We start from the raw sequence: 1,054,962 nt of genomic DNA on the forward strand, positions 1-1,054,962 counted from the left end.
ACACTTCTTCGGTTTACAAACCCTGACCTCTCAGAATAAAGTTCCTTGAAAAGCCTGAACGACTGCAGTGCTCCTTTCACATAAACAAGGAGGGGAATGGCGCCAGGAGACAAGGTGACCTGCACCACTGAACACATCAGAGGACCTTACACCTAGGGTTAACTCGGGGATGCTTGGACTCAGAACCGAGTCTCCTTCTGAATGTGTTGAAATCCTTCCACACTCCAAACTCTCACAGTGTCCCTGTGTCCAGCACTCCCCAAACCACAGCCTCAGGAACTTTGGGAAACAGAGGTTCTTCTTCCCCACACTGGTGCCCCTGGGGACGTGGGCCTCATGGCTGTGCCTCCCACCAGCACCGCTGGGGGCGCCCGTGTGTTGACAAGGCTCCACTCTGCACCCCTCAGGAGGGTCACTTAACAAAAAGGCAACAGGCTTCAGCCATCCAAAAGAACGAAATCTTGCCATTTGCCAAGACATGGATGTAACTAGAATGTATTATCCTAAGTGAAACAAGTCAGAGAAAGACAAATACCAAATTATTTCATTCATATATGGAACTGGGGAAACAAAACAGATGAAAATAGGGAAAGGGAAGGAAAAATAAGGTAAAAACAGAGAGGAAGAGAAATCATAAGAGACTTAACTATAGGAAACAAACTGAGGGCTGCTGGAGGGAGGTCTGCAGGGTGCTGGGGTAGATGGGTGACGGGCATTAAGGAAGGCACTTGTGATGAGCAATGGGCATAGTATGGAAGTGATGAATCACTAAGTTCTACTCCTGAAACCAATAGGGCATTATATGTTAACTAACTTGAATTTAAATATTAAAAAAAAAAAAAAAAAAAAAACAGAAAGGCAGCAGGAACACAAAGTGGGAAAATGCTAAGAGAACAAGTGACTGAGGACCAGGACGACTGAAAGCAATATGCGAGCAGGAGTCTTCTCTGTTCTCTGAAGTGCACCTTCTTGGGCTGCCTGTGGTCTCTTCTCACTGGGTGGAAAGGGCCCTCACTTACCCGGCAGCAGTGACCAGGGAAAGGGGCAGTGAGCCCAGGAATAAAGGCGAAAAATCAAGAGACTGGCTATGAGAATGTTAAAATGGACCACATTTGCCTGGGTATTTTCTCACAAAAACAGTGCAGAGTCCTGCATCCAGGCCTTGGCATGGCCAAGATACCAGCACGAGGCGCTGCCTTGCTCCCTAGGAACAGGAAACGCTTAGAAGTCCCCATTAAGATACAGCCAATCCAGTCAAAGAGCTCAGGACTGAGGTTCAGGACACCTAGATTCAAATCCCAGCTCCACAACGGCTGAGAAAAGGATTTGTGTCTGAATCTTGGTTGAGCCATCATTTCAGTGGAACTGACTGTACTTTTCCTGCTCCCTTGAGCTTGGCTAGAGCAGAAGGAAGAGCATTTGAAGGATTTTGAATGAAGTCAGGTGCAGCTCTGTGGGGCTTACCTTGCTCTTCTGTACCCTTGAGTTTCTCCGTAGTCTCCCCAGGGCTGTGGCACTCCTCTGCAGATGCTGTACTCCTGGCTTCTGTCAGCCAAGAAAAGAAATATCTCATCAGGCCCCCGGTGATAACCAGAGGAGGACATCCTGGATGCCTCTGCCTGGCCTTTGACTTTGGTTTTTCCTGCACTCCCATGCCTGCTCTCCCCTGGCTGGCCTTCCTCCCTCCCTCTGCCCCTTAACCACTGCTGTTCCCAAGTGTTCTGTTATAGGCTCTGTTGGGTCAGTGGGGAGTGCAGGAGGAACATTAGAAATGACCACAGGGTCCCGTCTTCCAGCCTCCTCCCCCACCTTTCCTTAACCCTGACTCTCCCACCAAAAGGATGTATGCCCAGGTCACATCTCCATAGGTAACCCCATACCTATGCATGAAACAGATAAAAGACACCCCCCCCCACCAACTCCCTCCCAGTGCGACTTCCCCACTCCCCTTTCCAGAGTCAGAGTGGAGAAACCTCACCTGAGGGTGCCCACCTCCTCCCGGTGCAACTTTCCTGGCTCCCCTTCTCCTGAGCCCTGAAACTTCGGGGGAGAGTGCCTTTAATAAATCTTGCCTTGCACCCATTTCACCTGGTGTCGTGTTTATCTCGCCTATAAAACCTTACAGGCTCCTTTTTCTTTTCTCTCTCCAGGTGATGGCATCTGTGTCCCCCCACCCCACCACCACCTCCCATCCACCAACCGCCCCCCCCCGCCCCCGTGCTATTGACTTCTGTCTCTTCAACCAGCACAGGAAGGGACCAAGCCATATGGACAATGGGCAAACCATCAAGAGGAAAGGGGCCATCTGGGAAAGTGAACAGCTTCCTTCAGACACCTGGAGAACCCCATGTGGGAAATATTCCTGCATCCTGAGAGCACGGGTCCAGAGAAGTCAGGAATAGAAAACCAGACCAAACTCTGCTGTAGAATGTCATTTGCCATGACCCTGTTGAGTAGTTATAATGACTCCCATTTTTCAAATACCCCCCCAAAAAATAAATAACTAAAAGAAATAAAAAACCTTAGAAAGGTTAAGATGAGAGAGCTCATAAGTGGCAAAGTCAGGATTTGAACACAAGCCTTCAACATGTCTGCTGCACACTCTTCCTCCCCACTGCCAGCCCTGTGGGTTCAAAGTCTGAAAAGTTAAGAAGTCCATTCTAAAGTGAAAATATCCCCGCAGAAATGTTTCTTGATATGGTGTTTAATTGCACATATTTTATGATGACTAAAAGTATTTCCCTCAAAAAAAAAAGTATTTCCCTCAGTTTCATATAGTTTTTATGCTTTCTGAGCATAAATACATAAAACACAATTATACATTTTATTATTCCCAAAACCAAAATGAAGAGGCTAGATAAAAGACCCCCTAGAATGCCATAGCCTGGAACACAGAGCAAGTTTCTCTACACGCAGCCCAGCCAACTGGAGGTTGGAAGAGAGAAGACAAGGTGATTTGAGTCAACTCAATGAATGCCAGTTTCCCAAACAGAATCTTCAACCTACTAATTGATGGGTTATTGACTAACCACACCTTATGTATAGTAATATTTTGTACAGTTCACAGAGGTTTGGGTTTCCCTGAGACCACCCAATGTATAGCATATTTTCAGAATGACAACTGCTTGTGTATTTTGAATTTCAAGTATCATGTGTGTCACAAATATCAAAGACTTTATAAGAATAAAATGGGTTTTTCTTGTCCAATGCACTTTCAGACCAGTCTGCTACTTTTTTCTGTTGTTCTTGGTTAATGGATTTGCTTGCTTAGGAAAAGAGAAGAAAAAGGTGGTCTTGAAGGTACTATGCAAGATATTATCCTAGGAATATTGTCACACTTGTACCTGCATGCCCCCCAGAAGCTCACACGTGCGAACACGTCCATCCACACTCTTGCACACATTCGTGAAATAAGAGTCTCATCTGCATGTTAATTTTTACATTGTCTGTCAATTTAAATGTGTTCGTGTAACACACTTTCTGGGAGAAAGAGATGACATAAAAAGTAATAAATAAATGAAAAGAAAGAGAGAAGAAAAGAGGAAGAAAGGAAGGAAGGACAGAAAGAAAGAGGAAGGAACAGAAAGGAAGGAAGGGAGGAAGGAGAAAGGAGGGAGGAAGAAAGGGAGGAAAGAAAATGAGAGCAAGGAAAAAAGCATTTCTTAAGCACCTATTACACTCCTCCGGGGCTCTGCCTCATACTGTCAATCTCATTGAAACGCACTCCACCTACAAGGTCATAATCCCTATTTAAAGGAGAGGAAAGTAAGGCTCGAAATCAAAGGTGCACCACTACCAAGTGACAGAGAGTCCTAGTTCAAAGTGAATTCCATCTTGCCCCAGAGGCTATGAATTTTGGAGTGGGGGAGGACTAAGATAAATTTCACAACAGTCCTGATCCCTCTTATACAGCAGTCCTCATCAACTCTTAGCTGAAGAAACGGTTGCCCAACGACAAAAGAATAAAAACCTCAAAGAGTTTTATGTCAACCACAATCAGTGTGCACATCCCCCAAAAGACAAATTAATATCTCTCTCTTCTTCTGTGAAGCAGCCTTTCTTTTAACACAATCACAGAGCAGAGCTATGCATTGTTAGCTTGGCTTTGATTTGCCAGAAGACAGCACAGGTGAGTTCCAAAAGGAAAAATAATTCACAAAAAGCAAAGTGACAATGGATGTGGGAGAGGGAAGCAATCTCTAAGTCACCATAAAATTACTTTTGGGTGGCTGTGGAAACATAAGCATATTATGTAAATTTCTCCAGGATGCATAAAGTAGATGCCCCAGAGTTACAGAATGTTCCTGACTTCTTTCTGCTTTCTCAAGTGCATCATTCAATAATTAAAATCTATTATATTCCTAGAGCAAAGCACTTAGTAACACCTCAGCAGACACCAGGGAAGAGAGAAATGGAATTTTGATACCAGGTCTGCTACTAACTTAAGATGAAATCAGCTTAATGCTAATTATTTTTCACATTCAGTTTCTATATTTACCAAATGGCCTAACTTTGTGAGAACAGGTTATGAATGCCTGCTGAATTAACCATTAACCTTCCCTATCTGTCCACATTACCAACATTTCAAGACCCATTTCAAACTGCGTCAGTTGTTCAAATCCCCTTACCCCGGCTCACAAGAATCACTCTCTTCTCTACCTCCATTTACGCTTCTGCTCATATAATTAGCATTTTATATACCTAGTAAATGTATCAGCTATGTACCAGTACCAGACAACCATGTGCCAGACTGACATCTGATGGGTTTTAAAGACAACATGATTACAATAATAGTTGATTTCAGTGAATCCTTACTAAGGGCAAATATTATTTGGGGTACTTGCATGTATATTGCATTATTGAGTCCTTGCTGTCTACAAAGAATGTCCTACTGTTACCCAATTCTGCAGATAAAATAAACTGAGTTAGTTAGTAACTTGATTGGTGTTACTCAGATCATCAGTGATGGAACCGGAATTTGGATCCAACAGCCTAGCTCTAGAGCCCTGGCAATTAATCATTACTCTAAAGCTGCCTCTACAGGTCCATATTCAAGGGACTCACAGTTGAAGTAAAGACAGATGTGGAATCAGAAGATGACACAAAACTGTGATCTGCCTAAGCCCACCTAGGAAGGGTGACCAACAGACTGGGAAAGTGTCGTAGGAATTTGTGAAGAACCACCATTCCAAAATCTGGACTTCTTTCAACATAGATTAGTTTCATCTATTTCTCTCTCTCTCTCTCTCTCTCTCTCTCTCTCTCTCTTTCCCTCTCTCTCTTTTCAGAGAGGGAGAGAGAGGAGGGAGGAGGGACAGAGGGAGAGGGAGAATGAGAATCTTCTTTAGGGTCCACACCCAGCGTTGAGCCCAAAGTGGCGCTCAATTTCATAACTCTGTGACTATGACCTGAGCCAAAATCAGGAGTCTGACGCTTAACTGACAGAGCCACCCAGGCACCCCTCAACTATTTTTAAATGTACATAAATGGAATCATACAGCTTCTTCGGCATCTGGTTTCTTCTGCTCAAAATTTTGTTTATCTAGAGGAGAAAACAGGCAGCAACCTCTTTGACCTCAGCCACTGCAACTTCTTGCTAGACACGTCTCCAGAGGCAAGAGAAACAAAAGTAAAAATGAACTATTGGGACCTCATCAAGATAAAAAGCTTCTGCACAGTGAAGGAAACAATCAACAAAACTAAAAGGCAACCAACAAAAAGGGAGAAGATTTTGCAAATGACATAGTGGATAAAGGTCTAGTATCCTTAAAGAACTCATCAAAATCAACACCGAAAAAATAAATAATCCAGTTAAGAAATGGGCAGAAGACATGAACAGACACTTCTCCAAAGAAGACATACAAATGGCCAACAGACACATGAAAAAATGCTCAACATCATTCATCATCAGAGAAATACAAATCAAAACCACAGTGAGATACCATCTCACACCTGTCAGAATGGCTAAAGTTAAAAGTTCAGAAAACAAGAGTGGTTGGCAAGGATGTAGAGAAAGGGGAACCCTCTTACGCTGTCGGTGGGAATGCAAACTGGTACAGCCACTCTGGAAAACAGTATGGAGGCTCCACAAAAAGTTAATAATCGAACTACCCTAGTACCCAGCAATTGCACCACTAGGTATTTACCCAAAGTATATAAAAATACCGATTCGAAGGGGTACATGCACCCCTGTGTTCACAGCAGCACTATCAACAATAACCAAATTATGGAAAGAGCCCAAATGTCCATCAAGTGATGAATGGATAAAGAAGATACAGGGTGTGTGGGTGTGTGGGTGTGTGTGTACATTATATAATGGAATATTACTCACCCATTAAAAAGAATGAGATCTTGTCATTTGTGACAATGTGGACAAAACTACAGTAAGCTATGCTAAGCAAAATAATCCAATCAGAGAAAGAAAAATAGCATATGCTTTCACTCATATGTGGAATTTAAAAAATAAAACAGATGAAAAAGAGAAAGGGAAGGAAAAATAAGATAAAAAACAGAGAAGGAGGCAAACCATAAGAGGCTCTTAACTATAGGGAACAAACAGGGTTTCTGGAGTGGAGGTGGGTAGGGAGATGGGCTAAATGGGTGATGGGCATTAAGGAGGGTGCTTGTTCGGACGAGTGCTGGGAGCTACATGTAAGTGATGAATCACTAGATTCTACTGCTGAAAACTAGCACCATACTCTGTTACTTGATTTTTTTTTTTTAATTCTATTTGTGAGACTCATCCATGTTGTTCACATGTAGAAACAGTTCATTCTCTCTGCTGAATTATATACCTTTGGATGAATGTGCCACAAATTATTTTTCCATTCTACTGTAATGAATATTTGGATTGTTTCCAGTTTGAGACTATTAGAAATAGTCTGCCATGAATGTTTCCTTCACATCTCTTGGTGCACGTATGTAGACATTTGTAGGCATTTCTATTCTATTTCTATATCTTCAAGAGTGTAATTGCTGGTTCATAAGTGATATATACATTCAGCTTTAGTAGATACTTCCAGACAGCTTTCCAAAATGGTTAAATCATTTTACACTCTCATCATAGTATAAAGAGTTCCATTGCTCACATCCTAGCCAACACTTGATACTATATTTTCTTTTTTCCATTTTAGCCATTCAAGTGCTATGTAATGCCATGTCACTGAGGTTCTTGGGGAGGGTTTTGGCATGTGTGTGGTTTGTTGTTTTTTTTTTTTAAAGATTTTATGTATTTATTTGACAGAGAGACAGAGAGCACAAGCAGGGGTAGTGGCAGGCGGCAAAAGAGGGAGAAGCAGACTTCCTGCTGAGCAAGGAGCCCATCGCAGGTCTCCATCCCAGGACCCTGGGACCAGGACCTGAGCCAAAGACAGAGGTTTAGCCTACTGAGCCACCCAGGCATCCAAAGGTTCTTGTTAAATAACCTTTGAATTAATCTCCCTGCTTCCTCTTTTGCTTCCCTCCAATCCACTCTCCAAATAAAAGCCAGAAAAATTCCTTTCAAACACAAATCAGAATGCATTATTCCCCTTCTTAAAACATTCCAATGGCTCCCATTACACACAGAACAAACCCAGACTCAGGGCACCTAGGTGGCTCAGTCACTTAAGCCTCTACCTTTGGCTCAGGTCATGATCCTTGGGTTCTGGGATTGAGCCCTGCCTCTGGCTCCTTACTCAGCACATAAGAGAAACTCAATCAATTTTTATCAACTGATGGATTTAATAAATGTATTCCTGTTTGGGGAGGATCTAAACCCTTCCTCACTGAGGAAAATAGATAAAGCAAAATATTCTGAGATGTTCAGAAGAGAAGCATCATTCATCAACATAGTCCCTATTTACTGAGCACCTACTATGAATGAAATAAGCCCTGTCTATTTTGCAACCAAAAACACATCAATGCTCCCTCTCAATTGTTGATTAGCTTTTATTCCAGTATAGATAACGTGAGATGCCTTGAGCCTCCTGCTTTCTACTTTTGACCACTATATATAGATTCACCCTTCCTTCAGAGGTGCAGTAACATTTAAATTTAGCATTTAAATTACTTTGCCCAGTGTTTTAATTCAGCACGTTTGTGTGAGGAGGGAGAAGTTCTACTAGTAATGTGAATAAGTTATCACTTGCCACATGTGGATATCTGATAAGAGAAAAATAATAGCCATTCGTTCTTCTACTACCTAGGAAAGATCGGTAAATTGTCTCCAAATCTTTGCTTTCTCTTTTTTCGTTTATTGTCAGTATTGTACAAAAGGCTCAGATAAGAACATGTCTGAAATTACTACATAAAGTAGGGCATTTGGGGGATTCTAATTATTCAGGCCAATGCTATGGGTAGGAGGGAATTAAAGCCCTCTGTGCCCACACCGGTGGAAATGAATTGAGAACGAAGTGGAGATAGATTATTAAGAGCCTCAGGGTCTGGACCTGTTTCTAGCTCATTTGCTGAAATCACCTTCCACACCTTGCTTTTGTCTCCCCGATCAGAGACATCAAGGAGCCTGGCACTGCCCACAGCAATTCAACAAAAACTGTTCTGAAATCAAGAGTAAATATAATATTTCCTAGAACAACCAAATAGATTCAGAAACCATTGATTCATTGCCATTGTTACCAGAAGATGGGAGACTGGAAAAGAGCTGTCTCAAATAGGACACCCGCTCTCTGCTAGCCACAGTGCTGGACACCTTCTATAACTTAATTAATCTTCACAATGGCCCTGGAGATACATATTCTCTCCATTTTGCAGATGAGGACGTTGAGGCTCAGCAAAGTAAGTGACCTGACCAGGGTCCCACTTAGTAAGTGGCTTGATCAAGCTTCAGTCCAGATCTCTCTGGCCTCACGGCCTTGTTTAGTAACACTGATAGATTCCACCTTGACCTTGAACTGTGAGAGTATAAGGAGAAAGAACAGAGGAGGACTTTTCCTGTGCTGGATTTCAAACTGCCCGTGAACCCACAGCACTGAACACAGACTATCTAAAGGGGACTGGGGAAAACATCAAATTAATTGAGATCATCACAGGGTTAGAATACTACTTAATAGACTAGCTAAACACTGGGGACACGGCCTCAATACAGCAGAATTTCAAACTGCAGTCTTGTCTCTTTCCAGCGATGCATTTGGATCTCTAGCTCCCTGCCAGCACCTTTGATGAGAGGATGTTAAGTACACACTTGGGTAAGGAGATGAGCCACTGGGAGATGGGTGAAGCCCATTCCAGAGCCCCAGGCCATAATGTGTTCCACTCTAGACCTCTGTCCCAGAAACGAGGTCAGAAGCAGGGCATGGGAAGAGGATCAACCCCCAAGCTTGCTTTGTCCCCAGAACAGAAGTGCACCAAGTTCCCTAGAAACATTATGGGTGGGAGGGAGATTAAGGCCTAAGAGCCGAGAACTGCATCTGCTAACCGAGAGGAGTTTTCCAACTAAAATAATTAAGTGAGGACATTGGTGCCTTGGGACGGTTTTCCTGCTTTCAGTCTTGCTGAGACCTAGGCTTCCTTCAACTTACATACTTTGCCTCCTTCCTGAACACTGAAGGTAGGTATAATTGCATTCCTTTCAAATATAGGGTAGGTGGCCATGGGGCAGTGAGAGCTCCAACCCTTGAGGTATGGATGACTTCTTGAAGGGAGCACGGGGGGCTTGATTCAGATTTGACATGAGGCATTAATTCAATCACTCATGTTCAAATTCAACAACAATTTACTGAGATGCCTGATATACAAAGTAGGCCCGACCCCTTCATGGAACTGACAGGTCGGTGGAGCAGACACAAAAACAGAGGCAGAAAGAAACATGTAATTACCAATCATGATAAGTGCTATGAAGGAAAGAGAAGGCATTATGAGGAATAATAACAGGGAGAATAAAGAACAGTAAAGAAAGGTATAAATTTTATGTTTCAAAACAGTTCACTGTAGCAGTTGGAAGTCCATTTAGAAGCCATCTCATTGGCCTAGGGGAGAGATGATGTGCCCTGAGCCAGGTCCTGCTGGGAGAAGAGGAGTGAAGTGATCTCATTGGATGCCTACTTTGGACATAGAATCAACAGGACGCAGTGGGACTAGAGAGGTGAGAGCTTGGAGGAGAGGTGCGAAAAAAGGAGAGGACTCCCAAGTTTGGGAATAGACAAAATCACCTGAAATGGTGAGTTTATAATACTGGATAGATTCCCAGAATATGAGGCTTTGAAACCCAGATTAACAGGACAAGAGGGAGGGCCAGCCTACCCCTTGGTGAAGCACAGAGCCACCAGAGGCACTAAAGGCATTGCTACCTAAACTATCAGGGCTGTCAGGGCAGAAAGGAGAAGAAAGTGAGGTTTTATTCTGGGGCCAAAATCTCCCTTTCTGTTCTCTCCACCCCGCACCACCCCACACCTTTCAGAATCTCAGGACTTTCATGCTAGCTCCAGCCACTACATTATCTGGGATATATATTAATAAAGAATCCCTATAATCAGTAAGAAAAATATAGTACTGTACAGCACAGGTAATATAGTCAATAATATTATAATAATTTTGTATAGTGACAGATGATAACTTGACCTATCATGGTAATCATTTTGTAATGTTATAGAAATATCAAATCACTATGTTGTGCAGCTGAAATTAATATAATACTATATGCCAATTAAGGTTTATTAAATAAATAAGAGAAACATAGACAACCCAATAGAAAAATAAACAAAAGATCTGAACAGGCATTTCACAAAAAGGATTCTCAAATTGCCAGTAAACATATGAAAAAATGTGCTGGACTCCAGCAACCAGTATTGCATTGTATGTTAACTACATTTTTTTTTCTGAAGAAGGTGCTCAACTTCATTAGTCATTAGATAAACACAAGAGAAAACCATAATGAGCTACAACTGCATACCCACCAAATGGCTAAAATAAAAAAGATTAACAATGCCAAGTGTTGACAAAGATTCAAAGCAACTAAATTAGTCACATATTATTTATAGGATTTAAACAGACACAGTGACTTTGGGGAAAAAAAGCATCTGCCAGCATCTACTAAAGCTGAACGTACACATGCCCTCTGGCTTAACAAGCCATTCCTAGGGGCCAAAATCTCCCTTTATCCAGAGGAAATATGGACATATTTGTGACAGAAGATATGTACGAGGGTGTTTTTAGGGGCACCATACAACACAATCAAAAACTGGGGAAAACTCAAATGTCTCTCCACAAGAGAACGGGTAAAACAAATTGTGAGGTAGTGACACAACTGAATGCTACCTAGAAAGGACTATAGGCTACATAAGAGGATGCGGATGAATCTCACAAACATCATGTGGAAAAATGAAACAAGGGCCACCTGGGCGGCTCAGTCAGTTAAGCATCTGCCTTTGACTCAGGTCATGATCTCCAGGTCCTGGGATGGAGCCCCACCTCGAGCCTCACATCGGGAGCCTGCTTCTCCCTCTCCCTCTTTCTTTCCTCCTGCTCATGCTCTCTCTGTCTCTCTCACTCTCAAATGAATAAATAAAATCTTTAAAAAAAAAAAAAAAACAGAAAGCCAGAGAGAAAAATGAAACAAAATGCAAAAGAGTATTTTCTATAATTCAGTTTATGTGACTTTTACAAACATGCAAAACTAATCTCGGGTGACAAAAGTCAGGGCAGTGGAATCCACTGGAGGCAGGGCATTTGAAACTAAGACTGGGTACAAGGTTTCTCTGATGTTGGTGACATCCCTTTTCTTAATCTGGATGCCAGCTACACTGTCAAGTCCATTTCATGAAAATCTGTCAGCCTGTGCCTTGTGATTTGTCTACATTTAAACATATTTGGGTGCCCTTGGATGGCCCAGTTGGTTCAGCAACCAACTCTTGGTTTCCCATCAGGTCCTGATCTCAGAGTCCTCATGAGATCGAGCCCCAAATTGGCTCTGGGCTCAATAAGGAGTGCATTTCAGACTTCCTCTCTCCCTCTCTCTGCCCCTCCCTCACTGCATTTGCCCACACTCTCTCTCCCTCTCTCTCTCTCTAAAATAAACAAATAAATCTTTTTAAAAAATAAATATATTTATCCTATACATCAATAAAAATAGACTTTAAAAACAGCTGGCAGTCAAAGGAGATACCGCTGCAACAAATAACCAAAATCATAGTCAAGGTAAACCAAGGTCACAGCCCATCAGTGCCCAGCATCAAGTCCAAAGAGTGAAGATTAAAAAACAATAATAAATAGTAAAATCATTATAATTATGAATATTAATTTTCTGTGCATTTTTTAAGTGTTTGGCCTTGACATATTATTGTTACAGCATTTGGCTGCAAATTTTTGTTTTGGCGATAGGATTTGGCTGTATTTTGAGGGTTTGTGAAGGCATAGCTGTGTCTCTTTCAGGGCAGTCTTTCGTACATGTATATATACTATGTTCGCACACATGCATTTACTCATCATGATATGTACTGTACATAATACAGTTTCATGACTACAAAACAATGAGAATGATTCCCATAGCCACCCACAAAATGAGCCTGGGTATTTTATCATCACTACTGGCCTGTATGTACATGCTCCTTACCACCAAATGCCCATTAAAGACACCCCGAAACTATTTGAAGAGCTGCTCTGGTCATCGAAAAAACGGCGCTGTATAATGGAAAAAGCACATGCATTGGCGCCCACCACTCATCATCTGTGTGCCCCTGCACAAATGAGTCAACATCTTCCACTCCATTTCTGCCCAGAGAAAATGGAGGAAATGCAACCTAAATTGTCGGACTACAGTGAGCATTGAACAAAATCGATTAGAGGGACATGTGGGGCAGAGACTCAGTCAGCCCTGAACAGATACTAAACAATCACAGCAATGCAGCAGGCTTTTTGTCTTGTGATTCTCCTCATTTTAAAGTAAACACATTAACTTTCTCTATTTCCTCCATAATTTAATGAAAACAAAAGGTCAGGCCTTTTGAACTTGCTTCATAGACTGGACATTTTCAACAACAACAAAAAAAGTTTAAAAATACCACAGGCCCTGTATTTCAGAAGGGGAAGAAGACAAAGATGAGGAGGAAGGGCATTGAAACCTCAAATGTGAATTCATGGAACAGACACCTTTTCAGGTACACATACTAAAAGTCCAAATAAAATGAACAAAATAAATAAATAAATAAATAAAAAATGAACCATCCATAAATGAATCAATGAAAAAAGAAGTAAAAAAATTTTAGAAGTCATCAAATACATTTTATTTAATTTCATATTTTAATCGGATTTCTTTCTGTAGGGGCGCCTGGTGGCTCAGTCTGCCTTTGGCTCAGGTCATCATCTCAGGGTCCTGGGATCGAGCCCCTCATCCGGCTCTCTGCTCAGCAGGGAGCCTGCTTCCCCCTCTCTCTCTGCCTGCCTCTCTGCCTACCTGTGATCTCATTCTCTGTCAAATAAATGAATAAAATATTAAAAACTTTATATTTCTGTAAAACTAAACTACCTCCAGTGACAACATATAATTACTGAGAAAGAATAACTTCAGTAGTGATTGCCTAAATCAAGATCCTTAGTTTCAAGGTAACTGAAGACAATACACCCTTTAAAAAGTGTTTTCTCAGGGGCACCTGGGTGGCTCAGTCAATTGAACATCCAGCTCTTGACCTCTGGTCTTGATTTCAGGGTCACAGTTTTGGGCCCTACCCAGTATGGAGCCTGAAAAAACAAAGGCTATAATATAGTATATACTAGGCGTAATGTCACTTTTGTGAGATATACAAAGCTGGAGATAGATATTTGCACAGCCTTAGAATAAGATTTTGAACAGACAGCTACTCCAATGTTCAGAAGAGATATCTTTGAACGGCAGAATTGAGGGAGACACGTTTCTTTCTTTAAACTTTTGCCTTTTAGATTTTACACCATAAATATCTACGACTTTTTAAATGAGACAAGAAAATAGTCTTTTCTTTTAAAATGATTCATAATTGACTTTTACTTCTTTTTATTTTATTTTATTTTTTTTACATCTCAGCAGAAATCTAAGGGTAGATTCATAAACTCTTCTCTCCTCTATCATTTTCTCCCTTACACCTTCTTGTATTTGGACCATTCTTGGGAAACGCTGATGAACATTATCATATAACCTAAAAAAAATAAACACCGGTTCATATAAGTGGTTGCATGGACATACTCAAGACTTTAGGTCTTTTAGTAGCCTCTCTTCAAACATACTAAAATTTGACCCATCCAAATCTTCTATGGAGTGACCTTAAGTCTACAGTCTGGCCTCTTTGTTGTGTGTGACCCTGGACAAGTCCTACTGCTCACAACCTCTGTTCCTTACATGGGCCCTGCACGGGCTGCCTTTCCACTTCCCCTACCACTCTTTGCAGAGACCCTGTGAGACTCAGAAGTTGGCCAAGAAGTCTCAGCAAGGCTGGTGACATTCAGTCAAAGAGCTCTGTGTTAGTTTCCTAGGGTTGCCATAACAAAGTACCACCAACTGGATGGCTTAAGCAACAGAAATTTATTTTCAAATAGTGAAATCCTAGGTTAAGGTGTTGACAGGGATGGTTTCTTTTAGGGCCCCCCCACTTTGGCTTGCAGATGGCCATCTCCTCCCTGTGTCCTCACGTAGAAGAAGACTTCTCTTTGCCTCTTCTAAGCCATAATGGATTAGGGTCCGTCCGTATGACCTCATTTTCCTTACTTCCTTCCTTAAAGGCCATGTCTCCAAATACAGTCCCATTCTGAGATACTAGGGGTTAGGATTTCAACACATGAATTCTGGAGGGACATAATTTACCCCCAACAAGTTCTTATAAAAGAAATGAACACAGTGAGTGGACGGAATGGGTCTGATCATAGCAAGAGCCCATTAATGATATGATATGGAACCATCTGCAAATTTCCTAAAATATAGGTAGAGTTCCATCTCCCTCACTCCCTCACTCCCTTCTAGCAGGGCACTGCTTAGCAAAGGTGCCCTCAGTGCGGGGGATCTCTTGTATATCATCCAACAAGCAAACCGTTCAAGTTGTCATGCCAGCTTTCAACTGATAGTTCAATTTTAGCAGCACCCCCACTTGTATCCATTAAAGAGAGATTGTTTATGCACTTATTTGAATATTTTACTGCATTTTGCCCTTATTATGTCAAGTAAATGTGTAGAAAATGGGAAAGTGACAGGATGGAACTAGTGATTAGAAACGTACGTCTCATCACCTTACTACAATCAACACAGAAATGGGAACGATCATGTGGGTTGGAATCAGGGACTCTCTCAACTGAGAGTTCGCTGAGCTTAAGCTGATGTGTATACATCTGTGAAGGAAAAAGAAAAAAAGCTAAAAAACGTAGACTAAATTCCAAAACCAAATGCTCAAAGACTGGACATAAGAGATAAGGTATAACTTGGGATCGGAAAGTGCATGTTAGCTCTCAGAGAACAGAGTTGCCCAAGCAACACTTAAATATCTTGTGCAATCTTCACACGTTGGACACCGGTACACTTTCCCAGGAACTGCCTATAGGGAACTTTCCATAGAAAATAAGAGAATTCTGTACTAAAGCATGGGAACAAATGACTTTGGTGAGCATGATTTAGAAGTCCCTGGCCCCATCCTGGAAGCCTACTTTCAGCACCAGTGTCCTGCGTCTTCGTCCCTCCGGCTCCATCCCCAGACATTTGTATTCCATAGATTCTGCTTTCATGTTTCATGATATATTTCTTCCTTTCCAAGGAATATATTCCTACTTCCCTGGCCCAGGTATTTATTACCTCTGACCGAGAGAGACTCCTGAATGGGCTCTCTGACTCTGGTCTCCTAACCTGTATACCTCCCATACCCCACCGCCAAATAATTCACTTGTTCAATTGATGCGTACCTTTGGAGCCTCTATTATGGACTAAACATTATGCTGGGCACTAGAGATTCAACCTCAAATAAAGTGGGCACATATCCTAGTGCTAATAGTTTAGTTGGAGAGAGAGCCAATCACTGGAAACAAACCATTACAATCAGCTAACATTCCAAGTGCTTTCATAGTAAAGAGCAGGTGCTACAAAGGCAGGCAGCTGGGAGACCCAAACTACAGCAGTAAAATGGGGGGGGGGGGTAGTATTTAAAAATGTTCACTGCTATACATATTCTTTCTTGGGAGAGAATCAGCAAAGAAGGGAGTGAAAAAAGAATGGGCAGAATTCTATGAGGTAATCAATAGATGTGAGGTATGATGTCTATTAGACATCAGAATAAAAACATGAAAATGGCAAGTGGATGTGTGGACCTAAAGTCCAGGATCTGGGATGGACAGAGAGAATGGAGCAGGGAGGGTGGCACTGTTTAAAGCCATAGGGTTGGATGAGATCACCCAGAGAAGGGAGGAGGCAAGAGACACGTACTGAGCCTACATAGATCAGAGGTCAGAAAGAAGAGGGACCAGCAATATGGATGGAGAAGGAAGAGTCTTTGAGGTAAGAGGCAAAGCAGGAGCAGAGGAGTCACAAAGCAGTAGAAGGGAAAGGATTCAGAAAAGAGGGAGTGAAGCCTTTTCAACAAATGGCGCGCTGGGAAAACTGACAAAACACACAAAAAACGTGAAGTTGGACCCTTGTCTTACACCACATAGCAAAATTAACTCAAAATGGATCAAAGAGGGACGCCTGGGTGGCTCAGTTGGTTGGACGACTGCCTTTAGCTCAGGTCATGATCCTGGAGTTCCAGGATCGAGTCCCGCATCGGGCTCCCAGCTCCATGGGGAGTCTGCTTCTCCCTCTGACCTTCTCCTTGCTCATGCTCTCTCTCACTGTCTCTCTCTCAAATAAATAAATAAAATCTTTAAAAAAATGGATCAAAGAGCTAGACTATAACGACAAAGCTCTCAGAAGAGACTACAGGAAAAAAGCTTCATGATGTTGGTTTTGGCAATGGTGTCTTGGATATGACACCAAAAGCCTGGGCAACGACAACAACAAAATAGATCAATTGTACTACACCAACATTATAAACTTCTGTGTGTGAAAGAAGACAATGAACCGAGTGAAAAGACAACCTAAAGAATGTGAGAAATATTTGCAAATCATGTATCTGAAAAGAGGTTAATGTCCAGGATGTACAGGAGGAGAAGCAAAAAAAAAAAGTCCAGCATATATAAGGCAGTCATACAAGTCAACAACAATGGGTACAGAGTTTCAGTTTTACAAGACAAAAAGAGCTCTGGAGATTGGTTGCACAATGTGAATGTACTTAACATGACTAAACTGTACATTTTAGAATGATTAAGGTGACAATTTGTATATTGTGTGTATTTCACCAACATTTAAAAAATTTTTTGAAAAGTAAAAAAGAAAAGAAGGAAAAACATTTAAAATTTTTTGTAGATTTTGCTGGTAAGTTAAGTAACTGTGTGTAGTAAGACATGGCGCTAGAGACTTGTTAAAGCCATTTCAGTAGAATGAGCTACAGAAGCCAGTGGAAATGTAGATAGGAGAGAGACTGCAGGGTAAGGAAATGGCACTGGTGAAGCTACCTAACTACTTCAAATTTTAGCTTTAAATAGGACCATAGAGACGAGGCCACAGCTGGAGGAGGTTGTGGGGTCAAGGCTGGTAGAGAAGATAAGCAAGATTGAAGAATGTTTGTAGCGAACTGTGGGACTTTCTAGGGGTATAGGGGGGCTGTTTGGGGTCTGCAATCTTCTAGGTAAAATGGGTCCCACTGGCATGGTTGTGACCCTTTCTCCACCAGCAACACAGTGGCTCAGAGGGGGCAGGTGTGCAGTTATTGACTTTAACATAGGTTTACCCACGTTGTGTTGGTTTTCTAGGCAATTTTGCTGTGAATGTAAAACAGCTTGATTTAAAAAAAAAAAAAAAGTCCTTTGTTTGTTTGTTTTTTTTTAAATCACTCTGAAATGCTGTGTGGAACCTGAATGGGACAGGGACAACCCTGGAGAAAGGAGGCCCAGACAAGTGCCTGTTATTGCCACTTGCTGAGACAGAGACACAGAATAGGGGTCTGTTGGGGATGGGGAGAAGTGCACAGTGAGTTTGGTTGGGGGGGGAGGAGATGGGAAGTCTGAGTTTCCCAGAGCTGAAGGGAGTCCTTGCCCAGGACTTTTCCCACAGAAGCACAAAGCACAGAGAAAGCCCCTGGGCATGTAGCCTTGCAGCTCTATAAGCACACTCATCACAGCCAAGGCCAGCGCGAGTCTGTCTACACGAGTCATGTGGCACGGTGGCTGACCTCATGCCCTCCAGGACTGAACTGCCCGGTTTGAATCTTAGCTCTGCCACTTACCAGCTTGAACACGTTATCTAACCTTCATGCCTCAGTTTCCTTATCTATAAAATGAAGAGCATAATAGTAACTACCTAATGAGGTTGCTGCAGATAAGGTGAGTATATAAAGTAGTCAGGAGAGTTGTGAATCATCAGCACTACAGGACCTTTTGCTATCAGTATTGTGAATACTCATTACCGTGTAAAAAGTTTGGCAGATATATTGATTCGTCCATTCCATTGTTCATTCATTCAACAAATGCAAACAGTCTCTACTACTAGCACTCAGAGATGAATCATACCCTAAATCTGCTCTCAAGAAGCTTAGACTAATAGAAATTAAGACATGCAGAATTCTCAATTCTCAATCTCAATGTAAAGAGCATTAAAATAATTGATAACAAAAAATTGATAACAAATGTTATTATTGGGAATATGTGCATCACTAGAAAAAAAAATCTACAAATATTTTTCTTTTAAAGTCAAAGTCATGGGGCACCTGGGTGATGCAGTTGGTTAAGCACCTGACTCTTGGTTTCAGCTCAGGTTGTGACCTTGGGGCCATGAGGTCAAGCCCTGTGTTGGGCCCCATGCTCAGTGTGGAGTCAGCTTAGGATCCCCTCTCCCTCTGCCCTTCCCACTCATACTTACATCTTTCTCTAGCATAAATAAATAATTGTTTTTTAAACTTATAATTAAAGTCAAAGTCATGTTTTTATCTAGGTTTGTATATATAGTTCTCCCTTTTATGTATCTGTCTTTAGGTAATATATTTTGTTTCAAATATGCTTTATATATATATGAGTGTGCATACATACATATAATCATATATATATATATATACACAAAAATATATGTACAAATACATCATCTTGTTTTGCTTTTGAAAAGTTATTTAAAGGATGTTAGTCAATGCTAGAGATCAAGTCATCACATAAAACCACTTGTATGCTCAGCCACATAAGCAATGATGTGGGGTTGTGGTTAGGAGCACAGGGTCTGGAACAAGACTTCCTGAGTTAAATCTCAGTTGTCCCACTCACTAGGCTGTGTGACTTTGTGAAAATGAGGCCTCAGTTTTCTCTTATGTAAAATGGGAATATAATAGACCTCATAGAGTTGTTGTGTGGCTTAAATGGGTTAATAAATATGAAGCACTTAGAATAGTAAAAGCCTCGGGGTACCTGGGTGGCTCAGACAGTTACCTGTCTGCCTTGAGCTCAGGTCATGACCCCAAGGTCCTGGGATTGAGCCCTGTACTGGGCTCCTTCCTCAGTGGAGAGCCTGCTTCTTCCTCTCCCTCTGCTCCTCCTCCCTGCTCATTCTGGCTCTCTCTCTCTCTCTCCCCCAAATAAAATCTTAAAAAGAAAAAGAATAGTAAGAACCTAAAGTATTAGCTATTATTATCACGGAGAAATGTTCCACCAAAATTTTTGTACTTAACCCATTTTGTGCTTATTTATTCTTAAACCCAATATATCATTTGAGTGATTTTACTAAACTCTGTAATACGCATCTTTAGCGAAGAGAAATGCTAGATTTTACATGAGATAAGTTGATCCAGGCATCCCTCATCATATAAGGGCTGTCAGGGAATGTTAACCCCAGAGTGTTGCCGGTCACTAGTCTGCGGCTTGGTCCTGCCACCAGAGGGCGCCAACAACAGTTTGTGACGAAGCTGGGCGAAGGTGAATGTCGGGGAAGGCAAAAACAGGGCAATTTGCACCTGAATTACTTCTCGGTCTACTTTAGTCAGATTAAAATCGGATTTTTCTTTACATTGAAAGATCCAGTTTTGGCAATTTAGGACCCCCCCTAGCTTGGAGACCTTTCTGATTTAAATAACTGATAGTATCAGTTTGAGTTTCAAGCCACATACTCCACACCTTTTCTGTCGAGTCAAGTTGCCTCTGACTTAGAGCTTGTTGCCAAGTCTCTTCCTCTCTCATAGACCATGAGCTGGGTTCACAAGCCACCAAGGGTGGGCCCTGCCAGCGTCGTAAGGAGAGTTAGCACGTTCATGCTGCATCTCTTTCCCCGCACCAGAAGACACTGTGTTTGAATTACCATCCACATTTCTCCATATTACTCGGGTATGTGTAAAAATATCTTTAAGCGTGCATCTTATTTGTATCTAATAATTGCATTGCACACCCTCTTGAGTTGCTCTTCAAATCTGTCCTCGTGGTAAGAGAGCGGTTCCCCGTTTATAGCCTCCTTTGTAATAAATTATCTTTAGTAATTTCCCACAGTCTCTGTTTTTAATTAATCCATTTAAAACCCATTTCAAAGAAAATAGATGCATTTTTTGTATTTTGGTTTTATTCATTTGTACATAGGCTGGTATTTTCTTCTTTTTGGCAGCTCTGTAATAACATTTTAGATCCATTTGTTCTGTGTTATTATCCACACCGTTATCATTTTGCATTTTACGAAGTTAACTATTATTCAATGACACACTGAATTCGTTATATTGTTCGGGGAAATCATTTGAGGAAAATGTAACTATTATACCCCTGAAGGGAACAGAAATGTAGATATTATAGTTGCACAAAATTTTTTCTAGTTCACTCTCTATAAGAGTTTAATTCTTGCCAGTTTCTGAGGACTCCATAACTGGTTCTGTTTCCCTCTGGCTTGCCTCCTGCTTTGTTGTTTCCTCTCCTCCTTGCTCATTCTACCTGACCTCTGCATCAGGCCTTGAACATGAAGGGCATACCACCTCTTGGGGTCTCCTTTCTTGCTCTTTCCCCAGATAGTACTCCCCACCTCAAATAGCAGCCCCTTCGCTAAGTTTTCCCCTCACCACCCGGTATACTATGAAATGTCTCCAGCATCCGGGATCCCCCAACCCCTACTATCTTTTCCCACAACATTAATCACTTCTGTCACATCCCATTTTCCCTCATTTTTATGTTTTTTCTGTCTCCTTCCTCCCGGAATATGAACACCCCAAGAGCAAGGACTGTTGTCTGTTTTGTCCTGTTTAGGCATCTCTGGGGCCCAGAACAGTGCCTGGTATATGTGGTGTTCAGTAAGTATTTTTTAAGTTAACAGAAAGATAATAAGAATCTAACAATGTCCCAAGTCATCTCTCAGTCATTTACATTACAAGGATTGCATCTACTGTCCACGTGTGTTTAGCTAAATGAGGTTGCATCTGGTCAATAGCCTTGAATGGTGCTTAGATTTTGAAACAAAGAGTAACTAGAGCTTCCGCCTCTAACCATTCCCCTCCTAACACAATCATGCAGAAAAAAATCCTTCATCCAGAACCTGAGGATCCCCCGATCCCTGAAATTCCCACATGTTTTCCCTTTTTGTGTGCATAGAGTATATCTGTCAGGTTGTGGCTCTTCTCCATCGCCCCTAAGCCTACCCTACCCTTGAACCCCTCCCAAAGTACATGCAGCAGGCCCACAATGGGGAGGAGGACAGAGGATGGCCGCAAAGCCTCTGTTAATCTAAAAATTACATTCATTTTCTCTGTGCGTTTCTATAATATAATCAAGAGAAATCTCTCTTTCAGTGCCCCAAATCAAGTAAAAGAATGGTGACTGTCTGGCCCCCATTTTCTTCCCTGGAGAATAATAAAAAAGAATCAGATTACATCAAAAGTAAGAACCATAAAGGAAAAAAAATGATAACTTAGACTTCACTAAAATTAATAATTTTTGCTCTTCAAAAGACACCATTAAGAAAATAAAGACAGGGTGCCTGGGTGGCTCAGTTGGTTGAGCAACTGCCTTCGGCTCAGGTCATGATCCAGGACTTCCAGAATCGAGTCCCACATCAGGCTCCAAGCTCCTTGGGGAGTCTGCTTCTCCCTCTGACCTTCTCCTCTCTCATGCTCTCTCTCACTCATTCTCCCTCAAATAAATAAATAAAATATTTTAAAAAAAAAGAAAAGAAAAGAAAGACATGTCACAGACCAGGAGAAAATTGTGAATTGTAGAGCTTAGATGACTTATATCCAGAGCATATTTTTTTGAAGTCTGACAACTCAATAAGATGACAAACAACCCAACTTTAAAACAAATAGGAGGGTTGTCCGGGGAGCTCAGGTGGTTAAGTGTCTGACTCTTGGCTTCAGCTCAGGTGATAATCTCAGGCTCATAATATCAAGCCCCACACAGAGCCCCGTACTCAGTGCACAGTCTGCTTGAGATTCTCTCTCTCTGCCCTTCCCCCACAAAAGAAATAAACAAATCTTTTTTAAAAATTTTAAAAACAAATGGGAAAAGATGTAAATAGATATTCCACCAGAGAAAATATACAGATAGCAAACAAACACATGAAAAGATGTTCAGTATTACCAGTCATTAAGAAAATGCAAATTAAAATCATAATGAGATACCACCACACACACCCCCAGCAGAAAGGTTATGAAAAAAAAAAAAAAGCAGATGGTATGTGTTGGTGAGGATGTGAAGAAACCCTCAGATAGTGTTAAAGGAAGTGTAAAATGGCACAGCCACGTAGGAAAACAATTTGACAGTTTCTTAAAAAGTTAAAAACATACTTAGCATATGACCCAGCAATTATACTCCCAGGTATCCACCAGAAGGAGGGAAAGCATATGTCCACACGAAGACTTTCATAGGCAAATGCCCATATTGATCACAAACTAGAACCTTAAATGTCCATCATCTGGTGAACGGATAAGCAAAATGATAGAATACACAGTGGAATGAGGGCTTCATGGGAACGCAGCCCCGCACTTAGAAGGGCCCCACACTTATGGTTCAATGTTCTATGGTCGCTGTCTTGAAATTCCTAGTAAATCTATCCTTGAATTTTGTTCAGTCAGTGAAGTCCAATGGAACAGGCTTCAGATCTAGTTACTTAGCACATCCTAGCAGAGAGGTAATGCAACCCTTGGGGGTTACCTGTCACCATAGGCTGGGGCAGTGGGCCCATGCAAAAGAGAGATGCCTGCATCAACTCACTCCCCCAGCCAAGCCACAGCATGTTAATCCTGGACTAGCAGCTGGCAAACCAGCTGGCAAACCAGCTGCTAGTGGGCCACGTGCACAGGGACACAGTATCCCGATGCTGGAGGGAACACAGTACCAACACTCAATAGCAAATAAAAAACACCACAACAGGCTGACAAAGAGACTGCAGAAGAGAGGAGAAAGTCGTACAGTTTAAAAAACTGTAATGGCTCTTTTTCCTGCTTTTGGAATAAGGGACCTGCCATTTGCACTTTGCACTGGGCCACATATTATGTAGCCAGTCCTGGAAGGAATACTATGCAGTAATAAAGAGGAACAGAGGAACGGGTATGCAGCAACGTGAACCACACAGACATTCTGCTTGATAAAAGACACTAGGCACCAAAGACCACATAGTGCATGACTCCATCTCTGTATTTTGGGGTGCGGGGGAGCAGAACTGTAGGGCTGAAGGCAGTTCCGGGGTGATCTGGAGCTGGGGAGTAGGAGCAAAGACTGAAGGCAATTGGCCCAAGGGAACATTTATAGTAATGGAACTATTCTGAAACTGGCTTGTGGGGGTGGTTTGAATGTATAAATGTACTAAAACCCGTTGAACTGTGTGCTTAAAATGGATAAATTTTAATGGCATGCAAGTTATATTTCAATAAAGTTTTTTAAAAGAGAATCTAAAGTCCTCACCCCTATTTCCCATAACCCACACTCACATTTTGTAACGGAGCCTGGTTAGGCCAGCAGAGACTCAGCCGCATAGCACAAGGCCTATGACCAAGGAAACACTACTAGCCCTGAAGCTGAGGACACCTGGGCAACTGAACATCTTGGCAGCTTCTGCCAAGAGGTGGAACAATGCACGTGCTAGCGGGTAGCGCAAGATATTGAATTTTTTTTTGAACAACTGAGGAAGAGTGGAACTCTATGGGCTAGTCTCTCTTTATGGACTGACAGTTTTCGTGATACTGTAATAAGAAAGGATAAAGACAATCTTATTACAGTAGGCAGAATTCTAAGATGGCCCCCATGGATCCCTACTCCCTCATGGTCATGCCTTGTATAATCTCCTTCATTTGACTATAAGCAGAATCTGTGACTTTCTTCTAGCCAATAGAATATGCCAAAGATGAAGGTATTTTGCAGATGTAATTAGGGTTCCGTATCTGCTAATTTTGAGTTAATCAAAGGGAAGGTTATTGAGGGTAGGCCTGGCTTAATCAGGTCAAAGCCCTACCTAAGGTTAAGGATCTGCCTTGCAAGCTTGATAAAGTAAGCCACCATGTTGAAGAAATTCACATATCAAAGAACAGTGGGTAGCTTCTAGGATCTGAAGGCAGCCTTCAGCTGAAAGCCAGCAAAATGCCAGTCTTCAGAAAGCTGTACAGAAATAAATTTTGCCAGCAACCTGGATGAGCTAGAAGCAGACACTTCTCCAACCCACACCTAGACTGTGGTCTCATGAGATCCTCAGCAGTGGGACCTCCCAACCCACCGAAACTTGGGAAATAATAAATGTATGTTGTTTTAAACTTCTGTTTATGGTAATTGGTTATAAAAGAGGAAACTATACACTTGACTATACACTTGAAAACTATATACTTTGTGTGATGCCACACAATGGAGGCATCCTTAATTTTGTCCAGCCCTAAATATAATAAAAACATCTGAGCTGCTCTGTTCATGGGAGTAGACTACACACATGGCAACTGGGTTTAATGAACTGAAATCAGCGTCCATAGTCTAAAGACTGCAAATGACCTTACAGGGAAGTGGGCCTGGGTCTGAAATCATTTTTATCCCAGGAACATCAGCATAGGGAAGATATGGGAAGGAGCCTATAACAGTATCTGGCAGACAACAGGTGCTCAATAAATGTGATTTTATTCTTTACCCATATGGTGACTATCCCTCTCTGTCTAACCCAAAACGTGAGTGTGCTTTTTAACAGTGGTCTTCTAAAGACAATGGATCCAGCTTCAGGTCCATATCTGGGGGACAAGGACTTTGTAGAAGGCCAGAAAGGATGTATCCTAAACCAGTGACACCCTGAAGTCCCCGACTCAACCAAGTGCACCATCAAATGGGCCCTGTCATATGCAGGTGAGCTCACTTGTACTGTCCTCTCCCACATTAAACAGCACTAAGTGAGCAAGAACTGCTATTTGCGCCAACTTGTGACAAAGATGAATTCTAAATCCTTTTCTCCCGCACCTCCACGAAGATGCTATTCTAACAGAGAACCACCAGGGGGAGTCACGCGATCAAAGAAACAACAAGTGAACCCTCTGCTCCAAGGGGATTGCTGGCAAATTCACTTTCAAATGTCAAGGAACTTTCCAAGTCCCTCCAGGGAGGTAGCCCTCAAGGTGACCTGTGGCCTCCTGGGAGAACTCTAGATATGGCAGAAAGGTCATGGGCTGATCCAAAAAAAATTGCACTTGCGGTTACTAAGGGGAGCTCTGAACTTTCGACTAACTAAGATGTAGAGGAGGTACGACTCTAGGTGCATCTCGGTCCTTCGGCAAGCTAAGCCTCCCCTACCCCGAGCCGCAGATCCACCGTAAGTGGAAAACATGCACGACTTCCCAGGAGACGCGGGAAGGGGCAGGAGGGGTAGTCGTGCTCCAGGCACTCACTGCAGCACCTTGAGCCCGAAAGCATCTCTACTGTAAAGGAAGAGAAGGCATCTCCATGCGCATTATCACAGTGCATTCTCACTCTGGCCCCGTCCTCTTCCCCTGCTCCTGCTTCTTCGCCAAATCCGGACAGCTCCCGCTGACGCGTCAGGACACAGCAAGTTCCAACATCAATAAGGCTACCTCTTAGCTTTCCCTGACCATCCGTACCTGGATGAACGAATGCGCCCTCATCTGAATTTCCTTCCCCCTTTGTTCCTCTTTTGAGGAATCTCCCAGTATGCTGTATTATGGTCGTCTGTTTATTCATCTGCCTTCCAGGTAGACCCGGGACAGGGACCATGACTTATTTCTCTTTGCAGTCTCCTGATTGATCCCAGGGCCTGGCAAAAACAAATGTCACCTGAATTAAAAGTGAAACTTAATTACACCTTAAAGCTCATCACTGTGAATTTATGAGATAGATATTTCCTAAAGGAGTTTCAAGGTTTTATAAGTACCAGAGATGGCTTTTCTTAAAGGTCCCATCTAAGCTAAGACACAAATTTATTTCTGAAGTTCCCCCACGATACTCTTGATTTTATAGTATCCACGACCATCATTTTTTATTTCACTGGGATATGTTCCTCATTGAAACGAATTCCACCAATAAGATCTTGAAACATGACTGTATGATAAGATCTGGGACCCAGGACACACAGAAGGGATAACTGGGGGGCCAAGATCAGATGAAGGAAAATGATCTGTTCCGTCACAGAGTGGGTGGATGGTCTTGTCAGGGACATCGTGGAGGACAGGGATGGCATGTTAGAGCAAATGATCACCAGGGCTTCAGCCAGCCCTCCGACTTTGGAACTCCGGGAAATCAGTGATGTATTCTCATCCAAGATACTGGTCAACTGCCAATGACCCCGAAGTGTCTCCCTGGGAAACCTCGTCTTCCCCCACACACTGAGAGAGCAAAATAAAAACGTTCTGCCCCTTGTTAATTACAGTGCTCTTGCCTTGATGACTTCAAGAGATAAGTGCCTGCTTAGTGAAATAAAACCTTGCTGGGGCGCCTGGGTGGCTCTGTGGATTAAGCCGCTGCCTTCAGCTCAGGTCGTGATCTCAGGGTCCTGGGATCGAGCCCCGCATCTGCTTCATCATCCCTGCTGAGCAGGGAGCCTGCTTCCCCCTCTCTCTCTGCCTGACTCTCTGCCTACTTGGGATCTCTCTTTCTGTCAAATAAATAAATAAAATCTTAAAAAAAAAAAAAAAACACCTTGCTAACTAGGAAGCTGTTAAAAGTGGACATGAGGGGCGCCTGGGTGGCTCAGTGGATTACAGTCTCTGCCTTCAGCTCAGGACATGATCTTAGGGTCCTGGGATCGAGTTCCTCATCAGGCTCTCCACTCAGCAGGGAGCCTGCTTCCCTTCCTCTCTCTCTCTGCCTGCCTGCCTCTCTGCCTACTTGTGATCTCTGTCAAATAAATAAAATCTTAAAAAAAAAAAGTGGACACAAAGTGTCCACTGGCACAAAAGCCAGAAGACACAGGCCCTGGGGGAACTGAAGTCCTTTGTACTTAACTTAGGTGTTTTAAATTATCCAGAATCTTGTTTGGATGGACACGATCTAGGAGCATACTCATAAATTATCATGGAAATTCTATAAATGTGAAAGAAATCCATAACAGGAGTGCCATGCACAGTTTGTTGAGAATCCTCCCTTTGTGAACTAGCTGATGGCTTGTTAATTATTATACTTAATGTGTCATGGTTACCTAATCATCTTCTTCTGTTATTCCAACCTTGCTTTCTCAGATTTATACTGAATTAATTACACCTGCTATTTCAGAATAGAAAACTCATTTACTTTACAAATGAATGATGAATAAGTGTATTCTAGGCTCATTTCCATACCTAAGAGAGGGAATAATTCCTGCCTGGATTAGAAGTGGGAGAGGACAGGACGCTCACAGAACAGAGAGTCCTAGAGGGGACATCCTCCCTCCCCGGATGATATATCTTCTTTGTCAAGATCTACACAAACATCCTAATCTGCAAAAGCCTGTTTTCACTTTTTTAAAAAATTTATTTATTTGGGAAAGGGAGAGAGCATAAGAAGGGGGTAATGGTAGAGGGGGAAGCAGACTCCCCACTGAGCACGGAGCCTGCTGCAGGGCTCCATCCCAGGACCCTGAGATCATGACCTGAGCCAAAGGCAGATGCCTAACCAACTGAGCCACCCAGGGGGCCCCAGGCCAGTCTTCACTTTGGAGCATATCATTTGTGTATAAACAACTTAGGAGATGGTGATGTGGTTTAATAGTGTGAAATCCAGAGAAAATGTAAAATAAAATAAAAATGCTTGAATTTAAATTTGACCCATCTTTTAAAATACACATTATTTTCTTTCTGTCGTTGACTCTGGGCACTGGCTTCAGAATAGAAACATTGCAAGAGGAAACTCAACTTCGTGGACTTTGAGGAATTTAGGTGTTGGGAAAGGCTGGGATAGAAATGAGGTGTTCTAACAGAATTAGGTGGACCATTTTGGGTGGCCAGCTTAGGGGAAGTTCCAAGATCAGCAGAAACTTACTTCAAATTCACTTGAGCCAGGTCCCACTTCCCTTTGCTTCCCTGGAAAGAACTTCAGTGCTCTGACTCCTGCACCTCTTTATCGACCCGCCTTCGCAGTCAGAGTATAGATCTTTGGAGCTTGGACCTTCAGGGCTGCACTCCATAGGATTTAGGACTGATGCAATGTTGGCATCTGTCTACACAGGCTTTTCATTCTGCTCACTGGGGAAGATACACATCTTCATGCCCAAGATGTCAGAAATGTCCAGCTCCGTCTGGGACCTCCAGTGATTATGAGTTTCTGTTTTGTCTCTAATTAGCAATTCTTGGGCTTTCAAATTTGCCCAAAGGCACTTACAGGGAACAGGCAGTGGCCCCACCAGGAGTCCACGGGCTTTGTGCCGTTGACCAGAGCCATCCTACGTCCCTAGGAGAACCTGCCTGACACAACTCCTGTCTTATTTTATCTTGTATTGTTGTTTTGTTCTCTATCTTCCTCCTTCACGTCCCACTCAGTGTCTGCCCACCACCAAAGTATGTCTCTTTCAGAGGTCCCCAAACCAAATCAAGGGACTGCAAGCACGCTCCAGAACAAGCTAACCAAATAGAGCAGTATCTTTTCTTCCGCAATCCCAACAGGCATTTCTAGTTTTTGAAGTTTAATGTTAACTTCCCAGGCCAGAGAAAGTGGGGATCAAAAAGGAACTTTTTTTTTTTTTTTAAAGTAGGCTCTATGCTCAGCACAGAGCCCAGCACGGTGCTTGACCTCAGGACCCTGAGATCAAGACCCGAGCTGAGATCAAGAGTCTGAAACTCAGCCGACTGAGCCTCCCAGGTGCCCCAGAAAGGAGCAATTCTTATATGCTGAGTAGCAGCACGATATAACTGGAATCAAATCAGAGCCCCTATCCCTTTCCAGCTTGCTCTCTAGAACATTTACCTGCTTACTCCTCAAGCTGCAGTGTTTTCAGTAGCAAGAGGAGCTGATAATACAGTTGGACCACTCCCCCTTCACAGGATCAAATCAGGACGTGCTAGGCTCTGTAAAAAGACTAGACTTGGGAGTGCCGGGGGGTTGCATGGGGAACAGAGACTGACTTGGATCTGCGTGGATGACCCCTGCACCCCCAGAGCCTAGAGGAGAGCTGGGCACACAGCACAGCCAACATTCGTAGAGCATCACCTGGTACAGCGCTCAGTGCTAACACATTAACTCACGGAAGCTTCACTTCTCTATGAGCAAGGACTATTATTATTCCCATTTTACAGATGATGAAACTGAGATGCTGGAAAGTTAAGTAATTTGCACAAGATCATACAGTTCATAAGTAGCAAAGTAGGGACTTAGATCCAGCACACCAGATCCCTCTTTCTTGCTTTATTACTCTCCATAGCATATTTCATTATCTAATATGAGATATATGTGTGTGCACATGTGTATAACATACATGTTATCTATATGAATATTGTTTATATCATATACCTATTTACTTTTTTCATCTGTCTCTCTCACTGGATTTAAATTCCATAACAGAAACTTATGGGCACCTAGGTAGTTCAATCAGCTAAGCATCTGCCTTCAGCTTGGGTCATGATTCCAGGGTCCTGGGATCAAGCCCCGAAGTGGGGCTCCCTCCTGAGCAGGGAGCCTGCTTCTCCCTCTCCCACTCCCCCTGCTTGTGCGCTCACTCTCTCTCTCAAATAATTAAATACATCTGTAAAAATAAAAATAAAATAATAAATTCCGTAACAGGAACTTTTTCCTGTTTTGTTACATTTATATGTCCAATATATATGATATATGATATATGTCCAATAGACAGTGCCTAGCGCATAGTAAGGGCTCAGTTAACAGTTAAAGAAGAATCTAGCTCCAAAGCTTACGCTCTTAACCACTGTGCCATACTACCTCTCTATGAATGGCCATTCTTTTTACATTATTTAAATGTAAACTGTACAAATGTAAAGGATTGTTACTGAATGTTTTATTTTTGACCGAAACCATTGCATTCTGTTCTGCTCCATTCAGCTCCACTTCCTCACTGTCGCCGGCATAACTATGTCCTCCCCATTGCAGAGCCCTTGCTCATGCAGTCCCTTCTACCTGGAAGCCTTCCTTCCTTCCCAGCACCCATCCAAATCCTACCCACCCATCCCCCAATGTCAACTCAAACCCCCATGCAAGCCAGTCTTCTTCAATCCTCTGGCCCACACATGTCCATCTCACCTCTGAATTGTGCTGTAATTACAGAAGAACTTACTTTGGTATTTAATTTTTTTAATGAAATAGAGTTTCCTTACTTGATGGCAAATTCCTGGGGAGTGGGTAGATGGGAACGAAGATGATGTCTTTCCTGACTCTAAACCCCACACAGAGTGCAGCATGGACCTAAGTGTGCACCCAAGGCACACATTAGGTGTTCTGTGACCACCACTTACAGGGAAAAGACCAACTTCTCAGCTCACCTTCCTGGCCTGGCAACGCTAGAACACAGGCGCTGACCTACCTGCAATGAAGAGAAACAACTAGTGAGCCATTCCTGTTGTCCACTAAATGTTAATTTTAGTTGTGATCTATAAGGTGTCTGGGCACAGAATATGATTACTAAGAGGAATGACCCGAAACAAACCTATTTGTTGCTATGGTGAGCATTCCCAAAGGCAGTAACAGCACAGATCCAGTGGGTTTGGAGAGGACAAAACACGACAACAAAGGCAGTATCAATTTGCCCATCTCTTCCTCAAATGTTCAGGTTTTGTTTTGAAAACCAGTGTAATCTGACTTGGCTTCAAAGGGAAGCTGTGGGAGAAAATTCAGCACTGCTCTGATTCTTGTGCATTCGAATGCTGTGAGGTCAAAACTTTGTAGGCCAAGGAGAAACCCAGGGCCAGCTTCTAGTGTGCAGCAGGTGCAGTCACACCAGACTCCGCCTTCAGAAAGGGGCCGCACTTCATCTAATGCTGGGGACCTTACTTCACGTCACCTTGCTCTGCTCCTTTCAGTCTCTGGTTCTTTGTTTACAAAGCTTCCTCTGTCTTGAATACTATCCTCTACCCTAGCTCTCCTTCCCCCCCAAAAATATCACTTGCTTTCACTTACCACACTCCTATGCATCCCTTCAACCTCCACTCAAATATCACTTCCTCTGGGAAGTCTTCCCAGATTCTCCAAGCCAGCTTAAACCTCCCTGTTACACAACCTCAATCATAGCCCTTCTCAGTTTGTGAATAACCACCATTTGAGTCATTATTTGACAAATGTCTGTTCTCCCTTGGACTTATATATTCAGAAAGTTAGGTATCACGCCTGCTTTTGTTGCCCATTATATTCCCAGCATTTGGTGGGATGCCTGACTACAGTACGTACACAGCCAACACTCACTGAATGAACAGCATGCATGGATGCTGCTACGCCTGAAAGTCTGTGTCCCCCAAAACTTGACATGATGTCAATAGGAGATGGGACCTTTGGGAGGTGCTCAGGTCATGAAGGCAGAACCCTCATGAATGCAATTAATGGCCTTAGAAAACAGAATCCAGAGCATTCCCTTGCTCCTTTATCATCTGAGGATACAGCAAGAAGTTGGCCATCTATGAACCAGAAAGAAGACCCTCACCAGGCACTGAGTGGGTAAAGAACTGTGGTGTACACACAATGGAATATTATTCAGCCATGAGAAGGAATGAAGAGCTGACATGTGCTACAACATGGAGGAACCCTACAAATATGATGTTATGAGAGAAATCAGTCGCAGAAGACTGCATATTATACAATTCCATGTCTATGAGATGTCCAAAATAGACAAATCAATAAAGACAGAAAAGGGATTGATGGTTACCTAGGGCAGAGTGAACAGGAATCCTGGAGGAAATGGGTAGTGACTGCTAATGGATAAGGGAATTCTTTCTGAGGTAAAGAAAATAGTCTAATATTGATTATGATGGCGATTGCACAACTCTTGAATATACTAAAACCCCCTGAATTGTACACTTGAAGTGGGTGAATAACTTAGTATGTGAATTATACCTCAGTAATGGCCACAAAACTCTTTGCCACTCCTTCCATGGAAAAGTGAAATGTTCTCTCCCTTTGAATCTGAGTGGACTGGTGACTCCTTCAGCTAATAGAGTGTCATAGAAGCAAGGCTATATGACTTCCAGGGCTAGATCGAAGGCAACTGATTGTGGGCTGGAGCCTTCGCATGTGGTATTGGAGCCACTGTGTAAGAAGTTCAGCCACATGGAGGCTGTCTGCTGGCACCCACACCACGCGGAGAGGCAGTCTGTCTTCTAGTCGTTCCAGGCATCAGACGTGTGAGTGAATGAGCCTCCAGATGATTCCAGCCCCCAGTCAAGAATCACCCAGCCTTCATGTGCTCCCAGCTGAGACCCTCCCGGGGCACGATGGAACAGAGACAGACCACGCCTTCTGTGTCTGTCTCAATTCCTGATCCACTGAATCATAAAATGGTTGTTTTAAACTACTAAGTTTTGGAGTGTTTTGTTATATACCAATAGTCACCAGAACAGATGCCAAAAGGTAAATTCCATTGATTGAAGGTTTTGAGCAAGATAGAAAACATTCTGAACCCCTGACATCACATGAACTCAAATTTTTGGTAAATAAAGTCCCTTAATTTTCTTTTATTTTTATTCCAGTATCATTAACACACAGCATTATATTAGTTTCAGGTGTATAATATAGTGATTCAATAATTCCATACATTACTCAGTCCTCATCGCAATAAGCACAGTCTTGATCCCCATCACCTGTTTGACCCACCTCCCCACTGGTAACCCTCAGTTTGTTCGTTATGGTTAAGAGTCTGGTTTTTTGGTTTGTTTCTTTTTTCCTTTGTTCTTTTGTTTTGTTTCTTAAATTCCACATATGAGTGAAATCATGTGGTTTTTGCTTTTCTCAGATTTATTTCACTTAGCATTGTACTCTCTAGCTCTATCCATGTTGTTGCAAATGGCATGATTTTATTCTTTTTTTATGGATAATACTCCATTGCATGTATATACCACCATCTTCACGTGAACTCAGGTTTACCCTGGCTCTCAGCCAATCCCACATCCATGGTGCCCAGTTCCACTCAGGCCAAGGCAAAACCGTGAGTCAAACATCATCCCTGATAGTAGACAAGCACTGCTGAGTTCCCAGGAACCAGTCAGGTTACAAAAGTCCTTGTAACTCCTGAGTCCCTTGGGGAAATAGATGATATAAAGGATAATTTTGGGGGCGCCTGGGTGCTCAGTGGGTTAAAGCCTCTGCCTTTAGCTTGGGTCGTGATCCCAGGGTTCTGAGATAGAGCCCTGCATGGGGCTCTCTGCTTGGCGGGGAGCCTGGTTCCTCCTCTCTCTATCTCTGCCTGCCTCTCTGTCTACTTGTGATCTCTGCCTGTCAAATAAATAAATAAAATCATAAAAAAGGATAATTTGGGGAGGGCTTATAGGGATTGGAGAGGGTGAAGGAGAGAGGGGAAAGGGTATCCATTCTACCAGCATCTAGTGGAAGTCAGAGATGTTGCCAAACATCCTGCAATTCCCAGGACAGATCCCACAACAAAGAATCCATCAAATAGTACAGGCTGAGGAACCTGGCTATAGGCTGTCCTTGGAAAAGCCCTGGTATTGGGGTCACGCAACTTGGCTTCCAGTCCTTGCTCTGCTGCCAAAAGCTTTATGTACTGTACCCGAGACACAACTTCCCTGAGCCTCTTTCACATCTGTCAAATTAGAATCTTGATAATATAGGATAATATAGGATCTGGGATCCCTGATAGATTTTTAACACTTGAGAGAATCACATTCATTTCATGAATAAAGTAAGATTTTCTTAATATTCTATATCATGCTTTCTCAAATTCTCATAAAACGCAATGCCCCCTCCCTTTGCCCTCCCCTGCTCCCTGGGGCTGTTGGGAGGGAGGGTCAGGTGAGGTCTTTAACCACGGAGCCCTCTACCCCCGGTAGGGATGCTTGCTGCTCTTGGTAGACCCACCATGCCAGAGAATTCTCTGCCCTTTCTCTCTCCCTAACCTTCAAGCCATCTCTTTTCCATGGGGCACCCTCTCTGGCAGCTAATCTAATGGGCTAAATCAGCATTTGAGCTTCCTGAGCCAATGCCTCTTTGTAGAAACATAAAAATACGATGACTTCTTTTCAGTGATCCTATAGGGGCATCTGAGTGGCTCAGTCGGTTATGCATCAACTCTTCATCTCAGCTCAGGTCTCAATCTCATGGTTATGAGTTTGAGCCCTGCATGGAGCTTACTTATTTAAAAAAAAATTTTTTTTAATAAAGAAAAAAGATCCCATAAGCATTTATGTAGTTTGGGCACCCCTTCATAGACCCAGCTACAGGTTACTGTGTTCTTTGATACTGCCATCTCTCCCCCTACCTTCCCATTATCCAGTCAATCTAGAAAGTGAAATGGAAAGGTTTAGACAATGACCCCAGGACATTCAATAGCTGAGCAAAGTGGGAGCTGGCCAGAGGTGGTCCATCCAGTCACAGGTGGGTGAGGCAGGTCTCTGGGAAGGAGTGTGGGAGTCTGATTAACCTCCTTGCCTGGGAGGGAGGGTCAGGTGAGGTCTTTAACCACGGAGCCCTCTACCCCCGGTAGGGATGCTTGCTGCTCTTGGTAGACCCACCATGCCAGAGAATTCTCTGCCCTTTCTCTCTCCCTAACCTTCAAGCCATCTCTTTTCCATGGGGCACCCTCTCTGGCAGCCCTCCCACCAGGAACAGCCCTGATGTCTTCCTATTTTCCCAAAGCACTTTGTTCCTACCACTGTTATAACCACAGTGTACTGCAATATCCTGGTTAGCCTGTGATACTCGCCCCAGACTAATGTGCACTTTCTATTAGCTATTTTTAAATAGTCTATGGGCCGTGCCCTGCCTCTTTGGTACCCCAGTGGGGAAGGACTATTTTGGTGGGTTTCTTTGTAGTTACTTTGCCATTGAGTAGCATTTCATGCTTGCCTCCTGTCCTGAAATGTTTCAAGTCACCAATAATAATAGCTACAATGTATTAAATCCTAGCTTGCCAAGCCCTGTTCTATTTTACAGGTATTATTTCATTTAATCTTCATGGTAATATCATAAAATAGGCTACAATTATTATCCTTGTTTTAGAGATGGAGAAATTGAGGCATAGGGAGGGTAGGTTACTCACCCAGAATCATTAATAAGTGGAGGGGCTGGGGTTCAAATCCAGGTAGTCTAGGTACAAAATTCGTGCTCTCCAATGTCATATGCTACTGCCTCTCACCAAGCAAACAGCATGTGAGCTTCCTCTTCTGTTCTATCTCAACCTCCCATAGACTGGAGTCATGATTTCTGGTGCACAAGAGTCCACAAAGGAAGATAATCCTATCCCCCAATCTCTACAAAGAGAGAATATTTCTAGGAGGGAGAGGCAATATTTATTTTTATTTTTTTTTAAGATTTTATTTATTTATTTGACAGGGAGAGAGAAAGAGATATCACAAGTAGGCAGAGAGTCAGGCAGAGAGAGAAGAAGAAGCAGGCTCCCCGCTGAGCAGATGGGATTCGGGGCTCGATCCCAGGACCCTGCGATCATGACCAAGCTGAAGGCAGAGGCTTAACTCACTGAGCCACCCAGGCGCCCCGAGAGGCAATATTTAAAGTCACACGGCTGCTCAGCCCATGTGATTGGGAGAGTAAGGGATTTGTATGGGACTAGAAGTAATTGGATTTGTGCAAGTTATCTCAGTGGCATCATGTCCTAAAGCCAAGTTGCAAGTCCTGCCAATGGAGTGCATTTACATTCTTTGATGTCAGCCGTCATATACCCTCTGCTACCTCCCTGGCTCAGGCAGAGGCAAAGATGAACAAAGCCTGCTCACCAGTCTTCTGGCCCCCTCTAATCTACACTCCTGGAGGCAGCAGAAGCCAGAGAGATTCTTGCATGCAAATCTCAAATGCAAGTCTGACATGTCACTTGCCTTCTTAAAATTTCAGTGGCTCCCCACTGCCCTCAGCCAGAGGTCCAGACTCTGGCCTGCTTCCTCCCCAGTTCCATCTCCAGTGCTCTTCAGCCCCAGCCCCAGCCCCATCCCAGGAGTCGCAGATCTCTGAATTCTCCCTGTGGCTGGTCTCCCTACTGTCACAGATCCCTGAAAAAGCTCTCTCTCTGAATTCTCCCTGTGGCTGGTCTCCCTACTGTCCTGTGATCCCCCTCAGGGACTGTCACAGACATCTCTCGGTCCCTCTGTCAAGCAGAAGGCCTGGCCCAGTATAGAATTTCAATATAGGTAGGAGGTTGATCCAGACAGTCAGGTGGATCTCATCAGGGCTTAGGTGGGGCCTGGGACTATAATCAGACTATAGGACTGGCAGCCAGAAACTCAGCAGCCGTATTGAGAGAGGTGTGTAGGTAGGACACACAGAGGCCCGAGTCCAGTTGATAGGACAGAGCTAAGAATACCACAGCTAGAGACCCCTTGAGTCAAAGACCCAAGGATCAGAGACACCAACCAAGACCATCACTAGGGCTGTAAAATAAAAGGACATAGAAGGGAGGTCTGGCTTGCAGTGAGAAAGAACAATGTCAGAAACACAGAGAGAGGCATTCTCACCCACAGCAAAATCGCCAAATGTTCTGTTTGAGGACAATGACACTAGCTAACCCAGCTGGCCTGCAAGGTTATTATAAGCCATAATTAGGGCTGGTGAACAGAAACTTCCTACAACTCAGGATTCCTGAAAAAGAGAAACTGCCTTCCTTCTAATTAAAAAAAAAAAAAAAAAAAAAAAAAAAAAAAAGCAAGACTTGTGTCCCTGAAGCTTCAGGAAGTTGTCCATTATTTGAAGGGCCTCTCAGATTGTCAATTCTCAGCAACACTGAAATAAAGCGGCCCAAGATGCCACCCAGAGTGGGCCCAAGAGTTGCCCAGAACAACTGAAAATAAACCCAACAGTGGACTTCCATCTCATTCATTTTCCTGAGGGTTTCTCCCTGACCCTATTTAATGCAAACACAGCTGATGAACCCACGGCTGCCTGAGAGCATTAATTGAGCTGTTGATGGACAACTGCATAATTTGGAAGCCAAGAATTTCCTGCAGCTGCTCTTAGAGGCTGCCCTGTCTGGTTTCCGGTAATAAGTTCATCAAATTCGCTGTATGTCTAAGACCAGAAATCTGAGGCTATAAAAAGAATTTAGCGTTGGAACAAGTCTTCCAACATTCTCTGCAGAACTCACTGTGTCACGGCAGTCTCTCCCCACCCAGGAAACACCCAGCCAACTCCAGGGCCTCCTTTGAGGGGTGTGAGCTATTGTCTAAGGCCAGCCCCTCCCTGGGACACACAGGTCCATCTCTATTGTCTACTCAAGGACTTGGCTCCTGTCAATTGCCTCTCTCCCCTGCATTACCATCATCCCCTCTTTACGGGATCATTCTAAGCAGCACACAAATCGGTTATTTGCCCTATCATTTAATATAAAAAAAAAAAAGTTCTCTTGCTCAACTGCACACCATTCCAGATGCTGGAATTCCAATTATCGGCTTCCTCTCCTCCCATCCTCCCTTGAGCCTGCCCTGACTGGGCTTTCATCCCCACGGCTCCACTGATGCCCTCTTACTGAGGTCAACAATGACCCCAACCCCACATCAACAGTCAACCTCAGTTCTCACTCCACTGGGCCTCCAGCAGCCTGTGACCCGTTTGATCTCTACTCCGCTCTGGAAACATGCGTTCCACTGCCTTCCAGACCCCTCATGCCTGGTTCCCCCCGCCACACCTCACTGTCCATTCCTTCCCAACCTCCTGGGAGGACTTCGTTATCTTTCTGACCTCCCACTTTGGGGTACCCCGGGGATGAGTCCCCAGAAATCTCTCTCTCCATTCTCACTTCCCAGGTGAACTTGCCCACACACCACTGACAACGTCCCCATCCCACGCCTCCAGTTCCGGTCTCTCCCCCGAATAAGTTTCCTGGCAAACCTCAATTAGACATCTCAGAGGCAGCTCAAATGTAACACATCCAAAGCAGAAGGGATGCTTTCCCCTCAGCACCTTCTCCTGCCCCCTGCTCCACCTTCTTCAGATCCAGAGGGATATGGTAACTCCATCTTTCCAGCTGCTCAGATCACAGGTGCTGGGGTCATCCTCTGCTCTACCTTCAAATTACCTGCAGAAAATGAGTACTGTTCACCCACGACTGCTTTTCTCTCATCCAAGTCACCACTCTCTCTGCCTGTTCTATGGCAGTAGCATTGAACTTTGCTCCACTGCTCCCCCATCACCAGTCTCCTGGCCACTCGTTCCCCAGAAAGGTCATTTATCAGTATACCCCAAACGAACCTGCACAGCTCTGCTTCACTGCCTGCCACCCACAGAAGCATGCCATCTCCCTTATAATAAGTCCAATGTCCTCACTGTGGTTCACCCCGACTCTCTGTGTGACATGCTCCAACCCCTTCTCCAGGCTCATCCCCCACTATCCTGCTGGATCCTTCCACTCCTGCCCCGCACTGGTCTTCCTACTGTTCCTTCAATGCCCAAGCATGCTCCCACTTCAGGGTGTCCCAGTTACTCTTTCTTTAGTCTACAAAACTAATGTGCACACGACTCTCTCAATTACCCATGCTTCTTTCAAGTCTTCTAGCCAGAGGAGCTTTCCCTGACCACTTTACCTAAAATATCTCCCCTCTTCAACCCTCTTGCCCTACCTACCTGCCCTACAGATTATCCTTTAACAGTATAAATTTATTTGTATATTTGTTTATTGTCTGTCGGACCCCTCCTACCACCACCACCACTGCCACCGGGAGAACATCAGCTCCACAAGAGAAGGAACTTTATTTGGTCTTCTGCCACGTTCCTGGAGCCTAGAACAGTGCCTGGTGCACAGAAGACCTTCTAAACCTTTCCTGAACACCGCCATATGCCAAGCACAGATTTGAGTGCTTTACATAAATGAACTCATTCAATCCTCCAAAGAGACTGCAAGATAAGTGATATGATTATCACTCCCATTTCACAGAAGAAATTGAAGCACAGAGAGGAGGGGTATCTTGCCTAAAATCTCAAAGCAGGTAGATGGCAGAACCAGGATTTGAACGAAGGTAGTTTGGCCCAGCACCTGCTTTCTAACACACAATATGCCTCCCTTAAAGAGCTCAGGGTCTAATCGGAAGGAGTTTTTGAGGACCCATCCTGCCTGGATTCACCATCCAGCACTTGCCTCTGATCTTGGCCCCAGTTCTGCTTGCATGGCTCTGCTCTGCTGAGACCTGGGCCCAAATTCTGGTAGTTTTATCTCCGTTTTACTCTTCAGTAAGGGTCCTAAGTATCTGTCTTGGCCCACCTGCCCAGAATCCTTGTCCCCAGAAGTGGGTCCTGCCAGACCCCTTCCCAGAGACAAGAAGGCTTCTGAGTATGCCACAGACCCAGAGGCCTTTGGGTGCTATGTGGACTGTCCGGACAAAGCCATCCCAGGGGCATCAGGACCAGCTGCAGGCAGCTGAGCCCTGGAAACATGGCTGGCAGCCCATGACTGCCTCCAAAGCTGGCCTTTGGGAAGAAGTCCCTCCACAAGCCCCTACCGACTGGGTAACATTACCAGTTCCTCCTCAACAGTTCATTAACCATTCCTGCGTCACTTAGAAACTGCTAGACACTGTGTACAGAACTTCCCACACATCACCTTACGTAATCTTGTGAGACAGGCATTCTAAGACCCACTTTACAAATTCACAAAGTTGAGAAATTTGCCAAAGGTCAGGGTGGGAATATGAACCCAGTCTGTCTGATGCGAGCAACTGTGTTCTCTCTACTCCTCCTCACTGCCACCAGGCAGACCTCTTCTAGCCTGAGGATAGGTCTGCTTGATCCTCATGCCCCTCAAAGACAACAAGGGATAGAAAATTCCAAAATACATTGCTCTGGCTGTCTAAGTGTTACATTCAAATACATGCGTGCACACACACACGCGTGCGCACACACGCATGCGCACACACAGTCATGAGGCAAGACCTCAGCCAGCTGATGTCTCCACTCAAAATTAATAGACAGCTACACTGGGGCATCTCAGGACTATCCACATTTATATTTAATAATAACTATCAAGTTATTATCTCTGACATTAATTGCAGGAATTTGAATGGATAATTACAGCTCAAGACATGAACGTCTCTTTTGCTTACTAAAACTCATAGGGGACTTGCCTGTGACTGAGGCTTGAGTCATTATATCCACTGCAGGAGCTGCCAGCACTGAGCAGCAGCCACAAGCACTGTGACATGAGCATTTGTGCCATACCTACTGCAAACTAAGTAGCAAAGTCCAGGGGGTAGAGTTCTGAATTAACTACTCAAAGGTCCAGGTTTGAAAACCAGCTCTGTCACTCACTTGCTGTGTGACTTTAGGTAAATTTCTCTGTGTCTCTGAGCCTTGGTTAAAAGAGAGAATGGAATCAACTGGACTTTAGAGAGGTCTCCTTTAGATCTGGCGTTCTATGGAGAGAAAAAGAGGCTTCAGATCCCACATGGCAGGGGCCAAAGGAAAGTCTGCTGTTAATGGAAAAGACCAGATGTTAGAGATGGTTGACCTTTGAATGTAAAGTATCTGATCTAGTAAAATAACTATCAGAATGATGGATTCACTGACTCATTCATTCAGGACAGAAACAGCCAACCTGACCTTTATTCAAGCCCTGGCTCTGGGAATAGTCCTCAGCTTTGGAGCCAGCCCCTCCTAGGAGGGAATCCCAGGTCTAACTCTTACAGCCAGTAAAACCTTTAGCAAGTTTTTTAACCTCCCTGAACCTCAGTTTCTGCATCTTTATTTTTATTTTTATTCTTTTTTTTTTTTTAAGGAGAGAGATCACAAACAAGTAGACAGAGAGGCAGGCAGAGAGAAAGGGGGAAGCAAGCTCCCTGCCGAGCAGAGAACCGGATGCAGGGCTCAATCCCAGGACCCCGAGATCATGACCTGAGCCAAAAGCAGAGACTTAACCTACTGAGCCACCCAGGTGTCCCTCTGCATCTTTAAAATAAGATAATATTTCCCATTGTCTCCATTTACGAGTTTCCCAAAGACTGAGAAGACACACTCAAATCAAAGGAAATAAAAGTCTGTCACGCACAAATCTGAAAAGCTCAGACCCACACAGGACTGCTCAAAAGCCAAAATTAGCTTCTTAGCTCACAGAATAGGTCTTTTATATCCCATACTCGTCATCAGTATAGTTGGAGCTCCCCATTCATTTAATAAGCTCTTATGGAGTATCCTTTTATGCCAGTTGCTGTGCTAGGTCTAAGTATTCACAAGTGGATAAACATGGTTTCCATCTATACCAAGCCTTGGGTGTAGAGGGAAAGACATGTATAAAACAAGCATCTACAATCCAAGATATTCTCAATGGTTTGCATCTCAGCACAATGCAGACAGGTGTTGTATAAATGTTATTTGAAAAAGAAATTAATTAGCAAGATAAGGGAAATCCAGAGTACCATGGGACCACATAAAAGGGAAACCAAATTAGATATGGAAGGTCACAAGGGCTTCCTTGAGAAAGAAATGTTTCAAAGAAAGAATATTCCAGACAGAGAGAAATCACTTGCAAATACAAAGGAAAAGCACGGATTTCAGTCTACCAGAGAACTGAGAGCAGTTCAACGACGGTTGCTCAGAGGTCACACGCAGCGAGAGGGAGACAAATCTGTGTAAGTACACAGGGACCAGCTCTTAAAGGGCATTATGGGGTCATTTAAGGAGTGGGAATTTTCCTGAGGGCAGTAGGGAGCCTTTAAGGCCTTTTAAAAGGCAGACACATCATTAGATAGTCCTTTTAGAGCTATGCTTCTCAAATCTTAATGTACTTAGGTATTACCTCAGGGTTTTGTTAAATGCAGATTCTGATTCAGTAGATCTGAGGCGAGGCCTGGGATTTTAGGAATCTAAGATCACACATTTCTAACGAACTCCCAGGCAGTGCCATTGGTGCTGGTCCTCAGACCACACTTTGCGTACCAAGATTTTATTTTATTTATTTTTTTTAAAGATTTTATTTTATTTATTTGTCAACGTACCAAGATTTTAAAGTGGTGACTCTAGCTAGTTTTGGAAAAGACATGAGAAGAGAGCAGGAGAAAGGAGGCAGGGGCACCAGCTGGATGAACGATAGTGGGGAAATGGGCTGGGGAAGTGGCTAATGGAACAGAAATAAATGAGCAGAGATGGACTATTGCAGGATTTGTAGCGAGAAGAAGGCAAGGATGTTGCTCTGATCCCTGGCTTAGGCATCTGACTGAATCAAGGTAGCATTCACCAACACTGAAACCCAGAAGGAGAATCCAAATTTAGGTAGAAGATGAATTCATCTTTATACACATAGTGGTTTTGAGCTTCCTCAGAAAATTCAAAGTACAGATACCAAGTAAGCAGTTCAATATACTGATCAGTGGTTCAGAAGATGATTCTAGACTAAAGACATATATCTGGGAGCCAGCAGGAGGTAGATTTTATTTTTGCTTCTCTATAATACCAAAGAAACTAGAGCTACAGCTTCCTTTCTTCTGACAGCCTTCAAAAGACCTTCAATGTGAGGAGCAGGGGGCAGGTGGCTCCACGGCACTTCCCTTCTTGAGCATGACCATTGCTCTCCCACCGTCCCCCAAAAGCGAACATGAAGGGGTGTGCTAGGAACATGAGTGCTCCTTGACAGAGTTCTGGTGGGAAGCTCATCTTGGCACTTTGTTTCTGTCCACTGAAATCCAAACATGATCTCCTTCATAGAGTGTTTGAGAAAATGGAATGAGAGAAGATTACAAAGGCTATCTGACACTGCCTGGCAGAGAGTGAAAAGAAGGAGCTAGGCTATAGTCACATGAAGTACTATACCCAGGGGGAACCAGCAAGAACTTGGCAGGATTTAAATCCCGGAAGGTCAGATAAGCTCCAGACAGGAGCAGGTACGGGAAACAAGAAATACAGGAGAAACCCCTGCATGTATGGCCAACTAACATTTTACAAAAGAGCCAAAAAACACTCAACAGGGAAAGAACAGTCTCTTCAACAAATGTTGTTGAAAAAACTGGAAAAGAAAATGCAGAAAAATGAAATTGGACCCCTATCTTACATGACTCACAAAAATTATTCTGAAATTTCTTAAAGACTTAAATATAAGATCTGACCACAAAATTCTGGGGAGAAAACATAGGGAAGAAGCTCCTTGACATTGATCTGGTAATGATTTTTTTTTTTAAATATAACACCTACAGCACAGTAGTGAAAGCAAAAATCAAAAATAGGACTATACTAAAGTAAGAAGCCTCTGTAAAAGAAACAATCAACAAAATGAAAAGACAACATACAGAATGGGTGGAAGTTTTTGTAAATCATATACCAGATAAGGAGTTGATATCCAAAATATATTAAAAAAACTAATACAACTCAGAACAACAGCAACCAGAAAAACTCAATGCGATTAAAAAATGGGAAGAGGGGGCGCCTGGGTGGCTCAGTGGGTTAAGCCACTGCCTTCAGCTCAGGTCATGATCTCAGGGTCCTGGGATCGAGTCCCGCATCAGGCTCCCTGCTCGGCAGGGAGCCTGCTTCCTCCTCTCTCTCTCTCTGCCTGCCTCTCTGCCTACTTGTGATCTCTCTCTGTCAAATAAATAAATTAAATCTTTAAAAAAAATGGGAAGAGGAACTACAGAGACATTTTTCCAAAGAAGACATCCAAATGGCCAACAGGTACATGAAAAGATGCTCATCATTACTAATCACTAACAACATGCAAATCAAAAGCACAATGACACATCACCTTACACCAGTTAGGATGATTATCATCAAGAAGACAAGACATAACAAGTGTTGGTAAGAATGTGGATAAAAGGGAACCCTTGTGCACTATTGGTAGAAATGTAAAATAGTTCAATCACTACAGAAAACACTAGGGAGTTTCCTCAAAAAATTAAAAATAGAACTACCATATGATTCATCCTTCTCACCTCTGGCTATATATCCAAATGAAATGAAAACATTTCAAAGTGATGTCAAAAATATTATCAGCACTCCCATTTTTATTGCACCAGTATTCACAATAGGCAGGATATAAAAACAGTCCAAGTGTCCATCAGTGAATGAATGGATAAGGAAGATGTGGTGTATATGCATATACAATGGAATATCACTCAGCCATGAGAAAGGAAATCCTGCCATTTGCAATAACATGGATGGACTTTAAGGGTATTAGGCTCAGTAAGGTACATGAGACAGAGAAAGACAAGTACTGCCTGATATCACTTATATGTGGGATCTAAAAAAGCTGAACTTGTAAAGATAGAGAGTAAAATGGTAGGGTCTGGGGGGTAGAGAAACTGGGGAAAGGTTGCTAAGGACACAGCCTGAGAACTACCAGATAAATAAGTCAAGAATTATCTAATGCACGGCATAGGGATTATAGTCAACAATAATGTATAATAAATTTCAAAGTTGCTAAGAGACCAGATCGCAATTTTTCTCACCACATACACGTACACAAAAATTCACATGACATATTAGAGGTGTTAGCTAATGCTACAGTAATAATCATGTTGCAATATAATCAGATCAACACCTTATACACCTTAAATTTACATGGTGTTATATGTCAATTATATCTAAATTTTTTAAATAAAATAATAATTCAAAACAAATACAGGAGGAAACTGGCCTTGTGCATCAGACTCATTATGGAAATCAAGGCACAAAGTCAAATGGACCAAGCATGAGGTTAGTGCTTGCTGACACATTCTGGCCTAGAACTCCTTAACACCCAAAACCAGGCCTGAGACCTGTTCCAGAGACTGGAATGGCCAAGGAGCTCTGAATTTAGGATTGGAAAGATGCTGTTTCACACCTCTATGCCTTTACTGACCCAGCTCCCTTCATTCTTTCCTTTGTCTCTCTACCCTTTCCTTTCAAAACCCAGCTCAAGTCAGCTTTTGTCAGATTTTCCTGGACCCTCCACTTCTGCCCTGGGGTCCCCCCCTTACTCCTTATAGAGAACCATCATACCCTCTACATCAATTTATTATGTGTATATATTATTCCCCTTCAATAGATGGTGAGCCTCACACGGCTACTGCACTGGAGTGATATCAAGATAACATCCACATGTAATAGCCAGACTATTCTGCTGAATGAATAGACTGACTTTCATTTTCTGCAATATGACTGATACCGTTGTCAAGAATAAAGACTCCTGGCACAGGACACCTAAAATGCTAGTAAAACATTTTTAAATCTCCTTCACTTACATGGCCGAGCTGGCAGAAAAGTAAAAGAAATTCTCAGAAGTTAGAAACAATGAGAAACCATAAATCCAGAGAGATATGCAAGTACTAAAAGCTGGCATTCCTGGGCGCCTGGGTGGCTCAGTGGGTTGAGCCGCTGCCTTCGGCTCAGGTCTTGATCTCAGGGTCCTGGGATCGAGTCCCGCATGGGGCTCTCTGTTCGGCCGGGAGCCTGCTTCCCTCTCTCTCTCTCTGCCTGACTCTCTGTCTACTTGTGATCTCTCTCTGTCAAATAAATAAATAAAATCTTTGAAAAAAAACTGACATTCTCTCTGGAGGTATCTGTCCATCCCTGGTGGTTACGGACTGATTTTAATGGGCCTCTTGAGCACAGGAGTACAGGAAATAAAGCATGGAACTTGAATGAGGTGGAAGGCTGAACGAGAAGTCTCACTGAAAACCAGGACCTCCAAAAAAACACCATCCTCAATGGTATAAAGTAGATCTTTTAAAAAAAGAAAGGGGGAAAAAAAAACCTTCCCCATAGCATGGGCAAACAGTGGAGATCGTCAATGTTTTGATCCTGACTCTGAGTAGAACATGAAAAAGTAGAACATGAAAATAAATCACCCTAGAGAATTCTTAATCACAAGACTTTACTCATATGGATTCAGAACTGGAATCTACACTACCTGTGAGGATAGAAAAACCCTAAGTCAAACATTAAGTTTAAAGTGGTTCCAGGTTGACCAGTAAATTTTAAGCAGAATGAACAGAAGGGAAATCATACCAAATGCATTGTAGTCAAGCTATAAAACACTAAACTTATAGAGAAAAATCTTAAAAAGTAAATTTAGTTCTCAGTCCAGCTAGAAAAATCTTAGAGGAAAATTTCTTCCTTCCTTTCAACACAAATAAGTTGAAGGTAAGGAAAAAATAAAAATAAAGAGGAAAAAGGATATACCTTGCAAACAGTAATCACAGAAAAAGCTGGAGTGGTCATACTAACACCAGACAAAAATAGACAAGAAAAAACATTATCATAACCAAAAAAGGACATTTTATAATGATAAAGAGATCAATTCATCAAGAAGATATATTCACTAAAAACAAAGATATATTCACTTAAAAACAAAGCACTAAAATACATGAAGGAAAAATTGACAGTATTGAAGAAACCAACAGCTCAACAATAGTAAAAGGAGAATTCAATATCACTCTCAATAATGGTTAGAACATCTAGACATAAAATTTAAAAATGTAACCCTAATGCAACTTGATTTGGGAGGACTCTTCATTCAGATTTCCTGCCAAGAATTTTGCCTGAATTTGTGCCAACACTCAAATCATATATTTTGCTTTATTGTTGCCAGGAGATCGTTAACACTCACCCCATTTTATGTCTTCCCTTAACCAATGTTTTATGAGCTACTTTCCCAATGCTACAAACAATTCAATACTTATGGGAAATGTATACCTGTTAGGCTTTCCTTAATAATGATACAAGAAAAGATGCAGGTTACTAATTACTCAGAAATGACATCGTGTAGAGCTGACCTTGTACAAGGCTATTTGTGGAAAATTTAATTGTTGAGAAATAAGTAACAAAAAGCTTCTGGGTTATCTGGCCCTCCACTGGGACCCCTGGGTTTTGGTAATTAAGATGTATTGTCTGCTAGTGATGCAAAGGTTGTGGAAAACTATGAAATGTCTCTCTAGTTAAATTTTTTTTTCAAACAATAGGAGATTATCCAGAATGTATAACATAAGGGAAATTGTTAAAAGAGCTGAGAAAAGGGGTGCCTGGGTGCTGTAGTCATTAAGTGTCTGCCTTCGGCTCAGGTCATGAACTCAGAGTCCTGGAACTGAGCCCCTCATTGGGCTCTCTGCTCAGTGGGAAGCCTGCTTCTCCCTCTCCCACTCCCCCTGCTTGTGTTCCCCCCTCTCTCTGTTAAATAAATAAATAAATAAAATCTTTAAAAAAAAAAAAAAGAGCGGGGCGGACCTGAGGAGAGGGAGCTGAAGGAGAGGCATGATAGGGATTTCCAACTATTTGAAGAAAATGAAAAAGGCAATAAATTTGAGTATATACTATGTACCAGGAACTGTACTAGATGCTAGTAATAAAAGAATGGAGAGAAACTAGCATTAAGGAGGGAAAGACATGTAGTACACATTACCTCACAATGTAATAAGTTCCAGTCAAAACAGGTCAAGGAAAGACTATACTATGAAAGTAGATATATGATGGGAAATCAGGTGAGGCTTCTTAGAGGAGGTGTCTGTTCAACTGAGAGAACTCAAAGTTTATCAAAAAGATGAAGAGGCAAGGACTACAGGAAAGGCATAAGGAGAAGCACAGAGGCATGAAAAGGGAGGGGGTGTATGGAGAATTATGTGATTCCACACTGCCAGGGTGCATAGTAACGGTAGGAGATAGAGGTAGAAAAGCTGAACGGGTACACAGAGGCTAATTAGAATAGGTCTGGAGCATCTGAGTTCCTAGCAAGGCTCTGCACTCAGCAGGGAGTCTGCTTGTTCCTCTGCCCCTCTCCCTGTTCATGCTCTTGCTCTCTCTCTCTCTCTTTCACTTTCAAATAAATAAATAAAATCTTTTTTTTTAAGATTCTATTTATTTATTTAACAGACAGAGATCACAAGTAGGCAGAGAGGCAGGCAGAGAGAGAGAGAGAAGAGGAAGCAGGCTCCCTGAGCTGAAGGCAGAGGCTTTATTAACCCATTGAGCCAAATTTATTTATTTGGCCCCAAATAAATAAAATCTTTTTAAAAAATGAGGGGCACCTGGGTGGCTCAGTGGGTTAAAGCCTCTGCCTTCGACTCAGGTCATGATCCCAGAGTACTGGTATCGAGCCCCACACTGTGCTCTCTGCTCAGCAGGGAGCCTGATTTCCCCTGTCTCTCTCTGCCTGCCTCTGCCTACTTTTGATCTCTGTCTGTCAAATAAATAAAGTCTTTTTTTAAAAAATGAAAAAGATGGGCTTAAACTCCTATTGGCAAGCTGAGAAGGGGGATTATAGTTCTCATATGTTATTCTAATTGAGCTAAACTAAAAACTGTGGTGAAGTCATAAATTATAGGAAAAAAATATTGGGCCAATATAAAGAAAAGCATTTTAATTAGCTAGAACTGTTTCTACAAAACAGCGAGGAAGTTGTTTTGCAGAATATGATCAATACCAAGGAGAGGCAGAGATATCTGAGAGACAATAAAACTGGTAACAATAAAAATGGTTAGGTAATTGGGGCACCTGGATGGTTCAGTGGGTTAAAGCCTCTGCCTTTGGCTTGGGTTCATGATCCTGGTGTCCTGGAATCAAGCCCCACATCGGGTTCTCTGCTCAACGAGGAGCCTGCTTCCCCGCCTCTCTGCTTACTTGTGATCTCTATCTGATAAATAAATAAAATATTTTATTAAAAAAAAATTGTTAGTGGGGGGCACCTGGGTGGCTCAGTAGGTTAAAGTCTCTGTCTTCAGCTCAGGTCATGATTCCAGGGTCCTGGGATGGAGCCCCGCATCAGGCTCTCTGCTCAGTGGGGAGCCGGCTTTCCCTCCCTCTCTGCCTGCCTCTCTTCCTATTTGTGATCTCTGTCTGTCAAATAAATAAATAAAATATTTTTTTAAAAATTGCTAGGGTATAATAAGAAGGACTCCCAGGGAAAGAAACCTCTATGAGGAAAACTTCAAAACACTCCTGACTTGAATGACTGGAAAAGCATCCTCAGGTAAAACAAAAGAACATCATTTAATATGTGCTCTTGCTAGATACTTAGTTTATACCCAGTTCGTAACTATTATAAATAGTGAACATCTTTGTTCAGTGGCATGGGGGAAAATGTTTAACAACTGAGGGGGGGGGGCTTATTTCTAGTGTTTTCCATGGTGTAAATACCCTGGCATGGCTGACTTTTAAGAAAGCCACAGAAGGAGGGACTGGGAACACAGGTGCACAGTTAGTTTGGACAAACCTGCTAGCCATCTCCAATACACCACTGCTTCTCCTTAAAGCCTTTTCCCCATTATATCCTTAAATTTGTGGATGTAGAATGATTGGAATAACAGATACAAGTACTTTGTGGAATCTTTATGCAAACTGAACAAGATACTCTTTTTTTAAAGTCCTGGAATCATCTGATATCCTAGACAGAGCTCTAAACCTGGAGAGCTCACTGTTGCCTCCTCCAAGAAGCACAGCACACTGTGTGTGTCTCTAAAATCACACCATATTACAACTGTGTCCCCAACAAGAGTGGGAGCCCTCAACAGAAAGGACTCTGCCTTACTCGGGTTTATACCACAGTACCTGGCACAGGAGCACCTGCCTTACTCAAGTCATGACCTTTGACAAATCAGTTTCTTTCTCTAAACCTGAATGTCCTCATTCATTTTTCCTCAGTGTTTCCTACAGAAATGCTCTATACAAAAAAAAAAAAAAAAAAAAAAAGAGTGGGGGGAGCGTAGGTGGGTGCTCTATGATTAAGAGAGTTGGAAAATAATGGGAAAATCAGGCTAGATTCTGCTCTTGGAGTCACAGAGCACGTTTCTAGAACAATGCATCTGAGAAGCCCAGCAATAGGTAAACCAGTCTACCTTTTGTCTTGCCAGCAATTCCAAAAATCATTTGGCCATGGAAACCTTCTTTTTTTCATGGAATTAGGGAGGTCAGAAACCACTGAACTAGAAAGGTGTTCAAAGCTCTTTCCTGCCGATATTTTATGGTTTTGTCACAGAAGAGCTTCAACTGGTTGTTTAACTCCAAGCAAGATAGTGAAAATCAAATCACAAATGTTAGTTGAGTGAGATCATGAATGTGCTATTTAGTTAGCATATGTCCTGGGAGGGCCGTACTGCAGAAGGTCCCCTTCCAGGGTCACTCCTGAGCAGCTCCCACCCTCGCATGCACCTTCCAAGCCAGAGTCACCTTCATGTCCTGGCTCCTCACTGTGATTCAGAACCCACCTTCACTTTGCCTAAGTAGTTCTTGGATAAAATGTCATCAATTTTCCATCTGAGGTCCCAGTATACACAGACTTCCCAGTTGCTCACCCTTTGAAAATTGCCATAGACTTGACCTAATTTATGATCATAACCTTGCTTGCACCATTATCTCAACAAGGAGCCTCCCCAGAGTTTTAATTGTACATCCCAACCTGTGAAAATATTTTGGAATGCACTCCCAAGATACCTTATTCATTTATTTGTAAATTATGGGCACGCTCTGTTGTCCTAACATAATATGACCTTCATGAAACTCATAAGAATGGAATTGCAAATCAGATGAACAAAACAAAATAAACATAAGTAGAAGTTCTAATGTTTTCATACAAACCCCAGCAGGTTGGTTGGGCCTCCCCTGCTGTACATGGCCCTCTCTTTGGAGACCAGCCTTCAGGGTTTGAGCAAAAGCAAAAAAAAAAAAAAAAAGCAAAATGCAAAAAAAAGCTCCTAAGCTGCGCAGACAGCTCTGCTCAAGGGGCCACTCCTGCTTCTGAGAGGGTGACTAGACTTTGTCAGAGAATCTGCAGCAGTTCAGCATTTCAGCACAGTGGGCTTCAGCTTGAAGGTGACCTGGGTTCCAGTTCTGATTTTATCATCTCGCTGGCATGTAACTTTAGCACATACTATTCAGTACTAATAGTGTCTCTCATTTATTAGGGATTTCCTAGGGGTCAGGTAGTCTGCTCAGCACTTTGATACACATGATCTATTTATCTTTATGTCTGTCATGCAATTGAGATATTATTATCCCCATTTAATAACTCAGGGAACCAAGACAATAAAAGGCTGCATAATTTGCCTAAAGTGAACCCCTTATCTGACTCTAAATTCCAGACTCCTGAGCACCGCACTCTACTGCCTCCCACTCACCCTCTCTGAGCCTCTGTTGTTTTATCTATGAAAAGGAGATAAATAGCACTTGCAAAATGTAAGCACAGCACCTGGGAGCAGCAAATATTAGCAGTTATTGTCAAACTTCCAGTAAATCCCCCAAAAGGTGTCAAAAGTGAGTCATCAGTTATGGACATTGGGGAAGTTATGTGCTATGGTGAGTGCTGTGAAGTGTGTAAACCTGGCGATTCACAGACCTGTACCCCTGGGGCTAATAATACATAATATGCTAATAAAAAATTTTTTTAAAAAGTGAGTCATCAGAATAAGGCTATAGAGCGAGTTAACCATGTTGGGCCCTGTCTAAGAAAAGCAGGTACTCAGAAAAGCTGGGAGCCTGTAGAAGACAAGAATGTGTGGGTTGTGCCCTGCCCTGCCCCATAGCCTTTGGGGCAGGGGTTTCAGAGCTGCCTGGAGGACCCACCCGAAGCAGAGGTAGGAGCCTAGAACTTCACGCAAATTTGGTCATCACGCAAATTTCTGAAAACATTTCAGCTCTCTGTGTAGGAGGGAATTCACTGACCGTTAACCGTTAACGTTCTCTAACATGGCAACTAAATTAATAAACTGATACTTTGGAAACTCCAAGATGCAGAAGATTGCAAACCTGCAGACCTGGGTCCCACGCTGCCTGGACGGTGGTGTCACTTGAAGGCCTCATTTCCACCTTTCTCCACCATAGACTGCTACTTCCCTAAATCCATATGGTCCCTTTGCCCTCTTCTGAGCTCTACATCTGAGTTCTAAACCGCTCACTCTCCTGCTTGGACACTTTCCCTCTTACGAAATAATCAACCTTGCTCCCTAGCAGTGAGACCCAGCAAGACGTACTTTAAGGCTTGAAGACCTCAGAAGGAAGAAGCCATATCATAAATGTAAACTAGCACTAAAATCCCTCATCACTTTAATCATTCAAAGCAGCCTGAGGTGTGGAGACATGAAAGTTGCAACAATCAAACTCTTGTCCTCCCTAAATTTGTAGGATTATTGGCTTGGTTTGCCCTTCACGGCTGTTGATTTGATTCGCAATCAATGGGAAACCACTCCAAGATTCAATCCAATTCCATTCAATAAATACTTCTGCTACCCCTACACTTTGGCAGGGAGCCCCCTAAATCACCTTTTATATGGACAGATTCAATGATGCATGTGGTAACTACTCTCACATAGTACCTCCAAGTCACTGTGTTAGGTACTGGGAGTGGGGGAAAGGGCTGTGAAAGATGACAGATGCCCTTTTTTCCATTTCTTCTTTATTTTTAAAGGTAGAAAGTTTAAGAAAAATTAAATTACAACAACAATAATTCAAAATGTACCCATGTTACCACCCTCGGCACAAAAATCTTCACTGTCGGGGCACCTGGGTGGCTCAGTCATTGAGTGTCTGTCTTTGGCTGGGGTCATGATCTCAGGGTCCTAGGATCGAGCCCCACATTGGGCTCCCTATTCTGCGGGGAGCCTGCTTCACCTTCCCCCTCTTCCCCTGCTTGTGTTCCCTCTCTCATTGTGTCTCTCTCTGTCAAATAAATAAATAAAAACTTGGAAAAAAAAATCTTCACTATTGCACACAGCCGTCCATGCTCATACACGTATTAGCCCAATGACCAAGCCCCTGCACAGAGCGGTGAGCTGTAGGGCCTGAATCCTGACGCTTCCAGTCAGGGAGGTGGCCCTGTGACCTTAGACACATTCTCTGGACTCTCTGCCCTTCCCTTTTCTCATGGTTGAAATAGGACCAGGATGATCCCTATGTTACGAAGGCTGAAGGAGTTACACATGCAAAGGATTTACAAAGTGCCAGCCACAGAGCAAGCAGTCCCTAAATGGGTACTGTTAATTACAGCATTCACACTAGTGTTTAACTTCATGTCCAATAGCTGTTACTTATTTGTTCACGGGCATTGCTGACTCTACATATTCTTCATGCCCATTTGCTCCATAGACAAGGGGCTGAGGGTGCTCCTTGGATTTGTTTCATTTTTCTGGAAGCAGTCTCCATGCTCTCCCGTCAAAACCCTGCAGAGGGTTTTATGGCATGGGTGGGAGGAAGAAGGTAAGAACCAGGATTGCGTAGACCTCTCTTCCATCTTGGCTTGCCCCTTGCCCCCCTTCCTATCATATACACACTCTAGATCACCCTTGCTGACAACCAATATATTGCCTGTACTTTGTTTATGCTCAGTGAATCATATCCACACCATAGGGAGGGGCTGTATGTGAGTGCATACAGGATGAGAGATGAGAAAGGGTGGTCTTTTGAGAGTGGGATCATACAATAATATATTTCTATCCATCCTGGTTTACTCACTTGAAATATCTCCGCTGAAGATGGTTTGTGTACCTACAACTTTAAATAGAGCATTTATGCCAGCAGGACTTTATCTGTGGGAGCCCCATAGGCCTGTGTTAAGCAAGGTCTTACATTGCCTTTGCCTGGAGCCCAGGGCACTAGCAATCAAGTCTACTTTATTTTGCACATTAGCACATTTTGCACATTTGCACATTACACATTTTTATATTATACACATTGAGTATTACAAACACTATAGTGTCCCAACATACACAGGTAATATGAACCAGGAACTCAAACGCAAACAACACCAGACCTTCAGAAACAAAGGCTTAAAAAAGATTTCTCTTGGGCGCCTGGGTGGCTCAGTGGGTTAAGCCGCTGCCTTCAGCTCAGGTCATGATCTCAGGGTCCTGGGATCGAGTCCTGCATCGGGCTCTCTGCTCAGCAGGGAGCCTGCTTCCCTCTCTCTCTCTCTGCCTGCCTCTCAGTCTACTTGTGATTTCTCTCTGCCAAATAAATAAATAAAATCTTAAAAAAAAAAAAAAAAAGATTTCTCTTTTCCTCCGCCCAAGCCCAGGACAAAATAGATAACGTGTTGTTATTTTTTTTTTCTTATTGCTGGTGGACAAAATTTCTTCTGGCACATTCAGTCACGAGGGTCCTTGCTTTATACAGGGTTTCAGTCCCAATTCCCAAGTTAACCCAAGCCAGAGGTCTTGTTTCCTGTCACGCCCTCCCCCTAGAGGGGTTAAAGCCTGGTTACTGCGATCAGCAGCCCCATTGTACTTCTTTGGTTCCCCTAAGAGATTCTCTTAACTTCCCACAAGCTCAGCTCTGCATTTTAAGAGATGTTGGCTGTGCTTTATCAATTATTCTAGGAATTCATAAGATGAGTTTTTCAGAATCCCTGTTCTGCGTAAAGCTCGGACCGAAGTCAGAAGCCTATTAGCATAGTTGTATACCCATTAGAGGCATGCCCATCTTCCATGCATCAAAGGATTGAGTCATCACACTTCTGCAGCTCAGTATACTTTCCAAAGTGCCTTTCCTGTCCATTACATTCTTTGCTTATCTCAACAACCCCATGAGATAGATACTCCAGGTATTTTTATTTTCATTTTATAAAAAAGGAATAAAGGCTCAGAGAAGCTGTGTCTTACCCCCTCAAGGGCCAAACCGGGAGTAGCATCCGGGCTCCACCCACTCATTGCCTTTCCAGATCTCCACCACCAAGCTCCTCTCACAGCCAAAAACTGATTCATCTCCCAGCCTCTTATGCATTCTTCCACCACACCTCTTGAGCTCTTACTGTGAGCTAGCCCCAGGACCAGGCACTGGGATTGAAAAACTGAAGAAAAGAAAGCATTTCCTAGGGGCTCCCAGGTTAGCAGAAGGAAAATAAAGTAAAATCCTCAAATAGAATACATTCAGGTACAAACTGTAGAGAGAATATTAAGGAGGAGAACATCAAACCTGCCCAGATGCCAGTGATGACCTCTATTTCTAGTGTATGAAGGAGGGGGGAGAAATGCTATTCAAAGCTGGCTGCAGACTTCCTCTTGTTCAGCAAAATGTATTGATGTTTACAATAAACCCCACCATAATGAAAAAAAAAATGGAAATCAGAAAATCCAATTGCATGAAATGCTAAAGTTGCATTATTGAAAAGTTAATGAAAAGCAATATTTTTCAGAAGGGTTTCCAGTTACCGTATAATGCATATGCGTATGGGACGTAGAGGTACTCCTTAGAACTGTTTGGTTTTTCTTGACTGAGACAGGCAGGGAGAAACACCGTCTAGTCAAAACCTTGTGTAGTGTGGGGGTAACCTGGCTGGGAAGAGGGCAGGAAGACCCAGACTCTGTACCTGACCAGCTAGTGCACACTGAACGGAGGACATCCAACATGGTCACAGAGGAGTCACTTCCCCCTTCCCGCTCCCAACCCCCCATCACACTCTCCCACCCCAGGTAACTGGAATTTAAAATCCAGCTCCATAGAGGGAGGAACATTGTTAGTTGTGTTATATCTGAAATTCTTCATCCCAGGGCACCATTATTGCTGGGTTCTATTGTATTTAACTGCAAAAAGATAAGCTCTACCATAAAAACTAGAGGAGAGAGACTAAAAGAACTGGAAAACCCACTCTAATAAGTAGGAAAATTTTGATGGGCAGGGAAGATGATACTAAGCTGGAAAGAGAAAAGAGCAAAACAACAAGAGGTAGGCCAAGAGATGATGTGAAGGAAAGAACAGAGGAGTTTAATGTACAATTTTAAGTTGTTTGCTGTCGCTCATCTCCTCTCTACGGTGCCTGGGTATTTCAGTCGGTTAAGTATCTGCCTTCCGTTCAGGTCACCATCCCAGGGTCCTGGGATGGTTCAGCAGGGAATCTGCTTCTCCCTCTCCCTCCACCCCTCCCCTCTGCTCATGTTCTCTCATGCACGCTCTCTTTCTCTCTCTCTCTCTCAAAATGAATTTTTAAAAAATCTTAAAAAAAAAAAACTTTCTATAAATTGCTACATCCACCATTTTGGGTTAGTGGTACTTCAAGGAACCATGGAATCAGAGCTGTGTTTGTTGGGACTGCAGTGGGGTGACGTGCAGGCAAGAGCATGCAGAGGGAAGAAACGCACAGGTCCACAGACTCTGGACACTAGAAATTTGGGGTGGCTGGGAGCAATGTGTGTGGCCCACTAATTAAACTGGAGGGAAGCTCAAGCCCATCCTGCTTAAGCATTCAGTAAAATTCAGAGAGACATAATGCACCACTCAAGCCTAAATAAATACATTGAAAACCTGAATGTAATAGAGAATTCTTTAGGAAAATAAAATTTGCCTAAAGATTTCTCAGAAGAAACCAAAAATCTTGAGTGATTTTTAGCTTCTAGAGAAGAAAGAGGAAATTGTCAAAAAACAGCCCCCACACCAAGAAGCACCAGGACCAAGGTTTTTCTGGCAGAATTATACGAACTTTCAAAGACCGGCAATTTCAATGGTATTTAAATTTGTCTAGAGTATAGAGAGAAAAATTTCTAAATTATTTCCGTAAAGAGAGTATTACATTGATATCAAAACCTGCTCAATACTCCACACACAGTAAAAACTAAAGGCAAATTTCACTTAGTAGCAAAGCAAAAATCATAAATAAAATATTAACCAACAGAAGGCAAAGGCATATCAAGACAATAATATGTATTATCAAAGGAAAGCTGATTCTAGGAAGCAGAGATGGTTTAATATCAGGAGATGTACAGATTATTCAAATTTATTGATCTAAGGAGAAAAGCCATACTGATTTCTCAGGAGCTAAAAGGGCATTTGACAAACATCTACTCCTAGTCTTGATTTTTTTAAAAGCCAAATATCCTATAATCCAATAATTGTACTACTAAGTATTTACTCAAAAGATATTTTTAAAAAAACTGATTTGAAGAGATATAGGCACCTTGTTTATAGCACCAACAATAGCCAAATTATGGAAAGAGCCCAATGTCTGTCAACTGATGATGAATGGATAAAGAAGATGTGGCGCACACACACACATACACACACACAATGGAATATTACTCAGCCATAAAAAGAATGATATTTTGCTATTTGCAATGATGTGGATGGAGCTAGAGTGTATTATGCTAAGCAAACTAAGTCAGTCAGACAAAGACAACTACCGTATGATTTCACTCATGTGAAATTTAAGAAACAAAGAAAATGAACATAGAGGGAGGGAAAAGAGAGACAGACCAAAAAACAGACTCTTAAGTATAGAGAACACACTGATGGTTACTAGAAGGGAGGCGGGCAGGGGGATGGGTGAAATGGGTGATGGGTATTAAGGAGGGTACTTGTTGTGATGGGCAGTGGGGGTTGTATGTAAATGATAAATCACTAAATTCTGCACCAGAAACCAGTATTACACTGCATGTTAACTAACTGGAATTCAAATATAAATGTGGAGAAAAATATATAAATAAATAGCCTAATAAAATAGGAATCTTTGATAATTCTGTTGGGGGGTATTTATACATATATACATAGAGAGAGATGCATAAATATATATGCACACACATATATATCCTTAATATGATATTATATTCCTTAATATAACAAATATTCTTTTCCATATGTGTGTGTATATATATATATATATATATATACAAATATACATTATATGTACACATACATACACTTATTCTAAAGACAGCAATATAATAAAGTCAGAAATAAGAAGGCTCATCTTCACTACTATAATTTAACCTGGTCCCAAGGGTAATAAAAGTGTAATTATAAATATAACTACTGGGGATACCTGTGGGTTCAGTCGGTTGAGCACCTGACTCTTGATCTCAGCTCAGGTCTTGACCTCAGGGTTGAGTTCAAGCCCCATGCTGGACTCCAAATAAGTCATTACAAACATAACTACACAAGAGAAGGAAATGAGAAGCATTAAAACTGTAAATAGCAATATCAAACTATTACTATGATATGGTTACATATCTGGAAACCCCAAGATAACTGACAAAAAAAATTGCTATAAGCAATAGGAAAATTCAGCAAGATACAGGATTGTTGATGATGAAGAAAACCGGAAATAGTCTTCAAATCCATCAGATGGAGGTTAAGAGGTAAATTATACTATGTATACAGAAGGGCACCCATTTAAAATAATGATGTAGGACTACAGCAATATAAAAAATGATTACAAAATACTATTTTTTAAAGATTTTATTTATTTATTTGACAGGCAGAGATCCCAAGTAGGCAGAGAGGCAGGCAGAGAGAGAGGGGGAAGCAGACTCCCCGCTGAGCAGAGAGCCCAATACAGGGCTTAATCCCAGGACCCTAGGTTCAAGACCTGAGCCGAAGGCAGAGGCTTTAACCCACTGAGCCACCCAGACGCCCCACAAAATACTATTGAGTGGAAAGCATTACATTATAAAATAGCATGTATAAAATGGTCTCATTTAAATAATATGATATGTATATATGTAAGCATGTCTATGTGTTTTCTGTGTGTATGCGTAGAGAGATACTTAGAAGCATGTTTATCAAAATGTTAGCAGTAGGTATTTTGGCTTGTAGTTTACTTGTGCTTTAATTCTTTGTACTGTTCTCTGTTGTTTGACCTTTTTGCCAAAAGCTTGCATTATTTTTATGAAAATAATAAAGCTATTTTAAACTCATATTGAGATAGTAAAAGAAATCATTATCCAGGGGCGCCTGGGTGGCTCGGTGGGTTAAGCCGCTGCCTTCGGCTCAGGTCATGATCTCAGGGTCCTGGGATCGAGTCCTGCATCAGGCTCTCTGCTCAGCAGGAAGCCTGCTCCCCCCCCCCTCCCGGCTGCCTCTCTGTCTACTTGTGATTTCTCTCTGTCAAATTAATAAGTGAAATCTAAAAAAAAAAAAAGAAAGAAAGAAAGAAATTATTATCCACTATCAGATGATGTTTTTGGTCCCAGCAGCTATAAATATTAATTAATGCTGTGAATGCCCTAATATTGAACAAGGATTTTGTTCATGCATGCACAAAGTTAGCCCTCAGTAAAGAAGGATTGACAGTTGAGTTCTCCAGCCTCTCCTTCCCAGTGGAATAGAACTCAGACTTCACAAAAAGGGGAAAGACATAAATCCGAGTGACTGAAACCTAAACTTCAGTCAGTGCCTGCCTTGTCAAATTTCCAGTGACAGCACTATTTACAGGTTCAAAGAGTTCTGTTTTACAAACTTGGACATGAGGGAAGATGATGTGCTGTGAAAAATGTCAAATGACCCCAAAAATGGCTTTAGAGAACACAATGATACTAATGATAAAAATGCATGTAAAAAATTAAGTAAAATTGTTTTATGAAGTATAACAGTAGAAAAAGTAATATTCTAAATTTTCTGCAACTTGAGTTTTGTTTTGTTTTTTTTTAGATTTTTTATTTGTCAAACAGAGAGAGCACAACAGGGGAAGCAGTAGACAGAAGGAAAAGCAGGCAGAGGGAGAAGCAGGTTCCCATGCTGAGCAAGAAGCCCAATGTGGGATTCGATCCCAGGACCCTGGGATCATGACCTGAGCCAAAGGCAGAGGCTTACCCGACTGAGATTTTTTTGATAGATGTAACAAAAAAAATATTAATAGTACACATGTTACTTTTTTCCTAGGCCCTTCAAAGTCTGTATGTCCAAGGAAGCCACTTTTAAAAAAATATTTTTTTGAGAAATTTTCTTAAAGGGGATAAAGAGGACTCTCCTGGGGCACCTGGGTAGCTCAGTCAGTTAAGCCTCTGACTCTTGATTTCTACTCATGTCATGATCTCAGGGTCCAAGGACCGAGCCCCACCTGGGGCTCTGAGCTTGGCAGGGAGCCTGCTTAGGATTCTCCCTCTCCCTTTCCTTCTACAGCCTCCACCCCAAAAATAAAAAATAAAAAAAAAAAGGACTCGCCTTATCATTTCTTTCCATTCCAAGACAGCTTGAGAAGCAGTGTGGGTCTGGAAGCAGAGATCCAGGGCCCCTACTTAACTGGCCCTCTTTCCCTCTCCTTTTTCTGTACCCAGGGGAGCCTGAAACCCAGGACTAATGATAACAAAGCGAAAGGCAGGAGGCTGGGGAGAGGCAGGAGCACCAAGGACATGCCTCCTTTCCTTCTCCCTGGGGAGCCCACAATTAGTGCGGCTGTGGAAAAAGTGACAGAGCGGAAAGAGCAAAAAGTCTTGATGACTGATTTACAGGTTAGTCATCTCCAAGGTCATGTGGTAGGTGAAAATCCCAGCAGAACAGCTTTTCCCTGATTTAGGCAGGGACTGCTCTTAGGGAAAGGATCTGAGACTTCTAAAAGACGGTGGTAGGGGCGAGCGGGTAAGGCCAGTGAGTGGTGTTGGCCACACCCCTCCCTGCCACATCCCCTGCAGTGCTGGGTCCAAAGGCTCCACTCCCACAGCCTTTGGTTGTGATGTGACCTGATATACCAGGGATCGGAGCCAGGAGTTCTTCAGGGCATGCACAGACAGATACACTGACAGGCGCTGATAATGGACACGGGGGCCTGGGCGTTGCTGGCAGGACACACTGAGTATCTTTGATCTAAGTTCAAGAGATCCCCCCCAGAACCCCCCTCCTTTCTTCCTTTTCTTTCTCCCTCCTGTCGGGATGCAGAGGCTCAGAGTGTGCTTGGGAATGGCCTGGACATTTATATTCAGGGGTAGGGGTGAGAAGAACCCTTGGGCATTCCCTGGAAATAAGGAGAGAGAGCCTGGAAGGGAGGGAGAGATGTAGAGACATCCCTGCCCTGCTCCTCCAGGAAACTCAAAATAGAACCCTAGAGGGATATGGCCAAGTGGTTACTCACTCCTGAGAAACCAGGTGACATTTTGATGTGGCTGTATTGAAGTGACCAGGTGTTTTTTAACTAAGCGTGACTAAGTAGCATGAACAATTTAATCATCTAGCCTCATCTCTCGGCTCCCACCCATTCCTGACCCTCACCCAGCTTATATTTTCTTCAAAGTGTAAAGGGAAAGTGGGCTTGGGATGACAGACAGTCTCAGGGACACTCATCAGGAACAAGGCAGGAGACGGGGTAAGGTTCAGGCTTAGGGTGGGGGGCTATACATATTCTTTGGAAAAAAAATATTTGGGGGGGTCAAGTCACACTATGATAGACTCAGAACACACGTCTGTAAATCAGGACAGGCGGAGTGAGGGAATGAGTGAGAAGGACCCGCTGATGATGAAGAGCTGCGGAAGGAGTGACCCCAGGGTTGGGGGGTGGGAACAGAGGGGCTACTACTGACTTGTGAGAGTCTAGAGACTGAGAGCAGAACCACAGATGGGAGCTAGCCTTAAACCCCCACCCATGCCTTATTCTCCTGGCCAACACACTTCGCCCAAGGGTCAGAAGGACAAGAATTTTGAAAATGTTACCGCCCCCTCTCAGGGCAGAATGACCTGGGTAGAAGCTCCAAAAGACCAATGCTCTGGGCCTCTAATGAGCTCAAGCACCTTAGGAGCAAAGCCTGACACCAGCCCCTCAGGCCCTGTATTGTTTCACTCAGTCTAGAAGCTCTCACCATGAGCCCTGTGGCTCCCAGCTGGAATCACCATTTCTGTGGCATAGGCACCCATCTAGGAGAAAAGCTGAGAGGCACCCAGCAAGGCTGATACAAAGCAGGAGTTAATCCTAGTTCTGACTGATTTCCTTTCAAAAGCACTGCTTTTTTCTTTTCTTAAGCACTGACTGCTGCTTAGTATTGATCTAAGGAAGTTGTACTAAAAATGCATCACTCCTACTAATAAAATCATACATTGTCAAAGACCTACTTTTTGACCAAACTTTAGTTAGGTTTTCTGAGTCTCTATCTCAATAAGGTCTCACCCTTGACTTTGCCTGTTCCTCCTGTCCTTGTCAGGCCTGCAGAGTGCATTTTTAGCAAGAACCCCCCGACATTTAATAGCTGATCACTCTTGATATCTGATCAAGTTCTTTATGCCTTTCTTTTTTTTTTTTTTAAGATTTTTGTTTATTTGACAGAGATCACAAGTAGGCAGAGAGGCAGGCAGAGAGAGAGAGGAGGAGGCAGGCTCCCCGCCGAGCAGAGAGCCCGATGCAGGGCTCGATCCCAGGACCCTGGGATCATGACCTGAGCCGAAGGCAGAAGCTTCAACCACTGAGCCACCCAAGCGCCCCTTATGCCTCTCTTTGATGTCCAGATCTCTCTCCTGCCTTTAGCAAGAATCCTGTTAGGTCAGTGTAACAAAAATCCTCTTACCCCTGATGTCTCCTTGTAGTAATTTGGTAAAAGTTAGTAATTTCTAGTCACTGACCCACTGACTCTGCTAGTTAGCTCTAAATCTCCATTTATCTTTGCTGTACCCAGAGTTGGGAGTGAATGCTTTCTCTATTGTAATATTCCTATTGCAATTGTAATATTGTATTATTGTATTGTAATATTCTTATTGCAAGAGTCCTGAATAAAATCCTTCTATTTTATTTTAACAAGTAGCAGAATAATTTTTCATCAACATCTAATAATAAAAATAATAGCTAATGTCCATTGAGTAGTGACTCTGTGCCTTACACCATGCTAAGAGCTTTGCTTTATACCCTTAAACCCACAGAACAACCCAGTAAAGCCAATTGTTTGCCTCCCCATTTTACAGATAAGGAATCTGAGCTTCAAAGAGTTTAAGTAACTTGCCAAGGACCACACAGTTCATAAGGGGAGAACCAGGATTCTCACTCCCCATTTGTCTCACTCTAGAGCCTGGTCTTTTTTTTTTTTTCTTTTTAAGATTTTATTTATTTATTTGACAGACAGAGATGACAAGCAGGCAGAGAGGCAAGCAGAGAGACGGTGGGGGGGGGGGCGGAGAAGCAGGCTCCCTGCTGATCAGAGAGCCCAATGCGGGGCTCCATCCCAGGACCCTAGGATCATGATCGGCGCTGAAGGCAGAGGCTTTAACCCACTGAGCCACCCAGGCGCCCCTAGAGCCTGGTCTTTTAACAATTAAATAATATTAGCTTCCAAAGAAAATTTTTATTAAAAAAAAATACTATAATCCCAGCTAGGTAAAAGTCATATTATGCCCATAATAGGAATAGGAAGGTATACACAAATGCCAAAATAGCTGTTTCATTAAAGAGATGATATTTTAGGAGCTTTATCTTTTAACTCAAATTTTTCTTGATATCATAAATTTATAATCTTATAATCAAAAATATATATCTATAAGACAGATTTATATTCTTATTTTAATTTTAGCCAGAGATAATCTGAGCCAACATAGTAATTTGAATGTTATCTATAGTCAGCCTATCAACATATTCACCATTGTATTTAGCCCACAACATTATAATAATGAAAGATAATGATAAATGTACTTCTGAAAACTTTTACAGCATTATTGTCTTCCTCACATACTATTTGCTACTATGGCAATAACAACTTGGTCAAATTTTTTCATCAGCCTCAAGCTGCTAATGCCTTGGTCTAAAAGTTGAGCACAGTGCTTAAGACCTGAGTTCAAGTCCCATCCCCAGCACTCACTGGATGCATGATCTCATCAGATGTGTGAACTCACCAAATATGTGACCTTGGTTAATTCTCCTAGCCTTAGTGTCTCATCTATAAAAAGGAGATAACACAGTACTCACCTTGTAGTGTAATGCTGGTACATAAAGAATGCATAGGACAGTTTCTTAGCACATAGTAATCAATAAATGTTAGTTTCTATTGTTTCAATATAATATAATATAATCTATATATTATATATTATAGTATGTATTATATTATAATATTATATTACAATATATAATTATAATTATAAATATATAATATTATATTACAAATATAACACAATATATAATATAATATTATTATATTATATATATAATACAATATATAATTATAAATGTGTAATATTATAATCTTATATTACAATTATAATACAATATATAATATTAGAATATTATAATACATACTATAATATATAATATATAATCCAATATAATAAAATATAATTATTTAATTTTTTTCTCCACACATTGACAATCATTTACAAACAAAACAAAACAAAACAAAACAAAACTTCATTGCTTGCTGTCCAAAGAGCACCATTACATAACAAGATTCAGACACAGGAAGATAAAGCAACACGTATATTTTAAGACTAAGCTTCAGTTTTTCCTTCACAATAGAGGCTTTATTCTGGAGGGGGTGCTCTCTGATTAGTAACACTTCTTGCCTCCGTGACTGGAAGAAAATGTTCATTGTTAGGGTGTCAAAGTCCAGGAACAAATTCAACAAAAACAGCCAGATAGGTCTTAAGAAGTCAAGAAGACCCTTTTCCAAACAGCCCTCTCATTGAGTCTTCTTAACAGCATGGAAATGAGGTCCACTCAATTTTTGGAGTATTTGGCCTAGAGGCAAAATTTGCCATGATACCAAGAAGATTAAGTGAATAGGTTGTACATGTACTGATCTTTATGGTTCCTTTCTTCCGCACAGTTTTATTGAGGTTTATTAAGGTTTCCTTTCATTTTTAGTGAGGTCTATTAGGAAGATGTGACATCAGTAACAAGCCCAGCACTCTAAGTGGCAGGGAAAAAATGGCAATATAATGGAATCCTCCTGAAATCTGTAACCTAGGGATGGAAAGAGTTGGGAGTTAAGAGTCTGTTATTGAATTTGACTTCTAATTCATATATTGTTCAAATTAGTAATTTTCTAGTATCCTCTAGAAAGTTGAATAAGATATATCTTTCTAAAATGATATTCAAAAAATAGCAGATGTGAGGGGCACTGGGATGGCTCAGTCAGTTAAGCCCCCAACTCTTGATTTCCACTCAGGTCATGATCTCATGGTCGTGGGATCAAGCCCCACATCAGGCACCACACTGATGAGGAGCCTGCTTGAGATCCTCTCTCTCTCCTCTCCCTCTGCCCCTCCTTCCCACTAAAATAAATAAACAAATCTTTAAAAAAAAAATAGTAGATGTGGAGCGAGATCATGACAGAGAGCAACTGAGCAAAGAGCAGCCTCTCTAAGAGCTCTCTTCCTACTCAGGAAGGTTCCTCTGGAGTTAGCTTCCATTCCCTCAGCAAGCAATTTTCATTAAAAACAAAACAAAAAAAACCTTTGTAAACTAAAATCAGTAACTTGCTAAAGATTATGTTATTTCTTCTACTTGGACTCAGGGATCTTTGAAGCACAAGTGACATCAGAAAAGGGCAAGTTTGAACAAAGCCCACAACAGTTTTCTTGGATATTTGCTCATTAGGTCCAGCTGCTGCCAGTTCTGGCCCAATGTGCACATTTATTTTCCTGGTCTGGGCCCTTCCATGAAAATCAAATCAAAGTCTGATGTATGCACACTCTTTCAAAGCCCTCGAACACCAATGATCTCACTTGGTCCCAGTTAGGCCCAAATCTGTCTATGAGCAAGGTGCCCAGACTCTCCAAAGGGTGCTGTGAACACCAAAGGGGAACAGCTTTCAAAGTTAGTATAAATAAGATTCCCCTGGTATGTGTGTAAAAACGCAGACTTCTAGGCTCCACTGTCAGATTCTGACTCAGTAGGCCCAGAAGAATGTGTTTTAACAAAAACCCCAAGTAATTCTGAGGTGGGTTTCTGAATGTACTTTGAGAAAGTTTGCTATGTTCCATACCATGCAACTTAATTAACTGAAGTCCATCTGACACTGTTTACCTTTATTTCACCTAGATTTATCATCTCTCCAATCAAATTTCAAGTTTAAATCTTAGCTTTGCTATTTAGTAGCTCTGTGATCTTGGGCAAGTGACCTGGCCTTCATGAACCTGTTTCCTCAGCTAAAACAAGGAAAAATAACTCCGAATGGGCTCATGTCCTCAGTGCTCACAACATTTACGGTTCTGCTCCTCATCTTGGACACCCAGAAAACTACGTTTCTGACCCACTGCATGTGGATGAGCCATATTTCAGGAGGACCAGATGGCAGTCCAAGCAAGATCAAACCCTAAATCTTCTGCCAAAGAGGAAAATACAGAACCAAATCAGAAACCTAGGAGTAGGGTGCCACTTGAGCTGGTACAGATCTGTGAACTCTCCATGTTCCTATCCCTCACTCATGAAAGCACAGAAGTACCTGACAATATATCTTACCAATTGACATACTTTAAGCACTACCCATTTTAACCAATGAAAAATCACTTCTAATAACCTTTATACTGATTTTAAAATCCTTTAATGCAATTAGATATAACATAGTTGGAGCAATTCAAGGAATAATTGAAGAATTTAGGAATATACTTATTATTTCTGCTCACAGTATTAATGTTAACTGCTCACTCCTAGAAGGCAGATTAAAACTCACACATACACACACACACACACACACACGCACACACACACACACACACCACTGTCTGGGTTGAACAGTAAATTACACACAACATAACACCAAGGATAACAGAAGTATGTGGGATCTATGTCCTTAATCCAAAAATGGGAGAGCTAGGACCCCAATCCTCTAACATCAAATGAACTGCTTTGTGCTTTTTGGCTTGCTTTCCCTCTGCCCTCAATCTTTCTCTGGTTCTATACCCTTCTCTTCCCTACCTTCCTCACCACACTTAATTGTTCTATTTCCACAGAAGAATCAATATGGCATCGTGGAAAGAGAACTGGACTAGAATCAAAAGGTCTCTATCTTTGCTCTGCCTGTGCTATGGGAGTCTGTTTATCTGTAAAGATAGTCAATATTTACTAAATGATTATCATGTCCCAAGGCATGGGTTAAATGCCTTACATCAATTACCTTGTAGAAATGAGGTCTATACCATTTCTATTTCCATTTCCACATAAGGAAATGGGCTCTGAGAAAGTTCAATTCAGGTAGCCAGGAAGTGTCAGGGTCAGGGATTAAGATTCCAGAACCTCTTTCCCTGGCACCATGCTTCCTGGAAGAAACAATGGGCCACCTGAAAATCTAACTAACTGCAAGTGATCCAGGATAAAGCATGTCATCAATAATGAATAAAAAGTTTATTTCAATTCCCTTTCTTTATTAAAGGGGAACAATAAGGCCATCTGTCCCATGGACCTCAGGACCTTTGTCCTGAAGATCAAATAATAAAGAGACTCTAGGGGTTTTCTAAGCTGTGAAGCATTCTTCCCCAAGTCTTCCACCCAACAGGAGCAAATACACTGCTAGGGCCTCAGGGATAAAAAGGTTACTCAAGTCTGACCTTAGGCAAGAACTGCCTTTGAAAGCAATGCTTCCAGTAACTATTAGGAAAGAGAATGAAAGGAAAGTGGTTCGGAGAATTCTTAAGACTTGATAGGACACTGGGACCCAGGTTGCCTCCCGAAGTGGAAGGCAGTATGGCAGAGGAGCGCAGTTCCGGAAAGTAATGCCAGATCCATGGGGGCCAGCACTCGCCCAGCACACCAGTATTCCTTGTCATTAACCTAAGTTTTTAGAAGGCTGCTTGCATATGTTTAAATGAACTTGGACTTAGATTAACTTTAAATTAATGGTGTTAATGTTAACTGTTCACTCCTAGAAGGCAGATTAAAACACACACACACACACACACCCCACTGGGTTGAACAGTGAGTTGAACTTAGAACAGGGACATATCCAAGGAGATGCTGTTGAAGTGTTGAAGATTAAGACACTAGTGGCATCACCACCCACCCACTGATCTTTAAAATGATAAGAGTTTTATTTTCACATTACTCAATCTGCAGGGGAGAAAATTTGACACCCCAAAATATGTCTCTTTAGAATGAGGATTAATTTAGGCTGATTATTCTTGAGAAATAGAAGACTCAAGAAGTTCTTATTTCTTACCTCCCCTCCTAACTTTCCAAAATAATTTAGACAGATGACCTGCTGCAGAAATGGAGCCATCACCATAGATAACTACAGTATAATATAATCTAGGTATGGTAGACAGGGAGGATCCTGGAAAAGTCTGTTTGTTGGAATTCCTCTCTATGTCCCATTGTTTCTAGATGGCCCAGTAAACATTTGTTTATCAGACATTTACTGTGTTCATTTTCAATTGTCTTCCTTCCCTTTGTACCCTACCCCTTTCTCCTTAGTCCAGAATGACATATACAACTCATTTTGCCTGTTTTTGGAATCTTTTATGTTTATGTGGATTCCCTGTAGTGTACATAATTAAATGTGATTTTCTCCTGTTAATCTGTCTCATGTCAATCTAATTTTTAGACTAGCCAGAAAAACCTTAAAACGTAAAGAATTTTCCTCCTCAACAAGTCCGTTTCATTCAGCTAAAAAATTCCAAAAACAAAAATCCAAATTAAAGTGATATTTTAGAAATTTTCCTGATATTTTAGAAATTAACAAGACAGTGGCACTAAGGAGCTAGGCAGGTAGAGCAGAAAGATTAGGTAAATGAAAGCTACCTTGCATCCATGTTCTCTCTCCTCCACAGTATGCATCAAGGTGCAAAATCAAGAACTCAATTACGGCTAATACAATACACCTAAGAATAGTGACCCTTCTAGGTGGTTTCTATGAATTGACCAGTGATTTTCAAAAATGATCCTGACCAGCAGCATTAGCAGCATCTGGGAACTTGTTAGAAGTGGAAATTCTTATGTTGCCTGCCAGACTTACTAATCAAAAACTCTGGAGATGGGGCCCAGGATTCTGTGTTTTACCAGCCTCCCAGTTAGTGTAATACACACTTTGGTGGTAACAGAATCACCTGGGAAATTTGGTTAAAGTACTAAGAACCACCGCCCCCTTCCCAGCTCTATCCCATACCTATAAACCTGGGCCTCTAGAATTAGGTGTCCAGGTGATTATGATAAACACCAAAATTTGAGAACCTCTGGTTCTAACACATGAGGGTACTCAGTTCCAGGCAAATGCTGATGAAGAAATTAATAGCCCACCAAAATGATATGAAATTTACTTTAAACTAAAAGCATCTGCTCAGTGGCAATAGTAAGAAACATTGCCTAAACTTAAGCAGAGCCTCCCAAAAATATAGTTGCAATTGGCCCTCCTTTTCTGAGGGCATTTCCAGAGTAGGAAAAGACTGACACTTAACACTGGGAAGTGTGAAAATTCTTGTGCTGCCCACTAGCACCCAAAAATCACAGTAGAAACTTCCATACTTGCCCACTAAGCCCTAAACTACCCCTCTTTTTTGTTGCTGTTGTTAAGCTGGTATATAAACCTTTACCTCTGGCTACTTGAAAAGTTACTCATTACTAAATATACCCTTAAGCAAATGTAAATAAAACTTGTCTCTTTCCCTTCATTTTTAGAGATGATAAAACTGAGCCTGATCTGCAATTCCAGCTATCTAAACCCACCACACTTCAAAGATTTAAGCTCAAATATCATCTTTTTAAATAGCAAAATATAGAAATTGAATAACTTTGCATACATATCGTAGGCAATATAAAACTCAGAATGTCATTTTTAATTGGTGATATTCTTTATGAAATAAAATAGAAGGAATGGAAAAAAATTAATTCTTATACAATCAAAGTTAAAGTTAGTAGTATTTATAGGTTTATTCATCAAACCAGAGCAGAAATTAATTGAATGCAAATTCCTAGAAATTGGTCTCAAGGCATCATAAATGTGTGAATTAATTGTGATAACCAAATATTCTGTCCACATCATCAAAAGCGTGGTAATATTCTTCCGTGGAGATATATATTTGTAATTCAACTAATATCACACAAATTAATATTGAAGAGTTTCACAGCAGACTTCCATATTCCATCCAATGTAACTATGATAGACCATATTAGATTATAAAAAATTATATTTGCATCCTATATATTAGAAAATACTAAACTTCCATATACTTTGATAATACCTTACATTTGTATAGCACTTACAGTTTACAAATTATTTTTCTCCATAATTTCTTTTGAGTTTCATGTCATTTGAATTGGTACAACTCTACTTGTACTCATTTTATTTTATTTTTTAATAATTTATTTATTTACTTGACAGAGAAAGATAATGTGAACAGGGAACCCAATGCGGGGCTTGATCCCAGGACCCTGGGATCATGACCTGAACTGAAGGCAGGCACTTGACCAATGAAGCCACCCAAGAGCCCCTAATTGTACTCATTTTAAAAGAGCAGGTAATACAGGCTTAGACTACAGGTATCCTGCCCTAGGATGCAGGGATTAGCAGAACCCAGGTACCCTGACTCCAGATCTGGTTCTCTTTCCATTAATACCGCAAAACAGGTCCAATGGATGGAAAAGACTAATATATTTAATTTTATTTTTTAATATTTTATTTATTTATTTGACAGAGAGAGAGATCACAAGTAGGCAGAGAGGCAGGCAGAGGTGGGGGAGCAGGATCCCTGCTGGGCAGAGAGCCAGATGCGGGTCTCGATCCCAGGACCCTGAGATCATGACCTGAGCCAAAGGCAGAGGCTTAACCCACTGAGCCACCCAGGTGCCCCAAGACTAGTATATTTTAAAATGATAAATCCATCCTTGCAAGGACAGTATGTATGTATCTTCTCATAATTTTTGTTTAGGAACGTTGTTTGAATGACCTAAGAACAAATAAAAGCTAATGAATAAACTCACAATATTTTTTAGAAGAAAATTCACAAAGGAATAGGAATACACGTATCCTTACCTCTCATGAGTCAATGTGTAAGCCAATCTACCTCTCCACCAACCTCATCTTTTTCTCTTTAGGGGAAGCAACATTGTCCACTGATTACACTGAATCCTTTTTGAAAACTCAACAGACAACAGCAGTGAGAATAATCACAACCTTGCCTGGGATAAAGTGGGAATTCATATGAAACAAAAGGCCAGTTGATGTATTTAGTAATTACTAGTGTGAGAGGTTTTTTTGTTTAAATACAGGTACCAACTAAAGACTTTTATGCCCATTTACACAGAATAGCACCTGTCCTATAAAATGGAGCCTTTAAACATCTTAAACTAAAAATTGAAAACTTTCACTAGTCCCTTCAGTTTTAGCTGAAGAGTCCAGAGATCAGGTTCCAGCATAATACTGAATATTTGCATAGCATTTTTGCAGTTTCATAGTTCTTCTACATGCACTGTGTCTTGGTTAGATTTTCCAGCTATCTAGTGAGATTCAAGTTATTATCATCCTTATGTCACATATGACAAAATTGAGGCTAAAGGAAAGCATCCTTCCCAAGATCACAATGAAAGCAGTAGATGGAGACTCTGGTCCACCTGACCCCAAATCTTAAGTGCTTTCTTCACCTCTCCCTTGATGCCTATCTTAACAACGTCTTCCTCCAACCATGCACCACAAGCCATTTCAGAAGAGACTAGTTCAAATACTGGTTTCCTTCTTCACACATGGAACCAAGGTCTTAAACAAACAGGGATCTTCTGTACTTTTCCCAATTCTCCTGGAAGGAGATGGGAAGATGAGCCTCATTTATCCCTATCTTTCCAAGACAACAAGGAAGACGTCTGTGCGTGATTCTGGTGACAGTACAAAGCTGGGTAAAGGGATCCTTACAGTGTAAACTGCCTTGCATGTATTGTTTAAATCCCTGTGAAAAATGGTCTTTCCAAAATAACTCTGTTGAACCAGAAATGAATCTTAACTTGTTAAAAAAAAAAAAAAAAGTTATGGCCAAGAGAACAAGGAAAGTGAAGTACTGTTGAGAAACAGAGCCTTTATTTCTTCCCCTGGTGGTTAGAAGAACCCCACAGGTCTCCAGGCAGCAGATCTCTGCGTTCCCTACATCCCTATACAAAATAGGACTTACCCGTGGCGCTACCGCTTCGGGGCGAGCCGGGCTGGGACATACTCTCTGCACGCTTCAGAACCGGGGACAGCTCCGGACTCGCTAACTTCGCGCACTCCTCCTCGCTGGGCGCCGCGGCCTGAGCCTCCCAGGCTGCCGGCGGATAGGGCGTCTCTGCCCGCCCGGGTCCTAGCCTCCGGGTCTTGGGAAAGGCGAATGTGTCTCTTCGAGCCGCGGGAGCAGCCGGTGGCTCCTCGCGCTGCGGTGGCGACGAGCCCAAGTGCACCACAGAGCTGCGGGACCGAGCCAGCGCGGAGGAGAAGGAGCCCATCTCAGCGGGCCACTCTGGGCCCAGGTGAGCGGCCACGTCTCCCCAAGGGACCCACACCCCTTCCCTGCCAGAGACTTACACCTTCCTCTCGCCGGAGCGCCCCCAGTCTCTGCTCCGCCGCCGACCCCGCGGGTTGCAGCCCCTTCTGACGGAGGAGGAGAAGGCTGAAGGGAGGGCGTGCTCCAGGGTGGACCCAGGACAACCTGGGCGTTTCTGTGCCCGACAGTCTGGTAAATGAAGACACTTGGAGGGGTCGGCGTGCAGCTGCTCTCTAGAGCCCTTACTGAAGGGTGGGGGAAGGAAGAGGCGTGGCATTAAAGTGAGAGATACTTTTTTCTCTACTTTCTGTACTTGGTTGGTTCACCTGGGGCCAAGGGCCTGGCATGTCCTTGTTGCTCCTTTCTGGGCCTCCTTTGTCCCCCAGAAGATTGGAGGGTTTAGTGAGGTTAGAGAAGGAGCCTACATTTGTTTTCTTCTCAATTACTCTTCTTAGAGCCAATGTCACTACACTTCCAGACTGTGTTTTCTAGAGGAGCCCTGCTGCCAGCTGTCCCTGAAGATTTGGCAATCCCCCTCCCCAGCGTGCCTCCTCCCTTGGCCCTCACCCTGGGCGCCTTCCTCTGTGGAAACCAAGACTTTGGGAGCTGGGGGGTTTGAAGTCTCAGAGGATGGCGGAGGCGCAAGGGGGGACCACTCAGATAATTCCTTGCAGGGAGGCAGATGCCGGCAGGCCCTGGAGGCTCTCAAGACGGGAAGCCAGAGCATCCAGGGTCCATATTAACAGGCCTACACAGCTGGCCCCAGCTTTTCTCTGATTGCAGTGGAAAGGTGGTGAGACCTAATGTGGGACCAGAAGCAGAAAGGGAAGCCTGGTATTATGTTTCAGCTAAAATCCTGTTGCCCAGATTGGTTTTAGGTCTTACCCAAGGTTATGCAGTCAGTTGAGTTGGGTTGGGTTTTATGTCTGGAACCCCTTTATCATTTTTTATTTATTTATTTATTTATTTATTTATTTGTTTATATTTGACAGAGAGAGACAGAGGGAGACAGGGAACACAAGCAGGGGGGGTGGGAGAGGGAGAAGCAGGCTCCCCACAGAACAGGGAGCCTGATGAGGGGCTTGACCCCAGGACCCAGGGACCATGACCTGAGCCGAAGCAGATACTTAAAGACTGAGTCACCCAGGTGCCCCTTGGACTCCTTTTTCTAGATCCAGTCTCCTACCACATTGCTTCCTATTTCAAAGGTTTTAAAGCATTGAACTGTGAAGTCAAACAACTGTGTGATACACAGCATATCTAAGGTTGAAGCGTGTGAAAAGACTATCAGTGATTCCACGATTGGCCTGGGATCCATCCCTCCCTTCCTCCTCATTCAGTGTCCTTTCTGTGACAGCATGACACTTGACATTGTCATCTCTAAAATGGCATACAAATAAGTATATGTAAAGTAGTATTAGCGTAGAGGTAGCTTCCAGATCAATGAATCCCAAGATGAAAAGAGAAAAAAATGTTTTTAAAATCTTCAACTGTGGGGCACCTGGGTGGTTCAATCAGTTAAGCATCTGCCTTCAGCTCAGGTCATGATCCCAGGGGTCCTGGGATTGAAACCCACACTGCACTCCTTGCCCAGTGGAGAGCCTGCTTCTCCCTCTGCCTACCATTCCCCCTGCTTGTGCTCTCTCCCTCCCTCTCTGACAAATAAATAAATAAAATCTTTTTTAAAAAATAAAATAAAATAAAGTAAAGTAAAATCCTCAACTGCTATTTAGAGAAGATAAGTCAAGGAGTTAACTTGAATAGGACACCTTCAGGTCCAACACAATCCTCTGTTCTTAGCATTGTTTGCTGTGAGGAGGGCAAAAGCTGAAATCTATGGACCCTCTACCATTTAAGGAAACACACACTATGATCCCCATACCATATAAGGACCATGCAGTGTCCTCTCACCTCTCCTAACACTACAAATTCATCTTTTCAGGGCAGTCAAAAGAAATGCAACAGGGTCTACTTACCCAGATGTCTGTATGGCTATATTGATTTTTTTTTTTAATTTTAATCACTTTTCATTCTTCCCTTGCTCACTTGATGGCTTAATAGTCCCTGGTATAAATTCTCACTGTGGGCAAAGGACTTTTTAGAAAAGGAGCTCCCTGGGTAGACATTCCCTATTCTTGCACCTGGATTTGATTTTCTTGCAAACCTGACATAGGCATCATTGGCAATAGTATAAAGATAGGTGTGGAAAGAGGTAAGATGTTCTGGACTTTGACTAAGTGACATATTCCATTTGGCTGTGCCTGTTGTGAAAGTACCTAACATAGTATTTCTGAATGGGATGGTAAAGAACTGCTACCCTAAGCCTCCAGAGTTCTCTCTGCCATACCAGCTAACCCAGGCCTTTCCCAGGACACACATAAGCATGCACACACACACCTTTCTCCTGAAGGGAGGTTCAGATCAACAGAGTTTGGTTGACGTTGCTGCTGCTGATAACCAGAATCTCCCAGTTCTCTTGTCAGTGAGAAGAGATGAGCCTGGAAAACTAAAACAGTCCTCTTTTTGCACGTGCATTTCAAAAAAGGGGGCTTTGTATGGTTAAAGGAAACTGTTACGAGAACGCGCTAGCTATAGGTGATATTCTCATGGCCCTTGCCTTTCCTCTTCCAGGCCTCTGACCTGATCCATGAAAGACAGGAGGTCTCCCTCCAGATTTTCACTGGTGAATGCTCTGCAGAGTACGCATTGAGGAGCATTGGAAAGACCTTCTGACTTATCCATCAAAATCCTGCAGAGATGACACCAACTAGGTGCCTTTGGATCCTGAAGGTTTTAGCATGGCAGTGTTGAATTTTACCTGAGCCCTGTGCTCCTGGAAAATAATGAAGGCCGAGAAGTCCCCTGCCCTACCATGATCTGTAAAATGGCTTACTACAAAATCACCCTTCTTCAAATGACTTAGAGAAGACCCCAGGTTGCCCCTTCATTTACCTATGACAAAGCTAGGACACTGACCCCCACAAATTTCCATTGTTTGCCTCATAAATGATTAGCTGAACTATTTCATCCCCACTGATCAACTGGACAAAATGCTTCTTAACCAAACATTAATTAAGCTTCTCTCCTTTCTCCAGACCTCTGAACTTTAGCCTGCTCTCATCCTGAGCCAGCACACAACCCTCCTGAGAAAAGGCTAGGCTCAGGGTAAAATATTCCCTGATCTACTATCTGATACAGTCATCCCTTCATCTCACTACACTACATCCAGTTCTTTCTGGCTTTGTTTACTCCTCTGTATTAAAAAACAAAAACGAGGGGCACCTGGGTGGCTTCAGCTGAGGTCATGATCTCAGGGTCCTGGAATCAAGCCCCACATCTCTGCTCAGCAGGGAGCTGATTCCCTCTCTCTCTCTGCCAGCCTCTGTGCCTACTTGTAATCTGTCAAATAAATAAATAAAATCTTAAAAAAAAAAAAAAAGCCGTTTTGCCTAACTCTTTAGCCATTTGCAGACCTCATGGTCAGGGCATGCTCCGAATTGCAACAATCCCTCCCTCCCTTGCAACAACCCTTCAAATAAAGCCTCTCCTTAATAAGTTCAGATTTGTTTTCTTTGACATCATCTTTAAGAATCTCTTGTGGAGGACTGTCTGGGTGGCACAGTCATTTAAGTGCCCAACTTTTGGTTTTGACTAAGGTCGTGATCTCAGGGTTGTGATCTCAGGGTCGAGGGATCTAGCCCCATGTGAGCCCTGTGTGAAACTCAGGGTGAAGCCTGGTGCCAAGTCTCTCATCAACCCCTGTGATGGGCTCAGAATCTGCTTAAGATTCTCTCTCCCCTCTCCCATGCCCCTCCCCATCAACCACGAGAGTTCTCTCTCTCTCTCTCTCTCTCTCTCTCTAATGAATAAGTAAATAAAATCTTTAAAAAATAATAAAAATGAAAAAAGAACCCCTTGTAGACTGTAAGTATCCCTATGAGAGAGTACTTTAAGCCTTAGTTAGTTAATGCTTTTTATGGAGATTAATTTACCCCTGTCTGAGTAAAGTAGGAAAGAAAACTTTAAGAACCCACCAGGTACTAGACACAACCCTGGATAATATATATAGTTTGTCTCATTTATTCCTTACAACAACCTTATGATATAAATAATATTATCCTCATTTTGCAGATGAGAACACTGAGGCTCAGAAATGTGAAAATGATTTCCCCAAGACCCTACAAAGGCCAGATGGAACCCAGGTCATAAATGAAATCATAGGCTCTAGACAGACAACAGCCCCCAGCCTCCTCCTTGGTCAAGTTGGGGTAACTAGAGCTGGCAGCATGTTAGGGGTCGCAGAGCCCAAATCTTCCACCCCAGCCACTGTTTCATCCCAACACAACAGTTAACATTTTCACCAGCCTCATTCACAGAATTTGTATTGTCAGCCTTATTTTAACTGCTCTCTGCTGAGGAGGCCTAAACAATTCCCAAGAAAGTTCAGAGCACTCTAGAGAAGGTCCCAAACTCATGAAACCGAATGATTCAAGTCAAGTCAGAACACACAGGAGCAAAGAAGAGATTCAGCCAGTCTCCTTTCACATTGATGGGGTACCAACAGCATTTTTATGGTCAGCCAAACGCAGGATTAGACATGGCTCCTGCCCAGGGTGGGAGGGGGGCCTATAGGAATATAATACAATGCTGGAAGTAGGGACTATAGAAATATAATACAATGCTGGAAGCCTGAGCGGTAACCACACGCATTGGCAAATAAAAAGAAAAAAAAATTCACGTAACTCAACCTTGAAACGTCAGAGGATGATCTGCTCCAGGGAAATCTGAGAGGCGGAAAAGGGCTGGGACACAGAGCGCTGGCACTATGACGGCATTGCTAAGCCTCTGGGTACAATACAGGAATAAACATCACAAGTATTGTTCTTCAAAACAATGACACACAGGATGTTTTCCCACTAGATATTCCATTGTTTCATTTGTCACGGTAGGATCCTAGTAAATTAGAAAGGCTAAAGATACTATCTACCATATTCTAGATCCAAACAATATAAAAATTGAAAAGCTGAAACGGATAGCCCAAACCTAAGTGGTGGTAAGAAAAGACACAAGTCTAGCTCTGGCTCTCAGGTCTCTGACTCTGACAATTGTTCTGTCTACTGTAAAAATCAGAAAGAAAATTTAAGTTGGATCTTCCTATCTATTCCATTGTCTGTTCTCATTTACCATCCAGTGAAGCACTTCCTTCTATAGGCTCCAAGAAAAAAAAAATTAAGTTAAAACTTACAGTCCCTGAGGCGCCTGGGTGACTCAGTAGTTAAGTGTCTGCCTTCGGCTCAGATCATGGTTCCAGGGTCCTGGGATCGAGTCCTCCAACCCTGCATCGCTCAGCTTCTCCCTCTCCCACTCCCCCTGCTTGTATTTTTTTTCTCACTTGCTCTCTCTCTCTGTCAAATAAATAAATAAAAATCTTAAAAAAGAAAAAAAAACACAATTTATGGCCCCTAATTAATGTCTCAGTAATGGAGGGTTCATTTTTTTTTTCATTACTTTTTATAATATATTCTTTCACCGATCATTAAAGTGATCAGTGGGATAAAATTTAGAAACTACAGAAAAGCATAAAATAAAAAAAAATAAAGAATAAAATTTAACCCCACCACATTTTATCTAACTCTCACCATTAAAACATAAACAAAGTATATGTTCATTATTTTAGTGTTATTACATAGGATAATATCTAAGATATGACTCATATTATTTTTGGGATAGTGTCTCCCAATCATATATACCCATCCAATCATAGATATCCAGTCCAATATATCCATATTTTATGAAGTGAGGATCAGATTATTACATACTACTTTGAGACCAGATTTTCTCCCTTAATATATCATCTTCATACTTAATTTATATTTTTCATAAAACACAACTTAAAATGTCTATAATATGTTTGTTCATTTCTTGACACACAATAACATACTTAACCTCTACCTTAATGCTAGTCCTTTAAGTTATTGCCATTTTTCACTTTTATAAAAATAACATAGGACAAATATTAATCTACTAGCCTGCTCCTGTGAACAGTTTATTTACTGCAATTTAATAATAAGTTTTAATAACTTTCTAAAATCTCCTTCGATTTTCTTATACAATATTTTTTCTAGATTTACCTTTTTATCACATTCCCCTGAAAAGATAAGATGTTATTTGAAATGCAGTCAATGTTACAGATTAGCCTAAGGAGAATTGATTAACTGACTATTATTGTTTTCTGAGACAGTCTGCTTACCAATTAGCACAAATGTTTTAAAAAGCTGTTAATGTTCTAGGCAATAATCTGCTGTGGCCCCTAAGAGTACGAGAGAAACAAGACCAACAAACAGTATATGCCTCCTGATGTCAGTTCACAGCACCACCTAGGAAGCTGTCTTGCCAAATATATCAAACCTAAATCTAATGAGAGCTCTAGATCTACTACCAATTTATTGGAAATACAAGGGATAGAGGATCGTGATAAATGGCAACATAGAGTTACAATCAGCAGAAGTCCAGACTGTGAAATTTTATAGGACAAGCAACTGATTTCTTCAACAAATAAATTACAAGTGGAGGTAGGGCAGAATCTTATACATAAAAGCTATTTTTAAAACATATTAAACAATTGTAATTTATTTGGATCTTGATTCAAATAAACTATTATTAAAACACTTCTGTGACAATTGGGAAAATATGAAAACTGTCTGGATATTTGATGGTATTAAGGAATTATTGTAAGTTTTTTAGATTACATAAATTTTATGCTTAAGTTTCCATGAACAATCCTTATCTTTGAAGGATACCTTCTGAAATACTCATGGATGAAATGATAGGTCTGGGATTTGCTTCAGAATAACACAGGTGAAGGCATGAAGGGAATAGACATGAAACAAGATTGGCTGTGAATGGGTAATTATTGAAGCAGGGTAATAGGCTCATGAGAGTTACTAATTCCATTCTCCCTATTTTTGTATATTTTTAAATTTTCCATAACAAAAAGGTTTTTTAAGCTGGTCTTGATACTGTGCTGGAATCAGTCTCATTTCATTTTGTGCTTTGGTTCTATTATCTACAGCAGAATTGCTCAAGCAGCTGTAATCCGCCATTGGGTCATGAAATGAATTTAGTGGGTCTCCACTGGGCTTTGCTTCAGATGGGATGTGATGGGATGTATGGGATGGAATAGAATAGAATTAGAAGGTGTCACAATAAATAAAGTCAGGAACTGTTTCATGAATCTTTTGATTCATTCTGTGTGTAAGGGTGGTGTGTGTCCATGTCCCAGATCACAACATAAAATATATTTATATTACTCCAGATTAGAGCACAAATTCTTTAGGAAACATTCTTCTAGGGCAGAGGTTGGCAAACTTTTCTATAAGAAGCCAAATAACAAATATTTTTGGCTTCATAAGCCATAGAATTGCTGTCACACTATTCACCTCTGCAATTGGATCATAAAAGTGGTCATACACAATACATCAATTCATATGTATAACTATGTTCTAACAAAACTTTATTTATGGATACTAAAATTTGAATTTCATACAATTTTCACTTGTCACAAAATCTTCTTCTGATTCTTTTTTCCTAACCATTTAAAAATGTAAAAATCAGGGGTGCCTGGGTGGCCCCCTTGGTTGAGTCTCTTGGTTTCAGTTCAAGTTGCAATCTTGGGGTCATGGGATTGAGCCATGCTTCCGATTCCATGCTCAGCAGGAATCTGCGCAAAGATTCTCTCCCTCTCCCTCTAGCCCTCCTCTTGCTCATTCTCTTTCTCTCTCTCAAATAAAAATAAATAATAATAATGTAAAAAGTTATTTTTAGCTCTAGAACTGTACTAAAGCAGAAGACAAGCTAGATTTGGTCTGTGAGCTATAGTTTGCCAAAGCCTGCTCTAGCTTTTCTACTGGAATGGTTTATTGTGGGAAGGAGGAAGGTCACCCTGGTGGGGTTTAAAAGTCTGTGTGATTGGGAAAAGCACATTAAATTGACCATTGCTTGGATTTGTTTTGGGACTAGATATTCCATTAATTTTGAAATTCCAAGTAACATTTTAAAGGGCTTGAGATTTTTATTTTCCTTCAAAAGAAGCATGAGTTCCATGGGTTAAGAAACACTCCCTATCACAACTGGAATATCACCTCATTCCTATTAGGAGGGATGCTATTTAAAAAAAAAAAACAGAAAACAAAAAAACAAAACTGACAGAAAATGACAAGTACGAATGAGAATGTGGAGAAATTGGAACCCTGTGCACTGTTGGTAAGAATATAAAATGAGATAGCTGCTATAAAAAATAGGATTGTGGCTCCTCAAAAAAGTTAACCACTTTTTTCACTTCAGCAAAACCACTTCTGGAGGTATACCCACGAGAATTGAAAGGTGGAGGGCCTGGGTGGCTCAGTGGGTTACGCCTCTGCCTTCAGCTCAGGTCATGATCCCAGAGTCCTAGCATCGATCCCCGCATCGGTCTCTCTGCTCAGCAGGGAGCCTGTTCCCCTCAACCCCCCGTCTGCCTCTCTGCCTACTTGGGATTTCTGTCTGTGAAATAAATAAAGAAAATCTTAAAAAAAAAAAAAAAAAGAATTGAAAGGAGGGGCTCCAAGTGATATTTGTACACCCGCGTTCATAGCAGCATTAATCACAATTTAGCCAAAACCTGGAAGCAACCAAAATGTCCATCAAGAGATGAATAGATTTAAAAATATGTACTATATACTCACAATGGACTATTTTTTTTAAAGAAACGTTTTTTGTTTGGTTGGGTTTTTTAAAGGGTTTTATTTATTTATTTATTTGACACACAGAGGCAGAGAGTGAAGGGGAAGCAGGCTCCCCGCTGGGCAGAGAGCTGGACGCGGAGCTCTATTCCAGGACCCAGGAATGATGACCTGAGCTGAAGGCAGAGGCTTTAACCCACTGAGTCACTCAGGTGCCCCCTGACAATGGACTATTATTCAGCCTTAAAAAGGAAGGCAATTCTTACATATGCAACAACAGGGATGAACCTTGAGGACACTATGCTAAATGAAACAGGTCAGTTACAAAAAGATAAATACTGTATAATATCACTTATATGAGGAACCTAGAATAGTCAAACTCACAGAGCAGAAAGTAGAATGGCAGTTGCCGAGGCCTGGGAGGAACATGGTCTGGGGAGTTGTTTGATGAGAACAGTTTCAGTTTTACTAGATGAAAAAGCTCTGGAGATTGTACAATGATGTGAATATATTTAATACCACTAAATTGCACACTTATGAATGATTTAAGATGGTAAGTTTTATGTGTATTTTACTACAATTTTTACTAAATGCGATTATTTAGAAAAAAGAAGTAAAGGACGACTTCCCAGAGCAATATGAAGTCGATCTGTGCCTTCTTCTAGATGGTAAAATTATAAATAGATGAAGACAGCAGCTGTGCTCCATAAGCCTTCTCTCACTCAAGTGAACTGTTTTCTACTTCTTCAGCTCTTTCCCATACTATAGGCTGTTCAGAGCCTTTGTTTTCCTCCATTGTGCTCCTTTTAATACTTTCTAGTTGTTGTTATTGTTTCCTTGTTTAATGTTTTTCTTAAAATTGAATTCCCAGACTGAAGACCATGACCTGGAGGTGGTCTCATCGAGGTAGAAAACTTTGGAACTGCTCCTTCCTATATCCTAGCAGACCCTGGACTTTCAACAATGTCTTCTGAGATCGTTATGTATTAATACCCCAAGCCCGTTTTCTGGAAGCTGCTTCCTTCATTTGGTACATGGACCTTCGAACCTAAATGCACAATTTTTAATCTATTCTTACTCTATTTAAGTTCATATGTTTTGCCTCAGTTGTGTTAAATTACATTAAATCGAATCACTTCCAAGAATAATAAATTTTTTTTAAACTACCCAAAAAAAACTCAAACTAAACACACTAGATTTCATGATCTGAAATAAAAAAGACCAACTCTGTAAGTCACAGGAGCCTTCCTTCCCAGCGTCTTCAACCATTCACAGGATAAACTTTTAACAACAGAGCTTTTGTTAGATAAAGATTGAGACAAAAGTAAAGGAGACATGGCCAATCAGTTTCATTCATTATGCCTGCTTTTGGTTGGCAGTGGCTGCCTGCAGCATGGTGTTTAGCAGGAATCTGGAGCCACATCCATGCAGAGCAGGAAAGAGCACAGTCATAGATTAAAGGTGTCTGTCAAAGACAGAGGGAAGGAGAGAGAGAGGCCAGCAAGGACCCATGGGTTTTACTGTGGTTGAATTTTTGCCCGAGGTCCTATGCTTGAAATCTAAAGGCTATTAGCAGGAGTGTTTCAATTTCTCTTAGTTGTCGCTACCCTGTAGTAGGAAATAAGCTAGAAAAGGAAATCTAATGTCTGTAATTCCCTCAGACTTTAAAGGACATCTGCATGTGCGGGGCTGATAGTTCTGTTTCATCCCCACCCACCCAATTGTGAGCCAGAGTCTAAATCAGAAAGAGGAAACATAATTCTAAAGAACACCAACAGATAGAGGGAAACATTACGATAATGTTTTTTAATTACACATATTATATGAAGTATATGTATGTGAAAATATTTTTTAATTTTATATGAAATGTGCATGTGTGTATAAATCAATCCCTCCTAAGATAGATGGATTCTTTTACCGTATATCATATAGAAAGATATATAAAATCAGGCACCTGGGTGGCTCAGCGGGTTAAAGCCTCTGCCTTCAGCCCAGGTCATGATCCCAGGGTCCTGGGATCAAGGCCCGCATCGGGCTCTCTGCTCAGTGCAGAGCCTGCTTCTCTCTCTCTCTTTCTCTGCCTGCCTCTCTCCCTACTTGTGTTCTCTGTCAAATAAATAAATAAATAATCTTTAAAAAAAAAAAAAAGAAAGAAAGAAAGATATATGAAATCAGAAATTCATAGGAAAAGTAGAAATACAAAGGAAAAGCAGAAATATGTAGGAAAAGCAATGATTAATCTCAATATCATCTGTATCCTATTAAGTTAAAAGAAATTCAGTGTATTTCTATGTTACATGGCAAATAATGACCCAGAGCCAAATCTGGCCTGTCATCTGTTTTTATGTGGCTTATGAGCTAAGAATTTTTTTTAATATTTTTTAAATGTTTGGGAAAAAATAAAAAGAGGAAGAATATTTCATACATATGAAAAGTATATGAAATTCAAATTTCGTCCACAAATAAAGTTTTATTGGAATAAAACAACATTCATTTCCATATTATCTATAGTTGCAACAGTAGAGTTGAGCCATTTAGACAAGAGACTGTATGGCCCACAAAGCCAAAAAATATTCACTATCTAGCCATTTACAGAAACAATTTACTAAGGGATGGTGGCCATGATCATATCCAAGATATAGTCTCTTTCACAGATTTAGCATTGCAACTTATATTTTGGATCCAAAAGCCAATAAAATTTCAAGTGACTTGGGGTTTGTTCCTACCCATGCATGTCTATTATAATAGATCTTAATATAAAATAATTTAATAAATGATAAATCAGTCTACATTTTTTATGAAGTCACAAAACACAGTGATTATTATACTAAAATTGTTAAATATTTAAGTTTTAATTATTATTTTTTAAATTTTAAATTTTAGAAATTAAAATTATCGTAGTAACCATTTTCTTTTTAAAGAGGAAACGCCTAGCACCCGACATAATACTGGGCATGCAATAAATGTTTGTTACTTTTAATTAAAATAGTTTAAATCTTCCTATTTCAATTCATGAAATGAAGCAGCTACTCCAAATATGTGAAAATAAATGAAGGGCACCTATATGAGAATAAGCAGAGGCTATTAATGCAGGGTTCACTATAGCAAGGGCATCAGCTACCATCACCTTACCCTTGGAGATACGAAAAACAGGCAGAGGAGTGGAGAAGCCTTTTAGTGGAAAAAGGGAAAGGCTGTGGCTGTGCCCAACTGGAGGCTATTGCATGCTCCGACTTTAGGCAGGCTAATGAGAAATGGGGTGTCCTATGTGACTGCTTAGGGGAACATATCTGGCCATCTCCAGATGGTCCTGAATTAGAAGCAGGGGCAAAAAGTAGAGAAGCTGGCAGTTATTAATCTTGGTCGTTTGGGGCCAGTTGCTACAAGAGTTGTCATTTGGTTTCCTGGACTGGTTGCTATACACAACTGGTCCAAGTTGTATTTTTTAAAATGGTCTCACCATTGTCTGTTTGTATATTAATCTCTCAAATGCAAAAGACTACAATTCACTTTAATGCCACAGACATCAGACAACCACTACATGCCAGGAACTACATCAGATGCTGAGAATAAAAGATAAAGATGACATGGCCACTGTGGGGGAGATGGGTACATACGAAGCTTACAAGGAGGGCAGTCTATCCCTTATCTCTTGTAGAGATATCCCTTATCTCTTGTAGAGATGGAATTAGAGCTTCTTACAAAGAGCTGTTGACACATAACCCTCCAGAAGAGATTTCACTGCCTTCATAGGCAGTGCAAGGCTCGTGGATTGAGGAAATGTTTTTTCATCTGTTCTGCTGACAGTTAAGACAAAGTTCTCAAAGTCTACCCAGCAAAATGATAAATCCAAGAAATTTCTTAATTTTTTTTAAATTTAAGGATTTCTTTGATTCACTGTTGCTTGCACTCTTATAAACCAGAAAAGTGAAAACTATTAAAAAAAAAAAAAGACTAAACTAAGATGCAACATCTTCCCACAACCAGTTAGTTGACTTTTTAGAAAAATGTTCATGAATATTGAATGACACCAGCAAAATAGCAATTATCATACCCCAGGCAATGGGAAGACCTCTGTGCCAATCTGATTAGCCAGAACCTCCAATTTTCCACCTGGAGCCTGGTTCTCCCTACTCTAATTCAGGTTGCTCCACTCATATGTCCTTCTTGAATCTTACAAGCTCTGGGGGTTCATTGAGTTTTATCATTGGTGTCCATCACTTCTGACTCATTCTATGGGCCAAAGCAAGTCATATGGTCAAACCCAAGTCAAGAAGGCAGGAAAGTAGGGCCCCCAGCACAGGGAGGAGAAAAGTATCAGGGCCAAGGGTATAGTCACCTCACAATATCTATCTCTGATTTTGCAAACTAGTATAAAAGCATAAACAATAAAGCTCATGTAACCTGTCCCATAGCTCCAGCCTTAAGTCACATCAAGCTCATTAATAAAGCACAGCATAGTAGCAAACTGAGCTTTGGAAAAGACAAATTTAGATTTGTCACCTAGTTTTCACCATTTATAGCACTGAAACCCTGGGCAAGTTACTTAACCTTTCTCTGACCCTCATTGCTTTCATCTGCAAAATAGAGTTAATAACAGTATCTTCTTTAGATGTAAAACATTATATCAGTTGGGGTACAGCAGGAAGCAGATGGCACTCTCAAACTGAACAATTTAACAAGAGTTGAATAAAGGCTTTCATCTACAAAGGTGTGAGCTGTATAGGGAAACTAACAAGGGAGAGTGTAATATTCCAGGGTGAGAAAGACCAGGGGATCCTACGTCTAAAAGGGAACCTCAGAGCTGTGGCTTCACTGGAGGGAGACAGTCAATCTACAGTAAGCCAGAGGAGAATAATACCCCATCTCCTCCCTTCTCCTCTCATCCCCCACTCTTGCCAGTGCTTCCCATTGATCAAACCCAATGGGAAGCCAGAGAACAGAAGTCTGTCAATGAGCAAAGACAGAACAGCCTCCCAAGTATGCTTGCCAGATTTAGCAAATACAATTACGTGTGCCCAGACAAATTTAAATTTCATATAAATAGGGGTGCCTGGGTGGTTCAGTCAGCTGGATATCAACTATTGGTTTCAGCTCAGGCCATGATCTCATGGGTCATGAGTTGGAGCCCTGCATCAGGCTCCACGCTCAGCAGGAAGTCTGCTTGAAGATTCTCTCTCTCTTCCCCTTCCTCTACTCTCTCTCTCTCTCCATCTCTCTGTCTTAAGTAAATAATCTTTAAAAAACTTTTCAGATAAATAACAAGTAATTTTTTTAGTATAAGTATGTCCCAAATAATACATGAGACATAATTTCTTTCAAAGGGATTTGTTCACTGAAATTCAAATTTAATGGAACCTCCTATATTTCATCGGGCAACCTGATATCCCAGGGCATAGAGCAGGGTGAAAAAGAGGGAAGAGTGGATCTGGAAGGGCAAAATGAGACTATTTTTGTCTCAGCACAGTGCCCAAATTCCCTTTGCCAATAATCCTATTCTACCGTTTTCCTGAGCTCATTATAGGCTCTAAGCTTCTCAGGCCAGCCTTTATTTCTCTCAGTACTGACTAATGAAAAATACCAGGCATGGCTGTGGAAAAGAAATGCCCTCAACAGCTGGTGAAAGAAATCTCCACAAGATTGGCCTCCCTTCCAGCTGCAGAAAAGCAATGAAGAGTCTACATCACAAAATTGCTTTTGCAAATGGTTTTTCTAACAAAGGAGTCTTCTAAGACAGCTAGATTGTGAAAGTAAGCTTTCAGTTTGAAAAGTCTGTAATTTTACTTGGTCTTCTTTCTTAATAATGTATTGCCTTGGTAATGATATTTAAATTGATATCTTTGTTTTCTGGGAGGTACAAATATTTGTAAATTTTCTTTAAGCCAGGAAAAAAAAAATAATGGCACTTTCCTTTCCTTCCACATGCACAAGCTATTTTAAAACCTATGATTCTAGCTAGTTTTTTTTTTAATTTTAAACAAAGAGTTTGAAGGTCTATATTAAGATTAGAATTAATAAGAGTATCTATCTCATTGTGCAAATTAAATGGGCTACTGCCTAGGAAGTAGTTAGCAATTACACCTAATAAACTCACTTATTTGAGACTGGCTATTAAAATCATAAACTAAGATTTATGCAAGTGTGCATTAGAACAGAAACTTAAAAGTGGAACCAATAAAACCAGGTAGGGTCTTACATGCGACTGGTAGGGGGCAAGCCCATCCAGTGACCAGCCCAGGGAGAGATCTGCCCCAGGGGAAACGGTCTATCACCCAGGACCTATATACCAGGCTCCCTCATGAGCATGAGTGGGGCCCAGCAGGAAGGCAGAAACAGTGACACGGTGATTGAGAGCCTAGGAGGAAGTGATATACACAAGAACAAACAGGCAGGCCACATCTGACCATAGGACTTTGGGACTCTCCTCAGTATGTCTGCAATGATTTGCAAATGATTACAAACTAAGTTTTAAGCTAAAACTAATTTTTAACATTTTTTTTTCAGTGTCCTCCCATCTACTAGCTTGTATTATTCTTATTGTACCATCTTTGGAGTATTTTAAGGAATTCTGAACAAATTCATCTAATGACACTTCAGACTTAATGTGCATTTATAGATAATAATAATAAGAGGTAGTCTTTATTTCTTAAAGATTTTATTTATTTGACAGCAAGAGAGAGCACAAGCAGGCAGAGCAGCAGACAGAGGGAGAGGGAGGAGCAGGCTCTCTGCTGAGCCACGAGCCCAACGTGGGGCTTGATCCTAGGACCCTGGGATCATGACCTGAGTCAGAGGCAGATGCTTAACTGCCTAAGTCACCGAGGTGCCCCAGACATAGTCTTTCCTGGGCACTTCCTATGTGCTGGGGGATATTAATACAGCACTTGACTTACAGTTTACAGCAGAACTTCTGGTGACAGATACCCTAGATTCAAAGCCCAATGCCATGACTTACCAGCTACATGATGTGGGGGATTATCTGTATGTACAGCGCTGGCCCATAGAAAACATTAACATGTCAACATATATCATCTCGGGTCATCACTACAATATGGCAAGGTCAATTTGGTACTAATCCCATTTTATGGTCAAGGAAACAGGCTCAGGGAGGTTCAGCTACCTGTCCAAGTTTATGCAAGTTCAAATCTAGGTCTTTCTGACTCAGACCCACGCATGTTCTTAACCACTGTGCTGTGCCATACTCCCACCATTTATCAAATCTGCAGCATTTTCAAAATGACAGAATTGTTTTGGATCTCTGTGCATTTATTCTATTTTTTAACTTCTAAAGAACTTTTTTTGCCAGTTTATCTAAAGAGCTGTTCATTCAGAATAGAACCAGGGTCACGACAGACTATCAAGCCCTGGCCTGAAAAACAAAGGATGAGTCACCAGGTCAAGGGTGTGAGGAGAGGGCTGGGTCGCAGCCATCAGCAGGGAGTCCGGGGGCCACCACACCTGTACAGGAGGCCAAAATAGGAGGAAGGGCAATGCCCCACTGAGACGGGGAATTTCCACTCCCCTCCGTCTCCACAATAACAATTAAATAGAGGCCTCATTAGCCAGCTGTGTGGAAACTGTGACGAAAGAGGTTAAATGACTTGCCCTTTAAGTGATGCTATAGCCAGAGCTCGCACTAGAGCTTCAGGTCCCTGGCAAGGAGTGGAAGAAGGAGCCAGACCACAACACCATGGGGCATTCCTCAGAGAGGATCTGAGGAGGTTGCGAGTGATACACTGCCCCTACACCCATGAGCCAAGGTGGCGTCACGGAGCCTTGTCTAGGTTGAAAAGATCCTAGGCAAAGTGGGACACACTCCAGTGAACTGGAGCATGAGCTGCTTCAGGGTTCTCTCTGGAGGCTACTGCCCCCACAGGCATATGTGGTTCCTGGAGGAAGAACGGAGAGAGTGTGGATGAAGGTAAAAGAAGCAGAGAGAGAGAAAGAACAAGCGGTGGCGAGTGCTGGCTTGAGCTCTGTAGGGACTAGACGGCGGCTTGCTGCCTAGCAAGGACAGCAAACCCTCACAGCCCCAGACACTACCTCCCTTCTGCAGCTGCCTCTGGCTGCAACTTGGAAATTCCCAACTCTGCATGCAAGGGGAGGACACCAAAGCACCCAACTTCATCTCTCCCGTAACAAAAGGTAGGGGTGGGGGTTACCTGGGTTCTGTATCTGCTGCACGTAACAGAAAACCCGATCAACAGTAGCTTAACCACAAGCATATTTGTTCACCTCACCTAACAAAATGTCTGGTGGGGGGTAGTTCCAAGGTTGTTCAGCCTCTCTGTGATTGTGTTGACCTTCTTCTTGGGGTTACAAGACGGCTGTCAAAGCTCCAAGGATTGCAACCTCACACAGTAACAATCCAAGCAGAAAGGAAGAAGACTAGTGGGAAGGGTCCCTCTCTTAGTACAGACCTTACTCTCTTTTATATTAGGGAGGAAATTTGCACCCTAGAATTCACCCAGCAAATGTCCCCCCTTGCATCTCACTGGCTAGAACCATGTCCTGTGTCCAGTTCCCTAAACAGCATCACTAGCAAAAAAAAAAAAAAAAAAGTGGGAGGGGGAAATACCATGAATCCCATGATTAGCTATGATCAGCTTAAGCCAGCCTTGGGGCTGTGGTTGCTTTCCAAACAAAATCAGGTTTCTTTTTTTTTTTTTTTTAAAGATTTTATTTATTTATTTGACAGACAGAGATCACGAGTAGGCAGAGAGGCAGGCAGAGAGAGAGAGAGGAGGAAGCAGGCTCCCTGCTGAGCAGAGAGCCCGAGGCGGGACTCCATCCCAAGACCCTGAGATCATGACCTGAGCAGAAGGCCGCGGCTTAACCTACTGAGCCACCCAGGCGCCCCAAAATCAGGTTTCTTTTAACAAGATTACACAAGCAATCGTGGTTCCATCTTCTGTTCCCAACCTACCCATTATTCCTCCCTCTCCATAGGACCTTGGTCCTTGATGAATCAAATCTTCTTGGCCTGCTCACAGAAGAGGAGTGCCCTTCTCAAAGAGTGGGTAGGCACCCTGTGTGAGCACCAGTTTCTACTATTTACACCACTGGAGTTCTTGCCACAAACATTACCCTTGGCACCCAGATGCTATGGATTTCCATGGACAGTCTCTGCTATACCCCACACCCAAGGACTCAGCACTTCAATAAATCTCAAAACAGACTGATTCCACAACAAATTTACTAGCCAAGGGTATTTTACTGAAGAGTCCATAGAAATGGAAACAGATTTGTGGAGAGGTTCAGCACACAGACTTCACCCCCAACAACTCTCCCTTGGTTAACACTTCCAGACCTACTCTGGGAGCGCACCATTTCCCCTCTTTGCCCTTCCTTCACAGATCCTCTACAAAAACTGCCCTGAGTAGTCTGCTTTTGCTTCAGCTGGCGTTATCCACCCGGCCAAAGGTTCAACAGCCATTCATGGACCTATAACCAAATATTGCTCTTCAAACAAAGCAACTAAAATGATCATTCAATATTATAGATGTTGATAAGTAGAGTGAGTAGGAGAACAAGGAATAAAAGGTAGAAGTTAAAGTGAGTAATTCCTAATAGGCAATGTTGGAAAGAGAGAGTTGATTTTTATATCTTTGGACATGTATTCACATTTTAGGTCACCCAGGAGTAGCTAACTTTTGCAATAAAATCCCTGTCTAGGCGCCTGTGTGGCTCAGTCAGTTAAGTGTCTGACTCTTGATTTTGGCTCAGGTCATGATCTCGGGGTCATGAGATCGAGTCCCATGTTGGGCTCTGCACTCAGTGTGGAGTTTGCTTGAGACTTTCTCTCCTTCTGCCCCTCTCCCTGCTCTTTCTCTCTCTAATCCAAACAATAAAATCATTTTTAAAAATTCCCACCTCTGTGAGATGAATATATACCCAAAGTAAGAACAAGACAAATCATTTCAGGCTGTCATACTTTATTTTCATTAGTTCTAATTTTGTGTTCCAAATTTCTGTGTGTGTGTGTGTGTGTGTGTGTGTGTGTGTGTGTGTGTGTTAGAGAGTTAGAGACAGAACGAGAGAGAAATATCAAGAATAATTTAATTAGACAAATGGACCCAATTCCCCCAAACCCCTCGAGAGCTTGCTATGGTGAAGCCAGTTTTACCGGCGTCTGTCTGACATAGACAGCCAATTATTGGGATCCCTCTAGAATCTGCTGTATCTCAGGGCTCGCCATGCTACTTTTCCCTCCAGAGAGACCCAGGCCGAACAAGGCAGGGGACAAAGTAAATGAGGTGCTCAAAGACACTCTGACCTCAACCACCTGAGTGCTGAAGCTGAAAGAGCTCACAAACAGGGTGCCCTGGTTACCTTCCTGGAAATCGGAACTGTGGTTGAACAGAATCACTGAGGCCTCTGATTGAGAATATTTCAAACAGCGAACTTCAGTCAGATGTACTCTTCCTGGTTGCCCTCTAGGCAAACTGCTGTCACCCGGTTTCAGTTTTCTATCACTATATGAAACACACACACATACTCCAAAACATACTGATTTAAAGCTATAACAATTTATCATTTCTCTTAAGTTTGTGGGAGACTGTAGCTGGGGTCATTCATGCAGCTTGCATTTAGTGGGAACTCAGCTAGGGACCCTGGTTCTCCTTCCTATGGTCTTTCTTTCCATGTGACATCTCCAAATCTAGCTCCTCCCCATGAGGCTTCTCTCTAACAGAGCAGCCTAACGTTCATTGCAGCATGGTATATGGTTGCCAGAGTGGTCCAGAGGACAGGCCCCAAGGTACTGCTGTGTATCTAGCCTCTGCCTTTCTTATGCCTACTAATACCCTATTGGCCAAAAAAAGCTACAGGGAGGGGCCCCTGGCTGGCTCAGTCTGTAGAGCATGTGACTCTATCTCAAGGTTGTGAGTTTGAGCCCCACATTAGAGTAGAGATTACTTAAAAAGAAAATCTTTTTTTAAATTAAAAAGAAAAAAAAAGCCACAAGGCCAATGTGGGAGAAGAGTCCACAAGTGGTTCACTGGGTTCACTGTCTACCACGACATCAAAGTGCCAATTTCTTCATTTACCTGTCTGAAGAGTGTAATACTCTTCATGGAGGACAACTGTGATACCCTATGGCCTAAAGACTCTCCGAGTCACCAGAAACCACCTGGCAACAGTGAACATAGAACTGAAGTAAAGAGGGTCAGAATATGTCTTAAGAAGATTTATTACTTGGTGCTACCTAAATAAATATATATGTCAGTGAAAATATAAACCCAAAGAATTTATTTGTTTAACTTTTTTTTTTAAAGATTTTTATTTATTTGACAGACAGATCAAAAGGAGGCAGAGAGGCAGGCAGAGAGAGAGAGAGAGAGGAGGAGGCAGGCTCCCTGCTGAACAGAGAGCCCGATGCGAGGCTCAATCCCAGGACCCTGGGATCATGCCCTGAGCTGAAGGCAGAGGCTTTAACCACTGAGCCACCCAGGTGCCCCTAAACCCAAAGAATTTAATCAGAAGGTTTAAATTATTGAGTCTGGAAGGTAATGGGTATGTCTAATTAAACTTATTTTCAGAAATGCTTCTCTGATCTGTCTCTTTTCTTTTTTTTTTTTTTTTAAAGATTTTATTTATTTACTTGACAGACAGAGATTACAAGTAGGCAGAGAGGCAGGCAGAGATAGAGAGGAGGAAGCAGGCTCCCTGCTGAGCAGAGAGCCCGATGCGGGACTCGATCCCAGGACCCTGAGATCATGACCTGAGCTGAAGGCAGCGGCTTAACCCACTGAGCCACCCAGGCGCCCCTGATCTGTCTCTTTTCTAAAGTTAGTACTTAATTTATCCATTTCTTTATTCCTTCATTAAGTGCTTACAAAACAGCAGGCATGATTCTACACACTAAGGTTTTGTGCTCAGTCCTATTCCATCTCTCACCATCTCCTACCTGGACTCTGGCAATCACCCAAGAGCTGGCCTCTCCATCTCAACCACATGTGCTCCAAAGCCCAAAAACACAAAATGAAACCCATTTTGTTTTAGCTTTAAGAGGCTCGGACACTGGGGGCTCAGTCTGTTGGACATCTGACTCTTGATTTTGGCTTGGGTCATGATCTCAGGGTCGTGAGATAGAGCCCTGCATCAGGCTCTGCACTCAGTGGGGAGTCTACTTGAGATTCTCTCTACCTCTGTCCCTCACCCTGTTCTCTCTCTTTCAAGTAAATGAATCTTTTTTTAAAAAGCCTCTAACACTATATAAAATCTAAACCTTCTAGAATGCCTTTCAAGACCCTTCAGAATTTAACTCCCATCTACTTTTACTAAAATTACTTTTTTATGAAGGGTAAAATCATGACTCTCATACAAATACAAAATGAACACCTGTCAAAGATTTTATTTAGCCCACTAATTAATAAGGAACTGGTAAGGTGTTAAAATCCAGTCCAGGGACGCCTAGGTGGCTCAGTTGTTAAGCATCTGCCTTGGCTCAGGTCATGATTCCAAGGTCCTGGGATCAAGTCCCACATCAGACTCCCTGCTCAGCAGGAAGCCTGCTCCTCCCTCTCTCACTTCCCCTGCTTGTGTTCCCTCTCTTGCTGTGTCTCTGTAAAATAAATAAATAAAATCTTTTAAAAAATAAAATAAAATCCAGTCCAAAGGCGTATCCACAGAGCAGAAACATACATTGGCACTCAGAAATGCTGAAATGAATTTGTTAACAGAAGCAAACCTGGATGCTTCCTTCCACCTGTATCCTTTGGGGTTGAAGGAGATGGGCATTCAACTGCATCTCCACCTGACAAAATTCATTTTCATTTCTATAGACAAGAATCATTAGCCTTACTCTTTAAGTTGCATAATTTACAGGGTTGGAAATAACTCAAAGAGAGTGAGAGGCACAGACCACTATAGAACCACATAATATGGAAGAGTGTACTAGACAATGCCCAGCATTCTATAAGATACTCAATAATCTTTTCTTCTCTTTCCCCTTTCAAAGTCTGACCATTTTTTTTATACTTCCAGCCTCATCATCAACAGTTTCTTCAGCCCTTCCGCCTATGTTATTGCCACACTGTGCTCCTCATAGTTGCCTAGGAAAGCCCCCACGTACTTCTGGCCACATTCACAGGCACCTTCTGCACCCTCTATATGGAATGGACCCACTCTCTGCTTGGTGATATACCCATTGCTAGGTCCATAATCAAAGGAGCGAGACTGATACAAAGCAAAGGTCAAGCAAAGCTTTATTTTGCACCAAGCATCAAGAATCAAACCAACCATGGGACGCCTGGGTGGCTCAGTTGGTTAAGCAGCTGCCTTTGGCTCAGGTCATGATCCCAGTGTCCTGGGATCGAGTCCCACATCGGGCTCCTTGCTCAGCAGGGAGCCTGCTTCTCCCTCTGCCTCTGCCTGCCATTCTGTCTGCCTGTGCTCGCTCTCTCTCCCTCTCTCTCTGATAAATAAATAAAATCTTAAAAAAAAAAAAAAAAGAATCAAACCAACCGGCCGGGGCCATCTCTTCCAAAGAGGCAACCCCTCTCTGCCTTACAGACTAGCTTTTAAGGGCAAAGGCCATGTGTTTGGGCCTGGCCACACACAGGTGGCCAATGAGATTGTAACACACAGAGAAAGCTGCACAGTCATGCTAGGTGACACATAAGTGACCAATTGAGTTACAATTTACCCTACAGTAGATTTTTGAACTAGCCTATCACTTTGATCAGAATTGGTGCCCAAAAGGTGGGGCCCATATTCCTTGGTAGCTAGGGAGACACTATATGTGTGCCCCACTGATTGGATGTCTCCACCTGGCCTGACCCACCCTTGTATTTGGGTTTTGTTACCTGGGACTGTTTTCCTGGACTTGCTTTTAAGTAAGTTCCCTGATCGGGGCAGGGGGCAGGGTGGGTTTAAATTTTACTGCATAAACAACAAAATCACTGTTTAACCAGATGGAATCTCTCTGGCTAAATAAGCCCTTACACGCATCATTCTATTTATTCAGTATATATTCCTTTCTATACCAATAATGGGCCAAGCAGTGATGATTCAGAAGCGAAGAAGACAAGGTCTCAGCCTAACCTGGGAATTGTCCTGTATGTGTGCTATCTACCTTGAACCATCTAGACTTTGTGAAATGCACTGATATCCAACCATTGTGTAACTGTGAGTGGCAATGGGGCTTCCCTCAGAGTGCTAGGATATTTCCACTGTTGATCATTCTTTTAATGAAAGAGGAGCCCTCAAAGGAGGCTGAGGAAGAACATTCAGAGAGCAAAGAAGGCAGAAGAGACCAAGACCAGTCAACCAGGGGAGAAGGAAGAAGTGGCCAACAATGCAATCACCATGGAGAGGTCCAGCAAGAATAGGAATTAAATCTGCCCATGTGTTTTGGAAACGCTTTTTTTTTTTTTTTTTAGATTTTATTTATTTATTTGTCAGAGAGAGAGAGAGCGAGCACAGGCAGACAGAGTGGCAGAGGGAGAAGCAGGCTCCCTACAGAACAAGGAGCCCAATGTGGGACTCGATCCCAGGACGCTGGGATCATGACCTGAGCCGAAGGCAGCCGCTTAACGAACTGAGCCACCCAGGCGTCCCTGGAAACGCTCTTTTACAGTGTTACACTGGAAAGAAGGAGGCAGAAGTCATGTTACTATGGACTATAAAATGAAATAGGGGGTATAGAACTGTAGAGACTGGATGTGTGGGTTTTTTTTTCTTTTAAAGGAATCGGAATTCTATTTTAGAACTAGAAAGGGGAGAAGGATGGAAAGAAAAAGTGTAAATACAGAAGCTCAGTCATTTCCCAAAGCAAAGCCAGCTATATTGTGATGTAGAAAGAGCACTAGACTTGGAGTAAAAAAAAAAAAAATTACATTCAAATACTGATTATGAGATTTTAGGTTTGTTATGCAATTTCTTTGGACCTTAGTTCTGTAAAGTAGGTATGGTAATACCTCAAAATATCATTCAATGACATAATCTTTATAAAACATAGCACAAAGCCTAGGACACACTATGTGTTCAATATGTACTATTTTAAGCCTCAGAGAAAGACTCCTTGAGGTTTGGTTTGGTTTTTTACATCCTGTCAGGCTGGGACTTCAGAAATGAAGAGTAAAAGTTCCCATTGTCCAAGTGCTTTGAATTCCTTGTTAGTAAGAATTTGCATTTCGGGATCTGGTTCCTTTTTTTTTTTTTTTTTCTAAATGGCTTTTTTTTTTTTTTTTTTTTTAAATTCATTCCTGGCATTCCAGGATGTCCTCTGCTATCAACTTCCAGCTACATGAGGACATCCCCTTAGCATTTCTTTTACTTTATTTATTTTTTAAGTTTTATTTATTTATTTGACAGAGATCACAAGTAGGCAGAGAAGCAGGCTCCCTGCTGAGCAGAGTGCCCAGGACCCTGGGATCATGACCTGAGCCAAAGGCAGAGGCTTTAACCCACTGAGCCACCCAGGCACCCTGTTGGGATCTGGTTCTAAATAAGAACGTGGAAGATTATCTTGTTTTGCTTTGTTTTGTTTTGCTTTACTGAAGGGCAAGGCCTGAAAAAGGGATCCCAGAACAAACCCTACAATCCAGGTCTTTTGAGAATGGTTCCCTGCCCTTTCCTCCTTACCAATTAGACTCTAAGAAAGACTCTGGAAGTCTGTCTTCCAGAAAGTGGGAAGCAAGTGGGAAATGGGAACAGCTCCTCTTCATTGCCACAGAGACAAAGCAACAAAGAACTGAAGCAGCTTGCGGTAGAATTGACACAAACCCGAAGCCTCCTACAACTAAACCACCACCAATCTCCCTCAGGCCCCCAAACCTCCCACTCCCACCCCCTGAAGAATTAACTGCTTAAATAGATGACTTTGAGTTTCCTTTCTTTCCTCAAGAGGGGAAAACACTTTCTTTCTTCTAGACAGCATCCTAATTTGTCTCCACTTAGCCACATAGCTCAGGACAAGAGCTTTTAAAATTAATGATGCTTTCCTAAGAGTAATTGCTTCTGCTCTAATCACATGCTGTTCCTTGCTACCCACAGAGCTCAGCGTTAAGAGTGCCTAAAGGAATCAACAAATTGCCCGAAATGCCCTGCTCTCTAGCCTCCAGGTTGCTTAATAAATGATAATGAGTCACCCTAAGCCAGGTAGTCACCTCACATCGCTTACAACATGAGCTTGCACGTCAATATGCTCCCTAGAAGCCAAATCACAATGTGGGGCTGGGAAAGGTCAAGGCTTAGATTTTGTGAACACCTTCCCAGCTGTTCTGTGTGTGTGTGTGTGTGTGTGTGTGTGTGTGTGTGTGTGTTTCTTAAATGAGGTAAATTCACATAACATACAATTAGCTATTTTAAAGTGTACAATCAGTTTGGGGGCATCTGGGTATCTCAGTCAATTATGCATCTGACTTCAGCTCAGGTCAGAATGTCAGGGTCGTGCGATCAAGCCCTGCCTCGGGTTCCCTGCTCAGTGGGGAGTCTGCTTCTCCTTCTTTCTTTGCCCCTTCTCCAGCTTGTGCTCTCTCTCTCCCTCTTTCAAATAAATAATTAAAATCTTAAAAAAAAAAAAAGCACTATTGGTTTAAAGTATATAATCAGTTATAGTCAGTGTATTCACAATGTTGTGCAACCACCAGCTCTCTCTGGTTTCTAAACTTTTCCATCCCGCATTAAAACACCCTGGACCCATTTAAGAAGTCATTCTTCAGTCACCCCTACTCGAATCCCCTGGTAACCTCTAATTTGCTTTCTGTCTCTGGATTTGTCTATTCTGGATATACTATATAAAAGGAATCACATGTGACTTTTTGTGTTTGGCTTTTTTCTCTTAGTGCAATGTTTTCAAGGTTCATCCATGTGGTAGCATGTATCAGCACCTCATTCCTTTCCATGGCTCAGTAGCATCCCATTGTGTGGATATACCACTATTTGCTATCCATTGGTGGGCATCTGGGCTGTTCCACTTTTTGATTACTAGGAATAATGCCACTATGAACATTCTTGTACAGATTTCTGTGTAGATCCCAGATAGTTCTACATGCCTCTTCACTCCTTCAACTCACGAAGAACATTTGACTGGAACAACATCCAAGACACCTCAGTAAGAAGGAATAAGATAGCCTTAAGGAGAAGGGGATGTTCTTTTTTGTCATTTTTTTTGGTTCGTTACATGATTTTATTAAAAAACCTTTAGCATGGTACTGGAGAAGCATCATATTCCATACAGACACCACGGAGTCACTATTCCTGGATATTGCCATCATATAATATGGCTTAATAAGAATGTCTATAAATTTTTTATATAATTTGAGTTTGGGGTTCAATGAGTTTTGCGTGTTCATATTTCCCATCCCTAGAGGGAGGCTGAGCCTCTCCTAATTCAACAGAGTTAGACATGAACAGAAAATGTGGCTGGTCTTCTGGACCAGTGAAGAACAAGAGTTGGGGAAGTCCTGGGATCAGCTGCTTACAGAGGATCTTTATCAACCTGGTTGTATTACAATCCCTACGTCTTAAAATTTGGCCTGAGTATGGCCAAATCCATACTAATTAATTCACAAATCTATATAAAATACTCAGAATACAAAAGTAATGGAAAGTAATGGTAGAACAATAAATTCTCAAACCAGGGAAAGACAATGCAGATTTTTTTTAATGTATTTTATTTATTTGAGAAAGAGAGAGAGAGTGAGAGAGGACATGGGGAGGGTAGGTCAGAGGGAGAAGCAGACTCCCACTGAGCAGGGATCCTGATGTGGGACTCGATTCTGAGACTCCAGGATCATGACCTGAGCCAAAGGCAATCACTTAACTGACTGAGCCACCCAGGCACCTGACAATGCAGATGTTTAAGTCAGAATTTCTGTCTGAGAATCATTATTGTAAAACTAGTTCAGTATATTCTTAGACTCAAAGCCAAATGTTTATCTTTAAATCAACTGGTGATAGCCATGTCAACATGTCTGTATTTGCATGTCAAGATGTCTTCATAAACAGATCAAAAACTACATTTCCATTTCTCCAAAAAAAGATATTCAAATGCAGAGTTCATAGATTTCTCAATTGCACTCCTGGGTATTTACCCCAAAGATACAGATGTCGTGAAAAGAAGTGCCATCTGTACCCCAATGTTTATAGCAGCGATGGCCACGGTCGCCAAACTGTGGAAAGAACCAAGATGCCCTTCAACAGACGAATGGATAAGGAAGATGTGGTCCATATACACTATGGAGTATTATGCCTCCATCAGAAAGGACGAATACCCAACTTTTGTAGCAACATGGACAGGACTGGAAGAGATTATGCTGAGTGAAATAAGTCAAGCAGAGAGAGTCAATTATCATATGGTTTCACTTATTTGTGGAGCATAACAAATAGCATGGAAGACATGGGGAGTTAGAGAGGAGAAGGGAGTTGGGGGAAATTGGAAGGGGAGGTGAATCATGAGAGACTATGGACTCTGAAAAACAATCTGAGGGGTTTGAAGTGGCGGAGGGGTGGGAGGTTGGGGTACCAGGTGGTGGGTATTATAGAGGGCACAGATTACATGGAGCACTGGGTGTGGTGAAAAATAATGAATACTGTTATGCTGAAAATAAATTAAAAAAAAATACCAGAAACTACACGCTTCAAACCATCGTCTTTCATCATGCTAAACCAGTTCTTTCCAGAGATGCACTATTATTACACCGTAATGCTTGTCAGATTTAAAAGAAATTCTCACTTGAAAGCTTTACAATGGTTCTTCAGTAATAACGAAATGCTACTTGCTAGCTTTAATATTGACCTACTCTGTCAGAGATTAAAACTGGAAATGTTATTCAAATTTGTTAGATAAATAGTTTTGATTTTCAATTCAGAATTTAGATCAGAGGATATATTCTCTCCCTTTATTAAAATATAGTAGAATGGAGGTTCCCAAGCTCTGTCTAGCCAGGCAAATCCCCACCTTTATTTTTCATCTGAGTTATTCAGATTGGATATTCCACCCAATGTTTATCTAAAGTTCAACTCTTCTCTTTAGCTGTCTAGGTGGCAGGACATCTCACTTAGGGAACTGTAGTAAACTATCAGCCTGTGGGTAACATAATCCTCAGTGAGGTTTTCCCCACCATCACTTTTGACAATTTTTGAACATTATCCTACTGAAACAATTAAGATTTACTTATCAATACCTTTTTCTTGACATTCTCTTATCTATATTTTTCAGATAAAAACTGCAGTTAAAATAATCATTTGTCTGACAGACTTGCTGCTTCAGAATACAAAACCAAAAGTATATTTGATATGAATGAAATAAATACAGAAAGAAGATAGTGTTTAAATATGCATTTAGAGGCACTCATAGCAGATTCACCCATTTCTTCTATCAAAAAGCAAAAAAAAAGAGGATCAGACTGAATAAGTGCTAATGGATTTAAGGTAATCTTTATTTTGAGGGAAATCCACAACATAAGATTATTGAGGGGGAAATGAAGGATAGGGGGTCAAATACAATGCAAAACGAAAACAAAACAAAACAGAAGGATATATTAGAGTGCACCTCAAAGAACTGGGAGTTCTGTATGTCTTCCAACTTGAATTTGCAACCCACTAAGGCCATCAGATATTGTTCATTGATATGACGTTAAGTTTGAAGAGAATAGTTCTGTTGCTGGACTTAACTTTGAAATTTTTTTTAAAGATTTTATTTATTTATTTGACAGACAGAGATCACAAATAGGCAGAGAGGCAGGCAGAGCGGAGGAAGCAGGCTCCCCACAGAGCAGAGAGCCCGATGTAGGGCTCAATCCCAGGACCCTGAGATCATGACCTGAGCCGAAGGCAGCGGCTTAACCCACTGAGCCACCCAGGCGCCCCTTAACTTTGGAATTTTAAGACTCAGAAGTTCAAGTAAGTATGGGCAGTTACCACATGTCTTTAGAAGTGGTAGTTTAAAAGCTGTGGTGATAGTCCCAATTGCATTAGAGGCAATTCATAAAACTGCATTTAGTTATGATTAAATTGCCCCTAATTTGTCTATTAGAAAATAAATGATTCATTGGCATTTTTAGCTAAATAAAATTCTCTATAAATAAAGCAAAATTGCTAACTAGTTTACTTGAACTCAAAAAGTCAATATTCAGGGTATCTCGTGATTTTCTAATGCACACTCAAAAAGAAAGAGCTAATATCATTTTTACCCAAATAATATAATAATTACACATAAACTAATACACAAAGTGCTTTAATAGGAAGTTATCTTTGACAACCTCAGAAACTATGAATTTCCACAAAGGGATTATATAAGAAAATTACATAATTCTATGACTGTGGCTTCAGAGTATCATAAGAACAAAGGTAAAAGTTCCCCTTCACCACAAGGCAAAATGACATCAAAACTTCTCATTCAAGACAAGTTCAATTAAAAAGAAAACAAACTTTCCTCTAGCCCTAACCACTGTTTCCTAAAACCACAGAGATGTGCTCCAAAGTTTAAAACAGAAATCTGATGTTTTAATAGTCATTGTTCTGTATTTTACTGAATTCTAAAGTAAAAAAAAAAACTTTAACTCAGAGTATCATGGATGAAATCATAATATTCTAGAGATATGAAGAGCCATGGCTAAGAGACATGTACTGCTGTCCGCTCTTCGGAATGCCTCAGCCAGAATCATTGAAATACCCATAACTTGAATCTTAGAGCAGTGCTTCATTCTGTCCTGTTGTAGAATGGTGTGTGTGATGATGACAGCTTCAGAGACAGCATTACTAATTCTACAAATAGCTGCCCCCCAGAAGATTCCATGAGTAAAAATGACATAAGCTTTAGTGGCTTTCTTGCCTGCAGTAGAGCATTTTGTGCTGATCATGTCATCCATGGGGATGGCCACCTGATCTATAATTAATCACCAACCAGAATCATCTCATCCATCTCCATGGTTCTCCTCCTTTCTCTGTGTTGCAAGGCAAATGCCACGTTCAGTCTATCCATGAATGATACAGCCTCCTGCTTTGGGGGCAATGATGACAGTTCCTCTGGTCTGCAATATTCTCTTGGTTCTATATGTGAGTCACTCACAGGGATAACACAGAAGCCCTGGATCTGAGGAGCATGTAGGCCCACGGTAATGACGTGATCTGCCCCAGCTAGTAGAAACACAGAATGATTTGCATACAAGTACTTCTGGAGGTCATTCCAGGAAGCAAGTGGGGGAGCAGAGAAGTGTGTTACCTGGTGTGACAAGATGTGTTAATGCTTTTATGACAACTGGGGCTCCATCCCACTGGGGACCCTCCAAAAGACTGCACAGAACACACCTGAGAATTGTCCCTACCTAGAAGCAAGAGAGCTTGGATTTTTATCCATCACCTCCCATCCCCATTAGTTGAGAGCCACTCCTGGGGACAGTAATTCCCCAGCACTTCCAGGCATAGCATGCTCATGAGGCTGGAGAAAACCTTCAAACAGAATCATGTGCTTGACTGGGTCATTGGTGTGAGATGGGAACCATCCACCCAAGTTACAAATGACCTCCGCGGTGGGCCTCAGCGCCATCACAGGGGGCATTGACAGCATCCTTTACAGTTCCCAGAATCCAATCCACAGGCAGACTCCTCAACCTCCACGTCTCAAACACAATGTCCTCTCCCAGATGTTCCCGGTGTCCATTTTAACTAGATTTTATCTGGATTCAAACAGTAACCGGGTGGGGAATGGTTTCCCACAGTGTGTATTAGGCCAGCCCCTAGCAATAGTTCAGGAAAGGACAAGACCTAACATGTACTAAGTATCCATAATAGGCCAGGTTCCGTACATACATGGACTCATGATAATACTCAAAACAGCCCAATGTCATACATAATATCCTCCCAATTCTACATACATATACATATACACATACACATGCCTATGAGAACTGAGATCTAGAGAGAGAAGAAACTCACTCCATCTCAAATGGCTAGGAAGTGACACAGAGAAGAGCAAAACCAACTGTGGTTAACTCCAAAACCTCCTGGAGAAACCAGAGCCTCTTCACCTTTCAGGAAAAATATTTCCCTTAGATCAAGGGACCCATGTTTAAAAATATTCCTGGAGGGACGCCTGAGTGGCTCAGTGGGTTAAAGCCTCTGCCTTCGGCTCAGGTCATGATCCCAGGACCCTGGGATCGAGCCCCACATTGGGATCTCTGTTCGGCGGGGAGCCTGCTTCCCCTGCCCCTCTCTGCCTGCCTCTCTGCCTGCTTGTGATCTCTGTCTGTCAAATAAATAAATAAATAAATAAATCTATCTTTGAAAAAAAAAAAAATTCCTGGAAACTTCAGAAAGTTCCAGTCCTCCTAGAGCTTTGGGTGAAATAAATCTGACTGTCAGGGAAGACATCTTATCCTGAAATCATACCTGAACCTGAACCACGTAAACCACTCCTTAATACACATCCACTCAACACAAACCTTTTACATATCCAGCTATTTTTGCTGCATTGAGTTTATGAGGAGGGACTGATGTGGAACAAGCCACAGAGCAGAAACTTAACATGTTACCTCCCTCTGGGGTGGGGGGACATTTTTCAGAGATAGGGATTACCGAAATTCAGCATCTATTAAGTGGAGAGATTCTGCCCACACGTGGAATAAGTTTTAAAGTCTGGGTGACATAAGTGGCCATCCATCATATGAGTTTTAAAACACTGATGCATCAGATCTTTGTGGCATTTTAGAAAGCTTCAGTGCTGGCTTGCCTAGGTGGCTCAGCTGGTTAAGCATCTGCCATTGGCTAAGTGTCTGCCTTCGGCTCAGGTCATGATCTCTGGGGCTCAATCCCAGGGTCCTGGCTCCTTGCTCAGTGGGGAGCCTGCTTCTTCCTCTCCCTATTCCTGCTGCTCTCCTTTCTCTCCATCAAATAAATAAATAAAATCTTAAAAGAAAGAGAGAGAGAAATAGAAAAAGGAAGGAAGGAAGAAAAGAAGAAAAGAAAGCTTCAGTGCCTTGGCATAGTCTATTCCCACTACCTAGAATGTTTTTTCCCTTTAGCAGGCAAACAACCATTGAAACTCAGCTCAATGACTACCTTTTCTGGAGAGCCTTTCCTGACTACTTGTAGTGGAGGTGACCACTCTCCCCTTCCCTTTGTGCACCCACAGCCCCTCTTCCCGCTCCATTTCTAAGGGTCCATTTCTAGCTCATTTGTGGTTCCTATCACTATGGAAAACTCCTTAAGCTTCTGCAATCTCCACCTGTGGCAATATGAACACCCAGTCCGGACCTACATGAAAACCAGGGCCAAACTGTCCCTCTGAGCATATCACTTCTTCCCCATTCTTTTCTCACCCCCTTGCTGGCACAGGCTGCCTCTTGCCTGACTCAATTTACTCCGCTAATTAAATGTCACACTTCCAGCTGCAATCACCAAGAGATGCTCTCCAGGCAATTCAGTAAAGGGAAAAATAAGGTCCTTCCCATTTCGTACTACCCTCATGAGATGTTGACCCATGAAGCTGGCTGAAATTAATGACAAATAACAGGGTTACTATGAGGACATGTTAATGTGACCCATGTCTCAAGGAGCAGCAATTATGAGACAAAAGGCCTTTCTTGCTTCCCACTCCTACACAAGCAAAATCCACCCCTGCCCTCTTGACATGCTCCAACTCCAAAAGCTAATGCATCCCTCACACTGTACCACACTAGGGAGATCTCTCCTAGCTTTCTGGCCAAGATGTGAGTTTCTGAAAGGCAGGCCCAAAGTAAGTGCTTGATAAATGATTGCTTTATTAATGAATTAATGATAGCCATGGACAAAATTTGAAATCTCCCTGCCTCTTTTATTCCCTCTAAAACTTAAAGCTAATTGCTTTGGAAGCTCAGCCATTTTCTGATTAATAAAGGCCACTTTCTCAATCTCATTCTTAAAAAAAAAAAAAAAAAAAAAAAAAAAAAAACTTGCTATTCTAATGTCTCTTCTTAATTCAACAAGTAGCACTTGATCCCCTTTGCCCAAGCACTGTGCTTTGTGATAAAAGATTCAAAGATAACTAAAGGCTCAATTCTCAGAAAGAATGTTATAGACTAAGAGGCAAATGGACTGAATTGTTGACATGGAAATGCTGTGATGGAAAACAATAAAAATAAGTTGATCCAGAAGCTCTTTAAACAATAGTGATACTGCTATTTATTGAGCACTTACTATATGGTTGAATCTATACTGGATACTTTACATATATTTTTATGTATATAAAATACATATACTTTACATATATTATCTTAATTTTTACAACTCAAAGAGGTCATAATCCCAATTTACGAATGAGTTAATTGAGGCCAAAGACATTAAGTAGCCACCTAAACTCACACAACTAATAAAGGATTAATTGGGATTAGAGTCCAGGTAAGTCTGATTCTGGAGCCCATGTTTTTATCCACAACATTATACTTAAAGACAATTTTTTTATAGGGGTACCTGGATGGTTCAGTTGGTTAAGCATCCAACTCTTGATTTTGGCTCAGGTCATGATTCAGGATCATGAGATCAAGCTCTCACGTGAGGCTCCAGGGAGTCTGTTTGTCCCTCTCCCTCCTTCCCACCCTTAATCGTGCATACACTCTCTCAAATAAGTATTTTTTTAAAAGATAATTTTTATAGTAAAAAAGGAACTCATATAGAAAATATGAATGAAAAGATTCTTCTTTGTCAAAAATAAGTGCAAAATATTAAGGATTCAACCCTTTACCTGCCCTTGAGATATGATTTAACAGTAAGTACAACAGAGTGGAAGACGAGAAATCTGAATCCAAAAGCAGGATCTGGGGAAAGGGCAAAAGCCTGGAAGCATGGACTTCAGCAACTCGCTGCCTGGTCCACAGTGCCCTCTACTGGTCAGTTTATGTCATTCATGATCATTCTTAAATTTAATAATAAAATGGGCACCAACCAAAGAGTCAGGGTCAGTCTTAGATAAAGTAGATTAAGTCTGTCAAAATGTTTCAATATTTATGGGGTGCCTGGGTGGCTCAGTGGGTTAAAGCCTCTGCCTTCGGCTCAGGTCATGATCCCAGGGTTCTGCGATCAAGCCCCGCATCGGGCTCTCTCTCTGCAGAGCCTGCTTCCTCCTCTCTCTCTCTCTCTGCCTGCCTCTCTGCCTACTTGTGATCTCTGACTGTCAAATAAATAAATAAATAAATCTTTAAAAAAAAAAAAAAGTTTCAATATTTAGTCCTTAGTATGTTTTTGATACTTGGAAACAACCGCCTTCAAGTAGTTTCCTGTCTTCTCCCTGTGAGTCTGACTGCTAACCTTGCCTTCTAATACATGATCTACTTATTAAGTAATAATAACTAATTAATTTCAGTAAGAAACATTGATGAATACAAAAACTGGTGGGTTAAAGTGGGATGACTAACAGGATATTTGCAAGGTCTTGGATAATCACCACACAAAACATTTAGTAAAAATGGAGGAAATTGTAACTTTACCATGGAGAAACCTGGCAATCATCAAAACTCAAGGTTATGAGATGTATGGGGAAGAACAGCATTACTCCTGCCTATGGACAAATTCCTCCTTGGTCCAGACCAAAGTCTGGCATTGGAGGCTGCAGGTGAATCATTGCCTACCAAGGCCTGGCACTAACAATGTAAACTAGAACTCCACTAGTACTCCATAATACACAAGGAACTTAGCTGCCTTGCAGTTTAAATGCAGCAAAAACTGTTGCATTCACTAACATATACAGATTTTCATCTCTATCATCAAACCATGTTTCAATCAGACCCACTTTAAAAACTATCCCTGCAGCAGTCTATATTCTAAGACAGTGGGGTTCAAGCTTTGGTGAGGATTTGAATGATTAGGGGAACTTGGGAACACTATGAAAATACAAAGGCCCAAGGCCCTTCAACAAGCCTGGATCACAGTGTTCTTTGCTAGTCTCTGAGTGATTCTGATAGTTTTTCAAACCAAAATTTGAGGAAACACTCACACAAGTCATCAGTGCCAGCAAACCTTCTGCCTTTGCTGCTCTCATTTTTGCTGAGGCCTCACCACCACTTTAGGGCCCAGCACATGCAGCCCTGCCTCCAGAGAGGAAACAATACCTGTGGGGAAATAGCCACTCGCCAGCAATGTGCCAAAGTGAAAATCCTTGTGGTCAGCACCTAATACAAGATCATTTCAGCTTCAAACCATCCATTTTATCCCACTGGAATACTCAATCACAGCATTTTTTTCTCAATTTTTATTTATTGTCTAGATACAGTACTCCTCACCTATGCACCAAACATTTGGGAATTTTGAAGGGTCCAATAACTACTATCCCTATTGTTTAGGACAGTGATTTTCAACCATGCGTGATTATTTTGCCCTCAGATGACATTTGGTAACATCTGGAGCCATTTTGGTCACAACTGGGGAAGAAGAGAAAGGATGCTATTGGCATCTAGTGGGTAAAGGCCAGGGATGCTGCTAAATATCCTTCAATGCACAGGATGGTCCATACAACTAAGCATTATCCAGACAAAAATGTCAATGGTGTCAAGGTCAAGAGACCCTTATTTACAGTAGTACCCATTCTAAACAAACTGCAGCATAAGACAAAAGCAGAAGCAGATGGGAGTCATACTATCTTCTTTATTACTGTTAAAGACTAGATTAAGAGATACCACTTATCTGTAAGTAAGAACCCCAGGAGACTCATCCACCTTGCAACAGGTAATTCTAATTGTATGCCTCCCTAAGTGAAGTCAGGCTTCTCTAAAACTCCTAGCATGTTGAAGTTAAGAAAATGAGCTCCTTGTAGCTAACTCCTAGGGAAAAAATTAAGAGCTGAATATGACCACCCATTTCCCATTGGGTGATAAGTAAAAAAGTGAAAAGAGGGCACTATTATATTTGATCCCCTTCCAAAGAGAAAGAAATAACAGGAGGAAAATATTCTCTAGCAAGAGTCAGAAGTTGGGGGAGCAAGGAACAAAATAGGCTCCTAGAAGCTCCCAAGAACCAACCCTTGTATCTTTGGGGAAGCTTGCAAGCTAGCTGTTAAACCATTGGCAGCTTGAAATCAGCCACAGTAGGAGTATTTACCACGAAACAAAACAAAACAAAACCACAAAGCAGTGCTTTGTTTTTTGGAAAATAAAGTTGGATTAAAAAATAAAGAAAAAAGAAAGCTGTATCCTTTTTGTTATGGAAACCCTAAAATTGAAGATGAATCCAAGATTTAAAAGATACCAAATATATATATATAAATCACCAAAAAATATAATCATACCAAAGAAGGTCTTTCTAATTCATGTGTACCAATAACAAAAATCCTAAGGGATGAGATCAACATATGACTACATAAAAATACATTATTTATGTCAAAAAAAGGTACCAATAAAAGGCAAACTATAAATTGGGAAAATTATCTGCAAAATACACGACTAAGAGTAACCTCTTAACAATTCTTACAAATTTGTAAGAAAAAGACAAGCATCTCAATGGCAAAGCCTCATATAAGTAATTCATAAAATACAAATGAGTACAAAAGAAAACTTTAAACATACCAGGTTTTGCCTATCACAGTAGCAAGGCGAGGAGAAGGCAGGACATAGCCAATGCTGGAAAGTATGTAAAGAGCACTATGGGAAAAAAAAAAAAAAAAGAAGAAGAAGAAGAAGAAGAAGAATACCATGAAAAACTGCTGATAAAGTACAGGATGATAGAAACTATTTGTTGGCAACATTACTGTACCCTTTAACCGCACATTATCAATTTCTTCTAAGAAAAATAAAAACATAAAAAGAGTTAGATTACTGTGGCCAGTAGTAAAAATAGGCTAAATTATGGTATACCATTTAATGAAATATGATGCAAACACAAATATTATTGAAATATTTGACATGGAAAGATGTGCATCAATTACATTTTTTAAGGTCATAAATGGGGCTAGAAAACAGTATATTCTGGATGAGCATGTTTTTGTAAAAATAATATGTATTGAGTATACTGAGAAAGTCTAAGAGGCTACACAGCAAAGTGTAATAAATATTTCCTTTTTTACTTATCTCCATTTCTACAATCTATGTATATTTCCCATATACTTTGCCTTTTTTTATTATTGAAGTACAGTCAATATATGTTATTAGTTTCAGGTGTATACCTTAGTGGTTCAAAAATGTTATATATTATACTATGCTCACCACGATATGTGTAGTTACCGTCTGTCACCATATGTCATGACAATATTATATGCTATATTCCCTATGCTGTACTTTTCATCTCCAAGACTTATTTATAACTGGAAGTTTGCTTGACTTTAACTGGAGTTAATGGAACTTGAATTCATTACAAAAATCTTCATTTCAAGGCACCAGAGTTTAAACTGAATTTTTTAAGTAACAGTTTTGGATTTTTTTAATGCAACTGTTTAAAGTCAAAGTTGGTCATTTTGTTTAGAACAATTTTTGTGAATCCAATGGTCAGGAAAATGAGGAAGCAAATGGGCATAAAATTATTGGAAAGCAAGTGACAAAATAACTACAATCTCGAGAAGCAAGATGGCGGAGGAGTAGGAGACCTAATATCATCAGGTCCCAGGAGTTCAGCTAGATAGTTATCAAACCATTCCAAACACCTACAAACTCAACTGGAGATAGAATAGAAGAGCAACAATTCTAGGAACAGAAAAGTGACCACACTCTGGAAGGTAGGACGTGAGGAGAAATGAAACCGAGGTGACATATGGGAAGTTAGATGCGGGGGAGGGGCCGGCTCCCAGCACGTGGTGGAGCAGCGGAGCTCAAAATCAGAACTTTTAGAAGTCTGCTCCACTGAGGGGCGTGGGTCCAGGAGCTAAATGGGGGGTGGAGCCTTTGCAGGGACAGTGTGATCTCAGGACCCATGGGGTCACAGAAAGAGCAGGGGTGTCTGAGTGTGGCAGAGCCCCCAGGTGTCAGAGTGGGGAAGCTGGGTGCAGAGACGGAGCCGAGGAGGGGCTCTCAGCCAGAAGTTACCTTAAACCAGGATCTGAGGCACAGTCAGGCCACTGCTCTTTGAGTAGGGACTCCACAAATGGCAAGGAGATCCCTTCCTTCCTCCTCCGGGAGTCTGCAAGGTGTGGAGACTCCAAACGGGCCACGCCACCAGAGACAGAAATGCTCAGTCACAGGCTGGGTGAGCACAGTGTGCGGCCAGAGACCAGGGACAAAGGAGTGATTGACTGCTTTTCTCTGAGGGTGCATTGAGGAGTTGGGCCCCGAGCTCTAGGCTCCTACCAGCTGGAGATTGGGGGGCCGCCATCTTCATTCCTCCAGAGCTCTACAGCTCTATGGAAAGCGTTCACAGGAAAAAAAGCTTCTAAGAGCAAAACCGAATAGATTACTTAGCCTGGCCCCTGACAAGGTCGGTGCAATTCCACCTTGGGCAAAGACATTTGAGAATCACTACAACAGGCCTCTCTCCCTAATTAGATAGGCAAGAACATCCAGCCAAGACCAAGTTCACTGATCAATGAGAACTGTAAAACCTCAGAAATATGGGAATACAGTATATGGAATTCATGGCTTTTTTCCAATGATTCTTTTGTCTTTCAAAGTTAAATTTTTTTAATTTTATTTTTTCTTATTCTATTTTTTATAATTTTTCCACTTTCCTATTTTAACGCTTTTTAACTATTTTATCTTATCAGTACCTTTTAAAAAATCTTTAATGTTCATTGTTAAAGTTATATTCTACCCCTTCATTGTATTTAACCTAATTTCTTGTATACATATAGGTTTTTCTTTCTTCAAAATTTTGGGATAGTTTCTCCTAGCAGATCAAAGTATATCCTAAAACTGGCTTTGTTCTAGTCACCAGTCTGATCACACTCTTTACCATATATATTTATCTGTATCTATGTATCTATATAGATATAGAGATATATATCTTTTCCCTCCTCCTTTCTTCTCCTGGTTTTGGGTCTCTTCAGATTTGGTTAGGGTATATTTTTCTGGGGCCATTGCTACCATTTTAGTATTTTGCTCTCTCATTCCTCTATTTTTATCTGGATAAAATGACAAGGGGGAAAAACTCACCTCAACAAAAAAAAAAAAAGAAAGAAAGAACAAGAGGGAGTTCTTTTTTTGATAGCCCCCCTGACGGCTAGGGACCTAACCAATATGGACATTAGTAAGATATCAGATCTAGAGTTCAGAATGACTCTTATCAAGGTGCTAGCTGGGCTTGAAAAAAGTATGGAAGATACTAGAGAATCTCTTTTTGGAGAAATAAAATCAGTTGCATTTCTATATACCAACAGCAAGACAGAAGAGAAATTAAGGATTCAATCCCATTTACAATTACACCCAAAACAATAAGATACCTAGGAATAAATCTAATCAGAGGCAAAGAATCTGTACTCAGAATACTAAAAAGTACTCATGAAAGAAAGTGAGGAAAACACAAAGAAATGGAAAAATATTTCATGCTCATGGATTAGAACAAATATTGTGAAAATGTCTATGCTACCTAAAGCAATCTACACACTTAATGCAATCCCTATCAAAATACCATCAGGGTTTTGTTTTTTGTTATTTTTTTTTCCAAAGAAATGGAACAAATAATCCTAAAGTTTATATTGAACCAGAAAAAAAAACCAAAAAGCCAGAGGAATGTTGAAAAAGAAAACCAAAGTTGACAGCATCACAATTCCAGACTTCAAGCTCTATTACAAAGCTGTAATCATCAAGACAGTATGGCACTGGCACAAAAATAGACACATAGATCAAGGGAACAAAAGAGAGAGCCCAGAAATAGACCCTCAACTCTATGGTCAACTAATCTTTGACAAAGCAGGAAAGAATGTCCAATGGAAAAAAAAGACAGCCTCTTTAACAAATGGTGCTGGGAAAATTAGACACATGCAGAAGAATAAAACTGGACCATTTCCTTACACCACACACAAAAATAGACTCAAAATGTATCAAAGAGCTCAATGTGAGACAGGAATCCATCAAAATCCTTGAGGAGAAAACAGGCAGCAAGCTCTTTGATCTCAGCCACAGCAACTTCTTCCTAAAAACATCACCAGAAGCAAGGGCAAAAATGAAGTATTGGGACTTCATCAAGATCCAAAGCTTTTGCACAGCAAAGGAAAGTCAACGAAACCAAGAGACAACCAATAGAATGGGAGAAGATATTTGCAAAGGGCTAGTAGCCAAAATCTATAAAAAAACTTATCATACTCAACACCCAAAGAACAAATAATCCGATCAAGAAATGGGCAGGGGGCACTGGGTGGCTCAGTTGTTAAGCGTCTGCCTTCAGCTCAAGTCATGATCCCAGGTCCTGGGATCAAGCCCCACATCAGCTCCCTGCTCTGTGGGAAGCCTGTTCTCCCTCTCCCACTCCCCCTGTTTGTGTTCCCTCCCTCACTGTGTCTTTCTGTCAAATAATTAATTAAAATCTAAAAAAAAAAAAAATGGGCAGAAGACATGAACAGACATTTCAGCAAAAAATACATCGAAATGGCCAACAGACACATGAAAAAGTGCTCTACATCACTCGCCATCAGGGAATTACAAATCAAAATCACTGTGGTATACCACCTCACACCAGTCAGAAAGGCTAAAATTAGCCAGTCAGGAAACAACAGGTGTTGGTGAGGATGCACAGAAGAGGAATCCTCCTATATTATTGGTGGGAATGGAAACTGGTGCAGCCGCTCTGGAAAACAGTATGGAGGTTCCTCAAAGTGTTGAAAATAGATCTACCCTACGATCCAGTCAACTGCAATACTGGGTAATTACCCTAAAGATACAAATGTAGTGATCTGAAGAGGCACGTGCACCCGAATGTTTATAGCAATGTCCACAATAGCCAAACTGTGGAAAGAGCCTAGATGTCCATCAAAAGATGAATGGATAAAGAAGATGTGATACACACATACACACACAAACACACACAAATGGAATACTATGCAGCCATAAAAACCCCAAAATCTCACCATTTGCAATGATGTGGAGGGAACGAGAGGTTATTTTGCTAAGTGAAATAAGTCAATCACAGAAAGACAATTATCATATGATCTCTCTGACATGAGGAATTTGAGAGGCAGGGCGGGTTGCAGGGGAAAGGAAAAAAAATGAAACAAGATGGGACAGGGAGGGAGACAAACCATAAGAGACTCTTAATTTCAGGAAAACAGCCTGAGGGTTGCTGGAGGGGAGGGGAATGGGAAGGACAGGGTGTCTGGGTGATGGGCATTGGGGAGGATATGTGCTATGGTGAGTGCTGTGAATTGTTTAAGACTGATAATTCACAGACCTGCACTCCTGAAACAAATAATATATTGTATGTTAAAATAAAAAAATAATAACTACAATCTTTGTTACACTGGTTATTGCAGTACAAAAAATAAAATGACAGTTAACCAAAAACACTTTTATTTTAGTCTTCAAAGAACAAACTGTTCTTCTTTTTCCAAGATAATAATGATTAACTTACAAAAATGGGCATTTACAATGCATCTTCAAAACTTTTCCCTTTAACGGGAAACTTAGCTTTACAGAATCCAAACATTAAAAGGTTAAAAAAAAATTTCTATCTTGTTGTCATTATAACACAAAACAGTTAAGTCAAGGAAATCCATTCATACTTCAGGACCTTCTCCACCAGGAACCAGCTGCATAGAAGGAAAAAGAGCTTATTAGTAACACCACCAGCCACACCATCTAAAAACCCCTCCTCATCCATCAAAGCCACTGTGCCTCTCTGCTCCTCCTTCACGTTCCCATTTTCTCTAGGTCATTGCTTCTGTTTACAATTCCCAACATCATCAATTAATACTTAGAATCTAAACAATAATTCTTGGCAAACTAAAAGATTTAAAAGCCCAAGCAAACTAATCTCCAAGCCTACTGTCATTTTCGGCTCAGCTTTAGAGCCTTGATCACAAGAGCATCTTCTTCCCAACTTAAACGCCACTGGGCCATGAACACTTATTTAGTAGAGGCAAGTAATCTGTAATACCTGCCTTACAAAAAATGGGCTAACGTCTAAAACAACAATAACAACGAAAACAGCTTCACTGTCTTACCATTGTTATATTATTTCCATTTAGCAAAATTTGATCTAATTTAGTGATCCTTCTTCCTTCTGGTGTGATTTCACTAAAAGAAATAAAATAGAATCAAGATAGACAATGAAAGTCAAAGTCAACATTCTAATCCCTAAAAAGTTATTCTTGAATATAAATAAATGTGAGGTCAAGCAATTCTATCTGTGGTTTTAGGGGACAAAGGTCATCCACTGGATGACCAAAAGCAACATAGTGAACTGACTGGCCTAAGATCCATACCCATTAGGGCCGATCTTCACAAAAGAAGCTGAAACTCGCCAAGGAGATCAAACATGAAATGGAATGTTTACTATTAAACCAATCTGTAATCAACCCAATTTTGAAAGCCGACACTGGTTGTGATCTTTATAACTAATATAATGGAGCCATCATTTATATTTTATGTTATAGTTAAATGCTCTCACTATTAGTACCTTGATTTGCCTGAGCCCAAACATTCTTGGCTGTTTTTAGTTTCTTTTGTGTTAAAGCTCTGTTTCCATTAACTTCCTAACAATTCATTAATAATTACATGGTAATAACTGCAGGATCCAATTTTACCAGAGTTAGTAGATAAAATTTCTATCTCTAAGGTATTTCCAACAGGCAATGTTTTCTCATAAATCATTTTAAATTCACTAATACTAAAATTGACTTAAAGAGAGATACCCCCCCTCGCCATTTCTTTAATTTTTAATACTACTCACAATTCAGTGACATCCTCCAGTACCATATCTGAAATTTGCTGTCAAGGTTAAATTTACTCTGGCTTCTACCTTTATTCAATTACAATATTTAATACAATGGCTCAAATACAAAATACTTGTAATTGGCAGGAACTTTATCTTCTTTTAGTACACACACCTCTTAGAACACTATCATGCTGAGAATAAATTTTTATTATAATAATCAGCAAGTACGAACTGTCGATATTCTTACTTCTGTTCTTAAATACTCAAGGAAATCCCACACCACCACTTTTCAAAAGGATACTGACAAAGTCATCAAATCCCAAAAGTGTGCCAACAATTTCTTTATCACTCTTCATCACAATGTGAATTCTTGATCCTATACATTTGTCCACAAGCTCTATATATTTTTTTTAAAAAAAGGAAAAGGGGGGGAGGAAAAAGATTATTTTATCTATTCACTATTTCAACAAATACTTGAGTGCTACTGGCACTTGTTACTTGCATACAGTGAAAGATAAACCAGGAATTCATTCAAAAACTTTAGATCTTATAGCACATATCCCTGTTGCATAATTAATGAAAATTTTCTTTATACCACTTACCTCTCCTTTATTGAAGTTTACCACGGTTTATGATTTTATGTTATTTTAGGTTATCTAATTAACATAGGAATCCCCACCATCAGAGTCTAGTCCTATGAGAGCAGAGACTATGATTGTTTTCCTCAATGGTCAATGCCTGGCATATACCAAGCATTCAAAATGAGTTTGTGGAATGAAGGAATGAAAACTTCTAAGTCACAGCCACCTCTAATAAATCAATCAACTCTTCATCGATAAAACTTTGCGAGGCACAGCCGTCTTCACCAGAGATTTCTTCCTGTCACTATTTCTGTGCTCTGACAGCAGTTTGAACATCTCTTTAGCTGGCTTAGCATTACTTGGCATGACGTTTACTTGTCCGGTGCTCTAGCTCCTCCAATGGTTTGTGTGCTATGTGAAGACAATGGGTGTGATTTAAATTTGTCGAATAGTGCCCAGCCATTGTGTCTAGAGCATAGAGGCTCATTAAAAGCTGAGTAACAAAACCAGGTTCCAGATATCTCTTTTAGGCTCATCCCAGGCGCCAGTGCTTCTCTCAATAACCAGCCATACAACAGGGTCTTATCTGGGGTGTTTAAATGTCAGGTGGAGGAGTGCGTGCGCTACCCATGACGGTACAGGCAAGCCCACAACAGAGAAGGCTGACGACGCATTACTAAGTGTGGACCTTTCCGGTGACGTTTGGTTGGGGAGTCACAAGCACCCGCCTCAAGGATCCCTACCACGCTGAAAACGCTTGGGCGGCACGGGACCACAGAGACTTGGGAGCCCAGGGACGAGCAGCGGAGGGTAAAGCACTTCCTCGACACATTTCCCCCAACACTCGGCTAAGGGCTACTTCAGCCTCAGCCCCTTAGCCCCCAAAACTTAACTTGAACACCCCGGTCCCCAACCCCACGATTACCTAGAGGCAGCAGCTGCGACGGGTTAGTGGTAGCGTTAGCCGCCATGGCTACGCCGGAAGTGGCCTGCCCGCACCGACGTTTGCACGGCGAGTTTGAAAGAGCGCGCTTCCGCTCCACGCCCCCGCCCCACCTTTCCCGCAGCCTGGGCAGACTCGACCAATCTGAGACCGAACGTGCGATCCAACCAGTCCGCGGAGTCGCGCCCAGCCGCTTCTTTCCCGGGAAGAGTTTCTGTCCACTGAACAATGTGTAGTCTCGGCAGTTACCCGCTTTCCCCAGGCTCCGACAGACGTTAAAGATATCCTGCCTTGTGAATAAAGTCTTCCTGTAACCCAGGTTTTGCAAACCACAGCGACCTTTGAGTCGTCTTATTGCCCCCTATGAAGATGCATCTCACCTCAAGCCAGGATCTTTCTGCAGACCAAACAGATTCATTTTTTCCGCGACCAATTCATTGTGTTGCAGTTTTTGTAAAAACCATTTTTGAAAGAATCTACTCCTGGGGAGCCTGGGTGGCTCAGTAGCTTAAGCCTTCGATTCTTGATATCAGCTTAGGTCTTGATATCAGGTTGTGGGTTCAAGTCCTTGGTTGGGCTCCACGCTCTACTTAAAGGAGAGACAAAGAATCTATGGCTTCTTCTAAAAGTCCAGTGAATTAAAAACCTACAACCAGCATTTTTTTAACTCTTCTAAGGTAGAAATTTAAAATACATTTTCTTTTTATTTCTACTACCTTATTTATCATTCTTACCTTGTCATATCTAGGAGTCTAATTTATTAGACTACGTATTCACTTTCAACACTCACTGTCTTGCCTACAAGCAACCAGCAGATGTCACTCTCTGTTAATGTCTTCGCACTTAGGAACCCATGCTTTTGCACTTGTTTTAAAGATTTTCTTTTTCTTTCTTTCCTTTTTTTTTTTTTTTTTGACAGAGACACAGTGAGAGAGGGAACACAAGCAGGTGGAGTGGGAGAAGGAAAAGCAGGCGTCCCGCTAGGCGGGGAGCCGGATTTGGGGCATCCAAGGACTCTGGGATCGTGACTTGAGCCACACAAGTGCCCTTGCACTTCTGTTTTAAAAAGAATAGAAAGCAAATTCTTTGCATTAAGTATGTTTTATATTTGTATCCCAGGAACATAAAGCTGAGGAGTCTAAACAGGAGACCAGAAAGAGCATCATTCGTTCATACAACAGATAATTGTAATGCCTCCATCATTCTTTGATTGAACAAATGTGCATTTAGTTGCACACTATTTGGCATTTTTGCTGAGTATAAAACAGTGTACAAAACAACTACAACGTCTTCTGCCCTTGTAGGAGCTTAAGGATGAATGGGGGGAGAAAGATTACTACCAAACATTATGTACAAGGTATATGAAATTTAGCATATAAAGCAAAAAGACCTCTTAGTTTCAGGGACCCCAGAGAACTAGAGATTTATGGTATGATTTAAGGAAATGTCAGTAAGAAGATTCAAAAGTCCTACCAGATGGCTCCTTCAGTTCTAAACTTCCTAGGGTTCAGACTTCTAAACACCAAACCAATTCTCTTTTTTGAGGTGTTTTTGTTTGTTTGTTTGTTTGTTTGCATTTCATACTTACTGAGCACCTACTGTGTGCCTGAAAACTTACAGACATGCTTAATTAAAATTTTTATGACTATTGTGAGAGAGAGGTGTTCAAATGGAATTCCTCATGCTCAGAGAGGTTAGATAACTTGCCCACATAGGCAGTTTGGGAAATTTCACAAAGGAATTGATATATGTCTAGTCTTGGAGGGTTATAAGAACTGGATAGGCAGAAAGGGGCCGAGCTGCCTTTCAAGCAGAGGGAACACCATGTGCAGTTGGCATGTGCCCATCACCAAACCTATTTTGCTGCATTTTTATTTTAATTTTACATACTTCTTCTAACTTTGGCATAAAACTCTTCCCTCCCCAAATGTTTTCCTTTAACTCCAGTCCAGTCTTACTTTACTGCATTTCAGATGGTCAAGCCCCAAGTTCTGGTAAAATCCTGCTCATCCTTCAAGACCTCTTCAAATGTTACCACGTCTGTGAAGTTTCTCTGACCTGCAGACTTGGTAAGCTCTCTCATTGTTTCACAACAATATTAACAGTTCTTAAAATTTTCTCAATGTATTCTCCTATAATTATCCTTATAGGGGGTTACCTCCCTCCCCATAGACCGTGATTTCCTCAATGTCAAGAACTTTGGTAAGCAGTAGAGTACAGCAATTACATTCATTTGTTCTGAAGTTAAGTGACTTTGGTTCAAATCCTATCCCTACTTCAATTCCTTCTAGTTATTTGACCTTCCGCAAGTTATTTAACCTTTCTAAGTGTCCATTTATGCACTGGGAAAAAATGAGGATAATAGTATCTACTTTAGGATTGTTATGAAGATTAAATGAAATAATCCATGAAAAATGGCTCGCAGACTGACACACCATGCCTATCTGTTAAATGTAAGCTATTATTGCTTATCTTTATTTCCTAATACTTATTAACATGATGGTTGGCTTAGAGTAGGTGCTACAAAAGCTAACATTGCTAACTGGTTTCACATTTATCTTGTTTCATAACCAGACATAGATGAGGTAACAATTTTTTTTTAAAGATTTTATTTGTGTGAGGAAAGAGAGCACACAAGCAGGGCAAGCAGGGGAACAGCAGGCAGAGGGAGAAACAGGCTCCCCACTGAGCAAGGACCCTGGGATCATGACCTGAATCAAAGGCGGATGCTTAATCAATTGAGCAACGCATCCCTTTAATTTCTTTTGATGCACTGTGCCTACCACAGTTCCAGGTGTATTGTAGGGTCTAATGTTCTTTAAATCGATTCTCACTCTTTATTCATCCTCATCAATATTCTCCTTAATCTTCATAAGACTCTAAAGACTAAGTAATGCCACATTTGTTTGTAAAGCCCTTTTCTTTTCCTGGTTTTCTTTTCTATTTCTATTCTTGTTTTATTTTCACCACACCATAATGAGAGTAGGGACCAAATTCAAAGCACTCTCGCTACTTAATAGAATTTAAAATTCAGGAAAAATATAATTTCAGAAAGTCAATACTTTGTTTTCCATTAGCAATTTTCAATACTATTGATAAAGAAGTAAGTCTCTCTAAACTCTGAAAAAGGAGATGTAGTTCATTTACATAGTAGAGTTAATGGGGATTGCACAGACTGGTTTTATTTTATCACGTTCTCTCCTGAGGCAAGATACAAAAAGAAACAACAGTCCAATTCCAGATGGAGAATTTTTAATGAACTTGAAAACATGTCATTGCTCTGTCTCTCCAGGGTTTTTCTCCCCTTAGCTTTTACTTACAGAGCTGACATAAAATAGAATCTATAATTCATCATAAAATATAGGAAACTTGAAGAGGCTCTTCAATTTACTATGTGTTCAGAGAAGCACTTCTAATTTTTTCCCTGGTGGTAAATGTCATCATAAAAATACATGCAAAAGCTTCCTTTCAATTTAGTGTTCAGAAAATATTCTGTTATCTCAAATTATTTACAATCTTGGTAATCTTCCAACATGTAAAATAAGGAGAAATTTCTATTTTTTTTCCTCAACAGCTATTTGTCCTTAAAGACAATATCTTGTTCATGAATTTATTCTATATTAATACAGTTCATTTAAAAAAACAATGTAAGGGGCACCTGGGTGGCTCAGTCAACTAAGAGTCTTTTTTCAGCTCAGGCCATGATCCCATGGATCAAGCCCCATGTCAAGCTCCCTGCTCAGTGGGGAATCGGCTTCTCCCTCTCCCCACCTCTTGCTTGTGCTCTCTCTTGCTATCTCTTTCTCAAATAAATAAATAAAATGTTGTTTTTTTTGTTTTTTTAAAAGATTTTATTTATTTATTTGACAGAGATCACAAGTAGGCAGAGAGGGAGGCAGAGAGAGAGGACGAAGCAGGCTCCCCGCCGAGCAGAGAGCCCGACGCGGGGCTCGATCCCAGAACCCTGAGATCATGACCCGAGCTGAAGGCAGAGGCTTAACCCACTGAGCCACCCAGGCGCCCCAAATAAAATGTTTTTAAAACAAAAACAATGTAAAGATTGTCATTCTAGACTGTTAAGTGACCAGCCTATATATTTAGAGATGGAAAATTTTCTGGAAATTCCCTTGTTTACTTTCTCTCCCAGTTTTCCTGATAACATACTTTTCAAGCATTTGAGCAACATAATAGTTATGAATAAGATTTAAACTTAGATGGAAGGTCTAGGATGCAAGGCATTACAGATTTTTATAGAGCTATAACAGAGGGGCACCTGGGTGTCTCAGTGGGTAAAAGCCTCAGCCTTCATCTCAGGTCATGATCTCAGGGTCCTGGGATCAAGCCTGCATCAGGCTCTCTGCTCAGTGGGGAGCCTGCTTCCCTTCCTCTCTCTCTGTCTGCTTGTGATCTCTTTCTGTCAAATGAATAAATAAAATCTTTAAAAAAAAAAAAGAAAGAAAAGCTGTAACTGAGTTTCCTGCACAATGAATTAAGTAATTCAATGTAGATATAAAGTTCTTTTATAATTTTTTTAAAGATTTTATTTATTTATCAGAGAGAGAGAAGGAGAAAGAGAGCACAGGCAGACAGAATGGCAGGCAGAGGCAGAGGGAGAAGCAGGCTCCCTGCCGAGCAAGGAGCCCAATGTGGGACTCGATCCCAGGACGGTGGGATCATGACCTGAGAGGAAGGCAGCTGCCCAACCAACTGAGCCACCCAGGCGTCCCGAAATAAAGTTCTTTTTTTTTTTTTTTTTAAGATTTTTATTTATTTATTTGACAGAGAGAAATCACAAGTAGATGGAGAGGCAGGCAGAGAGAGAGAGAGGGAAGCAGGCTCTCCTGCTGAGCAGAGAGCCCGATGCGGGACTCGATCCCAGGACCCTGAGATCATGACCTGAGCCGAAGGCAGCGGCTCAACCCACTGAGCCACCCAGGCGCCCCCGAAATAAAGTTCTTTTAAAGAGATTTTTACTTGACAGTGAAAGAGAGAGCACAAGTAGGGGGAACAGCAGAGGGAGAGGGAGAAGCAAGTTCCCTGCTGAGCAGGGAGTGGGTGCTGGGCTAGATCCCAGGATTTGGGGATCAAGACCTGAGCAGAAGGCAGATACTTAACTGACTGAGCCACCCCAAAGCCCTACCCTTAAATCTTTTTTTAAAAAGACTGTTCTATTAGACTTTAATTTGGGGTATGACAGTTGTGGAAAATATTGAAGCAGGTGGAAAAGAACTGTAAGATATTCTGCATGCAGTGGTGGTGCCTGGGTGGCTCAGTGGGTTAAAGCCTCTGCTTTCGGCTCAGGTCATGGTCTCAGGGTCCTGGGATGGAGCCCCCCAACCAGCTCTTCTCAGCGGGGAGCCTGCTTCCTCCTCTCTCTCTGCCAGCCTCTCTGCCTAGTTGTGATCTCTATCAAATAAATAAATAAAATCTTAAAAAAAAAGATATTCTGCATGCAGGGAATACTATAATTTCACACGCAGTTCTGAACCAACACCAAGAATTCTCTAATATAGTAAGGAAATGGTAGAAACACCTTGAAAGATTTCTACAGTATTTTTATTAGCATTAACACACTCCTGCTGAATCATAGAAGCTAAATTCATTTATAGGAAGCCTACTGGTTTTCTCAGCTATACTTCAATTAGAATGCAAGTCCTTAAATTACAAGGCCAGGAGTGTAAAATAACACCTGCTAAGGTTGTCTAAACTAAGAGGCAACTGGTAATGGTAAACTTCACAGCCAATTATTACAGTAATCTCAAATTCTATTTGAAGCAAGCACCTATCCTTTAGTCTTTAAAAATAAAATTGTAGGGGCACCTGGGTGGCTCAGTGGGTTAAAGCCTCTGCCTTCGGCTTAGGTCATGGTCCCGGGGTTCTGGGATCGAGCCCCACGTTGGGCTCTCTGCTTAGCAGGGAGCCGGCTTCCTCCTCTCTCTCTCTTCCTGCCTCTCTGCCTATTTGTGATCTGTCTGTCAAATAAATAAATAAATATTTTTTAAAAAAATGTAGTACAATCAGTTAGGACATTAGATATACTGGTGACAACAGACCACGTATATTTTTTACTGACCAGAGTACTAAAGCCAGAAAAAAGATAAAATGAAAATAATATATATATATATTTAAACTTCGGAATCAGAACAGTCATTTATAGGTCTCCTTGTAAACTTCCTTTATTGTCGAGGATATTTTACTGCAGGCCTTGAGACTCTTCCAGTCTCCTATATATAATACTTAAATAAGAAAAAAAAAAAAATCCAGAACGAAGCAAAAGAAAAAAACCTGGAGAAGCAAGTAATTTAAAGGTTGAATACGCAGTTACAGAGCCCCATCAATATGACTCCGTTACCGAAGCCGGAGAGGCGAAGGAAATGAATGAAGAAATTGGATAAGAGAGTGAACAAGAAGAAAAGACGTTAAAATAGGAGGAAAGCTAAAGAAAGTGGACGGAAGGGGCGGAGATTTTAAGGAGGAAAAAGAGAGGGCAAAGGGTTGAGAAAAGCGTGTTAAGGTCGCACCGAAAAGGGAGGAGACAGAGATGCCCTGTGGCCCCGCAGGCCCCGCCCCCGCCCTTGCGCTCCCCTCTCGGGCCCCGCCCCACACCCAGGCCCCGCCCCGTCAGGTTCCCTCCGGGGCCTGCCCCGCCCCTCGTCGCCGGCGGCGGCCGCCGCATCAGGTGACAGCCCGGAAGCAGCGGAAGCGGATGAGGGTAGCGCGGCAGCGGCCCTGGGGGGCGGCACGGAGCTGCGGGAGCCTCGGCCTCCTCCGGGCCGCCTGCGCGGCCCTCATGCGGCGCCCTCGCTGACACCTGAAACCCGCTGCTCGCCGTCCTCCTGGGGACCGCGGGGTTCGCCGGGCCCGCCGCCCTTGGCGGTTGAAGTCGGCGGCTTGCGGGCCCGCGGCGGCCGCCCATGGAGAAGGCCGGGCGGGGAGGCGATGGCGCCCCCCGGGGGCCCGTACTGCACATCGTGGTGGTCGGCTTTCATCACAAGAAGGGCTGCCAGGTGAGGAGGGGGGTGCGAATCCGCCCCCGGCCGTTCGTGCGGTCGCGCGCAGCTGGTGCTCGCTCCCCTCAGCTCGGTTTGGTGCTGCCTTAAGCGCCCTCGGCCCTTCTGAACTTCACACCTGCTCCTCGCAGTCGGCGCACCTGAGGCGCATTCCCCACACTCCCTTCTTTCTCCTGCCCCCGACATTGTTTTGAGCAGCGGAGGAGTTCTGTGTTGGTATTGTTGGGTTGGTAGGTGTTCAGGCTCCTTGGTGGAGTGGGAGGATGAATCGAAGGTCAGCCCCACTCAGTTCCTCATTCATCTGAGCCTCCATTGACTTTCCGGGTGTCCACCTATAATGGGAGCCTTTACAAGAATTCAGCACTTGGGCTTCGTTTTCAAGGTAATGAGCTCAGTGGGCTTCCACACAAATGTTTAGGGTTGGTTGAAGCACAGGCGGCGTCGTGGGAAAATCCACTTCCTTTGTTTATCTGTGGAAGCCCTTTGTTTATCTGTTTGGGTGGTGTATTGACTCCTCCCCCCCTTCCCACTGGGCCTTGGTTTTGCTATTTGATCTCGTCCAAATCTTGCCTTTTGGTGAGAAATTGACCTTTCCAGTTCAGTTGCGATAAGAGATGGTATATTTACCGGGCAGAGGAGTGTGCAAATACAAAGTCATTTTTATCACGCTTCTTCACTGAAATAGTGAACGGGAACAATGGGACGTTTGCAGTATATACATTGGAGGTAGGAGAACAAAACAGAAACGGAATTATTTCATGAGCCCAAACGCTGGAAGGCAATGATGTCATAATGTGCTAGCGAACAGGAAATTGAAATGTGTTAAAAATACTGACTGCCACTACTAGGTAATGTAGCATTTCATTTCTTGCGTTTCACAGAAAACAAAACATTTTAGAAGACTTTTGCTGGCAAAATTTAAATTCGTTAGAGGATGGTAACTGGAAAGTGGAGTGAATAGATGTTTGTGATTGTATGTATTCTAACCGTTGCTTAACTTTGTAGTATGGTATTTTGTTCCTTGTCTCTCGGGGGAAAATGGCATAGAAAGACACCGAGGAGAAAGTGGCATTATTTAGTGCGGTGTTAAAAAAAATTCCAAGTAGCAGCAGTAGAGTATATGTTTTTAAAACATGGCCTTATATTTAGAAGAGAGTGGGTATTTGAGATTGGATCTTAGCATGCAAACACCGTGTTCATTAGATTTTTAATACTTTTAAAATTTTTAATTTGATTAATGTAGTGTTATATTAGTTTTAGGTGTCCAATACAGTGATTTCCACAATTCTCTACATTACTCAGTGCTCACCAACATCGGTGTGTTCTTAATCCCCTTCACCTGTTTCACCCATCCCCCCACCCACGTTCCCTCTGATAGCCACCAGTTTGTTTTCTGTAGGTAAGAGCCTGGGCTTTTGTTTTTTGTTTTTTCTTCTTTGGGGTTTGATTATTTTTTTCCTTGTTTATTTCTTTTTGTTTCTTAAAGATTTTTCGTACTTTAAAACTTCACGTCTTTGATCTTAATTATCATTTTATAACTCACTTTGGATATGGGTGAAGTAACTGAAACTTGGAGGAAGTAAATTGATCTTGCTGATGTCACACTGCAGAACAGTCCTGGAGTCAGATGTAGAATTGCTTCTGCCATCAGTGTGTTCATTCTGCTGAGCTGTATGGCATTTAGGAGTCTTTTAGGATAAAGAAGTAGGGGCCCACTTCCAAACCAAACTGGGACTTTTAAAAAAAAGAAGAAAGGGGCACTTGGGTGGATGAGTTGGTTAAGCGACTGCCTTCAGCTCAGGTTATGATCCTGGAGTCCCAGGATCCAGTCCCAGTCCCAGAATCAAGTCCCAAATTGGGTTCACTGAAGGTCCCTGCTCAGCAGGGAGCTGGCTTCTTCCTCTGACCCTCCTGCCCCATGCTCTCTCTCTCTTTCTCATATAAATAAAATCTAAAAAACAGGAAGGAAATAGGAGTTCCGAGGAGCCCAAGGAAATTTGGGTTAAGGAGAGACTCAGCCATAACACTGAAACCCAGATGTCCCTAGTCTTTGTAATCAGTTTTATCTCTTCTAATAGCACTTTTAGGTTGTAAGCGCTTAGTAGAAAGGAAAAAGGAAAAATATATGCTTGTATTTTTTGTAATGTACATGATACTTCACAAAGACCAGGGCAATGATTTTTTAATAAATATACTTGTTGAGTAGAGTAGTGTCTGTTCATCTGGGTTGCTGATAGAGTGGAAGAAAATATAAAGGAGTCTGCCACAGTGTACTGAAAGATGAGAAATCTAGCATAGGTTCTTCTCTTTACTTTTCTTTAAAGTTTTACATTTTAGGGCGCCTGGGTGGCTCAGTGGGTTAAGCCGCTGCCTTTGGCTCAGGTCGTGATCTCAGGATCCTGGGATCGAGTCCCATATCGGGCTCTCTGCTCAGCAGGGAGCCTGCTTCCTCCTCTCTCTCTCTCTGCCTGCCTCTCTGCCTACTTGTGATCTCTCTCTGTCAAATAAATAAATAAAATCTTTAAAAAAATAAATAAAGTTTAAAATTTTAACCCCAGTATAATTAATACACAGTGTTATATTAGTTTCGGATTTACAATATAGTGAAATCCCCGTCACCTATTTTATCCACCTACCCACCCACTCACCTCCACTTTGGTAACCATCAGTTTGTTCTCTACAATAGAGTCTCTTTCTTGTTTTGTCTTTTTTTCCCCTTTGTTTTGTTTCTTAAATTCCACATATGAGGGACGCCTGGGTGGCTTAGTGGGTTAAAGCCTCTCCTTTCGGCTCAGGTCATGGTCTCAGGGTCCTGGGATCGAGCCCCGCATCGTGCTCTCTGCTCAGCGGGGAGCCTGCTTCCTCCTCTCTCTCTTTCTGCCTGCCTCTCTGCCTACTTGTGATCTCTGTCAAATAAATAAGTAAAATCTTTAAAAAAAAATTCCACAATGAGTGAAATCTTATAGTATTTGTTTTTCTCAGTCTGATTTCACTTATTATCATTATATACTTAGCTCCATCCATTTTTGCAAATGGCACAATTTCATTCTTTTTTATTGCTAAATAGTATTCCATTATGTATGTACCACATACATATGTACCACATTATGTTTGTATATACGTATGTATGTATGTACCACATTTTCTTCCCGTTCATCTATCAATATTGCTTCCATAATTTGGTTGTTGTAATGCTGCAATTAACATAGGTGTACAAATACTTTTCAAATTAGTGTTTTTGTGTTCTTTGGGTAAATACCCAGTAATGTGATTACTAAATCATATGGTAGTTCCATTTTTAATTTTTTGAGGAAGCGCTATACTGTTTTCAGTGACCGTGCCAGTTTGCATTCCCAATAGGTTATTTTCTTACTGCTGACTGAAAGAATGCAGCTCTTAAGAATTACACTTACATCTCTTATAGCAGAAAATGAAAACCTAAGAACTTTATTTTGCAAATCAAATAAGAATTTGCTATATGTAGTCAAAGTCAAAATGCACTGTGAGTAAAAAGGTGATTTTTAGATTTATATTGAGTATTCTCTAGCTTTTACAAGAGTCGCACATTTTAGTAGAACTTTGTCTATTTCTCAGGAAAATTTTGGCTTACTAGTAATCTTCTGTTAATTTTCTTTTATTCCTCTAATGAAGATTTGTTGGATAGGTGACAAGATGATTTCTGGACTCTAAAGAGAGTTAAGGTTGGGTGAGTGTATAATCTAAAAAACCTTCATTGGAAACCCTCTGTGGTATAGCCAGGTTGGGTGTAGGGAATGGTAACACAGTCCACTCAGACAACAGAACTGACAGGTCAGTTCAGTCAAAAACAATGAAACTTTTGCCAGAGACCTAATTTGTCCAATAGATGTATAATAGTATTGGAAAAGATAGGAATCTAGTTCAGCTATATTTTTTTCATTTTTTGATTGCCCTTCCTTTTGTCTTATTTTTATAAAATATTGAGAACATTATTGATTTTTCCAGATAGAAAAGTATTATTTAAAAAAGTATACTAAAATTTCCAAGTATATGTTATATTTGTTCTTGAGGATTTTCCTCACTTCTGCACATCAGTGTCTTTTTTTTATTTTTTAAGGTTTTTTGTTTTTGTTTGGAATCTCTACACTCAACATGGGACTTGAACTCTGAACCCTGAGATCAAGAGTCAAATGCTGGGGCGCCTGGGTGGCTCAGTGGGTTAATAAGCCTCTGCCTTCGGCTCAGGTCATCATCATAGGGTCCTGGGATGGGTCCCTGCTCGACAGGGAGCCTGCTTCCCCCTCTCTCTCTCCCTGTCTCTCTGCCTACTTGTGATGTCTCTCTCTCTGTCAAATAAATAAAATCTAAAAAACAAACAAACAAAAAAAGTCAAATGCTCTTCTGACTGAGCCAGCCAGGCACCCCTCAGTGTCATTTTAGATGTCCTACAACTCTGCTTTCTTAATCCTTCAAAATCCAATTGTTTTGGAAAATGAGGGCATTACATGCATTCTTAGAATGTTCTAGAGACTGCTGTTTCTTTAATCAACATATCAAGTTTTTCAGAGGCTCTATTAACGTAAGATTTCTCCCAGGATGGGTTAATCAACCACTTTATTCTCCAGTTTAAGATTTTACTACAGGTGTAAAGGATTTAAAGTGCATGGCTCATTGAATTGTGATTCTGACTTCAGATTATTTTAGGCTGTGTAAGTGTGCTTTGTGAAACTACTCTTCCAAGTATTCAGAATGCTGTTTGTCTTGTTGATCACTTCTTTCATGGTGATTATTGCATGGAGATTATTCATGGTGAAAATTCCCATACTCAGTTGTGGATAGTAATTTTTACATTGAAGTGCACTGAAGTAAAACTTTGTTTAAAAATAATGCCTTTCAGCAGTCTGCTGGGTTAATAAGCATGATAACTTAACATGGGAGGATGTACTAAATCTTTGTAGAAGCTTCTGTTATAAAGGTGCTCAGTAGTGATATGATAAGGAAGTCGGGTACTTTCACAAGGTTAAAGGCATCTTCTAATACAGTTGTGTTGAAGATCCCCAAACTAGACATAGAAGATGATCATTCATCTTGTTTCCTGCATTTTTCTGCCTTTCAGGTCTTCAGATTTTTTTTTTTTTTTTTTAAGATTTCATTTGTTTATTTGACAGAACGAGGGAGAGAGAGAGCACAAGCTGGGGGAGCAGCAGGAAGAGGGAGAACCAGGCTCTCTGTTGAGTGGATAGCCCGATATGGACTTGAACCCAGGACCCTGGGATCATGACCTGAGCCTCAGGCAGGTGCTTAACCAACTGAGCCACCCAGGCTCCCCTCTTCAGATGTATCTGAATGAAAAATTCTTTAAGTTAAAATGAACATCTAAGTTTATCACTTGATCATTTTTTCACCTAGATTTGTGGGAGTGATTTCTTCTGTAGGTTAACAGGTTAGTTTCTAGTGATGATTATTCTGGTTTATTGATATACTTAGCATTTAGATCATTTTAAGTGAAAGTACTAACCTGACATTTAAAATAGTTTTGAACGATTTATCCATTCCAACTCTTTTGCTGAACTTTTTTTTTACTTTTTTATTTTATTTTTTTAAAGATTTTATTTATTCATTTGACACAGAGAGATCACAAGTAGACAGAGAGGCAGAGAGAGAGAGAGGAGGAAGCAGGCTCCCCGTGGAGCAGAGAGCCCAATGCGGGACTTGATCCCAGGACCCCGAGATCATGACCTGAGCCGAAGGCAGCGGCCCAACCCACTGAGCCACCCAGGCGCCCTTTTTTTTTTATTTTTAATTTCTCATTTGGCAAAGGACTCTTCTTACCCCCTCCTTTTTTTTTTTTTAAAGGACTTGTCTTCCTTAAAAGCTCACCTGCAATACCTGGGGGTGGGGGGATAATAAGAGAACAAAAACTTGTGGTGTAATTTATGGACACCTTATCTGTAGTAGTTTGTTACAGATTATGTGTTCCAGACTTTTGTTCTTATTTGTGGTGGTAAATATGAAAAATGTATTTGTCAGATTAGCATGACTTTTGGCAAAATAATCAAATAAATATCAAACTTTTAGGTTCTTTCAAAAATAAATTAGAACCTTTTTTTTTTTTTTTTAAGAGAGGGAAGGCCTGAGGGAGAAGGAGAAAGAGAATCTCAAGCATACTCCATGCCAAGCACAGAGTCTGACCCAGGGCTTGATCGCACAACCCTGAAATCATGTTCTGAGCCGAAATCAAGGGTTGAATACTTAATGGACTGAGCCAGCCAGGCACCCTGGATTGGAACTTTTTAAAATACCGACATGAATAGGGAATCATTATTTTTCAAAGTGGTACCATAAAAAGTTGGAATTATTACTTGATTTTTTTACCACTGTTCTGATAGAGTTCATACTTTTGTATACATACATAGCTAGCTGTTTTTTTTTTTATAGATTTTTATTTATTTATTTGACAGAGATCACAAGTAGGCAGAGGCAGGCAGAGAGAGAGAGAGAGGAAGAAGCAGGCTTCCTGCTGAGCAGAAAGCCTGATGGCTGATGGCTCCATCCCAGGACCCTGAGGTCATGACCTGAGCTGAAAGCAGAGGCTTTAACCCACTGAGCCACCCAGGCACCCCATGGCTAGCTGTTTTAAATTATTGAATAACCTGGTTTACCTGGTTATACTTCTTTAAAAAATAGAATTATGAAAGAACTAGAACTCATGTTTATACTAGTTCCAAGGTGAATAAAGCAACTAAAGAAGGGAAGAGAAAAGGACACTTTCCTCTTGGTCTGGGTGGGCTGACCATGGGAAAATCTCCATGAGTAACAGAATGTTACATTGCAGATTCAGGGCTGGATTGAGGAAACTGGGGGAGGGGGGTTGGTTTATGTTAGGGTAATAGTGCCAAGCCATTGAGGTTTTGGTGACAAATGGATGCCCAACAAGCATGCAATTTTTGCACCTGCTGTTGATGGAATCCTGTGGTGACCATGCTGAAGCACTGGAGTATTGTTTGTGATTCTTGTTGGAATAGAAGCCCTTTGGAACAGAAAGAACAGACTTTTGGGGAGTTAGAAGTTAGAGAAGGAATAATTAATCTAAAGATCTTTTTAGTTACTCAGAGAAACTGTCCTGAAACCAGATTTCATTTTCTAGCCTCTACTGGCATTTTCATTTCTTGGACTTGATTATTTTGGTAGAGGTTTTTGTCTGATTTTAGTCATGCTTTTACATACCAAAATTATGAAAATCTATGATTTTGCAGGGCTGGAACTTCAGCAGTGGAATAGTTTCTTTTAGGCCTTGACATCATAGCTAACCAGGATGGGTGTCAACCTGTGTTATGGAAGTTTAGAAATAAGTGGAAGATTCTTCTGTTTTCTTATAATTTCTCCCAGGTAGCTAGAAAGTGCCTGATAGGGCCCAAATTTCTTTGGCTTAAGGCTTTGATTCCCTAGTAAAATGCTTATGTTTTGTGAATAACCTTCCTTATGGTATAATGTGATTCACATCCTTTGAGGAGCATGGATTTTTGCTAGATGAAGGAAGTCTACAGAAGGGCTCTGGTCTACTGGGGATGGGCACTACAAGAGGAAGATGAAGACATAGAGAAAGAGGAGTCTTCATAATTTTGAGAAAGACGGGCCCTATTATGTTCTTTGGTTAAGATACCATCAGGTTAAAAGCGTGATTTGTTCTTGGGATATTTTTAGAGGATATTAAATTTTTTATTCAAATTGATATTTTGGGCAATTTTTAAAGCACTCCAGTTGTTTAAAAAAAACATTTCTTATGATTAGAAATAATATGTACTCACCAATAAAGAAGTGAGAAAACATGAGGAAAAAAGAAAACTAACACTTAAAGTCCTGTATTCTAAAGAAATCTGCTCTTAAGACCTTGGTGCTGTCCCTCCTTTTTTTTCCCTTACAAATATATATAACCTTTTCTAAAAATATTATGTTGTAATCAAGTTCTATGACCTGCCTTGTTATGTAACTGTGCCATTAGTATCTTTCATATTAGTAAATATTGAATTATAGCATTTTAAAGTAGCTAAATGTATTTTGTGGAAATTTTAAATTTTTCTCCTTTTTAGAAACACAGGTGGTACTCCACGTTTTTTGCTATTTTGAATAATGCTACAGAGAACATCCTTGTGGTGGAATCATTGCTCCTTTTTGCCTGAATATGGAGATTTCATTTTAAACCATCTTTTTTTCATGGAGATCTTGGTAAAACAGATTTTGAAGCAGAACATGCTGAACACAATTTTAAGTTATAAGTTAGTCTGGATGATTCTGCCTTCATAACAAATGTTTCTTATACTGTGGCATTCCCAGTTTATTTTAACATGTTTAGCATATGCCTTCTGACTCCTGCTGGGCTTTTGATGGAGAGCGTGATGACTGAGAAGTTAGCAGGCACTCTTGGTGTTGACCCAAACATGGAGTTGCAGTTTTCAGCTTAACCCCCCTGCTTTCTTACTTGTTGCTTTTTTTCTTCCATAGACTGGGAAACCACACCTTCTAAATATATTAGAACTGTGTTTGAAATAAAAAGACTTAATCATAGGTTTTAAAGAAGACCTAAAGCCTTCTTCTTGTTTTATGATAGTTGGTTAGTTGCTTTTCTTGCTTAGTTCTGGTTCTTGACAGTGGTCTAGGTAATTGTCAGAAGTCTGACTTCTGAATAAACTATGTTTGGGTTAGATTTCAGATATAGTTTTCTGCATTTACAGTTTCTTCATCCAATTGATGCTCATTGTCCCAGTGCATATTAAGTATTTATATATGAGGAAATGACTGCGGGGTTGTTAATGAAATCTGTTCCTGCCTCCATGCTTTCACTGGTGATAATTTGTTAGACTCTGATGGGGTTAGTGCACTACCACAAGTGGAAATCTTTTTTACCATGTGAAAGTTCAGTGTAAAAATGTTAGGGGCGCCTGGGTGGCTCAGGGTGTTAAGCCTCTGCCTTCGGCTCAGGTCATGATCTCAGGGTCCTGGGATTGAGCCCTGAAGTGGGCTCCCACAGGGAGCCTGCTTCCCCTTCTCTCTCTCTGCCTGCCTCTCTGCCTACTTGTGATCTCTGTCTACCAAATAAATAAATAGAAAATCTTTTAAAAAATAGGGGCGCCTGGGTGGCTCAGTGGGTTAAAGCCTCTGCCTTCTGCTCAGGTCGTGATCTCAGGGTCCTGGGATTGAGCCCCACATCGGGCTCTCTGCTCAGCAGGGAGCCTGCTTCCTCCTCTCTCTCTGCCTGCCTCTCTGCCTTGTCATCTCTCTCTCTGTGTCAAATGAATAAAATCTTAAAAAAAAAAAATGTTAAAAAATAAAATTACATATGAAAGATTGTTAAGGTGGAGTTCATTAAAATAAATTTATTTAAATCTTTTGTTAGGAAGTTTCTAATTATTTTTTTTCCTGCAAGAAAATAGTTTTTGAAACTGTGATATCATCTTTGTATATATTTTCAATAACCTACAGATAAACGGTGCTCTATTTTTTTCCTTTCATCCAATAAAGTGGTATCAGGGCACATGGGTGGCTCAGTTGGTTAAGCAGCTAACAGGGTTTCTGCTCAGGTCATGAACCAAAGTCCTGAGATTGAGCCCCCCACCATGGGCTCCACGCTCAGCCCCGAGTCTGCTTATGACTGTTTCCCTCTCCCTCTGCTCTCCCACACCTCGATATAAATAAAGAGATCTTTAAAAAAAAAAAAAAAAGAAGAAGACCAGTTTGTCATTCTACCATGCTTTATACAAATCCTTGTCCTATCTCTTCCATTGTAGAGGAGCTTTGTATATAATATTTCTAATATTCCTTTGTACTTTCAGCTCTGGTAGATTCTCTTTTAACACTCTGTTTGAATAATAGAAAAGTGTATCTGGTAATTAAGATTCCCGAGTTTTAGCTTGGCCCTAATGGTTATTAGATGTGTAACCTAGGGCAAGTTGCCTGATGTTTATGGACTTCAGTTTCTTTGTCTATAAAATGAGCCTTCTAAATAGGTGATTGCTAAGATTCCCCTTCACTTACATTACTATAAAATGAAATAAAACATTTGCTAAATACCCATTATAAGAGCCTACATTCAGAAACATATGCTTCAATTGAATAGGCAGAACTCGTGTTTCTTGATAGCCATCTGAGCACAGGAACTTTCTGAGATAATAATTCTATGTCTTGTTGGAGTAGTTGCCCGTAGCTGTATAAATCATCAAAATCAATGAAATCTGTACACTTAAGATCTTAGCCTTTTATACTTTTTAGTAAAAACTTAAATCTAAATACTTAAACATTATTTTTTAGGGCTGGCTCAGTCTACAGAGCATGCAGCTCTTGATCTTGGGGTTGTGAGTTCGAGCCCCATGCTGGCGTAGAGATTACTTAAAAATAAATCTATAGGGGCGCCTGGGTGGCTCAGTGGGTTAAAGCCTCTGCCTTCGGCTCAGGTCATGATCCCAGGGTCCTGCTGAGCCCAGGACCAGGCTCAGCAGGGAGCCTGCTTCCTCCCCCCTCTCTCTGCCTGCCTGCCTCTCTGCCTACTTGTGATCTCTTTCTTTCTTAAAAACGAAAGAAAGAAAGAAAGCCCATCTTATATTAAAATAAATAAATAAATAAATCTCTAAAAATAAAAAGGTTTTTTTTTAACTTTTCTTGTAAAAAAACACAAAATTCTGCATCTTTTTTTTTTTTTCTTAAGATTTTATTTATTTGACAGAGATCACAAGGAGGCAGTGAGGCAGGCAGAGAGAAGCAGAGAAAGCAAGCTCCCTGCCGAGCAGAGAGCCTGATGCAGGGCTCAGTCCCAGGTCTCTAGGATCATGACCTGAGCTGAAGGCAGACACTTTAAACCCACTGAGCCACCCAGGTGCCCCATTCTGCATCCTTCAATACTTTTGAAAGGGCTATTACACAGGTGCCTGGATGGCTGAGTGGGTTAAACGTCTGCCTTCGGCTCAGGTTATGATCTCAGGGTTCTGGGATCAAGTCCCTCATCAGGCTCCCTGATCAGCAGGGTGTCTCTTTCTTCCTCCTCATGCTTGTGCTCCTTTTTCTCTCAAATGAATAAAAGCTTTAAAAAAGCTATTTCAAAAACTATTATTCATATGATTTTCTTCATTTAAACTCCTACTTGTGCAGAGCTAGGACTTAGCAAAAATTCTCCATTTGCAGTCTTTGAATTTTGAGCATTAAAAGCGTATAATTGAGAAAAAGAATAGCTCAAAGAAATGATGGCTCATTTTTTTATGTCTGCTCTTTATGTATTAAGTTAAATAAGCATGGTATCTTCAGAAATATAAAAACTATAGCTTAATACAAAAACCCAGACATCTCTTGGATGCTAGTATAACTGGAAGCATAAATTTCCATTAACTGCAGTGATTTTCTCCACTCTTTGTAATCAAGTTGTAGCAACAATTCTAAATTCCATAAAGTGTGCCCTAGATATAATTCCTACCTTCGTGAATGACTTCAAAAAAAACTAGTAAGAATTTATAGCAATATAAGGTTTAGTGACCATGCAATTTATCGTTGCTCTTCTATAAAAATATTGTTAGCAATAGTATTAGCTGCCACTTATGGAATGTTTGCTATATACTGAGTACTATTAGATATTTGTTCATTATCCCATTTATTCCTCTCAATGCACCAAGGTTTCATTAGCCTTCTTTTATAGATAAGTAAATTGAGGTTTAGCAGTATTTGATTTTCTTAAGGTATAATTTATCAACAGTAAAGTACACACAACTTCTGGGTGCAGTTTGATTGATTTTTACGTACACACATGTGTGTAATCACCCTCCACATCAAGAGACAATTCCAGCACTTCAGAAATATGCAGGCACCTCCTCCTGGTCATGACTTGCCTGAAGGTTACCACTCTTCTGACCTATGTCACCATAGATTTGTGTCTCTTGTGTCTGATTTGCTTCATTCAGTGTTATGTCTAAGATTGATCCATGTTGATTTTGTCAGTAATTTCTGTATAATATTTTATTTGTATGGCATCCTTGACCCTTTCTCCTATTAAAGCACGTGTGAGTTGTTGTTCCCAGTTTGGGGATATTACAAATAAAATATTTTACTTCAAAATTTAAGTGCTTTGGGACGCCTGGGTGGCTCAGTTGGTTAAGCAGCTGCCTTCGGCTCAGGTCATGATCCCAGCGTCCTGGGATCGAGTCCCACATTGGGCTCCTTGCTGAGCAGGGAGCCTGCTTCTCCCTCTGCCTCCGCCTGCCATTCTGTCTGCCTGTGCTTGCTCTCTACCCCTCTCTCTCTTTAATAAATAAATAAAATCTTAAAAAAAATTTTTTAAGTGCTTTTTGTTTTTTGTTTTTCTTATCAGGTTTAAGTTTATGAAAGTTGGGTTTTTTTCCATATAGTTATACACATTTGTGCTATATGACCAAAGTGTTTATTTTATTTGGAACTTAGAATAATATAGGAGTTCTAGATTTCTGTAATGTGAAAGGATCCTAGAGAGTAAAATATGTTTCAGGTCCTTCTAAACTATTTTTTACTTTTGAGTAAGACCTCATAATTAGTAAATACATTTGAAGCTATCTTTACCAAGTTTTACATAAAGTAGCACTACAAAAGTAATCTGGTATTACTGGAAATAAATGACACTTTATTTTTCTGAAACACAAATTCATTGTTTCCATATCTGATGACATTTCTGATTTGTGAGTTGTAGATCTGCAAATAATGATATTTCAAAGAATGTCAAATCCTTATAATAAGGCTATATATTCTCAGATATATTTGAGGTGAATGGAGATGAATATTTACTAGTAGAGTTTCTCAATTTCACTCTTCATATATAGTTAAAGATTTTTCCTTTCTGGAAGAAATAATTTTAAAAAGAGCATGGCTTTGCAAAGTCTTCTATAGACTTAACTGGCTGTGTATATAGTTTCATGTTAATGAACATGTATGTTTATGTAAAGTTTCAGTAGTTTTAAAGTATAAAAACAGGATAATGAAGTCTTTTAAGTGTTTTTAGTATGAAAATCAGCTTCCCACATATTATGTAGTTAATACTGATACCAGCAAAATATCTTGTTCTTCCATATAATAGTCTTTTGTTTTTAAAAATTTGAGATACAGAGAGAAACTCAAGAACCTGAGATTGAGTCATATGCTTTGCTAACTAAGCCAGCAAGGCACCCCTAAAAAAATTCTCTATTTAAGTTAAAATACACTCCATCTGTTTGTTTTTTTAGTAATCCAAGTACCTCAACTGTCTTTTTCTTTTTTGTTTTTTGTTTTGTTTACAGTCTTGAGGTCTTTTAATTTTTTACACTTACACTGCCATGAATTTGTAGGGAATGGGTTCCAGCAGCTCAGGCTTCTTTCCATTGGTTCTTACAGTGTGTGCTTCTCTGGGTGGAGCAGACCAACGCTTCAGCTGAACCAAAGTACCTTCCTCTTTGGCTTCCTTTTTCTGATAATTTTCCTTCACCTGCTTTAGGAAGCTAGCTCAGCTCTTTGAGTGCTTAATATGTTTGGTACATAGGAGCACCTGGTGGCTCCCTCAGTTAAGCATCTGACTCTTGATTTTGGCTCCTGTCTAGATCTCAGGGTCTTGAGTTCAAGCCCTGTATTGGGCTCTATGCTGAGCATGGAGCCTACCTAGAAAGAAAAAAATATGTATCCAATACATACATTAATTCTCTTGGCAAGAATCTTGGCCTTTTTTGTCTACAATGCCAACAGCATGCTGGGTAACACTGTAGACTCTTCCAGTGTTGCCGTGGTAACATTTGTAGCATTTTGTTTTGAACAGTGCCAATTCCATTCATGTCCACAATATCACCTTTCTTGTAGATTTGCATATATGTGGCCAAAGGAACAACTCCGTGTTTTTGAAAGGCCTAGAGAATAGAGCTGGTGCCTCTCTTCTTTCCCTTTGTGTTGGTCATTTTGGGGAATTACTGGAAGATGACCGTTCCGGTTGAAAGGCCCAAGTATCTCATCTTAAATAAAGGAATGTGGAATAGTATAATGGTTCTTTAATTCTAGGAAAAATAGAACTGGCAGCCTTTATTCACTTAAAGATAAAAAAGCACATGTTTTAAACTGAGATAGTTGTTTCATTTAATTTTTGTTTTGTTTCCATTTAATTTTAAAAATGGTAAGACTTGGGGCGCCTGGGTGGCTCAGTGGGTTAAAGCCTCTGCTTTCGGCTTAGGTCATGGTCTCAGGGTCCTGGGATTGAGCCCCACATCGGGCTCTCTGCTCAGCGAGGATCCTGCTTCCTCCTCTCTCTCTCTCTCTGCCTGCCTCTCTGCCTACTTGTGATCTCTGTCTGTCAAATAAATAAATAAAATCTTAAAAAAAAATGGTAAAACTTAGTTTTAATTACAGGGCTCAATAGTACCATTGCATTTTTACAGTATATACTTTATTTTTCTAGGCATCCAGAGCACTCATGAAAGTATAAAATAATGTATCATGCTGAGGTAGAAGAGTGCTAAGCACAGTCTGTTTCAGAAATAAACAGATGACAAGTATAGTCATTTGCCAACTTTTTAAGAGACTAAAAGAGGTAAAGTGCCAGTTCTCTTGTAATGTTGACTCTTCTAGAGATTTGGCAAAGCAAATAACTTAGAGAAGACATGTTTTTCTTTAAAGAGAAAAACAGGATAAGGCCTTGACTTTGGTGCCTAAGTGTTTTAACTCTTAAGAAAACAACCACCCATGCTTCTGAGTGAAGGGTGGGTGGAATCCTTGAGGTGCCTAGAAAGGGAGCAGAGGCAGAGCACTGACTCAGCATCTCTAGGAAGCATACATCTGTGCCGTCAGTATCCGTGAGCACTACAGATGCGTTTGATTTGTGTGCTGTATGGCATGGTGGCTTCTATTAGTTGTAGGGTTCCCTGATAGTGGAATGGATGTTTCATTGTTAGAAAGCAAACAGAGGATACTTTTGAAGTACTCAGAGTTCACACCAGCGTACTATGTTACTGTTTTGTTGTTTTCTCAGTCTTTTGTATACTGAGAACCACATAAAAGCAATCTGAGTAATGGACACCACCTTTTTTTTTTTTTTTTTTTTTTTTTCTTTAAAGTAGGCTCCGTGCCTATTGTGGGGTTAGAACTTATGACCCAGAGATAAAGAGTCACATGTTCTACTGACTTAGCCAGCCAGGTGTCCTGAGGAGACACCTTTACAGGTTGCTTTATAAACTCTGAAAATGGGTGGTAATTTTTTTTTTAACGATTTTATTTATTTATTTTACAGAGATCACAAGTAGGCAGAGAGAGGAAGAAGCAGGCTCCCCGCCGAGCAGAGAGCCCAATGCGGGGCTCGATTCCAGGACCCTGAGATCATGACCCAGGCTGAAGGCAGAGGCTTAACCCTTTGAGCCACCCAGGCACCCCTGGGTGGTAATTTTTTACCATTCATGGTGTGAACAAACATTACCATTTCTTACACAGTTCATTTAGCCTTTAGAAAAATTGCCTTTTTATTCCTTGAGATTAGAGCATCTTTTTTTTTTTTTTTTTTTTAAGGATTTTATTTATTTGTTTGACAGAGAGTGAGTTAGAGAGGGAACACAAGCATGGGGAATGGGAGGGAGAGAAGCAGGCTCTCCGCTGAACAGGGAGCCTGATGTGGTACTCAATCCCAGGACCCTTGGATCATGACCTGAGCCTACGATAGCCACTTAACAACTGAGCCACCCAGGCACCCTGTGATTAGAACATCTTTATTCCGCTTTCACGTTTTAGAAATCAGCTGTTGTCTCTTTCCCCCTCTTCTGTTATAACCATGGAAGTATGTAAACTACTACTATTACTAATTGGGATAAAAATAAATTCAGTCATGTGAACATGAGTTGACAGAAAAACAGATACTTGAAATATGCAGGATTTAATAACATTACCTTTTGGGGAGCCATTGGTATATCTGTCACACATTGTATGTTCTGATGTCCTACTAGATTTTTTTTTTTTTTTTTAAGGTGGGAAAGGGGCAGAGAGAGAAGGAGAGAGAGAATCTTAAGCAGGCTTTATGCCCAGTTCCACTAGAGGCAGGGCTAGATCTCACAACCCTGAGATCATCACCTGAGCTGAAATCAAAGAGTCAGACGTTTAGTCAGCTGAGTCACCTAGGCGCCCCCAGATACTTTTTTTTTAAAAGATTTTATTTATTTATTTGACAGACAGAGATCACAAGTAAGCAGAGAGGCAGGCAGAGAAAGCAAGAGGAGGAAGCAGATTCCCTGCAGAGCACAGAGCCCAATGTGGGGCTCGATCCCAGGACCCTGGGATCATGACCTGAGCCGAAGGCAGAGGCTTTAACCCACTGAGCCACCCAGGCGTCCCCAGATACTTTTTTTTTGATCCTTAAATTTAATTTAAGAGTTTGGGCTGTAAATTGTCATTATTTAATAGTAAAACCCTACTGGATGATAATCATTCTGGTTTGTTTGTTTTTTTGTCTTTGGAGATTTTCTTTGGTTTTGTCAATGATTTTTCACATAGACTTAGGGCTGTCATGTACATCTGTACAGACTTTGCACAACGTAGCTGCAGGGAAAGCCCTTCATGTAAACTGTATTGTTGGTCGTTCCCACCAGAGTTGCGCAGTGTGACAGCATACTATAGCTACCTTTACTTTTTATGGTATTGCTTAGTTTAATTAGCATTATTATCTAAATTGCATTTTGATTCAACTACTTGAGAATCCCAGGTAACTTCCAGGAGAATTTCTCTTAAGCCTCTGTGCCATGAACTGGTCTGTCTGGATTATTTTGCACATATCCAAAGGGGAACATATAGAGTGGTCAGTATTCAAAATATGAAGATTATACGACTTAAGATTTTACAGTGCTGTTGATTGGGAAATAAGTCTTTTTTTTGTTTTGTTTTTCCCCAGAAATCAACTGGGTATCCTACAATTCAATCCTATTGTGCACTAACTACCCAGAGTTAGTGTCAAACTCCACAAGTTTAAGGACTCAGTCCCCCAAAATACCCTCACTTGCGATGCCAGTCTTGGGTCCCCAGGCTGCCTGTGCCTCTCTCCAGTTTAGTTACAAATTCAAGGGTTACAAATCCATACCCCCATCTCAGGTTCTGTATTTGCTGGAACAACTAGAACTAAGGAAACCCACTTACCTTTACTGGTTTATTATAAAAGACACAACTCTGGAGTAACCAAATGAAAGAGATACATAGGACCAGGTGTGGTGTTTGGGGTACAGAGCTTCCATGACCTCACTCGAAATGCTACCGTCCTGGCACCTCATTGTCTTCACTAGGCCAGAATCTCCCCGAAACCCATTGTTTAGAGGATTTTATTGAAGTTTCATTACATAGGCATGATTGATTTAGTCATTAGTTACTGGACTATATTTAATCTCTAGCCCCTCTGTCCTTCCTGGAAGTCTGCCTTTCTGGTGACGAGGCCCCATCCTAAGGCTTTTTAGTAGATCCACCACCACCAAGTCCCCTTGTTAGATAAACGCAGATACAGTTGAAATTGTCTTGTAAATAACAAAAGATGCTGGGGCACCTGGGTGGCTCAGTGGGTTAAGCCTCTGCCTTCAGCTCAGGTCATGATCTCAGGATCCTGGGATCGAGCCCCACATCGGGCTCTCTGCTCAGAGGGGAGCCTGCTTCCCCCTCTCTCTCTGCTTACTTGTGTTCTCTCTCAGTGTCAAATCAATAAATAACATATTTTTAAAAACCAACAACAACAACAAAAGGTGCTCCCTTCACCTATGAAATTCCAGGGTTTTAGGAGTTGTAGGCCCAGAACCAAGGACAGGACCAAGTATATATTTTTTTATTATGCCTTACTTGAATAGTACTAAACAGTTTATAAAGATGTAAGAAAAAAAAAATCCTGAAAAAAGTGTTCTGCAGTAGAGGATTGATTAAATCATGAAACGATACTAAATTGCCATGAAAGTTTTGTGTATGTGTAGACAGAGAACAGAGTTTGTGTGAATTGTTTTGAACTTGATGAGCATCTTCAGCAGTTTGTGAATGCAAGAATTTGTTGGTAGCAAATAACACAGCTGAAGAAAAGAATTCGAGAGAGCTGACAACGCAGTACAGGCAGTATACAATTTATGAAAAAGTTGTGTCCCAAAAGTTAGCTGTTTGAAATTTTGAATATAGTGCTAGCTTTGGCAGCACATATACTAAAATTGAAATTTTGAATACATTCTCCCTGTCAAGGAACAAAAATTCAACAGAGTAAATGTGAAGATCTAATTAGCTTTATTAAGCGATTTGTTGAATGGGGTAGCATCCTATATAGTAAGCAGTGGAGAACTCCAGAGTTGTACAAAATGGAAGGACTTTATAGAAGGCGGGTAGGGCAAGGAAGTTATTCGCAAAAGAAGGAAGAATTATTCCAGGGCAGGTCACTATCCCTTGGGAGAAAGGCAGGGTGTTCTGTTAGGTGAATTCCTCATCTTCCTTTACAGGATAGAGAGGGCCTATATGACAGATTGCCTGAAAGAGTGATGATCAGAAAGTTCCAGACTCACTAGTTAAGACTGCATTTTTCAGGGAGGTTGAAATTTATGATTAGGTTAGGTGCTAAGCCCAGTTTGGGGACTTGGCCTAAGTGGCTTGGGCTTGGGGGTTTCCTTTTAACACCTCAAAGAAACAATTTTATAAGTACTCTGGGCCCAAGTCAGCCTAAAGTCAACCTAATTTTAGCCATGGAATCATTGGAGAATTCTTGGAGTATCAACACTTAACAATTTTATGAGTTGATTTCATTTTAAGTTCCAGCTAGAGCCATACCAAACATCTTCATTCAGTAGAATGAGGAGTTGGAAGAATATATTGGACATAGCAAAGCATCAGATATTAAACTCCGGCTTAAACAAGTTGGTAACTTAACTAAATCTTCAGAAAAGAAGACAGATTTCTGTATCTCTGTATATGTATCTTTGTGTCCCAAGAGTCTAGGATGGAAATAAAATTTCTTCAAAAGCTAGAAGCCGTTTGTGGTTTTCTTTTCTTTCTTTCTTTTTTTTTTTTTTAACTCTAAAAGCAATGCATATCCATTTAAAAATAAATGCTAGTTTACTTAAAAGTAAATTATAAACTCAGTTTATTGCCAAGTGATGCAGAAAAATTATGTGTATGCACATGTAACACAGGTAAAGCACATGTGGCCAAAAATTTAGCAGTTTGTGAATATAGATGAAGTTTATAAGGTTGTTTATATTCTTTCAACTTCTCTGTAAGTTTGAAATTTTTCTAAAAAAGAAGATGGACACTAAAAAAAATCAGGAATATTGCTTTATCTCCAATCCCCAGCCCTATTCACCCTCCAGAGGTAAACTTTTAGCAGTTAAGCTTGTATCTTTTGAAGCAAGTTTTTAAAAAACTGATTTAGAAAGATACAGTAGTACAGTTTTTTAAATAAATGGAATCATCCTATATGTAGGATTATACTATATTTACTGATACTATGCTTGCTTTTTATTTTTTTTATTTTTTTTTTTAAGATTTTTTCTTTATTTATCTGACAGAGACCACAAGTAAGCAGAGAGGCAGGCAGAGAGAGAAGAAGCAGGCTCCCTGCAGAGCAGAGAGCCCGATGTGGGGCTCAATCCCAGGATCCTGGGATCACGACCCGAGCCGAAGGCAGAGGGTTAACCCACTGAGCCACCCAGGTGCCCCTATGCTTGCTTTTTAAACAACAGTATGTATTAGTTTTCTATTGCTCTGTAATAAATTACCACAAACTTAGCAACTTAAAATAACACAAATATAGAATTCAGGAGGTTAGAAATCAGAAATGGGTTTCTCTGGGCTAAAATCAAGCAGGGCTGTGTTTCTTCAGGCCACTTAGGGAAAATCGATTTTCTTGATTTTTCCCTACCTTTTAGAGTCGAAGTTCAATCCTTGGCTCATGGATCCCTCCTCAGTCTTCAAAACATCTTGAAGCTTAGCATCTTCAGATATCTTTGGCACCTCTCTCTTAAAAAGACCCTTGGGAAATCAGTGGCCCACCTCAATAACCCAAATCTTAAGATCTTTAATTGTGTCTGCAAAGTCCCTTTTGCTTTGTAAGGTAACATACAGAAAATACAGTACAGAAAATACAGGGATAAGACATGGACGTTTCTGGAGGGCTTTTATTTTACCTACCACACTACATACCATACCTAGCTTGCTTTATCAAGTATGTATGAATCTAACATTCTTTTTAATAGCTATAGAAGAAATATAAAATTTGTGTAATCACTTACGAATATTTAGGTTTCCAATTTTAATGTGATGGTAGGTCCTGCTAGGAACATTTTTGTACATATCTGTATGAATATATCCATGTATCTGTGAGATAAATTCCTAAAACTGAAATTGCTGAATCAAAGGGTGTATGTGTTACTGATTTGATAGTATTGCCAAATTGCCTTCTAAACTGTTCCACCAATTCACATTCCCATAGCCAAGCCTATTTATTTGCCCATACTCTTGTAAACACGAAATAATAATCTTTTTCATGTTTTTCAAAATATGAGTAAAAATTTTATTACTCCAAATTGCATTTCCATCATTAAAAATGAGGTTTGAGGGCACCTGGGTGGCTCAGTGGGTTAAGCCGCTGCCTTCGGCTCAGGTCATGATCTCAGGGTCCTGGGATCGAGTCCCGCATCGGGCTCTCTGCTCAGCAGGGAGCCTGCTTCCTCCTCTCTCTCTCTCTGCCTGCCTCTATGCCTACTTGTGATCTCTCTCTGTCAAATAAATAAATAAAATCTTAAAAAAAAAAATGAGGTTTGAGCATTGTTCTACTTTCTTTTGGAATTTCATATTAAACATTCGGACATAAAGAGCAATGTACTTCATGATGGAATTGTGAGAAATTGGGTCCAGAATGTTTGTATTTACTTAAAAGCATATTTACACTATACTAAACATTTTTTAAATAAATAGCTATACACGGGACGCCTGGGTGGCTCAGCTGGTTAAGCGGCTGCCTTCGGCTCAGGTCATGATCCCAGCGCCCTGGGATCGAGTCCCACATCGGGCTCCTTGCTCAGCCGGGAGCCTGCTTCTCCCTCTGCCTCTGCCTGCAACTCTGTCTGCTTGTGCTCACTCTCGCTTCTCTCTCTCTCTGACAAATAAATAAATAAAATCTTTTAAAAAAAAAATTAAAAATAAATAAATAAATAAATAAATAAATAAATAAATAGCTATACATTAAGGTTAGTGGCTTCCCAAAAGGAAACATGTTGTAATAATTACCCGGACTTCTTAATAATTAGTGTAAATTGGGATTTGTTGTTGATTACATAAAATATAATGATTTATATCCTTATTTCTAGGTTTTGTTTTGGCTTTTTGGTATTGAAGTAATTCTGAATTGGGATTTTTTTTTTTTTAACTCTGTAACTACCCGCTTCATAGTATCAACTTCAAATATGTCTCTGTTACTTCTTTGTCACATTGCACCTTCTTCCACACAGTATGTGAAACCTCTGTGTTACATAGAAAAGATGCAGAGAAACATGAAATGTAATTTGAGATTATACTCAGCTTTCAACCAGTTAATCTTAAATGACGGATCCCTGAGAGAAAAGTTAGTCTGTCCATAACCCAGACCTTTAAAAAGTCCTTTCAAACTGAAAACGGTGATTTCTTCTGAAAGTGGGGGCAAGAAGATGACTAGATGGCTAGAGTGGTAGTGTCAGGGGTGGGAGGGAATCTTCTTAGTGACAGAAGTATCTTTTTAAGGATTTTGGATTAAGGATTTTGAGTATCTTTAAGGATTGTAAATATGGAACTAGGGTACCTATTTAAAAGTCATTTTGAAAGCCCTTTTATAATTCTCATGTGACTCAAGTGATAGCTTGATTCATTCCACTAAAGTGTGGGAAGATAAACCATCATATCTTTCCACATTAAAGGTAGGATCTAAAAGTGATTCTTAATATCACGTTCAACGTTAGTGTATACAATTGACCCTTGAACGATGTGGAAGTTAGAGATGCCATGTATAACTTTTGACTCCTCCAAAATTTTACTAATAGCCTGTTGACTGGAAGCCTCACTGACAACATGGACAGTTGATTAATACATATTTTGGATATTATTTGTGTTCTATACTGTATTATTATAATAAAGTAGGCTAAAGAAAATGTTAAAATCATACAGAAGTGAAAATACAGTACTGTACTATATTGAAATTTGCCTATATGTGGACCTGTGTGGTTGAAAACTATTCAAGGAGCAACTGTATATTATTATTATTGCATTATAAATTCCTATATAAATATATATATATTTTTAAAGATTTTCTTTATTTGACAGACAGAGATCACAAGTAGGCAGAGAGGCAGGCAGAGGGAGAGGAGGAAGCAGGCTCCCCACAGAGCAGAGAGCCCCAGGACCCTGGGATCTTGACCTGAACTGAAGGCAGAGGCTTAACCCACTGAGCCACCCAGGTGCCCCTGTATAAATACATTTTGAAAGAAAACTAAATGTAAATCACCTAGAACTTCTAAGTCAATATAATAATCCAAATCCCGTGCATTAAATTCTTCTTTCCTCTCCAAAAGTCTCGTTGAAATAACAAAAATAGAAACACAGGGAAAATGCTGATAAACTCAGGTAATTGGAAACTGAGAGTGTACTAAAACTGTTATTTCTAAATGACATAGTGTTGGAAGGATTTCATTGAACTTTTCATTGATAAATTCTCAAAAAATTATCTGAAACGTTGATTAATGCCCACCCATTCTCCTGCAATTCTCCTGCCAACTCATCATCAAAAATATAGCTCAGAGAGGCGCCTGGGTGGCTCAGTGGGTTAAAGCCTCTGCCTTCGGCTCAGGTCATGATCCCAGGGTCCTGGGATGGAGCCCCGCATTGGGCTCTCTGCTCAGCAGGGAGTCTGCTTCCCTTCCTCTCTCTCTTTCTGCCTGCCTCTCTGCCTACTTGTGTTCTCTGCCAAATAAATAAAATCTTTAAATATATATATATTTAGCTCAGAGCTACAAGTATTATGAGCAAGGGAGCCAATTGATGAGAAGCAATCCTAGATCTTGGCTCAAACTTCTCATTCGTCCTTGTTGGACCTCTTCTATTCAATTCAGTAGGATGTTGGTTTTTCTCAGGGCTTCATCGCTATTTGATGTAATTCACAAATATAAATCTCCAATCTTGTCACTACAACTTTATCTGCTATCCCCCTATGCATATTAAAATCTGAACACCTTTAAATCAGGGGAAAAGACTTAAAAATCTTTCCTCCTTTTACTCCTTTTTTCTTCTTCTTATGTATAATAGGTTTGGTGAAAATGCCAAATGGCATCAGTAAGTGTAGCTTATCCTTACATCTGTCATTCACAGTCTGAAAGTATTTTTGCCAGGGGACGTCTGGATAGCTCAGTTAGTTGAGCATTGGACTCTTGATTTTGGTTCATATCGTAATCTTAGGGTCATGAGATCCAGCCCTGTGTTGGCTCTGAGCTAAATGTGGAGTCCACTTGGGATTTTCTCTCTCTCCCTCTGCCCTCCTCCCCATGCGCACTCTCTTGCTTTCTCTAAAGTAATTTTTTTTTAATGATTTTATTTATTTATTTGCTAGAGAGACCAGAGAGAGTGACTACAGGCAGGGTAGGCAAAAGGAGAAGCAGGCTCCCTGTTGAGCGAGGAGCCTGTTCTGTGGGCCTCAATCCCAGGACCCTAGGATCTTGAGCTTAGCCAAAGGCGGACGCTTAACCAACTGAATCACCCAGGCATCCCTAAAGTAAATAAATCTTAAAAAATTGTTGTTGCCAGGGCACCTGAGTGGCCCAGTGGGTGTGGGCTTGAAGTACTGACTCAGGTCATGATCACATGTGTTGCACTCCACACAGCGGGAAGTCTGCTTGAGAGTTTTCTCCCTCTCTCTCAAATTAAACAGTCTTAAAGTATTTTTGCCTATCAGGATAAAATGCTCCCTTGATTATGATAAAAGCTTTTGGCTAATATTCCTTACTATTTTAGGTTGAATTCTCTTACCCGCCCCTGATTCCAGGAGATGGTCATGACAGCCCCACTTTACCTGAAGAATGGAAGTATTTGCCCTTCCTTGCCTTACCAGATGGCGCACACAACTACCAGGAAGGTATGTAAACAATGGAGCAATTAGTAGGTGCCTTTTTTTTCCTAATTTACCAAGACATCTTAGAGTCTAAGTATTTTGGTAAATGAAAGGCCTTTGGCTTCTTATAACTACTCATAAAATATTTAAATGCTTGTTTGGAGATGACTAGTCATGCACTAGAAGATTTCCAGAGGAGTCCTGGATTTATGTTGGTAATGTTAATGAGCGTTAGCTATTCTTTTGCCAGGAGAGCAAAGTAAGTGGCCAGATTAGGACATGTGCTACTGGTAGCACTTCCTGCATTTATCCTCAGACTCCTTTCAGAGGGAAACTAAAGGGCTTAGCTGTACTAGCTACCAATTGACTAGGGCTCTAGCTGCAGACATACTGATTAGTACTCCAGTGCCCACCTGGGATTACCTCTCCACCCCTAGAACCACTGCTGTTATAGTGCTCTGCTTAAAAGTTTACATGCAGGGGGTGGCTGGCTGGCTTAATTGGTAGAGCATGCAACTCTGGATTTTGGGTAAGTTCAAGCCCCATTTCGGTGTAGGGATTACTTAAAAATAAAATCTTTTTTTATTTTTTTAAAAAGATTTATTTATTTGACAAACAGAGATCACAAGTAGGCAGAGAGGCAGGCAGAGAGAGAGGGGAAGCAGGCTCCCCGCTGAGCTGAGACCCCCCGATTCGGGGCTCGATCCCAGGACCCTGAGGTCATGATCTGAACCAAGGCAGAGGCTGAACCCACTGAGCCACCCAGGTGCCCCAACCTACAGAAAAATTGAAGGAATAGTATAGTGGATACCTCACAGATTGTGTGTGTGTACAGTTTTGCCTGTCCTATTTGAAAGTCTAACACCATGTTGCAGACATTATGACAGTTTACCTCTAAATACTTCAGCATGCACTCTTAAGAATAATAAGCTCATTCCTCAGGATAATTTCCAGTACCATTATGACAGCTAAGAGATTTAACAGTAATTCAGTAATTATCTTAATTATCTAATCTGTGTTCAAATTTCTCCAGTTATTCTAAGAATTTCTTGGATCAATCCAAGATTCATGTGTTACCTTTTGTTTGTATGATTCTCTACCTCTTTCAATCTGAAATAAAGTATATTCTTTGGTTAAAATTTTTAAATTTAAATTCAGTTAACATAATGTATTATTAGTTTCAGAGGTAGAGGTCAGTGATTCATCAGTCTTATACCCAGTGTTCCTTAGATCCCATGTGCTCCTTAATGTCCATCACCCAGTTACTTCAGTCCCCACCACCCCCTTCCCTCCAGCAACCCTCAGTTTGTTTCCTATGATTAAGAATCTCTTACAGTTTGATAAAGTATTTTCTGAGATAAATAATTGTAGTTTCAGTTTTAACCTGTTATATAATTCAGCCCTGTGGGCTTTTTGAGAATGTGCATGATTGATTGTACATAGTAAAAGCAATAAGATGGATTCTAAGAAACCAGTGATGCTAGAAGTAGGTATGACATGGGTTCCTTGTTACATCATCATTTTGGTTATAATTAACTGTATAATATTTCAGTTTACATTATTTATTAATAAGGATAATTCACTTTGGTATTCACATTTTTCTGTGTATCTCTTAGATACTGTCTTTTTTCACTTGCCACCCAGAAATGGAAATGGAGCCACAGTATATGGTATCTCCTGCTATCGACAAATTGAAGCCAAGGTATGATCGTTACAATGAACAACAACAACAAAACACTGATATTATTTTAGATTTTTATAAACAGTTTGAAGTTGTTTTCCCAGTTTATTCACATTACTGTTTCTGTAAGTTGACATGGCTAACTATAATTACCATAAAATATTTTGCCCATTGTTTTTATATAGCAATATCTAAATTATCCATTTGTCTTCAAAATACTGTATTTAAACTTTTATAGTGTTCTTGAATTTTCTTTTTCTAGTGTTTGGTATATAATTTTAGAAAAGTGAAGTGATAATATATGTTCTTTAAGCAGCTGTTTAGAATTAGTGGAAGGTGCTTTAGGAGCTTTGAAATATGTGCATTTTGTCTTAATTATCTACAACTAAGGTTTTGTTGATTCTTAAATTACCTGCCAGCCAATTCCTGAAAACTGTAATAACTCTAATTAATAAATTAAGCCAAGATGGGTAGCTTCCCCTTTCATGCTGATTTGCTCCTGAGCAGCACTAGTTCTTTGTGGTGAAGGTACTCTGAGTAAAAATCTCTTGCCTATCATGACATCATTAATACTCTAAAGTAGTGAGTGTTTCTCAACGTCACTGTACATTGGAGTCACCTGGAGAGCTTCAACTACTAGAGCTGAGTGGGTCCCAGCTCCAGAAACTTTGATTTAATGTTCTGGTTATCAGGAGTTTTAAAAAAGCTCCTCGGGTAATTGCATTATGTGGCCAAGATTGCAAACCGCTGCTCTAAAACAGTGATTTTTTTTTTAACTGGAATTACCTGGAGACTTTTAAAATACACACCTGACCTTTCCTTCTGCTGTGACTAAATTAGAGTATCTGGGAGTAGAGCTTAGGCAATTATGAATTTTAAAAGCTTCCTCAGGTGAATAATTAACTTCATCTTTTAAAATTTATGTTAGCTTTTTATAATGACCACTTCAATCATGCAAATAAAAAAAAGAATTGTATGATGAACACCTGTATGCCTACCATCTAGATTCAACAAATGTCAGCATTCTAGCACACACACTTGGAGAATGTGTCTGTATTTTTCCCTAAGTCATTTCAAAATAAATGGCAGGTGTAAATTCCACCTTAAAGTAGTTAACAACTGTAAAATCGCCCTTCATGCACAGGGCCTGGAACATCAGACACACCTAGTAAAATATTTATGGAATGAGTAACTGGATTTAAAGATAAAGATAAACCTGAGAGTAAGAGTTAGTCTGATAGCTTTGTATGTTTGATTGCTTCATATACTGTTACCCTTACTGTTTCTCTGAGATGAACTGAATCCCTCCCCCCCCACCTCCTGTTCTTGGATATCTGTTCCTTTCACCGTCATCTCCTATAGGTTGTGTAAGCACTAGTAAAATTCTCCAAAGCTATCAACATTAACAACAGTTATCATGTTCTGCATAGCCTTTAAATGGCATTTCATACTGCCTGTCTTCCTCACCCCCTGGGTCTGACCCACTCGCAGTATGTGGAGGTTGCCATTTTCTCCAAATTTTTCTATCCTCATCCGATAACCAGAGGGATAAGACAGGTACCAGAAGGACCTAGAGTGTAGGAGAAAGACTGATGCCCTTTGAGTGAAAGTGAGACCTGATAGATGACTCCAATCAAGGCAGAGAGGTAGAAAACAGATTGAGGGAAAGCTCTCTGTCCTTGACTTAGTTTAATAGAGTCGTCAGTCATCAGCCAGTTGAAGACACTGAGGTTCCTTTGTCCTTAGGACAGGTCCAGGGAGGTGACAGGCAGTAGTACACTACAGAGGGGAAGAATAGTTCTTACTTCCCTCACAGAATTATCTGAGGTTGATCAAATGAAGGCTTGTTCCTTACTAGCAGAGAACTATAGACATCTCATGTGGTCATCCTCAGAATCCTCAAGGCTCAGGGCTGGGCTGCAGTACCTGTTTGCCAGGATGAAGTCCAGGCAGCATAGAATAACCACCTTATCTTCTCCACACTCTGTATGGTCTGGTTGTGCAGGTGGGGAGAAGTCAGTCTAATTAAAGATTGTGCAGTTCCTAGTGACAGGTGCCAAGAGGTTATGATACAGGTTTCTTGGGTCTGATGTACAGTGTGAATAAATGCTTGCAGCTCTTAGCTATTTTTGATCAATGAAGCACTTTTTTATTAATATTTTTCTTTGTGTGTTAAGGAGGAACCGTAATTCTCCGTAGCTGTACGTATAACCCTTTTCTCCTAAAGAGGAGTCTGTCAGTGCTGCTGTGTTTTTCAATTTTGGTCAAAGCAGGAAGTAAATACTTTAGAAATGTTAAATATATAAATAAAGTGAATAAAGTTTAGTGTTCTGCATGGTAGCATTTGCTAACACACACGAAAAAAAGAACAACCACCTTAACAAAACTGTTGCCAGTTCTTCCATCTTGGGAGTTTTTGTCATATCTTAAACTGACCTCTTCTCACAGGAACAGTAGTCTCTGAAAGGGTGCCCATTTTCAAACCAGAATCAAGGACATTTGATTTGCATTATGGGTGTGGCAACTTACATAGAAAGTATTCTCCATCATACAGTAAGTTCCTTGAGAGTAGGGATTATCTCTCGTGGTTACATTCCTAGTGCCTGCCAGATTCTAGCACAGTTTCCTGGCTGACTCAGTCAATAAATATTTTCTGAGATTCTCAATATATTTGGATTTTAACTAAAGGTAAGAAATTTTTTCTATCTTCCTGCTATTTTTACATTGAAAGATGATGATTTTAGAATATCTCTATGGAATATTTCTAATAATGACTGTTCACATAGGCATTGAAAGTACGGCAAGCAGATATCACCAGAGAGACCGTTCAGAAAAGTGTCTGTGTTCTAAGCAAGTTGGTAAGAGACCAAGTAACTTGTTAATGTGTTTGTTAAAAATTCATGGCAGATTTTTACTTGAGAATAAGGCACTATTAGAATAAGGAGAGATTTATGGAAACAGTAATAGATTAAAATTCATTAGGGGCTCTTATTTATTGTCGTGCATCTCCTCTTTCTCTTTGCCTTTCAGCAGTGTTATTCTCATTTGCCCCTCTATCCACAACTAGATAAGACAAAGGAAATCTCCTACCTAGGTATTCGGAAAAGAGGTTGACATTTGACCAAAGTGAGGTAGCTGATAATATTTCATTTATCCGTTTTTATTTTGTTCTTAAGACTTCAGGTAAATAATGTATTACTAAAACTCAAAATATCATAAGTGCTCAGATTTTATTGATGATTTAAAAGTACATGACTCTTGCTATGAAAAATTGTAACCTTAACCTGCTCTTTAAAAACTTAAAATTTGGGGGGCACCTAGGGTGGCTCAATGGGTTAAGCGTCTGACTCTTATTTCAGCTCAGGTCATGATTTCAGATTTACTTGAAGTTGAGCTCAGGGTAGGGCTCTGCACTCAGCAGGAAGTCAGCCTGGGATTCTCTCTCCCTCTGTCCCTCCCCGTGCTCCTGTGGGCATGCCCTGGACTCTCTAAAAAGTAAATAAAATCTTTAAAAAACTTAAAATTTTTGAGGAACAGAAATGACATAATGAATTGTACAATCATGTACTTTAAAATTATTTCATCTGTGTACAGGTTGATCAGATGCAAGTGTATATTTTAACTTTTATTTTTTGAAGAAAATATGTAACATCTGTTATTTTTCATAGCTCTTCGTTAAATCATTCATAGTGTTCCTTTTTTTTTTTTTAAACTAATGGGATAATAACACCTTCACAAATAACATCAAATGGCTAATTCTACATGTAAATATAATCTCCCAAATCTCCTTTGTGGGGAGAAAATCTAGATCTCAATCATATTAATTATCTTATAACTATATGATTACTGAATACAGACGTTTCTGCATTTAACCGAAATAAAAATGGAGACTATTTCATTTGCTTAGTCACCAAATGTATGTAGGTTTTGTTTAATTATTTCTTCTGTATTTCCCAGTTTCTTTCTTTTCTTTCTTTTAAAGATTTATCCATTTGAGAGTCAGCTTGGGGAGGGGGTGCAGAAGGAAAAGGGGAGGGAGAAACAGACAACCCACTGAGCAGGGAACCCAAGACAGGGCTCAATGCCAGGACCCTGAGATCGTGACCCGAGCTGAAGGCAGTTGCTTAACAGACTGAGCCACCTAGGTGCCCCCGTCTTGTCCAATTTCTTTTATCCACAGACAGTTTAAATGTAGTTTGCTTAATATATGTTGAATTTTCTTTTCTTTTTTTTTTTTTTTTAAAGATTTTATTTATTTATTTGACAGAGAGAGATCACAAGTAGGCAGAGAGGCAGGCAGAGAGAGAGAGGAGGAAGCAGGCTCACTGCTGAGCAGAGAGCCCGATGTGGGACTCGATCCCAGGACCCTGAGATCATGACCTGAGCCGAAGGCAGCGGCTTAACCCACTGAGCCACCCAGGCGCCCCTATATGTTGAATTTTGCAAAATAGGATTTGTTTGGGCTTTTACTACTAAGCTTAAAAAAAACCTAAATAATGATAGTTTATACTGTGGGACTTAATAAGATTTTGAGGATCAGATATTGCTTCCAAGATCATAATTTTAAATAGAGGACAAGAATAGACTACTTAAAAAAAAAAAAAGGTTGTTAAAGATCCCACTATCAGAACATTGGTAGATTGCACCTAGATAGTTTCCAGAAGGATAGCCTAAAAAGTAGACATCAGTGAATACTTTTTTTATACTGGGCCAGATGATCAAGGTATAGGAGTACCAGATAGTAAAGCAAGTGTGACATGCTGAAAGACATCTTGAGTAATCTTTCTTCAAGGAAGAATTATAATAACAATAAATACCATTCATCAGGTCCCTGTAGGTCAGGTATTAATCCTATACCAGATACTTTTTAGATGTAATTGTCATTTGAATCCTCATATAAAAGTAGTGAGATCTAAGTATTTATTCCTCTTATTTTACAAATAGATGAGAGAAAATATATCTCTTATAAACTTATTATGTGATAAAATTGGGGTGAAAATCTGATTTTAGTTGTCTTTAAACAGCATAAGGGATGGGGGAGCTAGCTCACGCAAAAGCTTTTGGTGGTTCATAGTGATTATAGTCTTTATATATAAAAACATGAAAATATATATAAGATATATATTTAAAATATATAAAATGTGACTATACTTAGATACTTTATTTTTTTTAAAGATTTTATTTATTTATTTGACAGATATAACAAGTAGACAGGCAGAAAGGCAGGCAGAGAGAGGGGGGGAAGCAGGCTCCCTGCCAAGCAGAGAGCCCGATGGGGGCTTGGCTTGATCCCAGGACTCTGAGATCATGCCCTGAGCCGAAGGCAGAGGCTTAACACACTGAGCCACCCACGTGCCCATATATTAAGTAATTTAGATGGTAATAATATATTAACAGGGATATTGGTCAGGGGAGCTCTTCCGGTATTGTTTTGATTAATTAGAGTATATAAACAACATTGTCTATGCATTCTTAGAAGAACAGAGAAATCAGGAAGCATCTAGGAAAGAACATTGAAAATAAAAAGGATGGAAATAGTAGAAGAGGGTCTTAAATAAAAATAAGAATTAAGGAATAATTTTGTTGAAGGATGAAAAAGAATATTTTCATAAAGGACACGGACTAGTTGTTCCAAGCCTCTGTAGAATGCAAAAAAGGGAAGTGAACTTAGTTTAATTATGAATGTTCAACTAGATAATAAGAACTGGCCACTATAAGGATGATTAAGTGTCACCACACACCAGCAGAACAGTGCAGAATTAGAATGTTTTAAATTTTGTAATAGCCAGCGTTTAAATGCTTTCCAAGTGCCAGACACTCTGAGTGCTTTCACCTGTGTTACTTAATTCTGGAAACAACCGCATGAGATGTACTGTCTTTTCATATGCCAGTGTTCACATCAGTAAGCAAATGTGGAGAGGTTCTGTGCCCAGGTTATGTCACTGAGTGGTAAGAGCAGAAGTGTGTCAGGCACTTTCTGGCAGCAGCCATAGAGCTGGAACAGGTGATTTAACAGCTTTTAGCTGTGAATAATAAAGATACTAAAGTTAAAGTGAGTTTTTCCTCCCTGTTCTTTTAATTACAAAGTTGTAAGATGTTTATCTGTTATTATTATCAAACTAATAGTGTTTTTTTTTCTCTAAGCCTCTCTATGGCTTACTTCAAGCAAAACTTCAGCTCATTACACATGCATATTTTGAAGAGAAGGATTTTTCCCAAATTTCCATCCTAAAGGTAACTATATCCCTCTTTAGATCTATTTGTCTGAAGGCAGATTCATGAATCAGTTACTCTCGTCAGTAATACTGTGAAGATAATCTTGTTAGCTTAAGAAAGACATTCTTCTTTGAAAGTAACATTGACTCTACTATGATCCAGCAATTGCACTACTAGTTATTTATCCAAAGGATATATAAATACAGATTTGAAGGGGTATGTATACCCCAAATGTACTTAAAGCAGCATTATCAACAATAGCCAAACTATGGAAAGAGCCCAGGTGTCCATTGATTGATGAATGGATAAAGAAGATGTGGTATGGAATCTTGTCATTTGCAATGACATGCATGGAGCTAGAGTGTATTATGCCAAGCAAAAGAAGTCAGAGAAAAATACCATATGATTTCACTCATGGTGGAATTTAAGAAGCAAAACAAATGAACATATGGAAAGGGAAGGGAAAAAAAGGGAGAGAGGGAAACAGACCATAAGAGTCTCTTAAGGATGGAGAACAAACTGCTGAGGGTTGATGGAGGGAGGTGCATGGAGGATGGGCTAGATGGGTACCCAATATTTAGGAGGGCATTTGTTGTGATGAGCACTGGCTTTTGTATGTAAATGCTAAATCACTGAAATCTTCTAAAACCAATATTGTACTGTATATTAACTAGATTTTAAATAAAAATTTAAAAAGAAAAAACTCACAGAGATTTGCAAATTGAGAAGAGGAAATAACATTGAAAGGCAAGGATCTGCCCAAAATGTACAGTTGAAATTTATTGTTTAACCAAACTGCCTTTAATTAGGAAATAATGACCACAAATGGCTATAATTAACATAAGTGTTTCTGTTAGTGGATAGTACCTCTTTTGCTATGGCATTGCTTCTCTAAATTTGCTTGTTTTATTAAAATACCGCACAATATGTTTATCAGTTTTCTGGTTCCAATCTCCCAAAGCAAAAAACAAACAAAAAAAACCAGACTACATGACTGTTTTAGCATGTTTTTCTTTGGGCTGCTATGAATGTACAGAACATGGATCTCACCTGGATTTTAGTGAGTATAGGACATTTAGGTATTTAGCAAGAAAAGTAGAGGGAACTTAGCCCAGAATCCATACCACCATGTGAGTGAACTAATAAGCCCTAAAATGAAGAGGAAGAGAAGGAGGGAGTGCTGGAAACTGGGAAGGTTTCAGAGAGAGACTTCTATTGTTAGTGTCAAAACAAACAGCCTCAGTTAAAGAACCAATTTTTTTCCTGGTCATCATACTGCTAATTTAGTGTCTGAAATGATTGTAAAATGTTCTAAGTTGAATCTGTATTTTATAGGAGCTTTATGAGCATATGAATAGTTCCTTGGGAGGAACTTCATTAGAAGGATCCCAAGTATATCTTGGTAAGTCGCTTTTTTACAAATCAGAAGAAACGCCTTCATTTCTATACATTTGGTAAACCGAGTTGCATGTTAAACTTCTTAATCAAAGTTAAATATCTATATGGGATCTAAGTTTAAATTATTCAGTGTTTGATGTTGCTGATACCTTAAATATCTTCTTAACCAGTATTTATTTCTACTGAGAAAGGTTATAATGTAATTGTAGCATTATTTAGAACTATTATCCTATAAAGCAAATTTCTGCTTCTCAGAATAATAATGGAAGTTTTTTCTTTTTCTTATGGTAATGCTGGTCAAGTCAGTTCCCTCTTATAACTGCTTAGCTCTTTTTATGCTAAGATTGTTCAAGTTGGTAGTTTTTTTTGATTTATACTGTTTTGATAATCCAGAATATCATTGGTATCCAAGGTGCTCAATAGGCACTTGGTAAATATCCTTTCTGTGATGAAAAGCTAATAAAGTAGCCATTAGCCTTATGTGGCTATTTACATTTAGATTAGAATCAATAAAAGTTAAAGTTAAAAAGTCCTTTTGTCAGTATACATGCTGCATTTCAGATGTTCATTGGCCATATGTAGCTGCTGTATTGAGCAATGCAGATTAGAACATTTCTGTCATTGTAGGAAGTTCTGTTGGATCCTGCTGTGTTTGACACAGCATATAATTCTAAGCATATAGGTTACATAATCAGATATTATGTAAATATTTTAATATTCCCATATTCTTACTATTTCCTATTTTTACCTACCTTTCCTTTGGTGGGAAGAAACTTTCTTTGACAAAACCTATATGTTGTCATCACAGATTAGCTTTTTTGTTTAACATTGCAGGTCTGTCTCCTCGAGATCTTGTGCTTCATTTTCGACACAAGGTATGATACCTTTTATTTAATTTATAATGTCCTAAACCTGTGTTCATTTAACTGAGCATATTCTCTTGCTGCAAGGTTGAATACAGATTGTAACATACCATATTTTATTTCTTCTAAGACAGTTCTTAGATAAAAGTTGAAAATGTTGGTAGAGCTGATAGACATTTTTTAAAATACAGGAATACTATTTCTGTGCAGAAGAGGATTATTTTTTCTCTTGTCTTTGTAATTTCAGATGTCATGAAATTAGAGTGGAAAGGAACGTGTTTTAATTTCACAGAGTAGTTTATATGTTGCTCTGAGAGTGAAACATTTTCTAATAAAATATCTATACTTAGGTCTTGTGATCTTTATTATTAAAGATATGTTGACTGGGACTTACACACATTGATCATTCATTTATATACATTTATTGAGTATCTGCTGTGTAAGTGCCCTGGACATCCAATGAATAGTCCCTTCCCTTGAAGGAGCTTGCAGATATTTCAAATAACATAACTCCTTCCAAAAAGCATAATTTGTTAGAGATTTAAGTAGTTCTTAGTAAATACATAATTTTAAAATTTTCAGTATGTTCATAATTTTCAATGTAGTTTTAAGCACTGTAGTTAATATTGATTAAATGATATATGGTTGTGTTTGAGGAAGGGAAAAGGCAAATGAGTAATAAGCTTGAGTTTCTTATTTTAATACAGTATTTTTTTCTTTAGGTCTTAATCCTGTTTAAACTAATTCTTCTTGAAAAAAAGGTGAGATTTGAAGGAACACAATATTTAACATGGGTTGACATTCCTTAAATACTATATAGAATTATGGGGTTCCTGGGTGGTTCAGTGGATTAAGCCTCTGCCTTCGGCTCAGGTCATGATCCCAGGGTCCTGGGATCGAGCCCTGCATCGGGCTTTCTGCTCAGCAGGGAGCCTGCTTCCTCCTCTCTCTGCCTGCCTCTCTGCCTACTTGTGATCTCTGTCAAATAAATAAAATCTTTTTAAAAAAAATGTTTATTCCTTTGGTCTAGTAGTTCTTCTTTTAGAGATTTATTTTCCAGAATTAATGTGAGTTGGACACAAAGCTCCATCTAAGACATTCTGTCACAGAATAATTTATAATAATGAGTAATTGGTGAGTAAGTACTGGTTCATCTTATATATTGTGTATGATTCCAAATGACTAAAGAGATTCTGAGAGTTTTTTTATTATAAAGATGTTTCATTGAATGTTATGTGAAAGTTTGTCCAAGTACGTATCAAGCCCATGATCCCAATTTTATAAATTAATATATATTTATTAAAAAGAGACTGGCGGGTGCCCGGGTGGCTCAGCTGGTTAAGCGACTGCCTTCAGCTCAGGTCATGATCCTTGAGTCCCGGAATTGAGTCCCACATCGGGCTCCCTGCTCGGCAGGGAGTCTGCTTCTCTTCCTGACCTTTCTGCTCTCATGCTCTCTCTCATTCTCTCTCTGTCTCTCTCTCTCAAATAAACTTTTAAAATCTTAAAAAAAAAAATAAAAAGAGACTGGAAGGAAAGACATGAGCAATTTGGTGAGAATGTAGGTTATATTTTTATTTATTCAAGATTTATTTATTTATTATTTATTTAAAGTATGAGCAGGGGAGAAGGGCAGAAGGAGAGGGGGAGAGGAGAGAAAAAATCTCAAGCAGATTCTGCACTGAGCTCAGAGCCCGACAAAGGGCTCGTTCTCAGGACCCTGAGATTTCTGAGCAGAAATCAAGAGTTACACTTAACTGATTGAGTCACCCAAGTGAGCCTAGAATATATTTTTAAGAAGGAAATGCTTTGCTGGTTTTCTCTAATGAGTATGTGTTTCTTCTTCAAAGAGAAAAAAGGTAATTCTTAAAATGGTGAATCTAACATACTATATGTGCAATGTTTTAACTTTTTAAAAATGTTTTTAATTGTTGTAAAATACATGAAACACATAATTTATCATCTTAGCCAGTTTTTAGTATATAGTTGAGTGGCATTAAGTACATTCACCGTGTTGTTCTATCATCACCATCCATTCACAAACTCTTCATTATGCAAAATTAGAACTGTACTCATTAAACAGTAACTTCCCATTTTTCCCTCTCCATTGACAGTGACCCTTCTACTTACTGTTTCTATGAATTTGGCTAGTCTGAGTTCCTTATAAAAGTGAAATCATGCTGTTTTTGTCTTTTTGTGACTGGCTTCTTCACTAAGCATAGTGCCCTCAAGGCTCATCCCTGGATAACATGTGTCAGAATTCCTTTCCTTTTAAAAAATGGCTGAGCAAGGGCAGCTGGGTGGCTCAGTGGGTTAAAGCCTCTGCCTTTGGTTCAGGTCATGATATCAGGGTCCTGGGATTGAGCCCACATTGGGCTTTCTGCTCAGCGGGAAGCCGGCTTCCCTTCCTCTCTCTCTGCCTGCCTCTCTGCCTACTTGTGATCTCTGTCTGTCAAATAAATAAGTAAAATCCTCTTTAAAAAGGCGGGGGGCTGAGTAATATCCATTGTATGTACGTACCATATTTTGTTTATCTGTTTCCCCTCTGATGGACACTTGGGTTGCTTCCACCTTTTGGCTCTCATGAAAAATGTTACTATGAATGTTGATATGCATAGATTTCTTCAAAACCCTACTTCCAGTTCTTTTGGGTATAGACCTAGAAGTGGTATTGCTGGGCCAGATGGTAATTCTATTTTCATTTTTTTTTTTTTGAGTAACCACCATCCTGTTTTCCATAATGGCTGCACCATTTTATCTTCCTGTCAGCAGTGTACAAGGATTCCAGTGTCTATACATTCTTACCAACACTTGTTATTTTTTAGTTTTTTGATTGTAACCATCCTAATAGGTGTGAGGTGGTATCTCCTGTTTTGATTTGCATTTCCCTAATGGTTAGTAATGTTGAGCACCTTTTCATATGCTTATTGGTCATTTGTGTACTTTCCTTGAAGAAATGTCTGCTCAAGTCCTTTGCCCATTTTAGTCAGGTTTTTTGGTGTTGTTATTTTGTTTTTTGTTTGTTTCTTTACTTGTTGAGTTGTAGGTTTCAAACTTTGTTATTGCAGTTCATAATAAAAAGTATTTTGCATTACAACCCAGGGCACACATGGGTATATGTATCTAAAACAAAAATCTTCCAAAATAGTACTTAGCCTAGCTATATGTAGTGGCATTTATGATCATATAACTTTATCTAATGTGGCAAATCACAGATACACTCTTTTTATATTGAATTGATGAAGTAAGGATGTCCTTTAATGCAACAATTTGTTTCTCTGTACTTGGAAAGCACTCCTTAAATAAGATCATCTGTAAGGAAAGCATAGACAGTTGTGGGTGCTCTCCTCTCTCAAATAGCACTTCTGTGTCACTGAATGATTTAATTGTTTAAAAACAAACAAAAACCTTCCTTGCTTAAGCAAATCTTTGCTTGTTTTTTTTCCAACTAATTTAATGATTACCAAATGTTGCTTTTAAACATCTAATCCTGTTTCTGATTTTTTTTCTCAAGTTTTACTCTGAAAAGTGTCAAACCTACAGAAAAGTTGAAAAAACACCGTAATGAACTTTTACACACTTGATCGATATTGACGATTAACATTTTGCCACTTTTGCATTATATTGCTTTGTTCATTCCCACCTTGCTGCCCATCCTAATAATTTTAAAGTCATGGTACTTTACCCCTAAAAACTTTAAGCTATGTTTCTTTTTTTTTTCCTTTTTCTTTTAAAGATTTGATTGATTCATTTGAGAGTGAAAGACCAGAACAACTGAGGAGAAGTAGGCTCCCTGCTGAGCAGGGTGTCTGACAAGGGATTCCATCCCAGAACCCCAGAATCAAGACCTGAGCTAAAGACAGATGCTTCCAACTGAGCCACCCAGGCACCCCAAGATGTATTCCTTAAGAATAGAATATATTCGGGCGTCTGGGTGGCTCAGTGGCTAAAGCCTCTGCCTTTGGCTCGGGTTGTGGTCCAAGGGTCCTGGGATCAAGCCCCGCAAGGGGCTCTCTGCTCAGCGGGGAGCCTATTTCCCTTTCTCTCTGCCTGCCTCTCTGCCTGCTTGTGATCTCTGTCTAATGGATAAATAAAATCCTTAAAAAAAAAAAAAAAAGAATAGAGTATATTTCCGTATAACCAAAATACCGTTTTCACATTCAAGAAATGCAGTCCATTTTCAAATTTCTTCGGATGTTATAATAATGTCCTATAAACTGGTTGTTTCTAGGGGGCCAAGCATCATGTATTGCCTTATAATTCTCCTTAATCCTTTCATCTCAAACAGCTCTACCACCTTGCTCTTTTTTGGTTTCTTTCTGTTTTTCATGGCATTGGCTTTTTTTGGTTTGTTTGTTTGTTTTTGTTTTTGTTTTTTAAAGAATCCTATTAGATTTGTCTGATTATTTTCTTTTGACTAGTTTCAGATTAAACTTGTGTGGCAAGCATACTATACAGGTGTGTCCTCAGAGTTATCACACCAGGATGTCCATAACTATTTGTAGTATTATTGGTAATGGAAAACTTGATCATTTGATTAAAGTGGTAATCCCCAGATTTCTTCATAATGAGGTACTTGTGTTTCCCTTTGCCACTAATAGCTAATCTGTGGGATGGTAAATTTGAAGCTATGTGAATATCCTGTTGCCCAGCAACCTTTCACATTAGTTTTAGCTTCCATTGGTAATTTTCATCTGAATCATGGTAGATGCTCCTAGATTTCTTTGATTCTTTCATTAATGCTGTATTAGCTGTTATCCTTCTATAAAGAAGAATTTTTTCTTCTCTATCTCTCCCTCCCCCCTTTTTTTATGATGTAGCTTCATGGATTTTCTGATTTAATCTTGACTTAATCCATTTCAGGTTCTCTTTTATATTTCTCCAGTGAATAAATTGGTGGGTGCCCTGATGACTGTGTTATCCCTTTTTCCAGGTAAGAGGGTAACGATATCTACTCTTTCTTTAGTTTAACTTTTATTGGAACTTTCAGTGCTAAAATTTTTAAGAATAAACTTACTAGGGATAACATTTTTATTTTGACATGATTTTCTTTTGACATTGGGTTTCTTTTATATGAGATTTTTCTTTCTTTTTTTTTTTTTAAATTAAAATGTGTGCAAGCATAACTTACTAAAATTTTTATAGGAGAGTTCTACTATTTAGAATGGAATATGCAACTCTTATCTTTTCCCACTTGATTGTAAGCCAAGCTGTTCAATATTGTATGTTGTAGGCATGATTGAACATGGTCTCAGTGACTGTTCTCAGTACAGACCCCGAAAGAGTATGTCTGAAGATGCTGGGCTTCATGAAAGTAATCACCCTGCAGATGATTTTGTGTCTATGTCTGCTCCTGACATTTCAAATACCAACTCAGGAACTGTTAAGAAAATCATGACAGGAAACCACGGAGGAGATGCTGTCATCAAGACCGAAGAACTGTTGCTCCAAGTAGAAGATGACAGCAGCAAAGGACAGGAACCCAATGAAACCAGTCAATATTTGAAACCTCCTTCTCGCCCATCTCCAGAGTCTTCAGAAAGTGACTGGGAGACCTTGGATCCTAGCATCTTAGAGGACCCTACCTTGAAAGAAAGGGAACAGGGTTCAGAACAGACAAACTCATTTCCAAAGGAGTCTGTGCCCTCAGACAGTCCTCCAATTACTGTACAACCTCAAGCTAATACAGGCCAGGTGGTACTGATACCAGGGCTAATTTCTGGTTTGGAAGAAGACCAATATGGCATGCCCCTGGCCATCTTCACAAAGGTAAAGTTTAGTGTGTGTTTGTTTAAGATTTATTTGTTAGAGAGTGCACACAGGAATGGAGAGATGGCTAGAGAGAGAGAGAGAGGAAGAGAGAATCTCAAGCAGGCTTTCCACTGAGCCAGGAGCCCCGTATAGGGCACAATCTCACAACCCTGAGATCATGACCAGAACTGAAATCAAGAATTGGACGCCTAACCTACTGAGCCACCCAGATGCCCCTAGTGTTCCTTACTAAGGCCCTTAAAGAACCTGACCACCCTTTTTTTAAAAAAAATTTTTTTTAATTTATTTGTTCTTCTGAGAGAGAGAGAGTAGGGGGAGGGGCAGAGGGAGATAATGTTCAAATAGATGCCCTGCTGAGTGTTGAGCCTGAGGTCATAGCGTGAGTCAACCAAGACTTGGACGCTTAACTGACCGAGCCACCCAGGTGTCCCCAACAGCCCTTTTAGAATTTAACTTATGGTGTTGAACACATTTTCACGTCTGAAAACTTTCCTTTAAACTGTAAAATACATAATGTATAGTGCTGTGATTATCTGTGACCTTAGCGTCTCATATTCCAGGTGCCATGCTAAGTTCTAAATTCTATTTCTGTGATCTATTTTTGTGATCTTGCAGTCTACCATGAAAGACAGATACATCTTTCTGGTAACTTGGGCACAGTTCTGTGGTTTTCTCTAAATACTGTCCTTTATGCATGAAGTAAGACTATGTGAAAAAGAAAGATGGGTAGTGTTGACTGGAATATGTATTCCTTCCTCTATAATAAATTCTTCCTGTGTTTATCTAGCTTTATAAATAAGTATTTGCCCCAAGTCAGTATTGCTGAATGGTTAGTAGAGAATGCTGTGTTCATTTTATGGCCTGCTGGGGGATTCTGAAATTATCTTAATTTGCTTTATGATTGAAATAATGAAGTTTCTTTTCTTTCTTTCGTTCTTTCTTTCAAGATTTTATTTATTTGAGAGAGAGACACACACACACACACAGCAAGAGAGGAAACAAAAGCAGGGGGAGTGGTAGAGGAAGAAGCAGACTTTTTGCTGAGCAGGGAGCCTGACGTGGGGCTCGATCCCATGACCCTGAGATCATGCCTTGAACCAAAACCCAGAGTCAGATGCTCAACCAACTGAACTACTGAGGCGCCCCAGTTTTGTTTTTTTTTGTTTGTTTATTTGTTTTTAATTACATGTATCTAATACCTTCAGTGCTTTAAATATATAATTGCCTCCATAAGAAGATCACTTAATTTAGAAATCTTAATATCAGTTTGTAACTTTTTTTTTTTTTTTAAAGATTTATTTATTTATTTGACAGAGAGAGATTACAAGTAGGCAGAGAGGCAGACAGAGAGAGGAGGAAGCAGGCTCCCTGCCGAGCAGAGAGCCCGATGCGGGACTCGATCCCAGGACCCTGAGATCATGACCTGAGCCGAAGGCAGCGGCTTAACCCACTGAGCCACCCAGGCGCCCCCAGTTTGTAACTTTTTAAGTATAACAATAAATTTATGAGCTTTGCGCAGTGGCAGTATCGTAGCCAATGAGGTTTATCCGAGGCGCGATTATTGCTAATTGAAACAATAAATTTATGAAAAAATTAAAAATATATGTGGTTAGAAACCAGATTTTTTTTATCTGCCACATGTATTAATCTCCTTTAAGTATTGCTTCTGAGTTTATATTTGGTTTGCTTGCTTGCAGCTTTTCATTTTCAAATTTAGGTTATCAAAGATACCTTTACTGGCCAGCCAAAAATTATGAATCTTATTTAAGTGGAACTACAGGAGCGCCTTGGTGGCTCAGTCATTAAATGTCTGTCTTTGGCTCAGGTCACGTTCCCAGGGTCCTGGAATCAAGCCCCACATCAGGCTCCCTGCTCAGTGGGAAGCATGTTTCTCCCTCTCCCATTCCCCCTGCTTGGGTTCCCTCTCTCACTGTGTCTCTGTCAAATAAATAAAATTTTATTTGTACACACAAACACACACACACACACACACACACATATGGAAGCACAAATTTTTTTTTCTCTTGACATTGTTTTTAGTTTCATTCATGTTTTTGCATGATACTGTGTTTTATTTTTCCTATGTAGTTTTCCATTTTCAGCTGTTATGAAGCTTATCAATTGTGTGGACAGACATCTGCATTGTTGCCAGTTTCTGGCTATACAAGTAATGCTGCTATGAAATTCTGGGGTTTTTTTTCTTTTTTAATTTTTTCAGTGTTCCAAGATTTCACTGATTATGCACCATACCCAGTGCTCCATGCAATACGTGCCCACCTTAATACCCACCACCAGTGTCACCCATCCTCCCACCCGTCTCCTCTCCAAAACCCTGTTTGTTTCTGAGTCCACAGCCTTCCCTGATTCGTCTCCCACTCCGATTTACCCCCAATTCACTTTCCCCTTCCTTCTCCTAATGTCCTCCATGTTATTCCTTATACTTCCAAAGTAAGTGAAACCATATGGTAATTGACTTTCTCTGCTTGGCTTATTTCAGTCAGCATAATCTCCTCCAGTCCCATCCATGTACAAAAGTTGGGCATTCATCCTTTCTGATGGTGGCATATTATTCCATTGTATATATGGACCATATCTTCTTTATCCATTCATCTAAAGAAGGCTCTGAAATTCTTTTTCAGAAATCTTGCTAGACACATGCCAGAGTTTGTAGAGCATTCAGTACCTAAAAGCAGGAATACTGGATCATGTTGAATGGGTGCTTTCAGCTTAACTAGAATTCCCAGTTGTTTACTGAAGTTGTTCTGAGAATTTCCACCATTCCCACAACAGGGTATGAGTTCCCAACTGCTCTGCATTCTTACCAACACTTGATATTGTCAGACTTTTTAATATTAATGTGACAGTATTTTGTAGTTCTTGGTTTGCATTTTTTTCAATAATTGTTGTTGAGGGGCACCTGGGTGGCTCAGTTGGTTGGGCGTCTGCCTTTGGCTTAGGTCATGATATCAGGGTCCTGGGATCGAGCCCCGCTCTGCTCAGCTGAGAGTCCGCTTCTCCCTGTCCCCCTGCCTACCAGTTTGCCTACTTGTGCTGTCAAATAAATAAAAATCTTTAAAAAAAATTATTATTGTTAAGATTGAACATCTTTCCTATTCTTGTTAACCATTTGGATTCCCCCTTGTGTGGTATTTTTTCAAAACTACTGGATTGTCCTCGTCACTGATTTGAGGGACTTCATATATTCTAAATACCCTTTTGTTTATCATTTTTTACTTTATGGTTAGTGCCTCGGAGGTCTTATTAAGCAATCCCCTCTACCTCGGTGTACTAGGTTATCTTTTAAAGCTAGATAGCTTTGACTTTCACAGTTTGGTTTTTATTAACTGGAACTAATCTCTGTATGTTTGAGGAAGGAGTCTTTATGGACTTTTTCTTGTTGTTTCATTGGTACTGTAGATTTATTTGTCTATCCCTGGGGCAGTACCCCCCGTAGGTATACCCTGTCAGGCAGAAAAAGGGCTTTGCCTCTTACTATTGAACATTACTATTAAGCATTTCTTAGCCCTTTTCATTTCCACATCAATTTTAGGATCAATTTAAGTTCTCAAACAGGTTGAGATTTTGGTAGGGATTACCTTTAAACTCCAGATAACTTGTGGAGAGAAGGGACATCCCTCTAACAGGGGGGCTTCCAGTTCATGAGCATGTTTGTCATCCCTGACCAGAGGAGAGCTGAGAGAATGGCATCCAGTCCTAATCACACAGTACCCTCTTCCAGGTCACAAGAGAGAAGACCTACTGTGTGCTTGTGCAACTCTTTAGTAAATTAGCTCATGACAATTTTGCTAGGCTTACCAAGCTGAGGTGTGGAGTTTTTGTTTTTTAGTTGCAGTTAAAAAAATCCATGTGTGTGTATGTGTGTGTGTAAAATTTACTCTGTTTATCTCTTTTTTAAAGGGGGGAGGGGCAGAAGGAGAGGGAGAGAGAGAATTTCAAGCAGGCTCCACATGTAGTCTGTAGCCAGACGCAGAGCTATGTCTCCTGACCCTGAGATCATGACCCGAACCTAAAGCAAGAGTCAGCCGTTTAACTGACTGAGTCAGCCAGGCACCCTGCCCTGTGTACCATATGTAAGTGTATAGTTTAGTACTGTTAAGTTAGATTCACATCGGTGTACTGTAGATCTCCAGAAGTTTCTCATCTTGAACTGAAACTCTATACCCATTAAACAATAACTCCCCATTCCCCCAACCCCTGGCCACCACCCTTTTCCTTTCTATGATTTAACTACTCTAACACCTTTTTAAGTGGAGTCCTACATTATTAATCTTTTTGTGACTGGCCTGTTTAACTTAACATAATGTTCTCAGGCTTCATCCATGCTATAACACATGTCATCATTTCCATGCTTTTCAAGGCTGAATAATAATCTGGTGTACGTATATATCACACTTTGTTTATCCATTCATCTGTCAGTGGACATTTGGGTTGCTTCCACGCTTTGGCTATTGCGAATGCTGCTGCTTTGAACATGGGTGTGCAGATACTGTTTTAGGCCTTTTTTGGTGGGTTTTTTTGTTGTGTTGTTTTCTTTGTTTATTTTGGATTTTGGTGGTTTTTTTTACTCTTACATACTACAGCTCCAAATATGGAAATTAAAGTACCCTAGAAAAGTGAAAAGTCAGAAGTGAGCTTGGCTATGGAGCCTGTTTTATGTGAAAGGACGTGGCTCTTGCTGCTACAACACAATAGGGAACTGTGAAAGATTTAGGAAAAATAGATCATCATTAAAAGTATGACACAGGGCGCCTGGGTGGCTGTCGGTTGGGTGTCTGCCTTTGACTCATGAGGGTCATGATCCTGGGATCCTGGGATCAAGCCCCGCATTGGGCTCTGTGCTCAGTGGGAATTCTGCTTCTCCCTCTCCCCCTATCCCTACCCCTGGCTCGTGCTTTCTCTCTCTCTCTCTCAAATGAATAAATAGAAATCTTTTATATACACACACACACACACACACACACACCACAGTACAATTTTTTTAGAAGTAATTGACATAATTTTAAGGCCATTTTGAACTCTTAATTTTATAAATATGTAATACTTTCATATGGCTCAATATTCAAAATATTCTAAAGCATCTATAAAAAAAAGTCTCCCTCTCATTCTATCCCCTACTATTGAGGTGCCCTGTCCTCCAGTGGTCACCAGCGTTATCAGTATCTTTCTTTGGGGGTTTTGTATACATACATAAATGTGTAGATATTTCCCCCTCCTTTTATGTACAAAATAACAGACTATTCCTTACTTTTTTTTCTTTTTTAAGATTTTATTTATTTATCTGCCAGAAAGAGCACAAGCAGAGTGGGAGCCCCAGGCAGTGGGAGAAGAAGTCTTTCCACTGAGCAAGGAGCCAGATTCGGGACTCAGTCCCAGCACTTTGGGATCATGACCTGAGCTGAAGGCAGACGCTTAACCAGCTGAGCCACCCAGACATTCCTCCTCACTTTTATACCTTTAATCTTTTCTTACCAAATATTCCTTGGAAGTTAATTTCTCCCTCTTTATAGCTGCCAGATGTTCCATTGTGCAGATGAGTGATTTATTCAGTTTCCCGCTTATGAGTAGTTAGGTTCCAGTCTTTCGCTATAATAAACAATGCTGCAATAAATAACTTTACAGATCTCACACGTGAGCAGGTGTACCTGGATAAATTATAAGTAGAATGCTGGTCAAAGAGCATATGTATGGTTTTTTTAGGGAATGTACTTTTGTATATTTTTTTTAAAAAGTGTTTATTGATGTTTAAAAAAAAAAACTTCTGGGATGCCTGGGTGGCTCAGTTGGTTGGGCTCAGGTCATGATCCCGGAGTCCTGGGATTGAGTCCTGCATCAGGCTCCCTGCTCAGCAGGAAGTCTGCTTCTCCCACTGACCCTTCTCCCCTCATGCTCTCTCTATCTCTCTCTCTCTCTCTCTCTCACACACACACACACACACACACACACAAATAAATAAGTAAAATCTTAAAAAAAGACAAGAAACTTCTTTGTTTTCATGCTATTATATAAAGAGCCTTCAACATTATAATATTTATGTTTGGAAATAGGTAACTGGGGGCAAGGGGAGTCTGTTGTTTTTCAATACATAGCTCACAAAGTAAAACATGAACCCTGAGCCTTAAAGCCGCTGAGTGATGTTAAATGAGGAGCCCAGGTCCTTTCAGCCTTTAATCCCAAGAGGGCCGTCGATTGAGAAGCACTGTACTGAGTAACTCTGATGCATAGACATGGGTTTATTTTTGCTGCCTCTATTAGTTAGCATTTTATTGAACAGAGGAATATATTGTCAAGAAAAAATAAAATCAGGTTACTAGACCTGTCTTTCAACTTTTGGAAGTCTCCTCTCCCATAGTAAGTATTTATTTAACAACCACCTGTTAGGTACAATGCATGTTCTAGGATACAGTGAAGAACATGAAGTAGCAAAAGAGATGTCTCCTCCTACAGTCAGAGATTTGTCTCATAATATTAGTAACACATCATCAAGAGAAAGCTCTCTACTCTAGCTCAGTGCCTTTGGGTTTGTTTTTTTTGTTTGTTTGTTTTTTATTTTACAGTGAGAAGAAGTAATATTGTCACAGGACCTGAGATTGAAAACAAGTTCAGGGGTTTAACAAGTGTGCCCTCCTGGCTGCATATACAAGTTGTGCCACTTACTGGAAATCTGTCTTAATTTAGAGTCTTCCAGCAGAAGTGCCATATCCTCCTTCATTGCATCTTTGAAGTGTTAACACCTTTATTCTCAGGAAATATGCTGCTTTTTGTCCACTTAATTGCCAGCTGTGGTTTGGCAGTTCACCTATAATTTTCAGGGCAGTATTTTTAAATATAGTTCAAATAGAAGTTAATTAAATATACAACTGTTGATAGTGTCTTTTTTTTTTTTTTTGCCTTAAACATGTAATAGCAAATATCTTGAAATATTTGTGCATGATTTTTAACAATAGGGCAGTAAAACACATGCCATTTGGTATTCTTGTAACAGTATGTTGGTGATTATGTGTTTTCAAGTTTTTCTGGAAGAACTAACAGCTTTCTGCTAGATAGCATACTATTTCATGGGCTTAAAATGTCATTTCACAAATGAAAAAGTCCAGTTCCTTAGTTACTGTGGAAGCTTTTAAGCTGACCTGAGAATAAAATAATAAAGTAAGACAATTTTAATGTTAGACCACCACTCATGGAAAAGGGAAGCAATTAACCGGTGTAGTCAAGGCATGAGGTTTCCCTGGAGTAGTACTAAAGTGAGTCAGAGGTGGACTGTATTAGAGATGGTACGGCAGTGGGCAGGGTTCAGAAGTTTCCTTTCCTACTTAGCTCTCTAGGCTTGGAGAGAGAGCCATGTGGCTGTCCGTTACTTTCCTGATGTTGTCTCTCACTCTTGTGATTCTTAGGGATATCTGTGTTTGCCTTACATGGCATTGCAGCAGCATCATCTTCTCTCTGATGTCACCGTCCGTGGATTCGTTGCTGGGGCTACTAACATCCTTTTCCGCCAGCAGAAGCACCTCAGTGATGCCATTGTGGAGGTGGGCTTATGTATGAGCGTGTGTCCTTGACACTGCTGGTCCCTGTTTGTTTGTTTTTTTAACTGGAATTCTGACAGCACAGGAGTAACACTAATAAAGGTAAAAATGCCTGTGCCAGGCATTCTGTGCCCTTTTGGTAAAGTAACTGATGTAATTCTAACAGCCTTTGAGATAGGCATTGTTGCTTTTCCAATTTTACACATGTGGAAGCTAAGGAGCAGAGAGTTCAAACGGCTAGTAATTGGGTGAGCCAGGTTGCAAGCCAGACAGTCTGGTCCTACTAAGATCTCATAATTAAAATGTTTATTGTTTAAATACTTTTGGCCCCTTTAATATGTTCCTGATATCAAGAGGAAGACGCTACAGATAAATATTTGACATCAACCTATAAAAATTTAGATTGTGTTTAGTTTTACAATAGATGTAATTTTAAAAAGGAAATTTTACCCATCCTAGGTTTTTATAGTTTCTAATCAAAAGTACCAAAACATGCTTTGTCAGAAAATGTTTCTAGTATCATAAATGAAAAATCTGGGGTCCCAATTTTGAGGAATTAAAATAGGTCGATACCTTCCAAGGCAGAGGATACAGATGGAGGGACCACACAGCTGTCTCAACATTATTGGTTATGTTCTAGTTCTAAAGTTGTTTGGATATGTGTATATTACTTCAAAACTAACCTGTACGTTACATACTTCTCTTTGTATATCAAATATTACATAATAATATTCCAAAGTATCTGTGTACTCAAGAATTTTTAGGAATTGCACTTATTAGTTGTATTCATTTCTGGTTGTGTGACAATGGTGATTTTTACTCTACATTTCTGTTTTCCAAGCTATTTACAGTCAACAAGAGTTACTTTTATAATTCAAAATAAAATGTGCATATATTTTCTAAAAAGAAAATGAGGATTTCTTAAATAGAGAAAGAAAAAAACTTCAGTGTAAAAACCTGTCTCTTTCTTAGCTTCACTTTTTGAGTATGCTGTTATTCATATTTTTTATTTCCAGCTTCAACTTCCCAGTAGTTACTCTTTAAAGTATGGCATGGATGTCCACGTGAATGCCCAGACTCTGACTTGTACCTGGGTACCCTCTAGGTAGAAGAAGCTCTGATCCAGATCCATGATCCAGAACTCAGGAAGCTGCTTAACCCAACCACTGCAGACCTCAGGTTCGCAGATTACCTAGTGAGACACGTGACGGAGAACCGGGATGATGTCTTCCTGGATGGCACAGGCTGGGAGGGAGGTGACGAGTGGATCCGAGCCCAGTTTGCAGTCTACATCCACGCACTCCTGGCTGCCACACTGCAGTTAGGTAAGGAGCACAGCTGCTTTTTCCTTTCTTAATTTTTATGAGGTTTTGAATTGCCTAAGGAAGACAATTTCATTATAAAATTATCTGTTACTCCTTCATACAGAGATAACTGTTGTTAGCATTTTGAGTACTTTATAACCTTCCAGACCTTTTTCTATGCATATGTGTTGGATTTTAGTTTTGTGGTATTTGTGGTGATCCTTCTACAAAAATGGATCCCATTCCAAATATTTTTTGAAACTTAGGTTTATGTTTCTGTTATTAAAAAAAAACTATCAAGACAGTAAATGCAAGTCACTTTTACATGGCTGCTTAGTGTTCCTAAGGACCATGTGGAAGGATATGTCAGTATCTGTGGGCTATTTATAAACATTGCTTACATGTTTTTAAGATATGTGAAGGGAGAAAAGAAATATGAAAGAAATCACTGGAAATCACATTCTGAGTGGTTAAACTTTCAGATTTTCCATTCTGAGAAATTCTGTTTCTATTAAATAGTTAAAATAGAGCAGGTGAAGATAGACCTACTCCTATATTAAAACCATTTCATTTCCATAGGGGAAGATATCTATACTAAAAAGAGAAAATGAAGCTCTACAGTGAGCTTTTGCACATGGTTGCCTACCACTGTGGACATGTAGCAAATACATAGTAGGTGGTGGTTGTTGTTAAATTATTGAGCTTTTGGTTTTCCTTTTTTTTAATTAACCACTATTTGGGGGAAGTTATTAAAAATGTGGTGAAATACGCATAACCTAAAATTTACCATTGTAGCCGTCTCTAAGTACGTAACTCCACAGTAGCAGTGTGTTCACACTGTCCCATCAGTGTGGTGCCCTCCCAGGTTAGTTCTTCATGAAGTGCGTGTGGCATTTGAAATCAAGGCTTTGGGTGTGTGTGCTTCATCCATAAAGGAAAGCTCTGGAGCAACTCCTTATTTGTTAATAGGATATTTTTAAATATCTGCCTCTTCTACAGATGTAACAGCTGAGACACCAAGATTAAATGCTCTAGTTCAGAATCATTCAGTAATCTAAGAAGGAAACCCCAGTCTCCACCAGTCATGTTAGCTTCATGAGTAATTTACTTTTTAAACATAATGGCCTAGGTAGCTATAAATACTGAGTAATAACAGTAACTAGGCTTTTTTTTTTTTTTTTTTTTTTTTTTTTTGCATATGTGCAGGGACCTGTTTTGTTTTGAGCACTTTATTTCTAGTAAGTCATTTCATCTTCAGCAACAATTCTGGAGGTAGAGAGGTAGAGACCATGTCCTCTTCATTTTACAGGAGAGGCATTGAGGCACAGTAAGGTTAAGTAGCTTGCTCATCCCTCTGGTGGAGGCTGAGCTGTGAATCAAACTCCTATAATCTGGCTCAGGCCCGTGCTGCTGATCTAAAGGAGATTCAGCCCAGGGAGCTTTTCAGGAATACATTCTTAAAAGTAGTTCCTTAATGTTGCATTTGGAATCCTGTGTATCCTCTTCCTTTCCCAGCAACAAAAGTCCTGCTTCACCTTCAAAGCAAGCAACTTAAAATTAGTATATGAAGCAAAAGCCATTTGAATCTGTTCTCCAACAAACCTTTTCTACTCTTCCAAGCAGAAGAAGTGCTCTGCATTAAAATGTCCCCATGATAATGAAAAAGCCGAAAAGTTTTCAATATTAAATATGAAAATTCTTTTGTTACTTAAGTATTTTGACAGTGAAATGCATGGAGATTAAAGAGTGAGTTTCACCAAATAGAAAAAATTCAAGGAAGAAAAAACAGTGACTGAAAGAACCAATTAATAAATGCATTCTGATTTTTTTTTCAAAGAAATATAACATTTGTGGCAAGATAGAAAGGTACCTTTATTGCCTACTCCATATGTATATACATCAATACATTTACTCACTGCACAGTCTGCAGTTTTCATTTAATAAATAATACTATGCCTCCTAACCTTGGTAAGGAGAACATGGAAATATTTTGGAATTGTAAGGAACCTTAGAATATATCTGGCTCAACCCTCTTATTTTCTGGTTAGGAAAATGAAGTTCTGAGTGATTAAGTGACTTGCCAAAGGCCACATAGCTTCTTAACAGGATTTCTGGAACTAGACCCAAGTTTCCTGATATCTGGTAGGCTATCTCCCCCAAAAAGCATGGGGGTGGGGGGTATAAAGCCATTCCTTTACCCGTTTTGGTTATGAGTCTTCATATCCCTGAGTGGCTACAGACCAGCTCAACTTTCAAAATATTTACTTGACAGATAATGAAAAGATTTTATCGGACTATGGGACAACCTTTGTTACAGCATGGAAGAATACTCACAACTACAGGGTGTGGAACAGCAACAAGCATCCGGCACTTGCAGAAATAAATCCGAAGTAAGCACATCCTCTGAGGATTGATAGTACATAACATGGTTGATTTACGAAGTATGCCCCAGTATAAAGAAGATCGTATCTTAACTTAGATGACAATGTGAATATCTCCAAAAATTTCCTTAAGTAGATTATAAAAGCCCAAATACAGAGAAGCAGCTGAAAACTGCTTCCCTATTCTTACTTCTTACACAAAAAGCTCAAGACATTTTTGGAAGGATTAACATTTCTCCCAGCTCTTGGCATAATTCAGAAGAGGAAGTCTGGCACATGGTGATGCTCAATGAATGATCGTTCTCTCCCTTTCCCTGGATCTGTGCTTTAGCAGAATGGTCAAACAAGATAGAACCTTTGAAGGAAATAGCACTGGTTGAGACTGAGAGGTTATTTTAAAACATGAAGTGTGAAAAGAGTTGGCACTTGAATTCCTAGATGCATGGGCAAACTTAGTTTCCAACTCAAATTCTAAAATCCAGCAAAATTTAATACCTGTTAGAATACTGAATGTTGACAGACTTTATCCATGTAGGCATAAAAGACATTTAAACATGCTGTGAAGTGGGGTCATTATGAAGCAATGTTACCTTGTTTGAATGGAACAGAGTAGAGTCTAAGGAGATCTCTCCATTGATAGAATGTGTACGTAGTATCCCTCCCCTTCTTCGCGGTTTCAGTTGCTCGGGCTCAACCGCAATCCTGAAGCAAATGATCCTTTTCGTGACACGTCATCAGAAGGTCGCTAGTAACCTAACGCTACATCACAGTAAATGCCCTTCACCTCCCTTCATCTCATCACTAGGCATTTTACCATCCCACATCATCACAAGAAGAGGAAGGGTGAGTACAGTGCAGTAAGAACTATTTCCCGAGAGAGAGAGAGAAAGACTACATTCACATAACTTATTATAGAGTATAGCTGTTACTGTTGTATGTTATCATTCGTTACTGTTGTTCATTTCTTGCTTTGCCTAATTTATAAATTAAAGTTTACTGTAGGTATGTATATACAGGAAAAAACATATAGGGTTCAGTACTGTCTGTGGTTTCAGACATTCATTGGGGTCTCAGAATGTGTCCTCCACAGTTAAGGGGGAACTACTGTACATCCTAGGGACTTATTTTCTAAATTACATGATTAAAATGATTTTTTTAGTGATACAAGTATACACTGAATGTTTTCATTTGTATTTTAAATTTATACCTCTTGGTGAGAGTTGGACAAAAATCAGCTTTGTCCTGACTGTTATTTAGGAGCTAGGGTTAACTTAGCTAGACTGGGGATATGATTTAAGTGGTTCTATAAAGACTATTCCCTCTCCCCACACAGAATCCAGATATTTATGTCATAAGTAACTTAGGAAAGCATCTGCAGGGATGAAATATAGCCGGGTTTTAAAGAACATGTCTGTTAAACTTTATATCATCTATCAAGGAAAAATGACTGGGTTCAGGAATGATTTTGGTGAATTTAATTGTCACACTGGGCTATAGCAGAAATCTCTATTGGCATTTGAATGTGGTAAAAACAGAGAATTAAAAGGCAAAAAAGTCTTAATAGTATTAAATGAAAGAGCTTAGAGTTCAAAGTATTCTCCCTCACTAACCACAAGGTCTGTGTTTTAAAGAATGATGAAGAAAAACAGATGTGAGTTTGTTTGCCTGTAGGGTCACTGTCTTTGTTAGACATTGAGAGAGGCTTCTCAGGGTGAAATAAGAATATGGGTATTTATTGACTCCTTTTACAGTACAACTTTGGTCTAGTTGCCTGATTTTATATATGCACACATACACTTCTTCCCTTTTGTACTTTTTTTTTTTTTTAAATTTATTTGACAGAACAGAGAACATAAGCAGGGGGAACAGTAAAGGGTGAGGAGAAGTGGGCTCCATTCATGGCAGGGAGCCCAGTGCAGGGCTTGATCCCAGGACATTGGGATCATGATCTGAGCTGAAGGCAAACACTAAAATATCTGAGCTACCTTAGGCACACTCCCATTTTGTACATTTTTAAGACCTAAATTTTTTTTTTTTTAAGATTTTATTTATTTATTTGACAGATCACAAGCAGGCAGAGGCAGGCGGGGAGGGGGGCGCGGGGAGTGGAGCAGGCTCCCTGCTAAGCAGAGAGTCTGATGCGGGGCTTGGTCCCAGAAACCTGAGATAATGACCCGAGCTGAAGGCAGAGGCTTAACCCACTGAGCCACCCATGTGCCCCTGAAAGTAGGGATTTTACTGATGTACACAAATCTCCAGATTACCAATAGCATGCATTTTATTTATAAGACGGCCAGAATCAAGGTACAGTCCAATCCATGGTCATGGCCTAAGGTGGTGACTAATCCTAACTATCCTGGGGAGCTTTTTAAAAACACTGATGCTTAAGCCCCAGCCCCAGACCAAATCAATCGGAACATTAGTGTAGCATTAACACAAACCTGTTTCTTACACACACACACACACACACACACACACCCGCCTAAGAAAAAACACCTATTTTACAAGGGAGGAAATAAGCTCAAAGAGGCTCCCAAGACTGTGAGTAATGATCTGTGCTGAAAGCCCCATTTCCTGCCGTCATGTGCAGAACACCCCCATCCAGCTGAGTCACCCCTGCAAGGTTTACTGATGCTTCCTTGTGACAGCATTGTTTTGCAACTTTATTGGTAAAATTCATAGTCTAATAGTCTCAAACTTTGTTTTACAGCCATCCTTTTCAAGGCCAGTACTCCGTGTCAGACATGAAGTTAAGATTCTCACAGTGAGTATTTAGAAAAGAAAACTAGGAAAATTTTTATGACTGAGTTTATGCCATGTGTTTCATTGCTAATTAGGAATTGTTTTTCTCCACTTGATAGACTTGTGCTTCAAATAGTAACCAAATATGTGCATAACATTCTCTAGCTCAGCAGTGTGTATGTTTCAGAGTGAAAACACTGCTGTTTCATAGAGAATGGTGTGAACTAATAACAGAATTTGCCATTTTTATTCTGGTGGAGTAACTTTAGCAAGTCATAACTGTAGGAAGAATTAACCATGCATCCTTATGGCCTCTTTTTGGTTCGTCTGCACATTATTTTAGTATTTTCTGAAAGTTTACATCCCTAAGGTTACTAAATTAATTGATGCATGATAAGTAATTTAGCTTCTTTTCTCAATAATCCAATTTTGGGGGTGGTTATAGGGTGTGGTATATGTGAATTTTTGTAATATACCTAAAACTTCTTTGCTTTACTTAGTTCTGTTCAAAACAGTGAACGTGGCAAAAAAATTGGAAACGTCATGGTCACAACCAGCCGAAATGTTGTACAAACAGGAAAAGCTGTTGGTAAGACATGCCTTTAGACAGAAACAGATTAGAATCGTAACACATCTCTTCTCTGTACTCAGCGTGTCATTGGTAAAATCATAAAGTTGTAGAGATCTTTATATCATATAATAATACAAGATGGTTGAATAGAAAGGTTTCGTTTTCACCTTATTCCTGAAAATTCTTATGACATCAGATAATATCAGAGTTCAGCAAGTTTTGCCACACCTGATGGAGATACCAATTTTCTGATGTGTTCCCTGTTTTGTTTACAAGGATTCAGCATTTCCTGCAATTTTTTATAAGTAGTAGAGCACCATAATCAAGTAGGCATTAGGAATGCTGTCTTCTAAGGTATTATCATAAAATAAAGGAAATCAGTGAAACTAACAGGTCATTTTTTAAAAGATTAACAGTATTAGTAAAACCTTAATAGACTAATAAGAACAGATACAAATTACCAGTGTTGGGAGTGGAAAAGAGGACATCACCCTACATCTTACAGAAATTAAAAGGATTATAGGGAATACTGTGAACAATTTTTTATGCCAGTTTTTTGACAATTTAGATGAAATATGCAAGTTCTTTGAAAGACTCAAATTGCCAAAACTGATTCACTAAGTAATCAACAATTTAAATAGCCCTATATCTCTTAAATAAATTGAATTAAAAATCATGCCACAGGTTTTTTAATTTAATCCAGGCCAAGATGTCATCACTTAACGAATTTTATCAAGTATTAAAGGAATAATACCAATTTTATACAAACTCTTTCAGAAAGTAGTGGATGAGGAGTAGCCCTCCCCAGTTCATTTATTTATTCATTTATTTATTTTAATCAGAGAGTGTGCACGTGCATACAAGCAGGGGGAGTGGCAGGCAGATGGAAAAGCAGGCTCCCCAGTGAGCAAGGAGTCCATGTAAGACTCGATCCCAGGACCTTAGGATCATGACCTGAGCCAAAGGCAGCCACTTAAAATGGCTTAGCCACCCAGGCATCCCTCCCGGTTCTTTTAATGTGGCCAGTATTACCCTGAGAACCGAAGCCAGACAAACGATATTGTGCTATTGTATGCATTCTTCTGCATTTAGCTTTCTTCAGTTAAAATACTTCGCAGTTTGTTCCATATCCATTCTAAAAAAAAGTCTTAATTCCTTTTCTACATTTTTAACTTTTTTATTTTTTTACATAATTTCAAACTGAAATGGTGCAACAGTGTATAAGGAGCTCCCAATTCTCTCAGATTCGCCAGTTATTTACATTTTGCCACATTTGCTTTGTCATATCAATATGTAAAAATAGGAGCCATCTCCTTCCTTAGCTTCTGGGAGAGGACTAACCCTTACTGATCACAGTTCAAAAGCCCTGGACCTCGGAGATCTCTGCAGGCCTCCTAGCTCTAACATTCTGTGTACCTAGAGATACACAGGGTGAATTTCTCTACAGTACATATGTGATACAGACCCATCCCTTTAAATGACATACAGCACATAGCTCCATCAGTGGGTTCATTTCATTAAAGGGAATGGAATCTAATATGTAAGCATTTGTTTCCATACAATACTATGCATTTAATTTCTTTTTATTTTATTTATTTTTTTAAAAGAAAAATTCTCCTTCATTATAAGTGTATGATGTCAATTCTTCATTTTTAGTGATGCTCCTGCTGTTTATGTTCTAAGGCCAGTTCTCTTCCACACTCCTTCTCTCTAAGAATAGTGGGAATATGTGATGCAACTTAAATAATTAAAGCATCAGTTTTGAAGATAAGGTGGTTTTTAAAAAAATATTTATTTATTTGACAGAGAGATAACATAAGTAGGCAGAGCAGCAGGCAGAGGGAGAAGAAGAAGCAGGCTTACCACTGAGCAGGGAGCCCGATGTGGGGCTCCATCCCAGGACTCTGGGATCATTACCTGAGCCAAAGGCAGAGGCTTAACGCACTGAGCCACCCAGGCGCCCCTGGGGATAAGGTTTTTTAAAACAAAACCAACCTGAGGCAGATAGAGCAGTTGACATCTTCATTTATTGCAGTATCGTTTCAGATGACAAAAGCATAGTTCCTGAAAGTAGCCTAACCACTGTTCCCTGTGTAGGTGGCTATCAGTTAGCAACTTGGATTTAAGCTACAGAGAGCACTTGGCTCTCCCAAGTGGTTCTGATGCACAGCCAGGGCTGAGAAACCACTGGCTAGTATGGTGGGTATTAAGGGAAGGGTCCGCTGACGACCTTCAGAATGGTTAGGAGAGGAGGCTCTTTTCCCGAAGTTACCCAGTTTCCTTCTAGACCATCATAGACAGGGATTGTTTTGAAACTAATAATGTAAATGGTATTTTAACTATTAACATATTGATTTTACAGTAAGTTAACATTCATTGATTAGCATTGGTCTTTCACTGTCTATTAACAAAAGTAAAGACTTTTTTCCTTTTGTTTTTCCCCTCTTCTCCATCCAGGCCAGTCAGTTGGAGGAGCCTTTTCCAGTGCGAAGACAGCTATGTCTTCGTGGCTTTCTACTTTCACCAGTCCCGCCCCCCAAAGTCTCACTGAGCCCCCGGATGGGAAGCCCTGAGCAAGGCGTCCAGAGGCTACTGTCGCTTCCTTAGGTTTAAATGTCTCCCGTCTGTCTGCTGCTCCCAGACTGTTCTCTTCATCGGCCACAGGTCCACAGCAGGGGACCAGGACATCGAACTGTTTACAGGGACGGTTGTCCTCTGTCTAATTGAATGTCGCAGGATGCTGGAAAGATGAAATCGCAGCCATAGCAGGGATGGCTTTCCAGGTTGGGGTTTAAATTGACTACTTTTATTTCAGTCTGAGCCTGATTAAAACACAGTGAAACTTCTAATGAATTTTCAGTTCTGATAGTGTACATTTGTTTACTTTAGACAAGTTTTTACTTATGTAAATTTTGTTCTCTTTTCCTGTTTGAATATCCAGATGGCCACTGTCATTTATATGTGCTAAAATTAAGTTATATTACTATTCTGATTTCTCTCAAGTTGGCCCTAAAATGTGCTTATAAAGTTAAGGGGCCATACAATCCAGCCCTTTGTTATTACTTTGCTGAGTTATATGATGATTTTTTTTTTTTGTTGGTTTTCTGCCCACAAAATATATTTATCAGTTCACTTCCTCCCAGAAACATGAAAACCAGAGGTGGTAGTTCTGAGGATGGAGTGTTTTGTTTCATGTTTTTAATTTATTCTTTCCCAGTCCTAAACACTTGCTCTGAGATGTCAAGGAGTGTCACTGTACTTTCTTCCTCTTCCCAACTGTGCAGGTGGGTGTGCAGAGAAATAGCATGGTGCAATGGTGTTCAAGCAGGTTAATATGAGTGTATTTACAGCGGAGACTCTGGAAGACCTCGGTGTTAGTTCTGTCAACCCTAATTATGTTGCAGTCTTCTACAAGCATTTTTTAACCCACAGTTTGTGCCTTCTGTTTCTTCTTTTGAACCGTTTTCCCTGGGAGTTTACAGATGTACAGGTTTTTCTCTTAGTCTTATTTTTCATACAGCTTTTCAAGGCATTCGGCCTTCCCACTCCCCGATGGAAAATCCTTCTGTAATCAATCCCTACCCCCTTATGAAAGAAAAACAAGATGATCCATAAATATTAAGTAGAAATCTCATCTTTGCTCACATTTAGAAAACCAAGAAAGAGAAGAAAAACACAGCCACAGTTTTCACAAAGGACCTCTGGTTTCACTTTAGATACATGCGTGTGTGTGCTATCTGCTGAAGATATTTACACAACGGGACCTCCTGTATCTCCTGTGCTCAGCTCTCATTTGCTTTTCAAGGGGACTTTGGATGGGTGTTCTCAGGGAGTACTTAATAGGGGACAAACTGCTTGTTCAGTAACCAAGGACACTTGGAAAATACATTGTGAGTATGATCTACATATGATAAGAGTATTGGGAAAACATTTAATTAAGGAGAACACTTGATTATATTTGATTTATCCCTTAAGAATGGGACACCTGGCTGGCTCAGTTGGTAGATCATGTGACTCTTGATCTCAGGGTCATGAGTTCAAGCCCACATTGGATGTGTAGCCTACTTAAAAAAATAAAATCTTTTTTAAAAATTAAGTGTTTATTTAAGTAAATTTTTCTAGAGCATGTGGAATGGACATAGGGATGTAATGCTAAATATCTCTAAATTTTCCAATTTGTGTTTTAACGCAAGTCCAGCAAATCTGAAAGTGTATTTCCATTTGAGACAATAACTCAGAAATTCAGTGATCATCAGTGAAAGGGCTTATGGTGAGAACTCTCTTAATTCCACTTCTGCTGGGAAACAGCCTTCTCAGGAAATACTATTTGAAGAGAAGAAAATAATACCAAACAAAACCTTAAAAGGTACTTTAATCAGTGTTGCACTTAAAGAATTCATTCTAACATCTTGTTTCATGAGGCCACATCATTAGTTGGAGTGTCATAGTGTGGTTGTGCAGTTGGTGTTGGTGTGCAGTTGTTCCCTCTCACCTGCCCAAAGTTCACAGAGCTGAGAGCACCGCGACCGGTGAGCCAGCACACTGCCGGCCCATCCTCCACTTTGGATGGTGTGAGGGCTTAGGGTAAACTCCCATCTCTCACAAAAGCAGGCCAGTCCACATTTTGATACCTCACTGAAATAAAAGTAGTTTAACTTTACTTTAGGATCACTTGTTCCCCATTTTTATATATACTTTTAATGAACTTTCTGTTAATGTTTCTGGTTAAGAGTTCAACTCTTAAGGTGGTTATTTAACTGGCTTTCAACATAAATTGAATATCTCAAAAGATAGAACTTTTGTTGGAGAAGTAGTCAAAAAACCGAACCATATTTCCTTCAGGTTCTGGGAGGCATTGGAGTTTCAGGGAGCATAAGCTAATGTGTTGTTGGCAGGGGTCCGGGGGCAGCCAGCACACTTGATGTCAGGAAGCCTGGCCCTTGTCTCATGAGCCTGCGTGCTTGTCCGTTGGATTCCAGGTGTCAGCTAAGTGGCCAACCCCAGAGGCTGTAGCCTCCTTGGCTCTTTGAGCGATGGGAGCCAACCTTAGGCCATCTTTGGACATCTCAGTAGTAAAGGTGGATGTTTCGTTGGGCCATACTTGCTCCAGTGCTTTTCTGTCTAAGAATTGAGTATTTGTAAGTAGGCCTGAGGGAGTTAGGGTCAGCCAAGCTTTTCCAGGCTGTGCCAGGCACATGGACTGCAACTATAACTTGCTGGTGGTCTCACTACCATCTAGGTAAGTCAGGGGAGTGCCGACAGTAAGTCCCTGGCATTATTTAGTTCCTACTAAGGCATTGTAATGACAGTTTACATAGGGAAGGAAAAGAGTTAAGTCTACCAACCGCCTGTCATGGGCTAAGTGAATAGGAAAAGTTGCATGTCAGAGTGAGTCATAGTTACCTTGAGTATGCATTTGACTCTTGTAACCAGGGTGAGTAGCCTTTCCCCAAATCCACTAGTGATGTGCTAGCGCCCAGGCTCTAAAACAATCTTTGTCTACTTTTTGCTCTAAGAAACAGTGAAATATACACGGGCAGCGAACCAGAGCAAATGACGTGATTTCCTCAACGTTATCTTGCTTTATGAGTTCTATATTAAGCATTGCTTTTTTTTTTTTTTAAAGAATAATTTACTTTAGAAAGGCAAGGAGAAAGCATATTAGAAGGGAGACAAGTAGACAAGTTAGAAGTTGCAAGGCTGAGAAACAAGTTACTTAAAATCTGAATGAAGGTATTTTTGAGAGCAGTATTTAATGTGCTAAAGGTTATAAGAATTATTTTACAAAGAAGTTAGAATTTTAATCTACTAACTACAGGTTTTTAAATGAAGCTATAACATTATCTCCCTGACCGGCAGGTTTTGTTCTTTCTTTGTTTTGTGGAAGTTACAGCCAGCCAGTGGTTTCCCCCCCCCCCCCCCCGGGCCTCATGATGAGTTGGGGAGCAGTCAGCTCTGTGAGGGGCAGTGAGCTGATCTTGAACTGCATGAACTTTTATCTGTGTCAGCAGTTTGGGGAAGTAGCCTTTTAGAATGGTAGCTGCTAAATATCACCCACGTTTCATTGGGCAGTTGGTTGGGACTCTTGAAATGACATCACCATTTGCATGCTCTGCTTCTTTGACCAGAGGTGGCACAGCATTTATGGCCTTTCCACCCAAATCAGTGGTAGCCTCTGAGGCTGACAGGGAGCGCAGTCCCAGCTTCTAGAAGATGATTGTCCTTCCACACGACACGGCATGCCACTAGGAGTTTTTCATTCCAGGTCTTTGGACTTCATGACATTGGAATTGTTTTGTCATAATTTCTAACATTCCATAAATACTTGTCAAGGACAAAGAAAAGGAATGTGGACCTTTATTCTTTTCGTATAAATAACTTTGTACACATAACTTCCTGCTTTCCTATGAAGGGGAAGAAATTAGCTCCTCCCTTGTGTGGTAACTCCAGAATTAAACGATTGTGCACGTAGAGGGATTGAGTATATTTTGTAAAACTCTAATGATTTGTATTTCTGTGCTGTTCTGAACTTTACCTTTTTACTTATATTAATTAAAGATATAGAAACTATATATTTAAATCATGTAAATGGGATACAATTTAGGGGTTTTTTTCCAGTCTTATTTTTCATCAGCTTCTCACATACACATAGTATGCTGCTCAAATTTTTTCGTGTGCAATATAAACATTTGAACATTTCAGTCAGGTACTGAGCCAGAAAAGGTAATTGAAGTTTTTTAAGAAAGCTTCTGAGCTTAGAAAATATTTGTTTTCTTGAAATATTAATTTATAGCTGGAAAAAACGGGATCAAGACTTATATGTTTCAGGCCACTTGGTCATTGTTTCCTAAGTTTAAGAAGCATTTGATTAAGAAGTTGGTGAAGGCATTTAGTGGTCACAAAAACAGTTAAACATTTGAGATTAAAGGCTTCCCACAAACCCTCTCTAAGAAAGTTTAGCTAAGAAATCTTAGAAACTTTTCTGAGAAGGTTAAGCTATGGCACATGTTTTGATCAGAAAAATAGTTCCTCTTTGCTCCAGTAGTTTTTGTAATTTGTACTAGTTCTTTGTTTCTGTTGTCATTTGTTTAAAAAAAATGTTAAAATTATAAATCACGTCTAATCATAGTGAATTGTAAAACTTCTACTGTATCTTTATTTTAAGGAAAAATAAGAATAAAATTATCCTGTTTGTCCTGCATATAGTCAGACTTGGCCTGTCTTTCTAGAAGTGCACTTCATGTTGTCAGTGTGGTCTCTGGCCTGCTTCTCGGTTGGACAGCAGTGCCAGCTTTATGTAAGAAACCAGCACACAGACTGAACCAGAGGACTCGTTGCTCATTTAATGGCTCATTTTAATACTGCTTATGGTGGTTCCTCTGTTTTTAAGGTGATGGCCCCTGTGGGAAGAACCCCTTAGTTTCTCTGGAATGCTATGCACAAAGTACACTTTTTATTATCGCACGATTGGTCACGTGATAATACCTCATCCCACGCTCACTGATAGAAACCCCCAGGGGAATAGAAAATTGTCAAGAGCAGCCTGTTTTCCCACCTGGACTGGTAAGCTTCAAAATAGCCCTTGGCATCTCCACTGAGGGCTCCTGGCATATTTTTGTATGTATTTCCATGTACTGTGATTTTCTTACAGCTGTCCTACAAAAGAGGAGCTTTGTGACACGCTTCACAGAAGCAGAAAAGTTTCTTTGCCCCTGGGGGAAGGTACACTTCCTTGAGTGTGGGGTTAAGTTTAAGGTCCCAGTATTCTATGACAGTGCACCATTAGCACCCCGGAGATGATGAGGTATTTGGGGACAGTGGAGCTGGGCACTGCCGGCATCTCCCCTTTTCCAAGGACCTCTGTCACCTGGCGTCAGGCTCTGCGGTGCTGAGGCGGACAGTTCCCCCTCACCTCCGAGGTCACAACTGCCTTTTTTTTACTCTGATAGGATGGGAGTGGCAGTTATTTAAACTGGTAACATCTAGAACAACTGTGGTTGTGGAGCCAGTTTTTTTTCTGAGGAACAACCCTTCATGGAGGTCTTCTCTGCCTGGGCTTCATCTCCACGAGGTTAGGGAACCGCACATAAACACACTTTGTGTGATTCTGGAGTCTGAAGCTAGGGAATAGGCTGGCGCCAGAGATCAGCATGGTCGTGCTCTTTGCTCTTCTGGTGAACACCTGCGTTTGAACTACTGACGTCCCAACACAACACAAGAACCAAGATTGAGATCATCTCAGTGTATGTGTTTTATCTTTCACTGGACCCAGCCACACTCCTGGAGCACACAGATGTGGACTGAAACTGCTGGAGAATGACGAAAGCCACATGATGAAATACTGATCATTGTTAAAGCCAGGTGATGATTATGTTGGGGTTCATTAGACTGCTCGTTCTGGTTTGGGTTATGACCGCCATCCTGTCCTTTTCCTGCTGCTTCCTGCCCAGGCATTTCTCTTCAGTAGTTGTATGGAATTTAAAGACTTAGGTCAGGCCCACGGCATCAAGGATGTCTGCTAGTCCTCCTCTTACCTTCCATGATTCAGCTACTTGTCCTTGTGCAGCATCTATCTTGAGTTCCTCTTTGTACCCCTAGAGTTAGCTTAGAATAGAAAAGGACAAAAAAGCAGTTTTTGGAGAAGTCAGTTACTCTATCACTAAGTTCTCACTGTTCTTCCAGAGTCTTATGTCTCAGTCCCATCTCCTCCTGCCTCTGCTTCCACATTCCCAGTGGGTTGTGTCTGACCCTTAATTGGTTTCCCTGTTGCCAGTCCTCCCTCCACACCCAGAGACCTAAAACGTGATGGAATTTTTAATTGTTCCATGGTAACCTTCAATGTCTACTTACTGTCTATGGAATGAAGGCCAGATTCCTAAGTGAGGCCCGTAGAGCCTAGAACACGGTAACTGTGCCCTGTTAGCTTCTCCACTGCTCCCCTAGCCTCCGCAAGCCCCCTGGCCAACTGAAACCTTCACTGTGTCTCACTTTCCCACCCCCTAATTGTCAGAGAAGCATTATTGAGAGAACCCACAGTTGAAGGCCCAGCTCCAGCCTCTCTCCCTTAAAGTCTCCCCGGGGCTACTCTGAGTCTCAAACACTCTGGGGCAGCATTTATCGAGCACTACCTGAATAGGTGCTCCCAGGCTTGGAGATTTGCAACTAGTAAAACACTTTTTAAAACAAGAGAAAGGCAACTCAAGTGAAATACATATACAGAAAAGATTAAGAGACATACAGTAAAATAAAACTAAAGCGACCATTCATGTAACCACAACCCACATAAGAAACCGAGTATTAGCACCTAAAAAAAAAAACCCAGCCCGTGTCTCTCCAGTAATAATTCTTCCTCCTCCAGAAGTATTTTGTACTCTCTAGATAATCATTTCTTTATAATTTTACCCCCTCCTTCCTATGTATGTATCCCAAAGAGCATAGTTTGGTTTTGGTTTATTTTTGAACTTGCATAAATAGAATCAACCCTTTTATTAGGTCTTTCTTTGTTAATTTTGTTTTTTAGGGGGACTTTTCTCTTTCAGTGTTTTGTAATACCATGCCATCATGCAGCTGTCCCACAGTTCATCCTGTCTGCCGTAGGTGGACTTGGCTGTTTCCTGTTCAGGCCTGATGGAAACAGCAGTGCTGCGTTTGTTCTGGTTTGCACGTCCCAGAGCACTTGCACCTGTTTCTCTGAGGTATAAATGTGAGAGTGAAACTGCTGGATATTTTTTCAGTGTCTCCCATGCTTTGGTATCACAAGAAATTTACATTTTTGCCCGATCTGGTGGGTGTGAAATGCTATCTCATTGTAGTTTTTAATTTGCATTTTCCTGAGTACTAATAAGGTTGAGTACTTTTTCATCTATTTATTAACCATATAGATTTATACTTTTGTGAAATGCCTGTTCCCATCTCTTACCCATTTATCTATGAGGTTGCCTGTTTCTTATTTGCTCAAGTGTTTTATGAGCTTTTGTATGTATATATATTCTGGATATTACTTCTGTCAATTATGTATGTTACAGATATCTCATTATGTCTTGTCTTCATTCTTTATGATATGTTTTGATGACTAGAATTTTTTTTTAAAGATTTTATTTATTTATTTGACAGAGATCACAAGTAGGCAGAGAGGCAGACAGAAAGAGAGACGGGCGAAGCAGGCTCACTGCTGAGCAGAGAGCCGGATACGGGGCTCAATTCTAGAACCCTGGGATCACGACCTGAGCTGAAGGCGGAGGCTTTAACCCACTGAGCCACCCAGGTGCCCCGATGACTAGAATTCTTAATGTAGTTAAATCTATCTTTCCTTTTATGATTAGAGGAAATTATATGTTCTTGTGTCTTATTTAAGAAACCCTACTCTACCTCAAGGTCATGATATTCTATATAATCTTCTAGCAGCCTTTAAAATTTGCCTTTCAGGGGCGCCTGGGTGGCTCAGTGGGTTAAGCCGCTGCCTTCGGCTCGGGTCATGGTCCCGGGGTCCTGGGATCGAGTCCCGTATCGGGCTCTCTGCTCAGCGGGGAGCCTGCTTCCCCCTCTCTCTCTCTGCCTGCCTCTCTGTCTACTTGTGATCTCTGTCTGTCAAATAAACAAAAAAAAAATCTTTAAAATTTGCCTTTCAGGTCTATTCACCTGAACACCTGGAATTTCTTTTTCAGAGTGATCTCGAGTAGAAGTCCAATACCTCCCACCACCCCAACTTCCCAGTGTGGCTAGAAAGTTTTGGCATTTCTTCTTTTGCCAAGTAAGGACTACTAGTTTATCTTACCATTATCGCATTATACAAAGACATTTTAATACCAAAACATGGGAAGAGCATAGGGTCAGAGGAAAGGAGAACCCTTTAAATCAAATCATTAACTGTTTGAGTTGTACTAATTTAATTGGTCTTAATTTTTCTCATTTCGTTACAGGTTCTGTGCACCGGTTTATGGTAATGGATGAAGGAACTTCATTTTTTTCCTCCGAAGGTCTGACATTCCCCAAGTCTAACAATCACATAGAGGTCCAGTGTTTTCCTGAGCTGTCCTGGGCAGCCACAGACCCTAAGAACCTTTAACACTGCATCAGAGGCACACTGGCCTCCAGAGACTCAAGATTTGTACATCTTTGGCTACTTGCCCTGGGAAGCCACTTTTAAGATGAACCAAAGTCCCTCATACTCATACTGCATTTTATTTTATTTTATTTTATTTTATTTTATTTTATTTTATTTTATAAGATTTTATTTATTTATTTGACAGATCACAAGTAGGCAGAGAGGCAGGCAGAAAGAGGGGGGAAGCAGGCTCCCTGCTGAGGAGAGAGCCTGATGCAGGGCTCGATCCCAGGACCCTGAGATCATGACTTCAGCCAAAGGCAGAGGCCCAACCCACTGAGCCACCCAGGCGCCCCCATACTGCATTTTAAACCCTGTCTTCTCCCTACCCAGTATTTGAGTGCCCACTATGCACGCACATAGCACATGCCACACACATGGTTCCTGGCCCTCTTGGAGCTTGGTGTTCAGCAGGGCAGATGAGCAGTTACCACAGGGGGCAAAGAGGGCCAGGTCAGGCATCAGCAAGGGTATGTTCAAGCACATCACAATGGCCAGCTGCATCTGACAGGTCCAAGTAGAAGTCTCCTCCCCTGGGAGCCAAAGTTGAGACGTGTAGCCTGGGTGATAGTTGTGGGGGCGAGGTGGGCCTGGGGGAAGAGGCGGTAAGCGACAGAGGGCTCACCCAACCTGCCTCTGGCCAGCTAGGAAGCGGCTCCAGGTTTCCCCCCTGCCTTCTCGAATCAGTCTGTGCCCCTTCTCCTGGCTCACAGGGTTCTTCCCATCCTGACCTGGCCATTAAGGTCCCAGGCACACCAAAGAACATTCACTTCTTCCAAGTATGCCTATGCTGCCCTGTGATGCTGCCCTCCATCAAAAAGCAATCACTATGAGAACATATGTTTTTCTTTGATTTAGCCAAATTTTAGTAGGGCTTGTCAGGAAAAAGCAAGTCTGAGTGATTTCAAGGTGTGGAGGGGACACTCCAGCATCTAACTTACTCTTCTTGGCTACCAGGAGACCCAGCGACCTGCCTCACCAGCTCTGTGTGGCTAGGTTTAGACTTGGGTAAAACTCACTTTTCCTCCACACAGTACAAGCAGGGAGGGAGAGCTTTGTATATTTGAAAAGTCCATCTGCGTCATGAATTCTCATTCATATTCACTTCAATCCATGAATTTTTTTTTCTGATTGACTTCCCAGATCTTCCCAGCTCTGTGGGATAATTAGGTCAAAGTAGGAGAGCAGAGAATTTGAAAAGTAGCCTTTCCACCTGCTCCTCCTGGCTGTGCCCTAGAAGATGGTCCCTCTGCCATACTTTCTAGAATCCACTGAGACCAAAGTTAAACCACGCCATCCTCAGCTGCAGGGACCCTGTGCAAGATCATTCATGAGACACCAGCACCGCCTCCGTGGCCTCCGTGGATCATTCATGCCCACTACATGCCTTTGGAGTGGAAATTCCCAGGTAAAGTTGTAACAGATAAAGATGAAAGCATTTCTTTGTATCACCCACTTTATTATTTAAAATCACAGGGACAGGAGGACTATAATTCCTAAATCTTAAATTCTTAAAGGTGTTTTCCCACCTTTGAAGCATGTTTTTCTATTAGTGACAGCTCCCTCGTTTTGAGATTCAGAGTTTAAAACATTTTTATCCTGAGTGCTATTAATTCCTCTGCTGTATCTGGGCTTAATGAATCTGTAGACTTTTCCTTTTGGGTCTTTGTTGTAAATGAAGGATAGTAGTCACTACTGCTCTGGCTGGGAAACTTGTTTTTTGTTCCCTTTTAAGTTACCAGATTAAATCCTGTGACTCTTCTCCCTTAAAGAGCAGGCTGTGCTTCCAAAGTTTCTAACACAATTCCTAGGGTATGCGGATGTATTTCCTGTATTGAAAATGTCATTCATGGGGGCTTTGTCTCAGTTCATAGAAACCTACGTCAGAGAGCCAGTGTACATATGAAAACATAGTATAAAGGTGCTAGAGAACTGAAATGCTCTGTATAGGAGTCCAAAAAAATGTTAACTTACAACCTGACAGCTAAAAACTTAACTCCCCTCTGCTACAGCCCTAGCAGCAGCAAGTAAAGATTCAAAGTCACTTAGTATAATCCTGTCTAGAGTTCAGAAGACAAGAGGAGACATGCTCAAAAATTTGGTATAAAGTGTTGAGTGTCTTAAGAGGTCCAGTAAAGTGCCATGGCATTCCTTTCTGCTGGGACAACCAGAGAGGGCTTCCTGGAGGAAGTGGCATTCTCTCTATTCTTAAGTGAGTGAAGAAGGTGAGATTCTCCATAGAGGCAGTAAAGGTTAGAGCAGATTTTTAGCCCACCCTCGGTGGGCCCATGGCCTGTGATGCAGAAAAGGAGCAGGTAAGAGTGAATAAAGCTTTAGAAAGGGGTAAGAGGTGATAATGGAGGAGAGCTAAGAAAGAAATCAGTCTCTGGAGATGCTAAAGCCAGAAGGAGCCTGAGATGCATAAAAACCACCCGGGTTACTCTTGGTGAGATACAGGAGTTTTCTTTTTCTTTTTCTTTTTCTTTTTTTAAGATTTTCTTTATTTATTTGACATAGAGAGATGAAGCAAGAGAGGGAACACAAGCAGGGGGAGTGGGAGAGGGAGAAGCAGGCTTCCTGCCAAGCAGAGAGCCGGATGGACCCTGGGATCATGACCTGAGCTTAAAGGCAGATGCTTAACAATAAGCCACCAAGGCACCCGGAGAATACAGGATTAAGGAACAGAGAGTGAAGAGGGGGAAATCCCGTAAGTGGCAAATACAGGAAGTAAGAGAAGAGATCAGGGATTGGGGCACCGACCCCTCTACCATGCAGTCAAAAATTTGTGTTAACTTTCAGCTCCCCCAAAACTTTACTTACTGCCTACTGTTGACCTCTAGCCTTACTGATAACATAAAGAGTTGATCAATCTATATTTTGTTGGTTACATGTATTGTATGCTGTATGCTTAGAGTAAAGTAAGCTAAGGAAAAGAAAACATTAAGAAAATCATAAGGAAGAGATAATACATTACAGTTCTGTGCTGTATCAAAATACTCCATGTATGAGTGGACCCACACAATTCAAACTCATGTTGTTCAAGGGCCGACTAACTTTCCCCGATGGGAAATTGCTTGAAGTCTTGGAGGAATGATGAGTAAAGCCACTCTGACTGCAGTGGGCACCTCCCCACAGCACTTGAACATTCCTTCCTTCCTTAGGTGTCCATGCTTCCTGTGAATATCAGGCTCCCACACTCCAAAAGAGTGCTTCTTTGAGTGTGTTTGAATGTTAAACTAATACTTGTTTCATTGCTTTGAAAGAGATGCCCTTGCACCTGGGTGGCGCAGTCGGTTAATGTCCGACTCTTGATCTCAGGGTTATGAGTTCAAACCCCACACTGGGTTCCACACTGGGCATGGAGGCTACTTAAGGAAAAGAAAAATGCTCTTCTAAGAAGCAGGATCAGGCATTAAAGCTGGAGTGAACATTTTTATGGCCCTGTACCCTAATTAAGTGAGCATCTAACTCATTTTAAATGGACTTAATCTTATCCTAAGATTGGTCAACATTCCGTTCCTAAGTTTATATCAAAGAAGTAATCCAAAAGGAGGAAGAAGGTATGTGTATGGAGTTCTGTGTCATTATAACGAATAATGAAAACTTGGAAACAACCAAAAGGGCGGTCATGATACTTAGTGTGATACTAATAAGTGTGGTGCTCCCTGTCATGTTAGACGGCTGTTAATCACTGAAAGTGGGGTAGTGCAGAGATGAAAATACAGAGAGGGGGAAAAAAAACTTATCCGAAGACAGGCGGTTCGTAGGGGGCAGGAATCTGACTTGCTTCCCTCTGCATTTTTTCTTCCTTCTTCCTGTATCTTTTCTCCGTTTTCCCCACACTGGTGTGAGAGGCTGGCTACTGCATTGGAGGGAGGGGACGATCCAAGCACATATGGAGGTAGAGAAGACATGCCTGGGAGTAGAAGCCTCTCAGGCCTTAGATGTGTCTCCATCACCATGCCTACTGTTCTGGGGGCTAACTAGCTAGTGCTCTACTGGCCAGTGGGGGGAAGGAGCGGCGGGTCCTGGCACACAGGAAGCAGTGGATGACTATTGTGACCTGAGCAAAACCTTCCTTTCCAGTACCGGGCTCTGTGGTTACCAAGCACAGTGTAACTGAGTACTGAAAGAGCAAAAGGAGCTCAGGAAGCAAAATAAAGCAGTGCTTTCAACTGTTTCTATTTTACAAAGTGCTGGGTGAAACTGTAAAAGGATATTTAGTACCACAGAAAGTAGGCCAAGGGTAAGAAAAACTCTCCATACCCAAGAGAATTCAGCTGACCAAATTAAGTCCGATCCAGAATAAACAGTTCTCATCTGGAAATCTAGCAGTTCCAGAAAATACCGTCCAAGTGGAAAAGGGCCCACGATGCTGGTCTTTGCAATTATGTAGCCCTTGAGGCGAGTGGGAAGAAGTGCCACGGTCCTGGGGTACACGGGGAGAAGCGTTCTCGGGCCTCAAAGGAGAGGACTGTGCTGCTAAAGAGAAACCAGGCCCACATGCCCTTTCTCATGAACTTGACCAGCCTTGGTCATTTTACTCTGTCCTTACCCAGTGTCCAAAACCTACAACAAGGTTTCTATTATCAAATCCAACAGAAACAACTTTCAAACAGTCGTGTGAATAGCACTGAACCTGAAGGAACTCACTGGAAATGAAACCAAAGCTCAGCTTCAGTGGTCAAGACCGTGTTGCTGTTTTATCAGGAAAAGCATTATCACTGCCCCTTTAAAGATCACTTAAGAACATCAGATAAATCACAGATGGCAGGAGGAATTTAAAATATAACTTTCTTTCTCTAACAATTTGTAAAAATCCAGGCTTAAAATTGAAAGTGGGGATTCCAGGAGGTACACATGCACCATGCTCAGGGCAGCATTTTCCACGATAGTCCCAAGGGGTGAAAGCGAGCACGTCCACTCACTGATGAATGGATAAGCAAGATGTGTGGTATACACACAATGGGATATTATTCTGCCTTTAAAAGGCAGGAAATTCTGCATGTGCTGCTACCTGGATGAACCTTGGAGACATGGTGCTAAGTGAAATAAGCCAGTCACAAAAGGACAAATACTGTATCATTCCGCTTGCGTAACGTACCTAGAGTAGTCCCAGTCCCAGAGACAGAAAGCAGAAGGGTGCTTGCCAGAAGCAGTGGGGCAGGGGGGAGTGTGGAGTTACTGCTGACTGGGTACAGAGATTCAGTTCTGCAAGATAAAAAGTTCTGGAGATGGATGGTGCTGATGGTTACACCTTGTGAATGTGCTTTTAAAAAAAAATTTTTTTTTTTTTTTTAATGCCCTTAGACCATGGAACCACTGGAAGAGACACTTGGGATCTTCCCAGTTCAATTCTCTTACCATTCACCTTTTCCTATGGCAGATTTCAAACACAGAAGTAGTCAGAAGAGTTTAATAAACCTCCTTTTACAGTATACAATTCAGCTTCAATAGTTGTCAGTTTATAGCCAATCTAAATTAGTCTTTACCCTCACTTTTTCCCTCCCTCGCACAGAATTATTTTTAAAACGTTTTATTTGGAATTTCAAGGATATAGGTAGGTAAGAAAAATGAAAACAGTAAAGCAAAACCAAACACCTACTATCCTATCCTTTACTCAGGTTCATCTGTTACTAATGTTTTATTTCATTTGCTTTCTTTATATGTTCTTTCTCAGCCTCTCTCACATATGCACCTCTCCCCCAAACACTTTTTTCCCCACCTATTGGGGGTTAAGTTACATATATCCTGGCCCTTTACCTTGAACTACTTCATTGTGTATTTCCTTAAAATAAGGATAGTCCCTTACATACCATTGAGTACAGTTACCACTTTCAGTAAATTTAACACTGAGTCAATTTTATCTCCACACCATTTGTATCCCAGGTTTGGTTGTTTTGTTTTGTTTTTTTTTAAGGTTTTTCATTTATTCATGAGGGACGGGATTGGGGGGCAGAAGACAGGGAGAAGCAGGCTCCGCCATAGAGCAAGGAGCCCAGTGTGGGGCTCTCGTGAGATTAGATTTCATTGTTGGCCAGAAGTTGCCATCATCTGAAGGCTTGCTTGGGGCTGGAGTATCCATTTCCAAGATGCTTCATTCCCACATCTGGCAAGTTAGTGCTGTAACTGTCACTCCTTGCCTCAAGGACCTCTCCCTAGCATTACTTCTGTGCCCTCGTGGCATAGACTGGCTTCCTCTAGAGCAGGTGATCCTGAGAGAGCAGTGCCTTTTGTGATGGACCCCGGGGTTGGGAGGGTCATACACTCACTTCCACTACAGTCTACTCATTAGAAGTGTCTAAGTCCAAGCCACCTAACAAGAAAGAATTAAGCTCCAAGGTTTTTGTTTTTGAAGTACCAACTCTTGAAGGGGGACTATCAAAGAATTTGCGGTCATATTTTAGGATCATCACTACATCCATTGATGATTCTTGCCTGATTCAGTTCTTGCTCTGACAGCCGCAAAATCCTGATTTTCCAACTACCCTGTATTATTTTTGAAGCAAACCCTGGCATCCTATTTAATCCATAAATATTTAAGATGTATCTCTAAAAGATAAATGTTTTAAAGCTTGAGCTGATAACGGTGTTACCAGATAGCAAATCGGTATTTAAATTTCCATTTGTCTCATGAATGCCATATTTTTTATTGGGCTACAATTCAGATGCCATAAAATTCACCCATTTAACGTGTACAATTCAGGGGCATCTGGGTTGCTCAGTGGGTTAAGCCTCTGCCTTTGGCTTGGGTCATGATCTCAGGGTCCTGGGATTGAGCCCCACATCCGCTCTCTGCTCTGCAAGGAGCCTGCTTCCCCCTCTCTCTGCCTGCCTCTCTGCCTATTTGTGATCTGTCTCTCTCTGTCAAATAAATAAATAAATAAAATCCTTTAAAAAGAAATAAAGTGTAAAATGCAGTGGCTTAACATTGTACGGTCATCATCACTAACTATCTTAATTCCATCACCCTATATAGAAACTCTGTATCCATTAGCAGTCACTTCCCATTTCCGACTCAATCCCCTGGCAACCACTAAGATACATTCTATGGATTCACCTATTATGGACATATCATATAAATGGAATAATACTATATGGCCTTTTCTGTCTGACATCGGGCTCCTTGCTCAGCAGGGAGCCTGCTTCTCCCTCTGCCTCTGCCTGCCATTCTGTCTGCCTGTGCTCGCTCTCTCTCCCTCTCTCTCTTAGCTGGTGAGCCACCCAGGCATCCCAGAAGAAATATTTTCAACACAGAAGATACATGACACAGTAGTGGTTGGTGTGGGGAAAATGTCTGCTTTCAAATACATTTATTGATGTTTGAATTTTATTGCCCCCCCAATAATGCTACTAGTACAATGATAAAAGGCCGAGAAAATTAACCACAGTATGTGAAGGGCTATGTGTTATGTATATGTATTATGACTCAGAAGCTTTAATTTTTCAAAAATTTCTTAACGTGTTTATCTTCCTCTTGTTGGAGTTATTCTTACTGTTGCTCACTTTGTCTTCTCTTTGGCCAGTGGTTGTATTTTTGTTGGTTTGATTTTTTTAAGAAATTCTATGGCACCCATCTCTCCCTACGAGCCAGACCAGAGACTGATCCCAGGAGCTGTCTCACGCAGGCAGTTTGCTCCCCACACCTTCCCTCAAGCATCCGCCCTTCCAGCCTGTGGGATGAGGCCTGCCCTCAGCCATCCAGCCACATTCCTATGGTTGGCATTGAGGAGGTTTTGCATGGTGACTGCTGGCAGACCCCAAATGCCCCTGCTGTCCTGGTGGGCCCTCAGGCCTTTCCAGCTGTCTTGAATCCTAGGTGTTTCCCATCCTATGGTGCCCTGGTCAGGCCTGGCTAGTGGTTCCTGTTGGCTGCTTGGTTCCCAAGTCTTTTGGCATGACTGCAACATTCTTTGATCGCTAACTTGATAGCTGGTATAAGGGATTTCTAGCCTCCTTTGTACATTTCTTACCCCATATCTAGAATCTGCCTTTTCTCCAAGAATCTGTAGTTCCATTTAGTAGGAAATATTACCTCAAAACTTCAGTCCAGGGGCGAATCAGTTGCTCACTGACTGGTAGTTATTTGCAGGCCTATTCAGCAGAAAGAAGAAAATTTGTTTTGTTTCAGATGTATTGTGAGCGCATGCAGGTACTTGCATGGCAAACTCGGGCCACAAGGATTTGACTTTCCCCCTATTGTGCCTAGGTATTTCCTTCTCCCATGCAGAGGATCCCAGTTGTAGAGATTCTAGTAATAACAAATTAGATTATTACTCATTTACTTTAATACATGGCACATACCCAACAGTCTCAGGATACTAACACGACCACTGATAATGTGGCTAAGGACGGGTAAAGATTTTTGTTTATCCACACCCAGCATGGAGCCTCACCTGGACCTTGAACTCCCGTCAAGACCTGAGTGGAGATCAAGGGTCAAGGTGCTTAACCAACTGAGCCACCCAGGTACCCCGGAGATTTTTTTCCTTAGGGTTTATACCACTAGGGATGCATAAGTTACTGCTTTAAGAGTTACTTTTTGTGTGGTTATGCCACCCACTGGATACTAATTTAGATTCATTAGCTTCATCCTCAAGATTTTAAATTTAATTTTGTTTTATAATTATGTAACATATTTACCTAGTTCCAAAGTCAAATTTGCCAAAATAGATATAGTCAAAATGACTTAATTTTTGTCCCTTGTTGTGTTCCTTTCTTTTCTCTCTAGTTAACCGTTTAAAAATGTTTGTAATTTATCATTCTGCTTTAAACACATAAGCAAATACACATAAAATAGGATATATTTTACCACACACACACTCTCTCTCTCCATTTTGCTTTTTAATCTGGAGCTCTCTATGGATTTGATATTATTTAACCAGTCTTCTTCTGATAGAAATTTGAGTTGTTCCTGGTCTTTTTGCAATTATAAATAATATTGTAAGGGATAACAGCCTTGTGCATATTTACATTTAAAAAACATTTTTTGCCAGTTTGTTTTTGGGAGCGAGCACTAGATGTGGGATTGCTAGTCAAAAGGATTAGTAATTTTACCAGTATTGTCAAATTCCCAACCGCTGCAGTGGTAATTTGCAGGACCATCAGCAATGTATGAGTGTGAGTGTTTTTACACCAACAGTATGTGAAACTTTTGGATTTTTGCCAGTTTAATATATGAGAAATAGCTATCTCATTGTTGGTTTTATCTTTGTATTTCACTTAATATTAGGTGAGCATGTTTTCATATCGTTAGTCATTTCTTTCTCTGTTCATTGTTTATCTCACAGGATCTACTTCCTATAGAGCCCTTGGTCCTTTAAATTTTTTTTTAGTTATTTTTTAAAAGAGTTTATTTATTTATTTTAAAGATTTTGTTTATTTATTTATTTGTTTAAAGATTTTATTTATTTGGGTGGCTGTCGGTTCAGAGAGACCACAAGTAGGCAGAGAGAGATGAGGAAGCAGGTTCCCAGCTGAGCAGAGAGCCTGATGCAGGGCTCCATCCCAGGATGCTGGGATCATGACTTGGGCCGACAACAGAGGCTTTTAACTCACTGAGCCACCCAGGCACCCTAGTTCTTATTGTTTTTAAGATTTTATTTATTTGTCAGAGACCACAAGCAGGAGGAACAGGAGAGGCAGAGGGAGAAGCAGACTTTCCTCTGAGCAAGGAGCCCGATGTGGGACTCAATCCCAGGACCCTGGGGTCATGACCTGAGCCAAAGGCAAATGCTTAACCGGACTGTGCTACCCAGGTGTCCCAAATTTTTTAACTTTTTAAAAAATATATTTTAGACCATGAATGAGTGGGGGAGGGGCAGAGGGAGAGAATCTTCAAGCAGACTCCCTGCTGAGTGGGAGCCCCATGAGATCACAAACTGAGCCTAGACCAAGAGTTGGACACCCAACCAACTGACATCCCAGTCTTTATTTCTAAAAGCTCTTTAAAGAGGGGCACCTGGGTGACTCCGTTGGTTGAACATCTGCCTTTGGCACAGGTATTGATCCCAGGATCCTAGGATTGAGGCCCACATTGGGCTCCCTGCTCTTCAGGGAGCTTGCTTCTCCCTCTTCCTCTGCCTGCCTGTTAACCCCACTCATGCATGCATTCACTCTCTCTCTCTCAAAATCTTTAAAATACATAAATAAAAGCTCTCTAAAGGTATTAGAAATACTAACAACTTGAAATATTCTTTTATACCAGCAGGTGTCACAATATGACCTAGAGGAACTCATCCATGTTCTGGTAAGTCTGCGAATGTTCCTATATATAAAAATGTAAAGGGAAAAAAATTGTTTAGGCACCATTTTTTTAAAAGACTGTCTTTCCCTGTTGAATTATCCTGGCACTTTGGTCAAAAAATTGACCATAGGGGCACCTGGATGGCTGTCAGTTAAGCATCAGCACTTTGGCTCAGGTCATGATTTCAGGGTCCTAGGATTGAGCCTCCCCTATTCGTGTTCTCTCTTTCACTCTCAAATAAAGACTATCCTAAAAAAAAAAAAAAAAATGGACCATAAACACATGAAAATATATATCTGGGTTCTGTTATATTCTGTGTCCTCATGCCAGAACCATGCTGTCTTCATTATAGTAAAATTTTGAATTTTTTTAAAGATTTTATTTTTAACTAACCTCTACACTCAATGTGGGGCTTGAACCTACAATTTTGAGATCAATATTCACATTCCCTATCAACTGAGACAGCCAGGCACACCTGAAATTTTCTGTGTAGGTGTTCAAACTTTGTTCTTTTTGTAAAAATGGTTTTGGCTATTGCAGTTCCCTTGCTTTTCTGGGAAAATTTTAAAATCAGCTCTTCAATTTCTGTGAGAGAAAAAAGTGTACTGGCATTTTGATAGGGATTACATTGAATCTGTAGATCAGTTCAAAGAGAATTGCCATCTTAACAATATTGATTCTTTCAGTCTGTGAACATGCTCTATTTCTTTAGCTCTTCTTCAAACTCAGCAATGTTGTGTAGTTATCAATGTCTTACGCATCTTCTGTTAAATTTGTTCTTAATTTTATGTCATCGTTAATGAATTTTTATGGTTGATAATAAATACAGCTGATTTTTGTTTTTATGTATTGATCTTGTATCCTTGCTTAAGGATACTTGCTATTATTCTAGTTGTTATTGTTCTCAGTTCTAAAATGTTTGCATTTTCTATTTCTTACCTTGTTGCCTTGGCTAGTACAATTCCACATAGAAGTAATAAAAGCAGGTATTCTTGTCTAGTTCCTGATCTTAGGGGGGAAAGTTTTCAGTATTTCACCATTAAGTGTATTAGCTCTGGGTTTTTCATAGATGTTCTTTATCAGATTGAGCGAACTTCCTTCTCTAATTTGCTGAGTTCTTAATCATACATGGATATTGGATTTTGTCAAATTTTTGTCTCCTGAGATGATCATATGATTCTTCTCCTTTATTCTGCTAATATGGTTATGTTATGTGATTTTCAGATATTAAATCAATCTTTCATTCCTGGGATAAAATCTACTTGGTCAAATCCTTTATGTTGGTAAGTTTTTTCTTCTTCTTTTTTTTTTTTCTTTTTTAATGCCAGCTCATTTGATGTTAATTTATTTGTTAAATCCTTTCTCCATAGTGTCAGAAATACTCTACTACCAATTATTACAATTCCAAAATAGTGGCCTGAATTCAAATTCCCTTTGTGCCTATGCACTCTTTTGTATAGATTTTATTTTGTGTCTGCCATGTGCCAATCACCTAAAGATTACTTGACATGTAAATTGAATTTAGGCAGGGGTTACCATAGTATTTTATCATCCAAAATTTTTATTTTTTTTAAGATGTTATTTATTAGAGAGAGATCACAACTAGGCAGAGAGAGAGGAGGCAGAAGGCTCCCTGCTAAGCAGAGAGCCTGATGTGGGGCTCAATCCCGGAACCCTGGGATCATGACCTGAGCCGGTTAAGCAGAGGCTTAACCCACTGAGCCACCCAGCACCCCCAAACAGGAAAATTCTTAAAAGTCAAGGGGAAAACAAGTATAAATTAGAATATATGGTTACCTTAGATCTAACCAAAGGGGAAAAGTGAGGCAAATAAAAACATTTGTGAAAGAGGACTCGGTCTATTAAAATAACTAAAAATCCCCATTTAGTGAGTTTGTAAACTGTAAGGAAGAAATGGAGGCCAGAAAGTATGGAGAAATCATATTCTAAAGGCCCTGTAAATCAGAAAGGAACTTGGACTTCATTCCAAGGACAATAAAAGTTCCAAGCAAAAATATGACATAATTGTTGAAAAAAGATTATGTTGATTGCAGTGTGGTAAAAGTGTGAGCAAAAAAAGAGTACCAGCAGAGATCATTTGGGGGGAAATGGAGAGTTCAGTATGGGTTTTTGCAATTATGAGATGTTCTCCAATTGTGTGACTGCATGACTATGACTGTGAATATAAAGACCACTGAATTAGGGGACCTGGGTGGCTCAGTGGGTTGAAGCCTCTGCCTTCGGCTCAGGTCATGATCTCAGGGTCCTGGCATTGAGCCCCGAATCGGGCTCTCTGCTCAGCGGGAAGCCTGCTTCCCCTCTGTCTCTGCCTGCTGCTCTGCCTACTTGTGATCTCTCTCTCTGTCAAATAAATAAATAAAATCTTAAAAAAAAAAAAAAAGAAGACGACGACCACTGAATTGTTGTTTGGCATGTGAATTACAGCTCAGTGAAGCAGTTTTGTTTTGTTTTGTTTTGTTTTAAGATTTAGGAAATTGGGACGCCTGGGTGGCTCAGTTGGTTGGACGACTGCCTTCGGCTCAGGTCATGATCCCGGAGTCCCGGGATTGAGTCCCACATCAGGCTCCCAGCTCATGGGGAGTCTGCTTCTCTCTCTGACCTTCTCCTCGCTCATACTCTCTCTCACTGTCTCTCTTTCAAGTAAATAAATAAAATCTTAAAAAAAAAAAAAAAGATTTAGGAAATTAAGGGCTCTCTGCTCAGCAGGGAGCCTGCTTCCTCCTCTCTCTCTGCCTGCCTCTCTGCCTACTTGTAATCTCTCTCTGTCGAATAAATAAATAAAATCTTTAAAAAAAAAAATTTAGGAAATTAAGTTCTCCAGGTGAGATGATAGGGCTTCTGTATTTATGTGTTAGAAATGAGGAGAGGTTCAAGAGATGTTTTAAGGGAAACTGTAAGGTCCTGTGACTCACAGGATACAGAGGTGAGAGGGAGGGAAAAGTCAAATTAACTTCCAAGATTCTGCTTAAGCTGCAGGATGGATGACAGTGCTGTTTACTAAGGGAACTTCAACCATACACATGTGAGATGGGAGTGGGGGAAGATGTTAAGACATGCTGAATTTGAGCTAACATTGAGACATTTAAGTTGGATTATCTATTCTGGACTGTGTCCTCTCCCCCCACTCCCCAAATTCATTTGCTGAAACTCTAAATCTCAACCTGATGGTATTGGAAAGTAATTAGGTCATGGTAAGTAATTAGGTCAGGAGGATGGAGCCCTCATGATCTCATTAGTATCTTTGTAAGACGCCAGAGAGCGGGCTCAATCTTTTTCTGCCACGTGAGGATACGAGCAGTTGGCAGCCCGTATGGCCCAGAAGAGGGTCTCACCAGACCCGGGCCGTGCCGGCACCCTGATCTCAGACTTCCCATTTCTGGGATTGTGAGAAACAAATTCCTGTTCTTTATAAGTCACCTAATCAATGGCACTTTCTTTTAGAGACCAAGCTATTCCAAATGTGGCTCTCAGGGGAAGATCTAGGCCAGAGGAAATCAACTTAAGTCATTGAAGTAAACAGCATTGTTTAGGATATGTGAATATAAGATCAAGATTTAAGAGCTGCTTAGAGATGAAATCCGCATCTGAGCAAAGGCCCCAGAGGTAAGGGAAAAAACGAGGGGTGTAATGTCACAAGTCTAGTCTTTCAAATGAAGTATTCAGCAGTTTAAAGTAGTAGTATTTATCAAGACAAAGTGGAATCTGAACTTAAAAAGTTTCAGTGGAGTGATAATGGCAGAAACCAATCTCACATGGGTTCACTGGTAATTGGTGAGATGCAATGTCAAAAGACAGTAACGGTAAGGAATTAGGTTGTGTTTTTTTTTTAAAGATTTTATTTATTTATTTATTTGACAGAGAGAGATCACAAGTAGGCAGAGAGGCAGGCGGGGGGTGGAGGGGGAAGCAGGCTCCCTGCTGAGCAGAGAGCCCGAATTCGGGGCTCGATTCCAGGACCCTGGGATCATGACCCGAGCAGAAAGCAGAGGCTTTAACCCACTGAGCCACCCAGGTGCCCCAAGGAATTAGTTTTTGAAGGGGAAAAAAGTAGGGGGTTGAGGATGAAAAGATGTTTTAAAAAAAAAACCCGAAACAGTTTGGTCCTATCTAAAGAAAGGAAAGGACCCATTTAGAGTTGAAGATAGTGAAGGAATGCAATGAAGGAACACAATGGCTGTTTAAGACTCAGGGTGGATTACTTTAAGTTCAAGGTTTGGGTAGAGTCTGGGAGTATTTCAGTTCTTGACAGGATGCTGGTGCACAAGCCAGTTTGGGAGCCAGGGTAATCACAGAGCAGACTTTGTAAGGAGTTTGGAAAGGATGTTGTCTCTAGTACAGATCCTGGATTCTTTTCTTTTGGAGTCTGAGGAAGAACTTGTAGTGGGGGCAGGTACAGACAGATTAGGTGATGCAGTTCAGGAAGTTTTCCATTTTTTTCCTCTGAACTAATTTGCTTGTAGAGTTGGAGGAAGGTGAAGATTTCCTAAGACTGGAGGTTTCACCTTGCCTTAAATGATGGGTGTCTTGCTCCTGTTGAGGACCTTTGAGGATGGGAACCACCAATCCTGTAGTGGCGCCAGCCTGTGCCCCCATGTGGTTTTCTGTGGCCATGCTCAGCAGCCCAACACAGTCAGAGGCAGATTGAGCGGAACTCCGCTGAGATTTGGGTTTGGCCGCACAGTTATAAAATAATGACAGTAAAACAAAGGAGTCTAGGATCTTGCCAAGAAAGTGGCAGAAGTAGTAAGAGGACAGATCTAAGCTGGATGGAGAGCTAAGTGAAGAAAGATGACTTTTAGTGGAACTCCTAATGAGAATAAAAAAATTGGTATATTTTGGGTTTGACTATTTCAAACATAAGACCTTTATAGGACCAGCTTTTGTTCATTTTTATCACCAACAATGCTACACTGTAGGGGGATGGAGCTGTATGTAAGAAAATCCCTACTCTCAGAAACATGGTTTCTCAGAAACATTTTATAGCAGAGTGTGTCAGTAAGAACACTCAGTAGAATGATTGGCACAATCAACAGATCAAGGTGAAAGGTACTAAAGATGTGTGGGAAGGGACTCTATTCAGCGCAGGGTAAGAGGTGGATTATCAGGGAAGCATTCATATAAAAACTCCCCCAAGTAGGTCTTAAATACAGAAAGACAGCTACAAGCAGAATAGGGACAAAAAATTATTGTGAGTAGACCAGTAGCACAGGCAAAGGCAGCAGAGTATAGGAAAAGCCTGATTAGGAGTTAAAGTTTATGGAAAAATAATGTAAGATAAGGCTATGAAAGTAATTAAAAAAAAATTTTTTTTAAAGATTTTATTTATTTATTTGACAGAGAGAGATCACAAATAGATGGAGAGGCAGGCAGAGAGAGAGAGAGAGGGAAGCAGGCTCCCTGCTGAGCAGAGAGCCCGATGCGGAACTCGATCCCAGGACCCTGAGATCATGACCTGAGCCGAAGGCAGCGGCTTAACCCACTGAGCCACCCAGGCGCCCCTGTGAAAGTAATTTAAACTCAAATTACCGAGAGCCTTAAATGTGCTCATGAATTGGGGACTTTATTCAGTAGGCAGTGAGAGGAGTTTGTGAACATGACTGAGATGTGCTGTAGGAAGACTGGCCATCCAGAAGGAAATCCTTATCGCCATCCTTATTTAAGGCCTCACTCAACGGCTCTCAATGGGACTGCACAAAAGAGTCATCTTGAGTGAGTGAGTGCTTTGAAAGATACCTGATGGGTCTACCCACCAGAAATACCCACCTGGTCCCTTTCAGCTCGGGGGAGGCTCAGGCATTTAAAAGTACTCCAGAGGATCCTAATCCAGGACCAGGGTTGAAAGGCATGGTCTCTTCTGTGTAGTTTATGTTGATACAGTAAGGCTCAAATCAGACAGTAATAAAGGAAAGCAGGATGGATGGATGGATGGATATGTTAAATTCTGGGGGTAAAACAAAAACAAAAACCTACCTGTAACAAGCTAAACTGACCCAGCAAAATTAAAACTAAAAGCACACCATTACACCATTCCCATCACAAAAGAAAAACAGATATCGAATATATACAATTTATTTAATAAATTAATGTCATTCAAAATACAGTGCCAGAACATGATGCAGTTGAACATGCTAGTAAGGTTTGTCATGAAGCACCTGTGCTCATGTTAGATTGGCGGCGCCCCGCTACTGCTAGTGGTTCCTGGGATTAATGCCAGAGCAGCACTAGTTACCTGCTCATCTGCACGGCTAGTGCAGAGAATTCCTGAACAGTTCACCTTTCTACTCCTACCCCCCCCACACACACACAACAGGTTAAAAAAAAACCACACACACACCCTGACAGCTAATGGATAACTATACACAGTCACTCTACAGTAATGCTTGTTATTAAATTAGGATGTAATGACCTGGTTAACCCACTCTAAATCTTTAAGATGGAGAAATACAACAGCAGCAGGTAGTTATATGCATGAGCCAATGTTAATGTAATACAGAAAGTGGAGGCATTTACTGATTAAAGCTCCACACAGACCCGCACAACGAGGGACTAGCAATTCTTATTGCAAGCCCAGCAACTTAAGTCCACACCTGGTAAATGACCAGCTAATTGGAAGACCTGTATTCTAGATAGACAAGTATAAGTTAGTGAAGAGAGAATACATGCACCTCATAGTATAGTTAGACTGATCCTGCAGTCATAGCTTTCCCTGTGCAATACCATAAAATGGAAGATCTTCCTCAACTATAGTAAAGGATTTTGACAACATTTCTATACCAACATGGACACTAGTGTCAAGTGCAGCTGAATTAATTACACTGGGAAAAAAAAAAGTATTCTAAGACTTCAGAAAAGAAGCACGGGAATGAAATACATATACTAAAATAACCTCGGCACAATTTGTGATATACCACACTAGGAACAGGAAACTACTTTAATAAGTGAACTTTTTGAACTGTACATAACACAGGGCTAACAATGTTATTAGATAATCCAGATTCTTATGCTCTCATGATACATGTAGAAGTTTCTCAATTATTGGATAATCTATTTCATATTATGGAAGCATATCTTTCTGTAAGACTCACGGATATATATTATACTGATGCAAATATTAAGTAGGGCATAAAAATAAAATTTATCAAAGATAGACTTTTATGTACTCATATTTAGTCCTTTCATAGCCTCTCCTGTTTAGCAAAGAAAATGACAAAGCACAGACATCAGGCGTGCACTCCCTCAACTCGCTGGCTATACAGGTGGTAGTGCAACCATTTCTCCATCCAATTCAAACTCCTCAGTCCCATCCGGTGAAAAAAGGTAAGTTGGTGGTTTCCACGGAGATTCTTCAAGGCAGGATGGATACAGTTTCCCCACAGTGCACCGAAAATCTCTCCCTAAGTCCCACAGTACACGTTCAGATATATGCTGCCGCAGAGACCACCGGTCAAGTTCTAGATCATACTGGTAGGTGACATACTTAGCTCTCTCGTTTAAGTGGGTTTCTCGCATAAACACACAGAGGGAATTTGAGATCACAACAGCTCTAACACAGGGGTCTGAGTACCTCTTAGCAGGGATGTTGGCTGCCATTTTCCACTCGTTTTTGTTCACATCATAAATCTCCACAGTTACTGAAGACCCATCTACAGTGCCAGAGGGGAGCCTTATGCCAGAATTGGTAGCAATGTGCAACCCTCCAATATAGAAAATTTTATCACCAAAAGCCGCAGCCGAAGCAAAAGACCTGCTAGTCTGTCTCATGGCCATTTCTACCCATGAATCAGACCTGGGAAAGTAACAGTACATGAGGTTCAGTGTCATCACATAAATGCAGTCGTGAACCACAACTGCCGCACTCCACTGCCACGCACAAGGCAGAGGGCTTACCATTGTCCACTCATCCTTCTCAGTATCGTATCTTTCCACAGTCCTCCGATTGAGTTCTCCACCTACACTGTCTCCTCCAATTGCATAGATATAGCCTTCACAGCAAACCAGAGATGGCTTTATACGGACAAAAAGCATCGGGGTCTTTGGAAACCAGGTATTTTGCTGTGCATCAAACCAATAAAAGCAATTCACAGTTCTGAAGGCAGTTTGAAGTTTGCTTGTTTTACTGTGATTTGTTTTTGTGTTTTTCAGAGGAACTTGACCCCCTGCTATATAGATGTCATTATCAGGAGTTACAACAGTCCCAACCTTATGCAAATCGGCTGGTGGGCTACACAGCTTGTAAACTTTTTCTGCTTGGGGGCTGTAACAGACAGAAGAGTAAAGACTACAAGGATTTTCTGAAGATGCTTCAATGAAAATCATCATCTCCTCTTTAGTCATTCCAAGTCTTGGTTTGAAAAACTTGGGCATAGACTTATACAGACCTTGAACCACTACAGACTTGTCATTGGGCGGCAGGCCTTGAAACCAAGCTCTCTGTGTTACTTCGGAAAGTGCATCAATTCTGATTTGGCTAAGAACTGAAGACAAATACTGGGATCGTGATTCTGTGTTGTACTCTAGCCACAGCATAGCAGCTTCGCGAACTGTCTCCTCCTTTTCAACATTTAAATTGTCACTACTGAGGATGTCTATCAGTAGGTCATGTGACAGCTGCATGAAAGCTTCCTGGTGATATACAGCAGTGAACTTGTGCTCTACCATTCTTTTAGCACTTTGTTTTAGTTCCTCACAACTGAACAGATCAGCAAAACTCAACAATCGCACGCAATTCTCTGCATTTATTTTTTTAATTAAGTATTCTCGACAACGTTGTAATACATCTTCTACCTAAAATGGGGAGGTGATAAAGACAAATTTTACTTTTATGTAAAATGCAAGTTTTTTTTAAAATCCAAGTATTATTAAGCAAATTCCTATACTATAGTTTCTATATTTAGATATGTATGCTTGGGCAAAGAGATAATGCCTTTCAGTAATAAAATAGTTTTGCATTTCTACTACTTGTCCAGTGGCCTACTTAAGTGTCCTATTTAGGAGCTAACAGTGTAACATTAAAAATAGGCTCTTAACAATAAATGGTCTTAAAGGAAAAGTATGGAAATGTATGTATAAGTTCTGTACTTTTCTAGGCTTAAAAATATGTAATTTTAAAAAATGGAAACAATGTAAATCACAGTACATAAATTTATAATGATAAATGATAATCATTTATTATAAATGATTACTGTTGAGTAGAATCTGGTTTCCTCAACATGAACAAGATAGTACCACAGAACAAGAAAACTAGGCATGATGACTAAGTACTTATCTGCCTTTCTTACCCAGAAAGATTGTCACCAAAGGAATAAATACACTAATATCCAGTTATAAATTATATTTAAATAACCCACCTTAGCCATTCTGTTTCCGAGATTTGTTTTTTCTTAAGAAGGAAAAGTAGATCTCAGATGAATCAGGACTACTACCTACTCTACTTAAATACCACAGCAAGGTAACTAGAAATGGTTTACAGTGAGAAGTCAGGGTGCTTAGACTGGATGGTCAGTACTTAGGCAATATTAGGCAGGTTTACTCCTCTAAGCCTCAGCTTTCTCCTGTATACAATTGGGGGAGATCCTTACCAATGATTATAATAAGGATTAGATGATATCTATGTATCTATAGATAAAGCACAACCTCTAACCTAGATAAAACATTAGAATAGTAGTAGGCATATAAAAACATTATCATTCTCTGTGGTTAATATGGAAAGTCATGTTGGTAGTCACAAAAAGCCTCTTGTCAGAGGACAGCCCAGTCCAAGAGAGAGTCCTGTGTTACATTTGGTAACTATGTGCATATAGAGTTCATTAACATGGTAGGAAAAAAGTTGTAAGGAACAGTGTCACTATTTACATTAATAAAGTACCCTGGAACCCAAATTTCCTAAAATTCCTCAAACTTTTTTTTTTTTTTTTTTTAGCAATTCTAAAAAATACCTGATTTGAGCTTCTGGTTCTAAAAAAGGTTACTGAAAACTTAAACTATGGAAAGACCATGTAGACTGTACGCATTTGCTCCTTTAAGGTTTGGAATTAGGTTATGAATGCCTTTAATCCTAAAGCACCAAGAAGCTACTATGGACCTTAATTTCCCCGGAGTGTTAAGTACAATAGGACACTGTATAAAACACAGACTGAGTTCTGGTTCCCAGAATTTCACTCAGTGTCATTCATACTCAACGCAGATCACACTATGCAGTACCTATCAGGTATCACGACCTGTTCTCCCCAAATACAACCTTTAGGGTCAAGGTTCTCCCCTCAGAGAAACTGTTTCTGAAGTACAAACTGTTCTTTCAAAACAAGAGAAAGGAATGAGGAATATATTTTTTAATATTCCTCTTAAATGTTTTTTAAATGTTGAGAGGAAAATAGGGTAAAATAGTTTATCTGTAAATGGATCAATGATCACTTTTTTAAATAGTTCTCCTAAATAGCTCAAATACAGTCACATGGCTATTATAAATACTTAAAGTCTGACAATTTCCATAAGAATCTTCAGATTTGGGGCACCTGAGTGGCTCAGTGGGTTGAGCCTCTGCCTTCGGCTCGGGTCATGATCTCAGGGTCCTGGATCAAGCCCCACATCAGGCTCTCTGCTCAGTAGGGAGCCTGCTTCCCCCTGTCTGTCTGCCTGCCTCTCTGCCTCCTTGTAATCTCTCTCTCTCTGTCAAATAAATAAACAAAACCTCTTAAAAAAAATTCAGATTTTCTGTGAAAAGTAATACCATCAAAAACTAATATGTCTCCGGCTTTAGGAACAAAAAATTGAAGCCCTTACAGTTTTGTTTTGGGTTTTTTTAAAAAAGATTTTATTTATTTATTTGACAGACAAAGATCACAAGTAGGCAGAGAGGCAGGCAGAGAGAGAGAGGGAAGCAGACTCCCTGCTGAGCGGAGAGGTCATGATCCCAGGGTCCTGGGATTGAGCCACTCATCGCATCAGGGCTCTCTGCTCAGCAGGGAGCCTGCTTCCCTTCCCCTCTGCCTGCCTCTCTGCCTACTTGTGACCTCTGTCAAATAAAATCCTTAAGAAAAAAAAAAAATTTTATTTTTACTTGAAATCCACACTCTCAGGTAGAATAGAAACCATTTACAATGTGAAACCAGTATGAAATCTTCACCCATCTTTTAATTAAGTTCCCATCATAAAACTAAAGAAGTTTATTGGCTGACCAAATCCTATTGTTTTCCCCCTATACATTATTTTAAAATTTATTTATTTAAGGAATCTTTACACAAATATGGGGCCCAAACCCAGGACCCTGACATCAAGAGCTGCCTGTGTTTCCAACAGCCAGCCAGGCACCCTCCCTTGTACATTTTTTTTTTTTTTTAAGATTTTATTTATTTGTCAGAGAGAAAGAGAGATCGAGCACAGGCAGACAGAGTGGCAGGCAGAGGCAGAGGGAGAAGCAGGCTCCCCGCTGAGCAAGGAGCCCGATGTGGGACTCGATCCCAGGACGCTGGAGATCATGACCTGAGCTGAAGGCAGCTGCTTAACCAACCGAGCCACCCAGGTGTCCCAAAGCTTGTACATTTTAAAAAGAGAAAACCTACCTTCTAAAATCTGCAGTAAGAAAATCATATCGATGTAACACAACACTTATGAAACAATGTCTCTTGAATACATAAACTACAGATTATGTATGTAACAGGAAGATCTACTTACCTGCAGGAAGCAAGCAGTTTCATAAAGCTGTTCTACAGTGCTATCATTTATTGCCAAGTTACCCGTGTATGCGTAAGCGATTATTATCTGTAAGGTGGCTGCATCCACATTCCTCAGGTGCACATGTGTCTGTTTGCTTTCACTGAGTCCACTCATGAACATGGCCCTACCGGAGACAGACAGAAAAAAAAGCTTAAGGGTTTAGGATAAAACCAACATAGACATAAAAAGGAAACGAGACAACACGGATGTTTATTTAGAGCATTTGCTGAAGAACGTGTTCTAGGGAAAGCGTTGAGAGAGACAGCAAAAAAAGCATAATTCAGTGCCAAAGAAGTATCAGACTATTCTGTTATGCCATTCTCAGTGAAAACATCAATGGAATACCATTAATATATTAATACAATGGAATACCATTCAGCAATAAAAAGGAACTAAGTATTAATGCGTACTACAACATAGATGAACCTCTAACACATGCTCAAAGAAAGAAGCCAGATACAAAAGACCACATATTGTAGGATTCCATTTATATGAAATAGCCCCACCAAAAACAAATATAGAGACAGGAGAGAGATCAGAAGCTACCCAAGGACTATGGGTAAGAATGGTGACTGACTGTAAAAGGGTAGAAATGTTTCAAATTAGATGGTAGAGATGCTTCTGCATGTCTGTAAATATTCTAAAATTCATTTAAAATGGGTGGGTTTTGTGATACGTAAATTTTAACTCAATGAAGCTGTTAAAAATGTCATTCGCTCAAATGATTCCCTAAAAATATACATGGTAGTTTCCTAAAAGTATTATATACAGGAAACCACATCAAAAAGGCAACTGGTGGTGTAGAGAAAAAGAAGAATACCCACTGGGATGCCTGGGTGGCTCAGTGAGTTAAAGCCTCTGCCTTCGGCTCAGGTCATGATCCCAGGGTCCTGGGATCAAGCCCTGCATCGGGCTCTCTGCTCAGCAGGGAGCCTGCTCTCTCTCTCCTCTCTCTCTCTCTCTGCCTGCCTCTCCACCTCTCCACTTGTGATCTCTGCCTGTCAAATAAATAAATAAAATCTTAAAAAAAAAAAAAAAGAACACCCACTACAGGTGAGAGATGAAAAGAACAATGTGAAGAATATTACTGCATGCATAGGATGTGATCAAAAGTAGGTATCACAATACCCTAGCTTAGGCTCCTCAACGACAAGATGAGGAAAGCCATCAACATGGATAAACTAGTGAATCACAACAGAACATGACCGTTTTCTTCCAGGGACAGAAGAACTCATGCAGGAGACTGGAAAGCAAGCTGGGAAGATGAGTGGCAGTCAGGTCACAGGGCTTTTAAAGAGAGACAGAGGCTTCTGAGCCTTCTCTTACAGTGGAGAACACTGAAGGGTTTCATGCCTGGAATAATCAGCAGGATAAAATGTATTCTAAGGACAACTACTCTATTGACCTCAAGGACCAAAGGCTGAAGACAGGAAAACAGACGGAGTCTACTGCAATAATCTGCAACAGGAATAAGAAGAATCTGCCCCAGAGTGGCAGAAATGGATACAAAAGCTATCACAGTGAATCAAGATCCAGTGATTTTCTGAACAGAGGAAATGAATAGAGAGGGAAATAAAGCTATGTGTTTATTTTCCAATTAAGTGCCTGAAAGAATACTGCTAGTCATTGAGAGAAAAATTTTAAGATCAAGGAAATGCAAGGTCACGTTAATCCTGGGAAAAGGGGGAGTTAAATTTTAGATACCTTTAAGGTAAGGAAATAACGGAAAATCAGTTAAGTATTTAATATTACTGAAACTCTGGAGAAGGTCAAGCAATAATGCAACAGGCTATGAATTATTTATTTACAAAGTGACGTGTTAAAGGTGAGTAAGTTATCTGAGGGGGACTAAAACACTCAAAAATACACCCTGAATCCCAATGACCAACCTAAGGTAAAGTTCAATGAGGATAAAAAAGGAGAAAGAATGAGAAAAGGTTGTCCTTATTCCTCATTCTAAGCTACACCAGTGACTCCCTAACTGCTTTTGTGGTGTGTGTTGCCCTTAATTCCAGTTTTCTGACACCCCGCCTCTCTTGTCCTAAGCAGTATGGTACTGGACTGTTGCTTCTTACTTCTCTGATGAATCTTTCTTAATTTTGGCTCAGATCATGGTCCTGGGATCAAGCCCTGCATTGGGCTCTGCACTCAGCAAGGAGTCTGCTGGAGATTATCTCTAGTGCCCCCACACTCCACCCCGTGCTTGTTCTCATTCTCTCTCAAAAATCTTTAAAAGGGGGGCGCCTGGGTGGCTCAGTGGGTTAAGCCGCTGCCTTCGGCTCAGGTCATGATCTCAGGGTCCTGGGATTGAGTCCCGCATCGGCTCTCTGCTCAGCGGGGAGCCTGCTTCCCTCTCTCTCTCTGCCTGCCTCTCCGTCTACTTGTGATTTCTCTCTGTCAAATAAATAAAATCTTAAAAAAAAAAAAAAATCTTTAAAAGGGGAGAGCTAATAAGCCTAGGTATTGACTCAATCTATAACCTCCAATTTCTAATACCATCTAACTAAGCCAACAGATCCGAAGAAGAAACTATCACAATCATTTAGGAAGCTCTTAAACATAAAAAATTTTGAAATTTTAACCCAGACCCACTAAATCAGAATTTCTAAATTTGAAATCCAAGAATCTCTGTAGAAGCACTTGAGGAGTCTGATGATCAACCAAGTTTTAGAACCACTGTTTGCAAATATGCTAAGCTTTCTAAGAAAATCAGTGTCTGAAATTGCATGAAAACTCCACAGTTTAACCTGAAACAACTGCAGGCACAGCAAAGGTAATTAGCATTTTGGCCTCAGCTTCTGCAATCATGAGATATGTTACATTAAGAAATGCAACATTTCTACACCTTCATGTATGGTAACCTCAAAAAATCAAATCCTGTCTACAGCTGTCACTAAAGAACAGCAGAAATTAACTTTCACTGCTGATCTTGACTTTATGGCCACTAATATCTGTGAAAAGATTATACTGGTCCACATTTAACTCACCTTTATTCACTCTGTCCCTTTCAGATATTAAAAAAAATTCAACCTAAGGGCAGACCACAAAAGAATTTCTATGCCTTTGCTTCTATTCCTTTCATAAAACACATCATAAAGAGAAACCTACCTAAAAAAGATTAAAATATTCAGAAGATCATAAAAATGTAAAGTTACGCTTTACTTACTTATTTGCTATTACAAATAATCAGTTTCTCAATTCTAAGGCACAGAGAACAATGTTATTAATTACTAAATATTTAAATCTGGCAAGGAGTCTGGTAAGGCCAATATCATAAATAACAATAACCAAGAATGAGAAAAACATTTTTCCTAAGGAAATAAAGTCCTTAACATATCTGAATAGCAACACTGATCCTCTAAAAGTTATTCTCAAGCCTACTTATATCAACAATGACTACTCTTTTCTAAATGTAGTATTTTAAAATCTCAATGGTAAATAAAAATTATTCTTTCTCTTTCAATCTTTTTGCCTCCCCATAATTAAAACTTCACCTGAGTTAATTTCAACAAATTTCTTATATTTAAACCTCTGTAAAAACTTCTTTCACCTGTCTTTTCCATGCAAGGAAGTGATCTGGCAAGCACTACACCACTGGGATAGAAAAATTAAGCAAAACATTAAGACATCTTTTCTTTTTAACTTAAACGTTTAAAAGAATTCCTACTAAAACATTAAAATAAGCTGACATTCTGCATTTGAAATTAAAAACCAAGTAAGATTAAAGTACTTACCTAAAATAAGAGCTACATGTTGCAAGAACCATCTTATGACAAGGGAATTCAGTGCCCTCAACAATTAACACTATGTCAGTAAACAACTGCTGTTCATAAAACAGTTTTAACTGTTCCAACAAGGACACAGCATATTCAGTATTGATCTGCCTCTCGTCTTGAGTGGACATGACTGTATTCCATTAATATCTCCTGGAACAGATTGGAAAAGTCAGTCACTGATGGAAGGTCAAGTGAATGCTTCAGAAATTAAAAAAGGAGAAACTCTGCTTGCTGTTATCTCCAGCATTCAGAATCAAGACTGACACATTCACTAATGAGTATCTTGTTATATGCTTAGAATCACTCCTAGGTCATCCTGTGTTAATTAGGTTCTTCAGTTCTTCAACACGGTCTGCAACCGTCTTGCTCAAATTTGCAATTGTTGTGCAGCTCATGAGTTAAAGAGAGTAACACACGAGGTAGATTTTGCAGTGACATCCTATGTTCTGCGAATCCTCTGGAGTAACTAAAAAAAAAAAAAAAAAAAAAAAAAAAGTCAGAGTATCCAGGCCAGTACATTTTTAGGATACAGTGCTTAAAAGGCAGATTTATATATAAATTGTATTTATTTGAAGTTCAACTACAGACACTACCATAAAAATGAACCATGAGAAAAGGGCCATTTTAAAGTCTATTAGATTTAAAATAAAAAAGACTGAAGAAAATTAACATTTACAGTTTTAAATGAACTTTTTTTCTTTTCTTCAAAATATAAACATTCTAGAAAATAAAAAGCACATCAATAAGCACATATTTTTAAAGTTATTTTAAAATAAAGAATTTAAATTACTAGCAAAGCCAAATCTCGTAGTTGTTTAGTGGCAATACAGGACCATAATTTATGAGGAAAAAAACACATCAAAAAAACAACAACCCTTTCTCTTGCATGGAGAACCTTATTTTCAGGACATAGTCTAAATGTACTTACAAAGGTTTTATACTTAATTTAAATTACTTAAATTATATGGTAAATAGATTCCATTAGTTTCTTTCCAAAGTATACACTATGTTTTTTATATGTATAGTTCAGTAAGGGAAATATATGCAATAGATCTTTGCACAGTGGTTCCATCCTGGAAATCTTTCTGAGTATACAATTTTACTGGGGAAAAAAACTTTTTTAAACTAAACATGATAAAGAGACATGTGTTACTACATGGAAGACTCCATATTATACAAATATGAACACTCTCCAAAATGTGTAACTTTAAGACAAATCCAATCTAAATCCTATCTGCAGAAGATTCATCTAAAAGAATGCACAGAAGTTGCCAAGATATTTGAGGGAAAGTGAGGGCAAGTTTTTCCTCATGATTCTTATCAAATAATAAAATATATTACAAAATATATATATATTACAAATCTACAATAAGCCGAAGTAAATATAAGAAATTAGACTAAACTCTAGCATTTTAAAATGAAAGATTGCCTTATTTCAACAAATAATGTTGGAACAACTCACTAACCACCTGAGAGGAAAAAATGTTATACTGCAAAGCACTCATTAGAAGAAATTCCAGCTGAAATAAAATTTAAATTATTTGGAAATCAGTAATTACAACATATGGCAAAGGAATTTCAAATCAGGAAAAGAGGTAAAACCCACACAAAATTAATAGATAGCTAAAAACTATCACTTCTTGAATTAGATAACTCTTAGTTCCCATAATCAAAAAACCAAGTACTACGCACAGGAAACCTATAAATAATACCATGATTGGAACCACTAACACCTTTTCTCACAAAGTATCTCCCATATGTCAAAGAGAAGATCACACTGTACTTCCTGCCAAACTATACTATTACACAAATTGCTAACTTGATATACACTTGTCAAATTTCCAACAAACTTAACTCTAAACGTAACTAAAACAGGTGCAAAGGCAGAGTGAGACTTTGGGTCATTTAAGGTAACGACTTTGCTCTTCCAGATCTCGAAGTTACACTATAAATCTCATCTACTACTACAACCTCTAAGGCTAATAATACCTAAAATCACTGGCTATTTTCACTTATCAATGATGCAAGATCCAGTGTTAGTAACGGTGTGGGACAATGAGTATTCTTACACAGTGTAAGCCAATTCATACCTACATGCCCTTATTCAAAACCCTTAGAGCTAGATATGTTCTGGAATTTAGAATTTTTCAGGTTTTACAGAGGTAATATGGTATATATATCACGTATTACAGGACGCTCTCAAGAAATCTGGTGCAGCACTCCATAACAACATATTACGATCCTTTCTGTGAGAAATACGAACAATGTGAAAATATAGAAATAGCCTCATGTTACTTCAGGTTGAGTTTTGTTCGTTTTCTCTTCAAACCTGATTTTAAGAGCTTTCTGAATTTCAGAACTGCAAGTGAATGACTATAGAAAGCAGAATATCTGGCAATGTAAATATTCAATATCTCAATCTATCAATTCTACCTCTAGAAATTTATCTTACAGAAATGCATGCATTGATAAACTGGGAAGTCCTAACCCTAGCTGCAAGACCCAAAATTGTCCTCATCCCTATTTACCTCAGGTGAGAGGAACTGGTAGCCAGGGCCCGGGTGGATTTGCATCACACTGCTAGACCCCAGAATTCCTTGCAGATTAGCTGAACAGCCTCTCCCTCTGGCCATTTCTTTAACTTCATAACATGACCTGATTTTTTGTAGGGACTTGCTTTCTTGCTGTGACTCTTTTAGGCCTCATTTGTTATGTCTGGGTTTTACTAGATCTGAGTTTTTTTTAAATCATACTCATGAAACCATACTGAAACAAGTGAAGTCTGCTTTTATAAAATTACACTGTGAGCCAACTTTATGTAATCCTCATTATGACTGCTTTATGCACCCTTATTTCCCAGGCCTTACTTTGTAATCTAAGGTTCACTTTCTTCCTGATAAGGTAATTTTTATTTACAATATCTTAATACTAAAATTGGCAGAGGGGCGCCTGAGTGGCTTAGTCATTAAGCGGCTGCCTTCGGCTCAGGTCATGATCCCAGGGTCCTGGGATAGAGCCCCACTCAGGCTCTCTGCTGAGCGGGAAGCCTGCTTCTCCTTCTCCAGTCCCCCTGCTTGTGTTCCCTCTCTTGTGGTCTCTCTGTCAAATAAATAAAATCTTTAAAAAAATAAAATAAAATAAAGGAGGCAGAAAAGGTAAGTAATTTAGAAATCAAGTAATTAAGTTTAATAATTTAAACAGATCTGTATCTAGTACAATTCAAAATAAAGCTGTCACTTTTGAGACTACAGACTTCAAAATATATTAACTAAAAACGTGAAAAGGTACAAAGTTGTTTTTTTTTTTTACTTTTATTTATTTGACAGACAGAGATCACAAGTAGACGGAGAGGCAGGCAGAGAGAGAGAGAGGAAAGCAGGTTCCTTGCTGAGCAGAGAGCCCGATATGGGGCTCGATCCCAGGACCCTGGGATCATGACCCGAGCCGAAGGCAGAGGCTTTAACCCACTGAGCCACCCAGGCGCCCCAGGGGCAAAGTTTAAAATGATCAACTAACATCCCTCAAATGCCCATTAACATAACCATTTACTATAACAAGATTCCTCTTCTCCCAAAAACAAAACTTGAAATCAATATCCTAAAATTTTTATTTTATAGTCTGTACTGTATTACCAGTGATTTGATGTATTTTATGAATTTTCCCTTTTTAATAAATGTATTATGTCACATACCATTCTCTTATACCTAAAATTAGCTTCAAAATAAGTCACACATCCAGTTATCTGCAGAAGTTAGCACCCACAGACTAATTCCCAGGAATCAAGAAATTATTTAATTTTCTATCACAAATCAATGGCTGCTTAAGTTTAACTCAACAAATGTTTACTGAGTATTCATTAAGTGCTGGTCATTGTACTGTTAAGTACTCAGACTGAGAGTTGCCAACCACTAGAGCCCCAAAACACCTTATGCATTTATTCTTACTACAGACTATAGCCCAAACCATGATTATCATTTAGAAAGTTTTAAAACTAATTATTCTAAACAAAAGCTAAAAAAGTGGCAGCAAATAGGTGAAACAGGTCATGTATAAGAAAATTTTTTAATAAAGTAAGGAATTTTAAGACCTAAAAAGTGCAAAATATAGAGGAAAAGAAAAAACTAAGTAACGTTTTTCTTAAAATCTATCGATCTTGGGACACCTGGGTCGTTCAGTCCGTTAAGCATCTGCCTTCGGCTCAGGTCATGATCCCAGAATCCTGGGATGGAGTTCTGCATGAGGCTCCCTGTTCAGCCGGGAGTCTACTTCTCCCTCTGCCTGCTGCTCCCCCTGCTTGTGCTCTCTCTCTGACAAAAAAAAAAAAAAAAAAAACCTTAAAAAATAAACAAACCTAGCTGTCTAGAAATTTCATTTCCAAACTTCTGATAACACAAGAACAAGAAATTTTATTCTCTATCATAAGAAAAACTGCAATACAAGTAAAATGAGCAAAGGAGGTAGCTAGCACTTGGCTCCACTACGAACAGTGGTTCACACTACAGAAAGCAAAAAAACTTAAAAAGACCTTTTTTAAGCCTTCTCAATTTACATATGCAATGATTATCTAATTTAGAAAAATAAACTTTAAGGGGTATACTACTTTCTCCTCTTACATGAAGACAAAATACTCTAGAGAATATGCAAGCTGTAAAGTCTCTGTCCCAAATGCTTAATTCTGTTGGTATAGCCCCAAAGCAGCAAAAGACAGTACGTAAACAAACGGGCATACTGTGTTTCAGTAAAACTTATTTCCAAAAACAGGCTACAGACCACATGTACCAATCTCTGCTTCAGACTGCCTCTTGATCAAATATTAAGAGACTGTGATTAAAATGCGTAACTCAAGTTGTTTTTCCTAGAAGAATATTTTCCCTTTAGATCACAAAAACGGGAAAAGCACAAGCCTTAAAATGCTTAAAAGTTGAATTAAATGTAATTTTTTTTTAAGATTTATTTATTTGACAGAAATCACAAGTAGGCAGAGAGGCAGGGAGAGAGAGAGGGAGAAGCAGGCTCCCCGCCGAGCAGAGTCCAACGTGGGGCTCGATCCCAGGACCCCGAGATCAGACCAGAGCCGAAGGCAGAGGCCCAACCCACTGAGCCACCCAGGTGCCCCAAATTAAATGTAATTCTTAATGTAACCTGTATATATTCCACTTTCACCTAAAATATTTTAAGAACTATTACCTAATCACACAACTAACTGCTTTCTCCACCTACTGCAGGTTCAGTGGATTCTGAAACACTTTCTCTTTTACGTACTGTGAGTACCCTTTATTGAGGTTAAAAACATAAAGGACATTCCTCTACAAGATAATCTGTTGAAAAAAATAAAGAAAAAACAATGAGAAAAAATACTATAGAGCCAGAAACACAACCTATTTTCTATTTTATTAACTATAATAATAACTGCGTACATTTGAGAACCACAAGATGTGTCAGAGACAATTTTTGTGTCAAGAGATATGCTTTAAAATCCTGTCTTTTAAAGCTGGTCATTAGAGTATCAGAACATATTCCACAATGAAAAATGCTGACCAGAGTAAGAATTAAATGGGAGTTGTACAAACATAATATAATGAAATTCAGAATCTAATAAAGTGCAATAAACTTTGATATAAAAATTATGGGTATTATAACTTCTTTTTCTATGTTATGGGCTCAATTCCATGGTTTTTACTGATCTGGTTGAAGGCAGAGAGTAACAGCACTGAATAAAGTCAGATAGCCACAAGCAGGACGAGATCCCTTCTTCTATTCTCTATCCACTGACTTCCTGCAAAACACTAGAGGACAAAGTCCACCTTATTTTTAAATCTAAGGGCTACCTATAGAAGTAGGAAATTTTATAAACTATGACTGAAAGAAAAACGAAAAAGAAAAAAATTGGGGTTCTAATAATGTTTTTTTCTCTATTGAGTGAATTCTACCACACATAACAGCTTTGAAACAAACACAGCTATCAGGTGATCAGGATTAAATCAGTCAACAATCCAAATTAACATACACAATTTTATTTAAAAATCTGAAACACCTCTTATGGGTACTTATTCCAACAGGTTTTCCTCAAATAATCAATGTGACTGTAAAATAACAGTATTAGAAAAAAGATGCTTAAGTCCACAGGCTTCAAAAGTCAAAATATGCCCCAAACTTTATCTACAAAGAAAATCTATACAAAGTAAATACAGCTAATCACAAAGGATAGTAACAATAAGGGCGCCTGGATGGCTCAGTGGGTTAAGCCTCTGCCTTCAGCTCGGGTCATGATCTCGGGGTGCTGGGATCGAGTCCCGCATTGGGCTCTGCTCATCGGAGAGCCTGCTTCCCCCTCCCTCTCTGCCTGCCTCTCTGCTTACTTGTGATTTCTCTGTGTGTCAAATAAATAAATAAAATCTTAAAAAAAAAAGTAACAATAAGCTATATATTTTATAGATTCTGAACATTGTTATTAAAGGAGTAGAAATCAAGATTAACTGGAGAAAGGCATGAAAAGGTTGAAATTTTTAAAAATAACTCCAAACACAAAGATTTCAGAGGTTGATGGCAGTGGATTTTATTGGGGGTGGGGGGTGTCTAATTTCACTTTGATACCTAGTTTTTCATCCCATAGGTATGTCATTTGTAGTAACCTTCCTCTGAGCAGCCACAGAAACACAAACAGAAGGAAAGCAAGTTTTTCCAATGTTAACCAGGCAAAACCTGGAAGATCAAGGAAAGAATAAAGTATTAAATAACTGCTGAATGTAAAAATGAGATTAATTTGCCATTAACTGAGCTGTGTATGTTAAATGAAATAAAAAGATGAGAAGGAGGTTGCCAAGAAGGACTGCAAAGAAATTCTACAAAGGATGAAGTAACAACAGCGAGGAAGGGCAGCGGACTGTAGGTCATCATCTGGACAAAGCGCTTCCCAACTACACATTATTAACTTAGATGGTGCTGCATCTTTCAATGCCACAATCGCCAACACAGAAGATAGAAAACTTTTCTTGGAAAGGATCCAAGGCATTCTGAATGTCAAGTTATTGCCAAAAAATTAAGAGCATGAGCTGTGGAGTCGTGAAAGCCCAATTCTTTAACATACTAGTTGTATAACCTTTTGTAAATTAGTTACTTTCTGTGCCACAATATGGTAATCAGTGAAATGGAAGATAAAAATGGAACTATTCTCAATGAGTTGATTAAATGATTTTCATAAAGATCTTAGGACCAGTGCCTGACACATTACACTACTACATAAACATCTACAGTTGTACTTATTAATGCGCTCACTGGCTAGGCTTTTTGTGGCACTTTCCCAACTCCTCAATCTCCACACCTGTACCAGGTCCAGGCGTCCCAGTTACAAGGTCTCAGCACTCAAACACAGTTCTCTTTTTACCATGGGTGAAAGGGATCCTAGACATTCAAAGATTTAGGGAGTATTTTGATGGTACAAATCATGAAACTGGCTCAACAAAGACTAATCTTCAAAGGGCTGATGCCAGTGCAAAACAAAACAAAACAAACAAACAAACAAAAAAACTAAAGGAGAACCAGAAAGCACCAGTGACAAAATAAAACACTGTTCGCATTAATGAAGTGATAGGTTTCTCCATAAGCTGGACAAAATACTGGTGCCAGCAAATTTGCTTTCAAATTATCAAAACCACCCTGACAGTTGAGAATGTCTGGAAAAGTACTCTGTCTTTAGAATGACGGTCAACCACTACACAGAATTTTTTTGAGCTGTGACAAACATCTATTAAAAAACAAACACCTTGCCTTTTGAAGAATTTATCAAGTTTGGTAAATGTCAGTATAGCTTTCCCTATTCTAACCAAATATCAGACCTCAGGTCTATTCCTATGTTCTTCATTTCCAACCACAATGAAAACTCTATAGGGCTCCATCAAGTAAATTCAGATAAGAAGTATAAGCTTCTGTACTACATTATGATTAGTAAGTTATTTCACTTCAAAAATATTAAACAAGACCATAAAGGAGATGCCACCTGTGACAGAATAATCCTATGATTATAGTATGTCCTTTTATTTTGGATATTGCTTTTCATTCTTTCTTCAGCTCTGCAATGACTTAAGAAAACTAGAGAAATGTAGACCAAAGCAAAACTGACCTTAACGTTCTCACTGGGATTTCATTTTCCACCAAGTCAATTATTTTTTTCAATCACAACAGCAGAAGAAAATATTTCCCAGATATTCAAACATACTGGTGTAGTCATTAAGGATACAGTCAGTTAACAATGATGACTACTGAAGTTTCTCAGTTTCTTCTGGGGGGGAGGGGGAAGTAAACTGAGGAATATTTAGAATCCTTTGCCTACCATGGAAACTACTACATGTCACCACTTGTCAGAGGTATGGAAGCGGAGCAAAGAAAGCCAAGAATTTTAAAAGCTTCTCTCATTATATTTTTTTCTCCAAATCCACAACAATCCCTTCTTCTCACACTGAGGAAATCTCGGTACTGCAAATTCCTGGCAAGGGAACCAGGTGTAATCTTCAAATATTTAAAAAATAACTTGTAATCAACCTGTCATTTCATATTTTTTTCAAGATTTTATTTATTTAAGAGAAAGAATGAGAGACAGAGTATGGTGAGGGAGGATCAGAGAGAGAAGCAGACTCCCCACTGAGCAGGGAGCCCCACATGGAACTGGATTCCAGGACTCCAGGATCATGACCTGAGGGAAGGCAGTCGCTTAACCAAATGAGCCACCCAGGTGACCTCAACCTGTCATTTCTAATACTCAAATACTACCTGTTCTATTCAAACTCCACAAAACTGAAAATGATAAGACTGAGATATAATGAAGTTTGACATTTTCATTCATGTGTTTTATGACTGTAGGACAAATCCTTTTTCCCCAATCTCAGGAAGCTAGGCAATAAGAAAAACAACTTGTCTAAATAAATGTGTAAAATCTTTTGGCTTTTCAGATTACATTCAAACTTCCAGGAATTCACTGTTCAATGTTTGATTCTTATGGAACAGCTCATTATTTCCATTATCTAGGAGAAAGAAAATCTACAGAATTGTGTGGGCTTAGGAACTATTACATGGCTATTTCCACCCTCCTCCTCATAGGCCCCATGAATAAAGTTAACAGACTTTATACTTCCTATGACAGCAAACAAAAAGGGGAGAAGAGTTACAATACTTTGAACTCTTCCTACAAAACTCCGTGTAGAGGAAACGGTACTACGTGGAAAAGTGAGGACTATGAGGGATGCTCAACAGAAATGTCATACATAGTACTATAGTCTACCCACAGACTTAGGATTTCAGTACCCAAACTAAAGGAGTTTCAATTAGCACTTAGATCAACGAAAGGTGAAAGTGAAGAAGTAAGCTTAACCTTAGTTAGCTGCCAGATGAAAAGAACAGCAAAATTTCACATTTCAAGACTAGAAAACAAAAGACTGGTTTGACTTCTCAATTTACTTTAGGTCAGGGGAAAAGAAAATCCTTCTGAAAAAACAAAAACAAACAAAAAAACGTTACCAAAGGCTAACTAAAATAAGTCACAATCGCAAGAGTTTTGAAGTCCATTATTACCTAAATTCAGGCAAAAACTCCCAATTCAGAGGGAAGGAGAAAAAAAAAATCCACCCTATTAGCTGCCTCAATAGAAGAAAATATAATTTTGGTCAAACCACATTGCTGATAAGATTTTGTTTCTGAATGCCTGAATGCTCAGTGAACCAGACGTACAGATTCATGTATAAACAACACGTGACCAGCCTTGCACCCTACATTTTTATAAGGCTGAGTGATATAGAAGATAAACACTATATACAAACATGCCCTTTTAAAGTTCATTTTACATTTTGGGTTTTCCATTTTCACGTGAAGGGACCAGAGGTCACGGACAATCCTAAGGGTCTGCAGCCCATGAAGTGTGTATTCATTCCTCTCCCTTTGAGGTCGCTGTAAAACAAGACCTGCGATAGCTAAACTGCGGGGGGATGGGGGGGGGCGAGGGAGGGGAAGACGTTAACTCAGAATAACTGCTTCAAGTCAAACCAAGAGATATTCTTATACTTCATGGTTTGTCAATTCATGGGGAGAGGGAGGTGGTCGAGTTCAAGTAAGTTAACGATTTCAGTCTGAAGTAAACACGTACACAATTTTGTTTCAAAGGGCTGCTTCTGCTTTTTAAAAATCGTCAGATCCGAATGGGCTCTCTGTTAATCTACACATCTCCTGCTTACTTCAGATGCACCGGTAAAGAAAAAGAAAAATGTAAGGAAGGGCTTGCCCTTCCCCGGCCCACCATCTCGCAAACCCGTCGCGAGGCGTCAAGGGAAACAGCTTTATTTTGGCAAGGGCGGGCGCCAACCGGGGCCAGGGCGCCGCCCGGGGGCCCGGGGCCGGAAACGCCCCCGCGAGCGGCGCACCCCGCCGCCCCAGCCCCACACACCGGCCCGGCGCCGGGCTGCAGAGGGGCCGCCGCAGGGTGCGGAGGGCGGCGCCGGCTGCCCGCGCCCCTCCCCCGCCCGCGGCGGAAACGTCTCGGGTTTGAAAGATGCCGCCGCCGCCCCCTGCCCCCCCTCCGCCCACGGAGCCACAAAGGGCCGAGCCCCCTCCCACCGCTGCCCTCCTTCCCCAATTCCTCCACAGGTCTTCGCGGGCTCTCCCCGCCCGCCCCTCCCTCTCGCCCGGCGCTGGCGACGCCTGCTCACCCGTGTCCCCAGGTCCGGAAGATTGGGATCCGGTGCGGCCAGAGACCCCGAAAACACTGGGCCCCTCGGGCGCGGGGGCGTGGCCCTCCCGCCCAGGCCAGGGCCGGGGTCTCGCCTCCGCCTCCCCCGAGGAAGCTTGGAGCCGCCGCCTCGTCTTCCTTCCGGCTTTCCCTCGCGCCCTCCCTCGGTCGGCCGGTCCTGCGCGGAAAGCAGCGTCCTTTGCGGGCGCCGCCGCACGCTCCTCAGGGCCCGACCACCGCCAGACTCCTCCCCCGGGAGCCGCCGGGCCGCGAGACGCCCGGCTCGCCGCTCCTGCCCCGCCCCTGCGGCGCGCGCTCGCCCCCTTCGCGGGCCCCTTCCGCGGCCCGGGAACGCGCGGCCAGCGGACCGTGAGCCAGCCTTCGCCAGGTTTCAATTCCCGCCGCTCGCGCCCGCCCAGCGGCACATGCGGCAGTTTTGCAGTTTCCCGGGTTCTGGAGGATCCCCCTCCCCGTTCTCCCGCCCTTACCCTAGCTTCCCCCGCCCTTTTCCTTTGCTGGATCCCACCGGAAAGCCAAAACAATTGGGTCCGCGCAAGCGCGAAAAAGGAAGCGGAAAAGGGAGGAAGGGAGGGGGCGGTGCGAGGTGACGCGGAGGCGCTTTTGGAGGGGTTTCCCGGAGAAGGTCAACCGATAGCCCGCTGAGGGCGCGTGCGCGGCGTGGTGGTCGCCCCCGAGACCGGCGGCCCTGGGACGCCGGAGGTTTTAGGCTTAGCCTGCCACAGGGAGAGGCCCGAGAAATTCGGTGCTAGGAAACCCAGACACCAAAGCACGAAATTTTATGCCATAGGCTGTTTTCCCTCCTTTGAAATACAGAAATGTTCAGGTTGGGTCAGGAATAGGGAAAGAGGAAGACTAGACGTCAGATCACGGGAAGAAGGGAGACGTTGGGAGGCTGACTGAATGGGCTTTGTCTCCTCAGTCCCTGCTCTCCAAAATGCGCCTTCCACTTTCAGAGCAGGGTCGGCTTTCCAATCTCATCTAGAAAGGCTTCTGTCCAGGTCTTTCAAGGCCAAGGAAAACCTCACAGCAGCACCTGAAAGGGCCCACAGTTCAGTGGAGGAAACCGTTGTCAGGGTGAGGAGGGGAGCAGCTGTATATGAATCCCTCGGATAGGTTTGTGCTGCAATGCGGTGGCTACCTGCTCCCCCCACCCCACTCCACCCCACCCCAGCAAGTTCCAAAGGAGCGCCTTCAGCTTCACAAGCTTAAGCCTTTGTAGCAGCAGATGGCTGTGGCCCACGCTGGTTTGGTTAACTTGGTACAGCTTGCTAGCAAGCAGAAAGTTGTAGATTTGCTCTCTCATTTGATAGAAGTTATTCATGGATGCAAAATTATCAGGAATGCCCACACAGACCTCACCTACCTTTGTAATTTACACTCTCGGCACAAACCCAATCTGGAATATGTACATGACTAATTATAAACTAAAAGCCTTTAGTTACCAAAGAGCCTCTTCCTGTAGGCTAGGTTAGATCAACTGAATGTACGCCAAGATGTGTGTATTTGGGAATACTGGTAAAGGATTTTACAGAAGAGTTTAGAAAATAGGTTCATTCAACAAATCTTTATTGAGTGCCAGGTATGGTATCATTCTGCTTAGTCTGGTTAAATGCTTAAGTGGTTTGATATTAAAGAGCAGAGAAGCTATATAAAAGATTCAGTCTTTTAACACATTTGAGCACCTACTCTGTGCCAGATTGGACCCTGGAGATGCAAAGTCTGAACAAGAAGGCACAAACCACAAATGATAGCTTTGGTAAGAGTTTGTGTTGTGGCGCCTGCATGGTGCAGTGGGTTAACTGACCTGCTCAGGCCATGATCTCAGGGTCATGAGATGTAGTCCACATTGGGCTCCATGCTGACCCTGGAGTTAGCTTGAGATTCTCTCTCCCTCTCCCTTTATCCCTCCTGCTTGTGCTCTCTCTGACATAAATAAATAAAATATTTTTAAAAAATTTTTTTAAGATTTTATTTATTTATTTGACAGACAGAGATCACAAGTAGGCAGAGAGGCAAGCAGAGAGAGAGGAGGAAGCAGGCTCCCCGCTGAGCAGAGAGCCCGTTAAGGGGCTCGATCCCAGGACTCTGGGATCGTGACCTGAGCCAAAGGCAGAGACTTTAACCCACTGAGCCACCCAGGCGCCCCCAGATACTTTTTTTTTTGATCCTTAAATTTAACTTAAGAGTTTGGGCTCCTAAAATATTTTAGCGCCCCTAAAATATTTTTTAAAAATAAATAAATAGGGGCACCTGAGTGGCTCAATCGCTAAGCATCTGCCTTCAGCTCAGGTCATGATCCCAGGTGGGTTTGAGCCCTTCATCAGGTTCCCTGTTCAGCAGGGAGTCTACTTCTCCCTCTGTCACTCCCCCTGTTTGTATTCCCTCTCTCGCTCTTTCTCTGCCAAATAAATAAAAAAATAAATGTTGGGAAATAAAATAAATAAAGTCTTTAAAAAAGAAGAAAAGAATGTGCTATGGTGAGTGCTGTGAAGTGTATAAGCCTGACGATTCACAGACCTGTACCCCTAGGGCTAATAATACATTATATGTTTTGTTTTGTTTTTTTTAAGATTGTATTTCTCTTATTTAACAGACAGAGATCCCAAGTAGGCAGAGGCAGGCAGAGAGAGAGGAAAGGAAGCAGGCTCCCTGCTGAGCAGAGAGCCCAATAAGGCGGGGCTCGATTCCAGGACCCTGGGATCATGACCTGAGCCAGAGGCAGAGGCTTTAACCCATTAAGCCACCCAGGCACCCCCAATACATTATATGTTAATTTAAAAATAAATAAATAATAAAAAAGAAAAGAGTTTGTGTTTCATCCTGTAGACAAAAGAGCAATTATGATTTTTAATATCTTGATAAAATTTTAGAAAAATAATTCTGAAGCGTGATGGGTAATCAGACTGGAAGTAGGGAAACTAGTTAGGAAGCTGTTAATAGCCCAGATAGAAGATGGAGAGAGTGTCAAACTCAGTGGCAGTGAGAATAGTAAAGCAGAGATGGATTTGAAACTAGCTAGATGGGGCCCCTGGGTGGCCAGGGTTAAGCATCAGTCAGTTAAGCATCTGCCTTTAGCTCAGGTCACCATACCAGGGTCCTGGGATTGAGCCCCAAGTCCATCCCCCTGCTCAGCAGGGACTCTGCTTCTCTCTCTCCCTCTGCCCCTCCACCCCGCTGTGCACGTTCTCTCTCTCTCTCTCTCTCTCTCTCTCAGGTAAATAAAATCTTTAAAAGAAGAAGAAGGAGAAGGAGAAGAAACAACTAGCTAAATAAAATAAGCAAGACTTGGTTAATAAGAGGATAAGGGAAAATAAGAAGTGAGGTATGGCTGAGTTTTCTGGTTGGGGTGATTAGACAGTTATATCAGTCACTACAGAAGTGTAGCTAATTGTGAGGATGAAAGAGAGGACTAAAAAGGTACCAATTTAAAAGCTGTACAGTTAGGAATGCATTTGACTCCAAATAAAAAATTTCATCGCATTGACTTAAGTAAGAAACTATTTGGTCACATAAGTCTATACGTAGTCAGCTACCCTGGTTTCAACAGCTCAAAAACAGCAGAGCCACAATTTCTGTGATTCTTTTGACATTTCTCATGGTTGCAGAATGGCCACAGCAGTTTTAGCCTTCATACTTTACTGAAGACAGCAAGATAAGGAAAGGAGTGGCCTAAGACATCTATGCTTATTTTTATTTTTTCAAAAAGTAGAAGCCTTCTCAAGACAGCCCCTCATATCCCCAACTCGGCAGACTTCCATATGCATCTCAATGTCTAGAACCGTAATTTGGCCAAATGCAGATATGAAGACCTAAGTTTTTCCAAGCTCTAATTCAAAGTTGTAAGACAGAAAAGCATTGGGAATGGATGCTGGATCAGACAAATAGCAGTCTGATAGTTCATTAATACTTGAAGCATCAGTTTTAACCTTTTTTTAAAAGATTTTATTTATTTATTTGACAGACAGAGATCATAAGTACGCAGAGAGGCGGGCAGAGAGAGAGGAGGAAGCAGGTTCCCCACTGAGCAGAGAGCCCAATGCAGGACTCGATCCCAGGATCCTGGGATCAGGACCTGCGCCGAAGGCAGAGGCTTTAACCCACAGAGCCACCCAGGTGCCCCCAGTTTTAACATTTAAAACACTGAGAGCTGGGCCCCCTGGCTGACTCAATTGGTAGAGCATGTGACTCTTGATCTCAGGGTCATGAATTTAAGCCCCATGTTGGGCATGGAGCCTACTTAATAAATAAAATTATTTAAAACAAACAAGCAAACAAACAAACACTGAGAGCTAGCAGACTGGATTAAGGCTAGAAGTCCAGTCTTTTGCTTGTCTTAACTAGAAAAAGAACAGTTTGGACATTTTATCCTTAAATGTCTCTATTTGTTTGTTATTTTTCCCTCAAGGTTGCTACCCCCTTTAAAAGCCTCAGAGGAGATTTGAGCAAGAAGAAGAGACAGGGGCACCTGGGTAGCTCAGTCAGTTAGGTCTCCAACTCCTGATTTCTGCTCAAGTCATGATCTCAGGGTCATAAGAAGAGCCCCACAGTGGGCTCCACATTCAGCCTGGAGTCTGCTTAAGATTCTCTCTCCCTCTCTCTCTCATCCCCAACTCCCTCGCACACTCTAAAATATATAAATAAATATTTTAAAAGGGCTGGGCGGGGGAACTTGCTGCAGTTAGAGGACGCTGACTCCTTGTTTAGCTTTCTGTCTATAGCTGTTATTATAGAACAATTATAATGTGCTTGGCATTATTAGCATCAACCCCACCTTCTCTTGCCCCTCAGCTTGGAAGCTGAACAATCACAACTAGTTACCAGTGTCTACTTTAGGGAGATCATAAATAGTATTTTCTAGTGATTACATTAACTTTTCTGCAATGTACAGCAGCTCCCCTGTGATCTATATCCAAAACTAGGCATATGACATTGTTTCAAGCTCTCCTTTTTAGTTAACAAGGCATTTTCTTTTAATTAAATGCCAAAAACCATGAAACAGTATCTTCCTAAGACTGGATTTGAAACATTGTCATGATTCTAGAAAAGAAAACAAATACTTCTTGAAAAAAAAGATGCAACTATAAATTTTCTAAATGTGAGGCTTTTCTGTGCTTAACCGTTTCTGAATGTTATAAATCATAATAATTTAAGATGATAAAATAATCTAAAACATTATTGTTTATTTTAACATTCTAACCTATTTAAAAATCTTAGATTTGGGGGAGGAAGTTCTCAGGGCCATCTCTGAAGGGGACAGTGCATTCCAGAGCTATTATGCAATATATCCTCTCCCTCTTTCTTCCCTGTAATAATACAGAAAAAATAGTTAAAATGGACATCATTATTATGGGGTAGAACAAGGGAGTTCTCTATGGTAACAGAACAGTTCTATATCTTGACTGTGCTATAATCACAAATCAATAAATATAATAACATTTAATAGAACTATATACAATACCTACTTAAAACTAATGTATACAAAAGTGATAAAATCTGAGTAAGGTCTATAGTCTAGTTAATTTCATTGTGCCAGTGTCAATCTCCTACTTTTGAAAATGTACATAGTTATGTAAAATGTTACCTCTAGGGGAACTTAGGTGATCAGTACTCAAGGAACTTTGTATTATTTCTACAACTTCTTCTGAGTCTATAATTACTTCAAAATAAAAAGGTTTTAAAAGTGGATACCATTCATTCAACAAAGATTTATTTTAGTGCCCTGGGGTACAGAGATAAAAGACACATAGAGAAATGATGGACGAAAAGACCCAACCAAACCAACAGTGGGGATAAATTCTGTGAAGCAATATGCTTTCAATATATGAAAGCAATGTGTGTTATGAGAGTCCATCAGAAGAACAAACAAGTCAAGAAAGTCTTCTCAGAAAAAGTGGAGCAGGGCAGATGGAAAAAGAAGGGATCAAGCAGAGGAACAACATGGGTCAAGTCATAGAGGCTTAAATGAGCTCTGATAGGTTTCACTATTATATGTTTTTATTGCACACAGCACTTTTTATCTCATAACCCTTGTGATGATTGTAACTAAATGTTTGGGTTTTTAAACCTATGTCATTCATTTGACAGAATGTGTGAGCACAAGCAGGGGGAACTTCATGCAGAGGGAGAGGGTGAAGCAGGCTCCCTGCTGAGCAAGTAGACAGACTCCCCAGGACCCTGGGACCATGATCTGAGCCAAAGGCAGCGGCTTAACTGACTAAGCCACCTAGGCAACCCGTAACTAAATGTTTTTATAATGTAAGCTCTATGAAGGCAGAAAGTACTTTTATATCTTGATTCTCCAGTGCCTTACACAGTTTTTGTCTAGGCATGCATAACTATTTGTTAAATGAATAAGGTCTTTGGCCATGACTGAAACACGGAGTAAATGTGGGGAATGACAGGCTATCTAGAGAGGAAAACAAGAGATAGAAACAGATCATGAAGGGTCTTATATGTTATGTTTGGATTCTATCCTAGAGGAAATGGAAAATTATCAGCAGACAGTAATTTCTTTTGTGTTACAGAAAGATAATATGAAAGGTTGTATAGACAATGCAAAAGTAGCCATGTTCCAAAAAGTCAAAATGGTACCTGAATAGCTTGCGTATTACCAGAGGAAAGCAAGGTAGACTGTTAATAATTGCAAATCCCACTTCAGGGATTATACGTCTACCAGCCTCTGAGTGTCCAAGGACTTTGTTTTGCAACAACAATAATAATAACAACAACAGGTAACTCTTGTTACCTCACTTGCTGGGTGAGTACTTCATACATATTAACTCATTTAGTCCTTACAACAACTCAATGAGTTTGCTATTGTCTCCACTTTACAGTAGAAGTGACTGAAGCACAGAGAGATGAATTAACTCACTCTAAATCACACTACTAATAAGCCAGCAGAGTTAGGATTAAAATCTAGGCTGTCTGAGGGCACCTGGATGGCTTAGTCGGTTAAGCATCTGCGTTCAGCTCAGGTCATGATCTCAAGGTCCTGGGATCAAGCCCGTTGTGGAGCCCCAGGTAGGGCTCCCTGCTCAGCTGGGAGTCTGCTTCTCCCTCTCCCCATCCAGCTGGGTTTTTTTTTTTTTTCTCTCTCTCTCTTTCACTCTCTGTCTCAAATAAATAAATAAAATCTTTTTAAAAAATAAAAATAAAAAATCTAGATTGTCTGGAACCAGTCTCTCTGTGATCTTTACTCCATTTTTCGGCTTTCTTTCCTCCTAGCCAGTTGCATCCTTGTATCACTTCAATTATTAGGAACTACCACATTTTCCCAGCGGTATGAACAAGAAGGAAGAAGAGGTGATATTTCTTTTCTCTTCTCTTGGGTTATAAAAACATTTCCCAAAATGCTCAGCAAAGTTCCTCTCACATCTTCTTGGCAGGAAAATGAGATTGCTGTAATTGGTTTCCAGTCATTCGTTGGGTTAGAAGGGGAAAAGTCCCACACTCTCTGACCATATTGCTTTTCTTTATCTGGACAAAATCAGGGTTCATTTAGCAAGGAAAAAGTGTTGCAGCCCATTGGTAAGACCACCAATAATGTCTGCCACAAACACAATCAACCCGTGAGACCAATGCAGGCAATGAGAGCGCGGGGCTGGATTGTATCTTTAAGCAGCCATTCAGTAGCTGTGTCATCCTGGCAAGTTATTTAACCTCCCTGAACCTATTTCTTCACAAAAAAACTTGGGGATACTCTACCTTAGGATTGTGCAAGGATTCAAGACAACATAATAAAATGCCTAGCACACTATCATTTAATAAGTAACATTTTTTGAAATGTTTAACATTTCTACATGTTAAACATAAAATTGCTATATGATCCACCAATTCCACTCCCAAGTATATACCCCAAAGAACTGAAAGCAGGGACTTGAGCAAATATTTTACACCCATGTGCATAAAGACATTATTCATAATAGTCAAAAGGTAAAAACAAATGTCCATCAATGGATGAATAAACAAAATGTCATAATATATATTAGAATATTCTTCATACATATAACATTGGAATATTATTGCAATGGAATGGAATATTATTCAGTCTTTAAAAAGAAGGAAACTGAATGGCTAAAATAACAAGTCAGGAAATCACAGATGTTGGTGAGGATGTAGAGAAAGGGGAACCCTCCTATACTGTTGGTGGGAATGCAAGCTGTTGTAGACACTCTTGAAAATGGTATGGAGGTTCCTCAAAAAGTTGAAAATGGAGCTACCCTATTATCCAGCAATTGTACTATTGGGTATTTATCCCATAGATACAAATGTAGTGATCAGAAGGGGCACCTGCACACCAAAGTTTATAGCAATTCCCACAATAACCAAACTATGTTAAGAGCCTAGATGTCCATTGGCAGATGAATGGATAAAGAAGACACACACACACACACACACACACACACACACACACACACACTGGAATATTACACAGCCATTAAAAATGAAATCTTGCCAGTTGCAATGATGTGGATGGAACTGGAGGGTATTATGCTAAGCGAAATAAGTCAGTTAGAAAAAGACAATTATCATATGATCTTACTGATATGTGGAATTTGAGAAACAAGGCAGAGGATCATAGGGGAAGAGAGAAAAAACTGAAATGGGATGAAACCAGAGAAGGAGACCCCATAAGAGACTCTTAATCCCAAGAAACAAACCAAGGGTTGCTGGAGGTTAGGGGGGGTGGGAGGGATGGGGTGGCTAGGTGATAGACATTGGGGAAGGTATGTGCTATTGTTAGTGCTGTGAATTGTGTAAGCCTGATGATTCACAGACCTGTACCCCTGAAACAAATAACACATTATATGTATATATATATGTATATATGTATATATGTATGTATATATGTATATATAAACATAAATATATATGAAACTCTGACACATGCTATAGTATGGAAGAACCTCAAAGATATCAGGCTCTGAAATAAGCTAGACATAAAAGGGCAAACATTGTATAATCCCACTGACATGAGGTATTTAGAGCAGTCAAATTCTTAGAAACAGAAAACTAGGGAAGCCTGGGTGGCTCAGTCAGTTAAGCATCTGCCTTCAGCTCAGGTCATGAATCCCACATCAGGCTTCTTGCTCAGCAGGGAGCCTGCCTTTCCCACTGTCTGCTGTTCCCTCTGCTTGTGCTCGCTCTCTCTCTATGACAAATAAATAAATAAAATTTTTAAATTTAAAAAAAGAAACAGAAAAATACAATGATGGCTATCAGGGGCTAGTAGGAGGAAAGAGTGAGGTTCTTATTTAATGGATAGAGAGTTTCTGTTTGGGATGATAAAGAAGTTCTGGATATGGATAGAGGTGATGGTTGCACCACACTGTGAATGTACTTAATGCCACAGGCTTGTGGGTTAAAATGGCAAATTTCATGTTGCACATTTTTACTCCAAAAAAGTTAAAAAGAGTGAAAAGAGGCCTGTTTTTGTCACTTACCAGATCTGTGATCTGAGACAAATTACCTAACCTACTTAGCCTCAGTTTCTTTATCTGTAGAATGGGAAAAATAGTAATTGTGCTTGCTTCCTGGGTCTCTTGTGCAATTAAAACAAGATAACTTGATACAGTACTACTGCATCTTGTTTGATTCTTCCTAGCTTAAAAGGGAAATATTCTAATCCTAAAGCTCATGGGAGTCCTTAGTACTTTATTTAGCAAAATTGTTACTATCACTGTGGCAGAGACAAAATGTGCATTTTTAATTTGGCTGGATCATATGGTAGGAGTATGTTTAGTTTTATAAGATACTGCCACCCTGTCCTCCAAAGCAGCTGTACCGTTTTACATTCCCAACAGGGATGAATGGGAGTTCCTGTTATTCCACATTCTCTCCAGCCTTTGGTGTTGTCAGTGTTCAGGCTTTTGACCATTCTAATAGGTGTAGAGTAGTATTTCAATGTTGTTGTAATTAGCGATTCCCTAATGACATAATGACATAAAGCATATTTTCACATTTATTTGCCATCTGCATATCTTCTTTGGTGAGGTACTTGTTAAAGTCTGTAGCCTATTTTTTAACTGGGAGGTTTGTTTTCTTAGTGTTAAGAGTTCTTTGTATATTTTGGTAACAGTCCCTTATCAGATATATCTTTTGCAAATATTTTCTCCCAGTGTGGTTGTCTTTTCATTCACTTGGTGGTGTCTTTCACAGAGTTTTTAATTTTAATGAAGTCCAGCTTATTATTTCCTTCTTACATAGGTTACATCACTGGTGTCGTATCTAAAAAGTAATCACCATACAGTTTTGCACTATCTTTTAGGAATTTTATAGCTTTTGCATTTTACATTTAAGTCTATGATCTATTTAAGTTAATGTTTGTGAAGAGTGTAAGGTCTGTGTCTATATATATATATATATATATATATATATATATATATGCATGTAGATGTTAAGTTGTTCCAGGATCATACTGTCTTTGCTCCAGAAAATACTGTCTTTGCTCCATTTTATTGTCTTTGCACCTTTGTCAAAGATTAGTTAACTATATTTATGTGGGTATATTTGTGGGCTCTCTGTTCTGTTCCATTGACTAGTTTGCCAATACCAATACCACAGTGTCTTGATTATTGTAGCTTTATAAATAAATCTTGGAGTAAGGTAATGTCAGTTCTCTAACTTTGTTGTCCTTCTTTAATATTGGGCTGACTATTCTGGGTCTTTCCTTTTCCAGATGAACTTAAGGATCAGTTTGTAGGTATCCATGAAATAACTTGCTGGGATTTTGACTGGACCTATAGATCAAGTTTGAGAGAACTGACATCTTGACAATATTGAGTCTTTTTATCTCTTAGAACTCCTCTCCATTAATTTAGTTCTTTGATATCTTTCATTACAGTTTTGTAGTTTTGTACATATTTTGTCAGATTTATATGTAAGTATTTCATTTTGGGAAATTGCCCATATAAGTGGTAATGTGTTTTTAATATCAAAGTGAACTTTGTCATTGTTGGTAAATGTGAAAGTGATTGGCTCTTGTATAATAACCTTGTATCCTGCAAGCTTGCTATAATCACTTATTCGTTCTAGGAGTTTCCATGTCCACTCTTTCATATTTCCTACATGGAATATCATGTCATCTACAAAGACAGTTGTGTTTCTTCCTTCCAATTTAGTATATTTTAAATTTCCTTTTCTTATTTTATTGCTTAGCTAGGACTTCCAGCATGGCATTGAAAAGTGACAGTAGGGGACACCTGGGTGGCTGAGTCAGTTACGTGGCTGACTCTTGATTTTGGCTTAGGTCATTATCTCAGGGTCTTGAGATGGGGGTGAGAGGTGAAATCCTTGCTTTATAGCAGATATTAGTGGGAAAGCTTCAAGTTTCTCACCATTATGTTCCATGTGAATTTGAACAGACTGTGGATTCTGCTATTGTTGAACAAAGTAGTCTATAGTTATTTTTTTTTTATTCAGATGATTGATGGTGTTGTTGAGTTTATCTGTGTCCTTACTGATTTTCTGTCTGCTGGATTTGTCCATTTCTGATAGAGGGGTATTAAAGTCTCCAATTATAAGAGTGGATTCATCTATTTCTCCTTACAGTTCTATTGGTTTTTGCCTCAACAGTTTGTATTTTGCTGTTACACACATACATGTTAAGGATGGTTTGCCTTTCATCATTATGTAATGCCCCTCTGTATCCCTGACCATTTTTCTTTCTCTGAAGTCTGCTGTATCTGAAATAAATATGGCTATTCCCACTTGCTTTTGATTGGTGTTAGTATGGTACATCTTTTCTCCATCCACTTACTCTTAATCTCTATGTGTCTTTATACTTAAAGTCAGTTTCTTATAGACAACACATAGCTGAGTCTTATTTTCTTGATCCACTATAACTTGCATCTTTTAATTGTATTGAGATCACGGACAAAATGATTACTGATATCGTTGAATTAATATCTACCATATACATTACAATTTCCTACTTTTTCTTAAATATTTTATTTATTTATTTGTCAAAGAGAGAGAGGGAGAGACAGAAAAAGAGCACAAGTAGGGCAAGTGGCAGGCAGAGGGAGAGGCAGCTCCTGGTTGAGCAAGGAACCTGATAAGGCACTTGATCCCAGGACACTGGAATCATGGCCTGAGCCAAAAGCAGGTGATTAACCAACTGAGCCAAGCAGGCATCCCACTGTTTTCTACTTCTTGCCCTTATTCTTTGTTCCTATGTTAGTCTTTCACTCATTTCTGCTGGTTTTCATCAACCATTTTATATTATTCCATTTTCTCTTTTTCCTTAGCATATCAGTTGAAATTCTGTTTTCAGAATTTGGTCGTTGCCTTACAAGTTGTTATATACTTTTACAACTACTCCAAGACCATTTTCAAATAATACTGCTTCTTTGGTAGTTAGTGTGAGTACTTTATAATAACAAACTATTCCTAATTCCTACTTCCTGTCCCTTTTATCATTGCTATCATTCCATTTATACATATGCACATAAATGTGTGTACATACATACACACATAAACACACATACTTGAATACACTGCTGGTATGATTTTTTAAGATTTATTTATTTTAGGAATGCCTGGGTGGCTCAGTTGGTTAAGCAGCTGCCTTCGGCTCAGGTCATGATCCCAGCGTCCTGGGATCGAGCCCCACATCCGGCTCCTTGTTCGGCAGGGAGCCTGCTTCTCCCTCTGCCTCTGCCTGCCATTCTGTCTACCTGTGCTTGCTTTCCGCCCCCCCCCCCACCTCTGATAAATAAATAAAATATTTTAAAAAAAAAGATTTATTTATTTTAGAGACAGGGAGAGAGAATCTCAAGCAGACTCTGGGCCCAGTGTGGAGCCCTACAGGGGCTTGATCTCACAACAGTGAGATCACAACCTGAGTGGAAACCAAGAGTCCTATGCTTTACCAACTGTGCCACCCAGACGCCCCTTGTTATTATTATTTTGAATAAACCATTATCTGTTGATCAATAAGATCAATATTCTTAATTGATTTTCTTATTAACAATAAGAAAATGAGCATTTTTATTTTACTTTCACATATTCCTTCCCTCCTGATGATCTTCCTTCCTTCTTTTTTTTTTTAGATTTATTTACCTGAGGGGTGCCTGGGAGGTTCAGTGGGTTAAAAGCTTCTGTCTTCAGCTCAGGTCATGATCCCAGGTTCCTGGGATAGACCCCTGCATCGGGCTCTCTGCTCAGCGGGGAGCCTGCTTCCTTTCCTCTCTCTCAGCCTGCCTCTCTGCCTACTTGTGATCTCTGTCTGTCAAATAAATAAATAAAATCTTTTAAAAAAAGATTTATTTACTTGAGAGAGCGAAAGAGAGCAAGCACCCAGGGGAGGCAGAAGGAGAGGGGGTGAGAGAATCTTTTTTAAAAAAAGTTTATTTATTTGAGAGACAGAGAGAACAAGCATGGGGAGAGGTAGAAGGAAAGGGAGAAGCTTGCTCCTGCTGAGCAGAGCCCAGTGCATGGATAGATCCCAGGATCCCAGGATCATGACCAGACCCAAAGGCAGATTCTTAACTGACTCAGCCACCCTGGTGCCCTGGAAAGAGAGGGTCTTAAGCAGAGTCCCCACTGAGTTCAGAGCCCAAGTGGGGCTCAGTCTCACAACCCTGATACCATGAGGTGAGCCAAAATCAAGTTGGATGCCTAATCAACTGAGCTACCCAGGAGGCCCAAGCTTCCTTTCTTTATATGGACCCAAATTTCTCACCTACATCACTTTCTGTCTCTCTAAAAACTTTTAACATTTCTTTCAAGAAATCTTTCAAATTCCTTCTATTTTTGTCTGTGAATGTCATTATTTTCCTTCACTTTTGAAGGATAATTTTGTGGGGTACAGATTTCCAGGTTGGTGGAATTTTTTCTCTCAACACTTTAATATTTCATTCCACTCTCTTCTTGTTTGCATGGATTCTGAGAAGTTGAATATAATCCTTAGCTTTGCTTGTCTATCATTAAGATGTTTTTCTCCTCTGTCTTTCAAGATTTTTTTTTTTTAAAGGGAGAGATAGACAGCATGAGCAGGGAGAGAGGAAGAGGGAGAGGGAGAAGCAGACACCCCACTGAGCAGGGAGCCCGATGTGGGGCTTTGATCCCAGGACCATCCCAGGACCCCAGGATCATGACCCAAGCTGAAGGCAGATGCTTAACCGACTGAGCCGCCCAGGCTCCCTGGCATATTATTTTCTAAGTACAGAAAATGAAAGTTAAAGTCCTGAAAGTAGGGGCACCTGGGTGGCTCTATCAGTTAAGCGTCTGCTTTCAGCTCAGGTCATGATTCCCAGGGTCTTGGGATTGAGCCCCGAATTGGGCTCCTTGCTCAGTGGGGAGCCTGCTTCTCTCTCCCTCTGCCTCTCCCCCAGCTTGTGCATGTACGGGCTCTCTCTCTCTCTCTCTCTCAAATAAAATAAAATCTTAAGAAAAAAAAAAAAAAAGAGGGCGCCTGGGTGGCTCAGTGGGTTAAGCCGCTGCCTTCGGCTCAGGTCATGATCTCAGGGTCCTGGGATCGAGTCCCGCATCGGGCTCTCTGCTCAGCAGAGAGCCTGCTTCCTCCTCTCTCTCTCTCTGCCTACTTGTGATTTCTCTCTGTCAAATAAATAAATAAAATCTTTAAAAAAAAAAAAAAAAAGAAAAAAAAAAAGAAAATGAAATGCCTAGGGTCGCTCAGTTGGTTGAGCATCAGTTGGTTGAGCATCTGACTCTTGGTTTTGGCTCAGGTCATGATCTTGAGGGGTCATGAGATTGAGCCCCATGGGCTCCTTGCTCAGGTCATGATCTTTGGCTCAGGTCATGATCTTGAGGGGTCATGAGATTGAGCCCCAGGGGCTTCTTGCTCAGCAGGGAGTCTGCTTGAGATTCTCTCTAAAATAAATAAGTAAATCTTTTTAAAAACCTGTCAGAAAATGATATGCCTAGGTGTAGTATTTTGGTTGGTTGTTTGGTTGGTTGGTTGGCTGTTTTTGGTATTTATCATGCTTGATGTTCTCTCAGGTTCCTGTATCTGTGATTTGCTGTCTGACATTAATTTGGGGAAAATTCTCAGTCATTATTGCTTCAGTTATTGGTTTGTTCTGTTTGGTTTCTTCTTCTGCTATTCCCATTACGTGTAAATTACACCTTTTATAGTGTTCCTGCAGTTTTCGAATATTTTGTTCTTTTTCATTCTTTCTTCTCTTTGCTTCTCACTTTTTGAAATCTCTTGTGTTATATCCACTACTCATTCCTCAGCCACGTCCAGTCTATTGAGTTCATCGAAGGCATTCTTCATTTTTTTAATGTTTTTTTTTTCTCAAGCATTTCTAAAATCTGAAATCCAGTATGTCAGCTGAGGGGAAAGTATAAATCACTGCTTTAATGAGAGACAGAGACTGTCAGACTGTCAAAAAGAGGAGGTCAGGGACCACTCAAGCAACAGAAAAGGCACTGGAACTGGGAATCCAAAGGCTTTAGCCCAATCTCCTTTCAATTTAGGATAGCAACTTCCTATATATGGGCAGATTACTTAACCTCCCTGAATCTCAGGTGTCATCATCTTAAAATAGAGATGATGATAATAATACCCATTTGGAATCCTAAGCAGAGAACACAGAGTTCACTAATTGGACCTTAACACAAAAATAGCAACCACCATCTAACCTCAGACATCCCACCCCACACAAAATGCCACAGATGGCACAAAAACATTCTTACATCAGAGGTCAAGTTGGTATCTATGGACCAGATAGTACCACTATGGGCCGAGTAATATAAAATCAGGTAGTTTCATCCCTGACATCTTCCTGCAGTGCCCCAAATCCAAAGTTTACAGTTAGCTGGCATTTATGGACACTCTCGTTCCAGTTCTTCTCCCTAATGACCTACCTACCAACCCTCTCAATTATGTGACTTAGAAGTCCTGTTTGGCTAATCACAACCCAATATATCCTTCAACCTATTTACTGAATAGTTGCTAAACTTTGCTTTCTCCCAAGAACCTCCTGTTCTGAGCTGCCCATGCCCATGCCCATTTCACCCATGGGAAGCCAAAAGAAGAAGGGGGTTCTTCTTTCTCCCAGTCTTCATGCACTCCAGGGCCGAGAGTGGACACTAGCTTGTGGAAAATAAAGTTTGCTGGGTACTGAATACTACAAAATTGGGGGGCTATCTTTAGAAAAATACAAAATTATAAATACAAACATCTTCTGATACTTCTCTCTTTCACTTTGTGGATCACTCTACTACATTCTCTGAGGACATAGGAACCTTGAAATGACTACTATATACCATATGAAGGAAGGGGTGAATCATCCAAAACTCCAGATTCCTTGATCTTTTCCTTCTTCAGTGTCAATGATTTTTACTCCACAGCATTACAGCAAACCACTGCTTGGCCACCCTATGGACCTTGTTATACAATTTGCAACTGCTCCAACTCTGCAATCCTACATTTAAATTTTTCATTCTCTGACCACAAGTCCCCTCCCTCTATCTCTTTCACTCTCAGGTCAAAGATCCCCATTAATTTTGTTTTCTATTTGTTCAGCTACTTTCCGACATTACTTCCTTTTTCTTCCTGAGTAAATACTAGCCACTAAGTAGGGTGCACTCTAGGGTGAAAATTTAAGAAAGCACTCATGTTCAGGGTCATGCAAGGGCATGGTATATATAATGAGTATGATGCATTACTTTAATTTCTCGCTATTACACTGAACTTTCTTGAATCCTTGCCCTTCCTTCCACAAGCCTTCCAAAACCAGTCATTGATCCAAACAGTCATTCAATGTCTCTCCCATGCAACTGAGTATGACTGAGCAAGTGACATACCACTGCAGATGAGGGACAATACAAATTACTGATCCTCACTCTAGGTCAGCCTTCAACTCTACTAGCAACCCTTTTGCACATCTGTAGATGACTGCTTTCTCTCTTCCCTGCAGCAGTATGGCAGACATTGTTAGTTGTCAATTTCATTAATACACATTTTCTGCTTTAGTCACAGCATCTCAATTTATTTCAAGTAGAAATATGCCCAGCTAAAAGACAACTACATTTCACCCATGGGAAGCCAAAATGGTATAATCTGAAGTTGGGTAGGTGTTCTAGTAAAGTTCCTTAAAAGCAAAACTGATGACAGAGAGAAGCTGTAGGCAACCTCTGTGCTCTTTTTTACCCTTTTCCCTCTCAACTCCCTGCTTTCTGCCTGGAACAGGCATCTTGAAACGGTTGCCAGTTCGAAGATGGAAACCATTGCTAAGCATGGCAGAGCAGAAAGAAAGGAGATTGGGTTCTTTGTGACAGCAATGAGCTTCCAGACCAGCGCTGGATGGATGGCATATATTCAGATTTCTCCATGTGAAAGAAAAACTTTTATCCAGTGTCAGGCACTACTATTTCTGCTCATACACAATTTCTATCTAGTAATACAGTCATCCCAAATTTTTCAGGGCTCCCTGTAAGTCTCATTCCCGCCTTCCACTGAAAAAAATCAAGGTCATCAGATGCTAAAGCACTGAATCCCTGCCTTCGGGACTTCATTTCCCTCTTATCTCAGTAACTTGGGTCCAAGGCAGAGCATTGTAACTAGGCTTAGCAAAACTTGCCTTGTGCTTCCTAACATCCCTTCTCTCTCCACTATAGGGAACATCTCCCCCTCTGTCCATTCTGGCCATAAAGATACCGAAATCTCTACCTTTAACAAACAAAACAACAACGTCACAATCGTCCTTCCAACCCCACGACTCCCGGTAACTACTCTCCTGGAAGACTTTCCTTTCTCCCACGTGCAAAGAAAGCGGAGTCCGTGTGTGCCAGCTTCTCCCTCAACCTGCCAACCTACCAGCTCACAGACGACTTCTCCAGGCCCCCTGTCCCTCACTCTCCCAACCAATGGCGCCTTAACTGCCAGGTTCTGCTCCCCTGGTTTTTACTCGCCTCAGCGGGAAGCAGGCTGGAGCGCCCCTCCTTTGTGAAACTCCTGCACTGACCAGGCTGGCTTCCTCCTTCCCCTCTCCTTCTCCTCCGTCAGCTCCTCTTCCTGTGTCTGGGGCGTTAGGCCCGAGGGACACCAGGAGCTCAGAGGAGGTGTCCGAAGCTGTCCTAACGGAACACACTCAAATGGAAGGGACAGTCTGGGAGAGAAAAAGGGACAGGGACTGATCCATCCTCTGGAGGCACCGACACTTGGGTGTGCACGCACTGGAGCTCACATGGTGCAGAAAGCTCCCCGCGAGTTTCCTCAGGTGCCTTCAGTCAAGGCAGCCTGGGGGGGGTGGGGGCGGACCTCGTCCAGAGCGCATGCGCGGGCCATCTGCGCTAGAGCTGCACCTGGGCAACAGGCAGCACGTGCCAACCAGGGTATGTAAGGGCCCGAGCCAGGACACCCGGTGCCAGAGACTCTGCAGGTCACGGAGGTAGGTTTGGAGCAGATGGGTGTGCTGGGGCTGCGGGTCCCGGGGGAGCGGAGTAGACTGGATTGTGGGACCGGGGCTGGGCGGGGTGGGGGGTGGGGGTGAGCCGTGGGTAAGGAGACACTGGGCTCAGGGGATGGGCTCCTCCAGACTGGGGAGGAGGTGGTGTGGGGTAGGCATGCTGGCGGTGAGGCCAAAGACCAGTACTCGCAGGCCGGGTCCAAGCCACTGCCCCGGGTGGAGCTCCTGGGGTGCCCCTTGCGCTCCAGGCACGGCACAGTTTCCCTCTTTGCCTCCCAGGCCTCAGTCTAATTTTGGTGTTGCTGCTGCTCTGGGAACTGAGGTGTTCTGGTAAGATGCGGCCCTGCCCGTGGGCAGCACTGCTCAGGTCCTCAGTGCAGTGCAGCCCTGTGTCCCCCATCCCAGGCGAGTGGGAAGAGATGGTGAGGACCCTGCCACCCAGGCTTGGGGGTTCGGAAAGGGAAGTAGGATGATTTCTCCCTTCACGGCAGTATACAGCACTGAGCGCCACTGCCTTTTCCTAAATACAAACACCTGTTTTTCAGCCTAGAAAATGAACTCCTCTTCAGAAAACAATGCACATTTTGAGGGCAGTAACGCCAGACCGTTTTTTTATGTGCATGCCGTGGGCCAGCAGACTTACCCGAGTCCTTGGTACCAGAATCCCAGCTATAATCCGTTCTGTGTTCCTGGGGCAGGTAAGAAATTCAAGAAGCTCAGTGGGGTTAGGGACCCTCCCCCTCAAGCAATGCCCGAGAGTTTCTAATACCTTAAAATCCATGACTTCCCTTCCCTCACTCTGTCCTGACACAGATATTATGGCAGCATACAGGGGCAGTGTTTGAAGTTCACATTAATAGATAAAATTTGAATTCTATATGCCAGTTATTCTGCCAAATACTGGAAGTAGGTTCTCTCATTTGACCTCAACAGCCCCATGAGCTAGGTATTATTGCTGTTTATGCTTTACAAACCGGGGAACAGAGGCTCAGAGCCCCCGACTTGCTCAGAGTTACACAGGAGTCAAACCAAAATTCTATTATGAGACCAGTCTTACAGAGGCACCTTAGAGCTCCTAGTCCCTATAAGTTTTTCAACAAGGCCTAAAGATTCTTAAAGCTCTCCTGGTGAGGTCAAAAAAGTACTTTAGGAGAAGAATGATGAGGTTTAAGTGTTTGGGAGGTAGAAATCTAGGATTTCATACATTATGGGATGGGAGGGGGTTTAAGCAGGGCAGAAGGATCCATGGAGTGATTCTCCCTTCTCATGCCTCCAGCGGCAAAGATAATGTTAAATCTATTCTTCAGGGCGCCTGGGTGGCTCAGTGGGTTAAGCCGCTGCCTTCGGCTCAGGTCATGATCCCATGCTCGGCCATGATCCCTGCTCGGCAGGGAGCCTGCTTCCCTCTCTCTCTCTCTCTGCCTGCCTCTCAGTCTACTTGTGATTTCTCTCTGTTAAATAAATAAATAAATAATCTTAAAAAAAAAAAAATCTATTCTTCAGTGTACCTGTTGTAGATAAAGCATGTTGTGTATTGTATGCAACTGTTTTCCAAGGAGAAAACTAGGTATGATAAGGACAGATTTTTAGTCCATCAATCACTGATCCCACCTAAGTAGTAGAATCTTTAGTCCAAGGAGCTCCTAGTGGAAACCATTTTAAAATTGCAGTCTGAGGAATAAGGAATTTTGCCAGCATATGACCTATGGACTTCAGCTCCTCATTGTGTCTCCCAACAAGACTGCCTACCTGACCTATTTTGAACTTGTACCACCACGTGGTCTAGTTCTTAAAGAAATTTTTATATATAAACATTCCATTAGCTTTTTCTGGTGATCCCTAATTAATACAGATGTTGAAATGTGATTTTGGAATAGTCCAGATGAAGGAATTGTCTGAGGAAGATTCTTGAGGTCAGAGGATGGAAAATTCCTGAGAGAAAGAAATGCATATTGTATCTTGAACTTTAATTAAAAGGCTGAGATTCTGTACTTGTGCACTTTTTTTCATGCAATTCCCCTTAAGGTTTACCATATTTGTCCTGAGAGTTGTGGTTTAGGAGAATTAGAGTGATAAGTACTGGGAGTAGGAATCCCATCTGTGTTGTTTGTTTGCTTGTTTGTTTTAATTGCAACCTAACTCAGATATTTTAGTGGGGAAAAAAAAAAGTTCATATGACTTACTGTTTTGTGCAACCAAGAATTCCAAGAAAAGCCATTTCAGGCTAGCTAAATAGGGACTCCAAGGATGTAATCCGTATTCGAATCTATATTCCTTTATTTCTAATTTTGTTTTTTTTCCTAGGTTTTGACTTTCTCTGTATTCTCATTCTCAACCATTTCAAAGTGACAAAGATAGTTACAGAATTTGTGGGCCTGTAATGATTTTCTGGCTAAGGATCCCAGAGAAGAGCCTTCCCTTCCAGTAGTTTCAAAAAGAGTTCCAAAACTGACTCCTGGTGGTTTGGCTTTGCCACATGTTATCCTTGTTGTACTTACCACCCAGAAGATGAACTAGTCTCCTTGATTAGTCTAGATTATATGCCCCAGGTTGAAGGTGGTATGAGCCTGTTAGATTCCATTTGGGCAGAGGTCCTTTTTGAAGGACCTATTGCCAAGAGAAGAATGGATGCCAGTACAGAAAGATGTTGATTGAAGATAATTTACACCATTTTTGGATAGAGTTAAGTAGGAAATGAGAGGAATATATTAGAATTTGTTAAATAGCTTGATGAAATGGTATATTAAACAGCATGTCCATCATAGCCAAGGTTGTAAAGATGTTCCTTGAGGGAATATAACATGAGTTCAGTTGAACAAGTGGACTCAAAAGCATTCTGGATGTACTAACCTAAAGGGCAGGGATTATTGTGGTTTATTTTGTACCTAGTCATTCTGACTAGGAATTATTCAGAATGAGAGGTGTAACTATTTTATGAGTAACAGAACATCTCTTCAATTGAAACTGGCTTAAATCATTTTTTTAATTGAAAAACTAACCAAATGCATGGGCTAACAATTAAAATAGTATATAAACAAGGAATGAAGTCTTTAGCCCCTAATCCCTTTTCCCAGTCTCCCAGTATCCTCCCTGAGTCAGAAAATGTTGCCAGTGATTTGGGTATCTTTCTGATATATTCTATGCATATTCAAGGATCTCTACCTGTATTTAGTAGGCTTTTTAAAAAAAAAATTATTGACTTATTGACATATAATGTATTATGTTTCAGGGGTACGGGTCTGTGAATCATCAGGCTTACACAATTCACAGCACTCACCATAGCACATACCCTCCCCAATGCCCTTCACCCAGCCACCCTATCCCTACCCACCCCACACCCCAACAACTCTCAGTTTGTTTCCTGAGATTAAGAGTCTCTTATGGTCTGTATCCCTCCCTGTCCCATCTTGTTTCATTTTTTCCCCTGCCTTTCTCCTATGACCCGCTCTGCCTCTCAAATTCCTCCTATCAGAAAGATCATATGACAATTGTCTTTCTGTGATTGACTTATTTTGGTTAGCATAATACCCTCTAGTTCCATCCATATTGTTGCAAATGGCGAAATTTCAGGTCTTTGATGGCTGCAAAGTATTCCAGAGAGAGAGAGAGAGAGAGCGTGTACACACACACACACACACACCACACCTTCTTTATCCATTCATCTGTTGATGGACATCTAGGCTCTTTCCATAGTTTGACTATTGTGGACATTGCTGCTATAAACATTGAGGTGAATGTGCCTCTTCGGATCATTACATTTGTATCTTTAGGGTAAATACCCAGTAGTGCAATTGCTGGGTCGTAGGGTACTACTATTTTCAACTTTTTGAGGAACCTCCATACTCTTTTTTTTTTTTTTTTAAGATTTTACTTATTTATTTGACAAAGATCACAAGTAGGCAGAGAGGCAGGCAGAGGCAGAGAGAGGGGGAAGCAGGCTACCCGCTGAGCAGAGAGCCTGATGCAGGGCTCTATCCCAGAACCCTGGGATCATGACCGGAGCCGAAGACAGGCTTTAACCCATTGAGCCACCCAGGTGCCCCGACTATTTCCTTTGCTGAGCAAAAGCTTTCAATCTTGATGAAGTCCTAATAGTTCATTTTTGCCCTTGCTTCCCTTGCCTCTGGTGAGATTTTTAGGAAGAAGTCGCTGTAACTGGGGACAAAGAGCTTGCTGTCTGTGGTCTCAAGGATTTTGATGGATTCCTGTCTCACATTGAGCTCTTTCATCCATTTTAAGTCTATTTTGTGTGTGGTGCGAGGAAATGGTCCAGTTTCATTCTTCTGCACGTGTCCAATTTTCCCAACACCATTTGTTGAAGAGGCTGTATGTTTTTCCATCGGACATTCTTTCCTGCTTTGTCGAAGATTAGTTAATCATAGAGTTGAGGGTCCATTTCTGGGCTCTCTATTCTGTTCCATTGATCTATGTGTCTGTTGTTGTGTCAGTACCATACTGTCTTGATGATGACAGCTTTGTAATAGAGCTTGAAGTCTGGAATTGTGGTGCCGCCAACTTTGGTTTTCTCTTTCAATAGCTTCTTTTTTTTTTTTTTAAAGCTTTCATTTATTTAATTGACAGAGAGAGAGAGAGAGTGCACAAACGGGGGGAGAGGGAGGAGAAGCAGGCTCCTCACCGAACAGGGAGCCCAGTGCGGGGGTCAGTTCTAGGACCCTAGGATCACGACCTGAGCTGAAGGCAGATACTTAACCAACTGAGTCACCCAGGCCCCCTAGGAGGCTTCATTTTTTAGAGCAATTTTGGTGCACAGCAAAGTGGAGCAGAAGGCAGAAAGATTTCCCATATGCCCTCCATTGTGCATAACCTTTCCCATTATCAACATCCCTCACCAGTGTGATATTTGTTATAATCAGTGAACCTAAAATGGTACATTTCACCCTCAGGTTATGTTAGGGTGTGTTCTTAGAGCTGCATGTTCTGTGGTTTTGGATAAATACATCATAAAAGATAGCCACCATTATGATACTGAATTGAATAGTTTCACTGCTCTAAAAATTCTTTGCCTATTCATGCCTCCATTCTTCCTAACCCCTGGCAACCACTTATCTTTTTACTGGCTCCATAGCATTGCCTATTCCAGAAAGTTGTATCATTGGAATCATATAGTATGTAGTTTTTTCATATTGGCTTTTTCTACATAGTACTACCCATTTTAAGTTTCCTTATATCTTTTTGTTACTTGATAACTCATTTGTTTTTACTGCTGAATCATATTGCATTATCTGAATTATGACATTTATACATCCATTTATCTACTGAAGGATATCTTGGTTTTTCCCAAGTTTTGGAATATGTTTAGTTTTGCAAGAAATTGCCAAACTTTCTTCCTTTCACACTATTTTAAAGCATTTACATCTGTACCATCTTGCATTTCCACTAGCAATCAGAGTTCCTGTTGCTGCACATACTCGTCAATACTGGGTATTATTACCAGTGTTTAAGACTTCAGCCATTCTAGTACTTGTACAGTATCTCATTGCTCTAATTTGCATTTCCCTGATGAAATATTATGTGGAGCATGTTTTCATGTTTATTTGGCAAGGTTTCTTTTCTTTTTTTTTTATTTTAAGATTTTTATTTATTTATTTGACTGACAGAGATCACAAGTAGGTGGAGAGGCAGGCAGAGAGAGAGAGAGGAGGAAGGAGGCTCCCCGCTGAGCAGAAAGGCCGATGTGGGGCTCGATCCCAGGACCCTGGGATTAAAGGCAGAGGCTTTAACCCACTGAACCACCCAGGCACCCCTGTCTGTGTATTTTCTTTGATGAGATTATCTGTTAAGGTCTATAGCCTCTTTTAAAATCAGGTTATTTTCTTAATATTTTAAGGGTTCTTTATATATTTTGGGTAATAGTCCTTTATGAGGCATGTATTTATAAATATTTTCTCCTGGTCTGTGACTTTTCAGTTGACAGTATCAGTATATTTTGAAGAGTTCTTAATTTTACTGATAGCTTATCAAGTTCTTTCTTGCATGGATCATGTATGCCACTGGTATTTTGTCTAAGAAGTCATCACCATACCCAAGAACATCTAGGTTTTCTCTGGTGTTAACTTCTTGTTCTTACAGTTTCTGTGTTTTACATGGAGGTCTGTGGTCCTTTCTGAGTTAATTTTTGTGAAGGATGTTTGTTGTGAGGTATGTGTCTAGGGTTGCATTTGCACGTATATGTCCAGTTCCAGGATGATTTGTTGAAAAAACTGTCATTGGTCCATTGTATTGTCTTTGCTCCTTTGTCAAATATTGGTTGATTATATTTATATGGGTCTGTGTGTAGGGTCTCTATTCTATCCTACATTGATCTATTTGTAATTTAAGTGTTTGGTAGACTTCACCAGTGAGCCCTTCTGGGCCTGGTGCTTTCTGTTCTGGATGGTTATCAGTTAGGTGATTCATTTCTTTAATATATAGAAATCTGTGCAGATGTCCATTTCTACTGGTCTGAGCCTGTCCAACTTTATCTTTCAAGGAATTGGCCCATTTTTTATAGGTTTGGAAAGTTGTGACAATAGAGTTCATAGTATTCTTTCCATCTTTTTTAAAATAGGATTTTTATTTTAAGATTATTTATTTATTTATTTGGCAGACAGAGATCACAAGTAGGCAGAGAGGCAGGTAGAGCTGGGGAGGGGGGGTGGGAAGCAGGCTACCTGCTGAGCAGAGAGCCCAATGCGGGGCTTGATCCCAGGACACTGGGATCATGACCTGAGTCAGAGGCAGAGGCTGTAACCTAGAGAAACCCAGGTGCCCCATCTTTTTTACTGTCTGTGGAATCTGTAGTGATGTACCCTCTTTCATTTCTGATATTAGTCATTTGTGTCTTCATTGATTCAGTGTTATTTAGTAAGGCATTTAATCTCAAAATATTTGGGGGATTTTACAGCTATCTTTGTTTTCTATACTCAGTTGTAGGCTAAGAGCAGACACTATATGATTAATGTACTTTTTAATCTGTGTAAGTGTTTTGGTGCATGTTCCATATGGGTATGAGCTGTGTATTCTGCTTGATGAAGTAGTCTGTGGATGTCAGTTATTTCTAGTTGGTTAAAGGTGCTGTTTAGATCAATTGTCCTTAGTGATTTTTTTTTTTTTTTTTTTTTACCCACTGCATCTGCCATTTTTTGTTTACTATTAGCACAGAACATCTTTCTCCATGCATTTACTTTTCATCCTTGTCTTTATGTTGAAAGTGAATTTTTTCACAGACTACACAGGTTTTGGCTTTTAGTATACCTTGTAATGTTTTCTTGATTGCCAGGCATTTTGTGCTGGATAAAAAGTACTGCTTTAAATAGGCCTTTAGTAACATGTTAAGTTGGGGAGGTGGGACAGGAATCATAGTCCTATGGTTACTGAAGAACTGTAGTTTTAGGTCTCGGTCTTTTAGTGAGATGGTGCCTTTGAACTCTGAACCATACATGTTCTTCACCTTCCTCTTCCCATTGGATAGGGAAGGGTTGTTAGGGTGGGTTTGAGATAAGTATTTGCCTACTCCCTTATCAGTTAGGCTCTGGTTAACTAGCTTGTCCTGAGGTCCAGTGTTGGTAGGAATAGAGTTTTCCTTTATATGTCACCATTGTTTCTCTTCCCCACTTTTCCTGTGGGATTTCTTTCCTAGATTTACTGTAAGAAACTGGTTGAGCTACTGCAGATAAAACTCAAAACAAGGAAGGGAGTGAGGGTTCATTACGAAAGGGTCCCCTTGAAGTTTTTTTAACTTGTTCATTCTGAGCCTTTAATTTGTCGATAACAGTTCAGGTTTCCCTATCCTACTACTAGTTCCCATGGACTTTTTACCTCTTGGGTTTGTGCCCCTGTAAGTTGTGCTTGTCTGCATTCACATATCTCTCCAACATTGGGGATAGCACTTTGTTCTGTAACCTACTGCTGTGTAGAATATGGGAAGAATTCTTGATTTTTCAGTTGAGCTTTTAACTTTGTTCAGAGTAAGTGACTTCCAAACTTCTTACATATTCTTCTTACGTACAACCAGAAATTATACCAGCTTTTTTTTTTTTTAAAGACTTTATTTATTTATTTGACAGAGACACAGCAAGAGAGGGAACACAAGCAGGAGGAGTGGGAGAGGGAGAAGCAGGCTTCCCACTGAGCAGGGAGCCTGATGTGGGGTTCGATCCCAGGACCCTGGGATCATGACTTGAGCCAAAGGCAGAGCCACCCAGATGCCCCATCTACCAGCTTTTAACATTAATTAGGCATGCAGTACACATACTTGTACAATTGAAATAGAGGGCCAAATACATGCTTTTATAAATAGGCTGATTTTGTTTTTTTTTTTTTTTTTTTTAAAGATTTTATTTATTTGTCAGAGAGAGCGAGCGAGAGCGAGCACAGGCAGACAGAGTGGAAGGCAGAGTCAGACGGAGAAGCAGGCTCCCTGCGGAGCAAGGAGCCCGATATGGGACTCGATCCCAGGACGCTGGGATCATGACCTGAGCCGAAGGCAGCTGCTTAACCAACTGAGCCACCCAGGCGTCCCAATAGGCTGATTTTGAATCAATATTAAATTCTTTTTGCTGCCTCAGTACTCTCCTTTGTATTAACAAGATGAATTAGTTTTCTTTTGCCATTGGCCAGCATTTCCCCATTAACCCAACCACCCAGCCCCTGGTAACCACTAACTTTCTGAGTTCATCTTCTCTGGATTGTACATAGAAGTGAGATGATATGGCATTTGTCTTTCTCTATCCAATTTTTCTTAGGAAAATGCCCTCAAGGTCCATCTATTGTCACTAATGGTGAGATTTCCATTTAAAAAACAAAAGGTTTTAGCAGTGGAAGAAGTAGGAAAGGAGGAGTTCTTTGAAAAGTGAAGAGAAGTTAGCCTGTGGGGGAACCCACATGTGGCTAGAGCACATAGGCTTAGTGGAAGAATTAGATGATAGATTGACAAATCAGATAATGAGGGCTTTTAAGACATCCTAAGGAATGTGGTCATTGTTCCTCATTTCCCGACTAGCAGTGACAATACTTCAAATTACTTCAAATATTGTCTCTCAAGTGAGGGGTCATACCTCTGGGAGTACCTGGCTGGCTCAGTTGGGAGAGGACCTGACTTTTGATCTTGGGGTTATGAGTTTTAGCCCCACACTGGATATAGAGATTACTTTAAAAAAAAAATAGAGGAAGGAAAGAAAAGATATAAATATAGATAATTTTGGAACTAGTTTGGATTACAGACCTGTGAATGTCAGGGAGATGGGTAAAGGAAGTTCCTGGTAGTAGTTACTGAAGTAAAAACATGGAGATGACTTCAAGTCCTGGTCATGGTAGCAGAAGAGGGAAGGTATTACAAAGAGTAGCCATAGATTTTGCTGATTAGTGAGGGACAAAGTAACAACTCTAACACCTATGTTTATGCAATGAGTAGCTGAATAGGGTCCTGGGAGAGATGCTAGTGGCAGGGACCTGCATTAAGGTATTTTGGTCCATTGTATGATATAGTACAACATGTATGGTAGGAAGTTCTCTGGCTCATGAACTTCATTCTGTTGGCTTCTAACCTCTGTAGGCCATGGCGAAGTCAAGCTGAGACTCATCTACTTCCTTTCGATAAAGAAAGAAATCCATATACTTTTATGTATAAGTAGATTAGGCCAGGACCAAGAGGCATTTTGATGCAGTCTTAAACTATAAAATTGAGTTGATTAGATCAACCTTCATATTGAGTAAATTACCTGATGAACACTGATCTGAATATAATTAATGCTTTTATATACTAAGTAGAAGTTTTATCTTAAATTAATTTGTCACTTATATATATCTGTCTCGCAAAATCAAATGCCATTCCTAACATGAATTTGTATGACAGAAATGTGTCTAGCATTATTGGCACCATTGCCCTGTTTACTTCTGAAGACTGGAAAACAGGGGAAGATGGGTCTGTGAATGAGTAGTGCTGAATAAAAAGGTTTAGAAAGGCCTGTACATACAAAGAACTTTTGTTCTTCCTTGCTGTATATGGGCTGACATAATTATTCTTTCCCCAGCCACAATAATCCTAAGTTACCCTTACTGGGTGCTAGGTCTCTCTGAAAAAGAGTCACTACTAAGTAGGGGTGATTCATAATACACTGATTATTTGATGGCCTGGCGACCAACCCATCGGAACAGATGCCTGCTCTCGTGGTGAAGGAAGGTTCTGGAGGCCCCACGGTTCTGGTCACTGTCCTTTCCCTTGTCAAATCCTGAGGATATTCAGGGAGAAGTGGGGGCCAGTAGCTACCAACTGGCGTTGAAAACACTGCATATTTGACCAACTGGTGTGGTCAGCTGGCTGCGTCCTGGCTTAATGTTGTGACTGGCTACAGGAGACCGAGTGGCTAACTACTGTGTTCTCACCCTAGGTTTCAGAAATGGAAGTCTGTATTTCCCATATTCAGTGATACTCAGTGAGTCTCCTGGCTTCCTCATCCCTCAGTCTCCATTGCCCACTGCCTTTAACCGAAGACCTATGTTTTGTAACACAGCACAGTTCCAGCAGTGTAGTGCCTATGGAAAGAAAACGAAGACGAAAGAGACTCAGACTGAACCTCATCAGGCTGAAAACAAGACTCAGAAACAAGACACCCACTCAGAAGGTGATATGGTGACCAGTATCCCAACTTCTAATAGTGACACAGAAACTGAAAACATTCCTCAAGCAACAGATGGGGTTTTGTCATCTGTTGCCCAGAAGCAGCAGCTACCTGGTGAGAGCCCTTCTCCTAACACTGTATATAGAGCATCACCTCAAGTAAACTATGCGTCTGAGAAAGGGAAAATGGGGCTAGAACAACGCAAAGGATCCCCTGTAACACAGTTCTGGAAGACTTTGAAGGAAACTATCCATTTGTATGACCTGGCTTATGGTAAAGCCATGCCAGACATCATGGTGCAGCATGGTGGGATTTCACAGAGTTCTTGGGAGAATAGAAGTGTGCTTCATAACCATCATGAGGGTGCAGATGGCATTATGTGTAAAGACAAAGAAAGCACTCTGTGGTCGGAACAGTGTCATTGTGTAAGACGTGATGAGGTGGTGAAGTCAGGCTCCATTGTGGACATGAACTTGGGTAAAGAAAAAGGCTATGCAGCTGTTCTCCAATTCCTGTCCTCTCTAGATGAAGCAAAAGACAGAGGTGAAATCCAGGATACTCTGAATTCCAATCTGTGCCAGTCTTCTGGAGATGGCGATAAGCTCCAGCAGGAAAGGCCAGTCTGCTCCAGCAATAAAGCCATTGAGGACCTGAGCCTAGAGTCCAAAATCTGGAGTCCCATTCACTTTGGGGAAAGCATGCTAGACAACAGTAGTGGGGGCCGTGGCTTCCCTGTGAAAGTGGGCAAAGGTGAAGTTGTAGAGAGCAACAGCTACCCTGAGAATTATGTCCTCCCCCCTACCTCCCTCGCCCAGTTCAGCCATGTCGATGAAGGCATTCAGTGTGATGTGAGCCAGTGGCAGGATGCAGAGCATGAGAAATCTCCTGAGCCCTCATCAGAGAGCAGAAAGGCAACAGAAGAATTCAGATGTGGAGAACTGGAAGAGGTGGTAGAGTGGAACAGCTGCTCAAAGCATGTGTCTAGCTCTGCCTGTTTGGCCCAGATGAATAGCAGGTGGGTAGATGAAGGGATTCAGTGTGATAGGAGCTGGTGGCAGGATGCACATCTGGAGATATCCCTTGAGCAAATGCCTTCCAACGATGAAGAGTCATTTCCAGATTGCAAGACTAAGGGATCACGGAGAAGGACCATCAGGAATGGGAGACTGAACACAGATGAAGAAGAAATGACCATGAATGATGAGATTGAGGAGGAGGATCATGAGAACTTCAAGAAGTGTACAAAGATTAAAAAAACTGTGAAAGGCAGGAAGCAGAAGTCCCTGAGAAACTTCTCAAGTGGGAACACAGTCTATTTATTGAAGAAAAATGGTGCCTTGAACACTGTACTTCCCAATGATTCAGAAGACTGTGATTTGGAAGAGGAAGCTGAAGATGAAATGTATGAGATAGAATGCCTCTTGGAAGAAGTTAGTCCACTGGGCTGTGTGATGTCTTCCAAAGGGAAGATTTATGGTGAGGTTGGCAGGATCATCAGGATGCCAGCTGAGTGCTCTCTCCCTCCCCAGCTTATTGTGTGGTGCACCAGAAAAAAGTACATGTTAAAGCTTGGGGAATACGAGAGCATCCCTGTGGTGTGCAAAGTAACAGGACAGGATGGCAGGTTCCAAGGAGAACGTACCATGGCTGTACAGGAGGGATTACAGTCCAAGAGAGTCTCTCCCAAGCCCTGGGAATGTAAGTGACTAATGGACTCATTCCATGGTTGTCTGTGGTGGTTCCCCACTGGGTCCTGGATGCAAAGGCAGCCATAGATCAACAGTATTTCTTAATTTTGGAAGTATGTTCTTAAACAGCTATAGGTGCCCATGTTTATAGGATTGGGAGAAATTCCAGGTTTGAGGTCTTGCATTCTAGGAAACTAATGTAATTTGAACAAAGAACTGTAGGAGTTGATGGAAAGCTGGGTGGTGGTAAAGGACAGGAGGGTTGAAAGAGAAAAGTCAGGGACATAGAGCTAGGTGGAGTTGCTGAGAAAGGGCATTTCATGTGAAGGCAGTGAATTTTGATACAAATTTGGGGGCTGTGGTTTGGAGTAAGAATGGAGACAGTAGCATGAGCTTGATTGGGCAGCCAGGAGAGGTCAAGTGTGTTCCAGGGATTGAGCCTGAGAAGAGCCAGCCAGAAGGGAGGCCTGTGATGAGTTGGGCAAGTGGGTCTAAACAGACTGGGCTAAATAGTAGAAATTTTCCTTTTGAGATTTTTGTCCTGTAGGCAGTAAGAAGGTGCCCAAAGCAAATTGAATAGAGAAGGGACAGGAAGAAATGTGCTCTAGGCCTCTTCAGCTGGCAGTAATAGTGGAAGAGGAATTTGAAGCATGTCCATTTGGCTGAAACCCCTTTATAAAGTCAGTTTAACTGAATATTGGAAGGCAGCTGTGCTTACCACTCTACCACCAACACTTAACTGAACATTGGATATAAAGGGTCCTAACTCACATGGGAGTAAAAGATAACATTTCAGAGAATCCATTAACAAAACTGATTCTTTAAGAAAAAAATAAAAAGGCTGGAAGGGTACCTGGGTGGCTCAGTCAGTTAAGCCTCTGCCTTTGGTTCAGGACATGATCTCAGGGTCCTGGGATCAAGCCCCTCAGCAGGAAGCCTGCTTCTCCCTCTCCTTCTGCCTGTTGCACTGCCTGCTTGTGTTCTCTCTCTATCTCTTGTCAATAGGGGAAAAAAAAAAAAAAAGGCTGGGGTTTGAACTTGTATCTAGAAAAAAATGATAACATCCATAGACAAGGAAGCTTGGAAAAGGAAGTTGTCTTGCTTTACTGTGAGGCTGTCAGTGGGAGGACTGGACTAGCAGATCATACATACCTGGTTGAAGCTTGAGTTTGGATCACCCTATGTTTAGGGAGAGGGCTCCAAGCAGTGGGAAGGGCCCAAAGTAGAGTCTGGGGGATGATTATACCTGGGGAGGAAAAATGAAATGAGGCAGGTAAGTGACAAATGGGATGCATAAGAGCCCCCGGGGAAATTTAATTAAGTTCCAGTCTTAATTTCTAAACCAAAACACTGTCCATCTTACCTTTAGTCTTCTCAAAGTCTCGTTTGCCTCTGCTTTCATTTCCCATCAGTGTGTAGGAATCCGTTTTTTCCATCTTATCACAGCCCTGTGAAGAAGATAACTTTAATTTACTCTTGGTTATACAGTTAAGATGGTAATTTTCAGGCCGAGTTGTCTAGATTGTGTCCATTATTTTGATTTTTTTTTTTTTTTCTGTCAAGGACTACAGAATGATACAGAATAGTATCTTGAACAAAAGATTTTTTTCAAGAAGGGTGTGGTTCCCCCCCGGCTTTGGTTTTTTAAGTAACTTAGATTATTTAATGTATGAATCATTTCTTACTTCAGGTAACTGTGAGAGATGGAAAACCGAGGTACCTTACAAAGTTTCAAACAGATTTGAGACAGATGCTGTAACGTTTAGGAAACAGCAGGTACAGACAGGAAATAGACAGTTGGTATCTGTTCTGTACCTAATTTGGGTGTCTCATGATTGGCTTTTAGGGCTTTGTTTGGGGTTTCCTACTCAGTGCGTGTTCTGCCCTGCAAAACTAACACTGCTGGTGGGCAGTGAAAAATGGCAGCATTCTGACTGGGTAACAGACCTGTAGACCTATATATAGATCCTTCCTTATAAGTAGATTGGAGTCAAAGCCTTTCAGTTCCATGGAATGTCATTGTTATGCTGATTTTCCACGTTTAATTCCCAGGGGTGTTAATGGTAGTCTATTGTGGGTTATATGGGATTTTGTAAGTTATCCCAGTGGTTTATCAAAGTGTCCCAGTTTAGAGCTTGGAGAGCTGGGTACTTGAAGTTCAGGGTCTCTCTTAAGGGGTTACTGGCAAGACCGGCTTCTCTTCACACTGAGTCTTGATATCCCTGCCACACTTTCAACCCCTAGGCCTAGGTGTCAGGGAGCACATGGTTACTGGCCCTTTCAAGGCCATTCCTACGCTACAGGGGTCATAAGAAAAGACTAATACTCATGCTCAGGCAAAATGTTAACACCTTTAACCTTATCGTAAAGATGAACACTAAAGATATTAGTAATGACTCTCTGTATATCTCGAGTTTGTTATACAGCTAATTTAAAGAAATCTTTTATTCTGTTATTTCATAGGAAACAAATTGCTGTGTTCCAGCTACATAGAAGAGCTAAATAGTACATCATCATGATGGCCTAGAACACAGGATTATCCCTTGATTTGAACTAAGAAAGCAATTATACCAACATAAAGAAAATGTGACATTGTAAAGCCTTTGGAATTAAAAGAACTAAAACAACAAATAAATTGAATTGCATGTGTGTTTGATTCTCAAGCATTTTCTTCCCCTCTCCAAATGGCCACATCATTGGTAACACCACCGGTAGAGTTGGGTTATTCATGAATACTTCTGCCAGGTCTATTACTGTCTTGTTACCTCCAGGGACCTTTAAAATGGGGAAGAGGATGGTGAGTTGAGGGCAGAATAAAGAGATGAAGGATGCCCCAAAACAGGAACTATCCTGATGATAGAGACAGCAGCTTATTTATTTTTTACAAATGGAAACCAGGCTTATAGTAGTGCCACTGATCAGTATGTCCGTTGGTGAGTTGTAGTATATGTTACTTACTCCCAGTGTACACTCACAGAAACAAGGCAAACAAGAGAGCTCCTTACACTCAGAAACTACAACCTATTTGGTCAATTTGTGGAACCAGGCTTTTCCCAATAAATGGTACAGGTTAAGGCTGTGACTAAGTGCCAAAATGTTTATATGTGGATGAATACTGTCCTTAAGGGTATTTGTAAGAACAAGGCACATGTAGAAAGGCTAGAGTTGCTTCCTGGAAGGGCTTTCTGGGTGATGGTAGGAATAATATTTTGATACCTATGGATGAGTTCACTCAGTGTTGCCTCTGAGTTGCCCAGTGATGAGTTAACTATATTTGTTTACTCTATTTTTATATTTTTAACTGCATTTTAACTACCTGTGGTAACAAAGTTAACTCTCAAGATGCATTAAGTAGATGGTACAAAGTGATAGCATTGCATGTTTTCACTGAGATGCAAAAAGGCAAGCAAAATATAGTATGGTTTCTAAAGCTGGTCTTATGATAAGCTTTTGTGACTTATCTCCCTCCTAACCCCTACCTAAAAGATTGGGGAGATATTCTAGGAAAATATCTGTGATGCCTATCCCCACCCATGGCTGGAGTATGGGACTCTCCTGTGTGTGTTTTAGTAACACCTGCATTTTCACTTTCATAGCCCATGATATGACATGACAGGAGAGTTACAACATTTTCACCCTTGAGACCATGTATTCTTTAGGGCTGGTAGCTCCATGGAATAGTTTGTATAGAGCTTAGCACATCATATGCACTCAAATATTTGTGAATGAATGGCTTAGTGTCCATTTGGATGAACAGTTTTGGCCTTGTCACTGTTCCATCATTCCAAGCCCAGAACAATCAAAATGGGAAAGCTGAGTTAGGAATGCATTAGCTGGAGTAACTGAACAATAAGGAAGACTTGAGTCCATATAATCCAACTTTCTTGCTTATCTGGGAACCAGGAAGGCATCCATTAACTCCCCACCAACAATCCTGATTCATTCAAATTCCAACAATCTAATTAATTTGCTTATAAATGCTCATAAGAAGATTAAAGAGTGTGGTTTTCATTAACGTGTTAATACGAGTTGAACCTGATTGCTTTTTTGACATCTGCAAAATGAGTTACAAGTGCTTTGGGTGAACTAACTGAAGGCACTTAAACGGACCATAACTGGGACTCTCTGGCTACTGGGAAGATGGTAATGCTGGTATATGGAAGAGCAAGCACAAAAAGAGGACGGGTCCAATGAACACTGTGCCTGCTTTATAATCCTTCCCAAAGTCTTCCCTTTATTCTAGAGGCTAAAAGAGAAGGGAAGCATAAGTCCAAACGAAGGGTACATCCTGACAACACCTTCCCTTTCATTTTCCCAAGCAGTTACTGTACCTCCTGGCACAATGAATTCCTTGGGGTCAGACTCTCACCTGAAGATTTGTGTGCAGAAAATTTAGTGGGGAGTGTTATGGGGAATAAAATCTCTGAAGGGGCAAAGAAAGCCTGATTAAACATAGGGAAGAAGTATGGATGTGATGCAGTAACAACAGTCTTTAGCCAAAGTTCCACTGGGAGCTCCTGAGCTGCAATGATCCTGCAGGGTTGTCTCAACTGGGGTAAGAGGCCACACCATACAGCCCTGCACCCTTTGAAAAGGTCAACTGTGTATTATAATCTAATCATGGGGGTAAACTCCATTATAGTAACATTTCTACAGATTTGGGCAAAAAATTTTGGAGGCTATTTTATAATTCTGCCTACCACAACCGCAATGACAGGTTGATAGATACCTTGGTAGAAGGAGGTCTGGTGACTTCTCTTTCTTTCCTAAATAGGACTGGAGAGTACTGAGTCTGAAAGGAGAGGATTTTAGGATGAAGAACTTTGATCAGCTTGATAGGCTCAGCAGTCTGGGAGTTGGAGCAGAGGAAAAAGAGATTAGGTTGAGGTTCTTCTGGGTAAACTGGGCAAAAAGACTACAGGTCGAGGGATATGACAGACTGAAGTAAAGGACCATGGAACCTAGGCCAGAAACAGTAGACAGAGAAACCTGGAGTGAGAGAGAAGAGACAGGAATTAACTTGCAAGGGTTGCACTAGATGGCAAGATATCTTTCCTTCTTTCTTTCTCTTTCTCTCTTTCTTTCAAGGATTTTATTTATTTATTTGAGACAGTGAAAGAAAGCATGAGTGGAGAGGGAGAAGCAGGCTGCCTGCTAAGCAGGGGACTAATAAGGGAATCAATCGCAGGACCCTGAGATCATGACCTGAGCCGGAGGCAGACACTTAATGGACTGAGCCACCCAGGGGCGCCACAAGATTTCAATTAAAGCAGGAAGTGGAGGAAGGCTTCAGGAAGAAGTTTACACTGAAAAAAATTAAATTAAAAACAATGAAAACAATAACAATAACAACAACAAACCAGGAAGAGATTTAACATTTAGAGCAGTGGTTCTCTAAGTCTGGCCCCCAGACCAACAGTGTCAGCATCATTTGGGCATTTGTCACAACTGCAAATTGTCCAGTCCACTCCAGACCTAGTAATCAGAAATTCTAAAATTCTAGGAGTTAAGACACAGGAATCTGTTTTAACAACCCCCTGGTGATTTTGCTACACCATAAGTTTGAGAATCAGCTATATTATTCTCCCGTATTGCCATTGAGTATGTTTATGATGAATGGGTTTTCTGCAGGAGGAAGAAAATTCCTGCAAGGAGAATTTCCTGCTGCATGTTGAACTAGGATGCCAAGGGTAGGTGTAAGACATGGCTGAATTTACTAGCCTTATAATTTTCAGTATTGACAGATCCTGGCCATTCCAATCTGGGCCAATTGTGTTACTGAGATAAATTTTCTAAGGCCAAGACTAGAAGCACTAACTGAAGAAAGCTGGAGAAAGAGTCAACCTGGCCTGCATTATGTATACTTTAAAGAGAGGGGTGGGACGCCTAGGTGGCTCAGTCCATTAAGCGTCAGCCTGTCATGATCCCAGGGTCCTAAGATGGGCCCCAACGTGGGGCTCCCTACTTAGCCTGCTCTTCCTTGCCCTCTGCCCCTCCCCCACTCATGTGCACACACGCCCACTATCGAATAAATAAAATCTTTAAAAAATTAAAAAAATTAAAATTAAAAAAAGAGGGGGAATCCCCAGGGAAAGTGGCATAAAGTAGGAATAAGGTGTTCCTGGGACCAAGAATGATGAAAGCAGCAACAGACAATGGTGAGGGAAGGACAGTTGCTCAGGAGCAAGATCTGGCTCTGCTTTGGCTTGGCAAAGAACAGACACCCTCCCCGGGCTGCAGGCCTACCCAACCTACTGAGCTGTCTCAGCTGCAGCGCAGTCAAAGGGACAAGTTCCCAGGTGGGCTGTGCTTAGCCAACGGAATGAAGATGTATATGGGGATGTGTGTAGCTGACCCAGTATTATCATCTCCATACCATTATAATTTTTCTGAATCTATTATTATGGAAATAATAATAGTCATGGGAAAATAGCAATAAGATGTAAGCAAGTTAAATACATGATTTTTCAATGTTATTACAGTGTATCTCACTATTAAAAAATAAGCAATCATGCCAGGGGTTTATGAACAGGGTTCTTTTGAGTGCAGGAAGGCCCAATATGCTTTATATTGTTCAGTTAAAAAATGAAAAAGAAATGGTGCAGACAAATGTTTATAGTATGTTAAAAAGAGAGAAAACATTTTTTCCATGATATAAAAATATTTCTGGATGACTTCACAAGAAATTGGTAACATTAGCCATGGAGGAAGGGAACTGAGTGGCTGGGAGAGAGAAGAGGATTTTTCCTCATTAAACAAACCTTATGAACCTTTTAAATTTGGACTGTGTAAGTATATTATGATTCAAAAGTAATGAATATTTTCTAAATAAATAAAATAATGAGCTTTTATTATCCTCACATACAGAGAAAAATCAAACCTGAAGTCTCTGGGAACTAAGTAGCGCCCTGGGTAGGGAAGGCTGCAGCAGCACCTGGAGCGTCCTCAGAGACTCATTCCCTTGGTCCCACCTCCCTGGCAGAGACAGCTTGAAGGAATCACAAACTGCAGGGATCAGCGGGAGGACCACACTGACAAAGCTCTCCTGCCTGACATCAGCCACTGTCCAGAGCAAGCGCCCAGAAAAGTACAACTCACCCTCCTGGGGTCACATCTCTGCTGGAAGGCAGGTGAGAATTCACATGCGGGACACCAAATACCCTGCTCTATCCTAGTCCTCCCGGATTGTACGTCTCTGGTCTTTGGCCGCAGTGTCTGATGTGGGAGAAGAGAATGTTGAAAAAGTCAAGTTGTTCAGTCCGAGTCTGAACTCTCATTTGACTTGGAAGACTTATGCCTTCGTTTTTTCTTCTTCTTCTTTTCCTTCTTCCTTTTCTTATGCTTTTCTTTCTTCTTCTTTTTCTTGTGTTTCTCTTTACTTGCTGAGGAACTGGAGCTGCTCCCATCCTCATCGGAGGTAGAATCCTCTAGTAACTGTTTCAACTGCTGTATCCTACACATAGAAGATTAACCAAAGAACATATTTAACTCAAAAAAAAAAAGGTAGATAAAAATTATATAAGGGCAGCAGTGAGGGTAAAAGACATCATGAATAACCACCTTACTGAAGACATTCATGTTTTCCCCATTCTTGTCCACACTGGTGCCTCTTTGACAGGACTGTACTCAGTGTATAAGACATTCTGTATTTTTTTCACTGTCCTAAATATTTCTGTCTGTTTTTCCAGTCCTTGCTACATAACTTTTAACAGATGCTTCCCGAGGCGCCTGGGTGGCTCAGTGGTTTAAAGCCTCTGCCTTTGGCTCAGGTCATGATCTCGGGGTCCTGGGATCAAGCCCTGCATCGGGCTCTCTGCTCGGCAGGGAGCCTGCTTCCTCCTCTCTCTCTGCCTGCCTCTCTGCCTACTTGTGATCTCTGTGTGTGAAATAAATAAATAGAATCTTTTAAAAAAAGAAATATTAAAACAAACAAACAAACAGGTGCTTCCCTTCCTTCATTAGCGCCCCCCAACCACTTCCAACCACTCAAGTTGGCCACTTGATAGTCTAGATAATCTATCTCTTTAACAATCAGAACTCCATTTAACTAGTTGGGGAAAATCAAACCCTCCACTTTCTTCATCCTATTCAGGTCTAAGGATAATTTTTTTTTTAAGATTTATTTATTTATTAGACAGAGATCACAAGTAGGCAGAGAGGCAGGCAAGCAGAGAGAGAGGGGAGGAAGCAGGCTCCCTGCTGAGCAGAGAGCCTGATGCGGGGCTCGATTCCAGGACCCTGGGATCATGACCTGAGCCGAAGGCAGAGTCTTTAACCCACTTAGCCACCCAGGCGCCCCTCTAAGGATAATTTTTAAGAAGAGCTCAGCTTGGGACGCCTGGGTGGCTCGGTTGGACGACTGCCTTCGGCTCAGGTCATGATTCCGGAGTTCTGGGATCAAGTCCCGCATCAGGCTCCCAGCTCCACGGGGAGTCTGCTTCTCCCTCTGACCTTCTCCTTGCTCATGCTCTCTCTCACTGTCTCTCTCTCAAATAAATAAATAAAATATTTAGGGGAAAAAAAATAGCTCAGCTCTGTAAAGACACTGGAGAAGATAAACTAAGTTACAACTGTCAACATCAACTATCAGGTGTGAGCAGGCAGGACCAAGCCCACTGCTTTAAGCTAACCCAAGTGAAATGAAGCTGGCCTACAGGTTCCCTACCCACTGGCCTTTCCTGTGATGACTCCTGCCTTCCAAATAGTTCACAGTTGAAGTACCATAGTCACCAAACCACTCATCTAATACTAGAACGGTTGTTTCCAACTTTATATATATAATTTCAGACTTTAAGGGGGTATTGTTAGCACCAGGGCCATCTCACTTTACATCCTTTTCATGTCTTTTATTCTCTCATATGATGTCATACATGGGATCTTCCTGTGCCTTGAGGATGAGAAAAGGTTAAGGTTGCGTTAGGTTCCATGCATTACTAGTTAAATAAAAATTAAATCCATATTTGACTGAAACCAGTTTTTTTTTCCTATTTGGTATAATTTTATATTTAACATGTTCTAATCCTTCCTAAGGGTTATTATCACTGCAAACCTGCTGAGGGCTGTGACAAAGGACTTTCTAATTAGAAAAATATAGATTATAATTGAAATATCCTTTATAAGAACATAAGAACATACTTCTCCCACTCCCCCTGCTTGTATTCTCTCTCTTGCTGTCTCTCTGTCAAATAAATAAATGAAATCTTTTAAAAAAACAAACAAACAAGTGGGGCACCTGGGTGGCTCAGTTGGTTAAATGTCCAACTCTAAATCTAAAAAAAAAAAAAGAAAAAAAAATCTCAGCTTAGGTATTGATCTCGAGGTTGTGAGTTCAAGCCCTGCAAGACAAACTAAAACCTACTGGGGCATTTGGGTGGCTCAGTCAGTTGGTTTCTGCTCAGGTCATGAACTCATGGGTTATGAGATTGAACCCCACATTGGGTTCCGCACTCAGTAGGGAGTATGCGTGAAAATTCTCCCCTCTGTCCCTCCCCCAACTTGTGTGCACATGTACACACACTCTCTTTCTCTCTCTCAAAGTAAATAATCTTTTAAAAAGACCCTATTACCTCCTTTCCTGGGGAGGTACTATTAACATTTGATCTCTTTCTTTCAATCATTATTAGTAATTTATGAAAAACTATAATCCTCTTATATACACAACTCTATTGTTTTTCATTGTCTTTGTATTTTCCCATAACATTACGTTTTTTTTTTTTTTTAAGATTTCATTTATTTATTTGAGAGCGAAAGAAAGCACAAGCAGGGTGTAGGAAGAAGCAGACTCCCTAGTGAGCAGGCAGCTATATGTGGGGCTAGATTTCAGGACCCTGGGATCATACCTGAGCTGAAGGCAGATGCTTAACCAACTGAGCCACCCAGGTGCCTGACATTATGTCCTCTAAAACATAATTCCTGGGGCACCTGGCTGGCTCAGTCAATAAAGTATGCAACTCTTGATTTCAGGGTTGTGAGTTCCAGCCCCTGGCTGGGTGTAGAGATTACTTAAAAATAAAATCTCAAAATATGTAAATAATAATTTCTAATGACTAAGTAATCTGCATTTACAGAAATTTATGTTGATATGTTGGACTATTAAGTTTACCATTTTTCTTTTGTTTCCATTGTTTTAATCATAAATTATAAGAATTATCCTTATATATATATCCTTATTCATAAACAGTTATGTACATATTGATTTTTCTCTTATATCCTTAAATTTCTTAAATGGGAATTTTGAGCCAAAAAAATACAATTATCTTCAAAGTTTTTGAGATTTACCACCAAACTGTATTTTACATAGTATCTATAAAAACTGACATTCCACCTAGGTTATTAAATAATTTCGGATTATTAAATAATTATTAAATAATTAATATTAAATAATTCCAGATAATTAAAGCCATAATGTTTTAAATGACTTTTTTTAAAAAGAGTTTATTTATTTGAGAAAGAGAGAGAGAGCATGAGCCGGGGGAGGGGCAGAAGGAAAGGGAGAAACAGACTCTCCACTGAGCAGGGAGACTGATGTGAGGCTCAATTCCAGGACCCTGGGATCACGATCTGAGCTGAAGGCAGATGCTTAACAAACTGAGCCACCCAGTTGCCCCACAATATTTTTTTTTAAAGATTTTATTTATGTATTTGACAGACAGAGATCATAAGGAGGCAGAGAGGGGGAGGACACCGAGCAGAGAGCGCGATGCGGGGCTCGATCCCAGAACCCCAGGACCATGACCCAAGCTGAAGGCAGAGGCTTTAAACTACTGAGTCACCCAAGCACCCCTGCCCCACAATGTTTTAAATGTCTTAAAAACTTTAGTGAATGTTGGCCCCAGTTTGATATATGCTGATAATCTCAGTATACTTAGACATTATTAAAATAAAGTAAGGGAATGATATACTATTTTACTGTCAACTAAAGAGCATATACAATTTATATAACACTTATAGCTTATAATTTCTTTATTTATTTAAATTAAATTTAATTTATTTATTTGACAGAGATCACAAGCAGGCAGAGAGAGAGAGAGGGAAGCAGGCTCCCTGTCGAGCAGAGAGCCCGATGCAGGGCTTGATCCCAGGACCCTGAGATCATGACCAGAGCTGAAGGCAGAGGCTCAACCCACTGAGCCACCCAGGTGCCCTTCTAGCTTATAACTTAAAGACATCTAGTCTTTAAAGACTGGGAAACGAAAACCCTCATGAAAACTCATGAAACATGAGTTTTTATATAAGTTAAAACAAGTGATTGAATAATTCACAAAGTCTGCTTTAGAAAAAGAATCATTCCCAAAGTATAAACAAATAACACTTTAATAAAAAGTTAGTTTTTTGTTAACTGTCACACAAATGTAATTTAATAAGAGATGTAGTCAACACCAGATACTCTGGCGAAAAAGCTTCTGCGAATGTATTTTACGTGAACTTCCAGTTCACTGATTACTGCCTGTTTCATTAATATCTACTATTTCTGAGAAATGTAAATTGACAAGGTGGGGTTCTACTTCCTACTCTGAACTGTTCTAACTTCTGGTTGCCTTTGATAAAAAAAGGGCATTCTTTGTCGCCTGTTCGGTGACCCTACTGTTTACACCGCCAACCTAAAAACAAAGGAAAAAGGGAAATATGTCTGTAAGATAACAATTTCATTTAATGAAGATGAAGTATCAGTAGATCATTTTAAAGTTTTTCTTCACTAAACTCCAATTCTAAAAGCAAATGCAATGAGTGGATAAACCATGTAAGATCCTAGGAAATAAAGGGGAACTAATTGCTTCCCCAAATAATATTTATTCATGTAGCTTTAGGAATAAATATCACCTCACCAGATAGGTATTAAGTAATCCAATGTAAAAGTACTATAGAGTGAAATTGTTTTTAGGCTGTAGCTTATAGTATTTTTCAAAGGGGAGGTCTCTTCTATTCATCAAGAGACTCTTGATTCTCATTTACAATTTTAGACACTAGAGCAAATAACTTCTTTCTCTGATTGAGTAAATAACTACAAAAAAATCCCTCACCTTTAATTAAAACAAATCAGAAATTATCTTACAATGTTAATTCCATTAGCACTCTAATATAGCCTCACCTGCTGAATAGGTGAACCTGTCCTTTGTAAAAAGGTTTATTATTAGAAGAAGCCGGCCCTGATGAGGAACTGGGAGGAGGCATAATAAGAAAATGCACACACACATTCCTGGGCAAAAGAGGGAAACACACACCTTCATGGAATTTCAGGGACTACAGACTTGGCATCAGGCATTGATGTGGGAAAAATGAAGTGGTGAAAAAAGCAGGAATGGGTGAGATCCTTGTTACTTCCCTCACCTGTTTTCATCCTCTCAAAACCATCTGGATTTGAGGCAATCAGGAAGTCATATGAGTGGTGAGCTAAGTGAGACCCTCTGTTTTTGGACATTAAGGAACTCCAACCAAGGAAGTCAGGAAGCAAGAAACAGGAGTAAGATCAGCCAGGTTTGCTCTGTGTTGACAGGTACTCAAAGTATGAAGTGAAAGAGAAGGGATGTTCCCTTTTAATTCTGAGGGTTGGATACAGGAAACCATTAAAAAAGAATGAAATCTGGAGATTCTTTGTTGATTGCCTCTGAGCTGTCCCGGTCTTTAACTCCCCAGACATTTAAAGTTCAGGAAAGAAGGATTATACTCCTTCAAACCAAAGTTCTTGGTGTTCAGAATTCTGTTACTGTTAAAGGAAAGGTGATTCTTGTTATTCAAAATGCAGTCATGGGCAAGCAAAATCAGCAACACACGGGAGACTGTTAGAAATGCATAGTGTTAGACCCATCCCAGAAATGCGGAAACACACAAGAATTTTAAGATTAGTTGGTGATTCATAGACATATTAAAGTTTGAGAACCACTGTTCTAGATAACACCACAATCAGTAAAATCAATGAAAGGATGTACATGTACATGTGTCTTTTACCCCATTTGGGATGAGTCAAAATTTTGTGGGGCCTGAGTTTAAATTATGGTGGGGGTTCTTTAGGGAAAAAAAAATATCTTGCTTTGGCAAATTTCACAAAATTATATGACCATATCAACACATCATTATGTCCCCTGCAGGCCCCTGAAAATTAGAAGTGAGTAAAACTGGCTATGGTCCCAATCCAGACTTATTTTCCAAGTCAATGCAAATAACAATAAAATGGTAATTGAAATGGAGGCACGTAAGTGGTACAGTTTGTTAAGCATCTGACTCTTGGTTTTGGCTCAGGTCATGAGCTCATGTGTTGTAAAATCAAGCCCTGGGTAGGGCTCTGGGCGAGCAGGTAGTCTGCTTCAAGAGTTTATCTTTCTGCTCCTCTTCCCCCACTTAACCATGCTCATTCCCATTCTCTAAAATAAATAATGTGAGTAACCACCTCATAAGACAGAGCAGTGGTTTTCAAACTTAAAAAAAACAAAAAAACAAAAAAACCACAAACCTGTAGATTTCCAAGTAAAGATGACAAACTAAACACATTTTTACTTGCTTTAATTCTCTTCCTGACATCCCATAAAAATGACAATGAATAAGATTCTTTTCAAAAGGAACAAGCCAGGAAGCACTTCAAGAATGCCCAGTGCTCTATAAAAGCACTGGAAATAGTTGTAAACTTGCCCAAATCAACTTATTTGAAACTCTAGAAATTAACCAAAGGTTTGCCACAATCTGAGGAGCATTCATTCAAGAAAAGCTAGTGAAGTTTGGTAAGAACAGCAGGATTTCTGGCATTTTAACCAGACCTACTCCCAGCCCTCTCTCCTGATCTCCATAATAATCTTAAAAACCAACAGCCTTGCAACCATGACAGCTATGAAAAGCAAGAGTCCTCAACCCTCAAGGGGGTAAGACCAGGTTACGAGCCCCCTAAAAAACCCTAATCCCAGAGCATAGAGCCACACTGACAGCATGTTGTTGCTATGTAACCAGTCATACAGCTCTTCCTAAAGCCCAATCCCTCAGGATATTTGTTGAAAACAACCACCTGGAATTGTTTAACATCATAGTTGCCAATGGCTGTGATATCATTTGATAAACAGGAACCCAGCTAAAAATGTAAAAGATCTGGGGAGTGGGATGTCCATAGAGGGCTTTCAAAAATTCTGACACAATCCTGGGAAGCTAGAAGGCTGTGTCCATGTGCCAACATCTGTTACATTCTGTTTTTTTGATTAATACTCATCCTAATGGGTATGAGGTGATATTTTGCTGTAGATTTGATTTGTATTTCCTTAATGATTACTGATACTGAGAATCGTTTCATGAGCTTACTGGATATCTATATGCCTTCTTTAGAGAAATGTCTATTCAAGTCCTTTACCAAATTTTAATCAGATTGTCTCTTCATTATTTTTAGGAGTTCTTTATATATTATAGATATAATCCTTTATGAGATATGATTTGCAAATATTTTCTCCCATTCTGAAAGCTGCCTTTTTACTCTATTGATAATGTTTTTATTCACAAAATTTTGAAGTCAAATTTGTCCCTTTTTTTGGTTGTTGCTTGTACCTTTGGTGTTTGATCCAAGAAATCACTGCCAAATCCAATTTTGTACAGCTTTGCCCTATGTTTTCTAAGAGACTTTATAGTTTTAGGTCTTACACTTGTCTTTGATCCACTTAAGGTTAAATTTTGTATATGGTATTAGATAAGGGTGCAACTCATTCTTTTGCATGGGAATAACTATTCTTTTTTTTTTTTTTTTTTTAAGAAAGACTGTCCTTTCCCCATTTAATGGTCTTGGCTCCAACATAACAAGAGATCATAACAAAAAAGATGACTCAACATACAGGAAACAGAAGATTCAACAGAGGAAAGAAGCTAAGGGAAACTTAGCTTGACACTAAGACACTAAGATGGTGTCTTAATTCAGGGCTCCCCTAACACAAAATAGGAATTTATTTTCTCACAGTGCTGGACACTGGAAATCTCCAATTTGGATGCCAACAAGGTTGTTTTCTGATGATTACTCTACTGACTTGTAGACAGCTATGTCCTCTCATAGCGTGTCTTCACACTGGAGACAGCAAGCTCTCTGGTCTCTTCTTAAGAGGGACTAACACATTGGGCACCTGGGTGGCTCAGTGGGTTAAGCCGCTACCTTCGGCTGGGGTCATGATCTCAGGGTCCTGGGATCGAGTCCCGCATAGGGCTCTCTGCTCGGCAGGGGGCCTGCTTCCCTCTCTCTCTCTCTGCCTGCCTCTCTGCCTGCTTGTGATGTCTCTCTGTCAAATAAATAAAATAAAAAATCTTAAAAAAAAAAAAAAAAAGAGGGACTAACACATCATCAGAGCCATCCTCATCATTCATCTAATCCTAATCACTACCCAAAGACCCCATCTCCAAATACCATCCCACTGGAGATTAGGGCTTCAACATATGAATTTTTACAGGGACGCAAACATTCAATTCAAAACCCAAAGTGAAGGGAGATCTCTGGATGACAAGCATGGGAGCAACCATTGTCAAAGGATGAAATTAACAGAATGCCTTAAGCATGTGAAGGTCTTAAGACTGAACCTTTAGAACAATTGGAGTAAAAATCAGTACATGGAAGCCAAAAACAATAACAGAATAAAACAAAATGCACACATGCACACACAAATACCAAAAAACAAGACAACCATTAATCCAGGGGAAAGGAGGGAAGTCTTCAGGATGCATGAAATGAAAAGTAATCAGTTTACTATATGATTCAGCTCTGGATATTATCATAATGAAATAAACATCAAAGACTTATCTAACCAAAATTATGAAAAAACCATTTTGGGGAAGATGGGATATAATAAGGGTAGATGTGTGTGGTAAGACCAGGAGAGAGCTAAATTCTCATCTTCCATTGTACAATGTCAACAAATAACACCTAAACCTGAAAAATCAATAAATATGTGATCTTAGACATATGAGATAAATATCAAAATAAAGTAAAAAAAAATCTATAAATGGAAATGGAGAAAAAGAGACTGGAAACTATTTTAATTACGTGTATGAAGAATCTTTGGACAAACAAATGTCTTTAAAAGGTAGCAGTACCCTTTCTTCAAATACCATCTTATGCTAGGTGAAAAGTGTTGCGGCCCTGGTGGGGTGGGAGCATGCAAGAACAACACACCATTGTGGACCCACCCTCTGGGTTCACAGCTCTTTCCAGGTTACATGGTTGAAACCTTAACACCACTGATACGGGGGTGTGGTGGTGAATGATGATGCAAGACCCAAAGGGACCTGCCTTCCAATACATCCCTTGTCCTTCCTGGCATTTCTACTACGGAATATCCTTTTTCTTACTGGAGTATTGCCGAAGAGTGAACTCCAAAGGCAGCTATGGTCCTGTGGGCGACCACTGACTGCCCTTGGAGTCAGAAGCTCTGGAGTTAAAGCTCTCCTCTACCTCTTACCTCAAACTACTAACACATATGCAGATCTGCTTCCTTAACTATAAAACAGAGATTATGCCTTGACTTAACAGGGCTGCGGTGACAACAAATTAAACAACAAAAAAAGTAAACACGCTTTGTAAATCGTGGTGTATAACTTGCGTGTACAGAAGAGTGTTACTTGCAACTCTCCTGTACTCACGCTGCATAACTTTGACTTCTTTCTCCAGTGGCATCCAAAGTCCTTTTGTTGGTGCGTGAGCCAGAAATTCCCTGGCATTTTCATTGCCTGGTACATCTGGTATACAGTCTTCTGGCTTAGTCTCAGCTTCCTAAAAAACGAAACAGCGTGTACACGACATGGCAAAAAAGCCCAGGAATTCTCTCCTACCTGCTTCAGAACACAGCACTGCCTGGCTTTCTCATGGGCTGGACATGCCCATGTCATCCTAAGTGACCCTCTCAAGTACTAGAAAGAAAGACAAATTATACCTGACAGAAAAAACCAGAAATAAATGTACCAGAAGAATTATGTCATGAAAATGATTTAAAATGATATTACTAGTATCGTTCACTCAAGAATGATTTGTGAGCTCCAAATCCTGATTCTAGATTACAAAAATTAGATTCAGATCACAAACTTTTCTGCTACCTTAAAGGCCTTGTGGAATAAAGCAAAGTACAGAGTTAAACAAGATTTTTTAAAATAATAAAAATAACATGTTAAACTAAAAACAATTATCCCTTGGAAACCACTGTTACATTTTATAATCTCATATCTGCTGTATTTATGAAGTGTGTTTTACCACCAAATAACTTCGTTACACAATTAAGGTGCTTTTTTTTTTAACCATCTGATTGTTTTCAGTTCCCATGAATATTAAATTTATAATGGAAGAAGGTTTTGTAACAATCTTTTCTTTTCATTGAATGTGAGCAAGAAGAAAGCTGTTCTGGCCTCCACCGAGCCCTCTAGGTCTTCCTTCTGCAGAGAGACTGAACTCTGGGGCCAGGTGCTGCCAGGGGTGGCGGTGGACAGGGGGGTGTCCTGCACCAGAGGCTGGACCAGGAGACCTTCCAGTTTCCCCAGAGACTACTGTTCTCTGAGCTAATGATACTCAGGAAACCAGCAGCAAGTCAGAGAAGGAGCATAGCTGTGAGAAGATGCAGCCACAGCGAGAGAGAGGGAGGGAGAAGGGGACTGAGCGCCGAGGAACATGCGGGCCTGCCACTGTTTCTTAGGGAACAGACACACGGCTGGTTACCTTTCTACAAAGGCACAGGCTGCACACAGAAAGCCCAAAGTGTATGAACCGACTGGCATCTGCAGGACGAAGCAGGGTTCCATAAAAGGACGTTCAAAATCACATGCAACAAGTTTTCATAACAAGGTACTGAGCCTGAGCACTGAGTCAAATATGTCTAAGAGGATGACCAAACGCACAAACTTCACACTGACCTTGATAAGCCCAGGAGGAGGTTTTTCATAACTAGAAATGAAAAGAAAAAAACATCATCAATCATGTTAACAGGAATGTAACACATTTTAGTGAGCAAAAAGCAACTGTAGGCCAAAATAAAAAGGATATTTTTAGTAAAACCTTAAAAGTACATTAAATCGAAAGCAGTTAATAAAATATGCCCAGCAGTCAGAGATCCCATATAAATAAACTGATGCTATACCATATCCTGCAGAGATCCAGAGCTGAAATTCACTGAGGTAATAACTAGGTGTCGGAGCACAGTGACTTTATTGTTGAAGAAGAGAAAGCAAGAGATTGCAGGGGAAATGTCCAAGAAGACCTGTGAGCTAATCATGGTTCCAAACTGTCACAGCTGTCAGGTTATTTACCTAGCAAAACATCCACTTACTCAACACTGAAGAGGTGCATGGGGGAGGAGGTTAAGAAGTCTTTTCTAACTTGGTTGGGGGCAGCATGAGTGGGGGAGGCAGGAGGGACTGTTGGAAGGGAAGGAAATGGAGTTGATCTGTCCTAGAGGCTTCCTCTCTCATTTCCCTGCAGATCCTGGTTCAAATCCTGCCCACCACCCTGCCTGCAGAGTGAGCCATCTGCTCCTCAGCTCTCTGACAGCCTCACTGGACCCAGGGTCCAGCACCCTTGCCCGGTGCCTGATGACAGGCAGCATTCAGCAAGAATGCTGCTAGAGTAAGCAGGGAATGGACTTTTCCTTTGAGCTCTCAGACCACCCCCGCCAAGGGAACATATACAACATGCCTATGCAACCAATTCATTTTCACTTCCCATTACTCTGCCGGAATTGCCCCAAAAGGCTTCTGGACTCCAAATCTGGATAATTAGTACCAAATGCTCATGTTCACTTTTCAGTGCTGACCCACTTCTAGCTAGAACATACACCACGTGGGTGTTTATTTGGCTTTTAACTGTGAATGCCTATGGGACCATGAAGGAAAATAAGAATGAAAAAAAGAAATGTGATAACCAAACATCCTGGGTCCATTTAGCACCCCCACAAAGAACATTTTACTGAGGACATCTGGGCATAGCAGCTGGCTTAAAATTGTGAAAAGATTCTAGAAACTTGGAAATGTGAGAGATTCAACATTGCTGCACCCAGATGGTGAAGCAAGGGTGAGTAATTAGGTGTTCTATAATGAACAGATTTACATTTATGAACAGATACACATCAATAAATCTTTAAAAAGTGAATTATATATTGACATGGGGCAAGCTCCATAACAGTTTAAATTAAAAAAAAAAAAAAAGTGGGGGGAGGAGATATGAAACAAAACAATTTGGTGAGCTTCTATTTGTGTGCATGGGAAGAAAGAGACTATATATGGCCACACAGATACATACCTTTTAGGTACCTCTAAAGGATAGCAAAGAAACTAATTACATGCTTGCCCCTAGGGAAAGGAACTAAGGATAATAAATGGAAGAAATCTTTGTTTTTCATTCTATTCAAATCTACATGCATTAACTTGCAAAATGCTTTTTAATTGCAAAAGAAAATGAAATCAGTGGTAACTACATTACAGCTCTGTCGGTATAAACACAGGTTAATATATTTTTGAAAGAAAAACCAAGGTAACTGAGGACTAAGAAAGAAAAATGGAGCCAAAAATATGCTATTAAGAGTTCATATCTGCTATAGAGTTATATTTGCTAGATTTCTATTTTAATAATGCTATTTCTGTAATAGTTTGAGGAATATAACCTCCATTCTAGCCCTAACTTGATATTTTCCTACTAGAAAAAAAGAGTGGGTACAATAGGCAAAACTAAATTTGATATTCAGGTAGTATTAAAGATTCCATATAAAAGCTTACTCCTTGTAGAAGTAATCAAATATTGTGCTAGGCATGTTGTTAGGTACTAGAAGGGAGAACTATGGGCATAAGGATATAACTAGTTAAATCCAAAAAACATATAAAATGAAAACTGCTCCCAGGATACATGGGTGGCTCAGTTGGTTAGGCATCTGCCTTCGACTCAGATCATGATCCCAGGGTCCTTGCTCAGCGGGGGCCCTGCTTCTTTTTCTGCCTGCTGGCCCCCCACCCCCGCTTGTGCATGTACACACACACGCTCTCTCTGACAAATAAAATAAAATAAAGAAAACTGCACTCAGAAATGACAATACATCTTTATAATTGTCCTGATACAAGGAAATAATCTAACTTCTTGGAGTAGGTAGAATTCTAGCAAGAGAATTTTTCAGTTTTAAATCAGTGTTAATGTGAATCCTGCAGAAGGAAAGTGAGGCAGGGTAGAAACCTCATGGGCTTTGGAGGTAAAAACCTTTAGTTTGAATTACGATTCATTCTCACTGTATACTTTGGGCAACTGACTTATCCCACACACTTCACAATGCTGGCTTCAGTCCTTTGCTGAAGACAAGTCCATGCTCTCAAGAACCTTATGAGGCACCTCCGGACTGGAGCACTAGCATCACAGAGGCCAAGATCTGGGGCAACAGAGGTGGAAGAAAACAGCTTGGCAGGGAGTAAATAACAAATGCCATGAGTCTCTAATCTGGAGTTTTTCTGAGCAGAGGAGGATCTGCCCCATGAAGACTACATAGTAAACAACTAGGCATGAATAGATTTAGCTTCTAAGGTGTGGTACAGTGATTTTCCAAAGCAAATGCTTAAAATATTTTCCAACACAACATGGTGACAATGTTGTGGAGAACAATGGAAACTGCACAAATTGGAGAAATGATATAGTTCATCTGCAGCCATTCATTTAAAATACTGATGCCATGGCTTTTGCACAAAGACCAAAGGGAGTTTGGTAGTAGTCTATGAATCCAATAATCCAGTAATACATCCTATGAGCCACAGGAGTTGTACAAAAACAACATATGGCCAATTAAACAGAAATCCAAATTCCTGAAAAATATGTAATTGTTATTGCCAAGATGAAAAGGAGTGTGATGGAACTACACATTGTGAAATCTTTAGCAATCACATTCCCTAAAAAATCCCATTTACAACTGTTCTCATAAATATAAAGGAAGGTAGTTGATGGCTCAAGGGTCACACTGAAAAGAGCAGGCCAGCCTCCAACAATGCAATGCATTTTGTGTCAAAGCTCCCAGGTTAATTATAAAGAATCTGAGTCCTTTGCGGACTATTCCTTACATCATCATCATCTTAGCTTAGGTAATGCGAGCGTTACCTAAATAGAATCGAAGAATGTATGGAAGAACTCCGTGAGCACCAATCTTACAAGTCGGCCAGCTAACTACAGAAAGACAGAATCACAGAAAAGAACTGGAAGGTCAGGACTCCACCTCCTACCTGAGGTTTCAGTCTCCTTTCCAATCCGCCCTCCTCCCGCGGCTTCCAGACTCTCTCCCTGATCCCGCTGGAGCTGGGGGCGCACCGCGCCCCTTTCGGTTGCTGACCAGCAACCCCAGGAGACTCTGGTCCTAATTCTTTTGGCTGAGCTGGAATTGGCCTCTTTGTAGCCCCCACCCGTCTTGCTGGTAAAAGCCCTCAGGACTAAAGAGAACAAGTCTCCACTCTTCCGTCTTTGGGATCTTTAGGGACAGGTCCGTCACCCCATTCTCCAGCCCTGCCCTCCCCACCGCACTAACGGTAGAGGACGGCGTGTTCTCTTCCCTTCTCAGCCGCAGATGAAGGGAATGGGTTATCCGGTGCCCGGCGGGCCCCGTGAACCGACCACCCTGAAAGGGCAGGACGGCAGCGCTCACCGCACCTGCCGCGTGTTCAGTCCCCAATTCCCCACCCAGCGACCACGGAGTGCCGCACGGTCCTCAGCGCCAAGCAGAGCCGCGGCCGCACGACCTCGGGCGGGGAGTAAAGCCCGAGCTCCCCTGCCGGGCCAGGCCGCTCGGCGCGCCGGGGGAACGGCCCTTCCCTCCCCGCGGAGGCGCGACTGCAAGTCCGGGCGCCAGCGCCGCACGGGTCCCCGGGAACCCAGCCTCCCGCGCCCCCGCGGCGCCGGCTCACCGCGACCCAGCGCCTCTCGGAGGAGCGGGGGCGGCGGGAACTCACAAGGACTCCAGGTGCTTGAGCTGCTGCAGCTGCTGCGCGTCGTGCCGCCGCCGCTTCTGCTCCCGGCGCCGCTGCAGCTCCTGCTCGGCCGGCTCCCGCGGCCGCCGCACTCCCCCGGCCCCCGCATCGTCGCGCCCCGGCCGGGACGACATCGCGGCCCGCCGGGTGAGGTGGCGCGGCGGCGCACCTCAGGCGGCAGAGGCGGCGAAGACGGCACTTCCTTCACGCCGCGGCCGGCCGGGCCTGCAGCGCCCCCTCCCGCCGCCCGCGTAGGGCCCGCTGTCCCCGCCGAAGCCTCGTGGTCCCCGCCTCCCGTCAGGCCTCCCCGCCGCCTCCCGTGTAGCGGCCCCAAGTCCGCGCTGGAAGCTCCCGGGCCCCGCCGCTAGGCCGACCCGGGTCGGAGCGCGCCCCCTGGCGGCGGCCGCGAGCTGGGCGGTGGAGGCCTGCGGGACGGCCGGGGAGCCCCGCCCCCTCGCGCGCGCCCCTCCCCTGGGAGGACCCGGGGACCCGAACCCGGTGGCTTTGCAGCCCCCCTGGCTAGACACTGGCTGTGCTACTTGGTGCTGGGATTCACCCAGCTTTGAAGAAAGTAAGACACCTCAGAGTAATTCTCTGATTTTCCAGCGCTTGGTTAAGACAGAGCCAGCCTGCAGTCTATCTTGACAAGGTTTGGGTGCCGCGCGGAAGGCTGTAGACACTGAGCGCTTTTTATGTGCTCGTCACTGAGCTGAGCCAGTAAGAAAAGTTGATTTAATCTTTAAAAACTTACTAAGCGCAGTTATTACCCGTATGTATTACCCTTCTTTTATAGATAAAGAGACCGAGAGAGTTAAATAACATGCCTAAGGATGTCGCAGTATAAGTCATGGAGCCAGGCTGCGAATTGTTAAAAGTGCTTAACTAGGCTGTATTTTGTAAATGCATATATGTGAAGTTCCGCTCAGTATTTTAGCTTTAACATAATGGAGGAAACCACAAAAGAAGTAAAAGTAACAGGATAGGGAATATTCCCCTCAAATGTGGCGTTCAATATGTAATACTTAAAATATATAAGGACCTCCTTCATATTTATTAGAAAAAATCCAAATGAACCAAAACACAAAGGCTATGAACAGAAACACATGTTACACTGACGTGTCCCAGAGCTTGGAAATCTGGTTTCCCTCTGAAAGTGAACTGTTGCATGAACCAATCCAGTTGTTGGGCCAATAAGTGGCCTGTAAATGTCTTGCAAGATGTTTCCATCTAGTCAAGGAGAATATAGTCTAAGGAAGATATGATTGAGAAACAAAAAGTGTGACTTAATTGTATTACAGAAACAAGATGGTCTATAGAATCTAAAAAAGGAGAACCAGGGAAAAATATAGATGGTATTTGTCTAGCGTTGTCTGCAGAAGACACAAATTATATAAACACACGAGTGTTCTGAACACTAGAGAAATATGCACCATTGAGAATGAGGCATAAATTTGACCAACCCTAGCCCCATCTTTTCTTCTTTAATTGAAGTGTAGTTGACATACAGTATTAGTTTCAGGTGTACAACATAACGATTCAACATTTATATACATTAAGAAATGTTTACCTTGATATGTGTAGTTACCATCTGTCACCATGCAAAGTTACGACAATATGATTGACTATATTCCCTGTGATGCATTTTTCTTCCTTGTGACTTATTTATTTTATAGCTGGAAGTTTGTGCCTCTTAATCCTCTTCACCTATCTCACACATCTCCACCCCACCCCTGTAGCATCCACCAATTTGTTCTCTATGAAACTGTTTCTATTGCTTTGTTTTTTCTTCTAGTTTCCACATGTTAGTGAAATCATGGTATTGTCTTTTTCTGTCTGACTTATTGCATTTCGCATAATACCTTCTATGCCCATTCATGTTGTCAAAAATGGCAAGATTTCATTCCTTATTATGGCTGAATAATATTTCAATTCTTTATCCATTCATCAATGGATGGACACAGGTTGTTTACATATCTTGGTTGTAGTAAATAATGCTGCAAATTTTGGCCCCATCTTAAAGGAAATACCTTTCAAGACTCACCAAGCCTCTGTGCTCTGATTTCATTCTCACCCGGCACCATCCTGAAAGTGTATTATACCAGATCCTAATATGAGGAGAATGCTGTTTTTCTCAGATCTGAGTAATGGGGTGAGTGGAACGGTGGGTCTCCTCTGGTAAATTAGTAACTTGACATTGCAATTTGTAATCTAATATCTTATGACTTTAGTTATTGTGGCAAATGGCATTATCCAAGTCCCCTGCAATAATCTCTCTCATTTGTTTTCTACAAATGATCTTGATACTCCTCCCATAGAGAGGTGGGCTCTCTGCCTCTTTCCTTGAATCTAGACCAACTTTAGTGATTTTATTGTAACCAGTAGAAAGTAATGGACAGTTACTTTCATTACTAGGAAGAGATGCCTCATTATTTTTAAAATTAGATCAGAAGAGATGATATAGTTTCCACATCATTCTCTTGAAATATTTCCTCCTAAAGCCTTCAGGAATGTAAGCTGTTCCATTGCCCTGAAGCCACCATACTGTGAGGAAGCCCAAATTATTAACTCATGAGGAGAAATCACATGAAGAAACCTTGAGATTCAATAAACAGAGGGATGCCTGGCCAGACTCCAGTGCCTAACCACCCCAAACCCAAGTCGGACGACTCCACAATGCAAATCAAAGTAAATCTAAGGGTCTCAGATCAACCAAGCTGAACCAGAATTGTTCCTCCCATCCTCAAAAGGCTTTGTTGTTGACCAAGCTATGCCCCTAAAGTAAAAGAAAAGAAGGAAGAAGAAAGAAGAAGGAAAAGATAAAAGGGGGAGGGGGGGACAAAAACCAGATGTTCTCCCACCAAAACCAGTGACCTTATAGCAAGCCATCAAATAATCTGAAACCTTAGGATATACTTCTATGCAGCAACCAGGTGAGTTGGGTTTCTCTCACTTGCAATTTTAAGAATCTCGACCAGCAATTCTACCTATGGGTCCTGTTCCATGCTATAATAAAAACGCCTTTCCGCATAAAAACAAACAAATTTGCTCACATTTTATTATTTTTGTAGTTCTAGGGGTACTGGTACATGCTACAACATGGATGAACTGGTGCCCAGTTTTTTTCTCTCTCTCTCCCAGTGTTTGCCAGGTTTTAGTATAGGGATAGTTTGCTTCCCAGAAAAGCTGAGAAAGCCTTGGTGATTTGCTTTCATTAGTTCAAAAGTAAGTAAGTAAGAACAACCAATTCTAAGCCAAGAATTCGTTTAAGTACTGTGAAGTCCTACCTAGCTTAGTCACCTGTGTGGGACCATGCGCAATCTTTGCTATTACTTTGCTATTAAGTACTAGCTCACAGTCCATCCACTAATGGCTTGGGGAACAGTCACAGTAACTTAAACCCCTCTCTGGAGAGCTATCAGGGGAGTTTCAGAATACACGCCTCTCCCTTTCTCTTTAAGGATTATCCTGAAAACAAAAACAAAAAAACCCTGAAGAATGTTTTCAGTCTTTTTCATGTAGAATTCATTCTTGTAACTAAGTTAAAAAAACATAATAATCTAAGTTTCCCTCCCTACTCAAAGCAGCCAGCAGTAATTCGACCCGCGGCCACGTAGGAGCCTCTGGTGGCGCTAAATCTGGAGAGTCTCCAGGGACAGGCGGAGGCCGGCCACTTGGCCTGGTTGGTAAACGCGTTTCCTTTCTCAACTCTGGGCCGAAGCCCCGTCCCGAGGAGTTCACGATTTCTCCCTCGAGGACAGGTTCCCTCTGAAGCTGCCAGCCGGCTTCCCCTGGCGGACCCGCTCGCTGGGCAGGCTGGGCAGGGCAGGGCAGGGCAGGGCCGGGCAGGGCCCGGGCGGCGCGGGGCGCGGCAGGCCAGCCCAGGCGCGCGTCTGCGGCTCCTCCCCTCGCTGGATGTGGCCGGGGGGTGGGGGGCGGGCGGTGAGAGAGGGGGTGGCGGCTGCCGCCCGGGGAGGGCCGGCAGTCTTTTCCACGTTTGCAAACGCCGCGGCGCGCCCAGCTCCGACCCTCGCCGCCCGAGTTCCGCACGCCCTCGCCGGCTCCACGTCGCGCCCCGCGCCCGCCCCTCGCTGCTCTCCTCGACGCCCCTGATGGCGTTCAGGGCCCGGGGCTGGCGACCCCCGCCGCCGCCGCTGCTGCTGCTACTGCTCTGGGTGACGGGGCAGGCGGCGCCGGTGGCGGGCCTGGGCCTCGACACGGAGCTGCAGATCGAGCGGCGCTTCGTGCCCGACGAGTGCCCGCGCACCGTGCGCAGCGGCGACTTCGTGCGTTACCACTACGTGGGGACATTCCCCGACGGCCAGAAGTTCGACTCCAGGTACCGCGCCCCAGACGCCCGGCCGGGCCTCTGAGGCAGCAGCGCCCGCTCTCCGGCTTCTCTCTCTCCGGACAGGCCTTTCCCTCCCGACGGACCTCCCCCGGCTCCGCCCCGCGAATCCCGCGCTCCTCCTCCTCCTCCTCCTTCTCCCCAAAAGCCCAGGGACCCTAAACCTCTCCGCGGTGGGGTGAGCCTACGGAGCCTTACGCTCCCCTGGTCCGCCGGCCTGGTCCTGGCGCAGAGAGGCTGGAACTTCCTGTCCTTCCGGCGCATTCAAGCAACGTGAAATCGGTGTAAAGTGGCCCCTCTGCAAATAGACCTCCACCCCAAGAGTAAATGTTGATGTCTGTCTGCCACCTCCCTTTCCTGGTCTTTAGACAGACAGGCTCGTTGAATCAGATGATGCGTCTCACCGTAGATGATGATGGTGGTGGTAATGGTGACGATGAGCTGATGATAGCATCCGTTAACATTTATGGAGCTGTTACAATGTGCCAGGATAGTTCTAAGTGCTTTCTGTACAATGAACTCATTCATTTCTTACAACAGATCTTTTAGGTGGGGACCATTATTTTGCCAGTGAGGTCACTTGAGGCCACTGAGGCTAAGAAACTTGATTAAATGGAATCCGACTGAAAACCCTGACAGTCCAAGTTCAGGGTCTGTGCTCGAAGGTACTACTGCCCTTCATATTTGGCCACTGGGTGGCCACTGGGTGTGGGCAGGTCACTCAGCTTTGCCCTGGGGCCTTGAACCATGCCGAGGATTCCCTCCCTCATCTCTGTCCTGAGATTGCAGTACTTGTTCCCAACTTGTTCGCAGCTTCTCTCCAGTGGAGCTTTAGGGTTAAGAGACCTTTCCCTCCAACCTACAGTCCGCTCTCCTACCCAAGGCTTTGTTACAAACCCAGGTCTGTGCCTGCACTTCTCTCAGTGAATCACCAGCCTAGGCAGAGAACAATTTGTTGAGCCTCTGCCCTAGGCTGTGCAGGCTCATTCCAGAAATCATCTTTGAAAAAGTACTTATAGCCTCTCTTGCCTTTTTTGGAATTTCGGACAATGAATATATAAAAGCAGTTTAGCATGCAAATTGGTACATAGGCAAATGCTTAAAAATGGCCCTTTTTTCTGTTGTTTCAGTAGTTTCTTTTTATTTTTAACAGCTTTACTGAGATATAATTCACATACCATACAATTCACCCATTTAAAGCATACGATTTGGTGGTTTTTATTATATTCATAGGTTTGTGTAGCCATCACCCGCTGTCTAATTCTAGAACATTCTCATCACTCCAAAAAAGAAAGGCTGGACCCATTAGGTCACCTCCCCCACTCCAGCCCTAGGCAAACACTGATATACTTTCTATCTCTATATGGAATCCTATAATTTGTAGTGATATGTATCTGGCTTCTTTCAGCATAATATTTTCTGGGTTCATCCATGTTGTAGCATGTACCAGTACCCCATTCCTTTTTAATGGTGTGTAACATTCCATGGTATGACTGTACGTATATTGTTTATCCATTCATCAGTTGTGGGTCGTTTGTATTGCTTATACTTTTTGGCCAATGAACATTTGTATGTAGGGTTTTGTGTGGATATGTGCTTTTCTTTCTTTTGGATCTATACCTAGGAGTAGACTTGCTGGGTCCTATGGTGACTGTGTAACTTTTTGAGGAACTGCCAAACTGTTTTCCAGTGCAGCTTCATCATTTTATACTCCCATTGGCAATATGAGTGGTCCTAGTTCTCCACATTCTCCCCCAACAACTGCGATTTTCTTTTTTATTCTCGCTTTCCTAGGGGATATGAAGTGGTATCTCACTGTGCTTTTGGTTCACATTTCCCTAATGACTAATGATGCTGAGCATCTTTTTATATGTTAGTTGGCCATTTGTATATCTTCTTTCATCTGCTTCTTTAGTTAGAAGATAATGAAGAAATTCCTGCTCGTGCTGATGGTAATTAATAATTCCCACTAGAACAAGTTGTCTGGTACTTTTCCTCTCACTAGTCATGGCAGCCACTGTGAGGCAGTGTGGGACAATGGAAGATATCAGAAGGAGGCACTACCATCCAATCAACAAATGTGTGTGTAGTGTCTGCCCCTGAAGACAGTGTCCTTCACTGTCCTATAGCTTGTAGTCCGGGCCATGGTGTCGTATGATATATACAGAAAGAATAATAGCATACACTTTTGTCTGTCATGTAGAGTTCACACAGTTCTTACCATAGACCTTTCAATGTATGAATTCATTTAATCTCAAAGAAATTCATTAACCTCTCAAGACAATGAAGTAGGTACCTTGACAACAAATGAAGAAACGGAGGCTTGGAAAGTTCAAGTAATTTGCCAAGGGTCTTGGCTACTATGTCGCAGAGTGAGGTTTTGAACTTGAGCGGCGTAGGGCCAGACTCTGTTGTCTGTGGTCCACAGTCCATACATATATATAATGAAAGAAAGGCAAGGAACTATGGGAACACACAGAAAACTCAAACCATGTGTTGCATGGGGTTGGCGAGAGAGAGAGCGTGGTCGGGATGAAATTCCAAGATTGCAAGGCTAAGACCTGAAGATGATTAAAATTGACCAGGGCTGGGGCACCTGGGTGACTCTAGGTTTGAGCTCAAGCCCTGATCTCAGTCAGGGTCATGGGATGGAGCCCTACTGCGCTCAGCATGGAGTTGGGTTGAGATTTTCTCTCTCTCTCTCTCCCTCTGCCCTTCTCGCTCATGCTCTTTCTGTCTCTCTAAACAAATACACAAATCTTAAATTTAAAAAAAAAAAGAAAATGATCAGAGCTGAGCTGAGGGGTGAGGGCTGTAGAGGGAAGAAAGCATGTGGCTGGTGGAGGGTAGAGCCGATACGGAGGCCTGGTGGTGGGCAGTGGGAATGTTGTTTCAGGGTCTGTGAAAGCTCTTCACTACAGCCCGAGTTTGGAGTGAGAGTTGGGGAGTGTCCGTTAGGGAAAAAAGAGAGGCCAGAGGAGGCTGGAGAGGAAGGCTGCGCCCAACTCTGAGGATCTTTTTTGCCTGCCTATGGAATTTGGACTTTGTCTAGGACAGTGGAAAGCCATTGAAGAATTTTAATCAGGGGCGTGAGAGATCAAACTTTTCTGTGGCTGCAGTGTGGAGAGCGGGGTGAAAAGGGCAGGACACACAGTAGGTGTTCCACCAGTGTGGGTTTTTCTCTAGGGCCTCCGTTTTTGGGGAATTTATGAAGCATTAAGGCACAACTTTGCCATTCCTGCCCAAAAAGCTTAGGGGAGGATAAATCTAAGGTATTTTGGGTTCTGGGTGCTGATTTGGAGGTTTTGCTCAGAAGAAAAGAGCCATCACCCTGACCAGAGCCATAAGCCACAAAGTGCTCCTCTTTTCATAGAGCTTTCTTCCTGCATCTCTGCCTGGCACTTGGGAGCAGTTAATATCTTTTCAGCTTATGAGCATTTGCACTTGCCAGGAGGCCCAGCCCTCTAGCCCTTGGCAATGGAGTCTCTGTGGGCTTGTTAATATGCTTCTGTGTCTGCTGCTCCAGACCGAAGAAGACAGTAGCTCCCAGGCTGCAGTTTCCAGGGGGCTCCTGCTCACCCTCTCCAGCTCTTGCAAGCTCCTTGTCAGCCACTCCTGATTGAGCTTTCTTAGGAGTTCCATAGCCTTCTTAGCAATAAGGGTGAGGGGGATGGCCTCTTTGCTCTGATTTCCTTCCAGCGACTGAAATTTATTAAGTTCCTGTTATCTTTAACAGGCAAAGCCATAATCTGGTCAGTTCCTTCACAGCCTCCAGGCTTGTTTGCAGACCCCTCAAGGTCCTGAGGCTCAGTAGACATTTTTCTGTGCCTACTGCATGCTCTGTTGGGTGGGATGCTCTCACAGGATGGTGTTCAAACTCTGCATGCATCACAATCAGCTGGAGAGCTTGTTCTACCCAGCTCCTGAATCAGAAGGTCTGGGTGGGGCCTGAGAATTTTTTGCATTTCTAAGTTCCCAGGTGATGCTTTTGCTACAGGACTGAGGACCACACTTTGAGAACTATTGCTCTAAAAGAATCAAAGACCTATTAACAGAGGTGTGCTTAATTTTATATATTTATTCATTCAACAAATATTTTTTGAGTATCTACCATTAGCATCTGGTGGGTATTGAGGGAAGGGGGGTTAAGCCTCGCCCCTTCTGCAGGATTAGTTCTGAGAAGAGCCAGGGAGCTGGGCGCAGTACAGATGGCGTCAAGCTGGACCGGAGAAATTAAGCAGTGATGAGGAAACTGGTCAGGTCATGACAAGGCTCACTTAGGGAGCCTTTAAAGTGTGAATCAGAATAGCAGCCCTCCTATGGAAAAGCCAGGTGATGAATGGGAAGTTACTGTTTGTGTGTTAGCCCAGTGTGGCTCTACTGACTGCAGGAAAAGAGCCTAACATCCAGGCAGGAGGTTTCTCAAGAAACTAAGATTTCTTGAGGCCATGCACCCACAGAGGTGGCTTGGTCAGTTAACCATCTGACTCCTGGTTTTACCTCAGCTCATGATCTCTTGGGTTGTAAGATGGAGCCCTCCGGTTGCTTGGGATTTCCGCCCCCCTCCTCCCGCCCCCTCCTCCTGCCCCCTGCTTGCACTTGCCCTCTCTCTCAAATAAATACATACATAAATAAAAATATTAAAGCCTCCTGTTTTTAAAGAACAAGGAAACACCCTGTGAATACTTAAAGTCATTGCTTTTAATTTTCATTTGTGGGTCATTGTGAGCAACAGTGCATTTACAGTGATTTTTTTTTTTTTTTAAAGATTTTATTTATTTGTCAGAGAGAGCAAGCGAGAGCGAGCACAGGCAGACAGAGTGGAAGGCAGAGTCAGACGGAGAAGCAGGCTCCCTGCGGAGCAAGGAGCCCGATATGGGACTCGATCCCAGGACGCTGGGATCATGACCTGAGCCGAAGGCAGCTGCTTAACCAACTGAGCCACCCAGGCGCCCTACAGTGATTTTTTAATTTGGCTAGATTTTACTGGCTGAGAACTTGTGTAGAATAAGATTTATAGAGATCTAATATTTTAACTTGTGCAGTTGCTGAAAAAAAAACCTACAATAGCCGTGGAATGATTTCACTTGGCTCTGCAAAGTTTTCCTCTTAATGATATTTTAACGTGCCACCTGCTTGCGTTTCAGGGTCTGATCCTCTGTGGAGGCAAGAATGGATGTGCTCTTTCTCGTTTCCCTCCTCTTCACTCTTACTCCTTCCTCTCTTCTCCCTCACCTTCTCTCTCTTCCTGTATTACAGTATCCTTCATTTTTCCATCTGTTAGCCTATAGACACTTCGCCAGTTCATTAAGGGCTTGTCTTTTTCCCCTGCCATGGCTCCTTAGCAGCTGGTAGAAGTGCCCGTTTGGGGGAAATAATGTTAGGCAAACATTATTCTGGGTCTGGGAAGCCCAGAGTCACCTTTGAGAGCATGTGGTCTGGGGAGAGAGTTGGGAGGCAGAAAAGTCAGGTTTTTCAAGTCTGCAGGTGGGCTCAGGTTCAGTGGTAGAATTCAGCCAGGGGAGGGTGTTGAATCTTACCTGGGTCATCTCAGAGCAAGGCTAACAGCTAGGAGGTGACTTTCTGCTTTTATGCATTTCATGCATGTTTCAGCCCCGTTCATGGATGGCTCTGGCAGGACCACAGTCCTCCTGTCTGGCTGGTCCCAAGTGAGCCAGTCATCTGAGCTGGCCTGAGATTGGGCCAACTTTAAGGCACCCAAAACATGGTTCTCGTGCCCAGTGGGCTGGCTTTTTATTTTCTTGCTTCTCTCCTGTTATGAATTCTCAAAATATGGCAGTCTCTTTAACGCTCAAAAAAGGAATTCAGTCTCATGTATAGCATCGTGAATACAGTCAATGATACTGTACTACATACTTGAAATTTAAGTATACCTTATTTATACTTGAAATTTACTAACAGGGTAAATCTTTTTTTTTTAGTTTATTTTTTTATTTGACAGACAGAGATCACAAGTAGGCAGAGAGGCAGGCAGAGAGTGAGGGGGAAGCAGGCTCCCCACTGAGCAGAGAGCCCAATGGAGGGCTCGATCGAGGACCCTGGGATCATGACCTGAGCCAAAGGCAGAGGCTTTAACCCACTGAGCCACCCAGGTACCTCTAAAAGGGTAAATCTTAAGTGTTCTTTTTTTTTTTAAAAGATTTTATTTATTTATTTGACAGAGAGAAATCACAAGTAGATGGAGAGGCAGGCAGAGAGAGAGAGGGAAGCAGGCTCTCCGCTGAGCAGAGAGCCCGATGCGGGACTCGATCCCAGGACTCTGAGATCATGACCTGAGCCGAAGGCAGCGGCTTAACCCACTGAGCCACCCAGGCGCCCCAATCTTAAGTGTTCTTACCAGGAAAAAAGAAAGACAGTGGTAAATAAGGGAGGATATGCTAATCAGCTTGATTGTGGTGATATTTCACACTGTTTACATATATCAAAACATCAAATCATACACTTTAAACAAATGTAATTTTTTAAAAAGACTTCATTTATTTATTTGACAGACAGATCACAAGTAGACAGAGAGTCAGGCAGAAAGAGAGGGGGAAGCAGGCTCCCCGCTGAGCAGAGAGCCCGTTGTGGGGCTCGATCCCAGGACCCTGAGATCATGACCTGAGCCAAAGGCAGAGGCTTAACCTTCACTGAGCCACCCAGGCACCTCTAAACAGATGTAATTTTTATTTGCCAATTATACCTCAATAAAATGGGGGAAACATATCATATTCAGCATTTATTTGTCTGAACTGATTCTAAAATTGGCATATAGAGCAAGCTGACATGTCCTCTCCTAGCTGAGCAAGACTTCAGTTCTAACTGAGGGCAGTTTTCTCTTCCTTCTGTAATGGCCATTGTTACTTCATTTCTGATCCAACATCAAAATAATCTCAGCCACAAGTAGTATAAGCTTATATAAGTTCTTGTCAAAGTTTTAAAATTAATTTAATTTTTAAATGATGTATCCTGTATTACTTTTGCATGTAAGTTTTAAAAATCAGGTGAGTAATTCCATAAAGCTTAGAACTGTACTTGCCCAGCTGCCAGGAGAAGGGGCTTGGAGTGGGGTATAGCTCTTTTGGATGCAGACTTTCAAGCTCCAGGCTTCCTTCCCTCTGTGCTGCCACCTTCCACTTTGTACCTCTGCAGACTGGGGAGGCACACGGCTCCACCCTTGGCCAGGTCCCCTTCTGTTTCTTTCCTACAACGGCAGATCCTACACTTTAGTTCCCATTCTGTCTTCTAAAATTTTGTTGCCAGCTCTTGACAGCAATGGTCTCCTCTCTGTTTTCCTAAGTCGTTTGTTTTTTCTGATTTTTTTGTTTTGTTTTGTTTTTAATGAAGCAGAGCCTAGGAACTTGGGGAAGGAATAGGCTTTGGGGGCTCTAGGGAAAGAGTATGTTCAGTTTGACACATTTTTAAAATTTTTATTCATCTATTTCAAATATTTATTTATTTATTTATTTATATACTCTCTACACCCAATATGGGGCTTGAACTCATGACCCTAAGATCAAGAGTTGCATGCTTTTCCAACTGAGCCAGCCAGGCTCCCCATGACATGTGTTTTTATGTCGTTGTTTTTTAAAGATTGTATTTATTTAAGAGAGAGAATGGGCAAGAGAGAACATGAGCCAGGGGTGAGAGGCAGAGGAAAAGGGACAGGCAGACTTCCCGCCAAGCAGGGAGCCCTATGCAGGGCTCAATCCCAGGACCCTGAGATGATGACCTGAGCTGAAGCAGATGCTTAACTGACTGAGCCACCCAGGCGCCCCAATGTATGTTCTTTTAAAAGTTCATCCTCACTGCAGATTGAAGCCTATGTTTAGAAATAGCTTCTGGGGGCTCCTGGGTGGCTCAGTGGGTTAAAGCCTCTGCTTTCAGCTCAGGTCATTATCCCAGGGTCCTCTGCTCTGTGGGGAGCCTGCTTCCCCCTCTCTCTCTGCCTGCCTCTCTGCTTACTTGTGATCTCTGTCTGTCAAATTAAAGAAAAGAAAAGAAGTAGCTTCTGGGCTTCTAAAATTTATGCTTCAGGAATGCAGCGCAGAGGCGGTTACTCATCCTGAGGAATATGCCGCAAGGTCATGCATGCGCATGTGTAGACGGTTTAATAACTTGCATGTGATGGGTTTTATGTGATGTCTCCTGTCTTGGTGATCTTTGGGCCAGAAAACTTGAAGAGCATCCTTGGGCGCTGCTGCAGCCACTTCTCATCACCGCCTCGGGGCAAGAGAAAGTAGAAGTAATCAAAGGCTTTATAGCAACAAATGAGCAGGGGAGAAAAGCTGATGGAGAGGAAAGGGGTTGTTGCATGTGCTAGATGATTTTCATTTGCCTTTCTAGGTCCCCTCTTCTTCTGATCTACTTGCTTTTTGCTCTGTGAGGCTGTATGAAATACATGTACTTAATGTGGGTTATATCAATGACAGTTTCATCTCCTGACTTCCGGTTGGGTTCAGCCAGTGTGACATCAGCAGGAGATCAGAAGAAGGAGAGTGACATGGCGAGATTTATTCCTTTGGCTCCCTATCTGTAGAGTCTCCACCATTTGTGTCCTTAGACTGGGGGTCTTAGCTAAGCCTCTGTCAGGTGGCCCTGAACCTTCTCTGTCCCTGGATCGTTCAAGCCCAGGTTTGACAATAACACTCCTTATTTGTCCTCAGAGATACCACGTTGTCCCTGTGTTCTCTGCACCCTGAACCTTTTTACACAGTCCCTTTATTAAACTTTCCTGGAGCTGCCTAGTTTGGGTGTATCATCTGTTCCTTGCAGGACCTCAACTGCGACGTCTGCAAAAGGTGTAAATCAGCCAGATATGGGGACAGGCTCTATTAAGTGCTTATTCCAGAGCTTGCGGAAATAATTTTCGTAACCAATTCTGGGCTTGACACTGCCTATGAACTTGTGCCAGTTGTGCTGATGAGCACAGATTTACTCAGAACGACTTTATTTTTCCAGATGGTCAGTTTTAAGCCGGAGATAAGACTAGTCTTGCATTGTTAGTTTCTCACATATGTAAATTATAAACTCTTCTTTCAGAAAGGTGTATTTTTGTTTGTTTTTAGCACTTTGCTTAGGCAGTCAAATGAAGATATTAATATTGCAAGGAGCCAACAGTTTTTATATGCCAACTGGGGAAGGCCCTGCACTAGGAGGTGAAGGGTCAGATGGATGTGGGTTTTAGCATTTTCCCTCTTGGCTAATGTTGTGAGCTTGGGAGATTTTTTGACGCCAAGGAGCCCAAGTAGCAGCATCTACCTTGAAGTGTTGTGTGATGATTAAATGGGGATAGCATGTGGGAAAGCTTAGTTTGCCGCTGTGCCTGACACATAATAAACACTCTCTAAATGGTAGTTCTTATTAAAAACTCGTATTAAATTTGGGAACTATATTCAGGTTCCATGGATGGAAGACTAATTTATGAAGTGGTTTCCAGGCATTGCATTGTATCTGTATGCATATGCTCTGTACCTGGGATGTCTTTGAAGCTTCCAGTTCTGGTTCATTATTAATATAAACCCACCAGTGGGATGGTAGTCAGGGCATGGCAAGTCCCCAGCAAGTGAAATGAAAGAGCTGGCATTCCACGGGGCGGGTGTTTGTCCCTGGAGGTAGAGGATGGAGGTGTAAAGCTGTCTTGGCCTCAAAGCTGACCATGTGTTTTTGTCCTCTGGCTTGCTGACCTGAACTTGGAGTCTTGCTTTCTTTTCCCTGACCCTGCAAAAAAAAGGCTATTAAAATGAATTGTCTCTGCTCAGCAGAGAGCCTGCTTCCCTCTCTCTCTCTGCCTGCCTCTCCATCTACTTGTGATTTCTCTCTGTCAAATAAATAAATAAAATCTTAAAAAAAAAAAAAAAGGGGCGCCTGGGTGGCTCAGTGGGTTAAGCCACTGCCTTCGGCTCAGGTCATGATCTCAGAGTCCTGGGATCGAGTCCCGCATCGGGCTCTCTGCTCAGCAGAGAGCCTGCTTCCCTCTCTCTCTCTGCCTGCCTCTCCATCTACTTGTGATTTCTCTCTGTCAAATAAATAAATAAAATCTTAAAAAAAAAATGAATTGTAAAACTAGGAGGTAGAAGAAAAAAGGGGGCAGGTCTGAGGAAGCTGCCCTGATGGGTGGTGAAGTAGACTGCTCTTCTAAGCTATTTATTAGGAAAAATGAAGTAGTTATATGCCAAATGAAGGGCAGGACATCCTAATGAAGTCAATCCCAACAACTCTTTTTTTTTTTTTAAATAGATTTTATTTATTTATTTGAGAGGGACAGAGAGAGAGAGAGCATGGGTGTAGAGGGGCAGAGGGAGAGGGAGGGAGAGAATCTCAAGAAAACTCCAGGCTGAGCAGAGAGCCCAATGCTGGACTCCCTCCCACGACCCTGAGACCATGACCTGAGCCAGAATCAAGAGTGGGATACTTAACCAACTGAGCCATCCAGGCGCCCCTCAACAGTTCTTAATATTTTTTTTAAAAGATTTTATTTATTTATTTGACAGAGAGAGATCACAAGTAGGTGCAGGGAGAGAGAGAGAGAGAGAGAGGAGGAAGCAGGCTCCCTGCCGAGCAGAGAGCCTGATGTGGTACTCCATCCTAGGACCCTGAGATCATGACCTGAGCCGAAGGCAGAGGCTTAACCCACTGAGCCACCCAGGCGTCCATTTCTTAACATTTTCTGACATGAATATTATATTCAAAAATGATATTTGAAATATCATTTCAAAATGATTATTTTGAATTGTTGATCATTTGATTAAATGATCAAATATGATTATTTGAATAATCAATTAAGAATTAAACCACCTGAAATCCTCTACTCATAGATTACCATTGTTAATGTTTTATATATCACCTAGTGGATTTTTTCACATGCATCTATATATAAATTCAAAATGGAATGATTTTATACTGTGGCTCTGTAACCTGTACTTCTCTGTTACTGTGTATGTCCTTCTGTGCCAATGGATGTAAATATGGTATTTTTAAATGGCCATAAGACATTTTATTGTATGTCCTTGCATTAAATGCAACCAGTGCCATGCCTTTGAAATTTCTGTGTTCTTCCCAGTGTTTCATTATTATAAACCAAGCTCTGTAGTTATTTTTGTAAATACAGTGTTTGAATCTCTCTGGATATCTCTGCTAGCTTTTTTTTTTAATAGGCATAATCCACGCCTTAGACTTTTTATATCCTCCAAAGCACCTAGCACAGTCTCCTAATAGGCAAACCCTTGTTGGATGCAGAATTTGATATTAAAAAGGATGAGAGCATGGGTGTTAGCCACAGTTCCATTATTTATCTTCCAACCTAAGACCATCACCAGCCAGCCTTTAAATCACATATGTTTGTGATTTCAAGACCATATCAGACTTCCCATTACCTATAATAATTATAGTAATACTGACGTAAGTCTTGAGGCTTTCCGAGCACTTTTCAGATTGTAATATCATATAGATCTTGGGGTGGCTATTATTGTTACTCCCATTTTGCGGTAGAGGAAACAGTTTCAGAGAGTTTAAATATCCTTTATGCTACACCATGCTGTGTCTTTAACTTATAGACCTAAAGAAACAAAAGAACAATCAGGTTTATGTGTTAATTGGAGTGTTAGTATCTTATGTTGTTTTTAAATACCAGTGACATGGAAAAGGAATGAACTCTTTTAGTGAAAGTATTGGTAGCTACTTTGCAAAGTGATATATAAACAGGGTTACTTATCTAACTAGATTTGCTGGCCATATTCAAAGTAATAAAAAAATTCCAGCCCCACAAGTACTGTTAGTGAAGACCTTTCCTGTGCCAGTAACTCCTCTCTGGCTGTTTTTGGTTTCCAGAGCCCTCACTCTGTCCATGGGTACATTTTCACTGGTTGGTTTCACTAAGGGAAGGATTAACTTATACTTTTCTTTTTCTCTACCTCATGGATCTTCAGCTATGACAGAGACTCCACTTTCAACGTGTTTGTGGGGAAAGGACAACTGATTGCAGGCATGGACCAAGCTCTGGTTGGGATGTGTGTAAATGAGAGGCGTTTTGTGAAGATCCCCCCAAAGCTTGCCTATGGAAGTGAAGGAGTTTGTAAGTTCTTGTTCCGTGTTTGTAAACACATTTGCAGAAACAACCAGAACCTCTGAAGGGTATTCAGTCAGGCAGATCAGAGAATCTTCAGAAGCTTTAAATCGAGGACAATGAGAAGCAGTGAACACACACACACACACACACAAACAGAGCTAAAATTTCATCTTTGGTCCATTTCTTCTAGATGTGAAAGAAGTTGTTATTAGCATAGGTGTATTGAATGTCACCCTTGTTGAGAGGAGGACCAATTTTTTTTTTTCTCATTTCTTTCAATTTTATTTTGAGGAATGAGGGAGGGAGTGTGACCCATTTTGGAATTGTTCAGTGACTCCCTTGAACACCCGGGCAGCATCCTAGGTGTTTATTCATCAGGCCTGAATGGCAGCAGCTTCTCAGTGGGAATTCTCTTTGATTTTTAGCTGGTGTGATCCCCCCAGATTCAGTTCTTCATTTTGACGTACTTCTGATGGATATTTGGAATTCTGAAGATCAAGTTCAGGTTCACACTTATTTCACACCTCCCAGTTGCCCTCGGACCATCCAGGTGTCTGATTTTGTAAGGTACCACTACAATGGAACATTCTTGGATGGGACCCTGTTTGATTCAAGGTAAGTGCCACCATTCCAGATAACATCGAGATGCCCCTTAGTTCCTTCTTTCTCACCTGCTTTTTATGCACGTGGAGAAGCCAGAAGAGAGATTCTTCCCAATTTCCATTGTGCCAACTCCCTCACGCATGGCTTTTGGTTAATGTGTTATGCTCTGTAAAGCCAGAGTCCTCCAAATTTTAATACATTTTACAGGAATGTCAGAACAATGTTTATCTAAATTAACAGTGTCTTGGAAGCTCATCATTAAGTGAAGGGCCCTATTTCCAAGTAGGTTGATGCATTTTTAAAGTCCATTTTTATAGTTTTCCCATGGAAGAATGAGGGGAAGGCTGAATGTTTATGAAGCTATGGAAAAATGCAAGGAGTAAGGTGCTAAGGTAGAGAACAGCCAAGGGCTTAAGGGCTTTCCTGTTGTAGCGTATTTAGTTAGATAGAGTAGCAGGCCTGCTTTTGTTAATCACTGTGATTTAATTACACGACTTTTCTGCCGTCTTTGGGAACAAAGATCTAAAAATGCCTGTCATCAGGGATGGGTATAGTTTCACTATTTAGATGATAATTGGGTTCCTAAAGCCTTATTGAGGAATGAGTTGGAAACACCCTCAATAGCATGGAACTTTCCCCCTTTCTCATTGGTTTTCAGTCATAATCGCATGAAAACATATGACACGTATGTAGGCATTGGCTGGCTGATTCCTGGAATGGACAAAGGGCTGTTGGGGATGTGTGTGGGGGAAAAGCGCATCATCACCATACCTCCTTTTCTGGCCTATGGAGAAGAGGGAGATGGTAAGTCTTTCTCATTCTTTTTTTTTTTTTTTTTTTTAAAGATTTTTTATTTATTTATTTGACAGAGAGAGATCACAAGCAGGCAGAGGCAGGCAGAGAGAGGGGAGGAAGCAGGCTCCCTGCTGAGCAGAGAGCCCGATGCGGGGCTCGATCCCAGGACCCTGAGATCATGACCTGAGCCGAAGGCAGCGGCTTAACCCACTGAGCCACCCAGGCGCCCCAGTCTTTCTCATTCTTCAAGCTGCTCTCATCTGTCTTTTTTTTTAAGATTTTATTTATTTATTTATTTTAAAATATTTTATGTATGTATTTGAGAGAGAGAGAGAGAGGGTGAGAGAGCACAAGCAGGGGCTCCCTGACACAGGGCTCGATCCTAGGACTCTGAGACCATGACCTGAGCCGAAGGCAGATGCTTAACCCACTGAGCCATCCAGGTGCCCCTTAAGATTTAATTTTAAGTAATCTCTATACCCAAGGTGGGCCCCCCCAACTCATGACCCAAAGATCAAGAGTCGCGTGCTCTTCCAACTAAGCTGGACAGTCGCCCCTCATCTGTCCTTATATTTTTATTGCTGTCATTAATTCAGCTTACCACATGAAACCTGCCAGATGTTTTGGTCTAGACTTACACTGTCCAATATAATAGCCACTAGCAACATGTGGCTGTTTATAGTTAAATTTAAAAATAAACTAAAATTAAGTAAAATTGAAAATTCTGTGCCTTAGCCACACTGCCACACTTCATGTACTTTAGAGTCACATGTTGCTGAGGGCTGCTGTCCCGGGCAGTGCAGGTACAGAGCATTTCCATCACTGTAGAAAGTTCCGTTGGGCTATGGTAGTTTAAATCATCTACCTCTCATCACTGAATTGTGGAAACTTCCACTTATTCATGGTCATTGGCGTTCATAAGTAAAGCATCTGCCACTGCCTCATAAGCTGTAACCTTACGCAGCCTCTCCAGCCTGCATTTTCCCATCTGTGAAATGAGATTTAAACTAGAAAGTCCAAATGTTGTAGATCTCAAGGTAGAAATTTAACACGATGTCAGGTTTGCCATTTCCATCCCCCCCGCCCCTGATTTGTATCTCCAGGTTGGGTTTTACCTGCGACATTCGTTCCCTGTGGGCAGATGCAAAGCCTCATGTTAGAAAAAGCATGAATTCAAACTAGTGTCCCTTTTTTTTTTTTAAGATTTTATTTATTTATTTGACACAGAGAGAGAGATTACAAGTAGGCAGGCGGGGGCGGGGGGAGCAGGCCCCCTGCTGAGCAGAGAGCCTGATTCGGGGCTCGATCCCAGGACCCTGAGATCATGACCTGAGCCGAAAGCAGAGGCTTAACCCACTGAGCCACCCAGGCGCCCGAAACTAGTGTCCTTTTTTGAAGGAAGAAAACAGAATGATGGCTGGTAAATGGCATTTTGCGGTTACTCATATTTTAATTGCAGGCATATTTAATCACACTGACAGGCTAACACAACAAAGAGAACCTCCTGGCGTTTAAACAAGCAGGTATATGTAGTTAAGAATTGAAATGGAAATATGATGCATTTTTTACTGACGGTGACATTTGTTATACTGACTGTATAATAAGTTTAACCAACTTATAATAACCCTACCATAATGTTTTCCGAGCTATGTTCCCTGGCACTCTATGTCTACAGTACCGGAGCAGAGAGGAGGAAACGGGGCTCAGCCTTCTCCCCTCTCCACCTCCTCTTTTATTGCTGGGGATCTCCAGACAGTCCCTTCAAAAAGCAGGGGTGGGGATTCCTTGCTAAAAGAAAAATAAAATGTGAAAACAACTGCTGTAAATACATCTTCATTCTCGGTTCCCCAAGACATGTTGTTATTCTGATTGATACTCTAGTGGTCTCGTCCTTAGTCAGTGCAAGTCCATTTCCCTTGGCTCTCACATCCTTTCGATGTCATCCAGATGCATACCTCATATATAATAAAACTAGATGCCTGGCCTAATTTGAGGAATATTATTTACTTATTTTAAATAAAAACTGTGTTAAATATTTGAGGGAAGCAGTTTATTTGAAATAGTTATTATTTACTACTTTAATACTGTACTCAGGTATCCAGGAATAAATTTATTTATTTATTTATTTATTTGCTTGTTTGTTTATTTATTTTAGAGAGGGTCGGGAGGGGCAGAGGGAGCAGGGGATTGGTGGGGAGAGAATCTTAAGCAGGCTCCACACCCTGTGCCGAGCCTGACTCGGGTTCAGTCTCACAACTCTGAGATCATAACCTGAGCAAAAATCAAGAGTCAGACATTTAACCAACTGAGCCACCCAGGCGCCCCAGGTATAACTTTACATAGGAGAATTGTATGGTATGGTATGGAAATTATATCTTGATAAAGTTGTTATTAAAAAACCAATATTCAATTAGTCCATGATAACGCTAGAAAAATTTAAATTCTGGAGTTACTTTTAAGGTTTTCTTTTTTCTCCTAAATTAAAAAATACATAAAAGTACAAAAGATTCCTATTCTATCACACACACATACCCATTCACACACTTAGGGGATTGACCACACCTTACATTCCACAGGCTGACTCAGCAGCTGCTTTCCGAAGATTGCATTATTCCCTTGAGGGGAAGGAGGAGGGGTGGGCTCTGCCAAAGAGCCGGTTGAAGAAACTCAGGCTTAGTATGCTGTGTCATTCACTCGCCCAGGCCTACTCCTTTGCAAGGTTTAACAAATGGCAAGTAAGAGTGTTGAGATAGGTGGTTTGTCAGTTAACTTCCTTTATCTCAAGGGACTGAATTGAATTATTTATTGGTTGACGTTGATCTTTGCTTGATGAGTTCGTACCCAATAGTCTCTTCATGTAGATTATCATTTTGTAGATGTTCATGAAGTCCCCACTGTTGGGAGTATCCAAAAGAAGCAGTACCATCCCAAAGTTAGAAGCAATTTGATGACTTATATTTTGCGTTATGGGTGCCATTTTGCCCCCTCTCAGCTAGGTTTTTTGTTTTTTGTATTTTGGTTTTTTTTGACAGAGATCACAAGTAGGCAGAGAGGCAGGCAGAGAGAGGGAAGCAGGCTCCCCACTGAGCAGAGAGCCTGAAGCGGGGCTCCATCCCAGGACCCTGAGATCACGACCTGAGCCGAAGGCAGAGGCTTCAACCCACTGAGCCACCCAGGCGCCCCACCTCTCGGCTAGTTTTAATTTTATTTATCTCCTGTTTTGGAGGCACTTAATAAACTGAATTTTGCAGTTTGCCTTTTCAAAAAAATTGGTGGCTGGTTCCAGAGAACAAGTCTATGTAGTATTCTGTAGAACCAGGTCCAAGGTTTAGAATTTATGCCTTTAAATGTATGATTTGCATTTGTACATAAACAGAAGCCCACAGAGGCATGTATTTGGGTTTTCATATGGGTTCATAACCACCCACATAGAGCCTTGATTTGTCAGCAGAAGCAGACAATATGGTTGTAGTAGTCTCGCATGTCATTAATATCGGTTTGCTCCTTTTTCTGAAGAAGTCAGGCTTCAAATTATATTCGCCAGTGCATGGTTGGGCACCATGGACACAGTGGTGACAGAACATAGCTGGACCACCCAACGTGTGAAAGAACATTTCTTTCCTCAACTTGGAAACTTCAAGGAATGAGTAATACCAACACAGTGGGAATTGAGTTGTAGTTAAAAGTACTTCTTATGGGCGCCTGTGTGGCTCAGTTAAGCATCAGCCTTTGGCTCAGGTGACGATCCCAGGGTCCTAGGGTTCAGAGTCCTTGCTCAGCATGGAGCCTGCTTTTCCCTCTGCCTGCCTCTCCCCCTGCTTGTACTCTCTCTCTCTAACAAACGCATAAAACCTTAAAAAAAAAGGGCTTCCTAAATCTTGTTTCTTGATTTCATCTTCTTCCTCCATTCTACTCTAGGGAAAGACATTCCTGGACAGGCATCTCTGGTGTTTGATGTTGCATTACTGGACCTCCATAACCCCAAGGATGGCATTTCCATTGAGAACAAGGTAGTCCCAGAAAACTGTGAGCGGCACAGTCAAAGTGGGGACTTTCTCAGGTATCATTACAATGGCACCCTTCTGGATGGCACCTTCTTTGATTCCAGGTAAGGAAACAACTGGAGCCTTCACTCATCAGAACATCTTCTACCTATGGCTGGACCATGATCTGAATACTCTGTCAATGCTGATTTGTAGTTAGTATTTTCATCTCCAACATATCTTTGTTTTCTGACATTGAATTCCTTCAGAGGCTGTTAGAACGGTCTCCTTCTTGGGGTCTGTGGGGAATAAGTCTGCAGGAAAACAGAGGAGTGACTCAGCCTCTACTCCCACCATCCCCCACACTGTGCTCCACCATCCAAATGTGCAGCCAGCTATGGGATCCACAATGGGAAGTGGCCAGAACCGAGGCCTGGTTGGTAGGATGAGAAGAGAACGGACTTGGTGCCAGGAAACCTGGGTTCTTGTCCTGGTGTGTGGTGACTTTGCATGACATTTGACCTCCCTGCTCTTCAGGGTTTTCCTCCTGTAACTGGTACCTTTCCCAGAAATGGTTAAAGAGATAAGGTATGTAAGACTACTCTATAACATAACATGGGGGAGGGGGGGGGAGTGCTCTGTGAACTTCAGAGGCTACTGGAGGAGTTGGGCTGTGTGCTTCCAGCTCCCATCCCGCTGTGGAGGTGAATTACCGTGCCACTGTTGTTACTCACTGTCCTGGTTTGCTTCTGAGGCTTCCGCAGCTGCGAAGGTGGCTGGGGCAGGTGGCTTGCTCTGTCTTGCTCCTTCAAGTGGCACAAGCTCTTTGGAAACCACCTCCTCAGCTTCCTGTGGAGCAAACAGGTAGTGACAGCAGCCTACCTGTCTCCCTGAGGTTGTAATTTCAAATTTCTTCCATCACCTGAAAACATCACAGAAGAATTTTTATATTGCATTGTTTTGTTTGAATGATGTATCTTTCCTATTCTTAGGGTCTCCTCTTTTACAATTTTCACCTGATTTGGGGGAAAAATAATAGTCACATGATTCAAAATTAAAACTAAGTGTGGATTAAGATATCTTCTATTACCCACCCCTGCCTACCTGACATCTCCCTCTCTCCTAGCCACTGGGAATTAACTACTTGCCTTTATGTATGTATGTATGTATGTGTGTATGTATATATGTATGTATGTAAGCTTTATACCCGATGTGGAGCTTGAACTCATGACCCTGAGATCAAGAGTTGCATACTCTACCTACTGAGCCAGGCAGGCACTCCTAAAATTAACCACTTAAAAAAAAAATTTTTTTTTTAAAGATTTTATTTATTTGACAGAGAGAGAGAGAAGAGCACAAGCAGGCAGAGTAGTAGCAGGCTCTCCGCGGAACAGAGAGCCCAATGTGGGACTCGATCCCAGGACACTGGGATCATGACCTGAGCAGAAGGCAGATGCCTAACCGACTGAGCCACTCAGGTGCCCCTTAACCACTTTTCTTAATAAGTTTCTTTTTTATTCCTCCACTGTGTGGATTTTTTTCTAATGCAGATATAAACAACTATGGATGTTATCTTATTTCTCCCCTTTATAGTGTATAGTGTATAGTATACAGAATACACTACTCTGCCTCTTGCTTCTTTTTTTTTTTTCCACCTTGGCATTTTCCCATATTAATATATAGAGAGACAGCTCAGGGCTTTATCTCAGAGTTGTGAGTTCAAGCCCCCAGTGGGGTCCATGCTGGGCATGGAGCCTACTTAATAAAAAATACACACACACACACACACACACACACACACACACACGGAGAGGAATTATTTATACTTTATGTCTGCCTAGTGTTTCATTGGGTGAATATTCCAAATTTATTTAACTATTCTCCTACTGATGAACATTTGTCTTTATTCTTTTTCTACTACAGAAAATATTCAGTGTGTGTGTGTGTGTGTGTTATTAGTTGTTACTTGTGAGCTTGGTTCTGTCCATTATTCCCTGGAATTCTATTAATTATATTAAATTAATTAAATTAAAATTTTAAAAATCTACTAATTAAAAGACCATTTTTTCTAGTGTACACCAGATTTCTTTCCATAGGAAAAGAACCATGGGGCACCTGAGTGGCTCAGTCAGTTGGCTCTTGATTTTAGCTCAGGTTATGATCTCAGGGTTGTGAGATCAAGGCCCAAGTTGGGCTCTGTGCTCAGCAGGGAGTGTGCTTGAGATTCTCTCCCTCCCTCTCCCTTTGCCCCTCTTCCCATAGTCTCTCTTTGTCTCTCTCCCAAATAAATAAATTCATCCTTAAAAAAAATTAAGGAGGGTTGACTGGGTGGCTCAGATGGTTATGATCCCAGCGTCCTGGGATGGAGCTCCACATCAGGCTCTTGGCTCAGTGGTGAGTCTGCTTCTCTCTCTCCCTCTGCCTCTCCCCCTGCTTGTGCTTTCTCTCTCTCTCTATCTTTCTGTCTCAAATAAATAAATAAAATCCTTAAAAAAAATGTTGGGGCACCTGGGTGGCTCAGTCATTAAGTATCTGCCTGCAGCTCAGGTCGTGATCCCAGGGTCCTGGGCTCCCTGCTCAACAGGAAGCCTGCTTCTCCCTCTCCTACTCCCTCTGCGTGTGTTCCCTCTCTCACTGTGTCTCTCTCTGTCAAAAAATAAATAAAATCTTTCAAAAGTTAAAAAAAATATTATTTATTAAAATTTCTATTTTAAAAAGTATTGTGTTCTTGGGTGCCTGGCTGGCTCAATCAGTAGAGCATTTGACTCTTGATCTCAGGGTTGTAAGTTCAAACACCATGTTGGGCATAGAGCCTACTCAAAAAAAAGTTTTATGTTCTTATTGTATAAGTGAAACAATACAAAGGTGTATTATAATGTAATAATTTAATAAATTTAATAAAATGTAATAATTTCCCATTAACCTCTTTAGCCATAAATATTAATAACCTTCCAAAGTGTCTCTCCGTGTTCATAAATCTTTCATGTTTAAATCTTCAATCCATCTGGAATTTATTGTGGTATTCAGTGTGACAATAAGGATCTAACTTTATGTCTTTCCAGATGGTTAGTTAGTTTTTCAAACACCATTTACTGAAAACTGTTTTTCCCTCACTCATCTAAAATGACTTTTTTTTAAAAGATTTTAATTTTTTAAAAGATTTTATTTATTTGTTTGACAGAGAGAGAGAGTGAGAGAGGGAACACAAACAGGGGGAGTGGGAGAGGAAGAAGCAGGCTTCCTGCTGAGCAGGGAGCCCAGCGAGGGGCTCGATCCCAGGACCTTGGGATCTGACTCAAGGTGAAAGCAAACACTTAATGACTGAGCCACCCAGGCGCCCCAAGATTTTAATTTTTTAAAAGTAATCTCTATACCTGGTGTGGGGCTTAAACTCGGATACTCCCCTCTCTGTGGGAGCCAGTATTTTTAATTTCATAGGTCTTTCGCACATATAGAGTGAAATACATTCTCTCAGTTTAATTTTTTGCAGGAATAAGAGCCTGTTATATCCTGTACCTTCCAAACACCATTTTTAAGTTTTGTGGGGTTTTTTCTTTTTTCTTTTTTCTTTCTTTTCTTTTCTCTTCTTTTCTTTTTTTTTTTTTTTTTTTGAGATAATCTCTACCTACAATGTGGGGCTCGAATCTGAGATCAGGAGTTGCATGCTCTCCTGAGTCAGCATAATAAAACATAATTTTATTTATTCATTCATTCATTTAAAATATTTATTTATTTATTTTAGAGAGAGTGAGCACAAGTTGGGGAGGGGCAGAGGGAGAGAGAGAGAGAACCAGACTACCTGCTGAGCATGGAACCTGCTGGGGGCACAAATGTCATGACCTCGAGACCATGACTTGAGGTGAAATCAAGAGTCGGTTGCTCAACAGACTGAGCCATCCAGGTCCCCTCAAAATATCATTTTAAATTGGTTCTTTTTCCCCAGATAAATTTTTGAGTCCCTTTCCTCCCCCATACATGGTGTTCATATTTTGTTTGGAATTGTTTCAAAATTCATAAATTAGTTTGGGGGAGCACTGACAGCTTTCTAGTTTTCAGTTTTCCCACTGGGGAACATGATGGTTTCCCATATAAATCTTCTTTTAAAGTTATTCAAAGTTCTCTATATTTTATGGCCACTCTGCTCCTTCGTTCTTGTTTTCTGAGGCTCTTTCCTGCCTCTTGGCCTTGGCCTCACTGTGCAGTGCTTTCCCCTGTGCAGATCCTGCCTCCTCAGTGTCCACTGTCTCCCCAAACCCCATGGAACCTTTGCTGTTTCACCCAGTGGCTCAGACTTCTCTGGGGCACCTGCCATCTCCCACTGCTTAGTGTCTCTCTATAAGGGACCCCATCTGGGAGGAGTTTTCCTCTTTCCTGAATGTCTGGTCGTAGGGTGTACTCTGGTGATGATCTCCAGAGAGCTAGTAACCTGGGGAACCATGAGGCTGGCTCATGGTGAGAGGATGCTAGGGAGCCAAGCCTGCCTTCCTCGGCTGTGTTCTCCTCCTGGCCCTCCTGGCCCATGTGAGGGGCTGAGTGCTGGAACTCCACAATGTGGCGGAAAGGATATTTCTCCATAGTCTCTTCTGGGGTGCTATGTAGATTATCGTCTTCCTGGGTGAGGAGAATCATCTGTTACTGTCATTTTTCATGGCCCTTAGCCTTGTGTTTGGTCTCTGAGGGCTACTGAGGAGGCACAGCCCCTCACAGCTCGGTCTTCTCATCCCCCTGTCCCCAGTTAGCTGGCTGTCTTCTCTGAGGCAGTCATCCTTTGGCCGTGTTTGAGGTAATGGCGAAACGGACTGGCTCTTTCAGGACAGGCTTCTTGCCACATGAGTGCAGATCACTGTGGTTCAGACTTTGGTAGGAGACGTGGCATATTAAATTTTATTATTTTATTCTAGAAACATCTGGCTTTGGGGAATTGATTCCTGTCCTCACCAAACTCACAGGAATCAGATTCAATTGGCAGCTTATAAAAAGGCTGGATCTCTCCACTGAGCAGAATGCTTGGGCCTCCTGCCAGTGGCACTTGGGAAACCCAAGTATCTCACCAGAAGGTGGCTTGGTGAGGAGGGATTACAGTAAGAAGAGTCATCCAGGCTCTGGTGGGGACTGCAGAGTTAAATTGTATGTGTATGTATATATATATATATATATATATATATACACACACACACACACACACACACACACACACACCCAACACACACACATACATGTTTATATATATAAAATATATATATGTATATAATGTATATTATATACACACACAACACACACATATGTGTGTATATATGTATATAATGTATATTATATATATAATATATATTATAATGTATATTATATACACATATATATACATACTGTGTATGTGTGTTGTGTGTGTGTGTGTATTACTTTTCTAGCAATCCAAATATTCATGTCTCATATATACAGATATTCTTTTCTTTAGATACTGGAGACATTGTCCTTGGGACACATTCTTAGTTTCTAGTAAGAGCCACCCTGGATGCCTTTTTCATTAATTTGACCTGGTTACCAAGCATAGTCCAATGTACAGTAGTTGCATATCTGTGTGGTTGCTTCTTGTCACGTGCATCCCATCCATAACCTGACCAAACCAGAGGGATGGAGGGCTTGTTTCTAGGAGTGTTTTTGTACATGGCCGCTCCTGCTCTTCTCTGTGTGTGTGTGAGTTCTTGGGAATGTGTGTTCTCAGGAGAGCCTGTTTCCTCACATTCTAAGTTTCAGCCTATTCCGGGTTCTGGAGTCCTCTGTCTTCCTGTTGTCTTGTTGTGCTGACTAGCATACCCAGCTGCTGTGGTGTTGCTTGTGAGGAATTTCTTTCTTTCCTTCTTTTCTAGCTACTCACGGAACCGCACCTTTGACACATACATTGGGCAGGGCTACGTGATTGCTGGCATGGATGAAGGTCTACTTGGTGTTTGCATCGGAGAGAAGCGGAGGATTGTGGTCCCACCTCACCTTGGCTATGGAGAGGAAGGTAGAGGTGAGTTCTGGCTGCTTCCAGGCAATTTTGGTTCTTGAGAGCCAAAATGTGGAAGCCAAAAGTCCCATTACAGACTTGAATGTCCAATATCTTTGGTTTCTAGAGATGGTCTATTCTTTCTTCTTGTCTCCGGTGCCCATTTTCTTATTTGAAAATTCTTAGACCTATGCCAAAGTTGAAAGAACTCTGAGATGAACTATTAGATTCATCAACTGTTAACATCTTGCTGTATTTATCGTCTCTATCTAATTATAGTTTTCTGGGGTTTTTTTGAGCCATTTGAACATCTATTGCAAACCACCCCCTTTTTGGTCTTTGGTCTCTAACAGTTTTATTGAGGTGTAATTTATATGCCATAAAATTTACTCATTTTAAATGTACAGTTCAGTGACTTTGAAAGATTTATTTATTGATATTTAAAGAGAGAGAGCATGAGCTGGGAGGGGCAGAGGGAGAGAGAATCTCAAGCAGACTCCATGCTGAGTACAGAGCCCAGCATAGGGCTTGACTTCATGACCCTGAGAGCATGACCTGAGCCGGAACCAAGAGTTGGATGCTTAACCGACTGTCCCAACCAGCATCCCCAATTCAGTGACTTTTAGTAAATGTAGTGAGTTGGGTAACCATCACCTTAAGCCAATTTTAGAACACTTTTGTCACTCTAATAGCAACCCCCCTTTTATTTATTTATTTATTTATTTATTTATTTAAGATTTTATTTATTTGTCAGAGAGAGAGAGAGCGCGCGCACAAGCAGGGCGAGTGGCAGACAGAGGGAGAGGCATCCTGTCCACTGAGCAAGGAGCCCAGTGTGGGACTGAATCCCAGGACCCTGGGATCATGACCCAAGCCGAAGGCAGATGCTTAACCAACTGAGCCACCCAGGCGTCCCAGCAACCCCCCTTTTAAACATTATACAAATGATATGTGCTGACTTCAGAAAAAAGAAAATGTAGATAATGAAAGAAAACAAAAATCTCCCTTAGTCCCTCCATGTAGGAATAAACATTGTAACATGGTAGGTGGAATAGTGGCCCCAAATATGTCCCCGTCCTATCCACAGAACCTGTGGATATGTTGCCTTACCCAGTGGAAGTGATTTTATGGATGTGATTAAGGTGAGGGTTGTGGGGTGGGGGGTTATTCTGAGTCATCCAGGTGGCCTTGAGGTGCTTACAAGAGCCTATGTAAGAGGGAAGCAGGAGATCAGAGAGAGGAGAAAATGCTAAGCTGCTGGCTTGGAAGTTGGATGAAGGGGCCACAGGTCAAGGAATGAGGAGGGCAGCTACAGGGAGCTGCAAAAGGTGAGGAAACAGATTCTACCCCGAAGCCTCCAAAAGGAAAGCATCCCTGCCAACACCTTGAATTCAGTCTTTGGACCCTCCAGAGTTATGAGAATAAATGTGCATTGCTTTAAACCACCAAATTTGTAGAAATTTGTTATAGTAACAATAGGAAACTAATACAACCATGAAGTGAAAATACACATTCACCTACACTGATAAATACAATAGATTCCTTTTCTTTTTTTTTTTTTTTTCTTTTTTAGCGTAAACTCTGCCTCCAGTGTGGGGCTCAAACTCACCATCCCGAGATCAAGAATCACGTGCTCTATGACTGAGCCAGCAAGGGGCCCCATTAAAGGTCTGATCTATAAAGCCATAGCAGGTCACAACTTAAGACATAGTCAACAGGCCTTGCTTCTTGTCCTGTTTTTGTCTTGATGCTCCACTGTTTTGTATCACGTAAACTTCTACTCAAATACATACAGAAATAGACAAATGCTTTCTGAGCATTCGTGTTTTCTAAGCCCTCAGGATTAATCCTTCGTTTCTCTAAAAATAATGTATTGATGGAAAACATTTGCTGAAATTATTTTTTTCCTTTTGGCTTTCTATCAAGTATGAGACAGAGCTCTGCAAAGAATTATATAAGGCTCTGGGAAACATCTGAAGACTCATAAATTCTGTGGCTAAGAGGCTGCTTCATCTCAAATTATATGTTGTTGTGAGGGCAGGGACACTCTGACAGGTACCCCCCAGATGCTCTTGCACAGGGCTGGGGAGGGCACCTCTGTCTTCTTTGGATTAGCATCTCTCTGCCCTCTTTGTGGGGTTTGCATAGGACCTAATGTTAATCCCTCAGGGACTGACCCCAGAATGGTGTCAAGACACGGAGTACATACCATGGGGCTAAGCACACAGTAAACATTCAATAAATATTTGTGGAAGGAATGAAATTCTGGGCTCTCCATGGGGTTCTGCAGCTCCATTCTTGGCATTTCATTTTGTGGAGGCCATTTTTCCCTGCAGGACTGGTAGAAGGGAGGGAGTAGGCCTTCTGGAAAGCTCTGGGCCTCTCTGCTGTCTACTCTGTTCCACAGGGTCCGCTCTGAAGTTAGGATGCTTGATTGTGTCTGCAGCCCTGAAGGGAAGAATGGATTCTGTCCAAGGGGTTGTCCTTGTTTTGTATCCCCCAACTTCCAGATTACCTTCTAAGCACTCTTAGATTGGGAATATAGGATTATCATGAGAACTAAATAAATAAGTACACAGAAAGCACTTAGAAGTGTTCTTAGTACTTAATAAGCATCCGCTGTGTGTGTGTGTGTGTGTGTGTGTGTGTGTGTGTGTGTTAGAGGAACCAAGAAATGGACACAGAAAATTATGTGTGGCAGGGGTGGGAGGTAGGTACTATTAGTGTTCACACATCTTTATCTGAATTCTTTCTATAGCCATCCTGTTTTCTTGAACAAAGTCTATTTGAGTTGGCTTTTTTTTTTTTCCAAAGATTTTATTTATTTATTTGACAGACAGAGATCAGAAGTAGGCAGAGAGACAGGCAGAGAGAGAGGGAGGAAGCAGGCTTCCCGCCGAGCAGAGAGCCTGATGCGGGGCTCGATCCCAGGACCCTGAGACTATGACCTGGGCCGAAAGCAGAGGCTTTAACCCACTGAGCCACTCAGGTGCCCCTGAGTTGACTTTTTATCTGTAAAATGTTAATGGAAGTATTATACATCCTTATTCTAAGAATGGTAATTTTTTAAAAAGATTTATTTATTTATTTTGGAGAGAGAATCACGCAGGAGTGGCAGAGAGAGAATCTCAAGCAGACTCCCCACTGAGTGGCGATCCCTAAGCAGGGCTTGATTCCATGACCCATGAAGTCATGATCTGAACTAAAACCAAGAGTCAGATCCTTAACTGACCAAGCCACCCAGCCGCCCCTACGTAACACTATTACAAAGTTTTACATTTAAACTTTTCTGAAATGATCTGGGGGCACGTCAAACAGCTGATGCATATGTTTAACGAGTTCCCCTGCCCCTCGCCAGCCCCCTGAGCTGTCCTTAAATTCATGGAGCATCTGCTAATCCTGGGTTTACAGTAATCCCCGACAAGGTGACTGCAGGGATTTAATGAGAGAGTGTAGGGGTGCTGGCTGGTTCTGTCCGTACAAATTGCAACTCTTGGTCTTGTGATTGTGAGTTCAAGCCCCTTGTTGGGTGTGGAGATTACTTAAAATTAAAATCTTTTAAAAAATGAGAGAGTGTATGTGAAAAATACTTCTGTAAACTGTAAAACATTATTCAGATGTGAGGTAATGTTTTCAAAAGTGGAGATGATGGAAAAGAAAACTATACTCATAATTTTGTGTAGAAGAGTTGGGATGTGTTGTAAAGTACTTCGTGAACTGTTAGGTATACTATATCATAAGGGGTGTGTATAGGCCAGTTTTGGCTGGGAGTTTCTCCCGTGTAACGTTTCTGTTAGCTTAGTTTCTCTTGCACAACAATGGGGGAGTGGAGTGAACCTTCCCTCTACAGCAGATTTTCTCATCTCCCATCTTACTTCTGTAGGAGCCAGGTGAGCCTAAATTTGGCTGAGCTAATTTCCTTGTCTGTGATGAACTCAGTATACATCTTTCAGGCTCAGCGATCCCATCCATGGGCAGTAGTTCATCCTCTTGAATTGTAGTCCAAACTGTGTTCTTAACTGGCTGTGTGATCCTGGGCAACTCTGTGCCTCGGTTTCCCCAGGAGGGTTAGGATACTTCTAATGGCCCTTCCAGCTTCAGTCTCCCACTGTTCTCTAGGTTTTCCTGTCTAGATCCCTGTATTTCTCACTGAAGGTCTGTGGGGACAATCCCTGGTGACACTGGGGAGGCACATGTGCTGCTGCTTCAAGGACTCACTCATTCATTTCCTGTGTCTGACCTTTAGGGAATATCCCTGGTTCAGCCGTGCTGGTGTTTGACATCCATGTGATTGACTTCCACAACCCTTCTGACTCCATCAGCATCACCTCCCACTATAAGCCTCCTGACTGCTCCGTGCTGAGTAAGAAGGGGGATTACCTCAAGTATCACTACAATGCCTCGCTTCTGGATGGGACTCTGCTGGATTCCACGTAAGGGCCACTGGGGATGGTAGGGGAGTAAGCCTGGAGGATAACAGCTGTAGGTTCCCAAGATTCTCCTTTTCTTTTTGTCAGATACTGGTTGAGGGCCTTTCTCTCCATGCTTCTTCACTGCTCAGGTGCATTATTCTAAAAGTTCCCTACGCATAATACCACTTTGCTCCTGTGAAATTGTCTTTCTGAAAAAAACAGATGTCATTTTATAACGGCCGTCCTTAAAAATTAACCCACAACTACATTACAAACTCTACAGTCTGGTGCATTAGGCTCTACATGTCAGCTCCATTCTGCTTGACTGATCTCATCTTCCGTTAGGGCCCATCTTTTGCCTCATAGGGCTGCCGGGTGCAGTGGTGCAAGATGTGCACTGCTTAAACCCTTCCTTTTGGCCAACTTCTGCCTTGGCTAAAATGTCCTCCCTTTTTGCAAAGTCTTTCCTTAATTCCTAGGAAGAACCAGCTGCTCCCATTTCTGTGTCTCATAATGTTTTAAGTTATTATTTTTATTAGCAAAACATAGTTATTTGTTTTTAGTTATTTATTATTGTTTCCATCTCTGTTGCTGTCTGAATATCTTAGAGAAACCCAACACGTTTATTCATATTTTTGTTCCTTACACCTAGCGCAGAGTATAGCACACAGGGAGCATTTTATAAATGTTAATTGATCGAAGTGAATCTGAAATTTTATTAATAGGGATCAACAGTAAATCAACAATAAACGAGTATCATTGGCCAATTTTGGTAAAAAGTTTTGCTTCTTATGTTTCTGAATCTTCAGATGTAGTTGTAAGTTAGTAAAATATTATGTTCTCTGGGAAAGAAACATTTTCAGCCTTCCTTTATATTTTTATTTTAGTACGTCCATTTTCAAACTGAGCCTGACTTAGATTCCTAAGTTTGGGCTGGGGAGAAAGAAGGGCTTCATATAAATATGAGTTGCTGCATTAATGCTGCATGAGGAGGGCCTCTCTCTCTCCCACCTGCCCCTCTGCCTTCTAGCTTCAGGTGACATTGTGGGTGGCTGGCAAGAGCCAGACATGGAGACAGAGCCCTAGGGACACGTTCTTGATAATATTCTCTTTGGTGCTTCAAGATCCTGTGTATTAATACATTTAGTGTTTTTCATCTGATCTAAAATGTGTTGATTATTAGAAGTATCGTGTTTTATGTATCTCAGAGAAAGTAAAAGTTAACATGCTGTTGATGATAAAGTGTATCGCAATTACAGGGATGTTAAAATGTGAACATAGGTGCATTATAGAATCAATGAAATACGTACTAGCTTCCGGGGCTCAGGTTTACAAGGATCCCCTTTACAACCAACCTCCTTGCATTCATATTAGAAGGCTTTGGAGGGCAGTGGAGAAGAAGCATGGCTTGTTGCTTGGGGGGTCAAGCAAGCTTATGCATGTGAAAATGGTCCACAAGGTTAGAATCGTCTGTGAGGTCAGTGGTTTGCAGTCACTGCTCTTGCTAATGTTCATGTTCTTGTCTGGTGCTCCTGCTCCAGGGCAGGGGTGAGGGGAAGTGGGGGGTGGAAAATGAACAAAGGAATTCCCGCTCAGGGGGTTCAGGATATGCTTCTCTTGTAGGGTGGGGAGAATCGGCCTTCCTGCCTTCTAATGTTTGGTGGATTCACAACATTCCTACAGAGTATCCGGGAGCCATGTGATGTTCCTTCCTCTCCCCAGACTCCATTCTAGACCATGAGAGTCATTTGCGTTCCGTGTAAATCCACACTGAAGAGTAACATCCGGCATCCCTGTGGTCTGTTCCGGGTGTAAGCTGCAAGATGATGGGAAAATGGGATGTATGGTGGGTGTGTGCCTCCTGTGTGTGGGGGAGGGAGGGGAGACCTGCTCCCACCCCCAAGCTGTCCACGGGCTCGTAAGCAAGGAAGCAGGTGCTGCTGTGGGTGCTTTTGCTCAGCGCTGAGAGAGGCTGGCCGCTGAGAGGGTGGAGGCAAATGTGGGCAAAGAGCCAGAGAGCGCGGCTGGCAAGTGGGAAACAGGAAGCTTGCAGTGGATGGGAAGCTGGGAATGCACAGAAGGAATGAGGAGAATGTCAGAGAAGAACTGGCCAATAAATAAATAAATGAATAAATGAATAAAAGGTTGATCTGAGGGAGAAGAATTCCTGGGGCATTCAGAGGTGACACATGAAAGCAAAATGTTCGCTTGGAGGATTTTCTCAGTGTGTGTTTAAATTGGCCTCAGAGAGGAAGAATAAACCCTTGTTATTTGACAATTAAATGAGTTTTTTGAATATTCTGTAAGACTTTGAAACAGAGTTGTCCTGTGGGAAGTCGCCAAGGGTCCCTGGAGAAAGGCAGTGTGAGGGTGTCTCTGTGCTGCCAACAAAGGAGGAATTGTGTGGGAGGCGGGACAGAGGACGTCCTGCTCCCTCCCACAGGCCGTGGGCCAAGGCGTCCTGTGCCAGAGTTGGCTTTGTTTTGACTTTGTCCCAGGTAGGACCAATGCAAACCCTGTTTGCATTTGGTGGGTGCCTGACAACCAGCCTGGCCGTGGGAACCAGATTGAGATGGAAGGTGGTGGTAGCCCTGCCCCCAGGGGAGGCTGGGGAGCTTGAGAAAGGGATGTGAACCCAAAGGGGCTGTGCCTTCCTGCTGTCACCACCTGGTACCGGGCATCAAGGGGACTCCCAGATACTGGGGAGGCTTTTCTTCGTTGCTACTGAAGAATAGCCCCATTGTTTATCTTTAGGAAGTGGTAGAAAGTAGTAGTGCCATATGTTTGGAAAGAGATTTATTTTCAATAGTGATTGAGGTGATTATTTATGTGGGTTTCATAGCGACTGTGGACATCAAGGATAATTTAAACCATGGCTGAGGTTAAACTTCCAGTTATTTTTCTAAAATCAAAAACTATTACAGACATAAGTGCTCCACACACTGAAGGCCGTACACTTACTGAGCTCTTTACACTTTTCTTCTTGGTGCCAGCAGAGAATATTATTTACTACTGAGACTACCCCTGTGAGATGGCTGTTACTATTTCCAGTTTCTAGATGGGAAAATGGGAGGATTTTATTTCTCAGGGTCCCGTTAAGTGGCAGAAGCAAGATTTAAACACAGGTCTTGCTAAATCCAAAACCCAGAGTCTATTATGTGTTTTTCAAATTCTCAAGAAAATTCCTTACTGGGATATTGATTAAAGTATAGAGAAGTGTTCTAAGAGCAGTCCAAAGGACTTCTTTTTTCCTGGAATCATTGAGAAGTGGGTTCCCACCATGACATCCCATCACCCCTGAGTACTTTAGTGCGCATTTCCTACAAATGTGGACATTCTCCTGCATAATCTAACACATACTTTATAACCAGAAAGCTAACACTGGTATGTTACTATCTTTTAATCCTCAGACCCCACTTAAGTTTTGCCAGTTGTTCCCATAAGGTCTTTTACAGCAAAAGGATCCCATTCAATATGCTCCAGTGCTCTGGAATGGCTCCTCGGACTTCCCTTGATTTTTCTTGATGCTTTTGAAGATCACATTTTCATTGTTTTGCAGAATTTTGCATTATTTTTGTAGTTTCTTAATTTGGGCTTGTCTGCTATTTTCTCCCGATTAGACAGCGGTTTTGTATCTTTGGCAGAAAGATCACAGAAGAGACGTAGATGTGCTCTCACGAAAACGCTTTCAACTACCAGTGGGTTGATGACCTAACCAGGGGTTCTTCTGTTTCATTTTTCAGGTGGAATTTAGGCAAGACGTATAATATTGTTTTGGGATCTGGACAAGTTGTGTTGGGAATGGATATGGGTCTCAGAGAGATGTGCGTTGGAGAGAAACGGACAGTGATCATTCCACCCCACCTGGGCTATGGGGAGGCAGGCGTGGGTGAGTAAGCAACAGCATTATGGGATGTCTGGGGCATGTACACAGCCTGAATGTTGTGCTTTGGGGGGTGCCATATTTAGAACCACAATATGCTTCTTCCATTTAAAACCCAAAGAATCAGGGCTGCCTGGCTGGCTCTACTGACGGATATACAGCTCTTAATCTTGGGGTTGTGAGTTCGAGCCCCACAGTGGGTATAGAGAGTACTTAAAATCTTAAAAAAAAGAAACTTAAAAAACCCCCAAAGAACCTCTGGGTTTATAATTAATATCATTAATTAATATTATAATATATAATCATAATATTATATTATATATAATTAAAATATATTTATTGTGGATAAAATATAATATTAATACTATAACATGTGATAATATAATAATTAATATCATGAGTTAATACTTAAATTTAGCATCTTTGTTTAAAGAGTCCTGTGAATTCAGTGTTAATGTCTTGTTAATGCCCCACACCTCCTTAAGAAAGCAGGAGTTTTTGTGAAAAAAGCCTTGGGTGTTCAAAGCCATGTGTGGGAAATGTCTGAAGGAGCTTTACAGGTGATTTGTCTTAAGTGAAGCTGAGGCTTCCTTCTGGAACAGGTTCCTGGGACAGTGGAATGCTACAGGACTTCACTTTTCACTTCTGCTGAACTTGTAAGCTATCTGTGAAGATTTCCTTTTGGAAGAGATGAGTTTCAGGTTCTGGAAATACTGGCTTTACCTTGCCCTCACAGCTGGTATGGTGTACTTCATGATTTGGGCCAAAATGAGTCTTACACATAGGGGATTTGGGGACTCACCTTCTTCAGTGTTTTATGCTCCTACTCTCTGGAGTGGGGAAGTAGAGATGGGAAGTGCTAACTTATAAAAGAGATAACACTTTGGATTGATTTTCTCTTTTTTACAATTTTTAAATAATTGTAAAAATACTGCCTGTTGGGATGTCTGGCTTGCTCGGTCCACAGAGCGTGTGACTCTTGATCTCAGGGTCCTGAGTTTGAGCCCCATGTTGGGTGTAGAGCTTCCTTTAAAAAAGACAAAGACCGAAAAACCCCAACTGCCTGCTAGTTCCCCCCAATTCAAGAAGAAACACTTTAAAAAATGTGTACCTTTAAAAAATGTGTACCTTATAAGACCATGAGATATTAAATAGTTATAATAATTTCAAATAAGACATACTATATATATACATATATAGTCACATGCTTATTTAATTTCTTTTGGACTCATAATGTATATGCTGTTCACAAATTTGTATTTATAGTCATATCTTAGATTAGGACTTTAAGGAATACTGTATTATTCTTAAAGTTCTGCTATGGGATTTATTCAGAAGTTCTATAATTGTAGTCTCTACTAATGGCTTTCAAACTTTTTTCACCAAGACCTACAGTAAGAAATACATTTCATGGGGGTACATGTGTGGCTCGGTCGGTTAAGCATATGACAACTGGTTTCTGCTTGGATCATGATCTAATGAGTTGTAGGATTGAGCCCCAGTTTGGGCTCTGCACTCAGTGGGATGTCTGCTTGAGAGTCTCTTCCTCTCCTTCTGCCCCTCCCCCTGTGTGTGCACACATGCACCCCTTCTGTCTTCTTCTAAAAGAAATAAGTAAATAAGTAAAGACTTCTTAAAGAATAAGAAATACATTTTGTCTCCCGATTTATATCACACATAAACATGCACTTTATACATATACATTTAGTTTTATATATGTAAAATTGAAACTCATGTTTCATAAAACCATACCTATCCTTTCTAGGATAATAATTAATATCCTGATAATACCTTATATATTTCATTTTTTAATTAAAAAAAATGCTGATCACCATCCTGTAAATGGATTTCATGACCCGCTAATGGTCACTATCTACAGTTTGGAAAAAACCTGTACAGTTTGGAAAAAACTTCTTGCTAGTGTTGAACTTTCTTGCTCTCACAAGAATTGCTTGCTGTCCATGAGGCAGCTGGAACCCTGGGTGGGGGAGGGAGGTTGAGCTGGGCATGCTTTCTGTCTCGTGGTGCTAACACTGTCTCCTCCCCTGTTGGTGTGGCAGATGGAGAAGTGCCCGGCAGCGCTGTCTTGGTGTTTGACATTGAGCTGCTGGAGCTCGTGGCCGGTCTGCCTGAGGGGTACATGTTCATATGGAATGGTGAGGTGTCACCCAACCTCTTTGAAGAAATCGACAAGGATGGTAATGGAGAAGTCCTCCTTGAAGAGGTAACTGACCTTTGAAGGAAAGCGGGACTCAAGGAGCCCAGGGAGACTTATCGGGGCAGGGCATCCATTCTGAATGGGAAGCCTTCTCAGGGTGAGGAGGACACTTGCGCTTATTTCTTGTGTTGATGGTGACCTGCACACACTCATGTGCCAAGCACTTCTAACACATGCTCTAAGTTGAAGCTCACAGTTCCTCTGAAGAAACTGAGCCCCTGAGAGGTAATGGGGATTGATTGCAGGGCTCACAATTCAGTTATCAGTTCCTGGGTGCTCACTGAATACTGCGTTATGCTAAGACTTTTTCACATATATTATCTTGCCTGGCTCTTGTGGCAGCTGTGTAATCATCATCCCCATTTCAGAAAAAGCAGCTGTGCACAGAGAAGGTAAATGACTTGCCCAGGGTCACACAGCTAAGCGAGTTTGAGCCAGGATTCATATTCCTGTCTTGATCATCTAGGTGCTGGGTGGTTTCTTCTGTAGCAAATGCCCCTTCGTAGAGCTGGTCAGTAGAGGGGTCTGTCCTGTCACACCTTGCTGAATTCCCACTACTCTGCCCATTCTGTAACTGCTCATTCGAGGACAGGGCTCCAGTCTTCTCCACTTTCTCTCTGACATGAGTCACGTGTTCCCAGCTACTGGGTGGTTCACGTTAGCACAAAAAATGCTCTTTTCCCCCTTCTCTTGGTGCATCTTTCCATTTCTTTTATTTCCTTGCTCCCTTCACAGCAAAAATGTCAAAACTCTCTTAAACCCACTCCTGTCAGACATTTTTCCCTCCATGTCACTGACCCTGGTCCTGGTAAGGTGACTGGTGCCTGTCATGTTGCTGCAACCAGTGGTCACTTTTCATTCTTGTCATACTTGGACAAAGCTTTGCAGGGTGCCTTCTTTCCCGGGCTTCCAGACCATACTTTCTTGGTGTTGCTTCTCCCTCATGATTAAGTTTTTCTCAGTAGTTTTCCCCCTGATCTCTTCATATTGGAGTGCCCCAGCCTGAGTCCTAAGCTTGTTCTCTTCTCCACCTTAATGTCACTTCCTGAGTGATCTCAACCAGTGCCATGACTTGGCCATCCAAAGCCCCATGACTTCCAAACCTATAGCTCCGGTTCGGTCTTCTCTCTTTACTTCATATTCCTACGTCTAACTACCCACCTGACATTTTCACTTTCTGAAACCCTGCCACCTCCTTCCCATGGACTTGCTTCACCCAAAGCCGTCCTCATCTCCTCCAACGGCAACTCTGTCCTTCCACTCGCTCAAGCAAGAGCACTCAGTAATCTTCAACTCCTTTTTCTCACACAGGCTCTAACAAATCCAGCAGGAAATCATTCTAGCTCTATCTTGAAAATTTATCCAGAGCCTGACCACTTCTCATCATTTCCACTCTGTAGCACCGTGGTCCAGTGCCTGCTGTCTCTGGTTTGGATCTCTATGAAAGTCTTCATGCTTTCACCCCTACCCCTCACAGCAGCCAGAGCCATCCTTCTAAAACTTAAATTGGATCATGGCTTGCTTTGTCTCAGAACCCTGCGGAAGCCCCCTTTTCCAAAATCCTCATAGTGGCCTGTAAAGGCCCACAAAGGTTCTCCATGACCTGCTCACTGTACCTTCCTCTCCAGCTGCTTCTCTCCACCACCACCAGGAATGCACCCACTTTGGGCCTTTGCAGCAGCTGCCTGTCATCTCAGAAGACACTTCCCTGGATAACCGTTGGGCTGTTTCCCTCCCTTCCTTCAAGCCTTTGCACAGGTCTCCCTTTTTCATAGGGTTTTACCCTGACTGCTGGATCAGGACCTCAACCTCCTCCCCTACCTATATTCTTGATCTTCCTTGCTTGGCTTTACTCTTCAGTTTTCTAGAGTATTTCACTCTCTAACCTAATATGTGATTACTTATTATTATTATTTTTTTTTAAGATTTATTTGACAAGAGAGGGAGAGAGTGAGAGAGGGAATACAAGCCAGGGGAGTGGGAGAGGGAGAAGCAGGCTTCCTGCTGAGCAGGGAGCCAGCCCTATGTGGCACTCGATCCCAGGATGCTGGGATCATGACATGAGCCGAAGGTAGACGCTTAATGACTGAGCCACCCAGGCGCATCAATTTACTTATTTTTTAAATGTTCCTTTTAAAAAAAATTTTTTTTAAATTTATTTGACAGAGATCACAAGCAGGCAGAGAGGGGGAGGAGGAAGCAGGCTCCCTGCTGAGCAGAGAGCCCAATGTGGGGCTCGATCCCAGAACCCTGAGACCATGACCTGAGCTGAAGGCAGAGGCTTTAACCCACTGAGCCCCCCAGCCCCCCTGAAATGTTCCTTTTTAATTGTGTCTTTCCTACTAGGATATGCTAGAATTATAAGGGGAGGATTTTTTTTTTTTTAAGTTGATGTCTCTCTAGGATCTTGGATGGGGCTCAGCACGCAGCAGCTAATGCTTTTATTGTATGGATGATCGCAGGCAGCAGTGCTCTCAGAGGCTAGGGTGGTTAGGGGATCAGCCTTTGGTGGAGAACTAAGTGTTGATTAGGGAAGACAGGATAGCTCCAATTGCTGCTGTGTGTTGGCTGCCTGGAACCTAGGGGCTCCTGGAGTCATTAATGAGGGATTTTTAACCTGCATCTGGAGGGGGGGAAAAAAACCAAACAGTTTGTGTAGCTCATAAAATTGTGTCCATTTTGTGAGCTCAGACTCCAATTCCAGCCCCATTGCTTGGGATGCTCTGTTCAGTTTCTGTTCAGGCCCAGGCTTGGCTGCCGTATCTCATGATCTGTCCTGTTCCCTCTCTCTCCAGTTCTCAGAGTACATTCATGCCCAGGTGGCATCTGGCAAAGGGAAACTTGCTCCTGGTTTTGATGCTGAGATGATCGTGAAGAATATGTTCACCAACCAGGACCGGAATGGAGATGGGAAGGTCATGGCGGAAGAATTTAAACTCAAAGACCAGGAAGCCAAACATGATGAACTCTAAACCTGACTCGGGCCACTTGTGTGACACCAAGCCCCCGTCATGGCAGAACGTGAAGTGAGGCGTGAGGGTCTCTCAGAAGGGGGTTGTCCATAAGCAGTAGATGGTCACACAGTACTTGGGGCATGTCAGGGATGGGTCGATGCACATGGTGAGAATTTTAGGCCACAGGCCAGTGATACGAAACAAAGTTGAAGTGAGGTGCCTCAGCAGAGGCTGTGTCGAATATTGAAACGGCTGCCCTGTCAGCCATTGTTTTGTGAGCCTTCCGGGTAGTTTTGTTCCTGAAGGAAAATAGTGTCATACAGAAGTTACAATCATCTTGGTGGGAACAGAAGAGAAAGTGTCCAGGATATCCACATGAAGAGGATTCATATTTTTTTTCTTTAACCAGCTGGTGTTTTAAGTGTTCTCCAGATGAGCAGAAAGATGAAGGCCATGTCCCAGTAGTATTCCTCGAAAGCCTGTACAGGCTCTGGTAATGCCCAGCTTCCACTTCCTGCTACACACACACACACACACACACACACACACACACACACACAACTTGTACACATGTGCTTTTATAGTTAATCAGGCCCTACCTGTTGTGGTCTTCCAATTGGCTGGGTTAACTTGGAAGTTAAGAAGAAAATCAGTGGACCAAACAAAAGGCATCCTGGACCACGAATAGAGAATTGATTCTGTGTTTGCTATGCAAGATTATCTGCTTCACCCTTTCGTACTCCCATTGCTCTGTCCTCTCTGAATCTTTCTATCAGATAGATATGCACAGGGCTGGTGGCTAAGCCATGCTCCAGAGTCTCTCACTGTGACCAAGATGGAAATGTCACCCCAAGAGATAAATAAGGTGACCTATTTACACTCATTCGTGTCCTGGAGAGGGAGGCGCCCAAAAGCCCAGGGACCTCTCTCTGTGTAGGGAAACAAGGACATGGTTACCTGCCAGCCTGTGCCCATGTTATGCAGTAAGCACCTAGCTGCCTTATGTCATCTGTTCCCAAGTGGTGACGGCATCCACCCTGAAGTAACCAATGATTTTCCTTTTGAAACTGCTTTATATTACTAATTTAAACTGTTTTGTACTGATGTAGCCCTGAGATAGTTCATGAAAATGCTGTGCACTCATTCAATGGAATAAATGTTGAAAAACTCATTTCGTATACAAAAAAATCAAATTATAACATCAGGTTTTGTGGAGTTTTACTTAGAGGCTGAGAGGATCTCATGAGAATACACCTCAATTATCCATTGACAATCCCCTTAAATACTCGAGGACTGCCTCTGCATTTGAAGGAGTATGAGGCAGAGTATACGGGGTGTGTCAGTCAGCATCCTGGTAGGAAACACACCCTCACATGGGACTTCTGAAGAGAAGCTGCATAAAGAACTCTACAGGAGTGGGGACAGGGCTCAGAGACCTAGTAAGGATGTCAAGGTGACATGACAGTGGTTGGGGAGCACCAACAGGAGGCTGTTCTACCCCCCAGGCCTGAAAGGTGAAGAGGAGCCACAGCCATGCCCAGAACTGTAGCTGGTACTACAGCAGAGGGCAGAGACAACCCCTTTTCTGTCTTGTCCCTGGTTCCCACTAGCTGAACCCAACCCAAAGGCCAAAGGAAGAGGAGGCTAGGGGCTGGAAGTCTTAGAGGTCAGCTTTTGGGGGGCACAGAGAAAGATGGAGAATGACTACAGGGGTTGGAGTGGGAGCAAATGGGCGAATGATTGGCACATACAGAGAAAAATATATGTTTTTAAAAGCAGATGTTACTGTTTATTCTGCAGAAGCAACTTCGGGGACTCTTTGCTTTTGGAAGGCAGATGCATGCCGTGGCTTCCCGGCTGCTGCTGTCATGGTAACTTACGTTCCTCGACCTGTCTTCTATAGAGCACACAGTCACTCCAGATATTCTGTTTAACAGAATTCCTTCAGTGTACTAGATAGCCTAATAATCTTGCTGAATTGCCCTTTGGAATGCATTTAACCTGTAACACCTCACAATCCTTACGCATCTTCATGAAGATAAAAACCTGGTGTTTATTCTCTGCTTCTGATTTTTAGTTGGTTCTGATTGAATTTCTTCACTGGCTGTTTTCTTGGGTGGTAGAGAGAAGTTTGCTGAATAAAAGACATGTTTCTCTGGGGAAATTAAGGTCTGTGGGCCTCAGAGCTTCGAGAACAGAGGGAACCCTTAGCTTGTTTTTGTTTTTAAACTGCCTGCCCAATGGCTGAGCTAGAACTTTGGTCTTCTCTGACCTTCAGGCTCAGATTGAAATGCTGGCTCTTCTTGGGTCTCCAGCCTGCCACCTGTTCTGGTTTTGTTTTTTTTTTTTTTGTTGTTGTTGTTTTTCTTCCCGAGCCTTGTGGAGGTATAATGAACAAATAAAATTGTAAGATACTTAAAAGTGTATGTTACAATTTGATATACGTATACCCTTTACTTGGAAAAGATCTCTCCTCGACCTAGCACCTCACTCTATGTGTGTGTGTGTGTGTGTGTGTGTGTGTGTGTGAGTGTGTGTGAGTGTGACCATCTAAGTTTTACTCTCTTAGCAAATTTTAAAAACTATACAGTATAGGTCACCATGTTACATATTAAGTCCTCAGAACTTACTTACCTTACAGCTGAAAGTTTGTACCCTTTTACCAATTTCTATTTCTCCCATCCCCCAGTAACCACATTTGTACTCTGTTTCTGTGACTTCAGCTTAATTTTTTTTAATGCTACATATAAATAATAATGTATAATATACATCATTCTAGATCCTTGGCTTGTTGGAGGCTCCCTGGGCACTTTTATTCTTCCCTGTTGCTAAGGAGGGCATTCAGTTATCTGTGAGTGTGTCAGGGGCTTTAGTCTCTGGGAGGACCAGCTGCTCACTTTATAATGCTGCTGCAACACGCATTTACATTTGTGTTATGATTATGGGTTACAGCTCTGCCGGCATGACTGTGAGTACTCATTAGGGAGCCAAATACAGGGTAGAGATGCCACAGAGCACTTTCCTTAGTCATATTTTACGTGACTGGGGTTGCTGCTGGGTTGCTGCTTGAGCAGCTTGGATCTCTTGATAGAAAGCTGTTCACAGGCTCTAGATTGGGACCACCTAACTTATGACTTATGCAGATTTTGAACTTTGGGCCCTAAACATGAAGTAGGTTGTTGATGCCCAGGGGGAGATTAGAGTATCTCCATGAATATGACATTTTAGCATGCATGTGTCCTGTGTGCTTGAAACACCACTAGGCTACCTTGCAAGCATCAGCAATCTGCACTATTTTGTTAAAACCTACAGTGAGTTTTGATCTCTGATTACTTAGGAATTTATAATACCTTTCAAAATTATTACTTAAAAGACAGAACACATTTCATTTTGGCAGGAGAGTTGACCTGACTGCAACTCTCTGTAAGCGCTGATACATTGCACTTCAGCATCTTAGGTGTCTAGGAACAAGGCTGCTCTCTTTTTCGTATGTTATGTACATATGCATGTATTTATTTTAGAGAGAGAGCACGAGCGGGAGAGAGAATCTCTGGCAGACTCTGGGCCCAGTGCAGAGCCTGACATGGGGCTTGATCTCACGACCCTGAGATCATAACCTGAGCCGAAACCAAGAGTCAGACACTTAACCAACTGAGCCACCCTGGTGCCCCAAGTTTGCTTTCTTTGAAGACATTTTCCCTTGGCTTTCTTGGGGGGATCTGCATCTTTTTATAAACTAAGAATAGTGCTTTCAATTATTTATTGCTAGATGCAGATATAAAACTTTCATGCTTATTAGAATAGTGTTTGATTCTGTGTGGTCTTAGTCCTTAATGTTGAACAAGGGAATCCTTCCAACTTACACTGGCCATATTTGGATCTCATTTAAACACAGATATTTAATGCATGGTTCCAGCCAAAATTTCTCCTTTGGGCTTGAATCTATTTGATATCTTCCCTTGTATACCCCACAGGCACCTCAAACTTTGCATGTCCAAAAGAGAATGTACATGTCCACAACCTTCCCAACACCTTCCACCCAAGGCTGTTCTTTTCTTCACCTGTCCCCACTTGATTAAACCAGACATCTTCAAGACCCTTCCTCCTCTCTCACTCCACACATTTAATCCAAAAGCAAGTCTTATCATTTCTAAACTTAAGCTACTGAAAATGATCTACTTCTGAGTCCTACTGTAATTTCTAGTGCAGACTTCTGTAGCAGCCCCTAACTGATTTGCTGGGGTAGATCTGCCCCACCAGTCCATTTTGCATGACCATGGCACTCCTTTGCAGGGACAGTAAAACCAAATGCATGATTTACAAAGCCCTGTGTGATCTGACACCCTCACCTTGATTCCGTTCATGATTCATAATTCCGTTCTTCCCTTTGCTTATAATACTGTTACACCAGTTCGCAGTTCTTTGAACACCTTAAATTTTCTTACTCGGGACCTTGTTACCTCTCCCTGGAATATTTCTCCCTCAATTCCTCACATGGCTGGCTCCTTATCCTTCAGGTTTTGTCTGAAATAGTATCTCCTCAGAGCTTCCTCTAGCTACCTTCTCTAAAATATTTGTGTTCTTTTTTTCGTAGTATCTTATTTCTGACTCATCTGCTAGGATGTAGGCTACACAAGGGCAGGAAGCATGTGGGATGTGTTAATTACTGTTTCTCCAGGACCTAGCCCACAGCAAGGACGTCAGTATTTGTTGAACAAATGACTGTTTACTTAGTCCTCACCTCAAGTTCATACCCAATGTTAGAGATGAAACCAAGAATCCTTGGAGAGAATCCTGGAGAGAATCTAAGACCCAGATCCAGGTTTGACTGACTTGAATGCCTGTGCCCTTTACACCTTGGGCACATTTTATCTTATCTACTAAAGCTGTACTGAAATACCAGAGTAAGCATAAAACACAGCAGGACTGGTCAATCTTGAGGGAAACTTGGACAAGTTTTAGGTTATTCAAGTTTAGTTATTCAAGATCCCACGTATCTTTTCCTTCCTAATGTTCCATTGGGTACACTAAAGAGAAAACCTTGAACCTAAAGTCTGGTTAAAAAAAACTTTAATAGGGTGCCTGGGTTCCTCAGTTGCTTAAGCATCTGCCTTCAGCTCAGGTCATGATTCCAGGGTCCTGGGATCGAGTCCCACATCGGGTTCCCTGCTCAGCAGGGAGCCTGCTTCTTCCTCTGCCTGCCATTCCCCCTGCTTGTGCACTCTCTCTCTCTCTGATAAATAAATAAATAAAATCTTTAAAAAAAAATTGTTCATCTCAACACCCAAAACTGCTTTACCTCTTGAAGTAAAATTCAAAATTGAAAGAAAAAAACCCACAAAACCCAAAAAAACCCCTAACAGCTAATGCTAGACTCTTTAGAGAACATGGTAGTTACTACACACTGCCAGTGTTCACTAGGGAGATGAAAGAGCTTTCTGTCCCCTCCATCCATCCAGACTGCTTATGCCTTCGTGGATGGGTAAGAGCTAACTGTATTGAATACTAGTGCTAAGCTATTCTAAATGCAAATATAAAAATTAAAAGCACACATCGGTGTTGATGAGGAGTACATGTCACCCTCACAGTGCTATATCTAGAGGATGTATCATTACCTCCACTTTATGGATATGCAAGCTGGAACACACGTTAACGGGTCCTGGTCACACATCTACTAAGTGGTAGAAAGAGGATTCAAATCCGGACAGTCTGACTCTATAGCCGATTTCCTAAGGGTTATATTAAACTACTCTGAAAGCTGAACTTGGGAACCAATTATTTTAAGTATCGGTAGAAACGGGCAGTGAGCGGTGATAGGGTCACAGGCACATAGGAGAAGAGGCAGGGGCCTTGGTTTGATAATCCAGTTAGGGCATGGGTGGAAGGGGCTAGAGAGGCTGCATGCCCTCCAGACCCTCATTTTATAGGGAGGTGCCTGACCTATAGCCTTAGTACAGGCTGAGTCATGACTAGAATGGAGGTCATAACTTCAGTATTCTTCACATTTACTCCATGCATCACGCTTCTTTGTAGAAGAAATTATAATTTTTATAATTGTACAATTTTTATAATTACAATTATTATGAGCTACTTTGGAAAACAGTCAATATGGCCAACTCTAGGGGTGCCTGGGTGGCTCAGTGGGTTAAAGCCTCTGCCTTTGGCTCAGGTCATGATCCCAGAGTCCTGGGATCGAGCCCCACATCAGGCTCTCTGCTCAGCAGGGAGCCTGCTTCCCTTCCTCTCTCTCTGCCTACTTGTGATCTCTGTCTGTCAAATAAGTAAATAAAATCTTAAAAAAATATATGGCCAACTCTAATAGCAACATGGGATAAAAAGCTATGATTAGATCAGAAATTCCCAACTAAAGCAGGGAGTAGGATACTTTTGGCCACTATAAACTTTGTTTCAGTGTTTGTTATAAAAAAAGACGAGCAGTGGTAGAGGATAGGATGGGCTACCCCAGAGAAAAGGTTTTCACTGCAAGACCTTGCCTACCTGCCACATCAAACTGTACTAGAGACTGCCAACCATACTGGGTGTCCAGACCCAGCTAGAACATGCTCTGTATCACAGCTCAGATGCTTTATGGAGTTAGTGGCTTGTAGACTCTGGAGTAAAAATGGTTAGAATCAGGGTCACACTTATCACAATGGCAAGTCTAAACCTTGTGGAAACCAATTATTGGGCAGTAGAAATTTGGAATGGGAAGTCAGACTGCAGAGAGGAATTTAGCAGTACTCAGATTTAGTTAACGGGAGACCCAGTTACACTTTGTTTCCTGCCTGTGGTTATTTCTGAAACTCTTAGACTTATAACAAAGTATCCTCTTTTACTGATACTTTCAATGAGGGGAAATTGTTTTCCCAGTCCCCAGTATTTTCTCTAAGGCTGAGGAAATTTCCTCTGCAACTATCTTTTTATCCTTAAACTTATAATGTGTAAGTTTAAAAATACTCAATTTAGATAGACACTAGGACAATGACAGTAGGACTTCTCTCTCCCTCTTTCCCTCTCACACACACACACACACACACACACAGGAAAAACACAGCAGGTGCTTAATAGATATTTGTTGAATAAATGAATAATTGTCTTGACAGTTCATTTAAAAAGGCTTTTCACTTCATGTGTATTATCAGTGCTTCAATATAGAACATTCTGTAATAATTAGTGGCATGTGGATAGCAAGGTTTTTTCAAACACTGAGTGCCAATATTTCCTGGTAAATACTGATTTCCACAAAACAGAATAGCCAAACATAACACAATTTCAGGAGACAGTGATATCATCAGCATAATTCACCCCAATTACAAAAATGGCGACACTTAAAATCATGTATATTATTTCATCATTTCATAAAATTTCTTTTTAAACTTATACAAACTTTCCCAAAGTAAAAAGTTTCCTCAAAAACCTCATAACATTACACTAAAAAATTCACTCTGGAAATGCAGCGAGTTATTTTTCAAATTTTGGCTTTATGATTTTCTTTTTCAATCTGTTAAAAAATAGAGTTGAGGAGTGTGTTGAGAGAGGTGGGGAAAAAAGAGCTTCCAGTTGATGGATTCACTATATCCAAAAATACCTCAATAATGGAGAGAAAAAAACCTTCAAGAGCAAGAACACATTATAAATAGAAGTCTTTCCGCAAGATGAACAGGTGAGCAGTTCTCACGTCAATTGCACCCACAGGAGTGAGCTCTTCTTGAAGAATGCTTGTTTACAGAATCTTCTGTAAGATAGAGTTGGCTACATCCAGTGATTCGTCTTTTACTAGAACAATGTCATAAGAGTCCATGTACTTTTCTAAAAGCTCGTCCACCTAATCAACAACAGAAAAATTAAATGGATATGCAGAAAGGAAAAGCAAATGGTTTCAGTATGAATCTCATTGTTAGGTTCAATCTTTTGGGCAAAATGTAGCAAATTAAATCTACTTTCATAAAACCTGTAAAATAAAAAAATTCTTTCAAACTGTGAAGGCTTAGGGACATAGAAATTATCCCACATGGTGGCTTTATACCCAAAGTCATTTCTTTCTAGTCCAGTGGTTCTCAACTGGGGAGACCGTCCAAGGAACACCTGGCAACATGGGGGACATTTCTGACTCTCAAGACTAAGGAGTGCTACAGGTTTTTAGTGGGAAAAGGCAAGTGAAGCCACCCCAATACAAACGGCACACATGTGCATCCCAACCCCCTTAACCACACCAAGGTAAACGGATTAAGAACAATCAAAATGTCTCTACTTTCTCACACATGCTTAGTAACAACTGCCCATTAAGTTCCATCCTTATTTTTCTACAAGAAAATTAAATGACACATCTACATACTTACTCTATCATTTAGATACCCAATTTTTAGGATGTGTTCAACGTTAGCTACTCCATCTGCCATTCTTATGTCCCCTTGGGAGTCTCCCAGCAGAATGATGTTGCTATTGTCTTTTAGTCGATTGAAATATTCTGTGTTCTTCAAGGCACCATCATGTTTGTTAAATACATGAATTAGTTCACCTTTAAATCCTTTCAGCACTCCCTATAAAAATATAAATCTTTTTAAACAATAGGTTTCAAACTGCAAATTCTATTTGTTCTATTTTCACATTCATGTTGGCAAGAAGGGCTCTGAGAAGTTGATGACTTTCTAGAGACTACTTTAAATGTCACACACAATGAGCTGAAAATCCAATTTTTACTTTTCATTAGTTTCCTAACTGGAGATCCCATTTTCTATATATCACACAATGTATTATTTTGATTAGAAGACTGTTCAAATAGTGATAGTTCTAATTCCTTCTTTTTTCCCACCTCTTGATATTGAGTCTTCAGAGTTGCTGCATTAAATCACATTAAAAGAACTTTCCCTAATTTTAATATTAGTCTGTAGCTTAGGAAACAAGAGTTTAAGAAAGGTATATTATTTTTAGAACATGGATATGTATATAACACTGGGAGATGATGAGTCCTATAGTAGGCCTTTTGAGTGACCTAATTTAATGAATATATGTTAAATAAAAAACAACTGCATTTATATGATTAAAATATATTCAGATTTTAAAGATAATTATTTAGAATGATTTCCTATACTTACATTGTCATCAAAATCCATGAAGTTGGACACTACTGTGATGTTTGGGTGATAAACCCCAGCTTGATGGATTACCTCCTCTAGTATATCACCAATACCAGCCGAAAATATGAACACAGGGATACCGTATTCCTGGAGCTTATCAAAGAAATTCTCATACCCTTCCCTGCAAGATGGAGGTAGGAAGTGATTGTTAAAGAGTAAGATATATCTCTTTTTCATCTAGAAATGAAAAAAGCAAAACCTTTCTACCTAATTCCATGGCTCATTTATATTCCCTTTTCAGAATTCTGCCCAAGAGCACGGTTATTGATGTCTATGACAACACTGATACAAGTTTTTCAAACAACAGTTAACTCTTTGCCTTCCTTTTAATAAATTCTAATAGTGCAAATTAGATGCTTTTAGGCTCAAATTAAATATGGATATAAGCCTACAATTCACAATTTACACCCTTTAACAGCAAATAGTTAACCACATCTTTAAAAAACCTCAGCCTGGAAAACCCATTTAGGGTTTTAGGGTGAGCTGGAGCACCTCCTGCTGGCCATCCTGCTCAACTACTTCCTCTTAGAAAACAGGGCTGGGGGAGGAGCTGAGGGGCATTCTCTTTATAGCTGGCATCTCTCCTACCCATGGTGTAACAGTGGTCGGTCATGTTCTTATTTTATTAATCTAAGTTTCTTGCCTTCTTGCTCTTCCTGGGTCACAGGTTAAGCTGCCTACAAAGGAATGAAATACTCACTAGCTGTCCTCACACTCTGACATTTAATGCTTTCCTCCTTAGAAGCAAACCACCTTAAAATGTAGCATCATCAAAATAAAAAGAAATAAATAAAAAGAAAGAAAGAAAAAAAAAAGAAATAGCATCATCATATTTAACTAAGGAGTTGAAAATTGTTAGAAGTAGTAAACCATATTGAAAGAAGCTTAAAAAATTTTTATCCTATCATTCATGTACCACAAATATTTTTATTATTTGCTAAATCATAGTCACATTTCCTAGAGATAGTTTTCAAGGAAGTTTGAGAATTCAGAAAGTAGATTCATGTAACTTTATAAACTTTGAGCAAAAATTTTTTTTCAACTTGATTTATAAACATTCCTTTTATATTTCATGTCTTTTCAGAAGTATTCTCTCAAAAATTTCAAAACGGTCCTGGTTTTATAAATTTCTAAGTTAGTCTTGAATTTTTTTTTTAAGTATTATTTATTTAAGTAATCTTTACACCCAGCGTGGAGCTTGAACTAATGACCCTGAGAGATCAAGAGGCACAGGCTCTACCGACTAAACCAGCCAGGCACTCCTACTCTTAAAATTTATTTCATGTGGAGAATCTCCGGATGTGTGGGTAACTCAGTTGAGCATCTGACTCTAGATCTCAGCTCAGGTGTTAGTCTCAGAATCATGAGTTCAAGCCCCGAGTTGGGCTCCACGCTGGGTGTGGAGCCTATGGAAGGAAGGAAGGAAAGAAAGGAGAAAGGAAGAAGGAAGGAGGGGAAGAAAGGAAGGAAGGAAGCAAGCAAGCAAGAAAGAACAAACTTAAATCTCATAAGGCTGTTATTCCCTACACCAAGATCTAATATGTCTTTCTAAATTCCTTACCTCACCCTATTCTGTGATAGGTGGTGTATTAGGGCTACGTTTTTATATGCAATATAGTTACAGATTATTTTAATAAAAGCACACACCTGAAGACATTTATAAGTCTGTAGACAATTAACAGCAAAAAACACCCAAGAAACTTACTTGAGCATAACATCAGATTCTGCCACAATTTCTTTAAGTTTAGCTTTGGGTAAAGCTTGTTCAACAAGCAAACCATGTGATTTAGTATACCTGCAGTTTACGATCAAAGAAAAAGAGAATATCAATTAAAAGCAAATTAAAACTATCGTCTTCATTAAAAAGCATTCTTCAATGACAGATAATGCAGTATTTCATTCATCATCATTTGGAATTAAATTTTAGAAATTTAAATTCATCACTAATGAATGTGTATCCTAATGTCTCAAAATGTAATCGAACATGTTCTTACTGCATTTCCCAGTTCTCCCCAAAGTCTCTTAGTTTAAATGTGTTAGTAAGATGATGAAAGGATACTATGTGTAAACCTTTCCTTAATCTACAGATATCCAACCTCAGGAGACATAATCATTTCTCTGATTACTGGAAGAATCAGAGAAAAGCCATTTGTTTCACCTGTGTATAGTCTAAATTGTTGTGAAATACCTTAGTGCTACCGAGTGCAAAAGAGAAAATCCTTGCTATGATGCTTTATATCAAAGCACCTGTAATCACTGCATCTCAGTCACAGACCTTTAGAATCTCTCTACCTGATATGCAGAAGCCCTGTGACCCTCCACTCTGGGTCATCTCCCATCATTAAGTTAGTGAGCTTGTTCTGCCAGGGAAGCTTATATTATTGCTAGAAAATTTTAATTACTAGACAGTCCTCTCTTTCATCATGCTGATCAGTCTTAAAACTTCCAAATCTGGGACCCCTGGGTGGCTGAGTGGGTTAAAGCCTCTGCCTTCGGCTTAGGTCATGATCCCAGGGTCCTGGGATCGAGCCCCGCATCGGGCTCTCTGCTCAGCGGGGAGCCTGCTTCCTCCTCTCTTCTCTGCCTGCCTCTCTGCCTACTTGTGATCTCTGTCTGTCAAATAAAAAAATAAATAAAAATCTTAAAAAAAAAAAACAACTTCCAAATCTGATTCCAGTTTTGCTCCTACAGGTATGTGGCCCAGGTTCAACTTTTCAACATGTCATCGCATACACATTAATTAAGTGTGCAAGGTATTCAGGTTAGGCCATAGGATAATGAAGATAAACAACATCACTCCTGGTCTGTTAAGATTCTAAAACCACAGTTGTTGCTTCTCAAATCACAGCTTTCTCTATTCCATGAAATCTTCCCCAAATGGGATGGCTCCAGTTCCTGTGATTTTCTTAGTGGCCTCTTCTGACACACTCTACGCTTGTCAACTTTCTCCTAATAACATCATTCTCTCTGGACTCAACACAATGCTTTCAGTGTGGTCTGCTTGGAAGGTGGCATTTCTGTTAAAGCAACCAGCACCAGGGGTCCATTTCTCAGCAACTATGTCAACCTGCTGGCTTCAGCTCAGTTCAGAGTCAATTTAAATCACAATTCTTTTTCTATATACATTCAGCCACATTTTGTCTATATACTTTAAAAAAATTCTTGTTTTTTAATTTAAGTCTTAAATGCAGGATTCTAAATTTATCCTCATTGACCTTCATCTTAAAAACAAAACAAAACAAAACAAATTCTAGACTTTTAGAGTGATTAGAAAATTATAGTTCATTTTGTTATATTTAATCACTGCTCTAACTCAATGGATAATTTATGAGTCTATTATATACAGTACAGAGGGAAAATAAGCCATGAGTTGTAACTGCAATGTTATTTTATTATATTTTTAACGCAGCCTTTGCCTGATACACACTTACCATTCTACCATATAGGGGTACTTCTCTTCTACCGTAAGAACAGGATCAATTTCAATAGCATAATATTTTTCCTTTAGTTGCAGTAACTAGAAATAAATGAATAATTTAATCATGAGGATGACGGAACTATCATTAAGCTGCTGAGTTTTACAGAAAGCAAAAGGATATAAACAAATGGTTTCCATAAATTGCTGTTAAAGATGAGATCATGAGTACCTGGCTAATGCATATATCAACTGAAGAGATCTTTGTTGATCTAGTTTATATGTAGCAAAGTACTTTCAGGTCAGCAATTCAATGAACCCGACTAATAATCAAATTATTACTACAAAAACCCCTTTCGTTCTCATATGAAAGTATTAAGTTTGATTCATCTTTGGAGTCCTATGTTGTTAACACAAACACAGAGAGATACATATTCAAGGAAAGGAGAGAACTGAGGCAATTTCCTGGTCAATTTAAAGGAGAAAAACCTACACAAAACCAAAGTACTTTTGTTTTAATGTACGGCTAATGTAAGAACACCAGAATATTCTAATAATCATAAGTTTTTTATGTAAATTTTGTTTTTGTTAAAAAGTTAATTTTTTCATTAAAATAATGTTGAGAGTATATAACCCACACAATAAAACTAACATTTACTCAGTGTTTACTATGTGCTAGGTATGGTTAGAAGAGCTTATACCTATTGTTTGTGTGAATGAACCCGAAGAAATTCTCAGGCAAAAAGAAGTCTTTGAGTAACTCTGGATTACCATTAGTGTTTACCTTTTTTCGACATTCGTCTGTAATCAGCTTACTGTTGTCAATGACATCTGAAGAGTGAAAGCAAACTAGCATTAAAAGAAATATTCTGATTGATGCTACCACTACTTTAAATAACTTACTACTTTTAAGTTTAAATGCCAAGTCCACTAGTGTGGTCATTATAACTTTTGGCCTTAGTGCTATAATACACATGGCATTGCTAGCGAACTTAATAGTTTTAAAATCTAAATTTTGTATCTAAAGCTTTTTTCCTGTATTGGGAGTACTTCTTTAGAGATTCTCCAAAGAACTACTGGGCCAAAGGGTATGATTTCTAGTGGTTTTAATATAAATTATCAAAAGGCATTCTCAAATTCCACATGTACCTCCAGTAGTTGAGAGCACTTATATAACTCCTTCTTTGTCAGGTTGAAAAGTATTATTTTTAAAACTCAGTACCAAGTCTGGAGAACAAAAAAGTTATATTATCCTAGCAACACATCTTAACTGGATATTTATTTAATCATTCTTTTAGTTAATTTATTTATTAACAACAAAAAATTGAGTCACATTTTTATAAAACCAGAGTGGTTGATAAATGTTATTTCTTTAGGTTATCCAAAGTTTAAAACCTATGTAAATGTTTCTTGTATAAATAATGAACAGACCACATTTAGAGAAAATTCTCAGAGGTCTTCATTTCTCTTGCAACTGAAATCACACTTGAAAATTGCCATTTATATAACATGGGGAAAAAACAAATCCTTGAAATGAAATTTTAAAAAAGGGCAGGTCTTCTCACTTTCAATGTCCAAAAATCAGAAGGAGGAGGAGGAGGAGGAGGAGAAAAACAAACTCCAGTCAATCTCACAGATCATATAGGAAAGAAAGGATCTTAAAATAAGAAGTACTTTCATGAATTTGTTTATGAATACCATACTTACAATGACACGTTGGGCATCTTTTCCCTTCATAGGAAAATCTACTCAGTGTCATATCAAAGTCTGTTATTATCTGTAAAGAAGGGGAAAGGCATTATGGAACATACAGCCACTGAGGGCAGACATGTACTGTACTGCCCCCTGCCTAGAGGTATGGGACTGTACTCAGCCCCTGACCTGCTCCCCACCCCAACTGGTTATTCTCTCTGCATTCTATTTTCTAATGCAGCTCTCTACTGGGAACAGCAGCCCTGTCTCCTCCAACTGCAAATTCCTGTACTGATTAACCAGATTTTATTTCATGACAATGTTGGGGCACTTAAGGTATAACTTGATAGTTAAGTCCTGGGAATCACCTTGGTTATGCAGCAATACCTTAAGTGCCCCAGCATTGTCACCAAATCAAATTTATATTTGTGGGTGATTGGGCTACTGTTCTTGAGATAAAATGTTGCACAACCTCAACCCACCCAGTCAATGTACAAAAATGCAGGGGAGGCAATTAAACCATATGAAGCTCCCCATTACAAAGAAGGGCATTCTGTCATATACTACATGGATGAAACTTGCGGGGATATTATGCCAAGGGAAATAAGCCACTAGAGATGGACAAATTCTGCATGATTCCACTTATGCGAGGTATTTAGTCAAACTCCTAGAAGCAGCAAATGGAATGGTGGTTGTCAGTGGCTGGGGGTGGGAGGAGAAGGATATGTGGGTTGCTCTTCTATGGGTACAGTTTCAGTCATGCAGGGTAAAGAAATTCTAGAGATCTGCTGCATAACAATTCATGTAGAGTTAACAACACTGTACTGTACACTTAAACATTTATTAAAAGAACAGATTTCATAGGATGTGTTTTTTACCATAATAAAAAACTTATCTCTAATGGAGGGCTTGAAATTACAACCCTGAGATCAAGACCTAGGGTGAGATCAAGAGTTGGGTGCTCACCTGACAGAGCCACCCACGTGTCCCAAATTTGAATATTATTCTTAAAACGGTTTAATACTTATGCACTGCATTAGTTAGCTTAGAACTCAGTATTATGCAGACTTGAGCAAAACATGAGATGAGTCCGCCTGAACATTAAAAATAAAGTCTTAATAATAAAGACTTCCGGATAATTATTCACCTGAAGTTTGCCAGCTCCTCCCTTAATAAGACCACAGATAATTTCTTCTACTCTTGCAGGGTTCTTGATTCGAACTGAACTTCTCTGAAATTCAGGCATCTAAAAAAATAAAAGGAAGTTAATTAACTATTTTTTAAATTCCTGTTTTCCCAGGTTCTTTTGACACCAAGCAGAACCTTATATTATTTTAAGATGTAAAAATCTTAAGGCATTAATTTTAAAAAAGGCAAATCATGGGGCGCCTGAGTGGCTCAGTGGGTTAAAGCCTCTGCCTTTGGCTCAGGTCATGATCCCAGGGTCCTGGAATCGATCCCCGCATCTGGCTCTCTGCTCAGCGGGAAGCCTGCTTCCCTTCCTCTGCCTGCCTCTCTGTCTACTTGTAATCTCTGTCAAATAAATAAATAAAATCTTAAAAAAAAATAAAAAAGGCAAATCATCATATCAAATTACCATATATACACATAATATTTTTTGAAGCACAGTTTCTATCTTAAAGATTAAGACAAAATTATATTGTAATATATTACCAGAAAGTGTAATTCTTCTAATTATAAAAGTCATGCATGGTTACCACAGAAATTACAGAAAACATATAAAAAAGAAAATAAACATGGCTTAGAATTCTACTACCTGAAGTAACATTACCTGAAGTAAACATTTAAATTTATTTTCCATTATTTTCATTTCTATGATTACAAATATGCCCTGTATATGCATAGTTTATCTCATCCTCATATATTTTTTTCATCCAGCTTTTAAAAATTAATTATTATTTCATATACTATTATAACAATCTTTTATGCATTATTCATTAATCAAAATAAAACCCTAGAGTGGAATGGAGAATATCTGAACTTAGTGATAAAGAGTTTTCTTATAAGATCTTTCTCCGTAAGGGGCGCCTGGGTGGCTCAGTTGGTCAGGCATCCGACTCTTGATTTCATGTCAGGTCTTGATCTCAGGTTGTGACTTCAAGCCCTGCATTGGGCTCCACACAGGGCATTGGATCCCACAACTGTACCTTTGTATAGGTAGTTAAAATATATTTTAAGTATATTTAACTTGAAAAGGTGCTTCAAGATCTTTGTTCCTTTATTGTACTATATATAATACAAATTACCCCAAATAATTTCATTTTTCTTGGCATAAATTTTACAACAGACTTATTTCAATTTAAGACAACTACTAAGACATATGAGACCACCAGCATGAGATTCTTGATCTCTGGGTCGTGAGTTCCAGACCCATGTTGGTCATGGAGCCTACTTAAAAACAAACAAACAAACATATTAGAACACCTGGGCTTAGGCAGCTACTAGGCTGGTTTACTCAGGACTTAGTGTTGCTCAATAATTTAATGTTAAATACTGTTTCTTTCTTCTACCCTATCATAGAGAGAATGAAACTGATGAGAGTAAAATGCTCACCGTATTCTTAGGGCATGTGTACAAGAAGACTGCAGGGGAAGGAGATTGGAGGGCACGAAATAGCTCCACAGTATAAAAAGACAGTAGGAGAACCTCAGATCAAGGTTCTATAATGGTTTGTACCCAGTAACCTTTATTTACTTTATATGCTATTATTCTGGGTATGTTATCACCAACATTAACATATTTCATGTGTATCAGAGAAATTATTATGGAAAATTCCCTAGACCTATAGCTCTGCTCCAAGAACATGTGACCAGTTGAGTCTCTCTGGTCCTATGCTGTCTCTGCATAATAGACAAAATTAGAAAATTGGAAAAGGCTAAAATGTTTTCCTAAGACTGAAAGATACATATGGAAATGTATGGGAAAGAGAAATGTTAACATTAAAATTTTCTCCACAAATGAAAGATGCTACAATACACTTAATTTTAAAAAGCCATATTTAAATAGCACAGGATAACCTGCCATGCAACTAACTTTCATACAGTGATTCTTTTAACTTAACTGGACTTTAGAGGTGTCAACAGAATAATGGTTACCTAAATATTTATTTTACAATGATGTTTCAATAGATGAGAAAAGTAAATAGGCAATTATTCCTAAATTCCTTTTCTTCATTCATTAATCCATTAATTCACATAAATATTTACCTGTATTTTACTTTGTGTCAGATGCTACATGCAAGAGATATGATGATTAACAGTACTTACACTGTTTTCCTGTTGAGTTTTAGAAACCATTGCTGTTTTGGAGTATCATTTCTGTAACTCCCTTACAAATACTTAACTAGTAAGTCCATCTCCTAACAACTAAATTCTGGTCCTACCTCTGCCTTAACAGGCAGATGCATAGTAATCAGCATATGTTTGACTTAATAACTAACCCATTACTGAAAGCAAATGTATATCACTAACTATATTTTCACCAAGAAAATCAAAAATGTTTAATTTTAATGTTTAACATTAAAAATGTTTAATTTTCTTGGTGAAAATATAGTTAGTGATGTTCATACTGACAAAGATGTCCTGCCTCATGCGAATGACATCCTACGATACATTTAATTAAAAACAAACAAACAAACAAACAAAAAACCCCAACACCTGTATTTAAATAGGATAGGATAGGGATGCCTGGGTGGCTCAGTGGGTTAAAGCCTCTGCCTTCAGCTCAGGCCATGATCTCGGGGTCCTGGGATTGAGCCCCACATTGGGCTCTCTGCTCAGCAGGGAGCCTCCTTCCCCTATCCCTCTCTCTGCCTGCCTCTCTGCCTACTTGGGATCTGTGTCTGTCAAATTAAAAAAAAAAAATCTAAATAGGATAGGATAAAATCTTTCAGATAATGAATAGGAAACTAGTACCAAAGCCACTTCAAAGTAGGTTGGTTTCTGCTAAATTAACAACTATTAGATTGGATTATAGTATCACTAGGGCCTGAAAGACAACCAGAGGCTGGAGCAGTGATATCCCTGCTTCTGCACAACAGCCCTTCATTTTCAGATAAATAAGCAGTGAATACCCAAATAGCACCAGGATGAAATTACACTGACGAGAACAGATGAAGAGCAGCAGAGAATACAATAGGAAAGAGGACCCAGGTATAAGAAATTTAAAAATGATAATCATATCTGTTTTGAATTATATGGAAATATACTGTCCCCCCCTTCCACAATACACAGACAATTCACCAAAGCATATTATAAATATTTCTCAGGAAACTGAGATATTGGGCATTTTACTCAAATATTTTACAATGCAACCTAAGAAATACATTTTTTCAATACTACATGAATTATGTCAAAGAATGTCAGAATACTACAATATTAAGAAGTATACTGTAGGAATACAAATTCATCACACATCACACACTTTGGTTACCTCCTCAAATCCCTTCTTCGGTAATTCTTCTTGGACAAAACCACACCTGTTTGGGAACACTTAAAATAACAATGCTTCAAGTCTGAAGGGCAAGTTATTTTGAACTGTCTGAAAACTTTTCAACTTGATTATGATGTAATTTTATGGTTAAAAAAAAAAATAAGGGGCTAAAAATGTCTGCCACTTGCAAACAAAAGAAAACAAATTCATTTTATAAGGCACAATGTAAAATGCTGAAGGAGCAAAGCTTTCCTGACAAGAATCAGGGCATTTTGGTTGACTGGAGCCAAATCTGACTTAATGCTAAAGATGACTAACAAAAACCTAAAGTACATGTGTTCTGGCTGTAAAATGCATTTGTACAGATAAAATGAACTCCTAATCATTAGTTTACTTCCATAATCAAAAAGCAATGATTTCTGAAGAAGTTCATTTCAAAGTTATACAGTTTCATTCACAACTCTACAGCAATATTTGATTACTTGATATTATCTTGCAGATACATTGTGATAAAATAGAGTACCTGCCTGGCATAGTTACAAAATTGTCCTAATGATGATTTACCTGTATTTCTCTGAAAATGGCCCACACAAAAATTAGTTTACATGACTTAAGGATCTTTGTCTGAAGTTCTCAGGGAAAATATTTTTTTGTTTTGTTTTGTTTTCCAATGTTCATATTTGGTAGAAGCAAAAGACTTCATTACTGCGTTGGTACAGAGGAGTGGGCACTACAACTTTATAAAAAGTATAGATTTTGGGGTGCCTGGATAGCTCAGTGGTTTAAAGCCTCTGCCTTCAGCTGAGATCATGATCCCAGGGTCCTGGGATTGAGCCCCGCAGTGAGCTCTCCGCTCATTGGGGAGCCTGCTTCCCTCTCTCTCTCTGCCTGCCTCTCTGCCTACTTGTGATCTCTCTCTCTGTCAAATAAATAAATAAAAATCTTAAAAAAAAAAGTATAGATCCAAAACCCCCTATTCACACTGGTATAGCCACTCACATACATGGACAGTTTATTTGGAAGACCATACATTACTAAAGTGTAGCGATAGTCAATCCTCCCTGCCTATCACATTTTTGGTCCATTTCCACATTAAGGGAGTGTAGGCCAAATTCATGCATTCAGCACATAGTCATTAAATGTAAGGTAGCTCAGTAAGAGATACAAAAGTTTTAGTAAGATAAACATCTTAAACTCAAGGCACATGTTCTCTAACATGGATTGTAATACAGGAGCCCAAATAAGTAAAACATAGCTCAGACATTCAGATAAAATATAAGAGGACTATAAGAGACTTGTGATTATCTCTGCTGGGGCCAAAAGAGGAAAAGCCAACTGAGGTAGGCTCTCAAAGAGTAGCAGGATTTGTTTATGCTGAGATCATGAGCCAAAGTGCAGGGTCTAATGGAGGAAAAAGATAAACAGCTCTGTCTGGAACGCTACTTTATGTGGTGGAGAGAGAGAGAGAGTTGTGTGTGTAAAGTATGGGAAGAGATTTGGACCCAGATCATGAGAAGTTAAGAACAACATCCTAAGGAGCTGCCAACTCCTTACCTAGTTAAGGAGATACAACTTGAAAGATGTATCAACATTTTTAGAAAAGCAAACCCCAAGGTAAAAATTATGCAACGTAATGCAATGATAGTTTAAAAAAAAAATACACACACAACGCACACACACACATCCCCACACCATTTTTGGCTGGTTTTCCTTCTCAGTCTTTGTGGGTTGACTACAGTGCTACTTACTTCCAAAGAAGACACCCTAGAGAGTTCTGGGACACAGGTAACAACAATTTATATGGTAGGACATTCCAACATCACTTGTCTTCATTTTGGTTAAAAAAAAAACAACTCAAGCTGAAAAAAGTTAATAGATTGACTGAATTTTACATATCAGAGACAAGTTGCAATGCTAATCATGCAATGGAAGCAAAGGTCATGCCGATGTATTAGGCTGAACCAAATGAAACTACCAATGTTGGACTATTCAACATACAAAAGCACAGCAATTTCATATGTTCCATCCTAATAGCAGTAACATTACACGACAGCAGCTTAATCAGCACTTTGAGGCAGGCTTCACCTCCTGTCACATGCTGGATGAGGACAACTAAGCTGAACAAGAGGTTTATTAATTGTGACACAAAGCTGTTTGCATGCTAAGTCATGTTCTGGTTTATAGACTCAAATGAAAAGAAAACTAGGAAGAAAGGAAGAAAATAAGACAAGAGAAAAGGAAGAATGACAATAAAACAACAGAAAGAGAAGATTTAAGGTGATCATGGGGGGAGCTATCCTCTTTAAGAGAAGGAGAGATTGTGATTTTTTTTTAGGATTTTCCCACTGTGAATATGGAAAACAGAGACAATTTTTTCCTCACATACAAACGCTACTTACATAGTTAAAACACTCACTAACATAGGAAATCAACATTTACTGAGTGCTTACTATGTGCTATTAGGCACTTAATATAATTTTTCATTAAATTATGAATAAGAAGATTTCACTTATAAGATGAATAGGGTCTGAAATCCAATATATCCTATGGTAACTGTAGTTTATAACACTCTATTGTGTAACTGAAATTTGCTGAGAGAGTAGAACTTAAATGTTCTCCACCCCCCCCCCCCCCCCATCCCCTCCCACCACCAAAGAAAGGGTAAATATGTGAGGTGATGGATATGTTAACTAGATGGGGAAGGTGATTCACAATGTATATCAAATCTCAAATCATCGCATTGTACACTTTAAATATCTCACAATTTTGTCAACTGTATCTCAAGAAAGCTGGGAAAAATATGAATAAAACAAGAGTTTGGTGGTTTCATGCAATTTCTTAAAGGTGAAATTATTACCCTCATTCAAGGGTATCACAGCTCTTATGGACTAAATTAACATCTGAAGCAAGTTCTGACTCCAAGGTCTATGTTTTTCCATCCTCATTCTAATGTCTATAATGCAATGAGCTCTACTGTTATACAAGTTTTTTATTTCTTTAATTTAAACATTTGTCATTTTAATTTGGAAGCTTAAAACATCTCATGCTGTATAATTTAAGTGTGTTATTGCTGAGCAAGGAAAATTTTGCACTAAAAGGAATGGAATAACCATTTTATATGCTGAGAAAGACTCCAATATACATTATATTTCATGCAAAAAATTTTTCTAAGGTAAGCTAAAGTCCAATTCAACAAATATTTGAGGTTCTATTATGTATCAAACACTGTGAAGAAAGACCTGCATAAAGTTACAGTCCCATAATTGATGATCTGGTTAGAGACAGAGGTAAAAGTGGTGAAGATTCACCATTGATAAATGGAACTGGAAATACTCAAATACCCACCATTTTCACATGTACAGCAGAATCTTGATTAGGCATTTCTTGGTTATCCAATCTTCTGGATTTCCCCAGGTGATGTCACAGTAAAAGAGAGAGAAAAAAAGTACACGTGACATACATATATTTCAGGCTGTTCTTGTAGGTTAATGACATAGTAAGGTGGTACTTTTGGTTTGACTTAAATACCAAGTTACTGACCGCACCTTTTCCTCTTTCCTAAGAAGCTCAGCAGAGATTTTTCTCTATCTTACAAAGGCTGGGGTTAAAAATTTTGTATGAAAAACTTGCAGCTCCCCTATAAGAACTTACATAGTGTTAATAAGATTTGAATAGTTAAAGTTTATATTTTCAAGAAAATGCTTTATTACAAGAATATTTTATCAACATTTTCTCTCTATATAAGGATGAAGTTTGTGGGAATATTATGCATTACTATTACTGAATCAATGAAGGAAGATATGAATTGAACATAAGGAGAAATGTAATATACAAAAGTCAAGTTTATTCTTCAATTTTCTCAGATTAAACTCTAATTTTGTGACATGAGGCAACTACTATATCTGAGTTAGTGTTTGGCCCAGAATAAGTATGTGATAGTGTTAACTAAATGATAATTTTACAGGTTTGGGTAGAATTTATACATAACAATTTGTTAAACTAAAAGAAGTAGTTTTTATAATCTCTCTCTCTTTTTAAGATTTTATTTACTTATTTGACAGAGAGAGAGAGATCACAAGTAGGCAGAGAGACAGGCAGAGAGAGAGGGGAAGCATGCTCCCTGCTCAGCAGAGCCCAATGCGGGGCTCGATCCCAGGACCTTGAGATCATGACCTGAGCCAAAGGCAGAGGTTTAACCCACTGGGCAACCCAGGCGCCCCTATAATATCTTAATAACATAAAATACCTCTTATCATTATTCTTTTTTTTTCAAGTTTTTCATTATCAATCTTAGCGAAAATTACTTTTGTTCCTCAGAGACTTTACTTTTACTTTACACTAGGTAAGTAAAAATTTTTAACAAAAGCAGTACTTTAAAAGGGCAAATTTATCAAAAGGGGAAAAAATCTGACTTTTTCTTAAAAGTTGGACATTACAGGGGCAATTAAGTTGATTAAGCAACTGACCTTTGGTTTCAACTCAGGTTGGGATCTAGGATTGTGAGATCAAACCCCTCAATGGGCTCTGTGCTCGGTGTGGAGTCTGCTTAAGACTCTTCCTGTTTTCTCCCTCTCTAAAATAAATAATCTTTAAAAAAGTTAGACATTGTATCTGTGCTCTTTATAATTAAAATGTATTGTAGCAGATACATAAAATTTTCTCAATTCTAAGATTCATTCCTCCCCCCTTCCATTTTTAAATACATAAAATTTGGAAGTGTCTTATGAAGCAGTATTCTCCCTCCCTTTTCAGAAAAGCCATTAGTAAGTAATGGTCTTATACCTGATGGCATCTTCCAGCCGAGTAGACATTTCCAAATAGTAAAATGCCACCAATTTTTCACATCCAAAAAATAATACAGTATTTGCAGAAGTATCTATTTATCTTTCTTTATACTCTATAACTCATAAATGTTTTGATCACTACTCCCTAAATGTAACTGTAATGGTAGTTTGGGGGTTAGTAATCTTTAGATGATTATAGTCAAACTGAAGTAACCCTTCCTTTCTGTCAGTCCTTGATCTAAACAAAGGAGATGCCACAGAAGTTGCCTGTTAAATCTCTTTCTTCGTTTATAGAAAACAAAGCATACAATATGCTTATGGTTTTCCTTTGATGTTTAATATCTGAACAGGGGTCTATATTTTTCGGAAAGCACAATTTTAAATAAAACCATTTTATTAGCTTGAAAAAGAGGAAGGAGAATGTGGAATAGTACTGTAGAGTTTACAAAGCATTTGAAAAGCCCAAAGAAACACAGAATTCAAGCAGTGCAGAATACATTTTAATATCTAGGAATCTCAGATCCTTTTGTCACATAGAGCCAGGCAGCCCAATTCCTATCCCCCCACCACTAAGTTTGGCTCATTTATGTTTAGTAAGGAAAGATAAGAGGGGGAAAAAAAAAACAGTGTCAGGAAGTAAAAAAGTAATTGTCTTTCTCATGGTTGGTCTCTACACATTTTATTTAAACAAAAGACAAAAACAAAGAGTCTTCAGAAATTTGATCATTTTAGGACATTATTTTTGATAGGTAAACCTACTAGTTCATGGATACTATACAAATTTCAACTGAAGGTCCTTCATTCTTTCCAGTCCTCACTGGCAATCTGACCAGAATGTATCCTTGTTCAGAGATAATACCACATAAAGTGATACTGTGTCCTAATGTAAAAAATCACCCCATTGTCTCTATTATTACAAAAGTGTCAAGAGTAAAGCATAAATGTCAGCGTTCTGGCACTATTCTAAAGAAGGCACTGAAAATTAGGGCAGGGTATTTTTAAACCAATCAGCTTGTAAACCTATACTTGGTATATAATGTTCTGGCTCACTTCACCAGCAGTCATCTGCTGCAGATGCTTCAAGAGAAGAGCTGTTGGAAAAACACATCAAGTGTAGAAGACACGTTCAAAAATAGAAAATACTAGCCTGGAAGTATGAACCCTCTTCATAGGAAGTTTTGAAGTTTTAAAGTCTTTTGAATTTTAAATGTTGTCTGGAAAGTATGGAAATTGGAAAATAATTACTCTGTGTGCTTTCACTATGAGGTTAAGGTCTCTGCTCTAATGGTGTTCATTACACAGAATATATAGGACAAAGCTAAAGACTGAAGCAAGAGGTAAGAACTTCTCTGGAATAGCACAAACTTGATAACTGAAAAGTTTTCGTGATTGTGGTTATTTCCTTCTAAGATCATTAACCTTACCTTGAAAAGGTAGTGACAAATCAATGACTGAAAATTTCTATGTCTACATGATTACTTGCCTTTATATAAGTTTTAAAGTATCTGAATGCAAACTGAATATTTTTAAAGGCCCACTTGACTCTGTATTATGGGAAAGTGAAAAAATCGAATTAATCAATATCATTGGCTTAAAAAGTTGTGATTCTGTTTCAATTATACTTGCCGAAACATTTACACAACATAACAATAAACTCATGAAATTTTGAACGGTAAACTGTATACTACTTACATAGGAAAAGGCAAGTATTACTATAATATGGACAGGGTAATAGTAACAGTGGTAAACTTCCGAACAAATCCATTTTTGCTGCACTTTTCCAGCAACCTGTATTGCTTTTCCTAAACTTACTTAGGTTTTTAATAATGGCACTTTCTTAGGGTGATTGGCACAAGAAAAATAAGTTTGTTATTTTGGTAGCATTGTACAACAGTTTCTTGGAGCATTTAAATAATTCTTCCCAATTAGATTTTTAAGGCAGCAGTGGAAAAAATATACAAACTGGAAAGTGAAACTTTCTCGATACAGACATGAAACAAAAATGAAACTGAATATTCTTAGGTCTTTCCTGAGCCTGTTGGGGAAAAGAGAAAAACTGAGGTGTGAAGGGAAGAGAGGAAAAATAGAGGAAAAAAAGAGAGGAAAAATAGACTTCAAAGGCTAGTGTTTTAAAAATTGGCAATTTATATCAATTTTCTCAAATAGTAAACCTTGGCTTTTCAGTAACAATTTTATGAATACTTAAGAAAATACATAATTTCAGAGCTTGGAATTTATTCATAAATAATCCCCACCCCCATGACCCTAACATTGCATTTTTCAAGCTGAGTAAACCAAGGCACATGGAAATTGAGTAATTTATACTGATTACCCTCAGTGCACTCTGAGTTCTGTCCTTGAATCTGTCCTAGAACAAGAGCATAGGTGGGAAGCAATATCCAGAGATGCAGGGGCTTGGATATAGACTGCCAATAAAAACCAAGTAAACCGCTTTAAGAAATGGTCTGCTGCATTAACTAATTCTCCTGACTAAAACACACACACATACACAAAAAGAAAACAAATACCAAAACTATAAAAAAATAAGGCAAATTCAATTATTTAAAACTAAGTTAGCCACAACGTTCTAAGGTTTTATAGCAATATATGCTTGAACCTTAATTTTCAAAATACAATTTGTTATAAATCTTAGAGACTGTAATCCAGCTTTTATCGATTCATAAAACATTACCAGTATAATCTTATTTCATAAGATCTTAGATAAAATAAGTACAAAATAAAAGTTCATTATCTTTATACTAGGCATAATATATGGTTCCTAGACCTAGGGACACAAAGCATGTGATAATCAGCAAAACTAAGTCACAGAGCAACTAAATGAACAACAAAATTGGATCATACAGTGCTTTTCTTTTTCCTTTGAAAAGAGATTTCTAAGGATACTTTGCTTTTTCTTAACATTTACATGTGAAACAAGAAGCTCTTGAAATTAGATGCTTTAAATTGTAATTTAGAAGACCCAAGACACTGCAAAGTTTTACATAGTTCTATCTTTGTAAACTGTAAAGTTTTACATTATACTGCTTTCCTCTATTTTTATTTCCTTAATCTGTATTTTTAAATACCTATAATTTCAACAAGATCCTGAACCAAAAAGAGTCAAACAAAGTAATTAACCCAGAGAAACTTATTTGTTTACATGAACTGTACACACTTACCCTGAAGGTAACCGGACAAGCTACGCCAGTGAAAGAAAATTCTTCCTGTCTGAGAAGTACTAATATAGTACAAGGTGCAAATGAGGGCGGTTCCAAAAGCCTTGGCTAAGCTCTATGCAAAAATGGTCTTGTGACGCATTACTACACAGTGCTTTATTGTGCTCCGGGTGACACTTGCTAGCTCTGAGCTAGTTACCAGCCAGTCTACAGAAAATGATCAACTGAGATAATGTGACAGTTCAGAGAAGGTAAAACTATTAGAGCTGGCAACTTGCGCTGGGAAGAAAAACAGAACCTCCATATTAACACTTAAAAATACTCCCTCATCCTGTTTTTTGGCTGTCAGTGTACTTGTGGTACGTGCATTTTTCTGTATGAATATTATATTTCAATAAAAAGTAAAAAAAAAAAAAAAAGTAGGTCGTGGTTGCTAGGGGCTGGGGGAGAGAATAGGGAGCCACTGCTCAATGGGTACAAAGTTTCAATTTGGAAAATAAAGAGTTCTGGAGATGGATGGTGGTGACCATTGCCCAATGTCAGTGTACTCAAGTCCACAAACCATACACTTAAAAGTAGTTAAAATGGCAAATTTTATGTTGTGTGTATTTTATCACAATTTTAAAAAGATTACCTCATTTAAGACACATGAGAAAAGACATGATGCATGTAAGTGTGGTAACTAGAATGTTCAGAACCTTTACTGCAGAGCACTGGGATTTAAGTGATTTGTATGTTTTTCTTCATATCGCCTACACTTTTGCTAAAAAGACCTGAAACAAACAATGAAAACTACTTTTTAAGGTTAAAAATTTGAAAAAAAGAGGCTCCTGGGTGGCTCAGAGGGTTGGGCCTCTGCCTTCCACTTGGGTCATGATCTCAGGGTCCTGGGATCCAGCCCCACATCGGGCTCTCCGCTCAGCAGGAGTCTGCTTCCCCTTCTCCCTCTGCCTGCTTGTGATCTCTTGCTCTCTCTGTGTCAAATAAATAAGTAAAATCCTTAAAAAAATTTTTTTTAAAAAGTCAATTTTCTGTTGTTGCAAATAAAAACAGTCAAACTGTTATGAAGAAAAATATTTTTAACTTTTAAAGAGAACCAGTCTGCTTTTAACCCGAGTAGCAGGATTGCAATATGCTAATACCATATGTCAGGGCCTGATAGATAAGTTATGCTATGGGCCCTCTGGGAAGCTTTATCATTAGGAACATGAGGAAGCTACACTTTCGTAAATAAACTTTTATATCTGCCTTCTCTCTGCTATGCTCAAGAGAAATCAAACCCACACAGCATTTCAGTAATCAAACTTTGTGAAGTAGTATGCTCTATTAAAAACAATGCAAAAGATTTTTAATGATTCTTTAAAAGGCCACTAACAAACTACCCAAATTTGGTATCTACCAAAGGTTAAAAATTTGGCACTATCTTATTTTAATAAAATGGAAGATTCACAACAAAACATTCTTTTATGAGGAAAATCTCTTATACTCTACTATAGGAGGCTCAAGGTCCACCAGGTGATCCTTTTTGAAAATACTCTTGTATTATGTATAAATATGATGACTTAACTGTCCTGTAATATATTAATATAGGTAGCAATGATAAGAATTTTAAAGATATCACTTAGAAAGATGACTCAAGGTAAGTCATTCTCAAGAACAACAAAGGAGGGGTGCCTGAGTGGCTCAGTGGGTTGAGCCTCTGCCTTCGGCTCAGGTCATGATCTCAGGGTCCTAGATCGAGCCCTGCATTGGGCTCTCTCCTCAGCGGGGAGCCTGCTTCTCCCCCTCTCTCTGCCTGCCTCTCTGCTTACTTGTGATTTCTCTCTCCATCAAATAAATAAATGAAATCTTAAAAAAAAAAAAAAAAAAAAAAAGAACAACAAAGGATGCTGGAGTAAGAGTTCTTACTATTAAAAGCTTCAGGAGTGCCTGGGTGGCTCAGTGGGTTAAAGCCTCTGCCTTCTGCTCCGGTTATAATCCCGGGGTCCTAGAATAGAGCCCTGCATCAGGCTCTCTCTCAGCTCTCCTTGCATCATCTCTCTCAGCCTGGAGGCTTCTTCCCTACACCCCACCTGCCTCTCTGCCTACTAGTGATCTCTGTCAAATAAATAAATAAACTCTTTAAAAAAAAAAAGCTTCAGAAATATACATTCCCCTTGACACACCAATTTTATGTCCTAAGGACTTTAACCTAAGGAAATAAGGCAGTACATAAAGATTTAGTAGCAAAGATATATACTATAGACTTCTATAGACTTTTTTTTTTTTAAGTAGGCTCCACGACCAGAGTGGAGCCAACACAGAGCTTGAACTCATGACCCCGATATCAAGACCTGAGCTGAGATCAAGAGTGGGATGCTCAACAACCAAGCCACCGAGGCACCCCATAGACTTGTTTTATAATACTGGGAAACAGTAATCAACCTAAATGCCCAATATCTAAATGTCCATTAACATAAGAGAGGTGAATACATTGTGGTATACACACAAAATGTAAGATTATACAGTTCCCCAAAATGATTATTATATATAGCTAAAATTTATTGTATGTTTACTATGTGTTAGGTACTTCTAACACTTGACATACTTCGTCTCATATAATACTCCTAATCCTAGAAGGTATGTGATATTATCATCCTCATTTCAGGTGAAGAAATTAAGGCAGTAGCTGAGAAGTGGCAGAAATGGATTCAAACTCAGGTCTGACTTTAGAATCCATGTCTGTATATCAATGGACACCAAGGCTCTGTGAGATCGAGATTTACAGATATACTCAGAAGTACATGATCTACAATTGAGTGAAAAAGTTATGAGAATATCTACAGCAAGAGTCCAATTTTAGGGCAAAAGTCTTTATATAAGCATAGGAAAGTCTAAAATAGAATATATAAGACAGTATTAGATGGGAGTAAGGGGTGATTTTTATTTTCTGAGGTTTATAAAATACGTTCCTTGGGAAACAAAAAATGGCTTATTACAAATGTTACAGTAGTAGCATCACCCACGTCCATAATCAGAAAAAAAAAAAAAGTAAAACAACTGCAGCTAGTCAACATCATGAGTGGATTACATGAAACAGTATTTCTACAGTGGAGAAAGAACAAGGAATCCAGCCAATTGGTTCTCAAACAAAACAAAAAATACAGCATGAAAAGAAAGATGACTAGTATGTTATCAAGGGGGTAGAGGATGTCTTTGGCTCTGCTAGCGTTCTGCTCTGCTAGCCTAAGGAGAGAAGAAAGGAAATAGCGGAGCATTGCTCCCCGCCTACAGGGAACTTTTCCCATATGATCCATTCTACCCAGTGTGCAGAAGCGCTTGGGGAGGGATGGGATGCCTGGGGGGCTGTCCCTCCCGGAGGGACTAACATTTTTCCAGCACTTTCCTACCCTGTCAGAATCCCAGAAGCATGCAATGGCCTTTTATATACTATGGGACCAACAGCGCGCTGCCCTAAGATAGCTCACTTTATTTTTTATTTTTATTTTTTAAGACTTTATTTATTTATTTTAGAAAGAGAGAGTGCAGGAGCGGGAGTAGGGTGAGAGGGAGAAGAAGCAGCAGCCTCTTTGATTGAGGGGCTCGATCCCAGAACCCTGAGATCATGACCTGAGCTGAAGGCAGCCGATTAACCCACTGAGCCATCCAGGTGCCCCAAGATGGCTCACGTTAGCATAAAAATTATTTTGAGTTAAAAGTAAGCAAGACCCAGCACATTTAGGAAAAGCTCCTTACCCCCACCCTCTACAACTGCCTAAAAAGAATTTAGATAAATGACCTGCTCCAGGAAGAGAGCTAGCGCCATAGATAACTGCATTGTGCTATGAATTAGGTATAGTCCATGGAGAAAAACCTAGCAAGCCCTCTTTGATTTCATCCTACCATTTCCAAGTGACCTAACAATATTTGTTTACCAAACATTTACTCTTTTTCATTCTTTCTGAGGACTGCATTCCCAGACCCCTACACCATCTTCTCCTTAGTGCAGAATGACATAGACCTTATTTTGCCTGATGGTCTTTGGAATTTGTGGATTCTCCATATGTATGCTATTAAGTGTGATTTTTCTCCTGTAAATTTGTCTCCTGTCAATTTGATTCTTATTCTAGCTAGAAGGACCCTGAGGGGACAGGATATTCTTATTTCCTGACAATACGTTTTATTTATTCAGTAAAGCCTTAAGAGAAAGATAATACTTCTCCCCTTATTACTGGTAAGAAACCTAAGGTCTGGAGAAGTTACTACTTGTGTGACTTTTTTCTTATATATCATGCTGTTTCTAGGCAATAATACACACATTACTTACATGGGAGGGCTAGAAATGTCTGTGAATAAGAATAATGTTTTGAAACTGTGCCAAGAAAAAAAGAACAAGGACACAAATATAAGCAAAGTACTGAGTAAAAGAAAATGAATTTTGTTTCAAATAGCTCTAAGATAATGTTTTTTGTTTTGTTTTTGAAAGGGAATATAAAGGATTTAGAAGTAAGAATTTGTCAAGGGAGGCTCTGTTAGCAGCACAATGATCTGTTATCTCTGGACTCAATGACTGGCCCCTGTTGCCTTGGAGTTTCTTTACTTTTGGTCATAGAAGCAGAAAGCACCCGTAAAGCTCTGAAAGGAAACGCTACACCTACAACTGACACACCCAAGAGCAGAAAAGTTCTCATACAGGAATCAAATCTTTGGAAGATTTTTCTCTCCTTATAACATCGTTATAACAGGCTGTCTTTACCAATGGAGAAAGAGATATCTCTTGTACTTCTGAGGAACGAGTTACAACGTTTTAGATACTGTCAATTATTCAATCAACTTGAAAAGCTAAAAATGATCACTTCATATTTTGCATGAAAAAGTTTCTCAAAATTCCGAAATAATGAAAACAACAAAAAGCCCATAGAAAATAAAATCTGTTAGTTTAAACCTTAGTAACTTATTAATTGGTTCATTTAATCAGAGGCAAGGGAAGTAAAGGGAATAAAAATATTACATTAACGGGGCACCCGGGTGACTCAGTGGGTTAAAGCCTCTGCCTTTGGCTCAGGTCATGATACCAGGGTTCTGGGATGGAGCCCTACATCAGGCTCTCTGCTCGGCAGGGAGACTGCTTCCCTTCCTCTCTCTCTGCCTGCATCTCTGCCTAGTTGTGATCTCTGTCTGTGAAATAAATGAATAAAATCTTTTAAAAAAATATTACATTAACTAATAGTTGTATATGAAAGAAATCACTTCATAATTCTATATAAAACCTATACTAAAGATAGTTTATTTCTCAATTATCCAACCTCAGACTTAACTACTAGCTAAGCTTACTACAATCCAATTATTACTTGGCTATGGAATGTATTTTTCAATCCGAACCTGACTTACACCCTAGGAAATTATTCCAAACAAAACAATAAAATCATATAAGGAAACTATTCAGTAGGAGGTGAGATGCAATACTTTATAAGGACTCTTGCAAAACTTGTTCCTGCTAATTGTTGTAATTGCTGTATGACATATATAGGAAGATTTTTTTAAACACGCCAAAACATCCATCGAGGCAACTGACTTCTCTTAAAACTTCTCTAAAGAAGGCAACAGTCAACTAACTTTGGCACTATGACTGTTCAAAACAGAACTGAACAGATGCTACTAAAGTTTATATGAGTATGATTTTATTTTTATTGTTTTTTCAATTTAAATTCAATTAGCAAACATAGGGTACATCATTAGTTTCAGATACAGAGTTCAATAAATGAATTCTTCAGTTGCATATAATACCCAGTGCTCATCACATCATGGGCCCTCCTTAATGCCCATCACCTAGTTACCCCTATCCCCCCAACCCACCTCCCCTCCAGCAACCCTCATTTTATTTCCTACAGTTATATGAATATGATTTTAAATGTTTAAGGAGCAAAAACAGAGATGGAACAATGAATTATTACATTTTGGAGAAATGAATAGGAAGTAAAGATTTTCAATAAGTCTCTTATCACTTAAAATCATTCCAAAAACTTATCTTATTAAGTGACTGTTAGTGAAGCTGACTGCTGCATTTATGAATTTGTATACACGTATGCAAACTGAGGAGAAACTATGGTTCCAATCTCAATGCATTTCTTCAAAACTCTGCAACAATCTTGGATTGAGTAACTTATTTTTCAGAAACTCAAATGAGGATACAAACATAGTTTATATCTTTTTAACTTAAAAAGTAAAAATTCTGGGGGTGCCTGTGTGGCTCAGTCATTTGGCGTCTGCCTTTGGCTCAGGTCATGATCCCAGGGTCCTGGGACTGAGTCCCCTATGAGGCTCCCTGCTTGGTGGGAAGCCTGCTTCTCCCTCTCCCTCTTCCCTTGTTTCTGTTCCCTCTCTCGCTGTCTCTCTCTCTCTCTCTGTGTCAAATAAATAAATAAATAAAATATTTTTTTTTTTTAAAAAGTAATAAATTCTGTAGTTTAAACTCTTTTAGAAGAAATGACATTTATGTTGTAAAAGGTAGGTCAAGTTCAAGAAACTTGTATGTAAGACAACATCATAAATGAAGGGAGTCTTTCCTAGCTCTCCTCTCAAATGCAGTATGTTCTAATATTTCAAGATGCTTACACTGAAATTGTTTCCATTTTATTATATCTGGATCTCTGTGTCTGAAATGGAATAAGAAAAACTTTGTTTTAATTTTGGACTCCTTTCATATCATACAGTTGTCATTCTGTCTGTTAAAAAGAAACAGCATTGTTTAGGATTGTTATACTGGTATGGGTCACATTAAAAATGGCAAAAATGATTATGCTACTTAGCTTTTATTATTGGTGTATTATATCCAGTACCTCTAGATGGAGAGTACAAAGACTTAGCTTACTATCCTCTTTTTTCTATGCGGGATAAACTCATTTTAAAAATAGTAAGGTAAATGAAGCACCTGGGTGGCTCTGTCGGTTAAGTGTCTGTCGGCTCAGGTCATGATCCCAGGGTCCTGGGATAGAGCCTCACATGGGCACCCTGCTCTGCAGGGAGCCTGCGTCTCCCTCCCTCTCCTTCTGCCTCTCCTCCCTGCTCGTGCTCTCTCTCTCTCTCTCTCTGTCTTTCTTTTTCTAATAATTAACTAAAATCTTTTATTTATTTATTTATTTATTTGTCAGAGAGAGAGAGCGAGCGAGAGCGAGCACAGGCAGACAGAGTGGAAGGCAGAGTCAGAGGGAGAAGCAGGCTCCCTGCGGAGCAAGGAGCCCGATGTGGGACTCGATCCCAGGACGCTGGGATCATTACCTGAGCCGAAGGCAACTGCTTAACCAACTGAGCCACCCAGGCGTCCCAAAATCTTTAAAAAAAAATAGTAAGGTAAGAAAATGATGAAGTAAATTTGGAAAGAGATTCAAGTTCATGAACGAATAACCTGTAGCAAAGAATCAGGTGAAACTACATGGAGGGTAAGTGCTAACTTGAGTTTTAAAAGTATGTAAATAGAAGAAACCACAAAATATAGTCCTTTTGAAACACCCTTCAATATTAATAAACTCAGTATGTTAAGCCAAAGTACTTAATTTAACCTATGCAAAGTCTTGGTAACATATATTCTGCCCAATGAGGGAATGTGTGCTCATCAGAATAGAACTTACAAAAATAGGTTTATCAGAGAATGGACTTCAAAGTGCTTTTTATGGTCAGGTGTCATGCTGGTGAACTCTATCACACTTTTAAAGAACAGATGGCCCCATGCTAGATAAACTCTTTAACAGTATATACAAAAAGGTTAAGCTATCCAATTCCATTTATGAAACTAGCTAGTATAAAATCCTGAAACAAAGCCTGGCAAAAAATAGTACAAAAAGAAACATAACCTAAGTTCACTTATGAATACAGATATAAAAGTCCTAAGTAATGAACCAATAACAAACTAAATTCAATAGTATAGATAATCACTGAACATGGGTGAATCAAATATATTATAAAACTCAATTAACAGTCACCACAGAGGAATTTTCTTCTATTTTCTTCTTCATGCTCTTTGGTATTTTCTAAATTTTCTGTAATAAATCTATTATCATACCCAGAAGGAAACAAATAATATTTTTAAAAGGTTACATGTCCCCAAGATATAAGAAAACAAAAGTGTATATAATGTTACTATATCTTTTGACAAAATGCACATGGCATATGTTAAGTCATGTTTATGACTTGAAATGAAAATTATGAAATGAAATGATTATTATGAATATGAAATGAAAATTATGACTTGAAAATGAAAATTATCTACTGAGGCAAAATTCTACCTTACTGTGTTTTCTGGAGTAGCCTTCCTCATTCTTTTTTTGGGAGGATAAACTAATGAGTAAGCAACACAAACGAAACAATACGCTATATTCTCTTCCTACTCTGGATACCAAATGAAGTCATAATGTGTAAATGAGGAGTCATATACAAATTAAGCTCTGTAAAACATTATAAAGTATTAGTCCATGGTTTAAAGAAGCCATTTAGATTTAGGTGGGTGGGGAAAGGGGCTAATAAGATAAAGGGGATTAAAAAGTACAAACTTCCAGTTATAAAATAAAATCATGGAGATGAAAGGTAGAGCACAGGGAATATGGTCAATCAGACTGTAGTAACTTTGTATGGTGACCAGTGATGACTAAACTTTCAAGGCCAGTAACTGCAGAATTGCTGAATCACTATGTTGCACACCTAAAGCTCATGTAACATCGTAGTCAGCTATACTTCAATAAAAAGAAGCAGCAGCAGCAAGACCAGCCATGTAAAGATCTGAAAGGAGGGTCATACACAGACTACTCAAAAATGAAAGTGAAAACAAAAAAACAAACCTGGAAAAATATATTTCTAAGATACTTCCTTTTTTTTTTTTAGATTTTTATTTATTTATTTATTTATTTTTTATTTGACAGAGAGGGGGGGGGGGCAAAAGATCACAAGTAGGCAGAGAGGCAGACAGAGAGGAGGGAAGCAGGCTCCTTGCTGAACAGGGATCCCGATGCGGGGCTCCATCCCAAGACCCTGAGATCATGACCCGAGCCAAAGGTGGAGGCTTAACCCGCTGAGCCACCAGAAGCCCCTTTAACATATTTCTACAGTTAAAAACACTTTATAAAAGTCCTTGCAAATCAAGAAAAAAACTTAAGACAATTCAGAAAAGGAAATAAATGGCCAATTATTTTTAAAGGTTAAATTTCAAAAGTAACAGATACTCTTAAAAAAACCTATCATTTGGCAAAAATAAGGGGAAAAATGACACCTATTGCCAGGAAAACAGGGAGCAAGGTACTTGTATTCCACTACTAGTGGAAAGGTAAATTGGTAAAACCTTTTCAGAAGGTAACCTGGAAGCACATTCAAAGGCTTTAGACTTGCACATGACCTTTGACTCAGCATTCCACTTAAACAGTCTTAGACTTGCACAGATGCAACACAAATGTTTACTGACCCATATTTATCATAATGAAAAATGGTGAACAATCTAAATGTTCAACAATGAGGAACTCTGCCTTCAGTTCAGGTCATGATCTCAGGGTCCTGGAATGGAGCCCTGCCTCAGCTCTGCTCAGCAGGGAGCCTGCTTCTCCCCCTGCTCCTCCCACCCTTGTGTGCGCGCTGGCGCTCGCGCACACGCTCTCTCTCTCTCTCTCTTGCTCTCTCATAAATAAATAAAAATCTTTTTTTAAAAAAAGTGAGTAAACGGGGCGCCTGGGTGGCTCAGTGGATTAAGCCGCTGCCTTCGGCTCAGGTCATGATCTCAGTGTCCTGGGATCGAGTCCCGCATCGGGGTCTCTGCTCAGCAGGGAGCCTGTTTCCCACTCTGTCTCTGCCTGCCTCTCTGCCTGCTTGTCATCTCTCTCTGTCAAATAAAATAAATAAAATCTATAAAAAATAAAAAATAAAATAAAAAAAATAAAAAAAGTGAGTAATCTTATTAAAAACAATGTTACAGAGTGATCTCATCCTGGGAAAAATGATACTTAATAGTTATATGCATAGAAAAATAATGGAGTACACTTACTAAAATATGTTTTTTTTAAGGTGGTGAAAATTGCAGATTACTTCTTTTTGTTTATCTAGATTTAGTAATTTTTATATCAGCATGTATTGTATTAGAAACAAAAAACAATCAAGGGAAAAACGAAACTTAAAATAGGTAAATAAAAAGGAAGAAATTATTTTCCTAAAAGTTGTATTGTAATACAGGTAGTCCTTAACTATTAAAACTTCCCTAAAACTGAGTCACATGACATCCACATGCATGAGCCCCATGAATAAATTTTTAAAAAATCTATACTGAATCATATGATCTGTGCTTGCTTTAAGTGTATTAGAAGGGATTCAAAATGAATTGAATGCATGTAGAAACTTCATCCTTTACAAAAAACCATGTTTCCCATACGATCTCAGCAAAATTAAATTTCAGTAACTGAAAATGATATAACTATATATGCCAAGCTTTTACGTATGGTACTCAGGCCAATTTAACCATCTACAAATTATGAGAGCGGCAGGCAGGGATTAGGCCCCAGAGTGCTAGGTACTCAGGTTAAAAACCATTACTCAGGGACACCCGGGTGGCTCAGTGGGTTAAGCCGCTGCCTTCGGCTCAGGTCATGATCTCAGGGTCCTGGGATCGAGTCCCGCATCGGGCTCTCTGCTTGGCAGGGAGCCTGCTTCCCTCTCTCTCTCTCTCTGCCTGCCTTTCCAACTACTTGTGATTTCTCTCTGTCAAATAAATAAATAAAATCTTAAAAAAAAAAACAACAAACCATTACTCAGGGGCACTGGGGTGGCTTCAACTGGGATTATGATCTCAGGGTCCGGGGATGGAGCCCCATGTTGGACTCTGTGCTCAGCGGGGAGTCTGCTTTTCCCTCTCCCTCTGCTCATATTCTCACTTTCTCATATAAAGAAATAAAATTTTTTTAAAAAAGATAAAACTGTTGCTCAACATTTGAGATACTAGATATCTCTCCATTCCCAATCTTTTTAACTTTAAGGATGTATGATGCTCTAACTAGACATTCTTCTTTTATCTCCAAACCTGAGAGCACAAAGAAAATATTGTTTAGAGACAACTGTTAAATCATTACTTAATCTGAATCTCTTATAAGAGAACATCATGTCTAAAAGAAAGCATGGAGGTTCCTCAAAGGGTTGAAAATAAAACTAACCTATGACCCAGCAATTGCACTGTTGCGTATTTACCTCAAAGATGCAAATGTAGTGATCCAAAGGGGCACCTGCATCCCAATGTTCATAGCAGCAACATCCACAATAGCCAAACTATGGAAAGAGCCCAGATATCCACCAACAGATGAATGGATATAGAAGATGTGGTATTTGAAAAAAAAAAAAAGAAAAGAAAAGAAGATGTGGTATATATATACAATGGAATACTACTCAGCCATCAAAAAATATTGCCATTTGCAACAATGTGGATGGAACTAGAGGGTTATATGCTAAGCGAAATAAGTCAATCAGAGAAAGACAATTATCATGATCTTGCTGACATGTGGAATTTAAGAAACAAAACAGAGGATCACAGGAGAATAGAGGAAAAAATAAAACAAGATGAAATCAGAGAGGATGACAAACAATATGAGACTCTAAAGTGGCGGGGGTGAGGGATGGGGTAACTGGGTGATAGGCATAAAGGAGGGCACGTGATTGAGCACTTGGTATTATGTAAGACTGATGAATCACTGACCTCTACCTCAGAAGCTAATAATACATTATATCTTAACTGAATTTAGTAAAAATAACTAAATTTTTTAAAATAAAAGAAAGTTGGGAAAAGAATAGCTTTGTTTCAAGAAAGGAGAAGAAAAGAGAATTAATATTTACTGAATAAATACTATGTGGTAAACAATTTGAAACTGTATGGTATCATCTATTTTTTAATCTTAATAACCCACATAGATACTTAGAACATACTACTGGAATTCTCCTAAAGTATAATTATTTAAAAGAGTAAGCTAAATAAAAAATATAAACACTAAGAATATTCCTAATATAACACCCTGAAAGAAAGAAGGGGGCAGAAGACTTTTTTAGGTGAATCCTCTCCGGTCCAGAGAACTGGAAACTGAGACTTAGAAATTGTCCAAGGTTAAACCATTGGAATATGGCAGGGCTGCATCAGAACCAAGGATTTACCAACTACAAAACTCTCAAACATTATATATTGTATAACTTCATTTCCTTACAAGATACTTTAGAGTTCAAATAATCAATTATATAATTTATTAAAGGAGTTATCTTCACTAGATAAGCCACAATACTTATAAAGCACAGAATAACTGAATAATTACGGAATGCTAGATACATTTCCCCATCCTACCAAAACTAGGGCTATATGATAAAACCATATACATACACATGTATATCTCTGTATATATACATCATTATATATATATATATATAACATACATACATATATATGGTACATAGTTGTGCACAAAAAAATGAAATAGAATAAAACATTTAATTAGCTTGGAAAGAGAATATTTTTATTTTTAAAATTTTTATTTTATTATTTTTTAAAGGTTTTATTTACTTATTTGAGAGAGTGAGAGAGAGAGCATGAGAGCGGGGAGGGGTAGAGGAAGAAGCAGACTCCCCACTGAGCGGGGAAGCACAATTAGATGAGGGGCTTGATCTCGAGACTCTGGGATCATGATCTAAACCAAAGGCAGGGGCGCCTGGGTGGCTCAGTGGGTTAAAGCCTCTGCCTTCGGCTCAGGTCATGATCCCAGGGTCCTGGGATCGAGCCCCACATCGGGCTCTCTGCTCAGCGGGGAGCCTGCTTTCTCCTCTCTCTCTCTCTCTGCCTACTTGTGATCTCTGTCTGTCAAATAAATAAATAAAATCTTTAAAAAAAATAAAATAAAATAAACCAAAGGGAGACTTAACCCACTGAGCCACCCAGGCACCTCAAGATAAATTTTTAAAAGATCAGCATCACAGGGGCGCCTGGGTGGCTCAGTGGGTTAAGCCGTTGCCTTCGGCTCAGGTCATGATCTCAGGGTCCTGGGATCGAGTCCCGCATCGGGCTCTCTGCTTGGCAGGGAGCCTGCTTCCCTCTCTCTCTCTCTCTCTGCCTGCCTCTCCATCTACTTGTAATTTCTCTCTGTCAAATAAATAAATAAAATCTTTAAAAAAAAAAAAAGATCAGCATCACAATACAACTTCATTAAAGTAATCGTTGTTCCCAACTGAGAAGCATGCTTTCTTTAAGAGAGAGCTAAAGTCTGACAGAGTGCTGGCTCTGCTACTTACTAAGCTACATCCTAAACAAATAAAAATTATGACAATTTGTCAGCTGGACTGTGTTTTTAAGGATTTAATAAGGTCATGCACGGAGAATTTGGCCATAAGTAGACACCCCAAATTTTTAGTTCCTTTTCCCTGGTTAATGGATAATAGGGCAGTGCCCAACTAACCCAAATGGGAATCAGTTTCTAATTGTTTTCTAGTTCTAGTCCCAGTGTAGTCCTGTTTTCCTTTCTCCTTATTTTCTTAATGTGACTTCAGTGGGTTTCTATTTTGCAACATTTCACTATGCGTAATGCTCAGGTTCTCAAACTTTTCCTATCTCCATCAAAACTGATCCAGTGTCTTAATTCCTTAGAACACTGTGACAGAGAAATCTAGACAAACATAAACTGTTCAGGGGGTTGACTGTATAAAAAGATAATGATTTGGGTGGGGGGAATGATGTTCTTTTGAGCCCAGGCTCTGAGTCGGGCATTTGAGGTAAAATAAATGAGAGGGCTGTGCCATGACAAGGCTTCAGAGATAAAGTGCGGACGGATAGGAAGGATCTTGTGGCAACTCACACGTGACTATCTATTTCCACCCACTCACAAGCAGGAACTTACCAAACAACTGAAGCAACCTTCCAATCAACCAATAAACAACGCTATAATCTATTAGCACCTTGAAAAATGAGGAAGATAAATAACACATGTGGAAAAAATAGACTGGCATTTCAATCTATAACAGCAAAGGACTGTGGAAGTTGGTTTAAATTTTATAAATTAATGGTTTTAGGTGAGGAAAAATAATTTTCCCTGTACCCTTCTAGGTCTTTGCTGAGGCCATCCATCCCATAATAAAAAGACAGATTAACAGAGAAATCCTTAATTTCACACATGTGGGGAACCCACAAAGATAAGAGACTCAAAGGCAGTCAGGCAATTGAGGCTTATAAGTCATCCTGAGCTAAGGAGAAAGGAGGAGAGGTCTGGGGCTTCAAAGGGGAGGAAGGAAATTCCAAGAAAATGAGAAGAGCAATGTTTGCCTTCATGCAGGCAAGTCTCTCAGATCAAAGAGTAATCTCTGGTAATAGTTCTCTTCCTGGTACAGGCTCCTTTTCTAGAATCTTTTAGGCAGGTAAAAGGGAGGTAAAAAGTTCTTCCTGACCCCTTTGAGTCTTCTTGTCTTCAGCTCCCAATAATCCATATACCGAAGTGGCACAACGTGGGGTGACAAAATCTACTCTCCTCAGGCTGAAGTGACAGTGAGAGAGTGAACATTAAAATGCATAAACAAGAAAGGTAATTTAGAAATCTAGCACCAAGCCAAGCACCAAGCACCAAGCACCAAGTCTGCCACCTGCTGACACAAAAATGGAATTGGATAGAGTTCCCTGATGGTGTTTTTAAAGTTCCCTGATGGTTTTTAGAGTTCCCTGGGGGAACCTCAGGTAAGGTTTGACATTAGATTTCAAATAAGTTACTGTGCCAGAAATAGAGATAAATTACAACACTTAATTTAAAAGAGAATGAGAATTAAAATAGGATTTAAGATATTTTAGAGGCTTAATTCAGTAAGTCTAAATAATGTGATGTCTGAATTACTTTAAAAGCAAACAAGAGAGATCTAGGGAATGATTTAACATAAACTGTAGGGAACATTCAAACTGCTATGACGAATTAAGGATAATCTGAGACACTTTGCAAACATTATAAAATCTGTGGGGGAGGAAAAATAGTTTTTTCTCTACCCTTCTAGGTTCTTGACTGAAATCTTCCTGTAACAGAAGACAGATTAATAGGAGAAAAATAAACACAAATTTAGTAACATGCATCCCTCCTGAATACATGAGAGACACCCAGGAAAATGGAGGGACTCCCTAAAATAGGCCAAGCTATCATCTTAAGTACTATCTCTAGTTAAAGAAAAAAGAAGATGGCATATTCTGGAGTTACAAATCCTGTTCCCTTTCAAATCCTACAGATTTCACCTCTGCAATCCGTGGATGTTCTGTCCTCTTTCTCTGGCTCCCATAGCAGTCTAGGACTTCATCCTCTTTAATATGGGCTTATCTCAATTCCTGCTCCTGCAGTGACAGAATGCCACCCCAACATATGCCTTTTTGGCATGAGGATTATTTTGAGCTGATTATTTCGGAGAAACAGTAGACACAGGAGAAGCTCTGAAAAGAGGAAGGAGCTCCCTCTTACCAGCGAAATTACGTTTATAAAGGAAATCTCCATTTCTATGTGCGTCTCCATCTCTGTACCAAAAGAGAAGGCAGAAAAAGATGAAGAAAGCACGACAAATTCAAATCAATGGAGGGAGTGCACTTAACTCTGCATTATCAATCTTATTCAGGCTTAACACCTTTTTCCTCCTCACACCCAACAACAGGTCTCTTCCATGCCCTTCTTTTTGTTTATTACTGTAGATGGTATAATTTTAAACCACCTAAGAGAGTTACTTTTCCCAAGGCATCTCTCATGTATACTTGTTAGTAAAACTTGTTTTTTTCTTGTTAATTCTATCTTTTGTTAAAGGGTCCCCAGTACAGAACTTAGAAAGGTGGAGGGAAAATTATTTTTTCCTCACATTCCTCGCCTCTTAATTCTAGTTATGCTAATTAAGTGTACTCAGCTACCAGATTAAGCAACTAAAATGCATTCCAGATCTTACCACTTTTAAAAAACTAGAACACTCTCAAAGTCTCCTCAGCAAGTTAATTACAAACACCCCACTACTGACAATTCAGATGTTTTTACAATGTGGTCCCAACATACTTTTTAAAATGTTGCTTCAATTAATTTTTTTATATATATACATGCTCATGCTATTTCAAACTGTGCGAAACATTAAAGGATGAAACAGTAAAGTCTCCTTCTCCAGTCTCATCCTCCCAAGTTCTACCATTCCTAGTAATAACTACAAACAGCTACTAGTGCAGTTTTTAAAGAATTTCCAATGACATACAAGCACAACATGCGTATGCATCAAAAGATGGTGTTTTCTCCCCTTAATTACCATCTTTTGAACTTTTTAAAATGTTAACTCTGATTTACTTTCCTGTATGTATGTATGTATAAAAGATTTTATTTATTTGAGAGCGAGAGCATGCATGTGAGCACAAGCAGGGGCAGAGGAAGAGGGAAAGGGACAAGCAGACTCCCCACTGAGTGGGGAACCTGAAACAGGGCTAATCCCAGGACCCTAAATTCAGTGACGTGGGAAACAAAGGCAGAACTAAAATTGTTAAATTTCCTTATTACCTACAGCCCACTGACAAGTCCTTAAAACAGGCAGAGTGACATTCCTTTAGAGACTCAGCTGCCTCGATGTTAACACCCTGCTAAGGGGCAAAGGCAATCTTTGTCTGATCCCCAAGATCCTGTAAATCTACTTTAACGTACAAAAATTCCTTTAGAATTTTCCTTTATCTTTAAACCCCCCAAGACACAGGTTGGCAATCACCTCCCCAAGCATATGACTCACCTATATACATCTGGAAGGGTCTCATGGCTCAGGTTTTATTAGACAGTAATAAATGACCTTTTCTTTTCTTTCTTTCTTTTTTTTTGAAGGTTTTATTTATTTGTTTGCCAGAGAGAGAGAGAGAAAGGGGGGGGCACGTATGCACCCAGCAGGGGGAGGGGCAGAGGGAGAAGCAGGCTCCCCACTGAGCAAGGAGCCAGATGTGGGACTTGATCCCAAGATCCTGGGATCATGACCTAACCTGAAGGCAGACACTTAACCAGCTGAGTCATCCAGGAGTCCCGATAAATGACCTTTTCCTAATAAAAGTTAGCCCCTCAAGGTCTGGAAACCTTGCTTCAAAAATTCCTGAGATTATGCTGAGTGAAATAAGTCAAGCAGAGAGAGTCAATTATCATACGGTTTCGCTTATTTTTGGAGCATAAGGAATAACACGGAGGACATGGGGAGATGGAGAGGAGAAGGGAGTTGGGGGAAATTGGAAGGGGGAGATGAACCATGAGAGACTGTGGACTCTGAAAAACAATCTGAGTTTTGGAGGGGTGGGGGGGAGGGGGGGAGATTGGGTGAGGCTAGAGGTGGGTATTATGGAGGGCACATATTCATGGAGCACTGGGTGTGGTGCATAAACAATGAATTCTGGAACACTGAAAAGAAATTTTTTAAAAAATTTAAAAAAAAAAAGGAAAAAAAAACACAAAAAAACCAAAATTCCTTAGAGACTTACGCTATCCCTAATCCCTTCCCAGTATATAATGGACCACTCCTCATCACCCCCGATCAGCTCTTTCTGCCCACTGGTCCTGTCCCTGTGCTTTAATAAACCACCATTTGGGGGCACCTGGGTGGCTCAGTGGTTAAGCCTCTGCCTTAGGCTCAGGTCATGATCACAGGGTCCTGAGATCCAACCCCGTATCGGGATCCCTGCCCAATGGGAAGCCTGTTTCTCCCTCTCCCACTCCCCTTGCTTGTGTTTGCTCTCTCACTGTCTCTCTGTCAATAAATAAAATCTATTAAAAAAATTAAATAAACCATTTTGCACCAAAGAGGTACCAAGAATTCTTTCTTGGCCGTCAGCTTGGAACCCTAACACCTTTCCTATGTCAATCATGACATGAGCTGAAGTCAGACACTTGACCGAATGAACCACCCAGGCCCCCCTACTTTGTTTTCAAAGTTGCACAATGTTTTATTATACTAACCGTACCACTGTGTAAGCAATGCACTATATTTTATTTAACCAATGTATATAATGCTTCCAACAGAATAAACAAAAGTGCCCATTTTTCTATATACTCATGACTCAGATTTCTCTTTCCACGCAGCGTTTTGCAGCCCCTAGTTTTGACTATTTGTCAGCAATTAAACTGGATTTTTTAAAACAAATTTTGTAAACCTCATAATTTTGCTGGTGTCAAGAATTTGAATTCTGCACTCCTACGGTTCTCAAACTTTAGCATTCATTGGAATCACGTGGAGAGCTTAAAGACAAAGATCTAAGGATGTGATGATTTTACCGAGAAAAGAGACTTCGTTGGGATGCCTGGGTGGCTCAGTCATTAAGCTCCTGCCTTCAGCTCAGGTCATGATCCCAGGGTCCTGGGATTGAGTCCCATGTCGGGCTCCCTGCTTCCCCAGGAAGCCTGCTTCTCCCTCTCCCACTCCCCCTGCTATGTTCCCTCTCTCGCTGTGTGTGTCTCTCTCTCTGTCAAATAAATAAATAAACAAACTCTTTAAAAAAAGAAAGAAAGAAAGAAAAAAAAGTTGTAAAAACTCCTGCTATTTCAGGAAGTATTCTGGCTAACCTAAAAACAGCTAACTAGATAAGAGCTCACACTTGTAGAAGCTGCAAATGTGATTAAACTTGAATAAGGATAATGCATAGGAAACATGACAAATGTGATTTGCAAAAAAAAAAGACAAAGTTATATGCCTGGTACAAGTTACTCCATACTTGCAAATTTGGGGATTCAAGATGATCTTGAACATATTCTTTGCCAATGTTAAGAGTTTAATATTTTTCCCCTTAATTTACAATATATTTTATTTAGACTGACCAATCATAATTGTTCTTCTTCAAACACCACAGCCATCAAACATTACCCAATGTAATCTCCCATTCCTTTGAATTTCACATATCCTTTCCTTGAGATCTCGCTCACATTTTTTTAATATGTTTTTTTAAAGATTTATTTATTGGACAGAGAGAGATCACAAGCAGGAAGAGAGGCAGGCAGAGGGGGGGGGGAAGCAGGCTCTCGGCCTAGCAGAGAGCCCAATGAGAGGCCCGATCCCAGGACCCGATCACAACCCAAGCTTCCAAATTCCTCAGAGACTTACGCTATGCCTAACCCCCTTCCAGTTTGAGAGTATATAATCAGTCACTCCTTACAATCCCAGCGCAGCTCTTTCTGCCCATGGGTTCTGTCCCTGTGCTTTAATAAAACCATCCTTTTTGCACTGAAGAAATCTCAAGAACTTTTTCTTTTCTTTTTTTAACAGATTTTTTATTTATTAGAGAGAGAGAAACAAAGAGAGGGAGGGCTCAAAGGGAGAGTGAGATCGAGAAGCAGAACCCCTGCTGTGGGGCTCAATCCCAGGACCCTGAGATCATGACCTGAACCAAAGGCAGCCAATTAACCAACTAAGCCACCCAGGTGCCCCTCAAGAATCCTTTCCTGACCGTTCTCTTCGAACCCCAACATTTCACATTATTAGGACTCTAACTTTTAAGCTAGTTGTGACACATAATTGTGACACTAGCTTCTAAATCTCATTAGTATGTATGAAGGCAGCACTGATGTCTCAAGAACTAGTGGTGAAGGAATAAATCTTTATGCTTGGGGAGGGCAGAAGAGCAAAGCTATTCTGAGTCTGTATTCTGTCCTGCTGTATTACCAAAGACTTGTAACAGCTGGAATGTTCTATTTTCTGCCAGCCAACTGACCACCAGTAATATCAGATTCTATATATGTGCTTTTATTTGATCAACTATTAAACGAATTTACTGAATGGCAAATGATATGGAAAAGGAATAGGGACTATAGTATAGGATATGGTAAAGGAATAGGGACTCTGGACTATTAGACTGCTGATTACCTAATTCGTCCCTTTCTTTTCTACTAATAGAATCTCAATTTTGTTGGAGGGTGGCCATTTGTTCAGCCAAAAAATCTCCTCAGCTTCACAGTTAGGGTGGCTATATGACACTGTTCTCTCCAGTGACATGTGAGAAGAAAGTTCTGCTCTACTGAATTGAGTATCAACCTCCCTGGCAGATGGACATGTTGGCCAGGACTGCAACTGCCATCTTGTGACCACAAGAAAAGCCAAGAGAATTTCAAAGACCTCTGTCTTGACATCCTTGTACTCCCTAATTAACCATCAACTGCCTATTTTTTGGACCTCTCCTTATATTAGAAAAATAAGATGTTTATTATTTATTAAAGACTGATTTGGGGTCTCTCTCCTAGGTACAACTAATAAGAAAGACAAAGGGGCATCTGGGTGGCTCAGTAGGTTAAATGTCTGTCTTAGGCTCAGGTCAGTTGTTGGGATCGGGCCCAACAACTGGCTCCCTCCTTGTCAGGGACTGTCCTCCTCCCTTTCCCTCTGCCCCTACCCCACCGCACCACCCCTCCACTGTAACACTCCCCCACCACCCCCGCCATGTGGATGCTCTCTCTCTCTCTCACACATAAATAAATAAAATCTTAAAAATAAAAGACAAAGAAATATGTACCAACCTAGACCCTTAAAGAACACACATAACAGTAAACAATACAAGACAGTGTATAAATTGCTACTTTATGAAAAACCATCAGGAAATGCCACATGAGTTGCAGAGAATATGCTTTACAAAACAAATGAATTAAAAACAGGTCCTAAAAGGTCATAAATCTGAATGCTGATATAAATTAAAGTTGGGATAAAGAGATATTTTTAAAAGCCTGTGTAACAGCATAACAGCATTGAGCCACTTAAGCAGTCATATTTAAATCTTGGTTCCCTGTCCCCTCCTTTTTCTAAATATAGACTCAATAGTGGGCTTTCCACTTACTCAGTATAGTACCCAGAGAACATCTAATGTTACCTTAAAATGGAAGAAAGCAATGCATTTTTGTTAGAAATTATCTCCAGGAAGAAAACTCACTCAAGTTTCAAAAACAGTACCAACTTATAAGCAGTAAGTGTTGGTGTTTATAAGGAAGCCATAAAAAGTTGAGATATGGGAAGGAAAAAATGAAAAACCATAAGAGATTCTTTTTTTTTTTTTTTTTGAGAGAGAGACAGTGAGAGAGAGCATGAGCAAGGAGAAGGTCAGAGGGAGAAGCAGACTCCCCATGAGCTGGGAGCCCGATGCAGGACTCGATCCTGGGACTGCAGGATCATGACCTGAGCCAAAGGCAGTCGTCCAACCAACTGGGCCACCCAGGCTTCCCAACCATAAGAGATTCTTAATCTCACAAAACAGAATGAGGATTGCTGGGTGGTGGGAGGGGTAGGGACAGGGTGGCTGGGTTATGGACATTGGGGAGGGGTATGGGCTGTGGTGAGTGCTGTGAAATGTGTAAGCCTGATGATTTACAGACCTGTACCCCTGCGGCAAATAATACAATATATGTTAATAAAAATAATTTTGTAAAAAGTTGAGATGTGTTTAAATTAGAAATGGGGGCACCTGGGTGGTTCAGTCTGTTAAGCCTCTGCCTTCCCCTGGCATCATGATCCCTGAGTCCTGGGATTAAGCCCAGTGCTGGGCTCCCTGCTCAGCTGGAAGTCTGCTTCTTCCTCTCTCTCTCCTTCTGCCCCTCCCCTCGCTCTTTCTCTCAAACAAATAAAATCCTAAGAGAAAGAAAGAAAGAAAGGGGAAAAAAAAGAAATGATAATTTGGGGGAGCTTCTAGAGAGAGTGAAGCCAGTGAATACTAGATGAAAGTCATATTGCCGACTGGCAGGGCTGACTGGCCACGGAATACACAGAACATAGAGGCTGAGACTCAAGAAATGGGAATGTTTGCTTATCATTCAAAAGCATGTAGGGGCTGAGGACAGGACACCCCAAGGTAGGCCAATCTGGCATGAAGATTATTTTGAGCTGGAGACAATGAAGACCCTGTGGGCTCAAGAGAAACTTTTGCCCATCCTTTAACTACTTAGAAGAACTCTAAAGTGGGGTTCTTTCCAGAATAAGGAGAGATACATTTTTCCTGAGTGACCCATCTATACAGCTGGGCAAACATCTGTTCTACTTACTGCTCTATGAATGCATTCCCTTCCTGTCAAGTCCCAGGCCCCTACTCCCTTCTCCTTAGTTCAGAGTGACATATAGACCTCATTTTCCCTGTATTTAGAACTTCCATGTCTGTGTGGATTACCATACATATGCTATTAAATTTTATTTTCTCCTGTTATTCTGTCAATTGATTTCTTTTTTTTTTTTTTAAAGATTTTATTTATTTATTTATTTGTCAGAGAGAAGGAGAGAGAGCGCACACAAGCAGGCACAGAAGCAGAGAGAGAAGCAGGTTCCCTGCCGAGCAAGGAGCTCGATGCGGGACTCGATCCCAGGACACTGGGATCATGACCTGAGCCAAAGGCAGCGTCTCAACCCACTGAGCCACCCAGGTGTCCCTGTCAATTGATTCTCAGTCCAGTGAAAAGAACCTTTGAGGGGTCACAATTCAGTTCATAACAATGATTAACATCTAAAAAAAATTTCACAGAATGTTAAACTTATGTAATAGATGTTAAATGAGGAATCTTTCTGTTTCAGTTTAATTCAGGGACCTACTAAGGTAAGGAAAGGAAAATGGAGAGAATTGGCTTCATGACTCCTTAACCACCTGAGAGGGAGGGACTTCAAAGGCAAGAGCCCACATGGAATGAATCACTCAAAAAATAATAATAATAATAAAATCAGGCTGAGGTGGGTGGGGTGCCAAAAAATTTAATTTAATTTAAAAAGTGCTCATATTATGAGGTTATAGTGAAAGAAGAGAAAGTCAACTTTAAATACCTTGCAGGCCCAGAGAGAACAAACCTAACTAGCTAAGTAAGAACTTTCATTTTGGGGGCACCTAGGTGGCAATCAGTTAAGTGTCTGACTCTTGGTTTTGGCTCAGATTGTGATCTTGGGGTCTTGAGATTGAGCCTCCACAGGGCTCCTCACTCAGCATGGAGTCTGCTTAAGACTCTCTCCCCTTCCCTCTGGCCCTCCCCACACATGCTTTCTCTCTCTTCCCAAAATAAATAAATAAACCTTAAAAAAGAAAAGGGGTAAGCACCTGCTGGCTCAGTGGGTTGAGCCTCTGCCTTCGGCTCGGGTCATGATCTCAGGGTCCTGGGATGGAGCCCCACATCAGGCTCTCTGCTCAGCGGGGAGCCTGCTTCCCACCCGCCCCTGCCTGCCTCTCTGCCTACTTGTGATTTCTCTCTCTGTCAAATAAATAAATAAAATCTTAAAAAAAAGAAAGTAAGGAAGGAAGAAAGAAAGAAAAGGGGAGCCTGGGTGGCTCGGCTGGTCTGACTCTTGGTTTTAGCTCAGGTCATGATTTCAGTGTCCTGGGATTGAGGCCTTTGTCAGGATCCATGCTCAGTGGCGAGTCTGCTTGAGACTCTCTCTACCTCTCCCTCTGCTCTTCCACTTCATGTTCTCTCTCTCAAATAAATTAACCTTTTAAAAAAAACCTCTCATTTCTTCACTTCCTCAGTGAAAGAAATCCTTCCTCCTACCCTATTAACCCCCAAATCTGAAGCAATGGCTAGTGGGGGGAAAGAGCAGGAGTGGGGAAAGAGAGAGGTTGATTATCTCCTCTTCTCTCATCCCAGATCACTGGCCACCACTAACTAGGGAGGGGAGGAGCCACCTGCAGTAAGCCACAGTTTGGGGGTAGTGAAGAAATCTGTATTAGTTAGAGAAATGTGTATTAGGGTAAGTTATGGGGCAGTAACAACACAAAAATCTCACTTCTTTAACACACAAAAAAAGTTTATTTTTCGCTCACACAAAGTCCAATATGGGTCCAGATGACTCTTCAGGGCAGTTGTCCTCCACATATTGGCTCAATATTCCAGGCTGCTTTGGTACTGTGTCATCTCCATGTCATCATGATGCTTCAGGATTTACTCCAACAGTAGCAAAGACTATGGACAACCGTGTCCCTTTTCATAACTACACTGGCCCACAAGTGGCCATACCATCTCCAGGCAGTCTATTGGCTGGAACAGCAAAGCTTGCCCAAATATAAAAAGGGGAAAAGAGCTAAAAATAGTGGTGGGTACTAGTAATGTCCATCTAGGAGTCTCACCACAGAATTAATATTGAAGTCATGTATAAATATATGACTAGACACTGTCATTTACAGAAATGAGACTGACTGCTTGTGATTTTAAAAGATTGTCTTTTACAATCTGAGAGTGAGCAATAAGTCACAGGCCTACCAGAATTTTTACCAGTGGCAAGAAAAATTAACATCACTGAGTAGATTTGAGAGGTGCCACAAGAAGGCAAAATAAAGTTGTGTTCTATTTATATCCCTTGCATCATGTCGACTTCATATATTAATCACATCTTTAGAAGAGATCACAGAAATCAAGTTTAGCTCTATTTTTCATAATAAGACCTTTTATCTTTCTCTAGCTTAAAGACTGTAATTCTAGTTCTATATGTGAGGTTAGAAATGTTTGTTTTCCTCAGCCAGCTCTGCTTACTAAATAGTCTAACTAAATGAAGTCATTCATTTAAGTTTTTATTTATTTTAATTTATTTAAGTCTTTAAACTCCCTGGGAAAGGTGTATCTTCAACTTAATTTAACAGCAAACAGAAGATTGACATACATAGATGGGCCTTTAATTTAAAAGTCAGTTTTCAATCTTTTAGCAGTTTGGATTAAAAAATAAAACATTGTCTGCTTTCCAAAACAACTTTAAAAGCACAAATTAAACACGGATGATTGGAAAAATTGGTCAATTTGTTATCAATATCTTTTTTTTTTTTTAATTTATTTTTATTTATTTATTTATTTGACAGAGAGAAATCACAAGTAGACAGAGAGGCAGCCAGAGAGAGAGAGAGAGGGAAGCAGGCTCCCTGCTGAGCAGAGAGCCCGATGCGGGACTCGATCCCAGGACCCTGAGATCATGACCTGAGCCGAAGGCAGCGTGTTATCAATATCTTAAGGGCATTACATTTTCTGTCCTAAAAGACATGAAATAAATTTTCTGAATTAGTTTCTGGATTTAATACAACAAAAGACAGAATTCCAAGTTACTGTACTAAGAGATCAATGTAGATTTGGACAGCCAAATGCAAAATTTAATAAAAACAAATAAAACCCACACTTTGGGCCAATTTATCTAATAAGAATGATGACTAAAGAGGAAGAGTGGGGAAAACTGAGATTCTTGAAGTAGGAGAGAAGTTCTGTGGCCAATAACTGCAGGACAGGAAAGTTAGCATTCATTCATAAATTTAAAAAACCTTGTAAGGTTTCTCCTAACATAGTCCAGAAACCAGAAAGAATAAGACAAATTCTTATAAACAGGATATGTGTATATAAATATATAGACACATACATTTAAAATGTTTTTACTTTAAAATAACTTCCTTTTTGGGGCACCTGGGTGCCTCAGTCAGTTTAACAGCTGCCTTTGGCTCAGGTCATGATCCCAGAACCCTGGAATCAAGGCCTATACCGGAATTCCTGCTCAGTGGAGAGCCTGCTTCTCCCTCTCCCTCTGCCTGATGCTCTGTCTACTTGTGTTTTCTCTCTGTCAAATAAATAAATAAAATCTTAAAAAATAAAATAAAATAGAATAAAATAAAATAAAATAATTTCCTTTTTAAAAGTAACTGCATCTTCTATCCAGAAAATAGGAGTTTCACTGGTGTTGTCCTAATACCCAGATGGTTGACCACATACATTTTTTAAATTCTCCTCTTTAGAAGCCACATTTAATACTTAAATTTGTACACTTCTGTTTTTTAATCACTAAACACTTAGCATTATTTAGTTTCAAGTACTCAGTTTTTCTTTTATGAGGAAAAATTACAGTTCCTACTATTTCCTTACAATTTTATTAGATGACCCTAACTTATGGTTTGACTTGTAATTCTCTGAATTTTAGGTCTTGAAAAAGTGACATGCATTTAGTAGAAACTATACTTTAAATTTTGATCTTTTCCTGGGCTAGCAATGTACAGTAAAATATTCTCTTCTGATGCTGGGCACTGGCAGTGGCCTTAGCTCCCAGTCAACCATCCAGTCATGAGAATAAACAACCATCACACTGATAATCATTCTGTACCATACAACTATTCTGTTTTTCACTTTCGGTATAGTCAATAAATTATATTAGTAATCAACACTTCATTATAAAATAGGCTTTTTGTTAGATGATTTTGCCCATCTGTAACCCTGTAAGTGTTCCAAGCACACTTAAGGTAGGCTAGGCTAGGCTATGATGTTTGGTAGGTATATGAAATGCATTACAGACTTACCGTATTTTCAACTTAATGATGGTTTATAGGGACATAACCCCACAGATCATAGGAAATCTGTTAATGCTTTTATACTTAGCCAAGTTAATTTGAAAGTAGATAAATGCTGTCTGAATAGAATAAAATATGGAAGCAATGCCCATGAGTAAAAATCAACCAAAAAAAAAAAAAAACAACCAAAAAACCCAAACAAACAAAAAACCCCACTAAAGTTGTCATGTATCATTTAAAATAAGGGAGTTATATGAAAGATTATATATATGATTCATTCCTCATTCTTCAAAGCTTAAATTTTGTGTTGGAGTAGGTTTCTCTGTCTGATAGGAAACTAGCAAGTGCTCAAGCTTTGTTCCAGAATCTTTTTTACTAAGAGTAACTAAAAATGCCACAGAGGGAACAAGACCTATCTGAGCAGGCACATTTTATTAGAATGATGAGTTAAACTGAATACCAAGTGGTAAGTGATGGTCAACAGCAATGACGAAGGACCTGAAACTTGCAGAATCTAAGAGAGGTTGGGGAAATTCATTCCCAAATACTATTCACCCCAAATACTAATTTCATTTGTGCAAAATTCTACCGCATGTATTATCAACTTCTATACAGGTTTGGCAATCTTGATCTTTTTGGTCCAGTTTACAAAAACTGCAAGCCATCATTATCGGGGATAGTTAAGAGTAGTTTTTACAATGAAGGCTTAGGAGAGAGAAGTTGAGAAAAATAATACCAATGGTTAAAAATTTTGCCCTGGGGCACCTGGGTGGCTTAGTCGGTTGAGCCGCTGCCTTCGGTTTGGGTCATGATCCCAGGGTCCTTGATTGGGCAGAAAGCCTGCTTCTCCCTCTACCTCTGTCTGCCACTCTGCCTACTTGTGCTCTCTCTCTATCTTGCTGTCAAGTAATTAAGTAGGATCTTTTAAAAAAAATTTTTTTTTCCCCTAATAGTGTTCATAATGACTAAGATATGAGAGTGGCTGATAGTCTGTGTTTTGGTATAATAATTACAACTACTATTTAATAAGCAGTTACTATGAGCCAGATATTACTAAATGTTCTATATTTAACTTTTTAAAAAAGATATTTCTCACACCTCACACCAACCATGCCCCAACTCTTTGTATAATACAATGCAATTCTGACATTATGTAGAGTTAGTGCTGATCCATGAGGTAAGGACTCAGTCCACAAGTCTATCCCCATTTCCAATGCCAGTCACTAGCCCCAGGTTGTTACCCATACTTCTGATGGACCAGCTGTGAATTTGGGGATTCCCACAACCCCCTCCTGGGGTTCCATAATCTGAAAGAATAACATAGAACTCTGGAGAGTGCTTTACTTACTATGACAGGTTTCATATAAAAAATACAATTTAGGGGGTGCCTGGGTGGCTCAGTGGGTTAAAGCCTCTGCCTTAGGTTCAGGTCATGATCCCAGGGTCCTGGGATTGAGCCCTGCATCGGGCTCTCTGCTCAGCAGTGAGCCTGCCTCCCCCCTTCTCTCTGCCTGCCTCTCTGCCTACTTGTGATCTCTGTCTGTCAAATAAATAATTTAAAAATCTTAAAAAAAAAAAATACAATTTAGAACAGCCAAATGGAAGAGAAGCATAGGGCAAGACAAAGGGGTGGAGAACTTCCATGTCTTCTCTATCCCACTCTATCCACACCACTCTATCCACACCTCAAGGTATTTGCAAACCTGTAAGTTCTCCTTTAGAGGTCTTTATGGAGGTCTGTTATGTAGGTAAGATTGATCAAATAAATTACTGACCAGGTGATCAGCTTGAACTCTAGCCCTTGTTCAAAGAAAAGAGGGGACATGCTGAAAGCTCTAATCCTCTAATCATGCCCTGATCTTTAAGGCAACCAGCCCCCCTCTTGAAGCCATCTTGGGAACGCCCCAGCTTGCAGCCCACCTCATTAGCATATAAAAGACACTGTTAACACTTCCCAGAGTCCAAGTGTTTTAGGAGCTCTGTGGCAGGAACCTGGGACAAACACAAAATAGAGATTTCTTACAGTACCACGGATAAAACAAACAAGAAAAATCTGAGAAACTTGTAATAGTCAAGATGAGATAAGGACACGTGATGACGAAATGTATGTGGTATTCTGGATGGAACTCTAGGGCAGAGAAGGACATAAGCTAAAAACAATGGAAATCTGAACAAAGTAGGGATATTTAAAAAATGTATGAATATTTGTTCATTAATTTTAACAAATGTACCATGCCAATGTGCAATGTCAGTAATAGAAGAACTGGCTGGGACTCTACTTATTTGCTTAATTATGTTGTGAATTTAAAAATGTTCTAAAATAAAAATTTAACAATGCAGTATATTAACTATGAAAAATGGGTTATCTTGGAGCTCTAAACATCCTTTTTAAAAAAGATTTATTTATTGGGGCTCCTGGGTGGCTCAGTGGGTTAAACCTCCGCCTTCGGCTCAGGTCATGATCTCAGGGTCCTGGGATTGAGCTCCACATCAGGCTCTCTGCTCAGCGGGGAGCCTGCTTCCCCCCCTCTCTCTGCCTGTCTCTCTGCCTACTTGTGATCTCTCTCTCTCTCTGTCAAATAAATAAATAAAATCTTAAAATATATATATATATTTATTTATTTATTTATTTATAGCGGGGAGGAACACTTGAGGGGGGTTTGGGCCAGATGGAGTTAATCTCAAGCAGACTCCCCACTGAGCACAAACCTGCTGAGGTGGTCAGTCCCATGGCCCTGAGCTCATGAGCAGAAACCAAGAATCCATCAACTGACTGAGCCACCCAGATGCCTCTGACCTCTAAACATCTTAGGCCATGTCTCCTGACAGGCTTACTCTGTATATTTATTTTGCTGCCCTAGAGGACATTTCAGCTGTAGCATGCACACCCCACGAGCCACACTTCTGTGTCTTTTAACTCAAAACTTTTAAAGTGGTGCATAATCTAAGTCCAGTGCCGGAAGTTATTTGTTTACCTAGCCAGTAAGAATAGGCTCACCTTGCTTAGGTAGTTACTGTTGGTTCCATTACTTGTGATCAGTTTAAGCTATGTCCATTGGACATTCACAGGTTTGTACAGATTCTCTAAGGTGGGAGTTTGGAGGATAGGGTGGGAAATGGGCAAAACATGCCCCCAACACATGGTTATTAAAAGAGATAAAACCAGGATTTGAACCCAAATCTTCAGACTCCCAATCAAATGTTTATCCCCTTTGAAGAAGCAGCCTATTAAAATTACAAGTTAAAAACATAAAGCTCAGGGCACCTAGATGGCGTAGTTGGTAGAGCCCTGTCTCTTGGTTTTTGCTCAGGTTGTGATCTCAGGGCCATGAGATCTGGCCCCAACCTGGGCTTCATGCTCAGTGTAAAGTCTGCTTAATACTCTCTCTCTCTCTCTCTCTCTTTCTCTCTCTCTCTCCTTCCCTCTGCCCCTCCCCACTCCTGAAAATAAATAAAACAAAAAAATAATAACAAAAAAATAAAAACATAGAGCTCTTTCAACTTTTTCCTTTTAAAAGCTACTAACAGGCTGCATATATATCACAATCTGAATTAATATAACATTACGTATATATATGTATAAGATTGACTGATTTCTATACTATAAATAAGTAAAGTTTGCCTGCCTGATGGCTTTCATTATTTTTCACAAAGATGGCAAACTATTTTTAGGATGGTATCAATGTGGGATTTTATGAAAATAATTAATTTTTAACTCTACTCAGTTTAGAAAAGAGATAAAACAAACCAATTCACAGTTTAAGTACATGCTAGAAGATACGGCAATTAGTTGGTTTCCCCATATATTGGTTTCCCAATATTCCCACCCCCATATAGAATATAAACTTTTGGTTTGGGGCAAAAGGAAGCCACGAAATTTCTCTAAACAAGACAGCAACATAAATAAAACAAAAATTTCTGAGATAAAAACATTTGCAGCTGTACCCACAGAAGTAGAGGAAAAAATAAGAATCCAAGAATAATTTAATTCTAGCAATAAACAAAACTTTCGAGTATTATTGGCATGAGACACGGGGTTACCATTTCTTTTACTATTAGTTATGGGGAAAATATTTCTGTATTCAACCTGGGGCCAACAGCAACCAAGAGGACAGTGTCTTTGATCAATGAAGACATAATTGAGGCTGAGTATTCTAAGTATATGAACCTAAAATGATATTATTTAGTATGGTGATAGATTGTCAACTTATTTTTCATAAATATTTGACCCCAAATGTTCACATGTGTAGCACATTATTGGAAGTAAACATGAGCTTATGCATTCCAGTAAGCACATTATAATAACTCCATGAGTCACTGGTCTTTATGAGTGGATTCTAATTAAAACACAAAAACTAAAAACCAAACTAAAACAAAAACTTAAACCAAACCAAACCAAAATTAAAAACATCCTCAACTTTGAAGCAAACACTGCTTATCATATACCTGAAGTAGGATTTTTGAAACACTCTCACAATAAAATTGGAAATAAATTTCTAAAATACTGTTAAGCAAGAGGCTTGAGGGGGAAAAAACGAACACAAAGATACTTCCTGGGAGTTTGAGACAAGAAGAAATAACATTCAAATACAAAATAAACTATTCTGAATGGCAGTCGGCTCAACCCGCATTATCTCAACCACTGAGAAGTTACACCTTTCCACACCTAACTCATTCTAGCCCGCGTGCAGAAACAACTCATTCCGAACTGGATTAGTCACAACCATTTGGCGGCAGGACCTAGGCAGCAACCCAGCCTAGAACGTTGCGTTTATTTCTTGAGAAATGGCTTTTGCTGCAGGAGGTGGCTGGTTTCCGAGTCACCTACTTGCCTTTCTGTTTCAAATGGAGATACAACAAAAGGCAGAGGAGTGAAACCCTGGAGGGTCCAGACCAGGTCACCGGCCCCGGTGTTGCCACTCCTGGGATGAATGGCTTCCCAGTGTGCCCTTTACATTCCAGCAGCGCCAGCACGGAAAGGTAAGGGCGGATGGAACGCCCTGCGGCCCATCAAGCGCTCGGGCACGCGGGGCCCTGCACTCACCATCTCGATGATCTTGGTCTTCCGCCCTGTCTTCCTCTTCAAGGTGAATATGTACTGGGCCAGCACCACCCCCGCCACCAGGACACACACACTGGCACTGGCCACCGCGCCCATCCTCGCCACCGCTGCCCGGTCCATGAATGGCGTGTCCTGCGCCTCCCGGCCAGAAAAGAAGAGGTCGCTGGACTGCTGTAGTCAGAGAAGCTGGGACGCCCTGCCCAGCGGCCGCTCTGCCGGAGCCCCGCCTCCGCTCCGCCCCTCCCGCACAAGCCCTGCCCCACGGAAAGCCCCACCCCACGCTCTGACTCGCGGGAGGGAAGGCGTGGGGGGCGTGGCCTGCGTCCGCAGCTGAGGGTGGGTGTGAGACTGGTCTTCCTTGGATCTTACCTCTGAGGAACTGTCCAAGGACCCAAAAGGGAATGGTATCAATTATCTCTGTGCTGATGAGAACACCACGGAGTGGTTCACTCCAGCTCCCTACGGTAGAAATCCTATTCCAACCAGACCCAAGCAGAAAAAGTCGACTGTCTTCCACCTTCCACCCTCCTCAGCTACTCGGGACTACAGCCCTAGAAGGCGTTACAAACGACTACACATTAAGATAGAACCAACAGTACTGTTGTTGGAAATGTAAATTGGTACAGCTATAATGGAAAACTCTAGAAAGTCCTCAAAAATTAAAAATAGATTTACCATATGATCCAGCGATGCTGGTATATATCCAGAAGAATTGAAAGCAGGCACTCAAAGAAATATCAGCACACCCATGTTCCATTGCAGCCAAAGGATAATAGCCAAATATAGCTAAAATGTGATACAACAGAAATGTCCATCAACAGATGAATGAATAAAGAAAATACGATATATACATTGAATGGAATACTACTATTCAGCCTTTAAAAAGAAGGAAATTCTTCAGTATTTGACAGAACTGGTGAATCTTGGGCACATTATGATAAGTGAAATAAGCCAGTCACAAAAAGACAAATACTTCCATTATTCTACTTACAAGAGATAGTCAAAGTCTTAGAAAGTAGAATGGTGGTTGTGAAGGTTGGGGGAAGAGGAAGAAATTGAGTATTGAGTTTCAGTTTTGGAAGACGACAAAGTTCTAGAGATCCATTACCATGTGCCTATAGTTAAGAGTACTATACATTTTTAAATGGTTAAGTTGGTAAATTTTATGTGTTTTAGATCACTTTTTTTTTTTTTTAAGTGCTATGATTGGGGCACCTTGGTGGCTCAGTTGGTTAAGTGACTACCTTCGGCTCAGGTGGTGATCCTAGGGTCCAGGGATAGATTCCCACATTCAGCTCCCTCTGCTTCTCCCTCTGATCTTCTCCCCTCATTCTCTCTCTCTCTCTCTCTCCTTCTTGCATTCTCTCTCAAATAAAAAAAATCTTTAAAATAAATACATAAATAAAAAGTGCTATGACAAAAGGGTAAAGATGAACTTAGGCAGTGTTCCTTTCACCACTGCTGTCCTTTTTCTGCTATATTCCACTCACTGCCTCTTCTATCATTTCCTCTTTTTTTATTATTTAAATTCAATTAGCCAATGTACAGCACATCATTAGTTTCAGATGTTGCGTTCAATAACTTATCGTTTGGGTATAATACCCAGTGCTCAGGGCACCTGGGTGGCTCAGTGGGTTAAAGCCTCTGCCTTCAGCTCAGGTCATGATCCCAGGGTCCTGGAATCGAGCCCCACAACGGGCTCTCTGCTCAACAGGGACCCTGCATTCCTCACTCTATCTCTGCCTGCCTCTCTGCCTACTTGTGATCTCTGTCAAATGGATAAATAAAATCTGTCTGTCAAATGGATAAATAAAATCTTAAAAAAAAATACCCAGTGCTCATCGCATCCCATGCCCTCCTTAATGCCAATCACCCAATTACCCCATCCCCCCACCCACCTCCCCTCCAGAAACCTTCAGTTTGTTTCCTATAGTTAAGAGCCTCTCAATGTTTGGGGTACCTGGGTGGCTCAGACGGAAGTGTCTGCCTTTGGCTCAGGTCATGATCTCCAAGTCCTGGAATGGAGCCCCACATTGGGATCCCAGCTCAGCGGGGAGTCTGCTTCTTCCTCTCCCTCTACCTCTCCCTCTGCTTGTGCTCTTTCTGCCGCTCTCCCTCAAATGAATAAATAAAATATTTTCTTAAAAAGTTTCTCATGGTTTGTCTCCCTCTCTGGTGACTTCCCATTTAGTTTTTCCTATGACCTCCTGCTCTGTTTCTTATACTCCACGTATGAGTGAAACCACATGATAATTGTCTTTCTCTGAATGACATAATTTGCTCAGCATTATACTATCCATGTAAGTATTCATCCTTTCTGATGGGAGAGTAATATTCCACTGTATATACATGCCACATCTTCTTTATTCATTCATCTGTCGATAGACATCTGAGCTCTTTCCATAGTTTGGCTATTATGGACATTGCTGCTATGAACATTGGGGTGCAGGTGTCCCTTCAGGTCACTACATTTGTAGTGGGGTAAATATGTTGGGTAAATACCTAGTAGAGCAATTGCTGGGTTGTAGGGTAGCTCTGTTTTTAACTTGAGGAATCTCCATACTGTTTTCCAGAGTGGCTATACCAACTTTCACTCCCACCAACAGCGTAACAGTGTTCCCCTTTCTCCACATCCTCGCCAACATTTGTTGTTTCCTGACTTGTTAATTTTAGCCATTCTGACTGTTGTTAGGTGGTATCTCATTGTAGTTTTGATTTATATTTCCCCTATGCCAACTAATCTTTGACAAAGCAGGAAAGAATGTTCAATGGAAAAAGGACAGTCTCTTCAATAAATGGTGCTGGGAAAATTGGACAGCCACATGTAGAAGAATGAAACTAGACCATTTCCTTATGCCATACAAAGATACACTTAAAATGGATGAAAGACCTAAATGTGAGAATAGGAATCCATCAAAATTCTAGAGAACACAGGCAGCAGCGACTTTGGCTTCAGCAACTTCTTGCTAGACACGTCACCAAAGGCAAGGGAAACAAAAGCAAAAATGAACGATTAGGACTTCATAAGAAAAAAAGATTCTGCACAGCAAAGGAAACAGCAAAACCCAAGGCAACCTATGGAATTGGAAAAGATATTTGGAAATGACATTATAGATTTGGACTGGTATCCAAGATCTATAAAGAACTTCTCAATCTCAACACCAAAAAAACCCCAAAAATCCAGTCAAGAATTGGGCAAAAGACATGCACAAACATTTCTCTAAAGACATACAAATGGCCGAAAATGTTTCACCTCATTTCCTCCTTTTTGTAAGAATCAGGACTTGTTCTTGCCTGTCTTGTCTCTTGCAAGGGATTGATGTCATTTACCCTGCTTGTCTCTAGGGGTAACACAGAAGAGATCAAGAGAAGCTCTTTGGAGTTAGTGGTGTTGCCTGGTGAAGCTCCTTTTTTGGCTGGGATAGAGAATGAATTGCAGGAGGGGAATAAATGAGAGGTAGCAGTGAAGCTAGGGGTTGCTTTTCTCTGACCCTCCGTTCTTGATCATATTGTTCCAGCCCTGTATCAACTTTCTAGAACCCTAGCAGGAGTTCTTAAAGGGAAATTTGTGGAGAGGAGGTTCTTAGCAATGTAAAGTATGTCCCACCTGATTAGGCATCTGTTAAGAAAACAAGTTTGGAATGAACTATCAGGTACATGAATGCCCTTTCTGTGTCTTGTTTTGTGGCCAAGATTGATTCTCTGATGCCATAAAATGATCTTGGGGATATAGAGTGATCAGTTTCTTAGGAAGGATGTTAGCTTTTTTGTTCATTTTAATACAAGCACAATATATGTGAGAACCTGTGAATATATCTGAGAAAAAGATGACAAAAATTTTAAAGTAGTCCATTCAGGAATGTCATGTGGTACTTGAGCATCCTTCCCTGTGATCTACACTTCAGTAGGTCCTCAGCAAATGGTAAAACAAATTCTGGCCTATGATTGAATTTGGATGCATGTATTAATACCTCATAATTCTTTCTTGCAATAGGATTATTGCTTCAACTTCCCTCTAGTTTGTGGGTCTCTTGCAAGGGATTGATGCTATTTCCCCTGCTTGTCACAGCAGTTTAGATTAATTTAGCTGATTTTAAGACCACAATTAAGACCTTGAGATCAAGTCACTTGCTCTAATGACTGAACCAGCCAGGTACCCACTGTGATTTTTTAAATCTACTCAATTCTTAGGAAGGGAAATTAATGGTACACAATCTTTTCACAAATGGAATTTTGTGGTTTCTACAATTGCCACTGTAGTCTTTTACTGGGTTAGAGAATTAGTTTCCTACATCTGAATGTAAGAAAAGTAAGTTAACTGTACAGCAAAAGAGTAACTTGGTAGCCCGATAGGACATGGGTAATTATATAAATAGAATAAATAGGTACATTGACTTAACATTTCATCTCCAATGCCTATTTTTTTTTAAAGCTAATTTCTGCCTTGTCTTTCTTTTTACTAATGGCTTCATTAATTATGATTCTTTTTATCTACCCTGGCTAATATCATGGAATACATTTGAACTGGAAGCTTGGCTGCTGCAAGATACTTGAACGTTGGTTGGAATGGGTTTGGTAATTCTATTTCAGTTTTAAATTACACTAAAAGAACGCAGGTGATTTGAAGCAGGTCCAGGGGAAACATGTGAATATCATCATTGATTCTGGGTCATCAGAAGATTCAGAGTTACCTAGGTGATATTTCATATTGGAAAGCTAGGGAACATTCTGATCTGGGCTGCAAGGGAATAATGTATCTTTAGTGGTCCAATAATATCATATTATATATCATATTATAATATTTCTATGCATTTGAGTACATAAATGAGAATATGGGCCATATAATAAATACTGTCACTTCTCTTTAAAATTAAAAAAAAAATCGGGGCGCCTGGGTGCCTCAGTGGGTTAAGCCGCTGCCTTCAGCTCAGGTCATGATCTCAGGGTCCTGGGATCGAGTCCCGAGTCAGGCTCTCTGCTCAGTGGGGAGCCTGCTTCCCTTCCCCTCTCTCTCTGCCTGCCTCTCTGCCTGCTTGTGAGCTCACTCCGTCAAATAAATAAATAAAATCTTTAAAAAAAGATAAATAAAAATAAAAATAAAATTTAAAAAAATCAATAAAGGTGAATTTTAAGGGTTTATTGGATTTGTTTAAGAGTCACTCTCAGACTTGAAATTTAATCATCTGCGTATTTACATGGTTATTAACACAATTAGCAATAAGGGGTGACGTAAATGTTTTTCAGAAACTCTCTCATAAAAGTTAATATTCATTATACATTTATTTATTTGCTACACATTATTTTTTATTTGCTACATATTATATTTCCACCAAGACATTTTTAAAAAAAAATCTGACTAATTTCTTTCTTCCTAGCATAAAGAAAAGACATTGGCTGGAAGTATCTTGGAAGTAAAAACTTCATTCTTTTCTTTTTTTCTTTACATGTATTTCTAATTTTCATTTTGAAATAATTTTAAACTTCCATAGAAGTTGCAAAAGTAGTACAATGGATTCCCATGTGATTTTATTTTTTCAGATTTTTGTTCATTTGTTCATTTGTTTTGAAAGAGAGAGAGCACCCAAGCAGGAGTGGAGGGGGGACAGAGGGAAGAGGAGAGAGGAGAGAAGCAGACTTCCCACTGAGCACACAGCCAGATGTGGGGCTCTGTCTCACCGCCCTGAGATCATCATCTGAGCTGAAATCAAAAGTTGGACGCCCAACCTACTGAGCCACACAGGTGCTCCCCATGTGTCTTTCATTCAAGCTTCCCCCCAGTGATACTATCTGACAACTATATATTATATCTATAGCACAATTACAAAGTAAATTGACATTGGTAAAATATAGAAAGTCAATTACACGTCTTATTTGGATCTCATCAGTTTTCACAAGCACTTTCTTTTATTGTTGGAATATAGTTCTAAGAAATTTTTTCAGAAGAAATCACCATCAGGATTAGGATACAGAACAGGATCCAGGAACAAGACCCAAACACCCTCCCAAAGAAGTTCCCTTGTATGACCACTTTCTAGCCACATCCTTACCCAAAACTAACCCCCAGAAATCACTGATATATTCAGTATAATGTCCTTAGGATCCACTAAGTTCTATGTATCAATACTTCATTTCTTCTTGGACTGATCTGGATTCCATGGTATAGATGTACAAGTTTCACCATTTACCCATTACACATTGAAGGATGTCTGTTTTTTTTTTTTTCTCTTCTTTTTTGCATTCATTGAGTACTTAATAAATAGCTCCAGACTGAGGGGCACCTGGGTGGCTCAGTGGGTTAAACCTCTGCCTTTGGCTCAGGTCATGAACTTGATCCTGGTGGGATCGAGTCCCACATTGGGCTCTCTGCTCTTCTCCCTCTCTCTTGCCTACCTGTGATCTCTGTCTGTCAAATAAATAAATAAAATCTTAAAAAAGAATAGTGCCAGATTGAATCGTTTTACTAAACCACAACTCCAGCTTCGTTTCTTCTTCCCTCCCTGGAGGCTGAGGGGTGGGACTGAAAGTTCCAAACCTTTAATAACCAATTTGGTCTTTCTGGTGACCAGCTTTCATCTGGACTCTTCAGAGGTTTGGATCCTGAGTCACTTTATTAGTTAAACTTCTCTGTGGTTCAGAGGGGCTTGTTAAAAATTACAAAAGATACTCTTTTTACTAAGGAAATAACTAGAATGTTTAGGAGCTCTGTGCCAGAAACCAGAGACAGAGACCACATGTCTGTTTTCCTTATACCACAGGCCATGTATCTCTAACAAAAAAGATTATAAGAGTTAAGATACTGATACATTACTAAAGTCCCATTCAATAGTTAATAATTAGTCCAGTCCATTATCTTTTCATATGAAAATGTTTCCCAGGGTGAGGCTTCTCAGGTTTGTAGGCTTGCTTTCTAGATCTTAAGTGTTCTAAAACCAGAAATGGCATCATCCTTTTAGGCAACTTTCTTGGTGACCAGAGGTTTTAGAAGTAATTTCTGTTGTTCCAGAATAATTATTCTCTTTGGGGGTGGCTTTGAGGCTGTGGATTGAGCTGGGACTAACAAATATTTGAGCTTGGTCCAGCATCAAGGTCCAATCCACCAGTCTCTTTTATTTTCATTTCAGCTATTAAAACTGACAACAGCCGGGGCACCTGGGTGGGTCAGTGGGTTAAATCCTCTGCCTTTGGCTCGGGTTATGGTCCCGAGGTCCTGGGATTGAGCCCCGCATGGGGCTATCTGCTCAGCGGGGAGCTTGTTTCCTCCTTTCTCTCTCTCTACCTCCTTGAGATCTGTGTCTGTCACATAAATAAATAAAAATCTTAAAAACAAAACAAAACAACCCTGAGAACAACCAAGATGCTATATATTTCACATTTTTCTCATTAGCCTGCATTTCCTTATGCATCAAGTGAACCAAATCCCTGAGAATTGAATCCATCTCTGAATCCCACTGTTACCTTTTAGTTTAGCAGGCCAGTTGCTGCTCCATACCTTGGGTGATCATGTGGTCTGTCAGGAATCAGATTGTTTGTCACTGCCTTTTTACGCATTCTCTTCCCAACCATAGGTTTACCAAGGCAAAGGAAGTGCTAGTGAATTTCACTGTTTTTAACACCAAATGCATATTTTTGAAACAACAATTAATTCTCTGGCACCAACTAGGTTTAATTGAATTGCACAATTCAATTCTGACACTGCCCAGAGTTAGTGCAGACCCCATAAGACTGCCCCCTCTTTAGATGCCAGCTTCAAATGGAGTGGCCAGGCCACCAAACTTCTGCCCAGCCAACTACTAATTTGGGGGTTCCCATCACCTCCTTCTCAGGTTTGCAAATTCACTAGAACTCACGGATCTCAGAAAAGAACTTCACACATATTAACCAGTTTACTATAAAGGACATAGTTACATGGAAAACATGTCTAAGAAATGGTATGGGGCTTGGGGATGGCACACAGTATATAGGCCCTCTCTTGGTGCATCATCTTCCCATCACATCAGTATATATACAAATAGCTATTTTTCATTCTATATCTCTTGCCTATTATGAAGAGTAGAATTTAGTAGAAAAGGGATACACAAAACTCTCTCAATCTCCTCATTCAAGTTTGTTTTGTTTGTTTTTTCCCACGCAATCTTCAGCAAACCTCCCCTCGGGAAAGTGGAGAAGGGAACTTAAAGTTCAAATCCTCCTATCGTTTTTGGTCTTTCTGGTGACCAGCTTCCACCTTTTAGTTATCTAGGGACCTTACCCTTCTCCAGAGAGAGGTACAGGTTTGTATTGTTGCTTACATATTAATTTGTTGGAATTCAAAGAAAATTTTGAGGCTTAATTTCTTAAAAACCTACATTTGGTGGGGGTAGAGCTAGTAAGAATATTTCAAATTAAGAAATGTTATGTTTAATAATAATGTACAAGAATATTCATATTCCTTTTTTGGTGGTAAAGAAAGCCAGTCATACCAGAATGCATGAATTATTCTGGCTTATTTGTTGGCTATAAAAGTTGTTTCTTTTTTTTTTCACATTATCTTACTGAAAACAACATATAACACACTATCCTATTCTTATATTATTTGCTTCTGCATAAATTTGCTAGGGCTGCCATAATGAATACTACAGAGTGAGTGGTTTAAAACAGTAATTTGGGGCACCTGGGTGGCTCAATGAGTTAAGTCTCTGCTTTCGGCACAGGTCATGATCTCAGGGTCCTGGAATCAAACCCTGCATCAGGCTCTCTGCTCAACAGGGAGCCTGTTTTCCACTCTCTCTCTGCCTGCCTCTCTGCCTACTTGTGATCTCTGTCTGTCAAATAAATAAATAAATAAATAAATAAAATCTTAAAAAGAATAAATAACAATACCTTCTTTTTTCATAGTTCTGGTGTGATCATAGTTTTGGCAGGTATGGTTTCTTCTATGACCTCTCCATGACCTGCTGCCTTCATAGCATGTCCTTATATTGTCTTTCTGCCTGCAGATGTTTGTGTCTTTAATTTCATCTTCTTGTAGGAACACCAATTATAAAGGGGATAATTGGAACACCAATTATAAAGGGGATAAAGTGGGATAAAGGCCCACCCAAATGATCTCATTTTACCTTTACCTCATTAAGTGCCCTATCTTTAAACACAGTCACATTGTGATCTCCTGGGGTTTGACTTCAACCCAATTCAGCTATAACACCTTCTTTGCATCCTTGTATGTTTTTCAATGATCTTTAAAATATTTTAGTTCTGAGGGGGCACCTGAGTGGCTCAGTGGGTTAAGGCTCCTGCCTTTGGCTCAGGTCATGGTCCCAGGGTGCTGGGATCGAATCCCGCATTGGGCTCTCTGCTCAGCAGGGAGCCTGCTTCCTTTCCTCTCTCTCTGCCTGCCTCTGCCTACTTGTGATTTCTGTCTGTCAAATAAATAAAATATTTTTAAAAAATAGTTCTGTATCACTTATTTAAATTTTGCGTTTGGTTTTTTTTTCCTTAAGATTTATTTATTTGACAGACAGAGATCACAAGTAAGCAGAGAGGCAGGCAGAAAGAGAGAGAGAGAGGAGGAAGCAGGCTCTCTGATAAGCAGAGAGCCCAATGCAGGGCTTGATCCCAGGACCCTGGGATCCTGACCTGAGCTGAAGGCAGAGGTTTTAACCCACTGAGCCAGCCAGGCACCCCTTGCATTTGCTTTTTTTAAAGATTTTATTTATTTATTTGACACACAGAGAGAGATCACAAGTAGGCAGAGAGGCAGATGGAGAGAGAGAGGGAAGCAAGATCCCCGCTGAGCAGAGAGCCCGTGCAGGGCTCGATCCCAGGGCCCTGAGACCATGACCCGAGCTGAAGGCAGAGGCTTAACCCTCTGAGCCACCCAAGTGCCCCTGCATTTGCTTTTTAATAATTCGTAGGCATAAGCTTTTTTCTCCCCCAAAACGCTCAAAGTAGTTAGGTGGAATCGAGATAACTCTTTGGCTACTAAAAAAGCAAACTGATAACATTTTTATTGTTGAATGTACATTTAATGAACGGTCCATTTTTCTTCAACTATTTCTCTTGCCTATAATGAAAATAGCCAAATTTAGGGGAAAAACTGAAAAGAGAAAATTATATAGGGAAAGAAGAGTAGGAAAGATTAAACTGCACTGAATACCTAATACATTATTTCTAAGGAAAATCTGGACCCTAAGGTCCCACCAATAGAATGTAGAAAGGCCTTATATTCAGAGGGCATACTTTGGGGTTTCTCAAGGATTGTACACCCTGTCCTCAGACCTAAATATTGTTAAATATTATGGTTTCCCAATTATTTGGCAACATAAAGTAGTTATACCTCAAAAACACTGCCAGAGAACAATTTCAAACCTACAACAACTCCACCTGATTGGCTGGGTTGGAAATTTATTGTCTAGATCACATACTGTCTATCCATACACGTCTAATAGAGCTTCTCAACTTCTATGCTAGCTCTGGAGGTTAACAGTGCAGCTGTAGAGGAAAAGATGTTCCTTTCCCCCAAGGATGTTACTACACAAATCATCGTTTGTGGATGTCCTAACAGTCTTCTGTTGGGATATAAATGTAATAGTTACAATGGAGAAGATTTAGGAGTGAGCAATATGCTAGTTGTATTTGAAGCCCTGAGGATAGGAAAGTGGAATAAGAGAGAATAAACTAAGGATCACAACATGGACAATATGAAAATTAAAGAGTGAAATTTTGGAAGAGAAGCCAATAAAAGATTTTAAAAAGGGCAAGCAGGAAAAAAAAAAAAAAAAAAAAAAAAAAAAAAAAAAAAGAAGGGCAAGCAGACAGGATGTAGAACCAGTTGGGCTCATACCTGGGAGGCAAGGTTTAGTGACATGAGGACCGAAGTTTACATGCCATTTAGAAGCAAATTGTTCATTAGTGTCCTTGGTGAGGGTGGATGAGTGGGCACAATGGTAACAAAATCTAGATTTGGAGTGAGTGAAGGAGTGCGATGTGGGGAAGACTGTTTATGATCTTTTATGAAGAAACTTAGCTGTGAAAGGAATGATTGGGCTTCATGTAAGTAAATGGAATAATGCTTCTTTCATTAACTAAAGCAGTATAGCAGTTATTTGCCCAATTAACACCTATTTGCCCTATTCTTAGTCACAGCATCCCAACTTGTTCCAAGAGACAACATACCGCACTGAAAGAGAAGAGCTCCCAAACATCCTAATAGCTGTCAGTAACCAATAAGATAATCTGATATTACATGGGTTTTCTAGAATAACTCCTTAAGAACAAGGTTGATCACTGAGCAGAAGTTGCTGTGGGCCCTTTTTTTCTTTCTTCTTTAAAAAAAAAAAAAATCCTTTCCCTGCCCCTCCCTTTGCCTTGTACTGGTAACAGGCATCTTGGATACGAGGTAAGTTGAAAAAGGAAGCCAGTGCTAAGGATTTTGGAGTAGAAAGAGAAGAGACTGGGTACTTTGTGATGCCAAGATGCCACCAAACCAACACTCAGGCCATCTACCTCCAGAGCTCCTTAGGTGGAAGAAAATCTTTATTCTGTTTCACCTATCACAAATTCTGGCAAACACAATATCTACCAAATAATGCAGACACCCATTCCAAATTTTCAGGGCTCCCTGTAAGTCTTATTCCCGCCTTCCATTGAAAACAATCAAGGTCATCAGATGCTAAAGCACTGAATCCCTGCCTTCGGGACTTCATTTCCCTCTTATCTCAGTAACTTGGGTCCAAGGCAGAGCATTGTAACTAGGCTTAGCGAAACTTGCCTTGTGCTTCCTAACATCCCTTCTCTCTCCACTATAGGGAACATCTCCCCCTCTGTCCATTCTGGCCATAAAGATACCGAAATCTCTACCTTTAACAAACAAAACAACAACGTCACAATCGTCCTTCCAACCCCACGACTCCCGGTAACTACTCTCCTGGAAGACTTTCCTTTCTCCCACGTGCAAAGAAAGCGGAGTCCGTGTGTGCCAGCTTCTCCCTCAACCTGCCAACCTACCAGCTCACAGACGACTTCTCCAGGCCCCCTGTCCCTCACTCTCCCAACCAATGGCGCCTTAACTGCCAGGTTCTGCTCCCCTGGTTTTTACTCGCCTCAGCGGGAAGCAGGCTGGAGCGCCCCTCCTTTGTGAAACTCCTGCACCGACCAGGCTGGCTTCCTCCTTCCCCTCTCCTTCTCCGTCAGCTCCTCTTCCTGTGTCTGGGGCGTTAGGCCCGAGGGACACCAGGAGCTCAGAGGAGGTGTCCGAAGCTGTCCTAACGGAACACACTCAAATGGAAGGGACAGTCTGGGAGAGAAAAAGGGACAGGGACTGATCCATCCTCTGGAGGCACCGACACTTGGGTGTGCACGCATTGGAGCTCACATGGTGCAGAAAGCTCCCCGCGAGTTTCCTCAGGTGCCTTCAGTCAAGGCAGCCTGGGGGGCGGGCCTCGTCCAGAGCGCATGCGCGGGCCATCTGCGCTAGAGCTGCACCTGCGCAACAGGCAGCACGTGCCAACCAGGGTATGTAAGGGCCCGAGCCAGGACACCCGGTGCCAGAGACTCTGCAGGTCACGGAGGTAGGTTTGGAGCAGATGGGTGTGCTGGGTTGCGGATCCCGGGGGAGCGGAGTAGACTGGATTGTGGGACCGGGGCTGGGCGGGGTGGGGGGTGGGGGTGAGCCGTGGGTAAGGAGACCCTGGGCTCAGGGGATGGGCTCCTCCAGACTGGGGAGGAGGTGGTGTGGGGTAGGCATGCTGGCGGTGAGGCCAAAGACCAGTACCCGCAGGCCGGGTCCAAGCCACTGCCCCGGGTGGAGCTCCTGGGCGCTGCCCGGGGCGCTCCAGGCGCCGTACAGCTTCCCCCTTGGCTTCCCAGGCTTCAGTCTTACTTTGCTGCTGCTGCTGCTGCTGCTGCTGCTGCTGCTCTGGGAGCTGAGATGCTTTGGCAAGATGCGGCCCCGTCCCTGGGCAGCACTGCTCAGATCCTCAGTGCAGTGCAACCCTGTGCCCCGATCCCAGACGAGTGGGAAGAGACGGTGAGGACCCTGCCACCCAGGTTTGGGGTTCTGAAAGGGAACTAGGATGATTTCTCCCTTCACGGCAGTATACAGGGCTGAGCGCCACTGCCCTTTCCTTAATATGAACACCTGTTTTTCAGCCTAGAAAATGAATTCCTCTTCAGAAAACAATGCACATTTTGAGGGCGGTAACGCCAGAACCTTTTCTTGTGTGCATGCCGTGGGCCAGCAGACTTACCCGAGTTCTTGGTACCAGAATCCCAGCTATAATCCGTTCTGTGTTCCTGGGGCAGGTAAGAAATTCAAGAAGCTCAGTGGGGTTAGGGACCCTCCCCTTCAAGCAATGCCTGAGGGTTTCTAATACCTTCAAATCCATGACTTCCCTTCCCTCACCCTGTCCTGATGCAAAAGAGATTATGGCAGCACACAGGGTCAGTGATTGAAGTTCACCTTAATAGAAAATTTGAATTCTACCTATATGCCAGTTATTCTGCCAAATACTGGAAGTAGATTCTCTCATTTGACCTCAACAGCTCCATGAGCTAGGTATTATTGTTTTCATTGTTTCATAAACGAGGGAACAGAGGCTCAGAGTCCCAGACTGGCCCAGAGTTACACAAGTGTCAATTCTTACATGGATTGTGGATTGGTATAGTAGCTAAGTCGTCAGTATTCCTGAGATCATCTAGATTTTCTCTTGTGTTAACTTCTAGGTCTAATAGTTTCCACATTTTACATGGAGGTCTGTGGTCCATTTTGAGTTAATTTTTGTGAAGAGTGTTTGTTGTAAGGTCTGTGTCTAGAATCACTTCTTGGCATGTGTGTCCAGTTGTTCCAGGAGAATTTATTGAGAGGACTATCTTTGCTCCATCGTATTCTCTTTGCTCCTTTGTCAAACATTGGTTGAGTACATTTACATGTGTTTGGTTGATTTCACCAGTGAGCCCTTCTGGGCCTGACACTTTCTGTTCTGGAAGGTAATCAGTTATTGATTCAATAGATATAGGCCTTAATAGATTAACTTATTAGATATAGGCCTATACAAATGTCCCTTATTAGTTGTGTGAATCTGGCAATCTTTGCCTTTCAAGGAATTGGTCAAACAGTGTGGAGATTCCTTAAGAAATTAAAAATAGAGCTACCCTATGACTCTGCAATTGCACTACTGGGTACTTACCCTAAAGATACAGATGTAGTGAAAAGAAGTGCCATCTGTACCTTAATGTTCATAGCAGCAATGGCTGCAGCTGCCAAACTGTGGAAAGAACCAAGATGCCCTTCAACGGACAAATGGATAAAGAAGATGTGTTCCATATATACTATGGAGTATCATGCCTCCATCAGAAAGGATGAATACCCAACTTTTGTATCAACATGGACAGGACTGGAAGAGATTATGCTGAGTGAATAAAGTCAGGCAGAGAGAGTTAGTTATCATATGGTTTTGCTTATTTGTGGAGCATAAGGAATAACACGGAGGACATGGGGAGATGGAGAGGAGAGGGAGTTGGGGGAATCTGGAGGGGGAGATGAACCATGAGAGACTGTGGACTCTGAGGAACTAACTGAGGGTTTTGGAGGGGAGGGGAGTGGGAGGTTGCGTGAGCCAGGTGGTGGGTATTATGGAGGGCATATATTGCATGGAGCACTGGGTGTGGTACATAAACAATGAATTCTGGGACACTGAAAAGAAATTTAAAAAATAAAATTTTTTTTAAAAAGAAAAAAAGAGGAATGGTCAATTTTGTCTAGGTTATGGGATCTTGGAACAGAGTTCATAGTATTTCTTTTGTCTTTCCTAAGTTAGAGGCTAGACGATTGATTTTTAGATCTTTACAAAGCACTGCTTTGGTGCCATCCAACAAATTTTGACAATTGTATTTTCACTTAGTTCTAAATATTTAGCTTCTCAGATTTCTTCATTGATTCAGTGTTTCTTAGTAGTTATTTAATCTCAAAGTATTTGGGATTTTACAGTGATCTTTGTTTTTCTATATTCAGTTTTATGCTAAGTGCAGACACTGTATGCTTAATATGCTTTTTAATTTGTAAAAAGTGTTTTATGGTCCACAGTGTAGTCTGTCTTGATGAATGTTCCATGTGGGTGTGAGTAGATGTGTATTCTGTTGGATGAAGTAATATGTGTGGATGTCAGTTATTTCTAGTTGGTTGAGGGAGGTGTTGTGTTCTATTGTCTTTGCGGCTTTTTTTACCCACTACATCTGCCTTATTTTGATAGAGGAGTGTTAAAGACTCACAATAGGAATGGTGGATCACTCTATTTCTCCTTGTAGTTCTATCAATTTGCCTCCCATAGTTTCACCCCATTAAGGGCATACACTTTAGGGATTGTTATGTTTCAGTGGAGAATTGATGTTTCATGTAATGCCACTATTTATCCCTGATCACTTTCCTTGCTCTGAAGTCTGTCCTGTCTGAGAGAAATGAAACTTGTCCACTTTATTTTGATTAGTATTAGTGTGGTATTTCTTTCTCCATGTATTTATTTGTCATTCCTGTCTTCATATTTATTTATTTTTAAAGATTTATTTGTTTATTTTAGAAAGGGGGGAGTAGCAAAGGGAGAGAGAGAGAGAGAGAGATTCTCAAGCCAGCTCCATGCTGCATGTGGAGCCCAACACGGGGCTTGATCCCATGACCCTGAGATGAACCTGAGCTGAAATCAAGAGTCAGAAGTTTAACTGACTGAGCCACTCAGGCACCCCTACTGTCTTCATATTTAAAATGAATTTTTTGTAAGCAAAACAATTTTTTGTTAACATCACAGTATATCTTGTGATGTTTTCTTGATTGTCAGGCATTCTGTACTGGATAAAAGGAAATGCTTTAAACAGGCCTTTAGTAATGTATTAAGTTGTGGAGGTGAGACAGGGATCACTTTCCTTCTCTCACTGGGTAGGGAAGAGTTAGGGTGGGTTTTTGAGACAAGTATTTGCCTCTCCCCCCCCACCCCCCATCAGTTAGGCTGTAGTTAACTAGCCTCTTCTGAGATATGACCTTGTTAAGAATAGACTTTTTCTGGGGCACCTGGGTGGCTCAGTGGTTAGGCCTCTGCCTTCGGCTCAGGTCGTGGTCCCAGGGTCCTGGGATCGAGCCCCGCATCGGGCTCTCTGCTCAGCGGGGAGCCTGCTTCCTCCTCTCTCTCTGCCTGCCTCTCTGCCTACTTGTGGTCTCTGTCTGTCAAATAAATAAATAAAATCTTTAAAAAAAAAAAAAAAAAAAAAAAAAAAAGAATAGACTTTTTCTGGCATGTGTCACAATGCCTCCTCATTCCCACTCTCCCTGTGGGAAGCACAGGGGATTTTTCTCCTAGATTTACTGTGAGAAATTAGTTGAGGTACTGAAGATAAAACTCAGAAAAGCAAAGGGTCCCCTTCAAGTTTTTAACTCTCAGATGTGTTGACCCTGAGCCCACAATTTGTCAGTATCAGTTTCTATTTTCCCTACCCTACTACTAGTTCTCATAGAGTTTTTATCTCTTGGATTTTGTTCCAGTAGTTAACTAGCCTCTTCTGAGGCTTTGTATTTGTATTATTTGTGTTTGTATTCACATATCTCTCCAACTTTGTGGGTAGCACTTTGCCCTGTAACGTGCTGCAAAGGATCTGAGAAGTGTTCTTGATTTTTTTTTTTTTTTTTTCCAGTTCGGCTTTTTATTTTGTTTGGAGTAAGTGACTTGCAAGCTTCTTACACAACCAAAATCCAGCATCTACCATCTTTTAATGTTAATTACATATGCAGTACACCATGCTGTACAATTGAAATAGAGGGCTGAATTTATGTATTAAGTGAGACATAACATTTAGCTTTCACTGTCCAACCTATTTCCCTTAAGAAAATGCCCTCAAAGTCCATCTGTTGTCACAAAGTGTGGGATTTGTATTTTTTTTATCCTTTCCTTCTTTTTTTTCTTTAAGATTTTTGTGGCAGTTGGAAGGGAGTATGGAAAGAGGATGTCCCAGAAAAGTGAAGAGTAGTCGGCCTATGGGAGAACCTACGTATAACTAGAGCCTACAGGCTTAGGGGGAGAGTGAGATGAAAGAGTGACATCACATAATGAGGACCTTTGGGGATCCTAAGAAATGTGGTCATTGTTCCTCATTTCCTCACTGGCAGTGACACACCCTTCAACTACTTTCCCTGGAGTGAGGGACTAGATAGAATTGGGCTAGAAAGATAATTCTAGTAGTAGTATGGATCATTAATCTATGGTATATCAGGAAGTTGGGTCAAGAAATTGACTAGTAGTTATTGAGGTAAAAATGTGGGAGAAAACTTGAAGTCCTTTGCATGGTAATGGAAGGGGGAAGGTATTAAAGAATAGCAAGAGATTTTGCTGACCAGTGAGGGGAAAGAAAAAACCCCAGCTCTAACCTCTAAGTTTTTGTAGTGGATGACTGATAGAGTACTGTGACAGGGACCTGCTATTAAGGTATTTTGTTCCAATGTGTGATATAGTGCAACATGTATGGTGGGAAGTTGTGTCTGTCTGTAGTTACATGAACTTCATTCTGTTGACTTCTAACCTCTGTAGACCATATTGAGGTCCAAGCTGAGATTTGTTTGCTTCCTTTCAATAAAGGAAGAAATTCATGAACATGTATGTATAAATACCTTAGGCCAGGTCCAAGAAGCATTTTGGTGCATTCCAACAGCGAAATTTACTTCATAAGATCAACCTCACCATATTGAGTAAATTGCCTGCTCAATGCAGATCTCAGTTAACTATTGCTTTTATAGACTTAGAAGTTTTATCTTTGTCAATTGTATAAATCTGTCTTACGAAATCAAATGCCATTCCCCACATGAATTTGTATGACAGAAATGTGTCTGGCATTATTGGCACCATTGCCCTCTTTACTTCTGAAGACTGGAAAACAGGGGAAGATGGGTCTGTGAATGAGTAGTGCTGAATAAAAAGGTTTAGAAAGGCCTGTACATACAAAGAACTTTTGTTCTTCTTTGCTTTATAAGAGCTGACATAATTATTCTTTCCACAGCCACAGCAATCCTAAATTACTCTTCCTGGGTGCTAGGTCTCTCTGAAAAAGAGTCACTACTAAGTAGGGGTGATTCATAAAACACTGACTATCTGATAGCCTGGCGACCAACCCATCAGAACAGATGCCTGCTTTCGTGGTGAAGGAACGTACTGGAGGCCCCATGGTTCTGGTCATTGCCCTTTCCCTTGTCAAATCCTGAGGATATCCATGGAGAAGTGGGGGCCAGTAGCTACCAATTGGTGTTGAAAACACTGCATATTTGACCAACTGGTGTGGTCAGCTGGCTGCATCCTGGCTGAATGTTGTGACTGGCTGCAGGAGACCGAGTGGCTAACTACTGTGTTCTCACCCTAGGTTTCAGAAATGGAAGTCTGTATTTCCCATATTCAGTGATACTCATTGAGTCTCCTGGCTTCCTCATCCCGTAGTCCCCATTGCCCACTGCCCTTAACCAAAGACCTATGTTTTGTAACACAGCATAGTTCCAGCAGTGTAACACAGTCCATCACAGTGTAGCAGTGTGCTGTTCCACAGCACAGTTCCAGCAGTGTAGAAAATGAAGATGAAGGAGACTCAGACTGAACCTCATCAGGCTGAAAACAAGTCTCAGAAACAAGACACCCACTCAGAAGGTGATATGGTGACCAGTATCCCAACTTCTAATAGTGACATAGAAACTGAAAACATTCCTCAAGCAACAGATGGAGTTTTGTCTTCTGTTGCCCAGAAGCAGCAGCTACATGGTGAGAACCCTTTTCCTAACACCATAAATAGAACACCACCTCAAGTAAACTATGCATGTGAGAAAGGGAAAGTGGGGCTAGAGCAATGCAAAGGATCCTCTGTAACACAGCTGTGGGAGACTTTGAAGGAAACTATCCATTTGTATGACCTGGCTTATGGTAAAGCCATGCCAGACATCATGGTGCAGCATTGTAGGATTTCAGAGTTCTCGGGAGAGAAGTGTGCTTCATAACTGTCACGAAGGTACAGATGGCATTATGTGTAAAGACAAAGAAAGCACTCTGTGTTTGGAACAGTGTCATGGTGTAAGAAGTGATGAGGTGGTAAAGTTGGGTTCCATCATGGACATGAACTTGGGTAAAGAAAAAGGCTATGCAGCTGTTCTCCAATTCCTGTCCTCTCTAGATGAAGCAAAAGACAGAGACGAAATCCAGGATACTCTGAATTCCAGTCTGTGCCAGTCTTCTGGAGATGGCGATAAGCTCAGCAGGAAAGGCCAGTCTGCTCCAGCAATAAAGCCATTGAGGACCTGAGCCTAGAGTTCAAAACCTGGAGTCCTGTTCACTTTGGGGAAAGCATGCCAGACAATGGTAGTGGGGGCCATGGCTTCCCTGTGAAAGTGGGCAAAGGTGAAGTTGTAGAGAGCAACAGCTACCCTGAGAATTATGTCCTCCCCCCTACCTCCCTCGCCCAGTTCAGCCATGTTGATGAAGGCATTCAGTGTGATGTGAGCCAGTGGCAGGATGCAGAGCATGAGAAATCTCCTGAGTCCTCATCAGAGAGCAAAAAGACAACAGAAGAAGAATTCATATGTGGAGAACTGGAAGAGGTGGTGGAGAGAAGAGGGACAGCTGCTCAAAGCATGTGTCTAGCTCTGCCTGGTTGGTCCAGATGAATAGCAGGCCGGTAGATGAAGGGATTCAGTGTGATAGGAGCTGGTGGCAGGATGCACAGCTGGAGAGATCCCTTGAGCAAATGCCTTCCAACGATGGAAGAGTCATTTCCAGATTGCAAAACTAAGGGATCACGGAGAAGGACCATCAGGAATGGGAGACTGAACACAGATGAAGAAGAAATGACCATGAATGATGAGATTGAGGAGGAGGATCATGAGAACTTCAAAAAGTGTGCAAAGATTTAAAAAACTGAAAGGCAGGAAGCAGAAGTTCCTGAGAAACTTCTCAAGTGGGAACACAGTCTATTTATTGAAGAAAAATGGTACCTTGAACACTGTACTTCCCAATGATTTAGAAGACTATGATTTGGAAGAGGAAGCTGAAGATGAAATGTATCAGATAGAATGCCTCTTGGAAGAAGTTAGTCCACTGAGCTGTGAGATGTCTTCCAAAGGGAGGATTAATCATGAGGTTGGCAGGGTTATCAGGATGCCAGCTGAGTGCTCTCTCCCTCCCCAACTTATTGTGTGGAGCACCAGAGAAAAGGACAGGTTAAATCTTGGAGAATATGAGAACATCCCTGTGGTGTGCAAAGTGACAGGACAGGATGGCAGGTTCCGAGGGGAACATACCATGGCCATGCAGGAGGGATTGGAGTCCAAGAGAGCCTCTCCCAAGCCCTGAAAATGTAAGTGACTAATGGACTCATCCCATTTTGTTGTTGTCTGTGGTGGTTCCCCACTGGGTCCTGGATGCAAAGGCAGCCATAGATCAATAGTATTTCTTCAGGGCGCCTGGGTGGCTCAATGGGTTAAGCCTCTGCCTTTGGCTCAGGTCATGATCTCAGGGTCTTGGGATTGGGCCCTACATTGGCGTCTCTGCTCAGCGGGGAGCCTGCTTCCCCCACCCCTGCCTGCCGCTCTGCCTTCTTGTGATCTCTGTCTCTCAAGATAATGAAGAAATACTTTTTTAAAAAAGATTTTATTTATTTTGGAAGTATGTTCTTAAACAACTGTAGGTGCCCATGTTTGTAGGATTGGGAGAGATCCCAGGTTTGAGATCCTACATTCTAGGAAACTGTGATGTAATTTGAAACAAAGAGCTATAGGAGTTGATGGAAAGCTGGGTGGTGGTAAAGGAAAGAGAAAAGAGTCATGCACATAGAGCTAGGTGAAGTTGCTGAGAAAGGGCAGTCCCTGTGGAGGCGGTGAATTTTGATACAAATTTGAGGGCTGTGGTTTGGAGACAGTAGCAAGAGCTGGATTGGTGAGCCAGGAGAGGTCAAGTTTGTTTCAGGGGTTGAGCTTGAGAAGAATCAGCCAGAAGGGAGACCTGCGACAAGTTGGGCAAATGGGTCTAAACAGACTGGGCTAAAATAGTAGAAATTTTCCTTTTGCGATTTTTGTCCGTAGGCAGTAAGGAGGTGCCCAAAGCAAATTGAATGGAGAAGGGACAGGAAGAAATGTGCTCTAGGCCTCTTCAGCTGGAAGTATAGTGGAGGAGGAATTTGAAGCATGTCCATATGGCTGAAACCCCTGTATAAAGTCAGTTTAACTGAACATTGGATATAAAGGATCCTAACTCACATGGGAGTAAAAGGTAAAATCTCAGAGAATCCATTAACAAAACTGATTCTTTAAGGGAAAAATAAAAAGGCTCGAGGGGCACCTGGGTGGCTCAGTCAGTTAAGTGTCTGCCTTTGGTTCAGGATTTCATCCCAGGTTCCTGGGACTGAGCACCGTATTGGGCTCTCTGTTCAGCAGGAAGCCTGCTTCTCCCTCTCCCTCTGCCTGTTGCTCTGCCTGCTTGTGCTCTTTCTCTATCTCTCTGTCAAAAGAAAAAAAAAAGGCTGGGGTTTGAACTTGTACCTAGAGAAAATGATAACATCCATGGACAAGGAAGCTTGGGAAAGAAAGTTGTCTTGCTTTACTGTGTAGTTGTCAGTGGGAGGACTGGACTAGCAGGTCATGAACACCTGGTTGAAGCTTGAGTTTGGATCACCCTATGTTTAGGGAGAGGGCTCAAAAGAGTAGGAAGGGCCCAATGTACAGCGTGGGGGATGATTATACTGGGGAGCAAAAATGAGATAAAGCAAGTAAGTGATGAATGGGACGCATAAGGACCCCCGGGGAAATTTAATTAAGTTCCAGCCTTAGTTTCTAAACCAGAACACTGTCGATCTTACCTTTAGTCTTCTTAAAGTCTTATTTGCCTCTGCTCTCATTTCCTATCAGAGTGTACATGTTTTTTTCCATCCTATCACAGTCCTGTGAAGAAGATAACTTCAGTTCACTCTTGGTCACACAGCTAAGATTATAATTTTCAGGCCGAATGGTCTAGGTTGTGTCTATTACTGTTTGTTTTCAAATGATTGTTTTTCTGGACTATAGAATGATACAGAATAGTATCCTGAATGGTAGATTTTTCTTGAAAGATGTTTGTTTGTTTGTTTTGAAGGATGTTTTTTGATTTCTGTTTTCCCTTTGTTTTTAAGCAACTTGGATAATTTAATGTATGAGTGCCTTCTTCCCTTAGGTAACTAAGAGATGGAATACCGAGGTACCTTATGAATTTCAGACAGATTTGAGGCAGATGCTCTCTACCTGTACAGCAGGTATAGAGATTGGTATCTATCTTGTGCCCAAGGTGGGTGTCTCATGATTGGCTTTTAGGACTTTGTTTGGGGTTTCCTAGTCAGGGTATGTTCTGCCCTCCAAAAACTAACACTGCCTGTGGGCAGTGAAAAATGGCAGCATTCTGACTGGGTAACAGACCTGTAGTTCTATAGATCCTCGCTTACAAGTTGATTGGAGCCAAAGCCTTTCAGTTCTGTGGAATGTCATTTTTATGCTGGTTTTCCACACTTAATTCCCAGAGCTGTTAATGGTAGTCTCTTATGGGTTATATGGGATTTTGTAAATTATCCCGGTGGCTTCACTTAAAGTGTCCCAGTTTAGAGGTGGCAGAGCTGGGTACTGGAAGTTCAGGTTCTCCCTTAGGGGTTTAGTAGCCTAAAGGACAGGCTCACCTTCAGACTTGAGTTTTGGTGTTGAGTATCCCTGCCACACCTTCAACCCCTAGGCCTGGGGTGTCAGGGAGTAAGCGGTACGTGGCCTTTTAAAGACCATCTTGCCTTGCAGTGGTTATACAGGAAGTCTGATAACCAAGGCAAAAATGTTGTGACCTTCCACCTTCTCCTAAAGATGGAAACTAACAACGTTAGTAATGATTCTCTGTGGAGGTGGAGTCTGTTATACAATCAATTTAAGGAAATGTATTATTCTACTGTTATTTCAGAGGAATGAAATTGCTGAATTTCAGCTACATAATAGAAGAACTAAGTAGTGCATCATCATGATGGCTTAAAGTTCCTTGATTTGAACTAATAAAGCGATTATACCAACAAAAAGAAAACGTGATATTGCAAAGCCTTTCATTAAATTAAAAGGCATTTAAGAGGTATTTAAAAAGGAATTAAAAGGCATAATTCAGCAAATAAATTCAATTGCATGTGTGTGTGATTCTTAAGCATTTTCTTTGCCTCTCAAATGGCCACATCACTTGTAACACCACCAATAGAGTTGGATGATTCATGAATACTTCTGTCATGTATATTACTGTCTTACAATCTCCAGGGACCTTTAAATATGGGGAAAAGGATGGTGGAGTTGATGATGGAATAAAGAGATAACGAATTCCCCATAATCAGGAACTACCCTGGGTATGGTGAAGATACCTTACTCGTTGTATAAATGGAAACCAGGCATAAAGTAGGTTCACTGATGGATATATCCAGGGGTTGTCTGTACTAGTGTATTCTGTAGCTCCATCCACTGTACTCCTTGAAACAAAGAAAACTTTAGGGAAACAGTTCTTTTATGCTTTTAAAACCTAAGATCTAGATGGTCAACTTGTAATCAATAGTGTCTCAGTAACTGGTAGAGTTTAAGTCTGACTAGGTAACAAAAAGATTTATATGTGGCTGAAGACTTCCTATATTTGAAAGGACAATGCATGGTAGCATTTGTGGTGTTGCAGATGTGGGATTTTATTGGTGTGTGACCAATAATGCCTCTCTGGAGGCATTTATGAATATACATCAATGGCACCAGCCAGTGTTGTCTCTACATTAAGTTGTGTGAACCTATACTTTCTGTATTTGTAACTCCTTATACTCACATAATACTTCTGTAGATAGCATAGTGAAATATAAAACATGATAGCCATGCTATGGAGGGAAAAAAGAGTGTTCCAAGGCTCTTTTTATGTAAAGATACAGGACTTTGCATTATTCCCAGCTCAGGACTGCTTTAACTCCAGCCCCATCCTATATCCCCACCTATGACTGGATAAGGTTTTCTGTTTATACCCAATGTGCTGTTTTCACTTTCATGACATGACACATGAAGTATAGTAGCAGGTGTACTTGTCGCACCTTTGAATCATGGTGTACATTTTTTGTGCTATTGATAATTGCTGTACATTCTATGGTGTATCCCCATGATATAGGTTTTTTTTTTTTTAAGATTCTATTTATTTATTTATTTATTTAGACAGAGAAAAAGCACGAGCACAAGCAGGGGAAGTGGGAGAGGGAGAAGCATGCTTCTTGCTGAGCAGGGAGCCTCATGTGGGCTTTGATCCCAGGACCCTGGGATCATGACCTGAGCAGAAGGCAGACGCTTAACTGAGCCACCCAGGTGCCCCTATGTAGTTAATTTTTAAAATATCTACTAGGGATAACAGTTTTCTATGCCCACCCCACCCTACCATGCACAGATTGCATCATGTCTGCTACATATCCGAGCCTTTGCCTTCACCACAATGCCCTCTGCATCCCCTTGCTCTATAAAATCTGGGGACTAAAGTCTGGACTTCATGGAAAATAGTTGTGTGGATGCCTGGATTGTTCCCTATCTGATCCCATCAGTGAGTTACCCTAAATAAAATTGTAAACTGTATGGAGTTGCTTGCTTTGTTTTCTGGTTTCAAACTACCTTCTCAATTGGCAGGGTAATTTACTGCCCATCCTCCATCTAACACCACGTGTGGGATTGGGCCTGCGGTTCATGAGTATGTGGACACACATGGTGCAGTATGGTGTCCACTGGTACTTCCAAATCCTGTTCCATCTGGAGAATTTATCCACCAATATGTCATTCAGTGTGTTGGAGGGTGAGGATATAACAGGGAGCATACTCTGAGCCCTCAACAAGTTTCCAGATTGGCAGGCATTCAGGCAAGGAAATAGTCACTTTAGAGTGCACTAGGTGCCTCAAGTATTGAGAAGCACACAGGAGGAAGAGCTGAGAGCTTTTGGGAGGGATTGGGCTAGGTTTCTGACTCAGAATTGAGGTGACTGGTAGCACCATCTTTAGAGTAAAAATAAGCTGAAGGTATTTTGCTTGAGAGCCAATAGAATGGTGGAGTGCCCACAGGACATCAAAGTGAATAAGTCTAGGGCCCAGGAGAGTGTTCATCAGAATACTGATACTTTAAACCGTAAGAGTCACTGAGAATAGAAGAGTGAAGAGAAAGTCTAAGCCAGAACTGTGAGAAACGTTGATATTTAAAGGACTGAAGCCAAGAGTTATACCAGAGGGTGAGCAGGAGCAGCCAATGAGATGGTTACATTAGAGCTCTGGAAAGGTGCCATGAAATCCAGTTGCTAAGGATCTTTCGTGAAAAAGTGGTCAACAATGTCAAATGCTAAAAAAATTAAGAAAGGACTGGAAAGAATTTGTTAGATTTGATAACAACTGCAATACTGGTTCTCCTAGCAAGAGCACTTCCAGAGATGTTACGGGCTAAATTATGTCCCAAGCTTCATATGTTGAAGTCCTATCACCCAGTGTGACTACATCTGGAGAATAGGACCTTTAAGGGAATGATTAAGGTTAAGTGAGACCATAAGATCCAAAAGAACTGTTCTTATAAAAAAGCAAGTGTTGGGAGCCATGAGGCCTGGTTGAGGGCATTGCCCCACTAGGTTAAGGTTTGATGCAGGCCAAATCCTGCCGAGGGCCGGATTAGCTCGGCAGATAACCACGGTCTGATAGTCTCTTGCCTTTTTCTCTGATCCCTGTATCTCTTTCAAATAAAGAGCCCCTTGTTAATCTGCCACAAACATCTCTCAGGCTTGTGGGCCGGAGCAACTTCAAGGAGGTAAATTATTCTGTACCTAGGATACTGGAGAACTTTAGATGTGTACTGTGATAGACGGTTTCCTCCCTAGGATGATGTTTGTCCAGTGATTTCCCAAGCCGAGCCATTGAAATACACCCTGTCTCCCGCAAAGGTAATGCCTTCTTGTTCCTACTTCTCTCCTATATACTTAGTTCCTCCAGATAGCTTCTCGTTTTCCATGAATCTACATCCTGTTTTTCTGCAGTTCCTTACTATCTAGTTCATCTGTAAAGCTTCTCCATTTCCATTAATCTATATCCTGTTTTCCTGCAGACCCCAGGAACCCCCCCCCTTTTTTTTTTTACCAAAAAGCACATATTTATGCTACCTTCCATGGCTTTCTGAGGGACATAATTACTCAAGAAGCCAGACCCTGTCCCCCATCCCTGGTGCCAGTCTGTGCCCATTATAGCTTAACCAGAATAACATGTACTGAACAAAGAGAAATTATCTGATGAGTGCTTGAGTCCTTTGATGTCCTTTGCATGAATGTAACCCCCTACCCCAAGTAAACTGCCTATATAAGAAGCTCTAAAATCAGAATAAAGATGGAGACGCCTAAACTCACTAACAGACCAAAACTCACTGTGTGGTTCTCTCATTCCTCTTGCCAACACTGCCCCTCCTTTGGGGATACCTGGACCTGTCGAGGCTGGACCCCGGCAAGCAAGAGCTAACAGAGTACTCTGTGTGGGCATAGAAGAAAGGCCAAGTGAAGGCTCAGAAGGCAGCAGTCTACAAGCAGAAAGAGTCGTCTCACCAGAAATCAATCTACTGGCACTTTAATGTGGAACTTTTAGTTTCCAGAACTGTGAGAAAATCTATTTCTGTTGTTTAGGTACCCATTCTGTGGTATTTTGTTATGGAAGTCCAAGTGTACTAATCTAAGAGGTATATCCAAGAGCATGATGGGTAAGGAAAAAAGAAAAGTATATAAAGAGAGCAAATATAATTGATCTTTGAACACAGAGGTTAGGGTGTCAACCCTCTGCTCAAAAATCTGAGTATATCCTCACTACCCCCAAACTTCTAATAGCCTACTGTTGACTGGAAGTCTTAACAGGTAACATGATTGATGAACATGTATTTTGTATGTTGTATGTATTATACACTGTATTCTTACAACAAAGGATGTTAAAGAGTGGTAAAATCATAAGAGAAAATATACTTACTCTATTTATTGAAAAAAAAAATCTGCATATAAGTGGACCCACAGAATTCAAACCCATGGTGTCATGGGTCAACTGTATAGGCAATTCTTTCAAGAAACTGCTCAAGCAGTGACTCCCAACTGAGGCTGTTTCCATACATTTTACTTATCTTATTATTAAGCCATTTTATTGAAGTATGATTGATATACAACTTGACTCATTTAGAGATAAGCATATACCCATGAAAATACTCCCCACAGTCTATGCCATAAACCTTCAAACGTTTGTTCCTGCATGCATACATGCTCTCTCTCTCGTTCCCTCCCTCCTCCTCTCTCACACTCTCTATATAACTTTTTCTATATATTTATATATATGAAAAACTCACTATATATATGTATAAAACTACATATATAGAGCAAACGTAAGATCTTCCTTCATAAAATATTAAGTATGATATAGTATTATTACTTGTTGACACTATGCTGTAAAGTCAATTTCTAGGACTTACTTATATAAGTAAAATGTCTTACTCTTTGACTAATACCTTCCCATTTCCCAATCACCTTAGCCCCCGGGAACCACCATTCTATCGTCTTGTTTCTATGGGTTTGACTATTTTAGATTCATGTGGTGTCATGTAGTATTTATCTTCCGTGTCTGGCTTATTTCAGTGAGCATAAAGTCCTCCTCTTTCTTTTTTTTTTTTTAAAGATTTTATTTATTTCTTTTACAGAGAGAGATCACAAGTAGACAGAGAGGCAGGCAGAGAGAGAGAGAGAGAGAGAGGGAAGCAGGCTCCCCGCTGAACAGAGAGCCCGATGCGGGACTCGATCCCAGGACCCTGGGATCATGACCTGAGCCGAAGGCAGCGGCTTAACCCACTGAGCCACCCAGGCGCCCCGAGTCCTCCTCTTTCATCCATGTTGTCACAAGCTGTAGGATTTCCCTTTTTTTTAATGGCTAAATAATACTACATTGTGTTTACCCATTTATCTGTTGATGGACATTTTTGCTGTCTGCATGTCTTGGCTATTGTGAATCATGCTGCAGTGAACATGCGAGTGCAGTACCTCTTTAAGATACTGATTCTAATACCTTGGATATATACTTAGACTTGGGATTAGTAAAAAAAAAGTAATTCTATTTTTAAGTTTTTGAGGAACTGCCATACTGTTTTTGGTAGCAACTTCACCCATTTACATTGCCACCAACAGTGTACAAAGGTTCTCTTTTCATCACATCCTCACCAACCTTTATTATCTTTTTTGTAATAGCTATCTTAACAAATATGAGATGATATCTTATTGTGCTCTTGATTTGTATTACATTAACCTAAAAAAAAAAAACCCTGATTTTATTTTTCTTATGTACTTGATGGTTCTTTAGGGAAATGTCTATTCAATTCCTTTGTCTATTTTTATTTTTTTTAAATTTTATTTATTTATTTGACAGAGAGCACCAGCAGGCAGAGTACCAGGCAGAGGGAAAGGAAGAAGCAGGCTCCCCACCGAGAGAGGAGCCCAATATGGGGCTTGATCCCAGCACCCTGGGATCATGACCCAAGCCAAAGACAGTTGCTCAACCAACTGAGCCACCCAGGCACCCCTCCTTCGTCTGTTTCTAAAATCAGCTTGTTTTCTTGCTATTGAGTTGTAGGAGTTCTTTATGTATTTTGTATATTAACCCTTTGTCAGAGATATGGCTTGTAAATATTTTCTCCCATTCCATAGATTGCCCTTTCATTCCAATTGTTTGTTGTGCAAAAGCTTTCTTGGTTTGATGTGTTGGTTTCATATCCAAGACCTCAGTGTTAAGACTAATGTCAAGAAGCATTTTCTTAGGGGTCCCTGGGTGGCTCAGTGGGTTAAGCCTCTGCCTTTGGCTCAGGTTATGATCCCAGGTTCCTGGGATTGAGCCCCACATCAGGCTCTCTGCTTGGCGGGGAGCTTTCTTCCTCCCCTTTCTCTGCCTGCCTCTCTGCCTACTGTCTGTCAAATAAATAAATAAGATCTTAAAAAAAAAAAAAAGCTTTTTCCTATATTTTCTTATAGGAGTTTTATAGCTTCAGGTCTTAACATTATCTGTTTATCTATTTATTATTATTACTACTATTATTTTTTAAAGGAAACTCTATGTCCAATATGGGGTTTGAATTCATGACCCTGAGATCAAGCATCACATGCTCTACCAGCTGAGTCAGCCAGGTGCCCCTTAGGTCTTAACATTTAAATATTTACTCATTTTGAGTTGATTTTTGTGTGGTATAAGGGTCCAGTTTCATTCCTTTGTGTGTAGATATTTTTGGTTGTCACAAGTGAGGAGTGGTAGTACTAGAGGTGTCTAGTGTGTAGAGGCCAGGGATGATGCTAAATATCCTACAGTGCGCAGAATAGACCCCCACAAGTAAGATTTAGTCTCTAAAATAAGTAGGGCCAAGGTTCAGAAACCCTGATGTAGGAATGTCTAGCTGGCTCAATGGGTAGAACATGCAATGCTTGATCTTGGGGCTACAAGTTTGAGCCCTCCACTGGGTATAGAGATTACTTTAAAAATAAAAATTTTAAGGGGCTCTTGGGTGGCTCAGTCAGTTGAGTGTCTGATGCTTAGTTTTTGCTCAGATCATGACCTTGTGACTCAAGAGATTGAGCCCCAAAGTTGGTCTCTATGCTTGGTGGGTAGTCTGCTTGAAGATTTTCTCCCTCTGTCCCTTTTGTTGAAGAGGAAAATTACCCTGAGCAGGCCCAGGCCAGGAGGCCTCAGAAAATGGAAAGTTACTAATAATAATCTAGAGAAAACCAAAGCCCTACTGGGAGCAAGAGATAAACAACAGTTTCTGCTTCTTTAATCAGGCTTCCGGCCACAGGCTCTTTGCACTACTGTTCCTGCCTAAAGCAACCCCTGCTCCCCCACCTACCAGCAGTCAGCATAGCCCGTGGAACCTGACTGCCTGCAGTCCCCTATAAAAGCTCTATAACCCCATTACCCAGGGCCCAGAACTCGGAGTATGAACTCATCTGGGTCTACCAACATAAAATAAATCTGAGTTTTCCTACTTCTCTGAGTATTACTTGGTCTCTTGCTGGTGTGATTATTTTCTGCAACACCCTGACTCATTCCCCCTAACCCCACAAAATAAATCTTAAAAAAACAAACAAACAAAAAAAACCCTTAAAAAAAAAAAACAAACCCAAAACAAAATAAAGCAAAATCCCTACTATAAAGGAGAGGAAAGAGCTAAACAGATAGGGATCAAAGGAGGATTTTTTTTTTTTTAAAGATTTTATTTATTGGGGCGCCTGGGTGGCTCAGTGGATTAAGCCGCTGCCTTCGGCTCAGGTCATGATCTCAGGATCCTGGGATCGAGTCCCGCATCGGGCTCTCTGCTCAGCAGGGAGCCTGCTTCCCTCTCTCTCTCTCTCTGGCTGCCTCTCTGTCTACTTGTGATTTCTCTCTGTCAAATAAATAAATCTTTAAAAAAAAAAAAAGATTTTATTTATTATTTGACAGAGAGAAATCACAAGTAGACGGAGAGGCAGGCAGAGGGAAGCAGGCTCCCTGCTGAGCAGAGAGCCCGACGCGGGACTCGATCCCAGGACCCCGAGATCGACCCGAGCCGAAGGCAGCGGCCCAACCCACTGAGCCACCCAGGCGCCCCAGGATTTTTTTTTTTTTAAAGGGATGAAAGAGCCTTTCAGTTATAGTTGCTCTTGGGCAGGGAAATGGACCTCTTTAGGAAAGCTGAAAGGTTTTGAAAATTGGTACAGACTTTCTTGGAGAGTAATTTGGTAGTATATGTGAAAATTAAAATATGCAATTCCACTATTAATGGGCTATTCTTTTGAAATACACACACATGCATACTAAGATATTTACTGCTAGATTTTCATACAGTGTTTGTGGGAAGGTGAAAGATTTGGAACCAATCCAGTGTGTGAATTCTCAGGACACCAGCAGGGTGTCCTACAATTTAACTCTGATACTAAATACCTGGAAAGACATATCAGATTCCACAGGTTAGGGGCTCAGTCCTACGAGATTGCCCCACGTCTCTTCAACGGTCACCCAAAAGCCCAGATTATCACCTATGCTTCTGACAGACAGACTATAGTTTGGAGGTTCTTCCAATGTCCCCTGCTTTGGGTTCGATTAATTTGCTTAGAGCAGCTCAGAGAACACACAGAAACATTTTACTTACTAGATTATTGATTTATTACAAAAGGATGTAACTCAGGAACCAGAAGGAACAGATGCTGAGGGCAAAGTATGTGGGAAGGGGTAAGGAGCTTCTATGTCCTGTTCAGCTGTGCCACTCTTCCAGGACTTCCATGTATTTACTCTTCTGGAAGCTCTCCAAACTAGAGGCTCCATATTATATGGGGATAATTGGTTAGATCATTGCCCATTGGTGATTCATTTGTTCCAGCCCTTTTACCCTCCCCTGAAATCAGGTAGGGCGTGGGGTGGGACTGAAGAATTCCCGATGCTGTACAAGGTTGGTACTCCTAGCAACCAGTCCCCACTGTTAGGTGTTTTCTAAAATTCACCTCATAAACATAAACCAGTTGTGGGGAAAAGGGGCTTGTATCAAAACACCCATTTTTGCCTTTATGTCTCTGACGTGATTTCAGAAACTGGGGACAGGAGACCAAATATTAAAAAAAAAAAAAAAAAGAAAAAAGATGCTCTCATAGCTCTTCTCAGTCATGAAATTCCAAGTGTTTTGGGGAGATGTGAACCAGAAACTGGATAAAGACCAAACGTGTATGAGAAATATATTGGTCATCTGAATGAGCATGTAGGGGACCAAGGGCACGCTGCCCCAAACGGGTCACTTTAACATGCAGGTTATTTTGAGTTAAAAGCAATCAAAACCCAGCAGAATCAGGAAAAGTTCTTTACCCCATCCCCTTACCGCCAACTGCCTGCCTGTACCAGGAAGAGTGCTATTAAACAGCTTCCTCTTTATCTACTTATTTGTATACTAGGGGAGCCTTTATTTTCCAAACATCTCTCCCCTCCCTGCTAATGTCTTGCTCAGTCCCTTAACTCCTCTCCTGAGCTCTTGTTAAGTGTCTTATCCCTTCACTGTCTGAAATTTCATACATAGGAAACTGTATTTGATTTTCTCTTGTTATTCTGTCTCATGTCAGTTCAATTCTTAGTCCAGCTAGAAGGACCTTGAAGGACAGGGAACATTCTCCCTCCACAACAACCAAATAAATACATATATATTTTTTTAAATGTCCCTTTTTTTTTTTTTAAGATTTTATTTATTTTATTTGACAGAGAGAGGAGATCACAAGTAGGCAGAGAGGCAGGCAGAGACAGAGGGGGAAGCAGGCTCCTTGCTGAGCAGAGAGGCTGATGCGGGGCTCGATCCCAGGACCCTGAGATCATGACCTGAGCCGAAGGCAGCGGCTTAATCCACTGAGCCACCAAGGCGCCCCCCAAATAAATACATATTTCTCATAAATCTCATAAAACATGATTTCTCATAAATCATGAATGGTGATTTATAATTAAAAAGAAATAACTGAATTGTACAAAGAACAGATAAATGTACTATTTAACTAGTACATTCTCACCAAGTTTTGTGGCCATTTAAAGCTTGTAGTAAGCAGTAAGATTGCCAAGATATGGTAAATGAGATGAAGTCATAGAATCATATTCATAGTGTTATTCAGTTATGTAAAACTAATTTAAAAAACTGGTAATGTATTTTTAAAGAGATCTTTAAGGCTTTCTAAAACCATTTTAAGCAGATTTTCCTTTCACTTTTTAGGATGTAATGGCTCTGAATTGGGAAATTTTTATGATCATGTATTACTTTTAAAATTTTACTAAAACACAAATTTTTAAGAACACTCCATGTCCAACATGGGACTTGAACTCATAACTGTGGGATCAAGAGTTGCACGCTCTATTGACTGAGCCAGGCAGGTGTCCCTCCTTTTATAATTTCAAAACAGTTTTTAAATGCCCTTGGCAACAGAGCAGTCAAAAGGAAGAATCTGCAGGAGTACAGATTCAGGAGTGGAGAATCCATGAGGAAGCAGGAATAGAGAATGATGATAGTGTAAGTAGCAGCAGGAACAACTAACATTCATTTAGCAATTGAAATGTTCCAAACTGTGTTTTAGATGTTTAGAAGTGACAACTATCATGTCACTTAATCTCTATGATTCTATGTGGTAAATATTAGCTGTCAAGGAAATGACACAGAGAGAGGTCAGGCAACTTGCACAATCTGATAGCTCATGAATGGTGTAGTTTGTTTTCCAAAACCAGGCAGTGTGGATCCAGAGCCAGTGCTCTTACTCTGCCTTCCACTCCAGGGCACAGTGGAGACTGGCCTGACAGGAAGAGAAACCTGATTAAACCATAGTGTTAGTTTTCTGTTGCTGTCTAATAAATTACTGCAAACTTAATGGCTAACACAAACATTTATTATCTTATAGTCTGTAGATCGAAAGTCGGGGCAGGCTCAATTGGGTTTTCTCCTTAGAGTTCCACAAGACCCAAATCAATATGTCAGCAAGTTTGGGCTCCTGTCTGGAGGCTCTGGGTAAAGATTCTGCATCCAAGGTCGTTGAGGTTTACAAAATTAAGTTTCCTTTGGCGATAGGACAGAGTTTCCGGTTTCCTTGCTGGTGTTGATCAGGGACCTCTAATTTGGGTTTGCTGTAGTAATTACAGTCTCCTGCATTCCTTACCTTATAGCCCTGTCATCCTTAAGTCAGCTGTGGCACAAGGGATGTTTCACAGGCCTAGAATCTGATTTCCTATATTGCTCCCAGCCAGAGAAAACTCTGGCTCTTCTGATTTCATTAGGAACATCCAGACAATTTCCCTTTCCTTGTGCTTGTAAAGTAATCTAATCACGGAAGTAAAATTCATATTAACTGTCCTGGAAATTAGTGGGAAATCTTGGGGCCATTTTAGAATTCTGTCTACGACAACTATAATGGTTGATTGGTAGGATGTCTTGGTAAAGGGAGGTGTGAGGGCTTGTAATGCCTTCGTGGATAGGAGTGGAAAATGCTCCATTTGAGATGTCAGAAATGGGAGAAGAGTCACTGGGGCCCTGAAAACAGGAACAGCCCCTGTTGTTCACCTGTTTGGATGATCTATCTCTATATGGTTCAGTCAAGATCAAGAATTACTCTCCCTTAGCTGCAGGCACCACACTGATGGGCTGTGGCACAAAGATAGAGGAGCTGTGTTTAATCAGCAGGAAGATGAAGGAAGTGAGGGATGTGTTTTGGGATGTGGGTGTATATATATATATATATAGACACCCATATAATAATTATATAATATATATATTATATATATAATATATATACCCATATAACAATTCCTCTATATTCTTTTTTTAAAAATATATTTTTAAACTTTATTTCACAGAGAGTACAAGTAGGCAGACAGGCAGGCAGAGGGAGGGGGGAAGCAAGTTCCCTGCTGAGCAGAGAGCCCAACATGGGGCTCAATCCCAGAACTCCGAGATCATACTGAGCCACCCAGGTGCCCTTAATTCCTCTATATTCTTAAAAATTTCCTGAGTTAGTGACTCTGGGAAAAGTCTTGGGACACATGCAGTAAGATCCAAGCAAGTGAAATACAGTGTAGCCACATGAGATTTTTTCATTGCTTTTATAGGAACCCCTCCTCGTCAAGTAATAAACCATCTCAGGTGATTATAAACACATACCTTTTGGTGCAGCAATGGTAAATGTACTTAAAATAATTTGCTTTATGCTGTTAAAAAAAAAAGCCCCCAATGTTCATATGAGTGTTTATGGCATCTATGTTAAAAAAACCCCTATATTTATTGTGATACATAAAATATTTCTGTTAGACCAAATAAGAACCTGGTGAAACTGGTAGCCACTGGGGAAGGGAGATGGGTAGCAAGGAGAGAAAGGAAGAAGAAAGAATTTTCATGATTAAACCTTATGTTCCTTTTAAATTTGGAGCACATTAATATATTATTCAGAAATAAAAAATAAATACCTTTAAAAAATAAATAACAAGCTTTTATTATCCTGAACAACAGAGGAAAGTCAAACCTGAAGTCTCTGGGAATTAAGTAGCGCCCTGGGGAGGAAAGGCTGCAGCAGCACCTGGAGCGTCCTCAGAGACTCATTCCTTGGTCCGGCCACCCTGGCAGAGACAGCTTGAAGGAATCACAAACTGCAGGGATCAGCGGGAGGACCACACTGGACAAAGCTCTCCTGCCTGACATCAGCCGCTGTCCAGAGCTAGCGCCCAGAAAAGTACAACTCACCCTCCTGGGGTCACATCTCTGCTGGAAGGCAGGTGAGAATTCACATGCGGGACACCAAATACCCTGCTCTATCCTAGTCCTCCCGGATTGTACGTCTCTGGTCTTTGGCCGCAGTGTCTGATGTGGGAGAAGAGAATGTTGAAAAAGTCAAGTTGTTCAGTCCGAGTCTGAACTCTCATTTGACTTGGAAGACTTATGCCTTCGTTTTTTCTTCTTCTTCTTTTCCTTCTTCCTTTTCTTATGCTTTTCTTTCTTCTTCTTTTTCTTGTGTTTCTCTTTACTTGCTGAGGAACTAGAGCTGCTCCCATCCTCATCGGAGGTAGAATCCTCTAGTAACTGTTTCAACTGCTGTATCCTACACATAGAAGATTAACCAAAGAACCAAATTTAACTTGAAAAAAAGACAGATAAAAGTGGTATTAAGAGCAGCAGTGAGGGTAAAAGACATCATGAATAACCACCTTACTGAACACTGTACCAATTTTTGTTTCTGCATGTTTTCCTCATTCTTGTCCACACCATTGCCTCCTTGATAGGACTGTACCCAGTGCACAAGCCATTCTGTATTCTTTTCACTGTCCTAAATACTGCTGCATGTTTTTCCAGTTCTTACTACATAACTTTGAACAGATGCTTCCTTTCCTTCATCACCCCCCCAACCACCCACAACTGCTCGAGTTCATACTAGGTAAACTACCTCCTTAAAATTAGAACTCCGTGTAACTAGTCTGAGAAAAACAAACCCTCTCCTTTCTTTACCCTATCTTAAATCATGTCTAAGGATAATTTTTAACAATAGCTCATATTGTTAAAGATAAACTAAGTTATTATCCATCAGGATGTGAGCAGGCAGGACCCAGCCCACTGCTTTAAGCTAACCCAAATGGAATGAGGCTGGCCTGCAGGTTCCCTACCCACTGGCTTTTCCTGTGATGACTCCTGCCTTCCAAATAGTTCACAGTTGAAGTACCATAATTACCAAACCACTCATCTAATACTGGAACGGTTGTTTCCAACTTTATATAATTTCAGACTTTAAGGGGGTATTGTTAGCACCAGGGCCATCTCACCTTACATCCTTTTCATGTCTTTTATTCTCTCGTATGATGTCATACATGGGATCTTCATGTGCCTTGAGGATGGGAAAAAGTTAAGGTTGCATTAGCATCCATGGATTATCAGTTAAATAAAAATTAAATCCATATTTCACCGAAACCAGATTTTTTTCCTGTTTGTGTAATTTTATATTTAACACATTCTAATCCTTGCTAAGGGTCACCATTACTTCAAACTCATGGAAGTTAAAAAAAAAGATTTTCCAATTATACAAATATATTTTGAATAGACTTTTTAAGGATATCAAACATGGCAGAATCATTATTACATATTACTCAAGGTTAGAGGTATTGAGGTAATTCTCTTTCTTCTATGTGGACAGATGATCAAGGGTTATTAAATAAAAACAAGTTGGAAAATGATATGTAAGAATAACTCATGTTTAGGTGCATGAGAACATATGTATGTGTCCAGAAAAGATGTGGAGCTATCCCCATCAAGCTACGTAATGCATATTTGCTCTGGAGACAGCCAATATTGGACTTTAAAAATTAAGTGTTGGGGAGCCTGGGTGGCTCAGTGGGTTAAAGCCTCTGTCTTCGGCTCAGGTCATGATCCCAGGGTTCTGAGATTGAGCCCTGCATCGGGCTCTCTGCTTGGTGGGAAACCTGCCTTCTCCTCTCTCTCTGCCTACTTGTGATCTCTGTCAAATAAATAAATAAAATCTTTAAAAAAAAAAATCAAGTGTGAAAATCCTTACTGTAACATGTCAATTTTGTTAAAGTAAAGCAAATGTATTCTCGATTTAAAAGTACTTAGAATATGACTACACATAGACTGAATTTTACGGTAAGTGAATTATCTTTAAAAATGTTTAGTAAAAATTTTTCATATCAAGGATAAAAAAGTTAAAAATATCTATATTCTTACCAGCTAGAGATATCTACTGCTCACATCTTAGTGTGCTTCTTCTACTTACTGTAATTTACAAAAAATTATAATCACATTATATATATATAATTCTGTTCTTTTTTTTCACTTATGTTTTCATGAACATTTTCCTATGATACTACACAATTATTAAAAGCTATATGACGTCTATGTTACAGTACTTATGTTGGTATGCTGGCCATTGCAGTTGTTTCCTATTCTCTTTAGTCTATTTTTCACAGATATAATTCTGAATAATTCCTTATATATTCTTAAAAATTTATATATATTGATTTTGCTAGAGTCTTAGGATCTATTCTTAGAATTTAGGTTTCTGAATTAAAAATATATGAATTTGTTCCTTTTTTTGAGAGTTAGCACTGATTTACCTATAAACTGGATACTGGAAAATTGCTATTCCAAGTAGCATTGATTTCTCCAGAATATTTTCTCCCAATTTTTTAAATGAAAGTACAATTTTTAAAATGTCTCAAAGTTTTTCAAAGTTTTCAAATATTTATGTACTCTGGTTTGATATATGGTGATAATGCCAATCTCTCTGGTAACACCATAGTTATGCTGACTGAAACAGTGACCGAATGGTGAGTTAACAACCCTGGGAGGTGACTGTGAAAATAAAGTGGGGAAATGACATCTGTTTTACTGTCATGCAAAGAGGATATATCATTTATACATACATATCTAGTTTATAACAGATATTTTAATCTTTACACAAAGACTGGACTAGAACACTATTTTAGTAATGAAACAAGATTTTTTTTAATATAAGTAAAAAGTCACGGAATATATAACAATGCCTTTCAGAAAACAAAATCAGTGTTCCCAAGGCATAAGGAAATAACACTTTAATAAAAATTAATTTTTTGCTAATGAGCTAATCTGTCACACAAAGTCAGTTTAACAGAGTTAATACCAGATACTTTGGGCAAAAGGCCCTGGGGAATGTATTTCATGTTAACCTGCTTTTTACTGATTAATGCTTGAGTCACAGATATTCACCACCTCTGGCAAATGTAAAGTGAAACTCTGGGTTTTACTTACTACTCTGAACTGTTCTAACTTTTGGTTGCCTTTGATAAAGAAAGGGCATTCTTTGTCGCCTGTTCGGTGACCATACCGTTTACAACGCCAACCTAAAAACAAAGAAAAGGGATATATTTCTGTAAGATGATGTAGTTTTACTTAATCAAGATAAAGTATCAGATCATATTAAAGATATTCTTCATTAGATTTCAATTTCCAAAGCAAATGCAATTAGTGGATGAACCATGTAAGACACCAGAAAACATAAATCAGTTGTTTCCTCAAGCATCCTTTAATCTTGGGTTTTAGAAATAAGCCAAGTAGTTACTGAGCAATCCTGTGCAAAAATCAAAGTGTGATTATTTTTTTTTTAAACAGTGTATTTTGGCTTGAACTGTGTTGCCCCCTCTATCCTGTCCCCATTATGCTGAATGTCCTAATCCCTTGTACCTCAGAATGTGACCTCATTGTGAGATAGGATATTTGGAGAGGCCTGGGACAGATTCTTCCCTCACAGTCCTCAGAAGGAGCCAAACTGCTCAGACCCTGATTTTTGACTGAAAGCCTTCAGAACTCTGAGACAATATGCTTCTGTTGTTTAAATCACCTGAAAGTGTCTTCCTAAATGAAAAAGGTGAAAAAACAAATAGAAAACAATAATTTGGAAGAAATAAAAACATTAAGGAGAAGAAAAAATTAACATCCTTAGAGAACATTTTGCAACAATTAAAGAATAAAAAATCATAGAAGAAAAAAGAGCTTTTGGAATTGAAATAAAAAACTTAATCAAAGGATTGGAAGCTACCTTGATGAAATAGTCTAGAGAGCAGAAAACAAAACAGGAGAGAAAAGATCAGAAATTAGAAAATCGATCTAAGAAGTCCTTCATCTGAATAACAGAACTGAAAACAGAGGGGAGGAAATAATCAATGAAACAGTTTGTGAAATTTCAGAACACTGGGAATAAGATGATTTCATAAGCTTCTAGGGAGGAAGAATAAAACACCAAAGACAACAAAAAAGCAGGTTACATCAAAGCATCCAGAATCTTAATTACTTTGGACTTGTCAATAGCAATTCTACAAATGAGAAGGCAATGGAGCAATGCCTTAAAAATTCTGAAGGAAGTTTGTTTTTAACAGAATTCTAACTAAATAGCAAACTAAAAATACAAAATAGAGATATTTCCAGAAAAATATAGTCTTGAAAATTTTATCTTCCATAAACCCATTTCTCAGCTGCTGGAGAATGTGTTCTACCACAGAAAGAGAATATAACAAAAAAGACCCAAGATACAGCAAATAGGAGATTAAACACAAGAGGGACGTTAAGGGAAACTGAAGAGTGAATGGTGACAGAAGGTCCCTGGGTGATAGCACGGGGAACAAATCTCTTCAGGAGGAAAAAAACCCAACAGAATACCTTAAGCATCTGAAGGAGTTGAATTAGAAATCAGTACACAGAAAAAAGCAAAAACAAGAACAACAAAAAGACAACTATTAATTGCAGGGCAAAGAAAACATGCAGAATGTATGAAAGTACATAATGGTTTAGTATATAAAGTACACAGTGGTTTAGTGTATAAAGTACATAGTGGTTTAGTATATAAAGTACATAGTGGTTGAGTATATGATTCAATTCTGAAGATAATCATAATTAAATTTACACAAAAGATTTAACTAAATTATGATAATAAGGTATTGGGAAAATGGGGGACAGAAAGAATATGTATGAGGTGGGATGGAGGCACATAAAAAAGAGCTGAAAATCTGAGGCACCTGGGTGGCTCAGTGGGCTAAACCTCTGCCTTCTGCTCAGGTCATGATCTCAGGGTCCTCGGATTACGCCCCACATCTCTGCTCAGCAGGGAGCCTGCTTCCCTGTCTTTCTCTGCCTGCCACTCTGTCTACTTGTGATCTCTCTCTCTGTCAAATAAATAAAACCTTAAAAAAAAAAAAAGCTGAAAATCTCGAGTAAGAAGTCAACAGTTAATGAAGAAACCTAAAAAATCGAGAGGCAAGATATAACCCTGTCTTAGATACATGGAGATAAACTACAAAATATTTTTTTAAGGTTTTATTTAAATAATCTCAACACCCCATGTGGGGCTTGAACCATGACCCTGAGATCAAGAGTTTCGTGCTCCTCTGACTGAGCCAGCCAGGTGTCCCCAAAATAATCTTCTTCTTTTTTAAGGTCTTATTTATTTATTTGTCAGAGAGAGAGAGTGAACAAGCTGGGGGAGCATTAGGCAGAAAGAGGGAGAAGCAGGCCCCTGGCTGAGCAGGGAGCCTGATGTGGGACTTGATCCCAGAACTCTGGGATCATGACTTGTGCCAAAGGCAGATGCATAACTGACTAAGACATCCAAGTATTCCCAAAATAATATTCTTTTTTAAAAAAAATATTTTATTTATTTATTTGGCAGACAGCACAAGTGGGCAAAGAGGCAGGCAGGGGGTGGGGGCCGGGGGAAGCAGGCTCCCCGCTGAGCAGAGAGGCCAATGCGGGGCTCAATCTCAGGACCCTGAGATCATGACTTGAGCCAAAGGCAGAGGCTTAGCCCACTGAGCCACCCAAGCACTCCATAAAAATAATATTCTTTAGAGAGGTCTACATGGTTACCCGTAGGGTAAGGCGAATAGGGGAAAGGGACTAGGAACTGCTATTTTAATTATGTCCAAGAAAAATCTTTATACAAATATCTTTAAAAGGCAGCAGTACTCTTTTTCAAATATTAAATACCACATAAGGTGGATGAAGGTGTTGCGGCCCTGGTGGGGTGGGGGCGTGCATGAACACACTGTTCTGGACCCATCCTCTGGGCTCACAGCTCTTTTCAGGTTACATGGTTGAAACCTTAACACCACTGGTGTGGGGGTGTGGTGGTGAATGATGATGCAAGACCCAAAGATCCCTTGTCCTTCCTGGCATTTCTACTACGGAATATCCTTTTTGTTACTGGAGTATTGCCGAAGAGTGAACTCCAAAGGCAGCTGTGGTCCTGTGGGTGACCACTGCCCTTAGAGTCAGAAGCCCTGGAGTTAAAGCTCTCCTCTACTTCTTAGCTCAGACTACTAACACATATGTAAGATCGGCTTCCTTAACTATAAAATAGAGATTATGCCTTGACTTAACAGGGCTGCGGTGACAACAAATTAAACAACAAAAAAGTAAACACGCTTTATAAATCGTGGTGTATAACTTGCGTGTACAGAAGAGTACAACTCTTGCAACTCTCCTGTACTCACACTGCATAACTTTGACTTCTTTCCCCAGTGGCATCCAAAGTCCTTTCGTTGGTGCGTGAGCCAGAAATTCCCTGGCATGTTCATTGCCTGGCACATCTGGTATACAGTCTTCTGGCTTAGTCTCATCTTCCTAAAAAACGAAACAGCGTGTACACGACATGGCAAAAAAGCCCAGGAATTCTCTCTTACCTGCTTCAGAACACAGAACTGCCTGGCTTTCTCATGGGCTGGACATGCCCATGTCATCCTAAGTCACCCTCTCAAGTACTAAAAGAAAGACAAATTATATTTGATAGGAAAACCAGAAATAAATGTACCAGAAGAACTATCCCATGAAAATGATATAGCTACTCTAAGAGAGAGATTACTAGTATTGTTCACTTAGGAATGATTTGTGGGCTCCAAATCCTAATTCTAGATTACAAAAATTAGATTCACAAACTTTTCTGCTACCTTAAAAGCCTTGTGGAATGAAGCAAAGTATAGAGTTAAACAACATTTCCTAAAATAATAAAAATAACATGTTAAACTAAAATCAATTATTTTCCCTTGGAAACCACTGTTACTTTTACAATCTCATACCTGCTATATTTATGAAGTGTGTTTTATCACCAAATAACTTTGTCACACAATAAAGGTTTTTTTTTAACCATCTGATTTTTTTTAGTTCCCATGAATATTAAATTTATAATAAAAGGGTTTGTAATAATCTTTTCTTTTCACTGAATGTGAGCAAGCAGAAAGCTGTTCTAGCCTCCATGGAGGCCTCTAGGTCTCCCTCCTGCAGAGAGACTGGACTCTAGGGCCAGGTGCTTCCAGGGGTGGAGGTGGACAGGGGGGTGTCCTGCACCAGGGGCTGGACCAGAAGACCTTCCAGTTTCCCCAGAGACTACTGTTCTCTGAGCTAATGATACTCAGGAAACCAGCAGCAAGTCAGAGAAGGAGCACAGCTATGAGAAGATGTAGCCACAGCGAGAGAGAGGGAGGGAGAAGGGGTCTGATCTCTGAGGAACATGTGGGCCTGCCACCGTTTCTTAGGGAACAGACACACGGCTGGTAACATTTCTACAAAGGCACAGGCTGCACACAGAAAGCCCCAAGTGTATGAACCGACTGGCATCTGCAGGACGAAGCAGGGTTCCATAAAAGGACATTCAAAATCACATGCAACAAGTTTTCATAACAAGGTACTGAGCCTGAGCACTGAGTCAAATATGTCTAAGAGGATGACCAAACGCACAAACTTCACACTGACCTTGATAAGCCCAGGAGGAGGTTTTTCATAACTAGAAATGAAAAGAAAAAAACATCATCAATCATGTTAACAGGAATGTAACACATTTTAGTGAGCAAAAAGCAACTGTAGGCCAAAATAAAAAGGATATTTTTAGTAAAACCTTAAAAGTACATTAAATCGAAAGCAGTTAATAAAATATGCCCAGCAGTCAGAGATCCCATATAAATAAACTGATGCTATACCACATCCTGCAGAGATCCAGAGCTGAAATTCACTGAGGTAATAACTAGGTGTCGGAGCACAGTGACTTTATTGTTGAAGAAGAGAAAGCAAGAGATTGCAGGGGAAATGTCCAAGAAGACCTGTGAGCTAATCATGGTTCCAAACTGTCACAGCTGTCAGGTTATTTACCTAGCAAAACATCCACTTACTCAACACTGAAGAGGCGCATGGTGGGGGGAAGGTTGAGAAATCTTTTCTAACTTGATTGGGAGCAGCATGGGGGCTGGGGGAGGCAGGAGCAAAGCTGGAGGAAGGGCCTATTGCAGGGGAAGGAAATGGGGTTGGGGTTGATCTGTCCTAGTGGCTTCCTCTCTCACTTCCCTGCAGCTCCTGGTTCAAATCCTGCCCACCCACCCTGCCTGCAGAGTCAACTGCTCCTCTGCTCTGATAGCCTCGGACCCCTGCACGGTACCTGGACGACAGACAGCATTTAGTAAGACTGCTGCTAGAGTAAGCAGATGTATGATGTGTGGGAATGTACTTTTCTTTCGAGTTCTCAGTACCCCTTCAAGATTCCTAAGGGAACATACATTATGCCTATGCTCCCAATTCATTTTCACTTCCCAACACTCTGCTGGAATTGTCCTTAAGGATTCTGGATTTCAAATCTGGAAAATCAGCACCAAATACTCATGTACATTAAAAAAATTTTTTTTTGAATTGGGCTATAATTTACAGGTAACATTATTACTTTTAGGTGTAATCATACTCATTTTTAAGTACTGTCACACTATTGGGTATCAAACATAATGGATCCCTCTATCCAACTTGATATTTTCCTCCTAACAAAAAAAAAAGAACAGGTACAATAGGGGAAACTAAACTTAATTCTCAGGAAATACTGAAGGTTCACCTTGAAAGCTTACTCATTACAGAAGTAACTAATCAACAATTATGCCAGGCATAGTGCTAAGTATCAGAAGAGAGAACTAAGGCTATAGAAAACTTGCTGTTGTCCAAAATCCCTAGGAAGAGTGAGGCAGTGTACTCCCCAATCCATGGATTTATTTCCCTTGAATAAAGAACATCAAACTCATTATTACATCACATTATTTTCGTTATTTGACTCTTTTTATAACTGTGCAACTGTTTTGCTTTGAGTTTTTGGAGTGGAGAACCCTACATTCCAGCTGTAACATTTTCCAGTTAGAAATGAATGGGCTCTGGGGGTGTTAAAAAGAAAACCATAGGCCCCAAATGGAGCCACTTAGGCCATGTCACCAAACTGGGCCTTAATATATATATTTTAATTACAGTTTTAACCCCCCCACCCCCATAATGGTAGTCTTAACCCTCAGCAGGAATTTTCTTATCAGTACCAATAAACTAATCTGTTACATGGGTCCCCTTGATCCCTCCCCCAAAAGAAGAGGTGATCTGCATGATAAGACTCCCTGCTCTTCCACCTAAGGGAAAGTGAGCTTGCCTGGAACAATCCTTTCTTTTCTTTTGCTACTAAATTCATTTACCATCCTGCTTACAGAAATCTTCCATTTTCTATGACTCTTTAGAGCATCTCTCTGCTTGCTAGATGGGATGCTGCTGGATTCATGAATCAATTAATAAAGCCAATTAGATCTTCAAATCTATTAGGTTGAATTTTTGTTAGCATAGGTAAAAAGTTTTTTGGTTTGAATTCTGATTCATTCTCACTGTTGTGTACTTTGGACAAGTTCTTTAATCTTTCAGAGCCTCAATTTCCTCAGTGATGAATAGGTCACAGCAAACGTCTCTTTCATCTCTGGAAAAGAACTTCACAATGCAGGCTTCTGCTCCTTCTGTTAAAAGCAAGTCATTGCTCTCTGCAGCGTTATGAGGTAGCTCAGAACCAGAGCACTAGCATGACAAAGGCCTAGATGTGGACCAGCAGAGGAGCCTGGCCTTCCCAGGTAAGTCTTCACATCTTTTTATAGATCTGCAGCTTTACAGGGATTTGCCAGCTGCTCCTAAGTGGAGGTGGGTAGAGAACTGGCAGCAGACTTCCCACAGACACCATCCCCAGCTGAGCTTACTGCCTTTCTAGGCCATGGGACTCAGGAGACTCCTCTTTCATATCACTGCCTTTTCCCCCATGTACGTGGGGCATTAGAATTCAGCCAAGTCTATCCCCATTCTCTTGTGAGGCTCATGAAATATGCCTTATTACAGGTATTAAACTATCATGTTAAAATCTCAGAATAAGGAAGGGCAGGCCAGGGACTCTTGACATCTTTTTTTCTCCAACATCAGTTCCAACATTTTTCCTCATTGATTCCAACAATTGGAAGCTACACCAATTAAGAGGCCGAATTGGGACAATCACCCAGATCTTGTGACATCTGGAGTTCTTTCACTGAGCTGCAAACCCTGTTCTAAGTCAGCAATGCATTTCTTATATTAGTAACTGTTCATGGGTTAAATAAATTGTGTAAGGGCACATAGCCAGCCCAGTGAGCCACTGTGCTCACTTGTCCATGACTTTTAGTACATGTTTAGCTGAATCCAGTAATTATTCTAGCACTATGTTTGCCACTAGAAAGCAGAGGACTCCAGGAACACTTTAAATTCGGAGCCTGAATACAGTTTAGTTTGGGCACAAATACTGTTGTAAATCTAGTTTTCCCTAAAAATTCCCCGCCCAACATTGCTCATTTATCCTTTTTATTTATTGCAATAAAATTTATATACCATATACTTCCCTCTGTTTTGACAATACCCTCCCCAACCCAGTGCAAAATACTATGAGGCTAGAGGGAGGTAATAACAAGGACAATGACCTCATGCCCTCTCTGAGGCAGGGGTGGGTTGAGTGTGTGCAGATATTAAATGCATACATGTTTGGTTGTTGATACTGGGAATCCATGCAGCTGCAGATAATTCTAAGGAGGTTTTGAGGGGAAATGTCAAGTGAGGAATCAGCATCTATCTGAGCCAGGCCCTGACATTCACCAAGTTAATGTAAAACAGAGCTACAGTGTTTTTGTTTTTTAAGATTTTATTTATTTATTTGACAGAGATCACAAATAGGCAGAGAGGTAGGCAGAGAGAAAGAGGGTGAAGCACGGAGCCTGATATGGGGCTCAATCCCAGGAACCTCAGATCATGACCTAAGTCAAAGGCAGAGGCTTAACCCCCCTGAGCTAGTCAGGTGCCCCCCGCTACAGGGTTTTTAATCACAGATTTTAGCAAGGACAAGCCTCTATCATCTGGTTTGCAGACCAGGAATCACTTTGTTACAGCAGAAGACTTCCCCTGTCTATGCTCAGTGGCACCCAGGCACCAGACTGGCTAGGCCCTCCTTATTTCTGGCCAGGGACTGAACTGAGAGAGACCCAGAAAGCCAGAGAGGCAGGAAGCAAATTCTGAGGCTGGGTGTCTGTGTACTCAAAGAGTATTTCAAACTCTTTAAGATATTTATACCTCTTCTATAAGGAGTAATACATAAGCATTTCAGTTCAGATCTGTGCCTTAACCTTGTAAACCTCCAGGGAAGGACTCATTTTAATGCTTCAGAATGGCTGCAAATTATAGAAACACTTAATGATTTAATGTTTTCTTTTCCTGACCCTCTTTTTATGCACCAGCTTTAAAGACCCTTCAGAACAGATGAACTATTGGGAGGTTACAGGAGTTGTGAGAACAGACCAAGGGAAAAGTGAAATGTTTTTCTTTGGCCCTTCTCTTAAGATGTGAAAGAAAACAACTTTAGTGGGTATGATATTGAAACTTATAATAAGAAATATATATTTGGTCTTCACTGATCTGGCACACAGTTCCTAAAAACCTTGTAATTTCCTGTATAAAGGCTATAGGAGCATCTTTTCTTATAATATTTAGTTTTGTTCCTAGTTCCTGAAATAGGTCCAGAGCTATAAAGGTGAAAAGTTTTTATTCATAACAAACCCCTTTCAACCGAACTGTTTATGTGAATGAGGTGACTTTTGCAAACCTCCTAAAGATGAGGCCTGCTTGCCAGGGGAACCAATTCTGTGATAAGAGGGTTGGAACTTTCAGCTCTACCTCCAGGGAGATTGAATTAATCGCCAATGGCCACTGATTAATCAATAATGCTAATGTAATGAAGACTCTATTTAAAAAAACAAAAAACAAAAAACAAACAACCCAGGGGTGCCTGGGTGGCTTAGTTAGTTAAGCGTCTGCCTTCAGTTCAAGTCATGATCCCCAGGGTCCTGGGATTGAGCCCCAGGTAAGGCTCCTCACCGAGCAGGGAGGCTGCTTCTCCTCCTCCTGCTCGTGCTCTCTCTTGCTGTCTCTGTCTCAAATAAATAAAATCTTAAAAAGACCAAACAAGAACAACAAAAACCAAAAACCCAAAAATGGATTTCAGAGATTTCAAGTTTGAACAGTTGGAGGTGTGGCATATCGGAAGAGGACATGGAAATTCCCTGCCCCTTCCCACACACCTTACCCTACATATCTGCTTCATCTGGCTGCTCCTGAGCTATAACCTTTTATAATATATCAGTTATCAAGTAAATAAAAATGTTTTCCTGAGTTCTATGACCTGCTCTAGCAAATTAACCAAACTAGAGGGGGGTGCTGGGGGAACCTCTGCTGTACAGAACCTCTGCTGTACAGAGGTGGTTAGAAGCAACATAGACTTGTGACTGGCACCTAAAGCGTGTGCACAGGGACAGTCTTATGAGTTGAGCCCTTCACCTGAAGGTTCTGACACTGACTTCAGCTAGACAATGTCGGAATTAAATCTGTAAGATGTGTACTTGGTGTCCTCTGAGAAAAAGGAAAATTTCTTGGTGGTGTTGGAAAACTCCCACACAGAGTAGTGCTCTGAGTATAGTATGAGTGTAGAAAAGGAAAACAGGAGTGTTTTTTCCCTTATATCAGATTAAGGATGAGAAATGCCATGAATCATTACAGCAAAGAAAACTTCCCTTTGGCTTCATCTCTGGATGCTTCCAAATAAGGATTGTGATGGAGGCTTCTCCACTCTCATCCTCACCATTGTTAATCCAGAGTTCTTCTAAAGGGACAGAGGAGGACTTAGTCCTTGAAGAAGACTTAGTCCCTCAAGTTGTTTTGGGTATAAACAGAATTAACTTTTTAGATATGATATTTCCAGAGCAAATACTTCCACTATTTTCCGGTGGAAAGCTGTGGCATGCCATATGCTTAGGCCTCTCTTTTAGCAAGAATAATGGAAATTTGCCTTTAGGAAGGTGCTACAGTCCCCCATCAGCCATTCATTAGAAACATTAATGCTATCCTTTATAGACTGGGACTTAAGGGACATTGGAAGGGAAGAGGTATCATCTTCATAAACATCCAGTAATCCAACAATACTTTCTTTGGTCACAGGAGGTGTACAAATAACATATGGCCAAACTAAAATCCACATTCCTAAAAAATATGTAAAAGTTTTTGCCTAAGTAGAAAAGGAATGTGATAAGAACTAACTACACATTTTGAAATCTGTTATTATTAGCAATGGATGTCTCTAAAAAGTCCACTTTACAACTGTTTCTTCAAATTTAAAGGAACATGGTTGATGTTTTTTCTGAGGGCTTGACAATTCTTTAGTTTATGTAACATGTCAAAAAAGATATCTCTTAAAGTCTAAAGTAATATTTAGCTATTAAAAACAACAGATCTTGGGGTGCCTGGCTGGCTCAGTTGGTAGAGCATATTGACTCATGATCTCAGGGTTTTGAGTTTGAGCCCCATGCTGGGTATAGAAATTACTTAAACGAACAAACAAACAAATAAACAAAAACAACCAGACAAAAATGGGAGTGTGTTTATTATACAGTTGTCTTTTGCACTGTCACAGTTGAGAGGTGTACACTCTTTGTAGTTAATCCTTAGAAGTAAAAAAAAAAAAAAGTTCACGGAGGTTCATTATTTTGTACCATCTGTGAAGCCTTGCTAATATATTAATTCAGATTATATTAAGTTTCTCTGAGCAGTATGAAGACCAAATTTAGATAAGAGAGCAGAAACCTTTATCTTCCCAACTGGGAAAGGGGAAAGAAATCTTTATTTTGCCAAGTACTTAAAAATACTCTTATATTCCTGAGTGTTGGCATAAGATTTCTTTTAGAAAAGTCCTTCATGTAAGCATACTCAATTCCAGTCGTTGTTGTTCCCATAGCTCACTCCTATGGGATGGAAGGCAGAGATGAAACTGCCACATGTATATATAGAATCTCCATTCTGTTATGTTGAGTAGACAAGGGACACTTGAATAATAGGGTTGGAGCATGGTTAGAGCACAGGGTGGGTGATTCAGATGCCTATGGGGTCCTGGCAGGTATGGACAAAGGGTAAGAAAAGGTAAGGTCAAGTGTAAGAAGCTGACCAGAGGAGTATTAGGTGACCTACTGAAGGCAACCAGGGGGTAAAAGAATTTGAATTCAATTTTTAAAAAACCACTTTGAGGCTTCCCATTTTACATGGCTGGCTGGCTAACTTAGCTATTTGTCTTCCTTTTCATTGCAGTCTGATATCCCTACGGTGAGACTTACCAGTCAATAAACCAGCACTTTTGCATTCTCTCTCTCTCCCAACTGCTCCCTTCAAAACAGCTTTATAATGCCTCACTCTTAATGGGGGGAGATCCAAGGATCCCTGAACATTAGGAAAAAACCTCGCAGTAAAAGAAATCACAGAAAAAGGCAAGAAGAAACAGACAACAAAGAAGAAAGTAAATGAAAAAAGAAAAAATGAGTATCCTTAAAGATCATAGATTTGTTATTGAGGAAACAATAGAATGCTATGAGAAAAAGAATTCCCAGAACAAGAAACTCTTCAAAGTTAAAAATCAAAACTTAAAAGTACAATGGTGGAAGGATTAGAAGCTAAATCTTATAGAAAGTAGAATGAAGGGGCATATGGGTGGCTCAGTCGTTAGGCGTCTGCCTTCAGCTTAGGTCATGGTCCCAGTGTCCTGGGATCCAGCCCCATATTGGGCTCCCTGGTCAGTGGGAGCTTGCTTCTCCCTCTTCAGCCCCCTGTGCTCGTGTTTCCTTTCTTGCTATCTTTCTGTCACAAATGAATAAAATCTTAAAAAAAAAAAAAAAAAAGTAGAATGAAAAGAGGATCACAGTAGTCTAAAAGTAAGAAAAAGCAAAATGAAGGAAAGGAAATTAAAACACAGATCATATATGAATATTAAATACCACGAAGTATCGAGAAAATTAAAAAAAAATATGAAATCTGGTGAGAAGAAGTTCACATCATGAAACTGCAAGGGACACCTGGGTAGCTCAGTTGATTAAGTGTCTGACTCTTGATTTCAGCTCAGGTCATGATCTCAGGGTTGTGAGACTGAGCCCTAAATCGGGGTCCCCACTTAGTGTGGAGTCTGCTGGAGATTCTCTTCCTCTTCCACTCCCTCCATGCATGCTCTCTCTCTAAAATAAATAAATATATCTTAAAAAAAAAAAACCCTGCAAAATACTAAGTATAAAGGATTCTTTAAAGCTTGCAAAAGGGGAGCAAGAACAATTTCTTTACAAAAGAAAAGGAATCAGAATGGCATCAGATTTCTCTGCAATACTGGGAGCTAGAAAATGGTGGCATACCACCTTTAAAAGCAAGTGAAAATAATTTCTAGCCTAGAATTCTGTACTTAGCCCATCTAACTTTCATGTTTGAGGGTAGGATAAAGGCATTTTCAGATATGTAAAGACTCAACAAATTTACCCCAGTGCATTTTTTAAAAAATATTTTACCCATTTATTTGTCAGAGAGAGAGAAAAAACGAGCACAAGTAGGGGGAGCAGCAAGCAGAAGGAGATGTGGGACTCCATCCCAGGACCCTGGGGTTGTGACCCGAGCCAAAGGCAGACCCAGCACCCTGGCCCAATGCACTTTTTATAGTAAATAACATAATATACTTGAACAAAATGAGGTAAAGAAAGAAAGGAAGACACAGGGTCTAGAAATGGGGTCCAAGACCGAAGAGTGATGAAAGCAGTTTTACACCAGGGCTAGAATGTAACCAAAGTGTACTGGAGAACAGAAGGAAGATTCTGTTTTAAAAATGAACAGACTGATGGCTGTCTGATATGTAGGAACATGTAGAAAAAGTACTCTTAGCTTTTAAAGCCTTTCAAATAAAATTAGCTGCAGGTAATAGGAAGTTCAGGCAAATGAAAAAAATCGAGGCGCCTGGGCGGCTCAGTGGATTAAGGCTTTGCCTTAGGGTTAGGTCTTGGTCTCAGGGTCCTGGGATCAAGTCCTGCATTGGGCTCTCTGCTCAGCAAGGAGCCTGCTTCCCCTCTCTTTCTGCCTCTCTGCCTACTTGTGCTCTCTGTCAAATAAATAAATAAAATCTTAAAAAAAAATCGAGGTGCTTATTAACTAGATGAAAAACAACAATTGTGCTAGAAATCAAAACAAATCACAAAACATCTTTTGGTGCAAACGTAAACAATACCGAATAGTTAAAATAATGTTAATACCAACTACTGAGTTAACAAAAATTATAAGGGAGCTATATTAGAAGGATGGATGTAAGAATGGTAGGGAAAGAAAACTAAAACCTCATGTATGTGACATGAGGTTTACAGGTAATGGTTATTGTTCAATCTAAAAAAGCAGCTTAAGCATATAATTTGGAAATAAGTAGTTAAGTCCTAGAAGAAAAAAACTGTTTCCTTATTGTAAACTTGGTTGGAGGGAGGGTTGAAGGGAGTGTATGGGTGACTACAGAACAGGGATGTGAACCACTACTTTTTGAAATTAGTGCCTTAGTACTATTTGATGTTTAAATTAAAGTATTACTCTAACAATAAAAGTCCCTGAATTAGCCAAACCAAATATGTCAGCAGCCCAGAAAGTTTAAATCCCTGTAGTGGAAAAATCCCACTGATTCGGGAATCAGATGCCTGGGTCCCTCTTTATTTTTGCTTGTTTACAGGTCAATGTATCCTTGATCAAGTTATTTAACTGCTGAACCTGCATTTCCTCATCTGCAAAAGGAGGTTATAATCTCTCTGACATCTATGAGTGCTCTGTGAGCTACAAAATAAATGTATAGTGTTAACTACTATCTGGTGTCCCACTGTTAAAGATACCCAGGGTCAGAGTGGGCTGTGTGAAGCTCAGGCTTGTACTAGGGAAAGATATTTGAACATCTGCATTGCATAGGACAGGACCACAGAGGGCCCAAAGGGGCCAGGACTGGGGGCACTAGCAATGTAGGGCCTGTATCCTGTAACCACTGCCTCACTGGGGTGAAATTCAGCTCAGGGGTCACACTGAAAAGAGCAGGCCAGCCTCCAACAGTGCAATGCATTTTGTGTTAAAGCTCCCAGGTTAATTATAAAGAATCTGATTTCTTTGCGGATTATTCCTTACATCATAGCTTAGGTAATGCAAGTGCCTGAAATAGAATCGAAGAATGTTTGGAAGAACTCCGTGAGCACCAATCTTACAAGTCTGCCAGCTAACTACAGAAAGACAGAATCACAGAAAAGAACTGGAAGGTCAGGACTCCACCTCCTACCTGAGGTTTCAGTCTCCTTTCCAATCCGCCCTCCTCCCGCGGCTTCCAGACTCTCTCCCTGATCCCGCTGGAGCTGGGGGCGCACCGCGCCCCTTTCGGTTGCTGACCAGCAACCCCAGGAGACTCTGGTCCTAATTCTTTTGGCTGAGCTGGAATTGGCCTCTTTGTAGCCCCCACCCGTCTTGCTGGTAAAAGCCCTCAGGACTAAAGAGAACAAGTCTCCACTCTTCCGTCTTTGGGATCTTTAGGGACAGGTCCGTCACCCCATTCTCCAGCCCTGCCCTCCCCACCGCACTAACGGTAGAGGACGGCGTGTTCTCTTCCCTTCTCAGCCGCAGATGAAGGGAATGGGGGGTTATCCGGTGCCCGGCGGGCCCCGTGAACCGACCACCCTGAAAGGGCAGGACGGCAGCGCTCACCGCACCTGCCGCGTGTTCAGTCCCCAATTCCCCACCCAGCGACCACGGAGTGCCGCACGGTCCTCAGCGCCAAGCAGAGCCGCGGCCGCACGACCTCGGGCGGGGAGTAAAGCCCGAGCTCCCCTGCCGGGCCAGGCCGCTCGGCGCGCCGGGGGAACGGCCCTTCCCTCCCCGCGGAGGCGCGACTGCAAGTCCGGGCGCCAGCGCCGCACGGGTCCCCGGGAACCCAGCCTCCCGCGCCCCCGCGGCGCCGGCTCACCGCGACCCAGCGCCTCTCGGAGGAGCGGGGGCGGCGGGAACTCACAAGGACTCCAGGTGCTTGAGCTGCTGCAGCTGCTGCGCGTCGTGCCGCCGCCGCTTCTGCTCCCGGCGCCGCTGCAGCTCCTGCTCGGCCGGCTCCCGCGGCCGCCGCACTCCCCCGGCCCCCGCATCGTCGCGCCCCGGCCGGGACGACATCGCGGCCCGCCGGGTGAGGTGGCGCGGCGGCGCACCTCAGGCGGCAGAGGCGGCGAAGACGGCACTTCCTTCACGCCGCGGCCGGCCGGGCCCGCAGCGCCCCCTCCCGCCGCCCGCCCGAGTAGGGCCCGCTGTCCCCGCCGAAGCCTCGTGGTCCCCGCCTCCCGTCAGGCCTCCCCGCCGCCTCCCGTGTAGTGGCCCCAAGTCCGCGCTGGGAGCTCCCGGGCCCCGCCGCTAGGCCGACCGGGGTCGGAGCGCGCCCCCTAGCGGCGGCCGCGAGCTGGGCGGTGGAGGCCTGCGGGACGGCCGGGGAGCCCCGCCCCCTCGCGCGCGCCCCTCCCCTGGGAGGACCCGGGGACCCGAACCCGGAGGCTTTGCAGCCCCCCTGGCTAGACTCTGGCTGTGCTACTTGGTGCTGGGATTCACCCAGCTTTGAAGAAAGTAAGACACCTCAGAGTAATTCTCTAATTTTCCAGCGCTTGGTTAAGACAGAGCCAGCCTGCAGTCTATCTTGACAAGGTTTGGGTGCCGCGCGGAAGGCTGTAGACACTGAGCGCTTTTTATGTGCTCATCACTGAGCTGAGCCAGTAAGAAAAGTTGATTTAGGGGCGCCTGGGTGGCTTAGTGGGTTAAAGCCTCTGCCTTCGGCTCAGGTCATGGTCTCAAGCCCCTGGGATCAAGCCCCACATCGGGCTCTCTGCTCAGCAGGGAGGCTGCTTCCCTTCCTCTCTCTCTCTACCTGTGTCTCTGTCTACTTGTGATCTTTCTCTCTCTGTGTCAAATAAATCAATAAATGATCTTAAAAAAAAAGTTGATTTAATCTTTAAAAACGTACTAAGTGCTGTTATTACCTGTATGTATTACCCTTCTTTTATAGATAAGGAGGCCGAGAGAGTTAAATAGCATGCCCAAGGATGCAGCAGTAGAAGTCATGGAGCCAGGCTGCGAATTGTTCAAGTGCTTAACTAGGTTGTATTTTGTAAATGCATCTGATATGTGAAGTTCCGCTCACTATTTAGCTTTAACATAATGGAAGAAACCACAAAGAAGTAAAAGTAATAGGATAGGGAATATTCCCCTCAAATGTGGCATTCAATATGGTTAATACTTAAGGTATATAAGAAATTGCTTCGTATTTATTAGAGAAGATCCAAATGAAGGAATGCACAAGGGCTACAGACAGAAACACAGTATTACACTGATATGTCCTAGAGCTTGGGAATTAGGTTCTCCCCCTGGAGGGAAGAACTGGTGCATAAAACATCTAGTAGATGATGCAAGTTACTTAGACCAGTTAATGCCCCATAAATACCCTGGCTGTGAGGTGCTTAAATCTGGTTTTCTGGGTCTCCTAGAGGTTTGATGAACTACCTGATTCCATTAAAACTAGCTTTTGTTTAATCAGATAGAATGGATTCTGTTGTCTGTGACTAAAGAACTCTGTCAGAGACAATGGTTGCAAAGTTACTTTTTTAAAAGGATTTATTTATTTATTTGACACAGAGAGATTACAAGTAGAGCTGCAGAGAGAGATCACAAGTAGAGCTGCAGGCAGAGAGAGAGAAGCAGGCTCTCCACTGAGTGGGGAGCCTGATGCAGGTCTTGATCCCAGGACCCCAGGATCATGACCTGAGCAGAAGGCAGCCGCCTAACTGACTGAGCCACCCAGGTGTCCCAGTTTTGTTTTGTTTTGTTTTGTTTTGAAGGTTTTTATTTATTTGAAAGCAAGAGAGAGAGCGTGGCGGGGGTGGGGGTTTATAGAACCAAAGTGGGAGGGAGAAGCAGAAGCAGACTCCTGGCTCATGCAGCACTCCATCCCAAACCCCTGGGATTGTGACCTGAGCCAAAATCAAGTCGGTTGCCTAATAACTGAGCCACCCAGGTGCCCCACAAAGTTAGTGTTTAAAATAAATCTGGATGTCCTGATACTAAAGGAATATAATGGTAGTATAATTAATTATTTAGAAACATAAGGTTTTCTTCTTACACTTTAGAGCCTCTTACAGTTCTCACACATGAGAAGTGAAGATACTCAATAACTCAGTCTGTGAATGGTGAAGTTCTTGGTCCCAGCTTGTGTGCAAGTCCCTGCTACTGGTGTGATTCCATATATCTGAGCACTTTTTGTCTATGTTTGAGGTGAGTTTTCCTGGGTCCTGATAGTATCAGGGCCCATGGAGTCTCCTGAGCAAGAACCCACTCACTAATGGTCATAGGCCTCAGGCACCCAAGCTTTGCCAGCTGCCAAAGCCACCCCAGGAGGGAAGGAAGCATTCCAGTCATTTGGTTGGTGTGAGCCACTCAGATTTATCTCTGAACTAGGGAGTCGTCTGAACTCTGGGGAGAGCCAGAAGATGTAAGGTTATAAAGGTGAAGGAAAGAGCTAATAAAAATTTCAAAAACATTCATTTATTCATTCATCAAACACTGAATTAGACCTGCTGTGTGAATGTGTTCTGAGTCTGGAGGAGAAACCTGTCTCTGCCTTTGTGGAGCTTACATAAGAAAAATGTTGAACTGACAATTACCCATATCTTAAAATTTCAGTTATGATCAGTTCTATGGAGATGTATAGGGGTACTTATTCTAGTGGTGGCCCACGAAGCCTTCCATGGGGAAGGAAATATCAGCAGAGTAGAAGCTGGTGGAGCAAAGGAAAGTATCCCAAGAGGCAGAGTAGCCTGTGGAAAAGGGGCTTCATGTACCGAAGAAATTGAGAGAGAAGGCAAGTGTGGGGCTGAAGCCTGGGGAGCAAGGAGAAGAGTGATGAAATGAGGCCGGAGAGGCAGACCGGACAAGACTTTCCAGGATCTTGTAGACCTTGTGAAGTACTGGATCTTATAGTAAGTGTGGTAGGAAGGAAATGAAGAAAACAAAGTTGGAAGAAGTCATTATCATACTGGAATTTTAAACATTTCTCTAGCTACCACATGGTCCCATACTATGTGATGCTACACATATTCTGCAGCTATTGATGTGCCAAATGTGCCTTTTTGACATTCATTCATTCTAGAAATATTGATTTGGACTGATAAATGCTATGTTCATGTTGTTCAAATTTGGGGTCAAGAGTCATTAGAGGATTGTGAAATCCACTCAGGGAATTGGCAGCAATATCATAAACCATGAAATAAAAAAGGAAAGAATAGAAAGTAGAAGTATCAGAGGGCATCACATGCAAATAAGTTAGGTATTATCTTTCCAAATTAATTTTGCCCTATGAGTTAAAGCAAAAAATAATTGAGATCTGTGTTGTGAATATTTAATGATCCAACATGCTTCATATAGTGTCTGGCACATATATTTATTGTGTACCTGGCTCAATAAATTATTGGCCTTTGTAACAGGTATAGTCCTTTATGTCTCTAATATGCATGAGGTTTAAAAAAAATAACATCTGTTGGGTGGGCAGTTCTGCTTTGGGGTTACTTGATGGATCTCTGCAGTTAGTTAACTCTGCTGGGTTTGGTTGGTCTAAAATGACCTTATTCATGTATCTAGAGGAGCAGTGGAGATGACCTGACATGTTTCTCCTCATTCAGCAAGCTTCTACAGGTCAGTCACATAGAAGTGGTTGCAGTATCTTCAAGAGAAGCATGTGAGGGAGAAGCACTTTTTGAAGCTTTGCTTTCATTATATTTACTAATGTTTCATTGACCAAAGCAAGTTAAATTTAGATTTAAGGGTAGAGCTACAAAGTCACATTGTAAAGAAATGGCCACACAAAGATGGAAAAAAACTACAGCTATTTTTTTTAAACTCTTGCACTCATTAGGAGGAATTATGGCACCCAGTTGTTGAAAATAAGCTTTTTATGCCAGAAATGATAAGTTACCTGAGGTTTCCCAGCAAATAGTATTCTTCACACTGTCCCATGCTGTCACTGAAATAGAATGAATTTGGATATCAACCCTTCCTCCTGTCACAAGGAATATGTTTTTTTAAAATTAAGTAGTTACATATCTTGGTGGGTTGAAATATAAATTGGTAGTTCAAGATAATTTTTTCTTTTTCCTTCTCTCTCTCTCTCTTTTTAGTAGGCTTCATGTCCAGCATCGAGGCCAATATAGGACTTGAACTCATTCATTATACTCAGATCAAGACCTGAGCTTAGATACAATCAGCTGCTTAACCAACTAAGCCACCCACGCACCCTGAAGGTAATTTTCACACAGTATTTTATTATATGATTTAAAAAAAATCTTTTATTCTAGGGGCACCCCTTTGGTTTTGAAAACAAAGATGAAAAAAAATTTTAAAAAACTGGCATTATTATTATGTTCAATTGTAAAATTGAACATTTACCTACCTATATGCCAGATAATCCACTCTAAGGTCTATGCTCAAGAGAGACTGCACAAGGGATCAGGAGCCATGTATAAAAACCTCAGAGCAGCACTTTTTCTCCTAGGAAAAGATAAGCACCTGGAAATTGTTCAAATGCTCCACCGCCTCCACGATGTTGGTCTTCCGCCCCTGTCTTCCTCTTCAAGGTGAATGTGTCCTGGGCCAGCACTACCCAGCCATCGGGCCTCGCACACTGGCTCTCGCTCCTGCCACCTGGCCACCGCCGCCTGGTCCATACCTTTGCCTCCTTGGCCTCCGAGCGGGAAAAGTAACTGTTTCTGAAGGATGGGAAGCGCGAGCCCGCGGAGGAGCGCGGACGCTCCGCCCCTCCTGAGCGAGTCTCGCCCCCGCGCGAAGCCCCACCCCGCGCGCTGACACGCGGGACGGGGATGGCGTGGGGGGGCGTGGTCTGCGTCCACAGCGGAGGCGGGAATCTGGTCTTCCTGGGACCCAATTTCTGAGGAACTGTCCAAGGACGGGAAAGGGAATGGTATTCATTATCTCTGTGCTAATGAGGACCAGGGAATGGTTCACTCCAGCCCTCTCCTTTAGAAATCTGATCCCGACCGGACCGACGCAGGAAAAGTCTTCTGCCTTCCACCCTCTCAGCCGCTCTGGACTACAATCCCCAGAAGGCGTCGGAGCTCGGCTGACTGACTTGCGCAGCGGCGTTCGTTGTAAAGTGCTATGACAACAGGGCGAAGACGGCTTGGAGTTAGGCGGGAGCGGGGAGTTGTCTCTTCCGCCGTTGCTGTCCTCTGTTTGCTACATCCCACTGATTGCCTCCCTCACCATTTCCTCCTCTTTGTGAGAAGCAGGACTTGCCGTTGTTGTGGCCTGCGTGGTCTCTTCCAAGGGATTGATGCCGTTTTCCCTGCGTGTCTACGGGGTTGACACAGAAAGGATGCAGGTTTACTCCTTGTGGGTGTCGCTCCAACTTTGTGGGGTTGGTGGTGCTCCCTGGTGAGGCTCTTTCTCTCCGTCTGGGACGTGGAACAAGTTGGAGCAGGGGAACGACAGGGAGTAGTGAAGCGAGGGGTTGCTTTGCACCGCACCCTCCATTCTTGCTCTCGTCGTTTCAGCCCTGGGACCCTGGCAGGCGTTCTTCAAGGAAATCTCCGGAGAGTTCGAGGAAAGGTGGCGCAGGACCCACCGGATTGAGCATCAGGTAAGAGTATGTCCGAAATTAAACACTGGGAGCGTAAATGCCCTTTCTGTGTTTTGTTTTGTGGGCAAGATCGATCCGCTGATGCCACGGAATGGTTTGGGGGGATATATTGGATGATACGTTTCTTAGGAATGATGTCTGCATTAAAAATAAAAACGCAACTAGGAGCACAAAGTGAAAATCTTGTGAACATTTTTGAGAAAGGCTGATAAATTTTTTTCAAGATTCCATTCAGGAATGTCACGTGGTGCACTAGCATCCTCTTCCCATGACACTTCAATAGGTCTTGTGAGCCAATGGTCAAAGCAATTCTCAGCCTGTGACTGCAGTAGGATACATGCGTTAATACCCTCTAATTCTTGTAATAGGATTATTGCTTCTCCTTCTCTCTCTATATTGCAGACCACAGCAGTTTAGATACACTGAGCTAATTTTTATCAGCACTTCCTTTCCTTAATTAAATCCTACAATTGACTTCTATTTCCTGGAGAAATTAATAGTTTTGTTTTGTTTTTTTTTGCCACCTCACTTTTACTTTAAACATGAAACCGCATCACACACCTACACAACTTGAAGATGCTAGGAGGAAAACTATAGGTCGTAACTAAAGTTGTTAGAAATATGTAAAGAGAATAATTACAGGGATTTTTGTGTGTGTGTGTGTGTGTGTGAATAGACTAAATCCGTATTTAGAAGAACTTTAAAAACTTGCAAATAATTTATAAATTGAGTTTAAGGAATTTTTTGTTTTGTGGAATTGTGTGTAATTGCTCTTAAAGTACATCCACACACTTACATTTTTGGTACAAGTTCTTGGTGGAAACATTTATTGAAGGGGAAAAAATCCTATATCATAGTATATAGTAGTTGTTAATGTTACATATTTTGATGTATCTAGCAAGTCTCATCCCTCAGAATACTTTCAAATATTTCTCAAAAATTATTGAAACAAAAAAAATTTTTGAAATACATGATGTTATTATAAAACATCCCTGTCAATTATCATTTCAGTGAAAGATTACTGTCATTTTAAATTTTTAAACATTTTAAAAAAGATTTTATTTATTTATTTGACAGGTAGAGATCATAAGTAGGCAGAGAGGCAGGCAGAGAGGGAGAGGAAGGGATGCAGGCTCCCTACTGAGCAGAGAGCCCGATGTGGTCCTTGATCCCAGGACCCTGAGATCATGACCTGAGCCGAAGCCAGAGGCTTAACCCATTGAGCTACCCAGGTGCCCCTGTCATTTAAAAAAAAAAATGTCCTGTTTAAATATTCAATCCAGAAGTTCAGACTGGCATGGTTCAGAGTACATTCCACCACCACCACTTCTATTACTACTACTAAGTTACTAATGACATTTATTTGACACTTAAATTGAGTACATCCTATGGTTAAGCAGTTACATGTGTTAGGCTATTTATCTTACCACCCCCCCCCCCAGAACAATTAGGAGATTAGAAGGTGAGGGACTTGTTTAAAGTCACTCTTCTGACAAATGGAATGGAAAAGGGAACCCAGATATGTTTTAACTCCCTCTCCTATGCTCTTTTATTGAAAATTTTAATACTAATTGCTTATAATATTGTCTTCAAAAGCAGCATTCTTGGGGCACCTGGGGCATCTGCCTTCTAATCCACATATTCTCTCTCTCTCTTTTTTTGAAAGGGAGAGAGAAGATGAGGGGTAAAGGGGTGGGGAGAGAGAGAAAGAGAAAAAGAAATAATTTTAAGCAGTTTCTGTGCCCAGTGTGGAACCAAACTCGGGGTTCAGTCTCACAACCCTGAGATCATGACCTGAGCTCAAGTCAAGACTGGATGCTTAACAGTCTGAGCAACCCAGGTGCCCCCACATTTTCTTTCCATAGGATTCTTGGGGTAATCTTTGTTGCAGCAATTCTTCTAGTCATCCTTCTATGTTGTAGGACTAGGCCAATGGGGTGTTAAAACATCCATATCTTAAATGAAGACTAAATCTCACTAAATTTATTTTTAAAGATTTCATTAATTTTTTTGACGGAGAGAGAGATCACAAGTAGGCAGTGAGACAGGCAGAGAGAGAGAGGGAAACAGGCTCTCCCCTGAATGGGGAGCCCTATGCAGGGCTCAATCCCAGGGCCCTGAGATGATGACCTGAGCCCGAGCCCAAGGCAGAGGCTTAACCCACTGAGCCACCCAGGCACCCCTAAATCTCAGTAAACTTTGCTGTGAAAGATAATGTATGTAAGTAAGTATTAAAAACAAGGAAATGTTAAGTGTGGAAGAGTATTTCTGGAGTTTAGGGGATAAAGAGATTATCTTCTGTTTATTCTAATGAGACGTAAGAAATCAATCACTTGTGGTCATAGGTATGGACCTTTTAAACCTACAAATAATTGTTTTCTAGTCATCCTTTAAAAATTAAATTAGGTGGGAGTGCCTGGGTGGCTCAGTTGGTTAAGCATCTGCCTTTAGCTAAGGTCATGATCCCAGGGACCTGGGATCCACCCCTGTGTGCGGCTCCCTGCTCAGCAAGGAGTCTGATTGTCCTTCTGTTCTCCACCCCTCATGTTCTCTCTCTCTCAAATAAATAAATTTAAAAAAAAATTTATTTAGGTGTATGAAAATACTTTCTTGCAGTTTTAACTTGCTGTGATTTCAATTAGTATCAACAGAGTATACCATTTTAGTCTTTGTGGGGTGTTTATGACTTTGGAGTAGACAGTCTGCTTTGGGATGCTACTTCTATTACTTACTAGTTGTGACCTCTTGGGTGGATTTTTAACCTCTCTGTATTCAGGGATACCTGAATAGTAGTACGTGCCTTTTACTTTGTAGTTCTGTTTTGAAGATTAAAATAGAGTATTTGCAAAGCACTTAGAACACTGCCTGGGACTTAGTAAATGATTAGTAAGTGTTAGCTATTATTTTCCTTTCTAGTGAAGGGAGATGATAGCTATTGAAAACCTGATTTTTGGTTATTGTTGTCCATTTACTTAAAACAGAAAATCCCTGAGGACCTGGAAATCTACATTGAATGAAAGGGGATAAAATGCAAATCCTTGTTTCTTATTTTTATTCAAGGCAGTTAACTAAACCAAATGAAAAATCAGTTCATACATATTTAATATTTTGTTATTCAGCATCCTTTTTTGTTTTTGTAACAGGAAGTCCAAGTTTCACAGCTAAAAAATGTCTCTTGTTTCTCCTATATAATTTGTACAGTTCAGTGTTACTTTTGTGTATTCACAGATATGTGCAACCATCACTTGCATTGCAGTCAATTTTAGAATATTTTCATCACTTCAGAAAGACTCCTCTCATCCTTTACCTGTAACTTTCCTGTCCTTTTCTTCCCACTGGACCAAAGCAGCACTAATTTACTTTCTGTCTGTATGGATTTGCCTATTATATACATTTCATTTGTTTATTTATTTGTATGCTTATTTATTTTTAGTTGAAGTAATAGTAATACAATATTTAGTTTGAGATGTATTCTATACATTTTATATAAACGGAATCATAAAATATGTTGTCTTTAGTGACTGGCTTCTTAGAATAATGTTTTCAAGGTTCAGCCAAGTTGTAGTATATGTCAGTACTTTTTTATTGCTGAATAACATTCCATTTTATGGATCTGCCAACATTGTGTTTATATATTCATCAGTTGGTAGATATTTGGATCATTTCTACCTTCTGAATGGTATGAATAATGCTAATATAAGTTTTCATGTGTAAGTTTTTATGTGGACATATGTTCTCATTTCTCTTGCAACCTTGAACTGGAATTACTGGATCGTATGATTACTCTGTTTAATTGTTTGAGGAGTTGCCAGATCACTTTCCAAAGTGGTCATACCATTGTACATTCCCACCAGCCGTGTATGAGCATGTTGGTTTTTCCACATCTTTGCCCAAACTTGTTTCTATGTGACTTTTTGATTCCAGCTATCGTAGTGGGTATGATGTGGTATCTCATTGTAATTTTGATTTACATTTCCCTGTTGGCTAATGATGCTGAGCATCTTTTCTTGTGTTAATCAGCCATTTTTATATCTGGCTTGGAGAAATATTTATTCAGATTCCTTGTCCATTTTTAAACTGGGTTTCTGTCTATTATTGAGTCATAAGTGTTCTTTGTATGTTACAGATATGTGTCTTTAAAAAAATTTTTTTTAAATTTATTTGTGAGAGAGAGAGTGAGAGCCTAAGCTGGAGGAGAGGGAGAGGGAGAAGCGGGTTCCCTATTGAGCAGGGAGCCTGATGTGGGGCTCAATCCCAGGACCCTGACATCATGACCTGAGCTGAAGCAGATGTTCACCTGACTGAGCTACCCAGGCACATCCAGATATGTGTCTTTTTATCAGAGATATGATTTGCAATATTTTCTCCCATTCTGTAGTCATTATTTTCACTTTCTTAGTGTTGTTTGAAGTTTAAAATTTTGGTGACTTATGCTTTTGGTGTCAAGTTTAAGAATCTATCACAATATCTAATATAATGAAGATTTACTTTTAAGTTTTCTTCTAAGAAGTCTTCTAAGAGTTTTATAGTTTTAGTTATACATTAGCATACAGAAAGGTCTTTGTTTCATTTTGAGTTGGGTTTTTTTTTTTTTTTTTTAATATGGTTTGAGGTAAGGGTCCAACTTCATTCTTTCTCATGTTGTTATCTAATTATACAAGAACCATTTTTTGCAATTTCTCATTGAATGGTGTTAGCATCTTTGTTGAAAGTCAGTTTACCATAGGTGTATAAACTTATTTCTGGGAGCACCTAGTGGCTCAACAGGTTAAGCCTCTGCCTTCAGCTCAGGTCATGATCTCAGGGTCCTGGGATCAAGCCCCGCATGGGGCTGGCTCTCTGCTCAGCAGGGAGCCTGCTTCTCCCTCTCTGCTTGCCTTTCTTCCTACTTGTGATCTCTCTGTCAAATAAATTAAAATCTTTAAAAAATTATTTTTATTTTTATTTTTTATTTCTGGATGCTCCATTCTTTTCTATTTATCTATATGTCTAGCCTTATGCAGTACCATACTATGCTGAATACTGTTGTTTTGTAGTTAGGTTTTGAAATGGGAAAATCCTCCAACTTTGGTTTTTTTTTTAAGATTTTTATTTATTTGACAGAGAGAGAAAGATCACAAGTATGCAGAGCAGCAGGCAGAGAGAGGGGGAAGCAGGCCCCCTGCTGAGCAGAGAGCCTGATGTGGTTCTCCATCCCAGGACCCTGAGACCATGACCTGAGCTAAAAGCAGAGGCTTAACCCACTGAGCCACCTAGGCACCCCAAATCTTCCAACTTTGTTCTGAAATGCCAATTGAATATTAAGCCTCCTGCTCCTTCAGTTCTTCTTTTTTAAGATTGTCCTGGCTATTTTGATTGCTGGGAATTTTTTAAGATTGTCCTGGCTATTTTGATTGCTGGGAATTTTTTTTTTTTTTTTAACATTTATTTAATTATTTATTTGAGAGAGAGAGAAAATGTGTGTGTTGGAGAGGGGGAGAGGGAGAGAGAATCTCTAGCAGACTCTTGGCTGAGTGATGAACCCATATACAGGGCTGGATCTCATGACCCTGATATGCCCTGAGCTGAAATCAAGAGTCAAGACGCTTAACTGACTGAGCCACTCAGGCGCCCCACTTTCTGGCAATTCTATATCAACTTCAAAATAAGGTTGTCAATTTGTACGAAGAAGCCATATGGGAATCTGATAAGGATTGCACTGAACCTGTGGATCAATTTGGGAAGTATTGGTTCTTAATAATGTTATAACTTCATGGACATGAGATATTTTCTTTTTTATTTAGATCTTTAATTCTTTCAACTGTGTTTTATAGTTTTCATCATATTTGCTTTATGCTTGTTTTGTTAAATTTACTCCTAGGTATTTTATTCTTTTGGATGTTATTGTAAATGCAATTGTTAAATTAAGTTTCAATTTTTGGATTGTTCATTGCAAATACATAGAAATGCAGTTGATTTTTATGTATTAATACTTTTGTATCCTTCAATCTTACTTAACTTGTTCATTTACTCTAATAGTTTTTCACCAAATTTCTTAGGATTTTCTATACACCAGATTGTGTCATCTGTGAGTAAAGATAGTTACACTTCTTCCTTTCCAGTCTGGGAGCCTTTTAGTTCTTTTTCTTACCTAATGGCCTGACTTAAAACCTCTAGTACAATGTTGAATAGAAGTCGTGAATATGGACTCCCTACTCTTGGGTCTGATCTTAGCAAAAGAGCATCTAGTCATTTATCATTAAGTATGGTATTAGCCATGGGTTTTGCATAAATGTCTGTTATCAGTTTGAGGAAGTTCTGTTTTAAGTATTTTTATAATGGAATAGTGTTGGATTTTATTTTGTCAGATGCTTTTCTCAAGTTGAGACGATAGGGTTGTTTTTAATTTTTGTTTTTGTGGGTAGTTTTTTGATTTAGATTTTCTTTTTCATCTTTAGTCAGCAACAGATAGCTGGAATCAAGGTGAATAATGCTGATGTCCTGCTCCTTGCGGAAAGATAATTCTCTGACAGGGAGTTATGAGGAGAGGGTGCCTCTATTCTTGGCTGTATCAGTCTGGAGTGGAGTTTCTATCTTGTTTTGAGCCTGGAGTGAGGAGATAAGGAGTGAGCATTGTTTTTTTATAAATACTACAGACTCTTAATTTTCTTACTGAGTTTTAGTAGATTTTTTTTGTTTCTTTATTTTCCATATAGTCTTAGGACAATTTCCAGAGACTTTAAATGATTGTTTTAAAAAATAATTTTCTCCAGTTTTGCTGGGGGGTGGGTCCATGGAGCTTCTCATATGTCATTCTGAAAGTGAAATCCTCTGAAATTTTTAAATTTTCAGTTGGATAGCATAATGCTTATGGGAGACATACTTATGTTATCAAAAGATTTGGTGAGGGTTCCAGTAGATAACAAAGTACTCTGTAAGACTATTAAAGAGTAAGTTAAAAAGTTATATACAAGCATATTGGGAATAAAACTGCTGTGTGCAAAGAGAAAAATTTTTAAAGATTTTATTTATTAATTTGAGAATTACCTGGGGATATTGTTTGAGGTGGGGCTGAGGTTTTGCATCATAAACTCTTGGGTGATAGTGGTGGTGGTCCATGGATTACACTTTGGGTAGCAAGGAGCTAAACAATATAGGAAAGAAGGGCTTAAGCAATTAATGAAGTGGAAGGTGACTAAAGAGAAACCGATAGAACAGGAGAAAGAGGAAGGAACTAAATGTTGCCTGTGTTATTTTGTCAGCAGGAATAGATCTTAAATTTTATGATTGCAGTTCTTGAAGAATTAGTGCTTCATAACATTCCCATTTACAGACAATGTTGGAGAGTTAGTTTTTCATATTGGAGGGTTTTTTCATTTTTATTTTAGCAAGCTGAACAAATTTGCTCATTAACAAAGATTTTTGAGTCCACTTTCACATAATAGCGATTTTTTTCCTGATGCAATCATGTGTGTTTATAGTCATTTTATTTTTTAAAAAAAGATTTGTTTATTTATTTGCCAGAGAGAGAGAGAGAGAGAGAGAGAGAGACTGAGCACAAGCAGGGGGAGTGGCAGGCAGGGGGAGAAGTAGGCTTCCCACTGAGCAGGGAGATCATGGGGGACTCAATTCCAGGACCCTAGGATCATGATCTGAGCCGAAGGCAGCTGCTTTACTGACTGAGCCACCCAGGTGTCCCTCACTTTAATTTTTTATATATTATTTAATAGCATTGATGGAAAAAACTCTTCTCTATGACCATTATTGGGTGTTTAATATGGTCTCTAGGCATTTCCCATGAGGTTCTCTTCTGCTCACATGAGGGGAAAGATACCCCTTTGGATATCGAGATCTTCTCTTCCTATTTTCTCTCCTTGAGATTCCTTTAAAACTGGCTGACGCAGAATGTGTACAAAGGATCATACCTGTTGGTTAGTCTGTTGTTTCTATTTTTGACTATGTCTCCAAATGGAGTTTTGATCCCTAGCTTTCATTCTTTATGACATATCAGCAACATAGAGCTGGCCACTCTCTTTCTAGAAAACCTTTTCCTCCATTTCCTTCCAGAAGGCATACTCCTGGTTTTCCTTTGGTATCATTGGATGCCCCTCTTCAGTTTTCTTTTCTTTTTTTACCCTGGCCTCTGACCACAGAGCCCAGTTTTTCTACCTTGGAAGTTTGTGTCCGATTTCCTCCAGGACTCCAACCCTCTGCCCCCACAGCCCAGCCTCATGTACCTTTTCTCTTTTTTCATTATAATTTTTATTCTTTCACTGTAATAAATCATAGCCATGATGATAACTATATGATGAATGCTGTGAGTCCTCCAAGTGAGTCTTTAAGTGCTTTTGAATTTGGGTAATATTCTGCTGTGGGCTGCAGGAGAATTATGTATCTTTATACTGATACTCTAATAGTGTGTAACAGCTTTCCATATGTATCTGGAGTATATAATGAAAATATATGGCACTTTTGAAGTACTGTTACTTTCCTCTTAAATAAAAAAAAGTTTAGTAAAAGTGTAAAAGTGTTTGTTACATATTTTGTATACTTGCTGCCAGGTTTAGTCATCTGGCAATCTGTATGGTTATATAATGCCATTAGTAATAACGAGTGTTGCAGATGTTTTTCAGAAACTCTCCCACATGTGTTAAAACTCATTATAGGGTTATTTACCTGCTGTGTTTTTTCCCCTTCACTTCCAACAACACTTTGCCGTTATCTAATTATTTTTTTAGTGGAAAGAGAGGCCTTGGATGGAGTTTTTTTTTTTTCCTGTTTATTTCTTTAAACTTGGCCTCTGAAAAAATATTATAGTCACATAGAAATTATAAAAGTAATGATTTCCCAGTGGCAGCAGAACAATTATCAAACTACTAAATTGATGTTAGTATAATACTATAACTAAACTATAAATCTTATTTTAAAAATATCTTATTTAGATTTCACTAGGTTTTACATTACTTACACTTTTCTTCTTGGAATATAGCTCAAAGAAATTAAAATTTATCCCATGAAACCACCACCAAAATCAGGGTTCGGAACTTTTCTTTTATTCCAAAGAAATTCCTTCTACTAGCCCATTAAAGTCACCCCTCCCCTTAACCCTGGCAATCACTGATCTGTTTTCCATCCATTTAATTTTTTCATTTTGAAAATGTTATAGAAATGGGATTATTTAATATGTGATCTTTTGGGATTAGGCTCTTTTTTTTTTTCCACTCAGCATAATGCCCTTGAGATCCATCCAGGTTGTTATTTTATTTTAAAAAATTGCCAAGGGGCGCCTGGGTAGCTCAGTGGGTTAAGTCTCTGCCTTTGGCTTTGGTCATCATCTCAGGGTCCTGGGATTGAGCCCCACATTGGGGGGCTCTGCTCAGTGGGGACCCTGCTTCCCCCTCACTCTCTGCCTGCCTATCTGTGCCTACTTGTGATCTCTCTGTCAAATAAATAAATAAAATCTTAAAAAAATTGCCGAGTTTTATCTGTGGTAAGGATTTTCCATAGTTTATTTATTCACGCATTGAAGTACATTTGTTTCTTTTCTTCAATGTAGGTTATAAAAAAATATATCATAAAAAGGGTAAAAACTGTGGCAATGGCTAATGTTTATTGAGTGCTTATATCTGGCAAGTATTGTGCTAATAATACTGTGTTCCTTTTTTCCCAAACTAAAAGTTTATATTTTTGATTTTCAATTGTGATAAAATACATGTAACGTAAAATTGCCATCTTAACCATTTTTAAGTGTACAGTTCAGTACTGTTAAGTACATTCACGTTTTTGTGCAACCAGTTTCCAGAACTCCTCACCTTACAAAACTGAATCTCTATACCCAATAAATAAAAGCTCCCCACTTCTTTCTCACCCCAAATGTGGCAAACACCACTCTACTCTATGAATTTGGTTACTCTAGATACTTCATATAAGTGGAATCGTGCCATATTTGTTTTTGTGACTGGTGTATTTCACTTAACATAATGTTCTCAAGGTTTATCCATGTTGTTGCATAGGTCAGAGTTTCCTTCCTTTTTAAGATATTCCATTGTATATATATATACACCACATTTTGTTTATTCAGTCATTCATTGATGGACCTTGGTTTGCCTCTACCTTTCAGATATTGTGAATAATGCTGCTATGAACATGGGAGTACAAATATCTCTTTGAATTCTTGTTTTCATTTCTGTTGAATAGATACCCAGAAGTGGAATGGGTGGATCATATGGTAATTTATATTTTTATTTATTTATTTGTTTGTTAGTTATTTTATTTTATTTTAGAGGGAGAGAAAGCAGGGAAGAGGGGTAGAGGAGAGGGAGAGCGAGAATCTTAAGCAGGTCCCATGCCCAGCACGGAGTACAGCAAAGGACTCGATCTCACATCCCTGAGATCATGACCTGAGCTGGAAACAGCAGTTGGATGCTTAACTGACTGAGCCACCCAGTAGTCCTGGTAATTTATATTTTTAATTTTTTAAGGAACCACCATAGAGATTCCATAGTGGTTACAGTCTTTTAGATTTTCACCAACAGCGCACTAGGGTTCCAATTACATTCCATCCTTGCCAACACTTGTCTTTTTCTAGGTTTTTTTGGGGGAGGGGTTGTTGTTGTTGTTGTTGTAGCTGTCCTAGTGGGTGTGAGGTGGTATTTCATTGTGTTTGTGATTTGCGTTTCCCTAATAATTAGTGATGTTGAACATTGTTTCACATGCTTTATGGCCACTTGTATATCTTTGGTGAAATGTCCTTTGCCCATTAAAAAAACTTTTTTTGTTGTTAATGTGTATGGTATGGGTTCTTTATGTATTGTGTATGTTAACCCTTTATGATATGTAATTTGCAGATATTTTCTTCCATTCCATAGATTATTTCTACTGGGTTCTTATTCCTGACAACATCTTTCTTTATTTTATAGATGAGGAAACTGAAGTATAGAGAGGTTTGGTTACTTTTAATAACCCTCCACTGATTTAATGATTTGTATGGAACTTGGATTCAGGTTTGCACTAGTCCTTCTCCAGAGTCTGCACTTTTCACTACCACATGATTCTCAGCTAGTTCCTTGGCAAACTTAATGAAAGCAAGTAGTCTTGCTTTCTGTGATTAGCCTATGTGGAAGGCCTGCTTTAAGAAGATTGATTTAGATTTTTTCAAATGTATAGCTGATCCTCATTCTTTGCAGATTACCTATTTGTGAGTTTACCTATTTGCTAAAATTTATTTGTAATATTAAAATTAATACTCATGGTGCTTTTGGGTGATTTGTGGTCATGCACAGAGTGGCAAAAAATTTGAATCACTTATTCCCAGCAGATATCAACCATAGGAACTGCCTACTTGTTTCAGCTCTTACACTATAAGCAAGAGTCCTTTTCAGGGCCTGCTTAGTGTCATGTTTTCCACATCTCTGTGGTTTGGGTTTATTTATTTGTTTGTTTTAATTTTTATTGCTTAAAAAGGTCCCCAAATATAATAGTGAAGGGTTTTAATGTTCCTAAGTGTGAGAAGGTTGCCACGTACCTTATAGAGAAAATGTATGTATCAGATAAGCTTCCTTCAGATATGAGTTATAGTGTTGTTGACTGTTGAATTGAATGTTCATGAATTAATAGTATATTAAAGTATCTTTAAACAGTGACTCACAAAAACAAAGTTATGTATTGAATGGTTCATGAAAGTATTGTAACTGGAGGTTCACAAGAGCCCAACTTTTTCTATTTCCCCTACGAATAGTAGTATGGTATTTGCTAATTCAGTGTTTGCCTCAACCGTATAGAATTGGATGTCTTTGAATAAGGAATATTGACTGCATTTCCCAACATTTATTTAAATCAGTGTAGCAGGAAGGAAAGGCTCATTTATATTGAATAAATGAACTCTCATAGAATCCCAGGGTGTGGGATATTTGTTTTGTAAATCAAGAGGTTCAGTGGGTTTTCACATTTACCATATTAGTAATTCAATAGTAGATGTTGCTGGTATATCCTCATTCTAGATGAGGAATTAAAGCATAGGGAGGTTTTGTGGGTGCTTAGTGATATAGAGGTATAAATACATCCACACTCAGTTTTAACGGTTCTTTTTTAGGGTGAATTTCCCTCTTCTGCTTTGCCTTTCTACAAATAGAATGGGGAAAGCATGCGAATGCTTTTTGAGTACCTATAATGTACCAGCTTCGTGTTAGTCATTTGATTTCATTTGTTCTTCTCAGCAGTTCATTGTGACAAGAGATGCTATGGTTTTTCCAATGACCAAAATGAAGGAAAATTAGGTATTTTGCTAAGGAATTATGTACTAACTAGTGCTGTTAGAATTTGAAACTTGCCTCCAAATAAGTTTTTTGATACTTTTTGTCATTTTATACCAAATGTTCCAGAAAAGAGAACTGACCCAACATTTATGTATAAAATTTTTCAGACTGACTCTCTAATGGTGTTGCAAAACATCTGATTATGTTTTCAGCTGTTTGGATTTTTGGTTTCACATATTTCTGCAAAATATAAAAAAATTAAATTCAGAAATGTTTTTCTTAACATTGTCCAAGTTTAATTTGCTATGCATTAAGAGATAATTAATTTATAATTCTTGGTGTGAGGTAGATTTTTACTATAAATAAATTTTTTCTTTTTCTAGTGAACAAAAATGTCTTTATTTAAAGCCCGTAATTGGTGGTCTACTGTTCTGGGAGAAAAAGAAGAATTTGATCAAGGCTGTTTGTGTTTGGGTGATGTTGACAATACTGGAAATGGACAAGGTAAGCAACTTATTACTATGCATCTTAGAGCAAAGCTTTACTGAGAAAAATAAAAATGACTTCATTTTTAAAAGTATACTTATACATTTTAAAGTATACTTATACAACTTAAGTGAACTGTCATAATTATGCCCTAATTTTGAAGGTAGTTTCCCTTATAATATTTAGGAGGTAGCAGGCTGATAAATACAGTTCTTCTGTTTTGCTCTTTGTGTTTTTCCGGTTTGTGTTGATTCTGTCATGTGATTCGGAACTGAAAAAATATTACAAGGCAATGTTTAATTTGCTTTCATTTGTTATAAAACTTTTTATTTTTTTGCAAAATTAGGTAGAGCTACTAAAATATTATTAATTTTGAAGTTTTATAAGAAATTATTTTCAAGGAAAATTATACATTTAAAATTTGAATTTGAAAGCCATTCATATCAGAATGGAAAAATTATTCTAGCTCTATTTGTTGGTAGAAAACAATTATTAAATCATTGCTTTCATTTTCATTTTCATATTATGAAAAACCTCCCCCTTCAATGCTTGTATTCTTGAGGTTATGGTCCTAAGATTCTTTCCATCTTATTCAACCTTCTTTCCCTGTGGATTTTCACACATTCTCAGGGCTTCAAATACAACCAGTATATGGCTCACTTCAAAATCCCTACCACTGGGGCACCTGGGTGGCTCACTCGATTAAGCATCTGACTTTTGATTTTGACTCAGTTCAAGATCTCAGTCATGAGATAGAGCCCTGCATTGGGCTTTGTGTTAGGCCTGGAACCCGCTTAAGATTCTGTTTCTCCCTCTCCCTCTACCCCAACCCTGCACTACATGCATACTCTATTTCTAAAAAAAAAAAAAATTGTTAATAAAAATTAAAAAAAAATCACTACCTCTATTCTGCCTACTAGACAGTCCTATCTCAAATAGAGCATGTCCCAAACTACTCTCATTTATCTCCCGTCCTATAAGATCAATGAGAATTATCCTTAAACTGTACTATGTCACCACTCAACTTTGGAGCTTATCAAAAATTGCAGAAGCCCAGCCTTCCAATCCACCTACCAGCAAATATGACCTTATAGGAGCTATATATCTAAGATAGAAAAACTTCATATATAACAATCATCCCAGAATATGATGATACTGGTAGTCCAAGCTTTGAGAAATGAGAGGCAATTTTTTTTCTATGTGGGACACACACATGAAATGATTTTTGTATAGTAACCTTGGGAAAATAGAGGAAACTTCTCACAGCTGGCCACAAATTGGGAGGAAGCACACTGGTAACTGATAACCCTCTTCTGGCACCCCAGTAAAGAGCTCTAATAGAAATGATGAGTGAACAGTAAGCTATTCAGACAATCAATCAGGAGTTTCCAACAAACTTGATCTTTTGTTAGTTTGGACATGGGTTTGAAATTGTTCTCTTTGGCATATATTTTTGTAGCCTGAGTATTCTGTATTGCCAAATAATAAAATATTTTATTTTATTTTAGTGTCAACAAACAGGCAGGAGACAAGGTTGATAATCTTTGAGGAACCTCTCAGGACATCCTCTGAGTATAAGACCTTACCATCTCCTATTAGTGGAAGGACAGAGCCCAGATTTTCCTTAGAAATAATTCAGGTGCTCAGTACAGCTTAGTACCTCCCATTCTTCTTTGCCAATATAATTTGTGTTCTCCATGAGGGTGGATGAGTGGGCACAATGGTAACAAAATCTAGATTTGCGGGGCGCCTGGGTGGCTCAGTGGGTTAAGCCTCTGCCTTCAGCTCAGGTCATGATCTCAGGGTCCTGGGATCGAGTCCCGCGTCGGGCTCTCTGCTCATCAGGGAGCCTGCTTCCCCCCTTCTCTCTCTCTGTCTGCCTCTCTGCCTGCTTGTGATCTTTCTCTGTTAAATAAATAAATAAAATCTTAAAAAAAAAAAAAATCTAGATTTGCAGTCAGTGTAGGAATGGAGGTGGGGAAGACTGAATGTTTATGGCCCTTTAAAGAAACTTAGCTATGAAGGGAAGTGGGAAAAATTCAATATATAGCAGAGAGGATGTATTAAAGCAGGGATGGGGCATTTGATTGACTTGGCCGGTGGAATATGTGACTCTTAATCCCAGGATTGTAGTTTGACCGCCATGTTGGGTGTAGGGATTATTTAAAGATGGAATCTTAAAAAAAAAAAGAACAGGGATTGAGAGTGACAGTAAGAGATGGGATCAGGTGTGCGTATGGAAGGTGTGAGAACTTTTCTTTCACTGCGACAGAAGGCAAGAGGGTAAGAATGAGTACAGAAGAAGAGAAATTTGCAGGTCATTTGGAGTGATCAGAATGAAAAGATGGTATTAAGCATCTTGAAATTGTTTTAGGCCAAGCCAACTTGATATGTAGAAGGATTCCTTGCTAATCTTGAGATCCCAGTTGAAATTAGACACCATGCATTTAAAGCTGTACTTACTTTCTTGTTCTCAAGATTCAGATTCATGGGAGAAATAGTGAGAAGTGGGGGTGGGTGGGAGAGTCTGAGTGGTCCACTTTAGATTCCATGCCAGCTTGTAGCCTGAGGAGAGTTTGCTAGAAGAATCCCAAGTGGGAAACACATAAAGCTGACTGAAAAATAGCTAATAAATTTATCTTTTAGCTATTCAGCATTTATGCCTCACGTGGGGCAGCTGTCCCTTGTACAGCTGCACATGCATGTGCTCTTACCCCCACTGCAGTGGTAAAGAACAATGTGCACCTACTGCTTCAGAGGCACTTTCAGGAAGGCCCGGCTCTGCAAGTCCAGGGTCTTTGGGTGATATCCCTTTTCCTTGTAATTTAGTCATGATCACGTTCCAATATTCTGTTGCCACTAGACTAAGTTGTATGTACAATCTGTGTTCAAACTCATATGTAATAGTTGAGGAAGAGAAGGAAAAATTTTAAGATTAAGATTATCGAATGGAAAAAATTATATGGTAACTTAAAGAAATCGTATCGGGGGGATACCTTCTGTTTTGTATCTGGTTATTGGGCTATATACTATGCTACTTTCTTTCTTTCTTTTTTTTTTTTTTTACTTTACCTACCTTCCATCTGGTTAGGGCTCTTGGTCTTGAGTAGAGATGGAGGGATCAGAGAATTGGTCTAGGTGAGTATTCCTGAGGGATCTAGAACATTAATGCTTGCCTAAAGAGGAATATAGTAGTTTCTGATCCAGACAGTATGAGGAAGGGTCCTTGGAGATCCCTGGGTTTCACGCATATTTCTTTCAGCCTCCTTTGGCTCTTATGAGACAATGTTGAGGTAGCCCTGGTTCCTGCAGTTTGGATTGTGGCAGTACATATAAAGATATATGCCTATTCCTGTCTAGTAAAAGCAAACTGTTTCCGTTGGTATTAGAAAGGAGAAAATGCATTATTAAGGTCTAGAACTGTATTCAAGCAGGGTTTTATTAGTTGGCTTCAAGAAAGATAAGATGTGAAATAATAGAAGAATTTGGGGTTATTCTTTGAGTTATACTGATCAACCCTAACTTCTCTATATTGACAGTTTTGGTAAATAAGCAGGTATGTGGTAAGAATGACCACATATTTCTATTGAACCTTTTTGGCATTGAATTTTGAGAACTACCCGAAATCAGGCGTAGCAGTGGTATGTATGTATATATGTAGGCCCCCTGCCCAGTGTGGAGCCCAACATGGGGCTTGAACTCACAACCAGGAGATCAAGACCTGAGCTACAACCAAGAGTTGGATGCTTAACCAACTGAACCACCCAGGCACCCTACCTGTGGTATTTATTTCGATTTTCTCCTTGATGGGGAGATAGAGTCCCATTGGTTTCTATATATCTCTCCCCATATAATATCCTTCATGTCCATGTTAGGGAACCAAAAGGATGTTCTACTATTTTCTGTGAAAATACATTTCCTTTAAACTCTCAGAAACTAGGTGAGAAATCCTAGGCTAGTTTTGCTCTCCACTGGATAAACTAAGTAAAAAAATTCATTTGTCACTGAGTCTCCATAATGATCAAAAAAGGTCTATTTCTAGGGTTCCAGAATTATTAGTAACTCAGAGCCAATATTCAGTATTCTCATAAAGTTTGGGTATTTTCCTTTCCTCAGTGTACCTGGGTAAATGACTACTTGTCCTGTAGGGAAAGATCTGAGGAAAATGTATATTAGGCATGTGTGGTGTTATAGCATCTATAATGTGTTGTCTTTATTCAAGGGACTCTGAGACTGTAAATTGACTTCAGTGTGGAAATGGTACTTTTTTTCCATCTACTTAGAAGTAGGAGTTCTACATACTTATTTACTGAGAGCTTATCATGTGCCAAGCAATGGCCTATGTAGATGGAAAAAAAGTCAATATTTTATACTAATATAACAATTTCAAAACTGACACCTAAAGTATTAATTTCCTAGGACCGCCATAACCAAGTACTATGAATTGAGTGGCTTAAAGTAATAGAAATTTATTTTCTGACAGTTTTAAAGGCTAGAAGTCCAAAATCAAGGTGTTGGCAGGGACATCCTACCATACCTGAAGCCTCTAGGGTCCTTCTTTGCCTTTTTCAGCTTCTGGTAGTCCCGGGCATTCTTTGGCTTGTGGAGGTATCACTCTTATCACTGTCTCCATTACCACATCATCATCTTCTCCTTAAATATCTTCACATGGCGATCTCTTCTCTCCCACCCCACCACCCTCTATACTCTCTTCCTCCGTTCCTTCCTTCCTTTTTTTTTTTTTTTTAAAGATTTTATTTATTTTAGGGCGAGAAAGAGTGAGAGCAAGAGGAGGGGCATAAGGAGAGGGAGAGAGAGTCTTAAGCAGACTCTGCACTGAGTGCAGATCCCTACTCGGAGCTCGATTCCACCATCCTGAGATCATGACCTGAGCCAAAACTAAGAGCCGGACACTCAACTGACTATACCACCCAGGTGCTTCCCCCATCCCTGCTTTCTCTTTTTAGAACAGAGATTTATTGCATACCTGATTGAGTGTGACCTCATCTTACATCTGTGATTACATCTGTGAAGACTCTATTTCCAAATAAAATCATGGTACTAGGGGTTAGGATTTCAACATACTTTTTTTTTGGCAGGGGTGGGGAGAGATGGGGAGATAGAATTCAGCCCACAACACGTATGTTACCATTTCTCCCTTTTGCGTCCAAGTACAGACACTGTTCATCAGAGCATTCTACTAGTGAGGGCTCAGAATTCTCTTTAATACAATGATTTCAACAGCTGTAGAGTAGACACTCTATGAAGAAATCAGTGTACAATCTTATATTAGTCTTTTGTAAAAGGACTTGTTTTGACTGAGTTAAATTATAACTACTGACACCAAAGCAAAGCTTAGGTAAAATACATAATATATTAGTATGCTTGAAAATTGATGATATTAAAAAAAGTTGTTTTGGGCCGCTTGGGTGGCTCAGTGGGTTAAGACTCTGCCTTCAGCTTGGCTCATGATCCCAGGGTCCTGGGATCGAGCCCTGCATTGGGCTCTCCGCTCAGTGGGGAGCCTGCTTCCCCCTCTCCCTCTGCCTGCCTCTCTGGCTACTTGTGATCTGTCTTGCTCTCTGTCAAATAAATAAATAAAATCTTTTTAAAAAAAGTTTTTAGTTATTTATCTGCTGGCAGATTGGGCTTGGTATATGAAGCAAGACTCAATTGGTTTAATTTTAATTAATTAATTTATTTTTTGGTTTGTTTTCATTTTTAGATTTTTCTTTTAAACATTAGAAAGTCTATTTCCAAAGAAATTTTGTTGCTAATGTTTGTTTCTTCTTATATCTTTTGAAAACCTCTCTCTACAGATAAAATAATTGTGGGTAGTTTTATGGGATACCTAAGAATCTTTAACCCCCATCCTGTAAAAACAGGAGATGGAGCTCAAGCTGAAGATTTGCTTCTAGAAGTTCATCTACGAGATCCAATATTGCAAGTGGAAGTAGGGAAGTTTGTTTCGTAAGTACAGCTCCTTAATTCTGACATTTTATCTTACCTAGAGTATATCATTCCCTGATTGTGTCATTTTTGTGGATTCTTAAGTGAAGAAAGGATTATCCATGACAAATATATTTTCTGGATATTGTTACCTAGGTGTTCCTTATGTACTGAATTTTTTTTTTTTTTTAAATTTGGGAACCTGCTCAAAGAGAATAATTTAGAACTTAAAAAAAAAAAAACAATAACAGACCTAAAATGTCTGACATATCACAAGTTGAAAATAAAGAAAGAAATAGAAAGTATTCACTTATCTAAAGAACTAATTATCCAGGTTATATAAATGTCTGTTTAAATAATTAGACAAAGTAGCAGTTATTGTATTTAACACATAACGTTGAAGCTTTAAAATGAATTACTGTACTTAATTGAAGTGGAAGGGTCCTTAGTTTCTTAAAAGAAGTCAGCTCAATCCATAAAGTAAGTCTTACTCTTACAAGAGCTTTGTTTCCAAGTACTTTATTTATTTATTTATCTATCTATTTATTTATTTTAAAGATTATATATATATATAATCTTATATTAAATAATTAAATAAATTATATATGTGTGTGTATATATACATATATATGTATATATATATGTATATATACACACACACACACACACATATATATGTGTGTATATATATACACACACATATATATACGTATATATATAGGTATATATACACACACAAACATATAATTTATTTAATATATATATATATACACACACACACACATCTATAATTTATTCATTTATTTAGAATATTTTATTTATTTATTTGACAAAGAGAGAGAGGCAGAGAGGCAGGCAGGGAACAGGGGGAAGCAGGCTTACTGCTGAGCAGAGAGCCCGATGTGGGACCCAATCCCAGGACCCTGAGATCATGACCTGAGCTGAAGGCAGTATCTTAAATCACTGAGCCACCCAGGTGTCCTACGTATAGCTTGATGGAATGAAGGAGGTTAACATTTATGAGAGGATACTATACTGCTATTAATTAACTAGTACAATCTCTCTAATCTTATCTGTAAGATGTGATCTGTATTTATGGATATGGAAACTAGCTATGGTAAGTGCTGTGAAGTGTGTAAACCTGGCGATTCACAGACCTGTACCCCTGGGGCTAATAATACATTATATGTTAATAAAAAAATAAAAAATTATTAAAAAAAAGATAAGGAAACTAGCTAGAGCTCAGAGCTTTAGGTCACACAGCCAGGATTCAGACCCGGGTCTGTCTGATTCCATACTCTGTTATCTTTCCATGACATTATATTCTTTTCCTGTGCATGATAGAACAATTGTTTTGAGTGTACAGGGCGATAATTATTTTTTGAAGTCAGAATTGAGTATGTGACAGTTGTATATATATTTGCATTTTTTTGGTAGTAGAATGGATAGTGAGCACTTCTATTCATTATAAGGACGTTTTGGAGGTATTAACCAATATTCTTATTTTGTAAATGAAAGACTAATACTAATACTCTGAAAGGTCAAATGATTACACAGATCAGGTGCACAGTCAAGACCCCAATCCAGGTCTTCAGATTTCAATTATAGTCTTTGTAGTTTAGAACAGAATCTATATCAGAGGTTGTACTCTGGAGGACTGTTTGCAGATGTGTTTTAGATTTATTTATTTATTTATTTATTTATTAAAACAGTGTGGCGGTTCTTTTTTTTTTTTTTTAAAGATTTTATTTATTTATTTGTCAGAGACAGAGGGAGAGAGAGCGAGTGAGCACAGGCAGACAGAGAGGCAGGCAGAGGCAGAGGGAGAAGCAGGCTCCCTGCCGAGCAAGGAGCCCGATGTGGGACTCGATCCCAGAACCCTGGGATCATGACCTGAGCCGAAGGCAGCTGCTTAACCAACTGAGCCACCCAGGCATCCCTGTGTTTTAGATTTAAAAGAGTTGCCAATATTTAAGATCCAGGAGATTTCACATAAAATCCATGCTTTCTGGTTTTTCTTGAAAAAAATGTAGAGATTTGGCCACATGCCCAGAGCTGACGAGTAGCTGCTTTCTCTATCTGGCCCTACTCTGCAGCAGAGCACTGCCATTTACATCCTTTTCACCTTTCTGTCCACTGACCTGACGCTTGAAGACTGAACTTAACGATTTCTAGATTATATTATGTCTTGGAAACCACTTGATAGGGCCTGGGAAGTGTATTAGTGCCCGTGTCAGTTTAGTCCAAACTGAAATATTTTCAGTGCCTTTAATAAAATTTCTGAGCTGGAAGTGACATATGCCATTTACTAATAATGATTAGCATTCTTTGGTGCTTTATACTTTACAAGGTGCTGTCACATGATTTTATTTCATTTAATTGAAACCTCTTATTTTCCAAAAGGGGAAACAGGCTCAGAAAGATTAAGTAACTTGACCAAGGTCAGAGGTTGATTACCCAGAAAGACAAGACCAGAACTTGGATCTCTGTTATTATGGGAGAGCATTCATGAAAGGGCCTCTGATATGACTTCCTGAGAGGCTACAGTGACTTCAATTAGAGGCAGTTCCTTGACGCAGAGTCCTTGAGCCTCTGGAATTGTCAAAGTGGGTGTTTGTTGTTCCATTTATTTTTCAGTTTGAAATGTTATCTAGTAAATTTTTAGTTTACTCTTGGTAGGTTGTGGTTATAATCTCTTTTAAAAATTATTTTATAATTTTTTTGGTTACATCTGAAATTGATATTTAAAACTTTAAAACTTATCCTATTTTTCAGAGGTACTGAAATGCTTCATTTGGCTGTGTTGCATTCTAGAAAACTTTGTGTCTATTCTGTCTCAGGTAAGAAACATTTTTTAAATGTAAAATTTGTATTGAAAACACTTTAATATAAAAACCTCTTAATATTATATAAGAATAGATACTCTTATGTTCACTTGTTAGAGAACACAAAACATTTGGTTGAATATTTTCTTATTTTGGTTAACATTTTACCTTGTTCATTTTGTTTTTTCTGGTACTTAGGCTATTACATTTTTTCTTGTTTGCTATTTATATGCATATTTAAATTTCTAGTAGAGGATTCCTTGAGATCTTTTTCCAGGAATTGTGTCCAGGATTGTCTGTGAGAAATAGAGGCCAATTCTGCATACTTAGGATACTTGAGTGTTTAAGAAAATTTTTATTTATTTTTTATTAAAGTATAGCTGACACACAATGTTACATTAGTTTCAGGTATACAGCATAGTGATTCCACTGCTCTTATATGTTATGCTGTGCTCACCATAAGTGTGGCTATCATATGTCACCATATAATGCTATTATAATAGCATTGACTATATTCCTTATGCGGTGACTTTTATCCAGGATGCTTGAGTTTTAAGAGATGTTTAAAAGCAACAACAAAAATCATTAGATGCTGAGAGTCATGGTGGTTTAAAGTACTTTTTCTTCGGGACGCCTGGGTGGCTCAGTTGGTTAAGCGGCTGCCTTCGGCTCAGGTCATGATCCCAGCGTCCTGGGATCGAGTCCCACATCGGGCTCCTTGCTTGGCAGGGAGCCTGCTTCTCCCTCTGCCTCTAGCCTGCCACTCTGTCTGCCTGTGCTTGCGCTCTGTATCTCTCTCTCTAACAAATAAATAAAAATCTTTAAAAAAAAAAAAAAAGTACTTTTTCTTCGATGAACCTTAGGTGTTTTCTTTTTATAATTCAAATTTCTTGGCTTTCGGTTGTTTCTCCCCAGCCTGCCTTAAGGCACTTGTTTAAGGTCTAATCAGGTGTCATTTTCTGACACTGTTCTGTAGATACCACTATGGCAGTTAACTGTAGTTTGGTTTCAGCATTTTGATCCTTACTAAATATAAAAGGTAACTTAAAAATATTTGTTGTAATTAAATTTTAGTTCAAGCTGAGAGAGTTCTTTTCATGGATGTCAATATTGGGGAAATTTTTTTATGGGTACAATAAAGCTAATTCTTTGGGGTCTATTCCTTATACAAGAGATATTCTTTGGGGGCGCCTGGGTGGCTCAGTGGGTTGAGCCGCTGCCTTCGGCTCAGGTCATGATCTCAGGGTCCTGGGATCGAGGCCCGCATCGGGCCTCTGCTCAGCAGGGAGCCTGCTTCCCTCTCTCTCTCTGCCTGCCTCTCTGTCTACTTGTGATCTCTCTCTGTCAAATAAATAAATAAAATCTTTAAAAAAAAAAAAAAAGATGTTCTTTGGAGTTTGCTATAAATATTAGCTTCTAGTATTTGGATTTTCCATACTCATTCTCTTGATTTGAGCTCTCTTTGTATTTTGCTTTCCATTTGCATAATGATTTGTCTGTACTGTATTTATATGTGTATATTTATATACCCAGTGTGGAGCCCAGTGCGGGGCTTGAACTCACAACCTTGAAGTCAAGACCTGAGCTGAGCAAGAATCAGGCACCCAACCAACTCAGCCACCTAGGTGCCCCTGAGCTGGATATTCTTAAGTAGTCTCTTTTTGGCGGTGAAGGTCTGTTAGATTTCTAAGGCAGGCTTGGTAACCTGGCCTATGGTATATGGTGGGCATATGTTGACTGTACGAATGAACTAATTTTTGGGTAGTGTTGAGGCAGTTGGTAGGGGTTCTTTATTAATCTGTGTTACTTTTATTCTTCCTTCTTTTTTTTTCTCTGTTACCACTATCATTTTCTTTTCTACATTTCCATTTACAAGTCAGAAGTCCATTATAGTACCTCTCTGTCATTGGTAAACACTCCCGTTGATTTCATGGTAAAAGATGTTGCTTTTCCTAGTGATGGGGCAAATATTTAGTGTTCCAGAAGATGGAGAAGATGTGATATAGGCTACTTTACCACATGCATCTAGTTGTCCTCCCTTTTCCATCATAAGGCTTGTTAACTATGAGGTGATGCTATTAACTGTGTTACACAGGACATGGAGGAGGGGAACTTGTGCAGTTACCCCTGAATACTTCTTGGAGATTTGGTCTCTTCTGGAAGTTTTAAGAGGGCAGGAGAGGGAAAAATCCTACAAACAAGAAATTAGTTAAGACTCTTGGCCTTCCCTGGTCCCATTTGAATGATGGCCCAGAAAGTCAGAAAGCTCTAGAGTTTCCCTGAAGTATAGGGCACAATAAACTAGTGATAAAGTGTATGTTTATTAAAAAGACATGCTGAAAGAAACTGGCATGTTTGGTCACAACTTGTTTATGGGACATTGGTATTTTGCTTCAAACTAGTGTTGAAAATGACAGTTATTTGTCATGGGAATGGTGATTTTATTGCTCTTTTATTCTTTGTATTCATTTGCAAGCTTTGTATTCTCTGGGGATAAAGAGTTCTCCAAACTACATTCCCTTATGCCCCACCTCACTTCCCTATTCTGTCTCTCATTTCTTCAGCCTCTTATAATATTTGGAGGCTGACAATTTGTATATTTTTTCTGGCTTGGCTTAAATGGAGAAGCAGGGAAGTTAATATTTTTGTTCTCTTGAATATGTTTCTGTGGTTCCAGACTGAACTTTTACCTAGCTTTTACTTTAACAGGGCAAGCATAAACATTTTTTAGTTTAAGTAAAACCACTGGTATCAACAAATGAAAGTGCTAGCTGAACTTGACATTCTCACCTCCAACTGGCCCCTCCCCAAATATATTTGTTTGCTTTTTATGCCCTGTGCTTCTACTCAGAAATTTTTTTTTAAAGATTTTATTTATTTATGTGATAGAGAGAGAGCGAGAGAGGAAACACAAGCAGGGGGAGTGGGAGATGGAGAAGCAGACTTTCCAGCAGAGCAGGGAGCCCAGATGTGGGGCTCCATCCCAGGACCCTGGGATCATGACCTGAGCTGAAGGTAGACGTTTAACGACTTAGCCACCCAGCACACATGATGTGTGCTTCTAAAAACGATTTGAGGCATGCTAGAGGAGACCTCCTGGACACACCAAACAGCCCTTCATAGGCTGCTGTGCTGACCTGTTTTTGGTGGGTGATAATGTTATCAAATACATGCTTAATATAGAGAAATAGCAGGGTCTTGCTAAAATGAAGTTAGCCTAACTTATGATACCGAAAGGAAAAACATCACATGGCATTTCAGATTCCTTTCTGATGGGCTTCAGTTTCTGAGTAAGTGGTTACAGATGTGTGAGCATAAACTATACTGATTATGTCCTCTTAAATATTCTTTTCCAAAGATTGTGTACTTCAACAAGCATTTGCTAAGCATTTGACATATTTTTTTTTTTTTTAAAGATTTTATTTATTTATTTGTCAGAGAGAGAGAGTGAGCGAGAGCGAGCATAGGCAGACAGAATGGCAGGCAGAGTCAGAGGGAGAAGCAGGCTCCCTGCGGAGGGCAAGGAGCCCGATGTGGGACTCGATCCCAGGACCCTGGGATCATGACCTGAGCCGAAGGCAGCTGCTTAACCAACTGAGCCACCCAGGCGTCCCAGCATTTGACATATTTATAGAATTTTAATGTTTGCTGTGAGGGGGCAAAAAGATGTGGTTCTTTATTTTTCATACTTTTATATAATCTAATTTGGTTATTTAACACAATGAACCTTTTAATTTACTTTATAGCGGCTTTTATTTCATTTTTACTTCATTGGATTTCTCCACATTTGTCTAAAACTGTACCAAAAACTGTTGTTAAGGTGATCATTGATTTTTCTAGAGAATATTTTTGTTTAAATCAAATTGTGCTTAGTAATAAGCCTAACAACCTGCATGTTCTGTTATCCTTTTTACTTTCTGATTGATGAAAATTCATACTAATTCTAGCTATACATGGACTGTAGTTATAAAGATACACTTGCTATATTCAATCTGTATATCCCAGGACAAAATCTGTGTATAAGTAAGGGTGCTGGGTGGCCCATTCTTTTAATGTTCTGCCTTCAACTCGGGTCATGATCCCAGGGTCCTGGGATTGGGCCCTGCATCAAGCTCCCTGTTTGGCAGAGAGCCTGTTTCTCCCTCTCCCTCTGCCTGCTGCTCCCACTGCTTGTTCCCTCTCTCTCTGTCAAGTAAATAAATAACATCTTAAAAAACAAACGAGCAAAAATATCCCCCCAAACCTCCTTGTGTATAAGTAGTTTTAATCTTGTACCATTGATGTGTCTCTAGAAAAAAAATGGTCAGATATTTTAGATTTTTCAGATACTACCTTAAGATAGTTAAGATACTACCTTTTCAGATATTACCAAAGTAGTGTCTAAGGAAGACGAATTGTCTTCTGTTCTCCATAGGTGCACTATTAAGTTTTAAAGTGCTATTACCTGAAATCTGAAGATTTCCAATGCCTTTGGAGCTTTTTCAGAATACAAATCCCAAGTGTCATTTCATGCCAAGTTTGTATAAGTATTGAATGCTGAACCCCTCTGTTCACTGACCTTTCAGCTAACAAACATGTGTAAGTGCATTCCTAACTCAGAGGTGTTGATTTGGTTTTAGGTATAGGACGGATTTGGTAATTTCTGTAGGGGCAAACCAAATGTTTCTTTGAACTTCTTTTTCTGGTTTCTTGGAGGCTAGACCTCTCCTAAGGTTAAGGCTATGAGTTATTTTAGTGTGTGTGTATGTGTTTCTTTTTCTTTCCTTTTTTTTTTTTTTCTCTTTTTTTGGCCCATGTGGTTGCGATTACTCCTCGGTTTCCCTGGACCTTACTGCTTTTACTACCATTTAAATTCCACAAAGCCTTCATCTATCAGGGTTAGCAGGCAAATTTGAGTCTTTCTCTTTGTTTCTTATTCTATTGGCATGTGAAGTCTGTTGTTCCCATTTTCAGGGTCATAAATCAGAGTAGAAATGATTTTCCTCCAAGAAATCCTCCTGTTAGTTTTCTCTTTTAACCCTTCACCTTCCAAATGAAGAAAAGGCCAGGCAAGAAAGGTAGAGGTAGAAATGATGTTTTTTGTTGGCTGATTTGTTTAGGGAAATTGTCATTGTCTTACCAAGTTTTTTCCAAGTTGTAAAATGATGGACAGCCAGGCACCAGGATATATGGTGCTAACTCTGAAGACCTAGTTTGAATACTCTGTCCTTTGCCAGCTGTGTGATTTGGGGGGGAAATTTCTTAAATATCTATCTATCTATCTATCTATCTTTCTATCTACCTATCAGGGAGATTGAGAGCACAAGAAGGGGAATAGCAGGCAGAGGGAGAAGCAGGCTCCCCACTGAGCAAGGAGCCTGATGCAGGATTCGATCCCAGAATCCTGGGATCGTGACCTGAGTCAAAGGCAGATCCTTAAAGACTGAGCCATCCAGGTGTCCCTTAAATTTTTTTTTAAACTTAGGGTACTTGCCTCACTTCTAAAATGGAAATAGAAATATTTGGGTTCTTACAACCTCAGTGTTACATTGGTAAAACCTTTTGGACAAAAAACAAATGCTCATGTGTAAATATGTATACACATACATACAGACAGACATATATGTTTAGATTGTTTTAATGATCTAATTAATACTATCCAGTTTGGGGACTATTTCATTTGCTTTATATTTTATATTTTAAGTTTTTCTTTAAATTTTGCATTTTTGAATGAAAAACAAAGATGTTCCTTAATGGAAAAAGTTGATTTCTGAATCCTTTTTCTTCCCATCACCTCTTTTAACTATAACGCTCTTGCCTGGTTACTGGGACATAGCTTCATTTATAAGTACTCTAGAAAACAACCAGAGAGTAAAATAAGTATAAGGAATCTTTTTTGGGGCACTTGGCTGGCTCGGTTGCTTGAGTATCTGCATTTAGCTTGAGTTGTGATCTCAGAAATAGAAAGCAATTGTAGTACATATGATCTATTAAATGAAAGTATCTTTGTTTTGAAGAAGATTCTTTGCGGACTTCATATAAAACATATTGTCCTATATGCTTGCTAAAGGAAACTTTGGAATATCTCTCCATTAAATTAAGTTATAGTGTATTAGGGGCTTGAGTATTTTGAGAGGTGGGACAGGAAATTGAATTGCTTCAAAGTGGGGAATTTTTTCTAAGACACTTTGAGTCGTGTCTTTGCTCTATTATTGTTTAAGTGTAAGGAACTTAACCTTATTTCAGAACTGAAATTGCGTGTTTTTGTTTTTATTTAAATAATACACTTTACTCAGACCTAATGGAAATAGATAAGAAATGTCACCCAGGGTGGTATTTCATCTAATGGTATAATCTAGCCAAGACTTAAATTGTCCTAACTGTGCTGGCATTCTGTGTCATCAGTATGCTAATTATTCATAATACACATTGTTTTAGTGCTTTGTCATTTTAAATTTCACTGAAATTGAATTACTTAGAATTGGTGTAGAGGATGAGAAGAAATGAATTTTTTTTTTTTTTAAAGATTTATTTATTTGACAGACAGAGATCACAGGTAGCCAGAGAGATAGAGAGAGAGGAGGAAGCAGGCTCCCTGCTGAGCAGAGAACCCGATGTGGGGCTCGATCCCAGGACCCTGGGATCATGACCTGAGCCGTAAGCAGAGGCCTTAACCCACTGAGCCACCCAGGCGCCCCCAGAAATGAATATTTTTTAAATGTAAACAAATACAAAGTGATTCTATAATTTTTATCTCTTTAGGAACCTTGGGTAATGTGGAACATGGAAACCAGTATCAGATCAAATTGATGTATGAACATAATCTGCAGAGAACAGCCTGCAATATGACTTACGGATCCTTTGGTGGTGTAAAAGGTAATTGGCATTAATCATGAGGATGCTATTGCAAGTAGCAGATTTAGGATATTTGGCTATATAAAAATGGAGGATCATGGGGTATGAATCTCAGAGGGAGTTAAATATTTTATTGAGACCTTTATATTCAAGTGGTCAAGCAAAATATGAAAAGAGAAAACTTTAAACATCAAATGTGTTTGATTTTCCTACAACCAGCACTTTTATATGGTCTATAGAGATATTGCTAAAAGTGTCTTCCTTTAAATTTTGTCTTTGTACATGAGTTGACTGAAATTGAGCTTTTTTTTGGGAACCGTGTGTGACTGCCTCTCTCATTGGATGAAGGGGTTGATCTCTTTGATAGGGCGTCCCTGTCCTACTTGTGATAGGCAGGGCGAAGCTGCAGAACCCTCTCCTACCTCGCCCACCTCCAGGGCCACTGCATAGGTTTTTGTATGTTGTTTCTGCTCTAGGGCGCCTAGACTGGGGGCAAACACAGAGTGAAATGCAGACCTCATCCTGCTTATGAAGCCATGTGCTTTGGCCTGCAGTAAACCTCCCCAGAGCAAGGGGGCCTTTTATATATTTCTCAAAAGTATTGGCTCAGTGAGGCGGGGTTCCTTTCACCTTGGGGGTATCTTTATCTAAGTAGCATGGGGCTACGTGGAGCCTGCCCACCCTAATCTCAGAGCTTCCTGTGTTACCAGGGCTTGATGCTTGCTTGGGTACACTGTTGCTGTTGGCATGGGAGAGTTTTTATCTACCGCTTAACCTCCTCTCACTTCCCCGTGATAGGGTGATAGAGGAGCCACTGGTGCTGGAGTGAGGATAGAAAGCCGGGTAGTGACACTTACCTGTGTGTGTGTGTGTGTGTGTGTGTGTATGAGAGAGAGAGAGACCTGTGGAACATGAACTAGGGATTTCATAATATTTTGCATCTTTCTGGGCTCATATTTTTTTGGTTTATTGTTTAATCATTGCATTAAAATGTAGGCTACCTATATCAGATTTTTCTTTAGTGGCATAAAAAAATGACTTTATTTTGGAAGTCATTTGTGTCAACTCAGTTTTTTCATACAGAGATAAAGGTGAGGAAGAATGAATTTGAGTGTATCAGTTAACAGGAATATTTTAGGTGGTGATGTACAAATAAATGTTTTGCATAAAGTGATATGAAACAGAACACTTGGCTGGATTGCAGAATTGTTTAACTTGAGTAATGGGAACGTTTGGATTATTTATGGAATATGGGAGATGTCCAGAGTTGGATGAAGAGAGGAGAAGGCTAAAATTTGATGAGCGGCTAACTTTTATCAGTGAAGTATCCCTTTTTAACCTTAGCTTTCAGAACTGAGTTTCAGTATTCTTTAAAAAAAAAAAAAAAAGTCTGACCAGGGGACCTAGTTCTCTGCTGTTTAATAAACTGTTTTAATTCTTTTTACTCTATTAAATCTTCAAAAGGTAAATTGCTAAATTCTGTGCATCTGGAGTCCAAAAAAATTATGAATAAGGAAAAAAGTGCTTTGGCTAAATGAAAGTAAGTTTTATTTTTTTTTGGGTAGAATCAAGTCAATTCTTTAGACCACCTATCAAATGTTATATTGATTGCTCTTTTTTTTTTTTTAAATCAGATCAAGTTAACCCAATTAAAATAAAGTTTTAAATACCTAGAAAGGGATTCCTTGTTTTTGTTTGATATTTTTGGTGATTTAATAATGGATTTACAAAATAATGATAGTTGCTAGTTGTTTTGAAAAGATGACTTTGTACTTATATGATACTTCTCTTATTTCTTAAATTATGCCTTACATGTAAAAAGTATCTTTTGAAAAAACAAGAGGCCATTCTGATATGCTTTACTTTCCTATGGTTAAACAGAATATTTCACAATTTGAAACAGAAATGTCTGAGTAGCAGAAGTGATTATTCCATTTAATGGGTTTGAAACACATAATATCATTGTGGTATCTACAAAAACTATGAAATATAATGAGGTTGGTGAATTAGTAATAACCAGCCATATTGGAGGATTCCCAGGGTTAATAGGGAGTTACTACTAATAAGTACATGATTTCTTTTTCAGAGGATGAAAATGTTCGAAAATTAGATTATGGTGATGGTTGCACACTGTAAATACAGTAAATATTTGAGCTGTATACTTCAAAGAGGTGATATATAGTATCTCAGTACAACTGTTAAAAAAATTGGCCATGGGATAAAATCTGATGCTAGAGAGGTGATAGCATATCCTACATTGCTTGGGGCCATGTAAAATGACATAACACTTTTAGAAAGCAGGTTGGCTATAGAAAACCATAAAAATATTCTTGGATGCTTATATGTGACTTATGGTAGTGTGTATTAGGAGATGAGCCAAAATATAGAAAAATCCTATCAAGTTGCCAGATAGTTATCTCCTCCCTCTTTCTGTCCTCCCTCCCTTCGTTTCATATATACCTATTGTAATAGAAAAAAATGAGAACTGATCCAAATGAGTTATAGAACAGAATGACTAAGTTTTGATGCATAGATTCAGTAGGTTATTATGAAGCTATTAAGATTGTTTTGTTTGCTGAAATATACATCTTTGTACATAACTCTTTGTCCACATTTCTGATTATTTCCCTAGGATAGAATGTGGAATGAATATTGAGTCAGAAGGTTATACAATTTTTTTTCTCAACCTGATAATTTCTCCTGCCATATACTATATAAATAAATTGTACGAAGTATATAACTTAAGAAGAAAGCAAAAGTCAGTCCAAGATATGCACATTTCTATACAAGCCCATTTTCTAAGCCTGAAGTCACTGTGTGTGCCTAATGTGCACTTTTCCAGGAGTGAGCTAATCAGTCTTTTAATTTGAAGACTTCCCTAGACTTGATCTGAGTTTAAAAAAGGAGACTTATAATTTGTTGTCTTATATATTCCTCTTATTTAGCATACATTCTTGTGGAATTATTTAGCTGTATAATCATGTCAGTAGTCCTCAAGAAAGGAATTAAGCAAGAAGAAAACCTGGCCCCATTTTAAACAAACGTGTTATAAGGAATGGGAAGGCAGAGCGAATTTGTTTTGAATGTGCACCAGAATAAACTACCACTAGATGGCAGTCCTCCACAACCTTGGATTTTAGTGCATTCTGCCTTAAATAAAGTATGGTAAGAAATCACCAGTGGAGGAATTTTGAGCCCAAGTAATACTTTCTCTTTTACTACAAATAAGTGTGGCTTCCTCATGTTTCAGAAGAGTATTGGAGTGGTTTTAAGAAAATTTAATTATAATAGGTAACATCTCAGAATATAACGTAAAAATGCTTTCTGTGCTTCTCAAACCTTAAATTGCATTTGAATCATAATGGGATCTTGATAAAAATGCAGGTTCTAATTTTGTAAGTCCAGAATTGGACCTGAGTTTGAGATTTCTAATGCTCTTCTCAATGATGCCATGTCTCAGAGATCTAGAGGTATTTTGCTGTCCTCCATCTGCTGAGTACTGTTCTGTACTAGGCACTGCTCTAAGTGCTTTACAGGTTGAGTAACTTAAGATATACTAAGCCAATGGTAGAGAAGGGATTCTAATTCAGACTTTCTGCTTCTAGAATCTAGTGGTGTTAACCGTACTAAAATGCTTCCTTGTCTGGGCTGTGAGTAAATTAACTTTCCTAAATCAGAAAAAACTTCCCTATCAGAAGGAGGTGTACCTTATTTTATCTGAAGTTAGTGCATAACTCTGATTTTGTAGATAATGGACAACATGTTGAATAACTTCTGGGTCAGATACTTGGTTTTTCCATTGATTTTTTGGTTCTTGCTTTGGTTTCTAAGAAAAATCCTCCCTCAGGTCCCCAATAATCAGAGAGAATTATATATGGGAGGGTAATATATGATTTGAAATTAGCAAAAGAGTGATTACTGTTTTTTAAAACTTTTTTTGTTTACATGTTCATTAAGAAAGTCTTTCAAAAACACCTTTTATATATCTGCAAAAACTCAAAGTTGTATTCCTTTTTATGTCAAGCTACATGTAATGTCTCTTAATGAGAAAAAATGGTAAAGAAATAGAAAATCTAGTTTTATGAGCTAGTTGAGGAATATTTCCTTAATACCTTCCGTTATTCAGAGTACTACCTACCATTCCAGAATTTAAGTTAAAATTCTTCCCATATTATACTTTTTAGGGAGAAATGACTGATATTAATGGCTGTATTGGGCTTTTTTAAACAAAAGGAGTGTGGGAGGAGATGTGTTTGGAGTTAAAAATGTTTGTAGTTTCTCTAATATAAATCTAAACTGCTTTTTTTTTAAGAACTTGTGACTCGGGTTTTATAAAAATGGTCATTTATCTTTGCCTTTTATACTATTGACAAATTAATGCTTGCAAAATTTAGTGAGTGGCATTACCATGGACAATCAAATGATAGTTTGGAAAGATACTAAATCAGTTTTAAAAAGGTAGATTTGAATTGATTTACAAATATATTATCAAAATTAGTGGAATTTATTTGGCAATTGGAACTCTACTTGTTTTTGAAAAAAGGGACAAATGATATGTCTACCAGATTTTCCTTTGCTTTTATTTCATTGGGTCACTAAAATAGTTGTTGTTGATATGGCACTTTACCTAGTTAAGATAAATCTGTCAATTCAGAATTGTATTTTGAAAAGGGCAGCATTAGGGATGCCTGGGTGGCTCAGTTGGTTAAGCCGCTGCCTTCTGCTCAGGTCATGATCCCAGGATCCTTGCTTGGCAGGGAGCATGCTTCTCTCTCTGCCTCTGCCTGCCACTCTGCCTACTTGTGTGCTCTCTCTCTCTTTCTCTCTGACAAATAAATAAATAAATAAATACGTACAATCTTAAAAAGAAAAAAAAAAGCAGGATGTATGATATCCTTTTCTTTAAAAAAAAAAAAATGACAGCATTAATGTGGACTGACAGAAAGCCAGTGGTCCAGCGAAGAAAGAATGCTATTGTTTTAAGGTCAACAACTGCAAATACTTAGCTTGGTAAAATAAGGTACTTTATCTAGTATATGTAATATATGTTACTACCATCAAGACAGTTGAGCTTAGCCTTCATTTATTCATAATATGACTTGGAGACCCTTAGTCACATCCTCGGTTATCACAAATTTGTCCTGTACGGCTGGGACAAGCTGACAAACCTTATAACGTATATGGCTCTTTCAAGTGTGCAAAAGGGACATTGGGAAGAAGTAGTTGATTTGTTGGAGATGTCTGGGAACTTTCAGGGACTAGAAGAAGTCTGGTGTTAGTCCTCCCTTGCATCATCACTATCCATCTATCCATCCATCCAACCAGTGCACATTTACTGAGAGTCTTCTGAGTACTCAGGCACTGTACTAGTTTCTAGGAGTAGAAAGATGAATAAAAGATAGTTTATGTTGTCAGGAATCTTACAACGAGGGAGCAATAAAGCCTAAGAATTATGATATAATCAGGTAAATTGAATAGAGATAGATATGTACAAAGTTATACTGGAGACTTGAGGATGGAGCAGCTTTCTCAGGCTGAATAAATGTGATAAATGTGTGTGTGTATGTGTATGGGGAGGATAGTACATAAAGGTGGGGGAATGTACTATTACCTATTTTATTTCAGCTCTTCATTTTTATCCCCAGTTTCCTCTAAATGAACAACTTTATAGTCTTCAGTCTAAAGCTTTCATTGCCCATAGACTGAGCTGTTCAAATTCTCCCTGGGATGGTTTGTTCCTCTTGAGATGGTTTTTCAGAATTTGCAACACTTAAGAAAAATTATTTTTCTTTAAAAAACTTTGGCATTTTTCAGGCTACTAAGTGGGCTTTCTTACCTATAGTTTAAAGCCTTTAGTAAGGCAAAATTTTCTTTTGCTACCTGCTCATCTCAATGGAGAAGGATATCGTCATACTCTAGAGATGGATAGAGTACTATGACTGTATTTGTTGAGAATGACAAATTGAAGGGTAAGGTTAGGAGATGAAGGAACACAAGAGATTGAAAGATAAGTGGAGAGACAGAGCATGTCATGGAAGAAGGTTTTAAGAGGTATGAAAGGAGTCCAGAAAGTCAGAGGTTAAACATCTGGAGTATTAAAAAAAGAAAATACTGGAGTTAGCCATTTGGAGGTCACTGGTGATCTTAGGGAGAGCATTTTTAACAGAAGAATAGAAGCACTGGTCCAGTTGCCCCAGAATGAGGAATTCATGGGGAAGAAATGGAAATCACAAAGGAAAGCTATTCTATGAAGAGGTTTGACTGTGAAGAGTAATAGTAAGGTAAGGCCATAGCTGGAGGGGGAAAGGGTTTATAAGGTGGGAGAAGTCTTTGAAGAGGTAGGATGAAATTTTGGTCTGATGAACAAAATATATTCTATAGTATTTTGCTGAAAAAATTAACTTGGATACATTTTTATTTGAGCAAGTATGCTCTTTGGATTATGATGGGCCAGTTCCTTAAAATTTTATTTCTTATCACATAATTTGTGCTTTATAGTCCTGTTGAATTATTGCCCTTTTTTCACAATGAATTTGTGGTTTATGGTGAAAAGTTTCTTTAATACTTTACAGTAGAAATAATCAGTACCATCTGATTCTTTTTTCAATCTCTAGCCTTCTCTGATATTTCTTGTTTTTTTTTTTTAACTCTAATTCTTTCTTTCTTCTTTTTCTTTTCCTTTATTTTCTTCAATTTTCTCTTTCTTTCTTTCTTTTATTTATGTATCTACATATGTGTGTGTGTGTATCTATCTATCTATAATTTTGCTGTGGTAAGAACAATTAACGTGACATCTACCCTGTTAACAGATTTTTAAATTGAGATATAGTTGACATGAAACTGACATATGTTAGTTTTATGTGTATAATACAATGATTTGATATTTATATCTCTTAACAGATTTTAAAGTGTACAATACAATATTATTAGCTGTAGTCTGCTCTAATTTTTAAAATTAATTTTCTTGATTATTAGTTTTTGTTTTTCATGGGGATATTTATATTTTGAGCTTAACAGGTAACAGACTATTCAAGATGGAAAGAAACATTACCATAAAAAACCAATACTTCTCAGTTTCTATATGTGCCACAATTTTGCTTTTCTAGTGGGTGTACTTCTTTTCTCTTTCTAACTCTGCCTTTAGTGGAACTGAGGATTTTTTTTTTTTTTAAAGATTTTATTTACTTATTTATTTTCAAGAAAGAGAGAGAACAGGTGAGTGTGCTTGTGAATAGAGGAAGGGGCGGAGGGAGAAGGAGAGAATTGCAAGCAGATTTATGCTGAGCATGGAGCCCAACATGGGACTTGATTTCATGACCCTGAGACCATGATCTGAGCCAAAATCAAGAGTCAGACATTTAGCCAACTGAGGTACCCAGGCACCCTTTAAAGATTTCATTTTTAAGTAATCTCTATATCCAAAGTGGGGCTCAGAGTCACAACCCTGAGATCAGGAGTTACAGATGTACTGACTGACCCCAAGCCAGGTGACAAAACAGAGAAATCTTTTGACTGCAGTTGACAGTAGGCTTATGCAAGAATAAGACATTTACTCACTATCACCATTTGGGCCTCTAGTGTGATCAGATTTGGTTTCTCTCTTTTCATCTTTCGCTTCTATTTCCTTGGACAGGCTATTTCCTCTTAGTTTCAAGATGGCTACAGTTGGGGCTCCTGGGTGGCTCAGATGGTTAAGCATCTGCTTTCGGCTTGGGTTGTGATCTCAGGGTCCTGAGATGGAGTCCTGCATGGGGCTCCCTGCTCAGTGGGGAGCCTGCTTCTCCCTCTGCATGCTGTTCCCCCTGCCTGTGCTCTTTCTTGTTTATACTCTCTCTGAAATAAATAAATTAAATAAATAAATAAAAAAAGATGGCTGCTGCAACGCTAAATTATCTTGGATTCCAATCACTGTCACTGAAGGAATGCAGTTAAGCTGGAGTCTGAGTAAAGTGTGGGAGAGTTAGGGCCAGTTTTCCTATTAACTACTAAGACTAAGAGTGGAGAGGGGTGGATCTTTGGGGGAATGTAGGCAAATAATGAACTGTGGTGAGTTTGAGGATTTTGGAGTTGATCAAACAAAAAGTCATGACTATGAGATGTCAGTATTCCCAATTGAGATTTGTTTGGGTGGTGGTTTGACATGATTTCACCAAGGGGAAGTCCCTTACTGCAGGAGATTTTCCAGAGACCATGGCAGGGGACCACCACCTAGAAGGGGAAATGGGCAAGGAAACTAACTCCTGGGGAGAGGGTAATCGGAGTAGGGGATATATGTGTAGGTGATATTGCTCAGATGCAAGATGGTGAGTCCTGGTCCGGAAGCTTTGGAGGGCAACAGTGACTTCTGTAGTGCTAGGACTTATCTCATCTATGACTAGTAGATGTTGGGTGCATTTTTGCAGAATATGCAAGACAGGCATACTATAAATGGCTAAAAATATGCTAATATGGGCTATAATTAAAGCAAATGAAAGTGTAAAAATTTAAGTTTGGCATTGGTGGGCTTTGAGTTCACATTCGTGGTCAGCTTGCTGTGAGCAACTAAATAACTTGGGACCAAGTTTAATCCATGTATATGACATTTACAGAAGAGGGTGAAGTAGATGCTGTGTGGCCAAAACACTGTAAATGTCCATCTTGCTTTTGACTTCTCTTTCTCTCCTAGAACCTTCCTGGGGTGCTGCTTTACAATGGGCAGGAGAGGCAAGCAGTGGTGTTTTGAGTGTGTTGTGAGATGTTTATGTAGACTGGAGGAGGCAGGGGATAAGCAGTTGAAGAGTGTGCTGTGCTCTGGGCTGCATGCAGTCTCATTCTGGCTATACTGGGGGAGGGGTGATAATTGCTCCAAATGTTTGTTCATATTTAGAGATTAGTTGTAATTCAGTTTAATCAAATGCTTTGCAAGGCCATTTGACATGTTTTTACTTCTGGGTTTAGACTATGTTAAATTTGGTGGCATGTTCCCAATTTTTTATTGATAAATTGAAACTTGAAGTGATGTAGGGCGTGATTTTACTTCATCCTTTCCTCTTTCAGTACTCTCCACACCAAAATGTGTATGCTTTTGTTATAAAAGTAATTATGATCACAAAGGAATATGTTAAATGTATTGATGTGTAGAAAAGAGGAAACAAATGATTTAGCACCATCTTCCAAAGATAACCACTGATAATATATCAGTGTTAGGATATAAATAAATATAAACAGACTATAGCCTAGAATATTCCACCCTGAGTTAACCCAGAGTAATTTATTATTTCTGGAATTTAGGTATCTTGCCATTAAAATGGCACAGTCATTGAAAAAGTGTTTGTTGTGTGAAGTCTGGTGCTACATAATATGGGATGCATGCACGTAATGGCAATAAATATGTGAAATAGATGTATTTCTTAGCAAAGCTTTTACTTAATATGAATATATCTTGAAGTCAGTTGAAGAATTTATTAAAAATTGTCTTCAGTTTGCATCAGTTGAAAACATATGGATTTACTAGCAAACAGGAAAAAGCCCCATATTACTTGGGTTTATCTATAAATTTAAAAAATAGCATGTTATATGATATTCCTAAATATTTGGTGATGGATATATTTTACCTGTCAATTCTTATACTCCTTTTTACCTTTAAAATGGTAAAAAAAAAAAAAAAGATCCATACAGTGATTTTAAACCTGTGTCTATTTTATATTCTGGGAAAGCCTTCTTTTTTTAATTTTTAAATTAATTAATTAGTTAATTAATTAATTAGACAGAGATCAAAGTAGGCAGAGAGGCAGGCAGAGAGAGAAGGGGAAGCAGGCTCCCCACTGAGCAGAGAGCCCCATGCGGGGATCGATCCCAGAACTCCGGGACCATGACCCGAGCTGAAGGCAGAGGCTTCAACCCACTGAGCCACCCAGGTGCCCCTGGGAAAACCTTCTTGAGGGCTGTGTCCAGTCACAGCTCAGTATGTCTGGTAACAGTGTCTGCAGGTGGATAGAGTGTACCCTGCATCAGTACTCTGGAACTGATGGGAGTACTCTGTGACGGATGGGGAGCATGTACAATGGTGCTTCTAACGGTCATCACTGCCTTCTGCTTGTTTTTGCTACTTTGCCTTTTCAGGTTCCCATTTCAGTCTATATATTTAGACTATCTTTTTTTTTTTTTATTTTTAAAAAATTTTTAATTTTTAATTTTTTTATAAACATATATTTTTATCCCCAGGGGTACAGGTCTGTGAATCACCAGGTTTACACACTTCACAGCACTCACCAAAGCACATACCCTCCCCAATGTCCATAATTAGACTATCACTTGTAAATGATTTTTGTTCAATGAAATTTGAGATTTCCCTACATGAAATAGTCTCTGAGAGTCATTTTAGATCTGTTCCTTTTACATTTTGTTCATATTGTGTGGATAATCCACTGGTCATTTGGGATTTAGTAGATGATACTATAACCATATCTCACTTGATAACAAATTGTTTCTCAATTATTATAGTGCTGTATTTCATGTATGTGTATATATTGTTAGGGGTTTGTTTGGTTCTCATTTTTAGTTTTGTAGCCTTACATATCACCCTGTCATTGGTGCTTTTTTTGTTTAATTAATATTCTTGCTATTCTATGTGAACTCTTTGAGAAGGAGAGGGAGGCCTTTCTGTATGCTTAATGAGGGCAAATACCATGTCTTCTATTCACCATGTATCTAATGTTGTACACAGTCCTTGGCACATAGTATTTGTTGGTGAATGAACCAAAATTGCCATGTGGTTGCACAGAGCTGATGTTATACACATCAGGCTTTCAAGGTTATTTTTTGGAAACAAATGTTATCCCAGTGCACTCCTAGCCAGCTTCTGAGTTTTGTTTTTTTCCTTAACAAACACATGTTGACTGACTACTGCAGTGCATGGACTGTAGTAGTTACCATAGTGGTAAAGGTGGAGGTGATTACTTGGGCCTCCGGACTTACCTTTACTTAGTGAAGCAGCATTTATACAAGTCAAGCTTAGCAGTAGAAATAATGAGCTCTTTTTTTTTTTTTTTTTGATTTAGAGTTTTCTTTTTCTACATTATTCATTCTTTTGTTAAATATGTTTTTTGCATAAAATGTGATATTCAGAATTATTGAGTACTTGTGATAATATTCACAAGTTAAAAAAGGTTTTAGTTTTGAAAAATTATTTAAATTCTTTGATATTTAGTTTAAAGACATTTCTTCTTCTCATTAACCCTATTATCTCTCTTCTTTCTGTCTGTGAGAACTCATTTTCCTTGAACTCTTCCAGTTCTTTTATTTTACTTTGATTTTTTTTCAACAAATGAAACTTCAGAAAAGTAGAATTTTTATCAAGGAAAGTTTAAAGTTAGAATGTAGGCATAATATGGGCATGGTATGGATTATAAAGGTCTGACAGCACAGTAGTACCACATTTGTGACCGATGTGGAAAGAAAATGCTGTATATAAAAGGTTCAGTATGTTTGGAATATAATTGTCAGTAAATAAGGTGAACAGATTTTACTAATAATATATATGAGCATGGTGAAATATTTTTTAAATCATAAAATGACTTCTATAGGCTTGTATGGGATTATATTGTCACATAAATAAAAATTCATGCATTCTTTGGAATAAAAAGCCCGCCAAAGAAAACAGTGAACTGAAGAACAAGTAAGTCATGTTTTGCCTCATTTTGAGATCCTCAGATCATCAGATCCTCAGCCTTCAAGTAACTTCTAATTGTCTAAACTGAGGCTTTTTTCTTGTCTGCCAAGGAAATGTGTTAGTGGCCACATGTGGTTGCTGGGAGGCTGTACTTCCCAAAGCTGTCTGGATTCTTTGATAGTCATCCAGAGAGAGAACTGATATGCTCAGCTGGGGTGAATGAACAGCCAGGACACAGTCTTGCTTTTCTGTGTGGGGATATTAGTGCTAATAAAAGATTAATGCTATTTTCCTTATAGGGAATCAACAGATAATGTTTTGATAACCCTTGTCTCACCAGTGAACCATATGGCCTTTATTTTCTAACAGACATGGTTGAAATGTTAGAGAAAAATGTTAGAAAAGGATCCCTATGGTGTGCTGGCTCCTGTTCCTTGCCTTGGCATTAAAGTGTAGGTGTTTTATAATATTCGAGAACTTCCCTCATTTGTTTGTAAGATCCTTTATAGATCCATAGTGAGAAGTCGGAAGATCAAGGGGATAATAGGATTGATTCTCATCCTGTGCTGGGTTTTCTCATATATATGGTATTCATTTATAAAATCTCTGGTCCAAGACCCATAAAACAATGTTACTTTCAAACAGCGTCTTCCTGTATATTATATTGTATAAAACCTTTAGTTCCTGGGAGAAGGTTATAAAGAGGGTTCCCTGTAGTCTGCAAATTCGTTTTTTACGTGATCATTTAAAGTTGTTACTTTTCCTGAAAGGTGAATTTTGATTCCTTCTATATATGTATATACTGTAGAAATTTGGTGGTTAAATGCCTCTTTGCCTACTGTGGCTAAGAGGGGAAGGTCTAAAAAGAATATTTTAAGTTTCTTGGTGTTGTTTGAAAAAAATAATAATTTCTTTCATGGTGGCTGAATGCCAAGGCTGGAAAAGTGTTATGGAAATATCTGCGGTCAGGACTGCATTTGATGAGAGAAAGGTTAAATATGGTAGTTTTGATAGGATTTGACAGCCATTTTTGATCTATATATATATTTCATCATGGTTCCTTTCTTAACAGTGGAATAACTGAGCTATTAAATATTTTACTCAGTTGAGAAGGAAAATGATTACCATAAAACTACTTCATTTAAATGACACTGTGACATAAAATGTTCCAACAGTTTAAAATATTCATCTAGAAAACATATTGCCAAGGGAAATGAACAGTCCTCCCCTATCCTCCACAGTCTTTCTTGAATTAAGTTGATTCAGTAACCCTTTTCCAATCTACATGGAAGTTCTTGTTTGCAGATTTAAATTCTAAAACACACAGTCAAGCTGTATGTTAATGTTTAATATGAAAAACGAATGTTTGTTGACTATTACCAGGTTAAAGTTCTTTTAAGATTACATTAGTAGTATTCTGTGTAGAGGATATCTATCTATCTATCTGCACACACACATAAGTGTGTGTGTGTGTTCCTATGTGTATATATATATATATATATATACACACATACATATAAACTGTATATATACAGTATATGTACGTACCTTTATATATATATATACACATACACAATAACATACACAGTAAGCTTTAAGTATATTATCTTTTTTTTTGCCTTTATAAGAGGAAGTTTTATTGTTAATTATTTACCTTAATAGATTCAGAAAGAGGAACAGATAAGCTCAGTCCAACGTGATTGGCAGTTGGCAAAATCCAGTGAAGCAAATATTCTGATTGCTAAGGATTTAATTTGGGTGCTTTAAATGCTTAGCCTTCTTTAACACTTCAAACATAATCCAAAAGAAATGCACCATCTCCCTCCCTTTCATTATAATATCATGCCTACCTCACTTTAATATGGAAATATCTTCATTAAATATGATCTTCAGAGGAAAAAGTTCCATGGAGAGTACAGCCTTTGAGCATAGTGCACAAAAAGGAAAATCATAACAAAACTTTGTATGTTAATTCACTAATCTAAGGAAACAAAACCTTCTAATATATTAAAATAAATCCAGTTACAAAACTAATAGTCTATGTGATAGTGGATGTGAATACACTAATAGTCTATGTGAAGAGATCTGGTAACTGAAAATGGCTTGCTGTTTACAAGATCCACAATCAGGAGTGGTGCACCTAGCCCAGCACTGGCCCTCAGAAGCCAAACGTTTTCTCTCTCTCTAGGCCACATAGAGGAATCCATCTCCATCTTTTCTTCTAAAGCTGTCCCTTAGTTAGGCTGGACTGTGGGACAGTTTGCCCACAAATAGGAAAATTGCCTTTTCAGAGGGAAGCTGGCTTCTTTTCCTGATGATCCCCATGAACTGAGCCACAGTGATGTCAGATGGAACCAGATACTTCTGTTTGTCATTGTCAACAATCTGAGAGCCTGAGACTTTTTCCACAATCACTGGAACCTGGTTGGGATATTTCACTTGGGTCTTCACAGATTGTACACATCTGTATTCCAACAAGTGTTCCTCCTTGAACATCTGCTTCATGGTAGTGGTGGGGAAGGGATGTGGCCCGCTCTTGGAGTTGGGGAGCTCAGTGCACCAGCCACCACCACAACAACCTAGATAATCTTTTTGATGTACTTTTGGGTAGTTTCCAATTTTTTACATATGTGAATAAAACTGCTGTGAACATTCTTATATAACTCTTTACGTGGACAGTAAATATTAAAGTGTTATACATATGTAGGATGATTTAAGAATTATATTGCTGAAGTTTTTTTTCAATTTTTTTACTATTATAAAATTTTAAGATACTCAAGAATATCAAGAATAGAGTTGTTTTTTTTTTTTTTAAATATAATTGCCTCGCTACTCCCCCCCCGGGGAGAACAGCTTTTCTTCAGTCCTTAAGGACTTAGCTTACATGGGCTTTGGTGGAGGTCATGGGGCAGTACCCATGGGTCTATATTGGGGTGAGGGTATTTGGTCCTTCCATGCTTCACGAGAGTGATTCCTGATTGCCTTGCTGTGAATGGCACAACTCACAATAAAGTAGTTTCACATACAGCATGGGAAGCACATAGGCGTCAAAGACATTCTCTTCAGAAATGTCCCTGACAGCGGTGGCCTCCACTATGTTCCGAATAATGAACTTTTTAATGGCCTTGTCCTTGGACACACAGTGGGTGCAGTTGGTGCAGCAAATAGGCTGTACGTGACCATGGTCCTTTTTGGCATGATCATTATTCCTTCTTTTCTTGGTCATCTTGGCAGCAGGCCCCAAGAGAGCAAGAATAGAGTTTTAATATTAGTAGGCATGCTTTACATGGAAGAATGATATTTTATGTACTTACCTCTTCCAACTTCTAAAGATATAAAATTTGTTCCATTTGTATTTCATATAGTACACAATTTAAGTCATTTCTGGCTAATTTAGAATATCAGAAATGATTAAGCTTGGTGTATCAGAATGGGGTGCCCCCATATTATATTATTTTGAACTGTTTCTATCTTTTTTTTCCTAAGATTTTATTTATTTGACAGACAGAGATCCCAAGTAGGCAGGGAGGCAGGCAGAGAAACAGGAAGGGAAGCAGGCTCCCTGCTGAGCAGAGAGGCCCATGCGTGGTTCTATCCCAGAACCCTGGGATCATGACCTGAGCTGAAGACAGAGGCTTAACCCACTGAGCCACCCAGGCACGCCTTGAACTGTATTTCTGCCTAAGTTAAAAATAAGCAGCGTTTTTATACCAAATTTCCTTACATTGAAATTTATGAATAAGAAAGCACTTCTAGATCTTTGCTAAAATAAGACAGTATTTTTTAATATGGAAACAATAACTGAGAAGTATTCCTAAATCTAATTTGGAAAGTTACATTCATGATTTTAGGGGACTATGAATATAAAACGTGTGAGTGGAAAATTAAGATTTCATATGGCTTTTTGCAGCTGGTTGATTAAGTCCTATATAGTTCATTGTCTTAAAGATGAAATTTGTACAAGGTTTTGGAAGACAGGAGTTGTATATTAAAAGTTCTTGTTTCAAAGGTAGTACAAAATGGTTTTAACAATCTATCATCTTTCATTTACCAAAGGAAGTATGTAAAAAGAAAAGGAAAATGTTCAGTGAAAACAAAACATTGAGATGATGAAAAGCTACAAGGAAAGAAAAAAGATTTTAGAAAGACTACTAAAATGAAACTAGTTTTTTTCCCCTCAACAATCTGTCTGAATTCATTTTGCTTTCATTATATATCTAGCCTGGAGGCAAAGTATGTTGAGTATTACAACAAAGAGGGTGTTATAAGGAGGACTTTCAAAAAAATAATAAAGTGTAACATATGTGTAAACCATGCAGCTTTGTAACAGGAAACTTTATAATAAGGGAGGACTGTGCTTAGCTTTTCCACAATTTTGGAAGAATGAGTTTTATTAGGTGTTAGACAAAGAAATTATCAACTGACTTTTATGCTGTAAGGTTGAAAGATTTGTTATGACCATTTCTAGACTTTAGCAGTGGTTTTAATGTGAGCCCTACTATATTAGAAACAGTGCCTAGCACTATTAATATGTCTACTGTTGCTAGTTCTCTTAAGGAATATGATGTTTAACTTTTGCCTTTCAATGAAAGATTATTCAAAATCCTGTTATTCTGTGGTTTTCTCAGCAGTATTAGGCTGTTCTTGAATTGATCAACACATAATATAATTTGGGAACCCAATCAATGGTTCTTTTATTTTTGAAAGATGGTGACAAATTCTTTTGAAACTTGGGAAATTGGCTCCATCATTCAGCCTTTACTCTTTCTTTGCTTCTCCTGCCCAACTTCCTAAAAACCATATTGTTTTGATGTCAATATGTAGAATAGATTATCTGTTGGGGAATCAGTGTGTGTTAATTATATTGGAATAAATGTAAACTTGGCAAATGATATGGGTAAATAGGCATTGTGCCTAATAGATTATTCAGTTAATGAGGACACTAAAATTAGGGACTTCTAACATGTCAGAATCATATTTCTTGTAAATTTTCCCCAGTTTTGAGATTAACTGGCAATAGCTATATTTTTCTGGCTTTTTAAAAGTCTTAATATGTTATGGTAGAGTTTTAGGATTTATGTAATGCTTATTATAGAATAGTTGAGCTCTTTGTATTTATCACACTGCTATTGAAGTGAGCTTGAAGTGTAGAAATCAGTCTTCTACCTTTTGGTTTTTCAGTAATCTCTCTTTTAAAATATTATATCATATTTATTTCCCCATCTTCTCTCTCCCACTTAAAAATGATTACAAACCATGCACATTTATGTACTGTTTTCATTGAAGGTGGGGAATTTAATGACACCCCTTAATATCCAGCTCTCTTTGGAGATGTTAGAAAATCAGGGTTAAAGTTTCTAGGCTTAGAAGAGAGAGGTTAGAAATGTGTTAGCAAGATAGATTATTACATATTTAAAAATAGACTATTTAAACCTTGCAAGATCACAGAAGCATTCAAAATAACCTTTAACTGTGTGTAGTTCATTTGATAAAAATAAAAAGCCAAATAGTACAAACTTATGAAGACATCATTTCCCCCTACCCCATGCCTTTCCCCCACCTTATGGTTAACTCTTTATCTCTAAATAATGTAATTACACCACTATTTTTGAATTCATCATATTTAATTTTTTTCTGTTGATGTATCATAGTGACAAAGTGTTTTGATTAATGACACATTTTTTCTATTATCCTTCTAGTTATATCGCTATCTCCTTTCCATTGCTGCTCATCTCTGCACCCACACAAAGGATACTCAAACTTCTCTTTCTTGTTTCATCAGCTTTTAACTCCTCAATTCTACATTTTGTTAAACGAGCACATTCATCATCTTATCTTTACCATTATTACTCTCTACCTTAAGTTTCTCAACTTCTGTAAACTTCACCTTTATTCTTACTTTGTCAAGGTTAATAACATTTATATACTGGTCTGTAGTGGTAGCTAGATCTTCTGTGACTTCTATATAGAGGATTCTAAAAGTTAATACATACTTTGCTTGTGATATGTAAATATTTTTCAATGTAGTATGTACCAGGATCATATTTCCTTCTTTATGATTACAATGTCCTGTGCTACTCGAAGGAAAATGTTTCTAGTGGATTCTTTTTTTTTTTTTTTTAAAGATTTTATTTATTTATTTGACAAAGATTACAAGTAGGCAGAGAGGCAGTAAGAGAGAGGAGGAAGCAGGCTCCCTGCTGAGCAGAGATCCCCGAAGTGGGGCTCCATCCCAGGACCCTGGGATCATGACCTGAGCCAAAGACAGAGGCTTTAACCTACTGAGCCACCCAGGTGCCCCAGTAGACTCTTTTTTAAAAAAAAATCATACATTTCTTTAAAAAAATCACGTGTTTCTTTACATAGCCTTATAATTTCTCAAGTTTTCTAGGCTTTCAGTTGTACTGTTGAATCTGTCAATTCCCTCTGGTTCCTGGGGCTCTTCCTGTTATCTGGAGGTATGGGATTTTTTTTCTTCCCAATTTTTTACTTTTTGAATTATCACATTTTGTTCTGGAGTAATTTTTATTTCGTTCTTTTGTTTTTATTGGGCTTTTCTTATTTCTGGCCTTCTTCAAGTATTTGGTTGTCAGGGTTTTTTGTTTGTTTGTTTTTGTTTTTTTTGAGGATTAGTCCATAGAAAGATTAAGTACTGTGAAAGGGGTTGGGGTTTTGACCAGCTAGCCTGTCTTTAAAGTGAGCGGTTGGGGAGCAAATTTAAACTAGGGACCTCCAGATGTCAGAATGAGGAGAGGAAGCCTGTACATTCATGGGAACTAGCACCAGTATTAATCACTATAATTCTTCCCAGACAGGCCAATATTTCTTTAAAGAGAACCCCCCCCAAAAAAGGGGGCACCTGGGTGGCTCAGTGGGTTAAAGCCTCTGCCTTCGGCTCAAGTCATGATCCCAGGGTCCTGGGATGGAGCCCTACATTGGCCTCTCTACTCAGCAGGGAGCCTGCTTCCCCTGCCTTCTCCGTCTGCCTCTCTGCCTACTTGTGATCTCTGTCTGTCAAATAAATGAATAAAATCTTTAAAAAAAGAAAAAGAAATTAAGAGGAAATCCCTTCTCTCTCTCATTTTTGTTTTGTGGATGAAGGGTAATAAATACTTGCTTATTGACTACATATGGCAAGTGGGAAGAGAGAGAGGAAAGAGGACAGTTGGCTAGCTGGCGGTCCTTAGCTATCTACATATCTAATCTTTCTTTCAAAACATTTTTATTGAGATAGTCACTTCCACAATTCACCTATTGAAAGCACACAGTTTAATGATTTTTATTATACCTGTGGAATTGTGCAGCCATGACCACATCAATTTTAGAACATTTTTACCACTCCAAAATAAATCTCTTTACATTAAAATGGTTCTGAGACTCAGTTTTCAATGTGTGGAGCAAGGATGCAGCTCCAGTAATTCTCCAGACACTTGGTGTCTATAAAATTCAATTCTGACACTATCCATTTGGAGATAGCATCCGATCCCACAGGTTAAGGGGTCAGTTCTACAAGATTACTCTCCAGTGCCACCGCACCCAACATATCCCCATTTCAGATGCCAGTTGCAAGCCCATGTTGTTATCTGTGCTTCTGACCCACCAGCTACAGATTGGAACTTCCCATGACTCTCTCCTTAGACTTCAGACGCCAGTCCTAAGCCTAGGTTGTTATGTGTACTTCTGATGGACCAGCTACAAATCAGAGGTTCCCATGACGACCTCTTTAGGTTCAATTAATTTGTTAGAGCTGTTCACAGAGCTCAGACAACTTACTAGATTGCTGGTTTTTGTTTTTTTGTTAGGGATATGACATTAGAATAGCCAGATAGAAGAACTGCATAGAGCAATGAATGGGTAAAGGAACTTCCTTGTCCTGTTTAGGTGTGCCACTTTCCCCAAATTTTCATGTGTTTACTCACTCAGAAGCTCTCTAAACCCTGTCCTTTTAGGTTTTTATGGAGGCTTCATTACATAGGCATCTGTTGGCTATCTGTTCAGCCTCCTGCCCCTCTCCCCTCCCTAGGCTGGAATGGAGGGGGTAGGATTGAAAGTTCCAATGCTCTAATCATATGGTTGGTTCTCCTGGCAACAGCCCCCATCCTTAGGTGAGGGCCAGAAGCCGCCTCATTAACATAACAAAAGACACCTTTATTGCTTCCCATGCTTAGGAAATTGTGAAAACCTTTGGACATTTCACATAAATGGGATCATATAATATGAAGCATATAATACGAAGTCTTTTTGTGATGGCTTTCTTTCACTTAATATAATGCTTTTTATTTATTTATTTTTTTTAAAGATTGTATTTATTAGAGAGAGAGCAAGTGAGAGCATGAGCAGGGGGGAGCAGCAGAAGGAGAGGGAAAAGCAGACTCTCTACTGAGCAATGGACCATGGGGCCCAGGACCCTGAGATCATGACCTGAGCCCAAGGCAGACACTTAACCGACTGAGCCACCCATGTGCCCTTTAGTATAATGTTTTCAGGGTTTATCTGTACTGTAGCATGTGCCAATATTTCATTCCTTTTTAATGTAGAATAGTATTCTCTTGTATGAATATACCACATTATATTTATCTATTCATCAGTTGATGGACATTTAAGCACTTGATCTTAGCCAAAAGGACAAGAAGCCATATTTGATGGATATTTAGATTTTCTACTTTATGGCCATTGTAAATGTTGCTATTATGAACATTCATATACAAGTTTTCATTTCTCTTGGGTGTATATCTAGGTATATCTAGGAATAGCTGGGTCTTGCTTTAACTCTATGCTTAACCTTTTGAGGAACCACCAAATATTTTCCCGAAGTTGTAAACTTATTTTTATCCTGCCAGTGATTCACTAGGGTTCCACCCAAGGATGAGGTTCTCCACATTACTGTCAATACTTGTTATTACCCATCTCTTCGATTATAGAAACCCTAGTGGGTGTGTGGTGGTATCTCATTGTGGTTATGGGGCCAGGAGCCAGGGCTTGTCATTTGGTGGGCTTCTCTTGAAGGCAGTTAGGGGACTACCTAGCTGTTTTCCTGGTGACTCAAATATCCATAGCTGTAGGTGGTCTTTTCTCTTGAGTTGTTCTTCTTTCTCTGTAGGTTTCTTTAATTTTTTTCTGGGGATCATGAGCCTAGTCCCATGGTTGGGGAAGGGAATTTGTGGGTTGACTATCCAGGATACAAACTTTTTCTCAACTATGTATTTTAAGTTACTTCTCCATTCCCATGCTATTTTATATCTGTGTCCCTCTAATCTGGAGTCCCTTGTTTTGTTCAACTTCTCCTGAGATTATGCTTTCTGTTTTCTGTGAAGGTCTGTGTATCTGTTACTTACATAGATGGTTAGATAAGTCTTTTGTCTTCAGATCCCATCTGTACGTCACTTTCTCTAATACTTGGTGCTTTTACTTCCTGAGCTTTTTTAGAATTTTATGAGGTGAATAAATATATTCTTCAGGCATTTAGATTTGACCTTGCTGTGCCCTTTAGTATTGTTTACCTTTTCTGTGTTCACTTCCCATCTTCATAGATTGTGGTTAGACTTACCACAGGTCTTTTGATTTCTTTGAAGGAGTTTATGTCTGTTTATTTTACTCCTTTTTGTTTGGGGGTGGTTTTTTTGGAGGAGAAGAGGACATAGTAGTCTTTAATTAGCAATCTTGAAATAGGAAGTCATACTGACTCTTGATATAGTGCCTCAGAGTCACTAGTCAGGTAAAGAAAATGTGAGTGGCTGTCTCTACAGGCTCTTAATTTCTGCCCTGAGTGAAATAATAATAAAGGGGGTCAGAATGCTTGCCAGGTCATGATTACAGAAGCTTGGCTGTAAGTCATGGGCAAAAAGCTTGGTTGTCTGCCCCCACAGGGTTGAGTGAGTGGTTTCACCTCTGGGACCCAGTGAATGTTCAGACGGTTGAGTAATTCCACCTCAGGCACATGGTTGGCAGCAGGGCAAGTAATATCTGAGTACTTGGCATGATAATTAATGGGGACTATAAAGGGAGTGTAAACATTTGACAGAACTTTGTCTCTTAGTTTCTTATAGTTTCATTTTCATTGCTATCAATAGGATTGGTTTTGCTCAGAGAATGGGGGTATTCTTAATTTTGGCAGATGCAAGGATTACTATCATTCTAATATGGTTTCTCTAGGGAAAGGAGATGAATATTATGTTAGTCTGTGATCTACTGTAAGATCATTTTTTGACCAGTTTATTTTTTATTAATTTGTTTGATTTTTTACTTAAAATATTGAAGGTGATATACAATGTTACCTTAGTTTCAGGTGTACAACATAGTGATTCAACAACTCTATAATTATGCAGTGCTCACCACAAGTGTAGCTCCTATCTGTCACCATACTTTGCTATTACAACTGTATTTTCTATACTGTATCTTTTGTCTCCAGGACTTGCTCATTTTATAATTGGAATGAGCCCATCACTAAAGTCAGAGGATGCTGGGTAAGGTCTTGGTTAAGTTCTTAGCTCTTTGGTAGGTTGTGGGGATTGACTTAGTCCTATTTGGATCACATAGAATTTGGGAACAGATGGAGGTTAGCAGAAATCACACATTTGCTGTGCAGAGAAAAGACAAAACTCTAGAATAGTTGTTCTCAAACTTCAGTGTCCACCAGAATCACCTGGAGGGCTTATTGAAACACAGGAATGCTAGGCCCCACTCTCAGAGTTTCTGACTCAGTAGGACTGGGATGAGGCCCAAGAATTTACATTTCTAACAAGTTTCTGCATGATGCTTATACTGCTGGTGTGGTGAGAATGACTGCTTTTGAACAATGGTCCTTAAATTTTATTGTGCAAAGTATTTTCTGGGAAGATGTACTGAAAGTGTTTTGCCTAGGGCCTCATTTCTGGGGATTCTGATTTGAAAAGCTTGGGATGAGCCCTGGGAATCTGCATTTTAAAGTATCCTAGCTAATTCTTTTTTTTTTTTTTTTTTAATTCCACTATATGGATATGTACCACATTTTATCTATCCATTCATCATTTCATGGACAACCCCAGATAATTCTTATACAGAAACCACAGAAGATCAGCACACCATACCATGAGAAATGCTGCTCTGTAGGTTTCATGTGACAAAGATTATAAGTTAATGATCCTGGGGCATCTGGCTGGTTCAGTTAGTGGAGTGTGCGACTCTTTATCTCAGGGTTGTGAGTTTGAGCCCCATGTTGGGCGTAGAGATTATTTTAAAAAAATTAAAAAAACCAAACAAATCATCCTTATTTATTTTTACTAAATTGGAACAGAATTTCTAATTTCCACATATACTTTTGTATTCGTATCTCAGTAGGAAATAAAGCTTATCTCAGATGACTTAAACGAAGAGATTTTAGTGAAGGGATCATTGACAGGTGTAGGCAGAGTTAAGGGAATAAATAATGAAGCATCCAAATATTATCTGGAGTAGATCAGCTTTTACCACTTCTAGGGTTACCACAGAAGGAAGTAATTGTATTATTTTAAGGGATTATTAAGAGCAGGAGCCATGGAGAGGGGCCCTTCCTCTTCCTCTTCATCTAAGCAGGGGAGACACAAAGTCTCATTAGTCACCTTTTGTTGCAGGGTGATATTTTTGTCATTTTCCCATCTGAAACCAGAATTGCAAAGTAGTCATCACAGTGCTCATCATTTAACCTAGTGGGAAAGGGAGTGGGATGGTGAAGAGATAATTAATGTAAAATGTGCTTGGCTCTAACATTCTCCATTTTTGTAATGTGTCAACAGACTGAAGTTGATAATCATAACTTCCTTTCTCCACTACCTATTTTACATTTTTCTTATATTTTTTCAGCACATTGGCCTTTGCCTTCATACTTCAAAGATCTGAGTCCTTATGCATCCTATATTTATTGGATTAACATAGGTTTTCATTAAGTTTGTTATTGGTCATAGGAATAATACTAAGAAGCTGGCCAGTGAATCCCTTGGATTTTAGACATAGTTTATCTGTTCCTATTATTGTGCAACAGCCACCCATTTTCCTCTTATTATAGCAAGAAATCACTCTGTTGGCACATTAACCATTTTTTGGGCGGGGTGGGGGGGGCTGTGGTGGCTGTGGCTGTGGCAGTCTCAGCTTCAAATTTCATAGAACTGTGACAGTGTTCCTTGCTGGAAGCTTTCTTTTCCTGGGAACTAGAATCTCTAATGTCTTCACAAAGTATGTCCATTTTGAGAAATCCTTTCACACAGTTCCTTTCTGGACTTCCTTTTTACCAATATTTCAGTCTTTTTCTTTCTACTTCCTTGATCCCAACCCATTAGCCGTTGCCCATGTATTAGTATAAATCTGAATCTTAGGCTGTCTCACATTCCCAGTAAAGTGACAATGAGATGTATTGCTCAAAGTTAAACTCATTGGGAAGATTTTCCTTTGTTACTGTTTTTCAAGGAAACTATGGAGTGGGAAACTGAGGTTACAGCTTATCTGTGCTGCCAGCATATCATGTAGATGCATCTGTAACCCAAGACTGTGGGGTTTTTTTTCTTCTTCTGTTCATTGGTCATAGGGAACTCCACATGAGGTCATGGAAGAGCTGCAAAGCAGCTAGAGTAGGTACTTATTCAGTTTATGCCTTCTTTTCTTATTTATATATTTAATTTCTCTTTAATGATAAAACACTGTTTCACACACTCAATTTCGTGACTCAGTGGATTGGGTAACCCATTTTATGATGGGCAGCTCTGGTCATGCAGTCACTTGGTGTCCTGTAACTGGATGTTCTCTCTGTATCATGGCCCTGCAGAAGTAGGAGCTGTTTTTCAAATGGAGAATAATTGTTGACAGGTTACCTGAGGGTCTGTACAATGACCCCTCTTTTGGGGGTTTTCAGAGGCTATAGAGAGTAGACCTATCTGGCATAGGTAATTCAAGTACTACTGGGTCTTTTGGGCCATAGAAGATCAGCTTACATTGTAGTGTTTATCAACCTCAGAGCCCTCTCTTGCTCTGGGCTCTACTTAAAAGTAGCTACTCTATTTGAATGTATGACATACTGCTTCTAAAATTCAAGGACAGTCTCCAAGTTTTGTGCTTTTTTCTTTTTGGAAGGCAGCGCAAGGTGAAGCAACATCTTTTTTAGAGGCCATATTCTAACACATCCCAGATTTTCCTGGAAACTTCACAGTGTGGCAGGCTCTTGAATTTTTATGGGATAATTGCCACTTCCTGCTTACCAAATTTTCTTAAATTGTCATCAATATTGGACTCGCGCTAAAATAAGAGATTCTTTTTAAAAATTTGCATGACAAAAAGTTTTTACTTGTAAAAACTTATCAGTACACCAAGTAATAACGGGTAACTAGTTTTTGAATTCCATCATCTAGTAATTTTGATTAAGAGAAACTAAAAGCAGCTCAACCAATTATACTAGTATTCTTTGTACTGACCTTATCCAGAAAGGACTATTTTAAGGCTGGCTTCTGTTTCACACAGGTTATAAATAACCATTACTTTTTCATAGAAGAAGTACCTGATCTTCGAGAAAGCTTTAGGGAAAAAAAGTTAATCTCTTTCTTTCTTAAATTTTTTTTAACATACCCAAGAAAGAAAATGCCAGTATTGATATATATGTTGCTTGAGCTAGAAAGCATGGGAAAACATACAATTTTTATCCATTAAATTTCTTTTTTAAGGGTTACTATTATTTTTTTTCTAAGTAATCTTTATGGCCAGTGGGGCTCAAACTCATGACCCTAAGATCAAGAATTGCATGCTCCACTGACTGAGCCAGCAGGTGCTCCACCCATTAAATTTCTAAGCATATGAGGTAAAAAGATAAAGACTTTAGATAAGCTCTGAGTTTGTACCAAGAAGCTAGATTTGGTATTCTCCAAAAAGTAAAGGGACCTGCTACATAATGTATGGCAATAATTTCGTGGCTTTTCATAAGAATATAAACTTGAACTTTGCTAAATCTTCATATTTCATGAAGGCATCTGAAATGCCAATCCATGGAACAGACACTTTCTTTCCCCCCTAATCATTAATGAGACAATTTTCTTGAATTTCTGAAAATTCAAGGGGTAGGATGTTGCAGACAAAGACTGAAAGGTTTTCCAGGACTTAATCTGTGTTTTTCTGGAAGTAGTTCTGGAGGATGGTCATCCCCTGGGTCTTCTCCACTTCAGTGCTGTACTGGGATCCAAGAATTGTAGTCTCCTTGTCCTTGAACTCTTTCTTCCTCTGCAGGTGATGTTGTTCAATTTTAGCCTGAGCTGCTTTGGCCTCCTTTGGCCTCAGGGTTCTTTGCTTGTTGGCCTCAGACACCTTCTCTGTGGCCTCCTTTCTGTGCTATAACTGAGTGGCTGTCGTGGCAAACTGTTACTATCTTTGACAGGCAAAAGGAGCTACTTGTGATTGTCTTTATTCATTGAGATTAAGAATTGTAATAGTTTAATAGATTTGCACCAAGTTTCATGAGCCATGTTGACCTTTTCTACAAAATATATCTTAGTTTTGAAGAGCAGCTGTAATTGGAATTTCTCCTAAGTTTATGATAATCCATAGTTGTTATCCAAGATCCATTTGGCTTTTTCATAGGCCAAACATGATTATGAATGAGGATGCATCATTGTTGTGTTATTTAAATCTTTGATGGTGTCACTAATCTCTGCAGTTTCTTTAGTGATGAGTATTGATTTTGAAAAGTGTGCTCTTTTGGTGGGTTGGGAGAAGTTCCAAGGGATTCCAGTTTGTCTCTGCTATCATAATAACCTTCATAATACTCTTCCTTAGCAGAAGCTAAGGTAGGGATTCGGCTATTTATATCTGTTCCAACTTCATATTACATCAATGGGAAAATAATGTCAGGATGGGTCTATGCACCTGCTGGATTTACTGTGGGAAAGACTTGGATGAAATCTTCATTTGTATCTGAAATTCTGTAAGCCCCACTTTGACTAGTGGATCATGTGACATTTGACATTCTCAGGGATTAATGAACCTAGAAAGTCTGGGTATTTCCCTTTCATTTGCACACCATCACCCAGTTAAATGGCCATCATAGATGCTTTTAGGTTTTCCACCTGTACCTTGATTTGGGAGTTCAAGGTCCCAAGCTTTTTTATTTTGTAAATCCTTAAGGAGAGCAGATTGCCCACTTAAGGAGTCTTTGTAATTACTGTTGTCAACAATCAAGTGCAATAGCCATTTATCTCTCAAAGCCAAGTCTTCAGCTAGCCCTTTATCCCATGCTGTACCAAGAATAATTTGAACAATTATGATTCCATTGCATGACATGTATTTCTGTTGTTTTTCTCCCTGCTCCCTCAGGGAAATCATCTGTGCATTCATCAGCTATGTGAGCAAACCAGTCCCCAAATTCCTACATAGGATATCAGTTAAGATCCCAGCAGGAAATAGCATTTCGTGGCAGATGGTTCAAACAAAGAGACTTCAAGAAGTGGGATTACTAATAGAGGGGTGGGAAGAGTTAAGAAAAGAAATTGTCTCCATAGTTAGCAGAATAAATGTAAACTATCTAATTTAATTGTATTTTGGGGTATATTTGTTGTGGCAGCTTGACCTTTTCTGTAACTAATAAAAGAATTTACATTATTATGGCTGTGTAGACACTACTCAGTGAGGCACGATTATATTTCTTCTCTTTGTTTTCTCTGAAGTTAAAAATAATTTAAAAGACATTTTTATACCCTTTAACCAGATTTCTCCATTGTTAATATTTTTATCTCATTTGTTTTATCACCTCTTTCTTTCTTTCTCTTGTGCTTACTCTCTCATGCATACACAATTTGTTGTTGTTGTTTTCTGAACTATATGAGAGCACACACATCATGGCCCTTTATCCCTAAACTCTTTAAAGAGTGTATATTTTTTAAGAATAGGAATATTCTTACATAACCACAGTACAGTTATTAATTTCATAAAATTACATTGATATAATACTTTTATCTTTTCTAATACCCAAATCCTAATTTTGTCTGTTCTAATAAGGTAAAAAGGTGCTTTATAAACCCCCCCCCCCCCCCGTTATAAGATCTAGTCCAGTCTGTATTCATTTTTGGCCTCTTTTAAGCTGGGAAATTTTTACAGCCTTTCCTTGTCTTTTATGACATTGACATTTTTGAAGAGTCTCTCTCACTACTTAAAAAAGAAAACATTTCTCATTTTGTTTATGAGTTGTTTCCTTGTGACATTAAGATTATACATTCTTGGCCAGACTATTATACTGCTGTCAAGAATAGGTAATACTGCATTTTCCATATAGTATCATGTAGAGTCACCTTCATTGATGATTAATTTTGGTCTGTTGGTCAAGGTGTTGCCTGATTTCTCGACTGTATAATTACTGTTTTCCCCCATTGCTACTCATAAGTAGTGTACATATCTGCTTTTCATTAAAATTTCCCCTTAAATTTATCATTCATTGATGATTCTTGCCTGATAAAATCTTTACAGTGATGGTTGCAAGATGATTTTTCTAAATCAGCACTTCCTTTATATTTGCCATTTGGCCCTAAGTGTTCTATATGTAATAAATTTCCCTTCTCCTTCGTTTATTCATTTGTCTACTTATTATTAGCAGGGACTCATGGAATTTCTATTTTTCCTAATAGTTTATAAGTCAGTATTGATCTTAATAATTTTGGTGCTTCTTTTGTCCCAATTTTGGCCAGTGGAAGACTCTTCAAGATAGCTCCTGTATCCTTGTGACATACCTTATATTATTATTATTATTTTTTAGGACTTTTAAAACTTTATAGCATAGTAGGGTGTTACCAGGATCATCTTATACCTATCCTGCTCTAGCCATGGAATAAGCTATTTCTCTGGGGAGTCCTGGCTCCTGTTAGTGGAAATGGTATTAGAGACTGAAATCTAAGTGCTAGGTGTGCTCATGTTACCTGGTATCTTTGTTTTAGGCCCTTTTAGAGGACAAAGCTACAAATATGTACATGTTCATACATTTACACATACATACATGCATAAGTACATACATGGAAACATGCACAGAAATATGCATATATGCAGATGAACATGCATCACCGTAGACATACACATTATTTAGATACCATGAGCTCACACCAATATCTCCAATTTCAGTCTGTCCCTACATGGTTTTTTCCTTTCTCATTCCATATTTATATCCCTTCTTCCAATGGCTTAGAATCCCTTCTTCCATGGCTCCCAACATTCACATATGCATTCATTTACATATTCTTATAATACATGTAAAGTAGTTGCAGAATGTTTTCTGACCATATCACTACAATAAAAAAACCTCTGTTCCTTCTCTTTCTAGCTAACTCACTCTCAAAATCAAGTGCTTCTCTAAGACTGCCCCTTGGAATCCTGCATACTTTCAGGTTCCTTCCCTGTAGTCAGATCCATTATTTTTTCACTTTTTTCTTTGATTTTTATCTGTGCTTTCACTAAAATCTCAGCTTTTCTCTGTTCCTTTTCAAAGAATCTTATCAGCCTTTCCTTCTTTACTTTCTGTACTCTTAGGTTTCTGGTAGTAACATTGGGCTGATGGTAGAGTTGCTGTTAGAATTCCCCCGTCCACATATGGTGGAGGTTACAGTATTCTCTGTATCACAGTAATGCACAAGGTTCGGGGTCTATGTAGTTTTATGTTCTATCGCCCGCCCCAGTGGAGTAAAAGAGGAAGGGCTTTGGAATTAAGTGACCACCATTTTTCTGTGAATCTAGAAACTCTGTTTTTTAAAAGACTTTTAGATCTCAGACATGTTAAAGTGAATATAAAGGGACATTATGAACAACTTTACACCAATCATTTAATAACCAAGATGAAATAAACAAATGATTTCAAGACCGTAATTTACTAAAAACCATCATAAGAAGAAATGGAAAGTTTTAATAGCCCTTTATCTATTCAGTTTTTTGAATTCATAATTAAAAACCATTTTACAAAGAATATTTCTCGCTTAGATAATGTCACAGGTGATATATATTAAATGTTTAAGGAAGAGATAATAACAGTGTTATATAAACTCATTCCAAAAATAGATGAGGAAGGAATGCTTACCAACCCATTTATGAGGCCTATATAGTCTTGATACTAAAGGTGACAAAGATATTATAATAAGGAAAAATTACAGTATCCCTCATTGACACAGATGTAAAAATAATATTAGCAAATGGAATCTAGCAATATAAAAAATGGATAACCTGTCATGACCAATTGGAAGTTTATTGCAGGAATATAACATTGGTTCCACAACTGAAAATAAATCCATATAAAAGCAAGAAGAAAAACTACAAGATTTAGCATAAAATGGGTTATAGACCTAAGTTTAAAAGCTAAAGCTATTAAACTTGTCAAAGAAAAAAATATTTATTTTTATAAAGAAAATTTTTATTACCTTGGAGTAGGCAAAGTTTTCTCAGGCATTCAAAGCACTAATCATAAAAGAAAGAAAATATAAATGAATTACACTTCACCAAAATAAAAATCTAATCTTCAAAAGATAACTTCAAAATAAAACTTTTTTTTTAAATCAAGATTTTATTTATTTGAGAGAGAGAGTGAGTCCAGGAGCATGGGAGTGCTGGAGATGGAGAGGGAGAAGACTCCCTGCTAAGCAGGGAGCCTGATGTGGGACTTGATCCCAGGACCCTGGGATCATGAGCCAACCGGAAGGCAGACACTTAACTGACTGAGCTCCCCAGGTACCCTGAAAAAAAAATTTTTTTAATAAGAAAATGAAAAGGCAAGCCTCAGACTGAAAGAAAATATTCAGAATGCATATAGTTGACAAATGGGTTGTATCCAGAACATATAATGCATTCTTACTGCTCAATAAGAAAATAATCCAATTTAAAAAAAAAAAAAAGGACAAATATTTGGAGAGACATATCACGAAAGAAGATTGGCCCATTGGTCCATTGGCCAATAAGGACACGAAAAGATGCTCAGCATCGTTAGGCCCCAGGGAAATTCAAATTAAAACCACAGTGAGATACTTCTACATATCCAGCAGAAAAGCTAAAATAAAAAAAAAAGACTGAAAATAACAAGTTCACTTACTGTCTGATCACCTTGAACTTGTGACAGCTTGATTTTATGTTCTTGTAGGGCATCTGTGGGAAGTCCATGGTATTTCCTAAACTTCTTTGACTTGAGATATCTTGAATCGCAAACTGTCTTCCTTGTGGATCTTGTTAAGGCTTGGTTTTAGGCTCTGTTAAGTAGGTCTACAGGAGAGCTTACTCTGGGGCAAGGTTCTTACTTTTAAAGAAGCTGCAGCATTTCTCAGGGTGTTTACAAGGTGTTAATGAAGTCTCCCCATAACAGCTGGGCCAGGCCTTTAATACCCACCAGAACTGCTTGACTCTTGGTATCTGTTCCATTCCTTCCCCTGTAGCCATCATCCCTGGTCAATCCTGCACATTCTGTCCTTGTGCAGGCTCAGGTTGGTGAATACCAGGGTCTCTCAGGGATCTGTCTCACAGCCTTCTACTTCTCCCAGAGTGGCTGCATCGGTTTGCATTCCCACCAACAGTGTAAAGGGGGTTCCCTCTTTCTCTGTATCCTTGCCAACATCTGTTGTTTCCCAAGTTGTTAATTTTTTGGTAGTTTTTATTAAAAATAGTCATTCGTTGTGTGACAGAAAAGAGTATATATAAGATTATTTGCAGGTCCTAATTTCTAAAACATTTTAAAATGATTTTATTTATTTATTTGACAGAGATCACAAGTAGGCAGAGAGGCAGGCGGGGGTGGGGGAAAGCAGAGAGCCCCATGCGGGGCTTGATCCCAGGACCCCGAGATCATGACCTGAGCCGAAGGCAGAGGCTTTAACCCACTGAGCCAGCCAGGTGCCCCTGAGGTTATAATTTTTTAACATAAAGGTGATTTTTTTGATATTTAGTATTTCTGCTTACATGAGCCATTATTGTATCTGTGCAGTATTTTGAGCTTAAAGAAGCTATGAAAATGTAGGAAATGATTAAAATTCAAAAATTTTAGTTCCCCAAATACTATCTGCTGGTTACTTAAATTTTGTGTTGACTCTGTACATTATTTATAAGGCAAATATATTCTGATTGTATTTTGGTACAGGATAGCATTTATAGTCCTCATGATATACATATATTCTAACCATGCCAAGATAACACTGGTGTTCAAACAACAGTAGCTGGTCTGATGTTTAAAAGAAACACTTGCTTGCTGAAGGACATTCCTTTTGAGTCATGGATTGGAAACCCGTGTTGAATATGCTAAGTGATTCCATCTGAACTGCAGAAAATCACTATTGGTTACATTTTCACTTTGCATATATGTCACTGACAAAGCCAACTGGCCGAAGTAAGCTTTTTGAAATGGACATTTCTGGCTGAGCTTTCAGAAGGCTGCATTTTTAAATGTGAAACCTAAAAAAACATACTATTCACTGGTTGCACATTAAAAACAAATGGCCAGAGGAAACAAGATGAACTATAAAAACCTGTAAGATGAAAACATGAAATTTGTACAGTTTTATTATTTGTAGGAGGTTTAAAAACAATTACACTTAATATAATAAGCCAACCTCCCTAAAAGAGCAAAAAGACACACCATAAACCTAAGACATTACAGCAAAAGATACATTGATATACCTTAATAAAGAAAAGATTTTGACATTGTTCCTTTTATAAATGTTTAATCACAACTATATTTAGGTTTTATATGTACTGAGTGAAGACTTGGAAAATTGATGTGAATCAATGTATCAATGTATTTTTGACCTTTGAAGAAATGCAATCTGGGCTGGAAAAAACTATGAACTTGAGGCAAAATATTCCAAGTTTGAGTCTTTGTTTCGCCATTGACTGACTTTGTCAGTATAGAACATATTCTCTTTTTAGCCTTGGGTTTCCCTTAAAATGTGGTTCTGTATTTGCCTGATCCTGTCATTGTCAGTAATGAACTGCTATTTAGAAGTGGCTTAAGTTCCTGCTAAGAAGGCCATTTTTGTAAATTCAGGGTATTATTTTTATAGTATGCAGTAACCGAACTGGTGAAGCCAGAGCTTTTGAACCACATGTGACATTGAGAGATAGCTGAATCCTTAGAAGTAGTTACACAAGGCTTCTTATTTGGTTAGGATTTACACAGGCTTCTTCTGGGAAGCTCTTTGTTAGATACTGTAAGGTAAATACATGCTAGTGTCCCAGTCCTAAGAAAGGAAAGAAAACAGTATCAGAAACTGACATGAGATACATGCTGACTTGTACCAAGTACTTTACTAGTGATTTACTGACCTCATGTGATTGCCTACATCAGTTGAAAGTCTCATAATAGCACTTATTGAGTGCTTACTATATGCCAGTTATTTTGCTGAGAATTGTGTAACTGTAGTCTATTTTACAGATGAGGAAACCAAGGTTTAGAGAATTTCTTTAAGGGTGTGTAACTGACAAATGGCAGAGTACACATATTACAACTGTAATGCTTGTTGGGAGTCAACATATCTTCAAATGAGAAGAGTGTGAGTTGGTATCATGACATATTTCTATGTTGAGAGATTCAGAGTGGATGCTACTGATACTTTTTTACTGACTCTATATTGCTGAGTGTGAAAAGCATTCCTGGGTTGGCTTATTGGGACTGTTCTCAGTTGATCTGCATTTACGATTTGCTTTGATGTTTGCCAGTCTTTTTTTTTTTTTTTAAGATTTTACTTATTTATTTGAGAGAGAGAGAGAGAGAGAGCCAGTACCAGCATGGGGGGAAGGCAGAGGGAGAGAGTGAAGCTGTCTTCCCACTGAGCAGGGAGCCTGACACAGGGCTCAACCCCAGAACCCTGGGATCATGATCTGAGCCCAAGGCAGATACTTAACCCACTGAGCTATGCAGGTGCCCCTGATGTTTGCCAGAGTTTTCTTATGGTTAGACTGAGTCTTCACCATTGAGGTGATTTCTGTTATATATAAAACTATGCTGTACACAATCCAAGCCCACCTTTTAAATGTAAGTTATAAAATTTCACTTTGCTAAGTAAGGGTAAGGGGAAAGAAATCATGTCTTATGGTTTTGATTTAGACTAAGAAATTTGTTTTACAACTACAAAATTAAAGCCATGTACCTTTTCTAAAGTATAAGAGAAAAATCTAAATCCTCTTTTATAAATTTAGTAGTGCTTTATACGCATGCTGTTTCTCCTGTCCCAGTTGCATTTATCAACTGATGGCTCATCAACAGCCCCCAGAGACTCTTCTTGGAAACCCACCTCTGCTGGTGTCTATTGCTCTGTAAAGCCCTCCTGGTCTAGCTTTTGGTTTGGTTATTTCTGGTTATTTCTACAGAATTTGTTTACACCTTACATTTAACTACTGCATGTATTAAGTTATGGTGTAATGATTTGTTTCAGTATTTCTTGACCCCAGTATTTCTTTCTCAAGACCAAGGGCTATATTTTATTCTTACTTTTAATCTGTAGTACATAGCCTAGTTCCAGATATATAGCAAGTAATTAATGTGTGGAATGAATGACTGGTAATTATATTTTGGTCTTAAAAAACATGTATGAGATTGAAATCACCAAATACATGAACTCCACTAAAAAGTATTTATTTTAGGGATGCCTGGGTGTCTCAGTTGGTTAAGCTCGGGTCATGATCCCAGCGTCCTGGGATCGAGTCCCACATTGGGCTCCTTGCTCGGCAGGGAGTCTGCTTCTCCCTCTGCCTCTGCCTGCCATTCTGTCTGCCTGTGTTCGTGCGCTCTCTCTCTCTGACAAATAAATAAAAAAATCTTAAAAAAAAAAGTATTTATTTTAAAGTAATTTAGTTTGGAACTAAAATGTCTTCTTTTGGTTATTTCATTTTAATAATAAGAGAAAAACAGGGAAAATGCTTTCTACTATGGGAAATTACATCTTCGATTAAATAATTCCTTTACTTTTAAATTACCAAGTTTATGGGGGTGCCTAGGTGGTGGAGTCCATTAAGTGTCTGAACCTTGGTTTCTGCTCAGATTTTGATCTCAGGGTTTTGGGATTGAGCCCTGTGTCAGGCTCCATGTTCAGTGTAAAGACTGCTTAAGACTCTCTTTTCCTCTCCCTCTGCCCCTCCTAGCTGCACATTCTCAGTCTCTCAAATAAAAGAAATAAACTTAAAAAATAAAATCAACTTTGTTGCTAGGCAGGAATTGTAGAGTATTTTAATTTTGGAATAAATCTAGAATGCTTCAGGCAATTCATGTAACTGAAGATAAAGCTTTTGTATTGTTCATATACTAGAGTGAATTTTAATTGCTTATAATCTCTTTAAAAATTTCTAACAACCTTACAAATCTTGCCAAATTGTTCTTTACAGAGGTATGTGGCAGTTGGAATTTGAAAATGCATTTGTGTTTGAATTTTAAATAAGGAGAGTATTTTGAAAAGGCAATCATGTTTACATTTGAGGAAAAAACCATCTGTATGTCTATTTCTATCTCTATCTCTGTCCCTGTATTTATATAAATATTTAATGGAATATAAATATATTATACATTTAATATAAATATAAATATGTATATCACATACATAATAATATAATGTAAATATATGTATTTAAGAGAATTATTCTTGGTTAAACACAGAATATAGTACAAGAATTTTAATCCTAAGAGGAAAACATTGCAATGTATACACAGTGAAATGAGGGACTCTTTGTGAATGAAAAGAAACCAATATGTAATTAGCAGTAGCAGACACTCTGGTGCATTTGAATATAACTTTAGTCTCTTATCTATGTAGCATGAACTCTACTGAAAATGGGAACATTTTCTTATTTCCAATTGTGTGTGTGTGTGTCTTTGTCTAAGAAGTTAAAGACTCATGCACATGACTATTGATAGAAATGATGGAGATTATATGGAACTGTAACTTTAAAATTGTTTTCTTTCTCTTATAACCAAATCATCAAATTGGCTTATGGCTGAGTTTCAGAAAAAATCTGGGGCATAGTTTCTAGGCTGCATAATGGATGGAGTTGGGTGATATCTTTATTATCACATGAATTGAAGGGTCATGGTCATTGGCCTTGATTTCTATTGGTTCTGTGGTTTCACGAACAGCAGAGATTACTAAAAAAAAAAAAACAACAACAAACTTTAAAAAAGAAAATTGAGGAATAATTTGTTTCATCACCATTTCTACCATCATTGCCTTAATTTGGGTTTTCTCTGTTTCTCATCTGCTTTACTGGAAGAGACTCCCTGCTAGTCCACATACCTTTTATCTTGCTTGAAAGATCTTGCTCTCTAGGCTCCCTGTTTCTTTCTTCCTTCCGGTTCTCCATTCTGCTGCTTTAAGGTAATCTTTTAAAGCACAAATCTGATCATATCTTTGCCCTGCTTAAAATTCCTCAGGACTCCCATCACTTACAGGAAGAGTAACAGGGATTATATGAGTGACTGGCCCTACTAAACCCACTGGTCTGATCTTACTTCAGACTCCAGCTCAAAACAATACTTTCTCATACCTCTGCCTACACAGTCAAATACATTGCCCCTCAGTTTTTCATTTAACCAAGTTCTAATCCTTCAAAATATTCAGGCTTCGCTTTTTTTGGTGGGAGGACTTTGAAATCAGTTATATCTACCTTTGCCCTCTTTCTCCAGTCTTAGGTATGCCTTTTATGTGGAACTCTAAGACCATTTACATGTTTCTATATAACATGTGTCATCCCTGTCTTAAAATTTTTTCTGCTTCTTTCACTGGACTGCAAGTTCCTTGAGATCAAGGACTTCTTTTCTCTCTTCATCTATGATGTCTGACATAACTTCTGTTTAGAATCCTAAAAACCCAAGGGGTTATTTAATATTTATTTGAGTCTATTTTGCAGGTAGCTACTGGTCCAAAGGATTTTGCCACTTTGTTGTGAACCAAGTGGTATTAATTGTCAGTTTGATTTTCTAACCCCTATAGTGAGTAAATGTTTGCCTCTCTCCATTAACATAGAATTAAAGTTGAATGAGGCATATTTAATTTTTTCCCCTCTCTTGGTGTTTTCTTAAGTGGGTCTTAATGTGTGAATGTGGCGATCATGGTATTTACTTTTGAATAGAATTTTGTGATTATTTAGATTAGTATTTTTAAACTTTTAACATGAGACCTTCTTATTTATAATGCTTCTACTAATAGCTACATTATTAGCATAGTTTATGAATTAGTCTCTGTTAAGTTCTTTGTATGCAGTATTTAATTTCAAAAACAACCTTGTCAAGTCATTTTGATTAACTTCATTTTATAGATGAGGAAACTATTGTCTGTAAATTGATATTTTTTCCTTGAGTTTACACAGCTGCTAAGTGCAGAGCTGAAGTTTGGACCTGGGTGTATCTGATTCTATAGACTGAGTTCTTAACTATTTTTTAAAATATATTTTAAAATTTTATTTTATTTTATTTTATTTTAAGATTTTATTTATTTTTTTGACAGACAGAGATCACAAGTGGGCAGAGAAGCAGACAGAGAGAGAGAAGGAAGCAGGCTCCCTGCTGAGCAGAGAGCCCGATGTGGGGCTTGATCCCAGGACCTTGGGATCATGACCTGAGCCAAAGGCAGAGGCTTTAACCCATTGATCCACCCAGGGTCCCCTATATTTTAAAATTTTAAATTCTATTAACATGTAATGTGTTATTTGTTTCAGAGGTAGAGGTCCATGAGTCATCAGTGAGTTCTTAACTATTATATATCTCCTTGTTGCATTTACGATAGTGATTGCAAATAATAATTTGAAAGCAGTGAGTTTATTTCAAGTTTTTTTCTTTAAGATTTATTTATTTATTTATTTGACAGAGAGAGAGAGAGAGAGAGAGAGAGAGAGATTACAAATAGGCTGAGAGGCAGGCAGAGAGAGAGGGAAAAGCAAGCTTGCTGCTGAACAGAGATCCCAGTGTGGGGCTCCATCCCAGGACCCTGGGATCATGACTTGAGCTGAAGGGAGAGGCTTAACCCACTGAGCCACCCAGATGCGCTGATCAAGTTTTAAAAAACATTCTTACAGCAAATATTTCAGTTAGGCTTAACTTGAGAGCATAGTGACAAAATAATATGTTATAACACCAAGTTTTACTGGCTTTGTATTCTTTTAAAATATCTTAACAGGTTAAAATTGGGTTCATTTTCTCTTGTCTTTCTCTCCTCTACATTATTTGAGTAGGTTAAATTGTTTTTCCTATTAATTTGCACAGTTCTCATTGTATCCCAGTGTCTTATAGATATGTTCCTCTGTCCTTCACATTTGTACATTTGTAGTTTGATCTGGAAGCTTTATCATATTTGGATCTGATATTTTGGCAAGACCTGGGTCTACTTTGTTAGACATTCTTATGTTGTTATGGGTATATCTTCAGATCTTATATTGGTAGGTGTTAGATAAGTACTGCAAGATTAGAAAAATCTCTTCTTTCACTTCAGATTTTATGTGGAACAAGAAGAGGATGTAAGAGCCATATGAAATACGTGTTTGTGTTATCAAGAGTGATACTCAAAAAGTTAAAAAAATTAAACATAGAGTGAATCAGCAATTCCACTTCTTGGTATATAACCCCCAGAAAATGAAAACAAGAACTCAAGCAAATATTTGTTGTTGTTTTAATTAACATATAATGTATTATTTGCTTCAGGGGTACAGGTCTATGAATCATCAGTCTTACACAATTTACAGCACTCACCATAACACATACCTTCTCCAATATCTATAACACAGCCACCCGATCCCTCATCTCCACCCACCAGCAACCTTCAGTTTGTTTCCTGAGATTAAAAGTCTCTTACGCTTTGTCTCCCTCCCAATCCCATCTTGTTTCATTTTTTCCCTCCCTTCCTCCCATGACCCACCACCTTGCCTCTCAAATTCCTCATATCACAGAGATCATATGATAATCGTCTTTCTCTTATTGACTTATTTCACTTAACATAATACCCTCTAGTTCCATCCACATCATTGCAAATGGCAAGATTTCATTTTTTTGATGACTGCATGGTATTCTATGTATATATATACCACATCTTCTTTATCCATTCATCTGTTGATGGACATCTAGTTCTTTCCATAGTTTGGCTGTTGTGGGCATTGCTGTCAAACAAATATTTCTATACCCATGTTCATAGAAACATTATATACAATAGTCAGAACGTAGAAGCAACCTAAATGTCCTGTGACAGTTAAATAAATAAACAGAATTTATTATATACATACAATGAAATGATATTCATTCATAAAAAAAGAATGAAGTACTGATATACGCTACTACTTCTGTCTTTTTCTTCGTGTATAGAAATGCAACTGATTTCTGGGCATTTGTTTTCTATCCTGACACTTTAATGAATTCCTGTATGATTTCTAGCCATTTTGGAAGAGAGTCTTTTGGGTGTTCCACATTTTTTGGAAGAGTTTCAGGAGAATAGGTATTAATTCTTCTTTAAATGTTTGGTAGAATTTCCCTGGGTTGTCGTCTGGCCCTGGACTCTTGCTTGTTGGGAGATTTTTGATGACTGCTTCAATTTTCTTATTGGTTATGGGTCTGTTCAGGTTTTCTATTTCTTCCTGGTTCAGTTTTGGTAGTCTATATGTCTCTAGGAATGTATCCGTTTCTCCTAGTTGTCAAATCTGCTGGAGTATAGTTGCTCATAATATGTTCTTATAATTGTTTGTATTTCTTTGGTGTTGGTTGTGATTTCTCCCCTTTCTTTCATGATTTTATTAATTTGGGTCTTTTCTCTTTTCTTTTTGGTAAGTCTGGCCAGGGATTTATCAGTCTTATTAATTCTTTCAGAGAACCAGCTCCTAGTTTCGTTGATCTGTTCTGTTCTTTTGGTTTCTATTTCATTGATTTCTGTTCTGATCTTTATTATTTCTCTTCTCCTGCTGGGTTTAGGCTTTCCTTGCTGTTCTTTCTCCAGCTCCTGAGGTGTAGGTTGTCTATTTGAGACCTTTCTTGTTTCTTGAGAAAGGCTTGTTTTGCTACATACTTTCCTCTCAGGACTGCCTTTGCTGCGTCCCAAAGATTTTGAACAGTTGTGTTTTCATTTTCATTTGTTTCCATGAATTTTTTCAATTCTTCTTTAATTTCCTGGTTGACCCATTCATTTTTTAGAAAGATGCTGTTTAGTCTCCATGTATTTGAGTTCTTTCCAACTCTCCTCTTTGATTGAGTTCTAGTTTCAAAGCACTGCTGTCTGAAAATATGCAGGGAATGATCCCAATATTTTGATACTGGTTGAGAGCTGAATTGGACCCAGGATGCGATCTATTCTGGATAATGTTCCATGTGCACTAGAGAAAAATGTGTATTCTGTTGCTTTGAGATAGAATGATTTGAATATATCTGTGATGTCCATCTGGTCCAGTGTGTCATTTAAGGCTTTTATTTCCTTGTTGATCTTTTGCTTGGATGATCTGTCCATTTCAGTGAGGGGGGGTGTTAAAGTCCCCTACTATTATTGTATTATTGTTGATGTGTTTCTTTGATTTTGTTATTACCTGGTTTATATAATTGGCAGCTCCCATGTTAGGGGCATAGATATTTAAAATTATTAGATCTTCTTGTTGGACAGACCCTTTAAGTATGATATAGTGTCCTTCCTCATCTCTTATTATAGTCTTTGGCTTAAAATGTAATTTGTCTGATATAAAGATTGCCACTCCAGCTTTCTTTGGATGTCCATTAGCATGGTAAAGGTTTTCTACCCCCTCAGATTAAATCCGGAGGCATCTTTGGGCCTAAAATGAATTTCTTATAGACAGCGTATCGATGGGTCTTTTTAAAAAAAGATTATTTATTTATTTATTTATTTATTTGACAGAAATCACAAGTAGGCAGGGAGGCAGGCAGAGAGAGAGGAGAATCTGAGCTCAGATTGGAGCCTCGATCCCAGGACCTGAGATAATGACTTGAGCTGAAGGCACAGGCTTAACCCACTGAGCCAACCAGGCGCCCCCATGGATCTTGTTTTTTATCCATTCTGATACCCTATGTCTTTTGATTGTGGCACTTAGGGTAACTACTGAAAGGTAGTGCTATTTTATTGCCTGTAAGGTGGCTGTTACTGTATATTGTCTCTGTTCCTTTCTGGTCTACTATTTTTAGGTTCTGTCTTTGCTTAGAGGTCCCCTTTCAATATTTTCTGTAGGGTTGGTTTGGTGTTTGCAAATTCTTTTAATTTTTGTTTGTCCTGGAATCTTTTTATCTCTCCTTCTATTTTCAGTGACAGCCTGGCTGCATATTTTTCTTGTTTAGTTCTCTGAATGTATCATGCCAGTCGTTTCTGGCCTGCCAGGTCTCTGCAGATAAGTCTGCTGCCAATCTAATATTTCTACCCTTGTATGTTACAGACTTCTTATCCCAAGCTACTTTTAGGATTTTCTCTTCACTAAGACTTGTAAGTTTTACTATTAGATGATGGGGTGAGGACCTATTTTTTTTTATTTTGAGGGGGGTTCTCTGTGCCTCCTGGATTTTGATGCTTGTGCCCTTCACCAAATTGGGGAAATTATCTGCTATAATTTGCTCCAATATACCTTCTGCCCCCTCTCTTTCTTCTTCTTCTTCTGGGATCCCAATTATTCTAATATTGTTTCATCTTATGGTATCACTTATCTCTCGACTTCTCCCCTTGTGGTCCAGTAGTTGTTTGTCTCTCTTTTGCTCAGCTTCTTTATTCTCCATTATTTGATCTTCTGTATCAGTAATTCTTCTTCTGCCTCTTTTATCCTAGCAGTAAGAGCATCCATTTTTGATTGCTCCTCATTAATTGCTTTTTAAATTTCAACTTGGTTAGATTTGGTTAGATTTTGTAGTTCTTTTATTTCTCCAGAAAGGAATTCTCTCATATATTCTATGCTTTGTTCAAGCCCGGTTAGCATATTGATAATCATCATTCTGAACTCTGGTTCTGACATCTTACTGGGGTCTGTATTGATTAGGTCTCTAGCTCAGTACTTCCTTTTGTACTTTTTTTTCAGGTGAGTTTTTCCACGTTGTCATTTTATCCAGATAAGAAGAGATGAATGTGAGAACAATATACTCAAAGGGTAGCAAGGACCCCAGAAAAATATCACTCCAAATCAGAAGAGACCTGAAACCGGGGGAGAAGAAAGGGGAATAAAATGACATATATATATGTCATTTTATTAATATATATCTATTTTTATTAATAGTTTTATTAATATATCTATCTGTATATAGATATCTATATCTATATATGAATGATTTGACTGGTGAGTAGAACAGAGACACACACTTGATTTTGGGTGTATTTTGATCTGTTAGAAGAAACTGCCTCCCAAAATTTTAAAGAAAGAAACACTTATATACATACAAGAATAAGGGTAAACACAATGCAGGGATAGAATATGAAGGTCAATATGAACATTAAGAGATTCTAAAAAAGGAATTGATGGATAAGAAGCTGGTTGAAAAAAGAAAGATAAAAAAATGAGAGAATATGATCTAACTGGAGAATAGAACTAAGGTATATGCTAGATTTAGGGTATATTTTGATTTCTTAGAGGAAACGGTACCCTAAAACTTTAAAGAAATAAAAACTTGTATGTGTACAAAAAATAAGGTTAAATACAATGAAGCAGTAGAATATAACAGTGAAAATTAAAAAATATTTTTAGGAAGGTATTGATAAGATAAACTAGTTTATATAGGTTAAATAGGAAAGAGGAAAAATAAAAAAAAATAGAATGAGAAAAAAATAAAATTTAAAAAATTTACTTTGAAAGACTAAAGAATCATGGGGTAAAAGCCAGGAACTCTATTTGCTGCATTCCCCTAGCTCTGGAGTTCTGTAGTTCTCATTGATTGGTGAAGTTGGTCTTAGCTGGACATACTTGCTGATCTTCTGGGGGAGGGTCCTGTTGCAGTGATCCTCACATATCTTTGCCTGGGGTGGAATTGCGCCACTCTTGCCAGGGGCCAGGCTAAGTAATCTGCTCGGTTTTGCTCTTGGTAGCTTTTGTTCCCTGAATGCTTTCAGTAAAGCTTTGTAGGAGGAGAATGAAGATGGTGACCTCCCAGTCTCCCACCTGGAGGAGCTGAGAGCTTGAGGCTCCACCTCTCATTGTGCCCTCAGAGAAATGCAGTCTCTTCCATCTCTCTGGTCTCTGGCCATGCTCTATGCTTACCTGGCCTGTGACCGTTTGTTTTCATCTCTGGCATAGGAGTCTCCAAATCCAGCAGATTCCTGCAGTGTGCCCCTGCACTGCTCCTTGGTTGAGGAAGGGGGGATCTCCGTGGATCTGCCACTTGTGGGTTTCCTGCTCAAAGAGCAGTGACCCGATTGTGCCTTGGATCATATTTTAAGGTAATCCCGACCTGAGATCTCACTCCTTGGCTCCATCTCTGCTGCTGGCTTCTCTGCTTTGATACCTGGGGGCTCTGCCACACTCAGGCATCCTTGTTCTTTTTGTGACCCCGTGGGTCCCGAGACCACACTGCCCCAGCAAGGCCTCTACCTCCTGCTTAGCCTCTGTTGTGACCTCCCTCAGTGCAACAGATTTCTAAAAGTTCTGATTATGTGCTCTGCTGCTCTATGGCTTGCTGGGAGCCAGCCCTCCCCCTGCAGTCTATCTTCCTGTATATAGCCTTGGATTCACTTCTCCACACATCCTACTTTCCAGAAAGTGCCTGCATTTCTGTTCCTAGAATTACTGCTCTACTTATCTGCAATCTCCTGTTGAGTTTGTAGGTGTTCGGAATGGTTTGATCTCTATCTAGCTGAATTCCTGGGACCCAATGAAATTTAGGTCTCCTACTCCTTTGCCATCTTGCTTCTCTTGCTGAAGCTTTTTAATTTTGATTAGTCCAAATAGTTTATTTTTCTTTTTGTTTCCCATGTCTCTAGGAGACATATCTAGAAAAATATTCTTATGGCTGATGTCAGAGAAGTTACTGCCTGTCTTCTTTTCTAGGACTTCTTTGGTTTCAGGTTTTAGTTTTAGGTCCTTAACCCACTTGAGTATGTTTCATTCTTTTGCATGTAGCTGTCCAGTTTTCCTAACACCATTTGTTGAAGAGACTGTTTTCCTCCATAGTATATTCTTGCTTCCTTTGTCAAAGACTACTTGACCATATAGTAATCATGGGTTTATTTCTGGACTCTCTATTCTGTTCTTTGAATCTTTGTTTCTGTTTTTGTGCCAGTGCCACGTTGTTTTGATTACTACAACTTTGTAGTAAAACTTAAAATCTGAGATTGTGATACCTCCAGTTTTGTCCTCCCCCACCCTCCCTGAGATTGCTTTAGCTATTTGGAGTCTTTTTTTGGTTCCATACAGTTTTTAGGACTATTTATTCTAGCTCTATGAAAAATACTGTTGGCATTTTGATAGGGATTACATTAAATCTGTGCATTGCTTTGGCTAGTATAGACTTTTTTTTTTTTTAAACATTTTATTTATTTATTAGAGAGATGGAAAGAGAGCACAAATAGGCAGATCAGCAGGCAGAGGGAGCCTGATGTGGGGCTCATTCCCAGGACCTTGGGATCATTACCTGAGCTGAAGGCAGCTGCTTAACCTCCTGAGCCACCCGGGCGCTCCTAGTATAGACATTTTAATAATATTTGTTCTTCTACTCCATGAGCAGGGGATACCTTTTCATTTGTTTGTATTGTCTTTAATTTCTTCCCTTAATGTGTTATAGTATTTAGAGTACAGGCTTTTACTCCTTGACTAAGTTTATTCTTAGATACTCATTATTATTAGTGTAATTATAGATGGGATTTTTTTCTTAATTTCTCTTTCTTCTGCTTCATTATTAGTGTATAGAAATGTAGTGGGTTTCTGTCTATTGATTTTGTAATCTGTGACCCTACTGAATTCATAATAGTTCTAGTAGTTTTTTGGTGGAATTGTTAAGGTTTCTATATGTTGTATCACTTCCTCTGTAAATAGTGAAAGTTTTCCTTCTCCTTTACCAATTTGTATGTCTTTTATTCCTTATTCTTTTTTGATTGCGGTGGCTGGGACCTCCAGTACTATGTTGAATAAAAGTAGTGAGAGTAGACATCCTTGTCTTGTTCCTGCTGATAGAGTTTTTCCCCATTGAGTATAATGTATAATGTTAGCTGTGGGTTTTTCATATATGACCTTTATTATGTTGAGGTGTGTTCCCTGCTCTATTGAGGGTTCTTATCATGAATGGCTATTGTACTTTGTTAGATGCTTTTTTCTGCATGAAGTGAAATGGTCATACGGTTTTTAATCTTTTGTTGATTATACCCCTTTCTTCTTCTATTGCAAGTGTTAGATCTGAATTAGAATTTTATGTATATTATTTTTGACAAAGTATGAGAAATCATAAATTCATAGGTTACCCTTTGGGTACTGCACTTTTTCTTTTTTGGAGTGGCCAATACCAAGCTTTCTGACTAATACCCCTATTCTAAATGTTTTAATTATTGCTTTAAAATTACTTATTTTTTAATTTACAGAGGTTATCTTTAAAGAATTTAAGGGTACACCTGGGTGGATCCGTTAAACATCTGCCTTTACCTTAGGTCATGATCCCATGGTCCTGGGATCAAGCCTTGCTTCAGACTCCCTGCTAAGTAAGGAGTCTGGTTCTCCTTCTCCCTTTGCCCCTCCCTTGCTCATGTGCTTTCTCTTTCTCTGAAGTAAATAAGATCTTAAGAAAAATTTAAAAAAGAATTTAGAAAATACAGAAAATTATTAAGAATAAAATATAAAGCACCTTTAATCTAAAATTTAGATGCAAATAGAAATACATATAGTCATAAATCAGGCATTGATAAAAATGCAGAGTGGTATTGGTGAACTCTTAGAGATACTCTAGATCAAAATAAAATCCTCCCTTTCTGGGTTAAAAATGGCAAAAAATGACATAAATAGTTCTTGATTTTTCAAAATAATAAAGGTGCTACATTTCATCAATATTTTCATTTAACTTAACTTTGAGTGAATTGTGTAAATAATTTTGGTAACATGTAATGAGGATATCTGTGAGATTAAAAAAGGCTTGTTTATGAATGAATGATTTCTTTGCAAGATTAGCATTAATTTCCTCCTATGTGTGTAATGTACCTTCCTATATAACACATAAAACCTTTCAACATTTCATATATATAATGTAGGTGTATATATTTACCTATATATGTGTATATGTTTATATATATATATATATATACATATATATATATATCTGTTTTTAATTTTATAAACAATAAAATCTAGATTTGAACAGAAGCCGTAGTCTTTGCTATATAATTAAAAAAAAATGTGTTTCTATGTAGGGAGACCTAAAGAAGGTGGTAACTCCCAAACAATTCATTTGTTTAGAAAAATGCTATAGGGGGGCGCCTGGGTGGCTCAGTGGGGTAAAGTCTCTGCCTTCGGCTCAGTCATGATCTCAGGGTCCTGGGATCTAGCCCCACATCAGGCTCTCTGCTCAACATGGATCCTGCTTCCTCCTCACTCTCTCTGCCTGACTCTCTGCCTACTTGTGATCTCTGTCTGGCAAATAAATAAATAAAATCTAAAAAAAGAAAAAAGAAAAATGCTGTAGGACTTTACATGTTAAATCTAATTCTATCACAGTTATTACATTTTATTAGAAGAAGGATTTGTTCATTGGCTTAGACTTTTAACAGGGTTTAACAATTAGAAATTTCTCAGAATGATGCATGCCATGTCTATTAGAGAAATAGAGGAGGTTAAGAAGTGAGATATTGTCTGGAAAACTGAAATAATCTTAGAGGTTAAATCTGAATCTTGATATTGATATTTTAGGTGGGTAATGGTGATGCTGAAATGTTAATTTATTTTTGCTTTTATTATTTTCTCTTAGAATGTACCACAGTAATTTTGACTAATTTCAAGTAAAATGTTACCAGATTGTAAAAACATTTTTATTAATTCCAAATAATCTGTTCAATATTGTATTTTATTTATTTTATCTAGGAGAGGGGAGTTTGCATTATTAAGTTTTTGTTATCTTTTTTTGCAGTCATTAGAGATTTATTGACTAATGGCTTATTTTATACAATATTAAAGAATGTGGACTTTCTATAAGAGGAACAGCATTGTGTTTCGTACATTTATGTTTTTATTAGACAAACCATCTTTTTTTTTGTCTTTGTGAAGGCTTCTGGTATTGTGTAAGTGGCATCCCAAAACATAAAGTCAGTAAAGAACCATTAATATATCTTAGATGGAGAGTATATTCTATTTAATAAGGAAAAAATAAGATAATTACAGATTTTTCTTATATTAAAGATATCTTTTAATAAAGATATTAACTTTGAAATTCCTTTGGTGTTTCCAAAAGATAAGAAAAACAAACATTTTTTTTTTTTAAAGATTTTATTTATCTATTTGACAGAGAGAGATTACAAGTAGGCAGAGAGGCAGGCAGAGAGAGAGAGAGAGGAGGAAGCAGGCTCCCTGCTGAGCAGAGAGCCCGATGCGGGACTCGATCCCAGGACTGAGATCATGACCTGAGCCGAAGGCAGCGGCTTAACCCACTGAGCCACCCAGGCGCCCCAAACAAACATTTTTTTTTGATGGCAGGCTATAGTTATGTGTCTGTTACTGTGCCAGGAGCCTCTTTGTGTTTCCATTTACTTTTTCTAGCAAACTGTGAAGTAAATATTATTCCCATCCTACAGATGAGGAAATTAGCAATCAGAATTTTATGCATTTATGTATATTTGTGTGTTTATGTCTGTGTATGTATATATACACATATGCAAAAATATGTGTGTGTATGTATATATAAATAAATGCACACACATATATTAAAAGATTTGAAAATTTCAGCATTTAAATGTCATAATGACAATCTCAAGGGAATAGAGAAAAAGTAAGATTCTTGGGAAATACTGAATTTTTTCCATCTTCATTATATCAGAAGAATACGTTTGAATGGATGATAAAAGTAGTGGTTTTATAATGTAGTTTCTATTTTCTCCTTGATTTTGCCATTGCTGATATATTTTGGTTTTAAATTTGACATGTAATAAGTATATTTTAATATTTTTTATATGGATGCCATCAAATATTTTACTATGCCAAGGGATTTTTTTTTTTTAAAGTAGCCCTGGAGCCCAACCTAGGACTTGAACTCACAACCCTCAGATCAAGACCTGAGCTGAGATCAAGAGCTGGACTCTTAACTGACTGAGTCACCCAGGCATCCCACTGTGCCGAGGGATTTTACTAGTTATCTCAGAAAATGGACCCAAAGAAGTGTATGTTTTACTTTTTTGAGGAATGAGAATTTTGTATCTGGTAGCATTGAGTAGGTTAAGAGACTTCACCTACCTTTCCACATAAGAATATATATTTTTCTTTTCTTGAAACTTTCTCTTTCTTTAAGACAGGATTCAGATCAGAGGTTTTCTGAAAATCTACTTGGGGTAGATCATGAAGGACTTGACTTTCTCTTCAGTAGGAGATGGCAATCTTAGCAAATTTACTTTTAATTAAAACCAGAACCCAGTGGTTCACTAGGGAATTTATTGTTACATTTAAGCAATGAGAATTTTAAAGATGGGACTGGAGTGTTCTCTTATGAACCTTACAGTGCATTTGGGCCTCAGGATTTAAAAAAGTTGTTGACTGCCCAGGATTTAAAAAAGGTTAAAAGTCCTAATTTTAATAGTTTTGTGGCATTTTCTTTTCTTTCATTATAATGCTTGTCTTATGGGTTTTATAAAGGTTCATTAGAATAGTGCAGCTTCTGTTGGAAGGACATTAAATTAAATTCTTGGTTTGACTGCCTACTTTTTTTAGAGGGAGGGGCAATGAGTGAGGGAGAGAGAGACAGAGAATCTCAAAAAGACTTCATGCCGCTCAGAGCCCAGTGGCTTGATCTCACAATCCTGAGGTCATAACCTGTGTGGAAATCAATAGTCTAACCCTTAACCCACTGAGCCACCCAGGTGCTTCTACTGGCAGCTGTTTTATCCTTGACAAAATTGTTTTGTTTTTTTTTTTTTTTTTAAATTTTGTTTATTTATTTGACAGGCAGAGACCACAAGCAGGCAGAGAGGCAGGCAGAGAGAGAGAGGAAGAAGCAGGCTCCCTGCTAAGCAGAGATCCCAATATGGGGCTCGATCCCAATACGGGGCTTGATCCCAGGACCCTAGAGCCAAAGGCAGAGGCTTTAACCCACTGAGCCACCCTGGCGCTTCCGTATCATTACAATTATTAAAACAAAAATGTATTTATGAGGTTTCATTCAAATTTAAAAATAAACACTACCTTAATACAACCCCTTCCCCTAACCCCCCCCACCACCCAAGCAGCTTCTGCACAGCAAAAGAAACCATCAACAAAAAGGAAAGGAGTCTACAGAACCAGAGAAAACATGTGTGGTCATATATCTGATAAGGAATTCATATCCCAAATATATAAAGAACTCATACGAATCAATAGAAGAAAATCCCCAAATAATCTGATTAAAAATGGGCAGAGGAACTGACTAGATATTTTCCCAAATAAGACATACAGATGTCCAACAGATACATGAAAAGTTGCTCAACATCCCTAATTATTAGAGAAATGTAAATCAAAGCCATAATGAGATATCACCTCATACTTGTTAGAATGGCTGCCATCAAAAAGAGAAGAGATAACAGGTGTTGGCTAGGATGTAGAGAAAAAGGAACTCTTGTGCATTGTTGGTTGGAATGCAAATTGGTGTGAGCGCTATATAAAACAGTATGGAGGTTCCTCAGAAAACTAAAAATAGAACTATTGTAGTCTAACCCTTAACCCTTGTATGATTCAGGAATCCCACTTCTGGGTATATTTCCAAAGGAAATGAAGACAGGAGTTCAAAGAGATATCTGGACTTACTGTGCATTATAGCATTCTTATAGCAGCCAAGATACAGAACAACTTATGTGTTCATCAGTGGATGAATGGATGGAGAAAATGTGCAGACACATGCAATGGAATATTATTCAGCCAGGAGAAAGAAAGAAATTTCATCATTTGCAGCAACATGTAAGGACCTTGAGGGCATTATGTTTGATGAAATAAAACAGACATAGACAAATACTACATAGTGTCACTTATGTGGAATCTAAGGGAAAAAAAAAGTAAAACTCACAGAAACAGAGTAGAAAAGTAGTTGCAAGGGGCTGAGGATAGGGGAAATCCAGAAATGTTGGTAAAAGGGTTCAAACTTTCAGCTATGAAATGAATAAATAAGGTCTTAGGAGTTAATGTAAAACATGGTGACTATAGTTGATAACACCATTGTATAATTGAAATTTGCTGACTGTAGAACATAAATGCTTTTACCAAAAAAAAAAATAATAATAAGTATGTGAGGTGATCTATGTTAGTTAACTATTGGGCAGAATACTTCTCTTTAAGGATTGTGTACTTATATCAAATTGCCATGTTGTACACTTAAAATATCTTAAATTTTATTTATCAATTATGCCTCAATAAGCTGAAGTTAAAATGAGAAGAAAAAAACCTATGTTCTTAAATTACCAGTTTTGAATCTATGTTTTTCTCTGATATTTCTTTAGGCTAAAATTCTGGATAATTGGGATAAAAAGTTTTTGATTCACAGTATAAATTGTTTTATGCAAAGAGATGGGCCCAGCTTACCCTTTTCACAGCTATGTGTAATATCTATGCCCACATTAGGTATTATGATTTTTTAAAAAGTTCAGAATCTCCCTTTAATGGACATTTTGTTAGATATTTGTTATTTGGAATAGTAGTGAATATTTACTGGACACTACTAGGTGCTACCACCTAAGACTGAGCTAAGGGTTTAACCCAAACGTTCTCATTTAATTCTCAAGGCAATCTTATAAAGTAGGTCAATATTCTCATGTTAGGCATGAGAAAATTTAGAATTGGCAAGATGAAACAGTTTTGCCAGGGACACACAACCTGTGAATGATGTGTCTTTAACTTTTAAACTTAACTGTTCATTTACTTAGTTGTGCAAATATTTTAACTTTTTATAATGTTAAATGATTGATGTTTTTGTTATGACTCTGATCTTTGTATCATTTTTTTAAAAGATTTTATTTATTTGAGAGAGAGAGAGTGAGAGAGAGCACGAGAGGGGAGAAGGTCTGAGGGAGAAGCAGACTCCCCATGGACCTGGGACCCCGATGCGTGACTCGAGCCTGGGACTCCAGGATCATAACCTGAGCCGAAGGCAGTCACCCAACCGAGCCACCCAGGCACCCTCTTTGTATCATTCTTATGAAGATCTTTTTTAGACTTTAATTCTAGAATATTTTCATATGTTTTCTTAAATTTTCTAGAATTTGTTTTTAGAAATGGTATACAGTAAGGCTGTAATTTTATGTTTTCTCAAATTATACCCTGTTGTCCAAGCACCATTTATAAATATTCTTTTTATAATTTATAGTGCCCACTTTTCTCATATGTTGAATTCCTATATAGTCATTAATTTGCTCTTAGGCTCCATTCCTCTCTCTTTATTTATGTGTCTATAAATGTATCTATAAGGAGTGCCAATAGCATGTTTGAGGAAAAAAAAGTATGTTTTGAGATGTGGGAGGGTAACCATTCTTCATTGTGTTTCTTGTTTTTCAAAATTTATAGGTTAATTTTGCTCTTTTTCAATTCTCTCTCAAGTTTAAAAAATAGTTTATTGAGTTTCCTGAAAAAATCAAGCTAGAATTTTGTCTGGCATTGTATTAAATCTATAGATTATTTTAGTGTATATCTGACATAATAATTGATTCTTCTCATCCAGGAATACAATATGTCTTACTATTTATTTAGCTAGCTTTCCATAGCTTTTAGTAAAGATTATACTTTTTATCTATATTATTAATTTATTAGATCTTCCCTTCTTCATTTTTTTCCTCCCTTCTTCCTTCCCTGCCCGTCTCTTCTCCCTTTTCACAAACCTCCCTCCCTTCCTTCCTTCCTTCCGTCCTTCCATTTATTTGTTAGGTACCCTGGTACATACTATGGATACAGTGGTAAGTCAAATATAGAAATCTGTGGCCTCATTATATTTGGAGAGTGAGATAAACATTAAATAGATAATCTTAAAAATAAGTGTAAAATCACAAGTGCTATTAAGGAAAAGATGCTGTTGGTATTGGCATAAAAACAGACACATAGACCAGTGGAACCAAGTAGAGAGCCTAGATATGGACCCTCAGCTCTATGGTCAAATAATCTTCGACAAAACAGGAAAAAATATACAGTGGAAAAAAGACAGTCTCTTCAATAAATGGTGCTGGGAAAATTGGACAGCTACATGTAGAAGAATGAAACTCGACCATTCTCTTACACCGTACACAAAGATAAAAATGGATAAAAGACCTCAGTGTGAGACAGGAATCCATCAGAATCCTAGAGGAGAACATAGGCAGTAACCTCTTCGATATCAGCCACAGCAACTTCTTTCAAGATATGTCTCCAAAGGCAAAGGAAACAAAAGCGAAAATGACTTTTGGGACTTCATCCAGATCAAAAGCTTCTGCTCAGCAAAGGACACAGTCAACAAAACAAAGAGGCAACCGACGGAATGGGAGAAGATATTTGCAAATGACAGTACAGGCAAAAGGTTGATATCCAGGATCTATAAAGAACTCCTCAAACTCAACACACACAAAACAGATAATCATGTCAAAAAATGGGCAGAAGTCATGAACAGACACTTCTCCAATGAAGACATACAAATGGCTATCAGACACATGAAAAAGTGTTCATCATCACTAGCCATCAGGGAGATTCAAATTAAAACCACATTGAGATACCACCTTACACCAGTTAGAATGGCCAGAATTAGCAAGACAGGAAACAATGTGTGTTGGAGAGGATGTGGAGAAAGGGGAACCCTCTTCCACTGTTGGTGGGAATGCAAGTTGGTGCAGCCACTTTGGAGAACAGTGTAGAGATTCCTCAAGAAATTAAAAATAGAGCTTCCCTATGACCCTGCAATTGCACTACTGGGTATTTATCCCACAGATACAGATGTAGTGAAAAGAAGGGTCATCTGTACCCCAATGTTTATAGCAGCAATGGCCATGGTCGCCAAACTGTGGAAAGAATCAAGATACCCTTCAACGGATGAATGGATAAGGAAGATGTGGTCCAAATACACTATGGAGTATTATGCCTCCATCAGAAAGGATGAATACCCAACTTTTATAGCAACTTGGATGGGACTGGAGGAGATTATGCTGAGTGAAATAAGTCAAGCAGAGAGAGCCAATTATCATATGGTTTCACTTATTTGTGGAGCATGACAAATAACATGGAGGACATGGGGAGTTAGAGAGGAGAAGAGAGTTGTGGGAAATTGGAAAGGAAGGTGAACCATGAGAGACTATGGACTCTAAAAAACAACCTGAGGGTCTTGAAGGGCTGGGGGTAGGAGGTTGGGGGGAAAAGGTGGTGGGTATTAGGGAGGGCACATATTGCATGGAGCACTGGGTGTGGTGCAAAAACAATGAATATTGTTACGCTGAAAAGAAATTAAAAAAAAAGGAAAGGATGCTGTGTTTATGAAGATATACTTTAGGGGTATATTGCTTAATTTTGCTTTAATCTGGCCTTCCTAAGGAAGAAAAGATCTGAGAGTTGGGTTAGAGTCAACTCTAGTTGAGTCAAGTGTGTTAGGAACTTAATTGCTTTGATAACTATCCTGAGTAGAATCTTTTGTTTTATTACATTAAAATTTTGGAGGGTATTTTGGGAGAAGGCCGGATATACAATGCTTTGTTGACAATTATTTTTCTGCTACACAAGACATATTCTTCTGTATTCTGTCTTCCATTGGTGTTGAGAAGTTAGTTTTCAGTCTAGCTGTTACTCTTTTGCTAGTTAATCATTTTCTTTCTGTTGCTTTTAAGAGAGTCTCTTTGGTGTTTTACATTTTCTCTGTTGAGTATCTAAGAGAGGATTTATTTTTACATCTACTTGGAATTTTTGTGGCTTAAAGCTGGACTTTCAGATTGGTGCCTTTCAGCAGTTCTGGAAAGTCCACTGTCATTATTTCTTTCAGCATTGCCTCTCTGTATGCTTTGCATTATCTCCTAGTGGAAACCCAAATAGACATATGTTAGACTGTCTTACCATATTGTTCATATCTCTCAAGTCCACTTGCATTTTCTGTCTCTATGTGCCTTATTTAGTGCATTCTATATTATTTCTATTTTCCCGCTTCCTAAATCACTACTAGAGACTAATTCTGTTGAAACTACTCTTGGAGTTTTGTTAGCTGTTTTAAGTCTTATATTTTTAAATTTCTCCAAGTTTATTTTGTCCTTTAAAAAGTCTGTTTATGGGAAGCCTGGGTGGCTCAGTTCATGAGCTGCCTTCAGCTCAGGTCATGATCCCAGGATCCTGGGATCGAGTCCTGCATTGGGCTCCTTGCTTGGCAGGGAGCCTGCTTCTCTCTCTGCCTTTGCCTGCCACTCTGCCTGCTTGTGCACACTCTCGCTCTCTCTGACAAATAAATAAATAAATAAATAAAATCTTAAAAAAAATCTGTTTAGTTGTTGACACTCTTTACCACCTTTTTGTTTGTTTGTTTCAGGATTTTATTTAAGTTCTAGTTGGTTAACATATAGTGTAATATTGGTTTCATTGATTCATCACTTACATGCAATATCCGGTGCTCAATTACAAGTGCCTTCCTTACTCCCAATCACCCATTTAGCCCATCCCCCAACCCACCTCCCTCCAACAACCCTCAGTTTATTCTCTCTAGTAAAGGAGTATGTTTTCTGGTTTGCCTCTGTCTCTTTCTCTCTGTCTCTCAATTTTTTCTCCTTCCCCTATGTTCGTCTGTTTGTTTCTTAAATTCTACATATGAATAAAATCATATGGTATTTATCTTTCTCTGATTGACTTACTTTACTTAGCGCAATAATCTTTTTAGCTCCATCCATGTCATTACAAATGGCAAGATTTCTTTCTTTTTTGCGACTAATATTCCTTTATATATACATATATATATATCTCACATCTTTATCCGTTCATCAGTCAAAGGACATCTGGGTTCTTTCCATAATTTGGGTATTGTAGACATTTCTGGCATAAACATTGGGGTGCATATGCCCCTTTGAATCAGTGTTCTTGTGATCATATTTTTAATACCTGCTTTTATTTCTTTAAATATAAAATATAGTATTTTTATGTTCTCTGCTTATAATTACAGTATAGTTCATAGTTCTGATTCTGCTATTACTTTTGCTATCTTTTGCTTTTATTGTCTTCAGTTCCTTGTATATTGTGATTTTGTCTGCGAGATCATATTCTTTGGAACTGTATCCGTGGGGATGATTGGTGTGTTCCTTCAGAGATTTGAGTTTCCTTTGGTCAGGTGCTTGGTTATTCTATTAACCCAGTATCCCTTTAGACTAAATTCACAGATTAAGGCTTCTTGGGCAAGTCAGTAGAATGAATTTGTTCTGAAAACCCACATTGATCAGCTTGGGGTTATGAATTCCTAGGAGATAAATTTTTTTCCTTCACCTGGTTCCAAGTTTTGAGATGTGCATTTTATTTTGCTTTTTCTTGGGCTTGACGGGGAAATGCTATTTCTGAGTTCTCCTTACGCTAAGGGTAGAGCCCTTTGTGGTTTAGGCTTTCTACTGCGGGGAGGGAGATAATTTCAGGATCAATTAGATTCCCCACATAGAGTGGGCCCAAAGGTTTTCTCCTTTACCATATGTCATTTGAGACCATGGAAACTGAAGCTGAAAGTTACCTGGTTTAGGAAAATGCCCCAGGGGCTCTGTTTACCTTTTTACTTTCATTTACTGTTTGGCTTCTGAAATCTATTTACCTTTTTTTTTTTTTTGGCAGCATATTGATGTGCTTAAAAATGCTGTTTTTAACAAACATTTTATGCAGTAATTTAGTGAGAGAATCAGGGTTTTATCTGCTATTCTCATCTACTCATTTAATAATTTTATTTTATTTATCTTGTAAGCAGTTCATTTGGAAATAAGAGTAAAGAAAAATTATATAGAAGAATCAGTAAGCAGTTATATCAAGCTTCATCTGCCAAAGTGATATAATTAACATTTTTTATTTAAATGTGGTGTTACTTAGAAGCATACAAAGTGCAGTTGTGATGATAGGCCATGTTGAATTTGTAATCAGAAAGAGATTTAGAGATTATGTCATTAGAGTACCTACTTTATGCTTAGTTTTCAGTTGGACAAAAAAGACTGGAGATTAGAAGATTTATAGGGTTAAGTTCTGGCTCTGCTACTTAACTATTCATCGAACTTTCCTGAGCCTTCAGTTTCTTCACAGTCACATGAGAATAATACTCTTGACCTTCCCAAATTATAGAATAGTTTCTAGAGTTGGATATGCTAATAACCTATGTGCCAGCACTTATAAACAGCTATTAATATTAATTTAAAGTTTTTATAATTTGCTCTAGCTATTAATATCATGAGACTTCTCTGAGAGGTCATCAATACATTCATAGAATGCTACCTTTGTTCCATATAACTCTTAAAACCCACCTTAATTCTTTACATTTCTTTGTTTAGTTTCCTCTTTGTATGACCTTATACAGTTTACCTTTAGAGCATAAAGGAGAAACCAAGAAATTTGAAAGCTGATTTAGAAAGATTTATTGAAATATTGAGTGTTACTCAGTTTTACATCTCTTTCATGTCCATATCATTTGGATCTGTATTCCAGTGTTTTAGGGCGTAGAGTAAAATTAGTCTTTGGTAGAGAATAGTAAGAGCATGCAATATCCAATCAGTCAGTATTGGGAAGATTTTTTTAAAAGTCCATTGCCTTTTGATAGGATTAGGTTCTTTTCTACTTGTCAGTAGAGGGAGCCTTTGCCTCACTTTTGGATTTCAGAAGCCTGAGGTGGTGAAATTATAAAGAGCCAACTGCTCTATGGAAAATGTTTGTTTCCTCACCTAGGACTGAATAGATTTTGGAACAAGTTTTTCCTTTGTTCTTATAAAGGAAAAACTTTCTGTACTTGTTTTCTGAGTTCTTTACAATGGTGGCCCTTAAGTGCTGCTGTGGGAAGTTCTTTAAAGATGGTTGATGCTGGGGGGCAACTGCGTGGCTCAGATGGTTAAGTGCCTGCCTTTGGCTCAGGTCATGATCTTGGAGCCCCACATTGAGCCTAGCACTGAGCTCTGTAACAAGCCCAACAGTGGGCTCCCTACTCAGCGGGGAGCTGTACTTAGTGCTATAACATTTTCTACTTCCTTCTTACTTGTATTACATTGTTTTTATAGAAGATGTTGGTGATATTAGTCTGTGTTTTTTTAAAAAAATTCTTTTGATAGAGCAGTTCTCAAGGTTGACAAACTATGATGATCAGTGAAATGGAAAAACCTGCAATCACTGCTTTAGAAATACTTTGGCAAATAAAGATTGGAATTTCTAAACTGAATCATTTCCAACTTCCTGGTCACCTTTTGTCCTAACTTGCCCCTGAGATGTTTTTTACCCTTTATACCTATGAAGTGAGACTTAATGACTAAACTAAACTGTCGTATCCAAGTTATATAGGTAAGTGTAGGTACTAGGGAAGTTAGTTTGGTTGCTTTTTTTTTTTTTAGCATGCAGATTTTGAGATTAAGGTTTGCATGCATTCCTACCAAGTTCCAGATACTAACCTGGGTATTTTGCATATGTTCCCTTCTTTAATCTTCACAGCAACCCAGTGGGGTATAGAGGTTGTGATAAGTTTTATTTTGCATTTCAAGAAACAGACTGAATTAAATTAAACAAAACAGCCAGAGTCACATCTCTGTGTCAGAGCAGGGATTCAAAACCTTCCCATTTTGTCTTTCTGATTCAAAATCATTGCTCTTACCACTACACATTAATACTTTAATCTGTCTTTGATACTTTCTCCACTTTGTTCTTTTATGAGATACCATCCTGCTCTGGGAAAAGGTTAACAGCAAGAGAATATCTTATTCAGTATCTTTTTTTGAGTACTTTTCCTCAGGTAATAATCCCTTGTTTCTTCTTGCCAAGAGAGACTGCATGCAGAGTATTAATAAGTACGAAAGCTTTAAAAGGTTTAATCTGTATATGTTTTTGAAGTTAGAGTTTGTGAAATACTGATGGATCTGAAGATCATTCTATTCCTTTGGCAGCCTCTTTGGATTTCCATAATTTATTCTCTATGGTTGAGTGATTTTCACATTCATTTATATGTTTTCCTTTGGGGTCCTCTCCGACCCCATCTATATTACCTGTGCCTTTCCACTAGAGTTTATCTTCTTAAGACCTGAGTTATCCTTAAACTTTCCCCTTTTTTGTTAATATTTCTTAGTGTATCTAATGTTGGGCATATAGTGAGTACTTTGTTTTTTGACAGTACTAAGCCCTAAAATAATTAAGAATTCTAATTGCAAAGTGTCACATATTAAAACCAATTATTTGGGGCCTTTACAATGCCATTTTTACTTTAATGCTATTCATTCATTCTTTCATTCATTCAACAAGTATCTATTGAGCCGTTGAGCCCTACTCTATTCTAGGGACTTTCCAGGGTTGGAAGGTATGGTGAATAGAGCATTAATGCCAGCCAGGTATTAAGAAGTTTTCATGTGAATATGGCAATATTGTCAAATATCTTGGTCCGCTTGAGGATCATTGGCATCCTGCTATCTAGTACTACAGTCTGACATGGTTTTTTCCCTTCATGATGGTTTAGTTTACTTGAACAAATGTATTGGGCCCCAACATTAAAGGGATGGCACTCAATGTTGTGAGCTAGGTAATGAAAACAAAATAGGCTCATCTTCAAGGGTTTTATGCTTTGTTTATGGAAGTTAGAGGGGGGGGAGAGATAAGCTAAATTTAGCCAACACCAGAAAAAATGTTGTCAGTACTAATAGGGGGAGTGATGCACAGTGTACTAAGACAGACTAGAGGGAGAGTGTGGTATTTATGCTTCAAGGGGATTGGAGAAGGCTTCTAAGTGATGGGATTGTACCCTGGAGATTGAGGGTGTGTAGAAGGATTTTGTGAGGTTAAGGTAGGGGAAAAGCACCTGAGATAAATTGAACTAGACTGACAAATGCATAAGGGCATTTAGGTCAGGCTTATGTTACCTGAAGTGTTTGGTGGTTGGGACTGGATGTGAGGAAGTAGTCAAAATTCATTTAGCAGACACATTAAAGAGTTCTTTGGATTTCCTGCTTATTAATTTATACTTATTTCTGGAGACACTGGAGTACCTTTGAAGTTTTTTAGTGGGTTGATAACATGATTGCATCTGTATATTAAGATGATTGCTTTGATATATTTGTTTTTATGAATTTTATTAAAGATATGGCTACTTTTAGAAGAATCCAAGGAAATTTATTAGACCAACCAATGGTTAAGTGGCACATTGAACTTGTGGTAAGAATTGACAGTTAAGGAAATTTAAAGTCATCATTGTCATTATCTGTAACTCATTTTGGTTTACTTTTAAAAACCCCTGGGGATAAAAATATATGTTTATAAAATAAAAAAAAAAATTGTACGAGTTTAGATGAAGTTGAACCTCAACTGAGAATTTCTTGGCCTTAGATATTTTTTTCACAACCTAATTTAATTGGTTATAGTGAGGCTAGTGTAGACTATAGACTATTGTTCCTTCTTTTGATACACTCATGGTTTTAGGATTAAGAGAACTAACAATATATAAAAAGCAAATATTTAGCTTTTGGAGTTACTGCTTTATGGGATAGTTAATATTGCAAATGGAAATTATTTGTATAAAATGAAGAAGTATTTAAAATTGTTTGTTAATTTTTTTTGGTTTTCTGGTTTCCTATCATGACTTGTTACTACCTTGAGAACTCTACCTTGCTTTGAAACTAGTTACTTAAAAACCTATACCCCCAACATACTCTTTAAGAATTTTTCTTTTGGATGAGAGAAAAGAAAGGAATGGTAAGTAATGGACTCTTCCGTATGACATCATCTGTCTTATCTTTCTTATGTCATGCAGGGTAATCCTGCATAAAACATTAGCAATAATGGTGGGGGAAGATTATAGATACTGTGTGTGTTGGGTGAAGGATGTGGAGGCAGGGCCAGTGTGTTCCCAGATAGAGCTTTCTGGCACATTCACAATGTATTTCTTTCTTTTTCTTTTTCTTTTTTTTTTTTTTTATAATTTTTTATTTTTTATAAACAATGTATTTCTTTAGAGACTTCAATAGCTACCATGTTAAGGAAATTGCTGTTTTGAGCAAAGTAAACTTAAAATGGCAGAATATCAGCTTGAATACCCAGCAGTTCCCACCAACCTAAGTTTTGAAAGATCTTCCATAGTTCTTAAAGTCTTAAAAACCCTTTGCTTTGACAAAAAAGATAAATTTCTGATTGTGTAGTCCTTCTTACATTAAATTTACCCTTTTTGCTCTGAAGGACTTTTTTCCTCCCTCAAAGTTTTGTTTTTTTTTTTTTTTTTTCATATAATTTGATCTGTGAGAAAGAGGGCAATCCAATAATATCACTTACTTACTTACTTAACTCACTTACTTTACTGAATGTTTACCAGAATCATGCAGTAAGTATTTTTTCTTTTTTTTTTAATCCTCATAGCAGCGCCATGTTATCTTTTCATACTGTTGCTTTAGGTGAGGAAACTGGCAGAGCTTTCTGGGCTAAAATAAGGGGCTAAAAATGGGCTAAAAATCTGCAGCAAATCTGGTCTCAAGTTCTGCCTTTGCCATCAGTTCTGATGAGCATGCTTGCCATATTCATCAGCGGTGTTTCTCTCCACCTGACATCCTCCCCCAGAGTTCACTGCTCTCACTACTCTCCAGACATAGTTCTCTTATAATCCATGTGTCTGCACAGTGTGCTCTCTGCCTTTGTTTCTCTGATTGTTTGGCAAACTCCCAACCTGCAAGACCCAAGTGTTATTTCTGTTTTGAAGCTTTTCTTGATTCTTCCAGCACTGTTAATCAAGCTGCATTGCCTTTTAAATTATTCTAATATGCCCCTGTTCTTACATGATTTGAATATTTAACTGGTTAACTCCCATAGTCACTGAGCTTTCTTAGGGTAGCAACTATGTCTCTCTTCTAGCACATACTAGGTATCCAGTGAATGTTTATGGGATTCATTAAATGAAAGTGAGTTCTGGAGAATGTTATCAAACCTTTCATGATCATTACATTGGACAAAGTAATTTACCCAATATCTTATGGATGCAAGTGATAATATAACGTTTAGGGCCTTCTTTTAAACGCTAACATTGCATTCATACTGAATCCATCACATACAATGCTAATTTAATGAATGGCTGTAATTTCTTTATAATATGTTATTCAACTTGTTCACAGTTTAAGGGGAAAATTGTGATAAATAGCTTGGTGGAACACACACTAGTGGTCTTTGTAAGGCTATTAAAGTGCCTATTAAAATGAGACACATTAAAATGTCAAAGGCAAGTTCATAGGAAGAGTTAGTATGTAGACCCAATTTTTATTTTCTTAAGTCTTAAAGTAATTAGTCTCATGAAGTTATTTATTGGGGCAAGCTCTTGAATAATAGTTGAGAATTTGTATAATTTTCCCTTGTACATATGTAAAAATATTACCTATTAGCTCAACATGTGTGTTCTATTTGTTGATTTCCTCTGTTTGCTTAGGGCTTTAAATTTTATTTATTTATATATATAACTAATGTTTTAAACTTAGAATCTACTTGAATATTGCATTATTATCAGACACTGCTTTTAGAATGCTCAAATAAAAAAAAATGAGTGAGAGAGTAATGAGAAAGCTAGCTATTCTTTCATTCAATTAATTGCCAATTATTATTTAGCATGACCAAATAGTATCATGTATCTCAAAATTATGATAGTTTTGTTGATAAGATGATATGAATGAAAAAGTAAAAAAATGCTATTTAATGGTGAATGTAAAATCCTGGAAGCTCTAGAAATCCATCTGCCATTTGTTTTTAAGTCGGTATCTGTTGAAATTCTACTCTCAGCATTTTTATGTATTTGCTCATAACAAACATGTTGTATCATTTTTTGAGATAGGTTTGCAATAAAGATTAATGAGTTAGTGTTTCAGTTTTCCTGTAACAACAACAACAAAAATTTTTTTTTCGTGTGTGTGTGTGTGTGTGTGTGTAAAACTAGCTAGCGGAAGTTCCACAGACTTTTGGACTCTTCTGTTCTTATGTATCAGTCTCTTGATGTTTCCTGTCTGCTTTTTTGACTACCTACACAGCTGTTTTTCATGTGTTTTTCAGGGTTGGAGAAAGACCAAGTATTTTTGACAGCTGCATGCTGAACTGCAATATATGCTTGGCTGCAGGTCACGTTTGCATTTCTTCACTTGTGTTTTTACTCAATATGTAAAAGAAATATGAGCATAGAGAGATTCAGAAAACATGTAGCATGCTGAGTAATGGTAGTCTACTTTCATGTATGCCATTCCACTTACTCTGCTGTGTAGATTTCACAGGAAGAAAAAGCAGAGAAATGGAGGAAATGGTATTCAGGATTCCTTCCATGGGACCCATGTTGCTGTAATTGTGTATGTTGGAAAATGCTCTGGGTCATACAGGTAGAAAGAACTTCTGGGCATGGGGACACACATGCACATGCGTTGTAGTGAATAGACTATAATTTAGTGGAGAAGACTGTTAATCTGGCAGTCAGTCCAACATATTTATCCATCATCTTAAAACTTTGACTACATGATATTTTAACACCAGGAAATGAGACAGAGAATTTAATAAATGTTCATTTCGTGAGGCTGCCATAATAGAACTTTCCTGCCTTCACCTCCCCATCCCCACAGACATAAAATTTTTTCTTTGCCATTGAAAATGAAAAAATAATGACTTTAAAAATCCCTCCAAAATGTTTCTGGTGAGTCTCAATTTGTTCTTAGATCTTACAAGTAATATTTCAAGTCACAGTGGTTAGTTTTCTCTCATCATGGTTAAAGATCAATGTGATAAATGTCTGGATTTTCAATTCTGATGAAATCTCCAACCTTCCTAATTATTTCAACTTTGAAAGATCTCTTTTCTCTGTACAGTTAAGGCATAGTTTTTGAGGAAGCATCATTAAGAAATTGTTATCTTTTGGGGCACTTGGGTGGCTTAATCTGTTGGCTGTCTGCCTTCAGCTCATGTCATGATCCCAGGGTCCCGGGGTCCTGGGATCAAGCCCTGCATCAGGCTCCCTCCTCAGTAGGAAGCCTGCTTTTCTCTTTCTACCCACCCACCCCTGTCGCCGCCCTGTCGCCATGCCCTCCCTCGCTATCTCTCCCTCTCAAATAAATAAATAAAATTTTAAAAACAGGAAAAGATATTGTCATCTTTTCAATCTACTGCTTGCTTTTATGTTTGAAGCCCTATTAGTAAAACTGAATACATTGCACAAGATTCTCTGTATCTTCTTCTAGTATGTTTTTCCCCCCAAGCTTTCTCTACTCTACCTTTGACCCTTATTCATTATACCTATCCTTCTCAGTCTATCTCTATCGTGAAATCATTCCCAATTGATGGTTAGTTGTAAGATGGAAGTGAGGGTGGAGCTCTGTGGGATCACATAGGGAGGGTGGTTGAGGGGGAAAGAGATGAGCCTGTTTGTGATGTCTGTCAGAGGACAAATGGGTTGATCCACTGTAATGAAGCTGTTTGATTTCCTGTAGTACTTTGCGTGTTTCACATCATTTGGATGTTATATGTTAACTTACACTAATTTTTGAAATTGATCCAGTGTGGTATAATGGAGCCTCCCTGAGAACATATGTGGTATAGTAGAGTGAGGTAGATTTCATTTGAGAACTAGCTCTGTCATTTTCTAACTCTTTGGCATTAGGCAAATAATAATAATTATTATTATTTTAAAAAGATTTTATTTATTTATTTATTTTAGAGAGAGAAAAAGAGAGTGTGTGAGCAGCAGGAGGGGCAAAAGGGGAGGGAAAAGAAGAGGGAGAGAATTCTAGGCAGATTGCACTGATAATGGAGCTGGATGTGGGGCTTGATCTCATGACCCTGAAATAATGACCTGTGCCCAAACCAAGAGTTGGATGCTTAACTGATTCAGCCAGTCAGGTGCCCCTAGGCAAATTCCCCTGTGGGTTTTAGTTTTTTCATGTGTCAAATGGAACTACTGTTCACCTTTAGAGTTATTAAAAATTATAGCTAATATGCTGGATAAATGTTTAGCACAAATGCAGGAATATACTGAGCAGATGCTCAGTAAATGTCAATAGTAGTTTTTATTCCTATTGTTCTATATTTCTTAATATAATACTGAGCATGTGATAAGAACTCTAAGTATGGTTCAGGGCTAGGTCATTTAAATAGCTCCTGAAATTCTATCGCTTTTACGAAAGCTTCCTGTTGGCTCTGTTCTGTCAGAACTACAAAACTTTCATGGCTTCTCTAGACTGTTCTTTCTGTTCCCATTATCTGTAAGGAGAGCCTTTGGTATGTATTCTGAAGTGGCTTCCAAAATGGTGATTTGAAGTATTTATTTATTTATTTTTGAGTTATGTTTTGGATTGATCCCTACATGTTTCTAAACGTCAGCAGCCGGGGTTGTAATAAATAAAGCATTTTTCAGATATGTCAATGCAGTATGTGAAACACATAGAATAAAATCTCAGCCAGTCTGAGCTTCAGATGAATAAATTATTTTGCCTAGCTAAATTCAGTTCAACAGACATTTATTAGTATATCTCCTATGTGCCAGGCATTTTGTAGTTGTTGGATTTACAAAGATGAATAAGACATGGTTTCTGCCTTTGAGTTTACTCTTGGTTGAGCAAGAGACACAAAAACAAATCATTTCAATTGATGGTTAGTTGTAAGATGGAGGTGAGAGTGGAGCTCTGTGGGATCACATAGGGAGGATGGTTGAGGGGGAAAGAGATGAGCCTGTTTGTGATGTCTGTCAGAGGACAAATGGGTTGATCTAACTCAAAGTGGCTTAAGTATTTATGGGAATTTATTGCCTGCAAAATTCCCAGGTAGGTTTGGCTCCAAGTGATGCTTGATGCCTTGGCTCGAACCATGTCTTCCATGACCTTCTTTTAATTATGCCTTTGTAAAAGCCAAATGGCATCTATGATTCCAGACTTTAACCTCACATACTATTCCTAAGGGGGAAGAGTAAATTTTTCTCTAGTTCTAGCTGAACTTAGAAATTTAGTTTTGCACATTGTCTATAAAACTACACCTATCCCCAAACCAACCACTGTGATTAATGAGATGCAAATTGGTTTGGATAAGTCAGGACCTACCCTCAAGCTTAGAATGAAGTCAGTCTCATTCAAACTTCATGGCCAAAGATAGGAGGAGAGGAGAATGGATGACCAAGAGGCTGCCAGCAAATGTACACTAGACTGGGGGAAATGAGTATAAGATTTTTTTTGGGAAAGGTAATAATATAAGCAAAATCAAGGAAGCATACACTATCATGATGTATGTGAGAAACAGCAAGTAACTGAACATTAATACAATGTGTAGTAGAGACTTAGGCTTTCTTTGCTGTTCTTTCTCTAGCTCCACTAGGTGTAGAGTTAGGTTATGTACTTGAGACCTTTCTTGGTTCTTGAGAAAGGTTTGTATCGCTATATACTTTCCTCTCAGGACCACCTTTGCTGTGTCCCAAAGATTTTGAACAGTTGTGTTTTCATTTTCATTTGTTTCCATGAATTTTTTTCAATTTTTCTTTAATTTCCTGGTTGACCCATTCGTTCTTTAGTAGGGTGCTCTTTAGCCTCCATGTATTTGAGTTCTTTCCAACTTTCCTCTTGTGATTGAGTTCTAGCTTCAGAGCACTGTGGTCTGAAAATATGCGGGGAATGATCCCAATCTTTTGGTACCAACTGAGACCTGATTTGTGACTCAGGATGTGATCTATTCTGGAGCATGTTCCATGTGCAGTAGAGAAGAATGTGTATTCTGTTGCTTTGGGATGGAATGTTCTGAATATATCTGTGATGCCCATCTGGTCCAATGTGTCATTTAAGGCCTTTATTTCCTTGATGATCTTTGGCTTGGATGATCTGTCCATTTTGGGGGGGTGTTAAAGTCCCCTACTATTATTGTATTATTGTCGGTGTGTTTCTTTGATATTGTTATTAATTTGTTTAGGTAGTTGGCTGCTCCCATGTTAGGGGCATAGATATTTAAAATTGCTAGATCTTCTTGTTGAACAGACCCTTTGAGTATGATATAGTGTTCTTCCTCATCTCTTATTTAAGTCTTTGGCTTAAAATCTAATTTATCTGATATAAGGATTGCCACCCCGGCTTTCTTTGGATGTCCATTAGCATGGTAAATGGTTTTCCACCCCCTCAGTTGTCTTTGGGTCTAAAATGAGTTTCTTGTAGGCAGCATATCGATGGGTCTTGTTTTTTTTTTTTTTTTTTTTTTTTTTTTTTTTTTTTTTTTTTTAATTCATTCTGATATGCTCCGACTTTGATTGGGGGCATTTAGCTCATTTACATTAAGGGTAACTATAGAAAAACAGGAATTTAGTGCCATTGTATTGCCTGTAAGGTGACTGTTACTGTATATTGTCTCTGTTCCTTTCTGATCTACTACTTTTAGGCTCTGTCTTTGCTTAGAGGACCCCTTTCAATATTTCCTGTAGAGCTGGTATGGTGCTTGCAAATTCTTTTAATTTTTGTTTGTCCTGGAATCTTTTTATCTCTCCTTCTATTTTCAGTGACAGCCTGGCTATATATAGTATTCTTGGCTGCATATTTTTCTCATTTAGTGCTCTGAATATATCATGCCAGCCGTTTCTGGCCTGCCAGGTCTCTGTGGATAAGTCTGCTGCCAATCTAATATTTCTACCCTTGTATGTTACAGACTTCTTATCCCAAGCTACTTTCAGGATTTTCTCTTTGTCACTAAGACTTGTACGTTTTACTATTAGATGATGGGGTATGGACCTATTTTTATTGTTTTTGAGGGTGGTTATCTGTGCCTCCTGGATTTTGATACTTGTTTCCTTTACCATATTAGGGAAATTCTGTCCTATAATTTGCCCCAATATACCTTCTGCCCCTCTTTCTCTTTCTTCTTCTTCTGGGATCCCAATTATTCTAATATTGTTTCATCTTACGGTATCACTTATCTCTCGACTTCTCCCCTTGTGGTCCAGTAGTTGTTTGTCTCTCTTTTGCTCAGCTTCTCTATTCTCCGTCATTTGGTTTTCTATATCAGTAATTCTCTCTGCTGCCTCTTTAATCCTAGAAGCAAGAGCATCCATTTTTTATTGCACCTCATTAATAGCTTTTTTAAATTTCAACTTGGTTAGATTTTAGTTCTTTTATTTCTCCAGAAAGGGATTTTATTTCTCCAGAAAGGGATTCTCTTTATCATAGAAGATAAAAATATCTTCTATGCTTTCATCAAGCCCAGCTAGCATCTTCATCATTCTGAACTCTGGTTCTGATGTCTTACTGATGTCTGTATATATTAGGTCTCTAGCGGTCAGTGCTCCCTCTTGTTCTTTTTTTTTTTTTTTTTGAAGTAAGTTTTTCCACTTTGTCATTTTATCCAGGTAAGAATAGATGAATGCAAGAACTACATACTAAAAGGGTAGCAAGGACCCCAGAAAAATATACGCTAACCAAATCGCAAGAGCCCTAAAACTGGGGGAGAAGAAAGGAGAATAAAACTATGTATGTATGTATGTATGTATGTGTATGTATGTGTGTGTGTGTGTGTGTGTGTGTGTGTGTGTGTATAGAGAGAGAGAGAGAGATTAGACTGGTGAATAGAACTGAGGCACACACACTTGATTTTGGGTGTATTTTGGTCTGTTAAAAGAAACTGCCTCCCAAAATTTTAAATAAAGAAAAACTTATATACATACAAAAATAAGGGTAAGTACGATGAAGGGATGGAATATGACTGCAAAGATGAAAATTAAAAAGGAAGTCAAGCAGAGAGAGTCAATTATCATATGGTTTCACTTATTTGTGGAGCATAACAAATAACATGGAGTACATGGGGAGATAGAAAGGAGAAGGGAGTTGAGGGAAATTGGAAGGGGAGGTGAACCATGAGAGACTATGGACTCTGATAAACAACCTGAGGGTCTTGAAGGGGCGGGGGGTGGGGGAGGTTGGGGGAGCCAGGTTGTGGGTATTAAGGAGGGCACGTATTGCATGGAGCACTGGGTGTGGTGCAAAAACAATGAATTCTGTTACGCTGAAAAGAAATTTAAAAAAAAATTCTTCCAGAATGTGGTTGATTTTCTGTTCCTAGAATTGCTGCTCTTCTTCTCTTCTATCTCCTTTTGAGTTTGTAGATGTTCAGAAGGTTTTGATAACTATCTAGCTGAACTCCTGGGACCTAATAATATTTCAGTCTCCTACTTCTCTGCCATCTTGCTTCCTCTTGAGACTTAGAAAATAAGTTATAAAAAACAATGTGATGGGGTATTTGCTGCTTACTGGATTAGTTTCTATACATTACTTCATTTAATTCTCACAATAGCTAACTAAAGTAGGTATGCCATCTTGCAGATAGGGAGACTTGAGCCGAAGCTCATAGCCAATAATTGGTGGAGCTGGACTCAAACCCAGATTATCTGACTGTAGAGGCAGCTCACATGGACATTACAGTATAGTTATGCTCCTCTATGCTGCCAGAGTCTCAGGAAATAAGACTTCATATAGTACCATGCTATGGAACCGAGTTTTCTCTGGGGCTCAAGTTTCCTTCAAGCTCTAGTTCTTTGTCATACCATGCTAAGACAGTGGTTGTCAAACCTTAGCATACATCAGATAGCCTCTAGAGTTTGGTAAAACCTAGAATTGATGAACCCTAATAGCAGAGCTTCTGATTTAGGAGATCTGGAGCGGAATCATAGAATTTGCATTTCCAAGAAGTTTCTAGATGATGCTGATGCTGGTGACCTGGGAGCCATGCTTTGAGGACTACTTCTTTTAGGTTGTTGGGAGTCTGAAAATTTGTGGTTCAGTGATATTCAATATATTGAAATGAACTCAAATTTCATTGGTACTTCTGCTTGGAAATATACATATTCTGACCTCATGTTCTTTAATGATACAGACATCAAGAGTACATTTTGGTTGTAGTAATAATCTCCCCCATAGGTTAGGGTTATTGCATACATTTTTCATTAATTTAATTTCTTTGTCTCTTTGATTCTTGCTTATTAAGATTAAATTTATTATTCTTCTCCATGGTCCCATTCAATTCACTAATGCTCAGTTCCCTCCCAATTGTTAAGAATGTGAATTTGTATACAAAATGTATATATTTAAACACTGTATTTCATTTGTCTACAGTTTTATTGTGAAAAATTTTAAAAACTAGAAAAAGTAACATGAATATCCATATTTCCATCATTTAGAATCAACAGTTGTAAATATATATGTATATGTTTATATAGATATACACACACACAGATTTAGTTTGATGAGCCACTTGAAAGTGAAGATACAGATATTGTGCTACTTCACCCATAAATATTATAACACACATCTCTCAATAAGAACATTCTCTTACATAATCATAATACCATAAGCACACTTAAAAAATTAATAATTCCTATTTTTTTCTAACGTGCAGTCATATTCTAGTTTCCCCAGTTGTTCCAGATGTCTTCTATATCTTGTTGTTTATTGGTTCCTGGATCCAATCAAATGAAACTAAAATTTAAGATTGAGCAATGCTGATGGATCTTTAGGTTCAGTTAAGTTCTGTGTTATTTAAGATACAGATGTTTGATTGCATTAACAAAGACACAAACTTAATGATGGTTTAAATAAGGAGGATGTTTATTTCTGTTATTTTTTTTGTCATTTTTTTAAAAAGATTTTTTTATTTGTTTATTTGACAGAAATCACAAGTAGGCAGAGAGGCAGGCAGAGAGAGAGGGGGAAGCAAGCTCCCCACCAAGCAGAGAGCCCGATGCGGGGCCCGATCTTAGGACCCCAGGATCATGACCTGAGCCAAAGGCAGAGGCCCCAACCCAAGCGTCCCTATTTCTGTCATATTTAACCACCTGGAGATAAAGTGGTCCTGGGCTTTAGTGGGTGAGGGTGGGCCCTATTGTCCTCTGTATGTTGCTTCTATCTCTGAGGCCTGTCAAGATAGCTGTGTTATCTCCACCAACATCCTGGGAAGAGTGGAGGGGAATGTTCTGAGAGATTATCTATCTTTAGCTAGAGATTTTAGCATATGGTAAATGAAAATAAGTGTACTTAAAATTAGACCCCTTCTGAATAATTTAAAAATTGGGGAATGTATCCCCCTAAATTATTGATATACAGTAATCTGATAACTTCATCAGTTTATAATTTAAAATTGAAACAGCTTATATTGCCCCTTGGGGAAAAGATTAACTATGACATTTTTGTGATGGATAGTGGTAAATGGAAACCATTTTATTTATAAAGAAAAAGTCACCTGATTTCCTCTAATTTTTCTTTAGGTCGAGATTTAATTTGTATCCAGTCTATGGATGGGATGCTGATGGTGTTTGAGCAGGAAAGCTATGCTTTTGGGAGATTTCTCCCCGGTTCTCTTTTACCTGGGCCACTTGCTTACAGTTCCCGTACAGATTCCTTTATTACTGTCTCTTCCTGCCGACAAGTGGAAAGTTACAAGTAAGTTTGGATGTTGAATATTTGGAATCATGACTCTTGGTATGTTGCTGGTTAATTCTTTTTCACAAAAAGCTTGAGTATTACAAATGAAAAAAGACTGGTTTCTTTGATAAAATGTAATTGTGGTGACTTAGAGGATATCATTTATATATTGTAACATATTTGCTAGTGCAGAGATTGGCAGAAAGGATTTGAAGTGAGACAGACCTGGATTGGAATCCTAATTTTGCTACTTGAAGCTGTTTGATGGTCAGTGTCCTTATCCTGGTTGTAATGGAGATAATAATGCCTATTTTGGGGGTGGGGGCGCTTTTAAAGTTTTTAATTCCAGTTAGTTAACATACGGTGTTATATTAGTTTCAGCTACAGATTCAACAATTCAAGCATCATCAGGTGCTCATCACAAGTGCACTCCTTAATCCCCATCACCTATTTCACCCATCCCTCTACTTCCCTCCCCTCTCGTAATCATCAGTTTGTTCTCTGTAATTAAAAGTCTGTTTCTTGATTTGTCTCTCTCCTTTTTTCCCTTTGCTCATTTGTTTTGTTTCTTCAATTCCACATATGAGGGAAGTCATATGGTATTTTGTCTTTCTCTTAATGATTTATTTCATTTAGCATTATACTTCCTAGCTCCATTTTTTTATGGCTGAATAACTTTGCATTGCAACTGTGTGTGTATGTGTGTGTATCATGTCTTTTTTTAATGCATTCAATAATAGGGGGACACGGGCTGTTTCCATATCTTGGCTATTATAAATAATGCTGTAAACATAGGAGTGCAGGTATCCCCTTTGAATTACTATTTTTGTATTCTTTAGGTAAATATCCAGTAGTGCAATTGTTGGACCATAGGATATTTCTGCTTTTTTTTTTTTTTTTTTTTGAGAGAGAGAGAGAGGAAGTGGGAGGGGTAGAGGGAGAAGGAGAGGGAGAGAATCTTAAGCAGACTCCACACCCAGCATGGATCCTGATGAAGAACTCAATCTCATGACCCTGAGATCATGACCTGAGCTGAAATCAAGGGTCAGATGCTTAACAGACTGAGCCACCTAGGCTCCCCAGGGTAGTTCTGGGTAGTTTCATTTTTTTTTTTTTTTAAACTTTTTGAGGTACCTCCATAGTGTTTTACAGAGTAGCTGCACTAGTTAACATTTCCACCAACAGTGCAAGAGGATTCCTTTTTCTCCACATTCTTGCCAACAGCTGTTGTTTCTTGTGTTGTTGATTTTAGCCATTTTGATAGCTTTGAGGTGATAATCTCATTGTAGTTTTGATTTGCATTTCCCTGATAGTAAGTAGTGATGAACATCTTTTCATGTGTCTGTTGGCCATCTATATGTCTTCTTTGGGGATATATCTGTTCATGTTTTCTGCCCATTTTGTAATTGGATTATTTTTTTGGGGGGTGTTGAGTTTTATAAGTTCTTTATAAATTTGGATACTCACCCTTTATTGGATATGTCATTTGCAGATATCTTCTTCCATTCTGTAGGTTGCCTTTTCGTTTTGTTTCCTTTGCTCTGCAGAAGCTTTTTATTTTGATCTAGTCCCAGTTCTTTATTTTTGCCTTTGTTTCCTTTGCCTCAGGAGAAATATCTAGAAAAGAAGTTGTTGCAGCTGATGTCAAAGAGGTTACTGCCTATGTTCTCATGTAGGATTTTTATGGTTTCAGGCCTCACATTTAGGTCTTTAATCCATTTTGAATTTATTTTTGTGTATGATGTAAGAAAGTGGTCTAGTTTCTTTTGTATGTTGCTCTCCAATTTTTCCAACACCGTTTTTAAAAAAAGATTTATTTGAGAGAAAGAGAGAGAGAGAGAGAGAAGAGTGAATACAAGCAGTGGGAGAAACAGACTCCCCACTGAGCAGGGAGACTGACGTGGGTCTCAATCCCAGGACCCTGGTATCGTGATCTGAGCTGAAGGCAGATGCTTAACCAACTGAGCCACACAGGCGCCCCAGTTGAAGAGACTTTTTCCCATTGAACATTATTTACTGCTTTGCCAAAGATTGACCATATTGTTGTGGGAATAATGCCTATTTTGACAATCTTGTTAAAAGGATTGAATATATGTCAAGTTGTCACCCATAGAAAATGCTGATTAATTATTGTGACTGTTCCCTGAATGATTAATAATAAAACACAGTACTACTGAAAAAAGCCAAATGAAAAGATGCATATATGAAATCATTTTATAAAAAAAAGTGACATGGGAAGAATATTAGCAAAAAATACAAATGTTAATATGAATGTTTTAAAAAGAACAATTCATAGTAAAAATGAAGTATGAAAATCACCCTATGAAAACAATTTGTACTTTTTGCTGTAAATTCTTACTGATTTGAGGGAATTGTGTATGAGAGAGACCGTTTTCTTCTACCAGCTAAATTTCAATAAAAATTAGGGTTTTGAGTTTTTGGAGGGTGTGTTTTTTGTTGGAAGGGGTGATGGGGAAAAGAAAGTACAAATTCATCCTGAGGAAAGAAATAGACTTGGAGGATTACAATATCTTCAGTAACTTTATTGTTCTTATCTTACTGATGGCAACACTTAGAACTTTAAAAATCTAAGAACACTTCATTATAGCTTTTCAGTTTTTGGTTGTATGATTTTTCCCAAGGCAGGAAGAAAATATAAATTCACCAGGCAACACCTATAAATTTTTGTCTTCAAGTTTCAATATTGGGCATATAGCAAGTTATTCCCTTCACCTTTGTAAGTGGCAATCTACCTTTTGTGAATTGTTGTCAAAATATCTTTGATTCAAAACCCTAGACATGAGCAAATGTTTGTGACTAAGTAGAAGTTAACTGACGGAGGTACTGTGTCATTATATCATATTCCTTCTTTAACTCCTATGGCTCTTGTCCAAAGGAGAAGAATGAATTGTGTCATTGCTCCTGGTAAGAAATAAAATACGCTTATTTTGAGAGGTTGAGAAAAATATCTGTATAATTCATTTAAGCCTGCCAAAGATTAAGCAATATTGAGGAGATCTGCTTTTCAGCTTTCCACCCAGTTCCGTGCCTCAACTCCTGCCAAGTAGGGATACTAGCAGTGCTACACTGGGGTCACAATAGAAAGATTTGAATGCTCCATGACTTACTCTTTGAAATATGTGCATAGGAATTAATTTGGTAATAACTCCAGGAGTGACTGGATAAGGAAGCAATGTGTAGGTTTCCTTAATGTGTAAGTTTAATCTCAGAGAAGCTCACCCTCTTTGAACTATGGTAATTCACCAACATACCAATCCATTAAATCCATCTCCATCTAGGACTAAAAATGTACACCTTATCCATTATGTGGATCTTTTATAATGGTAAAAATGCATGGGATATGTGATTATTATGAAATGATGACAATTAAGAGGACTTATAACATTAAATAGTATATTACATTTATATATGCTTTCAAGTTTAAGAGATTAAATTAAATGATAATCACTCGGGTAATTTAAGGTTGGAGGACACATGAAAACTGCAGGTTTGTTCTTTTGAGGCTTCATCTATTTATAATCAGTTAATAGAATGTAATCAGTTAATAGAAAAGGCTTTTAAGACATAATTTATATTCATTTTTGATATTGATATTTAATTACCTTTAAGCAAGCTCAGTTATATTCAGATAGGAACTAGCGAATAGCGAACACTGTGGATCTCAAACTTCAGTACAAGGATCACTTGGGCAACCTGTTATAAAATGCAGATTTATAGATTCCCAATTACCGGTACACTAGATTTTGATTTAGTAGGTTTGGGGACTCAGAAATCATCATTGCAAACACATATTCAAAGCGATTCTAATTTAGAAACACTCTTGAATGTTGTTTTTCTTTTGAAGTGAGAAAATTGTTTGCCCTTTTTTGGTGGGAGTTGTAGGTGCTTAGATAACACCATTCTCTAAGCATTGATTTCCTAATTTTGGATTAGCTTTTATTCTCTTTTCTTTTCTTTACTTGTTAGAATTATTTGGTCAGTAAACCCTGACCTTTTTACTTTTTTCTCTTGTATTCAGCGTTTACTTCCCATTTCCATTGACATTCAGGGCTTTATCTCCTCACTTGGATTTCTGGTTTTCTTACTTCTTATCTAGACTTCTAAGGATCCTTCTCACATCTATCCTTTTAAAATAACCTGTTTAAGTGAGAATAATTTTTGTTGCCCTTTAAAAAGTTGAAACCTTCATATATTGACATTCAGGGCTCCTTACAATCCAGTCCCATTCTACCTTTATTAATGTGGATGTTCCGATTTGGATGGGACTTTTAAAGTTAACTAGTTCAATTCTCCTCCTTTATTTCACCCCCTTGATACATTATTGCCTAAAAGACTGATTTCCAAATATCATATTGCCTTCTTGTATTCTGCTGAACTATTTCACAGTATGCCTTGTGTTATCAGGTTCCTGAGAGCAGTCTGTCTTAAACATCTGTTCACTGACTGAATAAGTTAGTTCATTTATTCAACTATTCATTCAGGAAACATTTTTCAAGAGGCTTCTCTGTGTCACACACTTGTGCCAGGTACTAGAAGTGCAGAGTCAAGTAAGAGCTGTCTCTTTGTCCTCAAGCAGTATGCAAAGAAGGGTGGGACGTAGCAAGTCAGTCAACTATATCAGGTCATTGTGATAGAGGCTCTAGAGAGCTGTGCAGGAGATCCTGAGGAGGCCTACTGGTGTGCCCCCTCAATAAGTTTGGTGGAAGGAGGCTCCCTGAAGAAGTACACCTGCCAGGAGCTTTATTTTCTCTCCTTTTATTTGCTACACATCTCCCCCTGTACTCAGTACATTGCTAAGTAGATAAGCCACTTTAAAGAAGTATTTTTAAATTATTTATAGAGTTTAGTTGACAATATTTTAAAAAGAATGTTGTGTTCTTCACCAAGCTTAGGCTTTGGCCAAAATGAAATATCTGTTTTCCATGTATGTTTAGGCCTTTTCTCTCTCTCTTCTTTTGCTCATACTGTACTCTATTTGAAGTTTTTCCTTTCTTCTCTGTATATGAAAATTATATCTGGTAGCCTCGCTGGTCTCCTGCTTCTCTTTCTGACCTAGCCACAAGTAACACCTCCTCCTCCTTAATTTCACAGAGTAGTTTTTTGCTCTTTCCACAAGTACTTGTCACACTTTAACTGATATTACTTATTTGCTTGTTTTTCTCCTTGACAGGGCTAACTGCTCCTTGATGACAGGGATTTTGTATCTTCCGAAATGCCTAGCATTGTACCTTGCCAAAGGGAGATGTATAACAAGAACTTGATGAAAGAGTGAAAAGTTTGTAAGGAAAGCTCTTTTGTTACTGGCATCTTTCAATGAAAAGGATTCTTCCTGGCATAACTAAGAATGTTTTAGCTTTACTTGTGATGAGCATAGTAATGCTTTGTATCCAGAGAGCTTCCAATTTTGGTAGAGTTTTCTGGGTTAAATATCAAGTTTCCAAGATCTCCTGGTACCTTTGAGGTGACAACTATGTTTCATTTGAAAATAAATGATTCTGGAAGGTTTAGTTTTGTGCTCTGTGACACCTCAATCCATTTTTAGTTACTTCGTGCTGTTTTTACGATGTGATATGGAAGAGCACTAAATTATACGGCCGAGTTTGTCATTGGTGTTCCACAGGACCTATTATGTATTTGTGGCTATTGGGCCTAATAGTGCTACCATTCACCTGGACTTGCTGTATTTGTGCTTAGTGCCTTTCTGTTGAGAAACACACATGATACTCTCTTTCGTGAAATCTTATTACACTGGGCCTGATCATTCTTTCAGCAGTCTCAACAAGGGAATTTTATCCTTCACTGAACATTTGAGTGGTAAGAAAAAAACCCAAGTGTTTTCTTTATTTCAGAATTGCCAAGTTTGCCTGGAATTGTTTGGTTTTGGAAGTAAGTTTCCATGTACATTATTGCTTACAGTAAAGAGGGCTTAAGGAAGAACTATAAAATAGATGCTATTGTAAGTTTGTCATCATCTAAATTTGCTGTCAGTTATATTTAGTAATAAAATACTCTTCTGAGTTGTCTTCCAGGAATGCAATGGTCTGGATTTGGAAATCAGGAGTCAATTTTGGCTGTGTCTCTACCTGCTGTTTGATGTTAATGAGGCCAGTTTAGGGGCTCACTTATTCCCGAATGATATAATAATGCTTTGTAGTTCTAGAAGAAGGTTCAAACAGCTCAAAAGCTTTGGATTTTTACAACAATCTCATTAATATCCATATCATCCTCTAGTAGGTTGGTGTGTGCAGGAAATGAACTGCCTATGTAATTAATTGCCTGAGGTTGGATCCATAGCAGGCCCAGCTCTGGGGATGATGTTTTAGTTACCAGTGCATACTATTTCTGTAACTGTGTCCTGGTAAGAGTGAAATAATCCTATTTGAAGGTTGGAATGTGAGGTCTAGTTATTTGGCAGGGTGGAGACAGAGGAATTTTGTAGATCAGTCTCAAATTGTATGGAGACATTTGCTATAGCTGCCCATGGGATTTCTTAGCATGGTTTTACAAGGCCGAGAGCATCACCCTCCTACCTTTTTTGTCTCATTTCCCATGACTCATTCCTCCTTGCCACACATTTCTCCTAAACTTCTGTCATGGCCTTTCATGTCTTTTTTTACTACTTGTGTTTTCATGTGCTTTTGGCCTTGCTGTAATGCCTTTGCATCTTTACCAGTGTGATGAGTGTTCACTCATTCTTTAAAATCTGGCTTTCTCCTCCTGAACCCAAACCAAAACATGTATATTTCCTCCATCTCAATTACTAGTTTCTGCCACCATGTTCCCTAGGAACCATATACATACCTCCTATTATTAGCACAGAGCACTCTTAGGTATATTAGATGTATTAGATCACTATTGTATGTTTATTGAATTGACGAAAAATTCATATACATTTGGCTTTCATATTAGTCATAAGACTGATTTTCAGTGAGAGAGAGGCAATGAGAGAGAGCATGAGCGAGGAGAAGGTCAGAGGGAGAAGCAGACTCCCCGTGGAGCTTGGAGCCCGATACGGGACTCGATCCCGGGACTCCGCGATCATGACCTGAGCCGAAAGCAGTTGTCCAAACAACTGAGCCACCCAGGCGTCCCTAAAGGCATTTTTTTAAAAACCAATTATTCCTGATTGAGATAGTTTAAGAGTTGGTATATGACATTTGGATACCAGTGTACATTTTAGTGCTTATTTACATATTCTACATTGCTTTTATTCATTCAGGTCACTGATTTTTACACTTTTGGATATCTTTCTCTTAGACAATATGAGATGTCCAAATATATCTACTGATTTTCCTTTTAGCTATGGAAGAACAATGCAAGAGTTTTGATTCAATAGGAAAGAAAGGAATTTATGAGTCTGAATTTTCTTCAGAGTAGGATTATTATATCGACAATATACCACTAATTAATGGGAAATAAAGGAGTTTAAATTTTATTGGCCAAGTTAATAATTTCTAGATTGAATTATATTTGTAAATTGGTTTTAAGTATGATTTAAGCTAAAGGTTACTAATGAAATAAACACTTACAGAAAGTCATAATGTCCATAATGCCCCTTATTGAGAACTTATTAAATACCATAAAGTACTAGGTGATTGCTCTCTCTTTATATGTAAATCTGTGTTGTCTGTTTATTGATCTGTTGGGTACCTAATATATGCCAGATACTATAACAGGCACTAAATAATTTTTAAATTCTTTTAACTGAATTTGAATTAGAGATTATTATTCCTATGTTTTAGATGGAGAAGATAAAACACAGTGATTAATTTGCCAACTAGTAAGTGGGTTGGCTAAGGACTAAACTGTGGTCTTCTGGGTGTTATAGAATATCTGTTAACAATTTCTACATCTGGCTGCTTTGCATTATTTACTTTTTTTTCTATGTGGTGTTTTGGTGCTGGATCTTTCTTGAATATTGTTGTTTGTTATATAAAATTCTAACAAATGCTTTGATAGTTGGCAGAACTATTTTCCCAATATTGAATTTTGAGAGATGGTTATAATTTCTTTATCATGACAGTTTTATATAGTTTCATGTCACAGTGTCATTCAATAAGAATTTAGTCTTAAATTTTACAGTTTTTAAAACCAAGAAAAAAGTAACTCATATATTTACAGTTTATGTGCTTTTTAAGTTTAAGATTATTTAATTATAAAATCACTTATAATTATTCATATCTTTTAAACAGGTATCAAGTACTTGCTTTTGCAACAGATGCAGATAAAAGACAGGAGACTGAACAACAAAAACTTGGTTCTGGAAAAAGACTTATTGTAAGGCCTTTTTTAATTTACAAAAATTTCAGTAATGTCATATTTAACCACCAATTTTTTTTTTTTTCAGAATAAAAATTTCTGGGAAGAAGTTATAAAAATATTTATTTTAGCTATTTTTCTTTTCTATGTTATGATTCTCTCAATGGGCAAAAATTTAGTTGGCTATTATTGAGCAATGGAGACACATGCCTAGTCCTGTTATAATTTATTAGATTATAAAGTTGCATCACTAGAATTATAAATGTTCAGATGAGGTCACTTTTAACTGATGTGATTATAAACCAACATAGCAAAGAGACAAAAATTAAAAAAACAAAACAAAACACCTTTATCCATTCATCTGCCATCAGAAAGGATGAATAGCCAACATTTGCATCAACATGGACAGAACTGGAGGAGATTATACGGAGTGAAATAAGTCAAGCAGAGAAAAGACAATTATCACATGGTTTCACTTAATTGTGAAACATAAGGAGTAGCATGAAGGACATTAGGAGAAGGTAGGGAAAAATGAAGGGGGAGAAATCAGAGGGGAAGAGGAACCATGAGAGACTATGGACTCTAGGAAACAAATTGAATGTTTTGGAGGGGGGGAGATATAATAGCCCGGTACTGGGTATTAAGGAGGGCACATATTCCATGGAGCACTGGGTGTTATATGCAAACAATGAATCATGGAACACTACATCAAAAACTAATGATGTACTGTATGGTGACTAACATAACATAAAAACAACAACAACAACAAAAAACTTTTTTTTTTTAAAGATTTTATTTATTTATTTGACAGAGAGAGATCACAGGTAGGAAGAGAGGCAGGCAGAGAGAGAGAGGAGGAAGCAGGCTTCTTGCTGAGCAGAGAGCCCAATGGGGGACTCGATCCCAGGACCCTGAGATCATGACCTGAGCCGAAGGCAGCGGCTTAACCCACTGAGCCACCCAGACGCCCCACAAAAAACTTTTAATAGACAAAAATATTGATATGAGTAGGCATGTGATTAAATATATAAGTAAAAGATTAAAAAATTTATAGCTTACAAAGATAAAATTGGCTCAAAGACAAAGATGGACATTTGGTAACTTGAGAAATAGTTTGAAGAAAAATTGTAAATGATAGAATGAAAAAAATTATAAATGTAAATATAAATGATAAATTGTAAATGATAGAAATAGTTTGAAGAAAAATATAAATGAAAAATCATAAAAGAAAAATGGTAAAATGATAAATTAGGGAATAGATGATGGTTATGAACTTTTTGTTTTTTTTAAAGATTTTATTTATTTATTTGACAGAGATCACAAGTAGGCAGAAAGGCAGGTGAGGGGGTGTGTAGCAGGCTCCCTGCTGGGCAGAGAGCCCCATGTGGGGCTTGATCCCAGGATCCTGAGATCATGACCTGAGCCGAAGGCAGAGGCTTTAATCCACAGAGCCACCCAGGTGCCCGGTTATGAACCCTTTATCCTGAGAACCTCCATGGATAGGAAGGAAAAACAGAAGGAATTGAAAATTATAACAGAAATAGTAAATTGTATTTCAGATGAACACATATGAAAGAAACCACATGAAGAAATAATGTGGAATTTAGAGTACCAAGGTAGGAAGATTAGAGAAAACCAGTTTTTTGTATTAGGCTATAGGAAGGAAGGCTAACTTGAAAAGAGCCAAGAATGAGATGAAAAAAATATTTCTTAATAATAGTAAAAAGTGAAAGAACACAGGATATACAAATATGACTTACTTTTTCATAGAATTTGGAGGCACCATACTGATAACAGTTAAATCATAGACTTTGGAGTCAGTTTTTTTTTTTTTTTTAAGGTTTATTTATTTATTTTAGAGAGAGAGAAGAGAGAGAGAGTACACGTGTGAGTAGGGGGCAGGGCAGAGGGGGAGAATCCTCAAGCGGACTCCTCACCAAGCACAGAGCCAATGTGTGGCTGGGGCTTCATCTCACGACCCATGAAGTCATGACCTGAGCTGAAACCAAGAGTTGGATGCTTAATGGACAGATCTTGAAAGCTATACTTATTACTGATTTTGAGCAAATTTGAGCAAGTTTGTTAACCTTGCTAAATCTCAGTTTTCTCAGTTGCCAAATGGTGATAATATCTATTTTACAATGTTGCCATTATATATAGATAGATAGATATATGTATATAGATATACATATATAGATAGATAGATGTATATTTATCTATCTGTCTATCTATCAGCATTTAGTGAAGTATCTAGATGATGAATATGATATTGATAATGGTAGTCAAATTGTCCTTGACCTCCTCCTCAATCGTGGTTTTCTTCCATTTGTCCCTTTTATTCTGCACACCAACCACGTGGGCATTTCATTGTTCCAGATATTCCATGGTTGTTCTTGATTCAAGGCTTCTGGACATATTTTTTATTTAGTCTGGAATACCCTTTACTTATTAATTGTACATGTTTATTGATACTATTCTGTGCCTTACACTGAGGATATATCCCGAAGGCAATTACAGTTGAGTGATTTTCCCATTCTTCTTTAATTAATAAGTAGAGTAAGAAATGTCAGTAAAACTTCCTTTCATTACACCACAATCATTTGGCAGGACTGTGTTGCCATGAAACATTAAGTCTATTGCAGAGAAACAAAATTTTATCCATTGGAATGCTTTTAATAAAGTAGTTGTGGGAAGGCAGTTAAAAGCTGCCTATGTTACTGAGAGCTACCTCTTAACTATTTGTTGATTTCTAATTTAATTATTTTGTGGTCAGGGAAATACTTTCTATGACTTTGAATTCTTTCAGATGTTTTGATATTTGCTTTATAGCCTAGAATATGGTCTATTTTGGTAAATCTTCATTGAGCACCAGAAAAGAATGTCTATTTTTCATATGTTCTTGGGTGTCCTATAGATGTCAGTTAGATTGGATGACAGCATTGTTCAGATCTTCTATATCCTTATTAGTTTTTTTTTCCTTTTTAACGAATTTCTGTTATTTATTTGGGGGGGGTATTGAAGTCTGACTGTGGATTGTCTGTTTCTCCTTGAAATTTTGTCAGTCTGTTGCTTCTTGTATTTTGAAATTCTTTGATTAGGTATATAAACATTTAAGATTGTTATGTCTCATGATGAACGTATGCCCTTTTCATTATCAAATAACCCTCTATCTTTTTGCTATGGTAACATTCTTCTTTTGGTGAGTATTGTTCTGATATATCTGTTTCCATCTTTTTACTTTTATCCAGTTTATGTCTTTGTGGTGAAAATGCATTTCTTGTAAGCAGCACATATTTCGGTCTTGCTTTTTGTTTAGTATGATATGCTCTGTCTTCTAATTTGTTTTCTAGACAATTTACATTTCATGTGATTATTAATATGGGTAGGTTTAAGAATGTCACGTGGCCATTTGATTTCTTTTTGTCCCATCTGTTCTTTGTTTCCATTTTCCTGTTTTTCTGCTTTCAAATTTTAGAATTATTTATCTTTTTTGGCTTATTAGCCATAACTCCTTGTTTTGTTATTTTAGGAGTTGTTTTATAGTTTATAGTATTTAATTTATCATGATCTACTCTCAGTGATATTACACTATTTCATGTATAAGAACCATACTTCTGTTTCTCAGCCTTTTGTGCTTTTGTCATATGCTTTATTTTTATATACACTGTAAACTCCATATTGCATTGTTACTATTTTTGTTTAAATGGCCAGTATCTTTGAATGTGATTTAAATGATAAGAAAAAATATATTTCCTCATGTGGTTACCATTTCTGATACTCTTCATTAATTTGTGTAGGCCGTATTTCTAACTGGTGTCATTTTTTTTCTTCCTGAAGGACTTGCTATTACATTTCTTTCAGTATGAGTCCACTGCTGATGAATTCTTTTAGTTTTTCTATGTCTCAAAAAGTGTTTTTTGCTTTTGTGCTTGAAAATATATTCTTTGGGGGCGCCTGGGTGGCTCAGTGGGTTAAACCTCTGCCTTCAGTTCAGGTCATGGTCTCAGAGTCCTGGGATCAAGCCCTGCATGGGGCTCTCTGCTCAGCAGGGAGCCTGCTACCCCCCCCCCCCCGCCCCGCCACCTGCCAACTTGTGATCTCTATCAAATAAATAAATAAAATCTTAAAGAAGAAAAAAAAATGTTCTTTGGGTGTAAGTTTTAGTTTGACAGATTTTTTTCTCCCTGGCATTTTAAGAGGTTGCTCTTTCTTGCTCCCATTGTTTCTCATGAGAAATCTGCCTGCATTCTTATCTTTTGTTCCTCTTTTCATACTATCTTTCTTCTCTGACTGCTGTTCTGATTTTCTCTTACCACCTTTTTTAAGCAATTAGGCTATGATGTGCTTTGTGTGGTTTTCTTTATTTTGCACTTAAGATTTGTAGAGCTTCTTGTATCTGTGAATTTATAGTTTTTATGAAAATTAAAAAAATTTTAATTCTTAATTCTTCAAACTTTCTTTCTTTTTTTTTTTTTTAATGTTCCATTTCTTCTCTCCTCTGGGGACTCCAGTTACACATACATTAGTCTACTTGAAGTTATCCTGTAGCTCACAGATTTTATTTTCATTAAAACTTTTTTCTATTTTGTTTTGGATAACTTTTATCATGTTTTCAAGATAATTAATCTTTTCTCTATAATGTCTAATCTGGTGTTAATTCTCATGATTTTCATCTTTATAAATCAATTTGGTTTCCTTTTTTTGTTATATCTTCTATGTCTCTACTTAACTTTTTGAAGATATAGAATACAATTATAATAATTATTTTAATGTCCTTGTTTTCTAATTCAAACACTTGCATCACTTTTGAGTCATTTTCAGTTGATTTATCTCTTTGTGAATCATATGTTCTTATTTTTTCTACATGTCTATGGATATTTTATTAGATGCCAGATATAGTCATTTTACTTTTGGGTGCCAGACATTTTTTGTATTCCTGTAACTGTTCTTGAGCTTAGGCCTGGGATGCAGTAATGGTACTTGGACAGTTTGATCCTTTTGGGTTGTTAGTTAGGACCAGAGCAGCACTCATCCTGAGGCAGCTTACTCTGCATTCCTGAGACAACACCCTTCTGAGTGCTCTGCTTAGCTTCCTTTGAATCATGAGTTGTTCCCATGTGGCTGGCAGGCACAGGCAGTATTCCAGGCGGTATGAGTGCTAGGTGGTGTTACTTCTAATCCTTTGGGGTGGTTCTTTCCCTGGCTTTGGGTAGTTTCCTTACATGAATGTGGTGATAAGTGCTCAGATGAATATTTGAGAGGATTCTTTTTTGTTTTTTTTTTTTTTGTTGTTGTTTTTTTAAAGATTTTATTTATTTGACAGAAAGAGATCACGAGTAGGGAGAGAGGCAGGCAGAGAGGCAGAGAAGCAGGCAGGGAAGCAGGCTCCCTGCTGAGCAGAGAGCCCGATGTGGGGCTCGATCCCAGGACTCTGGGATCATGACCTGAGCTGAAAGCAGAGGCTTTAACCCACTGAGCCACCCAGGTGCCCCGAGAGGATTCTTTATAGCTGTCAAAGTTCTGTCCCTGTGCTACTCTCCTGCTTTTGGCATGCTGTCTTGTGAAGTCAGCTGCTTTGGTTTCACTGAACTCCCAGTGTTCATTTCCTCAATTCGGGGAATTTGCTGGACCTTGCTTGGTTCCTCCTCCTGGTGCCATGGCCTGAAAACTGTCTCACGGATAGAGCAGTCATACCACTCACCTCATTTGTTTTGTTTTCAGGGGATTACTGTCTTTTGTTGTCTGATATTCAGTGCCTTGCAAACTGGTGTTTCATATGTTTTGTCCATGTTGTATTGTTTCAGGTGGGATTGTAGTCTTTTTCCTATTACTCTGTTCTGGCTGGAAGTAGGAGAGTTTTTAAATAATTATTCTCAGTAAACTTCTGTGTTTTTTTTTTTTTTTGAGACTCATTAATTTAGAATGTGATATATTTCCCTAAGGGGAAGTTACAGAGAATGGCACTAAGTACCTAGTGAATTGAAAGTGTTTATTGGCTGGATCTCAGCCTGTAGCCTCAGAAACTTGGTTTGCCTATCCATTCTGAATGAAGTGTATCTGCCTAAGTTATAGACAGTGATTTTTTTTCTTTCTTTCTTTTCTTTTCTTGGGAGAGGGAGAGAAGGGGGGTAGGGGCAGTAGGAGTGGGGAGAGAGAGGATATTAAGCAGGCTCCAGTCCCAGCATGGAGCCTGATATGGGGCTTGATCTCATGACCCTGGGATCATGACCTGAGCCGAAATCAAGAGTCGGAAACTTAACCAACTGAGACACCAGGTACGCTAACAGGGATATTTAATGCTAGAATGCTGGCCTATTAAGATGTAAGGAGAAATGTGACTCATGGGATGACATTTATGGTTTGTGTACAGTGGAATGTTTTCATGTAGGTAAAGCTACACTTGAACTTAATGGTAACTGAATAGTTTCTTAGTGTTGAATCCTGATTCAGATAAGATAATCTGGTCATCCACCTATGTTGTCTTCCTCCTTCAGGTTGTTTTTATACACACACTGATATTATTTGTTCTTCGGTCCGGTCCCATTTGGATTTCATACCTTTTTCAGATATTTTAATACCTGAAGTGGATAAATATCTAAGTCATATCTTGATGGCCAGAAATTTGTATCTTTTTTTTAAATTTTTTATTTATTTTCAGCATAACAGTATTCATTATTTTTGCACCACACCCAGTGCTCCATGCAATCCGTGCCCTCTATAATACCTACCACTTAGTACCCCGAACTCCCATCCCCACCCCTTCAAAACCCTCAGATCGTTTTTCAGAGTCCATAGTCTCTCATGGTTCACCTCCCCAGAAATTTGTATCTTTAATGTGAGTTTTCGTCCCTCTTCTTTGATCCATTATTTGTTGTTTATAGCCTAACTTTGATGGCAGTCTTACTCCCTCTTTGTCCAGATGCTTTTGTATAGCCATCTCACTGTGACTGCCATATACAGTATATGTCAGCCAATGTTATTCCTCTTTTCTGCTTTTTTTAAAATTTAAAAATATTAATTGATTGGGGACTGAATTCTAGAAAGCATATTCATTACATTCATTCCTTCATTATTTTAAGAAGCATTTCTTAAACACTGGCCATGTTCCAGAGATACGGAATTACCCTGGAGTAGCTCTTGAGGTATAGAGGATCCTATCTGTATTACTGGGACAGCTTAATGACTACTCTGTATATACATATCGATATATTTTAAAATTGTCTTTATATTAAAATGTTATAGTTACAACTGCATTGGTTAGGTTTTACTGATTATTGAATTTGATTTATGAAGTAAACACAATATGGAAATTTTTCTTAGGGAAATTTTTCAGTGAGGCAGATAACCTCTTTAGGTGTATATACATATTTTTTGAGCAAGTCATGGTCCTTCCTTTTCTGTCGTAGGATCTTTGTATAGGTGGCTCACTTTGCATAGGGCATTCTCTTACCCAATTCTCTGCCTGCCTTTTCCCCCGCTCCAGGTTTTTTAAGGTATAATTGATAAATACAAATTTATAAATTTAAACTATATCTTTTGGAATATATATATATATATATATATATATATAATGAAATCATTACCACAGGTAAGCTAATTAACACATCTATCACCTCTCATAGTTACCTTTTTTTATGTTAACATTTAAGACTTATCTTAATGAATTTCAAGTATATGTACGATACAGTACAGTATTATAACTATAGTCACCAGACTGTACATTAAGTGTCCAGATTTTATTCATTTTATGGAACTGAAATTTTCTACCCATTGGCCAGGATCTTCTCATTTCCCTCTTCCCCCAGACCCTGGCAACCACCATTCCACTTTCTGCTTATATAAGTTGACCTTTTTTAGATTCCACATAAAAGTGAGATCATGCAGTGTTTTTCTGTGCCTGGCTTTTTTCACTTAGCATAATGCCCACACATTCATGTTGTCACAAATGGCAGGATTTCCTTCTTTTTAAAGGCCAAGTAATATTCCATTAAATTATACACATTATATAGTGTATATTTTATGTATAATATTTCAATGTTCTTTATACATTTATCCATCAGTGGACATTTTGGTTGATTCTGTGTCTTGGCTATTCATATAATGCTGCAGAGACCATGGGAATGTAGATATCTTCTCAATATCCTGTTTTCATTTCCTTTGAATATATGCCCAGAAGTACAATTGCTGGATCATATGGACATTCTATTTTTAATTTTTTGAGAACCCTCCCTGCCATTTTCCATAGTAGCTGTACCAATTTGCATTCCTACCAACAGTGCACAAGTATTCTCTTTTTTCTACATCCTTGCCAATACTTGTTATCTCTTGTCTTTTTAATAATAACCATTCCAAGAGGTATGAGGTGATATCTCATTGTGGTTTTGATTTGCATTTCCTTGATGATTTAGTGATGTTGCGCATTTTTCGTATACCTGTTGGCCATTTGTATATCTTTGGAGAAGCAATTGCTCAGTTTTTTTGCTTATTTTTAAATCAGGCTATTTTCTTGCTGTTGAGTTGTCTAGTTCCTTATGTATTTTTAAATATTAACCTCTTATAGGTGGTTTGCAAGTATTTTCTCCCATTCCACAGATTATTTCTTTACTCTGTTGTTTCCTTTGCTGTGCAGGGACTTCTTAGTTTGATGCAACCCTTTTTGTCTATTTTTACTGTTGTTGCCAGTGCTTTTGAGGTTATATCTGAAAAATCATTGCCCAAACGAAAGACAAAAATCTTTTCCTTATTTGTTTTTCTAGTAGTTTTACAGATTCAGGTCTTATATGTCTTCAGCCCATTTTGAGTTGATTTTTGGATATGGCATGAGATAGGGGTCCAATTTCACTCCTCTGTATGTGGATATCGAGTTTTCTAATCACCATTTATTAAAGAGACTGTCTTTATTTTACATTCTTGATACCTTTGTTGAAGGTCAGTTGACTGTGGATGCATTTATTTCTCAGCTCTTTTCTGTTCCTTTGGTCTAGGGTTTTTGTTTGTTTGTTTATTTTTGTTTTTGTTTTTAAGTGCCACCAGTGTGCTTACTAAGTATAGCTTTGTGGTGTATTTTAAAATCATGTGATTTGATGCTTCCAGCTTTGTTCTTATTGCTCAAGATTTCTTTGGCTATTTGGAGTCTTGTGGTTCTGTATAAATCTTAGGATTTTTGGTATATTTCTGTGAAAAATGCCCTTGGAATTTTGATAGAGATTTGAAACTGTAGATCACTTTGGGTCGTATGGTTATTTTAATACTAGTAATCATTCTAAGTGATGTACATAGCATATCTTTCCATTTATTAGTGTTTTCCAGTTTTTCAATGTTTTATAATTTTATTGTATAGTCTTATACCTCCTTGTTTAAGTTTATATGAGTATTTTATTTTTCCTGCTCTATTCTGTAAATGCATGAGTAATTTTGAAGCACTGAAGAGCTTATATCATCTGGTAAAAGATGGACAAAACCTACTAGAGTGTAAAATATCAGAAATCTGGCCATCACACACAAAAAAGAAGTGAATGAAGACTAGCCAATTTTATGTTTGCTTTGTTGTAAAACAGTTTCTTAATTGTATTGATGTGAAAGTAGCTGAAATTACTTGTTTTTAGCAACTAAATTGATTTTAAGTTTTCCTTTGTAGGTGGATTGGACTCTAAACATTGGAGAGCAAGCACTTGATATATGTATTGTCTCTTTTAATCAGTCGGCATCTTCTGTTTTTGTTCTTGGTGAAAGAAACTTTTTTTGCCTTAAGGATAATGGACAGATTCGATTCATGAAGAAACTTGATTGTAGCCCAAGTTGTTTTCTCCCATATTGCTCAGGTGTGTAGAAGGAATTTTCTTTTATCTTTTCCATATGTCAAGGCTACGTTATATACATCAGGGAAAGCCATATATTCACACACATATATTTTAAACATCTAGGAAAATAGTTTTTTACAGAACATGTAATGAAAATTTTAACTTTTAAAGTTCGAATACAAGTTTGATATAAAGCACACATTTGGTTTTGTCAGTCATTTTACTTTGCACAGAATGTCTTAGGGAATTGGCCTCAGGTATACATTTATGCTTTCCAAAATAGGGCAGTTCAAGATGTTTGCAAAAGAACACCAAACTCTTTTATAAGCAGAAAGGAGCATAGTAATGCCTATTGGAATGACTTATCTGTAGCCAGTGCCCAGTAAAAACCATTAGCTAACTGTGTTAAACATTAATGAAATTTATGCTTTGTTGATGAAATGCAAAAATGTTGGCTACTATCTACTTATAGTTCCCAAGGCTGTAAAATTAAAATTTTTAGTTTTTGATATTTGTGCTTGAAGTTGAAAAATACTATTTTATTACTTAAAATAAAATAAATACCTTATTACTTTATGCTTTTACATCAAGATGTTAGAATTAGTTTGTATCATAAATTCCTTAAAAGTGATATACTATTGCAAATAACTGTTTTCTTATTATCCTCTTTTCTATATTGAATGTACAGTTTCTGAAGGAACAATAAATACTTTGATTGGAAACCATAATAACATGTTGCATATTTATCAGGATGTGACACTGAAGTGGGCCACTCAGCTTCCCCACATTCCTGTAGCAGTAAGAGTGGGCTGTGTACAGTAAGTGATTTAACTTTTTTTAGGTTCTTAGTCTAGGAATTCTGTTGAAGTTTTATGAAACAAAAACAAGTGATTTTACTAGGAATAACAAGTGACAATGTAGTGTGAATGTCAACAGTGGAAATAATTTAAAATATAACTTTTATTGGAAAAGGATATAAAAAGGCCTTACGTAGGCTCCATCAATCATTTTTATTTTATTTTAATTCCCAGATAATTAAAATATGGTGTTATATTAGTTTCAGGTGTACAGTATAATGATTCAATAGTTCTGTACGTCACTCAGTGCTCATCATGATAAGTATATTCCTTAATCCCCTCAATCATTTTTATTTAGTATTTCTAGTGAAATGTCCTTTGTAAATCAAAGATTTAAAGAAAATGGCTTACCTGGTAGATTATTTTCTTTAAAATAGGAAAGGATTTTTTCAAGCATTTGATGGGTTCCATTTAGAGATCACTTATTGTTAGACTTGAGACTATTACACATCAAAACTTGTTTCAAAAAAAAAAAAGAAAAAAAAAGAAAAGGGCACCTGGATGGCTTAGTGGGCTAGGCCACTGCCTTCGGCTCGGGTCATGATCTCAGGGTTCTGGTATCGAGTTCCGCATCGGGCTCTCTGCTCGGCAGGGAGCCTGCTTTCCTTCTCTCTCTGCCTGCCTCTCTGCCTGCTTGTGATCTCTCTCTGTCAAGTAAATAAATAAAATCTTTAAAAAAAAAAAAAAACTTGTTTCAGACCTTATTGTATTCGGTGGTGCAGAATTGCTAATGATTATGTATTTAAGACAGTTCAGATTTTAAAAAGGGTCAATTTTCCTTTAAAACCAAGATTAAACCCATACCTTAATTATCCAAAACAAGAGAAATGAGACATAACTGTAATTTTTCTAGGTTGTCAGTATAGATGGCAAGATCCTGACAAACCTTTAGCATCTCAGATTATGTTTAGGAATTGAAGATCCCAGTAAATATGTAGAAGCTCAACTTTCTTTCTTTCTTTTTTAAAGAATTTAATTTTAGGGGCGCCTGGGTGGCTCAGTGGGTTAAGCAGCTGCCTTCGGCTCGGGTCATGATCTCAGGGTCCTGGGATCGAGTCCCACATCGGGCTCTCTGCTCAACAGGGAGCCTGCTTTCCTCTCTCTTCTCTCTGCCTGCTTCTCTGCCTACTTGTGATCTCTCTCTGTCAAATAAATAAATAGAATCTTTAAAAAAAAAAAAGAATTTATTTTTAAATAATCACTACACTCAAAGTGGGGCTTGAACTCAGAACCCTGAAACCAGTTGTCAGCACACTCCACTGACTGAGTGGCCAGAGCCCCTTAGAAACACAACTTATAAAGCTTTATAGATTCCCTAGATCTAGTCAGTTTTGCTTATTTATAAAATTTTATTGAAATTTATTTATTTAGGGTTTTATTTATTTGACACAGAGATAGAGAGTACAAGTAAGAAGAGCAAGCAGGCAGGGGGAGAGGGAGAAGCAGGCTGTCTGCTGAGCAGGGAGCCCAATGTGGGGCTCTGTCCCAGGACCCTGGAATCATGACCTGAACTAAAGGCAGCCACTTAACCAACTGAGCCACCCAGGCACCCTGATTTTATTGAAATTTAAAAACCATGTGTAGAATTCTTCAGTGGTAACTATAGTATCTGATCAGTATGACTAATTCCCCCAAGTTAAGAGATTAGATGTATATATTGTTGAAGCTCAATGAAGGGTATTCATATTTGCATTAATGATTAATCTGAAGCCTGAATATTATAAAAATGGAAACACCATTTTGAAAACATTGAATATTTTAAAAATAAGTTGCTTTCTCATGTTTTTCGAGAAAATGCCATCATGTAATTGCTATGCATTTAACACAAATTGTAGTTATTCTTTCTATATCTGAAGAAAAATACAAAATTTTGAGATTGACTTTTACAACAGCCACCAGATAGTCTTTTAAGTTCAACCAAACAATTACATTCACCAGACATTTTAAATCAGATTTACTTAGAAGGGTTTACAACAGAGAAAACATCTCACCAGGTGGGCAATGTCAAGTATTTCTCTTCTGGGAGAGTAATTCTTGCAGCAGTCCATATATCCATCCAAGAGCTGTTCTCTTTGGCCTCCCAAGTGACAGCTCAGGTGCAAGAAGACAGATCCACACTGGTGGATATGCGGCCCATCTTGGCTTATAGTCCACATGACCCTCAAGTTTAAATACTAAAAAAGTCATTGTAGTTTTTGTGTGTATGTGGGGCAGAGGAGAGTAATGGATAGAAAGATCTTACTGAGGCCACTCAATTGAAATACTTATTTAACCATATATTACTTACATGGGACATACCTATTTCAGGAGTCACTGTACTCAGGGAAGCTCAAAGATGTAGTTTCTGAGCAGATATTTATGGATAATGTATGGTTTCAGTTCAGATGCATCTTATGAGTTAAGGGTCCAGAAATAACTGAAATTGTTAGGAGTAAAAAACCAAATTTCCATGCAGGGTGCATCAAGATACTTATATTCAGAAGTAGTCTGTTACCTCTAAACTTAGGCATTTGTAAGTGAAACTTCCTATTTCTTCTCATAGTTTTTTCAACATCATAATTATAAACAGTTAAATGTAAATATTGCCGTTAATGATTTACACAATTAATATATAGCAGTAACTTTTAATTATTCATTGGAAAAATTTTCTTATTTTTATGTACTTTAGTATGTAAAAGTATAGAGTTTGACTAAAAGAATTTCATTGTAGTTTGTATTAGAATTTCAAAAGTGATTATTATTGAGTTACCTATAGTGTATTTATGTTTAGAAGTTATCATTTGAAATTAGAAGCAGTGAAATAATTTTGCTTCTGCCTTTTTTTTTTCTTAAAGATTTTATTTATTTATTTGACAGAGATTACAAGTAGGCAAGAGAGGCAGGCAGAGAGAGAGGAGGAAGCAGGCTCTCCGTGGAGCAGAGAGCCCGATGTGGGGCTCCATCCCAGGACCCTGGGATCATGACCTGAGCCGAAAGCAGAGGCTTTAACCCACTGAGCTACCCAGGCGCCCCTTGCTTCTGCTTTTTATTACCTTTAGAGTTAAACTTTTTTGGTTTAACTTCCTTGGATGAATGTGTTTATTTGTAGAGGAAATTGCTGCTATTTGAATATGTTTCTATTCAATGAATAAGAAATACTGGATTTGGATCAAGTTGATGCAATTATACTTAATAACAGCATTTTGCTCAGAAACTAAGATGCTTTATTTCCTCCCACTCCCATTTATTTGGCAGTACAAGTCCTCTACCTTGTTTATTATAAACCAATTCTAAATCTGTCTGTGTTCCTTTCTTTTTTTTCAGGGTAAACGGCATTTTTGATTACAGAGATTATTTTTTTTTAGTTTATTTTAATTTTTTGTGTTAAACTATGGGAATGTGAAATAAGTGTATAGTTTGTAGTTTATAGAATAAAAAGAGCATGAATGTGATAATGTTCTTTAAATTCTCAGCTACTATTGTTTTCTTCTAATTGCATGAAGTAGCTGTGCAAGCCTGGCCAGTGTCTTAAACTGTTGTGGTCAGTTTCCCAAATGGCAAACAAAGATAATCATTTATCAGTAATGTTATTCTCTCTAGAGATATGAAATATACCTCAAAGTGGAAGTCTGAATGGATGTTCAGAGTGATAAAAACTTTTCCAAACTTCAGCTGGCAACCACAGCCTTTGTGCTTTAAAATCTTATTGCAGTTTGTTTTTTTAGGTTAAACAATTGGTCTGGTACTTCATTGTTTTTCTTCCTAGGCTCTATTTACTATAGTAACTTACTGAAACTGTCAATATTTAACAGTTTCAATTTTTAACCTTAATTGATGTAGTGTTCTTGACCAGAATGTTTTCCCCATTCTTCTCTGGATTTTCCAATTTCTTTTATCTTCCAGTCCTAATTCAAGTCACGTAAATAAGCTTTCTCTTTCTCCTCTGGTTTCCCTTTCTCTGAATTTTTGTATTTCTCTTATGTTGGTGATTGCTGTTTGATTTTCCTAACTCCTCAACTCAATCATATGTTCCTTTAATGTTAGGGACCCTTCCTACGTTTGCATGTTATACTGAATAATCAGCCAGAAAGCTGAATATATTGTATATGCTTAGTAAATATGCAAAAATCATTGTGATCTGTGCATGTCAGGGGGGAGGAATGGCTAAAAAGATCTTCGAAGATCTTTCAGTTGAAATACCTTTTTAAAAATATGAAACAATCGAGAGTCATAGATGGAAGGCTATTATTTCTTTGAAGATAAATTTATTAGGAGAGTTTTCAAATTTCATTTTTAAGTTTAACTTTTGCTGTTAATTTTTTTTTAAGTTTAACTTTTGCTGTTAATTTTTCTTTCTTGTGTGTGTGTGTATAGAAAGGGAACGTGGACCTCAATATATACTTTTTCCTATGTTGTGTGTGTAAGGATTTCCTTTGTGGCTTAATGGTACATATAAAATTTGTAAATATTTCTGGAATTAAGGTAGAGCATAAGTTATGACTTTAGAACTTCTGCATTCTTTTTGGTATTTTCCTCTATTAATCTGTTGTAGTTCAGGAGTGGAATGTTAATCTCTCATTTTTTTTTTTTTTGTCATTTTTTTGTTGACTAGCTTAGCATTTTGGTTTATATAGTCTAGTTCTATATATTCAGCTTATGTGTATGATATTTTACATTTTTGGTGGTTTTAAAAGATTTATCAATACAAAATTTGCCTTTTTGTGTTCTCACTTAATATTTCCTTGTTTGCTTTTTTGTTTGTTTGTTTTATTTGCTTTGAATACAGTTTGCTGTTGTCTGTGCTTTCTTTCTTTCTTTTTTTTTTTTTTAAGATTTTATTTATTTATTTGACAGACAGAGATCACAAGTAGGCAGAAAGGCAGGCAGAGAGAGAGGGGGAAGCAGGCTCGCTGCTGAGCAGAGAACCCAAAACGGGGCTCGATCCCAGGACCCTGAGACCATGACCTGAGCCGAAGACAGAGGCTTTAACCCACTGAGTCACCCAGGCGCCCCTGTCTGTGATTTCTTTAATCTGTAATTTTATTTTGGATGCATCTCTTGTAAAAAGAAAATTTGATTGGATTTTTAAACCCATTTTGAAGATCATTTCCCTTTAATTGACCCATTTACAATTGTTATAATCTATATATTTGTATTGAAAGTACTCTGTACTTTCCGTATTTCCTTTGCTTTTCAACTCTGTGTGAGTTGGGTATTCTCTGTCCTTGGATCTCTCATGTATTAGATGGTACATACACATATATATCTCTTTTTAAATTTTGATTAGTGTTTACTTGTTCATTTTGCTGTAATCTGAAAATGAAAGGAATCTTTCCCCTTGTGATAGGCAAAGGGTTTAATATACTGTTTCTTTCTCCTTTCCTGTTTTCCCACTCCCTGTTCCACCTCTGCACACAGGCATGTACCCATGTACACAGGAGCTTATTCTCACACATATCACCCCCAATACCCACACAGACTTTGTTAACATTTGCTCTTTGCTATGGTAACATAAGGTATTGTTACATAAGGTATTAACTATAAATTATTATTGTTAAAATCTACTAGTCCTTTTCTTGAGAATGTTTTAAAATTTGTATTCACTTTTTATCTGAATCTATACTAATTTTTGTTATTTTTCCTCATCTATTAAATGTTGTGACTCTTTTTATAACACAAATTATAATTTTTTAACAGTCATTTCACTTAATCTCTTAATAGGTCAATTTAATGCTCTTGTATAGGGTGTTAATATTTTATGATAAAAATGTATTGTCACATTTTCTCCTTAGACTTTATTGATGTTGCTTCTTTATTTTTTAAAAAATAACTTTTGTGGAGGGGCACCTGGGTGGTTAAGTGGGTTAAAGTCTCTGCCTTCGGCTCAGGTCATGATCCCAGAGTCCTGGGATCGAGGCCCACATCGGGCTCTCTGCTCCACGGGGATCCTGCTTCCTCCCCTCTCTGCCAGCCTCTCTGCCTTCTTGTTGTGATCTCTGTCTGTCAAATAAATAAATAAATAAGTCTTAAAAAAAAATAACTTCTATGGAAAAGAATAATCTTGTGATTTCTATAAAAAGTATAGAACTGCATTATTTAAAACTCAAGCAGTATTTAAAAGTGCAAGTAAGATAACAAAAAGTAAAAACTAACTCTGCCATCAGTTTTCTCTTAACATTTGTTAGCACCTGTTAAACATGAATCTGCTTTTTTTGTCTATAGAGATCAAATTTAGGCATAGAATAAAATTCCCAAAGCAGAATAATATGGTTTTAATTTTCATTTTATTTTATTATTTTATTATTTTTTTTAAGTAAGCTCTATGCCATTGTGGGGCTTGATCAAGATTTGTGTGCTCTACCAATCAAGCCAGACAGATGCCCCCAGAATAATATGTTTTATAAATATGAGTTTATTATATTCTAATAGAGAAAAGGAATAGAAGAAATGGAAGGAATAAATGAATTTTATGTAAATGTTTATTCACAGCAATTTATTTTACTTTCTAAAAGACCCTTCTAAAGAATAGAAAAGAGGTAAAAATTATTTTCAACTTTTTTTTTTTAAGGATTTTATTTATTTTACAGAGAGAGACACTGCAAGAGAGGGAACAGAAGCAGGGGGAGTGGGAGAGGGTGAAGCAAGCTTTCCACTGAGCAGGCATCTGGATGCGGGACTCGATCCCGGGACCCAAGGATCATGACCTGAGCTGAAGGCAGTTGCTTAACAGCTGAGCCACCCAGGCGCCCCACAACTTTTTATTGTTTGTTTTAAGCGAGAAGTTTATGTTGGTAATTTGTTACAACAGCTATTTTCAGTTTTTTAAAGCTGCATTTCAGTGTTTTTTGCAGTGTCTGTTAAGTCTGTTATTGAAGATAAGGAAAGCAGCATACTGCTTTCTTCTTCCTCTCTTTTTGTCAAATTCTTTTATCATATCTTATTATTAATTTTGTCAAAGTTTAAAACATTTACATAAGTCTTAGTAATCACAGTTTTCACAGTCCTTTCATCCTATCCATATCTAAATGGACTCAAAGTTTACCAGTTTGTTTTTATTGCTTATGAGTTATCTTGATTTACGTCTTGGTTAGTTGAATTTAATCATCCAGTAGTCTTGAGGAAAGCCTCTAAGTCTTCTTGCATTCTTGAGAGTTGTTTATTGCTGTTATACTTGAAGGTTTTCCTAGCTTCCTTCAGAAATGGACATTCCATTTGGTGTTGACAGTTGCTGTGGAAAGGTCTGAGGCTGACATAAATTTATTTGTAAAATTTCTTATTGAATGAATTAACTTTTTTTTTGCCTTCTCAAATCTAACTTATCTTTTAAATCCTTAAAGGCCTTTAAAATTAATTAATTAATTAACATTATTGTCAGTTTGTTCTGAGATAAGGTGAGATTTGATAGATTCAAGTTTTTATTCATTTCAGGAAAATATTCTTCCATTATGGCTTTGAATATTGGTTCTGCTCTACTAGTTTAGTTTTCTTTTTTTTTTTATTTAAATTCAATTAGCCAACTTATAGTACATCATTAGTTTCAGATGCAGAATTCAATAATTCATCAATTACATATAATACCCAGTAGTTTAGTTTTCTTAATATAATTTTTTAAAGATTTTATTTATTGGAATGCCTGGGTGGCTCAGTTGGTTGAGCGGCTGCCTTCGGCTTGGGTCATGATCCCGGCGTCCTGGAATCGAGTCCCACATTGGGCTCCTTGCTCGGCGGGAGCCTGCTTCTCCGTCTGCCTCTGCCTGCCACTCTGTCTGCCTGTGCTCACTCTGACAAATAAATAAATAAAATCTTTAAAAAAATAAAGATATTATTTATTTATTTGAGAGAGAGAGAGCAAGAGCATGAGCAGGGAGAAGGACAGAGGGAGAAGCAGACTCCCTGCTGAGCAGGTTGCCGGTCCTGGGGCTTGATCCAACTGAGCCACACGGTGCCCTTGCTTGAGCTTTTTAAATAAAAAAATCATGTTGAGGGGCGCCTGGGTGGCTCAGTGGGTTAAGCCGCTGCCTTCGGCTCAGGTCATGATCTCAGAGTCCTGGGATTGAGTCCCACATAGGGCTCTCTGCTCAGCAGGGAGCCTGCTTCCCTTTCTCTTTCTCTGCCAGCCTCTCTACCTACCTGTGATCTCTCTTTGTCAAATAAATAAATAAAATCTTAAAATCTTAAAAAAAAACCAATCATGTTGATAATTCATTGATACAGTGCCAACTATTTGATTCTCCTTTTGTTTCCTTAGGAAACTCTTGGTATGGATATTTTCAGCCTTTTGCTTAAGTTCCTGTTTCCTTCATGTTTTTCTTTCTTTACCTCTTTTACTTTATTTGTAATTTTTACACATAGGTCCCCTGTCAATTACTCTGCAGTTATTAATCATTTTAAAAATGGTGATAGTAATTTTTTGAAGAATCGTGTGGGAAATGAAGGGAGAGACTAAGGAGCTCAGACCACCTGAGTCTTTACCTTCTCACTGTGTTTATTTTTTCCTTTGCCCTGGGAACCTATTTCCCTTAGTTTTCAGGGTTTAAAAGGTTGGTTGGTATAACAGGAGTCCTCCTTGACCCCCACCCACAGGCCCTTGGTGCTAAGAATTAGTGGCTGCTGCTTGTTTTCTTATTTTCATTGGTTAGGAAACTAACTGATGGAAAAATACATCTTTTATTTCCACTGTGGTTTTCTGATGTTGCATGTCCTGCATCCCACCTGTGCATTTAGATCATTTTATGCTAGCCTGGACCTGACACTCTATTCTGCTTGAAGTCTGAGGAGCATGTGCCAGCTCCTGACACCCTATTTTATTGTGGGCCACAATTTAATATGTTTGGCGGAACATAGGTATCTCCAAAGTTTGTTAATTGTGATTGTAGTTATTTCCTTGTTCAACTTTCCTTTTTTGGGGGGTGGGTGGGTGGTTATTTTCATGTTTTCTGCTGTTTTTAGTGAATTTTTAGTGAATTTTGAGTTCTGCTGTGCCATTTTTGATTAGAAGTCATTTCTTTATCAGTTAATGTTTATCGTTGGAGAGATGTCTACTGTTGGAGAGAATTATGGCCAACTTGATTTTTGTTACGAGTAACTAGTTTTTTATGTCTGATTGCTTATAGAATGTTTTTCATTTTTTCTGTAAATGTCACGTTTGCCGCCATATATTTATCTAATACTGTCTTTCTTAATTTAGTTGGGAATATAGTGCATGTAATCTGTTTAAACCATTTGTTTGGCAGCTAAAGAAAGCTTCCTTATGTTTCACTTTGATTATTCTTTCAGATCTGGTTGATGTTCTTCAGGGAAGCTAGTATCTTTTGGGTGGCTATTTATTTTCTGTTTCTTATATATGCCATCTTCTTTCTCATAATTTTCACTCTGTGCCGTTTTTTTTTTTTCCCTTTTTTTTTTTTTTTTTTTTTTTTTTGTCGGGGGAGAGTGTCTGAGTTTTGTGTTCTTAATCATTGGTCTAAGCTTTTGTGGCATTGGTTTTGCTCTTCTTAGTCTGTACTATTGGAGATTTTTTTTAGTCTACTGAGGCAAATCTTTCTCCTTCTCATGCCTCCCACCTCTTGCACCTTTGGTATGAGTGAGTACCCAGTGTAGTAGTGGCAGGCTATAATTCCCATAATGCACTTGTAACAAGCATGTCTTATTCTGAAACATGTTTATAGTGTCTCTGAGTACATATAATGTGCTACTACTGATATCTGTCCCTTACATAACAGTTTTCTATAGAATTTGTTACCGCTGTATGGATGTAGGTATAGATAGTATAGAGGAGGCAAGGGCAGTGGTATAGTTGGGAAAGGTTCAGGTGAGTAGGGTTAAATTATATCACTTCCATCATAGGTCAGAATTGAGTAGTAAAAGATATCTGCATAGTTTTATTGTTTCTGTAGAACCTGGGTTTCTGAATAAGATTGAGTCAGGGGTTGGGATTAGAGAAAAAGAGTGAAACATATTCCTGTCTTTGTTCAGGAGGTCTCTATGAAGTGAAGCTGGGGTGTGGCATGAGCTGAAAGTATTTTTTTGGCTTAATCTACCTGATAACTAGTCTAAATTTCCTTTAGGTTCAGGATTTACAATTTGTGGGGTTGTTTTCCTCTCTCTTCTTCACTCTTTCCCCTTTCTAATGATTTTTGTGTCTGTGTCTTTGTCTCTTTTCAGTTCCAGCATTGTGATTTTAGTTAGGTATTAGATTGCATTGAAGGCTGTTGCAATAGTGAATATTTCAGGAGAATCTTAGGATCATTTTTTAAAAATAATTTATTTGATAGACAGAGATCACAAGTAGGCAAAGAGGCAGGCAAAGAAAGAGAGGGGGAAGCAGGCTCCCCGCTGAGCAGAGAGCCCAATGCGGGGCTTGATCCCAGGACCCTGGGATCGTGACCTGAGCCGAAGGCAGAGGCTTAACCCACTGAGCCACCCTTAGGATCATATTTTTATGTTTTATGTTTATATGCCCCTTAGGATCATATTTTTAAGTTGCAGAGAAAATTATGTTTGGTAGTTGTGTTGGAATAGTACTGAATTTAGGGACTCTTTTGGAGAAATTGGCCTTTTTCCAGTTCTAAATACCTTTTAATTTCCAGAAAAAATTCTTGTCAAGTGAGAGATTGAGTAGTGTAGTGTTCTGTTTTTTTTTTTTTTGAAAAAATTTTAAAAATAAAATGTCAGCCTTTTTAGAAAGATACGATCCTTGAATGGTGGCTGAGCTCTTGATTTTATACAGAAAATATTACTTTCTTTAGTAATTAGATACCCCACTATCCTCCTTCCCAGTTAATACTTGGTCTTACTTCATGCAGTGCTTGTTATAGCTGAATTCTAGTTCACTGAAAGAATTTGTGTGCTTTCATGAAATTTGACATAGTGGGTTTTGACATTAATATGATTATTTTCTTAACTTTCCCATCTCTCTATTGTAATGTAGTATTTATATTCTTTTGGTGGTTTTTAGACACTGTGTTTTTGGTTGTAACTGATGCTTTTGGCATTGTAATTAAATTAAGTTTATTTAGCTCATTTTACTGTATTTAAACTATTGAATTTCAGTGTTTTCACCATTATCTTTTCCTGAGATGTCCATCTTCTTCCCATATTTTTTGTTTGTATTTTGTTTTTTTCTGTTTTGTTCTACATTTCCATTCTATTTGGAAAGTAAAAAACATTTTCTTTTCTGTACTAGTAGTGATAAATAAGTTTTAAAGAAACCCATTGTAACTTAAGTGGCAGACGGTTAAAATTGGGTTTTTAACTTCAAATGTTAAATAGGGTGAGAGAGCCCCTACCATAAAATGGGGGCTTCAGTTGGGGCGTGGTGGGCCTGCTAATGCAGCATAATAGTTTATAACTTAACATAAGGAGTTGTGGGGAAGAAAAGAACAAAATTGATTATATTTGCTATTTTTTTCTTCCCCTTATTGTTAATACCTTAGTAACCATGAATTGGATCACTTGTTTGTCACTTGTATTGAAGCATTTTTAGAGTAAAATGAATTGCATTATTTTTGATGGTCATCATTACTTGCATGCATGTATTTCCATTGTGTGAGGTCAAGATCTTTAATGAGGTGATCTCTAGATTTCATATTGATTGAACAAGAACTGTGCTTGTAATATCCTTATCACCATGGGGCTACTATCCCATAGCTGACATACTGCCTGTGATTTGGTACTACTTTTAGGAACTGCAATATTGCTACTTTAAGAATTTTATTCACAGGGAAAGGATTTGCAATCATCTTATCAATAAATTAAAAAGCTGTTTCTTTGTTGTTATTTGTCCATTGGGTTATAACCCTTGGAAAAACTCTCCTTATAAAAATTAGTAATCCTTTCCTTGGTCTCATGTTTCATTATCATTTTATTTTTTATGTAATAATGTAGAACACAGCATTCTCCATTCTGATGAAAAGTTTAACAGTAATTACAGACCAGATTATTTGACTTTGTTTCATTCCATAGTAAATATGTTTAATTTTCTTGCCAGAGGTTTTAAAAACACTGTATAGCCAAGGATAAGACGTTACACTCAGAATGCTAGTTGGTTTTGTATTTTTCTGTTTTATAGATTTAATATTTTAATGGTAGAATTCTTCTCATTACCATGTATTTCCACTGAAAAATTTCTCTAGGCATACTGTCATTGAGTCTGTGAACTTCTCTTAAAAATGAAGTTCTCAATCTCAAAGAAAATAATCTCTATGGAAAAATGCCTTTGTGTTTTGGATCTGATTCCCTATCCCATAATGGATAATGAGAGTTAATTTGATAGTGGACATGGGGGTGGGGGAGTCAGTTGTTTACTAGAGTTGTAACCAGCAGGAAAATATTTTGCTTTTCACTAGTTAGAGTGGGTTTTACTCTTTAATAAGCACATCTTCTTGACTCTCTGGTTCTGGGAGATCATTTGTATCAGGTTGGTGACTTGGTTTTATCTCTCTGGGAAACCCATGCAATTTTATGTAATCTCTCCTTACTTCAAGAATTCTGGTTTCAAAGATAGAGTGAGGCTTTTTTGGTTTGTCTTTGTGTGTATGTGTGTGTGTGTTTAAAATCTCTGTTTCCTGATGGGAAGAGGTTATGGTTTCCTAAATTGCTTACCGGGGAATAAAAACAAGAAACAAAATGATTTTTTTCCCTTAACATTAGGTTTGTATGCTGTTGCTAAGAACTTTGGAACTTTGGATGGACTTAGTTTCTTTAGCCTATGAACCAGTGTATGGCCGCTATTTTGAAACTCACTTTGGCATACAAATCTGGGTTTTTGCCAAATAGAAAAATATGTTTGTAAATGTATAAATCTCACTGTGTAGGCTAAAGCTGGATGACTTAAAATCAGAATCAGTTGTTATCTTTTTTTTTTTTTAATTTTTATTTATTTATTTTTTTTAATTTTTTATTTTTGATAAACATATATTTTTATCCCCAGGGGTACAGGTCTGTGAATCACCAGGTTTACACACTTCACAGCACTCACCAAATCACATACCCTCCCCAATGTCCATAATCCCACCCCCTTCTCCCAAACCCCCTGCCCCCGGCAACCCTCAGTTTGTTTTGTGAGATTAAGAGTCACTTATGGTTTGTCTCCCTCCCAATCCCATCTTGTTTCATTTATTCTTCTTCTACCCACTTAAGCCTCCATGTTGTATCACCACTTCCTCATATCAGGGAGATCATATGATAGTTGTCTTTCTCTGCTTGACTTATTTCGCTAAGCATGATACGCTCTAGTTCCATCCACGTTGTTGCAAACAATCTGGAAGAAATGGATGCATTCCTAGAAACATATAAACTACCACAACTGAGCCAGGAAGAAATAGAAAGCCTGAACAGACCCATAACCAGTAAGGAGATTGAAACAGTCATTAAAAATCTCCAAACAAACAAAAGCCCAGGGCCAGACGGCTTCCCGGGGGAATTCTACCAAACATTTAAAGAAGAAATAATTCCTATTCTCCTGAAACTGTTCCAAAAAATAGAAATGGAAGGAAAACTTCCAAACTCATTTTATGAGGCCAGCATCACCTTGATCCCAAAACCAGACAAGGATCCCACCAAAAAAGAGAGCTATAGACCGATATCCTTGATGAACACAGATGCGAAAATACTCAACAAAATACTAGCCAATAGGATTCAACAGTACATTAAAAGGATTATTCACCACGACCAAGTGGGATTTATTCCAGGGCTGCAAGGTTGGTTCAACATCCGCAAATCAGTCAATGTGATACAACACATCAATAAAAGAAAGAACAAGAACCATATGATACTCTCAATAGATGCTGAAAAAGCATTTGACAAAGTACAGCATCCTTTCCTGATCAAAACTCTTCAAAGTGTAGGGATAGAGGGCACATACCTCAATATCATCAAAGCCATCTATGAAAAACCCACCGCAAATATCATTCTCAATGGAGAAAAACTGAAAGCTTTTCTGCTAAGGTCAGGAACACGGCAGGGATGTCCATTATCACCACTGCTATTCAACATCGTACTAGAGGTCCTAGCCTCAGCAATCAGACAACAAAAGGAAATTAAAGGCATCCAAATCGGCAAAGAAGAAGTCAAATTATCACTCTTCGCAGATGATATGATACTATATGTGGAAAAACCAAAAGACTCCACTCCAAAACTGCTAGAACTTATACAGGAATTCAGTAAAGTGTCAGGATATAAAATCAATGCACAGAAATCAGTTGCATTTCTCTACACCACACAGCAAGACAGAAGAAAGAGATATTAAGGAGTCAATCCCATTTACAATTGCATCCAAAACCATAAGATACCTAGGAATAAACCTAACCAAAGAGACACAGAATCTATACTCAGAAAACTATAAAGTACTCATGAAAGAAATTGAGGAAGACACAAAGAAATGGAAAAATGTTCCATGCTCCTGGATTGGAAGAATAAATATTGTGAAAATGTCTATGCTACCTAAAGCAATCTACACATTTAATGCAATTCCTATCAAAGTACCATCCATCTTTTTCAAAGAAATGGAACAAATAATTCTAAAATTTATATGGAACCAGAAAAGACCTCGAATAGCCAAAGGGATATTGAAAAAGAAAGCCAACGTTGGTGCCATCACAATTCCGGACTTCAGGCTCTATTACAAAGCTGTCATCATCAAGACAGCATGGTACTGGCACAAAAACAGACACATAGATCAATGGAACAGAATAGAGAGCCCAGAAATAGACCCTCAAATCTATGGTCAACTAATCTTCGACAAAGCAGGAAAGAATGTCCAATGGAAAAAAGACAGCCTTTTCAATAAATGGTGCTGGGAAAATTGGACAGCCACATGCAGAAAAATGAAATTGGACCATTCCCTTACACCACACACAAAAATAGACTCAAAATGGATGAAGGACCTCAATGTACGAAAGGAATCCATCAAAATCCTTGAGGAGAACACGGGCAGCAACCTCTTCGACCTCTGCCGCAGCAACATCTTCCTAGGAACAACGCAAAAGGCAAGGGAAGCAAGGGAAAAAATGAACTACTGGGATTTCATCAAGAATCAGTTGTTATCTAAAGGAAAATGTAAGAAACAGCAATATTTATTGCCTGCTGTGCGCTGGCATCTTTACATCGTTAGGATCTTAAATCTAAAAAGAACTGTTAGCTAATTCAAAAACTTTTGACGTGTTTAATGTATCAGTTTTAATAGTTTAGACACTTTTACTAACTCCCTGCATCTTCAAAAAACAGATTTCGGAGAATGTCACTATTTTTTTTTTTAAAGATTTTATTTATTTATCAGAGAGAGAGAGGGAGAGAGCGAGCACAGGCAGACAGAATGGCAGACAGAGGCAGAGGGAGAAGCAGGCTCCCTGCTGAGCAAGGAGCCCGATGTGGGACTCGATCCCAGGACGCCGGGATCATGACCTGAGCCGAAGGCAGCTGCTTAACCAACTGAGACACCCAGGCGTCCCGAATGTCACTATTTTTATTTCATTTCAAGAGAACAGAATATTAATTAAAATTGCTAAAAACAAGTTTAAAAATATAATATAGTCAAACAGTCATGTCATCATTGCAGTCTCTTTTGTAACTTTAACTTGAAACTTTTAAGTAAATCAAATCTTACTTGGTAAAATAGGGTTTTAATTCTCAATTGTCTGACCTCTGTGATCCATAGGATTTGCCACTGAACAGATAGGAGGGTTTGCATATATTCTAAAATGGACATCTGTATTCAGTGGTTTTCTTACCTGCAAACAGAGAATATCTACTGCCTTTTGTTCATTGCACTGCCGTTTACTGTTTATAATAAGTATAAAATAAAAAGTTACTACCTGCCTATTGATGTACTTAAAGCAGATATCCATATACTTTGAGTGTATAATATTTAAACTATATAGGAAAACTGCACTAATTCAAAGTTAAAGTGTTTTTTTTTTTGTTTTAATTAAGTAAAAGGTGACAAAATACCTTTATTGAAAATTAATTAATGTAGAGCCTATATTCTAATTAGAATATATGTTCAAATCTTGAGAAGACTTGGTTAGATAAAAACTTTGCTTAGTGTAGAAAGAAAGATTTATTATCCTTTTTTCCCTTGTAGTTCATCAAAAAAATCTTTAAAAACAATTTTCAAATGACTTTAGAGTGAGAGTATTTTAATATTTGAAGGTAGTTAACATGTATTATATATTATGAAGATGTTTTAGAGCATGGACTGGTTATCTAATTAGTAATGTATTTTTTTCACTGTAACACTGTTCTAAGAATATAAAAAAAATAGCCAATATGTATTGCATGTACTGTGCATGAGGTACCATTCGAAGTGCTTTGCGCATATTTATTTAATTCTTCTAAGAATAGTTACTACAATTATTACCATCCCCATTTTATAGATGATGAAACTGAAGCATAGGAAGATCAGATAACATGCCCAAAAGCATAATCAACTACTCATTATAGTGTAAGTGGGTAAGTGTTATTAATATAGAAAAGCAGAAAATGATAGGCCCTTCAAAGTGTTTAGTCCACCATACAGCTAGAAGTAGATATCCCAACTTTTTGTTTTTACTAAAAAACTCTAATACCTTTCCTTTTCCTAAAACAATTGCTTCCATTTCAGATTAGTGCTACCCAGTATACAGTCTAATGAAAAGTGTATTATTTGAAGTTGTAATGGTGAATACCTCAAAAGCCAGAAAGTGAAACCCTAAAACAAGTGATTACTTTTGGAGGGGTGGGAGATTCTGGATATGTTCTCTCAGGTATTCCAAAAATAAGCTCCAGTCTCTAGAAAATTAATAATACTGCCCAAACTCTTTTATTTAAATCTTAAATAGTTTAGGTGTATAAATAATAAAAATTTTTTGGAATAAATGAAAAATGAAAGATAAATTAGTCAATATTTTAATTAAGAATAGTGTTATAGAAAGTTATTCCTTTTTTAAAAAGGGGATTATGGTTTATAAATTAGAAATTACTAGTACTTCAGTAGTCAAATATAATGAAAATAATACCTTTTGCTTTTGGATCCTGCATTTTAGAATGCTATTTTTAGAACGTTTTTATCTTTCGTATATATTTATTTCCAACACCCAATTTTTCTCTCCAAATTTTTCTCACCAAATTTGGTATTGGAAATAATATATTAATTAAGTAGGTACAGTTCATGTTAAGTAAACATTTAAACATTTTTCTTAGAAGGAAAATCCTGATTTGGACCATATAATGATTTATGTTTAGTAGTAAATTTTGAATAACTTTGAACACTTAAGAGTATAAAAATTCTCTATTCCCTTTTAAAAGCTTTATTAATGATGGAGCAAGCAAAATGATATCTGTAGTTTGAAAAAAAAAATTTTCCACTTTCCAGACTGTCCACTGTGCCGATACAGTGTGTATGTAACATGGGGCTCATGTATGAATGAATAAGTACCAGAAACAATTTTTATGGGGGCAATATCCAGACTACTTAAAGGTAGTGGAAATACATGAAAAAATTAAAACACAATCACATTGAGAGTAATGGAGGAGTGGAGTGAAAAAGGTTATCTTACCGGCTTTTAGATTCTGCAGGCTTCCAGATGGTGGGAAATGCTTTGTTCTTCCCTCCAGCCCATCTGTTGTTCTTTAGCATAACTGACATCACCACAAATACTGCAACCATTAAGCATCACCATATAAAGATGGCAAAATTTAGAACTTATTACAAAGTTTTATGGAAGAAGATTATAAGAATCAAAGTTATAGTTTGTTGAAAGATTTGCTCTTTTATTTTTTTATTTAGTGTGTGTGGCATAGTGGTATGATAGAAGTAATGCCCAGGAATGACATATTCTAAGATTAGAACAGATTTCCCTTCCTTGAGTTGGTGTAGAAAATTTTTCATGACTTAGAATTAAACATAGGGATTTCTATATGTATCATGAGAATGAATTACTTACTGAGTAGGAGATACAGTGTATGTGATTTGCTAAACCTATGCATTTGTTTTATTACTTTTTTTCTGCCCAGACTATTGTATTTTTGTCAGAAATGGAAATGTGTATTACTGTTTTCTATACAAAAGTTATTTTTACTTTTTACTTTTACTTATTTATTTTTTAGAGAGGGAGAGAGGAGAGAGAGCTATGCAAAATAAATTCCTTTTAGATAACATGAAATATTATAAAATAATTTTTATTTATTGTTGCTTGCCTAGAGTTGAACCTCATAAATTTTATTTATTGCTATTTGGTTGGACGTGTGTTTGCTAGCATAGACTAGACAGTGCGTCTTCACTTTCTTTTTTTCATTTTCTTCTATTTTATTTCTTTTCAGTGTTCCAAGATTCATTGTTTATCCACCACACCCAGTGCTCCATGCAATACATGCCCTCCCTAATACCCACCACCAGGCTCACCCAACCTCCCACCCTCTCCCCTCCAAAACCCTCAGTTTGTTTCTCAGAGTTCACAGTCTCTCATGGTTTGTCTCCCCCTCCAATTTCCCTCAATTCACTTCTCCTCTCCTTCACCCAATGTTCTCTGTGTTATTCCTTATGCTCCACAAGTAAGTGAAACCATATAATAATTGACTCTCTCTGCTTGACTTATTTCACTCAGCATAATCTCCTCCAGTCCCATCCACGTTGATACAAAAGTTGGGTATTCATCCTTTTTTTTTTTTTTTTTTTTTTTTTTTTTTGTTTTAAGTCACTTTATATTAGTTTGTTTTGTTATACAACAGATAACCAGTCTCTTGTGGATGAAAGGAGAGAATCACAAGAAAAGAGAGGCAGCCATTAACGTCAAATACCATAAAGAGATCACGGAGAATGAGAAAAGACCATAGTATTTCACAATTGAGAAGTCAGCATTGTCCTTCAAGCATTGCAGTTTCAATAGAATGGTAGGGGTGAAGGCAAATTGGAAGTGTTCGTAGGGCAAGTGAGTGGTAGGAAACAGATACAATGACAGATTCGTCTCTCTTCTTTCTTTTTTAATGGTTTAACATTCACTGATGATTCTTACCTGAATCAATTATCTCATTGGAGATGGAAAAATGGAGAATTTCTAATTCTATCAGTCCTACATTTATTAGCTGACATTCTTCTGCAAAGAAGAGTTTTCCCTCATCAATTGGGGATGAACCTAATTTCTTCCTAAAATGACACATTAAATGCTTCATTCTTTCTCTTTAATTACCAGTTACCTGACAAAGGAGTTAGTGTCACAGTATTTCCATTGATGGTAAATGAGGTTTCCCCCACCTTTTCTCTCTCATTCTCTCTTTGAGTATCATTATGGACTCATGTGTAGACTCATGTATCACATTTTTTCAATGTGTTATAATCAATTACAGACTAAATTAGTCTTTAAAAGAAGCAATGAAGGATAGGGCTAAGAGGTGATCAGAAAATTCCTGGAAGAATACAGTGGTTAAAGAAATACACACACATACACACACACCCTTATCAATGATCAAAAAATGAAAATCAGAACTATATAAAAGAGAAAAAAACTATAAAATGTTCAGTTCTGGTACTGGATGTATAACCCAGAGAAATTCTCACATAGATCTCATAAGGGGCATGTATGAAGATATTCACAGCATTGTTGATTTGGGTTGTGAGGAGAAATTTGGACATCCATAACTGAAGAAGTCCTTAAGCAAAATGTGGTGGTGGAGTACTATTCAGTAGTTAGAAGCCGTGGACCAGATCTTAAAAACCTGTTACAGAATCTGACCATGTTGACATCTTGATCTTGGATTTCCAGTCTCCAGAACTGTGAGAAAAAAATTTCTGTTGTTGGGTGCCTGGGTGGCTCAGTGGGTTAAGCCTCTGCCTTTGGCTCAGGTCATGGTCTCAGGGTCCTGGGATCAAGCCCCACATCAGGCTCTCTGCTCAGCAGGGAGCCTGCTTCTCCCCTCTCTCTGCCTGCCTCCTCTTTGCCTACTTGAGATTTCTCTCTCCAAGGTCACGTAGCCGGTGAGAGTCGTATCCTGGCTAGGACCCAGGGCCACCCAGAGCCGGCGCGGGCCCGGAGCAGGGGGGCTGGGAGGAGGAAGAGCCCCTAGCCCCGGAGACCTGAGAGCGGTATTCATCCTTTCTGATGGAGGTGTATCTTCTTTATCCTTTCATCCATATCTTCTTTATGGACGATATCTTCTTTATCCATTTGTTTGTTGAAGGGCATCTTGGTTCTTTCTACAGTTTGGCAACTGTGGCCATTGCTGCTATGAACATTAGGGTACAGATGGCCCTTCTTTTCATGACATCTATATTTTGGGGGTAAATACCCAGTTGCATCTTCACTTTTAATCAATAGTCACATCCGTAGGGTAATTTTGGATTGATTATTCATCTTAACCTTCATTTTCTCTTCTATTCCTTAATTACTTAATGTCTGAAAATTGGTCTTTTAAGAAAAGTTAAATAAAGTTTTGTTAAAATCAGAATAATTCTTGTCTAGGTTACTTTTGCCCATTTTTTATGTACTGCAATATAAAATAGAAAAGTCAAACAATATAATATTTATTAGATGTTGCTTTTTGGGAGACTGTGGTCACCTTTCTTGTGTTATTTTCTCCAAATACATATCTTTCTTCCAGCTTGTATATATTTCATGAAAATTCATATTTATTTTGAAAAGTCTTCCAAGCTTATGTCACATTTGAGTTCAGGAAATACAGTTGTGACTAGGAATATTATGTTACCTTTAGAGGTATGAAAATCAATTTATATAGTACCTCCACTTTTGGCAAACCTCATTTTTAAGCCTTTAGAACCATTCAGGTCATACTCAAATATGCAGTGAAATTCACTAGCCCCAAAAGTTCTACAATGTTTGGTTTCTTAAAGACAAGCTAAACTGAAAAGCAGTAGTAGATAAGGTTCATTCAGAATGTCATGTAGCACAGAAACAAAGCATTTGTCTTCCAGTGTGAATTCTCATAAGGTTTAACACCACCCCCGCCCACCCGCCCCTTCCCAACTTAGGCTCTTTCTGTGGCCAGGATCAGAGTCCTGTGATGTGTAGTCTTTAGGGCTACTCAAGTTTCAAGTCTGTGGAGCCTACATTCTCCAGTCGAGGCTTTCTCCAGGGAATTGACTTACAAAATGGGCATTTTGTAGAATGGTGATTACCGGGGGTGGGGAAGATGGAGAGCTGCTAGTTAAAGGGCACATCTTACATCTTGATGGGAATCTAATGTACAGGATGGTGACTGTAGTTAATAAGAATGTATTGTATACTTGAAATTTGCTGAGAGAGTAGACCTAAAAAGGATTCTTACCACAAATGAAAAAAAAAAGGCAACTATGTGAAGGATGGATATGCTAATTCATCTGATTGTGATAATCATTTTTCACAAAGTATTTGTAGTCGAATCGTTGTGTTGTATACTTTAAATATATACAATTTTATTTGTTAGTTATAGCTCAGTAAAGCTAAAAAAAAAAAAAAAAGAATGGTGTTTGTTCTTTTGCCATAGGGACCGTTCTTACTAAGTTTCTTCCTGCTTGGCAATGAATAGATACTAATTGAATGCTGGTCCAATGACTGAAGGGATTAGAGAAGGAGTGGTCTAGAAACAAATGACTTAGAAGAGCTTCAGAGCCTGACCAGTTTTCCTATGGGAAATTAAAACCATTTAATTTGGCTACTTAAAAGAATTTTTTACCGTATTCCATTTGTTATAGGAGTAGGTTAAAACTATGGCCTAAAATAAGGATTTTCAATTTTGTGGGAATTTAGTTAAGTCTTGGTAATCTTGTCACTTCTCCTATGGATGATGGGGTTTACTTGTGGAATATTTGTTTGTTTAGGTCAAACATTTTACTGACCTTTTTAATTTCATCAAACGTAGATGAATATGTCAGGAAGAGTCTTGGATCTATATTTCTTAAAGGACATGATTGATTGCAATTTGAATTCCTTGTATGCATAATTATTCACCATGCTAATGAGTATGCCTGCATTGTTATTTTAGATTGTAGAGAAGAAATTTCAGAAGAGTTATGTTTTTATTGGCACTGACTTTATTTTATGTCAGCAGTCATGAGTTCAAGTATTTTTGGTACAGATATCATTTTATAGAAAACACATTTGACTTTCTTCTAATGGACTATATTAAAATTTCTTTTACTTATATATTTTGCATGAAAACATTTAATATTTTTATCAAACTTATATACATTTATATCAGCACTGGCCACCTGAAATGTATAATTATAAGAAAGTGAAAATAGAAGGGGTTATAGCAAAACAAAAATCAGAAGTATACAATAATCTGATGCTATTTGGGAAAAATCTCAGAGTTTTAATCATGAAACAGACAAGCAGAGGACTTATAGGAAAGGAAAAAGGATCTGTAATTTGTCACAGGAGAGAGGATGAGGGGTACCTGGGTGGCTCAGTGGGTTAAGCCTCTTCCTTCGGCTCAGATCATGATCTCAGGGTCCCCACATCTGGGCTCTCTGCTCTGTGGAGAGCCTGCCTCCCCTGCCCTGCCTGCCTCTCTGCCTACTTGTGATCTCTCTTTTGCTGTCAAATAAGTAAATAAAGAAATAAATCTTAAAAAAAGAGAGAGAGAATATATAGATTTTTAGGAAGGCATGAACAGCTTCATATCTTATAATGCAAACACTTGTTTCTATTGAAATACTGTTTCTTGAAGTCACATAATATCATCTAGGAAACAGTGTAATAAGTAAAGAAAACTTATAATAATAAATTTAAATCTTTTAGGATAGATAACACCCAAGTCTTACCTTCCACTTTTCCTTCTGTGTGTGTCTAAATAATACTGTGTTTTATTTAATCAATAGAAAAGAACCTCTGTATGTAGACCAGATCATAGTGATTCACACACTTTTATTTTTTACATTTATAAATGAGTTATTATTAACTTAATTTCCTCCCAGTATCTCCTTTTATCTCTATTATATACCTCTTTATTTTTTCACTTTCTGCTTCTGGGAGACTTTTTTCCCTATATGAAGAGGTCTGAACAAAATTTTACATGTGGCTTTCACTTAACTGCTAGAAATATTTTCATGCTATTTCATTTCTTTTTCTTTTTCTTTTTTTTTTTTTTTTAAGATTTTATTTATTTATTTGACAGAGAGAGATGACAAGCAGGCAGAGAGGCAGGCAGAGAGAGAGGAGGAAGCAAGCTCCCTGCTGAGCAGAGAGCCCGATGCGGGGCTCAATCCCAGGACTCTGAGATCATGACCTGAGCCGAAGGCAGCGGCTTAACCCACTGAGCCACCCATGCGCCCCCTTTTTTTTTTTTTTTTTAAAGATTTTATTTATTTATTGACAGAGAGAAATCACAAGTAGATGGAGAGGCAGGCAGAGAGAGAGAGAGAGGGAAGCAGGCTCCTTGCTGAGCAGAGAGCCCGATGCGGAACTCGATCCCAGGACCCTGAGATCATGAACTGAGCCGAAGGCAGCGGCTTAACCCACTGAGCCACCCAGGCGCCCCATGCTATTTCATTTCTTAGTGGAGTACAAGTTACATTGTCCTAATGTGGAGGTGTCTTAAAGACATTTTCTTCCTTTCTCTTGGAATGGCCTAGAACCTCTGACCTGAAAATATGGAAACATAAGACTGTGAATCTTAGTTTACTATGTATTTTTTTTTTCCTTTCCAAATGCCTTTATTTTTTTTTAATATAATTTTTTATTTTTTATAAACATATATTTTTATCCCCAGGGGTACAGGTCTGTGAATCACCAGGTTTACACACTTCACAGCACTCACCAAATCACATACCCTCCCCAATGTCCATAATCCCACCCCCTTCTCCCAAACCCCCTCCCCCCAGCAACCCTCTGTTTGTTTTGTGAGATTAAGAGTCACTTATGGTTTGTCTCCCCCCCATTCCCATCTTCTTTCATTTATTCTTCTCGTACCCACTTAAGCCCCCATGTTGCATCACCACTTCCTCATATCAGGGAGATCATATGATAGTTGTCTTTCTCTGCTTGACTTATTTCGCTAAGCATGATGCGCTCTAGTTCCATCCATGTTGTCGCAAATGGCAAGATTTCATTTCTTTTGATGGCTGCATAGTATTCCATTGTGTATATATACCACATCTTCTTGATCCATTCATCTGTTGATGGACATCTAGGTTCTTTCCATAGTTTGGCTATTGTGGACATTGCTGCTATAAACATTCGGGTGCACGTGCCCCTTTGGATCACTACGTTTGTATCTTTAGGGTAAATACCCAGTAGTGCAATTGCTGTGTCATAGGGCAGTTCTATTTTCAACATTTTGAGGAACCTCCATGCTGTTTTCCAGAGTGGCTGCACCAGCTTGCATTCCCACCAACAGTGTAGGAGGGTTCCCCTTTCTCCGCATCCTCGCCAGCATCTGTCATTTCCTGACTTGTTGATTTTAGCCATTCTGACTGGTGTGAGGTGATATCGCATTGTGGTTTTGATTTGTATTTCCCTGATGCCGAGTGATATGGAGCACTTTTTCATGTGTCTGTTGGCCATCTGGATGTCTTCTTTGCAGAAATGTCTGTTCCTGTCCTCTGCCCATTTCTTGATTGGATTATTTGTTCTTTGGGTGTTGAGTTTGCTAAGTTCTTTATAGATTCTGGACACTAGTCCTTTATCTGATATGTCGTTTGCAAATATCTTCTCCCATTCTGTCAGTTGTCTTTTGATTTTGTTAACTGTTTCCTTTGCTGTGCAAAAGCTTTTGATCTTGATGAAATCCCAATAGTTCATTTTTGCCCTTGCTTCCCTTGCCTTTGGCGTTGTTCCTAGGAAGATGTTGCTGCGGCTGAGGTCGAAGAGGTTGCTGCCTGTGTTCTCCTCAAGGATTTTGATGGATTCCTTTCGCACATTGAGGTCCTTCATCCATTTTGAGTCTATTTTTGTGTGTGGTGTAAGGAAATGGTCCAATTTCATTTTTCTGCATGTGGCTGTCCAATTTTCCCAGCACCATTTATTGAAGAGGCTGTCTTTTTTCCATTGGACATTCTTTCCTGCTTTGTCGAAGATGAGTTGACCATAGAGTTGAGAGTCTATTTCTGGGCTCTCTATTCTGTTCCATTGATCTATGGGTCTGTTTTTGTGCCAGTACCATGCTGTCTTGATGATGACAGCTTTGTAATAGAGCTTGAAGTCCGGGATTGTGATGCCACCAACGTTGGCTTTCTTTTTCAATATCCCTTTAGCTATTCGAGGTCTTTTCTGGTTCTATATAAATTTTAGAATTATTTGTTCCATTTCTTTGAAAAAGATGGATGGTACTTTGATAGGAATTGCATTAAACGTGTAGATTGCTTTAGGTAGCATAGACATTTTCACAATATTTATTCTTCCAATCCAGGAGCATGGAACATTTTTCCATTTCTTTGTGTCTTCCTCAATTTCTTTCATGAGTACTTTATAGTTTTCTGAGTATAGATTCTGTGTCTCTTTGGTTAGGTTTATTCCTAGGTATCTTATGGTTTGGGGTGCAATTGTAAATGGGATTGACTCCTTAATTTCCCTTTCTTCTGTCTTGCTGTTGGTGTAGAGAAATGCAACTGATTTCTGTGCATTGATTTTATATCCTGACACTTTACTGAATTCCTGTATAAGTTCTAGCAGTTTTGGAGTGGAGTCTTTTGGGTTTTCCACATATAGTATCATATCATCTGCGAAGAGTGATGTATTATGTATTTTTTAAGAAGCCACTACAAGTTAAGTAATTTTTTGGTGTTATATGATGCTGTTTAACTTTGATTGGGCCAGGTAGTAGCAATAAGATTACTTCTAAATATCTTTCCATTTGGAGATGTTTATTGCTATCATCAGCAGTAGCCCCCTCCCATTACACACACAAAAACTTCCCCCACAAAACTTAGGTATGTATGTATGTATGTAAGTATGTATGTATGTATTTTAGTATTTTTGCTCTCTTTCACAGTTGTTTGGATGTGGGTAGCTTTCTGGAGAAGGGAAAGGGAGGCCTTGGCTGGGGGATTCTGTTAATTTAAGGCAGTGTGCATTCTGAATAGGCAGCATCTGCCCTTTCACTTTTGGTAATGCAGCTGACCCTTTCAGTTGCTGGATACCACAGCTGTTTAAGTGGCAACTTTAATGTGATACCTTAGAGTTATGTTCTTACTAAATAAATCACATTTGGAAGCTTTTATGCAACCATAGTCATGCTTATATTTTGAAAAGTCTAAACATGATAAACATTAAAAAAATGGATTTGTATTCATGAAGCCAAATTTGATTTTCTAGGTAATGACCAATTCATCTAGAAATTCAAATGGTTGCTTTTAGTGTTCATCTATGTAAAGTGACATAATCAAAAAAGAAAGCTATGCTGTGATACTCTGTGCTTCATTGCAAGTAGCTTTCTTGATGATAATTAATTTTGTCTAATACTCTTTCAAATAGTCTCTTCTCTCCTAAGCAGAATTTGCTCTAGTTTGAAGTAACTTAATGTTTACTGTTAGAATCAGAGCAATATGGTTGTTTGCTTTGTTTTTTATTTAGGAGCTTTTTCTTTATTTAGTACCAACTGAGTGGGCATATTGAGTATTTGAAATATAACTGTAGATCAAAAGATATACAGAGATGTTATGTGATCCCATAGATTTCTACCTTTAAAGCAAGCAGTGTTGGGATTTGTATATAAAAGATGTTGGATCTAAATTTGGATTAAAGGAGCAGAAATTCAGAGGCATTTAGTTCTCCCTAATTCCTAATGTTAGTGAAAGAGGGGGAGATAAATTGCTATTGATGTTTAAGAGTAAAATTCTTTTTTTTTTTAAAGATTTTATTTATTTATTTGACAGAGAGAAATCACAAGTAGGCAGAGAGGCAGGCAGAGAGAGAGAGAGGAGGAAGCAGGCTCCCTGCTGAGCAGAGAGCCTGATGTGGGACTCGATCCCAGGACCCCGAGATCATGACCTGAGCCGAAGGCAGCGGCTTAACCCACTGAGCCACCCAGGTGCCCCAAGAGTAAAATTCTTAACTATTATGGAGAATATCCTGATCTTTTTCATCATGTTTCATTCTCTCAATGTTATTCATACACAGCTTTTGGTATTTAATTTTAGATTTGAAATGGGAAATTGTCAAAAGGTATTTTTAAAAGAGAACTTCAAAGATTATAGACTATATATGTAAATATTTTAAAAAGCAATAAAGTAGGCAAAATTATGAAACTTGTTTTTTTAAAGAAACCAGAATTTTGTGTGATACCTTAATTTTAAAATTTACTTCTGAATTATGGTTCCAGTTTTTCTCATTTTTTAGAATTTCCACAGTTTCCTCCTCTACCTCAAAATAAAAAAAAATCTATTATTATTTAAGGTTGTGGAATTTAAGAAGAAAAAACATAGTCTTAGTTAACATTGGGATAGAGTGACTTTCTATTTCAGAAGAGACAGACATGGAAGGAGAAATGTGAGAATTTAAAACATAGCTAGTAGGCAGACAAATCACGGAAAATCTATTTCGAAATACATTGTAACATTAATAATCACACCAATAAATATTTAATTTAGACTATTGGCAGAAGAGCCCAGAAAATATTATAATTGGATTTTTTAATTATTAGTGACGCTTGATAGTAGTTTTCTATGCATATCTTAGAATTGGTTAGAACTTTGAAGTTACAGATCTGTAGAAAGTATTACATACCATATATAAAATACTATATCATTAGAATTTGTGATTAAATGACATTTGATCATATTTTGATAAAGTTTTATTGATATTATAAACAAACTTGACAGCCAATTAATTTAAAGTGATTATTTAATGTTCACAAATTGCATTAGTTGGCATGCCTCCATTTTGGATTTATAATTTGGAAATTCTTTTAAGTCAAGGAATGATCACCTGCTTCATTGAGATTATGCTAATCTAAAAGAGCAAGGTGGACTCATACTTAAATTAGACCTCTGACCCAAACTTGGCAGTTCTCTCAGCTTGCCAGGGAAAACACTTGCAGGGATCATTACTTTCTTCCATCATTTTGAGAGGTTCTACCCCATTTTTCTCCTTCATTGGCTAACCTTTGACTTCCCAGAGACCTGCATTTCTTTACAACAGGACGAATAAACACTCTTGGTATGTGAAGATTAAAGGTCCGTGGCCCTGCAGGTGCCCTGCAGCAAATTTGATCGGAATTAATTTGGCATCTCCAGTTGTGGTTTGTTTTGTATAGGAAACCAGATAGAATTCAATAGTGTATTTGAATCTTAAGACTTAATACTTTTGTTACAAGCAACAGGATAAAAACATGACCAAGTGCCAGTAACATTTACTCTTCAAAAGAAAGTTTTTGTCTTTCTGTGCCTGGTTATCTTCAAGAGTTGCAGAGTAAAAGAGAAAATTTCAGTGGAAATATATTTCTGCCTGTTATATAGAAAAGACCTTTAAAAGAGTCATTGCTGACATGAAAGGGAAAACATTCTGATTTTCTGGGATGTAAGCCTTAGAAAACAAGCCACAGTAAAAGAAACAAGTAGAAATGAAAAACTTATGACTTGAGGAGATGACCTGTTGTGAATTATTTAATTCAGTGGGTATCTCAGATGGCCAGTTTTTCTCTACAAACTTGCTTCCTGTGAACTTACCTTTTTGAGTAGGTATCAACTTTTGTTTTAGATTGAAAAATCACTGTAACACATACCACTGTTGTGAATACATGAAACACTTGGTGTAGGACATACTGTAAAATATGTACTATAAATAACAAAATAAGCTTCTATAAGACCAAAGAATATAAGGAAGTATTTCTCTAGGAAATTGTACCTATTGATTGGTCTTTAGTAATAGGTGACTTGGCTAGCAGATTTTAGAATCTAAAATTAGTGGATGCATTTTGCAATTTCAGTTAGGTACTTCTGGCATCAGATATAGTAATCTGGAAGCAGTAGAGAAATCAAGAAACAGAGAAGCAAGAAGTAATAAACCCTTTCTTAGACACATATCTTCTTCTTCTTCTTCTTTTTTTTTTAAGATTTTATTTATTTATTTGACAGACAGAGATCACAATTAGGCAGAAAGGCAGGCAGAGAGAGAGGAGAGGAAGCAGGCTTTTTGCTGAGCAGAGAGCCCGATGCAGGGCTCGAACCCAAGACCCTGGAATCATGACCTGAGCCAAAGCAGAGGCTTCAACCCACGGAGCCACCCAGGCGCCCCTTAGGCACGTATCTTCTACCTTTTTGTTAAAGTGGGCAGCAAAACATGTATTTCACAATACTACCAATGCAGCTGACTCCTGGAGTTTAGTTGACTATGTTCTATTTATTACTAGAAAAGCTAAAAACAAGCATTTGGTAACATATCTGATAAGTTCTGAGTGTGTTTCATAAAATAGTACATTCAGAATCATGAAGGGCTGTTCCTCTTTAAATATCTAGCATGGGCAGAATCAATTTGTTCAATACGTATATCATCATGTTAATGAAAACTTCTTGAATAGTTGGGTAACTTATAAATATTTATCAAAGATAGTTTCCTCAGTCTCTATCGTTTACTGTAGTAAACCTTCTGAAATTTCATTGAATAGAAATTTAGTTATGCCCTTCTCTTTTTTAGGAGAGATATGCTTAGTTCTCTTATTTGTTTGTAAGTCTTGGCTTTGAATTGCCAATTTGATAATTGTTAAGTAGAAGAGAGGAGAGACTAGAGCTTTAAAAGAACCTTAATCAGTAAGTTTTCAGGACTCAGGAATACTTTTTTAAAAAGCCATGTTTTTATTGTGGGATATCATGATGGGTTAAAACAGAAGGCTCTGGACCACATACTCACTAGCCTACTCACTAGCTCTGAGACCTTGGGCAAGATACTTATATTCTCTGTGCCTCACATCCTCTTTCTGTAAAATGGGGCTAATAATAGTACCTATCACATGAGGTTGTTATGAAGATTGAAAGAATTAATATAAACACTTAGAAAAGTGCCCGGCAATAGCACTATATGTATTTTAGCCAACATTATTATTAAATTTGGTACATTTGCCTATTTTTTTACTTTGGCAATTGTTTTGCTTAGGGAGCCTGTAATTGTAGTTATTGAATTAAATTTTTTTTGCAGAAAAAATTTGTCTCTGAATTATATCTCTCTTAGAAGATTGGGCCCATGACAGGAAAGCTAGGCAAAGAATTAGGTCTTTCCTGGTAAATATTATATAATGGATCACTTAGTCAACATCATTTAGTGCCCATGTGTACAAGTTTTGTTTTAGCCTTCTTGGTTTGCTGGATTGGATCAAGTTAAACAGTTCAAATCAGAGGTATTTGGAAATTGTGTTTCTTACAGGGATTTGATTCAGGAAGGCAGCTAATTACAGTCTCTAAGATCAAGGACTTGAACTGTAGTCCTCATGGAAGCCACATTGAATTGGTGGTATCTTGATGCATCACAAAGGAACATGCATTGCTTTTCTTTTTCTACCTGTTGTACTAGTATTTTGTTTGTGGTTTAAATAGCATTCAGCAGTCTTCTATTGTTGTTGATACTGTTTTTCACTTAGAGAAAATTTGGAAGATGGTTATCTGTTCTGTGCTGCCAAATACATTGTTAGTATGCAGACCCTACAGGCACCAGCTGCAATTGTTTTCTGAAATACATGCAACCAATCTAGCTATCATGCACACAGCTGAAGTATTTCTGGCTATATTTGTTTTTTTGTTTTTGTTTTTGTTTTTTTAACACATAGTTGCATGCATAGTAACTAACACTTTTGGTTGCAAAACTAAAATTGAAGGATGCATACTGTGTTTTGAGGCGCTTGATCTTCTTTTTCATCTGTTCTTGGTTTCCTGCTATTATTCTTGGGCATTTCTCATTAGAAGTATACATTCAAATTCTATCTGATAATACCCTTTTGGAGGGGTGGGGCTCAAGACAGTTATATAAGTATATGATATACTGAAATGATTTGCTTTGACATGACTTGATTAGAATTTACTTTAGCCCTGAGCCAGCTCAAATAAGATTGAGCTAATTTATGCCACTTTTTTTTTCTAGTAATGTTGAACTGGAGCAAAACCACTTATTGTGCTAATGCTGTCTTCTAAAATGTACAGATGTGTATTTACACAGCTAGGAAGCTTATGCATGCTAGTTGCATTTTAATCTTGTGGTAAGCAACATACTGTAAAAGGTATAGCTTGTCTCTTTGGCATGATTTTCTGGTGTGAAACATGATGTATTAAATATTAAAATAAAAAGCTGTAGTAGTATGGATATGTTTATTCCATAGTTATAGTCATGTGGTCAATTTTATACTCTACGAAGCAAATAGTAGTAATAATAGTAATAATAATAATAATAATCATTGAATACTTATTAAGCCCTTACTTTGCATCAGGCACCAGACTAAGCTGTTTAAATTAAATAATTCACACTGAAGAACAATTTTTGATATGGGTACTGATATTATTTTTTTAATTTCACACATGAAGTAAGAGAGGCTTACAGATGTTAGCATACTATTTCGAGGTCACACAGTTTGGGAGCAGGGATCTAATTCCAGTTGTTTTTGACTTTAGAGCTCTTAGTGTCTGTTCAGTTTTTTCTGCCTCAAATGTTAAATTGCCATGCAGGTTATGTAGATTAGTGTCTCAGCAGCAATTAGATGGCACACTCAAATGGAGTAATTGAGAGGGTAGTTGTGAGCAAGGGTAAGAGAGAACAACAAGGGAGATGAAGCTGACAACAGTGGGAACCATTACCATCCCTATGTGTGGAGGAATAGAATAAGGGATTGGTTACCAGAGCTTGAAGAGTATAGCTGTAGTATAGGAGAGGACCATCCGACAGGAGCTATATTGCCTTAGGCTGAGGTACATGATCCCCTTGGTGATCTAGTAGGGAAGGAAATACCTGACCCCACTTTCCTCCCTCTCCTGTCTCTTGCCAGTGATCCTTGTTGGCCAAACTCAACTGGAAACCAGAGGAAAAGGGATCCTTTGATACAATGGTCAGTTTCTTCTGACACAGAGCAGATTGGAAACAGATGGAAAGTTTTCAGGGCAAATGGAAAATAGCCAGTTCATAGAGACACTACTAAGAAAATAGTTTCTCAGTATCAAAGCATCAGTGAAGCCAAGATTTTTTTACTTCTCTCTCTAATCATTTGACTTGCTTTTTAAAAAAAATTTGAATTTTAAAATTTTATCTTCTAAATTACAGATTTCAGAAGCAGCATGGGTAGACTAGGATTGCCAGAGTTACCTTTAGGATTTTGAACAAATGAACTTTGGATATGCCTCTCCTTGTTTTTTCTTCTTTAAAATTTGAATACCAATACCAGTACTATTCCTATTATAGATAGATACAATAAGAGTTCATGGAGTAGTAATAAACTTTAGACACTTAATAACATAGATATATCTACATTTTTTACGTTTTTCATTGGTCTTCCTTCCTAAATCTTCAGACTTCTAGCTGAGATAATTTTTTCTCTGCCTAAAAAACACCCTTTATTATTTCTTTTAGTATGGGTCTGTGGTAAAGTAAATCCTTCAGTTTTTCTTTGTGTGAAAAGATTTGTTTATGGTCATTTTTGAAAGATATTTGTGCTGGGTATAGAATTCTAGAATAGCAGTTATTTTCCTTCTGTGCTTTGAAAATTACCAGTCCTTGGTCATCTCACTCTATAGTTACTACTGAGAAGGTAGCGCTATGTTATTCTATTACTTCTTTAAAGGTAATCTGTCCTTTTTGGGCTGCTTTAAGATTTTTCTTTTTGATTTCAGCAATTTTAGTATGATAGGCTTAAAGTTATGGATTCATTCACAACTAATTTCTTTCCAAAGCTCTTACTTCAAGAGGGCCCAAAAGTGTGGGTGATAAATCACTGTTATTTTTAAAAAAGAAATTGGTGAAAAAAACCAGTAGGTAGTGTGGGTTGATGTAGGTAGGTTAATGGTGTTTCTTTTAAGTACTTTTACATATTTTTTTTTTAAAGATTTTATTTATTTGAGAGAGAGTACATGTGTGTGCATGGGTGCAATTGAGGTGAAGGGCAGAAAGAAGGAGAGGTAGAAGCAGACTCCCCATTAAGCCAGGAGCCTAAGGTAGGGCTCAATCCCAGGACCCCAAGATCATGACCTGAGCTGAAGGCAGATGCATAATCAACTGAGCCACCCAGGTTCTCCACATATTCCTTCTTAATATTGCTTCTTTTTCTCCCCCTAGCTGTATTGATATAACTGATAAATAAAATTATATATATTTAAGTTGTACAATGTGATGGTTTGTATGCATATGTATTGTAAAATGAGTACCACAATCAGCTGATTAACACATCCATTATCTGTGTGTGTGTGTGTGTGTGTGTGTGAGAGAGAGAGAGAGAGAATGAATGAATACTGGTTCTTAACAGAAGGTAATGGTAATGCAGGAAGTCAGGAAAGGTCAAAGAGAATCTAACAAGGTTCTTTCTTTCACTTATGTTGGAAAAGTGGAAGAAGAGAAGAAAGGCATACACTTTTCCCCCCTTTACACAGAGCACTAGGAAAAAAGATAGAAGAGAAGAAGGTGATTAGGATCTCATTACTTATTACAGTGTAGTATAGACTTACAAACATCTCCTCTATCTTTGTCACTTTGTTACTAATGAAATAATACATTTGGAGGGAGAAATAATGGAAAGCATATCAATTCATAAGCATTGTACTAAAAGTGAAGGATCTTATAAAGAGTAAAAGATTGTTTATGGTAAAGAAAAACTTATTTTATCCAGTGAATGTCAATCTGTAATGCAGGCCATCATGCTGCTGAACCTTTTTCCTTCCAGACAGCAAGTTCATTTTATATCAGCATCAGTGAGGTCTCCCAAAGTCAATCCTGTTACTCAGGACAAGAAAATGTAGAAAAGGGAGAACAAGGAATTTTATGGTTTAGAATGTAAAAAATTTTTTTCAAATCACTAAACTGTATTGGAGTAAAAATGATGAAATGCTTTTCTTTTGATAGTAATCTAAAAATGTTTGTATACTAAATCCTGTAAGCCAGATACTTGAGTTATTGGATTGATATTGTATGATGGAAAGTATCTGAAGCATTTTGATTTCTTGAAAAGTTATGTTGTGAAAAATTTGTTTTGTAAGAGTAGATGTACCAAAAGCATATGTTATTGTTATTACCTAAAACCCAATAAAAGATAGTTTTGCAGATTATTACCACATGTGTGTAGCAGTTGCTTTCACAGATAGGTTATTTTAGATACCAGAGTAATTTGTTTCATATTTTAGGCATTGAAGTGCCCCTTCAAATCCGGTATTCCAGTGACTCTAGCATGATATATAATAGAAATAGCACAAAATAAAATATCTCAGCAAATAATTGAAATAACAAATTCTGTGGGCAACCCACTGAATGAAATGACATTTACAGAGACATTTTGTGCATGCAGTATTTCTGAGGAATCTTCTCCAAAAGCTACTAAATTCAATAATTAAGTTCTTAAACCACATAACTCAAAAGAACAAGAGCACAAAGCAATTTGATTGAATCACAATTCATTAGTGACCACAATATAGTATACTTTTAAACATTCAACTTGTAACATATTTGCTTATAAAGTATCACTTACCTGTGTACATACAGTAACAAAATTAGGATTTCTTCTTTTTGTGGTCTCTGTTTTTTGGATTTTAAGTGATGACAAAATTCTCAAGTCTTTTGAACTAAGGTCAAGTACAGTCAGTAATAATAGTAGTAGCAGAAGTAATTAAAATCATAAAGAAGGCCATTCTCATTTCCCACTTGGAAGGACATGAGCCTTGTGTGGTGTATTATTATTAATGAATTCCCATCACCATCTAGATTAAACATTTTTTTTATCAGCATAAATGTATTTCACAAATTTGCTGTTCAGTTTAGGAGTACAGTTTTTGCCTTATGTATTGCATTTTGGGCGTCTGTTTGTTATTAGTAATTCCTTAGTTGTAAAAGCTAATAGACATTAAGGAATATTTTACTTTTATACCTTAAAGATGTTGCTAACTTGGGCTAAGTTCTGGTAGATTTAGATTATGTGTTTATTGCTAATGTGAATGCAAATAAGTAAGTCTTGTAGGCCTACAAAAAAGGAGACAGATTTGTACTGTAATGAAATCATTCACTGAAGCTATTCACATTATATTGTATTTTGTTGCAGTATTTTCACTCTATACCAAAATGAATTTCTGAAACAAATTGCTAGATATTGTTAGCAGGTCTGCAAAATGACCTCAATCACTGAACGAAGAGCTTGTCAAAAGTCAGGTGATAAGGAAATGACATATGTTCAGTAGACTGTATGTGTGTAGAGGGGTGGGAATTGTAGATGTGCAAGTAAATATCGTTTTCTGACGGTAAAAGATAGATAGGCAGGGTGTTGTTAGTTGGTTGTTCTCTGAAGCTCAGGCACCTAGCTAACTGTATGCTGCAAAAAGATTCTGTGTAACATGCTGAGAAACATGGAATCAAGTTAGTAGTGATTCAAATTGGAGTTGCAGCTCAGCACAGAGCTATTTACTTTCCTTAAAGAAGATAGTAAGGTCAGAATTAAGGGCTAAGCTGGCCAGAAGGATGTGTGAACACAAATTTAGAGGTCAAACTGTTAAGAATAGCCTCAACATTCAGGCAGGAATAAATCGGTAAGAAAATAGATATTAGTGAGTTTCTGATATTCTTTGTTTTAATTGGATTTTTGCTAAAGAATTATTACTGCTAAGGTGTCAGTCCAATCATAAGATTTGTTTATTCACTAAAGGTCTGACGTTTGCTAGCTTGAGTTCATAGAGCTATAGGGAAAACACCATAAAATTTACGTATTCATCATAAGATTTTATTTATTCATTTATTTATTTATTTACTTTTTGACCCCCTCCACCCATTTTTTCCATTTACTGTCCACCTCTGACAACCACCAGACTGTTCTAATCTATGAGCTTTTTTTTGTTTTGTTTTTTTAAAGATTCTATTTATGAGAGACATCATACAGTACTTCTCTTTCTTTCCCTGATGTATTTCACTTAGCAAAATGCCCTTGAGGTCCATCCATATTGTCCCAAATGGCAATATTTCATTCTTTTTTATGATCAGATAATGTTCCATTATATATATGTATACCACAATTTCTGTATCCATTCACCCATCAATGGACACTTAAATTGTTGTTTCTTCTGTTGTTGATCTTAGCCATTCTGACAGGTGTGACGTGATTTCTCATTGTAGTTTTGATTTGCATTTTCCTGATGATAGTTGATGTTGAGCATCTTTTTATGTGTCTTTTGGCCATCTGTATGTCTTCCTTTGAGAAATTTCTGTTCATATCTTCTGTCCATTTTTAAACTGGATTGTTTTTCTGCTATTGAGTTGTATGAGTTCTTTATATATTTTGGATATTGTCCATTATCAGATATATGGAGCCTGAACCTGAGCTGAAGGCAGATGCTTAGCTGGCTCAGCCACCCAGGAACCCCTAGATTGCTTTTGATATTATGCACATTTTAACAATATTCTTTCATGAGCACAGAGTATCTTTATGTTTATTTGTATCTTCTTCAATTTCTTTCATTAATGACTTGTAGTTTTCAATAACACTCTTGGTAAAATTTATTCTTAGTTATTTTATTCTTTTTGATGCAATTATTAATGAGATTGTTTTCTTAATTTATAAATTTCTTAACTTTATTCTTTTGATAGTTTGTTATTAGTGTATAAAGATGCAACAGATATTTGTGGGTTGATTTTGTATCCTGCAGTATTCCTTTCCTGTATTTTATTTATTAGTTCTAATTTTTTTTGATAGAGTCTGAAGAGTTTTGTATATATATGTAATATGTCATCTCCAAAATAGTGATAGTTTTACTTCTTCCTTTCCCATTTAGATACCTTTTATTTCTTTCATCCCTAGGACTTCCAATACTCTGTTGAATAAAGGTGACAAGAATGGGCATCCTTTTTGTGTTTCTGACATTAGAGGAAAGGCTTTCAGCTTTTCATCATTGAATCTGGTATTAGCTGGGGGCTTGTGATATATGACATTTATGATGTTGAGGTACAGTCCCTCTATACCCTCTTTGTTGAGAGTTCTTACAATAAATAGATGTTGAATTTTTTCAAGTGCTTTTCTGGTGTATTTGGTGACTTTTAATATAGAGCCATAAGGCAGAGAAAGAATTACGGTTATTATTGGGGACTTGGTAGTGAGGTTACTTGTAGTAATATTGAAAGAGATGGAAAGCTTGGAATAGGAACCAGTTTTATGAGCAGGAAAAGTTTAGTGTCAGCATGTTGAATTAAGATGGCTGATGTATATAGTTGGAAATAAATACATGCAAAAATTTGTTTTAAACTAGAAAGACTCATATATAGGTAAGTTAATGTAATTCAAGTAGAAATACTATGCTCAGGGGGACAGCATGATCTTTGAGATTATAGGCTAGACATGGGCCTAGCAATTGTCAGTACACATGTAACAGCTAATAGAATCTTGAATTCTCAGAGTTAACAGTGAGTGGGAAGAACAGAGGTATGAATAGTGTTTAGGGAGTCGTCATAATTAAAGAAAGCCAAATAGATAAGTAAACTCTTAAAAAAAGAAAGAAAGAAAGAAAGTAAGAAAGCCAAATAGTAGTTAAAAAATCAAAGGAAGTCCAGTGGCATTGGAGCCAGAGGAGTGGAGTAGATCACGACAAAGATCTGTGTGTCTACAAAGACTTGTGCTTCCGCTTGTCTGGTGGTTCTCACCTGAATATGGAAGAGTAGCCTTAGAATGCGAGCTTGCTATCATCACCTCCCCATCTATCCTGCAAAATCCAGCCGTTCTCCTGCTTTGTATCTTCTCTTGATAGATGACTTTAGACCTACCTCTCCTGGGCTAAAACTAAGAAGTCCTCTTTGACTTCTTTCTCTACTCTTTCCATACTGAATTGACTGTCCTGTACTATTGTTCATCCTGTCTCTACCATATTTCTTCTGTCCATTGTAATTATACTGTTCCTAATAATTCCAAAATGTACTACATAGAAAGGTTTTTGATATTGTTTTAAACCATATTTCTTGGAAATAATGATATCATTTCTGCTATGTTAGAAATAAAACCATGGTCATCATATATATATAATAGTTCAGTTATTCTAGGGAAGAGAACCCATAAATGTATATCTAGGTAGGAGGACAATTTTAACTTACCATCCAAACTGGGGTACTTCTGAGAATGAAAGGGGGCACTGTTAATAATTTACCAGTAAAGGGAATAATCTCAGTCTTTTGGTATCGGTTGAGTCCTGATTTGTGACCCAGTATGTGGTCTATTCTTGAGAAGGTTCCATGTGCACTTGAGAAGAATGAGTATTCTGTTGTTTTAGGGTGGAATGCTCTGTATATATCTATGAGGTCCATCTGGTCCAATGTGTCATTCAATGCTCTTGTTTCTTTATTGATTTTCTGCTTTGATGATCTATTTCTGAGAGAGGTGTGTTAAGATCTCCTACTATTAATGTATTCATATCAATATGATTCTTTATCTTGATTAACAGTTTTCTTATGTAATTGGCTGCTCCCATATTGGGGGCATAGATATTTACAATTGTTAGATCATCTTGATGGATAGTCCCTTTAAGAATTATGTAGTGTCCTTCTGTATCTCTGACTACAGTCTTTAGTTTAAAATCTAATTTATCTGATATGAGAATCACTACTCCGGCCACCTTTTGAGGTCCATTGGCATGAAAGATGCTTCTCCATCCCTTCATTTTCAGTTTGGGTCTATCTTTAGGTTCAAAATGGGTCTCTTGTAGACAACATATGGATGGGTCCTGTTGTTTTATCCAGTCTGCAACCCTGTGCCATTTTATGGGCGCATTTAGGCCATTCACATTGAGAGTGATTATTGATAGATACGTTTTTATTGACATCGTGTTACCTTTGAAGTCTTTCTTTCCATAGATTGTCTCTATATTTCTGTTCAATGCTATCCTTAGATTTTTTCCTCTTTTATAGAACCCCCCTTAATATTTCCTGCAGTGAAGACATATAAATGGCTATCAGATATATGAAAAAGTGTTCATTATCACTAGCCATCAGGGAGATTCAAATTAAAACCACATTGAGATACCACCTTACACCAGTTAGAATGGCCAAAATTAGCAAGACAGGAAACAACATGTGTTGGAGGGGATGTGGAGAAAGGGGAACCCTCTTACACTGTTGGTGGGAATGCAAGTTGGTGAAGCCACTTTGGAGAACAGTGTAGAGATTCCTCAGGAAATTAAAAATAGAGCTTCCCTATGACCCTGTAATTGCACTACTGGGTATTTACCCCACAGCTACAGATGTAGTGAAAAGAAGGGCCATCTGTACCCCAATGTTTATAGCAGCAATGGCCATGGGTCTCCAAACTGTGGAAAGAACCAAGATGCCCTTCAATAGACGAATGGATAAGGAAGATGTGGTCCAAATACACTATGGAGTATTATGCCTCCATCAGAAAGGATGAATATCCAACTTTTGTATCAACATGGTCGGGACTGGAAGAGATTATGCTGAGTGAAATAAGTCAAGCAGAGAGAGTCAATTATCATATGGTTTCACTTATTTGTGGAGCATAACAAATAACATGGAGGACAAGGAGAGTTAGAGAGAAGAAGGGAGTTGGGGGAAATTGGAAGGGGAGGTGAGGTGAGCCATGAGAGACTATGGTCTCTGAAAAACAATCTGAAGGGTTTGAAACAGTGAGGGGTGAGAGGTTGGGGGAACCAGATGGTGGGTATTAGAGAGGGCACAGATTGCATGGAGCACTGGGTGTGGTGCAAAAACAATGAATACTGTCATGCTGAAAATAAATAAATAAATGAATGAATGAATGAATAAATAAATAAATAAAATATAATTTACCAGTACAACAGGCAGAAGCAGGGACTATAAAAAGCAGGATATACGATCATCTACCCCAGTGATTCTCAACGGGGAGTGATTTTGCCTCCTATAGGACATTTGGCGATGCCTGGAGACATTTTTGGTTGTCATAAGTGGGTGGGGGAGAGTTATTACTGGTGTTTAGTGGGTATAGTCTAGGGAAGCTGCTAAACATCCTGCAGTGCATGGGATAGCCATACAACAAAGAATCATTTGGCTTTCTTCATTTAATTAATTCAATTAAAATGTTTATTTAGCTTCCCTCCCTCTCTATACCACTTATTTAAGGTGCTAGGTTCTTGGGATGCATTTATGAACAAAGCAGTCATGGTTACTGAATTCATGGAACTTGTAGTTGGGGAGACCAAGATTAAATACCTAATTACATGAATATATTATTTTGACTGTGGAAAAACCCCATGAAGGAATAGTACTTAGTACTTTTGTATTATATAATAAGAGATCTGACCTAGAATGTGAGGTCAGGAGAAAATTTTCCGACATTTGGATTGAAATCTGAAGGATGATAGGCTTGAATTAGACAAAGATAATTTATGAGGAGAGGGGAGGAAGAGTGTACCGGGCACCAAAGGGGCATGGAGAGTGACAGTCCCAAAGAAATGCAATAAGATCAGTGTGTGTGTGGGGGGGGGGTCGGGAGGAGCATGGATTGAGGGGCAGTGAATGGATAAGGGGGGAGTGGGTAGAGAGAGACTGGTGAAGTAAGCAGGGGTCAAATCATAGCTTTATTGAAAGGATTTTGAATTTTAATTGGGAAACCAAGGGAGGTTTCTAACTCTCAGAATAGTGAGATCAGATTTACATTTTAAAGAAGATTCCATTTCTTTTTCCCCTTTACTCTGCATGGTTCCTAACACAACGAACTTGCTTGCTGCATGAGGTATTGGAAAGCTACTATGTTTTTTTCCTCAAAAATGTCTATATCTTAACATTTTAGTGGCTTAAAAACAGTGGTCATTATTTTTGCCCCACTGACATTTTTCTTTTCAGTAGAATGTTAATCTAAAAAGTAAGAAATATACTTTCTCCCATGGGACATATTAAACACTATTTTAATTTAGAAAGAAAAGTAATGTGGCCTAGAAATATTTGCATTTTTTCTGAACTCTTATGCAAAAAAAGTTTCCTGCCATGCTTTACCTTATACTGCATTTGGAATAACATATGATTGTGTATTTCCAAACCTCTACTCATGCTGCTTCTCCACACAAAATACCTTTTTTCTGTCCATCTCTTTTTATTTAAATTCAACTCATTTTTCAAATCCTCCATCAGGCCTTTCTTAGTTTCACAAGTTTAACATTTTATAATGTTTTTATCTGTGTTTCTACTAAACCTTGTTTATCCATTATAATACTTAGCACATAATGTCTTGAGTTATGCAGAACAGGATGTAGGCACCTATCTTCCTTAGTGACTGACATGAGCCACACCTTTGTAAACTTCTATGACATCTTATACAGTGTTACTTTAAAAAACATTATTTTTAACACAGTGGTTCCTTACACACCTAGTCATAGTCATGACATAGTCAGGAGTGCCTATTGAATGAGTGAATGGAAGTGACATGATCAGTTCTGTCAAATACATGGAAATTTAGGAGGACTGAGAAAATGTATTTTTTTTTTCCTCCATTGGAATATTTCAGTGGCTTATTTATTTGACAGACAGAGATCACAAGTAGGCAGAGAGGCAGGCAGAGAGAGAGAGAGAACGGGAAGCAGGCTCCCTGCCGACCAGAGAGCCCTATTTGGGGCTTGATCCCAGGACCCCGGGATCATGACTGAGCCAAAGGCAGAGGCTTTAACCCACTGAGCAACCCAGGCGCCCCACTCCCTTTAATTTTTATCACCAACCACTTTTCCATCTGAATTCTCTTAGGGAGAAATAGATTTTCTGGCTATTGGAAACACCTGTATATTATTACTTATGCTCATACTTATCCCCTTCTCTGGAATGACCTCCCTAGGCTTAACACCTATGCAAATCATGCCTTTTCTTTTAGGCCCAATTTGAATATTAATTTATCTGCTTTCTTTTTCTCCATAGCACTTGTCACCTTTGAACATACTGTATATTTACTTCTTTTGTTCGTTGTACTTCTCTCCTTACTAGAATGTGAGCTCCTAGAAGAAAGAGATTTTTGTGTGATTTCTTCACTGATTGTCTCACTCTGAAACCTGTGCCTGGCACATCTTTGATACTCAGTAGATAACGTGTTGAATGAGTAGTTCTGGCCTTACTAAACACTTTTCCTGAATGTCCGATATTCTGTGCTCTGTGTGTGTGTGTGTGTGTGTGTGTTCGTTCCCTTCATGGGGAGCATTTGTCTGGAATGTTCTGCTCCTTGTCTTATCCAATTCCTGCGTATGTTATCTCCTCTAGGAAGCATTCTCTCCTTTCACTATCTGATTTGTTTTCGTTCTCCTTTGTTTCTGTTGGCTCCCTTGCTTACATCGAATATCTATCAGAGCATGTCTCATACATTCTTGTTTGATTTACATGTCTGCATTGCCCACCATGCTTTAGGTTCTTCAAGAGAAATGACCAATGTAAACTGTCTCTGGTGCTAGAATACAGTAGGAGCTACATAAATACATACATAAATAAATATATAATCTTTTTCAATAATGAAAGAAGCTGGAGTTGAGTCAAATCCTTATCAACACATTTTGCTTCTGCAGCAATAAATAAGTACTTGTAAGAAATTACATCATTTTTTTTTCCTGGTTAGCAATTTTCTTATTTAGTTTAGGAATATAATTAGTCATATGCAGGAAATAGCCTTGTGTTGACTTTCTACTAAGTCTAATAAGAATTAGTTCTTGATCTCTGAGTTCTTGATGCTTGGAATTTTTTTACTACAAGAGATATTTTGTTCCGTCTCTCCAATACAACTTCTGTAATTTCTGCAATTTGCTGTGACAACTTCTTTTTGCAGAATTTTTGCTGCTTTGATATCTTTGGAAGCTGGCCTTGGCTCCCCATTTTACTTGTCTTTTTCTTGGACACTCTAATTACCTTGTCTCGCCCATTAAATAATCCAGCTCTTGATTATCATGAAGCTAATTATGGATAGCAATAACTGAAAGCTATTTACATAAACCTCAAATTGCACCTTAAAACTTGTTATAAATTTTCTATTCTTGGGAAGTCACCATAGAATGGTGAATGAAAAAATACCTCACTGTGAATCAGGAAATTTAGATTCTATGTTTGATTCTTCCTGGCTCCCAGATTTTCATATTCAGTATGAGCTAGGTATATCAAAGTGTATTGGTATGATGCTTTGCCTAAGAGATGTTTATGCAGGAAAGGACAAAGAAGGCATAATTATTTTTTAAAAACTGCAAAAATAACTTCTCAACGCATACATACTAAACATACACAGGTGGTTTGCTTAATGCCTGACTTAATTCCTGTTAAAGGCTTAATGTGGTAGAAAATCATGGCGTAGAATCATGTCTTCTTTCATGCATCAGGGAAGGACTCCAACATCTAGTTTTATTTGTGGAAAGATTAATTGCCTTGAACTTATTCTTTAGAAAGGTTTCTTCTTTTCTTTGTGAGAGAATGTATTTGCGTATTGGCTTTCTTGGCATTTATACATAGAAGGCTCAATGCCAGGTCAGAGCTACCACCAGCATACTGTGTCTTGCCACTACATTTGGCATTGCCTTATTGTTTGATGACTAGAAGGAATAAGGAAGGGATATTAGATAACTGTAAATAAAGTTGGGTATATTCTATTATTGACCTCAAGGGTCTTATTCTATAATTATTAATTGCTGTATGGAATGTTGTAGTCTTTTTGGATTACTTTATATCTAAAAACAGATATTATAAAGATGAATTTAGAGTGAATTCTTTTGGAAAATTTCAGATAGATGAAGTTATCATGTTTTATATTGAGGGATATAAATTCCCTATTACATAATCTCTATTCTGAGAGAGTTTATAGGCTGACCAAAGGTGACAAACATGCCAAAGTTAAAAAATAATGCTGTAACATTTTATAAATGCTGTTGTAGAAGTATTATGTAGTGGGGATAGTGAAGTGGTCCATTTTATTTGTAAGTAATAAGATCAGCTGTGGAAGAGATAATTTTTTAAAAAGGCAATTATTTGGAAGGCTGATCATGTCAATTATCTTTTCTGTGTAACAAGCTGTCTGAAAATTTAGTAGCTTAAAACAACAGCTATTTAGGTCATTATTCTGTGGGTTGTCAACTTTTGGCTGATTGATTCTTCGGCTCTTTGCTGTGTATTAGTTTCCTAGGGCTGCTGTAACAAGTTACAACAAACTTGGTACCTTAACAGAAATTTATTCTCTCACAGTTCTGGATGACAGAAGTCCAAAATCAATGTTTGAAGAAGGCTGATTTTGTTTGCAGGCTCTTAGGGGGAATCTATTTCATGCCTCTTTCCTAGTTTCTGATCACTTCTGGCAGCCCTTGGTGTTCTTAGTTTGAACTCTCATTGCTCCAGTCACTCTCTGCCTCTGTCTTTACCTGGCTTTCTCTGTGTCTTTTTTTTTGTCTCTTTTAAGGACACACAGAACTGGATTACAGCCCCCTCTGATCCAGGCTGATCTCATTATTCTCTTAATCAAAGCAAGATACAACTCCAGTCCAAATTCAAGGGGTGGAGAAATAGGCTTCACCACTTGATGAGAGAAGCCATAAAGTCACATTGCAAGAGCCACCGGATACGTAGAGGGAGAACATTTTGACCATCTTTGCAGTCTACCACACTGATAAAGAGAAATGGGCAGGATGAAGGAGAGGGTTGAATGAGTGTGGGAGTTGGGAAGAGAACTTATATGGCTTAAATATAGAGCAAAAATGTTAGACAGGCCCAGGTCATGTCATGGTTGATTTTATATATAATCTCTGTGGGTAGTGTGTTGATGATGTCTCCCTCTCTGTCTCTCTCTCCTCTCTCTCTCTATATTTATTTACTCTATACTCTCTCTCTCTATATATATATATTCTGTGTGTGTATACATATATGTATATATATAGTGAGATACACACACACACACACACACACACACACAGTGTTTGTATACATTTTATTTGCTGTTCCCCCCCTTCATCTATATTGTGGAGAAGTTCAAATATATACAAAGTAAGTGGATAGTATAATGAATTCTACTGTACCTAGTGCTTAGCTTCAATAATTATCAAAGTTCTGGCATGTTTGCCATGTTTTTCACACTTTCAGCTATCCTATTTTTTTATTCCTATTTTTAAAGGTGAAATTTATATACATTGGAAGGCGTAAACCTTAACTGTATAGTTTTGGCAAATGGATTTACCTGTGTAACCTATAGCTCTCTCAAGTTATTGAACATTTCCATGATCAGAAATATTCCTGGGGCTTTTGGGTGATGCAGTCAGTTAAGTGTTGGACTCTTGGTTTTGGCTCAGGCCAGGATTTCAGGGTCTTGAGATCAAACCTTGTGTTGGGCTCCATACTCAGTGTGGAGTCTGCTTAAGACTCTCTCTGTCCCTCGCACTCGTGCTGTCTCTCTCTCCCTCAAGTAAAATAAATAAATCTTAAAAGAAAAGAAAAGAAAAATACTTCTTATGTCCCTTTTCAGTTAATAACCCCCTTCCAGGTAACTATTACTGATATTTTTTTCATAATAGATTTATGTTGCATATTCTAGAATTTCATATAAATGACATCACACAGTATATAATTTTTAAGTCTGTCTTATTTTGTTCAGCATAACATTTTTCAAGTAATTTTTCTTGTTGTATGTAACAGTGGCTAATTATAATTTTTTAAAAAGATTTATTTATTTGAAAGAGAGAGTGCATGAACAGGGGACGGGGCAGAGGGAGCGAGGAGAATCTATAGCAGACTTCCCGCCGAGCTCAGAGCATGACATGGAGCTCAGGCCCAGGAGCCCGAGATCATGACCTGAGCTGAAATCAAGAGTCCATTGCTTAACCAACTGACCCACCCAGGCACCCCTATTTTTTAATGCCGAGTAGTGTCCCGTTGAATGAAATCCCATAATTTGTTTTTTTCCCTTCTCTTGTATAAGCCTTTTTGTGGACATATGTTTTATTTATCTTACACTTGATCTTAGCCAAAAGGCCGAGAAGTGATATATTTTATTTATCTTAGATAATTAACTAGGAGTATAAAATTGCTGGGCCAAAGGGGTGGAATATGTTTAATCTTATGAGAAACAGGAAATCCCTTTGCAAAGTGGTAAAACCATTTAACATCCCACCATGGATGTATGAGAGTTCTGGGTGCTCCATATCATCTCCGATATTTAGTGCTGTCAGTCTTTTAAATTTAATATTCTAATATACGTGAGGTAGTACCTAATTGTGATTTCAATTTTCATTTCCCTGATAAGTAATGATGTTGAGTGTCTTTTTCTTAGCTTATTGGCCATTTTTATCCTTTACTCTGTGAAATGTCTACTCAAGTCTTTTGCCCAGTTAAAATTTTTTTTGATGTTTTTGTTGTTTGTTATAGTTGTTCTTTTTGTGCAGAGGACACACATCTTTTGTTAGAAATTTGTTTTGTGAATATTTTCTCCCGGTTTTGGGGTTGTTTATTCGTTTTCTTAATGATATCTTTTTTTTTTTTTAAAGATTTTATTTATTTATTTGACAGAGAGAGATCACAAGTAGGCAGAGAGGCAGGCAGAGAGGCAGGCAGAGAGAGAGGAGGAAGCAGGCTCCCTGCTGAGCAGAGAGCCTGATGCGGGACTCGATCCCAGGACCCTGAGATCATGACCTGAGCCGAAGGCAGCGGCTTAACCCACTGAGCCACCCAGGCGCCCCTTAATGATATCTTTTGATGAGAAATTTTGTATGAACAAATCTAATTATTATTTTTAGTGATTTTTTGCTTTCCACATCCTCAGAAATTGTTTTTAATTTTTTAAAAGATTTTATTTGTCAGAAAGAGAGAGAGAGAGTGAGCACAGGCAGACAGAATGGCAGGCAGAGGGAGAAGCAGACTTCCCGCTGAGCAAGGAGCCCGATGTGGGACTCGATTCCAGGATGCTGGGATCATGACCTGAGCCGAAGGCAGCTGCTTAACCAACTGAGCCACCCAGGCGTCCCTTGTTTTTAATTTTTAAAGTTGAAACATAATTGCCATATAGTATCATATTAATTGCATATGTACAACATAGTGATTTGACATTTATATACATCCCCAAATGCTCACCACAAGAATTGTAGTTACCATCTGCCATCACACAAAGCCATATATTATTGACTGTGTTCCCTATGCAGTACTTTACATTCCTGTAACTTATTTATTTTATAACTCTCTATTTACTTGTATATCTATAAGAAATCTTTGTCTGTTTCAGGTCATGAAGATGTTGTCTGATGTTTTCTTTAAAAACCTTTATAGGTTTATCCCTTATGTTTAGGTCAGTGATCCACCTCGAATTAATTTTTGTATAGAATGTAAAGTTTCTTTCTTTTTTCCTGTTTGGATATCCAGTGGTTCCAGCACCATTTGTTAAAAAGACCCCTCCCACCCCCTGCCTCATTGAATTGCTTTGGCCTCTTTGTTGAAACTCAAATGACTGCATGAGTATGGGTTAGTTTTTGGAGTCTCTGTTCTATTCTATAGATCTATTTATCCTCATGCTAATGCTACAGTGTCTTGATTATAGTAGATTTATAGTATGTCCTGACATCATTTTATGAAAGTGCTCCATCTCTATTCCTTTTTTAAGATTGTTTTGCCATTCTAGGTTTTTTGCATTTCCATAGAAATGTGGAAATTGGCTTGTTGGTTTCTTTAAAAAAAAAAAGCCTGGAGATTTTCATTTGGATTGTCTTGCATTTATTAATCATTTTGGTGAGGATCAACTTTTTTTTGAGCAATATTGAACCTTTTAAGGTATATCTTTCTAAAGCATTTTTTTCTCACGTCACTTTCCAGTTCAAAAGCCTTCACTCGTTCCACAATTGCATAGTGTAATGGTTAAGATCTTTAGGTGGCTTTATTCCCAACAGTCTGCTCTTAATTTTATCTACCACATGTATCCAGGCTGCTTGTTCTTTCACATACATAGCGTGAACTTTTTTCCCTTCATGCTTTTATTCTCTTATGTTCTCCATACTGGATATGAAGGCTACTCTCCCAATTTAAGAGATTCAATATTGCATATATTTGTTATAATGTCATAAGTTATAAATTAACAGAATTTTTTTTAATTGAGGTATAGTTGATACACAGTGTTGCATTAGTGTGCACATTAGTGTACCAGTAAGAGGTTTTAAAAAATTTTTTCATGGGATGAATCACTTAAAATTTATACAGTTTTTAAATTGGAGCACCAAAAAAGTAAGCAAAACAGCACTCACCAAACAAGTAAAAAGCCACAATAAAAGAGGACTTTACTTTTTCCTTTTTAGTGGGAGGAGGGGCAGAGGGTGAGGGAGAGGGAGAGAATCTCAAGCAGACTCCTCACTGAGCACAGAGCTCAGTGCAGGCAGATCCCAGGACCCTTACAGCATGAAATGAGACATAATCAAGAGTTGGGCACTCAGTGAACTGAGTCACCCAGGTGCCCCAAGGACTTTACTTTTATTTTAAAATTTTTTATGTATTTTTAAAAGAGTTATTTATATTAGAAAGAAAGAAAGAACGCGTGAACAGGAAGAGTGGCAGAGGGAGAGAGAGAGAAGTACACTCCTCACTCCTCCTGAACGTGGAGCCCAATGGAGGGGTTCTGTCCTACAACCCTGAGATCATGACCTGAGCTGAAATCTAGTTGGTCCCTTAACTGACTGAGCCACCCAGGTACCCTAGGACTTTACTTTTAAACAGAAAGGTGAAGGTAGCTTAAAGGAAAGGTGGAGGAGATAAGAGCAAAATGCACACTGATCTTGAGGACCATGTAAGAAACACTGTCAGTTGAGGTCACATATACAAACTGAGCTGTGAAGGACACTGGAAGAATGGTGCATTTTGTATGGTCACATACTCTACTTGGAAGTTCAGAGCATTCAGATAGTGGCAAAAATTGAGTATGAACCTATTTGAAGTTCTGTTGACACCATTTTGTTGCTTATGAATCACATATGGGTTAATTCAGGTTTCAGAAACAATTATTGAAGAATAGGCAACATTCAGGTTTTCAACTTTAGCTTCAATTTCCACCATTAAAATTTCCCTGATCCTCTTGGCTAGAAATGACATTGCTACTTATGAATACCAAAGTATTATTATACTTGTCTTATGGTACTTATGTCTTCCATGACGTAGGAGCATGTCTTATTCTTTTTTGGGGTTGCAATCTTTTTGAGCTAGTTTCTGATTTTATTTTTTATTTTTTTTAAATATTATTTTTAAATTAGATTTATTTTAGAAAGAGCATACGTGTGCACATGTAGGTGGGGGAGGGACAGAGAGAGAGGGAGAGAGTCTTTTTTTTTTTAATGATTATTAATTTGTTTATTTGACAGAGATCCCAAGCAGGCAGAGATGCAGGCACAGGGGCGGGGAGCAGGCTCCCTGCTGAGCAGAAAGCCCGATGCAGGGCTGGATCCCAGGACCCTGGGATCATGACCTGAGCTGAAGGCAGAGGCTTTAACCCACTGAGCCACCCAGGCACCCCTGAGGGAGAGAGTCTTAAGCAGACTGCTTGCTGAGTGTGGAGCCCAATGTGGGGCTCGATCACACAACCCTGAGATCAAAACCTAAGCTGAAAGCAAGAATCATATGTTTAACTGACTGTACCACCCAGGTGCCCCTAATTTTCTAATTTTAATTGTGTATGTTCTATAACACTTCAGATGGTATCCTGAATATAATAGGTGTTTGAAAATGCTTTATGAATGAATGAATAAGTGAATGAATGATGAGTAAATGAAATGCAGCAGAGAAATGAGAGGTGAATATATAAAAAAGAGAGTAGAAAAAAATTGTACACCCCCTGCTTTTCTTTTCTGTTTTAGGGTTAGTTTGGTAAGGCAGTAAAGATTCCAAAGCTGTTTTATCATAAGTGTAATTATGATATGAGGTATTTCCAGTGTGATAATTATTTCTCTTTTATGACATACTCATCCTCACAAGAACTAATAAGAGCGTTGTATCCCTGTTAGATTCTATATTCATTAATCTGCTTTATAACTCAGATAATTTTAACAATAATTTTCATCAAAAGAGATTTTAGGAGCTCCTGGGTGGCTTAGTTGGTTAAGCATTTGACTCTTGTTTTTAGCTCAGGTCATGATCTCAGGGTTGTGAGATTGAGCCCCATATTGGGCTCCATGCTGAGCGTGGAACCTGCTTGAGATTCCCTCTCAACTTCTATCCCCCAACCCCTAAAGATTTTGATTTTTTTCTAAATGTACAAAGTTGGAGGCTGCTGACAAAAGTAACTTCTAAATGGCTATCAAATATGCCCTTGGCTATAGAATTCCAACCAGGTATGTCAGCTAATTTCATCTCAACAAAAGGAGTAACCATAATCATTTAATATTTACTTTGTAGATTAAAGGCAGATATCATTTACTTGACATTTTATGTAGAATTTGTCTCTTTTCCTTTTTTCTTTTCCATATTTGATTATTGAATACTTAGGTATTAATTTTAGAAAAATAGATAATATGACCTGTGGGAGGAACAGGTTTGAGTTGGAGGGGAGAGGTCAAAATCAGGATCTCTTTTTTTAAAAAAAATAAGTTTTCATTTATAACTAGGCCATAGTTTTTTAGTGGGACAAGTACCATGTCCTATTTACCTTTGTAGCTTCTATTGTATAGCAGATACTAAACAAAGATGTCTTAAATGAATCATGATGAAATGACTCAAAATATATTCAAATGATTACATCTAGTCTTTTGGGGCTGAGGAAGGGTTGCTCATACTGAGTCAGCCTATAGTGCCTAAAGGAAAGTGCCTTCAAACTGTATGACCCTTTTTGAGGCGGGGCAGAAATTGCATGCAATAAATAATATTTAAGTTTTTAAAATTTCTTTGATGACTATATCTAGTAATAAACATCAGATTTTGACAATTTGATAGCTTAAAATATTTCTCTTCTGCATGAAATGTAGCTGGACAAGAGACCATTAAAGTCAGTGCATAACTCTTTTCATTTGTTTTTAAAACTTTCATTCATTTGTTTATTATAACTATTTTCTATCTTTTGTGAGCTCTATGTCAAATACTTTCAGGTTGCATATTTTATAGATTGGCCTTGTCAGAAAATGGAGATCTGGATTAAAGTTTTAATTCCACAGATCATTTAGCTTTTATTTATTTATTTATATTTTATTTATTTTTTTAAAAAAAGATTTTATTTATTTGACAGACAGAGATCACAAGTAGGCAGAAAAGCAGACAGAGAGAAAGGAGGAAGCAGGCTCCCTGCCGATCAGAGAGCCCGATGCGGGGGGGCTCTATCCCAGGACCCTGGGATCATGACCTGAGCTGAAGGCAGAGGCTTTAATCCGCTGAGCCCCCCAGACGCCCCATCATTTAGCTTTTAAATGCAGATTCAAATTCAGTCTGTGGGGATAGAAAATGGAGCATACATTTTTTTTCTTAAAAAATAGTTAAAAAAATTTATTTTATAACCATAAGATAGGATAAAAATAGCTCATAATCTCAGTAACCAGAAATAGTCACCATTCTATTAGCATTTCAGTAATTTTTTTCTAATCTGTATTTATATACCTATATCTTATAAAATTAAAATAAATACATATGCAATATTATGTTTTGCTTTTACACTATATATGTATAGCTGTTTTTTCTGAAAGCAGATATTTGTGAAACATGGTTGTTAATGGCTTCTAAACATGCTATTACAGATAACATCATGCTCTTAAAAATATTTCCCCCTGGGCACCTGGGTGGCTCAGTTAGTTTAGCAGCTGCCTTTGGTTCAGGTTATGATCCCAGGGTCGTGGGATGGAGTCCCGCATCAGGGTCCTTGCTACTCAGGGAGCCTGCTTCTCTCTCTGCCGCTCTGCCTGCTTGTGCGCTCGCGCTCTCTCTCTCTCTCTCTCCCTCTCTGACAAATAAATAAATAAAATCTTAAAAAAAAAAATTTCCCCTTTTTCATACCATTTGGGTTTTTCTAAATTTCTTTAATAACTGTGTAAGTCAGTTATTGTGTAAAAGGTAATGGACATTTCTAAGGCTTTTGATTGATGTTTCTATAATGATCATTAATAGCATCTTTAATAAATTTACATTTCCTCCAAAAGTTTTTGTCTCCATGTACCTTCTCTAACAGCAGGACTGATTATTGAATACAATTTTTTCTACTTTAAGGGATTAAATAATCAAGTGCCTTTTTTTTTTTTTCAAATACAGCTTTAAAATTTTCTTTCATCTGTTTATTGACTTATTTTTAACTGCGAATTGTACATTTCCTTTTACCTTTTTGGATATAATCTCATTTGCATTGATTTGGATCAATGCAAACATGAGATTTTTTTTTTTTTTTTTTTGGTTTATAAGAGTTCTTTACATATTAGATGAAATATGCAGGATGGTTTTAATAGGTCAAAAACAGTTAAATATTCAAAACTTCATATGGTACAACTTAAATTATGTACCTTATATTGGTTGCAAGTATGTTCCCAGTTTGCCTTTTGTTCTTTTTTATCATGTTTTTTAAAGCATATAACAAGTTTAAGATTTTTTTGTTGTTTAATTTAGTGATCCTTTCCTTTGTAGTTTCCTCCATTGCTTTCTTACAGCAAAAGGTCTCTCTATCCCAAGGGCAGATAAATATTTTTGTAGTTTCATATTGTAAAATTTAACTTTTAAAATCCGTCTGGAATTTTGCTTGAATGTATTGTTAAGGCAGGGATCTGTTTACTGAGTGATGAAACAATTACTTTCAGATTCCTGAGTAACCTCTGTTGTTTATTTTCATGCCTGACTGCTAAATACACAAAATTATTATGTGTCCTAGGAATATAACATTTTTGATCTTGGTTCCTCATAAAATACATTATTCTCATGCCTTGGGTTAGCTGATGTGCTTCAAAGACCAGTAATAATCTGGAGACCTTAATTTTGGAATGTTAATTCTAACAATGTAAGTAATGGTGTACTCAATACTTGATTTACTTGATGGCTTCTTCCAGCGTAAAATTCAGTCATCCACAGAAGCTTACACATTAATCTAAATGGATAGTATTGTTAAATAAAACATTCTTTAGAAAGATTAAAAAAAAAAAACCTTGATTATGTTTTTCCTTTTTTTCTTACACTTACATTTGGCTTATGTTTAGGAATGATATATATATTTTAAAATTTGTTCTTTGAATTAAAATACCAAGTGATGATTGACTTATTAACTGTGTTCTAGGCCTCAAAGTGTCTGTCTCATCAGAGATGTCTTAGACAGAAATTCCACTCATTTACTTTAGAGTTTTAGAGCTTAATACAGTCTTCCTATCGAATCTTAAATGAATTAAACTGAAGTCTAAGTTTCTGTTATTTTGTCTAATTTATATGCAATGATTCTGATGCCAATGAAGAAAAAAGTAAATTGCTTCAAGTTTTGTAATTTATTTTTAAGACATTTTGGTGAACTTTGTTAAATTCTTCCAGTGAGGGAAGACCCTCGCTCTTCCTTTTATATTTGCACAGGTTGAGCACCAGTAATGATTTTTTTGAGTCTGAAGAAATATATGTGTACACTACTATTCAGATTCTTTCTATCTTAAACTTAATAGGTTTAGATACATTTTTAGATAAATCTCTTGTGTCTAAATTGTTGCTATTTCCTGTATAAAACAGTGTAACAAATCTGATTCAATTATAAGTTGTCCAATTCATAGATCAAATAAATTTGAATACTGAGGGATAACTTGTATTGGGTCATACTAGGTTTCACATACTATAGACCACTCAAAGGGGGAAGATAAAATGGATATACTCTTTTGGATTAAAAAATCCTGATGACCTCCAAATTCTCTTAGAAGCCAACCAAAGATCTTGTTTTCAGTGTTCAGAGTTTCCTGAGGGCTCATTAAGTTTCCAGACCCTAGTGGGATTGCGTAGAATGGGGAATAGAACATAGTCACAACTCAGAGGGGTCAGAGGGTTTGTCCTGTTGAAATGCGCTTGTCAGAGCTGGAAGTTAGGATTTCTGCGACGTGGCCACTAGGTGGCTTCAGCTGACTGCTTAGAAAGGGTAAAGCCCAGAGGTACTATGGGGTGGGTTGCTTTTCACACTTTATTTTAGGAAAATAATTTTATTTTGGGAGTATTTATTTTCTGAGCTAGATTAACAGAACCAATTCATAAAACTTAAAGACCTTAGAGGATCATCCAGTCTCACTTTCTCATTTTAGAGATAACATTTAGGAAGACTTCTCTAAATTGACTGCTATATAGGGGTAGAGTCAGAGTTAGAACCCAGTCTAACCCAGTTAGACTAACCCCCAGAGTCTCTGACTCCTAGTCTAATTTTTTAGCTGTTGATTCAGTGATATCAGTTTATTCTTTGTTTCTCTGAAGTCACACAAGAGGGTTTTGTGGCGCTGACCATGCCTAAGTAAGCCCTGGAGAAAGTGTGTATAGGAAATTTGTATCCAGAGCAGAGGTGGGTAAATAGTTGATGGGGATTAAGGAGTGCACCTGCTGAGATGAGCACTGGGGTGTTTTATAGAAGTGTTGAATCATTATAGTATATACCTGAAAGTAATATTATACTATATGTTAATTAACTGGAATTTAAATAAAAATTTAAAAAAGTTAGTTCTATGCATCAGGAACCTGAAGAAATAGAGGTAAAATTCAGGCACTTATTGACTTCTGAGTGAAATATAAGGACTGGATATACATACATATGTTAAAAAAAAAAAAAGGAATGTTGTGTTGAAGGCAGGTGGAAAAGTGGATGCTGGTGGTCACCGTATAGGAGGGACTGAACAATGTCAGTATCTCCTCTCATCCAAGTTACGCTTTTCGATTAATGAGCTGACCATTTGTCATGGACCCAAAGTTGGGGAGTTTTAAAATTTCTTACTCATTCTGAATAAGCCTAGACTCTTATATACCATATATATATATTTTTTTCAGATGAATAGTAGCATTTTAAAAAATTTTTTATTTTTTATAAACATATATTTTTATTCCCAGGGGTACAGGTCTGTGAATCGCCAGGTTTACACACTTCACAGCACTCACCGAAGGAATAGTAGCATTTTTAAGTTGTTTTTTTCTCTCAGATTTTCTGTAAGTTTTGATGAATATTTAACCTTTAGAATGGGACTAGAAACCTCTTTTTTTATTTTTTTTAAATCAAAGGCCACTAGAAAACATAACAAATGAAAATCAAACAAATTCATTATGCATCAGTTAAAAATGACTTATGACAGTGTTGACTTCTTTTTTCTTCTGAGAAAGCTAAGGAGGAAGCAAATAACGTTCATTTCAACTTTTTGTAGTAAGTTCAGGAAAATTTACAATTTTTAAAAATGGTATGTATGCTAAGTTTATATATTAGGGCTAGTTTCTAGAGTAAAAAGCAAAAAAGTTAAAGGAGACTAACAGAGAAGGAAGAGTGAAAGGATGGGAGGAAGAGGGATGGACAGAGAACTACAAAATGAGGAAATGGCTCCACAAGTGTTCACAGCTTGTTATGAATCTGCCAAGTAGGAGCTGGAGTGAGGATTAAATGATACAATAGTTGAAAAGCTTTTGGAGAATGATTTATCATGTAGTTAGGTCCCCCAGAGTGACAACTATTATAATAATTGTTAAGGTCCCCCGGCCCCCCCGTAATGAATCTTAACATTGGGTGTGCTTATATAAATATAAATCATGTTTGAAATATTTGAATTGAGTCTTTGATGTAAAACTTTAGAAATAGTTATATGGCCATTTTCTTATGGCATGTTGAAGCTAAATTGAATAAAAATATTTTTGCTCAGGTCTAAATCCACCAAAAATTTGAATTATGTCTCATTTTCTCTTTCTTATTGTAGTGATTTAAAGGGAGTGATAGTCACTCTGAGTGATGATGGTCACTTGCAGTGTTCATACCTAGGGACAGACCCTTCTTTGTTCCAAGCTCCGAAGGTTGAATCTAGAGAACTACACTATGATGAACTTGATATAGAATTGAAAGAACTTCAGAAAATCATCAAAGATGTTAATAAATCACAAGGTATCTCATTTGCAACTTTTTATTATTTTGGAGTTTATTATAAAATTGATTTATTTTGTATGTAGATAATATCTTAAATATATTAGTTAATTCTCTCCTCTAGTCTTAATTAAAATCATATTTGTAAAAATAGTGTTGCTCTTTAATTTGTATTTTGTAGCTTGTGAAAAAAACGTTAAGATACTGCTTTTGTTAGTGTGTTTCAGGGACAGAGCTATCTAATTTTTTTTTTCTTTAAATTCTAAGAATGGAACAAAGTACTTCTCTGCATAGTGGTTTCAGGACTTGAGAAGAACATTAAACTTTAGAGTGATCAACTTTTAATATCCCTGAAAACATTTTAGTGGCTTCTTTTAAAAGAAACCCTAGCAGTACATGAGTTACCACTTTGTTACTAAAAATGTAGTCATTTGCAGTTTAGTGATACTATTTAGGTATGCAGTTAATTAGACATCCAAATGGAATGTAGCCTGCAGTATGTTGATTTCTAATGACTCAGAAGCTGATGATATTTTCAGTTTCTGAGTTTTGAGCAACTCAATATAATCTTTCTTTGGGATTCACAGGGGTATAATTTTATTGTAAATTAAAAGGAGAAACAAAACACCAGTCCTGCAGTTTGAATTGGACATGTGAAAAACATTATTTTAAGTTTTCTTCTCAGAGTCCGGTAAAAGTATTTTTTTAATGAGAAAAAATATGGACTAATTTCTCATAAGAGAAATGTTAAAACAAGTAGGAATAATAAAAGAATCAGAGCATCAAAGGCCAACCAAAACACAAGAGCCAATCTTAATCCTGATCCAGTCACTTTACTAGATTTATATATTTTTCAGTCTCCATTACCAAGACAGATTCAGAGGAATTTAGATAATATATTTTAAAATATGATTATTAAGGTAAAATTATTATGCCTTGGCTTCACATGTTCTCTTAGAAAGTTTTGAAAGTAAACCAGTGAAACTGAGGTCTTTTAAGTAACTCCAGTTACAGAAAACCCATGTGTTGTCAGCATCCCCCCTCAAATGGCGAATGTTTAAAATTCGATGTTTTACATTGCAATATAGACATTCTCCCCACTCTCCTTGATACTAGTGTTTGGGGATTAATGGAATTATGAGTCTCTTTTTGTCGTTTAAAAATATAATTGGAGAAGAGAGGCATATATATGGAACATGAAATTTCCAGAGTTCATTAAATAAATTTAATGTTACTTTTCACTTTAGATTTTGTGTCTTGAGATTTTGCCCTTCCCATAAACAATGTGCTAATGATATTTTGATTAACACTCAGTTGTGTAAAAGATTTCTCAGAAAAATCCTTTACAACTGTAAATTATTTTTTGGTGGCCATAGTGATACCCTTGAGTGAGAACATTTGAGCTATTTTAAAGTTGTCATTACCTTGATCCTTCTGTGTATCTTCAAATAACTGCTAATTAAGGTAGGGATGTGCCCACCGACTTGGGTGCAAAGTTTATTATTTATATAACCTCAAATTTTAGCTAATATTTGAAGTTCTCTTACACTTCTTTGCCATCATCCTTTGGTTTTAGTCCTAAAAACAAAACAAACAAACAAAAAAAAACCCACACGCACAACCAAAAAAACCCAAAGTGAAGCTTGGAAGAAAGAGGGACTTTTAAAATATTTTATTTCTAGATATTGAAAAAACTTAGTATCCTTATAAAACTGTGGTGTATTTGTTTATTAAAATACCTGTAATTATATAAAAGCACAAAATCATTTCATTATAGAAGATTATGAGAAGTTAAAACTCTGAACTTTTTGATGACCTCATTATTCATTTAAATGCCATTTAGCATAGTGACTTTAACTCACAAAAAGAAGTTCACAGTCTTGTGGATTATTTTTGGTACTTAGAGCTTTTTTATTTCTTCAAAGCAAAAGTTTCAGCAGAATTTAAAGCCAATTTAAAGAGTACATTTTGTTGTACACATGGTGTATATTATCTACTATAATAAAAGTGTTTTTGAAGCTGATTTTATGTGTGTAACTTATATGAGGAATGTATGTTGTAAGCATGAAATTACAGTAATAATTTCTGTATGGCTCATGGGTTTTGAAGCTTTTTATATTCAACTCATTAGTGTGAATCCTGCCTAGGATTTCTGTTACCAGTAGTCAACAACAACTGTTGGTAGGCACTTTCAAGGGCAGAATTTCCTTATAATTTAGCCAGTTTATCATTCTATACCTGGGGTGTGAGGGAATAGGTGTGGTACTACGATGGCCTCCCACACAGTTGTGTCTTCAGGAGGTGAAAGAGAACAGTAAGAAAGAGGTATATAAATGAAACTCTGTACCCTATTGGAAATATGTCTAGGATAACTAAATTGCCTTTACCATTGAGTCCTAGAAACATTTACTTGGTGACCTTGTTGGGAGATGTGTTGTTTAGGGCTACGTCTGGCTGCACATAACACAATACCCAAATAAGGTGGCTTAAACAAGGCAGAGGTTTATTTCTTTCCCATAGAAAAGAAGTCCAGCAGTGGGCAGACCAGGGTTGGTTTGGCATTTCCACTGTCATCAGGGACTCCAGTTCTTCCTCTCCCAGGGTCATCTCTTGGTCCAAGATGGCTTCTGGAACTCCTGCTCTCACATCTGCAGCTGAGTCAGCCCCCTTAAGGATCTTTCCTAGAAGCCACATCCTGAGCTGCTTCTACTCACATCTCACTGGCCACTCCAAGCTTACAAAAGAGGCTGGGGAAATTAGTGTTTTAGCTGAGCACTCATTGCTCAGAATAAAACTGAGCTTCTTTTAGTAAAGAACTGAAGAATGGTATTGGGTAGGCAAGGAGCAGGCTTTTATATTGTCACTAAGTAAGTTATGGAAATTCCCACACTGAATATTACAGTACTGGTGGGAATGCTTGATGACAATGGTAGGTAGTTCTTCTCTCTGTGAGACAGCTGATTCCTGTGGCATCATCCAAGAACTTTCCATGTTTTTAGTCAGCTATCCTTGGTGTGTGAGGGATTTTTCCTCTCAAGGTCACAGGGTAGTTTCAGCAGTTCCAGGTATTATGTGCAAATATGATTTCCAGGGAAGAAGAGAGATATTTCTCCCAAGTCTCCTTTTTTATTATGGGGAAATAGCTTTCCCAGAAGCATGTGCCAGCACCCCCACTCCCAACTTTTCTTCACCTCACGTCTGCCAGGATTAAGCCCTGTGCTTATGCCTAAAACAACAAATTGTTAGGGGAATGAAATCACCATGATTGGATCTGACCAATCCAGTGACTTTGAGATGAAGGCGAATGCCTCCCTAGAATTATAGCTCTGCTACAAAGGAGGAGGAGGGGAAAGTAGATGTTAGGTAGACATAATTGCATATACTTTAATGTTTCTTGTTTATTTAGGATCTGTGTCATTTGTTCATCATACCTTATGCACTGTAAACATTTTAAGTCGTGAAATTATAAGTTGTGAAAATAACATGAATATGGTAAAAATAATTCTAAGAGTATTAAAAGGGTAAAACTCCCAGATCTTAGTTCCTCTACATTATATAAAGGTAACCTTTATCAGGAGTGTTTGTGTATTCTTTAAAAAAAATTCGTATTTATTTCTATACAAATATGTGCATGTTAGATGCATTGTATTACCTGTTTTTTTTTTTTAATTAATAGACACATCTTGGAGTTCTTTTCATATCAGTATATAAAGTTTGTGAGCACTGTTTTTTTTTCTTTTTAAAGATTTATTTATTTATTTGACAGAGATCACAAGTAGGCAGAGGGGCAGACAGAGAGAGTGAGAGGGAAGCAGGCTCCCCATTGACCAGAGAGCCCGATGTGGGACTCAATCCCAGGACCCTGAGATCATGACCTGAGCCGAAGGCAGCGGCTTAACCCACTGAGCCACCCAGGTGCCCCGAGAGCACTCTTATTTACAGCTTTGGGCTTTGGATCATTGCAGAGCATACCATAATCTAGTCAACCATTTCCCTGTTAATAGAAATATAGAGAATTAGGTTGTTTTTGTTTTTGTTTTTAAAAACTACCAGCAGCAGAGAAGCTCCTTGGGCGTGTCTATGATAAATGCTAAAGAGTAGAATTGTTAGATCATAGGATATGTATATTTTACATTTTGATGTTCTGACCAAACTTACCTTCAAAAGGGTATAGTTTGGGCTTTTAACTATAGTGTTAAGGAGAGAACATTGAAGTTCCTAACACTCTTCAGTCATTGGGACATATTTTAGATAATATCTTTGGAGAAAGATAGTTTTTCTTTCAAATTTCTTTCAAATCTACTGTAGCAGGGGAAGAATGTCATCAGGTTTCTAATTCTGTAATGCATTAGTTTTGTTCAACTTATGAATATGTTTATGGGGTTGTTTTTGATATGTGATATCAAAAAAACTTCTTTAAAAAACTATATACAGCAGTTTTTCTTTATGATTAAATATTGTTTTTCTTTTTAAATTACAGGTATTTGGCCCATGACTGAGAGAGAAGATGACTTGAAAGTTTCTGCCATGGTTTCTCCTAACTTTGATTCAGTGTCTGTAGGTATATTCACAGACTTTAAAAGGGTTTATGATAGTGGTGGACTATGCTGATTTGGGATCAGTATCTATTGATTGAAATTTTTGGTCCCCAGATAGAAACTTAAGAGAAGATAACAACTTTTAGTCTTTATTACCTTCTAGAAAAAACATTTCCAATCTCTTAGTGAGGAGTTCCTTAGGATTTTGGTCTAAAAAAAGGAGAGGAAGGGGCAACAGTAGAAGAGGTTTTCCACATTATTCTGAATCTACTTTTATTTTTTTAAGTTTTTCAGTACCATAATATTGAGATAATCATAATCCAGGTGAATAATACTGACCCTATAAGATTTTTCTCGAAGGTTCAATGAGATAGTGTTCATATATATATATATATATATATATATACATACATATGAATGAGGAGGAGATAGGGAGGGAGGGAGGGGAGTATCTTTGTGTGTTATTTAACAAACGGTTGAGCAGTTGGGCCAGGAATTATTTTTTCCTGCCATTTCTATCTGTGTGACCCAGGGCAAGGTATTTTATTTTCTTTTTCTTAATTTTTCTCATCTGTGAAATGGGAATAATATTAAAATCTACTTTGTTGAAGTGTTATGATAATTAACAATATCATTATCATCAAATTACATTTTAGTTCTTTTAACATTATCCTCATCACCACCAACACCACTACTGCCACACACTGCATTCCACTGCTTGTCTCATCCACTGCCATATGTTTAGTGTCTGTCACTTAATGAGTGCTCAGTATTTTTGCTTCATAAATGAATGGAGATGAGAAATAGCAAAGATGAAAGAGAGACTGTCCTTGGTCATGTTGCCCCACCTCCTTGTTTAGTTTTATGTAAGCACTTGTTAGATTATAATTGGTTATGTCTCACTGCCTGCAGTTTGGGCAAAAATCTATTAAGTTTATCTGTCTCTGAATCAGAAGTTCATCAATTTTGGCAAGTGATCAAATTCACTGCTTTTTACTATATTTGGAGTTCATGTCATGTAATTTTACCTAGGAAATGACTTTGATATTTAGGTATCAGAGCATAATATAGTAAGTACTTGTCCTAAGTTTTCAAAGATTAATCTTGGTAGAAAGAGCCAACCCAAGCTGTGATAAAAATCACGTTAACATTGCCATAATATAGTAAGTTGGGCATACTTAAAAAAAGTACTATATATGAAAGAAACATTCACTCAGCTGAGTCACATAGTAGAGGCACTGTTTAAAACATTGGCCATTCAGCACACACCATTTCTCACTCTACCTGAAAGCTGTAGTCTGAGTGGAACATTTTTGCTTAGTTAGCTGACAAATGTACACACATTTTCTTGCCTTGGAAATGATTCTTATTTTCCTTTGGGCAACTTATATAATTTTTTTCTAGGTTCTCTTAAACATAAGTTATTTGGAACCAGGAATTCCCTTTCTGTTCTTTAGTAACTTTTGATCTTTGCAGGAAAAGGCCTTGTGTAATAGTACTTTATTGTAATGTATATTTCCCTATTGGTAACTCAGAGTGCTGTTTCCTCTTGACTAGGTGTCTCTTTTCAGCTTCATTTTCCCTGTCTTACTATTTTTTCCTTCTTAAGAGATTCCTGAGAGTATCATATTCATCCCATTAGAACACACTGGCCCAACAATTTATGTGGCTATGGTGCCATGGTGTCTTTGTGTAGCTCTTTGTCTCTGGCTATAATTTTATCTTCCCAAAGGACTGCTGTCCTGGAAGTACCTAGGTGTTTAAACATGGATTGGAAAGAACAGGAAACAGGAGATGTTGGTTTCTCTTCTAGATATGTGGACAGCCAAATGTAAAACATTTCCTGGATTTCAGGTTCTGCTAGAGCAAAAAGCTTGGCTCAGTGTTTTATTTTGTCATTAGTTATGAAAGCACACATCTAAAAATAATATAATTTATATTAGAGCGGGGTCTTTATAGATAAGACAAGCATTGCTGTCTTATCTTTTGGATTGAGAAGGTGGATCAGAGTTCATACATGGTTTTCTGTGGATACGTATATAGAATATGAATCTGCTCACTCTTAGTTATGTTGATACCCAGTACAGTATAGCCATCCCTGTTGCTTAGAAGTGATTTTCTTAGTAAAAAAAATTCCAGATAAGCTAGCTAAAAGCACAATAGAGCTATTCATTGGTTGAATTAGTGCTTTTATTAATATTAATTGTTCCCCAGTCATGGATATTATTAGAAAATTATATTACCTTTTCATCTTATTCTGTCATGGAGTGAGCAGTTTTTCCTTTCAATCTACAACTCTAATAAGGAAGTTATAATTTCTAAGGAAATGTTTGCTCTATTATGTTATGCTCTGAATTCTTTAAGAGGTAGGATCAAGCAACCTAGGCTGATGTTCAAAGAATGACCTAGTTTATGATATGAACTATTAAAAAACATACACTTCTACTTTTATTTTATTTTCTAGGTGTAAGGCCCTTCAAGCTTTGTATCATTCGTTACAGGTCTTAGATATATATTATTAATCAGAATAAAACATATCTTTGGCAAGTTGAAAATATAAGGACCTTAAAAGGCTGGCATAATGCTTATCTGAGAAATACAAGGGGCTTTCTTCTATAAAATATAAAGAACAAATTAATATAATTAATTAATTTCAATACTTAAAATTTTTAAAAAATTTAATTAGTTTCAACACTTAAGTAAATTTGGCAAGAGAATAGTTTGATAATAAAATATATGACCTTTTCTTTCCTTTTTGGAAAAGGTTTCTATTCGCTTACAACTTTCCAGTTGAAGACATTCAAAAAGCTACATTAACCCTTTTAGTCTGTCATTAGATTGATAAGTCCGTTATGGTTAGTTTCCTATTTTGGTGGTGGGAAGTATATATTGCACCCATTGTGTTTACTCATTGATGGACATGTAATTTGAAACCATTCTTTCCTTCCTTCTCTTCTCAATTCTATGTTTACAGCAAGCTACTGATGTTGCAGTGGGAACTGACCTTGTCCCTTCAGTCACAGTTAAGGTATTGTACCATGGTCCTAGACTTTATTGTGCAAATGGAATTAAACATTTCATCACATCTGCCACTGTTGTCGCCCTATGACTGGCTTATGGAAATGTAAAACAAACACTTGAAATTTGTATATTTCCCTCAGCTTTGGATAGCAAAGATAACCTTTATTTTTTTCTTACAAATATAAAACGGATAATTGCATTCATGGCAATGTTATGTAATATAAATAATTTTTATGGGTTATGCTTAACCATTATGTTTAAATGAACTAGGGTCTTTTTTCTAGAAACAAAATTAACATTTTAAGTATGTTGGAGGAATTGTGTCATTACCACTTATGATAGACCAACCAGTTGATTGCAGCATCATATATATAAGGGAATCATGCATGCTAATATCTTTCTTCTATATATAATTATGTGTATGTTTGAGAGGAGTTTCTGGTCATCTACCTGCCATGACATTAACTTTAAATGGATGTATTTATAGCAAGAAAATATTAAATGAAGAAGCCACAAAGTAGAGTAGTGACAAATTGATAGTCCTAAAAAAATAGAATATGAAGGATGTGGTTTTGGTTAAGATTTTTAGTCCTGTCATTGTAGAATTTTAGAACTAGAACTCAAATGTAGAACCCTCTTAAGGCATTTAGATTAAAGTGTGGTAATCAGTCAGCACGTTATTAAGTTGAAAATATTTATCACTGCCCAGACCTCGGAGCCAGGAAAAGTTGTGGATCTTGGCAATTTGCTTAGTCAAAACTTGGATAGGACTTTATATTTTCTTAGATTATGGGTTGCTGTCCTTGGAGGGGCTTGACAGGGCACCAGGCTTTACCAATTGTGTTCGCTTACACTGGACCCAGCGGGTGGCCCAAGTGTGGGGATCTTTAGTAGAAGTTGAAGGGAGCCCAATCTTGTAACAGTTTCCTAAGCTAATTTTTTTGGATTCTTGCCACTGGAAACAAGGGTGGTCTTTCCCCACTTCTCCCAACCCCCATCCAATCAAAGGCTCTATCTCATTAATACTTCTGAGTCTGGAAAAGCAGCAGTGGCAAGAAATCAAACGCTTAAGAAAAAAACAAAAAACAAAAAACCCCTGCAGATTTCCAGGAATGATCTATAGACTTTTGTGTAGAGAAACCTCTTTTTATATCTATCTACTGATAATGTTCAGACATACACACATAATAATTCAGGAGCACACTATAAATTGCAAAAAGAAATCCTGTACTTAAACCAGAAAACATTGCTTATGCTAATTCCTACCCCCCTCAACTGCTAGTTATTGCTATAAGTAAATACACCTTTCTCACCTATGCAGTTCTAAGGCTTTCATGTGTAATAATAGCCATCTTAAAATGATGGTATGATACTACTGGAAAATTCTTCTTCCTTAGTGGAATTTTTACATTTGAGAATGACTAAGTCTCAGCTCTCTTTCTTACTGCCATTATAAGAGCTCGAGAAAGAATGCAACACACAAGGGTTGCATAAAATCAGCTGGACTTGTACAGCAGACACAGTGACTTCCTGATTCTGTCTGACAGTTTCTCTACAAATTTTGCTATAAATCTCTTCTTATAGCCTTTTATAACAACAGCAGCCAAGATATATAACCATGCAAGTTTCCGTCATAATAAATCCTGTTAATTGAGAAAATTTTTCCACCCGTTCCAAGTGAATGAAGATGTGGCTACCTTGAGTATGTGTGTGTGATGCGTGACCGTCTATTACAGGCAACTGAGGCAGAGTGGTTGTTCATACCTGGCTTTTGGAGTCATATTTATGTATCTAGGATAAAATTTGGTATTATATTTCTTAGGATCATATTTCATTTTGTTAGAATCCAAAAACAGCATGGAAAATTCTTGTATTAATGTTTTATATTTTCGCCTTAATATTCTGTAATTGTTTTTCTTTTAAAATATGAGGTTTATGATCTAGCCAAGTCTTTAACTCTTTTTTTTTTTTTTGGCTCAGACACAAGTCTTCTTTGTTCCTCCAGTTACTTTCATCACACATCTCCTTGATTCACATTTGAAAATGCCTGGGCCATTGTTGGGGTTTAATAAATCTGTGCACAAGTGCTATCATGATCTTGCTAACAGTGTAAGGCAGAGTCAGAATGTCTGTTCTCTCTCTCTCTCTCTTTTTTTAAAATATTTTATTTATTTATCTGAGAGAGGGAGAGCATAGGAGTGGGAGGGTTGGAGGGAGAGGGAGACTCAGGCTGAGCAGGGAGCCTAATGAGGGGGCTCAATGTGGGGCTTGATATCGGGCTCCATCCCAGGATCCTGAGATCATAACCTGAGCCGAAGGCAGGTGCTTTACTGACTGAGCCACTGAGGCAGTCCAGAGTGTATGTTCTCTTACAAGTAGCTTATTACTACTTTAAGGATTTTCCACTTTCACTTTTAAAACTGAGTTCTTATGATATATTCCTGGTGATAGCTTTCAATTCTCTTGCACACATTGGCTTATTAGTGATTATTTAGCTTCTCTGAACCTCTTTTTTTTTAAACTGTGAAGTGAGGATACTTTCTTTTTTTTAATTTTTAATTTTTTATAAACATATATTTTTATCCCCAGGGGTGCAGGTCTGTGAATCGCCAGGTCCACACACCCCACAGCACTCACCAAAGCACACACCCCACCAATGTCCATAACCCCACCCCCCTTCTCCCACCGCCCCCCCCCCACAGCAACCCTCAGTTTGTTTTGTGAAATCTAGAGTCACTTATGGTTTGTCTCCCTCCCAATCCCATCTTGTTTCATTTATTCTTCTCCTACCCACTTAAGCCCCCATGTTGCATCACCACTTCCTCATATTAGGGAGATCATATGATAGTTGTCTTAGACATTTAACTTCTGTCTGTCAGAATCCAGAGCCCATGCTCTTAATCAACTGTGGTTAAGACTCGAAACAACCCTGCATTTAAAAAGTATCCTCACTTATTTCACTAGTGAGGATACTTTTTAAATGCAGGGTTGTTTTGAGACTTAACCACAGTTGAAAGAGCATGGGCTCTGGATTCTGGCAGAGAGAAGTTAAATGTGGTTCTTTGACTTATAATCAGAGTGGCGTTGGGCAAATTATTTAGCCTCTCTGAACCATGGTTTTCTTTTCTGTAAAATGATGTATAGTAATAGTACCTGTTTTGTGATTTTGTGAAGATTAAATGAGATAATGCATACAATTTATTAGCATGGTTTCATTAATATAAAAAAGTTGTTAATGGTTATCATTAATATTATTAATTTTATTTAAATATATATGTGTAGACTAGCATTATATTATTACTTATAGTAAAATATTTAAGTTGTGTCCTATTTATTTAGTGGACCTGGCATAATTTCTTCTTCCTGTAATTACTATCAGGATTTTACTAAAAAGGTATTATGTTGTTTATAATGACCAGATATCATGAAGGAAGGTTTGCTTGTGGTATGCACATTCCCCTCATGTATTCCCAGGGCTTAGAAATTAAAAATTGAGGATTCATTGTTCATTCTGTGTTTTTTTTGTTTTTTTTTTTAAAGATTTTATTTATTTGCCAGAGATAGAGAGAGAGAGAGTACACACAAGCAGGCAGAGAGGCAGGCAGAGGCAGCGAGAGAAGCAGGCTCCCCGCCGAGCAAGGAGCCCAATGTGGGACTCGATCCCAGGACCTTGGAATCATGACCTGAGCCGAAGGCAGCGGCCTAACCAACTGAGCCACCCAGGCGTCCCCATTCTGTGTTTTTTTGTATTTATTTGCATCAGTAGTTATCTGTTAAAAATTCTACTTTGCAATTCAAAATTTTTGTGTTTAACTTATTTTTAAAGTTGTATAGAATACCCACATCATTTAAAATGAATGCAAGATACGTACTAAATTTAATTATATGTATATAATGTTTCTGGGCCAGGTGCATATTCCTGTATATTGTTTATTTTTCTATAGCATGTGTGTATATGTATATATTTTATATATATGTATATGTATATATATATAAATATATATTAAGGAATAGGTGATACATGCCTTTTAATTAAGAGAAATTTGCAAACTACTTTTTTTTTTTAAAGATTTTTATTTACGTATTTGACAGAGAGAGAACAGTGAGAGAGGGAACACAAGCTGGGAGAGTGGGAGAGGGAGAAATTGGCTTGTGCTGAGCAGGGAGCCCGATGCGGGACTTGATCCCAGGACCCTGAGATCATGACCTGAGCCAAAGGCAGACACTTAATGACTGAGCTACCCAGGTGCCCCCAAAATTACTTTTCTTAAAAATAATTTTACCCTTGTACTATGTGAGTTAATGAAATATATCTGTCTCATATACTAGAATCTAATAATTAGATTGAAAGTTGCTCTACAGCAAAGATATGATATAGAAGGATGTTTCTTAACTCTGTTAGTACATGGCTATCATCTGGGGAGCTAGAAAAAAAAACCAACACCCAGAACTACCCCCAGAGATTGTGATTCAGTTGGTATACCAACCCTGCCTGGGCAGTTGACTGTGATAAGTCTGGCTTACCATACCAACCACATGGATGAACTCATCCAAAGGATGCTGTTCAAAGGCTGGGACTTTAAGGATACAAAAGTCCAAAGAGGGAACATGTGCAATGAAAGTAAGATATTTAAGCTTTTTCTTTGATAGCCTGAAAATGATGCCCCTTTGCACTGTGGCCCAGTAAAAATCCGTGGGCCTAATGGTTTCTGCTGATGTTTCTCTTGGTGGGAAGTGAGGGAAATCCTGGCCTTCTCTGCCCATATCTGCCCTACTTCCCCGACAAACTGTTAGCCCAGAGTTCTTAGCTTTTGATTTTAATCTGGGAGGGTTTTCTTAGCATCACCATATAAGAGCCAGTTTAGAAATGCAGCCAGCTGAGATATGCGACAATCAATATTACCACTCCTTGATATTTCTATAATTAGATCTGTCATGTATTTTTGTGTTAAGCCATGGAATAATGTAGTGCTTTGATATGTATCTAGCAACTATCCATCTAGTGAGGAAATCCTTCCTTAGAGAATAGTTTATGCAAAAGGTGGTGTGCAGATACTAGATAAGGTAATCCCGTTGCCACATCTACACATGAAAAGAAATGAACACATATTTCATGATGTAATTATTCACCAAGCGCAGGGTGGATTTTTTCATTTGATTTTGATAGAACTTTTTTTTTTTTTAAAGATTTTATTTATTTATCAGAGAGAGAGAGGGGGAGAGAGCTGCAGACAGAATGGCAGGCAGAGGCAGAGGGAGAAGCAGGCTCCCTGCTGAGCAAGGAGCCCGATGTGGGACTCGATCCCAGAACGCTGGGATCATGACCTGAGCCGAAGGCAGCCGCTTAACCAACTGAGCCACCCAGGCGTCCCAATAGAACATTTTTAATAGCTTTATTAAGTTATTATTCATATATCGTACAATTTACTCATTTAGGAGTTCCGTTCTCTGATTTTTACTGTATTTACAGAGTTGTGGAACCATCACCGCAATTCAAATTTAGAACATATTTGCCTCCCTTAAAAGTAACCTCATGCCCCCTTCCCTCTTCCATCCTCCACCTCTCCTTCATTCCCATCCCTCAGCAACTTCTAATCTATTTCTCTAATCCAGATTTCTCGATTCTGGACATTTCATATAAATGGAATCATACAATATGTGGTTCTTTGTGACTGGCTTCTACCCCTTAGCACAATATTTTTAAGGCTTACCCATGTCGTAGTATGTGCCAATACTTCATTTCTTTTGATTACTGAATACTATTTTGTTGTAAGGATATATCATATTTTGTTTATCTGTTTATCAGTTGATGGACATTTGGGTTGTTTCTACTTTTGGCTATTGTGAAGAATGCTGCTATGAAATCTGTTTACAAGTTTTTGGGTGGACATATGTTTTCATTTCTCTTGGCATGGAATTTTGAGGTCATATGGCAAATTTATGTTTAATTTTTAAAGAAACTATCAAACTGTTTTCTTGCATGGCTGTACCATTTTACGTTCCCATCAGCAATGTATGAGATGTCTTTCCTCACATTCTTGCTAACACCTATTTTTGTTTGTTCTTTTAATTACATCATTTTAGTAGATATGTAATAGTATCTCATTGTGGTTTTAACTTGTATTTCATAGTGATTAAAGATATTGAGCATTTTTTCATGTGCTTGTTTGGCCATTTCTATATCTCCATTGCAAAAAGGTCATTTAACTCCTTTGACCAGTTTCTAACTGGGTAGAAAGTACCGCTTATGTACTTACCCATTAATCTGCTATTTACGTTACATGTTATGTTTTGCCACTACTCATTTTTTCTCAGATAGTGTTTCCTAATTATTTGCTAGTGATTTTTTTTTACATACTTGTGCTATCCTATCAACTTGGATAAAATGTAACTTTCTATTGATAACAATTTGTTTCCTTAGGTCACGTTGCAGAATCGACTGGCATTGCAGAAAGCCAAATTATCAGTCTATGTACAGCCACCTTTAGTACTGACCTGTGATCAGTTCACCTTTGAATTTATGGGTAAGTGTTCTGCTTTGGCTTAAAGTCTGTCGTGGTGTGAGGTTTTCTTTTAATTAAAAAAACCTTTTTTTTTGGTTAGTATTTTTATTTCATGGCTGTATTTCTTGTCTGAATAATGAGCCTGGTATCTTTCTAAAATCAATAATTGTGTTGTTTTGCTTATATTTTCCCTTCAAACATCAAGCATGAATGGTACTTTTTTAAAAAATAGCAATGTTTAGTGAATGGTCATTCAGCTGAAGTAATTATAGATTTTCAAGTGCTTTCCTTAACTAGATGGGCCTGTAATTGTACTTAAATACTATAATTTGGAAGGCTTTCTTTATTGGTGTTTCTCTAGTGAGCTGTTTATTGAATCAGTTATGTCTGAAATAAGAATATTGGCTTTAGAGTCTGGCCAAAATTTGAATCCTGGCTCTGACACTTACTCAATGTGTAACCTTCAGTAAGTTACTTTAGTAATTACTTGGAAACTCAATTTCTTTTAATCTGCAGAAAGGGGATAATATCTGTCTGGCAGGGCTGTTTTGAGGATTTAATTGGAAAATGAATCTATGTAAGATATCTCTAATAATGCCTAAAATAGTAGACAGGTCATAAATGGCAACCCTTAGAGGTTTCTTTGCATAGAATCTCTCATACCCTACCATTTACATCCAAGTTGTCATTAGTCCTATCAAAATGATTTCTGATTTATCTTTCTACACTTTTTCTTTCTTTCTTTACTGCTGCTGTTCAGTTGATTATTCTGTATCTTATTCATGATGTCAAGAACATATTTCTCTTTTGCTTTTGTATTACCAACCCTTACTTGAGTGCGCCTGGCAGATAGGGGGAATTAAATAAAATATTAATTGAAACACTGAATGAATGGTTGAATGGTTGAAGTCATCTTATAGGTGATATCCAGATATTGGGTTCTCACTTTATTTTCTAATTGTTTTCACAATACTTCCAATTTTTCTTTCTAAAACACATTCTGAACAGTTTATTTTTCTAGTTAAAAGCATCTTAAGACTGCCTACCTCAGGTTGGAGGTCAAATACATGAATATAGAAGGTGACATACAATCTGCAAAGTTGTTACAGTTATAGTTACATCCATATGCAATACCCCTCTCCCATTTTCCCCTGCAGTCTGTACGATAGCCACGATAAAGTGTACTAATCCCAGTTCCCAAATTCTCTTGCCTTTTTGTGTACATTTTTTTCTGATCATTCTGCCTATTCATCTGACTAAAGAGAAGCAGTGATGTAGAATTTGGTCACCCTTGCCCTGAAGTCAGTTTTCAGTTCTCTATTGGCTATATGACCTTGGGCAAGCTTCTTACTCTCTCCATAGCCAGTTTCCTCATGCACAAAAGCTGGGGACAATAGTAGTACATACCTTACTCTGGGTTATTGTGAGGATTAAATAATCCATTTAAAGTGCTTAGGATACTATCTGGCATGTAGTGTATGCATAATTTTAACTGTTAATAATAATTGTCCAACATTTTGAAACTTAATATTACTTTCACATTTCTTATAGCACCAGAAATGAATAGAACAGTATCCTTTTCAGTTTATCTGAAAGGGAGTTACACACCACCTGAGTTGGAAGGAAATGCTGTTGTTTCTTATTCCAGACCATCAGGTAAGCACACAGTTGTTCACAGATTTATAATCCTAATTACTACTTTTAAATAATTGGAGTTATGAGTTAAATGTTTAAGTGTTTAAGACTGAAAGATACATTGTAAAATAATGCTAAATGGAAAAATAATTCTTGTCTACTGTTAAATAAAATTGTATGTCTAAATTACTTTTATGTGTTAGGGATTATTAGAGATAAGATGTTTAACTTATTTCCAACATATAATGTTTGATTCTGTCTTCTCAGTAGCAAATATGATATATTTTTATTCACACTCAAAGTATGGTATTAGACTTCATTTATTTGAAGAAAAAAGAAAAGCCTAGTCTGAATTCGTGAAAAAGATTATTATGAATTTCTCTAATATAAAGCAATATTGAGTTTCAGACACTGTTTTAATGAATGACTAAATAAAACTCTTTTGTATCATACATGTTAAAACATTTAAGAACACATTTACTAAAATTTGATCTGTGTTTTTTCAAGAAACTCTTTTGAAACAAGTTATCTTTAGTCCAGTTGAGATTCAGTTAGTGTAAATTTTAACTTCATTTGGTCAAATTTTATAGTTTGTTTTTTTTCCTATGCAGTGAATTTTTCATATTAACTGTTTAACAATCTATTTATTGGTAGAATATGAATAGTCATTTTTTTTCATGATGTTATAACATAGTGTAACTGATAATAGGGTATTTTAGCAATGTTACATTTGTATTTTTTAAACATTTCTATACAGTTTTTTAGTTCTAAAAGTTTTAGAGATGCCTTGATTATCTTTTTCTTTTCTATTGATGTCCACTTTGCATATTTAGCAATATTTTTCTTTTATTTATTTCTTTTCAGCGTAACAGAATTCATTGTTTATGTACCACACCCAGTGATCCATGCAATACGTGCTCTCCATAATACCCACCACCTGTCTCCCCCAACCTCCCACGCCCTGCCTCTTCAAAACCCTCAGATAGATTTTCAGAATCCATAGTTTCTCATGGTTCATCTCACTTTCCAATTTCCCCCAACTCTCTTCTCTCTCCATCTCCCCTTGTCCTCCATGTTATTTGTTATGCTCCACAAATAAGTGAAACCATATGATAATTGACTCTCTCTGCTTGACTTCTTTCACTCAGCATAATCTCTTTCAGTCCCGACCATGTTGCTACAAAAGTTGGTATTCATCCTTTCTGATGGAGGCATAATACTCCATAGTGTATATGGACCACATCTTCCTTATCCATTTGTCCATTGAAGGGCATCTTGGCTCCTTCCACAGTTTGGCGACCGTGGCCATTGCTGCTATAAACATTGGGGTACAGATGGCCCTTCTTTTCACTACATCTATATCTTTGGGGTAAATACCCAGTAATGCAATTGCAGGGTCATAGGGAAGCTCTATTTTAAATTTTTTTTTTTTTTTTGCTTTATAAACCCATTTAATTCTCACAACAAGTTGGTTTTATGTTTCTCTTGCTTAAATATTTTTGTTTCTGTGAAAAAATAATTTCATTAAAAATAATTTTCCAATAGTGTATGTAATATGCTCTCAATTATTCTTTTTTTTTAAATTTTTTATTTTTTATAAGCATATATTTTTATCCCCAGGGGTACAGGTCTGTGGATCACCAGGTTTACACACTTCACAGCACTCACCAAAGCACATACCCTCCCCAATGTCCATAATCCCAACCCCTTCTCCCAACCCCCCTCCCCCCAGCAACCCTCTGTTTTGTGAGATTAAGAGTCACTTATGGTTTGTCTCCCTCCCAATTCCATCTTGTTTCATTGATTCTTCTTCTACCCACTTAAGCCCCAATGTTGCATCACCACTTCCTCATTTCAGGGAGATCATATGATAGTTGTCTTTCTCTGCTTGACTTATTTCGCTAAGCATGATACGCTCTAGTTCCATCCATGTTGAAAGGGGTCATCTATTTTTAATTTTTTAAGGGATCTCTACACTGTTCTCCAAAGTGGCTTCACCAACTTGCATTCCCACCAACAGTATAAGAGGGTTCCCCTTTCTCCACATCCTCTCCAACACACGTTGTTTCCTGTCTTGCTAATTTTGGCCATTCTAACTGGTGTAAGGTGGTATCTCAATGTGGTTTTAATTTGAATCTCCCTGATGGCTAGTGATGATGAATATTTTTTCATGTGTCTGATAGCCATTTGTATGTCTTCATTGGAGAAGTGTTTGTTCATGTTTTCTGCCCATTTTTTGACATGATTATCTGTTTTGTGTGTGTTGAGTTTGAGGAGTTCTTTATAGATCCTGGATATCAACCTTTTGTCTGTACTGTCATTTTCAAATATCTTCTCCCATTCCGTAGGTTGCCTCTTTGTTTTGTTGACTGTTTCCTTTGCTGAGCAGAAGCTTTTGATCTTGATGAAGTCCCAAAAGTTCATTTTTGCTTTTGTTTCCTTTGCCTTTGGAGACATATCTTGAAAGAAGTTGCTGTGGCTGATATCGAAGAGGTTACTGCCTATGTTCTCCTCTAGGATTCTGATGGATTCCTGTCTCACGTTGAGGTCTTTTATCCATTTCGAGTTTATCTTTGTATATGGTATAAGAGAGTGGTCGGTCGAGTTTCATTCTTCTACATATAGCTGTCCAATTTTCCCAGCACCATTTATTGAAGAGACTGCCTTTTTTCCACTGCATATTTTTTCCTGCTTTGTTGAAGATTATTTGACCATAGAGTTGAGCGTCCATATCTGTGCTCTCTGCTCTGTTCCACTGGTCTATGTGTCTGTTTTTATGCTAGTACCATGCTGTCTTGGTGATCACAGCTTTGTAGTAAAGCTTGAAATCAGGTAACGTGATGCCCCCAATTTTGTTTTTCTTTTTCAACATTTCCGTAGCAATTCAGGGTCTCTTATGATTCCATACAAATTTCAGGATTATTTGCTCCAGCTCTGAAAAATACGGGTAGAATTTTGATTGGAATGGGATTAAAAGTATAGATTGCTCTAGGCAGTATAGACATTTTAACAATGTTTATTCTTCCAATCCAAGAGCATGGAATGGTCTTCCATCTTTTTGTGTCTTCTTCAATTTCTTTCATGAGTTCTGTAGTTCCTTGAGTACAAATCCTTTACCTCTTTGGTTAGGTTTATTCCCAGGTATCTTATGGTTCTTGTGCTATAGTAAGTGGAATTGAATCTCTAATTTCCCTTTCTGTATTTTCATTATTAGTGTATAAGAAAGCAACTGATTTCTGTACATTGACTTTGTATCCTGCCACATTACTGAATTGCTGTATGAGTTCTAGTAGTTTGAGGTGGAGTCTTTTGGGTTTTCCATATAAAGTATCATGTCATCTGCGAAGAGAGAGTTTGACTTCTTCTTTGCCAATTTGGATACCTTTTATTTCTCTTTGTTGTCTGATTGCTGTTGCTAGGACTTCTAGTACTATGTTGAACAAGAGTGGTGAGAGTGGGCATCCTTATCGTGTTCCTGATCTCAACGGGAAGGCTGTCAGCTTTTTCCCATTGAGGATGATATTTGCTGTGGGTTTTTCATAGATAGATTTTATGAAGTTGAGGAATGTTCCCGCTATCCCTATACTTTGAAGCATTTTAATCAGGAACAATGCTGTATTTTGTCAAATGCTTTTTCTGCATCAATTGAGAGGACCCTGTGGTTCTTCTCTCTTTTCTTATTGATTTGTTCTATCACATTGATTGATTTGCGAATGTTGAACCATCCATGTAACCCAGGGATGAATCCCACCTGGTCATGGTGGATAATCTTTTTAATGTTTTAACAATGTTTTTTAATAATTATAGTTTTAATTTTGTCTAAGTAAATTTTCTGGCTTATGCATTGGCAACTCTATACTCTGAGATGATTTTACAACTTTAATACATATTTTCAAAATCTATTTCTTCTGCTTTGTACATTATTTTGCATTAGGTTGTTAAAAATTCATTATTAGCCAGAATTGACCATTTTGATAATTTATTTAGATTTTATTTAGATTATTAAAATTCTTAAATTTTTTAAAATTTATAATACTTATAAAATTATTCAATTAAATTATTAAAATTTGTGGTAATGTAAATATTTTATGTTTAAATGACTTTGAGAAAGCTGGCTTCAGAAAGAAATACAAAATTTTCATAAGGCATCAAGGAGTGATAGACATTTTTAATTGGATATTTCTGAAAAGAACATTGGTAGTTTTAATGTTATTTTAATTTTGAGTTGTGAGATAAAAAAGAAATATTTAACTAAAATATCTAGATCATTTATCATTGAGTGTCTCCATAATCAAAGGGAATTTTATACATTTTATCCTTGTTACATTTCAAATATGTGTGGTAGGTGTTGATGCTTTAATTCAACTAAGTATTTCACTTGTTTTCAGGGAAAGGGGTAATGCTGGTTGAATATGAATTTAACATAGAGAAATGGATTATGTAGCAATTGGGCAAAATGTTTTAAAAATACATTATGAAGTTGTAAAATCAGTCTGTTATCTTATGGTTACACATGCCATTTTTAACTATTATGCTTTTCTAAAGACAGAACTTAAAAGATTATAAATTATTGCTAAACCAAAGAGCATAACGTTAATTAGTCAAAAGTCAATTAGAAATTAAAATGTAAAAAATATCTATAAAAGTAAAGGAATACCAAGACAAGCCAAAAAGACATTATTTTTGACAAAATGTCAAAAATACATTATAATATAAATGAGAGTAACTGAAAATACTGTGTATTTGGCCTTGCACTCAAATTTTTTCCCCAACAATTCATTTAATCCTCTTGATGTCATTTATATTGAGTCTGGTCTGCTCTTGGTCTAGATTATATACCTTACCTCTTTTTATTTATTTATTTATTTATTGCCATATTTACACTGGAATAACACACTGTCATGGACTTCTGAGAATGAATGGCAAATATATTGTTAGATTTTACTTATTCATGTTATACTCCTTTTAGTTGTGAATTGACTTATTTTTGTTGGGGGCCATTAAAATCATCTGAGAGACTCTTGAAAATTTTAGTTTATATTTTTAAACAGGTGTATATTAAATATGTATTGTAATTTTACCACAAATAATTTGTTGCATTCTTTCTCTCCTATCCTTTTTTGCATTACCTCTGATGGATAGATCGAAATCCTGATGGTAAGTGAAATGATGATTTAGGACAAAATGAATCTCAGAATTGGAAATTTGGTCTGTGAATTGAACTAGTATTATACCATGAATGAACTATTTTTACAGACTGCTGTTTTAACCACAGACACTTCTTTAGGATGATTCAGTGCCTTCATGTGGCTATGGAGAGGATCATAATAAATGTTTCCTCTCATAGAGACTTGCCATTCATTATTAGTTGTTTTAGAGTCATGAAAAAGAATGAAGCTCCATGACTGTTTTGGAAAAAAAAATCAGAAGTGTCATTGACCACTTATATCTCTAAGTTTGGGTGATTTACTCATATGGCCTGCTATCTTATTTTACTTAAATAAAGAATAAGGAAAAAAATGGTGTTTGTCACTGAATTCTAATTGTTTGTTTTCTTTTTCTTTCTTGCTATCTTTTTTTAAATTGAAGGCTGGAGTAAAGCAGTCAAAATGTAACTAGGGTATAGAGAAAGAATAGGCACTTTTTAAGTCTTTTGATTATGGGGTCTTTTTGATTATGCTAGTGATTTTGATGTTTGTTCTATGACCAAAGGGCAGCCACTAAATGGTTTTAAGTATGTCAAAAAGTGCATGGATATGAACATGCACACACATGCTTTTGCCCTGGAAAGGAGAGGAATAGAAATGTATTGTGGAAAGATCACTCTGACTGCAGTGTGAAGAACTGGTTTTGAAAGACAGCCAAATTGCCTGTCAGAAGCTCAGTTGGAGGTTATTGCAGTAGAGTGGAGTAGAGGCTATGGAGATGGGGCAGAGACTTATTCAAGCCTCGGCTCAATAGTTGTTAGCACCTCTAATGCACAGATTTTCGCATCTGAGTACCATATCTAGACAAAGGGATCAGGGTTCTTCGAGAAAGGGCTGTCCAGGTCTGGAGAAGGGAAAGTAAGAGAGCCTGTCCTATATTGTTGAGTCAGAAAGCAAAGAATTAGTCAAGAAATGATCACAGTATATCACAATGATTCATATGGGACACTTAGAGCATCAAAATCGTAATGTAATTATTATAATATATTGAAGACAAATAGAATCTATGAGTACAGTGATGAAATAAAGGCATGTATAGAGGGAAAACTCTACAAAAGGAGGTCAACTAATAAATGGAGAATGGGTGCTAGAATTAGAGAATCATTGTTTTGCAAAACCTGTGTAATAGTTCAGTTAAGATTCATCAATGGACACTAAACTTATTGAAGTAATAGAATATTCAAAACATTACCTAATGGATTACTTTTTAATTATAAGGAGAAAACAGTGTCTCTACAAGAGTGATTTGGGGGGCACTTGGGTGGCTTAGTGGGTTAAAGCCTCTGCCTTCAGCTTGGGTCATGATCCTACGGTCCTGAGATGGAGTCCCACAATGGGCCCTCTGCTCAGTGGGGAATGTGCTTCCCCTCTGTCTCTCTGCCTGCCTCTCTGCCTACTTGTGATCTCTTGTCTGTCAAATAAATAAATAAAATCTTAAAAAAAAGAGTGATTTGGTAGCACTACCATAACCAAGTGATCAATGTTAGTGTCATTAATATCAGCACAAACATTATATACTACCTGTACTGATGCACATATCTTTTGAGATATACAAATTGTCTGTTTTCTCTGTATCTGTTGTCTGTTTTCTGTATGTCCAAATAGATCCACTGTTCTCTCTGATCAGAGTACCATGAGCACTTATTCTGTGTGCCTATTTCTTATCTTGTTTAGAACTTGTGGGACAATGTCATCAAGGTTATGACCCCTTGAAATTACCTGGGTTTATCTTTCTTATTGTTGATAATTATATGTTGATTATTATTACCGGTTGATTATTACCGGTTTATCTTTAATATCTTTAAAGAAACCTTTATTTATGAATCTACTGCAGTACCTATTATAATATGAATTTCATTACCTTTGTTCCTTAGGCTTTCCTAGTAGATTTTGGGCTCTTCGGGAGCAGGGTTCAAGTACTTGTCTTTAAATTGTGTGATGTCAGGGTAAATGACAGGCACTTAGTTATCCTACTTTATTTTTCTTTCTAGACACAGACTTAATGTGGTGGTTTCAGTTTATTATATTTTAAGATAAATATTAGATAATATTAATAATAAATACTTAAAAAATGATGGCCGTAATATACTCATACAGTTTTGGTAATGCCAACAACCTGAGTTGCATTGTGTCTGGGAGGTGAAAATATATTTATATGAGAAAAATTTTATAGGATAAGTGTTTAGCTTAATAACATGAAGTATACTTGTCAAATTAGGATTTGGGTTATTAAAAATAACTAATTATTAATAATGAATATTTACATTTTACTTGGCAAGATTGAATTTAGCTGGTAAGATTTTATACTAACTTTTGTAAAATACCATATTATTTAAGTGATTTATTTTGTCTTTAAAAAATTAGTAAAGGTTATTATGGGAAGGAATTTATTCTCTCTTACTATAAATTCAGCCCAAACCATGAGAAAAATATCCCAATACATGGAAATTTTAGTATTTCAATACAAAGTTAATAATCTCTTATGATATATTTTAAAATTACAATTAAGCTTCAGGGAGTAGGATTGCAATATTCAGCTTCACCTACTTGGCAGAATTAAATAATATGTTGCTACTTAGATCTTAACTTAGACACAAGGCTTCAAATTTCAAAGACTGGTCCATTTTATTGGCCTGATCTGTTCAGGCTCTTTGCAGATAAGCAGTTCTGCTTTTACATGTGGAAAAAGAGAAGCAAAGGAGGTTTTATGTTGTCCCATAAGAGTTAGTCTCCATTATGTCTGCATTAAAGTTACATGACATGGGCAGTGTAAAACATGACTGCAGATGGGGCACAGTATGTAGCCAGACATAACAGGAAGGGATCAAGGAAGTTCTGGCTCCCAGACATTGCTACTGCTTTGGGGTTCCTTGTTTTCAAAATGAAATGACTCTAGCAGGCCCCTGGAAAGAGTCCTGAAGGCATTATATAGATGTGTAATATATATAGTTATTCTACTTTGGTATATATGTTCTCCCCCCCCCCCATCCCCCAAAGCACATTTTGGCTTCTCTCTTGACAGTGATACTGGGCTCTTGGGTGTGCCAGGTATAATTAGAATTCTTTTCCTGAAGAAATTGTTCTGTCAAGAGTGGTTTTGATGTGAATTTTCTCTCTAAGTGTTAAATAATTTTGTGATTAATTGCACCAGAGTAGTTGCGACCATCCATTTCCTCTAGAAAGGGAAGTGTCTGAAGGAAAGGTGATTATATTTGGTAAAAAACTGTAGAACAAAGTCAGTCTGATGAACAAGTAGGCCAATATTTGAGTATTATAAATGACCATTTTTTTTTCTTAGCATAACACTCAGAGTTATTTGAATAAGCCAGATACAGGGACTGTTTTGCCAACTACATAGAGAAAATATCACTGATGGTAGGCAAAGTTACAACCAATTAGACTTTCAGCTAAATTGAAAGCTATTCTAATAGCAAATTTGTAAAGTCTTTAAATACATGTAATTCTTTCCTTCCTTATTATAGGTACATACATGCATGCATTCAAACATATCTCTATACGTCTGGCTTCAGGTTCTTAGATGCATTCACAGCCTGAAGAGTAAGTTGGTAGCCAAACTTACATTTAAGGTTTTTTAAAAAAATTGAAGCTCAATAGAAATATGCCTCTGATAAAAACCCCATGTCTGAATACTGGAGATTATATTTTAAAAGACTGGGGTTTAAATTTAAGGGGAAGTAGTGTTAAATACAGGCATTGCAATTTTTCTTTTTAAAGGTGATTTCCTTAAACTGGTTTCTAAAAGATTTCATATCCACCCCACCACCCCCCCCCGCAAGGTAAAACTTTTCAAGCTGCCAGCATTTAAAGAATAGCCATAATCATTTTATTAAGTAGGAGTATCATCATTTTTCAAAATAATGTTTTCCAAATGTCCTATGAAACAGGTTTACAATTCTTGGGTAGAAAAGAAATTCTGGAGGGTTTCTACAAATCTTAGCAATTGTAGACCATTGCCCTAGTGTATGATATTGTCATTAACTGACCCGAGTTGTGAATTGAGTTATAATGTATTTCCCTTCTTGGGTTCATTAGTGCTTGCAAGCCATTTGTTTCAATTCCTGAAAACATATATATATATACAACCAGTTTCTTTAGCTCTAGGTTCTTGGAGATTTAGGGTAATAATCTTCAAATATATAGAATCAGTAATGTAAGGCCAGTGTTATTCGTTGTGATTAATTTTTTTTTTTTTTTACCACCAATTCAAGTACTACCTATCTGATCCAAGTGAAGTAGAACCACAGTTTTAGCAGTATAGTTTTAGAAGAACATTTATAGTCGAAATTTGTTTGAACACTTAACTCAGCTTTTGGGTGAAATATATAGAAAAGTAGCTTCTCTTCATACATATACAGAATTGTCAAAAGATGAAGGATTTTTTTCCATTACTACATTCAAAGGAAATGGAAATAGGTTTTAGTGTCCTTGTTCTTTCCAGACTGCATCTATTAATCAAGGCTGTAATTTATATATTATAGAGGAAACATATTAGTAGGTTTATTTCTATAATTTGGGGATATATGGAATATATGAAATTGGGAAAAATAATGTTTTGTAATATTTTTTATGGTGATACTGATAGTTGTGGTTTGAGCAGTAGCTTAGATCATGTTACCATAATATTTTGAGTCAAAACATTTCATCATTATAAAGTACAAATACACATGCCTCTAAAACCTCACAGAATGTCAGGAAATAATGCCTTGGGAGCTTTTCTGAAGAGACATCAGTTATAATTTGCATCTAGGATTCCAGGAGAAGTGAATTTAACATCTGTTGGTTATGAGCAAAAAAATGAGCTATGTAAAATTGAATGGATAATAGATTATGTTGAAGAGAATCACAAATATGCTCCACATGCTCTGAAAAAGTATTTAATTGACCTCATATATCAGTATGCTTGCCATTGTTGATGATCTCTCACAATCCTCGTGAATAAGTAGTGCTGGAAAGTATACTCCCAGCTTGGATGTCAAGCAAGCTCACAACTCCAACTGGCATTAACAGAATATGTCGCTAATTCTGGGGATCCTGCTTTGGGATCATGTCCCCAAGCTTTAACTGCTTCTGCTTTTGCTATTTTTAAGCTGCTCACTGACTCCATTTTAAAGAGATAAAGGAATTAATGTGTGGATACATCAAGTAGAGTAGGACGAATTTTAAGTTTTTCATTTCTCTACAGCAGTATACTAAGATAGAGGTTTCAGTATATTACCTTTTATCTTATCCAATCAAAGGTGGAATCCTAGAATATAAGGAGAGAATACTGAAGTTGTAGAATTGCTTTGCTAGATTTTAAGTAGAGAACCTAACTTGCTTTGGTTTCAATTTCATTCTCTGTAAAAATATTGAAAGGGACCATCTTAAAAACTTTAAATTTTGACATAAAACTCTTCATTGTTATTTATTTAATTACATATTTCAATATGCCTATAAAGGTACTGAAAAATTCAGTTGAATGACCATGTAATACTTTTGAAATGTCACTTAACTGTGATATGTAAAGTTAAATGGATGGAGAAAAATTTAATTCATATGAAAGTAATATTCTTAATATTATTGTGTAAAATAACATGAACTTCAGTGGAACTACAGTAGAGCAACTTCTTCCTTCATGCTTATAATTTATTGTGGATTTTTAATTGTAATTTAAATCTTTAATAAGTAAAAATAGCTAAAGATTTAAATTTTTGGTGGTAGAAAAAATATTAGATAAAGTCATATAGTATCTTCCTGATACAGATTTCATATATATATATGTATATATACATATATATATATATATATATATATATATTTGCTCATTTTAGCTGATAGCCTTGGATTAGGGCTATAGCTTTGAAGGTCTTAGTTTAAAGAAGGTTCAGTAATTGAATATAAAATTAAATATACTTTTTTAAAAAACATTCTTTAAAATTTTTAAATTTGAATTCAATTAATTAGCATATACTGTATTATTAGTTTCAGAGGTAGAGTTCAGTGATTCATCAGTCTTATGTAGGACCCACTGCTCATTATATAACCACCCCATTCCTAGCCCCTTTCCCTCCAGCAACCCTCAGTCTCTTTCCTATGATTAAGAGTCTCTTATCATTTGTCTGCCTGTCTGAGTAAATATACTGTTTTGTATAATGTTCAACTGTGATGATTTTAAAGTATGCTATGATATTAAAGGCATACCTGATGCCTACACTCTTTTTTAGGATTTTATTTTTGTCTTGAGCTTTTTGACAATAATATAAAAATATGTATTATGATAATACTTTATAGCTTTTTCAGTTATGCTAAATGAAATGGAGCAAAATTTTAAAATAAGATATATTGTTATTCAAACTATTAATATAGTTCAGATTTTTTTGGTCAAATTTTCTGTCAGGTCTATGAATCTGCATTTCTCTCTTTTTATTTCAGGCATTCCTCGGGTTATCCAATGTAAATTTAGACTTCCCCTGAAATTAATCTGTCTACCAGGTCAGCCTTCAAAAACTGCAAGCCACAAACTAACTATTGATACCAACAAATCTCCAGTTAGTCTTCTCAGTCTCTTTCCAGGTAGGACTTTTGAAGTAACATGCCTGTAATATCAGAAATGTTAAGAATTCAGAATGGAATCCTTCATCAGCAGGTAATGATAGGGTAATTATCAGATAATTGTTAAGTCAGAATATAGAAATGCTTCAAAGAATTTTCTCTCTTGTTTGCATGTTCAAAGGCAAATAGCGTATATCAACAAGGTAATAAGGTATACCTTTTAAGTTTGATTAAAATTATTATAATCATTATTTTGCTTCAGTATTCAGAAGTGAAAACATCAAATGTTTCTTTTTAGACTGTAGAATTTTTTGGCGTGGAATGTAGATATTTGTTTTTCATCTTTATTGTAAGTTTTTGTCTATGTACCTTTTTAAAGTATATTCTGTGTCCCTAAAAAGTAATCTCATAAGTAGATGCTCTTTGTGGTTTTGCTTTCTCCAGCAGCTGGATGGGGTGATTGTTCAATTCTCTGGCTCTGATCCTTTGAAAGGGGCTTCATATATAAGGCTTGAATATCACAGTGAATTTGGGGTAATTTGTGAAGGTGTGACTTTCTCAGGTGTCAGTTTTTTCTTTTTGAGTAGCTTAGAAAAGAGAGAGGTGTTGATTGGATAAAACATCTTTAGTAACCAGGTTTTCTAAGGTGTAGCATCTATTAAGTTTCCTGGTGATGGGATAGAATTAAAAAAAGATCTGGGAATTAAATTAACCTTTTCAAATCCCTTATTAAAAAAATTGGTACTGTTGACTATAATATGGCATTAGTGGGTAGGATTTAGAATACAAAGAGTATTTTCCACAAGGTTTAGAAATTTATGGTAAGTCAACTTTTGTGTTACTACTTAAAGTACTTACAATTTATTTTTCATTGATTTGAAATATTTAAAAAGATTATTTATATCTAACTCAATGAAAAATCTCTAAAATTAAATACTCTTTATTATAATTATTCTATAGTTGTAACTGAATTTGCACATACAAACAGATACAGACTGACAGACACCCACACACTTTGTTAGCAAATAGTTTTATACTGTTTGGTTTCTTTTTCCTTTTCCCTTCCCTTCTCTTTCTTCTCAATTTTCTTATAAAAAAGGTGGAAAGAGTCATTATCCTTACATCTTTTACAAATGTATTAGTTCCTTGGGTCTTCTCTACTGTCCTGGGAATAGAGTTGGAAGTTGCATGCTGCACACTGAATTTATTGGTGCCTTTGAAAAATGTCTAAGACTATGGCTTCGAGTGGATGGTCACTATAGGTGGAAAAAAACAACAGAAATTGAATAGATGCTTTTGGCCTGAGAGGTAGTCTTTGTAAGTTATGGATTACATAAGAAGAACTAAGGAAAGCTCAGATAACTCTTCATTTTCCTCCTGATTTTGGGCTTAGTTGTTTTTATGTTGCAGGTTATTTTAGGCTTATTGGTATATATTTGCTTTTTAATCACTCTAGAATGGGACTCAATGACAAACTAAAAAAATTTTCCCCCAGATCTAGTGTATATGATTCAGCATGTTCTCTTTTGGAGTTTTGGGATGTGCATTCATATTGGAGGCATGATGAAATCCAGTAATTATTTAAAATAAGTACTCTTGTTACTTTTTCACTTTTTCCTTTTAGAGAGTGCTTTCCACTCTTGGTATGTATAAAACTTTCTTTGTTGGTGTCAGATAAAGTTGCTCTTGTGAATCTGTTTTTTAGCTGAAATAAACAAATTAATGAGCTTCATAGAGAAGAAAAAAACTAGCTTTATTGTGCATCTTTCCCTATTTTTTTAAAATTTTGGTTCTTTGAACAAATATAGGTATATTAAAATAACTTTAATTTTTCTTATTACAAAAGAAATGTGAAATTTAGAAATGGACAGCCAAAGGAGGAAAACAGAAATTACTGGTAATTCCACCATCCAGCAATATCTACTCATGTTTCATGACGCTTGCCTAATCTTTACAAAACTATTTTTCATTACCCCTCAAGGATTCTACTTTGCATAATGCTGTGAAGTATTTTTCTATATAATTAGATATTTTTATTACTTGATTTTAAGAATTGCATAATATTCTGTCATAAACCCATACTATAAAATCATTTGTCCAGCATTATGTTTCTGACATACATGTTGTTTTCAGTTTATCAATATTGTAAATATATTGTAGCAATACTCTTCCAAATTTATTATTAATTCTTTGATCAATATCTAAAAGTAGAATTATAGGGGCACCTGGGTGGGTCAGTTGTTAAGCGTCTGCATTCAGCTCAGGTCATTATCCCAGGGTCCTGGGATCTGGCCCTGCATTGAGCTCCCTGTTCTGCGGGGAGTTTGCTTTTCCCTCTCCCACTCCCTCTGCTTGTGTTCTCTCTCTCACTGTGTCTCTCTCTGTCAAATAAATAAATAAAATCTTAAAAAAAAAATTAAAGTGGAATTAAAGAGTCAGACAAAGGATAAGAATAGCCCTATCAGGTAACCCTGTCAACAGTATTTGAATGGAGGTATCTAGTACCCCAAATTCTTGCCTTTAGAAAATATTGTAATTATAGAAAGCTTTAATATGCTTAATGGCTTTATATTTACTTATGTATGTAATAAATAACCATCTGGGGTGCTTTTGCTGAATGTTACTTAAGCACTAAGTAACATTTATACTATATATATATCGTGTATGTGTGTATGTGTGTGTATACATATGTGTGTGTATGTATATATATATATATATATTTATATATATAAAATATTACTCAGCCTCCCCCAAAAGTGAGGCCCAGAAGTGGCAATATAAGCTGGTATAGTGGTTTATGAATGTTACCAAGACCCAGCTTTTATCTTTCTTTACACTGTGCCTTCTCTAGTATGTTGGTTGGCACATTACAATAAACTGCTTCAAATTCAGTCATGATTCCTGACTGCAAGGCAAGAGGTATAACAATCACTATAATTTTTATCAGAAAGGCATGTTTCTATAATATTCTTTTTAAGAATTAAAAAAAATTTTTTATAAACATATAATGTATTATGAGCCCCAAGGGTACAAGTCTGTGAATCGCCAGGTTTACATATTTCACAGCACTCAGCATATCACATACCCTCCCCAATGTCCATAACCCCACCACCCTTTCCCGACCCCCTCTCCCCAGCAACCCTCAGCCTGTTTTGTGAGATTGAGTCTTTTATGGTTTGTCTCCCTCCCGATCCCATCTTGTTTCATTTATTCTTTTCCTAGCCCCCAAGCCCCGCCCCCATTGCATCTCCACTTCCTCATATCAGGGAGATCATATGATAGTTGTCTTTCTCCGATTGACTTATTTTGCTTAACATAATATCCTCTAGTTCCATCCACGTTGTCGCAAATGACAAGATTTCATTTCATTTGATGGCAGCATAGTATTCCATTGTATATATATACCACATCTTCTTTATCCATTCATCTGTTGGTGGACATCTAGGTTCTTTTCATAGTTTGGAAACTATCCATTGGAAACTATCCATTTGGAAACAATCCATTGGGCATTGGGCATTGTGGACATTGCTGCTATAAACATTCGGGTGAATGTGCCCCTTCAGAGCATCACGTTTGTATCTTTGCAATTGCTGTGTCATAGGGTAGCTCTATTTTCAGCTTTTTGAGGAAACTCCACGCTGTTTTCCAGAGTGGTTGCACCAGCTTGCATTCCCACCAACAGTGTAGGAGGGTTCCCCTTTCTCCGCATCTTGGCCAGCATCTGTCATTTCCTGACTTGTTAATTTTAGCCATTCTGACTGGTGTGAGGTGATATCTCATTGTGGTTTTGATTTGTATTTCCCTCATGCCGAGTGATGTGGAATGGAGCATTTTCTCATGTGTCTGTTGGCCATCTGGATGTCTTCTTTGCAGAAATGTCTGTTCCTGTCCTCTGCCCATTTCTTGATTGGATTATTTGTTCTTTGGGTGTTGAGTTTGCTGAGCCTTTTATAGATTTTTGGATACTAGCCCTTTGTCTGATATGTCATTTGCAATTATTTTCTCCCATTCTGTCAGTTGTCTTTTGGTTTTGTTGACTGTTTCCTTTGCTGTGCAAAAGCTTTTGATCTTGATGAAGTCCCAATAGTTCATTTTTGCCGTTGCTTCCCTTGCCTTTGGCGATGTTCCTAGGAAGAAGTTGCTGCAGCTGAGGTCAAAGAGCTTGCTACCTGTGTTCTCCTCAAGGATTTTGATGGATTCTTTTCTCACATTGAGGTCCTTCATCCATTTTGAGTCTAGTTTCATGTGTGGTGTAAGGAAATGGTCCAGTTTCATTTTTCTGCATGTGGCTATCCAATTTTCCCAGCACCATTTGTTGAAGAGGCTGTCTTTTTTCCATTGGGCATTCCTTCCTGCTTTGTTGAAGATTAGTTGACCACAGAGTTGAGGGTCTATTTCTGTGCTCTCTATTCTGTTCCATTGATCTCTGTGTCTGTTTTTGTGCCGGTACCATACTGTTTTGATGATGACAGCTTTGTAATAGAGGTTGAAGTCCAGAATTGTGAGGCCACCAACTTTGGCTTTCTTTTCTAATATTTCTTTAGCTATTCGAGGTCTTTTCTGATTCCATATAAATTTTAGGATTATTTGTTCTATTTCTTTGAAAAAAATGGATGGGATTTTGATAGGGATTGCATTAAATGTGTAGATATGCTTTAGGTAGCATAGACATTTTCACAATATTTGTTCTTCCAATCCATGAGCATGGAACATTTTTCCATTTCTTTGTGTCTTCCTCAATTTCTTTCATGAGGACTTTATAGTTTTCTGAGTATAGATTCTTTGCCTTGTTGGTTAGGTTTATTCTTTGGTATCTTATGGTTTGGGGTGCAGTTGTAAATGGGATGGACTCCTTAATTTCTCTTTTTTCTGTCTTGTTGTTGGTGTAAAGAAATGCAACTGATTTCTGTACATTGATTTTATATCCTGACACTTTACTGAATTCCTGTACAAGTTCTAGTAGATTTGGAGTGGAGTCTTTGGGTTTTCCCCATAGAGTATCATATCATCTGCAAAGGTGATAGTTTGGCTGTTTCTATAATATTCTTTGGAAATATCTACTTAGGTCTCAGTAGCCATAATAGTGTCTGTGTAGCTTCCTCTGCTGTAAAGGAGGCTGAGAAATAATACAGATGGACTAAGGGAAAGGGGGAATAGATGTTAAATTAGCTGACCTTCAGAGTATGCCATGATACCAGTACCTTTACACAAAATTTTACTTAAATGGAATAACAAATAGCATGCCAGTATAAGTCTTTTATGCTACTAAAATATATGGCTATTTTTCTTGTCAGTAAATTTATCTTTTAATGATTACATAACATCCCCTTGTTTGAAGGTTCTGGGTATGTAGTTATTTTTTAATTTTTTATTTATTTGTATTTATTTATTTATTTGGTTCTTCTGTTTCTCTTTAGAGAAATTCCTTGAAGATAAATGAGTGAGTTAAAGAGTATGCACATTTGAAACTTTATTTAAATGCCAACCTTCCCTCCAGATTAATTGTATCAGGTGATGTGCCCAGCATCGGGGTTCATTACAAGGGCAGCAGCTGGATTTTGGAAATTTTTTGACAAAGATGAAATATGACATCCCTTTTTAAAATTTGCATTTCTAAATTGTTAGCATAGGCATTTTGTGATTTTCATTAACTACTTGTATTATTTTTTAATACATAAGGGTTACATTTTTATGTAGTAAAATTTAATTTTATTAATTGCTTTCTTTCTAGTTTCAAATTTCATGTTGTGCTTAGAATGGCCTCTATTAAGATTATAAGATATTTAGTTATATTTTCTTCTGGCACATTTTAATATATTCTTTAGTTCTCAAACACAGCTCTAGTGTATATTTTTTGCTTTAAAAAAGGTAAATGTATTGGTGGACACCTGGGTGGCTTGGTTGGTTAAGTGACTGACTCTTGGTTTCGACTCAGGTCATGATCTCAGGGTTCTGATATGGAGCCCCATCTTGGGCTCCATGCTCAATGAGGAGTCAGCTTGAGGTTCTTTCCCCTTTCATTTCCTTCCCCCTCTGCTCCTTCCTGCCCCCCACCTATCCCTACCCCAATAGCATGTGTTCCCTCTCTGTCTCTTTCTCAAATAGATAAATAAAATATTTTAAAGAATATTGGAATATAACTTATATTCAGATGTTTAAAGTATACAGTTTGATCAGTTTGGATATTTGTATATACCTGTGAAACCATCTCCACAAGTACAATGCTGAAAATATTCACTATCCTAAAAAATTTGCTTGTGTCCCTTTATAACCCATTTTACCCCATTCCCAGGCAACCACTGGGTTGGTTTTATGTCACTATAGATTAGTTTGCATTTTCTGGAATTTTATGAAATGGAATTATTCAGCATGTACTCTTTTTTGTCTGCCTTCTTAGTCATTTATCAGATTATATGAATTACACATATTTTCTCCAAGTCTGTGGCACTTCTTTTCATTTTTGTAACAGTGTCTTTGGAAGAGCCGAAGTTTTTAATTTTGATAAAGCCCATCAATTTTTTTCTTTTAGAAATCATGATTTTAACATTATATCTAAAGAATCTTTGCCTTAAGTGTACAAAGCTTTTATCCTATGTTCTTGTCTAGGAGTTTTCTAAATTTACATGTAGGTATTTTTTTTTTCATATTTTGGTATTTATGGTGTGAGATAAGGATAAAATTCTTATTTTTACATATGGGCATCTAATGTGCAACACTACTTTTGAAAAAACTAGCCTTTTACACTGGATCACCTTTGCAACTTTGTTGAAAATCATCTGACTATGTATCATAGGACTATATAAACCATCTGAAAAACTGTATATATTTCTGTTCTCTTCAGTTTATTCCATTGATCTGTTTGTCTTTGCCCTCCAGTATTGCTATATACCAATAGTATAGTGTCCTAATTACTATAAATATGTATGTCCAGAAGTCAGGGAGTATAATTTCCCCAGCTTCATCCCTCTAGTCTCAGTGTTGTCTTGGATATTCTAGATCCCTTGCATTTTCATATGAATCTTATAATTAGTTTGTCAATTTAAAATAACACCTTCTGAGAGTTTGATTGGAATTTGGATTGCATTAAGTCTGTTGATCAACTTAGAGAGAAACAACATCTTAACAATATTGAATAGGGTACAATTTGCTCTATTTATCCTAATTTGTTAAGGTGAAAGTAGAGACCTTCATTTATTTAGGACTTATTTCATTTTTCTCAGTGAGAGTTTGTAGTTTTCAGTGTACACATCTTACAAATATTTTATCTGATTTATAGCTAAGTATTTAATATATTTTGATGTTACTGCAAATTATATTGTCCTATTTCAATTTCAAATAGTGCTTTTCTAGTACAGGCAAACTCATTTTATTGTGCTTTGAATTATTGTGCCTTGGAGATACTGCATTTTTTACAAATTGAAAGTTTGTGGCAACTCTGGGTCAGGCAAGTCTATTGGTACCATTTTTCCAACAGTATTTGTTCACTTCATGTCTCTGTGTCAAATTTTGGTAATTGAAAATTTTTATTATTGCTATATTTATTATAATCTATGATCACTTATCTTTGATGTTACTATTGTAATTGTTTTGGGGTATCATGAACCACCCCTATATACGGTGGCAAACTTAAGTGATAAATATTGTGTGTGTTCTGACTGCTCCGCTGGCCATTCCTCTGTCTCTATATCTCTTCTCAGGCCTACCTATTTCACGAGACACAACAGTATTGAAATTAGGCATATTAATAACTCTACAGTGGCCTCTTAGGGTTTAAGTGAAAGAAAGAGTCAACGTGTCTCTCACTTTAGACCAAAAATTAGAAATGATCAAGCTTAAGAAGAAAGGCAGTCTCACAAAAGCAGAGATAGGTCAAAAGCTAGGCCTCTTGCAGCAAATAGCCAAGTTGCAAATAGAAGGGAACAGGTCTTTTTTTTTTCTTTTTTTTAAAAGATTTTATTTATTTGACAGAGAGAGAGAAATCACAAGTAGGCAGAGAGGGAGGCAGAGAGAGAGAGAGGAGAGGAAGCAGGCTCCCTGCGGAGCAGAGGGCCCGATGCAGGGCTCGATCCCAGGACCTGGGATCATGACCTGAGCTGAAGGCAGAGGCTTTAACCCATTGAGCCACCCAGGTGCCTCAAGGGAACAGGTCTTGAAGGAAATTAAATGTCTACTCAGTGAACACATGAGTGATAAGAAAGTGAAACAGCTTTATTGATGATATGGAGAAAATTTGAGTGGTCTGGGTAGAGCACCAAATCAGCTACAACATTCCTTAAGCCAAAGCTTAATATGGGGCCAAGTTCTAACCCTTTTCCATTGTATGAAGGCTGAGAGAGGCATGGAAGCTACAGAAGAAAAATTTGGTTTAGCAGTGGTTGGTCCATGAGGTTTAAGGAAAGAAGTCATCTCCACAAAGTGGAAACAGCAAGAGCTGATGTAGAAGCTGCAGCAAATTTTCCAGAAGATCTAGTTAAGATAATTAATGAGGGTGGCTAAAAGAAACAACAGATTTTCTGTGTACACGTAACAGCCTTGTTTTGGAAGAAGATGCCATCCAGGACTCTCATAGCTATGGAGGAGAAGTCAATGCCTGGCTTCAAAGCTTCTTAGGACTGGCTGGCTCTCTTGCTAAGGGCTAATGCATCTGATGATTAAGTTGTAACCAGTGTTCACTGACTGTTCCAAAAATCCTAGGACCCTTAAAAATTATGCTAAATCTACTTTGCCTGTGCTTTATGCATTAAACACAAAGCCTGGATTACAGGACATCTGTTTACAACATGACTTAATATTTTAAACCCACTGTTGAGAACTACTTTGCTCAGAAAAAAAATAATTCCTTTCAAAGTATTACTGTTTATTGGCAGTGCACCTGGTCACCCAAGAGCTCTGATGGAGATAGACAATGAGATTAATGTTGTTTTCGTCTGTGCTAACACAGTATCCATTCTGCAGCCATCGATCAAGGAGTCATTTCAACTTTCAAGTCTTATTATTAAAAAAATCCATTTCTTCAGGCTGTAGCTGCAATAGAGAGTGATTTCTCTGATGGATCTGGGAAAAGTAAATTGAAAACCTTCTGGAAGGAATTCACTATTTCAGAAACATTGTGATTCATGGAAAGAGGTCAAGATACCAAGATGAGCAGCAGTTTGGAAGAAGTTGATTTCAGCCCTCACAGGTGATTGAAGAGATTCAAGACTTCAGTGGAGGGTGTAACTGCAGATGTGGTGGAAACAGCAAGAGAACTGGAATTAGAAGTGGAGTTTGCAGGTCTGACCGAATTGCTGCCATGTCATGATGAAGGGACCCTTATAAAGGATAAGAAGTTGCTTCTTTTTGAGGAGGAAAGAAAATGGTTTCTTGAGATGGAATCTGTTCCTGGTGAAGATGCTGTGAGGTTTGTTGAAATAACAAAGGATTTAGAATATTGTACAAATTTAGTTGATAAGGCAGGGGAGGGTTTGAGAGGATTGACTCCAATTTTGAAAGTTCTCCTGTGGGTAAAATTCTATCAAGAAGCATCACATGCTACAGAGAAATCTTTTTTGAAAGGATGTTGCCTTATTTTAAGAAATTGTCAGAACTCTCCAAACCTTAAGCAACCTCCCTCCTGATCAGTCAGCAGCCATCAACATTGAGGCAATACCCCCCACCAACAAAAAGTTAGAACTTGCTGAAAGCTCCGATGATGTTTAGCACTTTTTAGCAATAAAGTATTTTTTATTTAAGGTTTGTACATTGTATTTTTATATACAATGTTGTATAATTAATAGACTGTAGTATAGGGTAAACATAAATTTCATATGCACTGAGAAACCAAAAAATTCATTTGACACTTTATTGTAATATTTGGTATATTATGGTGGTCTGGAACCAAACCCACAATATCTGTGAGGTATGTCTGTACATAGAAATACAATTAGTTTTTATATATTGCTCTTGTATTATGCAACATTGCCAAACTACAGATTTTCTACAGATTATGTTACCTGCAAGTGAAAACCATTTTACTTCTTCCTTTCCAATCGAGGGATTCTTAGTCTTTTATCTAAGCTAAAACTTCTAGGACAATGTTGAATAGGAATGGCAGAGTGGATATTCAGGCTTTCACCATTAAGTATGTTTTAGTTGTAGGTAGGTAGTCTGTAGATGTCCGATACCATTTGAGGAAGTTCCTTCTATACCAAGTTTGCTGAGAGTTTGTTCTATATTAGATTTTTTTCCAATGCTTTTTCTACATCAGTTGAGATCTTTTAAATCATTTTCTTCTTTAGGCTGTTTATAGGTAGATTACACTGATACATTTTTTTATTTCTTAAATTTAAGAATTTCCTTTATTTTACTTTTATTTTTAAATATTTTATTTATTTGAGAGAGAGGGAGGGAGAAAGAGAGCGTGCACAGAAGCAAGGACACCGACAGAGGGAGAAGAAGATACAGGCTTCCCATGGAGCAGAGAGCCCAGCACGGGACTCTGAGATCATGATTTGAGCAGATGCTTAACCAGCTGAGCCACCCAGGCACCCCTTGACTTTAAGTATAGTTGACACAGTGTTACATTAGTTTCAGGTGTACAGATAGTGATTCAACAACTCTGTATATTATGCTATGCTCATGAGTGTATACATTGATTAATTTTTGGGTTTTAGCATACTTGTGCATTCTTGAGATAAATCACACTGAAAGATGAATTATCCTTTCAATATACTATTTGATTCAACTTATTAAAGTTTAGTTAGAATTTTTAAATATGTACTCGTGAAGCATATTAATCTATAATTTTATTTCTTTTTTTTTAAGATTTATTTATTTATTTGAGAGAGAGAGCCTGTGTAAGTGGGGTAGGGGATTGGGGAGACGGGGGGGAAAGGGAGATAATCTCATGCAGACGCCCTGCTGAGCATGGCGGGGGGGGGGGGGGGCTCCTTCTCAGGACCGTGAGATCTTGATCTGAGTCAAAATCAAGAGTGAGATGCTTAACCATCTGAGCCACCCAGGTGTCCCTTGTTTTATTTTTATTTTTCTTATGCTTGGGGTTTGTTAAGATTTTTTGATCTGTAGTTTATAATTTTCATCTAATTTGCAAATATTTTGGTCATTATTTCTTCAGATATTTTTTTCTCTCTTTGCAGCTCTCTCCTCTCTTGACACTCTGCCTTGCAAACTTTGGATATTTAGCCTTCTCAGACCTGCAACTTTGTGTCTTCAACTTGGATAGAATGTTAGGTTGTACCTGGGTTTCCCCTCCCTGTGTTCTGGCTTGGAAGTTTCCTCTAGGCAGTAGTCAGGGGCAGTCATAGGGCTCACATTGTTCTTTCTTTGTGAGGGATCATTGTTGTTCATTTCCTTGTCTCCAGTGTCTTCAAAAATGTTTCATAGATTTTGTCCCAATTTTTAGTTGTCCTAAGTAGAAGGGTAAATTTGGCCCTAGTTTATTCATCTTGGCCTGAAGTGAAAGTCTTCAGTGTTATCATTTTTATTTGTTTTTGAGTCAGGATTCAAATGAGATTCATTTATTGCAGTTTTTGTTATCTTTTTTCTATAGGTTTCCCCTTCTCTCTTTTTAATTTGCAGTTGATTTGTTAAAGAGTAAGGTTATTTTTTCCTGTGAGTTTCCCACACTCTGAATTTTGCTGATTACATTCCTGTGATGTTTAATATTTTCTTTGTCCATTTTATTGTCTGTTAACTTGTAGTTGCATCTAGGGTATTAGAGTCAGAATTGATTATTTTGGCCACACTGCTTCCATGAATTGGTAGTATATACTCTCAGCAGGGAGTACATGTTATCTGTCTGTCTGTCTCTCTCTCTTTTCTGGTATGGTAACAAACACTGATTTTAATTTTGAGATCTATTAAATTTATTGAGATTGAAAATGATATTTCTTTCAAGCTCTCTTTAATATTTTGCTAGATTATTTCTATACAGAGAACTTTTCCCTTACCTACTATTGGCTATGTGGTGCAGTTTGAGTAGGATCATCTGGATAAATGTTTGGTTCTTTGTCTGATTTTTAAAATATTGAATTTATCCTCTAGAAGCCTCTATTAGTGAGCATTTGCCTTTTCTGTTTTTAATATCATCTGTTTTTAATATCATGCCTTTAAATTTTTTTGATGTATTTCACTTTTTTGATACTCAAGTATTTTCATCTCTGGCCAGTAATCTAAATTGGCTTTTATTTTCATACTGCTCTACTAGGCAGTAATTGTTTCCTTGCTTTCTGGTGTGACAGGTGTTCTAGGTTTATTGTGTGCATTTCCTGCCTCCACCCTAGAATGAAGCTGTAGAAGGAAGGAAATTAAATGATTTCAGAGTGTTATTGTGAGGGAGAAATTTAAGTAGTTGGGAATTACCGTGAAAATCAGCTTGTGTATTCTAATTCATGCCTGGGTTTTCAGCATGACTGGTGATATAAAAAATATTTGCTGTCGACTAAACTTCCTATTTTAAACATTAAGTATTTTCTTTGTGGTTATATAAGGTGATTTTCTTTTTCTTTTCTTTGTAGGCTTTGCTCATCAGTCAGAAGATGATCAGGTGAATGTAATGGGTTTTCGCTTCTTAGGAGGCTCTCGAGTTACTCTTCTTGCTTCTAAAACCTCTCGTAAGTAAACCTATGGTATTATTGCTTTTGAAATTTTCTCTTGAGGACGCTACATCACAGATCATCATCACATCAAGGATTTCTGATGAGAATGTGTTCAGTTATTGAAAACTAAGCCATGGTATTAAGTATTTAGGACATAAAAGTTATGAAGATAAGATCCTATTTTATTAGAGATATGTAACTTTGGTTTTGGGGATTAGGAGAGTTTGAGAGAACAATTCAGTGAATAGAAACTATTGTTGAGAGAACAATTTAATGAATTAAAAATATTGTTGAGATAGGTATATGGTGAACTAGGTTTTAGGAACTATTAGAAACTGCAATTAATTTGTGTGTGTATGTATATTCATATATCCTCCATTTGGACATTGACAAAGATGAAGGTGAAATTGTGAATAGTTTCTGGTGACACTAGTCTCAGTAGAATGAAAAGTAGTAATTATGTAGTTAAGTTTAAATTTCAGATGTAAATATTCTTCACTGATTTGGTGGTTTTATATAAGAATAATAGTTGAAACTACTCAATGTAAAAATGACTTCTGATATATGTGGGATACCAAAGCTACTAAACTCATTGAGTTATATACACCTTCATGGAAATAAAGTAAATATTAAGAAAATTGTGTTTAACAAACTTTAGGAACACTAAGGGTATTAATGTGAATAAATGCATATATTGATATTTATATGTTAAAAGTTTGGCTGAGTACATTCCTAATTTTAAAATCTCTGCAGTTTGGGGCGCCTGGGTGGCTCAGTGGGTTAAAATCTCTGCAGTTTGTGAAATAGGCTTCTACTTTCTACTTTATGCATTTACTATTTTAGTTGTTTATTTCTTGAATGATCAGAAGATCTACTAAAATAAGGACATACCCCTTTTGAAAAATGAAGGTGTTAGCAGGAGGAATATAAATACATCCCTATATTAAAAACTAGCAGTGTTACAATTCTGAAATACATAGATTGGTGGCTGGTGAAATAGTCTTGGATACAACTAAAAATCCTAGAATAAGGCATAGAAATAAAAGATAATTCTTAAGAGAATGAGAGGATTCTGTACTCTTCATGGTCTTTTTGATTGGTCATGATTGCAGTCCTTTTTGCATTGGCACCATTTTGTTTTGATTAGATTTAATCTTCAGTTGGATGACGGAATTGTGTTAGTACATTTCTCTGTTAAACTGTTCTCTTTAGTTAAACTAAAAAATCATTGTCATCATTTCCTTGGGAAATTGTACACATCTGTTTGGCTTCACTTGATAATGCTGTATGATGAATCTGAAATTGAGATTACTAAAAAAAAGAAAAAAGTTACTCTTGGTGCAAGTGGGAATATGTATGTCCTAATTTTTTATTTTCCAAATAAGGTAACTCTTAGGGCATTGTTGTTGTCCATGATTTCCTTATCATTTCGAAATTTTACCAAATAATCCAGGTATATAATTGTCATATTCATCTGACTATATGGCAATGCCTTCATGCTATAGAATGGGCAGACTAAATAATGGACTAGGACAGGACCTTTTATTTTATTTTTTTAAAAAGATTTTATTTATTTGACAGACAGAAATCACAAGTACACAGAGAGGCAGGCAGAGAGAGAGGAGGAAGCAGGCTCCCTGATGAGCAGAGAGCCCCATGTGGGGCTCAATCCCAGGACCCTGGGACAATGACCTGAGCAGAAGGCAGAGGCTTTAACCCCCTGAGCCACCCAGGCACCCCATGGACTAGGACATGACCTTTTAAATAAGGAACCAAATGAGCTACGTAAACTGAAACTTTTAAAGTAGCTATTACAATTCCTTGAAGGTTTTTGGCTTCAGTGATAACAGAATTCTACCTAGGAAATGCCCTTTGTTAATAAATGGATGTAGGTATGGAAAGAGTAGTTTTCTGGGTTGAGGCAGATGTTGGTGCTCTCTCCTGCTGTATCAGTGTTCATCCCCAAGAAAGGAATGAAGTAATTTGTACCCAGTCTGTGTTTGGCATCTTTCATTTTTGTGAAAGGTTTTTGGTTTAGAAATCTGAATTGACAGAAAAATCCTACATGTGGAAGAAACCCAGTATTTTTTCCCTAGTAAACAGTCAAGTACTTTGCAAGTTGCCTTTGGATATTGAGTAGTATTTTCTGTGGGCTTGACATATTCATCTCTTTTTAAGACCTGCCTGATAATTAAACAAGCCTTGAAGCGTGCTGATCAGTAATTTTAGTTCAATTTCCTGCTTAGTTATAGATCAGCCAAAGCAGACAAGAGAAAAGTGAATGCAGTTCATTGGCTAAGATATCAAATCACATTCTCTGGGGAAACTGAATAGGTTTTTATTTTCAGAAAATAGAGTAGTGCTTCAGTGTCATTAGAGTTTATTATGTGAATTCTGGAAAAACAAAGTGTTGAAGATAAAAATACTTATGAGAAACACTCTTCACTAGAGAAATTGCTGAAAATGATTTCCAGAGTCTTAAATTGAAAATAAAAAGATAGGTGAAGGCTATGTTTGTTACCTTGATTGTTGTAAAAGTTTTACAAGTGTATGCATATGTCCAAATCCATCAAGTTGTATACATTATATATATGCACTTTTTTGTATGTCAATTATACCTCTGTAAATTTGTTAAAAATAATGAGGTCAAATTTTGTGGGATTAAATTTTTTTTTTTTAAGATTTTATTTATTTGACCAGACAGAGATCACAAGTAGGCAGAGAGACAGGCAAAAAGAGAGGGGGCAAGCAGGCTCACCGCTGAGCAGAGAGCCTGATGCAGGGCTTGATCCCAGGACCCTGAGATCATGACCTGAGCCGAAGGCAGAGGCTTAACCCTCTGAGCCACCCAGGCACCCCAAGAGGTACATTATTTTTATAATGTACTTGAAAGTCCATTATTTTGACTGATTCAATACAGTGAGGTTTAGAAAGAATATGCTATTGGCTAAATGTGTATATATGCCAGCCATGCCACTTTCTTAAGCTCCATTTCTGTTGACTTATTCCCTTACACAACAAACACCGCTACCTCTCTCTCCTTTCTCTTTCTTCCTTTCTCTCGCTATTCATTTCTTTTCTTTCTTTTTTTTTTTTTTTTTGGTGTTTCTTATCTGTTTCTGTTATTTATTTATTTATTTATTTATGTTCAATTAGCCAATAAATAATAATAATACATCATTAGTTTTTGATGTCGTGTTCAACGATTCATTAGTCATTTCATTTTTAAATTTAGTTTATTTAATTGAGAGAGAGAGAGCGAGAAAGAGCACTTGAGCTGGGGGAAGGGGGAGAGGGAGAGGGAGAGAATCTCAAGCAGACTCCCTGCTGAGCAAAGAGCCTGATGCGGGGCATGTTCTTAGGACCCCAAGATCATGACATGAGCCAAAATCAAGAGTCAGATGGATGCTCAGCCAACTGAGCCACCCAGGTTCCCCTCTGTTTCTATTTTGATCTTTATCACTACTATATCTATTTGTACCTTGCCTTATTCCACTTGTTTCTTCAAGGATTAAAAATAGTTTATGTGTTTCCAAAATATGAAAGGTGAAACTAAGTAGTTGAAGGAAATAGAAAAAATAAGAGCAGGAAATTAATAAAGATATAAGTAAGATTAACACTCAGAAACGTACACTGTACAGTTGATAGGGTGCAGACTCAATAAGAAAATATTTTAGTTCCAATTTTCAGAAATGTTCAAGAGATAAAATCATATAAGTTGCTTGGTAGATGCACAGCCATTACTGATGCTGAGTCCAGAACGAAATTTCTGAATTAAGAAGGACAACTACTTCAGTAATGTCTCTATAGCTTATTTTTATAATTATAATGTTATGTAATTACAACTTATGAGTAACAAATCTCCTAGAGCTTTAAAAATAATGATGAACTCAATTTACTAAATATATTACTGTCTCAGCCCAAATCAGTGCAATCTGAGCAGCAGCTTAATCCAAGGATAAATTTAGAGTATCTAGTACTACAAGTTTTTAGTATCTAGTATTTTCACTAAGAACTGGACAACCAAAGGGCATCTGGGTGTCTCAGTCTGTTAGGCATCTGCCTTTGATTCAGGTCAAGATCTCAGGGTCCTGGGATCAAGTCCCACATGGGGCTCTTGCTCAGCTAAGAGCCGGCTTCTCCCCCTCCCACCCCCTCTCCCTGTGCCTTTCCCCTCTGCTCATGCTCTCTCTAAAATAAATAAAGTCTTAAAAAAAAAAAAAAAGAACTGGATAACCAAACTTCAGTAATTCAGAAGTAAAATGTAGCTGGAAGGAGTTGTGGGGTTTGTTTCAATTAATTTATTTTTTAATTTTTTAAAGAAGATTTTATTTATTTATTTGACAGAGAGAGAGAGCACAATCAGGGGTAACAGCGGGCAGAGGTAGGGGGGTGGCAGGCAGAGGCAGAGGGAAAAGCAGGCTCCCTGCTTCAAGGAGCCTGATGTGGGACTCTGTCCCAGGACCATGGAATCATGACCTGAGGCAAAGGTATACGCTTAATTGACTGAGCCACCCTGATGCCCATTTTGTTTGTTTGTTTGTTTGTTTTAAAATGAGCACTATTAGAACATGGTTCAATAATAATTGAAAAGATTGAGTTCAGCGGGAGAGGCTGATGATCAGGAAAAAGAAGGGGGACTCACAAAGCAATGGAGTCCTTGAGGGGAAAGGATGTGGGTCGCAGAGCTTGGGGACAGGAGAGATTGAACATTAGGCCTTTGTAACTTTACTGTGACAGGAGGGATTGGATGTATGTAGATCCAGAGAGGCTTTGTAAATTAGTTGTCAGGATGATAAAGGAACTCCAATGGTGACTAAATTTGAAAAAAAAAAAAAAAAAAAAGGTATAACATTGGTGTTTTGGAGAATAAGAAAGAAAACTCATGAAAGGATGGGGTAATTTTGAGCACCCATTTGAAGTTTTAGTTCCTGAATTTTGAAGTGAAACCAAGTCATCCTTAGACAATTTTCTCTGGCAATGATTTGTTTATTAGCATTCAGGCAACTAAAGTCAAGACTAAGACTTTGAACCAGATAATTTTACAGCAAGTAAAGTATTTTTGTGAGAGTGATTATAATGATGGCCCACCAAATCTAAGCTGTTAAGAGAAATAAAGATTAAACTGAAACATAGTGAAAAATAAGAAAGATCAGAGAAAACTGATATATGATGAAAAATTAATGGGTTCATTAGATCAGGAGTCTTAATAAGGTTGAAGACGTGACATAGTAGGAGTTGTAGAACAACTGAACTAGAAGAACAAAAGGTGGTGGTCAGAGAATGAATAAAATGTTGATGTCAGGGTTCAGAGGAACTGCAGATTCTGATAAAGATAAGGTAATCAGACAAAGTGTGGCCTTGGGTAGTGGATTGTGAAGATGGGAGAAGACCAATGGAGACAGAGCTTTCAAGGAAATGAGGTGTCACAGTTGTAGATATTGAAAGAGCCTGTTTGATGTTAGTACAATGAAGGAGAAAAAGAAGCACATTCAGATATATTATTGTGAAATTGTAGAGCACTAAGGATTCAGAGCATATCCTCTATGACTAGAAAGGGAAAAAAGCTACATAAGGAAGATGAAATCAAGAAAGCAGTTTAACTTATCTGCGAAATCCTTGGATATTAGAGGACAATGGAAAATTTCCCCCAAGATCTGAAGGAAATGATTTTCACATTAGAATTTTGTGCCATGCTAAACTGATAGTTAGCAATGAATACTGAATAAAAATGTACTTCTAAATGTCACAAGTAGGTCTAAGCAATTGCAAATAGCAAATTTATGTAGCCTCAGGTAGGCTGTTGGAAAATGGGAAAGATAGCTAATACAGTGAACTTTTCTATTGAAAAGAACTTCTCTATTGAAGGATTTTAACATACTGGAAAGAGCGATTGGATTGATTAATGTCAAATGTAAAAGTCATTTGCTTGTCTGTTTTGATTATTTTGCTTTCAGATATAATGAAAAAATTATAGTCATGTGTGTGAATAGGGTTGGGCCTTGGAAGAGGCTTTCTCTTTGCATCTGCCCAAAAGAAGCATATATGGTCTTGAACTGTGTTAACCAAAATATATTTAGAACAAGAAAAGTAAGGGTCTTTCTCTGTTTCATCTGAGTAGGCTATACCTTTGTTCATTTTTCATTCAGCAGACATAGTAGATATAAAGACTGTCATGGCTCCTGTGGAGCTCCTGGACTAATGGGAGAGATAGTGAGTTGATAGTAGAATATTTGGTAAACTTACAGAAGTACACTTTAGGTGCAGTTGGAACCCAAAGGATAATGTTCCATGAGACTTTATTTGTAAAGGATCTTGAGGAATGAATAAGAGCTTATTAGGTGCAAAGCATTTCAGAAAGAGAAGATTATTAAAGCATGGGGTTTTAGAGATCAGTAAATTTTCTTCTGTGCCTGGAAGTTTATATAGTAGGGGCTCTGTGAGAGTCTTTTCTTTTTTCTTTTTTTAATTTCAGTTTTTACTTACTAATTTTTTTTAAGTGGGCTCTGTGCCCAGTGTGGAGCCTAACACAGGGTTTGAACTCATGACCCTGAGAGCAAGACCTGAGCTGAGATCAAGAGTTGGATACTTAACCAACTGAGCCACTAAGATGCCCCTATCCATTAATGAAGCCAGAAATTTAGAGATAAATATAATGATCAAATCTAACATATACAGTGATTCATCAATATAATATAACTGTTAAGATTTATTTTAGAATTTCTTAGTGGAAATATTATATAAATCCAGATTGGAAAAAGCTTCTTGAAAAGTAAACTTAGAGAAGTCATCCATAGTTTCTACTAATACTGAAGGAGTTGTATATTTAGAATATTATACTAATATCTACTCAAATTGTTTATATTACTTCCTCCAACTTTTTGGTTTAAAAAGCATTCATCTGCTTATCTAGCTCACATTTTATTAAAATTTCCAAATAGCATAAATTACATTTCTGCATTGTTTATAATATGAATACAAACATTATTTATATTGATGAACTTCAGATGTTCTGACATGAATAGAGACTGACAAGATACATTTTTGTGCCCTGCTTAGTTAAATATATTATTTTCTCCATTTGTAGTAGAGTGGAATGGCAATTGACTAGACTCCAATTATCCAAATTTATTTCATTTGGAGGCTGAAGTGGTTATTTCCACTGAGCTGCTATTACAAGATGCAAAGGAAAAGAAATAAAAAAAAATTGAATGTTCATTTTGGCAGCTGTTTTAATTACGAATATTGTAAGGGTGTATTTTAAAATACAACTTTCTTCTTTCATGTTATATTATAAATAGAAATTTTTATTCCTCCGTTCCCTGAAATGTGTACTCTGGGAAGTCTCCAGGGCAATATTAACCACCTTGGAGTACTAATACTGAGAAAATGCTTAATAATAAAAATAATGCCTTATAAATCTTTAACTTACTGATTCTTGTTGATTTTTGGTAATCTGAAAAAAATCAACTTAAAATATTGTGTTTCTATTTCTAAATCTTAAGTCTAATTGTAAAATTTTTCATTGCAAAAAATTTTAGTTTTCTTTTTTCCCTGAATGTGTTGGTGAAAACAAGAAAATAATTGAAGCCAAAATGCTAAAGTTACAGAAAATATCACACCTATTTAACTGTTAATTATGTTTTTTTACATTTCTGTTATTTAGTGACATTACTATAGTTGGTCACAGTGGAGTTCTGTCTCAGTCCATTTGGGCTGTTAAAACAAAACACCATAGACTGGGTGGCTTTTGTACAACCGTAATGTATTTCTTACAGTTCTTGAGGCTGCAAAGTCCAAGATCAAGGTGCCAGTAGATGGGGCTTCTAATGGGAGCCTACTTCTTGCTTCACAGAAGTCTGTCTTTTTGCTATGTCCTCACAGGGCAGAAGGGGCAAGGCCACTCTTTGGAATTTCTTTTATAAGGTCACTAATGCCATTCATGAAGCCTCCACTCCCATGGTCTTATCAGCCAGAGGCCCCAATTCCAAGTACCACTGCTTTGGACCTTAAGATTTAACATACAGATTTTGGACAGGACACAAAATTCAGTCTATAGCAAGGACATGCTGGGTATCTGGAATTTTAATTATGTTTGAGTTTTTCATTGAGCTTTCTGAGGAAGCCCACAAAATGATATGAGAAGCTCTTATGAAATAGGTGGCATCAGAAAAGCTGCTGAAGGAAGTGGTGGGTACAATTGACTGACATGCTGCTGGTGGAGGTGACAGCCTTGAAGATACAAGTCATCACATCCACATCTAGCCTCTTCCAACCTTGAGCCCCACTTACAGCTGCTGAACCCTGCTAAGACTGGGCCCCACTAGGGCCAGAAAGACTAGCAGCTCCCTCTGCCCAGCCATGAGCCCCTCTATGGGACATGCTGTTGCCATGGATAAGGAGGACAAGGAGATAGGTATGACCCTTTTTGCAGAGTTCTAAGCCTGGAGGGAATTGCATATCATTAACAAGCCTTATTTCTTCCTGGGAAGGGTGTACCCAGAGGATGTGAGCCGTTGCCTGGACTTTATAGTGCTTTTGGTGCTTTTGTAGGCCAGTCTGGAAGACAACAAATGCTCACCATCTAGCCCATGGCTTTGCAGATGTTGCTGCAGTTAGAGTGGACACAGTTAAGTGTGGCAGTGCCAACATAATGTGCCGATACCTGCCAGTACCATATCTGGCTCTGACACTTTCAAAGCCACAATTACATCTCACCATCCTCTCTAGCTTGGATCACTGTAGTGTGCCATTTTGTCATGTTCATCTACTACATCAAGCAACACCTGTTGCATAAAAATATGAAGCCAGTGTTTTGGGAGATCACAAAGCTGCAAAAGGGGGTGAAGCTGGCCCAGCTTAGATTTTTCCACCAGAAGGCCTGGGATATTACCTGGGTCTGGAAGCAGGGGCTATGCGTTGGGCAAACAGCTGCCCAACAGACACATAAAAAGACAGGGTCCTAGAGCCAGTCCTGAGCCAGAAGCCAAACATCTGCCTAGAAGGGACAAATGGCCAGGACCTGGAGGCAGCACTGAGCTGGCACCAAATATCTGTCCCAGGACAGATGGAGTTACAGATTTGTATGTGAGATGACCTGTCTTTATTCCGTTTTGAGTTCTAAAATTCTCAAGGAGATTTTCAAGAAATCACCAAATGCCAAAGACCTCTGAGCTTTAAATGCTTCCAATGGAGTGAGATTGTTCCCTACCTCCTGAGGCAGCTAACTCTACAAATATCTGTAATTATTACACAATACTTACTGTGCCTTCTGTCCTTTGCAGCTCCTTTGCTATTGTCCACCTCTTCTGCTATGTTATAGACCATCACATACTTGAAAATAGGAATGTATCCCTTGCGGGGAAGTCCTGGCACTTTTGTGGCAACGTCAACCTTCATGAAGTATCCCTGAATCAGTAATGGCAGAAACAGTGTTTACTTTTGCCCCATCACTCCATTTTTCCAGGTCTGCAGTGAACTCCTTGAGGACAGAGGCTCTTGCTGTATTCATGGTTTTATCTCCAGTATCTTGCACTGAGTTGTGTAAATAATTGAAAGAGTGAATAAGTACCAGTCTGGGATTAATATATTGGCTCCCAAGTTTAGCTTGGATAGGACCTGAGATTTAGAGAATTCTATTACTGTCCTTTGTCATCATTATTCTTCTACCTCTTTACTCCTGCCCCACCACCGTTGCGCTCTTTTTGTTCTTAGAGAATTAACCATCCAGTGACATTTGTAAAGAAATGTAAAAGCTGTTTGTTGTATCTCACCTTAGCCCTATTCTCTTTGATGGGAGAAATGAGGAAATCATCTGATCAGCACTGTGGGCAGAAATCAGAATCCAGAATAAGACTATGGTGAGAGGAGAGCTGGGGGATGATCCAGGAGAAATTATATGATAGCAGAAAACATCAAGGTTTTTGCCATATGCTATGGCAGGCATATCCTGTATATTTTATTCTTTATATAATTGAAAGAGAGATGACTAGGAGAATGAGAGGAGATATATTTTTGAATTCTGGTGGAGGATGACAAATTGAAGTCCTTAATAACCAATTTAGAGATGACATATATTTATAGAATTTGTCAAGGTGTGATGAGGAATATAATAAATATTTTACATGTTCATGTGCAAGGCCTTAGATTCCTTACTCAAGGAGACTGACTTCATCTTTGTACTCCTAACATGTCTTTCTTTATGAAATTGTACATAACAGATGCTTAATAACTGGTGAATTACATAGAATAGGGGAACTGGTTCCTATATACTATAGGGGAACCAATATATAAACTCTTCAAGAGTTTATAATCTCTTGGAGAAACTGAATATAATCATATGGAAAGTTAAATAGGAATAAGAAAAAGTATACACCCTGACCAAATGGGATTTATTCCAGGTATGCAATGCTGATTCAGTGTCCAAAAACTGATCAGTGTAATCCACTTAACTTTAACTTTAGTTAATGGCCCAGGGTATCTGTTTGCATTCATTAATCATAATAAATGTACATAATACTATAAGATAATAATTGGGGAAACTGGGTGAAGGTTGTGTGGGAACTCTTATAATCTTCATAATTTTTCTGTAAGTCTAAAATTGTTCTAAAATTAAAAGTTAATTTAAAAAATGCATGATTATAAAATATATAATAAACTGTAGACATACTAGATCTCTAGATAAATTCAAAGAGATACAATACTGTAATGTGGTTAAGATTAATAGCTAATCTTTGGATTAATGGCTAGAGTTCTAATCCCTGTCCTATTACTATCTGGCTAGATGACCTTACATATTATTTAAACTCTTCTGTAAAATTGGGATAACATAATTCCTCCATAGGGGTATTGAGGTTTAAACCAGAGAGTGACTGCAGAGTGCTCAAAACAGTGCCTGCTATACATTAGGGCTTGCTGTGGATGGTAGAGAAATAAAGATTTCTTGGGGTATGTAGGCTTGAAGCCAGGTCTTGAAGAATAGGTAGGATTTAGATAGGGGAAAAGGGTATATATCATGAACTCTAGCTCTGACATTGAATTTACTTTGTGACCTTAGATGAGCATCTGAAATTCTGTGTGTGGTTTTCCTTTTTATTAAAAAGAGGTTGTTGCAATCATAGTGCTTGGTTCATAGTTGGTGCTCAACAAATAATAGTTGCTCCTATCATAGATGTAGTTATTGTCACCTTTGTCATCATTGTTGTCACAAACTGGGCAAGTTAAACGGGGGACGGATAGGAATTAGGCTTTCTTGGAGCTGAGGTTTCAGCTAATGGAGGGAAGCAATTTTTATATTTAGGGAAGAGTCTGATTACAAATATAAATAAAAGAACTATTAGAAAAATAGAAAACTTTGATCATGATTACAGGGATTTAAGCTGGCTACAGTGTAGTGTAAGTTTTATTTCACATCAATATTCTGAAAAATTTAATGAATACCATATTATAATTTTGCAGGCTTTTTTTTTTTTTTTAAAACCTTATAAACAAAGCTAGCTTGCTTGCTTCCTTCCTCTCTTTTTCTCTCTCTCCTTTTTTTCTCTCTCTCTCTTTCTTTCTTTCTTAGAAGGACTAAATTTTGTATTTTAAAAAATATTTTTGTTTTTATATTTTGGGTTTTTTTTTTTTTTTTTTGGTATTTTATTGTATTGAAATCTATGATAAGAAACAGGGAAAAGGACCATACTCTGCAGCTTGCTACTGTAACCACAAACCTTTGGAGTTAAATTTGAAAATGTTAAGTGGTTTCTGTAGAAAACTGCAATAAAACACTAGAAATCATATTTGTATTTCAAAAATCCAATTTATGGTATTTATGTCAGAGTTAGTGATAATTCACATAGTTTCATCTAGTAATTATGTGTTAATAAGCATTTTTCCTTAATTATTTTCTCTCTCAGAACGGTATCGCATTCAGAGTGAACAGTTTGAAGATCTTTGGCTCATAACAAATGAACTTATTATCCGCCTTCAGGAATATTTTGAAAAACAGGGAATCAAAGATTTTGCCTGTTCGTTTTCTGGATCTGTGCCCCTTCAAGAATATTTTGAGTTGATTGATCATCATTTTGAGGTGTGTATGATCATAACTCACATTACCTGCAATTTTTCTCTGTATGAAAGAGAGGAGATGCTACAAAGGAAAGAATTCTAGTATACTTGGCTATTATATCAAATGCTTCATGTAGTTATTTTATGTGGTTGGTAGATTTTGTGTATCTGTTCCTGCCCTCTTGCCCAGTTTGTGATCACTTACAGACATCAACAGAGCTGCCTGGAGCTAAGCATGTGGTCTGGCTTCAGAACAGAGCTGATTTAATTCTCCCACATGGGGACTTAACCTTTGACCCCAATAACCCAGTGTTAAAACTATTTGAGCTTATCGGCAGCCATTTGGCTAACTAATTCTAGCAGGCCATAAATGAGGTGTGATTATAAAGTAAAGTGATTTTTCCTTTTCTTTTTTAACAAGCACATCAGAACTTCTGCATCTGAATGAGGGTTAACCACATAAAATATTCTTTAGTATCTGGCATTATGGGCACTTAGGAAATGCTGAATGATTAAATGTCTAAACAAATGAGATCTGACAGTGATTGTGTTGCCCAAATATTTTTGCATTTCTTCTGTGAAAGAGCCTGTGTTAGATTGTCCTGAGTATCATGATGGGATAAAAATCTTCATTCTTTGAAGACTGATTTTATATTTGGAAATAGTCAGGAGTTATATTTGGTAAATGAACTGGACAAATGACAGTCATTATTTTAAAAATCTCATTTGTTAAAAAAAAATTCACCAGATTTTATTTATTTGTCCATAAATAGACCCTGTAGGCAATTACAAGGGCTGGTGTGGGGGGGCAGATTTCAAAAGGACTTCAACATTATTCAAGGAAGCATTGGTTCTCTAGCATAACTACTTTTTAAGGAATCAGTAGGTTTTGAAAATTCAGTATATAAACAACAATGTGTGATGTGTGCGTGACAGAGTGAGTATGTCATATCTCATGAACATTCCATATAGTTCAATCCCTTTGACATTCTAAGAACATTGACTTTAACCTATAAAGACTTCTTCTTTTGGTAGAGTATGAACATAAAGGGAAAATTTCAGTGCATACAGTCACAACATGTTGTTATCAAATTAATTGAGCTTACTTGGGTTATCTTTCATCTGTACTAATAGTATTTTATAGGACAGTATGCTTGTGGCCAAATCATGGCACCAAAATTTACATTTGGGGAATATATTTAGGTATTTGAAGGATTAAGAACCTTTGCAGTCCTTTAGGATATATTTTTAAAAATTCCTGTGTCACTGTGCAAAACTGGGATCTAGTGGTTTATGGAGAAGACTATAAAAAGGCTATACTAATTATGTATCTGTAATATTTAAAACACAAAATATTAGATTCTGATGGACTATAAGTTTAACATACAGCACCCCCAACCCCTTATTTGCTGGCTAGTAAATCTCTGGAGTTTCCATATCAGGGGCATTTTCTTTCTGGGAGGGGTTTAGGGAACATGATGAACTATAGGCACTTCCTTTTGTTACACAGTTTAAAAAAGCATTATATATTTCCTTTCTCTCTGGCCCCACTTTCTGCTTTCTAAAAAAATATGTGATTTTAATCTTTTGAATTAAGATAGCTTTTGGAATTCTAGTGTCCCTTAGTGTTAGCTCCATGAAGGTAGGAATTTTTGTCTGTTTTATTCATTGTTATATCTAGAGCAATGCTTGGCCCTTGGAGCAATACTTGTTAAATGTTGAAATTCTGAGACATGGAAACATTTCAATCACTGATGTTTGATTACACATTCAGTGCAGTAACCTGGCTGATGTGTCAGTATTAAAACTGTATTCTTGATTTTTGTGTGTTTCATGAATTTATTAAATAAAACATTATAGCTAAAAATTATATTATTAAAAGTGTATTATGATAATCAGGCTAATATTCTTTTTAAAAAATTTAGTTATTTAAAAATATCATTTAACTTCTGGTAATGAAAACCCCCCGCCCTTCAAGAGAATATTCTTTGATTTAGTTAGTTACTTAGTGCTTCTGAAATTGGGGTTAAAAGACAGTAATAAAATTCTAAGTTTTGGGGTTTATTTTTTAAATTTTTTTTTAATTTTTAATTTTTTATAAACATATATTTTTATCCCCAGGGGTACAGGTCTGTGAATCACCAGGTTTACACACTTCACAGCACTCACCAAAGCATATACCCTCCCCAATGTCCATAATCCCACGCCCTTCTCCCAAACTCCATCCCCCCCAGCAACCCTCTGTTTGTTTTGTGAGATTAAGAGTCACTTATGGTTTGTCTCCCTCCCAATCCCATCTTGTTTCATTGATTCTTCTCCTACCCACTTAAGCCCCCATGTTGCATCACCACTTCCTCATATCAGGGAGATCATATGATAGTTGTCTTTCTCTGCTTGACATACTTCGCTAAGCATGATACGCTCTAGCTCCATCCATGTTGTCGCAAATGGCAAGATTTCATTTCTTTTGATGGCTGCATAGTATTCCATTGTGTATATATACCACATCTTCTTGATCCATTCATCTGTTGATGGACATCTAGGTTCTTTCCATAGTTTGGCTATTGTGGACATTGCTGCTATAAACATTCGGGTGCACGTGCCCCTTTGGATCACTACGTTTGTATCTTTAGGGTAAATACCCAGTAGTGCAATTGCTGTGTCATAGGGCAGTTCTATTTTCAACATTTTGAGGAACCTCCATGCTGTTTTCCAGAGTGGCTGCACCAGCTTGCATTCCCACCAACAGTGTAGGAGGGTTCCCCTTTCTCCGCATCCTCGCCAGCATCTGTCATTTCCTGACTTGTTGATTTTAGCCATTCTGACTGGTGTGAGGTGATATCTCATTGTGGTTTTGATTTGTATTTCCCTGATGCCGAATGATATGGAGCACTTTTTCATGTGTCTGTTGGCCATCTGGATGTCTTCTTTGCAGAAATGTCTGTTCCTGTCCTCTGCCTATTTCTTGATTGGATTATTTGTTCTTTGGGTGTTGAGTTTGCTAAGTTCTTTATAGATTCTGGACACTAGTCCTTTATCTGATATGTCGTTTGCAAATATCTTCTCCCATTCTGTCAGTTGTCTTTTGATTTTGTTAACTGTTTCCTTTGCTGTGCAAAAGCTTTTGATCTTGATGAAATCCCAATAGTTCATTTTTGCCCTTGCTTCCCTTGCCTTTGGCGTTGTTCCTAGGAAGATGTTGCTGCGGCTGAGGTCGAAGAGGTTGCTGCCTGTGTTCTCCTCAAGGATTTTGATGGATTCCTTTCGCACATTGAGGTCCTTCATCCATTTTGAGTCTATTTTTGTGTGTGGTGTAAGGAAATGGTCCAGTTTCATTTTTCTGCATGTGGCTGTCCAATTTTCCCAGCACCATTTATTGAAGAGGCTGTCTTTTTTCCATTGGACATTCTTTCCTGCTTTGTCAAAGATTAGTTGACTGTAGAGTTGAGGGTCTATTTCTGGGCTCTCTATTCTGTTCCATTGATCTATGGGTCTGTTTTTGTGCCAGTACCATGCTGCCTTGATGATGACAGCTTTGTAATAGAGCTTGAAGTCCGGAATTGTGATGCCATCAATGTTGGCTTTCTTTTTCAATATCCCTTTGGCTATTTGAGGTCTTTTCTGGTTCCATATAAATTTTAGAATTATTTGTTCCATTTCTTTGAAAAAGATGGGTGGTACTTTGATAGGAATTGCATTAAATGTGTAGATTGCTTTAGGTAGCATAGACATTTTCACAATATTTATTCTTCCAATCCAGGAGCATGGAACATTTTTCCATTTCTTGTGTCTTCCTCAATTTCTTTCATGAGTACTTTATAGTTTTCTGAGTATAGATTCTGTGCCTCTTTGGTTAGGTTTATTCCTAGGTATCTTATGGTTTTGGGTGCAATTGTAAATGGGATTGACTCCTTAATTTCTCTTTCTTCTGTCTTGCTGTTTGTGTAGAGAAATGCAACTGATTTCTGTGCATTGATTTTATATCCTGACACTTTACTGAATTCCTGTATAAGTTCTAGCAGTTTTGGAGTGGAGTCTTTTGGGTTTTCCACATATAGTATCATATCATCTGCGAAGAGTGATAATTTGACTTCTTCTTTGCCGATTTGGATGCCTTTAATTTCCTTTTGTTGTCTGATTGCTGAGGCTAGGACCTCTAGTACTATGTTGAATAGCAGTGGTGATAATGGACATCCCTGCCGTGTTCCTGACCTTAGCAGAAAAGCTTTCAGTTTTTCTCCATTGAGAATGATATTTGTGGTGGGTTTTTCATAGATGGTTTTGATGATATTGAGGTGTGTGCCCTCTATCCCTACACTTTGAAGAGTTTTGATCAGGAAGGGATGCTGTACTTTGTCAAATGCTTTTTCAGCATCTATTGAGAGTATTATATGGTTCTTGTTCTTTCTTTTATTGATGTGTTGTATCACATTGACTGATTGGTGGATGTTGAACCAACCTTGCAGCCCTGGAATAAATCCCACTTGGTCGTGCTGAATAATCCTTTTAATGTACTGTTGAATTCTATTGGCCAGTATTTTGTTGAGTATTTTCGCATCTGTGTTCATCAAGGATATTGGTCTATCGCTCTCTTTTTTGATGGGATCCTTGTCTGGTTTGGGGATCAAGGTGATGCTGGCCTCATAAAATGAGTTTGGAAGTTTTCCTTCCATTTCTATTTTTTGGAACAGTTTCAGGAGAATAGGAATTATTTCTTCTTTAAATGTTTGGTAGAATTCCCCCGGGAAGCCGTCTGGCCTTGGGCTTTTGTTTGTTTGGAGATTTTTAATGACTGTTTCAATCTCCTTACTGCTTATGGGTCTGTTCAGGCTTTCTATTTCTTCCTGGTTCAGTTGTGGTAGTTTATATGTTTCTAGGAATGCATCCATTTCTTCCAGTTTGTCAAATTTATTGGCGTAGAGTTGCTCATAGTATGTTCTTATAATAGTTTGTATTTCTTTGGTGTTAGTTGTGATCTCTCCTCTTTCATTCATGATTTTATTTATTTGGGTCCTTTCTCTTTTCTTTTTGATAAGTCGGGCCAGGGGTTTATCAATTTTATTAATTCTTTCAAAGAACCAGCTCCTAGTTTCGTTGATTTGTTCTATTGTTTTTTTGGTTTCTATTTCATTGATTTCTGCTCTGATCTTTATAATTTCTCTTCTGCTGGGTTTAGGGTTTCTTTCTTGTTCTTTCTCCAGCTCTTTTAGGTGTAGGGTTAGGTTGTGTACCTGAGACCTTTCTTGTTTCTTGAGAAAGGCTTGTACCGCTATATATTTTCCTCTCAGGACTGCCTTTGTTGTGTCCCACAGATTTTGAACCGTTGTATTTTCATTATCATTTGTTTCCATGATTTTTTTCAATTCTTCTTTAATTTCCCGGTTGACCCATTCATTCTTTAGAAGGATGCCGTTTAGTCTCCATGTATTTGGGTTCTTTTCAAACTTCCTTTTGTGGTTGAGTTCTAGCTTTAGAGCATCGTGGTCTGAAAATATGCAGGGAATGATCCCAATCTTTTGATACCGGCTGAGTCCTGATTTAGGACCAAGGATGTGATCTATTCTGGAGAATGTTCCATGTGCACTAGAGAAGAATGTGTATTCTGTTGCTTTGGGATGAAATGTTCTGAATATATCTGTGATGTCCATCTGGTCCAGTGTGTCCTTTAAGGCCTTTATTTCCTTGCTGATCTTTTGCTTGGATGATCTGTCCATTTCAGTGAGGGGAGTGTTAAAGTCCCCTAGTATTATTGTATTATTGTCGATGTGTTTCTTTGATTTTGTTATTAATTGGTTTATATAGTTGGCTGCTCCCACGTTGGGGGCATAGATATTTAAAATTGTTAGATCTTCTTGTTGGACAGACCTTTTGAGTATGATATAGTGTCCTTCCTCATCTCTTATTATAGTCTTTGGCTTAAAATCTAATTGATCTGATATAAGGATTGCCACTCCTGCTTTCTTCTGATGTCCATTAGCATGGTAAATTCTTTTCCACCCCCTCACTTTAAATCTGGAGGTGTCTTCCGGCTTAAAATGAGTTTCTGGAGGCAACATATAGATGGGTTTTGTTTTTTTATCCATTCTGATACCCTGTGTCTTTTGACAGGGGCATTTAGCCCATTAACATTCAGGGTAACTATTGAGAGATATGAATTTAGTGCCATTGTATTGCCTGGAAGGTGACTATTACTGTATATGGTCTCCGTTCCTTTCTGATCTACCACTTGTAGGCTCTCTCTTTGCTTAGAGGACCCCTTTCAATATTTCCTGTAGAGCTGGTTTTTGGTGTTTGCAAATTCTTTCAGTTTTTGTTTGTCCTGAAAGCTTTTAATCTCTCCTTCTATTTTCAATGATAGCCTAGCTGGGTATAGTATTCTTTGCTGCATGTTTTTCTCATTTAGTGCTCTGAAAATATCATGCCAGCTCTTTCTGGCCTGCCAGGTCTCTGTGGATAAGTCAGCTGCCAATCTAATATTTTTACCATTGTATGTTACAGACTTCTTTTCCCAGGCTGCTTTCAGGATTTTCTCTTTGTCACCGAGACTTGTAAATTTTACTATTAGGTGACGGGGTGTGGGCCTATTCTTATTGATTTTGAGGGGCGTTCTCTGAACCTCCTGAATTTTGATGCTCATTCCCTTTGCCATACTGGGGAAATTCTCCCCAATAATACCCTCCAGTATACCTTCTGCTCCCCTCTCTCTTTCTTCTTCTTCTGGAATCCCAATTATTCTAATGTTGTTTTGTCTTATGGTGTCACTTATCTCTCAAATTCTCTCCTCGTGGTCCAGTAGCTGTTTGTCCCTCTTTTGCTCAGCTTCTTTATTCTCTGTCATTTGGTCTTCTATATCACTAATTCTTTCTTCTGCCTCATTTATCCTAGCAGTGAGAGCCTCCATTTTTGATTGCACCTCATTAATAGCTTTTTTGATTTCAACTTGGTTAGATTTTAGTTCTTTTATTTCTCCAGAAAGGGCTTTTATATCTCTCGAGAGGGTTTCTCTAATATCTTCCATGCCTTTTTCGAGCCCGGCTAGAACCTTGAGAATTGTCATTCTGAACTCTAGATCTGACATATTACCAATGTCTGTATTGATTAGGTCCCTAGCCTTCGGTACTGCCTCTTGTTCTTTTTTTTGTGTTGAATTTTTCCGTCTTGTCATTTTGTCCCGATAAGAGTATATGAAGGAGCAAGTAAAATACTAAAAGGGTGGCAACAACCCCAGGAAAATATGCTTTAACCAAATTAGAAGAGATCCCAAATCGTGAGGGGGGAGAAAGGGGATAAAAAGAGGTTCAAAAAGGAAGAAAGAAAAAAAAAAAAAGAAAAAAGAAAAGAAAAGAACTAAAAAAAAGAAAACAAATAAGAAAAATATAAAAAAGAAAAAATATATATATTAGATAAACTAGTTTAAAAACGTTAAAAAAGAAAAAGGTAAAAGTTAAAAAAAAAATTTAACCAGAAGGCGAGAAAAAAAACAAAAAATGAAAAAGAAAAAAATTAAATTAACTGCAAGACTAAAAAAAAATCACAGGGGAAAAAGCCATGAGTTCTGTGCTTTGCTATTTCCTCCTCTGGAATTGTGCTGCTCTCCTTGGTATTGAAACCGCACTCCTTGGTAGGTGAACTTGGTCTTGGCTGGATTTCTTATTGATCTTCTCGGGGAGGTGCCTGTTGTAGTGATTCTCAAGTGTCTTTGCCCTAGGCGAAATTGCACCACCCTTACCCAGGGGCCGGGGTGAGTAATCCGCTTGGGTTTGCTTTCAGGAGCTTTTGTTCCCTGAGCGCTTTCTGTAGAGTTCTGGAGGACGGGAATACAAATGGCGGCCTCCTGGTCTCCGGCCCGGAAGAGCCGAGAGCCCAGGGCCCCACTCCTCAGTGCGCCCTCAGAGAACAGTGCCCAGTTACTCCCGTCTGCCTGACCTCGGGCCGCGCTCCGAGCTCACCGAGCCTGCGACCGGTTCAAGGTAACACCGAGCTGCGATCTTACTGTCGGCTCTGTCTCTGTAGCTGGCTTTCCCGTTCCAATACCCGCAAGCTCTGCGACACTCAGACACCCCCGATCCTTCTTTGACCCTGTGGGACTTGAGGCCACGCTGACCCCACGTGGGCTTCGCCCCGGTTTAGCCTCTGCAGCGATGTCCCTCAGCGGAACAGACTTTTAAAAGTCCTGATTTTGTGCGCTGTTGCTCCGCCGCTTGCTGGGAGCCGGCCCCTCCCCCCGGGGTCTATCTTCCCGTTGCTTTGGATTCACTTCTCCGCCGGTCCTACCTTTCAGAAAGTGGTTGTTTTTCTGTTTCCAGAATTGCTGTTCTTCTTCTCTTCGATCTGCCGATGGATTTTCAGGTGTTTGCAATCTTTAGATAAGCTATCTAGCTGATCTCCGGCTAGCTGAAGTAGTCTCAGCCTGCTACTTCTCCGCCATCTTGACTCCTCCCTCGGGGTTTATTTTTTTTTAATTTATTTATTTTTTTTTTTGGTAGTCATGTGTCTGGAGAATGCATACACTGAAAAGGAAGTTTTGTTTGATATAAGAAATGTAAATTGTAATATGTTTAATTTCTGAACTTTTTATTTATTTATTTATTTTTTGAGAGGGGGAGAGGGTGCGGTTGAGTGGGGGCGGTGGGGGTTGAGGGTTGCGGAGAGTGAGGGGCAGAGGGAGACGAAGAAAGAGAATTTTAAGCAGGTTCCACTGTTAGCCAGAGACAGACCTAGGGCTGAATTTCAGGACCCTGACATCATGACCTGAGCTGCAATCAAGAGTTGGATGCTTAACCGACCAAGCCATCCAGGTCCACCTGATTTCTGAACATTTTGAAAATGCTGTTTATTTCAAGACTAGTTGATGATTGTTTCATAAAGTTGAATTAGCAGTTTATATAATCTGATTTCATGGAATGTTCCTTCTGCTCTATGACTCTCACTAGCTTCTTTTATTTTAATAATATTAAATTCAAAGGTTATGAGAAGGGTTATAGTAATAAGAGTATTTTTAAATTTTTTGATTTTTTAATAAACATACATTTTTATCTCCGGGGTACAGGTCTGTGAATCGCCAAGTTTACATATTTCACAGCAGTCACCATATCACATACCCTCCCCAATGTCCATAACCCCACCATCCTTTCCCTACCCCCCTCTCCCCAGCAACCCTCAGCCTATTTGTAAGATTGAGTCTTTTATGGTTTGTCTCCCTCCCGATCCCATCTTGTTTCATTTATTCTTTTCCTAACCCGTAAACCTCCCCTCCCCCCATTGCATCTCCACTTCCTCATATCAGGGAGATCATATGATAGTTGTCTTTCTCCGATTGACTTATTTCACTTAACATAATACCCTCTAGTTCCATCCACGTCATCGTCGTCGCAAATGGCAAGATTACATTTCTCTCTCTCTTTTTTTTAAATTAGAATTTTATTTTATTTTTTTATTCTTTTTTTTTTAAATTTTTTATTTTTTATAAACATATATTTTTATCCCCAGGGTACAGGTCTGTGAATCACCAGGTTTACACACTTCACAGCATTAACCAAAGCACATACCCTCCCCAATGTCCATAATCCCACGCCCTTCTCCCAAGTTAAAAAAAGAAAACAAATAAAGAAAAAATATCAAAAAAGAAAAAAATATATATGTGTATACACACACACACACAGACATACACATATATTAGACTGGTGACTAGAACAGGGTTACTTACTTAATTTTGGCAGTATTTTCATCTCTTACAAGAATCTACCTCCCAAAATTTTAAAGGATGAAAAACACATACAAGGGTAGACACAATGAAGGGATGGAATAAGCCTATTAAGATGAGAAAAAAAATTTTTTTTTAATTTCTAAAAAATGAGTTGATAAAGTAAGTTGGTTGGGAGAATAAAGAAAAAGAAAGTGGAGAGAATTTGCTCAGGCTGGAGACTAGCCCGGAACTAGATTTAGGGTTTATGTTGATCTATTAGGAGAAGTTGAACCCCAAATTATTTAGAAGAAAAAACCCTATATGTATACCAAAAATATAGTTATATATAATGGAGGATAAAATATGACTATAATAATGAAGGTTCAAAAAAGATTTTTTTTGAAAGGTATTGTTAAGATAAACTACTTCAAAAAAACGTTAAAAGAGGAAAGGATAAAAGTTCAAAAAAATTTAGCAGAAGAAAAAAAAATATTAACTGCAAGACTAAAGAGTCATGGGGAGAAAGCCATGAATTCCTTGCTTTGCTTTCTCCTCCTCTGGAATTCCGCTGTTCTCCTTGGTAAGTGAACTTGGTCTTGGCTGGGTTTCTTGTTGATCTTCTGGGGGAGGAGCCTGTTGTAGTGATTCTCAAGTGTCTTTGCCCGAGGTGGAATTGCCCCGCCCCTATCAGGGGTCAGGCTAAGTAATCAACTCGGGTTTGCTTTTGGGAGCTTTTGTTCTCTGAAGGCTTTCTGTAGAGTTCTGGAGGATGGGAATAATAATGGCGGTCTCCCAGTCTCCAGCCCAGAGAAGTAGAGAGCTCAGTGCTCCACTCCTCAGTGCGCCCTTAAAGAAAATCACTCAATCACTCCCATCTCCCTGGCCTCTGGCCGCGCTCCCAGCTCATCCAGCCTGTGATGGGTTCAAGGTAACCCTGGGTTGAGACCTCACTCCTCGGCTTTGTCTCTGTAGTCGGCTTCCCCATTTAATACCTGCGAGCTCTTTGACACTCAGACACCCCTGGTCCTTCTGTGATCCTGTGGAACCTGGGGCTATGCTGACCTCCGTGGCCTTCACCCCAGTTTAGCCTCTGGAACGATGTCCCTCAGTGGAGCAGACTTTTAAAAAGTCCTGATTTTGTGCTCCATTGTTCTGCCGCTTGCCGGGAGCTGTTCCCTCCAGCCCCGTGGACTATCTTCCTGTCGCTTTGGATTCACTTTTCCACTGGCCCTACCTTTCAGAAGTGATCAATTTTCTGTTTCTAGAATTGTTGCTCTTCTTCTCTTTGATCTCCCATTGGATTTTTAGGTGTTCGCAATGGTTTGATAAGCCAGCTAGCTGATCTCCTGCTACCTGATGTCATCTTAGTCTGCTACTTCTCCGCCATCTTGACTCCAAAAAGAGTCAATTTTTTTTTTTTTAAGATTTTATTTATGTGACAGAGAGAGAGATCTCAAGTAGGCAGAGAGACAGGCAAAGTGAGAGAGGGGGAAGCAGGCTCATCGCTGAGCAGAGAGCCGAATGTGGGGATCGGTCCCAGGACCTTGGGATCATGACCTGAACCGAAGGCAGAGGCTTTGATCCACTGAGCCACCCAAGTGCCCCAGATTTCTTTTTAAAAAGTAAATGAATGGTAGCACATTATACATACTATTCTGTATTTTGTTTTTGTTTTTTTGCTTTGTTTCATTCAATGCATCTTTGGATAACATTGTATATTAGTACTTAGTAGTTCTGCAAAGTAGTCTTATTATTTAAGCTGTTCCCCTATTGATGGGTATTTTGATTATTAATAATATCTTACTATAAACAACAAAACAATTCTATAATGAATATTCTTGTATGTACATTACTTTTCGTAAGCATACTTATAGGATAAATTGCTAGAAATGGGCTTGCTAGATCAAAGGCTATATTGTTTGAGAGCTATTTATTTGTACTACCTTTTCTATGAATTTTGTCCCTTTTTCTATTGATTGATACTCTTTTCTTACTGATTTGTATTGTACTTTGGCCCTTTTCTTTTTGATTCTTAGGTGCTTTCTAGATATTATGGGCTTGACTTTTTGTCTCTGTGGTATTGCTACTATTTTTTGCAGTTTGCTGTCTTGTCACTTTACTTATTATATATATATATATATATATATTTTAACTGTATAGAATTACTTTTTTGTTTTTTTAATTACAAATTTATCAGGGGTGTGAGCGTGTATGTGTCTGGCTTTTGGCTTTTGAGTTATGAGGGTCTCTCTCATGCCAAGATTATTTAAGAATCTAACTTTTCTAGTAATTTTATTGTGTCTAAATTTTATTCCTCCAAGTGATTTTGCTGTAAAGACTGTTTTGTTGTGCACATTTAATCTGAATTTAGGAAATTCTTTATTGTAGTTGCGGATAAATGGTGAAAAATTAGAAGAACTCTTATCTGAAAGAGCCGTACAATTTCGGGCCATTCAGCGTCGACTATTGACAAGATTCAAAGATAAAACACCTGCCCCCCTCCAACATCTGGACACCTTGCTAGATGGAACTTACAAGCAGGTAAATATGGTATGAATGATAGTTTTCCACTACTGGATATAATTTTTTTATCCCTTGCCCTAGAGTCATGTACTGGAATACCCAGGTTAAGTATTTCTTTCCTATGAACTGTGGAATAGGGAATGGCACATAAGGTTTAGAGTCAGAAAAACCTGGGTTCAAATGTCCAGCTTTGCAACTTTCTAATGATTAATCTTGAGTAAATTACATAAGATCCATCAGTTTCCACATTTTACCCAGAGTTATTGTGAGGATTTTTCATCATTTATGTGAAGAGGCCAGCCAGCACAATCCAGGTACATAGTATGTGCTTGATAGTTGGTAGCTATTATGCTTAGTGTTATTACTAAATAATTCTTGGTGCATCTTATACTTATCACCATGATTTCCCAGTTGTCCTGCTGAGCAACTGGCTGATTCTTCTTTTCATCAATGTTTACCCTTTGCATCGCTAGGGTGACCTGACTCTCATTCTTTGAGTATTATGTCACAAAATGCTGTTCAAAATTATCATCTTTGGCTTAAAGTTTTAAAAAATTTAAATAATAATAATTTAATTTTTAAAATTTAAAATTTTATGGGTAAAAACCTCTGGAGTTCCACTATAATGAAATCAGCTTTGAATGACTACATGTCTTCTTATGCTTCTATATAATATCATTAATCTGTTTAGAATCAGTGTTGTGGTATGAGTATTAATTGAAATTTTTATTGGGATAGTTACATATTCACTTGCAGTTATAACAAAAAATATAGTTAGTTGTCATGTATCCTTTACCCATTTTTCTCTAGTACTAACATTTTGCAAGCCTACAGTATGTCACAGCCAGGATATTGTCATTGATAAAATTCATGGATTTTATTCAGTATTTCATAATTTTGCTTATGCTAGTTTGTGGGTTTGTGTATTTTAAGTTCTATACAATTTTAGCATATGTGTAGGTTCATGTACCCACCACTAAAGATACTGAAAGCTCCAAAACCACAAAACTCGCTCATGTAGCCTTATATTGCCACCTCGTAAGCCCACTGCCCTCCTCTGCTGTAGTATGTTGATTTTGAATGGACAAATAAAAATATTTTTTTCAGTTATCTTCTCTAGAGGAAAGAAGAATAGCTAACCATGTGGATCTCAATAAATGTATTGATGATACAGTTGATTTTTGAAATATTCATGGCTATGTGAAAATTAGAAGCAATCTGAGGGACAGTCTGTAGACACAGTAGGGTATTAGAACACAGGGCTTGGAGTCCAAAGACCTCAGTTCTCTCATTTATTAGTAGCTTTTGGCAGTTCCCTGACACTTTTCAGAGCTTCAGTTTCTTTCCATAAAATGGGATAGATACTATGTTGTTACAAAGACTCTATTTGCTAATATATGTGAAAATGCTTGGTAAATTGTTTTGCAAATCTAGATGGCCAGTTTCTTTTGTGCTGGAGCAATTATGCCTCTCAAATTGGTGGGCGTTAATGACACTCTTTCTCTTCCACACTTCTTTCCTCTCTTAAGTACACTTTTTGTTTTGGTTTGTTTTTCACTTTCTTTCTTTTCTTCTTCTCTTCTTCCTTCATGTCCCTTTGCTGACTTAATCTATTTCATTCTTAGGACTTATCTGCTGTGCTTGGGGCTAAAGATTCACTGACTCTTGCCTTTAATGATACTGTATATTTTTTGTGGACACAAAGGCAGAGGGGTGTTTAAAGGAATTTGATAGGGATGTTTGATGTAATGCTTTCCATATTTTCTGTATAGCAAGACTTCTTTTGTCTTTTATATGTTTGAAGTGTTGGGGGTTTTTCTTTTGTTTTTGTTTCTTGGGCTTTTTTTATTTTTGCTTAGCCTCAATGTTGGGTTTTTACATGATTTGTAATATTACAGAAAAGATGATCAAAACCATGGGTTTTAGCTTGAATCCATATTTTTAAGTTAGATTAAATTTTCGATTAAATGAGAATGAATAAGCTTTTGAAAGATACAAATACTATAAGGAATTTGACTTACTTTTAATGTAATTTACTATTCACTTTTATTATATACCCAAATTATAGTTAGATTTTATTTTCTATTTTAACTCTATTTAGTTAATTTTTTTAAAAGATATTATTTATTTATTTGACAGACAGAGATCACAAGGTGGTGCAGAAAGAAGGGGGGGAAGCAGGCTCCCCACTGAGCAGAGACCCCCCCCTTGTGGGGCTAGATTCCAGGACCCTGGGATCATGACCTGAGCTGAAGGCAGAGGCTTTAACCCACTGAGCCACCCAGGTGCCCCTCTTTAGTTAATTTTTTAATGGCATAGTTAATACATGAATATAATTCCCAAAGAAAATGATATAATTATATACAGTGCTAAATTCCCTATCATGGCCCTTGACCATCTCCTCAAAAATGTAATACCTTTATGTTTTTGTGTCTTTCCAGACCTTTTTTTTTCCTTTGCATTTAAAAGTTAAGTATTGTTTGTGAGGCTAAAATAATCTATAAGTAGTATTATACTATATGTATTGGTATACTTTTTTCTTTTTCTTCTATCAGTACGTACTGAAGCTCTTGCTATAACTATGTATAGATCTACCTCTTTGTGTGTTATGTAGTATATAGATATTCTGTAATATGGACAAACTACAGTTTATTAAAGAATAGATCTTAATAGTAGTTTCAGTGTTGAGTCTAACAGTGAGAAAAATCACTTTTAGATGGCTCTTCTGTGACCAAACAGGCATATGACATAGTTCATTATCACTTTCTTTCTGTACCTAGTATAAATTTTTCTTATCTTTATATTTTACCTTGGTAGGAGGCATGATTTAATTGGCAGATCAGCCAAACGCATGAAATAATGAGCCATGCTTAAGTGTGATCTTACTTTCCATGGCATGACTGTCAATAGATTTTTAAAGTGTTTTCCTAATATAGCAGTTTTAAATTGGATCTGTTACCTGTGTAAAATCTTTGTTTTCTCATGTGTAGGGAGCATTTCATTTAAAAAAAATTTTTTTATTAGTCCTTCTGTGAATATTAGTGCCACTTTAGTTCAATCAGGAACAGAAGAGAAAGACTCTGAGCTGTCTAGTGAAAGATTTACATTTTATTGCATTTATCTGGAGAATGTTACATTGTTAACATTTAATGAACAGTAATAATTGGCTTAATGTGAAAATAGAAGCAGAAACTAGTGTAAAACTAGTTTTACACTCTAAAACTAGTGTGTAAACTCTGAAGACAGGAACTTTTTTGTTTTTTCCTTATGTACTTGTACGGCTATATTCTTAGGATGATACTTCTTGCCACATTATAATTGCTTAATAAACATTTGCTCTATGAATGAATTCTTTATTGCCACTAATATAATTTATCGACACTATGTTTTTTATAAGGGCAACACTACAAAGAATAGATTGGTAGATAATTCTTTGAGTTCAGGCTCATGAATTATTGGGAAAGTTTATTTTAAATCCCCAAAAGCCACTAAAGGAAACTCTCTTCTGTTTTCCTAAATAGTTGGAGGACTCAGGTAAACTGTCATAGCTAGGAAAGTTTTATAGCTGCAGATTCTTACAGATTCTTGACTAAGAAAATCTTTTCTGTTCTTTTTTCATGAGTATGTGTATGCCAAAGTAAATTTGAAGTAATATCTGTTCAAATACCTCTGTGCAGATAGAACATTGTTAAGGTTGTTCTGAGTGACCCAAGAATTGTTTTTTTTTTTTCCCAATATTAATATATGTCCAGAAGCATGAAAAGTTTAATTCTTTTTTTTAAGGTATTTTTTTTTTAAGATTTTACTTATTTGTCAGAGAGCGAGCGAGAGTGAGCACAGGCAGACAGAGTGGCAGGCAGAGTCAGAGGGAGAAGCAGGCTCCCTGTGGAGCAAGGAGCCCGATGTGGGACTCGATCCCAGGACGCAGGGATCACGACCTGAGCCGAAGGCAGCTGCTCAACCAACTGAGCCACCCAGGCGTCCCAAGTTTAATTCTTTTAATTTCTTTAAATTTCTTACTTACATAATTGTTGAATTCTTCCTCTTGGGAGGCAATTTCTTTCATGTCTTTGGAGAAGCTAGTAGGATATAGAAATGTACAACTGGAGGAAGTTTGGGGTCTTATGGGCATTAGGTGTTCTAAGAACTGCTGTAGATCCTAATAGAGTTCTTAGGACAAACTGAAAGTGAAGACCAAGGTTATTCATATACAAAGTATTGCTAACTTGGCTGTAATGTGAAGCAGTTTGCATAGTATACGCATTCATGTAAATTGTCAGTTTATCAGGTACACAAGTAGGTAAAGCCAGGGCAAGCAGTATACGATCTGTGCCCTTGGTGTTAAGAGAAACTGCAGGTACCACTAGCTTACATAGTGAGCCCATGAAGGAGGCCTCTCATCTTTGAATGACTTGGGGTTTAGGTACTTTTGATTCTGGTCCACAAGAACCTATTAGAGAAAGCCACTGCTTCTAAGGTTGCAGTAAGACATCCAGCATTGTTTCCTTTAAATACATGTTAATAAGGGCTCTAGGGTTTAAAGTGGCATATCTGATGTGTCCTAGTACAGTGGTTAAGAACTCTATGTTTAGAGTTAGCTTGCTTTTGTTCTAGTCTTGGCTCTGTGACCTTGGGCAAGTTACTTAGACAAACAGAAAACAAACCCCATCCTAAGCATTAGTTTTCCCACCTGTAGAATGCTTCCTTTTTCATGGGGTTGTTTTGAGGACTGAAATCTATAAACACATAAATTCCTTAGACTAGTGCATGGTACAGAATGAACTCTCAACAAATGTTAACTACAACTCTGGGGAGACTTAATTTTTTTTGACTAATAAAGTCATGTTATCTCAAAATGGCACTATTCATTCTTCAGACAGAAGAGGTCATAACAATACATTGGACATATAATAATACATACAGAGTTTCTGAAACTCTGCTATCTGGCAACCTCAAATCTAGACCTCAGCCAAGAATGAGGAAGAGCCTGGATCCGCAGGGACATCCCCACACTCCTTTGTGTGTTGTTTGGTTCCAGAGAGGATACCAAAAGGGAAGGCACTTCGGGATCATGAGGTCAAGTGGCTGTCCTTCCTGAATCCCTGTTTGTTTCATCTGGATGTATCCTTAGAAGAAAAACAACAACAAAAGATTTTACACACACACACGCATGCACGTGAACATACATGTATATGTATGTGTGTGTACTTACACATAAATACTGCTTTGCAGAAATGTTGTACCGAATTATAGTTTCTCAAGCAGTATATGAAAATGTCTGCTTTCTATGTATTATTGTTTTGATCTTTACAATTTTGAACTGAAAAGAAAATGTGATTGTTGTTTTATCTTTCTTTGCTTAGTAGTGACATTTAATATTTTTAAAATGTTAATTAGCCATCTATATTTGTTTTATAGTGATTTATGTTTGTATGTTTTCTGTTCTGTCTGGTAGTTCAGCTTTTTCTTGTTATTTTGTGCATATTAGGAGTGGTAATCTTTTATCATACTTTTGTCATACATAAAAATACATATATAAGAAATGTAATCTCTCTTCATGTCTCAGAAAAGTTTTACCAATTTTTCCTTTGCTTTTTATCTTTACTTATCATGTTTTCTTGACATGTGAAGTTTAAAAAGTACTTATATAGTAAAACCTATCCATCTTTTTCCTTTCAGTTTCTCTGCCTAGGAAAGCCTTTCCCATTCCAAGAGTATATGGATATCAACATGTAATTTATTCTAGCATTTTTTATGCTATCATTCTTTATATATACTTTTAAAATCCATCTGGAATATATTATGCAATTTAGTGGGAATCTAATCTCCTGAGCGACTTGTCTCAGCCCCTGCTTATTACATAATCCATTTTTCTCCTGCTGAGCTAACATACTACCTGTATCATTTAAGGATTTTACTATTAGAGCAAACTACCCCAAACCTTAGTGACTTAAAACAGCAGTAATTCATTGTTGTTCATTTGGGCTGTTCTGTTGATCTGGGCATGCTTGGTTGATCTCCACTGGGCTCACTCATGTGTCCCTGGTTAGCTGGTGGCTCAGCTGGAGACTGGATGGCCTGGGAAGTACTTACTCACATATTTGGCAGTTGGCTTACAGTTAGATGGGATCATTGTGCCACATGTCTCTCCTGGCCTAGCAGGCTGGCCTGGTTTTATTCATATGGTGGCTACAGGTCCCAAATTTTATTGTCATTACAATATTATTTATTCATAATCACTTTTGGTCTATGAACTCTGGAGGTGATTTATCTTATAATTAATTAGTTTTGTCAAGAGTTATTAAAAGCAAACAGCATCTGTACTGTTTTCAGGTTAGTGAGACTGCCTGAATACTACTCACCTGTGCACTTAGTTATGGTTGGTTGTTTTGGGGATGGAATCTGTCATTCAGTCTCCCTGTAGGGTTCCATATTAGCTCTGTCCATGGTGGGCTTCATGGACGTGAGACCTGCGCAGTCACACAGAACTCTGTGTTTGATTTAAAGCCCTGTGGTTGCCATCTTGAAATTTTTCATACTTTTGAACAAGAGGCCCTTTATTTTCCTTTTGCTCTGGGCCCCTCTAATAATGTAGATGGTCCTGGTCCTGTTAGGATACTACTTAATTTCTGGTGAGTAGACTAAGAAGATGGGGAGTTCAAATACAGAACAGAGTTCAAAAACAGAATGGCGTTATGACTCCTACCACAAAGCCACCAATAAGTTCCCTAGAGTTGGAAAAAAAGAGATGCAGTACAGATCAGTGAGAGCAACTCAGGTGGCTGCTAAAGGGTTTCTTTCTGGGAAAGGCATCTTGGTTAGCTGATCATGAGCGGTAAGTCTTATCTCATTTAGGAATACCATTCTGAGACAATTAGTTGTCTCAAGGTGTGTTGTGGATACTAGTCTCGTTTTAGACTTCCAACAGGTGGGTCACTAGCTCCAAGATGTGCCATCAGCAATTATGAGTTCTGGGTGCACAAGGGGGTCAGCCAACTACTTTTCTCCCATTTTCAACTGCAAGTCATTTCCTATATCCTGTATTTTTGATTGTCTAGGAAGCCCATAATACACATTTCCAAATTAGCATTTTACTCTCACTGGCAGGCCTTTCCTATATAGTATTTACGTTCTATCATATTCCATTGAAGGTGCCAGGTACACCTGCCTGAGGTCAGCCTATGGCTGAAGCAAGAAGAGGGGACTGGGGCTATCACTCAAGGAAAAGCATCTTGTGATACTTACATCCTCCAGTGAGTGAGGATTTTCCAGTTGCCCACCACAATTTCAATAATTTAGTCTAGAATTTGGGGAAAAAAAAGTCTTACTTTTTTTTTTTTAATTTTTTATTTTTATAAACATATATTTTTATCCCCAGGGGTACAGGTCGGATTGGGAGGGAGACAAACCAAAAGTCTTACTTTTTGAAAGACCTTTCACCTTTATTTATGGCTTTAAAGGTATAATGTTGAAAGAAAGTAACCAGGTCAAGAATTTCTTTTTGTCAGTGGTTAGAAACCTAAATTTCCTCATTTGTACAGTTGGAATACTGCCTTGTCAATCTGTATATATTTTTGGAGGACCTAAGAAAGGAAGTAAGAGAAGAGAAAGGAAATTCATGTTTATTGAGCATCCGTTGAGTCTGAGGTAAATTTCATGTATTATTTCAGTTAATAATCACAATCATCTTGTGAAGATGGCATTATTGTTCCCAGTAATGGATTCCAAGTTATGGATGAAGAGCTTAAGACTCCAAGCAGGGTTAAGCAACTTGCTCAATGTTACACAGATATTAAGCCATCTATTCCAAAGTCCATGCTTTAGTATGTCATGTAGCATATTTAATTATTTCCATGTAAGATGTAGACATCCTAGGTTTTCTTTAGTGAAACTATAGGCAGGTTGAAGAAAAAGAAGATTCATGGAAACTATTTGTACATATTCATGTTATATATATGTATATATTCATGATCATCCAATATTCATTAGTTAATACACCTATCAGAAAGATAGCAAAATCTGGAGAGTTCCCCTAAGTATGTATTATGTCTGAAACTTGAGTATCAGAGGAAGAGGTAACTTTGTTAATTTGCTCACTTATACTAAAGTTCAGGTTCTTTGCTATCACATTCCAATACTTATTGCATTTGGCAGAAAATCTTTGGAAAATAAGTTCTCTTTTGTGTTATAAAAATTTTATGTACATTTGTTAGTTAAAGCAGGACTGATTGGCTGAATTGAAATTGGGGACATTTAGACTTACCCTACAGTTTGGCTTATGTTTTGATGCTTTTATGTGTACTGAATCCCCCCCGCCCCCGCCTCCACTTGAACACTAACCCTCTATTGAAGGAGAGGGAAAATGTTTACTAATCTAAAAGTTTGTGTCAGATGACATATGTGTGATATAATGACTGATAGTCATTAGTGTTCTAGAAAGGCACTTGGCTGATTTTTCTCTTCTGCAAAACAGAGGTTGTTATTAGGCATAATTTTAAACAGAGATCCTGTGGTTTGGAGTTTGCTATTTGTTACTTTTTCTGTACTTAAAACTTCCTTCCACTTTGTTTATTTGTATGGTATGGATGTATAAAAATCATTTTAAGTCATGTAGAAGTCTAAGAGCTTTTTGCCCATGACTTTTTAAATGAGCATGATTTTGGCTGATAACACAAAGGAATATGTGATGAAACATTCAAGCCTACTTTTCTTCTTGCCACTGGCAAGTAAAAAACAATATGCTGATAGATTGAGAAGGAGGTAGCAGGGATTTGGTGATGTTGCTGCATTTGTTTTTCTTCTAACTACTTAAGAGCTAAGAAGGAATTCTTTCTCCTTTGATGGAGATAAAAAAAAACATAGGAAAGAGGGCACAGAAATTTGCAGCCGTATGTTTGGGGATGAATGGAAATGGTAAGTTAAAAAATGGAGTTTATATGTTTTTACCCCATAATTCTACTCTTGGTTATTTATCTAATAAAATAGTTCACAAAGGAAAAAAAAATACATCCATTGCATTGGCCATTTATAACATTAATCACTAAAAACCAGCTTTCCATGGTTAGAAAATGATTAGGTTTATTGTAGTGCTACCATTTGATATGATCTCATTTCATATCATTATTTCATTTCATCACTTAAAGAACTAGAATAATATAAACATTTCAACTAATTGAAAATAGCAGTAGATGTGGTAAGTTTCAAATAATGAAATAGATATATCTGCAGTAGGTGAGTGTGCAAAGATGTGGAAGGAATATAAAAAATTGAAAATGGTGCACATTTGTTTTGTGACTTTAAATTATTTTTTTTAAGATTTTTATTTATTTATTTGACAGAGAGAGAAATCACAAGTAGGCAGAGAGAGAGGGGGAAGCAGGCTCCCCACTGAGCAGAGAGCCCAATGTGGGATCGTGACCTGAGCCGAAGGCAGAGGCTTAACCCACTGAGCCATCTAGGCACCCCTAGATGACTTTAAATTCTTAAGCAATTTCCTTTAATATTGTAATAATCACAATTTGATAAGCATGAAAATAATTTTTCACAATATGTAAATATACTTAATACCTTTGAACTATATACTTTAAAAGAATAATAAATTTTATGTTCTGTGTATTATACAATTTTTTTAAAAGATTTTATTTATTTATTTGAGAGAGAGACAGTGAGAGAGAACATGAGCGAAGAGAAGGTCAGAGGGAGAAGCAGACTCCCCATGGAGCTGGGAGCCCTATGTGGGACTTGATCCCGGGACTCCAGGGTCATGACCTGAGCCGAAGGCAGTCGTCCAGCCAACTGAGCCACCCAGGTGCCCTATTATACAATTTTTTAAAATAATTTTAAAAAATGTGATCACCAACTCTTGGTCTTCACTGGTATTTTCTCTTTCCCCTACATACCCTATAAATTCATTTCTTTATTCCCTGAATGTTTAGAACTTTGGATTATTGTACCATATATGAGTTAGTTTATTCCTGTCCACTCAAAAGGGAACAATTAGATAACTGAATGGTATGTTTGAATTAATATATAAATAAGGATGAGAGTTGTCTTATTCTGTCTCACTCTTACCTCTCTAGTCCCTCAGCAAAACTAGAGGAATATAGTAAGCTTTTCTAAAATTATGTAAATTTTTCTTCCACTAGGTCAGAGTGCAATCTAGAATGTAATCTCCAAGTGTGTTTGTTATAAGTGTATCACTGATATATTCAGTAAATGCATATGGCTATGAGGTCTGCTCCAACAGAAATATACTTCAAGCCACAAATATGAACCATATATGTAATCTTAAGTTTTTTAGTAGCCATGTTAAAAAAAAAACAAAGTGAAATTAATCTTGATAATGTGTTTTATTTAACTCTATGTATGTAAAACATAATTTCAACATGTAATCAAATGCAAATTATCAAGATATTTTGTATTGTTTTCATCGTAAATCTTCAGTACATTGTTTAGTTTACATTTACAGCACTTTTCAAGCTGAATAGCCATGTGTGGCTAGTTGCAGCCTCAGCAGACATGATAGTTCTAGCCACAGATAATTGTGAACTCATAGTTTTATATTGTTTCTTGTGATTTTTTTTGTTTTTTTCTTTCCTCTAATCCATTTATTTATTTATTGTTATTTATTTAACATGTTTTTAAAAAGATTTATTTATTTATTTTTGATTTAGAGAGAGAGGGAGAGAGAGAATCTCAAGTAGACTTCCTGCTGAGAGGGGGGCATGACTTCAGGCTACATCTCTGATCTGATCAGGCTAGATCATGACCAAGTGGAAACCAAGAGTTAGATGCTTACTCGACTGAGACACCCATGGCCCCTATTTTTAATTTTTTAAATATTTATTTATTTGAGAGATAGAGAGAGACAGATCGTGCGAGCGGGGAGAAGGGCAGAGGGAAAGAATCTCAGACTCCCCACTGAGTGTGGGGCCCTATGTTGCGCTCCAGGTTCAGAACCTGAGGTCAGGACCTGGGGTGAAACCAAGAGAGCTGCACAACGGCTCAAGCAGCTGCCCCTCCTTAATCCTTTTAAATTCTAGCTCATAACACTATCCTTGATGCAATGATTTTCACTCACTGGTTCTGAAATAGCAGGCAGTCGGAAGCACTCTTACGTGTTTAGGGGACTACCAGGAACCTTTGCTCACATAAACCATGCCTTCAGGTATTACAAAAAAAACCCACAAAAGCAAAAAAAAAAAAAATCAAATTTTGTGTCAACAGACTTAGGCCCTAGTTCTAGCTCTTTACGTTTCTTTGACTACGGGTATGTCACTTGGCTTCTTCGCTTTTATCTTTGGAATCCTTGGAACCTGTCTGAGCAGCATCCAGTATGATGCTTATATGCATAATGGTTAAGGCAATGGACTTAGAATCTTAAATTTCTATAAATTTAGAATTTCAGAAACAAAATGGGCCTTTAGGGTCATTTAATGCCAGCCTGGAATGTGTTTTTAGCTGGTCGGTATTTGTTTGGTGGATGCTAATGATAGTGATCTAAGTAACAGGGGTTTTTGCAGCTGAGTTAGTTTTCAAACAAGATATACAAGTGCAGAGTAGTATCATGACACTGGAGTTACGCTTCCTTGGATTTACATATGTAGCACTAATTGATGTTAATGGGGATTGTACAGAAATCAAGAGGAAAACAGAACTATTCATATATAAAAATTTTCTACTTTTAATATCCATCTGGTATGCTTTACTTTTCTGGAGCATATGTGTTTTTTAATATAAACTGAATGCATACTTCTTTATCGGCATCTTCTTTAGCTGGTATTTGGTTTTTCTGCCTGCTAATATTAGTGTGAACCCCTACTTAGATTATAAACTCAGTATTAGGGTTTTGTTTTGGCGAATTTTTCAGATTCAGAAATTTGATCATCTGATATAAAGTATTCTAAACCAAGTAATCAGAGGTACCCTCTTCTGCTAAAATTTCTATTTGTTTGATCTTTTAAAATAATCAGTTCTTTGAGATACACTCAGAAACAAGATGTTTCTAATATTACAGTAAAACTATTAATGAATCCATTATAAGGAAATGAAAATCTTATCTTTTTGTATCAGTGATGAGAGAAAAAATATATAAGTGGCCTCTAATTACCTGTAATTCTATGAGTTTTCTTTCATTTATGTTATCTATCTTCCTGTTTCATCCTATCTAGCACAATTATTCCTTTTGTACTAGTTTTCTGTAAATGGAGTTCTGAAAATGGTTTGATTTGTGAGTTAACAATGATCCCCATCCTCATGACCCTCCTCTTTACCCTCCTTCCCTTCCTCCACTTTCTTTCTCTCAGTTAAGGAAAACAAAGCCAGAGAGATTATTTTATGATATTACTTAACAAAAACAAAAGATGTATGATCTTTATAGGATTATCTATAAACAGCTAAGTAATTATATCAATTCTGATATGTTTCCCTGTATATTGACATTCACAGGGCTAATAGTGCCCTGAGTGTTGTTTGAAAGTATGAAATGGAACCAAAGATAAATTGAGGTGATATATTTTTAAAACAATATTTTGTGAAACTCAACTGTATATTCAGAAACAAGGTAATAATAGGTAAAAGTGATTTAATCTAATTAAAAGAAATGAACATTGGACTTCATTTTTATTTTTTATTTTTATCATGTTTCAAAAAAGCTTTATTTCATATAGAGGAGAAGAGTTCAGTCCTTCGTGGCTGCTGCTTTCCTCATGGCTGTCAGGACATTGTTCAGCTCCTCTCTCTTCCTCTTGGCATAGATGTGTGTCCCCACTTTTTTCTTGAGGGACTTAGGGTGCACTTGTCTTTGGAGACCTTGAGCCAGCCCCATGGCGCACTGCTTTTATATGGTGAAGCTGCATACCTCTCAGATTATGTTCCACAAGATCTTGGTGCTTGGTGAGGCACCAGCTGCTGCTTGCTCACGTTCTGAATCACATTGTGGCCCTTGTTGAGGCCCACAGCCATAGTGTAGTGCAGTTATGGCTGCTGCTCCTCCATGGCTCCCAAGGCAAATGGAACATTGGACTTTAAATGGGTTTAGCTATATTGTCACTGTACTTGGGAATCATTAGTAGACTGTTGTATAGTAAAATCAGTAGATACTTAGCTTCACTGTTTTCCGTGAGGGACCACTAAGTTTCCTTTTATATGATTTCTAAATCTCTTATAGCAGGATATTGGATTTTAGGAAAATCCAACCACCCTTCCCACCCAAATATTGGTTCTTTGCCTCCCTTTATTCCCATCTAGGACAGGCTTCTAGCCAGCACTTAATTTGCATGTTCACTTGATTTCTCAGTTGGAATGATGGTCTCAAAGTCTGTATTCTTGGAGATGTTTTTCCTGTGGAAGTGATAGATTTTCATGGGCCATCTCTCTGTCTTTTACCCCACCTTTGTGAGTCAAGGCAAAAGTATGTAAGAGGATCAGCTCTTGCTAGTAGGGGACATGGACTCAAGGAAGTCCGTAATTCCTGGTCTTTATGATCTAATGTTCCACTTCTTATCTGACACATTAGATGAGACTAATCTTCTGGGGGCGCCTGGGAGGCTCAGTGGGTTAAAGCCTCTGCCTTTGGCTCAGGTCATGATCCCAGGGTCCTGGGATCAAGCCCTGCATTGGGCTCTCTGCTCAGTGGGGAGTCTGCTTCCTCCTCTCTCTCTCTGCCTGACTTTCTGCCTACTTGTGATCTCTCTGTCAAATAAATAAATAAAATCTTAAAAAAAAAAGAGACTAATCTTCTAAATGTAATTATTTGTATTTGTACTATCCCATTCTGAGACCTGCAGGGATCTCCTTTGTCTATCTGGTTCAGACTTCTCTTTCTAGTATTCAAAGATCTCTGAAGAATGGGACCCAACTCTTCCTAATATTAACTCCCACTTGTGTAAAACACACATGCCAGTCAAGTTAGCCTATTCTCTTAAAAACAAACAAACAAACAAACAAATTTTATTGGTGTATAATTTGGATTATGCAGAATTCATCCATTGGAAATGTACTATTTAATGAATTTTAGTGTATTTATTAAGTTGTGCAAACATCACTATAATAACAGTTTTAGAACATTACCATTACTCTCAAAAGCTCCCTTGTGCCCATTTACATTTAATCCCCTCTTCTATCCCTAACACCAAGAAACTACTAATCTACTTTTTGTCTAAGCTGGCTTTTCCTGGATATATAATGTAGTTAGAATTGTATAAGAAGAATCCTTTGGGTCTGAGTTCTATTACCAACATAACGTTATTGACGTTCATCCATATTGTAGAATGTGTCAGCAGTTCCTTTTCATTGCTGAATAGTATTCCATGTATGAGTACACTACATTTTGTTTTATCAGTTGATAGATATGTGGATTGTTTTCGGTTTTGACCAATAAATGAATAACGCTGCTGTGAACATTTATTGCATGTCTTTATGTGGAAATACGGTTTTTTGGGGGGGGATTATTATTAGTATTATTGGGAGTAGAATTGCAGGGTTACATGATAAATTTTTGTTTAACTTTATGGCATACTTTTTCCTCAGTTTTATATCATTTTATATTCCATCAGCCATGTATGAGGGTTTCTTCCTTTTCTTCAAGATCAGTCCTTCATTGATCCTTTTGATTTTCCACTAGTTTCTGGAATAATAACTTATTTATTATTTATTCTGATTATATTTTTGATCTCTCCCCTCTCTGTTCTTTCCCTATAGCCTATAAACATGCTGAAGCTTATTCTGTCATAGACCTGTCTCCTGCAAGGTTTTTTTGTATTTCTCTTCTATATGTAATCCATTCTTTTCTCCCTCTGCACACTTGTCTCATCAGAAACTGTCTACTTTTATTGTTTTTATTCTCTCATCTTCCATTTCATTTATCTGTCCTCTTTTTTATTGTGTCAAAAAAACCCCCTACATATGAACTGTTAACAAATTTTAAGCATACAATATAGTTTTGTTCACAGCATGCACATTGTTATGCAGTATATCTCTAGAACTTTCTCATTTTGCATATCTGAAACTCTTTACCCACTGCATGGGACCTCCTCTTTCCACCCCACCCTGCTTCTACTCTTGGCAACTACCAAGATGTCTCATTTAAGTGGAACCATGCAGTACTTGTTCTTCTGTGATTGGTTATTTCACTTAGCATAACATTTTCAAAGTTCATCCATGTTGTTACAAATGGAAGAATTTCCTTCTTTTTTATGGCTGAATAATAGTACATTGTATATACATATACCACATTTTTTTATTCTGTTTATCTGTTAACAGACACTTAGATCATTTTCATATCTTGGCTACTGTGAATAATGCTGCAATGAAAATGAGAGTGCAGATATCTCTTTGAAATGGTGATTTCTGTTGTTTTGAATAAATACTCAGAAGTGGGACTGCTGGATCATATTGTAGTCTTAAATCTTTTGAGGAACCTCCATACTGTTTTCCATAATGGCTGTACCATTTTTCATCCATTGAATAGTGTGCAGGTGTTCCAATTTCTCTACATCCTTGCCAACATTTTTTCTTTTTGATAATGACCCTCATAATAGATGTTTATTATCAGGTTGTAGGAGTTCCCTATATATTTGGTATAATATGTGAGTATTTTTTTCCATTCCACAGGTTGCCTTTCACTCTGTTGATTATTTTCTTTGCTGTGCAGATTTTTAATTTGTTGTAGTTCCACTTGTCTATTTTTGCTTTTGTTACCTATGCTATTTGTGTCATATCCAGGAATTCATAGCCATGTCCAATGTTATGAGAGGGAATACATTGACTCTGTGTATAGCTTTAGGTAGTATGGACATTTTAATAATATTAAGTCTTCCAGTCCATGAACTAGAAGAAAGAACATGGGATGTCTTTCCAATTATTTGTGTCTTTAATTCTCCATCCACTTTTAATATGGTTTTGCCTCTTCTGCTGTTGCCTCTGAACTTTTAATTGCCAAATCCATTTTTGGTTATAATATTACACAGTCTTTCTACCATTTTTTAAAAGATTTATTTATTTTAGAGGGAGAGAGAGAGCATGTGAGTGGGGGGGGGGGAGGGGACAGAGGTAGAGCAAAAGAGAGAATCCCCAGCAGACTCCCTGCTGAGTGTGGAATCCCACCCAGGACTTGATCTCAAGACGCTGATATCATGATCTGAGCTGAAATCAATAATCAGGTACTCAACTGAGTGAGCCACCCAGGTACCACTCTACCATGTTTAACTTTGTCATCCTATCTTACTTTTTTGGAAGTGTCCCAAGCTATCTTAATGTATAGCCATTCTTACAACTGTTTTTTCATTGCTGTCTTCATAGGCTACTCTTCCTTCTACCTTTATTATTTATTTTTATTTTTATTTTTTTTAAAGACTTTATTTATTTATTTGACAGAGAGAGATCACAGGTAGGTAGAGAGGCTGGTGCAGAGAGAGAGAGAGAGAGAGAGGGAAGCAGGCTCCCCGCCGAGCAGAGAGCCCGACGCGGGACTCGATCCCAGGACCCTGAGATCATGACCCGAGCCGAAGGCAGCGGCTTAACCCACTGAGCCACCCAGGCGCCTCTTCCTTCTACCTTTAAATGTTGATGTGTACCATCTAACCTGCTGCTGTTCTCGCTTAATGTGCTCTATCCAGATGATTTCCATATGATTCATATATTCACATATGGGATATTGTGGTATTTACTTATGTTTAAAATCTTATGTTTGGCACTGTGAGGGGATGGGTGATAAAACTTAACCAGAGTAGTCTCTACCTATTTCTGTATTCAATGAATATATATTTCAACTAGTATATCACACCTTATCATACAAAAAAAATGTTCATAACCCATTTAATTGATTGGACATACCACTAATGGGTCATGACTCATTGGGAAACATTGAGGATAGAGCAGAAAACAGGTCAGAGGACTGAGCCTGGTGATTCTCCACATATAAAGCCCATTGAGTGTCCCTCATCCCTGTGGTGAATGGTCTAGACAAAAATACCATTTAAAATTCTTTTGCCTACCTTAAAATAATATATAATCTGACTTCTTTCTTTCTGTTATATTTTGGGGTACAATTTTCTGTTTCTTTCTTTTCCTGATTTGTAATAGCCATGCTGATTCCTAACTTATTGGTTCTAGAGGTTTAGCAAACAGGCTACGAGGTTTATTTGGTATAAGTATTAAAAAGAGGGAGTGCTAAGCAGAGGCCTAAACTTGTTACTGCTTTATGTGAATTTGTTTTAGGACATGGGTTTTACTTCTGAATCTATTTTGGGAGTTTAGGCATATTCTCCTCTTGCTGTCTCCCCTAACCCCTCATAATTCTTTTTCTTTTTCTTTCTTTCTTTCTTTTCTTTTCTTTCTTTTTTTTTTTTTTAAGATTTTAGATTTTTTTTTTTTTTTTTGTCAGAGAGAGAGAGAGAGAGATCACAAGTAGGCAGAGGGGCAGAGAAAATAAACTGAAGGCAATTATTATTACTCTTAGAAAATAAACTGAGGGCAATTTCCACAGTTAGACTTGGTGTGATACTTCACTACTGCCATAATGATATTCTTTGCTGGTTCTTAATAAATAAATATTGCTTACTTTAAAGTTCTAGTGAGAAAAAATTGTATTCTGTGACATGTAATTGTATTGTGTAATGTAGCACTAATATAAAATTTCACATTTCATGTGGTCGACAAAAGATGAAATACATTATAACAATCTAGAACCATAGGTATATATTCTGTGCTAACCAAGTTTCCCACTCTTAAGAATTTATTTTTCCATTTATGAAAAGTTTCTACTTATTGATATTGAACTGAGTCTTTTCTCCTTGAAGCTACCCTTACTTCAGAAATTTCCCTGAAAGTAGGGGGGAAAGGTATATAAATAATCTGGCTCAGAATATCTGAATTGCTTTTAAGTTTCAGGCAAGCTAAAGGCAATATTTGATGATGAAGCTGTGTTTTGTTTGTCTATTTGTAATTTTTGAGTAGAGTGAAGTGATATAGAGAGTGCCTTTGACATTTATACCATTGGGTAGTTCAAAACATCTCATATTTAAAGAAGACTGTGTTGGCACATTTTTAATTTAGAAAAGAAGATAAAATTATATAAGAAGTTAAATTTGGGTTGTGCACAAGTAGAAGTAAACCACAGAAGAATTAAAAATTTTCTTTCTTTTTGTTTTTTTTGCCTTATATATCTCAAGTATAATGCAGGCCCTATGTATACATAAGGGAATAATTAAATACAGAAATGGAGTGTACTTGTTAGCCAAAAAGGATGCCTGGAACATGTGGATAAGCTTGGATATTTGTCTAATGTTAATTGGAATATTGGTTTTCAGTTGAAGATGCCAAATCTTCAGAAAAGTAATTGGATTTAGCTTCCTATTTAGCAAACTACTTCAAATCCCTGAAGTATCCCACATCCGAAACTAATTTTTCTTGATTGTATCAAGTTTAGTCATGAACAGAACAAGGGTTGACATCGTTCTTTAATATTTAAAATATTTCTTGACAAAGTTTCAACACTGTTGTTTGTCTACAAACCTTGTTAGATTCCCTAACAAGAGATGAAATCTTAGGTTCTATGGAGCTGGTTTTACAACTTTGCAAAACTGTCATCTTGAAATAAGTCAATTTATTCTTTTTTCCTATACATTTAAATTTAAACTCAGATTTTGATCAGATTTCAAGAAACAACACAAAAATGGAATATTTCTTTTTGTTTGTTTGTTTTTTAAATTTATTTATTTGACAGACAGAGATCACAAATAGGCAGAGAGGCAGGCAGAGAGAGAGGAGGAGGCAGGATCCCTGCTGAGCAGAGAGTCTGATGCCGGGCTCGATCCCAAGACCCTGGGATCATGACCTGAGCTGAAGGCAGAGGCTTTAACCCACTGAGCCACCCAGGTGCCTCCAAAAATGGAATATTTCTTATTGCTTTTCATATAAACTTATATGTGTGCTTAATAGAATTCCTTTAGATTCAGCTTAGAAAATGTACTTTGTGGTGATTCTTAAGTCTTGAAAGTGTTCTCAAGACTACAAATGTTTAATGTGGTGTATCAAAATATTTGGAAATAGTTAAAATAGTTATAAAATATTAAAAAAAGAAAGAATATTTGATCATTGAAATTCAGGGATTAAAAGATTCAGTTTAGGAGATTACTCTCTCAAATATTTATTGAGCAAATACTATGTATGAGTTTCTTTGTAATCGGAAGAGGTATATAAAGGTGTTTATGATATGGTTGATAACCTCAAGGAGCATGACTTTCTTATAGTAATGATAATTATAAAGGTAGACACATATTACCTTTTAGTCTAGTTTTTGCTATTGAAGATGAAATTCAAAAAGATAGAATGGTGCTTAAGTGAACTACGAACAGATGCATCATATATAATTTTTTAATTAAAGTGTATTATCAGTTGAAAATAATTTTAATTGATATTATCAGTGACTAATAGGAGCTATAATAACTCAACAATAGATTATTTTAGTGTATTTAATGTACTAGGACCCATCTTGTTAGAAAAAATTTGTAGCCATGCTTTCACAACATTTTTCTTACAGGACCTAAAACTTATTTAACAGGTAAATACTTTACATTTCAGTTGAAGTGGATTTTCCATCTGTTTTTAGTCTGTTTCCAGGATAGAAGAAACTGCCAAATCTAATGTTGTTCACTCTTGTGCCCCATTGCATAGCACAGAGCCTGGTGTGGCACGTAGTGGGGCTGAACACATTATTTCTTGAACTCAGTGGTCCTGCCCCAGTGCTTAGTTGGCATTTCTTCAGGGAACTTCTGAAGGCATGCCTTATGTCTTTGCCAAAAATTTACTCTGGGACCAGGATATTATATTGCTAATGAGATATGTACTTTACAATTTACATATTTAGACCTATGTTTATCATTCCCACTCCTGGAGTTGGAGCAGTCATTGCAGGTACTATGGGTAATGGGCAATGCTCCTAATCCTCCTTTTGCTATGATTTAAGTTGTTTGGGGACTCTGTTTTGTCACTGTGGAATTTTTATGATCTCTTTGTACTTAAAAAGCAGTTATCATCTTAGAACAAGAATAAGCTCTATCATCTTCCTGGTGTTAACTTACAAGTGTTTGAAAGGTTTATGCTCTATATCATTTGAAGTAAATTATTTTTACATTCCGGATAGGTTTACAGTTCTTTTTAAAATGTGTTTTTCACGAGCCTGAATCACAGATTCTGGTGAGTTACTTCATCTTTCCAAATTTTCATCTCTGGTTTGATAGCATCTCCTTGATTTGGGCTTTTATTCTTGAATAAAACTTATTTTCCATAAAGCCTTGAAGGCTTATGGCTACAAAATTTGATATAGTTTAATAGAGGATGTTAGGAAATAATTGGATACCTAGTACCTAGAAAAAGAGTCAATTAATTTTTTTACTGTGAATTAGTTTTTCCAGACTCCTCATAGTCAACACCAGGTTATGAGCTGAATGATAACTCCTTTAACCTTCAATCAAGTACAGGTCCAGATACACTATGTTTCAATAGTAAATGAATGGATGGAGAACCAGGTATTCCTGGTTGGCTGTTGTGGACATTGCTGCTATAAACTTCGGGTGCACATGCCCCTTCAGATCACTACATTTGTATCTTTAGTAAATACCCAGTAGTACATGCATTTTTTAAAAATTGGGGTAGTTATATAAAGGATGTGCTTGCAGTCCTGTTTTTTTTATTTCATCTCAGGAATACTTTTCTTTTCATGTCATTATAAATAGCATTATAACATTTTATTTAATGCTACATAGTGGCTATGTCAAAACCAGCTTACCCAATTTTTTAGTGTTGGATAATTTGTTCGCTTTGAAGATCTTATTTCTACAAATAATGCTGCAGTAAGTATCTTTGGAGGTAAAATTTGGTCCATTCATGACCATTTCCTCAGCATAGATTTCCACATGTGGAATTGTTGGACCAAGGTCCACGTGCATCTGTAAAGGCTTCTAATACATGTTTCCCCTCAGAAAGGTTTTATAAATTTACCCCCCCCCCCAAGCACATCAGAAAGTCCACTTCTTGGCTTCTCTACTGACATTGGGAATTATTAAAAAAAACAAAAACTCTGCCAATTTTATAGACGAAAATAGTGTCCTATTAGTTGTAGTGTGTGTGAGTTTGTAGTGTGGTTAGGCCTTGGTCCTCATCTTTGTCAACATTTTGGATGAGCTAATTCCCTTTCATGTCTAATGTTGGATGTGGTGATTAAAGCACAGGACTCCCACTCAGATTCCCAGTTTCTCAGTGGTTTTATATACGGTTTGTCTCTGGTCCTTGTTGTGGCATCTTCTTTTACATGTGCTTTCTGAACTCAAGGCATATGGGAAAAACTGCAGTTCTTAGCTTACTAGGTTTCTTCTACTAGGTTTTTTTTTACCCATAGCACTTTATAATGGAACATTTACAAAATGTATTTTTACTTTGGATTGTGACTCTTAAGTCCATCTCCTTATTGGATTTGCCTTAGACTTTGTCCCCTTTCCTTTCATTTGAAGAAACCTACCATCACAGTCATTTGTTTTCCAAAATGGCTGCAGTGGAACCATAGGGCCTCATTGGCATGCCTTGTGCCATCTGATAAAGGGTGGAAGGTACATCTGATCCACCTCAGTTTTATTTCTCTTAGGTATTGGGCTTCACTTAGGTTTCAATTAATTCTTTAAAAGTTTGAAAACTGTTGCCCTCGTTAGTTGTTTATTCCAACTTAGAAAGTGCCTTTGAGACCCTTTGTAGTTTTGCTTAAATACTTACAAGGAAATGGAGTTCTCTCTCACATTTTCCTTCTCTTTTTGCCTTAAGTTACAGCAAAAGAATAAATCATTTTTGTCTTCTTGATCAGACAATAGAATTGGCTAATGCAGTTTTTATTAAAACATTTATTAGTTGTCAAAATTAAAAACTAAGAGCCTTTACATTGAAAAATTTGACTTCTGGTTTCTCTTGAAAAGTCAAAAGTCCTTGCCACACTAGGCCTGCATTCTCCCATGGTGTCTCTCTGGCTGCCCTCTCCATGTGGGTCCTGCCTGCTGCTTGGTAGCCTCCCTCTTTGGTGGGGTCTCCTGACACTGTGCTACGGATCAGTTACCTTTTATCAACTGCTTTTTTTTTTTCTTCATATTTATCATGTTAAAAGGAAAGGGAAATTGTTCTTTTATCCACATTTATAAAAATTAGAAAAATAAATGATAGTCTGAGAAGTACAGTACACTTTAGGGTTCAAAACACACTATATAGTACCCTGGGTGATGGACATTGGGGAGGGTATGTGCTATGGTGAGAAAAAAAACCAAAAACAACACTATATAGTACCAATTCCAGTGGCCTGTTGAAACTATTGCCTGAGCAATGTAGTCCTTCATTTGTTCACCAAATATTCAGTACCTGCTATGTGCCAAGTCACTGAGATAGTCATTAAGTCCTTAGCGGTTCATAAGACAGTCATGTTCCCTCCATAGCTTATAAGCATGTTACAGTTGTAAATGGCTATTCGAAGTCACATGAAGGCAGTGGAAAAGGTAGCAAAATGTCTTCTTTTAGTGAGCAGAAAAGTGACACTGAAGCCTTGTTGTTCCCTTTTTCTTCTTTGTGTATAGAAAAGAGTAGGGGTGTCTGCTTCCTTGATAATCCTAGGTTTCCTACTAGGAAATTCTGTCATTTATCTACACTTGCTTAATATTTATCAGGGACACTGGAGGGGGAGGAAGTTAGGAATGGGTACAAAATGTGTTAGAAATGTTTACTCTCCTCAAGTGGTTTCTAGTCTAGTTGGGCAATAAGATATGTACCCCAACAGCTATAACAGACAAAACATTTTAACAGTTTAAGTAGTTGTTAGATCTTGAGTCTAGTCCATAACGCTGTCTTAAAATTTTATTGTGAGTAGTATACTATCCCCCCCATAAGTCTTATTTTCTACTAGTTTTTCATTTCAAATGTATACTGGTTCAGTTCCATTTTGGCACATATTGGGCTAAAAGAGTCTTTTAAGGACTGTTTTGGGACATTAATACAATTTATAGTATTGTCTCATTGGGGAAATTCCTTCTATGAGTTTAAATACTCTACCAATAAAGACACTTTTGGAATGTTGTAATTAATTTAAGTTGGCTACTTCCTATTTTTAGAATTTCATATTCCTATATTTATGGCATTGCAATTGGCCTTATTCATCTAGTTCAGCCTTCTATTGGGCATAGAAACTCTATTAATGCAGTCTAAGATTACACTAGCAAATAATTTTCATCTCCTATGCCAATCTGAACAGTTGGTGGTGGCTGCCTAAAATGGTGACTTCAGAAGGATTCTGAGATATTATTCAGGTTCTATGGCAAATGTTTCCATAACTGTTTAGCAGAGTCAAAGAGGTGGGGATTAAGAATGTTTTAGTATATGCCTGAGTATAAGAAAGGAGATTTTCTGGCTGATCAGAATGGGTTCTCACTGTCAACCTTCAGGAAAAGTCTGCATATTTTCTTCTTCTAATGGCCAAACTTCCATTCAGCCAAATTCTTTAAGAACTTCACCGAAGGATTAAAACACAGAAAACAGAGCATATAATGAAGATAGGTGGAAATAGTGTTTCTGCTGACCTGTGTTCACTGTTTGAGTTTGGGCACTTTCCTCTTTACCAAGAGTAAAGCTCAGTTGACCAAGACTATCTATGGCAATGTGCAACTGACAGGTTCTATGTCCTAGAAAGACAGGGACTGTTATCTGTCTTGTTCACTCTGTCAAGCACATTGCCTGGCCTATGGTAGGTAACTCAAAGTTTATAGAGTAAATAAATGAATGTAGCTCCTGGTGTTTTTGGAGGAAATTTAAGATTAGCTCTTAGTGCTTTTGAAAGTTACATGGTTTTGGTTCCTCTGGTGCTTAAGCAGGGTTTTGATTACAAATGTGGTCAACAGAAGGATAACAGATATATTTTCACACCTGATTATGATAAATAAGAACTGACCATATCACTGACCCTGTCCCTTGGGACACAGAGTATGTGGCTGGTGTTGCACAGTGACTTCTTGTGGTGTAATTCTGAAGCATGGGCATATACTCCATTCCTCTTTGTCAAGCTTTAGAGCTAGGTCATGGGGGTCTTTTCACAGTTGAAACCCTTTTTGCTCAATTATTGGATGAAAATAAAGGCTGGCCCAATGCCATGTGGTTATTGCTTTACAGAGGCAAGAGGCACAGATTGAATTGCGGGCTCCCTAGGTTCAGACCAGAATGCTGTGATGGCTCTGCCCCTGTAGAGAGAGCTGGGTTTAAAAGGATCTTATAGCCACCTTTGTGGTTGACTTAATAAGGGAGAAGGTAACCCTGCAGGAGAAATTTTTCCCAGCCTGGGAAAGTATTGAGATGAAATTCTGAGAACATGCTAACAAAATTCCTTGAAGGTTTTCATCTTTTCCTCTCTTTTAAAAAGAAATAACAAACAAAATGTGCCAATCAGATGGCAGAATCCAGTCTTTCATGTCACAATGTGTCCATTTACTACAGCATTTAGTAGGCCAATAATGCCCTTAGCTTGCAGTAGTTAACAAGCATACCTTGCAGTGTTACTTTTATTTTCTGCTCCCTGTAGCACTTACCAAAATCCCATTATGCAATTGGGTATTATTAAATGTTAAAAAGTTAATTTGTTCTGCATTCCATTAAAATTGCACTTTTTTTTCAAGTGCGTTGGTCCTTACATCTTGTTTAAAACCTATAATTTAAGCTCACACCATAGTAAAGTCTTAAGTAACCTTTTGCCCTTGCTACCTTAATTATTCTTCATTACACACATTATTTCAGGAGGATTGTAGCAATGGGTTAACTTCTTGTTAGCTAGTGAAAGTATCTGTCATTTAAGAAGTAAAATATGGACGTGGAGTTTTAATTAAAATTGTAGATCACTAATGAAATAAAATGTATATTTTATTAAGGAAAATAGATTATAAAAGTGTTACTTGCTTTCTTTTTGAAATAACCATGCTTCAGTTAAGGCCAAGCAATTGATCAAACAATTGATAGAAATGGGTGCTTATTTCCATTTAAAGATTTGAAACATTTGCTTTTTAAATATAATAGTTTTCCAAATAGGGTCATTGTTACCTTATATCAATATGCTCAGTGATTATGATACAGTAATAAAATGCTATGAAACTAGGTCCTAATGGTGGTGTGGCAAAAACATCTTTCATTATTTGATTCCAAATATGTTAGATAATTTGGGGGGGGGGATTTGTAGTAAATAAATAATAAATAATTTTAAGGATTGGAATTTCCCAAGACAATGCTAAGTATTTTTATAGCACTTGATGTTTTATTTGGCTTCCTTTTATTTGATAATCAGCGCATACCACTAAACATGACCAGATTTAGAGAGAACATTAGTGACAATTCCAAGCTATGCTTAGCAGTAGAGACTGTCTGACATCTGAAGCCTTTAGGATTACCTTGGATTTTTTTAGCCTAGAAAATTTACATCTTATGTCACACCCACTTAAAAAAAAGGGAGGGGAGACAGGCAAAGAAAGATATGAATAGGTCCTTAGAATAATGGATTTTTGAAGTTTAAGAAAGTTTTATAAATAATATTCAGTTGAATCATTTCACAAAAGAATTTTTAAAAGCCCTGAAGAGTCAACGACTCTTTAAAAGTATTTGAGATGGGACAGTAACTGGGCTCTCTAAGGGGGGGTTGGTGGACTTGAAAGAGACTTTGGGATGAAACAGACCTGGGTTTCAACCCTGACTTCATTGTTAACCACCTTTGTGACCATGGGCAGATTTTTAAAATTCTCTGAACCACAGTTTCCTCTTCTGTAAAATGGGGATAGTTTTCTGTTTTAGGGGCATTGAGTGATTTTATGAGATAATGAATTCGAAGGGCTGGTACAGTGTTGGCCCTTCTAAATGCTTTACCTTTGCCAAGCCAGTGTTTTTTCCTACAGCACAGGATTGTCTTAACAGCAGGTCATTTATGCAAAACAAGACCCTGGTTATTTTGGCCCTAGGTCTAGGTTTGTTGCTGGCCCAGCACCAGACACTTGAGGGCACTAGTATACACTCGGCTTTTTGACCGTGGTATTGGAAGATTTGGGCAGGGATCCACTCTGAGGCCAGTGCACACCTTCTGTCTTGTGGCCTGTGGACTCCCGAATTTCACCACTCTCACTGGAGAGTGCAGCAGAGACTTCCATAGAGAGGAGATGATGCCGTGGAGGCTGCTGCGTTTTTCCTCCTCTTTTCTTTCTTTCTTCTTCTTCTTCTTCTTTTTTTTTTTAATAGAAATGTTCCATGGAAACTTTTCCTGTGAACCCTCTTCAAGAGATTTATGCAGATTATAAAGTCAAAAGATGGGTCATCCCAGACTTTTCTTTCCAGGCAAAGAGGCCAAAACATAATTTTAGCAGGTATTAGTAAAAATTGAGAAGTATTTTGTATATGCTGGGATTCTTGCCAACATCTGTGTTTGCAACTCCCAAGACACAGCTAAGGTGAAAGTTTTTCCTTACTGCCCTCAGAAGATTGTTGAAACAAGCCTGCCACGGTTCTTTTCCATTGCATCTGTGTTACTGAGGCCTCTCTAGGCACTGTTTTGTAAAATCTCGGGCCAACACAAATTGATTTACTTTTCACCGAAAGAGCTTTATGCTGAATGTTGACTGCAGGTGGGTTTTGAGGGAAGAGGTAAAGGACTAAAAAGAGGGATTGGTAGGTGGACATAGCAGGTGTTAAGTCATTTGATTATTTCCCAACAAACTGAAAAACCGCTTTAATTTGGTAAGGTTTTCTTTTTTCTTTTTCTTTCTTTTTTTCTTCTTAATGTAACAAATGATTCCACGTAATGTGAGTCCAGTTAGGCACATCTAAAGAATTTACAAGATTGAAGGTAGATTATTGAGTTTGTTTAGAAGAGTTGAGAAAAGATCTACCTCTTCTTAGAGGTTACAAAATAAGCACTTAAAAGTGTTACCTCTAACATACCATACTCAAGTATTGCATTTATAGCTACTTATTGATGTGTGAGCATGGTAATCCTTGGTGTATATGTTTGTAAACTATATCCCTTTTATTAAAGAACATTCTCATTTATCCATAGAAATATGTAAACCTCCATGAGGACATTTTTAACCAGATATATATAGCAAAGACATGAGCATTCTTTATTGATCATTTTGTGTAGAACACTAGAGATTGTTCCAGCAGAGTGCAGCAAAAGCCACTTATTGCAAAATGTACTCTAGTCTTTCCTTAGTCAGTTTGGACTGTGGAGACAGAGGAATTTCAGACTCAAAAAATGAAGAAAACAAACAAAAGAGATCCTTAAACAATATCCTGCTCCCCCATCCTAAGTGTAGGCCCCAACCAAGAAAAACTTTCTCTAATTTCCTCAGCAATACTGATCTTGAAGAAAGGATATAGTAGTATCCGAGGATAACCATAAAAGTTATTAGTGTGGCATAATTTTACTCTTTTAAAAAAAATAACAGGTATTAAAAAAGCTACAAGTACTACATATCAGAATTCTTTGACTATAGGTAAGAAAAGAGAAGAAAATGAAAATAAAAATTATCCTAACTCTATCACCTAGGAAGAAATCATATTTTGAATTTAGTATATATCCTTTCAGATTTTGAATGTGTTATAATGTGTGTAGATATAAATAAAAATAGAAATATTTAAAAATAGGGTCACGGGGTACCTTTTCTTTGCAAAAATAAATCATTAACATGTTCCATGTCAATATGTATAGTTATAACTACTATAGCTTATAAGAAGTACAGTCACTCTCTAGCTGCTAATTTCAATAACATTTGTTTGGTATGTTTCTGCCTTTCAAAAAAATGTGGCATATTGTTTCATGGTACATGTTAGTAATTCATTTCACTTTGTGAATAAATATTACTCTGATGCAGACCACTGTATATTTGATGTGTACCACAAAGGATAAATATTTATTTTTAAAGATTAGCTGATTTTTCTTTCTGTTGGTGCTTTACTTTAAGAAGCTTCTCATTCTAACTTTTGGCCATTTTAAGAGAGAGTGGTGTTTTTTTACTAGAATGTGATTACATTGTGAGAATACCTTAAATTTGGTGATTTTTATTTTATTTAATTTATTTTTTTATTTTTTTAAAGATTTTTATTTATTTATTTGACAGACAGAGATCAGAAGTCGGCAGAGAGGCAGGCAGAGAGAGGAAGGGAAACAGGCTTCCTGCTGAGCAGAGAGCCCGATGCGGTGCTCCATCCCAGGACCCTGAGATCATGACCTGAGTTGAAGGCAGAGGCTTTAACCCACTGAGCCACCCAGGCGCCCGAGATTTTGTGATTTTTAAAGTATTGGTTATGTAGTAAAATAGATGCCCAACGTTTCTTGCATTCTGTCTACTAAATTTCTATTTTGATTGTCCTACTTAAATTCCCACTTTAAAAGAAGAGTATCATATGTTTAGTGTAGTTTTTCAAGAAGCATAAAATTGGGCTTTCTGCAAAGAGAAAAGAGCCATCAAATTAAAAAAAAAACATAATAAATGCTGACTATCCAGTTTATATATGAACATACCTATTTGAATTATGTCTGGCATATGAATATTCCTGAATAGGAAAGAAATTGGGATGACCCAAGTCAAGGGCCCTCTCATTACAAGCCAGTGCCACATCTTCAACAGGCTAGGGCAGTGGTCCCAGTGAGTGCCTGGAATCCTGATACTTGCTGATTCAGGGGTAGGGAGATCAGCAAATTAGGAAATTATAGCCAGATTAGAGAGATCATGGAAGCCACCCACCGAGGACCTGATGATTTAGCAGACCTGGCTGTGGTTTGAGACTGGCTGCAAAAGCACAAGTGTGGGTCTGGCTCCATTGCAGGCAACATCTGCCTGTGCTTCTGGGGGTGGGATCAGCCCTGGGCCTATAGAAACACAGAGCAGGAGGCATTCAGGCTCAGGGCCCATGGGCACACTCTGCTTCTGGTAGTTAGCAGGGGCCAAGATTAAGAAATATACAAACAGAAAGCAAATGAACAAAAGCATAGAAATATTTTGCATTATTTTAGCAACACAGTTCAAAGTTGGTAAACTTCAAAAATTGTAGATGTCCTGGGAAATCAATTAAAGGGCTAGGGATAGTTGCTTTACAAGAATGAATGTATCAGGGCATTTAGAAACCAACTTTAGTTTGTGTTCTTACTTCAAAGCTGAAAGGAAGTAGTCTTTCATTACTAGTTAGACTCCCTTAAAAAATCTTGTAAATGGGGTAAGTAGGCACTAGAGGGCAGCCATGACTTGGTTAAAATTACATGTCTGCATGGTATTTTCTCTGTTGGGAGGGTTAGAAGAACCACTTTTCTTTCTTTTTGAACTAAAGCAAATAAAAAAAATTCACTAAGTTTATGAGACTTAGAAGTAATTTCTTGAGTTGGCTTAAAACGTACATTCTTTGACTTTTTAGCTACTAAGTGGCATTTTTTTGCTTCAGCTTCCAGCAACAGTCTGTCTTCCTCTGACTTAACTACCTGATGATGACTTTCATTTATGTACAAACTACACATCTACCATGAATATGTATTATTTTTATTTTAAAATTCTTTTTGATTTTGTGCTTGAAGAAACAAGTGGTTATATATAGAGGAACAGAAGAAAACTCCTTGGGTTATCACTTCAAAAGAATAGAGAGAGGACTGCTTTCTGTTCTTATGAAGGAGAGAACCACCCCTATTCCAAAGGCAGTTTTTTGCTGCCAGCTTGATGCTATTTTGAAATGTACAACTGCAGTCTTTCAGTAGTTCTAAAATTTGTCCGGGATTGAATCTAGACAGGATATTTAGAAATACAGGTTCCCGAGCCCCACTCTAGATGCACTGAATTTGAAGGGACAAGGGATGGTTTTTAAAAGGTTCTGTGGTTGCACTACTGGGTATTTACCCTAAAGATACAAACGTAGTGATCCGAAGGGGCACGTGCACCTGAATGTTTATAGCAGCAATGTCTACAATAGCCAAACTATGGAAAGAACCTAGATGTCCATCCACAGACGAATGGATAAAGAAGATGTGGTATATATACACAATGGAATACTATGTAGCCATCAAAAGAAATGAAATCTTGCCATTTGCAAAGTCAAGGATGGGACTAGAGGGTATCATGCTTAGCAAAATAAGTCAATCGGATATGATATGATCTATCATATGATCTCCCTGATATGAGGAAGTGGAGATGCAACATGGGGGGATTAAGGGGGTAGGAGAAGAATAAATGAAACAAGATGGGATTGGGAGGGAGACAAACCATAAGTGGCTCTTAATCTCACAAACAAACTGAGGGTTGCTGGGGGGAGGGAGGTCGGGAGAGGGTGGTGGGGTTATGGACCTTGGGGGGGAGGGTTTGTGCTATGGGGAGTGCTGTGAAGTGTGTAAACCTGGCAATTCACCGACCTGTACCCCTGGGAATAAAAATATATTTTATGTTTATAAAAAATAAAAAAATTAAAAAAAAATAAAAGGTTCCTTGGTGATTCTGTGCAAAGTCCAGGAATATGCCTGGCACCTTTTTCTCTTTCTTTCTTTCTTTTCTTTTTTTTTTTTTTGTAGCTTGTGAGAACTATACTAGTAAGAAAATTTGTCAGAATGAACTTCTTAAAAAGTTTAAAATATTGGAAACATATTTAGAAATACCTACAAATAGTACATGTAATATGGTTTTTTTGTTTTTTTAATTTTTTGTTTTTTATAAACATATATTTTTATCCCCAGGGGTACAGGTCTGTGAATCGCCAGGTTTACACACTTCACAGCACTCACCAAAGCACATACCCTCCCCAATGTCCATAATCCCACCCCCTTCTCTCAAACCCCCTCCCCCCAGCAACCCTCAGTTTGTTTTGTGAGATTAAGAGTCACTTATGGTTTGTCTCCCTCCCAATCCCATCTTGTTTCCTTTATTCTTCTCCTACCCACTTAAGCCCCCATGTTGCATCACCACTTCCTCATATCAGGGAGATCATATGATAGTTGTCTTTCTCTGCTTGACTTATTTCGCTAAGCATGATGCGCTCTAGTTCCATCCATGTTGTCGCAAATGGCAAGATTTCATTTCTTTTGATGGCTGCATAGTATTCCATTGTGTATATATACCACATCTTCTTGATCCATTCATCTGTTGATGGACATCTAGGTTCTTTCCATAGTTTGGCTATTGTGGACATTGCTGCTATAAACATTCGGGTGCACGTGCCCCTTCGGATCACTACGTTTGTATCTTTAGGGTAAATACCCAATAGTGCAATTGCTGGGTCATAGGGCAGTAAATCAAAAGACAACTGACAGAATGGGAGAAGATATTTGCAAACGACATATCAGATAAAGGACTAGTGTCCAGAATCTATAAAGAACTTAGCAAACTCAACACCCAAAGAACAAATAATCCAATCAAGAAATGGGCAGAGGACATGAACAGACATTTCTGCAAAGAAGGCATCCAGATGGCCAACAGACACATGAAAAAGTGCTCCATATCACTCAGTATCAGGGAAATACAAATGTAATATGGTTTTTAAGCAGAGATTTTAACACGGTTTTATAAAAAATTAGTATTCGACCACATTTTAATAAGATTTCTTATTTGGGACTTCTTCACATAAATGGCTATAAAGTATAAAATTTGTGTTTTTTTAAAATTTTGGAAATGGAGTTTTAAAAAAAATATTTTATTTCTTTTCAGCATAACAGTATTCATTGTTTTTGCACCGCACCCAGTGCTCCATGCAATCCATGCCCTCTCTAATACCCACCACCTGGTTCCCCCAACCTCCCACCCCCCGCCCCTTCAAACCCCTCAGATTGTTTTTCAGAGTCCATAGTCTCTCATGGTTCATCTCCCCTTCCAATTTCCCTCAACTCCCTTCGCCTTTCCATCTCCCCATGTCCTCCATGCTATTTGTTATGCTCCACAAATAAGTGAAACCATATGATAATTGACTCTCTCTTCTTGACTCATTTCACTTAGCATAATCTCTTCCAGTCCTGACTATGTTGCTACAAAAGTTGGGTATTCATCCTTTCTGATGGAGGCATAATACTCCATAGTGTATATGGACCACATCTTCCTTATCCATTCGTCTGTTGAAGGGCATCTTGGTTCTTTCCACAATTTGGTGGCCGTGGCCATTGTTGCTATAAACATTGGGGTACAGATGGCCCTTCTTTTCACTACATCTGTATCTTTGGGGTAAATACCCAGTAGTGCAATTGCAGGGTCATAGGGAAGCTCTGTTTTTAATGTCTTGAGGAATCTCCACACTGTTTTCCAAAGTGGCTTCACTAACTTGCATTCCCACCAACAGTGTAAGAGGGTTCCCCTTTCTCCACATCCTCTCCAACACATGTTGTTTCCTGTCTTGCTAATTTTGGCCATTCAAACTGGTATAAGGTGGTATCTCAGTGTGGTTTTAATTTGAATCTCCCTGATGGCTAGTGATGATGAACATTTTTTCATGTGTCTGGAAATTTAATTCCTTGCTTAGCTTTAGCTGCTATTCAAGGAAGATCTAGAATGCCACAATAATAGAAGTTCCTTTTTATAACTTGACTTAGAGATTTGATCCCTCTGAGAGTGACATATGCAAGTGGATACTCACCATTATGTTTTGTGAAAAACAAAATATCATTTGTGCTTTATTTGGTATAAAATTAATAATTTATAAATGTTCATTAATCTTTCCTCTAAACTATGAAATAAGGGGGGAGCGGAAATCACATTCCAGTTTACAGATACGAAACTGATAAATGCATAGGAAAAGCCTTTATTTAAGGACATTCTAATGTCCTGTAGACACACAGAATACTAGATTATTTTGATTTCCATGTCATTATATTATCTGCCTTTCTAGTATAATTGGAGAAGTTCTTCCCTCCTAACCCCTACCCCATGTCTAAACTTAGAGACTGGTTATAGATCCTAGACTTTACTTTAACCAGTTGTTTTTCGTTAATTAATTCAAAGTATGATGATAATACAAATAGGCACACTTTTGAGAAACAGTCTGGCCAGGTGATGGATGTCTTGTAGAAATGGTTGCCAGCTTGCCTGCCAGGTCTCCCCTCCTCCAAAGCCTCAGAATGAAAAGATACTGTCATGAGGGTAGCTGGAGGAAGCAGGGATTAGAAATCTCTTTTGGGACCTATGCAAGCTAACTTGACATTCCCTTCACGCTGAAGTACCAAGCTGAAGTCACTGTATTTTATTTTAGTGCTGAGCTTCCGATAACTAAGCCAATGCCTTTTGCCACTTGCTCATGAGATCCAAGCTGACCTTTCAGTGGCAACTCTGTTAAGAGAGAAAAAGAACCAAAGAAAGCACAGACATTTGAACTTTGAATTAGTTCTTCTAAACAAATGGGGAATCTAATTTTTTACATTAAAAGAAAACAAAAAGGAAGACTGGCTTTGAGTAACATTTATCAAATTTAGACTAAAATAAACCCAGAGGCTTATAAGGTTCAGTTTGTGGAGTAAAAAATTGGCATGAGGAGAATGGAAACATTGCATGTAGGAAAGTGTACGGTAGTAGAATTAGAAAGGAAAAATCACTAGTCATGACCCGATGTTACTACAGCCACACCAGCTTACTTATAATAGGAATTCAGTGTTTTATAACAAAGAGGGTTCTGTAAATGCACCATGATAGACTGGCTAATACTTTTAATTGCTGCTATTTTTTGAGTACTTACTGTGTGCCAGCTAGTGTTAAGTACTTTACTTACATTATCTCAATTATTTTTAAGGGTTCTTTTGCACAGAGGGACTCTACAGTTTTGGGGTTTTTTTGTTTTTGTTTTTGTTTTTGTTTTGTTTTTTTGCTTCCAATAACTTAATACCTTAAAAGGCATTTCTTTATGTAAACATTTCCCTGTGGATTTGGGATTTTAGGAAATAAATGGGAAAATATTAGCTAATCTTATACAAGAGAGAATGATGATATGGGACACATGATATAAACTCTCCCTAGAGTTCCCAAATTGTGATCCAAAGATATTCCCTTGGGAGGTATTTATAGGTGTTTTGTGAAAAATGAGTTTTAAAACCTGCATTCTATCCTCCTATTCGGGGTTCGCTAAATCACTTTGGATTATTAGGCTCTGAGAAGTTCTGTTTTAAAGAAACTTAAAAAAAACAGAAAATCCCTGGGGCGCCTGGGTGGCTCAGTGGGTTAAGCCACTGCCTTCGGCTCAGGTCATGATCTTGGGGTCCTGGGATCGAGTCCCACATTGGGCTCTCTCCTCAGCAGGGAGCCTGCTTCCTCTTCTCTCTCTCTGCCTGCCTCTCTGCCTACTTGTGATTTCTCTCTGTCAAATAAATAAATAAAATCTTTAAAAAAAAAAAAACAGAAAATCCCTATGTTTAATATTTCCCAAATTTATCTAAGTACAGAACACTGTGTGTTGGGACCAGACAGCAAGCACACTCCGTATATGCCTTGTGGTGCTGGGAAACAATTCTGCATGGTGTGTCATTTTTCTGCATGTTTTATGATCACAGACACTTCCTGCTTTTGCTATGGACTATCTTTTTAAGGATATTTTTATAAGGAATAGTTTTGGATGATAGAGATAGTAGTTCTCTCCAGAGCAAGGCATAGGTTACTTATTGTGTAATATGATAAAGATAACTATTTCTTCCATGTATACTTACTGATCATTTTAAGAGATTCAGGTTCTCTGAGGTCTAGGTGGTTATTCTGCTGTAACCCAACCCATCACGTGTATAGATGTCACCTTGGCCTTTTTTTGTATCACTCATGGTAATTTGGGCTCAGGGAACTAGCACAGATGCTGACATTCTGGCTATTGCTGCTGCTTTAAGTAATAAAATCATTTGCCTCTGGTTAGGGTTTTTTGTTTTTTATTAAGATTTTATTTATTTGATAGACAGAGAGAAAGAGGATGCAAGCTTTGAGAGAGCATGAGCAACAGGGAGCGGGAGAGGGAGAGGGAGAAGCAGGCTTCCCACTGAGCAGGGAGCCCGACTTGACTTAGGGCGCCATTCTAGCACCTGATATCGTCATCGGTGCTCCATCCCAGGACCTGAAATCATGACCTAAGCTGAAAGCAGACATCCAACCGACTGACCTACCCAGGCACCCCTCTGGTTAGGAGTCTTGAGTCTTCTGCACACATCCATGAAATAATGGCAGATTAATTTGTTAGTTTGCTTGTAGTGTAAAATCTTATACTCTTCATGATTCTCCACAGTTAGGAAATACTGAAATATGTCCTTAGAGGTAAATGGATCTACTTTTGGCCGAGTATACTGGGGTGGGCTGAGGTGGAGTGGCTGGGGGAAGCCTACGAGAAATGTTAAAAAATAGTGTTTTAACGACATATGTCTCCAAAATGCAAGCAACCTTCATAATATTGCTTGATTGAATGTTGAATATCCTTGTAGTTTTGCTCTTCTGAGACAATTAACCTCAGTTCTTGTTGCTTTCAAATTTTATTTACTAGACACTATCAGATTTTGCTATTGTTCTTTGTTTATATTTTATTTTTTCAGGTGTAGAATTTGTATTTATATAATGAAACACCAAGTAGTAGTGGGTCATTAGTACTACAGCTTTTATAGATTTAAGGAAATGAAGGAAATACACATTTATTGAGCACGTATTATATACCTGACACTCTACCAAGGACATTACGTGGGTTTTCTAATATAATCTTTCATATGACTCAGGATTTGGGTATTATTATACGCATTTTATTTTTTATTGTTTTAAAACATTTTTATTTATTTATTTGCGAGAGAGAGAGAGAGAGAGAGAGAGAATGACAGCGTGTGAGCATGAGGGGGGAAGCAGACCCTGTGCTGAGTCCCCATGCAGAACTTGATCCCAGGACCCCAGGATCATGATCTGAACTGAAAGCAGTCCCTCACCCAGCTGAGTCACCCAGGTGCACTATTGTACTCATTTTATGTGTGAAACCACTTGGGGCTCTGTGAAGTGGTTGTCACAGTTTTCATAGCTAGCATTTATAGAGCACTTACTGAATATCAGCTATTATATTAAGCATAGGATATTATCTTGCTCTCATCCTCATATGACCATGAAATAATTATTATTATCTTATCTTATGTGAGGAAACTAAGGACCAAAGTGATCTCACCCAGGTCACATAATTAGCAAAACTATGACATGAATGCAGATATGTACGGGAGTTTGATACCAGGTCACTCCCCTTGACCTGAGGTTTTATGAAGATAATGGTACTATATGGTTTGAGCTTAGGGTGACTCTGTATTTATAGTCCAAAGTAGGCATTTTGGAGAGGAAAGAGTGGCAAAATTAATAATTGCACCGGGACAGCAAGTGTAAGCCTAGATTGTCGTGGAAAAGCAGGGTGTGCAGTCATTCTACTATGCGTAAAATACACAAGTAAATACGAGGATAGATTGCAGTTTTATTTGCACTGCTGATTCTTGACAGCGTGGGATATTATCTTTCATTGAGTCAATATGTTGAATTCAAATAGTTTTAAATATTTTATTGTGCTTTTAAAAGTGTTTTATTGCAAAGGTGGACCCACCCTTATTGACAGTTCCAATATAGATAAAATGGATTACTGCATATCCCTTTCTCACACCTCAGTGTTTTATGGGTTTCCAGAATTTAGTGCAGCCCAAAATAGAGGGAGTATTTATGGCATTTTTAAAGCAGATCATGAGAGAATTACTTTCCTCTCTCCCTTTACTCCCTCAAACTGAGGAACATGATTGACTTGGTTTTATAGGGTCCATATTTCTCCTCTAAATGAAACCCATCTGAGGATGAAAAACTGCAATCCTATCTTGTCCTCCCAATGTCAACTGACAAAGAATAAAACTTTGTTTTCTTTGAAATCATTTTCAGTGGGAGTTAAAACAGAATAATACTTAATATACAGATCTATAATAACTAGGGCAGTTTTCTTGTGGCTTACACATAGTTGGCTTTCAATTGATTTTTCTCTATTGAACTACTTGTTAGATTTTTTGATATGAGTGTTAGGCTAACTTTGTGAATATGTTATACACATTTTTTTCCATACTAAAGTATTTTTTTAAAAGATTTTATTTATTTATTTGGCAGAGAGAGATCACAATTAGGCAGAGAAGCAGGCAGAGAGAGAGGAAGGGAAGCAGGCTCCCTGCCGAGCAGAGAGCCCGATGCGGGACTCGATCCCAGGACCCTGAGATCATGATCTGAGTGGAAGGCAGCGGCTTAACCCACTGAGCCACCCAGGCGCCCCATACTAAAGTATTTTTTAAAGATTCCATTTATTTATTTTAGAGAGAGAGGAGCAGGGGAGGGAGAAGGAGGGGGAAAGAATCTCAAGCTGACTTTGCACTGAGCATGGAGCCTGACACAGGATTCCATCTCACTACCCTGAGATCATGATCTAAGCCAAAACCAAGACTCTGACTCTTAACTGACTCAGTCACTCATGTACCCCATAGTGAAGTCTTTTTTAAAGGTGTGAAATGATCCTCCTGTCAAATCAAGTAGTATTGGAGTAGAATTAGAGATTAAGATGAACTTTAGGGGGACGCCTGGGTGGCTCAGTGGGTTAAGCCGCTGCCTTTGGCTCGGGTCCTGGGATCGAGTCCCGCATTGGGCTGTCTGCTCAGTGGGGAGCCTGCTTCCTCCTCTCTCTGCCTGCCTCTCTGCCTACTTGTGATCTCTCTCTGTCAAATAAATAAATAAAATCTAAAAAAAAAAAGATGAACTTTAGGGTGTTAAAGATGAAGAGAAATGCTGGAAATAATTTTTTCATTTTGTTTAGCCTAGAATTGCCCAAATTTAGATACGAAATTCCTGTGTGTGTGTGTGTGTGTGTGTGTGTGTGTGTGTAGCATCTATTAACTTTCCATAGAACACTAGAAGCACACTTCAGCATATACTGGCATAAGTGTATTTCTCCTTTTTAAAGAAAATGCCACCTTTACTTGTTGTTATATCTCCTTTTCTTTGCTAATTTTGTGTTACCCTCACCTACTCACCTACTCACCTACTCACTTTTTTGGGGGAGTGGTTTTTGCTTTGGGGTTTAAAAAAAAATTCAACCAGAACTATTGTTTATCAATAATAATTCATTGTGCTCTCAATCTCTTAATTTTCCTTTTTCCGCCTACTGTGCTTTCCATTGTTCCTTTTTCAAACTTGTTACTTGAATGTTTGCATCATTTACTTACTTATTTTTTATAAACATATGATGTATTATTAGCTTCAAGGGTACAGGTCTGTGAATCGCCAGGTTTATACATTTCACAGCACTCACCATAGCACATACCCTCCCCAATGTCCATAACCCCACCATCCTCTCCCTCCCCACCTCCCCCCAGCAACCCTCAGTTTGTTTTGTGAGATTAAGAGTCTCTTATGGTTTGTCTCCCTCCTGATCCCATCTTGTTTCATTTATTCTTTTTCTACCCCCCAAATCCCCCACGTTGCATCTCCACTTCCTCATATCGGGGAAATCATATGATATTTTTATTATTTAAACACTGAAAGCATTTAAGGCTATTATTTTGTCTTCGAGTACAGCTTTGCCAACATACACATTTAAGTGTAGTGGTGATGCATTATGGCTTGGTAAGAATATAGACTTAGGAGGCAGCAAGAATTTTTTTAGGATCTTGCCACTTATTATCTCATGACCTTGAGCTTCAGTATCTTCTGTTGTAAAGTGGGGCTTTTAATACTTACCTTTTAGGTTTAAAAAAATGTAATTAATTTTGTCTGTAGAGTTCACAGCATAGTACCTGAAAGGAAATTGTTAACCAACAGGTACCTATCTTTATTATTTTTATGATTTTACAAATACTGTATAATTTCAATTTTGATTTCAATAGCTGTTTAAAAGAGTCATTTTATTGCCAAATAGCAAAATTTAAAAGCATGCAGCTTTCTTAATTTTTAATTGTTTTAGCTGACCAGAGTATTTAACCAGTAAAATTTCACCTACTTAAACCTATATAAGCAAAGGATAGATCTGGATTTTGGTGGAGATCTTTTTGAAGGTCCATCTCTTTCTACTTAATCTTTTTTCTTGTTCAGAGTCAGAGCCACATGTTCAATAGAAATCACTCCTCATGTGTGGTGGATAGTTGACAAATATTCTTACTTTACATGGCTTTATAACTGGACCTCTTTTTGTGTGCTTTCAAGAGGATTAGCATTGAAATATGAGAATTGAGTACCACTTGCTAGCTACTGTGTCAACCAGAAAGTTCCTTAGGGCTACATTTGTTCTTGTTAAGATCACCAAAGAAAAAATATTGTATAATATTCCCAAGAAACCCATTCAAGTTTGCCCATCACTTGTATCTGGAGTGTTTTCTTAAATTATTCTAAACAGTCTTTATTTTGCAGTAGAATTCCATTATGATGTGATTTTATAAATCTTGTTTCTTTCATGTTTCTTGTTTCTTCCATAGAAAACTAGCTAATATCAAATTCAAGGTGTTCTTTTCAGCCATTATGCCGAAGTGTTAAACTGCTAAGATGGCTATGTTTCTTTTCTTGTTTTACAAGAATTTAGCAAAAAATGCCATTGGAAAATGAAATTTGTGTATTTTGTTCAAAATGGAGGATTATTTGAAATAAACACATTATTTTTAATTAGTCCTATAATAGAGTTCCTATAGGCATCTCTAAGCAAGTTTTAAAATAAACATGATTTTCCTTTTTTCCAAGATATTTTTCCCTGTTTTTACTGTATGTGGAACATGATGTCCTTTGAATTTCCCCTGTAGGACTTGAGAGTTAAGGAGCAATTTACCTGGTAGTATCCTCTTTTTTCACTCTCTCTTAAGGCAATGATCTACTCTATAATTCAGACCCTTGGTTGAAAAGGAACTGACATATATGTGAATAAAATAGGGCTTATGTATTCTTTGAGGCATGTTCCATTAGTCACATAGCCACTTTACCTAGCGACTGAAAACTGCATTATTTCCTTTAGAGTGATGTGCTAGAAGACTCTTGACTTAGGAATATGGATAATGTGTGCTACAATTAACTGTCTTTATATCTGTGTTATGTCTGTTCTTTGTCTTAACATACAATATATAATTTTATACTAATTGTAGAGATGGACAGTTAAAATTTTGCATTTCCTGACATCATTATGAGTCCTCTTTTAGTGGGTACACATAGTTACATGAAAACACATGTATATTAATCAATAATTTACTTCAGTGACAGTTATCTGTATAGTCTTTCTTCTGATATATCATTGGTAGAACACAGTTTGACAGTGAGAAAGCAACAGTTGTTATCGATTTTATATTCTTTTGGCAGAGTTGCAACAATTCTCCCATACCCTGGTCCAGTAGAGATACTAGATGGATTGCTGTACTGTACTTGCATTTGAAATTTCTTCCTCTGTTTTTACTCTGAACATTTATTTTCCATCAGCTTGTAACATTCTAACATCGATTGGTGCAAGTAATGTATTATTCATGCCATTCTGGTTTCATTGCATTAGTGCTATCAGCATTAGTATTCAGTCTGAAGAGATACAATTAAGTTAAGAGCTCTCTGTGTTGGCTTGTCCTGTTTTTGCATTTCTTTCACATACATAGAAGGGTCTTCATTTGTATAGTGTATCTTTTTATTTTGCTGGTGCCAATTAGAATTATATAAGAAGCTAAAATAAGGCTGATTTAAATATAACCTCAAATAATTTTTTAGTTTATGCATAATAATTGTATCAAATTTGGGAAAATTAGAAATGTATAAGGAGGAAAATGAAATCATAATTTTAACACCTTATTCACATATCGATCCAATGCCTTGCCTTGTCTTTTTTTTTTTTTTAAGAGATTTTATTTATTTATTTGACAGACAGAAATCATAAGTAGGCAGAGAGGCAGGCAGAGAGAGAGAGGGAGGCAAGCTCCCCGCCAAGCAGAGAGCTTGATGTGGGGCTCGGTCCCAGGAGCCTGGGATCGTGACCAGAGCTGAAGGCAGAGGCTTTAACCCACTGAGCCACCCAGGCACCCCTTGTCTTTTTTTTTTTAATAAAGTTAAGTTCATGTTGTATACGCAGTTTTGAATGCTGAGTTTTTCTTTAGCAATCATATGTAATAATATTTTGGAAAACTTGATTTTTGATTTATTTATAATAATTATTCATATTGTGTCATTTTCAAACATCCTCAATTTTCAAACGTTTGTATTTTTACATGGTTTTATTTTTATCAGTTAGGAATGCATGTCCTTGTTCATAAATCTTTGATCATAGATCCCTGAGTATTTCCATCGAATAGATTTCTAGAAGTGAAATTATTGGGCCCCAAATTAAAACATTTAGAAAGCTCTTGATTCGTGCTGCCAAACAACTTTTCAAAAACACTAAATCATTATCTCCTGTTTGGTCAGAAAAAAATTACAGTCTTCCTTTTCCTCACATTGCTGTAGCCATTTTTTTTAAGTTTTTAATATTTATATAAGTAATCGTTATACTCAATATGGGGCTTGAACTCCTGAGCCCAAGATCTAGTCACATGGTCTTCTGACCGAGCCAACTAGGCACACCTCCTATAGTTATTTTTGATGTAAGGTTGTCTGTTACTGTCTTTTCGGTAATATACTCATTAAAATGGACAAACTAATATATCATTAGATTGCTAAAATAACCAATGATGGAGAGCTTCCTAATGCTAAAAGATGACTGACATTTTGGTGTTATCATCTTTTCTTAGTTTTTAATTTTTGATGACTTAAATTGCTAGATCCTGTGACTAAATGCATGAATAGAAATACAGTGTGGGTCTGAGCATTCAGGCAGATAACAACAGTTCTCTTCATCTGATGTGGAAAAGTGAGAGCTGCCCTGTCCTGCTTCCTGAGTAATAATTGAGATTTTATTGTGTTTTAATCTAGTTCATAAAGCCATTTAGTGACCTAGTTTTTTATTTATAAATATGTCAAAATATGTAGAAAACTAGGTTAGATAATCAAAAGAGGTTAATTTGAAATAACATATTTGCTCATAAACAGTGAATTCTGGAACACTGAAAAGAAATTTAAAAAAAATAAAAATTAAAAAAAATACTTGCTCATTTACTTATTGGGTCTTAAATAATGGGGTCCAATATGTGCAGTGATGGTTATGACATAATATTATATGAATTTTATGGCTTTGATCTCACAAGATATGCATAAAATAGTAACTTCAAGGGAAATGTTTTAATTAGAGAGTTGTGGCTTTATTACTTCTTTTTAGCCTCTATCAAGACATTTTAAGAAATATTAGGAACCCTTACATCCTCTGTAAAGATTATATGAAATGAGTAATTTCTGTTCCTCTGACCAAGCTGGTGGGAGCACTATTTTACTGCATGATAAAGTAACTCTAAAATCAGGACATAATATAAATACTGTATTTTGGGAAGGTCATTTTTGGCACTTTTTCTACTGTAGTATACTTCTTTAGGTCTGGCATTATCACACTTCTTATTGATGGTGAAGGGAAAGAAGTTCTGGAATTATCAAAATACTTGCAGTCATTTAAAGATTTTGTCTGTAATTGGGGAGGGTATGTGATATGGTAAGTGCTATGAAGTGTGTAAGCCTGACGATTCGCAGACATTTACCCCTAGGGCAAATAATACATTATATGTTGATAAAAATAATTAATAAAATAATAGTAATAATAAAAAAGATTCTTTCTGTAACATGCACTGGCTTTATGACTTTTGTCAAGTTCTTGATACTTTTTTTTTTAAGATTTTATTTATTTATTTGAGAAAGAGATAGATTGAGTGAGAACATGAGCAGGGGCGAGGGGCACAAGGGAGAAGCAGACTCCCCAGAATCTCAATCCTGGGATTCTGGGATCATGACCTGAGCTGAAGGCAGATGCTTAACCGACTGAACCACCCAGGTGCCCCAAGTTCTCAATACTTTCTAAGCCTCGGTTTTCTCATCTGTTAATGAGGGATGGAATTACCTCAGAGATTTAAGAGAATGATTAATGAAATACTCCATTTGTAGAAGAACCTTAGCAAAAGTTTATCTCTTTCTTGTTCTCACATGTATAATATATAGAAGGTTAGGGCTAGACCAAGGACTCTTGGTATGAGTCCTTGACTATGAGTCCATGAGACCAAGGACTATGGTATGAAGCAAATAATACATTGTATCTTAATTAAAAAAATGAAAGTTAGTGCTTCAAGGATTATATAATTGACAAGGACTCTGTTGAGGCGAGCCAAACCATTCAGTATGTGTCATGTAGCACTTAGAAAAATAATACCTTCAAAATGTTTTTGTCCTTCCTCTGGAATACAGATGCACCAGTACATACTGAATTAAATGTCAAGGTTAGGCATGCCCTGGTGGCTCAGTCAGTTAAATATCTGCCTTCAGCTCAGGTCATGATCCCAGGGTATTGGGATCAAGTCCTGCAAGCTCCTTGCTGAGGAGCTTCTCTCACCCCACCTCTTCCCCTACTTGTGCTCTTTCTCCCTCTCTCTCTGACAAATAAATTGAATAAAAATCTTAAAAAAATTAAAAAATATATATCTTAAATGTGAAGGTTAGGATGTGGGTTGAAAATGTTCTGTGTTTGCAACTGTTGGAACCAGTTTGTACAATTTATAAGAGTTGTAATTATAAATATGTTACTCACAAAATAGCAGTGACTATTCATTATACAGTTATATTTTCCATAAAAGCCATTAAATTGGTTCCACGAGGATTTAGTATGCTCCCTATGACACTGAGTTTTTGGTCCCTTTTCTTTGTGATATGTGAAAACTTTAGTGCTCAGAATTACCGGTGTGATAACTGTGTGTGGACCAAGGGCATCATGAGGAGTTATTAGGGCATTCTTTATGGCCAGAGGTGGCACTAAGTGTTCACTGGAGGCAAACATCCTTAGTCCTATGACCTTCAGCAGCCTTCTTCAGTTCTTTGATATGAAGAGATAACATATTTGCAGTGTTTGTATGGAAAGCTCTGGGCAAGCACAACCTCAAGATGAGTCAACCTCTGAATTTCCAGCAGTTTGCCACACTCTGGAGCCACTATAGTTTGGAGTTGTCTGATTTAAGCAAGAATTGTTGGTTTGCCATCACTTACTTTTTACTATTATCTCTTCCCTGAATCTTAGAGATGTGGGAATCCTATGACAAAAGCATATGGCCAGCTGCTATTACTTTTTTTTTTTTTAAAGCTTTTATTTATTTATTTGACACCCACACAGAGAGAGAGAGAGAGAGATCACAAGTAGACAAGAAAGAGAGGGAAGCAGGCTCCCTGCTGAGCAGAGAGCCTGATGTGGGGCTCGATCCCAGGAGCCCAAGATCATGACCCTAGCCGAAGCCAGAGGCTTAACCCACTAGCCACCCAGGTGCCCCTGCTGTTACTCTTGGTATGAACTTGGATCATATTTTTGCATGCATGGAATAAGTATTTTATAGTGTACTTGAAGAAAGCTGCCCAATGGTTTAAAAAAAACCTTGTTTTGTTACTATTAATGATCAATGTAATATTCTTTTGATCAGTGTACCACCTTTGAATCATCTAACATCTAACTTCAGATAATCATTGTTCAGAAAGTTAGTGTTTACTGGGTATTTACCCTAAAGATACAAATGTAGTGATCTGAAGGGGCACATGCACATGAATGTTTATAGCAGCAATGTCCATAATAGCAAAACTATGGAAAGAACCTCGATATTCATCAACAGATGAATGTATAAAGAAGATGTGAGATATATATATATATATATGAATATTATGAAGTGATGTGATATATGTTATCACATCTATATGTGATATATATGATATGATATATATATGTATATGAATACTATGCAGCCATCAAAACACCCCTGAAACCTTGCCATTTGCAATGATGTGGATGGAACTAGATAGACGGTATTATGCTAAGCGAAATAAGGCAATCAGAGAAAGGCAATTATCATATGATCTCTCTGATATGAGGAATTTGAGAGGCAGGGAGGGGCATCGTGGGGGGTAGGGAAGGAAAAAATGAAACAAAATGGGACCGGGGAGGGAGACAAAACGCAAGAGACTCTTAATCTCAGGAAACAAATTGAGGGTTGTTGGGGTTGGGGGAGAGAGATGGGGTGGCTGGGTGATGGACAGTGGGGAGGGTATGTGCCAGGGTGAGTGCTGTGAATAGTGTAAGACTGATGATTCACAGACCGGTACCCCTGAAGCAAATAATACATTATATCTTAATTAAAAAAATGAAAATTAGTGCTTCAAGGATTATATAATTGACACAATTACATAATTTATAATCTCAAATGTCATACTAAAAATAATGAATAAAAACACTTGATTTTTTAAGTCCAAACCATTAGATCCACTGAGGTTATTTAAGATGTATTCATTTAAGACTCTGATCTACTGCTAATTCCTGATTTGCCATCACAGCTTTTTAGGTCCACCTTGATTGCAGCATTTATGACATTGCATTGCAATTGTTTGGTTATACATCTGTGTTGTTAACAAAGTTGTGTGCTGTTTAAGGGAAGAGGATCTGTCTTTTTCAGTAATATCTATAAGTTTTAGTACACATTCCCGTGTTTAGTAAGTGCCAGATAAATGTATCCCTAACAGTCTTGAAATGACTTAGATATGGAATACTATATAAAACACTCAAGCATTAGTGATCCGAGATCACTTTTGTGTGACTTGACTGATAATTGTGGCATGATTTATTTAACATGAATTTTGGTGGGTGATATTTGTACACAAGTAAGGAAGTTTTAGTAGATGATTCAAAATAACAGGAATTAAATAAAGAACAGAGAAACAATCTATGGCTTTTACATGTTGATTTGACAGCCTCTGGAAGCCTCTGGAAGCCATCTCTGTCCACCACAGTCCTGTCTTTCCTTCAGGCCCATCACAAACATTTGATTCTTGCCTAGAAGGTTTAAAAAACCTTATATTAGAGACCACCTAATATAACATTACTTTTGTTGAGGTAAATTGAGTTAGGATGAACTGAAACTCACTTTGGCATTACCCTTAATGTCAGAGTAGGGCTTGCATGTTGTGACCTCTCAGTTCCACCCCACTCTTCTTCTTCTTTTTTAAATTTATTGTGTTATGTTAGTCACCATACAATACACCAAGCAGGGGCTTGAGCCTGTTTGTTGAACAAAGCCAGGTGCTTTATGAGGTTAACTCCAGGAAGTTTTGAGGGAATAGTTTTGTAGTTTAATTAAGCGATTTGTTCCGTATTTTTGCTGGCATTGTGTTAGGTTCTGAAATACAGAAATGGAAAAGACATAGACTCTCTCTCTCTCTCTTTTTTTTTTAAGATTTTATTTATTTATTTGACAGACAGATCACAAGTAGGCCGAGAGGCAGGCAGAGAAGAGAGGAAGAAGCAGGCCCCCTCTGAACAGAGAGCCCAATGTGGGGCTTGATCCCAGGACCCTGGGATCATGACCTGAGCGGAAGGCAGAGGCTTTAACCCACTGAGCCACCCAGGCGCCCCTGACTCTCTTTAGCAATTCTAATCTGCTGGCAAAAACAAACAAATATAAAGCACATTTGTAATATATTGTGATAAGAGCCACAATAAAAGTTTTGTGGTTTTTTAAAGTACCATAGAACTAAATTGATTGGCTATCCACATACAGAAAGTTCAGTTGGATCCTCTCCTTCATCATAAACAAAAATAAATTCTAAGGAACCAAATACTTAGATATAAAATATATAGCTTTTATAAGAGAAGAGAGAAGTACATCTTTATAATGTCAGGGTTGGGAAGGATTTTCTAAATAAGCTACAAAAAGCTCATTGAGTCCTTAAAAGATTGATTATATTAAAACATAAAACTTTTATACAACAAAGGAAACTATGAACAAAATTAAGATGGAATTTTTTATTTCATTCTACCAACAAAGGAATATGTAAAGGGCTACATAAAAATAAGAAAAATGTGCAGTGTATGTGAAGAAAATTCCAAAAGAGGAAATGTAAGTAGTCAAAAAAACATATAAACAGATGCTTAGTCTTGGTAGTAATCAAAGTTATGTAAATTGAAACCACAGTGAAATTCCATTTCATACATATCAAACTGAAAAAGATTTAAAAGTTCATAGGATGAAGTATTGGCAAATATATGGAGCTGTGAGAACTTCCCATACACTGCCAGTAGGAGTACAAATTCGTATAATATTTAGAGAGCACTTAAAATGAATTAATATGTCAGCATTTAAAATAATCTCAAAAATACAGTGTTGAGAAAATTAGGGCACAGAGGAATACCCATGGTGTGATTTTAAAGTTTTAACAACATGCAAAAAAATCAGACATATTGTTTAGGGATACATATATTGTAAAAGTGTACAAACATTCTATTCAGGATACTACTTACTTCCAGGGGAAGAGAGAGGATGATATGATGGGAGCAATGCCCAGATGGGGCTTTAGCTGTATCTAAAATGTTTAATTTATTAAAATAAATGACAGATATAGGATAATTAAGATTTGCAAATGCTGGTTGTTTGCTGTATTATTTTCTATACCACCTTGTTTGTTTTAACTGTTTCATTCTATAAGGGAAGGGGGAAAATGCACAGTGGAGAACTCATTCTCTGAGGGAAGGTCAGGGAGGGCCCTCTGGAATAGATGACCTTTTAAGCTGGTTTTGGAAAAGCAGTACAATGTGTAGAAAGGCATGGAGTTATGAAATAGCATTTTGTATTGAGGGACCTATATGCAGTTTATTTCTACATTTGCAGGATTGGGGTGTGAATAGAATGAGAAAACGGAGTGGTTATCAGAGCTAAGCCTAGACAATGAGTCAGGAATCAGATCTTATGATAGTATTCACTTTCCAAAGCAAGTAAAATTTCTTGTACACTGCTATTCTCTACTCCACTTGGCACAGTTAGCTCATTGAGTAAAGATGACTAGAGTCTCTGAAGATAATTCTTACAGCCTTCGTTCATAACATTTGGTAGATGCTCATAGAGTTTTGAACACTCTGCTGGTGTTTTGGTAGATGGAGAACCAAGAATGAAAACAGTGCTTTTGAGCTTTGAGGTGATTTACAAACAACCGACATACCTTTACTATTGAGCAAGCTTTATGGGCCATCCAGTCTGAAAGGCTCAGGCCTGCTCAGCTCTGAGAGTCATGCCTGATTTTCTTTCTTGGTCCAGTTGGGAAGTGCAGTTTCTTCTCTTATGGCCTCTCACATGGCTCTGCTGTGCATTTTTTGGTTCCCTCTATCCCCACATGGTGGAGAGTTTTTATCAAGAAAGGGTGCTGTATTTTGTCAAATACTTTTTCTGCATCTATTGAAAGGATCATATGGTTCCTGTTCTTTCTTTTATTAATATGGGGTATCACATTGGCTGATTTGTGGATGTTGAACCACCCTTGCAGCCCAGGAATGAATCCCACTTGTTTGTGGTGAATAATCCTTTTAATGTACTTTTGGATCCTATTAGCTAGTATCTTGGTGAGAATTTTTCTATCCATGTTCATCAGGGATATTGGTCTATAATTCTTCATTTTGATGAGGTCTTTGTCTGGTTTTGGGGTCAAGGTAATGCTGGATTCATAGGATGAGTTTGAAAGTTTTCTTTCTAGTTCTATTTTTTGAAACATTTTTGGAAGAATAGGTATTAATCCTTCTTTAAGTAGTTTGTAGAATTCCACTGGGAGGCCATTTGGCCCTGGATTCTGGTTTGTTGGGAGTTTTTTGATTACTGATTCAGTTTCTTTGCTAGTTAGGGCTCTGTTCAGGTTTTCTATTTCTTCCTGTTTCAGTATTGGTAGTTTATATGTTTCTAGTAATGTATCCTTTTCTTCCAGATTGCCCAATTTGTTGGCATATAGTTGATCATAATATTCTTTTATAACTGTATTTTTTTGGTATTGATCATGATTTCTCCTCTTTCATTCATGATTTTATTTATTTGAATCTTTTTTCCTTTTGCTAAGTCTGGCTAGGGGTTTATTGATCTTATTAATTCTTTCAAAGAACCAGCTCCTAGTTTTTTTTTTATCTTTTCTGCTTTTTTTTTTTTTTTTTCATTTCTATATCACTGATTTCTGCTTTACTCAATTATTTCTCTCCTTCTGCTGGATTTAGGCTTTATTTGCTGTTCTTTTTCCAGCTCCTTTTGGTGTAGGGTTAGTTTGTCTATTTGAGACTTTCTTATTTCTTGAGAAAGGCTTGTATTGCTATATATGTCCCTCTTAGAACTGTCTTTGCTGCATCTCACATATTCTGAACTGTCATATTTTCATTTTCATTTCCTTCCATGTATTTTTTAAATTATTCTTTAATTTCCTGGTTGACACATTCAGTCTTCAGTAGAATGCTCTTTAACCTCCGTGTATTGGTGGTCCTTCCAATTTTTTTTTTGTAGTTGCCTTCAAGTCTTAAAGCACTGTGGTCTGAAATTATGTGAGGAATAATCACAATCCTTTCGTGGCAGTTGAGACCTGATTTGTGACCCAGTATGTGATCTATTCTAGAGAATGTTCCATGTGTACTTGAGAAGAATGTGTATTCTGCTTTAGGATGCTCTGAATATACCTGTTAAGTCCATCTGATCCAGTGTGTCATTCAAAGTCCTTGTTTCCTTGTTGATCTTCTTCCTACATGATCTGTCGTTTGCTGAGTGGTTTGTTAAAGTCCCTTACTATTACTGTATTATTTTTAATGTGTTTCTTTAATTTTGTTTTTAATTGGTTTGTATAATTGGCTGTTCCCAAGGAGGGGCATACATATTTACAACTGTTAGATCTTCTTGTTGGATAGACCCTTTTATTAGGATATAGTGTCCTTCTTCATCTCTTATTACAGTCTTTGGTTTAAAATTTTGTTTGTCGAATGTAATTATTGCTACTCCAGCTTTCTTTTGATGTCCATTGGCATGATAAATGATTCTCTACCCCCTCACTTTCAATCTGGAAAGTCTAAAATGAGTCTCTTATAAGCAGTGTATAGATGGGTCTTGTTTTTATTATCCATTCTGATACCAATGTCTTTTGATTGGAGCATTGAGTCCATTTATATTCAGAGCAATTATTGAAAGATATGAAATTAGTGCCATTATATTACATGTAAAGTAGCAGTTCCTGTAGATTGTCTCTGTTCTTTTCTGCTCTTTGTTACTTGCAGGATCTTTCTTTTCTCAAAGGATCCCCTTTGATAGTTTTTGCAGTGCTGGTTTAGTGTTCATAAATTCCTTTAATTTTTGTTTGTTCTGGAATCTCTTTCTCTTTTCTTCTATTCTATTCTGAATGACAGCCTTGCTGGATAAAGTATTCCTGACTATATATTTTTTCCATATAGCACATTGAATATATCATGCCTGTCCTTTCTGGCCTCCCAGGGCCTTGTGGACAGGTCTCCTGCCAGCCTTATGTTTCTACCCTTGTAGGTTAAGGACTTCTTGTCCCAAGCTGCTCTCAGGATATTCTCTTTATCTTTGAAATTTGCAAGTTTCACTAATATATGTTGAGGTGTTGACCTGTTTTTACTGATTTTGGGGGGGGGGTGGTTCTCTGTGCCTTTTGGACTTAAATGCCTGTTTCCTTCCCCAATTAAGGAAGTTTTCAACTATAATTTATTCAAATAAACCTTCTGTTCCTCTTTCTTCCTTCTGGGATCTCTGTTATCCAGATATGATTTCATTTTATGGAAATGCTGAGTTCTTGAAGTCCCCCTTTTGTGATCCAGTAGTTGTCTTTCTCTCTTCTTTTCAGCTTCCTTATTTTCCATTATTTTGTCTCTATATCACTGGCTTTCTGAAAGAAGGAAGGGGAAAAGAGTAGGGAAACAAGGAAAGAGAGGAAAAAAAATGAGAAGCCTGATCTGAGAAATAAGAGAAGGAAACAAATCAACAAATGAACAAATGATTATAAGGCTGATAAAAAAAAAAAAGAAAAATGAAGAGAAATGAAAAAAAAGGAAATATTTATATATAAGATAAAAGATAAAGAATAAAAAATAAGAAATAGAAAAATAAAAAAAATTTTTAAATTTTTTAAAAAGTTAGGAAAAGAGGAGAAAAAACCCCGAAGGAATAGGCCTGGTTCTATTTCTAGTGGAAGCTGATGTTTTGGAGCTTTCTTTAATCAGTAGACTTGGTAGATGCCTAGGCCTATGTTGGTCTTCAGAGAGAGAGGCCTGCTGGGCTGGCTCAGAAGTGACTTACTCTTACCCCTAGGAGTAGGCGGGGTGGGGTTTTGTGTAGGAGACTCCAGCTTCCACTGGAGGTGCTGTGTTTCTCTTTGAGGTCCCACTGTGCTGGTGGGCGGGAGCAGGGAGAGGTGGTAGTAGAGGAGGAATATGGCATCATCCCACTCTCTTGTTCCTGGGGAGTGGACCCAGCCATCGCTGTTCAGGGGGCCCTCTTAGCAAAGCGAGCAATCTCTCATGTCCCTGGCTTTCATCACTTCCCTGCTCTTAACCTGTCTGTGCCTGGGCCATGGACAAGCCCAGTGCTACAGATCTCCTGTATTTTATCTCTGACCTGTGGCTGGGATTCAAAACTCCAAGTTTTAAAGGGCTTGGTAAGGTGTGGGTCCACTCCAGTCTCCCGGAGGAGAGGCTTAGGCCCAGCACCATCCTGTATAGGAAAGCAGTCACACAGTGCGTGCACAGAGGTTAAGAATTTATTGTAATACTCAGGGAAAAGCTAGAACTGGGTTATTGTGCATCTGTGCATCAGTCCCCTCTTCCCTCGTGTCCCAGAAAAGCCATTGAAGAGGCTTGAATCTATTGTGGCAGACAGCGAAAAGCAGTGGCTAGGTTATCTGCAATCTCCTCCTGTCTCTGCTTTCTTTTAGTTCTGCCACAGAAAAGAAGTCGCTCAGTCACACACAGAGATTTAAGCCTATTGTGGCTCATAGTGACTTTGCTGTTGAATATGGTTCAGTGGATCCCAGCTGGCCTTTTATCCTTGAAGAAGCAAAATATGCTCTTCCAAATGCCCTTTGGGAAGGGGAGCTATTGCTAGCAGTGCAACCCAGGGGATCTCCTCACCAGAGCTAATTTTGTGGTCCCTGCCCTCTGGGCTCTTTCCTACTTCTCCCTCTTCCTGACTTTGCTCTGTCAAAAGGGTTCTCTCCCCTTCATGACCATGTGCTTTCTGTTTTTTTTTTTTTTTTAAGATTTTATTTATTTATTTGACAGAGAGAGATGACAAGCAGGCAGAGAGGCAGGCAGAGAGAGAGGAGGAAGCAGGCTCCCTGCTGAGCAGAGAGCCCGATGCGGGGCTCGATCCCAGGACCCTGAGATCATGACCCGAGCCGAAGGCAGCGGCTTAACCCACTGAGCCACCCAGGCGCCCCTGACCATGTGCTTTCTTCATCCCCAGTTCATGGTGCCAAATCTTGCATTTGCCACTTTCTCTCCCCCCAACTGTGCAGATTGTTTCCTTAATCTTCAGATCATCTTTCTAGTTGTTTAAAATAGTTGAACGTCCTATATTTGAAGCTATATTTGAAGGATGGAGCTAGTTCAGGGTCCCTCTGCTACTCCGCCATCTTACCTTGGCCCTCAGTATTTTCTTCTTAAAGAAGTTATTTATCAAGAACCTAACAAACTATTGAATTACAAAATACTAGGTTAATTGATGTTAAAGAGACACTGGGCATTCTTGAAGATGGAAAAATTCCAGGGTCCATTGATATACCATTAAATGAGATAGACCAAGGTTATAGGAACCCAAGATATTTCAGAGAAGTACAATGAAACAAAACCATCCAAATCTGGCAGTCTACTGTATTTTTGTCTAGCTAAAGGAGAAAGAAGTGAAAGGCTTTGGACACAGCAATATCTTTGGGCCTTAATAGTGCTCAGCACCATGCTGGATTTTGGAAAAAGTGGGCAACATATGACTTTTCAGAGTATAAACAAGGAAATTGGATTTTGAAACAAGTCAGCTCTTTCCTGTGTACCTGCAGCCTGAGAGAGTGGAATGATAGAAAAAGAAATTAATGCTGGTGCCACCAGTTAATTTGTAGAGTGATTTTGAGCAAGTTAGTTACTATTTGAATCTTTTCTTCATCTATAAACTGAGAATACCACTTGCCCCTGCCTACTTTAAAAGGCTGTTGAAAATTTATCCAGACAATTTTTGTTACTTGCCATGCTAGTATAAGGGCTGAGATATTAGGACTTAATTTTTATGTAGTTTAAAGTAATTCTGGTCTCAAAGACCAGGTTACCTGTGTCACCTGATCAAAAAGTATTGTTTTAATTTGAATTTCTCTAATAATTAGTGATGCTGAACACCTTTTTTTTTTTTTATTACTAAGACATTATTTAATTGAGAGAGAGAGAGAACACATGAACACGTGTTGGGAGGGGGAAGGGCAGAGGGAGAGGGAGACAGAGACTCTCAAGCAGAATCACCACAAGCATGGAGCCTGACTCAGGGCTGGATCTCAGGACCCTGAGATCATGACCTGACCCAGTATCAAAAAATCAGACTCAACCAACTGAGCCACCCATGTGTCCCCACTAGATAAGTTTTATTTTGTTGCTTGTGCTTTGGGTGTCATATCTAAAAAAATTATTACCAAGATCCATGTCAAGTATCTTTATTCATATGTTTTCTTCCAGGAGTTTCATGGTTTCAGGTCTTACATTTAAGTCTAATCAACTTTCAACTAATTTTTATGAGTGGTGTGAGGTGGGGGTCCAGTTTCATTCTTTTATGTGTGAATATCTAATTATCCCAGCACCGTTGAAATAAGTCAGATGGAGAAAGACACATACTTCATGATCTCATTTATATGTGAAATTTAAAAAGACCCAAAAAACAAACAAAAAACAAACTCTTAGGGAAAAAAATCAAACTGTGGTCACCAAAGGTAGTAGGTAGGGGAGTGGGAAGTGGAGGAAGGTGGTCAAAAAGTGTAAACTTCCAGTTAGAAGACAAATAAATACTAGAGATGTAATATGCAATGTGATGACTACAGTTAACACTCCTGTGTGATATATAAGAAAGTTGTTAAGAGAGTAAGTCCTAAGAATTATCACGAACTTTCTTTTCTTCTTTCCTTTTTATTATATCTATATGAGATGATGGATGTTAGCTAAACTAACTGTGGTAATCATTTCATAATATAAGGAAATCAAAGCATCATGCTATATGCCTTAAACTTATACAGTGATATATGCCAATTATTTTTTAATAAAACTGAGGTGAATAAAAGGAAGTGCAACTTTTGTGTTAGTACATCTTTTGTTCAAATAGACTATGTGTTAGACCAGTAGATAAATTAGCAGACCTGACTCTAGAGGATAAAAATCTAGGACCCAGAGATGCAGATAAATTAAATAATAAAAATATATTAGGAGCATCTCAGGCCCCATGCAATAGGTATATACCAATATGACAGTGTTATAACTTACAATTTAATAAATGGAGATGATATACAGGACTAGAAACCAGAAGAATGTTTGCTTTTGGGGAGGGAGGGGAATTAGTTAGAAAAGGGAATGAAGGAACTTTCTAGTTCTAGGGTGATAAAAATATTCTATATCTTGAGTATTGTTTATATAGAAATATACATTTGTCAAAACTTGTTGAACTTGCTACATAAAATTTGTGTATTTTTTGCATATAATTATGCTTCAACAAAAATAATAAAAGCAGAAAAATGTTTCAGTGGAAAAATTACTAGGTATGAAAGCATTAATCAAGTGGTATAAGTAGAACACCTAATTTTGATGCAAAATACAGTGAAAGAATCATCCAAATAGGCCGGAATGGAGTTAATCCAGTAATGCCCCATATGTGGTGAATTCTAGAGCGGGTTTTGAGGAAATGATGGACTGTAAGTGCCAAAGAGGTCTTTCAAGGTCTGGAAACCTCAGAGGGAGCAGGGTACAAACCGAGGCAGGGCAGCAGATTGAGTTGCAGAGAATTTATAATGGAATAATAATGCTTTAATGTGTATGCTCATAAATGAGAATCCCAATAACAGCTTGTGGAAACTTAATAATTAGTCATTCAGTGATATTTTGGACTATTACTACATAAAATAAATGTACTTTTTTTTTTAGAAAAAAATTGTTTTTGAGATCTTGAGTATTCTTGTAAGTAGAGGTTGAAACTTAAATGCCCACTTTTTTTTTTTTGCCTTTGTCTGATATCTTCATTATACCAGAAAGTTACTATTCACATGGTTATTATCTCTTTTAATTGGAACCAATGTATACTTTGATGACTTTTGTTTTATCTCATTACCTTTTGATTTGTTTTGTTTCCTAAGAATCCATTATGAAGACTTTGATTCATCTTTTGTGGAGCTCAGAAAGTTTAAGATGAATTAAAGACATTCCTTTTATAGGTTATCTCAGCTCAACCCATAAAAATTGCCCATCAATTATAGGAATGTTTTCAACAATCCCTGGCATATACTTCTAAGAAATTTTCACGTTCAGTCAGTTTGACAGTTGAATCCATGAACTCTTGGTCTAAAAGCCCTTGATACTAATTATTGTATTATGTTTGTCAAAGAACAGGAAAGAGATTAAGATAACAACAGTTTGCATAATTCAGGCTGTAACATAAAGCATAGAAAAGAAGCAGTGTGGTTAGTGGTGTACAAGCTGTATGTAGAATACTAGTATGAATTTTTTAAAACTAAAATGTTCTCAAGATAGTATCAGCAGCATGCATATGAAGTACTTTAGTAACATTTCACCAAATTATTAAATTTATAGTGGAATTAGAGGGAGTGAAAATTAATAATTTAGAAAGATTTTTAAAATTATGAGCTAAAGTATTTCAGTTGATTAAAATGGAAACAAGTCCATCTTTGTCTGAAAAATTCTTACTATCATTTGGTTGGGAAGGAAAAGGTAATTAGCACCTCACAAATCAACATCATTGATGGGAAGCTTTACTGTAAATACACAAAATTTGAGGATTATAGTCCCTCAAAGAAGGTATACATTCAAGATGACATGATCACTTTTATTTGTTTCATTAGCTTGATGTTAACCCAGCTCTTGTTAGAGTTATAAGCTGTTTTCACCTAGACTCGTCCTTATTCAGTTTCAACACTATGCAAATATAAGCAGAAATAAAAAATCATTCCTAAGAAATAGCTTTAAAAACTAAGGAAGTCTAAAATATATATATATATATATATAGAAAAAGAAAAGAAACAACTAAAAAAAAAACACAAAAAACTAAGGAAGTCTATTGGAAGCATAAAGCAGTTTTGGCATCTTATATGTCATGTATGAAAAATTAATGGAATTGGTTTTTATGACTGGCTTATGGAATTGGTCTCATTATTTTACAGTCACACCTTGTATATGGGCAAATGGTTAGATCATATACTCATTTTTACAAAAAATTATAACTGCTTTGTAGTAGAACTGGTAGTATTATCAAGAATTTATGAATTAGAGATTGGTTTAGGTAAAAATGACTTTGTCTTAGCCAAATGTTTTAATAGCCTAAACTTTCTGTGTGTAACTGTTCACCAGAATTACTTGATTTGGGTTTGATCACAAAGATGGAGATGGGAAAGGAGACTTACTTGTCATTCCATCTGCTAGTTCGTGAAAAGAAATAATGGAAAACTTCATCCCTGTATATTGTGAGCATTAGCTGGTAGAAGACCAGTTTTATCATTTGGATTCTTTTAAATCCATATATCCTATCTTCTGTGCTTCTGACTTTCCCTCTGGGAACTTGCATATCATCCTTCCCTATGGACTCCATGCTTTAAATATTGTTTGTCTCCCAAGTATATTATATCATTTTTTTGCATGTTTTTACTAGAGCCCACATACAATTACATAAAATAGTTTCTGATCAGTGTAAAATAATCTGTATTTCTACAAAGACAACATTTTACTCTAGTTTGGAAGCCATGTTATACATAAACACTCACATACCATCATTTAAAAAAAAATGAAAATGACTTGATTATCCATTTTGACCTATAAGGAGTTCATATTGGAGGCATTTTCTTGTACTCCTGTTAGCAAGTATTGACCTGTAATCAAGCCAAAATAGGGTACATATGACACTAGACACTTTTTTATGAACATGGATTATAACTTTTTAAAAGTGTCTTTACATGAGACAAGTTTAGGGCCATAAAATGAATACCCAAGAAAAGAAGTCATCAGCAGAGGTTTATGAGTTACCAAAACAAAAGAGTTCAAACTGTGCTCACTACAAGAAGAAGTAGTTAAAAAATTAGAGAAGGTATTTGAATTGATAAGCTGTTTGAATGGGTCTTCTGACCTCTGAATTGACCTTTTCCATTACCTTCTCCATTTGAAAGATAATTACTCTCTTCTTCTTTCACCCTAAGGCAACCTCGGCCAGATTTTCTGCTTTTCCTTTTGAAGAAGGTTGCTGTAGTGCAGTGTATTGGGTCAGGGTATGACCTTATACAATTTATTTCACTAGGACCACTGAATAGAGATGGCTACCACTGTTGCTAGTGCCTCCCCAAATCCGAACCAGTCAGCATCTTGATGACTTCTAATTGCAGGAGGATCATTCCATTCATACTAAAACTGTTTTTTCATTGTCAGTTTTGGAGAACAGTAACTACTATTCAAGGAGATAAAAATGAAGTAAGTTATTTGGAAGAGGTCTAATATGGGAGATTTATTTTATAAAATATAGATTGTTTTCAAGTTTCTCCTAAGTTTCAACATGTTTAGCTACTTTCTTATCTTCATAGCACCTCTGGAGTTGCAGTAATGAACAAGTTAATCAGGACATATAAATTTATTGTACATTGTAAAGAACTTTAATTGGAACTATAATAAATCCTTTAAGTAAGGACCGGTCATTATAGAAAGCTATTTGCAACAGCTAAATGTTCATGTTATACTAACGTGAGATATAAACACTTCTTTTTAACTTGCATGTCATTATAACACACAGATGTCTTGGCTCCAAGAACACATGTATTACTAAATGAGTGCTGGCTTGGATTTATGCCAGGGCAGAGGCTTAGTGGTCTTAAGTAAGAGCCCAGAACATCGCACGATGGGAGGTCATACAAACTGCCTTTTTTTTATGGGAGTTCTCATCCCTGCTTTAGAGTCTATCATTGGTAAAGAGTAGATGCCCAGTATAGTCTATTTTTCTACAGCATACTTGAAGCTTTCTCATTACTAAAGAAAAGGAATTAAGATATAATTTGAAAAGAGACCTTAATATGTAAGTTGAAAATCTTGCAGAAGACTCTTACTTTAAGGCAAGTAGTGGCTTGTTTAGTTGCTTCAACAACTGCTGCATTTCCATAGTAGTTATCTGGGGGAAGCTGAGCATATTGAGGGCAACTTTCCCCATCTAAAAAAAACATGCATGTGTTGGGGGGAAGAGAGTGGAAGGAAGAAAAGGAAGAAGAGGAGCAAGGTTATGTGTTGGTCAGATCCCTACATCAGATTCAGAATTTTGATGCATCTCATCTCTATTGGAAATGAATCCATGCAAGGACCTATTTCCTATAGGAGGAAGCATGAGCCTGGGTTTTTGGCTGTAAGGCATGGACTGATACATTGCTGGATGCAAATGCCAGTGGATATTGAATTGTGCTAATATTACTATTAGAACTGTTATTATTTTGTTTCTGACTACAGAGTTGCCTAAGTTTTGATTGGTCTGCCCATAGTCCCTTTCTTCCCATTAACCCTGTTATCTTCAGTAGGCAGTTTTGCAGAGTAGTATAACAAGTAAATACTTACTATGGTATACCAGCATTTCTGTAATTCAATACATGTGTTTCTGGGAAGTTCTGCAGAAACACATGTATTGAAATACAGAAATGCTGGTATACCATAGTAAGTATCTACTTGGTAAACTACTTGTATGTTGATATATAAAGTTAATAAGACCTCTGTGACCAGATTGAGAAGCTGGGGCATAGAAAGTTTATGTTATTATCATATAATTGGCATGTTCTCTATTTATCAAATTGCTCTTCACTGTGTTGAAACTATGTTAACCCATCTAAATGGTATTAATATATTTTTGAAGTAGATAATATAGAATTATATCATCATTCTTTCAAATAATATGCTAAGACCTAGAACCTCAATTTTAAATATATTTGACATGAGACTGAGACTTCTGGCATATGGCTCCTTAAGATTAGAACAACAACAACAATAACAAAAACAACAATAACAACAAAACCCATCTATCATAGAGACGAAGTCACAATACTTTATAAGTGAATGAAGGAGGCCTTAAAAATGAAGTCCTTATGAGCCAAGAGAATAACTTCTATGAGCCAAAATTTCTGTGTTCAATTTCTGGGTACAATTCTGAGTTGAGAGTATTACTAATTGGTAAATATCTCAATATTAAATATTAATATTTAAGTATTAACATTTAAGTAATTAATTAACAATCAATAATAAAATTTTATTTATTATTAAATAAAATCAAAGCTATTTTCTTGAAAGAGCTTAAAATTTCCTTACAATGTTAAGTGTCATAATTACCATCAAATCAAATCTAAAACCAGACAAATGTTAGTTTGGTACCTGCTTAGTACAGATCATATTTGACAAATAGCTTACCTAATTGAATATTAAGGTCTTCAGTTAAGTTTTATTTAATGTTGGAAACCTGGTGTTTGGCCACAAAAGGACATAAAATGACTGAATGAGAAAGTGCTTACGTCTCCATTGTCTTATATTTCTGCCATTCTAGCAAAAAGACAATATTGCATTTTCCACTGCTTCCTCATGTGCTGTGGGGTGAATGGTGAGCAATACTAGCATGAAGACTTGGATTTGCTTGCTTTCCATTCCTTTGGGGTGAGGCACATCAGTCCCCAGATAGGATCTGGTTTTGAGGACATCAGATGTCTTGCCACTGGCATCTGGACAAAACCTGAACATGTGGAGAACAGATTTAGTTTGAGTCGACTATGATGCTCATTTCACCCTATATTAGGCCAAAGGTGCCAAACCCTGCTACCAAGTGAAAGTTGCTTAGTAGTAGTAGGAGGAGGAAAAAACAAAAGCCAAAGATCAGTGGTAAAGAAACTAATGAACTTATAGGATAAGCAAAGAAGCATGTCACATTATCAAAGGCCAGAATCAGACCTTAGGAGCATCCATCCAAAGACCATGCAAATATTTTTAGGATTGTGTTTCTTACACATTATCATGGAGGAAGAAACAGAAAAACAAAGATTGCTAAAGATGTGAAAGAAGAGACAAACCATAATATTCCCCTTTATTCTCAGTTGGCAGTCTTCTCTCCTCACTTCAAGGCCAGATGGCCACAGACTGATACTGTGAGAGCCTGAAATCCACAATGAATTATTGAAGTGGCAAAAAAGCAATCCTAGTAGGTTCCTCACAAAAAACAGACTTCAGAGGAGGATAGTCCAATCAGACGTAGTATTTCAGAGGACAAATTAGCATTTGGAATGCTTAATATACATTAAATAATAACAAAGAATATCTACCTTTTCAGTAGTCATCGCTTGAGTTGGCTTTAGTATTGTCTTGACATTTAAAAAAAATTGTATATAGAAAATTTAGATCTGTTTTGGATGCTTTTTAGAAGGTTAGTCTTCTAATTGTTTCCAAAAAAGACTTTTCTTATAAATAGCTCCCTTAATATGCTACTAGATATATTTACTGTTGTTTTGTAGAAATTTACTATTGGTCTGTTAAATATTTTTTGATGTGGAATGATTAGGTTGGTGATCTGAGGTGGATACTAGGGCTCATGTGTCTACTAGAGAATTTCTGTGAATTTTAAACCAGGGCTAATTTTGGATAGCTTTTGCCCTATACTAGGTATAATAGATATATTACTTTTTGTAGTTTCCAAAAAGTACTGAAGAATCATAGCTGATTTTAGTGAAGAAGGAAAGGTTGATATATGTTATTTAGGGACTTCAGGTTGCCTACATGGTATCCAGCACTCCTTATTTATTAGTGGAACTCCCAGTTTTATGTGGGGGTTGGGAAAATGAGTGGGTGGGCAGAGTTTTATTGGTACCTCATTTTTTTAAAAACATTTTATCTATTTATTTGACAGAGAGAGAGAGAGAGAGAGATCACAAGCAGACAGAGAGAGATGGGAAGCAGGCTCCCCACTGAGCAGAGAGCCCAATGTGGGGCTGGATCCCAGGACCTTGAGATCATGACCCGAGCTGAAGGCAGAGGCTTAACCCACTGAGCCACCCAGGTGCCCCATTGGTACCTCATTTTAAAAGCTTGCATTTTCTAGGCTCTTTCAGCTTGGAGTAGACATATTCTATAGTTCTGGCCAGGGAGGTGGAGGCCTTTTTTGATGGTCCATCGCTCTGATTCCTTGCTGCTGCCAGGCTTCTGGCCTCTTTTGACCATAATAGTGCAGAGTTGCCCACCATAAGGGAGAACAAGGACTTGCACTGATGGATGTGTGTGCTAGTCTGTTCCTTTGAATCCCAGATTCACTGGTCTCAGCCCTGGTGAAACTTCCAATATTTTCGCAGCTTAAGCCTCTTTTCTGTCCTTTGTTTCTAGCCTCTCTAGTGACCTATGCACACTCCCTTAAGCTAGGATTGATTCTTCAGATTGAGATATAGTCCGAGTGCATTTCCTTTGTCTTGGCAGTTTTCCACTTCAAGGTTCTTTTGTGTAGTCCCTCATTTGCACTTACGAAGGCAGTTTGGGGTAGAGATCTAGAACTTAAGCTCTAGAGTCAGACTGACCTGCATCTGAATGTTGGGACTTAACTTGATCTCCCTGTTCCTCAGTTTCCTGAACTATAAAATGAGGATATAGTGTCTGTTTCATGATACTGTTGTAAGGATTAAATGAGGTGATATTGTAAGGCAGTTTGCCTAGTGCCTGGGCATGTAGTAAGCACTCAGTAAAGTTGAAGTGATTTTATATGATAATGATTATTATACTAAACCAAAACCAAACATTGACTAGAGTTTTTTTTTTTTTTTTCTTTTAAAGAGTGAGAATCTAAGACAGTTTGATTATATAGTATCAGAACTGGTACCAAATCTGTGAGTCTAAAAGCTCTGTGGGGCAGGACCCACGTTAGTTTCATTCATTGCTCACTCCCTAGTATCTGACAGAGGGCCTGGCATAGGATAATAAGAAAAATAGCTAACATTTAGTGACAAGTTAATTTGTATTCAGTCTGTTCAAAGTGTTTCACATAAATTAACTCATTTCCTTTCAAAGAAGAATGGAGTAGGTATTATTAATACACCCATTTTAGAGATAGACTAATCTAGAGAATGTAAGTAAGTAGCCTAAGGTTAGTAGTCTGGTTCCAAAGCTTCATTGCCTTTCAGTAAATAATCACTGGATACATGAGAGAAGGAAAGGTGGGAGAAAAGGATAGAACATGTATCTTGATTTCTTGTATTTGAGGTTGGTTGTGGTACTTGCACCATAGAATTTGATTTTCCCTGTGCTTTAGAAAGGAATGTCACCCTGAATGACTGATTTTGGGGGAAGAACATGATACATTATTCCCTGGGGCTTCGGTAAGGTCAGTAGTAAAGAGGGGTGGTACATGGATCACTACCGAAACAGTGCTGGCTGCAGGCAGGTTGGTTTTCCAAAATGTGTAATTTCTGTTTGAAACTCAGAAGTTACCCAGTAGAGAGTAGCTGGAGTAATTCTGGGGCCTAGAGACCTGGAGAGGCATCAGTGGCTGGGTGGAGAGAGGTCTCAATGACAGGAAGCCAGCAGTGAGGGCTTAGAATGGCCTTAAGTTTGACTATTTTTTGAGAAACTTAACTATTTTTGAAAAATTCCCATGTTTAATTAGTAAGATTTTATATCATTGGAGAGCATAGAATGTTTCTGTGTTGGAGTGTAAGGACATTGTTCAGGACAAATTTTACCATAGGAATAAAGAAAACAAATTGTATCGTGCTTGGCCAATAACAGAAGTACTCTTTCTTAAACACCAGTTTATAGAATTGATATTTCTGAATTTTTCCTTCCACAATAATACTCTTTCTGAAATTTAGCTCTTCTGTTTTCTCACCAAGAACCATAAGTCTTTTGAATAATGAAAATAATGTTAACAGAGCCTGTGTACTTTACCTGTAGGCAGGTTCTGTGCACCCTCACTTCAGCTTTGCCCTTAACCTCTGTCTGACCTTGGGAAAATCACCCAGTTTACTGCAGCTTCAGTGTTCTCATTTCTCTAGTACGGATACTACCTCCCTTACGAGGTTGAGTATTACATGAGGTAAAGGACATAAAACTCTGAATGTAATTAATGAAACATGTCAAGCACTCAGGAAATGATATTTGTTATTAAATATTATTAACAATAATGCATTCTTAATGTTTCATGTATTTAAAAACATACTGTATAGTAAATGTAATAACTTATAAAGGTAAGAGGATATTATAGGTAGACACTTGAACAAGAGTGGGTAGTAACAACTGATTGTGTGATTAGAAGCAAGAAGAGAGCAACTATAAAATTTGATATAAGAGCAATAATTGTGCAATAGTTACAGCTATGTAGTATAGGATCAAAAGAGCTTTCCACCTCTCCCTAATTTCTTCCAGCTGAATGAATGTACAGCCTAATACAGCAATTGATGTTTATAATAGTGACTTCTTTGAGTCATCAGGAAAATATTAAATTATGTGAAGTGCACTCCATTTAAGAAGGCAGTGGGGTTGGAGCACAATTTGGAAAGTTTCTCCTTTAAATTAATGACCATTTTACTGATGGCTCTACAAACCCTCAGTTTATCTAGAAATCCCTGATGTTCCATGTGACAGAGATTTTAAAGTACTGGAAATCAAACTAGAGCTCGACTGCATGTGGGGGTAAGAATGGTTGTGCCATTAGACAAAACATGCTCTTTATACTTTTCAGATGATACATCCTGGAGGATTCCTGTTTTCTGACTCCATTTACAAAGCTGCTGAGCTAAAGGGAAGAAGGGGCTAAGTGGCCCTTGCTGTGCTAACAGTGTCAGACTAGATCTAAGTACCTGTTTGACTCTGGACTTAAGCAGGATTTAAGAGCCTTCTGACTCTTCATGGGGGCTCAGGGCTGTCCATCACTCCTTCTTTCTTGCTCTATAAGAGAGAGAATGTTATCTACTGGTCAAGAGCAAGGCCTCTGAGATCTACCAGTTAGGGATGCTTTGGGTCATAAGTCACTGAAATCCAACTCAGATTGGCCTAAACAATAAAGCAATGTATGGGCCCATACACCTGAAAGTCCAGAGGATTCTGGGTTGTCTGTCCAGTGTCTTCCATTCTGTTGCCTAGTGACTCACTTGGCATTGCCTTCCTCTATGTTTTGGTTTCATCCTTGGGCTGTTAGTAGGAAGATGTCGACAGCATGCTGGATCCCACAACTATATGTGACATCTAGAGGCTTACTCCTAGAGCACATAAATTCTCCAGCAAACTTTTCCTTCTTTCTTTCTGGCCTGTATTTGGTCAGCCACTCATTTTCCAAGCAATCTCTGATGCTGGAGGAATATTAAATATTCCGTATCTTAGGCCAGGTCCCTGAACCAGTTACTGTCTAGAGGGATGATGATTATATAATGATTGTTTTAGACAAATCATGATTTACCTCTAGAAGTGGAGTTAAACCACCTAGATCATAATGGCTGCCTTGATGTGGGTGCATAGGGGTTGAGAATGATACAGTGTTCTCTCTAGAGTCAAACAGATTTGTTCTCAAGTTTTAGCTCTGCCATTTACTGGCTGCAGGCCCCAACCTAATATATGTGGGGCTTGAGGGAAGAATCCAAATGATGGCTTATATAAACTATATGGACATGTTTTTGAAAATTATAAATCAAACCATTTTTTTCCTACTCTGACAAATATACCTTTATAATGATCTGGAGAGTAGTGTTTGAGTTTGAATACTTGGATACTTCAGAGTCCTTTCTAGAACGTTATTACATAAGGATGATAGGACCCAGGCCTGCATGCCATTCTGTGTCCATAGCCTGCTGGTGTCTCTGCCACAATACAAGGGTTGACATGCCAGCTGACAAGCCCAGGTTGTATCTTTCATACTCAAAAAGCCACCCTTTGTCCACACCTTGGACCTAGGCCTTTGGGCATGTGACATCTGCTCTAAAGTTAGTCCTAGGGAGGGATTTGGGGAAGAGACCCACAAAGGCTGTGGAGGAGAACTTGTACCAGTTTGGCAGGGAATTCTGAGCTAATCAGAGTATTTCTAAAAGGGGAATGCATGAATCTTGCTTAATATATTTCTGCGGCTTTACAGACTATTGTACCCATGGGAGGAAAGTACAGAGAGTAGGGCCTGCTCTGGCCTTTCAGAACTCAAAACCTAGAGTAAAGGTTTATTTCCCTGGTATCAGGGCACTAACGATGAACTGTAAGATCACAGGCAAATGACAATTCTGCTGAGACTCAATTTTCTTCTCTAAAGGGGATAATACCCATAATACCCAGTTCATCAAGTTGTGAAGTTTAAGTAAGATGAGGTATACTGAATACTCACAAAATGCCAGCTATTTTTAGAGTTCTTAAGCACCCAGCACACGGGTGTTTCCCGAGTCTGATGCTTACTTATGGGTAAACTGGGGGCAAGTCACTTCATCTCCTCAAACATCACTTCCCTGTCTTTGAAATATGGATGGTGATGCCTAATTGGGAGCCATTGCTGGATGTAGTTAGAGGGAATGCAACTCTCTAACAGAAGAATAACAGCAGCGCAGCCTCTGCAGTTGTGTGGACTGTCAGAAAAATTCTGTGTTTCTCATGAGATAAGGTAGAGCTTCTGGATCATCACTAAGGCCCTCCATCATTTTTCACGTAAAATCTGCTTCTAACTAGATCGTATGTTTGCACCACAAAGTCAGTTTACTAAACCAGGAAGAAATCTTTGACAAAGTATCCCCCTTCTTTTTTTCCCTACTTCAATGTAATTGCCTTTATGTCTTACCTCTTACTCAAGGCGGTCTAACAAAGTTAAAGTCTTGTTTTTCCTAGACTTTATTTCAGCAAAATTATACCCATAGCGATGATTAACCATGGCATTAGAAACCGTAGAAAACTGTTAATGGTGAAAACACCCCCATGTGGTGCGGTAACTAGGGTGTTGACTTTTTTCAAAAAAGGAAATGTTGAATTAGGGCTCCAGCTAGCACAAGATCAGAACCACAGGGGATTGTAAGAACAATCTGGGTTGGCCTCCTTTGTATTCTGTTTTAACAGAGCTATTAGTGGTAAGTGGTTGCTTATTTGGCTCCACATATTTTGTTACAATATTTTAAAAGAGGAAGTTATTTATTTAATTACTATTATTGAGTAAATCAATATATCTGCCTTTTATGTATACAATAGCAAGCAATTTCAGAAATATTTGAAATATATGGAGATAATGAATTTATTGTGCTGGGGGAATAATTCACCATTAAAGCAGAAGCATGGGATCAAATACATACACACATATGCATGCGCACACACAAGCACACACACAAAAACCACATCCCATTAATCCAAAATGTGTTTATGTGATATTAGTGTTTTTGGTAAACAATTACTGTTTAGTCATAGAGATAACAAATATTTTTAGTTATAGTTCTCAGAGGAAAGGCAATTAAGTATCTTGGAACTGACCCAGGGATGTAAGTTTTTAAAAATTTAAGTTCTAAGTTTAAATCCTCTAAACTCTTAGGTAACTTCAAATTTCTCACAGGTTTTGAATTTGAATGAATATAGGTACTGGAGTTGAGTGTGTATTAAAAGAAAAATGTAATTAAGACAGCTTCATTTTCACAATGGCAGCTCTATTGATGTAATTATGAATGGAAGGAAAGACACATAACAAAAGAAATAAGATGGTGTTTTCACTTCAGAATCTTTCCTCTTAAACCTGTGCCTGTACTAATTTGTATTAGAGCCATTTATCAGTTGTAATTGGAAGACTCTTTTACTTTGTTATATGACTCTATTTTTTAGAGTTAAAAAAGCAAAATTCGAGTCAGAACCAAGATGTCCCTTGTTTTTCCTCCGTCTCCCCTGGAGTATTTGTTTTCTGTATCTTAGATATGGGTAAATAGATATCTCTTCCAGATAAAATGGAAAGTTTAAGATTGCTATCATCGGTGACAAAATGAATGTAGGACTGTGAATACAAGGTTCCATTAAATAATATCTGCATTTCCTACAGTGTCAGGTGGAGCTTTGATTAAAAAAAAAAGTGGCAATATCATCCAAAAAATTCAAGTTTTTATTTATTCTTTTTTTTTCAAGTTTTTGCATAGAACCAATACAGATGCCGCAAAAAGAAAGATTACCAATTATCTTTAAAACTAATTCTGATTATAATTGGGATCAAAATAAAAATTTATATAGCCAAATAACCTACTCTGATTATAAGATTATTATTAAGATTAATTTTCCTTAATAAAATGTTTGTAGAAAAACGAGTCACACTGTTAATTAGTAGGATGACTAGTAATTAGGGCCAAGACTTGGTCTCCATGGTGCACAGTGGAGAATGCGTAAGGAGCCCCTATAGAGGAGCTAAGGTGCACTCCGGAACTACTTAAAACTGTCTTCTGGGAAGCCTCTTCTCTGGCTTCTGTGGGCCTCTTCAGACACTGTTTACACAGAGGGTCATCTTTCTGGAAATCCATGGGACATACTGATGAATGAGTTACAGAACTAATTAGCTTTGTAATACTGAGAATTATTAGCAAGAGGCCACATATTTTCTAAGGTACAGAGAAATGGCAAGAATGAAATAAATTAGCTTGTTTGCTCAGAGGAGTTTTTGCCTTCACAAAATTTGTCTCTTATTAATGATACACTCTGAAAAATGGTGTGGGGCAGATAGTGGAGACTTTGGTCTGCTTAACCTAAGAGGATTTTATTGAAACTTTTCTCTGGATGAGAGAATAAGGATCTATGGTCGACTAATATTTTTGTTTTAATAAGCCCTCTACTATATTTAATCAGTGAGAAATGTCATCATAGTCATTTCCATACATTATGAGATCAGATGACTTCTGAAACGTTGATGGAATAAGGTATAATTTCTGTACTTAAAATGTTTCACAGAATATATAGAAAGCATGTATCTTAGAATAGTTTTCTTCATTTGCCATAGCCAGCTGATAATTTTGAATTCAAGATTAATTTGTCCAGAAACACAGAATATTTATCTGTGAGAAATCTTTATTGAAATTGTGTCTGAAAAGAGTGTTATTGAAAAACCCCAATATCTCTACTTAGAGTTTAAAAATACCATTTAACTTTCATTTAACAACTCTTAGTCAATGCTCCTGAAGTGTCCTTTCCATAAATGACCCTATCATTTGCCAAACAGTTGCCATTTATAGATCAATAAACACAGCAAGTGGCAGAATCAGAAGAAGATTCAAGGCTTTTAATTTCTAGTCTTTTGCTCTGAGAAAATTAGGTAGTTCTCCCCTGAGTTTAGCACAAGAAAATTTAAATGGAGCTTCCAGGTGCACTTTGTAAAGGGACAATTGTCTAGCTTGGATGAATGCTGTTTTTTAAAAATAGTATTTATTGTAGAAAATGTCTGGTTTTGGCTAAACTGTTTATGTCACTCTTTAAGAAAGAATTTAAATCTCAGCTGAGGAAGGGGTGAATGAAACACATCTGTGAAGTTGATTTTCTGAATGAGAAAAAAGTGAATGATAAAACAAGTGTAGGTAACCTTTTAAAAATCTAGCTTTCAGTGTACCTGTTTATTCATTTGATCCATAAATTTCTTCCTTGAGAGCATGTAACATCAGTGCTTAAAATTCCAGTCCAGTTTATGAATTTGTAGAACTAGCTTACTATTCTGGAGACAGCGTTTATATTAATTATTCCGTACCCATTTTCCTTTGTGAAAAATCCTTCTTTTAGGCTAAAATAAGTAACAAGAAGCTAAGGATTGTAGCTAATTGTCTAGAACACAGGATTAGAAATCCAATTCTGACAGAAGCCAAATGAGTTACACTGAATTTGGCACAGGGTGTAAAAGAAACTGGTCTCTGTTAATGACATATTCTTGTTCATAAACAGGTGTTTGCCCAAGGGGAGTATATTTGCACTTCTTTGCAAATGTTACGGAAGAGTGATTCACTGGAATAGGTGAACATTTCTCAATTTCACACCCAGAATATGTTATGGTGATTCTTTAGTGCTCTGGGGTCAGTGAGCTTTTGCAAGCAGTAGAAGAGATAGGATTCCAGAAACTGTAGCACCCTCCTTATTTGGTATTTCTGAGTTTAGCTGGGAGGCCGTTGTCCCTGTCCTTAATTAAACCGCTTCTCACCCAGTGTCTTTGAAAGGCAGCTTTTGTGAAGTGTGTCAAGTGCTAAGGCTTTTCTCTTTTCTTCCAGGAGCCTTTTTAAAAAGAAGCAGTGGGAACAGACTTAGGGGATCAGGAGTACAGTGCTAAAATAGTTGTTAGAAAGTACTTATTGCTGATTGCTGAGGGGGAAAGAAGAGAAAAGTTCAACAAACAAAAAGGAGCTCCTTTCCCCATTGAGATCCCTCTTCCCATTGCTATACTGGCTTTTTACACCAGCCAGAATCTCTCAGCATCATTCTGTCAGTTTAACTACCAAGTTTTATTTACTTCATCATTTTGGAAATGTCTCTGGAGCAATGATTCTCAGGGCTATGGGCATTCAGTGGGAAGAGACCAGGGAAGCCACTAAACTTCCTGTGCTGCATATAGGACAGCCCCCAATTCAAGCATGAGGCCCAAGATGTCAATAGTGCTAACATTGAGGAACTTTTCTCTGGATGAAAAAAATTAAAGACTTTTGAAAGAACTGGCCTGTCTCTGCAAATTAGAGAAGTTTTGTGTAAGCTGTTATTCTAAATATCCTGTACCAGGTAATGAAGGTACTGAGTTGTTTTTGTTTTTGTTTTGAGCACTTCCTTACTTTCTGGTATTATAAGACTCTCCAGGCTCCTCTTCTTATTTCCTGCTCTGGTGCTAGAATCAGCTGTTTCTCCAAGGAGCTCTGGTTCTTTTTGTAGCAGAGTAGTATTAGAAGCCAAGGTCTGGGTGCTGGGTGTGCTCATTGACACTGAATTTTGAAGTCCATAATCTAAACTTAGTTTGCTCATTAGATCATCATTCTAAACCTTGGTGTTCACCATACACATGAGTGTAATTTAAAAATATTTTTCTGATGTTTGAGTTTACATGAAACACTCAGATTATCCAAATAATACTGAAAATTGGAGTGACATTTTTATAAATAAGTGAAATCTCAATAATGTGATTTGTAAACTATATTTCTTTTTTTATAATGTACTGATGACATTTGAGTCTACTCTTGCCTTAAGTCAACTTTTGTTATTAAGCACTTACCATATGTAGTTTTATGTCATAGCCTCCTATAACTGGTGCTTAGTCCTGCCCTATTAACATTCAGATAATTTGTCCTGGAGTGTATGAAAATTTGCAAAATGATACCCTTGCTATATGAGTTCTTTTGTGATGAGGCTAGATTTCTTTGATTGTCTTTAATCCTTCATTGGTCAGTGTTCATGTCTCTGGAGAAATTTAAGGTTTAAATTCTCTGAAGATGATTTCTAAAATTTCCTGGCTTTGCCTTTAACTGCTTTGCTTGTTTCAGAAACTGTCTCCTATACCTGTGATCAATCTATATAACTTGTCAGGGTTTTTTCTTTCAGTGGCATCATTGACTTTTAAAACATTTCAAGTACAAGTGAAAATAATTTTGGTTTTAAAACAAAACAGTGCAATGATTTTTTTCTTATTACATAAATGTTTATTTTATATGTATTGAGAGAACTCCTTGAGATATATTTAAACTCAAATTTTATAACTTATTATACTTGGGTATATGTTTAAAGAAAAAATATAAATAAAATAAATTTTTCAAAATATTCTTAAAACTTTTTCACATTTAGGATCTATTTGAGATCACTTTTAAACTTGGAGTTTTCAATGTCTGTGTTTTTAATAGTATTATCCTTTGTGTCATCAGATGTTTTGGTGATGTAGCATTATTAAAAAATAATTTATTGAGGTGAAATTCATATAACATAAAGTCAACCATTTTAATGCTTCCAAAAATTTCTATCACTCAAGGAAAATCCCTTATCCACTAAGCCATTTCTCCATTTGCCCTTTTCCTCTGGCAGCCGCCCAATATGAATTCTGACTCTCTGGATTTATATATTCTAAATATTTTATATAAATATAATCATACAGCATGTGACATTTTGGAGGTTGATCTACATTGTAGCACGTATCAGCACTTCATTCCTTTTTGTGATTGAATAAAATATTCCATTGTGTGGCTATATCAATTTGTTTATCCATTTGTTTGTTAGTGGACAAATGGATTGTTTCCACCTCTTGACTACTGTGAGTAATGCTAGTGTGATCATGTGTATGTATGTATTTATGTGAATGCCTGTTTTTTATTCTTTTTGGGTGTATACCTTGGACTGAGATTGTGGGGTTGTATGGTAATTCTGTTTAACTTTTTGAGGAAACTTTAAACTGTTTTCTACAGCAGTAGAATGATTTTTTAAAAAATTAGTCTTGATTCTATGTCTTTTTTCTAAATCAAAATAATTTGAAAGCACATTCTCTTCATTGTTTTGATTTTATTAAAAAATAGATTATCCTTTAATATATCCATTGATTTTTCCAAAGCTGCTTAAAAAAAAAAATCTTTGGAAATTCCCATGTTCCTCTCAGGAGAGTTTGAGCCTGAGAAAAAGAGTCAAGGCTTTTAATTTCTCGTCTTCTGCTCTAAGACAATTAGCTAGCTCTCCCCTAAGCTTTAGCATAACCATTTTAAATGTACAGACATAGAATCTGCTTTCATGTGATTTTACAAAAAACAAAAAATTTTACTGGGTGTTCAATAACCTTTTATACATATATTTAAGGAGATTGTAAATGTTTTGTTCACTCTGAGTAGGAAAAAAAAGAGATCAATATTTTAAGATGTACCCACCCATGAAATAGAATGCTGGTTTCTTCCCTTCTTTGCTATGTTGTTGAAGTTTTAAAGATTAGCCTAAAAAGGTATTCTTTTGCACTGGACTGTTATAACTTCATACAGCATATATCATTACCAAGTGGATTCAGAAATAGTGTGGTATTTAGTGGTATTTACTGCTAGCAGCTAACAGTTTGTATGTTTTCTAAGTACTTCATTTATATGAGATTTTTATTTCTAAAGACACAGGAAGGGAGTTCAGGATCCTATATTAGCTTTCTGGTATCCTTAAATGAGTCAACACAGTACTGGTTTATTACAGAGGCTTGACAAATACTTGTTGAACTGAATTGATGGTGAATTCTCCAGACAGGAGACCTCATGACTGCAGGAAGTATGTCTGTCTGGTTCATGGGGATATTGCCAGCACCTAACCCTCTCTTCCACATAATAAATATTTATTGTGTGAATGAACAAACTCTAATAATGTAAGCATTTTCTAAGTATTGGTCGAGGGCAGTTTTCTAGAAGCTGATTCTTCCCATATCAAAGGTAATTTTAATTTTAAGTCTACATTTGTTATCTATGATATTCAAACATGAAGATACATAGTTTTTCCTTGGGGAAGGTACATGTTAATTGTTAAATAATAAAAGTCAATCTGAATTTAAAACCCTCACTATAGTTTGAGGACACAAGAACATTTTATTGGGATAATACTTGATTATTTGTTTGCCTTTCCTATTATGAAATACTTCAGTTCTATTATATATATATGAAATATTCCAAATTTGTATCCATAATAATGACTGTCTTTTATATCCCAGCTATATTTTGCATTTATATTTGAAGTCAATCAGAGCTCTTTTTGTAGTCATTTGTTTGATTAGGGGAATATATAAAATTTTTGACAAAAAATATATGTCACTGTAGGAAGTAGAACCAAATGATAACTTCTTGGGGGTTGGCCCTGTGAGATGGCACATAGTAAATTTAACTCTAAGTTGCCACAGTGATTAGATACCAGAAGTATTCTCCTATGGATGCTATACTTACCTGAAAACACCATGGGCTGACAGTAAAAACTCTTACATTATATTGACTTGGAAAATTATAGTAGCTTAATGTGAAACTACGAAAGTTTGAAGTATTCACATTATTTCTGGCATTGACAAAAAGAGATGCTCCCAAGGGCTCCCAGGTGGCTCCCAGGTGGCTCCTGGGTTAGGCCTCTCGGGTCATGATCTCAAGGTCCTGGGATCGAGCCCTGCATCAGGCTCTCTGCTCAACTGGGAGATTCCTTCTCTCTCTCTGCCCGCCTCTCTGCCTGCTTGTGATGTCTCTCTCTCTGTCAAATAAATAAATAAAATCTTTAAAAAAAAATGTGCTCAACTTGCCTTTAAACTTTAACAGAAAATCTGTGTTCACTCACATACTTATGAAAAAAACATTTAAAGATTCTGAGTGGGCTCTTTAAAACCTACTCCACAAAAATGAAGATATTACTTGGAACAAATCAGAATTGGAATACAGAGCTAAAGTGAGAGAATATGTCCGGAATGGCAGCTCTTCTTGCATAGTGGAATTGCTCTTCTGGATTTGGATCAAGAAAAATCCATGAAACCCCTGCTCTGTCCACTTTTAAAAAACGTTTCTTAGGGGTGCCTTGGTGGCTCAGTCAGTTAAGCATCTGCCTTTGGCTCAGGTCATGCTCCCACAATGCTAGCTAGGATCAAGCCCCTCATCAGGTTCCCCATTCAGCGGGGAGGCTGCTTCTCTCTCCGGCCCTCCCCCATCTTGGCGCTCTGTCTCTTTCTCTCTCTCTCAAATAAATAAATAAATAAAATCTTAAAAAATAGTTGATTAGGACACATTTAAAGGAAGTCTGAATGAGTAGATCACCTACAAAGACCTTTTGCATTTCAAATCTTTTTAGGATTTAGAACTATACAACCAAACCAGGAGAACATAGTGATAGAGGGTGTATGCTTGTGTGTGAAGAACAAAATAGAAAGCCTGGGTCAACCCCAGGCTGGGGAACCTGGAGGGTCTGCATAAAGAGTAATGGGTTTGTATTTTATCAGGATTTGCCAAGATTTCTTTAAAAAAGTGGTGTTTCCAGGGCTTTCCTTATATTTAGTTGTCTGTGGCCTAAGGATTGAGGCTGTGTTGTTTAGTGGAACAGTTGATCAATTAATTGAGAAGATGAAATCAAACCAAACTGGTTGCTGGGAGTCATGTAGTCCAAAAATACAGATATGTAAAGGCTTAGATTTCTCCTAAGAAAAATCTGCAACCAGTTGTGCTGGCCTTGTATATACAGGAAGTGAAATAGCAAAGGGAATTTCTGCATTAACTTTCAGATGTTGAGATGCCTCTATCTCACTCTTTAGGCCCAGTTTCAGTTAGGGTTCTTATGAAAGAAAAAAAACAGTTGTATTGTTTGTGAGTGAAGTGGGTTGCAAAGTATTTCCTCATTACCATGAACCCTTCCGGTTCTAAAAATTCTAAGATTCTAGACTGTGAGTTTATACACTGTCTCTGGGAGCCACGATGTCCTCTTACCATGCCCTTAATCTTTTATTTTTGTTTGAAATGAAGTTAATCAAATTCCTCTACACTGGTGTAAACTTCAGCTAGTGAAATGGGGCTATTGCAACCAGATGTAAACAAAAAATAATGGTTTTCAAGTATTTTAGGCTTTTAAACTATTCTCTGTTAGCCAAACAGAAGAGCCTAATTTATAGATTGAGATCCATCAGTTATTATACAAAGGTAAAGATGCTCAATTCACTTATGGAGAGATTCAACTTAGAATTTAAATTTTGATCTCCCTATAGACCTAGCACTCTCGGAAATTCTGAATTTACATTTCTGTTTTATGTAGGTATATAATTATTATTTTTCTTTCTTTCTTTATTTGACAGAGAGAGATCACAAGTAGGCAGAGAGGCAGGCAGAGAGGAGGAAGCAGGCTCCCCGCTGAGCAGAAAGCCCAATGCGGGGCTTGATCCCAGGACCCAGGGATCATGACCTGAGCAGAGGGCAGAGGCTTTTTAACCCACTGAGCCACCCAGGCACCCCAGTATATGGTTATTTCACTTTTAAATCACATAATCTTGCTGTAGATAAATCTATTGCCTGTTGTTCGGTGGGGTTGAAAATAATTATGGTATAATATCCTCAAGTATTTATAGATGTGCTAACTTTAAAATATGCTTCATGCTTTTAAATGATTATTCTTGTTTTGTTAAATTAAAGTTATGCTCCATCTATAACATATCAAATTTGTATAATGTCTTATGGGACTTCTATAAATTTTGCTATCTCCTTTGGCTAATACAATTGCTTAAAAGCCTAAAATAATTGAAAAACATGATTTAAATTTACCTAGAGGCAGACATCATTATCAGAAACTTAAGTTTTAAGATAAAACAAAAAAGAGCCTCATAAAAATGAGGGACCTTTTTTTGACGGCCTGGGACAATATAAAAAGGTAAGAAATGTAGATCAGAAGATTTGAGATTTATTTCTTACTTTTCTACTTACCCCTGACTCAGTTTCCTCTTTTATAAAATAAGAATAATAACACATTTCCTTCATATAGATAGGATAATAAATATGTAATGGATATGAAGTTGGAAAACTTATTTGTAATTATGTAAAGGCTTTTTATTTTTGAAAGGGTGAGGAATAGTTTTTATGAACTTAAGTTTTTCCCCAAAACTTTTAAGGTCTCCATTTAGATGATCCAGTTGAAAATATGATATCATCTGCTTGATAATTTTTTTCTGCATTGGAATACAGAAGGATATATTAGTATTTTTTAGATTATTTTGATTGTAAATATGAAGTGCTAGTGATTTCATTCTCAGTTTTTATATTATATATTTAATCAGCACTTAATTTTATAAAGCATATTCACCCAGTTCTTGTTTAATTTGTTTAATTCTCTTCATGATCCCATTACATATTTATTATTGTATTTTATAGGTGAGGAGGAAGATAAGACTTATGAACCCATTCTTTTTATTGTGCTTTCTCTACCAACCCCAGGTTCCATGACAGTATGTGTCTGTTGGCCAGACTTTATAGTTTAATTGTTAATCATGTTGTTCTTTTAGAACCTGCAAAAAGCCTGTTCTTCCATAAAAGTCAGAGCTCCTTTGTGTTTCTGTTATTTGGTGGCAGCTTTGTAGAGACATGGGGACCTTATTACTATAGTTTTGCTTCAGAGATACTACTTTTCGTACCAGAAAGGCTGGGTATATACGGAAAAGGAAGCATGAATGGTTCTGATTTTTCAACTTTTTCCCATTAATCTTTCCATGAGACATACTCATTTTATGATCCTTATGAAAACTGTTCCCAATGCAATTTTCACTGGAGAGCATTGTGCACGGTGCACTTGCAAAGGAAGGCCAGTAGGGGGAAACATGAGTGCTAAAGTGCTAAAAGTACTTTTAGTTCCAAAAGTGAAGGATCTTTACTTCTTTGGCTGTATCTTATACTGAAAAGATAAGATGCACACTCCATGAATACTGATTTCAGAACATTTTTATTCCATCAGAAATGACTAGTCTGAATTAGAAATGTCTTTCTGGGAACTGTCTGGATTTGAATTCTGGCCCTCACTAGCTTTGTGTCCTTGTGCATGTTGCTATCTATGTTTTCTTGTATGGGGTGATGACAACCTTACCTCTTAAGATTGTTCTGAGGATTAATTGAGTTCATATATCTAAAGCACTCAGTTCATGGTACATACTAAATATTCAATAAATGTTAGCTATCAATATTATTATTGTTGTTATGTTCCTGCTTTGTTCACAGTTAACTGGAGCAGTAACTTTAAAAAATACCCTTTCTAGCAATGAAAGTAGTGATTTTTGTTTCTTACTGTATTTGGTGAACTATAAAAATAAATCAAGACGATATAAATCAAAGAAGATCATTTAATTAGAAGTAATTGTAGTCTTGAAAGATACTAATTGATTACTGGGTAGGAGAGTAGGAATCATGACATCACAGTTGAGATACTTAAAAATACAAAAATGCGGGGCACCTGGGTGGCTCAGTGGGATAAGCCGCTGCCTTCGGCTCAGGTCATGATCTTGGGGTCCCAGGATCGAGTCCCGAATCGGGCTCTCTGCTCAGCAGGGAGCCTGCTTCCTCCTCTCTCTCTCTCTGCCTGCCTCTCTGCCTACTTGTGATCTCTCTCTGTCAAATGAATAGGTAAAATCTTAAAAAAAAAATACAAAAATGCTAAAAAGAAGGATAAATGGCAGTTAAAGAGAGGTATTTCATAACCAGGAAGAAATGGAACAATGCCAACTATTGATCATATGTAAGTCAGAGCAAGTATACAAGAGGGAAGCTCAGAAGTCCAGTACATAGAAACTTTGCCAGGGAATATGTCATGACAGAGGTCTGTTAGGTGCTGTGCTTCAGAGTGGAAAGCTTGGGAGGGTGAGGGAGAGTTGTAGGCAGAGGTCAAGGGTGAATACTGCTTTTGTGCAGCTTCCTGATACAGGAACGGCATTCACCTCCCAGGGCCCTCAATTCCTTCTCCCTCTCTCCTCTCTTTCTTTCTCTACCTCTTCTTTCTTTCTCTACCTCTCTACAACTGAATGAAAACCATCAAATGACAATAATCTAAGGGCTTGCGATCATTAAGAGAATATGCATTACCTTTTAGCTGGGGTGGATGCAGTGATTGAAGATGGCTTAAAGACAATTGCTGTATGCTTCCTGAAAATGGGAGGGTAGGGGTTGAGGGATTTAATTCTGATAGGATGGCTTCCAGAAAGCATGACATGCAGTATCTCTAGTTTTGTTTCCTTGCTTTTTGACTCATATCAGCAAAAAGTCTTTCATTCCAGTTTGTTTACTAGACCCAGAATGATATGCTGTCTTCTTCTGTGTTTATATCACCCTCCAGATGTATTTGAAAATAATTGGTGATCCCAGACCCAGTGTTAAATTTCCTTTGTATCTTCTTTGGGACTTGACAAAATGATTAACTTTAATTAATTTGTGCTTTTCTTTTTTTTATTGCTGGTTTACACAGATAGGTCTACGAGTTCATCTCTGTATTTCTTGCACTTAGGGCCAGTTGTGTGATCTTTTCTTTTTCAGATGTCCTCCTTTACCACTGATTCAGGTGTGCTGTGGAACAAACCCCTGCTCCCACTCCCATTACTGTATTCATCCCATAATAGCTAGTACTCTTGATACAGTGTGTTAGTCTTCTGTCCTAACTTGGGGTTTATAATAGAATTTTCCTATGTAAATGAAAGGATCTTGCTGGAGTAGTGATTTACAAGTCACATTCTTCATTCAGAACTTATTATGTTCCCTCCATTTTTTCTTTCTCATTTTTAAGCATGACTTTCTGGTCTGTGTTCATTTTTATTAAAATATTGATTGTCTGTTATACCAGCTGAAGACAATTTACTGGTTTCTTTGTGACTTATTATAGGTAATATGGATGACAGAATCCATTAACAGCCTTTTGCCATCTAATTTGCATTGAGGTATATGAGTGCTATACTTGTAGGAATTTAATGTAACCTCTAGCCATTTTGAGATCTCTGACTTCTGTTGACACAGAACAGTAGCTGTGACTTTATGGTACTATAGCTTGTTCTTTTATTCTGAGCCATTGTGAGGATTCTTTACATTTTTTAATGACATTGACAATTATGCCCTAGACTAGCGCTCACCATGTTTAACCCCAAATGCTGTCCTCCTACCCAAATCTATCCATCTCTTAATAGATCCTAAAGTAAGTCCCAGCTGCTGAGAAATATGCTCTATTTTCCAGTATTTTAGCAATGAAAGGTAATTCAGTCACTAAAATAAAACCCAGGGGATGTTTAATTTAAAATCTGTTCAAGATGTTTAGTTGGACTTGATTTTTGGGGCTCTTTTGCATACACTTGGACAAGCAACAGAACATACATTGCACATAACTTTATATCATCATTAGGTGATAGAAATGAAATTGTAAAGGAGAAGCAGCAATGGTATTTTTTGTGCTGAAAGATAATAAGCGACGGGGATCTTTTAACATGCAGAAACTCTAATGGATTCTGAGTAGTCAGGATACCTAGGTGACACAAAGGTGAGGAGAAAAGCCATCAGCTCCAGTTAATGGGGGGCAGGATGAAGAATCAACTGATAAGAGAAAGCAAACTAGTTCTCAGGCTAAAATCTAAAAATGTTGGCCAAACTGAGTTGGCCAAACCTTTGGCTGAAGAATTCCTGGTCACCTTGAAAAATATTTTGTTTCTTATTTTGCTGATGATTGGTCAAACTTTAGGCATAATTCTTTGTAATCTAAATGTTCAAGTGATTATTTATTTTTAGGGAAAATGTAGCCTTAGGAAGGTGTAAGTATTCTTTCACTCTGATGTTATGGAAAATAGTGGAAGGAGGAAGATGAAAAGAAGGAGGTCAAGGAGTGGGTAAAACAGATGTAGTAGGAAAACAAGAACAGGACCCTCTAACACTAATGGAGGTAGTGTGGACATTGTGAGTTGACTCATGTTGTTTCAAACCTAGATATTCCTTAGTACTTTTTGAAAATTGTTCTAATACCTACATTTTACTATGAAGTTTGAACCTATTAAACAGTGATAAATGCTTGAGTTCTTCTCTTTCTTTCTTTCTTTTTAAAATTTTATTTATTTGTCAGAGAGAAAGAGAGCATAAGCAGGGGGAATGGTAGAGGCAGAGGGAGAGGCTCCTTGCTGAGCAAGGAACCCAATGTGGGATTCAATCTTGGGACCTTGGGATCATGACCTGAGCCGAAAGCAGACACTTAACCAACTGAGACAACCAGGCATTCCTGAATTCTTCACTTTCTGATAGGAATTCAGAGATCACTCTTTTGGAGGTTGTATTAATAACCAGTTATCACAGTGGGAAAGATTGAATGTGCATTGGTAAGGTAGTGTCAAACTAATCATCAATCCGTCCAGTGATTCATTGGTAGAATCTGAGGTACAGTAGAAGGACCAGTGAATGCACTGTTTTTAAAACACAGATCTCTCTTCCCAGCTAGGGGAGAAAAATCAACATGAGTTATAATTTATGGCACCCGGGACAAGAGCAGTCTATCTTATATCACATTCATTTGGTTCAGACCTGCAGAGTGGTCAGTAGAGTCAGTATATGCAGACATCCGTGCATGTTTTTGGATAAGAAAACTTTATCTTAAGGTTTGCTTTTCCAATTGACATCAACTTTATTTAGCCAAATAACTTTGATATGTATTATATCATAAAGTCCTGTCTCTTTACAGACAGGAGGGATATCATTACCAACTTAAATGGGAAATAGTGGAGCAATTGATGAGAAGACAGAGATGTTTTTCAACTAAGATATAAAATGAAATAGTTGACAAAATGGGAAACTATCTGGAGAGCTAAATGAACTATAAAAATGTGAAGTCTTTTTGAAAGCATTTTTATTTTTTGCAAAACTAAACAAAACCAAAACAGTAACTTTTTTGGACCAGGCACCTTACCCCACAACTCTCCCAGCTGTTACAAAAGAAAAGAAAAGCTGCTGGGCCCTTTGTGTTCCAGAAAGCATGTAACCCAGGTTTATGACTCAAAGCACCCTACTATCTTTTACTTGCTTCTGTTGTTCTTCATTGTGTGCCCTTGAATGAATCAGCTGACTGTGTTGTCTTGATTTTCTTCTAGTAGTATCTCCTTCTTCTTAAGAGTATATACTTGGGAGCACATTTGAGGGAGACTTTAATTACCATAACTAGTAAGATGTTGATATGTTGGATTGGGTTTGTTCTGAGAAAGCTTTTGTTGAATGTAAGCTTCTCAAGGGTAGAGGCCATTTCTTGTTCATCCTCGGAGCTTGAGGACCTGGCACAATTCCTTGGGGCCATGGTAGGCCCTCAAGAAATTCTTATTTCACTAAACTGAACTGTGGTGTTATTTTGCCCTTTCATGACAATATAGAATTACATGGCCAGTATCCTTTTTGTCAGATAAATGATTAGATATAGCTGACTCAACCAATAGTTTGTATGGTAGAAAATTAGAACCTAGGTTTTAAAAAGAAAAAAATCATGTCCAGACCTTCTAATGGATACTACTTTTCTATTGATAAGCTCTCTCCCTAATCTTCTAATGTAAATTCCTTTTCTTCTTCTTTGCTTTCACATCACTCCTATTTATTTCTCTCCTGTAGGTCATCTCTAGTTTTCCATCAAAATAGCAAGATATTTTCCTTTCCTGATATGTATGATTCCAGTGCTCAATGATGATTTCCCTCTTTTTCAAGTGATACTGGACTTCTGTCTTAGCATAATGGGCTTCAGAAGTTGTAAAGCCAAAGGAGGCAGAAAACAGCAATGAGTATGTGCTTAGGTTGTTACCCTGTGCACTATTCTCTAACCAGTTTTCAATGTAATATTTCACATGTGGAATAAGCTGAGATTTTTAGCTGGTATAACTAACAAGTATGTATTGTTTTGTTTTTCGCATCAGTTCAGGCAACTTTTTGTCATCCAGTGGCTTATCCAAGCTTCTTCTTTCTCCTGTTTTGTCCTCTTTTAATTTGATTTCAGAATGGACAGTCCCAGTGGACAAGGGAAGAAAGACAGAACTGATGGTCTTTCATTTATTCTAAAATTGTTACCTATTTGCTTATACAGAAGTTGGTGGAGAAGTTTTTAAAGAGTTGGCCAAAATTAGAATTTGGAATTGATTTTGGATTTATCAGCAGCATTTCTTTCTTTCTTTCTTTCTTTTTTTTTTTTTTAAACATAAAAGATGGCAAGTTGGCTGTGTATTGAATCAGAGAATCATTAGACCATGAACTCCTGGAGGGTGGGGTTTTTGGCTTATATCCCTTGTTACACTCCTAGCCCATAATAGGTGGGAACTGCTATGGAACTGTCTGACTAGAGCTAGAAGGGAGCTTAGAGATGCGGAAACCAACATCCAGGAAATTTAAGGGCATTCTCATTAGTAGCAGAAACAGGACTGGTCCCAGGTCTCCTTACCTTCCGTCCACTGTGCCTTCTACCATACCACATTGCCGGAGGCAATGGCAGAGCTAACTGTGTGGAGCCCCACAGCCAAGCTGGAGACTGTGCCCAGGGACAGGAAATCAGAGGCAGCTGGGGTGAGATGGGTGGCTTTCCAAATTTGCAAATGTTGGTTGTCAGCAAACCAGAGCTACAGAACTGTTTTAGAAAATTTCCAGTTAAAGTAGAATTTCAAAACCATGAACTGCCACCAGGTCAGTGAAGTTGATTTTATGGTAAGCCAGGGCTCTGCACAGCTGGTAGAGCAGACTGGTAATGGTGGCTCAGGCTGAGGACTTCCGTCAGGCTGGATTGCTTCTGACCACAAGTGCCTAAAATCATCCACTCCCAGAGATTTTTCTCCTAGTCATTTCTCAAGATAAAAACTCATTTTTTCTCTAAGGACTTTTGACTCACAGAGTAACTTCTAGTGAGACATTTATCCATTTCATATCTCTGTAGGCTGTGACTGAAAATTCATGAAGTACGCAAGAGGGTGTAGGAATGATTGCTCAATGATGAATAATGACTTGTACGGACAAATTATATTTTTATTTCTTCAGAGGCAATAAGCATATCTAAAATGCAGTAAAGTTGTCCAGGTGAGTTTATTAAATTTTGAGAGAAAAGAAGTAGATGAAGAGCAGATGAGAATTTTGGATGAAGGCCTAGACCTTGATCATGGAGAATTTTGTTTATTTTTTGATATTTAGAGTGGATAATAGCAAAGCAAAATTCATGAGGAGGATCATTTTCCAGAAAAAAATGTAGCACTGATTTCTTATGCAATACTTAAGAAAATATCTCCCAGAGAAGGGTCTAGTAGATGGGCCAAATGTAATAAGTAAGCTTGAAGCTGGGTGACCTCTCAGATCTAATAAGATGAGGGCATGATGTTAAATAACCTGGGGGTTTGCTAGTATTTATGGACATACTGTCCCTAGCAGATCTGACATTAGTTAACTACTTGACAGGTACTTTAGCAAAGAGGTCATTGCAAGATGCATTGACAATCAGAGTTTATAGTTGAAGTTAATGCCATTGTTAATTGTGTGACCTGTTTGGGCCAAATGGCTTCTAGTTGTTCTGTGACTTCTTAGGTCCTGATATGCAGTAGCACTAACCCCATCCTCTTAACTACACTTACTTTTCTTTTCTGGTGAACATTTAAACTTTATTGTTTATGGAATTCACACACGATAAACATTATCTGTAGGACCATAACCACATAAGAAATTGCTTTTCCAGGTGGCCCAAAATGTAATGAGATGATTCATCCTATATCTCTTCTTTATGACGACTTGATTGATCTAGTTCCTGGTTCAGTGGGGTCTTGGAATCTATAACTTGGCTGTGTGGACCCTAGATGGCTCTGCTAAGGTCCAGCTCTGGCATGGACCCTTCGTTGCACTTGGGAAAACTTTCATGATATTGGGACCATCCTTATCAGTCTTGAAAGATGACATCTTCTACCAGGTGTACAAGGAGAAATTAATGAAGATAAATCTCCCAAGTATAGCAACCTTTTAGGAAGAATAGTGTTTTGCAAGTAAAATTATGCCCCCCCACCGCAAAATGTTTCCTACTGACTAATGTATTTTAAATAATTACATTCAAATTAATTTACAATATAAGTGTTACAGTCTTATCTATGCAACATTTAAAAATACTAGTTTTCCAAATAGTAGTTTCTGAAATATTTGTATTTGTATGGTAAGTTAGTTTCTATAGTATTTTCTCCTTTGTGACTTTGATTCTGACTAGAATATCTGCTCCCCCTCTCTGTTTCTACAAATGCAAACTTCTATACTATGATTCCTTGTCTTACAATTCTGTATGTTTTTGTCATTTTCCCCACCAGAAGGAAAGCTACTCGGCAGGGGATTGTGTCTTATCTCTTTTTTTGTCTGTAGAACCTAGCTAGCACAATGCCATTTGTGTTATATATTGTATAGATAGGTGCTGGGCTATATTTTATTTGGTGGAAAATGGGGTTCTTCACACTTTGAAGATTTTAAATATTCATTTGGATTTGGTGCAGCACAAATTTGAATTGATTAAAATCTAAGTTGTGGTCTCTTTAGTTGCTGTTGATTTCTTGGAGAAAATGATTGCAAGTAGAATGAACTGGTGCTATGTGCTCGCTGTGGTAAACCTTTGATTATATTTCTGCAAATGTGGCCTGTTAGTTTAAATTGCTCTGGTTGCAGTGGAAAAGGAAATAGTTATTCTTCACTATTGTTGGGGGAAAAATTTAATTTGCTTCAAACCAGAATTGTTTTACTTCAGAATTTGTATGGATTATGAGTCCAAATATACATACAGTAAAACATAGACTTAAGGTAATTAAAAACGCCTGTGGTTATTTGGGTTCATCCTTTTAAAAATTTTCTTTTTTTGGCTTCTTATGCAGTCATTTTCCTCTCAATTTATTTTTTCCCCAGCCTCACTGTTGAAAAAAGTTTAACATACAGAAATCAGATTCTTTCTGTCTCTCACTTCCCCTATCTTTGGAATATTGTTCTTGCCTGTAGCCTGGCTTTCCCTTTGGCTGCAAGATGGTTTTTGCAGTTCTAGCTATTACATCACAGAGGTGAAAAGAAGACATCCCTTCCTCTTTCTCCTCCTTAGAAATAAAGAATTCTTCTTCTGGTGTTCCACCTTCATGCCTACCCACATTCCTCTCTTATCCTATTGCTCCTCATAATCTTATGCCTTCCTGAACAGTGCTTCCTAAACTGATAACCAGCAAGAATGATAAAATTACTATGTCTGTCTTCAGGGATTGGCAGACATTTTTGTAAATGGCTAGATAGTAACTATGTTAGGTTTTGCAGTCCATCTGGTCTCTGTCACAACTCCTCTGCTCTTCTATTGTAACAACAATGGACAAAAAGTAAATAAATGGGTATGACTGTGTTTTAATAAAAATTTACAGAAACAGGTGGAAGGTCCATGGGCCATAGATGGCCAACTCCTGGTGATGCAGTGTAGTAACCCTGAAACATTAGCATACATCAGAATCATCTGGGAACTTCTAAAATATAACGTCCTCTATCTAGAGCTTCTGATTCAGCAGAGTTGAGGTAGAGCGAGAGAATTTGCATTTCTAACAAGTTCCCAGATACTGCTTTTAAGATCAAGCTGACGCTGGTTCAGAAACCTCACTTTCAGAGCCAGTGGCTTAGACCAGGGTTTTGGTACCTCTTTTTCACATGTGTGGGCATTATCCTGTGCATGAAAGGATGTTTAGCAGCATCCCTGGCCTCTACTCACAAGATGCCCATAGTTACCCTGCCCCTTCTTTAGTATGAGGACCAGAAATATCTGAAACATTGCCACATGTGCCCTACAGGGCAAAATCTCTGATTCTCCCTTCCTGTTAGACTTAGACTATTCAGTTCTATCCCCTGGATCTGGGAATAGGTTCATATTTTCTTGTAACATTTTGGGGGGAGGAGCGTCACCATTCTGTGAGGAAAGAAGAGAGAGAAATGGTGGCTGGATAGGCAATCAGCAGTGTGTACTGCTGATCACATCATAGCTCCTTGGAAAAAAGACCTCACTGGCCAAAATATTTTAGAAAATGGAGCAAGAATACCCACTTTCTAAGGTTTTCTTGAGGATAGAATCTAATTGCATAAATGAAGGAACTTCACGGAGAGCCTCCGCAGTAAATACAGAGAAGTGGACAAATATTTAATGAGCAAAACATCCCATTAAGTAAAGCCTTACTTAAAGGTGACATTTGTATTTGGTTCTTATAGGATGTTTTTCATGCAAAGTCTATGAAAGAGTTAATGTTATGTTTATAAAATTTCATTGACCTTTAAAAAGGAACATTAACATAATTTGTTTTCTATTTTATATAGTTAAAATGTGAAAAATCTGGCTTGGTAAATGTGTAACACTTTTGTTTAGAAATCTTTACTCTTGGATACTATTTGGACTAGAACTTCGACTATGTAGGTAACAAAGCCACAGTGGAAAACCATGTGGTTACTGAGCCATTCCTCAGCCACCTTTAGTTCTGCTCTGTGTCACAGGGTTGCAGGCTGCATCTCTCAGGAACCATCCATGTCAATTGGGAGGCACTGGTAGGAGACCCAAAGGCAGGAGGAATTTTGATGTTAATGTTCCTCCCTGTCCTCATCTTCTTTGGGCAGCATCTCATTTGTGGCTGTATTTCCACCAGGGCTCCAGCTCCCTCTGAACAAGTCTTCCATTGTTCTATCTGGTGATTTTAGGTCCCTAGGCTCTGATACTTCTGTCTTTCCCCATTATCCCTCCAGCCTGTGAGGTGGTAGTAGCTTCCTGCTGTTGCTAATTGCTAGCTTACATCATCACCCACCCGCTGCCTGGCTTCTCAACCCCTCCAAGATACCTGAATTACAAATACTCAAAGTGGTTTGTGTTTTCTTGATTAAACTCATACTGGTACAAAGTCCTGCCCTAACTGTCTTGTCATATACCTAAAAAAAATTTTTTTTACCTCATCAGGAGATTTTGCTATTCTTTAAACAAAAGGTCTAAGTAATGCATCTATTGAAGTTGTCAGTAACAACACATATACACGCATAACACATAGAAGGTGTGGTCTTGATAGCTGTTAGCTTCAGATTCTTAAAAGCAGAAAAGGAAGTTAAAAAGTTGGTAAATTATTTCACAGGGGAGACCCATTATTATAGCCTAGGACAAAGAACACTTGTTTTTTTTAAGTGGGCTTTTCTATTTACTAGCATTGTGGCTTTAAGGAAATGATCTAGTTTCTCAGTATCAGTTTTCTTGTCCATAAGTTGGTGAAAATAATGGTACATATTTGGTCTCAAGGGACTGTTGAGAGGATTAAGTGAATATAATATCTAAAATGCTTTGAGAAATGTTTGGCATATAATAAGCACCCAATAAATATTAGCAGTCATCATCACTGTTTTTTTTTTTTTTTAATACTTATCCCAGCCACAATTGATCGAGTCAGCCTTTTACTGTGGGGAGGAGCTACAGGTCCTAAAAATATGTTTCTACATGGAATAAGGATGAAAGTGTATACCAAAGGAAAAAGCCCATTTGACTATTGCTTTCTGAAACACCTCTTTTTTCCTCCTAATTTGTTTACCGTGAATGTGACTGCTTTAAAGTATATATAAATTAACACACATACCCATACCTTAATATCTCATAGAGGTTATAACTTAAAAAAAAAAAAAAAGCTTTCGTGAATGTCACAGTTTCAATCTTAAGAAGAGTAAGAAAAATTCTCTCAATTCTGTGGATTTAATCAGCCTATGGCAGGTACTACTAGCTCAGCATGCCTTATCACACAGTGTCCCCAAGCACTGTGAATGAGAAAGTATAGCATTAGGTTTTTCCCACAGATATGTTATTAGCTATGGGCATTTTAATCATGGACTGTAAATAGTGGGCTTCTAGAAGAGCATTAGCTAATTCATCAAAGTTACTAGGAATTATGCAAACACAAGTCCTCACAGTGGAATAGATGTAAGGAATGGGAGGGAGTATCAATTGAAACTTTTGTAGGATAACTTACTTTGTGTTTCATTTTTGTTTGCTTTTTGGAAGAAGAGAGCAGTCTTCTGAGAGATATGGGGAAAAAAAGTCAGGAAATACTAATCATGACATGTTAATTGTTAAAATATTTGGCAAAAAAACAAAAGGTCTTCTATTTAACATTTCAACTTTTCTGTGGGTGGCTGTGCTGTTCATTCATTAGTTCTAAATTTCTTAGATCCAAGAAGTTGGAAACATTTGGTGTGAGATGTGGAAATGTGTTTTATTTGTCACTTATATCCTGCTAAGTTCCTAAAAATAGTTTGGGTTGCCTGTTAGATTTGTCAGGTAACTTGCCTTAAGTAAAATTGAAGTAATAACAGAGAAAAGCAATACTTATTTCATTCATTTAAGATTACACGTTATTTATGAATTTTAACATTAATTGCTATTGTGTAGATTTGAAGACCTTTTTATTGGAATTCATTTTGGAGCCAAAGATTATCCTTTAACTGTTAGAGCTGTATACGATATGGTATGACATAGAGGGTGATATAGGACCCAACTTGCCTTAAAATACCTTATTATTCTAGCTTTGGATGCTTTCAGTTTTTATCACTGAAGTTATTTGTTTCATTTCAACACTTGTCTTGGAAAGATCTTGTAGCATGGCAACCTGGGGAATGTGTCCCCGAAAAACCCCTGTGAACACATTTGCTCCCAATTCAGGTGGACTGGCCCAGTGTCCTCAGCCAAGTAGTTGGCTGAGTCATCTGTCAACAGTTGAAGATTGGTAACTCTGATATATCAGGGTGAATTGGGTGGGTGAGACCTGGTAGGATGGATTGGTGGAAGAGGGAATCTCAAAGAGAGCTTTGTGAGGGTTAGGGTGTTTTAAGTGAAGGAAATCATAGGTCTCTTGCTTTAAGGCAGCAGGTAGGTTTTTCTTGACTGCTAGAAATTCCAGATCTGTGAAATAATAATGGATGTGGGCCATTAAATATGATGGAGGTGGTGAAAGGGGAATATTAAAATTATACTTGTGAACCTTTTCCGAGGTCAGAGACTCCAGTGGGACTCTGAAAGCTATGGGCTCTTTCCTCTAGAAAAGTATATAAAATCACCCAAATTGTTACTTTCAGTTTTAGGGGACTTCCTGACCCCCAAACTCTATTCTTGGCTTTAACCTCTAGGTTAAAGAAAAAGTTAGGGTTTTTAGAAACATGTCAGGTTTTATAATTTTATTTTTCATTTGTGAAGCAATTGAGAGCCATTATAGTTTTCTGACTGTGGGATTGATAAGGTCACACTAATTCTTACATTTCTTACAGAATGATTACAGAATTCTATCATGTAGAATATAGTAGCTGATGCAAGGTACAATAAACTTAGAATTATTTAACTAAAAAAAGAGTAAGAATTTCAAATATTTTAGTGAGGGAAACAAAAAAGTATATTAAATATAGTTTTATTTCAGAATAAGAGGTGTTATTGGAAGCTTTGACAGTCAAAACAATCAAGAAGGTTAGTTAGCAATTTATTTGTAATTTTTTTTTACTTGGGAGTTGATTCCAGGTTTTTTGTTTGTTTTATTTCTTTCATTCTACATAAATCAGAACATGATTCATTAGAACCAGATATTTTGCTTTTTATGACTGTTTGTAGATGTATAATCAGTCATACTTCGTTTAGACAATCTTGACATGTCTGCAAAATAGAAATTATAGATTATTCTTCCAAATTAGCAACAGAAGCAAATTTTTAATGTTTTTTTTGAGCTATTTAAATATGATGTTTTTGTTTCCATCAAACATAATTTATTCTTGATTGATTATGTTATTTTACTGTCCACTTACTAGTAAGTTATATTCCTAGAATCAGTATTATTAAGCAAACCAATTAGGCCAGGTTCAGGATGTGGCTGTACAATATAGCAAGCAGTTCTGTCTTTTTTGAAGGATTTCAGAACTTTGGGTGCCAAGCTTATTGACTTTTAGCCCAACATGGCTAAAAGGAGGAGGCGTCCTAGCATTGTTTTCATGTACTAGTACTCATGAGTGTGCTAGAGAGGGAAGTCTTGGTAGAGAGTTACTTAAACTCTAAACTCTAGAAACAAATTAGGAATATGAAGAAGCTGCAAATGATAAAAAATATTTTAAATTATTAGAAGCGTGGTATTTCTAGTCATAGACAAATTCTTATTTCTCAATGTAAGCAATGACAGTAACAATACACTATTGCTTATTGCAAGGGTCTGTACTAATATCTAAGAGTGCAAAAGAAGGATAAAATAAGTTCTTCATATTTATGGAAACTAATTGTTTAAATAGAGAAGAAGGTAAATTATGGTAAATTATGGTATAAGAGAGCATAGACTAAGGTTTAAAATGAATAGTACAGGTAATAAATAAATAAATGACAGAGGAATTCTAATCTAGGAGGAGATACCATGAACCAGGATGTCTTTTCAAGCATCACAGAGGAGAAAAGAGGAGAAAAAGATCACTCAGACTATGCTAAAGAGAGTGATTATTAATATTTTAGGAAATACCTTTTCAGATAATTCCTTCTGAAACTAGCTCCACATATCCAGATATGTATATAAGTTTACATGAATCTGACCATATTTTAGATGCTTTCCTTATTTTATGGACATTATACAATAAATATTATACCATACCATATAGTTTGGTATTGGCTGCCCCATGGGTCTCTGTCATGCATCTTTACCTAATGTTTATCACACTTTTGTGCTATTACTTGTGTAATAGTCTTTCTTGATCAATAGTGGATAAATTGTTTAGGGGCAGGGCCGATGTGTGTATTGTTGAACTCTGAATCTTTAGCACTGGGGCACAATACAGAGTAAATATATGTTGAATGAATGAGTCATGAATGCATAAATGAAGGCAAAACTTCTGTTTAATTTTTAGGGAAGGATGCACATTTAAGAGGAGATTCAGAAGAGGATTTATAGCAGAAGGAAGAATACAAAGTTAATGTATATTAGTGGAGATACTTGAGGTGCCTGAGAAATGATGAGTGGACTAAATTATTTTGGTAAAAAGGCTGATATAGGGGTGCCTGGGTGGCTCAGTGGGTTAAGCCTCTGCCTTTGTCTCAGGTCATGATCTCAGGGTCCTGGGATTGAGCCCCATGTTGGGCTTTCTGCTCAGCAAGGAGCCTTCTTTCCCTCCACCCCCGGCCTGCCTCTCTGCCTATTAGTGATCTCTGTCAAATAAATAAATAAAATAAAATTTTAAAAAAGGCTGATATAGGAGAGCTAGTATGAATTGAGATTAAGTAAGATAAACACTGGTAAGATTGGGGAGACTGAATATTTTTATTAAATTATTCCATAGCATGGGTAAGACCTGTAACTTCCACACATGTATTTCTTTTCTATAAAATGAGGATTAGATCACTTAGGAACTATAAATTTAGAAAATTATATTTAAAATTAAATTATATGGTATGGTATAATATTTATTGTATAATGTTGCATAAAATAAGGAAAGCATCTAAAATATGGTCAGATTCATGTAAACTTATATACATATCTGGATATGTGGAGCTAGTTTCAGAAGGAATTATCTGAAAAGGTATTTCCTAAAATATTAATAATCACTCTCTTTAGCATAGTCTGAGTGATCTTTTCTCCTCTTTCTCAGTTTACCTGATGTCTGCTTCAGTGAACTAGAGGTGATTTGAGGATAGTGGTGGTTGGAGTGGAGAGGAAGAAATACATACAGGGAGATATTTTGAAGGTAGAACTGAAAGTCCTTGGTGACTTACTTAATATTTAAGTGAATACAGGAGGAATTGTGAGTTAAATATGATGCTGAGATTTTGAGCCATTATTATAAGTAGCAAACTTGGGAGGGTTGTGCCCCCTGCAAATTGGGATAATTTTTATTAGACAGTTGGCTTATTAATGTTACTATCTGGAACTATTGTATAAATATATGAAGCAGCAGCTCGAGTAGTAGTTAGTAGTGAGTTATATCGGGGAACAGAGATTAGAGTATAAGCATGGGGGGGCACCTGGTTGCTCAGTGGTTAAGCGTCTGCCTTCGACTCAAATCATGATCCCAGAGTCCTGGGATTGAGCCTCGTATCAAGCTCCCTGCTCAGTGGGAAGCCGGCTTTTCCCTCTCTCACTTCCCCTGCTTGTGTTCCCTCTGTTGCTGTGTCTCTGTCAAAAATAAATAAATAAATAAAATCTCAAAAAAATAAAAAATAAAAAAGAGTACAAGCATGGGGCTGGTGGCTAAAATTGTGATTTTTCTATCTCAGAATTTAACATTCTTGAAAAAAAAATCTTCTCAATTCTCATATATTCTTTTTTTTTTAAAGATTTATTTATTTATTTTACAGAAAGAAATCCCAAGTAGACAGAGAGGCAGCCAGAGAGAGAGAGAGAGAGGGAAGCAGGCTCCCTGCTGAGCAGAGAGCCCGATGCGGGACTCGATCCCAGGACCCTGAGATCATGACCTGAGCCGAAGGCAGCGGCTTAATCCACTGAGCCACCCAGGCGCCCCTCTCATATATTCTTGATGAAAATGGACAAGTATGGTTTGTGCTCCTTTTAGAGAGTGTGACGGTAAGAGTTACAGGAAATAGAGGAACCTCTAGTTATGTGCAGGTGCTTATTGAGTGGGAGAGAAAGGGTCTCCCTGTTGGTTGACTACCATGTTGCCTAGAATGGGAAGAAAAATGTACATCACTGATACTCATGTATCCCATTGCGATTGGTCTTTTGGTTGTAACTCTCTTTCCTTTTTAAATCCAAATTTTAAAAAGGGATCTGTTTCTTTCCAAAGCTGTGGTGGCCTATTTTTTAAGTTTAACTAATAACATAGATGAGATGCCATGAAGGATGGCTCAAAATAGAAAATACAGTTGTATAATTGAGACAGAAAGGGATATCCTGGAAATAACGTTATGTTTAGTAGTACCTTTTAGAGCTTCTAATTATACTGGTCTTTTCCTTCTCCTAATTACTAATTTTAGAATATGTTTCTTTCAATTTAAGAGTTAGCCAGCCTTAAATTTGTCTGCTGAAACTATGTTAGAAACCACACCATTTCCAGTTCAGTGGAAATTATATGGTATTAAACCTGTATCTTTCCAGGTTCTATAGACTTTGGCAGAAATGTTGGGATTTAAAGCATTAGTGCTTCAATGGCTTTTAGAGGATAAGACCCTTTTGTTGTTTGGGCCATACACACTTCACTGTTTCTGTTTCTGGGTTGTTCTGGAATGGAAATGGGATTTATTCGTTTCCTTTAGATTAAAGTATGTTATTTATCTCCATTCTAAAGGTGGATTAGTAAGCCAGATTCTGGATAGAAATCAAGAAAAGGGGCAATTTTATATTTTAATCTCATAGCTCAAATAAGCCATGAATTCTAAATGAAGAATAAACACCTTTATTTTCTCTGGGAACGAGCTTAAACACAGACTTAAATATTTGATAATTGGTAGGCTATCTTAAAATAATCTGGTCCTTGGCCTTGAGCAGAAAATCTTTATACTCCATGAAGAGAATATTACTTTCAATATTGACTGGGCCCGAGATGGAAAGACTGGGTGTTCTTTTTGGACACTGTAATCACCAAGCTCAAATCTTTGATTTGATTTGTTATGTCCTCACACATTCGGGGATCCTTGACTAACTTTTAGAGGTGTGGATTTTTAAGACATAGGTTTGTTTCAGAATTGTGAAGTTTGGGGGACAAAGCTGAGATCCTGCTCTTTTTCCTCACCCAACATAGAAGCCAATGTGTTATTGTTGTTGTTTTTATAGATGGTGAAAGAAATCTCAGTAACTTCTGTCTTTCTGCCACAAACCAGTTGCCTTTCAGAGGTGGCCCTGGTAACTGTTCAGGTGAATAGTGGGATTCTTCAAGGAAGCCTTTTTCTATCCCCTAATCTCTTTAGCTTCTTGAGACCAAAGCTGATATTCACTGGCACTCTTACCAGCCAAGAAAACATTGTTTTTTTCATTGTAATAGCCAATAATATCTTTTATTGAGAACAAGTTGAATTTGTGACTTGTTCAGTGGTGTCTTACCCTATGTCCTCATCATGTGCATGTCCCACCCAAGTCAGTGACATGTTTTATTTTAGAATTTGAAATTCAATACCACTATTATAGAAAGCAAAAGTTCTTACTATAAAATTTTTTGGTACTGAAAATCTGTTGAACCCAACTATTGAATGCCCCCTCTACTTCTGTATAATCTGACAAATCTTTACTCTTAAATATTAGTATTCTTTGTTTAAGGACATATGGCAAAAGATTCATTGTAATCCATTGGTGTCCTCATTTCTTAAACAGAAATTTGTCCCAGATGCTATTTTTTTTTCCAGACAAGATACTGATACTATATTCTTTCCTTATAAATTAGTGGAATAGTAGGTCTCAGTCTGGAATATATTAAGAATATTTGGAGAAACAACAAAATTGGGAGTAAAATTGTTAAGTCAAAGGCCTTGTGTTCTTTCTAGCATACCTAGCAATCTTTTTTTTTTTTTAAAGATTTTAATTATTCATTTGACAGAGAGAGAGAGAGAGAGATAGCACGAGCAGGAGGAGCGGCAGGCAGAAGGAGAGAAAGAAGCAGGCTCCTTGCTGAGCAAGGAGTCCAATGGGAGCTCAATCCCAGGATCTCTGAATTATGACCTGAGCTGGAGACAGATTTTTTGCTGCTGGAAGAAGTGGTTTGGGCCATTTCTTTTCCCCTTTCATCCATGACCATACTTTGGTCCTGGTTTCCCAGTCACTCTCGCCAGAGTGGCCAGTTGATATGTCTGGGTCTTCGTCCTTTATAAATTGTGTTTTTCTCAGTCATTAGGGAACAGAAACCTTATGGTCAACCTGAAAAGGGTTAGGTAGAGGCTCAGGGCTTTCATTTCACTTGCCTCTCCTGTCCCTTTTAATATAACATCTCAACTTGATGTCCCAGTATCACATCCTAGTGATCAAGGGGAAAATAATCATCAATGTCAGAGATTTGGTAGACTAAAAAAGTATACATTAAATCACCTATACAAATTAGAAAACCATGATAGTAAAGAAAATTACTCAGTTTCTAAGAAAATAGAAAGTCAAAATAAAGCTAGATTATAATCCCATTTTATGGAGAGACTTACCACCACCAACTTCAGAATCTCTTCTTTCCTCCAGCAGACCACACCTATGCCCTCATATCAGTTTCTTTTTATGCAATGTTTATGTTTTCCCTTTCTTCTGCCAGAATGGATTTCGGACATCCAGGACCTCTTATGGTGAGCAGTTTCCTAATAATGTGTATAATCTTTCATAATATTATTTTTTAATCATCAAACCATAATTTTTCTAAGGACTATTAAACCCTACTTTTCTAAGGTGTTCTTAGTAGAATTAAAATGATGGCTGCAGGGTAAAACTCTAGAGAGCTGAAACAAAGAACTGCTTCCAGAGGGTTCACAGGCTATACTGTAATCTTTCCCATCACTCTTGTGGGCCTTAAGTGCCAACATGGCATTATATCCCCAGATTTTAAATCTCTTCTCTGGATAGTTTGGGTGATAGCTGTTATTTTATCCAAATTCAACTCATTATCACATTTTTGGATATTAATACCAAGAGTTTAAACAAAAAGTAGCTGTGTGAATCAGTTCCTGGTATGATGATAATCTTTTTCTTTTGTTATTCCCTGAAAATGGATTCAGATTTCTGGTAAATGGACTCTCTTGGAGGATTCTTATTTGACTGTGGCACCTGTTTGATTTAAGTAAACTAAAAAGTGAGTTATTTTTAAAACTAGTTTGTAACCCATACTTCTCTCATCAGATGCAATCTTCCTCATATAGTCTTTTTCAGCTACTTAGAAGGAAGAAAAGATAGATGTTGGGTTTAGAGGGACCTCTCATCCTATCAAACTCAAACTTGGACATTTCAAGAAAAGGTCTCATTTTAATATATACCACATTTATTTGCTTGTGTTTTGTTTTACTTTCTTCCTTTTTTTTTTTTTTTTGGTTGAGGCAAACAATTTTTTTTTTCTACCTGTTTTATTTTTGTTTTTATTTGTGTGTTTTGTTTAAAAGGGGAAACTTTAAATGAGAATATTGATGTCAGGACTGAAACCATTGTGGGTCCTTTTCCTGTTTATGTTATTCTGGTCTTTATTAGAAATGTACATAGATATTTACTATCTTTTGGCTAATTTTGTAGCTCAAGGTCATTTTGCAAATAGTTATTAAAAATTACTTTTTAAGTGTGAAAAGTCTCATGAATGTTTACTAGGGTAAATCAATCGTAGCCTTTATTCATAAGAATTACACTTTATTAACTTCCCTAAATGGATTTTTTTTATTGAAATCATAAGAAAGCAGAATTAAATTTTTAAAAGTTAGTGAAAAGTTTGCAGAAGTGAATTTTCTAGCTCCATGGAGCTAAGGTTCTGTAGCAACAGGGGATGCAGTAGAGGAACATGGGCTCTAAGACCTGGGTTTGAATCTGGCTGCATGTTTATGGACAGTCTTTCAAACCTTTCAGAAAGGGCCTCAGTTTCATCATGACTAAAGTGAATCTAGCAACTCTACTGCACAATTTTGTTATGAAGAGCATTAGGTCCCACTGGGAAGGGTGGGGAAGGCTGAGGGGACCTTTATGAAAACGGCCCAACTGTCCGTTGGCTGATGAATGATAAAAATGATGTGTGGTTGTATATATTACACACACACAATTATGTGTGTGTGTGTGTGTGTGTGTGTGTGTATAATATACATATATATAATAAAATATTACTCAGCCAAAAAAGGAATGAAATCTTGCCATTAGCAATGACATGGAGGAGCTAGAGAGTATTATGCTAAGGGAATTGAGTCAGTCAGAGAAAGACAAATACTGTATGATTTCACTCATATGTGGAATTTAAGAAATAAAACAAATGAGCAAAGGGGATAGAGAGAGAGAGAGAGAGAGAGAATCCAAGAAACCAACTCTTAACTATAAAGAAAAAACTGATAGTTATCAGAAGGGAGGTGGGTGGGAGGTATGGGTTACATAGGCGATGGGGATTAAGGAATGTGCTTGTGGTGATGATCACCCAGTGTTGTATGAAATGTTAAATCACTGCATTGTACACCTGAAACTAATATTACACTGTGTGTTAACTAACTAGAACTTAAATAAAAGCTTAAAAAAAGAAGAAAAGAAGAGAGAATACCCCGCAAGGGGCAGCTAGGGAATGCCCTAGAAACAGTTATTTTTTGGGAACTGGATGAAGAACCTGGCATTGGGAAGTATGATTCCAAACAAAATATCAAACAAAAATGTATTCAATAGATTCTAAGATTTTATGTTTTTATTTTTGTTTTTAGAGATGTGGAGGAGGAGGGGGCAAAGGGAGAGAGAATCTTAAGCAGGCTCCATGCTCAGCTCAGAGCCTGATGTGGGGCTTGATCCCATGACCTTGAGATCATGACCTGAGCTGAAATCAAGAGTCTGACGCTTAAGAGAGTAAACCACCCAGGTGCCCCTAGTACATTATTTTTAAGGCCCATTGTTGATTTGATTACCTTTGAAAATAAAAAAAGTAAAATTAGCACATTAAATGAACAGAGATAAGACACATTATGATTTGAAAATCATTAGAGTGTGTGTGTATGTTAGCACCTAAAAAACAAAGTACATTATAGAATTAAGGAAATGTGCTGTTTGCTGGGCATCACAACTGGTATGCTAGGTATTAGGTTTACTTCTTTTTTTAAAAGATTTTATTTATTTATTTGGCACAGAGAGAGAGAGAGAGAGAGATCACAAGCAGGCAGAGAGGCAGGCAGGGAGAGAGGGGGAACCAGGCTCCCTGCTGAGCAGAGATCCTGATGCAGGACTCGATCCCAGGACCCCGAGATCATGAACCGAGCCGAAGGCAGAGGCCCAACCCACTGAGCCACCCAGGTGCCCCTTAGCTTTACGTTTGAGAGAAACCTCTGATAGTTGTGGTAAGCCAACATGCTACTTTTCCAAGATATGCTAGATGGAACTTATTTTAATTAATTCAGGTATTTGTTGAACCCTGCTGTGTGTTAGACCCTGTACTAGGTGGCAGGGGACATAGCAGTAAATAAGACAAAACACAGTTCCTTCCTTCCCAGAGCTTAAAATGATCAAACAAGTTGTTCTGAATGTAATGGATATAATGGATGGGGACATACAGGTGCTTTGAAAGTGTAGGGTGTGGGAATTATGCTACACATGTTGGTAAATAATATTTGTAACTTGTGTGCTTAATAAGTCCCATGAAGAGATGCTGAAGTTATTGGGACTGTGTAAACTAAGATGGAAGGGGGGGGGTTGTTACTGTATATAATGGGTTTTTTTGTTGTTGCCCTGTTTTGTTTTAATAAGAAGTTTGTTGGTTGGGTATTTAGCCAGGGAAAAATTAATAATAATAATAACAGTGCTAAGCTCAATTGAATGCTTACTGTGTGCTAGGTGTTGTGACAAACACTTTTTTTTTTTTTAAAGATTTTATTTATTTATATGACAGACAGAGATCACAAGTAGGCAGAGAGGCAGAGAGAAAGGGGAAGTAGGCTCCCTGCTGAGCAGAGAGCCCGGGTGCGGGTGCGGGGCTTAATCCCAGGACCCTGGGATCATGACCTGAGCCAAAGGCAGAGGCTTTAACCCACTGAGCCATCTAGGCACCCCCATGACAAACACATTTATGTTGCATCTCATTTGAGCTCCACAGTGAATATGTCTTTTTTTATGGAGGAGAAAGCTGAAGTTTCAAGAGATGAGGAGACTCTTTCAGTGTCAAAACTACAGGGAGTGGTAGGACAGGACCAGAGCCCAGATTCAGATTTAATCATTTGTCATGTGGATGATTTCTGTTTCTCCCTCTTGTAGTTGTTTTATGTGTGAAAAGTTTGTGAGTATTGCAGGGGTTGCAAACTGGGCCAGAGAAGTAACAGAGATGCGGGTGGAAGGTAGTAGGAGTGATGTTCACATTGTCAGTGCTATTCTGAACCAAAGGCATTCAAATGTGGATTTATTTAAAAGGACAAATAGAAGAGTCTGTAGGCCTTCATCCCTAGGAAATCAGATTGGTGGGGAAGACTTGTTTATAGATTTTCTTATGTTAACTCAACCTAATAGTCATTTGTATCGTGTGTGTGTGTGTGTGTGTGTGTGTGTGTGTGTGTGTGTGTGTGTGTGTTTAAGGCTATAGTGTAGTAGGCTGGGAAATGCTTGAGCTTTGGAGGTTTCAGGCACACCTGGTTTGATTTGGCACTGCTGTGTGATTTTGAACGAGTTATTTAACTTCTCTGAACCTTGTTTTCTTTGTAAGACAAAAATAATAATTACCTAATGTATTATTGAAAGGTTTAGTAATAATATCCATTGACTTTTTAGGAATGTACCTGGCCCATAGTGGACACATAGTAAGCAGAAGTTATTGTTTTTATTAATATATTTGTTTTCCTTACTGTTAGATTTTTGCAGGCAGCCCTTAAATCGCATGTATCTCTATCACTTAGCACTTAATTGACCTTGTACACCATTTTGCCAATTTGGTCATGTCAGAATTCTTTTTTTTTTGAGATGATTCCGTCATGTCAGAATTCTTAAGTAAGTAACAATAGCCATCAAAAAGCTTGAGGTGGATGAGAATAAACCATTTCCCTGTAACCATTCTCTTTGACTCTAATGGAAGTAAGGCTCATAGTTAAATTTTGCCTTACACAAAGACATTTATTAAATACCTGTTATAAGCATGGAACAATTCTTGCAGCCTGTATTGTAGTAGGCTGGGTAAAGTTCAAATCTATGTCTTGTAGGCACTAGAATACCACCTTTCTGGAAAGATTCATTGAGGCAGGTAGGACAGTAATCCCTCTTTTATCCCTCTTATCCCTCTTTTATGCAAGGAAAAGTATGAGTGTAAAAATATTCTGCCAATTCAGGTATCTTAATACTGATGATTTTGCCAGTGAATCTGTTTCTAACACACATATTGCTGATTATCCAACCTCTGATCTCCCTAATCAGAACTTATTTCTGAAATTCGTAATGGTAATTCAAAAGTCTTTGGTATTGGTTGGAGACCCCAATAGCTTAAGTGCTTGTGTAGTGCTCTCTGACATGTGAGCTTTGCTTCTAATTATAGAAGGGTAGATCTTTTGAGGACAAACTCCAACTCTAGAGCCGTGATTCTCAACCAGGGTGATTTTTTTCCCTAAGGAGATACTTAGCAGTGTCCCAAGACATTTTTGGTTGCCACAACTCGGAGGAGGGTGCTATTGACATCAAATTTATAGAGTCCAGAGTATTGCTAGACTTCTAACAGTGCCCAGGACAGGCCCCTGCAACAAAAAATTATTTGGTTCTAACTGTCATTAGTGACAAGGTTGAGAACGTGCTCTGGAGTGTAGCTTAGACTGACTCAACTGCTTACATCAAATGACCTTTTCTATGATGATATATTTTAAAGTTAAATTATAGGCTTTGTAACATTCATCACATAAACTTCATGGTAAAGACTTGAATGAATTTAGTTCATTGTAATGCAATACCTGTTGAAGGTATGAATTTAGAGCCTAGCTACTTAATACCTATGGTAGACCCAATAAATAGCATATAAAAGCCTTTTAAAAATGGTAGGCCTTGGTCTTGTCCACCTGGATGTAGGGATGGGTTTCCGTTGCCCAAGTAGTGCTCCTATAAATTGCTGTCTTTTTTTTTTTTTTAAGATTTATTTAATTTATTTTAGAGAAAGAGAGAACCCGAGAATGGTGTTGGGGGGTATTGGTAAGAGAGAGAGAAAAAATCCTCATGCAGAATCCCCACTGAGTGCAGAGCCCAATGTCTGGCTCCATCCAAGGACCCTGAAATCGTGACCTGAGCCGAAGTCAAGAGCTGGCCACTTAGCTGATGGAGCCACCCAGGCACCCCTATAAATTGCTACCTTGATGGACATTCTTATGATACTGAGTTGTCAGGCTTTTTATTTTACTTCAGTATAGTAGACATACATTAAATGCCTACTATAGGACTAAGGCTATGGAAGGGGTACACCGAACAGTAAAACAATCTTTGGCCTGGATGAGTTTACAACACAGAAGAAATCAGGTACAACTTATCTTCAGCAAGGCCCCTTCCAATTATAATATCCTAACAACCTATTGTTGTAGAAATACCAATAGTTTACCCTTGTTTCACTTCATATGAAACCAGGAAGTGCCACTGATTGACTTTTGTATTATTTCCATGTGGTCTGAACCATATAGCCCTGTACATGTCTTGCCAAAGTACTATTGGATAGTAGTGGTTTAACTATGTATTTTGTCTTAAAAAAAAAAAAAGATAAAAACCATTGATGTTCAAGAGATATGGACTCTGAAAAACTAGGTATAATTTTAAAAGAAGATACATAGAGAAAATTCAACAATTCACTCTTGTGAAAATGCCACATTTACCTCTCAAACTCTGGAATGAAGGAAATGCTCAATACCATCATCAGCACTGCTGGGGTCTTCAGTTTCTCGTTTTGCCTTTTTGGGTGGATTATCAGCATTCCTTAATTGATTACATGTGATAATGTGTCTTAGCATTAGCAGCCTTTAGCTGAAGGAGTGCTATTAGGATAACCAACCAAGTACCCATCTCCCCATCATTTGCCTTCACTGGAGATGGCACTCAAGGCTGCGTGGGTGGCTCCATAATTACTGACATGTCTGCCTGTAGGAATGTGGTCTAAAATATTCTAAACTTAGGAGCTATTCAGATCAGACCTCTTGAATGTTGTTTTTGGACGGTGATAACTGTGGCATTCTCCAGGGTTTGTAAAATGAGCTCTGACATTGCCAACTATAGATTCCAGCTTTAATAGCGATCTGTTCAATGAGTAGCCATGGTCCAGGGAGCATTCATTCTTTTATTTTACAGCTTGATTCCATTAATTATTATTTTTTAAATTGGGTTTTCACTTGGCTATAATAGGTAATTTTATGGAAAGGGGTAAAAATTTGGTCAGCAGTGGAGTGGAGGTGGGGGGAAGGTAAAAATAGTAATCAGGTTTGAGATCAGTTGTATTTTTAGCATTATATTAGCCAAGCATTGGAGTTAGTTTCCTTTCAGCTGATTAAGTTACATGTATATTTGGTGAATAAACTTTGCAGAAAGAGCAAAATTTGTCCTTGTGTCACTTGCAAATGATTTATTGTCATTCTCATTTAATATTTTTATGTATCAGTGCTATATGTTTTAAAAGTCCCAGCCAAAGTCTATATTCCAGCACTGCCTACCTTTCATATTCTTCTGGCCAGAACATTAAAAAAGAAAAAAAAGGGGGGGTGTCCTATACTATATAGTATAAAGAAATTTCTCAGGAATAATTTGTTTTTCTAAAACCAGTTTTAAATGAATTCTCAAGGCATTTGGCAAATGTAGATTGGTGTTAAGGAAAATTATAATCCTAGACCAGTAAAACCATCATGACTTCTAAAAGTCAATGATCATATCTCGATGTTCCAAAGCATCAGGTGACTTGGCCAATTAGCAGGTCTCTTTTTATGAAGACAAACCATGTGTGACTGAATTTTTTTGTTTTTTAACTAAGGCTACATTTTCTCTATTGTTTTAATAGCTCCCCAAATGATAGCATGGTTAAAAATATATTCTAATCCTGGGTTTGGTTTAGGAATTTCAGCTAAATGCTTGTTATAGGGGAATCCTAGTTTTTACTCCATGAGAAGAGTAATAGAATGTAATCTAGCCTCCTGTTCTATTTATACAAAATAACACAGTAGTAAAAGTAGCTAAGAATTAGATTCTTTCTATGCCTTCCAGTTAAAAACCTGGGTTCTCTTTTATCTAGTTAAAAGTTCAGCACACAGATAATGAAGCACTTCTTACATGCTTATTTGGCATTTGAATCATCACACCCTTTCTCTTTTCATTTTGAACCTTACTTCACTTTTTCTATTAAAAGCACAATTCTTTTGGATACAAATTGGATCTTTTCAGCCAAAGTAGAAGTTTAGACATGGTAAATTTTTTCTTCTTCCTTAGTGCAGGGGCTTTCCCATGTTGGAGTCTGCAGCAAAAACCATCGCAAATAACATCGTTGTGTGGGAAGTATGCCCTTTTTCTTGGCTCCTTCCAAATCTCCCGTAGACTGAAAGTGTGTCTTTCTGACAAAAGGGAAGCCATGTGAACAAAAAATTCATTTCAGCAGTCATTATAGCTGTCTTTAGCCTGGTGTTAGGAGCCGTGGTTAAAGAAGAACTGATGGATTTTTTTTTTTTAAGTAGATGACAGATATATTGAGGTAGATATGTTGTTTCCATGTGACATTATTTGGGTTCCATTCAAATTGGGAGCCTGACAACGCCTGATTGAGTGTGTCTAGGATTTAAGAGGCTGTTTAGTTGTGCTGGAGTTTTAGATGGACTCAGCCAGCATTTATGGGACACCCACTGTTTACTGAGTATTAGAAAATTGTGGGCATTGTGGGAACTTATTAATTGCTCTTTTTACACTGGAAGTTTCTGGGCTAAGTATGAGTTTTGTTTTCCGTCTGTCTTATCGTAGTATACTTAGTAAACATCTTATTTAAATCACCAAATTTGCTAGCATTTTCAATAAGGTATTTAAAAACATCCAACATGGGACGCCTGGGTGGCTCAGTTGGTTAAGCAGCTGCCTTCGGCTCAGGTCATGATCCCAGCATCCTGGGATCAAGTTCCACATCAGGCTCCTTGCTCAGCGGGGAGCCTGCTTCTCCCTCTGCCTGCCATTCTGTCTGCCTGTGCTCGCTCGCTCTCCCTCTCTCTGACAAATAAATAAAATCTTAAAAAAAAAAAAATCCAATATCTAGCTCCCTGATAAGCCTCAGAGAATTTTTAGAGAACAAGTCATAACAGGCAAAGTTGTATGTTTGTATGTGTTTGTGTGTTTTAATAGAGTTGCTAAAGGAATAAAAAAAAGGAATCCAATACATGTAACCTTTCATAATTTTTAGTATATATTTGATATGTGGTCTTGTGACATTTTACTTTGAAACTTTATTATACTTGGCTACAAATGAGTATTCTCTTCTGTTGAGGGACCACACAGAGAGGGCCAGGGAATACTGCAGAATGATCAGCTGTCCTGCATTGCCTTAGGAGGTAGTAGTCACTAGTGTGCCTCAAGTACCAGAGAAGGGTCTTCCTTTTTTCAGTATCTTTGTTAACCTAACAGATAAAGTAGAATTTGCCTGATGTTTCTACAGTGAAATGAGCCCTCAACTATAGAGTATTAAGAAATAGTAACCAGGAGCCAAACAAATTAGAAATGAATAGAAAGGTTGTTAACTCAATTCGTTTAATCTATTTTGTAGATGAAAACTAAGTCTGAGGAAGGTAGAGAAGCCAAAGGTTGTACAGTTAGTAAGTATTAGCATTACCAGTATTCATACATATCTAATTGACTCAAAAGTTACTTGATTATTATGTCATCCAGAATGTTGTTAAGCCCAAGTTACAATATGGTTTGGCCATTAACATATCAAAATTGTTGCTCAAATAAAATTTGCCTTTATTTGTGTAAACTTATCTACCTTACATGAGTTATACTTTATATACTTTTTACTTCTCTTATTATTTTTAACAATGTTTTGAGAAATAATTTATATACATAAAATTCACTCATTTAAAGTGTACCATTTAATATTTTTAGCATATTCACAGTGCCATTAGGAGGCACTTTCCTTTCCCCTCCTGTCCACTATCCACCCCCCAACCCTAAGCAACCACCGATCTACTTACAGTGTTTATAGATTTTCCTGTTCTGGACATCTCATGTAAAGGGAATGATACAACATGCAGTCCTTCGTGGCTGGCTCCTTTAACTCCATGGAATGTTTTTAAGGTTCATCCATGTAGTAGCATGTATAAGTTTCTTTTTATGGCTGAATGGTATTCTATTATGTAGATATGCCACATTTAATTTATCCATTAGTTGATGGACAGACATTTGAGTTGTTTTGCTTTGGGGCTATTATAAATCATGCTGCTATAAACATTTGGAATGAATTTTTGAGTAGGCATATATTTTCACTTCTCTGGTGGTATAAACCTTGGATTGTAATTGCTGCCTCATATGCAACTCAATGTTTACCTTTCTGAGGAACTGCCAACCTGTTTCCAAAGTGACTGAGCCATATCACATTACCACTAGTAATATGTGAGGGTTCCAGTTTCTCCACGTTCTTGCCAACACTTGGTATTGTCCATCTTCTTACCTCTTTCATTTAATTCTCATAGGATTATAATTATAAAATAAATGAGTATTATCCTTACTGTCATTTTATAGATTAAAAACTCTAAATCAGTAAATATTAAACGAAAAACACAAGAAGTGGTATGGATAGTTCAAAACAACATATTCAAAAGTAATTTCAACATTTTTGAATCTGGCACTTACAGCTATGTTGGATGTTAGTGATCATATTTCCCACCCCTACATTTTGGAGGTGATGAAACTAGAGGCCTAGAAAAAGGAAGTAAATTGCACTGTGACATAAAGTTGCTCCCTAGGGAAGGCGGTCCTGGCACAGCTTGCTATATTCAGCCCTAAGGGATGTATAAACTCACCCATATCATATGATTCCGTTTTCTTCACTCATTCATCCATGCTAACCTTTTATTAAAATAAACCTATCTTAATTCATATGGAGGTATTAGAATGTCAGCAAAGTGGAAACCTGCCATTGGGAAGCTTCAGATAGAATTTGTTCCACATATACCTATAAGGAAATCTATGTGCAGGCAGAAAATCAATGCAGGTGATGTTACTTGGTGACATTTCTTGGGTCAGATTGCTTGGGTATAAATTCCAGCTCTGCTGCTGACTAACTGCTCTATATTTCTGTCTCCTTAAGTTTTTAAAAGATTTATTTGTTTATTTTTAGAGAGAGAGAGTGCATGCAGAAGGACGGGCAAAGGAAGAAGGAGAATGAGAGAAGCAGACTCCCCACTGACTGGGAGCCTAATGCGGGGCTTGTTTCAGGACCCTGAGATCATGACCTTAGCCTAAATCAAGAGTCGGATGCTGAGTCACCCAGGAGCTCCTCTGTCTCCTTATTTTTAAAATGGGGGGCAGTACTAGTTCCTGCCTCATAATCGTTTTGACAATAAAATGAGCTAATCTCTTAAGGAGGTTAGCGCAGTGTCTGGCTCCTAGGAAGCCCTCAGTTAATGATGACAGTTATTATTACATAACATCAACTTGCTTAGACCACTGAAAAGATTGTAGTCTGAGATTTGTAGACAATAAATGAGTCATCCCTTTAAAAAATGAGCTTCACTAAAGGAGCAGGTGTAGTAAATAAATAGCTCATTTCTAAAGTCTTCGTAATTTTGAATATATAGAAACTAATACAATTTTTTAAGGAAAGAAAAACCTCCCCATCCTTTCCAAATGATGAAATAATTTTCTTTTACTATGACTTTGGGCAGAAATAAGCTTGGAAGTTCCAACTTGAGTTGACCTCATGGTAACAGTCCAACAATGGGGAAATTTAACTAAAGCACATATGCCTGTTATGGATGTAATGTATTAGTAGTGTTTTTCCTTAGTATCTTTGTTTGATTATCAAGATAAAAACCTACTTATTATTTTAAGGGGACTACTGTATATATTTGTGTACCATTGCAGAAGAAAAAGTACTCAGTGGGGAATCAGGAGACAGCCTTGAGACCTGGTGCCTCTCTGCTGTAGTTCAGGATCACAGGCACTAAGGTCATCTGAGCACTGAGCTTCTGTTTCCTCACCTGGAAAGGGCAGCTGCAGGGATCAAGAATTTCTATCTCAGAGGGTAGTCCTGAAGACCAAGTGGTAATCTGGCTATGACAGCACTAACACAGTGCTTTGCCCACAGTCAGGGCTTAGTAAATGATAGCTAAGCAGCAATGTAATAGGGTTCTGTGTGCCACACATAGGATTTGGAGGCAGCTTTGATGGTGAGTTTATGTGAAGAAATTGGACATGTCTGTGTTCACATAGTATGATTCATGTCTACTCTGCTGTTGCTGCTGCTACTTTCCTGTAACCAATTTTAGAGCCTATCTTGGCAGCTGGAAGTATTTGGGATTAATTTCACACTCATTTTATGAGTTGAGCATTTTCCTGCAAGCAGCTCCCTGGGCCTCTGCCTCATTACTTTGGCATCAACTGATATGGCAGTTGGACACGGATGTCCTTTGGGGTCTCCATTTTATTTGGAAACCTTCAATTCGAAAAAGCAAAACAAAGGCCATCAACACATTTGTGCTTGAAATCGTTAGCATTTATTGTTTCCTAAACCCTTCCCTTTCTGTAGTTCTGTTGAACACCCAGGGAACATACATCTTGCACAGCCAGTGATGAGCACTGAAAAATCACTCTCCTTCAGGTTTAAGCCCTAGCAGCTGGTTGGCCTCATTTTGCAGTTCCAGGTGAATAGCGAGATCCTTTAGGCCTTGGTGGGACAGATCTAAATCTTGGTGGGTCTATATTTTCCAGCCCTTTTTACTATGTTAATTCTTCTAAATTCATTTGGCTCTTATGAAGAACAAAGTAAACTTGGCTGTTATACGTAGAACTAAATTGAGAACATGGAGATCTGTTTAGTATTTCATGCTGGCCAGTAGGTCAGGAAGATTTTCCTTGGGGGTAATTTACATAAGGAATTGTTTATCCCATTTCTTTCCAATTTCTGTGACCGTTGGGGGATGGCAGACTTTCTACAATGGCACAGAAATATAACTAGCAAGACCGAAACTTAGAGAAACGATGCTTCTCTCAGATTAATGTATTTTGGGCCTTGCTCAGGAAAGATCCTGTGGCTTGGGCTGCTGTCTCACTGAGAAGTCATTCTTCCACCACAGCTGTGTTTAGCAAGTTGGGTGGGTCTATGAACTGACATGCTGTTACACTTAGTAAGAATTTTCCCTTGATAGTGAGGAACGTGCATAACAGCCTTACTTTAAGTCCCAGCAAATGCCCAAATGTTTACTATGATCGATAGCTGCTTTGAATGCAGCCTGCATCAGGGAACACCCACACTCATAGTACTCCACCACCACCCAGGACCTGCGCTGCTCAGTGCACGCTCTTCACTTGACATTCCATTTCCTCTGTGACAGTTGCCCAGATTACCTTTTTTTTTTTTTCTTCCTTTTTTTGATCTCATCAAATGCTGTTCCCGAACTGGGATATTTGCTCCTTCCTGAACAAGCACTCTCTACTTTTCTGTTTTAATGCATTTGTTCAAGTTGTTTCCTACACTTTTAAAGCACCCTTACCCATCTTAAGGATGAATTTCTGATACCTCTCTCAGTGGCATGCTGTTTCTCTGGGAAGGAGAGGTGTTGGGAGGAAGCACAGTTTTGTAACATTTGTTGATTTTCATGTGTAAATACTTCTGCCATGGCTGATTTCAGTCTACCAATGTGAGGTCACTGAATGCAAAGCTGGAAAGAAATGGGCAATAGCCCACCATTGCAGAGTGTTTTCAACATACAGATACAATAAACATAAATAACCTCAAGGGTCTCGACAATAGTAAACTAATTAGGAAGCAATGAGTTTTGAGTATTTATTACCCTTGTTTTGGTGTAATTTATTTAATTTCAAGTTTATGTGACTTAATTTTTAGTAATGGCCAAGTTTAATAGCTGACATACAAAACTGAAAATCAAACGACCTGTCCTTTCTCTGGAGCCTATAGGAGCTGGACAAGTTGGTTCCAGCACACCACTGTTTCTTCCTCTACGTTTTCTTTCCTAAAGTTCTCCAGAGTCAGTAAGGCCTTTCTCTGAACCTAGAAGGTGCTTCAGGTTGCATGCAGGCTTTGAAGTGAGAGACTCCAAGTGTGAATCCTGGTCTCTCACTTGCAAGGTGATGGTCAGGCTGGCTATTTGACTTGCAGTTCCCTGTGCAAAATGAAAAAGCAGGGCCCTTGTTCAAAGGCCAGAAGAATATGCTTTTAGAAATAACTACTAAAATACAAAGCTTTTCCTTTCCATTTGCTGATTTGTTTTTATTTTCTATTTAATGCCATTCCAAGTAACAAAAAATTTAAATTTAAAGTTGTTAGCATGAATTTTAACATTAGTCTTGTGCAATTGTGCAATGCCAATTTTAAGTGCAAATATAAGAACATTTAATGCTGTGAGTTAATGAGCATTATCTCCTCTTCTCATGTACATGTCTCTTACTCTTTCATCAACCTCACTTATAAAACACAAGTTCAAAAATAAAATTATTAAGAATTTCTAGACAGAGGGGCACTTGGGTGGCTCAGTTGGTTGTGTCTGACTCTTGATTTTGGTTAAGGTTTGATCTCAGGGTCATGAGATCATGCCCACATTGGGCTCCTCACAAGGCGTCAAGACTGCTTAGATTCTCTCTGTCTCTCTTCCCCTCCTCCTGCTCCCTCTCTCTCTTAAAAAAAAAAAAAAAGAAAGAAAGAAAAATTTCAAGACAGAGAGAGCAGGGCATTAAACCAATTATGGAGCCCTTCCAAACACAGGCACAGTTTGCATCCATGTGTGTAGTACTGGCACAGCAGAATGTTTGGCATGTAGTCTATGCTCACTTAATTACAAGGATTATTATTAACCTAATGATTATAATATTAATGGCATTCTCCTTTATCATTCGTAGGGTCTTCCCTACAGTATCAACTTTTGCCTCTGACGTATTTTCCTTTCTCCATTATAAACTCTCTGAAGGTAGAGATTAGATTTGTCACCATTGATTTCCCTAGAGTGCTTCCTGCAAATTCTTGCATATACCTGGCACTTAGGAGGTGTTTATGACCTTGATCTTTGTGTGATTTGGGCTTATTGACAAGGCATCTGTGTTGTTATATGATGGTCCTCACAATGAGGCTTAATTGGTAACACTCACAGGAAGAAAAGAAAATAAATACAGAATTTAACAGGAGTCAGTTGTAGTCATGGTGAGGGTGGGGGAAAGAAGCAGATGATTCCAGGTGTTTTGATTTAAGGAAAGTGGCCTCTGTCTTTTAGAGGGGACTTCTTGAAGTAATAGGGAAGGGATGAGTTCCAAGCCTCATTTGAGTAAAAGAGGCCCCAGGGATATTAACTCTGGCCCATAGTAATCTGTCCCTTTGCTAACTTCTTTTATACTTATTTTCTGTTCTGCACAATTAGGACATTATTACAGTAATGTTTCTTTCCACTAATTAGTTGTATATGTATGTTTCCTGTCCAACAAATTATGGGATCCTTATGGATTATAAGATATGTACTTTTTTGAATACCTATGGAAAGGAAGTCGCACAGTATTAGGTACATAGTAAGCAGTGCATTTTATTGTAATGCTGACTTTGGTCCAAACTCCCAGGGCTCCCTGGAGATCTGAATGTGAATTGGGTTGTCTTTTCTATCTCCTGCAACCCCTCAACCAAATGATGAAGATTCCTGGTCTACCCAGAATTGTCAGGCAAGAACCTTCAATTGCTTTGTCTTTCCTAAACTGTATCTCTTTTCCATCATCTCCCAGATACTCTGAGGACTGTCCCCCTACAGCCCTGTTGTTACATGGAATTTGGGAGACCACACAGCTGTAAACCCTGACTTGTTTGAATGATGATTTTTTAACAAGCCCTTTGGGCCAGGGTCAATAAGCCATGAAATATCACCAAATGGTTCATGTACACTAGAGTTCTGAAAGTCATCTAAGTTCTAGTTCTTCAAGCTGGCAGGGACGGATAGAAAGGAGCTCACATTGCCCTGGCTTTTACTATTCCTGTTCTGGGGGCTGTCAGACGCCTTGTGCCTCTGAGCCAGTCAGTTCATTACTTTTAATGAGCACAAAATTCACCAAGACATTAAAATAAAACACCAATGGGCAGTCTTGGATGTTCCATCCAATTGTTGCTTTAGTTCTTTTTTCCACAGGATTATTCAGGAGAATGAAAAAAAAAAAAAAGAGCCAATTCTGCTCCTGCCAATTTTATCCTAAGTAGATTTGGCATTGTAAAGCTAACACACCCTGAACATTTTTTTTTCTTTTCGTTCAGATCCCTGTGGGCTAGTGCCTGACATTTGTGTTAAAAATGACATTACTCAATTGGTCAAATGTTTGAACATGATCTACCTTTTAGTTATAATAAAGAAATACTGCATATCCCAGCACCATGTAACAAGTAAAGAATAATAATCAGAGGCAGTATTTTCTTAAAAGGGTACAATGACGTCATTATTTTAAATTACATGGCAAATGAGGCTATTTTGATATTTTTTAATTGCTCAATCTCTGTGGCTAGTAATAAAGACTAAAGTAACTGTATTAGGGTTACTTATATTATCACATATTGTAGAAGGTCTGTTGATGGTGAAGCAGACACCGAACAATGTCCCCATTAAGCCGATTTCATGGATATTTTCATCTCCTGGCCATATGGGTTTGGAATTACCTTAGGGATTTTTTTTTTTTAAAGAAGGAAGTGAACAGATGAATGATAACTATTTTATTACTCAACATAGCTTGTGTTTGTGGAAGACAAAGTTCATCAATTTGTTTTAAAGAAAAACAAGAGTGTGCCAAATGTAATTTGTTGAGGGCTCAAGAATTGTGAAATTATCCCTAACTGAAGTTTGTCATTTCTGCAGGTAATCGCTCTAGCAGATGCGGTAGAGGAAAACCAAGACAATCTGTTCCAGTCATTCACCAAGCTGAGAAGTGCCACCCATCTGGTGATTCTGCTGATTGGGCTGTGGCAGAAGCTCAGTCCTGACCAGGTTGCTATTCTGGAAGCAGCATTTCTGCCACTGCAGCAGGACACTCAAGAATTGGTAAGGACTCACAAGCCTGTAGTGGTAACAGCCGTCATTATTGAAAAGGGTGTGATTTTAGTAAGATCTCACGTGGCTATCATATTTTCTAAGGTATCAGATGGAGGCTTTTTTTTTTTTTTTAAACCCAGGTCCTGTTTTTCTTTTCTTTAAACCATAATAAAAATGTCAAATAAAGACCTTTTTTTTTCTAGAGTTATTTTTAAAATAGGTATATACTCCATTTTTATGTGGTATTCAGTCTATTTTTTATGTGCTCTTCAATCACTTAAAGCCACGGAAACAGTCATTTGACTGCCTGAGCAATGGCAGTAAACCTTCAGATTAGCTAATCCTTTCCTTTTCCACCAGAGAAAACAGTTCAGCCATTTTAATTTGCACAATGTTCTTAAATTTAAGTGTCACTTCTAGGGTTAGGGAGAGCTGAGATAGCCTTGCTAAATGACAAGAATATTTTGCTACATTTATATAGTTCTTTATGTATAGTGTATAAACTCCTTTACTCTTGATTCTTTGAGTAGACAGTTTAGAACCAAACAGGGGAAAATGAGGGTTCATATTTGGAATTTTTGGTTAAAGATTATATGAATAAAAATATTTTAGAGCCCTTGAATTTTAGAGGATTATATGACTACCAGGTGTCATTTTGGGGGAACTTCTTGCATGCTTTTAAATACAAAGAAATAATACACTTCTTAGAAATTAGAAACTGCTGGACTTAATTTTCTGTATTGGAGGAAACCATTTCAAGAAAAAAGTCATTTAAAATTAATTTTTAAACACAGCTATGAGAACACAGGACTAAAAATAATAGTACTAAAACTAGCATTTTTGAGTGCTTACTAGGTAGGCATCAGGTGGTATCTTAAGGGTTTCACAAGAATTATCTCATTTAATCTTAAACATGTCCCAATAAGGTAGTTAAGGTACTGTTTTCATCCTCATTTTATATATGAAAAAATTTAGGCTTTGAGAGTTAAGTACCTTTTGGAAACTAGTGGGTGGTAGAGCCAGGATTTGAGCCCAGGTCTCGTGGCTTTCAAAGCGTATGTTTTTAACTAATACACTATATTTTAGCAAACAAAGTCATGAACAAGATTTTGAAAATCACAGTCTTTGTCAGTTGAATGTAATTTTCTATAATTGGGTCAAAATATTGTCAGATGAAAAAAATGAAACTATATTTTATATCCTAAACAAAATACTAAGAAAAAATTGGAAAAGAATTTAGAGTACACCTTTTTCATAGATTAAAAAAATAAAATTACTGCTAAAATTGATTGTAGTAATAGAAAACAGTACAATTAGGAGTGTATTAGTAAGAATGATAACTATGAACTCAGATTAAGTAGTCAGAAATATGTGGATGGCCTCAGTTCCTGGTTCCACCACTTGATGATAAAGTCCTTCTGAGCAGGTTTTCTAGCTGTTCTAAATTTCTACTTCTGTAGCTCTAAGCTGGAAGCAATAATAGGACTTATGCAATAAGTTGAGTAAGAATTAAATGAGATAATGGAATAGAGTGGAATTATATATATTTTTTAAATAAACATATAATATATTTTTATCCCCAGGGGTACAGGTCTGTGACTCGCCAGGTTTACACACTTCACAGCACTCACCCTTCCCAATGTCCATAACCCCACCCCGCTTCTCCCAACCCCCCTCCCCCAGCAACCCTCAGTTTGTTTTGTGAGATCAAGAGTCACTTATGGCTTTTCTCCCTCCCAATCCCATCTTGTTTTATTTATTCTTCTACCCCCTTAACCCCCCATGTTGCAACTCCATAGAGTGTAATTATATCTTACTCATTTTTATATTCTCAGCATCTGACACAATGCCTGACCATAGCACAGTCAATATTTGTTGGGTAAATGACTGGAGAGAAAGGTGAAAGCTAACAAGAGTTGACTTGTCAGAATACATGTAGTAGATATAATCTGGAGCATGAGGAAGCAGGGCAGGTCCAGCTATATAATTTACAGAGCCCAGTGCAAAATGAAAATATAGATCCTTGTTCAAAAAAGTAGGAAAAAGTGCTAAAGTGTTGTTAAAACAGATACCAAAACAAGCCTTTTACTTTCTTCCATCTCTCTTTCATCATGGTGCTTTATATGCCATTTTATGTTGTTCTAAATGAAGGAAAATTAAAAATTCAAGTTGTTAGCGTGAATTTTACCCTTATTCTTTATAGTGTACAATGCCAGTCTTAATACAAATATTAATCACCCAAATTATGTAATTTGTATTTTGTAGATCATACATGCATATGTATTTTGGTCTTAAAGAACTGTGAATCATTGCATAAAATTAACTGTTTTTATTTCACTTCTTGATATGTACACATCTACTAACACTGTCCACCTTCAGCTTACTGATGAGTAAGGAAGGAGAGAAAGGAAAAGGAACTCTGTGTTACTCTATTTCCCCTTCCTTCTGTTACCATTTTCAGTGTAATAGTTGGATAATACGGGGAAGTAACATGATATAATGGACTGCCTTAGTCATTCCTGGTTTTATTAATCTATTGCTGCCTTTCTTCATTCAAAACAAGTTTTGGGGCAAATGAAAAGCCTTGAAGGGTTGTCAGTGCCCCACTTAATCAGTCTAGATGTAACATAGCTTCCTTGTACTTGCTTTAAGTCTCCCTGACTCCCAGTCATTCAGGGGCCATGGAATTCTAAGCTTATGGGACAGAAAGGGAGAAGGCCACGCATATTGCGCATGTCTTCCCCTCTCAGAAACACTTCTCTCTCCCATTGGACTTCACTTATAGAACACAAGTTCAAAGATAACATTATTAAGAATTTCAAGATGGCAATGGCAAAGCATTAAATCAAGTGAGGGATCCTTCTAAACGTGGGGCCCTGTGTGATCACACAGCTCACGTGCTCCTGAAGTGTAGTTAGACCCAGAGGAAGAATTTCCTTAAAATAGAGGTTCTCAAATGTAGGGATTGAGTTCACAGAGAGATTGTGGTATTTCTGAATTTAGGGAACTTTGGAAACAGCCTCGTTCTGCTGGGAGTATGTAGTATGTTCATCCCTGTAGGCAGGTGAATGGACGAGGCATCTTCTCAAAGCTCCTTTCTGTCCTGCCACTATGTTCTGTGCTGTCATACCTCCCAAAACAAGGAGGGAAAAATTCTTTCAACTTTCTTCTAAATTTGGTGAGATTAGAAGGTGTGTATACTCATAATGTCTATCGAAGTCATTAATGAGACAGGACACTTGATAAAAACATAACTTGGAGAAGAATGAATGAAGAAAGACATTTTAATACTGCTTGTTATGCTCTTCATCTTTAATTAGGTTGTGGTATTCACTTTGGACTTATACTGTTGAGACAGCTTATATATCTTGAGAAAAAGGGATTCCTTTTTCATTCTTCAAGACATACGCATGCAGTATGTGGTTTTGACATGCTAGTTCACAATCCCCCATGTTATGCCTTTAGACCTCACAAATAAATGTTATGTGATGGGTATCCCACTGAGATGTGAAAATGAAATATGCAAACCTGAAATAACTTGGAGGGAGGGTAAGGCGGGAAAGAAAGGAGTCTCTGACCAGAATGTTGAAAATATGTCCCATATTGAAGTTATTATGATACCACAGAAATCTGAATGTAATTTAGACGGTTTGGTTGAAAGTGGATGGCAGAGTACATGTGTGAGGGGGAGAACTTCAGACATGTGGATAGCATTTTCAGAAGAGACTCTCAGTTCAAGGTCAGATGTCCCCATAAGTATTGAGAGGTAGAAGAAAGTACTCAGAAGATATTTTATTTACATTTCACATAGCATTGCATAATGGTTTGTTGTATTGTAATTGAGGTGGTGTGTGTCACAAAGGCAGGCAAAATGCCTGAATTCACTCTGGAATATTTTCTTACAGGCATCAGGTTCACAAAGCAAAAATTTTTAGAATTAATTATTACTAATGAAAAGTAATGTTCTTCATACTATATCATCAGTAGTTTTTTTTTAAATACCATCTCATTTGGAACAGGACATTGTTTTCTTTAGTCTGTTTCTTTAGTGATGCTTTTTTTATTTTTGCCACTTCTCATAATTATTTGGAGGCAAATAAATGCTGGTGTTTGTGGACTTTTCCAAAGTGCTGAAAGTTACATATGCCAAATGTGTTTTTGTAGGGATACTTCCTTTCACTTTAAGGGATACTTCACTTCACTTTAACCATTAAGTGTTTTCTTTGGCATCTCCAAAAAGAGCTCTTAAACTTGGTTCCATCAGTGGACTTGATAATAAATATGATAATGTCCATATCATCTTCCTGTCATAATAGAGAAGTTTTGCCCCAAATACTGTGTTCTCTCAGAGTACCTGATGGGGCAATTCTAAAATGAATTGTTTTCTTACTTCTCAGGTTAGGGGCTGAGGAGATTTCAGAGTATTTGCAATGTACAATTTAAACATGTATCTACTGACCCTTTGTCTGTTTGAAGCTCTATGGAAAATTCTATCTCTACTTAAGACCATGAGGGCTGAGTTACTGGTTTGAGTCTGAGAGAATGTTTAATTGTGATAGTACATTTAAAAATGTTGTATAAAAGCCCAAACTGCAAAACTTTATATACCTCAGGATTGACTTGGAATCTTATCCAGTCATTTATGCATTCAATGAATATTTATTAAGCATCTACTATGTTTCAGGTAGTGTTCTAGGATCTCAGCATATTTCAATAAACAAAATGGAGTTAGATCCCATTTACTTCAATGTTGTAAGCAAACAGATTCTAGTCATATTTAGCTGTAAACATATTGGCTGTCTGATGTGGTAGCCACTTGACATATGTGGCTATTTAAATTGAAATTTACATGAATTAAAGTGAAATAAAATTTCAGTTCCTCGATTTCTCTAGCTGTATTTCAACTGCTCAATAGCCGCATGTGGCTACCATTAGTGGCTATCACATTGGAAAGTGCAGATATAGAACCTTTCCTTCACCACAATAATTTCTTTTACATAGTACTCTCCATCATTAAAAGAGAAAAGGTTTTGTCAATTGGGTTAACAACTTAAGCACATTTTAACAAATTAATCAGAGAAGGGTAGGATGCTGATGTTAAGTTATGCCATGGTGTTTGCTTTAGCAGCCCTTATTTCTGGTATTCTGGTGTCATCTGCCTGGTCACATGCAATAACCAGGCTTTCTCTAGGGAGATGAATGCATCTACATAAAAGGGAGGCAATAAGCTGGCGCAAGTGCTGCTACTCACCCTTCACATGACCTTGGTAGACATTATAATCATCCCAAATTCTTTCCTCTTGAGCCAGCATATGACCTCAGAATCCTTTTGAGTAGAGCATTCTAGGTAGTCACTATCTCTTGTGGTTGGTATGTGGGTGTATTCTCTTTGCCCTTCCTGATCTCTGTAAAGATCTGCTTTTCATTTTCTTACCAAACAGCTTAGATAACTAAGATTCTTTCACATAAAGTCCAGAAGATGGCAAGAGAGCAAAGAGGAACAATATTGTTATTTCCAAATGGACTTTCTGCGACTTCTCCACAAAATGTTCATGTTCCACCTGACTCCAGAGGAATCTTTAAGGAAAAGAGCAACCGTGTGCTGGTTTGGAGACCTGAGTATACACAGTCCTAGAGTTAGAAGGAGTACTGGCACATTGCATAGCATTTTGCCTTACTTTTTCTTTTCCTTAAAAGTGCATTTAATATCTTTAGTAGATGTTATCTACTGTTTGAAAAGGAAAAGCTTTATTGTGTTCTTAAGACCTTAACAGTTATCTTCCTTAGTATTGAACTTTCAAACCCCAAAAAAGTTAAGGTGGAAACTTTCATCAGTGGGGGAAGGAGATTTGGGCCTTCAGCCTTAGTTTTTGATTGATTATGCCTTTGACAGACTGATATGGAAAGAGAAACTTATTTTTAACGTGTTCAACATGGTTCATGTGAGAAAACAGATGTTTATAATAGGAAATCCTATTGTGTAGAGAGACTTATCAAGGCTCACTTACAAGATTTGAAGTCTTCTACGTCACAGGGCAGGTTTGATGTAAGGGGCATTGTGCCTCCTGTCTGGATTGAGTAATGACGAGATAGCTAATCATTGCTATTATTAATGACCTCTTCTTAAAAGGCAAACAAAAGGAGGAAGTCTGGTGTCAGTATCAAGTCTGCCTTTATGACTGTTGAAGTATCATCACAATTACAAGCTGTATATGGGAACATAGTAGAGAAAGTAAATATTTTGGTAATCTCCTTGATTTTAGCCAACTAGATAAACATGAAAGAATTAGTTTCATGTTCATAATGGCCACATACTCTGTGTTGTTGCTAGTTACATGCAACTGGTGTTCTATAATGTTATGGTTTTCTACTTCGCCAGTGTTGAGTATAGCATATCTCAGAACCTTTCTGATGACTTGCTTGATGTTTTAAAAATTAGAATACATCAAAATAGCAGCTAAGTAGAAAAAAATATACAAGGGGTGATGTGTAATTTTTTAAACTTCCCTTAAGTATAGCATATATGAAACAGTAATGGCTACATTTAATATTATTTATCCATTCAAGAATAGAGATACTAAATAAATAAATAAAGAATTGATTAATTGAAGCTTCACTCTCACTGTATGCCACTCCCAAACCTTTGTGAAGCTGGGTGTGGTTTAAATATAAATAAATAAGTGAAATTCAGTCAACCACAATGAGGAAAATAATGATCATCATCATTCTCATAATGCCCACTGTTTTGATTCCTGGCTAAACGTGTATTTTTTTTTTTAAGACTTTACTTATTTAGTTGAGAGAGTAAGAAAGAGATAGGGAACACAAGCAGGAAGAGCAGCAGAGGGAGAGGGAGAAGCAGATTTCCTGGCTGAGCAGGGAGCCCAACAATGCAGGGGCCTCGATCCCAGGACCTTGATCCTGAGATTATGGCCTGACCCACCCAGGAGCCCCAGAAATGTATTTATATTAATTTGATTTCCTTAAAATACCTTTACCCAACTTATTTTGAATCTACCAATTGCAAAGCGATGATTTTGATGTCTGGAACATTGCATTCTTTTAGAAAGGTACATGTTGACATTGGGCTGTCTTTCCTCTAAAACCAGTGCTCCTTCTGTGCTCTAACCATATACAGAGCTGCAGGCTTAGTCAGTCACTCTGGCCTGCTGTTTTTCATTTGGATATGTTTCTCAGAAACCCCCTTGGATTGCATCCTCATTATTCTACCTGGCTTTCTGTGGTGGCATTTGAAGTAGCCTTTCTTCTCATGTCTCTGCATTGGTATGCCCTGTATATCACTGCTAGACTCAGCCCACTGCTCTCTTGTCACACATCTACTTACATACTTTCTGTGGCTCTCTTTGCTCCTGGTTCAGTTTGGACTCCAGTGCCAGGCATTCAGTTGCTTGGCACCATCATATCTTCTTTCTCAAAATCAGTTTCTGTGACTCCCCAGCTTTCCTACTTCATCTGGGAAATCTGACTTTCCACGGGTACACAGCTTCTTTGCATCAGGCCACAGCTAATAGTGTCTTTTCTTTTCTTCACCTAACATAGTGTCTTCTCTTTACCCCTCTATCCACCCTCTTTTAGGGCAGATCAATTCTCTTTCCTCATTTATTCTGGCTTTCATCCCCTTGTGAATTTCACTTGGTGCTATGACACAATTTAGCTCTCATTATATATTCTGAAATGGTCAGTGTGCTTATCTTGTATTCTTTTTTTTTTTAAGATTTATTTATTTATTTTGGAGAGAGTGCACACATGAGTGGGGGGAGGGGCAAATGGAGAGGCTAGAGAGAATCTTAGGCCAACTCCATGGAGCCCAAAGCAGGGCTCAATCTCATGATCATCAGATTGCCACCTGAGCCGAAACCAAGAGTCGGTTGCCTAACCACAGAGGCACACCACAGAGGCACCCCACTTATCTTGTATTCTAATAAATGTAAGGACAGATTCTTCTATATCCCCATAGAATTAAAGCTTAAATTAAGCATATAGTTGGATATAAGTATCTAGGGATTGCTTGATACCCCATTTATTTCGATAGTGTTCCACACGATCACAGATTCTCTGAAAAAAACTGTATGGTTTATTAAAAAAGGAAGTATTCTTCCATTTTCACCATCCCTGTTTTTTGTAAGCAACCTCAAATATGTTTGGGTTCTGTAAGAGAACCCAAAAGAGAGATCAGAAATCTGATCTCTCCTGCATGGATGTGCATGGATGGTAAACGATATAGATAGATCGATAGCCACACCACACATGTATATATTTATACATATATTCATTCACATGTCCTGTAGTTCAAACCAGTAAATACAAAAATTTTTAATCTTACCAGTGATGAATATATGCAAGTGAAAACAATTATTAGGTACACTTCACCTATATTGATTTAGTCAAACTTGATAATAAATAGTGCCTAGAGACCTGAAGTAAAATAGACATATCCACATATTTTCTGCTGTAGGCTTTCCAGAGGGTTGTAGATCTCTAGGACAAGAAGGGTCACAAAACAAATCCAACACTTGGTACCAGTAATCTAAGTTAATGCACTAAAAGTAGTAAACTAAAATCTATTTGGTACCATGTTTATAATTATGAAATACTTAAAGCAACCTAAATGCTAATAGTTAGAAAATACAAACTATGGTTTGAATAGGTATTGTGTCAGACTGGGGTTCAAATCCGTGCCTCCACCCTTTTTAGAGCAAATACTTAAGTAGCTCTATATCCTTAAGCAAATTATGGAACTGTCTAAGCATTGGTTTCCTTATCTATACAGTGGTGAACTAGACCAGACCCTAAGGATTGGCTCTGCTTTGAAGAGAGGTGAGAATGACCATTGAGATTTTATTTCAGCTTGCTTTCACTTTATAATCCTACTGAACCAGTAAACAAATGGTTCAAAGGAAGAACATGGGATTAAGAAAGTGAGAGAACTTGGCTCTCCAATGCCTTTTCTCATGAAGGCATGCCCAGAGTCTGATGGAAAACACAGTTTGTGCAGGGCGAGGAATCTGCCAGTTCAGACAGAGGTGTTTAGAACCAGAGGTTCACTGCCTTTCCCACACTTAGGCTGGGAGCAGGGCCACATCAGCATCTGAGTAGCTGTTACACATGAAGTTTCTTTTTGCATTGCAGCTATATCCTTTCCTGTACTATATTTCTCTTTATTGCAAATTTAAGTTTGGCTGTGGCCTACTACAAATGGTTGACTGAAGCACAATAAACATTTAATGAAAAAAATATATACTAAGGTTTTTTTCTTCCTCAAGAAGACATAATCCAAATTCTATTTTTCACACAAAGTAACTGAAAATTACCTTGCTTGTTTGGTCTCAGTGAAATAGACCACTTATTGAGCCTCCCATGGGTGTCTCCATCATCATTTTCAGATTCAGGGTTTTGATGGTTAGTTATCTATATCATCTGGAAGACCAAAATACTACTACTTACAACTACAAATACAGAAGTACTAAACCGTGCTTTAAAAGTTGCATTATATCTGTGACCTCATTTGGGAACTACTTGTCAAAGGTATGGAATTGTTATGAGGATACCCTTTATATACCTCTCCAGATTCCTGTAAGGACTAATTGAGATACTGTATGTAAATGTGGAGGTGGGCATATGACAGTCACCTAAAAATTATTAGCTATTAGTACTACTACTGTTTTTCAACAATAAGGTGCTGTAAGTCACAGAATTATTTTATGGAACTCTTAGGGAAAAAAAAAACACTGTCAATTAAACTATGACATAGTATTTTTGGTCACTTAATGTTTTTAATAAGTATTGAAGGATCTCTTTTAGACTTATTAAAGCATACATTTTATCATCTGTTACTCTTGTGCCTGAATCAAGCAACATAAATTGGTTGAAGTGTTCTTGACACTTCTTCACATTCAAAATTTGATTCTCTTAACTCATCTTTAAACTCTAAATGTCATTGCTATACACGTTTATCCACAAAGCATAGTCCTATGTGCTGTGTGTGTGACCTCTGTGCCACAAAGAGCATTGTTGATGCAGCATTTAAGAGCATGCCACTGTTGCCCTCCTGATTTTTTTTTAGAGCCTCTGATATCTATTTTAAATACTTTTCTTTTTGATGAAGATCAAAGCCTTATTTTTTTTGCCCTCAGTTGAATCATATATTGTTGAAAGCTGAGTAGCTTCCATTCAGAGTTAACAGGAAATTTTAGGCAAATTGATGTTTATTGCTTGAACAATAGTTTTATGTAATACATTAATTAATCAAACCACATTTATTCCAGGGATTTGGTAACTTCTCCTACTTCAATTATATTAGTTGGCACAGGATGGTAACCTGTGTGCATGTATCTCAGTAACAAAATACAACACATTTTTTCTATCTGTATCTTCTTGTCTTACATCCTGGAAAGCACTTAGCTTTTGCTTTTGCAAGATAATATGAATTGTTGTCATTCTTCTGTCATGAATATTTGCTTCAGTAATTTCAAATTTATATTTCCTACTGCCCCATTTCAACTTTTTTATTCAGTAAGTCATAGCACAATTTTAAAAAGATATCTTAAATGACAGTTCAATAGGAGAGTCTGAGCATCTGAGCATTGCACACATGTCAGTTGAAATGACAATATAAGACCAATTTGGACAGAGATTGTGCATACACAGACACTGACAATGATAGCATTATTGGAGCCTGGAAGCCAGCAGTTGTTAGATAAAATACATCGCTATTTCAGAGATGTTAAAATGTGGGGGGAGAAATTCCTGGAATTGATGGAATGTAATTTTAAGTATAATTATAAAAATTATAATTATAGTCATTTTTTATTAAGAGGAAACCTCTACGTAGTTTGAGTTGGGGACAAGAAAGTTACTGAAAAAGGCAAGGCCTTGGCTTTCTATCTTGGAGTAGACATTCTTGACCAGAAGCAGATTTCATATAAATAGAAAAAAAACTTATTAGTTGCTGATTTTTTAAGAGAAAGCCACAAATAAGCTGTGAAAAGTAATGAAGATTGAATACCTATTGCTAACACTTTTATTTTTTTTTTTTAAAGATTTTATTTATTTATTTGACAGACAGAGATCACAAGCAGGCAGAGAGGCAGGCAGAGAGAGAGGAGGAAGCAGGCTCCCCGCCGAGCAGAGAGCCCGACGCGGGACTCGATCCCAGGACCCTGAGATCATGACCCGAGCCGAAGGCAGCGGCCCAACCCACTGAGCCACCCAGGCGCCCCTTGCTAACACTTTTAATCTGGCAGATTGCATAACATGAAATCTGAGTTTAAATTTCCCTATATGTCATTTATGAAAACTGCAAGAATCCAGATCTTCTCTCCCAACACAGTGAATATGAATATGCAGATGAAATAACTGAAATTGTTAACAGGAATATGCTTCACTTTTTGCCTTTAGAATAGTGAGAGTTTCCACTTTCTTGGAAATAAAATCTAATTTCTGTGGCCTAATGGCAGTGGTTAGTTGCATTCTAACCCATTTATTATAATTCAGGGTTATAAATGTTTCTGTATAGTTTGCAGCAGTTTCAGAACCAAGTCCTGTAAACCACTAATTAGAGGATTCCTGTTTTGTAGAGAAAAAAGGAGAGGAATCACACATACATACAGAGGAAGGAGAGGGAGAGAGTGATTGTGAGAGAGAGAGATAGGCTTGCTTCCTACAGTTCAAAATAATGTTAGTTTTGGCCATTCTAAGATATTCTAACTGGTGTAAGGTGGTATCTCAATGTGGTTTTTTTTTTTTTTAAAGATTTTATTTATTTATTTGACAGAGAGAAATCACAAGCAGATGGAGAGGCAGGCAGAGAGAGAGAGAGAGAGGGAACCAGGCTCCCTGCCGAGCAGAGAGCCCGATGTGGGACTCGATCCCAGGACCCTGAGATCATGACCTGAGCCGAAGGCAGCGGCCCAACCCACTGAGCCACCCAGGCGCCCTCAATGTGGTTTTAATTTGAATCTCCCTGATGGCTAGTGATGATGAACATTTTTTCATGTGTCTGATAGCCATTTGTATGTCTTCATTGGAGAAATGTCTGTTCATGTCTTCTGCCCGTTTTTTGATATGATTATCTGTTTTGTATGTGTTGAGTTTGAGAAGTTCTTTATAGATCCTGGATATCAGCCTTTTGTCTTTACTGTCATTTGCAAATATCTTCTCCTATTCCATGGGTTGCCTCTTTGTTTTCTTGATGGCTTCCTTTGCCGTTCAGAAGCTTTTGATCTTGATGAAGTCCCAAAAGTTCATCTTCGCTTTTGTTTCCTTTGCCTTTGGAGACATATCTTGAAAGAAGTTGCTGTGGCTGATATTGAAGAGGTTACTGCCTATGTTCTTCTCTAGCATTCTGATGGATTCCTGTCTCACGTTGAGGTCTTTTATCCATTTTGAGTTTATCTTTGTGTGTAGTGTAAGAGAATGGTCGAGTTTCATTCTTCTACATGTAGCTGTCCAATTTTCCCAGCATCATTTATTGAAGAGACTGTCTTTTTTCCACTGTATATTTTTTTCTGCTTTGTCAAAGACTATTTGACCATAGAGTTGAGGGTCTATATCTGGGCTCTCTACTCTGTTGCACTGGTCTATGTGTCTGTTTTTATGCCAGTACCATGCTGTTTTGGTGATCACAGCTTTGTAGTAAAGCTTGAAATCAGGCAACGTGATGCCCCCAGTTTTGTTTTTCTTTTTCAACATTTCTTTAGCAATTCAGGGTCTCTTCTGATTCCATACAAATTTCAGGATTATTTGCTCCAGCTCTTTGAAAAATACTGGTGGAATTTTGAACGGAATAGCATTAAAAGTATAGATTGCTCTAGGCAGTATAGACATTTTAACAATGTTTATTCTTCCAATCCAAGAGCATGGAATGGTCTTCCATCTTTTTGTGTCTTCTTCGATTTCTTTTATGAGTGTTCTGTAGTTCTTCAAGTACAGATCCTTTACCTCTTTGGTTAGGTTTATTCCCAGGTATCTTGTGGTTCTTGGTGCTATAGTAAATGGAATTGATTCTCTAATTTTGCTTTCTGTGTTTTCATTGTTAGTGTATAAGAAAGCAACTGATTTCTGTACATTGACTTTGTATCCTGCCACATTACTGAATTGCTGTATGAGTTCTAGTAGTTTGGGGGTGGAGTCTTTTGGGTTTTCCATATAAAGTATCACGTATCTGCGAAGAGAGAGAGTTTGACTTCTTTATTGCCAATTTGGACATCTTTTATTTCTCTTTGTTGTCTGATTGCTGTTGCTAGGACTTCTAATGCTATGTTGAACAAGAGTGATGAGAGTGGGCATCCTTGTCGTCTTCCTGATCTCAATGGAAGGCTGCAACCTTTGAGATCAGGAACACGACAAGGAGAGGATGTGGAGAAAGGGGAACCCTCTTATGCTGTTGGTGGAAATACAAGTTGGTGCAGCCAGTTTGGAGAACAGTGTGGAGATTCCTTAAGAAATTAAAAATAGAGCTTCCCTATGACCCTGCAATTGCACTACTGGGTATTTACCCCAAAGATACAGATGTAGTGAAAAGAAGGGCCATCTGTTCATAGCAGCAATGGCCATGGTCACCAAACTGTGGAAAGAGCCAAGATGCCCTTCAATGGACAAATGGATAAGGAAGATATGGTCCATATATACTATGGAGTATTATGCCTCCATCAGAAAGGATGAATACCCCACTTTTGTAGCAACATGGACAGGACTGGAAGAGATTATGCTGAGTGAAAGAAGTCAAGCAGAGAGTCAATTATCATATGGTTTCACTTACTTGTGGAGCATAAGGAGTAACATGGAGGAAATTGGGAAAAGGAAAGGAGAAGGGAGTTGGGGGAAATCGAAGGGGGAGACGAACCATAAGAGACTGTGGACTCTGAGAAACAACTGTCGGTTTTGGAAGGGAGGTGTTTGGGAGGTTGGCTAAACCTGGTGGTGGATTTTAAGGAGGCCACATACTGCATGGAGCACGGGGTATGATGCATAAACAATGAAACTTGGAGCACTGAAAAAAAAAAGTTTAAAGAAATAAAAAAATATTGTTAGAAAATTAAATTTTATTGAGAATTATTAAGTATTATGTATTGACCAAGGACTCTATATACGTTACCCCATTTAATCCACACTATGTGTCTTTGAAGTAGGAGATTGTAGCAGATACTATGTGTGATCTGCCCATATCTCTTCACCTCCCACCATTCCTGAGAATTTCTGCCTTTTGAACGTGTGCAGCTTTTTGCCTGAGGACTCTTCCTGTTTAGCAGAGGCTGTACAGCCACTGTATTCAGTCAATGACTAGTAGGAACTGGTAGATTAATACCCCAGCTTCCTCATCCCTCTAACCAGGAAAGTCCAAGGTACTTTACCAAGTCCAAGGTACACTACCTCCCAGAGCTGTCCAGCAGGATTGCACAGTTGCCTTTAGCGTTAATTGCTTGACAGCACAGTGTATTGGCTTCTCCCCCTTCCCAGTCCCTTCCTCACTACCCACTGTTACTTCTTGGGTCAGCGCTCAGGTAAACTATGTGCACTCACAGCCTTGTCTCAGGACTGTTAGTTCCAGTTTACAGATGAGGAAGTATGCCCATGATCACACAGAAAATACCAGGCAAGATTTGAGTCTAAACTAGAGGACTTACAAAAATGAACAATCTGATTCCATGGGGAAACTTTTGACCAGGTAATCTTACTGAAGTCTTTTTAAAAATTTTTAAAATTAAATTCCAGTTAGTTAATGTAGAGTGTAATATTAGTTTCAGGTGTACAATATAGTGATTGATCACTTCCATACATCACCTGGTACTCATCACCACAAGTGGCCTCCATAACCTCATCATCTATTTAACCCATCCCTGCATCCAGCTCCCCTCTGGTGATCATCAATTTGTTTTCTATAGTTAAGAGTCCATTTCTTGGTTTGCCTCACTCTTTTTATCCCCTATGCTCATTTGTTTTGTTTCTTAAATTCCACATATATGTGAGATCGTATGACATTGTCTTTCTCTGGCTGACTTATTTTGCTTAGTATAATATTCTTTGGCTCCATTCATGTTGTTGCAGATGGCAAGATTTCATTCCTTTTTATGGATTAATGTATCACATCTTTTTTATCCATTCATCAGTCGATGAACAGTTTGGCTATGTCCATAACCTGATTATTATAGATAATGCTACTATAAACATCAAGGTGCATGTATCCCTTTAAATTTGTATTTTCATATTCTTTGGTAGATACCATTACTGTGATTGCTGTATCATAGGGGAGGTCTATTTTTTTAAAAAAATTTTATTTATTTATTTGTCAGAGAGAGAGAGGGAGCACAAGGATGGGGAGGAGCAGGTAGAGCAGGCAGAACAGGCAGGAAGAGAAGCAGACCCCCCACTGAGCAAAAGGCCTCATGTAGTACTTGATCCCAGGACCCTGGGATCATGACCTGAGCTAAAGGCAGACGTTTAACTGACTGAGCCATCCAGGCATCCCGGAAGTTCTATTTTTAACTTTTTGAGAAATATCCATGCTGTTTTCCAGAGTGGCTGTACCAATTTTCCTTCCCATCAACAGAGCAAGAGGGTTCCACTTCCTTCACATCATTGCCTATACCTGGTGTTTTTTGTGTTGTTGATATTAGCCATTCTGAGAGGTATGAGGTGGTATTTTACTGTAGCTTTGGTTTATATTGCCTTGATGATCAGTGATGTCGAGCATCTTTTCATGTGTCTTTTGGCCATCTATATGTCTTATGTCTTCCTGTTAGATTCTATAATAGAAAATTTAATGGACAAATTTAATTGACTTGTGGTTTATTTCACATAGCACTGGAATGAACTCAATGAATATATTGATTTTTGCACCAAACTAATGAGGAACTACCTTATTATGTAGACAAGTGTAAAGACCTATCTTGAATAAATTATTGGCAGGTAATTCTTGATGTTCTTCTAGGAAGGAGGCTAAAACAAAATCATTTGAAAAGCACTTTACCTAAACCTTTTTCCAAATACATTTTGTTTCCTTCATCATATTTTTGTATATATTCTTATGTTATTACTTGAGTGAAAGTTACTTGAAGATAAAATGCATATCTGATTTTAACCTCACAATATTTAGTGTAATGTCTTGTATCAGTCCACTCTAAATAAATATTCTTAAAATAAATGACTATATTGATTCAAATTAGTGCTTTATTAAATGGACAAATACATTTAAAATTAGGAACAATATAAGGATAAACATACCATATTATAAATAATTACTATTGCACTTTGAGATTTGTGCTGTTGTATTTCTGTTACCTTAGCTTGATCACTGTAAAAAATGACACTAACATTGAATGATGTGCCATTCAGTAATTTCAGATATCATTCTAAATACCTTATCTCCTTACTTCTCCAGAATTCTGTTTAAAAGAAAATAGAAATAGAAACCTAGTATGTGGACCTTCTTGTAGCTGTTTCAGATCCATTGGTAGCCTTGACTGAGAAAGAAGCAGGTAGTCACATCTTAAAATAGTGAAGCTACTGGGTGGTTCTGAAGAATTCAAACTAATTCAAACTAGCAAATTAAAGGGAGAGAGAAAAACAGAAAGAAAAGGATCCTGTACATCTTCATATTTAAATCAGTGGTTTCATTTTTTCTTTGGACACATTCCCCTGAGTTTGGTCATTCCTTGTTCTTTGAGATTGCTAAGAACACAGCATCATCAGGGGAGGAGTTGATGCCTTTATTTTGTTCACACAGTCCTTCTTGTGTCCTGACTTTGTTAAGGTTCCCCCAGACTCCATCAGATATGTGGGTATGTAGGGAGTCTGTAACCCAATGTATCTTACAATTTTATTATAGGAGTGGCTGCTCCAAGTATTCATAATAGTGAGCCCCTGAAACAAGCAACTATAATTCAGACTCATCAGAGTCAAGTCTGACCATTGTTATGTTTTCAGGGGATATGGTGTCCTCAGACCATCCCTAGGTGTTAGTTTCAGTAGTTTTGCAGGTACTAAATCTTTGATGAATTCTTCTGAAAGTTTGACCATCTAAACTGGCATAGATCATATGGAGTAAAATCTTATTTAATTATATGCAGATTATTCATTTGACTCCAGAAGCTGATTTAAATTTTGGTTCTGTGAATATGTTAATTTTGCCCATAAATTTTCTGGGAGAAGACCTCATGTGATATTTTCTAAAACGCAGTTTAGTAAAAGGAGCCTAAGATGATCTGATGCCACTAGATTACAAGACATAATGAAATGGGAAAGAAGTGCTCTGTAGCATAGTGGTCAGGATCTATTTTTTAATTTCATTAATTTTCTTTGGATGAAAGTAACTTCTATCACTTAAAAACAACAAACAAATACACAAACATATACACCATCCCATCTAAGTAACTACATATATTAAGCAGTTGTGGTGGTTTACAGTGTGATCTCAGGCTGATCTCTGAAAATATTACTTGTGTTTTCACTGGCTAATATGACAGATACTAATTTTCAATGTAATGTTAGGAAAAGGTTAGCAAATTTAATTCTTCTCTGAAACCTGTATTCATGAATTTCTCCTTCCCATTTCCACCCTTCACAAGTCCCTCATTTTTGACATGGAGCTGTGTAAAGTTCTGTTCTTTCTCCTCAAAAATCTAGAGCATGGGGAGATAAGGAATAGGGGATTTAGAGCCACACAGCTCTGAATTCCATCACAGCTCCTCCTTTTAATAACTATCATTTCTGGTGAAATACTCTATATGTAGAGCCTTAGTCGGAAGTTGCAATGCCTAGCTTCATAGGATAGTAGTAAGAATTACTCAAAATAATATTTGTAAAATTTTCGGCATAAGAGGTTTTTACTCTTTTTGCTGCCGTTGCTATTATTTCTGGGGCTATTATTTGTGGGAACCAGCCCAGAAAAAGGAACCTTTTAGAGAGAACTCTTATAATTAAGAATGATAACATGGAATTAAGTATATACAGTTGCTAAATATGTCTCAAATCTGCAAGTATCTGGCAAAGGAAATTAATTTTCTGGTTTTAAACTGATGAGGAGACTGAGACTCAGACAACTAAAATAATTTTCCTAGAGACAAACAGTTCATAAGGAAAGGTACCACAGTTCAACCTGGGTCTTCTGACTTCTAAGCCAATGCAATTTTCATGATCTGTGCTGACTCTTACGTGGAAATTATAAGTAAGCATAAATCATTAGTTTGAAATGGCAAAAAGTGAAAGATTAGTGATGCATGTTAGGCAGGCTAATGACCTCGGTGGGAAAAGCAGCATCAAACTCAGGACTCACCTTCTTGGGTTTCATTTTCTTGGGCCTCTATTGTCCCCTATTATTGTACCTTCAGAGAAATTATTTTTACATATTTGCTTCTAGTTATTTTCAGTGGAATAATTAGTCAAAATTAGCTAATACCATTGCTAGAAGTAGCTTTCCTCTGGAATCTTTATTATCAATTTGATTTTTCAGTCTTAATTTTTTTTTTTTGTAATTTGCTTCTGAATAGTGCATGTTTTCCTGAAGCAATTATTAGTGCTTAGTGAAGGTGGGCTCCAATGGACATCACTGATATTTTATTTTAAAACTGAGTATGACTGGGAGCACCTGGGTGGCTCAGTTGGCTAAACGTCCGACTTCAGCTCCCATCATGATCTGAGGGTACTGGGATTGAGCCCTACGTCAACCTCGCATCAAGTTCCGTGCTCAACAGGGAGTCCCCTCTCCCTAGATGTTCCATTCATACACTCTGTATCTCTCTCTCTCTCAAATAAATAAATAAATAAATAAATAAAACATTTTAAAAAATGAATATGGCTGGGGCGCCTGGGTGGCTCAGTGGGTTAAAGCCTCTGCCTTTGGCTCAGGTCATGATCCCACGATCCCAGGATCGAGCCCCGCATCCGGCTCTCTGCTCAGCAGGGAGCCTGCTTCCTCCTCTTCTCTCTCTGCCTGCCTCTCTGCCTGCTTGTGATCTCTGTCTGTCAAATAAATAAATAAATAAATAAATCTTTAAAAAAGAAAAAATGAATATGGCTATCCAGGATCAAGTTTTATGATAATTCAAGTAATCCACTGTAGATAACATTGGTGTCAGAATGGGAGTACAGTCGAATGCAAAACATAGGCTTAAGAAAACAGGATCAGAGTACATTGGTTTGAAACAACCTCGGGCTTTCTGGTTGTACTGCAGGTAAACTCTATGAAGGTCACTTGTCTTCTGTTTGCTAGAGTTTTTAGATTGTCATCCATTAGGAAGCAGTGTGCTTCATTTTTCACAAAGCAGTGTTGATAAGCCCAGTACCCCGTTCTACTTTGGGTTGAAATGTGAATTAGACTTCTACAGCTAAGAAATAGAGAACTCCAAAAATCCAATAAATCACTTCAGTGTAAAATTTAAAAAGAATGAATGGCAAGTGTTTCATTTTATTAGTGATAGGTTGAAACATTTTAAGTGATTTTTTAAAGCTTTATTTTATAAAAAATTGTTGTGTAAAAATCTAAAACTTATTAAACTGCCATAGAGGCCAGACAGTTTGGTGTCATTCTTTTTTTTAATTCTTAAAGGTTTATGTTTATTTTTTGGTCATTTTCCCCTATTTTTTAGAATTTTATTTCCAGTATAGTTAATATACAATATTCTATTAATTTTAGGTGTACAATATAGTGAACCAACAATTCTAGACATTACTCCGTTCTCATTACCATATATGTTCTTTTAATCCCCTTCAGCTTGGTATCATTTTTAAAAAATTAATTTTATTGTGCTTTAAGTTCAAAGGGACTTTTCAAAGGTAAATAGCTCAACACGTTGAGCCCTCTGCATGAGAGGAAGATTCATTGAACACATTCTATTCTTCGGAAATATCCTGAACCTAGATAAATCCTGAAAAATTCTTTTGTGTTCTAAAATGTATGATTTACAAATAATAGCACTAAGTTTTATTTGTACTTGGGTTTGCAGTGACCCTTCCTGTGGTTAGTTTTAGCTTATCTTTGCTGAGTATGACACGATACTATGTAATATAAAGTATTAATGACCGTAAGACTCCCTGGAGCAATCATAAATACCAAAGACTTCTCATTGTGAATCCTTTACATCTGTTCAAGAGGAATTTTATTCTTCTTTGATACGGTCTTATTTTTCAGATAAATGAATATGCTGTAAAGGTTATTTTTTTTCAAATTTATAATGTAAGATATTTCTGATAGTTACCCCCCCCCTTAGCTGAAACCTGGATAATGGCTATATAGTCTCCATTTACTGCTTTAGACAGAGAGCCTCTTTTACCTTTCCTCTCTCCCTTAGAACTGATAAGGTGCACAGTTAGTAACTCCATTTTGTGTCCCTCCCCCGCCATACTACTATAGTTAAGGTTGTGGTAGTGTTTCCATTATAAACATAAATCTGCAGACGTTTATAATTTGAATAACAATTTAAAGATGTTACTTTGTACATTGGATTTCAATGGTGTGTTTGTATTTTCTAATTTTTTTAAAAGTGGATTGAATATATGTGCTTTTTTCTCATAGTATCTTCTACTTAAGATTTCAGAGTGCCTTATCATTCACACTGGCATGGCAAATCGTGTTATTCCTGTTCTTTGGAGACCTCACACATAGCTCACAGAAATTAAGTGATTTATCTGAGATCATACAATGAAGGGGCAGTTAATGAGGTTAAGTCAGAACCTAGTATCTTAGGGGTAGCTGTCTTCAACTCAGTTGTCTTAATACGTAGGTGTTCTGAGAATACTCTTCTGGTTTACTTTTCCCCTTGGTTACTTTTGGTTGATACACTAGGAAAGTAACTTTACAAATGTGGTCAAACTTGCTGCTTCTCACTGTTTCTCATAAGTCACTTTTTCATGCGGTTATTTAGGCATAGTGACCAGTGCAGAGTAGCAGGGCAGGTAGAGCAGAAGTCAGAAACTCAGCCATGGGTGCCTGCTCTCTGGTTAGCAGAAAGCATAGCTCAGTGGACTGACTTTAGTCAGGAGGAGAAACAGATCAGAGAGACCAATGCCTTGAATTTAAAAAGCTGGCTCATGGAAATGGGATGTCACACTGGTACAGAGAGGCATCGGGGACCAGCATGGTATAGCAGCCTACACACCAGCAGGTGAAATGTGAACACTAAGGACTGGAAAATCTTGTTGGAGGAATCATGCAGCAGGCAGACTGGCAGTAGACAAGTCCAGGGGCACACCTGTTGGGCCCAGTTCCTTAGAGGGCATTTGGTAGGACCAAGGCAGCCCCAGTCCATCAAGTAGTGACAGAAGCAGGCTCCCAGTGTAGGGGCTCAGGTAGCAAGGACTAAGACAAAAGTAAAGTTACTGCATAGGGTTGAGCCAAGACCTTGGGAGCAAAAGAAAACCCTAATTATCAATACTAAACTAGACGAAGTAAGCACCAAAAAAAAAAAAAAAAACCCCAATAAATAAATCAGTTTCTAATACTGACAGAGGAGGTTTTAAAGAAGATAAAAACAGAGTAACATGTACATTTAAATTTATTTTTTTTTAATTTTTAAAAGATTTTATTTATTTATTTGAGAGAGAGAGAGAGAGAGAGCCTAAGCATGAGTGGGGGGTGGGGTGGCACAGAGGGAGAGAATGAAGCCAACTCCCCACTGAGCAAAGAGTCTGACAGGGGTGGGAAGGACAATCCCAGGACCCTGAGACAAGGACCTGAGCCAAAGGCAGATGCTTAACCTACTGAGCCACCCTGGTGCCCCTTAAATTTATTTACATTTTATTTACTTACTACCTGCTGTTGTTTTCTAAAAGCCACACATGGGATAGCTAGGATTTGAAAACTAAAATCAGTTCTTAATGAAGTACATATGCTTTGTATTTTCTCCCCTTCCAGCTACTTCTAGCACAATTTCCCCAAAATTAAGATTTTTATTCCACTCTTACAAGTAGAAGAGGCAAAATTATTAGTACAATTGATACTCAGCTATAAAGGATAAAGGTTAGGTGTGTGCATTGTGTGTGTGTGTGTGTGTGTGTGTTTGTAGACATTAAAACTGAACATTAAACTTGTTAATTTGAGAGCTGTAAATAAAGGTGGTGGATTCAAACACCAAAAAAAAAAAAATAATAATAAGGTTAAAATAGCTTACCTTTAAAGTGCTTCTCACATTTGAAGATTCTGCATTTCCACATATTTTTGTCTCACATCTCATGAGGTAAGTATGCTATGTGTTTGATCAGCAAATTATCACATTGCATTTTTATTTAAAAACTCCCATTTCAAAGTCTCTTCGTTTGTCTCATAAACATTCCTTTTTTTATTGTTATGTTAGTCACCATACAGTACATTATTAGTTTTTTTTTTTCATTTTGAAGAGTTTTTTTTATTGTTTTTCTGAAATTTTCTTTTTTTTTTTTTAATTTCTTTTCAGTGTTCCTGATGTTGTTTTCCAGGATTCATAGTTTACATATAACGCCCAGTGCTCCATGCAATATGTGCTCTCTTTCATACCCTTTAGTATCATTTTGAGTTTACTTAGCAATATAGTCCTTCTAGATAATAGTCCTGTATTTTAGTAGCAATTCTTCTGAAGTATTGGCATTATGCCTCATTATATTAAAGAAATATCCATGCCAACTACCTAAACATGACATGGTTTTTTACTTGATCTGCAAGTTGGCAGTAAGAGAGGAAATTCATAGTACCTCTATGTTAACTAAATGCCATATCAACTTAAATTATCTAATATGCTACTGTAATCTACTTATTGAAATAGTAGTTTGATTAGACAAATAGTCTATAAAACAGTAGGAACTGTTTTAATGCTGCAATGACCACAGCCCCCACAAATGCCAAATTATATGCAAAGATCTTACCTTTTAATACTCCAGAGTTCTTTGTCAGTGGCTCCAAAAGCAACTTGAAAATATATTCTCTGGTTCACCTGGTTTATTATTTTGTCTTAAACCCATTATCTTGAAATACAAATTCAGTTTTAGGTAGTGGTCTAGTTTAGATTTGGGTGGTTGTGTAGTGATGTCTTTATGGTAACTAATGGTTTATTATTCTTCAGTGGTTTGGGGTGGGAAGCGTTTTCACATCTTTTGAAAGGATTTGACATCTTTTGAAAGGATTTTCAAGATCACTGTAATTAATTTGTATCCTAATTTGGCCAGTAGTATCTATAAAGGCTCAGTAGAGTAAAAACCCTTAAGTTTGGCAATTAGCGGGAAGTTCTCCAGTGGACATACATGGAATTTGCACTTAAGTGTAAAGAACCAACTCCATAGGTGCAGAAGGAAGATGTGGTGAGTATGGAAAAGGTCCAGAGTTTAGTCATCTGGTCGCTCATTGTGAATCAAGAGTTGAGGCAGCTGCCAAGAGATCAGAGGCAACCAAATTCCAGGCTGGCAGGGAGAATTCACAGTAAATTGGAGGGATGGCTGTTTCCTACCCTGCACTTCCAACCCCAACCTGGTGTCTTGGGGGTCAATTTGGGCTTCTCTAGTTAGCTGTATAAATTCTTAAGTATTTAAAATTGGAACTCATTCAAATACAAGTTGTCAGGATGGAGAGAAAACTTGAAACCATGTTTATATAGGGAAGAGCTGGAGGAACTGAGGCTATTTATTCTGGAGGAGAGGGTACAGAATTGCTGTCTTCATAGATATAAAGGACTATCATGTAGAAGAGAGGTTAGATTTATTGTGCATGGCTTTGGAGGGTAGACTCAGGGCCAATGGAGCATGTTTTGGTTCACTATAAAAATAGCTTTCTGAAGGTTACACATGTTGCTGAAAGGAGTGAACTGCCTCCAAAAGTAGTCATTTTGGACTGTGAAGACAACCATGCCTATGCAGATGGTTGCTATTGCAAACAAGGTCCTAGGAAAATCCCACAAGACTGGACTCCAGAGTCCTCCCAACTTAGTTCTGTGCCTTAACAGTCTCTCTGTCCAGCTAACACATTTCTTGATCACCCTCTATTTATCAAGTATAGTGCTAGGGGTGCAGAGAACTTCAGGCATTCTCGTGGGGAAACCAAACATGCAGCCGTCACTACAGCACAGGGTGAGAGTAACCTAATCCAGTTCGGGTATCTGCTCCTCAGATGGAGCAGTGCTAACAGTAGGCTTCCCAGGGGTTCCATCTGAGTCTCAGGTTTCTTACCTCTTATATAAGGGGTATATAAGAAGGGGGTGGTATTATGGACATTGGGGAGGGTATGTGTTTTGGTGAGTGCTGTGAAGTGTGTAAACCTGGTGATTCACAGACCTGTACCCCTGGGGATAAAAATATATGTTTATAAAAAATAAAAAATTATATTTAAAAAAAAAAGAATTCTATATGTTCTATAGATGCTATATGCTCTATAGCATTCTATAAAAATAAATTCATTTAGTGTTTTCCTTTATAGTTTCATTTTGATTGTCATACCTGTGGTGCTCTAGGTTTTACCAATCTCTGGGTGCAAATGGCATTGGTAACAATACCAAGATTTCACTTAGCCTTGCCTATTGTGCTTCTTAGGACCTCCAGACCTCTATGAAAATCTTACCCAGCTATCTCCAAGACTCCCTGGCAATGCCCAATGGGAGCTCATGAGCTGACTCCTCCTGCTTCTTGCTCTATTATTATCTGAACCCATCTGAGTGTAGTGCCTCCTCATGCCAGTCCTGCTGGTGCTGGTACCCTCTATGACACGGTCCTCACCCGGCATTGGTATTACTAGGATTGCAGCCTTCATGGTGCTGAGGTGGCATTGTACTTCTCGAGGTCTGCACTATAGCACAACCATACTAGTCCCAGCAAAAATGGGGTCTATGGCCCACTTCCTCACTTTGTGTCATTTTTTGGTCACCTGGACAGTGAAATGGACTAGATAGGATTGTGTCTCAAAAATTCCTCTTGAAATAAACTCCTCTGGTCTCCACCTGCAACCCTAAGACTGTGGGTCTAGTAGCTGAGAGAGACACTAGGGTTTTCCTTTCATTCCAGTTTCCCCCCAAGATCTCCAAAGGTCCTCTTTGTGCTGGCCAGTTCTCCTTCCGTAGAAAGATGAAGCAAAATGAACTATAATCCTGGCAGCTTTAGGATCCAGATCATCAAATATACCTATACCTGAGATTATTAGTGTTATTGTTATTTATGTCTTATGTCTGGCACAGGACTAAATGGTTTTCATATACCATCTCATTTAATGAGCTGGTATAAAGCCTTTGGAGCTTTAGACTCTTAGTATCCTCATTTGTAGATAAGGATGAGGCTAAGAGAAATTAAGTAACTTGCTCAAGGTCAAACAGCCAACAGAACTAGAATTCAAAAACCAGACTGGTAGGAAATATTCTAGAAACCAAATTCTCAACAGGCCCCCAACACTGGGACATAAACTCTCCATCTTATAACTGTTTAGCTGTAAAGTGCCTACTTTGCTCATTTGTTGTCTTTGCATAAATTCAACATTAGTTTTTGCTTTCAGGGCTGGGAAGAAACCGTGGATGCTGCCATTTCCCACCTCTTAAAGACTTGCTTATCAAAGAGTTCAAAGGAGCAGGCTTTGAGCCTCAGCAGCCAGCTGAACATACCCAAAGATACAAGCCGATTGAAGAAACACATCGCCTTGCTCTGCGATAGATTAGCCAAAGGTGGACGTCTCTGCTTAAGTACGGATGCAGCGGCTCCGCAGACCATGGTTATGCCAGGTAAGAGCTTTGTCTGTGCTCCCTAAACACGACTACTTTTCACAAATTAAAGGAATGTGCCTGAGGTTGTATTTGGGGTTTGCATTTCATATTAAAGTGATGATAGCCAAGAAAATTGCTTTCACATTTACCCTCAGATATACCAGGGTAACCACTTGGATAAATATTCTTGGGGTATTTGCTTGCTAGACATTTCTAGAATGATATGTCTTTTTTCTTCCCTCTGCTTTTAAATATATGATCCACTTTGTCTTGCTTCTAACCAATAAAAAGTGGATTAAAGAATAAAACTATTTTTAAGGAAAAGTTTTACTGGATGTGGTCTCGCGATACCATATTTCATAAATGTAAATAGTATAATACAAGCAGCTAATGTAATCCAGATGAGTGAGCCCCATCCGCACTGCTCTTTGCTTGGATTGTGGTCATCAGAATAAGGCGGGGGGAAGAGAAGAAGAAGTCTGGGATCAGGAGATGTGAACAGGCTGCAGAGATGTGGCACCTACAGGCCAAGGAGAGAGAGAGACCCAGCTTGCCCAACATGAGCAGTCAGTGCTGGCCATGGGCATCCCAGTAAGCCCTTCCCGTGGTCAGAGGGGCTAAGCAATGAATGGTGCTGCACTTGGGTCCCTTAGAGGCAATAGCTTCCTCTTAGTGTCTGTCTTCATAGCAATAGCAAGGAATATAAAGTAAACATATTAATTCAGTGCAACAGCTGTAGTTTCTATTTCCTTCTAAAGCAAGGACCATGGTATGAGAAATGCTGTGGTTTTCTCTTCTTCCTTCTTACATGCCTTGTGTGCCCCTCCCCACCATGCTGGTGCTCTTCCTCTTGCTTCCTTTTCCCCTCAATCAGCATTCCTAGAAGTAAAAAGGAATGCAAGCAAAAACTTAAAAAGATAAACATGGAGACAGCATAGCATAATCTAATAAGCACAGACTATGGAGGCAGACAGACCAGTGTTTGGGTCCTGCCTTTATCCCTTACTGCTTATGTGACCCTGGATATATGTTAGCTTTTCCAGAGTTTTAGTTTTCTTCCTTTTAAAAGTAGGTGTAATAATGCCTTCCTTGTTACTGGGGCCTTAGATGTTCATAAAGCGCCTAGCACAATGCTTGGGATAGAGACACACTTAAAAAGTAAAGCTGTAATTCTTACCATTGTTATAGATATACATTTAATTCAGTCTATAATTTGGGGGTGGGAGAATAGCTGGTTTGGCATCATAAGTTGCTGTATTCCATAGTTAGAAATCTTTTTTTTTTTTTTTACCTTATTTACACTTGGATAGAACCTAACTTTTATTCCAAAATATTCCAAATATAATATTTCAGAATAGAAATGTCTTTCCATATAGAAACAGTTGTAATATAGTTTATCTCAGTTTAGCCCCTCTTCATCTTTCCCTTGTTATCTTTCCCTAACTGGTCCTTTGGCCTCTACTCATCTGTCTTTGTACCCTATTACAGGATTATTTTCGTTAGAAATAAATATTTAGTCTTAATGAGATAGTAAATGAAAAATATTTACTATGTTCAGCACTCAGTACATAGCTCTCCCTCCTTCCTTGGCAGTTAAAGAAACAAAGGAAGCTTGAGAGAGAAGGACAAATATATACAAGAGAAAACTTAAGAAAGAGATGGGATCGGCCCCCTGACTGGCTAGCGTACCTACCTGTTAGTGCCTGGGCAGCCCTGCCCTTTTTTCTCTGCCTCCCTGCCCGATTCTCTTCGAGAATGGCCAGTGACAATGCTGTGAGCAAAGACCTTGACACCTGGAGAGAACATATGCTCCCTTAGTCACATTTATTGACTATGAAACTTTAGTCATTTGCTTAAATAACTAGGTTTAGAAGCAGCTTGAGGGCCATGTCCAAAATTTTTCAGTGTGTGGAAGGAAGGAGCACAGGAAAGGGGGAAGAGAAGGGAGGGAGGGAGAAATGAAAAAAATGCAGGTAGATGGAAAATGTTATTGTTCCCCAACCAGGAGTCTATAAGCCAGGCCTGTGCCTCTCAAGCCTAGTCTAGCCGAGGTCAGTTCACTGGGGAGACTGAGGCTTCATGCATCTGCGCTGCACTGTCATGGGCTTCATTGCTTCTACTTGACCCAGTTTTTGGCTCTGGTTGAGTGATTCTCTGTCCCGCTTGCTTTGATCTAATTATAAAGTGAGTTTTAAAAAAGTGTGAAATCAGTGCTTTCATTAACATGCTCCATTACCACCTATAATACATTTTCCTCCCTAGAAATCAAAATTTTCACACACTTATTTCTGTACTTAGCACATTTCTGAGGTAGAAGAAACATATGAAATAATTACTGTTTATAAACAGAAAGCAGATTTAGGAAAAGCTAGATAACTTGTCCAGATTTACATGGTGACCAGAAGTGGTCAGTCTAGAATCCAGATCTAGCCCACTGTGCTTCCCTCTAGACCACACAGACCATAGTGGTGCAAATATACTTCCAGTCTGAACTTCCTCCTGTGTAAGCTGTGCTTGATCTGGCCTTCTTCTTCTTCTTTCTTAAATCAGTCTAGTAGTGTGGGAGGAAAAGGGCAGAAACAGTGTCTTGTCTTTGCTATGAGGAATATGTTAAAGATTGATCTTCATTTTGTGCTTCATTTCTGTTATCTCCATAGGTGCCATGATCCCCATCATCACAGAAATAATAAGAAATACTCTGTTACTGCAAGCCAGTAATTGTGTAATTTATAGAGTTAGTGTAGCTGTCATAGTTGTTTCAGAATACACAAAGGGAAAGTGGCATATTAGAAAGGAGTGGGTTACTGAACGTAGAAGCCTGCAAGCGTTTTTCACAGACATGATCTTTTTTTAAAAGCTGGGCAGGATCTCAGAAATCATCTGGTTCACCTCCCTCTCTTAATAGCTGAGGTAACTGAGGCCTAGGAAGATGAAGTGACTTAGTGGTTGGTATTACAAGGCAGGAGTGTGTGTCATTTTACCATGTTCCCTATTAAATGGCAGATGGATAAACATCTCAGAATAAAAAACCCTTGGTCTTCTCTAGCCTCATGACTTTATGAGCCCGGAACCTTGGATGTGCCCTTTCTTTGCTCCAGTAAAGGCCATGATGACAACATCCTCCCTGGCATCCACAGTTTGAAAATCTTTCCCACTGGGAATTACCTTATGGATTTTTTGCCTCACATTTCTCCTGTTTGCCTTTATCAACCTTCAGATGCTCTATCAAGATTTAGGTCACCCTTTTCTGGGTATATATCTATTTTTAATTATAGAATAATCAAACTTTCCTGCCTCCTACCTATAACTCTGATATTTGCATTTTTTTTCTGCTGGGGAATACTGCACTTTCATTAAATGTCCTTTCTCTAATCTCAGCTGTGTGCATCCCCTTAGAGCAAGAGTCCTAGAGGGCCATCAGCATGGTGTTTTAAAAAAATTGAAATGTGAATGCCTTTAGTGGTCTAGCTGGCTTTCTGATATGTTTGTTGCCTGCTCTGTCACTGAGAGATTTGCCAATGGTTAGAGGTTTCCTTTTATGACCTCAGTGTCTAGGGTGATATTTCACTGGCCCTAATTACAGCTAAGACTTGACTCTGTCAAACACATATGTAAAACTTAATGCACACGTAGATGGGCCTAAATTACAGTATTTGGAGACGAGTCATTTTAACCTCATGAATACTGGAACTTTTTACCATTTCTGTATGGGTTTTTTTTCCTTTTGTTTTTTCTTTTTTTTTTTTTAAGACTTTATTTATTTGAGAGAGAGTGAGGGACCACAAGAGAGAAATACCAGTGGAGGGAGAGGCAAAGGGAGAGGGAGAAGCAGGCTCCCTGAAGATCAGGGAGCCTAATGCAGGGCTTGAGGACTCCAGGATCTCAGGAATCTGAGATCATAACCTGAGCTGAAGGCAGATGCTTAACCAACTGAGCCACCCAGGTACCCAGTCTGCCTGGATTTTTAACCTTTATGTGTCTCGGTGATGCTTTGCCCTGAAAGAAGTGGAGGGGGTTATGATGGCTCATCATATGGAAGCTTGGAGAGATGGTGTGCCCATAGCAGGGCAGGACTGAGCAAGGAAAAAGAATTAAGGACAATCCAGGCTGGTCAAGTGCCGCAAGGAACTATTCTCTTAATGTGATCCATTGAATCAGAAGTTGCAGGGGGCCATAGCTTCAACTGGACTTGCTTTGGCATTGCTGGGCCTTAAGGAAGCCAATTTGGGGTGGGGGCAGAAAGCAAAGACAGTTTGATAAATAAGATGAACCTTTTCACAGGTATGAGTCAGAAAACTTACTCTGAGATTTGATATGGACCACCCCAAAATTAGTATTTTGTGCATTTTTACTCTATTAAATGGGTAGGAGAAATTAGAGAGTAAAAGTTTGAATAAGGTATCTATTCTATCCTTTGGGAAGATAAATTTAAAGCTCCCACTTTTTAGTATTTTAAATTTGAGTTAATGACCTTTTTGCCTTATGGGTTGATGTTATTTTGAGGCTTCTTCCAAATGACCCATTTCAGTAGCATTTAAATTTAGCTTTCTGAGGTCTCACTTAGATGCTTGGTAAGGCATTTGGTGTTTACTTTCATATTGTCAGTGTGATCTAGCTGTTGGTTTTATACTTTATTTGAACTTTTATAAGTTTGAAGTCTTTCATTTAAGAAATTTAGACATTCAGCATAGGAAAGGCCTCAGGAAAAATTACTAAATAGCTTCTGAATCTATTTGTTCATTTTTGTTTAAAAAAAGAGTGAGTTCCAAAATGGTAAAATACTGTCGACCCTAGAACAACGCAGCTTTGTACTGGACAGGTCCACTTTTATGCAGATTTTTTAATAAATACAGTACAGTGCTGTAAATGTATTTTCTCTTATGATTTTCTTAATATAATTTTCTTTAGTTTGCTTTATTAGAAGAATATAGTGTATAAGACAGACAACATACAAAATGTATTCCAGTCAGCCATTTATGTCATCGGTAAGGCTTTCAGTCAACATTAAACTCTTCGGAAGTGTTTGAGGAGTCAGAAGTTATATGGATTTTCCACTGCACAGGGAGTCACCACTCCCAACCCCTGCATTGATCAAGGGTCAACTGTGCTATTGTGAAGCAGACTTTGTCTTTAGAAGTACATGAGCTAGGTTGGTCCTTTAGCGGTTATGTAATATAGGATAAGTTTCTTAGCTTGTCAGCTTCTCAGTTTTTCTCAATTATAAGTAGGAATAATAGTGATACTTTACCAGAGTTTGTAGCCAAATTAAATATAACAGTACTTGGTAAGTGCTTCACACAGCAAATTCTCACAAATTGTGAGCTTCTATTAATAATTAGTATAAATACTAATGTAAAATCTAAAAGGCACTTATGAGAATTTGACAAAAGGAAAAAAGGTAGTATCAGACAAGAAATTTTTAAAAAGAAGAGTGTAAAATTTGCCTTTTTGGGACACTTGTTACAAAGTTACACTGAATGGCAAGCAGTGTTGCAGTTACCACAAGGGAGCTTGGTATACCAAATAGGACATTCAAAATTGATTAACGTATGGAAGGTTTCAGACTAGTTGGTATTAGAAGAAAACTACCTGAAACTGGAATCAACATTTTATTGTTTTTATTTGGGAAAATAAAAAGGTTCAGTTGAAAAATAAGGAAAGTTAAAATTAATAGTAAGTTTATTTTATCATGTGTTTGCCAAAATTGATGTTATGCCTATAATTACGTGCTAATTCTTAGAGACGACAATGAAAGAATTTTGTATGATTTTCTTTTTGTTTGTTTTGGCATGTTGATAGATATTCCCATTTGACCTTACAAGCACCTTTACAAGAGAGGGTCCTTTTTTTTTTTTTTTTTTTTAAGATTTTATTTATTTATTTGCCAGAGGGAGAGAGAGAAAGTGAGTGCACAGGCAGGCAGAGTGGCAGCAGAGGCAGAGGGAGAAGCAGGCTCCCCACGGAGGAAGGAGCCCGATGCGGGACTCGATCCCAGGACTCTGGGATCATGACCCGAGCCGAAGGCAGCCGCTTAACCAACTGAGCCACCCAGGCGTCCCGAGAGGGTCCTTTTTAGGAAAAAATATTCCAAGGTATCATCCATTTCTCTAGGTGGCGTCTTTCTTAATCCTTTCTTATGCAAAACTTTTTCTGCGGAAACATCTATCCTGTCATCCTCTGGTCAATTTTTTTCTCTCTTGATTAATAGGAATGTTTGCCAAGATTTCACTGGTCACTGTCCTTGCATCTCTAATGACACTTTAGCTGCTTCAAATCTTGCATCATTTGCAAGATTTGTAATTTCCCTCTGTAGCCCATTATGTTGTATTTGCAACAATTTCCAAAAGTTGGTGAGAGATGGACCCATGTAAAAAGTTGAAAGCAACTAGGGATTCATCTAGTGTTAAATGTGGAAAGATACTTGAGTAGAAACTGATTTTATAAGTAATCTTAGTTTTTGAGTGAATACCTTCATGTTATGCTTTTGCTTTTCTGTGACTATAGTTGGGATAATCAGAAGTTCTAGAGACAGGAAAATCCACCTCCTTCTCTGCCAATTAAATATATAACAATTTAGAATGTACTAATCTGAACTTGGACGTCATGTTCTTGACATTTGAGAGCAATGGAGACAGGACAAGTGAGTTTAAAAATGGTGCTAGGAACTAGCCTGCCATTTGGAGAAAAAAAATAGATTACCTAGTCTGTACCATGTGCTACAGCACATTTTTGATAGCTAAAGATTTAAATGTAAAAAAATGAGATCACAAAATACAAGGAAATAAAGGTAGATACATAAATGTGGAAGCAGGATAGGTCTTTCTAAGTCAGCGAAGGCAGAAAACAAAAGATTGAGCTTCTAGTTCAGAAGCACGTAAAACCAAGGTACATGTTAATGGTAATTACCCTGGGTGGCAGGGTTACAGGCACTTAGTATCCTCCTACCCTTTCTTTTCCATATACTGTGTACACTTTCCTACAAAAAATGTATATAACTGATAAGAAGGGACCATGGTCCAAAGTACTACCAAGAAAACAACTATGATTGTATTAGAAGTAGTGGTAAGGAAAAAACAAGGATTCATTTCATAAACCAGGAAATTAATGGTTTTTATTCCCAAAAGGAAATTTCCCAAAACACATTGAACATGTGTTTATTGGGCTTATTTGTGTTTCTATCCTGATAAATGAGCCCAAGTCCTTCCCTGCCCAGGACTCCCTGCGTAAATGTATGCAGCCAGATTATGGATTCTGCCTCCATCCCATCTCTGTATCTCCTCTCTGAAAAAAGGCCAAATTTTTCCAATTATTGGTCTCTGAGTAGCTTTTTCACCTTTCCACTAGTGACTTCATAATTCCTAATCCGGTGAATGCTTTGCCCACAACTCATTTGGCTGCTTTGTACCCTTTTATGGAAGAGATCATTTCCTTGGAACATTTTCATTTCTTGGCTTTTCTTTCATATTGGAAACTGTTCCTGTCCCCCTCAGGCCTGTCTTTTTCTGTCTTCTTTGTGGCTTCTTGCCCCTTTTTCTGTCTCTTGACTATTAGGATTCCGTCTTCATGCTCTCCTGGACAGTCTCATCCAATTACGACCTACATTCCATGATTTCTGAGTTTGTACCTTTCTGTCTGGCCTTTCTTCCAGATTTCATATGTCTCCATCAGTACCCCATAGGCCTCTCCACTTCCACATACCTGAGTGCACCTCACCTCCTTCTGCATGTCTCATCTCAGTGAATGATGTTACCCGATGCCCAGGCCAGGGGCCTCAGAATGGCCATGACCCCTGTTTCCTTTATTCCCCATTTTCAGTCAATCACCAAAACTTGATGGTGGCACCTCACAAATATATCTCTTTTCATTGTCCACCACTGCTATTAACTTACTTAATGCCCTTGTCTCCTATTGCTATTAAAATGGTCTACCAGTAGTCTTCTTGAATTAACATTCCTCCTTTATTTTTAGTACTACCATAAAACAAACAATTTATGAATGTTCATAGCAGCATGATAGCCAAAAATGGGAAAAATCCAAACATTTATCAGTGATGAATAAATAAATAAATGAGGCACATCCATATAGTAAGATATTCTATAACATGGATAAATATTGAGAACATTATACTAAGTGAAAGAAAGCCAGTTCAAAAGACCATATATTATATGATTCCATTCATATAAAATGTCCAGAATAGACAAATTCATAGAGGCAGAAAGTTTACTAGTGGTTGCCTAAGGCTAGGGGTGGGGTAGGGATGGAGAAATGGGTAGTGATAGCTAATAGGTAGAGGATTTCCTTTTGGGTGAGAAAAATATTCTAAAATTAGGTTGCATGATGGCTGCACAAATCTGTGAATGTATTGAAAACCACTGAATATATGTTTTAAAAGTATGAATTTTGTTGTAATAAAGTTATTAAAAATAACATATCTTTAATACACACATAAAATTTTTTATAGCAATCTTAGAAATTCAGATGGGAAAAAAAGATAAAAAATCACTAATAATCTGACCACCCTGCAACAGATACAGATACTGTTATATATAAATGTATGCATGTGTATATACATACATATATATATTCTATGCATGTGTATGTGTATACATCTTTCCTGTTTTTTTTTTTTTACTTTGCATAGATGTACTTTTGTTTTATAAAATTGGGTCATACTGTACCTACTGCTTTTAACCCATTTTAAAAATGCTCATTAAATTATTATTGTATTATTAAATATTACACATATTTTAATAGCCACCTACTTAATCAGTCCCCTTTTGTCAAATACACAATTTCTGATTTCAGTATGATAAACAATTATTAGTGAACATTTTTTGTAGCTAAATCTGTATACATCTATAATGAATTTACAGTTTTCCATGAGTGAGGGTTTCTTTGCAAAGGTGGGGATCTGGCTATGTTACTTAATCTGCTTGAAAATATTTTACAGCTCCCTGTTACTTACCACATTTAATCAAAAGTCTTAAGCCTGAAATATAACATTCTTTATGAAATAGACCAACATTATCCTTCTAGCTGTTATCTCCTGCACTTTCATCCTTAAGATTCTTTACCAGTACTGAAGTATTCAATATTTTCCAAATATACCATGCTTTGCAGGCTTCTGTAATTTCCTTGGTTTAGAGAGTTAGTCTTTGGCTTGTGGTAAAATTACCACTAATTTCTGAAGACCCAGCTGAAATGATGTTCCACAAAGCATTCCCTATGCCTCCTGGCAGTACTAGTCCCTCTCTCATCTGTGCTTCTTGGTCTGTGGGCATATGGCTATTGTAGTGCTTATCATATGGTACCATACTTTAATATTTTTACTTCATCCCTCACTCCCGTATTAGACTGTGAAGTCTTCCATAGCAAAATACCACAGGCTGGGTAGCTTAAACAACAGAATTTATTTTCTCACAGTTCTGGAGACCGGAAGTCCAAGATCAAGGTGCTGGCAGGTTTGATTTCTCCTGAGGTCTGCTTGATAAGCAGGTAGATACCTTTTATCTGTCTTCACATGACCTTTTTCTCTATATGTCCATACTCCCAGTGCCTCTTCCTCCTCTTGTAAGGACACCATTTCTTTTGGATTAGGACCCCACCCTTATGACCTCATTTAACTTTAATTACCTCTTTAAAGGCCCAGTCTTCAAATACAGTCACATTGGGGGTTAGGCCTTCAGTCTGTGAATTTGGAGGCAAACACAGTTTAGTCCCTAACACTCCCAGATAGAAGGTAAACATGCATGGAAGGCTCAGTATGTATTGTATTCTTCTGTGTGACCTTAACACCCCACTTATGCCTGGCATATATATAGTTGATGCCCATTCTATATCTTTTAAAACTTCTTATTCTGAAATAATGTAAAATATCTATAATATTTTGAATAATAGACTCATAGGAAGATGCACAAATACTACATGGAATCCCATGTTCCCTTCATTCAGCTTTCCCTAATGGTGACATTTTATATAACTGTATTACAGTATCAAAAATAGGAAATTGACATTGGTTTACCCTACATTTATAGAACGAATCAGTGGAGATTTTCATAAAGAGAGTAAGTCTTAAAGTAGGTATAAGTATTGGACTTTTTTTTTTTTTTTTTAAGATTTTATTTATTTATTTGACAGACAGAAACCACAAGTAGACAGAGAGGCAGGCAGAGAGAGAGGGGAAGCAGGCTCCCCGCTGAGCAGAGAGCCCGATGCGGGGCTCGATCCCACGACCCCGGGATCATGACCTGAGCCGAAGGCAGAGGCTTCAACCCACTGAGCCACCCAGGCGCCCCAAGTATTGGACTTTTGAAAGGGTGATGGCAGATAATGTACATAGAGTTAGTGATCTGAGCAAGGAGATGTGGACCTGTAAGTAAACTGGCTAAGTTTCAGATTAGAAATTCCATTGAGTAGATCAATAAACACTACTTGGTATAAGAACTTGAAAAGCTAGGTAAAAGAGATTGAGCATAATGCAGATGGTAATGGGAGCTATTATAGGTTCATAAACTATAAGTAACATAAAAAGCAGTGTTCTAGAAGTACTGTTCAGAGCTTGGTATGCAGGATAAAGGTAAGTATGACAAACATGGAAGAATACAGGTAGTCCATCAAGTTTTTTAGTTGCCATTGATGGAACTGGTTAAGTTAGCAAGTGAATGTTGTTTGTTATCAATAATGTGCTTCATTTCAAATATGATGAACTTGAGATGCTTCCAAGAGGGGATGTGCCCAACAGCTGGATCTGAGGAAGTCTTGCTTAAAAGAAATACTAAAGCTTGAAAAGTAGATTTTCATATCCTGAGTTTCAGAGTCATCACTAAAACTGCATTTGGGGCACTTAGGTGGCATTGTCCATTGTCTGCCTTCGGCTCAGGTCATGATCCCAGGGTCCTAGGATTGAGTTCTGCATGGGGCTCCCTGCTCAGTGTGGAGTCTCCTTCTCCCTCTGCCCCCCCCACCCCATTTGTGTGCACACTCATTCTCTCTCTCTCACAAAAATAAAATCTTTTTTTAAAATTAACATATAATATGCTATTGGCCCAAGGGGTACAGGTCTGTGAATCATCAGTCTTACACAATTCACAGCACTCACCATAGCACATACCCTCCCCACTGTCCATAACCCAACCAACTTATCCCTACCTGCCCCCAGCAATATAAATAAAATCTTTATTAATAAAAAAAACTTTGCAATTGAATGAAACCTTTGAGGGAGTACATAAGGAGGGAAACACTAGATTTGGAATTTAGCTGCAGAACCACAAATCTGGGACAAGAAGTGGATTCTATAGGGAGGAGGGAATTTTAAAGAATTCCCGGAAGATAGGATGTCAGTACTATCAAGGTTAGAAAAAGCTCAAGCAAAAATCCTTCTGTAACTGAAAGGAACAATATAGGAAGGCAGATGGAAGAAATAGGCTGGGTTGTCATTTCTTTTCTTTTTTCTGTTCAAAAATGATATTTAGAGGTGTTTGAAGGTCAGGGGGTGGTGGCAAAATGAGAGTGCTAAAAATGTAGCATTCATGTTAAAGGTGAAACTTTGAAGAGGCAGAGGAATAATCTAGAGTATAGGTAAACTGAAGAGAGTTAATATTTAAGAAGAGAAAAAATGAGGACCTAGATATAAGTTGGGAATATATGGAGATTTAAGAGAAAGGAACATTTAGTGAAACCCAGCTGATGAGTTTTGGAGATGTCTTATAATGATCTGTGAGAGAGCAGGAAGGGGTAAATGGTGAGGTGGTAAATTAATGCTGATTTGCAAGAGCCACTCTGGGAAGGACAAGTCAGCCATTTAGTAATTGTGCAGATAATTATTCTTCTGAGGCCATAGTTTCTTCACTTGAAATATTGAGATAACACCTCCTGGGTTTGAAACAACATACTATTTCAACATTATCTTAAACATTGAATTGTATTGTATAAGTAAAGAAAACAGTTTTTAATAGGATGTTTCTTCTTATCCATTGTAATAGGGAGTCCATAATGGGATGAATGGAAATTTAGTGGGAGACTGTTTGAATCCAGGATTAGAGTTGTATTTGACAGGAGAAGCAATTAGGAGTAACTAAAGGGGAAGGTCTACCATCAAAGACCCAACAGAATAACATTCTCCCTGTGTGTGCTTAGCAAATACTTGTTGATAGACAAGCTGGCTGGTAACTAATTACAATGTGATGACCAAAGCCCAGTTCTTGGAAGTAGGGTTGTTAATACAGTAATAAAATACCAGGGGAGTTTGAGGAATTTCCTTCCTGCAGATGTTTAAACTAATGTGGATACTCAACAGTTTAAAGATAATTTGGGAAAAACCCCGCCTGAAAGCAGGGGGATAAATAACTTTTAAAGGACATCACTTTACCTCTGTCTTTAGTCATATCATAGGGACAAATCTGTAAAATGCCAATTTTTACTCTCACCTGGCTGTAAACGTGAGCTGTCTTTTCTGATCAGAAATATTACAATAGAAACCCTAACTCTGTGATTTCCAGCATCTTTAAAAATTGCATAGGTTGGCCAAAAGAAAGAGTGTCTCAGTACACTAGAGCATCCCTCAGGAAGATAATTATTTCTGGGACTTTGTGTCATATAAAAAAGAACTTTTCTGACATATTTTATTCACACTTAGGGCTGTTTTATCATCAAATATGAGGATGAAAAAATTGGTATTTATTCCAGCAGTTGCTAATATGAAGGGATTTCTACAGATATACCATAAACTGATAGCAGTTTGTCCAGTTTTCTTTCCCTTGACTTTTACCTCCCCCCCCCCCCGCCATCAGCTTTGGCTACCTTAGTGGCTCTGCCTTCTACAGTAAGGTTTTACTGGTTTACCTCAAAATTGAAACAAACATACTTCTTGTTTTCTTCCCTTTAACTTTTTCTCCTAATATCAGCTATCTGTCCAAGGAATTATATCTTCAACAATAAATACATTTCTCTGCTTTCAGTGTAAATTGATTAATAGTATTAAAGTTGTATTTGTTTTTCATTTATCTTTAGATTTTAGGGTGGCTGGATAAAGTATTTTAAGTGCTTAAAAACAGTGACTTATGTGAGACAGTAAGACTTATTTCATAGCACGTTATTTTTATTTGAAAATTTAAAACATATGCATGATGAGAATATCCACAGAGAGACAGGGCAGACAATACAGTTCGACCCATTCCTATTTCTTAGTCATTTTTAATTTGGGCCAATATACCTGGCCTAAAATAAGAATAACATTCTGATGACACTGAGCAGCCCTAGCAAGTAAAGAGAATGTTCTTCCACTTTGAATCGTCATCCTGAGTGGAGCCAGGTCCATGTTGCCAACTTTTTAAAAAATCTTTTTATACTAAATTTTAAAGAAACCCCATTTTTAATGTGCTTATTCAAGTAACTTATTGGAATAGTTAGTTCCTTCTGATTTATATATAATGTGGGTATTTCTTAAACAATTAAAAATTAAAACGAAAAATGATTCTCTCATTTCTGGTGGTTCTTAGAGCATATAAATCTCCCAGTTCTAAAAAGTAAAACACCTTTTGTTGTATTCCTCTGTATTGTATGTCTAAACTTTATGTTTTAAATATATCTTTTAGTTTTTAAAATGTTTAATTTTTTTAAAAAGATTTTATTTATTTATTTGACAGGCAGAGATTAAAATAAGCTGAGAGGCAGGCAGAGAGAGAGGAAGAAGCAGGCTCCCCGCTGAGCAGAGAGCCCAATGCAACGGCTCGATCCCAGGACCCTGGGATCATGACCTGAGCCGAAGGCAGAGGCTTTAACCCACTGAGCCACCCAGGCTCCCCAAATGTTTAATTTTTAATTTAAAAATAAATATTTTGGTTAGCCAGAATTTTTGTATTTCTTTCAAGTCTGCTTTTGGAGCCATATTCCAGTGTCATGTGGAAAATGTTACCAAAAAATAAGGTGATGTCACTCTCTAGCTTTCACAAGCCATGATTTATGCTAATACCTATAGGATGATTTTTATTTAGCATATTAGTTTCTCTAAGATACTTCTGTCATTTGTTAAAAATAAGCTTGGAAGTATCTGTAACCACAAAACAAGAAGCAAATACATTGTACTGGTGAATAGCATGGCAAGTGGTACAAGGCTCCAGCTTACTGGCTTTCTGGTTATGAGCAAATGCAGTGGCAAATATTAAGAGCTCAGGTATAGAAATCTGGTGGGTTTCAATGGAAAAATTAAAGTTCAATACACCATATCTTTCGAGGGGGACATTTAGTTAGTGTACATGACTGTGTAAGTTACCTGATGGTGCATGTTTTACATATTTTTAAGAGACAAAAAAAACTTTCAAAATTAGGTAAAACACCAGATTTTAATTTCTTAAAATTAACATGCTAGCTTGTGGAAAATCAATTATAATTTATACATGTTATAAGTTTATAAATTATACACTTCATACTTCATTATTTCCTTTGAAAAATACATCATGTACCATGCCATGTTTGAGATCCCAAGGTGAAATTTGCTGGGTGCTTACTAAGTCCCAGGTACTAGGGGCACAGTGATAAACTAGACAAACACAACTCCTTCCCTCTTGGCATTTACAGTCTGGTAAGGAACAGTCAATACACAGGGAAACTAATTTTAGATAATGAAAATGCAATGCAGAAAAGTAAGTCAGGGTAAGAGGAAAGAATGCTAATTATATTTGGTATTTGTGGCTATATCTTTCTTATGACTAAAGCCTCTTTCTCTTTTCCTTCATTTCGTGAAATTAGGGGAGGTCATATTTCATTATTTGGACAAATGCCTTGTGAGACATGTTAAAATAATTGTTTAGTTATATAATATTATAGTTAAGTTTACTATTATTAATATTATTTCTGGACTGTATTTTTTAAAGCTTTAAAAAAAAAAAAGATTTATTTATTTGAGAGAAAGACAGAGACCAGGCATGAGCAGGGGGTGGGCATAGGGAGAGGGAGAGAGAATCTCAAGTAGACTCCACCAAGTGCAGAGCCCAATGTGGGGTTCAATTCCATGACCCTGAGATCATGACCTGAGACAAAATCAAGAGCCGGCTGCTCAACCAACTGAGCCACCCAGGTGCCTCTAAGGCTTTCTTTTCTTTTCTTTTCTTTTCTTTTCTTTTCTTTTCTTTTCTTTTCTTTTCTTTTCTTTTCTTTTCTTTTCTTTTCTTTTTTCTTTCTTTCTTTCTTTCTTTCTTTCTTTCTTTCTTTCTTTCTTTCTTTCTTTCTTTCTTTTTAAATTCACATATAATGTATTATTTGCCCCAGGGGTACAGGTCTGTGAATCATCAGGCTTACACACTTCACAGCACTCACTGCAGCACATACCTTCCCCACTGTCCATAACCCAGCCACATTCTCCATACACCCTCCGCCCAGCAACCCTGTTTGTTTTGTGAGATTAAGAGTCTCTTATGGTTTGTTTCCCTCCCAAACCCATCTTATTTCATATTTTCCTTCCCCACCTCCCAAACCGCCCACTTTGCCTCTCAAATCTATCATATCAGGGAGATCATATTATAATTGTCTTTCTCTGATTGACATATTTCACTCAGCATAATACTCTCTGGTTCCATCCATGTCATTGGAAATGACAAGATTTCATTTCTTTTGATGGTGGCATAGTATTCCATTGTATATATATACCACATCTTCTTTATCCATTCATCTGCTGATGGACATCTAGGTTCCTTCTATAGTTTGGCTATTGTAGACATTGCTGCTATAAACATTTGGGTGTACATGCCCCTTTGGATCACAACATTTGTATCTTTAGGGCAAATACCCAGTAGTGCAATTGCTGGGTCATAAGGTAGCTCTATTTTCAACTTTTTGAGGAACCTCCATGCTGTTTTCCAGAGTGGCTGCACCAGCTTGCATTCCCACCAACAGTGAAAGAAGGTTCCCCTTTCTCCGCATCCTCACCAGCACCTGTCATTTCCTGACTTGTTAATTTTAGCCATTCAGACTGGTGTGAGGTGGTATCTCATTGTGTTTTTGATTTGTATTTCCCTGATGCCGAGTGATGTGGAGCACTTTTTCATGTGTCTATTGGCCATCTGGATGTCTTCTTTGCAGAAATGTCTGTTCATGTCCTTTGCCCATTTCTTGATTGGATTATTTTTTCTTTGGGTGTTGAGTTTGCTAGCCCTTTATCGATTTTGGAAACTAGTCCTTTATCTGATATATCATTTGCAAACATCTCCCATTCTGTCAGTTGTCTTTTGGTTTTATTGATTTCCTTTGCTGTGCAAAAGCTTTTAATTTTGCTGAAGTCCCAATAGTTCATTTTTGCCCTTGCTTCCCTTGCCTTTGATGACGTTTCTAGGAAGAAGTTACTGTGGCTGAGGTCAAAGAGGTTGCTGCCTGTGTTCTCCTCAAGGATTTTGATGTATTCCTATCTCACATTGAGGTCTTTCATCCATTTTGCGTCTATTTTTATGTGTTGTGTAAGGAAATGGTCCAGTTTCATTCTTCTGCATGTGTCTCTCCAGTTTTCCCAACACCATTTGTTGAAGGGACTGTCTTTTTTCCATTGGACATTCTTTCCTGCTTTGTCAAAGATTAGTTGAACATAGAGTTGAGGGTCTATTTCTGGGCTCTCTATTCTGTTCCATTGATCTATGTGTCTGTTTTTGTGCCCGTACCATACCGTCCTGATGATGACAGCTTTGTAATAGAACTTGAAGTCTGGAATTGTGATGCCACCAACTTTGGCTTTCTTTCTCAACATAACTCTGGCTATTTGAGGTCTTTTCTGATTCCATATAAATTTTAGGTTTATTTGTTCCATTTCTTTGAAAAAAAATTGATGGTATTTTCATAGAGGTTGCATTAAACATGCAGATTACTTTAGGTAGCATAGACATTTTCACAATATTTGTTCTTCCAATCCATGAGCATGGACTAGGTTTCCATTTCTTTGTGTCTTCCTCAATTTTTTTCATGAGTATTCTATAGTTTTTCTGAGAATAGATCCTTTGTCTCTTTGGTTATGTTTATGCCTAGCTATCTTATGATTTTGGGTGCAATTGTAAATAGGATCGACTCCTTGATTTCTCTTTCTTCTGTCTTGTTGTTGGTGTATAGAAATGCAACTGATTTCTGTGCATTGATTTTATATCCTGACACTTTACTGAATTCCTGTATAAGTTCTAGCAGATTTGGGGTGGAGTCTTTGGGTTTTCCACATAAAGTATCATATCATTAGCAATGGGTGATAGTTTGACTTCTTCTTTGCCAATTTGGATGCCTTTAATTTCTTTTTGTTGTCTGACTGCCGAGGCTAGGACTTCTAGTACTATGTTGAATAGCAGTGGTGATAATGGACATTCCTGCCATGTTCCTGACCTTAGCGGAAAAGCTCTCAGTTTTTCTCTATTGAGAATGATATTTGCTGTGGGTTTTTCATAGATGGCTTTGATGATATTGAAGTATGTACCCTCTATCCCTACATTTAGAAGAGTTTTGATCAAGAAAGGATGCTATACTTTGTCAAATGCTTTTTCAGCATCTATGGAGAGTATTATATGGTTCTTGTTCTTTCTTTTATTAATGTATTGTATCACATTGATTGATTTGCAGATGATGAACCTACCTTGCAGTCCTGGAATAAATCCCACTTGGTGATGAATAATCCTTTTAATGTACCATTGGATCCTATTGGCTAGTATTTTGGTGAGAATTTTCTCATCTGTGTTCATCCAGGATATTGGTCTATAATTCTCTTTTTTGATGGGGTCTTTGTCTGGTTTGGGGATTGAGGTAATGCTGGCCTCATAAAATGAGTTTGGAAGTTTTCCTTCCATTTCTATTTTTTTGGAACAGTTTCAGGAGAATAGGTATTAATTCTTCTTTAAGTGTTTGGTAGAATTCCCGTGGAAAGCTGTTTGGCCCTGGGCTCTTGCTTTTTGGGAGATTTTTGATGACTGCTTCAATCTCCTTACTGGTTATGGATCTGTTCAGGTTTTCTGTTTCTTCCTGGTTCAGTTTTGGTGGTTTATACATCTCTGGAAATGCACCCATTTCTTCCAGATTGTCAAATTTGCTGGTGTATTGTTGCTCATAATATGTTTTAAAATTGTTTGTATTTCTTTGGTGTTGGTTGTGATCTCTCCTCTTTCATTCATGATTTTACCTATTTGGGTCCTTTCTCTTTTCTTTTTGATAATCTGGCCAGGGGTTTTATCATTCTTATTAATTCTTTCAAAAAAACACCTCCTAGTTTTGTCAATATGTTCTACTGTTCTTTTGGTTTCTATTTCATTGATTTCTGCTCTGCCCTTTATGATTTCTCTTCTCCTGCTGGGTTAAACTTTCTTTGCTGTTCTTTCTCCAGCTCCTTTAGGTGTAGGGTTGGGTTGTATATTTGAGACTTTTCTTGTTTTTGAGAAAGGCTTTAATGTTACATATTTTGCTCTAAGGACTGCCTTTGCTGTGTCCCACAGATTTTGAACAGTAGTTGTGTTTTCATTATCATTTGTTTCCATGGATGTTTTCAATTCTTTAATTTCCTGATTGACCCATTCATTCTTTAGTAGGATGGTCTTTAGCCTCCATGTATTTGAGTTCTTTCCAACTTTAATCTTGTGATTGAGTTCTAGCTTCAGAGCATTGTGGTCTGAAAATATGCAGGGAATGATCCCAATCTTTTGGTACCGGTTGAGACCTGATTTGTTACCCAGGATGTGATCTATTCCAGAGAATGTTCCATGTGCACTAGGGAAGAATGTGTATTCTGTTGCTTTGGGATAGAATGTTCTGAATAAATCTGTGATATCCATCTGTTCCAGTGTGTCATTTAAGGCCTTTGTTTCCTCGTTGATCTTTTGTTTGGGTGATCTGTCCATTCAGTGAGGGGAGTGTTAAAATCCCCTACTATTATTGTATTATTGTCAATGTATTTCTTTGATTTTCTTATTAATAGGTTTATACAGTTGGCTGCTCCCATGTTAGGGGTATATATATTTAAAATTGCTAGATCTTCTTGTTGGACAGACCCTTTGAGTATGATATAGTCTCCTTCCTCATCTCATTAAGTCTTTGGCTTAAAATCTATTTTATCTGATATAAGGATTGCCACCCCAGCTTTCTTATGAAGTCCATAGCATGGTAAATTGTTTTCCACCCCCCACACTTTAAATCTGGAGGTGTCTTTGGGTTAAAATGAGTTTCTTGTAGACAGAATTTTGGTGGGTTTTGGTTTTTTATCCCTTCTGATGCCCTGTGTGTTTTGATTGGGGCATTTAGCCCATTTACATTCAGGGTAACTATTGAGAGATATGAATTTGGTGCCATTATATTGCCTGTAAGGGGAGTGTTACTGTATATTGTCTCTGTTCCTTTCTGGTCTACTACTTTTAGGCTCTCTCCTTGCTTAGAGAACTCCTTTCAATATTTCCTGTAGGGCTGGTTTGGGGTTTACAAATTCTTTCAGTTTTTGTTTTTCCTGGAAGCTTTTTATCTCTCCTTCTATTTTCAATGACAGCCTAGCTGGATATAGTATTCTTGGCTGCATGTTTTCTCGTTTAGTGCTCTGAATATATCATGCCAGTTCTTTCTGGCCTGCCAGGTCTCTGTGGATAAGTCTGCTGCCAATCTAATATTTTTAACATTGTATATTACAGACTTCTTGTCCCAGGCTGCTTTCAGGATTTTCTCTTCGTCACTAAGACTTGTAAGTTTTCCTATTAGATGATGGGGTGTGGACCTATTCTTATTGATTTTGAGGGTCGTTCTCTGTGCCTCTTGGATTTTGATGCTTGTTCCCTTTGCCATGTTAGGGAACTTCTCTATAGTAATTCACTTCAATATACCTTCTGTTCCCCTCTCTCTTTCTTCTTCTTCTGGAATCCCTATTATTTTAATACTGTTTTGTTTTACAGTATCACTTATCTCTCGACTTCTCCCCTCATGGTCCAGTAGTTGTTTGTCTCTCTTTTGCTCAGCTTCTTTATTCTCCATCATTTGGTCTTCATATCACTAATTTTCTCTTCTGCCTCATTTATCGTAGCAGTAAAAGCCTCCATTTCTGATTGTACCTCATTAATAGCTTTTTTGATTTCAGCTTGGTTAGATTTTAGTTCTTTTATTTCTCCAGAAAGGGCTTATATTTCTCCAGACAGTTTTTCTCTAATATCTTCCATGTCTTTTTCGAGTCCAGCTAGCACCTTGCGAATCATCATTCTGAACTCTAGATCATACATTTTACCAATGTCATATTGATTCGGTTCCTAGCCTTCAATACTGCCTCTTGTTTTTTGTTTGTTTGTTTGTTTGTTTTTTTGTGGTGAGTTTTTCTGCCTTGTAATTTTATTGAGTTAAGAATATATGAACAAGAGAATAAAATTCTAAAGGCGTGGCAAAGACCTCAGAGAAATGTACACTAACCAAATCAGAAGAGACCCCAAATCAGGGGGAGAAAAAAGGAGGTAAAAAGAAATTAAAAAAAATTTTTTTAAATTAAAAACATATAAATATTAGACTGGTGAATACAGAGCCACCCCCTTGATTATGGGTGTATTTTGGTCTCTTAGAAGAAACTACCTCCCAAAATTTAAAAGAAAGAAAAACTTATATATATACAAAAATAAGTGTAAACATGGTGAAGGGATGGAATATGACTGTAAAGATGAAAATTTTAAAAAAAATTCTCAGAAATGAATTGATACGGTAAGTTGGTGGAAAAAGAAAGTGGAGAGAATTTGCTCAGGCTGGAGACTACTACAAAGCCCTGTGCTAGATTTAGGATTTATTTTGGTCTATTAGAAGAAATTGTATCCTAAAATTTTTTAGAAGAAAAAATCCTATATGTTTACAAAAAATAAAGTTAGATACAATGAAGGATAAAATATGACTATAATAATGAAGATTTTAAAAGATTTTTTTAAAGAAATGTATTGTTTAGGATAAACTAGTTTAAAAACATTAAAAGAGGAAAGAGGAAAAGTTAAAAAAAATAGAATAAGAAAAAATAAAATTAAAAAAATTTATTAACTTTGCAAGACTAAAGAATCATGTGGAGAAAGCCATGAATTTCATGTTTTGCTTTTTCCTCTTCTGGACTTCCGCTGTTCTCCTTGATCAGTGAGCTTGGTCTTCGCTGGATGTTCTTGCTAATCTTCTGGGGAAGGGGCCTATTTTAATGATTCTCAAATGTCTTTGCCTAAGGTGGAATTATGCCACCCTTGCCAGGGGCTGGGCTAAGAATCTGTTCGGGTTCGCTCTTGGGAGCTTTTGTTCCCTGAATGCTTTCCGTACAGCTTTGGAGAACGGGAATGAAAATGACAGCTTCCCAATCTCCAGCCTGGAGGAGTAGAGAGTTCAGCCCCCATTCCTTGGTATGCCCTTGGAGAAAAGTGCTCAGTCATTCCCGTCTCCCTGATCTCCCGCTGCTCTCCGAGCTCACCCAGCCTGTGACTCACCCAGCCTGTGACTGAGCATTTCTATCTCTGGCACACAGCTACATTTGGAGTCTCCAAACCTAGCAGATTCCGTCCACTCTGCTCTTTGGTGGAGGAAGGTAGGTCTCCCTGGATCTGCCACTTGTGGGGTCTCTGCTCAAAGAGCAGTGGTCCAGCTGTGCCATGGATCATGGTTAAAGGTAACCTGAAGCTGAGAGCTCACTTCTTGGCTCCATCCCTGTAGTTGGCCTCCCTGCTCTGATACCTGTGAGCTCTGCTACACTCAGACACCCCCAATCCTTCTGTGACCCCGTGGGACCTGAAATCACACTGTCCCCACAAGAGCTCCACCCTCACTTAGCCTCTGGAGTGATGTCCCTCAGTGGAGCAGACTTCTAAAAGTTCAGATTTTGTGATCCTTTGCTCCACCACTGCTGGGAGCCAGCCCCTCCCCCCACGGTCTATCATCCTGTCGTTTGGGATTTACTTCTCCTCACGTCCTACCTTTCAGAATGTGGTTGATTTTCTGTTTCTAGAATTGCTACTCTTCTTCTCTTCAATCTCCTGTTGAGTTTGTAGGAGTTTGGAATGGTTTGATAACTATCTAGCTGAACTCCTGTGACCTGATGTCATCTTGGTCTGATACTCCTCCGCCCACCCCTAAAGCTTTCTTATGAAAGAATGTGTTTCAATTTTTAGAAGAGAAACCAAAGTAATTCTTGAGAAGTTTTCCCAATAAATAAATGTTCTAAATATTTTCAATGATCATTAGAACATTTTGTATCATAAAAATAATTTTCATATTATTTTCATCATATTTTATTTTGAGTTTATTCTTATTTCTATGTTAAACCATCAATAATTATTAGATGTTTACTCTCTGTTGTCATCAGCTTATGAGACTATGACATCTCTGAGGGCAGAGAATGTCATTCATTTTGCTAGAATTCATCCTTAGAATCTTATATAATTGGAATGTAGAGGATGCTCAACATATACTTGTGAATTTGATTTGAATCGAATCGTTCACCTAAACATTATCTTCTATCTTTGCTCTTTTTCTCTCACCCAGTTCTCTACTCCTTCCAACCCCCACTGTCCAGCATACTTACTCCACCTCTGTCTGCCTCTCCTCTAGCCCTTTTTGCTCTGCCTGTGGAACTTCATGGATTTCCATCCTAGATCTCTTTTCAGTCTCCAGTCCTGAGTAAATCCTTAGCTTTTCTTGGATCTATTCTGGGACTGGAAATTGTTCCTAAAATTATTCATAAAACTGACACAATTGGTTCTATTTCCTCTCATGCTGTGTGATTTCACCTGAGCCTTCCTCTGCTAATCAGAGTTCTATTTGCTTGTTTTTGTTTAATTTTCTATCTCATTCCAAGCAGAATTTCATCTTTGTGGTTTTGCTCAAGCTCCAACCTCTTCTCCACCCCCAAACTGTAGAGAAGCCATCCAGGCTGTCCAAAGAAAACTCTATTTTCCATTGGTTTATTTAAAAATTTTACAGTTTTATTCATCTTTTGTCTTTTTGTTCTTTCTTAGAAGAAGACATACTTGGTCTTAGGATGAAACTCAGACTTGTCACCTTGCAGTATAGGACTCTGCTTCCTCTCTCCTTCCATCCATTTCTCTGCCAGGAATTTCCCCACAGTTCCCCTTACTGTCTCTTCCTTTGGCATACAAGTGTCCCTTCAGTTCCACATATTAAGATTTTTCCTGCCCCTTGTCTTTGCATATGCCCTTCCCTTTGCCTTATCCAGCCCACCAAAATTACACCTGCCATATATCTACATGCTCACCAGCTAATTTACTCCGGATTATAGATCACTTTCCCATGAGAGGTCTTCTATGACTCTTATCATTCTTGCTCATGGCCTCTCAGATTTTTTCTTCATAGCATGAAGCATAGTTCATAATTATAGCTTCATTGTATGTTTATTTAATATTTATCTCACTGTACTATCAGTTTCATGAGGCAAGGGGCCATGTCTGTGTATTTACTATCATACACTCAGCTCGGCACTTGTCATATAGCAGTGGATATCCCAGAGACAGATGATAAATGAATTATATCCTCCTCTGTTTTCCTGTTTCCTCAGGGATGTTGTAGCCTCATACTCTTCTCAATTGAACTACCCTTTTGTGTCTGCTGCCACCTTCCCATTTCTAAACTTTGCTCAGTTCTCCTTTGTTTCATTATATTAACTGTCTTTTTTTTCTTCCCCTTCAGACATGTAAACTATACAAATTATACTGTAGTCTCTTAAATATAAGTTTGGGATGAATCTGTAAACAATTCATCTTTTGGCCCAGGGAATAATATTAGGAACATAATGGGCACATGTAAGTTCTTAAAAGGGGAAAAAGAGATTTTATTCATGAAGTAGAACTATTTTTTGTTCATTTAACAGATATTTGAAAAAAAAATACCACCATGTTTCAGGCACTACAATGGACATTGGGATATGTTGATTAAGAGGAAAGACAGCATTCCTACCTTCCTAGAGTTTATATTCTAGTGGGGAAACCAGACAATAAACCACTGTACAGCCAAACAAGAGTTGTAGGTTATATTATGTTCACTGAAACAAATGGAGTTGAGAGAGTTAAAGGTGGAGGGTATTGTAGACAGGGTTATTGGGGAAGAATTCTTTGAGTAGAAGGATGAGAAAATGAAGAACCAGGGCATAGCACTCTAAGCTGGTGAAATATAACTTTTAAGGGCCTGGATTTGCTGAGAAATTGGAACGTAGATGTTCTCTCTCTGTCTCTCTTCCTTACACATGCACACATACACATACACAAAGGTAAGTATATGAAGCAATGGGTATATTAATTAACTCAATGAAGGGAATCCTTTCATAATGTATATGTATAGCAAATCATCACTTTGCACACTTTAATTATGATTTATTTGTCAATTATACCTTAATAAAACTGGAAATAAAAGAACTTAAAGTCCTGGAGGGAATAAAGGGCTTGGTGTATTTTAAAGACATGTGGCCTCCCTGACTTGATCCTAATGAGGAAGAGTGACAGGGAGAGCCAAGTCATGTATTCCTTACATTCCATAGTGAGGAATTTAGATGTTATCCTATGAGTAGTGGGAAACCATCAGATGGTTTTAAGGAGGGAAATTATGTGATCTGGTCTGTGTTTTTAAGAATTACTATGGCTACTGTTAGGGAATGATGTGGAAAACAGCTGGAGTGGAAACAGGGGAGAGCTAGAGAGACTATTGTAGAAGTGTAGGCAATAGACAACGATGACTGGGGTTGTGGCCATAAAGATAGAATTAGAGAGCTCTCGGGCATATTTTAAAGGCTAGCATACATAGTGATGGATTGCATGTAAGCGGTGAGATGAGCAAGGAAGCAGAGAGGACTCCTGGAATGTTGATTTTAGTAATGAGGTGGACAGTAGTGGATGGGGAAGTCTAAGGGAAGAACAGTGTGTGTGTGTGCCTGTGGGTTAAGTGGGGGGACAGAATAAAAGGTCTCTTTGGATCTGTTCCACTTGAGAGGTCATGTGGGCACCCATTTTTGGATATCAGGGTGTCTGGAACTCAGAGGAAAAGCCAGAGCTACAGAGAGACAGGAGACAGCAGCCTCTGTATGGTATTTAAAGCTGAATGGGCTCAATTATGTGGAAAGAGAGAAGAGAAGGGGGGCCTCATCTAAACCTTGAGGCCTTCCAGCATCTAGAGGTTGGGAAGAAGGGCAAGAACCAACATCGGAAATTGAGGAAAAGCAGCCAAAGAATGAGTAACAGGAAAACTGTGAGAAAGTAGCCACGTGGAAGCCAAGAGACGAGAGGGTTTCCAAGGTCAGCATTGTCACGTGCTACTGAGATGGAGCAAGATGAGGACAGAGGTGGGAGCTGACATACTTCTGCTGAGCTTTTACAGGTTTTGTAGCATTTCTTCTTTTATATATTTTATGTGTATAACGGAAATAAAGTTTTATATGTTTTGCTAACCCCCCTTTTTTTAGTTAATAGAAATAGCAAATTTAAGCACTATATTAAACAAATAAGTACTTACTCCTCATCTTGTTATTTCTTTAGACAGCCATGGTATTGCCCTATTCCTAATTAGAACAATGCCAAACTTGTTTTAGGTCTGGACTCTTCATAATCTCACATATTGTTCCTTCTTCTCCCACTCATCTTTATATTGAACCTTAGCTCCTTTAATCAATTTTACTTCCTTATGTTCCAGGTATTGTTGAAGGCAGTAGAAAATTGATGGTGAGCAGAATAGAGATGGTCTCTACCATCATGAAGCCTATGTTGTCAACTGGAATTAGACTAATTATACAGATACTCAGTTACAAAATGAGGTAAATACTATGAAGGCAAGAGAAACGATAGAGACTCAGTCTTGGGAAGTAGCAATAAAGATCAAGGATCACTTTTACAGGAGATAAAATCAACAGACTCTGATCATTGGAGATCAGAGTTGAGTATAAAAGAGAGGTATTAGAAAGGGCTCCTGGATCACTTGTCACATTTGACCAATGAGCCATTCATTGAAAAGCCATCTTTGGAAGAGAACAATGCTTAAGGGAGATGGATGATGAGTTTGGTTCAGTCCATGTTGAATTTGAGTGCTTAGCTCATGTCTTCTTTTCCTGCAGGAACCCTGAATATTCTACCCTTTGCTAATTATTCTAACTCCTATAGAGTAAATAATGTTCACACATTCATAGGCTTTAAGCTAATACTTATAACTTAGAAAGTAGTTCAGTACTTCCAGTACTTCCCATTGGCACTTCATGCAGCACTGTCTAGTTCTCTAATTGCTATATGTGCATTCTAAGTTAGAACATAAAATCCACATGGGTGCAAAATATGTGATCACTCTTTTTGTTTATATAACTGATAACATGTGGAAGAGAATGAAGTTTTACAGTAATACATATTTGGATTCCCAGTGTCACTAGGTGATTTTCTTGAGACACAGCCTAATTTCTTATGGGTTAATTAATCTACAAAGATTCATTAGATAACAAGTGTATTCCAGGGCAATAGGAATGAGTGAGTTTTTTTTTTTTTTTAAAGATTTTATTTATTTATTTATTTGTCAGAGAGAGATCACAGTAGGCAGAGAGGCAGGCAGAGAGAGAGAGAGGAGGAAGCAGGCTTCCTGCTGAGCAGAGAGCCCGATGCGGGACTCGATCCCAGGACCCTGAGATCATGACCCGAGCCGAAGGCAGCGGCTTAACCCACTGAGCCACGCAGGCGCCCCATGAGTGAGTTTTTTGACATAAAGTGAATTATATACTCTGACATACTATTGGAATATGTTCCCTATTTGGAACTACTTTCTAATTGAAGTTGTGAAGCCCCTCCCACTTACCATGTTGAACAGTAGTTAACTGCAAGTAAAACACAAGGACGGTGAATGCTCAGGAGTTGTCCCATCTCAAAATTTGTTTTTTTGAGCTTTTTTCTTTAATATATTATAAAACATCATCTGAATTTGTGCCTGTAACAGAATTTGATAGTGCTCTTCATACTTGAAATTGGCCTCAGAGATTTCAGCCTTGGAAAGTTAGGATTTTATTTTCCCAGCTGTTTAAATGTAATATGTTTGAAGACAGAGGCACTGTCCTTTAAGTTTATAGCCTAAATAAATCTATTTTAAAGGTGTGCTGGTCTGAGGCCAGGTGGCATAATGGGATGACATATGAGCTATTCACATTTGAAGACCTGGCACTAAATTCATCTCAGGATGCCAGGAAAATGACTTTAGAGGTGTCAATTTGCTGGACTCCTTGGTGGGCATCTGAGAACATCACAGAACCTTTGTAAAGTCTAACATAATGTATCCTCTGTAAATTATATTGCCACGTTAGCCGCCTAAGGTACAAAAGGGCAATTTGAATGACTTCAGTAGGCATTCCAAAATCTTGTTTTAATAAGTAATGAGAAATACAAGCCTGTCTAAAAGAAGACTGGCCTAATCGAAAGGTTGTATGTGGGACTGGGAATTGAAACTTAAGCTTTTCTGTTCCTCCAATGTTTATATGGCTCATCAATTATTTAGCAAATATTTACTTAAGCCTCTTTTTCTGAGCCTTTATCTTTTTAGACATGGATTTTATAGCAAGACCAGTTACCTTTCTTCTCCCTGGCTTTGGGTCTCCTACAAATGCCAATAATAATATTTCTAAGAAGTGTTGTAAAAAAAACTTTGTAGTACTCAAGAAAAAATGCCACAACTCCGTCTTGAATACTTGTAAAATTATCTCTCAATAATCCCAAGGTGCTTAATTGGACTCCTTATCTGAGGGTCTTTTGCTTTTTTTCATTTGCATATGCCAAGAATGTCTAGTAATCATACTCAGTTTCCATTTGTGTACCTTTTTGAATTACTTAAAAGGCTACCAACATTAATTCATATTTAATACCTGAATCTAAGTTTTCTTTCCTGTAGTAACACATTATGTGCTAGCCAGAAGCATCACTTAATTTGAGAGAGCATAAAATGCTTAAAGGTACCAGTCAGACTGATTTTTATTGTGAAAATATATTTCAACAACTCTCAGACTTATTCTCTATTAACTTGACCTTTTTAGTTCCTTTGCTTTTGCATGGGGCATCAACCCTTTGCACAAATGGTCTGGTTAATGATCTGTTTAGAGGAGGCTCTACACAGGAAAGCAGTGATGATGGACCATGGTAGAGGAGGAAGGGTGGTCCTGGGCAAAGTATGTCCCCTTTCTCAACCCAAGAGGGGTTTTCAATCTGAAACTAAGCTGCACATGGATCTTTGGCACTTCTTCTTCTTCTTTTTTTTTTAAGAATTTATTTATTTATTTATTTATTTGACAGAGCGATCACAAGCAGGCAGAGAGACAGGCGGGTGGGGGGGGGGAGCAGGCTCCCTGCTGAGCCGAGAGCCTGATGCAGGACTTGATCCCAGGACTCTGGGATCATGACCTGAGCCGAAGGCAGCAGCTTAACCCACTGAGCCACCCAGGCGCCCCGGATCTTTGGCATTTCTAAGGACCTAGTCCAAGTTGGTAGTACTCCAGGCTGCTTCCAGCATCTCTTCATTCCATAGATCCTACATTTGGCTGGGGGTATCCTCTTTGGAGGGCAAGATACCATTAGACAGACAGGTGGGTTTTTTTTATTCAATTCCTCTGAACCTCCAGTTCTTCTTCTTTACCTCCCGCTGTTAGGATCACAGGATTCTTCTCTCAGTGAGAGTTTGTGATCTGGTCCTCTACCTACAATAGTCCTAGTTCTAGGTTATAGCCTCTGGCCCTGCTGATTGCTTGGGCAGAGCCCTTTGATGGCTCATGAAGCCTGTTCATAAATGTGAGGAGAATTGGGGACAAATTATACATGTTGAACTGAAGAGGTGGTTTCAGGAAAAAATAGACTTTAGTCATTATCTCCTGGGATTAAAAATTCATGTATTTTAGAAATCTTTATTGGGTATCTACTAGAGTCTGTGTATATAGTCATGAACGAAATAGAGAAAGACTGTGCCCTAATAAAACATCCATCCTGGTGAGGAAGACAATACACAAACAACAAAAAAGATATTTTGCAAATTTTGTTAAATAATCTGAAGATGATAAGCAGAGTAGTGTGAAAAAGGGTAACTGGCGGGGGGAGGAGTCATCTGAAGTGAGACTATAAACATGGAAAGGATCCTTGTATATGAAGATGCCTGTGGTGGTGTTGGAGTGAGAGCAGGGGGAGCAGGAGACATCCAAAAAATGGGAACAGGAAATGCAAAGGATTCAAAGGAAGTAGGAAAGAAGATCAAGGTAACTGGGGAGAATGACAAGATATGGGGTTGGTAAACAGCCGGCAGGGTCCAGATCAGAGAGGAGGCCTTGTTCAAAGTTCAGGCTTTATTAAGAATAACCATTCTCGGAATAGGACATTTTTAAAATAAATCTGTTATCTCTTAGACGAAATGAAAGGTGACAGTCCTAACCTTAAAGAGCCAATCTGCATTCTTAAATTGGAATGATTGTGAGAAGTCAGCAGCATGTTGAAAAAGCACTTTATTGTAGTCAAAGGACTGAGACCACTACATTCTAGGCATTTATCACTTGAGAGTGGAGAAGTAGAAAAGTTTAAAAGGCTGTAGCAATAACATTTGAGAAAATGAATAATTTAAAGTGGATGAAATCATGAATAATAAATTATAAAAAAAGATTCCTCACTTGTGATTAGAGATTCATAATTTTCATTTTACAACAAAATATAGTTGGCTGCCATGCATTCCTGACTTACTTCATCTAAGTACAATTAGGCCTAACACATTAGTGCCTTGATGTGCAGACTTATGATTGGCTTCTTGTGTCAAAACCATTAAATTTTAATGTATTCAGCTTAAACATAAGTGGTCACAGATGATTCATAACCCTGCTCCCTGCTTTTGGTGAAAATGATCGTCAGTAAGAGAATTGTCCCCAATGGCCACACTTATCTTCGTAGTTGATTTCCTAAACATTTTTGTGTCTGTAGGAGACCAGGAATAAAGATTGCATAGCTGATGGGTAAAGCACAATGATAATTGCTCTAAAACCGCAGGATATTTAATGATGATAAAGTAGAACTCTGTAACTCTTGACATTTTCTTTTTTAATTCCTATGTCAGGAGGGTATAAGTGGGACAAGTTGCTCTTTAAAAATGGAGCTAGCCAACTATGAGTTTTGTTTTGTTTTTTCTTTAAGAAATAAAGCCAAAAGTTGCCTACAGTTTTGTGACCTCATCATGTAGCTATTGGGTGTAGAAGCAGGATGAGTGAGCAGGCTTGCCCTACTGCAGCTTTAGACAGCAGCTTAACCCAATAAAAACAGGACTATGGCTTGGGTGTTTGAGTCTTCCAGCCTGGTAATTATCTGAATGCTCACCTGGCCCAGCCACTATACAGGTACTGAAAAGTCTTAGCCTACTATACTGCTAGCTGTTTACTTATCTTGGGCAACCTGTGTAGACACACATGATGCGATCCTATCCCTCTGGACTTTGAAGTCCTGACTGCCTTCACAATAAACTCCCAGTTATCTGCCATGGCTTATGAGTCCATTCCTGATCTGGTTTCTGTGTGTCCAGCTCCTTCCCTTGCACTTGGCACCAGCGATGTATGCAGCTACCATTCTGACCTATCTGCAGATCCCAGGAAGAAGCCTGTTCTCTCCTGTCCCCGGGTCTCCCTCGTCCCCAGGCATGTAGCTCCTCTACCTAGGATTCCCATCTTGCCTACTCCAGCCAGCTGACTTCTGTGGTCTTTTGCAACTCAGGTATTGTCTTAGACCATTCTTGCCTCCCCTTATACTCCTGGTTCCCCTGTCTGCCCGGGTCCTGGCTTCATGATGGCATTGCACTGTATTAACCCTAGATGGGATTGCACTGTATTATCATAGAGATCAATGTGCCCTGCCCCAACCCTGCTGTGGTCTTCTTGAGGACAGAGGTTTTCTGTGTGCTCTTGGTACTCCTGGCTGTTAGCACAGAATCTGCACACAGTAGGCTTTCTGTGCTGGATGGATTGATGTCTGCACTATATCTCTTTTCTGGCCCTGAAATGATAGAGAACAGTAGGCTCCTCTCCAAACCAGTCTAGATATCTTACTAGATTATTCTAGGTGGTAATAAGATAAGCAAACCTCAGTCTCCTCATTGCATTACAAACAATTTGCTTCCCTTTCTAAATGAAGACATTTTTACAGCCCCTTTACTTAATGAAGGAACATGGTCCAAACTTGCTGTACCCTGTGAAATCCCCATGAGACTCATTCATGAGCTATTATGAGATTAGCCACACCTGGGTATAGTTGCTCTGAGAATTGCTTTGATCAAAGAAAGGTGAAAAGAAGAGCGCTGCTGCTTGCTTCCCAATCCTGGTCACTGTCACTTCAGTGGACAGCTGCACCACTGAACAGCTTGTCTCAAACAATAATGTTTTAGGACTGGAGGATAAATCTTAAAGTCTTCATTCTAATACTCTAGGCTGTTCTATGTCTAAGATGACCCCCAGAAAGATAGATGTTTATTCTTAAGCATCTCCAGGGATAGAGGCTTCCATAGCCCTCTCAATTACGTATTCCATTATCTCACCAGCCTTCTCATCTGGAAGGTTTTCTCCCTTAATGTCTAACTTTAATCCCCCCTGTTGCAATTTTAACCCATTTCCTCTCTTCTTGGTTTCAGTGGGAAAACAAACAAACAAACAAACAAACAAACTCAGCAGCACCTACCTACCCGATTTTTAAATAAAGATGCCAGCCTTCATCCAGGCAGCTTTCTCTTTGTGGTGTTAAATGAACCCAGTTCTCCCATTTCCTCCTTTTGCCATTTCTTGGAAACTCTTCCTTTTTTTAAAAAAAAAACCTCCATTGCTTTTTCTGCAGCAGATCAGGGACCCTGCATTTCAGTTCTGTCATCTGTCATTTAATCCTGCAGTTAGCTTTTCAATCTGCCAATCTGTATAACCTTAGCAAGCCACATAATACACTGAAAAAGAATGGATGGACACTGTTGTCAAGTGCTTTAGAGTTGTAGGGTTCTTCTCCTTACCACGTGTTCTACTACCGTTGTCCAGTACCCTCCCTGCCCTCATTTCCATGCTTCCAGGTGAGATGTTCCTTCTCTCCATTTCTTGCTTCTTCATATGTAAGTGTCATGCAGCCACAACTATAGTGTTTCTGGGTCCTAGGTCTACTCACTACCCTTGGTAGCTCAGGGGATGGAGGGAGATGGAAAGGGAACTGTATTATCTTTTCCTCTTGCCTTTCCCAGATCTTAGAGGCAGTAGTCAGTAGAGTTGGCAGAAGCTGTAAATTCCCAGCTTGTGGAACACTGATCTTTTTGGGAATCCGAGATAACGACTTGGGAGTAATATGAAAAAGATGAGCTAGAAAATAAAAATACAGCTGTGTTCACCCCCTTAAAAATAAGAGTTTCTCAGGGCTGCCTAGCTGGCTCATTCAGAAGAGCTTGCAACTCTTGGTCTTGGGGTCATGAATTTGAGCCCCACATGAGGTATAGAGATGGCTTAAATAAACCTTTAAAAAAATAGGAGCTTCTCCCCCCAAATTAGAAAGAAGATAATGATGGGTGTGAATGCAGATTTAGTTGAATTAAGCAGTAAGAGATAAAAGGAAGAACAGCAGGAAGAAAACAGAGATGTGATCAAGTATGAAGAAGGAAAAAAATGCTTTAATTTGTGATGCCCAGACAAGAAAATATCATGGTAAGATTCCTGAGCAAAATTAAAAAAACAAACAAACAACAACAAAAACAAAACAGCAAGCAAAAAATTTCAGAATAAGTACAGTGACTCAAATTTGTAAAATAAACATGACAAGATTTTCTGTTGATGGCTACATAACTTATGCTGTTAATCCAGTTACTCTGCATAGACCTGTTAACAGCAACTGCCTATACTTTGTGGAAAGATAGGTGTTATTAATTTGGTCCCTTAATAATTCAGCATAGTCTGACCCTTCAGGAATAACCTTTGACTGTAAATGGAATTGCCCTTGAAATTAGTGTAACTTCAGAGTAACATCAAATTCAAAGTTAAGAGTATGAGTAGCATTATGTTCTCTTTTATGCATTGAAGATTTTATTCATGATACTCTGTCTTCTGTATAGCAGTGTCATACAGGGCATTTTAGGGAACACCTAGTTAGCCCTTAAAGTACCCTTGAAAATCAAAGGAAGAAATTGATGTGCATAGCTAGCAGACTGACTATTAAGTCTCTGTAGTATGCAATAGAGGATAACAAACATTAGTAAGTACATTTGGAGGATTCTTTAAGGAGGGATTTCTTGTTAAATGTGCATGTCTGGCACCTAGGGCTATTTAAAATTAGCTATAACTAATCAAAAAGAAATGAAATATGTATTTCTCTTGCTTGTTCAAAAAGAAACCATTTGACTAAATTTTCTTTCTGCAGACAAGGCAGAATGCCATCTTCCCTCCAAATTAAATTAATTGGCTTCTGCTAAATCAAGTGCATGCCCCATTGCATGGCACAGTCCTTAAGCTTTAAATAAACTTGAAACGTCTAAGATACAAAAACTTAAAAAGCCTAATGTCTTGGGAACTTAGTGATAGGAACCCTAGAAATGAGAAGGAGACATTCTTAATATTTTTTATACAACCAAAAATATGCCCATTTTGATGACATAGTTGGTACAATGGAGAGCATGAAGACAGTGTAATTATTATCAGGGACTGTATTTTCTGACTTACTTGTCTTGCTAGGTCCTAGGCAACTATACTGGGTCTTAGGAGTGTTAATCAGAAATAGTGTCAAAATGGTGCTCCAGATGTGTTGTGTTTCATCTTGAATATCAAAATGGTAACTTCAGATCAATAATTAAGTAAATAATATGCCAAATAATATGTAAGTTCTCACCTAGATTTTGGCTTCCACATTTTAAAACATCTATACATTTCACTTTAACTTTAAACTAGCACCAGACTGCTGAAACCTGAGATCTAAAAATGGGCTCATTGTTAGGATCAGTAATAACTGTTTCATTTTAATTCTATTCCCATCTATGGCTATTATCCTTTTAAAATACTGCTTTTAGAAGAATTTACAATCCTCACAAACACAGGAGGTAAAGTCTATGCAGAAGAAAAAAATCATTCTGTTTGAGCCACTTCTGACATCATACTGATCTGAAGTCAAAACATTGATTAGGAAATGGAATTTAATAACTTTTTTTACAGCCCATTTTACAAATACCCTCTACCTTAGAAAGGAGACAGTGGAGTAGTTTTGCCTCCAAAGAAATGGTGTGGATTTTTGGCTTCCTATCGGGCACTTTAAAAGCAACTTTTTATTTTAGCCTTGTGTAAAATTGATTCTCATGTGAGTAACTCAATCCTCTCCGCCTATTGAGTTGCACGTACGGGTCAGTTTAGCTACACTGCATACTGTAAATGATGGCGAAGGGAAGGAATGTCTGAGTAGGAGTGCAATATAATATCTGTGCCAATCTACATTCAGTGCTAAAGCATGAGATGAGTCATGAGATTTGAAGTGAGAGCTTCTTTGAACAGTGTTTACGGTGGGCCTTATTGCATGATTGGAGTATTTGAGAAGGAAGCTAGGTTAAAACTTCAGGTCTCAGTATGTTGCTGCCAATAAGACCAAGTACTTACTGGAACTTATGCTTTATTCATTTTAGCTTTGAAAGATTTTTTAAAAATCTTGCCTGGAATTCCATCAATTTAAAAAATATATTTAATTATACTACTGTGTCTTGCTTTAAAGATAAGGATTGTCTTCTTTTAGGCTGTTTCCTCTTTTGTTTAACTGGCAAATGAGGGAGAGAGAGAGAGAGATGGGGTTGGGGAAGAGAGAGAGCTTTTTTATTTGCATCTTGGTTACATTACAGTGTAACTTATCTGCTATGTATCTCTTCTTACCCTATCCACTCTATGCTCCTCTCTCACCATATTTGTAACTCTCATCTGTAACACCTCCTGCATTTTAATTTTGGAAGGATTTTAATGCAAGGCAAGCAACATACGATTAGCTGGAGGTGATGTGTTGTGTTTTTGGAGCATGATCTATTGAGGCAGGCCAATATGGCTTTGTATTCTAGTCTAACACATACTTGCTGTGTTTTTTTTTTTCCTTTCTTTTTTACTGAATTATGATTGACCAACAATATTATATTAGCTTCGGGTATACAAGAGAGTGATTCAATTATTTTATATATTACAAAATCCTCATCATGATAGGTCATCTGTCCCCACAGAATACTGACTATATTTCTTATGCTGTACATTACATCCCAGTGACTTATTTTTTTAGTTTTTTTTTTTTTTAAAGATTTATTTATTCATTTGAGCAAGCAAGTGAGCAGTGAGCAGGAAGGAGAGGGGGAGAGAATCTGAAGCAGAATCCACATTAAACCCAAAGCCTAATGCAGGGCTTGAATCATGAGAGAGAGATAATGACCTGAGCTGAAACCAAGAGTAGGATGCTTAACTGACTGAGCTACACAGGCACCCCAAGTGACTTATTTTATAACTGGGAATTTGAATCTCTTAATCCTCTTCACTTATTACTCCTATCTCTCCACCCGCCTCCTCTCTAGCAAGCAACAGTTTGCTCTAAGCCTGTTTCTGTTTTGTTTTGTTTCTTCATATTTTTTTTTTCCAGACTTGTGATTCTTCTTCAGGCCTTGTGATTTTGGAGCAAGTAATTTAACCCTTCTGAGTCTCTGTCTCCTCAGCTCTTGGCAATAATAGCATTGTGAAGACTGACTGAGATAAAGCAAGGAACACAGCATAGGACCTGCCCCGTAGGAGACACTAAATTTATGTTAATTTTTTGTTTTATTATGATTATTATGATGGAAAATGATTTATCCCTTTTTGCGTCAGATGTTCTAAAACTGCCATGAAAGATTATATAAAGAAATTCTTGGCTGTTACTTTAAAGCCCTGATCAATTTCTTCTGGAAGAGAGGTGAAAATGTAATGTGTGCTCATTCTATGATGAGAATAACAATCTCACAAATATTTCTGTGTTGCCTTACCAGGCATTTGAGATTGAAAGCAGATCCAGCCTGTTTCTCCAAAAACTGAACTCATTGCTGGGAGATAATCTCTCTTTTTGAGGTAAAGAATGGTGTGTACTAATTTTTTGGAACTAACGCTTCAGAATCTCTGGCTGTGAAACTGCAGTATAGATAAAACATCAGAAGGAAATATTTGTAGTGTGATGGGTGAGGCTACGTGGGCATGTGGAAGTAGCTTAAGGGCTGGTATTGGATGAACCTAATTAAATCCAGATTCTACCTAGTCATTGTAGATCATTTGCACCAATGTCCTTTCTAAAATGATGCTTACAATGCCTAATTCACAAGGGTACTGAAATATCAAAAAAAGGAAACATATATACAGTAGAGGAACCTTATCTCTGTTTCAGTGTAGATGCTCGGTAAATCCTCTTGTCCTCTGCCCCACCTGTATATCAGGTAGTTCAGCATGGAACTACTGACTTGCCCTGCTTTCTAAGCCCTCTGACTTTGAGCCTTCTTGTCTGACCCATTACTGTGTTTGCCTATGTGATGTGAGGAAGTATGATCCTATTATAGAAGTTGCCTGGTGGGTTGCAGGAAAATGTGACTTAAAGAGAAATAAAGTAGTACCCATTTACTGACTTAAACGTTAGGGAACTGGCAGGAAATGCATCAGCACTAACTAATGACTTCTTCCTTACTGGTCTTATACTCAATGGAAGGATGTTATTTAACACTTTATTTTCTTCTGTTCTTTCTTTTGATCCCTGCCTTTTTTGTTTTTCTCATGACACATGAAAATAGCAGAGATTATTTTAAATTCTATATTTAGTTCAAAGCTCCCAGGTTTTGAGTATTCTCACCATTGAAGGAGAGAGACACGCATGTCATCACTTAAGTTTTAACAGCCTGTCTTCAGGGCTGACATGGAGACTTGCATAGCAGTCAGTATCCATGTGGGGTCAAAAGCAGAGCCCAGATCAATACAAAACATTAAGGCTATCAGTTCCCCAGATGAGGTATCTGTTTTAAGTATGACAGTATAAAATATAGCTATAAATAAGTCAGAACACTTCCTAGACAGCAGCTACAGAGTGTTTGTTTATACAGGTACAAGGTGGGAAGTGGAAGGGACTGTGTCCCAGGATCTGATTTGGATCACTTATTTATTGTTGGAAAAAAGCACAGGGAGTGTGGTCTGTAGATAACATCTGGACCAGTTTTATCTCCAAGTGTCTATTTAGGTTTGTTTCCTTTAGACATAGATTCTGTTGATTTCTGCCGTATGGGTCACAGACTCCACTTTATGCTTCACACATTCACATATATAAATTTTTCATATTAAATAAAAATACATTTTTTAATTCTTATGGTAAGTTATTTCCTGGAAGAGTAAGTTTTGAGAATACCTCAGCTTTAAATTTCCCATTAAATGAAGAGAACCGAACATTTCTTTTTTCCTTTCCTTTTCTTTTTTTTTTTTTTTTTAAGAGGGAAAGAGAGAGTGTGCACATGTGTGTGAGCAGGGGTGGGAAGGGCAAAGAGAGAGAATCTTAAGCAGACTCCATGTGCAGTGCCGAACACTTCTCCCCTCACACCCCCTAGCCCCTGTGGGGCTTGATCTCACAACCCTAAGATCATGACCTGAACTGAAATCAAGAATCAGATGCTTAACTGACTGAGCCATCCAGGTGCCCCAAGAACCAAGCATTTCTTTCTTTCTTCTTTCTTTCTTTCTTTCTTTCTTTCCTTTCTTTTTTTAAATTTTATGTATTTACTTGAGAGAGAAAGAAAGAAAGAGGAGATATAGAGAGCATGAGAGGAGAAAGGTCAGTAGGAGAAGCAGACTTCCCACCAAGCAGGGTCCCTGATGTGGGACTCGATCCCAGGACTCCAGGATCATGACCTGAGCCCAAGGCAGTTGCTTAACCAACTGAGCCACCCAGGCACCCTGAACCAAGCATTTCTAATAAGGATCTTCTGATCTAAAAATTAAAGAGGACTGGCTCTGTTTTTTCATTTGTTCATTTCAAAGTAGTATCTATGATTTAGAAGGTAGAGAGAAAAGAATTAGTGCCTTTCAAATTTAAATTCTTGTTTGCTATTTTTATAGCTCTGGTTATTATCAGAGTGCTATCTTTTTCTTTTTTAACAAGGTGAATTAGTGAGTCATTACTATATATATACAGTACATTTTTGCCAAGAAGTTATAAAATACATATGTTATTAATATAAAGACAAAACTTTCAAATGAAAGATTCTAAATTGGCTTAAAATTTCATTGAAGAAGAATGTACATTGACAAATTAGAGACACATTTTCCCAAAGAAAATTATAAGAACAAATATTAGACCCTTTATGTTGAGAGTATGAACAGCTATGATTTAAGAACATAAGAAAATAACCATATGAGGAACTAAATTTGCCCAGGTTGTGTGTTCCTTCCAGGCGTGGTTCAGTGGGATGGCAAGGACTATGCAAGGAAAAAGAGGCAAGAATGGTACTCAGATTCTGTTCCCCTTCAGAATGGAAGCCTGATGTCATATTGAAGTAGATTTAATTAGATGTGTGTTACTTAAGGGATCCCGAAATCAGAACTAGTCAGTTCTCTATTAAGTACTTAGGGTGAGCCTACCTGAGACCCTATTTTTATGCTTTTCTTTCCACCTGACGATGCAGTGTTATTTATTGAACCTGAAAATGTATCAATTCATTCATTTTCCCAGCAGCATTGAAACTCAGCAGAGTCTCTTCCTTCTTCTATACATTTAATATTACACATATTTCCTTGGATCACAGGACTCTTCATAGCTATTAACATTTCATTCTATTTCTTTCAAAGTCAGACTTTTCTGAACGATCTCTGTTGTTAATTTTCTGGACCTTGAACAGCATTTGGTGCCACTGGCCATTCCTTCTTCATCAAAGTAATCTTCCCCTGATTCTGTTATCCTACTCTCTCCTGGTTGTCTCATCCAGTTGGCTGCACCTTCTCAGCCTCCTTTGTGGGCCTCTCTCCCTCTTCCTAACCTGAAAAGTTGATACTCATGTTCTGTCCTTGGCTCTTTGCTTTTTGACTGGCTGATTTTAATTTTTGTCATTAGTCTTTCTGTATACTAATGACTTCCAGATTTGTATCCTCACTACCTCTCTTCCAAGCTCTATCTCCATGTATTCAGCCACTTATTGGCCTTCTCTCCTTGAATGTGACATACACACCTTAAACTCACATTTTCAAGAACTGAAGCCATTATCATCCACATCCCAACCTACCCCAAGCCCTCTTCTCTTTGTACTCTATCTAAGATTAGTACTGCCCCCTGTTGACATGCCTGAGCTAGTCGTATTCATGCATAAAATCTCGTCTCAAGCCTTTGCTCTCTGTCCTCACTGCCTCTAGCTTATTCTGGACTACCAGAAGCCCCTTCTCTTTTCTACTAGTCTTTCTTCTTCAGTACATTTCAGAACATGTAGGAAGAGCCCTCTTGACTTAAATCTTAACTTCAGCAGCTCGCATTGTTTCCAGGATTAAGTCCAAATTCCTCACCATGATAGCAGGCCCTGCATCACCTCATGATCTCATATTGTCTTCTTTTCTAGCTTTGCTTCCTATTCCATGATAGCAGCAAGCTGCATTTTCTCTTTACTATAAACATTTCATATGGTTCCCTCTTTGGAGTGACTGCCTCTTCCTACCTTACCACTTTTGTCTAGCCAGTTCCCAATTGACCTTCATATCTTGGCTTGCATGATATCTCTTCCAGAAGCTCCCACTGACATTCCTGCTTCTTCCCACTCACCAAAACAAGGTTTTATGTTTCTCCTATGTAGGCCTATAGCTTACCATATCAGAGCACACACCCCAGTGTATTAGAATTCCTTTTTATTCTCAACTTTCGCCTTTAGACTGTAAGTTCCTTAAGGTTAAAGATGTTGAAACTTGTTAGTAGCTCCTGGAATATAGTGTATGCTTGAAAAGTATTTCTTGAATCAAGTGTATAAATGAATTACTGTGACAGTTCCTTACTGTTTCCTTGGAGGTTTTACCGGTGTCATCATTTACCATATCTTCTCTCAGTTTCAGAATCTCCCTCCTAATTTCATATGAGAACTTAACTTCAAAATATGCTGAACAGTATTGCACTGCTAATGAAAAGTAAAATGCAGCATAGTATTACAGTAATCTTCCCGTAGGTAAGAGGGAAAGAATATAAGAAAATATATTGGGCGCCTGGGTGGCTCAGTGGGTTAAGCCACTGCCTTTGGCTCAGGTCATGATCTCAGGGTCCTGGGATCGAGTCCCGCATCGGGCTCTCTGCTTAGCAGGGAGCCTGCTTCCTTCTCTCTCTCTCTCTCTGCCTGCCTCTCAGTGTACTTGTAATTTCTCTCTGTCAAATAAATAAATAAAATCTTTAAAAAAAAAAAAGAAAATATACTTGTGTCTGCTCATTTGTGCATAAGAAAACAGAAAGGATAAATAAAAAACTGAAGAGATTAGTTGAGTGAGTGAGTGGTGAAGGGGGGAGGAATGGTAAGTGGGAAAGAAGGGGGGACATGGGAATATGATAGCAGGGGAGAGAAGGGAACAATTCTAAGAAACTTTTAAAAAATATATTATTTGAGGGGCGCCCGGGTAGCTCAATGGGTTAAAGCCTCTGCCTTAGGCTCAGGTCATGATCCCGGGGTCCTGGGATTGAGCCCTGCATTGGGCTCTCTGCTCAATGGGGAGCCTGCTTCCTCCTCTCTCTCTCTCTCTGCCTGCCTCTCTCCCTACTTGTGTTCTGCCAAATAAATAAATAAAAATCTTTTAAAAATATATATATATATATATTATTTGATTCCTGGAATCATCATAATCTTTTTCATATTCCTTCTCTAAAAATTGGTAAATAAAACCAGGATGTGGGAGAATCCAAAATGTAATACAGAATTTAACAGTTAAGGGGTGCCTGGGTGGCTCACTTAGCTAAACATCTGTCTTCAGCTCAGGTCATGATCCCAGGGTCCTGGAATGGAACTCTGCATTAGGCTCCATGCTCCGCAGGGAGTCTTCTCCCTCTGTTCACTCCGTCATGCTTGCTCAGACATTCTCTCTCTCTGAAATAAATAAATAACATATTTAAAAGAAAACCCCAAAATGTAAGAGATGAGCCGAACTCTATTGTGAATTAATAATATATCCACACTGAAGAGAGTGAGAAAGAAAAGCATTAACCTGAATAATTTTTAATTTTTAAAAACAGTATTTGGTTAGGAATTGTGAGACTGGGGACAAAAAAAGAACTGTGCACAAAAGTAGTCGTCAAATTAGTGAATCTCTCAAAGAGGTTTGGGTTATCAATTCTGAAACTGCTTTGTGTATACTAAAATTAAAGAAGTTAAATTATAGAAGGGAGAACCCTGTGATTAGACTGAAGTCACAAGTAGTAGTATGAACTCATGGCTTTATCTATATATGAATGTATATACAGATACCTAAGTATCTGTGTGTGTGTGTGTGTGTGTGTGAGCACCCACGTATGTGTGGTTAGTATACATCATATTATCTTGCTCTGTCTGCTGAGAGGGCCTAATATTGAAGACATACTAGCAGAGTGAGTGTTTCTGGTGTTTGTTTTATAATTTCCATCTCTAATAAAGGAGCAAGCCTAATTATATAGGTAATGCATGCTTATCTTTAAAAGTAGCTTTATGTTCTGCTTTTCTTCCTTTATCAAAAATATTGTCCTGTATCTAAAGAAGCATTTCTCAAGATTCAAAGTACATCTGAATGCAAGGGATTTTTACATTAAAAATAAACAGTAATAGCTCCTTCTATAAGACAAGAAATATATAACCTTTTATAACGTGAACAAACTACAAGGGAACCAAAGTTCCTTGAAGAAATAGTTGATTCCAGACTAAAGGCAGAAAAACATGAGATGAGCCTGGAGCGTCTTACTTTCCCAGAAAGGCTGAAAGCCTGTTCAAAAGGCAAAGAAGCCAGTTTCAAGGAGCTCCCAGCAGCCAAAGCTGGAACAATTTTGATAGTACTGTATTGTAACCCATATAATTAAATAAATATCCATGAATCCCTATTGACCCAAGTAAATTATTGAATAAATAAATGAGTGAGAAGGGACTGAACTTCCTTTCAATAAAAATCCATTTAATAAGAGTAGAAGGAATTAGGGATATGCAAAATCACCATTAGGCAAACACCACAATAATAATTACTATAGGTGAGCTCTACCACTGGATGCCAACCAACACTAGTGGGGGAAAGTTTGAGAAACAGGATATTTGCATAGTCTTAAAGTATCCCCTAATATGTTTATTAATTATAAAGAGAAAAATATTACTTAGCAGCAGAGAAAACTGGTAGACATACCTTAACCAAATGATCATTGTCAACATCACTTGTAATAAGACATATTAACATCATATATAGTATGAGATGCTGAGAAGTATACAAACATCATTTCTGTGGTATTCTTAATGAAAGCACATGTCCCCATGAGGAAACAGCAAATGAAACAAAATCGAAAAATATTCCAGGAAATAACAGTACAACTTTAAAAGTGTCAAGGTCACAAGAGATTGAGGGCTTCTCACCAATGAGAGGAGACAAAGGAGATACAATGACTAAAGCAATGTGGATCCCAATGTGGGAAAACTGGTGAAATTTGAATAAAACCTGTAGGTTAACTAGTTAACAGTATTATATCAGTGTTAGCTTCCTGGTTTTGATAATTGTACTGTGATGATACCGGTGAAGAATATATGGGAACTCATACTATTTTTTCCTCGTCTTTTTCTGTAAGCCTAAAATTGCTTAAATTAAAACCTTTTATAAATAAGAGCAACAAACACACTCTAAGATTTCCTCTTAATAACAAACAGATAGAAACACTTTGAATAAAACTATTAGGGTAAAGCTTATTTTTATCCTTCATCTCCCCTCTGGTAAGGGTGGTAATGAACAGTGAATAGTCAAGATGCAGATAGCCAGGGAGTAGAAAAAAGCAAGGTATGAGAACATTAACTCCTAAATAATTGAAGGTTGTCTGTGTAGTTGTTTCCAATTTGTGTGTACAGAGCTATTTGCAGCTAGCTTGCTGGGTTTCATGCTAGCATCTGATAGTGATGGTGGCCCTTGCCCTCAGGCCATTCACTGGTAGAATATTAAAGCAGAGAGGGGCCTTGAACAGCTCCTCCATGGTGTATGTGTGGTCACCGGGCCCAGAGTCCTGCTTGCCCATTATCCCCTCCATGTGTAGCAGCAAGCTACAGCTAAAGTCCAGATCTCCAAGTACCTCCTCCCACCCACACCACATCATCTTTTCTTTTATAAACATCAAACCCTGGCATGAAGTTGGAAAGCTTTTTTCAAATTGTAATGATAAGAAAAAGCTGAAGAACTTGTTTTTGAATTTCATATTAAGCTCCAGTTTTAGCTGCAACCTTTGCCTCTTGTCTTGTATCAACCTTGTGTCAATGGTGTGCAGCAGATACCTATGTAGTGCTTCCTCTGTGTGCCAGACACGTTTCTAAACACATTATAAATATTAAGACATGTACTCCTTACACCACCCAATGAGACAGGCACAACTGCAAATGAAGAAAACAAGGCCCAGCAAAGTGAAGGAATTCATTCAAAGTCACAAAGTTCTTCAGAAGTCCAGTCTACTAACTGTCTGATGAGGTCCTGGCAGCACAGGCAGAAGCATGTTTGCCTGTATCTTTTTTCTTTGCCTGCATCTTCCGTGATGGAGGCAGAGATCCTCTGGGACCACACAAGTAATCCTAGTAGTTTCTGGTATAGGGAGCAATAAGTGCGTCTACTGTACTGGGAGTCATGGGGAATACATATAGTTTTAGGAGGGTTTATATTTTGAAGGTGGTAGAAAGACTAAGAAGAAAATGTGAAAAGACAATTTTAAGCTATCTTTTCTTTTCTTCTGGTAGTTGATTATCATTTTCAAATTTAAAATATGCAGCTGTTAAACTCCATTTTTTGAAGCTACAGCTTGGGTTTGCTTCCTACTCTTAATTAAGAGAAGTGATCTCTCTATTCAGAAGTGGAGTGCTTATCTGGCTTCTCCTGCTGTGTAACCTTATCTGACTTGAACAGGGCTGGTAATATGTTGATTAGCCAGTGTTAAGTCCAAGACTTCAGGGTGGTAAATATTTGTCTTTAAAAAAAAGAAATTATTGAAAAAATCGATCTTCCACTGTCTCCTAAGTAAAGGAGGACAGAGAAAATTGATGCTACCTGCTCTCTTTTGGCTCAGTATTCCATTCCACTTTTTAGAAGGTGAATAAGAGTGGTGCTCTCTAGGATTCAGTCACTATGAAGCTGTTCCTCAGTGTTCTGAAAACCTTATAGATATGTCCGCATTTCTGAGAAGGCTTAAAAACTTGATTCTGCTATATCTTTGTCCTATCACTTTATTTTATTATCATTATTTATAACAAGTGTATTACTACAGTGCTCTCATGGAAGTTATCAGTTTGATTCCACATCAACACTGAAATGAGGGAAGTTACCACTGTCTGGAGAAAAGTAATGCTTAGAGATTTCAAGCAATTTGCCCAACATTGCACTAATACTCATTCTACCCTGTTATGCAGGACAGCTCCCAAGCAGGATGTGTTCTTGAACCCAGAAATAACAATCATAGTTCAACTGTGGTCTGGTGTGGAGTAAGACAGTGTCAGCGATGCCCTCTTTTTTCCCACAGGTAGTTAGTCATCTGCTTATGCTGGCCCTTTAAGACGAGTTTTGCATTTTTCTGCTTCTCTTATTTTGATAGAGAACTCTGCTAAAAAATTGAAGCCTAGTTTTGGCATGTTCTGGAAGACAAGCCAGAAATCCCATAGGAAGTAGAGCATGTTACCACTTACCTTGCACAATCTCTTATGCCATAGCCTGCAACAAAATATTAACATGGTATCAGGTAGGAATTTCTGTTTTTATGTTGCTTTGCCTTTTAGGAAGGACTCATCACAGCCATATTCTGAGATTCATGAGTTGTTAAAATCTATCCCATATCAGTGTATAAACTTTCATATTTCCTACATCTGGGACAAAGGGAAATGGTATAGTCTTCCATCTGGATTCAGAATATACTTAGCAAAGAAAAAGCATATGCAAAATGTAGTATGAAGCATTGGAGTAAAGCCTGAAGGAAGTGTGCTTTAAACGTACCAGAACACGAAAATCCTCGGTGTTCAAAAGAGACAATTCAGCCTAGCTTAGGCCACCGCCTTTTGTCAGCTCTGCTTTCCCACCAGTCTGCAGGGCTGTTTCTCCATGTTCAGAAGGCTATAGCTCACTCTTTGGCCCAAAGTCCTAACAGCTTGAAAATCTTAGCTTTGGATATTTCTATTTGAAATCCCTAATAAAAGTGGGAAAATGTTGAGGGGCCATCCTTTTCAGTGTTTAGCTTGGAACTCATCCTGTCCTTCAGGGGCCTCCAAAGACTAACCACTTCATCCTCTGAAACACTTCATTATGAGCTGAAAAGAAGCCAGAACAACAGACCCCATTCTATCTGAGATGGAACAGGACAGTATGTTTGTCTTGTTCCCAATATTGCCAGATCTTAGGGTCACTAAACCATTCACTATCTCAAGTTGGTCTTATTTATTTGTGTCATACAAGGGAAATTTATTTTCTAAATTGTTAAGAGTTTGAATATATTTATTACACTCTTTGGAAGCCTTATCCTGAGGTACTGAGGTTTGTTTTCCATCAATTTGAGCCTCAAACTTAAAAGAGTTTCAACAGTGGCTGGGATATTACCTGTCATTTTAATGATCAGATGAAGCGATGTTGAATTATGAGATGACCTGGACGACAACCAGACTTCAGAACCCATTTCAGGAGAGTGTTAGTGAGCTGCCCAGAACTCTTGATGGTGGTGAAAAAATAAAAAATAAAAAATAAAATGTCAGCCAAGCTTTTCAAGACAGATTAGAGAATTATCCAATTCCCCCAACCTCTTCCCTCTATGTCTAAGGCAAATGTTTGTTTAAAAATTTTAAACTAAGCAGTTTATGTTCAACTGGATGAATTTCATTCATTTGAACAATAACCTAAAAAGGTAGTCTGCAGTTTGTTCTGTAGCTGGTATATTCTTAATGAAGAAAATTCTTTTGTTTGGCAGCACTTAAAATCAGAGTGCCATAAATGCAGTGAAAAGTTTTATTTAATTGTCATGTAGTTTTAACTAATTGATTTATGATAATAAAAATAATAGTCGCTAACATTTGTTGACTGTTTTTGTATCCCTGGCCTATCCTTATGTAGTTGTCTCATTTAGTCTTCTCAAAAATCTGTGAGATAGGTTCTGTTGTTCCCCCACTTTATAGATGACAGAACAGAGGCTTCTGTTGTTTAGATGCCTCAACTAAGACCTACAGCTATTGGTCTAGGAGTCTAACTCCAGCGCTATGCTCTTATTAGTACATAGACAGTTTTCTGTTTTGAAGCTCAGTTCATCCAGGTGGTGTGGTCAGTTGATGACAGGTTTACTGGATGATCCCTTGAGAACAGAATGTGTTAATCATGGAACATTGCCTAGCAGAGAGAGTGGAAGAAATTGACAATTTTTAAATGTGTGTATTTGGCATACACAAAATATAGTTGTAGGCACTTGAGAAGTTTATGGAAGTTGGGTAGAAATGAAGTTAGGTAGTAATCAAGAAGTAAGATTGCTTATTTGGATGTGGAATGATCACTATTCATCATGTTCCCAGATGAGACTTTGTTTTTCTTTTTTAGCGATGGATACCCATATGCTGCTTATAAGAGATCAGAGAAAACAACAAAGACTCCTACAAGAGACTGAACCAAAGAGTGTCCTGGGAGATTGTTAAAGGATAATTTCACCAGGGGGAAATTTTTTACAGATAAAAATGTATCTTCTAGAAATAAGTGAAAGGGCTATAGCAGAAATCATTCCAGGTCAGGCATATATAGGGACACGGATTCAGCCAGGATGCTAGGATAACTTCTATTTTTCTAAGTTTTATACGCTGGGGGTTTCCATGAATATCACTGAGATCCAAGATTCATTAAGTTGGAGGGTTGAGAGGTTTCACCCCCTCTGCATTATAAAGCACATTGTTTAGAGCAGAACCTTTAGGAAAACTAAAGATTGTTTTTTAACACTGGTGAGTAGCCATGCCAGATTGTTTCATACAACCAGCCATTGACCACAGCCTTCAGAGAAAACATTTAATCTACCATTTACTGAACGTTGTATATCTGAGGAAGACCATTTCTTTTGTTGTAACAATGACCATTTGGGGCCAAGATATTTTATACTCCATTTTGGGGGAAAGACTACTTATAAAGTACATTAGTTGCAAAAATAAGTAGTGTTTCTGATAGAATTAAATGATGGTAAAGTAAGTTCTCACTGGCAAAGTAGAAGGTCACTTTATGTCCAAAGTCTTTAATTCATTTCTACAAATATCATGCCTTGGCACATTAAGCCTATTTTCTTGTACGTAAAAAGCTGCTTTACCTCAGCCTTGCCTTGTTTCTGTAAAAAACCGAGGTCTGTTTTATGGTCTGTCTAGCTGTATCTCTGCTTGACAAATAAACATCATAAAGAACCAATTGTAACTTACTCAGAGACTTTGGCTAAATCTACTTACCTGAACAGCCCTTGATAGTAACAAACAATGTCCAGCTGATAAATGACTAGTTTTTTTCCATGAATGTTAAGACAAGTATCACCTTCCAGGAGGGTTTATCTGGGACTTTTAGGGCAAAGGCTCTTACTGTTTCCAGAATGATGATAGTCACCAACATTTATGTGATATTCTAACCTTTCCAAAATCATTTATACAATCTTATTTTACCCTTACAGGGTTTTTAGAAAATAAAAGCCATAATGTACATAGCATATACTATTTCAGTTTGGTTTTCGTTCACATGGATTTTATTGCATGCACACATACACACACATATGCACACACACACACAATTTTCAGATATATTTACTATCAATTTCTTAATAGATTTAATGTACTCTTATTTTTGCCTTTCCTTTTCTCTTTCTTTTTTGATATTCTCTGGACAGTTTTCTTCCAGTTGTTTAAACATGTTCTGGCATCAGTGAGCTCGAGAGCCTTTGCTGAACGTTTGATGTTGTTTCTTCTTTCTTTTTCACAAGATTTGATGTAAAATTGTGACTTGTCCTTTTTCTCCTTGTTTTTCCCACCCATCCTCAACCCCTTTTACCTTGTCAAATATTGATTAACCTTAAGTCCTTGAGTTAAGTACAGTCAGAGTCAGGTCAGGGAAGGAAGACCTGTCAGACATTTGAGTGGGTTTTGGGAAATCAAGTAGGAGTTTAGGACAACAGGAGGGAAAGGCATTCCTGTCACAAAGGCACAGCAATGCTGTGCAGTGGAATGAGCCCCAGGAACCCGTGTAGACCAGTGGGGCTGGTGGTGATTGGTGGTACCCATTAGGGGAGGCTGGGAAGAAGCTAACATAAAGGCCAGACCAGGCCAGATAGTGAGAGCTTCAGCTTTCATCCTGAAAAGCTAAGTGGAGCCATTGCAAGCTTTTAAATAGAAGAGAGGTATGGCCCCTCTTCTTTTTTCATATTTATACTATGTTTCTACAAAACTGGTATATTTGTTATGAGTCTGATGCATGGTCCACATTTCTGGACAACTTTGTCCCTTTAAAGTTCTGTTTCTACTCACCTGCTGCTGCTCGGTTCAGTTTCATTTAATTCAGTAAATATTTAGTATGGGACACCTTGAAGCTTTCAGGAGCTGATATGGCACATCACATATTTACATGGAGTTAGAATGTGGGGATTTGGGCAAGGAAATACTTTTTAAAATTTAAACTCAGCACATATCCTTCTTATCCATGTGTTACCTTGTTGAGTTGTTCCTGTTATGACTGCTACATTGTGTCTGTCCTCTTGGTGGGAACTCCATACCTCATCTGTTCATGCCTGCTGCTTTAATTCCAGCCTTTGGAGCAGAACTGCCAGACCAGGTCATTAGCAAAATGGTGTTTGTCCCTCCCACTCTCCTTATTTTATTTTTAAAATTATCTTAGGTATATCCTCTAGCATCATTCTGCTGGCATCTATAATTTGATCTGCTTGTCAATAAAAACAGAAATCTGTGTTTTCCTCAGACTGTCCTCATTAGTTTGGTGGAATTCAAAAGGGACCTGCAGACCCACCAGTAAGGAAATATCCTTTTGGGCTACTTCATGCCATACCTTATATGAAAGCATTCAGCACAGGGTCTGACAAGTGGTAGATACTCAGTGCTAACTTCTTTTCCTTCATGTCTCCTTTTTTGTTGTTGTTGTTTGCTTTGGTCTTTTGGTTGATATTGTGGTATCCGCCCACATCTGATGGTAGGTAGGTAGGCAGGCAGGTAGATAGCCAGATCCATCTGTCCATCCATCCATCTTATCCTTGGTCTTTGACTCCCTCTTTGACTTCTCTCCTTTAATCCTTGATATTCAGTTTCTCTAATTTTCTTAAGCATATACTTTGCTTTTATTTATTGGGTAAATATATACTGAAAACCATTGTTGTTGCAGTGGCTGTGTTTAATCACAGGATACACAAGCCAGAGTTAGATACAGTCCTCAGAGTCTGGTGCAGGAGATGCATAAATAAAGATGCCAAATCATGTGTGAAAGTGCTCTCATAAGGATTTTATAGGAAATATATAGGGGGTTTGAGATCTAGGGGCTGATTCTGGGCTTGGGGCAGAAGGAAATTTTATAGATCAGATGGCTTGGAGAGCCATATGCTACAAAGGTGGACCTAGAGCCACATTTTTGCTTGGATTTGTATCATAGTGCCATCTAACTGGCTGTGTGACCTTGGGTTAGTGATTTAACCCCTATATCCCTCAGTTTTCTTCTCTCCATAGGGGCAATAATAAAAGCATTACCTAATAAGGTTGTTACCAATATTAAATGTTGTTAAATATAATTTAGAATAACAAGTTCTTAAAAGTTCTTGATAGATGTCATCTACTGTTATCATTATCATTATCTCTATACTTTTTATCATAGTTACTATTATCATTCTTTAAACTGATCCATGAAGAACATGAATTTAAAGGAAAATAGAAGAGGACATTCCTGGCAGAGAACATAATTTAAATAAGAGCAAAGGGGTGTGGAAAACCAGACCTTGTTCAAGAAACTACCTGCAAGATCTTTAGAGTTAGGGGGTAACAGAAAGTATATGGGTATTGTAACCCTGATTATTGGACATTCAGATAGTTTTATTTTTTAATTATTATAAATATTGCTGTTTCCAGTATCGATTTGAGGATATTGTACCCATCTTTTATTATTGCCTTAAAGTAAATGCCTAGGATTGAAGAACCTATTTCTGTTTCTGGCTTTCTTTCCAGGAATTTCTTTTTGATTTAAAAGTTCAACAGTAACTTTTGGTGCCTCCTTGACATCAGTGATTATCATTCCTTTTAATCTTTGTTGTCACCAAAATGGAAACTGGAGTTTTAATTGTATATCTGTGGCTATTTATAAGGTTGCGTTTAAAAAATATTTGCAACCTTTTTTTGGTAATTTTATAATAATTTGCATTATTCCTAGTATGTATTAGTCTTTTATATTTTTCTTTCTGTAAATTACTTCTTCATGCTTTGCCATGTTTCTATCAATCACAGTATCACTTTTTATTATTGACTGAAGAGCACTTTGTATCAAAAAGGAATTAACTCACTTTTTTAAATATATGTTACAAATATTTTTTCTGAGGTTTTAATTTTGTTTTAAATTTTGCTTAAGGTAATTTGTTTGAATTTTTTTTTGTTTTTAACCTGACTTCCTTTTGATAGACAAATCTATTCATTTTTTTCCTCTTCCGATTCCATTTACTTGGTTTTTCTTACTTCTTCTTTATATGTTGTTACCTTAATCTCTTTCAACCATCTAAAATTTATTTGGTGTATCTACCTTTTGTTTTTTCCCAATATTTTACCCAAATTGTAGCATAGTTTATTGGATAATAGATTATTTGCCATTCTTTGAAATATACTCGTAAAATATACTAAGTATCTCAGATGCTATTCCATTTTCCTCTCCATCTATTCTGACAGTGATAGCAATGCTATTTAATTGCCGTAATGGTATAAGAGCATTTATTTAAGTATTTATTTGGTATCCTTTTGTGGTTTTGTTTGTTTGCTTGTTTTTAAAGATTTTTTTTATTTGAGAGAGAGAATGGTGGGGGGAGAGAAAGAGGAGGAGAGAGAGAGAATCCCAAGCAGACTTCTCACTGAGTGTGGAGCCTGATGCTGGGCTTGATCTCACAATCCTGAGATCATGACCTGAGTTAAAACCGAGAGTCAGATGCTTAACTGACTGAGCCACCCAGGTGTCCCTATTTGGTATCCTTTTGAATATAATAATTTCTCCATTACATTTCTGTCTGGATATTGTTAATGCAAAGGGAAATGATCAAAAATATATTCTAAGAATGTGAAATAAAGTCTATTTTAATAGGTGGAAGATTGTATGTACAGGTATATATATTTGATATATTTATCTTTTATGTATATATATCTGTAATATATATAGAGAGAGACACACATATATGTCTTCTACCTATTCAGATAGATTTTGTTTCATATTCTTGGAAATATTTTAGGTATATAATAACATCATCCAGAAATTATGATCATTTTATCTCTTTTCTAATACATACATTCTTTTCCTTTTTCTTATTACATTGCCTTGAATTTCTGGAGCCATGTTAAATAATATTAGTGATATATGCACCAAGATCCTCATCTTTATCTTGACTCATATCTTTATCTTACCCTGAATGTCTTTATCTGCTTTACTCATAAATTTGATGTTGCCTATGAATTTCAGATAGTTATTCCTAGTTCAGTAGGTGTCTTCTTAAATCAGAAGTGCATGTTGAGTATTATCCTTTATTGAGATTCCTTTCTGATATATTGGTTTGAAAATTACATAAATCAAATAATTTATTATTCCTGGAATAAGTTTTTCTTTATTGTTGCCTTTTAAATATATCATTCTTAGTTAGATTTACTGTCTTAGTTTGGATTTTTGCATATATATATATATATATATATATATATATATATATATCCCTTAATTTTTTTTCCCCTGTGTGAGTTTGCACTCAGGGCTTTGTCAGTTTCCTAGTACAGTTCTGCTACATTTGGGAAACACATCTGCATGTAAATGTTAAATGTTCTGCCACTGTCTAGCATCATGAGAAAGATAATTTATGGTAATTTTTAATCATTTTTCTTTATTTTTGTTGTAATTAAAATTTTTTATCTATGAACTCCTTTGACATTTCCCAAGTTGTGGAAAACTAATTTGTGTTTTCCTCAGTGTAGTTGGAAAAGGCATTATCTTCCACTTTACTATTTCACTTCTTTCTAATTGTAAATCCTATCTACTCTATTGAGGCACTTCCTCTCCTTTGCAATTATATTCTATAGAAGGATTCATTAACTCTGAATTCTTTTTCAGTAGTCTAAGGGTCTTTTAAAACTGTCCAAGAATCTGTCTTCACTGGTGGATCTGTAAGTTTCTTCTGTGCTGATTTGTTTTTTGCTGAGTTGAGGCCTCAGTCAATTTCCCAAACTCTTTCACTTTTCTTTTGAGAAAGAGGTAGGGGTTTTGAGGAAGGTATACACCGTGATCCTATTTTGCCAGTCTAAAACTCTTACTCTTCAAACAATCATTCACAATCCCATTGTGTCTTTTCTTTCAATCAGGGAGATACAAGATAATGGAATGGTTTAAGCCTTGGATTTTGGATCAGCGTATAACAGATTGTCTCACTCACAATGTGTGTCACCTTGAACAAGTCCATATTTAGAGCTTAGTTTCATCACCTATGAAATAAGATGCTAATAACCACCATTTTAGGCTGCTGAAAATGAGCAACCACGTAAAGAAGTAACACTTTGGCTGGCACATAGTAGATACTTAGAAATGGTACTGATGTAATTATTATCCAGCTGTCATACATAAGTCCCCTAATGCTTTCCCTTCATCATGGTCTTCCCTTTCATACTCCTGTGCAAACACTGAATCCAGTTTTTCACCTCTTGGAAGCCATAGTCTGGGTCTTTAGTCATCTATACTATCTGTACCACACGTTTCCACCTGGTACACTATTAGTGTTTTGAAGCCCCTTCAATTTCTGCCTTCTGTCCTTCTCTCCATAGCACAGTTTGCTCTGGTGGAAAATGCCCATAGCAAGGAATACCCAGGTTCTCCTCCGAATGGGCACATTGGCTCATTGTCTGATCTTGGGTCAGTTACTCTTCATTTTATTTATTATAATAACTACCCATTATTAAGCATGACTTTGTATCCGGTGCTTTATATAATGATATATTCACTTGTCACAGTCGTTTGCTAAGGAGATATTATTCCCATTTTTGCCTATGAGGAGATAGAGGGTCAAAAGTTTTAAATAAATTACTCAGGAGCTGGGTGGGTGTTTTCCTTGGATGTGTGTGGGGGGGTGCGGGGTAGAGATTTAGCTCCTCTATCACTCAGAGCTTTTGTGAGGATCAACGTCAAGTGAGATTATTTCAGAAACAGTGGAACATGATACAAATCGAATGGTCCCATCAGCCTGGTGTATTTTCTTATCTCCTAGCCACCCCGTTACATTCCTAAACATTCTGACATGTGGGTTGTACTGTGGGCTGACCATCCTCTTTCCCTTCTGCCTTTTGCACATCCTTAGTTTTCCTCCCTCTCTCCTTTTCTCCCTTTCTTCCCCTTTGTCATTCCCACAGAGCTGCTCATCCCAGTGTCTCCCTTTTCTCAGCCAGAGAAGCCACTCCCCTCCCTGATATTTTCTTGCCTTACCAACTATTACCAACTCTTCTGTGTGTGACACCATTTAAAAATGTTTTCATAGCGTAATTGTAGACAGATAGCTTCCTGTTTCCTCTCTGATTATAAAGGCATGGTTTGAGAGAGGGCAGCACAGGATGTATAGAAGGTAAGAAAGCAGAGAAAAGAAAGTGTTGGGCAGGGCCGCTATGTTCCATCTTCAAAGGCAGTAGAGCTGGGGTTAGTCCAAGTTGTTTTACAATTGGAAGAGTCATAGTACCAAAGTTTGGATGAAACCTGGCTTTTTATTGCCAAAAAAGTGTAAGATGGAAATGGAGGTAAATGTGAATAATTCTCAGTAATGTTCAAACTTTGAGGATATTTCACCTTCTCTGGAATTAGAGATTTATATTAATAATGAGTTAGGGAGGAATTTGAAATGTTTAGGTTACCAGCGTATAAAAAACATCATCCCATTATTTATCTAATCTTTCCTTGGGCTTGCTTTTAAAAACATGTTTAGATTTGAAGTAGCCTGAGAAAAATAAACTGTTCCAGGCTATAACTTGATGCCCCAGTGGAAATAAGACGGATCCTTTTTCATTCGTTTTGAGAAATTTCTCAAGCAGACAGAAGTCTTTGTACCTTCCTTTGCAGTTCTTTCATCCATAAGATGACTCTTATCAAGAACTAGAACTACAAGTACCCCAGTACTTCTTTTTAACTTTAGCTTCTACACGAATTATTACTGAGATCTTGTTGTTGCACCTCCTCAGTCTCACAGATTCTCCATGTGTTACCATCCAGTAAGGTTTATTTCTAAAAGGTGAGTGTCAACTAAATCTCTTTAAGAACCATTTCTGGTTCACAGAGCAATCAGGAGAGTAGAAAAGAGTTTGTATACTACATTCTGCAGTGATTACTTTCCAACCACCCAGGGGGAAAGGCATATAATATTATGTTAAAAATAGAATGAATCTTGGTTTCCATTGCTTCCTCCTAATCTCAGCCTAAATTCATTCATTCAAGTCAACAAATAATTATTGTATGTCTGCTGTGTTCCAGGCACTATTCTAGGGCTTGGGATATAGCAACGAACAAAATGAAGATCTTTGCAGTTTTGGAGCTCTGAGTTCTAGCAGGGGAGACGCTATGGACCAACCATCATAAATAAGTAAATTATATCACTTATATGATTATATCACTTATTATATCACTTATATGAAAATGAGGGATTTATCCATGCATAGATTAGAGGGATAACTGTTCCAAGTAAAGGAAATGGGCCTGGCATGTTCCTGGGACAGCAAAGAGACTAGTGAGGCAGAGTGGTAGGATGTGCAGTCAGAGGGGTCAGATCATATACAGCCTTTTGCAGAGTTACACTTTTTCTCTGAAAGAGAGGGGAGGTCCATTTTGAGCAGATGTATGATGCAATCTTACATTTTAAAAGGATCCGTGGATGCTAGATTGAGAACGGACTGGTATGGAGCATGGGGTCAAAGGTAGAAGTGGGCAGTCAGTTCAGTGGTTATTCAGTTAAGTACTTTAGCAGTAATTCAGGTAAGAAATGATGGTGGATTGCATCAGAGTGATGGTACAGTGGCAGAGGTTGTGAGAAGTGGTCTTATTCTAGGTATCTTTTAAATGCAAAGACAATAGAATTTAGTAACAGTGGCTGTGATGTGTGAGAGGAAGAAAGGAGTCAAGAACAACCCCAAGAGTTTTGGCTTAGGCCACTGCAAGGATGGAGTTGAGATGAGAAAGGCTGTGGTAGAACAAGTTTGTGGGGAAAATCAGGGTACAGTTTAGGTTATGTTGAATTTGAGATGCTGCTGTATATTCAAGTGAAGAGAGTGAGTATGTAGTTGGATGTATGAGTTTGAAGTTCAGGAGACAAGTCTGGGCCGGCCTTATAAACTTAGGGTTTTTTTTAGCATGAAAGTGTTATTTAAAGCCAGGAAGCTGGATAAGATCATCAGGGAAGTGATTTTAAAAGAGATGAGGATCAAAAACTGAGTCCTAAAAAAAAAAAAAACAAACAAAAAAAAACTGAGTCCTGCATCTTCTAATTTGTAGGAGGTTTGGGAGAAGAGGGGGAACAAGCAAAAGGTATTGAGAAGGAGTATGTAGTGAGGTGAGGGGAGAATCAGTTAAATGTGGTATCCCAGAAGTCACATGAAAAAGGAGGTTGAGAGAAGATGGAGTTATTAGCTGAGTCAAATGCTGCTCGGGGATCAAGTAAGTTGAAGGCTGAGAATTGTCCAGTAGATTTAGTAACTTGGGGGTCATAGTGATCCTGATAGAAGCAACTTGAGTGGTAGAGGCAAAGGCTAGATGGGGATTCATGTACAACAAAAAAAAAAAAAAAAAGAAGAAGAAAAGAAAAGAATTGAAAACAACAAACACCAACAACTCTTTGGAGAAGTTTTGCCATCAAGAGGAGCAAAGAAATGGAGGAAGATGTAGGAACGTGTCATCCTGATTTGATCTTTTTTTTTTGTCGTCCATGATTATTTATCTAGACTCTAATCTTTGTTCTTCTTTACCAAGCTGGTATTTCCTACTGGTCACTTTCGTTTTGTTTTATTTTGTTTTGCCAGACCAGATGACTAATTAAGGTTTTCCTTGACCAACACAACAGTTCATTTTTCTGGAGGTCAGACAATAGTTGCTGCTTTCCACCCTGAAATTGGCTAATCTCCTTTCATTGCAATGAGAATCTCAGGCTTAGGTGAGGTAATTTTGGCAATATAAGGCAAAGATGATGATGATAATAGTAGTAGTAGTAGTAGTATAATACTTATATATCACTTACTGTGAGCCAGGGACGATTTGAAGTGCTTTACATAAATTAAATCATTTAACCCTTACAGTTTACCTATGAGCTAGGTACAGTTATTATCCACATTTTACAAATAAGGGATTTGAGGCAGAAAAATAATCAAGTAACTAGTTTTAAGAAAACAACAATTAATAATGGTGGGGCTGGGATTAAAATTCTGACAGTCTAACATGAGAGTTTATGCTCTTGAAGCAACTGGAAAATTTTCAGAGCAAGATTTTAGCCAGGGAGATTTCATTTCACATGATATGAGAATTGGTTAGAGGGGATGGATTAAGCTCTTTGAGAATCAAGATAGAATACAGGACCTGATTGGGCATTTTCCCAGATTGGCTACCTTACATTAGTGGCTTGTCGCCAGCTGCAATCCTGGAATCATGTGGTAGAGCATTCTTCAAAGATAACTTTTTAAAGGACTGTTTCCTGTGTGTTTCTTCAAGTTTCATGAATTCCTTTTTGAATATATATATATATCATATATATCATATATATGATAAATATATATATATATTTGAATATATATATATATATGATATAATAGTATATATTAAGTACCTACTCTTGGCATAAGAGAAAAAGATTCTCTTTCCTCCCCCCTATGGGAAGCTTATTTCTTTACCGTGTAGGCTAGAGAATCATCTGGAAACTGAAATAGAAAGGACTGTGTATGTGACTGTAATACTTTGCTGTCTTTTAAGTATCTTAAAGTTTCTATATCTTTAGAGATGAAGTATGAACTAAATGACTCTTTGTTAAGTGTTATTTCTTAGAGCACTGGTGGTGAGCAGTTGCCACTGAATCCTTCATTAATAATCCCTTCCTTTTCCAGAAGGACTTGCCAACACCTATAAAGTATTCACTAGGAGAATTAAAGTCATATAAAAATAATTGGTATTTGCTTCCTTCAAGGCATACATTTAAATGCGTTGCTTTATTCCCTTGCTCCTTGGCTGCCTCCTATGTTTAGTAACACTAGGTCAGCAGACTTCCTCTTTTAAGGTTCATCTGCTGGCCATTTCAATTTCCCATGAGAAAGCAAACCTACCACTCTTTTACCCTTTTATCTTAATGTTTCTTCCATTTATGTCATAGTGTCTTGTGGGTTTGCATTTCTCAGTAATAATGGCACTGCTGGTAAATAGAAAAAAATGAAAATGAATGTGATGATGCACCCATCATCGTCATCATCATCATCATCACTATCTTCTTGTGAGCCTTTTAAAAAAATTTCTTTTGTGATTTCAAGAGGGGTGGTCATCTTCAACAATAACTTCTCAGTGATTTCATCTTTTTAATTTTTTTTAAATTTTCATTTACTTATTATATTTATTTTAGTTTCATTCCAGTGTGGTTAACACCCAGTGTTAATATTATTTGATTTCATCTTAAAAGGAATTTCATCTTAAAAGGAATGCACTATTTTCAAGTGAATTATTTTAATGCATCATTGACAATTGGGTTTTGACCACTTGGTCCAGGTGGAAACATTCCACCACTGGTCTGCTTACCCCAGCCTCAGTTTTCACTTGAGCATTTTCTGAAGTGTCAAGTATAAATTGTGCTGTCCTCCTGTCTTGCAGTTTCCTGTGTGATTGGCTGTAATTGTAATGACAATGTATATTGGGGGTTAATCATTGAAAATAATAGCTAACATTTATTGGGAGTTTGCTGTGTGCCAGGCTCTTTGATAACTATACTACAGGTATTAACTAACTTAATCTTTTTCTCTCATAAGATAAATGCTATAATTTCTGCATTTCTGAGAAAAGGAAACTAAGGCTCAGATTTATATGACTTGGTTCAAGTTACGGTGATTCTTGCCATGCAGTGCCCCTTTTCAGGATATCCCTCTCTGTGATCAGTGGGCTAACTTATCCTGTGTACATATCCCTTTTCTGCAAGATATAACATTGTTTAATGGACTATTTTAGAAATGTATCTCTAGACAATAAATTTGCTTTAGAATGATTCCTGAGTGTTTTTTCGGGTTCCTCATTGTATTTGAAGAATATGATGGGACAGGCACTCTCCAGAACCATTGTGTTCTTTCTCTTTTCTCTGAACCTGTTTGCAACCAGAGTGACCTAACTGAACTCTTTGTTTCATAATCATCACCTAGACTCTGTCATTATTAAAAACAACACAGTTTGGTCAAGATTATGGCTTTTAATTGGGTTGTGAAAGAAACTCAAGTTGAAGAAATGTTGTCAGGATCATTGGGGAATTAATAGCCACTTGATGCAAGAGGGAAGCTGAGAGGAACACTGGCTCTCTTATTATGTGGTGTCCGGGCAAAGTCGAGTTATGCTCTTACTATTTCATCTCATTTTTTGAAAGAAATTATTATTGCAGAACTATTGGCTTCCTTTCTTTCTCAACTGTGGCTATAACGTTTTATTTGTACGTGTGTACTTTTGAGAGAGAGTTGGTCTCTGAAGTGGGAGTTAGGAGAGGAAAGTATTTGAAATGGAAATGTCTTAAAATCTTGTCTCTTTCCAGTTGCACATTGGATTTCCTTTGCAGTTAGAAACAAAATGGAAATTAAAAACCACAGTCACCTTCTTTTTGAACAAGAAAATACTGTACTTATCAGTATAGAAAAGATCTAGTTGAAAGACAATAGATCTTGCATTTCGTTGCAGACTGCTCCAGACATTGATCAGCTGGCAAAGAAAAGCAAATATTAACTTTCTCTTCTTCCCCACCTTCTCACAATGGCCTGGTAATACTTTTGTATTCCTGTTTGGAGGATTTAATGGCCTCGTTAATATGTGGGAAAACATTGTGATTGGAGACTTTAACAAAATAGCGAGTAGGTTTCTTTCTTTTTTCTTTTAAGTTCCATGTTTATGTTCTTACTGGGTGTGTGTCTTTCCAAGTGCTCCAGGTTAAGAACTAAATGTGTTAGAAAAACAGATGTAATGCAACTAAATAGGAAGAGTTCTCATTTCCTTCAGTGAGCAAAGTTCTGAGCAATAATTTCATGGTACTTTCTCTCCATATCAGAAGTTGTGCTGACCCTCGCTTCTTTCTCCTGACTCGTGTCATAACTGATTAATGATCTATAGGGCCAGACAACAATTCACCTACATATGGTAAAGGGTCATAATGCACGAACATAGTGTAAAGATCACTCTTGCCAACAATTAATTAGGGGAATTCACTTTATGAAGCTCTGTTTACAGACTGACATCTGGAGAAATTCTTAACCTGGATCTATTCCAATCTGTAGGATTTATGGACTGCACTTGCTTTTTTGTAAATAGGACTCTTTTTCTGCTTGGTACATTCTGTTTACATAATTTTCAATGGATGAAAATAGCTATGTTCCCATATTTCTTAATCCTCTGTACCAAGTGGACCTAAATTCTAAATGGTGGTCTAGCTAAAAGAATACTTAGACACCTATCATTATTCAAGTCGTGGAAACCTCTTAATGCCAGGAGCACCTCTCTTAAATCCAGACTCTGACTGGAGCCCTTACACCCCAAGGGACTTAGTATTTAGCCTTTATGGGGATTTTAAAACTTGTTGAGACACATGCTAGACCTCTTAAAATATATTAGCCTCCCTTTTATTCACACACTTGGTCTCTGCTGTGAGGTGTGAAATGGAAATATTTTCAAACATAGGTACATGCATAGTCTTGAACACATTTTAGGTTCTCCCTGTGTGGGGAGGGGGATCAAAGATTATTATAAAGCAGCAAAATTGGATTCCCAAACATTCCACAGTTGTCATGTTGAACACAAATTACAGTGACCTGCACCTGCTTGCTAGCCTTTATTATCTCTGTTACTGTCGACAAGGTCAGCATGGCATCTCCAAATACAGGGAAAAAGAAAAGTTGTAGAATGGACTGAAACAGAACATAGGAAAGCAAATATTATATGTTGGGGCTGGACACCTAGAACTAGATAGAAAAGCATTTTCTTCTTCTGCTTTGCTGAATTTTGAAACTGTAAAATTGAGCCAGGTTAAGGGTGGGGTGCTTCCATATTACAATAAAGGAAGGGGCAGCTGGGAGTGAAGATGAGAAAGACACAGACTTATGTTCTCCAGTTCCTCCTTTAGAGTAGCAGTGTCGTCATAGGATATTAACCAGATTTACATGCTGTGGTAGAAACACAGTAAGCAATATGGTACATTTGAGAGAACTTTATTTCCAAGATGTGTTTTGATGAAGTCTGTGCCTTAATAAATTGTATTTATTAACAATCATGAATATATATATATTTTTTTTCTTTCTTTTTCTGGAACACTTCTGCTCAGTAAATAGCTTTCTAAACCCAATTTCACAGAAATGTTGGTTCTTTAAAATCACTCTCAAGTACAAAACAGAGTTATACATGTGCGGGTGCACATGCACGCGCACATGTGTGCAACACACACACACACACACACCAGTCATTAGTCATAAAATTTCCAACAAGCATAAGCTTACCACTTATGATGTGCTCTTAAGGAAATGTCAAGTTCAAGTATGGGAGAGACCAGACACTTTGATCTGAAGTCCAATTTAGAAGAAGAGAGATTGGTGGAGGATCGATTAGGGAAGTACACCCTTACTTTTCCCGCAGAGCCTTTTATTTCACTGTAGCCCTGGTGTAGGTCTTTAATCTGTGTTTTATCCACAACTCTTCCTGCTATACCTCATATTCTGTATTACATTTTCCTAACTGCTAATGTATTTTTATGCTTGAGTATTTGATCATCTACACCTTCAGCAAATTGCCCCAATATCTTACATAGCAGCAGTATGTAAACAGAATCATAGCCTATATGGGTGATTCATCTTTTCTCTTCACCTTTCCTTTTCATCCTATGTCTCCTGTCCCTTCTACCTACATCCTTCCTTCCACTGGTCCATTTTGCTGAAAAGTTTCTAAATACTCAGCTAAAATCACTACGCAAATGTACAGTAGGATACTTGGCTTTTCAAGCTGTGGTATCCTTGAGTTAGAAAAAAATATATTTAAAAACAATTAGGAAAATGAACACAGTAAAGGAGAATTATCAGAAAAACTCCTATACATGTCTGTATGCCTGTGTGCTTGTGTGTGTTCACACTCACACATGTATAGATAGATAAGGGGAGGGAGACCAAAACATTTCTCAATGGCTATATTTATAGAGAAATTCGTAAACTACTACTCATAGTCTCTTTGGGAACCTCTTCATATTTAAGATACTGAAGTATTATTTTCGAAGTACCCATTCCCATTCTTCAAAGGTGAATTACAAACCTTTTAAATGAAATCTGAACATTAACCTCAAAAAAATTCTCTATCCGTCAACTAAATCTTGATTAAATGAAGAATATCACTGGTGTATATTTTTGCGGTTTCTGCTGTTTTTAAATCTGAGTGGCAATTCAAGCCACGTGAACAGAGGATTCTTTGGCTGGCAAGTCAGAGCAGGGTCTGGGGTCATTTGTGATTCTCAGGTCACCTTGTTTGATTCCTCTCACGTGTATGAAGAAGAGAGAAGAAAAATTTTTTTCCTCCCTGAAGAAATGGAACATTCTCACCCATACACCCAATTGACTGCAAAGGTAACCATTCCAAGAAAATAAATCAGCAAAGTCCTAAAATACACCCAAAGAACAGCTTGCCAACCTGCTGGATTTTCTGTATCATTGAAAGGAAGTACTACTTAGGGCAGCCAACTCACAAACAAACCCATTGAGATCTTTCTGGAAAAGGAGGTGTTCTTGAGAAAGCTCTAGTGGTTTAGGAAGCAAGAGAATCAGAACTAGCTCTGGGATATCAGCAGCATGAGCTACCTTCTCTGAGCCTCTGTTTTGATATCTACTAAATGAAGGCAGTTGAACTGAAGACTGAAGTTCTTTGATTCCACAAAAATGGTGCAGAAAGTACATCTTGCCAAAAAAATTAAGAGGGCAGAGATGGTAAAATGTACTATGTGCTAAGCACTGTATTGTGTGTACATGGTCTCATATAATCCTCCTGATTGTCCTCTTTAAGGCCCTCTTTTTACAGATGGGGCAGCTGATAACTTGGCCTAGGTTCTGCCACCAAGCCCAGCCTGGTCCGCTATTGTGAGTTTCACTGAGTCCTCCCCCACAGTACCTCAGTAACTGCCTACTTAGCTTTCACTTTTGATAAAAGGAAAGATAACCCCCTGGAGACAATTCTAAAATATTGGAAACCTTAAGAATTTATAAAAAGAAAGCTCCTATAAAAATTTTCCTCAGTCTAGTCATGAGAAAAATATCAGATAAATTCCAGTAGAAAGGCATTCTACAAGATGCTGACCAATACTCCTCAAAAATGTCAAAGCCATCAAAAACAAGTGGAAGTCTGAGGAGCTGTGAGGAGCCAAAGGATATATGACAACTAACATCATGTGGTATCCTAGATGGGATCTTGAACAGAAGAAAGATATTAGGTAAAAGCTAAGGAAATTTGAATAAACAAGGTCTTTGGTTAATAATGTATTAATATTGGTTCATTGACCATAACAAATGTACACTGATGCAAGGTATTACAATAGGAGAAACTGTGCAGAAACATATATAAGAATTCACTGTACTTACTATCTGCTAAATTTTTGTGAACATCTAAAATGGTTTTGAAAAGTAGTCTATTAAAAAAAATTTACCACTGCCCAAACCAAAAATATTGTAGCAATGGGGTAAACAATATGCTTTCTTTCTTCAATTTCTCTGTTTCACAATTTATTTATTTATTTATTTATTTGAGAGAAAGGGTGAGTGCACAGAAGCAGGAAGTAGAAGGGAGGGGCAGAGGGAGAAGCAGACCCCCCGCTGAGCAGGGAGTCCAATACAGGCCTTGATTCCAGGACCCTGGGATCATGAATCATGACCTGAGCCAAAGACACACACTTAACTGACAAAGCCACCTGGACACCCCAACAATATGCTTTTAAACTAGTACTACTCTTGCTAATACTACTACTTCTTCTTCTCTTTTTTTCTTCCTCTTCCTTTCTCTCGTCCTCATCTTCCTTCTCCACTTTTTCCTCCTCCTCCTTCTAGTTATTATAGTAATACTATAAGGTAATCTAACAGTGGTAAATGCCTCTGGGATCCTTTAGAGCTAGATACTATATGAAGAGTGACTTTTTGTGAGCCTTGGATTAGCCCAGGGATTGACAAACTATTTATGGTTTATGGGCTAACTCTGGCCTACTACCCGTTCTAGTAAATAAAGTTTTATTGGGATACAACCAATGATAATTATGTTTACATATTATTTTTGGTTGCATTTTCAGTACAATGGCAAAATCGAGTGGTTGCACCAGAGATCAGATAGCCTGCGGAGTTTAAAAAATAATCTATCTGGTCAACCCCTGGTTTAGACTATTTGGGTTAAGGTAGAGGGTGAGACAGGTAAGCTGGGCCACCAGGATTCTTATAGGGATAGGATCAAATATTAGAATTCAGCTGATCAAGTAGAAGGAAAGGTGTAATATAGGGCATGAGTAAAAGAGTAGTCCATTTCAGAGGTGGCCACATGTTTAAGGTTTCTGGGCACTTTCTTTTCTTGCTGCAGAGCTGTGTCTTGGCCCATAGGTGCTTCAGCCTGTGTGAACCCTACCCTTTCAGACTCCCACCTTTAGGGACCTTTATCTTGGCCAATTTACTCTTTTTTTAGTGTTCTTGACTTTTATCTGAAAATATAGTTAAGACTTACTGTGTTTTTCACACACACATCAATTTCTCTCTTATGAAGGAGGGATGCCATAGTCTCTCTTTTATAGGTAAGGAAACTGAAGCTCGTTTAAGTGAAATAACTTGCTCCGGAGGATTGGTTGGCTCATAAATGCAGTGCCACAGTTTGAATTGAGGACTCAAAACACATTAAACCCCCTACACCATGCCCACCTTCAGTGCCGGAGATGGCTCTCACCAGCTCATGAGAACCAATTGTTGAATTTTTAGGAATTCTGTGAGCTAGTTGATAAATTCAGCTGTTATTAAAAACTAAATTCTGTATATTTATTGTCAAATACATTGTATCTGGAGGAAAGATAATATACCTCAAAACTCTTTACTATTTTACTTTATGCTCTCCAGGTGGTTGTTGTCTACAGAGTCTATGGTGAAAGTGCTAACTATGTGCAGTTCTGCCAGGCTTAGTCGGCTATGTCACTTTGCTTGCTTGAAACTGGTCATGGTGGGAGTATTTACACCATGGACATGCATAGACACTACAGATGAGGGCTTTACTTTTCTCTTTTGCCAGCTAGCTGGTTACATATTTATTGGCATATCAATGTTTACTTTGCATTCTGATTTTGATGTCTCTTTAGTAGTCCAGAGGATAGTCACATTTGTTTCTGCCTGGCCTCCTATCTTGACCTTTGAATTCTATAACTTAATAGTTAATGCCACAGTAGCAACCTAGGGAGAGAGCCTGAGCTCTTTTTTATTGTTATTTTTATTTGTTTGTTTTTCTGACAGTGGGTAGGAAATCCTAGTGTAATTCCCTTGTTGAGAAAATATGTTCCACCCGGTTAAGGAGGAATTTCAACCATTTTATAGTTTGCTTTTAAATGCAGAGACAGGTTTGGGGATAGTTTGGACTCCCTAAAAAAATGCTAGACTTGCATTATCTTTGTAAATTTAGGGTGAATTCCTATTCAGAATTCCGGGTAAGTTTTTTTTTACTTAAGTAGTTTCCTGGCTACATGAGGATTGCTATATGTATTAATGGGTTATTAACTTGCAAGAAAACAAGTTTTTACAGCTAGGTATGGTTAACACAAATGAGTTTGTGCATAATTTGGTAACAATTCAGAGGAATAGGCAGTGTAGTAAACTCCCTCAGAAGGATCTTTCTAAACATCATTGGTGTAGTCTCCAATTTATAGACTACCTTGTTCCAAATGCTCCTATGCTGATAATTCACAATACATGATACATGCTTCACATGTAAAATTTTGCCTGCAGGGTTACCTACCAATTACAACATTGTTCTCTTATTACGGTGTCTGTCTCCAGAGCTCCAACTCCTGATCTCAGTTTTTCTTAATGAATCTCCTCTTATAAAAGAGCACAGAAATACAAGTGGATCCCCATTTTTGTGGCAGCAACAGGTATTGGAGAACATCAACATCTCCCTGCTAGGGAGATGGGGGCTGTTCTGGACTTATGCAGTTAGGGAGCTGCCAGCCAGATATTTGAATAGAACAGAGAGGTGAGAAGCCCCTGTTGTTGCCAAAATAAGATTGCTGGCTATCTGAACTTTAGATAATTAGGAGTTTGCTGAATTATTATTCCTAAACTCTAATTCTGTATGTTGTATTAGTTAAGGTAGACCATATCTCGTGTCACTGCTGTTCAAAGTGTGGCTGGAAGGGGCTCCTGGGTGGCTCCGTGGGTTAAAGCCTCTGCCTTCGGCTCAGGTCTTGATCCCAGAGTCCTGGGATTGAGCCCGCATCGGGCTCTCTGCTGAGCAGGGAGCCTGCTTCCTCCTCTCTCTCTGCCTGCTTCTCTGCCTACCTGTGATCTCTGTCAAATAAATAAATAAAATCTTTTAAACAAACAAAGAAAGTGTGGCTAGAAGACTGACATCTGCCTGTAGACTTTTTTGTGAATCTGAAATTGAGAGTAAGTGTTTAGAAACTTTTAGCAATTGACAGAGTACTTTTACAAAGATTAAATCTACTACTAATAGATGAGGGGTGTTATATTTTTATTTCATTTTTTCTAGTAATTCCTTTTATTGTTATGAACATTTTACAAAAGTATTAGTTTAGATAGATTAGAAATTTTAAAAACTGCTCCTTTTGAGAAGCTTGGCTGTCATGGGAAGAGCTGGGCTACAGCTCATATAGACTTGCTGTGTGGCCTCTGGCAAATGAGGTAATCTCTAGGTTTAAATTTAATAAGTTAAGACTTTTTAGCAGGCCTGACACTTAGTCTTGCAAAGCTAAGTCAAGGATGCAAAAATGTCAACTTTTTTTTTTCCTTTATGAACAAGAAGATGGGAAATTCAGTCTCAGTTATTATTGCCCACCCCACCTCCCCTGGCTCCTGTCTCCCTGGACCTCAAAAAATGAGGGTGCAGTACTGTCCACAGCCTCTTTGCCTAAGCCCACAGCAGAAGCTTGGTGGGTGAGCAAGTTCTTGCTGAGGTTGGGGCTCCTGATCCCTAGCTCTCCTTGTGCCTGCATCTCCATCACTTGATGCCTTGCTCCCCTGGAGTGGTCCAGCCTGGCTCTCTTTATCCCCTGAATTACCACTAGAGAAAATCTTTCCCCAGAGACACTTTCGTATCTTCCATGAGCTCAGGCTTTGGGAAAACTAAGGCTAGAAAAGAGTATTTTCAGATTACTTTTGATATGGCCCCAGTACAAATTTCTAAGGCAAGGAAGCACAAAATGGCCTGGAAAAATTAGGGAGAAAGAGGCATATGGGAGGGAAAGCTGAAGAAAAAACACAAGTTAATATTAATACTTTTGTAATTGTAAAATGGGGCCAATAAACCCTTCTTGATAGGGTTGCCTGAGGATTGAGTAAGCTAATGCACTGAGAATTCTTACCCAGGTGCCCAGAATAGACTAAGTCCATAGTACTATGATTTCCAGATCAGGAGGTCCCTGGCTCTCATTTGTTTTTGCCTATTGGCTCTTATGTTCTGCACACACAATGTGTGTTTGGATGATTTCATCCAGCTGCGGTTTTCTTCTTCTTATCCTTTGATGACACAGGCTCTAAGCCAAGGGTACTTCATTGGGCGTCTGTGGAACCCAGACTCCACTTCCATGGATGGGCTTTAGAGGGTCTCTGATAGTCTGGAAGTTTTATGTTTTATTTTTGTGTTACTATTTATTCTAACATTTTTTAACAAACAAGTATTTTTTTCTTAGCAAAAATATCATCAGTTATACTCATCTGTCCTTGGCAGATTCAGTTTTAGTAGCTGTGGGGCAAGGACTAGGATTCCACATTTCTAACAAGCTCCCTTGGTGATATTCAGTGCTCTGGGGTCCAATGATCTCACTTAAACTAGCAAGGCCTAAGTGACTTTTGACTTTAAGGATGTGCCTTCCATTGCCTATTAACTTCACCAAACTTGCCATTTTCTTTTTTTCCCCAACATATCTGGTCATCAGAAGCAGCCGCCCTATTCAGGAATGCTTATAATTATAAATATTTCCACCCCACAGCTATTCAATCTGCTGGTCTTGACGTCTACATGCACTTCATTCCAGTTAGCCATGGATGAAAGCTTACATAATTACATAACAGCGTTATGCCCATCCTGTTTTCTCCCACTCATGGAGCCCCTATTTCTTACACATAGGTGGGCAATCTAACCTCCAAATTCTGTGTTGAAGGCCTGTTTTTTTAGAACTATTTCCAGTATCAGTGATTTTTGCAATAAAGCAGAGCCTGAGGCAAGGATTAAAATGACGGTTTATTTGGCAAACTCAGAGAAGGGAGGATGAGGAAAAAGGTAAGGGAGTGAAGGAAATGTGCGATATAATATAAAGTACTTCATCCTGTGCTGGTGACCACTTGTCTCAAAGAGCCATGAAGAGACCCAGCAGGTACATCTACCCAGCATATAGTACTTTCCTGGAGGTTGGTTAAAGAAAAGTAATAATTCAGAGTCTACCTAAGGAGAGGCAGAAGGGAAATTCTCTGCCCAGCTTTTTCCCTTCTCCCATTTTCCATTGGTCAGGATGTCAGATCCCATACCTTATTCTTTCTTCCAAACCAGGAGGGAAGAAACTCTAGGCATATGGTTGTTCAGTCTGACTACATGGAGACATCCCAAAAAAGGGGGATGGGATTCCCAGGGCAAGTGACTGGTCAGCCCTGCAGTGGGATTTGAAAGATTTTTTTTTTTAAGTTTCACTGTACTAAGGACAAGGAAAAAAAAAAGTGTGCCAAGAAGAAAGAAGAAATAACATAAGTTGTTCATAGTCTGCAATGACTAACTTGTCCTTTCATGTCTGTGTGATTAAAGAACTAGGAAGTGCTTTTAAGTCTTTATCCTCTGTCTTGCGTCATTATTGAGTCAGCTGGAATAAAAAAGGTGGACACTACTTAATCAGTGGAGACCTGCCTCTCCGCAAATGTGGCAGATACCATTAACTGATCACTGCAGTCTTCCCACTTGTTGGCTGGGCATACTGAGGTTTCCTTATGTGTGAAGATAGCTTCCTCCCTCCCTCTGCCTCAGGGATGCCTTAACCTGATTTGTGAGTATCCAGTGAGAAACCAAGCCATTCTTAGTCCTTTTTTTTTTCCCCCTTGAGTTCAGATTCTGTTCTGCAAGGAGAACACCCCTTCTTTCTGTTCTTCCCTATCATTGGTATCATTGGTTCTCCCTCACCACACATGCCCTACTTCTTATCTCAGTTGGGTGAGGGCTCAAGAGGAGAAGGGTGCTATCTCTTGGACTTCTCCAAGATCCCAGCACCTCAGAGCATGCACTGGCCTCACAGTACTCTAAGTGGTGCTTCTTGCCATCACACTCATTGGATTGCCAGGTGGAATAAAACCTGCTGACACCTGAGACCTGCAGCCACAGTACCTCTTTGACTAATGCTGCAACTGAGGAGCCATAAAGTAAGTGTCAGGTGACATGTGCTTGGGAGTTGTCAGGCTTGGCTGTGAGTTGGGCCTTATTCCTGACTCCTTAGGAGCTGTGTTGTGTGATCTTGGCAAGTTACTACATCTCATGAGATCTGTCTTCTGTCTATAAGATGAGAATAATATTATCTATTTCATGATAATATGGACAGGGTTTCTAGCATTTAGAAAGTACTCAATAATAATCATTGTTACCATGATATACAGGCTTTGGAAAGAAATTAAAAATAAGCCTGGTCCTGCTTCTGGATGAGACCCTTGCTGTTTTCAGATACAGCCAGGCAAGTTCCATTGCGCTGTTGGAGAATTCTAACATATCCTGTTGGGGAACTTCTGAGGCTACCTCTAATCTTATTTGATGAATGTGGAGATGCTTTTCTCTCAGGTTTCCCTTGGCACCATTTTCTTTGTTCAGAGTTGATGTAGAGGAATGAATGGTAAGGTGTCTTCTCCAGATGTGGGATCCTACCACTTCCCTCTCATTTCAATCATGTGGTTTACAAATCAGTGCTGCGATACTCTGTCTTTCCTTATAAACCCCCTCATGCATAAGCAAAACTTGAGTATAGAGGCTTTGGACTCCATGTGTGAGAAGTCTCTGACAAGGAAAAAAAATCACACTACATTAACAAGAAGAATGGCTTTGGAAAAAAAATTTGTATAGTATACAGCATGTCAGTACATTTTCCAGGAAATGATAGCAAATTAGTCAAATCAAGTTACAGATACAGTCAAGAAATTCTTACATGAGTTTCCCCTACAAGATTTTGGTAAATAAAATCAAATGACTTATACCCAGGATTTTTTAAAAATATTTTTTATGTATTTATTTGACAGAGAGAGAGATCACAAGTAGGCAGAGAGGTAGGCAGAGAGAGGGGGGGAAGCAGGCTCCCTGCCAAGCAGAGAGCCCAATGCAGGGCTCGATCCCAGGACCCCGGGACCATGACCCAAGCCGAAAGCAGAGGCTTTAACCCACTGAGCCACCCAGGCGCCCCTATACCCAGGATTTTAAAAGTGCAGCAGTTCTGGCTCATCCTCAAGTCACTGTGGATTTGACGTGGAATTGAAAGCTTCCGCGATGCAGCATATGGCTTTGCTGTTGAATTATGAGGTGTTTGTGTCTGTACTGTGAGATGCTGGATGCAGGGGTAGAATCAAAGTCCAAAGAAATACCACCACAGTCACCATCTCAGGACACTAGCAACCTTCTTTGCTCAAGAAAGATTTCATAGCTGTGGGCGATGTGCTTTGGTTTTTATAGCTTCTGATGCTCTGGTATTAGAGAGAATTCCTGCTGATGTGCCCTTATATTACAGATATCACATATGTACTTTCTGAATTCAAAAAGAATAAATTTAAAGACAACACCACTGCTGTTGTTGCTAAGTGATCTAAGTGTTGCAAAGATGTCTTTGGGGGCAATTACTCATTCTCAGTATCTTTCACCAAAGAGAGACATTTGAAATTATTCTTTTTGGTCTGCTCCTGAAGATTGTTTCACATCGTTTGTTATCTTTATGGTTGGTATGTTCTTAAGCTGCGGTTGCCGTGTGGAGAGGCAGATTTTCCTACACACTGCTTAAAATACTGTGTATGTTTTTTCCAACTAGGTGGCTGTACTACCATCCCAGAATCAGACTTAGAGGAAAGATCAATAGAACAAGATTCCACTGAACTGTTTACCAACCACAAACACCTCATTGCAGAGACACCCATGCCTGGTAAGAAAATGGGTGGCCTTCACCAATGATATGTCAGGGGCAGTGGCACCTCTGGTCAGTTCTTGTCATACCAGAGAACATTTTGCAAAGCTGCTTATTTTCCAACTTCTCCATCCTTCCCCTCAACATTGGTGCAGCTGAATTTGATCGTTTGTATATCCTTTTCAATATTGAAACCTCTTTCTCTCTCTCTCTCTCTCACTTTCTTTTTTCTAGACATTTCACCCCTCCAAGGAGTCTCGGAATAGTTCAAGTAGAGTCTCGATGAGGGGAAGATGGCCTTCCCTGTGTGGACCTCATGTCAAGCACAGATGTAGGGCTGGTCCAGGTGCTTCATCCATCCCACCTGCTTGGAGATGATACTATGTAGACATGGGGATGGGGACTTTTTTTATTTTGGTAGGAGAACTTGTAATACCATGGGCAGGTCAGTTGAAACTTGTCTTACCAGGAAAAGCTATTGCTGCTTTTTGGTGATCTGTATGCTTATAGCCATCGGGTATGGTGAGAGGACATCTTTTGGGGACATACTTTATAATGCAGAGACCTAGTTCCAAAGTAATTTGATACCCCCCCTTTTTTTTCTCACAGAATTCTTATATAGTAAATGTATCAAATTTAATAAAGCATCTCATTGTCCAACAATATCTTGGATTTGATTTATAATTAGAGGGTTTTATAGTTGGTTTCTCTACATATTTTCTTCAAAGAAAAAAACTGAAAGGAATTGAAAACTGCTACTCCATGGTAAGACTTGAATATAATTGTTTTATAAATAAACCACAGAATATTCATATGATCTATTTACTCTGTTATCCTAAAAATGGAAGAAGGTAAGTTTTTAGTATTGTAGGAAAATGTTAAAATATTTTTAGGGAAGATAGTATATTAACATCCTCTTTAGATTACCCCATGGTGACACCTTTTTTTAAAAATTCAGATTTTAAAAGGATTCACACATTAGAATTAAAATGTAAGGTTTTTCTATTCAAGAAATAAAAGAGATTTTGCCAATTTCAAGATAAAATTACAATTTCCAGACTGATTTAAATAAATTAAAAGTAAGTCTGTGCCAGTTTTAGAATGCCTGCCAGTCAGCATTAAAGGGGGATCTGTTTCATGGTTTTTCTATATGTGAAATGTCAAAGAACTGCAGAGGATGTGTTATTTATTATTTCTAGCATTCTTTTTTAGGAGATGCAGCAGAAGATGTAATATCTTTTAATTGTCAAGCATGGAAGTGGACATTGGACCAGAATCAACCATTAGGTTAATTTTACCCAGCGTGTGGGGACCAGTAAAAGATGTCATGGCTCCGCAAATGACTAGTTGCAGAAATGCAATGCTTCTGATCATCTTTAACAACTTCATTCAAGAAAGGTTATAAGACAAGTATATTACTTTTTAAAAAGGTGTTTCTGTGTTATGCCTCTCTCTCTCTTCCTTTTTTTTTTTTAATTTTTGGGTGTTTGGTTCCTGTGGTTTTTTTTTTTTTTTTTTTTTTTTTTAAGATTTTATTTATTTATTTATTTATTTGACGGAGATCACAAGTAGACAGAGAGACAGGCAGAGAGAGGGGGAGGCAGGCTCCCTGCCAAGCAGAGAGCCTGATGCGGGACTCGATCCAAGGATCCTGAGACCATGACCTGAGCTGAAGGCAGAGGCTTTAACACACTGAGCCACCCAGGCACCCTGTTCTGTGGTTGTTTTTTGTGCTGTGCATATGTCCATGTGCTAATCTCTGTTCTCCTTTGTCTTTGTCTTTTTTCTTTTTTTGAGTCACGCTTTCTTTGTATGTGTCCTTCTAACTATCTTTCTTTAACTCTTTTTCTCTCTTATGTTTCTGTGTTCATCTGCCTTGATCAATTTTTCTCTTCCTTCACTGATGATGACGATGCTTGGTGCCTCCTGTGGGCTCTGCTTTAGGATGATTAGCTTTCCCCAAAGATTCTTTAGCAGTCTTGTAAATAGCCTTGCCCATTCCCACAGCAGTCATTCAGACATGGCCAGACATGTTCCCATCCCATGTGAGCACAAATTGGGCTCATGTTAGTTGTGCTATGCCCACTTAAATCTATATGTACAGAAGCAAGAGAAGCAAGTCAGCTATGGAGTCTGTTCCCCAGTCGCCCCCATTCTCTAAGCTTTTTGGTTCCCCAGCTCACAAGGAACTAGCCAGGCATACCTGAAACCACAGGAGTTTCCTCAAGTTGAAGAACATCAGATATGTTATGAATGGCTTTGTTGTAATTACATTAATAAAAAAAATTATTCTCTGGATTAGAAGTAGTTAAGCAACAAGACCTCTTTTTTTTTTTAATAGTTGCCTCTGACTAGTCAGTAGTCTGTTACAGTGTACATGATTCCCTATCACATAAAAATGTAGGTAAAGATGGGCAGAAAAATCAAAATAAAACGTATGTGAGGAGTGTTTAAACTCCTTTAGAAGCATTTTATAAATACAGGATTGACAGTGGTCATCTGCCATGGCTCCAATATCCTTCTTATGAGCCAACAGGGATTATCCATGGCCTCCTGTTCAGAGATTAAGAGTGTGTCCAAAATGGTCAGAGAGCTGATGAGGGACAGGCTGATGGGAGGCACCCAAAGTGGGGGTTTTCAGCCTTGGTTGTACCTTACAATCTCTAATTTTCTTCTCTTTGCTGATCTGTATTTTCAGAGTATTCTTTAATGAATATGTATTGTTCTTATAATAAGAGAACAGATCCCATCCTTGTGTATATCATTCAGGATATCAGTGCTAGTTATATATAAAATAATTGGTAATATACTCTTTTTACTTGGGATTTGGTATATCAATAGCATGAGTTTTAGAGAAACTTCTTTGATGTTGTGCTCCAATAATTCTCAAAGGCTCAGAGTAGATGTATTATCATCAGAATAACAGGGTTATTATGATTTATAGCAGTAATATATAGCCTAAGATTATATTGAAAATTATAGTTTTTTCTTTATGTCCTTAACATATTCTGATGCAAAAAGCAAAATATTAATTAAATATGAAAATATTACAGAGGTTTCTGAAAGAGCAATACACAAGGACACAAGGCTCAATATGCACTTTAGATTATGTCAGATGCTATCCTTTTTATAGACTTTTTATTTATGCAATGTTGAATTAGCTGGTGTTATTTTTCTGTTTTTATGGCTGAATTATGGAAGCTGTGTGACATCTCATGTGTTAAGGGTTTTGTTGAGTTGAACATTAAAAGGTGTAACTTACAGTGCAGCACAATTGCCAAGACCTAATCAGAGTAAGATGCCTGTTAGAGTGATCACATCCCCCAGTGCTTCATCTGTGTACCAGAGAGAGGGTCTCTGTTCAGGCTGCTGTGAGAAAAATGTTGCAAAGCCCTCGTTCTCAGGTTTGCTGTTGTTTTATTTTAATTATATTCAACCCAGACCCAAATCCTTCCTCCAAAGTTCAGTCTGAATAAATTTATCTCTTCATCTGGATACTAAGAGCTGCATTTGAGGCCCTCTTAGAAGAGTGGGGAAGATTTTGTGGGTCATGCCTTTTAGTCCCATTTTCTGGCTCCTTATTACATGCTCTTTTTTCTCTTTTTATTTGCTCCATTTTTCACTATATTCTCTCTTGTCGAATGACAGGTTCTTCTAAGCATCTTAAATCATTTCTGTAACAGGTGGGTGTGAATAAATCAATATCAGCACATCTCAAGATTTTTCTAGTTACTGTTGCTGGTAGTCATGTTTCCCTCTTGAAAAGTCCTGAACTCCCTGCTTCTTCACAGTTTCCCTCACTGACTCTATTTCAGAAGTTGAATTTTTCTTTCCAGTTGGGGTAGATTTGCAAACTTCTTGGACACAACTTTACTTGGATTATTTATGCTGTTTAGTAAATTCTTGATATATTAGTGTAGTGAATCAATCTCTTGAAGGAAGTCAACAAGTCATAGAATAATGGAGAAATCTGTGATCTTACTTTCCTAATTTGTTTTTGCAGATTATGCTAAGAAGATGCTAAAAAGAATCTTCTACTATATTTACTTAAATTTGACTTTAAAGAGAGGTATGATTCTTATAAATTCAATAATTTATGACCTTTTATTTTCCATGAGTACTTAGGTGACAGTGATTTATTTGAACATAGGATTCAGATTTTTTGAGTATCTGAAATGTATACATTTTGGAGCACCTTTAAAGAAAAAGAATAATTCTAATACAACATTAGATCCTAAGGTATATGTTTATTTAGAATAAAAAAGAATAAGAACAAATTACACATTTGTAAAAAGTTCACAATTGACAAAATGATCTATCACAAAATCCATAAAAATAATATATTTATATTATTAACTGATTCATATAGCTTTTTAATACTTCTACTGATTTTTGACCGCATATTCTTTGTTTACATCTTCAATTATCAACAGTTTTGTAATTTCATTTTCTGTAGAGTGAATTAAAAGATAACTTAATTTTCCTCTGACATTGTTGACCAAACATCTAAAAAGTTACTGATAGTTTATAAAAGTTTTTTCTGTTTTATAACTTATTAAAGTGTGTAAGTTTTCAGGATTATTAATATATTTAGGAAAACCTTCATCAAGCTTCTTTCATATGTACAATATAAGATTTCAGGGCATTTCAAGTTTTCTTATTCAGTGACAAATTTTAAATAGCCATTGACTTGATAACTCTCCTTAACCAGTTTGTCATCAGTGTCCTCACTGAAGTGGTCCTCATCTTCATCAGCAGCAGAATTTTATGTCAGAGCAGCCACATATTAAATATTTCTCCATTGTCTTCATATGATTCACTCTTCTTCATTAGCTGGTTATTAAGCAATTCAGGAGTCTATTTTTTCTATTTAAAATTTATCATCTCATCTTAATACATTAATCATAGCATTATTTGAAAATGTTTTCATTACAGTTCTCTTGCTTATAGCAGAATAATTTGTATTGATTTTTATAGAGTAGCTGTGTGACAAAGGATGTTACTGGACAAGGGGTCTGTAATTCTACACTCTGAATTACCAAATATGCCTCACAGGCAAGAACACCCACTTTCTCTTGGTGTCCCTGAAAAAGGAATCTACTTACACTTTAGATGTCTGGTGTTCAGAATGTCAGATTCCATATGTTTCAAACCATGATTTATCTCCACCAGACTTACCCTTCTGGTGCCATTTCTCATCTAGCGCTGCAGCCTTTTGCTCTTTCCTCTCATGACAGTAAGGAGGAACAATGGGCAGTAGAGGAGCTCCTAGAATACCTGCAGCAGAACGGTTAGCAATAATTTAACCATATTCAAAGTTGACTGTAAGCCACATAATTACATCTCATTAGCCCAAGTTGAATGTCTCCCCAATTCAATTCCCCTTAGCCAGATTCCCAAGTCCACAGCTGCTCCAATGCCCGATACTAGGGGAAGACAAATGGAAGAGACAGAGGTCTTTACCAATCATAATTAAAATAGCTTTTGCAAATTTTATAAAAGCATATGACCATGTGTATTTCCTAGGTAAGGAAAGTGCCCAGAAGTTTAAGCCTCATTAGTGTCATGGTAAATCTACCTCTGTTATAGCATTAGGGTCAGAATAGAAAGTATGCTTTGAAGAGTTCATTTGCTTTTTTTCTCCCATAAAATATAACTGCAAAAATTGTCTGAGACAAGAGTATGTGCTTGGGAGTGAGGAGAGCAGATTTTGTAAGGAAGTATTAAAACTTCTGTTAAGTACATTCTAAGTCTCTTCCAATGTGCCTAGCTTTGGGCTCAACTCTAAGTACACTTCCACTTTTCATTTTTGGTAATTAGTTTTTCCCTTAGAGGTATCAACAAGCCATATGGACTAGCAGAGCTATATTCTGTAGTGTATGGCCTTGATTCTGTAGCAAGATGTTGCACCTTGCATATTCGGGGACAGTTCTGCTGACCCTTAGCAGCAGCTACTCCAAGAGAAGCTGCCAAAGAGATTAAATAAGTTCTCCATCTCAGCTGGCTGAAGAATATATGTTAGATAAAAAGTACAAAGTAGGCTATCAACTTTGAGAGGACCACAGCTGCTTTATTGGCTCTAGGATCATCAAATTGGTGAGAGTGAGGGTTAAAGTGCTATTAATTTAGCTAAACTTTGTTTAACTTGCCACAGTAATCAATGTTTTTTTTCCACCTGGTACCAGTTTCAGAGAGGGAAAGCTCATGGTATCACTTGTAAACTCTCATTTCTATGTGCCAGGCATTCCTTTAAAACATTAAGATCATCTGAATATGGGGAACAATTGAAACTGAATGCTTTTATGTAGACAAAAGATGTAGAAACTATCTTCTCACATCAGACAGAATGCTATTTAAGCCCAGACTCTAGTCACTTAACCATTTAGTGAAGTTTAGGTTTGTATTATTCACTTAGTCTTTTCATGGTGTCTTCTTGCATTTAGGTGATATGTTACTTTTTTGAGGATGAAAATTAAGAAATCTTTTTTAGGTCTCTAGTCATAAGTAAGGAAACTGAAGTTTTTATTTTACTAAGTCTTTTGGGATACAGTTAAGGATTTATTCATTCCTTGGGGAAAATGATGGTGTGTAATCCTCATCTTTCACACTCAGCAGCTCACAAAAATTAAAAAAAAAAAAAAGCAATTAACAAGTAATTCTGTGAGAAAACATTAAACATTCCCCAGACTTTAATCACACATAGGATAGGTAGAGAATGAGAGTTGGGATTTATTTTCAACTTTTCCCAAACAAATCATAACACACACACACACACACACACACACACACACACTTCACTCTACTTCTGAAACCAATGCCATCTGGATCTGGTCCTTTCTTTCCTTCCCAGTAACAGTGATGTACTTTTCTCCAGGCTGGCTTCCAAATTCATCACCTCCTCTGATGCCTGTCTGCCTTTGTTCTTCATTTAAGTGCCTACTATCATTTGCATGTATATAATTGATCCCCACAGTGGCATTAATTCATATAATCTCTGTCACAATCTTCAATTGTGCAGTCTGTGGTGCTGGATCTCCTGGACATACACATGCAAAAAAAAAAAAAAAAAAAAAAAAGGAAGCTAAACAGAGACCTGACAAACATGACATAAAGTAACTCAAAATGGCTCATCAATCTAAATGTAAAGCACAAAAACATTAAACTCCTAGAAGATAACATAGGAGAAAATCTAAATTGTCTTAGGTATGGTGATGGCTTTTAGGTATAAAACCAAAGATATAAACTATGAAAGAGCAAATTGATGAGGATTTTGGAATTAAAAGCTTATGCTCCATGAAAGACATTGTCAAAAGAATGATGAGACAAGCCACAGACCTGTCTTCACAGATAAAAAACTGTTATCCAAAATATATGAAGAACTCTTAAAACTCAGCAAGAAGGGGGGAAAAACCCATCCTGATTTTAAAAATGGACAAAAAAAACCTCAACACACATGTGACCAAAGAAGATACACAAATGGCAGATAAGTGTATGAAAATATGCTCAACAACATATGTCACTAGGGAATTGGAAATTAAAGCAACAAAATACAAATACACTTCTCTCAGAGTGGCCAAAACCACAGTACTAACAACACCAAGTGCTGGTGAGAATGTGGGGCAACAGGAACAACCATTCATTGTGAGAATGCATTGTGGTACAACCACTTTGGAAGACAATTTGGAAGTTCCTTACTAAAGCTAAACATAATTAACATACAGTTCAGCAATTGTGCTCCTTCATATTTACCCAAATGAGTTGAAAGTTAATGTCTACACAAAAAAAGCTGCATATAAATATTTATAGCAGCTTTATTCATAATTGTCCGCAAATGGAAGCAACCAAGATGTCTTTCAGTAAGTTAATGGATAAATATACTGTGGTACATCTAGACAATGGAATAACATTCAGTGCTAAAAAGAAATGAGCAGTCAAGCCATGAAAAGACTATAGAGATCCTATGTGGCAAAGGCTGTGGGTGTCTATGGTGCTAATAAAGGCTGCTGGGGTCCTCCTATTCTCCACTTCTCCCATGAGGGGAACTTGTGATCTAGAGGGTCCCACTTGGCACCAGTTTGTGCTGCCGTCAGAGATGAGCAATGCAGATAAATGTTTCCTACAATTTTCTATGCAGCCATCCTTCTGCTGCAGCTTCTTACTTATACCCTGGAGCTTTATCAGAACTATTTTCATTCATGAGTAGTTGCTAAAATGTTTCTATGAGGGGATGAGGGTTGGGACTCTTGGACATCACTCTTAAGAAACCACTCCTTCAATTTCTTACAGGAGATCTCAGTCAGTAGTAGAAAAAGAACATGATTTAAAGATATGTGGATTGGAAAGGAAAGTACAAAATTGTCATTATTTGTACATATTATGATTGTCTATATAGAAATCTCCCCATCTAAATTACAGATGAATTACAGATAAACTATTTTTATTATTAAGAGAAAGTTTGTTGGGCACCAAACCTTATGTAAAAAGCGAGTTTTATGTTTCTTCAGTAACAACTGGAAGTTAGAAAATGAAATTTTAACATAAGGATAGTACTTAAATTGCCAATAAAAATATAAAATGCCTAGGGAAAAGTCTCACAAAAATATGTAAACCTTTTATATAGAAATTCATAGAACTTAGGAGCACCTGGGTGGCTCATCAGTTGAGCATCTGGCTTTTGATTTCATTTCAGCTTAGGTCATGATCTCATGGATCATGGGGATTGCTCCTTATGCAGCAGAGAATCTGCTTGGGAGTTCTTGCACTCTGTCTCTCCCCCTACTCTCACTCTCTCACTCTTTCCCTCTCAAATAGTTAAGTGAATCTTTTAAAAATTCATAAAACTTATATTAGTGGACAAAGAGAACATGTTCTAAGAAAACAAGGAATAATAGTGATTTATAGATTTTTAATGCTCTTCAAAAAAAAAAAATCCCAGCAGGACTTTTATGGACTTTGACAATCTGATTCACCCCAAAACAGTCATTACTGAAGAACTTGCTCCACCAAATGTCAAGTCTAAAGCTCAAGGCAGTGTGCAGTTAATGCTGGTATATATTAATAGGCCAATGTAACATAATAGTGTGTCCAGAAACAGATATGTCCAAACATGAAAGACATATTGCCTAACAATGGGTGAAGAATGGACTTTTTATAAATGGTGCTGAAGCAATTGTATAACTATACTGGGAAAAAATGAAATTACTGAAGTACTACTCACACTTTAACATATGGAAAAATCAATTTCAGTTGGATTAAATACCTAAATGTGAAAGAAAAAACTAGAAGTATGTTAGAAAAACATATAGAAGAATATTTTTATGACTCCAGGTTAGTGAGGGATTTCTTAATTTAATAAATCATAGTCATAAAGGAAACTATTGTTGAATTGAATTGCTTTAAAATTAAAAATTTATGGTCATTAAAAGACACTATAAGGAAAATGAAAATCATTTCCCAAAATGGGAGGAAATATTTCCAATGCATATAACCAGTGAAGGATTAGTATCCAGAATGTATGAGGACCCCCTAAACAAATGAATAAGAAAGAGACATCTTAATAGAAACACAAGCAAAACGATGAAGGATTTTTTTGCAGAATGGAAATAACATGCTAAAAATGAAATTTTAAAAGCATGATCTCATTAAATAATTGAATAAATGCAAATTAAGCCACAATAAAATTTTTGCATCTACTAGGTAGGAAAAATGAAAAAGTCTAAAATAACAATGCTTGGAAAGGATATGGAACAGCGAATACCCACATCTGTTGGAGGTAGGAGTATCCGTTGGCTCAACCCAAGAGTTTGGCATTTCTTAGCAAAGTTGCATGTCCACATAAACTATAACCAGGAATTACATTTCTAGATGTCTACCCTAGAGGAAATCTTGCAGTCATGCCTAAGAAAAATTTATAAGAATGTTAGCAGAAGCATTATTCATAAGCAGAAACCCTCCAAACTATCCAAATATTCAGCAATAGTAGAGTTGACCAATTATAATATATTCTTATGATGAATTAATATACAGCAATGAAAGTTCATTAAAGCTAGGATTAACATGGATGAATCTCAAAAACATGTTTCAACAACAGAAGCAAATTACAGAATGTGTATATTATAATCCTGTTTATTAAAAGTTCAAAGGCAACACTCAACAACTTGCTGTTTTAGGACATATACCTGGATGACAAACTGTAAGGCAGAGATTAACAAAGTTTTAGAATTGAGGTTGTCTTTTGGAGATGGTGGAAGGAGAAAATACCACTGAAGAGGAACGTCAGAAGACCTGTTTTATTTTTTGAGCTGATTAGTGAACAAATATTTTATCCATTTCCTTATTTTTAAAAAAAACATATTTATAGGTTTTATGTACTCTTTTGGTTGCATAATTTATGTCACCATAAAAAAATCTGGCAACTAAAACCTCATGTACCTGATCTCCCTCAAGATTCTGATAAATTTCAGTCCTTGAGGGATGTGCCCCAATTTGCAAACACCTGTATAGCTTTGTCAGAGAAGGTTTGGTTAAATTTTACTTTCCTTGGTTTAAGAAAACAATGGGTATTTTTGTTCTTCAAATATAAAATTATATGTTATATTATATTGAAGATGCCTTATCTAATTATGCATACCTATTCTCTATTTAGATTTTGATTTCTTCTCCTACCAACTACCTCCCTCACATCACCCTCAATCCTTGGGAATTACCATACAGTAGCCACATTTGTAGCCAAGGATTAATAGCGGACAGAAATTTTTGCAAATATTAACTTTCTGATCTAACAATCCCATCTGTATCTCCTCATCCTGTAAACACTTTATTTGGCAGTACCGTTGAAATCTAGTTCCCCTCTTTCATTTTCTAATTAACTTGCAATGTGTTTTCTCTAAATTCACAGTGAGCTTGGCTTATAAGTAATTTTCTTTACCAGGTGGTATTTCTTACATTCCAGATGTTAATATAGGTCTTAACCCTTGATCACCTATAAGAGTAACAACAGCACAATAATACGTATGACATCTACCAAATGTGTTGTAGAATATAGTTGGTAAATGATAATTATACATAGGGTAACCATATGACTGATTATCTGAACACTTTGGGGAGTGAAAGAGGGCACTATTAATAATTATTTTCAGATAAAAGGCATAAGTTGGAATAGTTTTAAGCAAACTGGGATGTAGAGTCATCTGATTATAGAGGAATCTAGCTCAATGAGTGCCTAGAGGAGAACACATCTGGTTTGGTACAGGTCCCATTTCAACAATTAAAACATCATAAACAGAAACTATCCTGGCTTAGGAAATGTGCCTTGCCATAATGGTATTTGTTAATCAGCACTCTTGAAAGATGTGTTGCTAGGCTTCATTGACACCAATAATGAGATGCTTATTTATTGAGAGAGGATTTTCTCGGCAATCCATGCAAAGTAACAAGTGCCCAACTAATGTATTAGAGAAAGATGGCTTTGTATCTTTTTTATCATTTTTAGATGGTTGATTATTATCTGAAACAGCACAAATACAGTAAGTTGGTTTCTATTCTAGATGGACTTAAAGTCTAGACAAATGGTTTAGATAAAGACAAGAAGAATAAAAATCCTTTTTCTGATATGAAAAGCATTTGTACAAGTTTATAAATAATAATAAAATAATGAGAATGGGCCTTTATTGAGTTTATACTATGTACCAGACACTGAGTTCTATTCATATAGCATATAATCTTCTTAACAGCCTTATTAAGAAGTTATTTCTATTGTTCAGGTGATGAAACTGTTAAGGAATTTGCCCAAAGTTATATAAATGGTAGAATTAAGGATATAAATTCAGGTCTGTCTGACACAAAACCAGTCTACCATCTATTATGCCTACAGATTCTGTTTTTTTTTTTTCTTTTATTATTTATATTGCCAGTGTATCACTACTGATACAGAAGTCAGTGTCCCCTTTGTACATTCATAAGATGGCTCTTCCATTTCCACTATACAACTACTATTGGAATGATCAAGTTGATTTTAGGAAACATTTTCCCATGGTGGAATAATTTTTATATCTGTCACCGATGGCACCTAAAAATCAAATGAGAAGAGAAAGGGAAAATATTTTAAAAAATCAAATGGAACTTCTAGAGAAAAATATAATATATGAAATAGAAAATACACTGGCTATTAGACACTACAAAAGAAACAAATTAGACATTGCAAAAGAAAAGATTAATTAACTTGAAGACATAGCAATAGATACTACCCAAACCAAAGTTCAGAAATAAAAAAGTCTTAAAATAAACAGACTCTCCATAACCTGTGAAAATATCAAGGACCTTTTAAAATACATATAACTTGAGTTCCTGAAGGAAGTTGGTGGTTGAAGGGTGGGGAGGGAAAAAAACTAAAGACATAATGGGTGAAATTTTTCCAAGTTTGATGAAAGCTGTAAACCTACTAATCTAAGAAGCTTAATAAATGCCAAACAAAATATAAAGAAGATCATACCAAGGCATGTTATAATCAATTTGCTGAAAACCAGTGATGATGAGGGAATTTTAAAAGCAGCCAGTGGAAAAGATACATTTCATATAGGAAAACAAAGACAAAAGAACTGATGACTTCTCTGTGCAGACAATGCAAACTAGGAGACAATGGAATGTCATCTTTAATATGCTAAAAGAATAACTATCAGCTAAAAATTCTATATCCAATAAAAATGTCCCTCAAAAAAAAAATTAAGATAAAAATATTTTCCTATCAACCACCCAAGAGAGTTTGTAGTTCATTGTTAGCAGATATGCATTACAATAAATATTTTAAAAGTTCTTCAGGCTGAAGGTAAATAATTCCAGAAAGAAACTCAAATCTTTACAAAGAAATGATGAGTGCCAGAAATAATAAACATGCAGGTAAATATAAATATATATATAAAACCTTTCCCTCAATTTTTTTCATTGAAAAGAATGAAAAGAAAATGTAGCAAAAATAAAACATTTTGGTATTTATTATCCAGATGGAAGCTCAGATCTACAAAGATGAAGAGTGCCAGATATAGTCAACATGCAGGTAAATATATAAAACTTGTTCTTCATTTTATTCATTTAAAATAAAATTGGATATTTGTAGCAAAAATAACATATTTCAATATTTATTACATATGTAGAAATATTACATATGTAGAAATTAATTACATATGTAGAAATAAAGTAGTACCAAGGATAGGAGAATTGGAAGTATACTGTTGTAATCTTTTTACATTACACATCAAGTGATATAATAATATTTGAAGATAAGCTGTGATAAGATGTGTTTACATTAAATGTAATAAACCCCAAAGCAAGCACTAAAACAAACAAATAGGTATAGAAGGCACTATAGGACATAAAATAGAATACTAAGAAATACTTAATCCAAAAGAGAAAGGAAAGTTAAAGAATAAAAATCTAGAGAAAATAGAACACAAGTAGCAAAATGGTAGACTTCTATCCAACCATACTAATAATTACACTGAGTGTGATTTTTATCAGACTGGATTAAAAAAGCAAGACCTACATAAATGCAGTTTACAAGGATCAAAATTTTAACATAATGGGACAGTTAGGTTAAAAATAAAAGGAGGAAAAAGATATACCATGCAGACATTAGTCATATATAAGCTGGCATGACTATATAAATATCAGAGAAAGTGGACTTCAAAACAGATTGTCAGAAATAAAAGGGTAACAATAAAAGGGTAATACATTAAGAAGACATAACAGTCTTAAATGTGTATGCATCCAATAACAACTTCAAAACACATAAGCAAAAACTGACAGCTAAAAAAAAATCGATCTATAGTTACAATTTAGAGATTTCAATAATCTTTTTTTTTTTTTTTAAGATCTTATTTATTTGTCAGAGAGAGTGAGAGAGTGCAAGCAGGGGGCGCAGCAGGCAGAAGGAGAAGCAGGCTTGCCTCTGAGTAAGGAGTCGCATGCAGGACTTGATCCCAGGACCCTGGAATTATGATTTGAGCCTAAGGCAGATGCTTAACCCAGGTGTCCCAAGAGTTCAATAATCTTCTCTCAAAAATCGACTGAGAGAGCAAATGGACAGAACATTAATAAGGATATAGAAGACATGAACAACCTTATCATCCTAATAAACATCTATGAAACAGCACATTTAACAATGACAGAATACATGTAATTTTTAAGTGCCCATAGAATATCCACCTAAGTTGACCATATGCTTGGCCATAAAACAAGTGTCAACAAATTTCTGAAACTCAGTTCTTAGTATATATAAAGAGAATAAAATATGCTTACCTCAGCCAGCTGTGCAGACTAAGCTGAGCTAAAATATAGAAATCTTTTGGTTTGATTCTTGCTTGCCACATAAGTAGACGCTCAAGCAATACTATTTTGTTTCTTCCCCTCTTAAAAATTTTAAGATACATAGTCATTAAGCTTCATCAGAAACAAAGTACTTAAACCTCACAGGTCAAGCTATTCAAGGTTACATACCCTTACTTAATGTTAAAATTACATTTCTGTAAAACCATATATTCAACCGAATCTCCCTTAAATAAATACAGTCTTTCTTACATTATCAGCAAATTAAACATCAACAATTACACTTGCTACTGTTCTTACCTCTGAATTCCTCTAAATTCCTCTAAAGCTCCTCTGTATTTTATTGCTGTGTAAATATTTAGCAGACTTAAAAAGGCTAATTTCAGATTTGGGCCTGCTCTGTTCAACAGTTTATACTTCAAGAACTTTTATACAGTTCATATTCTTATTTATGAAACCTAGTGCAGCTCTCATATTGATACTATTTACATTTTGGGGGGTAACGTGGCACAGGTTTATAAAACTTTCCATGTAAATTTTTGATTTGATTAGCTGCTTTTAATTACATCTGAAAATCCCTTGCCAAATAATGATTAAAACACACAGAAAGGGTATGGTTGAGACATAAGCAAAGCAAAACAGATCTATGTGAAAACTGCTTCAAGCACTGTGACAAAAGTAAATCCATTTAATTTGCACATATGTGGAGGATTTAATCCAAATTAAAATAGAACAAAAGATAAATAAGGTGAGAAAGCTAGATAAGGGAACTTCAGTGTGCACAAGTTCAGATGCTGTTTTGTTTTTTAAAATCAGAGTGTAATTGATTCTTCTGGGAAATTTTTGGAGGAAAAAATAAAATTCATATATAATTATGGTTCAGAGCAAATTGCATTTACTGCCTGTTGAGCAAATTCAATTGGATTACTAAACCACAATGTTTCCCACCCCTGTGTCAGTTAAAGATCCAACTCTCTTCTCACTGGCTCCTTATGACCCAAATACTTAAGCACATTTGGGGTCTTTTCTGTGTTGTGTTTTTCAGGCAACCGCTCCCCTCCTCTTTTTCAGTGGATCCCCATAGCTTTCAGTCTCAAATTCAAATTCACAGCCTTGGTGGACCCAGGTTGCTCCATGACATTCTCTGGTTTTTCTTCTGGCATCCTCTACCCACCACACACACTTTTCACTCTGGCCATGCAACACTCACACTTCTGGAGCATATAGTTCTATGCCTTGTGGGCTCATTCATTTATTCACCCTTTCTGTCGTACCATCAGAGATACCAGCAGAGTATCTATGAGCACTATGCTTAGTGGTGGGAATACAATAGGAGGACTGAAAGAAACACTGTCCCTGCCCTCGGGGTTACAGCCACGTGGAGGAAATGGACTTTAATTGAAGAATCTTTAACACAGGTTGGTGTTCCTGTGATGAAGATTATTAAGGCTCTTGGAGTGAGAGGCTGCACCCTCTTGGGAACCATAAAATGACTGCTCTGATGGTTGATGCAGTCTCTGTTCAATACAGGGACTCCCACGTGGTTGGAAATTCAGGAATGCTTCTCTGAGGAAGTGAGTGTGGCCCTGACACAGAAGAGAGAGCAGAGTTGTCTGAGAGCAGAGCCCTGTGAGTTAGAAGGAAGGAGAGTAGGTGGATGTTGCAGGCCCGCAAAGGGAGGAAAGCACAGTGAGGCTGGACTCCTCAGAGAAAGGCAGATGGACCAGGCTGCCGAAGCACTGTGTTACTTACCCATTAGCAATCCATTCCAGTGGCTCTGCCTTCCCTTTGGACCTTCCTCTCCTATCACCTTCCTCTTCTGGGGCTCAGCTCAAGTGTCCCTTCTCTGGGAAACCTTTGTTGCCTGCCCTCTCTCTCTCTGAAGGGTAAAGTGTCCTCGCTCCAGAACTGTGACCTGTTGGTCTTTGCATCCTCAGCTCCTTTCACAGGCTCTGCCATGGAGGAATGGATATGTGGGAAAACAGGGCTAACCAGGATTGGAGCTTTGTTCGCTGAGCATGTAGAGAGGCAACTTGGTCTTAGGAGTCCAATTTTCAAAGGCTCTCCCAGCAGGTGGCCCTAACTCTTCCAGTGCCAATTCAGGGCCCTCCCCCCAACCTACCCACTAAACGACCCCTCCCTTTTAATTCAAACCAAATCCCAGCTTGATGTAATTTCAGACGGTAAGGAAATACTGGATCTGATGTGGAAGCATGTGGTTTATGCAGAAGAACTCAACCATGACTTACTCCACACTACGGGTGACATCCTGATTCTCATCAGTTTCCCCAGGTTGGTGTTCCTGTGATGAAGATTATTAAGGCTCTTGGAGTGAGAGGCTGCACCCTCTTGGGAATGTTCCAGTGAGCAAGTGGAAAGCTGGGTTGGGGAATCACAGCCACTAATTGGGGCATAGATGGAACAAATTCCCTCTCCTTGCAGAAAGGTATTGTATTTCACATTGAGAGAAAGAAGAGATTTGCCTACAAATTAGGCTGGAAACTGTAGAGAAGAAATTGTTTGCTGGCCAAACTGGTATGCCAGGACTGTAATGAAATATGACATAAGGAGAAGGCAGTAGGTGCTCAAATAAGAAAGTGGGTTTTCTTTAGTATTTCCTTTACTATCGTTTTGGAGGGTGAGTCCCTTCTGTTGCTGTATTTCTTGGCACTCACCAAATATTCCTCTTTTGCACCCAAAATTAAGCCCTTTGTTTACCAGTGGATCCCAAGAAGAAGCAGCAAAAACCCTGAGAAATGTTACTCATGATTCTGCTGATGCCATGGAGAAGAGAGTGAAAGCTACTGCCCATTTATTTCAGAAATCATAACATGGATGGAAAGGTTTTTTGAACATTGTTTTCTGTTTGTAAATGGGCAGGAAGGTTAGAGAGACATGGAGCCCAGAACCTTTGGTGCCTCACTTGCCCAGCATTAATCCTCCCAGCAAGCCCTCCTTCCCACCCGGTAACTTCTCAATCCTGCCTGGCAACCCTTCCTCCTTAGAGAATCACTTCCCACCCTTGGGTGCCCTTGTGGTTTCTTCATTTGTCCTGACTATACTTGCTTCTTTGCCTTGGCCTCCCTTTGGATTTGCCTGTGCCTGTGTTTTCCTGTCACAGAACAACCCATCTGGAGTTAGGTGTTGGACTTCAGAACTACTTGGGGTGCCTGGATGGTTCAGTAGGTTAAGTGTCCGACTCTTGATTTTGGCTCAGGTCATGATCTCAGGGTTGTGAGATGGAGCCTTGGGTTGGGCTCCACACTGGCATGGAGCCTGCTTAAGATTCTCTCTCTCCCTCTGCCCCTCACCCCTTTCCCGACTGACAGGCATGCATGCGTTCTCTCTCTCAAAACAAATAAAAAGCCAAGACCCCTAAAAACTACCACTGCCCATCTCTAGACTCCAGAGCACAGCACTTTCTCTCCCATCACTCCAGTTAGTCCATAACAGTAAAGGAAAATAATTACTTAGGGTCCTTTATGTGTTGGCTTTAATATATACAACTTATAAAAAGGTCACACTTCTACATTCAAGTGTTCTTTATTAAAACACACACACAGTGTAAATGCAGACCAATGTTAAGAAAAGTATTGAACTGATTTGTGGTTTCTTTGGGGGTGAATTCAAATGAGGATGGTGTGTAGAGGCTGTTAAGACAATATTTTCTTTTTAGCATTAAGGAAGGATTTCTTTGGTTTGTGACAAGTGATCATTGAAACCTTTCAAATGAGTGAATGATAGGCAGTCTAACCCCTTCTAAAGCACTTATGTGACCTAATCAGGGGGTTCAAAGTTGGATGGATCAAACCAAACAAGGCCTATGAATGAAAACCTTTTGCATGGGGAAAGCTGCTTGCCTGAATACTTAGTCCCTGAGGAACCGCTTATTTGCTGCTCAGCGAAGCACTCATTGTCTTTACAGGGAGTTTGTTTCTCTTCACCTGTTACTTCTGATCTGATTGAACTGTTTTGTTTTGTTTTGTTTTGTTTAGGCAAAGTACAAATATAGTCACTGGTCTTACTAGAAAACAGTTTTATTTAGTTTTTCTTTTTTTTTTAAGACTTAGGAAAAAAACCTTAAAAAAAAAAAATCACTTTTCTTTCTAGAAAACTACCAGATATACTTTAGGGAACTGTATTTTGGAAATGTTTCTCAGGAAAAGTTGTATTAATCAGCTGACAGATTTTTGAAGGCTGGGGACTCATGAACACCATGAACAACTGTTTAGCGTTGTGAAGCTGGTAAAGTTAACTTTTGTTTTTCAGGTTTGAAAATATTGGCATAGGGGTTAAGAGAGGAGCTCTTTACTGGGTAAATACTGAAATGTATTTATTGCATTACTTTTATGGGTTTTACTAGTATCTTCCCAAGATCTTTGGAATACCTTCCTCATGAAGTAATAAAGGAATACTTGCAGTATTCCTTTGAATATACTTTACAAGTTTAACTGCAGTGTTGTTGTGAGGAAAAATTATTTATTTTCCTCTAGTAAAAACGTGTTCATATAATTATCTTGGGAAATATGATTTTGAGGTCAATAAAACAGGGACTTCTAGCCTGTAGACTACTTTCTCTCTGTGTGAACTAGAGTTTGTCACTTGGGCATCAGAGCCATTTTCCTACCCACCCTTCCCTCCCCTCTGCCAGCACCATCTCCCAGAGTCCTTCCTGAACTTGTGAAAATGGCAGCTGCCCCTAGTGTCACAGCTCCTTTCTTTGTAGTTCAGAGTCACCTTTACAGGAGTTGTGGGAACCACAAGCACTACACAGCCTTCCCCTGATTTCCAGGTGCCTGACCACCCCACCTCAAAAGCTGCACAAACATCTTCCCCACCAGGTGCTCCAGGTAAGCTCACAAATGAAAGCCTGCAGGCTCTGAGTCTCCCCAGTCCCCTTCCTTGCCCACAAGTACCTGTGTTTCAGTCAAGAGGGGGGTCAGTTTTGGCTAAAGTGCTCTGCTCTTCTCTCTTGTGATGTATGAGGTAGGGGAGGTGGTGGATGAGCTTAGGGGGAAAGTCCCTGCTTGGACTCTGTAGTGGGGCAGCCTGGTGTCTGGATAGTATCAACTTCTCTGAACCTCACTTTTCTTCTCTGTGAAACAGAGGTAATAATACTTATCCACACGACTGTTGTGAGGATTAATCCGTGTAAAATGCTTTGCATATTACTTGACACTTTAAGAATCGCAGAGAGCATTTCCAGACTTTTCCACTGACACCTGTCAGATAATTCCAGCATCAGCAATATCTTATGTTGGTGCTGTTACCCGAGTTGTGTATGTCTGTCCAGCACTGGCTATGTCAAGTAAAACAGATCCAGCACATATTTGTAGGAAACAGCTAAACAGACAAACAAACAAATAGACAAACAAAACAAAAAAACCCAAACCTTACAAGGCACCGTCTGAGAAACTCTGAGTGGATAATAATGTATAAGCACATGGTATTTTAGAGGGTAGGCTGTAAATAAAAGATGAGGCAGGATCTGGTCAGAATTTGAAACCTGTCAGGTGAAGATCGGATGATCTGGCTCCAAATTTGCCTAAAGATGACCTCAGGAAAAAGTTTTTCAGCCACAAATTTAGTCCTGTGTGCTGAGTTAAAGATGACATAGTAAACTTCTCACACACTCACTGTCATGTCAGAAACGGGCACAGGTGTGGCAAATGACTGCTTTTCTCCACTGATGGATTTAGGGGCCAGAGCTGACTCTGAGAAAAATGTGGAGTGGGTGACATTTTCCTTTGGTGTCCTTGGCCTCATCATTGCTACCTCCCTACTTTTAGTGACTTTTCTAAGGCATCAGATACCCAGTGTCCTTCCCTTTCCCTCATTAAATGCTGTGCTCGGAATTAGATGCCATAATGCATGTGAAAACGTCATACTGGTTTGTGGGAGCTGTGGCTTTTAGATGCCCTGCATGTCTTTACTCCCACTCCATCCCTCTCTGGTCACAGATAATGTGACTGGATTGTCAAGAGTACCTTACCCCCTTAGCCAATGTCTCAAGCTGACAGTTGACATATGGACCCAAAGGTCAAGGTAGGCCAGTCAGGGACTTTTCCTGAGATAGTTGCAACTGGGAGGAGCTGATGGAGAAGACCTTTCTGTTTTGGGTTGGTGAAGTTAGAAACACTGGAGGCTTATTCTACTATGTGGAGAAAGCCTATATGCCCAAGACAAGACCAGGGCTGAGCCAAACCAAAATGAAGGCTGGAGAGAGGCCTACCAGGATCAGGCCCTGGTTCTAGTCCCCAAGGCTCCCCAGACTGGCCTAGTCCATGCAGCTGTGGCTCTTCCTGTCTGTGAGCTACCCCCATGTTCTTACTGTAACTCTTCCCATCCCTCTTTTGCTTTAATCAGTTTACATTGTGTCTTTGTCACTTCTTTCTGGAAAAATCCTGTGTGCTTTAGCCAACTCCAAGGTCTTCCTCCCTGAGGTGAATTTCTTAAAGTCACTACCAAGTATCAAATTATAGGAGAGTCTATAAGGTGCTTTTCTTTTAACTGTCTCCCATAACAAATGACACTGAGGAAGTATAAATAGGAAATTAAATTCATAGTAATATTATTGGTCTGTATATACTTTTTTTGGTCTAAAGTGCTCAAAGTATAGGTATTAGCTATGATAAAGATACTTTATTTTTGAAAGAGCAGAGACAATGTAATTTAAGTTTAGATCATTCCAGACTGAGTTTAATATGCAGATGACTGGAAATCTGCTAGAAATTAAATGCTGATTATTGGGTCCAACTTTAGGTTATGACCCAAGTTAGGGTCACTGAGGGTATCCAAAAGGGCTGAAAGATTATAAAAACAACAAGAACAACAGCAACTTGACATATTATTTTTACCTCTGAACTGCATATTTTTTGGGTTGTGGGAGGGAAATTTCTAGAGGAGAGGGGCTCTGGAAGAAAGTCAGCTATAGAGAAGCCAAGCCTTGGGTGGCAGTAATGCCAGAGCCCTGGTCAGAGCCATTGTCCAAGTGGAGTGTATATCAGAGATAGGAGTTTGTATGCATCCCATTGATTTGCAGCAGGGTAGAAAAACAGGTTTCATCTTTTATGACAATTCCTGACAGATAATGAGTAGTACGTGGAGAATTTTTATTCAGAAAGAGTCCAAGGTTGAGTGTAGGCTTATTGGGTTAGTCATGAGTATTTATTAGTGACATCTGTCCTGGGCATGGGAGTGGATTATGGTCGTACTACATGAATCAGGAATTTCCCATCCCCAGTTAAGATTCTCAGCAACAGGGCAAGTAAAGAACTTCCACCTCATTATGACAGAGCCATACTTGCTGAGCCCCCACTAGTTGTATGGAACTGAGCAGCAAGAAATTCATATCAACCTACATGCAGATCTGACCAGAATTCAAGGGCTTAGTCCACAGAGCTATGGGAAATCAGCATTTTACTGGATATTGGCAAATACTGAGTTTAGATAATGCTCTCTATAAAGAATCAAACATTTTAAAAACTCCAATGTAGGTTGGTGAGAAAAAAACTATAAAATGAGATAAAGGAAACAATATCTTGAGATCTAAGAAAAATTCCAAATTCTGGAAGAAATTTTTAGAAGGATGATAGGCTCCAGCTATCCATTTAAAAACAAATTAGACTAAAACAAAACACGGTCTCTGAAATAAAACAACACCCAAAGCAGAGATCAGGCTGAAAAAAAGAGACAATGGGATAAGATAAAATTTACTTATTTTATTTTCTACAGGTTTATTTTGTTCTTTTACTTTCTTCTTTTAGCTGAATGGTTGGTTCTTTTATTTTCAGTATTTCTTATTTTCTAGAACATGTCGTTGAGATGATAAAATTTTCTCTGAGTACCAATTTGGCTGCATCCCATAACTTTTTTTTCTTTTTTAAAGATTTTATTTATTTATCAGAGAGAGAGGGAGAGAGCGAGCACAGGCAGACAGAATGGCAGGCAGAGGCAGAGGGAGAAGCAGGCTCCCCGCTGAGCAAGGAGCCCAATGTGGGACTCGATCCCAGGACGCTGGGATCATGACCTGAGCCGAAGGCAGCTGCTTAACCAACTGAGCCACCCAGGCGTCCCTGCATCCCATAACTTTTGATATGCCACATTGAAAATTCTGATATTTGAGGTTTGATTTCCTCTTGTATCCAGCTATTTAACAAGAATTATTAAAGTCTAAGTGAAGGGAATTTGGGGGGTTATCTTTTGACCCTTACTTTCTAGTTTTATTATATTATGATTAGAGAGTAAATGCTATGATTTTTACTTTTTAGAATTTATGGAGTTTTTTTTCCTTGAGGACCATTGCATCATAATTTTTAAAAAATACTCTGTAGATTCTTACTTATGACTCCCCTCCATGATCTGTTGATTAGCCTAAAGTTTTTCACTCTGACATAGGATTTATTTATATCTCCTTATTATTTTAACAATTTTTACTGTATATATTACTATTTAGGTGCATAAAGATTCCTTAAAAGGTTTCTACATTTTGTGAATGCATTCTCCCTTTGTCATGTTTAATATTTTAATTTTTTAGTTGAAGTATAGTTAACATACAGTGTTATATTAGTTTTAAGTGTGCAATATAGTGATTCAACTATTTTATACATTGCCCAGTGCTCATTGTGATAAGTGTAGTCTTAATCCCTTTTATCTATTTCATATCCCCCTCCCACCTCCTCTCTGGCAACCACCAGTTTGTTCTCTGTATTTAAGAGTCTGATTTTTCAACTATCTCTTTTTTCTTTGTTTGTTAATTTGTTTTCCCAATTCCACATATTCATGAAATCATATGGTATTTGTCCTTTTCTGTCTGACTTATTTTATTTGGCATTATACCCTCTAGGTCCATCTATGTCATTGCAAATGACATTGCAAATCTCATTCTTTTTTATGGTTGAGTAACATTCCTCTGTATGTGTGTATGTGTGTGTGTATCTTCTTTATCCCTTCATCTATTGATGGATACTCAGAGTGCTTCCATATCTTGGCTGTTGTAAATGCTACAATAAACTTAGGGGTGCATATATCTTTTTGAATTAGTGTTTTCATTTTCTTTGGGTAATACCCTGTAGTGGAATTACTAGATCATATGATAATTCTATTTTTAATTTTTCGAGGAGCCTTCATAATATTATCCAATATTACACAGTAATATTTTCATTTTGAATATAAAATACTTATATTTAAATCTAGCTCTTTTTTGAAAGCATTTATCTGATATATTATTGTTTATCTTATTACTTTTAATCTTTTGAATAATTTTGCTTAAATGTATCTGTTTTAAACATCAACATAGATTTAAAAAATTATTTTACCCAGTCTGTGTTTCTTTCAAGAGAAGATTTTTCTATTATGGAAAATTTTAGGCATATGCAAAAGATGAAAACAATGGCCATAAATTCTATGATGTCATTGACAAAACGATGACTTCAATCAATCCTAACCAATTTGGATTATTCTAAAGAAAGTTTTTTTTTTTAATTGGGAAGAATTGACAGTAGGGATTTTTATTGCAGCTGGGAATGACCCCAGAGAAGGAAAAAGAATTTTCAGGTTTATCTATGAGCTTTTCTAATTTACTTACTTATTGCTTCTCCTCATACCCCATATTTTCCTCTTTTCTTGGAATTGTGTTTTGAATTTTTTTTATTTTTCTAGAAGATACCTTTTAATGATTCTTATAGAAAATGTTCTTGACTGATACATTTTCAGTGAATAATGTTTTTTCTGTCAATAGAATTCCAGTTCAAAGTAATTCTTCCTTCTGAACTTTGGAGTTATTGCTTTTTGTCTTCTTTCAAAGCAAGAAGGGGTTACTGCTTCCACTGTAGGTAAATGTTTTTTCTTTTTTGTTTTGGAACATCCAGTAATTTATGAATAAGTTGTTTGTAGTGTATTAAAACAATAGAGAAATGTTCTCAGGTTCAACAGAAAGGTGTTTTTTAGAGCTCAGAAATTTATAGTACCCATGCATCCGATTTTAAATATTTACTTAAATACATGCATCAGCCAACAGAGACATGAATTAATTGACAATTCAGGGGATTCGTGATGTATTGTTTTCTGCCCCCACTGAATTTTGACACCCCCCCTCAACAAATTAGGCCTTTACATGGATTATTTGTTGTCAGATAGATTCTGCTCCTGCAAGGAGAACTTGGTCCCGTGGTGCCTCATACAAACATTTTTCTTCTACCTTTGTTCTTTTCCCATTTGTGAGGAATGTTTTTCAAGCTCTGTCCTTCACCCTTGAAATTCAGAAGAAAATTCTTTCCTTTCTTAATGATTGCTTAAAGCAATAATGGTGCCATTCTGTTCTAGCAGTAGCTAACATTGGCTACATATTCTGCAGAAAGAGAGATGGAGAGAGACAAAAATCCCCTGCCATTAGCTCTTTCTAGCAGAGTTTCCCCTCTTCCCACTTATTGCTTTAGAAGGGCTTCATTATTTTCCTTCCTCTTCCTTCTAGTTTGAAGTAACTTAATGCCCATTCTGTCTCATTTTTCTTGAAGAGTTTGTCATATTTTCAGTTGGCTGAAGCTTAAAACTATTTGAGAACAATGGGAGGACTAAAGCTGTATTTCAGTTTCTGGTACTGAGAATGTGAATAATTTTTAAAAAATACAGAATCTGGATTTGTTTTTAATGAGATAGATACAGTTTCGACTTTGTCCCTAGTAGACTACCAGGAGACAGAACTGTGAGCCACAAAATAAGGCCTCAAGCCGAGAATAACAACGATTTTGTTATGTTGTCCACTCCATCCTCAGTGCTGCCCATTCCAGGATCCATTCTGCTCTTTTCATAACACTGGAAATGATTTCACATCTGTAAGTAATTAGTTGCAAAATAGTCTATCTTGGGACTGTGGGCTAGAGAAGGGTTGAGAAATAGGAGTTCCAACTGTGGTATAACAATGTGTAAATCATGTATTCCTTCTGCTTTTGTCTACATATACAGCTGTAAATATATTACATGGATATAGTCTGGTCCCCCCAAAGTACGACCATGGCCTTTTGAGAAGTTCATCATTGACAAGAACAACACCAACAACCATACCTCACATTTCTATATTCTCTTGTTTTACAAAGCTCCCTCTCAACATTATCTCAATTCTTTTTTACAACAACCCTGAGAAATAGGAGAGGGTAAGATTTTCATCTAATATACAAGGAGCTGGTGGCTGTAAAGCTCCTAGTCAGTAGGTAACATGATTTTTTTGTTGGGTTTTTGCAAACATTTTATTAACAATTTATTACTGTAATAATACACATAAAAAGAAGTACAAAAAATCATAACAACATGGTGTGATGAATCATCACAAAGAGAATACTCATGTAACCGGTTTCCCAGATCAAGAAACAGGATAATATCACCACCTCTGTACCCTCTTCCAGTCACTCCTCCCCACCAAAAAGTAACTACCATTCTGACTCCTAGATAGATGACAGGCTTATTTGCATTAATTTTGTATGGCTTGTGAACCAGGACATTGCAAAGCATGGCTGCATTATATACATATGTGTTTGATGTAGTCAGGAATACATCTTTACATGATGAAATGCAATGCACATGAGGAAATGATAAAGGATGAAGATGATCCAACCTGAAGAAAGTTCATCTGAGTTGGAACTTAACTAGCTTCTTTGTATGAGGGATGAATCTCTGGAATACTACAAGGAACTTTCTCCATTTTTTTCAAGAACTTGGGAAATCTCAGCTTACACAGAAAGAGAAAAATACATTTCTTTCATCTTTAGAACTCTGTGGACAAAAAGGAATCCATTTCCTTCTATAGATATTTACATTTTTAAGCTATAAAATGCTAATCCCGAATGACTTTGGTTCGATCTTAACCGGATGCATGGAATGGACAAAGTGATTTTTCAAGAGGGTGTCCTTTCCTTCCCGATGTTTGGCCGAGCATTTCTATCAATTTCCATGGAAGGATCAGCACTGTGGTCTTTTAGGGGAAATGATGTTTTGCTGGAAAAGGAAGGCAGCGTCTAATTTGCCTCTCTCCTTTGGAGGTAAGAGTGTCTCCAGAGATGAAGTTTTTGCTTGTGAATGTGCTGCATCTCCTTCAGAAGGGCAGAGCCAACAACTGACAGTAATTGCTCCAGCTGGTATCCTTCATCAGATGAATTTTGGAAGCTTCTCCTCCCATGTCCTCAGTACTCTTCTCTCATTTTTCTCTGCCATATGGAGAATAGGAAGCCAACAGACAACCAATGACTTGTTTGGGGCTCATGCACACAGAGGAATACAGACTAAGATTGCACTCAGGTTCTATGCTGCCTTGAAGTGGAATATTAGACTTTGTTTACCAAGGGCTGTGTTGATGTGGCCATTAGAAAAGACCAGCTTTCTCTTTGGAGTCTGTGTGTGTCCCTCTGCTTCACCCCCAGACCCACTGAGCTCAGAGCAGAGGAATGTTTACATGAAGAGAGACTGCCAAGGTTTTAAATTGCATCCATTAAGAAACGAATTATCCTCTTAATCATTTTTTGTTTTGTTCCTGAAAAGATTAAAATGTTTTTAATTTAATAAAATTTTGAAAATAGGTAAGTATATAATTTTACAAAAATGTGTTCAGAGAAGTAAGAATACCCAGGGAACTCTAGAGGATATTGAGAATGACCTATTTAGGTCTCGCTCATCTGTTATTTCTTTAATACGAGGACATTGTCCAATTTTGTCTCTCTGTTCTCCTTTAGAAGCTCTTGGGCTACTTTTTTCCCTATCAAATCAATTAAGTCAGCTTGTGTGTCGGAATCTAACAAAAAACAAAAAACAAACAACTGGCATTTCTAACCTTCCAAATAGTGATACTCTTCTCTGGGCTGACATACTTAGTTAGAAACACTGTTTTTATTCATCTTCTCATTTTTATCCTGCTGATACATGAAAATGTAGACCTTATTCCTTCAGTGTGCCTTTACAAGGCCAGTTCTGAGATGGGTGTATGGAAGATAAAGACATTTATTACTCTGATTTGATTATAAATAAATGTTATAAATAATTTTGCTCAAGTTTGGAACAAAGAACAGCAGGTCCTGGTGCTGGTGCTGGCCTCACTTCTTTGTCCACAGATTCCTTGGTATGGCAGATCATTACTAATATGAAAACAGAGACTTTGTAGAAAAGCAAGTGCTCACATACAATATTCCCTTCGACCAAATTTTCTAAACAGTTTTTCAGTCACCATGAAGTAATGGTCATTTATCTCCAAAGGAACTTTTTTTAGAATGCAAACCTCTCTTGTTGTTACAGGGTGCTACATATAGAATGTTTGTGTCCCCACCAAATTCATATGTTGAAATCCTAACCCCCAAAGTGATGGTTTTAAGAAGTGGGGTCCTTGGGAGGAGATAAGGTCATGAATGCAGAGCTCTCATGAATGGGCTTAGTGCCTGAGAAAATCCCTTTCCCTTCCGTCCTGTGAGGATATAGCTAGAAAGTATTATCTATAAACCAGGAAACAAGCTCTCACCATACACTGAGTTTGCTGATGCCTTGATCTTGGACTTACAGGCTCCAGATTGGTGAGAAATAAATATTTGTTGCTTACAATGCACCCAGTCTGTGGCATTCTGTTATAGCAGTGCAGATGGACTAAAAGATACAAGGTGTACACATAAAGGTAATGGATTACTACTTGGTAAACACTTAAATTAACCCCTCCCCAAATGACAGGAAATAGTACCTGGATACCTTGTTATACTTTAGATTATTCATACTCTCCTGCATCTCTGAAGAGGAAAAGGAAGATTTAAGCTTTAAAAAATTCATAAGCATTTGAATGATAAAAGTTAATTATTTAACTAAAATTTTGAAAAAACAGAAAAGAAAATAAGTAAATCTCCTTAGCCTAGTGACTGTTGCCTTAAAAAAAAAAAAAAAAGCACATTTTACTGAACTGTGACTCACACAGAAAAGTTAAATTATGTGTTTACAGCTCCATGAGTTTTCACAAAGTGAACACCCCTGTGTAACCAACATCAAGAAAAGAAACAGACCAGAAATCCCCCACAGAAGTGTCCCTGCCCCCTGCCTGAGCCTTTCTCCCATCTTTCCTCCTCAGGTAATTGTTAGCATGGTTTTTCTAGTTTTGTCTATTTTTCTTTTTCCATAAATTTTTTTATTTTGAAAAAACGTCAAACCCACAAGAAAGCTGAAAGAATAGTACAATAAACACTCATATTTCCATTACCCAGATTTACTTATTGTTAACATTTTGTCTTTTTTTTATTTCTCTGAACCATTCTGAAGTTGAAAACATCATGTTTCACCACTAAATACTTTATAACGTTATCACCTAAAAATAAAGACATCTCTCCTCTTTAACCCCAATACCATAATCACACTCAAAATTAGACATTGATGAAGTAATTTGACCTAATAATATATAATTATATCCAAATTTCTCCAGTTGTTCCAACAATTTTATAGATTTTTTTATCATTGATATGATCAACAATCATGTTTTATATTTTAATTGTCCTACCTCTTCAGGTCTGCTTTAATCTGGAATAGTCTTTTTGCTGTGTTTTTTTTTTTTTTAAAGAAAATACTACTGGCACTTTTCAGATGTCTGGGTTGGTTGTTTGGTAAAATGGCCTTCAATTTGAATGTGTGTGATTTTTTCCTAATGACCCCATTCAGATTAATTATTTTTGGCAGAAACATCATGAGTGACATGACTTCCTCTTTGACTCATCTGTCAAATATCAGTTTGTCACATTAATGATGATGCTAAATTAGAATCATTTGGTTAAGAAGGTGTTTGCCAGATTCCTTCATCATGAAGATATTCTTTACCTTCATAATTAATAAATAATCTGTGGGGTGACATTTTCAGACTGTGAATGTCCTGTTCCCTTCAGAATTTTTACTTAATGGTTTTAGCATCTACTAATGATCTTTGCCTGAATTATGACATTAGTGGTTGCAAAATAGTGATATTTAAATTTCTATTATTCCTTCAACACTAATTCTTGCTACATTGTTAGCATTCTTCTGTAAGGAATCTTTCAATTCATCTTTCACTCCTATCCATTTTTGCCATGGAGTCAGATTCTTTTTATTCAGTGTTTTGTAATTATAATTATTATTTTTTTGATGCCTCTAAGTTTGGCCACTGATAGTCCCTTCAAATGAGCTCATGAGTCCTTTTGATGTCCCAGAAGCTTCTGAGCACTCTTCATTCTGGCATGAGACAGCTTTCAATTTATTAAAAAATGATTTTACATATTTTTTTAAAAATAATAAAAAGTAAAATTTTAAAATTTTTAAATAATAAAATTATTTAAAAATAATTTTGAGTGTTTTAAATTTTTTCTCATAAAGCTTTTGCATATTTTAAGTTTATTTTGAAATACATTATTTTTTTTAAGATTTTTTTTTAATTTTTTATTTTTTATAAACATATATTTTTATCCCCAGGGGTACAGGTCTGTGAATCACCAGGTTTACACACTTCACAGCACTCACCAAAGCACATACCCTCCCCAATGTCCATAATCCCACCCCCTTCTCCCAAACCCCCTCCCCTCCAGCAACCTTCAGTTTGTTTTGTGAGATTAAGAGTCACTTATGGTTTGTCTCCCTCCCAATCCCATCTTGTTTCATTTATTCTTCTCGTACCCACTTAAGCCCCTATGTTGCATCGCCACTTCCTCATATCAGGGAGATCATAAGAAATACATTATTTTTTGTAGTTAATCTTGTACATGAGGTTTTTCTCCTTTAGTATGGCTTCTAACTGCATGTGTATATATGTATATATGTTACATATATAACTATATATATATAGATATGTATATATACATATTCATATACATATATGTATATGTATGTGTATGTATATCAATAGTATATATTCTATGAGTTTTTTATGTTAATTTTATGACTAGCTATTTTATTGAATTCTCTGTTGATTAAGTTAGTCATTAATTTTATTTGGGCTTTCCACATATAGTAGTCTACTATCTGAAAATAAAGATTGTTTTACATCCTTTCTAATTCTTAAGTTCTGTCTTTCACTTGTCTAATTGCATCAGTGAACACCTCTAATAACAATGATAAATAGTTGTTCTTCACATTGGTAAATATGCCTCTGGTGTTTCCCATGAGGTACTGTCTTCAGAACTGATTATGTATATGTATGTATTTATGATTATGTATATGTATGTATGGTGTAAAATCTATAAGGAGGTACCCTTCAATTCCTTTTAAATTGGGAATGGGTTAGATTTTGTCAGGAATGGGTTAGATTTTTTTCAAACACCTTTCTGCATCTAAAAAAAACAGTTATAAATGCTTCTTCTTAGCTCTAGTAATATGGTAAATTATATTAACAGATTGCCTATTTCAGATTTAAGGATACACATAGTCTCAAAGGGATGAAAAGAGATAGCTCATGCAAGTGGAAACCAAAAGAAAGTGGGGGTAGCTATACTTATATCAGACTTTAAACAAAAACAATAATAACAGACAAGAAACATCATTATATAATTATAATAATAATAAAGGGATTAATCCATTAGAAACATATAATAATTGTGAATACATATGCAGCCAGCATTGGAGCATCTAACTATATTAAACAAATATTAATAGATATGAAGGGAGCAATAGACAACAGTGCAATAATAGTAGGGACTTCAACACCCCGCTTTCAACATTGGAAAAGAATATCAAGGCAAAAATCAATAAGGAAACAATGGGATTGAACCATACATTTAGACTAAGTGGAGCTAACAGACACCTATACAACATTCCATTGCACAGCAGCAGAACACATATTCCTCTCAAGTACAAATGGAACATTCTCAAGAATAGATAAATGATAGGGCACAATTCAAGGCTTAGCAAATTTAAGAAGATTAAAATCATTCCAGATATCTCTTCCAAGCACAATAATATGAAACTAGAAATTAATAACATGAGGAAATCTGGAAAATCTACAAATATGTGGAAACTAAAAACACACTCCTGAATAACCAATGGGTCAAAAAGAAACCAAAATGAAATTTTAAAATATCTCAAACAAATGAAAATAGAAACACAACTTAATATCTATGGAACACTGCAAAAGCTGTTTTAAGAGGAAAGCTTATAGTGATAAATGCATATATTAAGAAATGAGAAAGTTTGCAAATAACTTTACACCTCAAGAAACTAGAAGAAGAAGGGCAAATTAAGCCCAAAGTCAGCATAAGGAAGGAAGTGATAAATATCATAGTAAGAAATAAGTGAAAAAGAGACCAGGAGAAAACAACAGAAAAGGCCAATGAAACAAAGAGCTGGGCTTTCAAAAAGATAAATTGACAAACTTTTAGTGAAACTTGGGAAAAAAGAGACAAAATCAGAAATGAAAGAGCAAAAATCATAACTGATACTGAAAATAATAACTGATACAGAAATACAAGGGCTTATAAGAGACAACTATGAACAACTATATGCCAATAAATTGGAAAACCTAGAAGAAATTGATAATTTACTAGAATCATGCAACCTACCAAGACTGAACCAGGAAGAAAGAGCAAATTGAAACAGACCAATGTAAGTAAGGAGATTGATTCAGTATTTAAAAACCTCCTAAGCAGAAAACCCCAAGACCAGATGGCTTCACAGATGAATTCTATCAAACATTTAAGGAAAAACTAATACTAATCCATCTCAAACCCTTCCAAAAGATTGAAAAGGAGGGAAGACTTCAAAACTCTTTCTTTGAGGCCAGCATTATACTGATACCAAAGCCAGATAAGGACACTAAAAGAAAACTGTAGACCAATATCCCTGGTAAATATAGAAGATTCAAAAATTCTCAATAAAATATTAGCAAACCAAATTCAAGAACTCATTAAAAGGGTTATACAACATGACCAAGTGGAATTTATCCCTGGGATGCAAGAATGGTTCAGTATACACACATCAGTAACTATGATACACCACATTAGTAGAATGAAAGATAAAAGCTATATGATCATCTCAATAGATGCAGAAAAAGCATTTGACAAAATACAACATGTCTTCATGATAAAAACCCTCAACAGATTGGTTATAAAAGGAACATATCTCAACATAATAGAGGCCATATGTAACCGACTCACAGCTAACATTATATTCAATGTAGAAAATTTGAAAGCTTTTCCTCTAAGACTAAAAACAGGACAAGGGTGCCAACTCTCTCCACTCTTTTTCAGTAGTGCTGGAAGTCCTAGCTAGAGTAATAGGGCAAGACAAAGAAATAAAAGGCATCCAAACTGGAAAGGAAGTAGTAAAATTATTGCTATTTCCTAATGACATGATCTTATCTTGAAAACCCCAGATTCAACTAAAAACTGTTGGATCTAATCAGCGAATTCCATAAAGTTGCAGGATATAAAGTAAATACACATAAATCAGTATTTTTTCTATGCACTAACAACAAAACACCTGAAAAAAAAAAGGAAAGAAATTATCCCATTCACAACATCAAGAACAATAAAATGGGGATAAATTTACCAAGGAAATGAAGGATTTGTACAATGAATATAATGAGATTTTGCTGAAAGAAGTTAAGACACAAAAGGAAGGACATTCTGTGTTCATGGATTGGAAGAGTTAATATTGTTAAAATGTCCAGGGGTGCCTTGGTGGCTCAGTTGGGTAAACATCTGCCTTTGATCTGGTCATGATCCCAAGGTCCCAGGATCAAGTCCCACATCAGGCTTCCTGCTAAGAGGGAGCCTGCTTCTCCCTCTCCCTCTGCTGTGCACACACTCTCTCAAATGAATAAATAAAATCTTTTTTAAATAAAGTGTCCATACTGCCCACTATAGCTTCAACACAATCTCTGTCAAAATTCCAATGGCATTTTCCATAGAAATAGAATAACAACAACAACAACACAAAATCCTAAAATTTGTGTGACACAAAAGACCCAAAAAGTCCCAAAAAGCTAAGGCTGTTAGGAGAAAGAACAACAAAACTGGAGACATCATGCTTCCTGATTTCAAACTATACTACCAAACTATGGTAATTAAAACATTTTGGTACTGGTATAAAAATAGACAATGGAACACAACAGAGAATTAAACCTCCACATATATAGTCAACTAATATTTAATAAGGCAACAAGAAACATCCAGTGGGGAAAGGATAGTATTTTCAAAAACTGGTGTAGAGAAAACTGTATAACCACACACAGAAAAATGATAATGGGTCCTAATCTTACACCACCCACAAAATTAACTTGAAAATGGATCAGAGACTTAAACATAAGACCTGAAGCCATGAAGGTTCTAGATGAAAACATAGCAAAGAAGCTCCTTGTCATTGGCTCTTGACAATTATTTTTTGGATATGACACCAAAAGCACAAAAAAACAAAAAAATCAATAAGTTGGATCATATCAAATTTTAAAGCTTCATACAACAAAAGAAACAACAAAATGGGAAGGCAGACTACAGAATGTGAGAAAAGTTTTGCAAACCATCTGTCAGGTAAGGGGTTAATACCCCAAATTTATAAAGAACTCCTAGAACTCAATAACAAAAATCCAAACAATTTGATTAAAAAATGGGCAGAAGAACTTCATAGATATTTTTCCAAAGAAGACATCAGATAGCCAACAGGTAATGAGAAGTTTCTCAATACTACTAATCAGAGAAATGCAAATCAAAACCAAGATGAGATATCATCTCACAAGTGTAAGAAAGGCTACCATCCAGAAGACAAGAGATAAGTGTTAGCAAAGATGTGGGAAAAAGGAGACCCTTGTACACTCTTGGTGGGATTATAAACTGGTTCAACCACTATGAAGAACAGTATGGAGGCTACTCAAAAAATTAAAAGTATAACTACCATGTGGTCAATTCAGCAACTCCACTTCTAGATATATAACCAAAGGAGATGAAGGCAGGTCCCAAAGAAACACATGCACTCTCATTTTATTGCAGTATTTTTCACAATAACCAAGATATAAAAACAACCTAAAAGTCCATTGATGGATAAATGCATAAAAAAAAGTGATATTTATGTACAATGGAATACTATTTAGCCATGAGAATAAATGGAAATTCTGCCACTTGTAGCAAGCTAGGTGGAGTTTGAGGAGAGTACACTAAGTATGATAAGTCAAAGAGAGAAAGAAAAATACTGTGTCATATCCTGTGCAATGTAAAACTGTAATCTTAAAACCAGAGAGTAAAATGGTGGTTACCACCTGGAAGTGGTAAAGAATGGAAAGATGTTGTTTAAGAGTACGTAACATGTAACTAATAGATAAATAAGTCCTGGAGACCTATACACACTATGTTGGTTATAGACAACAAAACTGTATTACGAACATTAAACTTTCTAAGAGACTAGATCTTAATTGTTCCAAACACCAGAAGAAATTGAGATTATGCAGCATGATGGAGGTGTTAGCAAATACTTAAAGTGACAACCATGCTGCAACACAAATGTATCACATCAATATGTTGTAAAACTTAAACTTACACAATGTATATCAAATATATCTCAGTAAAAGAGGTTGTATATTTCCAGATGGAAAAGTCATTTAGTTTTAACAAATTTGTTATTAATTTATATTTTTATTGTAATGAGAGAATGTGTTTTTTAATTTTATTTGTGGAATTTATTGAGGTTTTCTTTGTGACCGAACCCATGATCAAATTGTATGAATGTTTCATATATAGTGTATGAAAGTGGAAAGACCAAGAAATATTCATTAAATGTACAGTACTCTTTTGTTTATGTCTTCTATATCCTTAGGTTTTATCCACTTGATCTTTGTTTATTCCTTAATCTATTGAAGTTACGGACCCACTATTGTCTTGCTTTATGCTATTGCTATTGAGAAATCTGATGTCAAACTGATGTTCTTCCTTTGTCAGTGAGTTGGTCATTTTGCTTTGAGGCCTGGGTTTTTGAGTTTTTTCTTCTTTGAAAATCTAATAGTCTTAATGGAATATGTCTTGAAGTTAGCCATTCTGTCAGTCTTATTAGATCCACAGTTGACATTTCATTATGTAAACAATGATGTAAATGTAAGTCTTTTATCTCTGGACAGTTTTCTTGGATTATTTTCCATTATTTCCATTGTTTTGTTTTTAATTTTTCAGTGACTCCCATTGTTCATACATTTAACCTTTTTAAAAAAAATTTTAAAAAGCATAACAAATAGTATGGAGGACAAGGGGAGTTAGAGAGGAGAAGGGAGTTGAGGGAAATTGGAAGGGGAGGTGAACCATGAGAGACTATGGACTCTGAAAAACCATCTGAGGGTTTTGAAGGGGTCGGGGGTGGGAGATGGGGGAACCAGGCGGTGGGTATTGGAGAGGGCACGGATTGCATGGAGCACTGGGTGCAAAAACAATGAATACTGTTACGCTGAAAATAAATTAAAAAAATTTTTTTTAAAAGTGCAAAAAAATTTTTTTAAAGATTTTATTTGTTTTAGAGAGAGAGAGGGAGAGAACAGGCAAGTAAGGGGGAGGGGCTGAGGGAAAGAATCTCAAGCAGACTCCTTGCTAAACACAGAGCCCCATATGGGGCCCAATCTCATGACCCTGAGACCATGACCTGAGCAGAAATCAAGAATTGGGTGCTCAACTGATTAAGCCACCCAGGTGCCCCTATAAATTGAATTTTTATTTTAAATTCTTTTTTTTAATTTTAAATTTTTATGTTGTTTTCTTTTTTTAATTTAAATTCAATTAGCCAACCTATAGTATATCATTAGTTTCAGATGTAGCATTCAACAATCCATCAGTTGCATATACACCCAGTGCTCACCACATCACGTGCCCTTCTTAATGCCCATCACCCAGTTACACCATCCTCCCACCCACCTCCCCCCAGCAACCCTCAGTTCTTCTTATAGTTAAAAGTCTCTTGTGTTTTTCTTCCTCTCTGATATACATTGAATTTTTAAATTATATTCTACCTCAGTCACTTTCTCTCATTCTTGTTATATATTTTGTAGTTTTATTTTCATTCTTTTGTTTGTTTTTATGCCTTTCCTGGGCATACTGTAGTTGAGTCATAATCTCTAAGATGATTTTGTCTTTTTCTTCAATTTCATTGCTAATTTTTATCCATTTATGTTTTGAGTTTCAAAATTTCTGAGTCAGGCTATATTTTCTTCCATATTCCAAATGCTTGTTTCAGGATATTTAATTCAGGTTGGGGGTGTTGGCATTTTCTTTTGCTTTCTTACTGTTTTGGGAGGGAGAATATTCATCCACTAAAAGGTTCTGATTTTCATGTTGTATTTTCTTTTTATAGTTACTTTGTATTAATATTGTGCTGTTTACTCTTAATTTTGAAGTGCTTTATTTTCCTGGCCAGCAATAACTGTACAGGTAGACGAGGTGAAGAGATGAAGTTTAGATAGCTTATGAGATTTCTTAATTAAAAGGCTTCCTCTTCTGTTTCTTTATAAATGACAGTTTCCTAAAAAATGCCCCCTTCGTGGTGGGGGAGGGTAGTATGGCTTCTGATTTTGTGATGCTCTTATTTTTGAAGTACTCTTAATTTCCAGTTCTTATTTTCTTAACATCTGAAGGTTGCCCTTTCCTTTTCCTCTAGAACCAATGCTTTCCCAAGATTACAACCCTTGTTCTTGCAGACTTTCAAACTCCTTCCCTTTGATTCATCAGTTACCTGCACTTTAATCTACTGTGTCTCATACCTGTATTTTCCCATTTAGGGGAGACATTCTCTTTCTGGGGGTCTGTTTTTCCATACCTATACCCCTGCTTTCCTTTCCTTTTTTCTGAACAGGCTCTTCTGAACTGAGTCATTTATTTACCTATTTAGATAGACTTTGAGTTTGTAGTATTTTCTTTCTCATGGTTATGCTATGGGTATGGATTCAAATGGTTTTACTGGCTCAGCTTGCTGATCTCTCTGGTTTTTTAATTTTTAATTTTTTAAAAAGATTTTATTTATTTATTTGGCAGAGAGAGATCACAAGTAGGCAGAGAGGCAAGCAGAGAGAGAGAGAGGAGGAAGCAAGCTCCCTGTTGAGCAAAGAGCCCAATGCAGGACTTGATCCCAGGACCCTGAGATCATGACCTGAGCTGAAGGCAGAGGCTTAACCCATTGAGCCACCCAGGCACCCTCTCTGGTATTTTAGAATATTTATGGAGAGAATCAGAATATAGCATATTTCATTTTGATTTTTTTCTTTTCTAGCTTTTGTCTGTGCATAATTTTACATGGTTATCACCATGGGTCTATTCAATTTTGCTTCTTTTAACTTCACAATATCATTTTAATTTCCCCAATTTCTTCATAATCCTATCAATGCAATCATTATCTGTGAATAGGCCCATAATATTTTTGCCAAGTGGATATGTCATGCTATATTTTATTACTTTTTTATTGTTGGATATTTACATCGGAAAAGAAAGATTACAAGTGTGTTTGGCATGAACAAATTTAGTTTAGCCATTTTGAGGGATGAGCACTTGGCTTAGACTAAACATGTAATAAATCTTCATGGAATCAAAAGAAAAGAAAAAAGAACTGAGCAAAATTTGCCCAAATGGGAAAAAAACTGAAGTATCCTTTAAGTGTCCAGTTAAAATATGTAAATCTCATATTCTACAGGAATTTTATTAATTGTTTAGGGCTCCACTTGGGGCACACCAAAAATAAATACTCTGGGAATGTCAGATTGAATAAACTTGACATTAAGTTAGGTGTTTGGTGGAGTCAAATGCAACAACTGTGTCTTAGAGTGAAGGTCATGAAAAAGTGCTTCAATCTGAGGGTAACTTTTATTCAGGGTGACTCCTGGGGATAAGTAACTGTGTGACCTTGCCATTTTCTTCCCTCTCCTTTGTATGGGTGGTGATGATTGAACAAGGGAAATGAATGAGGCTTGCAGTTCTGAATGCGCTCAGTCTCCATAAATCATTTCTTCCATTGTCTGAATACATTTGGGCATCCACAGTAGTTTATTTCCAAAGTATATAAAAAAGCAGAGGCCAAGGGTGTAATCTTGGAGCTATTTAAATAGAGTGGTTCCAGTCAAGATAAACAGCTGTTCCCAATTATTAGTCCATATATTCTAGGTGCCAGGGGAAACCCACAAGGGTGTCACTAAATTGAATTTTAAAGTGACCTCCTGTTCAGATGAAAATCTCCTAGCTGTTGTTTTTTTCCCCAAAGACTGGTCTCCTATTGAACAAGTTAGCAACACTCTTGTTATGAATGAATCATTGCTACTGCCTATAGAGGAAATCTGAATTCATAAGGCTTCCAAGGAATGTGAATTTTTTGTAAGTGCCAGTAGGTTAAAAGCCTGAACACAAGGATAAGGACAAATCAGAAATCTGCAAAAAGAACAAATTCTACTGATCGGGACTGGTTGTAATATTTTAAACTTGTGTGAATTGGGTTAAAGCAGCTGTGTCTGGTTTCTGACATACATCTTGATGGTCCCTGTGGGAACATGGGACTTGTGATCCATTTCAGCTTTATGAAATAGGTCTTTTTGTTCTCCTTTCTTATTACAGGTTATAGGAGTAACTTCTGACAGAGCAGTTCATGAAAAACACGAACGCTGAAAGAATGAATGGCAAGGTATTCTTTCAACACAAAATCTTACCATGGAATGCCATAGTGTTCCTTCCCCCTGATTCCATAAATGCTTGGGTTAAAGAACACAGCTCTGGAGTCCTATTGCCTAGGTTTAAGTCTTGGCTTCCTTATTTATTATGTCATTGATCTTGGACAAGTTAGTTAACCTTTTTTTAAAAAAAATCTCCATTTTTGTTTCTGTAAAATGGAGATAATAAACTGCAAACTTAATAAGATTATTGTGAGAATTTAATGAGTTTATTCATTTAAAATGTTTGCCAAATGTTTATGGCTGGTTTCCTCCTCCTCTTCTCCATTATCATTGTCTATTGTCACCTTTCTTAAGGAATATATAAGTGAAATTACAACACTGTTTCCATTTATCTGACTCCCTCTATTGAAGATATCCATGTGCAGAATATGGACTATTTAAATTATCCAAGGCCAACTATTTTCCTTTTCCTCCCTCCACATGTGTAGACATTACAGAGAGAAGTCTGAGCAGTGATTTCACAATTCACAAAGCTAAAGTTGTCCTTTGTTAGGCTAATGGAAATATCTCCCAAGGTCACTGGCCAAGCCAGAACATCACCCCACACAGGTTTTGAAAGTGACCTCAGGTCACTGAAAAATTCCTTATTGTGCACATTTTCCCTTGAAGATTTTAAGAATTGAAGTTTGAGGAAAACACATTTGGTGAATGCCAATGTAAAACATAAAAGCAATGTATATAATTCTATATGCCTCAGAGATATATCAATAGAATATTTATTTCACAAATATGAAAAAGGCCCATTTAATTAGTTGTCAGGGTTAGGGAGTTTATATTTTAAAGCACATATGAAAGCTCTTTGAACAGCAGCACAGTTTATTTAGTTGTTCTGTTTTACTGCGGTGAGGTGCCAAGTTGACTCCAGAGAAATCTTGCAATGTGGTGCCTAGGAGTCTAAGACCTAAATTGAATGCCTAGGCTGCTCTCCGTCCTTGCCATGTCAAGAGCAAGAAAGCCTCAAGAGCAGCAGGCCTTTTATTTCACACAAATGAATTCTTAATAGTTGATGTTTATGATTGTTTTTACATACAGTTTTTATGACTTATTTTATGTCTACAGGTTTCCTAGATTATATGTCCCTGAGTTCAGTATTTCCCCTTTATTCTCAGACCTAACTGTGTTTGATATGCTGCATTTGATATGCTATCTTTTATTATGCAGAAGCCCTTTGATCTTTGCAGAGGAAAGGCGCCATATAAATGCAGAAATCCATTATAATCATACAGAAGAGTGGCTTTATGGGTGAAGTCCTGCTTAGCGATGCTGTTGGATGGAAGAGCGTACTAGGCTATGGAATGTTAATGCCAAAGAATATATTCAGATAAGTAGGCTTGTTTGAGAAATTTAATTTTTAAGTAAGCTTTTTAGTGAAGTAAATATACATACCAAAAAAATGTAGAGATCATAAGTGTTCCACTTGATGAATTTCAACACAGTGAATACACCCATTTAACCAGCACCCAGATCAAGAAATAGAATGTTACAGCATCACTCATGCCCTTTCTTATTCCCTGCAGTGGGACAAAGTCACCACTACTCTCTTAGTTTCACCTGATTTTGAACTTCACTTAAATCAAATCACATAGAATGTACTCTAGGGTCTGGCTTCTTGTTCTTGGCATAGTGTTAGCAAGATTCATCCATGTAGTAATTCTTCAGTTCTTTGTATTGTGCCAATTTTATTACATGGCTTGTTTTGTATGAATATACCACTATTTACCCATTCTGTTATTGAGAGGCATTTGAATTGTTTCTAATTTTGGGGTATTACGTGTAGTGCTCATCATCTTTTGATGAACATATGAATATATATATATATATATACCCAGTATGCACTTAGGAATGGCTCATAAAATATGTATGCACATGCTTGGCTTTGGTAGATATTGTCAAATCATTTTCCAAAATGGTTGTACCAATTTTTATTCCCAAAAGATGTGTTTAAGTGCTCTGGTTGATCCACAAACTTACCAACATTGACATGGCCAGTTTTTTTTAAATTTGTAGCCATTCTCTTGGGTGTGAAGTAGCAACTCATTGTGGTTTGACTTTAACTTCCCTGATAACTAATAATGTTAAATACCCTTACATATGTTTATTCTATTTTGTGAGGTACCTCTTTGAGTCTTTTTGTCTATCTTACTGTCAAGGTTTTTATGGATTTATGGCTATAAGTCCTTTCTCAGATACAATATATGAATTGCAAGGATCTTCATCAGTTCTGTGATGTGGTTTCTCTTTCTTAATAGTGTCTTTTGATAACATCAGTTCTTAACTTTAATGTATTTCAATTTATATTTTTCTTTCCTAAAGGAAAATTTGTTCAATGCTTTTCGTGACTTAAGAAATCCTTTCCTATTCCAAATCATGAAGCTATTCTTCTGGGGATCCCCCCACCAAGAAGATTTATTGTTTTACATTTTATATACAGATCTACAAACCATTTGGAATTGATTTTTTTGTTTGTGGTTTAAGGTGGGTGTCAAGACACACGTGTCCCTCCCCCCACCATAGATTTGCAATTTAACCAACACCATTTTTTTTTAAAAGGTCATACTTTTTCCACTGAAATTCACTTTTGAATTCAAGGTTGAAATTCACAGGAGGGAGATCACTGTCTTATGCATCCGTTTTCAGACTGTTATGCATAGAATCACTAGGGATTGTGGTTAAAATATAGATTCCTAGGCCACACTTTCAGGGATTCTGATTTGCTGCAGATGAGTCTCATGCCTGGGGGTCTGGACCATACTCTAAGGATTAGTGTTTCTTTCATACCACCCTAAGCTAATCAAACCCTGCATCTCTCTGCCTCATTTATCCATGTATAGGCATTTGTACTTCCTACAGATTTTGGTGACAGGGAAGACCAGTTAACAAATTGGCTTGGGGGATCCTGTTTCTCCTACTAACTCTAATATTTTGTTTGATTAATATTCACTCCTTCCTTAGTCATTCATCAGTACTTATAAGTTCATATTGTCAATTCAAATTTCACATGGGCATGCCACACCATTCTGGTGCTCAGTAAAGCTCATTGCAAAGCAAATCTTTTAAGATAAAAGCTTGTCTCTTGATATAGCTTAACCCAGTTGTCTTGTCCTTTTGTTAGGATGCATTACATTCAATTAACATTTACTAGTTACCAAGCATTATCTTAGAATCAACTCTTTATCCTCAAAGTTCTCACAGTCTCTAGTGGGGGTGGGGGCGTAGACTAACTTCTTAGAAGAAGTGAAGCAACTTTGCATGGTTGAAGAGCTGCGTGTAATCCCACGTGTTCAACCCCTTCAGTAACTTGAAAAGCCCATGTAAATTGGGTGGCAGGAGTACTGTATCATTGACTTTTAAACAAAAACCAATCCAAACTGCCAGACAAAATTCCAGTTTAAATTTGTGAAATTTGGGTTAAGGTTGTATGTGAGCCACAGATGCCCATGCTCCTGGAAGTCAAAACCCATTTCTGCTCAGAGGATAGGCATATATACAAATACAGAGGGGGAAACCTTGACAATGAGTGTATTACTCACTTACTCAGTGCTTGCTGCAGATTTTCCTGGTCCATCAGATGAGACTCCCCAGGGCCGTCTCGGGCTGTTAGCCATCTTCACCCTCCTTGGCTGAAGAGGCTCAAATAGGGGGGAAGGTGGTGGACAGACACACAGGGCTCCTGATGATAGCCACCTTTCCTGATGAGATCATGAGGACCTTAGTATTAGTATAATACGATAGAGAAGGATATGGCTGCTTTTGTATCATAGATAATAGAGGGGGAAATCCTGCTAATTTGGTATAAAAATAATTCAAAGTCATAAGTATCCCAAACTCAAAGCAAACACCAGAAAGGCCAGTTTTGAAATTGGAGGTAATTAATTCCTTATGCAATGTGCTGGAATTCAACCCAGACATGCCTTCTTTTCTTCTTCTTCTTTTTTTTTTTTTTTGTTTCTTTCAGACAGTTTACAGTCCAGTGGAAAGTGAAACCATGCAATCCCTTGGTGTAGTACAGTTTTCGTGTGTGTCTCTTTTTATTATTTTGCTCATTTTTATCATTTTTTATGTGAACATGCATATGAAGAATTCATCTCTTCTTGTCCATAAGATTAATTTTACTCTGAAGATCTCTCTTCCCTCTCTCAGTAGTCAATGTATCCATCTATTGTTAGTGCATTTTTTGATAAAAGAGAAAAAGATCTTTAGAACACTGAGGGTAAATGTTAACATTAAACTAAAATTTTGATTTTTTTCTAATTCAGACAAAAAGCTGCTTCTTAGTGAAATCAGATTTAAGTTTAAAGTTAGAAAAACAAGGTTTAATTAAATTCCATTTCCAAGGAATTGTAAACCTCCATAGTGTTCTCACCTATCCGGGCCTTCTTCTTGAACCCTCTTTGACAGTCAAGTTGAAAATCCTCTTAGGCCCTAAGTGTATTTATTCATATTCCCAACTCTGTACCTTTACTTTCTCCATTCTCTGAGCCTGGCAAACCCTCATCACCCCCTTCCTTTTTGTTTAGTGGGTCTGTCCGCTGCAACTCAGATGCACAAGAGAAAATATATTTTATTTTTTTCTAGAACTATGTGGTACTCTGTAGAGTACTCCATCGTTTTAGGTAAGAAGAAAATAACTAAATACACAGTCTACTTCAAACCTTAGACCTAATCAGTAATTTATTCTAGATAAACCTGTCTTTGGGGATGATTGCTCTAATTTCCTCTTGAATTTCCATCCCAAGTTCTCTGCTATCTTTAGACAGTGGTTGTGTGTGTAGAGTGGTAGCTGCATTTGCTCCACACGAGGCTGCTCCCTGGGGTCTACTGGGAGATAGTGTCCGGATCTATCTACATGAGGGACTCTCAGCTGTGTGGGGGCTGTTGGCATGCCCAGCAGCCTTGATTCTGCTGACCTCTTTCTCTGATGTCTGCAGCTGATACATGTGTCATCTAGTGTTTCTCAGGTTGGCCAATGATGGGTGGCCTCTCTCTGCTGATGAGAACTTTCCTTGGTCCTGCATCCACTTCCTGACTCAGGTGCTCTGCTTAAGCTATGCCAAGAGGTCAACCCATGCCCTGTAAGGTCCCCTGGCAGGCCTTCTGGCTCTCAGCAGTGTCTGTTCCACTTAGTACTGAGGGAGCCTCAGTAGTCAGTACTCAGTACTCACTCTGGAGTCAGCCATTTCCACCTGACTGTGTACTCTACCCTCTTTGCTCTGCTAGGTTGCTCTGTGTTGGTGTGGGACCCCTGCATTGCATGTTGCCCCTGACTCTCAAACAGGAAGGCAAGAGTGCCTTCTGCCCTTGGTGTTCCCCACAACTTACCTGACAGTGCCCCCTATAGATTCTCTTCTGGATCATTGTTTTGTATTTCTTTTTTTTATTACTTTATTTGTTTTGTTTTGTTTAAGGATTTTATCCTTTAAAAAGAGAGACCGAATGCATAAGTGGGGCGAGGAACAGAGGGAAGAGGGACAAGGGGTCTCCCCATCAAGCTGGGAGCCTGCTGTGGGGCTCAATCCCAGGACCTCGAGATCATGACCTGAGCTGAAGTCAGACACTTAACTGATTGAGCCTCCCAGGCACCCCTCATCTGGATGATGTTTAAAATAAAAAGATCTCCCCCAGGAATTTCAGAGCTTGGTTACTACATATAATTAATCGTTTTAACATATTTGGAGGCAAAAGGGAAACACTATTGTTAATGAAGTATGGTGAATGAAGACTATTACTGAAAGTAAATTTGTGTGTCTTGTTATAGCTATTTTTTTATGTCGCTCCTCTGGACATCTTCTCAATCATTTCTGACTCCCCATTACCTGGCATAGTGTCTGGCACTGCAGAGATGCTCCATAGATGCTTTTGGAATTGAACTGTACTGTGAATTCCTTTTGCTGAGTAGGTTCATACTTGGATTGGCCAATAGATGCCAATAACTGTTAATTTCTCAAAATTGTATTGAGTTCATCATTGATCCTCCCAGAGGTGGTGGGGTCTTCTGATCCCTGAAGCCTGGCTCTGATGTTGTTGTAACCTTCCAAACTCTTAAGTCCCTCCAGTAAACCCCTCCCAGTCTGAAATGCCAGAGTTCATGCTTGCATGGAGTGCTGATACCTACGTTTTAAGAAATGGAAAAAAAAAAAAAAAAGTCCCCTAGAGGGTGGCTGGATGTTTTTTGTTTTGTTTGACTGTATTTGGAGAGAAATGAGTTTATGATGTACATACTTTTGATTTCTTCATCTTTGTTGTTGTTGATTTAAACTCACTACTTGTAGAAAAAGTTCCAGACATCACTTGCATGTGGGGAAATACCCAGTCTGAAAGCCAACCTAACGAGGTATTGAGATGGCTTGAGCAGAAAGTTCCAGAGACTCTGGAAAAATCAGCTTTGTCTTGCTGAGCTGTAAATCTAGGTGGAAAAAATAGTCTGGAGATGTGGAAGTTTTGACTAATTAATTCACAAATATTTATCGAGTGACTTGTGTGTGCTTGCCACTGTTTTAGGCTCTGAGAAGGAATTATCTTTGGGGAGAATAATCTTTCCAAGAGCTGCAGCAGCACAGGATGACATAGGGGAGGCTTCTATGGTGAAAGGATGAAAACAGATCCCAAATGTTTGCTAAGAGGTCCACACTTTGAAATGTCAAGCTGTCACTGTCAAGCTGAAAACAGTGACACAGAAGGCAAAAGACAAAGTGCATTGGTAGCACCATGCATGTATGAGCTAAATGATTTGGGTGTTTTGCTTTGTTTTAAAATTTTATTTATTTATCTATCTATTTATTTATTTATTTGTTTATTGAGAGCAGGAGCAGGGGGTGGGGCGGGGAGGGGGGAGAGAGAGAGAGAATGAATCTCAAGTAGGCTCTACACTTAGTGCAGAGCCTCATATGGGATTTGATCTCAGGATCTTGGAATCGTGACCTGAGCCAAAATCAACCAACGATGTTTAACCAAACAAGCTAGCTACCCAGGGGTCCCTTCTCTCTCTCTCTCTTTTTGTTGTTTGTTAAATGTTAGTTTGTTTTATTTTTGGCAGAGATTTCCTTTAGAAGTTTTCTTCTCTGGCAATCTTTGTCAAAAGCATGTGCTTTCTTTGTCCATCAGTTTCTTTCTGACTTGAGACCATGGATGGTGTGTTTTAGCATTTTGAAGTTCAGTCCTAGATAGGAAACTAATATTGAAATTGGAAACAGATCTGGAAGAATCCTTCTGAATCGTATGTGGTTTGTCACTTTTAAATTTGTGTTAGTTTCTAGTAAAAGAGATAAATGTGATTTATCATTATCACTGGGATTCCAGACAGGCTGAGACATTCAAAATCACATTCAAAGTTAATGATGTTCTCTCATAACAACAATGTCTTCCTGACCTTGTTTATTTTAGGGGTATTTTATTTTTAGGAATGATATTCTTTCCTGACTTTATAACAGGTTAAGTGGCTTTAAATTTGAACACTTTTCTTTTTCAGCATAGTATTTCAAAGTTTATAGTAAGCTGAGTTTTTAAACTTCCAATTTTTGTATGCTTAAGCTTTTTATAACCATGGTGAAGAAAGAAAATATAAACATTTATGTTCGACTTTCTTCCTGTGTATTATTCGTATAAATTCCCACATCATTTTCATTCAGAATTATAATTTTGATTAGAAGCATACATATAGATATATACACATATTAGTACTTTTTAGGAAAGAAAATGAAAATAAGTAGGATGGTGGAAAGATGGGGCAAGATGGTAGGATCTTTTTCATGAAGCAAGAATGTAGGTGGTCTAATTTGCTTCACTGTTGGTGCACTGATAAAAGGAATTACTATTCATGAAATAGTAGATCTTTTGTATCCATTTCATCTTTATTATTTCAATTATCTAAATGCACATGGTAAATGACACTGATTCATGGGCTTGGCATGGGCAAGAGTTCAAAGACCTCATCAGCAACAGACCCAGGAACTGAAATGGAACAGCACCCCCAACCTCACCCCACCACACATTTACTGTATAATAAATTAACTTATTCAAGCAACTTCATAACTTTTACAGGGAGAAATTAGAAGCCTCAATTAACATCATTATCTTCCTCCTTTGGCAGTCTCTTTAAAGCATGGCAAGCTTAGGGGTTGGCTAGATGGAAGAGAATTTGTGGTTAACAAGAGAGCTGCTTTTGAAGGCAAGTAGAGTCCATGAGAAGCATAAGTCATGATCACTTGAAGGGTCTAGGAGTAGAATCAGTTTATTTCAAGGTAGAATGATGTAGGAAGGCTCTATGGAAAAATTTAGTTGCAGGTGTCAAGCCCAGAATGCCCATTCCAGCTCTGCTGCAGATTAGCATGGCTGGCCATTCTTCTTTTTGGGCCTCAGGAGATGGTTTGATCATTTGGTGTCTGTTGCCAGCTCCAGATTGCTGTGTTAGCACTAGAGGCATTCCATGACAGGGTAGTAACCAATTGGGCCTTGGGTTTTATTTCCTTCCAATTTTACCTAACCTCAGGGAACTTCATGAAGGCCCCATGTGTTCTTAGTTCTACTGGCAGGAGGGGCCAAAGGCTTGTGCTGGTTGACTGTGGGCCAGTCAGGTACTGGCCCCTCTCCTAACTTGGATGCTCCATTCTTTGGGCCTATTACTTGTTCATAAGGGGGACTCTGGGATATGGAGTCCATAGTTCAGAGTCCATTACCCTCAAATCACTATAAACGACATGAAGCAACTGAACTATCAGTAGGCACCATCTTCACTCATGAAGGACCCTATGGCAGAGAACTGACATGGAACATCATTTGATTGCCCATCTTCTAGTAGACTCTAAAATCTGCTGGAAGAATTTTTAAAATTTATTTATTTTAAAGAAAGAAAGAGAGAGGAGCGAGGGCAGAGGGAGATGAAGAGGGAATTTCAAGCAGACTTCCCACTGATTATGAGCCAATGCAGGGCTTGTTCTCACCACCTAAGATCATGACCTGAGCCAAAATCAAGAGTTGGATGCTTAACTGACTGGTCACCTAAGCACCCTTGGTAGGATTTTTTTTTTTTTTAACAAGAATACCTTTACCAACCAGATTGTTTAGTTGTTATACTTCCTAATTGTCAATTAAAAAAAAATTTTTTTTGCCTTTAGGATTTTTTCCATTTTATTTTATTTATGCAGTTTTGACTTAAATTATTTTATCTATATCTTATGTTACTTGAGGTTTTTAAGAACTTTGGAAATGATTTTTTAAAAAGACTTTGGAAATTATCTAATCTGACTACCCATCCATTGCCCGGTTCCTGTACACACATAGCTATGACAGCAAGTTTCTCCATCCTGTCAGAAAACCTCCAGTGAGGAAAATAGTCTTACTTTCCAGGAGGTGCACTGAATTTTTTAAAAGTATTTTTTAGGGTCTCCTGGGTGGCTCAGTCATTGAGCGTCTGCCTTCGGCTCAGGTCATGATCCCAGGATTCTGGGATTGAGGCCCACATCTGGCTCCCTGCTTGGCAGGAAGCCTGTTTCTCCTCCCACTCCCCCTGCTTGTGTTCCCTCTCTCGCTGTCTCTCTCTCTGGGAAGTAAATAAATAAAATCTTTTTTAAAAAGACTTTACTTTTTAGAGCAGTTTTAGGCTTATGGCAAAAATGATAGGAAGGTACAGAGATTTCCCACATATCCCTGCCCCCGCCAATGCATAGCTTCCTACATTATCAGTATCTCCCAGTGTAGTGGTACATTTGTTACAATTAATGAATCTACATTGACACATCATTATTAGCCCAAGTTCATGGTCTACCTTAGAGTTTACTCTTGGTATTGTACCTTCTGTGGGTTTAGACAAATGTATAATGACACATACCCACATTATAGTATTATACAGAGTATTTTCACTGTCCTAAGATACCTCTGTGCTCTGCCTTTTATCCCTACCCAACTTCCCCCCATCCTTACTTCTGGCCACTAATGATTTTACTGTCAGTTTGGCCTTTTCCAGAATGTCACATAGTTGGAATCATATCAGATTAGCTTCTTTCACTTAGTAATATACATTTAAGTTTCCTCTATGTCTTTTTACGACTTGATAGCGCATTTCTTTTAGCACTGAATAATACTACATTGTCTGGGTGCAACACAGCTTATTTATCCATTCACCTACTGAAGGACATCTTCATTGCTTCCAAGTTTTGGCAATTATAAATAAAGCTGCTATAAACATCTATGTGCAGGTGGCTGGAAGAATTTAAATTCGAATTTTAGCATTTCCATTCTAGAACTTTTCAACATTTTTTTCTATTATTTTAAATTACAAAGCATTAACTGTTAAGTCTGAAATTGTGCTAAAATGTTTTGGCCTCTTGAGCTTGTTTCTCTCAATAAAGTTATGAGATATTCTTTGCCAAAACAGACACTGGGGTTTGTTGTGAAAGTTGTTAAAATATAATTGAAGCCTACTGCTTTTTGAGTCATCTGGATTTTTTTTTTTTTTTTGCATTTTTGTCCCCAGTGGTCTTGTTTCAAATTTAATTAACTTGGAAAAATAGGTGGCCGTCACCTATGTGATCTTGAAAAATATATTTGAAAGAAGTAATTTCCTACATATCCTATGTAAATAGACAACAAAATGGGGTTAGTAATTTGATTATTTAATAGAAAAATCACTGTATTTTAAATGATAGTTAATTTACTCTGATTGACTATTGATAGGTAGATAGGAAAGAATATGGAAAACCAGAGGGGGATGTTATATCAGGAGTGTCAGCAATGCCCAAAGGGAAGATCAAACAGCAAGCTTTTGGTCTGATGCATGATCATCTCATCCTGCCTTTTTAAAAAAAATGGACAAGGATGAACATCTAAATAAAAATGTATCAAAGGCAAGAGCAAGAGAATATAGGAATGCTGTATATTGATTCAGGCCTAATAAATACAAAACCAGTCATTGGTGAGGAAAGGATTTTGGAATGGTCTTTAGAATTCTTTTAAATACATGTTTCTATAAAGTTGGCTGTAGAAAACTTTTTCCTGTGGAATATGGTGTTAGAGGTGTACATTTTCAAAAGTTTCAAAAGGAAGGAAATGGTCCCACTATGTAATAAAAATCAGTATTGAGATTGAAGCAACTTCTATAAATCACACATTTTAGGATATACAGTATACTTTCCTGACTAATAGTCCTAATAGGTAGATAGAAATGCAGACATGAAAACTGAAAATATTTTGTAATTAAATATAGTCTCTGGAGGCTTAAGTTTTAGATTTGCTGGTCTTCAATAAGCTAAATTTAGTCCTTGAGATAAATAAATAGCTCCTTGTGGGGGATATCTAGCTTTTAGGTGCCTTTTGGTTCTGATAGGATTCATCTTGTAATCTTTTGGTACTATGCAGATGTGTGTGTGTAAGTCACCAGGAGTCATCCTTGCTTCATTTTAAGGAATCTACTTATTTCTATAATCTGAAGAAAAGGTTTCTGAAGAATGGGTATCACCCCCTCTTTTAAAAAAGATTTTATTTATTTCTTTGACAGAAAGAGAGAGAGAGAAAGAGAAAGGAAACACAAGCAGGGGGAGTGGCAGAGGGAGAAGCAGGCTTCCCGCAGAGCAGGGAGCCTGATGTGGGGCTCAATCCCAGGACCCTGAAATTGTGATCTGAATCGAAGGCAGATGCTTAATGACTAAGCCACCCAGAGGCCCTTGGGTTTCTCCTTTTAAGTAGGGTCATTACACAAAGAAAATGGCTTCTCATATTTATTCCCATTTTTCCTTCTTACTTTCAGGAAACAGGGAAGAGTGGTAAAGTCTTCATTCAACAAATATTTGTTGAGTGCCTAAATGCACCAGGCACTGTCCTAGATACTATCACATAGTCCCTGCACTCATGGAATCTTCTGGAAAATGTAACATCTTTTCCAGATGGCCTACAATGCTAACAGTTTTTCTCCTCAGAACACCAAAACAAATATTATCAGTGTAAATGGCCTAATATTATACATAGAACCGTCTTGCCAGTTGGTCCTTGACTGTTTTGTGTTGTCCACTGATATTAAACTAAATGTATCTATTTTGCCCTATCTGCTGTATAATTTACTTAACACATTTTTAATATTTTAAAAACAGGACACACTTTAACAGGGCCGATTAGATATGAGCTCATTATGTTAGCTGTTGTCTTGAGAGTTTCTGTGTCCACTGCAGGTAGCTGTAATGTGGTGTTGGCTCTGCTCTCTGATACCAGAGTCACTCACACTCGTGGCCCCTATGGTCTAATAACAAATGATGGCAGAGATTTCTTTCATGATGTAGAATTCTGGACACTTCTAAATTAAGTCTCAAGTCTGTAATATGTTTTGGAGGCAGGTTTATGATCCAATCAATAAGATTAATTGCAAAAGGACAATTACAAGGCTCACTTCACTAGTGAGTGTGACTATGGCCTGAGATAACACAAACCCAGGGCCTGGTTGGGCTGTGTACTCTGGGTCAGGCCCGAAATGGTGAGGCCTAAGGCTTATACAGTTGGGGGGAAGGCATAAAAAATATGATATTATGAACTGAAAATATCTTAGAATGAAGAAAATCTCAAAAAATGTAAAAGCCAGCAGTTGTCACAAATAATATCTAGAATATCATACTTTTGAAATTAACTGCTGGGTCTTTGACCCCATAATATTTTTGTTTTATGTCTTTGATCTGCATACTCTTTGGCTTCCTCTTTATGTGACATTTGTGTTATACTTTTCTGTGGAGAGAACAGGAAGGTTATTTTGTCTTTCCTCTGTCACGGTTGATCAAATTAGCCCTCCCCCTTTTATTTTTGCAATTCACAGTTTTAAAAAGCCCTTTTTAAGCTTCACAACTTGCTAATGGGATTGTTGTACAAAATATTAGAATTGCCAGATTTGGAGGAAATGCCATTACATTTATTTCAGGAGTTTTCAAATTTTCTTGTGAAAATAAGGAATCCTAAATATTGTTTGAATTGACAACACTCATTTGCCGGTTGGTCACTGATGTCCTTGTCTCAGCTGAACATTGTGAGTTTTATGTGCTTTTCAACCATAGCAGTAATTTCATATAAATGGGCCAAAAAGGGCAACATCTTTTTCCAATATGCTCATATGATTTATTCTTATTAGGTGAATTATCAAGAAATTTAAGAAGCTGCTCATTACTTTGATTCAAAATGAATGTTTCCTTGTTAAAGAATAAATGATTTTTTTCATGCTTAGATAAAATGTTGTTTGCAGTTTGCTTCTTTGTGTCAGAATAGTTTCTATTTTGATGAAGTCTCAATAGTTTATTTTTGCTTTTGTTTCCCTTACCTCAGAAGACTTATCTAGACAAAAGTTGCTTCAGCCAAAGTCAACGAGATTATTGCCTATGTTCTCTAGAATTTTTATGGTTTCAGGCCTCACAGTTAGGTGTTTAGTCCATTTGGAAATTATTTTTGTGTTTGGTGTAATAAAGTGGTCCAGTTTCATTCCTTTGCTTGTTGCTGTCCAGTTTTCCCAACACTATTTGTTGAAGAGACTATGTTTTTTCCATTGGATATTCTTTCTTGCTTTGTCAAAGATTAATTGACCATAGAGTTATGGGTACATATCTGAGTTTTCTATTGGTTTATGTGTCTATTTTTGTGCCAGTACCATACTCTTTTGATAACTACAGGTTTGTAATATAACTTGAAGTACAGAGTTGTGATGCCTCTAGCTTTGCTTTTCTTTTTCAAGGTTGCTTTGGCTATTCGGGTTTTTTTGTGGTTCCATACAATTTTAAGATTGTTTGTTCTAGCTCTGTGAAAAATGCTGTTGGTATTTTGATAGGGATTGCATTAAATATGTAGATTGCTTTGGGTGGTATAGACATTTTTATAATTATTATTTCAATTTGTGGACATGTTATGTCTTTCCATTTCTATGTGTCGCCTTCAGTTTCTTTCATCAGTGTTTTATAGTTTTCAGAGTGCAGGTCTTTTACCTCTTCATCAAAATAAAAGCCTTTTGCACAGTGAAGGAAACCATCAGTAAAATTAAAAGGCAACGTATGGAATGGGAGGAGATGTTTGCAAATGACGTATCTGATTAAAGGGTTAGTATCCAAATATATAAAGCACGTACAAAACTCAACATCCAAAAAATGAATAATCCAATTTAAAAATGGACAGAAGACATGAATAGACATTTTTTTCAAAGAAGACATACAGCTGGCTAACAGATACATGAAAAGATGCTCAATGTCACTCACCATCAGAGAAATGCAAATCAAAGCTACAATGAAACACCTCACCCCTGTCAGAATGGCTAAAATCAACGACACAAGAAACAAGAAACAACAGGTCTAATGAGGGTGTGGAGAAAAAGGAACCCTCTTGCACTGTTGGTGGGAACACAAATTGGTGCGGTCACTCTGAAAAATAGTATGGAAGTTCCTCAAAAAGTTAAAAATAGAACTACCCTATGATCCAGCAGTTGCACTACTAGATATTTACCCAAAGAATACAAAAATACAAATTGAAAGGGATGCATGTACCTCAATGTTTATATCAGTATCATCTACAACAGCCAAATTATGGAAACAGCCCAAATATCCAATGCCTAATGAATAGATAAAGAAAATGTGGGGTATATTTTAATGGAATATTACTCAGCCATAAAAAGGATGAAATCTTCCTCTTTGCAATGATATGGATGGAACTAGAGAGTTTTATGCTAAAGGAAGTAAGTCAGTCAGAGAAAGACAAATACCACATGATTTCCTCATCTTGGGATTTAAGAATCAAAACAAATGAGCAAAGGGAATAAAAAAGAAAAAGAGTGAGGCAAACCAAGAAACAGACTCTTAATTATAGAGAAAAAACTAACAGTTACCAGAGGGAAGGTGGGTGGATCGATGAAATAGGTGACAGGGATTAAGGAGTACACTGGTTGTGATAGGCACTGAGTGCTATATGGAAGTGTTAAATCATTATATTGTTATCTGAAACTAATATAACACTGCATGCTAACTAACTGGAATTTAAATAAAATTTTTTAAAATTATGTAAAAAAATGGTTATACCAAAAAAGCAAGGATAGTTTTATTGATTCCATACAAAAATAAATGAAATATCCTTACTTTATGCATTTATAATTCATATACATTAGAACTTGCATTTTGAACAGTATTGATGAGAAAAGAAACTCCTTTTTATACTTCTGATTGGAAGAATTTTCTGTAGAATAGCTTCTGGCTCCATACATTTGAAATCTCATTTCTCCTCCATCATTCACACACTTCAAGTGTCAAGAGCTGTGGACTTGTTCACATCACACATAGCTCCTCTGGCCTCACACCTTCACATTACATGGGGAGTCAGCCCAGAGAACTATAGCAATGTTTCCGAAAGCCATCCTTTCTAGGACAGCTGGGAACCTGACTCTTCATGCAAGTAACTATGAACCAGAGAAACATACCTCACTAAACCCAAATTAATGTGTATCTTCAACTCAGTGTCTCCTAGGTCAGTGGTTTTCAACTGGGGAGATTTTGTACCGCTCCTCCTACCTCAGGGGGTTCTTAGACATGTCTGGAGACATTTTCCATTATCATGTCTGTGGGGGTAGGGTGGTAGTACTGGAATCTAGTGGTAGAGACTACAGATACTGCTAAACATCCTTCACTGCACGAAGTAGATCTCAACACAAATAGTTATCCAGCTTCAAATGTCAACAGTGTGAGACTAGTAAACTTTAACTAAATGGATCCCCTGTAAAGCCACAACTATTCCAGTGCCACCTGATGTGAGCAGCAGTATGACAGGGGAAGTCAAAACGGAAGTGATTGTCATCATAACTGTGGTTTAAATATTTAACTTCTGTGAATGTTGGGAAACAATGGCCATGTGAACACATTCCTTGGTCTTGGGAAGGGCTGAGGAAAGCAAGGTACCCTGAAGCTTCAGCTTCATTAGTTTCATGGTAAAACCTCTTCTTTTTGGTGCTTTGTGTTGGGTCTTGTTTTCCTTCCCCCATGTCCTCCAAAAGTATAATGTGTGTTTTGCATATAAGATGGGAAAAGCCCAAAAGCACTGAGCAGGGAGACTTTGCCATTTTTCCACTCAAATAATGATTTGCTGGAGACAGGAGGTACCAGTGGCTGGCCTTCAGTTATCACCTGATCTCTCACTGACTTCTCATGGGCCCTACTTCCCAAGGATGTTGCGGGTTTCCTTGGCTCAGAAGATATTAACACTTTATACACTTTCCTTCACTAGATGTTTCCTCAAAGGTATTGTCTTTACTACATATGAACCCACAGTAGCTCTTTAAAATAATGTTTTTCCCTGTCTGATGGTAAAAACAACCCATGTATATGGAAAAACATTTAGAACTACAGAAAATATAAAGAAAATTAGAACATTCTGAACAACACCACAACTGTTATGACTGATAAATGTTTTGGTATGTTTCCTTTTAGTCATTCCCTGTGGTGTGTGTGTGTTTGTGTGTATGTTTGAGTAATATATTGTACAGTTTTCTGACATTCTCATTGTCTTCTTTTATATATTTTTATTTATTTTATCTATCATATTTTCCCATCATTAGCTATTTTTTGAAAAATATATTTTTTGTGACTATATGACATTTAATCCTGTGACTTTCATAATTTATAGAAACACTTTTTTCTTATAAATACATCTATACCCACTAGCATTCCCACTTCTATAAATAATGTTGTAACAAACATCCATGTATATAAATCTTTGCCTATATCTTGATTCTCTCTCTAAAATAGATTCCCAGAGTTGAAGGAACATGGCTAAAAAAAAAAAAAAAAGAACGTGTAAGGTACTTGCATTGAAATTATCAAATTACTTTCCAGGCCACTGTGTAATTTAAATTTTATTCCTAATGTCATCTTGATGATTAAGAGGTGGATTCTAAACCCTCAGCATCTTACTTTAATGAGAAAATCAGATCTCAATAGAAGCAGTCATTATTATATACAATGTATGAGACTGCCCTGCCAAGAGTATGTAGTTTGGGCCTGAAGGTGACTTTAGACACTGCCTCATTTTATGTGGGTCTGGACTGAGGTCTACAGAGATGAAGTTACTCACCTGAGGATGTACAGTGGATCAGTGTAGAAATGAGGTGAGAACCCACAGTGCTAATGTCAGCACTCAAAATTTATAATCCTGTACATATTATGTGGTTTTTAACTTAACTAATTTAAACAGAGTGACAGGAAAGTCAAGAGTTATGATGGCCATTTTAAAGTGAGAATACTGAGACCCTGAGAAATTGAGAGCCTTGTGCATAGCCCTTAGCTATTACAGTAGAGCTTGAATACTCTGCTCCAGTCAACCAGTGTTCTCAACCTTGGTGGTGCATTAGAGGCACTGGAAAAATACTTGTGCTTGGACTCCATCTCAGACCAGTTGATCAGAATTTGGGGGATTGAGACTGAACACTCATATTGTTGAAAACTCTCTAGATGATTCCAGTTTGTAGCTAGGTTTGAGAATACAGCGCTACCTTGAGGACAGCATAGTTTCATCTCTTCTGCCACTTCAGATATTTTTGATAGTCTTGCTTGGAGCCTGGTGTTAAGAAGGATTTTGAGGACTTCTTGTCTTGTGAGCATCGTTATAATGTTTGCCATAAACTGGGACTGGAAAGTGTTATCACAATTGTCCTTGCTATCCTGATACTATACCACATTGCCATTCCACTTAGAGTTTCTAGAAAGTATATTCCCGATAGAGACATAGGAATATAAGGGCACAGATAAGAATTAGTGTTAGGGTATGAATGGTAAGCAGTCCTAAAAGGTGTAAAGCAAATTGCTAGGGCATGGTATAGGTTCAAAAGTATTTTTCTCATAATCATTATCCCCTGCCTGTGAAGAGAAACATGAATTATAAACAGCATTGTCATGAGTTAACCTTTCATTTCTTAGGCTTGGAATTAATTCTGAAACCTTTCATGGTATATTCTAAACAATTTAAGGCCAGAAAGCTCAGTGTGGTGCTTTGGTGCTGTGTTGGTTTGGTAGGGCTCCCATAACAAAGTGCTACACACTGGGGAGCTACACAACTGAAATGTATTGACTCATCACTTTGGAGGCTGGAAGTCTAAGATCAAGGTGTGGGCAGGATTAGTTTCTTCTTGGCTTGCAGGTGGTTGCCTTCTTCTGTGTCTACATACGATCTTTCCTCTGTTCATGCATCCTTGGTGTCTCTCTATGTATCTAAATTTCCTCTTCTTAAAAAGACACCAGTCAGATTCAATCAGAAACCATACTAATAGGCTCAGTTAACTGAATCACTCCTTCAAAGACCCTGTTTCCTAATACACTCATATTTTGAGGTAGTAAGGATTAGGACTTCAACATAAGAATTTGGGGGAGGGGCCCACTTCAACCCATAATAGGGTGAATCCTTGTAAAATGTTGAAAAACAATTCCTATCTTCGTTTATCAGGCTCTCAGGCTTTGGGTCGGAACAGTCTTAACCAGGCAGTTTGCTTCCCAGAGGATATTTAGCAATGTCTGGAGACATTTTTGGTTGTCATAACTAGAGTGAGAGGTTGCAAATGGCAACTAAAACTCACACAACACACAGGACCCCCCTCAATAACAAAGAATTATCTGGTCCAAAATGTCGGTGGTGTTAAGGCTTGAGAAATCCTGACTTATAGAGACCTCAACTGGAATCTCTGTTATGATAAGCTAATAGCTGTGTGTCCTTGTAACACACTCCATCTTTATGAATATCCTTATCTGTTTAGTCCACATAGTGGGTTAAATGAGATAATCTATTACAGCTTTTAGCACACGGTCTGACTCCTGGAAGCTCTCAACAATCTTTAAGTGCTTTATAGATTTCTCTCCCAACACATGCCTCTCTGGAGAGCTCAAATGGGAATTAGAATTGGGAGGTATCCAGCGTGAGGCGAGAGGAAGTGCCATACCACGCACAGGTAGGTCATCAGGTCACAAGAAGGCAAAGGCCAAGGCTTGCAGAAATATATTGAATTCCATATTTTCTTTGGATGTTTTCCAGTTTCAAATATGTCTACTTCATTGGGCAAAATATGGCTTGAATTAGGGACAGTCTTTTCTCTGAATGTAAAAGGTTACATCATGCATTTCCAGGATCTGTGCAGCCTACTTTTCCTTCCTCGAAATCATTTAGAAAGATGCGTCAGGCACATCAGATTTCCTGCTCGCAGTGTCAGGTCTGGAAGGTCCCCGAGGGGGTGGGGAGGGGTGGAAAGCAGTCTTTGGAGGGATTGGACTGTTTGACACACACCAATACCCTCAGAGAGTTTTCTGCTAATTAAAAAGTTATTAGAATACATTTCTATATTGAGACCCACACTGTAGAAAGGTTTAATTACTTGCATACTAAAGTAATTTTTTTATGCTCTTACATTAGCTTCCTCAACCTATGCAAAATGGGATCCCTGGGCCAACAGTATTTGCTTCACACGGTCTTTGTTAGAAATGCAGAACCTCAGGCTCCACTCCTGAGGACAAAGTGAGGTAGAATCTGCATTGTAACAAGATCCCCAGGCAAGAAGCATTCTCTAGTCTCTGGTATGGTTCCCCCTCCTTGGCACTGGAATTTTCTCTTTCACCCTGCTTTCATAGCTCCACAAACCTCTTGTGCATTTGTCTTTCACTGTGAGCCACCTCAATCCTTTCTAGGCTTCGATGGGATATAAGTATTTAGTAAAGGTGAAGTGTCATCAGTCCTCCAAACCAGGGTCTGGCATAGAACTCTTCTTAATTGTTTTGATCTCTGCTTTACAGGTTAGGAGCAGAGGCTCAAAAAGGATGACCCTGACAGAGAAAGGCAATGCTCAGCAGCAGCTTCAAGGGCTTCATTAGCTCCTATTACTATCCCCAAGCCACCACTAATTATCTAATAATAATAATAATGTGATTATTTTGCATAAAATTGCAAATGATAAATAAAATCATGCAAGACATACAAATCCACTTCAAGACACTCCCCTCTCACCCTTCCAGCCCTTTCAACTCGCTCATGGTCCCTGTCGCCCTTCCAGATGGAACTTGGAGAGTGACACTGCACCCAAAGCCACTTCATTCTACCACCCCGTTGCTGCAACATTTCTCCTGGAAACTAAGAAAAGCTCTAAATAATTTCCCAAACACTTTGAATCAGGAAGTGTTTTGGAAATTTCCTACAGTCTTATAGGAAAGTGTCATAACTGGCTATTCTCTGGTCTTTTCCTGTCCAGTTCTTTTAAACAGAAGGAATATGACTGGCTGTCCTGGACCAGGGTTATCCCCCCTTCTACATCAGTCTACAATGTGTCGGATGAAGAAATGAGGTAAGGTGTGTGGTGGAGGAATTCAACCTTATGTTATCAGGGAGGACTGCCATTTGAAACATGATGCTGCCACACAGGCTTATTCTCTTCCCATCATGCTTTAACGGTCCAGAACTAGTTTCTGTGACTAAACGGGGGCTATGAAGATATGAAGAAGCCAAGAGACTGACAGTAGGCGTGTAGTGAGGAACCACAAGGAGAGCTGGGGAAATGGCATTGCACAATCACATTAGAATCCTGGCTTTGCAAGTTTACTGGAAATCAGGTCATGGACAAGTTCGTTTTTCTCACTGAGCATTCTGTTTGTACATCCATAGAGTGTGGACAATTGTGCACCTCAGGCTTTTTTTGTGTGACTGTGTAATCAAGGACCTGGCCCATGGTGTAGGCTTAGTAAATGGTAGTTCTGATGACAACCATGATGATGATGATGATGTTAACTTGAAAATTATCTGAACTAGGAAACATTAAAGGCCTGTAATGGTTCAGCCCTGAGGAGAGAAATACCTTAGAAACAGTCTTCATTCAAACAGTTTTTCACATAGGACTGATGCTGGCTTTTTCTGTGTCCTTATAAATCAAGTGGAGATCATCTGAATGAAGTACATAAGAAAATGTGCCTGGAAATTAGACAGCCTGGGTTCAGTTTAGGTCTACAACACCGTAGTACCCCCCCCCAAAATAATAATAATTGGCCAATCTAAGTCTCAATTTCCCCATCTGTAAAATGGGGATAATAATACTGGGGGACTCATAACATATTTTTGAGGAATGTGCTTTAACACATAGCTGGGTCCAAAGTTTGATTGCTATTATTTGCTTTTACATTTAAATACCAAGCCAGCTTTTCCAGATCTGATTAGAATGAAATGGCCTATAGAAAGACTTGGCAAAGTTTCCCTCTGAGAAGGCATTTAATGAACAAGGGAAGTTGTCTTAGTGTGGAAGGGTTCCGATGGATGCCTAACTATAGTGGAGATTCAGACAGAGAAAGAATCCACCTGGCTAGCCCAGTACACCATGGAGACAGGAAGACTTTCTCTTGAGCCTGAACTTCAGGGTTGATCAGCAGGACTGTTGCTAAGAAAACTGGTAATCTACTTTTTAAAAAAATTTTCTTCTTAACATATTGCCAAAGGACTATAGAATGGTCATTATAAGCCAATCTGTGTAATTTCCATGTACAATATTTAAATATTTTCAAGTTGGTTTCCATTTTGGTTGCATGTTGTTCCTTCATGTTTGTCAGCCTATATAATCAGAGAAAGGTTTAGGGTGGACTCTTGCAAAACAGCCTTGTGAAAATATATGTATCAAATGAATAGTGTGATTCTTCTCTGCTTTCCCCATTGTGTCAGATATAGGAATAGAAATAAGACCTTTATGATGACAATTAATATTTTTCCTCTTTGTTCCTATGGCTTTTTACCCATTTGACCTATTTTCTGGGGAAAGGGGGGTATTGTAATTTTCTTTTGTGCCTACCGATTAAAGACTAAGCATTTTGATGGAAGGGCATGGATCATGATCAGAAATAAATAGGGGCACGGGGGTGGCTCAGTTGGTTAAGCATCTGCCTTCGGCTCAGGTCGTGATCCCAGGGTGCTGGGATTGAGCCCAGCATTGGGCTCCCTGCTCAGCAGGGAGTCTGTTTCTCCCTCTCCCCCGTCCCTCCGCCCACTTGTGCTCTTTCTCAAAAAAAATTAAATAAATAAAATCTTAAAAAAGAAAAAGAAATAAACTGAAGCAAGTATTATCCTTTTTTTTTTCTGAAAATAGTTTGAGAATAAGAAACAAGAACAGAAGAATGCAGAAAATATGATCTGTTATCTCCGATTATTTCTAAAACAAACTATTTTCCAAAAGTAAAAATGAATTTTTTCTGTTATGCAATTGCTCTGGCTTGCATAAATCCAGTGGGCACTTTCAGCTGAGCAGAAAATTCCCAGTTTATATTAGTTATAAGAAATACTGTCTTCCTTACTTTTTGACATAAAGGCCATTCATTCATTGATTTGTGAGCTGATTCAGTCATTCATTGGACAATATCTATTGAGCATGTATTGTATGGAGATGAATGACCCTGCATGAAGGAATGCACACTTACTGGACAATAGATATGTGTCCACTATTACCAGTGTGGCGATTGTGAAGCACAGGTCTACAAGCCATGAGTAGAGATCCCCATCTGGTTTGGGACTCTCAAGGAAGCTTTCTAAGAAGTGAGTGTTGAGCTGATTCTTGATGAAGGAAGAATAATCAGTTAAGTTTTGGTGAAGTAAATGAGAAGATAAAGGGGTTTCAAAAAGGAGAAAGAGCATATGCAAAGACATAGAGGTTAGAAAATGTGGGTTCACGGAGCAAAATGAAAAGCAAAGCTCTTCCAGGAGGCTGTGGGGTGTCCTTGAGTATCACGAACTGAATGCTAGTTAGTGCTATTGAAATAGAGGAAAGAAAGAAACGCAGTCCTGTGACTCTTATAGATCCATGCTTCTACCAGATTTCAAGACATGTTTTCATATGTGTTTAATCCCATGTTGAGAAGGGCCTATTGTTCTCTGTTCTCCAGGAAATGCTCCATAGTCAAAACATCATTTGACATTCCATCCTCTTACAACAAGCAGGATGGCTGAAGCTATACTTTGTCTTATAGTTATGATCCATGACAATTACATTACCAAGAATAACAGTCTTTAGAGTAAGATCCACAAATTTATCACTAGCGTTTAAATCAACACCCAGTCACTTAAATAAATATCCACTTTGCTAAATTACTTTCTCTGTCAGTGTCAGGGAGAAAAGGAGTGCCTGAGAGCTTTTGTTTGACATTAGAAATGAAGACCCAAGGAGTAGGGACAGGCAAATTGAGAAATAAATTTCTCAGATAGTTAAAATAACAATGCTATGAAGTAAGAGGAGAATTTCTGAACATCTATGTGAAAGTATTTGGCTCCAGGGTATGAATGAGTGCCCTAGTCATCTGGAGGTAGAAATCAGAAAAAGAGAACAGTTTAAAAGCACAAAACCCATTTTGACACATGTCTGTTTTGGAGCAGTTGGGAGTTTCGTGAATGCCTCGCCAGGTGGCTTTTAAACTCTCCCTAATCTCTAATGCGTTTGCTTTCTTCTCTCACAACTGGGGCAGCTGTCGCTCCTCTCAGACTTGGCAGAGTATGGTATTGTTGATAAGGGAAAACCAACGAGGCTGAAATGTGTTATGAGCGCCCTGTTCCTTCTGTCTGCTGGAATAGTCTACCGTTTAATAAAGTAATAGCCAACATTACGTGGTGGCATCTCAGGCATTTTACAGATGTTATTTCATTTTACATCAACATTCTGAGACAGGTATGGCCATCCCCATCTTCACAAGAGGAAACGATAGTTCAGAGTTTAACTTGCCAAGGTCACCTAGCCAATAAGTGGTAGAGCTGGGTTTGAACCCAGGCAGTCAGATGCTCAAACTATGTTTTTCCAACATAATATACTATCTCCCTGTGGTATCTGGACTTGTAGCATAGGATTTGTGTTCCAACCTCTTAAGTTCCTGAATCAAATTTCTTAGAGCATACTCTTTTCCACTGAAACACGAGGTATCCACTGAGAGAGAGAGAGAGAGATGTAGAGATAAAAAATTAAAAGCCCTAAGACTTATGCCTGAATGCTATGGCTACAGAAAGGATCCATGAATCTTCCACTATAGGCAAAGTGGTTTTGAGCAAGTCATTTAAATTCTCTGGTTCTACATCTGTAACCTGAAGGAATGGGGTCAGATGTTCCCTATGGTTTATTTAGGCTTCAAATCTATAAATCTGATTTACTCAGCAAACAGAGAAAGAAGGCTGCCAGGAGGTTTGGGAGGTGGACTTCACAGGTAGTGCCTAATTTCGTTTGGGGGTTTATGTTACAGGAGTATGTTAGTTGGGGCTCTTTAGGCTGCAGTTATAGAAACCCAATCTGAACTAAGCTGCTTATGTTCAAACTAAGTGATTTTATTAATTTCATGATTGAGGAACACCATGAACTCTGAGGTAGGCAGCTGGTCTTGAGGAAGAGATTTTGTAGTTGGGACATTGAGAAACCCCCAAGTCCCTGCCCTCTTGGCCTCTCTTCTCTGCATCTCCTGGGTACTTGTTTTCTCTTTCTTACAGAATAGTCTTCCCTGTTTAGCTGTCCAGGTGGCAATAAATCAGCCTCTTAGATCTGACCCAAATTTTGCAGGAACTGATTTCCCTGGCTTGGGTCCCTTTGGGCTAATCAACAGCAGCCAGAGGATGGAGTCACTTAGTAGGTACAAGTTGCTCCCTTCATCTTGGAGGGTAGAGAAGAACCATAAGTTGATAATGAGCCAGGTTGAATCATTCCAGAGGACGAGAACCACAGCTCCCATTTATTCAGTTTATTAGCTAAGATGATGAGATACTGAAGGACTTATACACCCTCATATAGCAAATGACTAGATGGATGAAGAATAGAACACAGATTTTAGCTTTTAGTTTTCTCTGCCTATTGACTATTTTGTTAGAGCTCATGGGAGGGAATCTACTAACTGCTTTGAGTGGTAATTCTAAGTACCAGAAGAAGGAATCTAAAGAATTAAACCTCCCACTCCAAAAGGTACCCTTTTCCTATGCACATTCAGTTGATCCAAAGTAAAATTAAATTGAAGTTGTCCCCTTCCACAGTAAGCTTTCACTGAAAAACTAACCTTATAAGACTGTTAGGAAAGATTTTATCAAACCATTCCAGAGGTGAGCAATAAATAGATCCCACACTTCTTATAAAGCTTAAACCTCATACCTCTCAGCCCTGAGAATATGGCTGCAAGGTATCAATGTGGCTTTCTTAAAAGGCCTTACATCTCTACCAGTAGGATGTGATCTTATTTGAGGGACCCAGGCACTTAGAACTATGGAAGAATTTCCTTTGTGTGAAACTTAGCTCAAACATGCTCTGTCACGCTTGATGGAGTTGTTTATGGGCTACTTCCTTTCAACCCCAACCAGCAGGCCCATGGCTGCATTTCACAAGCTATTAAAAACATGAGCGCTCTCTTTTTTTATGTGTGTGGCATCTAACAATTTATTTTGAATATTACATATTCAGAAAAGCATTCAAAATAGAAAATGACGGCTTTGGGGGATTCTGACTATGCCCTGAGTAAACTAGGTCCATAATCTGAAACATATTCACATTATGCAGGAATGATCACCATGGTCTGTTGCCATGATTTTTTTCAATACTTGAAAGCTTTATTTTTCTGTTTTCAGGGAATTATGTTTTGATTTCTGTTTTCGATAGACGGTAGCAGACACTCACCTCCCTTAATCATTCATGACCTTCCCTCACTGTTTTTATTTTGGCTCCAAAGAGTTTCTCCTTCTCCAAAAATACCCTCCAGAGCATTCAACATTTTTCTCAGTTATCACTTAAACCAATGCAATCTTTGTTAAATTAAATTCTTACAGTTTATGAAACACTTTTAGGAACATTTTATCATTTGATCCTCTCCTAAACCTTGTGAAATAGTTATCATTCTCATCTCCATTTTACAGATGAGGAAACTGAACTTTAGAGAGTTACAGAAAGTCACACAAGGTGGGATCTGTGCCTGGGGCTTCTGCCTACAGAGCCTGTGCTACTTAATCTTTCATTCATTTATCCACCCACTTACCATTCATTTATTCATTCATTCACTCACTCTCATTCATTCATTCATTCATTCATTCAGCAATAGTTTAGTACTGGTAGTATGGCAAACATAAATCAGCACACCCTGCTTCTAGATGTCCTAAAGGCTCAAGGAAATAAAATGGAAAGTGATAGATCTTCTGTTAGGGCTAGTATATTGGGTTTGCCCAAAGAGGCTTAACTGTGTTGTGTCTGATAACACCACAGTTGACTACACTGTGAGCTGTTCTCACAAGTACTTGATGATGTGTTGCACTAGGCCTATTGCTTTTTCCAATGAGGGCTAAAAGCCTGTGAATAACTACAGAGCAGAGAGGGAGGGAACTCATTAGTCCTTCGATTTGGCTCAGCTAATAGTTTTAACCACAATATTGTGCTGATGACAAGACACACACTATGCTTTCATCTTTCTTTGCCTTTCCTTCAAGCTTATTCCCAATGGCTGCTGATTTTGTTTCTTAGTAGAAAGACAACTATATTAATTTCTTCTACATTCTAGTTAAGGGTTGGCAAACTTTCTTTAATGTTCCATAACAGCAGGACCAGGTGAGTGAGGCATTTGCATCAGGTAAAAATAATGAAGAGGGTAAAAAACAAAACAAAACCCCTCAGTAATTAAGATAAATAATATTTCAATACAATATTTTTAAAAAATCAAAATCAGGGGCGCCTGGGTGACTCAGTGGGTTAAAGCCTCTGCCTTTGGCTCAGGTTATGATCCCAGGGTCCTGGGATGGAGCCCCGCATCGGGCTCTCTGCTCAGCAGGGAGCCTGCTTCCTCCTCTCTCTGCCTGCCTCTCTGCCTACTTGTGATCTCTGTCTGTGAAATAAATAAATAAAATTAAAAAAAATAAAAATCAATACAAAAGTCCATGATGAACAACATATCAAAAATTTCAACAAAGATCAGATGAGATGCAGTGCTGTGCAGAGAGAGCCATGTATGAGCCTGGGGCAAAGGAACAGTATACTAATCCTTTGGTAGAACATTGAAATCCTATGCAGGGTTGGGTCTTCATTTGACCAGTTCTTCCCAGGACTCAAAATGCTTTTTCTTGGTGGGTCTCCTTGGGTAATCTCTTTTCTGTTAAGCATGCCTCACAGCTCCTAATTATCCCCAAATTTGGAAAACCCCAATTTTTATTTCCAAGGAAACATCAGAGTCTAGAAAATGTTTCTGGGGCTTTTCTATAGCAAGTGATCATTCCTAAAGAGCTGGGAAGACAGGAGCATCCATGGCTTCCTGGGCCTTAGAAGCCTGTTAGAGAGGTCATTATACTTCTGAGTGTGGCAAAAAAAGAAGGCATCTGGACAACTCTTACCTTGGGAATTCTTGTTTGATCCCAAAGTCAGAATTCAAAAGGGGTTTTTTATTTGCATTACTAACATTTAGCCTATTTTTGAGTAATTATAAATATGTTCAGTTTATTTACAACAACCTATTAATAGATTTTGAAATGTATTATAGATATTAACACTTGCAAAACAGGGTGAGGTCACTTCACTCTTGTGTTTGCTCTGATACCTCTTTTGTTGATTGTTAATTAGATGAAAGAAGAGTGCTGTAGCCTGAATGTTTGTGTCCCCGTAAAATTCATTTGTTGAAACCTAACCCTGGAGTGGGAGACGAACCATGAGAGACTATGGACACTGGGCAACAAACCGAGAGTGTCAGAGGGGCAGGAAATGGGGGGATAGGTGAGCCTGGTGATGGGTATTAAGGAGGGCACAGATTGCATCGAGCATTGGGTATTATATGTAAACAATGAATCATGGAACACTATATCAAAAACTAATGATGTACTGCATGGTGACTAACATGACAATAAAAAAATAAAATATAATATAATATAAACACCACTATAAAAAAAGAAAGCAAGCAAGAAAGAAACCAACTTAACCTCGAAGGTGATGGTATTAGGATGGCCTTTAGGAAATGATTAGGTTTTGAGGGCCCCAGGATTTATGCCTTTACAAAAGAGGCCTGAGAAGGAAGATGTAGTATAAATATACAAGAGAATACTACTCAGCCATCAAAAATATGAAATTGTAACCATTTGCAATGAAGTGGATAGAACTGGAGAGTATTAAGCTAAGCGAAATAAGTCGGTCAGAAAAAGACAACTATCATATGATTTCACTGATATGTGAAATTTAAGAAACAAATAATGATCATAAAATAAGACAGAAAAATAAAATAAGATAAAATCAGAGAAGGAGAAAAACCTTGCCATTTGCGACGACATGGATGGAACTAGAGGGTATCATGCTTAGCGAAATAAGTCAATCGGGGAAAGACAACTATCATATGATCTCCCTGATATGAGGAAGTGGAGATGCAACATGGGGGTTAAGGGGGTAGGAGAAGAATACATAAGAGACTCTTAACTATAGGAAACAAACTAAGGGTTCCTGGAGGGGAAATGGGTGGGGAGATAGGGTAACTGGATGATGGGCATTAAGGAGGGGACTAGATGTAATGAGCACTGGGTGTTACATGCAACTGATGAATTATTAAACTCTACATCTGAAACTAATAATATACTGTGTATTAAATAATTGAATTTAAATAAAATTTAAAAATGAAATGATAGAGAAAATAAATTAAATAAAGAGGCATGAGAAAACTCCTTTTCCCCCTCTACCACATGAGCTCACTACTACAGGGTGTCATCTATGAACTAATGTCATGGAGAAGCTGTTCAGAGTCCATTTCCCAGCCAGAAGCCCCAGATCGTATATGTTATATACGAATGTGGGGACTGGCTGTTTCCCTACAGAGTCACATCTTTTTATGAATCAACATCTTTATGTGAATAACTCTTCCCAGCCATCCTCTCTTCCTGGCAGTAGTTTACTCTGAACCCCACCACACACTATGTACCTGCTGCCTGTGCACTGGGCCTCATGCCTGACCTTCAACATGGAAATCTACTACAGGTATGGTGGACTTAGGGGATAGGACTGCATTCCTGCCTTCAGTCTCTAGAGCTGGGATTCTCTGACACCTCTGGTTTCATATCAGGGTAGGCAGCATTTTGCCTTCCTGGGCAATCTGTGGTTCCACAGCTGCTTGGAGAGTTTCAGCTGTCATTCTCTATAGAGGGACCACACTTTCTGAAACAAAAATTTTTTGAACTATATAGTTCAACTATGACCATACATTGCAAGAAATTACTTTAAATCAGGATTTTTCAAGGAAATTCAGTATGAGTCTATGTATTTTTGATAAATGTGTAGATTTAAAAATTATTTCTTGATTTTTATTATGATATTAGGACTTACATTGATTCATAGAAAACAGTGATATATGCTCCCTGCAAACATTTGCATAATCATGTTAGTATATAACTCATTTGGGGGGAAAAATAAGCATTCTTCCTTGATCCTGAATATTGTATTTAATACCTTTTCCTTGTCAAAGTTAACTGTCTTTGAATTATGTTTCGAAGTTAAATCTGATTGATTTTACCAAAGGACTCAGCATATAAATGTGCATTTTTAATACTTACAGGGGACTCTTTATTCTCTAAAATGTAGTAACATTATAGTCAAGCTGAGTGAATCAGTTTCTGCCCAAGGTTAGGAAGACTTTAAGGACTCATCCAGTTAATGCCTTGAGTTCTAAGTGGGTGCCCCAAGAGTAACATATAGGGAGAGGGACAGAGTTACAATGGGAGGGAATGGCTTCTCCTGTATGCTCTGGTCAGCTCAGAATCACGGTGTAATAAGTACTCTCACTAGTTAAAAAAAAAGTAAAAAAAGACAAGAGACAGCTCTCTTCCCAAGCTCTTAGCGTCTTAATGGTTTTTGCCATTCTTTATTAAACCTGTGTGACTTGGAAAGTAAAACCAGTGCTGTCTTGTGAGATGCTGCAGTCATTCCTACACCCCTGGTTTCTGATTGCCCTTTTCTCTTTCTCTGCCATTATAATAAATGTCCCTTTCAAGATGTTTTATACTCATCTTACGAATGACTCCTACAAATTGCCTAGAGATAAAGGGAGAAATGACTTTCCCCCCCCAGGCTATTCTTTGGCACAAAAAATAGAATTGATGTGTGTCTGGTTGAAATGCACAGCAAACAAGGAAAGAAAAGCCACTGGGCAATTCTTAAACTCCAGCCATAACCCCATAGCCCAGATGCACTGCATTTTCCCCCTGAGAATTAGGACTGAGGAGGGAAGCTGCCAGAATCAGGCAAAGTGAAGCTATAAGATATCTACACCCACATTATTATCTCCTGTGTGGTGGACAAGAGGGGTGATTTGTAGGACATGCCAATGTTTGTTTAACTTTTTAAAAGCTGACCAAAGTGTAATGCGGTATCCAATCAACATGCTTGAGATGGATTTCCAGTAGGGGAAGTAGGCTTAATTCCTAGGTTTCCTCGTACTTCGTGGGGTCATCTTAAGAAAAGACTGATGCTTTTGGTAAGATGGCTACATTCACAGAGTGATAAGTGAACTTCAGTCTTCATGGTTTTTAACATGAGTTTCTCCTTAAGTTGATTTTTTCAGAGACCTTAATAAGGTAATTGAGGATCTTCCCTTCCTGTGCTGCATGTTAGAACAGGGGCTTTGGAGTAGCAGCCCCAGGCTTCAAAGTTTGTTCCAGCAATTCCTATTGTGTGCCTTTAAGCAAACCACTTCATTTCTCTGAGTCTCAGCTTTTCCAACCCATCTATAATATGGGTAGACTAACTCCCTGTGCACAAGAGTTTTGTGAGGATGAAGGGAGAGAATGCATGTAATGTGACTGATGTTCATTCATTCCCTCACACCCCCTCCCTTTTAAATTTTCTAAATGATATTTTTGGAAAAAAAAGATAAAATAGCCAAATAGTTGTGAATTTCCAAATAAGGTTTGTTTACTAGCACTATAAACATATGTATACTTAATATTTTAAGAGGGGAAAATATTGAAAGAAATTAAGCCACAAATAATACTTTATTTAAAGATATTTAAATTTTTATTTATCTATTTATATCTGGCTTTGCTATTTTAGTCAAGGGCTTCGCCTCTCTAGCAAGCATGTGCCATTGTACTGAATATGTACTATGTTTTGTATTTACAACCTTCAGATGGCTAGAACATTTGGGAAATGTACTGGTTTCAACTAAAATACATTGCCTGTTTTTAAAAATCTTTCCGATTTGATAAATCAAGAAGCAGTCCGAGAAACTTGGATGCAGCCTGGGCATTTTTGGCAAAGAAATCCTTATTCCACTCTGGAACTGGGTACAAAGAAGACACTTATCCCAGATAACACTTCTTTTCGTGCCTGGCCTTCACCACAAAGAAAGGCGTGGTTCAGAATCCAGTATGTTTGGGGGTCATATTTGCCAGCATAGTCAAATCTTGATAATTCAGGATCAGGAATATGTAAAATAGATATGAAATTCATGTAAAATCTCACAGTCTCATTTTTAAGCAATGATTCCAATTTCCCGCTACATCAAGCTATTTTTAAAACTCAAAGGGAAATGAAATGCTTATGCATGAGATTTCCCCCTTTACTTTCACTCAACAAGCCCTCTGGAATCAGGCATTAAGAGTATCAAACAGGGTAAAAACAGAACCAGGAGATGAAGCCCAGTGGGAGAGAGCTGTGTCAACAAGATCCAATGGATCATATCCCTGCTCTGTTCTTACTAGCTGGGTGACATCTGACAAGTCATGTAGACTCTCCCACTCAGTTTTCTCACCAGAAGCAACAGAAACTGATTATTTACTTGCGATTTCATATGTCAAAATGACCAACTGGTTGAATATTGATATTTTTTGCCTCCGTTCCCATATCAGTTATTTGCAACTTTTAAGGCACTTATGAAAGCATTTTTAAAAGAATGTTTGTTTTAAAATCTTTGCTTTGTGACTTTTAGGATGATTTAGCAACTTTCCATGGACTCTAATGCCTTCTATGTTTGCTTTTGAGATTCCTTATATTTCTATTTTTAGTCATTTATGAAAATGAAATAAAAAATAAAAGATAAAGCTAAAAGAACAATAAAGACAAAATTAATAAAAGCAAAATACCAACAAGAAGTGTCCGTTTTTGCCTCTGTACCCAGCATTTCCACACATTTTTAAAATTTTTTATATTTTGCACAGTTTTTGCTAGATATCCCTGAGAACGCTGCTCATGTGTTACTTTTAAAAAATGGAATGTGGAATAAAAAGCTGAGGAATATTTGTTTATATTATTTCTTGGTATTTGAGCGTTCTAGTAGCCACTGTTTTGCTTTTTTCCGAAGATCATTACTATACATCTTGATAGTAGGGACCTTTCTGTTTTGCAGTTTCTAAAAAGGCAAAGTTGGAATAACTTTGGAAACTTTTGAAAGTTGCAATAACTGGGATAACTGGAATAACAGAAAATGTGTTTAAATTATTTCAAACGCAAAAATAAATAAATAAAATAAATTATTTCAAAAGCAGAATACTTAGAAAGTGGTAAACTATCTAAAGAAAATTAATTAAAAATTAAAATCTAGGGGTGCCTGGGTGGCTCAGTGGGTTAAGCCGCTGCCTTCGGCTCAGGTCATGATCTCAGGGTCCTGGGATCGAGTTCCGCATCAGGCTCTCTGCTCAGCGGGGAGCCTGCTTCCCTCTCTCTCTCTGCCTGCCTCTCTGCCTACTTGTGATCTCTCTCTGTCAAATAAATAAATAAAATCTTTTTTAAAAAATTAAAATCTAATTGAAATTAAGATAATCATTCTAAGATGCACAGATATTCTCAATATGTTAATTACTGACCAGAAACAAGGATTTCTGAACCATTTTACTTTCAATCAGTTTATTTAGAACTGGACATAAAAATTTAAAACTCACAAAAAGTGTTGCCAAATTAAGAGTAGACAGAATTGGCTGAAAGTAAATATAATATTTGAAAACCAATGATCTGGAAAATAGACAAAAATGTAAAAACACACATAAAATATTGGTTTGCTCTTCAAATTAAAAATCTGTAAAATGCATAAAAACTCATAAAGAGTACCAAAACCGCTTAATGATACACCAAAATGACTAATATATGCCAAAAAAAATCTGTCTAGATTTTCACCTAATTAATAATAGAGCCAATTTGTTATTTTGTAAACAATTCCTTTCAAGCAATTCACGTATAACCATAATTTCCTATGATGGTGAATGAAGAGGAAAATAGATGGTTTGTAAAGTAACTGGATCAAAATAGACAATAAAACACAATTCCCCATGTTTTTTCTGAGGCTCAAAAAGCTCGATGCCAAAAAAGTATAACAAAAATCACTGTAACAAATTGATACAAGCTTTAGGATTTGAGGACTGCTGAGGAATAATTTCTGCAAATTATCTGTTATTCAGCATGTCTGTTCTTTGCATACTTAATGAAACTGTTCTCTGGCAGAAAGAGAAATACATACGTAGTGATTCAATTCTAAAGCTCACTGTTTCGTCAGTGAGGTATATACACCCCAAGGCTCACTAGCTTCAAGGCTGTTTCCAGCATCCCCTCCCTGGCCCTCCTGCTCTTGGTCTGTGATGATCAGCCCTTGGACCACGGAGTACAGTACCTGGTTTTATGTGCAGTAATATCGGAATTTAGGGTTATAGTTTTACTTAGTGATATATACACCCATATGTCAGCTAAGCCAAATTATATTTTATGATTCATTTTCCTGTTGTTGTCATTTTTATAACTTTTTGCTCTGTCTATAGTTAAGAATTCTCTCATTTCTGCCTTGGAAGAGAGCTATCTTTGAGTCAGTTGCCCAGTTGTCACCCTGGAACTAACCCCTGCCTTGCTCTTGCCTGTTGTATATTCTGTTTTCTGAAACCCATTCTCTCTCTCTCTTTTAGGCTTACTCCTTCATTTTGTGAAATGTATCCTCTGGTAAGTCCTTGAGAAAAATGTCCATGGGTATGTTAGAAATTTTGCATGTCTTAAACAACCTTTATTTTATTCTCACACTTGATTTATGGTTTGCCAAGGTATAAAATTTTCGATCTTTTTTTCATTCAATATTTTCAAACCTAATATTACCTCTAATATTGTTATGAGAAGTCTGATGTCCCAGTGTTTTCCAGTCCTTCCTGAAGCTTTTAAGATCCCTTTATTGTTAGCGATCTGATAAATTCATGATAATATGCCTTGGTGAGTGTCATTTTTTATTTATTATGCTGACCCCTTGGTGGGCCCTTCCAATTTAGAGTCTGGGAAATTTTCTTATATTATTTTTTTGATAATTTTCTTTTTGCTACATTCTCTAGTTCTTTTTCTGGAACTTCTGGAAATTGGACTTCTTGAATAAATTCTCCACATCTTATCTTTTCTATTATGTATCCTTTCAATTGTTGTCCTAGTTTTGGGAGATAACTTTTACTTGACATTTTAACTTTTTGCTGATGAAAACTAGTCAGCTATCAGAATTTTAGTATCCCCAACCCCCATCTTCTTCTCTATTTACTCCCCTTATATAGCAACCTGTTCACGGTTCATGATTTCTTTGACATTCTCTATTGCTTCAAGCAGTACCCCTGTTATCTTTGAGTTCTCTTGTTTGCTTATTTGTTTTTGTCTCTCTTATTTATCTTGGAAGCTTTCCTCAATTGCCTAGTATCCTTGGCTATCCTTTCATATGTTAAAAGTGGGCTACTATAAAGGAGATTGGAAATGTGTAGGCCTCCTGCCACCATGCCTCACTGCCCTGTGGTCTAGTTGCTACCTGGACTTTTCACTGGTGACTCAGATGTTAGTAGCTACCAGTCTTTCTGAGGGGATGATACCTCTGAGAAAAATCCTCTATTTCCTGCTTAAGAGTTTTAAACTTGGCTGCTGGTGTGCAGAGATGGGTGCGAAAGGGAACAAGGGGATACCACTATTCAGTATTCAGGCTTTCACTTAATTGCCATATTTTTAATCTGCTGTCCTGAATGTCTGGGTCCCTCCTGCCGGAGTTTTTCTAGTTCAGTTTCTCCAGAGTCTGTACCGCTTATCTCTGGTCTGGGGAGGATTTCAGTTGATAAGGGTAGGACCTGGAGCTGTAACTGACTCTGAAATAGACTTCAGATAACCTCCCTGTTCTTTCTCTCCTCTTTGTCCCTGCCTTCTTGGTGTTTTCAATGCCTGAGCATTTCTCGAGTTTCACAGAATGACTCAGTTTGCTTCTCATCGATGGAGCCATCCACAGGCACTTAGTCCAACCCTCCTGCATTCCTTTGGGGCCATTCCTCTTTCTGTATGCATTATAGAATAAGGTTATAGGTGTCTCCTAATATGGTTAAACATAGAGTTTGTGTTTCTCTTTCTTATTCTACTTACTGTCTGGAGATAATTTTTTAAACGATAAGGAGATAGAAATGTCTGCTATACCATCTTGAAATGTAAAGATTCTGGTGTTAACTTTTGTATCAGAATATTTGGGAGTGGAATATTGCTCTCTGTGACTACAAATTAATATCTGGACACTAAAGAAACTCTACGAAACTTTGTTCTTCTTTATATAATAATTGGATTTGTTTGTCTTGGAATTTTGAACTTGTTCTGACTATTGACCCTCTATTTAATTGCTTTAGATCTTCAACATCAAGTTAGCCAAGTATCCCAAATACTTCTAGGAGGAGAATTGGTGATGAGATAAACAGAGCCTCCTGGTCAATGGGCTTTTCACTGTGTGGGTCTCTCTGTTTAAGACCAGACCTGCGTGCTACTTATGTCCATATAAAGAATTAATGCTCCTCATCTTTAATTCCCATCTCTTAATCTGGTGCAAAGGGAAGATAATTTGCTCTCTAATTATTTCAGAGTGTGAATCCTGATTGTTCCTTATAAGCTATGTGAACTGGGACAACCTAAATGATTTTGCAAGCTCAATCTCTTCTCTCATAAGCTGGGGAAACTGATACCAGAGCTATGGATAATATTAAATCAATGAAGAAGTTATTGCATTTATTGCTTTAACAAACATTTCCTAGGCTTCTTTTAAGTGTGAGGCATGATGTAAGTCAAAAATCCTTGATGGCGGTTGAGTAGGGGAGGGAAGCCCAAGAGTGGTTATTAAAGTATAAAGTGGTGAGAGCTGGGACAGAGGGACGCATTATGGAAGCACAGATATGAGCAAGCAACCCCCCCCTGGGGGCAAGGGAGCCTGTCAGGGATCCTTCTTGATAAGGTGATACTTGAGATCAACAGGCAGATCTTAACAGAAAAGCAGGAGCTACCCAGGTGAAGAGGAAGTATAAGAATATTCCATGTTATGGAGACAACATACATAAGGATTACAGAAGTGAGAATTGACATTGTTTGTGCAGGAAAGTGAAAATGATTTAGTGTCAATGAATCCCCTAACAAAGATTCCAGCACTGCAGAAATGTTAGTCACCTCCCTCCCTGCAGCCCCTGAATGTGGCCTTACTAAAAATTCAAGGGATTCTCGATTCTTGGAGCCAAGACAGAGATGTCTGACCTATACGTCAGGTGTAGCCCCTGCAGGATGTGTGTGTGAGTGTGTTGTGCTGTGTGGTGTGTGTGTAGGTGATCTTGCGCTTTGTTGTCCAAGGCTGGTTTTACATAGGTTTCGTTAGGGAGCCAGTTTCTTCCTCTTAGCAGTTCAGTTTGACCTCTGCCATTAGTATATTAGATTAGAGTATAATCTAATATGCATGTATATATAATACACACAAAATATACACTAATGTGGTCTATTAGGTTACACTCTGCTGTACTTCTCTGTGAACTCTCTGTAGAATTCTGTATGAAAACAGCTGTCATATTCTATGAAAGTCCTTGTGCTCAGACTGGTGCTACAAAGAGGACTTTTTCTCAGCACTAAGTCAAGTTTGCCTCTTTCTGAATTCCCCAAAAAGGTATTTCTGCCAAAGACTGCAATGGAATTAAGATATAACCTTCTCATTTGAGGCATTTGGGGAATTCCAGCTCAATATTACAACTGCTGTTGAGGCTAAATGGATTTTTCTAATTAGATCCTTCACAAAAGGGGACGGATTCATCACCTATAAGTCTCTATCATCTCTCTTAGAGTCAGAGATGAGTTGACATGGACATCATATAAATTGCTCTATTTGTTTTTATGGCTTTGCTTATATTTTCTATGGGGAGCATGGTGTGACTTCATCATTGCTGGGCTTAATTTATTTCAGAACAGTGGTAAACACTTTCTATCATTAAGCATATCTATAAAATGATGGTAAAAGTCATGGAGATAAATGTGGCCTCCATCATGATTATCCTCTTGAGAAAGTGTATTCTGGTGTCAATGCTGCCTTCAGATCCTCAAGCACGATTATTAGATATTCTCAATTAATTTCATCCTTTTAAGGATGAATTCCATTGTGGAAACATCACAGTCATGTCTCATGAATAAAGTGTGGAATATAATTTAATTTACACATGTGGGGTCACTATGAAGTAATGAGAATCGTTTGCTTAGATACAATCATTTGCTTGGGAACATTTAAGTTCTGCCTTTCTTTTAAAAGACAATACTGTTACTTTGTAAATGTATTTATAGTGATGTAGTTGTACTGGGTATTTGCAAAAAAAAGTTCTGAAGGTAGTTTTTAAAAAAGAGCTTCAGAGGGATGCCTGGGTGGCTCAGTTGGTTGGATGACTGCCTTCGGCTCAGGTCATGATCCCGGAGTCCCAGGATCGAGTCCTGCATCGGGCTCCCAGCTCCACGGGGAGTCTGCTTCTCTCTCTGACCTTCTCCTCACTCATGTTCTCTCTCACTGTCTCTCTCTCAAAATCTTAAAAAAAAAAAAAAAAGAGCTTCAGAAAACTTTTTAGCAGAATTGAAATATTTTTAGTTTATCCCCTTGTTCATTTATTCATCTAACATCTATCAAGGCCTCTTATTATTGTTATAATACCCTACTAGGTACTGGGAATGAAAATGATGAGTGAAATAACCTGTCCTTTGATGAGGGACCCATCTTCTTTGGGTGGTGGGGTGGGGGAGGCATGGAAGAAATACAAGGAACATAGTATGAGAAATGCTATAGTGTTGATATTTTCTTATGTCTTCTATATATTATATATTATTCAATAGTAACCAATTCCTAGGTTGTTAGAGAAGGCTGCATAGAGAAAATAAGGATCTCCTCCTACGCTGAATTCCCCAACGAACAGGATTGTGTTGGGAACATTTAAGTTCTGCCTTTCTTTTAAAAGACAATACCGTTACTTTATAAATGTATTTATAGTGATGTATTTGTACTGGATCTTTGAATTTCAAGTGGTATACCTATGAAAGGAAAGGTTTCTGAACAGATTATAAAAGGAAGTCATTTGCTCCATTTCTTTTAGAAGTAGTAAACACTCTGGTCACTTCTCTAAGACAACAATAAACGTGAAAATCCTTTTCATATTGTTCAAGTAAGCGTTGCAGTTGTTATTATTATTTCTGCCTGCGCCCACTTGTGTTTTATATCAGCCATCAAACAGTTATCAAAATGAGTAACAGAAGTCCTCGAAGTCTTTTTGTGTGTGTGTGTGTGTGTGTGTGTGTGTGTTACATAAATTAACCCATTTATTATAGGCTAGCAATGTTTCAAACAGCGGCGCTTCTGCTGGTCTTTCAACTCCTTCAGTCTTCTGATGGCAGACTTTACTGTGACCGCAGAAGTGGTGTTGTAGGTCCAGGCGCCACCAGCAACGGTTTTCATGCAGGAGTCACAATGCCAGATCCCCACAGCTCGTTTTTTCATCTTGGTTTTGCCACAGAAGGAGCAAGTGCACTTGGCATGCTGGCTTATCTCAATCTTCTTTACCATCTTCCTGAGGGAGGCACCATAACGAGTCCCGTATTTGCCCACGATTCTGACCTTCTTGGTGCGTTTAGCCATGTCGCCTCAAACTAGGTCTGAGTCCCGAGAGGACGAAGTCTTTTTTTTCTTATATGAAAGAATTCACGAGTTGAGATGAAAGTAAAGAAAAAAATTAATAAAAATTACTGAAAAAATTTTACTGTACATTTTTAGGGAACTGCTATTTTATTACTTTAGGGTAATATGGAGAAATCATAACCCATTTGCCAAGTGAAAAAAGATTAACATCTAAATTTTTTATTTACATCTATTGATCTTGTTTTCATCAGTTTATTCCTTTCTACACAACTTTCTTGTGCAGAGATAAAGACCTCAACCTAAGATAAATGTAACAAAATTCATAATTTATTCATTGATCATAGCATTTTGGAGGTGAACTATGTCCTTCTAGTCAGCACCAGAATTGGTTTAATGCCAAGAGGCATTAAAAAGACACATAAGGCCTAGGTCCTTCCTTGAAGGAAGAGAAATCTAATGAGGGTCTTAATAATGTAATGATACTGCCAGATTCATTGAAAACTTGTGATATACCTATGCCCTCTCATGTAAAAACTCTTAGAATATCAGAAGCCTAAGAAATTGACTTTCAAAACTGACTCATGTTAGTATGACATACTCATTTATTAGCTGCTAAGTACAGACCCCACAGTTGCCAGGCACTGAATTCTTGCCCTCATGGAACAAATGTACTAGTAGATTAAAGGAGTTATTATATTAAGCGTGGTTTATGCTTCTGGTTGATGAAGCAAACTACGCTAAAATTCAGTTTTAGAATAGGGTGATTTCTAGGGCATGTGGCACAGAAATCAGTAAATATAATGATCTCGAAGTTCTAAAACGAGACCCAGTTCATCATGATGATTGGCTTGAATCTGGAAATCTCCTAGGACGGGACAGCAGAGTTTACATATTACAAAGCCATGTGACCAACAGCTCTGGAGTCGCCTCCTGACATGTTATTGAATTTCAGGGCCTGAACTCTGGCCGAAGAAGTGTTTATAATTATGTGTTTTCACATATGTTTTCCTGACTGCTGTATATTTTGGCTATTGTTTATATACACACTGAGAAGGAAAAAATATATACTTGACAAGAAAATTAACTAAAAGATTTTGATGTTAAAAATGACAAGCAGCTTGGAGCCTGAAATCTCATAAGAGATGTGGGTAGTGAAGGGTTAACGTGGAGGCAAAAAAAATCTCAGATGTGTTTTTAGGTGTATAGACTAGTCCTTCCACAAAGCTACCACACATGCAAACCTAACATTCTTTGTAAGTCTCGAACAATAGACACTCTAAGAAGATTACATCACATTGCATGTTTTTGGGCAGGAGAAGGCATATTTGTGAATACGTTGGCCTGCAGCAGCCTTCTGCCAGTTTAGTCCTGTGACTGACTCAACAAATAATTCCTCCAGTGGCTACATAATTAGGTATCACAGCTGTTGTGTGTGGTGCACGTGGCTGAGAGCCCAAGTGAGATTTTTGTGAGGCTGGGAATTGGTGCAGCTGATTTTCAAGGTGTTCCTTCTTTTGTTCCTGTTAAACCTTTTCCTTGCAGGATCCGTCAGAAAGACAAGCTTTATATTGAGAGAGATTATGCCGAATCTCATTCAGTTAGCAAGGAATTGGTAACGTAACACCCTTGTGACAAGCTTTGGACTTAGCTTACCCATTCCTCACTGAATGATGTTTGGTAAATACCAAGAGACCAAAAGAAGTCCACAGTATTCCCCAAGTCAGCCTGTAACTCAACTCCGCTTGAGGCAAATCTAGATGAGAGACCCCGAGTTGTTAGATTGTTTTTCTCCTGCTGAACTCCTGAGAACTTGAAGATAGAAAAGTGGAAACAGAAGTGGGGGCCATAAAGCCCAGGAGAGCTGGAAGGTTTAATAGCAGGTTCTAGGGCCATGCCAGGGCAATGATTGAAAGAATTTTGTTACAATTCCTTGCTGTTATTTTATTTTCCCTTAAACGGTAGATTCAAAATCGGCATTCCTTCATAGCTACCTCAGTCACCTCTTCTGCCTTGTCTAGAATCTGCTCTCATGGTCAAAGATTAATCTTTGGGGGAAAAGGGTGATCATGAAGTGGCCTTCCCTTAGAGTTGTCTTTATTTCTGCACGTTTGGTCTCTGACATAATTACCTTTTCTAATTTAATAAACATATGGAATTACTTTTTCTAAACATGACTAAAGGGTCAGAGTTTATGTTTCCTTTAATAAGATTACAAAACTTCTTAAAGTTGAGAGAGAATTTTTTTCACATGATAAAAAAATTCCTGAGAGATTCTTGATTTGTTATTTTTTTTTTAATGCAAAGACTTGAGCAAAAGGTTTTAATTCTCATTAAATGCCTCTGTATAATTTTAACTCTTCTTCATTTGATAGTTTATATCCTTAGGAGACATTACATAGTATGCTGGTCCTGGTTCCCCATTTTAAAGATGGAGAACTTTATTTACAAATATTCTGGCAGTTGTGTTTAGATTTCATCTTATCCCAAATATCCAACTATAATTGTATATTTAAAAGTACCTATAGAAATATGATATGAAAGTATCTCCTCAAATTCATTTTATTAGAGTAAGATAAGAATCTCAAATATGCATATAAAATTATACACTTACAATAACAGCTGATTTGCAGGTGGGTTTTTTTTTTTTTTGGTAGTCGAATTCTTTGCTTTATAAAATAACTTTCCACAGAGTTGATTTAAGTAGCATTCCTACCCAGTTCATTTAACAGAGGATTATGAATATGAAAAATTCCTAAGCACTTTGATATACATTTAACTTCTTAAGAACATTTCTGTGGAGTCAAGTAAGGCATTTATATATTTGTCTTTCATTCAGTGGATATTTTTTAGGTACTTTCTATGTGCTGAATGCTGGACTAAATGCTAAGTGTCTATAATGGCATACCCTTGTGTTTATTTATGTAGTCTAGAGGGGGACATGGACAGGTAGGCTGGGTTTACCAACTGGGTAAACAAGGACTATGATAAATTATGCACAGGATAATAAAGCACAGGAGAGGAGCATCTAACCCAGATTACAAGAGAAAGGGGAACTTCTTAAGGGTGGTGATATTTGAAATTAATTTTGAAGGTTGAGAAGGAGCAAGAACATTTTAGTTACAGAGAACAGCAGGTAGGAAGCCTCCTTAAGGTATGATATGATCATGACACTGACCAGGTCCTTTATGTGTAATCAAGAAGGTAAACATGGGAGAGTGATAGAAGATAAGAGTAATCTCTGGGTTTGATTCCTGCTCATTGATTACTTCTCCGTCTCTTTGACAACTTCCTGTTGGTCTGATAGTTTCTCAGTGTTCAAACTCTTTCAGTTAATAGTGTCAGTTCTCTAGCTGGCATATCAGCAAGAAGTTATAAATTAAGCACTACAGATGAATCATTGTATAAGATTTCTCAAGCTTTGGAACTTGTAATATATATTCTTTTTATTTTTCTCTGCTTTTCTAGATCCCCTATCTATTTTCTAGGATAAATACACCAGCAATAAGGGGGATGTATACTACATTAAATACTACATTAAATACTACATTAAATTTAATGTATACTACATTAAATAATTTTGGGAGGGTAAAATTTGGTTAGAAATAGTAATCTATATTAAACATGAACTAATTTGAGAGGGCTGGAGCTAGAGATTAGTTACCAACATGTTTATAAAGTAACATAAAACTTTAATTCCCAGCACTATGGCAAACATAGGACACTTAGAAATGTTAATTAAATGAAATGTCTTTAAACAAGAACAGCAACAAAACAAACAAGCAAACAAAAAACTCCCAATTTAGAGCATGTCCCTCTTTTGCTCAAAACTCATTCAGAGTAAAAGCCAAAATCTGTACCAGGTTCTATGAAGCTCTTGGGATCCTTACAACTTTCCAAAGAGTTGACTTAAGTAGCATTCCCCATCCAGACTGGCCTACTCTGTTCTTTCTCACTGAGCCATTCAGGCCTTCTTGCTGCACCTCAAATTGGTCTTCTCCCAGCTTAGGGACATGGTGCTCACTCTTCTCTCTGTCTACAGTGTGAACTCACTCATTTCCTTCAGACCCTTGCTCATGGTCACTTACCCCCTGAGGCTTCCACTGGTTTCCACCTCTCATCTGAAATTGAAACAGGACCTCCCACTCCAGCACCCAATCTTCCTGACTTTGCTCTTGTAAATATTACTAGAACACATATCATCCTCTAACTTGTCTTATTCTCTCTTTCTTTTTGTCTTCATTTCTTGTGTGTATATATCTCTCACCAGAATGTGAACTCAATAAGAGTAGAAATATTTGTCTTTTTTTTAATTGATGTATAATATTTTTAGGACTAACTACCACCCATTGGTCTTTTTATGTGCCAGGAACTCATCTCAAGGTTATACTTATATTATTTATCTCATTATGTCCTCACCAGTAACTCTGTAGGATAGATGATCGTTTCTTCTACTTCCAGATGAGAAAACAAAACTTAGGAAGGTCATATAACCTGTCCTAGGTTTTGTAGCTCATAAAAATTCAGATTGCTGGGCTCTGAATCTGTACTTTTTTTTTTTTTTTTTTTTTAATCTATACTCTTAATAGTTACTTTGAACTGCTAGTGAAGGAAGCAGGATGAGGCATGAGGGTACTGTATAAGGAGAGAGCTAAAAATTGTTCATCATAAACTTATGTTTTCCTTGGAGTATGGTAGGATGAATAATGGTACCCCAAAGATGACCATATCCAAATTCCCAGAACCTATGGATATGTTATCTTATATGGTAAAAGGGATTTTGCAGATATGATAAAAATTCTAAGATGGGGAGATTATCCTTGGTTATCCAGATGGGTCCAATAGATGTGAAAGAGTACTTTTAAGAGGTAGGGAGGAGATTCACAATCACAGAGATGTGGGAAGATGGAAACTGAGGTGGAGTGAGGCACTTTGAGATAGAGGAAGTGGTCATGAACCAAGAAGCATAAGCAGCCCCTAGAAGCCGGAAAAGGCAAGAAAACAAATTCTCCCTTATAACTTCTAGAAGGAATTGTGACCCTGCTGACAATTGATTTTTGTTCAGTGGGACTGGTTTTGGACCTCTGACCTCCAAAACTAAGATGATAAATTGAATTGGTTTAAGCCATTATTAGTAATTGTTTATAGCAGCAATAAGAAATGAACACACAGAATTTCCCCTTATTTCTTGAATTTAATAGAGAATTGATAAAGATCAGGTTTATCTTAAATAAAAGAATAGCTCATCTCCTCCATGGATAGAGTCTGACTCAATGGAGTGGTTTGTAGAGCTCACAACAGTGTTCATAAACATTAGGATAGGCTATCAGGGTTCAGGAGAGGATGGGAGGAGTGGTGGTGGGAAGGGGTTTGTCCTCTATCTGCTGGTTGCACCACTACTCTTGATATTTTCCTCCATGGAGCAAGAGAGGGGTGTATCTGTACTGTAGTGGACTGCATGTTAAGTAACCATAGCTATCTTTTCTTCTTGCTAGGTGAAGACTGGATACCATGGTCCAAAAAATGCATAGAGAGAACCGAGCACAAGAGAGGTGAAAGGAGTCCTTTTTCTTAAATGCTTGGAGTTCTTCTGATCTAAATGCCAATAAATAAGGAGGTAATTTTTCTTTTCTTTTGCAGCCTAAAAAATGTTGTCAAACTAAGACTAATTTAGACTCCCTAGGCAGAGCACATCATCTTGGGATCCTAAGACACCTCTCTGAACTTCTTTCCATTGAATTTGAGTTTGAATGCCAAGGTAACTCAAGAAAACCCTTGAAGAGAGCACTTCGGAAGGCAGTTAATTTGAGCTACCACAAGTTGGGTCACATGCTGAGCTAGTTCAGAGATGGGAATCCAAATGGAGTCAATGTTTCTCCCACTTGGCATCTCTTACAGTTGATAAAGAGTTAACTTAACTTTGCCTGTTACTTCCTGACCCAAACTTAACATGTGAGAAAACTTAGTTTCACAAAAGCAAATTTAGAGAAAACAGAGTTGTGTTAATAAAATAACAGTGCCTTTAGACTTGGGTCATCTTGAAGATTCAATTTCAAGAGTGTTCTAGTGTAAACACATTTCTAAAATTTCCCAATGCCAGCTGATATAGTCCTTTTGGGAGAAACCAAATGTGCCCAAATAAAATAGGGGGAAATGCCACAGAGAAGTTCTCATAAAAGATAAACTATTGCAAAAGGATCTATATATTTTTTACTATCCGCTTTGGCCAGACATTCAACAAAGATAGCTCAAGATAAAGGAGGCAAAGATTAAACCATAGTACTTTTGACTAAAAGAGACTCAAATTGTTTAAAGTGATCTTTCCATCTTGACAAGGCAGTCAGCTGTGGTCTCTTGGATATGTCACTTGTGCTCATCCCAGCAAGGGACTGGTGTTAACAGCCAACACCAACCCCAGCATGGGGGGAATTCCCAGAGTAGCTCCAGGGCCCTTCTGTGTATTCCCTCTGTGATGTCTTCAGAAAAAGTGATGGCTGGCTGTTCCTCTCTATAAAGTAGGACAGCCAGCTATTCAACAACTTTTAGGTTGAGATGGTCCATGTTTATCCAAATTTAACTCCACAAACACTTACTGCACTCCTTTCATTTAGCAAATCTTTACTGAACTCTTCTTTGCATCGTGGCTATAGAGATTAACCATGGTCTCCTTCCCTTAAAAAGTTCACAATCTTTAAGAAATATCAGTAACTCAATAGTCATTGAGTAGCCTAAGAAACTCAGGTTGCCAGGAAAGCCAGAGAGAGGCAGGTCATTCATCTTGGTAGTAGGGAGCAGAGGAAGGTTTCTGAGAAAATTATCCAGAGAAAGCCACTGCAGCTGACTCTAATCCCCTGAATTGTAAGTGAATTACATGAAATAAGCCCCAAACCTTAGTTCCCAGTAAGAAGCACTTGTCTGTCTTAGTGATGGATTGTAAGTCCAACAGAATAATGTGTCTGCATATAGTCTTATTGGTTTCCCATCCCCAATTCAGCTTCTTCCTCCTTTTAGTTCTGGGGGTTAGAAAATCAACTAAAGCAAGAAAGGCATGGCTGATGTCATAATACCATTTTAGAGCTGATGGCTACTCTGGTTGGGAGTCTACTTGCTTAGAGGAAATAATTTGTGAGAAGATTATAGAGATAATACCACCTGTTTTTGTATAATAATTAGCTCTTAGAAAGTATATCAATGGGTGTGATATTATTTGCCTAATACTTAACTCATCTTCTTAGTGACTAGAGCTAAGCTTGGTCAGGCAAAATTTTAGAGCCATCACTCAGTCTTATGGGTTGAATTGTGTCTTCTCAAAATTCATATGTTGAAGTTCTTACCCCAGATTGTGACCCTATTTCCAAATAGGGTCATTGCAGATGTAATTAGTTAAGATAAGGGCATCCTGGAGGAGGGTGGGTTCCTAATCTGATTGCTGTTTTTTTTTTTTTTAAAGATTTTATTTATTTATTTGACAGAGAGAAATCACAAGTAGATGGAGAGGCAGGCAGAGAGAGAGAGAGAGGGAAGCAGGCTCCCTGCCGAGCAGAGAGCCCGATGCGGGACTCGATCCCAGGACTCTGAGATCATGACCTGAGCCGAAGGCAGCGGCCCAACCCACTGAGCCACCCAGGCGCCCCCTGATTGCTGTTTTTATGAAAAGGTGAAATTCATACACAAGCACTCCTGGAGGGAAGGCAACATGAAGAGGCTCAGGGAGAAGACAGCCATCTACAAGCCAAGGCGAGAGGTCGGGAACACGTCCTTCCCCCACGGTCAGTAGAAGGAATCAACCCTGCCACCCGCTGATTTTGGACTTCTAGACTCCAGAATTGTGAGACAGCACATTTCTATTATTTAAGCCCCTCAGTTGTGCAGCTGTGTTGTGGCAACCTTAGTAAACCAGTACGCCCCCCAACTCTGGCATCTGGCTTCTGGTAGAGGGAATGGGTCTACTAAGGTATTGCCTCATTCTGTCAGAGCTGCTCACTCTCCTCTGCACTGACTGGGGGAACTTAAGTTTTTTTCCAAGAGATGCCAACCATGAGTTATAAATACAGTATGGCTCAGCATGGGGACTTTTGTCTTTTAAAAATGGTATTGGAAGAGAGTAAGACCCCTTAGATTAGCTTTCTTTTATTTTGTGGATTGTTGGACAGGAAAGAAAAAGAAAAAGCCCTCAGGGCACTTTAATAATACCTACTTTTAACCAGCAGTGAAAAGAATTCACAAGTTATCGATGGGATATTTTTAAGGAAACAAGGTATTTTTATAGATTTCTTTTTCAAATGGCTGAAAACAAACAAACAAAAACCCTCCAAAAACAAACCTCAAAACCAACCAACAACTAAAAAAGCCCCAAATCACCAAAATGAAAACCCTTCACTTTATTTTCTTGAAGATTTATAGAGCTCTCTGATTTTCATCTCACCTCCATTAGTTTTTAGTTTTTCTCTGAATTTCAACCCTTAATGGATATTCTTAATTCTGTGTGTAATTGTTACTAATTGCCCTTGAGGCACATCATTTGTTTCCCCTGATTTGCAAAAGGCCTGTGTATTTGTCCAACTGGCAGATTATAATATGATTCCACTTCTTATTTTATAATAAGATCAGCTATTAATATTAATAAAGTTTATACATACAATAATTTGAATTTTGAATATTACCAAGTAGGAAGCAAGTGTCTGGAATGAGTATGGACTTGAAATAAGAAAACCTGAGTTTAAATGCAAACTCTGATGCTTCTAGGCTTGCAACTGTGAGCTGATCATATAACCACACCAAATATATTCAAGGCTACAAGACAGCTATCTCCTCCAAATGTCTATACTGAGAATTAAAATTAGATAACCAATATTGGATTGCCTGGCATGATGCCCACACAAAGGTACATCCTGAAAAATAGCTATTGAGAGTTTGTTAAATCAAAAGCTCTATTAGAATAATAAATGGGTGTTATTTTCATTCCAGTCTCCTGTTTTTTAAGTAGCATGTTTTTTTCCTCCTCAGATTTGAAGGCCTCTTACAATAAGTAAAAAAGACCTAATCTGTAATCAGTTTTTCAAGGCACCTAGTTTTAGGATGTCATTTAATATTATTGAGAGTTTACGGTGTACCAGAAAGTACTTAGTACTATTATCTCCTTTGGTCCTTATAAAAACCTCCTAAGGAGGTTTTTATAAGGAGGTTTTACTCCCATGAGAAAACTGAACCTCAGAGAATGACTTTAAGTGCAGAGCCCCCTGGGAAAGGAAAAACCTTACTAGGAAGGGGGTTCAAACCAAGGTGGAATGGGGCCGCGATCAGGTGTTTAACCTCAGCATTGGTCTGCCTTCCTGTAGTGGAAAATTATCCCAAGCACTACTCTCTCACTATCCAGAGGACAGCTTATGGATAAAATGTTTTTCATTGAGAGAGATAACTAGGGAAAGGGATTAGATTTATTATTACCACAGCATAAAGAATGAAGATTTCTCAGAGATCACTGCTGTCTTTAATCTCTTCTTGAAAGAAAAATCTTGGGAAAGGATACATGAAAGTGAATGATGCCCAGTCTTGAGAGAGAAATGGTTTCCCACATCTGAGATGACTCACATCTTAACCTTTTTGCTCTAATTTCTCTCTTTGTACATATCCTATGATTTACTCTCTGGATGATGGCTCTGTAGCGAATTCTCAGCCAACACGCGCAGACATTATGCATTTCAGAAGACACATGCACTCTGCTTATAAGTGGTCACTTTCCCCTGGCTTCCCATATTTCTTTTCCCCCAAGAATACATTGTCTACCAGGAAGTAGGTTAGGAAGCAGAACCACTTCATATAATAAAAATGACAGGTTGATTTTGTAGAATTTTGCTGCATCTGTTACAACCAATTGATCCCAGGCAACAGAGACTCTGATAACTCCTCCTGGGGACTAGGGTGATGCTTGTGTAATGCCGGATTTGTAATGCCACCTGGTGTATTGTATACATAGGTTGATCACTGCCCAACAGTTGGGAAAATTTTCCCTTGATTTCATCTCATCAATCTGGTTCATTTGGCTTCATACACATTTTTCTCCCTCAGATTATCTCCACAAACCCCAGTGCTGAGAAGAATGAATTCCAATAAAACCCAATAAATCTGACAGAAAAATGTAGAGTTAGAGATCTGCACAGACCACGAGGACTGTCGCATTAAAGGCTCCTGGGGATTTTTTTTATGACTTTCTTTCCCTCCCTCTAATGCTTGGTCTCTTGCTTCCATAAATTCTGCAGGCTGGCTTTTCATTAACTCAGAAAGCTGAAATAATTCTTTGTAAAGAATTCTTTAGTCACACATGATTCAAAAGTTCACCAAGATCAAAGCCAGTCGGCTTTGTGGCGGACCCAACACCGTATATTTCATGTAAATGGTGTGGCTTGCTGCATTCTCAGCTGGAATTGTTCCAATTTCACATCCCTTCTGCAGATAATGGGACCCTCTTATGCTGTCCCCAGCACAAGGGGCTGCTCTGTGTCCGACCCTCTCTCCCTCAGGAGCCCATACAGATGCTGTCTGTACAGGCCAGTGAAGTCATTCTGACATCCCCCTCAACATTATCTGAAATTTCATGAAGCGTGGGGGTCGTTCTTGGCCCTAGGAGGTCTGGGGCAGTGGGATGGGGGAGGCAGGGAATGGAGCAGAGAAATGCTTCATTGTTCAAGCCTCCTCTGTCTCTCTGATTTTCCCTTTAGGAGGGTGGGATGTATTAAAGAGACCCAAAGGTGAGATTAAAGTAAACCAAGAACAACAAGAACAGACAGTCTTCCTTCCTGGGGATATTGCCCTCTTGTTCTCAGACTGTCTTATGTCCTTACATTTTTTATTTAAAATATATGGGCACAGGAGGAAATGATGTGTGAGAGATATGGGAGAAAGAGCTTGACAGTCATCCCATAACAATGACAGTGTTGGAATAACAGAGGACCTTTCAAGGGGCTGACCACTTCCATGTGTACCATCATCGTGGGCACTCAGAGCCATCTAGAGATTTGCCGCACACTTGGATGGAAGCAAGGATAGAGAGCCATGAGGACAATAAATTCTTCATAATGAAGAACAGGGAAGAGGGTGTTTTGGCAGATGAACTTTAGAGGCTCCTGGTGTCTCTTTACTGTTTATCTGTGGCTGCTGTACTGGTGAACTGAGAGTCATCTAAGTTGGTTTCTAGACAATACCAGGGGATGCATGAGCATCTGGCCTCGTGCATGGTCAGTAGTGGCTGTGGTGTCTGAGAGAGCACTTCTGGGGGTTTGGAGGAGGCCCAGAGTTGAAGGACAAGCATAGGAAATGACAGAGAGGCCAGGGATGTGCTGGAGATAGGGAGAGGGAGAACTCAAGGAAGAGAGGTCAGAAGTCAGCCAGTTGTAGGAGGGTAAAACAGACATACTCACGGTGTGCGGAGTGGCACTGGCAGCCCTGTGTCCTTTTGGTCATCTGGGTAAATTCTTGGGGACTTCAGCGTGTAGCTAACATGGCCATTCTGTGATATCATAAGATTTAAGCCCTAAAAAGATTTGGGGTTCTGGTCCATCTCTCCCTTGGTTTGCATTGACCCCCTTCTCTCTTACTTGTCACATCTTCATTTGAGGATCATGGTAACTACACCTTAGCCTGTTTCGTCAGCATGTTAATGAATATAATAATGTAGGGGAGTAATTCAGACTTGTAGACAAATGCTCTATTTGCCAACATGATGGAAATATTGACAGTGAAGTTAGAAGAACAAAACCTGGTGTTCTATTACTGCGACAACAGCCCATACATCACAGAAGTTGAAAGTCAGCCTCCCCTCCTTCCTCCACAAGGAGCAAAGTATATTTTCAAAAATGGAAGCATCTGGTTAAATATTAAATAGGAGAGTCATTCTTCTGAGGTCTTGCATTGCCAGCACTTAGGTAGCAGTTAAGTAAGATGGCCGTTGGCTTTGACAGCCATGCATTTATGATGCGGTATAAATAACAACTGACAGCAAATCCACGGTACCCCTTCCACCAGGCTCGCCTCTTTGCACTTTCTTTAGTGGCTTATGCACACACACGTATACCCATGCACTTTGCCCAACTCTCATAATAGCTATTGTCTTCTCCCCTCCAGCTTCTTTCAACAGATGTGTCCATTTTTAGTTAATGTAAAGGAAATGGCAGCTCTTAAAGGTAGCGTTTTGCAGTGGGAAAGACCTGCATTAACTGTGAAAACCTTTTAGCTGCACAATTTTTATATTCAGACTCCCCTCCCCAGACATGGCTTCCCTAGGTCTGCATTTCCCTTTAATTTACTGGCTGTCCAAAGGGGCTGCTTAGGGGCTACAAAGGCGCGGTGCCCAGCAGCAGCTCAGAGACATGAGCTCCAGGTTCCTGGGCCAGGGAATAGCAGCGTTTAAAGCCTCGGACAAAGTACTATTTGTGTGTTCAAAAAACGTTTTATGGAAAAGTTTGTTGTGCCAACCTGTGCTCAAAATGCTAATGGTATTTGTCTAGGCCGTTGGCCAAATAAAAACAGATTCACACATTTGAAGTAGAAGGACACTTGAAATAATAACTTACATTTTCAGAGTATCTCAAAATGTGATTAGCATATGTGCTCATGAGACTGTGAGATCCACAGGGCTACTGTGGGGAGAAGCTTCAGCCATAAACTGACCTCAGGAGAAGAAAACTTGCATGTTGGCAGTGTGGGAAAATCTCCCACTGGAATTTTCACTGGAATCACTGTGAGAGAATCCACAGAGGGACAGTCTCAGGTGTTTGGAATGTGGGGAAAACTCCAGGCAATTGAGAAAGCCAACTCATCGTGCCAATGTCAGGAGGAGCAGAGAAGCCTCAAGGATGCAATTCATGTGGGAAAGATGCTGGAAAGTGATCACATTGAACCCACCTGGTGTCTAAGGTCTTGCTTTAGCCAGCAAATGAATCTTACAGGCCTCTTCAACAGAGTATGTCACCAGAAAGACAAATGTCTCTCCTTTCCACCTTGCCTTGATATCCAAGTATTAAGAATACACAAAATAATGTGAGGATTCTAAAACATTCTCTGGAAACTCATAAATGCAGAAAAACAGCCCCTAGCCCATCTTGTAGAATGTCAATCCCATAAGGGCTCAAGTACTTTAGGAAAAGTCTGATGACAGACAGTTTTTCCACACTACCTTCTTCCCCATTTCTGAGAAAAACCTTCTATGTCCTCCTAAAAGCTGCTCCCAGCAAAGGTGAGCTTAAGACCTGTTTCTTTTGAGAATGCACTTGATTTTTACATTAGGAGAACTTGCAATGTTTCCATACTCCTCCAAGTGGAACTGAGAATCACTGAAGAGATAGGATCTTCATAAATATTTTAGGCACCAACTATGTGCACTGATAAATTCTGGGGGATATGAAAATTTTCAAGATAGATAATGTCTGTGCCTTTCCCTGTTGAGCAATCCGTGTCAACAGTCAGAGATAAACTCCATCAGAACAACCTAACAACATCTGAATATGAATCTTCGTTCTTGTGCATTTTAAATTCTACCAGGAGATGAAGCCTTCCCCCAATTAGTCAAAGTTTATTCTACCCTCATGTCTAACCACCCCACAGATAATGGTGGTTCCCAAATTTGGCTTTCATTGGAATCACCTAGGAGGTTTAAAACATAGTGACTCTCACCTTCCTGAGGTGTTGATGTAATTAGTATGAGGTGTGATTTGTGAATGGGGAGAGCCTCAGTTAGTGTTGGATCCGATGGGTAGAGATGAGAATCTTGGAGGACATCTTAAAATTCTGCCTACCACGTTGCTACTTGTTAGAAAGGACAGGGAACCCCTTTATGACCAGTAAGTTGCTAGAGGTCAGGGCCAGGGTCAACCAGTAGACAAATGTTTTGAAATGATTATTGTTTTAGCAGTGACCATAAACATCTACAGATGGTGGACCCTGTGGCTAATAGAGCAAGCTGGGGGGAATAGACTCCTGTTTATCCCAGGTTTTACAGGTAACAAAGACTTTTCTAAAGTTGGCTTCGATGTATGAATGCTGAGCTCCGTGTGGATGTGGGTAGAAGATCTCAAGGGTGCCTCAGGATGGCTGACATGTGGGGAGGGGTTGATTACCAGAGGTTAAACAGGCAGGGTTCTGCTCTCCTCCTTGGAGCCCAGACTGGAACAGCTGGGCTTTGATGTGTTTTGGGTATTGGACTAAAATGTACATGACTTCTGGAGAAATATTTCATCCTGAAATGGTCTTCAGGGGGCCTTGTGGGGCAGGTGGGGCAGCTGTTAATTTCTCTGCCTTGCCAAGGAGGAAACAGGTTCCCTGAAGTTGCAGTGTCCCCAGAATCCATTTAGCCAGAGATGCTTCAGTCTGCTCAGAATATGTTGGCACTTGCAGCCCTGAAATAGCTTGCAGAGCTCACTTACAAGCCATGTGATCAAAATCAACTTTCTTTTCTTTTTTTCTTTTTTGCTTTGGAGAAATTTAATTTTGACCCTCAAATACTATACTCCAGGTTGATTATTTTTTTTAAATAAAGCACTCAGCTTCTTGGACTTTTTCCACAAATCATACTATGCAGCCATGAAGGAGATTCAAAATGATGTGCTAAGCATTGAATGCAATTGCAAAGGAATTTCTCACACAGATCGATAACTGATTGTGTGTGTGTGTGTGTGTGTGTGTGTTTTGGGGAAAAGGGGAGAGAGAGAGGCTTCATTCAGATAAGACCTGGTCTCATATAGTTATCTGCTATGAAGAGGATGAGACTTACTTAGATGCATAGAATTTTTTAGTATTTTTTTAGAAAAAAATGAATTTTACTATATTTAGATTTTGATAGATTCAGTAAAGACCTTTGAAATCACTGGAAAAATGACAAAGAGGAAATGGAAAATACTCTTGAGTTCATGGCATATAATCAACCAAAATATTAAAGTTGTGCGTTGCTAAGGTTTCAGACTTTTCTCTTGCTTTTGGAAAGGGATGGGTTTTCCTCCTGGCTGCAGGATTTTTACAGTATTATTGAGGCTGGCTAGTGGTGCAGAAAGAACTCTGCTGTCTCTACAAACAGCATTAGCAGCGAGAAGTCAGCGAAGTAGTTGATTTGCAGGGTATTTCCTAGAGAGAAAATCATGCTCATCTGTCTTTTCTTCCTTTGAAGTGTCCCTCGTGTGGTCTCAAAGTGGGGGGCTTTGAGAAGGAGGGGTTGCTGCGGGGGGAGGAAAGGAAGTCAGGCCGGGGAAATGTATCTGGGAAGAACAGCCCTGGCTGCCGCTCTCAATTGCTCGTCCCCTTGCCGCAGACACACAGACACATGCACATTAGTGGTCAGGTTAGCTACAATATTCACAACACACTTGCTGGGGTTCAATTGATCGCTTCAGGCGAGAGATAGCGTCAGCAAGGATGTGGTGCAGAGAGGCCTGGCGCTTGGGGGTTTCCGCTCTCACACATCATCAAGCCCCACTTTGAAATGGTTTGAATTAATGACACTTATTCAGACAGACAAAGTAGATAAATGGAAATATTAGACAAGGCTTTTCGCCTACTTTGCGCAACGTTTCCCGTTACCTTGAGTGCTGGAAACTCTCCATGGTCTTGCTCAGCTTCAACGGGAGCTGCATGAGCTCACACCCCACATTGTCCGAAGCAGGATGGGCCTATGCCCACGTAGGGGGGGTTACAGTAAAGGAGGTCCATTCTCTCGGGACTGATGGGGATGTTAAATTCCTATTCTCCAACATCAGGGCTACCCTTATGGGGAGCCATTCATCTTGTACCTTTTTATAATGTTTATGACAATTTCCTGGCAGTTGGTAGAAAAGCGTGTTGAGCAAAGGTACCTTTGACAAACTTGTACAAAGTGGCCTTTGAGGCTGGTGGCTGGGCTGCCAAACATTGCCAGGCAAACAAGGGCTTTTTAAAAAAAATTCTACCAAATATTTATTTTTTTAACTTTAAAATATTAAAATATTTTATTATTAATTGATATGCACTTTTTTTTTTTTTTTGAAGATTTGGAGTCAGAGCCCAGCAAATCCTTGCTCTTGCATTTCCTGCCTGTGTGACTTTGAGCAAGCCACTCAAACACTCTGAGCTTTGGTTTCACCATCTACAAGATCTGGGAAAATGCTTATCACAGTAAGAATCGCATGAGCTCATGGTAGGTGCTCACAAGTCATCAGTACTTTGCCTTCCTGTTCCACTCTCTACTTCTTTACTAGATAAAGGAAATCATGCACCATGTGACCGTGCAGGGGCACCAAAGCCCTAAGGCCTAAACTTGACTTGGCAGGACATGTTCATTTGCGGGGGCTTGAGTTTGACAGTCAGCAAAGCCATCCTTTAGCTGGACCTGGGAAATGTGTTTCCAGGGAAGCAGCCAGCCTCCTTCTCCTGGTAGAATGCTAAAGTTATCTCATTATCTCCTCTTTTTTTTTTTTTTTAGAACCTGTGGATGTGTGAGTGTGAAGGAGAGGTGAAGGCCTATAGATAAGTTGGTGAATCTTGCTCTGTTCCTAGGACTTGCTCTGGGAAACTGCTCTCTCTTGCTTTTTTTTTTTTTTTTTAAGATTTTTTATTTATCTATTTGACAGACAGAGATCACAAGCAGGCAGAGAGGCAGGCAGAGAGAGAGGAGGAAGCAGGTTCCCTGCCGAGCAGAGAGCCCGATGCGGGGCTCGATCCCAGGACCCTGGGATCATGACCTGAACCGAAGGCAGAGGCTTTAACCCACTGAGCCATCCAGGTGCCCTGCCTTTTTTTTTTTTTAAGAGAGAGAGAGAAAATGCAAGTGGAGTTTGGGGGGGGGGGTGCATAAGTGAGAGAGAATTCCAAGCAAGCTCCATGCCCAGCATGGAACCCAATGTGGGGCTCCATCCCCTGACCCTGAGATTATGACCTCAGATGAAATCAAGAGTCCAATATTAACTGACCAAGCCATCCAGATACCCCCTCTCTTGCCTTTTTTATGTACATGAGGGACCAGGGCAGAGTGTGATCTGGAGTCAGACTGCCTGGGTCATATTCCAGGATTTGTGTACTTGCCCACTTTGCGACCTTGGGCAAGTTGCTTAACCACTCTGGGCTTCAGTTGCTACATCTGTTAAATAAGAGTAATAAGAAAATAGCCACCCCATAGGGTAGGTTGCAACAATTACATGAGAAGGACTTTGTTATTAAGTATTCAATATATGTTGACATCTTTTATTTATGATCTATCTATTATATCACGTCACCTTCTTGGATTTCTAATTTTGTGATTTTTAAGATGCATTTAATGGATTTTACAAGCAAATTGATATTTTTAGGACACCAGCAGATTATGCATTTGGTTCTAGCACCCATTGTTGAGACAGGGAATAAACCAATCTGCTAGGCTTGGGTTCCCTAAGAACCCCTAGGTTCCCATGCCAGTTGAACCTTTGGCTGACTTTCTTGAGGCTCAACTCTAAAACTCCTTTATGATTGAGGGATTTTCATTCTGAAAATATTATTTCCAAAGGGAGTTTACTCCTTTCCAAAGGGGGTTTACTCCTTTCTAACGGGACAATCTAAGTTCTTTTTCAGATTATGTGTTTTTAGTGTAACTGTTCTAAAGGGGAAAATATATGGTTAGATGAAAGAGCTCAGTTCAAGTTCCGTGTGTGTTGGTGGAGGTTTTCAAATGCAAATATTTGATAAAAATATGTGGTTTTGTTTATTTATGTATATCTATATATTAGAAATGTTAACTTGAACTGAACCATTTAACTTGCTTAATCCGAGGCAGATGGAATGGTCAGTGAATTACTTTTGCAAACCACTTCTGTTGGCATTCAGAGTTTCCTTTCGTATTGATTCCATTCTGGCCGGCCACTCGAGGTTTCACCAGAATAAGCTGGTGCCAGGCTCCACTTCAATGACATATGTGTTCATTCCCCTGAAATACAGCACAATTGCAAATTTCTTCAGCCCATAGAACCACTTTTGTAACTAATTAGACCAGACAGGGTGCTGCAGAGAAACCCCGGACACAGCATTGCATCCTGATAGATATTCATACCGGCTAGCCCCTTCACAAAGTGAACAATTGCCCAAATAATTATTTCCTGCTGTGGACTCCTTTTTTAAAATGCTTTGTTTGTGAAATCCTATTTTCCTTCCTACTTTCCTGTTGACTGCAGCTAAATTGAATTTGGTCCAACCCATCTCACCCTGGGTCAGCAAAACTCTTCACTCTGTGGAGGAAAGGGGTTAACCCTTTGAACAATGCCATTCTCACGGGCCCAGGACCCCTACTCTGAAGTAGAGTAGGAGGACAGGAGGGGCTGCTTTGGTCTGAGGGGGAAATGCAGAAGGTGATAGAAATGGGATGTGTTATATTAGGATCATGACCATTTTTGGTAAAGAGAGTTCATTCATGTCACTTTTCCTATTGTCATGAAGAATGTGGATTATGAGAAAGCTGGGAAGACAGTGTGCACAGGCTCATAATTACAAGGAAGGAGGATACTTTCAACCAAAGGTCTTCTCGAGAAACATGGTATAAATTTGAAGGGAAGGACAGACTGTTAAACAAAATTTGGAAAAATTGGGGTAATCACCCCTGAGTAACAAAATTAATAGAGGGTCTGAATTAAAAAGTGTGTGTTGGGGGGAAGGGTGACTCTAATTCATATCACATCTTAGAGCAGTCCTGTCTCATTTGTGGTTTTTCGCCGTTTGGATTCAGAGGTGCTGTGTTGAGAGATTGGATAGCAAGGTCTGTTGAGAGGTGCGAGATCCTGAGGAAAGAGAACCAGCTGTGAGAAATACTCTGGCCAATATCAGCAAGTGTGATTTCGTTAGCATGTTGTGGCGCCTGTCCTCCATTGTGTGAAAACTGTCCCCATCCGGTGAGAGTTTATAGAACTTGCTGGAAGCAGAGATGGTGTCAGAGGCTGCATTTGCCTGTCAATCTGGAAAATGTAGCTTGTTTCTGCAGGTGGAATGTCTGGGTCAAAACATTTTCCTGGTTAATGGAGAGACTCAAGAGTTTCCTGCTTAAATATTATATGAAATTCTACTTCCACCTGCACTGTATGAGTGTTAACTGTTTTCTCCAGCCCACTCCACAAAAAGCATGTACTCAAACTTTTACATTTTTCCAATATATGTCTAAACAATGGTATTTCACTTATGTTTTAATGTGTCTTCCACTTACAAGTGAACAAGTATCTGTCCCTATGTTCAAGAGCCATATGTGATGTTTTTTTTCCTTTGTATCCTTTGGTAAATTTCCTATTGGCTATTGGTTTTTTCCCCTTTGTGTTTATAAAGCTTTTAAAACCTATGTCATACAGATATAAGGGTATTAATTCTTGATTTATTGTGTAAGCAGCAAATGTTTCCCCAATTTGTTGTCAGACTTTTGACTTTGCATATAGCACTTTTGCTATGCAAAGATTTTTTTTTTTTTTAATGTGGCAGAATTTGTCCATTCTTTTTTGTGGGTTCTGGATAGGAAGTCATAATTTTGGAAACTTTTAAAGTTAAAATTTTTTCCTATTTTTCTAAATAAATATGAAATAGTAAAGAAAGGTAAGAGAAACAGAGCAAAGAAGAATCATAAAAGACTGTGTTGTTTGACCTTATGCAAATAATTTTGACACTGGATGAAATAGAAAATTTTCCAGGAAAATGTAATTTTCCAAAACTGACCCAAGAAGAGAAAGAAAACCCAAACCAATCAGTTCTGACAGAGAAAGTTGTCAAAGAGTAATTCACCACAAAAGCACCATGCCTGGATGGTTTCATTGGGCAATTCTATCACATGTTTAAATAAAAATAATTCCATAGCATAGAAAAAGCATAGAGCATAGAAAAAGAAGAAAAACTTCCAATTTTGTTTGACAAAATATATTATGTTGATATCAAAACCCTAAAACGATTATGAAAAATAGTTAAAGAGTAATTTATCCTATGAATATTCATTCTAGAATCTTAAATATGGAGAAGCATGATTCAATGGCACATTAAAACAATAATGTGTCATATCTAGGTAGATATTCCAGGAATACAAGGTTGGTTCAATATTAAGAAATTTTCAAATCCGTTCATTGTATTAATATATGAAAAATAATTTTTATAAAAATTATTTTAATAGATGCTGAGAAAATCATGTGACATAATCTCTTGTCCATTCTTAACAAAACACTCAATAAATTAATAACAGATACTTCATTGACATATATCTCAACCCTAAAAGCTATTACCATACTTAATGCTAAAAGCATTCTCCCCAAATTCTAGAATACTAAATAGATACTGCTATTGTTTATCACTATACTGGAGGAGCAAACTGATAGGCTCATATAAGAGAGAAAGATTATAGCTATAAAAACTAGAAAGGAGAAAATACAACTATCACTATTTGTGGAAGATATTCTGAATCCGATGAATCCAAGTACATACTTGAAAAACTACCAAAAGTGAGAAAATTTAGTAATATTTCAGGGTACAATGTTAATAAAGAGAAATTCTTTCTCTTTAAATAGCTTTCAAAGTTATAAAGTATAACGAAAAGAACTCACATGTTTAATAGTAACAAAATAGATAAAACTTAGGGATAAATTTCATAAGGATAAAAATACTATATGAAGAAAACTTCAAAATTGCTCTGAAGAGCACTCATGGCCACACATATACACACAAACAAATGGGAGACATACCAATTCTTAGATAGGAAGATATTACCATAAATGTGTCAATTTTTACTAATTATAAGTTCATGATCATAACAAAAAATAATCCCTAGGACTATAAAAATTAAGTGAGGTAATTCTCAATCAGGAAGAGCAAGAAACTCCCAGTTATACAATAAACAACTCACAGAAATTTAAAGTGCAACATAGAGAATATAGCCAATAATATTGTAATAACATTGTATAATGATAGATCGTAATTACACTTACCGTGGCGAGCATGAGTCATGTACAGAACTTTTGAATCACTATGTTGTACGCCTGAAACTAATACAACACTGTATGTCAACTATAATTTAATAATAAATTTTTATTAAAAGGGGCCACAGGAAAATTCTGAAAAAAATTGTGAGGGAAGTCATCCTATCAGATATTAAATTATATTATAACTACTTAGAAGTAGCACCAATGTGGTAGTGATGCATGAAAACACACAGATCAATGGGATACACAGAAAAGTCCAAAAATAAGACTTAGTAGATGGGAATCTAATATATGGGAAATCAGTGGAAGAAGTCTGTGCTATCTCTAAGTGGTGGCAAAACAGATCATAAAATCATAGCCATGTGAAAAGAGATAAATGAATATCTATACCTCATGGCATATGCCAAGATAACTTCCAAATGGATCAAAATTTAAATCTAAAAAAATTAGCACATAACTGGTGTTGCATTTTTACTTAACAGTATGTGTATTATGAACTTAATGCCGTGTCAGCAAACATACTTCTGCCATTTCTTTTTAATAGTTGTATAGTATGCCACTTAACAGAATAGCATCGTTTGTTAAACTAAACTACTATTTATAGAAATTCCAGAGTGTTTCCGATGTTTTGCTTTTATAAGCAAAGCTGATTATGACCATTTAACAGTGTGGTAGGGATTATTTATCAGAACAGCAAAGCCAATTTCTCAAAATTGAGGTCAGCTGTTGTACTCATTTCCTGTAGCTGCTGTAAAAATTGACCACACACTTGGTGGCTTAAAATGACAGAAATGTATTCTTTCACAATCTAGAGGCCAGTAGTCCAAAATCAGTATCCCTGGACTCAAGTCATGGTGTCCGCAGGGCTGCACTCCCTTCAGAGGCTGTAGATTTTTCTTTTTCTCTCCCAGCTTCTGGTGGCTTCTGGCATTGGCTTGCGGCCATACCATTCCAATCTCTACCTGCGTAGCCACATTGCCTTCCCTTCTGTGGTCAAATCTCCCTCTGCCTCTCTCTGAAGTATACATGCAATTATATTTAGGGACCATAAATCTAGGAGATTTCCCCATCTGAAGACCTTTAATCCCCATCTGCAAATTTTTTTTTTCATATAAGGTAACACTCACAGGTTTTAGGGATTAGGACTCAGATTCTTTTTTTTTTTTTTTTGAGAGGGAGGGCATAATATTCATGTTCCTGGAAGTTTGTAGATTGTTCCAACCCTGGAGAAATTTTTAGTAATCTTAATTTCTATGCAGATTCTAGGTTCTTGCTAAATGAGCTCTTCCTTTCTCCTTCTCCCTCCTCCCAGTGTCCTTTCTTTCCCCAAGCCTCCCCAGCTCCTACTCATGTAGGAGGCAGGTCAGACGAAGGCTGTCTTGGTCTTACTCCTAGGCCCCTTGCTCATCCCTGAGGGTGATTTTTCCAAGGACTTATCATAATGTCATGTTTATCTCTTCCGTAAGAGGATTTCTTTTTGGTATTAGTCAACATTTCCTCCCTGCCCCCCTTGGTACCTAGCTATTCATTTTATAATCATCTGTTTGCTAGATGCTCCATGCAAATGGTTCATTCTTCACTCATTTCTCTTGCAGTTTCTAGCTAAACAACAGTATTATCTGCAATAACAATAGCACTTTCAGGTCTTGGCAAATTTAACAGAAAGGAAAAATAATTTTTTTTTTTTTTGAAAATCATATGTTCCCCCTACTCCCCAGAAAGTCTCAAGCCACTGGCTTTGTCTTTCATGCCAGGCCATCCTTCTCTACTACCTGTGCCCCTTTTTGGCCTGAGCAAAGAGAGAAACCACAGAGCTCCCTGACCCTCCAGGGCTGAGTGCTTTGCTGGAAATCTGCTGATCATGCTGTGGGTGCTGGGATCTGCCAGTCAGTGTCCTGCTCACTCCATGTTCTGTCTTGACAGCCTTCAGGTTTGTCAGCAGGGAGGTTTGTTTAATAGGTCAGCGACCCAGTCCCCAGCACTGGGACAAATTCTGAGAATAAGCAAGCAGGAAATTCAGTGGCAAGTCCATTCCCAGACACGGTACTGTAACATGCAGTGTGGGCTCACATAACCCTGCTTTTCTGTGCAAGTCTCTCCAGCATCTGTGTAGAAATTTCCTTGATTTCTTCATTTTGTGATTCAGTGGGCTCCAATGTAAAGAAGATGGGACTTGCATGAACTGGGCAGGATTCATATCCTGGATCTTCCACTGGCAGATATCATCATTTTGTCCAAATTATATGTTGTGATTCATTCTCAGGTTCCAAGTTAGTGAAATGGTCCCAATGAAATCATGTCCAAGGTTGCTCTGAGGATTCAATGAAACAGAGTATGTCATGTGCCTAGCACAATTCCTGACACACGGGGACTTTTCAGCATACACTTCCCTTTTTACTCATGCTCAGACTTGAGCCCTGTTTTTCACTTTGCATTTTCCCCCATGAAGTTTAAGTTCCCCTCTTAATCTCTACTTAGACAGCCACAGTATGCAGTAATGATTAAGGTAACTGGTATTTCTATTTATTAAGCCAGATAACTGTACTAAGTACCTTGTGTGCATTTTCTCATTTAATCCAGACTTAAAAAAAAAAAATCAAAGGAACATTTGAACCCTCATTTGTATTCCTTTCAAATCTCACCCACCTCAATCAGAACATAGGTTTAAAATTGATGAAAATCTCTTCTGGCCCATTTTTATAACTTTGCCACATTTCTGTAGATACTATGTATATAGTAGACAAAATAGTGTTGTTTTCTGTGTTTTAAAAATTTACACAATGGTATTATATTGTATGTTTCTTTCTCCAACCTGGTCTTCAGAATCAACAGTGTATTTTAGCTTTAGTCCGTGAATTTTAACCTTCGCAATAGCTTATTGAAAAAAACACTACTTTTTATCTATATATTCCTCTATTAATGGACAATTAGTTTGTTTTAAAATTTATAAGCAATTCTGTAATGACTTTTCTTTGTCTGTCTCCTTGTTCTGAAATTATTTTTTAAGACAAATCCCTAACAGTCAACCGTTCGCCACATTTTAAAGACTTCTGTTACCTGCCATCACGTGTTAGTCCCCATCTAGCACCATTATCTGTGCTTTCACTGGAAGGATCTGAGAATGTCCATTTTTCCAGGGCATCACTAACATTATATATTCCGGCTCATTTAAAGTTTTGCTGCTCTGATAAAAACCAAAGCAAAACAAAAAGCCATCATCTCACAGATTTAATGCTCATGTCTCTGATGAGTGGGGATACTGGAGATCTTTACAATACATACTGGATATTTATTGTTTTCATTTTGTGAATTTTCTGGGTTTTTTTTTCTGGCCTTTTATCTTCTTCCATATATTTTGTAAATTTGGTGCCCAGTCTGCCATTTATCTTTTAACTTTGGGGTGATTTTTATTCCGCAAAACTTTAAACTTCTTAAATGGTCAGATGGCCAAACTATCAATATTTTCAAAAGAATCTTTTCTATTTTTTTAAATTATTGAATGATGTTCAATTAAACTTTACAATTATACCTGCTATGTGAATGACCCCAAGAGTTAAAAATTATAGTTATGATTTCAGGGGGAAACTGTAATTTAGTTGTGGGACAAGATACTCATAAAACCATAGTCAATAACACAAACTGTCTATGATGAGTGTCAAATATTTGGCATAAAAAAGGGGACTTCATTTTGTCTGCCAGGAAGCTGAGGGCAAAGAGCACTAGTGAGTGCTGAATCACAGTGACTTGATTAGCTTAGGTGACTCACAGAAATGCAGAATATTACGGTTGCAATAGTCCTAAGAGCCATCTAATCCAAAATAAAAATATGTGTCTTTCAAAGCTGATTGAGTTCCCACCAAGATGTCCTGCCAGCAAACCCAGGAGCAGTGCCAGCCCCTCCCCCTGCAGTGTTCCCCTAAGTGCTCCCCAAACTGCCCAAAGCCATGCACTCTCCTGGCTCTTCCCACTGTGTCTCCAGCCTTGGAGTAGCTGGCATGTGGGTCACCACAGTCCCCATAGATCTGCTGTGAGTGGAGACTGCAGAGCCTCTCCCCGCTGCCCCAGCTCTGGGCCCTTCAAACCACAGAGGAGCAGCACTAAGGAGGCTAAGGGTGAAGGATCTGTCCCAGCCTGGTGCTTCCTGCACCCTTTGCTCCTCTGCGTGGTGCTGACAGGTCTTGGGTTGGTGGGATGAGTTTTCAATGCAGAACTTTGTTGTAACTGAAAACTCAGTATTCATCGTGAATCCTGATTTCTTCCATCCTACAACTCACATGGCATCTCATCACTGTCAGATTATTTGCCCACTGTACAAGCCTCTAAGGACTAGGACCCCTCTTTAAGGGAGACGGCATAGCCAGTTGGCTTCTACCAAGGAGGCCTTCTTCTTCTGTTTTGTTATGTTTTTTAATTTTGAAATAATTACAGACTCACTATAAATTGTAATAGTAGAAGAGAAAGATCCAGTGTACCCACCAACCCATCTTTCCCCAGTGATGTCCTTTTATGTAACAGATCTTTACACACAAGGGAATGGATTGGCTCAAAACCATCAACTAGACTATAAATATTATCATATTTTACCAGTTTTTACATGCATACTTTTTGACTTTTTGACTGTATAATTAACATACAGTGTTACGTTAGCTTACAGTGTGCAACATATTGATTTTACACTTCCATGCATTGCTCAGTGCTCACCATGATAAGCAGAGTCACCACCTGTCACTACACAGCGTTATTACAATGTTGTTGACTACACCTCCTGTGCTGTACTTTTCATCTCCATGACTTATTTATTTTATAACTATAAGTTTGTACCTTTTAATCTCCTTGATCTATTTCACCCATGCCCTGTCCATCTTCCTTCTGGCAACCACTACTTTGAGCTCTGTATTTGAGAGTACATGCACACGTTTTTTGGTCTGTCTTTGTATGTAATTCTATGATATTTTATAGTTTGTTTAGACTGATACAGCCTCTATCCCATCAAGTTCCAGAACTGTTCTGTCACCACAGAGGAGTCACCGTTTGTAGCCATAGCCACAGGCAACCGCTTACCTAGGCACTCTCTCTACAACGTTGTCACTTCAAAAATGTATCAGTGGAATCAAATGGAGTCATACAGTTGTATAACCTCTCAGGATTGGCTCGTTTTCATCCTGCATCATGTCCTTGAGATCTATCCAAGTTGCTGCATGTATCAATAGTTTGTTGCTTTTCGTTGCTGAGTAGTATTCCATGATATGGATGTTCTACAGTTTGTATTACCATCCACCTATTGAAGGACATTGGGTTGTTTATAGGTTTAGGGTATTACAAATAAAGCTGCTCAAGTCATGTAACTGGTTGGACAAATTAAATATATGACAGTTACAGAGATATTTTAGAAATGAAATCTTTTAATCTTTGTCAATAGAAAAATATACACATTTCTAGATGAGTTCTTTCCTGCCTTTATACTTCAAGGGGTTTCTTAAGTGGGTATCTTGGCAAATGTCTATTTCCAGGTGAATCTTCTGATATCTACCAATGATTTTCAGACTTATGTTTGCGAAGACCAAGGCTGGTGCTCTGCCATTAGAGGTCACCCTTCTGAAAATACTAGCAGTCAAAACTTGTCATTTACTATCCTTATTCTCGCTTCGGGGCCATTGTTCATTTTCACCTTGTTTCATTGCCTCCCAACCATTTATTACTCTGACTTCACGATCCTTATGGATTTGTCCCCGTGTTTGTTGACTGCCCTTTCCATGAAAGCTGGACTTTGCTTTGTCCTTTGCTGTCTCCCAGTTTTTAGCTTGAGGACCGGCTTAGAGCAGGTGTATAATAAATGCTTGTGAATGAATTATGTTTTTGACACATAAGGGAAATCTTAAAAACTCTTCCTAAAAGACTATATTGAAGTGAATGTAAGTAAAACCCACCAAATAAGTAAAGTGAAGGAAAATTATTCCAGGGTTTGGATTTAGAAAGCCCAAATTGGAATCTCAGCTCTGCCCCTTACTGGCTCTGAATCTATAGGCAAATGGTTTACTGTCCTTGCTAAAGTTTTTTCATTTCTAAAGTCACTTCATTTACAATACCATCATCTTCACAGGGTAATTGTGAAAAGTGTAAAGCTCAAATAAGGCAAATTGTGTGAATATTCTTTGTGAGACATTCAAGTGCTGTATAAATCTAAGGAATTCTCCCCAATGCTGTCGTTATTATCTCTTCCTTCTCTCTCTTCTTCTCCCCTCCCCCCTCTTCTTCCACCATCCTTCTTATCATTGCCACCATCATGGCCTTTTCCCCCCAGGGAGCATGAAAACATCCAGGCAATAGCAAATCTGAAATCACGACATTCGTGTGACATTCCATCCAGTAGAGGGCAATAGTTCCTATCAGCTAAGTCCAATGTCTTAAAGCATCAAGTCAGTCATGGCAACTTATAATCATTTATATTTATTGTCACGGGAAACACACAAACACACGCATATCTCCTAGTAATCCTTCCATTCAGCGATCTCTGGTGTTCTTGTTTGATACATTGCTTTGTAGCCCAAGCTTCTTTTGGATGTGTCTGGCTGCCATGAAACTTATCTTTAAAAAAAAAAAAAAAAAAAAGGATTTACATTCTCTCTTTTCCTGGTTGACTGGGCAAAATGCAGAACCAACTGTGGCTCAAAAACAGTAACACAGGCATGCTTCTCTTTTGACTATTTATATCCTTGGCGTTGATATTATAAAATAGGATAATTGTTTTGCTTGATTAGGTCCTCTGAGAATCTTCCCACTCAAATGAGAATTCTCCCACCTGCGTTTTCTGTTTGCTGACTTTCACTATATGTATTTCATAAAGGGATTGGTGGGGAGGATTCTTCAAAGAAACTGATCTCTGGAGTCTATCTGGAACAACTAGGAACTCCCTCCCATAGTGCCTATCAGTAGCCATGTCATCTGTGCAGGCATAGATAGTCTGGGAAGTTGCTGAGGGGTTTCAGTACAAAGAGTGAGTATGGTTGGGTCTTTGACTTACTGCTTTAATTTACTGCCAGGGGAATCACACTAAAGTAAGGGAGGGTAGCCATCTCAGGGAAGCAGAGAGAGAGAGAGAGAGAGAGAAAGCAGCTCATATCCTTTCAATTAATGAGATCTAGTGAGTATATCTGGGGATAGTTCTGGAATACCACTTCTTTTTTATGGAGTTCTTTTAATCTTTGAATCATACCAACCCCCTTTATTAAGCAAGGCAGGGAGGTATTCAAGTAAGATGGTTTATACATTTGAGTATTCATTCATTCATTCATTCATCCATCTAATGTCAATGGAAAGCCTACTGTATGCCAGGAAGTGGAGGTTCAAAAGGAAATAAGATCAAGATTCCTTCCCCGTTTTAAGTAGTGCCTAGTCTCTGGGGGAGGCTAATGTAAACCATTAATGATCCTACAGAGGAGTAAGTGCTGGAACAGAGCTAAAGGTGCAGGGCTAGGACAGCACAGTGGAGGTGGTGATTGGCTGTGTTGGCAGGAGCTTTCTCAGGAGGTGCAACTGTGGCTGTGTGCTGTGTGACTTGTTTCAGGAGGTGTATTTTTCATCTTATTTCACCCTCTAAGCAAACCTTGGTTCATGTCTACAGGAATCCTGGATGAGAAGGATGTAGTCCATTTGTACTATTCTCACTCCCCCTGTAAGTCTTCCCAGTCCTGCCTGGTACTAAGTTGTGATTAGATTTGATGGTAGTGAATGGGTGACCATTGGCACATACTTCCCAAGAACTAAGGATGGGAAGCCTGATTTTGATGCCTTTGGGAAAATGTCACCTTCCTCCATCTTTCTTATTACTTGGCCAAAGAGAGAACTGAATGGAACTTGTTTGGCTGGGACCATACTAACTTTTCCCCAAGACAGGGCATACCTCTCAGTATTCTTTTTTTTCTCTCTCTCTTTTTTAAAGATTTTATTTATTTACTTGACAGAGAGATCACAATTAGTCAGAGAGGTAGGCAGAGAGAGAGGAGGAAGCAGGCTCCCTGCTGAGCAGAGAGCCTGATACGGGGCTCGATCCTAGGACCCTGAGATCATGACCTGAGCCAAAGGCAGAGGCTTTAACCCACTGAGCCACCCAGGTGCCCCCCTCTCAGTATTCTACCAGGATTGCTTTGAGGCCATTTAGAAAAAGTACTAACTTAGGGAGAGGATACTGGAAGCTTTAGATGGGTGTAAGAGGCCCTGTTCCAGAAGAAAAACTCTCTTCCTCCACTGAAGGCTTCCATGACTGTAGGTAATATATTCTCCCTTCTTTAGGACCATATTACCCTATATACTGCTCTGTGTATTAATTTGGTCATTTCGCCAAGCATCTTCTTCTCACTGTTGGATCTCCAAGATACCTTTAGGATATGCCTGAGGGCAGAAGTTTGGCCTTCTAGCATGTTGCATCCTCTGGAACCCCAGTCTTTGGGCATTGATTGAGTGGCTGCTCCTTTGGCAGAATGAGTGAATAGAGATGACACACCAGCCAAATGCTCAAAGCTGGATTCTCTCAGCTGTGATCAAGCTGAGGGCAGCGCCTAGCCCCAGGGACAGCACAACCCACACTCCTGGGCTGGGAACATTTCAGACTCATACTGGCTCAGCTCTGGAGCTGACTGTGGCCAGCGGGGACACTGAACCGTTTGCTTGTTCTGTCGGCAGCCCTGAAGAACTGGAGTCCTTCCCCTGTGGGTGAAGTCTAAATTTAGCCCTGAAGAAGCTGCCTTCCCATTTTGCTGGAGAAAAGCTCTTTTCACTGGAATGGGCCTCTGCTTTGATTAAGTGGGAGGACCCACATCTGGGAATACATAAACTTTATTGTCCTTGGATGATAAAACGATTTCCCTGCCTACTGGTTTTCCGCCTTTTTAGCCTGGAGTGTGATTGCCTCTACTTATGACTGTGTTGGCTAGGGCAAGCCATTTGGCTGTAGACTGGGCTCCCAAAAACTGGAGCCTAGGCTGGAGTTGACACCTGGGGACACTGTTGTATCCCTACTTCACCTCTGGAGGCCGAGCTCTGTGTGTGCAGAGTATGATAAAGACCAGGAGGCTGGGTCTTTTGCAAGATCCTGGAAGAACATGAGGCCCAGGTTTGTACCCTTTTAGAGCAGATTCTAGGATTTCAGGAGGACTGAAATATCCTGGGGCATCCTTATAAGGATCTAGGGTTCAAGGTCTTGGGGCCCATACTGTACCCATACTAAAGTGAACATGAGACTCCTATCTTGGACAGACACCAGCCCTAAGGGATTCTCTACACAGAGAAAGGCTTCTAAGACTTCTCCTGATCCAGAGCAGGCTCCTCAGGTGATTCCTATCCCAGAACCCCTCAGCCATTTGAGTTTTATATGAATAGTTTAGGAAGCTGACAAGTGAACATTCTTTTAAAAGTCAGCTCCCCTAGGGCATGGTCACATCTCCTTTGATAAATGTTTCCCTTGCTGTCCACTGATTCAAGCTCCAGCTAACTCATCTTCTGAAATACAGGGCAGAGAGCACTGGACTTGGATTCAGAAAAGCTGGGTTGCCAGATGGTCTTGTTTTACTGCTTATTAGCTGTATGACTTTGGGCAAGGTACCTTCTCCAGACTTCTCTGTTTCCTTGTCTGAAAAATGGCAATAAACCTGTAGTCATATTCTCTTGTCAGCACAAAGTGAGAAGATATTATATATTTTCAAAAATTCTTTGTAGAAGTAGATTCCTTCTCCATCAAGTGACCTGGGCTGGCAGTAAATTTTTGGATTTGATTGATTCCCATACACCCCACACCCCATGGAAATCTCTTCTCTCAAAGAGCTCTCTTCGGGACACTGGGGGGCTTGGTAGCTCAAGGGAACTCCTGCCTGATCTCTTAAATCTCTTTTTTTCCTGAAGAAGAATGGTGAGGAGGTCTGGGAGCAAGGAATCATGACTTCTGGATTGATTGAGCAGCTATTTTGCTGAATGCCCATAAGCAGATTGTACTTGGTCTGACTTTACCTCAGTTTGTTGGTCTGTAGAATGGATACACAAGTACCTGTAAGCAGACCTTGAGAAACAACTTAGTGAGAATTTAAGAGGAAAACTATAATAATTGCAATGTTGTAGACATCATCCAAATCCAGTATATCTTCTGATCAGAACCTAGAGATGGGTAATTTTCTCAGGCTACTCTGGGCAAAAATCAACATTAGTACCAGAACAAGCTTCCCCATTTAACAATAATTGATAAAGTGGAAAAGAGTTAGACTGAGTATAAAGAAATTATGCTCTGGGTGAGGAAGAATTGGAAAGCCACCCTCTTGCTGTAATTTTCCAGGATGTCCTGGATAGCCCCCAGAAGTCATCTGTGTGGAAAGAGCTCAGGAACATTTTATAAGCTAGTAAAGCATTGTTGGGGGGTAGGGTGGGGGGGAGTGATAGATTCTTTGGAATTTATCTGCATGGATGATGTCACTTTCTCAGCACAGGGAGCCAAACTGTCTCGATGTCTGTGGCCTCTTTCTGGAATCATTTTCCAGTAGTTAATCCCAGGTGACCCTTGAGGCCACTTCCCTGTCAGAAATTGTTGGCTTTTAGTGAGAGGTGGCCCTTTCTGGGTGCCTGAAGTTGGCAAGGAAGCTCCTCCTTGAAGCCTAAGTGGAAAGGAAATTGATGGCTTCTCTGGCCTGAGGTTCTCTCTCCTGCAGGCTCATGTCTGGGCAGTCCAAGCCTCATAATTTTAAATCTTTGCCTCTTTGCCTCCATAAGCTGTCATAACTGTCACCCTCACTAGCTAGACACCATCCATAAAGGCTCAGTACAATTACCTGCCTCTAGCTTGGGGGACAATAATGTGGCTTCCAACAGCTGACTGGGAAGCTGGAAGCACCCTGCTATCTCTTAAGACCAGGCTGAATCCCTGGCTTTGTCATGGGAGACAATGTCACATCATCTTTCCTTAAGCTTTAGTTATTATAAAATGGTGTTCATTTTAATTTGGACATTTAAAGAATGTGACAGTGAATCCAGAAACGGGAGGAGACAAGGAGAAGGGGGAAAAACGAACATTTATTGAGCATCTAGTATGCATTAGGCATCATGCTGAAATATTTTTATGTACATAGTTGCATTTAGCTCTTAAAACAACTCCCTAGGCTAGGACATTACAGATCTCATGTTATAGATGTGGGAATTAAAATTTGGAGAGCCGAAAATAAAATGAAGCATTACATGACTTTTTCTTGATTTTCTTGAAGGTTGGCTTCTCAGTAGAGGTGCATCTTGTGCTAGGAAGATTAGAACAAGGATCCCGATGTCACAGTAACAGGGACACACTGAGATTCTACCTGATAGATACAGTGCCCTCAGGAGACCAGAAGACCATCACCCAATAGTGTGATGGGATTTTCTAGGCAAAACCACTCTCTCCTCCAGGAGGAGAGTTGGGATAACCAAATTTTGCCATTCCTTACCTCTAGGACAGGGTGACCCTTCAGAAATCAGCTGTTCTCGAGACGGCTGTACAGGTCCCCAGTGCTGGCTGCCAACGTTGTTCCAAAATCTGTGTGCTGCCCAGACCAGCTTTGGGAAATAAGCATCCCTGTCCAGCTGGCGAGACCCAGGCTGACTCATCTGGCCGTGGGAGCCTGAGCATCAGCCTGCCCTCCTGTCTGCCACCACCTCTGCCGTGACTATGGTGGCCAAAAGTCGTGGCCCAGACTGGGGTCTGATGCTGCATGCTGCTGGCTGCCCCTCCCTGTGAAGGAACATTCTGGAGGCAGCGAGCTCAGTGGCATGCCCCCTGCATTCCAAGGCCTCCTTCCTTGCCTGTGGCTCAATCCCCCATGACCCAGGGTGTGGAACATGATTCCTTTCTCCAGAAGCCCCGTGACTGAGCTGAGACAGGAGGGGTCTGCAGTCCCTCTTCGGCCGGGGACAGCAAAAGATGCTTATCCCCCAGAGACAGGAATCCTCTGGGTGGGTGGTGGTGAGCTTGGGGAGCGGCTGCCCCGCCAGCTGTCTTTAAGAAAGGTCTGCCACTTTCTGACCTGCTGCTGACCTGGACTCAAGTGGCGGCCACTCCCCTGCCATTTGCCCCTGTGGTGAGAGAGTGGGACAGAGGACGCCATGGCGCTTTTTGGAGTGCTGAAGTGAAGTTTTGACAGATTCCAAAGAACATCAAAGTGCAGAACAACAGCCAATACATCATAGTCTGTCACCAGGGCCCCCACCCCTGATTATCACATTAAATCAGCAGCGGGCACATTTCAGCTGTAGCTCAGCGGACGCCTACTGCAGCTCATAGTTTCTCCTTCCAGAGTTAAACAAATATGGCAATGGTTACATTGAGAAATCTGTGCTCTCTGGTCTACATTCAGCAGCTGAACCCTTCATGGCACGTGCATGGGTGCGCACGTGCACACACACACACACACACAGAGAAGCATACTGCTTAAGAAGGCAGATAATTGGAATGACATAGAACAGAACACAGAGGTGGGTTCTAATCCTCGCTCTGCCACTTCATAGCTTGAAATCTTCAGCAAGTTAGTAAATACCTCTGGCCTCAGCTTCCTTAGAGTAAAATACATGTATCTCCAAACTGTTGAGTTTAGTTGGTAGCAGTTCAACATTCATTCCTGTCTGGGAACCATGGACAGTGCTTGCTAGTCATGTTGTTTTGTTTTTATTTCTCGATATGTTTACGTTTGGGATGTAAGAAAGATGAAACATTCTCTTCCACTAAAGCTTTGCTGAGAGATATGTGTGAGTGAAAGGGAGGCAGGCCACTCAGGGTTTGAGTTTCAAGTGATGAAGGAAATTCTTGCTGGCTTGGTATTTCCCTGGGTAAATTCTCACCGGGGGTGGGAGCGGAAGGGAACTTCAGAAAGAGCTTATGCTGATCTTTAAAACCGTTTCCCCCAAACTCTGGAGCATCCAAAGAAAGCAGAGTTATCTGCCAGAATGTCCCAGAAAGAACAACAGGCATATGAATTCTGTGCCACATGATCAGGCATAAGAAATGTCACATTTCTTTTATTACTTTAAATTAAATTTGATATGCTATTGTAGCCATTCTGCCAGGCTGGTGGGAAATTCAGTCCAGAAGTGCCCCCTTCTTCTCAGTTCCTGTGAATGTCCACCCAGCACATGCAGGGATGGCTCTCTAGTCTTCAGTCCACATGGATGACCACGGATGTATTTCATTTGCCAGGTCCTCAACATCCTAGGAGGCTGGTGGCTCTACCTTCTCTTGGCAAAGCTTTGCCATGGCTGTAATTTCTCCCTGAGGCCCTGCTGTCTCCCTAGAGGGCTTTCAGGGAGACAGAAACTTTCTGCCTGAGAACACAGATCTCCAGCCCTTTATCATCCTGGAGGAGGCCCTAGAATTCTTTTCAGTCCCCTTCTCTATCTTTTGGTGAGGATAACCAGTAATCTCCCTTCAGAGAGCCTTTAAAAACAACAATGATAGCCTCTGCTTCCTAGGGCTGGGGGAAAGATAGGTTGTCCAGGTTAACTAGAATTAATCAGTTCTGTTATTGAGAAGGGTAACAAGATAGGACTGGAGGATTTGTCTGGGGATTCCTTGAGGGAAATGGAAGAGAGAGATTTAAAGAATCACATGTGAAACTGGATAAGATTCTGTTTCCTCTAAAATACCAGTCACTTTCCTTCCTTACACTTCTACCTTTACAGAGGTCACCAGGCTATGGGGGAAGGGCTGCAAAGGAAGAGAGCAGCTCTGTGGAGCCCAGGAACCAGCAGAAGATACTGCCTGCCAACCACATGGAATTAAAATCCTTGTAAATTAAGAAGGTGCTTGCTGGGGGATGATCTTATTTGACAGAGCCACTCTGCAAGATGGGTGGGGTAGTTGTTAATCCCATTTTCCAGATAACAAAACTGAGGTTCAGAGGGGTTTAAAAGATGTGCGCAAAGTTACAGAGCTGAGTGGCAGAGCAAGACAAGTCAAATTCAAGTCTACTGGACTTTTTCTTCAGGAGTCCACAGTTTTGCTCACAATTTTAGATTAGGCTTCAGCACCATCCGTCAGTGGCTTAGGATGTTTGCCTTTTGGCAGTGATCTGGCAATCTGGAAACTTGCCGATAAATTTTGTCTAACTCTTGTTCTTATGCTATTTTTTTTTTTTTTTTTTTTAACTTTCAGGAAGAGGAGCCAGAAGTAGAATATATTTCTTAGGAGAGAATGTACTCTGGACTTTGATGCATATCTGGTAGGTTCCCAAAGTCTAGCTTGTGGCAAGTTTGAGACCATGTAGCTAATTCCATGTGCATTCAATAGACTACCTTAGTGAGGGGAGTAATTTTATAAAACTATTAATTCAAGTTTCAAAAAAGAATTGCAGGAAACGTATTTCTGACTATTTAGAAGTGACTCATTATGGGGCTATTTGAAAACTATATATTATTTTTATCAGTAAATAGAATTGCCTATAGTCAATGTTATCTCGTCACATCCAGGGATTCTAAGATCCGGTTACCCATTTCCCTCAAAACAACTGACAGCAAAGCTGGGGAAGAGAAAACCCACCACAGTCTCTGCAAGGCGAAACCTCCCCTAAACCCCACTGTACGCTCTACCGCCACACCCTTCCCTGCCAAGTAACAGAGGGCAGATAAGATGGAAATGTTCATTCCAATTCCCCAGCCAGTGAGATATCAGGCTCAGAAGAGGTTCCATAACCAGAAAATCTTGGCTGCAGTTTCAGTGTTTGGAAGCAAAAAAGGAAAATCAAGGAGTGCCTTAGATAGCCTTTCTTATGGGGCTTTGTCAGGATAGGGACTTTTGAATACTTAAATTGAAACAGAGGATGGCTAAGAGTTCATTTCCCCATTAAATCTCAGACGGTACAAAGTATTTTTCTATAAAGTACATGATCCACTTTTCATTAGCTGGTATTTGGCCTCACAATGTGAAGTGGGAATATTCAACTCTGTCTTTGTCAGCTGGGTCCTGGGACACGGTATCGTATCCATTCCCGGCATAAAGAGCTCTGGTCCCAGAACAGTTGAGCAGAGCTAAAGTTTGCTGTTTCCAAAATGACCATCTTGGAACAGGGCTTCCAGCTGGAGAATGATGGGTCAGCCCAGGCAGTTTTCTACTTGTTTCATACAGAAGGAGGTGGTCCAGGTCTTTGTCTCCTAAACAATCCCAGGCTTTGACACTTCCTGAGAAAGCCGGGCTCGTTCCCTTGTATGCCACAACTCTGGAAAGCAGCTCTTCCTGTAAGGAGGACAATGGTCCTTATGGGAAGGCTAGGGTTGCATGGGAGAAAGATTTGAACAGCAAGGAGAAGCATGCATGCTTTGCTGGCAAGGAAAACGGCAGGCCCAGAACACTGTGGTAGGTTGAGTGAGGTGTCCCGAGGTCTCGGTGGTGTCTGCCTGGAGCAGAGCAGAGGTGGTTGGAAGGAGGTAAAAGAGGTTAGGAAGGTAGTGGGAGGTAGAAGGAGGTGGCCCAGTGTGTTTAACACCCAATTTAGGGATCTGGGACTTGTAGTACTGGTCTTTGGCTCTCAAAAGTGTGGTCCAAAGACCAAGCATCCTTGTCACCAGAGAGCTTGCGTTTTAAGAGGAAACCCAGGAGATCTGTATATTCATTCAAACACTGCTCTAGGCTGAGAGCAAGTAGGAAAGATTTGGAGCTGGAGGGTAATGTGATGGTGGAGGCACTTGGGAATGAGTCCATTCAGATGCTTGGAAAACCTTCACTTAGGATTTCCCTGGCCACGACCCTGAGGAGGAGAGTCAGACAAGTCTTTTCACCAGAGCACTGATGCCCGAGATAGGCGTCCACCTCCTGGCTTCCCCTCTGGTGGCAGCAACCACGGTGATCACCCTAGACTTTGCACAACATTAAGAAATGTGTGTTCAGGACGCGGCCATCCCCAGGATCTGTGGGTTTTTTTGAAGCCAGATTTCATGGCTGCGGCTGCTTATCTCCAAACCCTGGGGAGCAGGGATAGTGCCGGGCTGCCAGTCCACCACAGCCACACAAACTCGCAGCCACTCCTGGAGGTGCCAGAGCTTCTGGGAAAGACATTTCAGAAGTTTTCTGCAACTGCAACAAATTGTTGGGGTCTGCCCCGCAGCACTGCTGTGACCCGCTTTTCTCAGTCTTTGGGCAGCCAGTTCCTGAACCTGGACACTCCCAGGGCCTCTTGGTCTCTGCTTCAAATGGGGTATGATGAGCATTGCCCCTAACACCTTCTCTCTCTGTCCAAGCATGACGACCTTGCTGAATGGGCAGCACAGACTATGTGTCCTGGGCCTCTTGCCCCAGCAAGGTGGCGGGGGGGGGGGAGGTGGGGGGGTGGTTGCTCCTTTCCTGGAGGTGGTGAAGACCAGGGAGGTGGTCATCTAGATCTGGGACTGGGTTGGGTCTGCATCTGTAAGAAGAAAGAAAGGGTGGGTGACAGAGAGAGAACTCTTTGAATGGGAAGATTCTAGGATTCTCAACTTTGAAAGGAAAAGGTATAAACTTAGCTATCAGTTAATTCCTGCCTTTTTCAGTTTTTCTTTGAGTCTTAGTCTTCTGTCCAAAAGGAGATGGTAGTAGCTTCTTGAAGGTCAGGAGAGTCTGAACGTGTCAGACCAGTGTCAGTCCTCCTCTCCAGAGCTGTTGCCTCTTTTCTGCCATTTCTTGCAACTAAACTTCTGAAGTAAATAGTTCCCCTCTGGGAATTCAGATCAACTAGAGGGAATATAAGTCTTGTATACATGACATTTTGAATTTGAAGGCTACAGTTTAGAATACCCATTTGTTGAAACCAAACCGTTTCCTAGAATGGAGTCTTCAGGGGACCCGCTTCACGAACTGAATTGTCATTAGCACGTTAGTTATTTGATAGCAAATGGGTTCTCTTAGGACCCAGAGGTAATGCAAAGCATTTGTTCAAGTGTCTCTGGTTTAATATAGTACACTACATTATTTTTTTCCTACTTTTACTGAGTAAAATCTGTACTTTGTGAGTTTAGAGACTAACCTCTGATGAATTCTGCTTATTCTAAATGTATTCTCACACAATGAGTCCCACAACTGGAGGTTATCAATGTTGTGGAAAACCTCCCGTAAAGTTTTCTTCTAACACAGATCTGGGGAAACACAGAAGACTCCTTGAATGGTCACAGTTACCTTTTCCCAAGACCATAAAGAAATATATTTTTGTTTCCTACCCCAAACACAGTATAACTCATTTCCCGTTTTTCCTGGGAGATTGTGGTAACATGGGGAGGCCTGGGGGGTCTCTGGGATAAAGCCGCTTGTGAAACAACCATGGGGGGATTCCAGATCTGACTTAATCAACATTTCTCAAGATCTGTAGACCCATAAAAGTGTTTGCTTTCTTACCCCAGTTCAGCAGGCTGATTTATTTCTCTCACCCTGCTGACGCTGTCGCTGCTCAGAGCAGTTCATTTGTCAGGTTGAGAGAATTACAATTTGCAGGACCCTCACTAGTGCTATCTCAGTTTATAAATTTCACGAATTACAATTTATTGCTATGCACCCTGCAGAGTCTCATATTAATAAATTGCATCTCATCTGCAAAAGCACGTGTATATGGCTCCCCTGGACATAGGCTTATGGTCCTAGAGCTGCGGCACGCCTGCATGTGGCCAGCACACAAACACCGCTGTTCTGCCTGAACCGGGCCCCCAGTCAAGTTCCCGCAGCCTCCGTCTGATTCTGACTTCCCTCGTGGTGGCTGCTCGCGGGTCCTGCTCTCTTGTTTTCATCTCCACGGGGATGCTGTGTAAAGGAGGCCAGACACCATCTGTGTATGTTTGTGTTGTGGTGGGGAGGGTGTGGTGGTAGGAAGAACTTTATCCCTTCCAGAATGCACAGATTTCACCTTGTAGATTTGATCAACCTGGAGGTACACACACACACACACACACACACACACGCACAAAATCCCATTAATAATGCAAAACTTTTTTTTGCTTACTCTTGTCTTTACCAGCCACTAGATTCTCAACTTGTTCTCTGGAAGTCCTTTGGGGCTTCTTACATGCTCTCAGAAAGCCAGTCCAGCTGTCCATATGGTCAGACCCCACAAGGCATCTTCCATTTTCCCTTTCTCTCCCTGCTCTGGGCTCTTCTGGGCAGGGTTACTGACACCTGTCAAGCACCTTACAGCTTTTGTCGGGCACCCCTAAGTCCACCCATCACCTTTGTTTCTTACTGAATACCTGCTGGTTCCATGTGATTCCTATTGGGCTTGCCATGATTCTCACTGTCTCATCTGCCATGAATCTCTAAGTCCCTGCTATGGTCTGGTTTGTGTTCTCCCAAAATTCATACACTGAAGTCCCTAACCATAGCTTCCCCAGAATGGGATTGTATTTGGAGACAGAGTCTTTACAAGGATAATTCAGTTAAATTGAGGTCATTAGGATAGACCTGAATTTAATAGGACTGGGGTCCTTATAAGAGGAGGAGATTTGGACATGGAACGGGACAGAGGAAAGACCACGTGAAGACACAGATTGATGACCGCCATCAACAATCCAAGGAGAGACGCTTCAGAAGAGACCAACCCTGCCAAAATTTTGATCTCAGACTTCTAGCCTCTAGAACTGTGAGAAAGTAAATTTCTATTGTTTAAGGTACTTAATTACGGCAGCCCTAACAAAGCAATGCAGTCTCCTGCCAGGAACTGTCTGGAGACTTCATGACGACTAAGCTGGGTACCAGTGGATATCAAGTCGGGGATAAGAGCCTGTGACTTCTGTTGAGATTTTGCTTTCTTAGAGGAGCCTCGAAGCTCTGCTTCTGGTGCCCTTATGGCTTTTGGTGTATGTGGACTAGCCCAGCCCAGTCTGGCACAGTCTACTCTTCCAGGCTCTTCCCCACAAAAGACCTGTGCTCAAATCACACTGGACTTATTATTTCTGGAAACTATTGCGACTTAGTTAGAACTAGGGCCTCAGATCCCCCAGGGAGATGTGAAATCACAGGGATCCTGTTTGTGGCTGTGGGAGCTGAGGAAGAGACAGCTGCTGCTGGAGGTGTATCTCTGGAGGCTGAGAAAGAAGGAAGAAATATCCTGGCTGCTCCCTTCTTTCCACCCTCCATCCCCCATCAAGTGCCTCCTGTCGGCTGAGCCCACTGGAAAGGGTCTGTGAAATGGAGCCTGCAGGGGTCCGCCCTGGCCACAGAGAGCAGAGCCCAGGACCAGCCTTCCTCTCACACCCCTGCATTCGTTGCCTGTGGCTGCCACAAGCATTAGTGGGAATTTGGTAGTCTGAAGCAACAGAAATTGATTCTCTTACCATTCTGGTGGCCAGAATTTCAAAATCAAACATCAACAAGGCTACACTCCTTTCCAAGGCTCTAGGAGAGAATCCTTCCCTGCTCCTTCCAGCTTCTCATGGTTTCAGGGGTTGCTCAGCTGTGGCGGCACCCCTCCAATCTCTGCCTCCCTCTTCCCATGGCCCTCTCTTCTCTCTGTGGGTCTTTCCTCTGTGTGACCCTTGTCATTGGATTTGGGACCCACTCAGATCTTCCAGGGTGACCTCATCTTGAGATCCTTTACTCACTTACATCTTTTCCAAATAAGGCTGCATTCCCAGGTTGCAGGGACTGGAATGTGGGTGTACTTTGGGGGGCCACCAATCAACCCACTGTAGTCTCTTTAACTTTGTTCAAGTGATTCCCCAATCCTTCTCTAACTAGAAAAATCCTGCAAGTCTCCACTCCGGGGGGTCACTTTCAGTACGAAACCTTGCTGGAACTATGCTATCAGGCAGGCTCACTTACAACATTCCCGGGCCTGGTCATTCTTTGTTCACATGCATGGTGCTTATCAGCTTGGTGGTTCATTCCATTAGACCATGAGCTCCTAAGAACAGAGGAGGGCCTGTGTCGTCTGCCCCAAGAACCAACTTCACATAGCTTCTCTCTTCCATGAGGAGCAAGATCTTTCTGTCTGGGCCCCAGTGCTCTCTTCCTGCTTTGGGTCAAAATAGCTTTCCTTACTCTTGAACTGCATGTGGCTCTGTCCTCCTCCTTGTTGAGCACCTCATGCGTCTGAAATTTGTCCCCGCGTTTTGTCGGAACCCCCTCCTTCCTGGACCTATATCACACAGGATCCCTAGCACGATCCTTGTTCAAGAAGGGCTGCTGGTAAAAAAAAAAAAAGAGTTTTGTCAGAACCAAACAGGTCCAGGACTAGAGGTGGGGAATGAAACATTTTGTCATTGTAGCATTTCTGATGGAATTTGATCTGGAATTTGGGATAAAGAGTAAGCCTAGTCTTTAAAAACACATGTAGGGGCACTTGGGTGGCTCAGTCAGTTAAGTGCCTGCCTTCAGCTTATGTCATAATCTCAGGGTCCTCAGATGGAGCCCTGAGGCAGGATCCTTGCTCGGGGGAAGCCTGCTTCTCTCTCCCCCTCTGCCTATTGCTCCCCCTCCTTGTGTTCTCTTTCTGTCAAATAAATGAATAAAATCTTTAAAAAACAAAAAACAAATAAACACAATTAAAAATAATAGGCAGGTACTTTTCTATAATGACTGATTTTTACATTTTGTTTCAAGAAATTTTGTAAAAACCTCCTAAAGTCCTATAGAGAAAAACTTGATTACCTGTAACACTTGGGAAATGGGGAGTTTTGTTCTTTTAACTTGTCATAAGCAAAACCCCTTTTCATTTTTAATTCTGCCTAAATTATGTCTTTCCTGTTTCAGTAGCTGAAGGGATAGCAAATGGGCTGCTTACTTTCTGTTCATAGGATAAAGGACTAAAGACGCAGGTTTGGGATAAAGCTGAGTAATCTGGGGTGTAACCTTGAAAAAGTTCCGTTTATCTACTTGTTTTCTGGGGATTTTATATTTTTCTCCAAAAGTAGAGAACAGAAAATATGCCATTGTGCGAAGTTTTCTTTTGCTGACTTCTGATTAATTTTAGCTTTCCTTCTGCAACGCTAAGAACATTTTTGTTAGCAGTGACTAACTGCATCTTTTTAGATGTTAGAGAGTATTATAAACATTGGCACAGGGAGATGTTTTGACTTTTCCAGGCTTCTTCTGCTTCAGTACTTGTAGTTAGGTGTGGATGTATGTATGTAACCAAGTGTGGGTACAACCGAGTTAGCCTAAAGTGGACAGAACTACAAGAGTGAATGAGAAAAGCAGCAGATTAAATGTCAGAAACCTGTCCGTTTTATCCCTGTCTGTACTACTGAGCCAGGCTAGGACCGTTGGCAAGCAAATTTACTGGATCTATTTTCTCTTCTAAAAATGAGGCTAATTCTCATCTCTGCCTGCTTTCTAGGATTGTTATGGGAATGCGAGCAGATGTTTTAAAAATGCAATAAAATACTGCGCAGACCTCACATGCTGTTTCTGTGACACCCGGTCCCGTGAAGAGGTACTGTTTTTGTAAAGGACTACTGCTATTAATTGGTATCATTGTTGCTTAATTCCTAACACTAATTCTGCTTTTATCACACTCGAATTTGTATATAATGGGCTCATCACACAGCCATGTACCCCCGTCTGCCGTACCCAGGTCTGCAGTCATTTGCTATGTGCCAGCAAGAAGCTAGACTCTGCTCTTTTACCCCCCATGAATCCTTGATGTCTCCCTTGTGTCAAAAAAAAAAAAAAAGAGAGAGAGAGAATTAGACGCCAGAGAGACACTATATATAGTTTTTCTTTGACTGCTGGAAAAGATAAGTGGCTGAAAAGAGACGGGAATTGTTTGCCTATAAATTGAGTGCCAGCAGGTTTATCGCTGAATGCTGGAGATTATGTTGAGTGGAGTAATCAGGAGGAAGAAGGGGAGGCTACAATAACACTGCGATAGGGACTATTTGGAGTCCACAATCAGACCTTCCTTGACTTATGCACCCTGCGTGGAAAGTGCTTATGTTACAAAACAGCGTGAGGTCCTGGCCCCGAGATACTTATGTGTCTCCTGGGTAGTGAGGCGGCCATTGTCGGTTAGATGGCAATGCTCCTTGGCTGGGTCCGATGTCACCTGAGAGGGCTGGATGGGCTGGTGGGCATGGCAGAGGCTTCCTCCCACAGGGCATGGCAATGGCCCAGACCCGGAACCCCGAGCACCATGGAGGAGGGCAGTAAACCCTGGGCGCAGAATAATATTTGGCCAGGGTGTTCCTTGAACTGTGGGATGCTTGGAGTTTTCTAGGTTTTCCTCCTCTTGCAACCCTGTAAGCTACAGGTGATAAATAATGTCTTCAGTCCCCGTGGCGCCTGGTGTCTCTCTGGAGCACCCTGGTCAGTCCCTGGATGAGGCCACCAGGAGAGCTGTGAAGGCATCATGAGCAAAGGATGGAGGGAGACTTGTGACAACTTTTGTGGACCCCAGAGCCGCTCTGCTTGGTTGGTGCTGTTCGAGTGTTGCCATGGTCTGAAAGGAGCCGTTCCATTTCCAAGTAGTCCTGTGCAGGGGCGGGAGGCATTCACGTGGCCAGGGAGCAGTGACTGGCTGGAAAGTGAAACGCGGTGACATTAACGTTCCGCTGGGCGAACATAAATCAGCTCCAGGAGCCCTCTCCTCCTTTATCTTGGCAACAGGTTTGCTTTCTTGATAAATCACCCTCATGACCAAATGGACTTGGCCCAGATTAAATATCTTCTGGTCCTGTAATCTAGTCACATTATTTCTCATCTGTGACTCCAGTGGGCTCGCAAGAAGGACACTCAGTCCCTAATAAGACGGTGTGAGGAGCCCCAGTACTAGAAGACTAGATGAGTGGTCGGAAAGAGGAGCCCATGGTCGACGCTTCTTCCAAAGTCCAATAGCTGAGCATAATTTTTACGGAGAGTCCATGTGCTTCCCCCTGCCTTCAAAGTGAAGCCTAACCTCCCTAGTGAGGGCCTTTCTTTCCCGCTTCATCTCTTCCCACTCTCTGCCTGTTCACCCTTTCTCCAACAGCGCCAAAATACTTTTTATTTCCCAAGCAGTTTACATATCTATGCTCCTGGACATTACTCATGCTAACCCCCTTTGGCTTAAATGCTTTTCTTTCTGGTGTGCTTCCACTCCTTCTTCAAAACTAATTCCAGCGTGTCCTCCTGACAGCTTTGGGGGCCATCCATCCTTACCTCCACTCTGAACGGACTGAACTGTTCCCCTGTCTGGGCTCCGCAGGACAGGTGTTTATCCTCTAGGGTAGGGCTTATCATCTGGCATGATAGGTATTTGCTCAAGGTCTGACTTTCCCACTAAATACTAGAATCCTCCAGGCTGAGAGCTGGCTTATGTATCTTTTTAAGTACCCAATAACCAGCAAATGCTATGTCCTCAATTTCTTCCGAGTTAAAATAATGTACCTATAACATGTGCGACCAAACCAAGTGCTGATTTCTTCTTTCCCACTCAACAGTTAGGGGAGTAAAGGGACATCATTCTCAGAAATGTAATTGTCAGCTGCCTTCTGGCACATTATGAATAAGAGCAAAGAATAAAGGAAGTTGGTTTGGAGATTTGTAAGCTGGAAGTGGGGAGAGAAGACTGGAGAAACTTTTTGTGGGAATAATCCTTTGCTCTTATTTTATTCATTTAATCTTTCATAAATGTTTCTCCACTCTTATTGTTACCACCCAAAGAGAAGTGACAGTGTGATTGCTTGGCTGTGTGTTGTGCTGAGTAGGATGGCATTGGCTTGACAATCAAGATAGCCCAGATTCAAATCCTAACTCTGCTACACACATGAATCATCAGTTTCTACATCTGTAAAATGGATCGCTCAGTCCAATCCCTCTCACTCAAGAACCGTTTTTGAAGGTAAAATCATCAACAGCAGAGTATTAAGTCCACTCTTTCACATGCCAGGCATTTTGCTGGGATCTTTACATAGTTAGTTCCGAGACTTATCTGCTGTTATGCAGGAGGCTTCGTTACTATCCTCATTTTGCAGGCAAGGGCTATGAGGCTCAGAGGGTCACGCATGGTGAGGTGCTGCCTAAGGAGCAGAGTATGAATCAGGTCCCAGTCTAAATCCAGGACCCAGCCAGGTATACTTTGCCCATTTCCCCCTACTTGTATTTTGGGTATAAGGATGTTAAATACTCTTTTGATTTTAGGCCCTATAGAAATAGTCCATGATCTCTGCAAAACTTAAAGCTCCTAAAAGCTCTATGGTTGCTAAATATCAAACATCTAAGTGTATAAACAGAATCTTCTTTTTAAGTGTTCTATGTAGTCTGTGTCTCATTTGTGCTCTTCACTACTGTTAGGGTGATCTTTCTCAAATGTAATCTCATCATGACTGTCCCCACCTAAAAACCTTTAATGGCTCTCAGTTGTGTGTCAGATAAAACCAGGATTCCTCAGAAGGATTTCCCGACCCTTTATGATCTAGCCCTTGCATTCATCTCCTGCTTCTTCATGTTTCTCTCCCCCCAACACCCCTCCCATATCATGTCAGCAATAGATGGAAGCAAGATAGAAGTGGTGGTGCTCCTTCCAGCTCCCATGCCCACACTGTTTTGGCTCAGTGAGCTGTGATTGCGTCTTCTCTACTCACAAGGGGTCTCCCACCTGCACAGCTAGTTGCTCAATCCATCTTCCCTCCATCTCTTCTTTCTTATTTTCCATATTAGTTAATCATTGCTGCATAATGAATTGCCCCAAAACTCATTTAAAACAATAATCATCACTTAAGCTGTCACACTGTTTCTGCAAGTTAGGGATTCAGGAGTGACTGATCTGGGTGGCTCTGACTAAGGGTCTCTCATAAGGCTGCAGTTGGGTGATAGCTGGGCCTCACTCATCTGAAGGCTTGACTGGTGCTGGAGCACCAGCATCTAAAATGCCTCATTTGCATGCCCGACATAATAGTGCTGGTTGTTGGCACAATGCCCTAACTTCTCACCACGTAGATCTCTTCATAGAGCTGATGGAGTATCTGCACAAGATGATGGCTGGCTTGTCCCAGATCTTCATTTTTATTGATCTTAAATTTTCATCCATGCAACAGTGCAACCACCTTACAATCTGGGATTCCTGAACTTACTTGGCCTGAAGACAGACCTGTGACACCATTCAAGCTAATGAAATACACATGAAGCTTTTATTTCCTGGGTGGAGCTTCCAGGAAAGCTCTTATTTCTTGGTCGAAAGGGACTGTCTCACTTGGTGCATACCTGTTAACATGATGGCTGGCTTGTCCCAGATCTTCATTTTTATTGATCTTAAATTTTCATCCATGCAACAGTGCAACCACCTTACAATCTGGGATTCCTGAACTTACTTGGCCTGAAGACAGACCTGTGACACCATTCAAGCTAATGAAATACACATGAAGCTTTTATTTCCTGGGTGGAGCTTCCAGGAAAGCTCTTATTTCTTGGTCGAAAGGGACTGTCTCACTTGGTGCATACCTGTTAACATTTACCTTTATCTGCTTTTCCTGCCCCAAACTCATAGTCGATGTCTGGATATGCAAGCACTCATTTTGCAAACAGGATGATGAAAGTCGAAAATGAGGAATGGAGAGGGGAATGATAAAAGAGTCTGGTCCGTGATGGCTTCATGGAGCTTCTATACCTGCCCTAGACTGCTTAACCTCGGTACTTCTTGTTACTTGAAAAAAATGACCCCAATTTGCTGATGTCATTCCTGTTAGTTTCTTGTTTCATGCACTTGGCCACAATTCTAACCAATGCACTCCTTTGTCTTTTTCTAAACTTGTAAAATTTCTTTTTTGTTTTTAACTTATAAATTTCTATTACTATACATGTTGCACTTAATTTTCATGACTTATTTACATAGGCTTCTCCTCAACTCTTCAGTGAACTCCTTGAGGGCAAACATTAAGTTATAGTTAGTGTTGTACAGTACATTTCTATTAAGCTGATGAGTTTATATTTAAGAAACTTTTAATGGATTCTTTGAGCTTTGACCTCAGAGAATAAACTCCATCACTCTATTTATTGGTGATCAGTGAATCTGGTCTCATCCTGACTTTCTTTCCCACGAGTGCCAAGACCTGGGTTAGAGAAAAAACACATCAAAGGCAACAGGGAGTGGGTTGGGGGTTGGAGAGGGGAAGACCTGTTTGATGTGAAAAAAGAGGGAGAGGTCTTTGCTAAGTTGACTACAAAGAAGCACTTCTGTGAAAATGGCTGCTAGCTCACCAGGTCATTATTTTTGCCATTCACCTTGCATGGGTCAGAGGACTTGAAGACAGATTCCTGTAGCCAGAGAGTCTAAGCTCATCATGAACAAGACTCCAACCTGTCACTGGGCACCCTCCCCCCTCTTTTTAAGGCTCTGCCTCAAAGGATAAGGAAGGAAGAGTCAAAGTTGATTCCAGGGTGATGAGGTAACTAGGAGGGTGCCTTGTCATTAAGAGAAATAGGTGGTTAGGGGCTGGGGGGTTAGTACACAGCTGGCTTACTTCTGACAGCCAAGTGGAGATGTGCAGCAGGCCAGCAGGCATTTAACTTAGAGAGTTGTCAGAATGGAAGTGGCCCCTGAAAATGTGGGGATGAAAATGATCCCCCAAGGGAGAGAATAGAATAAGAGGAGAAACAGATTAGGATTAGAACTTTGGGGAATTGTTTGACTTGGGTGAAAAAAGAGAAACAGAGGATTTTTAGGGTAGTGAAACTATTCTGTACGATTCTGTAATGGTAGATGGAAGTCATCACACATTTTTCAAAACCAAGAAAATGTTTGAGACAGAGTAAACACTAATGTAAGCTACAGACTTTAGTTAATGATATTGTATCAATATTAGCTCATCAATGATAACAATTGTGCTGCACTAATGCAGATGCTACTAATGGGGAAAACTGGGGAGAAGGGATGGCATACGGAACTCTCTGTACTTTTTAATAATTTTTTAAATTTGTTTATTGACATATAATGTATTATTAGCCCCAGGGGTATGGGCCTGTGAATTGCCAGGTTTACTGTACTTTCTGATCACTTTTTCTGTAAACCTAAAACCATTCTAAAATATAAAGTCTATTGTTTTTAATTATGAAAAAAATAGAGAAAGAAAAATGGGTAGGAGAAAAACAAAAAGAATTCAGTGTCTTCGATACCAAGGGAGAAGAAAGAGAGAGGGATGGGAAGGAACACTAGGAGTTAATAGGGCTGACACTAAATCAGGAATCAGAACAACCTGGATCGAGGCATTCACTTTGTGCGACCTTGGGAAATCACTTATTATATCTATTGTGTCTGGGATTCAGTGTCCTTATCTGTATATCGAATATCTAAGCTATTATTAGAATGTTTTCTTAAAACTTGGTAAACATTTTACTGGTGGTTTTGGAGATGCTAGAAAGTGACCTTCAATAATGTTGAATCACATGGTGAGAAACTTACCTTCTCTCCAGTTCAATTTCAGTCTTGATTTGGTCAAGCAGAAAGTCTCAGTTCAGTGCTAATCTAACTTTAACACGTTTCTAACATATAACTGCTGATCTCATTTTTAAAATTGTGGTAAAATACGTATAACAGAAAATCTGCCATTTTAATTGTTTTTAAGTGTAAAGTTCAGTGGCATTAAATACATTCACATTGTTGTGCAACCGTTACTATGATCCATCTCCAAAACTTTTCATCATCCATACCAAAGCTCTGTGCCTGTAGAAGAAGGAACTCCTCGTTTCTCCCTCCCTTGAGCCCCTAATAACCACCCTTCTACCTTCTGTCTTTATGAATTTGACTAGTCTAGGTATCTCATAAAAGTGGAATTATACAGTATTTGTTCTTTTGTGACTGGCTTATTTCACTATGCAAATGTCTTTAAGGTTCAGCTATGTTGTTGCATGGATCTGAATTTCATTCTTTTTTTTTTTTTTTAAGATTTTATTTATTTATTTGACAGACAGAGATCAGAAGTAGGCAGAGAGGCAGGCAGAGAGAGAGGAGGAAGCAGGCTCCCCGCCGAGCAGAGAGCCCGATGTGGGGCTCGATCCCAGGACCCTGAGACCATGACCTGAGCCGAAAGCAGAGGCTTTAACCCGCTGAGCCACCCAGGCACCCCTGAATTTCATTCTTGATTAAGGCTCCATCCATTGATGGACATTTGCCTTGTTACCACATTTTGACTGTTGCGAAAAATGTTGCTATGAATACAGGTCTACAAATAACTCTTCAAGACCCTACTTTCCATTCTTTTGTGTAGAGTAATTTCTGGATCACATAGTAATTCTGTGCTATTCTATGCTTAATTTTTTTTTTTTTTTGAGAAACCACTATACTGTCTTCTTCAGTGGCTGTACCACTTTATATTCCCAGCAGCAATGCCCAAGAGTTTTAATTTTTCCACATAGACACCAACACTTGTCTGTTTTTCTTTCTTTCCTTCCTTCTTTCCTTTCCTTCCCTTTCTTTTCTTTTCTCTTCTCTTCTTTTTCCTTCCTTCCCTCTCTCCCTCCCTCCTTTCCCTCCTTCCTTTCCTTCTTTCTTGATAATAACCATCAAATGTATGTGATGATCCCACCTTTAAGGATTTATTTATTTCAGTGAGAGAGAGCATGCCATGGGGAGGGGCAGAGGACGAAGGGAGAAAAACTCAGACAGACTCCTTGCTGAGAGTGAAGCCCTGTGTCCCCATGTCGAGGCTTGATTTCACAACCCTGAAATCAGACCTGAGCCAAAACCAAGAGTCAGACCCTCAACTGACTGTGCCACCCAGGCGCCCCATGATGATTTCATTTTTAGACAAGTTGTAACTGGTCTTTGGGCTCAAAGCCTTGGCAAGTGATAGTTTGCAGTTAGAATTATAGAAGCATTGCTAAAAACATGGCCACCTGAGGGGGGCCTTTATTCCTGTTCTTTGCCTCTCCTGGGGCTATGTCAGAACCTGTGGGCAACTGGATGTGAGTGAGACCCTGGGATCTGCTAAGATCCTTATGAGAGAACAGGTGTGGTGCTTCTTCCGCCCCCCCCCCCCACCCCCGGGCTGGACAGTGACTGGGAAGCAGTTTCTGGGTCTAGGTCCTGGGAAAGACCTGGTATTTGGGGAGGGGAAAGGTTGATAGGGACCACTTGCTAGTGAACCAGGCTCTATGAACCCAGAAATGCCAAGAGGGAGCTCAGTAGGGTTGAGGCTTCCTACTCCCTGGATTGGAACAATGGGGAAGCCAGAGAGCTGACTTTCCCCAGGGCTCAGAAGTCTACCTTTGATCATCATCCCACAAGCTAGAGTCACATTGACTTTAAAATTTAATCATATTATTTTGTTTTCATTGAATTTCTTTATACCTCTTATTTATGACAAATGATATTGATTCTCCAATCACATACACTTTTCTTTCAAAGTAAACAAGTTAAAATATGTGAGTTATTTTAAGAAAAACCCTAAGTAGTTAATAATGTGGGGCCAATAGATATGGCAAAAATTGGGAAGGTGGCACAATAATGTAGGCTGAAGTTTGGGAATCTCTAAGATATGACACATTTTTTTTCACAGGGTGATGAAGTCCAAATGGCAAAATGTGTGTGCAAGTATTTTATTAGCTGCAAAGTACCTTTGGATGTAATACATCATGATTTTCATGACAAATGCTGCTGATTTGATTCAGTAGAGTGGTGTGGGGAGAAGTCTGATGGTGGGGGATTAAAGAGTAAGTAGGAGGTACAGAATGAGGAGAACAGGTGCAGGCCGTAGGTTTAACAGATTTGGTTGGGAAGGGGGAAAAACCTCAAAGAATGGAGATGATCTGAGAGTTCTCATGGATGGAGGAGCAGGATAGGAATCCCATTTGGCAGTACTCATGGATTAAGTATATGTGATCAAGCAATATCTGAGATGAGGCTGTAGAGGTGGGATTTGGGGCAAGAGTGGTAGGATACAGCACTGCCTCAGAAGCAAGGGCCCACTGGCTTGGTGGAGGTGGTGGGGAGAGTGCCCCTGGGCAGCTCTGGTGTTCTCAGGGAAGCAGGAGGTGAGCATGTGGGGTAGAGCTGTGGTTCATTCTTGGTGAGGGGTGACTGCTGGGAGTACAAACCCCAGAGCAGCATTTTCCAGACTACGTGAGCAGAAGCATCTCTTAGGCAGAGTTTTCAGAATGCAGATTCCTAGGCTCTTCCCTCTGTCTCTGCTTTGAAATGGCTAATCAGGGGCCTGGACATTGCACTGTAAAAAGTACCCAGGGGGAGTGCCTGAGTGACTCAGTCTATTGGGTGTCTGACTCTTGATTTTAGCTTCCTTCAGTTGTGATCTTGAGATCATGGGCTTGGGCCCTACATTGGGCTCCATGTTGAGCATGGAAGCTGCTTGGGATTCTCTCTCTCCCCCCGTCGCCCCACTGCTCACATGCTGTCATTCTCTCTCTTTCTCTATCTTAAAAAAAAAAAAAAGTACCCAGGAGATCATGGTGCTGGCAAACAATTAAACACACTTAGGAGATACAGTGAGGAAATCAAAGACGAACAAAAGAGACTATTGGCTACTCGGTTAGAGTTAGAGGTCATACATGCACTACTGCACATAGTGCTTCCTACTTCATCTCTTTGAATTAATGACTATTGAATCACTTCTATTATTGAACTCCAGTATGGCTGTACTGCGGGAAACAGAGAGGAAGGAGCAGTCCAGGATCCCGGGTGCTGGATGACTTCTAGAACATCAGGAGGCATTTGTCACTCCATTAGTGCGTAGATGTAATGGCCATTACTGAGCACCACTGCCTTGCCACCCTGTGGCCAGGCCTTATTCTGCTTCCTTTCTGGGGATGAGAGTGGTTCTGTCTGGTTTGGAGCTGACAGAGACCTCCCCTGGCACTGGTGCTAGCAGTCTTCCAAATGAGATTTTAAAACCTCAAATGCAGATGTAGTATGTCTTCAAAGTGTCTCACAAGCAGTCTTGTCTGCTGGGATCTGTGCTCTGTGATCCCCCTTGGGGAAGGAGTCTAGGGAATTTAGGCAGAGGCAGGTGTTACATTTGGAGTTGGTGTTGAGGCTTGAAGACTATAGCATTACGACATTCAGTTGGATGTGATTCAGGGCAAGTTCAGACAGTCTCCCCTACAGAAATCTATGCAAATCTCAACTCTATTTGCCAGGAAGCTTGTAGGCAGTTGGCTGCCTATGTGCTCAGATGGAATTTGGACAACGGCACATCTTGCCCCCCTGGACTGTCATTAAGTCCATACTCCAATTGTTTGCTTTCCTCCATTCTATTGTTTTTCCTCACTCTTTCTCTTCATGCCACATGTGGTATGTCCTCACCATCCTTCTGTTTAGTTGTACCAAATCAACTGCTGTAGGGTCCTACGCTTCCTGGGTGGGGGGAGCCCCTTACATTTTAGTGTCTCCGTGTAGTATAACCATTTAGTGTGTGGTGGCAAACGCTTTCTGCACAGGTGTATATATCTCTGTATTCTACATCGTCGTACATATGTATACCTCTGTTTTGGGGGGCTGGGAGATGGATTGGCACTCCCTCCCATCCTGTGCACAATATAGAAGGGACTGGAGACCACCGCTCCTAGAATTGGATGCAGCTTACCTCAGCCCCATCATGCGTGTTTGAAGCGTAGACACCTTGCCACAGCCTGTGCCCCACCTGTGTCCTGCTCCTTACGAGTGCTACGAGGGCTGAGGTGCTTCCTGGCCACCCACCCACATTCTGTAGCCCTGGGACAGGAGGGGTGTTGGCCCTGTAGCTGTGGCCTCCTCTTCCCCCCGGGCCCAGCCTCCCTTCTGGCCTGTCTCTATTGTTAACTGGGGTTTAGGGATGGAGTACCAAACCAGTGCTGGGACAGAGGTCGGGAAGCTATGTGGGCTTTTTAAAATAAAAGGTCATTCCCAGAAAGAGGCCAAGATTGTTTCATGTGGCAGGAACTCAGAAGTAGGAGGGGTCTGTTGCTTATGTTGGGGGTCCTGTACTGCCCACCCTGGTGGGGCTGGGACATGATGATGAGGCAGATGATGAAACAGTCAACCCTGGACTGGCCCTCTTCTGAGGAGTAAGGAGTCCTTAGAAGGTCAGTTTTAGTAGAACTCTACACTATAATAGCATTCCAATGGAATAGAATTTCTGCATCTAATGGTATTCAGAGGTACAATTCTCACATCTGAAAAGAGCCAGTTCTTGTTCTGTTCTCAGATTTGATCTTCAGTCCTTCAGATCGAAACAAATCTGTTCCACAGAGACCCTTGTGAAGAGTCACAATGTACAGCTTTATACTAAAGGCTCTGAGAAGTCCTGCAGCAAGGAAGCCTATTTCTTCTCATTCTGCATTCCCTCATCATCTTAAATCAGAAAGCCTCCTTTTCCACTTTTTACCGTGTACTTCCTGGAGCACTAACTAGTGTTCTACAAACTACTTTGGGAAACATGGTTCTAAGAATTCACTAATTCTGAAAACTCTCCTGCTTTTTCTTTTCTTTTCTTTTCTTTTTTTTTAAATCTTGTTCCCCTGTGATTAATAAGAAGAATCTATAAAAAAAAGTTAGGCCTATTTTTTCTTTCTTTAGAAACAACAAGAAAAAATGAGTATGTTAATTAGTCTATGCTAACTGCTATAATAAACGATTACCCAAGTCTCAGTGATCTTAGACCATGAAAGTTGGTTTCCCCACCACACCACCATCTAATGGGTTAGTAGGGAACTCTGCTATGTACAGTCATTTAGGGATCCGTACTCCTCCCACTATGTGGTTTTGCTGTCTTGAGAGTGAGACTTTGAGGTCACCTGGTATGATTTGGCTGTAGATGAGGGAAGGAAGAGAAGAAAAAAATGCACACTCTTAGCTCCCTGGCCCAAAAGTGACCTCAGCCAATCCTCTTACATTCTATGGGTAAAATGCGGTCCTGTGCCCCTCCCCCTGGTGCACATGGGCTAGGAAAGGTGACTTAGCTATGTGCCTAGTGATGTGAAACATGTACGGCGAACTTCTAATTCACCTCTGCCCCTGTGAGAGAGCAAAATACTGAATTTTGTTGTCTGAATCCTATTCTGATGCCAGGCTTGATGGGAGAGTAGAGGGAAGAGAACCAAGAAATGGGGAAGGTGGATGCTGCACAGACTTTGTGGAGCCTGCGGCCAAGAGGAAGGGATAGCCAGGAGCAAGCCTAGGAGAGGAAAAGCCAAAGAATCCATGATCTCCATGAATAGAAAATGCCCCCTTTAGGCTCTTAGAAGAGAGTGAATACTATTAAAGGAACATGGGGAAAAAAAGAAGGAGGAAGAGATAGGCAGGCATGAATTCCAGGAAGGATGGAAGGGAGCAGCCATCCATACGCTATCTCCATCCGGAAATTGTTCTTATTTTATTTGTAATGTATCTGCAGAAGAAACATGTCTTTGAGGGAGGAAATACAGCCTTTCTTTTGGAGTAGGCACAAAAATGGAATGCTTTTTATTTTACTTTTATTAGTTTTACTTTTGTGGGGTTTTTTTCCCCCCATGAGCCTAGTGCCTCTGTGGCTGACTGTGTACCACCAAAGGGCTACAGGTATTGTGTTATAATGTTCTTCTCTGCCTTGGGGAATGAGACAGGGTTGGAGAGGACCCCTCAGCAATCCTCTCTGCCTCTGAGCATCTCCTCGGTATTCATATCAACATCATCATTTTCAGTGTTCACCCTGATGTGAAAAGCTCTGGGAAGCGCCACACCGAGTCGGTATCAGTGATTGCTAGGGCACTGGGCTGGCACCAACCATAACTAGCCACCATCAACTCGTAGAGGACCATATTTTATTTATTTATGCCATGCGTTGCATAAATGCCTGCCAAACAAGATGCAACCCATTTGAAATATGAAGAAAATATGACAAAAGGGAAACAAGGGTGAGAAAGATAAGAAGGAGCCAAGAGTGAGGTCGGTACACAAACAGGCATGTGGAATAAACTTGCTGGAGTTTGGAGGAGAGCTGGCTCTGAGCTTACTAGCTGCTACTGGAAAAAAAAGACAACACAGTCAATTGCACCTTCCATTGGTATCAATAAGATAAAAATAAATTGGATATTCATAAAATCCAACTCTTCCTAGTACTACAGTGGGTCCTAAGAAAAGACATTGCTTTTTGTAACGACCCAAGCCCTTCACAACATTCTTACAGTGAAGACAAACACATGTGTTGTGGGACTTTGCTTCACGGTGTCGGCCAATGTACGTTCAGGGCAATACTCCAAAGTTCAGGCTGGGGAAAGCAGTTTGGGAAGGGACAGTAGTAGAGCCAGGAATGTGTCCCTCCGAGATATTCGACACCATGGGGAATCTACAAATTGCAAATGCAGTGCCACTTTCCAGCTATCACATTGGCAAGGGTCACAAAGAATAATTCCAAAGAATAATCAGCCTCATACCTGGGAGGGTGTGCAGAAACCAGATTGATATTACGAAATTGATACAACCTTCTTGGAAGGCGGTTAGGCCATATAAAAACACATGAAGACATGTACAGTCTTGAGGAAGACTCTTTCTAGGAAATTCACTGAAGGAAATAATCTTGTGTGTGTCCAAAAATGTAGCTACAAAGATGTTGGTTGTTGTATTGGTTCTAATATCTAAAAGTGACATGATAGGAATTACATCAATTATAGTTCATCTATAAAATAGGATAGGCATTAAAAATCATATTGAAGGGTGCCTGGGTGGCTCAGTGGGTTAAAGCCTCTGCCTTCAGCTCAGGTCATGGTCCCAGGGTCCTGGGATCAAGCTCTGCATCAGGCTTTCTGCTCAGTGTGGAGCCTGCTTCCTTCTCTCTCTCTCTCTGCCTGCTTCTCTGCCTACTTGTGATCTCTGTCTGTCAAATAAATAAATAAAACCTTAAAAAAAATCATATTGAAGTTAAAATTTTTTTTTTTTAAAAGTCATGTTGGATGAGTTTCCCTGACGTGGAAATGTATTTGTAAGTAAGTCAATGAGATAAGTATATTAACTTATAATACTACTGTATAATCTCATCTTCTTAAAGGAGAAGGAAAGATGCACATACATGTGCACCCGTATACACTCACACACACACACACACACACACACACACACACACCCTGCTTTTCTACACCTGCAAATCTTCCCAGAAGGTCTGATGGATACAATGTCAGAAAGAAGAACTATTGTAGTAACTCGTGTGTATACTCTGTGGTAGAACCATAACCCTGGAAGGGGTTAGCCCATTATTCTCATAGGCAAGTTTTCTTTCTTTCTCTCTTAATCCACCCATTAGGGCCAACAAGTCATTGGTGGATCTGGGGGTGGGAATGTGGGTTGCAGGTAGGGGGAGAAGAGTTCAGGTTCTTTTTTAGGAGTGGCTGAGCAGCCTGGGGGAGGCACTGCATTTCCCTGAGGAGGACGTTAGCCTCCTCTGTGCCCAGGCAGCCTCTAAGGATGCTTCCTTCCCCACCAGTGTTTGTCTTTTTGGACATTAAAAAAACAAATGCAAACTGGGTCAAACAGAAGAAGAGGGAAAAAGGCAAAGATTGGGGAGGAAGAGGAAAATGAGAAAGGGAGGAAGACATTCTTTTTAAAATAAGGAAGCTAGAAAGTTACCAGGAGAATATATCTACAATGTTGTCATCAAGGCAAGAAAAAAAGTATGTAAAGGAAAAGGAATGCAGTATTAGTTAAAAATCCACTTAAAATCTTTATAAGATAAGGGACATGAGATAAAATGGGTAATATTTAAAATAAAAGATAAAAGGCCAGAAGCTAATGAGATAAAAGGATAAAACATAAAAGCAGAAGAGGTAAAATGTTAAGATAAAAGGCTCCTGGATGAAAAGCTGAAAATGCAAAAGCAGATGGGATTAGCCATCACATTCAGGAATTCAGAGCTGAAAAGCCTGGGCTGCCGATCCCAAAACGAAGATTTCACAAGTCCTTTACAGTTGAGTGCTTGAGAGGAGTGGTGGGTCTCTTGGTGGCTCCCACAAATTTGCTGGTGACTTCCGGGCCTCCCACTGCCCAGCAGCAATAGTGGTAATTCCCTGCTAGCAGGTTTCTTTCTTAAAGATTCTGCACCCAATTCTAACCTGGGGGCTGGGGGGTGGGGGTGGGGGGTGGGAGGGCGGTTCCCACGCATGTAAGCAAACAGCTCCCTGACACCAGCTGGGGGTCCTACAGTTCAACTCAGTTCTGAGACTATGTACCTGGAGACAGCATCAGATCCCGCAGGTTAGGTCTCTCTCCTCTTAAGACAGAGCTCCGGGCACCCTCAACACTTCAGAGGCTAATCTGAAGTCTGGGTGGTGACGGCGCTTAAGACCAACTGGCTGTAGGTATCAGAGGTTCTAATGGTCCCCTTCCTAGGTTTGATTAATGTGCAGTGTGGTTCACAGAACTCAGCGAAACATTTTACTCACTAGATTACTGGTTTATTATAAAAGGATGTGACTCAGGAAGAGCTAGATGGAAGAGTTGGGCACAACTTGTGCCTTGGGCACAGTGTGGGGAAAGGGCACGGAGCTTCCATGTCTCCTCCTGATGTGCCACTGTCCCCGCATCTCTGTGTGTTCACCAACCTGGAACACCTCTGCATCCTGTCCTTCAGGGTTTGCATGAGGGCTTTCCCGCTTTCGGGGCACCGGTCAGGCTCCTCCCGTAAGCCTGCGAGACCCAGGGGTTGTGTCTTCAGGTGCTGACATTGAACCACACAGAGTGGCCTGATCAGGGCACACTGTGCCTGTGTGATTCTGCCTCTGTACTTTCCAGTCCCTTTGCCTGGAACGCCGTTCCTCCCTTCTGGTGGCTGGCTAGGCTTCACCTGCCTTCTAAAGTGCTTGACAGTGGGTTTCCCCTGAGAAGCCTTGTCTGAATCTCACCACCATGTGCCTCCTCCCCGCTCTCCCCCCTTTGTTTGGTTTTCAATTGCACAGCAGAGTAATAATTGTTGATTTCCTTGTCTGCCTTCCCCCAGAGGTTGGAGACCACTGACTACTAAAGAAAGAAGTACTACTAGTAAAGCACTATCCATCCATCTTCCCTTCAGATCTGCGACACCCCTACACGGTAGGGCCTGATCGCCGTGGCTTACAGATTAAGAAACAAACACTTTGTTATTTCTTTGATTTGACATATCATTGATTTGACATATCTTCATTGACCTTCATTAAACCTAAGTGCCAGGCTTAAAAAACAGGGTTAAATAACTTGCCCACCATCACTCATTTAGAAAGTTGCAAAGCCATTTATTGAATTCAGGCCCACCAAATTCCAAGCCTGTGCTCTCATTACTGTAATTTTCTCTCCTCAGCATATATTAGGTAAGCAGTGAATGTTTGTTAAGAAAATGAATGAATGATTGTAAGCGCCTCAGTTCATATGCAAATGAGAGGGAAGATTTTGGGAACCCCTTCTTGCTTTCTTTGACTCATCTCCTCTCACAGTTGACTATGATATCACTACTTGGAGGCACTTTGTCTACAACTTTTGGTCTTCCGTATAATGCTTTAAAATGAGGTCCTGCTGAGTACATGGAGTATGTTAGAAAGATATCAAGGTTAACACACATGTTGCAATGAAGCTTTCCTGGGAATCTTCCTCTGAGAAGGCAAACAGGACATAGACTCTAGACTTTTCAAGTCTTTGAGATTTCTAAGATTCACTTTTATGGTTTGGGAATGGAATGTATGGTTTAAGCAAACACAATTAAATCCAAATTACCCGTGGCCAAGCAGCTACTTGCTGTCTTTCACTGTGGGGAAAGGTAGGGCTTTTTAGAGCTAGAACATTGCTGGAAAAAAGCTATGGAATGGCTTTGTCCTTTTCCCTTTTTGTAAATGTTCATTTGAAACACACCAAATTCCTGAGGAAGCTGCCGTTTTATTTGTTTATTTTTTGATTCGTTAGTGTCTAAGAGCATGAAATCTTATTTAAAAGGCATGGCTCTTTCTTGAGAAAGATGCCCAGGATTTGCATTCTCAGAGTCCAAATCCAGAAACCAAACACCGCTTTTGCCTCTTTGGGGCATCTCTGTGTTCCTTAAAACATGCTTGTGTTGCTAAAGATTCTTCAGAGACAGAGTACAGGCAATTTGCTGTGAACTCATAGTGAACTGATTTATGCCGAGATTGTTTGAAACACAGTGGATCCCTTGGTGCACAGTGTATGTGCTAGAGTGTCGTCTCCATACGGTCGGTGGGAGCCATTTGAATCAAGTACCAGGTGGAACTCATCGTTCAAATAACTCCTTTCCCATCACTTAAATGCAAACAGTAAAATGGGAAGTCATTTCCCATAGCTTCCAAAATCATAATCATAATCGTAATCATCATAGTATTAAAAATCCTGACAGATCTCTTCAGATAGGATGGTATTCTAATGACCGTAACTGCTATAATGGAACTGTCTTGCAGATGGCAGCCGAGACAGATCAAACTCTTCATTAGTCCTTCTAAAAACTGTCATATACTTTCTCTTCTTTATAGTTCAGAACACAAAAGGCCCTTTGTGCCTTTAGAAACTTAGCTGCAATTTCAACTAAAAAGAGAAGCACATTAGCCACTATCATGCATGAGCCACATCATCAGCATAAAAATGAATTTGTAATATTTTGCCACATGTGATGTATTATTGCTGGGCTATGTAAACAATACCGGGTCTGCAATCGAGCCTTGGGGACTCCCTTTACAACTGACAAATTGAGAAACAAGGCCATCAACTCTCACACATTGCATCCGGTGAGTAAATAACCCAGCCAAGATCCATTTCCAGCCCAGTCTGAGATAATCTCTGTCCTGTAATAATAAATCATAGTCAAGGGCGTCAGACGCCCCAGGCAGATCTATAAACCTGTAAACACTGCTATGCTACACAATTCGGATCTCTTGCAAAAGCTTCAGCCAAATCATTCATGGGTTTAATCTCAGCGTTGGTTATAATTACATTCGCAGCTCCTGTCTGCCCCTCAAAACCAGCAGGGTTGCTCTTTAGAAACAGATCAAGGTAGTAGCCTTCTCTCTTTGTTGAGTCTTTGGTTTTTCCCATCCATGCTTGTGAGTTCAGTGAGAGCTGGTATCTGCACGGAGAATCAGGTCACGCAGACTCTGGACAAGCTCTATTTATTCCAGAGGAAGGAAGCAGAGGAAGAGTGCATGGTGAAGCTGGATTGCTGAGACAGATGATTCTCTGTCGCAGAACTTGGAACAAAGGTTTTTGCCAGAAATGGCCTAGAGAATGGTGGGTCTTCTCAGTTCCGCCCCCTAATTGCTTTTCTCCCCTCTGCTTCAGTGGCATATGTATGTGATTTCTAGGCTTAACCATCTGGTTAGTGCCTGCTTTGGGCGCAGCATGACTGTTAATACCTGCTTGTATAGGGTCAAAGCTGACCCGTTTGGTTGCTCTCAGTCTGCGTTTAGTTCTTTAATTTATCCTTAAATTCACAATAGGGTTTATGTGTTGCTGTTTTCATACCTTTGCTTAACAGCTAAATCCAGTACACTCAGGAGCTGAAGAGCCAGAAAATTTGGAGTTCTAGGTAAGGCACTGAACTCCCTTTGTCATTAATACTGGCAGGAAAGGGAATTAGCATTTATTAAACACACAGAATTCCAGGCATTGGGCTGCCAGGCTTGGAATGTTCTCTCACTTAATGACCTGAGCCAAAATCAAGAGTGAGATGCTTAGTCGACTGAGCCACCCAGGCGCCCCTATAATCCTTTAAGAGAACAAAGCCGGGACCCAGAGAGGCAAAGTAAGTTGCCCACGCACACACAGCTAGTTGAGTGACTGAGTTGGGATTTGAGACCAATTTAATGTGACTGTGGGCCCCTACTCCTATGAGTGATATCTTAAATTTAAGTGACCTCTTCGTCTTAAGGCTGGGTAGGCAAATAAAATTTATGCGAAATTCAATTCATCATAGCGCCTGTCATGCGTGTTGAGAGAGATCCTTATTGGGATCTGTGGCTGATTAACAATGTCTGGCACATGTGCTTTGGGGAGAATGAGCATCTGCTGTCCTCCTCAGGTTGCCAGGAGGCATAGCTCACCTTCTGGCAGAACTATATCCATGTGAAATTTGAGTAGAAATGTAGATTGACAAGTAGTCTGATGCTTTTAAGTTGGCAATGTATTGTTCACAACCTGTGGGGAAAAAACATCCACAGAAAGAATGCCTCTCAATTACCATTCCATGCACACCATCAAGTTGTCGTCAATCAACGTTTCAGGGGCTCATTCCAGGAAGGAGGACGCACCTGAAGGTCCCCTGGAAGTACCTGGGATTTCACACCCAGAGAGCATCCTTATTTAGGGAACCATTATTTTTCTGTCTTCTGGTTGGAAGAAATAAAAAGTGATAAATGAATGAAGCTGAAAGAAATGATCACAACAGTGCAGAAGCTTTTTATTTTGGTGAAGTTCCAAAAGTTCAATTTTGCTTTTGTTTCCCTTGCCTTTGGAGACGTATCTTAAAAGAAGTTACTGTGACCGATGTGAAAAAGGTAACTACCTGTGTTCTTCTTTAGGGTTTTGATGGGTTTCTGTCTCACATTGAGGCCTTTCATCCATTTTGAGTTTATCTTTGTATATGGTGAAGGGAACGGTCCAGTTTCATTCTTCTACATGTAGCTGTTCAATTTTCCCAGCACCACTTATTGAAGGAACTGTCTTTTTTCCATTGGATTTTTTTTTCCTGATTTGTCAAAGATTAGTTGACCATAGAGTTGAGTCCATTTCTGGAGACTCTATTCTTTTCCACTGGTCTTTGTGTCTGTTTTTGTGCCAATAGCAGGCTGTCTTAGTGATCACAGATTTAAAATATAGCCATAAGTCAAGCAACATGATGTCCCCAGCTTTGATTTTCTTTTTCTTCCTACCCTTGGTGATTTGGGGTCTTCTCTGTTTCCATTCAAATTTTAGGATTTTTTTGTTCTAGGTCTTTGAAAAATGCCAATGGTATTTTAAAAGGGATGGCATTGAAAGTGTAAATTGCTCTGGGGAGGATAAACGTTTTCATAATGTTCATAATGTTTCAATCTATGAGCATTTTCCATCTTTTTGTGTCTTCCTCAATTTCTTTCATAAGTGTTCTCTAGTTTCTAGAGCATAGATCCTTTACCTCTTTAGTTAGGTTTATTCCTAGGTATCTTATGGTTTTTGTTGCTATTGTGAATGGAATTGATTCCTTAATTTCTTTTTCTACAGTTACATTGTTAGTGTATAGAAAAGCAACTGATTTCTTTGCACTGATTTTGTATCCTGCCACATTGCTGAATTGATGTATGAATTCTAGTAATTTGGGGGTGGAGTCTTTTGGGTTGTCCACATAAAGTATCATGTCATCTGTGAAAAGAAGACTTCTTCTTTGCCAGTTTGGGTGTTTTTATTTCTTTTTGTTGTCTGATTGCTAAGACTAGGACTTCTAGTACTATATTGAATAATAATGGTGAGAGTAGACATCCCTGTCATGCTCCTGATCTTAAGGGAAACAGTCAACAAAACTAAGAGGCAACGCACAGAATGGGAGGAAGATATTTGCAAATGACATTACAGATAAAGCTCTGATATCCAAGATCTATATAGAACTTCTCAAACTCAACACTCAACTAATAACCCAGTCAAAAAATGGGCAGAAGACATGAACAGAGATACTTTTCCAAAAAAGGACATACAAATGGCTAACAGACACATGAAATAATGTTCAACATCACTAGTCATCAGGGACATACAAATCAAAACCACAATGAGATACTACCTTGCATCAGTTAGAAGGGCAAAAATGAACAGAACAGGAAACAACAAATCTTGATGAGGATGCAGAGAAAGGAGAACCTTCTTAAACTGTTGGTGGGAATGCAAGTTGGTACAGCCAGTCTGGAAAACAGTGTGGAGGTTCCTCGAGATGTTAAGAAAAGAGCTACCCTATGATCCAGCAATTGCACTACTGGGTATTTACCCCAAAGACATAGTGAAAAGAAGGGGCACATGCACCCCAATGTTCATAGCAGCAATGTCCACAATAGCCATATTGTGGAAGGAGCATAGAGTCCTTCAACATATGAATGGATAAAGAAAATGTGGTCCACATACACAATGGAATATTACTCAGCCATCAGAAACAATGAATACCCACCATTTGCATTGATATGGATGGAACTGGAGGGGATTATGTTAAGTGAAATGAGTCAAGCAGAGAAAAACAATTATCATATGGTTTCACTCATATGTGGAATAGGCACAGAGGACCATAGGGGAAGGGAGGGAAATCCAAAGGGGGAGAAGTCAGAGAGGGAGATGAACCATGAGAAACTATGGGCCCCAAGAAACAATCTGGGGGTTTCAGAGGGGAGGAAGGTAGGGGGAGGGATAATAAGGTGATAGATATTGAGGAGGGCACGTGCTGTGGTGAGCACTGGGTGTTACATTTAACTAATGTATCATTGAACACTACATCAAGAACTGATTATGTACTATACAGTGGCTAACTGAACAGAAGAAGAAGAAAAAGAAGGAGGAGGAGAAGAAGAAGGAGGAGGCAGAAGGGGAGGAGGAGGAGGAGGGGGAGGATGGGGAGGAAGGGGGGGAAGGGGGAGGAGGAGGGGGAGGGGGAATGGGAGGGGGAGGAGGTGGAGAAAAAGAACAAAAACAAGAAGAACAAGAAAAAGAAGACGAGGAAGAGGAAAAAGAAGAAGAAGAAGAAGAGGAAGAAATTATCATAGCAAAAACCTCTCTGACAATTAGATGGTGCTGTAATTGGTTACCCATCCATTATTCAAGTTTTGTGGGTTGCTTGCTGGCTACTCTATTTTCTTTTCGTGAGTATTCAGCTTCCTGCTCCACTTCTCCAACCCTCCTTAAAACAAACCCACCACCCAATGGTCCATTGAACAAACATCTGCACCAGGTACCCTTTCAAAATTATTCTTTACCTTATAGACCCCATATTTTAAATGCTTTGGTCTAGCAAACAAACTTAAATGAGTAATGAAGATTTATTTTTGGATTTTTATTAATCAAAGACTGTATGTCAGAACTTCTGCTCAGAATATGACAACTGTTACCAGATGACTTTGTTTTTCCAGCTAAAATCAAAGAAATTGAGAGTTTTAGAAAGTGTGCCTGATTAGTCTCATCAAGGATAAACATACAGCTTCTCCTGGACTTTTTGAAGTGATGGAATTGTTCATCAATACTCCTAAATGCCTTTGAAGACTTCTGGGAAGGAATGGCTTTGAACCAAGTTTGAGAACCGAACATTAATTCCTGGGTGCCTGGTAGACACTTTATAAAATCCAGGATGGTGATGCCCCTTGCCTAAAAGTAGTACCTGCATCTCTTTCTTGGCCAAGTTTGGTCATAAATTCAAGGTCTTTGCCCAAGTTGAAATTCTCCCTTTCAGCTGCTTACGTGCATATGAATAACATCTTTAAATCTAAGGTCTTAGGGCTCACCGGGAAAATTAGGCCACGTTTAATTTAAATGAAATCACCCGAGGTCTTGTATGGTGAGTTACTAACAGTAAAAGAGACTAGAACCCAGGATATTAGGGATCATTCACAATATTCACAATTAGACCACACTTCCTCCCGGATACAGTTTTTAAGACCTTCAAATAAAAATAAACAGGTTTTCCGGCTGCAAGATTTCAGTGTTTGTTTCATTCCCAGTTAGCCTGGAACCCAGCCGTCCAGATGTGTCTGAGAGAAGAAAAGATGGTAAGACCAAATGCTGCTCAAAACCTTGGAGACAAGTTTAATTCCAGCGTGAGTTGGAGTTTTACTAGATTAGGGATCAATGCAAGCCATGTTCCTCAATTCCCCCATGTTCATTTCCACTGCCTAGTGAGTGCCCAGTGGCACAGATGCTGTAGATGCCCCGGGACACAGCATTCTAGAATCCAGTTACAAAGCAGGCTTATTGTTTGGTTTCTTCTGCTGACAAGGGGACTAAGCTTAAAAGAGGTGAAAGTTTTATGGCTGAAGTGATTCCCTGCCAGTGTTTGCATTAGAAGCTAATCCAAACAGTCACCTAATCATCTCCACCCCACCCCCAAATCCATCCCTGACTAAGCTCTTCCTAATGAGGTGTCCCAAATGGTTTCAGGTGGACTCACACTGGGGCACATGGGGGAGATGATTTTATTATTTTTCTGAAGAGAAAAGAGCTAGAAGGGACTAAAGTGTGAACTTTATCAAGAAAATGAGGGAAGAACTCTAAAATTTATTATTTACCCTTTTACCAGGGCCAGGACATAACCAACCTAATAATCTTTCAGCAAGCCCTTATTGGGATGGTTGCAGGAAACCCCTGAAGAGAGTCCAGAGTGAGAATTATCAGAGCCTGGTTCATTGTATTCTTGGTATCTAGATTCTAGAGAATTCCGGAGGGCTGCAAAATACAACTACGTCTGTAAAACCACCCAAGAAGTCCAGAGGTTGTTGATGGCTCAGTCCATGCAGACCCAGATTTCAAAACCATTACATTTATGGTCACCTGGGATTCTGAAAATGCAGAGTGTGTGAATTAGTGATGTCTGGTAACCTTCAAAAAGGAAAGGAGGACCTCAGCACCCCGGAATAGAGCCACATATGGCCAAGGTATAGACAGGTGTCTGCCAGCAGCCATTCAGGCGTAACCACGGAGGTATTATCCAGGCCAAAGGGCCCCATTCTGGTGCAGAAATTACGAAAACCAAACAAGAGCTTTGTGACTTTCTTTCCTGGCCTGGATATAAAGATGCTTGGAAGAGACCACAAAACCAGCTGGTGACCCTGGCTTCAGCCCAGCCCCTCTCACCTCCCTAAATCAGGTCTCAGAGCCACTTGAACATCGTGCAGAGGAAGAGAATTCTTCTGACTGTGGAAAGTATTAGACAGTGAACTAGATGACAAAGATTAGCTGGAAACTCTCTCTAAGAATAAGGAAAATCGTTATTTAGACCAGTTCTCTGTTGGCCTTGTATGATATGGACATAATGGGGCCTATAAGCCTCAGTGTCATCATTTATACCCTGGGAACTATAGTCATATCTACCTCAATTTATGGCTGTGAGGATAAAATGAGTAGTGACGTAGTTGTTGGAAATGAAGCCTAAATGCCTGTTCTTGTCCTTTTCCTGAGGAGAGGTGCTTTGTCATACCAGGCTTAGCAGAGTGCAGACCCAGCCGTCCTCTTGGACCTTCGCTTGCTTTCCTTCTATTTTGTGAGTCTGGTTGTCCTTTACCTTGTAATTTAAAAGAGGCCAGCCGAAGTTTGTATCCTCTACCGCTCTGCCTCTTAATAGTCAAATCAAAAGCACAGAGATCAAATTTCCTCTGTGAATTGAGTTGGAAATTTGTTGAGCATCATATGTATGATAAATCTGCACTCTTACCCCATCCCTGTGATGTAGATGTTCTAATCTCCATTCTGTAGGTGAGGCATTAAAGCTCAGGTTACCAGATACATCTGAGGTCAGATATCTAGTTGGTAGACAAACGGGCATAGGGATTTTAGTTCTGATTGAATACAGTGCTCTTGCTTTTTGCTTCTGCTGCATCCAAACCCTCTAACATGGTGGTCCTCAACCAGGGGCAGTTTGGACCCATGGAGGACATTTGGCAATGTCGGGGGACATTTTTGGTTTTCACAATGGTGGGGGCAGCTATAGGTACCTGGTGGGTAGAGACCAGGGTTGCTGCTAAACATTGTACAATGTACAGACCTGTTTTCATAACAAAGACTTATTAGATTCCAAGGTCAGTAATATCAAGGTTGTGAGAGACTGATGTAAGGTTGTACAGGAGGAGCTGTGTGATGTAGTGGAGTAAGAACGGGCTTATAAACACTAAGTCAGCCATGGAGAGCTTATCTCACCTCTGCAGGGGAGGTCTAATTACCTCTGTTTCACATGCAGAAAAACTGAGGCTCCGAAAAGTGAAGCAACTTGCCCAAGATCGCACAGTTAACAATTATTGGAGTTAGAATTCAACTGAAGGTTTTGGAATCAAATCTGGAGCTCTTCTTTATCGTACTTATACTTGCTGGATTCTTCCCTTTCTTCTTGAACCTAGACTAAAGGTCTACCTAAACATTATTTACCTGGATCAGTGGTTCTCAGACTATCGCATGCATCAGATTCACAGCCAGACTTGTGAAACCACAAATTGCTGAGCCCCGCACTGAGTTTCTGAGTAGGACCTGAGACTTTGCATTTCCAACAAGCTCTCAGGGATGCTGCTGCTGGTGGTCTGGTGGCTGCACTGTGAAAACCACCGTGTTATGTCTGAAGTATGTTTTCCTTTCTTCTTCTCTTTGGAGGCTTCTCTGGCCTCCTCCTCATCTCTTGCTCCCCCCAACTTTCCAGGGACCCAGGAATGCTGAATGCACAGCCGGCTCCCAACAGGCAAGCTAAGGCTGACATGCCTGTGAAATATTAGTGGAACATGTGAAACGTACAGTATTATGAACACTCACGGCAGAGCTCAGCCAGATTACATGCGTTTCTGGTCCAAGTGTTCCTTAACAATCTCTTGGGAGTGAATTAAAATCATTTGCTGGTGACATAGGCGAGTGAGCCAGTTCTGGGTCGAGCCTAATCTGGGTCAGAGAGCACGGGCTGATCTGTCATCTGAAACACTGAGACCTCTCCCTGGTGTCTCCCAGGGAACCACGGCTGCCCTCTGTGCACAGAGGCAAGAGGGTGGAGGTGCAGATGGAGGCCGATCCCCTGTCCCTTTGTCTGGCAGCTGCTTTTCTCACTGGGCGGCTGCTTTCAGGCAGCAGTAGGTGGTCTGCCTAAGGGGCTGGGAAGCCAGGCTTTCCACAGCCCTGGGGCTCCCTCCCATTTATTACCTCTGAATGCTTGGAACATTGGATGTGCCAGAGGTCCAGGAATTTAGGATGAATGTACAATCAGGACATGCGCTGTGCTTAAACTAGCACCAAGTGGGCCAAGGAGGGGGAGACAGAAACGAGCATTTATCAAGCCTGATTATGTGCCCGCATTGTGCTTGATGCTTTATAGTCGCCTCATTTAATCCTCCTAACAGTTTTGCATGTTAGGTATTCTTATTAGCATGAAGAAACCGGAGCTTCAAGAAGCCAACCTACATACCCATATCCATAAACCTTGTAAGTGGAGTCAGGATTTGAACCCAGAGTAATCTGACTCCAACAGCTGTTATCTTTCCATTTAATGAAAGAGAGAGAGAGATGAGAGAGGATGCTTGCAAACTTGAGGTTCAGAGGAGGTCGGGATACCTTATGTCTGGTGACCTCCTTGGCAGTCTTGACTTTAGCCAAACTTTGTCAAGTAATTCTGGAAAAGCACTTCTTTTGCTTGGTGCATAGAAATGTAGAATGAGGGGAACTAGTTTATTAGTATATGCAGTGAAGGATTTGTTTCCATAGTTAGGTAAGTGACAAGGGGAGTGAATATTTGCCACAGAGTTTTGCAGGAAGTACAGTAGATTCCAAAACTATTAATGGAGATTTAGAAGAGGAATAATACAAGATATTAGGAAGTTGAGATTTGGTCATGTTGGAAATCCAGTTTTTTTCCTCCTCTAAACCAGAGTATACCATCTTGTCTTAGATACAGACAGAACTCCACTGTTCTTTTTTTTTTTTTTTCTTTTTTATGAATAGGAGAAATCAACTTGTTCCCTGTAGTTTCCCTAACTTATGAGAATAAATTCAAAATAGATCTTTGTGATTTTATCCTAGCCCAGAAAAAGAGCAAAGGAACATGAGCCCTATGTGGGTTGGGATTGCCAACCCACCCTCTGTGGTCTCCCAAGGGCTGGGTCTTAATTTCAAGTAGGTAAGGCACTTGAATGGGTAAGACATTTTTGGCATTCACTCATCTGGAGCAAATTGTGACATCCATGGGGTTGGAAGGACCAAACATTTAAACCACTGTTGTGGATAATTGGTCTTGAGCCTCCTAATCCCATAATATGCTTAGTGGTGTCTGCAACAGGCCTGACTTCCAGCACTGGCCAATTGAAATTAGACCCAATCCACAACATAAGTAATAATACCTTTTATTACTTAATACCTTTTACAATCTTGTAAAGCATTTTCCATCACATTAGCTCATATAATCCTCAAAACAACTCAATAAAGGAGATATTTTCATCTTCAATGTATAGACAAGGACACCAAGTCGTAAAAAGATCACATAGTAAGGGGCAAAGTCCCAACTCAAATTCAGACTTTTAGGTCCTGTCTGAGTGCTCATTCACTGTATTTCTATCTGTCTCTTTTTCTGTAAGTTTGACTCCATTCTTTTAATTTAGAGATTAGATTGGGTTTAAAATAGCTTTTCTCTGATAAATGTATATTCTTATTAAAAATATAGAAAAAAATCAGTGAAGGAACTCTATTCACCCTAATTGAGACAACTGCTATCAACATTTTGCTGTAGTTTTTTTCCTATACATATTGAATTAGTATCTTTTCATTTTGATTGAATTCAAATTGCATGTATATCTTTCAAGAGCCTCTAGCACCATTTTTAAAACCTTAGAGTTGATCTGAAGAGATCTGGAGAGGCTGGAGGGATAGAAGAATGAATGCATGCATTCAAAGACCTGTGTGGAACATAGAAGAATCTGAAGAAGTTGTCCCTGCACTTGAAATGCTTACCATCTAAATATGACAAGACTGAACATTTACTCATGCAGCAAGCTTTTGGAGCTAATAAAAACATAAGGTAGCACCTAAATCCAAAGTTAATAATGTGGTAGGAGTGTCATGTGTAAGTATTGAGAAGGAATTAAGCAGCATGAATCAGAACTAGTCCAAGGGAGAGTTCCTGTGTGTGGTAGGGTAGGGAACACACAATCTTTAGTTAAATCTTGAGAGTAATAATGTTTTTGTTTGGCAGAAAGGTATGGCTCTCTCGTCTTTTCTAAAATGATGACCCACAGAAGAGTAACTGTCCCACTAATACCTGAAAATTGGAAGTTACCTGTATTCCAACCATTTTCCTTTGGTGCTTGGGTCCCTTGAGTGAGAGTACAGTAACATCCGTGGGCCCAGGAAACATATTCTTTTCATCTATTTATTGAAAATATAACTGTGGCCTGTGTTTCTGAAGAGTGCTTCTTCCTACTCACTGGGGAAATAAGAAAAAGAAGTGAAAATAGAAGCATTACTATCTAAATTTTGGGGGGAAAATGACACAAGCTAAATAATTTACAGAGTAAGTATCTTGAGTGCTAAGGAAGAGGTCAGCTTTGTTGCTTTTAGAAGAATGATTTATGGGTCCATTTAACTTTTAAAATCCTGCTGTGACATTTTGGGAACATGCTTTGCCATTGATAAGTAATATTGTACTGTAATAGATGCGGGAACAATAGCATGAGTTTGGCCAAATGCTGTTCTTAATGTTTGTTTAACAGATAAAGAAGTCAGGTGACATTTTCTATCAGTATGTTGTACAATACCGCAAAACTAACAGCTCCAAGATTTAGCATAGAAAATGAGAAATTCCCAGGGAAACTCTGGGTTGGCAGTTTGAAAAGGCCATCCGACATCAGTTGGATTCCTTAAATACCTTTTCCTGTGGTCTTCATGATTCAGTGGAAAGTGCACAGACTTTGAAGTCAGATCTTTGTTCAAATCCCAGCTCTACCAGTCCCTAGATGTGAGCCTTTGGAGCTATTCCTTAACCTCCATAAACCTGTTTCCTTATCTTCCAAATGGGGTTAATAACAGCTATGTCACAGGGTTGTTGAGATAATGAAAAACAGTTACATGTGTAGAATGGCTTACATAAAACTTGCCTAGTGGACACTTAATACATCTATTCATTCAGCAAACATTTGGCACCATACTAGAGGCTGGGGAGTACAAGAATGACTAAGAAGGGTAGATTCTGCCCTCGTAGGGCTAACATTTTAGTAGGCAAAGCAGAAAATAAAAGTAAACAGGTAAATATATATAGAATCACTGCAAATGTTATGACGACCCCAAGGCTGAGACTGAGAATACTTGGAGGAAGTATGAAACGACCTCACATGGGGTAGGAGAGGACATGCCTTTTGAACACGTAACTTTAAGCAGAGAGCTATAGTATAAGAAAGAACCGTCCACGGAAAGGGGGGGGGGGTCAAGCATTCTGAGTAGAAGTACTAGCCTGTGCAATAGCCCCGAGGCAGGGAATAAGCTGGAGTGTTTCAGGAACTGAAAAAGAACAATGGCTGTGGCCTGGAGGGCAAAGATGTGAACTGCTAGGGAGGGATGAGGCAGGAGAGGTCAGCAAGGATGGGTCACACGTGACCTTGGAAGAGAGTTTGGATTTCATTCCAAGTACAATTTTATCATTAGTTTTGTTTTCTTCCTGTTGTAATTTCAATCATTATTTAGCACCAAGAACCTGTAAGTTGTCATCTGATCTTGCAGGAACTCCAATAAGTATGTGCTCCAAAGATTAAGGAATAAGTAGCAGGGTGGGGAGAAAGCATATCCCACTGTAGAGCTAAGCTTCTGGAACCTGCCATGAGGGGTTATTCGTCCAGCATTTGTCACCTACTTACAAAGTGTCAGAGCTTTAGTGGGTTTATGGTTCTTCCTGCCCTGTTCCCTCAGGGTATAGATGGGAAGGGAGGTCTGCACAGGGTGTGGTTTTAAGCTAACTGGGAGGAAGGGATTTAAATGTTAATTTATTGACAGCCTTTTGTTTTCTAGAAAGGGTGCTGGTACTTTCTTGTTCAGTTACTTTAATCTTTACCAGTACCTGTAAGATAGTCATTTTAGTCATTTTACTTCTCATATGAGAAACCTGAATAAATTGGCTAAGGAAGTGAACCTATGGTATAACTACTCTGGAAAATAATGCTGTTTTGTTCTGTTAAATTGAAGCTTCACAAATCCTTACTGCTCCCAATTTCCACTTCCTGTAGGAAATTCCTCCACATGAACGCTAGGAGATACATATACGAACGTACAAGGAAGTATTGTTCTTAGTTGCAAAGAACTGGAAATAATCCAAATGCCCATCCTCAAGGAAATGAATGAATAACTTATGGTATAATCAACAATGAAATAACACACACCAGTGACACAGAGTGACCGATAGCCACTCACAACAGTACGGATTTCATTCAGTATAATGTTAAATGAAAACAAGTCCCAAGTGACTTCTCAGAACATTACACTCTTCTTATAAAGTTCAAAAACAAGCAAAAGTAAACAATGTGTTATTTAGGCATTTGTATATATTTGATCGAACTTTTGAAGCAAAGGAATGATGATAATCATAAAATTCTGGATCCTAGTTACCTCTGTGTGGAAAGGCAGGATGTAGGGTAATAGATACATAGATAAACAGAGGTAAATATACTCCATGTTCTTAAGGAGAGTAGTGGGCTCATGAGTATTCTTAGCATTGTAACTGAATGAATGACTAAATGAATGAGTGAAATGAAAGTTCACCTATGGAGGCCAAGGATGCCAGTGTGTTTGAACTAAGATAATGAATAATTCAACTCTACAATTGAAGTCCATTAAAAAACAAAAGGAAAAATGAGACTTTTATGGTTTTTCTATTATGCTGCGGATTAAAAGCAAATACTTGAAATTTAGTAGAACTCTGAGCTACTCACTTGGGTAGTTTCATTATGTGTCTACAGCCACCACTACCTATATACCCCCAATGATATCACGATATTTTGTATATGTGCTGCCGAGGCGAGCACGATATCATGATATTTTGGATATGTATTGTTTATTGTATAGATTTGTGGTCTTCAAACTTTTCTGATCATATAACTAATCAGTAAAAAACTGGAGAGTAGCCACTCCTAATATCTGTGAATTTACTGATAAACTACATACATCTACTATTATTAATATCTATATACTTTTTCTTTTTTTCAAAGGTAAAATGAAATATAAATAGAAGTTTGAATAATTAACTTCTTCCCATACTCCAGTGAAGTAGCCTGTGTATCTCTCTTTGGGGAGATCTGTAGATCACAAAACCCTGTTAAAAATGACTTTAATTTTGTATTTCAACGTCTCTCCTCTGTCCCCCATTATAAATTTCCTTATTTGAGGTTCATGATGTCCCTGAGAGGCAGAAGGGACAGACAGTGTTATTTTCATGGCACCACTAAAGAGAGTGAAGCCCTGAGAATTCTTGGCTCTTCACAGCATCACCAAGAGAATGGCAAAGTTTAGACTAGCTCTGGGATGGCCTGGCCCCTCCCATTGTATTTGGGAACTTCTAGTCAAATACCAAGAGCATTATGTGATTCTTAAAGTTGGGCCAGCCTGGCTTCCAATTCCAGCTCCAATTCTTTGTTTCTATGTATGCTCAGATGGGTTACTCAATCTCTCCGAATCTCACTTTTCTCATCTGTAAAATGGAGAGAATTCTATCTGCCACACATGGTGGGCAGTGCAATCACAGTGAAACCAAAACAGGCCAAGGCTTCTGAAAGCAATGTGGTCCACACAGACCTTGGGTCTCTTCTACTTTTTTGGTATCGAATGTGATGCCACACTGAAATGTTTCATAAGTGTCCCCATAATATTAATTAATGTCTAGCTTTTTAATTTGTAATAATTTTTCTTCCTTATCTCCATCAGAAGGAGAGGAGAAGAGTTCTTGTATCTAAACAGCTCTATCAGGATGGGAAGAACCGGCTAGCCTGGGCACCAGAGAACCCTACATTTCGTATGTGGCCTTGTCTATGAATAAAATTCCTATAAACTTAAGATATAATAACACATCTTTACAGAGCTGGCCTACTGAATGCCTGCACGTGTTTCTAATTTAAGTGGGATTGTTCTCTCAGGAGATTCCATTCTCCCTTAAAAAACGCACATGTACAAACACAAAACTTGATTTAAATGAAACAGACACCTTAAGAATCTTAACAAGTAGGGCTGACCTTTGAACATGATTCTAAAAACTGTATTGTGCTCCCTGAGTGCTGCCAGGAGGCCTCAGACAGATCAGTGTATTACAGCCCCCTTCCTGAACTTCTAGGAGGACAGATAGTAGATCCAGAGGGGAACAGAGTCCGTGAGAACCTCATGCAAGGGTGACTTGGTCCAAATCAGTCAGTGCTGTTTTTCCCACTGTGCCAGGCTGTAAACGAGAACTCATCTCACTAGCCCGTCTCAAAATGGGCTACCTCTCATTTGACAGTAGCAAGGCCATTCAGTACAGAGACCGGGGGAGGTCACCTTTCTGGGTAAACAGAACACGTATGTACATTGACATACATGCATGTGCAGGGACATATTTGGACCCATGTAGCTATCCATGCTTGCGTGTTATTGACCAAGACTCCGGGTTTATTGCAATGTCACAGGTGGATTTTAGGGAATGAGATAATAAAACAAAATACATGAAATCTACTCTGAGGGCAATTTACTGTTTTGTTGAAGGCATGTTAATATCTTAAAAATGGGTTGGGCCATCTTGGAGCTTCATTTCTCATGGTTTTGCCCAAGGCAGAAGTGCTGCTTACACGGATTTTCAGAATGGGCAGACCCATAGAGATAGGGGTGGATTAGTTGTTGGCAGGAGCTGGGGAATTGGGGGGTATGAGGGGGAGAGCAGGAAATGTGGAGCAGCTACTTACTGGGGACAGGGTATCTCTGGGGATAACGAAAATGTTCTGGAATTAGATAGTGGTGATGGTTGCACAACATGGTGAATTTATTAAGAGCCCCTGAACCGTACACTTTCAGATGGGTAAAATGATGAATTTTAATGTCAAGGGAATTTTACCCCAATTGCCAACAAAAGAGAGGGACCATGACTAAGAAAGTTAAACCAGGGCACAAACGTCAGCTCTCCCAAGTGCTAGGGAACCGAAGACTGACTGCATCCCGAGAATGGCTGAGAGGTGCTCCCAAGGCCTGGGGCAGGGCTAGGAAAGAGAATGGTTGGATTCCTGCACCAGAAAGTGGCAGGTGAGGAATCTTGGGGTCAGGACGAGTGGAAACACACGGAGGCAGTGTGCGCACAGGTGTGTCCAGAGGCATCCACTCATCTTCCTCTGCCCCAGTTTGGCTGTTTTTTTCTGATGCTAGATTATGTTCTGGAGAATAACAGCAGGGAGTGCTCCCTAAAACAAATAGGACAGATGTCCAAAAGCATAGTCTCTGCTTTTCTTTGCTGGGGCTAGAATCCAGCCCAGAAGTGTCCTAGTTCTGAGGCCATGAGGTATCGCTTGAGCCACTGTGAACAGGCCTGGGGTCGCCGCAGGTAGCCTGGCCAGAAAGGAAATGCTGAATGACAACTGTCCCAGTTTCCATGGCCAGAACTTCACCCACCTATGTTGACATAATGTGCGTTTCTCCCTGATAAGCAAGCCCAGAATCGTTTTTGCATTCAGTACAAGAGGAAGCCAGTTTATTTCTAAGGTAAATGAAAGTGTGCTTTTTATTTGGGAAATGAGAAAGTCGAGGCTGAGTAACTGATGAAGACTTTTTTATTTAATCAGCTCTCTTATGAAACATTAATGTCAAGCCTAAATTTGAAAGTGTCATGTAAAGAGTTTTTTATTTTGCTCATACAGCAGGACCGAAATGGTTTCCTCTGGCCTAAACTCTTTTGTCTTGAAAAATACCAGTAACGAATGCTATGAATTTCTGTATCGGAAAATTTGAATCACCCTGGGATCCACATGAGTTCCTTGATGAAAATGTGAAATTAATTTTGTACTAAATAAAACTTGAAAATGGTTTCAATTACAGGGGGAAACGTGAAATGTAGACAGTAATTCCACTGTATCGAATTCTCGTTTCATTATTCTGAATATTTTTTTTAAATAATCATTTCTAGATACTGTACCATTTCATAAAGACATTGAGATTGTGAATGTTGGAGGTTGTGGTGATACTTGGTACAAACCTGGCCCCTTATAGAGAGTCGGTTAATGCTTTGGGCTGGTGGGGGAAGGGAAGGCAGAAACAAGTATTTATGGAGCGACCTTTGTATGCCAAGATCTGGGCTAAGAAATTTCACATATGTTCTCTCATTTAATACTCATGACTGTCTGAGATAAATATTGTTATCTCTGTTGGTTTCAGATGGAAAATGAAGGCTCAAAGAAATCCTATAAGATGACAGAAGTGACAGAGATTGTAAACCGACAGAATGGGAATTCAAGCTTGGGGGGTGTTTTTCTCTTACTCTAAAGCCTGTTTTTCTTTGCAACCACTAACCTATCACTGGGGAAAACCAGACAGTAGACTCCGCACACCACACAGAAGGCCATTCTCCAGACCTTCCCCCTCGTCAGCCTGAGCATACTCCCTGATACCTTACACTTGGCCTGGGTTCCTAATCTGTGTGCCCACGGAACTGACCTTCTGAGAGACTCCCATGATATTCCAGGAACTGTGGTCTGGGGACAAAAGTGAACAAAGCACAGTTCTACTTTCTAGGAGCTCAGCTTGGATGATGAACATTTAACCTCAGTGTCTTCACTTAAAATGGTGATAATGATACTTGGCCTTAAAGACTATGGCGTGGGTTTAAGTAATGTCAAATGTCTCGCACAGGGCCTGGCTTGGAAGAGGAAATTGAACTATATTAGTTCTCTTACTACTACCTCCAGTTTTTGGCAAGAGGCAAAAGAGAAACTTCCTCAGAAATGTTTAAAGGCAAAATGGGGTTGGAGGCAGATGATATTGGGGGGTTTTCTTCCACTGGTCACTACCAAAACCTTGGTGTACTCCCATCAAATCTGAAAATAATGCAGCTCCTGACCACTGGAGTAATTTGAAGACAACTTGGTGGTGGGGATTTTATGGTTGCAGGATGAGGACCGAGTAGATATAAATGGCTTCTTGGCCACACTTTGCAGGCAATGCCGCTTGGGGTGTCAGCCTCTCAGCCTCCCTATTCTGTCAAAAATGGGGTCAAATCAGAGCAGGAAACGGGAAACATTTTCCTCACGCTAACATTCAACTCTGCTGTTGGTCAAAGGACCCCCTTTTTAAGGAGCCAGCATTTTTGGAATGAAATGGAAGCTGAGCCATTCAAGGCATAACAAAGATCCTCAGTGCAGGCGGTGAGGGGCCCCTCCCAAGGCCCTGACAAAGTCAGGAAAAGACAAACAAACCGAAGAAAGAAAGAGTGAGTGCTGGTGTGTGTGTGGAGATGAAGAGCTGCGGATTTCTGGGCTTGGAAAGCTTGGTAGAGGCCAAGAGCAGAGCTTTACCTGTGGTCCTGAGTTCATGGGTGCCAACCACTCACTACTCTGTCTTTCCTAAATTATTCAGAGCAGGTCTACCCTGTTTTCTCCTGTCGCCCTATAAGGAAAGGAGAAGGAAGGACACAGGAAATTGAACTTCTAGGGTGTTTCGGACACTGTGCTGAAGAACTCTATGACCTTATTTCCTTTGGTCTCTAGGGCTACTCTTGGAAATACCTGGGATTGCTCTTCCCATTTTGCTGGTAAGGAAACTGAGCTTCTGGTAGGTAAGAGTCTTTTGTCTCGTAGGTGTGTCTGCTCGTAAACAGTAGGACACGTAAAGGAAATAGAATTTGGCATTGTGGATTAGGGAATACCTACTGTTTATGGTAAGGACCTCACCCCAAAGAATGTGTCCCTAATTGCAATCACCGCTTGTGGGTCATATAATATGGTTCATCTGTCTATACTGCAGGCTCATTTCTTTGCAACCTAGAAAATGCTAGGGAGCTACAGTAATGTTCCAAGTCCATTTAGGTTTGGCAAATCAACAAGCTTTTCAAGCCCAGAGAAGACAAATCCAGGCAAAATGCAAAGGGCTTGAAAATAATCACTATGATTTAGAAATGGAGGGGAGGTTTTAAGTAGACTCTTCATCCCACACTCCAGTGTCCTCGATTCAAGTTGCCTTTAGCTTCCTTATCTTAAATACTGTGATGAAACCTCTTCCTGCCACTCTGGCTTACTGGCAAAATGGGTTTTGGACTGTGTTCCTTGGAATCGCCATGGATCCTTTCCTTGGGGAAAGGCTGCGGTGAATCTGAAGGGGCTCCCAGCTCTCTCCCCCTCACACATCTCTTGCCTCCCCACTTGCCCACCTACACTTTAATGACAACAACTCTGCTTTTATTGGTTTTATGTATTGACCTTCCCCTTTTGCAACTTCGAAAAGCTACATTGCAACTAACAACAGTTTCAAAATCAAGGCTTTAAGGAATGGTAGCTCTTGGAATCTAATACAAAAAGCCCTCCTCTGGGGAGATTTACCTGAAGGTTAATGGCTTGGAGAGTTTCACCTGACGGGGTATGAGCCAGAATTTAGGGAAGCATGGTTCACTTTCCAAAATCACGTCAGCTTTCAGAACTGGAAAAAAAAAAAAAAAAAAAAACCACCACTGTGAATACAGAATATATCAGAAAAAGAACAAAGTGTGGCAACACCACCAGTGAGATCAGACTCCCTTTAACCCACAGACTTACTGATTGGAGTTTTCTGAGGAGGCAGACAGACTCATGGAAGGCTGCCAGGAAATTCTGGACATCAAATTGCTTTTGCTAAGCCAGCCCAGCGGTATAGTAAAGAGCTAAGGAGTCCCAGGAGAGGGGTGGGAAAGGTTTGGTCTCTGTTTCTCTACCCCTGATGTGGGCCTTTTTCGATTAGGAAGTGGAGTGTGAAGGAAGTTATCGGGGGTGAAATCAACTCAGCAAGAAACCTTTTTAGACCAAAGCCCAAGGAAAACTAATAAAACCAGTTGGGCTGCTTCATGCTTATCATATGTTGTGCATGTAGGTCAGCTCGCTTTACAGCAAAGACAGACACCCCCAAAACAAAACACTTGGTTCTACCAAAGGATTTCAAAGCCCCTAAAGGATGCCCTGGTTCTTTCAAGGGGACGTTTGCTACGTGAAACTCTAGTACAAACAAATACCTGACACACTATTTCTTAAATTAATGATCGAAATGAAATGTTGCCTGGTCTGTGGGCTGGGGATTGCATTGGGCAGGGCAGAACAAAGCCCCCAAAAGCAGAGCCTTAAAAAAATTACTGGTTCTATTTTTCTTTGACAGTGAGCAGTTTGGAAGCACATGATCTTAGAACCATGGCTCAGGATGTAAGGGTCCGGGTTCTTGGTGATCCCTTGGCTTTCTTCTCTGCAGAGCATGGTTGCCTCCTCTTCTCCCCTGGCATCTCTTTCATGTTCTCGATAGGATGAAGCGGGTAGACAAAGAGAGAAACCACAGGAGATGGCTGAGTCTGTGCTCTTCCTTCCCCTGGTCCCATCTCCACATCATCAGGGGCTCTCTGGTAACCTCATCCAACAACTTCCTCTTACATAGCTTAACCAGAACCATACCACCAGCCATTCCATCTGGAGAGGAGGGTTGGAAATATAGTCTTTCGGCTGGGCATCTGGTTGTCCCCAACAAAATCGGGGCTCATTCTAAGGTAGAAGGGGAGGAGGTATACCATTCTGATAGTAGTAGTGTCTAGCAGAGATGGCAGAGGATTCCCTCCACTTTATGCCTCAGGACACAGCTGTAACTCCTCCTGGCCTGCTCTAGTCAACGTTTGATAGATCTTTGTTCTCACCATGGTTTGCTTTTTCTGTTTGTAGTGGGTTCTGTTGTTCTTCACAACCTCAGGTTTTTCACTGGAATATCATACCGTGTGATACCACGTCATCCTCTGGCTAATGAGGGTTACAAGTGCGGCTCACGGGAGTCACATTTCTGTACGTGGGGAATGTTGAATTCAACCTTTGCCAGATGAAGCAGCTGGCGCTGGGCTTGGGAAAGGTCATGGGTGACTATGGGACTTCCTCTCAGGGTTTGCTGTCACAAGGTCAAAAATACACCAATGCCAAGTCCACCGTTTGTTCTAGTGTAGCTGCTGTCCATGGACACAGCTGAGAACCGGTTCACAATTAAACTCTGATTGTGTCTTTGTCCTCTCTTCAGTGGTAGGTGACATTAAATCCTACCTTGCCAGAAAAAAAGGTGAGGATGTTTGACTTGAAGTATCCTTGGTGCTTTAGAAATCTCTGTATGTTTACCCTTCCTCTTTGTTTCACTTTGATTCTGAGGAATCTAGTCATTTTTCCGTTCCAGTACTAGCGTCCCCACCCGCTACCATGGCTCTGGATCCTGCTCCTTTCACCTCCTTCAGTGACTTGTTTTACCCTCTAGCCCTCTCTCCCTTGCCTTTGCAGTCACCTCAACAGACACCTTCCCATTTGTGTACAGACCATCATGCTACTCCTCACTTTGTCCCCCCTCCCTTTTCCCCCTGTCTGGCTGCATCTCTGTAGCAGATCTCCTGATCTCTTGGTGGATGACCTTCTTCGCCCAGTGCTTCCTTGCTCACTCTCAGTTCTGGTACCCACTCTCGCCTCTTCACACGGAGGAATGGTAAGTGCTCAGAGAAAGACTGAAGGTTAACAATTGTTGGCTCTGGATTGGGGAAATTATTGGTGATTTTTTTCTTTCTTAACATTTTATTTTATTTTTTTTTATTAAGATTTTAAAATTTTTAAATAAACATGTAATGTATTTTTATCCCCAGGGGTACAGGTCTGTGAATCACCAGGTTTATACACTTCACAGCACTCATTGGTGATTTTTTTAAAAGGAATATGTTTCTTTATTCTTGTATGTATTTTCTGTTTTTTTTTAATACCAAGTACATTATTTTTAATCAGAAAAATAGCTTAAAGTTGTATGAATGTCTATCTAACTAGAAGAGCAGGTAGATAAGAGCAAGAGAGAGAAGTCAAGAGAAGTGGTGTCGAAACTGATTCTTTTGTAATTCACCAAATGTCACTCACTTGGTTTCCTCATCCATAAACTCCATAAAATGGCAACCATAATGCTTACTCTCCATACCTCCCAGGGCTTTTGGGAGGATAAGATAAACTGATACATGTTAGAATGATTCTTCTTAAATTATCTGTGGTAAGGACCAGTTTGTTTCTTTTTTAAAGAAATGAATTAATTAAAGTGCATGGTTATTCAGATTTCCTTAGTTTTTACCTAATGTCCGTTATCTGTTCTAGTATCCCCTCCAGGATAACACATTATATTTAATCGGCTTGACTCCTTAGCTCCTCTTGGCTATGACATTTTTCAGACTTGCATTTTTTGGATGACTTTGACAGATTTAAGGACTAGTGGGCAAGTATTTTGTAGAATGTCCCGTTATTTGAATTTGGTATTTTTTCCTCATGAGAAGACTGGGGCTATGAGCTATTGGGACAAAGAGCACAGAGGCCATCATCCTCATCCATCAAATCAAGGGTCTAAACTATCAATACGATTTATGACCACTGATGCTGACCTTCATCACCTGGTTGGAATGTTGTTTCTTTCTGATTTCCACTCTGTTTGTTTGTGCTCCTGTTGCCTATAACTCTGACGCAGTTCGTGTCACCTGCAACTCATTGGGCAAGTACAACCAATGTTGTGCACGTGGAAGTCACAGCCATGTCAAATTGCCAGAAAGTTTCCGGCACTTACTCTCCACTTGGCCTGCTTATCTCCTCACAGGTCAGTAACAGTCTGCAGCCTGGCCTGGGTCCATGGCCACACTTCAAGTCGCTCTGTGCTAACGCATACAGCACAAGGAGGCTTTCATAAATCATTTGAAATCAAACTGAGCATCATTCCCATGCAAAAGGTGAACTTAACTTGGAATCTTGAAATCATGGCAGGGAGAATGGAAAGGGGTTTTGGGTCTTGGGGAAGAAACTTTTCAGTTCCCTTGTCCTGCGTATGTGGAGTGTGAGTCTCAGGGGAAAGGAGAGGTTGGCCTCCTATGGGAATGTGGTGGCAAAGCAAGTGCTGAACCTGGTGTCTTCTCCCTAACCACGGCTCTTCCCACCATGTCACTCAGACTGGAATCATTGAGGGTCTGCCTGCGAAGAAGAGCAAGGAAGAAAACAGAGGTGGACTAGGGAGGGGTTTAGATCTATAGCAAAGCTCAATTTCTCCGTGATTTTGTGATCTTCTGCTACCTTGCGAAAACTTACATGAGCAGCTGAGAAAACCAAAAGGCTTAAGGAGAGGGAGAGGTACTTACTTGGATTTAATCGGTATTCCAATAATTGGAGGTAATTTATGCTTTCAAGATAAATAAGTTAGTCTCCTTTTGGCACTGTTCCATCTGTCCTGTCTTAGTGCAGGTCAGAGAGAAAGAAATCCAGGACTAAGGATGGAAAACAAATCAGTAAGTGGTGGAGGTGTCCCCTCCCCTCCCCTGTCCACTTTTACTTTCCATACCAAAGGGGGGGGGGGAGATGGAGCGGAGATGTGGGTGAAGGGCTAGGGAAACAAGAAATCAGGGACCCAGGAGAGGTTTACTCATCTGACCCCTTTTTCTGTGGAAATGTATTTAAGATTAAATTAGACATGACATTTAGTAGACTCCCAATGGAAAAATATTTTCTTATACCTGAAGGGGCTCTGGGAAAATGGAACAGCCTGGCAACCTGGCTCGCCTGGCCAGGGTATGGTGGGAAGATTAGGTCCCGCAAAGAATGTTCATAGGCTGGTTCCGAAGTGTGATGGGGGAGGGAACTCTGGGGCTGCTCCGTGTTAGCCATCCCTCATTTACTTTTCTCTGATTTTGAAGTTTTTATCTTTAGACGGGAAAGGCGGTATGGAAAGTGGATGTTACCTGACCAGGCTTCCCACTTTTCCGCGACCACCCATTGCCTGTGTGATGACCCCCCTGCCCCTCACTGTGGCACACCAGGCACCCCGCAACCTGGGCCAGTCTCCTTTCTGTCACTTTTCACCTCCACCGTTCCACACCTGTTCTCTCTGCATCCTGGAAAGCCCTCCCTCCACCTGCTGTTGAAATCCCATTCAGTCTCCAAGCTCCGTTCAAACATGCCCTCCTCTGAGCAGCCTAATCCAACTCCTTAGGCTCAGTCAATAGCCCCAATCCCACCCCCTGCTGCCTATTGACAGTGTCTACAGCCCAGCACTTCACAACATTGTTTTCATCATTTATATGCAAAACATCTTCAGAGTGCTGCTGTGTTTCAGGCACAGTGTTAAGGGCTTTACATAACTTTCTTACTGAAAGTTACTGAATCCCAGGAGGATCTAGCAAGTGGGAACCAGGATTACCTAACTTCTGCTGATGGAAAGGAGAGCTTCTTAGAGGCCAAGGAGTTTTCTCACAGTGCATAGAGACGCATAATGGTCTATGGAAGAGGGGTTTAACCCCAGGACTTTCTACTATCCAATCCTCTCCCTAACAGAACTATCCCACTCACCGCACTCAGTCCCCCATTGGTTATCCATGGACCTCACTCCAGCTCCAGGCCCCCTCTCGGCTGCAGCCTTCTTGGGAGCAGAATGCCCATCAGATTGTTCTCTGAGTTTCCCTTGGCTCTGGCCCACAGAAGGAGCTGGGGACTCTTTGTTGGGTGATGGAAATGAGCTTGCTTGGGCTCTCTCTCAAAAAACTTACCACGGTAAAGCCTTTGACTCAAAAGCCTGTAGCTGATGCTGGTCACATAAGGAACAGCCTAGCAGTCAGGAGTACCCGGAGTTGAGTCTTACTGGCTGGTGTATGATTTCCTTGCTACTCAGGGCTTTCATGGTTAGAAACAGAAGGCTTTTGAGGGCGAATGAAGCCTTCTTCTGCAAGACCAAACTACGTAACCTCAGCTCCGAGTAGATCTGCTGCAGAATTTGAGACTTTTCCTGTCAGTCTCTATCCCTTGGGCTGGGCAGCAATCTGTTTTGATTCTAAATCACCATCAAGCAGGTGACAGCTTCTGCACCCATCAAGGGTGTACTTGGAAGCCACTGGGTTGCCTCTTGTTTTCTCTCGTCTAATAGAGATAAATCTCAACTTCTTTTGAAGTAGCTTAAAGAATTGAAAGACGTGCCTAAAACAAGAAATTCAAACACACACACACACACACACACAAACACACATTTTATTTGTCTGTTTGTGGATATGTGCTTACATCATCAGCTTTTATTGAGTCTCTAAATGGAGTTAGTTCCTTGGCATGTCCTTGAGAGGAAGCAGAAGTGGAGGTCTTTGAATTCAGGATTCATGATGTCCTTAGAGCCAGAAGGACCTTCGTCACCAGGCTCCAAGTATGCTTCCCTTACCTTGGAAAAGTAATTCTCAGCTATTCCCACACATTTCTTTTCCCTCATGTTGTTAGCCAGCTTTCCCTACCCAAACCCCACTGGGATTTTAAGTACAATTACAGGACATTCATAATGTAATTTGGAGGACTAGCCTCTTGACAATGCTGATTCTTCCCCCATAGGAACGTCGTGTATCTTTCCATTTTTCCACATCCCTCAATCAGATTTTAGATTTGTCTCTATGCAGGACTTGCACATTGCTTCCATTGTATTTCTCAAGATTTTGCACTGTTGTGGCCATAGCTGGGGTTTAATGTTGAATTGATGCTATTTTGTTTTAGAAAAGTGGGTGCCCGGAAATCAGGCAAGTGGGCTGGATTCCTGTCTTGGGCTTTCCGCTGCCTCACGTCATGGACACGTGCTCATGGGCCACAGGGGCCTGGTACACTGCAGAAATTCAGGCTCAGAGGGTGATGGGTCCTTAATCATCAAGTAAGGCTGGGTCTGCCTCAATTGCTTCCCCAAACGCAGGGGCTTTCATAACCATCTGCTGTTACTCACACGTCTGCAGACTGGTGGCAGTTTAGCTCATCTAGTTGGGGCTTGGCCAGAGTCCTCATCTTCACGCCGAGGCTGCTGGTGTTGCGTTGAGCTCGCTCTGCTTCTTCTTCAGTTCTGCTTACGCGGTCCGGTGGACATCCAACGGGTATGCCGTCACTTCTTGCCATGGGCCAAGGCAAGTCATACGGCAGAATTCAAAGTTAGGGACAGTGTGGTGGCTTAGCTAAACGGGAGTTATGTTTCTCAGAATGGCCTTTCTTGCATGATTCTGCAATCAGGGGAGATCAATAGGGGGAAAGAAGATGTGCGCACTCTCTAGAAGGTGGAGATGAAGCCATGTTCATGTCTCTAGCTGTTGCTCTCACTGGCAATCCGCTGGCCTGCCTTGTCGGTGCGGGCAGCAGCCACCCCACAGTTCCTGTGGTTCCACCGGACTTCTTTCTTTGGCTGCTCTGAAGCATGGGCTGGGCTAGTGGGCAGTTTCGGGGGTTGGGAGGAGGGAGGAATGCAACAGCTCCTCTTCAGATCTGAATGTTGGGGGCTTGGCGGCAATGAGACCCCCATGTAGGAACAAGAGCGTCCTGTTGGCCATCCCTCTGCCCCACTTTGCATACAACTTTTCTGCCCACCTGCTGGCGTCGCTGGCCTCAGGCCTGGCACCAGATGCAAGCACAGTGCCCTTCAAGGGACTGCTTAACTCACTCCCGAGATTGCAGAAGGTCTCAGCCCTGTAATAAATCCAGCATACCCCTCATCATGATTCTGTTTCTCTGATGGAACCCTTACTGTTGCAGCTAGAGAAGTACACTTGGCCCAGGAGGAGGCCAGGGCCAGGAAGGGGAAAGAGTTGGGACCAGTCATTCATTCTCCCAGGATCACTATGTACTCATTGCAGAGACAGGGAGTTTGCATGCAAACCCTTTCTGAATGTTTTTTGTAGGGGCAAAAGGAAGTCACATTCCAGTTAACTTTCTGAACACAGCAACTTAAAAAACCCGTATGTCACCTATTTCTTAACTACAGCTTTAAGCCTGCCGCACTGTCCATTTTAAATGATCCAAGAGACTTTCAGACAGTGACCCCTCAAGAGAAGTTACCATTACTTCATTATAAAGGGATTTTTAAAAAAATAGGCTCTCTTTTCAATCAAAGCTGAAGGTCAGATCACATTCTAACAAATGCTTCTCCGACAAAATTATGTATAATAATTAAATTTCTAAGGTCTAAATCCTGACCCCTTACTTGAAAGAATATTTGATAGGGTGATAGGGTAGAATAATTAAACAACCCTGGTCTCTTTAGAGTTCTTTTTAACAGGATTTGATCTTTAGTATAAATAATTTCTTCTCTCATTTGCCTACCACCATCCTGGATCCCCCGTTTGTTACTGGTCGAAGCTGCGGGCTTAAGTAACACTTTAAATGTGAATTTCGTAAGAAGGCTTTTGTGCCTTTATTTTTTCTTAAAACAATTTTGGCTTGCCTGGCCTGGGACAGTGGCTTTGGGGCTTTTGGGGAGATAAGACGCTTCAATGTTTTCCTGACAGCTGAACTAAAAAAAACCTCTTATACGCACGTCTTCTGATTTGCCTCCTGTCATTTTGATCTCTCCTTCTGACAGTTCCGATCTAATTTTTCTTTCTAAAAAGGGTATCAATTTCAAGGTTCAGAGTTCTTAGGATTTAGTATCTTTGATTAAAAAAGTGAAATTTAATCTTGATTCAATGAGAGGGCATGTGAGTAAGTTTAGTAAGCTTCTCCTCCGATAGAAGACTCCTGTGACCAGTATTTATTATGGTAATACTTTGTTATTATAAACCTCCTACGAATAATATTTTGGAGAACTACCACACAACAAGGCATACATTATAACACCCCTGTTTGGGGGGGGTGACATCAACGAACTGAGAAGCACAATTATCTCATGGTTATGCATGCCTATGAAGTATGTTATTACTTTTGTTTTTTACAGCTTGTAGAATATTTTCATTGTAGGTGAAGCATCAGACACATTTTTATTCAAAGGAAGAGAAACAAAACGAAGGTTGTGTGCGCTGAGTGTTCTGAACAGTACCCTGGTGGCCCCAGCTCTCTAGTTGGGGAACTAATTTATAACCAAGCGTCTCCCGGGCGCCAAGACATTCTGCTTTATTGTCTGTGTCATGGTCTTCTGATACCCATGGCACAAAAGGAGTCATTATTTGGAAATAGCGATCCGTCAGTTTGAACAGGAAGGTTTGCTGGTTTGCCTGCAGTAAATACGGTTTTAGGCTGATTTGGTAAGAAAAATTAGTAAAGCGTGGTGTTTGCTTGCTTGGTGTCCTAAAAAGCAAGTAATCTTGCAGTTGGCATTTACCTCTTTACCAGAGGTTTAAGGCCCTACAGGGAAGGCTCTAGGGGAGAAATAAGGCAATGCTGGGGAAAAAAATTGAATGAGCAAATTACTAATACTTACTAAATGTCAAGTGGTAAACTTAAAAAGTATCTCTTTTAATCCTCACAACAACCTCCCATGTGGACATTACAGAGCTTTTTGCAGAGGGGAGGAAATTTAGGCAGGTTGGGATATTCAAATGAGCCCCACGTACTGCTAGAACCTGGTCAAACCAGGGTCTGCTTGATTCTACAGCTTCAACACACTTTCATTCAGCGGGCGTTTCTTAAAATGTGCTTAGAATGGGAATACTGTGGATGATGTGTGGAAAAGAGACACAAGGATGGATGGGCCATAATCAAGTGTATCTGGGGAATGTTAGATCAAAGACATTTATATGCCTTAAAAAAAAAAAAAACTGCAGAACTTCTCAGAGCTTTTAACATAAAATTATGCAGCATTTCTCAAATTTATTTGACTTGCAAATGCTCCCCCCCCCCAAAGAGACAATACTAGGGACCTTACAAATCCATTTGCTACTCAAATGCTTTTCAGTGGAGCATCTGGTGGCATTACTGTTCTGAGAAACATACACCCATAACTTTGCTGTTGCTAGCCTGTCGTTCCCTCTCATCTGCCTGGAGCTCCCTCAGCAGTCATGCTAGGTTTGAATCCAGAAAGAGGATTGCTTGCTTGCTTGCTTGCTTGCTTGATTTTATTATTATTATTATTATTATTTTTTTTGCCGCTTAGTTACGATTGTATGAATATTTTGCCCTGAGAAAAGAGTGAATGAGCAAGCCAGAATCTGTGTCCAAGGAAGTAAGTGTGCGAACCCACTCCCTTTGCTTGTCTTTTTAGTTTGCCTATGGGTACTCTGGCCACTTGCTCATGCTCCTTCCTTTGTTCAGGCTTCCCCCCCAAGCTGGCACGGGAGGCAGACCACATACAAGGATGATGCTATAATGTGATGTGATGGTGTGTGGAAGCCCAGAGTTCATGGGAGCACAGAGGAAGAAGAGGGGAAGGAGATGCTTAGGTTTTAGGGATGGAGTAGGATTTAGTCAAATGTGTAAGGGGAAACCGGTGGTTCCCATTGAAGGAACAGTTTTAGGGAAGGTCTGGGGCATAGGATGACATGACCTGTTTGAGGAAACAGAAGCTGTCCCAGCCACAGCTGGAACATAAACTAGGGGGCAGGGAGAGGGAAGAGCTGAGCTGCTGAGATGGATGGTGGTCAGACTCTCCATAGAAGCCTGTGTATGTGATTTAAGAGATGAAGTTCGTCCTGTAATATAGGGGAGACATGTTGGGGTTTGAAAGAAACAAGCAATAGGTTCCGATCTGGGTTTTGACAGGTTCACTCTGCGGGTAAGGCCCCAGCCCAGAGGTGAGGAGGCTGGTTATGAAGCCATCAAGGGAAGGGAGGTTGTCCCCTGCACTAGGGCAGTGAAAACAGTAATGGGGAGATGAAGCAGATTTGTTCCATACGTAGGAGAGCAAAGGATTGGAGTTGATTGGAACTGAGGAGTGGAGAAGAGGTAGGATAATGAACTTCAGCTAGAGCATGGATTGGGAATGAGGGGCATGTCTATTCATTCTAATATTTTACATCAGAGGGCGTGAGAGCATTCCAAATGTGGAAGCCCCTTTATTAATATTCTCCCAATCTCCTTGTTCATTTGTTTCCTGTGGAGGCCTGGAGAAAAGTGCTCTGGCAACTTAGAAAAGGTCTTTACTTGGGCTTGTATGCTAAGTATTCAACAACGTAACTGAGGATGTAGACAAGCCACAGGGTGTGATGTAGACCTGGGCCCAGTTCCCACATGTACCATGTTCTGGCTATGCTAACTTGGACAAGCTCCACAAAATTGAACGTCCTCATTGGCAGAACTGGAGATAGTCTCTGCCCTGGGGTGCAGGTGTGACGGTGATTTACATGTGGCTTTTCTCCATGTTGGCTGAGATCGATGCAGCCCATCCAGCTGGCTAGGCAGGCAACTCCTTCCTTTTTCACCTGAAGCTTTGTGCCTGGTCAAAGAGGTCAGTGTCTCCTTCTCAGATAGACAAGGACCATCCTTCTGATTTGGGTATGTAGGAAATTGTGCTCCTCTACTTATCCTTCCAAATGATCCCTCAAGGTCCAAGAAGAAACCTAAGGTGTTTGTGAAGGGTAGATGACATCACAGATACAAAACACTTTGTAAACCCTAAGGGTTTCTTCCATTTGGTTGTTATTATTATCCTGGATATGGACCCTGTTCTTTTCAATCATAAAACTTATCTGGAGAGAATACCCTGGTATGTTTTCCTCTCTGTTCCCTTTGCTTTGTACCGCTGTTCCACAATCGCTGTGTGGCCTTTGTGATTCGCTGCTGTTGCTTAATGATGGTGAGTTACAGCAGGACTCCTGCACATTTGCTTCCATAGCAAATGAAGGAATCACCCAACCACTAAGGCGGCCACCCCCTAGATGCCCAGAGGCTCTGAATATCATGTCCTAGTGTCCATGAGAACCTTCAGTGACTCCCTCTCCATCTGGGACCATAGAGGCCCTATATTCATTTTTACTGTGCTGTGAATTACCCCCCAAACCTAGCAGCTTAAAGTCAGAAATATTTATGTTACACTTTCTATAGGGCAGGTATGGCTTTAAAGGACTTTCACAAGGTTGCCACTGTTGTGTCAGCTGTGGCTGTGGTCTCATCTGAAGGCTGAGGGGGGACCACACCCAAGCAAAATTCAGTTCCTGGAAGCCTACTGGATGGAGAGCTTCAGTTCTTCGCTTTCTCTCGGCTGGGGTCTTTCATCAGTTCCTTGCCATGTGGACTGCTCCATAGGGCATCTCAAAACATGGCAGCTGAATTTCATCAGAGCAAGCCCTCAAGAGAGCAAGAAGAGTAAGACAGAAGCCACTTCTCTTTGTAATGACCTTACTTGACTCAATAGGAGTGAGGCTCCTCAGTGTCCTTAAAGTCAGAACTTGGTTCTGTCTTTTGCCTGCTTATTCCAGGTTTAGCAAGAATCCTAGTGAGTTAGTTTAGCCAGAATCCTCTGCCCCTGGTATCTGACCACTCTTCATATGTGGTGAAATTCTTCATTCCCAAGCCTCCATAGCTTACTACCCTGGACTGCCTTCAGGAAGAATCCTCCTGTGTCAGGTTAGCCAGATGCCCCTCATTCCTCATGTTTCCTTTTAGTTGTTTTCTACCCACTGATCACCATCCTGCTCCATGGCCGTTAATCCCCACTTGTCCTTCTTGGATTTAGCGCCCAATTCTATATTTGTGCCCAATTCTATAGTGAGACCACTCTTCCTCTATTGCAATAGTTCTGGAATAAAGTTTGCCTTTATGTCTCTAACTTCTGTTTGGCTCTGGTTTACTTTGACAGTAATCTTATAGCCTCCCATTCCTTCTGTCATATTCTATCCATTAGAAGCTCATCACTAGGTCCAGATCACACTTGGGATAGGGTTGCATGAGGCTTTAATACCAAGAGGTAGTGATCATTGGGGGTCATCATAGAGGCTGTGTACCACAAGTCTCATTAATAGTGATCATGGAACTCCTTCTCAGGGGCTGTCTCACAATCTCCAAACCACTGCTCTGCTTCCAGTGGTCCCTATAGACTGCCCTCAGTTGGGCCATCGGTCCAGGCTTTAATTTCAGTGACATTCTTACAAAGCTCTCCCAGGACCCTGAGCCCTTTGGCTTTCACTACTTGATGCATGCTTGGACTGGGCTTCTTCCAGGTTACTCTTCTCTGTGGACCAGAAATCCTGGCTCCTGTTTGTCTGAGAGAGGGACCAGAAAGGAACCAAACATTGTGTAGCACCCCAAAGAGTCACATTTGATTTCCTGGGCTTGGAAGACTATGGGTTCACAATTGATCCAGAATTTCTTGGTAACAAAGGCCTCCCTGCCCCCAAACAGAAATCTGTAACGGGTTGTGTGAGATGTTCTCTCGCCAAATGGTGCTCTGTCCTCCCAAATCTGTATCCACCGTCTTTGAGGAAAGCTTGCAGTTGGAACCACTAAGGCCTACGATCTTGGTAAAATTCCTACATGAATCTTTAATGCCTTGAGAACCTGGAGTGACCTGCTGTTTCCACAACACATAAGCAATCCTCTAGTGGAGCTGAACATTTCCCTTTTGAGCTTGCTAAATTGTGGAAAATAAATATGAAAGAGCTTTTAAGATGCCTCCTGATCCCGGGTGAGAACACAATTGCCCTTTTGTTTACCTTAGTGTAATCGGATCATGATCTAGCTGCCCCATTTGGATGAAGCCTGAACACATATTAACCTGTTGACTGTGTTAATAGCAATTTAGGAAGATGTCTCAGGCTCCAAACCCAGCTTTTTAAAGCCAAATGTAGAGTGGTCTTTCTTTATTTTCTGCATTGACTCTCATTAAAGATTTGTGTAAACATAGCTGAACAATGACTATGTTGCTTTTTGGTGCCAGCCAATTTTGTCAATTGGCTTTTGCTGGTGGAAGGTGTTTTTGATCTATAGAGTCTGTAGAAGGTGGAGTCATTGGGTGTTGGTTGTCCTTGACCTGAAAAAGGCGAGGACTTACTTCTGTATCTCATGGTCCAGTAGCAGACTGCAGTGGTAAATGTGGGGGACTCTGTGGCTTTCCATCCCCAACGTATCAGAGTCTCACTCCCCAGAACCAGCACAAGTGCCAAAAGGAGGTTTTGTGCAGCTCTTCTCACTGACCCTCCGCCTGCCTCCATCTGCCCCAATTAAAGCAGGAGGCCATGACCCGCTGGCCGCTTTCCTGGTTTCGCTCCGCCGACCCACCCTCTCTCTGCCTTTGGAAGGCATTATGGATTGGTTTGAAACAAAACCATCTCATTCCCAAACTGAAAGGTTCCTTTTTACGTTTGGGAACAACTTGAAACCACTGGAGAAAATCATGTGCCAATTATGTATAAACTCCTTTACCACAAGGTATAAAGGAAGCCATAATTCGGGGGGCTTATGTTTGATTGAATTCATCTGTTTCCATTTTGTAAATAGAGCACAGGGAGAATCCGTAATGGTGGACAGTTGATAGAACGCAGCTTCTATTCCGCGGGCGAAAGAAGGGGTGGCCCTGTCGCTTCACTCCCTCAGAGCCAGGCTTCTTAGGTGTAAAGGAGCACAGGAAACTTCTAGGCTGGAAGGAAGGTCAGCCGTGTTTGAGGCAGCACCAGACTCACCCAGAACCAGACACATAGAAGGGAAGGGACCCTGTTTTGTCAAACACCCAGCCAAGAACAACAGCCTTCAACTGGGGAAACACCCCCACGCCGTCCCCGGTCTGGGATGAGATTTACACTGATGGGTCTGTGTTTGCCAGCAGCTGACAGCTCAGAATTCACCCTTAACATCCCTAAGTGTGTTGGTACTAATTAGGTGAAAAATGAGATGCATTGTTAAAACTGGCTTTCCTTTCCTGCTTGGCAGCTTGACATTATGGGACATTGAAACCTCAAATTGCCTCACAGAAACATGCCCGAGGGTAACTGCATTATTGGGGGGTAGGGGGAGGGGCGGAAAGACCCAGTAAGGGAAACAATAAAGGTTGCTTTACCATCATTTCCATCTGTTGTTAATGAAAGACTGACTTGTTAATGGGCATAGTAGATTAATCGATATCTCTTTCCACGTGTGTGTGTGTGTGTGTGTGTGTGTGTGACTGTGTGTATATAGTGACCCCCCCCCCACTCACGTTTGGATGCACTGCCTTGGAAGTCAGACAAACTTGAGTGTAATCCCAGCTTTTGCACCTAACTGGTGACATGACTTTTGGTCCGTTCCTGAGCCTCAAGCTCCTCCTCTGTAAAATGGGGATACTTCATTGAGCTAGTATTATTTAAATAATATTTGAGATTCATGTAACATCATAAAAATGAATCATTGGACCTTTCCTTTCCATTCTGGGCCTCTCATTTCCTGAGAAGACTGGATCCTGTATCCTCTATTTTAAACACCCTATGATGGACCAAGAGGATTCCTTGCTGTGTAGCAGAGAATGACTACGCTCAGAGGTGGCAGCTAAACCTTTCCTAGGTATTTCTTTCTGCCTGGGCCACTTTGAGTCACTTGCTTCTATTTTGGCAACAATGATAACTGGCCCTCTTGATTGTTACCCATCTTAAATCATTTTCTCTTGCTAGTTTTTAAGATATAAAAATATTTATCTCCAAAATGAAAATAGATTGCTGTTGGATAGTCACTACTGTTTTTATTAGGTCCGCTCTCGATTACCCAGGGACCAGGGGTTTGAGCATTATGCAGACCCTTGTTCTTTCCTTCTTTTCATCTCCAGTCTAGTCTTAATTCAATTCTGCAGATATTTCATGAGAGCAGAGTGGTTTACATGGAAGATCTAATGTAATCTTCTCAACAGCTTTATTTGTATTCCTGTTTTACTGCGAAGGGTAGCGGATAGGGAGTTACTACACAAGTTCCCCAAGACTATCCAACTAAGAAGTGGCGGGGCTTGCACTTGAACCCTCCCCAACCCGAGCATTAAACACTGCCCTTTCACCCACGAGGGGGTTGCTTCACCCCTTCAGGAGAGTTGGTGCAAAGGAGGGCCCAAATCATGAAGCACAAATCAGATTCATCAAGGCTCGCCTGTGAAGGGAAGGACGCCAGGAAATGGAATGTGGGATTCAGACACAACTCGGGACTTGGACCAACATTTAATCCCCCAAGGCCATTCTCTCCTTCCTTGTCTGGGTCACTGGAGGTCTGGAGTACCTTCTACTCTCAGAAGGAATCAAGTCCCAATTGTTTGAAGATAAATGTTACTTTATTACAAAGGAGAAAAAAAAAAAAAAAGAGGAGGGCACCATGGCTTCCCAGGGCAAGTCATTTCTGACATCCTAAAATAAATGTGGTTACAAACTAACTGCCCGCTCCTCAGCGGTGAAAATTGTGTTTGATAGTTATCGAGAGTCGTACTCAAGCGACAGCTCCTCCCGCTCCTCCGGAGTCTTATAATTGTGTTTTTGTTCATGATTTATGCCGCAACCACACATCTGACATATTTTTCCTGTTACTTGTTTCAGGCACTAGAATCTCTCTGGCTTTTCCTAGGCCTGAGACATAATGGCTCTATTTTGCTTTTCAGAGGATTTCCATCCCCCTTGGGGTGTTCAGACCTTCCTGGGTTTGCTCAGTGATTTGAATGTAACTTTCCTCATGAGGCAGCATCTTGGACTTTCTAGGGGAGCCCTGTCCCCTCCACCCAAATTTTATGAGCAGAGGTAGCCCATGCTTGTGGGACAGACCTAGCCCTTTTGGAGGGTCAATCCTATCAGCATTTCCAGGGTAATTTGTCTTTGTGGGATGGGTAATAAAGGGGTCTCAGACACTGAGTGGCAGGGTAATTTGTTCCTTTCCAGACAAGGATGGGCTTATCAGGCTTGACTATCCAGGCTACCAAGACGGTGCCGCTCTGACAATATTTGCTTTTGAAAGGCTGGGAGTCCACGAACCCCAGCGCTCTGGTTCCCTTCAAGGCAGCTGACCTAATCTTACCCTGATGTAAGCAATTTCAATTCATTGAGATTCTGCCTAATGATTCTGGTGATTTACATTGTTGTCATTCTTGAGCGTTATTATGTTTTCAAAGAAAAGGATCAGGCCTGTGGAGACATTTTCCTCTAAATGCTTCCTTTGAAGGACACTGCTCACCATGTAAAGGAGAGAAATGAAACAAAAAGAGAGTCTGCTGTAAGACAGCCGGGGTCTCTCCTAAGAACTCCAGAAAGAATAGCATCTATTGTACTCTTATGGAGTTTAGGTATCTGTCATTCCCTATCTCTCGTACTGATGCCCCAGACGACTGCTTGGGTCTGTGGGGTTTTTAGGATTCCCCTGTGCTCAAGTTTGGCTTGATCCAACATTATTCTTCAAAGCAAGGTCCCCTTGATTCCACAGAATGGGTTTCTATGACCCTAGAGATGGAGCGGGCACTCTGCGAAACCCTTAGATTCAGAGATCATATTATGAAGGGAAACTCAATGAGCCTACTGGTTATTTGAAGACGTGGAAGAAAATTAGAGCAAGGAATAGGAAGCTAGAGACTGTAATTATTACTTGAGGGTTGTCCTTGCTCAAGGAGGGAGAAGGTTTGGTCTGGCCAGATGGCAAAGAATATCACAAGTGGATGGGAGAATGCGTGTGTGTGTCTTTCCTTTATCATCTGTCATTTGAATTATTGTCAGAGCTCCCCAAACCAGTCTTGCTTTCATCCTTCCCCTTCTCCTCAACAATCTGTTATCCACAGAACAGTGTTCAGATCACATCCCACCTCCCACCTCTCCTCACAGCCCACCAAAGTCTTTCCCCATCTCCTGGAATAAAGTCTGTATAGCATTTGACAGGCTGCACAAAGAGCTCTTCCCGACATCCCTCCGCCCCCAAACCAGCACCTCTAAATTCTC

The 1,054,962-nt window shown here is 38.8% G+C and overlaps 10 protein-coding genes, 3 long non-coding RNA genes and 4 pseudogenes across 32 annotated transcripts; 8 read left to right on the plus strand and 9 right to left on the minus strand.

Annotated features, from left to right (window-relative positions):
* Positions 1–113,495: 113,495 nt before the first annotated feature.
* On the minus strand, positions 113,496–116,516 carry LSM5 (LSM5 homolog, U6 small nuclear RNA and mRNA degradation associated). Of its 2 annotated transcripts, none has more exons than XM_004762611.3 (5): positions 116,385–116,516; positions 115,180–115,275; positions 114,894–114,921; positions 114,166–114,238; positions 113,496–113,751 (listed from the first exon to the last, which is right to left on the minus strand). In XM_004762611.3, the coding sequence occupies exons 1-5, from the start codon at positions 116,428–116,430 to the stop codon at positions 113,719–113,721; spliced, it is 276 nt and encodes a 91-aa protein (XP_004762668.1). In that variant the 5' UTR covers positions 116,431–116,516; the 3' UTR covers positions 113,496–113,718. The 2 variants fall into 2 exon arrangements, with proteins under 2 accessions (XP_004762668.1, XP_044918791.1); XM_045062856.1 differs by lacking the exon at positions 116,385–116,516 and adding an exon at positions 115,481–116,361.
* A 6,534-nt stretch (positions 116,517–123,050) lies between these two features.
* Positions 123,051–185,137, plus strand: AVL9 (AVL9 cell migration associated). Of its 7 annotated transcripts, none has more exons than XR_006601375.1 (17): positions 123,052–123,409; positions 147,368–147,488; positions 149,081–149,166; positions 151,932–152,003; positions 155,290–155,379; positions 156,697–156,763; positions 157,594–157,634; positions 158,345–158,383; positions 162,486–162,555; positions 162,856–163,391; positions 170,807–170,941; positions 172,044–172,263; positions 174,515–174,632; positions 175,304–175,466; positions 177,334–177,387; positions 180,394–180,719; positions 181,588–185,137. XR_006601375.1 is itself a non-coding variant. In XM_045062858.1 (16 exons), the coding sequence occupies exons 1-16, from the start codon at positions 123,317–123,319 to the stop codon at positions 180,541–180,543; spliced, it is 2,055 nt and encodes a 684-aa protein (XP_044918793.1). In that variant the 5' UTR covers positions 123,051–123,316; the 3' UTR covers positions 180,544–185,137. The 7 variants fall into 7 exon arrangements, 4 of the variants coding, with proteins under 4 accessions (XP_044918793.1, XP_044918792.1, XP_044918794.1 ...); XR_200208.2 differs by lacking the exon at positions 181,588–185,137 and adding an exon at positions 177,866–177,954 and having other exon boundaries at positions 180,394–180,531; XM_045062858.1 differs by having other exon boundaries at positions 123,051–123,409; positions 170,807–170,945; positions 172,048–172,263; positions 180,394–185,137.
* On the minus strand, positions 136,628–137,319 carry LOC101692088 (annotated as a pseudogene).
* Positions 164,902–165,062, plus strand: LOC123387153 (annotated as a pseudogene).
* A 3,353-nt stretch (positions 185,138–188,490) lies between the features above and the next one.
* Positions 188,491–203,189, plus strand: LOC106006838. 2 transcript variants are annotated; one of them, XR_006601376.1, is made up of 6 exons: positions 188,491–188,686; positions 188,856–188,912; positions 190,184–190,448; positions 199,248–199,289; positions 200,511–200,569; positions 202,749–203,189. It is a non-coding gene; the product is annotated as an uncharacterized LOC106006838 (long non-coding RNA). The 2 variants fall into 2 exon arrangements; XR_006601377.1 differs by having other exon boundaries at positions 199,251–199,289.
* Positions 203,190–205,360: 2,171 nt separating this feature from the next.
* Positions 205,361–226,084, minus strand: KBTBD2 (kelch repeat and BTB domain containing 2). 3 transcript variants are annotated; one of them, XM_045062861.1, is made up of 5 exons: positions 225,995–226,080; positions 225,487–225,684; positions 214,754–215,261; positions 210,978–211,143; positions 205,361–208,091 (listed from the first exon to the last, which is right to left on the minus strand). In XM_045062861.1, the coding sequence occupies exons 3-5, from the start codon at positions 214,921–214,923 to the stop codon at positions 206,556–206,558; spliced, it is 1,872 nt and encodes a 623-aa protein (XP_044918796.1). In that variant the 5' UTR covers positions 214,924–215,261; positions 225,487–225,684; positions 225,995–226,080; the 3' UTR covers positions 205,361–206,555. The 3 variants fall into 3 exon arrangements, with proteins under 3 accessions (XP_044918796.1, XP_004762673.1, XP_004762674.1); XM_004762616.2 differs by lacking the exon at positions 225,995–226,080 and having other exon boundaries at positions 214,754–214,945; positions 215,060–215,261; positions 225,487–225,984; XM_004762617.3 differs by lacking the exon at positions 225,487–225,684 and having other exon boundaries at positions 225,995–226,084.
* A 17,090-nt stretch (positions 226,085–243,174) lies between these two features.
* LOC101694066 lies at positions 243,175–258,857 on the plus strand. Its single transcript, XM_004762619.3, has 4 exons — positions 243,175–243,889; positions 244,453–244,605; positions 254,296–256,224; positions 258,678–258,857. Coding segments are annotated over exons 2-4 (2,076 nt in total). The 5' UTR covers positions 243,175–243,889; positions 244,453–244,460; the 3' UTR covers positions 258,680–258,857.
* A 4,545-nt stretch (positions 258,858–263,402) lies between these two features.
* LOC101694533 (transcription factor GATA-6-like) lies at positions 263,403–279,353 on the minus strand. Its single transcript, XM_045089741.1, has 5 exons — positions 279,243–279,353; positions 278,064–278,490; positions 274,059–274,089; positions 272,802–272,931; positions 263,403–263,667 (listed from the first exon to the last, which is right to left on the minus strand). Exons 1-5 carry the CDS (start codon positions 279,351–279,353, stop codon positions 263,623–263,625), a joined length of 744 nt encoding a protein of 247 aa, XP_044945676.1. The 3' UTR covers positions 263,403–263,622.
* A 2,686-nt stretch (positions 279,354–282,039) lies between these two features.
* On the plus strand, positions 282,040–320,543 carry FKBP9 (FKBP prolyl isomerase 9). Of its 2 annotated transcripts, none has more exons than XR_006601378.1 (10): positions 282,040–282,462; positions 294,399–294,544; positions 294,964–295,153; positions 295,800–295,945; positions 299,855–300,044; positions 305,784–305,929; positions 310,152–310,338; positions 314,061–314,206; positions 314,803–314,939; positions 316,261–316,394. XR_006601378.1 is itself a non-coding variant. In XM_004762644.3 (10 exons), exons 1-10 carry the CDS (start codon positions 282,236–282,238, stop codon positions 319,388–319,390), a joined length of 1,719 nt encoding a protein of 572 aa, XP_004762701.3. In that variant the 5' UTR covers positions 282,042–282,235; the 3' UTR covers positions 319,391–320,543. The 2 variants fall into 2 exon arrangements, 1 of the variants encoding a protein (XP_004762701.3); XM_004762644.3 differs by lacking the exon at positions 314,803–314,939 and adding an exon at positions 319,214–320,543 and having other exon boundaries at positions 282,042–282,462; positions 316,261–316,424.
* Positions 320,544–326,430: 5,887 nt separating this feature from the next.
* NT5C3A (5'-nucleotidase, cytosolic IIIA) lies at positions 326,431–377,524 on the minus strand. 4 transcript variants are annotated; one of them, XM_045062863.1, is made up of 10 exons: positions 377,300–377,409; positions 341,414–341,468; positions 334,764–334,862; positions 333,632–333,701; positions 332,709–332,755; positions 331,941–332,026; positions 330,215–330,304; positions 328,468–328,630; positions 327,712–327,912; positions 326,431–327,197 (listed from the first exon to the last, which is right to left on the minus strand). In XM_045062863.1, exons 2-10 carry the CDS (start codon positions 341,447–341,449, stop codon positions 327,096–327,098), a joined length of 894 nt encoding a protein of 297 aa, XP_044918798.1. In that variant the 5' UTR covers positions 341,450–341,468; positions 377,300–377,409; the 3' UTR covers positions 326,431–327,095. The 4 variants fall into 4 exon arrangements, with proteins under 4 accessions (XP_044918798.1, XP_004762681.1, XP_004762679.1 ...); XM_004762624.3 differs by lacking the exon at positions 377,300–377,409 and adding an exon at positions 346,032–346,145; XM_004762622.3 differs by lacking the exon at positions 341,414–341,468 and having other exon boundaries at positions 377,300–377,524.
* Positions 377,525–389,138: 11,614 nt separating this feature from the next.
* Positions 389,139–412,443, plus strand: LOC123387032. 2 transcript variants are annotated; one of them, XR_006601380.1, is made up of 4 exons: positions 389,139–389,862; positions 390,161–390,320; positions 390,443–390,595; positions 412,363–412,443. It is a non-coding gene; the product is annotated as an uncharacterized LOC123387032 (long non-coding RNA). The 2 variants fall into 2 exon arrangements; XR_006601379.1 differs by lacking the exon at positions 390,161–390,320 and having other exon boundaries at positions 389,147–389,862.
* RP9 (RP9 pre-mRNA splicing factor) lies at positions 412,321–435,289 on the minus strand. Of its 3 annotated transcripts, XM_004762633.3 has the most exons (7): positions 435,163–435,289; positions 434,573–434,620; positions 420,130–420,160; positions 418,875–419,004; positions 415,642–415,733; positions 413,664–413,725; positions 412,321–412,948 (listed from the first exon to the last, which is right to left on the minus strand). In XM_004762633.3, exons 2-7 carry the CDS (start codon positions 434,611–434,613, stop codon positions 412,750–412,752), a joined length of 555 nt encoding a protein of 184 aa, XP_004762690.1. In that variant the 5' UTR covers positions 434,614–434,620; positions 435,163–435,289; the 3' UTR covers positions 412,321–412,749. The 3 variants fall into 3 exon arrangements, with proteins under 3 accessions (XP_004762690.1, XP_004762687.1, XP_044918800.1); XM_004762630.3 differs by lacking the exons at positions 434,573–434,620; positions 435,163–435,289 and adding an exon at positions 430,586–430,855; XM_045062865.1 differs by lacking the exons at positions 415,642–415,733; positions 434,573–434,620; positions 435,163–435,289 and adding an exon at positions 430,541–430,927.
* A 199-nt stretch (positions 435,290–435,488) lies between these two features.
* BBS9 (Bardet-Biedl syndrome 9) lies at positions 435,489–882,649 on the plus strand. 3 transcript variants are annotated; one of them, XM_004762628.3, is made up of 24 exons: positions 435,494–436,005; positions 436,167–436,252; positions 448,869–448,989; positions 454,791–454,941; positions 457,696–457,760; positions 464,487–464,600; positions 534,632–534,806; positions 543,002–543,086; positions 552,706–552,889; positions 553,557–553,686; positions 609,554–609,735; positions 614,195–614,271; positions 617,227–617,280; positions 623,695–623,797; positions 625,328–625,432; positions 630,554–630,568; positions 637,051–637,191; positions 649,686–649,781; positions 661,667–661,839; positions 673,891–674,043; positions 785,224–785,406; positions 810,851–811,073; positions 881,894–882,004; positions 882,221–882,649. In XM_004762628.3, exons 3-24 carry the CDS (start codon positions 448,878–448,880, stop codon positions 882,250–882,252), a joined length of 2,664 nt encoding a protein of 887 aa, XP_004762685.1. In that variant the 5' UTR covers positions 435,494–436,005; positions 436,167–436,252; positions 448,869–448,877; the 3' UTR covers positions 882,253–882,649. The 3 variants fall into 3 exon arrangements, with proteins under 3 accessions (XP_044918795.1, XP_004762686.1, XP_004762685.1); XM_004762629.3 differs by lacking the exon at positions 630,554–630,568 and having other exon boundaries at positions 435,493–436,252; XM_045062860.1 differs by lacking the exons at positions 785,224–785,406; positions 810,851–811,073; positions 881,894–882,004; positions 882,221–882,649 and adding an exon at positions 679,705–681,335 and having other exon boundaries at positions 435,489–436,252.
* LOC123387031 lies at positions 478,388–478,734 on the minus strand (annotated as a pseudogene).
* Positions 479,110–479,455, minus strand: LOC101671359 (annotated as a pseudogene).
* A 39,482-nt stretch (positions 882,650–922,131) lies between the features above and the next one.
* Positions 922,132–1,002,007, plus strand: LOC123387033. Its single transcript, XR_006601381.1, has 8 exons — positions 922,132–923,420; positions 941,155–941,247; positions 954,777–954,810; positions 965,272–965,393; positions 975,785–975,932; positions 994,375–994,494; positions 994,847–994,913; positions 1,001,979–1,002,007. It is a non-coding gene; the product is annotated as an uncharacterized LOC123387033 (long non-coding RNA).
* Positions 959,444–959,795, minus strand: LOC101679014 (60S ribosomal protein L37a-like). The gene has a single exon (XM_013061471.2). It carries the CDS (start codon positions 959,777–959,779, stop codon positions 959,474–959,476), a length of 306 nt encoding a protein of 101 aa, XP_012916925.1. The 5' UTR covers positions 959,780–959,795; the 3' UTR covers positions 959,444–959,473.
* Positions 1,002,008–1,054,962: the final 52,955 nt, after the last annotated feature.

The sequence above is a fragment of the Mustela putorius genome, unplaced genomic scaffold (genome assembly GCF_011764305.1).
Source record: "Mustela putorius furo isolate JIRA1106 unplaced genomic scaffold, ASM1176430v1.1 tig00003845_pilon_pilon_pilon, whole genome shotgun sequence".
NCBI classification, from domain to species: Eukaryota; Metazoa; Chordata; class Mammalia; order Carnivora; family Mustelidae; genus Mustela; species Mustela putorius.

What these genes read in the sequence shown, in the direction of transcription:
- LOC101694533 (XM_045089741.1), bottom strand. Translation starts at nt 279,353, where the DNA reads ATGGAAACATCTTGCAAGACATTTACAGGCCACTTATTGGCCCAACAA. An exon ending in ATTTCCAAGCTCTGGGACAC is followed by an intron (nt 278,491 to 279,242) that starts GTCAGTGTAACA and finishes GGGTCGGCCTAG; the next exon opens with CGGCGGGGCCCGGGAGCTTC. An exon ending in CTCCTCCTGGGCTTATCAAG is followed by an intron (nt 272,932 to 274,058) that starts GTCAGTGTGAAG and finishes TTCGTTTTTTAG; the next exon opens with GAAGCTGAGACTAAGCCAGA.
- FKBP9 (XM_004762644.3), top strand. Translation starts at nt 282,236, where the DNA reads ATGGCGTTCAGGGCCCGGGGCTGGCGACCCCCGCCGCCGCCGCTGCTG. An exon ending in GGGACCCTGTTTGATTCAAG is followed by an intron (nt 295,154 to 295,799) that starts GTAAGTGCCACC and finishes ATTGGTTTTCAG; the next exon opens with TCATAATCGCATGAAAACAT. An exon ending in CTATGGGGAGGCAGGCGTGG is followed by an intron (nt 314,207 to 316,260) that starts GTGAGTAAGCAA and finishes TTGGTGTGGCAG; the next exon opens with ATGGAGAAGTGCCCGGCAGC.
- KBTBD2 (XM_004762617.3), bottom strand. Translation starts at nt 214,923, where the DNA reads ATGTCCACTCAAGACGAGAGGCAGATCAATACTGAATATGCTGTGTCC. An exon ending in ACATGTAGCTCTTATTTTAG is followed by an intron (nt 211,144 to 214,753) that starts GTAAGTACTTTA and finishes TGTCTCCGGTAG; the next exon opens with GGCCATGTTCATGAGTGGAC. An exon ending in AAACTGCTTGCTTCCTGCAG is followed by an intron (nt 208,092 to 210,977) that starts GTAAGTAGATCT and finishes TCCCCATTTTAG; the next exon opens with GTAGAAGATGTATTACAACG.
- BBS9 (XM_004762628.3), top strand. Translation starts at nt 448,878, where the DNA reads ATGTCTTTATTTAAAGCCCGTAATTGGTGGTCTACTGTTCTGGGAGAA. An exon ending in GTTCACCTTTGAATTTATGG is followed by an intron (nt 623,798 to 625,327) that starts GTAAGTGTTCTG and finishes CATTTCTTATAG; the next exon opens with CACCAGAAATGAATAGAACA. An exon ending in TAGATGGAACTTACAAGCAG is followed by an intron (nt 674,044 to 785,223) that starts GTAAATATGGTA and finishes TCATTTCTGCAG; the next exon opens with GTAATCGCTCTAGCAGATGC.
- NT5C3A (XM_004762622.3), bottom strand. Translation starts at nt 377,437, where the DNA reads ATGGACCGGGCAGCGGTGGCGAGGATGGGCGCGGTGGCCAGTGCCAGT. An exon ending in AGACCAAGATCATCGAGATG is followed by an intron (nt 334,863 to 377,299) that starts GTGAGTGCAGGG and finishes TTATTTTTTTAG; the next exon opens with ATGCCTGAATTTCAGAGAAG. An exon ending in AAGATGCCCAACGTGTCATT is followed by an intron (nt 332,756 to 333,631) that starts GTAAGTATGGTA and finishes TTCACTCTTCAG; the next exon opens with ATGTCATTGACAACAGTAAG.
- AVL9 (XM_045062858.1), top strand. Translation starts at nt 123,317, where the DNA reads ATGGAGAAGGCCGGGCGGGGAGGCGATGGCGCCCCCCGGGGGCCCGTA. An exon ending in CTTGCAGAAATAAATCCGAA is followed by an intron (nt 174,633 to 175,303) that starts GTAAGCACATCC and finishes TCGCGGTTTCAG; the next exon opens with TTGCTCGGGCTCAACCGCAA. An exon ending in TCATCACAAGAAGAGGAAGG is followed by an intron (nt 175,467 to 177,333) that starts GTGAGTACAGTG and finishes TTTGTTTTACAG; the next exon opens with CCATCCTTTTCAAGGCCAGT.
- LOC101694066 (XM_004762619.3), top strand. Translation starts at nt 244,461, where the DNA reads ATGAACTCCTCTTCAGAAAACAATGCACATTTTGAGGGCAGTAACGCC. An exon ending in GTTCTGTGTTCCTGGGGCAG is followed by an intron (nt 244,606 to 254,295) that starts GTAAGAAATTCA and finishes TTCTCACCCTAG; the next exon opens with GTTTCAGAAATGGAAGTCTG.
- RP9 (XM_004762630.3), bottom strand. Translation starts at nt 430,737, where the DNA reads ATGTCGTCCCGGCCGGGGCGCGACGATGCGGGGGCCGGGGGAGTGCGG. An exon ending in CTCCTCCTGGGCTTATCAAG is followed by an intron (nt 419,005 to 420,129) that starts GTCAGTGTGAAG and finishes TTCGTTTTTTAG; the next exon opens with GAAGATGAGACTAAGCCAGA. An exon ending in AGTTAGAACAGTTCAGAGTA is followed by an intron (nt 413,726 to 415,641) that starts GTAAGTAAAACC and finishes CCCATCCTCAAG; the next exon opens with GCACATGAAGATCCCATGTA.
- LSM5 (XM_004762611.3), bottom strand. Translation starts at nt 116,430, where the DNA reads ATGGCGGCTAACGCTACCACTAACCCGTCGCAGCTGCTGCCTCTAG. An exon ending in GGGATTTGATGACTTTGTCA is followed by an intron (nt 114,922 to 115,179) that starts GTATCCTTTTGA and finishes AGCAAATTTCAG; the next exon opens with ATATGGTACTGGAGGATGTC. An exon ending in CTGGAGGATGTCACTGAATT is followed by an intron (nt 114,239 to 114,893) that starts GTGAGTAGTATT and finishes TATTTCTTTTAG; the next exon opens with TGAAATCACACCAGAAGGAA.
- LOC101679014 (XM_013061471.2), bottom strand. Translation starts at nt 959,779, where the DNA reads ATGGCTAAACGCACCAAGAAGGTCAGAATCGTGGGCAAATACGGGACT.